Source organism: Grus americana, chromosome 5 (genome assembly GCF_028858705.1).
Source record: "Grus americana isolate bGruAme1 chromosome 5, bGruAme1.mat, whole genome shotgun sequence".
Lineage (NCBI taxonomy): Eukaryota > Metazoa > Chordata > Aves > Gruiformes > Gruidae > Grus > Grus americana.
The window spans coordinates 19,376,484-20,504,560 of NC_072856.1; the positions used below are offsets into that span (position 1 = coordinate 19,376,484).

General features: G+C 42.9%; 15 protein-coding genes and 1 non-coding gene across 80 annotated transcripts; 6 read left to right on the forward strand and 10 right to left on the reverse strand.

Moving 5' to 3' along the window:
- Positions 1–40,556: 40,556 nt before the first annotated feature.
- Positions 40,557–100,167, forward strand: MUC6 (mucin 6, oligomeric mucus/gel-forming). Its single transcript, XM_054826478.1, has 40 exons — positions 40,557–40,608; positions 46,519–46,581; positions 49,856–50,096; positions 51,717–51,843; positions 53,013–53,100; positions 54,254–54,363; positions 56,232–56,439; positions 58,557–58,679; positions 59,629–59,749; positions 60,616–60,754; positions 60,918–61,022; positions 61,380–61,452; positions 62,646–62,783; positions 63,650–63,811; positions 64,354–64,448; positions 65,075–65,207; positions 66,097–66,346; positions 67,449–67,501; positions 67,604–67,713; positions 68,495–68,646; positions 69,383–69,524; positions 69,961–70,071; positions 71,011–71,196; positions 71,641–71,880; positions 72,795–72,951; positions 73,676–73,819; positions 74,318–74,380; positions 77,183–77,359; positions 79,388–79,435; positions 79,827–80,069; positions 80,787–80,834; positions 81,275–81,592; positions 81,641–81,721; positions 83,282–83,728; positions 85,289–85,735; positions 87,293–87,739; positions 89,300–89,746; positions 94,337–94,948; positions 98,004–98,106; positions 99,840–100,167. The coding sequence occupies exons 1-40, from the start codon at positions 40,557–40,559 to the stop codon at positions 100,015–100,017; spliced, it is 7,182 nt and encodes a 2,393-aa protein (XP_054682453.1). The 3' UTR covers positions 100,018–100,167.
- A 1,245-nt stretch (positions 100,168–101,412) lies between these two features.
- On the reverse strand, positions 101,413–150,342 carry AP2A2 (adaptor related protein complex 2 subunit alpha 2). 3 transcript variants are annotated; one of them, XM_054825767.1, is made up of 23 exons: positions 150,138–150,342; positions 136,408–136,476; positions 125,990–126,132; positions 125,168–125,361; positions 122,606–122,735; positions 121,570–121,671; positions 119,996–120,104; positions 119,352–119,502; positions 118,739–118,907; positions 117,520–117,657; positions 116,031–116,213; positions 114,956–115,053; positions 114,556–114,787; positions 113,475–113,648; positions 111,397–111,560; positions 109,624–109,701; positions 108,621–108,703; positions 107,792–107,871; positions 106,835–106,968; positions 105,917–106,033; positions 105,644–105,713; positions 104,865–104,999; positions 101,413–104,065 (listed from the first exon to the last, which is right to left on the reverse strand). In XM_054825767.1, exons 1-23 carry the CDS (start codon positions 150,202–150,204, stop codon positions 103,988–103,990), a joined length of 2,898 nt encoding a protein of 965 aa, XP_054681742.1. In that variant the 5' UTR covers positions 150,205–150,342; the 3' UTR covers positions 101,413–103,987. The 3 variants fall into 3 exon arrangements, with proteins under 3 accessions (XP_054681742.1, XP_054681744.1, XP_054681743.1); XM_054825769.1 differs by lacking the exon at positions 109,624–109,701 and having other exon boundaries at positions 119,352–119,499; XM_054825768.1 differs by lacking the exon at positions 109,624–109,701.
- Positions 150,343–155,856: 5,514 nt separating this feature from the next.
- Positions 155,857–283,954, forward strand: CHID1 (chitinase domain containing 1). Of its 3 annotated transcripts, XM_054825770.1 has the most exons (14): positions 155,858–155,975; positions 157,492–157,572; positions 159,244–159,386; positions 160,804–160,953; positions 161,800–161,932; positions 162,918–162,962; positions 164,272–164,378; positions 165,848–165,909; positions 175,108–175,200; positions 201,844–201,945; positions 204,029–204,184; positions 278,670–278,750; positions 281,553–281,595; positions 283,688–283,954. In XM_054825770.1, exons 3-14 carry the CDS (start codon positions 159,276–159,278, stop codon positions 283,784–283,786), a joined length of 1,182 nt encoding a protein of 393 aa, XP_054681745.1. In that variant the 5' UTR covers positions 155,858–155,975; positions 157,492–157,572; positions 159,244–159,275; the 3' UTR covers positions 283,787–283,954. The 3 variants fall into 3 exon arrangements, with proteins under 3 accessions (XP_054681746.1, XP_054681745.1, XP_054681747.1); XM_054825771.1 differs by lacking the exon at positions 157,492–157,572 and having other exon boundaries at positions 155,857–155,975; XM_054825772.1 differs by lacking the exons at positions 278,670–278,750; positions 281,553–281,595; positions 283,688–283,954 and adding an exon at positions 241,007–247,537.
- A 16,273-nt stretch (positions 283,955–300,227) lies between these two features.
- Positions 300,228–774,790, reverse strand: TSPAN4 (tetraspanin 4). 19 transcript variants are annotated; one of them, XM_054825781.1, is made up of 11 exons: positions 774,582–774,719; positions 702,920–703,013; positions 633,640–633,752; positions 612,470–612,544; positions 519,347–519,426; positions 391,479–391,670; positions 371,030–371,104; positions 322,700–322,801; positions 313,740–313,871; positions 312,325–312,408; positions 300,230–309,552 (listed from the first exon to the last, which is right to left on the reverse strand). In XM_054825781.1, the coding sequence occupies exons 5-11, from the start codon at positions 519,407–519,409 to the stop codon at positions 309,484–309,486; spliced, it is 717 nt and encodes a 238-aa protein (XP_054681756.1). In that variant the 5' UTR covers positions 519,410–519,426; positions 612,470–612,544; positions 633,640–633,752; positions 702,920–703,013; positions 774,582–774,719; the 3' UTR covers positions 300,230–309,483. The 19 variants fall into 19 exon arrangements, 17 of the variants coding, with proteins under 17 accessions (XP_054681760.1, XP_054681764.1, XP_054681765.1 ...); XM_054825779.1 differs by lacking the exon at positions 633,640–633,752 and adding an exon at positions 718,819–718,873 and having other exon boundaries at positions 774,582–774,656; XM_054825780.1 differs by lacking the exon at positions 774,582–774,719 and adding an exon at positions 774,511–774,550.
- Positions 774,753–780,144, forward strand: POLR2L (RNA polymerase II, I and III subunit L). Of its 3 annotated transcripts, none has more exons than XM_054825793.1 (3): positions 774,753–774,913; positions 775,416–775,523; positions 779,659–780,144. In XM_054825793.1, exons 2-3 carry the CDS (start codon positions 775,429–775,431, stop codon positions 779,765–779,767), a joined length of 204 nt encoding a protein of 67 aa, XP_054681768.1. In that variant the 5' UTR covers positions 774,753–774,913; positions 775,416–775,428; the 3' UTR covers positions 779,768–780,144. The 3 variants fall into 3 exon arrangements, with proteins under 3 accessions (XP_054681768.1, XP_054681767.1, XP_054681769.1); XM_054825792.1 differs by lacking the exon at positions 774,753–774,913 and adding an exon at positions 774,920–774,986; XM_054825794.1 differs by lacking the exon at positions 774,753–774,913 and adding an exon at positions 775,001–775,128.
- Positions 780,145–797,207: 17,063 nt separating this feature from the next.
- Positions 797,208–835,685, reverse strand: CD151 (CD151 molecule (Raph blood group)). 9 transcript variants are annotated; one of them, XM_054827177.1, is made up of 10 exons: positions 835,286–835,650; positions 818,036–818,131; positions 812,216–812,319; positions 810,958–811,149; positions 806,210–806,284; positions 804,944–804,964; positions 803,623–803,727; positions 802,575–802,730; positions 800,192–800,278; positions 797,208–799,381 (listed from the first exon to the last, which is right to left on the reverse strand). In XM_054827177.1, exons 3-10 carry the CDS (start codon positions 812,297–812,299, stop codon positions 799,322–799,324), a joined length of 780 nt encoding a protein of 259 aa, XP_054683152.1. In that variant the 5' UTR covers positions 812,300–812,319; positions 818,036–818,131; positions 835,286–835,650; the 3' UTR covers positions 797,208–799,321. The 9 variants fall into 9 exon arrangements, with proteins under 9 accessions (XP_054683152.1, XP_054683150.1, XP_054683153.1 ...); XM_054827175.1 differs by having other exon boundaries at positions 818,036–818,134; positions 835,286–835,649; XM_054827178.1 differs by lacking the exon at positions 835,286–835,650 and adding an exon at positions 834,896–835,080 and having other exon boundaries at positions 818,036–818,134.
- Positions 835,686–839,247: 3,562 nt separating this feature from the next.
- Positions 839,248–891,079, reverse strand: CRACR2B (calcium release activated channel regulator 2B). 13 transcript variants are annotated; one of them, XR_008577189.1, is made up of 22 exons: positions 890,978–891,079; positions 884,646–884,812; positions 884,056–884,289; positions 883,856–883,968; positions 871,201–871,456; positions 869,570–869,681; positions 866,026–866,197; positions 863,721–863,867; positions 863,323–863,413; positions 863,099–863,191; positions 859,765–859,952; positions 859,052–859,123; positions 858,570–858,624; positions 854,380–854,459; positions 848,531–848,825; positions 848,214–848,355; positions 847,898–847,979; positions 845,294–845,408; positions 843,540–843,647; positions 842,717–842,793; positions 841,515–841,682; positions 839,248–840,564 (listed from the first exon to the last, which is right to left on the reverse strand). XR_008577189.1 is itself a non-coding variant. In XM_054825863.1 (21 exons), the coding sequence occupies exons 5-20, from the start codon at positions 871,411–871,413 to the stop codon at positions 841,533–841,535; spliced, it is 2,115 nt and encodes a 704-aa protein (XP_054681838.1). In that variant the 5' UTR covers positions 871,414–871,456; positions 883,856–883,968; positions 884,056–884,289; positions 884,646–884,812; positions 890,978–891,079; the 3' UTR covers positions 839,248–840,564; positions 841,515–841,532. The 13 variants fall into 13 exon arrangements, 12 of the variants coding, with proteins under 12 accessions (XP_054681838.1, XP_054681831.1, XP_054681833.1 ...); XM_054825863.1 differs by lacking the exon at positions 842,717–842,793; XM_054825856.1 differs by lacking the exon at positions 839,248–840,564 and having other exon boundaries at positions 840,571–841,682.
- A 1,102-nt stretch (positions 891,080–892,181) lies between these two features.
- Positions 892,182–922,661, reverse strand: PNPLA2 (patatin like phospholipase domain containing 2). The gene is made up of 9 exons (XM_054825869.1): positions 922,157–922,661; positions 906,093–906,325; positions 905,861–905,926; positions 901,739–901,948; positions 900,731–900,791; positions 899,668–899,835; positions 899,082–899,214; positions 898,213–898,335; positions 892,182–897,358 (listed from the first exon to the last, which is right to left on the reverse strand). Exons 1-9 carry the CDS (start codon positions 922,341–922,343, stop codon positions 897,094–897,096), a joined length of 1,446 nt encoding a protein of 481 aa, XP_054681844.1. The 5' UTR covers positions 922,344–922,661; the 3' UTR covers positions 892,182–897,093.
- Positions 922,662–928,366: 5,705 nt separating this feature from the next.
- On the reverse strand, positions 928,367–933,356 carry RPLP2 (ribosomal protein lateral stalk subunit P2). Its single transcript, XM_054826990.1, has 5 exons — positions 933,197–933,356; positions 932,508–932,631; positions 930,686–930,734; positions 928,909–929,007; positions 928,367–928,484 (listed from the first exon to the last, which is right to left on the reverse strand). The coding sequence occupies exons 2-5, from the start codon at positions 932,628–932,630 to the stop codon at positions 928,408–928,410; spliced, it is 348 nt and encodes a 115-aa protein (XP_054682965.1). The 5' UTR covers position 932,631; positions 933,197–933,356; the 3' UTR covers positions 928,367–928,407.
- On the reverse strand, positions 930,396–930,528 carry LOC129207717 (small nucleolar RNA SNORA52). The gene has a single exon (XR_008577522.1). It is a non-coding gene; the product is annotated as a small nucleolar RNA SNORA52 (small nucleolar RNA).
- Positions 933,357–934,633: 1,277 nt separating the features above from the next.
- Positions 934,634–954,456, forward strand: PIDD1 (p53-induced death domain protein 1). Its single transcript, XM_054826989.1, has 16 exons — positions 934,634–934,759; positions 936,458–936,828; positions 938,554–938,967; positions 939,687–939,890; positions 940,735–940,789; positions 940,994–941,195; positions 941,872–942,000; positions 942,319–942,498; positions 943,129–943,276; positions 944,307–944,442; positions 944,661–944,811; positions 946,335–946,458; positions 947,631–947,749; positions 948,163–948,270; positions 949,204–949,409; positions 950,165–954,456. The coding sequence occupies exons 2-16, from the start codon at positions 936,564–936,566 to the stop codon at positions 950,400–950,402; spliced, it is 2,679 nt and encodes an 892-aa protein (XP_054682964.1). The 5' UTR covers positions 934,634–934,759; positions 936,458–936,563; the 3' UTR covers positions 950,403–954,456.
- Positions 954,457–960,940: 6,484 nt separating this feature from the next.
- On the forward strand, positions 960,941–1,013,762 carry SLC25A22 (solute carrier family 25 member 22). 5 transcript variants are annotated; one of them, XM_054827807.1, is made up of 10 exons: positions 960,941–961,073; positions 982,179–982,294; positions 986,361–986,486; positions 989,936–989,991; positions 995,777–995,867; positions 1,007,369–1,007,487; positions 1,009,148–1,009,319; positions 1,010,125–1,010,279; positions 1,011,124–1,011,199; positions 1,012,048–1,013,762. In XM_054827807.1, the coding sequence occupies exons 2-10, from the start codon at positions 982,275–982,277 to the stop codon at positions 1,012,199–1,012,201; spliced, it is 969 nt and encodes a 322-aa protein (XP_054683782.1). In that variant the 5' UTR covers positions 960,941–961,073; positions 982,179–982,274; the 3' UTR covers positions 1,012,202–1,013,762. The 5 variants fall into 5 exon arrangements, with proteins under 5 accessions (XP_054683782.1, XP_054683787.1, XP_054683783.1 ...); XM_054827812.1 differs by lacking the exon at positions 960,941–961,073 and adding an exon at positions 971,250–971,273; XM_054827808.1 differs by lacking the exon at positions 960,941–961,073 and adding an exon at positions 976,814–976,861.
- A 3,629-nt stretch (positions 1,013,763–1,017,391) lies between these two features.
- IRF7 (interferon regulatory factor 7) lies at positions 1,017,392–1,021,091 on the forward strand. 4 transcript variants are annotated; one of them, XM_054826220.1, is made up of 11 exons: positions 1,017,392–1,017,521; positions 1,017,665–1,017,827; positions 1,018,026–1,018,188; positions 1,018,272–1,018,354; positions 1,018,536–1,018,584; positions 1,018,695–1,018,817; positions 1,018,906–1,019,064; positions 1,019,224–1,019,349; positions 1,019,489–1,019,869; positions 1,020,038–1,020,156; positions 1,020,642–1,021,091. In XM_054826220.1, exons 1-11 carry the CDS (start codon positions 1,017,499–1,017,501, stop codon positions 1,020,786–1,020,788), a joined length of 1,536 nt encoding a protein of 511 aa, XP_054682195.1. In that variant the 5' UTR covers positions 1,017,392–1,017,498; the 3' UTR covers positions 1,020,789–1,021,091. The 4 variants fall into 4 exon arrangements, with proteins under 4 accessions (XP_054682195.1, XP_054682196.1, XP_054682198.1 ...); XM_054826221.1 differs by having other exon boundaries at positions 1,018,539–1,018,584; XM_054826223.1 differs by lacking the exon at positions 1,020,038–1,020,156 and having other exon boundaries at positions 1,020,642–1,020,779.
- A 261-nt stretch (positions 1,021,092–1,021,352) lies between these two features.
- On the reverse strand, positions 1,021,353–1,030,741 carry LOC129206643 (malignant fibrous histiocytoma-amplified sequence 1 homolog). 4 transcript variants are annotated; one of them, XM_054826216.1, is made up of 11 exons: positions 1,028,875–1,030,741; positions 1,026,981–1,027,860; positions 1,026,067–1,026,358; positions 1,025,444–1,025,630; positions 1,024,265–1,024,455; positions 1,023,682–1,024,169; positions 1,023,097–1,023,254; positions 1,022,419–1,022,578; positions 1,021,910–1,021,980; positions 1,021,695–1,021,801; positions 1,021,353–1,021,463 (listed from the first exon to the last, which is right to left on the reverse strand). In XM_054826216.1, exons 1-11 carry the CDS (start codon positions 1,029,020–1,029,022, stop codon positions 1,021,446–1,021,448), a joined length of 2,700 nt encoding a protein of 899 aa, XP_054682191.1. In that variant the 5' UTR covers positions 1,029,023–1,030,741; the 3' UTR covers positions 1,021,353–1,021,445. The 4 variants fall into 4 exon arrangements, 3 of the variants coding, with proteins under 3 accessions (XP_054682191.1, XP_054682194.1, XP_054682193.1); XR_008577242.1 differs by lacking the exon at positions 1,022,419–1,022,578; XM_054826219.1 differs by lacking the exons at positions 1,021,353–1,021,463; positions 1,022,419–1,022,578 and having other exon boundaries at positions 1,021,627–1,021,801.
- A 140-nt stretch (positions 1,030,742–1,030,881) lies between these two features.
- Positions 1,030,882–1,062,661, reverse strand: PHRF1 (PHD and ring finger domains 1). 7 transcript variants are annotated; one of them, XM_054826214.1, is made up of 19 exons: positions 1,062,527–1,062,661; positions 1,058,962–1,059,030; positions 1,056,444–1,056,558; positions 1,055,992–1,056,114; positions 1,054,222–1,054,463; positions 1,053,167–1,053,250; positions 1,052,087–1,052,208; positions 1,048,920–1,049,017; positions 1,048,193–1,048,365; positions 1,044,166–1,044,295; positions 1,043,674–1,043,813; positions 1,042,665–1,042,852; positions 1,041,737–1,041,856; positions 1,039,579–1,039,733; positions 1,035,925–1,038,717; positions 1,035,133–1,035,209; positions 1,034,276–1,034,536; positions 1,033,032–1,033,160; positions 1,030,882–1,031,837 (listed from the first exon to the last, which is right to left on the reverse strand). In XM_054826214.1, exons 3-19 carry the CDS (start codon positions 1,056,532–1,056,534, stop codon positions 1,031,703–1,031,705), a joined length of 5,061 nt encoding a protein of 1,686 aa, XP_054682189.1. In that variant the 5' UTR covers positions 1,056,535–1,056,558; positions 1,058,962–1,059,030; positions 1,062,527–1,062,661; the 3' UTR covers positions 1,030,882–1,031,702. The 7 variants fall into 7 exon arrangements, with proteins under 7 accessions (XP_054682189.1, XP_054682188.1, XP_054682184.1 ...); XM_054826213.1 differs by having other exon boundaries at positions 1,031,265–1,031,837; positions 1,035,058–1,035,209; positions 1,043,686–1,043,813; XM_054826209.1 differs by having other exon boundaries at positions 1,031,265–1,031,837; positions 1,035,058–1,035,209.
- A 10,975-nt stretch (positions 1,062,662–1,073,636) lies between these two features.
- Positions 1,073,637–1,107,941, reverse strand: RASSF7 (Ras association domain family member 7). 5 transcript variants are annotated; one of them, XM_054828496.1, is made up of 6 exons: positions 1,078,698–1,078,712; positions 1,077,583–1,077,736; positions 1,076,449–1,077,353; positions 1,075,321–1,075,489; positions 1,074,507–1,074,617; positions 1,073,637–1,073,808 (listed from the first exon to the last, which is right to left on the reverse strand). In XM_054828496.1, exons 2-6 carry the CDS (start codon positions 1,077,683–1,077,685, stop codon positions 1,073,777–1,073,779), a joined length of 1,320 nt encoding a protein of 439 aa, XP_054684471.1. In that variant the 5' UTR covers positions 1,077,686–1,077,736; positions 1,078,698–1,078,712; the 3' UTR covers positions 1,073,637–1,073,776. The 5 variants fall into 5 exon arrangements, with proteins under 5 accessions (XP_054684471.1, XP_054684469.1, XP_054684468.1 ...); XM_054828494.1 differs by lacking the exon at positions 1,078,698–1,078,712 and adding an exon at positions 1,107,812–1,107,941 and having other exon boundaries at positions 1,073,731–1,074,617; XM_054828493.1 differs by lacking the exon at positions 1,078,698–1,078,712 and adding an exon at positions 1,091,324–1,091,421 and having other exon boundaries at positions 1,073,731–1,074,617.
- Positions 1,107,942–1,128,077: the final 20,136 nt, after the last annotated feature.

Genomic DNA, 1,128,077 nt, shown 5'->3' on the forward strand with positions numbered 1-1,128,077 from the left:
AGAACAAACTATTTTTCTAAGTAGGAATGAGTGCTGTATTTTGGTTAGATCCATCTAAAGCAGTTTAGCTGTTGTGGCCAAGACTGACAGCTGAGAAACTTCGTAAAAGATTCAGGATGAATACAGCAAGAGAAGAAAACTGGAAATCTAAGGCCATGTAAGGAGCTGTGTTAGAAATCTCCCTAACAAAAATATAGTATATTTTGGAACTTCTTACATCTTGTATAAAAATAGCATTTGTCATTTGGAGGAGTAACAATTTTGGCAACAAAAAGTTCTCTTGACAAGCCATACACTGATTCCATCACTTCATTTCACCACTTTTTAAAAAAAGCTGTTAGTCCCAATTTCAAATCACTCTTCTATAGAATTTGGCTTGAGATAGCATAATAGAGAATTAAAATTTTGAATGTTTGCATACAAAGTAATTAAATACCTGCAAAAAAGGGCTAGAATAAAGTAAACCTTACTGTTCCACAGTTATGCTTCTACTGAAGTCCCACTCAGATGAGACACAATTGCTTTTAACCATCTGAGAAATGTAATGGTAAATACAGAGATTTAATATGATTAAGAAATGCATTCAAGTTGATATGGAAACTAAGAAAGCTGTTTCAGATTACTTTTCATAAATCACAATCTTGAGGGGTTCACAGAGTCACTTAGGCACTTGCAGTTATTGTGCATTACATTATGATCACCGTGAGGCGTTAGATTCAAAATACAATATCAGCTTTGTGTTCAGGGTCTTTGCACTTCCCAGCTGACTGGGCTCTCTCTTTCCTGTAAAGGTTTTCTCTGATTCACTAGCTGACTTTCTCACAGTTATTTATCCTCAGCAGGAATGGAGACATATCCACCACCACACTCCCACAATTTTGGTGATGAAGACACTCTCAAAATTTATGTTTAAACCTTCTCAGAGTGCAGCAACATTTTCGGAGTCAGTGTTGGCATAAGCCTGACTCAGCACAGTCAGATGGATTTAGGTGTGTTCAGGGCACACCAAACATACCAGTCCCTTCAGGGAGTCTAAATGTAAGACGGGACACGTAGACAGTTTGCTTAAAGCAAATTCACTGATTATGAAACATATACATTAACATATCTTTAGGCACTTCAGGAATTTTCTGCTGGAAACCTCAGGCACAACACAGCATTTCAGGTAGCACTTTGTGGACTGATCTCATTTAGAGGTGTCTGTGCTAATTTAGAGTTCATCCTCTGCTTTCTAATGCCATTTTATAACATCACAACAAACCTCAATAGAGTATAATTGGGTGTTCCAGTTCACCATGTAAGCTCTTTAGGCACTCTACTCCAACAAGCACAAAATTTCCAATGAAGAGAATAAGCCTATTTGCTGGCCTGCCAAGAGAGAATCATTTTAAATGTTGTACTTAAAGTGATAATGAATTCCCACACTGTTTTAGCAAAGTGGGTGATACTAAGGGTGCCTTTACTGGAGTATAGCGTCCTCTAAATGTTCAGACAAAAACTTAAGCTAGTAGCCTAGCTTTGCTAGCATTGGCATGAGATATAAGATAAAATACAGGAAAATATGTAATATGAATCAACTGTCATTCATTCATATTAAGACCTTTTGGTTCTTTCTCACAAGAGTCTGTCCTTCTCAAAAGATTAATATGGGGACTCTGCTCACTGAGCTTATAGTTCTCAACCTCATTTATGTTATTGCAACTGTAATAGATATTACCACAGATAACCATTGGAAAGATCCTGTCTACACTCACATAAAAGTAATGCCATTAGACGTTACATTAAGGTCACACATCCTTCAGTAAATTAATAGTAAGTGTCTCTAAAAGTTTAATTTTGTTTGAATGGGAAAACAAACTGAACAAGTGTGAGTGAAAAGCACTAATCCAAAAAAGGTGTGCCTCCACCTGAGACAGTGAGAAAATAATCAGAAAATAAGAGTAACCATAAAGTAATCACCAGAAAATAAGACTATTGGCTATGCAAGGATTTCAGTTGTGGTATCAGTTCACAGAGGTATATGGTATTGTCAGTCTAACCTACTGAAAACCCAAACCACAAAAAGTTCATGGATAAAGTTTTTAATCAATCTTTCAGTCTATCTTTATTTTTCCCAAGTCCCCAGTACTCAAACTTAACATGGCTGCAGAACAACCGCCTCTCCAAAACATGGACATATAAGGTGATTTGGATTTTAATACAAGAGCTCTTAGTATAAAGTTAGGTTTTAGGAAGTAAACTAGATTACAGAACAGTCTGCTGTAGGATTCAAGGCATCCAACTTCCTGTTAGTCCCCTCCCATCCCCAAAACTCTAATTAATTTCTTTTGTGTTCATCTCACCCCACTCCTTCATTCTCCCCACGTTAACTATACATGTTTAGCTTCCTGCTTTAACTCCAATGCATGGTCCTATTATCCTCCTCCAATCTCAAAGACCATCCACCAACCTCCTGGGCCTAGGTATGAAATGACAGGAGATAATTTTGTCCTTCCGCTACATCCAAGAAGACCCTTCTTCCCCTTTCGCTTCATGTTGTTACAAAACTGAGAGGATGGAGAAGCAATGGGAAGTCTGATCCATTTTCAACTGTGGGGAGGGAGGATTAGCTTTCAGTTTCTACATTAATCCTCTTTTTCTCTACAGGAGGTTTGACAAATACTTTCTCTCCGGTACACACTCATCCACACACTAGTCTATTTATTAGGAGAATGTCAGAATATGCTCTGTCATCTGCAGCAGCCCTAACCAGTTGCTTCTCTCTAGAGACAGGGAAAGAGGAAAGCTTTCAATTCAAACAATGCCTACAAGTCACGCACAGGCTGAGATCTGAGGTCTCTTGAGATCTGGCCACACTGGCATTAGCATAGGTCTAAACTAGAGAGGGTTCTTTGCAAATTCTTATCATGTTTCCTTCCTCATCCTTCCTTGAACTTAAGCAGAGTTTACTACAACTTGGTCTTTAATTACCAAAACCCCAGGAAGTCAGAATCTTTTCTCTCAGCTATTCTCATTTACCATCCTGTAAGACAATGATATCATACAAATGAGATTATCTTATGAGGAGGTAGTTCTTCTAGTCCACAGCATTTGATATCCAACAGCAAATAAAGAGCTTCTTAATAGCCTTAGCATGAGACACAGCATTTGTTTATGCAGAGGAGAAATTTATAACATTCCATTTCCAACCAAAACGCACCTTGTTTCATCCTGCGGTTGCCGAAGATGTTCAACATCAGAAGCACAGTTCTTTTTCAGAGAGAATGGTGTAACATTACACACCCTTCAGAGCCCCTGTGTGGCTCCTCATGAAAAAGCATTCACATAGCCTTCAAAAGGCCTGGCCTTTCAACCACCAGCATCCTGTGACCTACATAAAGTCTGTAAAATTGAACAAGGTCAAAACAGGAAACTTCCTTCATCACTCTCCTCAGGATCAGCAGTTTTCTGAAAAGAGGAAGGACAGCATCATTTACTTTATGTTCAGAAGGCGGAAAGCAAAGAAGCCAAATGGGGCTATAATAAAACCAAATATATTTCAGATAAGGAGAAAAGGCTGTTTAAAAATCTTAATCTGTGAATCCTTTTCTTTTTAATATAGTTCTTATAAATTATTCTTTCAATTTTTCCCAATTTCAGCTGGTCATCTGTGAGTACAGCACTATGAACAGAATTTCAGATGTCCTCAGGTGACCCAGTACTTTGATGCATTCACAGGGTTTTTTTACTTTTTCTGCAATTCCAGGAGTTGTACTGAGATAACAGTTAATATCTGGGGAAATAAGAAAAATGGGATTATAAAATGGATCCAAGTTTATAATGAAGAAATGAGTTAAAGACAGAGTCAATTTGCAAAGGGCCAGTGGCTTGAGAGAAAAGATTTAAAATCTGACAGTCTCTGTGAACTAGAGTGAAGTCACTCTCAAGAAGTTTCGCTCAAACTGAAAAGAGGAATGTGAACTGCTCTTCCAAGCTAACCTAGAGAAGCCCTAGGATTAACCTGCCAGATATGGCATCAGACTATTAAAAGTGTCAGAGAAACAGTAATGTTTTTTGTGTGTCTTTCTAGACAATGCCACTGCTCAGGCATATCTAAACAGTACATATTTCAATAGCAAAGAAGAACGTGAGAACTGTCACTGAATCAGTATCTTGTTCTGATGTCCCTGTAAAGGCATAAATTTATTCCATTTCTCATAGGAAAAATTGTATTAACACTGTTTCACTGATTAATTAAATTATAAAGAGGATCAAATTACTAATGTTTCGTTAAACTCCATTATTAAGACAAGGCCAATGGGTACGTGGAAGGAAAAGTAGGGATAGGGTTAGGATTAGGGTATATGGTTAACTGATTCAACTCTTCCATAACTCACGGATCTCACACAGAAAAAATTGCCTCTGTGTGGTATTTATGACCAAGATTAATGAATTTAACATGATGGGGAAAAAAGGATTTGTAACTCACCAGGGGAAGACACAAGCTTTATCAACAAACCACATCCCACAAGAGGTCTGTCCTTTGCCTGTAGATGGCATCATTACTTCTCTTTACGAAAGGGATCATGGAAAAACATCTGTGCTGTCAGCCAAAGCTATGGCCACTATGTAGAAATGCTTGCTCTTTTATTTTCACGTAAAATAGAATCCTTTGCCTTAGGTGTTGTTTTTGTGTTCCAGTGGACAGCGACAGACGAAAGTAAGGCCACACGACCTGATCACACCAGGAGGCTGAGAGAAAGAGACAGAAAATACTGAGTCGCACTGTAATGGCAGACTAAAGATCTGGTACCTTGTGCCTGTGAAAAAGGTGCATAGAGAGAATTTACAGAGACAGTCCTAATTCAAAAACCATACAAATTTCTAGATACTGAATAATTAGTTATGATGTTTTCACATTAAAAATTATTTTTTACACTTTTTTTCTTTCAATCTTCCTGTGCAGATGGACTCAGGCCCTGAACTACAATATTTTTAAACAACTCTTCTATTTCTACAAATAGGTCTTAAATGGTGCAATAATTCACAAATAATCCTATTAAACAGAACTACAGCCCCTACATAATGAATAATGTTATGAAGCCACGTCAAGGGAAGTTTAGAATGGACATTAGGAAAAGGTTCTTCATTGAGAGGGTAGTCGGTCACTGGAACAGGGTCCCCAAGGAAATGGGCAGGGCACCAATCCTGTCAGAGTACAAGGAGCATCTGAACGATGCTCTTAGTCATATGGTTTAGTTTTAGGTAGTCCTGTAAAGAGCAGGGAGTTGAACTTGATGATCCTTATGGATCTCTTCCAACTTGAGATAATCAATGATTCTATGATATACATTATTATCCATTTAGTATGTAATACTACATATTAAACGACTGCAGCTCTCTACAGCTAAAGAGGGTTGCAACAATCTTCTAGTACAGGTTAATTTTAACTGGTAATGTCTAAGTTTGTCTCTGTATAAAACAAAATTTTATAAAGAAACACACACTAGAAAAGTATTTTTGGAAATAGAAATGACACTTCAATAGAAATAGTTTATACATATGAATCAATGAAATAAAAGAGGACCTCAGAATCAGTTGGGTAAAAAGTGGCTATAGTGCACAAAATACTTCATTGTCTCATTAGTTTGGAATTTTTGGCTTAAAATGTTTTTTCTCTGCTATTTTACAGAAGACAGTATAATTGCAGAGTTTAGGATAAAAGTATTTGTCACTCAATCTGAAACTCAAAGTTTTCTTATATCTGATAGATATTCTTTAATACATTCTAGGTCTTGTCCTGTACATTACAATAATATAATAGACTGTTTAAAATTGGCATACTGTACACAAAGCCATATTTTTGCACCATCACAGAATGGTCCATTCCAAAAACATTCCAGAACAGAATGGTCTAATATTTCCTGGTTTATTCATCACAGAAAATTAAGCAAACTTTAGTGATGTTCTGTATAGCAACTTCTATATTCAGTCCATAATGGCAAACAGTGAAAAAATAAGAAATACACTTGATTTGGGAGAGGTAGTAATCCTAAATTATCCTTCTTTATAGTCAGTGGTTAGAGAAAAACAACCTATCTGCAAGTTAGTGTCCCTTAAACAAACAAAAAGACCCCATTTTTTGCTCACACCTCCACAAATTTTGCATCCTTATTTTAAATTCAGATGTTTTGTCCTATATCACAGTAATGACAACAGAGGATGACCAAGCCAAACATTTGGAATAACTTATATCTTGCTAGGGATGTAGCCACACAGTATTCCTAAACTATTCAGGAGCTGTCCCACAGCATTGCTTAAATACCAGCCATATATTGCTGCTTCTTAGTCCCCTCCATCTCCGAGAACAGAACCCACTGGAGATCATTACACCTTTTACTACTTTATATTTAACTTTTCTCCATCATAGATTGATCAGAGAAATTACTGGAACTGAGCCTGTGAAAATACACAAAGCCATCCTGAAATCACTGTTCCACAATACTGTTCTGAATCTATTCAAATACTTGGCTAAGAGGTGTGAAGACCTGGGCCTGCCAAATTCCTTGAAAGATAGAATAAAAACAAACTAGTCAGCTAGCCTGCACAAAAAGGAGGTGGTAGAACTATGCTTTTCTGCCACACTCTCCAGAATTTATATTAATGCTTGCATCTAGTTCGATCTGATACAAACTACCAGAAAGCTTTCTGCTTTTCATCACTGAAATCATTTTCTAACTGTACAATACAGAAGAAGTCTGCACACATGCATGCAGCTGAAGAAATGTACTTCCAAAGCTGGATGCACACAGCTGCAATGAACCTTTTTGCTTACTATGCCTCAACATTGGGTGGGGCCTATAAATAAAGCTAATACAAGGGAAATCATAAGCCTTTTTTAGATTAGCTCCTAGATTACTTTTTTTGCATTACAAGTGTGTATGTATATGCATATACATACACATATTCCTGTAGAGATGCTCAATGAAATCCATTTACATGCTATCTTTTATCCAGATATCTGGCATTTCTCCAGTAGTACTACAGGCAGCCACTACTTTTGCTTAGAAATATTAGGTTAACTATCAAGAAAGAAGAAAGAAAACATTAAAAAAGTATACTACATGCTAGGAACAATTCCCATATTCTAAAATGATTATTTACCCACCACGGAAACATAGCTATATCTAGTAAGAAGCGTACACACTATTTAAGCCTAAGGAGCCATAATACAAAACAGCTCTAGCAGTAATAGGAAAACTTATAGTCATCTGCAGAATTAATTCGACAGAAGAATATAATGCCCCAGAAGACAGAACCCTATCAATCATGCCTATTTTTCACTACACTGGGACACCAATTCACTAGTCAGAGAGAAAACATGTTGTTTGTGATGTTTAAAGATCATTCCAGGCCAAAGGTGCTTGAGCAATCAGTTCCATCTGTCTCCGCATACCAGAACGGGAGTATCTGCAGCTCCTCCCCAGACTTCCTGGCTCCAGCGCTGAGCCACTTAAAGGAACGGTTCTCAAAACCCACACAGGCTCCTGACTCGCATACTGAACTCTCCTGCAATCACCCTGGTTTCTCTCCGCAAACTGAGAGGACCCACTGTGCAGGCAAAGGCAAGAGCGGGGACTTCCAGTTCTGCTGAGTAAGAAGTCCCTCAGCAACTGCAGCCGAGCAAAGGGATCTTCACACGTAGTCCAAAACCACCCGTGGTTCACTGTGATTAGCTGTGCTCAGTTCACTGATTCACTGCAGCGCTGTGTTCACAGCAGCAGCTACTTCCAGCTTCTCACTGTGGCAGCGTTCACTCCATAGGCAGCTTTTCAGTCACCACTTCTCCATTATGCTCATCCATCTCTCCCACACACACCACTGGCAAACAAAGAACAGATGCTAGGTGACAGGATAAATTGCGTTAGCAGAGCCACAGTAACTGACTGATGGAAAGAGCAGGTAAAACACAGTAATTTATACAGTATTATAATTTATACCGTAAATTCTACAATTTATGCAGTAGTTTAAAATAATCTGTTTTACCTTGCATTGCCTCAAACTAGGAACATGATTTTCAAAGATCAGTTGATGTGGGCAAATACATTGAACTGCTGAAATTATAACCTTATTTCTGAACTGTAAAATTAAAAAGAAGGAAATTCTTCCCATCTTGGCATCCAATCTCCAAGAACCCAGGTCAAGCAGCAATGTCACTGGATGCACTCCAGCATTCACATCTAGCAGCTACCTACTCTGCAGTGCACATGTCTCATCTCAATAGATATGAAGAAAGTGAGCACATGGAGCAAGTGAAGATGGATAAAAAGGTTGACTGAAAGAAAATAAATACCAAAAACATCACTGTAGACAGAAAGCCTAGTTTCAGCAGAGGATTAGCTGTGTCAGCCATCTGAGGATGGAGTTGATTAGTGGAGAGAGGAGGAGCTTAAAATGGTTATTCTAAATGTTTCTGATTAGAATACCACTAATTTCCTAATGAAAAGGTAAATTCCTTTCCTATAGATACCATTTTCAGAGACAGTTTTGTACAGAGCTCGCTCTCTAGCAGTAATGCCAACATACTTTGCAATCCTGGATGAGTCACTTCTCCATTTCTTACAGCAAAACTAACACCACTTGCCTCCCGAGCCCTGTGAGAAAGTGCAAGCAGCAGACAGCGTTTGTACTGTGTTCCAAAGATGAAACTATTTGAATAAACATTAAGCAGTAGTATCCTGTCAAAATTCACTGGCAGCATATGGTGGGGCTGAAAAAATAGAGACATTGCACAGGAAATGGAAAATAATAGGAAGGACCTTCCCCTGGTAGGAATTCATTGACCAAAGAAAGGGTAGGAAGTCTGTGAACAGTAATACCAGTCTCTCTTCATCATTATGTTTGCTCCCTTTATTCCTGAGCAAGCCCAAAGCTTGTTCCCACAGGAGGGTGACAGTTGCCAGTCTCCTGCCCAGTGTGACCTCTAATTAGCTTCTCTGTCAGACAATTGTGCTGCCCAAATTCCAGAATCCTGAAGAAAAAAAAAAAAAAGGCAATAAAACAGTCTGTGACCTCCACAAGTTTGCTGTTTACTTTTCTGCAGTAATGTACACAAGCTGCTGGTTTCCCATTGCCTTTTCACTGCATATATTCCAACATACTTCAAAGTGGGCAGTCAAAACAAGACACTGCGAACTACTGCATTGTAAAGCATGCACCATGATCCAGGTCACTCACAATAAACTAACCCAAGGGCACTGTAACTTATTAACCAACTTTCTCTCCTGGCATTGTTCACAGTTCTACAGCCACAGAAATGCCGGGAGCCTGTTGCAGTCACCAGCAACCAGCCTATCTCAGGAAGTTACTATGAGTAGGAAAAGCTGGTTTACACAGATTTCTCTGAAATAAGAGTAACAGGATGGCTTCAAATATGGCCTAATAAGGATGCAGAAATAAGCTTTGCAGACATTTCCCAATGTAATAATTTATCTTTTGAGATTCAGTGCCATGAGACTAAACGTTGAGAATTCATGATCTAATTTGGAGTGTTTTCTTTAAATTATAGTATTTAAGTTAATCTAGTGCATTCTTGCCCCTGATACATGGAAGAATAATGATGACTGGAAGGTTTTAAATTTTACTTCTACCTGGCATAGTAGGCATAAATACAGGATAGCTGTTTCCCAGGAGAGGCGAACATGTCTCAGTGGAAAAAAAAAGGAGCTATCAAACTGTAAAAGCAAATAATGCTGGTTGCAAAAATCATGTGATGCTACTGTACTGGTTAAAGGTGAGACTGACTTTGCTCCAAAATAGGAAAGAACTGCTACTCCCAGAGGGAAGCGAGCACAGGGTTTACTTTCTGGAATCATGACATACCTGTAGCATCGACACAATAGCAATTCCCAAAGGACAAGAACTCTACTGCCACCCAAATAAAGTTATAATTAAAAACCATGAGAAAATTAGAAGCAATGTGAGCATGCAGAACTAGCTCAGAGAGTAAGCTGTAGAAGGCAGCAACACAGCTGATCTTGAATAAAGACGGAAAAAAATAACATGAAGACAACGTTCTATCACACTGTTGCATGTGCTGCTTGCCCTGACATGTTACAGGTAGAAGTCACAGACATCACAGTGGGACGATTTAAATAACACAGAACAAGATAATGTATTACACATAACTGTCAGGAATAAGTTTTCCCTTTCATTTTGTCAGTCAGTAAAATCTGCCATGACAGAAAAACTGCACTGATTTAATTACATAAGTAATTTCTTAAAATGTAGCCCTCGGAAATCTGAAGTTCAAATTTCCTGAGGTAAGGATTGGTGGAAAACAGGTATGCACATAGAAGTAAACACTGCCCCCATTCGGAATTGTCCACAGTGAAAAAGAAGTCTGTAAACACATCTTTCAAATTTGTTTCAGGTTTTAAGCATTGAGATCTGTAAGCATTTAAGTACTTCTGGTTTTGCAAAGGACTACAGTGAAGAACACGAGAATGTGGCCATGAACCTCCCACAAACCTTGCTGATGAACCTCCCTAGTCTGGTGTTAAGCAAAGTCCACTAGCACATACAATTTAATAATTTTTAAACTGCATCCAAGTATATGTGAAATTATAATAATGCTGATGACAGTGTAACACAGGTACAAATTCCAGAATTACTCCTGGTTTTAAATGACAGCATAATATAAAATTACTGAATGAGAATTTTGTAGGGCTGAATATATAGATCTTTCCACTTCCCAGCTGAGTGCCCTGTCGCAGGAAGCTACAGGACTGTGCTCCTTTTCATTTGCTTCATTTCTGTTTCCATGAATTTTGCCGCACAGTATCACAGCATCAATAAGGCAGGAAAAAGGAGTTTTGCTGCACAGACTAGGAGGCAATCTAATGGTGATTGGTATACCTTGGTGAAATGTAAGAGATGTGGATTTGTACTCCCACAGACTGAGGAGGGAACAGAACTCTCTTTTCTGATTAACTTCTTAGAGAAATCTTCCAATACCTGAAGGGAGCTGACAAGAAAGCCGGAGAAGGACTGTTTACAAGGGCGTGTAGTGATAGGACAAGGGGTAATGGCTTTAAACTAAAAGAGGATAGATTTAGATTAGATATTAGGAAAAAATTCTTCACTGTGAGGGTGGTGAGGCACTGTAACAGGCTCCCCAGAAAAGTTGTGGATGCCCCCTCCCTGGAAGTGTTCAAGGCCAGGTTGGATGGAGCTTCGGGCAACCCGGTCTAGTGGAGGGTGTCCCTGTCCATGGCAGGGGGGTTGGAACTAGATGATCTTTAAGGTCCCTGCCAACTCAAACAATTCTATGATTCTATGAAGACAGGAATTCCTCAGATTTGCTTTCAGCCACAAATCATTCGGTAGGCAGAAAATGATTGAAGAAGCATACTGAGAATTTATCTAACACCAACATATGTACGGTCTGGCAATTGCAAATGACAAATGTTCCCATCAGTAAAAAACAACAAAGACTTATTCCAGAACAGAATGCCTGGCATTGCTTGATACTATGAAAAGTCATTCTGCTCATCTATTAGGGGTAATTATAGTAATTGGATAAAATGATAGTTTCTTGTCTTTTCCTGTGGTTTTTTCCTTATTCCTAAACTGTCATCGCATAGAAAATAAGATATTGGTATGGATTACTGGCCCTATTAAACCATAAACAGGAATAGCACAATATTGTTACTTTTATTATTTAGAAATACTATTTACAATTAAAATCCTGTTCAGCTGAGCTGAAGTTAACATCAAAATGGTTTCTAGTCAATAGGTAATGGCATAATTCTTACTAGCTGACAGAAATCTACAGTCTACATTTTTCAGAAGCTGTAAACTGCCTTTCTAAAAAATGCTGAGTAAGAACGTAGAGCATCTCGCTTGATTCAGATTAAGCTTTCCCCATTTATTCGATGCACATGGTACACACTGAGAAAAATGTTAATGCACATCTGTGACTTGTCTCTTCTAGGTGCAGTAAGACTGCTCATTGGCCTATGTTTGGGAGTTTCTTCTTGTAAATTCCTTCACCTGCATTTCCAGCTCTGATAAACAAACAGGGCATTTGTTGATCTGTTGTATTGCTTGGCAGGGGGGAGACCATTCTCATTTTCCACAAAAGCTTGCCACATAGACTGTGCTCACTCAAACTCTACACACAGCAAGAGTTTATCCATAAAACTTTGTCATTGTGAAAACAAGTACAGTTCTTATATTTTCCTTTCTCATTTTTTCTCTACATTAAATCAGACTTTGCATGCTAGATGGCCAGGCTGGTTAGAAAAAATTAAAGAATCATATCATGTTGGACTCCAAGATTACAGAACGGTTGCTATCTGTTAAAGCAATAGAAATAAACACATGGGGAAGAGGTCAAAACCCTGTCTCAATATCAGCTCCAGATACCTAGTGTTGTTTTTAAGCTCTTGAAATGACAAAAAGAAATGACTCACCCATGAGACTACTAGCATTTAAAAATAAAAAACAAACCAAGCCATATTTCTAGCTGACATTCTTATTGCAGTCTATACCTTGTAACAAAAGCATTTATGAACAATTACAAAGCTACGTATGACCAGATATTAAAAATTTAAGGGCAGGTGTTTGGAATCTAGCCAGGTATCACGAAAGACCTGCTCAAACTGTGAAAAATCCAAACATAGAAACTTCTTATCTCCTACATGATGGTGTGTACACCATATTATAATTATAGACACACCATATTATAGTTGTGTTGGGTTTGCGTGGCAAGGTTTTGGTAGCGGGGGGGCTACAGGGGTGGCTTCTGTGAGAAGCTGCTAGAAGCTCCCCCCGTGTCTGATAGAGCCAATGCCAGCCGGCTCTAAGACGGGCCCACTGCTGGCCAAGGCCAAGCCAATCAGCGCCTCTGTGATAACATATTTAAGAAGAAAAACACTTAGAGAGAGAGAGCTTTTGCAGCCAGAGAGAGGAGTGAGAAGATGTAAGGAACTCTGCAAACACCAAGGTCAGTGCAGATGGAGGGGGAGGAGGAGCTCCAGGCGCCGGAGCAGAGATCCCCCTGCAGCCCCTGGTGAAGACCATGGTGAGGCAGGCTGTCCCCCTGCAGCCCATGGAGGAAGGATGAGGGGGTGTAGAGATTCCACCTGCAGCCCGTGGAGGACCCCACGCCGGAGCAGGTGGAGGCACCTGAAGGAGGCTGTGGCCCGTGGGAAGCCCACACTGGAGCAAGTTCCTGGCCGGACCGGTGGACCCGTGAAGAGGGGAGCCCACACCAGGGCAGGTTTGCTGGCAGGACTTGTGACCCCGTGGGGGACCCCACGCTGGAGCAGTTTCCTCCTGAAGGTCTGCACCCCGTGAGAGGGACTCCATGCTGGAGCAGGGGAATGATGAGAGGAGTCCTCCCCCTGAGGATGAAGAAGCAGCAGAAACACCGTGTGATGAACTGACTGTAACCCCCACTCCCCGTCCCCCTGTGCCGCTGAGGGGGGGGAAGGTTGAAGCCGGGAGTGAAGTTGAGCCCAGGAAGATGGGAGGGGTGGGGGGAAGTGTTTTAAGAGTGGATTTTATTTTCTCATTCCTCTACTCTGTTTTGCCTAGTAATAAATTAGATGAATTCCCTCTCTAAGTTTGGTCTGTTTTGCTCGTGACGATAATTAGTGAGTGATCTCTCCCTGTCCTTATCTCGACCTACAAGCATTTCGTTATGCCTTTTCTCCCCTGTCTAGTGAATGAGGGGAGTGAGAGAGCGGCTCTGGTGGGCACCTGGCCTTCAGCCAGGGTCAACCTACCACAATAGTCTTCATTACTCAGTACTATCCAATTGTCTAGAAGATACTTCATTCTATCTAGATCATATTACACTACTATTCTCTTTGATTTTTAGCTGAGATTCTAAAAAATTCACTGTGATAGATCTACAGCTCAGTTTGTGAGAGGTGAGAACGAAAAGGTAATAGTCATTTGGGCTTTCTTTTTAAAGTATACATTGGCTTCAACAACTATTATGGTGGCTCAAAGCAGGTTTTAGTTGTATTCAATAAAAATCATTTGGTGCTCCCTAACAGAAACTTTTCAGGCACTGAAAAACCAGACATGAAACTCAGTTCATTAATATGATTTGCTTTAGTAACATCATTGCATCTGCAATTCAAATAGTATTTTTTCTATTTAACTAATGGAGATGGTCTACTAGAAGTATATATCAGCTTCTCAGGGCACTGTCTGACCCCATACTAAATGAGATAACATCTGTATTCTACAACTAGTCACACACACATCCTTCCTGAAAAATGATGCTTCCTTGGAAACAGAAATTTTATAGGAATTTCCAGAATATAGCTGCCACTCCTATCCCATCCCAAATGGGATTGACAGTCACCCTATAAATCCCATGCTATTTTAATTCACTAGTAGATATGAAGTCAATAAATGGAAATGTTGCCCTCCTTTTCTTTGGGCTGATGGACCATTTTGGAGAAAAAAAGAATACCAAGATACTTTGTTGGTAGACAACTGACTCATTAAATATCTTTCTAGCATTTGCTTTTGAAAAAAGGAGTTATATTCCTTCTATTACTAGTTTCCCAAAAGTATATTGTGACTTCAACTTTTGTATTCAGGTATGTAAGCATACTATATTTCTAAGATTTGTTTAAGCTCTCATGGTTATAATTATGGTTTTGTTTTTGAAGTAATACTTTAAATTAGATATTAATTGTATTTTTCATCTGTATTTAGTCCAGGGATGCAATGGAGAAGATAGAATCATTTAAAAGAGATAAGGTTAGCACCTTGCCATAAATAAGCATCAAAGAAAATAACAAGTCAGCAACTGATGATGATCTATTCAGAGCACTCCATGACAATGCAATATGACACTATTAAAATGCTATTATTGTTTATGATAACAAATATATTAAGTTGCTTATTTTAAATTCAATCAGATGTTGGTAGTGAAGAAAGCATCCCACTCCTGGTTTTGTTTTTAGCATTACTAGATGTCAAAGTACACAATTTATTCTTATATTCTGGAGTACTTATTTTCTCATTGTTTATTAGCATTCTAGCCTCAGCATCTTTATTTGTGGTGGCATTTAATCTTGGTTTGTTATTAGTTGGGGTTTTTTTCTGTGTGGTTGGAAGATTTTTCATTACTTTTAAAAAGTCTAAATTGTTTTGTCTCATTCACTATAGTATTTTAAAGATGTTTGTTAAACATCTTAAAAATAGAAATATCTAAATGTGAACAGAGAAATTTTTTTGTTAAGTAAGGTCATTCCCTTAACCTTATCTTTGGCAAGTTCAGATCCTTTATTTCTTAAATTTGCCACTTCCTCCTTTATCATCACCATTTGTCTCATCTTTGCTATAACCTTAGTTCTCCTTTTACAGCAGTGGGAAATCACACTGGATGATATTAATTTTGAGAATTTATGAAAGCAAATTATGTGCATCAACAGCTGGATTTTGCCTTCATGGATCCCTCCACTGGCACATTCCAGTCATGTAAGCTATCCCACCCTGTCTTCAATATCCCAATGACATGACAGCCCTGTAACTACACTCGGACTTCTAACTTTGCTTGCTCCCCATGCTGCATTCATCAGCGTAGAGGCATTTCAGAGAAGCACCCAAGCATGCTGATTGCTCAGAACAGGCAAGACAGCTTTCACCATAAGGCTGCTCTGCAGGCGCTTTCTTCTCCACATGCCTAAGCTCGAGATTCCACTGCAGCTCTGTTTTGTTGATTGCTATGCCCCTTCAATTCCCACCACCTGGGCCCTTGGCTTGCCTACCCTCTCCCTAACTTCCTTAGTTGACTTTTGAGGAACCAATCCCTCCTCCCATTTTTTCTAGTTTATATTTCTGCCTACCAAATTGGCCAGCTTTTTGTCATAGATGTTTTTGTCCCATTCAGCCAGATGGATCCCATCTCTTACAAGCAGCTGTGGACTCTCAAAAGGGGTCCCATGGTCATACAAACTGAAGCCCTGCTGTCGACACCAGCTGCACAACTAATTGTCAACCCGCGGGATCCATCAAGTCCCTCCTCAGACCATTCCCCTCAGAGGCAGAATCAAGGATACCAACCACCACCTCCATCCCCATGCACTTGATCACTGTCCCAGTGCCCTTCAGTCATGCTTGATATGTCCCAGGTCACCCCTGGCATCATCTTTGGCACCTACATGGAAGAGCAGCAGGGCGTAGTAGGTGGAGTGTGAGGTGAGACTTGGTAGCCTCTCTACAACGTTCCAAATTCGAGTGAGCACCCAGCAAGCAGTAAACCTCCCTAAATGACAAATCAGGTCAGCAGATATAGGAATATTTTTGTCCCCTGCAGTAGGGAGTCTCCAAATATGATCACTTGCAACTTCCTTCTAGTGCTCCTGAGTGGCTCAGGGTCAGCCACTGGAGATGCTCCACTTGATGGCACTCCCAGCTCCTCATCAGCTATGAGGGCAGCAAACCTATTCTGTATCTGCAAGTCATGAGGTGGGGATGGAGCCTTCCTCCTGGCGTGAGAGAGAGGTCACCAGCTTCCAGCCTTTGCCATGATGGGAGTTTTCACCTTCCAAGTTCATAGTCACAGGCTATTCCCATCTCTCCACTACAGTTGAAGACTGAGGTTTGTGAAGCTGCAGGGTCTCAGAGAAGGGCCAATTGATTGCTTTCTCATCCTTTCATAATCTGCACAGTTTGCTGACCTCCTCTCATAGCTCTTTCACTTGGAGGTGCAGCTCCTCAACAGCCTCACAACTCTTGGCAGGCCAGAAGAACAAGTGCCCCAGCCCCAGGCACTCCATGCTGCCTCAGACTTGAGAAGCTGCATCCTCTTTTTGAAGCTGTCTGGGTCTAAGAGTCCAATAATGAAGAGACGCTGACTCCAAAACTTGAATTTGGATGTAAACCAGGCCTTGATTCATTGCTCTTAAGTTTTCTTTTAAAAATGCCAAAGAAACATGGGAATATTAAGAAGACATTTGCTAAAATAATAATAGATCACATCAAATATCTAAAATCTTAAAAAACACTGAAATTGTGTATTTGCTTTTCTTAAAAATAATTAAAGCAAAATGAAAAAATAATTTACTTCCCCTCCCCCCCAGCTATTTATTTCTTTTTATCACCTGATTAATAATGGATAAATTTAAATTAAACAAGGTAAATTCACTGTGGGCAAATTGAATGATTTGGTGATGAGATTTCCACAAATAACTTCCTCACTCATGTATAAGCACGAATTAAAAAATGCCAAGCACCTATCACTAGGCACACCTGCTCTTCAACTACCAATAACATACACAGCAACCTTGTGTTTACTAGTCATCAGAAATGAACCGGTCATGTTTGTGCAATTCTTACATCAACAAATATAATATATCAATATGCATAAATACATATTTACAAGTAGATAAATGTTGCTGTGCTACACCTGTGTAAATCCAGGGAATGACTCTTATAAAGCAGTAGAGCTTGTCTATGTATGTGAGGTCCATTTTTATCCTGTTATATGTAAAACCAAATGTGAAAACTTGTGAACATTTTTTCTAAATAATTAATTTGTGTGCGGATTGAAGAATTTTTTGGCTTTCAAACTCAGAAATGCCCAAATCACTTTGCACAATTGCATATAAAATATGGGTAGTTCTGTTACTGTGCTGTCAAATGTGACAGCCATTCTGTACTCAGCAATATTTCAAACACCATCCAAATACAACCATACAAATGTCACCTCTGCCTATGGAACTTTATAAATGAAGCAATATTAATCAATTAAGGGACAGTAGAGTGCATGCAGAAGCAGCCAAGTCTACCTGAGGATTACAATAGGGAGTTCTGGGTGGGCAATCAAGTTTAAACTGCAGAACTGCCAAGACACACGGATTCTCTGTACGATAAAACGGATTTCCGGTCCCACACTGAGGGAAACCAAGAAACTTTTGCGTATAGCTGGACGAGAGAAAATTTTGCTATAACACCATTTATCTATTATATGCTATTATACCATTTACCAAATCATTCTGACTTCTGCTCAGAGAAATATATGATTAGGTATATGGGAGGTCATCTACATATTTCCACTCCAAATTTCTGAAGATAGCATTTTCATATGAATTACCATGACACAGAACAATATTCCTCTCCTAGGCTGCTTGGTAAGGGAAAGTCCTATTCAAGTCTTTCAAGCAGAAATGAAGACCCCCCCCAAACATATGAGCTAACGTGAATCTGAAGGATCACTAAGTACCATTTTAACTACCTATTTACCTTTTACCAAATAGACCAGAAAAGTAAAAATATCTCACCACTTTACATTGTATGTACATGCCATGCTTAATAAAGGATTTATTTTTTCAAATTACCTCATTGTTTGGCATAACAGGCCTCCCACTCCTGTATTTTAAGGGTTTCCTGTCACAGAGAGGAAACAGCTGTACAGTACCTATATCCTCAGCAAGTTTGTAGGCAACACCAAGCTGAGTGATGTGTAAGACATGCCTGAGGGATGGGATACCATTCAGAGGGGCCTGGACAAGCTCAAGAAGTGGGCCCATGTGAACCTCACAAGGTTCAACAACGCCAAGTGCAAGGTCCTGCAGCTGAGTTGGGGTAACCCCTAGTATCAGTACAGGCTGGGGGATGAAGGGATTGAGAGCAGCCCTGTGGAGAAGGACTTGGGTGTACTGGTAGATGAAAAGCTGGACATGACCTGGCAATGCATGCTCACAGACAAGAAAGCCAACTGTATCCTGGGCTGCATCAAAAGAAACGTGGACCAGCAGGTCAAGGGAGGCGATTCTCCCCCTCTACTCTGCTCTGGTGGGACCCCACCTGGAGTACTGCATCCAGCTCTTGAGCCCTCAGCACAGGAAAGACATGGACCTGTTGGAGCAGGTCCAGAGGAGGGCCACGAAGATGATCAGAGGGATGGAACACCTCTTCTATGAGGACAGGCTGAGAGAGTTGGGGTTGTACAGCCTGGAGAAGAGAAGGCTCTGGGAGACCTTATTGTGGCCTTTCAATACTTAAAGGGGCCTTATAAGAAAGATGGGGACAGGCTTTTTAGTAGGGCCTGTAGCAATAGGACAAGGGGTAGTGGTTTTAAACTAAGAGAGGGTAGATTCAGCCTAGATGTAAGGAAGAAATGTTTTACAATGAGGGTGGTGAAACACTGGAGGGGGTTGCCCAGAGAGGTGGTAGAGGCCCCATCCCTGGAAACATCCAAGGTCAGGCTGACAAGGCTTTGAGCAACCTGATCTAGTTGAAGATGATCACTGCAGGGGGGATGGACTAGATGGCCTTTAAAAGTCCATTCCAACCTAAACTATTATATGATTCTTTTCAGAGGGGATGTTTTTCAGAGGGGGCAGTGCACACCGAATTAGTTTCTTTCCATCCTAAGCTTCACATACTGTACAGGTTTATAAATTGCACAGTGCTCTAATGATGCCAACCTTTTGTTATAAACTAATCCCAAAGAAACATGATAATAGGTCACCATTCATAAAAGTTGTTATACAGAATGGCTGCCATCCTCTTTATCTTTAAAGGGGCCAAACCTCAAAATGGTCAACATTTCCTCAAAGTTGTTACCACATATGAAGATGTGGGAATTATTTTCTAGCAGCATAAAGTTGTTCTCAGGAGAAATGACTGCAGCTCTGTGGTGCCTACTCAGCCTACACAAAGGCCTATACAGCAGAGACAATGCAAAGCTATGTGGAGTAGACGACAAACAGAGCACTGGAAGAAGATGGAAACCCTGCTTGATCAGGGTCTGCTTTTGGCATTGACAAAGCAGCCAATCACTCAGAGTGACATGTGTTACAGGAGAATAAAACAACCATAGACCTACATCTAGTTTTCTGTAGTACAGACTGATGCAGAGGAAGTAGTCAGTTTGTGCTGGCAATTGGTTGTTAGGGGTGACAGATGCAGGCCCTGCCATAAACTCTTGTCAGTTGAACAATCAGTAAAACCAGATTGAGTTCCAGCGCTATCTTTTTGTATCCTAGTATCTTCATCTTTGGGTTGACACAAATAAGTTTCTTCCTGGCTGGTAGAACAGTGTTAACCATAAGATGCTTAGGAAGTGTAAAGGAACAGTGCTGGTATGAGTGGGCATTAATAATGGAAGTTGAGAATAGAAGAGATTGAACAATAGGTCCTTACCCTAAAGGAGAAGTCACCTTGCTGTACAACTCAGGGGAAGGCAGAGTAACCAGATCTTGCAAATTAGTCATATCATTTTAGCCTTTGCAGGAAAAGCTCACCTTAAACCAGACACAGCCTCTGCATCCCATGATTTCAGAGCTAGGAATCAAGTCTAAGCTCTGCAGGAGACCTCTAGGTCTGAACCTTCTACAGAATGCTGTTTACCATCTCTGACTGCCTTGAAAGTTCCTCTGCCTCGGACTAGAGACATAAACTTTTTTTCTTAATCGCTAGCCTCCCAATGATTGCAGTCCTGCTTGGCATTTGGGCAGAGCACTTGCACTGTAGGCAGTAATATTTTTGCATGGTCCAGAGCTAAGGGTGGCCTTGGCACATCAAAAGACGTGAGGATGGGAGAGAGCTGAGGAAGGATTGCTGGGATCTTGGGCAGAAGTCATGTCCTCAGACAGCAAGAAGGAAAGATCACTAGAATAAAAAGCAATTAGTCTTAGCTATTTGAATAACCAATGGTTACTAACTAATAGTAATTATTCTCTTTAAGGAACTACTTTTCTTATACTTAATGAAGAATACAGAGACAATTGACAGGAAGCATGCAAAGAAATCAGAGCAACTTAATATAATTCCCAAAATGCTTTGAATGCTGGAGATGCTAGTATTTCAAGCAATACTTAAGGAATCAAAATATAATTATTCCATTAAGCCACAGAAAGAGATTTTTAGGGGTTAGACTTTTCCAGTAGCAAACTGAAGGGTAGCAACATTTGTTTGAAAGGAACTGTTTCAAACTAATAGGAACATTTGATATACAATGTGAGATCTTGGTATTTCCTCTAAGTGGTGTTCCCAGGAAACTAGAGGCCCGTCAGCCTCACCTCAATACCTGGGAAGGTGATGAAGCAACTAATCCTGGAAGCCAGGATGTGCCTTTCCAGGCACATGAAGTTTGAGGAACTAATCAAGAGTAGGCAGCAGTCCACCAGTGAGAGGTCACACTTGACCAACTTGATAATCATCTGTGACTAAATTACTGGCTTGAGGGAGGAATGGCTGATATGCCAGAGGGTTGTGCTGCCATCCAGAGGGACCTGGACAGGCTGAAGTGTGCTGACAGGAACCTCATGCAGTTCAGCAAGGGGAAGTGCAAAGTCCTGCACCTGGGGAGGTGCAGAACCCCAGGCACCGGTAGGTGGTGGGTGCCACCCAGCTGGAAAGCAGTTTTGTAAAAAAAGACCTGAGGGTCCTGGTGTACACTAAGCTGAACATGAGCCAGCAATGCACCATTACAGCAAAGAAGGCTAATGATATTCTGGGCTGCATTAGGACGAGTGTTGCAACAGGTCAAGGGAGGTGATCATTGCCTTTTATTCAGCGCTGGTGAGGCCACACCTGGACTGCTGTGTCCAGTTCTCTCCCAGTACAAGAGAGACATGGACATATTGCAGAGTCCAGCAATGGGCCCCGAATATAATTAAGGGACTGGAGCATCTCACATATGAGGAAAGGCTGAGAAAGCTGGCATTGTTTAGCCTAGAGAAGGCTGAGGGGAGAACTTATCAATGTATATAAATAGCTGAAGGGAGGGTGTTAAGATTGAAGCCAGGTTCTTTTCAGTGGTGCCTAGTGACAGGATAAGAGGCAATGAGCACAAACTGAAGAACAGAAGGATCCATCTAAACATAAGGAAACACTTTTTTACCATGAGGGTGAATGAGCACTGGAACAGGTGGCCCAGAAAAGTAGTAGACCCTCCATCCTTGGACATATTCAGAAGCCATCTGGACACGGTCCTGGACAACCAGCCCTAGGTGGCTGTGCCTGAGCTGGGGAGTTGGACCCCTTCCAAACTTAACAATTCTGTGATTCTCAGATGTAGCATTAGTTTTATAGCCTTTGTAATAAGAAGGAAATAAAAGTGAAAAATATGAAAGCAGGAAGGACTAAGAGACACACTGAACTGAAATTCATTAAAAAAATTGAAAATACACTGTTTAAGATTATTCACTAAGACTTATTTGGATAGCACTTCATGAAGAAAATACAAGATCATTCTCACAGCAAAAAGAAAGTGATTCATTTTTAATCCCACTCATATATAAATCTACCGATTTGTTTAAACAAACTTTCTGTCGTGCTGTAGAAGAAAACAATGGTTCCCACAAATCTCATACTAGTTACTAGATAATACCTAATAAGTAGGGAGAGATATATATATATAAAAAAAATAGCATTCTTTTTTCCCCCCTTATTTTTAAATAGAAGCAGAGAACTTGGTTGTATCCAAAGAGCCCAAATTAACTTGCAAGACTTATTAGAAGTGCCAAAAAAAATTTCCTTTTAATTAGTTCTTATTTCAGATAGGTAACACTTTACTCTGAAAGCTGTCCTGTAAGTTCAGCAATTGCCCAAAACAAATACTGCCAAAAGATGTCAAGCAGCCATTTTCTCCACATCCACTTTGCTTCAGAGGATTTAATTTGGTTCTTCGAACAAAATCTATATAAATACCCTGAAAATTTATTTAGATACCATAGGTACAAGACAAGATACAATTGGCTGTTTGACCAGTAGTGTAAAAAAGCTCTATGGAACTTGCAGAGATATCACAATCTGGTTTTAACAACATCATCACTGAATGCAAATACTAAATAGTGACTCACTGACTGCTAGCAATATGTAAACATACTCTATCTATTGATTGCGTAGTTAAAGTCCTGGAACCTCAGCTAAGAGTAAACACTTTAAATTTTATTGGATTCCTTGATATAAAAGTGATGCTAGAGATTATTAACCCACTCAGAATCCTGGATTCCAGAGATAGCAAAGTGCCTGTTGACCCTCTCAGATTTAAAACAATAATACTTACACCCCAAAAAATTGAAAAACAAACACACTTACCACCCTAACCCCTACAAAATTATTACTGATCTACAAAATGAAAAACATTTTCAAAAAAAATTTCCTATTGTTTAATTTCCAGCTCGGCCTAGAACATGTGAACTGAGTGTATCTTCTTAGCACACTGAATTTAAATTACATCAAAAAGATGCTGCTTTTTGATACCTCACAGGTAACTGGATTTTAAAGCAGAGCATATATACTTTTGAATAAGTTAAAGCAAATAATTTAAGGAAAAGCAAGAGTAAAGTTTGAATAATCAAAACAGATTAAATCAACTTAATTCAGTTTGATACACTGTATCTACATAAATGACCTCTGCATTTTATTAGTTTTTCAATTATTCTGATCTACTTCAACAGAGAGTTTCAAAATTGCATGCTACAAATAAATAAGATTTTTGTTCAAATTCAACTGGGGAAACAGGGCTGGAGGAGGTTTTCACTTACATGCAAGGATGTTGTGTCCTTCAAAGCATGGACAGCTGTAGAGACAACACAATCTTTGATAGCTGTTACAATTTGTTTTCTACTAGTAGGTACCCAATGTTTGCCGAGATTTTTTTTTTTTTTGGGGGGGGGGGCATTTCAATATTGTCATTATTCACAACAGATTTTAAAACCACAGTAGTAAAATTTGGTGTTAAAAATCAGTCAGGTTGCCATGCTCATAGAGGAGAACATACAGAAGTGCTCCAGGCAGTGGCAACATATACAACAAGACAGAAAATAAACCCAGGCTTAAAACAAACTCCATTGGGTTCACACAGGCCAGCATCACTGACAGACATTTATTCTTTGGTATAAAAAAAACCCCTTTGTTATTGCACAATGCTTACATGCCATACCCACTTGGCTGCACGCGATAACCAGCCAGCCAGGGTGCACCCAGTCCCACCACACATTGCTTGAACCACTTACAGCAGGTGCCCCCTCTGAGGGATAGCTTCAGGGAGCTCCAATGCACTGACCACAGGCATTCTGGATCACAGGGTGATCACTGACTCCAAAAGAGGTGTCTGAGGGATACACCAGAGGGCTGTGGCTGCAGGGAGGTTTTAGAGCATGACTTCCTTGGCCTGCTGACAGAGGAGAGCCCCGCTTGCCCTGCAGCAATGAAGAACTTCCTTCAGTGACTGGTGAAAGAAACTCATGTTCATGCAGCTCCCTATCTTCAGACAAAACATAAATCCTCCTGATGTACAGGGACAGGAGGTAGGTTTTAACACTAATAGTACCTCAGCTTACTTCCTCACAAAACTTGCCATCCAGGCTCTCTCTGGTATTTGCACAGGTTACATATCACAAAACGCCTAGCAAGCCATGTCAGCCCATCTCCCCACTCAATTTTTTTCAAAGTACAAGGGTCAGTACACATTTTGCCCACTTGCCTCAATTTTGTGTGTGTGTTGTAGTATTTTACCTTAAAAGAGGGCAGCTGAGTCTAAAGGAGAAAACCGCTTTCTTACAGCAGTTGCCTCTTGTGTAAGGTGCAGCTCTAAGGAGGGGCGGGGCTTCCCCTGAGAGTGTCTGGGCGCACACATGGGAGGGAAGGTTCCCGAAGGCAGGAGGGGTGGGGTAGGGAGAGGTTGAGTTGAAGTGAAAGTCCTGTGAGGGAGCTTGCGGCATGGCGTGCCTGATGCTGTTGGGAAGGGTAAGGAACAGGTATGCCTTCCCAGATGTGAGAGTCCTGACAACCCACCGGGGACTGTGCATACGGTGGCTGAGGCCAGAGATTTGCTGAGGAGAAAACGTGCCCCAAGTTAAAAGGTGTGAGGATGCTGGGGGAGGGAAGAGTTATGTTTACAGTCTACTCCCATTCTTTTTTCCTTATTACTTTTTTTTTTAAATCAAAAGCATTCAGAATTTTATTATTTAAAATGGTAATTGTTGTAGTCTGTTTTTCAGGAAAATTCAGTTTATTTGAGAAGGCCACTGTAAGGCCTCCACATAGTCTGACTCAGCTTAACCACAGTTCAATGTTGAAGGCTCAGATCCAGCAGGTTTTGGTTAAATTCCTGAGTTCAAGAGGTGCAAGCACTACAGTTACCAATTACGCCACCCTGTGAGTCACGAACAATTGCTGAAGGATGGGGAATGTTACAGCAGATGTTTGCAATGACACTAAATTCATAAGCCATTTCAAGTAATACTATACTACCAGGAAGTTGTGTCCTTTCCACCCCCCACCCCCAAGGAGTCTATGAATAGTCTAGAACCAATAGAGATCTTAGATCATGGGGTTTGGATCATTTTTTTCCAGAGAAATACTGAAAAATTAAGTGACTCACTGTATCTTGAGAAGTAATTTTGTTGTTTACCGTTTTCTCTGTGTTTGCAGTAGTTCTGAATTGCTAGACATAACTTTTGGCTAATGGTTTCAATTTGCATGGTTGCTGGATGTGCTTTTAACATAGCTAAACTGATTGGCTAACCTCTTTCAGGATAGCTCGCCATAAAGGCATTTCATTATGAGTTTATGGGTTAAAATGGTTTGAAATCACCAGATGTTTTTCTTAATCAGGCATCCCCTTCATGCCTGCATGAGCCTACATTGCTGTTGGAAATCTGACAGTCATTTTCAAGACTCGAGTCTGTCTGAATATGCCACAGCAGCCAGCATAGCATATTCATGATTGATTTGTTTGGCTTGTAAGTAAGCCTGCAATGAATGATAAGTATTTAGTGCAACATTCTGTAGCATGGGGGGGTAGAAATGGAAGAATTAACTAGTTGTTGGAGAGAGAGAGAGAGAGAGAGATACTCTAGCACTGTGTTTCACTCCATACAAACCTCAAACAAGCTACTACAGCCATAATTACAGGGTTAGTTTGGGGTTGGGGTTTTTTTATTCCACTGATGAATGCTTCTGTGTCTGCTTCTGTATGTTTTTGTTCAGTTAGCATCAATGATATTAGGTAGATGGTCCTGAAGCACTGAAAGCCTACTAAGTTGGGCAAGGCTGAGAACTGCTCCAGTGTCACATGTCAAAATGTCACAGATAATCACCAAACGTCTTGATTTGTCATATTAGAAAGGATAGAATCACATCTTAGTAACTTCTTACTATTTTTTAATGCTTCTGCCTATTTTTGCGTTGGTATCCATAGAAATTCAGCGTCAGAGAGGTAGAGGAGAACTTCAGCATTTTTTTGTAATTTGAAGTAGAAACCTGGTAAAAATTGAGGAATCAAAAAAACGTACAAGGCCAATGTTTGGATTTTGACTCCAGGCAATTATGAGTTGAGTTTGATCTACTCTCAGATGTATGCCATATAGGTCCAAACTTCTTACAGCTGCTCAGAAGTTTCTTTCTCAGATGATCCTAAAGTATGGATATCAGCAAAGCATGGTACCATATGGGATTTTGGAAACTAGTTTCCATAGAGTACTGGAAAAAAATTCCCAAATAAAATGAGAATTTTGATTTGTAGGTGTCTCTCTCAGACTTATAATTTCATTAGCATCTGCAGTGTCTTTACTGATGATAAGTTGTTGACACATTTGGACACTTGATCCTGGCAAAAGCAACAAGAAATTGATTTGTTAAGATCACAAGTCACAGATGCTTCATAACTGCCTTGTTTTTTTCCTGCTTTTGTACTGCTACATTGCATACAGTGGCTACCGTACCATTTTGTATGGGTGACCAAAGGTTCCCTGGCTCAATGAGGTATTCAGCTCAGTAGCAATCTTTAGCCACCAGTCTCAAGGTATGTTACTGGTCTTTATGTGGATCATCATTATTGTCAGATCCAGAAAGTGTTACCTTGATAATTTTTTATGTCTCCCAAGTCTGGAGAAAATATCTGGGGAAAACATTATGTATCTGTTTTAATCCCTCTTCTTTAATAATGTGGACATTTTAGATGCTGATACTGAACAGTACATCCTTTAGAAATGATGAGAGTTTCTCATCCTTCCCTCCTTGCCAGTAGACATGGGTGAACATTTCCTTTGGCAGAACTGGTAACTTGACTGCTCTAAATCCAGATGCTTCAAAATGGGCTGAATGCTTGGAAATGCAACATGAAAAGAACAGATGGGTTGCATCTTCTCTGACAGTAAGCAATCAAAAACCCAGAGTGAACTTCCATTTGTTTATTCTTATATTTGTACCCATTAGAGAACATTGCTGTAAATATTTCAAAGCCTCAAATACTCAAGGATATCCTGATGTGGTGAATCATGTTTATGTCATTGTTGGGATAACTGCTGAGTTTAGTGCTTGCTGACAAGGATTTTAATCATGATCATTTAAACACTGCCTGCTGGTCTCTTTAAAATTTGATTCAGCAAGTGGACAGTATTAAAGTGCTAATTCTTGAGCAGCATACACAATATGATTTTTCACATATTGTTAAAAAATAATCTTGAGAATTATAATCTCAGTGATGCCACCCAGTGTAGCAGTACAAACAGCAGTGTCCTAAGTGTTGGGTTGCTTTTATCCGTGAAATTGGAAAGAACTCTCATGCAGGGACAGACTGTATAGGCAATAAACATGCCTTCAGCAATCTAGTGGTTTCCCTATCTGACTTAGTGTTATGAAAGCAATTGTATATGAATGATCATATAAATGACGAATGTCCTTGGCACAGATTGTCAAGAGAATGGCCAATATTGTTTATCTTATTTGCTCCAAGATAAGTTCTTTCCAAGTAAGAATCCCATGATACAGGTTGCCTTAAGCTGAGTTCCTTGCTGTATTCTAGCATTGCCACGTGAAGTTGTAGAAAACAGTAGAAAGCCTCCATCTCCTAACAGCAGCCACTCCACTGTTCTTGTTGCTTACTTTCAGTGCTCACACCCCAAATACGATGCGAGGAGAGAGAGCTTAAAAAAAATGCCTTCAGGTTTAGCTACTGTAAAAAATGCTGGAAAACACCATTTCCTCTCTCATCAGCATTCATCAACATTGCAAGCATAACAAAATAGCAGAAGATACAACTAGTACTGGCAAAACAAGCAGAAGTGTTTCAACAGTTACTAATGTACTTCAGCTTAATATTTTAATATTATAGTTTGTAGCTTGCAGCACTGGTGAAGTTTTCCTTTCTACAGAAAAAATACCTCCATTTGTCAGTATAGGACGTAAATATTCTCAGCTAGCAACTATTGGCTACAAAACATTCTTTCTATTGTGTCTCACGTCTCTGGAGTTAAATACGGTTGGTGGCCTGTCACAAGTGCTGTTCCCCAGGGCTCAGTACTGGGGCCAGTTCTCTTTAAAATCTTTATCAATGATCTGGACGAGGGGATCAAGTGTACCCTTAGTGAGTTTGGGCAGGAGTGTTGATCTTCTTGAGGGCAGGAAGGCTCTGTAGAGGGATCTGGACAGTCTGGATCAATGGGCCGAGGCCAATTGTATGAGGTTCAACAAGCTCAGTGCTGGGTCCTGCACTTGGGTCACAACAACCCCAGGCAACGCTACAGGCTTGGGGAAGAGTGGCTGGAAAGCTGCCTGGTGGAAAAAGACCTGGGGGTGTTGGTTAATAGCTGGCTAAATATGAGCCAGCAGTGTGCCCAAGTGGCCAAACGGCATCCTGGCTTGTATCAGAAATAGTGTGGCCAGCAGGACTACGGAAGTGATCATCCCCCTGTACTCAGCACTAGTGAGGTCGCACCTCGAATACTGTGTTCAGCGTTGGGTCCCTCAGTACAAGAAAGACATTGAGGTGCTGGAGTGTGTCCAAAGAAGGGCAACGAAGCTGATGAAGGGTCTAGAGCACAAGTCTTAAGAGGAGCGGCTGAGGGAACTGTGGTTGGTTAGTCTGGAGAAAAGGAGGCTGAGGGGAGACCTTACCACTCTCTACAGCTACCTGAAAGAGGTTGTAGCCAGGTGGGTGTTGGTCTCTTTTTCCAGGTAACAAGTAATAGGACAAGAGGAAGTGGCCTCAGGTTGTGCCAGGGGAGGTTTAGATTGAGTATTAAGAAAAATTTCTTCACTGAAAGGATTGTCAGGCACTGGACCGGGCTGCCCAGGGTAGTGGTTGAGTCACCATTCCTAGAGCTATTTAAAAAATGTGTAGATGTGGTGCTTAGGGACATGGTTTGGTGGTGGACTTGGCAGTGCTAGGTTAACCATTGGACCTGATGATTTTAAAGGTCTTTTCCAGCCAAAATGATTCTATGATTCATTGGATATAAGGCTACTAAACATCTTTCCAAACAATGACATGGCCTTTTTGTTGCTTGACTGGAAGAAACAGTATATCTGCACATGAAGTTTTCAGAATATGGGAAATGGCAACCAATGAAAACTGCTGCAGAGCACCTTCGCAGCAGTCCATTACAAGTGTATCATACATGTCCTTTGCTATATATGCTGCCTCCCCATACAGTTTCAAATCCAGTCCCGCTCCTTATCTTCAGCAGACTCCCTTGTCTGAATTCAGTATTCTTACAAGTCTGTTGAAAGCCTTGGAAAAAGGCTGTTGTCATCAGCAATGCTCTTCTAGCCAATTGTTAGTCTTTTCAATAAGCTAACCTGTAAGAGGAACAAGTTTACCTTGTTCCAGAGAGCCAGAGATGACTGCCATAATTCTTGCTACTTGTCATGCATAATGTGCAAGGCATTGACCTCAACATTTCTATTACATTTAATGGTGTTTATAAAATATCAAATCTTTCAACAAAAGCTCCACTGCATACATCTTTCTCACCTTGGTGAAAGAATAAGAGATTGAACCAATACCTGGCAGATATGTAGCCTTGTTTCTCAATGCTTTACTAGAAGAAACTCAAGCAAGATCATAAATGTGATACAGCAGAAGATAGGTATAGCAGTAGTAATTAGGAATGCAATATGTTGTTTGAAACTAAATTTTACTCAGTCCTCAAAATAAAGCTGTGTGGGAAGTCCACCTTCCTATATGAAGCCTAGCAGAAGTCAATAAGGATGCTCTGAGAATTAAACTCCATTTGCAATTCTGGCAGGAGAAGAAAGGATAGCACAAAGAAGGTCCTCCTATTCTTTTCTGACTCTGTATGAAACATCTGGCATTACAATGTCTGCTTCTTACTGAAAATCCAGAGGCTGCCAAACCATCGAGTAACCAAAAACATATGCCTCCTCAGTGAGGGCAAGGAATACATGACATTTCCTTGAATCTGCACATTTACATAGATACCACTCCACCACATAGTGAGGGGTTGTAGTAATTGGTGAGAGTATATGTAAACATCATAGGCTATAGCTTTTCAGGTAATATCAATGAAACACAAATAAATTGAGGTCTGCCTGGAAATGTGTAGAAGATAGATAAAGATGACTAAAGAAAAGCTACAGTTCCACTTTAGGTTTTTTTTTAATTGTCTTTACATTCTGGTATTTCTCAGATATGAATTTTCCACTGCTTTTGAGACTTGGTGAATATTACCTCTAAAGTACATGAGAGTTTTATCATAGACTTCAGCAACTGCCAGCATTCGTGGGTATATTAGATTTCTTTAATTAAAAATATGTAAACACAGGAGCAGTTCAACTTGCCAGATTTCCCACAGACAATTTCAAGTTCTCATTTGTCATATTCTGAACAAGCAAGTACTCTGCTGATACTCTGTTGAGAAACTAGGATAAGTATACTATGTACAACTCGGCAGTCACAGGCCTTGGAACAACTGTGATATTAACTGAAATGGAATTGCTGACATCATACCAGAATTACATCAGTGGAACAAAACCTGGCCCTGCATTTTTTTCAGATGCTTTGGGCCACATTAAGCACTTTGACTGGTTGAAGTTTTTGGTTCTGTATAGAATCATCAGCAAATCTGACAGCAGCACAGTTCTCTGGATTCACCAGAAAGTCAAAAGAACAGTATGTATATATATACAATGTGTATATGTATATACATTTGTGTATGTGTGTGTATATGTATGTGTGTATATATATATTTATATACACAGTAAGTATTAGCAGGTGGAAAATATGTTGAGTCTTGTTATAATAGTTGTCATCTAGCTTATTTGGATAAGATCTTAGATGTTTTTAGGAACGTATGGTCTGACTTAGGAAAATATCAGCATATTGCACCTTAGATAGAAAATATATTTGGCGAATATCTTGTTTATATTGTATTGAAGTGTCATGGTATAACACCAGCTGGCAGCTAAGCACTGTGCAGCTGCTCACTCACTGGCCCGGTGGGATGGGGGAGAGAATCGGAAGAGTAAAAGTGAGAAAACTCGTGGGTTGAGATAAAGACAGTTTAATAGGTAAAGCAAAAGCTGCGCACACAACCAAAGCAAAACAAAGAATTCATTCACTACTTCCCATGGGCAGGCAGGTGTTCAGCCATCTCCAGGAAAGCAGGGCTCCATCATGTGTAATGGTTACTTGGGAAGACAAATGCCATCACTCTCAACGTCATCCCCTTCCTTCTTTTTCCCTCAGCTTTATATGCTGAACATGACATCGTATGGTATGGAATATCCTTTTGGCCAGTCTGTGTCAGCTGTCCCAGCTGTGTCCCCTCCTACCTTCTTGTGTAACCCCAGCCTGCTCTCTGGTGGAGTGGTGTGAGAAGCAGAAATGGTCTTGGCTCTGTGTAAGCACTGCTCAGCAATAACTAAAAAATTCCTGTGTTACCAACACTGTTTTCAGCACAAAACCAAAACATAGCCCCATTCTAGCTACTATGAAGAAAATTAACTCTATCCCAGCCAAAACCAGCACATGTAGATACACTACATCCATGCATGTTTTTGTTATTTCTCCCTCTGATTGTTCTTAAACTGAACAATGAGAAACTAGAGATTTTAAGTCAACAATTAAAGTATTGGAACATGTACCTGAAAGGAAAGAAAGTCTAGAATAAAAAAGGTGGAGAACAACTTATTGATACTACCTACTACTAATTTAGCAATTACGTTAACAAAGAGCACAAGGGAGTAGCCATACTCACAAGTGTAAGGACAAAAATTAAGTCTGGATCCTGCCTAAGCTCTCTGAAATAGTTCTTTATATTTGTCCTGTACACTTGCATATGAGACACCCACCACCTGACCCAAGAGGAGAAAATCCAAACTTGAGGTCCCAAACGTATAACTACATGGCACAATGCAGCAATTCAGTGCTATATTATGCTGTTTAAAAACTGAAAAATGAAACTGCCAAATTGAAACTGCCAAATAAAGGCAATTTAATATTTAGTTCTCTTTTTCCAACTGATTCTTCATATTTTATTATGTTTAATCTTCCTTAGGAACCTCAGAGTATTAAAATTGCATATGCACATAATTACACAGAACTTTCAAATAGTGGGGTTTTTTCCCTGTGAGAAAAACTATTCTTACTGTAACAGTGTGGCTGACAATAGCATATAGATTCGATTATATTTAATTGCATGCAAAAGCAAAGAGCTTTCAGGTCTGAATCTGTAGCATGTGTTAGGGTGAAAAATGAGGACCGAAATGTCAAATCTTTGTGAGGAAACATGGTGCAGACATCATTATTCTACATGAAAATAAACACAAAATGGCTGCCAGTGTCTCCATGCAGTGAATTCATAACACATTAAATGATCAGCAGACAGAAAGAGACATGACAGAAACATAGTTGCCTGGACTCAGAGGCCATGCAGCTGTAAATAATAGTTGCAAGTTGCAGCTGCAGTTCCATCATGTATCTGTACTAGTCAAAAGTAGAGATATGCAAAAGTGATGCAAGTTGTTCATTTTTGCTGCAAGAGAATAGGAAAAATAGCCATATTGTCTTTTATTCTTGAAACTGTATGCATGGAAACTACCTTCATAAATCCCTTCATGCTTTTTATACCCTTAGTTTTGTTTCATTCTCCCAATAACTTCATTTCTTTAGAACTGGAAAGAGTTTTCCAAATTTCAGACCTAGACATAAGTCATGATTTTCAAATCTGTTCTATCATGATTCATAAGTCTAAGAGCTTTGGCAAAGTGAATACCTCTTTTTTTTTTTTTTTTTTTAAAGAATCCGAGTCAGCCAAAATGCATAAAAAAGAAAAAGGATCAGAATGTATCGAGTAAAGGGTAAACAAAAGTATATGCTTGACCGTATTATCTTAGCAAATATGTTATACTAGCATCAACTGGAGACTATCTGTTCTAAAATGCACACACATTAAAAGGCAAATTAAACATGTTATTGCCACTGACTTCCTGTTCCCAGCTCTTAATATTTGTGTAAATACAGGTTTTATTTTACTTCCTTACTAGTAGAGGTCAAAGCTTGTACTTAATGGATTCCTGGTTCACACAATATATTTGCTTTTCATTCTATATCTGGTAATAAAATCTATCTGATTATTAAATTAATAGAGCTGTGATGTAACTAACAAGTGGCAAATAACTTTATTTTTTCTAAGTCCGGTTTGAACATTAATTACAAACTACAGATTTAGCTCAGCTGCATGGCAATTACAAGTATAGCAATTAGGAGAACTTAGGCTGTTTCCTGTTCATATGACTTAACAAACTGAGTTCAACTAAGCTAGAAACATTTGAACCACAGCTGCTTTCATGTGTAATGCTTTCCATTCCTTTGCTGTCAAAATGCATGCTGCTCAGGAGAACTGCTGATGTATAATTCAGGGTAATTCCTGAATTTCTCTTAGGAAAGAAATACCAATTAATTGTTGAAACCTAAAAGCTGGGGAAAAAAAAATTACCTGCGTTTCCCCAAATTTTTGCTTATAGGATAAATGTTCTCCATGCTAATACAACCTGGAGGAAAAAATATGTTAGGAATTAAAAAAATAAAATTAGTATCAACATTTTCTATTTGGGAAAAAAAAGAGCACACCAAGTTTGGATTTAGTTCAGCATAAAGTCTTATCTGTCTCTAGACTTTGATATGACATTATCATGAATAGTCAAGAAACAGCAAGAAGGAATACCTTTATTATCTGTACTAGAAACAAATGAAAATGAGAGAATCAACATTTTCCTCCACAGACTACTTAATCACTAGAAGATAAATTTGGCCTTAAGAGATAGTGCACAGATATTTATTACAATTATAGTGTCTGAGGGAAATTTTAATTAAAAAGTCATACACAAATATCAAGAGATAGAGGACAGACATGAATAAAGGAGACATTGCCTCTATGGTTTCTCTTTCACAGTTGTATTGTTCTGTTCTTTTCTGTCAGCATTGTAGCTAAAATGACCAGAATTTAGGATCAAGTGTTATAGAACAAACTGTGCCCCTGCAGCCCCTCCATGTTTTACTCCAGAAACATTTAAATGTTTTGTCCAAGTTTTTCTTCAGGGCAGTGGATATGCTTCAGAGAACTGTGGGAGTGGCAGGCTTTCTCAGCCTCTCATGTTGGCAGGATACAAAGAGTGAATGACAGCAGCTGAGGTCCCCACAGCTATAGTATCTGAGATATTCATCAAGGTGAATGCCAGAGGCATAAAGCCAGCACGGGGAGGTCTCAGGCCATTGTCCCCAACAAATTATAATTAAAAGTTAAGTACCAATTGATGAAGTCTTTACCACTTTTAGAGGCATGTGTTTTAAATTATTTTCTACATTTTTTTTTTCTTAAGAAGTATATGGGAAAGGCTTGACTTTACAGTCATTTAAGTACAAAAGTACTTTTGGAACAGTGGAAGAGTGCTGTTAGTTATTTCTTAGTTTGTATTCACTTTTCATCTATATGCACTGTAAAACAAGAAAATATATCTTCCGTAACACCTATAGGCACTGCACATTGCAACAAAACATAATTTACATTGTTAAATGAAATTTTACATTTAATAATTAATAATTAATATATATAGTCAAATATCCAAGGACAACAGAGGTGATTCCAAGTGAACAGCAGCCCTAACAGTCTACTAAATTTTTTCTGGTGTCTCATCTATTTTGAAGACTATATCTGATAAATTCCAGAATTAGGGACCATTTTCTAGGTGCTAAGAAAGAAAACTCTCTTGATTTTGGTGGCCAAAAGGAAAGCAGGAACTGTGGATTTCTACTAAAACCATAAGGTGGATCATTTAGTGTCGAATGGCACAATCATACTGGGCTGCTTTTAGGTACTGTTTAGGGAAGGAGTGTAAGCGTACAAAAAGCATGAAGAGAGATGGGTTGCAAGGCACACAGATTGAACATAAATATCAGGGGATTCTAAAGGTGGGACATAGGCTGAGGATAAGGGCATAGCTGGGTATGATTTTTTGGTGAATATTTCTCAGTCAAAAGTTTCTTATTTACCACAATTGGAACATTCTCGGAATACATATCTATTTTACTGTCAGTTTCTTTGGAAAGCATCTTGGCAGCAGGGGCAACCAGCTGGCAATGTGGTGCCTGCCTGCCTGATTGCCTGTCAGCTACTCAGACAACTAGACAGGAGCCTCTGATGTATGCAGTGAGCTTAGCCTAAAGAAGCAGCAGCGTATGTGATCCTTTGCACCCTGGCTAAATTACTTGAAAGATAACAATGATAAGCAGGCAGACCAAATGGGAGCATGTTTTCTTCTGTTTAGCATAGTAATGCCAGTTTTGATCTTTTGGTTTATTTTGAAATAGTAGAATGGTAATTAAATTACCTTGTGTAAGGTAAAGCACTAATGCTTCCCCGTTTCATTCTGACTTGACTAGTCATTGCATCCCTCTTTCCCTTCCTGTCGTATGTCCACAATACTGAAATTCCTGGCCTTTATTTAAAGACTTTTATGTAAATTACCTAATACTGACTATTTGCCTTTCTTTCTTTAATTTTTCACTTAAGCTGTTTCTGTGAGAACAGAAGACCGGGACATAAAATATTCAGTATGTGTTACAGAATAGGAATATTTCCTTTTAACTCCTTTTCACTGTAGTGGAGAAACCAAAAATACTCCACATTTTTCCACAATAGTACAGAGAAAAGGTTACTTACTTCTTTTTTTTGGTTGTCCATGCCCAGGAAAAAATTCTCATTCATTCATTGTTTCAAGCTTTGTTCAGTCTGTAGCTAAATTCTGTTTATATTAAAAATTGGAAAATTCTGCATGAGATATGCAGTTAGCATATATTCAGTTGTCCGCATAGGAATTTAGCATTTCTGCCTTATACAGCAGAGATACTACTGTTCAGTCAAAATCTTGAGTGATATGGATATGCTTCTGCTCTCGTCAAATGCAAAATTCTTTAAGGAAAGTGAGATATTTCTGAGGAGCTTCCCCATTTGTGACTATTGCACAGTGTTTAATTTTCCACAATGTGATCTTACCAAAAGTTAAAAATTTATTAGATACTGAAGGAAACATTCTGTCATACCTATTGTGAAATTTCTAAGGCAACTTTGCGGTGTTCTTTTGGACAGGATACTAGATAAAAATTGGCCTGAAATCTCCTTCATGTGGCAATCCTATTTTCCAATTTTATGTTCAAACAATTTCAAACTTCTTTCCAGATCTGTATTCATACTAGATATGTTCAACTATGCATATAGTTAAGGTATGCTAATAGAAAATAAATAGTGTTACTCTGAGACAGTCTATACCAAAAAATGCCCACAAATTTCCCTGGAATGTCAAACCTTCCTACTGAATTTTACAGTCCATTTGATTGCAGATAAAAACTGAGATTGCCCTGCCAGTCATAGTGAACATTTCAGTTATAAAGACAACACAGTTCTATTCAAGACTCTTATTTTACCTAATTCTGCTACAGCATTTCTAAGATATTAAATGTTATATTCATTGTACATAAATGATTCTATCAATCACGAATATTCTAAAATGTTTGTTTGAAGGTCTGTCATGTACAATAATTTGGAAGTTTATGTATGATTTTAGTAGTATCACATTAAACCAATATATCTTACAATGATTTAAAATTTGAATAAGATAGAAAATGAAATATTGGAGCTCAAAGAAAAAAAAAAAAAAAAAACACCAAACAGACCCAAAAACCAAACTGATCAGCTGTTGTGTCAGATTGCTATCAAGCTGTCACCAGTATCTTCACATACCAGAAAAAGCAAAAGAATCTTGCAGGCACAAGTTTCAAAAGTTGAAAATTACTTGAATACCCACAAGGCCTAGGGCTAATCAAATGCTGCATTTTGGTTTGACTCTTTATAAAGCCATATAGCTATTTATCCAAATATATGCAAGGCTGCTAAAATCGTACACAAGGAAGGACTATATTACTGGAAGTGGAATATTTTCTTAGGGATCTTGATAAAAGCATCAAAATATTCTAGAACTGATATACCTATAATTTCCTACATGAATTAAACTGTGCAAGATGGTCTTTTATTTAAAGTGTTATGACTCAATATGCATAATTACCGGCTTAATATAAATTCCTTTGACATTTCAAAATCTTCCAGAAGTATACATGATGCTGGAAAGTAAACTATACCTAAATACTAACATATTTTTACTGGATAATGTATATAGCCACAATAATCTCAGCTCACCTGTACAATGCCAGTTCCTGACAGTTAATGATGTTACTAAATCAGTTATAATAATGACATGGGAAAAAACTCCATCAGGCATCATTCTCTTGCTACAGTTGGATAGACAATTTTTCACAAAGCTCTTCAACATAAAATAATTGTCCATGTACTATGGACTTAGTCACTTCTCATAGTCCTGCAGCAAATGCTTTTATCTTGGTCTGGAGTCATGACTTAATTGTAGTTATACATGGCTCCTTTTGATTAACTGTATTTACATCATCATTGGATGCTGTCATAAAATAACAAGTTACTTGCTGAACCATGAGTATTTATGCTGATTCAGTGAAATTCCCTCCAGGATGGTGGAAGGTAAAATCTTTATCCTGACTTCTTAGATGGAATAAGTTCAGCTAAGAACATTGCTACAAATATGGGGAATTAAAAACAATAATATTTTGGATAAGTATTTGTAATAACTTTTGCTAGTATTTGCATTTCATGCATTCTTAAAGTTCATATAATAAAGGCATAAAAGATTTTGGTAATCATAAAGGCTACAGAGAAAAGCTTGAAGGCATTGTAATGGAAATGGAAAATTAGCTGTTAGGTGGTATATAAAGACTTTGGTACCGTCTCGTGCATTACTAGTGATCTTAGTTCCATCAGGTGTCAGTCTGGTGCCTTTGATAGCAAAAATATTTCACTCAAGTGCCCAGCTGTGGAAATAAGCAAGCCATGGAATGCTCATTGATATCAGCTGTTTTAATTTATTACTGTTAGACAGAAAAATTATGTAGATATGTAACAAATGAAAATAAATACCTATTTGACAACAGTGATGACGGTTTTTTTCACCTTTTCTGTCAGAGGAAGGTAAATTTCTGTATGACACTATCAGTGATCAAGTTTGAGTTGTTAGGGAGCACTACAGTTCCTGACCTTCATAGAGCAGTTATTTCCTAAAAGTGTGAAAAATGAAATTCTGGTTTGGATTTCATTAATAAGAACTTAGAGCTGATTTGCCAGAAATTAAGGTAATATATGCAGTTGTGAAACCTTAATAATTATAGATTTGTTGTAGTATCAATCTAATTATTCAGACTGTTTTGAGGACTTACTATTTTTGCACTTTGATCAAGATTTTCAGAAGTAACAAGTGATACAGGGTATTTATGTTGACACCTTTTAGAAAAAGGTCCTCTTTATTCTGAAAGTGCTAAGCAGTTATCATGCACTTTTAAAGTATATGAACTCCTGCATCCCAGAAGGGAGCTATGTAAAAGTCACATACAGGATTTAAATATTGGAGTCAAATGGTAATTCTCACATTATTACATTTAATTTTAAAAGTTCAATTGTTTTAACTGCATTAAGGTGAAATCTGTGAAAAGGATCTGTAAACAAAAAAATGATGCATCAGTTGCAACAGAGTCAAAGGTGATGAGATTGTTCTTATCCTATCTTATGGAGGATTTTAGTACTAAATGTTCACAGTCCATTTGAAACCATCGGATATGCTAATGATCAGTATGTAGATGTGGTCAAATGCTTAGTTTAAAATTCTTTTTTAAATGTCTGGGGTTTAAGTAAACGGATTTGTTTTCTCACTGAAAATAGTTTTTCTTTATTTTGTTCATTTAATTTGTTTTAAGACAGATGCAGAAAATTTTCAACAAAAATTTTGGAATTTAGAGTCACAATTCTATTACAAACAACCATATACTTTGCCCTTCATTTGCCAGGGAAGGGGGTGGCAGGAGGTAAAAAAATTATAAGGCAGACCTTCATTTCAATTCAAATTTAATGTTTTTATTTTAATTACAACCAGGTTGAGCCATGGCTGAAATTACATTAAATGATGGTCATTGTCTCTCCTGTTCTTCTTCGCACCACTCAGAGGGGAGAACATGGTGAATAGCCAGTTTTTAAGCAAAGGAATGATGCCACAGAAGGACAAAACAATAGAAATCCAGGAAAGTAATGAATTACATAAAGTAAGTATTGCATAGGTGAAACAGGAAAGGCTGAAGACTTTCACATGGAGAGGTAATCCATACCTTTTATATTTTATGGGGAAAGTTGTCTTAATTAGAGTATTTTTTCCTGAAGTAATTACCATGCTAGTGAAAAATGACAGGATCAAGCAGGTAAAGTTCTTGTTACCAGTTCAGTGGTGGCGGTGATACAGTGAACGTATCCAGTGCATTCAGTGTTTCACTTCTGATGTGGAGAGAGCTGAGTGTTGTAACAGAACTGGAATTGATCTTTTGGGGTGTTGGTGGGAAGGTGGAGGTGGACCTGTCAGAGTTGCCAAAGTACCACAGTGCCTTTCCCATTTTGTAACAGATTACCCTCTGCCTTTAGTAGTGCTAAGGCAGTAGGCAAGAGCTTACTTAGCTCCCCTGCAAAGTCAGGAAAGAAGCTGTATTATTCCTGTGCTTGTACCATGGACAGCCCTTTGTACTGAGGCAAAGTTTATCATTTTGCTTAAAAATTCACACAGGGGAGAGATGAACACAATCACTCAGGAGAGCAAATAAAAGTTAATGAAAGAAGAGTTAATAAAAAAATCTGAGATCTGTATATCTGTTCATTCATGCCTTACCATCTTTTATCCACACATTCTTTCTAGCAGTTCCAAAACTCCTGCAGTTCATTCTTCCACTTTGTGTACTGGTCCAATATTATTCCACTCCTTATCAGATAGTGATCATAATTTGTGTATTATTTGTCATTTTGCTTATTGCTTTTGGGTATAATACCAAATTTGTTCAGTAAATTAAGTTAAATGTGTTTGAACTGTTACAAATAGAAGCCATTATAAAAATCTTGTAAGAATGGTAATGAACTGGAGGAGGTTTGCATTTTCTTTTTTCTTTTCTTTCTAAATGGCATTTAGGTGTGTTGAACTTGATAAAGAGGAGATCCTGTTTGGCGGGTGCTCTGCTGTTGCAATTTCTGAAAGCCATGGGAATGAGGGAGGGCATTGCAATTCTATATATAAAGCATCCAAGCTTGAAGAGGTAAGCCTAGAAAGTGGCAGTGGCAGCACTACCCATTTGGAACAGAGGAGAGTACTGAAAAATCTCTCCAGTTAGGGCATGCATCATGTTTCCAACAGTAATACTGCTCATCTTCTGCAGTTTTCTGCAATCTGCTGGTAAGTCAAAGATGCCTGTCTTCCTCCTGGTATATGATGTGAAGGAAAATACGCATGTATTGAAACAAAGTGGGTAACTCGATTGTAATATTGTAACACATGTGGTTCAGGTCTTGCTTTCCTTTCCCACAACCATCAGAATTAAGTTTACACATTTTCTTCTCCCTCACTGCATCTTAAAACACAATTGCATATTTAATAAATACACAACTGAAACAGAACTATCTGGTCTTAACTTTTTTTAGAAATGTGGTTACTGATTTGTTGGATCATTCCCTAGAACTGGTTTCCTAGATACGGGGAATATTTTTTTAATGGTCTTATGTTGTGTTTCTAAGCTGCCAAGTGCCATCATCTTTCAGGTGTTCATGATGCAGTGCTCTAGTAATGTCATTGTGTAAGATGTAGATCTTCTGCGTAGAGTAATGATCAAAATCTTTTTCCTTTGTTATGCAAAATCCAAAAAGTATTAAGTATGAGCTATGGGATGGCATTACTTTTCTGAAGAATGATATGATATGATATGATATGAACAATCCTGTGCTGGAAAATAGTCAAATGATTACAGTCTAAAAGATTTACATGACTCTTAAAGTATTCCTCCATATATTATTCAATACAATTCTTTAGTCTTTTAAAGGACTCTGTCTTACTTTTTTGATCCAACCCATCTGAATATCAGATGACTGTAATTTTTTAAGAAGACTTCACAAGTAAGTTCATTGATTCTGTAGTTACTCTGCCTTCTTATTTATTCCTCTTCCTGTAGTGTTTTCAATGGATTCTTTGAGCATGAGTCTTTTTTGCCATGGTTTGGCATTGCTTAAGATAATAGTTTCTTTTTGTCTCTTCTGTATATTCTCTGTAACTATCAATTGTTACAATTCTGATTTCAAGAACATGTTGCAAGCTGCTAAAAAGCGTACTTCACTTGCTTAAGTTTGAACAAAGTTAAATTTATTTCTTCTGTATTGTGTTTACTACATTTAATGAACCATATAGTTTAAATTGTGTGAGGACATGTATTACTCTTAAATCACTGACTTAAACTGTAGCACTAAAAAAAATTAAAATATAAGCAACTCAACCCTTTTGTTGATTCTCAGAGCCAATTTCTAATCTCAGCTATATTGTTACAAAACAAGTATAACTCCATTCACTGTATTAGCACCATTGTAACCAAGATCAAGTCAAGTACCTGAACATGGGTCCTAACCCCAAATGCAGATGACTGCAAGTTCTTAATCTACATGACTTCATATGTTAGATGAGTAAATGTATTACTATAAATACTAATATTTGCGATCAAATGGAAAATTACTGTCAACCCCTACTCAGCCACAAACTTTATGTATAAAGTTGGTATTTACAAATAGGCCCTCATTTATAAAGGACTGTGTTGTCTAGGGTGGAACTTCAGTTGTATTTAAGCATAAAACCCTAAAAGTAGGATCTAGAAAATTCTTACAGAGCAGTAATATCTCACTTTGGGATGTATCAACATTTTGGGGCCTTGAAATGCCATGCAAGGTTGGAGACTATGAAAACAAAAGGAAGTTTAATTTTGTCAAGCAACATTTTGAAATCAGACAATAATTGGAGGCATATCTGAACCATAAGAGGTTGATCTGTTCTAAAACTGGTCTACATGCAGGATGCTCATTGTTTTGAACTCTAGATCCAAGTCTTGTTTCTTTAGAATGAGTTAAATCAAAGCAAGGACTCCAATTCTCCTCATCATGGGTCTGCATCTGAATTCCATACCTTGAGTCTGTCTCTAACTAGAAATGTAAATATTCGTTGTAAGAACATGTATTTGATGTGAAGTCTGATGGAAGCTGGAAGATGCATTTCCTCTTTCCCTTGATAATGCAAAAAAACCAGTAAACATGCATTAGCCTGATTTTAAAAAGCTACAGAAGTTTAAAAGCAGATTAAAACTATTAGTTCTAGCTTTTACTTAACAAGAGATGCTGATTCATTGATTAAATTGAGGCTTCACCACTTTAGATATTTCAATAGTCAAAACTGTGCATGGATCTTTAAGAGATGTTTATGTACAGTCTTGATATTTTTTCTTACTGAGTATGTAACTAGGAAGTTACCTTGATTTATGCTCTTCAGCAATCTTGTTTTGCAAGAGACAAAGGGAATTAATAATTTCATATTAAAGAGAAATCGTCGTGAACATGTTCAACTGATTACTAGTATTACAGCTATGACTCTAGCACTACCCTTGCTATTAAATTTCATTTTAGGCTTATATAATTTATTTTAAAGCTCTTGTCTTTTCCAGGACTTCTGACATTTCAACATTGCTTTTTGTCCCAAATGAGAAGATAAAAACTGAACCCTTTACAGAACAGAAATCCCAAATTATTCGTGTTTGGAAGTACAAAAAAAGATTTTTATTTCAGTGTTTTGTATCAAATGGAAATACTTTGTTTTCTTTCATTTAGCTTATGTGAAATACTTTAATTGAAGTCATTACAACATAAAGATATACTTTTCTGTAGAGATGTCTCATAGTAACTATAATATAGGAAAAAAATTACATAATTCTTCACAGTAAGTCAAGTTCCTTGTCTCGATTGTATTGATGTGATGAACTAGACAGACTGACCACACAGAAACTGCACCTTGACAGATATAATTCTCAAGGAAGTCAGACCAACTAGAGTAGAGTAAGAATTGAAAGTAAAACTTCCTTTATCTAAGAAAAGTGAAAGTCTGTTTAAGGTTTTATTGAGCTAATTCAAAATAAAGTATTTCATGTCAACTCAAAATCATCCCATTTCTCAAAGGAAAACAGATTACCTGCAGTAATAGTAAAATGTCAGTAAGGAAGATTTCAGTGGTTTAGAAATCTCATTTACCACTAGGACAGCCTTTTCAATGGAAAATTCTTACATGGTTCTAGATACAAGTTCTACATGGGGCCATAGCACTTGCTGCACCTATACAATCTGCCATTTCATTTGGTTATGAATGGTTAATAAAATTGCTAGGATGATTTTACTAATTTATTCAGAGTTAGATGTGAGAAAAAGAATGTAAATGTTGAGAATAATTGCCATATGGTAATTAGTTTAATAGTTTGATCTGACAGGATACAGACTGATTGGCAGATAGTCAGCAAATGGCTCTGTGTTTGTTTTACTAGCCATTCTCTGAGCAAAATGTTAAAGTGGATTTCATATCCTTAGTGATTTTCAGTATAACTCTTGCACACCTCCATGTAATCCAGGATGATTATTACATTCAACTTTTTAATCTAAATACCAAACCTGGAGTATTTGTAACATTTGGTAACTGTTGGGCATGCTTAGATTTGTGAATTGTGAGTTTGAAAAGCTTACAAATAAGCTTTGTAAACTAAGCTGTCTGTTCTGATCTAAATTATTTGTCCATAAAATATTAGATTTCTTGGTTTTTACATCAAGCTCTCTAGATAGATCTCACTTACAATAATGTTTTAGGCATATCTTCGATTCCTGCAAATCAGATATCCTCTGAAGGCAGCTGTTACACAATCTTACTTCCCATTAATATAGTGTTTGTAGTTTGGGATCAAACCGTAGTGATTACAAAACTGTTAAACCAGCTGTAATAGATTATTGAATGAATGGAGATATCAAAATCAAGGGGTTCAAAAAAGGCAGCAGCAACTGTAAGTGTAAAGAGTGCTAGCTCGATAGCCACACAAACTGACTCTGTTACTTTTTGTGGTGTACTTACTGTGCTGCATGGCTCACTAAGAACTTGGAAGGACAGAGGAAGCAGCATGCTGTATTCTGGAGATGCCTGCTGAGTTGCAGGCTGACCATGAAGGTTGTACTGAAACACTGGCAAAAATTCAAACAATTATTAGCCAATGCTGGCCAGCTATAGAGGACAAGGCAATGTAAGGAAGATCTACAATGATTTTCTGATGAGCGTGTCAGACAACTGTGGAAGTTGAAGTGCTGGCCATGCAGCGAGTACAGCAGCTTGCAACACAATAGATAATGAGATCGCTTTGAATTGTTTCTTTCTTGTGGAAATGTTCTTGTTTAGATTATCAAGAAGTTATTATGCTGGTAACTTACTACAACTTAGAAAAATTATGTTACATTGTACTCTTGAGTTTCATTTTTTATTTGTAGAGCACTGTCCCATTCAAATGGACAAAATATCTAGGAAGGATAGAGGGAATACATCTCACTGAACTTCTGCCTTGGCATTTTCACCACAGATAGTCACCTAAGGTTTCCTTTACACCAATGGAGAGAATTTTTTTTTCTTGTGTATAATCCATTCGTTCCATGTTATTTTGCAAGTCAAATGGTACTCAGCAAATTTGTATTTACTTTCACAGCCTGTGAAAAGAGTCCAGACAACTGGCTGAGATGAATGTCATTTAAATCTAATAGAACAACATTTGCAGTGGGAGCACTTCTGTCACTGAATTTACATCATAGATTTACATCCTTGATTTATTACCCTTCTGTCTAGATATTCATTGTATACAATTCCACCAGTGCAGTATTTTAGCTCTTAAAAGCATAGATTAGTTTATCCAGATAACATCTTTTTCAATAAGTATTATTTCAGAGAAGAACTGAGGCATAGAGTGATGGGGAAGTTGGAGATGTCTGGATCTCAGATCGAAAGCAAAGGCGTGTGTTGAAACTCATTCTCCAAATTGTCCTCTTGTGCCTTAATCTAGCCTCACATACAAGCAGAACATCACCTGTTTTCCTACAATCATTGAGATAACACATGATAAATATTACCTCACATTCAGCTGCACAGTGTGGAATTGGCTAGAGAGTCTATTACAGCTGGTGAGCTCCCTAGGGGCTTTTATTCTCTTCAGGATATAAGGAAGCAACAGAAGCCTGCAGAGCTGTAGTGTATGTATAGATATGTATGTAGACTTGACCTGGTTTATGTGATTAAAGAAACCTTCTGCCGTAACATACCTTCCTATTTTCTCTGTTGCTAAAGATTCTAAACATTTAATAGAGAATTACATGGTTTCTACAGTATATTTGCTCCTGCTATCTAAGAAATACTCGACCTGACAAACTTTAAAAATGAGTAGCACATTTCTGAAGCACCCCAGGTCCTTTTTCTTACAGCTTGCTTTGGTTGTTATCATCCAGCTATTGACTGTATGAAAGTTTACTCCATGCATGTACCACCTCTGTCCTTGCACAGGGCTCACTGCTTGTAGATTGGCTGTGGTGGCCCTTTTCAACATCTGTCTTACACTCTGGGCAGGAAGCAAGCTGCTAGGTGAAAGAACCTTTGGGTATGTATGAGGACACAGTGCAGTTGTGCACATGCAGTAGGTCTGGGTATGTGACAGAAGAGGGACCATACCGTAATCCACATTTACTCAACATTCCTTGCTTCTCATAATCAGAAGGGCTTTGTGAAGAGGTGGGTGGAAGGGAGCGGGTAACAGCTTTCATTGTTTTGCCTCAACATGAGGAGCAAAAGCAACAACTAGGCCTGGGGATTTCTCACTCTTCAGCTATAGATCCCATGATACTTGTGAAGAACATGTATTTTCCCAGTTTTGGCTGTTCCCTCCACTACTTCTACCCAGATGGTGGAATAAGAATTGAATAACATGAGGAAAAATTATCCCACATTCTTTTAATGATTTGAGGATGAAGTACAGGAAATCACATATTGCATAAGATTTCTGGCAGCTTTAGGTAATGTTTTACCAGTCACAGAAGAATTTTTTATTACAAGATGAAGTTTTCCACTATAATTTCCATTCAGTCTTGTGTGGCAGGACACAATCGTACATGCTGACCCTGCTTTAACTTGTACCATGTTTAAAAATAAATAAATATTAATCTTACTTGCCATCAGAGGATAACTTCTTCCTGTTATCTTTTTTTCCTTTCACAGCTTTTGAAGGAAATTATTGGTCCCACTTTTTTCTCCAAAAACAGAAAGAATCTCTGCAAAGAAGTAAGTGCCTGACCTGGTATTTAAAGTTCATGTTGCAACTATGAGTAACAACTCAATTCTATATTGCAGAAGACACTGTACAAAACACATAATAAAAATAAGTCCTTGCCTCAAGAGCATACATTTTAAAGCATTAGTTTTAGAAATTCTCAATTAAGAGTTTGCCTGTAAAAAGATGGTAAAATATGTTGTCTCACTCTGGTAAGTTTTACACTAATTGGAAAGTGCTTTAGTGTTCCATGCTGAGGTTTCGATGCCTAAGGATAGAAACTGTGAGCAGTTTAGTAGCCTTCCACATTTAGAAATTTGCTATTGAAGTAATTTGTGTGATCTGTTTGATTTTCATTCCTGCAGATTACTGCCTAATATTACCCAAGAATTTAGGAAATGGATTCTTTTGATGCTGCAAAGTCCAGGAAATTAAACAAAGCTGATGCCGCATATAGGCTAGGTCTATGACATTATTTTAAAGATTTTAAAGATTTTAAAGATTGCAGGTTAAAACAAATCTATGTGCAAGGGAAAGATCAGAATATGAAATAGTTCTGCCTCACCTTCATAGCCAGCAGCCAGTGGGGAGTCAGGGTATGGACAGATATCCACTTCAACATCCAGCTGTGCCTGCTGAAGCTATTGTTGCCACAGTTCTGGTAGTTTCCCAGAAGTTTTCCCTTAACTCCTAAGAGGCTTCTGTGTATGCACCCAAATCTGTAAGCAAAATTAACTCCAGCCACCTACTTACTGCAAATTTGTACTAGTCCTTCTGAGTCTAAAAATACAAAAGATAATAAGATACTACTGTTTTTTGTAATGTATGCCAGGTCAAAACACAAAATAATTAGCATATTATAGCTTTAAAGTACTAAAAATATTAGGTATCAGAAGTACTGTTAGAAAGGCAAGTACCATTAAAGTGTTAACTCATAATTAAAATGGTAAGTTCTGACAACAGTGATTGTGGTATTTTCTGTTATAAAGAAATTTCACTGTGGTTCAAAAGAAGGCTGGACAAGTACTTGGAAGCCAGAGCACAAGAGGGAGTAAGCAGGCAAATCCTAATAGCCTCACAAAATCACCTGAATAGAAAATAATTGGAGACTGAGAGAGTGTCTGGGGAAGTATACGTGCTTGACCTGATGGTACTCTTCCCTCAGGCAGTCTCTTAATGATCACTGCTGGAAGTAACATACTGAGCTACACCAACCTTGGTCAGAACCAATACAACTTTTCACATGTTTTTTCCTGAAGAAATGTGAAGCACTGACTTTTCAATTTAAATTTAATTCATTAAACGTTTAGTTTTCCACATCCATGACAAGAATGAATAAATGTCATCATGCTAACATGATATACTGTATTTTACAAGAGGTGCTGTTCTATAAGGCAATAACCCTTCCAAAAACACACAATTTTGACTAGATCCTTTCTAAAATAAATACATATATCAGTCCTAGTATTCCAAACAATTTTTCTATCATATTCTATTTACAGACTTTCTTCCTAGTAATCCATAATCTTAATGTTTTACCTTAAAATACTGTGCTTTACTGTTGCATACTGTTAAAAATCTGTGTACTCCAAAAGTTGCTGCATTTCAGTGGTTGATAATGAAATTCTTGATCCAGTTTGGGGACAATGCAGAGGTGTAGAACAAAAAGAATTATATAAAATGCAAATTTATCATAATGAGAAGCATTTCTTTAGGCAGAATAAGCAGTGTGGCTTGAATTAGTTGAATTTTCATTCAGCATAAGCATGGAAAAGCTACGTGAAGTTTGTACTAAAGGTAAAAATAGTTGACCATTTGTGATCAGCAAAAAAAAAAAATAAATCAGTAGCTCATCTCTGTCTTCTGTCTGTTCTTACAAGAGGAACAGTAGGGCATGGATATACACAAAAGAAAATCCCTAGATATCACTTAATAAAAACTGAGCTCAAAAGACAAACATATAATCTAGTTTTAAACTTTCTTGAGTTATTGACATTCCCATTTGTTATTTTTCTCTCATAAGATTTTAATAAAAACAAATACACTGAAGGCACTCCTATATTTATAGAAAGGGGCACCTATTGCACTCTGACCATTCTGCAACCCCAGGTAATCATTCCTTGGCACACTCTGAAAAAGCTGCAATTTGCTGGTCAGTATCACTTAAGCACAATTTATTAAACTAGCTGGAATTGGGCATGAAGTATCAATGATAACAATTAGCCAATTCCTATTTTCCAGTCAGACATTTTGGATAGCACACAAGTATGGAAAAGGAGTACTTTTTGACCACAGGTAACAGCTCATCGGGAAACAGTGTTTTCTACATGACCTGAATAAAAACAGTGGTGTTCTGTAGTCATTTGATCACTCTTTAAGAGTAAAAGTGTTTTGGCTTTAAAGCTGTGAATATAAATTGCAGGTAGAGTTTGCTAAACTTACCTGATACTTTGTGCTTCTAAGATATATTCTGAGATATTTGAGCTTCATATGACTCCATAAGCAAAAATAATTAAAAAACTAAAAGTAACGATATGAGTCTGGAAATGTATAACCAAGGACATGATTTTACTTACTTCAGTAGTTCTATCAACTTCAGAGGGACTGTTCAAATGCTTTAAGTAGGTACAGAAATATCTAACATCAAGCGCTGGAGTTGTATATCTTTTTTGATTCATTTCAACCTCCTAAAATCTGTCCACTCAGATGAAAAGTGATTACTTTTTAAGAATGAAAACTGATTTAAACATTCCATATATTTACAAAGCTGGCTAGAACTTTGTCAAAGAAACACAGAGCCAAAAAATGGGAACTTAGAACTTGGGCCTTGAAGACTCTTTGGATATCTAATGGTCTGACTGCAATGAATCATGATACAGTAACACCATAGACAGCTTCGTAAATGTGCCTGAGATGTTAAAGGTCTTTCCAGTAGCAAGCTGTCACCTTTGCAAACAGATTGAGCAGACCGAAATAAGAAGGTAAACCTTTATATTACCCACGAAGGAGATGGAAGGCTGTTTCCCAAGCTAGGAAGAAGCTAGGTAGCTCTCCTCTGCTTACAGTAAATAAGAATATTGATCTGACTACAACTACTGTTTCACTTCCTGACTTGAGATAAAATTTGGAGGTTGCCAAAAAAAAAAAAGCTAGGATGTTGTTTACATAATTAATCTGAATAGAAACTTACTAGCTTTTCCTGCTATTTATATTTGAAAAGGCAATCAGAAAGAGCAAATATGCTGTTAGGAGACCTAAATCCATTTTTCTCTTTCACTTTTATAGTTTTGAGCAAGGAGTCCTGTTCTACCTGGGGTGGAGGGCATTTTTCAACCTTTGATAAATATCAGTATGACTTCACTGGGACCTGCAACTATATCTTTGCAACTGTATGTGATGAAACCAGCCCAGACTTCAACATTCAGTTCCGCCGTGGGCTGGACAAAAAAATTGCGAGGATCATTATTGAGCTGGGACCTTCTGTTGTCATTGTTGAGAAAGGCAGCATTTCTGTCAGGAGTGTTGGGTAAGATTCTGTGATGAATGGGAAAAAGTGTTTAAAGAAGGCAAGGAGTTATATGGCAGTTACACTAAAGAAGACTATTTTGTATCAAAAATGAATTAACAAATTAGAGAATTTGGCACAGTTAACTGGACTCTACTCTTATTTCTCCCTATCAAGCATTCACACTCTCTAGATAGGTACTACATTTGCAGTTATTTGAATCAAGCTTAGAGTACATTTGTGCAGGCAAAGGCATAAACTAACCTTCTCGGACCAAAACAATTCTCTCATTGAAACTACAGTCTCCTAGATACTACCAGTCTGCTTATGCGGTATCTCTATGCTTATGTAGTATCTCTACTACAAGCACAGATGAAATAGCTTATACACTTTAGTAGATATTAGTTGAAATTCCTGTGTTTTACTTAAGAGTTCATTTGATTTGAGACATAGACAACTCTGAACCCTCTGTGCTAAAGATAACACATATAAAGGGTAAAAGAGAAACTTTGAACTATAGAACCAACAGAGAAATATTGGAGGGGCTTACAAAGAAGTCCTTGTGTATGAGACCACTGACTGTTCACATTATTCCAAGGATTACCATGTCCAGAAAACAGCTGTTTCATTCATTTATTCATCAGCTCATCATTCATTCATTCTTCTAGAAAAATTGCTCCCATACAAGGAAATTTCTCCAGAGGAGTTTTCAGCATTTTTATCAGATAGTCGGTTTTGAATTTTTGTCTGTGAGTACACACAGTTACAGGAAATAATTGACTGTGGATAGTCTGTATCTTGTTATACTTACCTGGGTACAATATCTACCATGACAAAAAGACAACTTGCAGTTATACCTTAATTTAGCAAACTGTATTTAGAAAAACTTGCTTTATTAGTTTATGTTCTAGGAAAACTATATAAATCTGTGGGCATAACCTAATGATCTGCATTTTAAATTTTTGTCCTACATTCACAAGAACCAAATGCCATGACTGACCTGGTCTGACACTGCACGTAGCCCTGCTTCACATGGAAGGCTGGCCTGGGCGACTTCAGAAGGTTGCCAACCAACTTTTCAATGATTATATCACATACTTACTGAGTACTTAAAAAAATGTATTTGTTCTTTAATGTTGTTAGTTTGTAGCATTAGAATTCACCTGCAATGAGGAAAATCTAATTCTGCTACAACATTGCCATTATGGGTTTCTTTAACCTTGTCAGTTTTCGGTTGTAGCAATAATTCCTGTATTAACAGGCTGTCATCCATAGAAGCTCTGCGGGATAATCAGCAACAGTTCTACCACACAAACTGAATTCTTACAAGTTCTTGAAATGTATAACTGTACCCTAATAAAGCCAAACCAAGTGAAGATGCCAAGTTCTGTGCAAACATTTTCACTGCTATAATCAGTATGCAACTGTCTCCTGGTGATTCTTCTATGAAACTGCTGACATTGGTTTTCAATCAACAGAAATTTTAATGTATCTTGAAATGTTACAGTTACAAAGGAAAAAATATCTATTTCATGTTGCTGCAAGTACTCAGATTGTAAACATATTATATCTGAAGAAGATAACTAATACCCGCATAATATTGGTATGAGAAGGTCAGTTTCTCTTCTCACCTTATTACAGTGTCATTAAGTTGCCTTACACCAGTAATGGAATTCAAATAGCACCTTATGGACGCAGCATCCGTCTGGTGGCCAAGCTGATGGAGATGGAGCTAGTTGTCATGTGGAACAATGATGACTATCTTATGGTTAGTAAAATGGTCTCATAACGAAGAGAAAATTCTCAGTGACCTACTGGAATGACAAATTGTCTTTAGACTTGGGTGCTTTTTGCATGTGTTTACTATTTGGATATTTATTCTTTTCCTGCTTCATCCGTTCCTCTTGAAATAAACAACTTTTTGCTTTTTATACCTGCATGTTTCTTTTCCTTCCAGCATTGGTAGTTAACCAAAGCCACAAATGTTGAGACTTGTGGATGCTTCTACAGATTTTAAACTTTCCTCAGGCTATTCCAGCAGCTATAATGTTTTGCTAAAAGGATGTTGAAGTTTTTTAAAGTTGTGTAAAATTTAATAGTGGTCTATGCCATAGCTTTGTTGTTTCTACTGTGCTTCCCCTGGACATCTTTTGGTTTTAAACACATGGTGTTCCTACCAGCTCCTTTGCTCCTTTCCTTTTTTCTAAATCTTTTCATGTTTTCCCTCCAAAATCCCTAATATATTTTTGAAAAGAGGATACATTTTCTCAGCATGGCCTGTGATATTAATGCCACAAAAGACACTGAATTCTAAATTGGTAAGTTTGCTAAAACAGGGAGATTGTTATGATTATAAATTGTCTGGGAGATTTACCAGCACTACTATCACACATATAACAGGAAATCTCTTGTGATGGATACACACTACATTGTATGTATAGTCAGATTATTTCCTCTGATCTAAGGCTTTGATAATAATTCATTGATTGTAGCCAGTAGTAGTATTACCACTTTACTCTCCAGAGCAATAGAAAAATTGAATAACCTTCTTCTGAAAGCAGATTTTCTTCCTGTAACCTTCAATTTCTTAAAAGAATAAAATTGTGCTTTGTCAACAATGATGTCAGGAAGAAAACAGCATCATTTCCATTTCTATTTTTTCTATCTCCTTAGAATATTATCCCCCCTCAGTTCTCTGGAAATGTCTTAGAATCTTATTAATTTATTAAATAAAAAAAATCACAACATTCACTATTTGCCTATTGGGAAAAGAAGTCGCTGCTTCCAAAACTTTTCCTCCAGTCAAGTCACTGAAATTAATGAGAAGGATCATCTTTAACTGAATCCTTGAACTGAATTTGTTTGAGAAAGGTAATGCTGTATAGATAATTTTACTTAGGGCAATCCTTTTAAATGTTTTGGTTTATTTTATTTTAGGTTTTGACTGAAAAAAAATATATGGGGAAAACCTGTGGAATGTGTGGAAATTATGATGGTTATGAATTGAATGAATTTGTGAGTGAAGGTAAGATCTAACGACAGGTCAGATGGAAGAAGACCTAGTTAAACAGTTAAACTGAGTCAAGATGGAAATTTAATACTATACTAACATTGCTCTGACTGCTCAATTTCAGATTTGAGCAAAGCACTCCCATAGGTCACCAACACACCTATCATATGATTATGCTACATACTATTATTTGCTATGATGATAATATTGTGGGTTCCTCAGACAAGTGATAATGACTGTCTTCTATTTTAAAAACAGGTGGTAAGGATCACACTCTCTCATCGAAATTTCAGAACAGTCTAGGTTCATAGCAAGGTACAGTGAGGGAAATTATTACGTTAGGCAGAAGCAAGAATGAGGCTGTAATAAAAAGAACATAGTGGACAAGAACATTAAGAAGTAGTGTGCCCTAATAAGGGTGGATCTTTAGAACAAACTAGTTGGTGCTGAGAACTTGACCTCTGTGCTGTATGTGGTTTGGATGGTTCACTTCAGAGTGTCTCTAATCTGGCCTGTTGAACTGATGCCCATTAGTAGTTGGAGCTTATTACACATGCTCTTGGAGCACATGTTCTGGCTTGGTTTCATCTTAAAGGAACTCTAGGCCAAGATCACTCCAAATTGTATGGAGTGGGGATGTTTGGAAGATTTGCTTTAAAAGCACACTGCTAATCTGAACTACAGTGTTAGTGTGGAGATATTAAATTGCACAGTAGACTAATCTCAGATGAACATAGCCAGATGCAGTTTTCTATACACATCACAGAAAAGAGTTCTAAAAAGTATACAATATTTTTTGGGTTGTGATGAGTGTAAACCCACATATAGGGAAAAATATAAGAATGGGGGATGAGGAGAAGAGGCATGAATTAGCAGCTCACAAAAGATAGCACAGCAGGCAGAAAAATGGTAGCAGCTGGTATCATGTAAGGTAGTAGATGTGGTAGGTTTGGAAATAGCTCAGAGAAATTATCAAGATGATAAAAGTATGCTTTACTGAATAGACTCCAGGTAGAGTGCAAAAGAGGTAGTTGTTATCATCAGGAGGATTAATTAGTAGGACCTTTCACAGTCAAAGAGTAGAATCTGAGTTTTGCTACATCACAGCAAGAATTAAACAAATCCATGTGGGCTTTTCCCTGACAAATTATAACTGTTCATTTTGCAGGTAAATTGCTGGATACATACAAATTTGCTGCATTACAAAAAATGGATGACCCATCAGAGATCTGCCTGTCTGAGGAGATATCAATTTCCACCTTTCCTCACAAAAAATACGTAAGAAAGATCTTCTTGGTTTTCTGCAGCATGATTCTTAACAGAGCTGGAAAGATAGATAGATAGATAGATAGATAGATAGATAGATAGATAGCAACAATGGAGAGGCAACAGTGACATAAAACTGACTTCCATGAAAATGGATAAAGCCAAAATTTGTATAGCATATGAGAAAGAAAAGGATTTCTTTGCATTAAAATACATTTTGAAAGAGGCCCATGGGCATTACTGAGGCTGGGCTTATATCGCACATATAAACCTACCCACATTTAGCTCACAGCTTTCTGAAATTTCATGCAGGTCATCACAGGAAATTCATGGATACCAGTGAAGTTTTAAAGAAATGTTTATTGAACAACTGGAGACCTGATTATAAGCTGTACAGACTTGAAGACATTCAATGATGCTTTAAACATATTGCCAGATAACAACGATAACAGGGCCAACCACTACCAACTGCTATCACTTCCAGACCTAGAAAATCATCATACCTGAAACATGATGCATCCATGTAACTATGGTTGAAAGAGGAAGCTTGGTAGCAGCAAAGAACAAAAGGACTTATATTTCTTAGATTTTGCAGATACAGGAATCAAATCCTACTTAAGATGTTCCTGTTAAGTTGTTTTACCAGGGAAACTCAAATTTTGCATTCCTGCACAGATTTTACAGAATCACAGAATGGTTTAGCTTGGAAGGGATCTCTTCAGATCATCCAGTCCAACCCCTCTGCTCAAGCAGGGTCAGCTAGAGCAGGTTGTCAAGACTAATGTCCTAGTAGATTTTCAGTATCTCCTGGGTGCATCTTCCAGGCTGAGGAGGTGGAAACTCCACAATTTCTCTCAGCAATCTCTGTGTGTGTGTGCTTGTTTGTTTGTTTGTTTGTGTGTTTGTTTGTTTGTTTGTTTTTTCTACCTAGCAGGTCATAAAATCGCCATATACCTAATGGCAAATGCTCATTGCTATCCTCTAAAAAGCATTTCACTTTACACAGAATGATGATGCTTTGCAATTCTCATGTACTTATTTGTTTACAGTATGCAGGTGACTAGTAATTACAGAATGCTTAAAAAGTTTTCTCTTGAAATAGGAGATTTTTCTTCTTTTTTCCTTAATACTTTCATCTTATTTTTCTAGCAACCCAAGAATCTCTCAGTTTGAACATAGAAATCATTCCTCTTACTAAAAAGTTTAGCTTTCATACTACAGAGGAAGAGCCAGCTAGAATCCTTCTGAAATTCTCCTTTTCCCAGAACAGAAAAAGAAACATTAGTTTTGTAGCATTTCATTAACAAGAGCAGGAATAAAGAACAGGAGTTTCTGTGGGTCCTGTGAGGAAGATACTTTTCTGAAGATAAGGATTGTAAGTATTACTTGCATTCACACTGAAAATTAGTTTGATCTGATGGAGAACTTCTGTTGGTTGGGAGGTTTAACCTTTTTAGATTGTTTCTCTTTGAGACCTTGTACTGCAGCAGGCAGCATGATAGGCAATACAAACATACCAAATGTTTGCTCAAAGGGGGATGTTTGTCCTGGAACTGAATCTCCATGAGACAACACACTCCCTGCCTGTAATGTTCTCAGCCATTTTTATGGGGATTAATGGTACTGAAAAATGAGTTAATTTTCCACTTAAGGCCAGTTGGAACTAATTTAACATATCAAGATCCTTCTATTACACAATGCATTTATATTCCCTTCTGTTCATGAACTCATGCATTTTAAGTCAAATGCATATTACTAAACTGTAAGGGAAAAAAAGCAAACAAGCCAACAAGAAAATCATAACTAGCAGTGATATTCTACTGTGGTTTTCACATGCGGAAAACACTACTAGCAACAATTTTCTTTCTGTTTTTATTTAGGCCATGATCTGCTCTCAGCTGCTTAACTTGGTGTCACCAACCTGCAGCGTACCAAAGGACGGGTTTGTCATTCGTTGCCAGCTTGACATGCAGGACTGCAGTGAGCCTGGACAAAACAATTGCACTTGCTCTACACTGTCAGAGTATTCAAGGCAATGTGCTATGTCTCATCAAACGGTGCTCAGCTGGAGAACTGAAAACTTCTGCTGTAAGTTCAAATGTTTTATTCATAGGAGACTGTGCTTAAACTTGCTATATCTTATATAGAGGGAGAATGATGATTGACTGGAATTCAAATCAACTGATAGAAAAGTCTCTGCTGTCTTGAATCAAATAAATTATTTTCTTAATAGAACAACATTGGTCTTTGGTAAAGCATTAAGAAGAGCACAGAAACCTCAAAGGAGAAGGAGGAAGCATGAAATGTAGCTCCTACACCTAGATCGGTGACCATAAAGGAGAGAAACATCCATGTGAAAACTGTTGAATTTCTCGGACTTCCAACAGGAGGCTGTTCTCTCAGTACTGTTTTTTCATTATTGTACATAGCAAATTGGCCAGTGAAGAGAGAGAACTTTTAAATGGCCTCTAAAGTCTTTGAACCTTTTTGCTAACCATTGCCATAGCCCCTTTTATTCAAAGGAGATTTTCAGCAGTCCATTTTCAGATGCTCAACCTTCTTAATTACAGTTACTGATAGGAAGTGAATAGGAGGCAAATCTTCCATTACTCTCCAAGCTGTACTTCATTAGACATACTTTTTCTACTTTGTTATCAAAGTTCTGGTTCACTTTTTGCAGTCTTTTTGAATTTACCTGAAATTTCAATCTATAGTCAGTGTTATGTAGCAGGATTAATTGTTTTATAAGAGAAAATGTTGATTATAAAAAAGTCAAAAGTAACTTAAATTGATGTTGTTATTTCTAAACCAACTCACACATGAAATCATCAGAGATGTAGCTCATGAAAAAAGAGGAGCTTTCAAAATTACCTTGATTATTATGATATTGTCCTTCAGAAGCATGTAATTTAATCCTATTTTTATTTATCCTTTATATGAATATATGGTCATGGGTAGCAAGTTCACAAAATAAATTGCTTTGACAGGAATATATTTCTTCTTCTTATCTCTTGATTCTTACTTTGTTTCACAAATCTTTAAGATTGGCTACTATTTAGATTTTAGTGTATGAATAGTAAAATCCCAGTTGAATTATAGTCCTGAAGTCATTGTTTAACTTGCCATAGTCTATTGTCTCACTATTGTTACTTATGAGGCCTTGAATCATTTTGCCCTTCCTGCATCTCTGGTGCCATATTCTTCTATTCTCCTCTTGATCTTCATGTACTGGTGCCACTCTTCTTTTTTATTTTGTATTTAACATTAAGTTTTCTTTCATTCTTTCTTCATACTTACTGTGAATATTCTCTACTAAGCGCCATTATTATCCCTGACACTTTAAAATTGCACTTCTTTCTAACATAATTTTTCCCCTCCTCTTCTCCAGGGTTATCCATCTTACCTAAATTGGCAACCCATTTTATTCTTTGGTTGGTCTGCAATTGGTATTAATCCTTCAAAACTGTAAACTCCTCGTGGCATTTTATAGATTCAGATAAATATTAGTAAAGCACTGTGTACATTGACAGACTTGTACAATAATTCTTACTAATTACAGTAAAATAATAGCCTGTTTTTCTCCAAATCATAGCAGTTTTCATGTTGCCAGTAGAACATTACTAGAACTGGTAGTAAAGTGATTAAAGACAAAGCTTTGAACTTTTTAGATAATTAACTTTTTAGACTTTATTGTTTCTTTGTCAGCCCCATCTCTACCTACCTCTATTTTCCTACCTCACTTATTTTTACTCTTTCATATAATGAAAAATCTCTGCTTGAATTTATCACATAATAAAACATGTTCTGAGTTCCGTACATTAGAATTGCTAGGTAGCTGCATTCTGAAAAGCAGATAATGTTTGATAAGCAGGAACTATGCAGAAAATCAAGAATTATATTCTTTAAATCCTTCAAGTACTACAGAAAATCTGATTTGTGGTAGTTTATTAGGCTGCAATATAGCCTGTCTGCCATTCTTCAAGCCTCTGAGAGGAGTTTCTAATAAATAGGGCATGAAAAATTAATAAAAGCTAGAGTGAATATGATGGTAATGATGAATACTCAGATGATGAATTGAGTATTGAGGCAGGATAAAAGAAGGTTAGTGCCAGAAATCACAAGATCTTCTCCATCCTAGGTGGTAGATAAGATATTCTTTTATGTTTACACTTCAAAAATCTTAACATTTTAACTGTTTGTTGCAGCTGTGGGAAAATGTTCTGCTAACCAAATCTATGAGGAATGTGGTTCTCCATGTATTAAAACCTGTTCCAACCCAGAGTACAGCTGTTCCAGTCACTGTACCTATGGTTGCTTTTGTCCAGAAGGTATCATTTCTGTATTCATTATATCCTAAATGGCCCATACAAATGTTTTTGGCATATATCCAGTCAAGTGCAATAGACTTCTTAATAATGAACTGGCAGTGCATTTTAGGGCATTGCGCTGCTAGAATGCCATTTCTTGGGTAACATATCTAGTGTCTTGGACACTATTTGCAAGAACAGAGCTGTGAAAGCATTTTCCTCACAAGACCGTGATACGCGATGGTATAATTATATGCTCCCTGCTTAAAGTTCTGTACTATAATATACATTGACCAAGCTTCATTAATTTCCTATCCCAAACAGGTATCTAGCCTTTCAGTGCATCAGAGGTAGCATAACTCAGAGAAGTTCTGCAACATTATGGTCATTTTGTAAAATCCCCTTAAAATAGCTCTAGATCAACTTCCTACAAAAATTGTAATTATGACTATCATTTGCATCATTTCTTGAAATTTCAGAACTGAAATATCCTCCAAGGTTACTGTGATATGGGTACCTCACCATTTTATAGTAGTCAAAAATAATGTGTTGTGAGCTACATATTAAAAACTAGAATTAGTACTCTAGGAAATAGAATGTGTCCATTCTTCAAAATTCCCAACTTAATTAGAGTGTCATAGCAAAAAAAAAAAACCAAAACCTACCACCCCAAAACAAAACAAAATAAAATTCAAGCTTACTGTTATTTCAAATTAAGTTCAAATTTCAAATGGCGACAATTGTTTGCACTTTCCTGTAACAAAGTAGCCAAACACTGTTATCACTTGTAAAGAGTCAGTTTTGTTTTAGCTAAGAGAAAATGTCCTGCACGTTATATCTCTTAAGTTTGGGCACTGGCTGTGAAAGAATAGCATTCTCAAGCTAATTTTGGAAGGCATTCAAGCTATGATAGCTTTAGTGCTAAGTGAGGATACAGAAAAGTACTTATTTTGTTTGTCGTCTTTGGCAGGAACTGTTCTTGATGACATCTCAAAAAATCAAACATGTGTTCACATTAAGCAGTGTCCATGTGCACTGAATGGGAAAACATATGCTCCTGGTGAGACAATGAAAGCAGCATGCAGGACCTGGTGAGTAGCAACAAGTACTTTCATGAGAGGATGGAGAGTATCCTCACAAAGTGATTGGAAAATTTAGCCTAACTTTTCAGAGGGCAGCTGCAATGTGTCATTCCATCTCTGACATCACCTTCTTTGAGTGCCACAAGTCATACATTTGTAATTGAATATGTACATGTCTCATTTCCTGATTAATGTGTACAAATATAAATGCTCCTTCAGGCCACACAAAACAGTAGCATTTTTATCTCCCCTGTGACAGTGGAGGTAAAATTAGTACAAAACAAATATCCAGTGTTTACAGTTTCTTTCTGGCAATCTCAGTGTTTCTGATCACCAAATCTGTTTTGCAACAAAAAATAATTACTTAAGACAATATTTTTAAAATTTGGAATTTTTTTTTAAAAAAAAAGTGGAATAATTTTTTGTGCTACTTGTCTTCCTATCATAATTCTAATAAGTAAAATAAATGATAAATAATGGAATTTGAACCTCAGAACTTTTCATCATTAATACATTCAGAACAGTTTACTGACAATCCATATATGAGTTCAGCAACTTTGAATTAAGATGAACAACTTCAACTGACATACATAGACAAAGAAAATCAAAGCATAGAAAATATAAGGGGAAAAGTGATACAACAGATATCTTCCATTACTAGGAAGCAGCTGAGTTCTTAGAGCATGAAGAAAAGAAATTTCAAAACAGTGGAAATGAAAGTTCAGAATCTATATGTATGTTACACTGTGTTCACTAACCAATTCTGCATGTTGATCAGCTACAGCAAAACCTCCAGACAGGAGGATCAAATCCTCTGTTGATAGTAGTGCCTTAGTATGAGAATAACCTTACACAGAAATTCTTATTTTCCTCAGTAAATGTACGATGGGTCAATGGAACTGCAAAGACTTGCCCTGCCCTGGAAGGTGTTCACTGGAAGGAGGCTCCTTTGTTACCACATTTGATTCTAGATCATACAGGTTCCACGGGGTTTGCACTTACGTTCTTATGAAGGTAAATTCCTGCGGCCCAGAAACACACAATATCAAATGGATGTATTTTAGTCTGTCTTTGGTTTCCTATTGGAATACAAACTGAGGTCTTCCTATGATATACATTTATTCTACAAATCATTGTTATTCTGACACAGGCTTCCTTTTTCACTATTTTCCTCCAGAGTTCCAGCCTGCCACACAACGGAACCCTAATGGCTGTATATGAAAGGTCTGGTTATTCTCATTCTGAGACATCACTTAGTGCTGTAATTTACCTGTCTACAAAGGTAAGTATTCCCTTCACAGGTTCTATCCAGCATTTCAGTAACCAGATTAGCAAAATAAATACTTAAAGTCATTGCTAGTAGCCTAAACTGAAAAATTATGGGGAATAGATACTAAAGATATGTTCCAGTTGATGCATACACAGTAAAAATCTCAGTTGGAACTGAGAACATCAACTCAGGAAATGAGAGTATTTTCAAAGTGAAAAATGAAAGTAGTATGGAATAACAGGTAAGGAAAAGCTTGAATCAATCTTTTCCTGTTATATAGGTCATTGACAATGCAGTTGCTTAAGTTAAAGAACATAGAATACCATCAGTACAGATAATTGCTTCTGATTCCATGTCCTTTTCTTACAGGACAAAATTGTGATTTCTCAGAATGAACTCCTTACTGATGATGATGAACTTAAGCGGCTACCTTACAGATCAGGTAAACAAAAGGGAATATACTTATGTGGTGGGTTGATCCTGGCTGGATGCCAGGTGCCCACCAAAGCCGCTCTATCACTTCCCCTCCTCAACTGGACAGGGCAGAGAAAATAAAATGAAAGGCTCATGGGTTGAGAAAAGGACAGGAAGAGATCACTCACCAATTACCATCACAGGCAAAACAGACTCAATTTGAGAAAAAAAAAATTAGAGTAATGAAACATAAAACGAAATAGTAAAACACCTTCTCCTCACCCCTCCCTTCTTCATGGGCTTAACTTTACTCCCAGTTTTCTCTACCTCCTCCCCACAGTGGCACAGGGATATGGGGAATGGGGGTTGCGGTCAGTTCATCATTGTCTCTGCCGCTCCTTCCTCCTCACACTCTTCCCCTGCTCCAGCATGAGCTCCTCTCTCCATGGGTCCACAGGTCCTGCCAGGAGAGCCTGCTCCAGCACGGGCTTCCCATGAGGTCACAGCCTCCTTCAGGTGCATTCATCTGCTCTGGCGTGGGGTCCTCCATGAGCTGCAGATGGATATCTGCTCCACCATCAACCTCCATGGGCTGCACAGGGACAGCCTGCCTCACCATGGTCTTCTCCATGGGCTGCAGGGGAATCTCTGCTCTGGCGCATGGAGCACCTCCTGCCCCTCCTTCTTCACTGACCTAGGTGTCTGCAGAGTTGTTCCTCTCATATATTCTCACTCTTCTCTCTGGCTGTAGTAGTGCTGGGTTTTTTTCTCCTTCTTAACTATGTTATCCCAGAGGTGCTACCACCATCATTGATGGGCTCAGCCTTGGCCAGCAGCGGGTCCATCTTGGAGTTAGCTGGCATTGGCTCTGTCAGACATGGGGGAAGCTTCTAGCAGCTTCTCACAGAAGTTCCCCCTGTAGCCCCACCTCCTCCCCACTACCAAAACCTTGTCACGCAAACCAAATACAATGTAAAATCCAAATTACATTAAATGCCTGTTTTATACAACCCAGCATCTTTTCTCTTGCAATTGTCAATAGCAGAGGTTTTAGAGGAAGGTTAAAATCTTTCGCATTGCATCTGTCCCTCTGTGGAGAGTTGTGTGTGGAAGGAGAAGACTTGTAGACAGATTGCAAGAACATTTACATACGCATTAAAATCATTACTTTGCAATATCCTGTGTATCAAAATCTATTTCTAAATATCCTTGTTCTTTTAGGAGATATCACTATTTTCAGACAATCCTCAATATACATTCAAATGTATACAACCTTTGGGCTGGAACTTGTGGTTCAGACATCACCTGTGTTCCAGGCCTATGTGAAAGTTGGATCACAATTCAAAGGCAGAACCCTAGGTAAGAAATCTAGTCCCCATGTAAAGTAGAAAATGTAGGGAGTGTAATTTTGAAAGCTCAATACTCATCCTTTAAAGAATATATTTTCTTCTGTGGATATGAAGAAAAAAATAACAAAAATACCTGCACTGGAAACGTGATGTGCTAAGAATTTGTTTTTCACTAAAACTTTAAAATTAATCAAAGAAATTAGATGGGTGACATTTTTCATGTGTAATATAATACTGTTCTTCACATGTGTGTCTTTTTCAATTTGTGCTTTACTACACAATGAAGGGGCAACAAATTAGTCTGCGTAGTCTCTATATCTTGGAGCACGATTCTTTGAATGAAGTGCATGATCTCTGTAAACGCAATGAGCCTAAGAGCTTCTCAGCTGACAAGCACCAGATAGAGATGTTTATGTTTATTGCACAGCAACATTAGCCACAAAGGCATATCCTGCATTCTAATTATCTATGGGGAATTACAGAGAGGCTTCAGCTTTTAAAAAAGTCTAAATGTATATTCTTTGTCATTGCAGATTTTATATACAAAAGAAAATGTGTAACTGCAAAAATATTCATGGCCTTTTTCTTTTGCTTGATTTAAAACCACTGAAAAAGCCTTTTTTCTAAAAACAAGACAAAAACTTCTATATGAATTTGTCATTGTAAAGAAGTGAACAATCTTAACTTGAGAAGGTGGAGGCTCAGTGAATGAATTTGTACATAATCAAAATTCTCTGGTTACTTGACCTATAGTATTCATTGACACTCCATGCAGAACTTTTGAATCAGTTTTCTCACTATTAGAGACTGAAACATAGACCATTGTGTACACATTCTTTAATTTTCAGCCATCCCTTTCATTTCTGATGTGATTAGGTTTGTGTGGCAATTACAATGGAGACACTACAGATGACTTCTTGACTAGCATGGATATCACTGAAGGGACAGCCTCCCTGTTTGTAGATTCCTGGAGGGCAGGAAATTGCCATCCTGCTTTAGAAAGAGAAACTGACCCTTGCGCTTTGAGTCAACTGAACAGTAAGTAGATGATCCCATTGTAACTGATCTCTCCAGCTAGCTTTGACACTTCCATAAACCCTTACCAGGGGAATGAGAGAGTTTGAGAGAAGCAGAGTGTGAAACAATTGAACATCACAAATTCTATCACCAAAACATTTCTGATTTCTAGAATACATATCTAGTGAAAGCTTATCAGATCCCATTCTAGAGACCTGGGATTGAGATGATAAATGAGAGATTTTTGGTGATATTTCCAGTGAAACTGCAATGTCCATGGCACTGTGACTGAAATACAAGCTTTGCCTTCTCTATTGCTATTGGTCTTAAGGAAAAAAAAGGCAAAAAAAAAAAAAAAGAAAAAAAAAAGCCCTACTGAACTGTTTGAACAAAAATATAGTCTGCAAGCTCACAAGCTAAGAAGTTGCCTTTTTGTTTAATCCATCATTGCCAAAAGCTCAGCTAGAGTAGTGTGTCCAGGGTTTTTTTCATTTATTTTTCTTTTTTTTTTTTTTATTTTTCCTAACTTTCTCTGTTTAATGTCCATGATTTTCTCTCATTAGAAATATCTGCTGAGACTCATTGCTCCATTATTACCAAGAAGGGTACAGTGTTCGAGAAATGCCATGCTGTGGTGAACCCTATTCCTTTCTACAAGGTAGGAAATTATGATAGACAGTGTACAGAGGGAGTTCAAATATGGACCATATGGAGCAACCCACTCATTTGGATCAGCAATACATAGAAGCTAAGGAAAAAGTGTATTTTTGCAAATTACGTCTCCACCACACTAAAAGTCTGTTTGTTCATAGGCACCAGTCCCATCCCTATGAATCAGAACGTATTTTTACTCGTACTGCAGTTCTCCATGTCAACAACTTTATGCAATGTATTGATTTTCCCAAGTGCATATTTGAGCTCATTATATTTGCTAATCTCCACAAAACATTAAAAATGAAAAGCAACAGATAAACATAAGCATTTTTAAAGTACTAAGTATATTTTATTCATTTCAATCAGGCAATTAATCTGATCTTTTTCATTAGTTTTAGTTATGCAATAATAGGTATTTTGCATGACTTCTGCAATTCAGCGTAGAATCATTTACGTTGGAAAAGACCTTTAAGATCATCAAGTCCAACCGTAAACCTAACACTGCCAAATCCACCACTAAACCATGTCCCTGAGCACCACATCTACGTGACTTTTAAATGCCACCAGGGTTTAGCACTTCCAAATGTCTGCTCCCCAGTAACAGAGTACTCTCCATGTATTGGGTTTCAGAGATGTGTCTACCAAGCCTGTAATTACGAAGAGACCTTTCCTTATATTTGTTCTGCTCTGGGATCATATGCACGAACATGCAGTTCAATGGGTTTAATCCTTGAGAACTGGAGAAACAGTATGGACAATTGTAGTAAGTAACTGAACCAACTTTTAATAGTCTACCACCAGATGATGCATGCATACAGGTCTATCTGTTTCCATTTAGAATATTCCCATGTTTGATTCACCTATGATAAAACTGAATAAGAGCCAGAACATATTTTAAAACTACTTGTCAGTCATTAGAAAATAACTAGTTGTTACTCAAGTAGGCCAACGAGCAGGTATAAAACCCATATTCCCAGGAGCTGCTGACTTTACAGATGTGTCATAACACAACAAAAAACTTAAAAGGTAAAGCATCTTAAGAGTAATGAGGAAAGTAGTGGACAGAAAGAAGAGGAAAGCAGAAATGAGATAACAGATATCCAACTTTTGAATACCCTCCTAGTCTGTTTCAGAAAAGGATTGTTATTTTAAGACTACATGAAAAAGATTAGTCATATGCTTTAAGGTGAGCATGTGGATGCTTCCAAGACTTGATAATTAAGTGATGAAATAAGATAAATAAAGCTATACTGTACCATAAGATGAGAAAGAACTAGGAAAAAGTCTGGTTACAGATGTAATTTTGCTATTATGCGACTTAGACACAGGCACAGGTTGCACAATTACTCAAAAATACATTGGTATTTCTGCAAAGAAGCTTCTCTGCATTATTTTATTCCAAGATACACAAAGAAGCAATAAGATATTTAACCTTCATAAAACCTCCAAACACCTACATAGTTGGTGTTAAGCTCTGATCTGCAATATTTTTTGCTAGAACTCCACATCCATAGGAAGAGAGGCAATAGGAAGCATTAAGCATTGAAGCTGTTGACACAATATATGCAGCACATCATGAGCAGTTATCTTTCACAAGGAAAAGGGTAAGTAAAAGAAGTTTAACATACATGTACTCTTGTCTTGTTTTACAGCCGTTACTTGTACTGGCAATCAAACATTCAGCTACAGCAGTCAGGCATGTGACAGGACATGCTTGTCACTCTCCAACCGAGCCCTGGAATGTCATCCAACTGACATCCCTACTGAAGGCTGCAATTGTCCTAAAGGAACGTATTTGAACCACAAGAATGAGTGTGTTCGTAAATCATATTGTCCCTGCTATTTAGAAGATAGAAAGTACATCTTGCCTGACCAGTCAATAATAACTGGCGGGATTACCTGGTAAGACTGGCAAAGATTAACAAACTGAAAATGGAGACAAGGGGTCTTCATGTGTCTCTGTTGAGGGTTAATGGTAGTAAGCAGCTAAGCACCACAAAGCTGTTTGTTCACTCCACTTCAGCTGGATGCAGAAGAGAATCAGAAGGGCAAAAGCAAGAAAATTCATGGGTCGAGATAAAGACAGTTTAATAACTTACTTTATTACTAGTAAGCAAAAATTAGCTTATTTAATAAGCAAAGCAGCACACGCAATCAAAGCTAAGGAACAAATTGTTTCACTACTTCCTGTCAGCAGGCAAATGTTTAGACATTTTCAGGAAACCATGACTTTGTCATCCATTATGGTTACTTGAGAAAACAAATGCCATAACTCTGAACATCTCTCCTTCCTCCTTCTTTACCTGAGCTTTTATTGCTGAGCATGATGTCATATGGTATGGGATATCCCTTTCATCAGTTCAGGTCAGCTGTACTGGTTGTATGCCCTCCCAGCTGCTTGTGCACTTCCAGCTTACTCGCTGGTGAGGCAGCATGAGAAGCAGAGACAGCCTTGACACTGTTCAGCAACAGCTAAAACAATGTCATGCTACCAACACTGTTTCAGTCACAAATCCAAAACATACACCATCAAGTTACTATGAAGAAAATTAACTCCATTCCAGCTAAAACCAGTACAGTCTCCTTTATTTTTAATACAAAAGGTTTATTTTTTAAGACATCTTTTTTGCCTTTTCCTAAAATGCAAATATTCTTAAATGAACAAAAAGTTTTTTACTTACCTTAAGCTTAGAAATGTTAAGGAAAAAAATAGAAAATAATGGGTAAGATCTGATTATTCCTAGTAGGAGATTTTGTCAACAGCACCTGGACAGCTATATGCAAACCTCAACCTTCACTTTCAAAACTGATGTTACTGTATACTATGAAAAGTAAAGAGAAGCAAGTTGACTCATGTTCCATTTTGAAGGATGGATAGGAGCTAGTAACATAAATGAAATATTTCCAATGGTGAGAAACATAAAGCCATTTTGCAAAAAATTACAATTTCTTTCTTAGGAGAAAATTGCATGAAATTCCTTTTTTTTTCCCCCCTTTTCCCTAGCTACTGCGTTAATGGGAGGCTAAGTTGCACAGGCAAACCTCAAAATCCTGCAGGTATGGGTCTGATATGGTTTATTTAGAAACATATTCTTTTCCCCTCTGTTGTAAAATTGCTGCTTCACAATCTCTCCAATGTTTGGTTTTCTTTCTTCCTAGAAAGCTGCAAAGCTCCTAAGAAATATGTATCATGTTCTGACAGTTTAGAAAACAAGTATGGAGCCGCATGTGCCCGTACCTGTCAGATGCTGGCTACTGGAATTGAATGTGTGAGTTTCACAGCTCTGGGATATTTATCCTCTTAAGAGAGGAAGAATGTTCCAGTTCACTTAGAACTTGACTACGTTCCTTCTAGTGAAATGAAAGATATTTCTTCTAACATGATACAGTTAAACATCAGACTTCTTTGCACAGACTGTGGACACTAAAAATTTACGTATATTCAAGAAGTTATTGAAGGAATTAAAGTGCATGAATTAATGAATTAAATTCTATTAAATGAATAGAATAAATATCCATTAAGGATTCTTAACTACATGGCTATTACCTCTGGCTCAGGTACTCCATAAGGTGCACATAACTTGAAACTGATAGAACATGTGGTTTATGCTTCCTGTTCTATTCTTTACAAACTATCTGCTGCTGATGTTCACAGGATGCAGGATACTTAGGCTAGGTGGACTTCTGGTCTGTCCTGATAGGTTTTTTGTTATGCCTTTATATTAAGGAAACAGACTAATTGGAAGAATTTTAATAAGCTTCCTTGATATAAAGAAACTTCTGTTGTACTCTGTCCGAAAGATTGGTAGCAATGAAAGAAATTTTTCAGAGTCTTTAAGTATGTTTAATATCTCACACAACAGCTATATCTTACAACTTCAGTGAAACTAGTTCAATTGACTAGTGTATTGACTTGTACAAGGAAAATCACAAATCTGAAATCAAGTCAAAACTAGAACTTAGCACAGGTTCACTCTGCACACCGTTCACATACAAGATAAAACACATCTTACACTTCTTCTCATTTTGCAATCTGTTGGTATTTACCAGATACCCACTAAGTGTGAATCAGGCTGTGTCTGTGCTGATGGGCTGTATGAAAATCTCGATGGCAGGTGTGTTCCAGCTGAGGAATGTCCATGTGAATATGGTGGTCTTGCTTATGGAAAAGGTGAACAGATCCAAACTGAATGTGAGATGTGGTAAGAATCACAGTTCTCCATTGCCGAACATCTATTTCACTAAACTGTACAACTACATAACAAGTATTTATTTGACAGGACAGTAGGAAATGGCAACAGCCGAACAGAAGGAATACAGTGACAAAGCACAGAGGTGATAAGCAGAAGCTTAACATTTGACAATATATATGTATAGATAAGAGAGTCATGGTACCAGCTTGAGGGATAATTTCTGCCATATACATATCCAGGAATAAGGGCATCCAGTAGGGCCTGTAACTGTAAACTACGTACGGTCAAGGATTAACAGCTCCACCTAAATAAAGATGAGGGCAAAATCTTCCTTCTTTTCTGTAGATAAAAGCAATGGCCCCAAAAGATTGTTTCTATTGCTTTAGCAGCATTTTCAAAGTACTTTGTTCCCTTTCCAGTTACTAAACTAGTATTAAAAAAACCACCACCACTCCCGCAACTACACAGAACAGTGAAATCTGTTCTTATTAAGAGCAAAAATAAATGAGTTTTATATTCTTTCTTTCATGAAAAAAGAAAGCAAAAATTACTTAAGATTTCTTCTTTGTCATGAATTAATTTTCTAGGCAGTCCATAACTTTTTGTTATGGTTCTTACATTAATTGTAACTTAGTCACAGTCAATTAAATGCACATCTTACATACAAAAGTGCATATATATAAAAGGAAGCGGTTAAGGTGGCATTTCTTTGAAGTCTGAGTATGGTTTCTCTTCTCACTCCCAGCACTTGCACAAAAGGCAAATGGAAATGTGTTCAGAAATCAAAGTGTTCCTCAACGTGTAATCTGTATGGAGAAGGCCACATCACCACTTTTGATGGACAGCGTTTTGTGTTTGATGGCAACTGTGAATACATACTAGCTATGGTAATCTGCCTCTTACTGCTCATTTTGGCAGTATCTTAGCATCAAGAAATAGCTTGATTTAAATGGCTAATGAAAGTATCCTAGGATGCACCTATAACCACTAGAGCACTTTGAGTCTTTATAAACACTATGTGTTTTTATATTTTTTGCTTATTTCAATACTTAAGATGAAAAGACTTTACTTGTCAAAACACAGATTTTTCGTGCAATTACAACCAATTTTAGACTTAATAACATAAATAACTATAATATAATAACTATGTCTTTTAGGGAAGTGATGTCAATTTGACTACCATATCAGAGGTCATTACCTCCCAAAACAGGCAGAATCAGAGTCATGACATGACATGACAGAGTCATGTTTTCAGTTGGAAGACTCCAGACACAGTATCTATTGGGGGTTTGTGCTTTTTGTGGTTTGTTTTGGTTTTTTTAGGATGGCTGCAGTGTTAATAGACCTGTTTCTTCTTTCAAAATTGTTACTGAGAACGTCATCTGTGGGAAATCAGGGGTTACATGCTCCAGATCCATCAGCATTTACCTTGGGGTAAGGTCTTCATTCTGCTGTTATCCAACTGAATAGCTATTTTAAGCCCACATTTGCTTCCCTTTTGGAAGCTTTAGCTTCTTTGTCTTTGAATTGATATCTTGTAAGCAAAATTATTTGCTAAACTTAGAGCTTCAGTTTTAGAAGGAATTGCCATCAGTTGTTTTTTCAACTCTCATGTCAATGTTTTAGTCCCCAAATTTCTTGCCTATGTCGAAGTCATACAATTTTGAACTTTACTGACTCAGCAGTGAATTGCTTTGTCAAAAGATACTGATTCTCCCACACTCAGCTTGGTGTCATCTGCAAACTTTTTGAGTGTGTGCTTGATCCCACTGTCTATGTCATTGATGAAGATATTAAACAGTACTGGTCCCAATAAGGACCCCTGAGGGACACCATTTGTCACTGATCTCCATCTGAACATTGAGCCGTTGACCACTACTTTCTGGATTCAGAGAGATGGATGTTGTAGGGGACCATGTCAAAGGCCTTACAGAAGTCCACATAGATGACAGCTGTAGCTCTTCCCTTGTCCACTGATGTAGTCACTCCATCACAGAAAGGCCACTAGATTGGTCAGGCAAGACTTGCCCTTGATGAAGCCATACTGGCTGTCTCAATTCACCTCCCTGTCCTCCATGTGCCTTAACACAGTTTCTAGGAGGATCTGTTCCATGATCTTCCCAGGCACAGAGGTAAGGCTGATAGGTCAGTAGTTCCCAGGGTCCTCCTTTCTACCTTTTTTTAAAATGGGTGCAATGATTCCTTTTTTCCAGTCTCTAGGGACTTCACCTGACTGCCATGACTTTTCAAAAATAAGTAGGAATGTCAAGACATTCTGTAGTAGGACAGCATCTGATCTTCAGCAATGTGACACAGTGTAAGGAAAATACTGAGACTTGACAAGTTATAACATCCGGATAAATTTTCTTCCAGAATTTGACATTCATACTGCGAGATGAAACCTTCACTATTTCTGGGGAAAATCCTGGAGTACGATATAATGTGAAAAAGAATGCCCTTCACCTGATGTTTGATATCATTATCCCAGGAAAATACAACATGACTCTTATCTGGAATAAGCACATGAACTTCTTCATCAAGATCTCCAGAGAAACACAGGTATTGCAGAATAACTTCCTCAGTAAACTGTCCTTCCATTCAGATTGAACTGCACATTTGATGACGGCTGCCTTGACTCTCTATGATGGCAACAGTTTTTCAGAAGTGCTACTAGCAATTCACTTTCATCATTTTCTCCAAAACAGCAGAGATTTTCACTAGAGGCTGATTTTTAAGTGATTACCATACTGCATTCAGGAAATTTTTATGCTAAGTGCTTGTATTTTATCCAACTGCATGGTTTGATCTCTAAATAATGACAGTTTACAGTTTAGAGGACAAACACATTCATCCACTGATGAAAAGAACCTCATGCACAAGAGACTAAGAATGTATGAGAGAGTATTTGTAGATCACATTCACTACTAAAGCACAGGAAACTGTCAGTAATCAAAAGGGAAGGCAAGTAATTGTAATTTGCTGAACTGATTTCATTTAATCTAGGAAACTATTTGCGGTTTGTGTGGGAACTATAATGGCAATATGAAGGATGATTTTGAAACTCGAAGCAAGTATGTGGCATCAAATGAATTTGAATTTGTCAATTCTTGGAAAGAGAATCCTCTCTGTGGGGATGTATACTTTGTAGTGGACCCCTGTAGCAAGAACCCATATCGTAAAGCATGGGCAGAAAAGACATGTTCCATCATCAACAGCCAAGTCTTTTCTGCCTGTCACAATAAGGTAAGAATTGATTTGACCTTTTTATTTATAGGCATAATCTGTGTTCTTCCAAAATGCTCACACTCCAACACTTGATTTTCTCTTCCCCAAACTGTTTTAATTAAATATATATAAAATGTTTTATGGCTCTCATTTACGTTAATCTTCATCATTTCTTATTTGCATTCCACCAGCCCTTTTGTAAGCACAGAAGCTAAGTATGGCATTAACTGATTAGTTTAGAACATCAGGGTGAAAAAAAATGAAGACTTAAGTCACAAATCAGTCTGTTGATGATGTCTGATACTAATCAATGCACTGTTTACTCTTCTGAAACCATTTAGCCTTTGTTAGAAAAACAAACTTAAGAAAAGCCTGAAAACACTTGTTCTCATCAGTAAATCAACAGCATTACTTAGAAGATGCAGATCAGCCCAAGAGCGAGATATCATCAACCCTCCTATTTGTTTTAAGTTGCCCACATTGTGGAAATGAAAGTATCACAAGGCTCATCAGAACTAGGCCCTCTGAAGGAAAATCTCCATTTTCAGGAGGTGAAAGCAAGTGAGAAATGTGGATAATGCTGCAGTGCTCATGCATATCCATGGAGGATATACAGCTGACAAACTTAGACGCTTGTGCCTGAATGGTTGTGGAGGTTTTGAGTTTTGTTTAGCTGACTGTACATGATATGTTCAGGACTAGTATGAATTTAGAAATGCATATGTGGCAAAACATCATCAGTTTCTATTGTTGATTCTACGTTCTTGCTAAAGAGATTTGTATGAAGTGGGATTGTAATTGCTTTGACAAATGTTAAGAGGAAATACTAGTTACTGTCACTTAATGGAACATGTATTGTTTAGCCCAGGGAAAAACACCTTAATAGGCACAAAAGAACCCTAGAAAATTCATTACTTCATTTTCCAATGCAGGTGAATCGTATGCCCTATTATGAGGCCTGCGTTCGAGACTCTTGTGGTTGTGACATTGGAGGGGACTGTGAATGCATGTGTGATGCCATTGCAGTATATGCCATGGCATGCTTAGATAAAGGTATCTGCATTGACTGGAGGACCCCTGAGTTCTGTCGTAAGTTTCTTTCAGCTCTCTTTAAACAGGTTTAAGAGATAAAGTTAAGGTAATTGCTTAGTAAGCACCTCTTAAGTTGCATTTTCTCTCTGGGCAAATAGTTGACTTCAGTCACTTGGGTTTTGAAATCTATAGTTTTCATTTGTGCTAAATTAACCAAAATACTATATCTCTCTTTACCATGGAGTAATGAGAGAGAAAATAGTGTGGCCACAGAAGGCAGACTGTTTCTTCTGCTGACACTGTATGGTGAACTGTCAGTTTGTCAGCAGAGGGAGTATGAAATTATTTTAAAAATATGTTTCATTTTAGCTATGATGAAATCACCTTCTGAGTGGATGTCAAGGAAATAAAGACAGCTGTGTTGACTGGAACACTGTAAAACAGGAAAAAGATATCAAGGTGTTCCAGGACACCATATATGGAAGGAAAAAGAGGATGAGTGTGTTACAAATGAATGCTAGTTATCATCTTTGATGGTTTCTTTTCAACATTTATCTATACTATGCTTTAAAAATTGTGGAAATGCCTGCATACTGCATTTGCAAAAAAGAAACTGACTTCACTGAAGCATAAATTTGAATTTACATCAGAAGCTAATAACTTCAGTGACAAATTCTTTTATTCAAACTGTTTATTAATTTTGTCCTCCCCTTAGACCTTTGAAAATAAAATGCCTTTAATTTGAAAAATTCTGATGTTTCTCTCGCTTTGCCTTTTTTAGCTGTCTATTGTGAGTATTACAATTCTCATAAAAAAACAGGAAGTGATGATGCTTATTCCTATGGCTACAACAATGACAACTGCACCTGGCATTACAGGCCTTGTAATTGTCCAAATCAAAACTTCAAATATGTCAACATTGAAGGTAATAAGCTATACTAGTGTAAACCAGGAAACAGTAACATAGTAGTTATTTTCAATGCTGTTTCTTAAATCAGTCATACCACATTTAAATAATGGTATTCTAATTGATGCTATTTTTGAAGCAGTTTTGCTGACCTTTACCTTAACACTACTGCTTTACATACATAATCAATTCAGTAGCTGTACTACATCTAGCTTTATATTGAGCTCAGACTATCTTGAGGAGAAATGCTAACTTGCACCAAATCAAAAGAATACATGAGGAGAGAGCAGTTAATATTTTTATTAGACAAATGGATATAGTTGGAGAAACCAAAAAAATTGCAACATAGGCAGACCCTTCTCTGAGGATGACATTGGAAATGCTTACCTGAATAGATGATGTTGCAATTGATACAATTTTTTAATAACGGAAATGTAAGATATTAATTATAAATAATACAAATTAAATGCTGTTCTCTGAGAAATGTAAAACAAACTTCTCTTCCCCTTTCTTCAGGTTGTTACAACTGTTCTCATGATGAATACTTTGACCATGAGAAGGAAAGATGCATGCCATGTGGTAAGCAGCAACCTATATACTCATTCTCTTTCTCTACAGTAACTGGAAAACAATACTAACACATTTGTATATTCTCAAAGAAGGTATTTTTCCTAGTACCTCTCAATTAATGAGCATTCATTCAAACATAAATTTCCTTCAAAAAACCCTATTAGTGTACTGCTAGTATGTCAAACTTCTGTCTGTAAATAAAGGAATGAAAAGAACTAATTAAAAGAAAGATTAGGGTAGGGAATGCTATAATACTAAAGCTGGATGACCCTGACTGGTTTTAGTTAGCAACATGAAAAGTTATGTTAATTGTACGAGTACTTTTGAAAATGTGAGTCTTCCTGAAAGTGTATTGGTGTTCTGATTTGTGTCAGGGGCTGTCCCAGCAGAGCTGTGGGTCTCAGATATATTCAACACCTTTCATAAAAGAAGCAAACATATAGAATAGGATCAGACCTAGCTAAGGGACTCTCTTTTTCGAGACTGTTTTTTTTTAAAAAAAAAAAACAACTTATTTTAACTTAAGGTTTATTACTATATGGTTTACTTCTATGAAAACATCTTATTAAATAATGTTTTGGACTAACTCTAGCTGCATAGTTTGGGTTTCCATGCAGAAGTAAAAAATCTGAAGGACAATTTTTTCTCATATCACAGAATTCTAACCTGTGTAACCAGGATCTCAGCTAGTGATCTCATTTACATAGAAAAAACATGTTGCCATTATCCCTAAAAAGTGAGGTGCCCTTAGGCATAAAAATCATAAGAAAGGTAGCAAAAACTTACTTGTGTTCATTATTATTATGAGATGTATCGATTTCTTTGTCATTGTTTAAGTTCTTTGATGTGAAGTTTACCACTGAAATATGCAATATTAAGCATTTTCAAGACTATCCCGCTATGTAACACAATCCTTTGAATCCAATCTGCAATTTGCCTTATCTGGAATATTTTAATATGCTTTCATTCATAAACTTAACCTGTTCTACCTTCACACAACAGGAGATAGTACCAAACCTAAAACATCTTCACCTTCAATAGGTTAGTTCATGTAGTTGACTAAACTAGTACTTACACATTGATATATGTCCTGGTATGCGTTTGAGATAAGCAGTATCCTTTTTTGCATGATATAGTGGTGTCAGTTTCACATTCATAAGATGCAATGATGAAAAATAACTTGGTACTATAATTATAACGAAATTTTCCCCAGAAATATTTGCTGGACATCTTAAGAAAAAAATTACTGAGAGAACAGTGTTTGCGGAGCATACTTAGGCACATCCAGGTATCAGTAATGAAATAACTGTTAGTGAATAAGGACTTCTGTCTCGTCTCTGATGGACAGTGGGATTGAGTGCACTCTCAGCACATTTGCAGACCAAGCCAAGTAGTGCGTTTGACATGCCTGAGGGATGAGATACCATTCAGAGGGGCCTGGACAAGCTCAAGAAGTGGGCCCATGTGAACCTCACAAGGTTCAACAACGCCAAGTGCAAGGTCCTGCAGCTGAGTTGGGGTAACCCCTAGTATCAGTACAGGCTGGGGGATGAAGGGATTGAGAGCAGCCCTGTGGAGAAGGACTTGGGTGTACTGGTAGATGAAAAGCTGGACATGACCTGGCAATGCATGCTCACAGACAAGAAAGCCAACTGTATCCTGGGCTGCATCAAAAGAAACGTGGACCAGCAGGTCAAGGGAGGTGATTCTCCCCCTCTACTCTGCTCTGGTGGGACCCCACCTGGAGTACTGCGTCCAGCTCTTGAGCCCTCAGCACAGGAAAGACATGGACCTGTTGGAGCAGGTCCAGAGGAGGGCCACGAAGATGATCAGAGGGATGGAACACCTCTTCTATGAGGACAGGCTGAGAGAGTTGGGGTTGTACAGCCTGGAGAAGAGAAGGCTCTGGGAGACCTTATTGTGGCCTTTCAATACTTAAAGGGGCCTTATAAGAAAGATGGGGACAGGCTTTTTAGTAGGGCCTGTAGCAATAGGACAAGGGGCAGTGGTTTTAAACTAAGAGAGGGTAGATTCAGCCTAGATGTAAGGAAGAAATGTTTTACAATGAGGGTGGTGAAGCAGTGGAAGAGGTTGCCCAGAGAGGTGGTGATGCCTGATCCCTGGAAACGTCCAAGGTCAGGCTGACAAGGCTTTGAGCAACCTGATCTAGTTGAAGATATCCCTGCTCATTGCAGGGCGGTTGGACTAGATGAACTTTAAAGGTCTCTTCCAACCCAAACCATTCTATGATTCTATGATGTACGATATCTCACAAAAATTTCGCCACAGTTCTTAGTGGTGCCTGGCCATATAAAACTTTAACAATTTAAAAAGATCTTCATGGAAACATGTGACTGAGTATACCAAACTCCTATAGCCTGATCCTGGAAAGTGATCTGTATATACTGATCTTAAATTTGTTAGAAATTCCATTAATTTCCCTGAAGACAGATGGTATTGGGAAAATGTGATACTGTCAGCTGTGTGAATAATAAAACACAATTCCATCTCTGCTGCTATGCACAAGTATTTATGCCAAATTTACTTTAAAGTGATGAAGAAAAAAATATAAAGCTTCTGCAAGAATTCCTGTTTAATGTATTCACTGCACATAATAGCAAAGGAATAGATGATAATTTCTCTCAAATGTTTCATCTAAAAGGTAATGGGTTTTAAATGTAGCTACTACTAAGAGTTATTAAGACAGTGTTTTTACTTCAAAAATATTTTTCAATTTATATAGGTATATTATAAATAGATTACCAAGAACTATTTCTTACCCTTTAATTTTGATTTTTTTTTTCCTCTTAGTAACAACAGTGCAGCCTAAAGTAACAAGCAGCTCTATGACAAGTACCCTGCCAACAATACCTAGTATTTCTTCTGCTGCTACTATATCAACTGGGACTACAAATCCAACAGTAACCTCAAAAATTACAGTTTCAGGAACATCAGCATCACCTCTTGTCACAATAAAGTCAACAACTGGTAGGTTTTTAATGTTACTCTCTAAAATATATTATAGTAAACCCACTCTATACCTAGTTGAGATACCACTCTACTAGGAAATCATGAAGTAGGCAAAGCAGGCTTCCAGAAAGGATTTCAGAAGTGTAGATTGAAATGCATGGAACGAGAAAGGATATAGACACTAGGTTAAAAATACAACCAAAAATCACTTGACTCATCTGAGAAGCACATAAGAAGTTCTATAAGCAGTGAGCCAGCTCAGCTCCAGATGGATTTATTAGCTCCACTTCAGCCTCTTTTCCACAACTGGTTCAATTACGCAGTCATATTCAAGGAGCACCCAACCTATTAACTCTGAATAACAAGCAGGCTCCAAAGCAGAATCACACAGGTATCAGTGCAGCAGCTTTGCCTAGTATTCTAGAGTTCTGCTCTCAGGAGGATGGCTCCTCCAATATAAATAACTTTCTAATTCTATGGGGTTTGGAGACTTGTAACAACATGTAGCTTCCCATCAACCTGTATTTCAACTAATAAGCCATCCTGGACCAAGGCTATCAGGGAAAGAAGAGTTAAAAAGAGGTCCAACAGGAGTCAAAACACAACTTCAAAGACTGCCACTGTGACAGGTGATTTGTGCACTGGGACACATAGTATAGTCCTATAGTATGTCCTATAGTATAGTCCTATAGTATGACATTATCTAGCTTTGTAATAAATATTACTGAAAGCTGAAACTGTGGCTGATTTGGTATATAAGAATAGCCAGTGAAACTGTCATTTGGGAAGAGCCCATACAGTCTTCAGCAATAAGTGACAACAAAGCTAACTGCTTAGAAACAATATATAAAAACATAGTCTAATACAGGAAAAATACAGAAAATGAGAAGAAGGATATTAGACAATAGAAAACAAATATAAGTAGAAGAAGATTTGGCAAACTTATGAGAACATGAATACAAATGATTACACAGAAAATATTCAGAAGATCAAGGGTGAAAACTGGGTATCTGGAATATGGGTAACTTCTTCATAATTTATGTATTTTTAATTATTTGATGAATTGATTACTCACATCATATTATTTACCTTTATTCCAAAAGAACATACAACATCAATTTTTACCACACCAAACATGACTACAACCATCACTACCCCTTCCATAACTACCTCAACAAAAAGAATCATGACCACTAAAACAAAGCCTACACCTGTTGCTTCATCAACCGCTGCTTTAACAGAGACGGAAAAAGTAAGGTTCACCGCACCACCCTTCAAGACCATTATCAAAAAGGAAACGACAACCACCTCAATACCTACTCAAACCACATCTCAGATCACAACTTCCAGCAAGCCTAAACTAACAACAGTAGGTAAATACCACTTTTTGATATCTGCCAGATGAAGCATCACTCACAAGACACCTGTCAATGTATTCCTTATAAAAAAACCCAAGCATTCTTACAAGTTGTCTTAACATTGCAAATAGATGGGAAAGGGCATGGACAAGTGAATGTGTCTTGCCAATGGAGCAAGCATCTGACACCCCAATATCATCTTAAACCTAATATTTCTCTTCGAGGCCATACTTTACACTTTCTCCAAATTTAGGCAAATCTCTCTATGCTTCAAAATAACTTATTGAAAACTAACAAATGGCAGAATATGTGTTCCCCCTAGCCATTGTAACAATTTTTCCCCCAAAATTAATATTAAGAAAGGAAATTACACTTCAGGATGTCAGGTACTCCATACGCCAATGAGGACAGTCTCCTCTGAGGTTGTATGACAACGTGAGTTACTAGGTTAGCAACCGACACCAGAGGCTGGGATAGTGTGCAGGGGGAAGTCTACTGTAGTGGGAGGGCAGGCGTACACTCTCTCCCAGTACATGCGTCTCCCACAAAGTACTGCTGGGGTGCACATATCTGGGTTTTCTTGTGCCAGCAATCGCAGCTTCCTCCAAGGAAGTATCACAACCCACTTTAACTAGAAGCCTTACTAGCTCCCAACCATTACTAATACCTGTTCTTCCTTACTTTCCAGAGAGTGAGGGAACCCGAGCAACCACTCTGCACCACCAAGTCCCAGTAGGTGAGTAAGAGGGAGCGGAAAGATGCCCTTAGCCTAAGACACCACTTCACTTAATACAGCTTTCCCAGAGGATGTCCTTGCCCAGTCTGGAATGCCTTGGAGGGGAGACATGCACGTTCAGAGAGGCTCTTCCTCCCTCAGAGGCTCCAGGAAGAGGCAGGGGGTGCTGAATTGTCAGAGAGCACCCTTCAGGCCCAGTTCTTGCCCCATATTTTTTGGGAGGGGAGCCATCGGCCCATTTCTCCCTCTTGCCCAGTAAAACTTAGTGAGATCCAGTCCTGCCTTTCTTACCCCCTATACCCTGGGGGCTTCTGCCTGGAAATTGTCCACCTCCTTTGCCTTACCTTCTCGCCCTGCCACCCTCAATCAACTGGTGCTTTTCTCTCTGTAGTTGTGACCCACAGAAGACCAACGAAGTCACACCTTGTGGAGCATCTCATCACACAGAAGACCACCACCACCACCTCCACCAAGAGCACCTCTGTCTCAAGAGAGGCCAGCCCTGCCAGCAGCCCAGAAATCCCACTGAGAAGCATGTCTCCAAGCCCCAGCTCTTTACCTACCACCTCAGGCTCATCTGCTTCTTTCCCCTCCTCAACTTTGTCCTCGACACAGTTGAGACCATCACATCCTGGTAAGGCTCCCTCCCGCCCTTCCTGCTCCTCTGCCTGCTCCTTCCAGCTCCCACCATTCTCTCCTAAGGAGCATGTCACACACAGGCTTCAGTTTTGGTATTCATTCTCATTTCCCACTGCCCTTGCCATGGGACTCCTGGGATCCAGGGAGGTCCTGGGACTGGACGACACATGACCCTGACTGCATCCTCCTCCCTTGCCACTTCAGGGGTTTGGCTCTGGGTCACAGGCCTTTATCAGGGCACAGACATCTGTGAGAACCTGCCCTGCAATTAGCAGAGACAAGCTAACACCCTCCCTTCCCTTACAGAGGTGCTCTGAGAACATACAGCAGGGGGAAAGGAAGGAAGTGACACTGGAAACATGACTCCACTTTACACATAAGGACAATTTTGAGTAGGAAACATAACACAAGGCATGCTCTCCATGCAGTGGATGCCTAGGCTCAGGCACGCTCATGACAAGTGTGGGTCAAATGCCACCTCCTTGGCCAATGCTGACCCTGGGTGCAAAAGAATCACCAGTGGAGGGTGGACAAGAAGGTATACACTGAATTCCAGGCTAAAGCGCTCCCACATAGACCCACTGGGCTCCACATGCCTGGATTGTCTTGGTGTTAAGCAGGACAGCCTCCTTTGAGGAGGTGCCACAACATGTTTTGCCTAGAATCATTTCCAAGACTAAACCATTCTTTTCTCTCATCCCTTTCTTTGTAGCAAGGGAGCCAACCAGAGCTAAGACTCCACCTAGTAAAGTAGTAACAGGTGAGGGCTCTGGTCAGGAGAGAGCTAAGAGTCATCCAGGGCCTATGCCTCTCCCTTCAGAAGCCTTGGATCTCCCATGGATCCCTTATAGCACGGTCTGCAGCAGGCAAGTGGTAGACTACTTACGACCAGGGGAATCACACGTGGAAACAGAGATAACTCTTCCCCTCTCAACAGCTCCAGGAGGAAGGAAACGGAGACAAATTGCTAGAGGACATTCTTAAAAATATCACCAACCTGCAATTCTGAGAAGCAGCATGATGAGATGGGACATATTTGGGGTCATAGCCCCATTCATCTCTAAAAAACAGAATTAGTGGGACCTGGTCCTACCTTCCTTGCCTATTCCGTACCACAAAGACTATACCCAGAAATGCCCACATAACAATCTTCCTGTCTTACCCAGTTGCCCTCAACTGACTTGTGCTTTATCCTGACAGCCTTCACCCACAAAAAGACAACTGTGCCACACATTGTGCCGCCTCTCACCACCCAGAAGACCACCGCCGCCACCTCCACCAGCAGCACCTCCAAGACCTCTGTCTCCAGAGAGGCCAGCCCTGCTAGCAGCACAGAAGTCCCTCTGACAAGGACGTCTCCAAGTCCCAGCTCTCACTCTCCACCTCCTCCCAGCAGCCCCCTCAGCACCAGGCTGCCATCTGCCACCACTTCCACGCTCTTCTCCACAGCAGCCCCAACCACCAGCCCCAAGCCTACACCTACGACCCTAAGGCCCAAGCCCCTTTCCACAACAACGAGTGCTCCAAAAGAGTCACCTGCACCAGAGTCCTCTGCACCCTCCACAGCCAAAACCAGCCCGCTGTCATCGCCTGCTTCTTCTCCCTCCTCGACTGCGTCCTCAACATGGCTGAGTTCTTCACACCCTGGTAAGGCTCCCTCCCACCCGTCGCTCTGCTTTGCCTCACCTTTACAGCTCCCACGCTTCAATCCCTCCTTCCATACATCTTTCGTTCCATTTTCCTTCTCATCCACACTCACTGCTTGGGTGCTTGTTTCCTACTTTACCTCTGTTCCTGCTTCCTTTGGCATTGGCGATTTGGTGTGGCCTGCCTTTGGCATGGCTTGGGGCACGGGTGTCTCCCAGGGAGCCTGGCCTGCCTGCCTGCCTGCCTGCCTGCGAGGGGGCAGAAAGTACGCTGTCCCTGTTCTTGGAGGAATACGCACATCCAGAGAGGGTCCTCTTCCGTGGAGAGGCTGAGGATGCTTGCGTGTTGAAGGCACCCATTAGGTGCTGTCCTTGTTGCCCCATTTTGTGGGAGAAACTAGACGGGAGCCTGAGGTCAAGAAAGAGGCCCGCTCCTTCGTCTCAACAAGCAAGACTCAGTGAGGCAAGATGCTGCCTTTCTTGCACATGCCACGTACACGGGGATTTTGACCCCCCTCCTTTGCCTTCCTCTCTTGCCCTCATCCTCAGCTGACTTGTGCTTTATCCTGACAGCCTTCACCCACAAAAAGACAACTGTGCCACACATTGTGCCGCCTCTCACCACCCAGAAGACCACCGCCGCCACCTCCACCAGCAGCACCTCCAAGACCTCTGTCTCCAGAGAGGCCAGCCCTGCTAGCAGCACAGAAGTCCCTCTGACAAGGACGTCTCCAAGTCCCAGCTCTTTGCCTCCTCCCAGCAGCCCCCTCAGCACCAGGCTGCCATCTGCCACCACTTCCACGCTCTTCTCCACAGCAGCCCCAACCACCAGCCCCCAGCCTACACCTACGACCCTAAGGCCCAAGCCCTCTTCCCTGAGGACCATAGCTCCAAAAGTGTTGCCTGCACCAGAGTCCTCTGCACCCTCCACAGCCAAAACCAGCGCGCTGCCATCGCCTGCTGCTTCCCCCTCCTCGACTGTGTCCTCAACATGGCTGAGGTCCTCACACCCTGGTAAGGCTCCCACCTGCCTTTCACACTGCTCTGCCTCCTGTTCCCAGCTCCCATGCTTCCTTTCTTCCTATTTAGCAACGCAAGCTGCTTGGGCTGTTGTTTTAGTACTTGCTCTCCGCTCCCACTTCCTTTGGCATCAGCACTTTGGTGTGGCCTGCCATTGGTATGGCCTGGGGCACAGGTGTCTCCCAGGGAGCCTGGCCTGCCTGCCTGCCTGCCTGCCTGCGAAGGGGGCAGACAGTACGCCGTCCCTGTCCTTGGAGGAATACGCACATCCAGAGAGGGTCCTCTTCCGTGGAGACGCAGAGGGTGCTTGCGTGTTGAAGGCACCCATTAGGCGCTGTCCTTTTCTGCCCTTTTTGAGGAGAAGCCAGATGGGAGCCTGAGGGCAGGAACCAGAATTCCACTCCTCTGTCTTGACAAACGTGACTCAGTGCAACAGAGAGCTGCCTTTCTTGCACGTGCCACGTACACGGGGATTCTGCCCCTCTCCGTTGCCCTCCCCTCTTGCCCTCATCCTCAGCTGACTTGTGCTTTATCCTGACAGCCTTCACCCACAAAAAGACAACTGTGCCACACATTGTGCCGCCTCTCACCACCCAGAAGACCACCGCCGCCACCTCCACCAGCAGCACCTCCAAGACCTCTGTCTCCAGAGAGGCCAGCCCTGCTAGCAGCACAGAAGTCCCTCTGACAAGGACGTCTCCAAGTCCCAGCTCTCACTCTCCACCTCCTCCCAGCAGCCCCCTCAGCACCAGGCTGCCATCTGCCACCACTTCCACGCTCTTCTCCACAGCAGCCCCAACCACCAGCCCCAAGCCTACACCTACGACCCTAAGGCCCAAGCCCCTTTCCACAACAACGAGTGCTCCAAAAGAGTCACCTGCACCAGAGTCCTCTGCACCCTCCACAGCCAAAACCAGCCCGCTGTCATCGCCTGCTTCTTCTCCCTCCTCGACTGCGTCCTCAACATGGCTGAGTTCTTCACACCCTGGTAAGGCTCCCTCCCACCCGTCGCTCTGCTTTGCCTCACCTTTACAGCTCCCACGCTTCAATCCCTCCTTCCATACATCTTTCGTTCCATTTTCCTTCTCATCCACACTCACTGCTTGGGTGCTTGTTTCCTACTTTACCTCTGTTCCTGCTTCCTTTGGCATTGGCGATTTGGTGTGGCCTGCCTTTGGCATGGCTTGGGGCACAGGTGTCTCCCAGGGAGCCTGGCCTGCCTGCCTGCCTGCCTGCCTGCGAGGGGGCAGAAAGTACGCTGTCCCTGTTCTTGGAGGAATACGCACATCCAGAGAGGGTCCTCTTCCGTGGAGAGGCTGAGGATGCTTGCGTGTTGAAGGCACCCATTAGGTGCTGTCCTTGTTGCCCCATTTTGTGGGAGAAACTAGACGGGAGCCTGAGGTCAAGAAAGAGGCCCGCTCCTTCATATCAACAAGCAAGACTCAGTGAGGCAAGATGCTGCCTTTCTTGCACATGCCACGTACACGGGGATTTTGACCCCCCTCCTTTGCCTTCCTCTCTTGCCCTCATCCTCAGCTGACTTGTGCTTTATCCTGGCAGCCTTCACCCACAAAAAGACAACTGTGCCACACATTGTGCCGCCTCTCACCACCCAGAAGACCACCGCCGCCACCTCCACCAGCAGCACCTCCAAGACCTCTGTCTCCAGAGAGGCCAGCCCTGCTAGCAGCACAGAAGTCCCTCTGACAAGGACGTCTCCAAGTCCCAGCTCTTTGCCTCCTCCCAGCAGCCCCCTCAGCACCAGGCTGCCATCTGCCACCACTTCCATGCTCTTCTCCACAGCAGCCCCAACCACCAGCCCCCAGCCTACACCTACGACCCTAAGGCCCAAGCCCTCTTCCCTGAGGACCATAGCTCCAAAAGTGTTGCCTGCACCAGAGTCCTCTGCACCCTCCACAGCCAAAACCAGCGCGCTGCCATCGCCTGCTGCTTCCCCCTCCTCGACTGTGTCCTCAACATGGCTGAGGTCCTCACACCCTGGTAAGGCTCCCACCTGCCTTTCACACTGCTCTGCCTCCTGTTCCCAGCTCCCATGCTTCCTTTCTTCCTATTTAGCAACGCAAGCTGCTTGGGCTGTTGTTTTAGTACTTGCTCTCCGCTCCCACTTCCTTTGGCATCAGTACTTTGGTGTGGCCTGCCATTGGTATGGCCTGGGGCACAGGTGTCTCCCAGGGAGCCTGGCCTGCCTGCCTGCCTGCCTGCCTGCGAAGGGGGCAGACAGTACGCCGTCCCTGTCCTTGGAGGAATACGCACATCCAGAGAGGGTCCTCTTCCGTGGAGACGCAGAGGGTGCTTGCGTGTTGAAGGCACCCATTAGGCGCTGTCCTTTTCTGCCCTTTTTGAGGAGAAGCCAGATGGGAGCCTGAGGGCAGGAACCAGAATTCCACTCCTCTGTCTTGACAAACGTGACTCAGTGCAACAGAGAGCTGCCTTTCTTGCACGTGCCACGTACACGGGGATTCTGCCCCTCTCCGTTGCCCTCCCCTCTTGCCCTCATCCTCAGCTGACTTGTGCTTTATCCTGACAGCCTTCACCCACAAAAAGACAACTGTGCCACACATTGTGCCGCCTCTCACCACCCAGAAGACCACCGCCGCCACCTCCACCAGCAGCACCTCCAAGACCTCTGTCTCCAGAGAGGCCAGCCCTGCTAGCAGCACAGAAGTCCCTCTGACAAGGACGTCTCCAAGTCCCAGCTCTCACTCTCCACCTCCTCCCAGCAGCCCCCTCAGCACCAGGCTGCCATCTGCCACCACTTCCACGCTCTTCTCCACAGCAGCCCCAACCACCAGCCCCAAGCCTACACCTACGACCCTAAGGCCCAAGCCCCTTTCCACAACAACGAGTGCTCCAAAAGAGTCACCTGCACCAGAGTCCTCTGCACCCTCCACAGCCAAAACCAGCCCGCTGTCATCGCCTGCTTCTTCTCCCTCCTCGACTGCGTCCTCAACATGGCTGAGTTCTTCACACCCTGGTAAGGCTCCCTCCCACCCGTCGCTCTGCTTTGCCTCACCTTTACGGCTCCCACGCTTCAATCCCTCCTTCCATACATCTTTCGTTCCATTTTCCTTCTCATCCACACTCACTGCTTGGGTGCTTGTTTCCTACTTTACCTCTGTTCCTGCTTCCTTTGGCATTGGCGATTTGGTGTGGCCTGCCTTTGGCATGGCTTGGGGCACGGGTGTCTCCCAGGGAGCCTGGCCTGCCTGCCTGCCTGCCTGCCTGCGAAGGGGGCAGACAGTACGCCGTCCCTGTCCTTGGAGGAATACGCACATCCAGAGAGGGTCCTCTTCCGTGGAGACGCAGAGGGTGCTTGCGTGTTGAAGGCACCCATTAGGTGCTGTCCTTGTTGCCCCATTTTGTGGGAGAAACTAGACGGGAGCCTGAGGTCAAGAAAGAGGCCCGCTCCTTCGTCTCAACAAGCAAGACTCAGTGAGGCAAGATGCTGCCTTTCTTGCACATGCCACGTACACGGGGATTTTGACCCCCCTCCTTTGCCTTCCTCTCTTGCCCTCATCCTCAGCTGACTTGTGCTTTATCCTGACAGCCTTCACCCACAAAAAGACAACTGTGCCACACATTGTGCCGCCTCTCACCACCCAGAAGACCACCGCCGCCACCTCCACCAGCAGCACCTCCAAGACCTCTGTCTCCAGAGAGGCCAGCCCTGCTAGCAGCACAGAAGTCCCTCTGACAAGGACGTCTCCAAGTCCCAGCTCTTTGCCTCCTCCCAGCAGCCCCCTCAGCACCAGGCTGCCATCTGCCACCACTTCCACGCTCTTCTCCACAGCAGCCCCAACCACCAGCCCCCAGCCTACACCTACGACCCTAAGGCCCAAGCCCTCTTCCCTGAGGACCATAGCTCCAAAAGTGTTGCCTGCACCAGAGTCCTCTGCACCCTCCACAGCCAAAACCAGCGCGCTGCCATCGCCTGCTGCTTCCCCCTCCTCGACTGTGTCCTCAACATGGCTGAGGTCCTCACACCCTGGTAAGGCTCCCACCTGCCTTTCACACTGCTCTGCCTCCTGTTCCCAGCTCCCATGCTTCCTTTCTTCCTATTTAGCAACGCAAGCTGCTTGGGCTGTTGTTTTAGTACTTGCTCTCCGCTCCCACTTCCTTTGGCATCAGCACTTTGGTGTGGCCTGCCATTGGTATGGCCTGGGGCACAGGTGTCTCCCAGGGAGCCTGGCCTGCCTGCCTGCCTGCCTGCGAAGGGGGCAGACAGTACGCCGTCCCTGTCCTTGGAGGAATACGCACATCCAGAGAGGGTCCTCTTCCGTGGAGACGCAGAGGGTGCTTGCGTGTTGAAGGCACCCATTAGGCGCTGTCCTTTTCTGCCCTTTTTGAGGAGAAGCCAGATGGGAGCCTGAGGGCAGGAACCAGAATTCCACTCCTCTGTCTTGACAAACGTGACTCAGTGCAACAGAGAGCTGCCTTTCTTGCACGTGCCACGTACACGGGGATTCTGCCCCTCTCCGTTGCCCTCCCCTCTTGCCCTCATCCTCAGCTGACTTGTGCTTTATCCTGACAGCCTTCACCCACAAAAAGACAACTGTGCCACACATTGTGCCGCCTCTCACCACCCAGAAGACCACCGCCGCCACCTCCACCAGCAGCACCTCCAAGACCTCTGTCTCCAGAGAGGCCAGCCCTGCTAGCAGCACAGAAGTCCCTCTGACAAGGACGTCTCCAAGTCCCAGCTCTCACTCTCCACCTCCTCCCAGCAGCCCCCTCAGCACCAGGCTGCCATCTGCCACCACTTCCACGCTCTTCTCCACAGCAGCCCCAACCACCAGCCCCAAGCCTACACCTACGACCCTAAGGCCCAAGCCCCTTTCCACAACAACGAGTGCTCCAAAAGAGTCACCTGCACCAGAGTCCTCTGCACCCTCCACAGCCAAAACCAGCCCGCTGTCATCGCCTGCTTCTTCTCCCTCCTCGACTGCGTCCTCAACATGGCTGAGTTCTTCACACCCTGGTAAGGCTCCCTCCCACCCGTCGCTCTGCTTTGCCTCACCTTTACAGCTCCCACGCTTCAATCCCTCCTTCCATACATCTTTCGTTCCATTTTCCTTCTCATCCACACTCACTGCTTGGGTGCTTGTTTCCTACTTTACCTCTGTTCCTGCTTCCTTTGGCATTGGCGATTTGGTGTGGCCTGCCTTTGGCATGGCTTGGGGCACAGGTGTCTCCCAGGGAGCCTGGCCTGCCTGCCTGCCTGCCTGCCTGCGAGGGGGCAGAAAGTACGCTGTCCCTGTTCTTGGAGGAATACGCACATCCAGAGAGGGTCCTCTTCCGTGGAGAGGCTGAGGATGCTTGCGTGTTGAAGGCACCCATTAGGTGCTGTCCTTGTTGCCCCATTTTGTGGGAGAAACTAGACGGGAGCCTGAGGTCAAGAAAGAGGCCCGCTCCTTCATATCAACAAGCAAGACTCAGTGAGGCAAGATGCTGCCTTTCTTGCACATGCCACGTACACGGGGATTTTGACCCCCCTCCTTTGCCTTCCTCTCTTGCCCTCATCCTCAGCTGACTTGTGCTTTATCCTGGCAGCCTTCACCCACAAAAAGACAACTGTGCCACACATTGTGCCGCCTCTCACCACCCAGAAGACCACCGCCGCCACCTCCACCAGCAGCACCTCCAAGACCTCTGTCTCCAGAGAGGCCAGCCCTGCTAGCAGCACAGAAGTCCCTCTGACAAGGACGTCTCCAAGTCCCAGCTCTTTGCCTCCTCCCAGCAGCCCCCTCAGCACCAGGCTGCCATCTGCCACCACTTCCATGCTCTTCTCCACAGCAGCCCCAACCACCAGCCCCCAGCCTACACCTACGACCCTAAGGCCCAAGCCCTCTTCCCTGAGGACCATAGCTCCAAAAGTGTTGCCTGCACCAGAGTCCTCTGCACCCTCCACAGCCAAAACCAGCGCGCTGCCATCGCCTGCTGCTTCCCCCTCCTCGACTGTGTCCTCAACATGGCTGAGGTCCTCACACCCTGGTAAGGCTCCCACCTGCCTTTCACACTGCTCTGCCTCCTGTTCCCAGCTCCCATGCTTCCTTTCTTCCTATTTAGCAACGCAAGCTGCTTGGGCTGTTGTTTTAGTACTTGCTCTCCGCTCCCACTTCCTTTGGCATCAGTACTTTGGTGTGGCCTGCCATTGGTATGGCCTGGGGCACAGGTGTCTCCCAGGGAGCCTGGCCTGCCTGCCTGCCTGCCTGCCTGCGAAGGGGGCAGACAGTACGCCGTCCCTGTCCTTGGAGGAATACGCACATCCAGAGAGGGTCCTCTTCCGTGGAGACGCAGAGGGTGCTTGCGTGTTGAAGGCACCCATTAGGCGCTGTCCTTTTCTGCCCTTTTTGAGGAGAAGCCAGATGGGAGCCTGAGGGCAGGAACCAGAATTCCACTCCTCTGTCTTGACAAACGTGACTCAGTGCAACAGAGAGCTGCCTTTCTTGCACGTGCCACGTACACGGGGATTCTGCCCCTCTCCGTTGCCCTCCCCTCTTGCCCTCATCCTCAGCTGACTTGTGCTTTATCCTGACAGCCTTCACCCACAAAAAGACAACTGTGCCACACATTGTGCCGCCTCTCACCACCCAGAAGACCACCGCCGCCACCTCCACCAGCAGCACCTCCAAGACCTCTGTCTCCAGAGAGGCCAGCCCTGCTAGCAGCACAGAAGTCCCTCTGACAAGGACGTCTCCAAGTCCCAGCTCTCACTCTCCACCTCCTCCCAGCAGCCCCCTCAGCACCAGGCTGCCATCTGCCACCACTTCCACGCTCTTCTCCACAGCAGCCCCAACCACCAGCCCCAAGCCTACACCTACGACCCTAAGGCCCAAGCCCCTTTCCACAACAACGAGTGCTCCAAAAGAGTCACCTGCACCAGAGTCCTCTGCACCCTCCACAGCCAAAACCAGCCCGCTGTCATCGCCTGCTTCTTCTCCCTCCTCGACTGCGTCCTCAACATGGCTGAGTTCTTCACACCCTGGTAAGGCTCCCTCCCACCCGTCGCTCTGCTTTGCCTCACCTTTACGGCTCCCACGCTTCAATCCCTCCTTCCATACATCTTTCGTTCCATTTTCCTTCTCATCCACACTCACTGCTTGGGTGCTTGTTTCCTACTTTACCTCTGTTCCTGCTTCCTTTGGCATTGGCGATTTGGTGTGGCCTGCCTTTGGCATGGCTTGGGGCACGGGTGTCTCCCAGGGAGCCTGGCCTGCCTGCCTGCCTGCCTGCCTGCGAGGGGGCAGAAAGTACGCTGTCCCTGTTCTTGGAGGAATACGCACATCCAGAGAGGGTCCTCTTCCGTGGAGAGGCTGAGGATGCTTGCGTGTTGAAGGCACCCATTAGGTGCTGTCCTTGTTGCCCCATTTTGTGGGAGAAACTAGACGGGAGCCTGAGGTCAAGAAAGAGGAACGCTCCTTCATATCAACAAGCAAGACTCAGTGAGGCAAGATGCTGCCTTTCTTGCACATGCCACGTACACGGGGATTTTGACCCCCCTCCTTTGCCTTCCTCTCTTGCCCTCATCCTCAGCTGACTTGTGCTTTATCCTGACAGCCTTCACCCACAAAAAGACAACTGTGCCACACATTGTGCCGCCTCTCACCACCCAGAAGACCACCGCCGCCACCTCCACCAGCAGCACCTCCAAGACCTCTGTCTCCAGAGAGGCCAGCCCTGCTAGCAGCACAGAAGTCCCTCTGACAAGGACGTCTCCAAGTCCCAGCTCTTTGCCTCCTCCCAGCAGCCCCCTCAGCACCAGGCTGCCATCTGCCACCACTTCCACGCTCTTCTCCACAGCAGCCCCAACCACCAGCCCCCAGCCTACACCTACGACCCTAAGGCCCAAGCCCTCTTCCCTGAGGACCATAGCTCCAAAAGTGTTGCCTGCACCAGAGTCCTCTGCACCCTCCACAGCCAAAACCAGCGCGCTGCCATCGCCTGCTGCTTCCCCCTCCTCGACTGTGTCCTCAACATGGCTGAGGTCCTCACACCCTGGTAAGGCTCCCACCTGCCTTTCACACTGCTCTGCCTCCTGTTCCCAGCTCCCATGCTTCCTTTCTTCCTATTTAGCAACGCAAGCTGCTTGGGCTGTTGTTTTAGTACTTGCTCTCCGCTCCCACTTCCTTTGGCATCAGTACTTTGGTGTGGCCTGCCATTGGTATGGCCTGGGGCACAGGTGTCTCCCAGGGAGCCTGGCCTGCCTGCCTGCCTGCCTGCCTGCGAAGGGGGCAGACAGTACGCCGTCCCTGTCCTTGGAGGAATACGCACATCCAGAGAGGGTCCTCTTCCGTGGAGACGCAGAGGGTGCTTGCGTGTTGAAGGCACCCATTAGGCGCTGTCCTTTTCTGCCCTTTTTGAGGAGAAGCCAGATGGGAGCCTGAGGGCAGGAACCAGAATTCCACTCCTCTGTCTTGACAAACGTGACTCAGTGCAACAGAGAGCTGCCTTTCTTGCACGTGCCACGTACACGGGGATTCTGCCCCTCTCCGTTGCCCTCCCCTCTTGCCCTCATCCTCAGCTGACTTGTGCTTTATCCTGACAGCCTTCACCCACAAAAAGACAACTGTGCCACACATTGTGCCGCCTCTCACCACCCAGAAGACCACCGCCGCCACCTCCACCAGCAGCACCTCCAAGACCTCTGTCTCCAGAGAGGCCAGCCCTGCTAGCAGCACAGAAGTCCCTCTGACAAGGACGTCTCCAAGTCCCAGCTCTCACTCTCCACCTCCTCCCAGCAGCCCCCTCAGCACCAGGCTGCCATCTGCCACCACTTCCACGCTCTTCTCCACAGCAGCCCCAACCACCAGCCCCAAGCCTACACCTACGACCCTAAGGCCCAAGCCCCTTTCCACAACAACGAGTGCTCCAAAAGAGTCACCTGCACCAGAGTCCTCTGCACCCTCCACAGCCAAAACCAGCCCGCTGTCATCGCCTGCTTCTTCTCCCTCCTCGACTGCGTCCTCAACATGGCTGAGTTCTTCACACCCTGGTAAGGCTCCCTCCCACCCGTCGCTCTGCTTTGCCTCACCTTTACAGCTCCCACGCTTCAATCCCTCCTTCCATACATCTTTCGTTCCATTTTCCTTCTCATCCACACTCACTGCTTGGGTGCTTGTTTCCTACTTTACCTCTGTTCCTGCTTCCTTTGGCATTGGCGATTTGGTGTGGCCTGCCTTTGGCATGGCTTGGGGCACGGGTGTCTCCCAGGGAGCCTGGCCTGCCTGCCTGCCTGCCTGCCTGCGAGGGGGCAGAAAGTACGCTGTCCCTGTCCTTGGAGGAATACGCACATCCAGAGAGGGTCCTCTTCCGTGGAGAGGCTGAGGATGCTTGCGTGTTGAAGGCACCCATTAGGTGCTGTCCTTGTTGCCCCATTTTGTGGGAGAAACTAGACGGGAGCCTGAGGTCAAGAAAGAGGAACGCTCCTTCGTCTCAACAAGCAAGACTCAGTGAGGCAAGATGCTGCCTTTCTTGCACATGCCACGTACACGGGGATTTTGACCCCCCTCCTTTGCCTTCCTCTCTTGCCCTCATCCTCAGCTGACTTGTGCTTTATCCTGACAGCCTTCACCCACAAAAAGACAACTGTGCCACACATTGTGCCGCCTCTCACCACCCAGAAGACCACCGCCGCCACCTCCACCAGCAGCACCTCCAAGACCTCTGTCTCCAGAGAGGCCAGCCCTGCTAGCAGCACAGAAGTCCCTCTGACAAGGACGTCTCCAAGTCCCAGCTCTTTGCCTCCTCCCAGCAGCCCCCTCAGCACCAGGCTGCCATCTGCCACCACTTCCACGCTCTTCTCCACAGCAGCCCCAACCACCAGCCCCAAGCCTACACCTACGACCCTAAGGCCCAAGCCCTCTTCCCTGAGGACCATAGCTCCAAAAGTGTTGCCTGCACCAGAGTCCTCTGCACCCTCCACAGCCAAAACCAGCGCGCTGCCATCGCCTGCTGCTTCCCCCTCCTCGACTGTGTCCTCAACATGGCTGAGGTCTTCACACCCTGGTAAGGCTCCCACCTGCCTTTCACACTGCTCTGCCTCCTGTTCCCAGCTCCCATGCTTCCTTTCTTCCTATTTAGCAACGCAAGCTGCTTGGGCTGTTGTTTTAGTACTTGCTCTCCGCTCCCACTTCCTTTGGCATCAGCACTTTGGTGTGGCCTGCCATTGGTATGGCCTGGGGCACAGGTGTCTCCCAGGGAGCCTGGCCTGCCTGCCTGCCTGCCTGCCTGCGAAGGGGGCAGACAGTACGCCGTCCCTGTCCTTGGAGGAATACGCACATCCAGAGAGGGTCCTCTTCTGTGGAGACGCAGAGGTTGCTTGCGTGTTGAAGGCACCCATTAGGCGCTGTCCTTTTCTGCCCTTTTTGAGGAGAAGCCAGATGGGAGCCTGAGGGCAGGAACCAGAATTCCACTCCTCTGTCTCGACAAACGTGACTCAGTGCAACAGAGAGCTGCCTTTCTTGCACGTGCCACGTACACGGGGATTCTGCCCCTCTCCGTTACCCTCCCCTCTTGCCCTCATCCTCAGCTGACTTGTGCTTTATCCTGACAGCCTTCACCCACAAAAAGACAACTGTGCCACACATTGTGCCGCCTCTCACCACCCAGAAGACCACCGCCGCCACCTCCACCAGCAGCACCTCCAAGACCTCTGTCTCCAGAGAGGCCAGCCCTGCTAGCAGCACAGAAGTCCCTCTGACAAGGACGTCTCCAAGTCCCAGCTCTCACTCTCCACCTCCTCCCAGCAGCCCCCTCAGCACCAGGCTGCCATCTGCCACCACTTCCACGCTCTTCTCCACAGCAGCCCCAACCACCAGCCCCAAGCCTACACCTACGACCCTAAGGCCCAAGCCCCTTTCCACAACAACGAGTGCTCCAAAAGAGTCACCTGCACCAGAGTCCTCTGCACCCTCCACAGCCAAAACCAGCCCGCTGTCATCGCCTGCTTCTTCTCCCTCCTCGACTGCGTCCTCAACATGGCTGAGTTCTTCACACCCTGGTAAGGCTCCCTCCCACCCGTCGCTCTGCTTTGCCTCACCTTTACAGCTCCCACGCTTCAATCCCTCCTTCCATACATCTTTCGTTCCATTTTCCTTCTCATCCACACTCACTGCTTGGGTGCTTGTTTCCTACTTTACCTCTGTTCCTGCTTCCTTTGGCATTGGCGATTTGGTGTGGCCTGCCTTTGGCATGGCTTGGGGCACGGGTGTCTCCCAGGGAGCCTGGCCTGCCTGCCTGCCTGCCTGCCTGCCTGCGAGGGGGCAGAAAGTACGCTGTCCCTGTCCTTGGAGGAATACGCACATCCAGAGAGGGTCCTCTTCCGTGGAGAGGCTGAGGATGCTTGCGTGTTGAAGGCACCCATTAGGTGCTGTCCTTGTTGCCCCATTTTGTGGGAGAAACTAGACGGGAGCCTGAGGTCAAGAAAGAGGCCCGCTCCTTCGTCTCAACAAGCAAGACTCAGTGAGGCAAGATGCTGCCTTTCTTGCACATGCCACGTACACGGGGATTTTGACCCCCCTCCTTTGCCTTCCTCTCTTGCCCTCATCCTCAACTGACTTGTGCTTTATCCTGACAGCCTTCACCCACAAAAAGACAACTGTGCCACACATTGTGCCACCTCTCACCACCCAGAAGACCACCGCCGCCACCTCCACCAGCAGCACCTCCAAGACCTCTGTCTCCAGAGAGGCCAGCCCTGCTAGCAGCACAGAAGTCCCTCTGACAAGGACGTCTCCAAGTCCCAGCTCTCACTCTCCACCTCCTCCCAGCAGCCCCCTCAGCACCAGGCTGCCATCTGCTACCACCTCCACATTCTCTTCTCTTTTGGCTCCAACCGCCAGCACAGTGCCTACATCTGTGCCCCTTGCTACTTCCACATTTAAGTCTGCTGAGAGTACTACGAATTTTTCGTCCCAAAACACCACATTTACTCCACGTGGCAAAACATCTTCCTTATTAGTTCCTTCCACCATCTCTGCCAAGTCCACTCCAGTTTTGATCCCAACTGTTTTATCTACAACAACTATCGTTGCTCCCGGTGTTATTACCTCTGCTTCTACAGAGTCAGTTGAAAGGACTTCTTTGCGAACAACAACATTAACCACTACCCGCACTACATCATCTCCTCCTTTCACCTCTGGACTTTCAACATCATTTTCTTCTGTTGTACCATTAACAGTGCAACAAGGTAAAGTATATTCATATAATTTCCTATATTGTGTTTTTTGTTTTAGCACATACATCTTTTCTTTCATCAGTATATGAATTCTTCCATATTCTTTGTTCATGAAACCATTTGTATCCATTAGCTCCCTATTTTCTTTTTGTCATTTCTGCAGTTGTTTTTTGTAGAGTTTGAGGTCTTTCATTTCATAAAAACAGGTTCCCTGCTATATACATTAGAAAGTGTGAGTTAAGGAGGCTGACAAAATGCATATCAGGAGAGTCAGTGTTGCAGGTTGTGGTTTTTTTAATCTCAAAATTGAGTTAGGCAGTGTAAGAAAAATAGCCTGTCCAAATAAAAGGTATCTCTTGAATTACCCTCAAGTCCTCCAGTTCTCTCTCATAGGCTCTTTGTGCACACTTGAGCATTTTTGGTATCTCTTCTGCAGGATACTGTTTTCTCAGTTTTGAAGGTACAGTGATTTTTTTTTTTCTCTTGTGCATCATTAAAATCTAGTATGCTTGGACTGAAGGAATAATACCATATTCTACAATTTCTGCACAATTTCATGTAAAGGGAGGCACACACGCAACATCCTCTCTTCTGGTTTTAAATGGTCCTGTCCTACTTTAGGATCTACAGTCCAGGAGTCAGGAACGCTGGTGTGGATGCACATGAAATATCTATACATTTTTAACTGTATTGTGTATAGGTAGCAGAGGCCTAGTTTCTAGTCCTACTTGGAAACAGTGAGGCAGACAGGTTTTATTCAACGCTTCCAAGGATATCGATTAACCCTTCTAAGAACGAACCAGAATAACATATACACTGTTCAATGTGTGAAAAGAAGGTAGGTTTCTTGCATGGTTCTTTCCTGTACGTTTATTTGCTTTAACCACTGTTTGAGAACCCAGAGAAGAGCTAACATCTCTATTTCAGCTAGTTTGCATTCTTCTGGAAGAGTTCAACATACAGAGGAGAAGCTATCTTGAAAGTGTACTTTAGCCATATCATACTGCTTTTTTCCTATTGCCTCCTCCACTGTCATATATCAATTTCACTGTTCTCCTTTTCTGTGTGTTTAATTCCTAAAGCAAGTGCAGCCTTACCTCCAACAAATTACAGCCTTCAGTTACCTTATTTATATCAAGAATTAGGAGCAATATGCAGCATCCTAATAAGGCCTGCCCTTTTCTATCCTGCTTAGTAATGAGATTGTAAGTATTTGCATCTTTATCTTGGAAGCACATATTCAAAATTTTTCCACAGATCTATATGCTAGTTCCTTAGTTGTTGTGAATCTTCACACAAAGTCCTCCATTCCATCGTTACAATCAGATCAGCTGAACCAGAAACTTATCTCTAACAGCAACAAAGTGGAACACCATGCTTAAGTCATTCAAGATATCACCTACTAAGTGTTACTCCAGAAGAGTAATTTACACAAAGGGTCCCAAATAGTCAGCTAAGGAAACTGTATTTGTAGTTTACTACTACTCTCAAACAGTGATGTGAGAATCAATACATAAACAGGTATAGTCACCTGTAGCAGAACCTCTCATCGCTGTTTTCATCGTTAACCTTGTCAGCAGAGTGCAGCTTGCACACGTCAGTCAGCTCAGCCACAAGGCATGGCAGAATTATTTACTTGCAGAGCAAGGGACTGAATGCAGTTTGTCCTTCCTCCCACTGTTACACAAGTAACATGGTAGCAAAGAGGCTGGTTTCATTGTTCTTTAGCAGAAAGGAGGCTCAAATTGACTGACTGCACAAGCATCGGGAAATGACAGTTTGACCCAAGGAGACTGGATTCTTTCTCTTGCCCCACTCCCTTTGATCTTGCTTTCCCTGCATCTTTGTAATTTTCACCTCCCAAAATGGGAATCCAAGTAGGAACTCTCATAAGCAGAAGAATTTTCCCCAGTGTAATTGTGGTTTTAGTGCCTGCTTTAGATTTTGTTCACATTCTGGTAACTGCTTCAGAACAGTATCTTCCCAACCATATCAGTACCGGGTTTGTTCCTAGCAGTTAACAGGCAGTACCTCCCAGTATTTATTTCATGAGTTCAGAAAGTTGTGAACAAGTTGCTCTCCTTTCTCTGCACATTTTTCACCTCTGAAGTGAGCAATTCTGGTACTTTTCCGACAATACCTTTCAGTCCAGAAAAAAAAAAGATGAATAGTGGCATAGCTCCTAGCTCTTCATTTATGAGATAAAGGTACAGACCTTAGTCTAGTGTCCAGTTATTAGTTGCCTTATTTTCCAATGACAAATTCCTTAATTCCTACTACAGTATTGAGCCTTCCCCACGACATTCAGGTTTCATCCATAACCTTTCTTCAGGCAGGGAACCTGAATGTGCTCAAAAGAACATTGTACAGGAACAGTGCGAGAGGTGCATAAATTGCCTTCTAGTATTAAACATCTTTGTTCTCCTTAATATAAACTTCAAACACAATCTTTAGACTCATTGGAAAACCTGTGTTTTCAGTCAGCTTTTTGCTTCGTGCTTTGTGTCTTGCTTCAAGTCAGGAGAAAACGCAAGATCAACACATGTAATCATTACCTGCTGTGTAGCATTACATATTATATGTCGTAAGGAAAGACAGAATTCAGGCAGGCATCTAAGTTGTGAACTTCTGGCTGCCTATAAATAATTTACTCGTTTTAAGGATTTATTTAAGCATTTTTCGAATAAGTAAAATCTATTACAAAGTCTGTGAACCAGAAATAATTCTACTAGAATTAACCAGCTGGTTGTTTCATTTGCATCTTTGCATTCCCCATCAGTGGATTAGAGGTTTTTTCCTGCTGAATTTGCACTATATTCTTAACAGGAATTTTTTTGTAATTCCAGCAACTTGCATTTTCTTGGTTAACCTGGAGGACAACTCTCTCATGCATCTTCAGTACCTGTTTAAAACCTTCTCTTGCCATGTTACTCACTTGTGACCTGTTAACTGTCTCATGCAATACAAATGGTTTTCCATGAAACTGAGTATGGAGGCTTCTGGCATCCAGCAAAGACTCAAGAAGACTTAAGTTTCTGCCATAATTGTTTCTTTTTACATTTGACAGAGCATTGTAGAGAACTCAACTATGAAGAAAAAATAACTTACAAAGGCTGTTCTACAAATGTCACATTAAGCCGATGTGAAGGATCATGTCCGTCTTCAACAAGGTAAGGATAGTTAAGAGATTGTATAGTACCAAAGTTGTTTCTTTTTCTCATTTGGCCATCTGCAAGTAGTGATATTTATTAACTACCACTCCTTTATAATTCAGGGAGAAAAATGTGGTTGGCATCTACCCAGAAATATGATGTTGCAGTATAAGCCAGCTAACTAGAAACAATGCCAATAAGGTCATTTAGTACCTCAGGGATTTACAAATTTAAACAAGGAATGTTGTCTCACTTAAGGTTTTTAAAAAAAAAAAAAAAACAAACACAAAACAAAACCACAAAACAACAAAACCCCAGACATCGATGCTGCAGGTCAGTTAGACTACAACTAGCTGTTTTCACATAGCCATAACAGCAAAATTAAGAGATTCATCTCACTTAAATATATAATGTCACTTCAGTTGTCTCATTATGTTCTCCTAATAGTGTAATTCAGGGATATTTTACAGTTACAAGTGTGTTGTCTCAGGCTGTGCAGTTCTGCTTGCTCATTAGGACACTATTCAGACAGGGAATCAAAGCTTCAATAAAGCTAAACTCACTGCAGCAGTATTACACAGTTCAGTTATTTGGGAAAAAAGTTTAAGTTGTTATATTCCCATCAATCCAAGCAAATACAATGTTTATTAATAATGTATTTATTACATACAATTTCTTATTTAAGTGAAACTTAAAATGGAATGGGAAAGCAATGAAGTGTTTTGCAATAACTAATTTAAATTAATCCTGAAGCTAAAAAACTATCCCCTTCAAAGTGAGTTCACATGTACCCCCAGCATTTTGAAAACTGAGTGATTGACTGTATCTTGAGTGTTTTCAAAAGGGCTGTTAAGCCTGGAGGAAGATATTTAGAGTTATTAAGGTTCATCACAATCACTAAGAAAGTTGTGGTTAAAAACAGTTTTAATTGAAACCAAGCAGACTTTTCTCCCTTTCACCAAGATTTTTACAAAAATATTTTTCCATAACTCTCTTGTTTCCGTAGCTGAATTTCTAGCCTACATTTATAGCACTTCCCACTAACAGGAAAAAATAAAAAAAGGAAAGATAGGAGCAAGTCCAGCAGCACAGCTGGCTGAACACAGTCAGAAAAGCAACTGTATAACAGAAAACAGTACTATCAGAAGAGAACCTAAATCTCACCTACTTATTCAAGCAATCACTTCACCAACCTATGCTTTATTCCTGTTAATTCAGGAAGATATGTGCAAGTCTACTACTACTTTGTTAGCTGACCTCACAGCCCAGAATTGACATTATGCAGTCGTCAGCTTTGATTCTGGTGCTAACAGTTCAGAGGAAGAAAGGGGTTTTCCTTCCTCCATGAACCGTGCACAAGGAGCATGCTAATTTAGCATTTTTGTTAACAGACCATACCAGAGACCTTTTCCAAACTTTAAGTAGTCCAGTGCACAGCTTTTTTTTTTTTAAAGTTAAAAATATAATTACTTTATGATTTTCAGAAGTGCAAAAGGAAAATGGGGAAATCAAATCCTATTAGTTTTCCAGTAAGGTCTGAGACCTAATAGCTGTAAGCCCTATGAAAATTCAGTTTTAAAAAAGGTAGAAACTCAGTACACCTGAACTCCTTCAGTAGTCATCATGAGAACTTTAAAATAAATTGCTGCACCATTTGTAGTAAACACATTCAAACGCTTGAAAAGCTGTAAGCCTAAAATACTGTATACAAACCCTAAATGATCCTCCCATCCTCCCTCTCTTCCAAACAGGTTGGATGTTGAGAAGATGATGGTCAACACAGTATGTGGCTGCTGTAGGCCACTCCAGCTTCATAAGAAGGAATTCCAACTACCATGCCAAGACCCAGATAACCCTGGAAAAAGGCTCATTACAGAAGTAATTGTATTTAGTGGCTGTGTTTGTGACTTTGACAGTTGCATACACTAGCCAGACCTCCAGATGGCCTCAGATACCTTTTTTTTTTTTTAATTAAACACTGATCACAATTTAATACTTCTGTAGTGACTGCTCATTGCTGGGAGTGCTCTTCTATTGATTATACAGGATAGCCTTGCAGTGAGGCATCCTGAGCAGCTACCTGGAGTGTCAATGAAGTTAACGGATAAATTATTCCTGATCAGAAGGGAGTTGAAGGGTGTGCAGGGGTGGGGGGGGGGGGGGGGGGGGGAAGGGCAGGGTGGGGGTTGGGAGGGAAGACCATGTCAGAGACTGTCTGGCCTTGCTCAGGGTGATATTTAACCAGAGGCTAAAGACTGGCCTATGCACTGTGCAATAACAGAAATTTAACTTTCAAATAAAGTAGAAGGAATCAAATTTGCTATCATATTTCTCATTATTTGACCAATTATTTTAAGTGAAACTTAAGTGGAAACTACAGTTGAACTAGGACCTGTGGAACAGCCCATTACTTCACTGGGAGAAGAGAGAACTGAAGTGACCTTTGAAAGTGGACACAGCACTTGTGCTTGTCATCCATACACAGCTGCTGTCAGAAAGCAAGGTGCTACGTGAACCAAAAGCTAATGGTGAGGTCTCTACATGCACTCTTAATCTGGTGGGACATTTCTAGATAACACCGACGTGTAGTGGCTTTTGGACAAAGCAGAAATTTGCAGGGCATTTCTCTGCAAGAAACCAAAGACCATATGTGTCTAACAGGACACAGGTAGTTCACTCACAAGCGATTTCTACTTGCTGCTAGCAGGGAGTATTCTTTACCATTTTGTTTGCAATTCATTTAAGAAAAAGTTATATGAATGCACAAAAGCTCATAGTACCCAGGTATTTTCTCTTTTATTTTAGCAAGTTTTAGAGAAGTACTAAGAATCTGAAGCATACATTTATAGTTTGAGTGAGGTTAATTAGCAGTTTAGATACTTTTTTACAGCGACATCACTTTTTTGACAAGTCCTGCCTGTGTGTAATACAGGTGTGTGCTTCATAATCTCAACCATATCCCATTGTTACACCAGTTTACAGCAGCATGTACTATTAATATACTTACTGTTGTTAAACACTACAGGAAGAAAGATTTTACATCAAGGTGGTTTTTTGGTTTGTTGGGGGGTTGTTTGTTTTGGGTTTTTTTTTTTTTTTCAACAGCAGCGTATTTGTAACATGTGACCAAACACACCAACAAAAGCAGCCATAAACAAACTCACTGGGGGAGCAGAGCGCTGCAGGTGAGGTAAGACTCAACTGAACACAACCCACCAGTAGTTTGCAGGAAAGAATTTACCATATACATCAAATGTTGTTCCATAACAACCATTCCATGCAAGCATTCTTTACATTTCCATGCCCCCAGAGAAAAGAGGACAGTTTGATTACTGTTCTAATCATTTATTTAATCTTAATATGGTCTTCTGATGAATATAGTCTAATATATAGTCTTCTATATGAAAATTTTCCACTTAATTTGACAGAACTTTGTTTTATACAAATAAGACAATCACCATAAATGTTACATACTGGAGTGTAGGTCAAGAATGAACATATGCTACCTGTTTTGCTATTCAGTTATTTTCACATGTCAATGCCTGAAAATACTGTACTTAAAAACAATAACACTGTTTACTGCAGAAATCACTTTGTCTGTTTGACAGGATACATCACTTTGGTAAGTTAACCATCATTCACAAAAAATAATCAAGTATTTGTCCTCAATTTGTTCACTTTTCTGCTCATGGCTTCATTGAGTGACATTTAATACAAGCTTACGACTGTTCACACTTTAACACAGTCAGCACTGAAAAGACACTTTCCCTTACCCCCTTCCTTCCCACATTAATGCACATTTTAGCACAGTTTGAACCAAAGCATAGTGAACTAGAGTAGTGCAGTGTTTCAAAGTGTCCCTTAATGAGGGCACAGAAGATTTTTGGGGGACAGATATACAACAGGATTTGAAAAACATTAATTAGAAGCTCCTCCCCTGTCTTTGCTAAGACTCCCTTTAGTTCAGCACATCAGATTTTTAACATGGCAGCCAACAGCATGGTTAAGATAACAGACCAATAGAGACATATGGCATCCAAAGGACAAAACATAAGGTAGTCCATTAGCATTTTGCCAACCACCCAACCTGACTGCAGGAACTGCTCATGAAGATTTTCAAAGAATGTTTGTGATCAAAGTCTTGATTAGCTACTTGAAAGGCCACAAAAGGGCCAATTGTTCGAGAGAACTTTTGCAGAAAGACCAGGTCAATAGCCAAGTTTTCAGTCATAACATCCATAGTTACCAGCCATTTCTGGAAAGACAAAAATCAAAAAATATCTCCCAAAAATCCACACACCACAGCCAAACCTTTGTTCCTCATTTTTCACTTGCACTCAAGTGCGATCACTAGCCTTCAACCAAACCAAATTATAATCACGCAGTTCCATCATTTAACTCAAATCACTGAAGAAAAAGAGCAAGGCACACTCAATCTTGTGGAATCCTATCCCCTGCCTTGCACTGGGCAGCATGACAGAAGCCTCATTTAAATGCATTTTCAATGTCCTCACAACAACTCAAAACCTTATTTCATGGGCATACTTGGCTGTATGTGTTGTGAGACACCAGTTCCAGGTTTCCTTTAAATAACCTTAAGGAAAGCTTGATCTGAGGTTCACTTCTCACATCATCATCAGCTGACTTGGTTCATCATGACCTGCAGCACTCACTGACAGCTGCCCGCAGTTTCTAACTGCACTGCCTCACCTGCTTTGTTTTAGCAGCCTTTGTTGCATCTCAAGGCTTGAGGAGTATGAGCCAAAGTTGTGTCCACTTACTTCTGAAAAGAGTTTGCTGATACAGAACTAGTTATAAAAGCTGAACTTGTTTAGGCCTTCTACTCTGTCTCAACACAAGTCTTCTATACAACGTTGGATATTTTTACCACCGATAGATAGGAAACTGTTCAAATACCAGTTATTCAACCTCTTGCGTTTTAACATTACAGTACACTGGGGAAAAAATATTGTTTAAAATTACATTTTCATCTAAAAGAGTGCATGCCTTACAGTCCTTCAAGGGCCCATTTCTTCCCACTTCTTTTATACAATACTGGACTCTGCAGTTAGTTATATCACGTCATTAGGACTATTACTTGCAAAGTCTGATAAGAAACAGAAAAAACACACAACAGAATATTTAACTTCAGTTTGACTAACAATGAGCAAGCATGTACTCATTCACCACCTACTAGAGAAGCTCACCTCGTTATTTGAGGTAAGCAGAAGGATTAAGAATAGCTTTTGTGTTCAAATCTACTTCCCAAAGATCAGAAAACATTAAGATGTAAAGGATTACAAGATTAATACTTTAAGACTCTGGTCCTGTGGCATTTTTCAAATACAAAGATTGGTGACATGCAACCTAAATGTTCACTTGAATCCGATTCAAACACATCTTGGAATCTGCCCTTCCATCCAGGACAAGGCTTGAAGCAACGTCCAACTTCAAAGTTTTGACTCTACGCTAACATCTGAATTAACCTTACTGAGCGGCATTACATTGGTTTCTTTCAGCTCAGAGCAGAGGGAGTACCTGTTAAAGGCACTAAGGCAGCATATTACTAGCCATTTCCAGCTGAAATCCTTGGTTACCATGTCTAAATCAATTTCCCTTTAACAAAGTTTAAAAGCCTGACCTCTGCAAAAAAACAAAGGAGCACAAGACAGCCTTTGCACCCTTTGTGTAACACCCTAAAATCCATTTTTAACGTAAAAAGTCACTTCCCTGTACTGTACATTTTATAGTCTTAATTTCAAACAAGGGTCAAATCCTATTAAGGCAGGGAGCTGGTAATGGTTAACATTGCAGTACTCAGACAGTGATGTACAAGACATTTATTTGCAGTATGATGACAGTGATATAAATGGAAAACCCAAAACTGACATGATTAATATTAAAACTGTTCTGACAGCAATTCACATAATCTCTGAGATACAGCTTCTTTACTTGTTCGTAGTGTGAGCCTATACATCTGAAAAAGAACATAAAAATATCATTTACTTTTTAAACACAGTTTGGCATTAAATGAATGCATAGTCAACTACTGAAACCTGCCCGTTACCTCTTTTTTTGTTAGGTTTGGTAGGAAAAGACCTCAGGTTAAAATATTCCAAGGCAGCCAGCCACTGACTAGTACAGCTTTTTCCAAGCCATAGGCTGGAGTGCATCTTCAAACCCTTGTTGAGAGTTACCATTGTTCTGATAATTTTAGGCTCTAATAGCAAGGTGTTGTCTAAAGTTTTTAAGAGGAGTAAATGTTGCAGAAAAGTCTAAAGACTCTCTACCACCACTTCTTCAGAAAACAGGAGACTTACCAGCCAAAACTTATTTTCAGTCCTCAGCTGACTTTGATAAAACCCTCTATCGAAGTGCTTGAGGAAAAATATTCTTGTTCATCTGCTTATGTTTTCTCTTTTAGCCAATCATTCTTTTATTAACTTAAAATGGCAAAAGAAATTATACTTAATCTTGTCCAAGATGCACAAAACAGTAACATTAAATGTTTCCAACCTTCAAGAGACGATTATACTCCAAGGACAGTCTGGAATAATAACATGATCTCTTCCAACAGGAAGGAGAACTGACATGAAGCAGCAGCTTACCAAACTGGGCCATGATCAGCTACTACAATTTCATTTCTTGGAGTCTGCAGTCACAACTAGCTATTGCAATAGTGATTTTAAATAAATAACTTAAGGAGTTTCAGATACACACAGACATTTACTGCAAACAAGAACTTGTATTTAAGCTGTAGATACTTAAACAGATACCTGTGCCTGGAGGTTGGGTTCAAGACGCAGCAAGCATCCAATCTGAGTAGATTTTGTATGTATGATACCAGCACCAACAAAGTTAGCAGGATTGGGATCTACCTCCTCAAGTAGGGCTGATCCAAAGCCAATTATCTATGAAAGAAAACCAGAAGATTTAGATGTGGGGACAGTGGGACACCAATACCAAGTCTACCCAAGCACAGCCACCACCAACTAGGAAAACAAGTAGGAGAGTAATTTTTATTTGGAGTGTTCAAGATGTTAAAGAATTATCCAATACTAATTACGACAAATTTTTGAAGTGACAGAGTGACTCTGATAATGAACTGTTCCTGAAAAAAAAGGTTCTTCTCAAAAAACAACTGAGGAATAAAAGTTAGATTCAACATAAGTCTCTCCTGTTTTTGATAAAGCTATTCCTGTCTTACGCTAGTCACCTCTATTTTGCCTAAAGCAGCCAGTTCTACAAGTCGTCACTTGTTTTCTAACTATAACTAGAGTATAAATTAAGGCTTGAAGTATCTTCCAATTCAGTTTTAAGCACTAAATTGGTGTTTTCTTAAATAGCTTCAAGTTTCCAGCTGCTACTGAAGACTATCTAATTCTATCCACACTGAGAAACAGTCCATTCAACTCAGCACTGCCAAGGGTCTGTTAGACAACATGGACTTACACTTTAACAGGATGATCCAATTGCCATTTAAACTAAGATGAACAAAGTTTCCTTTTACAACTATCACTACACTACAGATTAAAAATACCACACTACTACCCACCTTTGCTTTTGTGATCTCTGCATCCATCGGGTGTTTTGCTTTAAAAATATTCTGTACTTCTTGTTTTGGACTGCAAGACAAGGTAAGATACATACATGGTATAACGTGGATTACATGCAGCATTATTCAATAGCAACTAATTATACTGTGACAGTTTAATTCACAGGATTAAGTATGGGATGGGGCACTGCACCAGCTACATTCACAATATACCCTTTTTCCTTCCTTGGCCTACTACAGGAGCCCCAAGCCCAAGTATAGACAAAGTCTTACTTGCTCAGTTGCTTCCAACGCTGAAAAAAGTCTTGAGAAGACATCTCTGTCGGCTGGAAAAATTTATTCAGTGTGATGGGTAATTTTACTGAAAGATTTTGAAATGTTCCACCATACCTGCATATGGAGTAGAAAGAACACTGTGTATGCTGCACAGTGTCAGCAGTCTCTCAACCGAAATCAACAAAGCAATTGAGGATGAACACTAAGGTGCAACTGTTTATGATTAAAATCCATCAATTGCAGATGTTATTTCTAAAATACAGTTTTAATCCACCGTTAAACAAATTTATTTGCTCTGCTTAGATAGCACATGAAAGTGAAATGGCAGAACTTCTAATAAGGATCTCTGTTTCAACATAGCAGTTATCCTTCTAGATTGCACCCATCAAAGGAGTGAAAAATACATCCCTGTGAAAACATACCAGTATGAACCAGTTTAGAATAACAGAATGTAGCCCAGAAATCAGGATTTCCCAAAGGCTGATGTTGAGTGGACATAACAAGATTCTATTTTTGGCTGCATGCATGCATTTGCAGTGCAAGCTGTTTGCAGAAGTGTTCTTGGTTTCCAGAAGGGAGAAGTTACCGCATATATTCCTGTCAAGATTTCTTAAGCAAACAGGAATACTGCTGTTTTATATGGGTAGCAGAAAGAGAAGTCATAGAGACATTTTATCAGTAGTTGCTTCTTGATTAGGGTGTGGTTTTGTGTTTTTTTAAACCACATTGTTCCAAGTGGATTCCCTACCTTCCCTAGCAGCTTAAAGCTTCGTTAGATCAATTTTTCAAGTAAGTCTTGAAAGATGACTCAAGACAGCTTTACCTGTCCATATTCTATGCTTCAGTCAGAGGACCAGGAGAAATCTAGTATCCTTCATCTAATTCATTCACTAGCATTTGAATCCTGTGTTTTACCTGAATTGAATGTTCAGGATTGGAGCTTCCATAAAGTCTGACACACATTCAATGTTCACCACCTGTTGAACCTGCGCACCTCCATCCACTGTGGGGTCAACAGGTTTTGTCTGAAGATTCAGGCATAAGAAGTGGTTAAGGAAACTGATCAATGAACTGATAACTTTAAAAAAAAAAAAAAGGCAAATCCTCCAATAAGCTACATGAGGAATTAGCATCATGTCCACCCATTCCCTATATGCTACTGAATATTCAAAGCTCAATTCCTGTACAGCAAAAAGATTTGTTGGTTTTTTTTATATTGACACACCCAAAAGCAATAACCCTCCCAATTCTCAGTTATTCAGATATTCTTAAAGATGCCCTCAAAAGGGTATAAGGGTACAGACTTCACAATAAAAAATACTAGACTATTTCATTTTGATGTGAACATTACACTGACGCTTTGAGTCAAACAAGCTTGATTACATAGTCTCCCAGAAATCCTAAATTTGCAATACCATACCAAACATTAAGAACAAACTCTAAATTACGAGGTTATTTTGAAATATCATCATCATCTTTATGTACATGTACTCTTCTACCTCAATCTCAAGTCTGAGGTTATCTGCTAATGCAGGACTTCAAGAACACCACATCTATACTCCAGCTACTTCATGACAATGGAGAAAGCTAGAGTTACATTGCATATTTATTCAGCCTCATTTCTCCTTATTTCAACAGTAAAATGTGTGTTTATAATCAGAGAGATTATAAATGACAGAATCTTCCATCTCTGCTCAAGACTTGCTTTTTCTACATGAACTTTAGAAAGTTATCAGCAAGTTTCTCATTTCTTCACATTCAAGGACACCATGCCTTAATCCAGCAACTTTATTATAATTTTGTGCAACTTAAAACACAAGACCCAAATAAGAACAGACACATGTGACTGCATTTAAGGATATTTGACTGTAGGTCATCTGAGCAGATTACGGTTGGAGTAAAATTCAAGAACTGTGTTGATGTCTTATTACCATAGAATATGAACATACGTCCTAGAAAGAAGAGAATAAAAGACATCAGAATTTTTAGGTAATGTCACATATAATCATATTGAACTACTTGTGCTTCAAGTATCTAATACATTGCCTTTCTTTAAAACAACTTTCAAAAACAAAGCGTAATTTACATGGTTTATCTTACCAAGATATTCACAGTTCAAAATGAAACAGATTAAAATGAACCATCATACCTCTCCCACAGTAGCTGTCACACAGGCAGTTAAATAATCAGTGGAAGTCTTTCAGTTGCTGGAGAACATGACTTTATGTAAAGAAGCTATTATGGTACCAAAAGTGATGCAGAAGGGGAGACGCAAACAATCCTAGTGCTTGCCTGTGTTCAATCCCAGCTCTCTCCTAGATGCTTTCTGTGTCTCATGCATTAGTGTATTATGATAGACATGTCTGAAATATATTGTGTATCATATTATTACAATAAGCTATATTGTAAAATATAAAAGTTGAGGAAAATGGTCCTTTATAACCGTGGCTGTACCAGCTTTACAACTTAACAACCACTTAACACTCCCATTTCATCTCAGCTACCAAAACAACCAAAAAAATTAAGGAAACAAGAACCCACACAGAAGCCAGGGACACACAAACATTGAAGATCCTAAGACAGGCTAAGCCTCAAGTCACATTTCCCTCTTAAGTAGCTGAAAGGTAAGTCCTATCCACAATATCGTGCTGGCATGGAGTTGATAATGCAGACAGCTAACCACTTGGCCTGATAGTCTTACCTAGGTTCTGTCGAAATTCAGATTTCAATCCAATTTGTAGCAACTGATTTTCAAATAAGACTCCATTATTTTTACACACAAACCTAGGGAAAGAGAGGAAACACGTGTTTTAAATTGAGCCATATTAAACAATATTTAGAACCACAAAATTCAGGGTTTACACAGAGGATGAAGACTGTGGTTAACCTAGAGTGCATCAGTTTGAGAGGCCTTTGCAGAAAACTGCAGAATTAGAAAAGACAATTTTACAACCAAAATCACCACTTGCAGGACAATAAAAGAACTGAATTTTTTATTTGATAGGATGTCTGAGAAACTATGAAGGAAGCCACAATATGCTATACACACACACACACACTCTGTCTATAAAGGACCAGGCAACAGACTAGGATTTTTCTTATTCATATTCTTGACAACTTCTGAAACTCTTTAGGCTGGTGCAGAATTGAAAAGTTTGAAGCTTTGACTGTTTAAAACCTGAAAGAAAAAAGAATCCCTTGTTTTATCAGTTCTGTATCACATAAGTAAACTGAGAGCTATATTTTATCTTTTTTTTTTTCCATTTTGAGAGAGGAAGCCCATTCTGTAGTGATTTCAGTCCTTTCTATCACCCTTCACTTAAAAGCAGAAGAGGTGGTCAGCAAACATCAGCCTTGTGCATAAAAGGCTCTTAAAACATAAGAGCCATAACTCCCAAATATCAGTACTTTTGACAATTTACTCATGTTTTTCCTTTATTTGTGAATAGTTGCAAAACTTAATATACTGGTATTGCCTCATTGTAGAGCAGTGTGTGGTAGCACTGACTCATAAAGACAACTCTAACCTGTGTATTCATGAGCTTGTCATAAAATCCACAGCATCTACAGAAGTGTTCTAGTCACAAGTCTGACAGTACACGTTTCTCTAGTTTTGCTGGTATTAAGTTAATGCACAATATAGTTTTGCTTTATAACTATATTCTGGAAGTTGCCCAGCCTTGCAAGGTTTTAGTATTGCTTACTTGTGAAAAAGCTCATCAGCATCATGCACAGTATCAGCTGGTTCCTCAGAAACTACCTCAGATGAAGCCAGGTCAGGGCTAGTTCAGGCAGCACAAAAGGAAGAAAGGCAGTAGCGACAGAGATAGCAGGAGTTAGTAAAGACAGCTTAGTGCTTAGTTATTTCTTCTACCTCCTTCCTCAAAAATGGTACTGTTGAGTTTAATGCATGAAAAGTTTATTAGCTGCCCTACCTCAGTACACCTATAAAGGTTTTAGGCATTAGGCAATGTTTTCCCCCACTTCTCTCCCCCACCCCACCCCTCCCTGATTGTTAGGAACCAGCAATTCTTCCCAAAGACAGGAGACAGCTGAAGGCGTTCAGTAGCTTAAATTTATACCTCTTCAAGAACCAAGTCCTCTTAGGTGTTTGTGACAGCAAAAGAGTTTTAGTTCAAAACCAGAAATGTAGATGTATATTAACAACTACAAACGTGCACTTTGAAGCAGAGACCTCATCAACCTTCATGGCACTTCTAACTAGAGCTGCACAAACAGTTCTTAAAAAACACATAAATATTAAGTGGAGAAGAATATACGGGCACACAGAGAATGACTTACCCAAGTAACAGATTAGAAACAAAAGTGACAACAGCACTAGAGAGGCAGGAAACTGTAAAAGGCAACTTCTCAGTATCATTAGAGAAGCATTTCATCATCTACACAGATCAAAGTGTTGGGCAATGCTATACTTTTTCTGCAGAAAACTCTTTTTAAGGTAACTTTTGCTTATGAAGCTACTAGTTTTGTTTGGGTTTTTCTCCCCCCACTTTTTTTAAAAAGCTCTAACAAGCTTGTGTAGCTTCTTAAATCTTGGTATTGTGTAGCATGACTAAGTATCGCTTAACGCCTTCCAAGAGAAACACAGGATCAAGTCTTAATCACTGCAGACCTGCAACAATGCATTGCCTAGTAGAAATTTTTTATGGAAGTCTCAATGATCCAGGCAGATTAGTTTCCCTAATCATATCTTTTAAATCAAGACACATTGCAAATTTTCATGACGCCATTCAAAATTTGGTCTTTGACACTGCTAACACGTTCTTTGGCCAACGAGACAACAGATTTTTAAATACATTCTCTGATCTTATGCTATTTATTTCCAAAATTTTATCTCAATAAGATTTGAGTGTAGCCACAGTGGCTTTTAATATTTGAGGGATTAATAACACATTGCACTTACACTACACTTTGCAATGTAATTAGGAATTCCCTTAAAAAAAAGCACTTGGTTTTTTCCCCTTTTCACACCTGTTTGTCAGACAGTAGCACAACAATTTAAGAATATCTTGAAATTCTGATAGCAAGTATCTCTGGGTATAATCCATCTCACTGTTCCACTATCAGCTTGCCATAAGTGGAGAAACACAAGAATACTTTAGGGAAACAAGAATAAACATATTCATATCAGGCCAGATAACTCTCAAATTCAAGAGGTATTGAGATGCATAATAAGCTTAGTTTAACAAAGAAGCAAAACCAGCATGAAAACTAGGCTAATATCCTCATGTTGATTACTACAGACTCAGTTTTCCCATCAGCAGAGGAAGGTATTCAATAAAGATAGCACATCCAGCATAGAGTTCAAGAACACCTCTCTTGCTGCACAACTACCACCCAGGAATACATTCAATAAGCTGGAACAAAACCAAAAGTTATTGTTTGTATTATTTTCCTCTAATCTTGTTTTAACAGACAAATTCTTTTTCAGATTCCTTACAGGGTGACTTAATTACCTCGCAAAGTTGTCATCAGAACCAGGAGCAAGAGGTGCAACAGCAGAAGCTGAATCTGAAAATACATCCACCAGCAGGCTACCACTAGAGGATGGTGGGGGAGCTGAATTGGCGAGAGGGGCAGCACCCAGACCCAGCAGATCCGCAGATGGAGAAGGAGTAGACTAGGAAAGACAAGACACTTTGGTGTTATACTACAGCAAAACTAAAACAAAGCTGTCTCTCTCGTGTAGACAGCTAAACTACAGCAAAGCATCTCTCCCCACCCCAAATGAAGCTTTGAATGGATGTAGGAGGTTTCATGAATGCAGTTGTCACCTTACATTTCAACTTAAGGTCATTTACAGATGTAGTTTTCTTTTTTCCTTTGAAGAGAGAGTTATGTCCATCTAACTGCCAAATAAAAAAAACAAAATTCATCTGTCTAAAATCTGATTCTGCAGAAGAAAGATGACAATGTTCCCCCCCGTCTCTTAGTTTCAAGGGAAATTAAGTATTGTAGGGAATAAAATTCAAATGCGTTGCTTTCCTTTCATGAAGAATCCAGCAAGGCAGGCAGTGACTTTTACACCAACTTAAATTAAAACATTACTTTAAAATTGACTTTCAGTTTAGTCCTGGGTTTTTGAAGCTTGGCAAACCTTAGAAACAATGTAAAACCTAACCAGAAAAAAAAGCAGAGCCTGTAGTTAGTTCAAGTTGCAAACACTAAAGGTAGAGGTAAGTTCTTTATTTTTTTTTCCCCTCAAATAGAACAAATCAAATAGCCAGGACACAGAATCACGCAACAGAGGCCACACAGATGTGCCCAAGTCACACGTAAGAACAAAGTATAGACCGTTAAACAAAACATTCACTTATTAGACATAAGCAGCCTATGATATGCCAGATATGAAGATGAGTCATGAGACGCATTTGGATTGAATCTGAAATTTTGTTTTTGTAAGCCAATTCAAGTTATCATATAGTCCAAAGACTTAATTTGATGAAGTATAACAAAAAATTCCCTGGCAAAAGATTTTCAGAAGCCAATTGGTAAGAACTACAGAAAACAAACAATTGAACTCCAATTTGGAACATATTCTGGGCATCTAAGCCAAGGTCACACCAAAGCCACTGATGAAGGTACCATAGTAGAGTTTCTTATATGGCTACAATCCATAAAGGGAAGCTCATAAAACATAACACAATTTTAACTACCAATCACCTCAGTCAATTTGGCATGCAAAGAAGATGTGGCAACTTTTCTGCTGAAAAGGTATTTCTGTCCATTCACAGATGTTGTACTTGGAACATCTACTCTTACATATTGAGTAACTAAGAATTAAAGAATTATGCTTTAACAAACTGGGCAGGGAGTGTGCTACAATATTTCTTCCTCTTAGGTAATCTACTACTAAATCTCAAATGTAATTACAAGTTATGCTAGTCATTAAAACCAGAAACAAGTGTTACATTATGGGAACAATTCATCCTACCAGTTTTAATTGGCAATAAAATGAGAAGTTTCAGCTCAGAAAAAACAAGACAGTGGCCTTGTCTACCATAACCAAACTCAAATAGTACCGTCAAACAGACAGTAACAACATAATAGTGACCTAAGGACATTTACGTTAGGTCAAGTGTCATCCACTTCTAGTAAAAACAGTAACAAACTGAAACAAGATACAAAATATCTACCATGTTAGACAAAGCAGAAGAACAGCTGATACTTTGACATTCAAGTTATTCCTTTTTAATACATTAATGTTATCTCACCTTTACTGCAATTCCACCAGCAAGGAAATTCCTATTTCTAAGCTTACAGCAATATTTTTCAAAGTAACAATGTAAAAAGGATTTTTTTAGTCTGCAGACAGTTTGTCCCCATGTACATAAGATTTCCAAAGGAAAACTGCATCGAAGCATGTGGTGGGGGGAAAAGCGGCTCTATGTTCCCCTGCTACTTTATAGCAAACACCTATAGTCTTAAGTTTGAGATGACAAGTTTTAAACCCTTAAAAAGCCATTTGAATGAAACCGTTCTTTTCTTACTAGTACGCCATGTAAATTAGTGAAATAACAGCTTTTAAACTCACAACAGCACTGGCATTAACAGAAGTGGGTTCAGCGCTTCCATTCATATCAGAGCTCCTCTCCTTTTTGATCTCTTCCAGGTCAGTAACTGTGCCTGGGCCTTTCTTCTTCTTGAGTTTAGCCAAAATAGAAGATTCCCTCTCTGGAAAGGGAGGCATTTCTTCCAGCACTGTAGCCTTGTCACAAAAAAAAAAAGTGCATTAAACTTACAGAAAAAGACAAACCAGTTCCTGAGTCTTTGAAGAGAAGCAGAAGTCATTATCCACACAGAAAACAACAGTTTATTGTGCAGTGATTGAGTAGACTTGCTTTAAAAAAAGTTATTTAAAACTTTCTGAAGTCCTCCAAAGTAGTTGTTAAAGAGAACAGTAATATATATTCTCTGGCACAGAAAAATTTTTAAAAGTTAAAAAACTAAAAAAAGATGAGGAAAATTTAAATGGGGAAAATTGTTTTTAAAATAAAAATTTTAAAATCCAAAATCCAATTTTAAAAAGTCAAAATACAAATTTTTTAAAAATTCAAAACTAAAAAATTAATTTTACAGTAATTTTTAAAAATAGAAAAAAGAAAATAAAATTATAACTTAAAAAAAATATATATATAAAAAAAATAGATCATAGCAGACCTAGTGGTCCTCAAGTCAGACCTAAACATTTATTAGCTGTCAAGACTTAAGTGTGCCATGCTCTGGCCAGACGTGAGATTATCAGGTTACGACACTGAATTTCTAGAGAAAAAAAAACCCCACAATTCAGCGCAATTACCTGCACAGTTTCCTGCCCATCATCAAGTCAGTCCTGTACTATACCAGCTTTCACTGGCTTCCCAGCTCTAGATTAGCATGCTTTAACTGTCATTTGTCCCACTAAAGCAATAACAATTTTGATCTTAGCTCTAAATTAAAGATGACTGCAGCTGAATTAGGCAGACTAAAAGAATCAGTGCCCACATCATCGATGTGGGACAATCCTCCATTAAGATTTCTGAGTAATCGGGTAAGGTTTAGTGGAGTTTACTTATTGACAGAAGACACAGCTGTAGAGTTCTGCACAGTAACAAAAAAAAAATCTTTATACCTACCAGTATATCAGTACTGGCAATAGTACTGAGCCTCAAATACTCAACAGCTCTCTGCTGCAGCTCAACATCAGCATTCTTTAGCTGACTGTCACTGCGTAATACATCTTGAATTGTAGTTTTGATTTCTGGAAACAGGTTCACAAACTTGATGTAGGTAGACAGAAGCAGAGCTCGGGTAGGAACACTGCACAGATGAAACTTGGAATGTAGCAAGTTGAACTGGATGAGGGGACTTAAAAGATAGGAAGAAAAATAATTTGGGTTTTGTAGACATGATTAATTCCTACTGCATTACTAGCAAGATCTGAATCATTTGTTGAGTGGCATTTAGGAATATTAAATAGACATTAGATTCTTTACAGAAAGTGCTACTACTTCAGTATTTTGGAAGGTGTTTTACCTTGATCTTGGATCACCTGCTATCAGATTTCCAAATTCTCCCAAGATGTAGCCACCTACTTTTACGAGATTCTCATGGCATGCTGGAGCTTGAAGGGCCTGTAAGACACATTAACAGTCATCGATCTGTAGCGTATCAAAAAAGATCTTTTCTGTCACTTCTATGTCCAGTTTCCTAGTCTACTTCTCTGTAAGAGCAGACCATAGGTCTACGCATTATAGAACACTTACAAGAAAAGCATGCTAGGTGGTATGACTTTATGATTCTTCTAAGTAATACTTGCTTAAGAGCACTCTTAGGCCCATCAAGCAGCTGTATCTGTTCTCAGAAGTCCACAGTGCTGCTAAGGTTTCTCCTTAGATCTTTAGGGGTGTCAGAAGGATGTTAATATACTTAATTTAAACCTTGCAAGAATGTGCTGAAGCTGTCCAAGATAAAAATATTGTCTTTATTGAGTATGAAGAAGCACACAGCAGGGATTAGTTTCGAAAGTCAGCTTAAACATTCAGGAAAGGAAATAAAAAAAGTGGAACCCTCATACGAAGAATCCAAAGTCAGAGCAGCAAGGCCAGACATTTGGAAGTGTTCTCATTTAATAGTTCAAATTCCAGTTTTATCAGATTCTGAACAGAAGGAATATGCTTCCAGAAGGATCATCAAGTTATCATTTTGAGTGTTTTGGATTCCCGCATGCAGAAAACTTTACTCCACTTCAGTAGTTTTCCAGGTACTGTAATTTCTTTGCTAAGCCATGCACATTCAATGCCACCCACCAAAACAACAGAAAACCCCACCATAACCCATCCTGCCCTCCCTCAGTAAAACCAGAACAGTACTAGGTGTATTCTACATTACTTAAATTGATGAGAAGCTTCTCTGGCTTAGTACAGTCTCCGGCTCTGAAAAATCTATGATGCTAATTTTACAGAAAGCTTCAGCAGTGTTTTGTTGAAATATTCAGGATCATATGTTTCCCCCTCCCTAACATGTGGGAGCACACAGACCTGCTAGATCATGTAGTGTTTACTTAATTCCTACCTCATTTTGAAAGTGAATTGAAAACAGTTATTCTCACCTCAAAAACAGTCTTTGCTGCATACCCTTGAACATCATCCCTGTTGATGACAATCTGAATAACTCGATACCACACTTCTTCACTGACATAGTCACCAGCAATACGAATCAGATTCAGGATTGTATCCACATACCAGGTATAATCCACTGCATACTTCTCAGCTAGAATTGCAACTTTCAGAACCTGAACACACATAAAAGAATAAAGAAGCTTGACTACCTTCTCCTGTAAGCTCTGTATCAAGATTCACTTTCATATACACCTAGCGATACCCCATGGTAGCCCAGAAGCCTCAGTTAGAGATGCGTCAGCTTGCTCATTTGCTCCCACAGCTAAGGTGAACGATGAACATTGAAATTCTGTACCAGAACACACCAGTTGCCAGGTACATAATGCTTTCCCCATCATGCATTTGATTATGTTGCATCTGTGGCTTTTCAACTGCGTACCTAAGTGATCAAGAGCAATTTATTGAACATTTTTTTTTGCCATAAAAACACTATCTAAACCATCACTGAGACAGGACCAAGTAGGATATCAGAGACCTCAAAAAACCCCACCACACCAAAAAAACAGAAAAAATGGAAACTCAAGCTAGCAGAGATAGATCAGAGTCACCAAAATATAGCTGACTTTCAGGTCATACTAAGATACATATATCCTGAAGCAAACAATCAGCATGGGAAGAGACCTCCACGTAGTTTATCAGTTATGTTTATACTGACCTATTCTGTTAGGAGTAGCAAGTTAGGTAAATTAACATACAGAATGAAATTCACATTATCTGATTAGTCAGGGTAGATTGCCAACAGCAACAAGACAGTACAAGAGGTAATAAACTAACACTGTATTCTATGTTAACGTCTCCAATCAAGGAAATTTAGCGCATAACTAAGCTAAATAATTACCATCAAGTACGGGTTTTGGCTACCATTCTAGAAAGCTTGCTAAGTGAATATTTCAACTCCTAACATTTTTTTCCTGCTGGAAGGAAGGACACAGACATCATGTCCCTCTTTTAGCTGATTAAAAGGTATTGGTTTTGGGAATTCTTAGACTGACAGAATGTTCTTACAGCACACACAGTATGAAGTTCTACCTACACTTAAGTATTTATCACACTAATTTCTGAAGCTATGAATCTACTAAACAGTTAAATAGAGTAGGACATAACCTTCAGATCTATATATTGTATTTGCTCAAGCATTGATAAAATTCACTTCACTTTCTATATGCAATGCTCTGAGACCAAGATTCATTTTTAAAATTCCTAGTTTCCAAGGTTCCATGCCCCCCATCCCATTAGTTTAACCTAAATGAAGAACATGCTTTGCTATTAGACTACAAACTTAGTTCTTTGTTTTGGTTTTTTTTTTAAACCACCATTAGAAAGAATCTCTATCACAGACTATCCAGCATCCCAGTCAATAAATGATACATATGGTGCCAAAGTCAGCTATGAAAAAAAATAAGGAAACAAATATCTCACAATTTCTTCTCTAATGGAATAATCAGCAGTTTCCAAGTAATTCAGCATTTCAGCCACAATCTGTTGTGCATTACTTCGGTCACACATTGCATACAGGAGATCTACAGCTCTTTGTCGTACACTTACATCTCTTTCAGTCTGCAAAAGGACACACACCAAAAAGTCAAGATGATGTCATCTTTATTTGGAAAGCACATGCAACTTACTGAAGAGACGAAACTTACTATAATCTATAGTCAAATTTAAAACAAAATTAGATGTACATTTCCAGTCACCTAGAAAGAAGTCACTGGAGACTCAAACAGCTTCCTGCTTTTAGATAACGTTGTAAAAATTCAAATCATCAGGTTTTTTCCCATAGTACACTTATTCAAATCTGTGCAAATGCTGAAAGGTTGGAGGAGCTTATACGGAATACTCCACTATTACCCTAACTAGGGTGAATGAGTTTGCAGTGCACTGGGTAACTGGCACCACTGGCCACAAATGCACTAATAACCAGCTGAAATTGTCAAATTGTCACCAGGTCAATGAGCAATTAACTACCTGCAGGTTTAGTGTTGGGCTTGCCTTGTATCAACAGAAGCCCAGCTAGACTAGATACATACTTACTTGTTAGACAAACATTTCAATATGCTGCAGCATGAGCTTGGGAGAGAACAATACATGTAAACACTGAAGTGCGCAAGTAGATTTACATGCAAATCAGTCTTCCTCTTTTGACTTCTGCTTTTTCACACAAACATGGCCTAGGAATCTTGTCGTTTCTTGACCTTCTGATCCTGCAGCGGAAGCAGATCTGCTCTACTGCTCCCTGTAAGCTACTGCAGTGAAGGAATGGTGTCTGATACCAGCAAGATAGTAGTAAACAAAGTCTTCACAGCATTCTCCATTTTAAAATCCCATGTTTTGAAAGAATTACTCATTCTACAGCTTGAGGAGATACCAAAGTGTTATGGAGGCCACAGCTACAAGTATCAGATTTACTAGCAGGCTGCAGAAGTAAAATGAAACTGACTTCTATTGTTGACAGTGCAGCAAGATTTTGCAGGATTAAGAAAAAAAAAACCACACTAAAGCAGATTTCTGAGAATAATTTATTTGGTCCCCAAGTATTATTCGCTTAATTGGGGGTGGGGGGCTTGGGGAAGTAGGAGAGAGGTCATTGAGGTAGGGGAGAAGATGACACTCAAAACAGACTACACACTTAAATATTTACCTTCAATGCATTGATAACTGTTTCTATGTGTGTTTTCACAGCCTCATGTGAGAATTCAGAGCTGGCAAGCGTGCACATGCTTTCCAGTGCTAGGTAACGCAAATTAGTTTCTCGGTGTTGCAAGAACTGACCTAGCTGGTTACAGGCACGGACTAGTAGATTTGGCTCACTGCACAGAACAAGAGAGAAAGTGAAAGGGTTAAAAGCAACAGGTTTGAGAACACCAATACAGAATACTATTTCTGCAGTGGAAATTTCTTAATATGCTTCAAAGTGTCTGCTAGAATGCCCCGCTGGTGAAATGAAAATTCAGATACTGTGAGCAAATAATCTCTGTTGTATTAGAGTAGTGGGGTCAACACAAAACACCAAAAAAAAAAAAAAAAAGCAGCAGCAAGAAACAAAGCAATTACAAAATATGCTGACAGCCATACAGTTCATTAATACTGTTCATTTCCATTGCTGTGGTTGTGTTCCAATCTAGCAAGCAACTTCATATTCTGTTCTCCATACCCACCCACCCCCCAGTAAAATTCCAGTTAGTGTTCAAGACAAAGCCATGGCTTTTCACTTAAAAAAATCCACTCATAGTAGAAGTGTTCTCACAGCTCACCTGTCATGATGTATAATTAAGCTTATTGCCTCAAACAGCACAGCATTCTTTGCATTTGAGTGTTGTACTTTTTTTGACTTTGGTGGCTCCTGTGCTTTGTTAAGAATAGTTTCCAGGCATTCTGTTAGACGACCACGTACCGCAGGGTCTTCTGGAGAAGAAGCAGCCATTGGACAACTTCATTTTGCTCAACACCCCAATCCCTACCTTAGGCCTTCTACCTTGCTAAATCTGAATACACAAGTATTCCAATACATTAAAACCAGGTTACCCTCCCCCAATATACAGTTTGCAAAAGAATTCTAAGCCACAGATCTATTTGGGTGAGAACAAAAGCCAAACATGATCTGCGCTATAATGTATTTCAAGGCTTTAATATACTTCATGACATTAAAGAATGTTTAAAATGGCAAACCAATTGCAACTGCAAGATACACGCTGGTTTGATACTTTGTTCTAAGCTACACGGCCTTTTGAATTATGTTGTGTTTTAGCAATCTGAAACACTTGAGAGCAGACTCCTGCATCCTTGTCTTAAAACAATGTGCTTGCACTCCAAGTTATGGTAACATTACAGCACAACAGCTCTTTGGAGATAGCGTACCACTTAAAAGAGACGACCACTGTTGTGATTTGTGCATTACCTGGAGGTGGATAGCACTGTAACAACCTCAGAAGTTTCACAGATAACCAAGGAGCAGGAACAAAGTAGTATGTATAATCCTGAAGATCTGTTGATGCAGAAGTTACAATCTGTAAAATAAGCAGACAGCGTGTCAGCTACTGAAGGTAAGTGACAAGCAATCATGAGAAGGACCCAAAGAACAATGCAGGTCACTTTTGACAAAGGCTTACAAAACTATGTCACTACAATGTTTAATTCAGTAAATTACCTGGGTGCAAGCTGCCATACTATAAGTATACCATCAGGTTCCCTAGTAATAGAAATTCTGTTTTACAGATACAGTACTCTAGGAAGTCTCTTCCTGAAAGCATACTTGCTTTCTTAAAAATGAGGATGACCATCTTGTAACACCAAAATATTTAACCAGAAGCTTGACTTTCTTTGGTTCAGAAATTCATAGATTCAGCCAACAGAAAGCTTAACTATAGTGTTATAGTTGGAATTCAAGCACAAGATACTGTGACAGACTGAACTAAAGCAGGACAACCAAGTAACACGAAGTAACAGTCATACTCCAGAGCAAAACAGATAGCTTTCACAGAAGAGGTTTATACACATAGTGAAATGCAGTAAGGATTAGATTAGGTTTCAGAGGGAGTACCCTTCTTCATGGATTTCTTTCCCCCTTTGATTCTATGGTAAGCATGAGTTTGCCACTAGCTTTGCTCAAAGAAATTTTATCTAGTACTTGCTCCTCCATTACAGAATAGCTATGAACTGCTCTCAGCACGCCCTTGCTTTTAAGTATTAGACAGAACCTTCATATTTAAAAAGAAATTTAATTTCTCTGAACTACAAGCAATTTTGGGTATAACACTGCATAAATCTGGGTCTAAAATACATTTGCAAAGTAATATCCTCCCATGTCTTGCATATCTTCCAAAAGACACAAAAAAAAAAAATCAAAGAAAACACCAACAAAGTTCTCCAGGATGAAGATGCTAACTTACAGAAATGTCTCTCCACTCCTCCCTGCACCCTCTGCCCCTGCGTAACCCCCTACACCCATTTACAGAATATCAAATGCTTATGATTATTGGCCTAGCAGCAGCTGAAAAGAAGGAATAGGAAGAAGACTCATCTTGTAAGAAGCTTTAGATAAAGGTAAAAGTATTTGTGAGGGTTCTGTGCAGAAATTTGCAGAATCAGTCTTTGATCCAACTACTCTTTGATGTTATAGTAACATAAAATGAGGATTAAAACCTCAACTGCATCATGGGGATCCTTTCAAATACAAGTAGCTGAGAGAAAGACACCTTTTTGCTACATAGGACTTGGAGCATAGCAAGGATTACACCAAGAAAGTTTGGGCAAGCCAATACAATTTTCTGCCCTGGTAAGCACCAAGTGTTAGCAAGAGATTAGCTGAACCAGCTATATGAATTGAAACTGAATCATCTTCACTTTTAATGGTACACTAAACTAATCTGACCTAGAAAGCTGAATAAATAAGTAACAGTAAGATAACCTGACCTAGAAAGCTGAGTAAATTAAGCAACAGTGAAGTATTATGAGGGTTATCATTGGACTCACTCTGCTTAATCTAGACACTGCCAAGGAGACTGAAGTTTTAAACTCTTCTGGGTTCTTCTGTGCCAAAGTGGTGATCAGACTTGTAGCTGCAGTAACCACACCCTAGAAAAGCAAACACATTCAATTTTGTAACAGTTTAAGATGCTTCCCATTATCACCTTTCACTTCAAGTGTTTTTAAATATGTAACAAAACTAAAGTTTATCCCCATGACAAAGCCCGACATTAAAAAGTCCTTTATTTGGTTAGCAGCTAGATTAATTACGCATCTTCAAAATCCAATAGGATTTTCAACAACATGATATTGCCATGCTTGCAGAGCATTTCATGCTATTTTTGTATCAGCTTTGTCTCATGTTTGGACAGTACATCTAAAACAACAGAAAGCTATATTAAAATAAAGCCTAGATGCAAATTGTCTTATTACACAAGAGAAGCATGAGTAGAAGAAATAGGATGCAGAAGATCATCCAGGAAAGAATTCTGACAACCCAACATGGAGAGGGCTTTGTATAACACAAACATATTACTACAGACTAAAGCACTCTATTACTGCTGAAGCACGTCTTAATAGTCATACTTTCATAAAGTAACTAGATGGGGAAAAATAGTCTCTTATCTAGAAAAATAGCTTTTCCTGAACCAGTAAGATAAGAATGACAACATGTACACCAGAGGACAAGGAAGTCCAAGCACTAACAAATTGGGCCTTGCATTTTTAGTGCAGGTCTAATCTTAAAAGGCCTAGGAAACTAGTATTAAATTTATGCAATATGACCTAGGATCACAAGGCACAAGACTAATTTATTTACAGCCAAAGCAAAAGAAGAATTTGTGCACACCCTTCTTATATCTCCAAGAAAAAGGTAAACAAAGCTTTATTAAAAATAAATATATAGAGCAACTAAAAAAATAACTCCTCCTTCCATTTCTTTCCCCAAGCCTGAAGAAAATAGTAACCCATTTGCTTGAAAGACTCCAGAATAAATAAATAGAATATTCTCTCTATACAGAGAAGCATAATGAAGCAGGTTTACCAAGTGCTGGTCATTGAGGAGATGCACCACTCTAGATGTCCAGTCTCCCATGGGGACAAGGTCAGGAGAAGTTCTATATAAACGCAGCAAGCATAAGGCAGCACTTTGCTTCACACTATCCATAGTATCTCTGCAAGACAAATATGGATTAAAATACAGCAGTTAAGTCACAGCAATACTTGCAGGCCACTGTTATGCTAGTCTTTGCACTGACTCAGCACCCCTAGCCAGGTAGCATCTTTTCAACAGAAGTTAAAACAGAAGTTCACTAAATTCTGTTACAGTATTTGTTGTTCTTAATTTTGTCCTGTAAGTTTAAGTAGCCAAGTTTTCAACCATTATCTGTACAGTAGTCTCTATAAAGATTCACAGCAACTTTGAGTGACATTTCACATTTTTTTTATCAGAATTGGAAGTTCACCATTAGATGAGCACAAGCTCATCTAATTATGAGAACAAGCTTCTTCCAGACTGACTCAAGTCAAACAGTTAAGGTACACTATATTATGCATGCATCCAAAGCCAGATCTTCTGATAGTTAACAATTTGTATCTGATATTACGCAGAATCTAATCAACAGCTTCAGTACTTACAGCTAGCATGCAAGTTGGCTAGCTATCACCAAGCATACAACCCACAAATTTATTCACCTTGCCATCCATGCTGGTGGCACAGAAATGGACTATTTTAAGAGCAGTATACTACTATTCTAGTTCAGTGAACTCCCTTTGATGAAGTAATCAGTTCAGCATCTTGTATGTTGCACAAACAAAAGTGAAAAAATGTACAGAGCATTAGCACTGAAAGTTTTAAGAGGTGGTTTATACTGTACAACCTTGGTTAAGTGTTCAGAAGCCTTCACATCCCCAGTAGAAGTTCAGTCCACCTATTATTTAGGAATTTACCAGTTTTCCATGAGATCAACTGTACGTCGGTTAAAAAAACAAAACCAAAAAAACCCAAACCTATTCCTCCACTCCCTATCCACTCCCTCCAACTTATGTTCAAACCAAGGGAGCTACACTAAAGTTGCAAATGTAAATGACGGTGCTTATTCTGCACAAGTCAATTAGATATCATAGAATCATAGAATAGTTTGGGTTGGAAGGGACCTTTAAAGGTCATCTAGTCCAATACACATTTTATATATTTTTCTCTTAAAAACGCAGAAGGAATGATGCCCTGAATACTGATCTGAGAAAATAAACACAGCTCAAAGTTCAAAATGAAGGTGCTGTGCTTTGTCTGCAATTGATGACTCTAAGTGAAATTTTTGGAACTTTTTAAGGTTATCTTATTAAAACCCATGACTTGCCTTCACAGTGTTGTCTCTACTAGGCTACACAGAGAGTAACACCTGGCAAGGGCAGTGCAGGACAGAACAGTAACAAGCCTGACAGAGCCCCAGAATGTGCCATCTCTAAACACGTGCCCTTATATAGGGAATGCCATGTCTGAGAAAAGTGGAATTATGGGATAGACTCTCCCCCACTTCCTCCACCAGACCAGACCCATACTTAGCATCAGGTGCTAGTTGCTTATTCTTCTCTTTCTGGCCCATACATTTCAGCTCTGCAAAATAGTAACAGTGTTCAAGTGTGGCATTATAGAGACACTATTTCAAGAGTTCAAAAGTATTTCTGTTACTTTTGCGACAACTAGATATCACATTGTATCCTTCCTCTTGTTGACAACTCAGTGCACATAGGCACAGTCAGAATTAGTGTTGCATAAGCAAACACATTTACAACATTTCCAAGTTCCAGTACTTGACATTTAGAGTATTAATAAACATGTTGTGCAAGAACTGTACTTTTTTATATTAATGTAAGACAACAGTTTGTTATAAAACAATATCCATATATATTCCAAAACATTTCATATCCATAAGAGAGTTTAAATGCACTGTTGCACTTGAACATTTTAAGTTTCAAAATAAATTAGCCCTACAATGACAAATTTCATTTTAGATTTACTTAACTACAGTTCCAGACATCTGCCAGATCTCTTTAGAAATGTCTAGCAATAGAAAGGGAAAGTTAGAAAGCTGGCAGTTGACTATTTGCCATTTACAGGAATTGCTGTTTACATGGCTAATAGATGAAGTAATAAGGGCCACACAACAGAATATTCTCACATTCCTTATGAAGTCAGGACCATTTAAATAAAAGCTTTCAGTTTATAACAAAATTTGTAGTGTAAACATCTATTTAAGTTAATTTATTTCTTCTTTTCACCAGGAAAGATAAGGGAAGTAAAACATATGCATTTCAGGGGTATCCGCTGCCACAAGTTTATACAGAACAAAAAATTGGTCACAAAGCTGTAAAAGCTTATTCAAGATATCGACACAGTCTTAATTTCTATGTTGTATTTGTACACTTCTACAAGCAACTCCATGCTCAGGTATATCAAAGTATCTGCAGTTCCTGGAAATTGTCCCTATTTGCACTGCAAGTCCACAGCTGTATAGCTCTAAGCATGGATTAAGCTGCTGCAATGGAACTGAGTTGCTGAAGAGGTTTATTGGTGTTGTATTTGAAGGAGGCATGTCATACCTACCCAGCTACAAGTATTTTTGGAATTTCTCCAGCAAATGCTTCCGCCATCTCCCGGCTACCCACATTAGCAATACAATGCAAAGCAAGCCCCATGAAGGTGGGGTTGCGGCTGGCCAGATCATTCTTGATCGCATTGTTTATTAAGCGAATCAGCTCACTGTTAGAGTTCACTAGTACGGAGATGAAGAGATATCCCTGTGATTCAGAAAAAGGAAAAATGAAAATTGATTTTAGCTGACTTAAATTATGTTTTCTGTTAATGCCACAAGTAATTCTTCAAGACATACAGTTCTCCTCCAATGCCAAACATTTGGGCAGAAATATTTAGATAGCAGAACAAAGACTAGAAGGATGAAGTAAACAAAACTAAGTTTAATGTTACCCTAATTTATCAGTTTAAGTGTTTCATCAATCTATTTCAGCATATATGCAAGAGATCATTTTAGATGAATGGGAGCAAATCAAGAATTTGCCTTATTATTCAGACACTAGTACATTACATGTACCTGATTATATCTTCCTAGGTAAGGTTGTGTTTAAGGGATTCTGAAAATTAGAAGGTTACTTAACTTTTAATGCAAGACTCAAGGCAGTTTCTTAACAAGAGTAATAATTTTACACAGAGCACACATTTTAGCTTTTACAATTAGTACAGGATTCCTTGTGCACAAAGGTAGTTTAAATTTCAGAATCACTGCTAGATCTAAAATAAGATTTTAGGACTGGGTGGGTGGGGAACAAAGCAAAGTCCTTTACAGACTATACAGCTGAGGCAGGACATTGGACAGAACAGCTCATCTTTTATAGAAACTGAGTTACTCACAATTTGTTTCTCTGTATATCTATTGGAACTGAGCAGGTTTACAGCCTCCATGTGACCAAAGTCAATGTCATGCCCAAGGAGAAAGATGAAAAGCAGTTTGCAGACATATTTTTTCTTACTGTAACCATCCAGAGCCTTGTCACCTGGAATGCAAGGAAACAACAGTTAAGTCTATGTTGTTCCTATATATGGCTTCCCCCCTCTCCTCAGTTCCACAGAGGTACCTCATGTCTTATAGTAACAAGACTTACAGTTGTAACAAGCATTTAAGATTGACATTTGATGCACTGTGTATCATTCTACAGAAGAGGGACAAACTGAGGGTTCAGCTATCACAGTACTTTAATTTCACAAGTTTTAAATGTATTATTTCAGCTTTTATTCCCTCTACAGTGAGCAAAATGCTAAATATATCCACTTATCTCTGACTTAAAGGACTGTAAGTCTTTATATCATTTTGTGCTAAACACAGGAAAGTTATCACAAACCATCATCAACAGATGTCAGACAATCAAACAACTCCTGGGTTTTAAAAAAAAAATATTCCCAGTCATAGAACACAGGTAGACAGAAAAATATATAACTCTGAAAAGCTGAGCCATCACTGAATCAACAAGACATTCACATGATACTAGTTTTAAATATTTATCTGAGATTCATTTATAAGGAAAAAAGCCCCCAAATCTGAAGATTTTAGTGTTAATTCAATTTACCATTATTTATATCCCAAAGGACAGTCATGAAATAATGCTATCATCTAGTCCCTGAATTATCCTGCTATATGCTTAAAGTATTTTCTTGCTAAGAGGCAGTAAATACCTGTTCACTCAATTTTTTTATTTTCCTGTTTCTGTGAAGAGCGGCTATATGTCTTCCATACACATATTCTCTTGTTAAACCAATTATCAAACCTTTATCACAGTAAAAGGTCTTAACAGACTTCCTGTGTTAAGGAACGCAAGTGCACCACAGTAGAGAACTCAGTAGCAACAAAATAAAAACAGCAAGCCTTTTTAGAAAGGGAGAATGATGGAGGTATATCCCAAAGCCTTGGTAATCTCATTTCCTGTGTTTTTTCATAACAGCTTTAAAGTGTTTGTGAAACAAAAGTATTCATAAATGTTTCAGGAAAAAAAAAAGCATGCTAAATAGGTTTGGCCTTATGTTGTTGTATTGCTGTATTGTAGAAGCTTGTAAAAGATACATGCAACAGTATAGCTGCTTACAGCTCATCAGGCAGACCACTTCTTTTCCTGAAGAAAAGAGCTACGTATGAACATACACTTTTTGCAAAACATTCTCTCCCTACCCCAAATCAGGAAATAAAGGAGTATCCGCTAAATCAGGCAAGTCTGAATGTTGAAGTGTTCACTCAGGGTAGGAAAATGTTGATAGATGCTGCTGCCTAAAAGGCTATATAAGATCCTTAGCCTCTGCATTCTGGGCCCAAAATAACCAGTCTGTCAGATCAGTGTGCATTCCTTAGTGATGGGCAAGTTCAGCCAGAATAGCACTGCATAAAGCTTAAATAAGACATCCCTAAATCATTGCCCTTACCAAAAAAGCTCCAAGCTGCATTAAAAAAAAAAAACACCAACAAACTTCAGAATCACGCAATAGGCAGCAAAATCTATAATAAAGAATCTTAGTGGTATAGAAGTTTCTCCTTCTTCCTTCTCATCCACTGGTGCAGAAGCAGGTTAGATATCCTGTGCCACGTGCATCTACAGCTCCCATAGATTTCACATTAAATTCACTGACTGTATGTAAAGAACAGGAATCTTACCACTATAAACTCAACTTACAGTTTGTGAAGGAATGAACACTACCATCAATGTGTAAAGCCAAACAATGTCAGTGAATCAAGATAAAGCATACTGGCACACTGAAGTAGACAGTGACAAAAGGTTATGTCTATAGGCTGCAACTATGCATTTTGGGGGAGTGCTGTTTATGTTTACTCTAGAAACTTCTTTTATTTAGTTTTATTTCAACTGAGAAAAATTTAAGCACATAACTGCCATTTTAATATGGACAATGATACCCTTCAAATCTGAGTCTTTAGACACCCATTGATTTTTTTTATTTTATTTTTTAACTGGCATAGACAGCATATCATTTGCCAACAAAAAGAAGCTTTACCTTAAAGCTATTTTTATGCTGCACAAAGTTGCCTTCAGGTCGATACCATGGAAGCCAACACGTGTCACATTTTACTTAGATACATGAAGCAGTGTTAAAGATACTCATGACAGTGAAATCCTGCTGTAACAGATCCTGTCAAGATCCTCTGACAACAGCCAGCTCTGCAGAAAGCTGCCTAAAGACATGCTTTCTTCAAGTCACATTTACAGTTTGCTGCCATAAGGCTATTTTCCTGCTGAGTCAACAAATGAATCCAGGGCAGTATGCTTTACTAGACATATGAATTAACGTTACTAGAACCAGAGCAAAACATCCAGACCAGGGGGCGGGGATAAAGTTTTTGGGTTTTCTTCCCTTCTTTGGAAGCAATATAGTCAGACGGAAAAGTAAATATTCAGCCATGTCTATCCACTGTGGCCTTCAAACTATGTCTTGAGCAGGAAAGGAATAAAGTCTTCTGTATATATAACAGGGGAAGTAAATACCTGCTGTTACACTATTTTCCCAATAAAATGGTATTCAAGAGCAGAAGCATCCTCCCATCCCATGGTAGGGAGATGCAGCTCACATATACCTTCCTTCCTTAGGAGAGGCAAAGAAAAAAAAACACAGGAAAAGGCAGAGTGACAACTTTAGTTTTTAAACATTTTTCAGCTGCTTAAGAAAAGTTCCTACAAGCTCTTACGATTTGATTTTCAACTGGTCTTCTGCATGAGAAGTGAATCAGTGAATAAACCTGGGGGGTTTATATTACTTAGCAATAAGAACAGGCCAACTCATGACAAGCCAGCTGTTTTGAGGTAACTGATTAAAGGAACAGGTGATGCTTGATACCATTACCAGATACTACTATGATTAACTAAATAAGCTGAAACCATCTTAGTCAGTGTTCCTCTAGTGGCAGATATCTACATAATTGAGTACTTGTTATGCTATTTAATAGCATTAATACCATTAGTTGCTTCTCTCACAGATACATCAAAAGGCATCAGAAAGTAGCTTTCACATGAACCTGACTGTAAGTAAAAAAACCCTAACCAGTCTTTAAGCTCCCAGGAATCTAACAGACTGAACTGCAGCTGCCTGCTAGTTCATCAGCAATACACAAAAGTCACAGGTATAAACCCTATTCTCTTATCTTCTCAGATGACTCTGGTGTCGACTTTGAGATCAGAGGGGAAGAGGGAGTATACAATACTGCAACCCAACTGCTTAATGAAGAACACAAACAGATGAAAGTACGTATACTCCGAATCAATTCAACTTTCGGAACAAACTATTTGTCATGGCTTGGCAATTCCTTTTTTCAGGTGTATGACTCAGCTATTTAAAGCATTATATCCTTCCAAGATACCAGTATTTTAAGGGCTCAGATTAGCAAGGTCCTTGGATCTTTGGATATTTGAAGCATTTTTGATGGAAGCTATGCCATGCAATCAACCTCAAAATACATCTCCATCCTACTAACAAGGAAAAAGCAGCCTCCGTCATGTGCTATCAAAGAACAATATCATAAAATCAGTACCTGAAACACTTTTTCTTAAGACAGAAAAGGTAGTTCACGGACTACTTTCAAAAGCTTCTGTCCCTTGTATGCAGAACTGAAGGCAATCTGAAGGTTCTCAGTAACAGGCAAGCTTATAAACTAAGCCAAGTAACAGTCACTCAACTCTTCTTTAAAGCCTTATTAGTTCCCAGCAATAACAGAACATAATTGTGGTGGGGTTTTTTTACATTTATTATTTAATTTGCTGAGTAATTTGAGAAAAAAAAAAAAAGAGCACTGCAGTCAAAGGTCTCACTGTAGTTGTCTAACTCCAGCTGTGTTTTGAAGAAGTCTTTGATTCAGATTATTATTGAAATTTCACATTTAACTGTTCAATTCCTCTCCCGCCCATGTAGCATTTACAAAGTTATAAAAGTTCTATTTTAAACATTACTAACAACTCCCATTGCTTAAGTATGTGCTAAAATAAAACAGCTTCCCCCAGACTCAAGCAAACATCTGAACAAGAGCAAAAGGAAACTTCACATGTTCTGTTATCATTACTGCAATACATAATAATTTCTTTTAACTCAGCTCATTTTTAAATGCTTTTGGGAACATTTGCAAGTACTGCAAATCAAGTCAGCAGAAACAGGGAGGATTCAGAACACACGTCAGCAGGTTTTGAGCACAGTGGGCATTTCAAAGGCTACTTGCTTTCCCTGGAAAGTTTTAGTCATTTTCCTAATAATTTCTTTCTTAACAGCTGATCAGAAAACAGTACTATTACTAAGAAAGAATTATTACTTTCACATTTCTCTGCATCACCTCTCTACCATTTCAACAGGGGAGGTTTGGGTTTTGTTGCTCATAAATCACATTATGAGACCCTTTGGTTCCCAGGCAGCATCTTCTGTCTCCAATTAGGACCACAAGTTAAAAAACAGCATCTGCTTTTGAATCTAATTCAGTATACTTAAAAGCCAGCATATTGCAGTTACAGAGCCTGCTACCAGCCAGAGAGGGCAAGAATGCAGCTTAGTCCTGTTGGATGTTTGCTGGGGGGGGCACGGGGGGGGGGGGGGGGGGGGCGGGGACGGGAAGGGTGTAGAGGGTAAGGAAGCCTGACAAGTCTAGTCTTACTAGCATCCAAAAGGTTGATTACTATCTCAAAGACAGGACAATCTTAGCTTTTAAAACTGCGGTAATGACTTATGCAAAACAGAATGGACAACACCCTTAAGTGTTTCTTTGTACTCAGTGTGCTTCCTTCCTAGGTTGACACTGACCTATGTTCATGCAGTTGACAGCAATCAGAAGGCCTACTACTAACTTAGAGGCTAAAAATGAAGTTGCTTTAAATGAAAGGCTGAATATTGTGGCAGACAGCCTATACAAATTCATAAGCTACTATTTAGTTAGCATACTACTACTACCAGAGTATTACTAGAGCAGCCCTACAACTCAGGTGATATTTGAAGCCTGATTTTACTTCCAACAATTCACTTTGTCTTCTGATCATCTAAGAGATGTATGAATGCAATCAGACAGTAAAACTATTCACTGACAGTGTGACTAACCAGACCCATCTTAAATATAAAGACTACTCTTTCACAGCCTGCCAGGAAAGCAATTTACTGTTACACAACTGCTGTTTAAAACAGGTATTTAGAGGCTTATCTTGAACTTCCTGCAAAGGGTTACTGTATAGTTGGGACAATAGAAAAGACTTGCTTAAATCTGGGAAAACAAGTGAGTTAAAGTAAAACCAAAAACAAACAAAAAACCCACCCACAAACAAAAAAACCCAGAGATTATCAACTGACATTGGGACACTTCTGCACAGGACAAAACTAAGATACACTAGCATGTCTGAAATGCAGCAGACACTCTTGTAACACAAACCCTATTAAACAATCAGAACAAAACTAAAATTTAGTGCCAGATCTGAAAAAAAGAACAGGCCTGAATCAAGTGGTGAACAATGTTCCTTTGACTGCAGAAGCAGTCTAGATTTGTGGGCACTTTCACTGGTACACAAATTCTGCTCTGAGATCCAAACGACACAACAAATTAATAAACCAGGTATTTTTTTCACTCATTTACAAAACAATTACTACTCTGACAGTCAGACTTCTAGCTTGGCTCAAGCATGGGAGCAAAATCAGTTTACAGTCTGAACATGTAAAACAAAAGGAATAGTATTTCTCCACACTTAACTCCTACAACTTCTGCTTTATTATGCTGGTGTAGATTCTCTCTACATGCATCTTATTTCAGTTAATGCAGAAGCATTTAAAGCAACTGTCAAGGACATACCGACATCAAGGACACACTGACCTCAGCTATGGAGCTTCCTCATGCTGAGATAAGAGACAAAGTCACCTTAAGTACAGAGATTCTAGATTCCTTCTGAGCTTGGAGCACAAAAGCCAGAACCCAACACCATGGTGTACATTCTGTCAGTTCAAGAAAAGTATGGCTTTTCCAGAGATGTGCAGCCTTATCCCAGCCTGTTAGGTACGAGGGTATTTTAAATAGCAGGTTACCCAAATACAAGGCAGGTAACAGGCTTGCCAGCTACCTACATAACAGAACAAAAGTAGAAATATGTAGCCTCTGTCCGTAACAGTACAAGAATGCATCTTGCAAGTTACATGGAGTGGGGGACTATATACTGCAACAGAGTATGCTGAAGAGTAGCAAGGTCTAGAGGAAGGAAAGAATACTTGTGGTATACCAGTCTCTTATGCTAGTCTCAAGCAAGAACATAACTGTGTCAAGAGGCACTACTGCCAACCTTGCTTCTTACAGACAGACCTTTCCCTGGTTACAGCAATGCAGCCAAACAGCTGCATCTTTGGACACATAATTAAACACGGGCCCCAGTATTCCTCATAATTATTTAGCAAGGGATTCCATCTTAAGTTAACAGTCATGCATTTGTCTTAATCCAAACTAATTAAAGACTTTTTAAAAGTCAGAGCTTCATAAAAAGAAACTGGGTTAAACTGAATGATCTCCACTTAAAGCAAGAATTAAATGCATTTTATGAGGGTCTGTTTATTATTATACAGCCCTTCTGCAAGGAAGAACCATGCAGCACAAAGCCCATGTAGAACTTCTGCAGCAGGAAGATACACAACTATCGCCTCCTCACACTCTCAGCGCCTCAAGCAGTTATGTGATAAGTTGTCTAAACTCATCTTCTTCCAAATGGTGACATTTGTGTAGTTTTTGTTCAGTTATTGTCTCCAGTTAAGTAAGTTTTTTCACCTAAAATCCATACAAATTCAGTACTAAAGTAGCCGTAACAAAAAGATCAGCTTATAGGAAGGTTTAGTCGTCTTTCACACAAGCTACTGAATGAGCACACACTGATATTTATTCAAAATTGTTTAAACTGTGCTTAAAGGATGCTATGCAAGGTACACAGGCTAAAGTTATTGCACTACTTTGCTGAAAACACTTCTATTCTCAGATCATTGCTTGATTCATGTTTCTACACAACCAAAGGTTCCTATGGTCATTTCTCTCCTGCATCACAGTTAACCAGATAAGAATTTATTGTGCATGTACTCTTAACTATTTTTAAATTGAACAGCTTATTATGAACTGTGCTATCAGCAGCTCTTTAACCTATGATTACTCAGTGATACAACACAGCTACCAACTACCTATGTTAACCAGAGAACACTATTATGATAGAATTCAGTTCACTTAGAGCTTCATTACTGCCAAGTTTTCTTAAAGTTAGTAATACAGTGGCTTATATTGCTGCTTTTATAAAGACGTTCACAGAACAGTAAAGACTAGCTCTATCATCTGTTAGGCAGCCTTTTACTAAAGGTGGTATTAGCAACCTTCTGAATACACATTCATAGACTCTTCATAGGGTAAGACTCAGGATGACTGATGTTGACAAAACACCGAATTGCGTGTCAGTGCTCATTCTGTGATCCCCACATAGGATTTATTGCAATTTACCAGTAAGTGCACTCAGAAGGCATTAATTATTATTAGCATTAAAGGCTGTATTGATTGCTGTGGTACCCAAACAGTACAGATTCAATTCTTTCACACTCACAAGTTTACAGAAGTATGCAGGCTAGTGGGCACAGATGGACCCAAATGGAGTTTAACTTGTGTTACTCAAAACATGTAAACCATTTTTCTTTCCTAGAATGCTTAGCTTTCATATGGAATAGAAGTTTAAATCTAGCTTTCCCATTTCAGTTTGCAATTAAAGCTTTTCATGTCAGATACAAAAAGAGTTGGGCTAGTAAGCAGCAAGTGAGATACTAACTGCTCTTATCTAAGAAGGATTACTAAATAGGATTTGGCCACAAACAGTAAGAACTGGACTATATCCCTGCAAGTCAGTACTTAAACAGCCTTAACAATTATGAACTTTTCTCCAATTCTTTATTGCATTCCTTTACAACAGCATGTTTAAGGGAAGGGAGCAGGTCTGACAAAACCTTCTTCATGCTTCAAGCACACTGGAACAAACAGTAGGCAGAGAGGTTCTACAGGAACTTCAATAGCTTCCATTTTTTTATGCCTTTTGAAGTTTTCAGACCTTCACTGCAAACCGAAGACTTAGACTGATGAAAGCTTCCAGTTTTATTAGTGAAAAATTGATTAGGTTTTGCAAACAAACTAATGCTTGCCCATCACCCAAATCAAGATTAAAAAAGGTGGCGTAGCCTGAATTTAAGTTGCTGAAGAACTGGATTTCTGCATTAGTGTGACTGTAGCAAGATTTCTAGCTAGGCATTAACCTCTAGTTGTTCTTGATGACAGAAGGGCATAGGTGGAGTAACTGTTAATATATCTACAGGGAAAGTGACACGCTGCTTTCTAGAAAAACCTGTCCTGTCTAAATAATCAAGGAATTAATTTCAGCAACAGCTGATAATCAATAATGCTGCTTATCTGACAGCAAACAGTTTTACAAACACAGACCAAGAGAAAACAAGCAGTCCTAATGGCTGTATCTTCCAGATTAATCAACTTAGTGAAATTAGTTGAAAGAAAATAACATCAAATATCTACTAACTTCTTAAGCGTACAGAAACTTCTTAAACAGTTTTTAATTAAACTCAGTCTCTTGATTTGAAAGATATACTTAATTTGTCTAGCATAGATCTTGCTTGGAGATTAAACTGCTTTATTTACAAGTTACAATTTTATGCTTATCTTACTGCCTAGTAAAATTAATCTACTTTGGTCATGCAGCTGGAACTAAGAAAAATGGCTGTAACTCTTGTATGCAGGTTTCTAATAGACCCTTGAAGCCTATGCTAGTTGCTCAGTGCGTGTGCATGCTTGGTACAGGAAGGCAGTATCTGCTGGACACTGCCTGGAAAATTGACAGAAGTGGTCACTGTGACTGGAAAATGGACAGAAGTTTTAGACTTGGATTGGGCAATGGAGAATAGTCTGTAGAACAGACTATGCAAAGCCTGCTACTTCTCGCAAAAAGCGGATCAACAGCAGTGTTAGATTGAAGCTTTGCAATGAAAAGGAACTGAAAAAGAATGCGACAGCATAGGGAAGTGACTAAATGAAAGCTCCTTTTTCTATTTACCCTAGAAAAATAGCCTTTAAGATTTCCTCAGTTACCCTACAACTGAAGTTACCAATCAGGATAAAGTATGCTGAAATTTCTAAGAGCCAAACATTAGCACAAAGTATGCAATAGCTTCTAATTTAGAAGAATTTTTTAACTTTTCTTCAGTGTCTTGCACTGCAGTCAACTTTTCCCTTACAAGCTGTTGTTGACACAAGTTTTTTCAGGTCTTCATATGCCTTTAAGAGACATACCACTTAAAAATTCACAACAGATCCCTATGAAGCTCAGGAAAGTTATTTCAGGCTTTGTTAATGCATTGAGTATTCCAAATAGATACACTAGTCTAAGTCAGGACAGATAATTAAGGTAAACTAGTTCAATACGTATACAGCAAATTCTGAAGCCACACCTCTGTTGCAATGTGGCAGTCACACTGCAACACCTTATCTAGCTACACACACAGCTCCATATCTACTTAAACAGAATGTTTGCCATGGCCGCTGCTGTTAGAGCTCCATCCAAATGGATCTCAACTATCTCTCAGAATCTTTAAAATTTGAAGCCATATACACAACTTGAATACAGTTACAGCAAGAGTTTTACCATGTGTTGTTTAAAAGTGAATTGCTGCCTTTTGGAACTCACAAGGATGGAATTAGTCACTGCATATTCTTTGTTTCATAAGAATAAATTGTATTGCTGTTGCTTATGGGCATGGTCAAGATGTATGGCTTCATCAACTACACATTTTTATCTTAATTCTGCTAGAAGACAGCCTAACCCATTACTTCCCTAAAGAGGTTGGGGGAGGGGTGGAGGGGGGAATAGAGGAGAAGTTTAAACAGATTCTGTTTTACTGGAAATAATTACATCCACTCATGTTTCTTCAAACTAGTTCACAGCCTTCTGGAATAAAAAAAGCTGAGTAGTCACATGGTTAGGAGGCAAAGTATTAGAAAGAGTTTGTGAACTGTAGCTAAATTCTTTGATATAGGAGGGAGTTTTCTTCTGGTATGGTCAAGAGTCACAGGACTGTCAGTAAATTCTGTAGTTAAGACATTTTCAATAGTTATTCTAATGGCCTGCTCTAGCATTTAGCTTGTGTCAACAGTTGGCAGAAAAGTCTAAGCATGTATAAACAAAACAAAAATCCATAGAAGAATGTCATATAAGGAAATATGTATAGTTTAGTACGATCAAGTCACTTACCTTTAAATTTTGACCGAATGTTTGCTAGTTCTTTATTTATCCTCTTTATCTCTGCTTCTTTACTTTTGCCTGAAATCAAAAGAACAGACATCAGCATACAGTGCTTTGGACAGCCTCTGCCACCCTCAGCTTCTTTCCACCCAGGCATGCTGTGTGAACATACAAACATCAGGAGGAATTATTACTCTCCCTTTCCAGTATTAGGACTAGGTGAAGGCAAACATCACAGAGGTAACTTAAGCGTCACTTTATAAGGGAATTTGAGAAGCTAAAAGGATCTCCTTGTTTCAAGAAGCTTTGCAAACTTCAGACGCTACCAGTGGCACACAAATAATCTGAGATGCCTTTATTATTGACTTTCACAAAAGCTTTAGTTTTGCTATTCCTTAAACTGCCAAGAGAAAACTGAATTTTACTTCCAGTTTGATTACTAGGTTGACAGTACTCTGAAGGAAAGAGTCTCCTAAGAACAATCTTATAAACAAACAGCTTGCATTATTCCTCACTTTAAGGACAAGTCAATTTACTGTTTCTCTATTGAATGGTCATTCAGTTCAACAGCTTTAAGAATATTCTTAACAGACACTGAAGAGGAAAAACAGTAAACTTATGGCTAGCCTAAAGACTCAAAAGACCTCACAGAGATAGGATACATGCATAAGTTCAGACTTTCAATAAGCCCCATGAAATTCACTTGAAAAAAACCAGAAATATTTAAAATTCACATTTTATTAGATCACTTTACCATCTTAGGCTTCTCAGCACAGTTTACATTTCAGATCAACTTTTCATTCCAAAAATAGGTTTTAGGATATCTAGTGCCAATTCAAGTTAAATATTCAGAGAAATAAGCTGCAGTTTAAATTTTTTAATTCTGATAATGCAAGCTTATTCAAGTAATACTTGCATTGCCCAAATCAAAGCAGCTTGTTACTCTTTAGCATTTTAGGTTTTGGTGACTGAAATTCTACAGAGGTCTGGGTCTGTTATCTCCTACATGAGCGAACATAGTAGGGTAAAATATCCAACCCAGGCATTATATTCAGTTGCTTGAAGTTTGAGGGAAGCAAATGAAGTCCACTTCAGCAACGCAGAACTGGTCATCTCTCTGTGTTGGAAATTCAGACCTGCACCTACTCAAACTTTCAAGCAGTTTCCAAAACATCAACTAGCAGCAGCAGACAGCTTCCTGTACTCTTCATCACATGTATTTGGCTACAAGCTTATGAATAAGAGTTTCCTGGCCCTGTTTGAAAATGGTCCAATCTTATGAGTAGTGAGGATGAGATGCCCTGCTTTCGCACCCCATTTTCCTCCACACCACTCATGACTACAGCCATGTCAGTGCAAGGCTTCAAGAGCAGATCTGGAGGTGCTTCAGAGTGCTGATCCTATCTCACCCCTTTCTTCCACATAAGCAAAGAAACAACTCACAGCATTTAAACACCATACTATATTTGCATGTTCAAGCCTCCTGTGTCAGCCAATGACTGTTAATCACCCCTTTACCATTCCAAAGATGATCTGACAGCAGGCCAGATGAAAGGTGATTAAGTAACTCAAGGATAGGTTAATTAATAGCAAAGTATTTATAGTATAATGGAATCCTATGGCAAATACAAATTAATCCAGATTTTGTCATTTATTGATTTAGACTCAAAAAAAGAAACTGAAGATATGCAAGAGTTGGTTTTGGAAGTGCATAAGATGCAGAAAACTGCTTTATATTAATATGCCTATCATAATGGCCACCAGAGTACAGACACGTAGCAGGACTAGCACACTGTACAAATGGAAACAAGTTAGGCCCAAAATAGAAGCAACTACATCCATTTGCCTTGTCATTTTAACAAAAAGCCTACAGATTTGCTTAAAATGGATTTTTTCCATTCTACAACACTGTTTTATAAGTGACACTACTCAAAACACTGAAGCGCAGGGTGTTTTGGCAGGCACTCCGCATGGCGAAACACCCCAATTTCCCCCATACCCAACCCTGAAAAACTATTTAGTTGTACCTACTCCTCCACTTACTGCTTTTAAGAAGTTAGGAATTTTCAGAGCTCAAAAATTAACAATACCTGTTCCAAAACATAAATTGTAATTGCTATCTGTACACATCTTGGTTTTCAGATAAAGCAGGAGATATATCCACAGTTTTAATTTGACCTAGAAACTCCAATTAACTTCTAGAATGACAAGGCTAGAGATTACAGTATACTTCCCTCAGTTTTGTAAGATACATCTGTTGGGACCACAAAGTTTAACCAATTTTCACTAGTATATCATGCAACATGTTATGGGTTTTCTTCTCATTTACCAACCTAAAGTAAGTTGGTTTTAAAACAGTAACACTATTTACTCTATAAATAAGCAGCAGATCATACAATCTAAGGCTTGAAGTGTCTTCTACTATAGCTTTTAGATTTCTCTTAACTGGATTACATTATTTGTACTGTGCACATGGCAGAGACACTCACGTGTTCATGTTTAAGATACTTGCCAGTATTAGGAATTCACTACTAAACTGAAGAAAGTCTTTTGCTCCTGGGTCCATAGTCTACAAAGAGGGCCACAGTAACATATACTACAAAAGTCAAAGTGTTTACATAAACAGTAACACTCCAATTTTGCTAAAATATCACATTATCACTCTTTTTAAAGACTTGAAAACACATCCCTCACTTTCAGCAATTCATCTGTTCCTGATGAAAATTTTGATTTCTAAAACTATTAATTTATTTTTCCCTTTTAGCAAGTGAAGAGCACATCTCATTAAAACTGAGTCTGGAGATTTTGTGCTTCATTTAGATTAATGGGGGAGAGAACACTGACCTCAGTCTGGGATATTGCTAACCTGAGTAGATATTTAGTTACCCAAGTTTGGAAGCTAAGTCCTTGCTCTGTATCTTTAGGTTCTGTTCATAAGGAAAGCACGTTGCAATGTTTACTTTGAATTATTAGCAATTGTTTCTCTAACTGCCACAAGTGTGGCAATAATCACTGATGTTAAAAAAAACAGGGAGAAAGGGGGAACAAGAGTAAGTACATCTCGGCCAGTTTTTCTTAACCCAAGATGAAATCAAGGCTGACTTTTTTTAAGTAAAAAAAAAATAAAAAGATCACCAAAACCTCTCAGCAAACCTTTCAAGCAACATTATCTACCCATTATGCTTGCAGATTATCAGTTACTGCTAGGAACTGGGCTCTTTGTGTCCTAAGCAAGCAACAGAGCATTAAGGGAAGTCTGACTAAAATACTTCAGGAATTTGTGAAGTCAGCACCTTTGGCAGAAATGGATTGCAGCCTCAGCAAGGCAAAAATCAAAATCCCACCCCCTGTGCACAGAGCTGTAGCAGTGAGTTGACAGGAACACCCATATTAAACAGCAAATTCACATCCTGAAGGTTTATCCTAAGTTAAGAACTTGCACAGCATATGAACAAAAGCCTGTTTTGAGTAATTCCTTCAGGCTGTTCTATTTTGAATGCCATATATAATCTCACCTAAACCTCGACCAAACATAAATAGCATAGCAACCAGCTGGTGATAAAAGTTTAACTCCATACACTGGAAATCAAGTTGAATGATTAAGTCTTAAGTTGTTTCTTTGTTACTGATTACAGTCTATACATGCCTGAAATCACAGGTTTAGAGACCAGTACTTGCTCATTGGGTGTTAAACATCACTGAGGATAGTCACATGACAATGCTTAGGATAACTCATGAGTTTGAGTTAAAACCAAGCTTTGGTTTTAACCAAAGTTCATTTCCTGAACCCCAGCAATTATATTGCATGGCACCCCTATTCAAACAATTTAGTGTTTACATTAGAGGACTAGAGGATGACAAAGCAAGACAAAACCTCACGGTGGCAGGTATCTCCAGTTTATTCCTTGTACAGGGAAAAAGAAAAATAAAAGTATCAAAAACCAAGGACCAATTTTTAGTTAGGTCTTCTATCCCACTAAGGGCAGGGGGATGGAACAGGACAATGGCTGTTAAAAATGTATTTGATTAACTAAGAAGTTTTCATCACAGTACTCAGCCATGGTAACACTCAATGAAGAATTTCTACAAGCATATTTGATTTTTACGATCACCAGAAACACGTAAGTAACCTCATGGATAGTTAAAAAGGAAGATAAAACCACTGCTGATGACAGTTGAAGGAGTGCTATGCTGCAGAACTAGAGGCTTACGTTTCCAAGTTTGCAAAGTCAATTGCTTTGCCCCACTTCCAGGCTGTTACATGGCTCCCAGTTTCAAGAAATTATCAGAGCCATATTCCAACAAAATGCACTCTAGCAAAGCTATTCAACTTGGAGAGGCTTAATAAAGGTTATGTCACACATAGAAACTGATGGGTAGGACAACATTTAAGCCAGAGCACAAGAAGATTATGTTCCACATCAGTTTAGGCCAGATCCTTCTCACTTTCACTTATTCAGGCTTTTTCCAGTTTAGTAAGACTACAATTAAACATCCATAGCAAGTTACTAAGAGATATGATTGGCTGGCTATTCTGCAGAAGAGACATATACTGTTTATAGCCTTACAGCCCTAGTACGTAACTGCTGTTAGTCTTCTCAAAGATGAGTACCTGAGCAAACAGATACCAGCCACAACACTGTCCAAGGCACTTATGAGTGATTACTTTATATTTTACAGTTTGCCAGGCTTCAGACTCCACTGTGCTGCCTGCTGCCTTCATTAGGCAAGGTAAATTTAGTCTGCAATGCACTATTATCTATAATTACCATCTTGTTTAACAAAGATAGACTACTGAACATCAAAAGCCATCCAGCTCTTCAGAGTGCCAATTACTATTCTTAAATATCCTAGTAATCCAGTCAGAGCTTCAGTACTGCGTGAATAACGCCTCCGTATCCCAGTTTGGAGTTACGCATTAGAATCGACAGAAGAATGAGAAAACAGAAGTTACAGGAAAGGGATTTGTTGAGCCTGCTCATTTGAAGAGAACATCTGACATACCTTAATACTAACTGGCAGCAGGACTGCAAAACTGAGCGCTTCAAGGCTGGAATTAGCGGGCTGCTCCTGGCTCACTTAGTGACCTGCTCCGTCAGGATTAACTTGTTCCTATACTAACTGTAGATTGCCTAAGCTAAGTTTGAGGCACAAAGCACATCTGTGCTCATTCACTAGAGCTGCTACAAGTTCTTAATTTTCATACAAACCATTTGGAGTCCAGTATATTTCTGACTAAGTCTACACATTCATTTCCCAAAGGAACAGAAAAGCACTTGTTCTATACAAGTCTCTACACAAATACTGAGCAGAATAGATTTCTGCAGACAAGTTCTGAGAGACAGGTCAACATTTAAAGAAAAAAACCAAACCAAACCCAAAAGGCCAAAAAACCCTAACCTGCTTCACAAGTTTAGATGTTCCCAGTACTCATCTGGCTCAAATCGGCTTATGGCCAGCAGCCAGTGTAATTGAGCCCACTCAATAATTCACTTATTTCGAATTTATTCACAGGTCAGAACTGTTACATTATGTTACCTCTTAGCCTTACTTGCCCTGTGACCATCTGCCAATTCTATGGTTATAGATGTGCCACTATTAGTGTGAAGAAATATAAAGCACATTGGGTAGGAGGCTCTTTTAGCACAAGAAAAAGCTTGCTAGTGTTCTGTCATGCTTCTTGAAGGCAAATAGTAGTGTCGGTCACTATTTGCAGCACTACCATTTGTCTAACAGAACATGTGCCTCTGTTCACATTCAATTATCTAACAGGCCTTGAAGACAGGACAACTCTAGTTTTCTGTTTAGGAGAGCAGTAATACAAATATTGCCAAGGCTAAGAGCAGCAGCTTCTCCTCTGAACTCTGTGGTGGCTAGGAACACCTCTTACACAAAAGATAAATTCTCAGTTTTAAAGATGTTGTTAGACATTTTCCTTGAGAGCTGTGAGCAATTGTTTTCCAAACATAAGACTTTTTCTGTTTTGTTACATTTTCATTAGCCTGTACGTTAGGAGCATCTAAGCTGATTGGAGAGTTAGGTGGGAGAGACATCACAGTCAAACTGCTACTAGCTTCCCTCCAGCAAAATATGTTGATATAATTTCATAATCAGTTTGACTCAAGGCTATACTACTTAAAAGACAACAACTCCAGACTGTTCCTTAGCGCTGCTCTCTTCCTGGTGTACACATTCCTGCTACCACCATGTACTGCTGCAGGTCAGTTAGGGAGCCAAACAGCAAAAAAGTAAAATGGTTTATTTAATATCCAAAGGGTAAGCCGTATCAATTTTACTACAAGCAATAATGCCAGTAGAAGACACATTTTAGTTGGCGTAAAGCAAATCAAATTACCCACTAGCCTTTCCTATTGCTAAAACAGCTTACAAGCATGATGGTAAGACTACACTGCATTCTTAAACCTTGCTTTCAGGGGACAGAGAAAAACTGGTTGAAAGAGGGGGCTCAAATCAAAACAAGCACTAGCATCTCTACAATAAAAATGGTGCAAATACTTACAGGAAAAGAGTCACGTAAAAGTAATCAGTGCATCCATTCCTGCCTTTGTGAAAGAGCTTTTATAGTATTTACATCTCATATCAGTAAATTAAACCACTACTTTCACCAGCCAGCAGAACAGATACTCATGCTACAGCTCTAGAGTATATATTAGCCATTTGCTATGCAGATCATTAGCTTCATGAAGTAAAACATCAAATCCATCCTCCACCTCTCCCTAATATCTCAGCAACTGGTTATTTGGCACAGCAGGGAAGAGGGTCAATGCATTGGAGCGGTCCATTTGCTCTGTGCCTGCCCTCACATTATGTGAGTTTGCGTAAATTCCTTCCTTTGGCTAAACCATGTAGAGCACTAAAACAGAGATGCAAGTTCCAGAGTCTACTGCTACTTTGGTAAGATGTTAGTATGGCTTCAGTTTTGTTCAGAAATTGACCAGTTCAAGGCTGCAAAACAAGAAGCTTTTTGTTTAATGATGTATTAACATTCTGTTATGAATGAAAACATGAGTTCATGCTGTCCTTTCACAAGATATGTTTGATCACAGGAAAAAAGTGCCTGTACATTCATGTTGAAGATCATGAATGGCACAAAGACAGCTGAAGACTGTTGTGCCTTGGGACATCCTGTTGTGATAGATAACCATTACTACAGACAAAGAGATCAGTGACCTACTGATCACATTTAACAACTCTGTAGTGTGCATTTCCTAATATTCTGCACAGTAAGTAAACCACTATCCACAGGACTCACTTCTTCCTCCAGTATGCTGCTAGACATTTGCCCCTCTAACAAATTCAAGAAACAGCAGGGAGTCACAGGCTTTACTTTAATCCAGTAATCCATTAACTCCTTGTCCTCATAAGGAAAGGGAAATAAATACGAAAGAGTACACAGCAGCTTCCAAATCCTATCACAATTCAGATACTTGAATTGCAGCAATTTAATACAAGTTTAATAATTTAGGTTCCTACCATGGGTGTTTTTTCTAACTAGGCACCACAAGTTAAGAAAAACATTACAGCTCAAACTGTGAGAGTTTGAGGAGTAACTAGGTAATAGCTTCTAGCTTAAGACCAGATCTTTGCCCAAACAAACTGAAAGCTTACTGGAAGCTCACATCTGAGTGACTTTATGACATATAGAACATCTATGTGGCAGTTTAGTTGACAAAACGACATTGACTCCTATCAAAAGAGAAACTTTAAGCTACGAAGATATGCAAAACCAGAAGTGCAAGGTTAGGCTGCTACATAAAGCAGCTCTTCTTCCTTCCTTGACTGAACAGCATTTAAGTAGTCGTTTCCTTGAACACTATTTTCATACTGTACAGTTACACTCCCTTCAACAGGGTAAGGCAGTATTTGCACTGATTTAGTACAAGTCATTGTGGACTCTTTTCTACCTTAGTTCACATTCAAATAATAGAAGAAAAGTTTGAGGCTTATCCAAAGTCTCCCAGTTTAACTAGGACTTCTAAACAACTACTATTTCAGGGGCCTTAAAAAAAATCCCTATGAGCTTATTAATTGATGCAGATATGCAGTAGTCTCTGTGACAGTATTTAACTTCCTCTTACCAGTCCTGATGGGCAGTTTTTATCCAAAGGATTTCAAATTCAGCACATGTTATGTTATATTCTCCAACGTCTCTAATGGAGAGGTTGGATATCACATTAAAGATTCTAGCTCTTTACTACCTCTCTCGTCTATTAATCTTTGCCTACTCTCCTCTTTTCTCAGCCAAACATGCACAAATTCAAAAAATGAAACACACACACACTCCCCCAGCCAAAAAAACCCCAGCCCCTCGGAGTTCCATGAAATGACCAGAAGAAAGCCAAAACAGAGAAGCCATAGGCAGAATACTATTTTGTTTTACACATCCTCCTCAGATTAATCTCATGCTAATTGTGTTTTGCTTAAATCACTCTCCTGCAAATAGTAGCAAGTCATGCAAGACTTAGTGCTTATTATAGCTCTAAGCAGTATGCTCTTCTTAGGGTTTTTTCAGGCCAGAAACTGTCCATATTAGATGAGTGGCCACAGCCTTGCAAGAGAAACAGGGAGAGCAAATCAAGATGCCTTGCCTTCAAATTTCTTCAAAGAGATAAGTAATCTAAGAATACAAATAAAGAAAAGTCATTGGCTGTCTAGAGAAGTAACTCAAGTCCTACTTTAAAACTATACCGAAAGCAAGTAAGAACCTATACCTCAGAGGACCAATGCAGTAGCTTTAGCCTACACACTGAAAGCTGTATTACTGACATATAGCACTAAAACAATCCGTACATGCCTGACTCATCCTATGTAAAGTTTGTTTTACTGTGTGGCTGTTCTCACTGAGAACAAATAACTCTATACATACCCACATGGTCACTTAATTCATGTGCATGCCCCTCCCACATACACAGGTTATACACTCCATTATCTACAATCCAGTCAAAAGGGTGATCATCATATGATCAATTTCACGAACCAGTCTTTTTTAATGCCCGCTTGCTTATCCGTAATCTGATGCACCAGTCCCAATTCAGTGAAGGAAAGCTACTGCAGTCAGACTTCAAGAGGCTGAACGCTCTCCCTATCCAGCACAAAAAGTATTGCATTAAGTTCTATGAGAAGAAATAGACCTTTAAGATATCTTCTGGGTTTTATTTAAAGGAAAAATATAGCCCGAGGAGAAAGGAACAGTATCCTGGAACAGAACATTTGGAGAACAAACTAAACTAACCCTTCCTCCAGCTGTCCAATTTTTAAAGTGACACTGAAAAAGTAAGACAGTTAGTTACCTAAAGTAGTGAGGGAAATTAAGAACTGTCTTATTCTCCAAGCCCATGGCAAAAGCAGCTTTTGCCTCTCTGTAGATCCATTTCATCCACCCAAGAGTAGATGACCTCCTGATTTTACAGTGGAGTGGGTTACCAGTAGTACACTTAATATCGTAATAGAAACTATTTCTACACTAATGCCTTCAAGAGGAAGGAGAAAAGCAAGCTTTCCTAATTTTCAGGGTGAATAGCAGATAATGCTGCTGTTGCAACAGAACAGCTCCAGTGACAAATGACTTGAAGTACTTCAGCACCAGTAAGCATAAAGCTGTTCTCAAAAAAATGAAGACTTCTGATGATATATCTGTCAGCTAAGACAGCTGGAGAGTTTATAAAGCACCATTTTGCATAAACCAAATCACTTCAGCAGCTCTGCAGTACATGCACAAAAAAAGATTTAACATATTATTTAAGAATAAGTATTTCTTGCAGTAGTCCACATGCTTATAATACACGCATTATCTTGTTGGGTTTTAGTTCATTAGGCACTTCATCCAAGTAATGACAAGGGCTCTTCCTGACCTGAACTCTTAAGTCTGGATGGCACTTCACCAAACCACAGGATTCAAAGCTTTCCAGCTCCACTACCACCACAATCTATTCCACAGTATAGCCACGCCTTACTGTTTCCTCAGTGGGCCACATTAAGTGCTAATTAACTGGGCTATCTTAACCAGGTACTTCAGCTTTCCATCTACAGTTTTCTTGTCTCTGGTGTCTACAAAAGATAAGCTGAAAAGCTATTTGCTGTACTATTTCACATATGTTATAGAATAATTCACTCAGCAAGTTTCTAGAAAAGCCCATACATCTATTGGCAAGTTGTCAGGCATCTAAAAGGGTTATTTTCTTAAAAACACTTCGCTGTTGCCTGCACTAGGACCTCTGTATGCAAGGTACAGAGCCTACAACAAGAAGCTGCCCTGAAACAAAATTCTGAAGAGTACCAGGAACTGCAGGATAATTCATTTTCTTATACTACTGGATTTTGAAAATTCACTTGATATTCATATGAATAAAGAACATTTCATTTTGAAAAAGTCACTCAATATTACAGTTTTACAGAGACTAGAGCAAAGTTAAAGCATCAAGGAGCACTTCTGCCCCTTAAAATATTTTATAATTGCTGCTACAAGTAGTATGCTTTTTTTTAATGAAAAGCTTTACAGACTTTTGAGAAATCAGTGTATTTTAGAGCAGATTTTTTAAAGTTATGGGGAAAGTAATTCTTATATTCAAAGTCATATGCGGCATAGAAGCATTTAACACACAGATCAATAAGTTTAATAGGTGACCCAGGTGCCAAAAATATGACTGACACAGAAGTGACAACCAACCTTTTAACTATTCAAAGACAGACTAGCAGTGTGAACTGTTTGTTCTCTTGCAATCAACTAGAGTTATAAGCACTGAAAATTACTATCAAGACAGACCTTTTTGAAGCCTGCAACAGACTGGTAAGACAGACAGGTAAGACAAGCATCACTCCCAAATCAGCAATAATAAAGTTGCAAGAGAATGATGCATTATTTAGCACTGCATACCTTGTAGGTACAAATGCCCAAAAAATAAGACTTGATGTAAGAAGATCAAGCATTTCCAAAGGTAGACAGTCTAAATTTACATAACCTAAACTTCAAGGGGGTACTTATTTTATTACCTTGAAATCACATGCTGGGCATCCACCTAAACACAGTTAGCACACAACAAATGCATTTTCATTTTCAGCAACACCTACAATGCTAATTCCTTATTTGTGCAAAATCTTTCAGAAAAAACACCCCCATACACCATGTTTCAACATTACTCATCATCTGGAAGGGTTGTAGGCAAACTAAAACCATCGGGCCCTTATGGTAGTGCTACAGAGACAAATGAGTCCAACTAAGCCAGAATTAAGATTGAAATTCAGAATGTCAGCAGGCATTTTGCACATCGGTGCAACTGTCAGATATTTAGTCCAACTTTAAGGCTACGAACCAAGGTTAAGAGCTGCACTTGGTGTCTAGCTTCCCTCTCATCTCAGAACAGGAACATTTTCTTAGATTTACAAGTCAAAAGATTTTGCTCACCTAAACAGCTGTTACTTCTTGTTCTTGACAAACATCTAGCTCCCCACTCTGAAAAGGATGGAACTTAAGCCAATACCAATGCCTGCAAAGCAGAGTCTCTAGAGAACACTCTCAAGTATTTGGGGGAATCTTAGTCAGCGTACACCAACCCATGGTTAGCTGGCAACACTTGAAGCTCCCTTAAAAGAAAAAGATTCAAATGCCATTAGACAGCTATTTGGAAGCTGCATAGATCACCCACTAGTGGGAACTATCAGCTCTTTTGCAGCTATTTCAAAGATGTAGTTACTTTCTTCATTATGAAGATGAGAAAGATGCAAAAGTAATTATATCTCCCAAAGAGCTTTCTGGACAGGGATAAAATATTTGAGAAACAGCGGTATTTACACACACAGTGAAAGTGTTAACGTTTTATTTGTTTCACAAGCAGTTACATCTTTGTCACTCTTGCAGACACTGAGAGCATAAGAGGTTTGTTGTCCAATCTGGACAGAGAAGTGGTTGTTCCATCAGAGTTCACACACTGCCTACACGCTGACAAGCTTGTGGGGAAATCAGTAGTTAATTTGTTCTATCCTACTACCTTAAATCTTGTTATTTCACATCTCTAAACATAGGTTATGAACCTAAAAGCTTAAATGATTCTCTTGTATTCTTTTCTACTGCATTCCACTGAAAACAAAAGTGGACAAATGTGTTAACCAACTGCAAGACATAAGAGACACTGCAGAATAAAATCGTACTTCCTCTAGGTAAAAGAACAGAAACAATAATTAAAAAAGTAGGCAGATACAGCAGCAAATCTTAAATGCTACGACACCAGGCGAAACTATGTTATACATGCAGCTTGTATAGAATAGTAGGGCACTAGAAAAATTTTCAATAAATAGTTGGGCCAACCAGACAAAGCACAAGAGCATTCATGTAACCTTGAACTGATACACAACACATTTTATAAGCCACCTTCTACACATACAAGAGCGAAGTCTAAAGAAACCTAAGGACCTGCAACACTGTTCTGAAAAAAAAGACTGAGACACCTTTTGCTGTAAGGAAAATTATCAGCCTTGAATTTTACATACAAGGCCCCTGTTTACATGGCTAGAAATCCAAATCACTTGAATTTAGTTTAAGGAAACTCTGCATCTAAATAGTCTCATTTTATTGGTATAATTTTATCCCCAGCTTTTTGTATTAGAAGTCATCAACATGAAGAGTTTTCCAAGCCGGTGTGGTCATCCCAATACAAGCTTAGTTAGATCATCATAATTTGCATTAAAAATTTCTCCACATGCACTTTCATCTGTTAGACATTAAAAGCAATGTTGGTAAGGTTTCAAGTAGCCTCAAGTAATCTACAGACACACACAGGTGGACAAAAAGAGCTGTTTCATCACATCAACCACAGTGACCTTAGCCCTTCCTCAGGCAATTCCTGCCACATCATACACTTAGATCTCTAACTCAGATTAATAATAAACTGCTATCACACGCAATTCTTAGTCAAAAAGGAAAGCTGAGACCCCAGACATACACCTTCCCCCTCACACACCAAGCAGCAGCAGATTTGGACTCCTCCTTTCTGCCCTGCAGAGAGGTATGCTCCCCACTCTTCCCTCAGGGGGACACTTACCCACACCCCTCTCCATCCCATTTTTAATAACACAGATCCTAAGAGCTGATTTCTGTCAAAATAGAATTCTAAAGGCAATTTAAGCCAAGCCTAGGCATACCCTGCTCACAGGCACCCTTACAGAGGCCTGCTTTCCATCAGTGACGTTTTGAATTGAAAGTCGTTCATGGATTTGGAAGGAGACCAGAAACGCCTCTCTCTGGCCACAAACCCACCCGCCACAAACCCACCCGCACCCCGAGTACACGCCAGGTTCGCTTCAGCACCCTATAAACAACGGCGGCGACGCGCATCGACCTCTCGGCACCCCCCTCCGCCAAAGCAGCGACCACAACCTCCAGCACCACTCCGCAACAGTGGAGGGAGGGGAAAGAGGTAAATACCCCAACCAACCCACCCAAAACGCACAAACCAACTCAAACCCACAGCCAAAAGCCTTAGGTTAGGTTGCTCCCCCCACCCCCAGCGCGCCACCTCCCCCGCCACCCCCCCAGGGCGCGTCGCCATTTCGTGAGGCAGGAGCGCTCCGAGCAACCCGCTACCGTGTGTAGGGGGAAGAGGAGAGCACTGGGGAAAGAACTGAAAGAAGCCCCAGCCCCACAGGGCAACAGCCCATAGCAACAGCCAGCCGGGCCCAGGCCCCGGCCCCGGCCCCAGCCCCACCGCGCCCCAGTCACCACTTACAGTTCCGGATATCGGAGATGAAGACCGCCAGGCCTCGCATCCCATCGCCCTTCGACACCGCAGGCATCGTGGCGCACGATCACGGCCACCCAGCAACAGACCAATCCTCCACAACTACCACCTCCGCCACCCGCTCTCCCCGCGGGGTTCTTCAGGCCGCTGCCGCCGCCTCTGCAGCGCGCAGGCGCCGGGCCGGCTCTCGCGCCCCCGCAGGCGGCGGGTGCGCGAGGCTCTGGTGCCACCTGCCGCGCGGAGGTGGGGGCGCTGCGGATCGCGCCGGGCCTCTCCTGCTCTGCGGCGAGCAGGGTCCCTGGCCTCTTGCCCGGCTCCTTGCGCCGCGCCCAGGGTATCCCCGTAGGAGCCCGGGCGATCATGCGGTGCGGGAGGGGTGGCTGCTTGGAGGCTGGGCCCTGGAGATCGATGGTGCCGCCGCTGGGACGTGATTACAAGTCACCGCCATCACGCCAAACGGGCCCAGGCCGACGTGAGGAGAGCGGCTTCAGCTGCTGGATCCGCGGGTGAATCTACTCTATGCTCCCTGCTCAGGAACGGCCTAATCCCTTCCTCTCCCCGTGCCCCTAATAATCGAGAAGTTTTATGAACTCTGAAAGAGAAATATCGGGGTTTACAGAGGATGTAACTTCTGAAGGAGAAGGAGAGGGACAGCAGATCAGGAGACAAGAAAAATTCGCTTCATTGGTAGGCTTTGACCAGTATGTTCATCTAGGATTTTATTTCTCAAATGTGGAGAGTGGGGTACAGACTCTGCATGGTATGGTACATAAGATCATGGTTTCCACAGGGCAGATTGACAGAGGTCCTCCCTCTCAAAAGGAGCCCCAAAACAGTGCACGGGATCTACTTCACGTACCCTGCGTAGTCACTCTGAACATTTGCAAGCCCAAGAGCTACTATATGCAGAGCCATCCTTTGTCACATACCTCTTGTGAGCCTGCCCTCAGTTGTGTGGCACAGTTGCTCTACATTACATGGTGATTCACGCTCTTGGGGGTGCAAACCCAGGACTGCATGTTTCTCATGAAGGCTGCAAACATGCAGAGCAACACAGTCCCACACCACATCTACTCCCAAGATTGAAAACATTTCAAGGTTAAATTGTCTTAAACATGCCAAAGAGGTCGCACTGCACAGAGCATTTAATCTAATCACCTGAAAATAGATTCAAAGGGTGTCAAAACTGGCCTAGTCTGCCTAACCAAAAGAATGCCGAGAGTTTCAGTTGCAGAGCAAGTGATTACTATACTTAGTGGATTATAATGACCTGCAGAATCATGGGGTTTAGGGCTACTGGAGATCAATCAGTCATTTAATCTGGTTTCCTGTATACTTCAAGCCATTTCATTTTACCTGTTCTTTTTTTTTTCCTTTTTTTCTTTTTCTTTTTTTTTTCTTCCCCTGAATTGAGCCCAGTATCTAGCTTCTAGCTACAGCCTATCTTCCAGAAAGGCACTTAATCTTGATCCGACACCATCAAATTCACTGTTTCCCTGAGTATTTTGTTCCCATGGTTAATCCTTCTCATTTAGATCTTGCATCTTATTTAAATTTTTCACACTCCAGTGCCTTTTAGTTAATGATACATTTTCCTCTCGCAGATAAAGAATTACATAATGCTTGATACTATCACTGATAGTGGCTGTACACCTCAGGTCACCTCTCAAGTGTCTGTTCTGCATGTTTTCAGGATCCATGAGTGCTTTTTAGTTGTGTAAGTATCTATTAGAAAGATGACAGTATGTGGTAGTCACACATATATCTGTCTCTCCCTGGATCCATTTTGTAGACCAAGTGCAACTACAGGCAGTTGTACACAACTAGTCTTATATTCAACACAGATTCTCTGCATCTGTAGGCTTACATGAAGAAAACTCTCCTTTTTCATAGCTTTACAAACACATTTTGATGCTTAGCAATAATTTCCATTTACATTTGAAGCTGAAAGCTTACGATGTCACTATGTAGGAGTTTCTGTTTCAGAAAAAATATCTTTTTTTGAGCTAGCCAAAATGATGAATTAATTTCCACTCTTAAGAGCACAGTGACACCTAAAGGCTAAGTATATCAGTCCTGTCAGGCTGTATTCCAGTCAATACTGCAACTGCAAGTCATCCAGGTACACTTAAACTGCCTTTTAAGTGGTGGCTTAAATACTGCTAGCCGAATAGCTGTGGCAGTACCAAGCTAAGCATGGGTTGCAAATTCTGCTTTAGAACTGGGGTAAATATTCAAGGAGTTAACCCACATGGAGCTCTCTAGTTTTGTAACTATACTGCTAAATGTTTCATTTGAAGTGGCTCAGTATGCAGTACATACCCCAGTTATTTCATGTCAACCGCCTTTGACTTTCTTTTGCAGCTTTACTATATTCATCCTTGCTCTCTGTCTTCTTTTTGCCTCAACAAAGGCTTATGCAATTACGGCAAATGTGTAGGTGTATGTCTGCCCTTACTGCCTCATAATTTAGAGCTTATTAGCCTATTTCAGACAGTTTTGGTAAGGAGCAGATACAAATGTTATGTGAATAAATAGCTAGAGGAAAGAGAGCCTGTAATGGTCTCTAGATGCCTCCTAATTGAAAGAAACATTGTAATGTGAGCTCAGCTGTTTTCAATACAGCATAGAGTTCACATGAGGCGCAGTCCATACAAATGCACTCAGTTAATAAATCTGGAAAATGTTTTGGTTTGAGCTTAACATCTATAAAACCCTGGTCTGTGAAAAAACAGACTTCATTAGTTCCATCCCAAGATGTCGTGATTTTAAAAGAGATTTCTAATTACTGTAAAATCAGCATTAAAGGGGAAGTAGTCTCAAGAAATGCTTTCCTATTACACAAAATGTTTTGCAACACATTTGTTTGCCAACAAATCCACAATATCTATCCCTTCTTTCCCATGTCATACATTGGTTGCTTTAATTATTTTCAGAATTTCATTGCACTTTGGTGCAAAGACTTGAATAATCACACTGATCTTCATAAAACTATTACCATTAAACTGAATGGATTCAGCTGGTGAGTATCTTTTTGTGGGAACTACAAAAAAAGAATTGTTCCTTTCCCTTTTTTACTTCTGTCAGATTTCTCTCTCACCCCATCAGTTATTGTTTTCTTCTGCTCCTCATGGTCATTCTAACCGTTACTGGAAGCAAAAAGAGCTAAGGATAAAACAGAATTGGTGGCTCCTCCTCATGTACGCTCAACTTAATTATGCCTCTTTGAGCTGGCCACAAACGCATAGAATTAAAGCAAAAGACGTATTGTCAGTAATAATAATCAAAATCAGTAACTGCTAGACTATGAGGAAAAAACAAATAGAAAACCAATCAGTATTTTATGTAAGATATTCACCTTCAAATCTTGGGGCCTTTTCATTTATGGAAAAAAAAAAAGTTAAGAAGCATGAGATAGAATTCCAGGAAAAGCAAAAAGGAAATTTAATGGAAAAGAAATTACAATTAGTTACATAGGGGGAATTTAGGTGCTCAGACGCCCAGCGCTGTGGGACCCAGCCTTCAAGCACCTGACTCTAGGAAAAGAATTTATAGTGCCAAGTTCAGTTACTGAATTTGGTAAGTAGTGCATGGGGTAGACAGTGGGAGTTAAACGAGATACATTCATGATTCCCAGAACAGATACAGATTCTTGTTTCTTTGGAGAACATTGAAAATATAGAAGCATAAAGATCCTCTTGTCTTTTAGTCTCACTTAGTGGAATGTCAGCCTCTGGTGGGGACTGCCCAATACCTTCTAGACGTGTTAAAAATTTGGGTGCATCCTTACATATAAGAGATAAGATCTGTGATTCCCTTACAGGTAGCTATAGGTCTCCTCAATGGCAGGATACACCCTGTCAACTACTCAGTCCCACTAAGGCTACAAGAGTCAATAGGTGAATATAATAGGAATGCAACACAGGAAATGATAGATTTCATTACAGATAGACAGGAAACAAAACTGATTTTTCATGCCCTCATGCCTTATCTCTGTTGTTTAGAAGTATAACCTGGAAGCATTTAAAGTTTGTGAGAGATGAACAGCACATTATAAAACAAAGAAAATCTGGTACTACATACATTGTAAATTACTTTAGGTACTGTAGTTATGTACTTTTAAAATTTGGGGCAGTTTATATGTGAAAACTTCAGACAAGGAACAAGACAAATAGACAAGTCCAGCAAAGAGCTACAAAGATGATTAGGGGACTGGAGCATCTGCCTTATGAGGAAGGGCTGAGAGACCTGGGTCTGTTTAGCCTGGAGAAGACTGAGGGAGGATCTTACCAATGCTTATAATTATCGAAAGGGCGGGTGTCAAGAGGATGGGGTCAGACTCTTTTCAGTGGTGCCCAGCAACAACACAAGAGGCAACAGGCACAAACTGGAACACAATAAGTTCCATCTGAACATGAGGAAAAACTTCTTTACCCTGAGGGTGACAGAGCACTGCAACAGGCTGCCCACAGAGGTTGTGGAGTCTCCTTCTCTGGAGATATTAAAACCCCTCCTGGATGCAATCCTCTGCAACCTGCTTTAGCAGGGGGGGTTGGACTAGATGATCTCCAGAGGTCCCTTCCAACCCCTACCATTCTGTGATTCTGTGAAAAGGTACTGTGTTTCAAACACATCTATCAAGCAGTCCTATAAGATGAAAAAAATCACCACTTCCTTAGAGAAAGCTGAAGGATTCAGTAGTGTTTTGATGACACCAAAAAAGTGGGATGAGACATTCCTTTGTCCTGCTTTTTAGTCTGTAAGTGTGTGAGTCCAAATCTGTTAGTAAGTACCAGTTTCTTTTCTGAAGTCCTTGGCAGAATTTAAATCTTGGAGATTTAATGCACAGAGGAAGCATACATGTTCTTAGCACTTGCCAGAGAGACCATACGTCTGGTTCTGGCAAGACTTTTGTTCAGAGGAAAAACATTTCAATTTTTTTTTCAGTGCTAAAGAATGTTCGTGAAGATCTTCATTACACAAGAGGGAATGAAAGAGGAAGACAGATCAGGAGAAAATAAGGTAACCTTCCAGTTCAGCTTCTGGGAGTCACACCAAGCTGTAACCAACACTGAAAGCAGGTGACAGAAAGGTTTCTGTTGGGAAGCACACTGCCAGGATACGCCAGGCTTGCTTCTACATCACAACATGACACATCTGTTTTTATCAAGTCCTTTGATATGGTATTTAGTCCCTGCAAGCAGACCATGAACATCAAAACTTATGCTGCAGTAAAAATAGTAGTAGCACAGCCATGTTGTATGCAAAAATGCAAAGTGTAGAATGTCAAAACAGATTTAAAAAAAAATCTCAATTTAAAACATAAACTTTTATTTTAAAGCCTGTTAACGGCCATCTGAGATTTGACTGCTCCTTTCTGCACACCTGGGCTGAGCAATATTGCTTGCTGACTCGCTGCAACCTTGTGCATGTATTTTAGCCCAAACTCCCTACTTACCTACGCTATTTGCTACAGCTTGGAATAAACCAAGAGGAAATTTACCGTTAGATCATGACTAGCATTTGCTTTCTTCAGTATTGTTGCGCACCAATGCAACCCACGCTCGGGGACAGCCGAGCCGGCCTCTCCTCGCTTGGGACTCGGCCGGGGTGAGCAGCTGCTCCCACGCCTCTCGCTCCGCCCCGGGGAGCCAGCACCAACCAGCGGCCACGCCCTCGAGCTTGCAACCACCAGCACTGCCTCGCCGCCATGTTGGCGCAACCGGCTCTTAACCGGCACCCTCCCCCGCTGTTGCCGCTTCAGCGCTGCCCCGTCAGTTGGTGGGGTGGTGCTGTCCGCCTTTACTTCCGAAGTGGCGGCGGGCGGTAGGTGGTGGCAGCGAGCGGCTGGGGGGAGGGAAGGGAAGGGGGCGGGCGGTGTGGGTGTTTGCCGGCGTGCGCTGGCTCTCGGCCTGCGCCGCAGCCGGTGTGGGGGGTGACACGGTAGTTGAGGGTGGCCTGAGTTGCTCCGCGGGTACTAGTTCGGGAGTAGGCCGCAGCGGGGGCTTGCTCGCAGGGAGCCTGCTGGCTCGGAAGGCCTGCAGCCTGTTGGGGTCTCTGAGATCTGCGTGGAAAGCTTTGGTATCTAGAGAGTCAGACAAGTGTGGGAGGCAGTTCTTACTCAAAGTAGAGCACCTTACAAGAGGAAAGGGAGTAATGTTTACACAGGCTAGAAACGGGTTTATTTTTGCTCTTCACTCCTGAATCTAGTTTTTGTTGATTTAATTAAAAACCACATCAATAGTATGCTTCCTGGGCTTCCTTTACCAAGTGATGCAGACTCCTTCTGCAGCAGTGGTTAGAATCTAGTTTCTTCTTTAGAAATAAAGTATAAGCATTAACTGTGATTTCCAAATAGTTACTGTGCTAGCCTCTAAGATTATTTAGTTTCTTTGGTTGCTTCTTCTGGACAGCCTAAATCTATGCCAGTTTTTCCCTCTTAAAGATGGATTTAACACAGCTGACTAAAAGTGTATTCCCTCATGTGGAGACTCAGGTTAGACAGTATTTGTGATCTGTTTTAGTGACAAACTTTGGCTTCGGCTCAGTTTGTTGAAAGGTGTTTTAAACCTTAACTTGTCCATAGTATCAGTTGGACAAGGACACAAACAGTCAGTCTTCAATTTTACTTGCATTTTGCAGTGATACGGTAAATAAATGAGTGCCAGGCTCATACAGTTCTACTCACTTTAGTTTGAGGAGAATTAAAAAATGATGAAAGAATGTTTGCAGAAGAAAAACTTTATGGGGATCTTGTTTTGTAAAGCTTGCAAAAATTCATGCTTATATTCCGTAAAGAGTATTTAAAGTTTGACTGATTCATCCTCATGTAGTTGAGTGATGCTGTCTACTTAATTTTCACTAAACTGATGTTGTTAAAGAACAAATTATTAAAATAAGGTTCCAACCAAGAGTTGATATTGGACTGTCAGTAGCAGAAACCATTTTGCCACAGTCTTGGTGCTTCCTGTAGATCTAGGAGTGGATATTGACTTAACAATTGGCAGATGGATATGATCATGTCAAGGAAATGAACACATTTTGATGTCTAATTAGAGCTCAGTGATGGTGTTTTAAACTTCTGTGCTTCAGCTGTTAAACGCTGACTTCTCTTCAGGGAAGTGTATGCTGTTGCTAATAGTTTCTGAAAGTGAAATCAAACACCTCCAAATCAATATATACCAGCTTCTGAAATAATTGATATCCTGTCCAAATAGTTAAGACTTGTATTGACTATTCGGACTCTCAATTGTTCCTCTCGGCAGTAGTTTATAGATCCTGCCAAGTTAGATAGAACAGAGTATATGCTATCAAGAGTAACCTGCTTTGTCTAATTTTTTAGGATGTGGAAAACAAGGGGGGTTACCAGTGACCTTGAAGACAAATTAGAAGTGTGACACCTTAACTATTGAAATTTCAAATGGTATAGTAATTTAGCTTTTATCCTGCCCTCTGGATCCAAGAAGTATTTGAAGGCTTTCTGCTTTTATTTTTGCAGTCTTTGTAAGACTTGACTAAAGGCTTCAAAGCATTTTGTGCATTAAGTTCTTGATGTTCTGTGTTCTTTGGTGCTAGTGGTGGTGTTTTTTTCCAAGCGCTTGTGCTACCATCATCCTTCTGCTTTGTTCCCTAATCACATACTCCTCTCTGTTTTCCTGTAGAATCCCCAACTCCTGCAATAAGTATCTCTGCTTTTTAAAACCTCAGAGCCAGCCACATCCAAATATGCTTAAGTTTATTAGGTTGCTGTTCTCATCTCTGCATTACCACTGTTGGCCTCAAGTAGCTGCTGTTTTCATTGAGTTCGCTTTCATTTAACCTTTAAGGTTCCTTCTGCCACCATGTTACTAGCACAGCACTCCTTTAGAGTGGTCAGACTACTGTTGTGGGATCCCTCACCTGATGTTTTGTACAGAAGGCAAATACTCAAACTTTGAGTAGTACTTGTTACCAGTGCTAAAGGAACAAGTCTTGTAAATATGACTTGAAATGAGCTTGTAAGTCTTTAAAGTGAGTGGTAGAAATGTTAATTCTTCAGAGTAATACAGGAAGGACAAGAATTTTTTAGGTTTGACAAAACTTCAGAAAATTATGGGAAAGGTAACCTTTTTTCTTCTGCATTACGATCTCATAATTATGAGAAGCAGCCTGATACATTTCTAAAGCCACTAGTTTATTATAGATGAAAGTTAGTCCCAGTTTGATAATTAGGACTTGCAGAATTAGTAACAGGTTGTTTTTCTTCATTCTGGTATTTTACCTCCTTTTACCTTCATTCCCCTAATGCTAAATGTTTTTTTTTCTCTATTTTTATCCACTTCTGGAGACTAGGCTGGAAAACTAATATGACTCATGAATGGGTAGAGTTTGAAAAATAAGTTCTGGCTGTATTTGATTTTTTTTTTTTCATGAAGTCTGTCCTATGACAGAACAAAGGTGTGATAGATAAATAGCACTGAACAGAACTGTTCTCTATTAATTCTCAATTATTTTAGCTGGAGCTGGGACAAACTGTCAAAGTCATTCTTCTAGACCAAAAGGACCCCTTTTTTCTCTCTTTCCCTCTCTCTTTCTCTCCAGTTCTGTGTGTATTACTGACTTGGCAAGGAATTGAAAGCAAAGCTCTTAACTGTTAGAGTAAAGGCACATAGCTATAAGCATATACCTATAATTTTTTTGTCTCTTAATTTGTAACTTGAGTGGGTTAGGCAGGAGCAGAAACAAATGGTATCTCTTATTTGCTATAGAAAAGGTAAGGTGGTACTATAATTGTTCTGGGCAGCAGACATTTCTCTCAGGTTCAGCTGTAAACTGTTATACTTCTTTAGGGATTCTTTAAAAGGGAAGCTGCGTCTAACCCACTTTCCCTGTAATACACCTACTAAAACAAGGGACAAAAAAACATGTTAAAGCTTAGGAATCTCTTCAAATACTCTGCTATTTTGCTGCCAGAGCAAAAGCACTCTTAAAACAATACTGCCTTAGTAAGTCCGATTCTAGAGGGCGGAAGATATTGCTTGACTTTTCTTAGGCAAGACAACTGAATTAGCCTGTTACATTCTGTTCACGGAGATTTGAACCCCTGTGTTCTCAGGGCAGGAGAATCTTGACGTGGGGAAAAACACCATGAGGCTTCTCTGTACTTCGCTTTCTCTTACGATGATTTGCTGGCTAGCTGAAGGTACCCTGTCAAAAACAGATGTAAAGAAAGGTGCTACAAAAAAGGTGGAAGAAAAGGTAAGAGAAATAACTGAAATGCTTATCTTATCTAACATGTGCAGTGAACTGATTGAACTTTGGTAAAGGGACTCTTGTTCTGTTAAAACAGTTAAAAGCGACTATGTATTTCCGTTGAAGCTTATGCTTACAAATAAGACTACCTGGAACTGTCCTTTCCTTCAGCTTTTATGGGTGTCACACATGGTTCAATCCTTGAACAAATATCATGTAGGCTTCTGGAGCTTTATCCCTCGTGCAAGCTGCAGAAGCAGAAGTTTTTGTCCCCTCTTGCATAGCTTAAGGAGACATACTTCCATGCCTTTGGAAAGGGGGGACAGGGAGCAGTAGTTTGGGCCAAGAGCGCCAAGTCATTTACTGGTGGAAGGGAAGGTGTTCTCAGCCTTGCTGGGGGAAGGCTGTGTCCTCCTGGTAGAAGAGTCTGAAGAGCCTTCTAACCAGCGTTTTCTTTGCAGGCAGAAATAGTTCAGAGTCCTGTAGCAATCTGATCAAACAGAGCCAATGTGCTGAAGTCTCTCTTAACTTGATTACCATGTTTTTGTTTCCTGCCTGTTTTCTTTCACAACTGCAAGAAGGCACATTAGTGCAAGAGAAAGAGTGTGTATAGAGAGGAAGTATGTTTACCAGTGCATATACCAAGTATATGTACTTAGTGTTGCTATGTACGTTAGGTAAAAAAGTAGACATGTTCAAAATCCTCTCCTTACATTATAAGTATAGTTAATCCTTCATTATGCAGACATACCTCTCATTATATTGCTTGCTTGCTCAATGTCTACCAGGAAGAAAATCTAGTCTGCAAGTAGTGAGGATAATACAAAGTGTTAAGACAGGCCTTATCCCTAAAGTCCTTGTGCTGAATCAATAGATGTTTTCTTTGTACTCACCATGCACGCTTTATTAGGCCTTTTCATTCTGTTTCTGTCTCCTAAAACTATTTGTGCTGTTCTAGTTGAAGCAGATCTTCCTTGAAGAAAGGTGTTCAGAACTTTGGCCTTCAGTAACAACAATGCAGCATACTCAGTCTAAAATATATCCAGTTTGAAAGTAGTCTTCAAATTCTTAAGAATTCCTAACCCCTTTTTATCACTTTGGGGGTAACATGCCAGAAGGCATTGACTAGAGAGCAGAGCACCATCAGCTGTGGTGAATTATGTTCTTTAATCTTACCACTTCTTGATTTTTTTTCTTTATATGCTTTTTGCCTTGCAAACAAAGTAAGTTTACTGATGATGACAAATGATTTCTGAACACTTTCCTGTTTCAGTTTTAAATCAAACTGCTCTGCATCATTTAAAAGGAGTTCTCAGAGTTTAATGATGTGATTTTTTTTATTTTTTTTTCCTTTTTGAAGTCTGTTGCTGTTGAAAGTGGCTGCTTCATATAGCTGGTTCTAAAAACTGTCTTCTCCCCGCAGACACTGCATTCTGATAAAAATGTGCAGGACCGGGGACTGGTAGTTGTGGATCCAAAGGCAAAGGATATTATATTGGAACACCAAAGTTATTGCTCCAAGAGGATGAAGGAAAGACATTTCTCAGGAGATGTTCTGGGATATATTACTCCTGTAAGTTAATAAAATGAATAAAATAGGTTCTTTGAATAAATATGCAGCAGACTGTGCTAATCTGAAATCTTGCATCCCTGCTTTAAAAGCATTTTTATATTATTCTGGTCAAATACAGTGAAATAGCCAGAGGATTATTTGAGAGCTGGCTTGGGATTCAGGTGGTCTCAAACTGTTGTTATCCAATCCATCTCTTGGAGGATGTCTAGGTCGTATTGTTTTTCTTATCACTGGTAAAACAGATATGATAGTATTCTCTTGTCTTTAAGCCATGTGAAGTTGCAGTAGAGTCGGACCAGGAGGGCTACTAAGTGTTCTCATACCATGTAGCTACCAACTTGAACATTCTGAATAAAGAGTAAAAATTTTATGCTGCTGTCAAACTGATCTCTTTTGCTATCCAGTCTTACTGTTATTCAGAGCATCCTTTCTTGAATATTAAATGTTTCTTCCTTTTGTTTGGAGGATGCTTTTCACTTATTTCAGTCTTACACTGCTCAAAAGAGAAATAAGTGCCCTATAAATTGTCACCTTCTTTAGGTTCTCTTAAACATAAATGCAGAGACTGTAAATTCCAAACTATGTTGGAATCTACATTCAAATTCCTGTAGTTCAGGTGAAATGGTACAATTTGAAGATTGCTTTTCATGTTGCTATCAGGGTTTCCAGAGTACTTTCTTATTTAAATAAAAACAATGTCCTGGAACGTTTCCTCAAACTAACAAATGGGGATCTTACAAATGATTACAGTTCTGTTAAAGAATTTATATTGGTCAAAAGTAAGGTGAACTGTATATTTTGCTTTTAAGCCTATTGCTTTTCTTTTTTTCTCCTTTCTTTTGCAAGTGGAACAGCCATGGCTATGACATTGCTAAAATGTTTGGAAACAAATTTACACTAATCTCACCAGTCTGGTTACAAGTGAAAAGGAGAGGGAAGGAAAGGTTCCAGTTCACTGGGCTCCATGATGCTGATAAAGGTGTTATTTTCTTTTGCTTTGAATACGCATTGCAAATAAGATTACTGGTCTTGTTGTACACTGGATAGCTTTGGCAATATATGCATGTGGGTTTTTCTGGCTCTACCTCATGATGAAGTACTTTCATCCATTACATTTTTGGGGGAGTTTTCTTCAGAGTGAACTTCTTTCTGTCCCCACCTGGTTCCACATGTATACATAGTTATCTGACCAAAGAATAAGTAGAAAGATTGGCTTTTCCACCAGGCTGTCTACAAGGCCCTTCAAAGAAAGGAAGGAACAAAGAATCTGTACAGGCAGAAATAATCTTTGGTGTTTGCACTGTGCAGTTGTTTACCTGTTGTGTTTTTTTCCCCTCTGCAAAAACCTTTGGGTGAAGTTGTTTAGAGAATAGAAAATAAATTTAATCTGAAGAGAATTTTTTCCTTCACTGTCAAGAAACTGGCAGCAAGTTCAGATTTCAGCTTGTATGTTCTTAAATAATAACTAAGTAGTTTATGGGTTTGAACTTGATTGAAACATTTGTCTGTGGAATCTCATTTGAAGCAACTATAATTCTTACCATGTTGGTGCCTACTAACAAATTCATTCTAGTGCAATGACTGCCAAGAGGAGTGGATGGGACACTTGAAAGTACTATCTTAAAAAAAAGAAAAAAAAATTCCTCCTAGGTGATGCTTGGTGACTGCAGAAGTGTTGTTCTGAGTAGGCAGTAAGATAGTTTCCATGATGAGGCAGAACTGCAAGCAGGGTGGGGTTGGGTAGAGACTGTTTTAAGATTGTAGTTAATGCTGTGGTGGAGGTGATTAGCTGCAAATTTGTGCATCAGAGAATGTTTTGTCTGTGTTGGTTATGAACTAGTAGTCTGTGGCAGGAAGACCAATTTAATGAAACTGTGCTACATTATTTGAAGAATGCTTGAAAATATGTTGTCAACATCATTTATATTTTAACAGCTATTCTCTTACTTGATACTCTTTGACAGGCTGGATGAAGGATGTCAGAAAAACCTCCAAAAACATCAAAATAGGTGAGCCTCTGATTTATGTTTGTTTTTTTATCATCTTTAACTTGTAGCAGAGAAAAAGAAGGCTTTGTTCCTGGTGTATGTGGGAGAAAGGGAGGTTACCTTAGCATGGTTGTATGAGGGAAGAAATCTGAGAAGAAAACTAAAAGCAGTTAACTATAGATAGTTAAGTAACTGAAATGTTGATCCTGTTGGTGCCCTAATATTTTGCCTTAACTTCTTGTTTCTGGATAAACCCTGGGTCACAGGACCATCTCTGGAGGGGTACTTTGTATATAGCACTACATGCTTACCTGGGGGAGCAGTCTTCAAACTTGTTGTTCAGGGGTTCTGCTTAGTTAAAAAGAAAAAAATCCAAATCTGAGTCAGTCACACTTTCCTGTGTGATAGTAGAAAAATCCTCCTTTGGCTGTTCTCCCCTTGAAGCTTGGAACTGTGGGATGTGCCACAGCGTGTGTCTTTACGGAAAATGGCAAACATTGCTATAGAGGTAAGAATTCTGTGGAACTGTGAAACCCTTCTTGATTCAGAAGGGAGTATGTAACTTGAAATGCATTAGAAAAATTGAATGCTCAGTCAGATATTTTAAATTACTTCAGCTGCCAGATGATAAAGCTGTTGAAATCTCTCTAGGCTCTTCTAAAATGCTCTTTTACATTCTTGGTAGTTAGAAAGGGCTTAGACACAGCTCTGTATGAGTTGTTGGCTTTTCCAGCGTGCATGATTGTTGGCTGTTCCAACAGCAGTTTTCCTAACTTGTCTGACTATGTTTTTAACATTTTAAATGTGTTGTTAGAAAAAGAAGTTACATTGGCTCAAGTGACCGTGTTTTCCAAAATAAAAATTTGTCCCAGGGTCTTGAGATGAGTAGAAGAGCGAAGTAATATAGGGCTGTGTACAAAAGAGTAAATTAGAGTTTGAGGGGAACTTTTCTATCTTGTTCGTGTGGTAGAAGAAATGTACAACTTACAGAAAGATTGCTGTTTCATGTTGGTGTTCTTTTAAGACTCTACTTGGGGCCCCAAGTAATAGTTCAATTAAGATAGTTCAATCAAGTGAAGGTATCTTTTTCTGAAAACTTGCATCAGTGCTGACCTTTAACTAAATGTAAAATGAAGAAGAATCTTCTACAGTGTCAATGTATCTGTGCTGCTGAAGTTGGTCAGAGTAAAAAAGCAATGATCTCAGTCATGGGATATGTTGTTTAGTGGCATCTCTGCTTATATCTGCTGTATTCTATTTCTGCAGAAATATTCCAGTGTAGATAATAAATTCTTAATTTCCACTACTGATTGATGACTTTGCTTGATAGTGCCTCGAATTTTGTTTGATGGCTGGACTTACCAGGACTTCGAGAGTGTTTTTGGCAGTGAGGATGAGATAGAGGAGCTTTCTAAGAACATGGTTCTGCTAGCCAAGGTAAAAAGTTTTTGCTAATGCTTATGAAATAGTGTGAGATGATATTTGATTCCTTCTGTAATGGGTCTTTTCTCATTTCCAGTAGTTTTATATTCCACAAAATAAAATTCTACTCAAAACAATCATGCGGCGGGATTCTTAAGAGTGTGTCCTACTATGTGTCCAATTCCTGTAAATAGGAAGTATAGCAACACTTAAGTGCAGTTAACGACAGGTTGAAAGTGAGACTAAGTAAGTTGAATCAACATAACCTTGTTATCATCGGCAACTGCACTGATGACTTTGGCATGCTATAAATTGTGATTGATAAAACCTATTCCAAACAGCTGACAGAGTGAGTGTTACTGAGGCAGTAGTGGATACCTGATAAACTCTTCATGGAGGTTGCCTAGTGAGCAAACTGCTTTCTTTTTAATTTCTATTAAAAAAAAAAAAATCTATTAAGCATGGGCTAAACTGGTTAGTGACTTTTTTGATAAGCAGAACAAGAGTCACAGGTGCGATGAATGCTGTTCTCCGTGTTACATTCAGACTCAGTGTGCTAGAGCTAATAAGCCACTTCTAATACCAAGAATAACTCACTGGATATCTGTTACTGTACAATTGTGCTCAGGTTTGATAAACCAGTTTCCTTAAAATGTTAAGAAGCTGGGGAGAGGAGAAGAGGATTTCCTTTAAGGAATGGCTGTTTGCTAACGTTTTCTGGGCAGCCCCTTAGCTAATGGCTTTATAGGTATGCATATGTAGGACTAGACAAGTTGCACCCGAAAGACATTCAACTTTAGTGGTTGATTCATGACAGCCTGCTTAATTACTGTCAGAGTAAGTTTTCTCACTTGCTACATGATGTAAAGAAATCTAAATGTGCTCTAGAGGAAGATAGATATAGAGGTGAACAGAATAGTTTCTTAAAATTTGTAACTGATACTTCAATTCTAGGTCCTCAGTAACAGTTGTCCTCTTAAGGAAAGCATACTCAAGTACAACAGTATCCTTGATAATGCTAAACATAAATTGTCACAAGTGAGATTAATTGTGGGAGATGTTTGGAATGATGTCTATGCCAAATTAGCATTTACATCTTTAGACTCAAGAGCTCATGAGTTTTTTCCGAATATACATGTAAATGTTTGTCAAATGATTTGCTTAACAACCATCTTTCATTAATGGTTGAATTTTCCTAATCTGATACTGGTTTATCCTGTAAGAGTAGAAGTCATGGATAACTAATAGAAGTTTTCAACTTTTGCATGTTTGTTAAATAATTTGTGCTTATCTTTGACTTTGTCATGAAATGCTGCATTAAAGGTGAAGCTGGTAAAAGAATATAAAACATGTTCAATCTGTGATAGTACAAGAAAAACTACAGTAATTGTGTGCTTTGATACTGTACTATCATCTCTGATATAAGCCTAATGAATAAGCGTGGTGATTAATTGCATATTGTTGTTGATTCCCTTTTTATTTAGAATGAAAATTTTGATGGTTTTGTAATTGAAGTTTGGAGTCAGCTGGGAAATCAAAAGCGAACGTGAGTATAAGTCTCCAGGATGCAGTTCTTAAAAACTGGCTCTTTTAAAGCATCTTTTTAATTTGTCTATGTTGATTTGAATTTGTCATTATAAATAAATGCACTTCATTCTAGGACAAGTGAAGATTGTTCCACTTATCTTAGAATCAAGTAGAAGAGTCTACTCTACATGAGCTCGAAGATTACATAGTAATCTTCATAGAGGATCTAGTGGACCACATTAGCCTTTCATGCTTGAGTTGTGCAAGATGTTACCATTGTGCAAGGGTGAAGAGGGTACCTCAGTTGCTTGCTTACTCAGATGTTGGCTTACTCAGATGTTGGCCTTTATTATAATATTGATTTGTTTGGGTTACTGGGTAAAGCTTGTATTCATGGGATGCTTTCAGGGCCACCAAATTTGAGTTGATTAAGAAACCTTCTAAACCTTTATATAGATATTTTAGACATACTGAAATTAAAACCAAAATCCCCAACCTGAAGCGAATCTAGGGAGAAACTGTCTTCCAGTTCTCACAAGTACAGTATATTTTAAACTTTGGAGTAGTAGCTCTGCTATGAAGTTTCAGTGAGCTGGAACCTGATGTAGCAGCTAAAACTAAACAGCTTATCCACATTGAGCTGTTTCCTGACATGTTCTAATCCATTTTCCTTGAGCAAAACCCCCTTGGCTTTCAACATCTTGGACAGAGTCAAGGTAATCCAAGCTCCAAACTACTGCTTCAGGAGGAAAAGGCAGAATGTGTGGTGAAATGGATGATTCAGTGCAGTAATCTGAAGATTTTGTGTTAGTCCTCTCAGGAAATTAAGGCATCCATTCCCTAAAGCACAGTATTCCTACCAGCTCTCTATTGCCTAAAATGTCTGGGGGAAAATAGCTTAAAAGAAAGCTCCACAGAATGCAGACTTCATTATGGAAGACTTTCACCTTTCAAAAATGGTATACAATAGTTATTTCTGGAACTGAGTGCGGTATTAACAGAGTCCTACCTCTTCCCTGTAAAATCAACATTTGGGAACAAAGAATTGAAACTGCAGAATCCTTGCAGCCTTGTCAGGGGCGCCACCATTTGCACTGAAACGAATAATCCTTAACCTAGATGCTGTTGCTCGTAATTAGATAATTCGTTGGGTTGTTCCTAAGAGTTGGTACCTATACTGAGCTCTGAACCCATTACAATGTCTTAGTAAGACAGCCAACAAGGTAATTTAAGCAATTAGTAATTGCCAGCCAGAAGTCAAGTGTGGTCAATTTATTTACTGTGCTTACTGTATTTCAGTAAAATTGATGCTTTTCCTATTAGTTAACTTAAGTGAATGTAAGACATTACAATGTATTACTGTAATTTTGAGACTCACTGAAGACCAGTTTAAGCACACTAGCATCAAAGTGCTGCATTGCAAATGACACACATGAACAAAGCATACTTCTTTATTAGCTCCAGGGTGACTTCACTTCTGGCATGCTAAAAATGTTATGCTTTGCCAGGAGTAATGCTGGTTCAAACCAGGATTGCTTATCACACAAGGTGGGACAAGAACTGTCTGTACTAGAGGAGGTACTGTTGCGTAGCTGCTCTAGCTTTCAGTACCTGAGTGATATTTCGGTGAAGTATAGAAGAACCACTTCTATATTCACTGTCTCTTATTGATACACAGAAGTGGGAAGTATTTTCCATAATTTCAGAGAAGGAGAGGGTTTTTCTTAGAGTAGCATGATAACTGCCTCCTTTACTCCAAGTTGGTAATGTTTGATCATATGTGGCCACCAGTGAACAGGACTCTGGGATTATCCTAACTAAATATGTGAAAGATAATGCTTGGCAGAAAAACATGAATAGGAACAAAAGTTAGGAAGTGCAGATTTTCCTCCTCTTCAAGACCAGTTTTTAAGTGCTTCATTGTACACTCATCTGTGGGGTTTTTTCCCTCCCTTTATTACTACTCCCCTAGAAATGGTTAGGGTGTTTAAGTTGCAAAATCCCTTGTGTTGGGCTTGCCATCTCAGAGACAAGCATTCTGAATGGGGCTAATCTAGGCAGCAAGCTGAAGCTAGGCTTGTTTGTGGAATAAACAGTTGTTCTGTGAGAGAAGCACATCATTACATAAAAATTTGTCTCATGATGTTTGTAAGTTATGGCACTAGTGTCTTCATTTTGAGATTGTCACTTTGTCTATGACTTGCTGTAATACTGGATAGCTTGAGTATCCAGTGCCCCAGGGGTTTTTCCTATCAATGTTTTTTGGAGTGAACAGGTGCTTTGAACAGATCTTAAGGGATAGAATTAAGTGAACTTACCACCTTGGCAAGCCTGTATTTTTATTGCACGTTGAGTGCTGTTACTTTGGGATCTGTTAATTTCCTTTTGCATAGCAGAGCAGAGGTATTGCTGATAAATGAGTAAGCATGGTTGGTCTTTTGCTTCGCTTGTCCCTGCCGGGAGAGTTGGAGCAGGCCATGACCTCTTTTGCCCACACAGTGGCAGCATTGTAACGTGATTCATACCTGATCTTCCTTGCCAGATTGTGTCTTTCGAAGGTGACAGACACCAGCAGTAAAGCATGTTCTTAACCTTGGAAAGGTGGCAGTCAGTTGGCAGGGAGTTGTCAGTACAGGGATAACCCCTAATCCTTTGGAGATGTGAAGTATTCATAGAACAGCAATTGTGTATGCTCCATCTAAAATATCTGTATTAACTGTTAGGTACATGGCATAGGCTTTCCTGATTCAGATCCTTCAAGGTCAACTGTTTACCTGAAAGTAGCTTAACCTACTTCTAAGTACAGGAACAAAAGATCATAATGATGCTCCTGGGAACAGATAGTCTGCCTTCAACTTATTTTCAGAGCTGTCTGACAATACAAGGAGAACTGCCTAGCTAATACTGTTTATTGCTATTATTTAGTGTGAACATGTTTTAGTTAAATAAATCAGATGTGTGGTTTTTTTTTTTAAAGTACAAGGAATAGTCTGGCATAAGCAGTTACCAACAGGTTATTGAGACACAACACAGGTGCATGAAAATATCTGGAGATATGCTGCAGCTGCCAGCCTGCCTTATGAAGTGACAGAGTGGTAGTGTGGATCTGAGGGAAAAAATTTCACTTAGAATCATTATGGTTTTCATTTTTCAAAACCTAAAGTAAGTGGATACCTAGCTATTAAATTAATAATAAAATGGCACTCAATTATTCTAGCGCATCCTTTCGTATATCTGTGTTGAGGGGAATGCTGTGGAAGTGATTCCTGTTATTTTTTTAATAGTGTTATGGAAAGGACTCATGATCCCATCCAGTGCACTACTTTAGTGGTGCAAGAACACTTACTATAGCACATGTTTCTTTATCAGACTTAAAATGACTAGAACGGGATTTGCTTATGGAACATTTGTGCTTGATATGGTGTTTCAGCTACAAAATCAACATCCACTCTCTAAAGACAATGTGTAGTGATACTTTTTAGCAGAGTGCACCAATATTTCTTGAGGCAGGTGAGTCTGCAAAAGAATCTGAAAACTGCAAATTAGTGTCCTAACTACCTAATAAATTGGGTTATGATTTAAGAACTGCTTCATCAGAAAGCTGGATTAATTACAGCTGAAGCTCTTGGTAGACCTTAGCTGAGCAAGTGTGCCCGTGAGATACCTTTTTTCAATACCTGGACATGAATTTTGGTTGGATTAAAGAGGCATGATGACATCTTCATAACACATGCTGTCCCCATTATCTTAATGTTGGTGCTTGAAACACTGAATTGCCTCAATACCTTGTGACAAATTTTGTAAGTATCCCCATATAAAAGGGTGACAGTGTTAGCTCTGTGCAAAGCTTCTGTAACCCATAAATTCTGTGACCAGCCTCTTTAAGAACCTGTGATCACTGAGCATTTTTAAAATGAGGCAAATTTAGACACTTCTCTGTCAGCCCTTTGCATGTTTCTAGAAAATCTTGATTTTCTGGGTACTTGCTTCAACATTAGAAACAGGTAAAAATTTTTCCCGCAAGGCCTGAGGAGTTACCTGAAAAGTGCCTTCAGTTTTCCGTTTATCCTAGCTGGCATTACAGATGAGGTGAAATGTTGCAAAGAAGTTATGTTGCTAGCATCCACTAAGACATGAAATTCTGTGGTTTCAGGCTCACCGTGTATCTTCTATTTTACATCTTCTTAAGCAGAACTAACAATGTGGTTTTGTTTGTTTTAAAGAACAAAAAATGTTCTAATCATTCTGGTTTGGTGTTAGAATTGCTTTGTAATGCTCTGCAGACTAAAGTCTTAAATTATATCAATTCTTTGTGCTGCTTTTTTTTGCGTATTCATTTAAAAGTTGACTTTACCAACAGTATAAATTTTATATAGAAGAATTATGTGCCTAAATATAGCTGCCTGGTTTCATGTTAGATCTCTTAAGCAGCCTGGTCTCTGGCTGTTCATGTAGGGTCCTAGATGCCTCGAGTCTTACACAGCAATCCTGTATGCATGCTTTGTATATCTTTGGATATATAAAATGGTATTAGGTTCTTATATTTAGATGCCAAAATACCACCTGTCCTATCTGAAGAACCTGAATTGTCTTGATACATGTGGGTGGACCGAAGTTTTAAGGGATTTATACTGACCAGTTCAGGCTCCTGTAGATGTCTAATACAGATACTTCAAAGTACCCTCTATAGTACTGGTACCTACTTCTTTCCTGTGATTTCTGGGAGTAGAGTTATTGGTATACAAATCACAATGAGGTCAAATTTAGTGTGAGATGAAAGACTGCATCTAAGTGATGCTGCCTCCTCTCATGCTGACAGCCATTGCACAATGAAAAAGTATTCAGCTTCCCATCTTTTATTCTAGCATGTAGGAAATTAGTCTCCTAACAAAAATCTAAATCAGCCAAGATATCCTATGCAGGTGATACCTCAATTCTAGTGTGTTTTGCTGCTGCTTATAGTTTAAATCTGCTTCTTAATGATATATATTTTATCTAAAACTTTCTTGACTGATTTTGCAATAAAATATTCCAAGTTATTCATCCTGTGGCATTTAAGTTTAAAAATGTACATGGTAGAACTATTGAGATAACTGAGCAAGCAAAGGCTCTCCTGCTTATTTAGTTAACTAGCAAGAGAGACATCGTCCTGTCTAGCTATCTCACTTGTGGGTTTATTAGGTGGTGGTGTGTGGTTTGTTTGGGTTTTTTTTTTTTCCAGAGACCTGTGTGGTGTTGTGAAAAAGGCGTGAATGTACCTGTCAGAATCTTACAGCATACATAAAAGTGCACACGTTACTCTGATCAGTCTGCCATTAGCTGACAGATGGCACTGCCATCACACAGAATCAATCTGAAAAACATGATTTTTTTTGTCACCATGTGCTGCAGGCAGTTGGTATCATGCAGAAGATGACCTTCAGACGTCTTATTAATGTTGGTAGGAGTATGGGAGCAAAAAGCTCTTGTGGCAGTTCTATCCTTCATGTTAGTCCCTGAAAAATTAATCTGTTAATCAAAGATTTGCCATAATTCACTCCAGTTTCTTGGTATTAACTAGGCAATGAAATGGCACAAAAGGGCAATTTCTTCTTGAAGTAGACAGCTTTATTCTGTCCAATTTTTTGACAAGGCATAAATTTTAGGGAGTACCGACTACCAACTTGTGCAAAAAGTGACTGAAGTTGGAAAGTTACAGAGTTCTGAAGGGTCATGTAACTGAAGGGAAGGATATAGCAGCCTTATGTGTCTTCTGCAAGGCTTTTCAAATACACCTACAGCCCATTCTTGTGCACTGAAGTAAACTGTACTACAAGGTGTCCCAAACACAGTAGACTAGCAAAGCTGGAAAAAGGGAGTTCTGAAAAAAACAAGCTTCCCCCAAAGTCTGGGTGATGAAAATGTGGAGGCCTGCATACTTTATAGGGGACAAGATACTTTGAAATCATGAACACTTGGAAAACTGACCTACTAAATGATAGCGATGATAGAAGGCCTGAAATAGTAGGAATGAAGTAGACCTTAATTAGCTCAAGATAGAGTCTTAAAGCTGCCAATGTTTTAGTAGCTACTCTGAAGTTAAATTTGACAGTGGTGAAGTCTCTGGTAAATATTTAATGAAGCCTTTTCAGGAAGACTGGTTCTATTCCTACTTTCCTGCACCTCATTATAATCTTTAAAATGTCAGTAGCTTTTCTTTCAAAATTACCGGTGGTAATATAGGAGAATATTGTGTTAAAACCACTGGAAAGCACTGTTGGGACACAGTAAAGTATTAATTTATAGCACACAATAAATGAGCATTTCGCTATTGCTGTTTGGGGGAGAGAGGAAGAGTGTACATTTGATTTACATAATTTGTCTTGTCTGACAAATGGTAGTGAGCCTAAATTAAATCTTTGACCATTAATCCTGTCTGATTTGCTAGAAAGTTTTCAGGGCCCAGAGACCTGGCTTGACAGGTTAGTGAGCAGATGTTAATCTGGGTTTCTTGAGCAAGAATCTGCAGTTGTCCAGCTACCTCTTTTCTTCCTGACTTCCAAGTAATTATTTTTTGGCCAGAGCTATGTTGCTTGAATTTGGTAGCAGGAGGAGAGGAAGTGGCTGTTTTGATTGAGTCTGGTTTTAGTTAGAGCCCTGTTAGCTAGCTACAAAATCAGCAATCCAAACTGTACTCCTGCCCCTCTATCAGGCCACAAATCTCTGTCCTTCATTTACAGTTGTAGGTTGCGGTTCTACACTGTATGCCTTTCTGGTTTTAAAAAATGACTACTTTTGTGCAGTCACTGTTTTTGTGGATACCTTTTTACCTCTGCTGGCTATCCACCAGTGTCTGATGTTGCTGAGGAAAGGGGAAACCTTGAATTTAATATTCACTTGAATTTTTTTTTTTCTCTGCATCTGATTCAAAATAATCACAACTGTTTTTCTTCTTACGCTTTAAAGCATTGCTATCTGGATAGCAAAATTTTAGAAGCTGAGGCAGATATGTGAAGATGCAGAGTTGGAGCAAGGGTGTTAGCCTTATTTCTCAATGAAAAAGATGTTGTCTTGCTCTGCACCTATGTTAGGTTCTTTTGCTCTATTCTGCCCCTCCTTCTATCCCCTCACCTTCTAAATAATTAAATTTAAAGTCAGAAAATGTTTTGCATGTTGTAGAGGTCTCAAAGTTCCTACAGCTAACAGAGGCAGCCAGGCAGAGAAGAGAGATCTGTGCTGATGAACAGTGTAGAATAATCTCAGTGCCAGAGGAACTGATTCTTTGGTCGAATTTCTTTTACATGTAGCATCTCTGACATCTAATAAAGGATGCATTCATACTGCAGTTTGGGCATAATTAGTTAAAAAGGTCACTTAGCCATGAGACACAAATCAGTGGGAAAGAAGGCATAGCTAGTTTTAATACTAATAGTTTTAATAGTTTAAATTATAGTTTTTGATAAGATTATGTCATGTGGGAGCCATGATGTGTATGTTGAAGTCAATAAATGTCTGTTTAGTGTTGTAATTTTTTAATGCGTTCCTATGGAAAAGGATTCTTCTTTGCTATAATTGATTTGTCTGAATGGTGACACTCTTAATGTGGAATGCATATGATAAGGAAATGGGAGGGATAGCTGTTACTTTTCCAGAGCAAGAATGGTAGAAGTACATGCTGCAGACAGACCAAAAGCCGATTCCTGTAATCTCATGTCTTTCCCCCCGGAAGAGAAATACAGGTGGCAGTATGACAGTTCATTGTGAAGAGCTGTTCAGTACAGCCAGCTCTCAAATTGTAAGCATAAAATAGTGATGGTATCGGCAAAGTGGTAAAACTTACTTTGTTTATTTGCCAGGATTTTGAGAGTAATGGCTTTTGTAGCATCCTTAGAAAGTTTTCATCAGGCATTAAACGATTTCAGGGAAAATGAAAATACTTAGTTACTTTGGATAGTGTGTACATTGGAAGTCAAGCATCATTACTGTGATGGATAATTATATTGGAAGATGAATGATTTCAGAAGAATATCTCTAGGATGATGCTGCCTTGAAAGGCATGACAGTACCAAAAGTTGTTTCTGAGAGTTCAGATCTAATCCAGTTTAAGTGCAGCAAACAATTTGGATGATCGCTTATGTATATCCTGCCTTTCCTGCTTTAGCACTTTTAGCCTACTGGCATGGTTATGAAGTTGCTTTCTACTTGGTTCAGGTTTAAGTATAGTTCTGAACAGATCTACAATTCTGTGCTAATATCATTTGTCTGACTGCCTTTGTGGATCCACCATGCCAGTAGGTAAATATGAAAGTTGACTTTGTTCTGAAAAATCAAATGACTTAAGGAAGGCACACAGAAGGGCCATATTTATAGTGCAAATTGAAGGTAATGGAGTCCTGTTAAGATAACAATAGCTATTAAACTTTTTTGTTTCTGCATTCTGTCTCTGAAGGATTTTCTATTAACATCATCCTTCAAATCAGAAAGACTAAAAGCAGTTTATGTGAAAATTTTGGAGTTTATTTTCCTATTGAAATGTTTAGAATGTGGATATAAAAATCAGCTTTTGTGAAAGTCTTTAAATGATGCATATGGAAGGTAATACTTCCAGATATGACAATGTCAAACACTTATTTTGTAGCTATACAGTAATATATTGAGAAACAAAAGGATTATTTATGCAGAAAAAAACAACAGCAGAAATGTTTTTTTAAATACAGGCCTCAGAAATATCCCTTGAAGATTGCATGTCTTGCTGTGAAAGCATCTTTACAGATTCTCAGACCTCAGGTGTAGTAATACAGTGGCAACTTGAATCTATTCCACAGCTGCTTGTTTCACAATAGTGTTTGGTTCCTCTATTGATTTAATTCTTTTTACTGAGCATGACCGCAAGAGGTGACCTGCTCTGATAAGATATGCTGTTTTACATGCTAACAATGCTTAGTTAGATTAAAATAAAATTAGGAAACATTTTAGCCCCAAGGTGGTCATCAGTTCCAATATAACTAAGACTGTCTCCAGCAGTTCGGTGTTCTTAGTCTTGAAAGAGGGTAAACCTCTGACCAGTCTTTCTAATTTTTTTTTTTTTCCTGCTATGGTCATTCACTACAAACTGTGTTTGGCACTCTTGCCAGCCATGTCTTTTCAATTATTTGTACTGTTACTTGTGAACTTGCTCTTGCCAATTTATAGCCCCAGTTTTACTGCCTTTTGCTCTAACAATATCTTTATATTTCAGGGAGTTGATTCACTTGCTTATTCACCTTTCTGAAGCTCTGCGTGAAGCACAACTTAAACTCATACTGGTCATCCCTCCTGCAGTTGCAGCAGGGTGAGTATTCCTATTTAGCTGGCAGGTTCCAGATGAGAAATACTTTCTTGTCTGATATAGAATAAAGTCAAAGCTTTGTTTATAGCTGTGCAGCTTAAATGAATAAGAAATTATTTGAGTTTGATTGGTAGTCCTGTCTTCATGTGTGTTGCACAGAATAGTCTTAGTAACTCTATACATTCATATACCTCATAACTTTTGATGTCAGAGTAACTTGCAGAGGGACCTCCTATTGTGGTTTTAACCCAAAATGTCTGGTAAGAACTTTCAGGAGAACAAGAGCAGAAACAGTTGTGGAGCTTAATGACTTGTTGCCAAGGAGTGAAAAGGGTATCATAAAGGTAGCATATAAAAGAACTTTCTGAGCCTCTGGGCACAGTTTCAGCTATGATAGATAGTAGTTATTCTTTAACTAAGAAAAACAGAGCTACAGGAAGGAAGTATATCTATAATAGGTCTATGGGTTTTTAAAATTATTTTGACTTGATAGTTCATATGTACAGAAAATGCATTTAAAGGATAATATTTAGAATTGTTAATGATTGTTTGTTTGTGCAATGACTTGAATCTGACAGATGTACCAGTTTATATGCTCTTTTGGCTCAACAGCAGTAAGCAGTTCTTATCTTGCAGTGTTTATAGCAGAGAGATACTTACTTCCTAAGATTGTGTTTGTTGAAAATGTGGAAAATGAGAATGTAATTTCATTATATGTGGAGGGAATTTGAATCCTATTTAAGTGTTTACATTTTTAGGAAAAGATTCTACATTGTCTTTAAATGATATATAAAAAACTGAAAAATCACAGCTTTACTATATCTCTAGTCTTTTTCTGGAAAGAAAATGGCATGCCACTATTTCAGTATTCCAGGGAGATTGTATCTAGTCCCTCAGGGTTTTGTATGATTAATCAGTGATTACATCCATGTGAGAGTGAGCAGATAGAACTGAAGACAAGGGTGGAAGGTGATTCAAAATACCAGCAGTGTGATGCAACTTCATTATTGTGGTTTCAAATTGAAATGTGGGCTATGCCAATGCTCTACAGCTTTATTAGCAAGAGTTTTGTCAGTATCCAGCTACCATTTGGTAACATTTGTTCACACTTGGATGCCCTTCCAGGTCAAAAGATGCACGGTATCCTTGCATTGTGAGCATAGCTATCTGTTGTGGAAAAGTGATTATGGTAGACAGTAGTGCCACAGGATATACAGGGAATACATCATGCCTTTCAGAGAATTGTGGTAATAGGATTATCTTATCCCAAAAACTCCCAGGTTCTAAATTTCTGTATTCTACTCTCCCCTTTCCTTGCTTCTTAAAGGTAATGAGTGTCCCTGTTACACTGTGGATAGGCTGAATGTTAAAGTTATGTATATGTTATGGGAGGCAGCCTTTAACTGTCAGAATGAGAAGCTCCAAATTCCCATTAATTGTTTTTAAGAGATTTGGTGGGGGCTTGTGTCATATGAGGCTGCAGAATAATGAAGCATAACCATTTGTACAGGATTACATATACAAAACAGTCTTCATAAAGTAATTGAGTATGTTGCAATGGGTTTTGCTAACTGCAGAATAGGTGACAGATGGGACGTGTGTTAATCCTATGATATGCTTATTCCTTATCTCTGAATTTTACCTAATGGAATAGGTGCCTTCTCCTGGTTATGCAGATATTTTTGGCTTACTGGGCTTGACTTGTTGATAATGATAACTGGGGAAGACTCGTAATATTTGCATGCTTGGCAATGCAAGATTATTTTTTCAAAGTCCTTTTTCCTTCAAGCTGTTCAGCAACCTTATGCCTGCACTTGAAAATTTAGAAATGTAAGTCAATCTTATAGGGACCCATTATTAGGTATTTTTCAGATGAGAGTTAGTAGACAGCTAATGAAAAATATTAGTGTCATATTTTTCTCACCTTGGGCTGTATAACTGCATGGACAGGGTCACAGCTGCTACAGTTTATGACAGTTTAAGAGCATAGTTTCAGGATGGTGTTGTACAACCTCCTAAATTTCTTGTAGGCTGTCACAATTTTTCACTATACATTCATTTTCAAGGTGTCAAAAAGGCTGAGAAAATGGAGTGCCTGAGCAGGCTTGTAAATGTCTCTTCTGTGGCTGGACTTTTCTCTGCCATGGTCTCAAGTTTTTGTTGAGGTTTGTGGGGAGGTGAAATAGCACGAGGGGGAAGCAAAGCATTTCTGCCTAAAATGCTGCCTACTGAAAAGATTCAGAGACCCTGTAGTAGGTGACTAAAAAGTTGTCTATGTGCTGAGGTCAGTTAGTGTCTGCACTATAACTGTGATGTCACCTCTTCTGTAGGTTAGTGATGTAAACCTGTATCCTGTATTTAGTTCCTGAATACAGGATATGTACTGTCTACCATCTTAAGACTGTAAACTCAGAATAATGTCTACATGTAATTTTGTTCTTAGAGCTGCATGAAATCTGACTGCAGTTTTCTGTAAAACTATGTACTTCAGGATGGTTTTTGTTGCTTTATATTTTCCTCTACTGCATGGTATAACTGTTTTATATCCTTAAAATGAAGTAGCTAGTTTGATACAAAAAATCCCCTTGCTTCCGTGTGTGGCTGGCCACCGAATTTTGATAGGCAGAGAGGGAGAAGCAATGTGGTGAAGACTATGGCAAAAGCAAACAAAATAAATTCCATGTAAATTGGTAAAGTTGGACAGTCCTGTAAAATAATACCTGTGCAGAGCCCTTTTCTTTAGGGACTGAAGGGCTTGGACAGCCTAGCTGTGTTTTGAGAAGATTCCTTACTCTCACTCAAGCCCCTCTGTTTCTACCTCAGTTCTGGTGGGGTTTGCATCATGTTTTGTGAGAAACTTTATTTGTAGAACAGTATTAATTTCTAGTGCATTGTGGCATTAAGAGTGGGAGTTTGTGGCATCGAAGTCTCAGGATGACACTAAACTTACACTGTTACTTTTCTCTAAACATTGTGTAGCTTGTTTCCTTTTCTTCCCTGTGATCTGTATTTTCTATGCTCTTCCACTGTCAGAATACACACCCTATAATCCTGAGGCAGTTTGGCATGCTGCTACACTCCAAGTCCTGTAACGTGCAAAAAGGAATGCACTGTATAAATGGGGTTAAGAATTTATTGTTTGTCCGCTTAATGTTTTAATGGTCTGATAGTCCAAATTATCTAGATAATACAGAAAAGCCTCATCAACTTTACAACTACAATTGTTATGCAGAGCTTTCCCACTTTCTACCCCTTTTCTATGGTGTTATGCTCACCCTTCCACTGCTCCTGTGGGTCCTGAGGTTGACACACGGTATTCCTTGAGCAGAAAGATGGTGAGGTCTTTGTCAGGAGCAATGTGATATTTGTGCTGGAGGCTGCTTCTTTGTCAGCCTTGGGTTTCACTTGGGGCTGTTTCACAGTCTTATCACAGTCTCCTTCCTCTTCATTGGCTTTCAGCTGAAGCTTGAAGTTTGTGCAAACTACTCAGGTCAGTCAAACGTGGTATGTGGTATTCCCAGAGCTGGAGGCAGTAGGCACTTCACCAGCACACAATTATTTGAGAGACAGTTCAGGCCATGAGATGCAGAGAATTTTAGAAAGGAGGAAGCTTTTAATCACCGCTGTTTCTCAGTATGAGGCATCACATGTGTTGCAAGTAATCAGAGCTACAGGGCAGGTATGTTGTTCCTTACTGTCATGGATGTCTTTGCATGGCTGTTGAGAGCCACTTTTGTGGCTGGTAATACTTGAGTCTTAGGAAGCCAGCTTTTTCTGTCAAGAGAAGGTTGAGAGTCATTCAGACTTACTTGCTTCAGAATATAAATGCTCAGGAGCTTCTTCTGATGCATGGATGGCTTTGCTGGTAAAACTTTATACTACAGGGAAGGTTCTAGGAATTGAGCCACACTTTTAGCTATTGCCCTCTGAAATGCTAGCATGACTCCCTGTAAGCCAAATGCCTTATATTAACCCATTATACCACAGAGCAAGAACTGCAATACTTCTTTAAAAATAAAGACATGACAACTAAGTCCGTAAAAATCTATTCCTGGCTCATGAGATAACCTTTGCAATGTTCACAGACCATTAATACTCTGATTTCTTGCAGATTTCTCTGGGAAATTGTGGGCTGGTATGCCTTTGCATCACGTGGATGTTCAATGGCGATAACAAATACTTTGAGATTCTCATGCTTTGGTTGTCAAAAATAATGAGAAATTACGATGTCTTTCCTCCTGTCTGTCATTTATTCCAATATTTCATGCTGCCCTCTTACGATCTACATTTCATTCCAACTGATAGTTCCTTTTTAAAGCAATTTTCTGTTGCCATTAATTGTAGTCTATTACGGTTAAAGGAGAACACTTTAAAACATTTTTATAAAATGCTTTATCAGTCACTTCATCACATAGATGCATTTTAAAATGTGAATGCATGCTCTGCTAGAATTTAAGTAATTGCTGTAAACAGTGTTCACATTAAAGTGTATTTGCTCCTTTTGGCGGTAGGGAGAAAATGGAGACTAGCACAAACCTTAAGATTCTTATTCATCATGGTGCCTATTGTCATTACCAAATTTAGCCTCTGGTGGGTTGACCCTGGCTGGGAGCCAGGTGCCCACCAGCGCCGCTCTCTCACTCCCCTCGTTCACTAGACGGGGAGAAAAGGTATAACGAAAAGCTTGTGGGTCAAGATAAGGACAGGGAGAGATCACTCACTAATTGTTGTCACGAGCAAAACAGACTGAACTTAGAGAGGGAATTCATCTAATTTTATTACTAAGCAAAACAGAATAGAGGAATGAGAAATAAAGCTGAATCTTAAAACACCTCCCCCCACCCCTCCCATCTTCCCGGGCTCAACTTCACTCCTGGCTTCAACCTCCTCCCCCCTCAGCAGCATAAGGGGATGGGGAATGGGGGTTACGGTCAGTTCATCACACGGTGTTTCTGCTGCTTCTTCATTCTCAGTGGGAGGACTCCTCTCATTGTTTCCCTGCTCCAGCATGGAGTCTCTCCCACAGGCTAGAGTCCTTCATGAACCGCTCCAGCATGGGTCTCTCCCACGGGGTGCAGACCTTCAGGAGCAGACTGCTCCAGTGTGGGGTCCCCCACGGGGGTCACAAGTCCTGCCAGCAAACCTGCTGTGGTGTGGGCTCCCCTCTCCATGGGTCCACAGGTCCTGCCAGGAGTTTGCTCCAGCGTGGGCTTCCCATGGGCCACAGCCTCCTTCGGGTGCCTCCACCTGCTCCGGCGTGGGGTCCTCCACGGGCTGCAGGTGGAATCTCTACACCCCCTCATCCTTCCTCCATGGGCTGCAGGGGGACAGCCTGCTTCACCATGGTCTTCACCAGGGGCTGCAGGGGGATCTCTGCTCCGGCGCCTGGAGCACCTCCTCCCCCTCCTTCTTCCCTGACCTTGGTGTCTGCAGAGTTCCTTACATCTTCTCACTCCTCTCTCCGGCTGCAAAAGCTCTGGTTTTTTTCCCTTTTTAAATATGTTATCACAGAGGCGCTGATTGGCTTGGCCTTGGCCAGTGGCGGGTCCGTCTTGGAGCCAAGTGGCATTGGCTCTATCAGACACAGGGGGAGCTTCTAGCAGCTTCTCACAGAAGCCACCCTTGTAGCACCCCCTCTGCTACCAAAACCTTGCCACACAAACCCAACACAGTCTCATAGCCAGTGGGACCTAAATCTGTTTTGTTTATACACAGTCACTTGGGACTCTACTGTGTAGTTTTTCTAAATCCTGAAACAGAAGTTGAAGCCACTATAAACCCTCTGGATTCTTAAACACATTTGTTATAGTAACTGTATCTTTCAGGACTATTTCACAATTGAACGCCACACTGAGGTTTGGACTTTGTGTTGTCATTGCCTGTCTTGCATATTGACATGATAGTGGGTTCATAGTTCCAAAACCTTTCTGAACTGGGATTTAGAGACACCCTATTAGAAATGTGAAGAGCTGTCTATCTGAAGTGCAATTTTTAACCTGAAATATGTATCACATGCCTGTCCCTAAATGGCCTTATCTGTAGAGGTGTAGTGAAGTATTCCTGTTTTCTAGCTGTGGGAAATAACACCTGTAGTTTATCTGAAAGAATCTGAAAGTCTCATTCCTCTAAACCAATTATTTTGTTTCTTTATGCACTCCTAAAGTTTTTGGGATTTATTCATAAACCTGTGTCTTCCATGTATGTCTTCCTATTGCATGAACTAGAAAAAACACTTTAGCTTCTTGAGTAAATAGATTGCTGAAAGTACGCTCATCAATTATAAAAACATCCTAAATTGTTCGCAATGTTCATGCATGCTTTAAAGTTTAGAAGTATGTTGGATTTAATGATATCAGTAAGCAGAATCCTGCAATTTTCTTTCTGCCTTACTTGACTTTTTAGATAATACCTGTACTTGAAAATTTTTGACTCATAGGATAACAAGGCTTCAACTGGAAAGTGCTTCCCATTGTGTGTTAAATATCTTCTGCTATCAAATTCTGTGTCTTGAAACTCACTTTGGTTTTTAACACTTACACAAGGTTGAAAGCATGCTTTAATGCATCTTATATTCTTTTTGTGTTGGAATCACTGTAGACTGTTAATCAAAAATACAGCAAAAGGCATGGAAATAAGTGCCATCAAGAATCAAATAATATTTTAGAGTTCAGCAGCTGGCAAAAGACTGATAAAGGAGACGTGAGCTGTATGTGGAGTATCCTAACCAGCTGGGATGCTAGGAGCTGTAACATTCTTCCTTTTGTGTTCTACCCCGATTAAAATTTAAAGAGAGAACAAAGTTAAATGTAAGCAGTTTATTTAGGAATTTGTAATTTAGACTCCTTTGATATGTGTGAAGATCAAAGCAGTCTGGCAGCAAATGCAATCTGAAAGGAGACACTTTTAAGAGCCAAAAATACTGGTTTGCTTAAGGAAAAACAGTCTGGAAAATGCAGCATTGCACATGAGATCAAGTGCATGAGGCAGGAAGGAAGCATATTGGGTTATCTGTTTACAGAAGCTGAATTTGAGAAGTTAAACAAGAATTGAGTGAGACTGATCCTCTAGATGAAGCTTGCTTTCATAACTAAAGGATCTGGTAAAGCCTTTGGGTTTTGGTTTGCTTGTGAAATGTTCTCAGCTAAAAGAAAACTTTACTTGAAAAACAATATAGTTTGGGGTTTTTTTTAATCCAGATATTTTATATTGTCCTTCACAGCATGTTTTATACATTTTACGGCATTTTCTAGAGACAGTTGCACTGGCATAATCAAGGGTAGGAATTGTGTGTAGGCTGATCGGGTGGCAGGAGTCTCTCTAGCAGCAGAGCACATATAGAGCTACCATGGTGGCAAACACAGATTGAGGTAGTCAGTATTTCCATCCACCTGATGTCCAGGAATTGCATGATTTTCCCGCAAACTTAAGCGATTTGCAAGAGAGGGACAGCAGGAGCCAAAGCTATACTCTAAAAAGTGTGTGTGTTATACTGTGATGCTCCTTTGGGATGGGAGACTTGTGGTTGTGTATGTCTGAAGGGAGGTGCTAGGATTGCCATGTTACGTAAATGGTTGTTAGAGCAGATGGTTTGCTGAAGACTTCCAGCCTGTCTTTCAACAGTTTGTCTCAAAATGTTAGGATGTTACTGTTTTTAACATGCATGGATATGGATGTATATGTGAACTATATGCATACCATTTCTAAAATGGCAATGGCTAGCCAGGTATATTCTGCCCATTGGTGATAGTGGGTAATTCCATTTATGCTGATTAATCCTGGGCTTGATTAAATTCTTGGCTTAAATGTGTGTGCTTCAGTGATTACTGTACTGCAGAAATTGTACTGGTGAAAGCTTTGTGGATGTTTTTATACTGATATCACAAGCCTCTTTCTGAATAGGATAGCTGTACTGAACTACCTTTATGCCTAAATACGCTGTTGAAAAATAAAGAAAAAAAGCAAATGGGGCTTGAAATTTGTTTGCACCTGTTCTCTTAAGTCTGTAAATCACAGGGATTGAGTTGGTTATTTTATTTGTTTCTCTATACTTACATGCTTTATAATATGTTAGGGATGCTTTTCAAAGGCAAAAAGAGCGGCTTTGAATTTGCAAGGTCCTGCACATGGGTTGATGCAATCCCAAGCACAAATACAGGCTGGGTGGAGAATGGATTGAGAGCAGCCCTGAGGAGAAGAACTTGGGGGTGTTGGTAGCTGAAAAGCTCAACATGAGCCGGCAATGTGTCCTTGCAGCCTGGAAAGCCAACTGTATCTTGGGCTGCATCAGAAGTGTGACCAGCAGGTCAAGGGAGGTGATTCTGCCCCTCTGCTCTGCTCTCATGAATCCCCACCTGGAGTACTGTGTTCAGCTCTGGGGTCCCCAGTACAAGAAAGACATGGAGCTGTTGGAGAGAGTCCAGAGGAGGGCCACAAAAATGATTAGAGGGCTGGAGCACCTCTGCTATGAGAAGAGGCTGAGAGAGTTGGGCTTGTTCAGCCTGGAGAAGAGAAGGCTCTGGGGAAACCTTATAGCAGCTTTCCAATATCTAAAGGGGGCCTACAGGAAAGATGAGGAAGAACTTTTTATCAGGGAGTGTAGTGATAGGACAGGGGGTAATGGCTTTAAACTGAAGGAAGGTAGATTTAAATTAGGTATAAGGAAGAAATTCTTTACTGTGAGGGTGGTGAGGCACTGGAACAGGTTGCCCAGACAGGCTGTGGATGCCCCCTCCCTGGAAGTGTTCAAGGCCAGGTTGGATGGGGCTTTGGGCAACGTGGTCTAGTGGAGGGTGTCCCTGCCCATAGCAGGAAGGTTGGAACTAGAATGATCTTTGAAGGTCCCTTCCCACCTAAACTATTCTATGATTCTTTCTTGTCTGCAAGTAAATTGAATTTAATCTGACTAGATTATTACATATTTTGTCCAGGTTCAGCAGCCATTCTATCCATGGTGTTTCCCAGTTACTGTGAAAAAAACAATGAGTAGAGAAAATTCTTAAGTTTATTTAGATGAGCTATTATCAGAAAGAGCATCAGTAATACTCTTGTTTCCTGCTGTCCTGAGAAAGAGCAAAGGTGGACAAAAAGCTCTCAGGAGCTGTAGATAGGATGTTGTCTTCACAGGGATTCTGAATCTAGCCATTGTTGCATAACCATGGCTTTTTTGGCATTTGTAGTTTATTACAGACATTAGACATATGGTGTAACTGTGTTAAGGATCAGTGCGTTATACACTAAGTCATTAAAAGCTGTTAGTTTTGCTAAACACAGTGTTAAATAACTTCATATTTACAGACAGGTTGTTAGTGGTCACTTTTCTTGGACTTTTATTGTCCCCTGAAGTATAATCCTTTGCACAAAGTAGCAATAAAAATGGCATTGGCGGTGCTGCTTCATAATATAACACTGTGCTCTTTACTCACATTTTGATATTTAGGATATGCATGAAGCAGTTTGTCTTGTGTGATGGATATCCTTTTAAAACACCTGTCTAGGTTGTAAGACAGTAGCTGTTCTCGAATAGCACATGATTCTTTATCTCTTGAAGTTGTATGGAATCTATAAATGAGAAAAAGCAAAATCTCAAGTAAACAAATGAAATATCTTGACTTATTTGACATGCCATTGAGAACTTTTTTGCTGTCTTTTTTTTAAGGAAGATCACATTTAAGATACTAAGAGCTTGTTTTGTCATACTCTGAGTATATGATGAAGCTACAGAAAGCACTGGTTACTTTGTCACTGTTAAGAGTTTTAGAATTACAGATGAAAAGCTTGCTGCATTTCTAAAGAAAAAAAATCTGCCTACAACCTCCAACGCTTTGGGGTTTTGTATGTATCAATCATAATTAAAATGCATGGAAGACAGTTTTAAAAATAGATTGTTTAAATTATTTAAGAAGCCCCAGATAACACAAGGCAGCTTTATGCTTTAGTAATTTTATCAAGTCTAGCATGATAATACTAGATGTACATCAGACCTTGATCCTTTAAGTAATAGTATGCAAAACACTTGCTGTTCTTACCTATGTCTTAATAACCTATATATGGGTGCTTACCAGTACAAAGCAGAGGTCATTAAGCAGTATGTTTTCATTTAACTTTATAGAACATGGTGTTTGGGATTATTAGCAAGAATGAAGCACGTCATAAACAAATCATTGGAGCTACTGCTATCCTCATGAAGTTATCAAAAATGCTACTACTGGTAAATTGGATACAGTTTAGCTAGAATAAATTGTTATCTCCTCACCAGTTTCTGATAGTATCTATCACAGTAGTATTTAAATTAAAAGCAAGTATGTTTGTCTCTAATGAAAGGTGCATTTAACCTCACAGTTTCACATCTGGCAGAAGGACTGGAAAGTGTTAGTGGAAATAGGAAGTTTGGTTCCTCATCTCTAAAACAAAAGTTCTCGGTATGAATTTGATGTGTCAGCTTTCTTAATATAGTCCACTCTACAGATGTGTGACTGTTGGACTGGGATGCTGTTTCAGGTGGGACCAATCAGCAAACCTTGTATGGAATTAATAAACCAAAGTCTATAAATGTTTTAGTATGGGTCAGACTTTCTAGACCTTGGATTGTTCTTCTCTGGACTCTCTCTAAATCTCCTACATCTTCCTTAATATATGGTTCAGGGAACCATATATTTTTAAGCCATGGCCCTTAGATTTTCCAGGAAGAAATATGTGTCCATATGGTATGGTGCAGAATGTATAGGACAGCACAGATCAGCCATGTGGCACATGTCTAGCAAGTCTAATATATTTTGGATACTTTAGACCTGTTGTATACACAGTATAAAAATCAGTCTATGCTGGTCCTCTGCAGAGGCTGCTGGACCTTTGTAAAACCTGGGTCAAAGAAGTGGTTGCGCAATGTGTGTTGTATGAAAGTGACCTAAAGCATTTTTCCTAAAACAGTAAGGTGGGTGGATTGTTCTTAAGTTTGTGGAAGATACCAGATTAGTAAGTAAACATTTAACAGGAGGTGATCAGATCTTGAAGTTATTCCAGAAACATTAAAAATTATCTGGGATTAATGCCATGAGATTAAACAATCTTTACTTAATACTATTTTATTAATACAAAATACTGTTTTAAGGAGGGAGAAGTAAATCATGGAAATACATTGAAACTTTCTGGGCAGACCTGTCTTGGAAGAGGATCAGGCAATTTCAAAATGCCAAGGGAACAGTGCTGTGAGATGTAGGGAAAGGGATGCTTTTCATTTTGAGATGTTTGGCAGGGAGCTTTCAGGGTCACAAAAGGTAAATTCTGTGCTCTCAGTACTAGGCAGGTCTCATGGAAGAGTGAATCTGGGGTACTGTGTTTATAGGAGGATGTAGAAAAATGAGAATGTTTAGAGGAAAGCAAGAAAAATGGCTAGAAGTATATATAACGTCTCCTTTGAGGAAAGTTTGAACAACTGTATTTAGTATATTGAAAAGAGGAGGAGAGTGTCAGGAGACATAATAAGTCTTCAGATATGTCAACAGGGGCTGTATAAGTGACAGTGATACATAGGTCTTCACATCAGCTTGGAAGAAAAGGATAAAAATACTCTTAATTCATTATAAGGAATTCTTAGGTTGAACACTAGAAAAAGAATCACTTCCGATAGCAAAACACTGTAGAAACACCTAGGAGAATTTTGGAATCTTCATATGCATTTTGAACTTGATACAGGTCTAGGTAGCAGGTGATGCACAGCTGTGTGAGAAGAGGGAGTGCAGCACCTTTTATTAATTTCTTTGGGTGGCAGAATTAATGCTCCATAAATGCCTGTTTGGCAGAAGAGTGTAAGGAAGCAGAGCTGAGCTAGCGGGATAAAGAAGCAAAAGAGTATGCTCTGTTGTGAAACTTTCTTCCTCTGTCCCAGGGACAAAGCAAACATTCACAAATACACCTTCCCCCTGTTTCTCTTGAAGAGCTGTGGGCAGTTCCTTGTGTGGAGGATACACCTAGGACTTAAGCTAGCCTTATTCTGTTTTTTAATAGATACTTTTGAAGGCTTTATTTGTTAAACCTTCCTACTAAAGTTTGAGGTAAGCTAGAAATCTAGAGAAATTTTTCTTTTAGTTGTGATTAAAAAAGGGTGGGTGGGGCAGACACAACAAAGGAATGGAGAATATATGGAAGTCAGGTTTTGGTATTCTGTTCTTAAATTGAGACTTTTAGCCTCAGTGAATTAAAATGACAGGCAAACATTTCCCAAACAATGTCTAAACCACTGAAGAGGCTCATACTGTTAAATTTATAACCTGATGTGAATTTTCATGAGGGTCCTGGTTTTGGCTGGGATAGAGTTAGTTTTCTTTCTAGCAGCTGGTATAGTGCTGTGTTTTGGATTTAGGTTGAGAATAATGTTGATAATACACTGATGTTTTCAGTTGTTGCTGAGCAGTCCAGGACTGCCAACAGGAATGTGGAGGGCACCGAAGAAGCTGGGAGGTGACACAGCCAGGACAGCTGACCCAAACTAGCCAAAGAGACGTACCATACCATATGATGTCATGCTCAGTATATAACTGGGGTGTGGGCTGGGAGGCAGGTCACCTCGAGAACTGTTGAACCATTGATTCCAGGTGGTGAGCTGTGCATCACTTGTTTTGTATATTCTATTATTATTATTTCCTTCCTTTTCTGTCCTATTAAACTGTCATTATCTCAGCCCGTGAGGTTTACCTTTTTTCTTTTTGATTCTCTCCCCCATTCCACTGAGGGGGGAAGTGAGTAAATGGTAGTGCGATTGTTTTAGCTGCCTGCCAGGTAAAACCACAACAATGAGTTGTCTAAAATTGACAAAACATGCCTATGACAAAACTTTTTCTGTTTGTTTTCTTTTTGCTCTAAAAAGTTTGCCACATCTGTATGTGAAGCACAGCATCTCAAAGTGTGTTTCTGCTTCCCATCCATTCTCAGCCAAGTACAGTTATGTGCCAACCATAGTATTTAACTACTGCTTCTTAACTGTGGCTGATCTTGTTTGACTGTGTAAAAAAAAAAAAAAAAAAAAAAAAAAAAGCTGAAAGTCATAGCACTTCTTACATTTCAAACAGTCTGAAGTCTTAAGATTTGGTAACTGATTTGAGTTATGCTGAGGTTAAGTGTTCTTGACACTACATTTTTTTAAAAGCAATGCGAAATTGCTGGCAGGGGATATTTTTGGTTTATGTATGCATTATGAGACAAGGGACTTTGAGGAAAAACTGAAAATATCTCAAGAGCCATTACTGTATTACTAGTTTTAGAGTAGGGGGATTATAAAGCCCTGACAGTGTTTTACTGTGATTCAGCAATTTTCCTCTTTTCAGCCTCAAGGTTATTTTGATTTAAGCCATTAAAGAGAATGCATTTTATGTTCAAATGGCACTTAGTACTATTTTGAAAATGAGTATACTCGTTGTTCTCGAGCTGGATTTGTTGACATTCCTGAACAAGGTCAGGAGGAATGTTCTGTACTGGTTTGGCTTTGGTTTTGTAGTGGTGGGGGTGGAGGGTAGACAAGACTGATTCTAAATGACTGTATTTTTGTCATGAAAAGACTAGCTGACTTGTTTGGTAGCTTTGAAACTGCATTCTTCCTTCATTGAACAGTAAGGTTTGCTGTCATGAGGTGTGAATATATGGAGTTAATCTAGCTTCTTTTAGGATATTCCTGGGGCGGGGGAAGACAGTGAACACAGATTCCTATTTAGTATCATGCTGTTTAGCCAGAATTATTCCAAGATTGATAGTAATCATATAGCTGAAATCCTTCCAGGACTGTATGGGGGCTGTAAAGGTTAGAGTATACTAATCCTTTCTTTGGGAAGGAAGAAATTGTATTTCCAGGAAAACAAGATGCTATCTTGTTAAAAACAGTTCTTTTGGTGGAGTATAAAATGAAGAGAAAACTTTTCTGGGGAAGTTGGGAAACTTTTTGTAGTGTCACTGCTGTTTGTGAAGAGATAGTTATGTAACAGGGTTTTCCACGTTTAGACCACTAGTTGACTGTTCAGAATAGGTGGATGTTTGTATTTTTTATTTGTTGTGGGAATCAGCTGTTTCAGACCTCACTGCATGTTTTATGCATCAAGATCTACCTTTGTATTAAGGGAAATCCTATAATTGTTCTGTGTGCTGTCAGCAAGGTATGTAACATTGGATCTGGGGGACAGACACCCCCCAGTATTTTGAAGTAATTTATCTTTTTAAAATGTTCTTGTTAAAGATCAAGTTATTACTACCTTTGTTATGCTAAGCTTAGTGTAATCTCTTAAGATAAATACAAGAAGAAAATGCTCAAATAATATACATTTGCTCTCTGAACTTTAAAAGGAAGCCAGATAACTGAAGTCACTTATTAAGCAGCTGGAACCCCAGATAGCTTAAAAGCAGGATATGCAATTTGTGCCAAAACATCCTGCAAAACAGAAGTTTTGATAATCAGGTTCTTCAGCTTACTCCACTGTAATGCTGTTTTAATACCTGTTTGTTCTTTAGATCGTTTGCAAAATACTTCTCTGCTATGCAGCAGTCTTGCTCACGTCATGTTATGTGCTAGTGAAACACATGCAGTTAAATCTTGAGCATGTCTTTCATTTTTCACTTTTTTAGATTCTAGTTTTTGAAAAGCATATTAAAGCTACTGCAGTGTCTTGGCAAATAATCCATATAAAATTTGTCTGTCTTTATTGGCTTCTTGAGATGCGCAGCAGTAGTGTAGCTGCTTTCATTTGAAAGCCACAGGAACCCAAACCACTTTTTTCCCTTCAAATATTTGAACATAATGTATGCTCCTCATTCAAAATACAGCAAGCATCCCTAACTTTGGATGTTCAATTTTGAATATGTAAGAGTAAAAAAAAAAGAAAAAAAAATTTACAGCCTCTCTCCCTGTTAGTTAAAGCTTCTCTAGGTACATACTGTCAATATTTTCTACCTTTAAACTTCCACTTCTCCAAAATTAAGATTTTAGCTACTCAGTTTAATCTTTATTCTTGCCACAAAAACATTGTGGACATGAGGGACTGCCTTAAGTAGCTTCAGCTCTTTCTTTCCAGAACTGCTGTGCAATGAAAATTACAAGATTCTATGCAGTCTTCATTACGGCTATCCAGTAGCAGTGGGTATCAGCTTAGTTTTGCTACCCTGCCTCTTGGGAAAGATTGGCAGTAGGGAACACAACTTGTCCCTCATTTTACTTTGTACTGTCGTGCTCTTTTCCTCCTTTGCTATAAATATATATACACACTTACCTGAAAAGTAGGAAGAGTATGTGATGGAAAATTGCTTGTTGCCCTCACTGTTGCCCAGTACAGTGGATACTACAATTGGCCAGTGTTTTGCATATGTGATAAAGGAAACAAGTGTTTAGTCTCTTAGAAGTTGATTATGAATGGATGCTTGTAATTATTAAGGTAATCTGTGTTTTTCAGCAGGAGTCTGTCAACTTTAGAAGTTGCTGCAGATTCAGTTGCCTTGCCATAACTTTATGTATACAGAATGATAGGATTGTGTGTTCACTGTTCCAGTACACACACTGTTTTCTTTAGAAGCATTTCTAGCAAGTAGTAATTCTGATGCAGAATATGCAAGTAAACAACAGGGTAATTTTTATGATAATGTATGGTAAACCAATTAAATTATAAACAGCTTCTAAGATGTCTCTGTTTTGGAGTGAAATAGGAACCGTCACTTACTTGACTGAGAACTTAGTGAGAACATCATTCTCAGGCAGGACTTATGCGGACCAGAATGTAAAGCCTTGAAATTATTTGAAATAATGCCGGGCATCAAAACAGTAGCAGACCTATTGCTTGTTCAGATGGAGTTTTAAATTATCAGACTGTGTGAAATAGCAGCATACTAGAAAAACAACTTTGTAGAGTAGTGTTTATTAAGTAGGATTCTGTTTTACCGATACCTACACTTAACATTATGAAAGGTTAAAGTATTTGTGGGAAACCTGGCCATAATAATCTTATTTTGTTGGAATCAATAATAATCTTGCTGGAATTTTCTGATCTTTCTACATGTCTGATTATCTTTTTTTATTTTTCCTTCCAATTTGACAAATTAGGTCACATAAAAGCAAGCAATTCTAAAAATGATCAGTGTGTATTCATTGTAGATTTAGCTAGTATATATACAAATATGGTCTCCCATAGTTGCTGTTACTAATAAAGAAATTTAATGCTGGAAGGCAATCTCTTTCGGCAAGCAGTATACAGAAAATGGGACTTTGGAAGGAAAATCTGAAAACTATAACTATGCACAGTTTTCTATTTGTTGTGCCTAGTTGATAACAACACATTGCCTTCCATTGTTCATGTAGTTGTCAGTCTTCCTGTGAGTATGCTAAAAAAAAAAAAGGTACTGTCAGGAATATGGAGAGTACAGTTACATGTCAAGAGATTTTGAAATTGGGCTCTGTGCACAAAATTCAGCACTCAAGAAAGCATAGAAATTACTCATAAGTGGGCTGTCTAGGCTAGCTGGCTAGCCTAATAGTTTTCATTGCATATTAAGAACCTGTAAAATATGTGTGACTTGGATCACAAGATACGGCTTTAGATATGAGTTTATATTGATGGGAGCAGAAAACTGGTAGGAAATGACTACTGACTACTTTTGAGTAACAGTTACTGGAGAAAGTTTAATAACCTCTTCAAATTATAGTAATACTATTGAATCATACTTAGTCATGCTGTTGTGCTCATGGGTTTTGTTTCTTCCCTGTATAAAGGCTTAAAGTATAGGTGTGTCAGTTGCATCTCTTTTTAAACTGAATTCTGTTAGCTACAATAAATCCGGATGCTTGTTAACTGCTCTAAACTACATGTTTTCCTTGCTGATGACTTCCCTGGTTTTGCTGTGGTTTGTTGGGCTGCCAGCTCAGTACAGCATGGCTCTGACTGCAGCCATGAATGCATTTTGTATAGATTCAGAAAGGACTTGAGAGGAGCAAATATGTTCTTAGAAGTGGCTTTTTAAAGACTATGCCTTACTATATAAAATTAAAGCAGCCAAGGTCTGACTGCGCTGTGACATGCTAAAGCAGGTGTACACATCAGTTTTTGAATTCCCACTAGGGAGAATCATTAAAATAATCTCTAGGTCATCTAACAACAGTCAAAGAGAAGAAAGTGGAATGTATTCCTCACTATGTCTGGCGCTTGTACTCTACCAATTCTGAGCCAGCTGCTGTAGAACAATTACCGCATAAGTTGCAATGTGAAGTTGGAAAACTTTCAAAAAAAAAAAAAAAGAGGATTTTAATCTTTGCAAGGAGGTATTAAGCCTATATTCAGTGTGCTAGAGTTTTTAAATTAGGCTCATATGCTCCAGGGTGCAAGCTTGTTTTGCATGGTGTTCTGCTATTGGAGCACGGCTTGCCTGGGCATTAAGCCCTGGCATGAAAGGCACTACAGTAGTTTGGAAATTAGGAGAACCAAATGGTGACACACTGGATGTACGTTTAAGCATAGTCTTGCTTAAATGACTCCTCTGAAGAGGCTGAAGCAACATAAGAGAAACAGAATTAAAGGAGAGCAATTAACCTCCCCAAAAATGGAAATGGTAAATACAATGACAAGTATCGAAAGAAACATTTTCTTCTTTGGTATTCAGATTGTCTGGTTTTGTCAAACAGATGAATTTCTTATGTTGGCTTAAGAGTTTCAGATAAAAATTCTAAAGGTATCTGAAAAATGCAGTGTAACTGGTGCAGACTGGTCTGCCAGTATGCCTCAGAGCTGAGGACAGCAGTTTGCAGGCTCATTTGTCCCTAGATGTCTGATGGAATTTTATGCTCTCTTTTCAGGACATATAATTGCTGGCATGTTTCTCCTTCTTGACTTCTGTTACTGGTTTAAACCAGATGGGCCACAGGTAATTAGTTTGGCTTTATGAAAACTGTGTAGGCTACTCCATGACAAGAACAGATCTCATGTTTCTCCCTGTTTGAAGAGCAAGTACTGCAAAAGCAACAGCTGGGATGGGATATGTATATTAAGGAAGAGTGCCAGCCCTCAATGTTCTGCAAAAATTTCATTTAGTACATAAATACCATTTTGTTTCCTGATGAAAAATGCAGCAAGTTTTTGTCAGTCGGTTATCATTTACAGTTCCCTAGTGATAGGAAGCACTCGTATTGTGTGAAATAACCACTCCCAGCTCTTTTGTATCGTGAATCTGTAGGACTTAGTTACAATTTTCTTGCTTGTCAAGCTGGCTAGGTTTTATTGTTTTTAAAATACCTATCCTAATCTGATCTCAGAATTTGATAAAGAGATTCTTACCATTAAGAAAACTTGAACGTGGTTAGTAATGCTAATAAAATCAGGGAAAGCCACGTTTGTGTTTTCAGGATGCACTTGGTAGAGATATGTTTTTATTAAATTGTGATCTTTTCTGTGGATAACTGACAGATAGTTCTTACGCTCTTTGAAGGCCTCTGAGTTTTACCATTCCTATCATGAAATTAGTGCAGCAGACAAAGGCAGTACACAAGTAGGGTTGCAGGTTTTTATTTCTGAATTAAAGCTACTATGCTGAATAGTAGAGAATAGCATTGGAAGGTGCATTGTCCTAAGGCAAAATAAGCTAAAACTACATGACTTTTGATATAAGTTTATCTAAAAAGGTCTTACAATCTGCCAATGAATGAATGTTATTACAATGCTCCCAGACTGCCTGCACCATTAGAAGTTTCTCTCTAATGTCTAGCCCAGGCTTGCTGAAGTAATTATCTTGGGATATTCAGACTGTTCCAGCTCATTAGAAATGAACTGTTAAATTGCCATGTTTCCATTAAAAATCCTCTTTTTTCATTTGCTTATTCTTTCATAATTTTTATCTCTTGGGATGATGTTTCTCTGACTTATTAACAATAAGGTAGTCTTTCATATTACATTAGCAAAGCATGATACGGAGATATTAAGAAGATGGGGGTTAGCTGGGAAGGGAAGGAACTTCCTGCTTTTGTCTCTGCCTCCATCCATCCCAAGACTTTTAGTGTGTGAAATTGGGAGTGTGTTCTAAGAGTAGAACCAGATGAAAAGCCACCACTGGAAGAGTGTATGTGGTCAGTGGTGATTGCATTGGTTTTATGGAATTACCTTTCAGTTTGTTTTTTATTTCTGTGTTAAGAGGAATGGGACTTCCATACAGACTGTTAAAAAAAAAAAAAAAAAAAAAAAAAACAAACCCCAAACTGACTTGATGTGTGTTATTTGTTTCTCCTGCAGTGAACTGAATTCAACACTATGGTTTTGCAGTGTACAGTCCCTGATTGATCTGGGTTTGTAGGGCACAAAATCAGATACTGTGTTTAAGCTCTGATTTAACTGAGATTTGGATCCTATCATTGCATGCAATTCTTCAGCTCTTACAACTTTGTCCTTAGAAATTAAATAGAGAAAAAGAATGCTGTATTAAAAATGCTTGTGAACATATTTGAACACTAAGCATGTGTGTTTTCAGAAATGCTTAAGGAGTAACATGCATCCCTGTAAAGCCTTGGTACATTGTCTGCAAGGATGTGCTCACTAAGGGAGACAGGTCAGAGGTGGAGATCATGCTGTGCTTTTTAAAAATCTGCATTCAACTGTATGGAATTCAGGCCCCTACTATGTATTAAATCTATTTTCATCTGTCTGAGACTCTCTCCTTTTTGGTTAATCATTCAGTATGGTCATGTTGGTTTTTTTGACAGCAAGCATTAGATCTGTAATTATTGTTGATGGCTTTGAACAGTGATACTGTGTCAAGATCCTGTTGTTGACTTGCCTGCTTCATCCAATACTATTGCAGACAGAATTTAATTCTATTTTTTAGCACAATTTCTGAGGAAACAAGGTGTCTGTAAGCTTTATCTCTTCTGTTGTTGTCTCTCCACAGAAGGATTTTTAGCATTTGATCAGTTGCAAACAAAATTGACGTAGACCTAGAGTTTTAATAGTCAGGTCCCTGCAACTTCATGAAAATAGGCAGCTGGACAGATGAAGATCACCCATCTTTTTTCCCAAGACCTAGAAGTGAGAGGGCATTGTAAATGGAACATCTGTAAGACACCAGAGAATCTAGTTGCAAAACATCCATGGAAACAAGGATTCATATAGAACTGTTTTTTAAATACTGATAGTGGACAATTAGTTCACTGAGCTGTCATCCTTAGAGTTTTGAAGAACCTAAAAAGAGATAGGGTAGTTACAAAACTGCTGACACAATTTTTCCTGAGAAGAAAATGGTTTCAGATTTTAAGTTGTTTATGCATTTGATGACTTCATTATCAATGCCTCTGATTGTGTGATGCACAGGATGGAGCTTTTAGCTCTTCTATTTGCTGTAGAACAGACTGGATGCAGGAAGAAATGGTGAATTATTATTGAGTGATTGCGCATTAACTGAATTTAGCGGTCTGTGTTTATAAAATGCAATAGCATTGTACTTTAGTGCAGCTAACTGCAAGGAGCTATGAAAACCAGTAATATCTGATGGTGAAGAAAGATGGGAGAAGGGAAGATTTGCAAGCCGTTGCTTTAAAGAGAAAACAGAGAATTATACACAACAAGAAAATTAAGTCATTACAGAGAAGATGAGTTCTGAAATAGATGTATACAGGAAATAGAAAATCAGTCAATTTTCCATTATGAAGGACTATTCAAAGATGTGAGGATACAGAAAATTCCTCTTTTATAAGGGGGAGAAGGTGAGGTAGCTAAACAAGAATGCAGTCTGAACTTTCAGGGAATAGCAGTCAGTTACAAGACCTTTCTTTTTTCTTATCTTATTTCATTTTGAAAGTAATCATAGTGAGACAAGAAGTAATTGAGAATGTAGATTGAACAAATTGAGAAAGTAAATGAAGGTGGCTTGCATGGTTGAAGTATTTTTTCCAGTCTTTCAATGTGAAAGACTACAAAGTCAAAACCTTATAGAAATAAATATCAGTAAAGTACTAATGGGAATTTTGATACATATGACCACATGCTATTTGCAAGATTCAGGTAATAGACATTCTAGGCTATGAAACAAGCTTATTTTAGACTTGAAAGGATAGAATGGTAAAAAGAGACTGTGAAATTCTAAGCTGTGTATACAGAAAAAATACCAAGGAAAACAGGTGATTTCTTCTTCAGTCTGTGATGTCCCTGTAATAGTTTCATACAGCAGTATGCCATCAGAAAATAATGACAAATTGTTGGGAATGTGTACATACAAGACCTATGCTCTCAGTTGTTCCTCTCTTGTTCCTCTGTGTTGTCTAGCAGAAATTTGGGTCAGGAGCCCACAAATGGAAACGGCTCATCTCTCAACAAAGTAAAGGAGCTTAGCCAAGTCAAAAGTGATATAGCTAAGAATGGGAAGAAATGAATACTGGGCCATGTAAACAAGGTTTAAGCAGGAAAGTCAGTATTTTATCCAAGAAAATGCATCTCTTAAAAGCATGTGGTGGAAGCCTCATCACCTCTGAAGGAAATGGGCTGGTTTAAAGCAAGAGTATTAATGTGTCTCATGGACAGCTGTTCTCTGTACAAGAAAAGAACTGTGTCACTTAAAAATATTTCTGTGTCTTGAAGATTATGCTCAAAAAGTAGAGTGCTTTTTACTCTCAGTAACTCAGTGGTTCCCTACAAAGGGACAGGAAAGATAGAATATTTTCCATTGGAACGGACCTACAACGATCATCCAGTCCAAATGCCTGATCACTTCAGGGCTGACCAAAAGTTAAAGCATTTTAAAGGCATTGTCGAAATGCCTTTTAAATGCTGACAGGCATGGGGCATCAACCATGTCTCTAGGGAGGCAGTGTTGTCCCAAAAGTGGGATCGTTTACCTGGTGTGCAGTATGCTAATATATACACAGAGCAGAGGTATTTTATTTATTTCATGTCTGCACAGAGATGGGTGCTAGGTGGTAATTCCACAAAGCTAGCACACTACACACAGAATCTACCACATATTTATCTTGTTACAGGATTAGAAAAACCTGCCTAAATTTACACTAATTGGTTATTAATTACGACATCATCTACTATTGGTCAAGTATCTTTAAATTAGCAGGCATGCTCCTTGAGGGTGTGGTGGCTGTAACTTGCATAGTCCTTTAATTGGGTAGGTGGTGGCAAACACCCCCACCCCCCCCCAGCTGCCTTTCCCTTCCCCAGGTTACTGGTGAGTCTTGTTGACTTCAGGCCTCTCTGGCAATTGCCCAGCCCTCAGTGCCTTCTGGGGCAGGATGTTTCCTCTTTATCAGTTTTTCAGCTCTCCTTCACAGATACTCTTTAGCAAAGCATGCTTTTTATCAGTCTTTTGGCTCTTCTTCAAAGATATAGTCGTCAGCAAAGCAAGTAGTGCATTTAAACCTAAATTAAACAGTGTCTAAGCACTAAGCCAAACACATTTCTGTCCCTGTAAAGCAGAAAATTCTGCTTTATGGATATCAGCAGTTCCAGTGTTTGCCCACCCTCTCTGTAAAGAAATGCTTCCTAATGTCCAGTCTTAACCTCCCCTGGCACAGCTTTGAACCATTCATATGCGTCCTATCACTGGATCCCAGGGAGAAGAGCTCAGCACCTCCCTCTCCATGTCCCTTCCTCAGGAAGTTGTAGAGAGCCATGAGGTTGCCCCTCATCCTCCTTTTCTCCAAACTACACAAGTCCAAAGTCCTTAGCCACTTCTCATAGGACATTCCTTCCAGCCCTTTCAGCAGCTTTCTTGCCTTCCTGTGGATGCATTCAAGGGCCTTCACATTCTTCTTAGATTGTGAGGCCCAGAACTGCACACAGTACTCAAGGTGAGGCTGCACCAAGGCTGAATACAGTGGGATAATCACCTCTTCTGATCAGCTGGTTATGCTGTATTTGATGCACCCTGGGACACAGTTTGCCCTCTTGGCTGCCAGGGCACACTGCTGACTCATATTGAGCTGCTGTCAGCCAGCACAAGCACCTGGGATAATGTCCTATACACATTATGATTATATCTAGAACTCAGCTGAAAGGAATGATTTGTTGTATATATAGTACCAGAGGTTTTACTGCAGATAAAGTGCCATAAATTTCATCTCTGTGGTGAATTTCTCCTCATGGAGCAACTTTTACAGTCCATATAGATGCAAATTTGGCTGAGATTAGATGGCCATTGCCAAAATTGAATAGTTGCGGGTTTTACTAGTATTTAATAAGTTTCAGAGTTAACTGTTGAATAATGATAGAAGAATCACATAAGAACACTAGTGCATTTGAGCAGAATGTTAAGGAAATTGAATGACATTTGCTTAAGGTATTGAGATAGAAAAATACAAATGTAAATATCATATGAAGTGTCTGGCTCTTATAACTGCAGTAAAAAGGATTTAGTATAAGCTAACATAAAAAGAATACCCTTTTCTGCTTAAATTTACTTCTTGAATCCAAATTGTTTCATATTTACAGTGCACGTTGCATAATTTCAATATATTTTTAGGCCAGTAGGAGCAGGTTTCTTTAAACAGCAGATTTCTCTTGTATTCAGTGTACAACTTCACTCTTAATGAGTACATTTGTTAGACTCCAAATGAGATGTAATTTTTGAGCTGTGTCTTACAGTGAACTCAAAGCAAATGAAGCAGTTCAGAGGTCAGAGTTAATTCCATGCAAAGAGAGTTTTCAGATATATCAAATCATTTGCTTTTCCTTTTATTCACGTTCCTACACCTGACTTCTGCTCCTTCACATTTGTGATGTTGATAGTGACGAGATAAAATCACCAAGATTTTAGTCATCTGACAATTAAATGTCAAGCTGTCTTTAGTACATATATTTTACAATGCTGATGAATGATAGTGAAGTTTCTGCCACTTCACTGAATATTTTTGGAAGTGGTATTCAAAACTTCAAAGAATGATAGGCTTTTGGCTTGGACTTGGGAACTCTTACTCTCATGGTCTTTGCGTATTCTGTGCCTTCTCCTGACTTTGTGCTGGTTTTCTCAACAATGTAGTCAGTAGAACATACCTGACCTTGAGTTAAGTTTACGATTAAATATCAGAATGATTGGGAAACCTCAAATGAGAAGTATAATAGCTGTTGAAAAATACTTAGCTTTTATCCTTGAGTGCCAGTTTTCTTGACTCATAACAATTCTCAAGCCAAAATAGTCTTGGTTTTGCTCCAGTGGACAGTTTCCTGAAGTGCTTGACTAGAGAAGAATTGTCTGGTGGTGCTGATTGAGCTGGTGAGTGGTGCTTTCTGTTGAAGACTCATGGTAGTGTTTTAACACTATCCATGAATAGAGAAAGCATAATTATTGGTGGTGGGTTTGTTCCAATTGGAAATTTAGGACCATGTTCCTCAGATGGCATTGCTTTATAGCTGAAGTAGTTCAGTTACAAGCTTGCTTTTAACCTGAGTCGGGGTTTGGTTTGGTTTGGTTTTTTTCTTCCTATTCCTTGACAGCATATATGAAAAATGGATGAGGAAGGCAAGTTACATATACAAATTTCATTAAAGTGCTACCCAGCTTAATCTATAAAGCAATCTGACTTGCCCTAATATCTAATACATATTATAATTGCTTTCTATGCTTTTCCTTCATGAGTAATCAAAATCAATTTACTGAAAATGTGTTTTGCTGGAATTTACGTTGGGGAATTGTTTTGCCTACAGACATCCAAGTTGCTATGACATTGTTTCAAAGATGTGTTTCATTTTCTTTATTCTTGTAGAACAACTGTAGTTTGCAATTGCAGAAATGATAAGCAGATAACTATCCAGAAAACTGAGGTCCGGCAATAGGTTCCAGAAGTGAAGGTTTGTCTTAATTTGTTAAAACCCCAGGAAAAAAGGGATGGGATTTCTCCTTGATATGACAAGTATATCATGGGTTCCGAAAACTTGAGACTTCCAGAACATCACTATGCTTCATACACTGGATTATGTAGCTGTAATTTGTATGTTTGGTCAGGTTCATTGACCTGACTTGCCAATACCATTCATGCTTTGCTCCCTTATAACATGACAGGCTTGTTAAATGATTTATTCTGCCCCACTTTGTAACCTGCACTCTGTTAACCTTTTTGCTAATGTAATGGAACAGAAAGTGTCCTTGTAAACTGATAAATGAATGCTGTTATGCTCTGGTGATCCACTCAGCACATATTGTTGGATAGAGAATTTGCACACTGATCCAAAAGTGATAAGGGTCAAAATAAGTGATTTTTCAGTTTATTACTTGCATCTGTCACTGAGCATCTTTTTTGTTTTTTTACATTTAAGATGGAACGTGAGTGGTTTTAATGTGTATCTTGTCTAGACCGGGGTTGCCTACTAATTTCTAGATCAAGTAGTGATTTCTGATATTACTGGGAAGGTCTGGATTCTTCAGTCTCTCTACTCTCTACAGGAATTTTGTGCAATCCTCCAAGTCTACCTCTTGAACGATGAAGTTGCACCACAGAGTTTGTAGCTGTTAAACCACTTCTTTTTTTTTTTCCTTTTCTATTATTATGTTCACCTATGAACCCTGCTCTCCCAGGCAATTTAGGATAATATGCTATTTCTCTACCTGTCTGTCTCATCTTAACATGCTTCAGAACCCTCCGGCTGAGAACATGGTTCTCCTGGCAGCAGCTTCTCCTTTTCAGTTCAGTTCCATCTTTGCAATGTGATTAAGGCTTCCTTATGTTCCCTGCTGTGCTACATGCGCTGCTAGTTTGAAGTTAAGTTCTCTTTGAAACAGATCCAATGTTTTCAGGCAACTTATGTGCATTAATTGTTTCTGAGTTGAATAGTTGAAGGAAGTCAGTAGTCTCTATGAGTCCAAAACTGTCAAAAATACACTCCCTCACCCATGAAGCTAAGGCAGATATTAACCCAGTGCTTGATTTTATAAATGAAGAATAAATAAAAAAAGGAGGAAGTAACAATTATGTTCCATATTTCATACAAAGATATGCTGAAGGCATAGCTAGACTTTTGTCTAGGGAAGGGCATAGAATGCATTTCTTCCCCCCAAAGAAGAAAGAGAAATGGACATGGTTTTGTCTAAAGAAAAGAGGTTTGTATAGTTTTTTGCTAAAAGTGGGCAGTTGTATTTGCCTTCTGTTTTTTAGGACATTTTGGAAGGGAATGAAAAGAAAAAAAATTTCAGGTAAATTTAGTTTGAGTACAGTACAAGCTGAAATTATTGTTTCTTTTGAGATTAATAAAAAAATTACTTTTGGTTTATGTTTTTGTATCAACAGCTACACCCATCCATTTATTTAAGTACGGTGTAGATAGCTTAGTTTTATAAGTATCAAAAACAGTTTGACAAGGCAAGCAATTAAAGGTTTTTGTAAAAACTTTTAGAGTTCAGCTGATTGCTAGCTAAGGCAATTTGATTAGTCCATAGCCCTTATAATCACTATTGTAGCTGTGCTGGAAATGCTTATTTGGTAACTATGATGTAGCATTCTGATTCTTCCCACTGGCAACATAAATAGCATTGAATTTTTTTTTTCTCCTTAGGCATTTATTTTAAGAATGGCACTGAAATATCTTTTTTTGCCACCTCAGAATGAAGACTTTTTCTTACCTGATCAAATGGTATGAAACCCAAAGGAGAGAATAAGCCAGGCTATTGTAGTAATTTATCTCTTTCTGTTATTTTTGTTTTGCTTTGTTTTAAAAGGACTAACCAGCTGGGAATGTTCACAAAGAAAGAATTTGATCAGTTGGCCTCAGCGATAGACAGCTTCAGTCTCATGACATATGACTACTCAACACCACAACGGTAAGACTCCAGCTATCATTAGAAAAAGATTGCTGACGGAACTGATTCCCAGTTAAGTGACTATTAAATCTACAGCATAAGTTCATTTTTTTAGTAAAGTGGATAGTGTGTTTAAACTGTATCAGATACTGACGTTTTGGATTAGTAATTAGGATAGATGATTTTTGAATGATAACAGTAACTCAGGACATTGTTTAACAGCAGTGTAGATTTGGCACCCAGATATTGTGAAAGACTTTGTACTAAAGCTAAAAAATTATCCTTTTACTTGTACTGTGACAGTTATTCTTTTCCAGGTCAGGTTCTTTTGATTTAGCTATTTAGCATGGCTCTGCAGGTTAGGTACAGAAATAATCTAGTACATATTATTGTTGAAAAAATTAGCTTTAAAGTACAATTGACAGCTCATTTGCTTCATCTTGAGGGAGCAGACTGCCTTTTGGCAGTACTGCTGATGTAGACATGCTTAAACATGTTTTTCCATTCATCCACCACTCCCTCCCCTGTACTGATACAGCTGCTTGTGCAGCAGCTCATCAAACCAGATTAGGGAGCTGATCTGACTGAAAAATAACACAAAACCTCACTGTCATACATGAATATCCATTTTCAGGAACTTAATATGTTTAACTGTGTGAAAGTGGAATAGCAAAGTAGGTGAGAGGTCCTTAAACTCTACAGAGACTCTTTATGTTACTGTTCTGCAAAAGCATACTTCGTTTTACCTCCAAATTGCAGGAAAGGATAAGGTTTTGGAATTCCTGGGAGATTCTGTATCTGTTGCTTCAAGGTGGCTGTCCAGAGTTAATATTTGTGTAAACTGGCAGATTTAGAAATGCCATAATTTTTGTGTTTATTACATCACTAAAACCTTTGTCACCTGTAGTATGTTAACGTTTTGATAATGTCTAGACAAGTTTAAGAGAAAGGAACTTTTACCTCTTCTGAACAGAATTTATGTACCTCCTTCCTATGTCTCTCTAGGCCTGTGTCTACATCGTCAAGCCTAGCGACCTAGGGGAGAACAAACATAGGCAGTAGTGCGTACTCAAGTTAGAACAGGTGTTTTTTTGTTACACTCCTGCTGGAATATGCAGCATAGATGTATCCAGTTTAGCTTTCCTCTAGGTAAATCTGACATTTATGAAGATGATGTGCTAAGGGCTTTTGTACAGTCTATACAAACCCATCTGGAACCATGAATGAATTTTGAAATACTGTGCTGTGGGCTGCATCTTTCTTGTGTGGTGAAGCTACACATGCTTTATGCCATGTTAAAATCACAGGTTCTGTTATGGTAGTCACATCTTCATGCTTTTGCTGGCACTTTAAGTTACTTAAATCTGACTTGGAGCTGCTAATCTTTTTTACTTGAAAGGAAGAGGGAAGCATTCTTCATTTAATATACCCATTGTATTTGTAATAAATGTAGTTTCTGAGATGTAATACCTTTAGTCTAAGAAGGGATTTGATAAAAAGAATTCAAATCTTTTTCACTTGAATTTGCTTTGATTGGTCTGAGTATATGAAATACAGGATAATACATATCTTTTCTCACAATTTTTTTGCCTTTAAATATGAACAGAATTTCCAGCAACATTCCTATACTGTATTAGCATATTGAGTTTTAATGGCACAGGTATCCTGAAGGCTTTGAAGCAGATAATTAGTAGGCAGTAGAAGATGTTGGTATTTGTAAGACTAGAATACGCTTTTCCTTATCCTTGCGATAAATCCTGCTCTCCTCCCTGATGAGATAGGAATGGAATGAGCACAATATCCTGATACTGTATATATGACAGTTCTATTACTCTGTGTATTAAGTTTCTACTCTTTTTCCTAATGTAGCTTTTTACTAGGTAATTGCCTATTTAGGATTTTATCCATAAATGTTAAACAATCATTGAAACCTCTATTGCTTACTAGTCACTAAGTTTATAGTTCTTTCTGTAAGCAAATGGTGAATTTTGTCACAGTATTTTGTGCCAGTTCACAGTAAAAACATTGAGGATGGTATTGGAGGAGGCTAAGAATGAATGTGTACTATTTCTGACAAACTGTTTGATTTTTGCTAATTTGACAGACCTGGTCCAAATTCCCCTCTTCCCTGGGTGCGTGCCTGTGTTCAGGTACTGGATCCTGATTCAAACTGGAGGAATAAAATACTTCTAGGGCTGAATTTCTATGGCATGGACTATTCTGCTTTGGGAGCCTCTGGGGAGCCAATCCTTGGTAGCAGGTAAGACTTCTCTGGATAGTAAGTACTTTATATATATATGTAGTCACAAAACTCAGAGATTCACAGGTATTCTTGTTTAGAAATATGGATGTGTTAGTAACATAGGAATGGCAAAAGTTGTAAATCTGCACATAAAATAGTAGCTCAACAGTTAGACTGGTAACTTCTCTTCCCTGTACAGAAGTGCAGATATATGGCACAGTTATCCTATCAGATCATCTATGGAAAAGTGGTTTGTGTGATTCTCCCTCTTTCCTCTATCCATGTTTGTACATGCAGTTTGCCATCTTTGTGTTAAAATGTCCTGCAGTATTCTCTTATGCTCTGTATCATTTTGGGAGTTCATGCAGTTGACCTAAAGATTGTTTCTCTCAGCTCCTGAAGTTGTTTTACCTGTTACTTTGAAATTTGATACTGATTTCAAACAGTGATATGCCACCCAGTTTCTTTTGAGTAGAAAAAACTGCAATAAACTCACCTGGAGACAAAAATCTATAACAAGATAAAGGGAAGTATTCCAAAGCCAGTCGGAAATTTTGTATTGATTCTCAGAGGAAAATGGTTGGTTTAGTTTTGGGTAATAACCACCTATAATAACAGTGAGCTTTGGAGAAATACAGTCAGGGTACAGTACCTCAAGCCAGAAGAAGAAGCAAGAAAAAACAGTGTGAATTTGGCAGGAAAATCAAGTGTGTTCAGAAGTTAATTATTAATTTATAAAATAGAACCAAGCCAAGTGGAAACAAACCGAAAGCATGACAGGTGACTGTTCTCACTTTCACAGTTTACTAAGTTCATTGTATCAGGATATTTCAATGTAGTAACAGATTGCTTGTTAAGCATTGAAATATTATCCAAGGTCAATTGTACAAGGTAAGGGCCTGAATTTTTTGTGTCTGTGTCTTCAGTTATGCAAACACTTTGTCATCATTGTACTTGCCTCTGCTGTCTTCTTGCTTCACCTTGGCTGTTTGCAGGGGTATAATACTGTAGACACAGTTTTCTCCCAGTGCTGAATTGTGTCTGAATCTGGCTGAATAACAGAAAATGACTATGGGGTGGGCAAAATAAAGCCATAGCCTACGGTGAAAGGTATATAGTGAGTATATCAGAATGGCTTCTGTGAAGTTAGTTGTAGTGGTTAGGAAAAATACTAAATAGTCAAAGCATTATTGATTTACAAGCCTAATTATACAAGATCAGCTCAATTAATGAGCTTCACCGTAATATTGCACTATCTAGCAGAATAAAAAGGATCTTTTTTTCTGAACTGCAACTTCTGGAATGAGGTTTCCACTTGAAAACATACTGCACATTAGGATGGCATCTACTTTTACTTTTCATAGATTCTTCTGGACTATATTATAGTATTAATTCATGTTGCTCTTTAATTAATGGTAAAAATTTCCTAGCAAAGAGTCATGTATGGTTAATCTAACTTTTACTGAAGGAGGCTATGTTTACCTGTATTTAGGGCACTGGCACACAGTACAGGACAATATATTTTATACAGAGAATGGTCCTGTTAACATATTTTTCATTACAGACCATGATATTGTAATTTTTCAGATACCTACCAGAAGCAAGATTCTGGACAAAGTGTTTAAGAAACTTTGAATTTATACATAAACCACATTAATTTTCACTTCACTGCCTTACCAACCAAACATTGGTCAATGGTTAAGTTTATTGTTACAGAAATGTATTTTTGAGCATGCACAGTATTAATCTTTGCTGTATGTCATGCGTATTTATGTAATAGTGAAACAGGTTGAAGTTAAACCAGCTTCAAAATAGACCAAGCTTTTGACATTAAAAAAAAAAGGCAAACAAAACCCCAAAAACAACACCCCACTAGAAAAAGCAACAGGAAAAAAGTTACTAGTGTAAAATAAGCTTTCTGCCATTTAATTATTAACAGGCTGTTTGTAAGGAAGTCCTAATTTCTAGCAGCTGTGAGTCTTTGAAAACTATCGCTATCACATCCAAGTGAATACCACAATGGGCACAGCTTGTTCAGAGAAGGTCCTCCCCCCTCCCTCCAAAAAAGCTTTCTTCTTATTCCATTATTAATACTCTGGCTACATCAGGATTTTTCTTTCTGTGATAAGACACATGGCTAAGGCTGATCCTGTTTCTTCTCATTTTTGTATCTGGCTCACACTACGTAAAAAGGCTGCTCAGAAGCTGTGTCCAGTGTTGAAGTGGATGGCTTGATTATTTTTCTCACCTTGGCTCCTTAGTGAATTTGGGCTTCCTGTTTCTTGGTGACTATAACCCAGTGTTAGTCATGACCTGTAAAAAGTGTTGAAGGTTTGAGTCATGGCTCCTGTATGGCACCCTCCATATGTTGTAGTGATAGTGAGGTTAAGCTAAAGTACTGGTATTAAAATTAATTCAGAATCTAGTCAGTTAAGTGCAGTATGGTAGGTATCAACTTTTTTTGTTGTAGGTTTCAGGTTTTTGCATCTGAAATTTATTGCACGTACAGATTTCCAACATGCCAGTGCTCCTTGGCACACTGTAAGGTGCACGCTGTTGTCTTGAAGCATATTCATCAGAATCTGATCACGTTTAATAAGAGAGCTGGAGAATTGCAAGCTTCAGTGGCAAACTATATTCTGAAGTTGTTTGATGTAAATGTAGGCACTTAAATTGATTATTAGTATTGCTTATACATAGGATTACATACAGCATAAACCTTTGGTCTCATGTTTGTGTTTTCCTTTAGGATAGGAATTATGTGATGGAAAGAGGCTCTGACCATAGGTCGATTTCATTCACTGAATATTTTTTCAGTCCAGAAGTTCATAAAATAACTTTCAATAGAATTCCTATTTGCATAAAATATTATCTGGCAGTCTTGTTTAATTGCAGAATGTAATCTAAAGGTAGAAGTACTTGGTTACCATTTTGCTGAAAAGATATACAACCTTTCCAATATCCTTTTTCCTTCATACATGCCATAAAAACTAATATGTGTGTATGTACTTGTATATGTATGTATATCAGGATTAAATGAAATAAACAGAATTTGTCTTTCACAGCACGATGTAGTTTGTTATTACAGTAAGAACTACAGCTTATATTTACAGTAACAATGTGTTCATCTTGCAGCTCGGTCACAAGTATTATTTGTTAATACAAGTCAATCTCAAACATTATAGCACATTCTGGTGCTTTAATCAACCAAGTACTATTGTTGTTTAGCTGCAGCAAAGCTGCATTCCTATGTATATTTAGTTCTGACATAACTTGTATGAAATGCTAAGCCTGAAATAAAGGTGTTGTGCCTGTGATTCCCCATATCACCTCTGGTGCTTCTAGCAATGTTTTCTGCCCTCTGGCTGTCAAGAATCAGGTGTCTAAACTGTTAAGATGTAGTCATTAAAACCTACCACTGTATTAAAATCCTGTTAGAATATAACCATCTGGTGTTGCTGACTTGCTGCTCTAATGATGAGTTTGTTCCAGCACGTCCTCTATGGATACTGCAACATGACAGTTTTTCTTGGTCACCTCAAAAGTGTTTGTCTTTGGGTAAATAATTCTTCAGTATACCCTGAAGCTTAAGAAATTGTTTAGCCTTTCTGCAGAATCTTTAGCATTGAGTCCTTTTTGAGATCAGCAAGCCCCTTGATCTCACAAGCTTCTTACTTCTAATCTACTTTTTTCACCTTTGGCTATCTGCTCTTCAGAATCTCTCTTAATCATTGGGACATTATATTTCAGTTGCAGTAATACCCATTGTTTTCTTTTGCCTTCTCATGGGAGGTTGGACAGCAGTGCAGTAGTGTGTTCCATTCCATGCCATCTAAAATCTGTAACCTTTATAACCTGGGCCAAAAGGGAACTGGTAAACTTCATTGCTAGCTGTGAATTAAAAGCAATGTAAATCAAAGGCTATCAGGTGGTAATGGTGCTACTTACATTTAATAACTCAGCCTTCTTTACTGAGCACATCCCTGCTAAGTTTAATGTGTTAAAGACATTTTGTCTTTTTTTGTGTGGTGCTGAAAGAGGGAAGATACATCTCTGATGTTCCATGTGGCTGTATATAACTTTTGAATATATTCTGCACCCAAGCTGCTTTTGTTCCAAATGTAGCTGTTGAAAATAGATAAGTGAATAACTCCATTGTTGTGAGACAATACTGTGTGTGCTTACCTTTTATTTAAAGGAATCTGAATAGGGATTTTTATGTTAATTTTTAAACACTTAAAAAGATTGATATAATAAATTGCCAGTTGAAGCAAGGGAGAAACTAATTTGCCAATGCATTGTGCTATTCAGAGATAGAAACTAAGATGACTTGCAAGCTATGTGAGGATGTAGAATTCTACTGAGAATTTTATTGGCTGCCTGCCATTCTGTAAATAGCAGGTAATAAAACATGGTACTTAGAAACAGTTAAAGGTGAGCTTTTTCCCTGAATTGCCATGGCAGTCTTTATTAGCAGCAATTTAAGAAGATTTGGGCCAACTGTGACTCATGATTTTGTCTTACAGAAGATAGCAAAAAAAAACTTGTGCAAGGGGGGCTTTTACTCTTCAAGCTTTAAGGCTTTTGCAACATTTCTTTTCAGGCTGTAATTCTCTCAGGATTTCCACTATTTCCCTGCATACCAGGATTGTGTCTCCTGATGGCTCATCATTTATGTAACATTGGGGAGATACTAATATTTCAAGTAAACAGATGGACCAATTAGCTCTGTAGGATTGAAGATCCTCTTGATCTGTTGTCCACCTCTCCGTTTCATTGGAGAAACTGTTAAGCTCTTTCTTCTTAAATTGTACTGCTGGGTCAGATGGTAAAACCGTGGCAGTGATAGGAGGAAGTTAAAATTGGGCCTGAAACTGGAAAGAAGGTATTTCTATATTACAAATACCTAAATAATTCAGGAATGTTTTTATTCTATTAAATTTCCTCTGGGATATTCTGTTATGTGTGGCTTCATGGTATATCTGTCCCTCCTTTAGGAATGGAAAATGAGTGTGACCTGTTAGCTGAAAGTGAAAGACCATTTAATTCATATTAAGTAGATAGGATATCTTAAAAAGCAAAATTAACTTGGCCACGTTGTAAATATGACATTAAATGCGAAGCTGTTATAATTGATTTTTATATAAAATACATTTCTTATTTCATTTGAAATTAGGGAATGGTGGCTTGTGTTTACTAGGCAAACGATTGGTTCTGAAGTTCAATTGTGCAATGGCGTATAGACTATGGATGACTATATATCAGTGCATCTGTTTTAAAGAAGTGTAGTCAGTTGTGATGTACATTTTAAATGGCATATTGTTGTGAAATGTGCTCTTTGTCTCTCAGAATCTTTTTTAATAGTAAATTTGCTACAGGCAATATTTAGGTAGTCAAATGTTGACAAAGTAATAATGATATAGTTCTTTACTGTCTCGTGGTGCTCTAACCATGAGAAGATAGCACGATGAAATTGGGAAAAACACTTCTGTGGTTTAAAACAAAGGGAAGAGCCAGAAACCTTACCTTAAGGTAAATTTACTTAAGTTCATAGATTTGCATGTGGGTGTCTGCATCTACTGTAAAGTGAAAGAAACTCATTGCTTTGGAAATGTTATTTGGGCTTGTGAGAGCACCAGTGATGGACCTAAAACTACTTCTAGCCCTGACTGAATCTATTCAAATACACGGTGATTAACAAACACAGAACAGGTAACAACAATACGTGTGTATCCAGATTCCTCCGCTATCAATCCCATAGCTCCCATTGCCCCATCCTCTCTCATGCTCAGCGCTGAAAGGATATTGATTAATTTTTGCCTGGTGTTGCCCATCCCCCAAAACATACTCATTGTGTTGAGTTCAATTGCAAATCAATTGGAGATGAGTGTGAAAAGGGCCTCCTGAAAATGCTTAGTGTCTTTATATGAGTTAGCCTAGAGGTGACTAAGTGCACTGTGCTAACTTGTTGGATCAGATGCAATGTAGATTCCTCTGGGAAGCTTCTGATTCTGAAGGCTTGAAGTCCTCCTCTTTTTGAGCCAAAAGACAGCAGCCTGGATGAAGTTTATCAATCACCCTGGGACCTAGCCACCACTGACAGGGATGCATGGACTAAAGTGCTGGCTCCAGGCAGCTGGCTATTTCTCTCTTATTTCTAGCCTGGGAGAGTTTTTGGCCTTTTCCTGAGAAAAATACATCCTAGGGTTTTGGTTCATTTGTTCGTTTGTGGTTTGGTTTTGTTTTTCTTGTGTTCCCCAACCTACCCCCCCCACCCCCAACTTTTTTATGTCTAAATTACTTCCCCTATTGGTTTTGATTAGGTGGACCACTTTTTTATTGATTAGTGTGTCTGATGATTGAAAAATTGGGCTGCGTTGAAAAATAATGGAATATGTTTCTGAATACAGATACTGTAAGACAAGGCTTGTTTATCTTGCAACTTGAATACAGCCAGACTCTGATGGTCTATCCTCTTTACTGGAAAATTGACAGTAATGAGATCATTTGTATTTTGTTGAAGGAGGGGCATTGTTTGATGTATAGTGTATGCTTTTTTTAAACAGACAGACTTTTCTTTTAAGTCTTAAGAGACAACAGCTTGGAGTTTTTCTAATCTTAAAATGATTTTCCAGTCCTCATTCCCTAATTTTAACATTAGTCTGTTCAGTGAATGGAATTGCCATGATTGTTGGGGAAGCAGTCAGAATTAAAACTGAGAGATGACTTTTTTTATAGGCCTGCTGAAACTAATCTGAGTATCATCAGTATTGATTTAAAAGTTGGAATGGACTTTCTTGGTAATTCCAATATAATTTCGGTTGGTTGAATCTATAGGAAGACAATTATATACTCTTTCATTTCCTAAAGAGCACCACTTTCAAAGCTTTATTTAGCAAACTCTGAAACTTAGGGTAAATCCTGATTAAGCACAGTTGTGTGCTTTTTTTTTCCCCCCTCCTGATCTACTAAAGTAACTCCTTCATTACTTGGCTATGTGTATGCTGTCAAGCAGGCTGGCACAAAGTGATGCTGGGGACCCAGTGCCTACACAATGAGTCTTGGGGGCTTTTTTCTTTGGGATGTCTCTAGTCTGGTCCTATGGACTGAAACTCAGTAGCAGTTAGAGTGCCTCTTCTGCTGTTGTTTCATCCAAAAATAGGCAGCCATTTCATGTACTCTGAGACTGTTCCATGATGCAGACCAAAGTATGCTGTTAGTTTTTCTTGTAACAGCTCAATCTTGATATGAACTAGAAGTTTGATGTAGGCAGTATCATACAATCTAAATGCCTCCTTTCATTTTGACATGATGCTTTTAAACAAGATAATTAAAAAAAAGGTAAAGTTACAAAACTTTGATTACTCTTTGCGTAAGGCAGTAGAAAAAATTCTGTAAAAATATTTTAACATTTTCTCAAGGCTGTTTTTTGTGCACACTCATTTCAGAGGGCAAGAATAAATGTACGAAAAGGAGCAATCGCAGCAACAAAGTACGCAGAGTTATCTAATTCCTAATGGAAGGATGTGATAACTGAGTCAAGAGCAAGCAAGCACAGAAATACATAAGACTTAGGAATAGGCGTGAAGCCTTGAAGTAATACTTAAAGAAAATAGTAATGGAGCATATAGCTACAGTCTTTGAAGTAACAGAAGTGCAGGTATGTTCCACAACATTAACACTTTTGATTTGTGCAAACAGCATGTTTACACTTGGAGTTATGCAGCAGGTGATTGAATGAGTTTTCTGCTGATAACATTCAGTAGTAGTAAAAGGTCTGATAAGTTTTTTCTTTACATTTTTATGAGATATTTCAGTATATTATTACCACCAGGAAGTAAAGGGAGATGGGGTCCATCCCCCCAACCTCCCAAATTAGTTCACGCCTATTTTAGGAAAATGGATTTAGAAACATTGAGTAATAAATTTTAGCTGAAATAGTTTTTGGATTTTGTGCTCTAAAAATAGGAGAGTTGCATTTCATAATGTTACTGGAATGTAGTGTTGTTTATGGCTAAAATGGAAATCAAAGCAGACTCTGATACTTAATCTACTTTTAGAAAAAAATACATTATGAAAATTATGACAAATTAGTTATTTGGAAGCTGAATGAAATGTACAAGTTTATGCTCAAAATATATCTATATATCCTAAATAGTTATCTCTTTCTGACAGATTTATGTATGCGATTTCCAGCTTTAAGACAAATGTTGGTTTTGTTGCCTATTTTAGAAAGAAACTGTCTTTGAAAAAAACCTGAAAATCCCCCCATATACCACATCTTTGTAAACCTTTTGCAAATAGCTTCTGCCTTTTGTTATTTACTGGCCCTTAGGGTTGGGGAGGGGAAAGAAAATTCCTCTAGGAATGGTATTTCGTGTAAAGTTCAAGGTAGCTGTATTGCCAGGCTTAGAGCAGGTACGTGCACTTCCCTGTTTGTGGGTGAGGATATTGATTGGGCAAGAGGTTTAAAATGGAGTCTTTAAGTTCTGCAACTCAGTTGCTGTAGAATTGGGGATAGTCCTACTGCCAATCTCAAATTACGGGGTGGGGGTGTATATGGCATATATAGAATTCATATATATTCTATAGAATTATCTCCTACAATGGTTAAAACCCAGAGGAGGTCATCTTATCATTAGTGTTTCCTTCTATTTACCAAAATTTAGAGACATCAGTGTTTTACAAGATTAATTTTTCACAGTTTCAAGGAAAGCAAAATTTCCTGGAGTCCTGGACTTTGAATCCCAGTAACATATTTTCTTCAGGTGTTTCCAGCTGAGGAGGAGTAGTGGGTTAGAGGTCTGTGCTTAATATGCTGATCACTTGGAGCCATAGACCTGGAAAGGTAAAAGTCGATGAAGCTGTCACTTTTCATATTTTTGTACTGCTTTGAATTAGTTTTAATGGATTCAGATATAGTTACATTTCACTAGATTCTACATTTTATAGTAATGAGGCACTAGACAGTTTGAGAAAACTCAATATAAAAGTGGTATATATTTTAGTATTGACAGTGTGAGTGAAAAGTTATGATTGCTATAGGGAAGAACAATCTATAGATTTGGTCCTAGATTTTAGCATTTGAGGATTATGAGCATATGGAGACAAATCAATGAGACATGCTTCCTTAAGGAGACCTCTACGTACCAAACCTGGGAAAGTCGTACGATCATGGCAAACTGGCATTGCTGAGCCCTCATTACCTAGTCAATACATGATGAAAACATCATGGGGAGCGTAGTGTCTCTGCAGTTAACACTGAAATTTTGAGTTATAAATATGATGTGGGTGTCTCATATCACCTTGATTGCTGCTTACTTGTAAATTAAAAATCTAGTTTCTTCTGTGTTAGGATTGCTCTGTTTTTAACTTTTTGGTTTTTGACATTAAGTCTTAGCTGGGTCCAGCCATTCTGAAGTGTTTAGTTTACCCTGGGTTTGTTTCTGTATTTGAGTTTGCATATTGAAGGTTTCCTGAACAGTTCTCTTTTTGCTGATGTATGTATCCTTGGGAAAATGAATTAGAAGACAGGGGAATGGATAGAATAGTTAAAAATGAATGGTAAATTGTTTGTCATTGGTAAGTGCTCTTATGTTTGACCCTGGAAACCAATATTATAAGCATCAGTATGTATAAAGTGGATTTCACATTGCAAAGGTTTAAATCTTAAGTGTCAGTGTAAACCTTACTTGACTATGCCAATTATAAGATTTTTAGAACTATGAGCTGATAAGGGCAGCAGACACAGTGCTTCCATATAAAAGCATAGACACATATAGCAGTATCCATGTGATAATTTTTCTGATTTAGAAATAATTATATGCAAGAATGTTTTAGCTGTTCTTTTTATTCTTCCACGCAAACGTAATCATGAAAGAAAACTGATCAGTCTGGTGATGGAAACTGTCAACCAAAACCAGCTTTGTCTTAAGAAAATCAATTAAAATTTGTCAGGAGAAACTAAGGTGATTGATAAGGGTAAAGTGAATTTAGTCTCTCCCCAGATAAAAAAAAAAAGCACCTCCTACCACTGGTGGTAATATGTCAAGCTTAAAGAATCCCATCAATAAATTTCAATCAGGTCTGAAAACCTCTCAAAAAATGAAGAATTTTCTTGCTGCTCGTTATCCCTAGACTCTTCCTTGAGGAAATCCATAAAGGGAAATCTTAGAGCATAAGATATACCTGGAACCCTATAGTTGACTGGTAGCATTTATTTAGCTACTGTATTAAGAATAATTGAAAATCTGTGGATTTTTAAAGCAAAAATCTAATATTGAATAATGAACTTGCCTAAAATAAAACACTGATAATTTGCAAAGAAACCATTTGCCATTAGTCTTTTGTGAAATGGTCATTATCAAGCTGTGTAATAAAGGATTGGTTGCATGCTTTACTATGTACAATAAGGTGTTCCAGGATAAGTAATATTTTGTTAGAATCTGTTTTATAATACCGTGAGAAAGAGATGTATAAGTAGGAGTATGTTAGGAACGTAAACTTAGTCTTCAAGATTTAAGCAGTAGGGAGTCTGTAGCAATAGGTGAAACAATTTTTTCTGAAGGACTTTTCAGTCATCTTATACTTTAATAGGAAAAGAAGTGATCTTTTAGCTGCAGTAAGGAAAAGTACATGTCTTCAAAAATAGTCATTTTAGAGCATGGAAAAAAATTGTTTTCTAGAGCTGACATGGAACCATTTGTTTCAAATTATATTAATGTGCATATTTTGACATGTTCTGTTCAGAATTACATTCTAAATAATTTCAATTCACTTTTTCAAGGTTCACTATAGTTAGTAGAATTCCCTTCTTAGCAATGGACACAAGATCACCCTCTCTGCTACATGTTGACAGCTTCTCATTTGAAATTAGTGTTTCTGTTCACATGAGTCTGATGGGAAGTTATCATTGGAGTTTTAACACTGTTATTTCTGCACATTCTGTGTAGAAAAGCCACAGAAGCAGTCTAGTGTAATTCACTCTGATACCTATAGAAGGCTTAAAATTTTAAGAATGGGTTATTTCCAAAATTTGTATTTTTTTTTTCTACCTTCTTAGTATCCTGTATTCCAAAATGTGCTTGCAGACCAGTCAAGTAGTATTAGATAATCCAGGTCATATTATCTACTTTGCTTTTTATATTTTGACCACTTTTCCTACTCTTTCTTGATTTCGGACGTTTATTTATCTGCTGTTTAAATGTCTCTGTTCCTCCTTGCGTGAGTTTGGAAGTATCTGCAATTAAAATATTTTGGCAGCTTTAATTTCTTTGGTATGTGAATTTCAGTAATAGGATGTTTCTTGAGCTGAAATTTTTTAAAAAGCTGATGATCTATACACTAAAAATGTTTGTACACAGTATAATAAATTTATTTTCAGAGCTTACTTTAACATTAAATTTTCAGCTTGAAACGTTTGTTATTAGGAATGAGAAACACATTTTAACATTTATCTATTTTAGCACATTTTACACATAACGCCTGCTGCTCACATAATCCACATCCATTGAAAAACTACTCATTCATGAAAATGAGTCCTCAGATGGCACAAAATCAGACATAAAGGCAAGAAGAGTAATGGGAGAGAGATGGCTTTCGAAATTAACCTTCCCTCATTTATATAAATGCATAATGTGAAAAATGCTGGTATATTTATTTATTCAGTACTATTATGTCAATTTTAAAGCTGATTTTATTTTCCACAGTTTAATTGTATTCTCTGGTAGCCAGTAATAGATAAGTTGAACTAGCAATATTTATAGAAATAAGGGGGGGGGGAAACTCCTTGCAGAAACATGTCTGAGTCATATTTAAAAAAAAAAGTAGGTTGACTGTTTCTGCACAAGTGTGCTGGGCCTTGAAGAAAGAAATAAAAACCATAACATTGTGGCATAAGTGATGAAATTATATACTTATTTACTGAAAAGTGCTCAAGTTCTGATTTTAACTTGTTTATAAAGCTGCTCATTTCAGTAAGTGGAGCAATGATTCTCAGGATGTAATCTCTTTCATAGCTGTTAAGTTTAGAGCTTAAGTTTAAGTTTAGAGCATCTTGCCATTTAATACAATTATCTTATTAAGGATGCATAAAACACAAGTAGTTTTAGTATTAAGATATTAAGCGTAACGTACATCATGCATGACCATGTTATAATGCCGTAGTGCAATGGCACAAAATGTCCTCAGTGTCCCTTGTTCGTTCTTTTAGTGCTTTGCCATTTTAATCATTGTAATGTACTGACTACTTTTCTGTAGCCATGTTTCCAAATTTAATAGAATAATAAAGCAATCATTGATCAATGGAATCTTTATCTGGAATTATTGTTCCACTACTTTTAAAGAATGGCTTCAAATAGTTTGTCCTGAAGTAGCCATCTAATTTAAGGGATGCATTTGTGACCTTTGACCAGAACTTTTGAATCCCATCACCTAAAGCTATGCTTTTAACTAGATGACCTGCACCTCCATTGAACAGTTTCTATTTATGTTTAAATGCAACTTCAGTTATTCTAAGTTGAAGCTGTCCTTTAAACAACCTGATGTGACATAGGACTTCAGCATGTTTTTTTGCTGGGACTGTCAGACTGAGGGTCATGTCTTTCACTACTGACAACATGGTATCTGAGGAAACCAGAGCTGCGTAAATCTTTTCATTTCCTTTGTGTTTTTGCTAAATCTATACTTCCAGTCAATATGCCTGATAACTGTGCTATGTCAGAGGGGAACAAAGTCCCTCATCTCCTCCAAAGCCAACTGTAATATAAGGCTAGAGCTGTTGTGGAGTTTGGAAAGCAAATGATAGCAAAGCTTATTCAAAACATTCAGACATCTGTGGAGACCCTTGTTCTTTTGGCTACCAAGATAAAAATTCAAGGTTATGTTTCTGAAGTGAAAGGAAAGGAATATGATGGTGAAAAGGCAGAATTTTTAATAGAACTAAAGCTGCTCTTTTTCATTTACTTTCTCAGTTCTGCTCTTGACTTCACTGTGAAAGCAGTTTATTTAACCTCTTCCCCTTTATTTGAACTATCAGAAAAACAAACGTGTATGTATTTTAGTTCTAGGAATATTGCTGGTAAGAGATCTGTATTAGAACTTTGGCAAATATTGAGATTTTTAGAATAGATGAAACAGCTTGGAATTAATTTCAATATACAGTTTGTGCTTTTGGAGCGATTCTGTATGTAAAATTGAAAAGATGCCACTTAGCATAGAAAGACAGACTGTGGTACATTCAGAGCAATGGTGAATTAATAAAAATAATGCAAAATTCAAGAATGGTAGGCAGTAATGGTATAATAAATTTTTGGGTGTCAGCTAGACACCTTAACTGGGCTATGCTGATGTTTCGTTTTAGATTTTTGTGAGGTGTTAGAAGGAACATCTGATTTTTTTCACTGAAAGCCAAGATGTGTTTTGCCTTACCCAATAGTAGCTTTTCATATTTTCCAGTTTCTTGAATTACTTTAATCATAGGCATTTAATCAGTTATTTAATGAGTCCTGGGCATTATCTCTTGTTATTCTTGATTCGTCTGATTTCTCTTGAAGGCTCTTCCTATCACCCTCACTTACTTCCTTATATCTTGTACCTTTAGACTCTGGCTTGTTTGTCTTAGTTTATTGCTAAATATAATCTTAATGAATGGAGTTGCTTTGCCTTTTCTCTTCAGACAATTTGTCTGGAGGATAGATTTTTGACAGGGAGAAAAAAAGGCAAATGTGGAGTCTATTAAACAAGCAAAACCTCCACCAGGATTGCTGTAAAGTTTGGGGGGGGAAAAAATCACTCTCATAAAAAAAAATAAACGGACCTTTTGCTTCCTAAACATGTTTCATACTAATAGTGGTTCAGGTAAATAATTTTTATCAAGTAAGTGACAGTGCAATAATCATCTCATGAAATGAGCCAGAGAACTCAGCCTTACTCCAGTCCTTCAGTGGGTAACAATTCTGCCCTCTGTTCCTTTCTGTTTCTGGTTGCCAGAGCTACTGGGAGAGAATAAATAAAGGGAAGTCAGAATATTCTGCCTTATTTGATAGCCTGCAGAAGGGTAGCTTTTTTGACCAATTTTTACAGCCTTTAAAAGAACAAAATATGTTTTCTTTGATAAATGAGTTGCTTTATTGTGGGGGTTTTTTTGGCCTTTAAGAATAATCCTGGAATATTGTGCAACAATGGATCTTGGTTTGGATTTTAAAAACGTGTTTGAAAATGTTGACTTTTGATACTTTCTATTTCTTCACATTATTAACTGACAGCATTTTCCTCCATTATAACTAAACAAGGAAGGTCATTTTATAGTGTCCTATTTGTAGCAGAAGGAGGTTTTCTCAAAACTATATGTTCAAGGATAATCTGGGGTTGTTACAGTATTTTCACCTACTTTGAAATGACTTCGAGGAGATTTCAAGTTATTTGTCTTTTTTTTTTCTTTTTTCCTATGTTAGTGTACAGAGTAAAAGTTTTGAATGTTGTCCATTCAAGAAAGAATAATTGTCAGCAAAGGATATATGATACTGTCTTGTAGCAGTACTGGAGGCCCATTGTAATGGGTTTTTTCTATGCTGGAAACAAATAACAGTCCAATAACATTACCAGTGTTGTAAATCTAGTTGTTCTTGCCATATTATTCTACTTAGACTAGTTATTTGATGTGCGATTTTTCAGCTATTTATTAAAAATCTTTAATACTTCTGCTACATATTTTTAATTTATATATTCACCTTATGGCAAGTTCACCATACCCATGCATGATCTCTTATTCTACACCGTGCTAAAGCATACTTTTAAAAAGTGTTTCTGTTTAGAATTCCAAGTTCTACATATCTTATAAACTTTAACACATTAAAATAAAAAGTTCTCAAATAAGAATGCTTCAAGCTGGTATTGAGTGTGTTGATTTCAGGGCAGCTTAAACCTTCTCCCAGTGCTGCAGCACAAAAAAGGAACGTTCCTGGTGCCAGAGTTGGAATTTACCTAACCCAAATAAGGAACCAGAGTTCCCAAAGAAAGTGAATTAGATTAATATCTGAAATTCAACTCAAGATCTGTTGAGGGGGGCAGGAGAGCATGTTAATCTTAAAAGAAATTGGAAACATAAATCAAATATTTGAAGTATTACAGGACTTTTGATCACCTTGACCTGCTTGTATAAAAAAAGAGCTTTATTTTAGGCAAGAACAAACTTAAAAGGAAGCAAAGCAGAGAGGGATGAGGGAGGGATGCTTCTCAGTCACAGTTGTGTAGTGGAAATGCAGCAACATTTGAAAAGCAGTAGGACTGGATGAATAACTTGCATAAAATGTATTTATTTATTTACCCATGTTATGGCACTGATAAATTGCAGAATTGTGCTTCCAATTGTTAGGAAATGTAACGTGTATAAAAACAAATTCCAAGTAGTCATTAGAGTAGTCTGCAAAAAAAATGGCTGTTTTGAGGAGAGGGCTAAAGTAAATTATGTATTGAGATGCCAAGGAGTGATTTTTGAACTAGCAATGAAAACTAATATCTCTTTATGAACTGCTTGAAGTTTCACTGAGTTCTGTTTGCTTTTGGGGTGCTTATGCATGTTTCATATACATGTTCATATAGTGTTAAAATACATGGTTTGGTTTTTGTTTGATAAATTTCATATCTTGAATATTCTACGCTGTCATCCAGATTATTACTATTTTTCTTAATTTCTTAAGAAAATAAGTTTTATACTCCTGTTGTCTCTGGTCAGCTTGTCCATGCAGTTGTTCTCTGCAGTGCCTTTTGGGTATATGAACTACTTTAAACCAAATTTGGCAAACACTGAGGTTCTCAGATATGAAAAGTTTTCTGAATATAGGTGACTTAGCAGAGCTGTAAATTATAAGTTATGGCTGTATAGAGATTAAGCCTCCCTACCATACGCAGGTTGCCAGAGAATCAGTATAAAGCTCAACTTGGAAAAGTTTACACTGGATTAAGTAGAGGGAAATCCAGCTAGAGATAGAAAATCAGATTTCATGAGTTGTGCTATGCATGGAATTGCTTGCTGTAACTGCACACCTTAATGGTTTGGGGGGGAGAAAAGTTGTAGGAAACTTCACTGTTTTCAGTACTTAGGATCTCCTTCTGTCTGCTGTGAACTGTGTACTTGGTTGTGCTAGAGTAGGTTATGTCTGTGCATTTCTCACTGTGATTCTTTGGAAGTGGATTGCACAGAATATTACAACAGCTTTTTGATGGGTAGACTTGGCTGATGGGATGCTTTCTGCTTGACCCTACATAAATTTGTGAAAAAGAACCTTATTTGCTCTACACTGACATGAGAATCAAAAAGATGATTAAAGTGTATTTGCTGTCAATTTGCACAGCAAGCAATATTCTGCAGGAAACAAGGTATGTAAACTTTTATTTTCTTAATGCTATTTAAACAGACAGGAATGATACCCAAATCTGCAAGCCTGTCTAAATGGTAACTGGTGTCAGTAATCATATTTAAGATGACCTCAGAAACCTCCTTTATAAGCTGCTGTAACAGATAGACTTCATCTTTCAATGGCTATCTCTAAGTTATTGTGTCTCCTGAGGAAGAGAGTCCTTATATGTTGCTTCTGTCAGCTCTTCCTGATATACAGGAAGTTGTCGAATTAGTTTATCCACATGAAAGTTTCAACAGTGAATAAAAGCAATTCTGCTCAACACAAGCCAAGTTATTTTACAAAGCTGTTTTTGAATTACAAAGGTTGTTGTTAATGTACTATTACTCTCACATTTGGGATCTAGGTCTTTAGAAATGTCTTATTTAACAGATACAGATGTAATATTAGGTAGATATCTAATAATCAGTGTATTTCAGAGGAAATATTTTAAATTTATGCCTGTCTTTTTGTTTTTCTCTTGTGTTGGTAGTGCTGGTCTTATTTCATTTTGCTCTCAACAAGCACTAAGTCTTGATTTTCTCCTTATAGTCGTTCATCTTTAAATACCACCAAAAACTTAAAAAAATAATTTCTAGAAGATTTTTTGCCAGACTTCTATCATATACTATTTGCATTGCAGCAGCATGTAGGAAACCCAGATGTGGACTTCATAAGCACCGTATAAGTAAAAAATGCACTGTCTCACCCTTAGTGATTTCGGTCCTGTACAGATGCTTCATTAGCCCCAAGTAATATTTCAATTTTTTTTCGTGGTTTTTCACACAAGGTCACTATCTTATATGACTACAAACTGTTACTGGATTTTACATGCCTTAAGGAAAGGATTTGGAAAAAGTAGAGGTTTTTTGGAAACAAAAAATAGGAAAAGGAAGACTAAAAAAGGTATTCTCATTACATTCAGATGCCAGGTAGATGAATGGAGTTGTCAGTGAAGAATAGTACTTAGCCAGATTACATAATTCCTATTTATCAAAGATACTATTCTCAGAGAACTAAGGCAATTGGTGTAGTAGGTAGTTTGCTGGGAAACAGGTAAAAAGTGGTAATTCTGTTTGTCTCAGGCTATGGTATTTACCCTTCTTTTTTTTTTTTCCATCTTCCTTTCAAAGCTGTTTGACAGATGCTAAGGTTAATGAATTTTAATTTTAATTTGGCCTTTTTCTTGAGTTGCTGACAGTTCCTTCTACACCATGGGGACCTTTCTTTTCTAACTCCATGTTTCAGTAAGAAGTGGAGCATCTGATGGAAACTTCTTCATAAATAAGTGAACTCAACTGGAACACAGCCAAATACTACCAGAACCAGCTCTCTGAATCCCAGTCTTGTGTTTTATCATGGTATGAGAGATTAGATTCATTAACCTCTCATTAGAAACATGTCAATGCTAAAATCCCACAGTATGCTAGATTCAGCCTATTAGAAATCCCAAAAGGCCAGTTAATGGAAAAGAATTAATGTTTCTTATTCCAGAAGTTAATGGTAGATTCCTCATTTGGCTCTGTTCCATTTAATTGATATAGAAACTTCAGGTGCTTTTTCCTTTAGAATTAGCAGAATTTTTATTAATCCGCACAGTACTGTTTGATTAAAAACAGCTTTTATCATGGTGGAAATACAAGCACTTGCAGTATAAAAACATTTATTTCATTATTACATTTTCTACATATGTGTATAGAGAGTATTGCATGTATAGAATATGGTATATTTTTTACCTATAAATATAGTAACACTTGCAAGAGTTATCTCTGTACCAGTGATATCTTAACTTAGAACTTGCTGTTCATAGAAGGCTATTCAATCCTATTTGCACAGATCCAAATGCATCCAGATATTAAAGCACCATGTTTAACTCCAGGTAGAGCTCAGAATACAAGGTGAAATGAAACATCTTTTGCATTGCCTTTTGACCTAAGGAGCTTTCTCCTCTAATGAGAATAAGCACTGCAGAATAATTTGAGTATTCTGCATCAGTCATATTACATAGCTTCTGCTCAATCTTGATGCGAATGCCAGTTAAAATCCGTAAAACAAGTAGCAAATGACTCTTTACTAGCAATGCATTTTTTCCTGTGTATTCATCTGCTACTGTGAGCAAAAAAAGAAATTTCCATTTTGTGTGGTTATTATAAGAAGCATGAAATAATGCTTTCGAATCACTTAATGTCATTGCTTGAAATGGAAAACAGTATTTTCAAAGACATTGCACTTTGTTATGCAGAGCTACGCTAATCAGCCACCATTATTAGGACATTTGGCTGCTATTTCAAAGTAGGTAAGACTCGAACACAGGGTCATTAGTAGGAAAATGAGAAAGAGATAGACTGGTGGAACCATGCTGTGTCCTGCCTGAGACACAAACAGGAACAGCCACTGGAAAAAACCACAAGATCAAGAGGATCCTGTATCCTTCTCCCGCCAGGCAGAAAGCAGTAACTTAAAGGAAAGGAGTGAATGGAGGCAAATCCATGCTTGAGTTGGCAGGTCATCCCCCTCCTTGCCCACCTCGCCTTCCCAGGTGCGTCTATACAATAGATATGAGGCTGTGGATGTGGAAGGTCAGTCAATGGATGGTGTGGACGATGGTCCATCTACACCACAGGTGTTACCAAGATCAGAAAGGACTACTCTTCATGTTACAGCCACTTCCCCGAGGAAGAAAAGATGGGTTATAGTGGTAGGTGACTCCCTTCTGAGGGGAACAGAGGGTCCAATATGCTGGACACACCTCCTGTTAAGTCTGCCGCCTCCCTGGGGCCCAGGTTAATGACATCACTAGGCATCACCTGCTATGGCCCTTGGACTATTACCCATTATTGCTTTTCCATGTGGGTGGTGATCAAGCTGCAACACATAGTCCAAGGGCAATCAAAAGAGACTTCAGGGCCTTGGAACGCTTGGTAAGTTCCTGCAGCACAGGAAATTTTTTCCTCTATCCTTCCAGTTGTGGGCAGCAATATTGGAAGAAACAGATGGACCCAGTCTATAAATACATGCCTCTGTGGCTGGTGTCACCACCACAGTTTTGGGTTTTTCGATGATGGGGTGGTCTGCATGGCACCAGACCTGCTGATGTCAGATGAGATTCACCTTTCTTAAAGGGGGAAGAGGGCTGATTGACAGAGCTTGAAACCAGACTTGAAGGAGGAGAGGGACAAGCCGTGGGACAGCACACCATGGTTAGAGGGATGGCGTGCTAGTGAGGGCCCTCAGCCTGTTGCTCTGGGACCTGCTGGGTACACTGGACCACACTTGAAGTCTTACAGAGAGGAGCCAGAGGCTCCTGAGGTAATATGAGCCAACAGGGAAGTACTGGTGAAATACCTTAAAGGAATTAAGGTGTGTTCCACTGAAAAGGTGACACAGCCAACAGCTGAGCTGAAGTGCCTTGCACCAACGCATGCAGCATGGGCCGCAAACAGGAGGAGTTGGAAGCCACTGTGCTGGTAGAAAGCTGCAACCTAGTTGCCATTACTGAAACTTGGTGGGACAAAACCTGTGACTGGAGCGTGGCTATCAATGGCTGCAAGCTGTTCAGAAGGAACCAGGTGAGGAAGGAGGGGTGGAGGGGTTGCCCTCTACATCAAGAAATGGATAGATTGTGAAAAGCTGTTCTGAAGAATAGCCATGAGATGGCTGAAAGCTTATGGGTAAGAATTAGAGACCAAGGCAACAAAGGGAACCTTGTGGTTGGTGTTTACTACAGGCCACCTGATCAAAAGGACCCTATCTATGAGGCCTTCTTACTCCAGCTACACGAGGCATCGTACTCACAGGCTCTCATCCTGCTGGGGGAGTTCAGCCACCCCGACATCTGCTGGAAAAGTAGCATGGTGAGCTGTAGGCAATCCAGAAGACTCCTGGAGTGCATTGAGGTTAACTTCTTAAGCCAGGTAATAGACAGCCCTACCAGAGGGGATGCATTACTGGACCTGATGTTCACCAATGCAAGTGAGCTAATTGGTGATGTCAAGATTGGAGGCAGCTTGGGCTGCAGTGGCCATGCACTGGTGGAGTTGGCAGTCCTGAGGGATATGGGTCAGGCAAAGAGTAAAGCCAGGACCCTGAATTTTAGGAAAGCAAAACTCCAGCTGTTCAAGGAGTTAGTCAATAGGTCCCCCTGGGAAGCCACCCTCAGGAACAAGGGAGCAGAACAGAGCTGGCAGATCTTTAAGGACACTTTCAAAAAGCAAAAGAGCTCTCGATCCCCACGTGTAAGAAATCAGGAAAGGACAGCAAGAGACCAACATGGATGAGTCAAGATCTGCTGGTCAAAGTAAAGGGCAAGAAGGAAATGCACAGGCAGTGGAAGCAGGGACAGGTATCCTGGGAAGAGTATAGGGATGCTGCCCGGTTGCGTAGGGATGGGGTCAGGAAGGCCAAGGCGCAACTGGACCTGAATTTGGCAAGGAATGCAAGGAGTGGGAGGAACAGCTTCTATAGGTATGCCAGCGGGAAAAGGAAGGTCAAAGACAGACATGGACCTGTTGGAGCAGGTCGAGAGGAGGGCCACAGAGATGGTCAGAGGGATGGAACAGCTCTCCTATGAGGACAGGCTGAGAGTTGGGGTTGTACAGCCTGGAGAAGAGAAGGCTCTGGGAAACCTTACTGTGGCCTTTCAATACTTAAAGGGGCCTCATAAGAAAGATGGGGACAGGCTTTTTAGTAGGGCCTGTAGCAATAGGACAAGGAGTAATGGTTTTAAACTAAAAGAAGGTAGATTCAGACTAGATGTAAGGCAGAAATGTTTTACAATGAGGATGGTGAAGCAGTGGAAGAGGTTGCCCAGAGAGGTGGTAGATGCCCCATCCCTGGAAACATTCAAGGTCAAATTGGATGGAGGTCTGAGCAGCCTGATCTAGTTGAAGATGTCCCTCATGGGACATGGCTCATGGCGCTTTTAAAGGTCCCTTCCAACCTGAACTATTCTGTGATTCTATGAAATGACTTAAATATGTTTAAAAGTCAGTAGGGGCTGATAGCGTTTTGCTGGACCAAAGTATTAACATGCACATGGCATTTGTTAGTACACACATGTCTTAGTCTGTGCAAACTCAGCTGTTTTGTGAAACATGCTGCTATGCATATCCTATGTAGATCATTAAATGAAAATTTAATTTTCATAGCTATCTCAGGAATCTAGGATCTAAATGTACTTTGTATCCCAGCTTTGATTCAGAGATTACTACTACTACTAAGAACAGACTTAACTGGTTTCTTATTTCCTGTATTAACAAAAAGAGAAAAAAAACAAATCAATTCTGTAGATTCACTTTACTTTCTGTTGTTACTGGGATTAATCCTACAACACTTTAGAGAATACCCGCCACCCACTTTAGGCAGGATATGGTAAGGTTATATTTGACTGGTGATGTAGCCTTTTCACATCCTCTGCATAACAAAAAGACAAATGAAGTGGCATCCCAGGATGTTTCGTTTCCACTGAAGTTACTAAACAACCTTAAATACCATTTTGTGTTTTCTGTTAAACTTTCACTACTGCAGAGGAGCAGAGAGCAAAGAGTATATCATACTGGAAGTATACGGTTTTCAAAGTCCAGACTAAGCTATGAAGAGCAGTATTCTTAAAAATACCCATGTGAAACTTGTCTGATAAGTTATTTATAAAATGTTGAGGCAAACTTGAATTTGTATGTATTGGCTTATATCACTTTTGAAGCCTATTTTATGAAATAAGCGAACAGATTTCTGTGGTGCCAAGTTTAGGTGTATTTTGTATTTGGGGATGGGATTTTTCAGAATCATTAAGAAATAAGAAACACCAAAACCCTGATAAGAATCAAATCCATAATTTTTCAGTCAGTGAGGGCCTCCTGTCTTAGTTGCAAAGTGAAGCGAAATTTTTAGTTTCAAAACATGCACAGATCATTGGGGGGTTTGGCTTCTTTGAAGTAACTGGTATATAGTTATCATAGAATCATTTAGGTTAGAAAAGACCGTTAAGATCATTGAGCCTAACTGTAAACTTAACACTGCCAAGTCCACCACTAACCATGTCCCTAAGCACCACATCTTCATGATTGATGCATTTAATTAGCTGTTAGGTATAGAGGTAGACATGTATGTTTTTACTCAGATTCTATAACTTGTTAATTTAAAACATGAATGAGATGACAGAACAATCTTTTAAAAGCACTGAAGTGTTTCTTTGCCTGTAGCAAGCTCATCAGACTGCCCTAGAGATTTCAGCATTACTCACCAGGATTTCACCTTGCCAAGAAGTATTTCTGACATTTGTAGTTAACATCTGTTAGAAGTTTAATTTTTTATCTTTGAAAGAGGGCAAAGACATGTCGGACAATGTAGACTTTCAAAGTTTTGACTAGGGTGATTAAACATCACTGGTTTGTAATTTCTTTCACTCCCACCTTTTGATACATGGATGTATTTTTGATTGTCCATGAGTGCACTGTCTTTTTCCCTGGTTTTCTAGGGAAACGTGACATCTTCGCCATAAAGTCATGTGCCAAGACAGCCTTTTCTTTTTGTGTTCGCTTTTACATAAAGAGCTCTCTATGACTCTTTCAGTGTGTCATGTTCATCAGATCTGTAAATACTGTTAGGAGAATCAGGTGTCATTGGGAGTGGCATGTTTTGTATGCTGGTAATGCTTAACTTCCCTGTGATGGTCAGCTCTGAGACAGGTGAGAGTCTTGGCGTGTCTTCTTGAGGTTATGGAGTGGATGGGAGCAAACTGACAGGCCCTGAATGTAGAAGAGAATGAAGTAAAGACAGCAAAAGGGGACAATATGAGATTATGTCACCACTTTAGTATCCATTAATAGAGTGTATGGAATGCTGTTTACCAAGTATCAGTACAACTGATGGCATGCTTGGCACTTGCAAGTGCGTTGCATCATTCTATTTCATTAAGTCTTTTGGCCACTGGTGCCTGGTCACAGAGGAGGTGTTGGTCTCCTCCTGGATGCCAGTCTTGTGATTGTGTGTGTTTTAGTCATGTCAGAACAAGACCGCTACAGTCTGCTCTGAAGTTTTACTTTCAGTTACTGGAACAATGTAGAATGTGTATTTCGGTGAGATTACTGAGTAGGGTGTGTTTTTGGAAGGGCAAGACTGAATCAACCATCTCAATGGGAAAACATAAGAGTAGTGGATTTATGGAAGTGTTTTCCACAGTAATTAAATGTATTGGCATCACCAGAAAAATAGGTTTTTAAAATACAAAAGTATAGCCACCATGACTTCTGTAAGTGTAAACAGTGACCTTTTGCCTGTTGGACTGTTTGAAAGAGGTATGTTACAGGTAATAATTTCATTTATGTTTGGATTTATTATTTTTTTCTTTTTCTAAAAAGCATCTGATAAATTGCCTCAAAAGATCAATAATAAAACATAATGGTAGAGAAGTTAAACTGTCCTTGTTATGTATGATGGTAGTCATTGAGGTAATAAGAACAAAATGATGAATGTATGGAATAAGAAGTTAGCAGCAGCGTGATTTCTTTAAAATACTTTTTCAAAAAATCCTTGAGTGATTCCAGAGTCACACTTGGAGAAGAAATGTTTTAAATATATATCTGCCAGTTACACACTGTTGTCAGTATAATTTTAGGTTTCTGTTGTCAATGTAAATTAATATTTTATTTTGAAGAGGGGGATGTTAGAATATTAGAAGTTTGGGCTGTGTTTAGAGTTAAGATATTGGAGAAGCTTTCTTCAAAGAAAATGCAGGGCAGGAATTCAGTTTGTTTTACAGATTTTGTCAAGCAGCACAGGGTTGATTTCTGCTACAGGAAGTTGCACCTGTCTCAACAAAGCAAAGTATGAAAATACATCTCAGTTTCCTTGGTTGTTGAGACGTGTTTGGCTTCTGTTGTGCACAACCTAGAGAATTCTTTATTCAATAGTCTGGGGTTTGTTATGGGGGTTTTTTTTGGTAGGTTTGTTTTGGTTTGTTTTTTCAATGGTAACTTTACTATTATTCTTTACAAAAAGCCAAGAAACTTTTTCTTAGAATATTAAACTGAAGAGCAGCTGTTCAGTAGAATAGCTATAAAGGAACAGCTCTTTTCTGTCTGCTGGTGGTTCTTAGTTGTTTGTATGCTTTTCAGTATGTGGAATTGCTGAGCTGCACGATTTGAAAGTCACCTGTGAGATGTACCTTTGTATGCCCGAGTGGAACTACTATAAGATTTCTGATGAGTTTTAATTAAAAAGATTTTTGCTTTCTCTGGTGCTAAATACCAGAGGTAATGTATCTTGCTTAAAAATAATAACATATAAAAATCATACTTGTGTACACTGTAATAATACTTGTCCACTTTTATTACAAATAGAAACTTTGGTTCATTTTGTAACTTTCTAGTAAATGCACTTTACCAGGAGCTTCTATTGGACCTGAAAAGCAAAGCTGCTTTCCACTCCGAGTATCTTGTGGCATCATGTGGCAGTGTTTTTTTCCCAGGGTTGACATGACTATGTATATTATTCTGAATGTGTACATTTGCAAAGTTGTGTTGCCATTTCACAGTGATATTTTGTAAAGCTTCTTGAGATTTGATGTTGAATGACAGTATCACTAATGGTTTTAAGGATTTTAAGTCTCAAAAATCTTTAAACACCTGCTGGGGCTCTACTGTATTTTTGTCACTGAAAAGATACTTGTGAAGTGGATGGGCTTCTCTGTTGGGTTTTAGAGGTTTAGGGATTTTTGTATTTTTCATATGAGACAAACAATATACCACTGATAAATACACTTGTTTCTTAAATTGCAATGAGTATTCTCATAAGGGGCAGTGTCTACTAGTGATATACTAAAAAGATGCAGTAAATGTCTGGGTTCCTTAATGCATTCTGTGGAAAAAAAAAATAAATAAAAATTTGCCACTTTTCTGCTGCATCATCTTCAGAGGGTAAGGTCTCCACACAGTATATTTTGCTAAGAGGCCAGCTGAAAATGAAAGGAGGTTGTTCCTAACCTCTCTACTCAGTCACAGTTCAGCTTTAATTTTATATTCTTTCACCTCCAGATAGCTTGAACTCCTGGATATAGCACTGATGGCAACACATGCTGATTAAATTTGCCGTGACCTTGCAATATCACAGGGCCACATAATTTTCTCTCTCCTTCTGGCACCTCATTCTTTTAGTAGCACTTTGTTGCTGATAGGAAGGTTCTTTAACTGATGATAGTGAAACAATGAGCAGTGTAAGCTGGTGAAAGGATAGGTTGCTGATCATACATAGTATCTGCTGTTACTAATTTCCATGATAGCTGTGTCTGCTTTGCGTACATGTGAGTGGACATCATGTGCCCTTATATAACAATTATTCTGAAAGATTGTAGAAAGAAGCGTTGTCCACTACCTTTTTAGTTTAAACTATTGTTTAAGTATTAGGCAAGCCTAGAACATACTGGTATTAACAGGCATGACATTTAAGTTAGTTGCACAGAACACTTGTCACCATATGACTAATCCATGCTAGTGAATCCATATATGATACTGAACGTTGGAAACTCTTAATGCTAGAGAAAAGAGGTTTCTTAAGGGAAGCTTCAGGACACTTGACATTCTACCTGAAATAACAGTAGGCACTTTCTTAAAGATGTTTTTGTCAGGACTTGTATGTTAGCTGCTTTTCTATTTCCATTTCTGGTCTTACTGAGTGATTCTGCTAAACTTAATCTTGCTTCCTTCATCTGCAGGAGAACTTGCTTTTAAAGTGAATGCTGGGCAATCCACTTGTGTGCAAACAGATTGCTTGTTTTTTTGCCTAGCTGAAAGTTGAAGCTACTTCCTAGTTGTTTATCTTGGCAAAGTCTTGCAACTTTGGAGCTTTAAGATGTCCAGTATTTTCATCAGTGATGTTTACTGGGTGATTGATTCATAACCTGGCAATTGTTGCTAATCCAATGGTTCTGTATAGTTTCTGAACAGCTCTTTTACTAAGCCAAATTCACATGTGCATACAGTAACTATCTCAGTAACCAGGTCACATGTAGTGTTTATAAATTGATGCGGATCAGCTGTATGTGCTTTATAGCCACTAGCCAGCAAATACATTATTGTGTATTTTTAGAGCTAAGGCAAGTCTAGCCTTCCAGTGGCTGCCTACAATCTCATTTTCAATTACTTTTACATTGAATAGTCATTCTTCATAATAGAAGCTTATGTAAGATTTCTATTTTTGTCTCATTTTAGCTGCGGCATATGAATAACTTTTAATACTCTCTAATAGCACTGAAATTGCAAATACACACTTCAGGGCGTTTTCTTACTGAGATTTGCTAATGTCTGCAATTCATAAAGACCTCAGTGGTCAAACTGACTGATCCCCCATTCAGCCTTGTATGGTGAATTGACATTCAGAAGCTTGTCGCTAATTACACTGGCTAATAAGTGTACTTCCTTTAGCAGTGGCTGTTAGCTGAGAGTATACTTGTCATTTTATGTATTCTTTCAAGATGATGTAATTTTGGAAGTGGTGTCCAGGGAAAGGTGGGTCAGCATTTCTTCAATGATGTTAAGCAGATGGTCCTTGAGTGGTGCCAAAGAGCTGGTACTATATGGAAAGGCATAATCCTTGTGATGGACCAACAGAAGTGTAACTGTCTCGCATCAAGAGAGTATTTCAAGATCCAAGAGATACTATTGAGGCATAATATTTTAACTTCTGTAAAATGAGGATTAGCTTGCCTTCAGGTGACAGATGGTTTACAGAAGACAGCAAGTTCTTGTATCTGAATCACCATCTTAAAAAACATTAAATTATATTTTATGTAAACTTTGTATGTGTTAGGACATTTTGACTTTCATTGTTCATGTGTCTGAGATGCTTGTTAGGTATTCCAAGTGTTTTACATGGTCACGGTGTTTTTTGTAAGTCAACCTTAATACATTCATAAAAAGACTCAGGAGACAATTACCCATTGCTTTATGATTGAAGGGTGATGCTTACCACCTACAAAGAACTCGTGTATTAGATCCCTGTAGTTGCTGTGGACTGTGGGTATTCTCAGTGCCCTCTTGGCTGCCTTGGCAACTATTGCACAATGCACTGATGCTTGACTACTTTTCACCAACATCCCCATCTCTTCTGTTCCTGGGTGTTTTCTTTTTAAATCACAGGCTTTAAATGCCTTTTTTCCTTTTTTTCTTTTTCTTTCAAATTTCATTGACACAAGGAAAGATGTAGCATTCTTCTTGGGACTGAGGACAAGTGGCAGAACATGTATACCTAGGATTTAAAATAGATTCTTAAGCAGCCTTCCTCTCTGAGGAAATATCAACTGGGTTCAGAGATGCTTGATGATGGAATGATATGTACTTTGTTAACCATGCATGAGTGTGCAGTACTGATGATGCTGATGCATACTGTTGAAGGTCTGAGGGAAGGGACAGAGGTATACACCATCGTTTACAACCATTCTTAAAAGTGGACTACTCTACACTTAATTAGAACTGTTTCATTGTTCAGTTGCAGTATCAGTGCAGGGTAGTGTACACAGCTTCCTTCTTTTAATTCTTCTGTTGCAATACTATGACTCTGCTGTATTTCAGCTATCTGCACAGCTTTTTGTAATCTCAGGTCAAGTTAGTGTTCCACTGTCTGTAGTTCTGTGAGCTATTGCAAGAGACAGACACAGTCCCTCTTACTAAGCAGAAGACTGTAGTTAAATTCTCGATTATGTTTCTTAAGCAAATTTGACTTTATCATACAGGTTTCCTATACAACATTTCTCTTGTCTATCTTCCTTTGTACCATATACTGTCATAATCAGTGAGTCTCAACAAGGAAAGAGTATGGAGAAGGAGACCTCATATATGGTAATATAAGAAATACATGCTCAGGGAGGGAGTGTTTCATGAGTGACAATCCACTTTTACATTATTAACCCAAGCTGGCTGCCGTGAACACTCAGTGATTTACCTTTTTTTTTTTTTTTTGAACATGTTCTTTAATTGCCTTATGTATTGTACTACCCTGGAATGGAGGATTTTTGAGGCCCACGCTGCTGGTGGCAAAGTTTAATTGTTTTTTCTTCTAAATGGAAAATTGCTTCATAGAATGACTTGATTTCCTTGGAAAGAGATATTCTTTAATTGTTTAATATGTGTGGATGAGAACTTTGTGTATATTCTGTATCTGAAATATTGCATGTTATCAGTGCAAAGACAGAATTTGTAAAAGAAGTTGAATGCTGTTATAGCAAATGTCTGTTTCAGGTGTGACTGGGACATATCAGGTGCTGAATACATTTTTATGATAATATGTGTAATTTTGCCAGGTAGTACAGTAGGTTTTTTTGTTCTATGATATTTCAGTGTCCTTATTTTAGAATTCATGTGTGTGCTTACATTTTTGTGTCACTTAAAAATATTTAATGAAATGACCCATCTTGTCCCAATTAGATTCTATTGTATGGAAAATATGCTTGTATAGCAGTCTGCTAGATTATATAAAAAAAATGTAAGCCATTAACTTGCAAATTTGAGGGAAGCGTCGTCTTCTAGACTTCAGTGTAATATATCAACCTTTTGATTTTAAGCCAGAGAAAAAACAGTTCATTGTCTTATTCTCCACACACAGCCAAAAAATAAGGGGATGGGCATGAAAAACTTCATTGCTTTTCTCCGTAGTTGCCATTGAAAAAGGCTGTATGAAGTTATGGGAAAAATATACTTTATTAATTATTTAGGATTAACTCAACTTTCACTTTAAAGATGTCCATTATTCTGAGATGGTTTAATGAAACTGGTCAGGGTGGACCTTCTGATATGTTTGACTTCACATTTGGGAGTCTGTCTTACTGCTTTACATTAATTGGCTGCACCCATCCCTGTGCACCAAAAAGATACTATTCATAGGAAGATGTATCCATTTTGCTGGGACAGTCAGCTGGCCTAATGGAGCCAGTACCATCCTTTCTACTGTTCTGTAAAATTTTCCCTGAAGTGTTTATCCAGCTGGAGATTTTTCAGTATTTTTGTGCCAATGAATGGTCAAAAGAAGGAAGGGTTGTCTGGCAAGTAAAATAGTTCCAAGGTAGTAATGCTTAAGGGAAAAGGGGGAAAGGATGTTTATTAAGAATGCATGCACCAAATTCATCTACTTTCTGCAATTTAAAAGATAAATCCTATGGAACAATACATAAAGGGGTGAACTTAAGCACTTTCTTAAGTGGAACAGGAAACTGTGCAGTATCTTGGAGCAGAAAATAAGAAAAAGACTCTACTTCTACAGGTTTTGATGTCTGCTTTTTCAAGAACCTTAAGGGGCTGCAGTACTGTCACACTGAGTGTATGCATGTATGTATATATATTCTGTCAACATAATTTCTGTGCTTATATTAGGAATATGTGTTGCTTGCCCTGACTATAAGGACTTTACTGATTAGCAGTTTAATGAATGCAGTGAGGATCTGGACTCTACTCATGATTGTTTTATTGACTTGTGTAGCCTTTGGCAAATTGCCTAATATTTGCATTTCTAGTATTTGAAAAATGTTAGTACTTATTCTTATATAATGTTTCTGGGGGAAACTAGCTTTAAAGTGAAAAATTGCTGGATAAATTCATATTTATTTCTATATATTAAACCCATCAGTCTAGGTTTTCTTCCATATTTAGTTCCTCAGGCAGATGCTCAATTCAATAATACCTTCTTTCTGGTACAGTTCCCAAAATTATTGTCAGGGGACCAATTGTGCTATTGAAAGTAGAGAGGAGGTAGAAGGCACAGAATTGCCTATTTTTTTTTTTTTTCATGTATTCATACTTTGCCCCCCGGTAGAGCAGAGTTTAGCTCCAGATACAGTGGTACTTCTGGTTAATAGCAGAATGTCCAGACAGGCATGTGGCAATGGAAGGAAAAGGCGATGTGTTATGACTCCAGAAATATAGGGCAATATATTGGCTTGAAAGTAAGAAAATACCATTTTTCAAGGAGGATTTGAAGCCAGATATTAAAGGCCTTTGATTTTTTAATTGGAGTGAAATTTGGTCGTCGTGCCTAATCAGCATTCATGGAAAGCAACTGACTTCTTTGCTGCAAAAGATGCCAATCATTTTATCTATATGAGAGAAACAATGGATGAAATATCTCTGAAACACTCAGTTTTCCGTGCTATCTAAACACTAAATACCTGCATAAAGGCATGCTGGGTTTTTATATCATGAAAGTTAGTGGGTCTGTAGCAGCAATAATGCAGGTACTTCAATATTTTCACCATAGTGTTTTGAATTTGGTTTCACTAGTGGTATACAGAACGGGAAAAATAGTCTTACTTGAGAATATTTTCCTTGGGTATTTTGGTTTTTTAAAAAAAAAAAAAATCCAAAAATGCATAATGTACATAAATTAAGATGAGAATGTAAATGAGAGATCAGTGAAGTTCCCAGTGAAGCACCATGCCAATTACATTTCAATGTTATGGACTACTGATGGATGCATATGTGAGGTGTATATATAGATGTGTGTATATATATGCATAAAATCTATTAAATTTAACATTTCTTTAAGAGTCTTCCTTTTCAAATTTTCTGATGCTTGTCTAAAATCTATTTGAAATCTTATGTCTATTGAAAAACTATGATACCAGTTCAATTTCCTTTTCGCAAATAAGCATAATACTAATTTTTTGTATGTGTGTGTGATCTTGTGAAAGAAAAACTACAATATTCTATCCAATATATGATGAAAGGAGTGGACAGGTTTGAGAGCTTAATCAGAATTATAAAAATGTAAGTATTATGTATAGAAAGTTATTTATAATCAAATAAGGTTACACTTACATAGATTACACTGTTGAAGAATTATTTAAATGTGTATAGTGAGAATAATGTCCTACAAATTTGAATCTATGATAAAGTGTGGGGCGATACTGCTTTTCTACAAATTCCACATGTGTTAGCAGCAGCTGTCTGCAGGCTTGCCAGGCTTTGCATTCTGATGAGTGCTTGAAGAGATAGGCTCTGATAAAACTAAGTATTTACAGAAATACAAACACACAAGAGATGGTGCAGCTCAGGATTCAGACTTGTACATTTCTGTGTACATGTAAGTGCATGCATGTGATCTGTGTGCCTAAAATACCATTTTAGTAAGTGAAGCCTAGAGCTATGCGGCCACTGAAGGGCTGCTGGTGAGATCAGTAGTCCTCTGTCAGAGGGGCAGCCTTCTGCTGCCTGCCTTCTCCAGCAAGCTGTGACAGGGAAGCCAAGGTTGCCAGCATGCAAGTATATCATAGAATCATAGAATGGTTTGGGTTGGAAGGGACCTCAAAGATCATCTAGTTCCAGCCCCCCTGCTGTGGGCAGGGACAACCTCCACTAGACCAGGTTGCCCAAAGCCCCATCCAACCTGGTCTTAAACACTTCCAGGGATGGGGCATCCACAGCCTCTCTGGGCAACCTGTTCCAGTGCCTCACCATTCTAACAGTAAAGAATTTCTTTCTAACATCTCATCTAAATCAACCCTCCTTCAGCTTAAACCCATTACCCCTTGTCCTGTCACTACACTCCCTCATAAACAGTCCCTGACCATCTTTCCTGTAGGCCCCCTTCAGGTACTGGAAAGCTGCAGTTAGATCTCCCCGGAGCCTTCTTTTCTCCAGGCTGAACAACCCCAACTCTCTCAGCCTGTCCTCATAGGAGAGGTGCTCCAGCCCTCTGATCAGCTTCGTGGCCCTCCTCTGGACTCTCTCCAACAGCTCCATGTCTCACTTGTACAGGGACCCCCAGAGCTGGACGCAGTACTCCGGGGGGGGGTCTCACAAGAGCGGAGTAGAGGGGCAGGATCACCTCCCTCAACCTGCTGGTCACACATCTTTTGATGCAGCCCAGGATACAGTTGGCTTTCTGGGCTGCAAGCGCACACTGCCGGCTCATGTTGAGCTTCTCATCAATCAATACCCCCAAGTCCTTCTCCTCAGGGCTGCTTTCAATCTATTCCTCGCCCAGCCTATAGTTGTGGCTCTCTGTCTCTTTAATGCCACCTTCTGCCCATGAACCAAATTCCTTCACAATTTGCAGTGACAATTAATTGATTATTGTATGTTGGCAAAAACTAATAAACTAGTAATAACTAAAACTAGTGAAGCAAAGTAATAATACTCAATGAAGCATTTATTTAAACAGTGAGAAGATCAAATAGTAGGAGACACAGACACATAGCTTACTCACACATGACTTAGTACGGTTACATGCTGTGTATTATGTATGCCATGGCTACTCCAGAGAAGCTGTACTCCCATGCATCTTCCATGATAGCTAACTGCAAGAGGGCACCTATCTTGGCTGAGGTAACTGATGGGGATGGGGTCATACTGACCACTCAGGGCACAATATGTATAAAATTACTTCAGCACAGGTCCAGTGACAAGGGTGAGACTCCAGTGCTTCTTCCCTTGGGGTTGTATTTCTGCACATAAGTTGTGCCTCCAGGTTTTTTTGGAAGGATCTTGGCCAAAATAATACAAAATGTTTACTTAGATTAAGCAATTCATCTGTCCATGTTTCATTCAGGTTTCTGTTACTGCACATTTTGATGCCCTTTGATAAGAAGGCATTTTTGATCTGTCTTTTTGCAAAAGATAAAACTGTACATGGCAGGTACAGACAGAAGGGGTCACCTCAACTAGCAGAAAAATAATTTGTCAGATTTCTCTCAATCAGCTGTTTCAATCAAAACCAGCAACTGTTTTGAAGAAAAGATTACATTCTCTCTGGTTTTTGGTGGTTTGTTTTTTTTTTTTTAGTATACAAATCTGATTGCATTCAGATAATTAAAGTACCGTAACGGTTTTCACATTTTGCTGCCTAATTAACAGCAATAAAGGCCGCACTAAATCAGGATGAATCTGTAATTTCAGCACTAATCACACAAGCGTGAGTGTCAGCATCATAATGAGATGCACAAATCTGGAGGTAATGAGGCTGTGACTGTCTGGGAAATTAGAGCAAGTGCTGGCACAAATTGTACAGCAAGGTTTATTCCCCTTTTATTAATTATATGCTTGCACAGGGAATTGTAACCAACTCAAATTACTTTAATTTGTGAAATTCATGCTCCAGCTATGAACTTGACATCTGAGCATGAAGTTGGGTTCCTCATCCCCCCCTCAGTGCAAAAATGACAACAAAACCCTCCAATGTCCTGAAATATTTGTTTAGATGTGAAGACTTTGACATTCTAGCATGCAAGGGTATTGCAAAGCTGATGGCAGCAGTGTTGTACAGTGATCATTTAGTGGTGGTGTAGGATGTCAAGGCTTTCTAAGGTGGGAAGGCATTTCACTTATGCAGAATTTAAGAGTACGACGAATAAAAACATTTGGAGCACATATAATGACTAGTATAATGTAATTTCATCTCTAGCCAGTGTACTAAGCCTCTTTGATGAACTGAAAAATACTAGCTTGACTGTTTTTGGTTAAGCAAAAGCATAGTTTTGCATTCTACCAGAAACTCTTGCAGTGCTACAGAATAAAAAATACTGATTCAAACTTGTTGATTCATGTGAGGTTGGTTGGTTTTATGAACAGATCATACAGGTTCATCTGTGTTTTAGATCAGGATGATTAAATGAGTTGTGCTAATTCTATCCTGAGGCTGTATAAGAAAGTTCTGGGTAATTTGGAGGTTTATACAGTGCTTGAATTAATTTTTTTAAACATATACATATTTCATGTTGATAGCCAAGGATGACAGTGATCTTTCTCACATGGTAATCTTTTAGAATTAGTTAATATTCAGCACCCAAGTATCATACCTTAAACTTTTGTTCTAACTGCTACTGGACTGGTACATGGAAAATTTTCTGTAACATTCTCAGAAAAATTACTATTCATTGTATCAATATTCAATTTTTATATTGCATTAATATTTCTAACCAAATAGTTGATATCAAATCTACTGTCATTGCCAAAAGGATTGTTCACAAGGGGTTGAATGAATTATATTTCCTGAGCTCTGTTTCTCATGAGGTTGAGAAGTTGTAAAGGTGCCAGTGAGGGTGATGATTATCTTCATCAGCATGATAAGCATTTTACAGGAAGAACACTGACAATCCCACAGTAGGTAACAATTTATTCTCTTTCACTAGGTAAAGGTTGGTACTAGCAAGTAACTTTGTGTATCAGGAGTTAGTAGCTGAAAAAGTTATTTGAAAACCCATGGATTCTTCCTCTTCTCTAGTCATATTGAATGCAGTGTTACTTTTTGTACCATCCAACCGTGCTATATTAATTAAATTTGAGAGAGAGATACTGTTTCCGGTTTCAGATAGTCATCAGGAAGAGCTGCTGTATATTACCTTATAATGGGTCAAGTTCTTGGTAAAAGACTGCATGAACAGCCATCTTGTATGTGAAACAGCTAGATATTGTTTTAGATGAGAACTATCTTTTCGTCAATCACAACAAAACCTTGATGCATTTGATTGCATTTTTGCTTTATACTGGCTTGTGGTTTTGCTCATGTTTCTGATCTTGTTCGGTCTTTTAGTTCTTTGCTTTAAGGGAAAACAGTAGCCTTTTAAAACCTACAATGGTATGAAAAGTTGCTTCTCCATCTGAGTTTTCTTAATCAGTCCAGCTGGACTTAGTACTCTGCAGATAGTCTGTGTCATTACCAAACATGTGGGGTTTATCAAGGTACAACTGAAAACATACTAATGATTGCCAGTGTAAACCCAGTACTCACATCTTCATCTGGTATTAACAGATGGTCTTAGAAAAGGTTCAGTATGGTCTTTCATAAGACTTGCTGACTGCTACTTTACAAGAAAATTTTCTTTGCTTAGTTTCCTATTTGGTAAAACTTGCTCTTAAGAAATTTGGCTTTAAAGTTGAAGTTTGACAAAACCATGATTCTGACACATACCATAAGGCTGGCTGTTCTGTCTCAAGATGCCATCTGTCAGGATCCTTGTTTTTAGATTTCCATGCTCTAGTAGAAGATTTTGGAAATCACAAAGATCTCAGGGGTTTTGCCCTAGAAGGGCAGGTGATAGACTGCAATGTAACCCACACAGTCAGTGGCCGCATGCTCTGCTCTGAGCTTCTGTGTAGTCTTTGATGCATAGCAGGCATGTCCTTGTGACTCTGACATAGAAGAAAAAAATTCAGTGGAAGTTACGTCTTCTTCTCAATTATTGTTCTCCTTTGGTTTTCCCTGCAAAGCAATTAGATATTTTCTGAATTCAGCCTTGTCATATAGCTGTACATCTTCTGTGACCTTTTCTTTGGCTTTATGAATGCTGTGTTGACCATCATATTGCTTTGGAATTTATTTATTATTTGCATGCCAGTACTGATGTGCTATAATCAGGAGCTGGGACTCAATTTTTTAAACTTCTTTTTTATTAAAGGTTTGCATATCTCTGAATATCCAGGAGACTTAAGAGGCCTGGAAACAAAGCACAAAGGGATGGGAAAATTCAGGATATATTTTATTTTAATATTTATTTTGTATACTGACTTAAATTCTCTTATGCAATATATTTTTTTTTTCAGTTATTTAGATTGGATAGAACAGAGTATATTGATTGGCTGGAATATCTCAAAAGCTGTCAAAAAGTGCCCCATGACATTGTTACCATGCATGGGATGAATTACATCTAGCCACTATCACAGCTCCTAGGAGCTTCAAGAGTTTCTATTTATCTCAGACACAGAACTGATATCCAGGAATGTGAATTCTCTCAAATCTCAGAAAGGCAAAACTGTAGACAGTATTCTGTTCTCAGGTTCTGATATGTTGTGTCTATGCAAAAGTAGTAGTGTAAGGATCTTCATAAATTTGTACACTGCGCTGGTGGAACTTTAGGAAATGATCAGAAAACAAGTGACAGTACAAGAGGGTCTGGAGTAGAAGCAGCAGCTCAGTACTGAGAAATTAATTTTTTTTTATCTACAACTTACAGGTGTCAATGCTATTCATATATCTAATTGTTAACATCTTTTCTTCCTCTTCCCGTGCCATTCTATGTCAGTAGGCTTAAAAGATGCCTTTTTGAAGGGTAAGAAATACTGGAACACAATTAAAAATTGAATACTTACCTTTATTGGTAGAGATGATCCAAAGTAATATGTGTAAGACACTACAACAGTAATATGAATTGCAGTTGACCTAGTTTTTTATGACTTGATAAGCTCATACTGGCTTTGAAAGCACTCAGGCTTTCATACCATAAACTATTATTCTGAAATATGATTATCCTGTTGAAATGTGGTTAAAATTCTTTGTTACTTCATTCATTATTCAGAAGACTGTAGACTTAATAGTAGCTTACGAAACATGTCGTGTATTTGTAATGCATTAATTTACTTTCAGCATTGATCAATGCTTAATGTATAATTAGCAAGCATATGTAACAATCTGCTAGGACGATGTTCTCTGTTGCATAACTGTTGTGCTTCTATCTCACAAAATCCAGGGCAGAGAGGCCACAAGAGAAAGATTGTCATGACTGCACTGTTGTTGTTCAACAAGCAAAGATAACGTGTTGCTGGATTTCAGAGTGTAATATTTGTTCATCGTATCGGTATCAACTTGGTACTGGAAGGCAAAGAAAAATGGAATATGCTATGTGGCTTTAGAATTTGAATGTCAGGAATGTGTAGCTGTGCTGCATAAAGGCCATTCAGTTTTAAAATGAACTGTAGATGATCTATAAAAATAACTGAAATTACATCCCTGTTTTTCGTGTGTGTGTATTTTGCTGTCTTACAATACCCTTTGGCAACAGGGTAATTGGAAGGTCTAGAGGGACTTGTTGCTAGACACACGCCCACTGCCTTTATTTAGCTTGCACACTTATAAATAAATTCACAGGCATAACAAGCTGTTCTCAGCTGTTGTGCTACTGCTCTTCACACAGAACCTTTAAGGAGGAGTACTGTAGAAATACCTACTTTAGAGCAGTGCTTGAGGGCTTCATCTACTTGGGCATATAGTGTTTGAGTATCTATAGAAGGAATAGATGAATTAATAAATGAATAAATAAAAACTATATGCATTTGCTTCTTAGGAATTTCTGCAAGCATAACCCTGTTTCAGAAGAGTACTTGGCCTATGCTCTTCACTGGTGAAAGCCTGGGAACTGCTGCCCAGAATGCCTTTTGATAAAATAGCTGTACAGTTAGTGTAGGTTTGAAACCCTGAAATATATACAGGATTCAACAGATTCTAACAAGCAAAATCTTGATGATATTCCTTATGTCATATTGGCTTTATGGGTTGCTCTGAGAACACTGGAAGAGTTGGTAGTCTCATACGGACATCTGCAGTACAGCATGGCAGTCAGCTGTTCATATGCAACAGTTAAGAGCTGTTTGAGTTAGCAAAAATACACTCTTGATGTATTTAAACATAATTTTCATATTACAAGCAATTAGAGTAAGTTGTTTATGGAGAAAATGAGAAGTTTCTGCACATCAAACATGATAATTTTATCTCTTGAAATAGAATTCAAATAAAATGACATTGCATCTAATAATAATTGTGAAATATCATCATTCTTATAATTCCAGCTGGCCAAATGTTTGGTTGCTAGATGTTTTTCAGTGCAAATACTTGCTTAGCCGTGTGAAATTGTGAAACAGCTGCAATAAAGGCTTGAACAAAGATGCTATAGTAATCCCTAGTCAGCCCATCAGAGCACTGACTTTCTGAGGTCACTACTTACCGAACCAAGACACTTGAAAGGCTTTTAATTTTTTCATTTTCCACATGTTTTGAAAAGATTCTTCTGACTGCAGCTGTATCCTAATCTAGTGTTTCTCATAGGAACTGTTAAGAGGTAAAAACTGCTGCGTTGTTACAGGGTACAAAACTGCAAGAGTCTCCTGTAAAAGGAGTATCAGAGAGGTGGTGTTCAGGACTAGATGCCGCTGTGTACACGGGAAGAATCGCAAGCATCACTGACAGCAGCAGCTGTAGCAATTAACCAATTAAACAGTTTTTATTGATGATCTGCAATAGCTAATAAACTTTTAACAAGCTACAAAACACCCCATGGATCAATCTTATGATCCAGCCTATTAACAGGCTGGATTATAACCAATACTTACTAATTCTAACTAGCATTATTGTTTGGAAATGGAAGGAATAAGTGGACCATATGCCAAATGTAAGAGTGGAGACATCGTTCCAGATAAATTCTGGTAGTTTAGAGAATATTTATAATTTACTTCAGCAGATAAAGCGCTCTCTTTGAAAAGCAGGGTTTGGGGGCATCTTTTTAGCTTTCCATGTCATTAAGCCAAGGATGAGACTTCCAGCTATGGAGTCACAGCACAATCACAGAAAAGCTGATTTAAAGGGGATAGGGACAGTGTTTTCTATAGTTCCATATGACACAGAACCATCTTTAGGGAAAACAGCATTCAAAAACACAGGGCTTAAGTAACTTTAACTACTTGCCTGGTACTATATTTTTATCTGATTGGCTGAATGTTATTTTTCTAAACCAAAATGGTTATTTAATGTTACACACTGTCATTTTGGTTATTTAAGGATAAATAAACAGAAGGCTAATAGGGAGATATTTAAGGATTATGAAGCTGTAGAAAGTAAAATATTGACTGATAAGATATTGCTTAAAGTTTAAAAATACCATACATAGTAAAGAACTCGAGAAGTATTTAATCAGTCTTACTGTTATAGGCTAAATTAACTGGGATTCCTAGAATTCCAAGCAGGTGACTGATATAAGATGTAACTGTGAATTCTTGGGAGGTTCTTGCCAAATTTCCAAATAGTGTCAACATTAATAGTTTACATTTTTTTTAATTTCTGATGTCACATTTATTTGTGGTTAGTCCAGCACTGTTATTTCAGTGATGCCATTACTGAAATGTCAGTTCAGCTGAAAATTCAGATTGTTTTTCAGGGAAATTGCTGTGGTCTGTGTATCTACATCTATCTAATTATGCACTTAAAGATGGAAAATAATTTTGCTTAATTTATGTCCTCTATTTAGTTCTATGTACAAAAGCACTTACCTCAATGTAACATAAACACTATACATTAAGAGTTCAAATATTAAATTCTTGCACAAAAATGTAGGCTTCATATATAATCTATGATGTCTAATGCAGAGTTGTTTCATGTCCTGGAGGGTTTTTCTTTATCTTCCTCATTGGTACATCATTCTAATGGAAATTTTCTGCACCAAAAATAACTGATGATCTCAAAGTATTTTTGTAAATATTTGCTTGAATGCTTTATAAATATTTGTTTCAGTCTGCAAATGTTTGGAGTTGGCACTAAAAATATTTGTAGGTATAGCTACCAGAGAAAACACTCCCAGGGTAAAGTACATGAAAGACACTGTTAGACAAAAAAACCTCTCGCTTACCAGATGAGAAATACTGCAAGAAGAACCATATCTATAACCATCTTGGCTGTCCCAGCAAAAGCTTCACTTAGGCTACAACTGTTGCTAGAAAATTAGCTGGTTTTTTTCTTGGCAGTGAGTTAATTGAAGGTATAAATAAATAATAAATAATAACTCTACTATGGAAAGTTTGGAGTGAAATCTGTTACTACAACAACTTACGACTTATCTACAGGATGAACAGAACTAGTACAGAGACTGTAGATCAAGTAATAAAGTATTGGCTTCAGTTGACTTAAGCAGGTCTTTCTTGGTCCAATGTTACTATGAACACAGTCTAAATTCAAAACAGTAAAGCATGTAAAATTACACTTGGTGGTAATTATAGTTCCATCTGCTGTGCAGTCAAGCACTTAAAGATTTCATGTGAGCTGTAAGCAAATCTTTTATCTAGTGCGTGTGTTCCAATAAACACTGAAATAAGTGGCTAGGTGGAGCAGAAGAAAAATACATCTGCAATGGCTTGTTCCTATGAAATAGAATGAGTACACAGATAAGTTCTTCAGAACACCTCACCAAACTCTTAGAGATGAGATGTTTATTTTCCACATGCAGCAGTTCTAATTAACATAATTAATGCTGTTTATGTGGTGAGATTTCCTCAGGGATTTCACAGAAAAATTATGTTTCTGCAGTTGGGACTTGCTTAGGAAACTCTTTGCAAGAGCTGGAAACAAAAAGCCTGGGCAAGCAATGGAAGTCATGGCACAAGCACCACTTGGTTATGTTGCTGCACGTGCAGATTACTGGGTTCAAAGTTCACCATCATCCTTGTGCTCACACCTTTGCTGGGTCTTGGTTGGTTACAGTGCTGTCATTCTCCTTGCCTCCCTGATAGTTTTCTTGGAGGCAGATCCTTGTTTGTTCCCAGTAATGTGCCCTGCAACTGGCTTAAGTTCCCAGATGGGCATGGATCCTGCAGACTCATTGTTAGCACAGACTTTCCCCGAGCTCCTGTTGTACAGTTTCATTTAGCAGTTTGTCTTACCAGATATTTGTGATACTTACAGGAAAAACAAAGAAGTAAATACCCACTGGGACTTGCTAATGGATCCAAGAAAAACCAAACTCTTCACTTTAGCTAGAAGAAGAAACATACAGCAGGCAAAATAATAAATGTCTATGTATTTCTTATGGTCTTACTTTCCTCTTTAAGTATTATTTGAAGTTAACATCAGAGCCTCTAAGAGTTCATTATTCCCCCCCTGCACATAGTTTTTACTCCTCTGCTTAGAAAAAAAAAAAAAATGTCCCTTTGCTGTTTTCTTCCCAAAGGAGCCATTATGTAACCCCTTTGTCTCTTTTGGTGTCTCTTTCCCAGGGAGCCTTGTCTGAGGATCAAAGTTCATTAGTATATTTAGAGCCTGTTAGAATTTAAACGTAAAGTGAATTTTGTCTTGTCTAGTGAGTCCTCCTCCAAGGTTATTCCCTTTCAGTAGCTGGTCAGCAAATGATTCTTTATTGCATCTGACCTGGGAGACCAGATGTCGCTCTGATAGAGAACTGCAGAGTGTGTGCACCCTGAGGCAGTAAGTCACATGACATTTTTATAACCTTAAGCAAAATTCATAACTTAGTGACATTCTCTGAATTGTCATTTGATGGAAATGCATATTGAAGAAATGAAATGTAAATGATTTATTGGGGGGTACATTCTATGACCTGTACTGCAGAAGTAATGAGGAAATGTTCTGAAAAACTTATTGTGATGTTGCTTTTGGATAGAACATGGATGGAATGGCAATGCAAAGGCTTGTCAACACAAGTCAAAGCAATATGGTATTTGCAAAGTGATGGATATGAAAGAAGCAAAGGAAGACATGTCTGTTTATTACTTTCACAAAATGAAGTTTGTCAATGCAAGGATTCTGCAATCCATTTCTGTTTAAGTCTAAATATTGTACTTCATTATGAGGAGACAGACTGCATGCAGCATAGTTTTAAAATTGCTGTTAAACAGCAAAAATGTGCTTACAAAAGCAGAAAAAAAGCATGAGGTGCACTGAATTGTCCAACTTCTGGTTTTCATTTGGATTACATTTGTAAATCCTATTTCTCTGCTTCGAAAATCTTCATTTTCCATGTTTACATAATGTCGTGGTTTCAGCTGAGAAGGTTAATTTTCTTCATAGGATCTAGTATATATATTCTTCCTCTTCTTCCTCTTCTTCTTCTTCCTCTTCTTCTTCTTCTTCCTCTTCTTCCTCTTCCTCCTCTTCCTCTTCTTTTTCTCCTTCTTGTTCTCCTTCTTTTTCTCCTTTTCCTTCTTCTTCTTCTTGTTCTTCCTTTGTTATCCTATTAATCTATCTCTATCTCAACCTATGAGTGTTTTGTTTCTTTTCTCCTCCCCATCCCCTTGGGGGGTGGGGGTAAGCGGGTGGCTCAGTTACTGGCTGGGGTTAAACCATGACACACCTCTGTAGTGAAATGGAGAAAATTAATTTTGTTGAAATCTTTCAGTTTCACAGATAAGACATAGTTTGAGTTTGTTCTTTTTCCTATTCTATCTTCATTGCGCAATTTCCGTAAGTTAGATAGGACTGCTGCAAAAAATTGTTACTCCAGGTGAAGTTTAAGGATGTAGAATGGTTAGGCTGGTATTTGCCTAAAATATTAGGAAGAAGAGTGATAAAAATTATGCTCTTAAGTAGGAAGTTTTATGCTGACAAGCCCCTAGTGCAATTTCTTTTATTTTTTTGGCCATTTTACTTACTCTAATTAACTGATTTAGGCATTGCCAATAAAAACTGTGTCGGTCCTATAGGTGTGTTTTCATTTTGAAGCATTGGCAAAGTGGGGTTAAATAGTGACATGCTAGTTAGTTTGAGTAGATTAGCCTAGTCTTCTTGACAGGGAAGACACTTTTAGTATTTTATAGTTTTATGTCTCATCCAGAAATGTTGCTTGCATTAATAATTACAGTAAGCTGAAACTTGATGTGGTTGTACATTTACAGGAATGCCAGGATTATCCTGTGCTATAGCCCAAAACCGCAAAGTGGCAAGAAATATGCGTGCTTCGTGATCTCTAAAGTGTTTATGGAGTTTTTGTTATTTTCATTTCAAAACTAAAGAATTCCCATCTTTCAGTCTCTCTTGCAAGTTCCCAGAATTTTGATCAGTCTGGATATCTTTTTGAATCCTCAGATTTCCCAGCATCATATTAAGTATTGTCACTCATGCTCATCATCTTGCAGTTGTGAAATCTCTGAAGCATATCACAATGAAGTTACAACCATAGTGTTCAACCATGGTAGTTTTACCGCCTCCATTTATGATATTGAGTTCCGTAAATAAAGTTTTAGTATGCTACAATTCCTTAGCATGCTACATTCTTCAAATGATGTTTGGAGTTTTGCAAATAATGTGTTTGTTGCTTCTTTATCATACTAATTGGAAAATAATTTTGATGTTACTTGTTTCTTTTTAATAAAGAACAGAAGTTAAAATCATTGTAACAAACCTATTTATATATTAACTGACATTACATTGGCACTGACCTTTTTAGAATCAGTTTTCAGTGGTAACCACTCTGTTTTGAAACTTGGTAATGCCCACAATGGGAGAAGTGAAAAAATTAGCAAGCAATTAGAAAATGTATTTCATCTCTATCTGCAGTTGACTTGCTGAAATACCATAACAGTGATTAAAAATAATAGCCATTTTATCAGTGATCTTAAATTCCAGGTATTAACAGACTTTAATTTTGAAAAAAAAGTACGATCATGTTTAATGACTAGTTAGTGTTACAGAACCCATATATAAATGACAAATCAGGGCTTACTCCTACCATATTTGCATGGTGTATGTTTCTAAAAAGCCACTATTCTACCCAATTTCAAAACCCTTGATCCTTTAAGTAGATTGTACAATGAAGTTGGCAGATATTATCATTAAGATGCCAGGTCTGCTGCAATTAAAATTAAGAACCTGGTTCTATTTCTAATGCTTTTCTAAATACTGAAAAATTAACATGCTTACTTAGATTTACCTTGGAGTTTGGTATGTCTCCTGGCAAGGTTTATGCACCAAATCAGCACTTGTTGGAATACAACTCAGTATCTCATCTCCTCTTTCCTAATTCCTCCCCAGCCCACAAACTTTTCTGGTGATTGACAGATTCTATTAGTGCTTATTCCCATACAGAGATTAAGCCATGACTAATGGAACTGTGCCCCAGACTTTTTCATTTCCTAGATGTCTCCCTCATGTACTGCAATGGCACCTACTTGCCCCATGGGAAAACAACTGAAATAGGTGCTCAAACCAAGGTAGGTTTTACATTCATCTAACTGATTGCAGTAAGTAACGGGCAAAGTAATACAAATAATTTCTTGTTTGTTATTTATTTCTTAGTTCAAGGGGATGTGTAGCAATGACATTGGGTGGAGATTGGTCAGAGTCTTGTTAATTGTGACCCTTAGCTGAATGTTGCTGTATAATTTGTTAAAATGTACTTCATACATATCATAGGCTTCCAAGCCCCAGAACTTGGAACTGCATTCAGAATACTCTATAAAGCGAGTGCAACAGTTTATCACTTGTAGTTCATGTTTCTGTGGTCCTTTGTGTTTGACAACTTTTGAGTGCTAGACTGATGCTAACAGAGAACCACCTATAGAAACACCAAGGTCATTTTTCTGGGTGGTAACAGCTTATTCAGAACCAATATGTACTTTTCTCATAGTTATTATTTTGTGTTTATTGGCATCAGATTTTGGTTGCTATTTTACTGACACATAATTCATTGCTGTGAACTTCTGCAACTAGTTTCAGTCAAATTTGGTTTTAATTGGCTCTGAATATTTTCATATCATCAGCAAATTTTGCACCCTTGCTAATTGCTCCTTTTTCAGATTTTTATGAATATAGATTGAACAGCAAAGGTCACAAAACAGATATTTGTGAAATACTGTAGCTTCTTTCTGTTGTAAAACCAACCACTTACTATTGCCAGATAAAACGTCCATATGTCTACTAATTTGATGAAAAAGCCTTATTCAGTGCAGAAATATGGATTCCTACGTGTATCTTCTTTCCATCTTGAGAGGGTTTGAAGTCAGAAAAAAACAGGCTTCTGAGATGTCAGAAATACAAAATTATGGCAAAAGTTCATACAACAGCTGTTTACTCTTTCAGTGATGCATCAGCATGCCCAATATTCCTTGCAGTATGCCTTTCCAGTGCCCTTAGTAGGAGATACATGCCTATGTCCTTTGGTCACACAGATTAATCTCCTTATGCTAAAGTAGTTGTTGCCTTCCAATTCTGTAATTTTACTTGCTCGCAATTAAATCTAAACACCATGCTTCGCTCCCATTTACCTGCTGACAGAAAATGAATAGCAGAAAATTGTAGGCTGATGGGCCCATGCATTACTGTTCTGTGTAAGTGATGTCACGTACCCACTTGGGTCCTGAACCTGGGAATGCTCAGATCTCGCAAAATGCTTATGCAGCTCTTTCCTGTGTACTGGCCAGGCTGAGAACCTTAGAGAAACACTGCCCACCAGTTGTAGCTTTGCCATACACTTTCAGCTGATCCCTCTGTAGACTGCAGATCAACCTGTAACTGGAAGTGCCTGGACGGCATGCAGGTATTTCCCAGCATTCCACTGCCAGCAAAAGCAAGTGACACACAAGTTTTGAGTTTGAAACACCTTCACTCCTCCTCAGGCTCAGCATTGCAGAAGGGCATGAATGCCATCAGACAATCTTTGAATTAATGAATTTTTTCATGAGTGAATAATGCATAAACCCAGCTCTTACTGCCACCAACAATCCATGTTGTTTTTCAATGAAATATGCATTTCTTTTATATTTGAAAAATGTAAAGTACATTCATTTTGTGGGTAGTGCAAAATTTATGATCTTCTTAATTATTCATTTCAATGCTTTTTTAAGTTTGTAGGTATATTTAAATGATATGATAGACGACCACCTTGTCCCTTACCAACCCTTGAAATAAAGTATGATAGATTTGGGATTTCTAAGCCCTGAGCCTTCTCTTTTCCCAGTCAGTTTAGATATGAGCTCTGGAGTCTGCAAGCCAGGTTGCACAAAGCATTTGGACACTTACTGAAGTCTTCTCTCACAAAGGATCTTAATAGAAGTGAAACCTGTGAAAATGTTTGAGGATCTGTGCTTCACCACCTGCAAGGCAGTTCTCAGTGTGTTAGAGGATCAGACCTAGCATGCAAGTTCTATGTTGCTGTGCCATGTGCAAATCAAAGATAGAAGCATTGAATTCGTATTTCTTAGCCTTGTATATATACCTTTATAGTCAGTATTTTATTTATGTATTTTGACGATGAGGGGTTTTTTAAAAGAACATTTGTCTTGGTAATTGACATAGAGGAATAGAAATTTAGATTTAAGAAAAAAACAGTAATAAATCATGATTTATCAGATCTGGATTGTTAAATCCAAATGATAAATAAGAAAAGCTGTGTCCTGCTGCTGACTTTTTTTCAGATCTCCTGTATGAACCCAGCTCTAGGTCCTGTTACTTTGTTTTGTGCAATTTATATGCTTTACAAGTTATCTTTGGTGATGACATTCTAAGCAGGACACTTGGAAAAAATTTGTACTGACTAGCATTTTGAGAAATCAAAAAGTGGAATGAAGAGATTTATGTTTGTTTTTAATAGGGCTTCAGGTATTCCTCGAGAGAAATCTTCAAGTATGTCTTTCAGACCCTGTTTTCTAAATGTTTCAATTTGAAATACTTTATATTTTTGACAGTTACTTCTTTGGAGGCTGTGCACAGCTGGTTTTGAAACAGTCAATTGCAAACTACAGGATACAGTTCTTTCAGCTTGCTGAGCTGTCATTGCAGCAGCATGCCACTGCTCTTTTTCCTAAAAGGACCATGTGTACACTTTAACAGCCACTTATTTGAGACTTATCCATAATGATTACAGTTGATTTGCCTGAAATAGTAAGACATTTTGCTGTATTTAGGGGAGTAAGACTGTAATTTAACGTTGTTACTTACCCTTTTTAATAAGGTTATATTGTTTTCTGATTCAAAGTTGTGAACTTCACTCTCCTTGTTAGCAAGATTCTTCCAGCGTGCTTGCGTTCCTCCCTCTCCTGCGTCGGACTGCTCTCTGAGCTTTGAGAACCTATAAAGTTGTAGGTGTCTTTGTTCACTTATTCCTGTACATCTGATTTTATGACACAGAGAAATGTAAATATCTTTTTATTGTTTTATTTTAGTAACGTTCTTTTCACTCAACATACAGTCACTGTAGGAAGGGAGCTGCCCAGTATTTTGATGTACATTTAGTTCAAATGCAGCAACTAATGCTATCACAGAATGAGTGTTTAACACAGTCTAACCACTAGACTAGTGCGCTCTCCCAAGTAGTTTATTTCCCCTGAAATCGTATTTAAATTCAACTATTGTCCTGTCTGACACATCAGTCTTACCAGACCACATACTTACTTTTACAAGGTCCTCTTCTGCATTTGACCTGGTTCAGCTAGGGAGTGTTCCATAAATTACTTAATTCTCTATGTTCACATACCTCACCAGGGCGGCCAATGCCATAATGTTACTCATCAGCATTTTCTTTAATGTATTTAATGTTCTGTTAGTGAATTAAATCTGAGTTTGACATTCAGTGCATAATGAATGTCTTGGGGGCTACTTTGAGGTTCTGTAACAAGGCTCTTGCTGTCCAATTCTATTTTGCATTATCTGGGAGGCTTGCTGAGGATCAGACTTCCTTCCCTCAGCTATGAAAGTGTGCTAAACCAGACCCCTTTACTGTTCAACTCCAGCTGTGAAAGGCTTGATGAACAACTGGTAGCTTTTTCTAGAATGCTAATTTTAGAGATTCTCTAGTTGACTATTTGTGGCCAAAGAAAATTGAAAAGCTTTACAACCATCAAGTATCTTACTGTCAAGAATTACCTTGAATGCCTCATAATTTTTGCCTTTTTTTGTGGGGTATTTAACCTATTCCTGATGCCTTTGGAAAGAAGATAGAAGGTAGCACAGTACAAGCACATAAATTGATAGTTTTAATTTTTATTTTCTGTTAAACTTTCTGTACTGGGATTCTGTTTCAGAATTTTAACCAAAAATAATTCCCATGTCTCAGTTATTGGATCAATTGGACTTCAGAGTTATATTATAATGTGCTCATAACTAGGAAGACTGATCTTAATACTGCTGTGTCCAGTGGTGTTCTTGTTCTTTGTCTTCCAAATGTTTGTTTGCTTGGTTCTTTCTAATGGTGGTGCTGGTGTTCATTCAACAGCATGACTTTCCTGACTGTTGATTTTTCCAATGTCTTATTTAACCTTTGGAATTTTTCCCAAGTTTCAAGGAGCTGGCATTTCAAGATACTAAGTCATGGATTTATTGAAGTATAAATACAAATGAATGCCAGGAACAAGGTAACTAATAAACCCCTTTGTATAAAAATCAGTATCAGTCACATTGTTTTTATAGTTAAGAGTATTTTCTAATGGTTCCCAGCTTGCTATTTACATACTACAAGGAGTTTTAAATTATTTGGCTTATACAGATAGAAGAACAGGGTGAAATCAGACTTCCACCAATCAAGGATTGCTGCCGAATCCTTCATGATCCTTTCTATGTTAAAAAAACTCTGGAATTTCTTTATGAACAGTACATACATGTTAGACGAGTCTGTTTAGGTAAGCCTCTAAAAGAACCTTGGAAGTACTTCATGTGGTATGATACTGAAGTTTCAATGTAAAAGCAGGTATAACCTTGTTTTATGATGAGGATATTCCATGTTCATAAATGACTTGCCTGTAACCATAAAAGAGCAAACCAACAACAGAGTATTTAACTCTGATAGCTCTCCTATGTGCTAACTCCTGGGTCCTGCTCCCTCAAGATTTACTAAACTGATTTGAGCAAAACTTGCTCTCAACATGTTGTTCTGCCTTGTGAAATCAACATGTACTTCAGCAAGTTTCAGCACACAAACTAGGTATTAATGTTTCTTATGAGCAGTACAGTGAAAAAGATATTTTATTCCTCTGTCTCTACAAATGTAACCATGATGCAAATTTGAAACAGAATTTGAAGAGTGATTATTTTGTTTTGTATTCCATTTTTAATACATGCGGGTATGTATATTACCTTTTTTAGTATTGATGTTTTAATAACCATGCTTATTGGTCTTTTAATTCTTTGTCAATCCTAATGTTTCTATGTTAGTCCTTAAGTCTTACATACAGTCCATCTTTCCTTAATCTATTAGAAGTTCTGAAGATTCTTACAATTTTGAATTGCCCTGTTCTATGCTTTCGTGATCTCTTTTTCTTCCTCCTCCTGCTGTACTTAATCTCCCTCCATGAGTTTCTTCTGTCCTTGACTACAGGCTAGTAATCCCTTCTAGATTACTACAAATGTAATGACCTTTGGTTTGTACTGTGCTTTTCTCTGTTTTTAAGAATACACTGTTTTTTTCAAAATTAACTGCGTGCAAAATTTAACTCAAAATAATGCATTCACACAAACTGTTTCCTAATACATGCTAGCTTTACTAACGATCTCAATTCTGAAGTTCTTCCAGAGGTTTCCCAAGATACGTTTAGTGATTTGTGAATTTTAGCATAAGAAATACAGTCATTTTAAGCATAAGATTGAAATGTTGTGCACATTCTTAGAACTAGAAAATGTATTTTCTTAAAACACTTTGAGAAAAATCCTTAAGAGATTTAGCAAAATTCTTATGAGAAGACACTAAAATTTTATGGAATACTTTAGAATGCAGCTGGAGTTCTGAGAATCAAACTGGATTTTGTTTAAAAGCAGGCAGAAGGAACAGGAGAGAGAGAGCGTACCATTACAGTGACATATACCCTACTATATTTCACTTTGTTTTTTTGCAGAAGACTCAGACTAAGCACCAGCAAATAGTGATTTATGTAAATACCCATTTGATTTGCAGAAATAAGCAGGAGTTCTAAGTTCAGAAAAAATACTTAAGCATTGCACAGATAGAACTGGGTGACTGAAAACTGCAGGAATCATAAGACGTCAGGATAAATTAAGGAAAGATGCATGAAACCAAGCATGTATTAAGGCCCTTTCAAATGAAGTTAATTTGCTGAATGAAGTTAGTAACTAATACATTTAGGCCAAATTATTTCTATCCACAAGTCGATAAACTTAATTTTGAAATCAGTGGGATATGCACTCATTTATTTTACAATAGAGCATATCTAAAATATATACTACCATCCTTGCCCTGGATGTTTTAAGTTTCCTAGAAATAGATTGCCTTCTTGTAAGTACAAAACTACTCTTTGAAATTACTCTTTGACCCTTTCTGTGAAGCTTTTTTTCTGAATTAGAAAGTTTGTGTCTTTTTGAAATAAACAAAACAAGCAAATGTGCTCAGGACCTACTTATTTTTTTTTCTTTGAAAAAAGTGAAATATGTATTTTTGTATTCAGGATTGTATGTCAGCACATGTATTTTCTGTATAAATTCTGAACTTCGTAGAATCTGAGCTGTTGTTATGAGCTACTGAAAATGTCCTTATGTATGAATCAATATAGAACTTGCTGGAGAGCCAAAAGCAAGTATTTCAGATGTACTACTATAACACCATTGTTGTGTGGTGATTGTGTGGTGAACATTTTTCTCACTTTCCTGCCATGCAGATAAATCTGACTTTTCAGCTTTGTTTTGGAGGTACCCTGAATTCTGACACCGTTTAACAATAGAATCAAGATCTTACATGTGCATATTTAGTATACTCATCTCCTGGGATACAAGTTATTATTCAGGTAATAATTCCTTGAAATAATTATAACTCAATTGGACTTGACACTTGGCATATAGTGTGGCTGTTCATAATGAACTTCTAAAAATGCAGCAAGGGGAAGCGAGATAAAGATACACTGCATATATACTGTAAAAAATACCAACCAACCAACACCCCACTCCACCCCCGATCATTCTTTTAGTGAGAAACATTTAAAAATAGTGCAGTGTGTTTTAGTTTGATTCTGGAATATACTTTTGAAGTCAGTCTTCCATGTCATCTCCCATTTCTGTTACTTAATTCACATTGCAGAGCAGTCTTGGACTATACAAAACAAATTCCTTTTGGACAAGACTGAAATGGAAGCTGAGCTGCATGAGTGCATTTAGTTCACTCTCCTTATGAACCTTCAGTCTGTGAAACCAAACTAGGGCTAGTCCAAAGTAACTCCTCCTGAAACACACATTGTGTGAACTCCTCAACACCAATTGTTTCACTGTGCAAATTCACACAGAGGTATTAAAAGACGATTTTTTCATTGAAGCAACTGTGTGCCGCATGTTGATGTGTTGGTGACAATCCTAGTAAAGAAATCTTTTTCTGGGAGTGTGTGTAGAGACCCAGGAAAGGCAAGATCTTTGGTCTGAGGCTCTTTGCCTCGGAACTCATGACAAGAACAAGGTGACAAGGTATTTGGCATCTCTCACAGCTGTGTTCTGAAACAGGTAGATAAAATACTATATTACTGCACAGTAATCTTCTACATATATCAAAGCAAGTTAGCCCTTTGAGGTTCACAAAGTCCAAGTAATTTGAAGATTTGTATGTTGTCTTCTTCCTCTCCCCCTAAAACAGGATTACAAAGAAAAGTAAAATATGGCTCGCATAACTGACTTCAGATTTACAGCCCTTTGTACCTATAATGCAAAACTCCAAATGCTTTTTAGTTTTTTGGCTTCTGCAGCAAATTTGGTTTACTACGTCTGTTCATTTTTACTGAAGTATATTTACAGATTATCATCAAAGCTCTCAAACTTACCCAAAGACTAAGGAACTTTGTTGTTTAAATTGAAATCCACCTGTAACTTTATGGAACATGTCACCCTAACAACAGACTCTTGAAATTTCATGGCACATATTAAACTTCATCCCCATTCAGGTTCAACAGAAGGAAATAAACTTGTTCTGTAAGTCGGAATCCAGTTAAAACCTTGGCTTTTGATGTGATGATACTCAACTTGGTGAGCAAACTGAGGATTAATCAAGAGTTGTGCTTCTTGTAAATATTCGTAGAATCATAGAATACCAAGTTGGAAGGGACCTCAGGGATCATCTGGTCCAACCTTTCTTGGCAAAAGCATGGTCTAGACAAAATGGCCCAGCACCCTGTCCAGTCAAATCTTAAAAGTATCTAATATTGGAGAATTCACTGCTTCCCTGGGGAGATTATTCCAATGGCTGATTGTTCTCATTGTAAAAATTTTTCCTCCTGTATCCAATTGGAATCTCCCCAGGAGTAACTTGTACCCATTACCCCTCATCTTCTCCATGTGATTCCTAGTGAAAAGGGAGTCTGCATCTTCTTTGTAGCCACTCTTTAAATACTGGAACATGATGATAACGTCTCCCTTAAGCCTTCTTTTCACAAAGCTGAACAAACCCAGTTCTCTCAGCTTTTGCTCATATGGCAGGCTTCCCTGTCCTTTGACCATCTCTGTCGCCCTTCTCTGGACCCTCTCTCCAGCCTGTCCACATCTTTCTTGTATAGCAAGGACCACAATTGAACACAGTATTCCAGGTGTGACCTCACAAGCGCTGAGCAGAGTGGGATAATGACTTCTTTATCTCTGCTGGTGATGCCCTTGTTGATGCAACCCAGCATCCTGTTGGCTTTCTTTGCCACAACAACACACTGTTCGCTCATATTGTGGAAGAAAAATGTTAATCCAGTGGGCAGTTACTTTATTTTTTAATAATTGTATTAAAATTGTAGATTAAATCTGCTTCAAGAAACTATTTTGATAATGATGACTCACTTACCAATACAGATTCATCATTTTTTACAATGGCAGACTTCTGTTCTTATGATGATTTTGAATACATAGCTCTTGCTGGGGACATAAGTCAACATCTCTGCCTTTTCCTCCATGTGGAAGATGAAATACTCAGAAGGTTAATTGGATGATGCCCATGAGGCATTTAGAAGATGCCAGAGCATTATGAAAATAAGAGTTATTCCACCTGTCCTTGAAAAAATCTGAGAACTTTGACAAATAATTGTTCACACTTCTGAATTTTTCATAATTTTATAGAAAATTCTGGATTGGGTGAAGTAGTCTTTATGTACCTGTAAGATGTATTTTATTGTATTTTCTCCATTAGTGAAGATGACTTCTATTTTGTGTTATGAAAAAGCAGCTTCTTAATGACTAACCTAATCTCTAACCAGGTTATCTTGCATGATAAATCAAAACAGCAAGGTTCATTACCCTCCATAATGCTTTGGAATACATAAATTATGGAAGTTATTAGTATGTTTTGCATACAGTGATTGCATAGTTATATTAAAATACACTTTCAATGCAGTCAAAGTTAAGCAGTCAATTAGTCAAGAGGTACTGAAGTTAAATTATTCTGTGTTTGCTTGTGTTAATGAAAATCATCATCTTAGCTCTTTTCAGAAAAAGATGTAAAGCTCAAGTTTCAGTGTTTCAGTACTAGCCCATGCAGAAAGATTCTTCCCATACATAAAAGGACTATATTCTTCAATATATGTGGGCGTGGAGTGGAGTGCCATCAATAGTAGCATCCTACAGTCTTAACAGATCTCACCTCTGAGATGTGACTTTCCGTTCTTGATTAATGAATGTATTGTTTTCTTACTAGCTGTGAAAATCAAACTAAACAGCAGATCACATAGTCTTCTATCCCCCTTTGAAAATAACAGGCAAGTCAAATAGTAGTCCATGCTTGTTTAAATAGTTGTGGAAATCCTAAGGTAGTAGAAAAATTGAAGATGTTTGTTATATATAGCTGTCTTATACTTCTGTAGAATAGCAGTAACATTGGAGGTAAAATGTAGTGTCTCATATGGATCTGTTTCTAGGAAAATCTGTTGGTTTTAGTAAGTTTAAAATAAGTTGGTTTTAACCCTGATATATTTATGTCCTTTTAAAACACTTCTTTGATCCTTTTAATTTATTTTCCTTTCTTTAAATACGGTACAAGTATATGAATCCTGTGATTAATTCTGATGGACTTGTTCTATCAGCTGCTCTTCCATATTAATGCTGAGGTGGTAAAGATGGTGATATTGCCCTTTTATCCCCAGAAGGTCATACAATATGTCCTCCTAAGAGCTTTCATATGAAAATATTCAAGTATGTTATACTGAAATACTTCACAGATTTCAAGATATGAATCTTTAAAACTCCAAATACATTTTAAGAATAGGCTTAAATTTATGTAAGATATAAAATCTTACATAAATCTTGAAAACAAAGCAAAACCTTGAACATGTTTTTTGTTATAGAATCAGAATGTTATGCTTAATAGTAGACACAGTTTTACTTGTAAATTCCCTGAGATGCATCTGAAAACCAAATTAAACAGCAAAAAAAGCTATTGTTGCTGTTTACACAATGAAAGATAACTAATTTTGACTACTAAGTAAACATTTTGGGTTTCATAGAATCATAGAATGGTTTGGGTTGGAAGGGACCTTAAAGATCATCTAGTTCCAAACGCCCTGCTACGGGCAGGGACACCTTCCACGAGACAATATTTTTGTGCTTCCTTAAATGTTACTAAAATATCTTAATGTTTTGAGTAATTTTTTGATTTTTGATTTAGCTAAATTCTTCTGGAAATATTTGTGGAACCAAATGCAAGTATTTGTGTTCTTCTAACACTGAGTAGCAGAGGAGCAGGGGTAGGTTTTGCCTGTTTGTTCAAGGAAGGAGAGCTGTGATTGATTTGATACCGGCAAAGTGGTAGGTGCGCGTGGCTTTTTGAAGCACTTGTGAGTCTTGGTTTTACTCACAAATTGGTTTGACTTGCTAAAGAAGTCATAAGGTCAAGAAGGAAGGTTTGGTGGTGCAGGTGAGTATCAGACATCATTCAAGAGTTATTTTCTTCTGTTATGTCTGAGATTGTGGTTAGTGACAGATAATACAGTTAAAAAATTCTGGCGATTTCTATCAGTTTTAATTACTAGAGCTGAACCTTTTCAAGAACTGATTTAGCCAATGGGTAAAAATAAACACAAATACCCTGTGTTAGCTTTAAATTTAATTTTGAGTATCCAGTAACTCAAATGAAAAGGTAAGAAAACTTGGATACATTACTTGTACTTTATTATAAACAACATAGATCTATTTGCTGGAATGAAATAGTGTCCCTGGTTCTGTGAAGCTTGTGTGTCGTCACTCTGCACTCAAAATTATAGAACCAATTCTTTAAGGAATGATGTTTCTGTATCTGTAAAAATTGAGCACCTTTCTGAATTCCTTTTGAATTACTCATCCTTTCATTGTGTTAAAAATTAAATTTGAATCTGACTGACCAAATTCAAAAGGCGAGCAGTATAATTTGCGTTAGCTACAAACTAGAGCAAAGTCATCCGAAAGTTACACAATCTTGTCATATAAAATACTTCTCTAAAACTGCTCTTCTGTTAACTTGCTAACTTCTTGGCTTCCACTTTCCCTCTGTGACCAGGCATTCTTTTGGGGGACACAGTGAAGATTATCTGGATTCATATAAAGAAACATCAAGAGTTTATATAATTTTCTGATACCTGTCTGAAATTGTGGGGTTTTTTTAGACATCTAATGCTGTTGCATTATTTCTGAAGAAATATTTATACATCGTGGCATATTTAGTTGCTGCCCTTATAGGGAGAATTCATTGTTCTATTATACAAAATCCCCACAGTTACTGACTGGATTGGTATTGCTTTCATCTAGTTTAATTTATAACATTATCTCAGACTTCTGTCTTTCAGAGGAAGAACTTCTTTCCACACAGATTCTTTATTTTAATCAGTAGCCTTCCCACCTCTATCTTAATTGCTTAATGTTTATGCATCATCCTGAAGTGTGAAATGCTGTGACAATTTGATGGTTTTATGAATTCTTTCAGCACTCTTCTATTCAATATGTTCTTATTTTATTGTGGGTACAAAATAGTAAATTGCAACGAAGATGATAGGTTTGAAAGTGGGGGTGCAGTTCAAAACTGTTCTGCCATGGGGGGAGAATCTGTAATACCTTCGAGTCAAGTTCATTAAATTATGTTGTTATAGCAACTGGTTAGCCTCTTCCATACTTACAATATCTTATGTCAAATAATTAGTACTGCTTAATTGTATTTTATTGCAAAAGAGGCAAGTAATTAAAGAGGTTCTTGCAATGGCTATGAGGTCAGAAAGGGTCAGAAACTACTTGTAATTGGAATATAGTTTGTTAATATGAATTAATAGGTCTAATAATCTGACTCTTCATTCCCCAGGATGCAAAAAGGTATCCAGCATATGCTTGCTCAGAAACATTAACGGATAAAAATCATCTCTTGGCCCCACTCTTCACCCCCCACCCTTGTCTCTTTTTGTCAGCTTAAGAAACCTATAACATGTATGCTGTATTTAGACCTTCCCTGATGTGATATCCACATAGACAAATGGCCCAATAAAATCTGCTCTGGCGTTTTCAGTGTGTTTCTCTGTATTTTGGCTGTCAGTCCTGTGTGCTGCACGTTCTTTTGTTTTTCCTCCTAGTTTGGTCGTCTTCATGGAAACTTTCTGAGCATTTGATCAAAGACAGCTATCATCATAATCTGCAACTGTAGAGCTTTGGGAGGGAAAAAAGATTACTGACAACATAGTATTTGGGACTTCAAGTCAGCAAGTGCCAAAATCGATGAGAAAAACTAGTTCAACTGATCCCAGTTACGGAATCAGAGCTTATTGAAAAGTCAAGAACCTGCATTTTTTTCATGGTCTGAGGAGATAATTTTTATTTCTCTTCAGAACTTCTGGATTTGATTCACCAACCATTTTTTGATGCTGAGTACAGAATCTGTCACCTGACAGTAATAGTTCTTTGCTTAAAGAGAAAACTGTTCCATCCTGAAAGGGGAGATGTGCGTAAAGCAGTACTGAGCTTTAGTGCAGTAGCTGCAATGGAAAATGAAAGAGGAACAGATTACAGCGCTCCACCTTATGTGAAAGTAAGCACAATTAAAATAATACCCAGCAAAAATCCTTACCAATCCCAAACATAGGTCAGTAAATCCTTCCATTGGAAACTTTTTCATGTAATCCAAGCACTGTTCTCCATGTTCTTGCATTATAGGACTTTGCAGTTTTACAGTTGACAGTCCCATCTGTTTCTCTTCATCTTTTAGCTTTGCTATCATCCTCTTTTTATGTTTTCTTTACTTAACAAGGTCATTCATACCTCGTCTCTGTGCATATGACTGTAGGAGGAGGTTGTGTAATTAGGTATGCGGAGTACAGGGCGTTATTCCCAGGTGGCACCTCTGCCATATGGTTTTAAAATGGCTCTGTGCAATGAAAAGTAAAGCTTTACTTCTCCCCTCAGGTCTGCCTTAAGGTAGAAACATTGATTTATTTGTGGCAATGAACCTGTTCAGTATCCTGCCAGACTTAATTCAATGGGATCCATTTTTATAATTAAAGCAATCAAATGCTTTTCTTGAGCCTTTAAAAAAACAATGTTCACTGATGAAATCAGAAGAAAAAAGGAAAATGATAATTTTTTTCCCCAACAGTTGTTTCTAAATTGTGCTTTTTAAAAAAAAAAAAAACAAATAACATTGTTTCTTCATTCCACATTGTATTAGTCTCGCTTCCACTGTGCTTTTAGTAATTGATGCCTCACAGGAGGCATTTTTGCTCTTTAATTTTGCTTTGGGCTTTCTGGATTCACCTTCTGTTACGTGCATATCATAGTGTTTGTTAATATTTAACTTGTTTAGATTTACATTTAGTAAGTGTTTAAAAGACATTCTTTTTCTATTAATTACACAGCTGTACTGGTGATTACTCCATGTGTTGGATGACTTGTGTAGGGAATGCAAAGTGATAGTTTCTTGAAAGTGTTATTGCAATTTAATATATTTGCATATGGAACTGCTTTAGATACATAAATGGCCTACTGTTTTACCTTTGACAGTGTACTAGGATAAATTGTGAACATTTACTGCATGAATTTGCTCACATAATTACAAAAAGCAAACTTCTATCATTCAAACATGGCAAAAGGATTTATTTTCTAACTTCCCCAGATATTAACAAAATTTTAGAATATACACAGGTACTGCCTGTGCTGTGAGTATAATTCCCCTGTACACTATTCCTCTAAATCAACAATTTCCTCAGCAAACCAAAGATCCTTTGTGTACAGAGTGCTGTATACCTGGTAGAGGACTGTAATTATGGTTAATATGAAAAATAGTGCTGTTTTATTTAAAGATGAAAAAAAAACTATATACACACCTTTTAGATGTAAAATAGTATTCCATTTTGAAATTTCCAGTTAATTTAAAGGGAAAAAAATGTGGTGGCCATCATTTTGTCCCTTGATTTGCACTTCAAGTGTTGCCATTTGATTTAAGTAAGAGTTCTTTGGGAAGTCATTTCAAATAAATATATGCCTATTGCTTTTTGCTTTAAAATTTAGTCTTAACAAATTTTAGCAGCCAGCACAGATATGTTTGTTCACCAGAAACTAAATTAAGATAAAAATATACAAATATTTGTTGAAGCTACAGCAAAGATATGGAAGATATTCTGCTGTTCTTTCATGATGAACAGTGCCAGGCTTTTCTTTAAAATGGAACACTGCTACATCAATATGTATTAGTTTAACTAAATATCAAGAGATTTAAAATCCATGTGCTCAAGTATTTACTTAACTGCCCTGATGAAGATAGTTTCTTAAAAGGCTATAATTCTCCACTCTCATTGGATAAAATATAGTTTATTACTTCATAGCCTATCTTCAATTCAAGTCATGCCAAAAATGGAGGAATTATGTGCCATCCAGATTATTCTAAGGCATGTTAAAAATGTACCCTTTGAGATTTGCATTATTTATGAGAGATTAATAGTCATTTGCATGAATTTGTCATCATTCTATCTTTTCAAAAAACAAAGGCTGAAAGTCTTCTATTAGTTATATTAGGGTAAATCCAGAATAAATCCATATAACTGTGACTAAAACATGGTCAATTGATAGGAGAAAAATCCCTCTGCCAAGTATAAAAAATCAACTTGAATGTCAGCAGAAATACTCTTCTTTCTTCACTTAACTTGGTCCCAAAAGATGGAAAAGAGTATATAGTTCATAGCTTCATAGGACACTGGGGGTTTGTAGAGTTTACTCATCTGCCATAGATTTTCCTTTAGTGTAGTTGCCTTCTTTAGTTACAATCCTCCCAGTCAGGGATTGAATTTATGATTTTTCGCACATGAAGATAGACCTATCTGTGGTATTGTGCTTGATAATTTAGATTTAGTACCGCACATCTATAACTGCTTCATGCCAAAAAAGTATCCCTGAACTGTGTTTCTTTTATCTTATAGAAAGTGTTTGATGTTTAGGTCTTCAGAGGTTGAGCTTGAGGCATGACAGGTGATAATTAAAACACATAGAGTAGCTTTGAAACATTTTTCTGCTTTGTGAGAGCTAGGTTGAAATACCAAAATTTAATTGACATGCCAGCTAATTAAAGTAAAAATTGGAACACAAGAACACTGAAAATTTCCAAAATTTATGTGTGTGATAACCTGGAAGTCCTATTTTAGTCAGATTTATCATCAGTGAGAATTTGGCAGATTAACCTCAGATGTAAGAGCAAAACTTGTTGGGTTTTGGTCTTTGCTACCTCTAAAAGTCAGAGAATATTACAATATGCTTCCATTTAGGAACATAACTTCAAATAAGTTTGAATGCAATAGTTTTAAGAGACTATGGGTAACATTTATCAGCAAACTAGAGCAGCACAGTAAGATAATAAAAAAAAATAAAGCTTGAGCAACTCTGTAATTTCAAAGCTTCTTTTAGATAGTTTATCACAATTGCTCTTGCAGAATTGATTTTTGTATGTGTGTGTGTGTAAGGAATTACTTAAATACTATTATTTTAATAAGTATTCTTGCATTTTGAAAGCATTTACTACATACTTTTCAAGTGAACAGAAATAAGTACAAGTAAATAGCGGATATTTTGTCCTTGTTTGTCATAGCAGCATTGAAAATTACAGTCCTAGGGCTCTGATAGCTGGGAGTATGGCAGTGTCCCAGATGGAGGAAATAATACCATGAATTAATTTGTTGGGCTGATGTGAAGAACATTCTCAAAGGCATTTGATTTGATGCATTCAGCAGGATGCTTGGGATCTCAAGGATCTGCAGCAGAGCTGCACAAGGCATTGGTGAATGCTGCCTCCTTGCTTCTTGGACTGTTCTTCCTATAGTTTGAGAATGAAGCATGTCTTAAATGCCAAAGTGCAGGGCCACGCTAGCAGAGGCTGCCTTCAAGAGGTTTGAAGGATATGGATATTCCCACGGTTTCGAAGGGAGAGGGCTGTTCAGCAACTGGATCACTTTTATGGTTTAGCATTTTCTATCAACTTTACTTTCACAGGTCATGTTTTAATGAAAACCCACTAGTCATGGGGCCAGGGAGACGCAGGTCGAGATACTGGTGGTGGAAATTGTAGGCCTGACATGATTGTCAGCTAAGGAATCTGAACATTCTTCTGAGGCTAGTTGAGGTGGAGATCTATTTCAGTCTCTTATTCTCAGCATCTTGTGAAGCAGATGGAATCCAAATAGAAGTCAGCTTTCTCAGGCTACAGTCTCCTACTGTAGTTAGTTTTGTTCATCACCTGAAGTTCTGGTTCCTTGCAGACAACACTGCTCCTGTCTGGCCTAAACTATTTCTCCTATTTCTGGAGAGACAACAGAGCCAGCATTTCTCTCCTAAGGCCGTTGCTGACCTGGGTTAGTTTTACATACCCAGAGTCCTGCAGCCTGCAAGTTTTGTGCTCCGCCTGACTACACTGCTAGCAGATCTTCCCCTTCAATCACAGCATCCTTCTCCCATCCTTGGCGCCTTCTGCTGCTTGCACCCAATGCATGTTCCCTTTCATTCTTCTTTGCTACCAAGTGCAACCTTTCCCTAACTGTGCCCTGCATGGGGCTTGGTCCCTGCCCATCTGTCTCAGCCAGGGCCTCTTAGCAACCCTGTGGAAGCAGCAGGCTTGAACACCTGTTGGGCACAGGTCTTCCGGCAACCACAAAGATTGTCCTCAGGTACCCTAGACCCAGGTCAGACAGGGCTGGGGGGTTGGGGGGGGGCTTGGAAGAAGAACTGACACAGGGTGAGGAAAAGGTATTCCTGCTGGCTTTTGTGGTTGTTAAATCTGGTGGGTGACATTGCAATTGACCTTGTGTTTGTATTGGGATGGTTTTTATTCAGGAATGGTTGAAGAGAGATGCAAGAAGCAACTGGAAGAGTTAGTAGTGATGTTCACTGGCATTAAGATCATCTGATGTTTTAGGCAAGGACGGAAAAGAAATGTAATTTTTTAAATCTACTTTTTTAATGAAGTATGCATGGAAGAATTAAGAATATCAGGGTAGGTGACTCTGCACTCAACCTTTCATTTTCATAGCTGGAGTGGATCAAATTTCATCTCCTATACACTGAATTAAGATCATCTAAATCTATTCGGGCACCAGATCCAGTATAGCACAGTTTTCATAGCTAATCTGTGTAGCACTGCATGAGTATAGCTGATTTCTATATTTTGAGCAAGAGTAGAGTCTGGAAAGCTTTTATGATGTGTGTTAAAAAAACCTGACAAACCCAACCTGACACACAACAGAACTACCATAGTTTTAGGTTTTATTATTTACAGCTGAAGCTGAACAACAGATATATTAGCGTATCTGAACTTTGTTCAGCCTCACGCACATACAAAGATACACAGCCTTACTTTTTCATATGCATTGCCTATTATGTCAGTTCTTGGAAGAATGGAGCACAATATTGTGCTTAGAGTAATGTATTTGAAAATGCTTCAATGTCAATTGAGCGTTACTTAAGCATTTCAGAAAATGTACCCTTAAACTAGCAATTTTATCTTCAAGGATTTTTTTTTTCTTCTTTAGGATGAACCTGCTGATTCTTGAAACAAACCTGTACGGCTAAACAAGCATAAGTTTTCATCATGTTAAGAAGTAGTTTTAAGCAGAGAGACTATGTATTGTCTCAGACTCTGTAGTAAGCCAGATTATTGGGGGAGCTGGAGCAGAATTTAAGGTTTTATGTTGTACAATCTACGAAGGACTAATATTTCCACCCCTACATAATGATACATCACCTTAGAATAATTTATTAGGGCCTGTGTTTCTTGCACAAAGGATGGACATTGAGCTGCAGTAATGTCAATGTGGTGGTTTGATCCTGACTGAGGAAAGAATTGCCTATTGGCTTCTCAACAATGCATATTTTCAATTCTTCTTTAGACATAGGCCTTCTCTTAGAAGCCTGTGTTGGGTTTGCGTGGCAAGGTTTTGGTGGCAGGGGGGCTACAGGGGTGGCTTCTGTGAGAAGCTGCTAGAAGCTCCCCCTGTGTCTGATAGAGCCAATGCCAGCCGGCTCCAAGACGGGCCCGCCGCTGGCCAAGGCCAAGCCAATCAGCGCCTCTGTGATAACATATTTAAGAAGGGAAAAAACAGTTAGAGGGAGCTTTTGCAGCCGGAGAGAGGAGTGAGAAGATGTAAGGAACTCTGCAGACACCAAGGTCAGTGCAGATGGAGGGGGAGGAGGTGCTCCAGATGCCGGAGCAGAGATCCCCCTGCAGCCCATGGTGAAGACCATGGTGAAGCAGGCTGTCCCCCTGCAGCCCATGGAGGAAGGATGAGGGGGTGTGGAGATTCCACCTGCAGCCCATGGAGGACCCCACGCCGGAGCAGGTGGAGGCACCCGAAGGAGGCTGTGGCCCGTGGGAAGCCCACGCTGGAGCAAGTTCGTGGCCGGACCGGTGGACCCGTGAAGAGGGGAGCCCACGCCAGGGCAGGTTTGCTGGCAGGACTTGTGACCCCGTGGGGGACCCCACGCTGGAGCAGTTTCCTCCTGAAGGTCTGCACCCCGTGAGAGGGACTCCATGCTGGAGCAGGGGAATGATGAGAGGAGTCCTCCCCCTGAGGATGAAGAAGCAGCAGAAACACCGTGTGATGAACTGACTGTAACCCCCACTCCCCGTCCCCCTGTGCCGCTGAGGGGGGGAAGGTTGAAGCCGGTAGTGAAGTTGAGCCCAGGAAGATGGGAGTGGTGGGGGGAAGTGTTTTAAGAGTGGATTTTATTTTCTCATTCCTCTACTCTGTTTTGCCTAGTAATAAATTAGATGAATTCCCTCTCTAAGTTTGGTCTGTTTTGCTCGTGACGATAATTAGTGAGTGATCTCTCCCTGTCCTTATCTCGACCTACAAGCATTTCGTTATGCCTTTTCTCCCCTGTTTGGTGAATGAGGGGAGTGAGAGAGCGGCTCTGGTGGGCACCTGGCCTCCAGCCAGGGTCAACCCACCACAGTCCTTTTTTGGCGCCCAACGTGGGGCTCGAGACAGATCGAGATAAGGATAGTAATTGGAAGAGGTAACGGGCAAAACATTGACTGAACTTAGCTTGAGAGTGAAATAGTGGTGAAGGGACGAGAGGTGGATTCTGTGTGTATTGTCTACTTTTGTTTGGTGTTGTGATAGTGTTGCTTTGATTCTGGTGGGGGGAATTCTTTTTTCTTTTTCCTTGTTGATGTGATTAGTGTGTGTGTAGTTTTTGTGTTGAATGTATATTTTAATAATTCTTAAATATGTGATTCACAGAGGCGAGGGGTGGAATGTGTTGGGTTTGTGTGGCAAGGTTTTGGTAGTGGGGGGGCTACAGGGGTGGCTTCTGTGAGAAGCTGCTAGAAGCTCCCCCTGTGTCTGATAGAGCCAATGCCAGACGGCTCTAAGACGGGCCCACCACTGGCCAAGGCCAAGCCAATCAGCGCCTCTGTGATAACATATTTAAGAAGGGGAAAAACACTGAGAGGGAGAGCTTTTGCAGCCGGAGAGGGGAGTGAGAAGATGTAAGAAACTCTGCAGACACCAAGGTCGGGGAAGAAGGAGCGGGAGGAGGTGCTCCAGGCGCTGGAGCAGAGATCCCCCTGCAGCCCGTGGTGAAGACCATGGTGAAGCAGGCTGTGCCCCTGCAGCCCATGGAGGAAGGATGAGGGGGTGTGGAGATTCCACCTGCAGCCCATGGAGGACCCCACGCCGGAGCAGGTGGAGGCACCTGAAGGAGGCTGTGGCCCGTGGGAAGCCCACACTGGAGCAAGTTCCTGGCCGGACCGGTGGACCCGTGAAGAGGGGAGCCCACGCCAGGGCAGGTTTGCTGGCAGGACTTGTGACCCCGTGGGGGACCCCACGCTGGAGCAGTTTCCTCCTGAAGGTCTGCACCCCGTGAGAGGGACTCCATGCTGGAGCAGGGGAATGATGAGAGGAGTCCTCCCCCTGAGGATGAAGAAGCGGCAGAAACACCGTGAGATGAACTGACTGTAACCCCCACTCCCCGTCCCCCTGTGCCGCTGAGGGGGGGAAGGTTGAAGCCGGTAGTGAAGTTGAGCCCAGGAAGATGGGAGTGGTGGGGGGAAGTGTTTTAAGAGTGGATTTTATTTTCTCATTCCTCTACTCTGTTTTGCCTAGTAATAAATTAGATGAATTCCCTCTCTAAGTTTGGTCTGTTTTGCTCGTGACAACAACTAGCGAGTGATCTCTCCCTGTCCTTATCTCAACCTGCAAGCATTTCGTTATGCCTTTTCTCCCCTGTCTAGTGAATGAGGGGAGTGAGAGAGCGGCGCTGGTGGGCACCTGGCCTCCAGCCAGGGTCAACCCACCACAAAGCCTGGCAGCACTTTTAAGTATTTCAGAATTCTGTAAGGATAACCTTCCATTTACTAAGCTTCTTCTCTTCCACATAGTAGATGCTTGTTATGTAATTTATACATTATGTATATTTAATTTTGAGAGCACAATAATTTATTATCCAATATAATTTATTCTTTGATTTACTATTCCTAGCCTCTAGTGGAAATTCATATGCTAAAATATTTGGTGTTGAGATGATTCTTGTCCTGGATTATGGTGGAAACTACCTTAGTATGGTAGGAGTAAGCAATGCTTTCACTGCTCAAAGCAAGTTCTGACATTGCACTATAGCATCTTCTGGCATAACCATTCTGAAACAGCATTCGTAGTCTGAGGCTTGTCCTGAAAAGAGGGTTATTTTCCCGTAGCAGTTATCCATGACTACATGGAGGTGTCTAGAAAGATTTCAGTTTGATACAGACCTCCACATTCTGTCCTTTTTTTTTTTCCATATGCCACAAAAGATCCAGATTACAAATCCTATCCAGAGAGAGCAAAGTAAAGAAACCCCTATACAGAGACCTAATGAGGCAAGTGATTTTTTTTTTTAAAAAAAAGCAAGCTATGATTTTATCTTTTTTCAGAATGGGGAAGTTCTGCTTAAGTTTTACATCCTGCAAGAAAGTCAGGTACTTTATTGAAAAAGTCTTTTTTGCTGAGTATTCTCCTTCATACTTTTTTTATCCTAATACTTCTGTGCCAAGAGTTAGTAAAAATGAGATATTCTTCTCCTACTTTTTCCTAGTATCATAACAAATAGTAGAAATTAATACAGTATTTTAATAACCAAGTGCAGATTATATGATTTGACATACAGTGGTATAGGTACTGCTGTTGCCACGTCTACATATTTTGTTGAAATTCTCTTTTCATTAGTAATGTAACAATATGTTTTCAACTCTATTTGCATGCCAATGTTAAATATCTCACAAAATAGCACTTGGCTTTTGATCGGCCCTGCTAGGAATAACTTCATTGTGCTGGTACAATCGAACACTTGAACTGCCACTTTCCTCTGTAGAATAAACAAGCTATATTGTAGGATGGTGAGGCACTGGCACAGGTTGCCCAGAGAGGCTGTGGATGCCCCATCCCTGGAAGTGTTCAAGGCCAGGTTGGATGGGGCTTTGAGCAATGTGGTCTAGTGGAGGGTGTCCCTGTCCATGGCAGGGGGTTGGAACTAGATGATCTTTGAGGTCCCTTCCAACCCTAACCATTCTATGATTCTATGATTTAGAAAATACAGAACAGGTGAATCAACTTAGTTATCAACAGAGACAGCATACAGTACTCTGTGTTTCTATAAATAATGGTGTTTTTATCAAGCCATGTGGACCAGTGAACCTCTGTGGTGCAATGGTTTTGAATAATTGAGGAAAAGGATTTTCATATTCTTTTTAGGGTTGATAGCCATTAGTGTGTCCTGTAGGGTTTATATTAGATTTAATATATCTGTGGTTTGTGTTGTTGTTGGTGGTTGGTATGAATTTGGAGGAAAATCCGTTTGTTTTCACAGTGTGCTGCATTTTAGAGCTGCAGAATGTAGTCTGACAATCTGCTTTAAATGAGGGTTTTCAAGTTGTCCCTGATATATAGCAGAGACAGTTGGGAATGCTAATGAAAACATTTTTAGTTATGAAATAGGAAGTGTGAAAGAGGGGAGGATCTACTTAATATCAAATTTTAAATTATTAAATTATTTACATTATACTGTTTACACATATGCTATTTTTTCTCTTTTCTACTATTAATTTCAGCTGGGATGAGGGGGAAGATTCCTCCTTAGAACTGAGCACATAGGGAGAGTTCTGTCTGGTATTGTTCATAACTGAAGCGAGTCAGAAAAAAATGTTAACCTCAAGGTGACCTGTTTCCTAATTTGAGAGAGAATATTGTTACTCTCTGCCGAGTAACATGCCTACTTGCTGTTAATTCTGTGATGAATACCAAAGACATCATCACATTTTTATTGAATAGTCATGTTTTATAAAGTGTGTGCAAAGGCAATCAAGACCAAATGAAGATACATTGTTATCGAAGACTTCACATGGACCAATATACAGAGTTCATTAAAAAATATTTTTAAAAATATCCTTTTTCTGTAGAACCTCTAGCCTCTAGCTTATAGTCAAACTAAACTTCTCTTAGTATGACTAAATAGACTAGTTACTTTAGCTAGTCCCTAACAGTATGCTTTATTTCATTCAGTTCTCTTGTGCTTTCTTGTTTCTGTGAGCTTGCCTGAATCCTGCTTTTTGTTCTAGTACAGTAAGGTATTCTACCAGTAACTTGTCTTCTGCCTGACAGGAGGGTGCCCTTTGGCCAGAGCAGAAAGAGAAGTTCAGATGATACAGCAGGCTTTTAAAGGCAACAAACTCATTCTTTCAAGACAGCAAAAGCTGCCTAAACCAAACCCCACTATAAATAGTGATCTGTCATGTGTTAGTTTGGATAAATCGAAAAGAAAAATCTATGTCTAACTGAAGAAATACAAGCAAAAAGATTGTCTGATACTTTAGCTAGAAAGTTGAGACTTGGCAATGGTCAAGATCAACAAAGATTTCTGGTAGAAAAGATGCAAAGTTGATACATGTGAACAAAAAGCAACTTAGTAAACATTTTTTATCATAAATAATTTGCACTGGAAAAAAAAGTTCACATTTTGTAGTCCCAAGTGTCTTGAAAAATAGAACAGAACAAAAAACCCCCACCAATCTGTATCATTACAAAATAAAATGGAGCTGCTGAACAGCAGCGTGTTACTGAAGGTAATCAAAAAGATATGCAAACCTTCTGCCTCAATCATAGCTATGTCTCTGGTGTCTGAGAAATATTTATTGGCTTAGAAATAAAGATCTTGTTTTCTTTAAGGAGATTTTCATGTGTTCCTCTCATATCTGTCAGTTTGAGTCAAAACCTTAAATATATCAACATTTACACCTTTTTCTGCCTTGTCTGTGATTACTGCTATTCTTTGATCAATATCTAACAGTAACTTTGTTTTCTTTTTTGTAAAGAACCATCATTTTGATTATATTGAGAAAAGTTTGCATGCACTGAAGTACTTCTGCTAGACTCACGGTTCCCTAGGGTAATTTGCCAGTATACCATTGTGTACACTCTCAGATGGGGCTTTTCTTTATAAAACCTCTGTGAAGTTAAATGAGAATAAAGGCCACTATTAACATGTAAACCTGAACGCATAGAAATGCTGCAATGTTTGTGCTTTCTTCTGTAGCCTTAGTAGGGCACTGAAAGGTTTTAATGCTTATTGTTTCCCTGAGACAAGAGCAAGAAGAGAACGCTTCTGAAAAGCTCGATGTTGTCTTCTTTGTCTCTGGAGTTCTATATAATAGGAATACTTGGCTGCCTCTCTGCTGTTGTGTCCACCAAAGTATTATTGTTTCCAAATTACTTTGAGAATGCTAAACAAGGTGCACTTTTGAAGAGCCCAGAGTAATGGCAGAAATGTTACTGAGGTTCTGCTTATTTTCATTGGGCTACTGCATCATGGCTTGGCTTGTGCATCATGGCAAAAGTTAGAAGGTCAATGTGTGTGAGGTTGGTGGGGAAGCAATGAAAAGTGTCATCTGTCAAGTCAGTGATGAAATATTGTTGAGAAATCAGTGAGAATGACTTTATAAAACTTACTGAAAGCAACACACCCACAGAGAAACTACTCTGTTGGAAATCTGTTACTATTAAAATAGTAAAAATACTATTATTGCCTTTTAAAACTGACAGAGCAAAGGTGCAGGCAGCAACAGAGACAGTAATAGAGAAAGATGATGCCCCCTTACAGATTTTTCATTTCTAGGCTGCTACTTGGATACTTTAATAGTTTTACCCAAGACACCCCATAGTAGTGAAAGTGAACAGATTGGTGTCTCTCCACAGACTGTATTTGTTCTTGTTTTACATGAAATAATGTAAAGATCTTAACAGAACTATTTTTGAATAACATACCCTGCAGAAAGAACAAATACAGCTTCTAGAGTGTGCTCTCCACTCAAATGCGTAAATCCTCAGGGTAAAAACTGTCTTAGTGTGTTCTTTTGATTCTCTAGAAGATACATACTAGCTGTCTCCTTGCTGGACAACTTCTCTGCTTTTGGAAGAACTTGTAGGATTTGTGTTAATTAAATCTGGATTCTTTAATGTGCAAGAAAGGCATATAGTGGTATACAACTTTACCACCTTTTAAAGTTGGAAGTTTATACTTATATATTGTAAATATGGTGTTACTGAGTATGGAATGCTGACAAGAGATGAGTAAAAAAGGTGCTTAAATGATTCTGATGGAACCAGTGTGGTGAAAGCTTACTTCATTGTTCAGTCTATTACCGAATTTTATTACTGCACACTATATAATACTATGTATACACACACACATACACATATATAATATTATGCTATTAGTGACTCTGCAGCTAGGCTTTTCATAAATCTGTGCGTGCTCACAAAGCTATTTTAAAGGATAATATCTAAAGATTGTTAAGTTGCAAGGCAGCTCTACCTTTTGCAAGCTGCAGTTTTAGGGACTGAGAACTCAAAATCTCTACATAATATTTTTTCTTTTTTAAAATTTTCTTCCTTTTGTGTTTTCATTTATTACCATTGAAGGCATCCTTTATCAAAACTGTTAGTTTCATGGCTTAATTATTTACTATCATGTAGTATATTCAGCAATTTTGCAGCTGTTCTTTAGCAATTATGTTCTAAAAAGCAGAGAAGGCCAGAAAAAATTCTCAGTTATTGTTTCTTGACATTTTCTGCCACCAAAAAGAAAATAATTTAAGAAAAGCCTAAACAACTGAAATATGAAAGTGGTGTGGTAGTTTAAATTCAGCACTAAATAAAAGGGGTTTTGACTTGCAGGTTATATATATATATCTCCCCTCTGAAAAATCTTGTTTCGAAGATGGGTAATTGCCCTTTCACATAGTGTCCTGATGTACACAGAGCAGTGGGGAGACTGGCAAGTGCTGTTTGGAAGATGTGTACAAAGATACGGAATGTCCGTAGGAGTACTACCGTGAAACTGTTTTGGACGTATTTCTGTATATTTGGTTTGCATCAGAAATCTAAACTCTTGAGCTTTAGAATTACAGAATCCAAGAATGGTTTGGGTTGGAAGGGACCTCAAAGATCATCTAGTTCCAACCCCCCTGCTGTGGGCAGGGACACCCTCCACCAGACTGGGTTGCCCAAAGCCCCATCCAGCCTGGCCTTGAACACTTCCAGGGAGGGGGCATCCACAGCTTCTCTGGGCAACCTGTTCCAGTGCCTCACCACCCTCACAGTAAAGAATTTCTTCCTTATATCTAATCTAAATCGACCCTTTTTAGGTTTAAAGCCATCACCCCATGTCCTATCACTACATGCCATTGTAAAAAGTCCTTTATGTGATTTCTCTTACTTTTATTAAGACATACAGCTCCCTGAAAAAGGGAAAGATGGACGCTACCTAGTTGAATGTAAAACATTCGTAGGCCATGCATAGGCACTGTTGATGATCACATCATCGTGTTACAGAGATGTAGTTCCTGGTAGGTTCAGGGTTTAGTAACTAAGTTAAGTCTATTGTAACTGAAGCAGACTGAAAAGAAAATGTGTGGTATAGATTTTCAAGCTGAATAGTATTTTTTATCCTTTGAATCACTCAAGTTTGCTATAGTGGAAGATAAGTTCAATTTGCTGCAGCAGGGGCAAATGATCCTTCCTTCTAATTAGACCTGTTGCTTCTAGTCAGTTTTGTTCATGTCAGAACTGAGGAGAAAATGTGAAGTGTTAGAAAAGAGCATCAACATGGGATGTATGCTCAGTAGTGGTTTCCTTTTCATTAGAGGTTTTCTGTTAAAAAGCAACTCAAGACTAGTAAAGCAAAGCACCTGAGGATTAAAAAAGTTAACCTTTGTAAATAAATCCTAGTCTAGAAAAGAGGAGGGAAAGAAAAGGAACACCAGCCATAAATCCTGAGAACCTTTCTTCTGGATCCTTAATTTATTAGTTGAATGTGCAGCAAAGTGCAGTAGTGTGTAGGTGAAGTCATATTAGTTTTGTACATAGATACACGTCTTTGGCAGGACTGACGTTGGAGGTACTCCATCCTAAGTATGTTTTGGCTTCTCATTTACTCTGCAGAATGGAATGCTTGTTTTAGTCCAACCCTGCCCAGTGGGTTTGTAACCAGGAGCATGAGAGTCGTAACAGTCAGTTTCTGTAGACCAAGAAGTGTCCTTTTTGACAGAAGTATGGCAGTAAATTGCAGTAAAACACTGCATATTTGAAGTCTCGTATGAAAGGTGGCAGGCAGACTTAAAATTGTTTCCAAACACTTTTGCATTCTGTACCCATCTTTTTACTAGTTCGTAACTTTTAAATTTTCAAAGCCCAGTTGTGACAACTGAATCAATACTTTAGCTGCTTAGCTATTATCAAGAAGGAATGTTTTGGAGAACAAAAATGTTGCTTTGGGTAAGTTAAACCAAGACCTATTTAAATGAACCAGAATGGCAGTTCTGTTTGAGAAAAGTATTTGCAAGGTGGACATGCAGATGACATCTGTGTTTTATTTATTTATTCCTGATAATCCATGAAAATGTATCATATATACATGCTGCATGGGTGCTTCATTAGAGACTAGCATCAACACTCTAGATACTTCATCGTGCTGACCTCATTCCAGGCTAGGACCAGAGAAACAGCATGACTTTCTCTGCAAATGGTCACAAAATTCCCAGGAAATATGCAGTGAAAGGCAGTGAAACTGAGTTTTCAGTGTTTATCGTACTCTTAAGTGCTGAGGCAGCTTGGTAAAAGAAGAAAGCTAGTAAGTTAGGAGCTGATGGATGAAGAAGCAAATAAATTAGTCTGGATAGGAGTATAAAAGCAGATGTGAACTGGGACAGTGGCAGTATAAGAAGGGATAAATTAGAAGGAGAGGAGAGAAAAATAGCAATAAATATAAGCCAAAAGGAGAAGAGTGAGGTGAGCAGTGGAAAGAAGAAGGAAGGCTGGCTGTGATGAGCTCCCTGCCCATCCCTCTTTGAGAACCTGGACATGAATCTAGGTTTCTTGTACCCCAGGTATACCAATATACCATGCTTGTCTGGTTCTGTGTTATGGAAAATTTATCTTTTTTTTTAATAACTGCACATCAAATATTTGTTAAGTCAAGTATTGTCTCAGCTAGGAGATAATATGTTAAGAGCACCTGGGTAAGCATTAGTTTTGTCAAGCAAGTGTGCTGTGATACAGGTGCTGCTGTTTTACACAGAAACCCTTCAGCTTACAAGGCACATAGTAGGATAGCACAGAGATAGTAGGAAATGTGGCATATCTGGGAGGTGATGCCTGTAAAGCACCTGTATGTTTTACTACCTGAAAATGAACAGTGACTGAGGCAGATGACTACAGGAAGGGGATGGATTGTTCCCAGGCTAGGGCAATAGAAAGCCTTTGTGAAACCGCTCTGGTTTGTTGCTGTACCTCTTCCAGACTCCTCACAGCAACCTTGTTGTCTGGTTGAAACATATAAAACTTGACTTTCAGATGCATTGAGTACACAGTTGCAATTGAAGTAAATGGGAGCTTATTGTTTTGAACATTGTACTTTGAATTTTTGTTGTTCTTAATAGAGACAATGTAAAAACCATGTTAATACATTTCAAGTAGGTCCCCAAAATTAATGGATAGTAGTGACAATTTTGGGCCTAATATTTCTTTCCCCAGCTCAGGCTTGGAGTTACTCTCATCATCATAGATGTGATTTGAAGATGAAATTGTTCATTTTTGCTCTTACATATTGTGGTGATAAATGCCTAGAGGCAGGAGAAAGGAAAATAAATTTTCTCTGCCTAGTCAGGATGGGTTCTCATTAAATGCAGTTATGCCTGAAAAGCTTTAACATAATAACATACCTTATATGTAATACGCCATAATAATTGCTTCAAATTGCATTTCTAATTTTAAAGTTTGTTCATATGTATGTTGAACACTCTTTAATTGTGTTGGGTTTTTTAGCAAGCAAAATTAGGATTTCCCATCTAAAGTCATAGGTTCAGGAATAAAACTGTGTGCCAGGATGACTTGGCTTGGTAATTGTCTTCTGGGCTGTAACATCTTGATCTCATGTTCTACATGAGTGTTGTCTCCTGTCATTAGTGAAGTCACCATTCTGGAATGGGACAAGGTGTTAAAAGCTATCGGTAAATTTTAAATATACAAAACTAGATCTCTTTGCATATTTCTCTAATGGGGCAACATAAAATTTTGTTTATTTTAAAAAGGGATAGGTGGGTTCCAAGGTTTAACTTGCATTATTTGAAAAGGTGTGTTGTTCCAGGGCATGTGTGTATTGAGGAAGTGTGCAATGTGTTTGCTTATGCATTTAAATAGCATGCCTGGCTCAGGTTGACTTAAATACAAAATTACAATCTTTTATAAAACTGCTAGCAGTAGACAACAATTTACCAATATATGAATGAGCAAGCCACAGCAAAAGAGAGAAGAAATTCCCTGCAATGCTGAATATTGTAATTGCATTTAGAATAATACTGAAGGAGAGAATAAATTTTTTTAAACTAAGAAATAAAAAACTTTTTCTCTTTTTTTTGAAGTATATAGTGAGGTGGAATTTCAGCACTGATGGATTCAGGATAGTGGTTGATGGAAATCAGTTATAACATCTTGTATATAGGAGAAGGAAATTTCTTATTCAAAAATAAGATGATTTGAAGGCAAATTTCTCCATGCAAATCCTGTCATGAAAAGAGAAATTCTTGCAAGAATAAGAGATACTGTGGAAGAGATGGTTTTGATAGATTTTGCAAAAATAGAAAAATAATTTTAATGCTACCTTAAGACCACCATGTTTGCCTGTGATAGCTTTATATAATCATGATAGAGTATCAATAATGGGACTTTGAATTCAAATTCCCAATACAATCCCCAAGGAAACAAAGAAACTGATTATGATTGACCTATGGCCAGATAAACCCCTAATGTTTAGTCAGGAAAGTTGTCAGCAGTTAAATTTAGTCTTCTTGCTGGCCAAAGATGCAGGTTAAAAAGATGCAGAAGAGACAGAGGAACATGTGATAGAGACTTCTTTCTGTGACACCCATGTGGCCTATATCATTGGCAGTAGCTTGCCATCTTCTGGTCTTCTTACAGGAGACAGCAAGCAGCTTTATTTCTGCTGTGCAGCCAGAAGTGCAGACACAAGGAGACACTGTCTCTACGCTGAGGCGATACTGTGAGCTAACCAAGAACATGAATTTACAGTGTACTAACTATTCCACACCAGTTCCCTATGCAGTTTTTTGGATCCAAGGAGTATTGTGTCCTTACCTTATGTCAAGTAGGTATGAGGTAGGTCATCCCATGTTCAAAATGTCCATGGAAGAGAATAATGCCAAGAAGCTCATGGTAGAGAAAATTCATATGCAGAGTTATTTAGCACTAACTTTTCCTTGAAAACAAGCTCTTTTTAAATTTCATTTTTAGAAGATTAACTAAGCCCCTTTTATAGAAGAACTTTTCTGATAACATAATGGTGGCTTATAATTAAGAATTGCATTGATTAGCCTTGGAGGACACAATTAGGTACAGCCTAGGGATGACTTCAGTCTCTGTCGTTCGGCATATAGGAATCAGAGTGTAGAAATATTGAAGCACTGCCTTCATGTGCCTTTATAGATTTGTTAATTGATGAACATTAATTGATTCATTGCTTTTAAAAAAACAGTCTAAAAATGCGAACATGGCAAGTTTTAAAGTGGCTGAGGAAATTAATTGTCAGCAAGAAGCTATTTTTGATACAGTGTTGAACATCTAAATGTGGTAGAAGAGCTTTTTCAGAATTTTCTGCAATGTAATTTCATAACTGCTTTTTAGAAAAGTTAATTCCATATCTATGTTTTTAATTTGTAGGTACATTAAAACCTTGAAGGAGCACAAACCAAAAATTGTCTGGGATGAACAAATTGCTGAACACTACTTTGAATACAAAAGGTGAGTTACATTCATTAACTTAACATTCTGCAAATATTTTTCAGCACAGCCCAGTACACAATGAATTACCAGTTAACTATAGCATGCAACTGAATTCAGCAAATGGAAATTTTGCTGGTTGTGATCTGTATGTCAACATTGAACTACAGAATAAAAGAGTGCTTCAGGCTACAGAAATAAATCAGAGAGAGATTAATGAAATAACATAAGCTAAAACAATCTTCAGAAGAGAAGTCTGATGAGTCATATCTTTAGAAGTTATCCATCAAAGTTATCTGCTGACTGTCAGTTAGTCAGAGGCTCTGAGATTAGTCCTGTGAGCTGTTGGGTGATTACCAATACCTTGGCCAAAAATAGTTCTGAGAAAAATCTGTGGTGCAAGAGCCTGGGTTTTATAAGTCCTAGTGATAAGATTGGTCTAGCAACAGACTTCCACTGAATGGAATGGACTGTAGAGAAGTGTAATGAGAATAATATCAGGTGACTTCCAGATAAAGTTTTTAAAAGGACTGAGAGCATGAAGGGAAAGGGTAATAACTTTCTTTGTCCTCCCTTTTTCATCATGAAAGGACAAGAGGATTCCTGATGCTAGGAAAAATCCAGTTAAAACAGGCTTACACCACCACCCCCAGCAATATCATATTAAACCTCAGTGATAATTTGCTATTTTTGTATGCAAATATACAAAAATATGGTAAAATTAAAAGCAAAATCCTACTACTTCTACAAAACTGTGTCTTGTATATTACTCAATGCATTGGTAATGTGAAGAAGACACACCACTGAAAACAAGAGTGAAACACATTTTAGGGTGCCTTAGGAAAAAAAAATCAGAGCTACTTTGTTATTTCCAAAACATCATCTTGGTTTAAATATTTTTAAATATAAAAAAACCCCACAAAACTAAAACTGTCTTACTTCTATATTTTTAGTTTAATTTTCAAGATTTCTCCCAGTCTGTAATTTTCTCCTGACTTCTCAGCAACACGGATTTCTTACCAAAAAAAAAAATAAAATAATCTGCTGGTCAGCAATGTTTTAATTTGTTTTCTGTGTTTGTATGAAAGGACTGGGATCTGTGTTCCTTCATGTTTAATTCTTTGGTATTCTGTTGCAAAATTACTTTGTGCCAAACAATTGCAAGGTTTTTCGTGTTAACTAAAGAGGAATAAATCACAAGCTTTGTTTTACTGATCTTTAATGCACAATCCAATTGGAGACACAATGACCGCTAGATGAAAACTTGCTCTCAAAAGAGTGAATCTGAAGGCTCTGTTTGAATGGCATGCTTCTGGGATTCATTTCTGAAACATACTTCCTAAACATCTCCTTGCAAACTGAACGTGTGGGAAAGGGATAGCTTGTCAGTAGTACTACATCATTTGCCTTTGAAAGCCAATCTTTGGAGATTCTTGTTTGTGGGCTTCCTGGAGGAACTTTTCATGCATAAAGCACAGTGGATGTGAAAATCTCTCTAAACTTCGCTTGCTGTGCTTGGCAGGCAACTGTGTGGCTCAGCATGTCTGCAGTGGTTCAGCCAGCTGCAGGGGATGGTTATTTAAGGAACTCTTTCAGTTACCACTTTTGTTTGCAAAGGTTCAGTTACAATGGGTAGGGATGGCAGCCAGGCCTGAAATATGCTTTGCTGGTAAAGCATCTCACCTGGAAATCTTGCCATCTCTGCAGTTGCTAAGAATCACGAATCTTTAAGTAAAGCACAGCTAATCATTTTCATGTAGCAGGCAGAGACTAACTATTACAAATAGTTACAGAAATCTGTTATCTCTGAGTGCTTGTTCCAGTGCACTTTACAGGTAAGTATGCATTTACATAAGCTGGGGGATTTTAGGAGCAGTGCCTACTTGGTCTGTCCATGCACTCTGCATTTCCTCCTAGCCTAACTGGTAAAGTGGTGCTGTGAGACCACTTGTAACTTATCCTTCTCATTATTAGGGATTTAAAATGCAGCCTTGGTATCTGTGCCCAGCGTAGCTTGCCCTGTCTGTATATTTTATACTGTTAGCATTTAATTTAACCTGAAAGATAGTAATTTGGGGAATTGGGGAACATCTTTCACAATCTGCAACTGACAACCAAATGTATTAATCTTGTTCAGATGCACATTTAGTAGGCATGCCTGTCTTTTACTATCTGACAGTTTTATAATCCAGTTGCAACAAGATATCTCGGTGTATTTACTTATATCTAGTATCAAACCATCTCTGTAGTGAGATCTCTTCTTGGATCCTCTGTATTTGCTGTCAGCCTTTTCACCTGTTTTAAGAGATGTCCTCCTTAAAGGCCCCTAGTATGGGGTAAATAAGTATCTTGTCTGACTCTGCCAGTAGAAAAGGGGCAGGAATAGAAGTTCTTATCTGCAGTAGAAAAGAGAGGTAGAGAAGATCTTGACCCTACCCTGCCCTCAGTAGATACAGTAGCCAGAGTGCAAGTATGGAATGAATGGAAGTTGATGGCAAAAGTGTCTGATTTCAGAGCCAGAGTGCCTCAGCTTCTAGAGTGGAATGGACACTGGGTAAGAAATCTTAAAGGTATGAGCTACTAAATGGCAAGTAGTCTCTGTCTTTGATATGGGTGTATTAGCGCTCATGTGCTGAACATACTAGTATGTCTTATTTTTAATAGCAATAACCTCTTCAAAATAAAATCGGCAGTTTTCTTCAGCACTGCCTTTGTTTCCTTTTAGTGGGAAGGAATAAAACTGGTCTTGAATTCTAACCTCAGCTAAAATCCTATGGGAATCTATCAAAACTATTGTGACTATTTGATTTTCCTGTTTTGCAGAAATAAAGGAGGAAAACATGCCGTCTTCTACCCAACACTGAAGGTAGGTGCCACTTTTTCAGGTCAGAGGGCTGTAGGAGGAAAGAGATGTTTATTTGACTTGTTGCATTATTGAGACACTTCGGAAAATATTGAACTGGGTTTAGGCTTTTGTGAAAGAAGTTTACCCTCATGTAGTTTTTATGATTCAAAGCTTCACCTGCCTGTACAAGAAGATTGTTTTTTCTGTCTCATGGATAATGGGGTTTGGGAATCTTTGAAGATTAGCCATGTTTAGAGATAAGACTCACCAGGGCAAAACAGTGCTCTGAGGGGATCTGTTCAAGTACACAGTTCATGTGCTAACAGACATGCTGATTGTCTGACAAGAGACCGAAGAAATTTTCCTTCTGATCATGTTGGCTGGAAGCTTGGGGAACTTTTGCCTTCCTTTGTAACAGGGTCCTGATTCTCCCTGTCAGCCTGTGTTACCCTGTTTTCTTCAGTTCTGTTTTCCTGGAACATATTTTAGTGTTTTGAAAACTTAAGCATTTGGCCTTACTAAAGTCCTTTGGCCAGACATACAATTTCTGTCTACACAATAGTCTGCAATACAGGATAAAACAATGACTTGCAGTCTTAGTTCCTAGGAAGCTATCTTTAGCTTTTCTCAAATTATGCTAAAGGCAGTATGTTGAGCCTCTGCTGGCTTTTAATATTGGAAGGGAATTGCTTCTGTTGTGAAAGTGTATCATATTTACAGAGAACAGAGGCGTTTTGTGTGGTTAAACTAGTGTGAAGTGATCCAAGGCTCTGTTTTTCTGAACAGGATTGTTACCTTAAGCTCCATTAGTACAAGGATATTTCTCTTCATTATTCTAATATTGGTGGAAGTACTAGCACAGGTGGGATATTAATTACCAAATCTGACTATGTTCTTGCTAGGAGTACCTGTCTTAGAGTATTAGAAAGTTTCATTGTGAACCTATCAGAGAAAAGATTGATGGTGCTGCTTGTTGTTATGCTACGTTCCCTTTGGCCTTGTGGAAGGATTTCACCCTGCTGTTGTCAGTACTAACTGGGCTAAGAACACTCATTCCTGTACATTTATTACTACTTCTCTAACAGATACTCAAGTGTGGTGGTTGGTGAATTTGTGGAAACAGGTTTTCTTTCCAATTTCAACAAGCTTGTAATGAAGTATTTTGAGATTTGTATGCTGGGGCAAATCAAAGAATTGTTCACATAAAAGTGATCAAGATGGTCGGGGAACATGTAATTTTATTATCCCATGACAAGTGTGTTTCTTCCCATTTTTAATGTTGTAATCACTGGCAAGTTGCTCAAAATTGATTTGTTCATGATGAGTTAAAAGCAGTCATGAATGCCAGGCCCGGTGGATCTGTTACTGATGCTTTGATACTTTTTTCTGTTTTCTATGGAAATGATTTTTAAACACATCCCTGGTGTGAGTGGTTTAAACATTGCAGTGCTGCACTTCAAAGTAAGAAAACCTGAAAGTAAAAGATTGAAAAATAATCATTTTTATTGTCTGAATGAAAGAAGTGCAGAACATGTATTGTGGCATTGCTTCCCTAGTAAACCATTGGCTAAACTAACTCTAAATCAATGGCTGGAGCTCAGACAGGGATACTTTTAAATATTGATCTCCCAGAATCTCTTTAAAATAGAATTGTGATAATGAAAATTGTGACTCTGTTCTGGGAGAAGGCAAGGATACGTAAGAGATCTTGATGGTATTTGACAGGTTGTTCTAATTGTTTTCAGTGATAAAGTTTTATTTTACCCCTGAGACATTTCTGGGAAGAGTTAGATAGTCTGTACATTGTGAAATGATAGCCTAAATTAGAATAGTCCTTTGCATAGTTCATAAATCTGATTTATTTCAGTAGCATTTTGTCTATTTAGCTGGTTATCTTTTATTAGGTCATTGAATTAACTGGTGCAATTAACTGTCTCTTACTGAATGATTGCTTGCTAACCAGAGAGTATTTGAAATACAGACTAGGTTTTTCAGTGTCTGGTTCAAGGATAGATGTTTTTTAAAAAGTCTGATAATGGCGTGAAGAGATGGCAGCATTGAATGTTTAATGTCTCTGACTAAAAGGTAATTGCTTTATGTGTCTTTGTCTTAGTCTATCCAGTTGCGCTTAGAGCTTGCAAAAGAATTGGGCACTGGAATATCCATCTGGGAACTGGGACAAGGCCTGGATTATTTTTATGACCTGCTTTGAAATAAGAAATGATCTGAGTAAGACTTTCTGCTTCACTGAGACGCCACCTTCAATTAATTTGGGTATCCTGGAGAGGTGATTTTTAAAACATTTTTTGTAATTTATATCGTATCTGTATTAAACTTGCATTTTTCCCAATAAAGAACATTTTCTGATTTGCCACACAGACGTGATTATTGCTATCTGATAAAATTCAGACACCCCCACCACCTTCCACCCTCCACCCCCTCAAAAATTTCTTTTAAAGCTTCTGAATTCAGAGTCATTGAAAATAGACCAACATAGCTGGGATGCCATTAGACTTGAAAAAATTTTCTGAAATGTTTCCTACAAGAAATGAAATGGACGAGTTAATGTCATCTGATCAAAGTTTAAGACAGAGATCTCTCAAACAATTGCTGGTAATAACCACAGTGAGCAAAGAAATCCATCAAATTATGTCCAGCAAATTTAATATCTGCTGGACACTCTGCATCTTGCTGTCTTCTGATAAGGTAAGTCAACATAAAAGGTCGAGGAGGGTCACCAATTAGATATCTTTCCCTCAAGCTGGTAGAAAATCAAGCACTGACAAGATGTGCTGTTAGCTCTGTTTGTTCATGTTAGTAAATTCCTTAAGTAGTTCAAAGTCACAGTAATTTCAATTTATGACTTGTTTCTAAATGGGTTTTGTTACAAGAGATGCTCTGTAATTTCTGTCTTCTGCTTAGCCTGCTTCATGTCCCAGTTTACCATATTTAGCAGTAGTGCACGATGCATTAGTGGTTAGTTTGTGGGAACTGTAATGTTTAGCACCAAAGGCTATAATGGAAATGAGAAGTGGATGGATTACATGGTTAGCCCCAACAGACCGAGCCCCAGAGCAACTCTGACAACCCCTTGACTAAAGTAGGTGCTGTGAATGTGATCAGCATCTTTGTGCATAAAGCTGTCATTCTGTAGCTGTACACGTTGGTGCTTTCATCTCCATAATAACAGAATTTTTATGAACCCAAAAAGCTTTAACAACCCATCAGTTTAAATATGAAGCCAAAAAAACTCCTTCCTGAAATTGTGTCCCTGCTTTTTGCTTTACAATGTTTGTGTTTCTAGAAATACACAGTCTTCAAGGCACTTTCTTCTAAGGAACTAAGAGGTGCTGGGAATTTGATGAGGGTGTCATTGTTCACCAGCTGAGACTCAGGCAATAGCTCTGTATTCCCACTGTTGGTGTTCTTGCCACTTACAGTTGTCAGAAAGATAACTGCACTCCTCTGTTTGCATCCACCCTTCCCAGTAATTAATCTCAGTGGGGAATTTATCTGCCCCTGCTGTTTTCAGCAGGATAAATCCCACTGTAATCCACCATTGATTAAAAAACTATTGATCTTCACCTCTCTGATTTAGTTCTGGCATCTTTTGACTTCTCACATTGCAAGTATCCAGCAGGGTTTACTAATCAGGCTTCTTTCTTCCATACCATTAGTAGTAAGATAATTTGCTACGTGAATCCTTGTGTTCAATTAACTTGAACTTTCTAGTTTGTTGAAAAGCAATTTAAAGTCAGTCTGGCAATGGTATCTAGAATAGCACAAGAATTAAATTCTATTACACTGTTTTTTCTACTTTCAGTGGCACTACTGAACTAGAATGTCTCAGAAAAAAATAGCCTGTGGAAGGGGTTGTGATCTGAAATGCCATCCATTTTTATATTACCTAGTAGGTAGCTTTCAAAACTGGGTGTGGGGAAGAAAAGAATATTTCATTTTAGCTTGTTGTTTCCTCTCTAGAAAAGGTATGTGCCATTTATGTTTTTCATAATTTCTTTATATTCTGTGATGATTCTCTATGAAGTTGAAAATTCTTGTTTGTCTGTGAGTACAGCTATGTTAGAAAGAAGTGTCTTTTCCATCCTTAGAGATAGAATGAATACCTCTGTGTGTCAAAAAGATCAAACTAACCCTTGCTGTATCATGAAAAATAAATACCAGAAGAGAAGGACATGTGATTTTTGAGCCATCCATGGTATACAGGTGCTTGAGGCCCCTTTTGTCTCTAAAGACAAAACATGTTTGTTGCTTTAGAAATCATATTCCAAAAGAAACAAAGTTGGCATAATTCTTTATATGAAGTTCCCTGTTTAAAAAAAAAAAAGCGAGCACTAGAAGGCATGCAAGCTCCAGCATGAATGAAGATCTGCTTCTGATACATTGGCCTTGTGTTTGCTTAATTTTGCAGTGTGGGGAAATGTCAGGTTGTCTTTTATTAGATATCACAGAATCCAGAAAGCCATCAGCGAGCCACCATGAAAACAGTTTCTTTTGAAATTTGCACCTCACTGCATGTATGAAAAGATGACGCAGGAGAGAGATGCTGGTATGAAAGTGGGTTCTGCAAAGCATCTGATTTTATGCCTTTCCCTCAGACAAGTGGGGAAAACTGAGCAACTGAGAGAAGGACAGAAGGTGGGTGAGAGTGCTGGAGTGGCACTGCTGTAAGGACCATAGGAGATGACTTTCATTCCCTCATTTCAAAATAACAGAAAGCACTGTTTTAATGTTTTACAATGCAAAGAAACATTTTTCTGTAAAGAAAAAAAAAGGTATGTGTGTGTGTTCTTCTGTAGAAGCAAGTACTCCTTAAATGAAGGACTTGCAGGGCAAGGCCAAAGATGTTGGACTTAAAGAATCGAGGATATGACTGAAGAGAAATGTCTAGTGTTCCTGTTGAAACAGCTTAGATCTAGTATAACAAGTGGTGAAATGGATGTGTGTTTATTTCAACAGAATATTTCATCATTCAGTTTTCTAAGGTACATTTAAGGGGAAAAAAAAAACCAAAAAAACTGTGCTCTATAATCTATTTCTGTTGCAAGAATAATTCCTGTATATTAGGGTAAGATCACAGGTGCCATGGATGTAAAGTTGTCTTTTACCTACCTGTTGCCAAGTAGAGCTTTCTTCCAACTGACCTTTGCTCTTGTGTTTCCCCATGTTTTACTTTTTTGGGTTAGACTCACGCACGGTTAAGATAAATACAGTTTTCTGCACAATTTTTATTGCATTTGCTAAGAAAAAGAAATAGTAGCTGATTCTGTTGCAGCTGGCCTTTGATATGAAGCTAGTATTTTTATTATCAATTATCATCCCACACATCATTTTAATAGTTAGAAAAGGGGGGGGTTGTATCTGTATACAACTAGGTATCTTATTGAGACAGAAAAGAGCACTTACCTGACTACCTGCAAGATCGCATGGACCATACTCCTGGGATAACAGCATCGCATCTTATCTCAGGAAACATGTCTCTCGTGTAAGTGTATCTGTCGTGAAAACCAGAGCTGCCATAGAGTCTTTGTAATCAGAAACAGTTTTAACAGAGAATTGTGGAAAATAAATTGTTCAGCTTGTCTCATTGTGAGATGCTACTTCTTCAATGAAAATTGCTTCGGTACCTTGTTTTATAGTTCTTTTGTTATCATATGTAGGTGTCTAACTCCAGAATTAACTGTAGCTTGCAGGTAAGAAAGTTGGGAGTGAAAGAGAAGAGGTAAGGTAGACCGAAGGATGACAATAGGAAAACAGCTTCTTTAACTACTTAGTTATAAAGAATTGTTCAGTGAGTTGTTAGAATTTAGTGTTGTTTATGGGCCAGTGTGAAAATACAAAATACCTTTTCCATTTCTTCTATGAGCTATTAGTGGTGATTATTTTTAAGAGCGGGGGTGGTGTTTTGTGTATTCTTCTCTGTGGAGACTGCAAAGTTAATGGCTGTTCATAGGAACTGTAATTACTGTCTCTCCTGAATTTGGGACATGCCTTTTGAAGTTCACTGTTTTGATTAATACACAATGCAGCTGTTTGACTTCAGTTAAACAAATGGCAGCACAAAGCAGATATCTCTGCAGCTTGATGAGGTTATACATAGCTATTTCCTGAAAATCCCATTCCCTCAGTGATTTCTTTTTTTATGTAGTAAGTGCAAATTAACTAAGACTGAATTGGTGTTTTGTAGTCTATGAGGCAGTCACTTTGATACTCTATGTGTATACTTCTCTTTAGAAAAAAAATGTTTAATATGAAAAATAACTGGAATAGAATTTGATTAACAGCTCTTATTCAAAAAGTTGCTAAAATAAATAACATCACTTATCTTATTAGCATATGACATTAAAAGCTGAAATATCCCTTTAAATGTATTCTATTGGAACTAGAACATTATAACAAAATGTTATTTTGCAAAAAAAAGGGCGATGAATGGAATCTAAGTCTCAAAACTTAAAACAATTTGTCATTTGTAAGCCAACCGTGTCCTGGGCTGCATCAAAAGAGGTGTGACCAGCAGGTTGAGGGAGGTGATCCTGCCCCTCTACTCTGCTCTTGTGAGACCCCCCCCGGAGTACTGCGTCCAGCTCTGGGGGCCCCAGTACAGGAGAGACATCGAGCTGTTGGAGAGAGTCCAGAGGAGGGCCACGAAGCTGATCAGAGGGCTGGAGCACCTCTTCTATGAGGACAGGCTGAGAGAGTTGGGGTTGTTCAGCCTGGAGAAAAGAAGGCTCCGGGGAGATCTAACTGCAGCTTTCCAGTACCTGAAGGGGGCCTACAGGAAAGATGGTCAGGGACTGTTTATCAGGGAGTGTAGTGACAGGACAGGGGGTAATGGGTTTAAGCTGAAGGAGGGTTGATTTAGATTAGATATAAGGAAGAAATTCTTTACTGTGAGAGTCATGAGGCACTGGAACAGGTTGCCCAGAGAGGTTGTGGATGCCCCCTCTCTGGAAGTGTTTAAGGCCAGGTTGGATGGGGCTTTGGGCAACCAGGTCTAGTGGAGGGTGTCCCTGCCCATGGCAGGGGGGTTGGAACTAGGTGATCTTTGAGGTCCCTTCCAACCCAAACCATTCTATGATTCTAAGATTTTACATTCCTACTTATATCTGTTACCTTTTCTGGACATACTTTAATATTTATTTGGTTACAATGTAACTTAAAAAAATATTTTAGATAAAATACTGTAGTGAAACCTGTACAATATTTTCATAGAAACAAAAAAATTTCTTACAAGCTCTTAATGAAATAAGCTCTTACTCTGCCTTCTAGCACGTTAGAACTAATTCTCCACTCAACTGCTGAGAACAAAGTAGAGGAGTACTTTTGAGTTACCTTCACATGGCACATAGAGTATCATATTTTGATCCATCCATTGTGTGGAGTTTCAATAAGATGAAATTTAGTAATTGTCTAGTGTGGGAAGGCAAAGCATAAAATAAACTAAAAAGCTGCCTCTGTGTGTATGAATTCTCAGCTGGCTACCCAGCAGGGAGTAGAACTTAATCACAGGGCATTACCTTGCCCACCTGTTTTTTCAAAGAAGGATAATGAAGCTCATGTGAAAATGGTCAGTGTAGATAAGCAGCATATTGACTTTCTAGAGACTTCCTATCTTTCCTAATTTCATTCACCAGAAGCCACTAATCACAACCGACATACACGTGGTGTTAGAAGGGTACAGACTCCAATTTCTAGATTGCATGCCATGTGTTTTTTGCATAAGTGACTTGCTGTAAGCTTGTAGGTTTGTTTCATTTTTCTGCACATCCAGATGTAGTTTCTTGGATTAGGGCTATCAAATGTTCCAGCTCTGTCATCTTTTGCTGTTAAATTCCTGCTGTGCATATGATTGCGGAAGGGATTGCCTGAGTGATGCACTGCCCCTTCCACAAAGGTCAGTGTGTATGAAATAAGAGTCAGAAGATTGTGGGGTTTCACCAGTTTCTTCCAATGCATAAAGTCTGTACATTATGGTTGCTTCTGCTGTTCATCCTACTTAAAAAGGTAAAAATGAATTTTGTTTTCCTTTGTTTACTGTATACATTTGCAAATGTTAAAACAGCTCAAAAAAACCTTACATACATCATCAACTTCACTAAACATTACTTTTCCATTCTTCCTTAATGATTTGCATTTAAGAACAATCTAGGTAGGCCTTTTGATGTATTTCAGTGCTTTTTCTTCCAGTGCACTAGTGAAGAGCACATACTCTGCTGTATGCTCTCTTTGCTTGCAGTTGTGGAGGATGGGATTGTGACTAAAAGTAGCCAGCAGGCAGTTAGTTACTGCCCAGTGTAAGACGTTGTTTAGGACTCTGTATATCCATTTTCACCCACTCTTTAATGTGTTTCTTTTCTGATTTTCAGGTGAACTCGTGGGGCAGAAAAGTTAAGTTGCTATAGATTATTTGACCGTTATTACAGTTTTTGCAACTTTTTTTGTGTTTTCCTTTGCTTTTTTGGGGGGCTGAACAAAACAAATGCTGTGAAATGTACATGCTGGTATATCCTGAGTAGATGAAGGCTCAGCAGTAGCAGCGTCAGTATTCTTGTGCTGTGCAAGTTAGGGAAAAGATGCTTGGGAGTGTTATGTGACCATACTGAGAGACAGGAGAGGAGTGTAATTTATATCATTTGCAAAGCAGGCTCCCTAGCCCCTATACTTACTACAGTAATATTGTGGTAGGGTGGCAAAGCTTAGCTCTGCTCATAGCGGCTACCTCTGGTCTGATTTCCCCCTTGTATGTAAGCGCTGTTTCAGTTGCTGTGATGGGAGCTTTTGTGTAAAACAAGCGGTCGTGTTATTTTTTTGCTCTGCTATTATATGTCCTTAAGTGAAAAACCTCTGTGCTAATAATCTTTTTCATTTTACTCTCATTAAAGCAACTGATAAATCTGGCTAAGTGAAAGCCAAAGTACCTTTGTTTTGCACTAGAGCTGAAGCTAGTGATGAACCAGGTGGAGGTTTTTGGAATAATTAACGCAGACCAGTTCTGCTAATGCAAGTAGACAAATAGTTTCTCCATAAATGGCAAGCACCCCTCTGCAAATATATTGTCTTATGTGTTGCAACTGTAGATACAACTTAAAATAAGTCAATTTTTTTTTTTGAGTCCTGGTAGCTTGCTGGTATTATTAGCTGGAATTTACATTAGAAAGTGTTTTATTCAATGTTGCCTTGAGAATCACAGCACTAAATGTTGTCTGCTGTATCGGGCCTTTGCATGCTGCTTCTGCTTTTTAACTCGGAACTCTCTATTAAAATTAAATTGCTTTTGCTGTTAGCTTGGAATTGTTTTAGATGGACTTTTGTGTCAAGCAGTGGGCCAGGATTTTAAATTCCATCTAATTCCTTCTTTCTTCATTCACATCAACCCTGCAATTGCGGTTGACATGAGGATGCAATTGCACACAGGAGATTGGCTGAGCTCAGGTCTTGAAAGCCTGGTTTAGAAGTTTATTGAGTATAAAGCACTGAGGGTTAAATTATACCATTAGTATTTGCTTTAGGATTTGGGATTACTGCCTTTGATACAAGAGGGAATGGGCAGTAAGTTTGAAGAGTTTTGGTTTTTACTGAAACAGAGTTTTCAGTTGTTTTAATTGCAGAGTTTAAAAAAAATGAATAAAATGGCAGGGAGAATATTCATCCCCAGAATGAAGACTTTCTTGTTCTCTCTAATATAGAATGCTTAAATCTTTGGCATGAGCAAGGTCCCAGTTTTGCATTCAGGTTTCATCTTCTCCCCTTGGCAGTAGCTATTGAGTTTTTCTGCCTGTGTCTCTTAACGTGGTGGGCAGGAAAGGGAAACAGAGTGCTTGCGCTGCTTAAGGTAGATGAGCGGGAGGGAATGGAGCAAAGAAACTGCTCTCAGAAAAAACACATTTTTTCCTTTTCTCCCTCTTGTAGAAGCAGAAGAGAGCTTGACTTAGCAGAACAAAAACCTGTGTTCCCAAGATCATTCCTGTGCATTTTTGAGCCTTGTCTGTCTTGGGTCCAAGGAATATGAAATATTTTGGCAGAGTCAATGCTCTGTCCTTGGTATGTGTATTTGTAAAAACTAAGGTTACTGTTCTGATGGTTTCTCCCGGTGCTTTTTGGCAGAGAATTAAGTTATTGAGTGAATTTTGTAGATGACAACATGAATATTGTAAATGCTCATTGCCTTCCCAGGTACGCATATTGGCATATAATTTGATTTTCAAGTGCATGTATTAAATTGTTTATTGAGTATATGAGAAGTTTTTTCCCCTCCCTCTCAGGAGCGCTTGGTTGTTAGGGATAACTACTGCATTGTAAAACCAGGTAGGCTTCCCAGGGTAAAGAGCTAGAAGAGGACAGTGTTCCAGAGAGCACACAGCCTTAAACAGACCTGGCAGGCAAAGGATGAAGGGGAGACAAAAGAGAAAATTACTTTTTCAGTGTCGGGTAGTAAGTCTGCCACAAAGTCAAACAGGAGCCAAGGTTTCTGACTCTGTCTCCTGTCACCTGCTGCTAGAGCCTGCTGCTGAGTCATCACAAACCAGAACAGGCCAGAGTAAAGTATGCTCCCCTCCTCACTGACACTGTGAGGGTCTTCTCAAAGTCGTTTGCTGCAGAACAATTTGTTGACGGCAAGTTGGGGTTGTGTGTGTGCTGAAGTGAGCAGAGCATGCTGCTGTTCTGAGTGATACTGTGAGAAGTGATGAGTCCCTCCCCTCTCAACCACAGATTAAGGGAAAATTACTTTGCTTATAGATATGGAGACAAGTAACTCTACAAAGGATAAATGGAAATAGTAATTTGAACAGCATGCAATCAGGCGGAGGAATGAACTACTGCAGTAAGTCAGGAAGCCACAGACAGTAGCTCGATCTTTAAAAGGCCTGAATACTTTCCTAGTCATGAAATTACTGATTATGCACTTTAAAGGCAGAACAGTGGTGGTTTAGTCCTCCTGCCATTAGCTAAATTGTTACTCCAGTGAGGCATCTTCTCTTCATCCCAACTCCCCCAATATTTCAACATTTTTTCCAGCACCTTGGTACTTCTGGCATTTTCTGCATGTTACCTGGATAAGATGGAAAAAAAAAAAAAAACCCAAACAGAGAAGGATCTATAGTGCATCACGTTTGCATGGCTAACCTTGTGCTTTTTAATTTTGTGTATGCACTTCAGGGAATATACTTCTGACCTGGTTTTGGCTGCGATCAGAGTTAATTTTCTTTCTAGTGGCTGGTATAGTGCTGTGTTTTGGATTTAGTATGAGAATAATATTGATAACACACTGATGTTTTTAGTTGTTACTGGGTAGTTGTAGTGTCTACACGTAGTCAAAGACTTTCCAGCTTCTCACGCCCTGCCAGGTGCACAAGGAGCTGGGAGAGCACAGCCAGGACAGCTGACCCAGACTGGCCAAAAGGATATTTCCTACCATAGAACATCATGCTGCGGATATAACTGGGAAAGCTAGTCGGGAGGTGGGATCGCTGCTCAGAAACAGACTGGGCATCGGGTTGGTTTTGGTTTGTTTTTTTTTTCTTCTGCATGTGGTAAGCAATTGTATTTGTACATCACTTGTTTTTGTTGTTGTCTACCTTTGTTATCCTATTAAACTGTCCTTATCTGAACCTAAGAGGGGTTTTTTGCCATTCTCCTCCCCATCCCCCTGGAGAGAGGGGAGAGCAAGCAGCTTCGTGGTGCTCAGTTACCGGTTGGGATTATACCATGACAACTTCTCTCCTTTGACAACGACTGTGTGGTCTCTGTTTATGTGATATCTGACTCAAACTGCTGCTCAACTTTCATTTCCAAGCCATTTTCTTTGTAAGTGAAAGCATTTTTTTGATGGCATTCAATCACTGTTGTTGTTCAGACACCATCACTGCTTAAAGATTCCAGTGGCCCCATTTTGCCTCTGACTTGCATGTCTGGGAGCCCATTTGTTTTCTAGGATTTTTGTGGTTGTTCATAATTAAAACAGAATTTAACAGTGCAGCTGCATCTTGATTGCAGCTCTTTTAATGAATCTGAAATGAAAACATAATCCTGCTTGATCTACTTCAGTTGTGTTGACTCAGTGAGAATGGAAGGAATCAAAAGAAGTAATAATGCTTTTCCCCTGTCCTGCAGAAAATGTAAAACCATTATTTGGAAGGGCAGAGTAGATGGCGGTCCTGAATGATGAAAAGGAGAACACTTCTGAGAAGAGAGTTATGCTTTGAAGTTCTGTAGCTCAGCCAGTTTTTATAGATGTTACTTTTGTAATAATACCCTCCTGCTTTTTAAGGTATTTCCACTGGCAGCATCAAATAACTCACTTGGGGCTTTTCTAGAAGTAAACAGTGCTTCTAATTTCAGAGCAAACCCAAAATAGTGAAAGCTTTACTTATTGAGAAGCATTCTACAGTGCAGGTGTCAGGCACTTAAATTTGGGCAGTTTCTTCATGATGATGACGAGATGTCACCCAGACTGACTGCAGCCGCTAACAAAGCAGGAGGATAACAGCATGACTCACTGCACATGAAAATGGTTTTGAATTTCTGATTATATTGGAGTGGTCTGGAGATGCAGTGCCAAAAGTGAGCAGCACCTGGTAAGCCCTCTGAGCTCTCTAATGGCATCTCTCCAGTGCTTTTCTTTCACTGTAAAGCTTTCCTTTCTGTCAGACAGTAAAACTTGTGATGCTCAGCTGAAAGGCAGGATTTCATAAGTAGCCCCTCAAATGTGCATCACCCTGAGGAAGGATGTTTTGTTTAGTTTCAAAATTATCTGTGTCCTGATAAATGTCTCATCCTTTTGCCATTACTGTTGGAATATAATTGCTCCAGTTGGAAGGGACCTACAGTGATGATCTTGTCCAACTGCCTGACCACTGCTTAAAATGTGCATCAGAAGTTATTTAGGAAAGTGAAGTCGAGGTTAATCATTTGCACAGAATTAAAGATCCCTACAGTGCTGTGTTGCATTGCCTTTAAAAGTACTCCTGGTTTTGAGTCTCCATCGTGGGCTGTCCCCTGTATATGATCTGTCTCAAAATGTAGATTAGGTGCTGATAGATCTGTCTGCAGGATCTTGGTCTGAGGACTGGTAGTGCTTTGGAGGATAAGTCCCTTTTATTTCCAGTATTTGGAACTGGCTGGTAAAATGTGCATTTGTAATAATGGCTGTTCTCCACTTAATTTGAAGTATTTCAGCTCATTTCTGTCAATGTCAAATTAAATTTTAAGAATTAAGAATAAAGGAAGAAATTAAATTATGAGGAGATAGTTCTGCCAAACTTTATACTAGGGCACATAGAATTTATGGCAAGGCAAACTTGGCTTACCTATCAAGAGAGGAGATTATAAGAGAATTTATTTAGAAAGCTGAAATACTTATTTTTATTTAATGTTTTGTGGATTGTTCTGCACATTATCAGAATTACTTCCTGTGCTTACATAAGTAACACATTATTTTTCTTCAAACTATTTTGTACCTCAAGTGTTTTGTCCATTAAAATGATTCTGTGTTTAGTTTTTGTTACTTCTGCATAAAGAAGCATTTGTAAGCATGTATAGTGAGTATTTCTAAAGCATGTTCTTGTAAAATAGAGGTGTTCAAGTATGGAATAAAGCATGAACAAACTAAGCTAGCGCACACAAAAGAAATTGATAAGTGGAAGATCATTTTATTACCAAATCTGCAATTGTTTCAAGGACTGGCCTGTACGTCTTACAACAGAATTTGAATATTGCTTATTTGTTTTAAACTAGTCACTTTGCAGACCTGTGTTGGGTTTGCGTGGCAGGGTTTTGGTAGCGGGGGGGCTACAGGGGTGGCTTCTGTGAGAAGCTGCTAGAAGCTCCCCCTGTGTCTGATAGAGCCAATGCCAGCCGGCTCTAAGACGGGCCCGCCGCTGGCCAAGGCCAAGCCAATCAGCGCCTCTGTGATAACATATTTAAGAAGTAGAAAAACACTTAGAGGGAGAGAGCTTTTGCAGCCGGAGAGAGGAGTGAGAAGATGTAAGAAACTCTGCAGACACCAAGGTCAGTGCAGATGGAGGGGGAGGAGGAGCTCCAGGCGCCGGAGCAGAGATCCCCCTGCAGCCTGTGGTGAAGACCATGGTGAAGCAGGCTGTCCCCCTGCAGCCCATGGAGGAAGGATGAGGGGGTGTAGCGATTCCACCTGCAGCCCGTGGAGGACCCCACGCCGGAGCAGGTGGAGGCACCTGAAGGAGGCTGCGGCCCGTGGGAAGCCCACGCTGGAGCAAGTTCCAGGCCGGACCGGTGGACCCGTGAAGAGGGGAGCCCACGCCAGGGCAGGTTTGCTGGCAGGACTTGTGACCCCGTGGGGGACCCCACGCTGGAGCAGTTTGCTCCTGAAGGTCTGCACCCTGTGAGAGGGACTCCATGCTGGAGCAGGGGAACGATGAGAGGAGTCCTCCCCCTGAGGATGAAGAAGCGGCAGAAACACCGTGAGATGAACTGACCGTAACCCCCATTCCCCGTCCCCCTGTGCCGCTGAGGGGGGGAAGGTTGAAGCCGGGAGTGAAGTTGAGCCCGGGAAGATGGGAGGGGTGGGGGGAAGTGTTTTAAGAGTTGATTTTATTTTCTCATTCCTCTACTCTGTTTTGCCTAGTAATAAATTAGATGAATTCCCTCTCTAAGTTTGGTCTGTTTTGCTCGTGACAACAATTAGTGAGTGATCTCTCCCTGTCCTTATCTCGACCTGCAAGCATTTCGTTATGCCTTTTCTCCCCTGTTTAGTGAATGAGGGGAGTGAGAGAGCGGCTCTGGTGGGCACCTGGCCCCAGTCAGGCTCAACCCACCACAAGACCTTACCATTTCCCTATGGTCATATGGGCCACTAGTGGAAGAAGGGCAAAGATTCATAGAGTTCTGGGTAAAGGTAGAAACTGCTTTCCTCTAGGATCTTGTGAAGGACTAAGCTCTGCTGTAATCCAGGACAGTTTTAGAAATTTAAATCTCAGGTAATGACATTCTTATAGGTAAAAAGCTTGGAGTGGGGGAGAATATGTTGCAGGAGTATATCACTGAATTGAGTTTTGCATATACAGGAGTTAATACATGGGTTATGTGTGTATGATTGTTGTAATCCCCTGTTAATAAAGGGATTGACTTGCAGTACAAAATGACTTGCATAATTCTGCATGCTGTATTATCCCTTCCAAGGGTTTTGAAGCCTTATGTGTTTTCTAGCCCTCAGTACCTCCTTACTTTATTGCAGTACCTGCAGAACTTGTTTTTATGAAATGTTCTCAAACATGAATAATGAAGTACTTTTTGTTCCATACCGATGGGCCTATAGATGGCATGGGTCAGGGAAACACAGTTGTGAACCTCAGCTAAACCTCTAGCCAAATATGTCCAATGGTAACTTTGCATTTTGAGATCTGACAAAATCATGGAAAATTTTTGTGAGTATATTAGGTTTGCAACTACTCTCTTGGGTCTGCGTATAAACAGTGTAATGGGAACGGCAGTGCCCGTGTGCTACCCATGTCAAAGTGGTGTCCCCTAGCACAGAGCAGGGCAGTGTCTCCACCAGCCTGTGCTGAGGTCCTGTGCTGAGCATAGGCATGCTGGAAGAACTTCAGGCAGCTGCTTGATGTTTTGCCTCATCTTGTTTTACCTCAGCACTAAATCCTGTATTCTAGTTTTGATTAATCTCTAAGGCTGCATGTATACACACAGACTCTAAGCTCCTTGTTTCTTTGATTTTTTTTTTTTTTTTTTTTTATTTTTGGTAACATCCAGGTTTTGCCGCTGTGGGTGTAATGCCTTTCTGACATCGTTTGATATTTGAGCCTGTCTAGAATCTAGAAAGGGAAATTCAAGTTTATATTGCTGTTTGTGGAGAAGCTGCTGTGTGTCTGATTCCTGATGGAAGGCTTTCAATGTGCCAGCCCCTAGGGGAATGGCGATACGCAGAGAGGAGCGGATTTGGATGCAGTAGAAAACTTGGACTGGAGAGAAGGGCCCAGGGAAAGAAGACAAGTGTTATCTAATCTGGGAAGATCTTAGTTCCTCAGTGTAACACGCCACACTCACAGGGATGCTTCAGGGGGCAGCAGGACTGCATTGCACTACAGATCTTCAGTCTAAGAGGCAAGTGGGGTTTCAGCACCCTTGTGGGTATTCCCCAGCCCCTTTTCACAGGAGAGGTCCCAATTGGGACCCTCATTTGCTGCTGCCTGTTTTCCTGGTGACCATCTGTCATACTGTTGGGTCCAGTGCAACACCTTAACAGTATGAAAAGCTAAAAATCTCAGCTAAAAGATGCCCTGGTTTCACCACCACCACCCCAAGTTGTGCTAGATCTGAAGTGAACCAGCTGAAATACAAGAGGAAAGTAATCCAACCCTTCCCTCTTAAGTAGAAAATGACTTTTCAGAAAATCTTCTGGATGCATATCCAGCTTATGCATTTTAGCCTAATTTTTAAGCAAAAGCTGTCTTGGCTGAATGCTTTTTAAAATAATGTAATGGAAAGTAGCAGAGATCAAATATCGAATGTGCTGCTGGTCCTGCTACCTTTAACCGTTCGTCTGTCTGTCTCTTTACCTGCAGTGTTTCCTGTCAGCATTAGCAGAGCAGTGTGAATCCTACCATGAGCCTCTTTCTAATTGCTAAGCTGGCATTTCAAGGAAGGAGAAAAGTCATCTTTTGTCCTTCAGAAGTAAGCCTATGAACCTTGGGTTTAGACAACTGAGGGAGGATGTGACTGCAGGGACACAAGGGCTGCTTTACAGTGAATGGGTTTATTACACAATTCTCCTGCTTGTGTGGGGACATTTGCCTTTCTTTAATGCCACCATAATTATATAGATACAAACTTTTAGTGGGAAAATGTTTATCTTCTGTGCACTGTTTAGGATTTCTCAGTCATACAGAAAAGTACTTAAGACCTTAATATTTAATAAGCTCTCTATTGTTACAGGGCGAGTGAGTCTGCCAATGTGAAATTGGGCTGGCAGTTCAGTGGATTAATGGAAACATAGAGCTGGATTTAAAAGCCCTGTATGATAATCTTTAAATATGCTTAGGCATTGTGGTTGTGCAGTTTACCCGGGGAATCATCATGTTCTCTGCTTCAAAAATTGCAGTGAAGACATAACTGAAACTACAGCACAACCTTGCCTCCTGGCAAATCTGCTTTCATTCCTGGGGCTTAAATTCCTTCTGCGTATAGCTGTACACCCAGAGTGTCATTCCTTGTGGGTTTACACTTCTTATTGTATTGTTGCCACAGGAACAATTTTCCGCAGACCTGAAAAACAAGAGTTGCAGAGCTGAGCAACTTTCCTACCTGAACAGAGATCTTGCTTAGGCTTTCAAATAAGCAAATGTTGCTATTTGAAAATACTGTAGTGAAAATTATGTTGAGGCTTGTGATATGTGCTCTCAATAAGGTCGCCAGAGGAAACTTGAAAAAGACTGGCTTAGCTGCCTGCCTGACTCCCCCTCCCCTCCCCCCGTTTTTTTTTTTTAACTCCTGTCTCTGAAATTCTGCGGTGCTTCTATTTCATGTAACCCATTTCAATAGTACTTTATTCTCTGATAGAGATCTGAGTAGTCCCACTGCAGTGATAGTGTAGACACAGTATGATGCATTCTTGGATATCTTCAGACAAAATGAAAGACTTGAGAATATTTTCATTGTAGGAGATTGCTTTTTCTTATTTATATGAGAAATTGCCAGTCTGAAAACTGTTTGGACTTAGAGTTGCTTTACTTGTGTACACATTTCTGGGGATTATCTCAATTTCAATTTAATTTGCCACTTCACTTGATGCTATAAAGCTCTTGGGAATCTTTAATTTTCAGTGAGAGCTCACTAAATTAAAATGAAAATGAAATATGCTTGCATCATCAGCACTGAGAATGGCAGCATTGTTCCAAATTTCAGTTTATACTTCACTGGAGCTGCTTGTTCAAGTAAGACACCAGGGCACTCAGTTGTTCAGTACTAGATCTGATTGTGTAGCTGAACACCCTTACATTCTGTGTAATTGCACTGATGTTAAGAGAACTTTTTAACTTGCAGTACACTGTGCTCCATGTGAGCAGTGACACATCAGCTGTGACACGCTGAGTTCTGTTAAATGTCATGAATCTCAGCAGTTTTCAGTAATGTTTAAATTACATATAAATTTATCCCCACTGCTCCCTGGATTGGTCTCCTGTGAGGCTGGAAGTACTGAAGGTTGGAGGATATAAGAGAAATTAGTCTGTACCCCTTGTAACTGTTTCCATCATCTGAGTATTCAGATGTCCTTCAGTAGCCCTGTGAACCTGCAGCACCTAGGAGTGGACTGCAGTCTGAAGAGGACAGGAAAGCAGTCATAACAGGATGAAAGCAGAATCAAGTTAAAAAAGGTAAACAAAATTGTACTGAACACTTATGTACGTACCTTCAACCTTGTATACGCTAGATGGGGTTGGTGACTTCCCCCCCTCTCCTGGTGACGGTATCAGCTGCGATGCCTCTGCTAGGAAGCTACCTGTATGACTGCCGAGGGTGGTAAGGTGAAGGTGAAGACTCTATTGAAGGGATAGACTGATTGCCCCCCTGGCTGCAGCACCAGAAGGGCATCGTAACCTCTGTCATACAGATCTGAATCACCGCGTGCCACGGAGAAGGACTACTTTAGTCCTAAAACTGAGAGAACCACCATCTACACAAGGCTCAAAACCCACAAATCTGCTAAATCATGGGGTCTAGGAGGAACAGTTTATAGAGAGGCTTTATACACACTGCAGTCCTGATTCAGTTCTGGGAGAGTCTGTCTGAAGGAACACTGTATCTATTGTGAGTGAGCTGACCATGTATTTCATGGGATACTGCTCTATTTTTGTACCTTACAGTGGGAAAAACAGTCTGCTCAGGTCTCTTGTGCATTTCCAGCCTTCTCCCATATTTTTCATCTGTGGTTTTTTTGTAACTGTCGTTTTTAGTTTTCCTTCTCTTCCTCACCTTTTCTGGTGCAGAAGTCTGGATAAGCTGGAGTCCTGTGTCATCCATAGCAAAGGTTGCTTGCATTGGAACATTCTAGTTAAGAACAACATACATACATAGATTTTTGAATGTACCTTAACTCTTGATTCCGTCAGGAACAAGAGAGTATGATTTGCAGCCAGCTTTAATTGTGCCAGTTTTTCATGTGATAATTCTTCTTTTAAACCTGCGAGCGCTTATTTCAAAGGACCTTTGGATAATGAAGATTGTATGGTGTCAGGATAACCAGCTGTGGTGCACAGTTAGGAATAAGAAGGTGTTTAATAGGGAAGAACTCTAATGCATGGACTTCACAGGAAGAAGATTTAAAACTTCAATTTTTATTAGCACCAATATCAAGCAAGTTCCATGACAACAAGCTGTACTTCCAAGCTGGTGAGTTATTTTATTTAGGGAAAGTGAGTTGGTAATTGTATGACACATCAATTCAGTCTGCATACTCTCTTGTGTTTGCATTTGCAAATCCATATTCCTTCAGTTGTGCACAGGTCTGAGTTCACAATTTCTGTTCTTCCCCCAAAAGTAGGAGTATTTTCAACCATGAGGTTCTGGGGCATCTCTGTTCTTGAGAGAAGACCAAGTAGCATAATGTAACTGCTCACCAGGAGAATAGTCAAAGCACCTCTGGCTTCTAGGGGAAAATATTCCTGTTCCTCTTTCTAACATACTTGGGTGTCCAGTTCCTGCAGCTGAGCTCACAGCATGAAGAATTTTCCCAAATAGCTTTAATTGTAGCTCCATGCAGCCGCCCTATTCAACTAATGCCAGCATGACTTTCAAATGAAATTAATACAGGTGCAAAGGCAGTGGCCACTGGTGGGGATGGAGGGAGGCTGTGTGGTGCTCTGAGTGCTATAAAGAAGCTTTTGGTGACTTTGACTGTCGTAAGTGATCGGGTATAGACTCAGAGTGAGAGGAGGGGTTCCAAGAAAGCACTAGAAGCAGCACCATGGTGAAGTGCTCTTTTCCTTGAGTGCTTGCAAATGCATCATCTTAATTAAGTTTGTAAACAGCTTTAACTCCCTTAGGGGGGAGGGTTCAATTCCGTGAGAAGTGAGAGCCTGAAAATGAGAGAAATGAGAATTGCTGCCTTTTTTTTTTTTTTTTTTTTTTCCTGCTAGAAGTTATTTTGGACAGTTAGGCTGCCACAGTACAAAATGTGGGGATGCATATGCTGCCTCAATATGTCACCTCAATAATATGTGGGTGCATGTGAGCTTTTCAAAAGAACAGCAATGACAGCTTTTCTAGGCTGAGGCATTTTTAGCTCAATATTCTGGGTGCTTATTATTCAAGCTGAGATATAATATCAGAATCAGTTAATTGCATCTGTGGGTGATACAATAACACTGAACAAGTTTCTAAGGTAAATTGGGTTAAAAGAAAAAAAAAGAAAAAAGAATCCTTGCAGCTTTAGTCTCTCTGGAGAATGCTAAACAACTAGTGACAGTTCTGCTTGATAACAACAGTGCTCATCTAGCCACTTGCAAACTTGCATTGGGGAACTGAGGACATTGAGAGCAATTCAGGCTTAGTCACTGGTTAGGTCCATAACTAGGCTGACATTAATTACTTGGTTACAGTACTCACTTTGCTCTGTAGGGACTGTAGTTTCCTAACTCAATGTCAAACCTGAGCTTCGTAAAGCCGTGTAAGGTGTCTGTCCTTGGGCACTTAAAGTTATTAAATACAGGTAATTGAATCCCCTCCACATTTGGCAGACTGGGACATTGATTAACCAGGTATCCCTGTGTACAGAACAACAGATTTAAATGGTACAGTAGAGGTGGAAGGGCTGGAGCAGCGATGGGCTTAAACTTTACAGCCAAGGAAAGGTATTTGTGGAGGAGGGAGATAATGAGGTGCATCTGAATAGACTTTCACAAACCAGTTCCTGAAATCCCTTTGTTTGTATAGTAATTTTTAGTATCTTTAGGATGACTGCTTTACACCTGAAACTCTTTGTTGCTGTCCATATGGAAAAATAAACATGTAAGCAGTTCACATTAACAGTTGGGTTTTTATGCTGTACTTTGTTTTATATATTTTAATTATATACAGTTATATTTTATTTTGTTGGCTGTGATTTGAACTGCATCATGTAATAGTAGTGCCACAGGAATGTAACAGGAGGTTTATAGTGGATGAGGATCCTATCCTTTCAAGTTATTCTTGTAACCACAAGTATAGGGAAGTCTCTGTTAAACAATTCTGTAGGAACAAAATGTTCTGCCTAAACAATTTCTGCATAAAAGATATGAAGGAGGAATTTGTGAAACCAGTTTAACTGATCAGCCATTTCTTCATTAAAAAATGATGCACTGCAAGATGACATAGTCCCTCTATGTAGCTGTCTAACATGCATTGGTGTAGACTTGGTAGCGAATGCTTTCTGGCTGTTGGAGGGAAGAACGTAAACCAAGCTGTTCTCACAGGTCAACAAACCCCACAATTTCTAGTGAACAGAATAATATACAGTATTACTATGGGGAAACAGTTTTATTGCAGGTGGGGGAGCAAGGCCTGGGGTAAAATGACCTCCACAGGCAACTGATGGGATTTCAGAAAAACAGCCTTTCAAATAGTACTGGCTAGGCAAGTTAATAATGATAGATTCTTTCTTTGGGTTTTTCAACATAGGGGAAGGTAAGAAACATAGGGCTCTGTATTTTGTACTTTTGATGTGTCAAGAAAAACTTTGGATGAAGTTTCACAGGCTACCCTTAAGTCTCTTTGAAAATTATCACCATGTGGACAGAAAGTACTTTGTATTATACAGCTAGTATAATCGGATAAGCCTGATATTCCCAGGTTGTGTTAAGTATATTTGAGGAAAAATAGCAGGATGCCAGCTGAAATACTAGGCTAGTTGTTGATGAAAATAGAACCCCCTCTGTCTATGCCAACATGTAGTTCAAAAAGCAAAGACAGCTGAACTAGGCTAGCTGCTGAGGGGAGGTACAGTGGGCTTAGCTGTTTGGTTTTGGTTTTTTTTAAAAACAATGGGATCTTGAAAATCAATAGCGTATTCTATTACCCAAGTTTAAGCTTTAGTGGAAAGACAAATTAGGCTGTAAAGTCAATACAGCTGCTCTATGCTTGTATTTCTGTAAGAATCATTAGGTTAGCATTCCTGAAGTATGGAACCAATGGTGAATAAATTAGATTGAAAGGCAACATGTTAAAACCAGTGTAAGAAGATTCTTTTAAATGTATATGGCACGATGAAATTGTGAAATTCACTGCTACAGTGCAAGACTCTGAAACTTTCCACTTCAAAGTCAGAAAGGGATTAAAGGTAGCTGTGGTTAATGAGACCATCTAGTGGTACAGTTAACAGGATGAAGAAAAGTCAAGTAATATAAATGAGCCGACTGAATTGAGGGAGTTTTAAGAAACTTCCACCAAAGGTTTGCGTTATCCTTTCTGATGTTTCCTGCAACAACCTCTCAAACCTCTGGGCCTCCATTCTGAGGCCACATCTACCCTTACACTTTCAATAGTATGCCTGTGGTGGTGTTCAGAATACACCCAGTTTAAAAGCAATTTCACTTCTGAAGCTGTTTGACCTGGAGGGTACAATAAACGGTACTGATAAAGGCAGTGTTAGACATGACTTCAGACAAGACACCTGGCTAACCAGACCTTTTTCTCATCGGACATAGTAGGAGTTCCTAGTTGTTCCATTTTAACACAGTCTGGTGTTAATTTTCTGTGTCTTTCTATGTAATTTCTGACTCTAAGCAACTACCTCAGAAAACGATAAGTCCTTTTGTTTCAAAATTATCGGTATCAGACAAGTTCTAAAGAGAAAATTATTGGTTTGGGGTCTGAGTATTTTATTACACTGTAAACCTGATCCCTCACTATTTTCTGAATCATTATCAACTATTACATCATTTCAGGTTGTCCTTAAGAGGAAAGGGGTGTAAATTTACCTGGGAATGGGTAAACCACTTAAGTAATTAAAAAAAAAACAAACCCAAAACTCCATAAGGAAGGATCAGTCAAATCAAAGATAGGTAATGAGAAATGACAAAAAAGTATGCTGTGTATTTTTTTTAATTGCATACACACAGTGTATGCACTTGTGCACACATGCACCTTTGGGTATGTATAGCTTGTAGTGTAGTTGATTATAAAGAATACAAAAGACATTCTGTTGTAAACTTTAAAGAATATTTAATAACTTTTAAAAAATAAAATGTATATTTTAAATTTTGTTCTTATACGAATGCACAAAAATGTATCATTGTAGTTGCAGCGACAAAATCCAAAGAACTGAGGAGACCTGCCCACTGTGGTAAGATACCTGTGACAATCTAGGAGAATTCACAATGGAATCCAAACAAAATTTCCATGGCGAGTCCTGACTTGTTTTCGTACTGTGAATTGTCTAACTCTGTATCTGTGAAGATCATTCATGCTTAGCAAGGATCCTTGTAGACCAAGTTAATAATAAAGAGTCTGGTTTTAAAATCAATGTCACAATCAGGTGCTGGTTTCTGTTGCTTACATTCAGTGCCACATTTATAGCACAACAATGAGGCTAAGGGTTAAGTGAATGGCTTCAACTTTGTCCGCGCTAACAACCTCTGGCCCTATGGGGGAAGAGGCAGCTGGGAGCCACATGCGCTGAAAGATGTAACCAGTTCTTAAGTAGCGTGTGGGAAGTGAGGGGTTTGGGTGGATTCACATAACAGCCATATTGCTGATGCAAGATAAAATATTTTACAGCTTCTGTGCAGTTCCTTCCTCTCTGTATTATAAATCATACAATGCTGCATTTGAATGGTAATTATTAAATGGAAGAATAAACCTTTGTGAGATTATATTATTTGAGGAGGAGCAAAGAAATATTCATAGAACAGAAACTGGAGTGAATTTCAGTGATTGTGCACTCTGAGATGTGGAGCTAAATAATTCTGTTATATGAGCAATAAGATTTGGCTGCTACTGACAGTTACTGTACAGGAAAATAAACCATATTCTATTAAATATATATATACGTATATATATTATTATAATTGTGAAGATGAAAAACCAGAACTATATTGGACTGAATCTAAAAGCTAAATCCTGATGTTGCTGAATTCAGTAGGTCCAGCTGTGCGCCCTGTGCCTTCACATCTTGTTATTTAACAAAGAGCTATGAGTATAAATTAGGAGCACTCTCCTTCAATGTCTTTGTTGCCTTTGGTTCTGTCTTTTAAATGAAGTGTATTGAGTCCTCCTTCATGCTTAAAGAAGTGAAAATAATATAAAAGACTTTACTAAAAGTGACAAAACACTAATGGAAGCAATTGGAATGACTCCTGTGTTCTCTGTATATGTACAATATAAGCAGCCTTTAAATGGGTGTTATGTACTACAGAGTATTTAAAATCAACCAGTTCAACATGAAGTTTTATACATAATGTGGAACTCTCTTTTTTGGTTTTTAAAGAAAGATTGTTGCTATTACCTATCACAAAATATTCTGACCTTGTCAGCAGAGAAAGGATGCAATGCTTTTAAAAAGAAAATATGGTAAGTCTGAGGCTTGTTATATGCAGTATGTTCAGAAGTTTGAAATTGGATTATGCTGGTAATACTTTAAACACCATAACATCCATTTGGCCTGTATGAAGAGAGTTTTTTTAACATCAAATGTAGAAAATAGTCCAGTTCAAATTATAAACAAGTTGCAGAAGCATTTCAGTTGGCAGTGTAAAGGTAGTGTTTAAAAAAAAGAATTACTAGCAGCAATGTGTGGTCCATTTGTATTTGGGTGGTGGTTTTGTTTTTTTCTTTCTTTCTTTTCAGCAGTTGGTGCCGTATGTTTCTGTTGCAGTGACTGGGATTTACAAAGTGAGTATTGCTTATACTCCCTATAGATAGGTGGTTTTGAAAATCAAGGCAGTTTATCTTGTAGACATCTAAACTGTGGAAAATTTAGAGGGAACCAACAAGTATGACTTGTCTTCGGTCTCTGTTTCTCATTTTATTTCCTCTGTAGGTTCAGTTGAAGTCTAGCAGTGTTCTCGAAGAGCTCAGCGCATAATATTGGGAGACTCACAGGATGAGGGTTTGTGATCTCTCTTCTCCCTATACCACCATCAGGCAAATTGAGGAGTTGCCTTCCATGGGAGCTCTGGCACAATAGTTTGCTCTTATCAACTGAGGCAGTGTCAGCCTGCTGTGTCTATGTTACTTTTTAATGGCAGGGATCACTACAAGTAGACTTGTCTGCCTTTTCTTAAACATCTATGTTCTATTAATGTATTCATCACTCTCTTATGCTGCTTTTCAGTGGTGGAAACTGAGCTGTCAGTAGGAGCACCTGTGTGTACAAACTATAAATCATGGCAAGGACTAATGGTACATCTAACCTGGAATCATGTCTCTGTAGAAAGGAAAGGAAGAGTCGAAAGAGGAAAGGAAAGAACTTATACCATCTTTCCAAAAGTAGGACTGTTGACACGTTAGCCTGGGCTCAGGAAGCAGAGAGCATTGAGACTGTGGTCATTGTAACACCATGAGTAAGGCTCTTGCTTGGGCTACAGGGCACCTGTGTGTGGGCTACTCACTCAGTTTAACCTCTGTCTTGGGTCAAGGTCTATTAACATTTGTCAAGGCATGTTAGCATGGCAGTAAAATCCTTTAGTGGTGGTGAGATTGGTGTGATAGTGATTAGGAAGCTACATAAAATGCACACAAGTAATACATTACTTTCAATTTAGCATGGGGTGTTAGCTGTGCAAGCTACAGAGGGTGATGCATAAAGGTGGGGGCTAAGATTTTGGAAGATGCTTGCTCTTTCACACACTGGACTGTCCTAAGCACTTCCCCACAAAACATGGAGTAGTTTGGTCCTGAGGGTGAGAAGACTGCAGGAAATCAGCTAAGAGGAAAAAAACCCAAACAACAAAACCTAAGTGGTGAGAGTAGTATTTGTCAATGGTGCAGATCCAGAAAAGGGTTACTTAGGGGTGTTAAGGAGATCGTTCAATAGTCTGTGTGTTGGTGAGGCCAGCTTTACTGCTGGAAAATTTTAAATCAAAGCAAGCAAAATGTCATTTGCAGATGAGACCTGCTGTTGTAAGCACAAAAGTACAGGGTAAACTTTTTTGCCTAAACTTGATGCATGCTTGTAGTCTGTCACAGTAGGAATGGCTGCATTGAGCTTTCTGGGAAAACAGAGCACCATGGTTTTGTCTCTGGTCTGTTGTCAGTGGCTGAGAGGTTCTCAAAGGCTGGCTGCAGAAGCAGGCCAGCTGCATTGCTCTGTTTGCCTGTTCCTTGCTGTGTCCTTTCCCTGGTGTGCTTTAGCTTCTCCCTGTCACATTGGTATTATCTGGGGCTGCTTGCTGAGGGGGAATTGTTTGTTTGAACAATAGGAAACATCTGATTCTTAACCTCATCACTAGAAGGTGTCCACAGAAGGGTACTACATAAATTACTTCAGTTACCAACACGAGATGGGGAGATCTGACAACTGGTGGCTTTTTTTCTGGCTAAGGAAAGTTATGATTTAGATTTCTGCAGATTTCAGAAAGTGTGGGGTGTGTTCTAGCCAACAAGCCAGGCAGAGGGAGATGGGTCTGAAAAATAGAACTGAGAGGTGACTCCAGTTCTGACAAAGACTGATGTGTCTTGGCTTGAAAGCATGCAGCTGGGGCGGGGGGGGGGGGAAGCACTAAGCATAAAAAACCATGTGAAGTCTTAATAATTCTCAGAAAAATGAGCAATGTGCAAAAAGATTTTTTTCCTCAGCAAGGCAAACTCTAGCATACCTGCAGATGATGGTATCCCAAAGTAAATTAATGAAATGGTGACATTCAGGGAAGGAACAGCTGACAGCTTTGTACAGATCTTCAAGTGTGGAAATGAGTGATATTTTTTTGGCAGACTAACTTGAAACAGGGATGAAAAAAAAAATAAAACCATAGTAGAATGACAGAGAGAGCCCACTCACAAGTTGTTTACTGAAATGAAGATACAGCTGAAAGTAATTACTTGTTTCCCAGAGGTATAAGTGATAGTGCCTCCTACAAGAAATAATACTTGGTTATTTCAGTTGGAATGTAAAATGGGATAGAAAGGTTCCCTCTTTCTGAGGTTAGATGCTGGGTATTTTCACCTCCTTGCAGAACAGTACGTGTATATGAATATAATATATATATTACATATACAGTCAACCATCTATATGCCACTGGCAATTAATAAATGAGACAATGTCCAATGTTGTTTTCCCTTAACAGCCAGATCTCACTGTACAGATTCTGATTAAAAGCCTGACTTTGCAGTGCATAAGATTAAAAATACTCCTTTAAAATAACATATTTTTGAGGATGATCCGCTCCTGGCTACAAAATTATCTTGGGACACTTGGAGGCAGGGCTGCTTGATCTTGACATTTTAACTGTGTGCAAACTGTAGTAAAATTACAATTGCATTCAGTGCTGGCTACTCTGTACCGTCTTTCCATGTTGAAGAATACTCATTTTCTATGCCCTCTCTTCCAGACCATGAAATGCAGGAAGGCAACCTGGCAGCTTCCGCAGAGGTTGCCTCAGCACAAGCTTTTCCTGACATCGGTTTGCAGATCAGCCCCTCGTAAGCAGCCTCCATTGCCTTGTCATGGGCCATGGAAAAGGAACCATTGCTCTTTGGAGGTTTTCTTCTGTTTAAAGACAAGGCTGCTTCTTACCTGTGCCAGTTCAAGTACTGACTTTTTCTTTCCTTTTCTTCCTCCTTCAGTAAAGTGGGGCGATTCACAAAATCTTCAGAAAGATAGCATTATACACAGTTTATAGTACAAAGGGGGAGGGGGGAAGGTCAGACAAATGAGCATGAAGGAGATTTCTCCTGTGTCCTTTGGAGGAGGAGCAGAAAGATTGGGAATGATATCTATGCACAGTAGGTGTCTGCCTTGACTACCTGACAATACATGGTCATTGCAAAGGTGAGTCCGAGAATCTAAGGGAAAAAAACAAACAAACAATAATTTTTCAGTAAATAACACCCCCCCCCCCCAATTTACTGAAACAAAAGAAAGGGAGAAAAGCATGCTTACACTTGTTTTGTTCACACACAGGAAGACACATCACATACTGTTTTTTCCTGCTGGCTCATCTCCTTGTTCTGTTCCTAGTTCCTGTCTGCCTTTTGTCCTTATCTGTATTGCTGTTTTACAGAATGAACAATAAGAGCACGGGAGAGTTGGTTTCTCCACGAGAAGCAGCCACCAGATACTGGAAAGAGGTATATTGAAAAGAAATGCTTGGATGTCTTTTGACCGATAATATTTTATAATAGTAACCCTCAGCTGTGGGGTGGTGTGGTTATCTGTAGCTATTGCTTTGAAAGATAATCGGGTTCTTCCCTGACCCAAAGGATGCTGGGCTTTGCTTTACTGTACTTTACTTTTCCAAGCATATGTCCACGCAGGTCCCTGTGGGGGGATCACTGGCGACTGTCCATGCATTACATGTAACCATCAATGTCTCATCAACAATGTATGTGTCTTTCTACTTGGCCTATTCAAAAGAAGCAGCAGGGAGGTGGTGGTTCTCCAAGTCCAACTACTGACCTGCTGTGCTGCCTCTGGTAGAGTACGTCATCAGAAAAGTACTTCTGTGAAAGTTCTAAGTAGTTGTTACTATTCCTTTGCAACACCACTCTAAAATTTGTCATTGAAATGAAGATTTGTCAGGTTGAAATTTTCTATATTAATTCTATTTGAAGCACTTAATTTGACCACTTCAAATTTAGTCTTTACATAAATAGCAGTTCCTGTTAATGAGTATTTTGAAAGAGTACATGAATAACGATATACTACTTTATAAATAAAGAAAAAAATGGTTATAAAACTGTTAGTGTCATTTCCCATTCTTCCACAGTTAAATAAGGCTTTAGTGTGCTGTTTTATAGTAAGCACGTGCCTTTTAGAAGTATTTGCTGAACACTGCCTTCTACTTCCTACCAAAGGAACACCTTGAGGGACAGCTGCATAATAAAACCTTTGTGGCTGAATTCATTTTACAATTTCAAGCATGCGTGATGAAGAAGATTCTTCTGCCACAGGTGCTGTATGCCCTTCAAGTTGTGTCACTGTATGATTCTAACTGTAAGACTGTCAACGTGAAAACCAGGAGCTGTCACATGCTTAGGGCCAGAACAACATTGTAACAGCAACAATGGAGGGAGCCCAATTCATTTTACGTGACAGTGGATCAAAACTTTCATCATCAATTAGATTCAATCACATACTGCAGCTGGAAGACCAATCAAAAAGCTTTTGTTCTGAGGTGTTTTCTCTGTGTTTCACAATGTTTACTAGGAATATTAGTTAGCATTTTGAATTTGTCAGAAGTGTTTTCTTCCATGCAAATTAGTAATTTCTTTCTCTCAGAAAGATAGTATTCTCTTAAATGCCCTAATTATAAACAAGGTCTATGGGAAGGAATCTGCCATGGGCTGTGGGGGGGGGGGTTTAATGCATCTTTTAAAGACTCCCTAAATGTTGAATAGATGATTTAAAGCTGTTTTTAAAAATATGGTAATATATTAACAACAGTCTTACATTGTCTCTGCCATATGATCTTGCTGTGCTTATCTATTCTCCTACGCATATCTGCTTAGTACACTGGAAAACAAAACCCAAAACTTTACTGAATTTGGGCCTACAAGGAGTCAGGCATTCGCATTAATACGTTGCAGCCAGTACATGATATATGAGAGAGTAAGACACATGCCATTCTGCCTAATTTGACATTAGTGGGCATATGAGTGGAATTCTGATCCCTGGCGCTCTGTTGCTGCTGCTAGTGATATACCATAAAAAAATTAAAAAAACCCCCATGAGTTAATTTGGAATTACATGGTATTAATTAGCTTAGCAATGCCATAGAAAGGTGGAGCTGGAAACTAAAGTTCTGTCTTCACTGCATTCGGGAATGGGACTTCAGGCCATAAATGGAGGACTGACACAGCTGAAACAGCCTGAGCTCCAGTGCAGCTTTCACCTGCATATCCTCAGGCTGAGGTTTGTGCCATTGGGGCTGCGTTATGGCCATAACCACAGCAAGCTGGATTAAAGACACAGGTACCTAAGAATAAGAGAAAAGGTACTACACTGATGACTGATTCTCCTCTCATTAAAGTTATGGTGGGAATAACTGCAGGTCAAAATCTGCCAGCTTATGCCAGTCTTACCTAGTTTCCCTCCAATTAACAGAAAAGGAGCATGGTTTTATTTCAAGGTTGAGTAATGGTAACAACATCTCAAGTTGTAACGTACCCTAGGACTGAGAATGGGGGTTGAAGACTTACGCTACCTTTAGGCTACCTTAAAGTTAGATATTTAGTCTAAGCAGATGGTCCTCTCCAGAGAATTACTGGACAAATACAGGTACCCTAAAAGGCAATTCACCCTACCCTGACCAGGCTTCTGTCTTTGGAGGATGGGGACTACCTCTCCACTGAGTCCAGTCTAAGCCTTGGATAAAACACTGGGTAAAGTCCCTGCTCTTTGCAGTGCAGCACAAAACAAAACGTGCAGTATTCCTTGTTCTACACCTTGTACATAGTATTTTAACTAAATTAAAACATAAAAGACAAATCTTGCAGAGTTTAACATCATGCAAAATTTGGAATTATTAAAACAGGCTTTGGCAGAGTATATCTGGATCTATAGTTACTTATTTAGTTATGATTAATTAGCATTTGAAAATTCATATTAAGCTGTACCTGCACCATAGCTGTGCACAATCCAAAGATTCCCACTGCTAGTAAGTTTTCCTGGAGCCATATTTTCACTGTTTCGTAGCAAGGCTGGAAAAAAAAAAAAAAAAAGAGCCCAGAATATTGTATTAGCCATAAACACACAGCTTTACTCCTCTGGGAATATACAGGCAGAAAAGAGACAAGTCAGACTAAACTGCTAGGTAGCCTGGATGATTATTTCCACATTGGAGCAGCTACTGTGTATTTCTGGGTTGAACATGGAGTACTATACAAAAAAAAAAGTGCACCTCCAAAATGCAAAGCAAAAAATTGTGTCCCCGTCTTGTAAATGTACATGGCCAAACATCATTCAGCCTTCAGTTAGTGGCATTTACATATGTATAAAGGAAAAACTACTAATGCCCACCAGAAGGCATGGTGTTAACCTGCACTGATCTTCTTCATACCCCAAATAAAATAGAAGAAATTTTAATTCCTTAAATTCAGAATTTGACATGGAGCTACTTGAAAGGTAGAAGGGCACCATGGTTGGTTGGAACTCAGCCTCTGCCACTGCCAATCCACATATATGAAATTTCACTAGAAAGTGGCGGAGGGAGTTTTACTCATTGTCTTCACAAACCATGAGAACTAGCAAAACTTCATTATAATGCCACTTCATCAACTGGTATTATTGCACACCCCCCTGGGTAATTGCTCTACCTGTAATTAGAACAAAGAATTGCTGAGCCTATTTCAGACAAAGATTTAGGCTCTATCTGCCTGCTCTGGAAAGATCTTGCTGAGAACATTGTAGGGAAATTATCCCATGGAGTTTTGAATTTGATTACAGGCAAATGCAGAAACTTACTGCAAAAAAAAAAAAAAATGCTGCTGGCAATTCAGTGGAGCAGTTCCCACCCTCCTACTGTGCAATGGAAGCCCCTGAACTAGGTTTCCTAGCAGAAACAGAGCATGCCAGGCTCACACAGTCCTCTTGCCTCACAACTGCCCCAGCCCTGATAAGCTACAGCTGCTGCTCCAGGGCTTGTGCTCTGTGTGCAGCTGAGCAATTTGCCTTTGTCCCTATCTGACTCCAGTAGGTGGGACATTAAAAAGGAACATCCTGTCCTTTCGTAGCTAGATCTAGCTAGACTCTGCTCCAGATCAGTGTTCAAAGGTACTTGTCTACAATATGAAACAGCAGCTCAGATTTGACTGAAAGGAAAACCTTCAGGTTGTAAAAATAATTAAATTGATAGTTTCACTGGAGGTCAAAAGCCATAGCTCAACAGAAGCCTTCTGAAACCTTCTGATTAAAGATGAGTAAGTGTACAACATACCTTATCATCTGTATCACCCTGCAAATGACTAGCTGCTTGCCCTTTACCTGAGTTGCAAGGCAGCTGCTGAGCTGCTGCTCCTGGAGAGCTACTCACCGCTTTCCACCAGGTCCCTGGGGAATGGAGTCCACAGTTCTCGCTGAATTCTAAGCAGCAGGAGTCCGGCACCCGGGTCGTATTGTACACTTCAAACCAGTCAGTGTAGTTGGAGACTCCACAGCATCTGAACTGGAAAAAGAAGAATCAAGATGATACTGTAAGTATGATCTGTCACTGACTTCTGCTTGTTCTGACTTCTGCCTCCTGGAGATGGACGTTCAGCACATTTCAATTACACCAGCAGAGGCTTGAAATTTTAAAGAAATACAGTATTTCCTCAGCTTTACCCAAATAGACCCTTTCCCCCACTCTTTTATATGTTTACATATAGTCTTGTATGTAGCTAATGTTGACACAAGAAGGCAAAGGCACCTATTTGCAGTGGCAGGCTGCTGCAGGAGCTGGAACAGAACAACCCCAGTCAAGTACTGAGGTTAAGAGTTGATGTGACTGAGCAGGATCGTAAGGATCATTTGCATCTTGTTGCCAGGAAAAAATTATTTAAGATAGAGCTACAGCATCCAGGAGATGAAGATACTGGGATCTCTACGGCACACTACTATTTCTGAAACCATGATTGAAGTTAACGAGGCAACTTTCTCTCTAAGCTGTTAATTACTGAGCACCTTTGACAGTTTTGTCAGTCAGTAAAAGATGTATTTCCTCCTCTTCTCTCTTTGGTGCAGTGCCTTAATGTCATCATCTGATGCTGCTAAATAGTAGTGCTTTGTCTGCATTAAGTGCCTGCATACAATGACACAGCGTACAATGCCTATGTTTTAGTGCTAAATCGGAAGGTTTGTTCGACTTTGGTAGTGGGGTGAAAGGTACAGGAAATATACATAACAGTACAGGGAATGGCTCTGTGACCATCTCCCCCCTCTGGGAACTGGTATATTCCTGTGATACAAAATAAGCTAAGACTCATTACCATATAGATGTACACACCATCTGTCATGCCTATGCTAAATCAAAAGTATGATTTTATCAGTATTTAGACACTTTACCACTAATGAATAAAACAAGATAACATTGGGCTGCAGAACTGCTCTCAGCTATTGGCAGTACTTCACACTTTTTCAAGGCTATGCCAACCACCTACTTAGCCCCAAAATGACTTGCCAAGATCTTATTTTTGAAACGTGATTTTATATAAGCTTGTATGGTATTTTTCACATCCCTATAGAGACCATTCCTCTTGTTTCTGATAGACACATAATCGTGCAGACATCTGCATCACCACGACTGAGGATCTAATTCAGATCCTGATGTTTACATCTCCTGAGGGAGATTTTTTCCCTCTATATATAACAGTTGTAGAGTATATGGGCACAGAGGGCTGAGTGTTCAGGTCTTGTTGCACACAAGATCTGCCATTCAAGACCAACAGAGGGCAGAGGTGTCATGCGCTGCCTCGCACATCATATGATGCTTCAAGCACTCACAGCAAGTAGTCTGCGATAAAGACATTTCAGTGCTCACAGCACTGTTCTTCTTTTGCCAAGCTGAAGTCAGAAATCTTTCCTGGATTAACATCTGTCCCCCCCAAGGTTCTGCTTGGAATTCTGATTTGGTCCATGGCAGGAATCAATCCTTAGCTTGCAACTGTTTTATTTGTGAGTTTACAGGCTTCATTATCTACAAACTGACTTGAAAGTAAAAAAAAAGTTTATGACTTTTTTTTGTTCTATGTCCCTGCATACAAGACAGGAGCTCCACGCATAAGAGGTCCCAAAAGCGGAAAGGAGCAGCATGGAAGACATGGCATGAATTTGAGGAAAGCAGGTTTATCTAGAAATCTAACAAGGTAGTCTTGCAGGCTGTCATCATTAGAGTCAGGAGGCAGCTCTTTGATAGACAGTGAGAAGTGACAGCTTGTAAATAGCAAGCCTTGAAAATGTGGCTCATCTGTGATATAGAGAGTGCAACAGTAAGGGCTGAGACATTTGGGTGATGTTCTGGCTAAACACAAGTGACACAAGTTTGCATAAATCGGGACTAGACCCTTTCACAGAATCACAGAATGGCAGGGGTTGGAAGGGACCTCTGGAGATCATCTAGTCCAGATGATCATCTAGATCATCACTCCCTGCTACAGCAGGATCACCTAGAGCAGGATGCACAGGATTGTGTCCAGGCATGTTTTGAATATGTCCAGAGGAGACTCCACAACCTCTCTGGGCAGCCTGTTCCAGTGCTCTGTCACCCTCAGGGTAAATAAGTTTTCCTCATGTTCAGATGGAAATTCCTGCATCCCAGTTTGTGCCTGCTGCCCCTTGTGCTGTCATTGGGCACCACTGAAAAGAGTCTAGCCCCATCCTCCTGACACCCACCCTTTTGATATTTATAAGCACTGATAAGATCCCCTCTCAGTCTTCTCCAGGCTAAATCCTATTACGTGGCTGAGGGTCAAAGTCTGACAGACTAAGAAGAAGTAGCACAGGTTTTGTAGTTAAGAGCACACCAGCAGGTTGAGGTTTGCTGTTCCTATGGAGCCTGTGAAGCAGAAGGTGGCTAGGCCATGATCTGGGTTTGGGACTCCAAAGAGTAAAACTTCCTAGTAAGCCAGAAGGTGGAAATAGGAGGGGATGCAATGGCAAAGACAAGCTGCAGTTGAACACACATTGCCTGCCCAGGCAGAGCCTCTGTGTATTGTACAAGAGGAGAGGATTAAATATTGATAGTTGCCTGCCACCGCTGGCAGACAAGGCCATCCCAGCAACGGGAGAAAGGGCTAAAAAAAAGATCAAGGGAAAAAATAATGACGTAGCATGAGGATCAATAGTCTTGGGACTAGAAGAAATAATGTCTGGAACTGTGATTGGAAGAGATGTCATGGCTTTGGAAGACAAAGGAAGGATAAGCAGCGGGTGATGCACAATCCTGAAGGAGAGAAGGTGACAAACACACACGAGTACTAACACCACAGAGACCAGAGAGTGCACGAGCAAGTGAGCGAGCAAAGTTCAATGAAGACCAAGTCCAGTGAGCAGCATCTCTAGAGAGCAGAGGCACTGACCATGGCAGTAGGTCAAAGAGGCAAGAACAAGGAATCAAGCAGCAGTGGGATTGAATGGGTCACCAGTATAGACACAGCAAAGAGATCCTGCTAGATGCCAAAAAGATGGGTAGGCTGAGAGCTCAGTAAATTCAGAGACTTCATTATGGAGGCCCAAGTAGAGAAGAGAGAGTGTGGGAGTGATTTTGGGTCATGTGAAAAGTGACTGATTTATCCTGTGTGCATGAAGCTGAATGATAAGTAGCCAAATTGTTGACGGAGATGAGTGACTATTAGAAGAAAGGGGAATATTGAGGACAAAGAGCAAAATAAGAGGATTTTTTCAGAGTCCTCTTAGCTTTGAGAACAATGTTCTCTTTTTAAAAGTTAGAAGGTTTCTGAGCAAGGATAATTGGACACAGTCCTATACTTGGAGGATGGAGAAAGCTCAGGTCACATGAAGGATAATTTCTGTCACCAGCAGTTTGTTGTAGCCAATTATACTGGACTTCACGTTCTTCCACAAAGGCTGATGTTCTGCCAGTGCCAGAATGTTAAACTGCCATTAAGCAATTGCAGACTTGATTTTTGCTACAACCACGTTCATTTTTTGATCACATTTACAGTTCTATCTTGTTCCCTTCACTAGTTAAGTGATAAAATTAGACAAAATTACCTAACTGATTAGTTCTATTCCTAGTTTCAACAGGGAATAATCCACTTCTGTTTTTTAGAAACAATTACAAACTAATAGTGCTTATTTTGGGGTACCCAGACTAACACACTTTAAAAGGGGATAATCTGTAGAAAATGTCAGCTACTGTCTTGAATAGCAGCAACTTTAAGACACCTTGACTTGGACATCTCAGGTCAGTTGATTTTAGGCTTGCAGCTGTGAAGGAGCATGCATGATTAAATGCAAGTGTGCCTGCCCACATGAACAAATGCCAGTACTTATGGCATGAGGTGACAATTGGGTAGTACTTCTGGGGCACTCATACAGTGTTTGGCAGAGTTGCTCAAACAAGCAAAAGCTTGTCAATGCCTCTGAGTATCTTAAGTTCCTGCTGCTGAACATTTCCAGGAATACTGACAATACACTGCTGTTTGTTTCACATGTTTCATGTGAGAGGCTCTGTCTCCGGAGATGTCAACACACATTTTTCCCCTCCTTTGTTAGAGAGACATAAATCACTCCCCTATCGATTACCTGTGGGGTTCTGAAGCAGCTTGTCAGTTCCCAAGAGCTCAGGACACGCAGGGGCTGCTCAACACGACAATGCAGTCAAAGGTTGTGCTGCTCAGGAGTGCTTTTCCCAGCTGAGCAGCACCGAACAGCACTGAGGGCTCTGTGCTGTATTTATGGAATGCAAACCTGCTTGCAAACAGCTTAATTTTTGTGCTAACAAGTAATTGCTGCTCTAGCATGGGGTATCTAGGGCTGGTAATTAATGTTAAACACAAAGTTTCTATCAGTGCAATAAAAATGTTAAGGAGTTTGATTCTTGTATGTATTTACAGGCAATCCCAGTATTGAAGGCTAAGTACGCCTTATTTTCTTTGCCAAATTCCTGCAAAATCAGCCAGGCTGGGATAGGGTTCATGAAAATAAACAGGCACCCAATCCTTGCTGCAGACAGATTTTAGCAATTCCTGGTTTTCCAGTTTTGTGAATGCGACAGAGAACTAGGGACAGGGTAGGGTGCATTTTATACACCTTTTTCCTCCACTGTAAAAAGTGGTGAATAAGATAGTTTTATTCTAAAATCATGTTTAATGGGTGGTTTGGATTACTTCAGCAACAATCCTAAAGTATAGTTTGATCTAACAGAATCAATGACTGGGGTAGAGGGAGATGGGTCAAATTTTATTCTCAGTTACAGTGATCTAAATAGACATGAAAGGCATTACACAGCAGTAAAAGTGAGCTGAATTTGCTCACTTTAGTGAAGCTAATGCGTTTTCTGCATGCCTCTCGAATTACTGCATGGTTAGTTAAAAGGAGAGGTGTTCAAATATTGATCACAAAGATGTTGGGGATGAAGCAACATTTTAAAAATTAATGCCTGTTTCTCATTTCCTAATAATCTCCACTTGTAACTTTAACCAGTCCTGGTTGGTAAGGAGTGTAATGCAGTTCAGCGTAACTTACATCCTAAACTATTAGAATTTCAGTCATGTTTAAAATCATTTTGTACACTTTCATATTCTTCAGTCATGAAGCCACCTGCTTGTGTTTCTGATCCTTTTAAGGTTTGAAACACCATTGAGAAAGCCTGTGAGTTCGGTTAGCTGAAGGTATTAAGAAGAAATCAATAAAATGTTCTAATTTGAAACAGCTCCCTGACCTAGAGGCTCAATATGATTGCAAAACGAGTCTAGTGCTTTTCCTTTAACATGTTGCATGTATGCAGCTCAACCCAACTCCTCTATCGGTAATCTGAACAGAGCAGTCATGGACCAAAACTAGAAGTTCCTCCTTAAAGATAGACCCTGTTTTTAACTTGTCCCCAGTTACGTAGGAATTGTGTGCTTCTATTAAAAGGAGGAAAACCATTTCCAAAGGCACAAAGGCTTCAGAGAAGAAAGCCCCTGAAAAAGGTGCTCAGGTCTTTCACACCTGAAGAAGAAATGCAGTAATCACCACTCACAAGTCACTGTGTGCGCACTGGGTATCCATTCTCCCAGCCAAAACTCCTCTCTGATTTGTGATCAGCCAGCTCTACAGAAATGAAATACCATCTAAATGTGGTTCTGCTTCTGGAAAAACATTTTTTCCCTTTCTTTAAGCAGAAGTTGCCATACACTGTCGTATTTAATGAACTCAGGGCAGGGATGGTCTCTAAGCTAATAGTAAGAGAGATGAAGAACTATGTTAGAGCTTAGCTCTCTCATGTCTGAGCCTACTACTTTACCCACAGTGCCATCCTTCTGCTCAAGCTCTGAAAAATACTTTTGCAGAGAAAGGAGTGAGACTGCAGAGAGGGTAAGGGAGAAGGACTCATGATGATTTCTGCTACTGTCATGTTTTTCATGTCATGCTTTTTTCTGAGGCTGCTGTTTTCCATCCATGTACAGACATGGCCCATAGCTCAACCAATGACTGATGTCTGCTGGCTCCATTAGAAGAATCAGTGCTGAGACATTGTCCTATACAGCAACATGGTTAGCTCTAATGTGGGGGTTGTTTGAGAGCTGTCTCTTAGGAGTCGGAATGTAAACAGCAAGCCTGGGCTGGGACTTTCCTTTCAGAAGGTCCACTGTATTGCTCTAATCCTCCTATCATTGATTACACTCTACTGATTAGGGATGTAAAGGATAATGATTATTACTGAACACAAAAAATAATACTTGGCATTTACATAGCACTATTCAACTGCAAAGTGTTTTAGATAATTAACCATGTTGGGATTGCCTTCTCTGCACCACTGCAATACTCTATTCCTAAATAGTTTTGAAAGATACATGTGAAAACCAATTATGCAGAGCTGTAAAAATGGATCTGTGGGAGCTCTTTGCTTTTCTCTTTAGTGCCCAGCACGAGGAGCACATAGACTTTAACACTACAGTACTGTCAAGACAGTGCATGGTAATTTCATAGTTGCCATGTTAGAAAAGACAGTGATGTAACATGACTGTACCTGGCTTGCAAGATGGCACTTTCCTATTATCTTTTGGGCTCCTAAGACTTGGCTAACATTAGTTTCATCTGAAACTTGTAACGTGCTCTTTAATAGGTTTCAAGGCCAAAGGAATTAAGACAATCGAGGCATGATCTGTAACACTACACAAGCCAGAGACTATTGAGTCCTGTCTCAAATCCAACCTTGTCACTGAAGACAACCATTTCTTTTAGACAAAAAGCCCTGTCTTTACTTTCAAGAAAAAGACTCCACATTCCTGCTGTATAATCACATACTACCATCAGATATCTGTATCTTGAGGTTTTAGCTCTTGGATCAATTACAGAATCCTTTTCTTTCAAAACCCTTTTCCCTTCCTGCTCTCTTTTTAAGGACTGCGATCACATCACTACTTCATCTTTTCCCGGTTATATAAAGCTTTCAAAATTTCTCACCATAATGTAAATTTCCAAAATCCTTGTTATTCTTTTATAATTTTTCTGAATCCAATCCAACTTGTGAACATCTTGAAAAAACGTGACCAGGTGAACTAGACATAGTATATATTGTTACATCTATTTTACAGAAAGAGGAGGAGGAGGATAGGGTTTATATCCCAGAAGTCCTTCAAATAATGCTTTTACCCCACCTTTGCTATATGCTTTTAACAGTTCTTGGGGTGTCACAGAAACCAGATTGATAGTTACTGCAAACATCTTAGTAGTAGTAATTTTTACTACATTTTTACTAAGCAGAGTTAAGTTAATGTAAAAGAGTAAAACTTCTAATACTGTTTGATATAAGCAATGATAGTAAAAATTTTATCTACATTTCACATGGCTTACTCTTGGGCTAGCACCACGAAATGCATTTCCCTTGTCAGTAATTGATGCTTTCTCATATTTGATCATAGTTTTGGAAAAGAAGAATATTAACAATATTGCAGGATGCTGAGGCTTTTTAAAGGTAACTGAAAGAACCTTCCACATGCAATTGTTAGGATGCAGGACTGGAAAGCTTATTAGCTTGTTTGCAGGACCCGAGCTGTTTGTCTTTCACACACAGTACTGTTGCTGTCAACCTGCTGAACTCAATACAGACAGCTCCCACAGCCCCAAAGATGCATGTGGAATTTGGCCAATCGGTTCTTTTGTTCAGTTAGTGATCCCAAATTTTTAATTTCTCATACATTTTCTTAGCAGCCTGCCACTCCTGTTATCTTGCATCGTATAGAATAGTATACGTGAATCCTGACACCACCAAACTGAAAGATGTTCAGGATTTCAGCCCAAATGGCAACAGAGGAAATAAAGGGTAAATAAGCAGGTTTGTCGTATGAAAATGTGGTAGGGAGCCCATCCATCATCTCAAATAGTTCATATAACCTTGGAAGCACTGGGAGGGGTTATCGTCTTTGATAACTAAAGCCCTGCCTCTCTACCATGCTAGCACCTCTGGAAGAGAATTTGAGAAATCTATGCAAGATTTTTTGAGTAAAGCCAAGGCAGTACAAGTGCTTCTTCCTAAAGTGGAAGAAAAGTTGGAGCACATTTCCTCATACAAGAAGCAGAGAAAATCAAACCAGAAAGATCACCCCCCAAGAGAACTGATTGATCTGAATATGAAAAGAGAAGGACAGAGCTAATAAACCTGAACTGTCAGTGATGGTGTTTCTTCAGCAAGCCAGACAAGGACAAAAGGAGGAAGCCAGCTATAGTGTTCACCAGTCCTTATGAGACAAACACTGGCAGATTGAGTCAGAGAATCAGAAGAATGCTATAGCGGTGGCAACACAGCAAAAAGCATTCCCAGCCCATCTGTGATGGAGGATGATTGAATTCTGCTGGGGAAAATGTACTGACTGTAGGAGGAAGTTGTAAACACCATGGCCGGTTTCCATTTTGACTACACTAGTGGAAACCAACAATAGCAATGAAAGGAGACAGGACAGAAATGAAAAAGGGTTGAAGTAGTTCTTTGTTATTATGCTATTGCTCTTCATTCCCACATAAGCCGTCCCTTTGACTTTAAAGAGAAGGTACTGCTTGTTTTCTGTCTGACCATCTCCTTCATTTTCCACACAGCAGAGAATATATGATGTTTAGGCATCAACACAATATAAATTTTTAAAAGAAATAAGCTATCCTGGTCAAAGGAGAAATAAATAAAAATTACTACTTGTTACAAAAAGCAGAGATTTTACTTGCTAATGTGCTGACTGGGTGGGAGGAAGAGATTGGCTTCATATCTGGAGGTTTAATTAGGTTCACACCCAGAATATGCAGTTACACAACCCAGAGGGTAAAGAGGAAGGAAAAAAAAAAGCCCAGACTTACATCTGTTTGAATGATGCTCCATGCATTAGTTAGACCAATATTTCCATCTGTCCCATACAAATGAAGCCCTTTCTTCAGATCACGCTGAGCATACTTGTCAATCTAAAAGCAACAACAAAAGACACAGAACTCAAAATTTGCGGAGTACCACATTTCAGAATCAATATGCACAGAGCAGGGAGATGTTGGACAATAGTCCTACACCGAAATTAATAAAAAGTTAACCAACATTTTCTAAAGCCTTCCTCCAGTAAAGTTGATCTATTACAGGTATCTGCATTTTGTAAAGAACATGAGGAGCTGCTGTTCTGAGTTAATGTTCATGTTTTCCATCACAGACCTCCAGAACATCTTTTCCGTTCTCAATCACCGAAGTACTATAGAGAGACTGGATTCAGTTTAATCACTCATTTTTTTGCAAATGAGGCCTGTATATGAAAACATTCATCTACCCACAGCATTTCCTTTTAGCTTAATATCTTCAGTTGACCAAGTACCCCTCAGCATCTTCCATATACTTCCTGGGAGATCAACAGCAGCATTAACATTGTACTAATGCTCTGAATTGTGTTCACAGTATCAGCCAGGGTACCCCACTTCTTAGAGCAGGATGGACATAGTTATACTGAAGCACTGGAGAATGAGCTATCCAAAATTCAGGACAGTCAGGATTTAAGAATATAGTTACTAAATAGAACTGCTCTTAAATAAATGCATTTTTGTTGATTTAATGAAAGTACAAAGTTCCGCTTTAGAGGCTTTTGCAATTGAAGATGGTGCTTCCTTGTTGAGAGCCTCTACTGTTAAAGCAGGCTATTGTTGGATCCACTGGTCACCAGCAGGTAGTATCCAAAATGATTGCAAGTGCCTCTCTCCCAGTCTAACCATACATACACATTTCTACAGAATCAAGCAAACACAAAAAAGGAAGTAAATAATAAATGGATATTCATGGTTTAACCTGATTTTTCTGTTATAAATGAAAAGCACTGAGTAGTACATTCTCCCCTCCCCTGGGTGCTTGTCAATGTTAGTGGTCTGTTTGACATCAGAGGTATAGCAAGAAGGGTAAGCAGTCCTGTCCCATTTTCTTCTCCATCAATCTGCTATAAATCTGACTGCAAAAATACAGTGCCACTCTGAGATTTTTCTGCTGCATCAAAAAGAAAACCAAAATTAAATTCACAACTTGCTTCATGGGGACAGTCTAAGTTAATACATACTCTCTTCCATATCAGACAAAAGACAGACATGGTGTATTCTCTAGTGCTTGCCCCTCTGAAACTAGTCATTCCAGCTGAGAGTGGTCTAAAGTGAAGTAACCAATGCTAACTTTGATTTAACAGAGGCAACAAAGGTATTCTGCTTCTACCATACACTTGGATTTTCCTTCTGCTTTGTTCAGTCAGAATTGTTTTCATTTGCTTCTGGAAAAGAAAAAAGTGGATGCAAAGCATCTTCCACAGTGTAAAAGAGGAACAATTTTCAACCCACTACATCATAATTACTATGGGGTAAATGTAAAGTTACTCAACAATGACTCCACAGAAAACTATGACTTCAAAAGTTCATCATGTCCAAGAAATCTCTGCTGTATGTGCAAAGGGTTGTGCTCGGTCTCTCCAGGTCTTTTGTGTCCTTCCCAAAAGTTTACCACCATCAAGCTGAGCCACTAATAAAATAACTTTGGGACAGTACAAGAAAGATGTACAACTTAATCTCATCACCTTAACTCTTATGCAAGCACTTTCTCGTGGATGACTATCTTGAACAGTAGGTGCTGTGCTCCCACTGTAATTATCATGTGAGCTGCTTTTGAATTTATGCAGAGATTATACATAGTCACAGGTACGTTAATTGGAAGAGAAAACCAAAGCTGAAAGCTATCATTAAATTTGGAATTAGTTGAGAAAATTACAGGCAATAAATGATAAACTCGTATGTGTGTGGGATTCCTAGCATTCATTTAAGAATTAGATTGAACTGGGTTTCAGCTCTTCACTTACCCTCAGCTCCCTGTGTCTCAACTGGACCTGCTGTGGTCTTGAGCGGAGCTAGTCTGACAAAGACTTTGAAATTTAGGTAGTGTCCCACAGAGCTAGTGAGGTAAATTATTTGTTGAAAACCTAATTCTTATTCAGAAAGGGACAGAGGTGAAGAGAAACAGCATAGCTGAGGTGAGGCGGGGACAGAAATCTAGCGAGTAGATCTGTTGCCTTGAAGATGAAAGAGAAAGGTCTTCTCTGAATATTAATTTATCACACCTGAGAAAATCTGCCCTGTAAAGTGAGAGAGTTATGCATCAGCCTACAGTTCATATCACCACTAATCTGGAACAAGGGAGATAAGGTCAAATGAAACAGTGATGCTTATCTGAAGGGCAACTGCCATGCTACCAAAAGGATGCAAAATGCAAAGTTTGCATTTCCTTACTCAAATTTTGTTTGTAAACCAATGCAGTGGTTCAGCGTGATAATCCCTTTTACCAGGGCTCACAGGCAGCCCTTGTTAATGCAATCTTCACATCCTGTTTGGGATTCATAACAACAATAACAACAACAACAACTAAATAATAATTTAATAACTTAAAATCAATATTTATAAAGTACTTCAAGATCAGGAACAATGTTTTGTTAGTCCGTGTGTGCTTTAACATGGTCTCAAGAGATTCCCTCACCAAACATTCCTGGTCTTCCTTTTACCTGGAGAAAACGCACTAACAAGCAACTTGCTGAGGCAAAACGAAAGCAAGCCCTCTCTTCCTCATAAAATTTACCACTTTTCTCCACACAAAGACTGCAAGACCTTTATACTGGGAACACAGCTGTCAACAGATTTCCATATTTCAGAAACTGAGTAAACAGCAGAGCATTACTCAAGAAAACAGGTACTATGTGACCAGTTCTCTCACTGCCATTTCAAAAAGCCTCCACAGCAAGTTCCTCAACGTCAAGTCATGCACATTGTATGACATACTATTATTTGTTGGTTTAAAAAGAAAGTGCCTGTTTGAATCTTTTTTGGAAGAGGATATAAGCTTTTTATAATTCCACACCATGTGGTGTGTCTCATTTCCTTAAATTTCTCATCTCTATGCAGGTTCCAACTTTCAAAGAGGTATACACATGCTGTGAAACAGTACCTCCAGATTTCTTTACTTTTGTATTTCATTTCCACTGACATTGGAAGGTATCTGGAAATCTCACACAGTTTTATACATATACATACACAGAGAGAACTTTATATCTACTGGAGTGATCGTAAATGTAGGATTTTACATAGTGCTCCCTTACTAAAATTTCTAACTGATCTTCTAACCAACAGTGCTGTAAATGCACCAAAGTGTGCTATTCTCTGAAGAGCAGCTGATTTAAAAACTCTTTCTCACAGAGCTACTCCTTAAGGTGTTGACACTCCTGTGTTTGCTTACACAAGGGTCAAAAAGATCTTCATCATCACCTAGAAATAACCTTATACAGCACAACTGAGTCTGTGGCCCTTTGGCACCAGGAGAAAGGAGAAGCAGGTGTCAGCCTTTGGTCTCCTGTCACTTGTGTTTGCAGCTGAGGAACCAGCATGAAGTCCTCCACTATCTGTGTCTACCCTGTTTCTAGCCAGTAACACAGAGCCTTTTTTGTTAATGTGTTATCTTGTATGAATTAATCAGTCTTGACACAGAAGTAGTCTTGGACTTCTAAGAGCACAAATGGTATTAAACAAGACCATTTCTCTCATTCAGGCTGTGAGGAGTTGTCTATGTGCAGTCCTATTAAAAGCACATTGACCTCTGCTTGAATAATTTGTGTACAAGGTTATAAGATGGGGTTTTTTTCCCCCTAATTGAGGCACTGCTTGAAGCTCTAGAAATACGATTCCTACTGGCTTTGACCTGAGAGGGGTAAGTAAAACTCAATACCTATTTGTGGAGCATAGCTGGCAAATGCTCCTCAAGGTCAATCGTGCCTAACAAATTTGGTGGCCTTCTATGACGGGGCTACAGTGTTGGTGGATAAGGGAAGGGCAACTGACATCATCTCCCTGGACTTGTGCAAGGCATTTGACACTGTCCCGCACGACATTCTTGTCCCTAAATTGGAAAGACATGGACATGACGGATGGACCACTTGGTGGATAAGGAATTGGCTGGATGGTCACACTCAAAGAGTTGTGATCAATGGCTCAATGTCCAAGTGGAGACCAGTGACGGGTGGCATTCCTCAGGGGTCGGTACTGGGACCGGCACTGTTTAACATCTTTGTCGGCAACATGGACAGTGGGATTGAGTGCACCCTCAGCAAGTTTGCCAACGACACCAAGCTGTGTGGTGTGGTCGACACGCTGGAGGGAAGGGATGCCATCCAGAGGGACCTTGACAGGCTGGAGAGGTGGGCCTGTGCAAACCTCATGAAGTTCAACAAGGCCAAGTGCAAGGTCCTGCATATGGGTCAGGGAAATCCCAAGCACAGCTACAGGCTGGGCGGAGAATGGATTGAGAGCAGCCCCGAGGAGAAGGACTTGGGGGTATTGATTGATGAGAAGGTCAACATGAGCCAGCAGTGTGCGCTTGCAGCCCAGAAAGCCAACTGCATCAAAAGAGGCGTGACCAGCAGGTCAAGGGAGGTGATTCTGCCCCTCTACTCTGCTCTTGTGAGACCCCACCTGGAGTACTGCATCCAGTTCTGGGGTCCTCAGGACAAGAAAGACATGGACCTGTTGAAGCGAGTCCAGAGGAGGGCCACAAAGATGATCAGAGGGCTGGAGCATTTCTCCCATGAAGACAGGCTGAGAGAGTTGGGCTTGTTCAGCCTGGAGAAGAGAAGTCTCCAGGGAGACCTTAGAGCAACCTTCCAAGTACCTCAAGGGGGCCTACAGGAAAGCTGGAGAGGGACTGTTTACAAGGGCATGTAGTGACAGGGCAAGGAGTAATGCCTTTAAACTAAAAGAGGGTAGATTTAGATGAGATGTTAGAAAGAAATTCTTTACTGTGAGAGTGGTGAGGCACTGGAACAGGTTGCCCAGAGAAGTTGTGGAGGGCCAGTCCCTGGAAGTGTTTAAGGCCAGGTTGGATGGGGGCTTTGGGCAACCTAGTCTAGTGGCAGGTGTCCCTGTCCATGGCAGAGGGGTTGGAACTAGATGATCTTTAAGGTCCCTTCCAACCCAAACCAGTCTACGAGTCTATGATTCTATGATTTTGTTTCCTCCTCAAAATACTTTTAGAATAGCAGGAACTTTTCAATATGCCTTTATTCTAATTGTATATTTGATTTAAATGAAAACTCACAAAACACCCCAAGCTGTCTCTTCTGCCTTCAATTTGAGTTTTCAGAAAATGATCCTTCTGAAAATGAAATGCTGCACCACAGTGATTCATCACGTCTCTTGACAAATGATCCACCCAGCATTCACCAATTTGTCAGCTTCTCTTGTTCGTCTCTGTGCTACGAGTCCTCAGCCAGGCAAAATGTCTATCGCAAAACCGGGACTGTAAGTACTATATTAAATATTCTGCAATTTGAATCTGGTCTGTTCTCCCATACGCAAGCCAGGCCCTTCACAAAGCACAACTCTATCTAGTGAAGGAGCACAATGAAGCATAATAAAAAGTCTCAGCAGCCAAACCATTTCTCTAAACGAGATGCCTATTTTTAGTCATGTGGAATACCAGAGATTTCCTTAGAAGAGTTTCTCAAAGGTTAGGGAGTTAGAACCTTTTATCAATCTGGAAGCAAAGCAGACAAAAATTCCTTTCCTCCTTGCAATTCATTGGTCAACAGATGAGAGGAGTAAGCTTCAAGCTGGCACCCCATCCATATCAATTCCCATGACTTCTGGCTTCAGACACATTGGAGACTTGCTCATGCTTATCAGTGCCATTGGATTTCTGTGGTGTTTCTACTAACATAAGTTAAATGTGTCTTGTAGCTTAGTGTGGTAATCCACTACAATCCAAGACTGCAAGCGAACCACTTCTTAGAGTAGGGCATGGATATTACTAGTACTTTATCTAAGGTAAGATCCTGTTTTCACTGTAATGAGCACAAATAATTTCTCACTGACTTCCATTAGGCCCTAATTTGGCTCTTAAATCTCTCATTGTCCTGTTAAAAAGACTTTCTAAAAAACATATACTACACCAAGGTAGACAAGTCATGTTCAGAGAGTTTCAGGCAATGAAGGAAACTCAGTATTTGATCTAGAGAAGAGAAAGCTACAAGAGATGTAGCAGGACAGGAGAGAAATGCTACAGAGGTCAGGAAAAGTGGCTGGAAGCAGCTGATGCAGTGAGAGAGAATGGGCAGGGATCTATCTGAGCCTCATCAAAATTACAACTGTGACAAAACATCCCTTAAAAAATCTTACTTAAGTCTGCATATAAATTCAGGCCAGATTAAAAAATGGCTCCTTCCTAATCTGTATTCCCATGGGACAGCTACTTAAGCTGTAGCAATTTATGTGTAAAACTTGTTTTACTGTCAGCTTTGTCCCCTCATTGCTTCAGAAATCTGGAGCCTCCAAGCAGAATTGTGGCTGGTTGGCTGACAAGTCCAGCTGCAGAAGCCAGCATCCTTCAAGAGGACCAAGAGCTTGTCAGACTCCACCTTGCCTCCTTGAATAAGACAAACTAGGAATAATTGAGGCTGAGATAAAACCCATGTAACAGCAGCAACAATAAAAAACCTCCTTAGCACAGACACAGACACACTGAACACGCTACATAAACATTCTGCACAGCAAAAGCCCAGTGAGGCTTGTAATTATTTCCATCTCTGTATTACAGATGAGGGATTGCAGTAGCCTTCTCAGCTCCTGGGGATGGTTTGACAGATCTCTCAGAGTCTAAATGAAAGGCTTTGGAGTTTATCTACTTACTGTTAAGGCATGAAATGGAAGACAAGTACTGCTCCCTGAGAAGCCCAGTTGTGTAATTTCGCTGCTGCTAAGGAGGAGGAAGAGCTTTGGAGCAAAACTTCTTGGGCAAACAAGAAAGTTGTATCTGTGCAGAACACAGGTATTAATATTTACAGCTAATATGATGCAAGACTTAGATTAAACTGAAGCTATACCAATACTGAAGAGACAAAGTCCTTCCACTGTCGCAGCACACTGACAGGGAAGGTGGCTTTGCTGTAATCCTCTCTGGAAGAAAGGCCAAAAGAAGGTTCTTGGGGAGATCCTTATCAACTACTTTTCAACTTTCTGACAGCATGAGATATCACTTAGATTCTGGCATAGCCTTTAGGCAAAGGCCAGAGGATGCCAGCAGCATCCCCAGCCTTCTAACCTGTAGGCAATGGAGACTTTTAATTTCAAGCCTCAGTGCTTCCCTACCACATCATGAACAAAAATTCCACCCAACAAGCCCCTTAAACTGGACAAAGCCTCTCAGCAGCATTTCAATATAGGTAAGTAAATATTCCTGACCTTTCTGGTGATTGCTTCCCCTACCTCTCTGTCTCTCCACCAGAACAGGAGAGGCTGTAAGGAAATGACAAAATATCCAATAGTTTCTCACCAGGTAAAACTTTAATTTAATGCCTTGATAATGATTCTCTACAAATAGGGAGTGGGAAATCGAATGTAAACAGAAAGTGCCTAATATATAAGGTCATTTGTGGGAGCACTCTTGCCTGCTAAGAAATGAGATTGATTGTACCAACAGGTAAGGCTTGTTTTAAATTAGATGTCCCCAAGCCTGTCTACAAGAAGCTCAGAGCAGTAAGTGCTCTCCTCACCACTGAAATCTTCCCTATACCATCTGCCTACAAATAGAAAACTTGCATGATTTTAGCAAGTAAGAGACATTGCATGAATTTTGCTGATGTTTGGCAGTTAAGGGACAATATATGAATTTCTTGTCAGTGTCACACAGCATCTCTAGGATGCTTTGCTCAGCTCTGTGGTATTCCCTCTTCCTTACTTCCTCCCCAAATGTGAAACAACTTAACTTTTTTTTTTTGTGATTGCTTCCTTAAACACAGCAAACCACTTGCTTAGTGAATTCTCTTTTCCTAGTTTGACTGCAAAAGCCTACAACAGGAGTCTAACATTTTACAGATCTTCCAAACTTCAATAAGTTAGTTGAAATGCTTATTTGCCCTAGCAGTGTTTGATACCAAGAGAGATCCACTGGCACTGGCAGCATAACTTCAGAGCAAAAGCAGAGAAAACAGGAACAGAAGATTGTAGGAAATGGTCTGGGAGTGGCAAGAAGAATGAGTATTTCTGAAACATGCTGGCTTGGGTGAACTGAGGTGAGACCTTTCAGCTGTGCCATAGGCTCCTACACAGTCTTGAAAAGCCACTGTTTATCTTGTGTTTCAGTTCGCTATTTGTAAAACAGGAATAACCTGACTCCACTCATGCCATAAAATTAATGATATAATTTGGAGTAGGTATTTGAATACCAAAACGAACCTTGGACATGAAGCCACATACAGAATCTAGGACAAGGAATAGAGTTACTAACGTGAGAGGGTCAGTAACCCTGCTGGCACTGAGAGGGGAAAAATGAGGTTCATCAGGAAGCAAAAGGAAGGACAAGTACATCTTGCATTGGGCTGGAGGAGGCAGCTGGTGAAACTATGAGTTTCCCACCATGCGCTCTGACAAGGACCAAGAAGTTTTTCTAACAAAAAGCCACTAAGAAAGTCAAAGAACTTGGGTTTTTCAAATCAGTTTTTCTTGGATCCATGGTTTGTGCTTATGTCATGGTTTAGCCCCCACCAGCAACTAAGCACCACGAAGCCGCTTGCTCACTCCTCCCCCCTCCAGTGGGATGGGGAGGAGAATCAGAAGAAAAACGCAAACCTTGTGGGTTGGGATAAGGACAGTCTACTGGGACAGCAAAGGAAGAGGAAAATAACAACAACAATACTAATTAAAGAATATACAAAGTGGGTGATACACAATGCAATTTGCTCATCCCCCAGAACCCAATGCCCAGCCGTCTTAGACCAGTGATTCTTCCTCCCTGTCCAGCTCCCTCCTCCTTTTATATGTCATGTATGAGCATGACATGATATTGTACCAAATATCTCTTTGGCTAGTTTGGGTCAGCTGTCCTGGCTGTGTCCCCTCCCAGCTTATTGTGAAAATTAACTCTATCCTAGGTGAAAACCAGGACAGCATACAATTAGTCGCAGTTTAGGTCAGTGTCTTCCACTCACAAGCACCTGCTTGTACTCAAAAGCAGGCGTCGAGGCACCTGATGCGGCAGATGGCTGAGACTGCAATAATGGAGCCACTGAAACATTCCCGTACTATTGATACTACTAAAATGCCAATGAATCCCAACAGCAGCTTTAGTGCTACTTTGTTTTAAACAAAAGATCACAAGTAGGACAAGTAACTAGGCTCTGCGACTCAAAATTTTTCATGCAAGAGCAAATTAAAATGTTTTCAGCAAACTGCACCTGATTTTGTCCAAATGATTCCTTTAAAGTCCAAGGGAGAGACAGGCATTTTATCACTGTTCCATATAAAGTGAATATTTAGCTTCCTATCATTGCTAGTATAAGGGGAAAGTACGCTTTTCTGTAGCCAGAGAGGCCACTGCCATCTAATCAGCTCTTATGCACAGCAGCAGCTGAATAACTTGTTTAAATAGAGTACATCATAACTAGCTCAGAGATATGGGCTCAAAATGTTAAGGTGCAGCTATGCACATTCTTTGATTGCATACAGAATGAAGCCAATATAGCACAGCTGACTGCTTATTTAAGAGAACGTGTACATCCAGCTCTCTGTCTTGTATGGCACCCAGTGCACAGGTACTTTCCAAGGAGATAGTCCTAGACATCCTTAAAAAAATCCCAAACTTGTTTCTTTTTAGTGAACCTAGCAATAAAAACTTGAAACATTAATTCTTGGCTTGCTGCTTCTTGTTTCAAAGGAGTTTGAATGCTGCAGCAAATGTGGGGAAAGGGCTTGGTAAAAATAGGTAGGTAAATCAAATTGATTACATACACAAAAGCCTGACACTGCAAATTAATTACCAGGATATTAAGTCAATTCTTCTTGGGCATTATGCGTTTTCAGTGACAAAAGGCTCACCATGTTGGTGAATTTCAGGTGAGTGAACACTGAAATACATGGGGTTTGTGACATACTTAATTATTTATACAGCATTCAGGATACATCTTATGCTGATTCCATAGAAGGAAGCTTTTGTTTACATATAAATAAGCTGCTCTTCAGATTATTAAGCTGTTTGGGTAAAAATGATAATAACATCCTCAAGAGCAGTAACACCAGCAAAGTTGGGTGCCATTTCTTTTCCAGAATGAAACTCCCTTTGTAGTAGGTTTTCTCCATATACTTGCTCCAAAGATGACTGACACAAGAGAGCTTCCATCCCCTTTCTCCAGTTATGTATCCCACCAACTGCTGGTCTCAGCAACGATTCTCTGTTTTGACAAATCAGCCTTGCATCTCACAGATCTCACAAGTGATCCTCAAAACCCTTCCTGTGCCGCCCCTCCTACTCACTCAAATTGTCTTTTCCCAGACATGATCCTGTAGAAGTCATTGCTTTCCTGCATGTCCCACTAAATGGTAATTTTGCCTTGACCTCTAGTGGCTACAGGAATCCACCTGTGCCAGGGTGTAAAGACTCCTCTGAGCTACGCTTATGTATTGAAATCCCATGTACAGTGAATCCAGGCCAGCAGAAAAGGGAAATGCCCATTCTTTCAAAACTTATGCTTATGTTGAGAATATTCCCAAGATAACTGTATTCAGCCTCTTTGCCTTTTTTCTTTTTTTTTTAAAAAAAAAGGTAATCACTTTCATTTGTCCTCAACAACCATCAGTATAACCTCAGATAAGTAAATTGGGAAGGATGCTAATTAACATGATACATGCTGTTGGGCCTTTGTTTGCCAAGAGACATGAAAGGTGGGTTGCATTTGTGTTTCAAGCACTAACAACCTGTTATCTCCATCTATACAGACCAAAAAAAAAAAAAAAAAGGCAAAAAAATCCCAACCACCTAGGGATGCACATGTCAATAGAGCTTAAGATCCAATTACCTGCCACAAAGGCTTCAGGACGTGCAGAGGCAAATCAAAGCAGAGAGACAAGCCACTTTCCTTGTAGGAACTAATGACCATTGTGTGACTACCTATTAGGCATAACAGTGACATTGGACGCAGACTCCTTCTCAGATGCTGTGAGCTGGGAAAAGGGAAGCCAGCAGTTTACTCACAGAGCTAAAGGACTTGGCGATTTGCCCACTAAGCCATTTGTTGCAGCCATCCCACGGGATCAACCTTTGCTTCAATTATTTACAATACTTATTTACTTAGTTTAAAGGTGAATGAGCTTTCAATAAGAAAGAGCACTACTAAAATATCAGGGGAGGAGGGATAGCAAAGGCAAACCATACCATATGCTCCTACTGTGGTAAGAGAAGATGAACAAATCCCAAAACCCATGTAAGTATGGGCTATCTGCAAATCCATTTATCCAAGTAACTTAAGTTCATTTCCTCTTAAATTCATTACTTTGGTAGGAAAATATAAGCCAAAATACAGAATTTATCCACTGCTGTAAGTGGAATACATCTCTGTGAAAGTCAAAACAATTACACCCTAAGCAGATCGGCCTCTGGTGGCAGTTGAACCTTCGTGGGGGCCACGGGAAAGGCACATAAGGTCTCCATGGTTAATCACAGGCACTGGCATTGTCACCTCTTGGTGGCAGAGCTGGTCTGCTGAACACAGCGTTGTCAGCTCCACTGGCAACTAGTCACAAGGAGGTTAAGCTGTAAAGCAAGTGGGGGAGAGGGCTGGTTAAATCATGTCCTCAGGGGAAGAAATTTTCCTGATTCCTTAGAACAGGGGGAGCAAATGTCTGCTGATAAGCCACCTTTCTCTGTGCTGGAACTGAAAGACCCATTAAAAACCAAAGCAACCCGGGGTTAAAATCTGTTACTCTGCCTGAAGAAACTTGTCTGGAGAGAGAGAATCTGTGGAAACATTGAAGAACCTGTGTCTTCCTAGATCCAGGGAAAGTTAATCCTTAGGGAAAAGTGAGATTTGCACACAGCCTGCTTTATTATTCTTAAGATCAGCTTTCTCTGAAATTAACTCATTTTAAATAAATAATGCTGTGAGGAGAACTATCACTGTCCTTGGAGGGAACAGACCAGCAGGCAAAGTCAGGCAGCAAGCTTTATGCCTACCATGGGGTGATCTCTGCTCAGCCTGAAAGTGGGAAAAGTGCAGAATGCACCCCCAGAGACAGAGGGCAGCATAAATTGTAGATTCAAGTAAGAGACTTTAGAGGAATGTCTGGCTATTTTGCAGAAACTTGGCAAGACCACTGGAAGAGTTGCCTGGCTTTATTTTGAAGAAAACGGAACAGGATCTCAATATCTTCCTGCCTAAACACCAGAGAAGATAATTATCTCTTTACCTATGTTTTCTTCCTTGAAAATATGTTCTTTTCGTCCAATCACGTAGACATGTGAACTTGCAAGAATCACAGGTTATGCTAAATGCCAGCTCCTCAGCTAGAAGAAATCTGCGTGGGTCCGCTAAAATCAATGGAGTTGCTCACATTTCTAGCAACTTGGCATCATCACATGGTGTCTCCAGTGGCTCAAAATCATGCTTCTATTAGGGTACATGCAAGCTTGTAAACTTCTCCAAAACAACATCTCTGACACCATGGGAGTTCTGACCTTCAGCAATTGGAATTACTGTTTTGAATCCTCAGGTAGCTTTTCAGTGGAGATATTATAAACTGGTAAATAAAATGTCTTGGAAAGCTAGCAGATAACAAACGCAACAGAAGTGAATAACTGCTATTAAATGCCTCCCTTGTTTTAATGAAACAAACAATTGCAGCTCTTCACCACACTTCATCGAAAACAGATTTTTATCATGAATGGAGTGATTTGGGACTCAGTCACTGCAAATGAATAAACTACATGGAGATCACTTTCCATAATAACAGAACACAAGCAAATAAACAAACTGCCAGTCACACTTATGTGGCACAAAATCCAAGTTTCCAACACCCTCGCTACTTCTAATAATATCAGAAAAAAAGCCACATTTCTCATTGGAAGTCATACAGGCTGAATGGAGAAGGAAACATGGTTGTTTCCCCACATGTTAAACAGAGATAAGTGACAGTACCTTCACTGACCAAGGTGCTGTAGGACTGCAATATTTCCATACAGAAGAGAATTATATATGCTGGTTTTTCACATAAAAAGTGGTATTTACCAAATGAACAGCACAGACCCTGCTAAATGGCAGCGAAGTTGGATGAAAAGAGAAACCAGAAATCTTGAAGAAAGATTCATCACAAACTGCTGCTACTTGGGCAGCCCTCCTATATCCCACAACACGATACATGCACATCCTGGCTGCCAAACACAACTCCAAATTGGCAAGAGGTTTGGCTCCCCTCCCAGACCCCACTGGGGTGAGCAGTGGAGGACAGCATCAGCACCACTGGTCTGTGGCAGATGCAGTGTTTCAAATCACCTAGGGCACATACTAACTTCTTTTGTAATTGCATCGACATGTAAATGGTGACATACAGCCTGTATATCTAGATATCAGTGGCCACCCACTACCTGTTGACAGTTAGTGGAGTCTGGAGAGACCAAGGAGTTTCAGTTCCTCAACTACCTGGTGGTCCCGAATGAAAGGAAAGGACACTCAGGGATGCCAAATGGAAAAGGCAACAAAAGTCAGCATAAAAAATGCACATATTGTTCATGTGAGCAGCAAGGGACCCAACAGAGATTATGCTTTGAGCCACCCTCACCTAACCCTATAAAAACCAACACACTAGTAAGCATTTGATGATCACATAACACATGTAGCTGGACTAGAGGTAAGCAGACCCCCCAAAGAAAGAGGATGCCCATGTCATGACAGAGATGAGTCCCATTCCAAATCCAGAGGGGCCACCATTTAGGAAAAAGGAAGGAAAATTGCAGAATTGGTCCCTCTCAGCCTGCCTCCCCCACAAGAACTGAACAAGGTCACATCTAAAAGTATACAAAGAACTGTTTACAATAATCCAGACTCAATCAAATAATCGCTGGCCACAACACCACCTGCTTCAGATGGCAATCACTTTTAATCAGTTCTAAGCACATGCTGCACCTTAATCAGGACCCTTAAAGGGCTTATCTCCACTGGATAATTTCACCTTCACTTAATTGACTGCCAGCCACCTAGAGGTCACTGACACATTTGTAAAGGTTAGTTTGGACAATCATCAAACGCTTCTGGTTTGCCTCTGAGATCAAACTACAGTAATATTAGCTTGGCTCAAACATGCAGCTAGTGCCAGAATTGCCTTTAAAAATGTGCAAATCATCTGAAGCTTATTGTCAATCAACTACAGCTCAACACCCCCCGTAGTCAGTACACGCCTATGGTATGGGCTGTATCCTGTTGCCAACCTGCTATGCTAATTCATCTCCTTTCTCTCTCTCCCACAAAACCTCAAGTCTTAAAAGCTTTCTATCAGGAATGAAAACACTGCTCTTTTTTTTTTTTTTTTTTTAAGTTTTGTTTGTAGTTTACACCTACTTTGTGTTCATGCAATTGACTTAACCCAATATACAAGCCTTCTAGAAGAGGCATTGTTGTTTCAAAAAGGTAGTGTTTGGGCTAAGGACCTGAAACAGGTTTCTGCCGTATACAAGCGTCCCTTCTAGAAATGGCATCAAGATACTGGAAGTAATCCAGGCAGACTAAGCCATTGTCAATGATGATCTAGTTTATTTAGAAACAATCTTTGTCAGAAGGGTGCGTTATCCCTCAGAGAGGAGCACAAACCAAAGTAAAAGGTTAAATCTGCCACATATGACAATGGTCTCAAGAACACCTCTGAGGATGCTCCTCAGCTGTCTCTGGCTTGTTTTGTATTTATTGCTCATGCTTCTACCTTTCAAAATGAGCTCCTCTCTCCTAATTAAGAGATTGACATTTTGCCAAAGAGAAATATTGATCCCAAGTCTCTTCTTAAAGCTGGAAACTGCCTTCTCCTTCTCATCCCACTTGGATTCGCTGGTGTCTAATATTGCTGGTTGAGCTAGCTCTGAGACCTTTTTCTCCATGGGGCATTCATCTGGGTCTCTCCACCTGTCTAAACTTACTGCTTTTGACACCTCTAAAGAGCTCAAATTTGACTGAAATTTGCTATCAGGTTCAAAGTTTATGGGGGTATAAGAGAAAGAAAAGCCAGTGCAGCCACACTGAATATATTTTTAAAAGTAAAATTTACAAATAAGGAATATCATTAAAATATAGGGGGTTAATACAGTGGGGTTTTAAGTGGGTTCTTGACCCAAAGTTATTCGGTATTTTTCTCATTGTGAGGGAAGGAAGTATAAAAATCACTGCTAATGAAATTTTGTAGATAACACACAAAACTTGCTGTGCATTAAATAATCTGCTGCTATCACTTGGCCTGCTTGCTTACAGAGCCTTGTGGCTTATCCAATCAAATACCAGAACAGTCGTTAAGGAACAAAGATAAAAGGTCACACTACAAGACTGGAAACCATATTCTGGAAAGCAGGAAATCTGTGGAAGGACTGAGGAAATGGAGGTGTACATGCTCTGAGGGCAACACTTCCAACTTACAGAGGAAACAGTCATGGGTATATTCAAGATAAGCTGTATAAAAGTTGAGTTGTATCATCTCCACACTCCAGAATTGATATCCATATTTTCATAAATCCACTGAAAATTTGAAAATATTTTAGAGAAGATCTACAAGAAAAAGCCAGTCACTGAGAGGCATGCTTTACTTTGCATGACTAACACTCTTGGATAAACTAAATGGGGTGACAAGGTTAAAAAGCAGCCTAATTGCAGTCTGCAAGTACCTACATGGAGAAGCAATTCTCAACAGCAGACAGCACTTTAACCTACCAGAAAAAGACACAATGAAAGTCAATGGTTAGAAGTTTAAGTTAGACAAATACAAGATAGAAACAAAGCATAATTTTAACTGTGAAGAAAAAAATAATCCTTGGAACAAATTATTGAGGATTGAGGTGCAATGATGTCTTTAAATCAAGGGTCAAGAATTTTGCAAAGTTATAACTCAGATGTAATTAGTTAGATGACAAGAATACTGATTGAAATGCTATGGACCATAGATGTCCTTAACCGCTTCATCTGGTCTTAAAATTTATATATCTTTCCAGAAGGCTACAAAGTTTTCCAAGGATAAGGACTTTGTTATTCATGCCAGATTGTGTCACCTATGCCCTGCACCTTGAACTTTGCTTCAAATCCATCCTGAAAGAAAAGTTGACATAAAATATATCAGTCTATTTAGCACATCCCTTGGAGACTCAGGCATTGCTACTTTTAAACTGGCACTAGTGATTTTGGGGCACAAATTCTCCTAGATCACAGCCCAAGTTCTCTGAATGGGCTCCCTATTTGCCAAATCCACAACTCCTTGCCCATGTCAACACTCAGAAGTTCTGGTCCCAGTATTGCCTGGGCTGCTACTGACTATGCGGCAGAGCAGGGGTCCTCTGGGAAATATGTCATCCAAGTTACCAAGGTCAGCTGCTCCACAGTCACCATCCACAGGCAGGCTCATTTGCCCTGCAGCAGATTCATGGCATTCATCTTAGAGGCTGCTTTTACCCGGCTTCACATGGTACACCGTGAGAGCCTGCAGAGTCATCACCCAAGTACTGTGGCTGCATGGGAGAGGCCAAGCCTAAGGAGTCACAGGTGAGCAGCTCTAAGCTGTGCTGCCTTAACTCCCTTGGTACAGGGAAATATATTTTATTCCCTCTGATATAAAGTCAGGAGTCATAGATAAATAGTAAAAAATGCCTTCAATATACCTTTCAGTTATCAATGCCGCATGATTATTTTGTCAGTCCAAACAGTTGAGTCCTTTTGGTTCCTTTAAACTGCCTCTGTCCCTTACCTGTCCTCCCAGATACTTCCCTGAGATATTGTAGCACTGGCTTGGCAGGGTGCGGCATCGCCAGGTCCATCTCCAGTCTATACCCAATTAATATGCACAAAATCAGGGCATCAGGCTTTAATCCCAATCCACACAGACAGGGCTGTGTTGAACACAGAGCGCAGCAGCAAAGGCCACTTAACAGCCACAGACACTGTGCTGTTTGCTGCAGTCACTCGCTATCAGTGCTTTAGTTCTGCAGTATTTTTCTTCTAGAGAAGGAGCCTGTGTGCAGTTCTGCTATTCAGAATCCCATCAACTTTTTATTTTAAATACTTCCATCGTCTAAACTGTAACCATTTCAGAATACGTTGCACGTGATTAGCTGCACTGACACTACCTGCCATTCATGACCCAAAACTCAGTAAAAGCTCACATGCACTCAGATATGACATGCTTTCAAAACTTAATATAGATAGACCTGGATGAATAGCAATAAATCTCCCATGGGATTCAAAGATGTTTGGAGCTGGGATCACAATTTTCCTTACATGATCCTATAGGTCTAAAAACAACAGCAGAGTACTGCAGGTGTTGCTGTAGTGAAAATAAAATGTATATACACGGAAGTGCAAACTGCAGTTTATTGTGCCATGTGAAGTTTTTCCGAGGTACTGAAAAGCAGTGAGGAGTTCACAACATTGGAAAAGGCAGTTTTAGCAAGAATGAAAATCTGTCTGAGACTTGTTCTGCTGTTTATTCATTATTTACCATTGATCACTTTCTTCATTCTGTCAGGGGAATTAAAAACACCCTATTTGGCCAGGATGACAAACTGCACAACCTAAATATTAAATAGCAAAGAGTCAAAGAGAATCCTTTTTGAAAAACCTGTAGGTAACAAAAAACACCCCCAAACTAAACAAGCAGCATTAAATAAATTGCAGGCTGGGATTAGCGTGCATGAGTCACTAACCCAAAGGAGCAACTTTGTATTTTTACCAATATTGCCAGCTTTTGGAATACTTTGAGAAGTCACATAGTACTTGCATGAAGTTTGCATAATACTCCAGCTACTGAATGCAGCAGCTATAGCTGAGAATTTTGTCTTTTATTATAAAAGGGTTTACTATAAAATGTTAAGGCCTGATGGTTTTTGCTAAAAGTTTGAAAATATTAAAAAGCAAAGGCAACCCCCCTTCTCTCCTCCAGCTTAGTAAGAAGAAAGAGTGGTATTTGTCATTCTGCCTCACCACTCATGTTATCTTGCACAACTTCATACACTGCATGCAGGCAGCTTCTCAACTCTGGTAAAGCTCTGGCATAGTGCCATGGGCTGATGATATGACTATTTATGAGATGCTGTAGCTATTTACACTATTTATACTAGTTCAGCATCTAACAAAATAACCAGTACTGGATATACAGTGCCTTCACCTGAGCATCAAAAGGCACTTATAATAATCATTAAAGACTACTTCCTTCTTATGATACACCTGGATATCTTTTTTCCCAATCAGATCCTATTTAAATCTAATTTTTCTAGAAAGCACGGCCACTTTTACAAGAGGCAGCGACCATATCCTCTCAGCTGCGTACTTCTGTGACCTGCAGAATGCAGCCCTCCAGTGATCACACAAGAACTACTTGACTATGCAACACGCTCTGACAAGAACAGTTGGGGGAGTCTTTGCTATGCCAGCTTTCACCTTTCTTGCATTTGACTGCTGGAAAATGCAATAAATTAAATAAATAAAAATTAGGGTCTCTCTATCTGTGATAAAGTTTCTTTATCTGTGATATTTTTTCCAAAATAGAAAAGTTACAGTATCAGGTTTTTTCCCCTACTACTAAACTTCTTGACATAGTGTTGCTGAAATTTGTGCCATCACATCTGTGAAGACAAATAGAGCAGAAAGAAAAGCCAGTAGCTCCACTTATCTTTCTAATTAACACAGAAAACATGTTGACTATGTAATTTCAGTAGATGACATCCAATCTAGTATTGCTTTGGGACATAATTACACGAAATACTCTTCTGAGTGTTACTCAGGTCAGTGGTCAGAGTCCATATCTCCAGATTTTGTAAGATTTGGAAGTCATCAAGAGAACTAACAATGGTGAAACACAGTTAGTGTCACTGGAAGTGCTGCAGCATATTAACGATAGGAAAAAAAAAAAAAAAAAAGCCACAACTCTCAAATTGTGTTGTGTCGAAAGAGCAAGGTGGCAGCAACTCTGACAGGAGGAAAAACTCATAAATCACTGAGATAGAATCCAGGGCATAAATACCACAGGCATCAGAGTGTACTTGAAGGACTAAAGGCTTTGAGAAACTACCTATGTGACCACCACATGCAAACATGCAAGTGCAAAATGTTCCACTGAAGGAGAAGGGTGACAACGCTCTCTACTGTCAACACAAAGGTCCTGCAAAACTCATTAGCACCACTAAGAGATTTGCACAGCTAAAATGCCAAGGACCGCAATAGCACTACAGAAAGTCTTGAGACAGGGACTGGATTCCAGTTGTTGTGAAACTGCACAAGCCACATCCCCATGAACAGATTTCACTGAGCAGTAACAATTTCTTTGCTAATTAGTAGTAACAACTAACCTTACAGCCACAGAGAAGTGGCCATGAGAGAAGCATTCATTCAAGAACTGCAAGTGCTGTGAGGTGGAGGCTAAGCTATGAAGAACATTATCCACCTTGCAAAAGACAAAAAATTTGTCAATAGATAAGTGTGCCACAATCTAATCTTGGAAACAGAGTTGCAACCATGCAAATCAAAAGCAACAGACATTCAGGTTTTGCATAAAGCAGCTTTGCAGATGAAAAATGACAGCCAGCGTACATGGAGTAAATGAGTCCTGACATCCTGAAGTCAGATGACTGAAAGAAGTTTCAATTACTAAACCCACTCACCTCTTTCTACAACATAAACAGGACAACAGAAATGCTTAGAATTTCCTCCCGTCAAGACAGCTTATGCAGACATACGGGAGGAAAAAAATAATCACTTAAAAAATTAGAAAAAATAGTGGAAAACTGTGAAAGCTGGGTATTCGGTGGATGACTGTTTCATGAAAATGATGTGAGGGCTTAAAAACCTCCGATTTCTGAAACAACCAATGTAAATATTAATAATGGAAAAGATGCACCAAAAGTTTGATGAAAAAGGGGGTTCATTTGCAGGATCAATTCAAACAAAATTAACAGAGAGGAACAGAATTTGTATTATCTATATATGCCACATCTAAACAATGCAAGTCACTCCTGTTTGTTTTTGAGCTGTATTAGGAAACTTTTTAGTTTAAGTCTGTAAAATTGTAGCTCCCATCATCAAATGGGAGACTGATAGCATTCAGAAGCATGCTGACTACCACTCTGTTACCACACAGCTCAGAGAAAATCACCAAATCTAAATAAAGTCTATAGGCACAATTATTAAAGCATTAGAAGTAGTCTTCTCCCCTCCCCCTCTTTTTCTTTGGGGAGGGGGGGAGTTTTTAATAGTTTTCACTACTCTTATCTCCTTGGATTTGGGGGAAAAGAAAGACAGGAGAGAATAAATAGGATGACTTCTGGTTCTTCTGTTTATTTTAGATAAATTTACAATCATTTCCAAATTGCACTAAATAGTCTGAATTTAGGGCAGGAAACTTCTCATTATCTTTCACAAATCTAATTAACTAAATGAAAATGCTCCAAGCAACAGCAAATCCCCCATGTGCACTCTTGAGCAAAGGGATTCTCTTCCTTGTGAAACTGCAAACCAGCATCAGGCATCCTCTCCTACACAGTGTTTGCCAAAAGGGACAGCAAAGGGCACTTAAATCTGCAAAGAACACTTAGGGTTATAAAAATATAATCCTATTTAGAAATGCAATGGCTGAAAGCCTCAGGGTATCATTTTTGTCCATAGCAGACAAGCAATCTGAGTAGTCTCGTAATGAGGGCACAAGATTGGGAAGCAGGGTTAGAAACCCTCGTTCAAACCAGTGGAAAATATAGATCAGAAGCGGACTGGCTCTCACAACAGCTAGTTGCAGCAGAGACGAATTTTTTTCTGCAGAAGCATGTCAACCACCCCACTACACACCAATGAGAGAAAGTTACTGCAGGAAGAGATAAATTGTGATTTGCTTTAAAAAAATAACAATAATTCCTACAGAACCACCTATGTTTTGACCTGACACATAATTTATAGAGGGGAAAAAATGCCACCCTTGAAATTACTTTGGCCCTGTAGTTTTTAACTGTCAGAGACAATTTCTTTGAAATCTAATTTATGATTTGCAGGCTTCATTAAGTTTTCTCAAGTAATTTTAAACTTAAATCACCATTGGCAAATCCATCATTTATTGATAGAAACATTAGGACTCTAATCGAGTGTGACTTGTGATGAAACAAGATAGGAAGAGATGAGGGTGGAAAAATGTGCTCCCTTCTGCCGCAAAAGACCATTTTGTCAGGGAAAAAAAAATCAGACAGGACACAAAATTAGTTTTTCTTTCCCCCCACCCCCTAATGGGCAATTTAAAAAAAGTTTTTGAAGTTCTTAAAATTATCTTCTAAAACTTGGGTAAGAAGATACAAGCTAAACTCAAGATCAAGTGTAAGTAATAAGCTTTCCATTTTCTTATTTACAGAGATATTGTAAGGATGGGCTGCAGTAAAACTCCATCCTCTGAAAGACAAGCATATAAACAAAAGCACGCCAAAGCAAGTAAAGTGCAACAGAGAAGCCCAGATATTTGTTATCAATTTAATCCCTCATCATGCTGAATCCTGTGATTCTGGCTGAGGACATGTTGAAACAGTAGAAAGAATATTTTCATTGATATTTAAGGATTTAGTATGTAGTTAGTCCAAACTTTACCAAGTATATAATTTTCAAACGAATAGCATTTGAGTACACTTCTCAGAAGCCTGTATATATCTGATCCTACCAAGAAAAAATCTCCTTCATGCATTGTAGCCATCTCCCTTCAGTGCAACTTGCCAGACAGTCTAAAGAATATATTTCTTTTTAATTCCAGATAGCAGCTTTATTTACTGTATTTTATTTATCATACCATCATTCACCTCATCCAGCAATTATGATTTCTGGCCATGCTTTTTCAACAGATGTGATAAAAAATACATTTCACTTATTAAGTGACTTCAATGCAACTCCCAAAGAAAACACAACTCCTAATGCAGTGCAAAGCACTGTTGTAATGGAAAGGTGGGTGATGCACAAGCAGAAGTCCCTGCATCTTCTTACCTGCGGAAGAGTGAGGCTGTGCCACAGCAAGAGTTAATACTGTAAAGTCTGTAACTATGTGGCAAAGAAACCTCCACTGCAACCAGATGTGAGCATGCTGCAATTTGCAAGTTGATTGACACTGCCCACAAGAAAGCATAAGAAAAAGAAAGGTGAAAGGTAAAAAAGAACCACAGTGCTAACACTATGCAGCAGCATGAAAAATTAGGAATATTTGGTGCAACTTAAAAAGAGAGGATAAAGGGGTTGCTCTGTCTGGGAGAAGCTCTCTGACTTCAATGAGGTTATTTCTAAGTTCACCCAAACAGAGTTCATGAAATGACTAGCTGTTTGCTAAGCCAGATTTTACCTATTTTACCCTCATCACTTTGAGCTGTGTGGGTATTTCTGTGACTTTCTCATTTATTTTTGTATATACATAATGAATAAGAATACATGAGAATAAGAATATTAAATAACCTGAATGCAATGCATTTTAAATAAACCTGCTACTTCTTTTTTTAGATCTAAATTAAATGCAAAGTAAGCACCTCTCAAATGCTTGTGGCTAAATTTACCACTGGGAACTTAATGGGTGTGCTGATGAAACATTTACATGCACCTGTTTTGGCCATAAAGAGAGAAAATTTGCACATCCAATACATCCAGCTTTACATCTAACTTCTCCTCTGCAATATAATTGCCTGCTTAATATGTACGAATGAAAGATTAAATGGGAAAAACTGGCAAAGTCCAAAGTCTGGACTTTTTTGGTTTTTAATAAAAACATTTTCAGACAGTGTTTGGGCCACCACGTATGAGCTGAGATTTATAAAGTTCTGCCATTCACATTTCAGTTCTGTTCCAATAAATGACATTATAAACTATTCAGACTAGTAATAAAAAAAAGCTATTAATGTGTTTTCTCCATGTTAATCAATTCAATATGAGGAGTGTGATGTTAACACTACTTACGTTACTGCCTGCATCATTTCTCATTCTTACAATATATAAAATAAACAAAGGGGTTTTGGATTCCTTATAGATTCATTTTTATCTCAAAGTGAAAGCTGTGCAAGATTTGTGGCTTCAGACTCATAGCTGGTGATAAGCTTCTCCTTCATGCCTCTTCCCAAACTAACTATACAAAGAGACTTTAACAAAATTAATTGCAGTATTCAGCGTTCATGAATTTCTATGCTTGTGTAATTCATTTGCTTGCAGATAGCAAAGCAGAAGGAGGTTCTCTTGCTGCCAAGGTTACAGGATTCATGAGCAAGCCTGCTTGGGACTAATGGGGAATAAGTAAAGAATCTCCCTCATCACTCCTTTCACTGGGGGCTAGCTTTTAATCACATTACATTACTCGTGCCATCAGTTTGCGTTCCTTAGGATAAAGGGACAGCCAGAGAACAAATGCTGCCAGGTGAATAGCCATTTCTGCCACAATTTGCGTAATGTTTAGTAATAAAGATTACTGCTAGATTGGGGACCAATTATATTCGTATTCATCTCTGGCAAAGATATAGCCCCTCACTCAGTTCCTTCAACAGCAACTCCGATCTTTGATCCAGGCATGATGTGGGAAGGTGAAGCAGCCTGTGCTCCCTGAGAAAAAAGCAGTAGCATAAAACCTTTGCTTTCCCCCCACCTAATCCTGCTGCCCAGTGTTGCTGATTGTAGAGGTCAGAAAAGGGAACTTGTCCCTGATAAGGACCATGAAGGAAGACCCTGTGGGTTAGGTGAAGCCACAGAGCACTGCGGGATCAGTCTAGGTGTTTCTTTTCTTGTTGCAATACGAATACAACCATATTCCAAAGGGAATATGAGAGGCTCAGCACTGTGGTCACAGGACACAAAAAGGGAGATGTTAAGATTCATTCTTACCCAAGGAATTCTTCCCTTGCAAAGTGTGTTGCTGCAGTAGGCAGTGCACTGAACCACATCCCACCACTGTACTGCTGTTCAGTGTCACTCTACCTCGGAGATGACTTGCAGACATGAGAGGGGATTCAGGGCACCACACTTCACATCCTGGCAGGTCTAATTTTCATGAAGCGTCAAAATTGAAGCCTCTCTAAATTATCTCAAACTGGGTCAACAAGGGAGAGACACCCAAATCATTCTCAGCTTAAAAACACATTTTTATTACCCAGGATGTAGTCAACTGTCTGTTAAATCTAATTTTCCTTTAGCATTAATTTTTCTCTTTATCAGATTCTCCCACCACCACTTAAAAGAGCACCTAAAAGTTGCATAGACAACCTCTGTAACAAGTGTCAAATTCTTGCCTACTTAACTCCACTTAACTCTGTTCAATCAGAACATAAGTTGTCTGTGTGCAACCTAAAATTCCCACTGGATAATTGTGGTGAAGCAACCTGCAAGTCAGAATTGACATGGGGACATCTCAATGTCCCCTTCTCTTGGAAGGTTAGAGTAACCAGGGTATTGCAAGTTTTCAGAGATCAGAAACTTGATCCTCTTAATTCATGCTATTTAAATTGTGGATTCATGATGTTAACCTGAATGAGGCAAACAGTCTTTGAGGAGAAAGAGAATAATTGTGTGACTGAAGAAACACGCTTCAAGTACTGCATTTTATGTCCTCATCAGCTTTGTTTCTCGGTTCCCAAATGCACCACTTTTCACAAAAATCTATATAGAACAGGACTCCTTAACCCTTCTCTGATAAATTAATCTCCTCTAGAAAGGTTCACATGGAAAAATCTTGAGAAAGAGTGATACTGGAATCCTTGAATTTAATATGCTATTAAAAAAAAGAAAAGGAAATTAATGAGATGTATCAGCTTTAAACATAAAAGCTGTGGAATAGATAAGGACTTACTGAGTGACCCTTACAGGCTATAACTCTGCACGGCATCCCACTGAGACCAGAAATAAACACACACGGTCTGTGAATTAAAATATCATGTTGCTCATTTACATTGAAATTATTTTATAAGGGCACATGGAAAGGATTCATTTGTCCATCTCTAAACCTGGCTGTTAGCATCTATCTGCTAAACAGGACATAGCTGGGACCACATACAGGCAAATTCACACCAGGACATGCCATGAGCCTCTCTACAGTGTCGACGTAGCCTCACAGGGAAGACTATTGCTCTTCCAGGCCCACAGCAAACAGGTCTATCCCAAATGGCCAGCTACTCCAGTGGAACATTGCTCAAAACATGTCTGGAATGGGTGGAGGAAGGTCTTTAGATCATAAAAGTGCCTTTGTATTTCTTAGATCAAGCAGAACAGTAGTTTTGCATCTCAGAGCTTGATCCAATCCCCTCAAAGTGCTACACAGCAATGTTGACAGTTCTGTGGTGTCTAAGGAGTGTGCTAGGAGCTGCCCCTGGATCAGGAGTGAGGAGCTCGGGGAATTCAGAATCCAACCCCTATGGAATCTGGATGGCCCCACCAAAGATGTGGAAGCAAGAAGTCATACTCTCCATTTTACCATACATAGCACTAGCTGATCCTTATGGGATGAATACAAAAATATAACCATACCAAATCACAAAATCTAATAAATGAGCATGTGGAAAAGGGACACATTAAATCCTCAAAAGGCCAGCTCAATGTGGAATGAGATTTCTCCCTGCTGCCCCCTTAGCAGTTTGATATCAAGCACATTCCAGGAATTCAAAGTAAGTACTCAAAAAAGTAATTTCAAATAAATAACAGTGAAAGGCTAATTGGAAAAGCACTCATTCCAGTAAGTGTCACTGAAAAATAAGCTTTAACTTGCATATTTGCCTTAAATATTCTCCTTTTGTTTAATAACTGCAAACCTATAGCGTGCACCAGTGGGAGCAGTTCGTCATTGGAAAGTTCTTGCCATTATATGCCTTCAACAAATAATTATAAAGCAAAAAAACGAAGTCAAATGGTTGGTAGACACACAGATTTCAGATACACTCGATTTCCATAATTCTGTGAAAACTGGTGACCAGCTGCAGCAGACACCCAAAATTAGTGCCCAGTATGAGAAAAAAAGGCTGAAATGGTGAAATGGGAGTGTAGCAGATACACGTTTCGTCTGCCCTAGAATATATAGTGCCCTGCCAGTCAGCACTTGGGCTTTTTTTTTTTTTTTTTTTTTGCGCCAGTGCAGTGGTTGGAAGTACTGGACAAGAAATGGCAATACCATACAAGACAAGAGGGGACTCTGTCCCACTAGAGGATGGCGAGAAGTTTTTGAACACTGGAAGAGAGCAAATACCACTCCTATCTTCAACATTGGCAATAAGGAAGATCCAGGAACTACAGGCCTGTCATTCTCACATCAATCCCTGGGAAGGTGATGGGGCAACTAATTCTGGAAACCATTTCCAAATGCACAAAGGACAAGAAGATGATTTGGAGTAGTCAGAATGGATTTATGAAGGGGAAATCATGCTTAACTAACATGATAGCTGTGTTGGGTTTGCGTGGCAAGGTTTTGGTAGCAGGGGGGCTACAGGGGTGGCTTCTGTGAGAACCTGCTAGAAGCTTCCCCTGTGTCTGATAGAGCCAATGCCAGCCAGCTCCCAAGACGGACCTGCTGCTGGCCAAGGCCAAGCCAATCAGCGCCTCTGTGATAACATATTTAAGAAGGAAAAAAAACAGTTAGAGAGAGCTTTTGCAGCTGGAGAGGGGAGTGAGAAGATGTAAGGAACTCTGCAGACACCAAGGTCAGTGCAGAAGGAGGGGGAGGAGGTGCTCCAGGTGCCAGAGCAGAGATCCCCCTGCAGCCTGTGGTGAAGACCATGGTGAAGCAGGCTGTCCCCCTGCAGCCCATGGAGGAAGGATGAGGGGGTGTGGAGATTCCACCTGCAGCCCGTGGAGGACCCCACGCCGGAGCAGGTGGAGGCACCTGAAGGAGGCTGTGGCCCATGGGAAGCCCACGCTGGAGCAAGTTCCCGGCTGGACCGGTGGACCTGTGGAGAGGGGAGCCCACGCCAGGGCAGGTTTGCTGGCAGGACTTGTGACCCTGTGGGGGACCCCACGCTGGAGCAGTTTACTCCTGAAGGTCTGCACCCCGTGAGAGGGACTCCATGCTGGAGCAGGGGAACGATGAGAGGAATCCTCCCCCTGAGGATGAAGAAGCGGCAGAAACAACATGTGATGAACTGACCGTAACCCCCATTCCCTGTCCCCCTGTGCCGCTGAGGGGGGGAGGTTGAAGCTGGGAGTGAAGTCGAGCCCAGGAAGATGGGAGGGGTGGGGGGAGGTGTTTTAAGAGTTGATTTTATTTCTCATTCCTCTACTCTGTTTTGCTTAGTAATAAAATCAGATGAATTCCCTCTCTATGTTCGGTCTGTTTTGCTCGTGACAACAATTAGTGAATGATCTCTCCCTGTCGTTATCTTGACCCATAGGCTTTCGTTGTACTTTTTCTCCCCTGTCTAGTGAAGCAGGGGAGTGATAGAGCAGCTCTGGTGGGCACCTGGCCCCCAGCAAGGGTCAACCCACCACAGTCTTTTTTGGCGCCCAACATGGGGCTCGAGGGGTTGCGATAACAACAAGTCTGACCCAAGTGTGTTAAAACAAAGTTGTTATAAGCATTTATAATGTTATTGAAACAGTCGCTGGTCATAATGATGTTCTGTTTGGTCACATGGCTCTGTTTTGTAAACCCGTGTTTACTCTTATGTAATCCCTGCAGTGCTGTTTATCACCTCTGGGAGAGGGGTTCCTGTTCTCATGTTGTTGTACTGTGTGATAATGACTTATGATAAGATATCATCGACAGTCATAAGTCTGAGCTGGTACTTGTACATAGCATTTCAGTCATGCCTGTACCTTGGTCAATATCTTTCAGAATTAATTAATAATTGCACCCAATCTATGGGGAAGACGGGGGGGGATACCTTCTCCCACTCTTTCACCTCCCCTTTTCCCTTTTGGTTGGTTACAACAATTTTTGAGAATTTTGAATACCCTTGGAATGTTCAGGCCAGTATATTCCTGTTTTCCAAGTCCTGTTCAGGGTTAGCAAAAATTGCTTCAAGAATACCACCCAGGGATCTTCTTTCCCAAGGCTGAATGGTCAGGGCTGGCATGGCATGTGGGAGAGTATGGGCGGGTATCTAGAGACCTTCTCACCCCCAATGGTTTGGAGCTTCACTCCCGAACAACGGCAAGACCCTGATAAAATGGTAGAATATTTGAAAGGAAAATGCTGTGGGGATTCTAAGGAGACACAACTTACTGCGCTGTGCTGGGCCCTGGCCACAATCTATCAAACACTGCTTGACAGTAGACAGCACCATCCAGAGGAGAGAGTGGACCCACAGGCCCTGCAGCTGCCCAAGCCCCTGCAACAGGCCCTGCAGCTGCCCAAACCCCCGCAACAGGCCCTGCAGCTGCCCAGGCCCCCGCAACAGGCCCTGCAGCTGCCCAAACCCCCGCAACAGGCCCTGCAGCTACCCAAGCCCCCGCAACAGGCACTGTAGCCGAGCCAAAAGATCAACCCATACCAGTATCAGTCGCCCCTATACACAAAAAGAAATACACAAGGAAATCAGTTCGCTTAGTGAAAGATGATGATGAACCGGGACCATCACGAGAACAAGAAGAAGAGCCAGAACCAGAAGTGATCACCTGATCCCTGTCCCCGAGTGAGCTGCGAGATATGCGGAAAGATTTCAGCCGCCTCCCAGGGGAGCACATTATTACCTGGCTGCCCCGCTGCTGCGATAACGGGGCCAGTAGCCTGGAACTGGAGGGCAGAGAGGCCAAGCAGCTAGGATCCCTTTCTAGGGAAGGGGGCATTGACAAGGCAATTGGGAAGAAGGCACAGGCACTCAGCCTCTGGAGGCAACTCCTGTCAAGTGTGAGGGAAAGGTATCCTTTCAGTGAAGATGTCGTATGTCAGCCAGGCAAGTGGACCACCATCCAATATCTGAGGGAATTAGCTGTGCGGGAGATGGCTTATTATGATCCAGACAACGCACAGTTGCCCACAGACCCCGATGAAGTCCGGTGTACCCAACCCATGTGGTGAAAATTTGTACAAAGTGCACCATCATTGTACGCCAACTCACTGGCAGTAATTGACTGGAAAAGTGAAGAGGCACCCACAGTGGACGAAGTGGCTGGCCGACTCCGGCAATATGAAGAGAGCCTTTCTTCCTCCCTTGTCTCGGCTGTGGAGAAACTGTCCCAGGACGTCCAGCAACTCAAAGAGGATATATCTTACTCCCCACCTGTACAGACCCATATTTCAGCTGTTGGGAGTAAGCATTTTTCTGCTCCAGAGAGGGGATATAGAGCATACACACCACGAGGTATCCTGTGGTTTTATCTGCGTGACCACGGAGAAGACACGAGGAAATGGGATGGGAAGCCTATGTCAACCCTGCAGGCATGCGTACATGAGCTACAAGGCAAGACAGCTGTAAAAAGGGACTCTTCCAGAAAGAATGCTGCTCCAGTTTCCACCGGGCAGCCCTGCAGACCAAGTGAAAGGCCTGGTTGCAGTTATGATCCTCTTGAAGGGACTTCTAAGTCCTTTTTGCAAGAGGTGAGTAGTGACTATGATGAGCAGGATTAGAGGGGCCCTGCCTCCAGCCAGGTGGAGGAAAGGGACAATAGGGTTTATTGGACTGTGGATCCGATGGCCTGGCACATCGGACCCACAGGAGTACAAGGCCCTAGTGGACACCGGTGCACAGTGTACCCTAATGCCATCGAGCTATGAAGGGGTGGAACCGATATCTATTTCTGGTGTGACGGGGGGATCCCAACAGTTGACTCTGTTGGAGGCGGAAGTAAGTCTAACTGGGAATGACTGGGAAAAGCACCCCATTGTGACTGGGCCAGAGGGTCCGTGCATCCTGGGCATAGACTACCTCCGGAAAGGGTATTTCAAAGATCCAAAAGGCTACCGGTGGGCTTTTGGAATAGCTGCCTTGGAAGCAGAGGAAATTGAACCATTGTCTAGTTTGCCCAATCTCTCGGAGGACCCTTCTGTTGTAGGGTTGCTGAGGGTTGAAGAGCAACAGGTGCCGATTGCTACCACAACTGTGCACTGGCGGCAATACCGCACCAACAGAGACTCCCTGGTTCCCATCCACAAGCTAATTCGTCAACTGGAGGGTCAGGGAGTGATCAACAGAACCCACTCACCCTTTAACAGTCCCATATGGCCAGTGCGGAAGTCCAATGGAGAGTGGAGGCTGACGGTAGACTACCGTGGCCTGAATGAAGTCACACCGCCGATGAGTGCTGCCGTGCCAGACATGCTGGAGCTTCAATATGAACTGGAGTCAAAGGCAGCCAAATGGCATGCCACAATTGATATAGCTAATGCATTTTTCTCGATCCCTTTGGCAGCAGAGTGCAGGCCATAGTTTGCCTTCACTTGGAGGGGCGTCCAGTACACCTGGAATCGACTGCCCCAGGGGTGGAAACACAGCTCCACCATTTGCCATGGACTGATCCAGACTGCACTGGAAAAGGGTGAAGCCCCAAAGCACCTGCAATACATTGATGACATCATTGTATGGGGCAACTCAGCAGAGGAAGTTTCTGAGAAAGGGAAGAAAATAATCCAAATCCTGCTGCAGGCTGGCTTTGCCATAAAACAAAGTAAAGTGAAGGGGCCTGCGCAGGAAATCCAATTTTTAGAAATAACGTGGCATGATGGGTGGCGTCAGATCCCAATGGATATTATCAACAAAATAGCAGCCATGTCTCCACCAACCAACAAAAAGGAGACACAGGCCTTCTTAGGTGTTGTGGGTTTCTGGAGAATGCACATTCCGAATTACAGTCTGATAGTAAGCCCTCTCTACCACATAACCCAGAAGAAGAATGATTTCAAATGGGGCCCTGAGCAACGACAAGCTTTTGAACAAATTAAACAAGAAATAGTTCATGCCGTAGCTCTTGGGCCAGTCCGGGCAGGACCAGATGTAAAAAATGTACTGTACACCGCAGCTGGGAAGAATGGCCCTACCTGGAGTCTCTGGCAGAAAGCACCAGGGGAGACTCGAGGTCGACCCCTGGGGTTTTGGAGTCGGGGATACAGAGGATCTGAGGCCCGATACACTCCAATGGAAAAGGAGATACTGGCAGCCTGTGAAGGGGTTCGAGCTGCTTCAGAGGTGATTGGCACTGAAGCACAGCTCCTCTTGGCACCCTGACTGCCAGTGCTGGGCTGGATGTTCAAAGAGAGGGCTCCTTCTACACATCATGCAACCGATGCTACATGGAGTAAGTGGGTTGCACTGATTATACAACGGGCTCGAATAGGAAGCCCCAGTCGTCCAGGAATTCTGGAAGTGATCACAGACTGGCCAGAAGGCAAAGATTTCAGAATGTCGCCAGAGGAGGAGGTGACACATGCTGAAGAAGCCCCACCGTATAATAAACTAACAGAAGGTGAGAAACCATATGCCCTCTTCACTGATGGGTCCTGCCGCATCGTGGGAAAGCATCGAAGGTGGAAGGCCGCTGTATGGAGTCCTACACGGCGAGTTGCAGAAGCTGCTGAAGGACAAGGTGAATCGAGCCAGTTTGCACAGGTGAAAGCCATCCAGCTGGCTTTAGATATTGCTGAAAGAGAAAAGTGGCCAACACTGTACCTCTATACCGACTCATGGATGGTGGCCAATGCCCTGTGGGGGTGGTTACAGCAGTGGAAGTGGAGCAACTGGCAACGCAGAAGCAAACCCATCTGGGCTGCCCCATTGTGGCAAGATATTGCTGCCCGGCTAGAGAAGCTAGTTGTAAAGGTATGTCATGTAGATGCCCATATACCCAAGAGTCGGGCCACTGAGGAACATCGGAACAACCAGCAGGTGGATCAGGCTGCCAAGATTGAAGTGGCTCAGGTGGATTTGGACTGGCAGCATAAGGGTGAATTGTTCATAGCTCGGTGGGCCCATGACACCTCAGGCCATCAAGGAAGAGATGCGACATATAGATGGGCCCGTGATCGAGGGGTGGACTTGAGCATGGACGCCATCTCACAGGTCATCCATCAATGTGAAACATGCGCCACCATCAAGCAAGCCAAGCAGGTAAAGCCTCTGTGGTATGGAGGCCGATGGTTGAAATATAAATATGGGGAAGCATGGCAAATCGACTACATCACGCTCCCACAAAGCCGCCAAGGCAAGCGTTATGTTCTTACAATGGTGGAAGCAACCACTGGATAGCTGGAAACATATCCTGTGCCCCATGCCGCTGCCCGGAACACTATTCCGGGTCTTGAAAAGCAAGTCCTGTGGTGACGTGGCACCCCAGAGAGAATTGAGTCAGACATCAGGACTCATTTTCGGAACAACCTCATAGACACCTGAGCCAAAGAGCATGGTATTGAGTGGGTGTATCACATCCCCTACCATGCACCAGCCTCTGGGAAAATTGAAAGGTACAATGGACTACTAAAAACTACCCTGAGAGCAATGAGTGGTGGGACCCTCAAACACTGGGACACACATTTAGCAAAGGCCACCTGGTTAGTTAACACTAGGGGATCTGCCAATCGAGCTGGCCCTGCCTAATCAACATTTCCATGCCCAGTAGAAGGAGATAAAGTTCCTGTAGTGTGCATGAAAAATATGGTGGGTAAAACAGTTTGGGTTATCCCTGCTTCAGGCAAAGGCAAGCCCATCTGTGGGATTGCTTTTGCTCAGGGACCAGGGTGCACTTGGTGGGTGATGAGAAAGGATGGGGAAGTCCGGTGTGTACCCCAAGGGGATTTGATTTTGGGTGAAAAAAGCCAATAAATTAAATTGTATGATGTTAATAGCTATATACTGTATCAACGGTATGACCATAATCACCCAAAACTAATGAAGGATGGATTTTGAAACTGAACAAAGTACCATGATGATGGAACTAGAACTGACTTCAACTGGTGCCCAGGAACTTCATAAAAAAATCACATCTTTGACATCCAGACTGTGATCATGGACCATACCAGATACACCGGCCATGAAAACTCCAGATGCAGCGTGCAACAATCCAGTAGCACGCACCATTGCTCCGGCTCTGAGAGACTGTAATGGCAGATAGGACCCAAAGCCATGGACTAAATGAACTCTACAGACATTTTAGAGTGATAGCCCATAGAGTAAGGAATGAGATCTGTGAAATAATCTGGGCATGACATAGATGGTATGGAATAAGGGGTGGATAATGTCCTGGTTCTGGCAAGGATAGAGTTAATTTCACAAGGAGCCAGGACAGGTGACCCAAGCTGGCCGGGGGCTATTCCATACCATGTGACATCATGCTCACCATAAAAGGGGGCTGGTCGGGCAGGGGTAGGTTAGGCATGGCTCTGGGACAGATTGAGTGTCCAGTCGGTCAGTCGTCGGATCGGTAAATTGTTCTCTGTTATCACCCATTGTGAATATCTGTTATCAGTACTGTTGTTGATTGTTTCCCTCTCCCTTGCTGTCCCAGTAAACTGCCCTTATCCCAACCCTCGAGGCTTTGCTGTTGTTTTTCCGTTCTCCTCCCCGTCCCGCTGGGGGAGGGGTGAGCGAGCAGCGCGTGGCACTCAGCTGCTGGCTGGGGCTAAACCACGTCAATAGCTTTCCACAATATGGTAACTAGCTCTGTGGATAAGGGGAGAGCAGTGGATGTTGTTTACCTTGCCTTTAGTATGGCTTTTGACACCTGTAGCTCTTCAGAGAAAGACCTTGGGGTCTTGGTGGACATTAAGTTGACCATAAGGCAGGAATGCACTCTTGTAGCAAAGAAGGTCAACAGTATCCTGGACTGCATTAGGAGAAGCACTGCTAGGGTATCATAGGATGTGATCCTTCCTCTCTACTCAGCACTGATGAGGCCATATCTGTGTCCAAATCTGGGCTCCCCAGTACAAGAAAGAAATGGACTTACTGGGACGAGTCCTGCACAGGGCTATAAAGACGATTTGACTAGAGCATCTTTCATATGAGGAGAGACCAAGAAAGATGGGGCTGCTCAGCCTTGGAGAAAAGATGATTCAGAGGAGTTCTTATCAATGTGTATAAATAACTGATGGGAAGGAATGAAGAAAAGGGAGTGCCCACTGAGGTCACAAGAGGCAATGGACACAAATTAAAAAGTAGGACATTCAATCTGAACACAAGAAAATACTTTTACTGTGAGGGTGGTCAAACACTGCAGCAGGCTGCCCACAGAGATTGTGGAGTTTCCATCTGTGGATGGAGACCAAAACCCAACTGGACAGAGTCCTGGACAGCCTGTTATAGCTGGCTCTGCTTGAGGAGGTGGTTGGACTACCTGATCTCAAGAGATCCCATCTAACCTAAAAATTTCTGTGATTCTGTACTATGATAAGGAAAGACGGACAGTCATTGAGAACACAAGCCAAGTTACCACAGCAGAGATTAGGAAACAAGTATCCACATGAATCTAGATTTCATTAATTTAATTTTTCTTGGAAATGTGTGATTTTTCTGCAGCCAAAGTTCAACCAATTTCTTACCAGGAAACAGCATTCCACACATTCTGCATTGCAAGATTAAGACATTATGCCAGAGAACAAAACTCCCTGATTATTGCAGTTGCCGTGCAGTGGAGTCTCCTATTGCACTGTGATATACTATCTCACACACTGAAGCGAGCATTATTTAGAATCATAGAATGGTTTGGGTTGGAAGGGACCTTAAAGATCATCTAGTTCCAACCCCCCTGCCATGGGCAGGGACAACCTCCACTAGACCACGTTGCCCAAAGCCTCATCCAACCTGGTCTTAAACACTTCCAGGGATGGAGCATCCACAACCTCTCTGGGCAACGTGTTCCAGTGCCTCGCCACTCTAACAGTAAAGAATTTCTTTCTAACACCTAATCTAAATCGACCCTCCTTCAGCTTAAACCCATTACCCCTTGTCCTGTCACTACACTCCCTGATAAACAGTCCCTCACCATCTTTCCTGTAGGCCCCCTTCAGGTACTGGAAAGCTGCAATTAGATCTCCCTGGAGCCTTCTGTTCTCCAGGCTGAACAATCCCAATTCTCTCAGCCGGTCCTCAAATCACCATGTGGGGAAGTGCGAAGGAGATTCCAAAAATCCTAAAATTAAGGACAGTAGCTTGGGTCCATGAAAGACAACACACAGCTCCCACTGACTTCACTGGGGCAGGATTTTACCATACAGAAAGTGGTAACTTGTGTATTTATTCTGTGCTGATACCTGATGCTGTATCATGTAGCTAAAGCCCTAAATGGCTTAAAATGGATATGGCAAAACTGTGATATCCAGCAGCAGAGTCATTCCAGTGTCCTAGTCTTACTCATCTAATGGTCTCTCACTGACGCTCTTACATGAAAACTGACACTTACACGAGCAGAGTTGAAAGGGAAAAAGCTTATGATAGGCAATCGGAAAAGCAATCCTCCTTGCTTAGTGCTCTTCTGCGATAACAACAGTCTTTATGAAAGAGCTGCCTCTGCCATTTGTACATAAATCAGTGTCAAAGCACGTACCAGGTTTCCATTGAGAACACCCAGCTATGGGAAGCCACATCTGGCCACTGAATAGCCACCAGCAGTGGTGGTAGCAGCAAGGGCACTCCACTGACATTTACTTTAATACCAGTCCAATCTCAACACACTTCAAGGTATGCAACACATTCTTCTACTGCTTTATTCACTGTCCCCAAAAGAAAATCAATTTTTTTTTCCCCCAAGGTACCTGACCTTGAAAAAACCATTGCTTCTCTTTGTTTGAATGCATTCAGCTGCTTTTCTGCCAACTACAATGCATTCCCTATTCATCAAGAAAAAGGTGGACCTGAAAGAAATCTGCAGGATGTTTTCTCATGTGTGTTGCATAGAGTAAGGTTGATTCCCAGCTTTTAAATATCCCTTCAATAATTTTGATGAATTCAAATCTTATTGCAATTCCTTTGGTCCTGAATTTTCAAAAGAAAAACTAAACGTCCTGTGTGATAAATCTAACAAGTATCTGGTTTTGAATCAAAATCTTTTTCTCTTATGTGCTTCATGACTTTCCACTTTAATTATTCTCTAGAGAAAGACTTTTTAGTTCTTTTCTTAAATACATTCAAATGATCTTTTGAATCTTTTCCATTTTGCTTCATTTACATAATTTCATAGAATCACAGAATGGTGTGGGTTGGAAGGTAGCCTAAAGATCATCTAGTTCCAACCCCTCTGCCATGGGCAGGGACACCCTCCACTAGACCAGGTTGCCCAAAGCCTCATCCAACCTGGCCTTAAACACTTCCAGGGAGGGGGTATCCACAGCCTCTCTGGGCAACCTGTTCCAGTGCCTCACCACTCTCACAGTAAAGAATTTCTTTCTAACATCTCATCTAAATCTACCCTCTTTTAGTTTAAAGGCATTACTCCTTGCCCTGTCACTACATGCCCTTGTAAACAGTCCCTCTCCAGCTTTCCTGTAGGCCCCCTTGAGGTACTTGGAAGGTTGCTCTAAGGTCTCCCCGGAGACTTCTCTTCTCCAGGCTGAACAAGCCCAACTCTCTCAGCCTGTCTTCATGGGAGAAATGCTCCAGCCCTCTGATCATCTTTGTGGCCCTCCTCTGGACTTGCTTCTACAGGTCCATGTCTTTCTTGTCCTGAGGACCCCAGAACTGGATGCAGTACTCCAGGTGGGGTCTCACAAGAGCAGAGTAGAGGGGCAGACTCACCTCCCTCGGACCTGCTGGTCATGCCTCTTTTGATGCAGCCCAGGATACAGTTGGCTTTCTGGGCTGCAAGCGCACACTGCTGGCTCATGTTGACCTTCTCATCAATCAATACCCCCAAGTCCTTCTCCTCGGGGCTGCTCTCAATCCATTCTCCGCCCAGCCTGTAGTTGTGCTTGGGATTTCCCTGACCCATATGCAGGACCTTGCACTTGGCCTTGTTGAACTTCATGAGGTTTGCACAGGCCCACCTCTCCAGCCTGTCAAGGTCCCTCTGGATGGCATCCCTTCCCTCCAGTGTGTCGACCGCACCACACAGCTTGGTGTCGTCGGCAAACTTGCTGAGGGTGCACTCGATCCCACTGTCCGTGTTGCTGACAAAGATGTTAAACAGTGCCAGTCCCAATACTGATCCCTGAAGAACGCCACTCATCACTGGTCTCCACTTGGACATCGAGCCATTGATGGCAACTCTTCGAGTGTGACCATCCAGCCAATTCCTTATCCACCGAGTGGTCCATCCATCAAATCCATGTCTCTCCAGTTTAGAGACAAGGATGTCTGGAGAAAAGGTGGCTCAGGGGAGACCTTATTGCTCCCTACAACTACCTGAAAGGAGGTTGTAGCCAGGTGGGTGTTGGTCTCTTCTCCCAAGTAACAAGCTATAGGACAAGAGGAAATGGCCTCAAGTTGTGCCAGGGGAGGTTTAGATTGGATATTATGAAAAATTTCTTCACCGAAAGGGTTGTCAAGCACTGGAATAGGCTGCCCAGGGAAGTGATTGAGTCACCATCCCTTGAAGTATTTAAAACACACATGAATGTGGTGCTTATGGATGTGGTTTAGTGGTGAACTTGGCAGTGCTAGGTTAACGGTTGGACTTGATGATCTTAAGGGTCTTTTCCAACCAAAACAATTCTATGATTCTATGTTGTATGAGACAGTGTCAAATGCTTTGCACAAGTCCAGGTAGATGACGTCAGTTGCCCTTCCCTTATCCACCAACGCTGTAACCCCATCACAGAACGCCACCAAATTTGTCAGGCACAATTTGCCCTTAGTGAAGCCATGTTGGCTGTCACCGATCACCTCCCTATTTTCCATGTGCCTTAGCACAGTTTCCAGGAGGATGTGCTCTATGATCTTGCCAGGCACAGAAGTGAGACTGACCAGCCCGTAGTTGCTCAGGTCTTCCTTTTTTCCATATTTAAAAATGGAGGTTATGTTTCCCCTTTTCCCATCAGTAGGAACTTCACCGGACTGCCATGACTTTCAAATATGATGGATTGTGGCTTAGCAACTTCATTCACTGGTTGCCTCAGGACCCATGGACTTGTGCACCTTCAGGTTCCTTAGATATTCTCGAACGTGATGATCTGCTACTGTGGGTGGTTCTTCATTCTCCCAGTCCCTGCCTTTGCCTTGTGTGACTTGGGCAGTGTGGCTAGAGCACTTGCTGGTGAAGACTGAGGCAAAAAAGTTGTTGAGTACCTCAGCCTTCTCCATATTCCAGGTAACCAGGTCTCTCTTTTCCTTCCGGAGAGGATCCACATTTTCCCTAGTGTTCCTTTTATCACTGACATACCTATAGAAGCTTTTCTTGTTGCCCTTGACGTCCTGGCCAGATTTAGTTCTATCAGGGCTTTAACTTTCCTAACCTGATCCCTGGCTGCTCAGACAATTTCTCTGTATTTTTACCAATTTTTAACATGCAATTCAATATGCCCTTCAAGGTGACATCTGAAAAGGTTTTCTAAATGCTGAGGTTAGGACATTGTCAACAGAGGCAACATCAGCACAGCTGAAGATGATGACGTGTATTGTTCTGCTTTCCTGTGGTTCAGAGTGGCAAGGTGGAGATGGCAAAAAAGTCTGGCAGAGCAACATCCTGGGCTTATGGCAAGTGCAAAATGGAGCAAGCAAGGAAATCAAAGCATATATATAATTATCTATCACAGAAAAAACTCATTAAGAAATTGTATCAAAGACAGTAGCAGTAGTAAGTAGATGAATGGGTTTCAACAAGAAAGAATTGAACCTATAAGAGAATTCTCTCTTCTCAAGGATGCTTCCCCTGCAATTTAAAGGCATAGAAGAGGGTACACAAAATAACTGCAGTACAACAAAGAGAATCAAGATTGTGCCATAATTAAAACAATCTTTGTACATTCACTGCTAATGCCAGGACACTGTAGCAAAATTGTGTTATACTACCATCATCCAAATTATCAGAGGCACTGAAAGCATCACGTAGGAAATGTGTGCACTCAGAAATTGTAAAATAAAGTTCTCTCTCTGCTTCCTGTTAAGATATATCCCTTTACACCACATCTACTTCTCTCTCTTCCAGGTCAGTCATTTCCTATTGTCAAGTCAATCATTGATTTTAGTGCTCATTTGTAAAATGATTCAGGGAGTCCAAGATGTCAAATGATTAAAGATAATTAGTCTGTATTAAAGATGATTACAGATATACCTGCTTGCTGTTTTACAGGCACGGACCATAAAACAGCAAGCAGGTATTGATTACCATTGACTGGTAATCACCATTGATTATGTTGGTTTTGTAAGTTTGGGAATATATTTCAAAAGGCACAATATGACTGGTGTCTAGAACACTTGCTGAACCTCCTTTCTACACCTGAACTTCACAGCAAGGATTCAACCAGACTATCAGCCAGAAAGACACCATCTTGCTGTGCAGCAATATTTCCAATGAGAAGCCACGCTATGCAGTGGTTGCCTTGTACATATCATGGAATTTGGATAATATAAAGCACCTGAACATGATTTGTGGCCTTAAAGTCAGCGTACTCCGCCCTAAAAGAACACAGAATGTTTGGGTATAGAGCTGCTGATCAACGAGATCTGTCTTTCCTCATTTCAACTAGGAGTCATTCTGTGTATACCATTGCTGAGTTAAATAAAAGCAAGGAGTTGAAAGAACTTCAGCTGTAAATTATACCTAGTAAAGTGGTCTACTCACCACATTATTCTTCAATGGCAGCTGACAAATCCAAGACAAGGACTGTATGCTATTGGCCTGCTTACAGACTGATAACAAAAAAGTCATCTTCCCTTCTCTTTTTGTATATGTAAAAAATGTTAAACATTTAGTTTACTGTCATTTTCTAATGTTGTCTGAAATACATTGTGACACATCAAAAATGTTCGTAGAATGAATAAAAAATGTGCTGTCTGTTTCAATATACTACCTCAGCCATTCCTCTGCATTTGATGTTGCCTGTATTTAAATGTCTAAAGCTGCCTTATTTATTTTATCACCTTTCTAAAACATTCTTTTCTCTTTCTGCTATTCTTCACTTTTTCAAATAAAATTGTATAAGATGTGTACCAGCAGTCAGAACAGATGCAAAACCGGGAGTCATTCACCAGCTAAAACTAGTGTTGATCAGGTGCATGTAAACCAGTGCTGTTCACTTGAGTTCTAGTAGCACAGAATACCATAATGAATTCAGTTCCTGATCCACCTGGATGTTGAAATGGCTTCTTATTTCACTGCAGATGAGTCACATAAAAACATGTCCTCTGGAATAGTAAGGTCCCATAACATTCATTCAGACATGAGAACACTAAGTATTTCCCAGGAGACACTGCATCTTCAGGATTTAGCCTTCAACGTCACTTCTCCCCATCGGCAAAAGGGGAGCTGAACTACTGACTCACCACTTGTAACATGCTTTAAGATGCCTGGACAAAAAGCATGCAGTTGTGCAATGTATTTAATAACCACCGTAACTGTATTCTAGAGTTTTCCTCTAGAGAGATTGGCTGAAGACATGCACCACTCATATTTTGTCTACTATGAAACATGAAACTTGAGAGGGCATTGGAAACAAATCATCGTAAAAGTGCTCCCACAACAAAGATATACTCTGACATCCCCTTGAGATTATAAATTAACCTCTAATTAGGGAATACAAACCAGCAAGAAGGAAGCCCAGATACATCTCTTTCTGTCGTAGGCTAACTGATACATTGCCAAATATTTATCAGAGACCCTCAGATGAATTTAGTGATGTCAGGAAATAAAAGATAGATCTGGCTGGCTTTAAGCCAGGCATAATGGCAGCAGCAGCTGTGTTCAATTCATCTATACAGATCTGGGAATTAATCTCCCAGGCAGGCAGATTGGAGGTCAGAACTGGATTCCTCCCCAGAAAAAGCACTATTCCAAACTGTGCAGCAGGACAATATTAAAAATATTGTACTCCTTGCAATATGAACAAAAATCCATATTGACTAGGATGAGACACCATTCATCTTCATTTCTGAACTCAACCAAAATAGAAAGATACATGGCATAAAGAGCTGACAGACTACTGCATTATCTCATCTTTACAAAGAGTATTTGTGTTAGGCATAGAGCTTAATTTAGGAAAGTTTGATTTTCCTTTCCTTGCACCCATTCCCCTGCTAACACTTTATTCAAGGAATCAGTTAGGCCTTGATCATCCATTGATCAAGAGTTCCCAATGGGGAGCCCTAATGCATTTTATCTGCAGTTATCATTCCTAAATAACACCTATTTCTGTGCATGCACTTAATTCTTTTCATCAATACTGTGCTATCCTTCAACAAGCCTGTTAATAGCATTTTGGAGGTGCACTTTCAATGAAATCCTCCTTTGATAAATGAATTAGTGAAACTATTGGGATTTCCTTTGGTGTATTTGCTTTTTTTTCCACCCACACAGGCAAATAAAGTCCATCCCCCTCACATCCTCCTGCCTTAAAAAAAGGTTAAAGTGATGTGTTGGAGTTCAAGATACTAAATGGAAAGCTGTTCAGAACAAATTGGAAAAGATAACCAATAATGCTTTAAAGCAAACATTCATTATTTTTCACTAAATTCCCTATGGAGTGAAAGATGTGATGCATCTTTACAATTTCCAGAATTTTTCACTGCCATTAGCATTTCCCTAGCAATATTTCTTTTAAAGGAAAGACACAAAAGGTGCATATCAACTTAGACAAGACTTCAGTATATGATTAAGTCAGTCACATGGGTTTAAGCATGCACTTAAGTTATCTGCTGAATAGGGACAGATTTGAACCTATGCCTGAATGCTTTGCTGAAAAGAAGCCAAAACGAATTGGTTATAATTAAATTCTTTTTATGAAATTTCCACAACTCCCTATTGTGTGACACCAGTACTGAAATGCTAATAAACTAGTTCAAATTAAGCTTATTACCAAGTAAAATAAACCACAGAGACACTTCTGTCTTTTCTTATTTTATATCACAATTTATATAATATTATTTTGGATTAGAGAAATAAAATACTTGACCAGGGCTAATGCATCAGCCTCACAGAGCAATAATTGCAGTGCATCGCAATCCAGGAGACAATCTATAGATTCCTCCACATCCACCTGCAATGCTACTCCTGTTTATCTGAGAAATGGCTTTTAGCTATGTCAGCACTTATGCAAAACCCTAACTCCAGAACACTGCCAGAGAGATGCTACAGGCCAGGAACTGCTCAATGGGTGGAGAGCTCTTTTAAAAACAAAACAATTGGATCTCTAACTGAAAAATAAAGCATTAACACACAGGCTGCTCAGAAAGCACTGCATACACATACCAGGACTTGCACACTCTGAAGCATGTTATGTTAATGCAGCACATCCCCGCAGAAATATCACAGAGAATTAAAAATGGCCTTGTCCTCTTGAAAGCCTTCTGCATGCCGACAAACGCAGATACTACCCACACAGATACTGTTCTGAAATTCTCCCAGCCTCACACAGCAGCAGGAACAGCTATGTTCACTGTGGCAAAGAAGGATACAGGGAACCAATAATTCTACCCCCACTCAAAAGTTTCAACAGTAAGAACTTTTAAAACATATGACAATGGGACAGTGTAGGCAAAGTCAAATGCTGATGAGTAGAAAAGGCAGGCCATCTGACTGAAGAGTGGTGCAGAGTGACCACCCTGTCAGTTTTGCAGGACTTTCCAAAGCCTGTTGTTTTCCAATAACTTAAGGCCATCTGTAAACTGCATACAATTTGGATGATCTTGTTGCTTCACTTTAGCCTCCATTTCTCCATTTTCAAAAAGATTAACATCATCTGTGTGCGTGCCTTGGACAGCTCTGCGTGCTAGGCTGACCAGGAACATGAGGCATTTTGTTACCTAAGCGGACATCCTGCTCCACTGAAGCTCTGTCAAAGACAAACATGGAAGACTTTTAAACTCTCTGGACAAAAGCTCAATGCAAACAGTAGTTTCTGCAGTAGGTTTGAACTAAATCTTCTGTATGAAAAATTTCTTCAGTTTGATTGTGAACCCCTTCCTCATATTGGCAAGTGGCTCAGCAGCATCAGGTCATTTCTGTGAGCAACTGCTCATGAGTGCAGAAGGTGGAAGAGATTCAGTTTTTCCACTTTGTCTTTAAAGCCAAATGTGAAAGAGGTTGTGAGGACTGAGCTATACTTGAAATCAGACCCACTACATTCCAGTCTGCTGTCTATAATCTGTATGGGATGAGGCAAAATATCAATCAGGAATTAAAATAATTTGTAAAATGTTTTGAGAAACAAAGCAAGGAATGCATCAATCTACAGACCGTATTTTTAATAAGCTAGCAGTAAAAGCTATAGAGGAACTCATTACAATTTACTGCGAAACAGAAAACGAGCATTTTCACACATCTCATGAAAAACAGAAGTAGCTATTATTTTTCAATCCTCAACCATTCTGTGGGCCATTTTCAACACAGCTAAACAGGCATGGAATTTAGGCTGTAATTTTCACAGGGACCCCAAGTGAGTTAATGCTCTAATCTTTATTGAAAATTCTGGTTTTAACTTTTAGTTGCCAACAGCAGTAACTACTCCCATAATCAAATATCATAGTCAGTGATCCTTCAGTGCTTTTGTTCCTTAATCTGGCTTATGTTACTTAGTTTGACATTTCAAAAAAGAAAAGGGAAAAAAAGCACATTATGGTAGTATAGTTATATTCTTCCATTTGTGGGCATTAAATAATGGCACCATAGCTCTGCCCATAAATCAGAAAAAAATATAGACATCTGAACAAACAAACCTACTGAAAAAAATCATGTATTACAGCTGCAAAAAAGTAAATATGGACTTTTTTTCCTGTGCCTCCAGGAGAATCATCACAGTAAAAATAAATACAGATGCTAAAACCAGAAGGATTATACAAGTTAGAAGTGGTACAAGACTATGCATTTTATTAGCATAATTTATATTCTGAGAGAGTCCAGTCTGGTGTTGAGAAATATAAGGAATATCCAGCCTCTGACAAGATAGGGCCCTGATGCTTTCTCTCTATCACAATAAAATTAACGTTAACCCTATCAGTACTCCGTGGATCTTTTATAAATACATATAGAGCCTCACATAGAAATAATCAACTTATAAAAATGTCAAACGCTGCTTTATTTTAATGGAATAAAAATAAAACATATTAAAGAGAATAATCCACCTACAGATAGGTGGCCATTCACATGACTCTAGCAATGTCACTGGAGTTTGGACTGCTTTAAATGGGGGCATAAATTTAGCCTGAAAAAATAGTGCTCTCAGAGTGACAGCAACCTGCCTTAGTTCCCATAATCACACAAACTCCATTCAATGCCCACATCTCTTGGGCTGATATTTCTGCCCTCAAAAAAATAAAAAGCTACATTTTGGCAACTTGCATATGAACATGCACAAACACCAACAGGAGCTCCCAAGTCTCTCAGGTGCCCACTTTGAGCTGAAGACAGCCTATGAACCAGTCGCTCTGCTGCTTTAGGAACAGCCAGGACAAAATAAAAGTGCTGTATATTTCTCCTGACAATCATCCCATAGGAATACATTTCCTCATTCTATTCCCACACAGCCCACATTTCACTTCTGCAGAACTCAAGGGATTCCTATTTTGTAACATAACCAGCCGGGACAGTTGGAAGAATAGTGAACAAGGTTGGAGCTCAGGCCCAGCCAAAGAGATCCACAGTGCGGCTCCAAGAAGCAAGGCATTATTCCTTTTTCCTTCCTAATACTATGTATTCCTGAGCTTTCTCCAAGCCCCTCTCTCTTTACAACATCAGACCGTATAGCCAGTTCAGAGAAAGAGTTATGAAGTCCAGGGCAGCATTTATCTCATGAGATCAAGACAAACATTTCCCCATCAAGAAAAGGGAAGATGACATTCTAGGGCATGGGAGGACATTGGCTGCTTAAAAGCTCAGGGAGGCTGCTGCCAAGTCACTAGAATGAGAGGCAGAGGCAATTTTTGGGCTTCTCCCAAGCTGATGAATGAGAACGGGTCAGTCTACACTGCCTTGAGTCCCAGCAGCCGATCCTGTCAACCTCAACAGCTGCATGCTCTTCCACAGCAAAAGAATAAAAGCTCTGTGCCAAAAACCCATCTGTGAATGGCTGTAAAGGACTTTTGTCTTGATGCTTTTTAATAATTAATATGCTACTAAAGCAACAGTCCCAGCAATGGATACAGAGAGACTACTTCAGAACTTGGGAGACCATGCATTGTGTCCCCATGCACCTGGATGCACACCCACCCTGTGGCTGATACTGCAGTGCAAGCACTAGCTTGCTACTGTGTCCATTCTGCAGCAGAAGGAATAAAATGTGTATCATTCACTGGACAAGTGCTAATAAGTCAGCTGCAACACCCAGCCCTGCCGTCTGCACAGCTCAGTCTCTCAAATCCCTTGCTGTCACCCAAAACACTAAGAGCTCTAAATTTAGAACTGGCCCCAGCTGCCTGCACAGTCTTGCGCAACTTGCAGGTCCTGCCTCTCCACCAAAATAGGGTAATAACACTGCCCTGCTTCACAGAAAGAGGAGAGTATTGATTAAACTTTGTAGCAAGGGATGAAGTATCCACTCCAAACTCCTTCCACTTGACAAAGTGGGAGTAAATGAAAACTGCAAGGGAATCCATTATTCAACCTCATCTCAAGCCAGAAACAGAAAGTAACGATTGGCCCCCATTTTATCCTGGGAAGAATTTTACATGTACACACACTCCTAATTAACAGAAGACTACCAGGTACTTGAAAAAACTGATTTTTTATATACATATGTGTGTATATATACACATATGAATGATACAGAAGCCCTCAAAGACTTAATCTGCAGAGTCCTTTTCTACTTTTGCACACACAAATGTTACTTTCTTCTGATGTGCAAGTGTTAGTGTATATCGTTCCTTCACTGATTTTCCAAGGAACCACATTAACAATTACTGTGGTGAACTTGTCTGGGTCAGCTGCTTCCTCATACCAGTACGTGTGGCAATATTGTTCTTCACAGGAGGAAAGACAGCACACAAATTCTAAGCATGCTGTATGAAAATACTAGTTTTAGGCTGCTCCTGTTTTATTTATTCTGTAGACATGACTGTAAGTGTAACACAGAGACAAACTATTGATTTCCTCAGTATAAGACCATGGATTTAAAGTCATACAGGAACATTAAGAGCCTCTAAATTTGATCATCCACAATATACAGACTACAGCAATTTCTTTACTCAGTAAAACTGCACTTGAACTGAAGCTCATATTTTAGACTCTGTTTTGATCTTACAGACAACTGTAGCGTACCTCCTGCATCAACCTACAGTACGTGACTCAGAGGAAAGTTAAATTTCCTGATCTCTTTATTAAAAACAAATAAATCCCACTGAAAACCAACAGGCTGAAGGAAGGAGGGAATCCTTCCTGGCACTTTTTCACTATTTTTATCTCTGAAGGACCAACATTTTCTGTGACACACTTGTCAACATAATAGTGCTGATTGCTTTATGAATAAAAATGTTTCTTTTTTTGATTCTTTCCTCCATACCCACACATTTATCTATCGAACTAGCAGCCTCAACAACAGCCAACAGGGAATTCTACAAGATGATGTGGAGCATAAGAAAGAGTTCTCTTTTAAACCTACTCCTTAATATTTTCAAGTATTTCTTCTGTGTTCAGGACAGCTCTTTAATATGTCATATTTTAGAAACTGCTATCATTTTTCTTCTTAAGTTCTCTTAAGTAGAGGATCTCTTTCCTTTCCCAAACTGCATTAGGGTAGTCTCCATAATCCCTCTTCACGACTGCTCTCTCCCACCTTTCTAGCACTTCTAATCGTTTCTGTAACCAAAACTCAACATTAAATTCACAGTGAGGTGAGTCCGTCAATTTATACAATGACGTGATAATATTTTCTAACTGACTCTCTTTCTATATATAGCCAAGTGTTGTATTTGGGTTTTGGAGGCCCGCTGCACATTAAGTAGATGCCTTTATTAAGCTGTCATGTATGACGTGTAGATCTCTTTCCCAAGAGGTTACAAGTAATTCAGAATCCAATAATGCATACAAGCAATTTTAAATTGCCCCTTCTACTTTAATTACCTTGCAAGTTAATGCCATGTTCCAGCTACAGCATGCCATTTGGCAACCTAGCTCTTTACAGTCCTTCAGAAGAGCACCTCACAATCACTCACAATGTTCCTTAATTAATTCAGAGCCTTTCTATAAAATAATGTTGACATCTTATCCACTCCTCTCCCAGGTTATTGCTAAACATACTGAATATAACTAGGTCCACTGTTAACTTATTTTTATTTTGATATTTTCTGTAGTTATTTTTATTATTTTTTGCTATTTTGTCTTTACATTCCAGAAGAGGTTGTTTATTGGCAATGTACCTCATGACTGTTAATTCATGGCAAAATTTTGCCACCTACCCTGTGATTTTCAAGCTCCCTTAGTCTTCAGTTATAAGAGACTTTGAAAATTTTGATTGAATAGACAGGTTACACACAATTACACCCTTGTTTTGGGTGTATTCATATAAGATTTTTTTTTAAGAAAAAATATTTTAAGGATAAAGATAATTCAGATAGGCAACCTTGCCCTTACAACAGAAATACCAAGTATTTCTTGGAACAAAGGCCAAACATGAGTAAAATTTGAAACCACAAACAAAGGCTTTGTTTATTAAACTTTTATACATTTACCTTGGCTTTCCACTAGAATCAAAGTGCACATGCACTGCAAGGAGCAACTTGGAAAGAGTGTGTGCCTTTGTCTGTGCTAAGGCTACCTCCTTTGTAACAACATTAATGTGGTTCTTAAATTGTAAACATATTTTTTAAAAATCCTATTCATTCTGGTGGCTGTGTCTCTTCCTACATGTGCCTAGTAAGGCTCATTGGTTTCTTTGCTTTTTTTGTGGGGGTTTTTGGTGTTTGGTTTTGGTGTTTGTTTTCGGTTGTGGGGTTTTTTTTTTAAATGGCAGATGCACTTGGCAATATCTGTGACCTTGAGTTATACACATGAGCAAGCAAGAGAGCCCAGTCCTGCAAGGCTGTTTATGCATTCTGAGAGAGCTCCTTCTGAGAGGGGTGTCTCAAGGAAGACAGAAACATGATGTGCATACCAAGCCAAGTGCTTCATGATTTATTTATAGGGAAAAGGGGCATAAAAATTTGCTGAAGAGGAAAGAAAAATGAAGAATCTGACTTACCTTGTCAGTGTAGACGAAGAACAGAATCACAACAGTGAGCTCCAACAGAAATATAATTAACAGCATGATAAAAAACTGTCAAGAGAAGAAGGGATGGGGGGAAAAACAAAAAGCAAAACCCATCAACATCTATTTCAGCTTTTTCTGGATGCACAATAAGTACATTCAGCAGATCATACAGAATGGGGGGTGGGAGTCATACAGGCAGCAAGATGCAAAACTGCTGTGTTACAGCAGAACAAAAGGCACATGACATGCAGCAACTGAAAAAGCAGGTAAAGGACTAGTGAGGAAACAACAGTACGTGGGCATATGCATGGCTCATTTATATCACTGATTTGAGCAGAACAGCATAAAATCCCACAAAGACCTTTCCCTCCAGCAGCCCAGTACTCTATTTGACAGTAACCCTTGAGGACTCTTCCCAGGCTAGGTTTCCTTTATTTTCTTCCCCCATCAGATCCTTCCAATTAACAAGATATCAGCAAAATCCACAGCTTAGACTTTCCATTGCAAGAGAAGGTAGCCTGGTACATAAACCATAAAGTCATAGTCTCTTTCAAGGGGGATTGTGGGAGAAGTGAAAGGCACACCGAAAAGCTTGTATACAAAGTTAGCTTTACAAGCAGTTTCGGGTAGCTACACCAATCACCCAGGGGTTTCAACTGAAAGGGGCTGACTTGCACTGAAGACATCAAAGCAAAGTCGGTACATCTCTTTTTCTCCTCATAAGCCATGGAACTGTCTAAAACCCAGTAGTCAAAAGCTCAAAGGAGTGGATAAAAAAATTTTAACACAGGGATTTCAGGTAGATTCTCTAAAGCCCTCAGCTCTGATGGACTTCAGTGAGAGGAACTGTTGGTAATGCCAAACACTTCTGAAAAACCATATCCCCTGCTTTTTGCTAAGATGCTGGACAGGTCTGCAGCGCAAGTCTGTGGCAGCATCAACACAGCAGTTGCACTGACATTAGAACAAGCGCTAGCAGAGCATTAAATGAAACTGAGTTTTGCAGATATGGGTAAAGAAGAGTGAGTCATTCTGTAAACTTTTTAGGCTCAGGCAAAGGTCCCGCTTCATATAATATAAACTCCCTACACTTAGCAGCCTGCAAGGCTTGATTTCTAATATTGAGCAACACTGACTTAATTGAAATCCCATCCCCAAGAGAAAAAAAAAACAGTTACCATCTCTTTAGCTTCAACCACAGGGCTGCAAACCTATGAAAGTTTAATAGCTACAAAGCCTTATCAGAGCTTTTTCACCGCCTGGTAAGTCAAAACCAAACCTTTGAACCTATGGATTTCTGTGATTGAATGGAGGGCAAAAGGTCAAGAAGGGGAAAATATCTTTCTCCAGTAGCACAATTACACTGTCTACAGAACTCATTGCATTTTGCCTTGCGAGTCTTAAATTAAAGTTTATTTTCAAATCTTCATCACTAGTATCTTCACACCTGCCTGACCCTAATACTGGATCCTATTACTGCCCAGTTGTGAATCACAGAACTCATTCACACTTGTGATCCAAGCTGATTTCCATATCATTACTATCCAACACTGACCTTCTGTATGGCTTTGCAAACCAGTCTTGGTGCAGCTTGCTTTTTACATTTACGATTTTAGCCTGCTGCATAGCCTTAACTGAAACAAGACAAAGCATATCACTCTTTGCAAAGATGCATAGACACTTTGCTATATTTTATTTGGCTGTGGGGTATTTTTTGCTCATCCATAAAGCATGGCTTTTCCAAAATGTGCACACAAACACCACTGTCTCCCTCTGAAATTCACTGGCATAGCCTGGATTACATTAGGTGATTTCTAGAACAAAGGAAGGACTTGTACCCATTATAAAGAGTGATCAGCATTTCCTACCACAGGACCCCAATTTTGTCAGCTTAGAATTTTGCCAGACCTCAATTGTCTATGCATATATATACTGAGCTTGTTTCTGTCTAAAGGGTAAGAGGTTTTGGAAGAACTTCAAAAATAGCACTTCCTATATTTCTAAGAATGAAGAACAGTAAAGTATGTTATTCTGTCCAGGTTAAATTTCTGGTGGTGTAATTTGAAATCCTCTCACACTCTGGTGTTTAGAGCAGGGACTTGAAACAAAGTGCAGCTCCATTTCAGGCACATGCCTTTTGTCTTACCCAACTACGAGTGGATTTTTGTGGGAATGGTATTAGCCTTCAAAAAACTGCACTTCACACATCCAGTAGAGATGAGAGGACTCAGCAGCTAAAAACCTTAAAAGTCTACAACTACGAAAAGCCTACTCACGTCCACCCCACAGCTCACATGCGACCAGACAACTCACAAACCATCCCACAGCATCTTTCCTGCTCCTGTGGTGCCCACATGCCCGCAATGCCTTTCTGCTGTACTCTCAGAGCTGATGGCCTCCAGTCCCGCTTCACAGGACATGACCTGGAACAGTGGCTGTGGCCAGGAACCAGAGTAAAATTCAGGCACCTTTTTCTCCTGTGCCCTCAAGAAAGTGTTTCTTCCCTTCTCCACACATACCAGCACGGAGACAGTACAGACGAAGCCAGGGAATGACTTTGCAGGGAAGCCTGAGGAAGAACATTTCTAACAGCAGATGGGGAATGGTTTGGTTTAGGGTATGATCTGGATACCAGTTTTAGAGAAACTGGATGTAATGGCAGTAGCCAATCGGGGCAGGAGACACCAGAGAAAAAGGCAAGGCCTGTGCAGTGGCAGAGGATGCCTGTGCACATGGATACCCAGAAGGAGCTGTGCCTTTGGGAGGATGGTGGCCTGTGGAGGACCCCATGCTGGAGCCGTGGAGAAAAAAAGAGCAAGAAGCAAAGAGTGGCAGAAAAGGGAAAGCGCACCACACTGACCCCCATGACTGAATATAATATTCACGCAGTGGACTGGAGACTGGCAAGGGGGGAGGAGAGGTGTCTGAAGGGAAGTTGAAGTTTTTTCCTCAAGTGTGTAATTGTCATTATTTCTCAATACCAAAAACAGTAATTTAAAGTTTATCTTAATTGGCAGTAAATTAGGGGAAATTTCACGACTTGAGAGTGTTTTTCCCTGCAGCACTAAGCCATACAACTCTGCTAAAACCCCTCATCTCAGGTCTGGAGCAGGCAGCTGCTGTTGCCAGCTGTGCCACTGTGTCCAGCAGCAGAAGGCTGTGGGGTGGATCTTCAGGTGAGACCATGATGGTGGTCCTGCTTTCTTGAGTTCATATTAGAGAAATAGGTAGGATGTTGCCATCGTAAAAGATGCTAAAACTGTGAAGCCAAGCACTCAAAATTTAGGAAATCTCAGAATAAAAGTCCTCTCAGTGATGGTTATGTACCATGTCTAAGTCTTTCCCTACACAGACTCAGAAGTTACTCTAAGCTGTTACTGGTGGGAAATTGGTTTCATGCACTGCAGATTTTGGAAGTCATACAGTGAACCAAAATTAATGTACACTGTTCAGAAAGTCAAAACATAGATAAGTAGGATTATACTCTTTCTCCACAAAAAAATATTTTTGTTTCTAAATAAAACCTCTGGTTTTATCTTTCTTACTATTTGCATTCATTGACAAAAACTACACTGTTATATCACAGATAACTAACATGTATTAGTAATTACACTGTTTGCAGACAGTAGAGACATGCACTGTATCTTTTATTGCAAAGGTATATTAGGTGAGGGCAACTTTAAGGTGGAGGCTTCAAATCCACCACCTGATAAAAGCTACAAGCACTTACATGTCAGCACATTTATCATCCCCCTTTAAAGAAGAACCCTACCTGAACCCAAACCAACATGTCAGAAAGTAAAAATCGAGGCTTCAGACTGAGCTGGCTGCCAAACATAGCCTGCACACCTCAGCACATCTTCTGATACAACCAGACCACAGTGCATGCATGGACGCATGCACAACCTGCTCCTCTATTCCCATAGCGCATTCCAACAAAAGTTCACTTTCAGTTCCATCCTCAGTATCATCTCAAGGTGAATGATGCCGAATCTGGGGCCAGAACCAGCTTGGCGTATCCCATTCAAATTTAAAAGAGAGAAATACAAGGCTGAAGGCTCACAGCACTTAAACCCCCACCACACCTGCTGGAAACACTCACAGCTCCTTTTCAAATGAGTTCTCTCACTGTGGTGATAAATACAGAGAAGAATAAAAATGAGGTTTGCTTTGGTTCACTGGGGCTGCAGGCTGTTGGTATAATAAAGATTTATGCATGGAGAAACAACAATCCCAAAGCAAAGCATTCATGTAAAACTCAATAAAAAAAAATGATTAATCTGACCTTGTACAGACAGATGCTTTACCACCCTACTTGTCAAATAGTGGGATGCAAACTAGTAGAGATTCACTGGAGAGGTACCTACTGCACAGCTTTTCATAAATTACACCTGAAATAACCCCACAGAAGTTTTGATGAGAAGGGAGGTATGGTGACGCCTTTCTATCTACCACTGCTGATTTCCAATCCTTAAGAAAATTAAGGTCAGTTTCTCAGCAGTTGCCTTCATATTCTACAAAGCCCATGACTTTCGCACAGGTTCCCATTAAAGGAGTAGATAAAAGGAAGTATGCAATTGCTATCAAGCCTACCTCATAGCTATGCATCACCCTCCTGATGTCAGAGAGAGAAAAATCTATTAGAGAAGAGGTCCCAACTTGCAACTCCATCCCCATTGGAGCTGTACTAGGCTTTTGACCCACTAGTTCCAGTTTCCTTCATCCAGCCTCTTAGTATCAGTGGAAGAATCAAGAACTGTTCCCTATGTACATCTTTTAAACCACGTTTCCATCACAGCTCACAAAGGCACAGAGCAGTAAGCTAACTACGTTTTTGTCCCAAACAAACAAGTTTCTCTGTTTTCTCAGTGTTAGAGACACTTCCCTCTCTGCATGATGACTGAGCATCACACACTACTAACACAGGACTGGATCTTTTGCTTCCCCACTGCCCGTCCTTCCCAAATCTTCTCAATAGTTCTATCATGTTGCTCAAATTGCCTGTCTCTTTGTGTCAGGAGTAGTTGATCTCACAGTCTCCCAAAACCAAAAGTGACCAAGTACAATGAAAACCAACCTGTGATCATCTTGTTAGTCTCCTAACATTTTGCTTGAGACTAAACATGATATAACTGATGGCAAAATCAAGAATGCTGTGTTTAGACTGATCCCTGAAGTAATGCTTTTAGTTTGATGGGAGTCTGTCTCGGAAGGAGACAGCAAGATCTCAGTGTGTCAGACCCTCTTCTCAACTTAGCTAATGACAGGAGACAGAAGTTTCTTGCAAAGTATTATTCAAATCCTCTTCAACAAACAGCAAGAAAATAGTAGGAGGACTCAAAAGTCAGCAGCCTCTTTGGAATAGTGACACATTCCAAAACAGTTTTAAAATTCATGGCTTAGCAAATAATTTGTTTAGACCAAACAGCCTACAAATTAGCATAACTTACCTAAGAAACTGGACAAATAACTTCAACAGGCAGCCTGTGCTCTGTTCCATCATGTAGTGCTTACATTGTTAACCCTTCTGCGAGGGAGACAGTTAGCTTCTTTTCTGACAGACACAATATGAAGTAAAACACATGAGCAGGTAGATTACTCCTGTGAAAGTGCTCCAGCAAGCTAACTGCTCTTGGTCTGCAGCAGCTCCCAGGATGAAGAGAAAAAAACCCCAGATTTACAGGTAACCTTTCCTCTGTAACATCAACTGCAAGTTTGGTACAGTCAATCATTTTGCCCTTTATTTAGGCTGCATTACCAAGTCCTCACTGATCAGCTTTAATTGCAGTATTACATTTCACTTCCTAATTAATAAGCACCTCAGGTAGAAGAAATTACAGAGAATTCATTGGGCTAAAATTGTTGGTCTTCCAAGAGAACTCTAACTTCATAGCCTGGGAGGGATTTTAATTTGTCTGCCTGGTCCTAATGTGTACATATATAACTTTGGTCTTCAAGAATAGTCCAGCTCTGGCTGCTAGAAGACGAGTCTCTTAGAATCACAGAAACATATAGGTTGGCAATGACCTCTGGTCCAACCTCTTGCTAAAAGCACAGTCAACTAGATGAAGCTGTGCAGAGCTGTGCCCAGTCACCTTCTGAGCATCTGAGGATGAAGACGGACAGCCATCCACAGCCTCACTGGACATCTTTTTCCAATACTTGACTATCTTCATGATAACAAAAATATTCTGCATCTCTAATTGGAATTTCCCTTGTTGTAACTTGTGTCTGTTACCTCTTGTCCAATCCCTGTGAATCCTTCCAAAAGCTGTATTTTATTTAGACTCTTCGATAAGGTGGTTGAAGATAGGAGTAAAATCTCCTCCTTGCTTTAATTTCTTAAGACAGAACAAACCCAGCTCTCTCAATCTGTCCTTGCACATCATGTGCCCCATAATCATCATGGTGGCCCTCCATTGGACTCCTTCCCTTCTGGTATGTACGTCTCTTCTACTGGGGAGCCCCAAATTGGGCTAAGCACTCCAGATGTAGTCTTATCTTATTCTGGAAGAAGGTGTTATTCTTTCTCAGTGTGAAGAAATGTAAGGGAACGTGGGGCTTACTACGGCCCAGAACTACCCAATTATTAGATTTATCTTTTTATTCTGATCTAAGACAAAGGCACATATTAAAGTGTGGGCTCTCCCAACCATTGAAAGATCTCTGCTTGTTCTGATCAAAAGGAGAAGTTCCTTTACTTTTGAGTTAAAAGGAGGATTATCAGATTGTGTTACTATGCTTTAGGCCTAAACTATCTGCCAAAAATATTTTTTATTGATTTTTAGATTATAATTTGATATGAACAGAAATGCTAAAAGAAATTACATCACATTCTGCACATAATCTTTTCTGCAGGCATAGCATCTTATCTTTAATACTGAAGGTGTAAATGGTATCTCTCTTTTTTGAATAAATTAAGTCAAACCTTTACCTACAAATTCACAGAGCTCCATTAAAGTCAAAAGAACTTAATGGATTTTACAGCAGCCACACTTTACCAAGCTGCCTGAAAATGAAGAACTTTCCTTGAATTTAATATGCTTTGTAATTTTCCTGTGCTTTAATCATGATTATTTATTGTGGTGGGTTGACCCTGGCTGAAGGCCAGGTGCCCACCAGAGCCGCTCTCTCACTCCCCTCATTCACTAGACAGGGGAGAAAAGGCATAACGAAATGCTTGTAGGTCGAGATAAGGACAGGGAGAGATCACTCACTAATTATCGTCACGAGCAAAACAGACCAAACTTAGAGAGGGAATTCATCTAATTTATTACTAGGCAAAACAGAGTAGAGGAATGAGAAAATAAAATCAACTCTTAAAACACCTCCCCCCACCCCTCCCATCTTCCCGGGCTCAACTTCACTCCCGGCTTCAACCTTCCCCCCCTCAGCGGCACAGGGGGACGGGGAATTGGGGTTACAGTCAGTTCATCTCACGGTGTTTCTGCTGCTTCTTCATCCTCAGGGGGAGGATTCCTCTCATCGTTCCCCTGCTCCAGCATGGAGTCTCTCCCACGGGGTGCAGACCTTCAGGAGCAAACTGCTCCAGCGTGGGGTCCCCCACAGGGTCACAAGTCCTGCCAGCAAACCTGCCCTGGCGTGGGCTCCCCTCTCCACAGGTCCACCGGTCCAGCCAGGAACTTGCTCCAGCGTGGGCTTCCCATGGGCCGCAGCCTCCTTCAGGTGCCTCCACCTGCTCCGGCGTGGGGTCCTCCACGGGCTGCAGGTGGAATCTCTACACCCCCTCATCCTTCCTCCATGGGCTGCAGGGGGACAGCCTGCTTCACCATGGTCTTCACCACAGGCTGCAGGGGGATCTCTGCTCCGGCGCCTGGAGCTCCTCCTCCCCCTCCATCTGCACTGACCTTGGTGTCTGCAGAGTTTCTTTCTTACATCTTCTCACTCCTCTCTCTGGCTGCAAAAGCTCTCTCTCTCTAAGTGTTTTTCTTCTTCTTAAATATGTTATCACAGAGGCGCTGATTGGCTTGGCCTTGGCCAGCGGCGGGCCCGTCTTAGAGCCGGCTGGCATTGGATCTATCAGACACAGGGGGAGCTTCTAGCAGGTTCCCACAGAAGCCACCCCTGTAGCCCCCCCACTACCAAAACCTTGCCACGCAAACCCAACACATTTATATTGAAATAATATCTACTAGATAGATTGAGTGGAGATTCCTCATTACTATGGCTGGCATTGTCAAAAATCTTATATCTTCCCCACAGAAGTGTAGCATCCCCATGCCTAACCAAATTAAAACAGATGCATCAATAAACTTAATGCATAAAGTTGAGAACCAAAAGGGATAACACTGTCAGAGGTCCAGAATGCTATAAACTATTGCCAAATTTACTGCATATTCCACACTTTGAAAAAAAACAAGCCACCTATGAAAAGCCAAAATCAATGCAAGTATTTCCACTGAGGTACTGCAAAACAGAACTCCAGGTACTGGAGAATGACCTGCTCTTTAAACCTGCTTTCAGGTACCAATGCTTGCCAATGTTGGCTCTGGCTTTCTAAGTACAGCAATACAAAGATCATCCCCAAGCATTTTAAAAGGTTTCCCAAAATAGCTCTTTTATTACATACTGGTACATGACTTCCACAGAATAAAAACCGATATAGTATAGATTTTATTAGCACTCAAAAAAAAAAAAAAAAACAAAAACCCAAAACCCAACTTTCCTCCACTTTTGAAAGGAAAGGTGTTTAATGTATCACTAGTTCCCACAGGCAGTTTGATTTAACATAATTCCCCAAAGGCATTTTGATCTGATACATTAATAGAGAGTGGGAACTTAGCTTTTTACAATTTTCTTTGATTTTCTTTTCCAGGGAACTGAGCAAGGAGAGAAGAACAGAAGAAAAAGCGCAATGGGAATTGTAGTTGCATCTTAGAAGTGACAACTTCCGCAGCCTGAAAGACTTGTATAGAAAGAGACAGAGCAATGAATGCGAAATGACAGGACAGTGCCCAGACAGTCACAATAACTGGAATTAGAGTCAATAAAATCCCAGTGTATTGATCTATCACATGAACTTCACAACAAAAGGGAAAGGGCAGCTTCCTTCCATCAATTCCCATCATAGTAGATTCTGATTCTGCATCTCAGTACCAAAGGTTTTGCTGACACGTGGTTTGAATTCTCCTTTTGTTAGTTCTAGACCATTGTTCCTACTTACTAACCTTTGTAGCACCATGCATGCTTCCTTTCTGCCCATAGTATTTAGGGTCCTTGAATATTTGTAGACTTATGTCCCATCTGAGCCCTCTCTCTGCCATGCTGTGCATATTTAGCTCTCTTAATACTTCCTTGGAAGTAAATCTCTTTAGCCTCCTGATCTTTTTTTTTTAGCATAAAAATAATAAGTTTGCTCATAAACTGTAAAAAGGCAGTAATGTATATGAGCAAACTTATGAACAGAAACTCCATTATGAAAATGGCATGTATCTAAATTTGGTTCATCAGCTATTATTCTCTAAAAGCCTTAATACTTAATTCATTGTGATTGTGACAGTGTCGTGCATGCTTTATGCCTGCTAGATATATAGTACAGCTCTGTTTATGTTTGGACTATATCTTTTATGAATGTGCAAAAATTCCTGCTGATCAATAAGGCTCAGAGAAATCTGCAGTAATTATTTCTGGGAAGATATACAACGTATGCCGTTTTAACACATCAAGAGTGTTTCATTTTAGTCTCATTACTCCTCGGGATCATTCAGTCTTACTGCATTGGTAAGTGAGAGTTGAGAGACTTGATGTTCCCATACGGTGTGTCATAGGATTTTAACTGGCATTTTGAGGTGTTTCTAGTAATTTTCCATCTTCTCCAAAAACTGACTCAAAATCAAGGAAGCGTCATCAAATATTAGCCAGGTATCGCTCTCATATCACAATAGTGAGTAGGTATAGGCCCATTTAACAGATCACAGATTATTATTACTTAGCACAAATAAAGGTCTCTCTGGTCTTTGACTCTCTTTAAGGGTTGCTTCATCTCTTGTGCAAACATAATGCAAAGGTGTGACGTGATTTGGTGCCAATCTTTATCCTAGTCAAGACAGAAACTCACCCTACTTGTGAAGTGCAATGCAGCTGAAGAAGAACTAAAACGTCAGACTAGCTCTTACAAGTCCCTGCGCCACTTCCATTAATAACAAAGTAATTGCTTGAGTCCGTCTAACATATCTAATGGTAATAGAAAATACAACTAAAAGGCTCTGGCTTGGGGTTAATCCAGTACTCTTCATCTATGGCAAAGATATGCAAAGTTAGTTAGCATCTAAACTTACACCACACCCAGGATATTTCATGCCCAGGAGCTCCAGCATGAAACACCATCGGACAGCTCAGTGCCGCGAGAGGAGGAAGAGGAGAGTAGCAGTGCAGTCCCCATACACCCTGCTTGGGGAGCGAGTGAGTCAGCAGGGCTGGCTTCACACTCATGTTCACATCGAACATCTGGCTGACCCCAAGTGCTGGGCAAACTGACAGAAGCTCCCCCAAGATGATAAGGGCAAATGACATGATCATGCTGCTCAGCTGACTTATGATGAGCCGAAGGGGAAAAAAATTACTCTGAAATTCTGCAGTTCTCCTTTTACACGTCTGTGCAAACCCTGAGCTAAGTTTGCAATGGGACCTCACCTGCTAATTATAACAACAGAAAATTTCTCTTATTTCTAGGAGTCTCAAAACAGCATCTAGAAACTGTACTGCATGTGTAAGTGAAGGAAATGATGGAATAGATGGTCAAGAAGAGAAAAAAGGACAAGGTAGAGTATTTTGCCTATATTTAAATTCTACTGCTGCTTTTCTCCCCAGTTCGCTGTTCCCAAATGTGCTACAGAGAGGCTGCTGCATCAGACACACATGGGTCAGTCTTGTAGTAGCTTAAAAAATGATCAGCAAGTCTGTTTGGTTTACCTAATTCTGCCTTTTAGCTGGTAACATTCTCCCTCTGGGGAACTGAAATGTCTATAATATCAAATCAGCTCTGGCTACACCTTGTATAGGCATCACTGATTTACACAAACTAGCCTCCATTTCTTTACCTCCAGAGGTAGATTTTTCTGAGGTTCAGGTAGTTCTAATCCTTAAAAAAAAAAGCCAATGTTGCTCTTTAATTTAAGAAGTAGTGTTAAGGTGGATAAAATAGCAAATGAATGATTTGGAATATAAGCACACATGCTACTTTGGTAAGCCTATGGCTTTCTATCCAAGGAGATAATTTCGTTAGGAAAATAATTACAAAATGTTATGCTCAAAAGTGACATGAATGTCAGGGCTGGCAAGGAGCACACAGAGTCTCTCTCCTCTGCCTTTGAAATGGGAGTAATTCTGTTGCTTATCTTGCACATGACCCTAGGTCTGGAGCAAAAGCCCATCAAAATGAGCAGAGGTCAGATCAATGAACACATCTGTCCAGAGACTACAAGCTCTGGCAGAAAACAGGCTTCCTTGAAAGTGTTTTCCTGACCACCATGTAGTCTTATGCTCTGCTCTTCCACTGTAGGGTTCATTAGATTACTTAATTGTCCTGGTAATTTGATGTGCAGTGAGGTATCTGTAACCCACCTCAAATCCTTACAGACAGTAGTAGGGCAAGATGAGGCTTGGTTTCTGGGTTCCTTTTGAAATGGCTCAGAGCCAGGTTTCCTATCAAGAAACTCTGTCACATGAGTTGATTGAATGCTAAGACAAAAGATGGGGTGAGGGAGCTTTTCTAAGTGATAGAGGATCTTGAGCCTGCATTCACTGTCGGAGAAGCTGATGCTGCTAACACATAGCTCAAAACTACTAGTTAATAGATTAATCAACCAGGAGTTAGGAACTCAGAAACACTGACAAACATTTAGACAAACAGATTAAGTCTTCAACTGATATAAATTAGTATAGCTCCACCGACTCCTGCACATGGTGCTGTCACACTGTTTGACTGCCATAAAGCAGTATCTCGGCAATACAGAAAAGGAATGGGGACATACTTCATTAAGAGGGTGGTCAGTCCCTGGAACTGACTCCCCAGGGAAGTGGTCTTGGCACCAAGCCTGTCAGAGTTCAAGGAGCATCTGGTCAATGCTCTCAGTCATATGGTTTAGTTTTACCTAGTCCTGTGAGGAGCAGGGAGTTGGACTCGATAATCCTTAAGGGTCCCTTCCAACTTGAGATATTCTATGATTCTACAATTCAAAACATGCCAGGCACTAGTGGTATTGCATTAGTCTATATTAGAAAAAGAAATACTACCCTTTGACATAAGCCCTGCCTACACATTGAGTCTAGGCTCAAGTTTAAAAATGGAAGGAAGGGAAGGGAGGGAAGGGAGGAAAAACAGCTTTAAATTTTCTCTCCTCTGTTCCCAGGTCCTTTGATTAAGTGCTACCAGAGCTGAAGAAAAGGGAGGAAGGAGAGGACTCAGACAGGTCCCGTCCACTCCTGAGTTTCAGTATCAAGCGGGAGGAGCCAAAAATTGGAAGGCAATGAGGAGCAGATTCTTAATAATAAAGGAGAAGCAACAAAACTAGGGGAGTTTGGTGCTCAGTACTTGCAGTCCAAACAGGTAGCAAGTTAGGGCTTTCATATGCAACACAGCACTACACAGAGAAGTGTTAGACATGATGTATAATGCTCTCAGGCTGTAAGTATGGTATCTTCCTGGTCTTTGCATCACTTGCTTGCTGCTGTGGCTGCAGCCACAATTTCCCTGATTTTGCTACTTGGATTGCTAAAAGAACATAAGCTCCTGTGCTAAGCTGGAATGATAATCTAGTGTTTGGTGTGTAGCATTAAATTAGTGAGATGAAGTCATTCACGGGCTATTTCTTTCCCATTTAGTGGCTTTGAAATAAATTTCCTGTCACCAATGGAGTTCAGCTGTCAGCTCTCTGATTGGATCCAGTGATGCTATTGAAAACAGTAGGTTTTTTTATTCTCCTTTTCTTCCCACTCATTAACTTTTTCCTCATTTTCTTTATTGCTATTTCACTTACAGATGAGCTGGCTGAAATTCAGAAAACTCTCAATAGCACAGTACAAGACATCATGGGCACTCATTTTCCCCTTGGACTATTCCATAAATAAGGGCCTTTTGACGTCTGGATAGTCATTCAGATACGTATATAGTATCTGTTCTTCCACAGCTGGTCCTGACCTAGTATGAAGGTTTAATTCTGATCTTATTCATTCCAGCAACTTTGATAAACTCCTCGCTTATTAACATGAGGTTCTCATTTAAACTAAGTTGAACACATAGATCTGTCTGTTAACGATTATTTTCTTTCCTCTTCTCATTAATCATTGTTTCAGCTTTTCTACACACACACACACAAAAATAAAAATCAGGCTTATCCACAAATCAGGAATAAGGGGAAAGAGGGTGTATCTAAGCCATCTTCTTACTTATCTAATCCCTGATCTGATGGAACGTACCCAACCTTGGCACCTCATAAGAAGGCAGCTGGCTTTGTGTAATCAGAGAGGAATAAGTATTTCGTCTACTTCAAGCCCTTTCCCCTTTCTAATATATTCCTGTATGGACAATAAATATATGGTGAAGAATCCCCTACATTAACTTACAGTCTTTTTAGGCCTGAAGGTCTACACAAACAGGACTTGTTCTCTACCTCTTTGGATTATTGGCCATGTTGCACATCCCAACCGGGAGCAGAACATGTTCATTCTACCAAATCATTGGAAAAAAAACAAAGTGTCACAAAATCAGAGGGTGAAATAAAGAACCGCCTTTGGATCTTATTTCCTTCCAGGACATGGGTTATTATTTCAGTTGCGTGTCTGGAAACATGGTATCTCTACACGTGTGCTGTAACAACAAAATAGACATCAAAATCCCTCCTTCACAAAGGGCCTGATACTAGTTTTTACCAGTAACTATGATTTCTGTACCAAAAGTAAGTTCTTATTTGCAAAAAATTTGCATTAGACCACGTTCACATGGCCTTCCTGACAGCTTCCCTGAATGTCCTGTTTCCTATTTAACTGAAGGCAATATTGCAATTAGGCTGATTGGCTCAGCTGGGACAACCTGCAGTTGAGCTCATGGAAACCAGCTAATTGTGCCAATTAGGCACTTTCAACAAAATAAAAATTAGAACTAACTTTGCTTTGGGATATTTGTTTATCATTTGGACGTAATACATATGGTGAAAGAAATCAAAGTTGTCATTACTATTATGGAAACATGGACTAAATACTTCTTAAAGGTCAGACTTGTTCTGCTGTAATCAGAGAAAGATGATAAAGGCACTGAGTTGAGATTTAGACAATATGGGTTTGCTTCATAGCTCTCCCACAATCTTCCCAGTGCAACCTATGCAAGGCACTTAGTTTCACTTTGCTGCAGCTCCCCATCTGTCTAATGAGGATAATAATACTTTCCATTTGTCTTATCTATTTAGATGGTAAGCTCTACTGGTCAGGGACCTCTTCTTACCAGGAGTTTTATACAGAACGAGCATTCTGATCTCATGGGCTGCCTGGAGGGGATACTGTAATACGGATAATAAATAACATAATCCATCATGATTTAACATCTAGAGAAGAGATTTTTAACCTGGACTATCCATGGAATAATGACCTTTTTCACTGCAAGCATACAAATATAGATCTCTGCTGAACATGTATGAAAGGCAGAGAATTCAGGCAATTTAGCTCCTCAAACATAGATCTTAAGCAATTAACCTAAAAGACAATGTTTACACAGACACTTAAGGATCAGCTAGGTCAACATTTGAGCATGAAAGAGAAAAAAGTACTTAATTAGACATAAATTCCTTCAGCATACAGCAATGGCATGTGCACATGTATATACAGCACTTGCCTAAAGTCAGTACTATGATCAAGTCATCGTAACTGATCATGCTAGAGTGGTTCAGCAAGATGGTGCCTCGTCTTCTGCAAGGACAGCTGAAAAGCACATGCACTGCAATGGGGTTAAGAGCACTCAAGTTAAATGTTTTGCTAAAATTCACCAAGATGATGAATACAGCTAGTAGCTCTGATGGACATTAGAACCACAACACATTTGCAAAGGGGAAGGGAGCAAAAATGGGTTCCTTAATTTTGTTTCAAGATAGCCTATAGAGATTTGCAGTACAGCTAGGTGATCCTGCAATGCAGGATCAAATACCTACGAAAAAAAATAATCAATGGAAGTCCATAAACTAATTTTCTCAGGTCAGACTCTTAGCTTATTATCTCTGTCACCTGTTCAGGACAGTGACCCAATCCATCAGAACAAAGCTGCCATTTTCTAATTACAGCTGAGCTTGAAGCAGAGGGATCTCTGTTGCACAGTCTTGAGCAAGAAGAATAGCAGAAATGTCAAAGGAATCTTCCTGAAGCAAGAAAGTATTGTTTGCCTGCTTCACTCATCAGTTTGCATCTACATTCAGATGCAAGATTATATATACCAGGTTATATACTTATTTCAAGAAATGCTAGTTGCTCTGATCTCCCTAGGGAAATCTAATGATGGAAAAGTTTATCTTTCCCATTGTAGTTGGAGCAAATAAGAATCATTGTAAATATCCATTCTTTGTTCACCAAGATCTTAGTACGACAGCTGCACAACTCACCCCATCTGCATATTTTTGCAGAACGCATAGGATGGTTTAGGTTTCTTTTTTTTTTTCCACACTCTATTTTAGATTTTTAAATTATTCCAGTCCTCTGAATGCAGAGAAATAGGAATGAGCCTGTTTCTTAAGAGATAAATGAGGCATATCCTGGCTATACATTGCCACTGAGTAAGGAATATCTGCCAGCTCCTTAGTTGGTGGACACCAGGTAAGTCCTTTCAGGTCAGTAAAACTGTGAAGCCTTAGGCTATCTAAACACTCTATTCAGAGAGTTAACATGGATCATTCCTGACTATTGCATGCAGCCATGCAAAAATCTCATTTACAAATTAAACTTCACTTCTGCTTTCAACCTCCTTTCTCCATCTGTCCTCTGCTACTTAAAACACTTCATCTGTCCTTTCTTTGAAAAGTCGTTGGCAAATGCCAGAGATAAGCAATTATTATTGTTTATACCTAATATCACATCAGCCTAATACCAAAGAGCTTACAGGTTTGTTCTGACAACCCAATACAAATGTCATATGTGGAGAACACAAAGATACAGGATCAGAGTCTCATCTGCTCTGCAACCTACTGTATGAAATATAAATAGATTGAAATGTCTCTTTGATACTGCTCATTTCTCATTCACTTAAGCAGACTCCTTAGGAAATCTCATCCCTTACCACACCATCGAACAGGAGCACTAATTATAAAGGCAAGACCATAGACAAAATTCCTGCTGTGCTACCACCACATAAAATTCTGCTCCTCCAAAAGAGGTGGGTTGAGCTAGTAGTTCTCCCTGCCCTGCTCCCTCCCAGTCCATTTTAGGATCCCAGTGATGCTCCATGCCTCCTGCAATATCTCCAATATCTTCCCCCAAACCACTCAAGCCAATAACAGCAGCACATCCTCCCAACTACATCCTTCCCCAACTTGTAACTGCCACATCCTTTTCTCTTTCTTCTGTTTTTAGGGAGCAGAACAAGAGGTGCTCCTGTTGCATGGGAAATTTGTCTTTCCAGTCCTTGTAGGTCTAAAGACCACCACCAACCTATCATTAGGACGGGGTGCGCTACAGGAGATAACAGCAAGTGAAAGTCCAAATTGCTCTTGGTTAAACCAGGCACATCCATGTGGTCCGTATGCTTATAATACCATAAGTGTCTTCAAGGAGATCTTAAGGGCATGATTTGAGACCAGGAGGTGACAAGAATACAGTACAGGCAGAGCATCTAGAGAACCAGATGACATTCATATCATCTTTATTACTGTCTGTGGTCATACTTAACATCCCAGACTTTCTCTCACACTGTATCGAGCAGAGGAAAGGGGGAGGTCAATGAAACCTGCTACTCAGAGATACACAGTGATGTTCTGCTCAGTGGAGCAATGTTTGATCTCATATATGTAGGTTATAACTTGAGTATCTGCCATTCCACCATGATAGCATCCCTGGGTACCCCTCCAGCTTGGTTTGTTCCACTTCCTTTTCTTCTTGTCCATTCCAAGCCTCACTTCATCAGACTATTGCATACAGACTACTGAAACATGCAAGGGACACAACATCCTAGCTTTTACTTCTTGCTTTCATTTTAGTACTCCATTAATAGTTTTTCACTGCTTTTAGGCCCACCACAAACTGTTTCAACTGCCTGCAGGCCTTGTCTAATGCCTGTCCATCCCAGTTCCCTAAGTTTGTTTAGCACTTGCCTTTTTATTGGTCTAGTGCTGTCGCTGACCAAATATCAGGAGGTGAGAGCAAATTAAGAGAATAAAGTATATGATCCATGTGAACCGCATGAAGTTCAACAAGACCAAGTGCAAGGTCCTGCACGTGGGTCAGCACAATCCCAAGCACAGCTATAGGCTGGGCGGAGAATGGATTGAAAGCAGCCTTGAGGAGAAGGACTTGGGGGTATTGATTGATGAGAAGCTCAACATGAGCCAGCAGTGTGCGCCTGCAGCCCAGAAAGCCAACTGTATCCTGGGCTGCATCAAAAGAAGTGTGGCCAGCAGGTCGAGGGAGGTGATCCTGCCCCTCTATTCTGCTCTTATGACACCCCCCCTGGAGTACTGCATCCAGCTCTGGGGGCCCCAGTACAGGAAAGACATTGAGTTGTTGGAGCGAGTCCAGAGGAGGGCTACAAAGGTGATTGGAGGGTCGATTTAGATTAGATGTTAGAAAGAAATTCTTTACTGTGAGAGTGGTGAGGCACTAGAACAGGTTGCCCAGAGAGGTTGTGGAGGCCCCATCCCTGGAAGTGTTTAAGGCCAGGTTGGATGAGGCTTTGGGCAACATGGTCTAGTGGAGGGTGTCCCTGCCCATGGCAGGGGGGTTGGAACTAGATGATCTTTAAGGTCCCTTCCAACCCAAACCATTCTGTGATGATTCTATGATCCAGTGAACAGTGCAACAGAATATACTACCCATACAATTAAATAGCCTCCATCAGCCCATCTTAAACACCTGTGCAGACAGACTTCCGTTTCTCTGGCTGTGTACTATCAAAGCTCCTATTTCCAAACGGAAGAAAAGTTAGCTAAACCAAATGCTGTAGAAGAAGATACGGTAGTGACATCACACATGAGCATGAAAACTTGTTCCATGAGTTGCTGTCACATTTGTGGAAATACCTTCTGGAGACATAAATTACAGGAATTCAGTTCAAAAAGCAATCTTAGCTACTACCAGGAACTAAGCCAGATATTAAGTGGTGGCCTGGGAGATACAGAAAGGAGTGCAAGGACTTGATCCTGCAGTGACTGTTAAACACGTAAGGCTGCCCATGCTTAGCAGCTTTCCCGTTACAATTTAGACGGTAAATCCTATAACATCCCAGCTTCAACAAAACAGTCCTCTTAAAAAGCAGTAGAGAAGAGGCATTCTCAGGGATGTCTAACAAAAAACAAAGATATTTTGGGAAGAGACTATTTTTAATTTGGCAGAACAGAGTGTTCAGAACACCTGTGAAATAAGAAAAGAATGAAGAATGTAGCAACAACACACTCTAAGGACAGTCTTGGTTTGATATTCAGGAAGTGCTTTCATTCAAGCATTTATTTTGCTACCTGCACTACCTAGAAGAATGGGAGCTGGCCAAAACCAAATGCCCTGGCCCTGAACTTAAAAGCACTATTTCAAACACAGGTCAAACAGAACCAGCAATTTGGGGAAAGGAAGACTAAGAATAAACCTACATGATAAGGCTTTGCTCCCAGAAACAGAAGCTCCTACCACCATCCACATGCAGTATGTGTTAGGAGGAGCAGTACCCATGAACATTTGCATCTCCCTAAGGATGCTCATCTAGGGTTGGCCAAGTACATTCACCCTAGCTGCACCAATGACAGCTGATCAAGGGAGACTTTGCCCTTGCCAAAAGGAATGACGAGGGCCAGCAAACCAAACAAGATAAAAGGCTGAAACTCTTCCAGTACCGAGGACTGACTGCTAGATCCTGACCTGATCCTGACACATAAGAAGACAGCATTCATTGCTGGTCACACCTGAGCTAGGACTTCAATCAAAAAAGTACAATATAGGTGATTAATTTTGCACATATAAGCAATACCATTAGACTCACTGCCCTGTGGATTCCTGCTGCATTGGCATTGAAGCTGTAATCCAGTAACTACATCTGGCTGGCCAGACGCTTCCTCCACAAAGTGGGTATTTATAAGACTTAAAATTGTCAAGGACTTTCAGCCTCAGATTCTGACTTCAGCCTTCCCAGTGTAAATTTCCACTCACGAAATTGCCTTAATTTCAAATTATGTTGTTCATTTTAGTTTCAAACCACCTACCTGCCACATAAATAGTCCTTACTAGCCTAGACTGACTAGTCCTGACTTTTACTGATTAAAAATCAGCAGAAACAACTGATTAAGGCAGGGGTCTGGAAAGAATCCTCTATTGAGGCTTGGAATCTCACAGTCACTTAAAGATTTTTTACAGGGTGAATTTTTCTTGGGGGCTGTGTGCTTTCACTTATGCTGTAGTTCCCAGGGGAACAAAACGAATAGGTGAAGCACAGTGAGGAACAGCCTTTTACCAAGGAATCACCAGCTCACCAAACTAAACCCCAGGTTCATTTCACGGTGAAGTCCTGGACTTAAGCAGCAAGATCACCTCACTTCCTGGTCTTCAGCTGAACAGGACCCAAAATATACACTAACACCAACTACAGCAGGCACTCACTACTCATAAAGTCAAGCTTTGAGTGGCACCAAATTACATTTTGACAAAATACACCAGGGATGTGACTCAAGCCTCTGTTAAATCATGGACAGCTGGCACCTTACTAATCTTCGATTTCACAGCAGTCTCCTTGTGCTGGCACCTTTGCTTCCTGACATCGCAGCCTTTTGAGAGTTAATGACAAGTAAAACCAGCATTGCCAAATCTGAAGGACCTCATTTCCAATTTAAACCAAAATCAACCTCTTTACAATGTTTCCTGCCTACACCAATCTTTCTGCCCAGGACTTCAGATCATCAGTCCCACCAGGGCAGACATTTGGAGTTGGTAGCTACCAAAGCTGAGTAAAAAGTAATTCAAGGGTACACTGCAAAAGATGTCTTAACAAACCTGTCCCTCTTCTCTGAAGAGTTCAAGGAAACCCACACCACCACTAACCATTCCCTTCTGGCAGGTCTCATCCTCCAAGGACAGGTTAAAAGCATGGTCAGGAATGATCTAGCTGCTCCTTACAGCTATCAAAGACTGATTCAAACATGACTCACATCTCACTCATGTCAAGTGGGCAACTTCTGCTGAAATACAGGACACTGTAACACCAGCACCTTAAGACAGCAAACACTGCAACAGCATAGCAGCTAATACTCACACTCAGCAGGAGGCACTTGTTTTCTTTGATGGCACCTATGCAGCCCACGAAGCCAATGATCATGACAAATGTCCCTGTGACGATCAGTAGGTTGGCAGCTGACAGGGACGGGAAAGAAGAGGAGAGGGTGGCAAAGTTCCCTTGGGTAACAGCCAGCCAGATGCCTACTCCAAGGATTCCACAGCCTCCCAACTGGGAAAATAAAGAGAAACAAAGAAACTTGGTTATCATATCCACACAACCCCAGATATTAACCCATATCAATACAGCAGTGGTAGAACAGCTCTGCTGGGGTAAACACAGCAGTCACACCTAATAAGAAATGATCTCTCCTTATGGCACTTTCAGCAGGGAAAACACACAAAGGAGAAAGAAAAAAAAAACGTAGAGAGGGGGAACTCATCAGTAAGATGTAACACTCAAGAAAAAGACCTAGATTTCCTAAATCCAAGACACGACTTCAAATATCAGGTCTCTTCCTCTCTAGCGAAAAAGCAGACACTGAGTAAAGGAGAAATTCCCAAAGATTCAGATCTCTAAGGGATTGAAAAAATGCATATCCTATTTAGGCACCTCAGAGAGCTGCCCAGAATAGCTGAAGCACTTTCGATACCCTGTTCTTCCCATCCCAATACAGTATCTCCCATCTCTGGCACATGTCATAAACAAATCTTGCCAGAGCATCCCCTGGTGGGACACCTCACACCTCTTCTTAGTTAGTTCCTGTCCAAGGTCAAGCCTTCCTTGGAAGCAAGTGAGCATTTAGAGTGTAAAGGAGCCAGAGAAGGAGAGAGAATCCTCCCATAACATTAAAAAACCCAAACAGATGTTTACTCCTAATGTGGTCACTAGTTTGGTAATTCAATCCTTAGAAGAGGACTTGGCTGGTTTAGGAAAAGTTTGAGAGTGGAGTAGTAGTACAGGTTCCCCAGGCATGTGAGCAAGGAGAAGGGAGGATGCCAGTGCAGGCAGCAGTCACCACAAAACCATAAAATTTACAATTATTATATACACAAGGAACTTTTAAAAAATGCAAACGTTTATAAGCACGCTGCTTATAATTGCGAGAAAGCCTGCTACAACAATCTAAGTAAAGCTGAGCAATTAAATAGAATTAAACCAAAAGGGATTTTGCATTAGTATACAGTCACACAGCAGAGCATCACTTAGGTTTCTTTCTTTCATGCTCCCTCTTTAAAATAACTAATTTTTATTGAGTTTTATAATTGCACTTTATTATCCAAATCAATTAAAGGCTAGGAAAGAAACTGTGTTCATAGAGTAGTAAGTCAGACATAGGAGCACATCAGTTAAATTTCTGCATAAAGTGGATGAACATAAGGCAGCTCATGAAGCAGGGAACAAAAAAGACATAGCTAAGCCTCAGAAATGAAACACAGAAGAGAAACGCAAAAGCCAAAGCAATTTCTTATACTAATTGCCAAGGTTGCCTCTGCATGCCCCTGAATTCCCCCTCAATAAGGGACAATAAAGGCAGCTGTGTCTCAAGGGAAGACTCCTCACCCCAGTTGAAAACCAGTCTATTTTGCTCAGAACTAAGGAGCCAAACTATACCTTATTGTAATGTACCTCAGCTGCATCAACCTGCGTGTCTCCACTGAGAGAAGGTGGACTCCAGGACAAAGGAACTCAAATCATCTCATTCAGCAGCCTTTTCATATACAGGCATGCAATATCACCATATTCACCCTTTTGCAAAGTACCCCCTACAAGCACCATGGCATGACAGTACATGGCCTGACCATATGCACTGGAAATACCTCCCCCCTATGCCCACTTATGGACCATGACCTTTAACATGGTCTAAAATGATTGAAGAATAACTAGGGAAGAGGAGGGGGAAGAACACTTAAAGGTGGCAACCCATCAAAAATCATTTAGGGTAACTGAGGGGATATAAACAAAAGCTATCAACATGGCCCAAGGAAAAAAATGGGGGAAAAAAATAGGAATAAATTCCCTAAATTGGGAATAAAACTCTGAAGGTTTACCAGACTACAGAACAGCATTGAAGGAGAGGTGGCAGACACCCAAGTTAAAACCAAACTGGTTAGAGCACTAAAATACAGTCAAGAATAGCTAAACCAGCCGAGAAATGGGATGGAAAGTACAACTGTGCTTCCGCCTCCGCAGCCTGGTGGACATTTTGCCTCAAAATCAGCCTCAGAGCCACAGGCACAGGGAGGCTGCACAAATGGCCCAATTAAGTCTAACGAAGGCAGATGCCCAGCAGCAGCAGAGGTATCACCTTGCAATACATTTAGCTATTACCTTCAGTTCTTCGTTCTGAAGCAATTCAACTGTTCCAATAACAGGCAGCTTATTTCATCACCTTTTGCGCTCCCCATGTTGCTACACTGCTTTGAGTGATATTGACACCTACAACTATCATTTGTATAATGGGAGGCGGGTCTCACCTCGAACACTGCTGTATTCAGTAAAGGCAAGACCTGCTTGCCTGCTCCTCCATCACCCATTAAACTCTTTAGGTTGTACAATGCATCATGCTTGAGACATCATTGCCCTTAGGGCATTTGATTCCAGCATGTTCTCCCTCCAAAGTCATTCTTGTCTACAGAAACTGGGAATTCACCAGTGTCACAAAACATCACAAAGCCAGGAGATGCCTGGCAAAGTGCTGTAACTGTGGCTGAGATGAGGGCTGAATATTTCAGGACAGTTAGTCAGCAGGAGTATCTCACTCCATTGCCCTTGATTCACAGATACTCTTAATATATATCAGGCTCTCTAGTAACTCATTATCTTCCTATTTTTTAACAGATAATGCACAGCTCTTCCTTAGGGATCCTTTGAGCACTAAACCATCTGGCTCAAACTGGAATTCATGAAGTGCTGCTTAAGAAATGTCAGCACACACTACTGAGGGCTGCAACACCTTAGTTCAGCCCTATTCCTCTTCCCACACCAGAATGTCCTCTCATGGTCCTTGAATAAAGTCACTAAGCTGTCACACCAGGCCCTAGTAAATAGAGGCTGCCCTTAACTCTAGTCTAAACTTCTCTTTAAGGCCCTCTTTCTGCCAAGAAGTGAAGCACACCTGTAAGTCTCCATCCAATTACCATAATAACATTCAAGCACCTGGTTAAGGAAAGGCTTAAGGGAACCAAGACCCACCAAGACAGCCACAGGAGCCTTACCAATGATATCAGAATATTTTCTGTTCCCAAACATTCAAAAAGTTTGCCCCCCTCCCCATTCTGAACTGAACGGTAGCGTAATTCCCATTCTAAGACCCAGGGATCAAAGGGATCACAGTCATTTATTCTGGATCAGAGTAAAGAGAAAACTCTTGGAGTTGGTTCTATGCTGCCTATCTGTTTTGATTTCTTCATCTTGGTATCTAAGGAGCTGTTAAGTTACGGAGAATTTTACTTAGTTATTTATGATGTTCCCTTTCCTCTGCTTTCTCTCCCTACCCCATCCCCAACCCCCAGTTGCTGTTTGTACCAAACAGTCAGAAGCAGAGTGATGAGATGATAAATCTTGACAGCTTTCAGGGCTTGCTGAGATGCGAAATTAAACAAACCCAAAGCCATTAACAGGGTTACTCTTGACAATTTGGGGGCTTCCATGCAAACAGTGAAGCTGTCATGATTAAAAGAGAAAACATTAAAACAAAAAGATTAGCAAGAAGTCTACAGCTTGAACCTGAACTATTGGCAGCCAAATATGAGTCTGTATTGACTCCATGTAGTGAGTGCAGGGTTGACTTTTAAAAAAAAAAAAAAAATCGTCCTCACAGATGTCAGGCTACTGACAATGGCACTTTTTTAATTCCCTTGTGAAATGTTTAACACATTATTTGCCTAATTGTTCATGATAATCCTTTGTTTTGCAAGCAAGGCAGCTCACTGCCAAATCAGTGGGATACCAGAAGGGATAGTGTCATAGCCCTAAGACTTAGGAGATTTAAGTGTTCCAGGACAGACCTCAGCGTAAGTCTCAAATAGGCTGTTTAGTATCTCTGTGCCTAAGCTGCAAAATCCTGAGTACAAAGACACAAGTAGTGGGTTGTTTGCAAGCCCTCAACTTCGCAACTGGCTGCGGAAGGAGTGGTTTCTTCTGCTCAAGAAAAACTGCTCATAGGCATTTATACAGCAAAGTCAAGCAGTAAAGCCGGTGGCATACTGTAAAAGCAGATTCAGTCTGTCTCTCCTTCCCCAAGAGATACACAGGCATGTGTGTACTCGCTCTCTTGGCAGAAAAGCTGCCTACGGAATTAGGTCCTCCAAATTGTTCTAATGGACTAGAAAATAAATTATTCAGACTTCAGTACATGCATTTAGAATTGATCTTACAGTATGGTAAACAAAGTAATCCCAAACAGCCCTGGATATATGCATGTTGCTGGAGAAAATTATTCTGAAGTTACAGCTATGCACTTAAAATACTGCAGGAGAAATTGCCTCATTGTTCATGATAATGGTGTTGGTGTCTTTAAGTGGGTTTTTTATTGGTTTTATTACATGGAAAATACATCTAATCGAGGCTTCTTATATTGTATTTGATTAGGATCTACTCATCATACTTCCTCTTTTAGACAAAAAAATTCCTCATTTATTAAAAAATACGCTGATAACAGAATCCAAGTGGAAGGTATGACCAGCTGTTTTGTAGTTAAACTAACTCACTTGGAGGGTTTTACTCCCCCAGTCACCACATATTTAAATTAGAAGGGCTCTCTTAATCCCACCTGCTATCCAGTTACTCACGTGAATATGTTTCACCCTCTAACTATGGAGTAAGAGTATACAATGGAAAAATCCACATCGGAGTTTTAATAGTAGTGATGTGAACATTACCCAGCAAATGTCCTTGTAATGTAGGGCATACTTAAATTACTGTTCTTTTCAGCTAGACACATAGAGGAGGTGGAAATGAAATACATATATACATTGACAGGATCAAATGAATCAAGAATCTTGCATGGAAAAAGCAGAAGTGCGCATGCTAATGCAGAGACCATAGTGCTCTATAGAAGCACATGCAAACAACCTGCCAGTGTAGCTGCTGCCTGTCTTGGAGGAAGGAGTGGCCACTTCTGGGAAACCCCTTCAAGCTGGCAGTTCATGGCTATTAGACTACTGAAGACCTCATAGACAGCCACCTGAACCATCTGAACCACACCAATTGCCAGTACACAGGACGACTGAATTTGCAGATGGTGTCCCACCACATAGATGGACACTTTAGCAGAGCTCATGTGACGTATACTAGTAGTATCACCTCAGTGTAGCACAAGCTGAATTTCTTTTGCTAGTCAGAGGACTGAAATTTAACAAATATGGGATGGTATATCGAAAGTTAACAATTAAAAGACAGTATAAAATTTAATCCCTGTCTGCCTCTGATTTTAGAAAGTTGAAGGACTACTAAATGTGGAACCGAGGCACATTTCTACCCTTAGCATACTGAGGCTCTAGAGCTCTGCAGTGCAGAGCTGAAGGATATGTGCAAACCTCATCCAAAATGGCCACGGTGTGAGCTGTGTCCTTTTAGTAACAATTTTAAAAGAACTAGGAAAAAATACTTGAGAAAAGATCAGTTAGTAGGGACCGCATTCCTGGGAGTGAAAAGACTGGAACAGTAGCAGTTCATAAACACCAACGTGGGATGGGAAAGGTGAATACAGGATCATTATCCGCTTTGCTTGAGATAAAAAAGCTAGATGTTATTTGATCTGCAAGTTGAAAACCAATAAAAGCAAGTACTTTTTCACAAAACATTTAATTAAATTCTGGAATTTATTGCCACAGAGTTTTGTGGATGTCAACATATAAGCAGGTTCAAAAAGGGATTACACAAATCAAAGGAGGGCAAGGTCTCCTAGCATTTATTAAAAATGATATTTTGCATGCAGCCCTTGCAAGGGAAGACCTTAAATCATTAATTGAAGCAGCTGGTAAAAGTGTCCTGTGTTATCACTCCTTTTTTGTTATACTCTCTCTAAGCATCCCCGAGTGACCATGACCAAAAATAGGGTATTCAGCTAGATGAAACTTTTTCAACATTATAGGCACTTGTATGTTCTCTTTACTTCACCCTTTTCCCCTCCCTAGTTTTAATGTTCACTTACAGTTTGAATTTGATTTTTTTTTTTTTTGCTTCCTTGCTTTGCTTGGCATCAGCCTATTTTCAGAGACAGGGTTATAGATACAGACAACAGTCAAAGAGTTAAGTCCCTGTTTCTCCTTACCTACATATCATACTCTTGGTTTTGTATCAATGAAAGCACAGCTTATTTCAACCCAAAATTTAGAAACCCGTTCATTCATCAAATTCGTGAAGTTTAGAAACAAATTCAAAATCTCTTTCTCTCCCTTGGATCCATTGGACCTACAAAAACTGTATTTCTTCTTTTCCAGTGGGCATACAGATCCTATCCAGACTCCTCTCTCACCGCCTTAGCAAATCTGGAGTAACACGTGCTTTCCTTTACACGCCCCATCCACTAGATTTTTTTGCAGTTTGATATAGAATAGCTGCAAGGAAATTCTAGAACTTATGCCCACATATAACAGACTCTTGCGTTGGTGCAATCAATAGCTAAACTAGAAACAACACAGTGCTTATGCTATAGTACATTAAAAAAAAAAGGATTAAATTATCTAACTGCATTTCTGAAGCAGAATAAGGATCCCTCCACTTCAGCTCTTCACACGCATGCACTTCCTTCTCCTCTGTAGTGCTGCCTTCTGTTCTTGCAGCCGTGGCCCAGGTTTTCAGTATTGCTTATGGAATTTGGGCAGCTGCCAGCAAATTCTCAGCTGTCATCACTCCAAAGCACTTGAGCTGCCTCATAATTTGCATCAAAAATTCAATGAGAACTGGGCTTATGGATCCTCTACATCATTGTAAAAAGTCTCCCTGATTTCCCACTCTAGGGACTAAGCAGCTTTTTAAAGCTTGGCTGAATGCAAGCATGTCCTTTCCACCCCATACTCCACCCACACATCTTTAGTACCTTGATTGTCAGGCTGGCGGAGACAGCACAGTCCCCAGAAGAAGTCTTTTCAGAGAAGCATAAATAAGGGCAGAAAAGTCTCCAATTTATCGAGTCTTGGGATAGACCTCAAAAGTCTTCAGACTTGGGATTTCAACAGTAGGGCACATCATGAGGTTTGTACAGAAGGAAAAGGAAAAAAAAAAACCAAAAAAAAACCAAACAAAAAAACCAACCAAAAAACCCCAGGTGGCAAAGCCCCTCTGTAAAAGGCAACAACTCAGGAAATCCTTTCCTCACCTAATTCAGCTGGGCTCTCAGTTGCATTGCTTCTCAGACAGAACGGCTGGTCTCAACTCCTAACAAGAGCTAGCTCCACCCAGTAGAAAGACATTATCCCACATAAATTACACATCACAAACAGATGCTGCTCTACTCCCAGACTCCACACTTTCTTTTAGAACAACATCTACTCCCTACAATATGTTCTCTCTAGCCAAAATTTTATTTTGTTCTACTGTCATTTGTTTCCACTTTTAAACTTTTTTACTAATACCTCTGTGACTCACGGGAAGGTGCTTTAAAAGAGCACAACTGAGTAAAGCGCAAAGTATTTCGAATGCCAATCTCTTCAGCTCTGCATATAAGCAGTTAAAAGTTAAAAGCTCTATGAAACTAGTTGTTTGGCCTTGCCATCCCATATTCTTTTCATTTTGCTTAAAAATTAGTTTCAAATACAAAAAACCCTCATCTTGCAACATGGGCCGTTACGTACACAAGCAGCGGCCAAACGCCTCCAAGAGTTGCACATCTACATTCCCCACTGGTGTCAACCAGCATGACTGATCAGTCACCACCCTGATCAACAACAGCCAAGGATCCAGTCTGAATATCATACTAGACTTTTTCTTATGAATTGATTAACATGCTGTCTGCCTCTCCTTTACAAGCCACTGCCTTGTCAGTGGTGCAACGCAGTGTATAGCGCTCAACATGATTTCAACATAGATGTGACGTGTCATCTTCCACGGGCTTGAACTTGATATCCTGCATGACAGGCAAGCAACTGTTACACACAAAGAGGTAGTGAGGGCTACAATCCTAACCCATGTCCTGTCTGCCAGCATGACATCCTGGGATTCATACCCTTACTGCCCTCTAACCGCACTGTGGTCTTGTCACAGGTTCGAAGAAACACTTCAATAGCTCATGTTGTTGCTTTCCTTCCTTTTAGACACTTCTCTCCTATAAATAGGCTTTGTTTTAGGATATTCCACCCAGTGTGTGAGCCTGACAAATACCAAGAGTGTTTCTTATCAAGCCTAGAAAGTCTACAAACAGGACTTTGGAGCTCTATGTGGGCAAAGAAATGTCACAACGGCATTCATTTTTGCAGTGTCAATAATGGAAACATATAAAATGCTGCTTTTTCAGTTACCCTGGTGAGGATTGAGTCTCAAGAGCTTAAGCCTTAAGAAATTCATTATTCTTCCCCAGTTAAGTTCCACCACTAAACTGCAGTCTCATACAACTAAAGTAAATTTGGGGACAATCGAAGATGTCAAAAGACAAAATGTCACGCTCACACCCCGCTAATGAAAAAGTGAATTAAAAGTCATTCAGTTACTCCCTGCTGTTTTATGAGTAGCATTCTCCTATGCACTTGGTCCTGTAAATCATAGCTATCTATCAACTACAGTTACAAAAGAACAGAACTACAACATTTATGAGTTAATATACCCAAACTAAAAGTGATATTTTCCTTTCACGAGCTCAAAATTCATTGAAACACTTAAACATGTGTGCAATTGCATCCTTATCCTGCAAAGCATTTAAAGCATGTGCTTAACTGCCACTGACTTTAATTAGTCACTTCTCCAGTGCTCTTAATTGCCCCATACTGCAAAGTCATATCACTGAGGATGCAAAAACTTGCAGAAATAGAACAGGTGAAGATGACCTATTAAGGCAGCATTGCTGATAAAAGATTAAACATGATCACAGAATACTAAAAAATGGTGATTATCAGTGTCACAAGCATCTAATTTGGAAACTTGCCTAAACTCTAATTCAACTTAAGGATTACGAGTAAAGTACTCAGTTAATGACGAGGCACTGCAATACAGAGCAAATGCATGAGTTAGAAGAGGGAAAGGGATGAACACAGGACAACGAAAAGAATATGTCTCTTTTCAGGTTCTAGTTTTAACTGCTGTCAAATTGAAAGTGCTAAAGCTTTTTCATCTGCTTCTCAAATGTAATTTCTAAATCCACCTGGGATGACTGTAATGAAATCGATACAGTTGTAAAGAGGAATACATGCATGAGGTCTAGAATCAGAATTCATCAAATGAAGTGAAATCTTTTAAAAAAGAAGCAGAAAGGGAAGAAAACTGGGTGTGCTCTGGAGTCCCTGTTCTGTCCCATTTGTAAAATAATATATAACTTTTTAAATGACTCTGTGGCATAAACTGGCAAAAGACAAGATCTGGAACTTGAGATGCAATTTTAGTCGCCTGTTGTCACATACATAGCACTAAATACTGAAAACACTAGAAGCAAATAAAATGTTAAAGTTTAGTCTTTTATACAACACAAACCATGTGATTTCTGCAAAGGAGATTGTTGACAGAGAATTTTACTTAAGCCATTTAGTGAGACGCTGAGAGAAACTGAGGATAATGAGCATCAAATAATGACTCCAGAGACCACAGCTCAGTTCCCTGGTTTACCACAGATTTCTTGCATTGGATAAAATCCTGAATATTTGGTGTCTTTAGTGCTTTTCTCTCCCCTAGAGGCACTGAAGGGGTTTAGAGTAAGAGACAGTGAAATAATAAGATGATAGGAGTCATATAAAAAGCAAAGATAAATAAATGGGTTTCTTAAGGAGTACAAAGATGACAGAGATGGTCTTTCTATTTCATATTACTCAAAAAGTTTTTAAAACATGCTAACAGGCACAGTCTGCAGAAAAATAAAATAAAAAACATTTTTATATTGCATGTTTAATCCATCCATAGAGGTATGTAGATAGCACAAGGCTAGTTGCTATAGAAACCCCCATAGTGAATATAGATAATATAGTTGAAACGCAAAATTAGTTGTGTATCTAAAAAAGAAAATTGCTGATACTGTGAAAAAAATGACGACAGCTAAAGCTTATATGCTCCTTCACAAAAGCTTTCAAAAAATAAGTCTTGACTGTATAAACTAATATTCGATTAAATAGTCTGAATAAAGAATCTCCCACAATGCACTCTGCCAGAAACTGAACTTAGTTCTGGAAGTTGAGGCAGACCACAAAAAGAGTCTCTGGTTTCAGTCCTGGAATGGGGGGCAGGTGGCTTTTACTAACATGTTTGGCTCTTTACATCTCAAGGCTGATTTTAAGAACATCTTTCCTCCAAGTCCCAAATTGTGCTGATGTATTCCACTGTGATTATGGTTAATTTTCCTGATGGAGATCTTTTCAAAGAGAAATTGGTTTTCTTTGCAAACATACAGTCTACACCATAGAACAGGTCTTCTCCAATTCTTCCAGTAGCAATGCAGCTATGCCACATTCTCCCCTCCCATTCACCTTTCTGAAGTTCATTCAGCAGCTAGTAACAGTGTCAACAAGGATTTATAGGGTCACCATCAAATACTGCTCTTAAACCAGCTGACAGCAGAGGACTGGAGGTGAGGGTCAGTGGGCACACCAGCTATACAGCACTCCCTTCCCTTAGTCCCATCACAGATACTGCTCTCTCTGACCAGGTGCTGGCAACACGTAAGGATTGACAAATCTGTGTCGCAGGAAGTTCCCTCCCACTATTCTCCAAGTCTCTCCCCGAAAAGCACAAGATTCTTGGGCTGATTCCTGGCACACCCAAGTCTCTCCTTGAGGAGCTCAAGCCCTGCTCAAGAATTAAGCCCATCCCCAGCAGACACAGGAAGGTTCTGGGAACCAGTAGGACTTTTACATAATATCTCAGCTCCTTCACAGCTATGGAACATGACTCCAGTACAACCCTCCTATCTGGATGAGTCACACGCATGAAAACCTTCTAATTGCTATTTATTAAGAGGCTTCTTCATATTCATGCTTCCAGCAAAGCTAAAGACATGTTCCAGTCCAGATCATAACAACACTACAGCATCAATCAATGGAAGTAACATAAGGTGTGAAGTTAGTGTTAGGAATAAAATGAACTAGAAAACAATTGGAGTACAAGGTGGGGGTGCTGAGGCCTCACATATAAAAGAAAATTGTGCAATGAAGGACTGGTTCAGATCGCTCCAACACAATTTCCCACCCTCTCCTTTTATCTTTATTTTCCCCACCGCCAGCCTCTCTGCCACATTTCACGGTGAAAACCCATTACTCTCTAGGATGCAACTTAACCCCTTGACTGCCATAAGAGCTCACATGCAAAATGAACACTCATCATCTTAATATTCTTTCCTGTATTAAAACAAACCATCAAACACCAAAACCAACTGGGGTATCCAAGATGCAAATGCAAACTTATCTCCATGGAGGACAGCTAAGCATACCAGCAATAGCAACACTGATGACAGAATGTGAAATACATTAAGACGCAGTGAGACCTTCCTTTTCTGAGGTTTAGCTTTCCAAGGAGATGGGGAGAATGACCAAACTTGTACATCACAAATGGCTTTTAATAAGAAGCCTTTTTTAAACAGTCCCATCAATAAGTGGCTCACATGATCGTAGAAAGGGTTTCTACCACATTCAGTATCGATTCCCTGATCAATAGCAGACTTGTGAGCAATAATCACACCCTAATAACAAGCAGCCTCACATCACAAAGCTCATCTTCTTTCACTGAACACCATCAGAAAGCTAAGCAAAATGCATTCTGAATCTTTTATGGATTCTTTTTAATGGATTGTTAATAATATTTGTACAGGCAAACAAAGTACTTACTACCATCACAATTGCCTAACAATACCATGTAAGCAGTCCCTTGCAACAAAACCAGCGTTATGACTGGAATAGCACCTCTCACTTCAATAGTTCAAATACTTTGTCAAGAAAACTATTCTAACTGGGTGGGAGTACAAGAGAAAACAAAGATTATTCCCTTGTTTTATGTTAGCAATTTTTAATGATTGTTTATTTATATTAGGCTTTGCTATGCAATAGCACATCTGAGGCTTTTCTGCACTTTTACTAGTTCTATTTATATACAATTGCCTGTATCCCAAGCCACTTCCAAGCATGGGCAGTATGCCATCAGTAATGAATGCCACCTCGAATAATCTTTTTTTCTGTGCTAGTTATCCCCAAAGGAAACACTACAGTCCTTTCTTATCGCCAAGCAAATATCTGCTATGGAAGCATTTCAGATGCTTTGGAATAAACACATTTAGTTAAACAGATCTGTGATCAGGAGCTTCATTGCAACATACAGATAGGAGAGCCCACAGAATGCCTTGCTTTCACATTTTATTTTGCCTTTTCTGTTTCAGGGATCTGTGGAAATGAGCGCAAAGACTATGAAGTAAAAATGAGTAAAACCATTCCCACTAGGACTGTCCAAACAATGAGCTTACACTAAGGGCTATCTACAAATACTCCTCTGGTCAAACAAATACTGCTGAAACTTCTGAACTGCAGAAGATTTCTGGACTAAACTCCATCGTCTTTTGTCAAATGCTATAGGATACAACACAGAAAGATTGCAAATATTTCTTCTAACTTCATGTCTATACAATCAGCTTTTAGACACCTAGAGTGGGATTCAGGTCACCTAACTTTAGATGTCAGTGCTATTAGTGGTGTCTAGAAATCAATGTGGCTCATCATAGTCCAAGCCTGCCTTTGGTCAGCCGAATAGCTCCCTAGACACCATTAATGGCATTGACCAGAATTTCCCTGACCGCAACAGTACCCCAGATGCCTAGAGTTAGGGCAACCCGTATTCCAGTTCAAATCCATCCACCTAGACTCTCCGTCCTTTGTCATTGGAAAGAAACAGGCATCTCCAAAGGTCACTCCAGCATATACTAGAATATTCACCCAGGACAAATCACCCTTTGGGAAACCTACTCTATGCAGTGACTGTAGACTAGTCGGAGCAAACAGCATGGACTTAAACATAAAATCCCTCCCTCACCCTGCTACCTAAAAGACAGAAAAGATGATTCTCTCTCCAAATGTCAGCTCATGAAACTTCACAATCCTCCCTGAGGTAATTTGGAAATTAACTCATCTATCCTTATTAATTAAAATTACATAGTGCTTTTTTCTTCCTCATGATAAAAACATGCTATTGCGTAGATATTAAAACCCCACGTGTGTTCAAATACACACAGAGAGCATGAAGAATCCAATTATCTCCATTTAGCAAGTCCCTTCCAGTCAATGCTCATGAAAGCATTCAGCTACACTTACATTCTTGCACTGCTCATTACGTGTATTGCTCAGTAGCTCTTAATAAAAGAGTGTGACTGACACAAATTTATAGCTTTTTTATTACTTTGCCCCCTCACGTTATAAATTCATGAAACAGTTGTAGTTTATTGCATTTTTATGTTTGTCAGTTTTATTTACACACTCTCTCACCATTAGAGGGGAAAAAGCTTTTGGGTTTCTGCAGATCCTCAATCACTCTGTGCTGAGGCCTGAGATGAGATGGAAGCAAAGACTTCTAGCTCACCTAAAAATAAACCTTCATCTCAAACGCTTTCTCAGCATAACCTTCCGCCATAAAGCACTGCTACATAAATATGGCTTTATAAATTATATATCTTAAGTCTTTGCATGCTCACAGCAGTTTACCAATAAATGTTCTGTAATACCTGCTAAAAAAACCAGACATAAAATCATTGCCAATGATGATAAATTATTACAGCTTAATAACAGTCAAGCTGACAAAGCTGAAATGTCCACAGGGTGCATTGTAGTTCAAATGCCACAGGTGGAAAAATAAAAAGCTTTCAAATATAAATGTTATAGCCTTCAGCAAAGAGACGAAATCTAGAGAACAGCCTCGTGACACCAGGCTGCATACTAAGTCCGGGATGTCCCCCAAAACAAAATGGTGGAATTTAATGCAAATTTAACAGCCAACAGAATAAATGAACTTCAGGGCAGAAACTGTTGCAATGTGTCTGTGCTGGGTGGGACAGGTCTGAATAGAGAATAAAATCAGAGAGAGACATGGGAGCGGGACAGAAAAGGAAGTCAAACATTGAGAAGCATAACTTCTTCCAAACAAGAACAAGAGGATATTTTGTATAGTGAACCATATTCTTGGGTTAACTACAAAATTAGCTTCTCTGGATAAGGAGGTGGAAGGTGGCAACAGGACTCTCAGCATGAAATCTCTCAGTTAAGTTTAGGCTAAAAATCATATTTGTGAATCAAGGGAAAAGTCTTATTTAATAATTCATCATGAGGCTGCTTACAGTCTGCAGCTGTACTGTAGAGAACCTGCTCATAATTAATGACCCATAGCCACTTAAATCTAAATGACTGATTTCAAATTGTAAATGAGCAGCTCAGTAACAAGAAAATGTCTCAGGATGATTTCAGCAGTCTCCATTCCCATTCCATTAACCATTTAACAGGCAAAACACAAGCAAAGAGACAGAAAGCTCTCGTCGTTGGAGCCTGCCTTTAACAGGTCATCTTCAGACGATGAAGTGAATCCCCAAGAGGCATTCACTTCAATATTTTTTCCAGCATTTCAGTCCCAGCATGGTCTCTCGCTCTCCCAAGGGCGAGTGAGCTTTGCTTACCAAGGCAAAGCAATGCTTGGTGGTTAGTCTAGAATGATGAGATCTTACTTGGCATGTGGCACATCTCAAGAACTATTCTAATGCAATGGGCTTTTGCCAGACAAAAACAACAAAAAATAAAGCATCCAATTTTCAGTCTGGCTCCACTCTTTCCCATGGCTCTCTAAGAGTATGACTGGCCATTAAGAAGATGTTCTCTCACAAGAGAGAAAGACAGATATCAAAAGTACACAGCTGAAATACTACAAGGGGGGGGAAAGCATAGCAGGATGAATAAGAGTCCTCGTATGAAAGTGGAAAGATAAAGTGGAGAAACATGAAGGAAAATCCTTTGAGTGAATAGCCTACTCTCCTTAACTAGTTCCCTCCAGACTCGGTGACCTGGATGAATGTTTCCTCTCCATCCTTGACCTTCATCCTCAGATATGCTCTCTCAGCAATTTTTGTTATTCTACAGGACCTCTGCATTCATCCCTAATTTGAAGACTTTCTGTGTTCACTGAACCAAAACTCCTTACTGCTCAATGTCTGTGGTGTCCAATTTGCTTATGGAAGGGGTGCATCAAACACAGCATAACCAGCCGGTCAAAAGAGGTGATTATCCCGCTGTATTCAGCGCTGGTGTGGCCTCACCTTGAGTACCGTGTGCAGTGCTGGGCCCCGCAATTTAAGAAAGGTGTGAAGGTCCTTGAATGCATCCAGAGGAGGGCAACAAAGCTGGTGAAAGGGCTGGAAGGAATGTCCTGTGAGACGCGTCTAAGCAATTTGGGCTTGTCTAGTTTGGAGAAAAGGAGGCTGAGGGGCAACCTTATGGCTCTCTACACCTTCCTGAGGAGGGGACGTGGAGAGGGAGGTGCTGAGCTCTTCTCACTGGTAGCCAGTGACAGAACTCATGGGAATGGTTCAAAGCTGCAGCAGGGTAAGTTTAGACTGGACATTAGGAAGCATTTCTTTATCGAGGGGGGGGCAAACACTGCAACAGGCTTCTTAGAGAGGTGGTTGATGCCCGAAGCCTGGCAGTGTTTAAGAGGCATTTGGACAATGCCCGTAACAACATGTTTTAACTTGGTCAGCCCTGAACTGGTCAGGCATTTGGACTGGGTGATTGTTGTAGGGCCCCTCCAGTGGAAATAGCCTATTCTATTCTATTCTGTTCTGTCCTAAACTCAAAGAAACAATTTGCATGCACTTGGTAGAGAAAACCAACAGAAGGGTATCTCCCTCCCCCAAAACCAGAAAGCTCCAAAGCTTCCAGACTAGTTAAAAGAACATGAGACTAGAAGGCATTTTCTGCTTACACTCTGTGGGCTTTTGCCATCCAAGCTATTGGATGCTATGCATCCAATGATATGCTATGAAAAGCCCTGGAATTCATCCTTCCACTTTACTTGCATAGCCTCCAAGACAAACAGACCTGCTAACAGTCTTCATATCTATCTTGTCCACTTCACAACTACTGGTGAAAATACACTCTCTACACAGTTGCTGACATGCTGCTGCTCTCTCTTTGGGTTCAGGTATGTTACTCTGAGTGATCACATGTGGGCTGCACGGTCTCATTTTTCATCAAGTAGCTCTCTTCCCATCCTCAAACACTTCCCTCAGATGCCACTTGCATCATCTATGTCCTGTGTCTGAGCTGTTCCATGCTGGATCTCAACATATAAAGGAGCAGGAAACAAAGCGTAAGTGCCAGTGCAGACGAATGTGCCCGAAGCAGCATGAAATTTAAGAGAATGTCTGTCTTTCTGTTTTTGTGGTAAAAGGTGGCAGGGAATAAAGTGTGCTGAAGGCAGATGGACATACAGTAACAAACAAAGGTGAGTTTTAGAAGAAGAAAAGTCAGAGGAAAGCTCTGGAGGAAGAGGCAGCTTTCTCGGACCTAGTATCTGCCTTCCCTTCCTGCAGCAGCACAGGGAGAGCTGATGAAAACATGATGTCATTGTGCCCCTTTATTTCAAGGGAGAAAGTTGCTATTGGCAAGCTGCTGTCTGGGTAATTGCTTCCTTCTTGGTCTGATGAATCTGAGATTTGTTGTCAGCCTTCCAGGGACAGTGAAAAGCTCATCCATTTTCTCCATTTTATCTGGATGAAACGGTCATGGGATTTGCTCATTTGGGCAGCATTAGTGTGCGTGATTACGAGGAAGTGCTAAAGCACCACCAAGACATGCGTGGTGCTACCAGGGCTGTGTATTAGTTCTCTCTAATAAATACTAGTTCTTACAAAGAATAATTATCCTCAGTTGTAATCTTTAATAGACATGGCTGGTGCAAGCAGCTAGAGCTAGTTTCTGAAATAAATACATATTCCTGTCAGGACCTCCAAGTGATCAAAGTATGACACCATTTTCAGCGAGCTCAATGCTGCATCAAAGTCAGCTCTCTTCAGGCTTTCTATGTAAAATATCATCGGGCTCTCCCAAGCCCAAGGAAAGCACAGTCAAGCTCACCCTGACAGCTTTGGAAGTACAATTATGCATGTTTGACATGCTTGCACAAACTCACACATTAGAAGAGGCAGAGCAGAAGAGATTTTAGAGAGAAAGTGGAAATGCCTTGCCCTGCAGTGAGATCCTCTTCTTCAGAAGTGACTTTCCAGCCATTGCTCCCATTAAAAGAAGTTCTCGTCTGGTAGAGGACTGATTCTGTCATGCTTGCTTTCACTCAGTACTGAAGTCCAGCAAAGGCTTCCAGGCAATATAGCATTTTTCAGACTGAAGAGGAAAACCCCTGGCTCAGGCAGGAGTCCTACTGCTTTGCTTTAAACAGATTCAAAGTTGGGCCCTTTCTCTTTAAACTAATACAATCCAGGGCAAAGCACACAGTGAGCCTGCAATGGCTACAAGTAGCTAGAACATCCCCAAACTCCAGTGATGCCGGTGGCACAACAGCACTTGGCACTTAGCATACTGAACACACTTCAGGGCTTTCCTCTAAAAGGGCTTTCAACAAGTAAAACTTTTGGCTTCCCTCACTATTAAATTGATAAAACAAGCATACCATTACCTTAAAGCCAGCTGGAAATGAGAAATTAACTCTGACAAAGGGGACAAGAGGCTCACAGTGAAATGTTCGTGTCTCCTACCCAAGAGCCGCTCTCAGAAAGCCAGGCTTATTACAAACACAATCGACTCACAATAAAACTTTGCTATAGGGTAAGAAAACCAACGGCAGAGAAATAATTTCTCTGTGCAAAGCATCTGCTTGCTGACTTTATTGCTGTTGCCAGCTTGAACTGCAGAATTAAATAGTGGCAATATTTGTATGAAAAGGAGAAATGCTCAGCATTGCCAATGAGAAATGGTTCTCCTCTCTTTACATCACCCCCCTATTGCTCTCCTTTGTAAAATGGGCCCTCCGAGGCTCTAGCAGGAAAAGAGTCCAACATTTCTCCAGGTGCCTCTCAAAGTACCAACATATACAACAGCTCTGCACAGAAGCTAAGGCATTTGGATGTGGTGTTAAACAGGTGCCAAACCCTTTTGCAAAGCAATGGCCACAGGGAAGCGGGAGGCTGTCCAGCTCTGCAGCTGGAGAGCTGACTGAAGAGTGCTTGTTGCCTGTCACTGGGCCTTAAGGTTATTGTCCCTGAGCTGCTTTGGTGAAATTACAAGACTGTTTCGCTGCATCCTTTGCAATATCCAGCTTCAACCATTAAATTGTACATCCACAAATGCTCAATACAGTCTGCTCCTGACAGCACTTGCTATAGGAAAGCTCATGCTTGGGGGCCACAATGGCTTACCACCACCTGTCCCACAGCAAACATACTGATGCAAGGGCAGCCAAAGTCCTTCTGGCATAGACTGGGAGAAAAATATCGGCCAGGCAGCAGATAGAGGGAGTTTGTAGCAATTCCAGCCTCCTCTGACCCATCTGAGACACTTCAACAGATTCAGCTCTGAGGAGGTGATTTCTATGTGATGCTGGATGGGCACAGCGAGAGGGAAGAACCACTTACACATAATGCTCTGCACCGACATGCCATCTACCTTTCTGAGGTCAAAGCTTCTTTTACAAATGTTCTATTCACAGCTAAATTCCACACAGGTGTTGCCCATGCCTTCCGCCCCCATGGTGTCTTCTTTGGACCAACTGCAGATGAGGAGTTTGTGAAAGACTTTTTGCATCCACACTGCTCAGATTTAGCGAAACGCTGCCAATGTGGTGGCATTAACATATATACAAACCACAAGGTTTAGAGCTTGCTAGGTAGACTTTGATCAATGAAATGCCTCTTTCCTCTGCCTGCAGCTGCTTTATAATGGGTATGTGTTAGGATTTGAACGTGCCCAGGAAAGTTTATCCAATCCTAATCTGCTACTGATGGTCTCTGCTGTCTGTCTTATAATGGGGTAAACCTGCAGTTGGGCAGAGCAGATGAGAGAGAAAGAAATAAACTAGTTTAAGTCTGCCTGCACTGCAGAACACATCAGATAAAACCACATGTGATAGAAGTTAAGGGAAAGGAAAAAGTATTGCTACAGCAACAACAAAAAAAGAACAAGCTGCATGTCCTCATAAATGCTTATTCACATGCACATGATATATAAGACATAGTCCTAATAGGGTATTCACTGGCCAAATCTCTGATGTAATTTAAAGTATTTCAACTGCCTAAAAGCATCAGTCACGTGACACAGCCACAGCCAGATCCAGCTCCTACAAAACAGCACAGACCCACAGACTTCTAAGAAGCTATGCAAACATGCAGAACCTTTTCACATGTATCTCCCCCTTCCACCTGAGGCGTAGGGAACATGGCGGTTAGTAACATAGAAAAGCAAAATACAGACCCCTTAAGTGTCTTCAATTAGAAGGACTATTGTAAATTCCATACAACTCACTAACTTTCTGCACATAAGCCAGAAACAAGTCAGCAGAGCATTTGCAGCAAGATCAGTGGTCTGGAAAATTTGGTCAACTCATACAATCGCACTCTGTAAATGAGAAGAGCCTGAAATGGCAAGAGAGTCTCCAGTGCTCTCCAGGGGGAGGAGCAGCAGTAGCATGAAGTGTAATGAAGCTAAAATAATTTAATCCCTTTTTTTGTTTTTAAATTCCACTTTCCAAGTTTGTTCATGAAGAATATCAGTCCAAAACAGAGGCCCAATTTATAATGCCAAGCGTAAAAGCAACAGTGAGGCTGGCTCTTGATAAAGTTTTGTCTTTTGAAAGACTCCTGCTTGGATTAGCCCAAGCATTTGTATAAAGGAAAGAATAAGGCAGTTCTCTCTTTTCTCACATTATCCTCCCTTGCTGTTTCAAAGCAGGTGTGAAAAACTCACACACATACAAATAGCATATCTGAGCCGGCCAGGGAGAGCAAGTACAAACCAACCTTTTCGGTGCTTTCACCAGTTGTGCCTCTTTAATTATAAAGAGAGGGAGGGAGGAAAAGGTAACATTTCCATGTTCAGGCATCTTTTGTATCATGCTGCAAAACCTTGTAGCAGTGGCTTAGATTTGACTAGCATGGCAACAGTGACACACTTAGAGAAATTCTGACTGTAAAATTTTATTACTGAGATTAACTACATGGTTTTTAAAGAGGAATGCTAAGAGCATACTTCTTTGTGCATGTGCGTGTGTCTTTCTTACCTAATGCCATACTCCCTGCCCTCTTTATGGCCATGAGCCATTCCCAAACTTCCTCTCATTCCAAAGAGTTCTGGTTCACGTTCCCAGCCATTTTATCTTAGCAATGCTTTATGGTCCTAACACCACTACATAGTATTTTCAAAGCAACCTTTTTAAAAATAAAAGGGTAACACTGAAGATAAAATCCTTAATTTTGAAGAAATTCCTTAGTTCTGAAGAAAATTGCTTGAAGGACTTCCTTCTATCTTCTGCTATTGCAGACATTTTCAGCTGGTAGGGCTATTAAACAGATACAGAAATGTCTCCAGATAACTGAACAGTCAGGCTCCTCTGAAGTTTTTTACGATGAGTACTCCCACCATCATACAAATTCTTGTCATTTTTGAATACAGAACCTACTTGCACATAAATACACTGTATTCAAGCGCTTTATGACTACGTACTAGTTGCTATAAAAACAGACAGGACCAGAAGACTGCCATGCCTCCCCACAGCAGGGCAGAGTCTGTTCAGCATTGATTCACCTTCTCTTTTTGTTGAGGGAGAGAGAAAGAAGGAAACAATCATGTGGTTTTATTCCTATCTTGTATTTTTGCTATTGTTGACTCTGGTTCTAATACTTCTTTTATTTCCCTTTCGGAAAAAGTACAATTCAGCAAGGAAGGGCAGAAGGGCTCTTAATTTTGTTGCCACAACAATGGCATTTTAAAAAATAAAAAAAAACCCTGACAAAACTGGCAGCTCACAGAGTACCACAAGAAAATAAAATGGCAACAGAATTTACCAAAATTAGAGCTGAGGTGCAGCTTTTCTCTGCACACTCAAGTTTTGCAACCTAGTGTTTCTAAAGACACCAGTGTCACAGAGCTGTGAACTCCAAAGTACGTGGCTTTACATGATAAAAAGTGTAGCAGCTGAGTGAGTCAAAGGTCCTTTCACAGCCTTGGAAAAGCTCTCTGCCATTCAGTAAATGCTACACTCTCAAAAAACCCTCTGATGATATATTATGGAAACCAGCAAGCCTGAAATAACGGTGATATCCTTCAACACTTAGCAACATACGAATAAAAAAAAAAAAAACCAACCAAAATGAAACCCAAACCTGAAGGGGGATGTCCTGGTTTTAGCTGAGAGGGTTGATTTTCTTCATAGTAGCTAGTGTGAGGATATGTTTTGGATTTGTGCTGGAGACAGTGTTGATAATATAGAGATGTTTTTGTTCTATGGACTTCTTGTTGAGCAGTGTTTACACGGGGCCAAGGCCTTTTCTGCTTCTTGCACTGCCCTGCCAGCAGGATGGCTGGGGGTGCACAAGAAGTTGGGAGGAGACACAGACAGGACAGCTGACCCAAACTGACCAAAGGCATATTCCATACTATATGACGTCATGCTCAGTTTATAAGGAGCTTGGGGGAAGAGGGGGGGGGGGGCGGCGGTGTTCGGAGCGGTGGCGTTTGTCTTCCCAAGTAACCGTTACGCGTGATGGAGCCCTGCTTTCCTGGAGATGGCTGAACACCTGCCTGCCCATGGGAAGTGGTGAATGAATTCCTTGCTTTGCTTTGCTTGTGCGCGCAGCTTTTGCTTTACCTATTAAACTGTCTTTATCTCAACCCACGAGTTTTCTCACTTTAACTTTTCCAATTCTCTCCTCCATCCCGATGAGGGGGGGAGCGAGTGAGCGGCTGCATGGTGCTTAGCTGCCAGCTGGGGTAAAACCACGACAGGGGACAACAAGTAAGAGTAAACCTGTATGACATCAAAACCACAAGCCTGAACTTTATGTGTGTGCAAACAGGCAAAAGAAAAAAGATATACACAACAGATGAGATCTTCCACAGGTATAAATCATGAAGCTCCATGGACTTAATCAAATTTAGGTCTGGCACTGTTGTTTATCAGCTCCCCTTCACTAAAGGTTTCTATTCCAGGCCCATAGTTTTTCCCTTGTCCATCTAAGTGAGCAGTTCCCAGATGTACAAATGAGTTTTCCCTGTCATGTCCTTGACTGTTTCCCTAACCTCTGCAAATACAACTGCCACCTCTTGGCTGTTCTGCATCCTGTCTGATTCTTTCATCCTGCCTGCATCTTCCTTACAGCACTGCTCAGCTCTCCCTCCTCTGTTAGGAAAGGAAAAAAAAAAAAAAAAAAAAGGCAAAAAAATCCAAATCCTTGCATCATATTTAATTGCCTTACTCGCTAAAACTCATATTCACCCTTCTTCATTCTGGACATCAGCAATTCTTAAAACTCTGATTATACTCTTCATATTAATTGTCTTCTCAAAGGATTTTAAAAACAGTCCACCAAAGATGGATGTTTACTTGTTATCCTTCCTTGTTCCGGCCAATGCTATATTGTGATAAAGTACTTCTCTACAGACCCCCTTGCTCTGCCCAAAAGGCCATTTGCAGATAGCCACATAACTCGACAGATCACAGCACAGATGTTCTACCAACAGTCTGGTTGTGCTCTATAACTTGCTGTTTTGGCATTTGATGGGTGAGTGTGCTTGTGATGAAAATCCTCAGATGCCTCTTTTCTTGCTCTGCAAGCTTCTTTACTTCTAACGGTTTCAGCTGTCTGAATTTATCTGGAAGAAAACTGTTCAACAGGAAGGTCAGGAGAGTAAATCAGCCCAAGACTGAAGGATCAACACATCCACACCTTTCTGTGTGCTGTGCCCTTCTTGATCCTTGCTATAACTCTAGCTTTTATAACTGAAAACAAATGACCTTACTTCTATTAAAGCTCCTTTTCTATTAATCATTCACCTGTCTAAATTAGAAGTTACTCTGCTCATACATGTAAAGGGATGAAGAATGCTGCAGAACTAGAAGCAATTTCCCTTATCAGCTTTTTCTAGTAGGATTCCTTTAGGGACCTGCAGAAATTAAAAATTGTGATTGTGCTTTCTGAAGAACAGAGTTAAGCATACAGATATCCTGGCTGACATGTTCAACATCCAACCTATTGCTTTTTGAAAAGGTTCAACCCTAGACCCTTTTCTCAAGCAAGCAGCTAATAGCACAAGCTGTCTCAGTAAGGATTTCAGAGCACAAACAAGAAACGCAGATTTGTGAAAAACGTTATTATAGCAGAGAAGGAAGCCCAAATGTATTTTGATGCTAAATGGAAAGATAGCAGGGAAGGAAAGTCTCAGACCCACTGCTCCAATAATATTTCTACTACAGTCCACAAAGAGCTCTCCAAGTTGTTCTGTGAAAATGAAATACCACTGTTGTCTTGTGGGTTGTTTTGGGGTTTTTTCTGTAAACAGAATGCTTATAAAATGTTTTCAAATTGTTATTGCTCATTGTGGGATGATTGCATTTTCGTGCAGAGCAATATGAGATGTGTTTATTCAGGAGACGCACAGGGTACATACATTGCAATGCAGTAAGATGTCATAGCAATTACCCCCCCTAGCTCCTTTCTCTACACTAGACACTCACAGTAACTTTAGCTGAGGGCCAAGAAGCCTGATGTAGGGCAACCAATGAATGTGTAAGGGTACCACAGCATAGAAATACACCTCACTCCTGAATCTTTCAACAGGTAAGCAACAGAAAGCAGGAATTTTAATGTTGTGGCCCTGTTTCAAGTTTGCAACTCTCATGGAGACAATGCTGCTTCTGCAATGATGGTCAGCACTGCAACAAAACCACTGCAATAGCTGGATACCATTACCAGTACAAGAAAACTAACGGAAGAAATGTATCTTCCACAGAAATCACACCCTTATTAACCAGAAGGAATCCATGCTTAGCTCTAAAGTTTCAAAGGTACTTGCTAAATAATTAGATGAAGCGTTGTGTGATGACAGATTTCTCCAGGAGACCAGCCCCATCACTGCAACAGCAGCCCTAGGTTTTCATCTGATCACGCTGATACAAGCAGGCAAAATGGCAGAATATTACTAAAGTGCCAGCACTACTACAAACATCCAGTGACAACAATCATCAGTGTATTTTTATTGCCTTTGTAACCATCAACTCTTAAAAAGCTTCCGAAGAACAAATGAATGAAAATAAGCCCAATATACCATATGCAAGACTTGTATTATTGCATCTGTTTGGGTGAGGGAAAAGACAGAAAGATAAAGTAGAAGTGGTAGAAATGAGCACTCAGTTTTCCTGATTCCTACTATGGTATCTCATCTACAAGGCTGTTCTACTCTCAAAAAGCTATAGCTACAGGCTTGTTTAGCATGAAATGGTAATGTGTCCATCACTCCCTTAGCTGGGTAAAGATCTTCACAACACAAACTTAAGGGAGTAAGTTCAACCTCTAAAATCCTTTTGCCAATGAAGATTGTGTAAGCCTAAGATTACATTCTGTTGCAGGTTTTTTTGCCAGCTATTAGCTGGCTGAGAGCTGAATGGGAAGGAAGCTAGTTAAACTGACAGAGATGATGGCTAACATTGATTTTCCAATTGATTTCACTAAATTGTTGTCCACACAAACCCCAGTGTGGACATTCCTGAACTGGTTTAAAATTGACTTATAATGATTTAGCTCATGTTGACTCTTTATTGACTTGGGTTGTGGCCACAGTAGGGGGAAGAAAAAAAAGAAGAAAAAGAGTTCTTTGTGTCAGAATGCAGCAACGTATCCTGTGAAACATCCTGACAAGAAGAACAAGGTTGTCCAATATATGCTCTTATCAACATCAAGGTTTACTGATTTGTCAAAGACAAGATGTAAAGCCAAGGGAATGCTCATGTAATTTCAAAAGATTCACAGATTGTATTTTAAAGAAAATAACCCATTTCATCTGGAAGTTACTTCTCCTCAACTGAGGCAGGGAAGCCAAACGTATGCACTCTCAGCCCCTGTTGTTTGCTTCAGTTTGTCCATTTTATTCTATATTTTCTGGATAATCAGTGTTTGTGCTGGCAGCTATCACACTCAGATGAAGGACAGGCACTTCTTAAAATAACCTACTCCGACTATTTCCAAGTGCTAAGCCACCAGCAGACGTTTACGCTGACTTAATGTACTTTGAACGGCAGTCATCCCATAACACATGGAAGTCCAGTCGTATCATAAAGCCAACTTTACAACTCACTTCCAGAGTGAGAACAGTGGCCAGGAAAGACCTGTTGGGTCATGTCAGGCTACACAGCAGCCTTGGTGCCACTGCTAGACTCCAAACAACGTCTCAGCATGGGAACAGCACCTTGACTGCTCACTAGTGGATGCTGGCTCAAGACCCACAGGTCTACCATTGAGTCCTATAGCAATTTAAACCATTTTCATAATGGTTGTGGAGCATCAGAAGAGGGTTGTGCATCAACATAAGCTGGTGTAAGCAGAACCCCACCTTCACTGTAATCAGGGCATGAGTGGAGCTGGAACATCTGTATTCCTGGTGGGAAGATTTAAAGGCAGGTGGTTGTGGATCAATGTGAGTTTATTAACTGATAGACATACTCTATGCTGACAATAACACTGAAAGATAAAAAAAAAAAAAAGGTCAACAGTGGTAAAAATCATTATAAACCTAGCTCTTGACACAGGCCCAACCATTTGAGTTTGCTCATTTCTTTTCAACTTTGAAATACCCTCTATACAGATTTATTTGCCTTTGTAATTGCAGATGCGAAATTAAAATCTTCTTCCCTTTCCCTGGACAATCATTTTTTTCCTCTCTCTACAGTTTATAGGAGCTCACACTTTGATATTTTTTTAATAACTTATGTTGTGTCTGGCGCTTTGGGGAGAGCTTATGACAGAAAGCACTTTATTACTTCTCTGTTTGAGTTCACTGCAGAGTGCTCACCAGGCCTTATCACTGAAAGGACGAATCTAGGCAGCAATTTAATCAAGCAGTGATTGAAAAAGTAAAGGTGGCGGTGATTAATATGGATTTAGGACTTCTTTTGTTTGAATGGGTTTTAGCTAGAGAACATGGCAGGTTTGTTGGTTTTGGGTTTTTTTCCCCCTGAGAGAGAGAGGCAGGTGAGAGGGGGAACACAAAGGAAGCCTCTTTAGGCAGATCATTTCTCTCCCTTTAGTATTCAAATAAAAGCCAAGGGAAGAGGTTACACACAGTGCATATTATTATCCTTAGGTAAATACCCATGTGCAATTTCAGCAATCACAAGCACACCTCCGTGTATAAGCAAAGATCCAGCCATAGAAACTCAGCTTGGACCAGCACCAGAAGGAAAAATTCTGCCCCAAAACATGAACAAATCTTGAGATTGAATTGTCAGCCTGGCTTATGAAGAAATAGATACTTTTTAGTAACCAGGAGCATACTCTAAACATACATTGAGTAACAGTGTTTTACATTTAAAACAGAGGAACTAAGATCTTTGAAAGCTGATAAGAAACAATAAAGAAGTAACCTGCTTGACAGTCACACAAAATGAATCTGAAGGTCCAGCTCAGAAGCAGTGTCCATATCTCTGTTCTGTTAGAGGAAAAGGGATTTCTATAGAGAGAGATACATATGTGTGTGTGTGTATATATATATGTGCCTTATATAAATGTGGGTACACATTCACTGCTCCCTTACACATTCTGCAACCATTTACAACAGTAAAGGAGATGGAACATACCATCACGATTTGGATCAGATTTCCAATCAAGTCTTTGCATGGTAAAATGTCCGTATCAATTTAGCTGAGGTTACAGAGACAGCAGAACTTTTGTCAAGCCTTTTTGTACTGCCCCATTTACAAGTTACTACCATAAATTTGTAGAGTAAATTCATACTAAAGCTGGCTTGAAGTTATTCTGTTTAACTGATTGTAAACACCTTTTACTTCAATTTAAATAGTTTATAGCACTTTAGATCATCTGAGAAATAGAGACAAGCCAGGATAAGAATGGCTATGCAAAATTTGCTTCTGCTTAATTATGAATACTTAAAAAAAAAAAAAAGTCTTAGCCAAACTGATACAAGTTGCATATGATACTGGCCTTCATTTCTTCCCCAGCAATGAGTAGCTCCTGCCTAGGCATCTTTGCAAAAACATCAGACACACCTCATCTTTCATAAAGTGTTGAAAAAAAAAATTAAGAGAAAACACAAATAAAGCATAGGCAAAGATTATTACTTATGGAATATTAATAAATGCCTTGTGCCCTGGTTTAACCCAGCCAGCAGCTAAAACAACCACACAGCCATTTGCTCATTCCCCCTACTCCCAGTGGGATGGGAGAGAGAATTGAAAATGGAAAAAATGTAAAGCTTGTAGGTTGAAATAAAAAGTTGAATAGGACATAAAAGGAAGATGATGACAATGACAATAATAATACACAAAACAAGTGATGCACAGCACAATTGCTCACCACCCAAAGCCAATAGTCTGCTAGCTCCTGAGCTGCTCTCCCGCACAGCCAACCCCCAGTTATATATGGAGCTTGACATCATATGGCATGGAATATCCGTTTGGCCAGTTTGGGTCAGCTTCCTGGCTGTGTCCCCTCTCAGCCTCTTGGGCACCTCCTGCCTTCTCGTTGGGAGGGCAGTATGAGAAGCTGAAAAGTCCTTTACTACTTGGCAACAACTAAAAACATTAGTGTGTTATAAACATTATTCTCATCCTAAATCCAAAACACAGCACTATACCAGCTGCTAGAAAGGAAATTAACCCTATCTCAACTGAAACCAGGACACCTCGTCTGAATAAGGATTACCAGAGCTTGCACTTCAGATAATAGACTCATTTTTCCCAAAAGACTTATTTTTCTCTTTTCTTTTTTTCATGCTTGGCCACAGAGGTGATTCACATTTTCCCCAGATGTCTCTTGTCCTAGCACGCAGAAGAATATCTTCTTGTGAAGTCACTTGAGCAGGAATCTAAAGCCCACATTCAAAGCACTTAGCTTAATAAAAACAAAAGTTACCTACAAAATGGGTCTGGAAAGAAGTATGTTTGTATGCAACTTCAGATGATTTTTGCTAACTAACACTTCTATGCTTGCCTGGTTCCCAAAGGATCCATATAATTTAAGTATAGGGTGTCTGAAAGACAGTGTGTGCTGGAAGGCGGATACCTGGTAATTCAATTCCACATGCCCCTGGGCACAAACATAATTGCATTATAAAGTAGGTCTGCCACAAATGAAAACAATTAAAGCACAATACATATTTTACTGCTTACAGTTAAGAAGGGTGGTTTCATTTTTCGTACATACCTGTAGAATAATTACTGGAGGCGGCTTATTGAGACTAAAGCAGTGTTGAGGAGACTTCCAGGGTGAATATGCAAAGAATCTGTTCCATAAGCAACATGACCTGCAACCTTAGATGTTGGCAGGCACCAGGGGAGCTTGGTGTGCTGACTCTGAGAAAAACAGCACAGAGTGTGAAGCGGAGTGAAGACACTGCGGCCAGGCTCTGTGACAACATTGCAGGGATGGGAACTTGATGGTACCAATGGTACCGCGGAACTGCTAAGCTGCAAAGTTGGAAGCCCTGAGCCAGCAATATTCCATTTTCTGTCAAAATGATGTCCTTTGGTTGAACCTTGCTCATTATAATTCCAAAACACACCTCCATCCCAAAGGCTACCCGCCTCCAAGGTGCAACCACCCCTCACTAAACATGTGCTCTGAATTTCTTTAAGTCTATAACTTTAAAAGTGAAGCGAGAAGGTTTTACTCCAATCATAACAAATGTATGTATGACTAGAGTCACTCAAGCTCCATCTGAAAGTAAGAAAATAGTATAAAAATGGCTTAAGAGAGGGGGACATTAGGGAAGATACCATCGCAGACAAGTCAGGAGGACATTGCTGACTTCTGGGACCAGCTGACAGGCTGAACCTCTCTTCCCTCCCATAGGGATGCCTATTGGGTGAGATTTGAACACTCGGCTATAGCGAGTGCTTCCCCAGGAAGCTTAGAAAATCTCCATAAAGTTGTTTCATAATTTAATATATTTGCAGTTGGCTATATTATTCACATTCTTGGTACTTGCATGTGCTTGGCAGACAGTGTATCACCGGAAATCCAAAAGAACCTGTACTTCTGTTGCTTCAATAAACTGCACCATTCATTAATCTAGCCATGAGAGTTCTCATTGGACGTGACCAAACTCCTTAAGTATGGCCATGCTAGTCTATTGAACGTGACTAGACTGAAGACACCTCACACTATTGATGCATCTGTAATTGTGATAGTTCAATATATTGAACGCGACCAGACCTATAGTGCGAAATTGTATATCACTCAGAATCTAAGCCCAGCCACCCCCAGCCCCTCTGATACCTGAGGACAAGCTGGAACACAAGGGGGTTTATTTCCTGCCAAGCTTCTTTACCCTTTAACACGACAATACCCACACCAGTAAACACAAAATACAAGAACTCAAAGGAACCCTGCTTGAAAATACAGTAGTGAGATACTGCAATGCCATGTATGTACCAGAGACATTATACAGTCAGAATAAAAACTTTGCCAGTTCATTGGCAAGAGAGGTCTAATTTGATCAGTGTTCTTTAGCCATTTTGTTAAGTGGTTAAATCAACATTTTTAACATTGAGGATAGCTGCGAACTGAAATTCTGCAGAAACCTAAAGGAAGGCAAAGAACTCTCTCTCAGAGTGCTGGGGTTTCTCCTCTCTTCTGCATCTGAGTGTCCTATGAGAGGCCGAAGTAAAACAAGATCTGTTTGTGCTGCTCATGGTTAAGGTTTAGTCAGAACAACTCCAAAACGCAAGACTCAAATACACAACTTCATCACATAAAGGATTCTGACAGAGACTGGGAAGACAGGACCAAGGACACAGTCACCATCTAAAGAATAAAAAGTATAAAGATCTATGGTAGAGTAGCAGAGCAGGGAAGCAGTAATCACAGCAATGTCCAGGATTCCCACTGAGCCCTTTAGCCCAAGGAAGTCTCTTAGGCCAATGTTTTCTCAGAGCAGCCCAGATTTTGTCTAGTATCAAATGCTTTCCAGTTTTGTAAATGCCAAGCACTTTATGCCCAGGGAGGCTCCACATGATCAGTATTTCTGAAAATCTTGGGAAATGTCTGTCTCCTAATTCAAGACACTTTTAAAAATGCTGGACTGTACTTCTCTGCATGTCAGTCTCCCCACCTGCAAAGTGAGGATGAAAATATTCTACCACCATGAAGGAGTAGCATACAGCTTCCTTGCTCTTTGCAAAGCTCTTTTGAAAGGAGAGAATAACCAACACTATAAAAAAGAAAAATCATCATTATTGGTATCCAGATGCCTCATGGCAATACAGTCCATTTTCAACACATCTAGGGACTGCCTCTTCCTAATAAAGGGTTCAAAATCCTGAATGGCCAAAAAGAAACCTGAAGAGAGCAATGGAAGACACAGATCTGGTTGAGAGAGAACCACAAACAGTTACAAGAAAACCCAAGTTCCTACTACTGCCACTACCAAAGAAGTAGCTGCCTGATAAATATGCAGTGGCAACTCGCCAGCGTAGAAATTTCTTTTTGCCATTGAATCACAAAGGCTTAGAGAACTTCTAGGGCACTTCATCTCCAGGCAGATCACTTGAACCAGTCACCTACAGAGCATTACCTCCACAGCTTCTGACACACAGTAACTCTGCAAGTCTGCTGTCACGCACAGCAACAGACCTCGCGTTAAAGCACTGCAGAGTATTATCCCTTTATTTTTCTGCAGTCAACCTTTACCCTTAACAGAATTTTTTTTAACCACTGCTTCCTCTTTCTACCTTTGCTTCACAGGACAGTGAGCCCAGGCAGCACAGATCGCCTGATACAATGCTTTCAGTGTCAGTCTTACTGTCCCATTACATAGCAGAGTTTGATGTGCACACGCTGGCTCTGTCAACTCAGCAGCGACTCCGCTCTTCAGCACAGCTCTGTCAAGCAGCTTGCGGAGCTGATGCATCCTCCCCGCCTTCTCTTCCCTTTCTCCACGCTTTGCTTAAAACAGGTCTTCTGCTCCCTGCCGCCAAATAACCTTTCTCAGCCCCCAGGGGCTCAGAGGAGGAGCCATGTTGTTCATTTCCAGCCCAGCAGCTCGCATTACTGCTTCAGTATGAAAAACTACAGCCAGTGTACAGTGTAAATTGTTACTATCACTCCCTCTCATAAAGCAGGCACTGCCGATATCAAACTGCTGTTCTTCATGCATAATTCATCAGGTTCCTTAATGTGCAAAGGTCTCCTCTGCAGCTCTTTTCTCTGCATTAAAGTTATCTGTGGGGGAAAAAAGTGTCTATCCAGCCCCTGCTTGAAATATTAAGAGCACACCTAAATTTTGAAGTGTTTGTTGGCTTCTTTAACTTACCATAAAAACAAAAGCATCAGCAGTGTCCCCATGACCACAAGGTCCAGAATGGAACAAAGCCACAGAAGGTCACAGGGACGTAAGACTGAGCTCTGCCATAGGACATACAGCTGCAGCTGTACTGCTTGGCACTTAATTCTGTTAAAAAACAATCCTTTATAAAAGCCCTAAGCCTGAAAGCCTTTGCTGTCAAGATATACAGGGCAAAGAAGAGAGCAATGCACTCCAGCAGCATGCTCCATGTTTTTCCAAAGGCTTCAGTAGAACAATATTGTCACGCAGAGTTACTGCATGACAGTACCATGCACATGAAGACCCCCATGAACTTTTAACTATTTTTAGCCTTTGGTAGAGTCTCAGATTGCTTTTGGACACTTGCTAACCACCTATGCAGCCAACTGACAATTTCCAACTTCTTCTACCTACTTGCCTGTTCCATCCCAGCCAAACAGCACACAATCTTCACATCTGCCCTCACATGGATGCAATCTTCTCATTCCCTTCAACTGCAAAAGTCTGGAGCTTCCTCCCATTCTTCATCCAACACCTCTTACACATCTCTCCTTCAAATACATTTCCTCCAAAAGTCCTAAATATTCTGTCTCTCTCATCCCAGTTGTTGCAGAAAGTTTGAGATTGTGGGGTGATGAGGGACAGCTTTGCTAAGTCCTCTCTAACCCCTACCCAACACCTTTAAGTTTCCATCACTCCAGGATCAGTACATAATATATTAACTATTTAGTATTCTATTATTCACCATAAATAATACTGCATGTGTCTTAACAGCACTGCAGTTGTGGCTGCTGGCAGAAAGCATTTCCTGGCTGGGATCTACAGTCTCTGGTATGCAGCCGTGCAGACTGGCTGCTAATACCAGTCTCTTTCAGCTGCTAAAATCCAGTAGCACTGATGCCACTCTGTAAAAAATGTTAGACTCACATACACCCACTGACACTGCCTTCTCATGCCACCCTGTTGCAGAAGCAGGGCCAACGGTCAAAGAAGACTTCTGCTGGAGATCCATAGATCAGAAACCATTGAGAGAGTGAAGGTGTAAACAGATTAACAGACCCCATAAAACATACCAGAGCTTGCATTCCTCCCTGATTCAACCAGTAATGAGTAGAAACTACTGCACTTTCAACTGCACAAACCTCCAAACTGCTCTTCTCCAGTCTCTTAATCTGCTCTGGTTCAACCTCCCCCCATCCCTTCTATCTGTAATTGTAAAGCTGGGTCATTTTTGCTCACACCTGAGTTTAATATTGATGGTTTGTTGATGCCAGCTGAGGGCAAGAAGGAGGGCTCTTCCAAAGCTAAGGCAATTTCTCAGTTTCTGCCTACTGTTATACAGTCCTTTTCACATTTTCCCTGCAGCAAATAACTGTAAGAAATGTTCACACAACAACAAGCTGGGAAAAAACCCAACACCAACATGAAAAAATAGCATGGCATCTATTTCTACAGTAATGAAACAATTACTAACTTATAAGAACCAAACAAACCAAGCAGGAAACAAACACAAGGAAACATTTTCTAATAAAGCTTCATGCTCACTGAAGTGGCAGAGAGATGTGTGGCTATTTCCCTCTAGAAGGGTAAAAAAATGCTTACAGCAGGCTGTAAAAGAGTTCACTGGTTTGTGAGGGTTTGCTTTTGTCAGGCTATGGTTACAGTTTAGTTTGATGTCCAGAAGTGGGTTGAATGCCAAGAGCTTACTGCCTTCTCCACTCCACACCAAGCCAACAAATTCAAGTGGGAGAGGGCAGAGAGGAGCCTAACAAAGGGCCAAGGTCTCTTCCCTTTACAGGGTTGAGAGAGGACCTCCAGCTGCTATTATAAGCTGTGATGGGACACAGCTGCCCCAAGGCAGAGAAGAGATGTGGGGTTGTGCTACTTCTGAGAGGAGAGTTTTTACCTCTTATCTTTGCTTAAACCATATTGGTACCAAGAAGGAACCTCAAGTGAAAACTCCACTTGACAAGAGATTTCAAAAACACTGATGTGATGTAAGTTACCACAAGACAGATGATACAAAGTGCCCATTGTGACCACTGATCCAGTATATCCCTCTCAACACCCTGTACACAGTTACACGCTGCAATTCAGCAAAGCTACCTTTCAGTGAGACAATAGAGGCGTAGGAAGCTTGCTACACACTGCTACAGCATTTCAATCAGGCTAACATACCCAGTGTTTTAGGAAAGCAAAGTTAGCCAGAGGAAGTATTCTACCACCATAACCATACTATTCCTGTGCCTTGGTCTTGGAGAAATCTAAGCATTATACTAGGCAGACATGACCTTTCTGCCTGGCTACAGGAAGGTCTCTTCCTTTTCCAAATAACAAAATCTCATACTTTCATACCATATAAACCAGCACTGGACTTTTCCCTTTTCTGCTACTTATTTGCCTCCAGGCCTACTTCTTCCCCTGTTGTGGGAAATGGGAAGCCCAGCCCCTCCTCTGGTCTCCAGTCCAGCAGCCATGCATTAAGCACCAATGGTCCTACCCATCCCTCATGAATCTTCCTAACTGGTTTTACTCCCCTGCTTCTTACATTTTCTTTGCACAGTTCCTCTGTCTGTAGCTCCAAAACCTACACCATTTTTCTCCTGGCACTCACCTCCTCCTTGGTAGTTTGCAGCCCCTACTTCTCATCAGCTAACTGATTCCATCTGGGGAGGTAGTGAGGCCCATCTTTGATCATTTCTGGTACACCATGCTCTCTGTTCAATAAGCCCAGCAGAGAAAACAACACTGGGATTTGGTTCATCTTATTACAAATATAGGAAAGGGAATCTTCAGAGACTTGGACCATACTTACACAGTCATGACCCATAACCAACCTAAAGCCCACATGAAATAGTGCAGCACTGTTTTAAGCTGACAAGGAAGTCACCTTGCACGAGGTGCAGCAATATTGGAGAGGCTGGCCCTCCTGCACAGTGCTATACCAGGCTTGGGAATGAGCAGATAGGAAGAGTTTGATCCTTTGGACCCACAGAGCTTTGCTCAGTTAGTGAGCACGCAGACAAGCTGATTTCTTTTGCTGCCAGCTATCCTGCACCTGAAGGATGGGGATGCCACCTAGAAAGGCCTGCAGGAGAGATCATATATTGCTTTACAGGCAGACAGTCGAAGCCTGGGACTGGGTCTAGGCTGAACATATGGTCCCCATAACATATGTAAGAACCAGCTACTGCCTAGAGGGAGGAAGGTGACTTAAGTTGGAATAAGAAAGCTGCAATGCCACTGAGTGATTTTGTGCCCCATGGAGGTAGAGTTCATTTTAGGCAATTATCTCATATGCTCCCTACCAACTGCTCTCCTCGATGATGATGGGCTGCAGTCCATACTAATAAAGATAATGAAAGTGATCTGGACACTGGAGTGATTCCAGGAATAAATTTCCACCTCCCCAAAGGCTGGAACAATCTAGCAAAGAAGGGCATCACGCAGCACATATGGCATGCCAGGAGGGGAGAGCTGGAGCCAATCTATTTCATCACCTATGGAGGAAAAAGGGAAAAGGAGCAAGAAAAAGGAACAAGTAACTTGTTAGAAAGATGCAAGACAACATTTCACATTGTTTAGGACAACCTACTGGGCAGTGCAGGCATGATGCAAGCACTGTCTTTGTGTCCCCACTTTCCCTGAAAAAACAGTCAATTTTCAACAGTAAGAAAAGTTACCTGTTTTGCAAGCCTGATCAGTTGCTTCGAGCATAGACTGAAATAGAGATACTCATTTGATTCTTAGGAGAGATTATGTTTCTATTGCTAATGGATGCTAAGTTATACTCATTGCCTCTCTATTCAAATCAGAATTCATAAGGTCAGATAAGGTTCCAGATCTCTGCAGTTCTTTTTGCCTCCTCTAAGCTTTAAGAAAGTTACACCAACATGAACCATGTGAGCATTTGGCTCTGCCTGAGTATATATGCACAGGTGAAAATAAAAGGAGATGATACATTTGAAACTAGTAGATGTGTGACAGAAGATGTATTAACTTGCTTTGTGGCAAACCATCTAATCTCCTTTTCCACTATGTCTGATCTCTGTAAATCCAAGAGAGCAGCAAGAGCACACAGAGATCATACCAGGCTTAGATGCAGGAGGAAATCAATATCCGTGCTCTGCCCTGGCCAGCCATGGGGAGCCATAAGAGGCAATGCGGCAGTCAGCAGGTGAGTGTCCGCAGGGCTCCGGAATCGGTGCTCACCTTGGACCAGAGCTCACTTTCACCAGCTGCGATGCAATCATGGGGCATCTTGCTCAGATTTGCTTTCCTGAGCCATTCTGTGCCCTTATGTGGCCAGTCTTCAGATTTTAATTCTCACCATAACACTCTTCTACTTACATATATAGCTCCCATTCCTACAGTCCTGCAATCACATGGGAAACAAGGCTTTGGATCTGAGTTTTATCTCATTTTAACCTATTCTGAAAAGGGGCCTTAACAAGTGCTTTGTTTCACTGATTTCTCTTTGCATTGCCAGGTTTACATGAAGATGCTTCAGTGGAAACTGGAATCGAGCTATTTCTAAATCCTGACATAAAATTCAGTGCTGCTTAATTCACATGCCTTTTTCCCATATCCCCCAGTCTCAGTGCTTTTCTTTAAAAAAACTGTCATGGAAAAGGAATACATTTAGCTGGATCATGCCTAGTTCTGTGAGGTTGGTACTAAGTCCTAAGGGAGAATAGCTTGTTCATTTTTTTGCCTAGTGTAAGTTACATTAAATATGCTAGACCAGTGCAGGTTTCTGCTAAGTTGCCTCTGTAAAATTGAAATTCATTTGTCTTTTAAATGGCTGGAAATGTTCATGAAGCATAAATCATCCCCCTTCCTCACTCACCCCACAAACTTCATATATTATATAAACATACGGATATTAAAATCATACGTAACTTTTAAAGTAAGTGGTATCTGCCTTTGAGACACTGGGCAGGTAATTTATAGCCTCAGAGACCAAGGAAAAGATTTGGGGACCATTAGATATATGGTGCTACGAACATCAAAAGCAGAATAAATTAAAGCTGAGGTAATTTTAAAAGTTGGATACTCTCCAATTCCTCTGCAAGAAAGTCGAATGGAACAAGGGCACTGGAACAGAGTGTCCCGGTGGGAACTGAAAGCAGAAGAGGCTTGGACACAGAATCTGCATTTAGTTTATTATTTTGTCGGTACTTAAACTGTCAATCTAACTTGGCTTTCTGCGTCCTTAAATTAAAACAACACAATTTTACAATCTTAGAGCTTTGCCCTGTCTCTAGGGTTCTCTTGCAAACGTTTACACCCTTCCAAGACCTAACAGAACAGAAATATCGGGCCTGCAACTTTTTAAGGTGACAAGGATAACAGAAAAGGAAAGCGCAATGCTTTGGTAATACTCATCTTGCCTTTCATTAAACTCTCTCCTAACATTTCCAAACAACTGCAGAAACTAACTGAGTGGATATAACATGTAAGGTATTTGCAGTTATATATACATCCGTATGTGATCTTGTGCGTACCCAGTACTGTGCGTAGGGTGCTGAGTTGCCATGAAGCAAATGGGACGGCATTTAAGTCAGAGCGCCCTGCCCAGCAGGCAGCCCTCCTGCAACACCCGCTGCAGGCCGTGGCTGATCAGCGCCACTTCCGGTAGCCCAGGCACTGCTGGGGCCTATTAGCTGGTCCTCGAGCACTGAACACCATTTTGAATTTCTCTGTCCTTACAGGATCTGCTTGGTACCGAACCTGCACACTCCTAATAGCTTTGCTGATTTTTGTGTTTTGAGTTGCAGTCCACGTGCTCAGGGGAACTACTGAGCATAAGGTCAAAGCTGTTTTGCTTTTTGCAGCATAAGGACCTCTATCCTTTTCCACCTTGGCCTTTAGTACTTCCATGTGGCAGAAGGCAGGGAAGGAGATAAGGAATAACTTCTATTCAATCTACGAAAAGATCCAAAGATCTTTTTATAGCCAGTTCTGCAAAAAAGACCAAAGGGCTTTTAAATGAAAAAAGCCAGGCTTTGCTGAAGTATAAAATAGAATAGTTAACATTTTAATAACTCAAAAAAGACTATTTCAGAGAGAAGAGAAGTGAAAATGGGTTATAACTGATACTCCCGGCACCCATGGTCTCCTTGCAAGCAGGTCCTTGCCCCCAAACTTTATTCCTGCCATCAGTCACATTCTGCAGCAAACTGTGCCTGCTTCTCAAGTCCTTAAGGAACATGGTCTTGCTGTTGTCAGCTCCATGCTGTGACTCTCCTGCCTTCCATACTCAAAGTCACTGAAAGTCTCTTCCCTTGCTCCTCAGCTGGTGTCCAGGGAAGGCGTGATTTCCTTCCTGTGCCCCAGGAGTTCCCCTGACTCAGCGATCCCATTTACAGGAACATGAGCAAAATAGTTGAGACTACACAGGTCAAACATACAGCCTGTCACAAAGCATGATCACCAGTCTGTTATCCTGGGAAATTAATGGAAAGTCGTGACTGCTTCTTTCAAACAACTGTCAGAAGTCTGCTGTACAGTAGACAGCATTCGGGGTCATTTTTTTGCAAATAGAAATACAGTGAAAATCCAAATAAATGTGACCTGTAGGATCTGAATATGTTGTCATCTGATGTCTTCATTTTTAATGATGTGGTATAGCCTATGACAACTTTATTCACCAATGAGCACTGCTTGGGCCTCATCACCATGACCTTCTCCACTGGTTTAATAGCTCTGCAATTTATGTCTGTAATAGATCGTGCTGCTGGCAACCAACATGGAAACTTATAACTAATATCTGCAGAGCATGTATAGATACAATGAAATTGCAGCCACAGAACTAAAAGACCAAAGCAATGACAGACTGCACTTTTGAGTCCCCCTAGCTGTACTGCAGGCCTGTTTGGGATGAACATGTTTCTTCAAGGCTTGGAAAGTCTCATATTTTCTGTGGCTGCGTTATCTGGTGCCTCAAGAATGGGAGCCCAGTGCTGTGCCCTACTACCAGATATCCTGCACCAGTGTTACTGATGGGCTCTGCTAACTAGCTATGACCAGCACATGGAGGCCACCACACAGAAAGTGATGGTCGCAGCCAGGTGCAACTTCATGGGACTCAAAATGCAACCTCACATCAAAACTTTCCTCTTCTCATGAGGCTAAGGAGGAGAGGAGTTAATAGCTTTTGCTGTGTGTCTCAGCATGCAAAAGCCTTATATGGGGCAATAAAAAAAGCTGAGAAGCCTTTTCTTCTGTGAAAATGATGACATTGCTGCAGTGTGATTAGTTTTGCAAGCTACATGGCATCTTTGATGCAAGAAAGCATTTAAGCAGGGACAAGGGTCTGAACAGAACCGATAAACAGGTGAGAATGCTTAAATCACAGCAGTATCTTAATTGCCAGGGGAGGAAAAGGAGGACTATCAAGCACAGTGCTAGGCTCAGTGATACAAGGAAACCCTATTGCCTGACCAGATGAGAAAATTTGTTGACTTTAGGTATGATATTTTCTCAGTGGTAGAGCGGTATGTAAAACTCTGAGTAGGTTACATATATAATCCAAAACCACTTTTCTCCCCATCTACAGATTCAGTGAAGCTTGTAAAGGATTCCATATAAATAATTTTAAATATTTATGCAGTGTTCATCAACTATGTGTCCCAGTAAACCTACAAGGACAACCTTGGGCTTTCTAGGCAATTCCTCTTCAAAAATAGTACTCTTGCATGCAAACATTTGCCTGCATGCTGCAAGGACAGCATATGCTGCTGCTTGCAACATTGAACATTATTCAAAGGAATAATATTAATGCTATTAACACAACAGCACAGACACTGTGAAACGCCATATCTGCTCTCCTAAAGCCAAGTGGAATACAGACCTCTGTTATCCCCTTCTCTGAAGTGTCTTCTCAAACAGCATGACTCTAACACCATCTCCCCCGTTTGCTCATCACATCCAAATACCCTGCAAAGACATTCCCTGACTCCTAACAAGACTTATTTTGTCAAGTCTTCATATTCTGCTGAGAGCTGGAGATGTCAACATTGTCCTGCATCTTATCTCTAGTGCCTTGCTGTAGAGGGAAAAGTATCTCCTCTATGGACAGAATTACATATTCTCATCCTGACAGTAACAGATATCACTGTACTGCATTGGGTAAATTATATCAACTTGAACTAGACAAGGGATATATCTTGAAATATGAAAAAGGCAGTCACATCTTTAGATATTTTTTCAAAAGCCATTTTCCCTACATCACAGTGGATGGAAATAGAAAATGACTTCCAAAAGGAAATAGAAAATGACTGCAACAGGGCATCAACTAGAAACTGTAATTTGGATCTTCTGCTTTGCATAGGCCCTGCTACTAGATAGTAGCCATCCAAAAACCATTCCAGCCCAAAGAGTTCACAGTCTTATATGTTTAGGGTTTTTAACTTTCATCTTATTTTGACATGTCTTTACCATTTTGTTGCTCATTTCCTTTCCATCAGATCTGGTCACTCTCTGTGGCCTGAACTGAAGCCCACTGAAGTCTGTCTCATGATATTAGAATACTCTGTTATTCAGTGATATGCAGGGGGGGACGAAACAACCTGTGCAATGTAATACATGGAAACATTTTACTTAACTGTCTGTCCACAAAATAAAAAAAAAAAAAATCTAACAGCCTGTTTCATATACTTCACCCTCCTCAACTATACAAGAATTAATTCTTCTCAATTTCTATTGTTAGTATCAGCTAATTCCTAAGTTATTTATAAAGCTATTAAAACCACTAACTTATCAAAAAAATAAGCATTTAGAGCAAGAAACATTTCAAACTGAGAGTGAGACTGCTACCAGCAAGACTTCAGAAAGCAATGGCTACCTCTTTTTGCTCTCAGCCTCTATTTTTCTACCCTCCTCAGTCTTGCATAATGACATTTAAAGGTTCATTTGGTATTAACTGCTCTTTGAGGTCTTATCTGCAGATAAAAATCTGCTCTTGAGACAGATATTACCAATGTTTAATCAATTGTTGAGGAAAAGGATCCACATGTCTTGTGAATCTTCGAAAATATGTGGATAATGCCTGTCATTACCAACAGGTCAAGTTAAAACCAGTAACATTGCAGAGTTTTCTCTGCATCTACAAAAATACTTTTCTTGTACAAGCACAGAAGATAATGCCCTTCCTCTCCTCAGTAGCTCCATCCTAGTAGAAGAATAGAGAAAAAGTCTAATGATAGTAATTTTAAAAATGATCATTTACTCATTCAATGAAAATTAATAAGTAGGCTCCATATGAACAGGAAGATTACTGACAAGGGCCGTTTTGTCTAAATATTCTACTTCTATTAGAAACACACTTGATTTAATAAGCACTGCTTCAAAACAAGGGACTGCCAAAGGTCAGCCAAGCACACTCCTGAGCAAACTGTAAATGGTCTGGATAAATGAGATTAAAGTTTACTCTTAAAGCAAGCAAAAGAAATAATACATCGGCATTGTCCAACTCAATTCAATCTTCCATCAAGTACAAAGAACTTCATGTCAGGCACAGGACATTTTTGAGCACTGCAAGATGGTTTTCAATTATTTAAAGAGATGTTACTTCAAAGTTTTCAGTCTGGTTATAATAGCAGCTGTTCCCATGACCAGAAACTTCAGTTAATTTATTTCGCTAATAACCCCATCCCTTTCAGTGTGACATACTGGGCCTGGCACTCATCTCTACTACATTACTGAACTTGATGCAGCAAAAAAGCAAAGGGAATAATTAAAGGTTATGTAAAATATTGCAATGGAGGAAGGAAAAAACCCACATGCTTCACTTTTTTATTCCTCTCCCAAAACAGAATTTGAAATTTGCCTGACTACTTTGTTTTACACCCTCATCGCTGATGACTCTGGGCCGGCACAGATATGGCGATAATGCTAATGAATTAGCAGTCTGTGTCTGTACCAAACTGGAGCTGAGAGGTGGGGTGCAGAGACATAAAATATAGCTGTTCTGGGATATTTTCAGTAATACAGTATTGCGGCAGCAAGGAAAAGTTCTGTAAAATGTAATAGACCATCATCACTGACTTACCAAGGCAAGATTTTTGGAGACAAATTGTAATACTCCTTTTACAAACTCTGGCCACTGCCAATCCAATCTCTAGGATCTGTGATGAGTTGTTTGTGCTTGTGGCTATGTGAAAGGTTCCCACATTATAGTACACAAACAGGAATCAGGATGACCATCTTTTTCTCTTGTGAAGACTGGGTATTGCCTGAACAACTAGCCATCTGCCTCTGTGCGTGGTCTGATATGGAGTCAAAAGCTATTTGCAACCACTACTGCTGTCACTGCCACATGGTACCCCATAATCTCTGCTTTCAGTATCTCAGCAAGCTTAGTATGCAAAAACCTCAGGCTATACTGTTAGTACAGTTGGATGTAGTAAGAGGATATCAAAGATTATGAAAGGATATTTCAGCAGCAGCTCCTACCCCCTGAAAGGCAAAATTAGGTATGAGGAGAAGTTTGGTTATGCTGACCAGTAACACAGCAGAATGGAGACAGCTGCTGCATGCTGAAGTAGCTGCCCAGGTGAAAACAAGCCTTGTGATACAGAAAAATGAGTGTACTGTGATGGGGCACAGACATGGTCTGAATAGCAGAAGTCCCAGAATTTATAGTTAAAGCAGCTGATTCTTCTGGTGCTCTGCAAGGAGTCTTTGTTCCTTTGCCAGCATCAGGAGAAAAGTCTGTAGCTGTATAAAATAGGATGCCAGTGTTCTCTGGAAGCTGACTTAACCAGACTCTCACTGATCTGTGATTAACCAGTTGAGCAGTAGCAAGCCAATGTGTGTACTTTGCAACGATGGGTTTACAAGACAATTGATCGTGAGTTTTCATCCAATGGTACTAAGCAGAGCTAACCCAATGCAGTACCTTATTTAAAAGAGCAGGGGGTTTATATTCTCTTAAGTTTGCCAACAAGGTCACTGCACCCAGATCAATAGGAAAGACTCTACTCTTCACAACACAAACCAAATCTTTTGAAGTTGTTGGCCCCAGAATCTGCAATTTCCTTCCCACAAATGCAATCAAAACCAAGAATGTTAAGTCTTGGTGTCTGAAAAACTATTCTGACCTATAGTGTAAATTCCATAGCTACAGGAAAAGCAAAACAAAGCAAAGCAATACCATCCCCCCACTCTTTCCCATCAGGACTGCTGTGGAAAGGTCTCCAAGAATATATACTTATCATACAATTGAATGTATAAGGTCAGGTAATGACCTCTCCAGTTGTGAGTTATTTATATGTAAAGTTGCCACAGTAAAGCATCACATTATTTCTGCTCTATTTCAGCATTCACCAGCTAATGCAGAGGTGACAGCATCAGAACAAATCCCTGAAAAGAGCAGGACTGAGGGAAGCCAAGTTCATTTCAAGACCTGGTGTTTTGAGAAAAGTCCTTGCCTCAGCCAAAGCACAAGTGAAACAGGGCTGAATTATGACACTGGGTACAAATTCTTTGAAATGAAATGGTTCTGCCACAAATATTTGCTTGGTCAGCTGACTTCAGGCTTTGAGGGGGTGTTGGTACACAGGAACATAACAGTCAATCAATTTTGGGAAACGGGAAGTTATTACAGGACGAACCAGCAAGAACAATAATACAAACCCTGGGGGCTGAAAAGAGTTTTCAGGGAACACTTGCTTACAACTTAGTTGCGTTCATGTCCTTCGGAAACATACCATTCAAGTGGGAAACCTTCTCTCTAAGCAATGCTTGTTACCACTGATAAAGGGGAATGCACCCTCTGTCCTTTAAATAAAAAAGGCATTTTGTTTTACCCTTCTTGATTGCTTTTCCTCTGCTGTCATTACAATGAGAAAGCACAACAGCTTTCCTGCTGTAAAGCTGCTCACTGTTGTCTGCATCTTTTTAAGGGAAGAGAGAAGTGATACAAAAATACAGTGAATCCATAGTAAACTTCATCTCAGGCTGCTATAGAGCTACTAGGCACATAGTAGTATGAGGTAACCCTAAATGGGAGTGCTTTATGAAAGGTAATGTAATAGTAGCAGACTAAATACAGGAATTGCTTATTGTAAAATCTGCATTTTTTTTCTCCTATTAAACATATACTGCATTGTCTCAAAACACAGCTCTTCCAAACTGAAACTGCCACCACAGAATGCTCCTTTTAAAAAGGATTTTTCCCCAGCAAGCTTTTCTGATGGGTGTCCTTGAAATTTTGCAGAGGCAGACAACTGCAGCACTAAAATGATCATTTGGCAGCTTGTGTAGTTTTGTGAATCTCTCTCTGAGCCAGCTCCTGTTTTGTTTTCTTCTCCCTCTCACAATGATCTCATACAGCATGGGTATCTCAGAGACTGTAGCATGGAACTACAGTTTCAAGGGTTTTTTTCTGCAAGACACAGAGAGGTCTTTGCTTGAGATGAACTGAAATACTCCATCCAACTTAACTTCATTGCAGTTCAGGTCTGAAAGCAAGTGCACCTCCGTATCAGAGGGTTAGGAAACTCTATCTTTGTTTCAGACTAGAGCAAAGTCTAGGATTCAAATGCTCCAGAAATCTCAGTCTGATGTTGTCTCCTTTCTAATTGGCACTGCATGAGCTCTGATACTATAAAGTGCGAGGGGCAAATCACTTGTCTTCTTTAAATGAAACAACCACAAAAGCTTTTGCTTCATTTCCTTTACAGTAGCTAAGGTTAGGCCTTATAGAAAACTGGTCTACTCTTATTACTTATAGGTATTTATCAGGAAACGTTTTTGCCCCTTTAACAATGTTTATCTGCTTCTACTATTTATCTGCTCACTGAATTTACACTGAGCTTTCAAAAAAAAATTTCTCTTTGATTCTCTGCAGTTCAGCTCTGTAAGCAATAACTGACCAAGCCAAAACATTGCTGAAGAATCTGTCTGTCAAATATCATAATTCGTGGCTTTTCTACCTGCCTAGTTCCATCTTCCTACTGGGTAACAGAAAATAAAACTTCACTTTTCAGAAACCAGCCAGCCACATCTTCAGCATTCAACCTCACCCTTATATGGAGTATACTAGTCCTGACCATTTATTTCTGAGACCTTCAAGGTGCGTAGGCAGCAAAGAGAATGGGGAACCCACAGCAGTGCCTGCCTCTGGTTTTCATCAGCAGAGGTCTGTCAGCTCTGCAGAAGAGCCCACAGGGGAAGAAGCTTTCAGGACCATCAGACCCATTTCTTCTGTTTCTACTGCCAAAGAGGCAATGCAGATGCTAAAGCAGAAATGGTGGTCCTGAGGTATGTTCTGAATACATGATAGTGTATGTGGCACAATATAAAAGTTTTATCAGCACTTGTTAAGATTGACATACATAACTTGGTGTGGATGTAAAACTTTAGCCAATAAAACTTGTGACCATAAACTTTTGGTAATAAAAACCTCCTATGCTATATCATCAAATATTTTCTGTTTCTCTAATTATATAGAAATACAGTAATATGATGAACAGGTAGATACAGACATTAGGCCAGAATGAGCTTCTTCTAACTGCAGTAAGTGACAAGATATAAACCTGTCCAAATCTGACTGGCGGCAACTTAGGAAGGTTTAAAAATTATCATGGCCAACAGATCTATGTTTATCACACAGGAGCTGTTGCCTGCTATGTAATTAGTTTGTTCTCACAGAGCTATCTTGTGGCTTACATGCATTTTGAAATAGTGTAAAATACCCTAGAGAAGGACAACTACTGCTGATGGAAAAGCACTCTGCATTGCAACATGCAGGCCAGGAGAGCTCCGTTAGCCCTCTGTGCAGAGACTAATGCCTTCAGAGCTGAAGAACCTGGTTTACATCCTGCTGCCTCCACTTGGTGCTTTATGTGCACAGCTGGCTAATGACCATGTTGTATTATGTATAAAGCCATTTACTGTGATATGCTTGTGTTGTTAATATGCTGTAGAGTATTTTTGCTCAGTTTAAGGGGCAACTCTGGGAAACATTAACACCGGATGGTATGAAAACAAGGGCAATTCCAGTCCAGACGGCAAGAAGAAATCAACAAAGTGGCCAAATATTTCCATCTGCTCAGTGAACAAAGAGACTTTCATGCCTCAATTTATGCCTTCTGCTGTGAGCTGCCATCACAGTGAGCAAAGAATCCTCCTTACATTCATAAGAGCCATGCTGCTGAATGCTGCTAGCAATGCTTTCCTTTGGTGGCCTCCATGCTCCTTGTCCCTCAGTCCATGGATGAGGCTTTTAGGCTGTTTTGACTAGTCCTAGCCCCTTTGCAACTTCCCCCAGAGAAGATGCTGAATACAAGGAGCCCTCCACTACACCAAAAGAAACCAATGGTCTGAAGGGATGAACTAGGTTGTGAGAGTTTGGTGCTGATAATTGCACTCTCTTCCCAAACCATCAACTTAACACACTTTTCCTGAAAGAGTGAAACAGCAAAGAAACCTTTGCTTCAGTCTGTCCTACACAGTTAAATCATCTCTGAAGTCTCCTTGTCCTAAGAGGCCTTTGTCTGCTCAATATAAAAGCAATGATGTTCAGAAAGAATGCAAGCCTGTTACCTTCTCACTAAAACTTGTAATTAAAACCAACTTTTTTTGTCCTTTTTTACTAGTTTTGTACTTTCACTGACGTATCTCTAGATTAGGCTTGAAAAGCCTATTAAGAGACTTCAAAATATTGAAAAGCACCACACAGGCACCTTAGAGAAAGCCCCTAGTCACCTTATTCCTTAATATTAAAAAAAATTATTGCTGGTTCTTAAGATGTGTGGATCCATTAATGTCTCCGCCAGCATACAGATGCAGTGCACAGTTTTGTTGCTCACAGTTAACATCTGAGTAGGAGTTCCGGGTCATTACCCTGTTAGTATCAAGCAGCATAGAATGAATTGCACTTGCTAAAATTTCCCAGCTATTTCCTTGTCGTCTTTTTCATCTTTCTGAGCAGGATTGTTTTCTAGTATGAGCATAACAACAGTGATGGAGGAGCTCTGGCTCCCTGGGGTGGCCAATCTGCTACATCACTGATGCTACAAAGATGACTCAGCTCACTTCATTGTTTTCTACCTCAACAGAGGTAGAGAAACAGTGTCTCTAGAATCCTCCAATGCTATGCCTCTCTGCTGGTGCTGAGGGATGCTGAAACTTGCACCACAATATGGAAATGAAATGCTGCACTGAGTGACCGACATTAAAGGCTTAGTTCACCTCAAATGCTTAAGTCCCTTAGTTACATTTTAACAAAAAAGTGTTTCCTGAGATGCCCAGGCACTCCCTAAAAGCCTTGTCACCCCTTACTATACTGCATACTCAACACCATTTCTTTGCAGCACTGACAAGGTCAATGATTGACTGCAATAATCATTGCAATGTGCTGCACATGAAGGCCATTCAACAATTTCAGCTTATTCAGAGGGAAGCCACCTGTTAATGTTTCTGCAGAGTCTCCATTATACCTTCAGGTCCCTGGATCTGTGCTGCCTTCCAGATAATTGTGCTCAGCTTGGATTAATTTGTTCAATAATTCTTCTGTTGGCTTGGGTTGCTGATATATATGCCTTGTTCATGAAAACTTTAAAGATTATTCTCCCCTGCTATAGTCCTGCAGAAGCAGGAATAGGTTTACGGGCTAGAGTCCCAGATAATGCAGTGGGAGATACAGCACGCTACAGCCTGAATCACTACTTTACAGGTTTGCCACAAAGACTATTTTCTCAGGCAGCTATGAACAGAGAAAGAATGTCTAGCATGTGTTAATCCTTATCAGGAGAAGACAGACTTAAATGTGTTTGTTTATAACAGTGTTAAAGTTTGCTAATGTATTTTAATAAGTAGGTAAAGAGACTCTCAAAAATCTAGTTTTCCTGTGATGGAAAGAGGAGGAGAGAATCTAATTAAAATAGATATGTTTTCAGACACAGAAAATAACACAGTGTGAAGAGTTGTGATTTTTTTCTATGAATAACATCCATAGAAGCAGGCTATGCCTTATGATGTTACTCTTGGTCTGAGGGTAGGGGAAGCTTGTTATCATTTTGTGTGGTGGTGTGAGAATTTTTTCTGTGGAGTTTTCTCTCACTGATCCTAACCTATCTAAGAATCACTATGAGGTTGCACTTGTACTCAGGACACAAATAGCATAAATGGACAAAAGAACTTAATATGCAACAGGTAAAATCTGGAGGGTGTACACAGCATTTGTTTTTGACATACCTTTTGCACCTCTCATTATACTTACACACACTGATGACAATAATGGCATTCATGCTTACATATACTTTTAGGCTGTGACAATTCACCCCTAAAGAAATGAAGATGAATGCTTCAGTTAAAAGTAAACTCTATTAATATATTAATATAAAAGTAAACTCTATTATATCTGTCAGAAGAGTCTAAAGCTGTTGTTCTTTCCAACATTCTATTTATGGAAGTGTTCTGGTGATGCAGATTGATGTTCTTGGCTCCGTATTTCAGTATCTAACCCGTCTGGAAGTGGAGAATGCTAGTACATTGATTAATGAATTAAAAGTTTCTCTAGTTACACTGCTGTTTCACTAAGTACTTATCTTTATTCCCTACTGATAATCCCCAAAGCTAACCTCAGTGAATCACAAGCAGCATTCCTGCACTGACATTGCCCTCACAGGACTCTTTTCTTATCTCTCTTCCACGAGTGATTAAGAAATTGTGAGGTCTATATGCAAGCCAGAATCCAGGCTAGGTCCAGCTTCTGCAGGACCCCAGATTGAAGCAAAAGCTCATCTAGAAACAATATTGAGCATCTACCAAGTGCTAGAATAAGTAACTGACAAAACTGTTGATTCCAGTATTTTCAGCTCTTGCCTTTATGTTAAATTGCAACCATAAAGACAATCACCATAAAATTTATTGGGGCAGTTACCAGCTATTTAGTTTTCTATGTACATATTGTAGATTCAGAATGGTTTTGACAGCAATGGTTGTTTCTGCCTGAGGGACACCACAAGTGCCAGGATTATGACACACTGTAATGCCCAATGCTGATTATTGCACAAGTGAGACAGCTTTTTTACCATGCATGAAATGTTTTATACAGCCACAGCTGGAAAAGTTACTTTATATTCTGCCATAAATAGGAAGGAAATATAACTTGGAGAATCTTCTAAGATAACATTGCATGAGCTGAAGCAGCCATGTTGAAAGAGCCATCTGTAAGTAGAGGTTGTGACTTATTTGGCTGGTACGCAACCACTTGAATTTCCAGCAGGCTATTGTAAGAGGAGATTAGAACTAAAGGAAGAAGAGGCAGTGTATAATACATCAATTTTATGGCAGATGTACAAGTCCCCGGAAGACAGTATCATCTCATATGAGCTATCATATTATTTTATTATACTTGACATGATACTGCTACTGAAGAGTTTTCCAAAGGAAAGAATATTTGTAATTTAGGATGCTCCATAAGTAGAACTTTGTGCAAACAACAAACTAGGTCAGGTCATCAGATTCAGATGGAATGGCATGCTTAATGCACCATTCGTCCTATTCTTTTGAAATTAAATATTTCTGTAACTGAAGGATGATGGACATTTGCTTTGTTTTGATCTTATTTGGAACATAGTGAATGCATACAGTGAAGATACAATGAAGGGATGCCGGAGTAAATTAGTATATCCTGAAACATTAAAGTATGTGCCCTTAAAATTTGATTTTTACAAGGTAAATATATCTTGCCCTCTCCCTCTGTACATTTTATTTACATAGGATAACTAGCATTTATTTTCAGCAAAACACTCTGTGCTAACATCAAGTTATAGTATAGTTTGTGTATACATATGTATGTGTAGTATACCTTCACTCTAGAGTAATTCAATTGTGCTGAGATCCACTGCAGCAGGCACTCAAGCTAACTAATAAAAGCTTGTTCAGGTACCTACTAGCTACACTACATTGTTTCTGTAATGCAAAAATAGCCTTAGCACAACAGGTGTATGTTTAAAGTTAACTCTTGAATTTGAGTGCTGAGCAGGTGATAAGCTAATTAATTAATTTTTTTTAGTACACCATTTCACTGAATTCAGTATGGCTGTGGACATCTGTTTCAATACAGATGAACAGAAATGACTAAGGTTCATCTAATATTTAACTATATTGAGAACCAAGAGTATGCACCAAGACTTATCAAGTTAAATATACATCAGTTTCAGCAGGGAATAAAAAAAAGTTTGAGATAGGAAGTTCAAGTTCTCACACTTACAAGAATTCTGATACAGTCTCTTCTCCTTTGACCCATACTCTATTTAGGTACTGTAGGCAGCTCCCCTTCTCTATCAGTGATCCAGAAAATTAGACAAACAGGTCACACATACAGAAATGCTGGAGGAACTAATAGTTTAGAAAAGAAATGACTCACGGGGAACACGATCACAGTCTATAAATATCTTCAAGGCAATAACATAAATGTATAAATGAAAGATGGGAATTACTCTGTCTCAGAAGTTGGTAGATAAATTGGCAGGTAAGTTGGCAGTATAAGTTATGGAAAAGAATAACTGGTAAGTGAATAGCATCTACAGGGAAGTTGGCTAGGAACCATTACTGTAAATATTCAAGAACAGGTAAAATCATATATTAGTGGGAAAGATGCATTGAGCAGACCTGCAATATCTCTGGAGCTAGACTAAATGTTTCTATGGTGTCTTTTCTTGTACTACTTTTGCTATCCATGACATTAGGGTAAGGCCTAGACAGAGAAAAGATTACATTCACCAAACTAAACGTGGCTGCTTAAATTACAATTATCCGTCAGCAGGTGTTTCATTGACTCAGCACCTGCCATCTACTTCCTAACAGTGATAGCTTTTCTGACGTGCTAATGTAGAAGGTACTACACAACATCGATACAAATTCATAGTTGCTAATTATACTATTAATAACATTGAACCTATCTGCTGCTAATTTTATTGATATAAATAGTATTATTAATTCCATCGGGCATCAGCAGTGATGTTGAATGACACTGTGTACAGTAATCTCCCTGAATGACTCATTAGGCTCACAGAGAAATATGACCTCCTTACATAGCCACACCTGGCATGCCTTAGGCATTAGTGGCTCAGATGTCTTTAGTTCCTGTCAAACAAATAGTCAGTGAAGTGCAGTGACATATTTTTATTAAATTAAAACAAACCAGAAAACCCTCCAGCACACGAAAGCTAGGATTGAAAAGTCAGACAATAACAGGTTGCCCATTGCACTTCAGGTCTCTCTCCAGTGCACATACATTGGGACACACTGCCAAAAACCATGTTTCCATAGGAATTATGGCTCATTTAGTGACTCTATAGTTACTTGGTATTTCTTCTCAAACTGCACATTCAATATGTTGCACCACATCTTATTTCTGTGCACCCATAAACCCTATACCAATAGCATCACACTTCCAGGCCTTTCTTTGTCACACTAACTAGCATCAGAAAATTTCTCACTTTGCCTCGATATTCCTACAACATTTGGCATTATTACAATCTTTTTTTGGCAGATCTCCGGGGAGATCTAATTGCGGCTTACCAGTACCTGAAGGGGGCCTACAGGAAAGATGGTGAGGGACTGTTTATCAGGGAGTGTAGTGACAGGACAAGGGGTAATGGGTTCAAGCTGAAGGAGGGTCAATTTAGATTAGATGTTAGAAAGAAATTCTTTACTGTGAGAGTCATGAGGCACTGGAACAGGTTGCCCAGAGAAGTTGTGGATGGCCCCTCCCTGGAAGTGTTTAAGGCCAGGTTGGATGAGGCTTTGGGCAACGTGGTCTAGTGGAGGGTGTCCCTGCCCGCAGCAGGGGGGTTGGAACTAGATGATCTTTGAGGTCCCTTCCAACCCAAACTATTCCATGATTCTATGAAACTAAAGCTAGCCATGACTAAAGCCAAAGCAGCTAAAAACTCTACATTTAAGGAACAAACTTGAGATCCCCAGAGTGTGATTTTTCCAAAGTACTTACCATTTTTATGGCACCCCATACATGCAGAGCACAGATTCAAGCAGTCATGCTTGCAGCTGGGAACAGTCAGTATTTAAGCAAATCTGGCCTAACATACATCCTACCAAGTACCTGCATAATTAGGAATGTGCAAACTGCAGCTCAGAGTATTTTGGCATTGCACAGCTTTATCCATTGCCTGCCAGCAATCGCTGGCCATATTCACTGCATAGTTTTCAAACAAGATAAGGACACTATGAAGATCAGACCCATTCCCTGCACAACCGTACAACTTTCCTGTGTGTCCTGTATGAGGAAGGCACTCTGTGGAATAAAAAAGTATGTGAACATCTAATTAAAGACTATATGATAGTGCATGAAGCACAAAGAGGGTGAGTTAAGACTGCAAAGACAACCAACTGGAATTCCTGTGTCTCTGACACAGGAGGGGTTCACCTATTAACTTCTTAAATGATTGCCACTTTTGAAAAAAGCAAAATAAGCATATCTTCCTGGGTAATAATTTAAGACACATTCTCACTAGATTTACAAAAGCACTATCCTAGTTTCCTACAATTCTTTAGAAACCCACAAACATTGGATGGCATGGTAAACATGTGAGGATGTGTGGCTTTAGCAATAACCATATAGTGCCTCCTGTTCCCTATTTAAAAAATCAGAGTATGAACTAGCTCAGCCAGCCAGTGCTTTACTCCAGACCTGTGACCATTGTCTCCCACTATCATATAATGAAGAGATCAAAAAATTCTTAGCACAGAATTTTTTTGCTCAATGTTTGTATTGAATCTGGCAAACTACATCTCTGCTTCATTGCTGATTCCAACCATGTGTTATCATTACATAAATGATGCTTACAGTTTTGAGTAAGTCAGTTTGAGCAGTGACTAGTTTTCCTGTCTGCTAAACCTTTAAATATTCGATTTGCAAATGGGCATGACTTTTCATGCCAACTATTTTCCCCAATATTTCACCTATTTTTAATAAGTTATACATGTATTCTGGTAGATAGCCTTACCATGCATCACACAGGTGCAGTTTTTTCCTTTATGTTTATGGACTTACGGTATGTGTTGCTTTGTATTTCTATTCTGACTATACTTTATTCCCTACATTCATCCTGGAAGAAACACTGAACAACCAGTTAAAGCCTCACCTAAGCCAGCTGCTAGGGAGCCCTGCTCCAGGTTTAGAGGAAAGCAGACAGCCCTTCCCAGCCTCACTCCTAATGAGGTTTTCTGTCTCTATTTCTCCATGCTTCCCTTCACTCTCAAGCTCAGCACAGACCTTCTTCTTGGGGCAGTAATTTTGCCCAGACCCGCTGAGCCTTGAGTTGGCCCTAACCTAAATAAATGGTCACTATTCAACATGACTAAAGTGAACGCCTTCCAGGAAGATTGTGCATATGGGAACAACAAATACAACTATACCTATATCATGAGAGACTGTCTGCAGAAATAGTAACTAAGCAAAGTATTTGGTGGTTTTAATAGATAATTATTAGACAACAACCTGTGAGAACAGCAAACTTACAAAAAGGGCAACTTCAGCCCTAAAGAGGGTAAGACCCAGGGAAGCAATTTCTGGCTCTGTGTGTGCAGCATTGGAAAGATCATTATTAGACTGGTGTGTGCAGTTCTGGTCTATATGTACCAAGGTGGCTGTGGGCATGTAAAAGCAAGTGCAAATGAGGATCATAGAAGTGTCCCAGGAATATTGAAGAGTAAAGCTAGAGGTGATGTGAACACCGTGAAACACTGTTTTCATAGAAAAGAGATCAGATAGCATAGCCTTTCTAATCCTGCTGGTAATAGCATAGCAAGATCCAATGACTAGAAGCTAAAGTGAGATAGATTTAACCTTGAAATAAGGCAAAATTTGTTAGGGAAAGTATAATTAAGTATTAAAACTGATTACCAGGAGAGGTGATAGGCTTGCCTGGATCTGGAGACTTTAAAATATGTATCTTAATGCTACTTCTAGGAGAAATTTTACGGCCTAGACAGCTGAGAAAGAAGAAAAGAAAATTGGCCTAAAGGTTCCAGGAGAACACTCCCAACCTTGACCTCTATAAAGCCTTTCCCAAAAATGGACCAAGTTTACTTCCACTACTTCCATCTTGTAGTTCTGTATTGCAGCATGGGTGAAGTCGAACCTTACTGCACAGCCTTAGGTGCTCTGTGGCTGGAACCAGGAAGAATTTTTCCACCAATGCATGCTTGCCCAGGTATATTGTGGTTTTCCCTTGTCTGAATATATCTTCCTACTTCGAGTCATCAGAGCAGCTGCAGCTAGAGTTGTGGGCACTGGATGGAGAGCTAGTACTACACGAAAGAGTCCTTTTTCTTGAGGGCTGGCTGGTGGGTGTTATTTGAATGCTCAAAAGCATGCAGATCACTTGATGTGAAGTTTAAAAGGAATTTTCTGAGGGCCTTGAGGGATTTTTTTTTTGCCTACCTCCCTTGCACAGTGCATAGTTTACCTGCTAGAATCATATGGACATATTTCAATTAAAATGTTTCTTGTCTCTGCTGCTCTCTGCCAGCAACACAGTTTAATGTCCTGAGAAAAGCAACTCCTCAGATACCTGGTCTTTGGGCTTAATATAGGGAACCCTAATTGATCATCTGAGTACAAAATTATTTACCATAATATTTATTGGTTCTTTTTCCTTTAGTCCTCTTGAGCATGTAAATAAAACTCAATTTACTATACTGACAGCATGAAAAACAGACAACAGATTGGCATAAGTAGAATCACTGTTTCACAATTCAATTTATCCATCTCCTTTGGGGTATTTTATTTGTTCTCTGTATTAACAAAGTGTGTGGGAAGAGCAAGGACCAGTTACTCAGATCTGATGTACCAATCACACAAGTCCAGAAGGTATATCAGTTTCTGCAGGCTGACAGTCCCTTTTTTCTCCTAAGTCATACTTACGGCCTACAGACTGAAACACTGTGACCTTTCTGGTCTACCTGCAAGGTTGTTCACACTGCCTGGCTTTATGTATGCAAGTAGTGAAGTTTAGTCTTATAAACATGTATATCCACCATGATTAACTCTAGTTTGCCCATACAAAATCATCTGGCATTAATTAGTGCGTGTGTGTGCACACGTGTATATTTGTGCCTGTGCCTACACATACGTACCTGAGCTTTGGACTCTTGGCTACAGCACAGTAGTTCACACCAAGCCAAAGGATAAGCTCAAAGCTAGAACAGACAGGGTAAGTGCAGCCAAAACCAGACTTGACAAATTAAGAGTTCAATTTTTATTTTTCATTCAGGATCTCAGTGTCTCTGTCATACACACTTTCTGGAGCTGCCAAGCTTTCCTGATATGAGTTCTTATCAGGAGATTATTCTGTGTCATCATTTCCCTTGTGACTGACTGACTGGCAGCATTTCCCCTAAGAAGTTCAGCAGCATCAGGAATGCTCTCACCTGTGGAGACCCCAGAGAGCTGCCTTTGCAAAGCTGACATTTCCACAGTGTGGAAGAGCAGGCTGCACACATCACTGGCACAGTATAGGGACCAAAAAGAAAGGACAAACAGCTTTTCAGGGAATCCTGGCTTAAACGATGCAAATCCTGCTTCAATAAAAAATGAACCTGGGAGAATATGGGTGATGGCAAAGATAAACTAGAATGCTAAAGAGCTTAAGTATTCAGGGTCACCGCCAGCCACAAAAGACACTGTATTTTTTCATTCTTGAAGTACAACAGTAGATAGGAGAGGCAAAACCCAGGAGATACAAGTAAGTTTTGATTCTGATTTCTGTATTTGCAGGCCTTCACTCAAACTTTCCACCCGGGACAGCCTCTCTCCCGCAAGCACAGGACCCTAAGTATTTTTCCTTTTCTAAGTCTTTGTGCACTTTCAAGGGATCCTTGCTATCTGAGATGTTCAAAGGCTCTCTCTAGTCTCACTGCTCTATGCACACTTTAAAGCATCCCTTTTCATGTCTGCCCATGATCTGCTAAACTTCACTCCTTCATTCCCATTACTGATACTCATGCCATTTACATCTCCACCTGTATGCTCATAGTGGAGACAGTCCAGCTCTTCCACGCACATCAGAAGAGGTTTGATGATGTAGTTCTCTTAGAATGAGAACAAGGACACACTTACCAGGAAATCATTTCAGCGTACAAAAGAATACTTTAGCCCCCAAATACTGCCAAACACATCACGTGAAAAAAACAAATAGAAAAAAGGGCATTTTTAAAATTCTAATGTTATGATAGCAGTAGCAAGTAGACAGTCAGACAGTCAAGCAGCAGAGCAGAGGCTGTGTTTTGCAGAGGTGGGCACAACACCAATAGGTCAGTTCACCCGCACCTCTGGTTTCAGAAAAGAGTTTTATCTCTATTCTACCAAAACATTAAAATTAAGTTAGGGAGAAAATTTGTTCTAGCCCACTTGTGTCTCCCCTTTCCAGAAGAAAGGAGCACCATCATATATGATTCTCAGCACTTCCCCAAAGATCAACCACATCCCCTGGGCTTCCGCTGCCTGAGACACAAAACCTGGTGTGCTGAAGGACAGCCATAAGAATCTGGCTCAACTTTATTGTAAAAAAAAAAAAGGTTATTGAGTTGTGAGACAATCCATAAGCTAAAGCCAAGCAAGACAGAAGTGCAGACAGAAACGGAACTGTTGAGATAATACCAGTCAGGGACTCGAGAAAAACAATGACACGAGAAGCTATAAAGCCTTAAGGAAAAAAAATGGAGAATCAGAGACAGCAATTCTACACCAATGGTCAAGGATCAGCTTGACTGAAGGAGCAGTAGAAGCCAGCCCTTTCCCACCTGACTGATGACTGGCAATTAACTCACCACCCACTAGGTCTCTGCACCTGTAATAGAGAACACATTAATGTTCTGCTAACCTGGTAGCACTTTTGTCCTAGCTGACTACTATATGAAATTCTTTACTGTGAGAGTCATGAGGCACTGGAACAGGTTGCCCAGAGAGGTTGTGGAGGCCCCATCCCTGGAAGTGTTTAAGGCCAGGTTGGATGAGGCTTTGGGCAACGTGTTCTAGTGGAGGGTGTCCCTGCCCATGGCAGGGGGGTTGGAACTAGATGATCTTTGAGGTCCCTTCCAACCCAAACCATTCTATGATTCTATGAACCATAAGAGCCATAAGTGCGGACAGGGACAAGACATGGAAGCCCAGAGATTACATCAGCTCTATACTGCTGTTTCAGTGTAATGAAAACATTTCTTCTTGAATGTTTGGTTCTGTTTCCACTTGATAGTGTGCCATATACAGTCATTAAAAGCTGAGTGGATTTTTATAGCTGTTACTAGAATTGAATTTTACCTTCCTCCAAAAAAGATTCCCTGTTTAATAAATTAAATTTCAAAGGCAAAAATAATCACTCACTGCCATGTACATTCCCCTATTTTCACTACAAAATAAATTAAACAAAAAGAAAGTTTTCATCTGATGATCAATATCCATCAAATTCTGAACTCCAGCTTCAAGCCAAAGGCTAATAATAATATTTGGATTAGTGACACACAGCAACACATCCCTGTTCTCCCTGGGTCCCAGGGCCTAAGCATTTGCATGAATCACTAATGCACTGAATTGCTGATCCAGATCAACAAAGCTTTCAAATGCACTGTCTTGTTGATAACCTCTATAAAACACAACTATAACTCAGAAATGCTGATCCACACTAATGCACTTACTTCCCAGTACGTCACTATACAGTCCAATAAAAATATTAATGCACTAGAAGTGCTGATGCAGCCCCATTAGAGCAAGATTTTTCTCACCATAAAGGCATGCTGGTTTTCTTCCCTGTGAGCTATGCTTTCAATAAATGTTATGCTGCAGCATCCCAAGGAGGAGAAAATATTAAGCAGTTCTGTCCTCATCAGTCAGACAAGGTTATGGTGGTTCAGAAATTATGATGTACCTCTTGCCAAAGAGGCAGGGTGAGAGAAACAGGAAAAAAAGTATCCTGACAGGTGAAGGAGAGAAGGGACAAATATTGAGGTAACTATGCTCTAGGACAGAAACAATTTTCTTCTGCTTTAATTTGGTTGCATATGTTAGGTTGTAGGTCCTACAGGTCGAGGAAAATGCAATTCTCCAGGTGTGTCAGGAAGGAACTGGGTGGTTTGGGGAAGATAGTGAACTACTACCACTGACTAACTGTTGTGACACACGTTGGCCCATCATTCCTCTCCTCTGTCACAGAAGTTGCGTAGATTTGGGAATAGAAGTTTCTTATCATATAGTCTAGAGCACTGTTTCAACCACCAGTGGGGATCCAGAGCCAGGCACAAGATGCTAAACTACAAACATGGCTCTTACAAGATGACCTTTATATAGCTTCACAGATAGTAGGAATTGTACATTAGGAAAAGTACCCCAGAAAGACATCATATGTCTTGTTACGATGACACGATGCAGGGAAAGAATGGCTGGTTGTAAATCTGGTCAGCTTTTCTAAAGTCTAAAGCTCTCCATTTGAAGAATGAATGACTTGAAATAGGCAATTCCACTGTTTCCACTTCCAAAGACACTGTCTATTCATCACCTCGAAAGGTGATGGCAAAGCCAAATGCAACTGTCAATGCCCTAGTTTGGTTTAACAGTAGGCTTCTGATCTCTGGATGCATACATTTGCAAATAAAAGATATTTTATTAATCAAACAAACATGAGGGTTAATCTAAACAAGTAAATTGCTTCTAGAAAGTGTCATTAAGGTAAATAAACTGGAAACACTAAAGCAGACGTCTCTAAAGACTTCGTATATTCTAACCAAGATCTGCACTAAAAAAAGACAAAGGGTATCTGAAAGAAGCTCAAGACATTAAAGCAGCTCTTTATGGTTTAAAATACACCAGCAGAAACTGGGTTGTAAGATTTTCTATATGAAAGCAAAAATGAATGTAAAGTATTGTTTTAGCGTAAACAGATAGATACCCAAGAGGAGGCTTGACACAACAGCACGATATAATCTATGGCCAGCATAATGTATGTTACGTACATTTAGATGTCAAAACTGCCAGGTGAAACTCCTTAAGGTCAGGAGATGAAAAACATTTAATTTACAAAACAGTTTGTAATTAAATTACCACAGTTTAACCAGCTTGGTTTCCTAAGAATACAAGGCTTATGTGGTGACCACACTATCTACCTGTTCATCCATGTATCTCTTTGTTCTTCCTCCCTAGCAATTTCTAAGTCCATTGACTTTCTGAGCTTTCTGTCTGTCAAATTCAGACAGCAAGTGTAGATATTTCTAAGACAATAAAGTTCCTGTAAGTTTTGTAAATACCCACAGCTGCGGAGAGAAAGTCATAGCTGTGGTGGCACTGAAGGAAAGGAAGGAAAAACAGCCATTAGTCAATCTTTTTGGCAGCAGCTAATCAGTATGTGCATGTAATGTGCGCACTGGATAGCCAAAAAGCACACATCTAGCTCTGAATGTTTTCAGATGAGGTCTCTTAAGACAGGGCAGAGCCTTCTGCTCCCTCCAGCCCGGTTCTCACACATGCACAACCCACCTACTCAACAGGTGGGCAGGCACTGTATGGAGATTTACTTAGCATATATAAAAATCACTCCAAAATTTTATTTGCTAAATCACTAATGCTCAGAAATCATATAAATGCAGATGGTATAAAACATCAGCTATCGGTTATAAGAATAAATTACTGAGGTCCTGAATATTTAAGCTTTTAGATCCATTTTCACAAAGTCACATGCATGTGTACTGGGTGTCCCTGGTGAGCTGCTGACGGTGGAGGGGGTGCAGAGCACCCACTGTGAGGAGAGGCCAGGGCTGCTCCGTGCTGGGCACAGCCAGTTCCAGCTGGTTCCAGCCGGCTCCACAATGGACCCACCGCAGGGCACAGCTGAGCCCATCAGCCAAGGTGGGGGCATCTCTGGAAAAACACATTTAAGAAAGGGCAGAAAACAGCACATGGGCTGAGGAGAGGGGAACAAAAGGAGTGGGAAACAGCAGAGGAAGGCTGGAGGAGGAGCAGCTCCATAGCAGAGCAGACATTTCCAGCAGCCTGTGGAGGACCTGTGCTGGAGCATTTCTTCCTGACAGGATCTGCAGCCTGTGGAAAGCCCATGCTGCAGCAGAGGAAAAGGGTGAGCAGGAAGAAGTGGCAGAGAGAAACTCCGATGTACTGACCATACTTTCCCCATCGGCCCCCTGTGCTGCTTGGCAGGGAGGGGTTGGAGTCTGGAGTGAAGTTGAGCCTGGGAGAGGGGGGAGGAAAGGTGTTTTAATGTTTGTCTTTCTGTATCTCAGTACCTGAATCTATTTTAATTGGCAAGAAATTAATTTTCCACAAGTCAAGCCCGTTTTGCCCACAACAGTAACTGACAAGCCACAAGCTTTCTTGTTCCTATTCTTTTGATTTTTCTTGCCCTCTCCCACTGAGGAGGAGGTGTGATTGAGTGGCTGGGTGGGAGCTTGGCTGTTAGACAAGGTTAATCCACCACACTGTCTCTCACCCCAAATCCATTAGTTTTTATGAAAATATTCACATCATATTGACTCTAGAATGGCAAACTCCAACTCTGAATATGTAGGTGACTTATGTAATGTACGGAACACAGCCTTCATAGGAGTTTGTAACATGAAACTTTATTCTTTGCAACAAATCAGTCTTTGTGCCATTATTCAGCAAGAGATCAACAGACATTTTTCCAACTGGCTGGATGCCCGTGGCACACTGAGAATCCAGCCTCCTATCTTGTATTATCAGGTAGTAGAGAAAAGAAAAATTAAACAAGGAAGTAACAAAACCACAGAGTAATCCTTATTTTAAAGGGGTGCCAATTAACCTCATCAGATTGGATTCAGAAAAATCTGAATCATTAAGACAATTTTCAATTTTAGAAACGTTTGGAAGATGTACGTAAGAATTCTTTTTACTCCATATTCGATGAGGAATAACTACTGTAACACTTTACCAAGAACTACCACATTGTCACACCAGCACTAGAGAACACTGGATCAAAAATGATCTAATAACTACCAATGTGTTCTAATATCCAACTTGGGCTTCTTATACGTAACAAAGTTACTCCTAATTTATGAATCTACTTCACATTTTAATGCACAGAGGTTTTTGTTGCTATCACTACACACATTTATGCATCACTTTTCAGCATGTGTCTGTACCTGCTGACCAAGCACAAAACCTTCTCCTGAAAAGAGAAAAAAATAGTCCTGCACAGAATTGATGACTTACATTTAGGAAAAGCTCAGAAAGGCAGAGCTGAGAAAAACATGTAGCAGAGTAAACACTAAGGCAACCAGAGCAGGGACAACTTATGGGCAATCTGTCCTTCTATGAATCCATTCCTGTCTGTGGAACACAATTAAATTTAATTTTACTTGACGGTGCTCCACTGAAACTTCAGAGCAACGCATTTCAAAATGCATTTAATGAACAAATTAAGTATCTTTATAGCTGTTCATACAAATCCTTTTCTTATGTAAGTTATCATTGAACAGAAAGTTGGGGGCAGATCTGTAATTACTATAAACAAGTATATTTTACTCAACTGAATGTAAATGGAGTTTCTATTGAAACTGATTAATTGACATTACAATTTGTTTCATTGACTGGATAAAGACTGGCAGGATGACACCTATATTGTTATTTTACTTTTGTGATGCATTTCACAAAATGTTAAAAATAAAACTATCTAGATGGGCAGAAGAAAACTTTAATGTCACTCTTTACTCTCGGGTAATAATGCCACACAGAGAGATACACAGGATTCTGTTGGAAAGACAAGAATGAAAATGGTCTGTGTTCCTAGAGTATACTCATCATTAAAACTTTCTTCTTCTGAATGCTCCCACAAGCACAGCTCCTCATTTACAGTCCAATGGTTCCTTTCAAAGGAAAGCCTTAGAGTATTTTATAAGAAAAAATAAATTTTGTAGCTCACATATGAGAATCAGTACTGATATGATTAAAAAAACCCCAACCCTAGAAATCCTAAGCTAAAAATAAGCACTGTCACTCTGTAAGCTGGAAGAATTTTCAGACTCCAAGTAAATGTAAAGCTGAAGAATTCAAGCAGAAAGACATAGAAAAGACTGTCTACAAAATAAACACAATGCAATGACTGAAAAAGGAAATAGAACAAATGCAGGTAAGTATGATGGAAACACAAAATCATTTCTGAATGGTTAGCACTGTTCTTTCTTTAACTTAGAGCTTCTTTATCTAATAACATCTGTTGATTTTACTGTGAATTGCATACTCTGGACAGGAAGCTACTTTTTAATTCCAGACTGACTGCTTATGCCCTCTGCAAGACTTCTGATCTGTCAGACAAACAATAAATGTCTCAAGGAATAGAGAACTGATAAAGGCCAAAGTGATAGTTTTCAGTAAAAGGCCAATGTGATATTTAGCCTTACATATTTAGAAAGGTATACAGTAGCATGAGTAACAACTTTAAACAAAATTTGCTTTATTAAACTATGTCTGCCCTGTCAAGCTGACTTCTGACAGACAATGTCAGCAGCGGCAAGCTCAGAGGAACTGACGCTGAAAGGTTTTAAAAGGCACAGGACAGGACAGGACTGTTTGTTGCACCAAAGGTGGAAACACTCAAATCCCAAGGACTTCAACATACAGGACCATGCCTCTAGCTATGCTGTTTTAGAAAATTTCAGTTGCAACAATTCAGACATTTCTCAGAAGTAGGTTAGAGAAAAATACATTGTTTTGCTTACATTTAAAAACAAAAGGAAAAAAATATTTTCTTTAAGAAGCTCTAGATTTGCAGTGTGAAAGTGCAACTTGGCAAGGAAATAGCTTTCCAAGAATAACAACTCATAAGCTGTTAGAAAAACTGGAGCCGAGTCATCCTTAGCAAAGGTATTCAAGTTTGTTGCAGCTGACTTTGCTGAGGACTCCATTCACCCAGAGCTGGCTGCAGCCAGGGCGGCAGGAGGCCAGCCAAGATTTTTCTACAAATGCAGATTCTTCACTCAGCCTCAGCATCAAAAGCACATAAATAGTTTCTTGTTTCTCCTCAGGCTCTGGCACAAGGTGGTGGTCAGCATGAAGAGCAGAGAAGCATCCAAGTTTATGAAGATGAGATATGGAAATGTTTTTACATGCTAAAAAAAGCCCTGGATCTCTAAAGCCTGGAATGGAATCTAAAATTTGAATCTCAACATTTCAGAAATACTCTTCCAATTAGTAAATAACTATGTAACATATTTGAGAATATATGTCTTTTTCCTATTTCCATTAAAAACCCCAACCTACTAGTATTTCAGTTACTCCATTAACAAAATTGGTAGAAAACTGAACATGAAGCATCTTCCTCACTAATACATGATAGGGTTGTCATTATTGTAGGATGTAAGTACTAAATCTTTACCATAAGTCACCACAGAAATGTCAAAATAATGCTACATAGGTTACTCCAATTTTGGTGTTTCCTAATTTTAAAACACTTTGCAGTTTTATTAAGATTCTTATGGGATTTTTTTGGGGGGGCACATAAATACACATGGAGATTGTTGGTACGTATGCACAGTTTTACGACAATAATGAAAGCATCCTGATTGCCTTTATTCTGAGACAGAGAATATTCACACACAAAAAAATCATGTCATTCCAATTCAAAGAGTAGGAAATGAACCAAATAAATGATTGAAGCATAACCCAGCGGTCAAAACAAAACTATGGGATTCAGAAGATCCTATTGTTTTTCCTCAAGTATTTACATAATGGGAAACCTGGCTACCTCTGACTTATCTCCAGCTCATCTGCTGGTGTCTGGCACCCAATTCCTCAAGTGTGCCAGCCACATGTACTCAAGCATTTACAGTTTTTACACCTAGAGCTAATGTGAAAGATGCAGCTGCTGAAAGCTTTAAGAGCAGGAGGTGTGAAACAATAACAACGTCACATTCTGAAATTGCTGTTTATGCCTTAGTTTAAAAAAAAAATACATAATTCATTAACTTTTAGAGAGACTTGAAGTGCAAGTCCCCGCTAACATGCTTCCAATCTTGAGGCAGCTCTTAGCAGTTCCAAGTACTTTTATGGTTCCACATGTGTATATGAACACTTCCAAGTACACTGACAATTCAGCACTATGCAGCTACTGACTAGTAATTTATAATGTAGACATTGCTTATTTTGAAACAGGCTGGATTGAATGTTGTTCCTATCTTATGTGTTCAAACAAACATGCTTTATCAAAGATCTTCAAAATAGAGTACATAATATTCAAATGAATATAAATTATTAAAGTGGTTCAGTTACAAAGATGGTTTTGAAAACATTTACCTAGTGTGCTTGAATTATTCTCTTGTAGACTCTGCATTGGTATATAAATACAGGTGACAGTTTTCAAATGGAATCAACATCCAAAAGCTCACACCAAAACCTCTGGTTTTACAGCAGCTCATTTACTGTGGAAAGACATCTATAGTTGACTTAATGGCCAAGTTTCTGAGAACTTCAACTTACTGTTGAAGGACAGGAGAGATTCCCCTGTGTTTTGGTGCCCCTCAATGAACAACATTAACCAGGACAAATTTGGAACCTGAATCAATTATGGTTTGATCCAGAGAGCTTGAGATCCCAACTAGAACCACAAAGAGACACCTGAGCTCTAGGGAGGAAGGCAGTAAAGCAGTGTGTCCACTGCCAATCCAGTTAGGTAGTTGGTTGAAAAAAACCCGGACAAATCCCACCTTTCCTGTAAACAGTCCTTGACCCTGAAATAAGCACGGAAAAAGCCTTGTGACGTTTTCTGCCCCTGTATATAAAATGAGTTTAAAGAGAAGACAGACAACAGTGCTTTGCCATAAATAGCTGTCATCAGAAAGGACAAGGATCTTCACCGTATCATCAAGAAGATCTTAACTGCAGCCCTGCATATACAGCAATTTTGGTACAAGCAAAACTATATTCCAGATGTCAAATCACATTGTACATTGGTCAGTTTTATGCTATGATAGCAAGCTGCTCAGACAAGAGGGATCCTTGAAATTACTAATGAGGAAACCTAGAGCTATAAGACAAGTCTAGACGAAACTCACTGGTCCTCTCCTCTTCCGTTCCTCCCTTCAAACAACAGATTTATTAAGGCACAGACCAGCAGTCTAGGTCAATTACTGGGAAAAGGCCAGGGCACAATATATCAATTGAATGACTTTCTACCTTATTAAAGGTGAAAATAAAAGGGATTTCAGCAACAGCAGCCTCTTGTGTGCTTGCTGATGGGATTTGAGATTTGCTATTGATTTTCCAAGTGGAGGCACTTACTTCTTACTTTCCTGAAAGGACATTTTGTCATTAAAATGAATGACACAAAAAATCCAACCCTATAAACCTCAGCCATAGTTGAGGTTTCGGGGGGATACATAGTTACCTGATATTAAAACTCCTCCCTTATTGACTACTACTTTTACAGGGCTTGCATAGCAATTTGGGGTTTATTGATATGGAAAAACTAGGCAGAGCACAAGGCCCATGTGACTTCCAAGCTGGAAGGTACTCTAGCACTTCAAAGACAACTAAACCAAATAAAGTTCTAAACCTGGTGTTCTAGTATCTTAATTCCTGACCTGCCCCAATTAAGGATAGGATAATGACTATGAACTATAACCCCATTAATTGAATTACTTAAGTTAGAGCCCATATGCTGAAATAAACAAATACGTAGGGGAAAACATGCATGTTAGAAACAATCAGAGGTAGGCCTAGAGCAGATAGAGGCAAGTAAGTCAGAATTTGAGGAAGAAAAAGCAGAAAGATCTGGACACTCTTATTTCCTTGGCCAGAAGCACTTCCTCTCTGCCTCAGACATACAATTGCTCTAACAAAGTTCCCTCTGAAAAACAGAAACAGCACGATCTTCATGATCTCTGCTTCCATAAAGTCAAGCTATTTTCCTTTAGAGCAGCCTCTTTCAATTCAGGACCTGCATGTTCCTTAACTGAAGAAAACAGCAGAAGTACACAGCATGATACTATCAGTCCTGTATTGCATATCAGCCCACCAGCCAAACTGCTGGTCTGAACTGCTGGTCCAAACTGTTAATCAGGAGTCCTTGAAAACCTCTACAGAGCAAAACCTCACTCTGCTGCAACACTCTGGAGTATTTTTTATTTGTATTTATTTTTAGTTTCCTGCTAATTAATTTAGAATAATGCTTTTGCTCTGTTTCTATTCAATTAGAGTATGAAGTTTCTGGCACAAAACAGCTTGCTGAAACATGAGGTTACTAACGGAAACAATAACACTCTTTCGGGCACTACTTTGTCACAGATCTAATTAATGAAGACAAATTCAAACAACATCTAAACTTTGTTTTTTAAATGGCTAAGACAATTACGATCTTAAAACATAATATGAAAGGCAACTACTGAGCAGAAATATGCCTGGCTCAACGGGACTCTTCAGCTATCTTGAGCTGAAACAGGAAGCTTCCTTGGAACCCTTGGCACTCCCAGGAACACCACACATTTTTCTGGCTTGGCTTCATCACTACAGAGCTAGTTAGAAAAAAGAGGTCAAATTATTTTTGTGGTATTTCAAATTCAGAGGAAAAGCTAATACATGTCGTTAATCAAGTAAATTGCTAATGCCTCATTCTGAAAAGTAAATTGCTTAAGTTATATCTCTTTCTGTAGGTCTGGTTAAGGACACTGAAGACAAATGGGTTTTCAGCCTTAAAAAAGTGAAAAAATATATTTTTCATAATTCATGTGCAGCACTAGGAAGGCAGGTTGGATGGATGGTTGCTTTTTAAAAGGTCATACATAGAAGGGCGTGCACCTAATCTGCTACCCTATAAGCTATCCTAATTCTGAAGTTCAGTTTACAGCAAATGTTGCTCACACAATGCACAATTATCTGAATCCCTAGGAATAAAATCACAACCAAAATCCACAAAGAGATGTTAATTGTTTAAACACCCTTCAAAGCACAGTGTAGAAGACTTGGCAAAATGCCTTTGCATTCGGCTGAGATTTCCAAAGTGGACAAAGGGAACTAAGTGTCCAAATGTGACTGACATTCTGGAGGAGTTGCACACTTTTCCTTTTCTTGAGATTGGTCAACAAGGCTGAATTTAAAATGATAGCATAGGAGAAAGCCACATTTTTTCCCATGCAAGATAGCTAAGATACTAAGATAGGTGAAGGGTGGAAAATTTCTCACTTATCCTTCCACTAAACCATGCTTCTTGACCATGGACATGCTTTACTCTTTCCCAGACATACCTCACACCAGACAACAGCAAATTTCAAACCTCCAAACATACTTTGATTTACTATTCTACGTTGGCTGCTGGAGGCTCCTCACCTTGAGTGATCCAGAGTATTGAAGAAAGCCAGCTGGTCTTATCCTACTTTAAACAGCATTTACACATTTTCAGATCTAATTTAGAATCACAGAACCCCTTCAAGCTTCTCCCAGTACTAAATCCAGAGGGTACCTCTACATAGCAACTTATTCAATCAAAGATTTAACACAGACCCACCACTATGCATACAGAGAATTCCACTTCTTCATCTGCAACTGGAAAGGTAAAATGTAAATCTGTTCAACAAAATAGATAACAACCCATTTTGCATCTGAAGAGCTAAATGGATTTGAAGAGTTTATTGTACTTTTAAATGACAAGAAGCTGGAGTAAGAAAGACCTCCTTTCCCCTAATGTCAGACTTCAGTGAAGAAGAGCAACATTCTCTCTCACCAGAGGCTGGGTCTTCAGCAGTCTTTCTTGCCCCCTAAGAGTAATGCAATCGCGCACTTTGTCCAAAACAGCCGAGGTTTCTGCAGAATTAGCCAGGAGCAGGTGCTGAGCAGTATATGAGCTGTCTATCGCTACCCTGAATGCCAGTGAAGTCAAAAGGCTAATGTTACAAGTAAAAGTCTAGACATCATTTTCTTCATTCTTATGTCAGCATTCCTGCTTCCTTTGTTCATCTGCTGCCTCCTCTCCCATATGTAGTAACTACACCATTAAAATAACAAGGCACAGGCTCCATGACCATTCCAAACTTTGCTTTCAAGCCTGTCCCATCTCCAGACCATCTGTACTTTCCTTCTCAGCAGAAAATTAACTCTGTTGATAGCATCTGGTACAAGAGGATGAAGCAACTGATGGGAATTTTAGTTGCTGTTGAACACTTGTAAAGTGATGGAGAGACAAACTAAGACCATCATAAATATACAGTTCTTACTGCTCCTGATGGGTCTTACAGCAAGCAGAAGAAAGCACATCCTAAGTGCAAAGCAACTTCAAAGGTTAAGATACTATAAAATGAGTCTTAAAATGTATCAGTTTGCAAGGCTCTTTGGGTAGAAACACACACTTACTTTACAAACCCACGTCTGACTAACATTTGTAGCCTGATGTGACACTCTGCAGAGATCTCCAGCCACTAACACCATCAAAATAAGTAATTACAGTAATAATACAGAGGTTTTTGGAACAGCAGGGAGGGAATAAGCTGAGATAGATGTGCAGGAAGAGTGCTCTAAAGTTCTGCAGCAAAGACTCGGCCACTTGATGACTGTGTAACAGAGAAACCTCTTAAGAGGCAGATGTAGTCAGAAAGCCAGTACGTGCAAGTTCAGTTAAAGAGATGTTTTCCTGCCTTCCACAGACCTGTAAATATTGCTTTCATTACTATCCTAACCACTACCTACATACACAGGCAGGAATCCTTTAATTCACAAACATTTGCAAGAGACTGTGCATAAAATCTAATAGGAACATATGTTCAGACCTTGAAATAGCCTGAGCAGTTCCTCTTCACGACAGCAGTGATAGGCACATTCAACTAACAGCTTCCCTACTGCTAAGGACATCGGTCCCCATCACTGTCAGAGACAAATCAAATCCAAGCAGACTAGAGAGGAGCTGCTTAGCTTCTGCAAATGCACAGAGGATGAGCTCAGTTTGCATCTTAGGCTCTATAAGCAAGGAGAAAAACCATCAGCAATAAGAGAAAGGGAAGCACTGAATGAAGGAGACAAACAGAGAAGAGGAGGGAGGGAGAGATGGATACCACTTTCACAGGTTTTATATTGAGTTAATGCTGCCCTTAGCTGGCTTACTGAGGCAGCCACACCTGAGCCTTGCTTCCCTCCTTACAAGACAGTGTTTCAAGGTGTCCAGAAATATTTGTCAGGTACCAGAGATGACATGGATTTTATGGAGCTTTGAAGGGAGGTTGAGAGGGCAGAAGGAAATGAGGTGCTAATGCTGATCATAACAAAAACCGCTGGAGCCAGCCATAATGGGACAGTGAGTGCGTGTCTGAAGTGAAAATGAAGGTGTTAAAGGATGTACCGCACTACATCAATGTCTGAGACTGCCTGGTGCCTCTGAGCAACTCAGAAATAGAAATGTGGCACGATTGTCCATGCACAGCTCTTTGTGGTTATGGCAGCTATCTGCACTGTCTCAAAAATTATAAAGCAAAGCTTTCATATTGATGAGACAATTGTGTGGGAAGCACAGGCAGAAGACAGAGATGCACTTTGTAACAAAGGCATTCTCTTACTTACCAACTTTGTTTCCCATTTTCGCTTAATATATTCTAATTGGAGGGAATGAAGCTAATGAAAAGATTAGGAGCTGTAGTTAAAACAGCATTTCCCAAGCCTCAAATGACTCTTCAGCAATACAGAACCAAGATGTATACTCTCCTCTCTTCCACCACCTGTTTTTGAGTGCCCCGTCACCAATATTTACACACAGGTCCACAGCCACTCCCCTTTGGACAGAGGAGTAAGGAGAGATTAAAGAGGCACAATAACACTCTGAAAGTATTCCAAGTAAGTAAACTGTCTGGTTTATAAAAGCTTGAGCAGTGATTATTCTTCACTGCATAACTTGTATTTCTGTTTAGGCTATCATTTTTATTATGCTGTAAGGTGAAACCTTACTTGCGTTCTGTCTGCCAGGCAATAGAGGATGTCACCTGACAGATCTGCACCAGACCAAGCCCCTCTGCGCTTCTGAAGAACTTTGAACAATACCTTGTAGTAGCTGTGCTCCTGAAGGAACACAAGATCTCTGAATCTATGCAGTGTTGCTTTGCCCTCTCCAGTGAGTGCATATGACTTGTTACAAGACTATATACTGTTGCCAGGAGCCCAGTTTTTCTTTACTTAGACTGTACAGTGTACTGGGATGGTACCCATAACTTTAAAGGGACTATGCGTTGTATCAAAATGAGACTACGTTGTCTCATTACTGGGTTTTTGTACTTGTACAGGGTTAAGACTTTACACTGTGAGAAATACGTTTTCTCAAGTGTGTATACGGGGCATATCCCGTTATCTAACACACAATCATAAGGGACACTGGTTTTTAGGCATGTGTTCGCTTGCAGAGTCCACATGCCATTTTTCACTCACCTACCTATTGTGACACCTAACCACCTCACAATGGGACTAGATGCTAAGTAGAAAGTACACAACCCAATCAATGAGAAATGTTAAGTGCAGCTGAAACATTATTCTTCATTAGGAACAAGAGGCTTTAAGTTGCAGTGAGGTAACTTGCACCCTGATGCCCTGAAGATAAGTTTCTAACAGCCCTTTCTCATAAAACACAGCATGATAGCGCACAAACTGGCACATCCAAAGCCCTTGAGATCTGGAAGAGAACTGAACTTCGGCACTCTGTGCAAGAGCTGTGGCCACCGAGCCCTTGGCTGAAAGGGCTGCAGAGGCACTACCAGCAGCAGGAGGTATTGGACTTCTCTGATGGGTGTGTTCCTAGAAGACCTGCCAGATGCAATTTGAAACGTGCCTAGACTATAGATTTTGGTAAGTATAAGCTACGAAATAGGCTATGAAGTATAAAATACTTCATGAAGTACAAAATACTGCTTTCATCTCTGTATTTCGAACGTATGTTTCATCATTGCACCAACCTTTTATTGTCTTCAGGAACTGTCCTTAATTTAATAAGCTGAGCCTCGAAAATTTGTCCAGGTAGATACACTAGCTTACTGATTAATGGCACTTGTACAACTGGTGCCATGTGGAATCTTAATGAAGTCTGGAAAATTATTATTTTGCTAATTCTAAGAAGAAGAATTAGTTAACAGGTCTTTTTTTCAGGACTATGCATTTCCATAAGATGACTTTACTGCAATTGTCAGGCCTAGCCACTGAGTTACACTTGTTTATTGTGTCTGAATAAATTTGACACAAGAGTGCTCTCAGGCACTGCCATAAGGTTTATATATGCTTGGGTGGTACAATCTGCATTTCTGTATTTTGAAATATTTAGATTCATCAATAAAGCTAAAGGGCAGTGAATTAAAAATCAATACAAAGGCAGACTTCTTAAGGCAACAGAGAGGGAGTTCACAGAATACATAATTGCTAGAATTCATTAAAGACAGGTGCGAGTAATGAATTTTAAGAAGGACCCAGTGTTATCATTTTGCAACCTCACATAAAATGGGTAGTAAAAAAAAAAAAAAAAAAATCACACTTTGGAGTATGAACTGACAGATAAAGGTCATGAAGTAACTCCTCTGCCTTTTCAACCTTAAGTAAATTACTGCACAGTTGATTAGATAAATTACTGAAAGGAGCTGCGAGTCACCTTGATATGGCTCCATCACTGTTAAGGCGGTGCACTGATACGCCACAGGAGATAATGAGCTAATTCAATATGGCAAAGTCTGCACTAACAGAGTATTGTTTCCTGTTATGTTCCTAACATAACAGCTTGTGAAGTATCACTCATCCTTCCCAAAACACAGAAAGGGAAACCGTAAGGTTTTGTTTGCCTTGTGAGAATAGTGACCTTGGACAGTCTTCAGAAAAAGTAACTATGTACAAGTACAAGCATACCTGTGACATAATCGTGATGGAAAGAAATTCCTCAGACTTATGCTTTCAAAAGACAGAGAAAACTGAACAAGAAGGAAATCCTTTGCCAACACAGGCAGTGACAGCCACATTTAATTTCAAATTAAAGCCCTCTTTTAATCTCATCTGAAAACCGGTGTCAGCACTACACTTAAAGACAACTTTAAACAGAAAATACTGGACTGCAGCTAGTTAAGGGAAATCTCATTCCAATTACTTATGGCACTCTGAAAAGTTTCTAGGACTTTTTTATCCACCATCCATTGAGTGTGTGTTGGCCAGTGCCTTGTTTAAAGAGAGAACTCAAAAGCAGCATCTATGAAAGTAGTACGAAAATTTTAAAGAAATCCCCAAATACATCCCATGATACTTTCACGGAACTGACTATCCTAATACCTAAGCTGCTTAACGAAGCTAACATGAACTAGGTATCACCAGATACCTAATCAGGTGGTAGTTGTTTTCTCCAGCCTTTTTCCTAACCAGTCTGACTCTGGGCACCTATTACTTTAAAACTTTGTCCAGTGCAGGGACGGAGGGTTACGACTACCCTCACTATCGCAACACTCTGTTCAGCAGGTTTTTTAGATTTCTTCTTTCTTGATTTGACAATTGTAAAACAAATCATTATTGAATCTTAGTGACCTGTAAATCTCTGAAGGCAATGGGAAACTGGATAGCACTTACAGAACCTCTATAGCAAAATTTCATAGGCATCAGCAGAGGGAAAACCTCAGTCACTGAATAAAACTTGTAAAAACATGAATTTTAGTAATACTAGAGCTTGCTAACCAAATACGCAACTTCAAATATGCAACAGAGGGAAATCATGCCTGACCAATCTGATGGCCTTCTATGATGGCATGACCAGCTGGGTGGATGAAGGGAGAGCAGCGGATGTTGTCTACCTTGACTTCAGTAAGGCTTTTGACACCGTCCCTCATAACATCCTCACAAGCAAGCTCAGGAAGTGTGGGTTGGATGAGTGGACAGTGAGGTGGGTTGAGAACTGACTGAATGGCAGAGCCCAGAGGGTTGTGATAAGCGGTGCAGAGTCTAGCTGGAGGCCTGTATCTAGTGGTGTGCTCCAAGGGTCAGTGCTTGGTCTGGTCATACTCATCAGTGACCTAGATGAGGAGACAGAGTGTGCCCTCAGCAAGTTTGCTGACAATACAAAGCTGAGAGGAGTGGCCGACACACCAGAAGGCTGCGCTGCCATTCAGCGAGATCTGGACAGACTAGAGAACTGGGCGAAGAAGAAGAAAATGAAATTCAGTAAGGGCAAGTGTAGGGTCCTGCACATAGGAAGGATTAACCGCATGCACCAATATAGGTTAGGGGTTGACCTGCTGGGAAGCAGTGCTGTGCAGAAGGACCTGGGAGTCCTGGTGGACAAGTTATCCATGAGCCAGCAATGTGCCCTCATGGCCAAGAAGGCCAATGGTATCCTGGGGTGTATTAAGAAGAGCATGCCCAGCAGGTCGAGAGAGGTTATCCTTTCCCTCTATTCTGCCCTGGTGAGGCCACATCTGGAATATTGTGTCCAGTTCTGGGCTCCCCAGTTCAAGAAAGACGGGAATTACTGGAGAGAGAGTCCAATGGAGAGCTACAAAGATAATTAGGGGACTGGAGCATCTCTCTTATGAGGCAAGGCTGAAAGACCTGGGTCTGTTTAGCCTGAGGTAGACTGAGAAGGGATCTTATCAATACTTGTAAATATCTAAAGGGTGGATGTCTAGAGGAAGGGGCCAGACTCTTTTCAGTGGTGCCCAGCGACAGGACAAGGGGCAACAGGCACAAACTGGGGTACAGGAAGTTCCATCTGAACATGAGGAAAAACTTCTTTACTTTTAGGGTGACTGAGCACTGGAACAGATTGCCCAGAGAGGCTGTGGAGTCTCCACTGGAGATATTCAAAACCTGCCTGGACACAATCCTGTGCATCCTGCTCTAGGTGATCCTGCTTTAGCTGGACTAGATGATCTCCAGAGGTCCCTTCCAACCCCTACCGTTCTGTGATTCTGTGATTCACAAAAACAGTATTTTGCACTCATTTGCTGAAAAATACTAAATACTATTACTATTGCTATCTAAGAAAAATTTAGCTGAAATACCTCATTACAGAGTTCCTTGCCCCAAAGGTGTTTGTAGGGTTTTTTTAGTGTGCACTAACCCAAAATATTTCCTTGAACTTGGATTAAGAAATTACTAAACTGCATTTCCCTAAGAGCATGTTGATTTATGTAAATTGAAGTACAGACCCACATTTTCTAACATAAACTGAATGGCCCAGAAGATTACATTTCCTATAATGCAACGCAGATCTTCCTCTGAGGGATCTGTATGATATATTATAGAAACTGCATAATTCTGAACAATCCCTGGAGATGTAGTCCAGAAAAGCAGGCCAACCCACAAGGGAGAATGGAAAACACATCAAGCATCTTAATGGCAATCCCCATCTTGTATGTAGCTTAAATACTAAACAGGCTCAAAATGAAATACTGCAGAGCCAATCAATAATAGAAATTAAGCATTTTCAACCTGAAAAGCATTAAAATATTTCATTTTGATTAAAGAAAAGTCAAATAGAGTGTTTCAGAATTCCCACTACGTTAAAATGCCCTATTTCACATTTTAGTACCAACCTGGAACAAACCCAAATATTCAAATACAGGCATTCCCACTGTGATGGAAACTTCAATTTTTGCCCAGCTCTAATCACAGTTAATTCCCTTCTTTAATTTCAAAGGTAACCCTGAAGTCATGTGTAAGGAGAGTAATTTGCCCTTTTCCTGTGTTTTTTCTCCTTTAAAGAAGCCTCAATTTTCTGAAATGTGAATGCCTCCAGTGAAGTTTGGAGAGCCTCTATATAGATGCTAATCAAATGTATATGGACACATGAAGGCACCGAGCTCCAACAGAAGTCAGCAGGTCATCTATAGAAGATCAAGCCACATTAATGATACATATCAACATTGATCCATGTAAACACATACAAACACTTACATGGAAAACTTACGATCAGATAGTTCCCCTGGACTGCAGAAGACAACAAAGACAAATCTAAGTGCAACTATGACACTCAAATCCTCCTCTTCTGAACCACCACTCACTGAGACATGTTTTTTTCTGTGTGTGTTATGTAGATCCTTCCCTTCTTGTCCCATGCAAGTACATGAATTTCTCTCAGGTACCAACTGACTTGGTATGTACAAACCTGCAACAGTGACACAGTCAAGTTCACGCATCTAGGGAGCCAGCAGCAGCTGTAGGCAGCTACCACGTGTGACAAGCTGTGGTGTTTCAGGGAGGAAAATAACACTACATATTTCTCATGGGCAATCAGAAAGAGATGCCAGCTCCTCAAGCCAGCAACACATCTTTTCCACTCCTCACACTGCTAATAGTGCAAGATCTTTCAGCATTAAACAGAAGTTCCTAAGAGCTAACCAGACTCCAACATATCCAGACGCAGCCTATGATTACTCTTACGTGCAGAGACCAGAGAGATTCTGCTACTCTCTTTTGTGATGATGCTTCTAAACATTAAACCCTCTTTTTTGACTTGTTAGTTCTCACATGTGTTTAAAGGTGATACACTTGATGCAACATTGACTAAAATACATAGTTGTAATTTTCATATCATAGAGAAACTCTGAAACTTTCAATTGTGCAGTGTTTAGACCCATATTCTACAAAGCTTTCCATCCTTAGAAAGTCATGGCTTACTTGAAATTGCTACCCAGGGTGGCTTTGGAGGAGATGTGGCATTTTAACCCCCCTTGGTAGATACAGAAAAGCAGTATAAAAAGGATGAAAGATAACTGTTGGCATCATAGCCCATTCCACGAATACCATCACGGGAACACTGTAGGCCCATTCAGTTCTGCATGGTTAGGCTACCTATATAATGCACAGGATTTGCCATTGTTTTGTGTGTTTGGCAGAACACAAGGCAAGATCACGCTAACAAATCAGGCCTTCCATCTGTTACCCACCCTTTCTTTCCAAGAATTCCGTTGCTAAAGGTTTATAACAACTGCAGAGTAAAAAGCTGACAAGATCACCCCATCATCATCATCATGACAACCACCAACCCAGCTTTCTTCTTCCATCCATTAGTTGTACAAGCTCCAGTCATCCTTATTCCTGCATCCCTTCTCTGCCCACACTAGTGTCAGTGTGCTGAGTCAGCCACTATTGCACTATGTTATGTCAAACAGTCCTGTGTAATACTAACCTGTGTGGGGAAGTTCAGCTTGATCCCAGCTGTTAATCAGATTATGCCCTGAAGTATTTATTGTGCTAAGGTTTGCACTTTTATACAGGTTTGCATCACTGGGGACAGTGCCATTAATAGCCTGTCACACCTCAGCAGCTTAGGGAAAATTTTTCTTCTGGCTGAAAGAAGTTTCCCTTTTGGGATTTTAATGGCTGCGCGACAGGTTCTTCATTTCACATTTCTGCTGACAGGCAGTGCCCAAAAAGCACCACAAGAAAGAGCGCTGCTCCCCTGTCTCCATTTACTCACATTATAACCCCATTGTGCTGCACTGACCACATTTACCTTTTGCGAAAAAACATGCAACACAAAATGGTATTGCGTGAGCTATGAGAGGGCTGGAGAAGCAACGAACTTAAGTTGGAGGAGTCAAATAGCAAGAGCCAACAGTGGCTCTTACTCTTTCCCTATCTTTTTGAAAAGCCTGGAGGAAATGCATGAATCAGGCTGATAAAAACAGAAGCCACTCACCTTTGGGTTATCAGTTCAAACTAAATTCCGAGTCTAAAGCAGCAGGAAGTCTCTGTTATCCCCTGAAGGTTACTTAGCAGTTTCTAAGAAACTTGCTAGAAATAAGTCATACTGTATGAAGCATTTATTTACTGCCAACCAAATGCCCATCCAAAACCAGCACTAATGCAAGGATGAAGCACACGGGACCATGACATCATCACAATTCAGCTATACTAAAGCTATCTCACCAGCAGAACAAGGAAAAAACCAACCTCCTCCTGAAGGAGGCGGCATTACCACAGGAAACTTTTAAGGGCGGCTAAAAATATCCCTTTTTTTCTTTTTACAAGACTGACTTACAGCAGCTCCTGTTTGGCTACTTTCTCACAGAAATACTTCTATATTACAACACCTGTTCTCCTGTATAGCTTTACTCTGATGTATTTGTAGCCCTCCCCCCTAATACATGGTCACTGGAGTTTTCTGGCAAATGGGTGGAAAAACACATCTCCTGAAAACAACCGTGCCTTTATTGCGTAGTGGGGAGTATAGTTAAACAACACGACAGCCACAAAAGCAGGGTTTTAGTGATAAGCACTTTTGATGCTGTAAGAGCGATGCTAATTACTGACAGGCATCTGAGGCAACACCTGAACACAGCAGCTATCTCCCAGTTTGAAGATCACAAATATAGATGTACAAATATAGATATGCACCCATGGACAGGAACCCCTGCCAAACTTTATTCTCAGCTATTTCTTGAGTATGACATTTATTGAGCACAATGAAGGCTGTTTGTGGTGTGCCCACTGCAGCAGGATGCTGTGCAACATATGCTTGCACCAGCCAGGAGACCCGGGCAACCCAACTGGAGCCAGACACTGCCCTCAGTGCCATCCCACTGCATCCCAGTGAGGTGGGCAGGGCGGGATGGGGATGCCGGCAGGTGCTGTTGGCCATCCCCAATGATGTGAGGTGATGAGAGAAGCTTGGGGCCAGCTCAGGGAGTCCAGCCAGGACCTGCAGGAGATGGGTGGAAGTCAGGGCACCCCATCAAGATACGCTGAAGCCAAGGGACTGCTACCAACAGCGCCCATACAGGAAAATCAGTTTCCAGATAGAAAAAAATAGTCCATCAGCTGGGTCCTGGGCTGGACACTGGCCTCCCTGTGGGGCGGTCCCAGCCAAATGGTGCTGGGTGGCTGTGCAGGGCCAGCAGGGCCTCCTGGTGCCCTCTGCGCCCACTCAAATGCCTTATGCACAGGTGTAGCAGAGCACTGGAGTAGCTTTGGTTTCCAAATGTATATACAGCATGTGACAGGAAGTTATTTTAAATGCTTCCCTCCATGTTTTGCACACACACTGAAAAGTGGTGTTACAATTTTGAGATTTTTGTTTTGAGCAGACAACAAGTGCAGCAGCAGGACCAGAACAGAAGTTATTGGATTAGCAGCTCAGTAATTCTCCTTATTGCCTTCAGCTATGTCAGAACAAACTTGTCTGCTTTTCTGAAAATTGTATTACATTTGCAAAGCACCAGGCTTCAGCCACTGCTTGCTGTGCCACCCTGCAAGGAACCCACACTTGCACCTCAGCCTCCAGCCAGGCAATCCCCAGGAGGGGCTCTGGTCCCCTTCACTGGGCATCAGGCTTGCCAAGGGAACTTAGTTGTGGAGAACATCATAATTTTCACCTTGCCTTCATTTGAAGCAGACCCATTTCAAACATATTTTTCTCCTCCAAATACTAAGCAAGAAGAAATCTGTAATCAATTGCCAGTAGGTTTTTTTTTGCATTCATACTTCTAATCAGGTTTCCAGCCAGACTGCGTGCCCCTTCAAAACCCATTCACAGCCCTTTCTTTCCAACCTTTCCTCCTCTCCTTTTACCCATCAGGATTACACACAATATTTATGACCATAATTATGCTGTCTCTTAAGAGAGTAGCCATCTGTGAAAACCATAGAACACCGATCCTATATGTCACATTAATAAGTCTCATAAATAAACCTGACTTAATTTATAATAACTGATTTCTCAGAAATACAAAACTTCCCATCCAGTTTATGATTTCTTGCCAGCTGTTTAAAATATTGGGGTGTTTTTTCATACTAGTGCACATATTTTATAGCTACTGCTGCTTCATACTGTAAAAAGAAGTAGAGAAAAGGTTTGGTTTCCCCCTCTAATTCAGTGGTAATATGCGTTAAAAGAAATGTAAAGTAACAGCAGTGGATTTGCACTTGCTAGGAAAATTATTCTTGCTCCCTTTATGCTTTGAAAGGCATGTTAAAAAAAGTATTAGAGGCTTCACTCTTACTCATGCTATAACGTGCTACATAAGAATAATTTCTAATATTGTCTATCTAAAACTAGCTGTGGTGACATTAACAATATTTTGTCATTAGAGAACTGGCCTAGGGACTCAGAAAATTAAAACTAGGGCTCAATATTTGACTGTTATGAATTTGCTGTGCTTTGTTGGATATAAAATTTCATCCATCACTCTAATTAGTTATCTTCTACCTAATTCCTCTTTCATCCTTACTAAGCTGCTGTATAGCTTAATATATGAATGCTAACCAAACTATCTCTTGGATTACACTCTCTCCTCACCTCCACGAAAGGCCTCACCCACAAAATCAAAATGCAGGGAAATATGTTCACGTTTCGCTGCATTTCTGCCAACTGCATGCTCTCGGTGCTGGCTCGCTTGGGTCAAACAGCGTGGGCAGGGCCTCTCGGCCTTCCTGAAAACCCACCTGGTACACGGCCACTGTCTGGCAACCTGTTTGGCACGAGAGTGTTTCTACAGCCTTTCATAGCTCTTAACCCCTTTGAAATCATATCTTCAATGCTGCTTTCATAAAGGGGTTGTGATAAATGTTAAGTAACTGGGATAATTTGAAAAAGCAAGGATTTTTCAATGTTAGCTACAGTTGAGGAAACACTGATAAAAACATCATTTACAAAATGTCTGTATGTCTAGCTGTATGTTGGATGTGACTGCAGTATGCATTTGCATGCAGACCTCTTGTGGTTTCCCACTGAAGTAGGCATTTGTAGAAGGGTTTCTAAAGAGTAATGGGTACATAATGCAGAATCACCATGTGTGATCCAAACAGTAAATTTGTTCTACACCAACACAATAATCTATTGACTACTATTTAAAACAGATTTATTTGCACTCTGTTCAGTGCAGTACCTGCCAAGAATATCTAAGAGAGAATATTCTGGTGATGTATTATTACATTTCAGTCTTTCATATTTCTTCCTATTTGGAATAACTCTGCAGTGCAGCATTTTATCTCATTTACACTAGTTTGCTTATGCTTATGAGATTTTATTTTTTTTTAAGACAACAGTTAAATAGCCATCTCTGCTATTCAATCACAGCTCTGGGGAACCACATGCAAATCTTTCATATTCTAACAGCACCTGAACATGGAAAGACAGGGTTCTGAATGGATGTCTTATTCACATTCCCCGTTATGCTACTGCATCCAAACAACAATAATTTCAGTTAGGTCTAGAAATACAGATTCAGATTCTCTCTTATGTACAGATGACATTGCTAGCAGAAAACAGTGTAACAGCAGAGTCAGTTATAATAAAGTCACTGCAACATAAAGGGATCGACATGATATAGGGCTGGCATAGCACTATGTGTAAAAATGCAAATCCCCCTGTTTCTAATCACTTATAAAAAATGTACTTGCAGCTTATCAGCATTATTAACATCTGCAACCTGTTTAGTGTTTTCCTTACTGTTCTAGCTCCTGGAATCCTGGATAACAGCAGAGTCTCAGCTAACAACAAGAATTACTCGCAGTCATGGTTTCAAAGAATAGCTAGAAAATATGAGATTTAACAAAATAAGATGGGAACAAAAACATTCAGATCTCTGTTTAAAGTCTCGTAACTAGGTAGAGATTAGAATGTTTGACTCCCCAAACAATTTGAGCCTTTGCTCATCACTGTAAGTTAAAGAAACTGCAAAGTAAGCTTTTGACCAGCCTTGTCAAAACATAAATTTTATCTAGCAGTGTAGAAGGACCTGAAGTTCCACTTGCTGTATCTTCGAGTCTCAACACACATTGTAAGTTTTAAGCTGCAGATTAGAACTTTAGAAAAATGTTATTAAATTCATATGACTAGAAATATTAACATTTATTTGCCTCCAGACGACACTAGAGTTTTTTCAAAATACAGTCTATTTCCAGAACTCCAAATAAATTGCACTGTGCCGATCTAATGAGACACAAAAATCATAACTGACCCACTAGGCTTTATTATCTTAGACTAAGGAAAGTGCAGAAAGCGTAGCAGCAGAGCAATTTTTTTAAAAATTGTTTTTTCCAGCAATATCTTAATGACTACTAGTAATGCAGTCAGTTATTCTAAACCCTAAATAAGTTTTAATATAATAACTATAAGAAATAGGTTTTGATATAAAAACTTCCATTTAAACCATAAAGTTTAAAGAAACAAAGACAAGAGCATAGTGATGTGCAAACTGTTAGTTTTCTCACTTGCTTCCTTCCCTGGGACCATCTGCACTTTCCACAGAGATGCTGAAGTAGCAAGTGGAACAGTTAGGTACATAATTACATGCCTTACCAGAGGCAGTAAACGCTGGAATATGATGAGACACAAAATTATCAGGGAGATGTGAAAATCAGGCACTGAATATAGTCACATTCTGTAAAGACAATATCAGCTTCAAAAACATCTTTGCACGTTAAATTTAATGGAGGTGATCAGTCCCACTGACTTCCCTGGTGCTTCTTAAAGGTACGCTTCACTGCCCATGCTTCGCTGAATGCAAGACTGAGCACACAAATGGAGGCACAGTACCCCAAAGACGTGATCCTGATCTCACAGCAAACTGTAACACAAGCTATCTCTCTGAAGTTAGTGGGTACAAATCTCAACCCCTGTGAATTAAGCAGTAATACTCTCATTCAGTTTAGATAGATCAAATGCCACTCAACTGAAGTAAAAAAAAGTAAGAGAGAACAAAAGCAGACTTGAAAAATACAAGCTGTTGGTGAATGAGGTAGCAGACATACTGGAAATGAGCTTTAGAGGTTTCTCCCTAATTAGCCAAAGCAAAAAATGGGAAAGATAAATCAGTCATGACTATAAGGTCAAAATTAAAAGAGAAAGGTGAATACTAGAAGATTAGCCCTCCCTTAAAATGATTCAGTATTTTCTTCTGGTGAGTTGGAAAGTAAGCATTTCTGAATAAATTACCCTTTTTAAATCTTGATTCATGCTTCACTACTGGGGTTTTTTTTTAACATGTGCTTAAGTTCTGTTGATAGGGAAACTTATTTAATCACCTGCTAGAGTACTTTTCTAAATTGAGACCTAAATCAGCATCTATAAAAGCTCTGTTCAAATCAATGGGAATCTTTTTATAGACCTTACTAAAAGCTCTATCAGTCACTAAGTCAATGGAGACTGAACCAAGAAGTGGAAAAATCCAAGCTGCTTCTCCTGGAAGAATAAGTTCCAAAACCTCTGTACTTAGTAATAACTTTCTTTCATCTTCTAATATTAAATGACAGCACTAGTAATATGCAATATCAAGTTATTAAGCATCTAGTCCCGAGCCATCCAATTAGTCTGCTGCAATGTAATTAAAACAAAACCAACATTAACTCAAAAGTGAAATTCACTGCAGTTGAGATGAGTAAAGCCAAAGAATAAAAGTTCATTAGAACTAGATGAAATTCATATCCAGATTGGTCTAAACTCTGGGTAATTAGCTTGAAACAGCTTGGCATTATCCAAGGAGGATATGGATAATTGGGTTCAACATCCCTGAAGATCTGCTATGTTTCTTGTGACAATAAACCATTTGTGCTTTGAAGCTGCTTCCCATTTTCTCAATCAGCCTCATCTGACAAGGGCTACTGACCTGCTAATTTACTTGTCAAAACTTGTTAGTCAAGGCAGGACAAAAGCAACAAGGCATGTGGGTAATCCAAGAGATTAATTTGTTGTAATGACTTTGAGGGATCCTAACCATTGTAGTGGAGATCAAACACATCTCTGAAACTGTTTAGACTAAGCTAGGGATCACATGGTGGAAGAAAAGAAGCAGGGCAAGAATTATTATTTTATCCAAGGTGGCTAGAGAAAGATAAAACCAGATGTAAAGTACACACCCAGCAAAGCACCTGATCACTTGACTTCAGACCCAGGTACAATGCAGCCCTCTACTTAAAACACTTATGTATGTGTAAGTTCAGCATCAAGGAAGGGCTCCCTTGAATTTGTTCTCTCTTGACTCCAACCACCACCATGTCTGAGAACGGTTATAGTTGAAGAAGGAACTGATCATCAAACCCTGACTATGGGGATTTGTTAGCCTGCTACTGTGTCATGAAATATGATGTTGCAAAACTGACATAGTGTCCTCCCCACCTGTCTCAACTTCTCTTAATTGAGAGAAGAGTTTGCAATTTATTCCAGAAGACAGGGCATTTTCTCCTCGAAGGTTTAAGAAGAAATAGCACCTTCCAATCATTGTTCACATTATCAGTCATGTAGCTGACCCAAAGTAATAACAACAGAGCCCTGACAACTTCCCATTACGCCCAAAAGGATCTTTGGGCAACCTCACTACCTCCCACGGTTTCTTCTGATTTATAGTTGACTGAGGTTGAGTCAGCTCACTGTTTCTTAAAACAGTGTGTTGTAGATGCAAAAGGAATAAAATCCAGCTCAGTTTAATACTGCTAATCTTATGCATACAGAAATCAGGAATCAAACTCCTAAAACTGTGAAGCTGGATTAAATTGCAGGATGCCTTTCTTTTATTAAATGTTGGGAGTCTGAATCTTCCAGAACACCTGAGTGACTCTGGAAAGTGTGAGATTTGAGTGACACCTTTTTTTCTGGAAAAATGAAGTTACAAATGTGCTCACAAAAAAATGAAAAGTAATATTATGAAGTATTAACATGAATATCAAAGTTGGGATTTTAGGAAAAACAGCAAATATTGTAAGTACCACAAGAAAATTCCATGAGGACAATGCTGTCATTTTGCTACATTGGCCGTATAAGAGTAACAAGGGTAAAAAGAAAATAAATTCTTTGTATTCGGCACCTCAAATTCTGATGCCACAAGGAATACACTCCAAAAAGTAAAGCAATGCACGTTTTACACAGCTGTTTTCCGGAACAGAAATACAATGTCAAAACCCTGTATGAGTTGGAGAATACATTTGGTTTTATGAGCTATGGCCATCTCCTCTAGTGCTACCTTTGGCAGCAGAGAAGGGAATGGACTCCAGAACTGGAAATCACCTGGCGTTTCAGTTCGTGGGGTTGCAGGATAGTCAGTTTTTAGCATGCAGAATTCAATCCTACACCATATCACAACTCCCTCAAGGAGCCTCTCTTCCACCAGCCCGCTCTGCATCTGAAATTCTGACATTTGCAGAGGAAAGGCACCAGGGGAAACAAAAAATAGTAAACCAAATATGCAAAGCCTTTCACATCCTAATGATGAGCAGATATCACCAGCTATAGCAATAAAAATGTTTTCTTTCCTGCATGCACATGGGAGAAGGAAGGAGAATTTAATTCTAAATGCAAATCTCAGAAGAAAAAAAAATCTTGCAGAAGGCTAAGGGCAGTAGGGAAATCCTAGAAACAAAATTAAGAGAAAGCATATGAGGAAGCATATATAGAAATCAGAAATAATAGCTCAAGGGGTTTTGCTTGTTTTTGTTATTGGCTTTAATTAAAGATTCTTCTTTTTCTTTTTTCTGTTCACATGGTTCATTTCCCCCCTCCTACCAGCCAGCAAGAAACCTGACCCCTAAAGGCTATTTTTCAGTATTAATACGGTTCATCACCAGTTTTTCCATCTCTCAGTTCTGGTTGTGGGTTTCTAGTCGCCATCTTAGTGGGAATATTGACTATACCACATAGGGTCACACATAAAATCAACACTGGATCCTTCTTCGTGATAACACAGGCTTATTGTCAGTTCAGATAAAAAGTTGCATGCTAATAAAGTCACTGTACATGAGACCAAAAAAAGTATAATTCCCCAAGCTAAAGATATTGTTAATCAGGCTTAACTGGTAATTAAACAGGTTTGCAAGCAGATCTATTTTAAGTTGTGTGAAAAGAAAGGTCATTTTATGTAAGGGAAAGCCAGAGACTTTGCTCAACATTCTCCAAATAAAGGGGAAAGCGAGTTGTTGAAATAGCTAAATGAGAACAATAAAAAAAGAGTGACTGAGAACATTAGATCAGGCATCCCCTGTTCCTGTAGGCCACAGAGGAACTGCAAATGCAAGACTCCTAGAAGGCCTCCCACTATGTTGCCTAAGGCACTTCACAGCTAATTTACAGAAACACAAACTCAAAACCCTACTACCTTGGTGAAATTCTTCACGGTGGGATATACAGGAGATCAGATTAGGTGATCCACTGCTGATTTTTTACTTCAGTAGGTATGAAGCCATCAACAATTACTTCAAAGGAACTCCAAGCAGCGTGACATCCATGAAAAAGCTAAGACATCAAAAGTTAAGTGATTTGCCCATAATCATGGGGAAGGTTCTCATAGTGTGAAGAGGAGAATATTCTGCTCCTGCTGATTCTGTCTCATTGGTATAAACTGCCAGAGCTTTTCCCCCCCCTCTTTTAACCACATATATGATTCTGTAGAATGGATGGGAAAAGAATATATTGATTTTAAAAATCATCCAAGCCCTTTTCTTGACTTTTCCATCCAATTAAATGGTGATGGAAGAAAAAGACCATTTTGCAGCAATGAATTAGTGAAGATATTGTGAATATTGTGACATTTCCCATTGCCTTATAATCAGCTTGTTACTGCTTGTTTATAACAGGGAATGATGACAGCAAGAAAAGTAATTCTGTACTCATTATATTTTCAGATGTCTCAGACTGAGCTTTTCCATTGCATCATTCTTTTTGTAGTCATGTATTTACTGAATAGAAACAGAAAAGAACGTGCTTGAGACTGGTTAACCACTGGAAGAGGTCCACAGAGAGAATGAGGAGTCTCCATCCTTGAAGATACTCAAAACTCTACTGGACAAGCAAATGAACAATCTGATGTAGCGAGACCTGCTTTCAGTTGGCCTATATAATCACCAGAGATCCTTCTGAACCCAAATTATTCTGATTCTGCAATTGATTATCTTACATTCCTCTTCTACAGTCCAAGGCAGCTGAGAGCACTTCTTCCTCAAGCAATCAGCTTCAGAGTGGCAATGCAACTACTTCAGTAGGGGAATGCAGCTCTCATTTGTGTTGATTGAGGCCCTGACATTGCCTCCATTCTCTAAGTCAGATTCTACTGGATTCATTCAATGCCTCATATAGAATTCAGTTGGCCCCAGATCTGGTTCCCTGAATAGGAAAGACTATGAAATCTACTGGTACTGAACATAACAAAACCATTTTCAAAAATCAGGTGGACAAATCAAAAATGATAATACAAAAATCTGAAGATCTCTTAGGCATACAACAGAATGAAGCCTAACATGAAATGAAAGAATTTATATATACTGCCTGAATTACGACTCTAAACTTCAAACTAATTACATATACTTTTTGTCTGACAAAGCAAAAAATGTAGGATTCTGAACCTTCTATGCGTGCAACAAAACAGACGCTGAATATTATAAACTGAAAATGTGAATGCAGAAACCATGAAGAATGGGTGGTAAATTCTCTTAGCTCCTTTCAACATTCATTCTGAACAACGCTACAGAATGTGGAGGAAGAGTTTATCTGAAACAAAGCTGCAATACATCTTGCAGTTTTATTAAAAAATACTTACACTTTTAGTAGAGTGACACCTCCTAGACATTTTTCAGTGCATGAAAATTCATCAGAACTCAGGATAAATGCAAGTACTAAGGTGATATTTTTAACATAGCAGCAAGTACCTCCTTGGATTTTGTGGAGACCGAGAAGTGTTCTCAGACTTGGACAGCACTAAAATGTGCTACTGAAAGGTAGGTCACAGCGTTCCAGAGTGGAAAATGATCTGCAATTATTTTTGCCTCTTCATGGAAAGGCAAGACCCAGTGCCCTCAAGTCAAAGTCAGAAACAAAGACTCAATTCAGAATTAATTCTTATATGTAGGTATACATCTTGGATTTGTTTATTTTTCTCTGAGGCTTGACTACTGCTTTCATTTTGAACTTTACTGTTGAACTCACTTTGCGCAAGCTATTTAATTCACCCTAAGTGACTTCTCAGCCACTGCAGAATTGTTAAGTACACTTTACCTCCTAGTCATTGAGCTTCGTGTTACCATGGTGGCACCATCAAGATGAAAAGGAGATTTTTCCCCCAGTAACTTGTCCTTTCTAAACCTTGTTCATTTACTGTTAAAAATTCCTTTCCCTCTTCTCTCATTTTACCCTTGTCGTGGTTTAACCCGGCAGGCAGCTAAAACAACCATACAGCCATTTGCTCACTCCCCCTCAGTGCAACTTGTGGGATGAGATAAAGACAGTTTAATAGGACAGAAAAGGAAGAAGATGATGATGATAATAATAACGATAAAAAAGAATATACAAAACAAGTGATGCACAGCACAATTGCTCACCACTCAAAGCTGATACTCAGCTAATTCTCAAGCCAAACTGCCTCCCAGTCCACCCCACATTATAAACGGAACATGACGTCATATGGCATGGAATATCCATTTGGCCAGTTTGGGTCAGCTGTCCTGGCTCTGTTCCCTCTCAGCGCCTTGGGCAGCCCCTGGCTTCTTGTTGGCAGGGCAGTATGAGAAGCTGAAAAGTTCTTGACTGCTTGGCAACAACTAAAACCATCAGTGTGTTATCAACATTATTCTCATCCTCAATCCAAAACACAGCACTATACCAGCTGCTAGAAAGAAAATTAACTCTACCTCAGCTGAAACTAGGACAGTATCCACCCCTTAATTCCATACCATCTCCGCCATCTACGTCCATGTTATCATACTTGTCTTCCTCCACTATATTCTGCCAGATTCTTAAACCACCCTGCTCACAATTACCACCATGATTTTTCTTACCCTTTCATTCCTCTCCCGTAATTTTACATACACTATCTGAACTCCCAATGGTATCAGAGGATTCAGAACCAGATTTGATAGATCTTATTTGAAAGGCAGGTAAAGGAGAAGTTGTCACCTCTTTATTATGGCAACTAATTTATTCAACAAAACCAGTCTGCACTCCTGCTTGTGATTTCTATTGCCATACCATGCTGTAGACACGTACAGTCTGATTTATCCTGTTTATCACTTCTGAAATTACTTGTTTCCTTCAAACATCAGTGCAAATTATTTTATGAGACATATTCGCTTGAGTTCTACCATGATGAATTTCATTCTCATTCCTACCCATATTCAGCTTTCCAAGTATCTTTAAAACATTTACCTTCCTTACTATTCAGGGGACCTCACAACTTCTCTCTTCCTTACCACTTCTTCCAGATAGTTAATGGAACTTCCAAATAATATTTGTCTAGATATTAAATAACACAAATTATTTATTAAGAAAATAGGAAAACTTCATGGTAGACAACAGATGCAAGTCATACCAAGCTGCTGCTTATTAGCACTTACCTACATTTCTCTCAATAATTTTTAATCCAACTAATAACAACATAGCAAGTTGTCTTGCCTGAAGTACTCTACCAATTGTTCCACTATAATACAGGTACATTTATTTGGGTTTTTTTTCCCCTCAGTGCCATCCAACATGCAATACAGAGTTAAAAAGACCTAAAAGGAAGATACAATTTTTATCATCATGACCTCACTGAAACCAACCAAGCTATGGCAGTTTAGCCAAGCTGAGAAAATGGTCCTATTTATTTTTGTTAAAGGTACACTTTTTCTTATAGTACATTAGTAGTCTAACCAACTGACAACTACACATTTTGCTTCAGCTGAAATTGCTGCTCAGAAGCACCATTAAATACTTGAGCACAACCATACTAAAGCAAGGCAAAGCGTTCTGTTAACTCTATCCTTGAACCATACAGTCTCTTGGAAGTTTCCAGAAGACTAAAAATGTCAGAGAACTTTAGAGACAGAATCACAGAAACCACAGTTTATCACGGCCAGTGGAAACTGCTATGTATCAGCTAATAACTCTGTACTTTTTAAAGCTCAGAAGAAACTCAGCCCTGTGGTACAGAAACTAAATCCAGGGGAGGGAGGTGAAGGAGGCAAAAAATTTTAAAAAGATAAAAACCCCAGATCTAATTAAAAGAAAAAAGACAGCTGATGGCAAGAGGTAGAAGCAGGGCACACTGTCAGATGAACCAAGGTAGTCTGGTTCACTACAGTCTATTTTTAGCTGAGTGTTTTTTAATAATGTCTCATCCAGAGGCAACAACAACTGTGGCTTGTATCAAATAAACTGGGGGCAAATGCCAAGACAGAAACATACACCTTCACCCTGTTACCAGCTGAGTCAATGACCCACCTTGAACCAGGGTTCAGTGCTCCAAGACCAAGTCAAGCATCACTCCAGTGATGCCGCTCCCCACTTCACCACAGTTCTCTAGATTAGGGGGCTGGCCCGGAGTCAAGGTTTACACAGACCTGCAGAAGTGTTGGTGGGCACTCTGCAGGTGTCTAGCCCAATGTCATTCTCCAAGAACTACTGCCAACACTAGATCAGCTTAGCCATGGTTTGGTCTATCTTAGTCTTGAAAACGTCCAAGGATGGAAACACATCATCTCCAGGTACTTTATTACAGAGCTGCAGTACCAAACAAATGAAAAAGTTCTTCCGAGGTAGTTTGAAGCTTCCAAGCTGCAACCTCTGGCCACAGCACCCTTGACACACCACTTGCAATTACTGGGAAGGGTTTGGCTCTGTCATTTTTGTTACTCCCTTCAAGTAGTTGTAGGTTGTTATTAGATGGCCCCTTTGCTTCCTCTCACCAAAGTACACAAACCCATTTCTCTCAAACCCTGCCTGCAATTCATGTGCTCTCAGCCCCTAGCCATCCTAGCAGGTCTTTGTGGGACCTCTTCAGTTTCTTGACATCTTTCGTGAAGTGAGAGACCCAAAACTAGACCCAGCATACCAGGCAAAGCCTTGCCAGTGTCAAATAGAGAGGGATAATAATTTCCTTCAACCTGCTAGCCACAGACATCTCTATGTAGCCCAGCATGTAGTTCACCTGTAGAGCGCGCTGTCGGTCAACATTCAGCTTGACATCCCTCATAACTTGCAATGCCCTCACAGCAGGATTGCTACTCAGCCACTTGGTTGCACCCGTACAGATACACAGCGTTACTCTGCTGAAAGAGCAGAATTTTGCAGTTGTTGTTAAGGGATCTCGCTCGGACCACCTTCAGGCTTCTCATGATGCCTCTGGGCTAAAGCTCCTCCCTCTGGCATACCATCAACAGAAGCACATAGTTTTCATCTCTTTGCAACCAGAATTGGTCACAGCTATAGCTTTTCCTTTTTCTTTTCCTTTCAAAAAATGGTTCCACACTACAAAGACAATAACAGAGCTCCAGCATTATAACACCTCATATTTGGGAATGACAGTTAAGTGCCTCAAGTGTCCTTCTCAGGAGCAAATGTTTAAAGGGAAAGTTATTTTCCCAAGGGATAGCAATATTGCTGCTGTGTGTAGAAAAACATTCCCATATATATAGCCAAAGATTCAGCATCCAATTCAAACGACACGTGCTATAACGCAGGAAAAGCCTCACACAGCAGCTGATATCTAAAATGTGATTTGGGATGCCTCTGAAGCATTAAAGACCCTCTTCCAAAGATATTGTATTTCTGCTGATAAGCTCTAGCTTTCCATTCCAAAAAAAGCAGAGACCTGCCTATTAGATTCTGTATCACTGTAGCCTTCCATAAATAACAGGTATCTTGCACTTCGCAAAATCGAGTAGCACCTCCTTCTGAAACCACTTAAACCATGTTCTGTGCAAATAATTTTAACATAACCTTATGTTTTAGAAACTGAAAGAACATTACTGTGTAACCCTTTGCATTTTAGGATACCCAGTCATATCCCAAGAACTTCTACTGCCCTATCAACTAGGTAAAGTAAAAGGTACTCCCCTTGGGATTTTCTTGTGGGGTAATCAACAAAACAAAAGAGTGCTTATTCCACTTTGGTTCACAGAGACAAACGTTTCCCATGATAATCTGCAAAGACACAGAGCTTGCCTGCCATGCTGAATCGGGCAATTTAAGCCCAACAGACATGCAATGGTTAACCATTTAAAAGCGCTAACCAAAGATAAAAGCAGTGGACTGCAGCAGAATTAGTCAGTTAAAACAGAATGATCTCAAGTCCCTGGAGGAACAGGAATGGTGCAAGTATAGTTCTTATTTAAGATCATCCCTCTTTAATAGACGTTTTATTTTAAATTGTAGATATGGAAAGGGAAGGGGGTTTAGCTCTTTATTCCCAATGAATAGCTAAATTAGACTTGGACTAGAGATTCTTATGGCTAATGCAACCTGACTGTGACTGTACTTGTAACATGACTGCGCTGCTAAACATTATTCATTGTCAGGTTAGAGCTAACACAATGTAGACTTCATTGCACACTTACTTTTTTAACAACAACAACAACAACAAAATCTGTAAAACACAAGAAAACATATTTCAAATCCACCTACGGATCCCACATAGTTTCCTTCTTCTCCATCTCTGCATTAGATGTCAGTAGACGCTTGTCTTTGGGTTCCCTCCCTCCTTGAATTCTTGGCAGATGGAGGGTTACTCTGTTTTCCGCTGCCGCCACCAGGCTCAGATAGTTAGCCTACCAACTGCTGTGCAGTACCTACTGTGTGAAGTGAACTATTGGCTCAGGTCACATTTCTAGCTGACAACTCTCTACATTAATTAATTAATTAAATATATTTGCGTTGGTAACCCTGAGGACAGAGTCAGAGAAGGCACTGAAGACCAGAGGCTCATAGGCAACGGCCTACCACTTTTCCCTAAGCTCCTCTATTTGCCCATTGCCCCTTGAATGACACTCAAAAAACTGCTCAAGACAAATGAGATTTGTTGGGGACCCCTGAAAGAGTAACTTTTTTTTAAGAATGAAGAGTAGTGAATGTAGTCCAGACGCAGGCTTGCAGGTAGCACAAAGGAAGCTGCTGCTGCTGACTGACTCTTTCAAGGTCATCCATCTGACTGTAGTTTGCTTTCCTTCATCTGAGGCTTGTAAAACCTGTGCAGACAGCTCCTGAGCAATGCACAACAAAATGCAAGTCGGCATTTCAGTCTTGAAACAGGGCAATAAGTCTCTGTGCTACAGAAACAGTGTGATATAGTCCCTGCCTCCTCATGCCCCTCCAAGATTCTTTGAAAAAAATATGCAAAAGCAGCTCCTCTCTGAAAGGAAATCAAGCAATTTATAGCTGATTTATCTCTGCCACACACCACTTATCTGGAGTGCATGTTTTCCCCTTCTTAGAGATTGAACAGGATGAAGATATTGAATGGCTCTAAAACAAATTCAAGCTAAAGCCATCAGCCTTCAGAGCCAGCCAAAACAGTCATCAGCATTTAAAGCAGCATGAAACTACTGGAGATCCCAAACTAGGCAGCACACACACACTTCCATTTAGCCTACCAACTTCCCCTGCAGCGAACCACAAAAATGCTACTTTGGCTGCTAGCACGGAGCCTGATTTACTCCTGCATTTGGGGGAAGGATGAATGGAAATGGAGGAACAACTTAAACTCCTGCTGCAGCAGCATGTGAAGGCACTCCAAAGCTAGGCTTAAACCACAACTGGCTGGAGAAGAGCTCTGTCAGTCCCACTTATCCCACCTATTGCAAGAGAAGGGACCGGAAGGTGGCTTGTTGTTGGGTTTTTTTCCTATGAAAGAAGCAGCAGCTTATTTATGTCAATTTCCAGTTCACAATGCGAAGTCCATCTCAGCTAACAGAGCTCTTCCAGTTCCCTGATGTGGCCAGCCCATAGCCTACGTAAGGGAATAATCCTTTCCGCAGTCTGAGAGTAGCATTTGCCTCTCCTCTGCACCACTGTGGAGTTTGTACCAACTGCAAAGGCCCCACAATTTGAAGTTTTCTTCTTCCCTGACAGTGATGCAAAGAGAGCATGAAACTCAGCTTTTCTAACACAAAATGCTGCAATGCAAGTTCAAGGCCAAGGTATGAGTCACCCTGACTCCCCTAGGGCCTCATGCCACCCCCTCTGCCCAGGAGGCTCACTCTAAGCTCAGCCTTGAGCCTTCAGTCCCTGCCTCAGCTGTTGTAGAGATGTGTCTGTCTCCAGGTCCAGCTCTGCCTGTGCCTGGCAACAGACCTTTCTGATCTGGACCCTATTCAGCGTACTGACTTCCCAGCTTGACCTCAGACCCGCCTCACTCACCACTATGGACTTGCCTGGTGTCGCTGGATGTGGTCCTGACCCTGACTTGTGTACTCAGCTTGACTCAGGACCAGCTTCATTACCACAAATGTGTCCAATGATCTGGAATCTCAGCTGACTCTGACTGCCATCCCCAGCCTCGCCTTGCTTGCCTCGCTGGGATAAAGCGGAGACGCACCTTGGCCAGCCAGACCTCTGCCCTGCCCCCTGTGTTATTGTACTCACATGCCAGACCTCATCTCTTAAAGAGCACAGCTGGCCTTCATTGCACCCCAGCATTCATGTCAGAGGTGACATATCCTGAATTTACCTATTACATGGACAAAACAAGCCCAAGCCATGTACTAAAAAAGAACGGGATAAAATAGATATTCACGAGGCAGAAGGGGAGAAAGAAAACCTCTAGTATGTTTCAGATGCGATTTTTGCACTAGAAGGAAATTCTCAAATGACTCTGTCCTACAAGTTTCTGTGCTGCATTTCTCCTGTAACACTCCCTCCTCTCTGGCTTGCAGGGAGTTGGCAGGGAGGCAGTCAGCTACCTGAAGCCAAGACACAGTCTATTGCCAGAGAAGAGAACACTACTCACACACCTTGGAGACAATGGAGACTCCTTAGAGAACCCCTGTTGTCTCTTAGACTTTGCTGAACTTTAGAAAAGCTGTAGCTTTTTGTGAAAAGCAGTAGCTTAGCAGCTGACAGAGGTTCCAGCTGTGCAGGTCTCATAATAACTGAACGAGCTGGTACTCATTAGCCAGCTGTAGAAAAATACAACCAAAAATAGAGAGGATAACAGCCTTCCCTCATTCAGAAAGTGCTCTTCCAGCACACAGCTACAAGCTGCACATTTTGCATAGCCAAGGAAACTGTGGAGCAGATCTTCAGAGACTCTAACCCATTGCAGATCAACCTTACTTCCAACAAACTGAGGTCAACTTACAACCCGAATGCAGGAACTTGGGATTTCCATGGTCAAGCTTTGCTGGGTCTACAGCAGAGTGGATAGACATAAGGGAACTCATCCCACAGCCATAAATATCAAAGGGAATATCAATGTACTTTCACTTTCTCCCTAAAAACATGCCCTCTTAGTTTGTTACTACTATGTACTTTATACTCCCTGGAGGAAATGATGACGAACCTTCAACTAGTCAGCACTGGGAGAACCTGCTGTCATTATTCAAGTAGTCAAATGGGGGCTTTCCAAGTTGTGGTTGATTGACATGTTTAACATGCTTCTCTCCGCCAGAGCCTGTTACCTGATTTCATAAACTCCAGTGCCATCTGCCCTGCTGTCTGTGGAATAAAGAGCACGTTTTGATTGCCGTCGCTCACATGCCTGGCCTCATTTACTGGATAGACCTCCCATCTTGGACCTCTTGTCTTCTGAGCAGAACATCGCTCCTGGCAGATCACACCACTAAACGTGACCGTGAAAGGAGGGCTGCATTCATTTATCTCTGGATCACTCCAGGTATTTCACTGCTCTCCCAATGGTAACACACTCTTCATACGTTCATTAACACTGACTTGTAAGAAGGCAAAATATGCAGAGATTGCAACATAAGCCTCAAAAGAATGTTTGAAATCATTCTGGGAATTACTTTCCACAAGCTGAGGACACCCACAATTCTGCATGCAGCTTCCATCAAACTGGGTGTCCAGCAGCCCAGGGAAACATGCCCAAGCACTGAAGTTGCCACACCCAAGAAGCAGGAAGGGGCTTTGAAAATACACACACTCCTGCACACAGACAGCAGAGAACAGCAGGAAACAACTCAATCACTTTCGAGCAGAAAATAAGAAATTCACCACCCGTAAGTTTCTTACTTGGGTGTAATTACTGAGCATTACAATAACCTCATTGCATTGCTTATTATGCTAATCTTAATTGGCTTGCTGTTTCTTTGCACACCCTCCCATCTGTTTGTCATTTTTGTTGGTTGTCTCTCCTCTGACACTTTGACTGCAAACTCTTCTGAGTTAAGGACTGATTTTCTGTTAAAGGTGTAGAAAGCCTGGCCTGATAAGCTCTTGGTCTCTGACCGGGGTTTTCAGAAACTGTCAAAACACTCACAAATTAATTGGCATCAAACATATCTCAGATTATTTTTGTCTTGCCATTAACTTTCACCTTAAAATAAATGGTCCTGAACTGAAAAGGACTCTCTGTAACTATCAGTAAATATATCAGCTAATAGGAGTGACAGAATCAAATCTGTAACATCATTTTCCTTTTCTTTAGCTCTTTCCCCTTGCTTTTAAATATTTATTGAGTGATATGAGTGAAACTCTGTCTTCTGTTTGGTTTCTCTGAAGATCCAACACTTCCTAACAACCAAAGAACCTGTGAGCAGCTATAGGCTGTTAATGATCATGGCAAAATAAACACCCCAAATTAGAGGCTTCTTTAGAAAATACTGGCTTCTATTTTGGTCCTTCTCCTTTCATAAGTTTGTTCCCTGAATAAGGCTTAAATCAGTGATTTCCCTGAGGTGGCACTGATGACTATAGTGTCATCCGAATGCTGAGAACTGGAAACCTCCTAGAAAAAGATTTTCAAATCCCTGCATCAGGATGCAATCAGAGTCCCTAAAGTACTAACTGTTAAATAATGAGTGTGCATCTCAGCTTGATGGAACTTCTGTTTCTATAATTGTCTGAAGTGATTTTATGTTCACAACGATATAGATGTATTGAGTATCAGAACAATAGTGTCCATCTATATGAGGAAGGTATAACAATTGTATAGATTTCATTACTAGTTTGTATCTTAATATAGCAAAGCCTTAAGTCTAAACAAAACCTAAAAGCTTCTCTTTTTTAACAACAAAAAAAATCTTTCCCCACACCCTTTCCAAAAGAAAACCATAGGAAAGAAAATGTAAATGAAAACCCATTTGATCTACATTGAGACTGTTCATGAGAACAAAAGCCATTCCTGACCAGCTCTAGCAAACACTTCTTATGAGGGAGTTCAGATGGTGCAAAAGGCATGGATCCTCTCCATGTTATGACCAAATGCTGATGAACAAGCTGCCAACTTGAGAGTTCAGAGTCTAGGGGTAACAGAGTGGGTAAAATTAAAACAAACAGCTCCTGTCCATATCCACTTCACAGCATTTTGCTGTAGTTTTCACTTTCAGTTACAGTGTTGAGCTCGCTTGATCCACACTAGGATTCACAGCCCTGCGTTTCCCCCTGCCCCTGCAAAATTTTCAGAAGCAGCTTGCTAAATCAGTAGAGGGGAAAAAAAAAAAAAAAAATCACAACAAACTTCTGTTACCAGAGACACATTAAATGAGCACTTGTTTATAGTTTCAGGAAGTTTTGGATTCAAGTTTGCTGCCACCAGGAGACAACTGCCTCCCTGCTCACAGACAGGGAGAAAGGTCACGCCAATACTCAGACCCAGAAGCCATTTGGACATTTCAGCTGTATGACATCTGCGCAAGGATCTGAAACAAAACCGTTCATCAAGGGAATCTTAAATTCCTGGGGCTTGAAATCCAGGCCGAAATTGAGATTTTACATTTCAGCTCCATCTCAAATCAGCAATACAGTAGCTAAGCCTCAGTGCGCCTGAGCAGTATGTGGTAGAAGTGAAAAAAGAGCACAGTATAGTCTCCTGCTCTGCTTGCTGTCAGTATAACCACTGGACATGGATGCTCACTCTCCAGAAGCACTAGACTTTGTAAGGCACAGAAATACCAGCCTCTGTGACCGGAGCGAGAAGATAACACATGGAGGAAGAAGCAAATCGTTCACCACAGATGCATATTTTATACACTGCTCTGCTCTGATAAGACGCACCTTATCTTCTGATGTGGGCCCATGCTGAACCCTGTAAGCACCAACAGGCCCACCACCAGAGAAATCCGTTTATAAAGAAGTGACAGCAGAGAGCCTGCATTCATTCCATTATTGCTCAGTTTACAACTCAGTGATGGGCTTTTTCACCGCTGACAGTTCAGAAATCTCATTTTGAGACTGGAAAAATTATGCTACGTTTCTCCTGTCTCTAACAGTAGCACAGGTAATAAAGACTGAATTGCGTATTCAGGACTGTGCCTATGAGTTAAAGTAGCAGATGCTCTAGGCAGAAAAGACTGCAGGCCACTCTTCCATAGTTTTACAAGGTCTGCAGGGAGAAGTAGCATAAAGACTTGTATTTGTCAAAATAATCAAATGTCTTGAAAATACACTAGGGAAGCATTCTGGCATAAGGATGGAGTTATTTTTACTTAGTTGCTTCCCTGATCAAAACCACACTTTAAAACATATATTCTCTGGCTTTAAAAATCTTTGAAATACAGCACGTAACTCATCAGAGATAGCTGCACTGAAGGGAGACTGTACCGATATCTAAATATCAGGACACAAATATCAACACAGCCCTGCAATAACAGGAAATAGCGGCAGGTGGGAAAACTCACAGAAGCCAATTTGGACTCAGTGTGTGTGCCTCTAAGGCTGCTTTTTCAGTCACACTGTCCAGGCAGTGACACACCAGATTGCTGTCACTGCCATCCCACAGTGCGGCTCCATGCCTTCTCATCCACTCTCATCCAGGTTGGAGACTAAGAGGTTGCCTCTGCGAGTATCACAGCAACTTCAAAACTAAATTGTTATTACTGATGATCCTCATTGACTTTATTTATGGATAAGTAGATACTTTTTTCTCATTTGCGTATTTTTCTCTATGGGAATGAATTTAAGTGATCTGCAAAGTTTGAGGGCAGAGTGGCTGTACCCAGGCAGAACACAGAGAAGTGTTTGTGCAGGGCTGCAAATACGACCTTGCTGACAACCCTCACTGCAGACTCACAACTCTTCCTACTGCTTCAGGTTCTTCTGAGCAGAGAAAGTAAGTCATATCAAGCTGTCAAATGACCTAAGGAAGGTGCAAAAAAAATGACGCAAGGAGAGGTGCCAGGCCAAGCATTCCTTAGAGCCTTTGGGATCAATGCTGGCACTTAGATCTCTAATGTAAGTGGTTCAGCTGTAGCGAGGTTACTTCGCCTACACCCAACAGCAAACATGAAACAAGCACTTGCCTATTCATTGCACTCAAATCTTGTATTAAAGCTGCCTTTGGAGCACAGTCCCTGTTTGATACTTCGGCAAGTTATTTAACCTCACAGGGCTCACCTGCAAGGGAAACCCCCCTTCTAATTTTTCTTGCCTTTTTACATTTTTCTGGACAGAAATTCTCTTCCTAAGTGGTTGTTCTGTACCTTTCACAACATTGCCCAATTTCAGCTGAGACATCTCAGTGATGCTGCAATGCACAAAAAATCCAACTCTCTAAACTAATCTGCTCCATGCTTCCAACACAAGCAGGTACTGCGCTGCACGGGCATAACTCTCCTGGCAGAGTGAAAGGCCAACAATCGAACAAAATGCCCAAGAACATGTGAAACACCTTCTGCTACCTCGCCCTTCTTGAAAAGTGAAATTTGAAAGAACCAGAGACCTTGAGCAAGGTGTCAGTCCAAAGGTCCATCTCCTGAGCACGCGCCGCTGGCAGACTGACTCTCCCAAGCATTTTGGCTGCTGGGTGCTGCACAGGGAAAGTTCCATTAACCTGAGGGCAAAGCAGGCTGAGCAGAGCTGGGAACTCTCCCAAGAAGAAGTAGAGTAACCCTCCCTCTCCTCTTCTCACCCCTCCTTTTTCTTGTTTGCCTAAAGGTGTGAAGAGAAAACAAGTTTGTGCCTTGCATATTTTAAAGGAATTGCTTTCCTATTTCAAAAGATATTCCTGTCATCAGAGACCATATACATATCACAGCTGGCAATAGCTCCTGCACATTTAAGTCTTCAATCTGATTGTATAAATATGTATACTATGGAACAGAAAACACTCTGACAGGTACATAGGAAGCCTGACAAGATAACCACTCATCAGCCTACATGCACTAAGCCATCGGGTAAATAACTATTCAAGCTCGTGGGCTTTTTTCTTTCTAAATACATTCTATTTACTTGATCGTCTGTAATGACTCCTCTCTGAAATTGTTAAGCTCTATCACGTAGAACCATATTTAGATGGATTTACACTTACATTAATATCAAGAAATAAGATGGCATCACTCACCTAACACTGTCACTTGGCATAAAGTATTCTCTTTTGCTCAAATAATGGCTGAATTCCAGTTCTCATGCCTGCAGCAAATAATACCTTAATCTACAAGCTGCCCCATATTCCTGGGGTCAGGCACCGAGCAAGGTGATATTCTTTATAATTAATGCTCTGAAATCTGGCATTTTATGGCCTGAAGTGCAAAGAGGGACTTGAAACCATCGATTTTTTTGTGCCTAAACGGAGATGTTTTTACACAGCCTCTTTCTCAGGAGGCGAAAGCCCAATATTTTACTCAGAAATGGTTGCATCAGGTCAAAACAAGCTTCCATACAGAACAGCGGTGAATCTCTGATCATATCCTACACCAGAGGAAAGAAAAAGTGCAAGGACAGAGGCAGCATACAAGGAACACTTCCCCAGAGCCTTGCCTCAGGCTCCAGCTCTTGGGCACTTCCTGAGTCTGAAGTGTCTTCATATTTATAGCCTTTAACAGGTTTTATTCCCAATTTTCTCATTTTTGAACTCATGCTGCCCACAGTATGTCCTGTGGCTACAACATCCACAGGCTTAGCCACATATTCTTCAAGAAACTGTTCCTTATTCACCCTTTTCCATGCAACCCCTAATTTTATGCTTACAAAATCTGTCAAGTCCATCCTCAGCCACCTTTTTCTTAGACTGAAGAGATCTACTCTATTTAACTACCCCTCATCTAGAAGCCATTCTCTATCTCTGATCCTCCCATCTCCCTTCTCTGCATGTTTAAGAGTTGTTCTAGGCTTTTTGAAATGAGCAGCACCAGAACTTTACACAACATTAAAGATACAGGTGTCTTATTTTTGAGACATCAGTGCCCTTCAAGGCAGGCTCACAGGTTAAGCACAAGAGAACTGAAGCATCCAAAAATCACCTGTGTTTTTAAAAGTCTTGGCCTTGAATTCATTTGTATTTACAGAAAGACACTTTTTTCCCCACACTGCTAGCTTTATTATCTTTTAGATAGGGAAATTTCAAATTAGACCAGCAATTCACCTATTCTTATAACTTATCTCCAACAGGGGCAGATGCTTCAGAGAAGGCAAAGAAAATTCTAGAGAGCACAGTGAAATAATATATTCCACATAGAAACAGTCGTCCAAACTCCGTAAGTGTTTTAATTCTTAACACATTAAGATTTAAGTTTTTATTATGTGCAGGAAACTTAAGAATTTAAGAGACTCAGGAAACCTAACTATCCTCAAAGCCAAAGTCTTTGGAAAAAGAAAAGGAGCACAGGATCCCAAATTTTGCATTTAGAAATGTTTTTTCTGTCTTCATTAAAATAACAAACGCAAGTAGGTTAATTTCCAGGTATTTTCCTTTATCATTGAAAAAGTGATATTCCGCCTTTGCTGGACATCCTCTGTTCTTATTTTATGGGAAATAGAAAACAGGAGCATATAAGACTGCATTCATCATTCTGTTCTACACTTACCACACCTTCTTTGATCAAACTATGTTAAGTTCTTAGCACACCAAAATGTCTTTGACCTCAATAATCTGCATTATTCATCAATAAAACCCTTTTTGAGCTGGATGGAAATGCCAATCGAACAGGACCAGTGACTCAAACCCAGCCTCCTTACAGCCAAGTGGCCAGAGATAGCTTTAAAGGAAGATAAACTTCAGGCTTACTCTCACCACTATTTTCAGCAGCTCAATTACAAATGCTGTTAATAGACATGAAATGTTGAGTGCCTTTCAGGAATTTTGGCAACTTCAATGCAGTAGTGAATTTCACAGACTATCTTGCCTCTGAAGTAGATTTCTGACTTTGATCGTATTTTTTTCTGACCTTTCATTGCCTAGGAGTGTCCTTTGTTCTTATGTCCTGGAAGCTGGTAACAGAGAGCCTGATCACTGCATCTTTGCTGGAAGGACTGAAGGTATGTGAATACAAATGTTATGCAAAATTCACAAGGAACAGAAAGGCAGCAACAAAAATGAGAGTTATTTAAAATTAATAATAAGGAGGGGGATATATTGGGAGACTTGCAACTTAAAAAGCAATAGCTTGTTAAGCTTGCTTTAATACCAGCTTAGTTCATTACTCATTACAGAGTGACACGGAAGATAAAGCTGGAGGAATTGCTAATGATGCCAGAAGTCTGTATTATGCATTTTGTAGTTCTTAATCTCTTAAAACTAAGCACCAAAAAAAAAAAAAAAAGAAGAAAAAAGCTAATCATCTGCTCCTAGTCCCCTGATTTCATATCAAATTGCCAGCAAACAAATCCACTTAAGGGGAATTTTTTAGTTCCTCTTCTGCTGTAGTTTAATTAGATTCCACCAATAAGTCTCTGAAAGCAACATAATTTCTTGTCTCAAAGCAGTTAGATGAGGCTTGCTCTCTTCATGTGAAAATGGTCTTTGCCATCCTACCTCCTTCTGCTGAAGTACTAGACAGTGGTCCACATTGCCCTGGCACAACCTTCTTCTTGCTCACTGCCTTCCAGGGTCACATATCACCAGTACCTCCTACAAGTCAATGCTTTTGAACCTGCTAGCCTAAAAACTTAAAAGGCTTTTTTTCCCATTTCTATTAGGGATGCTCTCTCTGCAGTCACTAAGATGAAGCAGATCTTGGGCGACCTAATCAATGCATTTCTAGAGAGTTCTGGTTTCATTCAGTTTTTTCCCCAAATCATCTACAACAGTGTTTTACCCAGCCTGATTAATTTTGAGTGTTGGAAATGGTGAGAGCTGTGAGTACAAAACTCTTCCTACATGATATTATAGCATGATAGCTACTTCATGCAGCCAAAGACTCTGCAAGAGGCAGCACTGTTGGACTGTAAAGTACACTCCCTCTTATTGATGTCAACCAAATGCTCTTTCACAAATCCTTTTTTCTAAGGATTCAGTCGGTGACAACAATTCAAATACCACACAGAGACTGCATACACATCCACTACGAGATCAGCACATGAAATATTTGAAACAAGTTTTTCTTCTGATAAAGGCAAAATATTGATGAGGATAGTCAATTTGCTGTCAACAGTAGAAACCTGCCAGTTGCTGCTTTTGTGTGGAGGACATTCACCTGGAGGTTTATTTTTCCACTCTCACATCTAGAAAGACACATAGCATGCTTTAAGAGGATCAAAAAAATCTGCTTTATACTGACAGGTAATTTATTGCATGAGCCTCACTGAAAATAACAGGACTTAGCTCTTGACAAGTAATTCCATATGCTTGCTCCATGCACATCCTTGAAGAATCTCTGCTTACTTCATGGATGCAAACAAGTCTTCGTTCATTTCATGCATTAATGCACAGCTAAATATAGCACTCTCAGAGCAACTGGATCTTCTTTCTGCCTTACAAATTTCTGACAACTCCTCAGCTGAACTCTGATGACAAAGACACTAGGAATACAATTTTGTAAGCAAAATTGTCACAGCGGACAAAAATGTCATCCCACTGAAATCATCAAAATGTATACCTCCACCAAATGAGCCTACTCCTGTAATAATCCTACTCCAAAAAATGCCTGGTATTAGAATGTAATCTACCCCATTTAAAATGAGATCATCAGGTCTTCAAGAGCTGGTAAAGATCCCCAAATGCTCACTCATGCCCTTTTTCACTATTTAGGAGAACTGTACTGTCATGATGGGAAGCACTAAAAGGTGTAAGTGATTTCCAAAGTGCAGGAGGCTACGTGTAATTGTGCATCCACTGAAGCCTTTGAAAAAAGATCCTTGAAATCAGTGGTGCAACTTTAGGTCCCAAAATAACTTCTTTGAGACTTCAGTGCAAGAAACAGCATCCTTCCTTCCCACTGGCAGAGATGATGCTCTCTCACCAGCCCTGACAGTTCTGGGTTCTATGGAAGTGTGCAAGCACACAACTATTGACTTGCGGGATCAAAACCTTAATGCACTTGTTCCAGCAGTTCTAGAATATATGAAAAATCAGTTAAATGAAGTAAAACAACGGTCTTTGAAGTATTCACTGTGCACTTGGCAAGGGTCGTGTAAAAGAACGGGAATATGGTGGTATACATTGCCTTTACTTGCAGGGTTTGAGTGGTGGGGGAAAGAAAAGCAAAACACCTCCTGCAAGTTTGTGTGTGGTTTGTAAACACTACTGAAAGGAAGTGGGAATGAGAAAACAGACATTTGGGACAGGTACACACTTGCAAATGATGGCCAAAACAAAAAAAGAAGAGAGAAAAGAACAAAATAATCTCTAAGTGCTTTTCCCTACCACTTCGTATTTAGTAGGTAGGCAGACTTGGAGAAGGGCCCGCTGTAAAGCTAATTAAGTCAGCTTCTTTCCAATTGCTTTAACTGACTTTTGATGAGGCTTAGCTTTTACATCTTACTATTCCTAATAATGAGGATCATTACAGCAGTGCTTGAGGACCAACCAAGAATGAAACCCCACTGCTTTAAACACAATGCAAACAAAACCAAACACATTCTTGACGAAGCTTTGTATATAATTAAAAAAGGAAAAAGATAGGAGGATAATTTACAATGATCTGCACCATATCTGCTGTTTTCCCACATGAAAGCCAGGCACGGCCAAAGGAAGAGGAAACGTATTTCTGCTCTAGCTGCCTTACGCTATTGAACAGCTGCTCAGAGCAGCTCTGCAATGAATGGTGTGGGGCATAAAGTATAACACAGTCATTATGATCTTCCCCATTCCCTGAAACTGCACAGCCAGGTAAAGGATAAGACCCTGTCTATTTAAACTGGGCAGTACAGTCTATAAAGAGCCTGTGTAATGAGAGAGCTGTCCCAACTGCTTCCAGTTACTGCAAGGTAATACAAAGTACATTCTTCGGTAATATCACAGAGGAAAAGTGCTTTCAAGGGACTTGAAAATATTTACTTGCCAATCTCTCTAACCAACAAGAACAAATCAAAATCTAAGATAGAGCTGATGAAATTTTAGTGAAATTCTTGATATGTCATGAGACCTTGTGTTGGTTAAAATATGCATTAATATGCATTAAAGAAGCTCCAGGGCATTCTTATTTCTAGCTGAATTATTGGCTCACGGCATGGCAACCACCTGTGAAGAACTCACAGGAAATTACACTGTAGGGGAAAAATAAAAAATTTAAAAAAAAAAAAAAAAAAAAGGAGTATGAAACTACAGCGTGTCACTGTAGAACAATGCCCCAGTCAGATCTAATCAGAGAACTGGAGAAAAACTGAACAGAGTACCAGAAAAGTTAGAGAAGATTAGATTGATCCCTAAGTCAAGAAAAAAATCTGGGAGACAAGAACAAAATCAATCCACGCTGCACAGAATGAAGAAATAGTTTGCTAGAGTCTACAAGAAAGTCCACAAGATCTTATCTGGAGTGGATAACATGCACTTGTACTAGTATTTATTTTTCTACTATAGAATAGGTTAGAAGGTGAAGGAAGAATGGAAAGTTGGAAGTAAACAAAAAAAATTCAAACACCCAATCCAGATTGTAGAACAGAATACAATTAATTTTTATATACCATGCTTATTGCAAAGTGTTGTGAATCACATTGCTGCAAGAGAGTCAATCACAAGCTAAGGGAACAATAAAGTTTTACAGCAGGATAAGTAGAGGAAATGGCTTAGAGAGGAGAAGAGAGAAAAAGTATTGGGAAGAGAAAATCCAACAATGTCAAACATGATAGGGTCAGTGTGGAGGAGTAAGGCAATTAGTGTGTGAGCTAAAGAAGTAGCAGGCTTGAATACATCTTTGTGTGGAGATCGAAAGTTTTTTTCCTCCACAACAACAACAAGCATTTAACCAGATGGAAATAATCCAATGGCATCGAAGTATCAATAGAAACAATTCTATCAGAGGGCAACACTGCTTTCTAGCTCCCCTCCCCTTCTACACCATCTTAAACAGTTATTTCAGGGAGCATGCAGAGATTTATTTTTAAAGGTCAGAACGGATCATTACAACCACCTAGAACCTGAACTCACGTGTAACACCAGGAACAAGTAGTGTTGTACTCTCCAAGGTTCACATCCACAAACACCATGCCAGCTGTGCTAACAAGCAAGCACTTCTTGAATTCGTTCCAGTGCTTGCCCCAGAATCCTTACCAAAACCCATACCCTGACACCCCAGAAGACTGATGCCAACTCCTCTGTAACAATTTCTTAAATAAAACATTGAGTCTCACATGCTAGGTGGTTACATATTCAAATTTATACTGCCTTATTTGTTTAGCCTTTACACTTACTAACACTCAAATCCACAATCCCATCTTTTCACCCCAAACAGCACCCTTTCCTAAGCCCTTTCTTTTCTAGCCATGTGAATATAGCCTGTAAATCCTCTTCATATCAAGGGACTTGCTCTCTTCATCTGTATTCACCGCTGCCTTCACCTGAAGAGGGCTGCCACACATCAGCTATTGATTTCTGTAGGCAGTTTCCTGTCATCAGCACTAAGTGATTGCTTATAGGACAGACAGGGGGAAACTCAAGCATGTGGGCAGCGTTATTTATCATAGAAATGAAGAGCTTTCAATGAGAGGTGAGGCTGGAGAGGAGGAGGAATTCTTCCAGGCAAAGCCCTGGGTTCTGGAAGGGCAGGTGAAATCAATTCTTTGCAATGGCTGGATTCCCAGAGAAACTGTCTTTAAGCTTAATCTTTAACCTGAGAGTGAACTTGGCCTTCATGATTAGTGGAGAGCAACAAAGACAAAGAAGCTGTTGGATTAAGTATCTCTTACCCTTTTTGGATTAGGTCAGTGGTACTGTAGAGTGCACTAGAGCTCAGAAAACAACTCTTGCAGAGGAAACGCAGAGCAGTATTGATTCCCTAGCACTGCTGCTTAAGGTCTGTAATGAAGTTTAATGAATGTAATGAGGCAGAGAACAGTGCCTTTCCTCTAGAGAGCTGAGCAGCCCCACACCTTCCAGGTCCATGCAAAACTGCAGTACGAGCAATTTTATTTCTCCCATCCATGAATAGTTTCCAACTGGCAGAAAACACCAGGGCGTCTACAGGTGTTCACTGGTTAATTAAGTAATTGGAAGGCATCACACTCCTACATAAACACCTTGAAGAGTCATTTGAGAGTTTGTCACCTTTATAGAAGATTTCCTGTTCTGGAAGTTAGATCCGCTTACTGGGAATAACATTCTGTAGAGAACGGCATCACAGAAAATTCTTATGGGCTATAGCCGTAATCACATTCTTCCGCCTACAATACACTTGATCCTAACAGCATCCAGCTATATTTAATAGCACGGCTTTAACAAAATGAAGTGAAGGAAAGGAAATAGAAACACCACCACAAATGGTTAAATAAATTACGTTTGGGATATCAGGGGAAACATCCTTTGTAAGATGCTTCACATCCCCCTAGGCTGCCTCTCCTCTGCTTTCTTATACACTAACCTATCAAGGAGAATAAAGTGGTTCTGATTACTTGCTAAAAATAGAAGACATCAATAAAAGTCACATCTAACTTCTTTAACCACTTCATACTGCAGAAAATATGCTGTTATAGGAAGAAGGTTTGAGCATGCAAGTCCATTTCCATCTCTTGGTCATCTGCACTCTCACAGATAAACACCAAAAACACAGGTGGTATACTCCTGCAAGATACCATTTTAAATGGGCATCATAATTTCCCTCGCATTGTGCACAATAGCCTTCACAACTAATTCAGAGCAGAGCATCACTGCTTTCAAGACCACTACAGCTGTGCATATTGCGAGGGATTTGGCTCTTCACACTCTCTGTCCAGATCTGAGGATTTTTTGCCTACTTCTACAATAACAGGGATTTTTTTCTTGCTGATTCCTCACCATAAAAAAGGAACAGATTTCTTTAAAGTAAAAAGTATTACTTAACTCTGTAATCACTATAGGATAATAAGCATCTTTCAAGAGTAAAATGGAGTTGTTTATCTGAAAATAATTATGCACCTAAAGATACATGCAGACATGAAGATACTTACTTTATATCATTTATATTATGTTCCTCAACACCTTTAACAACATGGCTTTCTCTCCTTTGGGCATCCAGCAGAAAACTGGCCTCAATCTCCCTTTTTCTTTTTAATCTCTTTTGCAGCAGCAATCTGACATCTTGGTGCCCAGCACTGATATTAATCATTGAAACTCTCTCCAGTTTCCCTAGCTTCTCTTAACCTGAGAACGTTATGTAAAAAGAGTGGAGCTCAGAAAGCAGTTGACAAAACACAGTTCATATAGCTGCATGAATGTCAGGCAGAAATGCTGCTACAACCTTTTCCTCTTGCTGCTTCCCACGTTCCCCCCCCCCCCAAAAAAAAAAAAGGATAGTAAGCACAAGGCTGCTGGGGAAAATTATATTTGCCTGGCAGTAGCAGTGCAATTTGTGAAGGCAATTATACAATTAGGACATTTTTACTGAGGCTCTATAAGGGATGGGAGTATGTCACCTAGCTTCCAAGCCATGTCTACTTACTGTTATGAGTTTCTGTCCAAGGCTAAGTGTGTTCAAAGGCAGATTATTCACTAAGAATGTGTATTAAGTGGCTTAGGGCTTTACGGTAACAAGGCCAAGCAGTTTGAATGAGGAGTCTCTGGAAGAACTGCAGCCTTAAACACAGCAAATATTTTGCTGTCAGAGGAAAGTGCCATCAGTCTTGAACTCAAGGGCGGAGGCTGGGGGGAGAAGGGAAGCCTATCCTGCTGTCTTCTCTTTTTCAGACCAGATTCTGATGCATTTTCACATAGAATGGTAATTCACACTAGAAACAAAATCACAAAAATCAATAGGGCCACCAACTGCACACAGCAGTATTCAATGCAGATAAGAAAAATAATATCTATCCACTGAAACTCAGTCACTGAAAGCCTGACCCCACTCGATCCAGAGTACTCAAAGATACCCAGTAAGATCTCAGTCCACAATAAAATTACCTTGGTTTAAATGGTTACTACTTGTCAGTTCATCTGCTGTGACACTGCCTGTGTGCTTTCAGCAATGCTAACTTCAAGAAATACCATTTTTTCATTGTGAGTGAAGCTAAGCAGAGTTACCTCAAATACATCATGGATTATAAGTGTATACATAGACTATCATCAGCACTCAGCTGATGTGATAATTCCATCATGCATCAGTGGCCTAAATTTTAACGAGCGACATACAAAAACTGCTACGATATAAAGGGTGATGCATTGCATCAAACTAACATTATTGTTGCTAATCCAAGATGCCACCTAGGTACAAGACAAATTCCAGGTTTGAGGGGTTTATGTCTTTTAATAGGACCACCATACAGTCACATAAAAATATGGGCATTTCCAAAGAAAAGAATTATGATTAGCAACACTGGCGGTGGACTCTGCAATTTAAAGGATGCTTTTCAGTGAACACAATGATATAGATTGTCACTGGGTCCAACTCCTGCTCAAAGCAGGACCAGCTTAGATGCAAAATGGAAAAGTGGATGCAAAAGAAAGACTAGCAGAAGGAAAGAAGAAAAGGAACAAGAAATTAACAAAGCAGCAGCAGTAAGATGGGGGGGGAAGAGGGAAGAGTACAGAATAGTGCTAGGTCATTCTGAATTCTCATGATGATACTATATAGACTTCACAGACCACAACTGCTGCTAAAAAGATAAAGAGCATAGGCAGGAGAATAGATGGATGATGGTGAAACAGCCAGACTAATGTTAGGACAGAAAAGAGAAAAAAAGAAGAATTCAAAGAGGCAGAGAAAGGAGAGCTTTGAACTGGCCTTTATTTTATCCCATAGGTAAACTCTGAATGCAGGAGGATCTCTGGTAATAATTCCTACATGCCAGCTAGTGCCTATACCTATTTAGACCTACAGCCGATGTCAGATAAACTCTCTTCTAACAGGTCATAAGGGAAAGGAACTCTCAGAAAGTCAACACCAAGGAACACTACATCACACTTTTTTCCACCGCCTTCTCCCACTTCTTTGCTCCTGCTTACTCTGAAAGAGAATGTGCCTATGTAGCTCTGGAATGAATGTCCATCTGGCACCTCTTCCAAAAAGCAAAGGCAAGATGATCAGCATCTGATACCCTACCAGCTCTGTTACACTTTCTCTATAGGAGAAGTAAAAGCAAATATTATAGTAAAAGGAAGTATTTCATTAATAGAAGCTTCCTAACAATTTGCTGAAACAGGGAAAAGTGTAAGCTTACCTACAGCTGAAATGGACTCCTCCCTGCACCTATTCCATGGAACAAACCAACATAGCAAGACAAAAGAACAAAAAATTTTGTATGCTATTGAAAGATACAAGGATGCTGAAGTGGTCAATCTGTATTGCATACTGAAATTCATCAAGGATCAAGATCATTCTTTCACTGAAAGAACTGTCACTTAAGAATCTTTGAAATGTTCTAAACTGGTCTTATATTTTGGCCAAAGCCTTCATTTCTCATGATGTATTTGTCTCCCAGCTGCTGAACTGGACACTTTATAGTGTCTGTCTCCTAAGCATGCCTCTGCTCGTGATATTTGATGTTTCCTGATGTCCTCCCCAGCTACTCTAAACTCAGTTGGCTGTCCTGAGTAGCAGTAGACATGGTGCTGCTATTAAGTGAGATTTGGTGAATGTTTCTAACGCTGTTTCCATGTAAAGCTCTGGGAGCAAGGTTGACTAAGGAGAGTGCAACTCTTCTCCAAATTCTGGTTAGCAAGATACAAAGCACCAGGCACTGTGGGTTACTCAGTACCCACAAAAAGGCAGGGGGTGAAATCGCACCAAGTACCAAGCGGACTAAGGCGGGGTGGAGGGGGAGTGGGGGGGTGGGTTACACCACCACAAGTACACTTCACTTTGAACAGAGGGTTTGCCATCTGTTCTACCCTCTAATTACAAAATATAAACCAAATATAACTCACTACTCCATCATAAAAAGTAAGCTATAGGAGAGGCAGATTCATAGGGAAAGTTTGTTATTTAATGGAGAAAGCATCTGCAAGGTTTTTCTTATGTCATCTTCCAGGCAGTAGTCTAGGGAAAATGAAAGGAGTCCTTCTCCAGGACTCTGCCAAACATACTTCTAGTAAACCTGGATGAGTCCCCAGGGGAGGCTTCAGTTTAGGAAAAATATGTTGCAGGGAAACTTCTGCACCAATTTATCTATCTATCTATGCAGGAGTAGAGGTATTACTATAATAAAATGGGTAACACAGCCATGACAGTCTAAGCGTGTAACTGGGGCAAGATTGTAAGAAAAAATATCAGCCTTTATTAGAGTGATTCATAAAGCTGGTCCAAAAAAACCCAACCCAAAACACCGCACCACAAAAAGCCCACAGATTAGGTTTTGGCTATGCAATTTCTTCATTAGGGACTTATATGAAAAAAAAAAAAAGGCTTGTTCATTTTTTCTCCAACTATATCTGAATAAGACTACAGTATTTCAGTTTGTTGAGTGACACAGAGTCTCACTGGAATGGGAACACAGATAGAAGGAACACAGAAGACAACACCAGGGTTTCTTAGAAGCTGGAATCACTTTTGTGGAAGACCAGCAAGAAAGGAGGAGTCTGAGGCTTCCCTTTTATTCAGCTTGTTGCAGCTACAGGCAGCTCTGCCACCTGAGTTTCTCTGTACTGCAAAATTTTGGAGACCCTTTGCAACACTCCTGTGAGCTCTGACACACAGTTTCATTACGGACTGAGATGTGATGAGGACTGGCAGCTGCCACAGGAAAACAGCCTTTGCATCCCACCATGCAACCAGGCAGCAAAGAGCACCTCAGGAGGATCATGACAACACGGGCTGCTGCCGCAGGACTGGCAGTCCTTGCACAACCTGGAATTTCACAGACGTGCAGCAGTTTGCTTGATTGGGAACTCGTTGCCTTACCAGATGAATGTGCCTAATTGCTGTTTCCTGAATAGACACGTATCAGCGATATTTAACAAAGGTGAAGATGTGGGAAAGGAGGCGGCAAACGTAAGGAACTGTCTTTGGATATTGCAGAGTGAAACATACTCATTGCTTAAACACATTTTAATATCCAGTATCTTTCACTACAACTGACCATGTTTAGTGAAACCATATGTGATAATAGCAGGGAAAATCTGACAATAATAGCCTGCATGGACAAACGCCTGCATGGAATAGCTCTCTTACATGTAAGGAACTGCAATATGTTGATCACAACCCACATCAGAAAACCAGGAGCATTGACCAAGCTAAAAAAGCATGTGCTAATGAGACCCACTGTGGACAATCCTCCATGACCTGACTCTCATGTGCATCCTGGATTCAGATGCCAGGCACATGGGTTTTATGTCAAATCAGGTCTGATTAGTTTGAAGGTGAGGTTATTCTGCCAGATAACTCAGTCACTAGTTCCTGTGTATACCAGCAAAAAAGGTGTTCATTAAAGGGTTGATAAAACTCCTCCTAGCACAGGTGAGGGCTCACTTTTAAGAACCAAGTAGTTAAGATATTTGAATGGGTTTATGGGTAGAGTATCCTGTTTGCCCAAACATTTCCTACAGTGCAATGTTAAAGAAAAGACAATTTCTAAAATTCTGAGTCAATAGTCAAGAGATAACTGAAGACAAGCACAGAATACCCAGAGTGAACTACAGGAAAAACAGGCCAAAATAGAAGAGGTACCTTTTGGATAGTTTCAGGGTATTGGGGGTCTTGAATGAAGGGGGGGGGGTGGAAGGGGGGGGGGGGAAGGGGGCAAAAAAGTCACAAGCCCACATATAGAAGCAATAAGGGCCTGTATACCAATATGAGAAGCTCAAGTGCTAAAACAGATGAGTCTGAATACCTGCCAGTAAGAGAGATCTTTGACCAAAGAAGTACTTCCTGGGCATGGCAGTGTGACAAAAATCAGTGGGATGCCATTCAGGAAGGACAGAATGGGTCATAACCACTGGGCAGGTTACTCTACTGAAAGATCCCTGTAACCTACCAAGATAATATTGACTGAAGAGAGGGAACTGTATCTTCAAAACTATAGAGCTACAAAGTCTCCAAGCTATAAGTGTATGTGTCTTCTGGAAAAATTACTATCTTAACCTCCAGAGCTGGAACAAATTGCCAATAAAATCCTGATCTTACTGGAGTCTGTGGAGCTTCTTACACTGGTTTCAACAGAACTGAAACACCATTCTAGGCTTTATATACATAGTCTTAATATCTCCATATAAGACAATCATAAATGACCTGGAATAATTGCCCATTTTAGGTTTTCTGCACCTTCTCCTGAGGTGGCTGGCACAGGCTTCAGATTAGACAATGCTTGATCAAGTGCAGTAATGCTTGTGTGATGAAAAGTGAATGCCAAATAAACAAAAGGAAAAAGAATTAAGAAAAAAAAAAAACAAAAAAACAGAAAATCCTTGTCAAGACTATCTACACAATTGCAACATTGATCTAAAGAACGAACCCACCGGTGTGTACCTGCATGGGTAACTTCAGAGACAGAGTAAATTGCCAACAGAGACAGGAAGAGCAAAAACTGAGGCTAGAAAGGAAAAGTCCAAACCAGGGACTTGTGGAGGGGTATACAGATGCCTGCCAGCCCAGCAACACCCACACATTGCTCTGCTGTAGGTCGTTTGGTAAAATTGCAGATCTATTCTTCTCAGATTATAGAAGTTACTAAAATTATTGAAGACACAAGAAGCCCAAACCTTCTGCAGCTGTTTTGTAAGCAGAGCCTATTTTCTAATTTTCAAAAAAACCCAGTCCCAATATGAGGTGCAGCAGCAGGCACAGAGGTAGGAACTGAAAACTAAATGCAATCTGCTAAAAGGTTACCACAGTGTTACAAGAAAACTCAGTGTTGCTTTGCCATTTTCAGGGCTTTGCTCACTCAAAAAAAGGGACTTGATCAGATGACTAGCAGCAGAGCATCTAAGACTACCGAAATTACTTCAGCCTTCTGCCTTTCACATAAATGCTGGATTATATGACACTACACATGACATGGTTAACACTTCTGCTCAGTCTTGACATTTGCTAAGAGAATCACATGAGTGTGGAGCATGAGAGGTGAGGACTCACTTTCTCAGATACATGTCACAGATGCCTTGTTCAAGGGCAAAGCTCCCCCTGTCTTCTGCAGGCAGAAGTAGGGGGCACAGATTGGAAAAAGTTGTAACTGACTGAAGAGTCTGAAGAGAGAGACTTGGAATAAAACTTCAAAGAACCTAAAAGATGTTCAGCTGTAATGGAAATGCAACATGAACATGGATTTTTAAGTCATATTAGTCCTTTTGAACATGCCAAGCTCAAATTTGTCACTATCCTAAAATCTCCCCAATATAGATGACGACTCAGTCATTCTCAATAATAGAAATTGTATAGTAATTCATGACCAAGTAGCAGAAACTTCTTGAAGAAGTTAAGAAACACACAGGCTCTTCAAACATCCTCTTTTTTCCTTCCTCCTACCATATGTATACAACTATAATCTCTAAATGTTATAGACACAAAGCACAACTCTTGGAATCCCTTCACTTCCAGCTATAGCATTTGACGATGTTTTTTCTCTTCTGGCACACCTATTAACCACCTAATAGCCTGAAATGGCTGCTATTAGATAACTGAGTTTGTAAGGAGATGCTGTTTTCCAAACAACTAAAACTTCTGCTTTGCTGAATATCTTCACATTTTATATACAAGAAATTTTTAAAAATCATGTCTTTAATTTTAAGTAGAAAAGGAAATTAAGAAAATCCTACAAGTAAAGCCAGTCTAAAATATTACTATATTTCATTTTTATTTAACCCCCTTCAGCTATTAAAAAAAGGCCTGTATTAGAGAACATGATTTTACAATTTCACACCTAATGACATGCAGTTAAGCTATGTGACACAAGCTAAATGCCTCTCCAGCAAGGGAGGCGAGCATCGGGTCCTGCAGCACAAGGAAATGCAGTGATGCCGGCTGTGCGGGGGCCTAGACTGTATTCATTTTAAAGCAACTATATAGAAACAAGGATTTTCTTTGATGACATTGCTCAAGTGGTTTTCTGAGAACAAAAGTATTTATTTCCATGTCTTGGGTTTTGTTTTTAATTGGATAGTAGGGGGAAATTGTTTATTTCAAATCTTTTGAGACTTCCCCAGTAATGTTAGAGATAATCTTCTATTTTATCAGAAAGAGTTTCAAATGTAGTTGTAGAGTAAGTAAGTAGCCTGATTTGTGAATTCCTTCTCTAACAGGTAACCTGCCAAAAAAGTCTACTAAGAATTTCTATTCCATGACCTATGGATCTTGGTAAAGTAAGTATTTTGTATTGTATCCCTCTCACACACACACTGTCTCTTGCAACTCCCATCTCTTATTTCATACTACTTATTTCAAGGAAATTGATATGATTTTCTCTTAATATCCCTAAATATTCATATAACGATGTATATTTTTTCCCCCAGAACAAAATATGCCTGTCCAATATATACACCTACTGTTCTGGTGTAATCATTATAAAGATCTATCAGGTTTGGAAGTTAAGTCTCACAGCTGTCACTTGTTATTTCAAATTCCAAGTGAAATAAGATCCTGTTAGCCAAAATTGAACACCCACTCACAAAAACTCAGTTATCTCACGCTCTCATACACATGCATACACACATGCACGCAGCAATGAAACTGTTCAGATAAAACAAATGATTCTACATTCTGCACAAGAGTATGTCTGGGGTGACCATCCAGCTATTGCTTCCTATAGCTCTTCATTTTTTTTAAGCATCTGCTTTTCCAGGACAAAGTCAGCAGCAGCACTGAATTGTCACAACAAAGTTTTTGCAAACCTTTTGGAAGGCTCTGGAGATCCCAGAACACGCGTAAAATAATCTTTAAAAATAAATAAAATTATCAAATAAAATTACCAAATAAACTTTGATAATCTTGCAAAAGCTTCTTACTATGCCTTTTAAAAAGCCCAGCTTTACCTTATGACTCCTACTTCCTTGCATACTGGAAAATAGCCTCATTCCACGATACCTGCATATACCAGTACACACCACTACATTCCCACTAAAACCTCTCAGTGCAAATACCAATGATAACAATTACTGCCAAGATGAGCAAGGTTCTCCTTGGTCCTGTACTTGCAATACTGCAGGGAGGGTCTGTTTCCTTTTCCTTCTCACCATTGCCTGTGCAGAGGTACCAGTATTGATTGGCACAAGGATGTGGCACCAGCCTGAAAGCCACAACACATATACCACCTACCACAGATATGGCACGGGTTTCCACCTGGTCCCACTGCTTCCTTGGAGGCTGGGGCTGAGCTGAGGATATATAGAGGTCCCAGAGCCACTTCAGTAATGCTGGCATCCCTGCTGCTCCATGACAAACCCTGCAATAGAAACTATGAGGCACCTGCTGCTGTGGCTCAGGAGCTACAGGCTGGACAGCCCTGTGCAGTGCACAATGACAAGCTTTTAAGCACCATCTGAGCCTTCTGGCACTGCCTGTCCTGTCTTCTGCAGCAGAAACCACATAAACTTTGCAGCAGAATCCATGGGTAGCCGAGGCTTAAAGGTTTCCATCTAATTAACATGCCATAGCTATTGGGAAACCAACTGTGCCCCTGCAGCTTCCCCACTTTACGAATATTGCTTAGAAAGAATGGACAAAGCATTTGGCAATAGGGGCAAAAGCCTAATTTGGGAATAGAACAAAGCAGGGTGTAGCTGCAGAGACAAAACCAAAATCAAATTAAAACTACCGTGTGCAGCACTTGATCTGTGAGCAACCTGCCATGTAGTCAGAAAAAGGGTTAAATTGGACTGAAGTTTGGGGAAAATGGATCTGTTTGGTAATTCAGTGGAAGATTTGACACCTCTATTGAGCAATTGAAACAGTACACAATAGCTAATGATATCTGCGATGAGAAAAAGATGGCTGTTTTACTGAGCATAACGGGGACTGAAGCCTATAACTTGCTGTGCAACCTAACAGCTCCTATTATACCAGCAGACAGCAAAGTATGTGCCAAGACTGTGCAAATCCTACAGAGTCCACAGCCCACAGATACCGTGTGGCCACAGAGCATTTTCCCTTTTACAGACGTGATAAAAGGGGGGAGGGGGGGTGGGGGGAACCTTAAACCTCAACATGTGGCTGGAATAAAAAAAATTAACAGAGCATTGCCAGTTAGGACATAACAAGATGGGGCACAAAGAGGATTAACTTGCAAGCAGTAAACAAAGGGAAGCAATCCAAAACCAGGTATTGATGGGATCAAATATGACTCTAAAGCATCGAGGTCTGGCTCAGACCTCACCAGCAGGATGGAACATTTGTGCAGCTGCTTGGCCACGTGATAGAGGGCAAGTGCATATGCTGCACCAAATGGTATACAGTATGACATCCCTTATTGCTTTCAACTTTCATTTTCTTTCTTCTCCTTAGAAACTTTTCATCCTGCATATATGCCAGGGAGTTATAATATCATCACTGAAAAACATGTCTACCCTCATATGCATGTTTCCTGAACAAAGGCGTGCCAGGGAGAAAAGGGTGTGCTTTTGGTGTCGCAAACAATTTCAGAATCCAAATAAACCCTGAGTCAAAGGCAAATCTCACAGGGACTGTGAAAACTGGCAATGTTGTAAAAACCTCAAGAAAAGGCAAACCATGTTCTTTTAGAAAGAAGTAGAGTGACAATAAAAAGTACAACCAGTTTGAAGAAGAACATGCCAGAGAACTTCAGATTCCTTAGTTGGCCAGTTCTGTTCAGAGTCCATGGAAAATATGGTACAAGTGCCCAGCACAGGGGACAACAAAGGAAGTAATAAAATACACACACACACACTCTCTCCTCCAGCTAGTAGGGGTAAGATTTAAAATGAAGGACCTTTTGCAGTTTTCATAATTTCATATCAGAATTATCAAGTAACTAAAATGGATTAGGTTGCAAAAGGGAGCACTCCTAACACATGCACAGGGAAATCCACACTGCTGTTACAGAGAAGGTGACATGTAACTGTATGCAGCTTGTGCTAAAAATACTAAGCTGGGAATTGAATGGGTTGGATATTATTTTGGAGAGAGAAATTTCAGCTGCAGTGACAGAACATGAAGTATTTCTAAGCTCCAACCTCAAAATAATAACACTGCAACTTCTGGGTAGAGCAAGTGGAATCATAGAGGAAGGTACCAGCAGATAAGAAAGCAAAGGAAAACAAAACCTGTGCTTGAAGAAGGATCAATTCCTTAATTTTGAAAAGCCTATGGAGTATTTGCTGAGAAATGAAGCCAGAGAGAACTTCAGTACTTAGAAAATGTCAGAATTTAATCTAAGGTATTACTAGGGTAATGAAGCATCCCTTTAGTGTCAGCAGTGGAAAAAAATGGGACTGTCCAGTCTGTTTCTTCAGGATTACAATTTAACCAGTACCATAACTGAAGACATACTCTCTCCTTAGGAACAGGACATTTTTCTCAGTGATTGTTAGCCAATTTTTCTCCAAGAATTATCTACCTAAAACCTATTTACAAATGGATATTGGAGAGTGAGAAGGGATACATGTTGTAACTAATACACAACAGCATATTCAAGCAGACAGACTGATAAGAGTATGGTAAAAATGTTTCAGATCCCAGGTGAATTTACCTACCTAAGGAAGTGGTTATAAATTACACAAGGGATTTCAATGATACTTATTTCAAATAAATAGATCCTAGCTCACTACACTGTTTCTTCGCCTCTGACTTGAACCTGAGACCTCCCTGCGGCACTGGAGCAGTAGTTTTACCTGCCATATGATCCTCCTGAAAGGCGTGTTGTTTTGCTGCCATGTTATCACACCTTTGCAGAATGCAGTGATGCTGACATGGAAAAGGGATGCAAGAGTTTAGCCTGGAGTGTTAAAGACATTTCCCACTTTGGCTATCACTGTGATCATACATACCTCTAGTTTCAGCTTTCCAAAGTAAGAAGCACCAGGAAGGCAACAGCCTGACTACAAAGAGGAGTAGTATGTCTGGGTGCTCCATGATGAGCTCTAACACACCAACCAAGATGCAAACAGAGAACCCTAATCACATCTGCCACTGGCAGAGGATGGCAAGGGCACCAAAGCAAGATACAATCAGCATGTTGTCCACAGTACAAACTGAATCCCAACACTGACAAAAGACATGGAACAATGCAAACTTGAAAATGAGCTCTTACTGCTTATAATACATACAGCTACAATGAATGGACTCATGCGCACTCAAATTGCTCCTGGTTTTCTTTGCACTGGAAGACCACTCAAAAAGCTCTCAAGGTTGCTGCCTTTTTTGTACCAGACTGCTACTGCCACATGGTTTGGGGCTTGCAAACATCAGAAAAGTACTAGTACACAACAAAAGTGAAAAAGTCTCGTGGTTGTTTTGTTGTTCATTAATGGGTCACTCCACAACCTCCAGTGTCTGCTTTTTCATGCCCAAAGATGCTTCAGTGTAGGCTTTGGTAGTGGCGGTACGTCTATATAGGATGCATTAGAGCATTTCTGGGTTCTTTATTTTAGTTTGCAAAGTCATTCTAAAACAACCAAGTATTCTGCATGAATATAACAAGTGCAGAGCAGATGGTGGATGTGTTAAAAACTCTGGCCTTCAAGGATGGGAGCTCGTAACAGATTGCAAGTGGCAGTGGAACTTGATTCATGTCCAGAATTCCAGTTGTTTTGTTGAAAAAAATGCTATCAAATGTGTCACCTCAGCTCCTTCCCATACTGCCACAAATGGATTAGTGAAGATTTATTCAGACGCAAGTAAACAATTTGTGCTACAACCCTGGATAAATGTCACTTACAAAACAAGAGTACGAGTTTTCAATTGGCCAATATGAAGGCAGTCCATTTATAAGCATTTACAAACTTGACAAGAGCAATGTGGTGGATAGGATAAAACTTGAGGTCAATTTGTAGAGGGACTTTAGAAAAAAGTAATGTAATAAAATGGCTATGAATAACCACATCTAAAAGTGTCATTTCCACCGGGGGCAGGGGGATGTTAAAAAATTGTTATTGAAAGACAACCAAGATGTTTTTTTAAATATTTAAGTGGTTCACGACAAAGTGGAGCTCTGTCTCCATCCCACCCAGTATATAACGTCATAATAGCCAGTGGTGAATACTGAGGGAATAAGGAATATCAGCAAAGTCATAGAAATGCTCTATAGTAAGATGACCTAGAGAAAAATCCAGATGACAATAGGACCAAACACGGTCATGTACAGTGTTTCCTAAGGAGACTTGTACCCTTGCTGCTACTACAGGTGACTCCCAGGTTGTCACAGGAACTGTGACAAGACCAGAAATTGCAGGTATCACTACTGGGAGACTGCAGCACGGGAGGGGAAAAACCTCTTAGAAGGTTTGAAGTCCACAAAATTGTCTTCTGTGGAGGAGACCATCAGATGAGCCTTTCCAAGCATAGCAGCGCAAAGAGGTACCTGGTCTTGATGCTCATAGAGAAGTGAACATACTTACTGAGTCTAGCTCCTTCTCTGTGCTCTCCTTTCTAAATACTGTGTAGACTGCAAGGGCAAAACAATTGGCAATTAAAGAAGGAAAAAGGAGGTACGAAACAAGCTGGAGCCACTATCTAATTTTGCCACAGCAGCCACTGGCTGATATCTTTCCTACAAAGATTAAGCTCTCACCCCTCCTTTCTGCTCCTGGCGGAAGCACCCTTCTTACAGCACAGGTAGCAGTGCCTCCTCGTGCTGTTGCATAGTTTAAGCCTACAGTCACCGAGCAACAACAAAATCTCATTTCCTACAACCAACGTTTGCCTTCTCTTTACCCAGCTCCATTCTGCCTTTTTGGGTCCAGTGCTGTCCAATAGCAGCACAGAGACACCATTGCTGCTCTTAAGCCTTGTGGGCTGAAAAAAAAAAAAAAATGTCAGCATGTTATACTGGCAAAGCCCCTACTGGGGGAACAATTAACACTGGTAAAAGCACTTTTTGCCATTACAGTCTACAGCAGTCCTCTGAACAAAACAAGCTTTCTGGGCACAAGCACAGTATTGCTGGTGTAACTGCAGTTTACGTAAAGGCTTTGTAATTCCACCGTAGGCCTGTCACTTAGTCATTTGTTAAGTCAATGAGATTTTTGCTCCTATGTGCTAAGCCTGTTTCAGAGACTTAAATTGTTTAATTCTGAGTATTGCACCCCATGCTGGCTGTTTGATCATTAAAGTTGGCCACTGTGACAAAGAAAAGCCACGTAGGAAAAAAGAAAGTGAACTTCACATGGAAAAATAAAGTGCAAACTGACATCTGCATGAAGGACAGGTGGTTGGTTGGGTTTCTCTTCCTCACAGTACAGTTTTCCTTGTTCTCCAAGTCTCAAAGTAAATCCTGTTAGGCACAGGGGGAAGACAGCTGTCTATTTGAATGAAGTGGGAGCAGACACTTTGTAGTTTTACCAACAAAGCATCTACTAATGACTACAAGCGGAAGCCAAGAAAGCTCACTCCCACTTAAGTTATATCCAGAAGCCTCTACATTATCAAAGTCCCCATCGATAGAACCAGGAATGATATACAGAAAAAAAAGTTCCTTCCTGAACACTTCATGTAAAGAAATGTGTAAGCATGAGGAGGAGGAAAAGCATTAAATAAGAGCCAGCATAGATTAATCGGTGTGCGCAATGAACACATGTAATAAACAAAATCAGCACGAGTAAATCACTATCATTCTGCAGTCATCAGATGCAGTGTTTGCAGGCATCACAGCGGATGATTTCTCAAAAAAGGAGTTTAAAAAATACAGCTGGAGAGGAAAGGGAAGCTTTAGTAATCAAGTATGGCCTGATGTGCAGAGTAGAAACAAGAGTAGACAAAGTACTAATATAAGTCAGTATAGATCAAGCTGATCTGGATTTAGAGCCACCCCTAAAGCGTACAGCTCAAAGGGACTCCAAGAATACGATCACATAGAGCAATAGCTGCTGTTGCACTATTTTGAAAGTACTTGAGAACAAATGTATCATGGCCGAGGAAAGAATAAAAAGGGCTATATGAGCAATCTGGAAATGCAGAAAAAGCAGAAAACAAAAAAAGCAAACAAAAAACTCCAACAAAACACCAAAAAGTCTTGAAAGTCTGTGTATAAAAACTTACAAGACCAAGTCATTCTGGTTCTTTGTCTTTGTACATTATCCAAACTACCATTTCAATTCTATGGCATCTTTAGAACAAGCCTCAGTTGAATCATGTTAAATTACAAGGCTCTGCATGCATTCACACTTGAAGCAGGTTGGTAGGGTTTTTTGGAGAGTGCTAGTTTTTCTGTTGAAGACAGATTTAAGATGTGTTACAGTATGACAGTCTAATTACAGACTGCAATTTCAATTTCATTTACTTCTGTTGCATCTTGAGATGGTTTAACATCTCCTGGAGAAACAATTACAGGACAGTACTAAGAAATACAATTTACTGTCTCCAATATGCATGAGTATGCAGAAGTCATTCCATCCAACTCCACATTTCATTTCTGACCTAGCAGTGCTCACTTTATACTACAAATAGCAGAGAGAAGCATCTTTATATATTTTATATAGATATTGTATATTATTCATATAGTAACTTGTATGGATTTGCTACCTTAGCCAAAAGTTATGTTCTAAATAAATAAATCACATAGCAGTATTAATAGCTATCACGTTTGAAACAGTAGTGTCTGGAGACAAACTGAGACTGGGATTTTAGTCTTCTAGATACTCTGTGGGTACAGAGTTGCAAACAATGCACTGGCCAAAAGGTTCATACTCTAAAATAAAGGCCCAAAGTGGGTGAAAAGGATCTAATACACAGGCAGAGTGAACTGTGAGGTGACAGCGTATGTTGTGGTAGTTACTCTGACTTTGATTGTAGCCCCCATGATGAGAAATCATGTGTAAGAAAAGGGGACTGGTTAGCCTTCAAAAATCTTCAAGCCAAGATATGGAGGAGGAAGAATAATGATGGAAATGATCTAACCTGCCTTCTTTCTTCCTCTGTATAATTCAAAGTATTGGCTGCAATAGATTTAGTATCTGTCATTGTCCAGAAGAGAGAACAATGTTTGCAGCCGTTTCACTCGTTGCTTTAAAAAGGCCAGTTTCTCCACAACTGCAACATGCCATATCCTGTGGGTTTATCCACTGATGGGTTTCCTCAGGTTTTTGTACTACCAGCATGTCTGAATTAGGTACAGTGGATATATTTGACAGCAAAACTTATAAGGCAAAGTGCCTAGTCCTTGCCAATACTCATGGCCAAAAAGCATATCAATATGTTAGCAAACCCACCTAAAGCAATGAAGCTACTCTTTGTCATGAGTAATGGAAGCAGAAACTGGCCCACAGTGAGCAATTTGAAGATGGCATCTATTATATAGTCAACTTTAAGGCAATTTTTTTCTCCTCTATTAAGAGCATTCTGAGCCTGATTACCTAAGGAAAAGAAGATTATGAAATTGAACTGTGTTGGCTGAGTATCCCATGAATAACTTGTGACCCTATTTGCCACTGTTAGTCTGATTTGACAGATATGCACCCTTTCAAAGTCATTAACTTCCTAAAGGTTTTCAGAAGGTATGCATTTTTGTAGCAAATGTAGCCCTTAGCAATGCCTTCACTGGGAGATAAGACTCCAGCATGATCCCCAACCCCTATTAGACATCAGAATCCACACAGGAAAGAGACTGTATGAATGGCACTGCTATGGGAAAAGCTCTAATTGATGCCCATATAAATCAGACATCAGGTAATACAATCATCTCTCTCTCACTTAATATCAGCCCTCAATAGTTCTGCTTCTCAAGGAAATGCCATTTTTTGAAGTCTGTAATTCCCATATCAAATGACTCTCCTTTCTTTAAAAGCTATGCTCCTTAAAAATACATCCTCAGAGAGCCCTCACAAAGTCAGAGGCAGAGATAAGATGTCAATCAGACTGAGCAGTTTCTGGAGGAGATAACTAACAAAGGAGAATCAGAGACTGGGGGGCAGTTAGAGAAAATGACATTCTGGGGTAAACTTCCCATGTTTTAATTACACAGAAGCAAAGTCTGTATTGCTGTTTAATCAAATTTTTGTTTGTCATATATTATCCACATGTTATACATATGAAAGTACACAGCCCATCGTATTTTTAATCAAATTGACTTCAGGGCACCACCCAACTGGTAGACATGACTGTCTTCCCTGCAGAACAGCATGCAGCCGCTCCAACTGATAAGCTCAGCTCCATGGGATGAGTGGCAGCCCTTTGCCCATCAGAGGAGAACACGCACAAATAATGATGATGAGATGGTGGGCCTGCTTTGAAAATGGCTTACTGCTTGACTGGTAATTTTTCTTCCACCAACTTAAGACTGCAGCCAAGTATAACTACAAAATGATTGCTGCCCTCAGCCACTAACAATCTGTAGAGTTTCTGGCTGGTTTAGCCATCACTCTCATTCAGCTGACTGACGGAGGATGCAGATGAAGGACAAGGAATCCAATTCTAGAAAATCAGCTGCTTCTCTCACAAAATTCCCCAGTTCTGGGAATAAGCTCAGCTAACAGCTCTCCTCTCAAGCTAATAATGTCAGATGGTTTCCCAACAAGGTAAAGAGATGAAGAGACACCCCTCTGCTTCCACCCTCTGGCCATGGCCAGGATCACTCAAAGACCATCCAATGCCCCATGGTGCATTTTCAGATTAAGCTGTTCCTTTCTCCAGCTGCCCTGCACACTCAGTCTTGCAGATGATATAAACATTTGCATAGTTCTTACAAGACATACCTGTGCCACTGAACTTGAAGTGCAAGGAAGGAAAATTATGCCAGTAATGAGGGATTTCTCATTTTTATTATTTTCCTCCTTCTTTCCAATTACATCCAAGTAATGAAGATTGACTGCTGGCAGTATCACTAGTGCACCAGGCCAGCAGTACTCATTAGCGCAGAGCCTCCCAAACTGTGGTCCACGAACCATCAACAGCAGCAAAGCCAGAGCAAGAGACCCGCAGCTGATCCCTGGAATCAGATTAAATAGATTCTTGGTTTTTTCCAACAGATCCTAGTGCATTCACTAGTGCTACCTGTCACTTCCTTGGCTCTGCGTTTCCATACATTTCAGATTCGCACTTTGTCTCTCAGAAGCCAAGATACATCATTCTCAGGGCTGTATCAGCTGGGCATTTTATATGGCCCAAACAGCAAAACAAAGCAGCAGGCTAAGCACCTTGCCTCATCCCTGTAGGCAGGAAGGTGGAAAGCAGAGCTCCAGCTGCTCATCCCAGCCCTAGTGTGTCCAGCAGATGGCAACTCCCAAGTTTTCAAGCTGCAAGAGAATATTCCCCTGGGTCTTTGGGAGCCTACCCGCTGACTTCTTTATAGTGCATACAACTTTAGTATGTTTTAACAAGGGAAAGGAGACATATCCATGAAATGATTAATGATAAGCTTGATAAAAAAACTTCTTTGTCTCTTTTTTGTTGCTGTCTCCTCTTTGTAACTAATATTCTAACAACAGCATTTTGCAGATTCTGTGCTTTACTGAATTTCTCTATTGGTTAAAGTATTACCTGAAAAGTCAAATGTAGGTATTCAGTTCTTTGATGGGCAAATCACTACCAATCTAGCTAGTTTTCTCTAGCATAGGATCTCTTAAGGAAAGCAAGAATCACACAGTCCTTGTGGAAACACAAGGACAGTTCTGTGCATTTCCTTTTTTGAGTCTCGGAGGTTTGGGAGTTAGAAGTCAAAGAAAGTGGGAATGCTGGCATAAGCCAAAGAGGATTAAGGAGATGATATTTTTCTTTCTATAGCACTCTCTCAGCCCTTATGATATATCCTACCTTTTTTTAATGAAAATAAAAGAGAGAGAGAAGGCAAGCAGAGCCTTGGATTACAAGCACAGAAAAAAAATAGTTCATTTTACTGACAGTCATAAAGAAGCTCTGGATGTTTGGAGGACAGAACGTGGAAAACAAATGTTCTTCCTGGGTATTTCACAGTGAAATAAAAATGTTTCATTAGGAAATAAAAATATTCTGTTTTGTGATCATCTGAGGTGATCCGTAGTCTCGAGAGTTCAGGGTTCAGCAATTCAACAAAAGAAAATTGAAGTCCATAAAAATGAATGAAGTCAGGCAAGTATTATGTATCAGGTGACAAAAGTTATTTTGGGAGCTTACAAACCAGTGCAGTGATGCAATGATGGCTCCTCTGCATCTGGCAGTATTCCAGGAAATGGCTTCTGAATGGCAATTCCCATTAGAGCAGCAGCACTGCTGTCTAATAAGGTTTTATCCGTGTTTCAGTACCTTAATACCCCAGAGTAGTTGCAAAGGCACCAAGAGCAATTTGTGCAATGGAGAAAAGAGCTATTCTAGGACTATCAGATTTTTTCTCTACGTTAATAGCTGCTGGTCTGACAGACCGATTCAGCACCAACACTGACAAGGCACCTCAGCCTCTGACACTTGTGAAGGACCTTTGTGTTCCCTTCAACCATCAGAAAAGGGAGGAGAAATTTGCTCTGTTTTCGGAGTTATATGACAGCTTTTAAAAATTTTTACAGCATGACCACAGCACCTAATGTAATAAAGCTTGCCAGGAACATTTAAAATCAAGGTCTCTGAGATTTTGTTTCCTATAAATTCACCAGATTTGTAAGAAAAGGGTCTTTTCCTCATAAATGCAGCACCAAACCCACCAGAGTTGCACAAGGCTGAGGACTATTTTTCTGCCCCACTGTGGAAAGACAGCTGAAAGTACTGGGAAACAGGCTGTAGAAATGCACAAAATGGATTGAAGTTAATGAATAGGAACAGGAAGAAGAAAATGGAAATATGATTTCTGAAGGAAATCAAAGCATTTGCTCAAAACAGAATAAAAAAACAGGAACAACTTATAATAGGCATTTAATTCATTTAATGCAATGACTGCTCCCTATACATGGAAATAACTGCAGTTTTTATTTGGAGGTCAAACCATTAAAAAAAAATTCCTCTTCCTACTTACTATTGTCTCTCACTAACCAACCACCTAGAGAAGGGTGGAGACAGCAAAACTTCTGTGAGCATGAATGCAAAGAGAAATCCTGTTGTCTTGCAGAGATGCTTCTCCTTTAATTTCACAAAGTAAAACATGACAGATAACTGACAACAACTTGAAAAACAAAACAGCAGCAGCATCAGCCTATAATTATTTGAAGATTTTTGATCACTAAAAATGGAAATTTTTTTCTGCTTTTACTAAACATAGGTCAGCTTAAACCAGTACTTTTTAAAATCATGCCTTTTTAGTTACTTTCTTCTCTATGAGAAGGTGAAGAGCTGCATCTATTCTAACTACATGCTGTGCAAACCTCATTTGGACATGATCATCATCAATCACTCCTGCTGTGCAGGTAGCATGTGAAAGGGAAACAAAACAGAAATCGTGCTGCAGTATTTGACACCACCCACTCCCCTCCTCATATGCTTTAGTTCACAAAGAGCCCAGTTGGCATATGGTTATTCTCTCTTTTTGGGACCCCTGTCTTTTCTCTCCCTGCAAGCATTTAAGAATAGCTTTGATGATTTCAGGGAAAAGACAAAAACCTTTCCTTCTCTCTCAAAGGATTAAGGCTTTCCTAATGAAAAGCATGCCAAACTAGCTGTCAGTGCTATAATCTCGACCAGGGATGGTCAGTAGAGGCACAAGGCTTAAAAAGAGCAAGAAAGATAGTGTTTGTCTTTTTCAGAAAGGACTGGAGTAAGCAGCAATAAATATTAGACAATATTTAGGACGCAGAAGCAACCAGCATCAGAGTTGAAAGACAGACTGCAGTCTTACCAATACTTTTTCTACCAGCTTATCTAGGGTTTAAAGAGAGCATCCTCCTTGTGTTTCACAGCTCTGGTTAGTACCATGCTAATTTTTTGCACTAGTTTATCACATCCTGACTCCTTGGTGTGACTCAGGTCAGCAGAAGTTGCCTGCACTTTGTGTTTTCTGATGCACCAGCACTGCAGCATGCCTGGTTTTAAACAGCTGTACAGCAGCGCACACTAGAGAACAGCTCTTTCCATCTCACTCACAGCCCTCTGTGTACTTCCGACAATTCATGAGAGCACAGACAGTCAGTAATATGGACATGGTAACATCCAACTGCAAACACACAACCCCCTCCTTAAGTGTCAGGACAGAAGTGGTGTCACTTCACAATACTCCTTATTTCCCCAGCGTGTTAATAAACCACTCCGGAAGAACAAGGCATTTAAAGGCACCTCCTGAGGACCTTGCAACAGACCCTCCCACATACGAATCTGGACGGGAGACTTTGAAGCAGAAATCTCTTCCTCCCCTTCCCTAGCAATCATGCTACTCCCTTTTTTACAGCACAAACAGCATTTCTAACCTGAACCCCCCACTGAGCTTCTTTAGTCTCCATCTACAGCCTATGGTCCATTTCATGTCAGTGAAATGCCCAACCACCCTGCTGTTGACAGCCACCTCATTTATTAAAAAGATGATGCAGAGATGCACACCCATATGTCCCATCATGGTGTCCTGCTGACACACACAAGCCTTGTAGTGATTTGATGGGCTCTTGCCACAGAGTAGCAGCCTCAGAAGAAGTGAGGAGGGCTCTGATCTCCCTCCACCCTTCAGAGCCATGTCTTCAAGAAGGAAATGGCAATGCTAGGACCCATCACTGACTGGGACAGAGAATGATCACCTAGAGATTGCTGATAAAGCCTTTAATGTTGTGACATACCAAGAGTGCCATCCACGATATAGCAGTGGATGTAAGCATGTGCTTGACTTTAAAATCATGAATGGCCTCAGTGATTTCTCTAAGACTGTGCATGACTTTTGAGGCAAGCACATGCAAGAATGAAAGATCAGGGCAACAAAAGAAGCGTATGGCTCTCGCTGGAACAAAGTGATGAAGGGATTCATGCAACTGGTCTCCACAAACACAATCTTTTGCCTTGTATCACAGTTTTGAAACATAGCTGAAGGCCAGGAAATGAGAAGGTGAAGGAAACCCTCAGTAGGTTGTGCACACAAATTAATGAGGCCACAGAAAGGGTAGCCTAGGCACCACTTTGTTCAACTTCCAAGTGTACACTTCTAAGTTTGAAAGCAGCAACAAGTTCCCCTTCCATCTTAGTAAGCAGACACAAATGCAACCATCTCGCAGTTTCAAACATGTACTCACCCAGAAAAGAAGGTTGAAGACAAACATTAGGTACTTGATACACTGCAGGCAGTTGTGAGCCATACTGCACCTCTTCAGTTCTAGGAGAAAAATAAACGAGAGATCCAGGTAAAAGACAACGTACTTGTTTCCCTTGGGGGACGTGTACTTAGCCTTGGTGGCTTTAGGGCCCGGGTTGGTATGGAATCCAAAAAAAGAGTTGCTGGCAGCCCCAAACTGGCCACCATACATGCTGCTGTAGCGACGAAAGGCGCCATTTGGGAAACTGTAATCCTTGCTGTCCAGGGAAGGGCTCCTGTGATAGGTCGACTCATCGGTGCTAGACCTGCGCATGGTGGCTTCAGCTCGTCCTGTCGCAACTGCTGCTCTGACAATCGTCGGATGTCAATGGTGCGGGTGAAAGGTTTGTGGTTTTCTTTCCTCCTCCTTGCTATGAATCGCCTATTGCTTTGCACCAGCTGTTCTTTTGTCTGCCATCCTGTCAAGGAGTTACACGTGCTGTACGGCAGCAAAGTTGGCGAACGGAAGTCTGCTTAGCCAGGAGTTAGGGAGCAGTGTGCTTCCACATGAGAAAGACTTCTGCACAAGTAAACATTCCCTCCGGTGTCACAATCGTCCCTCCCGGCCCACCCCACTACCAGAGAAGAAAAAAAGAGATAGAGATATACTGTACCCAAAGTAATGAATTTTAAAAAAAGGAAGTATGACCTCACTTGGATCGCAAATGCCATATAAAACCCCAGCTCCACATGCCACACACAGACAAGAGAGTGCTGCTGCACAAGACTCGTGGGCAAGGGCAGGAATTATCCAAAAGGCAAGCAGCTCCCGTGGCCCTTTCCTCTTCGCCACATTGCTCTACCCCGAGACGCTCGGCTCACTTTAAGGATCCCCGTATCCCCTTCATGCGGAGGGAGCTTGTGGCAAGGCAGCTACGGAGCTCCATTCACAGCGCGGCCGCCACTCCTCCGAGGCTCCGCGCCAATCGCGCTCCCCGCCCGCTCGCATCGCCGCGCCCCGGGCCGGCCCCGCGCCTCCCGCCGAGGCAGGAGCAAGAGCCGGGGCCGCCTCGCCCTGCGCACCCCTCCCTATCCCTGCCCTCCCCCCGCCTGTCGCAGCCCCTCTAGCACACACACACACACATATCCCCCACCACCACCACCACTTTTGCAATAAGAAACCTCCCCCTCAGTTTCGGGATGCGGCGGGCGCTGCCTCAGCCCGGCGGGAGCGCAGGCAGGAGCCCCCCCGGCCTGGGCAGCTCTCGGGGCCGCCCGGCTCTTCCCGCCCGCGGTCCTCCTCCCGTCCCCCACTCCGAAACTCTTAGCACGGAGCAACCGCGCAGAGATAGAGCCTGACGCGCAGTTGGCTTTAAAAAGGCTGCCCGGCTACACAGGTAGTGCTGCCAAAAGAAACGGGAATAAGTAACTGTTGTGAAAATTTCTTAAGCATAAGCGTTCGGGATGCTTTGGGGGAGTGGGGTGAGAACAGGCCGTGCTTCCCTTGCCGGAAGGCTTGTTCGTTTCACTGCAGATCCATCACCAGGATTTTCTTCATTTACTCAGTCCCACGGAATCATCACTCAGCAAAACGTATGGCTGGCTCATTTGCTTCTCTAGCAGCCTATCTCCCCCTGTCAGGTAACTCACTGATTGGCATCATACTCTGTACACTGAGGAGCACTTCCCTAAAACCTGGCTACTCCCATAGGCAGTAAAGAGTTGAAAATCCACACACAACTTTTTCAGAAATGTAAAATCTGACTGAACCTGTAGTAATTACAGTATTACTCAGGAAAACAAGACTCATTTACCATCTTTGCCCTGAATTCCCTGTGAGAGTAACTCGCTTCATCTCCATATGTGCCGCTTGTTTATTTGTAAAATGGGACGGCCTGTCTCTGCCTTCCTTCTCTCATCCTCTGTCTGCCTTATGATTTTGACTGTAAGCTCCTGGAGCTGAGAGGATGGCTGGCTAATATTTTTTAAAAGGCTTGCCCCAACAGAGAATTAATCAAGATGAAAACAGGTTTCTTGCATGAAGCATCTTGCCAGTCTCAGCACAAATGAACAGACATGGGCACCAATTAATTAAAGAACAAATTAGTAAAAGTAAAATGAGCTGGTTTTGCACATAGCCTGAGCAGTTCACCCTTGCAAACCACCCTCTAATTCTGTTAATTTACAAACTGCAAAGCCAGAGTCTAATTATTTCCCTTCATTTCCTCTGCAAACTATAAATACACTGGGCATACCTGGTGCAAGCTTTTGAGAGAAAGAATTTGAGCACCAAACCCACGGGTCATAACTCCTGCGCCATCTGTTTCAACAACTTTGGATGACTTAAAACTTTTCCACTTTTTAATTTCCTTACCTCTAAGAACTCATAGCCATGGTGGAGCTCGCTCTTCTACTTTTCCTCCCTCCCTTTCCCACACAGTATGAAGTCTGTCCCCGGAAAGGTGTCCACCTTTCCTAGGACATAAAGATGGTCCCATGCAGGCAGATCTGTACTTGGTCAGAGTTTCCAATCCACCATGTATTTTCCCTATGGCACCAAACAGTTCAGCCTCCAACCTTCGCTGTATGGCGACTAGACCAGTTTGGCAATGGAAACTCAAAGGTGATTCAAATATTTTCTGTATCCCCTGACAGTATACAGAAATGCCTATGCACAAAGCTCCATATTAAATGGTAAAAAGAAAAAAATGGGTACAGGTCTGTACACAGATTATGTTGAAACAGTGTCAAGTCAGAAAATTGTTATTTAACGAGGGCGCCCACAGTACTGCAAAGATGTAACAGAGGCCAGTTTGCCATATTTACTGTAACCTAGACATGTAAAAGCTCAAAAGCAGCTCACTTAGTGCTCTCCGGATAAGAAAAGGGGTAGAAATCACTTGATTTCACCTTTCCTTCAGGCAAGAAATCATCAATTCCCAAGAGAATTCAGTCCTTAATATGGGTGGAATAATTTATAAAGCCAAGATCTGAGGTAGAAGGGAGAGTTTCTAAGTGCTGCTTTTAAATAAAAAAATAAACATCGACACACAGTGGGTATATTTCAGACAGATGCAGAAAAACACGAGGAAGGCAGATGTCCAACACGACCCTTACAGTAAAGGGTACTTTTACCCCAGCCTCCTTTCACTGCCATCCATTAGCACACCTCATCGAAATGACAACTTTTCAAAGGCACTTTAGTGTAAAATTTATCTCTCAAGTTGTCGCTGCTCTTCTTTCTCACACCAGTATCAACAGCTAATTAGAACCAGAGTCATTTGGGATACAGACATTATACACCTCCAGAATCATTCTTTTATTAAATCTTCCACGCTAGGAAACCCAGTCAGAGTTGCTAGCCTAAATGGGAAATCCTTGAGATAGCAACATTGCACCGGCAGGCTAACCGCGGCTTGGATGACATGCTTATATGAAGGAGTGAGACCCTGCACGGGAACTGAGGAAAAGCAATAAAAAGAGAAGGGCTGATGTACTCTACTTTTGCCCATCCCTGGTGGAAAGTGAATGAAAGGGGCAGGGACATGGTGGGAACTGTATCAACATTTAAGCCGTTACAATAAAGTAATACTTACACGAGCAAAGAAGAATAAACCTCAGAAGCATTGCATCACTGGGTCATTATATCCACAAGGGTAACTCAAGAGGCAGGTGAATTTTAGCTTTCACAAAACTTTTTGTTAATGACTGAGCCTAAAATCACAGCCTGGACCTTGTGACCTCTGTTCACCTCAGCTTTCCATCTACTTTTTCTCTCCCCAGCTGCATCTGTATATTCCCATCCTGTGGCCAATTCATATTGATTACTCCACACAAGAAAGCAAGTGCTATGCAGTGTTGCCAGCCAAAGTTCAATTTGTATTGATTCTGGTGGCACTCTACCATTTATGTTCTAACAACTCTGTCCCTGCCACTCTGAGTGGGAGGGCTGGTAACCCTTCAACGTCTCCAGCCAAAACCCTGGCGCTGAAAGAGGAGAGGCAGCACTCTAACGATGTCAGATGAATTCCAGCCAATAGATAGAAACTGTAAAAGGTTTGGGCATCAGCGCTAGAACTGTGAACAGCATCATCCCTCACACCCTTTCTCAGAACAGCCTCATCCAAGGCTTCAGCTGTCACCTGAAGACACATACCTACTGTTCAGCCCACACTTCCCACCTGCTGCCTCACCCTGCCCTTGCAGTCACCACAGACCCCCACCACGTTCCTACCTCCCTCAGCCAAATCTACACCCAGTTCCCTCCTTCGTTCTCGCAGCTGAGACAGCCGCCGCTCCCAGCCTCTGCCCCGCCACTTTGCAGGGCAGGCAGCCATTACCTGTGGGCAGGCTGATCTCTGCCCCACTCCTGCTTTAACGGGGTCGTGGCCACTTGGGGCAATCAGGACGAGGCACATGGTGGAACAGGTCCTCATGAGAGCACGCGTGTGATGCCTCTGGACCCAAAGGAACCATCAACTGACACCAGTGGGTATTTCAATATCGCTTTGGATCAGGCCTGCCTTTTATCCATTTTGAATACTGCTTTCTCTTCCTGCTTCATGATTTAACTCTCATGGTCACAAAACACCAGCCTCTACAGGTCACACAACATGCAGCCACTAACCTCCTCATTAATTTAGTCTTATTAGTCCTTTAATGGTTGCACTGGCTTTCCCTCTACTTATGCCTCTTGTCACTGTCTTCAGAACTCTGCATACCTGCTCCATCCTCCTGACAAAATAACCCACTTTGCATTAGCCTCAGTAGCTTGTTTGTGAGCATCTCATAAAAACTGTTAAGTGATCCACAAAATAAAATAAATTTTAAAAAAATCCTGCTAGAAGCTGTTACTGAAATATACTATAGAAATACAGGGTACGTATGTGACAACTGCTCCTGTTCTGCAACAGCGGGGTGTAAAAAGTCTTTCCCAGTAGTTTCAGCAAACAAAATGTCTAAGATCAAATATTACTACAAGAGTCAGAGCTTTTTGTGGGTTATTAACTTTGTTCCACAGCATTACAATCAGCTAAGGGTGATCAATTGATAAATACACTCCAAATGGTTAGCTTTCTAATTTAATGTACATACAGAGATCACCACATCAAAGCATTAATCAAAACTGTTTGGCACTGCCTGTTCCCTTCTTCAGCAAGGTGCCTAGCAAGCAATCTCTTCTTGCCCCTCCAGTGCACTCTTTGCGGCTACTGTTTGATTACGTTTGATTAAATGATACAGGCTTTGTAAAAAACATACCTCTTCCAAAGACAGAGAAACATCACCTCTTTTGACTGGAGGGTGAACCAAAGTTCAGGGTGAGGCTGGTTGTTTCAGCTAGGAGAAAAAAAATCTTGTGATGGAGTCTTTGATTTGTTTGCTTTTGTATATTCATTTTGCATGAATATAAATGACTAAAAGCACAAGGCAAAAGGGAGTGAAAATACGATTTTTAAATTGGGAGCAGGAGTAACTATGACTCTCTTAAGAGACGGGACCATAGTTACTAGCGGGGCAGAGCTGCAGAGGTCACACCTCCTCGTGGTCCCACTGGATGCCCATTTGCGTAACAAAGTTGACCTCTGCCCCAGTGTGATGGAGTAATAGTTGCTTCCTCCCTATCAAATGGCTTCACCGACCATTTGATAGTAATTTAGGTGAAACAAATTCCTGGCACTGGTTGGGTAACACAGTGCCTAGAGCCTTTGCCCACAGGGATATAGTTGGGCACAGTATGGCAGCTCTTGAGGGTGGTGCTGTCTGGCCTATACTAGCCCTCATGTTGATTTTGTCAAAATGAGGTGCCCGATGCAGATATCCTTCATATCAGTTGCCACACAAACAAGTCTTACTGACTTCTGTGACGTAACGGCCGATAAATCCATCACAGGATGACATTTTCCAGTGGAAGAGGGGATGTGTTTTATGGGATTGGAGTTTATTAACTCAGAGATTGATGGTTTTGATCAGGGTCATCCTTCCACCTGGAGTGACAGTTTGGCCAGGTTACCAGAGGTGTATGAGGTACCTACCTCCAGGGATCTCCAGGGCATGGCCATCAGCCCCCGCCTAAGGGTGGATGAGAGCGAGGAGGAAGAGGAATCCTCACCCCCAGGAGCCATGACCCTTTCTCCTTTGTCACCATCAACACCTATCCTGGGTTCTGGTATTGATCTACCAACCAAGGGCACACTGGTTGTGAAGGTCGCGGACAACAATCCATCATGTCCTTGCTGTGGGAACCGAATAGGAAAGATGTCGGGACTGATTGAACATCTTAAGAGAGTGCATGGGAAGAGAAAAATCTTGTATCAGTGTGCCCATTGTGGGAGAACGAATGTAAAACATCATAGTATTGGCCTGCCACTTGTGCAAGGGGGCTATGGAATCTTTCCTGGTGGAGGGCTGCACCTGTGGGGAATGTGGGAAAGTATTTGAATCAAAAATCAGCCTGGGACAACACGAGCATCTGGTGCATCCAGTTGTTAGGAACATTGAGCGGATCTTGGCATCCCACCCCAAGGTTGGTACTGCGAGAGGGGTACACTGGCACTGTTGGACAGAGGAGGATGGAGTTGTTGCGAAAGTTGGATAAACAGTTTGAGGGGAGTAAGAACATCAAAAAATTGATTGCAGAGCATATTGCATCAAAAACAACTAAGCAAATAAGTGATAAGAGGACTTCATATGAGTCCTGTAAAGAAAAGGGAAAAGACTTTGAGTGGAGAAAACATATTGAAAAAGAAGGTGAACACCCTGTTGACATAGGACCACGTGAAGAGGGGGGACTTCGGTCTCATTATCAAAGGGTTATTGCAGATTGGCTAACATCTGAAAAACTGCCCATTCTTCAGGGAACATTTGAGACGGTGATCGAAGGGAAGGAAGACCCAGGAATATTGGTTGATGAGGCAGTAGTTGACTGCTATTCATGCCTGCTTATGAGGTCCACCGAGCCGAAAGCAAGCCAAGATCGACAGCATCAGGTAGCCTGCAGGGATCGTCCTTCTGAACCACTGAAGGAGTGGATAAAGAAGAGGGCCGTGAAAAGGGGGCAATTTCTATGATTCCAGCAGCTGTTTTACCTTGACAGAGGGAAACTGGCTGGTATCATCCTGGATGATGTGGAATCCCTGAGGTGCGGTATCCCACTGGATGAGGCGCACGATGTGTTCTAGTCGAGATGGGAATCGCCAGGAATATTCAAGGGCCTGGGTGCCTTTAGGTCCACTGGTCTTGCAGACAACTCGGCATTTGAAGCCATGATCATGGCAAAAGAGATTTCCAAAAACATCAAGGAAATGAGTAAGAAAGCTGTGCCAGGACCGCATGGACTGAGTCTGAGGGATAGATCCTCATAACACCCAATTAATGGAACTTTTCAATCTATGGGTGATGTCAAGTACAATACCAGACATGGTGAAAGAGTGTTGGACTGTGTTAATATCGAAATCATCCTTGCCAGAACGCCAGAATGACATCAATAACTGGCGACCAATCACCACCGGAGCAACCATTTTGAGGTTGTTCTCAAGAGTTTTGATGGCAAGGTTGACTAAGGCATGTCCCATCAATCCATGACAAAGGGGATTTATAAGATCATCTGGATGTGTAGAGAATCTGAAGCTATTGCAGCTTCTGATTCGAAATGCAAAGAGAGAACATTGGACCCTGGGTGTTGTATTTGTTGATCTAGCAAAAGCCTTTGACACCGTGAGCCATTCCCACATTATAGCGGCTCTGAAGCAAAAGGGCGTGGACAATATTATTGCCCTGATAACAAACTTGTATCATAACACCAACACCTGTATACACCTGAAGAATGAACAGTCAGATCCTATTGGGATCCGGATCAGCATGAAACAAGGTGACCCAATGTCCCTGATATTATTTAATTTATCAGTGGATCCCCTCCTGTGTAAATTAGAGGAGGAAGGTTGTGGGTACCAGCACTGTTCAAGAAATATTACAACTATGGCTTTTGCAGATGACATGGTTTTATTGAGAGATTCATGGGATGGAATGCAGAGGAACACTGAGATCTTAGAGGTCTTTTGCAATCTAACTGGTCTCAAAACACAGGGTGAGAAGTGCCACGGCTTTTATATACAGCCCACAAAAGACTCTTAACAGTTAATGACTGCCCCCCACGGACAATTAATGGCACTCCCCTCAATACGATTGAACCAGGCAGCTCTGAGAAATATCTGGGATTACGCATTGACCCATGGATTGGAATATCAAAACCAGAACTAATGCAAAAAGTAAAAAGATGGTTACAACGGATTGGGAAGGCTCCATTGAAGCCATTACAAAAGGTAGACATCTTGAAGGGTTATACTATTCTGCGACTGATCTATCTTGCAGACCAAGCCGATGTCAAAGCCACGTACCTTGAAGCCCTTGACTTAGCAATTCGAACTGCCATCAAGGAGTGGTTACATCTACCTGCAAGTACCTGTGATGCCATTTTATATTCCAGCACTAAAGATGGAGGTTTGAGTATTACCAGACTTTTGGGATTAATCCCGAGTGAGCAGGCAAGAAGACTACACAGAATTGCGCAGTCTTCAGATGAGATGATAAGGGCAGTTGTGCAGCAGGAGGGTATTGAGAAGGAATTTGGGAAGTTGTGGATTGCAGCTGGAGGAGATAAAGAAAAGGTACCATCTATCTGGGACCCAAAAGTGGTTATGGTAATATCAGATGTAATTGGTGGTGAAGAAGTTGTCTCGGAATGGGAGATGTCTGCTCCAAAAATCATCTTCCTGAGACCTTGTGAATGGAGAAAAGAATTCATAAACTGGACCAGACTGCTATCCCAGGGCTGTGGGATTTCCAACTTTGAGAAGGATAAGATCAGTAATAACTAGATAGAACATTATAGGGGCATGCCACACAGAAAGCTCATCACAGCATTACAGCTGCGAGCAAATGTCTACCCAACAAGAGAATTCCTGGCAAGGGGTAGGCAAGAAACCCAAATTAAAGCCTGACGACACTGTCAGGTGGAGAATAAGACGTGCTCCCATATAATTGGATATTGTCCTGTGGTTCAGGACGCCAGAATCAAAAGACATAATCAGTTGTGTGAATTGTTGGCAGAAGAGGCCAAAAGAAAGGAATGAGTTATATTTCAAGAACCATTGCTGAAAGATCAACAAAATGATTCTTTAAACCAGACTTAATATTTGTAAAAGGAGACCAAGCCATCATGGTGGATGTTACCGTGAGATATGAAAGTAAGGAAACATCTTTGGCGGAAGCAGCAGCAGAAAAAGTAAGAAAATACCAACATCTTAGAAGTCAAGTGCGAGAACTGATGAACGCTATTAATATCAAGTGTATGGGTTTCCCTCTGGGCGCACGTGGCAAGTGGCATCAAGGCAATTATGAATTACTTGCAGACTTGGGACTCTCGAATTCCGGACAAGATAAAGTGGCTCATTGTCTATCAAATTGAGCACTATTTACTTCAATGGACATTATACACGTTTGCGAGACAAGCGCAGTCTATTGTAAGATCTTGAAAAGTGTAATGTAACTGTATTGTGTGTTGTAATTGTACTGTTTATTGAATTGTGAATAAAGAGCCACATCTAGGGTAGAACTAACCTGCTCACGATGGATAGGGAGGGACTATAGTATGTAGGGACAATACGGGACTCGAAATCATGACACGTCTTCTCTCCTAGTGAGAGATCTAAATTACCAAACTTGACCAAGGTGGATGGGCCACCTATACTTAACCCGGAAAAGGAACATGTATAATTTTATATATGTTTGATAAATAACCTGACAGCCTCGTGCCGCCATAGGTCTGCAGTCTCTGCTCAGCCCTGGCCAGTACTGTTTAATATCTTCATCAATGAGAGAGACAGTGGAACTGAATGTACCCTTAGCAAGTTTGCAGATGACACCAAGCTGAGTGATGTGTTAGACACACATGAGGGAGGGGATGCCATTCAGAAGGACCTGGACAAGCTCAAAAAGTGGGCCCATGTGAACCTCATGAGGTTCAACAAGGCCAAGTGCAAGGGCCTGCACATGGGTCAGGGCAACCCCCAGTATCAATACAGGCTGGGTGGAGAATGGATTGAGAGCAGCCCTGTGAGAACTTGGGCGTGCTGGTTGATGAAACGCTCAACATGAGCAGGCAATGTGTGCTTGCAGCCCAGAAAGCCAAAGTATTCTGGGCTGCATCAAAAGAACCATGACCAGTAAATCAAGGGAGGTCATTCTGCCCCTCCACTCCACTCTTGTGAGACCCCACCTAAAGTACTGTGTCCAGCTCTGGGGCCCTCAGCACAGTAAAGACATGGACCTGTTGGAGCAGGTCGAGAGGAGGGCCATGAAGATGATCAGAGGGAGGCTGAGAGAGTTGGGCTTGTTCAGCCTGAAGCAGAGAAGGCTCTGGGAGACCTTATTGCAGCCTTTCAATACTTAAAGGGGGTTTATAATAAGAGGAACAGGGACAGACTTTTTGGTAGAGCCTGTAGTGATAGGACAAGGGGTAATGGTTTTAAACTAAAAGAGGGTAGATTCAGACTAGATATAAGGAAGAAATTTTTTACGATGAGGGTGGTGAAACACTGGAACGGGTTGCCCAGACCCAAACCATTCTATGATTCTATGAACATGACTGGGGGACCTAGGCATTGAGCCAGCGGTGTACGATTACCTCTCTGCATCTCCATCCACAGGCTAAGCAATGGAGAAATCTGGTGACAGTGTCCTAGCATGTCAACCTCCTTTCTGACAGCCCACACAGAGCAAAGTAGTAGCAGCAACCAAAGTGTTTCCTCCCTAAATCCTGCTCTCTCCTAAAAATTCTGATGGTGCAAAGAGCTTGTGCTGTCACATGTTGCCAAAAGTTTTAAGAGAGGTGTGAGTGGTTCAAACTTGGAGCCATAAAGCCAACTCCTGAACCAAAAGCAAGACATATCAAAGCAACCCCATAAAAAAAAGGTAAACCAAACAACCATCAATCCTCGTCTGGGCAGCAGGTCCTCCAGCTTAAGGAGTATTACCATGGGGCTGTAAGCTGAGGATCTCTCAAGAACCTTTTATTGTAGAAAGAAATATGAATTTTTTTTTAACAAGTCAAGCAGAAGAGAGCATGTTTCACTGAAACCTCAAACTTACCACATACATAAGAAGATCCCACAACTTCTTTTTTATTTCCAGGGTCCTTGCTTGTCCATTAGCAATTTCAGTATCTGTAAAAGGCTATATTTGCTGGAAAGTGGTTAAGCCCTGGATCGCATGGGCAGGAGGGGAAAGTCAGATGTTCTAGAGATTTCCTCAGCTAATACAAAGGTCTTTTGATATCCACAGATGCACCTGCAACTCCTTTAAAGATTTACTGATGCCTCCAACAGAACTTTGAAAAAATATTCCAGTCAGAAGCAATTTAACTTATATAGCAGACTTCAGGGTGAGGTTTTTTCCACTTTCTTTTTTTTTTCTTTCTAAATAAGGAGATTTGCATGAAAAAAAAGTATCTTCAATACTTAATAGCTCATCTCCTTCTGCTCACATGCCACCTGAAGTCATGATCTTTGGTTTATGGCATAATTAGTTGCTATGGAAATAACATAATCATAGACACAGAGAAAATATTTTGGGTATGATTTGCAATGCTCTTTATTTAAGCCTCTGCACAAGTTACTTTTGCAGAAACATCACTGCTTTTTATGTGCTCTTATCTGCATAATGGTTTTCATCATCTCTGCCTATGCATTCAGACACACGGGTATTGGTACGTGCACTACTTGCACTGAAGGCATTTTCTTCACCCATATTTGAGCATCTACATGTTCAAACACTGATGAGAGTGTACATGCATGCAGAAGAGCTGGTGCCAAGTCAGACTAAACAAAAAAAAAATATATCTCTTCAAAAAATTACTTGGGATTGGGCCCCAAAACCCTGTGAACCACAGAGCTCCCTTGCCATTTGTGCTTTCTGGCCTTTTTGTCATCTTGTTCTTCACTAATGATTTCTTTTGTCCAATAACAAAAAATTCAAGTAAGGAGATTCCCTGTTTCCCCAGCAAATTCTGCGTATTTAAGTCCTGGACAGAGAAGATTATTGCTGTAGATGAAAGACAAGCAGTGCCAGTCACTGAAATCTTGGAGAAGCAGAAGCCCTGTTCCCCTGCCAATGCCCTCAGTAATAACGAATGAAAGAACAGAAATAAAGAATCCATCTGACACCCCATACAAGATGAGTTGTAGCCTAAAGAAAATTTTTGTCAAGACCTATCTTTGCAGTGTCAGCAGGTCTTAGCAGCACAAATGCAATTTATGTGCTAGTTTTCTTCAAATCAGGTTATTTTCTCTAACCTGATAGATCAGCTGATGTTCAAAGAAATACCACTTCAAACACACACATGGTACTCAGGATCTTTCTGTCAAGTATAAAGCAATCAATGAGACACAAAAATCTTTACACAGTTCTGATGGTTTGTGAAAGCAGGTATTTTAAAGCAGAAGCAAACAAAACAAAACAATGACTTAGAAAAATTCAAAGATTCATTAATGTTCCCCAACTAGTGTCTGCCTTTTAACATCTTTATGGATTTTTTCCTTGAAGATTCAAAATGGATTCTCCTCTTGTCTTGCATTCTTAAAAACAGGGCTAGGGGGTTTGGAAGCATATGAGCATAAAGCAAAGTTCATATAACTGTATTTCAGCTCCATTTCCAAAGCAATGAAGGCCCAGCAGCATTCACTGACCTCACAGGGATCCGAGTGCTCAGCAATTTTGGGAATCAGGTCACGGAGAGCCTATTTCAGCAAAGTACCCAACCACAGTTCTCACTGCTCTGAGATATTCACACACTTAAATAGTAAGCACACACTCAAATGTTTTTGTGAGTGGGATTGTACATAAGCATGAGAAATGCGGTGTTTAAAAGGCTGTAGATCGAGCTGGACTCTGTGTACAGGCTGCTGTAGTGGAAGGAGTTACTCCCGAAACACACATCTTGGAGGCTACTGCTTGGCAGATCTACCTGCAGAGCTGGCTGGGAGGTGACTTCAGCCAAAACAAGCCAAGGTAGTTCAGGTGGTTTGAAATGGGGTGAGGTTCTCTCCCACCAGCAACTCAGTCAACAGATGTGAGCACACCAAGACCCCAGGGCAGGCTGGAGAAGTGACCTTTGCTACTGTGTTGCTGGGTCTGTGCCTTCATAGCCAAAAGACCTCAATTTGCTCCTAGTTCCCTTAGGCTCCTTCCAAAATCCTAGTGTAAATGCACTTCTTTTTCCAAAAAAGGACTGAAAATAAAACCCCTACCGGAGCAACAGATGTCCTTTTCATCTTGAAAGATAACAACTTCTTGGAATAAACAAACAGACATTATTTTTATGACATGGAAGTTCTGTCATACCAACTCAATGTGTTTCTTACAGTGCAAGTTGTGCTGGAGAGAGTTTAAAATTAACACTGAAGTATTAAAGACCCTGCAGCAAATTAAAAGAGTATTTGAATGGGAATAATAAACAAAACCACCAGGTGATGATTAAAATTGATATTAAAATGGAATGGACCTGTACAAAGAAAATGCAACTGGCCTTATATATTTTTATATATTATCAGCTATTATTCCATTTCTTGATGTCGTAAGGAATCACAGGACTTAGAGCATTCCACATAGTAAAAGTAAAAAGCAGTGGATCTCTTATCCCTGACATCTCTGTAACCACTCAAGCAAAAAGAGAGGAGCTTTTAGCTTTTTCTGCTATTAAAAAAAATAAAAATAATAATTTCCAGGTAGGCGCACAAGCTTTGGCTTTCTGTTTTGCGATTCTGAGTATTCATAACAGTGAAGAGTCAGAAATAACTTCAGGAGTGCTACCAGCAGACATACTTTCACATATATTTTTTTAACAGATAACACATACGGGTAAACAATTTAAAACAACAGTCTAGGATTTACACTCCTAAAAGACATTGCTGAGTATAATAGTAATAATGCTTGAAATAAAAATGCTCTTTTGAAAGAAAAAGTATCACCTGCACTGGAAACCATATATTTGTATTTACTTGTTCACTTCACCACAACTGGCTCTTTTTAGATTTCAGTGTCAAAATCTGTAAATAAGCTAATTTCCCTTAGAAAGGGTACATCTACACAGCAAAAAGAGGCACCTGTATTTTAAGGCAGCACAGGTGCGATACCCTTTTTGCAAAAGATACCTAAGCTCAGTTACCAAAGATAATACAGAGGCCCTAATTCAGCAAATTTGAGTCGTCCTAAAAAAAAAAAAAAAAAAAAAAAAAAGAAAGAAGAGAAACTCATCTCCATTTATGAAGGCACTTAGTGCTATTTAATCACGGGGCTCTGTTTGGACAGAAATAAGGACATAACTTAGACCTTTAATGATAAAGAATGAAAGACAATCAGTGCCTGAATTTAGATGCTCTCATTGAAAAGGTACTTACAAAGTATCTGTTTAGTCTTTAAAGCCATCACCCATTTTGCACACTGGCAAAGATTCTGGATTTAATCAAAACCAAATTTGTGCCTAAATTTCACCTGAGTGTTTGTGCTCAGTATTTCCTACTGGTTTGCACTAGGATTTCAGATATTCCTACTCTGTAAGAAACATTTGGCACAGGACCTTTGCAAAATTTAATCCTGCTAAATCTAAGCCCCAGCATACATTAAACTGCTAAAAATGCAAGGTCAACCTCTTCTATGGTCTGACCTCCAAGCAGTTTGTTTAGTGTGCTATATTTATGGGGATTTTTATGAAGGCAGATTTATACACTAAAAATGATTTCTGCAGCAGATCACCAAGAAGCCAACTGAAAAGTGACTAGGAGCATTTCCACCAAAAAAAAGGATATCTATTCCATGATGGTTTTCAGAAATGGCAGGGAATGCAGAAAGAAGAACCACGCCTCCCAATTTCTGTATTCTGCATTTCTGCCTTTAGACAGGATTTCTTATTTGATGGGGAAAGAAGACCTCCTTAGAAACATCTTTATTTTACACATATGCATAGCTCTGGTATTGCTAATGATATCTCTCTTTCAAATAATGCATAATTATGAGCCTATAAAACTTTAATTAAGATGCTTTATAGCCTTTTATAACTGTCACCCAAACCTTTGCTGTAGGGTAAACTGTACTTTTAATTTCTATTTGTTATGTTTACACTGTGCAAAGAGATTCATTACAGTAAAAGAGAGTTGTTATTTCTTAGAAGACTACACAAATTCCATGGTCAAAGTCTGTCTGGATAAAGCAAACAAATAATCATTTTTGTTTGCCTCCGTTTTGCTTGGAAATAGGAAAGCTAAACAAACTGTAACACAACTCTAACCAATTCCTATAGGAGTCAAACACTACAAAGCCAGAACTGTGCCTCTGCTGCTTTCCACATGCCAAGAATCAAGATGCTGAATGTATTTGCAAGAGCGAGAAGCGAAAATACCCAGAAGATAATTATACTCATTGCCTGGCTCAGACAGCATACTGTGTTTGGAGCCTGATCCAAACCACACTGAAATCATTGCAAGGTGCTCCTCCAATCTCAACAACTCGTAAATCTGACTGCTCTCAGTCCAGGCAAATCTTGGAGCAAGCTTCTGCCCCCATTGATGCCTGGATATTGTTGTAAGCAGGACTGCTATAAATCGGTCATATCCGGATCAGATGGCATTAAAATTTTTATGCAAGGCTGAGAGGTAGGAGGGTTGAATTCAGGACTCCCTTCACCACTGTGGGATGGGATTTCTTTATTGATCTGTTTAAGACAGGATAGGTACGATAACTATGACAGGACAGATGTAACAGGGCAATAAAGCTCCAAGAACTGGGAGGGGAGAAGGGCTGACATCCTCACCAGAGCCTGTGAGGGCTCCCTGCTGCCAGCTCTGTGGGTCAGACAAGTGGTCCCAAAGGCATTCCGGACACTTGTTCCTTCAGTCAGGTCTTAGACTCTGTCCTATAGTGAAATGTGCAGCACGTTTCTTGCCTCACAAATTAACCATGGGAAGAATTTCAACAGAAGCATACCCCTTTCAGACAATTTTTTAAAAAAGTAACCCAGAAGAAACCAATAATCATCAGTTTATCAATAAGCAACTCAAACTAGAAAAACACAAGCGCTAGCAGTATGAAACTCCCCTGGCTTGGCACCACAAGGGCACACATTCTCCACTCCTATGCTCCTTGCAAAATGAGCAGGACTCCCATGGCTGCAGCACGCTGCAGCTGGCAGTCTGATGGCAGCCATTAGCTCCACTATGAGTCCTGGCATAATCCTGGCCTGGCCTTAGCTGTTCCTCCAACAGCAAACTCTGCTAGAAAGGGAACCAAGCCAAAGCTGGCTTTAGCAAGACAGAGGTGCAAATCTGATTTTCCTTCACAGAGTAAGTTACAGATCCTACAGACTTGTGCCTCATGCAGCTGGAAGCTGACAGCTTCAGATGAGAGGAATTTATCATTATTATTTTAGTATGAGAGCAGCTCACTGATTGCAATTTGACAACTCGAGTTAATTAGTTGATGAAGGGTCTGTTGCACACTGGCTGGCTCCACATCTGTGGACGATGACACAATCTTCATAATGAAATCCATACTTAAAAGGTCTTTGGTCTTTTTAATCCTAAACTACAAATCACAAAATCCACATAACAAACGTGCATATCCAAGGAATTACACAAGAGGTTCCCCTTTCCCTGGCCCTTGGGACAATCTGGTCTCTGTTGCTTATTGAAGCTCATAAACAGACAGACTTGACTTCAAAAGCATCCTCTCTCCTTCCTGGAGTCCCAGTGGTTCTCAATAATAAGATAACTGGTTTGAGCACAACCTGGCACTGTTCCCTTACAGCTGCTTTCCCCAGCAGGGAAATACCAACTTGCAGGTTTTCCTCTGCTTCTGCCAAACAGCAGGTGGGATTTACCCACCTTGTCAAAGAGATTATGTCAAGATCATCTGGCCCCACCTATCAGATCAATGCACAGGGCCCACGTGCTATTTTGCATCGAAGTTTGCAAAATGTTAAGGTTCTTATTAAACAGTCAGCTAAAATAGTATGTGATGCCATAATGTCCCAAGCTCCTGAGAAGTGGTGGAGAAGCACAAATGGAAGGGAAAGCTGGCTGGGAAGTGGTCTACGTGGGGCTGGAGCCACTGAAAGCCACTAAGCAGTGACGGACAGGGGAAGCACATTGCTTATTGGGAACAAGAAAGGCTGTTGTGGTAGACCAGGAGCCTTGTATCAGTAGGAGCTACTGCACAAATTCAGCTGGCACTCTGCCAGACTCCACCTGTAATTATACGGCATAGATGTAAATCTCTCTGTGGCCCTAGTTCTCAGCACAGAGAAAAGCATTTTTTTCCTCTGCCTTTAATATCCACATTTTGCACTTTTCTGGGCACAGCCTGCTTTCATCTCCCTTTTTACTTATCACCTAGGAACATGAACTGCACTTCCAGGTGCTCTCTTAAAACAAATCAAAAGCAAAAAAAGGAAACTCCAAGAGTCACTAGACATGTTTGAAATGTGGTCAATCAGAATTCGCTGGAGAGCAATCAAGAGAAAGGAGATGGCTTCCTTTAGATGAACATGACGAAATTTCAAAATAAGCAGCTCTTGTCACCAGAAGCAGTGAGCAGAGTATGCAACTCAGCAGCCGTCTCACCTGGGCTTCCTGAGTCCTGAAAGGGGCTGCAGAGTAAGGCACACAGCTATGGGCACAGGAGCCAGTATTTAGTAAGGAAGAGATGTGTGTGACAAACAGAAATGGCTGGGTTCAGAAGCCACCACAAGGCTTTACTAGTTTAATTCTGGTTTATTTTAAACTTGCTTTATTCATCCACATGACGACTCTGTTGACAGAGGCTGCATTCTAACAGGAACATTTCAGTCCTGGATCCCTGCTTGTCTACACTTTTTGAAGTACCATAAAAGCACATGAGTATTTTTTTGTGTGTTCTAGGACTATTTCCTCCCAGTTTGAGAGCAGCTCAAAGGAATTGCCTTCGACAGCTTTGCCATGATTTAAGTTTATTTTTTGACCATGCTGAGATCTGACACAAGAGAGGCTCCGGTGAGAGCCATGCTTTATTCTGCCTCCACTAGAACGCTATTGAAAATCTTGGGATGAATCAGGACAGCACAGGTGCTGCACACAGAGTTTAAAAGCAAACCATTGTGCTGTAATCATGTTTGAGCATTTAGGGGCCCGCAAAGATGATTTTTTATTACGCTCTAAACAAAAAAACACTTTCCATGTTGACATTAATTTCTATAACATGGCTTTAAAAACAAAACCACCCCAAAATTCAATAGACTGCACCCAGGATGGCAATGCCTCAAAATTAGAAGCAGCATGTTGGCATTTTTCCCAGAAAAAAAAAATATATATATGTGTGTGTATATACACAGGCACTTTTTATTTTTTGCAAGATCAATGAAGCTCTGGGGCTTATTCCCACATCAGTCAGCCAGAGGCAGGGACAGGCTGGTTTTTGCAGTGCATGAACACTTAGGCGCAAGGAGGAGTTTGTTTACCCGAACAACTGTGTTTGTGCATCAGAAGTAGTGAGTAGCATGGCGCTCTCAAATCCATGATGCTGAAGCCTTACCCTTCCTATCCAAGACAGAGACCTGAACTTGATGGCGGTTTGTCTCATCTCAGTGCTTCCAGGACAGAGTTATTAAGCTATAATAAGCAAGCTCCTAACAGCAGGTTTATGAGACTAAAGGAATCCTCTTGGTCATCCCCAGCCAGCTGTGAACAAATCCCTGCACTAGCAGCAAAGCTAGGATTTTTCTGCGGGATCAGGTTACAGAAGTTCCTAATCTTAAATCCTCCACCAAGCCTACTGCGATGATGTCTGCAGCTCTGTTTGAACCAGCAAGAAGTGTGAGTCAACCCTTGCGGTAACAGGGCAGAAGTGATACAGTTCCACACATGCCCTTACGCACTCTCAAAGAGGCATCTGAATGCTGTCCAAAAAGTAATTACATGGCATGACAAGCTCTGACAATTAGCTAACTAGACTGCTTGAAGGCTAGGATTTTAAATAAGGATCTTTCAAGGGGGAAACTCTGGAACAGGCAGTGCTACTGTCATAACAGACTGAGCTGTCATGAAACCGTAGCACCAATGAGACAGTCCCCGGGCTTCACAACTGTGACTGCAAAGGAAAGAAAAGATCCTGGGGGAAAAGGATCTATTTAACTGCATCTGTGCCTCACATCCATCTTCAGGACATCCCCCCTTCCAAGAGGGCTGGAACAGAGGAGGACTTGGGTCTTCTCCAGACTACAGTTGGCTCCCATGAAGCAGCAAGGGAAGCCAGGACCACCACCTGCTCTCACTGGGGCTGGAAGAGGCACACTGTTACACCACGTCGAGCAGAGGTCACAGGCAGGCCTGCAAATACAGCCAGTCCCTGTACAGTATGACAGCAGCCCAGCACCCTTGACACCAGCTAGACCCAAAAATGCACTGCCTCCAAAATCCCCCACGTATCCACTCCAAGAAGCCCTGAAGGTTGCTGCTCCTCTGCCGCATCACTCAAGGGGAGTTTTGGCAAAGGGCTTTTGCTGCCGCACACCATTTGTGCAGATTTCTCTGATGGCTGCTTGTGGAAATCAGTGTTTCACTCGCACAGCCCTCACCTCTTTTGGGTAAGAAAACAACACTCCCACTTTCTCAGTTTTCTCCCTTTGTATGCAAAGGGGAGGGATGAAGAGGCAAGGATTTCAGCATAGTAAACAACCAGAGTGACTTGACAGCAAGTAAATCAGCACTTTGTAGTGTTCATGGCAACAGCTTTTGGCATTGCAGGAGAAGAAACAAATTTCATTACACAACAAATAAACTACAACCTTCTATTTACAAGGCAGACTTTCAATGCAGCCAATTACTGAATATGTAGTGGTGACTAGAAGTCTTACATTACCATTTACAGATCATCTATGAGATGACTGGGTTTTATCAGTATAACATTTTTTATGAAAAAGGGTCAGGGAATGTATTAAATAGGGAAGATGGGTTTCAGTGGAAGCTGGGTGCCTGTTTCCCTTCTATACTTGTGAAAATCTCTCTCTTCACAAGCCTGCTGCAAACATACTTCAGTCACAAAAAAAATGTGTCAAGTATTTGCTTCACAATTTACTATTCTTCTCTAATATGATTACTTATATTAGTTGGCAGTTTCTTTTCCCTGACTGGATTGCTCCCTGGGCCTTTAGAAGGTTTCAGGATGGTTCTGTTCTGTACACTTATGACGAATATATATATATTGATAAGCATGTGTCAATGTATACTCTTTCACAGAAAATCAGAATCTTAAGAACTTCACTTATACCCCTGAGAAATTGGTAATTTCATGGGGTTTATGTTTATTTTAAAACTTTTTATTGTCAGGGTTGAGCTGCAACCTGGCAGCTCATCTTTCTTCTTTAGAATCAAGGATCAAATCTCTATCTAGATAGGTGCATTGAAGCGCTGTTCACTTAAACTAGATCTCCTTTTAACACCATATGCTAATTGACCATCGGGTTTTGATACGAATCCCTCAGAGGCTCATGCTCCTCAGTCATGAGTCAGATGGATAAGCAAGATTCTCAGCTGCTGCAAAACAACTTAAATACAAGGAAATCAAAAGCACTGAATGGGTTTACACCAATTGAGAACCCAGCCAACCGTCCTAAAATTGCAGAGGCTTCCACTCAGGCAAGCACCACCACTCAAGTATTTCTCCCCTATGTATATGCTGCCTTTTTCATTCCTGTTGCTGCTGTGGAAAATATCTGCAGCAGCATTTCTGAACTGCACCCTGGGATTTGCTTACATTTCCCCCTTTTTTTGAGTAGGGGCTCCGTTTTTCCTGATTCAGTTGAGCTATGCGTGCCAAGGCTTACTCGCGTAGTTTATGCTGCTATGACACAGGTGAGATGCCCTTCCCTCAAGCTGTCACCAGCCTCACTGGAGAATCAGCTGCCAGCTAGGCCTCAGCATCTTCAGAGGAACCTCACGCGTTGCAGTGTTAGACTCCCTCTTGCTCCTCCATCTGGGAGCATGGCTGGCTCCTTTCTCTCTCAAGGCAAGCAGCCAGTAAGGGCCAGAAGTCACTTCACACTGTTATTTACTACCTGCCAATTCATGTACCCAAGCCAGCTTCATTTGAGAATCCAGCTTTTAGATTTATTTTTCGTTCCAGGCAAAGGGGTAGCAGGACACTGCTGCTGAATACATGTTTTGTTATAGCCTCCCATTGCTGCTGAATGCCATAGTTTATTCTGTATCAGGCTGTTCATCATAGCCCTGTTTTATGTTTTTCAAAGTGTTTTTGGAAGATGAATGAAGTCTGAATGAAGACTACCCCGGACAGAGGCACAGCGCAATACTGCATGGAAATTTCCCTAAAGCAGATGAGAGGAGACAAGGAGGCAGAATGGCTCTCTGGGGTGGGGACCCATGCAGCCATGCCAATGAGAAAGTTATTGGGATTTATCAACTCAGCTAGTGTTTATTCCAAAATTCAAATGTTCTTTTCCTTCTCCGTGTGTGGGCTGATCCAGTGCCCACTGAAGTCAGTGGGAGGTCTACCTATGAGTCTGAAGAGCACAGAGGCAAACCTTTGAGAAACTTTCTCAGAGAATAATTTAAAAGCCATCTCCCTGTAATGTGAAATAGCTAAATATCAGACATCTGCAGCTACTTTCCTGACAGCTTGCCCTTCTATACTGAGCCTGTAGAGTTCAAAAAACTTGATGTGCCTCCTGATGTGCTGAACAAGAGCATTAGATCTAACCTTTTGCTAGGAGGAGGAAGGGAAAGATGGGAGTCAGTTTACTTTGCAGATAAAACAACAAGAAGGACTAGAACTTCGTCCCCAAAAATTAGGTAGGCTTTCAGACTGAAGCCCGAAACAAAGTTTCCATTCCACCTCTGACAGAGACCTCCAGTGCTGGGTAGGTCATTCAATCCCCATGCTTCAATTTTGCTCTCCAGCCTTTTTTTTCATAGCATTTCTCACCAGCTTGTTGAGGTTTCTAAGTATCAGTGCAACACTACTGGTGATAGACGTGCTCTATGATAGTAGTAATAACAGCATAATGATAAGGAGGTGGTTCCCAATGCAAGCCTGAAATCTGACTGAGCACAAGGAACATGAACTCATCAATACATAACATATGCTAAGATGCTTTTTTAATGGTATCAGTGGGTACCAGGAAAGAGCTTTTCTGAGCAAGAGGTCAACTTTACTGTTAATTACCATCATAACAACTACCGTTCACTAAAGTGTTTCTTACTTTTGCTAGAAAAGCAATTACATGTGGCTAGTCATTCCAATGTTACTTACTCTGTGCTCAATTGTTACACTGGCTCGATGAAAACTCACTTCCACCAGAACAAGTATTACAACCTATGTATTAACTTGATTCCTCCGAGACTGGTCTGTAAATGGAAATGGAGGTCTGCCACATTTCTAGTAATCCTGGCATTGTCCTAAAGTAGTTCACTAACAGCACTGTGAACAAGCAAGGGAAAACAAGACAGAAATGGGGAAATACAGTATGGACAGGTGATGATAGTGAAAAGGAGTGAGACACACTGTCATCACATAGGGAGTATTTTAGCTTTGCTTAAAGAAATCACATCTTACATACCAAAAGGAGCTGCTAGCCACACAGTTGGAGCCAAGAATTTCATTGGATTTGGGCATGCAGTACTGAACAGTTTTGCATTTCCTAAACATACAGCTTTTCCATAGTGGTAACCACTGCATTCCCATCATGCTGATGCAAAACTACAGCACTGGACCCACTTGTCCAAGGTGTGAATAAACTGCTCCTCTCTTCTGTGCTCCTTTCACAGCAGAGTGCCCATTCCAAGCCCTGCTCTCCCTTACCCCTCCCAACAGCCCCTCTCTCAACTTATTCAAGCATATTTGCAAGAAGGGAACAAGTTGGCTTTCAGCCACAATGACAAGTCTCCACAAAGGAAGAGTTCACTTTTTATAGCTGACAGACGTTTATGCTGAAAAGATGCAAGCAAACACCTTTGAAACAATCCACCCAAATGCTGATAATCAAGTTTAGGGGTTCTGCAAGTTTTTTCAGATGAAGTCAATGAAGCACAATGCAATGTAGGTAGGTACTGCAGTACAAACACATTCACTAACAAGCTAGTTTTCAAAAGGCCAAAGGAAAGCTCTGCCACAGGGATACAACAAAATATAAGGACATGTCAGGTGGATTTTGTTATCAGATGTTATAGCAAGTAAAGTATATATGAAATATATATCAATAAATGTACCCTTCAGCTCCTCTTTTTTACTCTGTCTTTGCTACTGACACTTATATTATAAATCGGTATCATTTTGGCTCCCAGAAATATCTTGTTCCATCCACTTTATCAAGACTTACTTAATAAATCATATTTGGCAGCATAAATCATATCTTACCACAAATGAGATTTAGAGGAAGTACTCTCCAAATGTATTTGCTTAGCATATGCAATAAAGCCACCCCCTATATTAAAATTCACCTCTGTAATATTTTAGCATATATGATATTAAACAAAGGAACCACAAACAGGTCCACTTAATGCATCTTTACACAGCTTAAAAAATATCTTTCCCTAATTTTCATTAACATTTTTCCAAAGAGCTAAAATAGCTGAAAGCCTTAATAGCTTCACAGTGCTGGAGCCATATATTTTATTGCAACGGTGAGAAATGCACTTCAGCTAGTTTCACAAGCACACTCCACATTTTAGCAGTATACCCTGGCTTTCAAAGAAAACTAACAAAGGCTAATTTCTAACTGTAGAATGAAGTAGAGCATATAGAGTTCAGAGATCTAAGTCCTCCCGCCACTTCTGCTACATGCTTTACTAAAGGCTTTATGCAAAATGCAGTGAAATTTTCCTATGTGTATATGGTTTTAAGGCCTAAGCTAGCTCTTCTTCCATCTCTTCAGACCTCAATCTGTAGAACTCAAACAGAAAGGGCCAAACCAGTCCCAAGGTTCAATCCTGTCCTCATTTACTAGATGCCCTGAGACTGTCTTTTTAGAAGTCCAGTGAAATTTCCTTCAAGATGGATGCTTCCAGAGCCTGAATCAAAGCTGATGGATAAGAATCACTTGATCCAAAAGCCCCAGAACAGAAAAGTATTATTATTAAATGCTCTTATGCTTTAATGCCTTCGCACATTTACTCAATGATCTGGGCTTTAACAACAGTTGTCTCCAGATGTATTGCTGGTGAGAGACCTGTTCTGTACTGCACGTGTTACATACCCCAGTGCAAATAACAAAAGTCCTTATCAACAGAAATGCAACTGGATTTTTGGTCACAAAGAGTCACTATCTGGTCTTTTTTTACTATGCCTACAGGTGCAATTTTCTTTGTACTCAAGACAGAGCATTGGGCTAAAATGGTCACTGCTGAGAGCCTTGTGCAAATGATAGTAGGGTAGAGGAGGTGTAATTAATACCTAAATAAGAGAATTCATATCAAGCAATCAGGTTTCACTTTAGATTGCTAATTTACACATAAAAAACAATGGAAAAAAGAGAATACACTGTTTCTTCACTTCCTTTCTCCTGGCCTTTTACACACCTCACACTCGAATACTCACTCCTGAGAGAAGCCAGAGCTTTCTGGCTCACTACTTCTGCTAACTTGGAAATTACTCAGAAATACATATTATATTGATGATATTCTGTACGTCAACTAAAAAAAAACCAAAACAAATCAAACAAAAAAAACCCCAGCCCCACACAACCTCCCCCCACAACAAACCTAAGTTTTGCCTTCACCATAGGCCTATATCAACACAGAAGCCACCAGCACTGCAGGACATCAATCTCACACAGAAATTGCATGGGGGCTCTAATTTGTAGGAAGATAAATGAGCAGAAAAGCCAAGTTTCCAAATGCCCTCTGCTGGCACCTGTCAGTATTACTAAGACTTTCACCCTGTTCCTAACTACCCTTTCAGAAAACTAATTCTGAAGGTTTATCAATTGAAGATATCCTGGGTTTACATTTACGCTAATAAATTTACCCTCTTCCAGCTCTGCTCTAATGCCAAAGTTTTCTTGGTTTTAACCAAGCACAACAGAAACTCAAATGCTGCAGTTCTCCTTGTAAACATCATGGGTAGATTGTCTTTTAGTTGGAAAGTATGTCTGAAAAATTTTTCAAATCTGCTAACTTCTAGGGATCTTCACCACCATTACTTGGACCAATTGCTTTTCAGGAAGCTGCTGTGAAGTTTTTCTTACCTTCCCACCCAGTACTAGGGCTGTAGGAACCCAGCTATCCTCCTGCCATGGGATCCAGGCGCAGACTGCTGGGCCACAATGTGCTTGGCTCACAATACACAGCACAGCCGTCACAGTGACGGCTGTCACAGTGAGCACCGTAGCTACGGCACAGTCACAGTCAAGACAGCCACATGCACCAGACCCCCAGCACTGGGTGCAGTAGAGGGTTACAGCTGGAACAGCACAAACAAAGTGCTAAGCACTTTTTTTTAATACTTTTCCCCATTTTGCCCAAAATAATTTGGATTGATCTAGTAGATTTCCAAGCACGATGGAATGACTGTCTTATTTCCAACATCCCCCTTAACTATCCACTAGGAATTTGAAAAAGTCATTAGGAACTGATAGAGAAGGTGGGTTACAGTACCTTGATATTCTGGCTGTGAATTACTATTCCTTTACTATTACCTTTCAGTTACGTGAGGACATTGTGTCTGATGATATTTTGAAGTTATGTTTCAATTCCATGTTAACAACTAAGCCATTGTATCAGAAGAGACCAGCAATTAATAATACAGATCAGGAATACATATCCTGGAGAGATCACTGACTTCTTGAGATGATTGTGTGTTTGCATGACAGAGCTCTCTCACAGGAATAGCTGTTGCAGACACAGGCCTGACAAAGCAACCTATTTTCCATGAAGAACTCAAAGAGATGAAAGCATTTCAAGCATGTTTGTTAACAAGTGCTGATGGGAAAAGAGAAGGAACACTCCTGCCTCTCACGCTGTGCACAAAAAGGCACCATGTAATAAAACACCACTAGCTAAAAATGTCGAAACCTGCTTCATGAAGAAATGGTCATTGCACTTACAAACTGAAGAGGATGGGACATGGCACCAGTCTGGTTTAGGACAAAGAATAAGCAACTACACCCTGTGGTTCAGAGTCCTCTTGTTGGCAGTGTGCTCCTCTGGGCTCCCTTCACAGAAACATCACGGGACTTCAGGACAATGCCTTGCTAGGGATATGCTTTTACTTTCAGGCAGGAATAAATTTTAATCAGTCTTTGCCTACTAGCTTCACCTTACTTCCGCTGCTCTTTGCAGGCAAAGAGACAGAGCTCCAGTGCTCTCCCTTCCAGTAGTGAACTTCAATAATGACATTTCTGCCATCTACTACTTACTCAGGAAAAGAGGCACCTCTCTTGGTGTTGCACCTCTGAAGTCAAGTTTAATAGGACAGCATTTATTATGTTTAAGAAATCTTTGATGAACCTATAAAAAAGCCTTATCAACCAGAAGACCAAAGCTGTTAAATCATATGTGATTAACCCAAATATATATTCAGTAGAACAGATCGTTCTTACTACTATGATTGCATGACTAAACAAGGCTTTTAATAACTCTGCCTATGTAGGTAGGAAATGGAATAAAGTAGTTCAGGGCTAGTCATTATGGACATAGCCTTTAGTGGAACAGGGCTGTTAGCATGCTGTCTTTTTTTACAGCTATCTCTAGGCTGGCAAGTTTAATTTCCGTAATTTGTCACCACTGCAGCTCTGCTAAACTTGGTTGGGGTTTTAGTGCACACAGAAGTCAGCTTAAGCTAACCCAGAAGAGAGGGTTCTAACAGTAAAAGTGAGTCCCATGTTTAGCAACATGGATACAGCATAAAAACCCTCCTTCCATAATATATCATGACATGAGTGACTCTCCTGATGACAGATCACCTTGGCCTGCCACTGCTTCAGGACCAGGAACCAACGGTATCTTTGCAGACTGTGATTTCTGTTCTTGCAGTTGATCCGTAGTAGGTAGGGAATGCTGTTTTAAAAAAAAAGCTCAGGCCATCCATGAAAAGCTGTTTCAGCCTAGTGTTTGCTGTTACTTGTGTGGAATAGATACAGTGACTACTGGGTTACCTTTTTGATTTTGCACTAGTTTCACATCTGTGTGGATGACAAGATTTTAATTTTGTCATCCTTTGCCATATTTACAGTTAAGTGCTTTTTGGATGGGATAGGGAAATAATTCTGTTTCATCTAGAAACCTGCAGGGTACCTTGCTTCTCCAGGGGAAATCAACTTGACCTTCATATTCTGGTCAAATGGGATCCATAATCATTAGCACAACACTAGAAAGACATTTGGGTTTTGACGTGGAAAATGTCAGGGTACAAGGGATGGCAGGAGAGAAGAGCTGGCACTTCAACGTAAGAACAGCAGCATGCCTTCATTTGGACACAAAATACATTCCAGTTCAGTAAATACACCAGGGGTAAAGCAAAATAGTAACATCTTCTAAGAAAGCCTGCAAAACACTGTTTTCTACTCACAAAGTTGCTTCATTTTCAAGTCTTCCTCCCAGCATGGCGATACCTGGAGCTTTCCAAGCTTTACATCTCTACAAGCAACACAGGGAGAGCCCCTAGAAAAAAGACTAAACCAAGAACTGGAGCACTGAAAAGTCATTTCAAAAGAAGAGTTCAGACCAAACCCTTCAGAAGATGTTTGCTTAAAGCCTTCTCACCCAAAAGCTTGTTCTAAAACAGTACCATGGTATTCTCTTGCTGATGCTCTTCATGGAATTTCAAATCAAATAGCCTCAATTTGCAAGAAAGAATATCTTACTCCCCAAATCCTGTAAATTCACTGTGGGAGTCCCAAAACTCCAGCTGGGTTCTTTCCTTCTTGCTAACAGATTTCAAGGGACTTGCACAGAAATAGCCGATTAGAATTTAGGAAATAAACACAGAAATGAACCACAAGTTATACCAAAAAATAGCTCACTCCTCTAGTTCCATTTGTTCTGCAGTGATAACAAAAGGGGGAGAAAAAACTCCAGTAAAACCCTACACTAAGATTCAAAGCTGTATCTTCAGGACATTTTTACATATTCTGAAAAACAGGCCCTGGTAAGTTGTCTCACATTGGGCTCCAAATGTTGAGAAGCATTAGTTAGGTATTTCCTGATACTGAGCTTTGCAGAATGATTAGTAGTGCCTGGAAAATAAAGACTCTAAAATAATTTATAGGAGGATAACAACTGTTCTGAATATTACAAGTATTTACTAAGCCTTGGGTTAAAAATGAAGATGTAAAGAAAATACTGAAAAAAGGAACATGGGAGAATAATACTAATTTCTTGAAAACAAAGATCAAAACCCCAAAATACAGTTAAGACAATAAAAATATAATACCATTCTATGATATTCAGTATAATTTACTACAGTAAATTATTTTCCAGCCAACTGGCTGGAAAATGGCTTTGTGGAGAATGACCTGGGGTTCTGATGGCCAATTAAAAATAAATCAGCAGTTGCCCTCAAGGGTGAAGATGAGCTGTGTACCAGGCTGCATTAAAATAAAGGAAGCCAGAAGACCAATGGAAGTGATTAGCTTGCTCCACTCAGCACTTGCAAGACGTTGTCTGCAGTAATGGGGCCAGTTTAGGGCTCCCCACTGCAACACAGACATTGGCACACTGGAGCAAGACTAATGGAGGGGCACCAGGATGATTAAGAAGCTGAAGTATGTGATAAATGAAAGACTGAGAATTGGGCTCAAGCAGTCTTAACAGAGGGTTAAGGAATGGTCTTGCTGGCTTCAACTACATAAAGGGAAGGTATACAAAGAAAGAAGCCAGAGTCTCTCCAGAGCTGCATAGTAATAGGAGAGGCAATGGCCACAACTTGTAATAAGGGAAATTCTCATTAGGTATTGGGGGGAGGAGAATGCAGGAATCACTGTGAGGTTGATTAACATTGGAATAGGAGCTCTGAGACATGGGAAATCTCCATCTTTGGAGATGAAGACAAAACTTAAGATTTAAAAAGGCACCAAGTGACCAACCCAATATAACTTCAAAGCTGGCCCTGCTTGGCCCAAGGGATCAGATGAGATGACCTCTCGATGTCACTTCCAACACGAATTATCCTCTGATTCCATGATCTCCAGGAAAGTTAGGGCTGTGTAACACAGTGATAGAACTCAAACAGGCTGTATATTGAGAGCAAAGCAGGAAGTGAAACACTACAAGAATCACAGTGTTTTGGAAGAAGAGTGTGAAAAGACAATGGGCTGCCTGAGAGACAAAAGATGGACCTACTTGAGTCTCGGACTGCATTCCAAACATTAAATGAGGAATATATTTTTACTGAGACTAAGTCACCTGAAAGACAACAAGAGATACTTTGGAAGACCTAAGCAGTCGGGGAAAAGTATACAGAGACTTTTTACAAAAAATCATGGAAATGTGGTTACAAATTGTAAGTGGCTTGTCACAGAAGGCACATAGAGAGTTTAACTATGGCCACGCAGGCACAGGCTATTTACACAGTTATGTTAAAAAAAATATATGGTGGAAAAGCTGAACACCCAGAATGTAGGATGAGGGGCCAGGACCAAAGGACTATCAATCACATTACAAATGGAAGTACTTTAGTTGACCTGAGATGCATATAAAGTACAAACTGACAAAAGTATTGTGCACTGATAGCTCTGCAAAAGTATGACCTATGAATAGCAAAGAAGCAATACCACCATAGATCAGAGACAGTTGTAGAGGAGAAGAGTATACAAATATCACAGGATTTTTCAGTCATTTCCACTCCTGAAGCATCTGTAAAAGACTACGCACAGTGGCCATAAGAAATGGAAGAGATAGGCCATTTAATCACAAACTCTCCTCTTCCACTTGATGAGAATAAAGTGATTCAGAACACAAGAAAAGGCCATCAGATGCAACTGACTGGGGGCCTAAAATCACAATGACAGTTGCTTACAAAGCACTGAAATCTTCTGGGGAAATATCACAGTAGCACAATACAAATTGGTATATTATCTGACCTCAAGTCCTTGAAAAAACACCATGGACAGGTGCAGCTCTAAAATACTTCAGAAGGCATTTAAAGTCCCTGATGCTCATCTTTCAGGTAGCAACTGTGTCTTCCCTTCTCTCACTCCTGGCCTGTGGTGAAGAAAATAAAAATCCATTTGTATCCTGATCCTATGTATGCTCTTCACTGGTATAGCCCAACAAGCTTTAAAACGGAGATTATTATCATTATTGCCATCTGGCAGATAAAGGCACTGACACACAAATAAGGGAAGATTACTCAGCAGAGCAGTGAGAAAGATAGGAATGGAGTCAGTCCCCTGCATCTCAGCAGCATTTCTTATTCATTAGGTCAACACACATTTTATTGTTCATTGCTTTGTCATTAGTCTAGATCCACAAAAAAAACCACAGACTGAAGACAGTTCAACAACAGCTTATTTTTCGACTTGCTAAAGTTGCATTTATATTTCATCCAATGCATACTGATGATAACTCCCATATAACTAGGCTCTTCCCTCTACTGCTGCACTGATATTGAAAAGCTCCACAGTAGATAAGCAGTCCTTATTTTTAGTATTTTTGCTGTAACACAGGAACTGCTTCCACCACAGGACACTCAACTCTTATTAATCCACAGACAGAACTTGAATAACCCTCTTGATTTGGCTTAGACTCCCATCAGTGGAAGGAAAAGGAGGGGAAATTATATAGCTAAGTTTCTGGTGACTAGCAGGAAATGCTTTGATGGCAGCAGAGAATAACAGAAAATTTCCTAAGCAATCACTATCACTGTAACAAGCAAGAGGCAGTTTTACATACCTGTGAGCTTATCTTTTAATTGCCTTGAAAGCTAAGGCTTGCAGTCAGAAAAGTGATTGCAATAAAGATCTTGTTCACAGTATATGCATCCACCACATCCTCACTGATTAAACAATGTAAATCAAGGGAAATGTATGACTTCTGGAAATAGATGCTGAGCTACATGTTAATTTACAGAGTCCAGAGAATTCAAGCCTGAAGAGGTAAAAGAAAAGGAATGTGGTGCTGTTTCTCACTTCTGGCATTAAGTAAGGAAGCAAATTTGCCAGGCAAGGGAAAAATACTGTACAACTGCTGCCTGTGACAAGAGTTTTCTGGTGTTACTACTTGGTGCACAGCTACTTCCATTTAAGAAGACAAACATAGTTGTAGAATCTCCACAAAAGCATGTTCCAAAGTATAATGCAGCAACTACATTTTAGAGCTACTATTGATCTAAAAATCCGTGTAACATAAGCAATGTGTCTTCCTCCAATCTCATCCTTGCAGCAGACATTTCTGATGGTACATGGCATGAAGGGAGGGTTTGCAGCCATTTCTCCCCCACCAGTGCTCACAGTGGGGACAAGTTTTTCTGTAAAGGTGCTTCAGCCAGTTGACATGTTCCCACTCCTTAGCAAGGACAAATCAAGTGTTTTCAAATTCATCAGAAATAGTTTGCTTTCTCTTAAGTAACTTGCTATCTGCTCTTCTGTGCAGCACTTTAAATCTACTGGTTTTGAAAGGCACCAGATTGATAGCCCAGACTTTGATTTTTCACAATGCTAACATTGTACCGGGACAGTTTTCCCACCCCAGTAGCACTAAGAGGCACCAGCTAACAGGAAATTATTGATCCTACCACCTAACTCAGCTCTGCAGTGCCATTTACTCAAAGTCCTACTATCCTCTGTGCCTACAACCCTTACAGTACAGGCAACCATGGTAAGAAGCTCCTACTCAATGATCTGTCTGTTAAATTGCCTCCAACTTGGTTTATAAAAATCCCTGTCAGTAGAGTAAGCTATATCCAGTTTGATATAGCCCCGGCATACCTGCTAAGTGTGCCACCCCCAAAGTTTGATTATACTGGAGTATTTCATGAGGTGAACACCAGATTCACTACAACCAGCTAGAGGCCACTAAATTCATTTTGCATTCCTGAAGACACATCAAATCCAACAACTGATTTGCAGAGGCTTCAAAGCAGCTGAAGTAAAAGATAGTATCTCATTATAAGCTGCCTAAGCCCATGCATTTCCATCTCTGGCCACACAGCCTTTACTTTGAACTGCACAAATAGATTAAGGTCATTGTCAAAACAATAAGACGACTTCACCCTGGATGAGCTAAACAGTGACAGCAAGTAAGCGGTAGCTGCATGGGAGAGCAGACAGCAACACATTACTAAAGGAGAGAGCAAACTATTTTTCACAAAGGTGAAAAAGTCTGATTTCTTTATGCTAAGAATCCCAATGGTCTGGGATGTTTTAGGGAGACACTAACCAAACGGACAGCATTAAAACTACCTCAGTGACTGCTGCAGTGGAATAGAATAGCACACTGCAGAGGTCAGCCAGCTCAGCTCTGACCGGTCACCATTATCAGTGCATATTAAAACATGCCAAATAGAGCCAATGCCTTATAAAAGGAATCTGGCTGGTTTTCTGTATTTGTTTTTGTGCCAAAATAGAAAATTATTGGCCAGAGCAGATTATAACAAGGAGAATTGAGACTGCCTAGAACCCTTGCTTTGTGCTTGGGTTACTGCCTTCTGTACGACATTTTCCAGTGAAAACCCTGGCCCTTGTGCGTCTGAGGATTCTGCTGTGACAGACACATGGAAATCACAACTCAGCAACAAATGGCTACAGAAAAACAACAGCAACAAACAAAACCCCACTATTAGGCTAACACAGCATGAAGAAGTGGAGAAGCAAGGTCTGCTTTGACACAGCCACACTCATTTATCAATTTAATCTCCTCTGGTATGCGCATATAAATAAAGTGTTTGTGAACATAATGCCTTCCTGAAGTTCAGCAACAGCAAGACTTTAGAGTGCACAGAGATTTCCACCAGTTTTAGGCGTTAGAAAGACGCAGCCAGCAGCTGTGATGCTATAAACCTCTTTCCTTGTTGAACCCTGCTGCTGTCTATCATGTAGCCATTCATAACTGCTTCACATTCCTCTGCGTCCAGTTTTATCCCTTTGTTTGCTGCTTTATACCTGCAGCAGAGGGTGAGGGAAGAGTGACTTCTTCATAACATCTAACCAGCTAACTCATATCTTAACTCATATCTTTCTCACTGGAGAAAACATTGCTTTCAGAGGCTCACTTAAAATGGTGAATAAACAAAAATGTTTGTTTTCTTCTGCACTTACTGCTTAGTAAATCCCAAACACATTAGTATCATGATAAATTCTTCTTATAGCCCTTGCAAAAAATAATGAATCCAGTTATTTCACAGCTAGATACTCTGGCCAGAGAGTACAAATGCTTTAGGTGGATATACCCACACGTGTGTACATCACCTGTTATATTCACTACAGAAGATAGACAAGAAAGAAAGAAATTCAACAAGAGACATGAGGTCTGCTGTGTCATAAGAAAATTTAAAAAAAATGGTGGTATGCAATGCTTGCAAGTATGGGTGGGAATCCCTGCACGTTAAAGTGAGTTAAGAGATCCTTTGTTAAATATTACTGAGTGAAGTCTTGGTTCTGAGATGGAATGAAGTCTTAATACCTTTGCAGGGCACAGTAATACACTTTCTTGCATACTAAGCAATATGGCGGGAATCTGCACTGAAGGTTATTTAGACAAGATCCTGTGAATACAAGTGTTATTTGTGACCTGGATCTCCATCAGTTATGCCCTCTGGGATTAAGAGTCACACTCAGATACAGTCAAAGCCATTAGCAACAGCTAGGAAGGTGGGAAAAATGAGAAGAATCAAAACAGGAAAGATATATCCTGTTTTTCAACAGAGAAAGCAGCCAAATTTCACAAAGGAACATCACTCTGAAGCAATGATGTATATATATTTCTTTTGCAGAAGGGTTATGGGTTGAGAGGGATAGGACTGGACTGGCAGGACTACCTGAAGTGTCCGGGAAACTCAGCAAGCCACAGAGAATGAGAGCACAAACAAGTCTCCCGGTCTGCAGAGCTGGTGATGGGAGTGCTGGAGAAAAGGGAACAAAACCGCTGCTGCTCGGAAGCCTGTTAGAGAGAGACAAGAGGCAGTAGCTTAGTTTGGAGGTAAAGAGCATGGAGGGGGACGACAAAAGTTGTGAACAGGCCTGTAAGGGACAGAGGGAGATTCTGATGGAAGATTTCAGTCCTCTCTGCAGAAAGAGAAACAAAAAAATACTTGTACCAAAGAACCACACCCACAAGCCTGATACCAAATTAGCTCAGCACATGGCTCTGTTAATTCTGCCCAAGTATTTCCTGTTTGATGACAGACTGAACTGCTGCTCACTGAACCAGGGTTATCTCCCCCATGCATTACCAGCCTGGCAATCAGAAGGGAACCTGGCAAACAGGACTAAGAACAAGGACAAAGTAATCTTCCCTCTGAGGCCTGCTGCCAAGTGACAGAGCTGCCTGCCTGCCAACAGCAGCACTTTCACTGGGGACTTGGTACAAGAGCTTCTCTTCCCTGCAGGTAAGCATGTGTCACCTCGGGGCCATCCCATCTGCTAACTTCTCCACATGATGGACATGAAGGGGATGCAGGAGGGGAACAGCAGGAGTTAAGAAAATAGCCTTTTGGCTTGTCTCTGCCATCAGTGCTCAGTGATGCACTCCCAAGTGCTGGCAATTTCAAGACACAAGGTTCTGGGCTGTCTGATAACACTCTCTCCCTACCCTGCTGCTCCAAGCATCCATCCCATCTTGTAAATAAGACTTAGCGCTAAATTCCCAAGGAAACTGGAGCTCCTTGGTACTGCTGACTGAGATTTTCCCGTTCATGCAAAGAGGGCAGACCAAGTTAGGTCAGACTCTGTAAGAGACCTGACAAAGCACAGCCAATTACCAGGAATGCTCCCAAGACCCCTGAAGACAGCACAGCACAATGGCTTGACCATTATGCTCCAGGCTCACTATTAGCCATGTCATAAGATTTCACTGCTGTCCACCACCACCACTCCCCCCCCCCCCCCCCCCCAAAAAAAAAAGTGTTGTATTCAAATACAGCTGTGTGATCTTCTACTGGTGTTTTCCTTTGGTGCTGCACTGGGAGTCCCAGGAAAACATCTGGAGAGAGTGAAGCGGGGTGAAAAAGCCAGACAGCTGCAAGGACATAATAAACCATGGGTGAAAGTTCACACAGGAGCCAATTGATATCTGCTCTGTGGGCTTTGGGATTTTCCATGCTGATGTTAGAACAACTCACTAGAGCTTGCCAGAGCTCTCATACCCATCCCACCACAGGCTAAGGCCCAAACTGTTCCTCAGTACTTCAGAAACTTGCTGCTTCCCAGACACTTGACACCTGAGTACCAAATAAATTTCTTTGCAGGCTGGGTTATATATTCAAGGATATTGTGCTAAAGAGTGGGAAGTTTCCTTCTAACACTCATAACATTTTTAGTTCCTTTCTCACTCCTTTTTCCACAGCCTCCGGCTTCTTCAGCTTGTGGAGAAAAGGGAATTATGCACATGTTCCCCCAAATCAGGTAGTCTAGGGCTGCACCCCACCTCAAAGTTGGTATCTCGAATACTTATTTAATCCTCTCCACGGTAGTTGTGTTAGAGAGACCTCATCAACACTGGGTTTGCATGCAGAAACAACTTGCTTTCTATATCCTCCCCTCTGCCAAACCCCGCTGCCAACTCTAAAAGGCAGTGTTCTTCATAGCCACCCACAACACGTAGTGTAAGTTGAGAATTTTGCAAAAGATTGTTTTTAGCTTGGAAATGATACTGAATTTAAATTGCAGTTCTAAGTGGCTGCAGAACGTTTTAGCAGCTGCTTTCTGCCCCACCCTCATTCCCTGCTTGTCCCGTCCCATTTCCCCTCGTCTTAGTCCACTGGGGTGTTTTGGACTCTTTGCTGAATATTCAGCTCAGATGGAGGAATCAAATCCACTTTTAATCAAGCATTCAAGTCACTGCAGGTAGGCTCATTCGACAGGTTCCATAACCAAGCACTCTTGTGACAAAAGCCACCGACGCATGAAACTCACATATGCTGTTCAAAAGCTGAAGTACTAATGCAACACAGTCACCAGGGACTCTCCACAGAAGACTACTAACTATACTGTGCAGATAAACTTAGTATTAATAACTCTAATGCACCACAAGAGACACTAAATTGGGGAGGAAGAGGGAGGTGGTACAGAAAATTTCCCAGAAGCCCAAGGTTGGTACCTCTTTTCCATATGCATGAGTGAGTCTCACTGAACTGATTCTTGGAACCATAGGCTTCTTCTCGAGCTATGCGAGTAGCTCTTCTTGGCATTGCTGTCCTGCATCAAAGTACCGTCTCTTCCAGTTATTCTCTGAATCTTTGAATAAGGGAGGTTGTCTCTTGCAGTTAGCCATGGGGTACAAAAGCCAAAGGTGACCAAGATGTAGCATCCATGCAGAACAACTTGGATGAATAAGCAATCTCATGCTGAGCCCTGATAGCACAGTAACACCAGAGCAAAGTTCGCTTTTCCGGAGGTCTAAATCTTTCTGCTAAGCATGAAGAAACAAAGTTGTTCTCATGGAACAAAAATCTGAAAACAGGTGCCACGTGGAAACACTGTCACACAAAAACGTACTTTCAGTTTCAGGCAAAAGTCTAACTTCTTATCTGTGCTCATGCAACACTACATTTCTAGAACTACAGCAAGGTCATAACATTATTCTATCTAGTCCAAACTTGACTTTGGGGATGCCTCCCCCATTTGGGGAGAAGTGGTGTACAACTGGATTTCTAAGGAGTTAATCTTCCAAAGTACTGAGCACTGACACAACTCACTCTCTCTCTTTGACGGCCACAAGAATTTTACTGCTAACTTCAGTGCAAAAAGAGCTTGGACAACAACGGGTGCACTTAAAAATTGTACCTAGAGATATTTGTTACAGAAATACGAAGACTGGCATAAATGCAGTCTGAACAGAAATGTGTAGGTGCAAGCCCACCCAGAAGAAACAGGGTTAACAAAGGGTTAAAAGAACAGCGTGTACTGCAAACAAAGACCACGCCAAGGTTGTGGCAGTGTCACATCCACCACTCCTATCCTCATCAGTTCGCAAGGAAAACAGGCAGTGGGTGGCAGCCTGGCCTAATATTTATGGAAGATGGAGTAAGTAGGGCTCTGCAGCAAAGCACCACCCTGCAACTGCTGCTGAATCCTAAAGAGCACAAAAGATCTATCCAAAAACATGCTTGTTACATCAGGAAGAATCCCAGAAACTTGACATCTGGCATTCTTTATCCTCTACATCACACACAAGTGATCTTTGCCAGACCACTTGGACGTACACCTCCTGGGGCTTGTAGGCATGTGGGTGCAAGTATGCAGATGAATGAAATCTATGACAAAATGAGTGTAATCAGGTAAAATCAACTTAAAGATTTTTTTTTAATAAATACTACTTTTCTCTTCCATAAGATCTTTCACTGAATTTTGTTGTGCTGATTTCCCTACACATACACAATTTCTGTGATACTCAGCCCTTAACTGCAGCAGATGAGCCCATTTAAGTTTCCTTCATAAATTAAAACTCTTCTGCTCATCCACCCTGTATTCACAGCACCTCAACATTCTCACAGTTGCTCAGGCGACAGACTTTTTGTAGGTTACCCTAAGTGGGAAACTTCTCCATCAAAAGCTATTGCAACACTTCACGCGAATTCCTGGTTTTTACAGCTCGGGTAGTAAGGACTGAACATTTAGTCCGAGGAGGTTAACAGGATAGACTATTGCATAACAACGGACAAACTATTTATACTAACGCACACCGTTATTACTACCATGGTTGAACTTTAATGAAAGAAGATTTTCTCCACTTAGGGGAAAGGGGAAATGCTTCCAAATCTAATGATACTTTTAGGCATCTTAAAGTAAATTTCGCCTTTTATAGGTAGATTCTGGTGCCAATCTGTCTCTCCTGTTCTTCATTTATGATAAAATACAAATTACAGTTGGACAGCTAATGAGCCACTTGTAAATGCCACACAAAGGAGAGATGCTGCAGTGCCAAACATTTTAGAGTCTGTTGAAGAAAATAGCTTTATAATTCATACACATTAAAAAAAACAAAAACAAAAACAAAAAAAACCCAAACCCCAAACAAACCAAAAAAACCCTACACTAAAAGTAAGACCGGACATTGCAATTCCTATCTGCAATAGGCTGTCTGAAAGATGTAAAGGCATCTCCCAGCCTAGCCTCTGCTAACAAACATTCAGGATAGGAATTGTATCCAGCTTGTGTTGGAATGATACATTTCCTCCTCCCACTTTCTTTTCTTAACAAGGTTAGTTTCCCTAGGATAAAGGCAAAAGAGAAGCATGTGGCAGTGATGCATGCAGTCCTGGTTCTGTGATAAGCAGAGACTACAAACCCACCAGGCTGAATCCTGCCAAACATCTGCTCATGTGAACTAGATTATGGGACTTTCTGGTGGTTGAGTTGTTTATTTAAATTATGCCAGGGAACTGAATTTACATCTCCAAACCCTACTTTGCTTCCTGCATTTCAAATTGTTTATGCTACTTTATTTGGCTATAAGATTCCATTTAGAGGGAAAAGAAAGCTCCCTAAACTCTGTCAGTATTCACGTGCAATCTAATACAGGAAAAAACTGAAACCCAATGAGAATCTCAGGAAGAATTTATAACACATACAACACATGAGAAGAAGAACTTCTGTAAAGGTCAGATTCTACCAGTGGATGGATAAAACCTGTCCTACCTTGTGGATGACCTTACCATTAAGAATGCTGTTACTTGCCTTAATGAGACACTCCTAACATCTAATAGCTCAGTGAAAAGACATTAAGACATTGATCCTTTTTGAGTTCAATCTTTTCATTAACAGAACTTGAGGGAAGAATGGTACATACAAGCGCAAACAAATGCTACTCAACACAAGACCAATATGTTTGGAGCTTTAAGCAGCCTTCATAAAGAATGCTCCACTTTCAGCAAATGGTGATGCATCACTTCTTGCTCCTCTGCCAAAAGAAGGCACTGTCTCACTTATGTCCTTTATGGAAAACAACATTTTGAGATTGGACTCCTGGGCCCAAAGTCCTAGCTACAGGCCACTTCAGGAAACAAAACAACAAAGACTATTATCACTTAAGTAAGCATCAAATCACCTCAAACTACATAAAAGCACAAAGAAATGAGGAAGTCAAAGTTTATTCTATGGGGAATCCTGTGCTTCAAACACAGTCAGAACTTGGCCACGAAAATGAAAATACATCTTTTCTAAAATATTGAACAAATTAGAATTCAAATCTTTATTTCATAAATCCAAGTTATTGTGCTGATAGCCTTTTCACTTTAGGGCATGAAAAAAAATCAATAAACCAAATAATTTCCATAGATATTAACCAGACTTCCCAATTTCAAATAGCACCAGAAAAGGTTATACAAAGGACAAGGAAAAGAACATTGCACTGGCATCACTGTAGAATTTAGAAAAAGTTTGGCTATGAACTGCAATTAAACTGGGTTATAGGATTTAAATCTGGTGCCCTGAGACTAAGTTGTTTCCTAATTCAGCTATGGCCTTACACAGAGAGTGTGGCAGAATCGCAAGGTGATACCGTTTACATATTTTCTGTGAAGGCAAATCTAATTATCCCATGCTTTACTAATACGATCGTACTGCAGGTCCTGAGCTCTTAATTGGCTTACTGTATACAAGCCTGAGCTTTTTGTGCCATGAAACACTTGTGAGACCTCAGCATTTCATGGTCACTTTTGTCCTACTATCTGGCTTAAATTGTTCCCTGCTTGGCATCACTATTCTGCCACCAAGTATGTTTAGCTCACACTCAACTTCTCAGATGTTTCACTGCTGCTGTTTTCTGTGCGTAAATGTGTTGATGTAAGGAAAAGGCACCTCGGCTGTCCTTTCCATAACACAGATGTTCTTATGTGTGTGGCTGTATGTGGAGAGGGAATGACAGAGCCTCCCGGGGTCCTAAGCTTGCATCCATCTTAGCATTAGGATCTATCCTGTTTTTAGCATCGTATTCTTCTAACCAAAGGGACTGTATGTGTATGTGCATGCCTCCATTCATGCTTGCATGTTCCATCCTCATTTCCATGCCTGCTGGTGATAATATCTATTGCTAGCAACTTGTCATTGTTAGTTCTATCATTGTCTGCTTTGCAACATTTTCTTTTCCTGTAGATTAGCTCTCTGCTAACGTCTCCACCCTCTTGTGCCATACAGCATCCTTTTTTAGCCATTTGTCATTTTAACACTAGCACACGTGCTCCTGGGGTTTGTTTACTACAGCTCCAGGCTCCCTTCTCTCTAACCCAGCTACTTCCTATCCAGCTACACATATGCAAACTCATGATTCCCACTAGTCTCCAGACCAGTCTTGTCAATGTGGGGCAAAAGTTCAGACAGACATAAAATCTCATGAAATCTTGCAGCTCAACGGTTAGTAAGCATCAGCAGCTACAGGTAGTAAAGCCAGAAGCTTGGTGGGGTAGACTGGTACAGTTTTCCATTACAATCTGCAGAGCAGCGTGCACTGCTTTTAAAGCCGCCTGCCAAGGAAGGATGCAAATGTCCAGCCTGTGCTGATGGCATGACTAAGTCGGCAGCATTTCAACTGGAACAAATCCCTATTTCCTTCTCATTCCTATCTTTCTTGCAAGTGTATTCCACCCTGCCTACCAGATGGCCCCTTCATGCTGAACTTGTGCTCCCATCTCCTGCTGAGACAAGGTGTCCTATGTTCGCTCCCCATCACAAGCCACAGAGAGGACACACTTAGTTTTTTACACTCAGCAGAGTTGAAAAGTCCACCTTTCCAGCTTGTTTGTCAGCATAGCCTCTTCCCCTCCCACAGAGTACACAGCTCTTTACACCACCTCCCACAGCAATAAAAAAGAAAGGCTTTAGCATTTCTCAGCAATCACATTAACTTTGATGAATTGTCTGGCAGTGGCACCTGCTGCTAAGTATACAGATGTACAGGATGAACTAAAAGGCATTTCTCCATAAAGCAGATGATATCGCTGCAGATATGTCCCTGTACAAATAGGTATTTTTCCACTTATCTAACCAATGATTTTTGCTTTGGTATAGGCATCCATAAAATAGCTTTGTGGGACAAACAACTCCAGGTAAACTTTGCAGAAATTCTAGTAATGAAACAGAGAATATAAGGAATAATTTCCTTATGTTTCACTGAGAGAAGCTGTTCTGCATTTTGAATGGAAACTTGCTGTATTTAAAACATCATTGAATACAGCTCCAGGAAAAAAGAAAGCAAACTACCTGATGTGTATTTCATAATAATAACTTGAGTATTATTACAAATGAGTTGTGCTCTGTGGCTACCAACTCTCTCCAACGGAAACACATACAGATTCATATTATTAGTTCAGTATCAGGAAGGCAAATTCTTCTGCAGGGAAATTCCATTTCAGCAAAGCATATCAAAAGTTCAGAAGGAATTAGTATGCACCAAGTACAAAAAATCTCCCATTCTGGTTGGGACTTCAGAAATAACTACAGTAGAATAGCCACTAGAATATTCATTATAAGGTATATGCAACACCCAATATATATTGCAGACCCTGAGGGTGTATTTGTCACTTCCACAAGGACTATTGAGGGAGTTAAAAATGCTGCATAAAAATGGTTTGGGGTTTTATTTTTTTTTTTTTTAAATAACCTTCAGGGTGATTTTTTTATTTTTTTCAAGGTGGGCATATGACAGTAACATAAATGGCCAGTTATTCAATTCCTCATCTGACTGCTTTGACTGTTCAGAATACACAAAGCAATTGCAAAGCTGCTATCAAAACAAGTTGGGGATTTTCCAGCATCAGGCACATTCTGTCCCAGACAGCATCATTCTGGTATAGATGGTCCAAAATGGATATAGGGGCTGCTAAGGGCAGGGATAGGCAAGGAGAGCCAGGTCATCCACAGGAGGGTGTGCTGTTCAGGTGTATTGAGTCAAGTAGTCTGTGATGAGATCCCATTACAGGTACTAATTCAGAAAGCATTAATTTAAATTAGCTTGCAGGCTGCTCTAAGTTCTGCAAAGGATAAAAATTCCTCTTGTGCAACATCGGTTCTGGCTATAGTTACACCACTTGATCACAACCAAGGGCCTTCCTTTCCAAGACCTCTGCAGGATGTGCACTAGGCTTGGACTTCTATACAGCTCATAAGAACATTCGCACTTGTGTTAAACAGGATTTACAATTTCTTTCTCAAAGATGAGAGAAACCAACCACTAAATGAGGGACTTCTAAGCTATGCAGTACTGGCCAATGTCCACATTAGCTGGGTCAGTGCTTTGGCCTAGTGTGGTAATTTTTTGTCATGTCTACAAAGTACAGCCCCTTTTGAAAGTGTTGCTGCTTTTTAATTTAGAAGATGTATAAAATTATTTGGGAATCATCTGCAGTGAACTCTGCTGAAGAAATGTTAAAGTGATGTTTTCTTTTGTCAATTTTCATTTGAGGAATCTTTTTTCAGGGTCTGTAAATTATGAGATAATTTTGCTTTGTCTTAAAATGTTTGACATTAGAAAAACAGAGCAGAGGATCTTGAGACAATACCTAGAAAGACAAAGTTTTGAGGAGGATTTTGCAAGTATACAATTTTTCAACTTGAAATAATGCTTTTCTACCATTACTCTAGGCCAAGTACAACTGCCCTACAATGCAGCTAACCCTCAAAGCATTCTTGCCTCCTATAGCTTTGTTCCAGACTCATAAAGGTATTTTTAGCTTCCTAATAAATGGGCTAGGTACCACAATACCTTTCCAAATCTAACCACCAGTCTTTTTGCTCACTGATCAAGGCATTGTGCTTTAGAACTAGAAGACACTCTTCCATATCAGTGTACACCTCATTGGGTACAAAATGGCTTGCATTTTTTTGGTCTAAGGACTTCTCATGTGGACATTATTCTGCCTGATTTCCATTTGGTTATCAACTTGCACACCATCTGCCAGGAATATTCCCTCTAACAATGTGCTCCAGCAGGTTGACCCATCAGACCCTATTCTGTAACAAGCTGAACATGACCAGAGGTGCTTAACTCTCATTATTGCCTTTCCTGGCCTTGTGTTCTTTTACCAGACAGCCTCTGCCATTGTAATCAATCCTCTTCTGTCAACACTTTGAATTGTTTGCCCCACAGGTAAAATTCATAGCTTACTCTTGTCAGCACAGTGGTTTTAGTGTTGGCAGAGGAAAGCTTATAGGCAGAAAAGCACCAAGAGTCTGCTGATTGCATGCCACCTCCTGGCATATCAATCCCACATAGTCATGTCCTCACAACACATAATCCTAACAGAATGGCAGCATGTCACCTACAGAAATTATTTTAGGATCATTCATAATATCATCCTGCTAAAGACAGGGCAATTTTGTGAGAGAAAAAATTGACACATAGCATTTATGCAGTTTTTATCTGACCTTGCTCACATACCTCTTGGCTATTCGCAATTCCTCCTATAAGCTGTGCCAAGTTTCATACTCAGAAATGTCTCTCCTGATGGGGCTTCCTAAGTTATCCTTAATAGCAAAGACTTGATACTTCGCAGCACAGTTCTGCCTGGAAATAATCTAGGAAGCACATGCCCTAAAATTTCCAGTGAAGACATGAGAATGCCTGATGCCTAGGACTGAATTTTTGCTGCCTCTTCCCACTCCACCCCAGCTGTTCCACTGCACTTCTCATATTGAAGGGGAGTGCTGACAGAATACTTCTCAGATGGGAACAAAAGTCATCCCAGTCAGGGCTCTTCTCAGACCCTGACAGGCAAAAGTCTATTTTAAATGTGCTGATTGTCAGGCATGTGGATGCCTTCACGGGCTGTGCACTGCAGAGTGAAGAAAGAGAAAACCCTCCTTCAATAACTTTTGTACCCAGCTCTCCCTTCCAACTCTGACAGACACCACTTGCAAGCATCAAGAGTGTAAGAACAGGGCACAAACGTACCGATAGCCTCCATGGTATACAATCCCAGGCTCCAGCAACACGTGCCTCGGGAACTGGTATATTTATATTTAAATGCTTTTGACAGATCTGCTGGCATAATATTGTCTAATTGCTTTTGGCACCCAACGCGTCTAACAGCAGTAAGTTCCTCAGGTTAACTAAACACGCTGTGAAAAAGTCCTTCCCTGTTTTGCATTTACCACCTGATAATTCAAGTGATTGTCCTGCAGCTTTTGTACCATGAGAAACTGAGAATAACCAGTCATTTCCAACTCATGTCTCCATGTTGTTTACGACTGCCAAAAGATTACATATCCACCCAATTGCTTCCCTCTGCCCAGATACTATTATCTATAATAGCATCAGTCCTAGTTGCAGGAACAGGTTCTCTGGGAGACACTGAGCACATTGTCTGCTGCAGAGGATTAAGGACATTAGCTTCCAACTCAAAGCATATAATCACGCGGAATTATGGAATCATAGAATTGGGAGAGATTTGAAAAGACCCCATGGATGACAGCAGAACAGGTCATATCTATGTCACCCCAGGCAGACATTTACTTCATCTATTAACAAACCTGAATTTTCTGTTCTGTGATGAAGCCTATTACTTCTTACCCTATGCCTACAAAGAAGAGCTCTTCCCTTCCTCTTTCCAGCAGCCATTTACACGTTTGCAAAATGTTGTTAAATATCCTTAGCAATCTCTTCTTTACCAAAGAACTCTAATTCCTGCAATCTTTGCTTTAGATTTTATTTTGACCTTGCTCATTCTTACTGCACTCGTATCAAATTGTCTGGTTGATCCGCATCTTTCAACTGCAGCTCCCAAAATGTGAACTATATCCCAGCTGAGACTGTACTAAGTGCCAAAGAGATGGATCATTTCACAGGTCTCATGGGTGATGTGTTCTGGTTTTGCATTGCAAAATGGTTTTGCCTTTTGAAGCAACACAGCATTCCTGATTTAAATTCACCTTGTGAACCACAATAATTCCCAGTTCTTCTCTTACAGACCTATTTGTACTTATGCAGTTGATAATTTCTCAAGTGAAATACATTGCATTTATCCCTTCTTTTTTTTTCAGGCTGTATCTCCAATTTGTCAACATCATTTTGGCTACCAAATGCATCTTCTCTATCTCCTGACCCCTCAGAAAATCAGATCAGGACTGAACACTACTTGTAACAAAGTACATGGGAATGCAAAAACTTTCAGATTCTGCAAGAATATTCTTTCAATTGAGCTACGAATCAGGATCTGAACTACCTTCAAAATAGTTCCCTCTTAGTATCACAGGTGCAGCTCATCCCTAACGAGGTTTCACAGAATAATTAAATCCAGACAGCTTGGGCAAACATCCAAATCTTCAGTAACTCACCTTAGCTGACAACTCTGGCAGATAGTTTGAAGTGTTGTAATTCCTAACACAAAGGGCGCATAATATCTGGGACCACTGACTGAATATTTGAGACACCTCTCATTGCTTTATCCACAGTAGGCGAAAATGGCATCAGATAAAGCGCTGCAGTTAGAAAGGACTTTCTCATGTTCTTGTTATTTTAGGGAGCTCTGCTATTGGTACAATTACACCAACAGTTTTGCCATGTCACTTCTTTAAAATATCCCCTCAACTATTTTTGTGCAGTACCGATGACTAACCTAATGTCCTGCAACATATTTCTAACTCTTACTGAACCTCCCAAAAGGGGAACATACAGTGAGGCCAGCACATAGGACACGGGTAGGCAGGATTACAGCATCTATTCTTGTCCTCGGACTTTATACAACTCTTGGAATATCCTTTAAACTATCCACAGTCCATATTCACCCTCTGTAAAATGGCATTAGTGAGAAGAACACAGAACTCCTGTTTCAGAAGTGGGATGGGCCTCCCAGGAGTAATGCATTGGCAGTTAATTTGGCAGCTCTGAAGGAGTAAAGATGGCATTAGCACTTACATTTGTGATAAATAGATTTTATTCCCATAACAACTCTGTTGTAAAATCAACCTCATTATACAGGTTTGGAACTGAAAAGCAAGAAAATTAGGCGAGCAAGGCTGAAATAGAATCCAGGTCCTGCACCCAAGCCCAGTGCCTTACACACTAAGACGTCTCAAGTAAAATAAAACAATATAGATTTAAAAATTCCTGGCATTTGCTAATCATCCTATAACTGTACCTAACACCTCTCTAACTTAGCTTATGGTGTGGAACTACTTTGACTTCTACAGCTTTACTCCTTGTCTTAGAGCAATATGCTTCTCACTTTAGAAAGTTGTTTTTCCATGTGAGATTTCCCAAATTCACTTGGGTTATCTGTTACAGATCAGCCTCACAATGTGGGAGCTGCATGAGAAAACAGTATCCTCTACTCTGAGTATCAGCAACGTTCAGGGAAGTAAGCTGTGCCAGTGCACTAGAAGACAAAAAAATGAGGCGCAAATAGCCTTGGCAGTTGGTTTGCTAAATCAAGATCACTGGTACACAGTGCCATGCTAAGCTATCAAGCCCATCCAGCAGAACCTGGGGACAGCACAGCTGTAGGTGCCCGTGTCACGTGTAAAGTGCCACCAAAACAAAAGGCAGGTGCCTGCAGCTGCACCAGGCATGTAGGGGTAGCACAGAGCAGATCAGCAGAAGTAGATACATTGAGAGTGTCAGACAAGCGTGTACGGCTGCATCCCAGGGCCTAGAAAGAAAACAGATGAATGCGCTTCAATGCTGTGCCTGGCTGCGAGGTTACCATGTGTGGAGTCACATAGTTTTGCTCTGGGCACTAATGGAACAGACAATCTGAACATGCAGCTGGCATGGGTACTTCTAGCAACACGGAATCTAGCAACTCACTCTGGAAGGAGAATCATACACTTATTCAACTCACAGGGCATGCCAAAAACTGCAGGAACATCAAGGAACATCAATTTCTCATCCTCCAGGCCCTACTAGCAATGGCCTGGACGATACATATTTGAAATGTCTCAGGGACACACACCCTGGAAGGAAAAAAAAAAAGAGAGAGAAGAGAGACCTTTGTTTATTGTTTACCACTTTCAAAGGTAATGTTGGTCACAAAAACTTTGGTAGCATCCGAGCAACAATCTCAACAAAAAGTCCTGACTAAGTACAAAATTCACTCTCTCATGATGAGCACTGAGAATAATCATCTGAACTCTGTTAAAACGGGATTTAAACCTGCATAGTTCTCAAGCTGCAACACTGACAGAATTTGAAGCTTTAGAGAGATCTTTGAGTTAAGCATCCATGTTTTAGGTACCATTTTTAAAAAGCAGTATTGCAGGAAGGCTTTGAAAGACTACTAGCTATTTATGTATCTAAATTGCCAGGAATTTCCAGGCTGGAAAATTTCTGGAAAAAAAAACGCCATGCAAAAAAATCAAGGACAAACTCTCGCACAAAACAGTTTTCAAGTGGGAATGAGCAGCACGCCCTTCCCAATCACGATATATCATCCCAGGTCTCTGGAAGCTTGTAAGGTGTGAAGCTACAAGTCTCCGTGTAGCTTAACTCACACAGAACAGACACTTTTTAAAAGTCATCTTTGGTTTAGTGGGAAATTTTGCACAGTTCAGTAGATTTTTAATGTTTCACACTCAAGTAACTACACTCCTACTGGAAATCAAAATATTAATGTACAATACCTTGCTGAGAGTGTACGAGCAACACAGGTCCTTCCCAGAGTATCAGCGGTGCTGGGCTTGGACTCATCTCAGCTAGCTGCTCCCCTCCCGCGTCTGTCTGCAGAGCTCTCACAGTTGGTCTCGCACAGACTGAGAGCTGAGCCCTGATTCATGATTTCAGGCTCCAGCCATGGAATGCAGCCATAGAAAATCCAGAACTATTTTTACCCCTGAGCAGCCGCAGCATTTCTGCCCCATAAAGACTTCTGAAGCTAATGCCTTACCCTAAACACACATACACCCTGAACCTAACCAGCTAAGATGCATGGCTCCCTGGCATTTAGTGTGGTTTTTAAACTGCGCAGTTGCTATCAACAGGACAAAGCAGCTCAGCCCCTGGCATTATTGTCAGCCCTCAGAAGTCAGACATTTGATCCCAGTTGTCAAAATTATAAATTCTTCGGAAATGCTTTGCTCCAGAAAATAAGATTAGCTCAGAGCAAAGACTGTCTATACAGTGTGTCTTGTACACCACCACCCCCAGCCTGCATTTAACAAATATGTAATAACATCTTCAACTAACTGACAGACTGCAGACACAAATAAAGATCACTACATGTTGAACTAAATCACTACATGTTTTAAGGAAAACCACAAGGCTAAGGCAACCCCCAAAAAATTCAGAAAACAGACAACAATGGCTTTTTATATAGAACATCCAGAAATATGGAATTGTCTTTAATAAATAATTAGCAACAAATCAGACCTAGACACCTGAACTAATTTTTCAAGATTATACAGAGAATACTGACTGCTAGAAACTTTTACAGTTGTGCTGTCTTGAACGTACAGGTTTCTATGAGTATACTTCGGAAATAAAAAATGCCATCTAGTCTTACTGTGGAGGAATAAATAACAATAAAAAAGAACTAATTGGATTTTTGCATAATCAACTATAATTGACACAATATACAAGCACTTTGGCAGAGAACAGTCCGCAAGCAAGTGTGTAGTTGGACATACATAAGAGGTCCAAATACCTAAGAACCAGCAGACTTACTGACTTAACTTGCTCATATGCTGCTTTAGACAATGAAAAATAACTGTAGGCATTTCTCAGAAATACGTGGTTAAAATACAAGAGGCACGATACAAAACTGACAGAACTACCGAAAACAGTCAATTATTAGTTCTTAACCTGTGGAAGTTTAGGTAAGAATTAATAGCTCAACAATATCACATCTTATGTTAAAAAATGGTCCCTGCCATCTAGAGTTTTCAGGATGATGAAAGAAATAGCATGCAAAGGGTGAGATTGCCAAATTCATAGGAAGACAGTTACTATCACCATTAAGCAGCAGGTGCCATAACCTACTGAGCTTCCTAGTGAGTTTTAGGGACAGCAACCACTATAAGGTCCCTTCAAAAGGCAGCTGCAATGGAACCTATAGTACACATGTATACCTACAGTAACCTTAACACTACATGTAACTTAAAGACAAATTCTTGACCAGATATACCCAAAGCTGTGGCAACTGGCACTCTGGGGATACTCCATTTATGAAAAAGTAACTGAATAATTACAAGAATATTTTTAATTTCACTCACAACTGAGTACCTGTAGCATCACGCAGGCTGATTCTGCAGCTCTGAAGGATTTGGCCCTTTTAAGCAAGACCTTGTACTGAGAATCTATCCTTTGCTGTTTCATACTCATGGACAGTCTCTTAAGAAAGTGTAGGGGGAGCAGAAGGAAAACAGCAATGAAGGAGATCCCTTGGGTAATAAGCAAGCTACAATGAGAGTGTGTAGAACAACATGAAACATACCTTAAGTGGGCCAGATCTGACATCAATGACCTAAAGCTCAGAAAAGGTGTTAAATAAAGGAGCAATACAAGCTTGTAATGTCTGGAAGGCTGAGCCACTTTAGCCTAGTGTTGTGGGAAATAAAGCAGAAGAAATGCTGTTGCTGTGAATTCGTGTCTGTATGACAGGTTATTCTCAGTGAACAGCCTTCTGCTATTTCTGCAATGAGCTGACTCTCCAGAAGTCCCTTTCTTTTGCAGTGAAATCAAAAATCCCATCAATGACAAAAAGCCAAGAGAGTAAGTCTAGCTAACAAAAACCCTATGCAAGTAGCTTCACAGTTTCTATCACTTTTCACCTAAGAATTAGGAAGTACATGTTTTCTACCTGCCAAATTATTACCAGCTCAAGAACAGACAGTGCCGCAAATTATTGGCTCTCACAAATAAGAGACAGTGTAAAAGGCTGGTATAAAACTCGTTCCTTTCTGGCAGAATATTTAAGGTTCTCCTTGCATACTACCAAATAGAATTCAAAGGGAGAAAAAAAACCCTACGCTAATACAAACCTGAGGCTGTCTGATAATACCTTCTGCTTTTAATACCTTATTCAGTAAGCTTCAAACTTGTTGAAAACCAGAAGGTGAAGAGCCAAGATAAGCTCCATGAATTTTTAACCAGGCTCCCTTGGAGACTGCCAACACCAGATAGGAAATTATTCACCATTCTCCCAGCTGAACTCACTGGTTCATATAGTGATGTTGAGGGATAGTGAGAGGAGTGTCTAAAGCTGGGAGTAGCAGTATGAAGCCATCTGTGAGGGGCTCAACATTTGCTGATTTGTTTCTAAATTAAGAGTTTAAAATATTTATTTACACACTTGCTTTTAAAAGCCAATCTTTCCCTCTCTGTTCTCAATTTTATGCCACATGGAAATGGCTAGGGGTCAATGGTCAAAAAGAAGAAAAAACCCCAAAACCCTACACAAAGCGCACAAATCATTTTTAGGTATCAAAAGAAGAAATCACCAAAAGTAATGTAGCAGTCACCATAACAATTTCCAAAGAGGTTTTAATATATAAGAAAGGAGGAAGGAGAGGAATCAAATGAAAAAAATAGCAATTTAGGGTGTTAAATTCCAAGAAGTTTTAAAGTTTTTGTTCTCCCAGAAAATCCACACTACTCATCTCACTTTTGAGAATTAGCACCATGCAAGGCATCTTTTAAGACATTTTCAGGCGTAATGAAGAAATTCCAAATCACTTTTTCATAAGGATCCTATATACTATAGGAGAAGATCTATAATGAAACTATCAATCATTGGTGTTAAACAGTCCATGCAACTAAAGACCACCAGAAAAAAGAATCTGAAACCAATTAATCAATCCCATAGTTTCAGTTTTCAGGGAGAATGTGACATTATTATAAATAGTAGTTATAATGCAGAAACACAGAGGCATTTCCAGGTCTTTCTCTTACTCTTAAAGTAGTACAGCCAGGCTGCTTAAAACATCCTCCTTAAAACAGAAAGTGAGGACAATGATCCAACAGCTGATATAATTGTTGCCACTTTCTAGCACCATTCTGGGGAGATTGCACAGGAAAGAGAGGAAAGAAAGAGATTCCTAAAAAGGAGGTGTATTTCTAGCTTAGATCCCAAGCTAACTGCCTGATCAACCTTTTGCACTTGCATGCAGATAGAAGCAAACACAAAAAGACACCCACAAACATGCATTTCTTTCCTTTTTGTCAGCAGCCTCGAGTGCTAGTTATCATAAATGGTTATCATCACTATCCATCCAAAACGCATATGCATGAGAGAGACAAACACCTGTACAGCTATCAAGAGCCAGGTTTGCAATCACAGTGCAAAACAGTTGCTAACTGCAGGCTTAATTTGTGTTCATGTCATTGCAACGTTATGCCCAGCGTCATAAGATGTCTTACCCACTTCACAAGGGTGAGATGTTTACAGAATCAACCCCACTCAGGAGGCAGAGGCCAAGAACTGATCCACCTGCACTGATGCAAATCCAGACTGCAAACAAGGAAAAGCTCAAGTTGTGATGTTTGCACTTACTCCTGTTTCAAAGAGGAAAACTGGAAGCCTCTGCTTAGGGCTTGCATTGATGCAGCCATATTGCTCGATGGCTGCTAAGTACAGTCAGGATACTCAAGAATTATCATTATATGTCTTATTTCTTTTACCATTTCCTAAAGCATTTGCTCTGAGCTATTGTTGAAAAAGGATTCTGTGCTAATGTTGCTCTGACTCAGAACTGCCTTCCTTCATGAACTCAAGACCTTGCAACACAGCTACTTAATATATATAAATTATCTAAATGTATTGCCAAAAAGAGATGCGACTACTGAAACTGAATGTGCCTGTAATATTAAGGGCACTAGTTTTTGTGTACAAAAGAATTGCCTGTCAATGAAATGTGAGGGCGTGCATGTGGTGCTGTTGCCTATATTAGCAGGAAAGTTTAATTCTACTTGCAACAGAAACACCAAATTCCCTACAACAATAAAATGTCAAATCAGCAATGGAAAATGCCAACATTTTAAATTCAGTACTGAAGCCCACCTCCCATGTGTTTACCTTTAATTTTGGCTTCTTCTACTGTTATATGTTAGTTGTTAGACAATGCAAAATGCGTCAAATCAGGAGTTTCTTTCACAGATTTTTGTAGATACTCCCCCCCATATTCTTAGATCACAGCTTGGTTTTTCCCTCTTCATTTCTTCCTTATCCCCTCCCTTTATTTCACTCTCCTACATCAAGAGCTAAAATGTCAGCAACCTCTAAAAATACATATACAAATAAGGAACATCATAGCACCTACTGAAAAAAATAATGATCCTCTGTTGCTACATTCATGTAACTGTTCCTAGTCCAGTTCCTCAAAACGGAAATTGGGAGGAAATGGAGGACCGAATATGATCTTAAAAGACAGTAACATAAACATTCAGTATGTTAACTTTTCTAAATGAAATCACACACCTGGCATTCAACAGAAAAACAACTGAAAATTGCTCCTCTTTGTCAGGTAACACAATTTTGAACAGTGCACGTTAAAAAAATGCTGTTTAGCTTGTATGACTTATGGCAGGTGCCTTCCTTACCATAAAGTCTCCTTTTATAACTAGCAGTGGCTTTGCTAAAACATTTTTCAGCACTTCCAAGCTTTCCAGAGAGGAAGACTAAGAAAGTGACTTTATTTATTTATTTATTTATTTATTTATTTAGTGGGGGTGGTTTGTATTTATGAGAATCAGCCATTGATTCCAGCATTTCCATACTTCAACTGTTCCCCAAGTAAATCCAGTAGAATATTTCCTATTTACCCAACGCTGCCACACATCCCGGAGTCCTAACCATATCCAGTGTGCACAGTAAGTACAGTAGCATGTAGTCAGCCCAGTATTTTTCAGAGTAGGCTAGAAGACTGAGGACAGCTGTTACTGTGTTAACTCAAAGCCACCACTTTTTTGAGGCTTATCAGCTATGCTTCTAAAACAGGACAGCTAACATCCTCAGTTCTGACCAAAGGGTACCAGAATGGTAGCTGGTGCAAGACGCTCTCATCTAGGAAAGCTAAATGGTTTATGTACAGCATAGACATAGGGATCAATAACTGAAGCTGTGATCAAAGGAGACAGCTGAGCCTGGATTAATCACAGCAGGACATCTTTTATCTGATGGATCAAATCTGCAAAGGGTATCTCTCCAAGGGCATAGGTTGTATGCCACCAGTTTCTCAGCAGCACGCAATGTAACACTTACTACCCAAGAAAGAAATCTAAGAGATATATCCAACATTCAGCAGGACTCTGCAAGTCTGATCACCTGGAGGTGGAATTCAGGACAGATCCAACAGCAGTCAGTTTAGGTGATCAGATGGGCAGCTGCTACCTGAAGACACCAGGTCCCTGGAAAAGGGCAGCTAGTGGAAGAGACAGATATTGGAAGGAATACTGACAGGTTAATGACACTGCACACACACAACACAGATGCAAGGTGTGAAACCAGATAGACACTGTAGCTAACAGCAAAACAGCACCTTAAACACTATTTATTCTGACATATTCTGACATTGAGCTGTTGGAACGAGTCCAGAGGAGGGCCACAAAGCTGACTGGAGGGATGGAGCACCTCTCCTATGAGGACAGGCTGAGAGAGTTGGGGTTGTTCAGCCTGGAGAAAAGAAGGCTCCGCGGAGATCTAATTGCGGCTTTCCAGTACCTGAAGGGGGCCTACAGGAAAGATGGTGAGGGACTGTTTATCAGGGAGTGTAGTGACAGGACAAGGGGTAATGGGTTCAAGCTGAAGGAGGGTCGATTTAGATGAGATGTTAGAAAGAAATTCTTTACTGTTAGAGTGGCGAGGCACTGGAACAGGTTGCCCAGAGAGGTTGTGGAGGCCCCATCCCTGGAAGTGTTTAAGGCCAGGTTGGATGAGGCTTTGGGCAACGTGGTCTAGTGGAGGGTGTCCCTGCCCATGGCAGGGCGGTTGGAACTAGATGATCTTTGAGGTCCCTTCGAACCCTAACCATTCTATGATTCTATGATTCTATATTTATATATACATGCTCTTGTCTTCCAAGTGTTTCCCACCTGCATGAAAGTGTTCTTAGGAGACAATTTCTGCAAGCGTTTATATCACAATTACTCTCCACGAATTCCTTTTCCTGAAGTTTACTGGTGCCCAGAGAGTGTCTGTTCTCTAGGTGTATCAGCCAATACACTAAAACATAACACCCTCCCTGTAAATCTTCCCTCACATATGTCTTTAGACCACCAAAGCTACCAAAACACAATTACTAAGGTGTTAGTAGTAAACACTATTACTAACATAGGGATTCCAAAGGCTTTACATACCTCGCTTACTTACAAGCTTTGGAAAAGCCACTGACTAACAGGCAATAAAATACACATCCAATTTCTTTAGCTTGTGCAGTCATACACCTTCTCTGCAAAAAAATACCTAATTTTCACAGGAGCACAGAAAATATTTTATTATGACTATTATTATTTCTTCATAAAAGTAATCTACACAGAAGGCTATGGATTCAGAAATGCACTTCAGCATATACTTAACTAAGCAACTGAATAGCCCCACCTTATACACAACCCTGCAAAACAAGAAGTGAGAATCGGGAGCTCTCTATTGCTGTCTGATGAGGTGAGCCAAGGCTATGCCACATTTTTTCCTCAACTGAGACACCCAAAGATAAAAAGCAGGATATTTCCTGATACACTGAGCAAATGGGAATGCTCCTCTAGACCAAATTGCCCTCTTTAGTATGAGATAAACAAGCAACCTCTAACAAGTATTAGCAGTCCACTATTTCTGGGGAGTCCCACATACTCAACAACAGTTACAAAGATCATAATGCCACCATAGGTTCTGTGCAGTTCTTGGCCTCAGGAGAAATTAATTATTATTCTTCTTTTAGTTCAGAATACACAAACGTGAAAGGAAATATTCCTGCAGGCCAGCAGAACTTCCAAACATGCATGTTTCTCCCTCCAATTACAAAGCCCATTAGAGATGTTCAGGCCCTGTTCTAGAGAAATAAGAAACAGAATTGGCAATTAATGAAAGCTGGAGCCACCCAATGTTAAAGTTTCTGCTACTGAGCCAAGTTTCTGCTACAAACTGAAAGCAGAGCTACATGGAGGCAAATACACTTTCCTACTGTGTGGATCATAAGTGAACAGCATTAGTCATTTTGCCATTTGGAATAAAATACTTCTGTGCATTTTCTTAACTACTATTGTTCTATCATTACCACAGAGGCTGGTATTTAAATTTTCCCTGAGTCCCTTGGCATCTAATAAAGATCTGTCAAATGTAACTTCTGGCCCTGCTTCACCATTCAGCATTAACCCATGCATGCTTGATTCCTTGTAAACACTAGTTTTTCCTAAAAGTAGTAATTTGCATTAAAGATGCATCATCGTGCTCAGTCTTCAAGCACTGTAGATTGGCACAACTCCAGCCACTTCTGTGGAACGCCATGAATTGATCCCTGCTGAGGAGTCAGCCTGTGCATTTAAAGGCTATGAGGATTGTTAAACTCATACAGTTTGCATCACACCAGCAAGCAAACTTAGCAATCCACAGCCATCTACTGGATCAAGTGTTTCTCAAGAGAGTTAGACACATATAAAGATGACAACAAATGAGCATGGGAGCAACGTCAAGGTAGTGAGTAAAGAATGTGAGTGGATTTCATAAACACCACCTACCTTTTCCTCTGGCACAGATAAAGACTCACTGTCAAGATTTTCTATTAAACCTTTACAACACTAAGATCTGAATGTGCTGGAAAGAACCCAATGCAATGCATTGGAAAATTGTTAAGCCATAATCATTTTAGCTAAGAACATCGTATTTATGACAGCTCCACCATTTTCATTACAACTTTGGCAAACATGGAAAGCTTTTTACTCCCCATTTAACAGCTATTCTTGTGAAGGCCAGCACCACTATTAATACTACAGTATTAGAGGCTCTGGCTGCATTTTAATCAGAACTAGTCTCTCCTTTTTCATTTTAGGCAGAAGAAAAGTGTTGCAACCTACCGGTTTGTCTGGCTGCTGCTGCTGTGAGCGTACAGAGCACACCCATCTGCATCCACAAGGGCAGCACAAGAAAAAGGCAATTCTATCTGTGGCATTTAATTCACAGATTTTCTCTCAAGGCAACAGAGTATCTAACCAGGTAAATGAATCTGGGGAAACCAAAAGGCAGACAATACAACAATCCCTGACTAATGTGATACATCTGCTGCGAAAAAGACCAGGCATTTAAGTGGTATTCGAGGTGATGCTGGAGCCCCAGTTGCTGTCTGTATATTTCTACCTGCAACTGCCATTTGAAGAGCATCTCACAACCCAGAGATCCAGCTGACAAGCAGGCCACACAGTTCTAAGGTTTCCAGAGTCTGAGCTTTGTTAATCACAGTAGAAAATTTAGTGTCAGGGTTGACACCTCCAGTATCCCTGCTGGGGACCCTTAAATGACAACATATGACTTCAGATCCATGCAGCACACAAAAAGATGCTCCTGCATAGTAAACAAAACTCTACATTAATTATTTTAGAAGGAAGGAGGAAAGCTAAGTGGAAGAGCAGTTGTTCATTTCTGCCTAGCTAGAAATTATTTGTGACATTCACGTTTCAGGCATCAGGTAAGTCATCTTTGTTTCAATTTGCCTCTATTCATTCCTTTGTTGTTCTTCTCAAATTCTTCAGTATCTCCTAGTAGCAACTTTGTAATAATAAATCCATGGCTGATGCGCATACATCTCTTTAGCCTGCCTAGCACACACATAATGCAATACTACAAAGCTTAATAATACAATCAGTTTTAAGATTCCTAACTTGCAAAGATCCTCCACAACACCATATTAAGACTGGAAATATACTCCTCATTCTATAGTCAGAGACATTAGCAGCCATATGACTATGGTTACCCCACTGTGTTCTCAGAATTGGCAACAGCTGATCCATACTACTTTTTTCTTTTCTTTTTTTTCCCCAAACTACAATTCATGAAAATTCAAGCTTTCTCCCAGAAATTAATCTGAAATATTTACAGATACCTAGTTAACACAGGCATGCCTGTGTTAAGACAAGATTTCATGTAACCTGCAGCTCTTGCTATATGAGAGGCATCAGTTTTCAGATGCTGGGCTGCCTTTGTAAATGTTTTCAAGGAGATGCCTTTCCATCATCCTGGCATACTACAGTAGAGAGGGTTCTGATAACTATGCATTATCCCAAACAAGCAACAATGAGAAAAAGAAAGTATCAGAATCAAGACAGAGCTAGAAAGGCATACATTGCCAAAGGGAAGGGAAAATATTCACCTCTGCTTCCTCTGCTTGCTTATGCCTTGCAATACATTCTGTGCAAACCTCTGTAAGGCAGGGGGGAAATAAAAAGAACTTTGAGACACCAAAAATAAACAATAATGCCACATGAGAAAATTTCAGACAGGTCTGAACATATGCTTAAGTTTTCTTACCTGAATATTTTCACTGATGTGAAAAGTATTTAAAAGTTACGGCCATTTGGACCCAGTCCTCTGTTTGAATTTGTGTATCAAATACTGCATTTCCAGCTCTGTTTGAGAATAACTGCAATGACAAGCTTTGCCATGTCCTACAGCTGTGAACAGCTATAGCTTACATTGCAGGGCAGGGCAGAGGAGTCAATGCCTTCCTGCCTAATGCAGAGCGTGAAAGACACTAAAGGCCATCAGTTTTTATGAAGTGCCTTTATTTTGGAGACTTGCTTCACAGGCCAAATCCCTGACTTGAAAGCCTCTTTGGCAAAAATCCTGCTTTCTCCATAAGCTGAACCATAAAATTCCCAAATCAAAGGAATTGGGAAAAGATCATAGAATCATTTAGGTTGGGCAAGACCCTTAAGATCATCAAGTCCAACCATAAACCTAACACTGCCAAGTCCACCACCAAACCATGTCCCTAAGCACCACATCTACATGGCTTTTAAATACCTCCAGGGATGGTGACTCAAACACTTCCCTAGGCAGCCTGTTCCAGTGCTTTACAACACTTTCAGTGAAGACATTTTTCCTAATATGCAAGCTAAACCTCCCCTGGCGCACTGTGAGGCCATTTCCTCTTGTCCTATCGCTTCTACTTGGGAGAAAAGACTGACACCAACATGGCTACAACCTCCTGTCAGGTAGTTGTAGACAATGATAAGGTCTCCCCTCAGCCTCCTTTTCTCCAGGCTAAACAACCCCAGTTCTCTCAGCCACTTCTCATAAGATTTGTGCTCCAGACCCTTCACCAGCTTTGTTGCTCTTCTTTGGACACACTCCAGCACCTCAATGTCCTTCTTGTAGTGAGGGGCCCAAAACTGAACACAGTATTCAAGGTGCGGCCTTGACGATCACCTCCCTAGTCCTGCTGGCCACACTATTTTGAGTACAAGCCAAGATGCTGTTGGCCGCCTTGGCCACCTGGACATGCTGCCGGCTCACATTCAGCCTGCTGGCTTCCCTCCCTCAGGGAAGCTTGGCCCCACTGCAGCCAGCTTGCCTGGTTTCTTTAATTTGAGTTTCCAGGAACCTTGCTTTCTTAAGTGCAGCAAGCTTTCCTAACCATAGGCCTTAGATATACCTACACATATCACACAAAACAGAGAAAGGACCTGAAAACGTGCAAGGGGAAACAGCAAGGCTTGAATGCCATTTTCATTTCACAAGAGCATTCCTGAGCTTGTCTGGGGATTGAACTCTTGGTTTTACTATAAGAAGTTATTTTTAGTGGTAAAAAAGTGCCATTTTTAAACAAACTGTGTCATCTGGCCCACTCAGTGGATGAGGGAAAGGCTGTGGATGTTGTTTACCTGGACTTTAGTAAAGCCTCTGACACCGCTTCCCACAGCATTCTCCTACAGAAAATGGCTGCTGATGGCTTGGACAGGCTTACTCTTTGCTCGGTAAAAAACTGGCTAGATGACCGGGCTTAAAGAGTTGTGGTGAATGGAGTGAAATCCAGTTGGTGGCCAGTCACAAGTGGTGTTCCCCAGGGCTCAGTACTGCAGACAGTTCTCTTTAATATCTTTATCAATGATCTGGACCAGGGGATCGAGTGCACCCTCAGTAAATTTGCAGATGACACCAAGTTGGGTGGGAGTATTGATCTGCTTGAGGGTAGGAAGGCTCTACAGACGGATCTGGACAGACTGGATCAATGGGCCAAGGTCAATTGTATGAGGTTCAACAAGGCTCAGTGTTGGGTCCTGCACTTGGGTCACAACAACCCCAACACAACACAACAGGCTTGGGGAAGGGAGGCTGGAAAGCTGCCTGGTGGAAAAGGACCTGGGGGTTGTCTCCAGGAGAAGCCAGTGCACCTTCAACTTCTGCTAAGCTAGTCCAGGTTAAGCACAATTTAGCTAACAGATTCCCAGCTCCAGCCGTCTCTGAACAGGCAACACAAATCTCTAACTCATCAGAGTGCACAGGCTTCTTGCTCCACAAACATCACAGCAGAAGGGGCCACCCAGCAGGAAAACATGAAGAATCAGGTTTCTCAGGAGACAAGCTTCCCATTTCTTTATTCCCACAAAACGTCACTGATAATGCTGAAGAAAATGGTCAGAATTGTTGTGCATGAAATACACCCTGGTATGTAATTAGCACAGCGAGAGAAAGTATTCAAACCCAAACGTATTTAAATCAGCTCAGCCACCTCCAGCACTGTTCCAGCAAGCAGTATGCAGAGCAAGGCCTGGCCTTCTTTTCAGCCTAGATGATTCAAGGTTTCCAATGTTTCTAGAAGTGCAAATTCCTCTTGACAGCCATAAATTCATTTAAAGAGTGATAACAATTAAAGAAACATAATCTGTCACACTGAAGGGTTTTATTTTATTTGATAATGCATTGATATATATACACACAAAAAAATGAAAAGCATATTTTGACATTTAAAGCCATCCTAGCTTGTCTGTGCCACACAGCCCAAGCTGTCAGGAGAAATGTGGGAGTGCTGCAAAGTTTTTAGATAACAACAACTTCTAATTAAGAGATAAAGTTGAATTTTTACCAAATTAGAGCACACACAGCTTCTCTCACACAAACATAAAAATGAAAAACATTTGGCTAGCACTCATTTTTCTGGCCAGTCACTTCCCCAAAGCTGCAACTGTGAACTGACTGCAGGCTTTTCTTCTCCAGAACAACAGTCTACTCTGGAGGCTAAAGCACCAGTCTGACATGTAGGTGATTATGATTCAAACTCTGGCTCTGACACAAGTCACTTCTCTAACTTTGGATAAATCATTTAACTGTCACTTACTCTGCTTCCAATCTAATCTGTAAAGTCAGGATAATCCTATTTCTTTTTCTTACACTTTGGAAATAGGGTAGGATAGCTTGGATGCCAGAAATGATCTTGGGAAGCACATAGCTCTCTGGAGGCTAATTTCAGCATACACAAAGAGTAACTGACATTTTTTGAAGCTGCCTGCACTTTTGTGGACTTTAAATGATGCTCATTCTCCTCACCTGCTAAGAAGACCATCATGAATGGATGGCTTTAATCTTAAGAATGATCAGTGTACATACTAATACCATTACCAAACTTGTATGAAACTTCTGTAGGAGGAAACCGTGGACCTTTCTTCCGAGGTACACTCTCTAAGGATACAAGATAGAGGAGGAACATGGTTCTGTAATATGGATTAGAGACCATGCACTACAACTGCATTTCTTAAGCTGGAAGTATGACATACATGTCTGATGAGAGTATGGTAAGAGGAACATTTGAAAAGCATCAGGATAATCCCATGCCTGTACAGCTGCAAGAATATAACGGCTGGCAAGAGTACTTATCACTTGCCTGCCCCCTCCAGAAAGCATCTGCAGGACCCTGTTCGCAAACAGAGAGTAGGGCAGGTAAGTGCTCAGGTTGGCTTCCTTGCTGATACCGGTATTTATCACAGCTTTTAGAATTCAGAGTTGTCTGAAGCCACCTGATTACAGCAACACTTTTGTAAATCAGGAGCCACAGTCTAACCTGCAGACAATGATTTCATTCTACGGAAACTTTACAGAATGTTCAGGAGAGTTGATTTTCACCTCACAAACTCTGCAGCCGAGGAAACTTAGAAAAGGTCTGGTCAGTGATGGCAGCATGTCAGGAAGTCTCCCCTTGTCTCTCTTTAAGCTAGCAGAAAGTAACAAAGCTCTCTTTTGTCAGCCTTAGGTTGTCTCATTGCAAATTAGCTCTCATGAAAAGAGAAGCAGGACAAAATACCATGGAGGGATGGGGTGGATTTGTTTTTACAATGGCTTTTGTTCCATGCAGCAATATGGAAATGCAAGATAAGGGTTTCTATTGCCCAGAGGCTATGGGATACATCGCACACGGAGCACATGTGTAAGTCCCATTAAGGCTAACAGGCACTGAGCATGCTCAGCAAGAGCAGAACAGAGTCACTGCATTTTCACAGTGGTGTTTATGAACAGGGAACACTTGCTATCTACTTGTCTTCCAACCACTTCAGGCACAGTCCATTACTACATTCACTTGGAGAAAATAAAATGGAACAGAAAAACAGGTGCTAATTAGCTGAAACCATTCACATTATACCATCATTCAACACATCCCCATCTGTATCCGCATTAATGCAATGCTGCAGTTGGCCCATCTGAACACAGCAAGCTGAATATATTAAAAGGTGATGAAAATTTTGGTTAAATCTCTGCAAAACATACTTTAAAAAGGACAACTGCAACAAAATAAGTACCTAACTTGTACCAGTGATACTGCACAAAGCAGTGTAAAACTGGCTGAGAAGAACCAGGAGCATGTGTCTCCTGGGGCACAGGACAAGCATTCTCAGCTAAGGCACGAACACATGCCTAAGATACCAGAAAGGCATGGAATAATTCCTGGGTGGTTAAGAGCTTCATGTGGCATTTGCAGCAGCTCAGCCTATCCCATGCAATATTTGATGTGTGACATCAGGAAGACACTGCTCTCACCCTGCTTTAGCCCTCAGGATCTCATGTACATGTCCATCATGCCTTCCAAATGCCAGAATAAATGTCTTTTAAATGCACCCAGAGTTAGACGTACATTCATTTGAACAGATCACAAAAAGTAGTCAAACTTATAGGGCCAAGTTCTCATAAAATGTACATTGTAAACCATAAGGTTACATGACTAGTCTAATGTGACTGTCTCATTTACAGTTCAAGTCATTATTTTTCTTGTTCAAGGTATCATTCACTGATGATTGCATGAAAAGGGTCTCCTCCTCTAACCAACTCTGTTTATGAGGGTGATCTCTTCTTGTTCTTGGACCTCCTCTCCAATCAACCTTCTCCCCTTCTAGCTCTTCTCTTCATAATACAAATAAAGTGCAAATATGCTTTAGTCCCTCCCATCTTGAAAAATCCATGCCAAAACACATAAACCACTCCAATATCCCTACAATAATTATTTAGCATTCCTTTCAAAGAAATCCAGCCTAGAAACATCTTATTTATGGTCTCACAGTCAATGGGAATGACTTCTAACAATACCTTTACAACTTCTTAGTTAGGCCCTTCAGTAACTTTGGCCATGCTCCTGCTGTTGCACTGTTTCTTTTCATGGCTTTGGAAATGCCATTCCCTGAATCCTTCTCCCAGTTCTCTGAGTGCTCCCTCTACTGAATTCTCCTCATGCTCCACTCCTTTCAGTTTTCTTCTCTAGTTCCATTGGCCTCTATCCTTTTTGTTCCTTCTCTTTCCCTTCCACATTTCATCTTATTTGCAAACAGAAATTCAGCTATCCTGATGATTTACAAAGTGACAAACCTTCTGTTCAAATGGGAATCTCAGCTTGTTTTCTTATATTTTTATGTGCATGTTTAGCAATTACCATGAACTCATCCTGGCTAGAGCATATATCTTAATTTTGTTCCCAAGACTCTCCTGCCTGTTATTTTCTTTCCTCATGACTTGTGAACAATAACAGCATCTTCCTGTTGCACCAGCCCGTAACTTGAATGTCACTTCATCTTGGAGCTTGCTCTTCATTCTTGTATCTAAGCTATACTTCAGTCTGGCAGATGGTTTCCACATAGCATCGCTAATAGGCCATCCATAGCATCCTCTCATCCGCAGAGATAAAACTCTCCTGACAAATGCAATCTTGTTCCACAGCTATTTATCCAAAATGCTGCTTTAAAGGCTATTTTCCTAGACCATCCCTTTGGCAATGTTATTACTTTCTGTGCAAGCCTCTGCTCATTCCCTTCTTTCTTTCATATCAATAATAAGTTACGTATCATTGCTAAGTTTTCCACAGTTTACCCACAAGTCTCTCTCAACTCTTCTTCAATACCAAAAGATCAATTTCTACCTCTGTTGTAGTGCCAGGTATTTTATCAACTCTAGTCCAGAGTCTGAAAATGCCTTATACCCCCTAGGTGGCTTCTGGCTTCACTGGACGCTGAGTGATGCGGAGACCAAGATTTTGTCTTAGAAATAATTTTTTAAATCAGTGAAGTTATTTGCAGTATGTAAAGTTAAGCATGTGCCTCTGTCTACTTCAGAAATGGTTTGCTGGTTATGCAAGTACAACCCATCTTGGTATAACTGAAGCAGCTAATTCTATCACAGGCACAGCCTATAGCAATGACATTGTCTTTTGTTGGTATGATTTATGTTAGTGTGTAGAATTTTAAAAAAAGTCAAACAATTCTTTCAGCAAAAACATTTCTGGCAGTAGAAATGCAACTGTATTAAGGCTGCTATTAGTATAGAAAAGTTCTATACTAATAAGCAAACAAACAAATCACAACAAAACTCACTCAATCCAAGAAACCTTTCTGATGACCTCATCTAAGCTTTTTCTAGGGCTGGGACTTGAGTATGAAAAAAACGGCCAAATTATAAAAACTAATACAAACATACATGTGTATGATCTACATATATATGCAGATATATAGAGATCAATCTAAAAAAATGTAGTTTTTCTTGAAAAATATTTACTTCTACTGCTGAAGTTGAAAAACTGACAGCCCAAGGAAAACAAACAAACATATAGCTTCGGAGTAGACTGTAATTCTTCACACTACTGCAGAAACACATGTAAATCAGGACATTAAAAGATACATCTAGGATTAAAGGACCGCTTAGACATGACATCATTCTTTGGCTTCTCCTGAGACTATCTGGAAGACTGATGATATCAATGCTTATTGCCAGAATTACTCTTACAGATACAGTACCAGTAATGGTGTATATGTAATGATGATGTAGAAGTGTCTAATTCATCAGTTAGACAGCAGCACTAGATCTCTACAATGCCAAGGATACGCAAAGGAGTCACAGTGGTTGTATAGTATTTTAATGTTAAAAGTTTTAAATACAAAATATTGTAATCGATGGACGAAAAATACCAAACAATACTCACATTAAAAGTTTAGCTCTGTGTTGGTATGTAGGATGACTATGCTTGTTTCCATTATGTTATACTTATTTTACAGCACTGCATTGTTACTGATTTCATTAGAATTACGTTAGTATAAAACTTTTATAACATACTAAAAGGATGAGAATATATTTCTTTTTTCCTGGCTAAACTAAGAAATCATTGGGAGACATTAAATATTGACCATCTTGCTGTCATTTTTGCAGCTACTTTTAAAAATCAGAGCTCCTCTTTAGAAGCACTTCCTCTAATAAAATCTTCAGTCTGCACATAAACCAGCGTAGCTGTTGAACTTGCAAGAAACATTTTGCATCTATATACAAGGCAGTGGGAGGGGCAGAGAAACTACAGAATGATGGAGTACTGCTCTGAAACCAAAAGCATTGATTGTACACTCTTCAAAGGAGCAGAAATCTGAGGTTTCTGGAAGCAAGACAATAATATAACTAAATGGACATCAGCATCTCCTAAAGAGAACTCAGGAAACAGATGTTGCTGACAGCACATTCATAGCATTTGATGCTTTTTAATGAATGAGGACACAAGTGGCAAAGTATGTGTGCATTTCTACAGCATTGCTTTTCTGAGGGGCTTTGCAGTTACTTATTATCTGATATTTATCTTATTCCTACAGAGAAGCTCTACTTAATGTTAAAGTTGCTTTGTTCTTCTTTAATAGCATTTTTCACGTTCTTGAAAGGCTGGCAAATACACATTTATGTTCACTAAATACATATCTGTTTCTTTGCCTACATTAATAGAAAGTTTATCTATTCTTCCTTTCTTCCACAATTCATTGTAAATATTCAAGGATTCAACAATTACTATTCAGCCCTTAAGTCCAATACACACAAAAGGAGGGTACTTTACCCCACAGGAGTCTAGAAATAACACTGTATACTTCATAGAGGACCATTTTTCATTTCAGCAATTCACAAAGCTTCACAAACACCCATGAAGTTCCACGGCTCTGTTTACTAACATTTAAAGACAGAAGAAGAGAGTTACAACTGACTTAAGGGAACAAGCCCTAGCTCTCAGCTTCTCAAGCAATGGATCAGACCAGCTCCTAGAAATTATTAGCTTCATTTATTCTGCAAAGCCCAATGCTGCTGCACATTAGAAAAATCAAGAGGGATTTGCACAGTCTTGTGGGCCATACCCATTTTTAAGCCTCATGAAATTAAAGAACCTCCTTTATTTCACTGCAATTGCTTTATGTCTGCATAAAAACCATATCACTGAACTTTACGTGCCTGTTCCTGGATTTGTAAGTACACTAGCAGCTGTAGATTGACACTTTTCCTCTAGGAATGTATGCTAAAGGCAGAAACCCCATGAGACAAATAAGCCAACAGGGGCTAACTTGTCTCTGTATAAATATATACATCCCATCCAGCAAAATGAGCTTATTCCTTTCCTAACTTTCACCCATACACCCCCATGCATATTTTTTTATTGCGACTGCTGAAATCCATGCTCTGCAACTGCCTCCTTTGCTCAGATCTCTCCTGTTAACGGTGGATAATAACAACAGTACTGTTGTTCTTTATTTCCAAATCCAGCACCCTCCAGGCACATAATAGGAGAAAAATTTTGAAACGTGTCCCAGGGTCATCACCAGCAAGCACAGCATAACTAATTACAGTGATTAGACTAATGGCAGAAGATTATCTCATTGAAACAACAGGACATTTGTCACATCCAACCCATGGGGAAAGGTCCATTTCCTATCCCGTGGACTGCTGTTTACCTGCCCTACACAGCTTGTGCCCTGGCACTTCCGCCTGCAAGCATTCCTGCAGCTGCTTCCTCGGCAGAGAAAACAGAAGAACCCCTGCTACGCCAGGGTGCTGTGAGACAGGCTGTTGAGTAGGTCCAACTGTCAGATGTGTTATCTGCAGTAAGGTGTTGAACCAGCATTTCCTCTGAAACTCCACGGAAGACCCGCTGAAGCCCCAGCAGGATACAGTACAATGCTGGCAAATGAAATTAAGCATATTTGCTTCCTCTGCCACATGCTTCCCTGTACATTCCCTATATGCAGCTATCTTCCTGGCTCCTCTTGGGTGGCCATACTGCTTTCAAATGTTTTTTCTGTTCCAGGCAGTTCAGTTTCTATTTCTGCCTGAGCCCAGCCTTGCAACCTCCTAAAACATCCACTCCTCCTCCACTTTCTTTCCTTTTTTTTTTTTCCACCATCTTGATCCCATCCTCATTTCTTCCTTTACTCTACCTGCATCTCTGTGAATCTCTGACTTACCCCAGTTGTTCAACATGTCATGGGCTGTCTCATGCTCACCTGCTCCTTTGAAGTCAGATAATGGCTAAACTAAATACCTGTGTCTAAATTTCCTAATGCCCTCTGCCACTTAAATTAGCAGGAGAAATGCATGTTTAGTATTGGCAAGCTCCCCAAAGCTGGTAAGGCAGTTGTGTTCAAATCAAAACTATTGGGTCTGGTAAAGCTTCATCTGCCCATTCAGCCACCCTTTTTTTCTTACTGATATGCTGTGTCGAAACACAGGTCCCTCTGGGATCTTCCTTCTTTCCTTGATGAATCTCAGCTTTCTGATGGTTTCTCATTTTCCCTGATAAAAATGACTGACCCAGTTTGTCCCACCGGATAGTTTCCCATTCCAATGCATGACACTGCTCACAGCTTCCACATGAGCCCCAGTCCTTTGATGAAAATGAGACCTGCTTTCAGCACATCATTGCACTTACTTAGTCTAATTTTTCCCATTTCTATAATAAATGCAAGCGCAACAGCTACAGAAGGCTTTTACGACTTTGCTTTGTAGTCTCACTTTAGCAGTGTGCTAACCTTGCATGTTTACACCGTTTATTTTCTTCCAATCCAGCACGAAGAGTCATGATCAAAAGTGAAATTATACATTCCCAGAGGGACTTACTTTTGCTTATTATTTCCCTCTTTTAATGCATTTATTAGACCTGCTGAACTAACAGTGGCAGATGCGGGCAAAGAGAGAAAATTTTAATTTTGCAGATAATAATGGATTACAATACATTAACATTGCTGTAAAACCCACAAAGTGGGAGCACTCAAGGGATGTAGGAGCAATTAATGTAGTTAGTTTATTTACCTAACTCTGACACACTGCTAGGGCATTCAGAAGCAACTGGAATTGTGTTTACACAGGCAGAGCTATAAGGCTTCTTCAATATCACAGAAAAATATCCTGCTCAGGATTCAGGGGACATCAGCTGCTTCAGGCAAAGGAAAATATGAAAATGTATACTGAAATAGCAACTTTAAATACATTTTTAAACCTTTAAAAACAGATCTTCTCCATTAAAAGAGTGGGCAGGGGTAACACATTAATAAGGACATGGTATAAAGACCATGCTCTCGAGAGCTTCATATTTCTGGTATTCTGAGAGATATTCTGTACCAGTTACTAATAGTCTCTGTTTATTATAGGCTTTATCATTCTAAAACAAGAATTTCAGGAAGAAATAAGCTAAAGGGAGGTATAGATGTCCACTCAAGTTAAAATAGATATGTATAAAGTGTGTAATTACAGGGCAAAAGAAATAAAATCCAAACACTTAAAACCAAAGCTACCATTAGGGTTGGGCTTTTTCAGCAGTAGTGGATAAATTAGCAAATGCCTCATTTAAATGCAACGTCAATGTGTAACTCACAGAGCTGCCTCTTGTGTATTTCCAATACTGATCAAAAGCCCTAACTCCTGCACTTTGAAAACAGCCACAGCTTATGCATTGGAAACAAAAGTACCCAGCAGCACTCAGTGTCCAGTTCTGTTTTATCTTAAGTGGCAACCACCATCTGAAAGACAGAGCATCTTTATAACTCCCAAAATTAAGCTATTCCAAAACACGAGATTCACATGCATGTGGAATTCAGCATGTCCAAATGAAGACAACAATGATGCTGATGATTTAGAGTCCTTCATTGCAATCAAAATGGGTTAAACTAATTTCAAGTCCAGTCAGATGGCCTCTGCTGATAGCTGAAGGGATGACTATGCCATCCTATACTAAGCAATGTACACACTGGGAACTAATGTCTAACAAAACTCTAAAACTTCAGCTGTTAAAAATAAATTAGCAACAAAAATGAAGCCTCTCCAACAGTATAAAAGACAAAGCATTTCCAGCTGTGACCAGAGAGATACACATTTTGATGGATTTCTTACAGAATTCAGTTGATCCAAGAAAATGGTGAAGCTGAAGTCTGACAAAATGGCCAAGTGAAACCCTTGGGTGTCTTGAGGATGACAAGGTACAGAAGAAACCTCCAGCAGCTGCAGTCACTAGCACCACCTTCTTCTGACCAGCACGAATGGCTGCCACTAGGCACAGTAACTCCAGCAGCAGCTAGACACTCTGGAGTAAAACTAGGCAAAAGTAGGCTTGAATGGCAATGTTCTCATTGAGTGTTGGGCGAGAAGTCAGGAGGGTCATTATGGTGTTGGTCTTTCTAAGTAAGCATTATGTTTGCTGAGGCCTGCCTGCCTATAGGAAGTGGCTAACCATCTGCCTGCTGATGGGAAGTAGGGAACACGTTCCTTATTTCGCTTTGCTTGCACACAGAGCTTTGCTTCACTTATTAAACTGATTTTTTTCTCACTTTTGTTCTTCCAATTCTCTCCCCTGTCCTGCTGGGGGTGGGGGGTGGGGGGAGTGGGGGGCAGGCAGTGAGCAATCAGCTGCTGAGTATTTAGTTGCTGGCTGGGGTCAATCTACCACACATTCCCACTGTGTAGAATAGGTAACTGGACTTCAATGAACAGTATAAATTTAATTGACTAGATTTTCTCTTGTAATAAAAGATCATGGACACACACACAAAAACATATTTAAATATTCCCATTAATCTGCTCACTCTTTCAATCTGCTTTCCTTACTGTGAATGCTATACCTCTTGTTTTACTTCCTACTACAAGTTGATGGTTTGTTTTAATACTATGAACTTGGTTCAAATTGATTGATTTTCATTGCTGGATGCTACAGTGAAACTACGAAATCTAATTTATTTCTGGGTTTTAGTGCTTATATAGACCTAGCTGGAAATTACTTTTATTTTTAGCTCTTTATATCATTCTACTTTCTGTTCAGAGGCTATGCTACGTAGTTTGAGTTGAAATACAAAAAGAGAAAAGTGTCCATTTTTTCAGCTTAACCAATGAAATAAGAAGAAATCCAAACATTTGTTTCAGGCAAAGGAATAAGGAAATCTCATCCACATTCCAGTTTCACAGATCATATCACTGCATTTCATTACATCAAAGGGAGTTTTCCCATTGGTCTTAAACTTGCTGCTACTATTCTAACTGGATACAAGTTTCCCTTTTCCTTTTCCAGAAGTGCCTTAAATGTACAATTTTCAGAAACAAGTACAGCAGTACTTGTCTCTCTATTTTTCATGTACAGTTTCAAACAGTTTACAGAGTTCAACTTTTAAAAGTGCTACTTCCTTTCCCTTAGAAAATTGGGACTCATTAAAAAGATTTGGGCCAAGTGCCAAAACAGCTAGATTTATTTTGTTTGAAATCTCATATTCAAGGCCCTCAATGACATTTAAGTTTGTTCATTCCACAAAATGTCTACATGCAACTTTACATACTGCTGTATCTTCACAAAACGGATCCTAAGTGACTTTGGAAACCTAGCATTAACCCTTATAATTCACATAGCTCATTTAAAACTTTTCTCCAGTGAGAATGTTTTCATTATTTTTAAACTGTCTTTATAATGACTGGCCCATGGCAGCCTGAGACTGAAATTTTATTTCCAACTCAGATTTTTCCTCCCATAAAAGGTGTCTGCAAATGTATCAGCCAAGTTGCTCATTAGAACTCAGCTCCTGTATCATAAGAGGGTTTAACAAACTAGCAGAATTGAACCAGTGTTTTAATACCAAAATAAAAAACAGGAATAAAAAAAGATTTAATGGTAACTCTGTGCACTACCTCATACAAAAGTATTAAACCAACTGGACCAGACTTCCTACTGTAGTTATATAGCCATGTAAGACACTGGGGAGAGCTAAAAATTAAAGCAGCAAGACCAGTTACTACAGCAGAGTCAGCTGGATGTAACTTGCCATCCATTACATGAGTTTAACCTCCATAAAGTCAGCAGGTGAGAGTCAGAAGTGACTCCAAAAAGTCGCTCCAGTATTACTTACTGGTGTTATTTTTGTCACTTGGTTGTTCCTGCTTCTGCACCATCTCTTGGCTATGATGAAATTCTGGCACATCCATTTGCAGCTTCCCCTGTTCTTGCTGATGCTCTGCCACCTCTGAGTAGATGCAGAGGCAGAATGTAAGGCTGAGATGATCTTGTCTCACTATTGAACATTGAGCTCTGCAAATCCAGTAATAAAACTGCTGAAGTGTTAAGCCACTTCCATGATCTTCTGTTAACCTAATGCAAGGTCCTGTAATGACTTGATCGGCACCAGCCACCTCAAACCCTGTTGAAGAACAGGGAGACTTATTCCTAGGGTTTGTTCGTCATTTGTTGATGTATGGGTGAATAAGAACCAAGATATTCACCGGCATTTCTCTCTACCATAATGTAAGAAGGGGCTAAAAAGTGAAAACATGCAATGCAAAAAAGTCAATCATGCAAGGCACTTATGAGTGCCATAGTCATCCTCCCCCAGTGTAAAGTATTCTTGCTATTGCCCTTGTGTTGAAAGCTTTCAATCTTGAGATATATATTTTTAATTTTCTTTTAAAGAATAGAAGTGGAAGGATAAAATATTTTTCCAGAATGTAAACAGATTTTGGATGAAAATGAAATACATCCCTTGTAATCAGGAACAGAGAAGTGCTTTCCAGGGGATAGCTCGGTAACTAAGCTGATGCAAATAGAGTAAGTTTTCTTTGAAAATTCCCTCTTTACACATACTCTTAAGGTTTTATCATTCTCCCATAGGAGATGCGTAAATCCTGCTGACTTCTGTGGAGAAAGGCCAAAGTTTGCAGTAGTTAAGATAGCTGCACATTGTTCCCTAAGAATATGAAACTGTCACTCTCTTTACAAAAGCTGCATTCAAAATGAGTAATCAGAAGTGCAGAAGTCCTGGTTATTGTCCCATAACATTAAATACAGTGAAATCACAGCACAGTCATGTATTACACGCTACAGAGCCTGACATTTTCATTGCTAATGTCACCTACAGCTTAAGGCTTTTTTCTCCATAAATCAAGTAGGATTTTTTTTTTCTCCCTTCAAAAAGAAGTCTAAGGGCTATATTTCACAAAACAATGCCATACTTGTCACACACTAACCACATTCATTTAATAAAAGAGAGAAGATTCTTTGGTCCCTAAGCAAAAAGCTGATCCTGAGCCACATATATCTCCCCCCTCAATAATGACTTTGTGCTTATTCGCCTCTTTTTCTGGGCTGGGATTTCTTTTTACTTCTAGAATACTGCTAATTCAAAAAAAACCACCAACCAACCAACCAAACAAACGAGTCACAAACTGCAAACACCCAAACCAACAAATACCTGAATAATCCTGAAAAACCTTATTTCACCCTTAATTTTGGATCTTTCTTTGTTTCTGTTTTGTTCTATAAAACAGTTAAACAAAACTGATGACCAGTTGAGGAATTGTTTCTTTTCCCCAAAGCAAGAAAAGAGTGATTAAGGTGTAATAACTCTCCAGCTCCCAACTGACACTTTCTCTGTTATATTCCTCAACATATCAATAAGCTTGGGTTTACAAGACATAGAGATGTTTTCACATTTCAGTCCAATTCTGGCAGATCTTTCCAGAGATCTTCCTTTACTTTTGCCATTGCCCTAAAATCACTGGATTTTTAGCCAATGCCAAGACATACAGCAGAGAAAACAATGAACTATAACTCTCTAGAAAATAGATATTAAAATAAATATTGACAGAGGAGGAAAGAGAAGTACATAGGGTTTTCTCAGAAATATTTGCTGAACATATAGAATTAAAATGGCTCAAAAGATACCTTCCTCCAAGAAACCTTGATCTCTCATGTCTCTGTGTTACACTCAGTCAGGACACAGGTCCGGACAATTCATTTATTGTTTCCTCTGGCATAGCTTTCACATGTGCTTATGCTTTAAAGAGGATTGCCCAGCTGCTGTAAGGCATTTGGGTGACTCTCCAGACAAACAGCATGTTTCAAGGATTAAAACACTAGACTGTATTCTCTCAAACCATTGCTTATTTGGTGACTGTGCACACTGCCTCATTGCTTTTGTCTTCTTTTCCCATTTTTCACCATCTTAATAGTCTTTCAAAAAACAGACAGGGTAAGTCTCCTGTCATCTAACTTCTGATGTGCAATCTAAGTTTTTCCCTGCTATTCCCCTTCCTCTTGTCAGCACTGAGAAATAAGCACCTTTCAGACAGTTCATCTGATCTGTTCTTGATACTGTCCATAAGATGAGAGAGAACATCTGAATGGTATAGAACAGAATAGACTATTTCCACTGGAAAGCCCCTACAACTGTCACCCAGTCCAAATGCCTGACCAGTTCAGGGCTGACCAAGTTAAAACATGTTGTTACGGGCATTGTCCAAATGCCTCTTAAACACTGCCAGGCTTCGGGCATCAACCACCTCTCTAAGAAGCCTGTTGCAGTGTTTGCCCACCCCCTCGATAAACAAATGCTTCCTAATGTCCAGTCTAAACTTACCCTGCTGCAGCTTTGAACCATTCCCATGAGTTCTGTCACTGGCTACCAGTGAGAAGAGCTCAGCACCTCCCTCTCCACGTCCCCTCCTCAGGAAGGTGTAGAGAGCCATAAGGTTGCCCCTCAGCCTCCTTTTCTCCAAACTAGACAAGCCCAAATTGCTTAGACGCGTCTCACAGGACATTCCTTCCAGCCCTTTCACCAGCTTTGTTGCCCTCCTCTGGATGCATTCAAGGACCTTCACACCTTTCTTAAATTGCGGGGCCCAGCACTGCACACAGTACTCAAGGTGAGGCCACACCAGCGCTGAATACAGCGGGATAATCACCTCTTTTGACCGGCTGGTTATGCTGTGTTGGATGCACCCAAGGTGCCATTTGCCCTCTTGGCTAACAGGGCATGCTGCTGACTTGTACTGAGCTGCTGTCAGCCAATACCCCCAGATCCTTTTCTGCAGGGTTCTCTCCAGCCACTCCTCTCCCAATTTATACTTGTGTCCGGCATTACTCCATCTGAGGTGCAGGATCCAGCATTTGGACTCGTTAAATTTCATCCCATTAATCACAGCCCAATGTTCCAATCCATCTAGATCCCTCTGCAAGGCTTCCTGTTCCTCAAGAGAGTCAACAGCACCTCCCAGTTTGGTATCATCAGCAAACTTGCTAATGTAACAGCAAGTTACATGTTGATGCATTCAACTTTTGCATCCAGATTGTTAATGAATATATTGAACAAGACTGGCCCTAGAATTGAACCCTGAGGAACACGGCTGGTGACGGGTCACCAGCCAGAAGTAGCCCCATTCACTGCAACCCTTTGAACTCTGCCCTTCAGCCAGTTCTACATCCAGCTCACTGTGAACCTGCTCATCCCACAGTTGGTCACCTTGTCCAGAAGGATGCTGTGAGGGGCAGTGTCAAAAGCCTTACTAAAATCCAGAAAAACTACATCCACCACCTTCCCTTCATCCACTAGGCAGGTAATCTTATCATAGAAGGATATCAAACTCTTTAAACAGAATTTTCGCTTTGCAAACCCATGTTGACTATGCCCGATGATTGCATTGTTCTTTAAATGCCTTTCAATAGTACACAGTATAATCTTCTCCATAATTTTTCCAGGAACTGACATTGGACTAACAGGTCTGTAGTTCTCTGGGTCTTCCCTCACATCCTTTTTGTAGGCTGGAATAACATTGGCTAGCTTCCAGTCAGCCAGGACCTCCCCCAGACTCCCAAGACCTTTGATAGATGATCAAGAGGGGTTCTGCCATAACAACCGCTAGCTCCTTCAGTGCTCTGGGATGAGGCCTCATGGACTTGTGAACATTCAGCTGATATGGCTGGTCCCTTCAACTTCAGTATCCACAAGTGGAAAGTCACTGTTCCCACACTCATGGTTCTATGAGTCAGGGGACTGGGCAGACCAAGGTCTATTAGTATTATTACAGACTGAGGCAAAAATCACATTGAATGCCTCCGCTTTTTCTTCATCTCTGTTAGTCAGATGATCATCCTCAACAAGTATCGGTCCAATGTTTTCTTTAGATCTCCCCTTGCTATTAACAGACTTAAAGACCTTCTTGTTGTCTGAAACAATACTGGCCAGGTTCAACTGTGATTGAGCTTTGGCCTTTCGAGACTTTTCCCTGTATACACTAACCACAGCTCTGTAACCTGCTTGCGAAGCCTGACCTCACCTTCCAGAGATCATACAGTTTCTTGTTCCTCTTGAGCTCCACGAGGAGTTCCCTGTTCAGCCAAGCTGGTCTTCTGCATCTCTTGCTTGATATATGACACAGTGGAATTGCCTGCTCCTGTGCTTCTAAAAGGTGCTCCTTAAAGACTGACTAGCACTCATGGATGGACTCCTAAGCCCTCACAAGCAGACTCCAAGTGTACTCAGCTAAGTAGCTCCCTGAATAGCTTAACATTTGCTCTTCCGAAGGCCAGGGTAGCAACTTTGCTGTCCTTTTTTCTCATTACACTGAAAAATTTAAACTCAACCATTTCACGATCACTGTATTGAAAGTTGAAATCTCCCATAAGGACCAGGGCTACTGATCCAGAAATTTCTAATTGTCTGTAGAATAACTCATCAGTGCTTACATCCTAGCTGGGCAATCAGTAATAGACACCATCTACAACATCTTCTTTGTTTTCCATTCCCCTATTCCTCACCAGAGGCTCTCAACCACATCATTACTAACTGTAATGGCTGTGCAATCAAACCTCTCCCTTACGTATAGTGCAATACCTCCACATCTCCTGCTCTGCCTATACCTCCTGAACAAAGTGCTTGCTTAGTTTGGCAGAGGCTATACAGATGGCTTAGATGAATTCCATCCTGTTGATCCAGGAACATAAAATCCTTGTTCAAAATCACACAGGCATCCAGGAAATCATAGCACTAGATTTCAATTGCATTTACTTACTTTGTGAGTGCCCTAATCTGCTCACAAAATGAGATCTCTGAAGCAAAGCTCTTCTATAACTGTATGTCTGTACAGTCCCTGGTACAATAGCATCTAGCACAGTTGGGAGCTACAGCTGTCTTTGTAATCTACAGGATTAAAGGCTAAAAAGTTGACAGATTCTTATATAGACTCAAGAACACAATGAGATGTGCTGCATTCTAGAGATCAGATAGGTTTAACAGAACAACAACAAAAAAAAAGCTTCTTATCTTATTAGCATTCCAAATACCCAAACTGTCTTTAGTGTCTGTTCTGGAAGAGAAGATACGGTTTGCAGTAGAAGTATCTGTTTACTTCGCCATCTCCCTCACCTCCACTCTACCTACCAACATAGGTCATTCCCTGCAGCTGCACCCCCAGATTTTAGTCCCTACAAAACAGGAACATTCTTCAACATGGCACAATAAGAGCTACTAGTGAGAATCCATAACACCAGGAACCTTTTATCACAAACCTTTTACTGAAACCCATTCCCAGAGAAATAGGTAGAAACACAAAATATTTTAACTCTTTTTTTTTGTTAAATTGCTGCAGCGAATCTATTACTGATTAGCAGTGGCTATCCCATACCTTGTAAACGTTTACTAATCCTCACAGGAAACCAATAGAAGAATGCAAAAACCACTTTTTAAACCCTCTCACATAATTCTCTTTCAAGCACACTCCCTTGTATCACAAATTAATAGCTCTTTCCGTCTTTCTCTCATCCCATACTGTTAACCTATTAACAGCAAACCTATTTTGTACCTCCTATATCCACATCAAAACAGGAAAGAGCTGCCATGCTCAGGAAGATGCGCAACATGTTAAACAGTAAAGCAAATTAAAACCATAGATTATAATCTGATCCTGACATTGAATTTGCTAGGGTGTAATCTCCATCAGAAGGAAGATCAAAGTGGCAGCATACAGGGTTGGAGTCTTACTTTTTACCTAAACCTACTTCATGAAGGGTCCTTTATATCTATATTTTAAGTCCTGTTTCACTTCAGTGTCACCTGCACCCACAACAATGCTGCACTTAAATTTCCAACTTAGGGCTTGAAAAACTCCTTCCCCTGTAGTGAGTAGGAGGCTTTTCCTGCTGAAAACAGGGGAATGTATCAAAATCAAAACATAATCTAATCTTCCACTGAACACTGATCTTTTTTTTTCCCCATTTCTCTCCCTTTGTATTTGTCTGCTTTGTTTTGACTTTTTAATTAAAATTTAATCTTGTAAAATGTTATTTTTAAAGCATTATTGGAATTCGAAATGGAACCACCTGCATCGCAAGCAATTACTCCTTACTTACATGTGGTGATATCACTGGGGACAAGACCCCCAGGAAGCACACGCAGGTGCACAATCACTCTCCTCAGTGCAGCTATGTTGTGGCAAATCTGTGTTTTTGTAGGTAAACCTCTCATTTTGTTGTAGAAGTCAATACTTCAAGGAATGCAACTGGCAGAATTGGCATGCTTGCATGATTTTTTTTGAGGCAGATTGTGACTGTTTACTCAGCTCCTGCTCAGGTTTAGGCTTAACACAGCTCACGCCAAGGCCTGGCACATGCTGGGAGCAGTGCCGTTGGGTCAAAGTGAGAGCACCACGTCCCCTGGACACAGTGGGCAGGAAGAGATAAGGGCCATTCTGCAGCTGTTCTTGCCTGCAGTGTGCCATCCCCTGCAGCCATCATCTCCTGCATTTCTGCAAAGTACCTGCCTGGCAGTTTCTTCAAAATCCCCTAACAGATGGAAATGGTACAGACCCAGCTTCCAAGCTGGGAGGTATAAATGTGTCAGCTTACCCAAAAAGCTTTTGATGCACATCCAACACAGCAGCCAGACTGTTGAGGCTTTAAAAAATAAAATAAATTTTTAAAACGAACCAAAAACCAAACCCCACACAAACCACAAAAAAATCCCAAATCAAAAAAAAAATCCCAAAGAAAAACCCAGCCTCCCCCCCCCCCCCCCCGCCCAAAAAACCCCAACTAAAACACCAAAACTGACACCATGTTTGTAAACTTTGACAGCTGTTTCTGCATGTTCTGTCTCAACAAGTTCATGAACCTTTCCAAACCAGAGGGGTTTTAATTCTAATACTCAAAGCACTAAATGAAGACTACAAGAGAGAATATTACATCTGAATACATTATATCTTTCTCAACACTCATCACTTTTTTATTTTCCTCAAACTAAATTGGAAACACCCTCGAACAGGATCAGCATTTGAACTGAAACATGCTATGAAATGTAGGAGGAGGTTTTCACAGGGAAACAAGGAATGCGATCAGTTAAAAGTCCTCACTCTGCACATCTTTTATTTGTTTCAACATCTAGGTTATAAGTCCTCCCTGTAGCAAAGTCACCTTTATGGATGCCATTATTTTACTTTAGGAGATAAAAACAAGCTTGTCACACAAAGGCCACTCCTCTGCGTCATTCAAATACATGTACGTGACTTTTGGACTTCACTGAAGCCTCAAACCTCAGAGAATCTGGTGTTCATTTTGTTTAAAGTTAATGCCACGTGTCTGACAGTTGGTAAATTGAGTCTCTCTTGCTTCCTGGGCAGGATTTCTCACTTGTTATCTGTCAGTGCCCTGAAAAAGATTGCTTTCAAAATTGAACTTGTCAAGTAAACTGGTTCACTTCTGAACAATCTCTAGAATTTGTGCCTTCTGAGTCAATGCATTTTCATTCATTCATTTAGGCCACTTTGAGAATCAATGCTATGAAAGAAAACACTGGTAGCCCACTCCCACAAATGATGGTAACTCGTAATGCAATATAACTGTGTAAGTATTTAGTATATATACATACATGCATTTAAACACACTTATATGGCTATATGCCTATAAACACCTATGGCTGTCATTACCACTGACAGACCAGGTGTTAGCAAATCTGAAATACAATCAGAAAACTAGATGAAGCATAAGAAAGACCAGTCAGTGGCATAACTGGATGGCATTTCTGTTGCCATGCCAAGGATTTACATGGCAGCTTCTGCACCACCCAGAATACTGAGCACAATGGGACATGAGGCAAATGCAAGAGCTGGGACCTGCTGGTACTCCATTACGCCTGATGGATTCTGTCACCATAGTCTAAAGCATGCAGTGGAAGATGTAAGTTAAAAAGCAACATTCAAAGCAACCACCCCCCACCTCATCATTATTCTCTCAGAAATGTATGCTTTTAGAAAGGTATGACTTTTCCTTAAGTTTAATAAGAAGTCTTATACTTTCAAGATACTGATTTTTTTCTTTTTTTTTTTTTTTTTCCTGGAGGGGGAGAAGGGGGGGAAATAAAAATCTGTCCTTCAATTCTTCCTAAAACTGATGCAGCGCTCAATCCGATTTGACAGGCACTGAAGTCTACAAGCATGTTCATAAAGTTAAGTGCCTATTTTTGTGCTCTGTTAGGGAAGTACAAGTTTAAACAACAGTTCAAGGTTAAGAATTTGCATATACAGTTCACTGACACCCAGATCTGAAGCCACAGGGATTTCAAAATTGTCTAGAGACTAAGCAACATTAAGTGAGCAGTTAGCTTGTGGAGGGTACATGAGAGACTGACAAAACCTGTAGGAAGCTTTATTTACTCCTTCAGTGAGCCTAACTATGCCCAAATGCCTCATCACACCAACAATCGTAGGTGGACAGGGATGAACAAGAGATGCACCCTGGGAGGGATCTAAATCCCACTCCAAGCAAGAAGTAGGAATTAATACTACACACAGAGAGAGCAACTTTGCAGCTATGTCCAAGGGAAAGAACAAATCAGCCAGAATATCTGGAACTGTATTTCCCTTCATATTCAGGGCTTTCCTAAGAGGAAAATAATAGTGGACAGGAGACCAGCATTTGCAAGGAAACATAATGCAACAAGTCACTAACTATTAGCAAATATAGTTTTCTTGTTAGTAAATTAGATATAATTGAGATATAATAGATATAATAAGCAGATTATTTGCTCTTCATAGTTCCATCATGTGAGGCATGTCATATGGGGGAGGGTCTCAACTTGCTCGGCCATGGTCAAATTCAGATTTTGCCAGGCCTCCTGGAGACATTTACTGCAAAACATCTTTATACTTGCTGTGTTCTTCACAGCACTAGGAGATGCTGGAGGTCTTCCCACTTGGAAAGCAATTCTTCTAAATTGGAAAGAAGGCACAACACCTTCCCATCGTGCTGTCGTATTGGAGTTTGAACTCTTTTTGACACTAGATTGTGTCAAAAGGGATAAAAAAATAAAAATGCAAATTGACAGCTTCTGCAAAGCTTGGGAACTTTCTTTGAACTCAATTAATCTGGTTTAGAAACCATCCCATAACATCATCTTGACATGCAGCAAAGAACAGAGATTCTCAAAAGGAAAGTGGTTGCTGCCAAAGTTGGCCTTTGCTCCTCTTCCTTAGTGACACAAAAGAGTATGGAAAAATAAGAAATAATACACCCAGAAACCATAAGGGATATGAGGGACCACTGTACTCCAAGCTTCTAAAGAATGAACATCATGTTTTCACAGTCTGCTTTTCTATAGGAATAAAAATATGTATATACACATGCAGAAATACAAATATATTTTGAAGCAAGTATGCTATCTTATACAAATTTTTGCACAATGCCTGCTTGACTACAAATAAAGCTTTAAAGTGTCTTGATGCTTTTCTAGATGTGATATCGAATTGGTTTAAAAGTTGGGTTTGTCACAATTAGCTTTATCACAGACTTCCCATAGAACAAGGAGACAGAGAGAATACTTGGACTTCTCCCTATTCAGAATGACTGATGTCGATGAGTGCATTCAAAGGTTTTTCTGTGTCCTTGTACTAATAAATGTATTTCTGCTAACATGCATCGAACAACGTGCCCCAGAAAGATTTTAAAGGAGGTGGTTCAGCTAGCAGTAGCAGCTCCACGGGCTGCTCTCCATAGATTACACATTACCTTTGCTGATTTCATTGTCCACATGCACTAGGTGAGATGAGACAATCTGCCCCCTCCTATACATGCTGCATCCTCTGTAACCCCGACAGCTCAAGAGCACTCTCCCATAGCTGGAAAGACTTCCTAGTAGTCAAAGTCCTTCCTTCCATTACCTTTTCTGTCTCATGGAATGAAGGCATGGTATGAAGACAGTCAACACTCTCCCTGCTAAATAATCTGGCCACCCTTTTTTCTCTCCCCAAAGAGCTATTGCCCTCCTTCAACTTTGCTGGCAGGCCACTTTGTTTTGACGTTGGCAACACATACTTTTAAATTATAGAGATTACCTATTGTGGTCAGAAGATAAACATTATTTATGTGTTTGGCAAGAGAGGGGGCAGAGAAATCAGTGACCAACCAACATATGTTAATGTCTGCGAGGACATTTCAATTTAAGGGTAAAGACTTTCCAGATGTACATCAAGGGACATGGCTACATCTGTCATGAGAATCTCCATTTTTCTATCCCTCCACATTTGTAACAGAACTATGCAATGGCAAAATTGCTCTTACTTAGCAAGACCTTGTGTTATACAAAGTGCTTTGGAGAACACTTTATACACATAGAAATCTTCATAACATGCTTCATAACAATATTTTCTATATTTAGGTTTAAATATTGTGTCTTTTGCTACCAAAAAAAAAAGTCAGCAATTGTTAAGCAGAATTTCATTTACTGTCATTTATCATACTAGACTGCTTTTCAAAAAGCAATATGAAATCAAGCTTGTTGAAATTCATCCATATGACAAATGCCTACTTCCTGTCTCTGCTTCAATTTTATAGTGACATGCGTGCCTTTATTAGATTTAGTACCTGCTGAAGTCAAAAGAAACTTAGAGTAATTCAAAATGGCAAAGAAGATCTAAATCTTTGCCACATACATGTCCAGAAATCCTAACTAAGGGCTGACTAAACACCAAAAACCAGGACAACCCTTCATCTCAGATAAAGTATCTTTTGCTTGCACACTATCAAAATTTTTAAAAATACTGTTACCTGAAGTTCCCTTCAGTCCTTCAGGAAGTTTCTATTAAACTATAAAGCAATAGATAATTTGGCAAAATTAACAAAAAAAAAAAAAAAACCACCAAAAAAACCCCAACAACCACCTTATAGCTCAGAGACACTAGAAGCATTATTCAGGTGATATGAAGGAATTACATAGATTTACCGTCAAACTAAATTTGAAACAGCTCTATAACAACAGAAAGACATGCTGAAACTAAGCCCGTAAACAGACCTTGCATCTTCCAAAACCATTACAAACAGCATATCCACACTTTCAGAAAAGTTAAGCTTAATTTATTAAAGGTTAGGCTTAAATTATTAAATTAATAGAAATGCAACATGCACTTGCACTATGGAAAGGACTTCCAGAATGCTAACTTCATTTATAATTCCACTGGCAGGAGATAACTAGCTTGTGAATTCATGATATGGAATATAGGACTTGCTCTTGGCGTACCTTTAATGCACTCATACTGATAACTCTTAAGACCGTTTTCAGATGAGAGGAGCTTTCATGATTATGATACTCAGCATGAAGAGCAGGGGGTGGTGGGTAAATTAAAGTTTAGCTATAATTTACCAGTCATATCAGGAGCTGGTATAAAATTGCATCACTCTATTAAGGCTGTAGTTCCACATAATTATTTTTACTGACAGCACATCTGATTTAAGAGGGCTAACTCTCCCCACAGCAGAGTCCACTGCCACCTTACTTAAGCTGATTAAGTTACTTGCATTGCCACATTCTAAATTAGAGCTGTGAAATCAGGCAGCTAAAATAATGCAAACATAAATAAATGAAATTTTAATGAAGCTATGGTAACTTCCATCAGTTTCACATCTGACCCTGTGTTGTTCATGAACTGTAATGATGTCTTGATTTCAGGAATTTATTTGTGTTTCTGTCATTTAGGTCTAAACAGTGACTGCAGGGAGACAGCAACATCTAAACAGACCACCACGTTCATCAGCTGCTCACTGGGTGCAAAGTGTTGAAGTTATTTTGGTCAGTGCTATAGTCTAATATATGTATCATATTCTGCCCCTTAGCATAAGTGAAAGGTGATGGTGAACTCACATCTGTTTGCAGGCAGTTAGTTTTAACCATCTCCTATCCAGCCAAACAGTCCTGGACTAGGGAGACCTTTTGAAACAATCAGGACCAAATAAGGATTAACTAATTTCTGTTGACCTCAGAAAAGGGAGCAATATCAAGCTCTTGGGGTGGACCTGAAGCCAAGACCTTCAGTGAGAGACTCCAGCTGGAGTCAAAGCAGATCCTCTGAGAACTGACCACAGGCATTTGCACACAGACAAGCCAGGTCAGCTCTTGGCCAAGTAAAAGATGCTGGTTCACCGGAACTGCAGGCAATGAAACGACAGCAAGCAGAATGTCAAGAACATAAGGAAGCAGTGGTCTAGCACATCAAAGAACACAAGGCTGTTCATGAGCTCCATGCAGAGGAAAGACTTTTTTCATGGAGAAGTAACTGTGCATACTGCCCAAGGGAAGGGGCAGGGGCCATGTGCTCAGGCAAGCCGAAAGTTATCCCTAGCTCTTGTTCAGTCAGTAGATACTGGCCTTTAGCATCTTTACTCATTCCTATTGGAAATAGCTGAGCTATGTCACCAAATTTCTGTGAAGCTGCACCCAGACAATGATAAAACTGTAAGGTCCTTAGATGAATGGTATCACAGAGGTGAACAGCATTTTTTTTTTTTTTCAGTTTTAAATATTGCTACTGTGCCCATGGTCTTGGGTGCAGCACAGTTGAGGGCTGCCCCCTTCCTTTGGGGACCTTGGAGAGAGCTACAGGAGCTGCTTTTGGGCTTTTTTTGGACCAAGACTCCTACCATTTGGCCCCCAGATGAGCTACAGCATCAGTCCTGGAGCAAGAGCAGAGCTCACACTTTGGGCATTTAGTGCCTTTAGACAGGCACAAATAATTCACAGACCAGTGGGTGGCTGTGACAGACAGCAACATCTCAGTGATGAAGGTCAAGTTCTCTGCTGAAGCAAACTGGGACAGTGTGGCAGGGAAGCCAGCAGAGCTCCAGCTCTGAAGAGTGGGGAGCCTGGCCTATCCAAAGTCACTGAGCAATTCCTGTGTATTAACAACTACTCGTTGCAATTTCATCAGGATCTTGCAGTCTCTCCCTGCATTTTCTCCTCTGTTTCCACTCCCTTTACTTCTGTTTTTCTCCTCCTCGGTACTCTTCCCTTGCTTTTTCCAGTCTTTTCCATTAGACACATCTCATCCCCTCACGCCTTGCTTCATGTGATGCACTTGATCTCCTCCTCTCACTTTCTGAGGCAAATATCCTTGTCTGACCTGAGAGATGTTTCCACATTTAAACTCTACTGTTACGAAAGAGATGGAGGCAAAGGGTGGGAGTTTTGTGGAGTCAGCACACAGATACACAGTGCAGTGTTTCAATCTGTGGTATGCATTTTTAGATGAAGAGTCAAGAAGATTGTTTGCTTCTGCTAATTTAAATAAAATGAAAGGGCACAATTCCGAACCTGACTCATTACTGGGGATGCTCTCTGAGCTACTTGAAGCAAGCAGTCAGGTACAGAAGCAATGCCAACTGTAATCACTGTAGGTCCTGGTACGCTTAGAAATTAATCAAAGTAGCTACTGCAGAATAAATACTTTCAAGTGGTTTCAAGAGCTCAATTTCTACATAAACACTCCTACTCCAGAACAAATGTCCTCATAGGGGATTATATCTATATAATTAAGCTAAAATAGTTTATCCTAGGAAAAGCCCAGGAGTAGACAGATTTTAGGATTTGGTGGATCACACATAGAAAACCTTCCAATCAAATTCACTTTCCCTACAGCTTTGCTCATTTTGTTGCAACTTCATTTTAAGTCTTTATGCCTACTTAGGTCACTTCCACTACAACCTGTGATCTTGCAGAAGAAACCAGAGAAGGAAAAGTATCCACTGCATTGAGGAGAAATAGGGACAGGAATAGACAGGGCTATAAAGAGAATACAGCATTTCCCCCTTCAGTAACCTGCTGTGTTGGGTTTGTGTGGCAAGGTTTTGGTAGTGGGGGGGGGCTACAGGGGTGGCTTCTGTGAGAAGCTGCTAGAAGCTTCCCCTGTGTCTGATAGAGCCAATGCCAGCCGGCTCTAAGACGGGCCCGCCACTGGCCAAGGCCAAGCCAATCAGCGCCTCTGTGATAACATATTTAAGAAGGAAAAAAACACTTAGAGCTTTTGCAGCCGGAGAGGGGAGTGAGATGATGTAAGAAACTCTGCAGACACCAAGGTCAGTGCAGATGGAGGGGGAGGAGGTGCTCCAGGCACCAGAGCAGAGATCCCCCTGCAGCCTGTGGTGAAGACCATGGTGAAGCAGGCTGTCCCCCTGCAGCCCATGGAGGAAGGATGAGGGGGTGTAGAGATTCCACCTGCAGCCCATGGAGGACCCCACGCCGGAGCAGGTGGAGGCACCCGAAGGAGGCTGTGGCCCATGGGAAGCCCATGCTGGAGCAAGTTCCCGGCTGGACCGGTGGACCCATGGAGAGGGGAGCCCACACCAGGGCAGGTTTGCTGGCAGGACTTGTGACCTTGTGGGGGACCCACGCTGGAACAGTCTGTTCCTGAAGGTCTGCACCCCGTGAGAGGGACTCCATGCTGGAGCAGGGGAACGATGAGAGGAGTCCTCCCCCTGAGGATGAAGAAGCGGCAGAAACACCGTGAGATGAACTGACCGTAACCCCCATTCCCCGTCCCCCTGTGCCGCTGAGGGGGGGGAGATTGAAGCCAGGAGTGAAGTCAAGCCCAGGAAGATGGGAGGGGTGGGGGGAGGTGTTTTAAGATTTGATTTTATTTCTCATTCCTCTACTCTGTTTCGCTTAGTAATAAATTAGATTAATTACCTCTCTAAGTTTGGTCTGTTTTGCTCGTGATGATAATTAGTGAGTGATCTCTCCCTGTCCTTATCTCAACCCACAAGCTTTTCATTGTACTTTTTTTCCCTTGTCTAGTCAATGAGGGGAGTGAGAGAGCGGCTCTGGTGGGCACCTGGCCTCCAGCCAGGGTCAACCCACCACACCTGCCATAACAGTTTGTGGGTTGAGACCAGAGGAAGATGTCTCATTATATCAGGCAAGGAGCTAATGAACTGTGACTTGGTGCTGCTCAACACCAGGTAAGCAGAAGACAGGGTATGTATCACTGACAGGGTGTGCTGCAGGATAATATTATTTTAATATCTTTTTCCCCTGAGTTGGCCAGCTAACAATACTATAAGATGGATTGAAGGAGACGGGCTTGGAGCTTGTTTCGAATCTCTTGGAATAGATGAGGGTCTTTGAATTGAAGGACTGTGGATCAGGACTTTAGTGTGGCTCCTATCTTTCACTGTGAGTCTACACCGAGCAGCCAAAACGAAAAAACAGAGGTTCTGCCTCTTTACTACCTTGCTCCCTCCTCTCTCTGCCTGGTGAAGTCCTGGCCAAACTGAGGTGGGAAAAAGTTTACCTGCTATTGTAACAGAAGGAAAACGTCATATCTCATGCTTATAAAACCCTATTATTTTGAACCACTGAGAAGTTCAAGCTGCCAATAACTACCATTTGCTTTTAAAGAGGGGTGCAGGCTGGGCTTCATAGTGAAGAGAGGAAGAATTAGTTATGCTGCTGACCACCTTTGCCTGACTTGTTTCCACCACAGAGTGTGCTTTATGCAAACTTCTCTGTTGACAGCACAGAGCTCTTTTTCTTCCCTTGTCTTTTCCTGCACTTCAGGAAAGATTCCCCACCATCGCAACCTCCTCAGGTTACGCTGGCAGAGCTTCAGCTTTTGATGCTCCAAAGCAGTCTCTCTCAGCCTCTTTGCTTAAAGGAAAAAGTTTTCATGACCTGCCCATTATCTGTAGAGTTAAGCAGACAAAATACAACAGTGATAACACTGATCAGGTTGTGCAATTCACCCAGCTTCCCAAAAGCTCACCAAGTATGGAAGCAGCAGAAGATGCATAAAAAGCAGAGGCTAGAGATTTTTTTCTGAAACAGATGTTCTGTATACTGCAATCCCATTTAATTGCCTTTGGTAACATAGGCCACACCCGAAAACCCATCACCTCAGAAATGCTAGTATTTTCCAGATGTATTATACCCATTAGCATCACCTTCATAACCATATTTTTGGGGGTCTCCAAGGAGTTTAAAGACCAGTTTGTATCTACACTAGTGAAATAGGGCAAAGCCAGCTCAGACAGAAGTCCTTCTTTCAGTAGTCTCTACTTTGTCTCTTTGTAGCCAAATATTTTTAAAAGAGCTCTTTACTCAAATTTTCAGAGGAGCTCTGGTCTACCACTTAGGCTGAAGAGGGGAAGAACAGTTTATAAATGAGCTCAGAGCTCTGCTGCTCCTGAGAGGACACCAAAGGTCAGACTTTTCCAGTACCCAAGGGACACACAGCATCCTAAGCACCTGGAAGATGGGGCCACCCATTTAAGGAATTAGGACCTAACTGAGCTGGTAATTTTTGCCTCATTCTTCTAGAGCCATAAAACACACCCTAAATCAGAAAGCAAATATTCAGTACCATCTCTGATCTCATGAAGTTGTTTCTGTTTTCAGTGTCTTTATCTGCTCCGAGCCAATCTTTTCACCATTGTTTTCAGAAGCCTGATTTTATCTTTTTATCACCACTGCTACAAGACAGCTTGACTGCAACAAACATGTTTGTAATGAAATCAGTTGACCCAGAAAAGAAGTGCTAACACCAGTCTGGATTAAAAAAAACCAAATACAAGTAAACGCTCTCTCTGACTGTAGGCAGTCCATGCTAAAATACTGGAGCAATACACAGATTGATCTGTCAAAGGAGACTGGAACGAAGGTCCCCGGCTCTGCACTTATGCCAAGTTCCCAAGTTTTCCTAAATTTTCCACAGTTTTAAGCATGTAAGTGACCTGCTTAATGTAATTAAAATAAGCAAAAGCACAATTATCTTTGCTTCAAAAAGGTGTAAATTTTCCTATACTTTTTTCTCTCCTCAAAAGGCAGAGGCTTTCTTGGATGTTGCATATTATTAAGATAAAGCAATTTATTTTTGCAGAGCTCAGTTTTAGACTTCATTTAGAACTGTGGATATTCATTTACTCACACAAAACATGCTTAATAATATATGCCTGCTCTACTTCCTTGTTTCATTTACTTTACAGTTTTCTCTAATGTGCAGAAAGCTCCTTCATAAAGGGACAGGTTTTTGGTTGCCAAGCTCAAGATCTACAGTACTCCAAAAGCACATCTCTTTATCCAGGCTTCTATTAATCAGAAGCTTTTCATCTCCTTTGACTCAAAATGGCAATGCAAAGTAAAATAGTGCGCTCACACACAGAAAACTGCAAATCCATTCTCAATTGGTTTTCTTTGCTTCCAGTCTGACTCTCTGAGCTTTCTCCCAGCTGCTCAAAAAACCCTTCCTACTTATAGTGCCTCCCAAAGATCATAATCACACCACATATTTAACTTGTGTTCCCAAATGGAGAGTGCGTGTGCATGCATGAAGATGGAACCAGGAAATCATGAAGCACTGCAGAGAGGACTGGACACCAGAATACTATTACAAAAGCACCCCAAAGCGGTTAAATTTAAGAGATTTCAACTGATATCAAGCATGTCTGGACTGGCTGAAGAAGAAACAAGTTCAGTTTAAAAGATGACCACATAAAAATGGCTCTAATTCCTCCAACTAAATGGACTCCTTGTTAACATATTCTAGTTACCATTATAGTTCACATTACTGACAGTACACATCCAGCAGCAACACCAGTGGGTATTTTAAATTACATCTGTCCTGCTGTTTACTGCTAAGTCTGCTATGGGAGCAGGAATCCAACTTCACTCCAGTTCACTCCTTCCCTGCAGTGCCCGTACACGCTGACTGCAGATGCTGGGATGTTGGCAGTGCCAGAGGAAGACAAAGCTCAACCTGAATTTCACATTTAAGAGGTAGAATGTGCAGGGCTTAAAACTGCTTTGTAGGATTGAGGTATAAGCAGCTTACCACAGAGGGTCTGGAATACTGTTTGTAATCAAATCTAAATCTCCTGACCACCATTTTGTCCCAACCACAACCCAGATGTCACTTTACCGCATAGCTGACACTCCAGTCTGTGAGTTCACATTTCATAGTAAAAAATTAATGAAAGGAGCTCCTGTATTTCCTGTTTAACATTTTGTCCTTCTCAAGGGTAATAAAACAAAATCTCCCTACAACAACAGACAAGTCAGACAAATAAAATGTCAAACTACTTCAGAAATAAGCTAGTCAAGATAATAAACCTCTTGGGTTGCCATTAATTGCATTCTTCTATGCATTTGGCAAAGATGCTTCCAGAGGATGTATGATAGCTAATAGAAAAGGATGTGCTAATTTTGTATCTCTTCTTTAAAATGAATTTAATGCTGACAAAAAGATACAAAAAGCTAAAACCCTCCCCACATCCTTAGGACTAGTGATACCACTGACAGTTCTATTAACAAACCAAAGCAGAGGCTGCACAGTCAGACAGAGGGAGCCCTCCGCTGAGACTCCAGGGCAGGGATCGCCATCCCAGTTCTCCTGCCAGCCAAGCGACCACGGGGGCAAACTTGTTTCTCTGTTACATATCTGCAATGGGAGGTTAATCATACTTCATGAAACATTGAGATCTGTCAGCACAAAGCTTGCTGCAAGAGCTCTGTATTTTTATTACCACCAAATTCCCTAGCTGCACCCATAACATAGAGGGAATAAAAACTCCGTATCAACCAAATAAGCAGCTAACTTGAGAGTAAAACAGCAATACAGGATACAGCCATATTAATTCACTTGCATTGCTTCCTGCAAAACAAAGATGACAGTAAGAGCCCATACTAATAGCTACTGAAAAATCACAAAACAAGAACATATCGGTTAGACTTAACTTTTCCTGTTATGCTTTCCGAATGACTTGCCATTGTCACCATAATACAGCATGAAAAATACTGTACTCAGCCTCTGTTTTTGATTAACCAGGCACTCCGGGAATTTCTGTCTATCCCTAATCATAATTAAAAGTTGTTATTCCATTTTCAAAGTCGCTTGTTGGCAATTAAATCTATTTGGAAAAAATCAACTTTTTTTCTTCCATAGAAATTATTTACTTGTTTTTAAAAATAAAGTAGACCTGTTAGGTTAAAAAGCTAATTATGATCCCTCCTTCTGCCTAGATGTTATAAATAAAGTTTCCTCATCTCCCAGTGACTCTCAGAAGAGTTGAAGAAATTCAGCATCTCTCAGAAGGTGAGTGGGACCTTCGGAGAAGATTGCAATATGATAATGAAATGTCTCGCACCAAGCCCTGTTTCTGCCCCAAGAGCACAGCGCTGTGTTAAGCAAAGCTCCAGCTTATGAGCTGTCTGAGGAAGGAATTCTTGAGGACTGTCTGGCACAGCGTGGTTCTTTCCTTGACTGAGGTGCGCACAGATGAGCAGAGAGAAACTCTTGGTTTGCAAATATTTTCCCTGGGCTCAGATTCCTGGTCCTCCACTTTCAAAGTTTGGTCTAAAATTGAGGTTTCACCTTCATTGACTTTTGTTGCCATTTATAGTTGGAAAAGGGCTTCTCAAAGTGAAATTTTTCACTTGTTATTGATTACAGCTGTCAAAGGAGCCTGTAGGTTTTCCCCATCCTGTCAGCCCCAAGGTGTTTAGCATGGCAAACCAGTCTCCCTGTCAGTAGCAAGGCAAGAAGAGGTAAAGAAAAACAAAAACTGGTGGGGAAAGCAAAGCATTGCTCCCCTCCACAATGACTCCACTCCTACCATCAGGCAATGTGGGCAAAACCTCTCTTCACGGCACAAAGATCATTTTAAATCCCTCAGAGTCTACAACCTGTCAGCTTCTGGTCTAGATTCCTTGTCCAAGTACTGCACAGACACAGGCAGACATTTCCCTCCCTTTTTGCCAGTGAAAGGAAGATGATGGTGTGCTATTTTTCCACTACTTCACCTCCTTGTCTGTACATCAGAAGTGGCCATTTTGGCTAAATCTCACCTCCTAGTGACACTGCACTTAAGAGGACAATTTGTACTGCCTGATTTCAATGGTGAAATACTACTTGGAAAACTCACGCTTCTTTTATATAATTTAAAGTACAAACACTTACTATATCCATAATCAAATACATTCGCTATCAGCCCAAACAGATGCCCCCAGCACTCATTCACCATGTTTCACTAGAAACCCTTATACCATGGAAAAAAGGTGTTTGTCCTTGGTCTGCAAAGACAATCTGAAAGGCTCAATATAATTTTTTTCTGCAGAAAAACAGACTTTGTTTGGGTTTTTTCCTGCACATTTTATACAGCAGTGCTGTGCACAATGCTGTAAGGATGAGGGAGTAAACATGGCCTTAAGAGCTGTATCCTCTAAATTATACAGTGATACTGTGTGAATATTTACAGTAACAAAGCAAACAAAGAAGCCTCCTGCTCTTCTCTGATCCTTGCCTATTGGAAGCTCTGCTTGAGTTAAATATATAATTGCACAAAACCAACAAAATTGTCACTGGCAATACAGAAAACTGGGTCAGTCCAGCTGCTGAAAGTCTGTGTTTGCTGCATCTCCTTGGCCTAAACCTATAATTCAGTTTGAGAACTGAAAGCAAAGCTGCTCAAGTTTTGACACAATTCAGAAAACAAAACAAACCCCTAGTCCAATTACAGACTCTATTAGGTAGTAAATTATGATCACTCTCCCCAGTTAACCTGGTCCATTTAACTGTAAAACCTACATAGACAGAATAGCCCTTCTGAGGGGCCTGGAATAACAACAGATACATTAGTCTTCACACAAAAGGGTGAAAAAGTGACCAAAAAAAGTTATTTTCTAGCATAAATCACTGAGCTTTGATTGATTAAATTCAACTGACCCAGGGTAATGTTAACTGTATAGCACAGATCTTAATTCCAGTTGTAACTAACATGGAAGTCATAGATACATATAAAAGCAAAATATCTTTTCCAGTGAAGAATCAAGGAATTAGGAGCTGGAGGAGAAGGGTCACTGACAATCAAGCAACACAAAAATTCCTGATAGACACCAGCATTTGAGAGTATGAGAATACCCGAGTCAAAAGTTAATAGCAATTAACATCAGACACCTGACTTCAATTCCACTTCACACCACAGATCTTGGTGAAATCCTCAGATTGCATGTGCTGAAGAAGTCCACAGACCTACATGCATTTAAATAATCACCTGCAACTCCCAGTTAAAAGGCACACCATGCAGTAGTGATTGCTTTTGTGAGTGTCTCCAGTAGCTTGTCAACAGGGAGTGCTTGCCATTTGCTATCACGCAGATTTTTGTTTCAATTGCAAACCAGGAATTATTTTTCTTTCCAGATTTCTGACAAAATCTGGCTTTCAAATGGAGTCTGGGGCTGGTCACTATGTCCACTGTAACTGTTTAAAGAAGACCAAAATAAGAAGTATTTAAGATAAATAAAAGAAGGGGGGAAGACTAACCCTCTGTTTAAATGTTTCACCACTTCAGATCTAGCCACCTGGAAGTTATTACAATGTTTTATTGGTAGCTTTATTCTTCCAGAAGATTCAGAAATATTTTTCCTTATAGGGCTTTAAAGGGCGCTGAAGTAAACTCCAATGTATTGTCGTCTTCCTTCCTCCCCACTTCAGCGGCTGTGCTCTGTGAGATTATCTTAAATATATCTCGGTCTCTTAGTCATTTGTTGCTGGGTGATCAACTGTATACTTACAGCAACTGTGCCAGATGCTGCAGCACCTCTTTTTTAATCTATTTATCTGTTCTTCCCTTACCACAGCATGTTCTTCAACACCTCCATGGTTTTTATAACATGATTGGAAGGACTAGGCTGGGTTTTTTCCCTGTTCAAAATACATAGACTGTGCAGAAAAAGACGCAGGTTCAAGGGGGAAAGAATGGAGATTTACACATTTCACACGTGACTTCAGTAGACAGGATTTTATTTTTATTATTTTTTCTTAAACACTCAAGATTCATAATACATCAGTCTGCATCATAAATGGAAAAAAAATTTCCGGCTTGGAAAGAACAGACTTGATCTCTGTATTCAGGTAAACAGCACCCACATCACTTAAAGTTAGATTAGTTTGCCAGTAATCTAAGGGGGGAAAAAAAAAAAAAAAAAAAAGAGGATTCTGGGATAATAATTGAATGTCCACTTCAGTCCCCTCACCCAAAAGGCTCAGCACAATGTCTTACCAGGCCATCCCACTCTGAGGGAAACAAGGAAACACAATCCACATCAGGAGTAAGCAACATCTCTATTAACAGCCTGATCCATTGTATTAATTCTAATAGCTCCTGCAGATTGTCTTTTCTACTCTTTAGAAAGCCATTCACTAAGACTGAAGTTCAAATGCAATTATCCACTCAGAACTTTATTTTAGATCAATAAAATGATCACAGCCATTCACATACCTGATGCAGGAATGGGAGATCAGAGCACCTGAGGTGACCCCAGTTGACAAGATGGCCTCTCTGCAAACCTGGGACCTGCAAAACAGGAGCCTGTGTGTGAGAAGCCATATCTTTTGCTAAACACAAGGAAAACAACTCTAACAGTGTCTTTTGGTAAGGACAAAAGAGATCACCTCATTAACAGGACTAAAATTACTGGACTGACACCTAATAGAGAAAAACCTGGCAAGGTGTAAGACTTTTAATTAGTGTGACTGTAAAGGTATGGTGCATGAAACCTGTAGCTTGGCTCATGAAGTCATCAGAATGACAATACCCGCCAACAGCAGTGGGAGCAGAGCATGGGGGAGACATCACGTTCTCAAGCTGGTAGGATCAAGCTCTTCACTCTCAATGGGACTTAAGCTCCTTTCTCCCGTGGGCACTTCTGAACATCCCACACAGCATGTTTCCACTTAGGCCCATGTTCAAGCACTTAATTAGAACAGGGTAGCATTATCAGCTTCTTTGCATAATCTGAATCACATTAAACACTGGATCAGATATGAGCACTTCATGGACTTGAGACTCAAAAAAAGTTGCATACATAAATTCTACACATCCAGAATATGTAATGTATAAATTCATTGGGGGGGGGGGGGGAATTGTTGAAGAACAGAAAATACAAGAAACTAATACTGCCAAGTTAATCTAAAGGAAATGAAAAAATCAGCTTCCTAAAATCAAAATGTTTTCATAAAACACTGAGGCATTAGAATCTCCTTATTACCTAATATTTAGACTTTTTAGAAAGTTATGCTTTTAATCTTTTTCTCTATAACCAAAGACTATTTTTTTATTTCTATTTTTAAATGAAACCTGAGATATCCCCAAAATTGCATACATACAGAAATTGGAGGGGTTTAAATAAACTAAAAATAAAAAAAAAATATTTAAAAAAAATCAATAGAACAGCAAAAGGTGTCATTAGTGGGACCATACTGTACAAAAGAATGAGATGACTGCACATAGCACAAGGCAGCAGGAAAATTAAACCTCCATCCCAGGTCAGGTCATTGCCCACGTGATGCTCTGCTCAGGTTTGCCCATGCTCCTCATGCCGCCATCACCCCAATTATGGACTGGCTGAAAGGCTTTGAAGGGAAAGATTTTAAAGTGGAGAACATTATAAGCAGAGTAACAACAGTTTTTATGCCAGTGCAATGACCGCCGTAGTTATTGTTTAAGGCAGGATTAGTGCACTTAGAGTGACAGAAACCATCAGGAATAAGCAATTAAGAGTTCAGACTAATCTTCAAAGACAAGATGCTTAAAGACCTAATAGCCTGACTGAAACTAGTGAGATCAGAGTCATTTTAACTCTTTCAAAAGGCCTACAAGGCCTTTGACGCTTATTTTCCCAGTAGGCTTTCCTTGTCTTCAGTTCAAAGTCATCCAACAGGGTGAACTTCAAACACCTGTTTCAAGTGAAGATGATGGCACTGGAGGATGTGTTTTATTCAACCAGACAGACGCTACAAGAACATACATGGATGTTCAGCACTCCTGTCTTCTACTTCACGAGTTAAAAAAAAAAAAAAAAAAAAAATCTGTATGTTCTAATTACTGAATAAATGAGATAGATTAATTAGATTAGACAGACAGAAGGAATAGGGCCATTCCTTCCCATTTAAGCACACTCAGCTCAAGGAAAGTACTGAGAAGGTAAAAAAAAAAAAAAATCTATTGTATAAATTAAACAATTCAAGTACCGCATTAGAAGATCTTTCAAGTAAGAAGTAATCCTATAAGAGAAAGAAGACTATGAACCACTGATTGCACTGATATGTCTGTACCCACTTTTGAACATTTCTGCTGCTTAAAACAGCATTACTGCATCAGGCACAGAGCTTAAAGTGCCATGCAAGATACAAAATAGGCTTCCCCATGTCTTCAATCCAAAGTGCACCCATAGTACAGAAACAGATTATTCTCAACTGGAAAAATGCATCCAAACTCTATTTCCCAGCAGCCCTCAAGAGAGGATTTGATAGAAGTGAGGCATGAACAGGAAGACACCTTGGGAGAACTTTACATATTAAAAAGGACCTCACTGGGACAAATGTGTCTTTATTTTCATTTCCAGCTTATTAGAACAAACAGAACTCAATGCTTGTTCCAGTTTCAAATGGCAAAAGCAGCAAAACCAACAAAAAAAATTGAGTAAAATTAAAATTGGAGGAATTGTTTCTACAATGTACCTACCCAAAGTTTCTGCCTTGTTTCCAGTCCAAGAAAGTGTTTATGTGTCTTATGTATCGCTTGATCTAGCTTGACTTACATTCTTGGAGATAGAATTTGCTTGACTTATATTCTTAGAGACCACCACAACTTTAACTCCTCTGCTGTAAATCCTTTTGCATTTTAGCAGAGAGATCTACATAAAAATATACAAATGACCAGGTACATAGCCGAGAAATAAATTCTGGACTTTTGCCTGAAGCAGAGGAGCTGCTCTACTGCCCACTTAACGAAACATATCTATAGGCAACATTACTAAAATGGCTTCTTCCCTTTTCATGGTTTTTAACCTTTTTGGTTTATGAACTTATTTTTTCGTGTCTGCCAAAAACCCAGACTAATAAGGAATGTTAGCATCCATTTTGTTGAAAATTTTTATAACCATACTGGCCCCATCAAAATATTAACCACGAAGTTCTTCTTTAAACTTTTTCATTTCACTTTCAAAGGGTAAAAAAACCTCAAGATCTCTTTGTTGTCATCATCTACGTTTTTTTAAATGTGGATGCTCTGTTATCCCATTACTACAGCTGCTGATTGTTCACTGAGGTTAACTCACATTATTGCAGATAACAAGCTCAAAGCCTTTACAACTTCAGGCTTACTTGACATCAATCACACTGTGACTTTTCATACTCCTGCTACTCCTTCAACAAAAATTAAGCCTCTGAGCTTATGATTATTTATTCGGCCTAACTAGTCCCACTTAAAGCAAAAGAGACATAAGATGTCAAAAAAAATGTTTCTGTCCCCTTCCTTTGCTTGGTGTTTAAGTTCTGCCTGTCCTGGAAGGAAGGAAGTCCTGAAAATGTTTTGATAAATTAATTGAAAGGTTTTATTTAATACTACTGCACTCAATACTTTCTTTAATATGGTAAAATAACATCCTAGGAACATGCTTAGCTGATTTTTTGTATGAGAGTCTCAATAGCATTCTTAAAAATGCATACCCAGTGCTGACACTGAAGCACATCCAATCATCTTAGAATCATAAAAAATTTCTTAAAAAGCCTGGTACAAAGGCAGAATTCATTGCTCTTCAGCAGCCACTCCAACTGATGAAGCAAGCTCACTTTCCAGGAGGATAAAAAAAGCATCACAAATGCTGAAGCACAATGGCAGTACGGCCAAGGTTAAACAGATCAGATTAAATTAATGATGTTTCCATCATGCCCTTAAGGCAACTAACAGGGCAGTCTGTCTCCTGGGAGGGAAGACATCTCTAGGTCAAGGCCTCCCTGTCCTGGTCAAGGCCTCCCTGTCCTGGTAGTCTTGGTCGAAATTCAGGATTAAGAGCAGGTCTGAGCCAGCTGACGGAGACAGCCAGGCAAGCGAAAGGAGTGGGGAACACTCCAAACCTGAATTATGAAATATCTGTACACCAGCAACGTGAGCCACAGTCCTTGCCCTCGCAGCTGGAGAGACACTCTAACTAGTAGCATTTTGCAGGTAGCTCCCACCTGGGAGCATGTTTTTAAGCAAGAGGAATTATGTACCACCACCAGTCTCACATGCAGACACATCTAACACAACGGCTAGATAGTCATTACCTCCTCATGTCCCCGATGTGTGAGACTCCTTATCAAGAGAAAGCTTGTCAGAAAACAGTTATAAAGCAAAATACTGGCACACTAAAGGCCCTATTTTTCACCAGGATTCAAAATGGGTATGTTTTTCAGTCCTTTGTGAAACATTTCCTTCCAGCATTATTAATTGAATGGTTTTCATTTCAAGGTGGGAATGATTGACAAAATGCTCCTACCGTTAATAAAGAATCATTAATTCTGACATTTCTGTGGAAAAAGACATTTTCTATCAAAAAAAAGGCATTTTGGTATAAGAACCTGACCGCTTATTGACAACCCTATGTTCTTGGGAGTGCCCACATGGTGCTGTCTGCTGCGTGAAGACAGCATCATCTACAATGCCTACTACCGAAAGACAGCTTAAAGCCTGAGGTATCAAAAGTCAGTTGAATCTGGAATTCCTCAGGGTATGGCGTCCTGTAGCTGATTTTCACTTTCTCTATATATTGTCTTCTCACTATCTGTGGAGATCCTCAGGGATCACATTTCTCTTCTCTGCATCTCCTGGAGCACCAGAGCAGAAAGAGACTGAATTTTCTTTCTTTCTCTTGACAGAAATACATCTACTCCTGATGGGCTGCATGGTACCAGAATGCTGCACTCTACTATTTGATAAGAAAAGGTAGGAATGATGAGCTTCACAGGCTCCCAAATCCAACACAGCCACCTAAATATGTTTTCCCTTGCACTGCACATCAGCTTGGCATAGAAATGATTTGTGTCAATGCTGTATACAGATTGTTCACAACTAAGATTAGAGCTGAGGCTGGAAAACTCATTACACAAATACTACATTCCAGGAGCTTGAACAGACATGTAGTACCAAGGAGAACAGGACAGTAATGATTGACAAGAAATCACCCAGCTCCACCCTCAAGCAACTCATGTAGCTGAGGTATTCCAGAGAATAAAGCCATATTTGATCTTTTCACATTTCCTCACCAGATATAATTTAGTAACAGGTATACCTAAACTTCCAGAAGCCAGCATCATCCTGAGGAAAACAAAACCTTACATCAGGCTCCTGAAGGTCACAGGACTAGATACAGAAATGAGAATGCAAGGAAGCAAGGATATTACTGCCATCCGCACAGACTCAAGCAGACTTCAGAAAAATGACAGGGGCCTTTTGCAATACATTTAAGCTTCAACATGCAAAACGAGAAAGATTATAAGATGTCAAGATGATTCAATCTGTTGCTTTTGCTTACAAAGAGCAAACCATTTATCTAAAGAACACTTGAGGTTTTTTTGATGTTAGGTGATACTTCAAAGATATTTAAAATAATAAGGCAGGTAAATCCTGCACTACAGCACATGACTTGAGACCTCTGACAGCAGGGACAGATAACACAGATGAGAACAGGGAGGACATTGGTGCAGGACCACACCTGCCCTCCTCTCCAGCCTCCACTGACAACTGAACTATTGTGATTCATTCTCAACAGCAGCAGTGGCAAGGACAAAATTACCAGGAATTCACTGAGCATCTGTCCCACAATACCCAGCACCGCTGCTGGCAACAGGAGTTTTCAGGGAATTTCTCAGATACAAGGCACTGTGAAATGAAGGAGTTGTGATTGTTTCTGCTTGTGCCTGGGGGACACCCTTCTGGCTGGCCTCTGCTCAGCAAGATAAAGATTTCATCCTGCCCCAGCCACTCCAGCTATGCCTGCTTCAGTTGGGCTTTCTTTGCTCTGGGACTAGATACAAGCACTTAAAACACAGAAAATGTCAACCTATGGTTGAGTGCACATTTTTCACTGGCATTACAGTACCACACTGGAGATGAACATGTTCTTTCCTATGGCGATACACAATACACAAATGCTGAGATAAATTAAAGTTAAGGAGGTTTTATCATTTGCCTGGCTTTCATAAAGTTTTTCCAGCTCCAGGCTGGAATTCCAGGTGTAAAAAAAAAAAAAAAAAAAAAAAAAGGAATAGGAAGGAAACAATCTCTGCTAAGAACCACCAAGCCCCTGGTGAGATGATACTCATTTTGGGAATAGAAGACAGGTTCAAGCTGAGATCTGTGAGGAAGACAAGCAGAGACTTGAATGTGGTTCTTTCAGTCCCAGAGAGTGCCCTGGCCAGCCTGCCACTGGCAACATTAGGTGAAAAGGCTGCAGCTCTTTTTCTGTGTGTGAAAATCTTAGAAGTCTTTTTTTTTTTTTTTTAATTTTTTATATATTTTTTTTATTTTATTTAACTTGGGTGCAGAAGAGGCTCTGCAACCTCTTCCTTCTCTCCTGAGGGTCTGGCTGCCCTGTGCTCAAGCCCTAGAATGACACAACCATAAGCTGAGACTAGACTGCTGTGAAACAGCTGTGAGAAAGCTCTGTGAGACATCTCTAGGAGGGCCATTACCCCTTTGCTATGGAGCTGCACTTAAGCTCAAGCCCTTCACACAAGCTTGTGCCTGGACCCGTACCTTGCTGATTCTGACTGCAACACGAGCCTGATCTTGGACCTGCCTCACCTCCGTGCATTGGATCACTGCACTCTTGGCCAGCCCTGGTTACCATCACTGGACTTGCCTGCTCCTCTTGTTCAGGTGCAGTAGGATTTGCCATATTTGTGGTGAGGGCACTGCCCTGCCTGCCTGGTGGTTGCCCTTGGCTCCCAGCGCTCCTCCACTTGTGAAGCAGCCCACGCTTAAGCTTGGAGCCAAGCACCACGGAACCTGGACCTGAAGCTGCCCTGAATCAGAGCTGGCGTTGACCCCAGGCAGTTAAAGCTCTTAGAGGGAGTAGGGGAGAGGCTGCACACTGATGGGGCACTTTGGGCAGTGACACAACCTTGTGAGTTCATTCAAGTTTTCTAAGACTTAAAAGCTTCTTGAGTCAAAAAAAACCCAAACCCAAACCAAAAAAACCCAAACAAAAACACTACAAAAACCAAAACAAACAAAAACCTCCACCATACTCCTTTCCAGCTCTAACTATAATCTGCCATACAACCTTGCAGAAATATAAAAAGCTTTCAGCACAAATCTAATAGCAGCCACGCATACTGCAAGGTGATCCCTTTTCATTTGAGTTGTTCTGTAGCAATATTTCCCAATGCTTTCTTCTTTGCCACAAAATAAATCACTGAAAACTCTGCCCCAAACCCACAACAGTTAAATTACTAACTTACCTTTCTCTATTATCTAAGTTGCATTAATTATGTTCAGCTTAATGGAAGCAATTATTTAATTAGTACGAACTGCTGTTCACCTACATGCTCCTGTAGAAACATTTTGGGTTACACACAGGCCAATTACCTGCTGAATTGCACAGCACCTCATCACAAAGTTATTAAAAGTTCAGCAGAAGACTCCCTAGACAGTACTAGACTTTCGTTTTCAGAAAGCTGTGACGTCAGTGGAGTGAAACTGAGAGGGTTGACGCATACAGCTTTGAAACAGCTGCCCTTACCTTGAATAAGTTTAACTGTTTTAGAAATCAATAAAATATTTCCCACCTCCTCCGCTAGCATTAATACTACGGCTACTACTAATATGGGCATAGTACTGGACAGAATGAGATTCCCACTGTAGTGAGAGCTGACTACCCTCACACATGCACATACACCCGGAGACAGCACTTTCTCTAACAAGTACACAACTAGATGGCATGCACAAAAGACAGGAGGAAGAAGGCTAGCAGAAGTGTCTCTCTTAACCTAAGCTTTAAACTTAAGACACTTCAGATACTCACCTAAAACTCCATAGCATCAGTGTGGACCCAAGTGATTCATTCAAGCTTGTACTGCAGTGTGGCTCTAGTCCTCAACTCCTAGCTTTCTACCTTTCTCAGAAAATCATCTGGCCAACGGCAAACAACCCTTCCTGGAGAAGCAGCTCAGCTGTTCCCATGACAGCACATTCTCTTACCTGTATGCACACACCCCCACTGAGCTTCTCCTGACCAGCCGAGGACAATCAGATGGCATGGGTCAATCACCAGACACCACTGAGGAGGAGTTGGATCATTTCCCTAATAAGCAGGGAGAGCTCAGCTTGAGGTGCCATTGTCTGTAACTAGACAGAGAGTTGAGATGGTGCACTACCAGCCTGGGAGAAAGCCTGAGTCCCAGACCTGGAGGTCTGGAGAGCCTCCAGAGTACAGACACGAGAGCCAGGGACACCTAAACTGTTGCACTGTTTCCCATGAAGAGGGGCAACAAAACCCCTTAATTTCAGGGGGCAGGGAGGAGTACAGAGGTACGTCAAGGCCCATACAGCACTGAAGGCTACAGCAAGTCTGGCAGAGCTCACTGCCTCAGGGCAACCAGAAACAGAGAGCGCCTGGGGAATGGGAGGTCTCTGGGGGGCATGGAAGAGCCAGAAGCATTGGTAATCCATATGTAACTGATCCAGCAGGTCACTGAAAGAGGAATATTTGTTAATGTTGGCCTAGGAATCACTTCCTGAGCAATCCTGAGGGTAATGAGGTCTTATCTATGTGGACACTGAGGACAGTTCAATGAAGTTAATGAATTTTGTTAGGGAATTGCTTTCATTAATGCCTTTAAAAAGAGATTTCTCCTACCCTGGGTAGATAACCATGCGTGGTAGATTTGTGTGGGCAGACAACGTTCAAAAACACCCTCTTGAAAAACACCTATATCATACAAGGGACAGAGAAGACAATGAAAAGCTGAGACCTTATCTGGCTAGAATTCAGACTGCCAGGAAACAGAATGGCCACTCTTAGGGATCATGTAGAATTGGTCAGAAATATGTACTTCAAATGAGCTATCGGCCATGTGGAGATCCCCATGGAAAGGCCAAGATGTTTATCAAATTCCTCCACTGACCTCCAGAGAATTTATAATGAGATCACAAGACACAACCTTTGCAGAACAAATCCACACATGATGCTGGTGCTCCCACCACCCTCCCACAAGGATGGCTCACAGCATACAATGTACAGAGCTGCAACAGGCCCCCTGGGTGACTTGAGCAATCAATAACAAATGAACCCAGGGCTCAGTTTTTGGAGGGCTCGATGTCAGTTTGAAAAAACAAAGTTTAAAAAAGAATTCATACTACTTGCTTTGCAAAGCAACTTCTCACACCTCACTGGTAATTTCTCATTAGCACTTCGCATTTGCTCTCTGGGAGCACATGCTCGTTTTTCAGCGCGCATATGCTGAGTGCAAAGCTAAAAAAAGTCTCAGCCCCAAGGGTCCACGGCCTGACGAGATGACAACACTACTGGACTCCCCAGAGTGAGGAAGCATCAGATAACAGGGAAGAGGATGGGGATCCTGATGAGGAACATCAGAAGTACCAGTCACTGGCCCTCCAGACTTAATCCAACTAATGCACAGCAGGAACACTAAAAGGCTGCTTCTTTTTCCTTTTCTCCTCTTCCCCATAATTAAAATGATTTCTAGGAGTTAGCTGGCCTCCAAGTGTTTGTTTTATACAGTAACTTCTTTACATTCCTAAAATGTACTAAAAATACAGATATATACAAAGCATAAGTGTCATTCTGCACAGAGAGTGCTCAAAAATTAAAATCCTTTTCTTCACCACTGTGAACCCAAAATATTGTCACACCAAGTGTGGTTCTAAAGATGCAGACAAGGTAAGTTGAATAACATACCCTACTGGAGTATAACACTTTAACAAACTACAGATATATCTGACCTCCAGTTAATTGACTAACACATCATTGAAGATCTGGGAAATGAAGACCAGAATGAGGAAATTTCTTCTCTTGTTTCCTATCATCTTCACCAGTGTATCTTCTAACAGTTCCAAGGTTGCATTTTACAGGATACTGAAAAAGGAAAGGCAGCCACTTTGAAATTTATAAGAAGCCAAGGGAACCTACTGAGTGCCACCTTTCTCGTTTCATTCCTCATGCCACTGGCATAAACTGGGTTCACAGTCTGCTCCCTCACTTAACAGCCCTACGTATCTTGCATTCATATATCTCTCCCTATCTACTAGTTTTTAATACCATTTACCAACATTCATTTCTTTTCGGCTGCCTTCCTCCCTCCAGGGTTCTCTCTACAGCCCCAAGGGAACTCAGGAAAATACATATTCTACCATTTCTGTTTATCTTTCCAGGTCCTTAGGATAAGGCACTGCACTCGTCCTTCCCCAGGCTGAAGACCAAGTGGGACACTCTCCATTACAGGCTAAAAAGGCTGCTATTTAAATTTGGATATGTACAGTAATAGAAGTGAATTGCTGGTACCACCAAAGGCACAAAATGAAAGGCTAGTCAAAGCCAAGTTTTTTCCTATACAGGAGTGCTGTACACAGGAATCAGGCCAGAAGGGTTGGTTTTTAAGAGATAATGACAGTATAAAGATGCAAAAGCGTTTTTTCCTGGCAGGTATTTGTTTCTCATTTCCTGAGTTTTCTGTATATGTTCTACAGCATTTAAATCTAGCTGTTGGAGCCTTAAAAGCACAAAGGTACCTAATACAATATTCCAGCTAAACTCTTCTAAGAAATGCCTCAAAGCCATTTGACTGAATGAAGAGGCAGAAACATTTACCATCAAGTGGCCTTCTCAGCTACAGAAATTTGCACCAGAAGCATCAGCGCTCTATTGCTATTTGCAAAAGGTAAGTCTGCCAGGGCTGAAAATAATATTCAGGAGCAATAAAACCTACTGACTGTGGCTCGCAGTGAAGGCAAACTTTTTGGAGAACAACTTCAAGCTATGGTTGAGATGCCAATCCCTGTATGGAACAAGTCAATACTCAGTGTTTGAGAGCAAAGAGGCTCCAAAGAGACGCATCTTTTACAGTGATTTCAACCTTGCTGTCCTTGAAAGCTGGAAAAAAACCCAGCAAAACTGAATTGAAAAGCAAGGTACCAAACCAAAAGAAAACTGAAGCTCAAAAGAGGTGACCATGCGACTTCCTAACATAATCAGGACCTGGAACTCTCTCTCTAGGTGTCATATACATAAGGTAGCACAAAGATGTGAGCAGAAAAAGCAGCATATAAATCTAAGTACAGCGGTATGCAAAACTTGTTACAAGGCTCTTTCTAACCAAGAGGCTAATGTAGACTGGGGTTATGTGACTTGTTTCTATTAAGAAAAGAACGTAAGGACAGACACAGCATTTCTTGGATAATATTTATTCACAAAATAATACTTAGAAAATCTTGTTTCCTCAAATAAAGAAGAAACCAAACAGCAAGAGACAGTTGTTTAGACTCTATCTCAGTGTCAATGTTCTTGTCAACCTGCCCTGTATATCAGTTTGCTGTCATTTTTTTCTGGACCCTTGCTACGAGTAATTCCCTGACTGCCCATAGGCCTTCTTGCCAGTACCAGCTTCAGAGATGCTTCTCATTTTTCCTCCCTCTGACACTCTTTCAAATGCTCATTCCAGCAACAGATCTCAGACTCCAACCAGCTTTGCATAAGGAGCAAGGTGTTGATAAGGCCAGTTCTGCAGAGTGTTCAGCACACCACCATGATGCCATACAAAACACACTTAAACTACTGCAGTAAAGCACATTGAGTCTACTTTCAATAGAAAGGAGGAAAACTGCCAAGTTCCTAAGTAGGTCTCTAATGATAGCAAGACGTAAAATTAAAACTCAGGAAATATGCAGATTATGATCCTGGCCTTTAATGTTACAAACAGTGCTAAAATACTGTGTATCTTCAAAGTATGAAGTCGCTTGAGTATTTAACAGCACTTGAAGAACGGTAAGCTCTATTTTGTTAGAAAAGAATAACATCTTTAATTGAGCTTTTAAAAAGTGACCAGGATTTTACAAGGGTAGATTTCTAGCACTACTTGAATTTAAATATTTTCATGTTATACATCATTAAGCTGAAGCATTCAAAACCAAGGTAGAGAACGAAGCACAGAGAGATAAAGTGATCTGCCCAAGGTCACCTGAAAATTTTTCTGAGAGGCAAGAAGAGAAACTAATTTTTTACCAGAAAGGCAATATTTCCTTCAACACTGTATCTTGGAGTGATTAAGATCATACACAGGTACAAATATGTAAAAACTACGTTCCTTCCTGAAAAAATGCAAGCAGGTATCTTCTGACTTACTCAAGCAAACTATATACTATCCCAAAAGTTGCATGTGCATAAATCAGAATTGAGTCAGTTTAGTACTAAGGCTGTGCTCTGTCCCTAAAACAGCATGCTATCTTGGGTGCAATAAATGTCCCCATTATATTCATAATGAAACTAATCAATTTTGGGATTGTAAAATAACCCTGTCCAGAATTTTGATGAATCACATGACATGTCTTCCAAGGACTCTGTTGTTAAAGATGCCTTTTTTACTGGAATTTCAATAATTAATCATGTTTTGGGGTAGTTTTATTTCTGTGTGGCTTATCCTTTGATGATCTAATTTACATTTATAATAATCTATTCCCTTGTGGATTAATTGCTCATGTTATTTTCTCTATTAATCAGACATCAACATTTGCATTACAGATGACTGTTTGCATTATTTTCATACTACTAAATCCGGCACCATGGTACTAACAATAAATACTTTCTTCAGTTCTAGGGGTGAATTAGTGTCTCGGTGTTTTTAAACAAAGGCATTAGGATCTTACCATTCTTTTGAAGTAGGCTGGTGGTTCTGTGGTATTATCCACATATATTTATTATGTCTAAGAATTTACTTTTCTTCTGCAAACCTTAAATGCACAAGTACTTAGTTTACCCATTGTTATCAAACAAGCCCTAAGCAAAGGACAGAGAGTTATGAATCTGAGGCCATCACAGACTTCTTTCCTAGATACCCATGTCCCTGTAGAATAGAGTTTCACACCTTCCAGCTACTCACTGCAACTCCTTCCTGGATGCTATCACCAGCAGTTGTGCCTGAAAAGTTGTTTTTGTCAAAATTGCTCACTTACATTTAGGAAAAATAAATTATCAGAGCTAGTATAAAACAGTACAAACTGTTGACCTGAGCTAGGCAACCTGACTGTGCCTGGAGCAGATAATACACGCACACACGCACACTGCTCTGTCCACAGACCACATTTTTGGCAGGTGGCTGTGGTCAGTCACCTCCTTCCCGGTGCAGCTTGTGTCCAGTTCTGGACTCTCCAGTTCAAGACAGACAAAGAACTACTGGAGAGAGTCCAGTAGAGGGCTACAAAGATGGTTATGGGACTGAAGCATCTCTCGTATAAGGAAAGGCTGAAAGACCTGGGTCTGTTTAGCCTGGAGAGGAAAAGACATATTTATAATTCAGCCATCATCCTCCACAAAGGCTTTAACCAATTGGCTTGCTTGATTGCAGCACGTTTCACATTCACGGATAACCTGTGCGATAGTGTCTATAGTCTAGTCCACCGATCAATCACGAGCCCATCTATATGTTGCATCCCTTCCTTGACAGCCTATGGTGTCATGGGCTCACTGAGCTATAAATAATTTACAAATGTTGCCAGTCCAGATCCACCTGAGCCACTTCAATCCACCTGCTGGTTGTTTTGATGTTCCTCAGTGGCTCGACTCTCAGGTACGCAGGCTTGCACATGACCTACTTTCACAACCAGCTTCTCTAGCCGGGCAGCAATATCTTGCCACAATGCAGCAGCCCAGATGGGTTTCCCTCTACACTGCCAGTTGTCTGTTTCCAGTGCTGTAACCACCCCCACAGGGCATTTGCCACCATCCATCAGTCAGTACAGAGGCAGAGCATTGGCCACTTTTCTCACTCAGCAATGTCTAAAGCCAGTTGGATGGCTTTCACTTCTGCAAACTGACTCGATTCACCTTCTCCTTCAGCAGCTTCTACAACTTGCCATGTAGGACTCCATACAGCGCCTTCCACCTCCCATGCTTTCCCACAATGCGACAGGACCCATCAGTGAACAGGGCATACGGCTTCTCATTTTCTGGCAGTTTATTATACAGTGGGGTCGCTTCAGCACATGTCACCTCCTCCTCTGGCGACATTCCGAAATCTTTGCCTTCTGGCCAGTCTGTGATCACTTCCAGAATTCCTGGGCAATTGGGGTTTCCTATTTGAGCCCGCTGTGTGACCCACTTACTCCACATAGCATCAGCTACATGATGTGTAGAGGGGACCCTCCCTTTGAACATCCAGCCCAGCACCGGCAGTCGGGGTGCCAGGAGGAGCTGTGTTTCAGTACCAACCACCTCCAAAGCAGCTTGAACCCCTTCATATGCTGCCAATATCTCTTTTTCAGTTGGAGTGCAGCTGGCCTCAGATCCTCTGTATCCCCAACTCCAAAACCCCAGGGGTCGACCAAGGCAGCTATACCAAAACCCCACCGGTACCCTGTTGGGTCCTTGAAATACCCTCTCCTAAGGTAGTCTATGCCCAGGATGCACAGAGCCTCTGGGCCAGTCACAATGCGATGCTTTTCCCAGTCATTCCCAGTTAGACTCACTTCAGCCTCCAGTAGAGTCAACTGTTGGGATCCCCCATCACTCCAGAAATACCGATGGGTTCTGCCCCTTCACGGCTCGATGCCATTAAGGTACACTGCACCGGTGTCCACTAGAGCCTTATACTCTTGCGGATCTGATGTGCCAGGCCATCGGATCTACACAGTCCTATAAACCTGGTTGTCCCTTTCTTCCACCTGTCTGGAGGCAGGGCCCCTCTAATCCTGCTCATCATATTCGCAACTCACTTCTTGCAAAAAGTGACTTAGAAGTCCCTTCCAGAGGATCATAAGTACAACCAGGCCTTCCACTCAGTCTGGGGAACTGCCCACTGGAGACTGGAGTGGCATTTTTCCTAGAAGAATCTCATTTTGTGATTGTTTTGCCTTGCAACTCATGTACTCGTGCCTCTAGGGTTGAGGTATGTTTTCTGTCCCACTTCCTCATGTCCTCTCTGTGGCTGAGCAGGTAAAAACACAGGGTACTTCATGGTGTGTACAATCAATGTCCTCTCTCTTGAGCAGAGGAGCTGAGATACTGGTCCGTACAGGTGGGGAATAGGACATATTCTCTTCCAGTTGCTGGAGCTTCCAGGACAGTTTCTTCACAGCTGAGACAAGGGAGGAAGAGAGACTCTTCGTATTGCCAGAGTCAGTCAGCTACTTTATCCACCGTTGGTGTCTCTTCACCTTCCCAGTCCATTCCCGCCAGTGAGTCGGCATATGACAATGGTGCGCTCTGTACAAACTTCTGCCACATGGGTCATATACATAGGACTTCATCTGGATCTGTGGGTAACTGTGTGCTGTCCAGGTCATAATAAACCATCTCCCACACGGTTAATTCCCTCAGGTTAATACCTCTCTCCATGGTGGTCCACTTGCCTGGATGATATCTCTACCCTCACGCTTGAAAGAAGTCACCTCCAGAGGGAGAGGGCTTGTGTCTTTTTTCCAATTGCTTTGTCAATCCCTCCTTCCCTAGACAGGGATCCCAGCTGCTTGGCTTCTCCCTGCCCTCTAAATTCCAGGCTACTGGCCCCATTATCCCAGCATCGGAGCAGCCAGGTAACAATGTGCATGCCTAGACGGCGGCTGAAATCTTTTCACATATCTCACAGCTCACTTGGACAGGGATCGGGTGATTACCTCCAGTTATGCCTCTTCTTCCTGTTCTCGTGATGGTTCTGTTTAATCGTCATCCCTTACTAAGCGAACTGTTTTTTTCTGTATGTTTTCTTGTGTACAGGGGTGACTGATACCAGTACAGGTTGGTTTTTTGGTTCAGCTGCAGTGCCTGTTGATAGGGTCAGAGTAGCCGCAGTGCCTGTCACCAGGTTGGGGTAGCTGAAGTGTTGGTTGGTCTGTTTTCCCCCTGAGGGTGCTGCCCAATATCAAGCAGTGTTTGGTAGATACTGGCCAGGGCCCAGCACAGCACAGCACAGCAAGTTGTGCCTCTTTAGAATACCCACAGCATTTTTCTTTCAAATATTCTGTCACTTTATCAAGGTCCTGTAGTTGTTCAGGAGTGAAGTTCCAAACCACTGGAGGTGATAAGGTCTTTAGATACCTGCCCATATTCTCCCACATGCCACGTCACCCATGACTATCCAGCCTCAGGGCAGATCTCTGAGTGGTATTCTTAAAACAATTTATTGTAACCCTAACCAAGACCTGAAACACATTCAGGAGACATAGCAGTAAGAGCATGCTGGCTTGAATAGGATATTCAAAATTCTCAAAAGCTGTTGTAACTAGCCTGAAGGAAAAAGGGGAGTTGAAAGAGTGCGAGAAAGTCTCTCCCCCCATCTTCGCCACAGATTGGGTGCAATTATTAATTCTGAGAGATGTTGTCCAAGGTACAGGAATGCCAGCCAAAAAACAGGACACGGCACTAGAGCCAAACTACAATCTATTCAATTCCCAAACAGCATTATTTTCATCTGCACACATAAGGAGGGCTGCTTATGGTGTACTTTTTAGGTACGTAGATGTCTCAAGATGGTCCTCAGTAAGAACACCTTCAAATCAACCAGCTCAGCATAAGGTATCTGCTGCAAAACATGAAGTATTAAAGTACCGGCTGATACAGGCTCAACTCAGCTATAACTGGAAAAGTTACTTCAATAACCCATTCATAGAATGCCCTCATTTTCCAGTCCATGAATATGGCCCCTCCTGTGGCTTGATGGTCTGATTAGTAAAGCTCAGCAACTCTATTCATTTTGGACACAAATAATACTTTCACATCTGCTGGTAGATGTTGTGCAGAAGGCTGCTCATTTCATAACATAAAGCTTTTCATACATATCTCATTCCTTATAGCATATTGTTGGATTCTGTCATTCTCATATTGCATCAGTTCTTCTCCATCTCCTCATACCCTTTAAATTACACTGTTGGTCTTCCATCATATTCCTGGGGTCGCTGAGTAACTGAATTGTAAACATCCTTATTCTCTGCCACAAGAGATGAGGGAGAAAATTGTGCAAGGCAGGTCAGAGTAGCCCACTCTAACAAGAAATGAAAGCCTAGACTTGTACCCAGCTCCGAAACTTGTGCTATTAAGCTGCCATAATGACATACTATATCCCATTAATCTGCAATTACACACTGACAGGTACTGTCAATCTAATACCATATCCATTCAGCAGAACTAAATGTACCATTTCTGTCCCCAACACTGTTCCTATGACTAAAATGCTTCCAAATAAAGTTAAATGTGGGATTTAATGAACCAAGGAAGAGTCCAAATTCTGAATTAAGAAGGAAAGAGATTAGAGCATTTATAGCCTCACCACATCTGTGATTGTAAAGCCTTAGAAAACAAAATGACTCTGCAGGAATATGTGCAAACACAGAAATCATTTGCTAATGTCCATAGTAAACTTGTAGTTTGTTCTCACAAATCCCCCTGGTACCACCAACTTTGTTATCTACGTGTTCACTACAGGTGAGAGAGGTAGTCCTCCTCAGTGCTGTCCTGCCTGAAGTTCCCCTTGGTACCTATTACACCCACCCCCAAAGCACACCACGTTCCCTGACGGTTCACCTTACTGAGTTTGGTGGAACAAGAAAGGTCAACGCTCTATCACGCATCCACAGCTGAGAGACAACAGTGTTTTAACATCACTGGAGTCTTGGGCTGAGACACGAGATAGAGAACAGCACAGTCCAGTGGATGGAAACCAGGCTGATACTCCCCATCTCCTCCCTTCAGAGTGCAGAAAGACATTCCCTTTACACACTCTAGTGCCAGTGAAGTTATTGTCCAGTGGTTGCTGCCTTCTGTCTGCTTGTGGAAGCATTTTTGCAAGGACTGCTGGGTCTGCTTTGGGTAAAATCCATCAGGACAGCTCAGATCGAAAACTGCAAATTGTTTATGATAAACCAATAGATTCGGCTTCCCGCAGACTGCCCTGCTGTCAGGTCCCTGTGGGACTGTCACCAGCCCTGAGAAGCAGCGATGAGTAGTGACATCCTAGCTGACACAGCTGGAGCTTGAAGGGGACATCTGGTAAGAGCTGGAGATGTCATTCCAGGGAAACATGCCTGCTTGAGGGGAAGAGAAGGAGGTGTCCAAGTGCTGTTCTGAGCAGAAATTTTATCAACCAAAAGCATGCAAATGCTTTCTTAAATGCACCATGAGGCTGCAAGCTCTTCCGGACTGTGAGGCTGCCCCACAGGTGAACTCAGGCACAGCATCCAAACTAGTTCTCCATGTACCCTGCAGCCAGTGGTGACAGACATCATCTGAGCATGACCTACCCACCCTTAAAAAAGGCACCTGAAACAGCTGTACTGAAGCACTTTCTGGCCTAGATGCTTTAAGTTTAGATAGCTAGAGACAGATGAGATGAATTCTACTTTGATGAACTGAGCCTTGCCATGATGGGATTCAGCACACAAGGCTGCAGCAAAATATCTACATCCACTGAGTGACTTGAGGTTACCTTCCCAAAACTAGTTTAAAATGTATTACAACATTCAGTTTCAGTGCAACTCAACAACTTGCATAGCTGTTTATGTTTTGAAAGTATTAAAGAATTTTAAAATTGCAAATAAAGAACCACAAACACACAAATGTCCACAATGTTCTTCATAATGTGCCACTTCTGCAGCGTTACACAGCACAGCAGTCATTCCAGAAGAGTATAGGAACACCTAACCATTGTAAATGCTGTTTTTGAAAACTGTCTTCTGTCCTTCCTGCTCTCATACAGCTGGTAACTCTAGGCTCCCGCACCCAGGTGAGAATTGAGTAGAAAATTGTTTCCTGTGACAGGACTGCCACTTTGCCAATAGCACAAACATGGCTACAGGCAAAAGTAACCCCAGTAAATGAGTTTGCTGAGTACACCTGGTTATCTAAACTACTATGTTCCTTCTCTCTTTTAATCAGTTCCAAATCTTAGGACTTTCTTTTTTTTTATCCTCAGTATTCACAGAAAGAACATAAATGCAAGGTGTTTAGGGCTTACAAAAGCACCTGTAATACTTGGCAAGCGAATTTTCACATGCTTGGGATGCATACAACTGTCCGCTCACTTCAAGTGCTGTGGTCAGAGTTCAGCATCTAACAAAGCCCTAACAACTAAGGAAGAACTGGACATATGATGCTGCCAGCCATGGGCATCCAAGTCTGTAGCATCCAAATTTAGCAGCTGTTCAAGAGTGAGTCAGGGAGTTGCTATTTAGGGGGGGTCACAACAACCGGGTCTGGGGAAAGCTGGACACCTTGCATGAGGGAACACTGCCTGCAGCACCAGGTACCTACCTGCAAGGAAAGACTTGTTCAAGAAAGAGATGGCACTGCCGACTGCATAAGGACCATGGCAGCACAGACGCCCAGCTGCCCTGTAGTTGCTCCACTTTACACCAGAGCTAGCCAAGACTTGATGTCTAATCCAAAGTCTTCTCACTTGCAAGCTCCCTTGCCCATCTGCATGGTGGGGAGGGACCCTCTATTCCCCTCCAAACATGCCCTGACTGTACTGACTTGACAGCACAGAGTGGCTGACTGCCAGCAGTCTCACCACAGCAGTTTCTGCTCCCCAGGTACACAACGTTACAGCCACCTACATCCTTGGCCAGCCTCTTTTGGAGTAGTTTGACAAAAAAGACACACACATCTCCACCTGTTTGGTTTTTGTTATAAAAGGAAAGCAAAGGCATTAAATCAAAAGGCCTTGATACTCCTGCAGCTCTCTACGAGATCACACAGCATTGGCTGCTAACAGAGAACATCAAGGAAATTAACACCGTTTGCTTGTTCTCCAGGAAAAGCAATGCTTATAAAGTGTTAAAAGGCAAAATATTTTATTTCTATATACATATACATGTTGAAGCTACATTATATAACAAGCTGCCTGGCTTTTATGTCCTTAAAGAACAAAGGTAGCTACAGCATAGAAAATGAGGATGTGGAGCCCAAAGAGATGTACTTTCTTTCCTTCTCATAGATGTAATTTCATTTCATTTTCATTTTTGTCTCACAAAAAAACCCTAGATCTGCAGTGTTTGGCTGCCAAGGAGGTTTTAAGCCATTCAGGTCTTTCCTAGGTTTTGTAGTCATGGTGAACCATCCCAAGTCAGTTAGTGGCACAGAAATCTGCTAGAAGGAAATTCAAAAGGCATGTTCTCCGATGTGAAAGATTTATAAAAATATCTTTTAAAAAAATCATAATAAAAATATATCTGATGACCATTAGTCCTACTTGAAGCCTATGGAACACATTCTCCTGTATGTGAACCTTAATACTGGAAACTTTAAACTGCCTAATTTACCAGGTATAATGACCTATATAGGAATATGATTTCCTGTAATGGAAAGGAACTGTTAAAATAGCAGAAAGGGCACATTGAGAACCATTCAAGCTAAAACTGGGCAAAATGCAAACTGAAGAAAAGCTGAATAATTTTTTACAAAGAGTAATTAACCACTGCCACAAATTAATAAACCACACAGTACTTTGTCATTTCAAATCCTCAGTGAAAGCAGTATGGTTTCCTACAATGCACGGCAGCAGAAATCAAAAATTAAGGGCTAGGTGCACAAACTGCTGAATGAGGTTCTTTAGCCCAAGTTAACCAGGAAGTCTAGGTGATCATAACACTTTCTCCTGGAAATCTATTAAGCCTGCTTGTATTTATTAGACAATAGAGACGGTCTACTCCTACTAAGAGAAGCAAATCCTGCCAAATATAAATCAGTACGTTAGTATCAGGACAACAGAGCTGTCTTGACATACAGAAAATAAGGAACCAGCCTACAATGGCGCTGATTTATATTCTACAAACAAAATCAAAGGTCACCCAACTCCTAGCACAATGTCATACTGTATGCATTAGCAAAAAGGGCACAGACAGCTAAACAAACATATTTTTAGAATTAGCAGACTGTGCTAATTGAGTGCATATTTACAAAATCAATATAATTCCCCAGGAAAAAAAAAATGTATTTGGATGTGGATCATGTAGATGGTTACTTTCTCCTGACAGCAGGGTCACAGCAGGAAGGAGTGGTAGGAAGTACAGAGACCATGACTGATATAATCACATAACAGCATTGCCAGCTCTCACAAATAAATCATAGATCACAGCATTTAGCACTTTCAGGACACTGTGAGAGTCCTTGATATGAAGTGAGTAGCTCCACCAGCTCTGTTATTTTTAGGCCTGCTAATTCAAGCAGAGTTCTGTATAGGACCCTGAAGCAAAATACTCCCCAAATATCTGATTTGGGGATTTTTTTCTCCACAAGGGACTGACACGCTTGTGCCCACTGCATTCAAGCTCTGTCATTTCTTGTTCTGCAGCTTACTCCAGCATCATCTTTTATTCCACATACCAAAGGGCTATACAGGAGAAAAAGTGCAAAGGAAGGAGAAGAAAAACTCAATATCATAAGGAAGGTGAGTGGCACTTACTTTAGCAGTGAAGAAAGAATAATGGAGGAGTCACTGTCTCAGCACACATGGAAGTATATGAAGGTGAATGCATTTTTATGCGCACTCACAATCACATTGTTGACCTTCCCCTCCTGCAAACACAGCATAAAAGTCAAAAGAGAAAGTAAATTCAAGATAAATTTGTTGGTCTTTTAAGAATTATTTTTCTTTTTTAAGAATCTCATGATTTAGTTTGATTTGATCTCTTGAGATCAGCAATGTCATATGGAGCCCAACTCCTGTCTCCAAGTAGCCAAGGACAGCTTCTACTCTCTTTCATATCAAAGAGGGCATCTTACTCTATCTGTCAGAGATGCGTCCCTTCTGATTGCAACTAAGCCAGCAAGCTCCTCTCTCCTATTTGCAAGTGCAAAAGACTACAAGTCTCCCATTTGCATACAGCATAAGACCTTTGCAAGAAATATGACGTTTGTACATACATGGTAGAATACCATAAGGAAAACTCAGCAGATACAGACATTGTCGGAAGTATTTTGTGTTAGCTGTGAGGAGAGGAAGAAGGGTGAAGGGGCAGACTGCTTTCCTTAAAAACCCTCTTAGGATGTTGGACAACCAACCAGGCAAATTTGTGAAGCCAGCACTGAGCTCCACATTGCTGCAGTTGCTCATTTAAATGAGCCAGCTTAGGTACAGCTGTGGCTTACAGCTGCAGTGCAGAACAGCATACAAGTGTGAGACCTGCTTAGTTTGCTATAAAACCTCTTGCCTGCTGTGGTGGGTTAGCCTTTCTAAGAGCCAAATGCCCACCCAGATGCTTGCTCACTCCCTCCTCTCAGCAGAACGTGGAGAAAATAATAAGAATATGAATGAGAAGGCCTGTGGGTTGAGATAAAGACAGGGAGATTGCTTATCAATTACCATTGCAGACAAAACAGATGTGACTTGAAGAAAATTACTAAACTTATTGCTAAGGAAAACAGATTCAGGTAGTAAGAAACAAAAAGACAAACATTAACACATCGCCTTTCCTCTCCCCTCTCCCAGGGTCAACTTCACTCCTTTTCTCCAGACCCTACTCCCCACTCCAAGCAGCACAGTGGGATGGGGGCTGTGGTCATAGAATCACAGAATGGTTTGGATTGGAAGGGATCTTAAAAGGTCATCTACTGCAACCCCTCTGCAATAAGCCGGGACATCTCCAAACAGGTCAGGTTGCTCAGAACCCCATCCAACCTGACCTTAAATGTTTCCAGGGATGGGGCACCTACCACCTCTCTGGGCAGCCTGTGCCAGTGTTTCACCACCCTCACCATAAAAAAATTTCTTCCTTGTGTCTAGTCTAAACATACTCTCTTCTAGTTTAAAACCGTTACCCCTTGTCCTATCGCTACAGGCCCTACTAAAAAGCTTGTCCCTGTCATGTTGGGTTTGCGTGGCAAGGTTTTGGTAGTGGGGGGGGCTACAGGGGTGGCTTCTGTGAGAAGCTGCTAGAAGCTCCCCCTGTGTCTGATAGAGCCAATGCCAGACGGCTCTAAGACGGGCCCACCACTGGCCAAGGCCAAGCCAATCAGCGCCTCTGTGATAACATATTTAAGAAGAAGAAAAAAACCAAGTTAGAGAGAGCTTTTGCAGCCGGAGAGGGGAGTGAGAAGATGTAAGAAACTCTGCAGACACCAAGGTCAGTGCAGATGGAGGGGGAGGAGGAGCTCCAGGCGCCGGAGCAGAGATCCCCCTGCAGCCTGTGGTGAAGACCATGGCGAAGCAGGCTGTCCCCCTGCAGCCCATGGAGGAAGGATGAGGGGGTGTGGAGATTCCACCTGCAGCCTGTGGAGGACCCCACGCCGGAGCAGGTGGAGGCACCTGAAGGAGGCTGTGGCCTGTGGGAAGCCCACACTGGAGCAAGTTCCTGGCCAGACCGGTGGACCCATAGAGAGGGGAGCCCACGCCAGGGCAGGTTTGCTGGCAGGACTTGTGACCTTGTGGGGGACCCACGCTGGAGCAGTCTGCTCCTGAAGGTCTGCACCCCGTGAGAGGGACTCCATGCTGGAGCAGGGGAACGATGAGAGGAGTCCTCCCCCTGAGGATGAAGAAGCGGCAGAAACAACATGTGATGAACTGACCGTAACCCCCATTCCCCGTCCCCCTGTGCCGCTGAGGGGGGGAAGGTTGAAGCCAGGAGTGAAGTTGAGCCCGGGAAGATGGGAGGGGTGGGGGGAGGTGTTTTAAGAGTTGATTTTATTTTCTCATTCCTCTACTCTGTTTTGCCTAGTAATAAATTAGATGAATTCCCTCTCTAAGTTTGGTCTGTTTTGCTCGTGACGATAATTAGTGAGTGATCTCTCCCTGTCCTTATCTCGACCTACAAGCATTTCGTTATGCCTTTTCTCCCCTGTTTAGTGAATGAGGGGAGTGAGAGAGCGGCTCTGGTGGGCACCTGGCCTCCAGCCAGGGTCAACCCACCACACCTGTCTCTCTTATAAGGCCCCTTTAAGTATTGAAAGGCCACAATAAGGTCTCCCTGGAGCCTTCTCTTCTCCAGGCTGAACAAGCCCAACTCTCTCAGCCTGTTCTCATAGAAGAGGTGTTCCCTCCCCCTGATTAACTTTGTGACCCTCCTCTTGACCCGCTCCAACAGGTCCATGTCTTTCTTGTACTGAGGACTCCAGAGCTGGATGCAGTACTCCAGGTGGGGTCTCACCAGAGCAGAGTAGAGGGGCAGAATCACCTCCCTTGACCTGCTGGTCACACCTCTTTTGATGTAGGCCAGGACACAGTTGGCTTTCTGGACTGCAAGTGCACATTGCCAGGTCATGTCCAGCTTTTCATCCACCAGTACCCCCAAGTCCTTCTCCACAGGGCTGCTCTCAATCCCTTCATCCCCCAGCCTGTATCCATATCAGAGGTTGCCCTGACCCATGTGCAGGACCTTGCACTTGGCCTTGTTAAACCTCGTGAGGTTCACATGGGCCCACTTCTTGAGCTTGTCCAGGGCATCCCATCCCTCATGTGTGTCTAACACACCACTCAGCTTGGTGTCATTTGCAAACTTCCTGAGGGTGTGCTCAATCCCACTATGTCATTGATGAAGATATACAGTCAATACATAACAGTTCCTCTCTGCTCCTCCTTCCTTCTCACACCTTTCCTCTGCTCCAGTGTAGGCTCTCCACAGCCACCACTTCCTTTGGGAATATCCATCTACTCCTGTGTGGGGTCTTCCACAGGCTGCAAGTAATACTGCCACCATGGAGCACCTCCTCCTCCTTCTTCTTCCCTGACCTTGGTGCTCCCTCTGTTGTTTTTCACTCTCTTTTTTTCCCCTCCTTCTCTGTGTGGTGTTTTTTGCCCTTTCTTAAATATGTTTTAACAGAGGCATCACCAACTTAGCTGATGGGCTCAGCTTTGGCGTGCAAGTGCTCCCCTGAACATCCCTGGGGAGTAAATTTGATGATCTCAAATAAAGCAACATAAAATAGACAATGAAAAAGCATTCTAAAAGATTTCAAAACAATACAAATATTATCCTTTAAAAAAAAAAAAAAACCAAAAAGCTATACTTCAGGTTTTTTAAACTTCAAGCAAATTAGTTTTGTCACTGTTCATAATCAGAATGCAGTAAGAATAAAGCATTGGCAGCCAAACAGGATTTAAAATAAACAAAAATAAATTAGAACCATATTTTTCATTTCAGGAACACATCCTGCCAGAGGACTACAGCTGTTCAATTGGCCCAGACCAGATAACTGAAACACACAGTCTCTGGGACACACACCATTGTCAAGCCAACACAAAACACCATGGCTAACCAAGGACCCGTCAACATAAAGAGAAAGAAACAGCAGCAGCAGCAACCAAAACCTAAAAAAAAAAAAAAAAAAAAAAAAAAAAGGTAAAAAGCATACAGAAGCCAAAATGCTGAACATTGTCATTCATTGTTAAAAACTGCCAAGAAATAATTAACTCACAGAATTATGTTTTTCTAAACCTTTTTAATTAAGTTCTCATTTGAGAAAAATGTTCCTATGCTCCACCCGCATGGGAAGACTGTCCACAGCACAAGCTGTAATGGCTGCAGAGAGGTAATCGTTATAGAAAGAAAGCACCAGGCATAAAACCTAGGTCAGTGATAAGGCTTCACCCTGCCACCCCCAAAAGGACATTCTCCCCAGAAACCCCACTTCTCTCCTAACAGCAAGGCTATAGCTGTTCCAAACAATTACAAGGCATCACTGCATCCCAAAGCAGCATCTTAAAAAAATTCAAAGCAAGATTTTTTTCAAACTCACTCCATCTTTGCTTGCTTAAATTCCCTATAATCCCCACCCATGCTCAAAGGTCCCAAGGTGTATAGGTGAGCCCTGCAGAGGTGGTCCCAAAGCTCACCCAACATGATCTTATGACAGAGCCACCATTAACAGAAGGGCTATTTAGAGAAAAAGCCCAACACCAGAGAGTTTGTACTTTGTATGCTCTTCCACTGTCAGACATCATGAGTGAAACAACAAAAGATACACGCAGACTACTGCATTTAAATGCATTTCCTCTGCCTGCTCTTTATCTTCCTTTTCTCGGCACATGGAATAATTTATCAGAGTGCAATCCTGAGAGGTTTTGATGACAACATTTTAGTTTGTAGCAAAACCTCAGCAGTTTTGGCAAGTACTTGTATGTGTTGACAAATAGACCGTGTCAGGAAGAGGCCAAGGCCCTGACTCAGCAAAGCATGACAGAGAACATTTAGCACCTCCCTGTAAAGAAGCCGAGCAATGTCCTGCTCAGGAGTTTACTGTAGGACTTGAGGATCTGTGCTTCAAAAACCCTGTCTGGCTAGGGGCAAGTCACCCCATCTCCCTTATGTCTTAACTCCCCATCTGTAAGATGGAGACACTGATCTCTTCTGTACTAGGCTGTTGCAATAACATACTGGAGCCTGGACAGTACTTAGACACTCTAGTTAAAGGGGCCGTGTTAGTGCTTAGGAGACACAGATTCAGCAAACCCTTGGGGGAGGGAAAGAACGCATGTCTTTTAAGCACCTAAAAAGATTAAAGAGTACAAAGTCTGACCAGAAGCCAAAGGGAACTGCATTCTTAAATCATTTAAGCACTTCTGAAAACCATTCCTTAATTAAAGGTTTAAGCACTGTTTGTGTAGCACTTTAAAGAAGAAACAGTACCAAAGAGCAAGGGACCTGCTACAATTTAGCACTGCTTAGACATCCACTGGAAACATACTTTTTGTGCAAGGATGACAACAATTTGGTGAACAAGCAAATGCCGTCAGTGCAGAAGGATGATGAGAACACAACAGAAGGTATTTTAAGAATCCTACCCACCCCTCTTTTCCTCAGCATAATGCTAAGAATTTACTGTCAAATGTTAAAAACCCTGAGCCCCGAGATATTCAGTCAATAAACATGACTGAAAATTGTAATTTAATCCTGTGAAATAAATAAAAACTATTCTATAATTCTGTGATGTTCAATTAACCAACAGCTTCGAATAAGCATTAGCACCTTAAATAATCTGTGGCATTGCACACAGAACACCACTATTAATTTTCTTACTATGGTGCAAGCTTAAAAAAAAAAAAAAAACACACAAAAAACCCCACTCCAAACCACCCACAAACACACACACCACCATAAAGCTTATTTTACTGTCAGTAATTTTTCAGTCAAAGACAACACCATAAAAGTGGCTCTCCACAGCAGATCTTATCCATTACACCAGGATACAAACATTTCACCTGTATTAAGCAAACCAATGGGATTAAGTTGCAAACTGCCTTCAAATTGTTTAACCTGTGTGAGCAGAGGCAATGATTCTAGAGTAACACTGAATCCCTGCTCTTTAGAGTGTATTCTAGGTCCCCTCGTAGTCACAGGAGAGATAAGGTCATTGCAGCCCTTTAAGTGTGTGGGTCTCTGGGGTTTGGTGTTTTCCCCCAGCAATAACTATCTGCAATACATAGTGTTTTTAGCTCAAACCAGAGGTTCTCACTAAGCACTGGAGTTCAAGCTCTGGTGTGAGCCAGTGGACAGTCATTCCCCAATCAATGAGAAGCATGAACAGTTGCAGCTCTTCAGAGCAGCTTGCTAACTCCGAAACCCAAAGATTTCTCTTTAAATTGAGGTATGGAGAACATGAGTGCTGACACAGCCTTCAAGAGAAAGAAGAGCCAGGACAGAACAAAGCTAGATCATATTATGAAGATCCGACATATCAAGAGTGGCTCCTCCCTGTAGCATCTCAAGCTGGTGATAGGAGGTAGGGACAGAATAAAGATGGCACTAATATCTTCCCTCCACAGTTTTCATTTGACCTTTAGTAGATCCCAGCAGACATCTCTCCCATCTGCGTTGGATTCAACGTGCCTTCTCTGTCTCCAAGACAGCCAGGCAGGGACAAAAGCAGAACTCAAAACATCTGTCAGCCTCTGCTACCTACAGAAGAGAGTGGCTTTTTGCTTGAGAGACCATAGCACTGCAAAAGCATTGGCAGGAGGCCTAGATCTGCCAGGATCTGTAGCTGGCTGAATGAGAGGGACAGATCTGACAAGGGCAAACATTTCCAGGACACTAGCTGCAAGCACACAAATGGGCTTAGGGACAAAAACCAGTCGCCCAGGAATTGCACTGAGCAATAGGGAGGCAAGTCTGAAAGGGAAAGATGAAGCTGCAGCAAAATGAAAGGGAGCAGGATGGCTGGAGCTATGCAGCACAAGACTGGCAGCATATCTGAGATTTAAAATCAGCCTTGTGCTGATTTAACCAGCCTCGACTGCATTTCGGTTCTCACACAAACACTGTGGATGCACTTGGCCAAGGACAACCCCTGCTCTGGGCATGTAAATCAGACAGCAGCACTGCCCCCACCTTCTCCTCCTGCCTGTCCTCCTGCAGCCATCAGTCCCCGTGCAGGGCCCAACACACATCAGCTCCTGCTGGAGGAGATACCCAGAAGCAAGAGTGACCAGAGACAAGGCTGGGGAGGAGGAGAGAGCTGGCGAAGTATCTGCCTCATGCTCCTTTCTCCAGGGTACACTCTCACTCCTGACCAATAGGAAAATCCCCTACATGCTCTCCTCCGTATCTCTGCCGGCCAAGATCACAAATCAACCTTGTTTGAGTGGCATGAGCAGTCATACAGGCCACAGTGCCATCATCTGAGTTCACGTCAGCTCTTGTACACAGAAAGCACTGCTAGTAAACAATAAGAAGAATAAAAAGGAGAAGATTGCCCTGCATATGCAAGGAATAAAACATCAAGACAGTGATTTTCAGACAGCAATGCATCCCCTTCCCTCCCCTCTTCTCTTCTCCAGCCCTGTTCCTGTTGTACTTTCATGTGCCTATCACTGCAAACAAAAGGTATATACCAAGCTAATGAAATGTCTGGGCTGTTGTATGTGGGTGTATAAATGAGCCAACACGGCCCCTGTGTGCACGGAGTAACTGCAGGAAACACATTTCCAGACCTGTCAAGACTCATTTCTTTTAAAAGGAATAAAAGATAGCTGACTTATTTTTCCCCTTCAAGCAAGAAAAAAAAAAATGGAGAGAGAGAGAAAGGAAAATGTATTAATAACTAAAAAGGAGAAATTTCTGACGGGTACCCTCCTTCCTATTGTTATTAGTGTGATGGAAGTGCTGGGAGACCCCAGCTGCTTGTACAACCTGGTGCTGTACAGAGGGCATCACGGCAGCAAGACAGGAACAAACAAGAGAGAAACTAAACATCCAGGGGGATAAAGAGATCTGCCCGAGGTGGCACAACAGACCTGCAGCAGAGCCAGAGATCCTAGCCACAGGAAATCCAGATTTCCTATATATGGCTTAATGTTGCAGATGTGAAACACTCTGCTCCATCAGCTGCCTGATCTCATCCTCACAAAGGCTGCCCAAGCTCATGGTAGCACTGCAGAAGCTGAGAGAGCAAACATCCAAGACATAGCAAGGGACACAGATGCACTCTATGTCATTATGAGGTCCAGGTACGTTCCCCAATTCACCTGTAAAACCAAATGACTTGGCAGGTTGAACTATCATTTACAAGAGCCAGGCACCGTCTTCCTCAGTGCTCACTGGTCATCAAGCATTTTGAGGGGGGAAATACTTCCACAGAATCATTTAGGTTGGAAAAGACCTTTAAAGATCAAGTCCAACCATAAACCTAACACTGCCAAGTCCACCACCAAACCATGTCCCTAAGCACCACATCTACATGGCTTTTAAATACCTCCAGGGATGGTGACTCAAACACTTCCCTAGGCAGCCTGTTCCAGTGCTTTACAACACTTTCAGTGAAGACATTTTTCCTAATATCCAAGCTAAACCTCCCCTGGCACACTGTGAGGCCATTTCCTCTTGTCCTGTCACTTGTTACTTGGGAAAAGAGACCAACACCCACCTGGCTACAAACCTCCTTTCAGGTAGTTGTAGAGAACGATAAGGTTTTCCCTCAGCCTCCTTTTCTCCAGGCTAAACAACCCCAGTTCTCTCAGCCACTTCTCATAAGATTTGTGCTCCAGACCCTTCACCAGCTTTGTTGCTCTTCTTTGGACACACTCCAGCACCTCAATGTCCTTCTTGTAGTGAAGTGCACAAAACTGAACACAGTAGTCAACGTGCAGCCTCACCAGTGCCAAGTACAGGGGCACAATCACTTCCCTGGTCCTGCTGGCCACACTATTTTGAGTACAAGCCAGGAAGCTGTTGGCCTTCTTGGCCACCTTGGGCACACTGCTGGCTTATATTCAGCCGGCGGTCGACCAACACCCCCAGGTCCTTTTCCATCACGCAGCTTTCCAGCCTCTCTTCCCCAAGCCTGTAGCGTTGCCTGGGGTTGTTGTGACCCAAGTGCAGGACCCGGCACTGAGTCTTCTTAAACCTCATACAATTGGCCTCAGCCCATCGATCCAGCCTGTCCAGATCCCTCTGTAGAGCCTTCCTGCCCCCAAGCAGATCACCACTCCCACCCAAAATGGTGTCATCTGCAAACTGATTGAGGGTGCACTCAATCCCCTGGTCCAGATCATTGATAAAGATATTAAACAGAACTGGCCCCAATACTGAGCACTTGTGACCGGCCACCAAATGGATTTAACTCCATTCACCACAACTCTTTGGGCCCAGCCATTCAGCCAGTTTTTTACCTAGTGAACATTCTACTCATCCATAACTGATCTTAAGAGGCAATGAGCATCTCTAATCACATTGGAATGCACTGACATTTTCCAGTACATCTCCTGTCATTTCAGGGCCCAAAAGATCCTACCATCACTCATAAGTCCAAGGCTCCTGCTCTGGACTTTCTGCATGTGGTCAGAGCACACATATCAGGGCTAAGGAACAAGCTGCCACCATACCAGCTATGCTTTGGCTTAGAAACAATTCCTGACTTCCAGCTCAAAGGGCACAGGTCAGCATCAGCTCCACCATAAAGCAGTGGCACCCAGGATGCTAATGGTTTGAAAGACTACGATGCAATTAAGTCCAAGATACAAATGAACGAACTGCCATATTGCGGCTCCTTGCTCTTCTTTAGAGGGTAGTCTGAACACAGACACTTGCAAGCCTCTAGCTAACACATATTCATTTAGCACAAGCAATGCAGATTTGTTCCTTTTGATCCAGAGCTCCCAGGTTCATTCCCCAGGGACAGCACTACTCAGGTCCTTTTTTAGGAAGAAGCAGACTTTACAAAGATCACATCCATCCATATTTTATGAAGATCAACTACTTACCAGAGCTGTGCAAAGAAGTAGTCAACTAGAAGGTAATTTCTCTCCTAAATTAATTTTATAAGGGCAAAGGATTCTTTTTCAGTGCCTTGAATTGTTGGGTTGGAATTCTTGTTGGCTCTCTAATAACTGAGTAGATCACAGTACTTGTCAGACCCAGGCTTAAAGCAATGAAGAGCTAGGGTACTCCCAGCGCGAACTGATGAAATCAGACGGTCCTGATCTGCAGAAGTGCCTGCTCTCCATATCCTAGGTTACTCAGGCAGAGCTGCACATGCATTTCACAGAGGACTTACTCAAGTCACCTACAATTACATCCTTATGTATTGGGGATGCTCAGGGATTGGACTCTCAGCAAATACAGGTCTGTGCACTGCCATTTGAAGCCTCTGATCTTTAACCCAAATGACCAGTAGACACTCCTACTCCCTTTTAAGTCATCACTGATGCTGGCAGTTGTTGTCTGAGATGTGACCAAAAAGCCAGGACTAACCAGAATAGTAAACTGCATGTCCACCACATGTGAAGAGCCAAGAAAATAAATTCTGACACAGGAAATCCCCTGGGATTTTTTTTTCAACACTAGGACTGAAGGCTGGGGAGCCACTCAGCAGCTTTTTGCTCCTTTGCTGGGGTTTTCCACAGGTTGCAGGGGACTGATTTACAAAAGTCTCCACACCTAACTTAAATGAGGAATACAACATAAATATCTTGGCAGTGGGTAGACACGCTTACTGACTCAGATAAAAGCTTTTATCTTTGGATACCTCACCAGTTTCAATACCTGTATCATCCTATGCCCACCAAGTCGAGTAGTGCCACTTTCCTCATATGCAACCTGAGGCACAGAGAGGCTATTTGACTTATTCAGGGACATATAGAAAAACCAGAGACAACATAAAAATGTTAGACTAGGGTTTTTGCATCACCAGCACTACAACTGTTCTCCTGAAGCTGTTTTCTCTATTAAGTAACTCCCTGCATTGGGTCTGGCTGAGATGGAGTTAATTCTCCCCACAGCAGCCCTCATGGTGCTGTGCTGTGTATTGGTAGCTAGCAAACTGTTGGTAACACACCAGTGTTTTGGCTACTACTGAGCAGTGCCAGCACACATCAAGGCTGTCTTTCCAACATTTCTTTTCCCCCCAGCAGCAGGCTGGGGGTGGGCAAGATCTTGGGAGGGGACACAGCTAGGACAGCTGACCCAAACTGACCAAAGGGATATTCCATACCATATGATGTCTTCTCAGCAATAAGAAACTGAGAGATAGGGGGAGGAACAGGGCAGGGGCATTCATTTGTTTTGGGGTTTTTTTACAATGTTTGTCTTACGGACAAATGTGGGGTACGCATACTGAAGCCCTACTTCCCAGGAAGAGGCCAGACATCGCCTGCTGATGGGAAGCAGAGAATAATCTTTTGCTTTTTGCTTTGCTTCTGCGTGCAGCTTTTTGCTTTAGCTACATTAAACTGCCTTTATCTCGACCCATGAGTTTGGGGTTGTTTTTCCATCTTCCTTTCTCCCCTCCCTGCCTTACTGAAGAGGGGAGTGATAGAGCGGCTCTGGTGGGCACCTGGCCCCCAGCCAGGGTCAACCCACCACAGTCCCACAAAGGGACTCGCTGGTAGTAAAGCTCTACTGCAAGTAAGAAAGAGTATCTATTTAAAGTGTGACAGAAACACAGGACTTTCATCCAAGTGGTAAATTTCCAATGATAGGATGCTGTGCATTCTCCAATAGGAAGTCCTCAAAGGAGGTTTCTTCACGGTTGCCGTCACAGGAGTCTAACCCTGAAACCCCAGCAGGAACAAACAACACAGGTTTCTGTTCCCCCTCCACCCCATACATGCACTCACCCAGTCTCTCTCTCTCACACGGAAACATTTGCTTACTTTTCTTTCAACAAATACAAACACACACACACACACCCCCCTCCAAACAGCCGGAGTTTTCCAACAATCTTCACAGTGGATAGTTATGCAACCCTTCCCAGGTCATGGCAAAACACAGTCTGAAAACAGCTAATACCTGATTTCCCCTGTATAACGTGAAACATTGATTCTGTCTTCTTTTTACATCTGCTACACATTAGTGATGCAGGGGGAAAAGGGAAAGAATGGGGAACAACATGGTTTTTATTTACATCAGCGAATTAACTTCTGGAACACTTTCAAGGTAAAATTTTGGTTGTAAGAATAAAGAGTATCACCAAAGCTACACAGTTTTCACCCACCTCTTACTCTTTCCCATCCTTTTTCAACCTGCTGATCGCAGATTTAGGGAAGTGACTGTTATTACTTTTATTATTAGAGCAGTACCTGGAGGACTTGGCCAAGATCATCTGAGATCACACAGTGTACAGGCAGGGCACAGTGTTGGTACATTACTGGGAGAGGGGGAAGAGAACACAAGGTCCTGTGTTCCTGAGTAGCCCTCCTTTCCTCAGGGCTGTGCTGCCTCACCAAAACTCTCCTTTCTTCTACTACTTAATTCATGTACTTTCTTAAAGGTTGGGGTTGTTTGGGGGTTTTTTTCCCCAGGTGATCATGCATACACTTTCCCTGCTATCTTCTGCACTGAGACCAAACTCGTCCTCTTCTGCCACTGTCCTCCAGTATTTCTCATTCACCTTTCTCACCTTCTCCTCAGTAGTTTCCTTATCTCCTATCTCTTCTGCTCAGCTTCATTCCTATGCTGCTCTATGCACTCCAAATGAAGTCAGAAAGCTTGCCAATACTCTACCCTCTTGAGGCTGTTTCTTCTGTGTAATATTGTGCATAATGCAACATTTCTTTTAAGAAGGATCAATAGGTCTAACATAACCAATTGTACAACATCTCTTGCTTTTCAAGCATCTGATTTGCAGAACAGATGAACTACCACCACTCCAGAAGGCTTCCATGGGAGCTAGTGGGTGCTCAATGCTTCAGAAAAAAAAACACCAAACCAGTTTTATTTGTTCAACTACATGAGCAAGGGTGGAGTCCAGCTTAATAGCTTTATTGTGGCTAATTTCTGTCTGCATACTTGACTGGGAGTCAGAGCTCCCATTCAGTTCCTACATTTGTCAATGACTTACTGATTCAGAGGTGATTGCATCTGTCACAGAATTGCCACAGATAGAACTCATCTGAGTTCATAGTACTCTTTGAGGTCTTCAGATCAAGGGTGCTGGAAAGCACATAGTGCTACAGTTATGAGACATGCCCTTGCATGAACACGTGCTGAAGAGCAGTCAGTCATCCAGGGAAATGGTGCTTTCCTGACACTTCTGTGCTTTAACATTCTCAACTTTGAACAGTTCTGCTCACATATGATTTCTATCCTCTGCTTTCCCTCTCTTCCTGTTGGAAGCAAGCATCGAGGTACAGCCTTTTCTGATGAAAGCAAAGACAGACTCCTCATTTCACAGTGACCTATTATTCCAAACAGCCTTTGCCAGCAAGCCAATTGACCAAGGAAACACAGGAAAGCGCTGCTTGTGCCACTACTGTCAGAGAAATAAGCACGTCTGCAACAGCCACAGGGAGGATAGCACCATGAACAAATTAAACTACAGTTTCCACTGTACACATTAAATAGAAGAACGTTCCTGCAAATCCTTATGTCTGAGCCAAATTTTATGCCTCTGGGAAGATTCTCATAAGGAAATAAGACTACCCAGAAAATTAAAGTTACCACCATGCATAATTCCCACTTTTGTATTGCAGCGATTCCTACAAGGCTGGTTCTTTCACATCCAAGCAGAAAAAACAAGACACAAATGAGGCTTCCCTGCTGGTGTCCATACCTCGCCATCTGCAAACTCAGGAACAGCTTCCATCAACATCCAGAAGTCCACATGCATGTCCCAAACATATTTCTGGTCTGAAAAGGGACACACAGTATTTTCTACCTTGATTATACTCAGCACCTTCAATCAAGTTCAACATGCTGTTCTGCTAGGCACAATATAGGCATATGCAGTAAGAGACAATTTCTGTACCTGGAAACTTATGAGAATCCCTCTAGTTTCTGTGAGGTAAGGTCTCAGCATGCTGGTGACCAAAAAGGAAGTTTTTATTTTCTTGCCTGTGAATAAAGGATAGTCTGCAGTGCCCAGTACTCACTGAGCAACCCACTAACACAGGTAACAACCCACTGGTCCATCTGTATGCAGAACCTGGCCCCAAAAACCTCAGGGCAAAGAAGGTAAAATAGAAGCTGAAACATTGAAAGGGGATGGTAAGAGAACAGAAAAAGCACAAAACCCAAACTGGCACAGAGCAAAGACTGTCCGTGGGAAAGAGTACTTGAAGGAAGAATAGCTAAAAAACCCCACCGGAGTCACATGACACCTTAAATGTTTGTTAGCATTCTGGTTGTTGGAATAAAAAAAACTAAATAAAAAAATTGGCCAGGCTTCTTCACAGCTGCCTTCTTTTGGTAAACTTTACCTGGGCTAGTTTCTGTGCCTTTCTCCTTTTCTGCTGGTTACAACAGCAGACAATGATGAGCTGAACACCTCCTTTGAGGCAGATAAGGCTTCATTTCCATGTCAGCTAAGGTCACTCGCATCTGCTCAGTCTTGTATCTCAAGGGCTTCAATTCATCATCACCAGCTCAGCCAGAGACTGGGATCATCCATTTGCAATGGCTGTGAGCCTGGTTCAGAATCTCAATGCAGGCAAATGCTTGCCAAGCTTTCCCCTGGTGCATGTGCAGAAAGGACTAGAGAAATATCCAGGCTCAGGCACGTTCGTGGTCACTGCCCATGCACCTCCAGCAAGGCCAATGTTTTTCTTCCAAATATTCACTGAGAAGCTAACTCTTCTCTGCTGTGTATTAAACTGTACTATACAGGAAGGAGGCAGGGTATTGCAGGGCTGATTATACTGATTTGCAACAGCAAAATGCTCTGTCATGCCATATGCTGAGAGCACATGATGGATCTTGTGCTGCATGGTTTGCTTCAAAGGCTGGATTTTATGACCAGATAGAAACTGTCTATAGGGCCTTTTGCAGGCTGATTCAGAAACAATGAGCTTCAATGTGGAAATTCAGGTGTCTAAAATATCCGTATCTAGGCATGCAAATCCCTCTCTCTGATTTTTTTTTTTTTTTATTTAAGAAGTGGCATGGATCCATTCCTCTCTTTGGGTTAAATTCTTAAAGACTTATTCAGCCAAGATGGAAAATGCTGCTCAAAGCCATCAGGTTACAGCCCACACTCATCCTAACAGATTAACACCACTCCCTTGAACCAGGTTGCTCTATTCAGTTCACAGTGCTTGAGATTTCAAAACCTGGTCAGCTGTTGTAACACACAGTCCAGCCACACAAAGCAGCACAAGATAATTCCACATATTTCAACACTCAGTATTTAAGAATTAATATTAACTTAGTTGATTAGCGTGGTTAGAAGTGACAGAGAATGAAGAAGAGGAGAGGAAGAATTAAGTGTGGAGAAAGTAAGAGTATGGCAAGCCTGACACAGCTCAGCTGATAAATGTTCCTGTTCTAGCTATTTGGCCTCCTTGTCTGGTGGCAGCGAGGAGCTTCAGAGGCCAGCTGCTTTGCAGGGCTATGAATTTCTTTACATCCAGTTTTCCAGATTCTTATTATCACTGACCATCCCCTTGTGTCAGGAGATCAGGTGCCTGCATTCATCCTATTTACCTTCTTTATACTATTAATTATGGTCTTCTGCTTTGGCCAGATGCCTTCTTATTTGTCCTCTTAGAATAGTCTATAAAATTTCCAAAGCTACCACAGAAGGATTTCTTTCATTGGTTGCCTTTTTAGCATGAGAATGAGCTTTGTGACCAACACAAGCAAATTATATGGCCAGGTAAACAGTGCTTCCTCACTGGTGCCTCCTAGAAATCAGTTGCCAAATCCTGACCTGAACTCCTAACATATTATAAAAGGGCATTATTTTTGAAAATTTTTTCTGCTGCATGGGCTCCTAAGTGTTATTGCACATTGAGAATGCAAGTGAGCACAAAGTAATGCTACTCTGGAAGAAATCTGGGGAAGCATGACATTTTGGTTTTCTACCAGATTAAAGATTGTCATCATACCACATTCACCCAAGGAGCAAGCAAGAAAATTGCCTCTAAGCAGCAACTTAGTAAACACTAATGCAGTAGAATCCACTCATCATTTGCCCCACTTTCATGGAGAGAAAAGCTATGCTTGAGGAAGAGGCAGGATGATAGTTCAAATGAAAAAAATAAAATGAAAACCCAAGGATGATAGTGAATAATCTATCCCTCTGTAAGGTACAGTAGTCCCTTTGAAAAGCACAGCTGCAATCTGACATATTTGCAGTGACTTTTTGAAAGCAAAAAGAGGAGGAAAAATATTTGAAGAATTCTTTGTACTACATCGTCATGAAAGGCTACTGTTGAAAAAGACACTTGATAGAAATTAGTTGGTGCTGCCTCAGTTCTCAGTAGGGCAGCAGACCTGGAATGAGCCCCTAAACTTCACACTCCTTAGTGTGCCCTGATGCTGTGTAACACACCCTGCTTCTTGTGATGATTTTTTTCCCCTTCAAGAAGTCTCAACAAGGATAAAATAAAAGGACTATTCCAAAAGATGTCAAAGGATCTTGCCTACTCTACATCCTTGGCACTGAAGCACTACCAACACTTGCACAGGTTATCAAATTAGGCTTCAGTTTCTCAGTACAATTCACTGCTTTGAAAATGCTGTCTTAAAACCATTTCACCTCTTCTGCCACCCCACAGGTATGCCTGCCCTCAGCCCAGCCCACTCCTCTCAGTGGATGCCAGGTCAGCTCTTCACAAAGCCAGGTAGGGACCAGGACCAGGGAACTGAGGCAGTTTTAGAAAAACCACCCTCCCCAAAACATGTTTTCTGTTGTTCTTCCTCTAAAAAGGTGAGCCAGGTTGGCACCCTGAGCAGGGAGGCAGCACATGCAGTTGTACAGAACAATGGATGGAGATGCTGCTATGCCTTAGGGGTGCAACATAGCAGTGGCATATTGCTATCAAAAAATTGCTGTCAAAAAAACTGTATCATAGAACCACAGCCTTAATAAAGAAGTGTTTTACACTCATTTTGCAAAGGGTTTGATGACTAAACAAGTGGCAAAACCAGGTACACAAAGACTACTTGTCCTCCTTTGTCATGATGACTGATGATAATGTTAAAGTTAATGGTACTTTATTCACCCATCAAAGTATTATTTCCCCCCCCCCCAGGGGGGTACAATGTGTCAAAGATAAATGAGGAAATGAGAAGTCTAGCACTATATATTTGCTCCCAAAGTCTCCTGATTTATGCTGCACAGGAGGGATGCATTGCACTGAGCTGATGTGTGGCAAAGTCATGCATCTGCTCGGTTATTTCAAATAGTTCAAAAACAGCTGCCTGCTTCATCAAAACCACCCGTGTGTGCACTAAGAGTGTGAAAGGCCACGCATATATAAAATAAAAGTGCATGAAAAATATCTGTTAAGGGTATTGCATCAGTTTTTGTAACAGATTATTTTGTGAATGCAGTAGTCTGGAGAAAGCATGATTATTAGGATTTAAAATTACTGGTCACATTTTTCACTAGTGATTAGCAATTAGAAACTCCAGAGTTTTTACAGAACTGTAAAGGAGCCACTCATGTTAAATTAAAAAAAAAAAATTCCCCCATAATATTGGCATGAAATGAGTTTTAAGGGGGAGAACAAGATTAAGTGTATGCAGAGTTCTCCACTGCTTGGAAAGTACTGATTAGCTGGCTCCTCCCAACACTAACTTTCTTCACCTTCCCATCCCAGCAGATTTGAGGAGCTATGTGATCTCGGACAGTTAGCCTACTGGCATTAATCATCTTCAATATTACTCTCACCATAGAGAGAGGTACACTTGCAAAATCTATCTTTATATTGCTAGTATGTCCTAGGCTGAAGAGCTAGGTTAGTCAACTGCAAAACCAGCTCCTAAACCACACATGTAGGTGTACAACAACCCTGGTCAAAGCTGGTAGGGAAACTCAACAAAGCTTTGTCTACAATGGTTTCTGCACCTTAGGTAAGTGTTGGTTAACTTTTTTTGGACTATAATAACCATGAGAAGGCACAACATAAAAAAAAGAGAATGAAATATCTATAAGAGGTGCCTAAAGGCAATGAAAAATGCAGTCTGTGTGAACTATTCAAATAGATCCAGTCCTCATCGCTCAGCAGCCAGGAGGGCCCATTTATCTTGCATTAGGTTTTTATGGTGTGTTTTTGCCTTGAGCAGGACTTTTGAGCTGTGACTATCTGAATGAGGAAGATTTAAATTTAAAGAAGAGAGAGACTGTAAATGTGTCATTTAAGTGCTTTACAAATGTTATTGCAAAAGGTAATACAATTCAGAAGCTGCCTCTTTTCAATTAATATGTAAGGTAGAAGCCAGGTGAGCCCACTCCACTGTTTTAAAGCTTTGGTAGAGCAAGCAGGGCAGCACCCCTCCATAAAGCCCAGTATGTGAAAAATGAGCCACAGCTTGCCTATCCACAAGTTCATCCATTGCTGTCCTTACTGGAGTTGTCCAGGGACATCTCAAGTCAGGTGTAATGTGTGCTCTCATGTGTGTAAGATCAGCTTTCACAAAACAAAACGTATAAATAAGATTTGTGTTGATTTTTAGTGCCTAAGAGACCTTGTAGGTATTTCAGCTGTTTGCTATGCCCCAAAGCTGAGATTATCAGCTCTTTTTGGGCACCTCAGAGTTGGCCTTTCAAAACTCTAAGCTTGTATCTGTATTTTCCACATGCAGTACACACAGGGCACTTGTTGGAAAGAGACAGGACTGATCTCTAATTAGCAGTTATCTTATTAACAGTGGCAATAACAGAAATCATTCCCCAGGAAATAAGTCCTCAAAGAAAGAGGATATATAGTCAGCCCAAATCTGGACCCAGAAGAAACAGGTGGATAATGTCCTCACCATTTCTATTATAAAGAGCCACACGTTAAATCTGTCACATAAGCTCTAAACCTTCAAAACGGTTGCAAATCAAGAATTTAAACCAGCACTCACTCTCCCTAACTTCAGTTGCACTGATCATGATAAAGCTATGCATCAGTGCCAGAAACCCTCCCTGTTAAATGTCCCATTTCATGCCAGAGCAGCAGCACACTTTTTCTTTCTCTAAGCCCAGGAGACAGCAGGCTAGTAAATGGTGCCGGGTATAAAGACAAAGAATATCAGAAGGCATCACAGGAAAAATACATGGGGATGGTCCAGATGTATTGGTCTCGCACGTGTGATAAAGCTCTGGCTGCTGCTGACAGTGCTGAGAGCCTGTCACAACTGAAAGGTATTGGTCCCACAGCCTGATTTGCTCTCCAAGTACCAGTTCCCACCTTTCATTTGCTATTTAATAAAGGCAGTTCAGTGGTTACACATCTTGAGTGAGAGACAAGGCAAGGTAATACATCAGTCCTGCTGCTGAACCACACCAGCAGAGCATTAGCATCTGGAGAATTGCAAAGTCTCAACATGTGTTATCCTGTTTAATGTCTCTGCTAAAGAGACTCCATGAAGAAATATCTGTGATGGGCAGCTCTCAAGAAACTGCAGAAGCAGCTCAGAGGGAATTTGCTGTGATCATTACCTGAAAACAGCTATTGAAGGCAACCCCAAAAACATGTGAAGACATCAACTGAAATGTTTCCTGTCCTTTGAGATCATTCCCTTTGAACAAAAGCATCCCCTTTTCCTTTCAATGAAGGTGGTTGTTCTTCTTCCTCTTCCCCCTCTCCCAAATAAAAGACCAGATCGTTACTGACTGTACTACAGCTGCTATCACTGAAGCTACACTGCTTTATCCGAGTTAAGCATCGAGGAAATAAGCCCTACATTTTGTGTAGAGATTGTGGAGTGACGCCTAGCATATGATTCTTCTGTAATCTCTACTTTCCATAGCTTACAACATTCCCAACCTTCTCTTCCATCTGAGGTTATGTGGACACAAACATAGATGAGCCAAAAATACCAAATTCTCTCAGATTTAGGAAAAGTCAGGTTAAAGATACTATATATTTTTACCAAGAAACCTGGGTACAAGAACTGAAATCAAGCGTACCATGCAGCTGGAGATGTGAATTCATATCTTCCATTCTTGGCACAATACAATATCACAGATATTTCTCCATTTGTAATTTAGCAACAGCACAAAAATGCAAAGCTAGGCAGCAGATTATACATTTGGGGTTAACAGGCTTCTAGGAGAAGGTAGCCCCCTTTTCTACTCCTTCCCACCCCAAAACCCTTGCTCTGCAACAGTCAGGTATGCTGCCTATGTACCAGAACAGAAACCAAGAACGTGGAAAGTGATTCTGCCATTCTCCCCAAAGAGGAATGCTTTGCCCCAGAATCTTCCACAATGACAACGCATCACAGAGTGCACACACTAGCCCCAAAAGGATGCTTGCCTTCCCACAACGCTTTATCAAACAAGTCCCTCCAGTCCAGATGTAGTCTGTGTCCATGAGCTGGTATGTTTCTCATTTGATGTTCTAGACATTGGAGCAACTTAATTTTCTTATTGCAAGTTGGGAAAAAAATTTTCCACCTCCTCTGCTTTCTGGTCAACGTTTAAATGTCTAGGTATGCTGTATCAGTGATGAGATTCTGTGTCATAGGAATGACAGAACTAGCATGGACTGCGAACACCACACTGGCTTACACCAATGGCCACGCAACAAAAAAAAAGTAGGATCACCTAAAAAGTCTGAGAGAAACATTTCCTACTCATGCTTATACTTATCGTCAAGGTATACCGTCATACAAACACCATCCCCCACATACACATACACTTTTAAAAACCACCTGTATGTTTAAAATGCTGCCCACTGTCCACAAGTTTCTTCCCAGGAAAGACTCAACTACTGGGCAGACAGGTACAGATTACATCACTCACCGCCAGGGCTCCTATGAGTAGTGTCACGCTTTATTTTTTCATATTTATTAAAGCAAATAAATATTTAAGTCACAGCTCCTATTCTGTTTTCTGTGACAGACCATAAATTCCTCTGTCATCAATTGATTTACTTGTCATCAGCAACCTTGCTCTGACTTACATCCTCCCAGCGAGGATCCAGCAGTAACAAATCTATGTCATATAGGGAATTCACTTGTTTAGATGGGAAGCAACTTGCCACCACCTCTACCATAAACATCATGCACCTTTAAACTTCTTTTAAAAGGGCTAGATGACCTCAGCAATCAAGGGAGGACCACCACTGGTTAAAGGCAGATCCTAGGTAGGCAGATGAAAAGAGCTCCTTACAGTTTCACTAAAAACAGTGAAGCAACATTTTAATGAAACTGTTAATTAGAATTGGAAACTTTTAACATCCTGGTATGCAGCAATACCAGGGATACAACTAAAACCTGCTGCAGCCTCTTGGATTTCTACTCTTAAGTACAATTCATCAGTCCAGCACAAAGCCTGTTCCAAGCTTAGGAGACATTAGAGCAGTGCAGTTACCCAACACCACACCAGGACTGCCTTTCATGCACCAGGTGCCCTGTCAGCACAGGGTATGTTGAGACAGCCTTTGGCACAGCTCTGAGGAAAAATTGGAGTTTCCTTTGCATGACAAAAAAAAAAAAAAAGAGAGAGACCATGGCAGGATGTAACATGGATGCAGACAAGTCCATCCAACCTGGTTCAAATAAGGGAGGCTGTTCCACTTTATGTTAACTGATTGAAATGTAATTAGGGCATACAACATTACTAAGAACATTTCCCTACCCTCTCAGATATTCTGTAGTAGAAAAGCTTTAGGCAGTGAATTCAGCTGTTGCTGCCAAGGGTTTGCGGACTTATGTAGGACCACCAGTACACTAGTCCTAGGAAAGCATGATGCAGACATGCTATATACATCATCCTGTCCTGCTTTGCTACTCTCAGGGAACCATGGTGAAGTTCTCTGCTGAAAAGAGGGTTGTGAGAAAGGAGCTTTCCCATGAACAGAGACGTGTTAGCAAGGGGCAAGGCTACTGGCCCAAAAAGGAATCATAGGGCATGGCAGAAGGAATGAATTTGGGGTGGGGTATTCTGAGCCTATTATGCACTTTCAACCAAAAGGAAAGGATTCACTAGACGTAGGCAAAGGTGGCTTGCAATAAAGAGATGTAAAGTGAAAGGACCGTATTAAAGTGAGATGGGGAAAGGGATAGATCAATCGACAGAGACGAAGGTGGCCACGGGAAGCAATTTGTGGTGTGATCAATGTGGGGAAAGGAGCAGTTGAAGATCAGAATAAGCAGAGAAGTGTGAAGGCCTGCAAGAGGATACTCATCCTGCAGAGACAGCGAACTGGTAAGCAAACACTATCTACAAGAGTGTTTGGGAGATTCTTTGCTTCTATAGTCTTGATAATATGACAACTTCTTTGCAGATGTCTAAAGCAACAAAACTAGAAATTCCTCTACTGTCAAATCTTTGTGCTAAAACATAAACTCACGCTTTAGAGCTACCTCTACTTTCTCTCGTTCTTCTCTTTTTCACTTCTTAAGCACCTCGGACAAACAACAAATGGCTCAAAAGTGATGAGTTGGGAATGGTATTTAACCACAGAGTCATTAAACACCAGTACACTGAACAATGTCCCTTGAAACAAGGAGCTGTAATTATTTTCCTCCTCTGAATAAGTCACAGCAGATAAAGACAAAAGGCCTACTATATTTTCAGGGAATATATTACTACTTACTTAGTGCACAACTTAAGGCATTGAAAATGGCTGGAGTCAGGAAGTTTTAAAGTCTGTGCTCTCAAAAGCAGAGCCACTTAAAACTGCCTTTTGCACATTTAGGACTAAAATAAAAGTGCACTCCATGGGCTATTGATTTATTCTGGCCAACTGCAACTTTAGACAACATGTCTCATAAAATGCTCGTGGATGTTCTCGTAGTTTGTGGTTCATTTACAGATGATTATAGCACTGTTATTTCATACATCAGTGCTTCGTAATAAACAAAAGTGTTGCCCTGTAGGGGCTTCAGTTTAATCGACATTTCTTCCAGTCACATTCTGTTTGAAGACGGTGAGAAACTGCAGGAACTCCCTCAAGGACAACAGGCTTACAAGGGCACCCTATCAATTTTATGAAAGCCTGCACATCAATTTGTCCATGTAAGGCCAAATTATGAGTTCTTCTCCCAGTAAGAGGACTTATAAGGCTACAGTGTGTCTCATCATTTACCTATTTCTTTGAAAGCTAAGATTCACAAGGTGATTTCAAGCACACAAATGGTTGAAAGTGAAACATCCCATTTGACAGATGTCACATCACCGGCTCACATTTGACCTGACCTTCCAAACTGACTAGGTTTATGATTCACAAGTTCTTGAGATTATTCCCCAAAAAAATTTTAAGCTTTTTCACTAACGTCCACACAGCACAAGGTACTGCTGAAGATTAGGGAACTCTACTGCTTCTTAGCTGGTCAGGATCGCCACCGAGAGCTACCGCACAGGTGCAGTGCGTGATTCCTGTTCCAGCGTGTTGGGATGCCAGGGGTAGTGCTGGCACGTGTCATCTGTCCTTAGCTCAGCAGGGAGGTAAGGCCCAGAGAGGTTTTACCTAGTGTTATAAATTGTGGTGGGGATGGACCACATGTGCCCAAGAAAAGAGCCACCCCGGTTGACATGCTTTGTGATCTAGGGCAAGACATCTCTCCGTAAAATTAGAGCAAAAGACTTGATCACCTTTTGTTAAGTGTTTTTACAGCCTTAGACAGCAGGTATTACATAAATATGAAGGATTCACTCTATAATTAACATATGCGCTGTCCTATAAAAGCACTTCACACCACTAAAAGCCTAAAGAGTGCACCTGGACAATTATTTTTACATCACTGTAGGGTTTTAAAATTTTATCCTGTTTAATTTCCAGTGAAAACACTCCTCCCATACTCATTCTCTATTTAATTTTAGTTGTCGTCTAAGTGCTATTTCTAAGATGCAATGGATTTGAATGTTAAGTGGCTCCCTACCATACAACAGCATAATTCATGTAAAAAATAAACCCAACAAAATTATAAATTCCAAATGACCCAGTTGGAAATCACAGTTCAAAACAGAATACAGGACACCCTCACAGGTCTCTATAGACCCCCGCATTGAAGCCACAACAGGTAAACATGCATTTTATGAAACAACACAAACAGCAGCTTGCAATACGAATCTCAGACAGCAAAGTCCCCAAACTCCTAATTTTCTTCCATGATCCAACTGCTGCAGCCAGTTCCAGCAGAGAATATTTAGATTGAAATGCAAAAAAATGTAGCAAAAGAAATAATGAAAACTAGCACCAAATGATAAAAGTGGTAAGGACCTTGTTCTTCAGGCCTCCTTTGGGAACTCTCCCAAATTACTCACATGGCTGCCAGTCTGAAAGACAGGTTGGTTTGTTTTTTTAAACTGTTCACCTGCCTTATAGCCCTCTTTTAAATGCAGGTTAGTAAGAGTGCAGACCAGCTCCATGATTGCCTAAGTTGTATTACATCCAAAATCAGCTATCAGTAGCATTCAAGAAAGTCAGGGGAAAACACAGATTTTTATTCAAACCTCTTCACAGTTTTTATATCAATAGACAGTTGACATATGTGCATGCACACCCAAAGCACTACTGAAGGTGAGGGTTGAAAAAGTCTGAAGAGTTTTTCTGTCCAGCTCCCTGACAACATAAACACAGGTATATGTAAGAAATCATATACTAAAACTGTATCCTCAAATAATAGCAGCAACAGCAAATGCTTGTCCTGGAACACCATCAAGGAACTTCAAGTCCCCTTTGTAGCTCCTTTTAAGTATCTGAAATTGGGCACCAGAAATCGTGGCCTGAGAAACCGCCATTATACACATTCACTATGTCTGTGCCTTTTATGTATACGTTTAGTATAATCTCTAGCAACATTAATGTATTATATACATTAATTAACAACTACTTAATTTTGAAGAGCAGGAACAAGTTGAAAATTTCATAGAAATACCTCCTCCATATGCCTCCAATTTTATCATGAGTCCATATCTCCACTCTCACTCTACTATGGTTGGATTCAAATAGTTTAAACACAGCTTCCAGTGATGCCACATCATGTGTTAAGTGTTACACTGAGCAGCCAGAAGCAAAGATGTAAAGAGGAGGAGGAGATGCCACTTGGCTAGAAAATGAGCCGGGAATCAGATGCCAGCCAGGGAAACAAATTGACTTCTGCTGAAGAGGGGTTTTTTTATTAAAAGATTAAAAAAGCAGATTGTCTGGCTGAAAAATGAACAGGTGGTGACTCTACTTAAATTCCATTTTAAAGCACAGCCCAGGTTCAAGAACGAATAGAAATGATTGCTGAACTGTAAAAACATATCATCATCATCGTCATCAGTTATACCCATCAGGGTAACAGCTCACTGTGAGTCTTTGCCTTATAGTTAACACCCAGACACGATGATATGAGGAAGTCTGTTGCAACAGACAGATGTCTATAAAGAAAATCGCAGACAATGACAGGTTGTGGCCTGATGCTAAATTTCACCGAGCTGGTCTCTTCATGAATTCAAATAAGCCTTAAAGAATACCTCTTTCAAAAACTTTTTCTATGCTTTTTCCTTACCAATGACCAGTGATGGAGGGAGGGAGGAAGGAGTGAAGGATGGGGGGTCAGTGCCTGTACTTTTCTTCAAACAGGACAATGCTATGGAAATATGGTCAGATTAGCAGTGGGCAAATTTATATGTCAAAGTGACGACCCGAACGTCGAAGAGCGAGATTTAAGTGTCCTGCCAGAATCCTCCATTTAAGGTTCCATGCAAACTGGACTGGCTAGAGGAGATTTTTGTCTTAAAATATCAGTCTGATCAGTTGCAAAATAAGATGCCCAATGCTTTAGCCAATGCCCACATTATTCAGGATGTCATGAGACAGATACACAGGTTGAATAAGGGAAGGCTATGCATGACAGATCAGGAGGCACTGAGTCTTTCTAACCACCAAGGGTCACTGTTGATTCGCTCAGCTGAGGAAACAGTGGGGAAAATACTTTTGATTGTAATAACAAGAAACTGACTTCATCTGAGAAAGCCCTCTAATCCCTAAGATGGCTGTCAAGCTTGACGACGCTCTTCTGGGAGGCTTCCCATGGCAATAGCACTCCTGACTGCAGCCACTAAGACAGGATGCAGGTTGGTTGCAGCTGCCCTTCAATTACAAATTTCTCCTCAATCATTTACATCTCACTCCAGAACAAAATGTGCAAAGTGTACATGCCCACGGACACCAACAGCAAGTTGGATATTTGGCCTGTCATCCCCAAGGCATAAATTAGCCATTAGCAAATCTCAACCTGGAATCTCTAAGCTTTCATCTTTCTTTGCACGGACTAACAAGGGGTCACAGGACCTTCCTCTTTATTATCACAGATGAGGAAAATTCCCTATTTTTTTCTTGGGAATAGCCTCCTTGTTGGTTTCTGACCTTTTTCCTTCTTTTAGGATAGTTCTCAAAGCTTTGTCCACTGGGCTAATAGCAGCTGATTTCACTACTCAGCCTTACATTATCTTCCTTCTTGTTCAAATAATTGATATCATGTCATCATCTTATTTAACAAAGGAGGAAAAGATTATTTTAAGCACCAATTTACTGTATTTCAGGCCCTCTGTCTTCAAATGGTGGGGGAGAGAAAGAACTTCAGTGCTATGGGACAATGTGCTAACACACAGACCAGAGAGCTGCTTACCTCAGAAGGCGGGCAGCACATCTCGCATACACGTAGCATTTCAGGGTTTGGGTTTTTTCTTTTTAAAAGGAACAGTGTGCAGCCAGAAACTACTCAAATATGACTAATTTACACACTCTGGAATAACCCAGCTGCTATACTGCAGCTCCGCACCTGCAATTGCATGCTGCAGTCTGCACAGGCTCTGCAAACGTTCATTACACTTTAGGATATCTCACACCAATGAAAAGGCCAGCTGCAGGGAATTCACACCAGGCTGGGGAACTGGACAGGATGCTCTGCAACAGCAGCTCCAGATTGAGCCATACCTGGGTCTCAACACTGCAAAGATGAGAGAAGCATATGGGAGTACCCTGAGCTCTCCCTGCTGTCACTAAGGCAGAGAAAGTGGCGCGTGAACCGGGGAAAGGAGTCAAGCACCAGCCATGGAGACAGACAGGCAGGAATGAAGACACTACAAATATTTTTAAAAGCTTGTACAGGGCAGCAAGGATTGGGGGAAAAGCAAACTAAGATTTCAAAATAAAGGGGAGAGTGTGAAATTGTAACTGGCTGGGCAAAGGCAAGGAAACTGATAAGAAAATACCATATTTGATGGGGTCAGGAGAGAAACTGTAGGTTGAAGGTACACAAAAGGTGCTAAGTGATCAAGAGCACAGGGATGGAAGCAGAGTTATAGGGAAGGGGCCTGACATTGACTGTAGAGCCACAATGGGAAAAAGACAGGCTTGAAACAAGAATAATCTAGAAAAAGAGGCAAAAGAGGTCGCTTTTGGGAAAACAGGCACGTGCATAAATCCTGTGCTTCAGTGACTATCCACCTCCTGACCAGGCAGAATGTTTCCTGAGTCTTATTCCTTCTCTGCTGTCAACAAACTCGTGTGCAACCTGCTGGCAAAGCATCTTTTGCTGATGTGAAGTCACTCATGTAGGCCTCCATCTCCACCAGAGGACAAGCTGCAGATAAAGGCAGGCAGCAACAGCCTTGAGGAAACCTGCTGCTGGAACTGGTGTTAGTGTATATGCAGCCACATGGGACTGTCAGTCAATCAGGAAGACTGGCTGGATGAATATTCAAAGCCCAATTCTCCAAGGACAGCAGGTAACCAAGCCTATTTTGCTGTAAATCTTCCGAAGGAATATGAAGGCAACATACTATCTTTAACTCTTCAAATTACATTACACATTAATTAATTACATTAAATATTCCCTTCACATTTTAGCTATAACTTACGTTACTTATTTGCATCTCTGTTGAATTAGGGGACAACTCGCATGTCAGGCACAAAAATCCCATTTACCCAGCATCAGTGTGATAGCACTGAAGGTGCCTCCACTTGCGATCATCCCTTACAAAAAGGTGCAGCACGTTAACGCTGGGACTTCAGCACACAGGAAGTCCCTGCCCTCCACACATTCATGTGCTTGCTTAATGCCCAGACTCCCTATGGCCATTAATGGGACTGCTCATGAGGGGAAATCAGACCCATGAGTATGGACCGTATTGAAGCTTAGCTGACAAAAATAAAAAAAAGGATGAGTCCTGGGGAGCTTGGGCCAAGCAATTGCATGATAAAATAAATACAGAAGTATAGTCTTGAAGATCAGTCTCTCATACAGACTCACTCCTGCAGCGTGAGTATTGAAACTTCCATCTCCAGAGAGACACTGCTGGCTACAACCTCACATCCAGAAATGGAGCGAGGAGCCGTGGGTCAGCAGGCCTTCCCTCTGAACTCCTGCTGTGGCATCTGGTCTGCATTGCATGCACGCCTGCAGAACTCCTTGTCTGGGATTCAGAATTGCTCAGTAACAAAACAGTGCTTGAAAAGGAGCTCTTAGCTTGACGATTCAGCATATAGACAATAAACCTTCCTTTAGGAAATGACAAAATAAAACACGAGCACGAAAAGAGCAAAGGCTTACTTAACTTGTATCCAATGTATGGATCTACTAATGGCAGATGATTCACACCATGCAACAGTACAAGAAAGGCAGAGTATTCCTGACCTGCTGCTAAGGTTGTAGCTGACCTCAAGCACAAGGACCTAAGTAAAGGAAGGGAAAATATTACTGTGGTTGTTACCACAAAGACTTGAAAGGTCGTAGTTAGCAGCACAGCAATATTCTGAAATATATGCTACTGAGGGACTGTCACCGTGAAAGTTTCAGCTGTAAACATTGTGTCTCCAGTAGCAGAAACAGAAGATGTTTTGTGTTCATCATCCAAATTGAATTAAAAAAAAAACACAAACAAAAAAACCAAACAAGTATCAACCAGTCAGGCTATATACATATACGCACAAACATGCACAAGCTTAAATCTTCCATCAGTTGGGAATGTTTCCAGCTTTTGATGCTGTGTCTTGAATTAACATCGCAGTTTCTTTCTTTCTGAGTTACCCCAAAGCTCTAACAGATTGTGTGGCACTTGTATTAGCACCCACCTGGAATGAACAGAAGGGGAAGGTAGCGAGGGAAAGATGGCAAGGAGTATAGCAAGCTCACGGTGGTTTACGTAATAAAATAGAAAGCAACTGAGGCCATTTGACTCTTTCACCAACTGCTGCCGTTCAGCTTTAGCACAAGACTGAACTAAATTCTGCCTTTGCAGTCACATATACACAACTCACCATCTCCACTGTAAATGGTTCACATGCACATGAGGACAAAACTGAGCCCAAAGCGATACAGAATGGCTGTGCCAGCCACTCGAAGAAAATGCTTGGCCACATAGTGCTGAAAGCTACATTTGAAAGACACATCAGCCACCCAGACCTAGCTGTCATCATCCATCCAGTCCCCTGCTGTCATGATCAGCTGGCCTGTGACTGCAGCCTGCCATGAGTTGGTTCTCAAAACACATCTGAAAACAGAAGATCAATGAAGATACAGAGTGGGCAGCTTCTGTCTCTGCACCAACATTCATCAGCTGAAGCGAGGAAATGCGTGCCAATCATTTTTTATAATAGAGTCACCTTAACAAAGCTTTGTCACAGCATCCATGTCTCTTGCTGCAAAATAAACACTGACAGTCTGAATGGCCTTTATATAGCTACAGAGACATCAGCCTCTGACAATATTTGATTCTGCTAACATTATCTCTTAAGCTTATTTTGGACTTCACAACACATCTACACTAGAAATGCAAATACCTAGCAACATTATTAGCTGTTCTGGTGGACACTACCTTGGTGCTTTCTGTGAAGAGAAGAGAGGAAGAAGTCACAGAAATGACATTTGCTTTAAGGCTCTGCAGCAGTTGGGCAATCTTCCTGATAAAAGCCAGTAAAACGTACATCTACTTGGAAGAATGAAAGCTCAACTCCCCATCTCCCAGTGCAGACTATTCATAAAATTATGGCTCAGCTTTTATTCATTTATTTGTGGCAATATGAGAGTGCTGAAACAAATGAGTGGAAGAGTTCTGCCTAACTATGAGATTAAAAAAAGCATTTTCTAAGGTTCCTGGAGGAAAAAAAAAAAACAAACAACCAAATCCACAAAACAACACATACCAGACTCCAGCCATGCACGCTTCCCTGCTTCTGTGTGATTTTATACAAACAATTTGGTGGTGTTTAGAGGTAGTAGCTCACCAGAAAACAAAGCACAAACAGCATCTCTGCTATTCTGTTCCAGCATGTCTGCATCTTGTCCTTCCTTCTGTAAGATGTTTCTCCAGGGTAAATCAAACTTCAAGCTCCATTCAGCTCACAGACCTTCCACAAGATCATCAGCAAAGGCTTGCACATAACATGAGCCATCTTAACAAGTGGATCATACCTGCTTTACAACCACAATACTACTATTTATATCCTTAACACATCTCCAGGTAATTAAGAAATTAGGAAGAGCCTCCTACTGAAATCCCTGTGAGAAACAAACACATTGACCAGTCATTCATTCATTCAGGGCCCTCTGATACAGAGACACACTCTTTCTAAATAAAAAGATCACCAAATCTGTTCATGAGGGCCATGTGTCAGTCATTGGGAACAGATAACTAAGCCATTTAAAGGTAAAATGCATCTGAACAAAAGAAATTTGAGAGTAAAATCTGCTGCCTGCTAAGCACGAGCCCCTGTTTCCCCAGCAGAGCGTTTAGCGTTACTTGAGGTAATGCCTATGTGCACCAAGGTGGGTAAATGTCTATGCTTACTGAGTGCCTGTCAGAAAAACTTACCGCTGGTTATCTCCTGGGCCAAATTCTGATTCGGAGAACTACAAAGCAAAAGTGATCAGTCAATATCCCAGAAGATCTGTGAATGAGAGGTGATTATAAATCCAGATAGACCTGGGGGAGCCATGTAAATGTATTACAAGCACCAAGATTTATATTAATGTCTGGAGCTCACAAGGTCTCTCTCCTTATTTAATTGCCCACTCACGACTAAGTTAAGTGAGTCCATGTGGGACCACGAGGTAAAGATGAGTGGCTCTGTCCAGCCTCAATACTGAATGCAATACAACACTAATATAAGGAGCGAATCTCCTAAGCACAGATCACTATATTATCAAGCATTTGCTGACGGCTAAAATAATTCAATTTAGGGCAGAAATACACCTTGCAGTGCACAGACAGACTGGTCTCTGCACACTAATCTGGCAATGATCTAGCTAGGAAGTTTGCTACTGAAACCTCTTTCTCTCCTCTCTTGATAAATGCAATCTTGTGCTACTTACATTTGTTTAAAATGCTGCTGTAGAGAGTCCTCCCCAACTTAAAGCTACAATCACAATAACTCCTATAATTCTCTCCACCTGTTCTCAGGTCCTTGTTTAAACACTGAGAGTCCTTGGGTCCTCCCTGGCTTCTCCTCACACTTACCATCTATCAGACACTGACCTTCCAGCTCCACTATACCAAAATCAGTCTGTATCATTAATCTGCAAAGCTTTTCAGGAACCAATTTTGTCCTCTCCTCTCCCCTAGCAGTACCTGTACAAATGATACCCATTAAAAATCCTCATGGCCTCATCCTGGCATCAGAGATGTCATCAGGTAGAAAGGCCAAGAACTAACCACAAACAGCAACCTGTGAGAGGTTGGGCAGATATATAGATATAGTGTACTCCATTGCCATGTTCTCCCCATTCTCTTGTGTTCTTCATATCCATTTATTGCCTCTGACTTGACTGCAAGTTCTTTAGCGCAAGGACTCCTGGATAATAAGCCTTTGTGTAATATATTATTGATGTCCATGTGGGCTTCTAGTGATACAAATCCTAAATGACAGTGGTAAGACAACTACTGGCGTGAACTTAAAAGCCAAGCTGAGCCCTTTAGAAAAGTCTGGCCTCAGTGATAAATTTAGGTTTTTAAATAACCCATAGTCCCAGAGCATTCCAGTGACTCATCTACACCAATTAATTTATTCTTACAACACCTAGGCTAGACAGGGAAATTTAAGCTCCCTCACTTAATGACTTTGGGAGACTGAAGGATGTGCAGAGAGAGGGACTGAATACAAGATCTGCAGCCTTTGATCTTAACTGCAAGATTATATTTTCTCCGTTTGGGAACTACAGCTTGACTCCTGATCTCAAGTCACCCAACATCATGCTTAACAGACTCTGCTGATAATTAAGAAGTAGTATGAACAAACTGCCTCCAAAGAGCAACATCACTACTTACACTTATGAAACAAGGTCAAAGAACGTCAGAATAAGCAAGTGTTACTATGTGCAATCCAAAAGGGAAAATACACTTAAAATGTGTGTTATTTAAATCATAAATGGGTAGATGTGAGCAAAAACCTCAGACACAAAGTACACATATAATATCGGGAGAGAGGGAAGAAGGAAAGATCAGATCTGAAATATTTATTTTCATCTTTAAACCATATTAACTCTCTTCCTGACACAGCAAAAAAAGAAATGAACCTCTTAATTTATCCTCATAGCACAGTATTAAATAGGAAAGTTTTAGCTCTGCTATACAGATGAAAAATTGACATACATTGACTTAACTACACATAAAAGAGTGAAACATTCAGCAAATCAAACAGCCCATCTGGCTGAGTACTTTCTGAAGCTATGTAACAAGACGAAAAAGCAAATAACCACTGAAACAACACATCAGGGAAATGCCTATCTCAGAACTGCCACGAGTGCTGTGCAAAGGATGGGCAGCCTTGATCTTCAACCCTTGGCCTAAGACTTCGAGCTGGGTCCAGTTGCCACTTTCCCATAGACCTGACCTGAGCCTACCATTTTTAGAGTCCTGTTTCTGAAAGGTGTGTAATGATATTTCCTTTCTGTCTTGCCCATCTAGATGCTAAATCCTTCAACATCACTTACAGCATGTTGTTTGTGGGGAGTACAGTGCAATGAGATCCTGATCAGGAATGAGGTCATCAAGCTGTGTCATGGCAAGTGGGATAATGCCTTCAAAGTCAGAGTGACAGTAGAATCACTTAGTACTCACAACTGCGTAGGTGCATAATTACAGTTTGCAGTGTATTTGTACACCCAGGTGTTTGCCCAAACATGTTAGGGTTAATTATAAGCACTGCATTACAACAGCCTTGCCTGCACTCCCATTAAGACTGTGTATCACCACTATGAAATGCTACAGCACTTTTCAAGAAGAAACTAGCACTTGCAGAGAGCAAGTATGGATAATAAGCAAGACGTTGTTATAATCAGGCATCTTGTAAGTGTTCCTAGAAAACCGTGCCTCTGATAATAAGGGCCGGCAACTGCATTTAACTTGCTGAACGCTGTTTAGCAATACGCTTCTACCAGAAGTTTTCTAAACAAGTTTCAAGAAACATAATGAGGTCATTCATTATAAGCAGACTCTTCACAGAGCAGAGTTAGAAATTAGGAATCATGAGTATTTGCTCAAAAATTTATAATTCTACATGACTGTATAATAGGCAACGACTGCCTGGTATATGTATTTATGACACAGGGTAACACTGTTGCCAGCACAGAATACATACACTTACAAGAGAAATAACTGCAAAAAATTACAATGGTCATGAATCCTCTCCAGCATCTAAGACTGCAGCCAGAGAAATTTCCACAGGTTACCCAAGAGACGCCTGTGCCACGTAGGAGAGGAGTGTAGGCATGCTCACCTAGCAAAGACCCATGTCCACAGATACGAGATGTACACAGCTAGACAGTTTTAGGGAATCACCTCCTTTTTGTGGGGCACATTAAGCCACGTCAGAAAAGATGCAGCCACACTGATACTGTGATGTGACCTCCAAATCCTGCACTACTTCAGCCAGTGACAGCTTAGTTTAGTGCCACAGTTTTGGATGCAGAATTCACGGTTCAGCCTTAATGAAACTGTGCATTGATTTTGTCCTTTCCTTTAACACAATGAACACCCTGGAAAAGGAAAGTGAACTCAAACATAAAACAGAGCTCCCCTTTATTGGCAAAATCCATGTGAAAAATGAACTCTGGGATAGAAGAGAGGCTCCTCTCTTTCAGAGAGCCTTGTCCACTACAACGAGGCTAAAATTATGTAAGTCCAAAACCAACACAAACTATAAGAATCCATAGATTTATTAATTTCATTTTTTTTCCATTTAGGCACTAAAGGCATTGAGATGATTAACCTTGTGTGAAAGGGAGTCCTCTTAGAAAGCTCCAGAGGGTTTGACTATACAGAAATAATACCAGAGATTTTTTTTTTTTTTTTTAAAGTAGTCTAATGGGGCTGAAAACTGCCATTGTAGAGGAAAGCCTCTTTGAAGGGGCTTCAGACTCTTAACTCTGCCATGATGCTGAGGAAGTGAATGAAATTGGTGGACTTGAGTGGGCAGTTCATTTTCACTTGTTTCTAAACCAGGTATCATTCTTGCCTCGCCTCCTCCTGACTTACACACATTGCATTTGGAGTCCATAGCGAAGGAACAAAGCCCAACAGAATGGGAAAGAGAAAAAAAAGATATGTAACAGAAGTGAGAAACTGGCATTTAAAGCAAAGCTTAAACAAATCCTGATAAAATCACTTCATCAAGTGTCTCAAAAACAAAAGGCTTCAGCTTAGCAGAGCAAGCAAAACCTTGAATCATTCAAATGAAATCCTCATCTGGGCAAAGTTCACTGTGGTTTTGTCACTGACATCAACAGGGTCAGGATAAGCTTCTTTGTGTTGAAATACACTAACTTTATTGGGATGCTCTTCATTGTAAGGATTCCAGGTAGCACTGCGGAAATCTAAGTTCTGCCTCTGTGCATCACACTAATGCAGTGGTACCAACAGCAACAACAGAAAAATACAGCGTTTCAGAAGATCCACAACTCAGAGCAAGCTTTTCTGCTGAAATTTTAGTGTTTAATAAAATCAAACCAATGTTGACAACATTAAAAAAAAAAAAATGCAGGATGTAAGTCATTCCACTCCACAGTGTTTCCAGAAGAAAGAAGTTTTTGTTCACTTTTCTTTTTAAATTCTTTTCCCTTATTTTAAATTCCATACTTTTTCTTCTGCATATTACATTTACACTTTAGATGTCAGATTCTAAATGAAATATTTCAATTTTGAAATCTGACACAAAAAAAATACAGACTGTAAGTCAAATATCTCCCTATACACACATGCGAGGCTATGGAGTTTTCCTTCATGGAGTCTTTCAACATTTTTAGGTTTTGCTCCAAGTCAGTAGAAATCAGAATCCTTAAGAAATTTCCAAATGCCAGAGGCCTTCCACCCTCCACATGGCGACTTCCACATCCTTTTGCATCAACTGATTTTAAACGAGGATCAACAGAAAGGTCGAGCAGTTTCTAAAGGTAATTAAGGAGAAATCCATAATTTAAAGGTGATTTTCTTTTTTAACTAAATGACATAACTGAACTCACACAGACAACACTACAAAGACACTTCATACTGAAAAGATGCATCCAAGGCTCAGAAGATACAGTGTGCAATTTTCTTGAGTTGAACAGCCCATGAAAACTCCAAGGGGAAATGCCACGTAACAAAATAAACAAAGCTGGCAACTGTGAAATAAGAATGCTTCATATTCAAGTAGAAAAATTTAAATTAAAAAAAACCCAAACAAGTACAGGTAATCAGCTAAATTTAAAGTTTTATGATACATTGCAACTGGTCTGTCTCAGAGACGACTGTTTGCATCAACCATTGAATAATTAGGACTGCAGCGAGTAACGAGCATCTCAGCACCTGCTGCTTTGTCCAGATACACATTGTATAAATGCCCATAGAGAAAGACGGCAGTGTTATCACAAGCTGCCTGTCTGAAAACACCACACCTACACAGTCACTGCTGCCATTCAGACATGGATTATAGCCACACAGATTGACAAGTAATCTCAGGAGACAGTGTAACGTGTTGGCAGTCAGCAGAGCTACAGCTAGAGTCAGTCCAAAGTAAACATCCCTGAAACATATACAAACATAGGTGTTGAGTCCTTCAGCACTGTTTTATTCTACAAATCCACATCTATGAGGCTGCTCTATTTTATTTTTATATATACATATATAAATACATATTTATTCTTAGATAAATACCTAAAGAGAACAGGAAAGACATTGTGCGAATAATCTGAGACCTTAAAAGCTAGAATTCACTGTGCTTATCACTGTTGATTTTTTAATTCATAAACTTAGTGCAGTGAAAACTCATTAATCACTTTTTCAACAACTTTTCCTCAATAACCCTTAGTACACAGAACCAATCACTTTTTCTCAGTATATGAGCTTTGGTCCTAAAAAATACATATTTATACAAACTATCAATTAATCCCTTCTGGACATCTACTGTACCTGAAACATCTGGCATTTTTCTCTCTTAATCAATACAGTTCCCACAGGCTTGGTGTTTTAAACACAGTTATTTTAAAAAACTCCAACTATCAACACTAAATCATGTTTTGTGCCTTTAGATGGCTGCAAATATAAGTACTAGAGACAATCCATCAATTGCTAACCCCTGAACATTTCTATTGAGACACAGAGACTCAGAGAGGACATGCATTCCTCTGATCCTTGCCATCATCTGCATACCTATACTCATCTGTGGGACTGTTACAAAAGAGCACAGAAGACTGCTGGAAAGCCATCATAAGATATGAAGTCATCTGCTTTATGCAACTCTCAGTAGGCAGCATGCATACAGACTATGCAACAAGAATCTTCTCCTTCCTATTCCCTGTCAAGAAACAAACTCCCAATAAAGAGATCGCATGCTAAAAGAATGCCTGTTTTATTTTATCCTCTATATAACCAGAGACCAAGGACTAAGGGAAGAAGAATTAATTTTTTTTATTTTTTATTTTTTTCCCAAAAGAAAAGGTTCCCTCTAGGTCTTGGAACTGCTACTATGGTTCACAAGAGAATCTAGCGTACATCTTTTTATACATTTCCAGTCCCGTATTTCAGGCAGACCTCAGCCCCTGAACTGGGCTAATCTACCATTTTTTTCCAGTTCAAGGTGCAAAGCAGGAAAAGCAACTGGACTTGAGAAACACTAAGGAAGTCTGGTATCCAAAGGGCTATGAAAAAAAAAAAAGGCACCCCACATTTTCAAATTGGACTAGGGCTTTCAGGGCCAAACTGAGGACTTCAACCCCAAGATACTCTGGCATAAGACCAGTGCCTCACCAAGTGTGTTGGGTTTGCGTGGCAAGGTTTTGGTAGTGGGGGGCTACAGCGGTGGCTTCTGTGAGAAGCTGCTAGAAGCTCCCCCTGCGTCTGATAGAGCCAATGCCAGACGGCTCTAAGACGGGCCCACCACTGGCCAAGGCCAAGCCAATCAGCGCCTCTGTGATAACATATTTAAGAAGGAAAAAAAACAAGCTAGAGAGAGCTTTTGCAGCCGGAGAGGGGAGTGAGAAGATGTAAGAAACTCTGCAGACACCAAGGTCAGGGAAGAAGGAGGGGGAGGAGGTGCTCCAGGCACCAGAGCAGAGATGCCCCTGCAGCCCATGGTGAAGACCATGGTGAGGCAGGCTGTCCCCCTGCAGCCCATGGAGGAAGGATGAGGGGGTGTGGAGATTCCACCTGCAGCCCATGGAGGACCCCACGCCGGAGCAGGTAGAGGCACCTGAAGGAGGCTGTGGCCTGTGGGAAGCCCACACTGGAGCAAGTTCCTGGCCAGACCGGTGGACCCATAGAGAGGGGAGCCCACGCCAGGGCAGGTTTGCTGGCAGGACTTGTGACCTTGTGGGGGACCCACGCTGGAGCAGTCTGCTCCTGAAGGTCTGCACCCCGTGAGAGGGACTCCATGCTGGAGCAGGGGAAAGATGAGAGGAGTCCTCCCCCTGACGATGAAGAAGCAGCAGAAACACCGTGAGATGAACTGACCATAACCCCCATTTCCCATCCCCCTGTGCTGCTGAGGGAGGAGAAGGTTGAAGCCGGGAGTGAAGTCAAGCCCAGGAAGATGGGGGTGGGGGTGGGGGGAGGTGTTTTAAGAGTTGATTTTATTTTCTCATTCCTCTACTCTGTTTTGCCTAGTAATAAATCAGATGAATTCCCTCTCTAAGTTCGGTTTGTTTTGCTCGTGACAACAATTAGTGAGTGATCTCTCCCTGTCCTTATCTCGACCCACAAGCATTTCGTTATGCCTTTTCTCCCCTGTTTAGTGAATGAGGGGAGTGAGAGAGCGGCTCTGGTGGGCACCTGGCCTCCAGCCAGGGTCAACCCACCACTCCAAGCAACTAGAAAGCAGGTGTGGCAACAGGCAGACAATGGGAGAGAAGGCATGGCTGGGAGCTGCCCAGTGTAAAAGCAGGTCACTTGCTAGAATAAAAGACAGAGCTGCCCCAGAGCAGAGAGGTTAGGAAGCTATACGGCATTGGCCCTGCACCCATAGGTGATGTGGAACAGACTCCTGCATTTGCATGAATGCTAGCAGGGTGTTGGCAGCTGCAATACCCAGATTCTGTAGTAGAAACAGGAGTGGTCTCTACCTCTTGCTTTCATAGACGAGAAGTTCTCCCACATAGTATAAAGCTACAGTGCTTTCTAAAGCTCCCTCTGTGGGGACCCTGGTGTTGACCTTTCCATTACACACAACAAAAGGTGTTTTCTCACCTCTGGCACTGAAATGAGTCCTATTTCTAAAACAGCTGTCTCACACCATTTGTCACTTAAGACAAAGCCCTGAATAAATGGAGAGTACATTGACCTATGGCTAAGAAAAATGTTGCTAAGACACACAGCTTAATTGCAACTGTCAAAAATGTATTTGTGCTCACTACACCTGATGAATCATCACCACACACTTTCTGACTTCCAGACTGAACTCTTTAAGGACAACAGAAGTCTTGGAACTAAGCCACCTATAAATCTTTAAATAAAAGTCTATAAATAATAACAATGTATTACATGTCCATACCTTGGACAAATTCCTTGTCACGGCACTAAAACCATTGTGTTTACAGTCCTCCTGAAGTTTCACAGAAGGGTCTTACCACTTCCTCCTCCCACCTTTCAAACTTGTATTGTATCATCTGAAATGATTATCACAGCCCCCCTCCCCAACTACATTTCAGCTGGAAGATAAACAAATTTTATTGGCTTGTATTTATTTTGTTTCAGGTTACTTTAATACTTGCAGTATGTGATTGGTGATTTCGTGCAGGATTAAGGACATACAACACGCCATCTTAGAAATAAACTACATTTCACGCAATTCATGATGAAGTTTCTTGTGGAAAAAGCCAACTTAATGTTTAAAAATATGGCAATTTTATGAATCTGTAATGGTGTTGCAACGGAGTTTTGTAAACCTAGAGCTCGGCATAAGGAAAACTATATATGAGTTTGTCACAGCTGCTTTGACTAAATGTTTTAGTCAAAATTAAAGGTACACTCATCACAGCAGAACACCAGATTACTTCTCTAAGCACAATTTAGTTTTCCACATACAGCTTTGTAAGCAGGATGTCACAGAAAAGCATACCAGAATACACTGAAGTAGCAGGGACTTCTGTTAAGATTTAAATTTAATTTCTTTTAGTTCTTTCATCATTTTTTCTTCCTTCTTCAGTCTCATCATGGTTTGCCTATAGTCTTTCAGTGTCTACATCAGTCTGTAGACCTGGGCTATACAAACCCCAAATCCCTCTCTAATGTCTTGTCCTGGCATCCCACCTAAGCTTAAAGGCAGGTTCTGGCGACAACTGTCCAGGAGTTTATGTGAAATGCAATTACATTTCCATGAAGGTGAAGGAGTCTTTTATGTTCCACTTGAAATACCTTACAATGTGCAGCAATTATTCAATTCTTTTCAACCAGATCTTGGTCAAGCTACACTTCATTACTGATCTGACTGCTTTCAAGTACCCTGCTTCTGCAATAAGCCATTTAATACAGCACGTTGAGATGGTTTACATGTTAAGTAAGGTTCTAACCTGTATTTTAAAAGTGCTCTTATACTCTTGATTGAGGAAAAACTTCTTTCCTTAAGAATTGACTTGCATCAGTTCTGCTCTTTTACTGACAAAAAAAAAATCTGTGCAAGGAAGAAGTGAATTTACAGCTGTAGTTCTTTCTCTTTCAAAAGAGCGTAAGGCTCTCCAGTTCTTCCAGAGAAAGCCACTTGACCTCTCCTTGATTGACAAGTTCCTAAAACACATATTCCACCTATAGCAGGTAAGACTTTGCTGTACCAGTTGTAACAACTTTGATTGCAAGTATGGAAAGATCTCCAACATTAATATTAAAATCCTGATCAAAGAACTTTGCTTTGATTCATTGCATATGACTACTGAAAGTCATTTGACTCTTCTGCATATCAGTCTCTGTAAAATGGGAGATATTGATGTTTACCTCCCCACAAGAAAGTCAAAAGCTTGCTAAGTATTTAAAAATTGCTGGATGGTAGATGCTAAGTATTTAGGTTTTCACACCAGCAAGATTTTTATTACTGCAATTCCTCACTTGCTAGATTGCCTGATGAACTGATAGGCAGACTCTCATTTATTCACAGCTGAATACCCAAAATGCCAACTAGAGTTGAGACAGTGTTGTACACAACTTCAACCCTGAAGTGTGCTACGCTACTCGGTTTTTTTGTTTGTTTGTTGTTTGGGGGTTTTTTGCAGACATGCATACAAAGACAGCAGATCATCTCTGCTTCTCTGTGCAAGAAAGGAGAGTGACCCCATATGAGATTGATTGCCATGAGCTACTCAACCAAATTATATCATGCTCATAGCAATGCCTTGAGCTAAGCTACTTATGGGGGTCTTATGGCTAACACTAACTTTTGCAAAAGCAGAATGTTTTAGGTGTGTCAATCAAGGAGATATAGGCTCTTTCTACTGAGAGTTTAAACTACAGTTAAATTTATATGAAGATGCGCTTTCATTTAACTAACCCTGCAGTGGTGCCCTATCAAACTAAAACATACACTCTACTGGACAAACTGGCAAAGCCTCCCTCAATGCTACTGCAACTTCCCAGGCTTCTCTCACCTTGCCACCAAGTTATCTAGATGCTGTCTCTGCATGGACCTTGTTTGGAAAATTTAACTGCTCCTCAAACTTCTCTTCAGAGTCATCCTTAAGCTTTAAATTTAGTTAAGCAGCTTCACTTCAGACTTACTCTCAGCTGTAGTTTTTATGTTTAGCATGTACTTTATTCTTCATGTTACAGTGTCACAGGAATTTTTCACTTGAGCTCAAGGTCTGGTTGTGGAAGAATCAAATTCTGTGCAACTGTTAGAATGAAGAGTCAGCAACTGAGCTGAAGGACCCCTCCAGGCCAAATTACACACATGTCACACAGAGTACTAACTCAGCTCCTGAGGTTCTGGTCTTGGCAGCAGCACCCTCCTCCTCTCATATGCATGCAGGCAGTGTGGTGTAAGTCGTCTCATGCATTATAATGCATTGATCCCTGCCTCAGACTTTTTGCCACCACAGCAGACATGATGTAAGCACCTAAGAAGACACTGTCTGGCACCTCTGATTTTATTACAAAATGGCTTGGATCAAGGAAGCCATCAAATTGGCTAATATTTTGAGCTGTGCAGCATAAACCATGAAAATGGTCACTTTATGAGTGCAATGATTATCTTCAGGCCAGGCTGCTCCAGCCTCAGGAACTTGTTTCCTAGGCGTTGTATAAATTTGGGGTTCTGTCTCTTGCCCCACAGCTTCCCCAAAGCTGGCCCGGGTGACAGCAAAGCTGACCCAGGTGACAGCAGAGCAGCAAACCTCATCATGTGCTATTTGCTTACATTAATGAAAATCTTCCTTGCCAAGGCAACAGCTACCAAAAGCTTTCACAGATGCTGCTTGTGCAGGATTACTAAAACACTTCCTGAACAATACCCTTAATGAGGAATGGTGAGACTTAATTAAAGCATAAAATAATTAAAAGGCAATTAAAAGCAATACGAAGTTTCTGTTCATTTTCCCCTACATTTAAAATGCGGGATATGGGGGAGGGGATTGCCCAGTCTCCATGGTTTTCAAATGGTTTTTAGAAAATGAAAGAACAAAGAAAATATTAGACAAAAATGCGTAATAAAGGTTTCAACAAAGCAAATTATGGACTGATATAATAGAGATAAAGATACACTCATTTCTCATGCAAATAAAAATCCCCATCTCACTTATCTCAGTATGTAAATGAAACATAGTAAGTCCTGGAATACAAATGCATAAGCGCCCTGCCCATTAGTTTCAAACAATCCCTTGTTCCCTTGACACTCGTTTTGATGGCCTGGGCTCACAGCATTTCCAAAACATAATTATTTCAAAGGAAATGGGTAGCTGGAGCAGGAAACATTCTCCAACCTTGAAGAAACACCTTGAGAGCAATTCAGTTTGAGCTGGTTTTCTTTCCTCCTTTTCAGGAGAAGAGAAAAGGGATTGAACAACACTTTCTATTAAATTTTGTAGCAATAATTCAGCACAACGCTTTTTTTCAACAATTTGTTCATTGTGACAGTAACAAATCCTTTCACTTTCATTACACTAAAAAGGGAATTTTGATGAAAATAAAATCCTTTTCTTTAAATCCTGAAAAATGGGAGGGTTTTTTGTTTTGTGGGTGGGTTTGGGGGGTTTTTTTGAGGTTTTTTTGTGGTGCAGGTTTTTTGTTTGGTTTTGGTTTTGTTTGTTGGGGTTTTTTGTTGTGGTTTGGGGGTTTTTTTTGTTGTTTTTTAAACACAGCTTCACCTACTTCTTAAGCACTGTGAGACTGAAAACAGCATCTGATTTGTAGGAAGAAGTGCATGCCAGACCTTTCCAGCCACATAGCACAGGCTGCTTTGCTCTGTATTTCATCCTTGCTCCTGGAGTGCATGTGGTAGAGTGCATAACGGTACTTGAGCATGCAAGGGGAAGGTAGAGGACATCCTAACTGCTATTTCTCCCTGACTCCATCATTGACTACTCTCTAAAATAATATATATTCACTGAAGCCAAAGCATGTAGAGACAGGAATGCTTTTTCCTGATGAGTCTGCTAGCCATGCAGGCAACTCCTTGTCCATCTTCTCCTTCCATAGAGCAAAGGGAGTCAGTACTGCCTGCACTTATGATACAGCTCTCCTGACAGCGATGATCTCCATCATCCCCAGGCATTATTAGCCAGGTTTACACTTGCACCTCTTTGTGGAGTTGGGCAGTCCAAACACAAGTCTAGTAGAAGAGAAAAATCACAAGACAAGCTTGACAGCCATCAAAACAAAGGACAAAAGAATTTTGCTAAAATAATGATGAATTAAAAGCCTAAATTGTGGTGTGTGTGCAATTTCCTGTGATTTAGTCAGACTCTTCAAGACAATCAGCATATCTCCCTTCCTACCTTCACAGCATCAAGCACCAACTGGTACAGAACATGATTTGTTCAACACAACACTACCTCTAACACAAACAATAAAACACACATGCTCTGAATATGAACCTGTGACAGGCAAAGCTAAAGATGGAGAAAGAAATAAGATGCTTATGAAGTTTATGAAACGTATTATTTTTCTCAAACTCACCCTGGCTTTGAATACAAGTACCAAAGAAATAAAAGCAGGCAAAACATGGACCTGTAAAACAGTTTACATTCATAGTAAAGTAGCACCTGGATTTTTAGCTGAAAAAAAGACAGAGAAAGGAAACCATCCTGGGAATAAGCTGCATAACACCTCTACAGAGCCACTTCCTTCTCATCATTGCTGGCACCCTTTCACCACACTCCTTTTCAGTCCTGCTAACTTCCACTCAAGAAAACATTGATCAAAAACTAAACACAAAGCTCACTGAGGCACTGCCACAGCCTTTTCATTCTTCTGTAACTTCTCCTCCTGGTGGGAACGTGTCCATTGAGATCACCACCTCTCCAGGGAGAGGAGTTGTCATGCAAGTATGCATACAGCAGCTGACACACCAGGCCTGAGACTAGTTTGGATCTTGGACAATATGCTGTTAATAATAATTATTCAGAAAGCCAAAACCCACAGAACGACACTTGCAGAGGCTGCCATCTCTTGGATTTAAACTGATTCCTATCGCTGTTTCAGAAAGACTCCATGGGAAAATTTGTCACAGATATTTGGGGCCCAGGACATCCTTTTTACAGAAACTAAAAAGAGCTAGAACTGGTCTTGAAATCAGCTTTAAAATAGGGATCGAGTGACAACTAGTGGAGATTTTCATAAGTGCAGCTCCGTGGATTACTCTGCACGATGTAATCTGCATCAAGAGCCTATTTCATTGAAATAAAACAGATGGAATTCAACTACGTAGAAAAGCTTTCCAGAAAAAAAAAAAATGTGTACGCATTTGTGAAGACATGAGGAATGTGCTCATATGACACTGAGCTCTTTCTTACCAACCTGGTGAAGCTGTTCAGACATACAGGCTCATATAAACCAAGTAACTAGAAACAGAAGGAGCCAGCCCCACAGGAAAACACATGTATAACCAGCCCACCATCCACTCCCAAATAATGAATATGTGAAGAAGGAAGGAGCCAGGAGTTAGGAGAAGGTAGCATGACCTTCCTCCTGGTGCATCCCTTCCTTAAAGTGTTCCAGCTGACTATCAGAAGCTTATAGTTCCTCAGCTGGAGTCTGGGATTGAACTGCCCTGTTTAATAGCCCATTAACCTCTCCTCCATGAATTTCTCTACTCTGTGCATGTTTTTTTGCCTCAACAGCATGATATAGCAATGAGTTCCGCAGGTTCATTCTGTGTTGCAGAAAAATATATTTTCATTTACTTAAAAACTACTACTTATTTCATTGGATGGTTTCTAATACCTGATTTATGATACAGTGAACAATCATTCCCTAATTTATCTTCTCTCCCTTCTTCATGACTTCATTAGTCTCCCACAACCTCTCATTTACCTCTTTTCGAGGCTAACGAGTCTAGAAATTCATGAAATCATGCAGAGTAGAAAAAAAATATTTCATTTCATTTGCCTCTTTAATCATCTCTGAACACAGAGATGCTGCTTCCAAAGACTTACTAGGAGCAACTTTCCCAAAGCAGCATTAGTTGAGGTATGGCTCATCATTATTACCCTCAAGTACTTTGTGGGGTTTTTGGTAGGGAAGGGAACAAGGTTATTTCTTTTTTACATACAATACTTTACATTCACTGATGATGCATTTTAACTGTGACTATCACCTGGTCATTCAGTATTGAAAGAACCTCTGCAACACTTTAAACTGCTTTAATCTAGCTACCCTGATCATTTTTATAACACCATCGTGTTTTATTAGTACCAGGCCCTAGTACAGTACTACAGCTGTAACATAGCCATCAAAATAACAGGAAAATAATTCTCCCACACAAATGGCTAGGATCAAATGAGGACAAGAAATTGCAACAGGGCCTTTGAGGAAGTTTTTGGAATTTACCCTGCTCAGGTTTCCTGTTCAAAGCACTGCGGGCCTGGTGCATGCACACAGAGAAAGCAGTGTCTGATGTTATTATAACAACTTTTGAGTTTGGTAAAAGGAAAAAAAAGAAAGATGGGAGAAAGTGCCGGCTAAAGATCTGTTTCAAGAATCCGCAATTAACATTATTCATTGCTTGTCACAGGGAGCTGTTTCTTTAAGGTGCTTTAAATTATAACTGAAGGGATACAGAGAAAGTTGCAGATCTGTCAACTTTCACTATTATTATAAGTCTCCTCTTGAGCACAAGTGCCCTGTCTTTAAAAAAAAAAAAAAAAAAAAAAGTACAAAACTAAGTTTCTGCTCCTCCTGATTGCAGAAGAAAGCCTGGCAATACTAACCCTAAATGTTCATAAAGCAGAAGATAAATTAAAAAAAAAAAAAAAAAACAAAACACAAAAAAACCTGTGAAATAACCTCATGATTTAAGAAAAAAATTCTCCTGCTTTTGAAGGTATGACTCATCATTTGACTGTATCATTATAATAAGACTAGTAAATGTGTCAATTTATTAAATATTTGCAGTTTCAATTTTCATGGCAGGCAGAGAGATATGAAATACTGAGCAAGAAAACAGTTTAATCTCTCTCCAGAACACTTCATGTTTTTAAATCATCTCTCCATTCAATCGACATACTGAATGCAGCCTGCTCAATACATAAATGCAAGAAATTAATGTGGGCTACAGATAAAATTCAGATTCTGCAGAAGCTAAACTTTCCCAAGAAATAGAGACTTCTTAGCTGCTCCCTGAGAAGCCCAGAAATATTTTCCAGACATTACTCCAAGCAACAAACAATGCAGTGTTTCTCCCCTAGACAAAAACAGAGAAAATGGGCACACAGGCATGTGTTCAGCCCTTCCAGAAGGTAACGATGTCACTATGAAGTCTTAGTGGAGACATTGAGGATCAGGTATCACTAAGGCTAGGTTTGTGACTTGGGGCAGTCACTCAGACACTGATGGGCAGATTTACCAGCACAGGGGAATCACAAAGGCAGATTTGGAAGATATAATGACCACAGCCACTGCCCTTCCACCATGAGCAGCATGCTAGGGCATCTGAAGACAGTTTGAGGTCTAGGTAGAAGCAGTTCTTCAGGGATTGGGACAGAAAAGTTGCAGAGCTCCAGCAAGCAGTCGTGCAGCCCAGGTCAGTACATAGCTAGTTGCTTTCAATACTTACAATTTTACAACCTAGACTGTTAACTAGAAGTAGAGGGTTACATGAGTGAGTGTTTTCAAAACCGGAGCAAGGACCTTGCAACAAGGCCACAAAGCATACGTGGCTGGATCTTGATTCTGCATCATTGTTTTGGTCTAGCTACTTGGTTCCTCAGGGTCACCAAGCTGTAATCAGGTCCTGTGAACACTCACCTAAACAAGTGCCTGAATTGTGACTACATCAGTGAACACCCTGATACAAATCCTGCTCCTGTAATCTTCCTCCTGGCTGTCAGGGAAGACTGAGCTGATGATGTTTGTCCAGTTGGATGCACACCTAAAGCACCTAGCTCCTCAGAGGCGGCCCAGCTGCCTGTCCAGTGCTACAGGAGATAAAAACAAGCCATAAAACACCAAGGAGCAATACAGAAAGTGACATTCACATAGCTGGGAGTAGAAACCCCTGGAAAAAAATGTGGACAGAAAGGCCAAACACACAAAAAGAAGTTGCAAAAATATCAGTGGGACATAAGGTAAAGAGGAGCACAGAGAAAATCCACAACGGTAACTGGGAATTGACAAGGAAGGACCATGAAACACAGGCAAGGTAAGCAAAGGACAGACTGACATGTCATCCCTTCACAAAAGTAATATTGTGGGAGTTTTGATGTAGATTGAGGGCAGCCACAGCCACCCATTTATACTCTGGCCAAGAGGAGCATGCAAGACCCATGGGCACAAAGGTTCTGCACTACAGCGGCTTCGTCTGCAAGGCACAGCTAATGCTGCAGCGTTTATTAGCATCAGGTTGCTAAAATATAAAGCGATCATTGTACAGGCGAAAAAAGGAAGACTCCTGGGAATACATCTCACCGAGGAACAGAATGATCCTTATCTCATCAAGCAAAGTAAACAGAGCAGCACAGATTCACTGAGGATAGGCAATTAAAGGTACAGTCAAAACCTATTGAAAATCAATGGAAAGATTCACAGCCCCATGCAGATTCTCAATCAGATCCTTAGTTGTGATGCACTTATATCAGTAACAGAGCTGGATATATCATTTTGCCAGACTAAAAGGAAATAATTCCCAGGTTAGAACAGAACTACAGTCAGCTAAACAAAAAGCATTAGAAGCAGATTCTGGGTCTTCTGGGGGAGTGAAGGCATTGGGAGGGGGTATAATACACTGTGTCCTGTAAACAAAGATTAAAAAAACACTCTGTGTAAAGCCATCCATGAGAAACACATGGGTCCAACATTAGGGTGTTTATTCAATAATTCTACATTAGAGGCTTTATAAAGTATACAAACAACTGAAGCATATAAAACATAATGAGATAAAAATAAGTCCATAAAATTGTCTGCTAAGGGAGACGAAGGGAGAAAAATTCTCTTTTAAGGAGCCTTTGGTTGCTATTAGTACTAAAACCACAGCTGGCACTATTTCTCTCATTGATGACAAAACATGCACTCCCTCTTATACAAATTTTAATTTAAACTGTGCTTTTTAGGGGGCAAGAGAGGAGGACAGAGCTGAATCAACATATAGTGACCAGCAGTCAAAGTACTGAAGGAATTGTTGAGCATTTAAACCACAGCAGCACCTCAGAGTTGCTGCATATTTTGCTAAGCACCTTACCAAACACAGTGGGCACACAGTTATGGGGGCACTGTCCCTGCCCCAAAGGGCTTGTCATCTAAGTGCCCAGGAGAGCAATAAATTCAGACAGCTGTGAGGGAGGCATATGAAGGAGACTGTCATGATAGCAATGCTTGCCAGCTCAAAGCTTCTTAGCAGGGCAGCCCTTACTGAACACTGAGGAGAGCTGAGCAGGGGCAGCTCTGCTGCTGCTGCTGGAGGAACAGGAGCAGAGTGGCTCAGCAGGGACCATGCCAGCCCTGGCAAGTCAGTGCACTCCCACCCTCCACAGCCCCTCCTCCCTGGGCAGCAACACAGTATTTGCCATGGGTAAAGAAAGAGGAACACTGACGGCTTCTGTCAGCCTCAGCAGCTTTTCCCTTGAGCAACTGCTTCCAGGGCCATGCCTAGAGCTGGCTCTGCAGGTATTCCCCGTGCAGCAGATGTCTCATCATCTCCTAGCTTGTTTCTGGCAGAGGAGAGCACTAAGGAAAGATTGAGGATGAGAAAAGTTGTCAGCTTTGTTGACCTTTAACCAGGTCTCCTCTTGGATGCCAGATGTGACATGGAAGAAAACATGAAGGAGGCTTTGTGGAAACGCATGACAAATGAGCACTCAAGACTGAGAGCAGACAGAGGGTGATGTCTCAGTGCTGCACTGGACAAGATATGCAGGGCAGGGGTAGGAGATGAAGAGCTGACAATGAAGATGAGTGCTTTGCACTTGGGTGGTGGAAAAGGAAGCCCTGTGAGGTGGCAGAAAAAAAAATGTTCAAAGCAATAAGCCAGAAATACAGTGTTTGTAACCACATTCTTGGAACAGGGAAAAAACATGCAGCTCTGACAGACAATGAACTGTCTTAGGAGCCACACAGACTAGAATGAACTGCACAGCTAGAAATTTTGCAGATCACTGTTGTAGAACTGTGCCCTGGAGCCTTAACTTTGGAAAACCTAGGAGAATCGCATGTTAAGTTATGTCTGAGCTTGCAGCCAGCCAGCCACAATGGACCAGAACTGCACAGCTGCCTTCCAGGCAGCCAGTGACAGCATTTAAGTTCTTTGCTGTCCCTCCCAAACACAGAAAAGAAACCAACCTACTTTCAGCTAATTTACAACAACACATTATGGTCCTCAAAGCTCATGTTCTGGCCACTGTTCCCTCATGCTCCCCATTTGTTTCCCAAGCCACCCAGGGCTGCACAGAGCAAGGCTTTGGAAGAGTCCATCTGACTCTAAACTCAAAAATCCTTGGTCAGGATGAGAAATAGCTCAAGAAGCGTAACAACAGCAGAAGAAAGTACAGTGTTTCCTACTCTTCATTAGCGACATGACTACCATATCTTGGCAGATCTCCATCCAGAGATCAGCAGATCACAGGTTGCATGGCAGTGCTGCTACTAATCCTATTGCAGAACCCTGGCACACAGACTTCCAGCTTATACACTGATCCCAATACCAAGCTCAAAAGTCTTCTCTTTGCTGGTCACAGGTATGCCACACTGTTTTACAACAAATCCACAGCCAATTGAAAATACTCAAAACAGAGTGTAAATGTATTTTAATAGAAAAGCAATTCTACCCACTGGAACTTGTTGCTTACTTCATACCTAACCAAATGCAGTTCTGTTTTCCACTTCATGCAAAATCACTGCAGAACTGCTAGTTTCCACAGTAGTCCCAGAGCTTGCAACACAATACAGATGTGACTGGCCAAGGCATATGTCAGGGTGTTTGATCCATCAGCAAATTACAGTAAATCAAGCAGGTTACAGTGCGCTGAGTCATAGTACCTGACAGTTTTTTTACATATGTCCTCTCAACCTGCTGCATGCACAGGAGATATGTAGCTATGGACTCCTACAGCTAGGCAGACCAAGAAATTTGTTACCACAGCTCTTCCCACAACATGCCTGAGGTTGAAGTCAGAGACTGCATTTCATTCCTCAAAAGGCTTTCTCTAAATACCATGCAATGATGCCATACAAGGAATGTTGTGAAACCCAAATTCAATATGAGCATAAGTCGTTAATTCACTATTGATATTCAAGATTATTGGTGACAAAAAAATTATCCTAATAAGCACAAGGTATACCAGTTAGCTCCCGATAGATTCATGAAAACCCCTCAAATATTTCAAATACACATACAGAATCATAGAATGGTTTGGGTTGGAAGGGACCTCAAAGATCATCTACTTCCAATCCCCCTGCCATGGGCAGGGACAACCTCCACTAGACCAGGTTGCCCAAAGCCTCATCCAGCTTGGTCTTAAACACTTCCAGGGATGGGGCCTTCACAACCTCTCTGGGCAACCTGTTCCAGTGCCTCGCCACTCTCACAGTAAAGAATTTCTTTCTAACACCTAATCTAAATCGACCCTCCTTCAGCTTAAACCCATTACCCCTTGTCCGGTCACTACGCTCCCTGATAAACAGTCCCTGACCATCTTTCCTGTAGGCCCCCTTCAGGTACTGGAAAGCCGCAATTAGATCTCCCTGGAGCCTTCTTTTCTCCAGGCTGAACAACCCCAACTCTCTCAGCCTGTCCTCATAGGAGAGGTGCTCCAGCCCTCCAGTCAGCTTTGTGGCCCTCCTCTGGACTCGCTCCAACAGCTCAATATCTTTCCTGTACTGGGGCCCCCAGAGCTGGATGCAGTACTCCAGGTGGGGATTCATGAGAGCAGAGTAGAGGGGCAGAATCACCTCCCTTGACCTGCTGGTCACACCTCTTTTGATGCAGCCCAGGACACGGTTGGCTTTCTGGGCTGCAGGCGCACACTGCCAGCTCATGTTGAGCTTCTCATCAATCAATACCCCCAAGTCCTTCTCCTCAGGGCTGCTTTCAATCCATTCCTCACCCAGCCTATAGCTGTGCTTGGGATTGTGCTGACCCACGTGCAGGACCTTGCACTTGGCCTTGTTGAACTTCATGCAGTTCGCACGGGCCCACCTCTCCAGCCTGTCAAGGTCCCTCTGGATGGCATCCCTTCCCTCCAGCGTGTCGACCACACCACACAGCTTGGTGTCGTCGGCAAACTTGCTGAGGTGCACTCGATCCCACTGTCCGTGTTGCTGACAAAGATGTTAAACAGTGCTGGTCCCAATACTGACCCCTGAGGAATGCCACTCATCACTGGTCTCCACTTGGACATTTGAGCCGTTGACTGCAACTCTTTGAGTGCGATCATCCAGCCAATTCCTTATCCACCGAGTGGTCCATCCATTGAATCCATGTCCCTCCAATTTAGAGACAAGGATGTCATGCGGGACAGTGTCAAATGCCTTGCACAAGTCCAGGGAGATGATGTCAGTTGCCTTTCCCTTATCCACCAACGCTGTAACCCCATCATAGAAGGCCACCAAAGTTGTCAGGCAGGATTTGCCCTTAGTGAAGCCGTGTTGGCTGTCACCAATCACCTCCTTATTTTCCATGTGCCTGAGCATAGTCTCCAGGAGTGAAAAAAAGCAATAAGCATGGGGATGGCAGGGGAAAAATAAGCAAAACATCCTACTCTGTACCTCAAAATGTGTAAATGCTAGGGTGGATATTATCTTTCAGGACAAAAATCAGCCATCATATCAGACCATGTGGTTTCTAAGTTTAATTTACAGTAACAATGCTAGGACAAGACTTTATCAGTCACTGGGTAAAAAAGGTGTACAGAACAAAGGATATGGACCATGACTAGGATTACAATCAGTCTCGGCAATTGAAAAAGATTAGTTTTGTGATCAGTGAGGTGATGGCAGCTTTCTTCCTTTTAAATTTTAAATTTAACCCTAAACTGTCCATTCCTTACCTCTTTAGCAGCCAGCTTTAGTAACTGGCAAAGCCAACTGCAAGTGTCCTCCACAAGTGTCCTAGAAACAGACATTGCAAGCTCCTGCACCCTACCTGGAAAGGACACCGTAACTCTGAAACAAATAAAGGGGTTTTTTTCCAGAATGTTTAATTGAAGTGGACATGAAAGAAAAGGAACTTGACTCAGAAGCAAATTTTACAAGTCTTAAAGAACTGCATGGATCTGATGTTTGGAAATGCCAAGGAAGAGTCATTATTTTAGTAGCCCTTCAGTCATCACTGACTCTTTCAAGAAGTGTCTGCTCTTTGTGCACTCTTTACCCATTATATGGTGAAAAAAGTCACAAGCCAAATAAATATTTGTTTTCTCTTACAAGTCACCTCTAAGTTTATAATTCATCCTGCCACCAGGACCAGGAGTTCATTTTCAAGTTTAAAGTAATTCATCACTGAACTGGGATCTGAGCTGCACCAAGAATAAATGTGTTTCAAAAATATGTAGTTACCAAGTCTACATAGCCATTTGAAATGCCTAATGCGATCACACAGTCCTGTAGTTTGCTTCCACTAGAAAGGTTTTCACATCTACATTAATCTCTGGGAATTGTCCTACACTACAGAAAACCACAGTGTTTTCAGATTATTGATTTGACCACACATTACTTTGAGCTGCAGCCTCTGACTTTTGCCTATGTGCTTGAGCAGAAACCTTTGAGTGAAAGCTCTATATTCTGACATAAGGCAATAATTACCCTGTGATGAGAGCCCCAACTGAGAGCACGTTCGCAGTGTCTCAAAAAACAAATCCTCAGGATAAATCCCTGGCATCTTTACACAGCCAGGCTAGGAGGTGAAAAGAGGAGGTAGTATTTTATTGATTTTGCAAAAGGAGAACTGAAGCAGGTAGAGTTTTGTTATACAAAGCTAGGTAGACACCTAATCCTCTTGAGATCAGTGGGAGTTAGAGATCTACATGATTTTTGCAAGATTTGGCCACAACAGATACACTAATGAGATTTATGTTTTCCTGTGCAGTTGGGAATCATCCTCGACACTCCACCTTGAATCCCTAACTCTCAGTCTCTGGCTTCAGTCTTAAGAAACCGGATGGCTTTGAAGGCTGAGAAGTACAGGAAGACTGGCTCATGTTATGGATCTGCCCCTCTCTGCAGCATGGACAACTAACCAGTCCCTGGCTTTCAGGCGATATATGTGCATAGTTGCCAAAATCTCTATCAGAGCGCCTGAACCATTGCCTGGGAGCTTACATGCTCTCTTCCTATACACGTTTTGGAAAGCTGCATGGCACTATCTACTTGTTAAACAGACCACAGAAACCTAGCTACTTCCTTACTCTGAAGGGGGAGATAGAATTGCTCTAGGTCAGAATTAGGCATATAGGCAGACTAATTTGGGGAAAAACTGTCCTGTTTTCATCCATCCGTTACATCAGCTCTGCCAGCTCTCCCCATTTTATCTATACTTGACTAAGCACCTAAGCTTCTCAAGAGAGATCAGTATACAATAATCGCTCTTGTATTGGAGGTTATGTTTTAGATTAAGTTTTTGGCCTTCATGTTTGATAAGAAAAACTAAGTGTGACCTTGACTAGAGTTTAATGTATGAAGACGTGGAGAAAACAGCATATTGGGATCTTGTGAGACCTATAATGTCAGATTTGGAGATGCCCAGGGACAAGAGTAGGACAGAGGGCTTCAGCCTCAGAAGCATCTACAAAGTCGTGCACATAAGCGAACACAAGTGACAAAGTTCAAATCATCAGGACATTTTAGGAGGGCTTCTAGTCTTCGGCATGCGGTAAATCAGCCCTTGCTCGTTTACTACACCTCGTGCACAATGAGAGCAGGCTCAGTGCATACAAACCAGATTGTAACAGGTACCATGACATTCAAAGTGGCGCTTCTGAAAAGGGGCTCCAGGACACAGGCTTAGGTTTCTGATGACATGTCCAGAAGAGACAAGAGGTACACGCAAATACTTGAACAAACGTCAGTGCTCCTGTCTGCACCTGCAGCCTTCTTAGTCATCAAGTTCTTGTGACACTACAGAAGATCACATCAAACCATTAAGATTAGAATTTAAATAGTCATGATAGCAATATGACAGCATTCTGATAGTAAATGGAAACGCCATTCAAAAAATTCAGGAAAAGACAAAATTCTCATGGCAATGTTAAAAATAACACATGTACCATGTGGATATGTTAATGTGCTGTCTTTCAGCCTCACAGGCTGGGCTGGGGGATCACAGGGGTATTTTATTGTGTTTGTTTCAAGAATAGTTATGACCTCTAATTATGATCTTAAAAATGTGGTGGGTTGACCCTGGCTGGAGGTCAGGTACCCACTTTATCACTCACCTCCTCAACTGCACAGGGGAGAGAAAATATAACGAAAGGCTCATGGGTCGAGATAAGGACAGGGATAGATCACTCACCAATTACTGTCATGGGCAAAACAGACTCAACTTAGAAGAAAATTCATCTAATTTATTACCAAGCAAAACAGAGTAATGAGAAAAAAACCCAAATCTTAAGACACCTCCCCCTACCCCTCCCTTCTTCCCAGGCTTAACTTTTCTCCCCATTTCTACCTAACCCCCAGCAACAGCAAAATGGGACAGGGAATGGGGGTTGTGGTCAGTTCATCACCCATTGTCTCTGCCACTCACTCCTCCTCAGGCAGAGGACTCCTGACGCTCTTCTGCTGATCCAGCATGGGGTCCCTGTCACGGGAGACAGTCCTCCACGAAATGCTCCAACGTGGGTCCCTTCTAGCGGGTGCAGTCCTTCAGGAACAGATTGCTCCTGCTCCACAGGGTCACAAGTCCTGCCAGCAAACCTGCTCTGGCATGGGCTGCTGTCTCCACGGGTCCACAGGTCCTGCCAGGAGCTTGCTCCAGCACGGGCTTCCCATGGGGTCACAGCCTTCTTCAGGTGCCTCCACTTGTTCCAGTGTGGGGTCCTCCACAGGCTGCAGGTGGAATTTCTGCTCCCCATCATCTGCCATGGGCTGCAGGGAGACAGCCTGCTTCACCATGGTCTTCTCCACAGGCTGCAGGGGAATCTCTGCTCTGGTGTCTGGAGCACCTCCTCCCCCTCCTCCTGCACTGACCTTGGTGTCTGCAAAGTTTCTCACATCTTCTCACTCCTCTCTCTGGCCACTTTTTTTTTTTTTTTCTCCTTCTTAACTCTGTTATCCCAGAGGCGCTACCAACGTCACTGATTGGCTCAGCCTTGGCCAGCAGTGGGTCCATCTTGGAGCCAGCTGGCATAGGCTCTGTTGGACATAGGGGAAGCTTCTTAGCAGCTTCTCACAGAAGCCACCCCTGTGGCGCCCACCCTCCCACTACCAAAACCTTGCTACACAAACCCAAAACAATGGGGAAGAAAACTTTTTTTTGTCCTCAGAACCTTAGCAATATCATTTCAAATAATACAATGTTAAGGTTGTTATCCTACCAGTGAAAGGTGCCACCTCCACAGCCCTGTAAACTGAAATCCTCCCTCTGCAGCTTCAGTCCAAACACCGTAATACATTGTCCTTCAGCCACTCTTTGACCTGATATAGCATTAGAGGTGATTTGGCTCCTCCTAAGGACCATTAAACTGTTGACCTCTCTCTCCAAATGACCCAGTGTGGCTGTGCCAGCTGTAACACAGTGTGCCAACCAGCTGGCTCTAGCATCACAGCACTTCATTAAAGCCACTGAAGAGCTAGAACATGGCAGGATTAGACAGCAATGCCACATTAACAAGAAGCAACACTGACTTTTAGGGGTGGAAATCAGGATAGATGTATGAGTTTCTCTGGAAAGTATGTTGTCACTAAACAATAAAACACAGCACAGAAATGGGTGATTTCATACTGCAGCATTTAACTCTGCCACTACCAGAGGATCTGTTCCCCTCCAGCTTGGCACAGCATAGTACGAAACCTGAAGAATCTCCACGCTGATAAAGGGTGGCACATTTACACCCTGGACACTCCACCACACTCTGACCTTGCTGAGCAGCTGTGAAACCTCCACTAAATCTCCTCATCTGCATGCCCTGGTCTGTGCTACAGAAAAGGTCTCTGCACAGCATTCAGCCCTGGTTTGTCTGAATGACAAAAGCACAGCTTTGACCGCAGATACTAGTCTACCATGAAGTGGATTTTGTAACAGACCGCCAAACAACAACATGTAGCAGTAATTTCAGAAAAGTACCACTCTAGTCCTCATGCTGACCAGGTACTGAATATTTAAAGATTAAGTGGCTGGGTCTTTGATTGCTCTTATTCAACACAGCTCTGAAGAATGAGTACTGCATTGCTTAGCCTCAGTTGAAGCTTTGTTCCAAAGTCCTCAGTACCAATAACAGCAGCAGTTTAAGTCCCCTCCCCCAAGCCAAGATTCATCATTTCCAGCTAAAGGAAAGGACAGTATATTTGTTCTGTACTGAAGCCCCTGGGACTCAGAACACAAGATGAAATGGAAATTTTCTTTAAAAAAAAAAACAAACCAGGTTTATACAAGATGAGTATGGACCAGATGAGACACGATGGGTTCTTAAGAGGCTAGGTCCCCTGGTACAGAGCACAGACTGAATGTTATCAAGATGGTACATGCCAGTCATTAGGATGCTAATTGGCCCTGACAGGGCTCTGGCGACTGAAGTGAACATCCTAACTGTCACTATGTGGAAGCATTGCTGCAGGGAACAGCTCCAAGGAGCCTAAAGAAAAGAAGTGGGTGTGAGGAGGTAGAGAGATGGGGGATGTTTATAGCTCTCTACAGCTGTCTGCATCATATATTTAAACAAGAGGAAAAATACTTCTGTCTCTCTACACTGTGCTGCTAAAAATTCCACTAAAAAAATCACTTTGGGTAATTTACATTTAAATGGACTTCGCACATGAAGTAGATTATTTTGCTGGTCATGTTTACAATTACTTTTCCTCCCTGTTTCCCAGGACTCCATGACTCTTGTCTCCAGCACCATCTTTTCTTTCCCTGTCTCCCAATCTATCCAATTAAAACATCAAAAATAAACTAACTTGTCAGATTGCCCCAACAACAACTATCTCCTGTCAGAGCTTTACTTCATCTTGAAAAATTCTAGTGTGTTGAGTGTTTTTATTTGCTTAGGTGAGCAGATTTGCTATCTATGTACTAGATTTCCAGCACTTTTAAAGCAGAGAATCAAAACTTTCTGAAGAGCTCACTGGTCACAAAGAGTGACTGTTTCCAGTTTTGGTTGGACAGCATTCTTGTAAGGCTGGGAGAGCACCAGAGACTGGATTATCTACAAATCAGAGAGAAGACTGAGAGTTATAAAAGTGTGGATTGCTGAAAAATGAATTTTATTTGAAGGTGTGTTTTGTACTTCACTGCAGATAACCAACAGTACTGAGTGAAGCTCTTGAACTAGTGACTCAGTGGCCTGGATGTGACAAGTTAGCTGTATCCTTTAAAAGACCAGCTGTGAACAAGACAACTCTGCTAACGAGATGCCAGAACAGACACTTACAACATCTGTCCTCAACCCTGAATCACAGGTCAACATTTCATCCAGGCCCTGTGCACGTGAGATGAAACCCAGAGAAGCTACAATCACATTTAATCTATGACAAAAGCAAGGGGGGTCTGGAATAATATTCTTAGACAAACAAAAATGAATGTTTCTTCTGACAGCCACAATCAGCTGTCCACTTTTCTTAATTCCTTACTACCATAATACCTAAGCAATCCAGCATATTATCTCCCTAGAACTTCCCAGGTGCTCCTGCACAGCCTATTACGCCCCATAAATGTCAGTTCTGTGGGCCAAAAGTCTGCTATGGATAAGAAGATCCTGGCAGAAAGGAAACAAGAGCTTCCACATGCAAACATACAGATAAATACTTGCAATGTAGGTAAGTCATCCTTCCTCCCTAGCATGCCATGTGAATTCCTAACCTTCTAAAACATGCATACGATAAGATCATATCAAGAGTATATGACTAGGGCGATGAGGGAAGAGAAGAGGAGAAAAGTAACATGGAAACTACATTCAGTTACTGAAACTACAACAGTGTGTCCTAAAATGACTGTAGAACACAGACAGAAGAAAAAAGGGGGTGGGTATTAAAAAAACTGAGATGCAAGTCTCCATGCCCTATCTTTTGTACTGGCATTGCAGGAATAAAATTTCTTCTTGAAATAGTTTGCAGTGCAAGCAGACAAAGAAGGGGGGGGGGGGAAGAGACACAGAGGTGACAAAGTAGCTGGGATTTCCACTCACCTAGCACCAGTAGGGCAAACAGGATCACAGTTCATCACTCTCTCTACTTAACTAAACCCCTTCCAGCTAGCCTCAGCACAACCCTTCCCAGACAGACTGTAGAAGAGAACATCTGAACACAGCCAGAAGGATCCTAGAGAGCCACAGAATTTGTGCCTCTTTGCTGCATGCTAGACCTCATCTATTCAACAAACATGACTCGAGAGTGTGCGCTTCCTATCATCGCTTCCATCAAGCCCCTGCAACCAGCTTTGCTTTCCTTTGTAAATAGGTTTCATTGCTTTGTAAAATGGACATATTAGTCATGAATAAAACCCAAAAAAATTACTGGGGAAGGAAGCAATACTCAATGTACAACAGTCAATAAAAGACAGAAGAAAAGAAAAATATTAGCTGGAGAGTTCCAAGAAGGTTAGTGTTACAAAGAAACAAAATATTGACTCTGACACAGGAAAAAGCTGTTCTGAATACTAATGTGTTCTATACAGTGACAAAGAAGCTATACTTACCTCAAAGGAGATTAAGTAATATACCATAGCACCTGAGGAAAGGGAGAAGGGTAGAAAAGAGAGGCAAGCAAGCATAAACACAAAGAGAATAAGGTCCCTGAAGTCTGTTTCATATAGCTGCTTCTCCTTCACAAAGGAGATTTATATCTTTTCCTTGGAAATACAGCATTCAGGAAAGTGGACTTAGAAGTATAACTCCATAATAATACCCTCTTTTCCAGTCCCCAGGAAACTATAATACTGATTTACTGGTCAAAGAAATAAATGTGCCTCAGAGTTCCATACAAGGCACTTCTGCCTTTCTGAAGTTAATCCAGCTCTAAGATGGATAAGCAAAAGGCCAACGCTAGTGGAAAAATACCACAGAAAGTATTTGTGTAGATAAAAGGAGCTTTCTAAAGGCCAGTGTTCCTGTCATAATGGAATAATTTTCATTCTCTAGATAAAGAGCTGGAGAATAAAAGTAGAAAAAGTTACAACGCACAACCAGCTCCCTGGGTACCAGGACATGTTTGCTGGTTGGGGACTAGGTTTTACTGAAAATGCCTAATCAGTTAAATTTAAAACTGGAAATATTTCATATGGGATTCATTTGAACAAATGTTGACATCAATGTCTGCACTAGGAACCTGCAGGGCAGGATTCATCAGTTTCTAAAACAGTTGCCTATAACAAGGTCAGATGAACTGTGTCCTAAAACATCTATTTCTCTTTCCTGACTGGAAGGCGAGTCCACATAATTCAGATGCACACAGCTAGTTAGTAGGCATCTAAAGCTAATGGTGGACTCATTTCACCGTGTACCAAAATGATTGCAGCACCTCACTTGAGACTCAAGTACAGACACGGGTTTGCAAAAATGAATCCACTTTCTTCTCACTATGACAACTGGAAATCTTACTCTGGAGAATGCAAATACAAGTCCCAAGCTTCTATACAATCTATGTTACCAATTAAAGTGAATCAAGATGCAGCCCTTATAGTTGCAGAGATAGCCTTTTAAATGCAAGCAAAATGCAAGTGGGAGCAACACTGTATTCCTGAGCCTGCAGATTTATACAAACAAGACTTCAGTGATGCTCAAGAGCAAGAACTGAGCCATCAGAAGAAAATTCACAAGACTGACAGTTTTGCTTTTACAAAATAACTCTCCCTTAGATTCACATTGAGAGAACTGGCCCTCAGCTCCTAATCCTGGGTTTGAATGTACCTTCCAGGAACAGAGGGGAAGATAAGCCCCAGATTTCTTTAAAACTACTTTTTTTTCTATTAGTGAACAAAGCAAATAAGTCCTAAAATAGAACTTAATGATGTAGACTGCAAATGTCCAAATCCATGGCCTGGCAGAATAGCTCATATAGCCCTAACTGACCAGCCTCTGATAGAAGGGGAACCCTAAGCTGTTCCCTTATCCCTCTTCCTGCCAGATGCTGTTTGGTCCCATAACACAGGTGGCTGGGAGCAGCCTACAAGAACAATCCACACAGCCCACAGCTCCTCTCCCTTTCACTTGCAAGGGATTCTCTGGGAAAAGCACAGGCAGCACTGGGTCACCTTCACCAGGACGCCAGCAGCCCACTGCTGGTCACTGTCTTTCTCCACATGCTACTCAGGAAGAGAAGCATCCTGTGTGCATGTTCACATCTGGAAAATATTAGACAACGACTGTAGATAGACCAACTGTACTGTGTATGCAAGAAATACAGCTCTTATCAGCCTGTAGCATAAACTGTGTGTTCCCTCCAACTGGTAGGGTTGGGCACAGCTAGGATGAAGTCTCTATTCAGGCAGGAGCATTTACTAATGCAGTGGTCATTTATTCCACATGGGCTGAAACCTCTCTGATGAGGGACCATTTTCTTGTCCTGCAGTTGTACAGTGCTTACATAGCATGAGTTGCCAGATGGGGCTCGTGAACACTGACTGCTGTGGTACAAACAAAAATCAGCCTTATTCAGACCAAATTCCAAAGCAGAGGCTGTTTGCTTGCCCACATTCAATATTAAATACAGAGGGCTGGGCTAACCTCTGAATTGAAAGCAAGCCAGACACTGACCTTCCCCTTTGGCAAGGACAAATAGCTATGGGGAAGCTGCTTCAGGACTCAGAAGCAGTCATTTATTAAAACTGAGAGAATACTCCCACCAACGAAAGCCAAGGGGACTCCAGAAACATCTCCTCCAGCACACATGAGAAACTGTCCAATCTTAACCTCCATTTCAAATGCTAAATACTTTCCAGAATACTCACCTGAATTTTTCATAGCTTCCACAGAGGATTAAAAAAAAAAAGACTGGTACAGAAATCTTCATATGTCCTTTTCTAAATTTATATAAATTATGTAATTGCATTTTTAGAAGTGACTAGAAGAGAACTGCACAATGAACTAACTCTACATGTGACATGGCAGGAAAGAACACTTCTAAAAGCAGAAGGGCACTTTCTCCTCCCCCCACCCCAAAAAAAAAACTAGAAAAGAGAAGGCAGAAGGCACTATAATTGCACATGTGAAAAATTATTCCAGGACAATGGTATGTGTGGCAAGTTATTTTAATTGCTGAGTTTATGATATACTTTAAATGATGTAAAGGATGCCCAGAGCACAAGAATGGCTGCCATCTAAGAGAAGATGAATGCACTTAAAGGAACGTGCTTTCTTAACAAACATATCTGATAAATTATATATGTATACTGGCAGCATAATCTAGCAGGAGGGGCTCACAGGCATTTTCTAAAGGCAAAAGCTTGTCACTGTGAAAGGATTTTGCCAAAATCATTTCGCTCTGGACTAAAATTCCAAGAGAAGAGGAAGGAAAGAACAAGTCATTTTCTCATGGTAGGATTTCAGTTAAAATCCAGAAGGCAGCTTATATCCATTGGTATTTGGGGTTTTTTTAAAGAGGTATGGGGCATTTACTCACTCGATTTTAGAATGAATGTATTTGTATTACTGCATTTGTAAACAAGACTTTAGTGTAAGGCACTGTGAAGCAGAAGAAAAACAGTCCTTACGCTAAGAGTAACACAATGGTTCCCCAGCAGCAGCTCACAGGGCCACAATAAATGTTTGTAGCCTCTCCAATACACAAAATTAAGTGCATCCTGAATGCGAGAACAGTGACGTATGATAAACTAGGAGCTCAGTCTGCCAGAAACTTCATGTTTGGCAACAGTCCGTTGTTCCAAAAAGGTTAGAAGCCACTGAAATGGAGTATATTACAAGAGACAGCATAGAACAAAAACCAGAGACTGGGAGAGCACAAGGAACAAAAAAAGAAAACCACAGCCAGTCTGACCACCATACTGACACGAGCACTCCCAACAGTGATAGTGTTAAGCTCAGCCAGATCGTCATTTCAGGTGGCTTTTGGGGATCACAAGCAGCCCTGTGCTACCATCACCGTAAGCCCCATGGTTAAACAGTCAGAGACAGTGTGTCATCAGAACGGTTTAGGAAAGCACAAGAGCTCAGCTGGGCCAGGCAAAGTATCATTGCCTCCAGTTTAAAGGCAGACACAGGGAGCAGTTGTGCAGCTCACGGACAGGCAGAGTGCCTGCAGCATAACCAGGTAACAAACCCTGGCTTCATGCAGAGCAGGCTGTGCCTTGCTCACAACCACATCCCACTATGCTTCAGTGCCAGTAGAAGGAAAACAGCACTACACCAAACGGTGGGAGAAATCCCTCAAAATCTTCATGATATACAAAGCCTGAAGGAATGCACATTATAGAAAGATTTAGTTTGCTGGCAGGAAATCAAACGTATAAGCCAAAGATTATTCACAAAGATCAAGACAACCTTCAAAGAAGGCAGAAATCCAAGGGGAGGCAAAGTATTTCCAAGTAGTTCCACTTTCCTCACACAAGCCAGGAAAGCTCAGAGAGAGGGTCATAAATAATGGACTTTATTTTCATTCTTTGCATATACTCTTGGTGGTGCAGCGCCCAGTGTCATCCTGAGATGGAAGCTGATAGTTAGACATTTTTGGATACTCAAAGATACCTTAAAAAGGACCTTTTCTTGGAATAGGAGTGCTCAGTTTCTGAAATCCAAACTCTTGTAATTTACTAATTGCTTTATATAGTCTACAACTATAAGAGCACTTCTAAGAAAAATCAGATTTCTGATAATAAAAGCCTCTGTAAACTAACAAAGAAAGGCATTTCAAGATGCAGTGGCTAAAGGCAACGTATTCAAAGTAAGGTACCTATTTAAACATCAAAGTAACCAACCATTGACAGAACTCCCCTAAGAGCAGAGTCACCATTACTTGATGTCTTCAAAGCAAGACCAGAGGATCCTTTTCAAATATACGATCTAGCTTATGCCACAGTTAAAGGCTAGAAGCTGAAATTAGTGTTAACGAAAGTAGCCTTTTCCCAGACACTCTTATTATGAGCAGTTCCGTTCACACCAAAATTCAAAGATGATTAAATGAATCAAGAATAGGTGTATGGAAATGCTGCTAATGAGAGGCCTATCTCAGAAAAGTTTAGTTTAAGCTGGCAAAACACAGCCTGATAAGGGACAGGATCACTGCCTGCAAATACACTTGAGGAGGGCAGCAGCAAGAAATGAGAAGAATCATTTAAACCATAGGATTATCTTGGTGCAGAAATGAGATAAACCAACCATGAACACTTCTAGGCTGGAGGTCAGAAAAATCTGAGTATGAAGCAGTTGTGATCTGGAGCAGCCTCCCAGTGAGAGAAGTGGAAGAGGAGAAGAAAACAGATAAAGAGAGAACCTGAGAGTCTGCAGAAAGGGCTCATGCCCCATTTTGATCCCTCAGTAGTGGGGAGTCTTCCCTGGGACTGAAGCTTGGAAAGTCAGGCTGTCCTTTCCAGCTCTGAGCTCATAGAGAGTTCCAATAACTTGGTAACCAGTTAATTACTGGAAGAGAAGGATTTACTTGGGGGGTTTTTTGCTGTTTATTTCTAAAACAGAGTAATTTTTATTTGCACTAGACACAAACATAACCTCTGTTTTTCATCAGTTCAGGAGAACACACAGCAGGAGCAACACACAGCAAAAAGAGATAATTTAGGTTCCAACCTTGAGTAGCCTGTGCAGACAGGACAGCATGAGCAGCTCTCTACACCACCACCACCAGAGGTGGACTTCACAGGTGTTCTATTGCAAAGATCCTTCAGCTCTTATCAACAGAGGGAGAGGAAACTAACAAGTACAGAAGAACCAACATTAAAGCCCAAGATATTCAGAGAAATAAAAAAGCAGCAGTGTTCTGCAGTGGCCGGGAAGCACCGGCTGCTGGGTTGTCAAAGTATGCATCCTTCTTTCTACATACCAGATCCACAGGTCCTGGATTCAGCAGCCCTTTCTGCAGCACACCAAAGTCAGTAATCATATGAAAGTTAAAGCCAAAGTCACATCAACCTAGTAAGGAAGCTATTGAAGCAGTTTACCATAAAACCATAAAATCATACATAGTAGGACTCAGGAGAGTTTGGTTACCCTTTCAACAGTTCACCTCCTGCCCCTAGTCTCATCTTTTTAGGTCAGGTTCCATCTCTTACCAGATACATGGGGATCTCAGGGACAACATCTGTCATTAGTGGCTTAGCAACAACTAAATGACCTTCCTACCTATACCAGATTTTTTCCCTTCATCTTGCAATGCGAGGCATTTGATGGGATGGAAGCTGTGAGAACAAACTATCACCAAACCACACCATTCCTTGAAATAACAGACTAACCCTTACAGAACTAACTAGAAAAAAAAATATTTAGGAAGCAAAAGTCATAAGCTTTCCATAACCATTTTGTTGTCTCAGAGGCCCTCACTTTCCCCCTCTGTACACAAAGCTTCCCCTCTTCAGAAAGTGAAAAGAGACTCTTGTGTGCTCAGAACTGTAATGTGAAAACAAAATTGTGTGATGATCTTGAAACTGATTTAATAAAGCAGTTTCAATTCCACCCTTCCTTCCTCCCAACTCCACCCTCTCCTCCAAGAGGGAAATTTGTTTGGGTTATTAGGGAGGGAAAAAAAGCAAGCTAAAAATAGCCTCCTGTTTGCCTTAAAAAAGTTAAAGCTATGAATAAACAGCCTGAAACAGGAATGCAATTAATCTGCCCACCAAATTCCCATGTTACTTTCTTGTTCAGTTCAAGACATTTTCATAAGGATCAAACACACAGACTTATTTCTGCAGAGCCAGTAGTATCCCAGGACTGCCTGCTTCCTTGCAGGTAAGGTAACTGGCTTTGACATGAGGAGGAACAGGTTATGAGACTGGATGAACCAATAATATAATCCAAGATTGTTAAGTACTGGAATATTTGAGCAATATCCTTGCATCCTAGGAACCAATATGAAAACAAATTAAGAAGAATGCACTAAGAGAACACAAAAACATTTCTGTTGTTTCCATTTACTGTGGAACAGACAAATTGCATTACCTCCTAAAATCTATCTTCCCACTAAAAAGCACTCACAGTTATCCCTATCTTAGACTCAAGTCACATCTGTCCCTGACAGCAATAGCTGTCAACACTGAAAGAGCAGGGTGATCAGCCATCCTTTTCACCCTGGGCTGGGAGCCAAAGCAAGGTTGGCTTATATATTTGCAGTGCAGAGCCAAACAAACTTCTTTAATCTATTCTGTTCCTTATGCTACTGCATTAGCAAGCAAGCAGATCAAACTCCAGGGAGTATCTTTGCAATCTGAATATTTGAACCCTAACTTGATTTTACCTTATTCCTTTTCCACTGTATCACCAGTGAGATTCAGGTAATGCCATAAGAGTCACGTGTACTATGCTATCAATGCAGACAGAAGCCTCTTGGCAGAGTTGCCTTTCATTCCCATATTCCCAGTTTCCCATAGCATGAGGCATCACAGCATGCTGCCGTGGAGTGCTATAGACACTGCTACAATACCTGATATGAGTTACATTTTAAAAAAAGAAAACCACTTCCCTCCTCTTACAGCAGACGAGCCCTCTAGAAGGAGAAAGGAAATGCCTCACTTTCATCTCAGAGTTCAGAGGGAATGTTTTATAGCTGTCAATCCTATCACGATCCTATTCATTGACACACCAGAGATAGCAACTATTTTGAGGTAGGCTGTGCAGCCATGAAATAGCCAAGCTCTGAAAAGAGCTTCATCCAGTAACATTTGGAAGGCAAGGTAAAAGACTTTCCTGTGACCCTAAAGTAAATGCTGAAAGCCAAGACACAACAGGCAGGCAAGCTGAGTTAAGCAGATGTGACTACACAAGGCAAAGCCACATGAGGAACAGAGCAGCATCTGCTACTGGAACCCCCGGTGAGGAACATGAACTTAAGCTGTTTACAACCTCTGGTGTCCCAGGTCCAAGCAAGTACTTTCACTTGAAGAGGCAAGACACACTCAGTGACCAGAGTGGGACAGTGGATGCTGGGATCTCACGCTCACATCTCAGTATCACTGGCATGACATACAAGCCTGCATTTCCCATCCATACACAGTGCTCATCATCTCACTGTGACTACTAAAAAGACTTCAGGAATACTATCTGGGCTGTGCAGAAATATTAGGAGAAAGACATCCTGGTTAATACTTATGTTACTTCAACCACTATCCTGGAACATTCACTGGCTCTATGTTTAGCCTCAGTTCCCATCGCAGGTGGAAAGTGTCCTTTAACAGAAAGGAAACTGGCACAGAGACTAAGTCTGCTACTGAATTCTCAGGGAATCTGCAAGCAGACCAGGGAGCTGAAACTGCGCTTGCAGGGCTCTAGATTAGCTACCAGATCATTGTCCTTTCGACAGGCATACCAGCCAGCACGCACTTGGTGCGGCTTACTTGAAAGTCTGGTGGGTAAACAAAAGAACCAGCAAGTCAGAGAAGTCAAGGGTGTTATGGGTCAAGGTCAGAAGCAACTGCATCAGCAGGACTGCCAGTGCAGCATCTACTATGCATCCAGCATCACACCAGGGCTGACCTGCTCCCTGGGAAGCCTTGCCCAAACAGGTATAACTGCAGACTCCTGCCTTCTCAAGGGTGCAGTAGCCAAATGTTATAGCACAGAAAAGGCCTTTGACATCACTCATCTGCAACCTCATCCTTTTCTGCCAGCTAGTTTTAACAGATGCTAGTGGAGGTGGCTTCCATGGGTTCAACAGGGATTCAACTTTCTCAGGGCACTGTAAAGAATCAGAAGGGAATGGACATTGACTCGAGAAATATAAAGCAAGCTTAAGTGTGTGGAAGAAATCCTGCTTTTGATCTGAAAGCCAGAAACTTCAAACAACAGCCTAGGCTGTTTCTTTGCAGAAACATGAAGTCTAGGGCTCCTTTACAGCACTCAGCTTAGTGTATCTCAGATTGTACGTACAGTCACTGTTCCCAGTGACACCCCTTTACAATGACTCTCTTAAGAAAACACCCACAATCACTACAGATGATTTGTCAGGAATGCTAATTGATATAAACCAGCATGTCTTTGCCACAGCCAGTAGATTCAGCCAAATATCTGTTCATGCACCCAGAAGCTTCTCCTTTGAGTGAGACACAGGACACATCTCATTTAAACCCCTTCTTCCTGCATTTTACCCAGCCAAAATTCATGGTCCACAGTAAGATCCATCCATCAGGGAAAATGCGCAGGCAGGATCAACGATCTAAATGATTAACAGGGGAAGAGGGTGTGAGGGGGGAAGTCACAGGCAGCCTCTGTGACAAGATCATGCTACCATCAACAAAGGCAAAGCTCACTTGCAGGTTTACTAGAGGGCCTCAGAGGAGAGCAGAGAGACTGAGCTCCACACGGCTTTTTAACTTTTTTGTGAATAAAACAGTCACTTCTGCACAATACTAAATCAGAAGGAAAGAAAGGCCAAGCTAACCACCTCATACAGTGCTGAGTTCCCCATCACACCAGCACCAAGTGCTGTGTACTTGGTCACAGAGAAAGGAGTAGAATTCAAAGAGTTAAGAAATCTCGATCACAATGATCAGGAAGAACAGTCGTACTGCAAGGTACAACCGTGGCCTTGATCAATATTTCTAATGCATAAAATATGCATCTCAGGGCGTATCTGCAGTACTTGAAGCAGTCTTCCAGCTGAGTAGTTGTGTTTTCCTTCAACTCAGCCTCACTTTTAACTACTTTTGATTAAAACGATTATTTTCACTCAATATTCAATTTCTGACAGGTATTATTCTCTACATATGCTGCAAGCTGGCTCTATCTTTTCAGGCAAAACACAACAACTCACTAGAAGAAACTTTTCTTATTTTACAAGTCATATATAATTTATGCATCCGCAATATTGACAAAGGCTAGAAATAAACATTGTGTCCAATTCTCTTTCCTATAACCTTTCAGAGTTTTTAGGGCCTTCTTCTTTCAAAGCATTGCTTCCTCCTGCTATTGCCATTAGTTCTTAGGAGAATCAGTTACCTGAGCACAATTACTTCCCTTATGCCCAACCCCATAACCCAAAATCCACACCATGTCAACATTCAGTGCCATTTAATTGTAAGTACAAGTGTCTTACACTCTCTTAAGCACTTACATGGGGTTTTTTTGTTCATTGAGTCCACAAGGGTTTTTCAAAGCAAACACTTGCACATGCATAGATTTGCTCCTGCCTTTCTAGTCTTGCAGATGGATTCCGGACATGAGATACACAACTGACATATTTAGTTCTCTCAACCAGCATAAGACAGGTAAATAATTGTCTGAAAACCAGAGATGGTTTTGCAAGCAATTGTTATACCATCATTTTAAAGGGTGCAAAGTATCAAAATCACCTATGTGCATTTTACTGAGTTATTGGCAGAAGAGGTTTATTGACAAAAGAATCACAGGCAAGTTACATGGACATTCACAGATAGCTGGTAGGAGTAGGGAAGCATTTTCTTCACTGTGTTTCTTTTAGGTAGAAATTAAAAGAGTTTGAGAGAATGAGGCTCTTCAAGAGTTTTCATTTGGTGTCCAAATAGGACTGAATTAGCAAGTACTCTTAACATGGCTGAGAAAATTTCAGCCTCTCATTTTGCGAGTATATCTAGGAACAGACTCAAGAACACAGACACCAGCACTGAGACACTCTCTCCTTTCACCTGCCACTGCCTATGACTAGATGTCACACATGTATGATGTGTTTCTTTCTGGCACTCTGAATGAGTAGGGAAGTTTAATCTTCTTTGCCCAAGCAATAATTTTCTTTCCTCTTTTTATTTAAATGAAGTTTTTCTTTCTGAAGCTGTTCTCAGGAACTAAATAGTTTGCCCAATTCTCATCTTGGCCATTGGACAAATAACCAGAACAGACACTCAAAGCACACAGTCTTCCATTGCCTCCTCCCAGCACAAGGTGTGCAGGTGGCCAGAAAAGAAGAGTTTGCAATGGTAAGCTTCCAGTCTGAGCTATTGGGGGCTGAGGGAGTGGAAGGTATGTATCCATTTAGCTTGGGATTGGTAAATCAAATATTTTTGCAGCAGTAAGCAAACTGAAAAAGTACAAATAGAGAAAGAGATTATCATCACAGATTACAGCTAACAAATCCTCACTGGGGAAAACACAGCGTGTGTTGGAGAAACTCACTGTGACTGGTGGTTTTGCAGATGACACACAAAATGCAGTTGGAAGTCGCTTTTGATCTCCCACAGCAAAAACAGTCAGCCCTTCAGTGATGCCACTACAAGACACAAAACAACAGATTCATGAATGAAACAGGCAAGTGGTGATCAGGAGTCACTTCAGGAACAGACTTTTCAATCCAAAAATTACAGCTCCCTGCTTCACAATCCCTTCCCCTGCCCTCTGTCCTCCACACACTCTTAAACCTCAGTGAAGTTTGTTACTAAAATGAAACTCAAATCACCAAATAAAGACTGACTTATTGGAGAAAATCTCTTCTTGCACGCTTCCAATACAGAATTAAAAAACTTTTAGGAGAGGTGACTTTCTCATCGAATCCATGCACAAAAACTAATAAAGTGAGAATGAACATGCAACAGCAAGAGACTGAGGCATGCTGGGCATGCAGAGGGAACTCCAGGTAAAGAGTGCCTATAAAACCGCTGGTCCACCAGCATTCCAAGAAATAAACTTAGTTTCTCCCAGGGAACAATGCACAAAGCATTGCAGAAAGCATTAAGAAGAGAGCATAAGCTTATGTTTCCTTATGCAGGGAGAAGGTCATGGCAAGGGAGAGTAAAATTGATAAATGTTTCTAATCATTCAAGTTTCTGAAACTGACAAATGCCAACAAAGCAAGGTCAGTCGGTGGAAGCAGTTTATGCAACAAATACCTGTAAATGAAAAGCACTTTCTGCTGGGAGTGGTAAAATTGCACAGAGATGCTGCACAGGAAAAAGTAAGGTTATAGCTATACTCAAATGCACAGCAACATTCAAATGCATAATCAACCAACAGTTTAGTTTTACCTACGGAAGCAGCAGTAAGGCCTATATTTTAGACAAACCTTTGGGGTAGGGTGACGACGACACCCTTCCTTTTCCATTGCAGATTTATCGTTATAGTGGATAACAAATTACACCACTGTTTTGTGCCACAAAATTTTTGCTAGTGTATACATCTCCTTAGCATTAAGTTTGGAACTGCATATAGATTTTAGTTAAGCACAACGCAATTAGTCCTACTATAAATTACTTAGGATTAAAAAGCCAACCCCTACAAAAGAACTATGACATCCTTACTGACCACGGACAACCAAGACTGCAGTTTATCTACCCACTTGAAAGACATTTGGTCTGTAGATAAAGTATGCCTGGTTCACCATAGTGTAACTCCTAGTTTTTGCTGGGGTTTTGGTTGGTTGGTTTTTCATCTTGCTATTTCAGATGCTTAATGCCACTAATGTCCAGATGGTCTAGAAATCTAGCACAAGAGAAAGCAGGCTACAACCCTGGTACGTGCAAGAGTGTGGCTGTCCAACATTTCACTGCCACATAAATCAAGCAGGCCACAATGGAGAATCAGCAATGCATTCCCTAAACATTATTTTAGAAAAACCAAAATAAAGCAAAGAACTAAGGAAGTAGATATCATGTGTGTCTTGAGAAGAGAGCGCTGCCTGATGATTTTAAGATTTTTTTTTTCCTTAAACTTGACAAATACCAGAAGCAACATCACCTTTTAAGGCAAAAGGCAGCTGAAAGCAAAATCCATCTTTTAAGCCAGAGTGACTCATAACAGCAAAGATTTTTCCTAGAAAAACAAATGCAATCATGAAGCAGGAACAAGCTAGAAGCCTTAGTAATAACAATGCAAACAAATCCTTCTTTCCCCATGACTTTTGTGGACTGATGTTGGCTGGTGCAGCAGGTGCTCTTGGCTACTGTAAAAAAGTAAACAAGCTAGACAGACTACTGGCCTGACCCAGTCTTACCATTATTTGCATCCCTACAGAGTACAGTAAAAAAAAGCACAGAGGCACAGGAACACATTTCATGCCTTATCTTTTCTATAGGAATGCAGAAGAAAGTATGTATCTGAAGTCATATCTATACTGCAGTCACATGTACTTTAAAGACAGTTGACAACCAGCTCAAGAGATAAGGCAGAGAAGATGCAGAAGCATGCACACAACACTGCTTCCAGTGAGCCTATGTAGTCAGGTGTAACCCCATATCACCATATCTTCATCATGCCTGTTAAACAAAGTCAATGAAAACTAGGTCACGTACAGCTATTCTGCAACCCCGCCTCCTGAAACAGAGGTTGTCACTGCCTTCAGAGATGGGAGCATTACACTAATGAGAGGACGTGATCTCAGTAGGCTGCATCTAAATCTACTCTTCACGTCTAGAAGACATACAAAATTCTCCTCCAAGTATCATAGTCATTACAAAGATTTCCCTCAATCTGTCCAACACATGAGCCCAGGCAACTACAGTTTCAGCAGAGAAAGTGTTGGCACTACCAGCAGAGAGACCTAGGGCTCCAGTTCCCTCTCCACAAATGACCTGCTGTATAGCCCCAGGCAAAGCATTTTGTCTGCTTGTGTCCCACTTTCATTCTCAGGGGTTTTTTTTTGTTGCTGTTTTTTGTGGGGTTTTTTGGGTCTCCTCTTTTGACAAGGGACCATTTTTTACAATACGCTTATGTCTATTTATCCTGTGTTTCTGAGTACAACAGGACCTCTAACCATTAACTTTGATAACAACAGGAATGTCAGCTGCAGTGTAACTCCAATTAGTGCTACAAGGCTCCCCTCAATCCCAGCTACACCAAACATCCTGCTCCAGAGACCAGAGGCATGTGTTTAATCTTTCTGTCCTGGCTCGTGTCAAATGCTTCCTGGCTCTCTCCCATGCACCACACAACCTGGAGTCCATCTAGAGAACTCTCTGACAACTCCCAACTGTTTAGGAGATTTTTTAAATTTTTTTTCAGGCTAACTTCAGAGGTTCTTAAGGGCGTAAACTACAGCTTAGCAAGAGAGGGCAAATTGAATCTTAATGCCTAAATTCAACCTGTCTGATTAAAGATCTGTCACAGACAGCTCAGCTTTCCAGGAACTTGGATACCTTGAGCTAGACAAGGGTCCTGCACTCTGATTTTCTTGCTTTGAAGAACCTCTGCTTGCTCTCCCCACACTTGCATTCTTCCCTGGGGACTGCTGTCAGAGACAGATCAAGGTGACTTTCTGCTGTGACCCAGGACAACTGTTCCGTGGGACCTATATTCTCTGCACATTGGTCAAAGAATCTGGTTTCTAGATGCATGGCATCTCTCAGTACCCTAGTACTGTCCAGAGCTTGCTGCCTACTTCGTAGAATCATAGCATGGTTTGGGTTGGAAGGAACCCTAAAGATCATCTAGTTCCAACCCCCCCTGCCATGGGCAGGGACACCCTCCACTAGACCAGGGTGCTCGCAGCCCCACCCAACCTGGCCTTGAATGCTTCCAGGGATGGGGCATCCACAACCTTCTCCAGACAACCTGTTCCAGTGTCTCACCTGGAACAGTAAATAATTTCTTCCTTATATCTAATCTGAATCTACCCTCTTTCAGTTTAAAACCATTACCCCCTGTCACTACACTCCCTGATAAAGAGTTCTTTATCTTTCCTGCAGGCCCCCTTTAAGTACTGGAAGCTACTATAAGGTCTCCCCAGAGCCTTCTCTAGGCTAAACAATCCCAACTCTCTCAGCCTGTCCTCACAGGAAGAGTGTTCCAGCCCTCTGATCAGCTTTGTGGCCCTCCTCTGCACCTGCTCGACAGGTCCATGTCTGTCTTGTAATGGGGACCCCCGAGCTGGATGCAGTACTCCAGGTGGGGTCTCATGAGAGCAGAGTAGAGGGGGAGAATCGCCCCCCCTCAGCTGGCCACACTTCTGATGTAGCCCAGGTTACGGTTGGCTTTCTGGGCTGCAAGTGCACATTGCCAGATCATATTCAGTGTTTCATCCACCAATATCCCCAAGTCCTTGTCTGCAGGGCTGCTCTCAACCCACTTGTAACCCAGCCTGTATCCATGTCTGAGGTTGCCCCGACCCACGTGCAGGATCTTGCTCTTGGCCTTGTTGAACTTCATGAGGTTTGCACAGGCCCACCTCTCAAGCCTGTCAAGGTCCCTCTGGATGGCATCCCTTACCTCCGCAGCGTGTCAACCGCACCACACAGCTTGGTGTCATCTGCAAACTTCCTGAGGGTGGGCTTGATCCCACTGCCCACGGCCCCGAAAAAGATGTTAAACAGTGCCAGTCCCAACATAGACCCCTGAGGGACACCACTTGTCACTGATCTCCATCCAGACATTTAGCCATTGGCCACTACTCTCTGGACGAGTCCATCCAGCCAAGTCCTTATCCACCAAATGGTCTGCCTATCAAATCCGTGTCTCTCCATTTTAGAGATGTTGTGTGGGACAATATCAAATGCTTTGCACAAGTCCTGGTAGATGACATCAGTTGCTTTTTCCCTTATCCATCAACAGTGTAACCCTGTTGTAGAAGGCCAGCAGATTTGCCCTTAGTGAAGCCATGTTGGCTATCACCATTACCTCTTTATTTTCCATGTGCCTTAGCATAGTTTCCAGGAGGGTCTGCTCCATGATCTTGCCGGACACAGAGGTGAAACTTATTCAACTGTTTAAAAGCAAAGAGTGAACTTGGCAGTTAGGAAACACTTAGTACCATGATGTGCTAACATTGCCTGAGTTTTCATTCTTCTGAGCCCAGTCAACAATTTTTTTTTCTTTCCCCTTAAACCAGAAAATAGCTTCACCCTCTCTATTTTGAGGCAAGACCCATAATGTCATAGACACCAAGCTGCACCCATTTGGGCAGCAATCCCGAGAAACAGAACCGTTTTCAAGACATCATCAATAGCATTCAATGGTGACCCTAAAAAGAAGGAAAGACTTTGCTGCGTGAGTCTTCCCATAAGGCATTACAAAGTGACCACTTTTTGCCAGTGCTCACATAGGTACCCAGGTCTAGATATTACCAGGGAACTGCCCCAATTTCTGGCACAACAGCACACAGGACGTACATGTGTAGAACTACTCAACTTCCCTGTCTTAGAGAGAACACACAGAAATTCCTTGTGCCACACAGATTAGGCACAGCCACCTCCACCAGTGGCAAGGGGCATTTTTCAGTCTCTGCTCTGCTTCCAACTACTGCAACTATATCAGGAAATTTTCTGATTGCCTGTACTCGCATTAGCAAACAGTGTCTGTAACAAAAACTATTCTGTGAAGTCCTACTAGACACAAGAGGCTGTGGAAAACATATTTTAAAGCAGATATGAGCACTGTTTGCTCTTGTTTAAGAGAAAAACTACCAAAAAGAAATGTCAGCAAGTTTCATCTCTGCACAACCACCCACCAGTCTCCCATCCACTTTTTAATTTTTTTTTTTAAATTAAGGTAACATTGTATTTCTTGCTCACATGTTCTCCCCTCAAACAAAACTCCACTCCACAACTTGCAATCATTCTGTTTATTTGAAATCTCTTCTTTCAATTCCTATTGCTTGATGCAAGATGTCTCCTCACCCTCAGAAAACACTACAACTCTCCTGCCATGCCCATACCCATCATCATGTACTCAAAACCCAGCAAGTCTGCCGGATAAGCTATCTCTGACTGATACCTGCACAAGCTTCAATACTTGAATTACCCTCACATATATATAAAACATAGGGGAATATATAAATAGATACTCCCTCCCCACTCCTATTTCAGGATTTCCTGAACTCTACGCTATTTTTATCTTCCTTACATCAGCATTAACCCTTCAACATGTGCTTCACTCTTGTCTCTGAAAACCACTGGATTGATTTTACTCTTTGGAGTTAGTCTTTATGAAGTCCAGGAAATTGGACTGTAGCACACTTGCGTATCAGCTCAAAATGATGACCGTGTGTAACTTCCATTAGAGTTAGTGCAAACAGCAGATAACCACTCAAGCACTCTGCCTAAACATCCACTTGCGCTCTCTGCATACCTCCTGTGGGCCTGACGTGGTTTTGTTAAATATTTGAGTCCTGTGTTTCTGCTCGCAAAGTCATCTGTGCTCAGCGCTAAGCACTGAAACCTGCAGGGTCTGTGATCCTCCTTTGGCTATTCCCAAGTCTCAGCCTGACCCGTGAGAAAATTCCCTCTTCTGCAGAGGCGCTTTCACTTTTATTACCTTTATTCCCAAATACAGAGCAGAAAGATGAGGCTTTAAGTTCTTACATACCCTGTGCACTCTAGGTGGAATCAGCAACACAAACAATCCGTCCCTTTGGGCAGGATGACACTGTCCCAGTGCAGCCTGAGAAGGCAGTTACTCCTCAAAGCAGGTAAACCTACAAAGGAAGCTGAAATGTAGCAGACTCCTGAAAGCCTCTCTGCATCAGCCATTGCTTTCCATCATTGTCATCTAACTCTCAATGTCTGCCTTTGTAACTAGTGTAACTAGATCCCAAGGAGATCTGTGCTACATTGAATGTGAAATAAAATAGGTTACTTTGAGACCAGAAATTATAGCGGTTTAAATAATCATGTGAAATCCAGAGTGTTGTGCTACACAATTTATTTGTTTCCAGACATCATCACTCTTACCTAGGCTTGCACAAGTGGGGCTAAGGAGCTCTGCAAGCACCCAGCACTGGACATACAACCAGAGATAACAGCACCAACTCAAACAGTCACTTGTGGTACAGAGCCACCCAACCTGAGCCACCATGGAAACGGGCAGAGGTTCTTTCTCTGTGGGACATGCTACATCTGACCAGAGGGCACAGAAGCAGCTCCCACAACACCCTTCTGTATCTGCCAGAAGGGAGAGGCCGACCATTCATAATTCAGACACTATTATGACCTGCACTAATAATTTAATAGTTTCAGTATTCGTAATTAAAACAAAGTGATTAGAAGTCCAAAATATGAAACCTTGAGTAAGGTCAGCAGCTTTAAACTTGGTTTCCATTTTTAGCTATTATGCCTTAAAAAGGGTGATTCCCCCTCCTTAGTAACTATGAAAACTTATAGATGATTAGATTAAAAAAACCCATACGCTAAAGTTCAGCATGCAAATTTGTTAAGGAAGATACATCACCATTCATTTGGCTAAGCAGTTATGCAATGATATATTTATTCAAGTTTCAATTTTTGCCATTTTTAGATGAATGAATGATGGATTTCCTTTTTACTAAAGTTGAGGTGGGGTTTCTTTGTTTGTTTCTTCTTTTGTTTTGTCATGTTGTTTAACTTTTACTTTATGTCAAGTTGTCCTTGGAGGAAAATCCAAACTCAGTTAAAATCTGCAGAAACAGCATCTATTTACTACCTCAACTGCCCCAAACTTGGTGGCTCACCAAGACAAGAAAGTAGGTTTAACAAACTTTACATTTAAAATTGTTTTCAAAATAGTATTGTCTATAGTGAAAGAAAGTAAGGAAATGTGACTGATTCTAACAGAATGAGGAGAATATCTCACTATCCTTCTTCAGTCTTTCTTCAGTCCTTCTCTGGCTCAAGCTATATGGCAGTCTCACAACTTCAAGTTATCTGTCGTGGAACCGATATTGCTGTAAAACTTACATGACAAATACTGTCCCTACATCTGCAGAATAGGCTATTGCTCTCACAGGTTATCCTGGCACTGCAGTGAACACTTTTTCGAGGCAATTAAGCCATTGATTTCCTGTGGTTTGAACACTTTCATTTTCCTGTAAAGCCCTAGCCAAACCTGCACTGGTAAATACTTTTTAATTTAAGTGTTATTAAATGGTTAGGGAAAGTTTAAATCTTAACTTGATTTGTTATTATTTCAAATTCATCATTGAAGATGTTTCTTTTCAGAGAATACATTTAATTTCATATATACGATTATACACACACACAAATATAGACATAGCACTACTTAAATGCATTGATTCCAATACTTGCCCAGTGATTGTTAAAACTGTTCCAGGGCTTTCAGAAACATAGAGTGGTTTTAAAATATGACAGGTACTTAGCTCCTGAAATATATTCTCAGGGGACACAGCCAACTCTCTCTCACTGCAAGGCTTTAAGTAGAGATCATAGGTATTTTCTAAAGGAGTTACTCCAATTCCCAAAGAGCTGATACATCTCTTATAGTATCACAATATTGCAAACATTTGTCCCTCTGTCATCCTTAGAAGCACAAGGACTACCCTTCCCATGCTGCGATGGGTATGGACCTGAGACACTATGAGGAAGGCAACACCACCAACAGCAGGATCCCCCCCCACTCTGCAAGCTCTCTCTGGGCAAGAGTAATGCAGCACTGCCTGAGCGAACTTATGGTTTACTAGCTAGGTCCAGGGTCACACCACACTCTTTCAGAGGCCCACCTGATGTTGTGGCATGACATTGAGTCACAGCAACACTTCAAGCTGCCCTGAAATCATCCACAACACTTGACATAAGTGACCTTCCCAAGGAGTCTGCTGCAGAGCTGGGAGATGAACCGAGACACCCCAAGCTCCCAGTGAACACCCAGCTCCAAGGCGAGCAACAGGCAGGTAAATGCCATCCCAAAAGCATGTCCTGAGCAAACACTCAAGCACCTGTGGAGGAGCAAGGTAGACAGGAAAACCAGCCAGTGCAGGCAAAGGAAATTTTGGTGGTAACAACAGCAGTTTACATGTCATTTAATTTCCTACCCCAATCAATCAAGTGAAGCACTTAAGGACACAGCACTAAGTTTTCTAGTGCTGTAATTTCTTCAAAGTACTTGCTCCTCTTCGCCCCCTCCCTCTTTCTTTTAAAGCTTTTCAGCTTTTCCTTTTCTGCTAGTGACTTAAAATGACTGTTATCTTCGGTTTTTTGCTGTGGATACACCAAGACACATGCTTTGCTCCCTGAAAATCTCCAAGGCAGTAAACTACATCACACAATTTTTACCACAATATTTCCAGGGAGAAGACACATCTATCCTATCTTTGCTCTTTGTGGTAATTTCGCAGAGTTAAAACAACACATTCCCAATTTCGAGGCAAGTCTAGATCTTTTTCTCTCCTAAATCAACCATCCAAAACACACAAACCAAGTAAGTTTTCTGTCTCGGGTTGTAGCAACTCTCTCTGCCATGATCCTCCATCTGGCCACAGAGTAACTGGATCTGGCCACAGGCCCCCGTTCTGGCAGAGCAATGAAGCAGCGGCTGTGAGCACGTCAGCCAGCTATTACAAAATAACACTCTCTTGCTGGGCCAGCTACGACAGGCACTTTGTGGTAAATGAAGAGCTGCTGTGCAGTAATTTAAGAGCACTGGTGTTTGGCAATGGTGCGAACACCGGATGTTACCTAGTCAGTGGGTGAAGTAAAGTACAACTCAGATCTATCTGGGCCAGGACAATTCACATTGTCCAAAGAGATCTTCTCTTTGACAAGTGTTGCTCTAAGCAACTTTACGACAGTCTTAACTGCTGGATTTCCCCACAGACTCATAGGCCCATATCCCATTCTGTCTGGGGTGAGCACTCACCCCTCCAGTCAAACCCCTTTTGACACGCACTTACCCCCTCTCTTGTCACAGAGCATCCCCAGGACTTCACAACCTGCTGCCCCACTCTTCTCAAGTCCTGCAAAATTTGGGTGCCTTGGGTAACGCTCTCAAACACATAGTCTGAGTGACAAGATGAGAGGCTCATTACAGGATGACTGCACAGGGTACATTGAAAATTTATTTGTGGTCTATACAGGAGTCAAACTATCACCTTTCAGGCAAGATCAATAACAGGTTCCAACCCACACTTATTTGCAAAGGTTAGCAAGCATCCAAACCAGTACCTAGATACTAGGTATTTATACCAAAGTTACTAAACAAGTATACACATTGCTGGTACCTCAAACACCTTCCTTCTGGAGAAGGATTTAAGAAACTCCTTTAATGGGATCATTAGCACCACTAGGCCTCCAGAAAACCAAATGCATCTCATGAAGAATGAACATTGTTTTCTATGTTTGCTTTAAGTCCTGCTGTATAAATGAAGGTTGGCTTAAAGCACTGCAAATATTTTGGAATATGTTACACTCAGTCAAGAGACCCTAAATGGCTTCAGAATCAACATCTTTACATTATTTAGAGGTTTTTTGAAAGTTTTGTGCCAAGTTAGTTACAGTAATGCCACATCGCACAATATTTGTTAAAGCAACTTGACAGCAGATGCAGTTCTTTACCTGCTAACCAGAATACCTCTTGTTAGACTCACACCAGGCCCACAAGTCAATAACAACTGTAATGTCTTTCTTTACCACTCCCCAGTAGTTTCTGCCATCTGCCTTTGCTCTTCTGTCTCGTCTTCAGCCTGGCACAGCCTAAACTCGCTCTCCAGTTTATACTTCATATGCATATTCACTTTGTACAGCTAGTGCTGCACTCTCTTGCAAACAACGCTTGGCTGATGACCATCCATTACAACTAGCATGCACTACTCTAATGAAGACAAAACGCCTCAATCCAGAACCCAAAAGAAAGAGGGCCCTTTACAGAAATGCCTGCTCATACAGCGTTATAAGCATCACTGATGCACCGGGGTTGTCTGAGTCCCTGAGTTAGCTGGTCCCTGCTAACCAAAATGGTGGTTAGATGGCCAACCAAAGCACATATTTAATTTTCAACTACGAAATGCTGCTGTTGTTATGTACAGTGAGACTATACTTAAGAAACATGCTGTGATTGTATCGAAACTTTGTATCACTTAAAAGTAAACTCCTGCTATGAAGATAACATCCCCTCACTTCTGGTCTGCTTTAACATCAGGCAGTCCATGGGAGAATAGGGCAGAGGGACAATACCTCACAGCTAGATGGGAACAAGAGCTGAACATCAGGCATAGGAAGTCAAGCAAAGTCTGGAAGTGGCACAAAGAAAGTAATTCCTCATTATGAGCAAGCTGTGAAGTATAAGCTGATAAAAGTTGCTCGTGTTCTACAGAGCAGGAGAGAGGTTTAAGAAACAACACCCAAACTTAGAAAAACAAGTTGTTTCTTGTACCTGATCGGTGCTCTCCATGATATGCCAATGCCATAATATTCCCAACACTAAACCAGGTACACAATTTCATCTCCACTCGACACAAATCCAGCCAGCAGTTCCATGCTATCTCCCTTCTATATCTTAATCTCTCAATGTACATGATTCATCAACCATTATCTATTCCCACTTCCATTTCCCTGCAAATATGACTACATTTACATCACAGTTCCTGATACAAGGAAATGGTGATATTTCTTCACCACACAAACATACACATAGCTGTGTCCTTCCTGCACCCCTCTACCTGGAGGTAAATCCAGCCACTAGGTGAGGTGAGGAGGAAGAGTGTGGAAAAAGAGAAGAATGAGACTCGACAACCTGGAAGCCATCCTCCTTCCCAGCAAAGGAAGCACAGATTACCCTGAAGATTCATCTGTGCCAATCCAGTACATTAACAAAAGCTACCAGGGACCTCAAGCTTCCCCTCAGCCCTTCACAGCCCTGCCATGCTGGTTAGGACACAGGTTCTCAGGTGGGGTAAACAGCATGAAACTCCCTCCAGTTCCATAAAGCAAGGCCCTTTTATACTGACTAATGATCTGGCTCAACATACCCAAGGTACTGACGCACTCATTAGTTATCCTAAACAGCAGGATATTAGAGTAAATTATGACAGCTGCTCTGTGTAGCTTTTCAAAACTCTTCTCTATGCCTTTAAATACATCTAGCATTGGAGATATCCTTTACTAGGAAAAAAACCATATATAGATCAATGCCCTGTACAGAGTCTAGCAGTCTATAACAGTGTTAGTTGTCAGCATTTACAAAGCAGTGACACACATAGTGTAAAGGTTTTGCTGACACCAATCCACATGTACTGCTTTCAGTAAACTCAAAAACACGCTCCTTTCCTCATCATCCCCAAACTAAAGCCTGGCATCCTCCCTCTGTCCTCCATGAACCACCCAGTTTTCCTTTCTGCCTTTATAATGTTACATTTCTCTCCCATTTAAAAGACACATGAAAAAAGGCATAGCCTGAATTCATGAGAAAACAAAAAAAGGTTTTCCTACACCTTCTGAAATCTCTCAAATCCTAAATATTTAAAGATATTTTCTTATGCCCCTCTACACTAATATGTCTTTACAGTCCTCAAAGTGCCACTCCACCTCTCTGCGTCTTCCAGTCTCTCCCATGCCCTTGCTGCTGTACTTACCACAAAACAGTTGGCACAAGGAAGCAGACAGGACGTGATAGCTTGGGCCCTTTCACCTCCTGTTCCTTTGTGCAACAGGTATTGTCCCTGCCTCACAGACATCAGAATTTAAACAGGTGAGGCTGTGAGAAAATAAAAGCAATTTACCTCATTTACAGGTTTTCAGGAGTCTAAAAATCTTGCGCATCATCATACAAAGAAGTTTATGGTAGAAGTAAGAACCGAACTCGTACATCTCCATTCATTAGTATGGCTCCAATAAAATCTTTCCTTTCAAGAGCAGCGCATCCAGTCATTTCTTATCATGAGAGGTCAGGAAGAATCTTGGTGGCAGACAGACATTTTTCTCTCATTGTTCTCCACCTGAGAAGTGATCATGCTTTTCTGGACTTCATGACTTGAATGCACAGGTAAACATGACACATATAAACAGTTACAGGTCTATCCACAACAAATGAGGTCTGTTCTGTTCATATTGATGATAACAGTTCTCTGGAGTACTGTAAGAAATTCCCTCACAAAACCACCCCAGTGGAATCCCAGACTCATTTGCCTAAGGGGGGGGGGGTGGGGTGGATGACAAAGGAAGAAGGGGGAACAGTGGCGGGGGAGGCAGCACCTCGGCTCAGGAACTATCTGAGCATCAATTAACAGGTGGTGAGCAATTGCTCTGTGCATCACTTGTTTTGTATATTCTTTTATCATTATTATTATTATGCTCTTCCTTTTCTGTCCTATTAAACTGTCTTTATCTCGACCCGCAAGTTACACTTTTTTTCTGACTCGTCTCCCCATCCCACCGGGGGGAGTGAGGGAGCGACTGCGTGGTGCTTAATTGCTGGCTGAGGTTAAGCCACAACAGGCACATATAAGAAAGAGGACTAGCAAAAATAATTCCTGCAGACCCACTCCTTTTGGAAACGCTCCAGGTCCTGGGGAGGAAAGAAAAAAAAAAAACAACAACAAACAACCACCACCACCACCACAAAAGCACGAAACCACTACACAAAAACCCAACCAACCAGGGAGGGGAGGGTGAGCAAGTGGGAAAAGAATACAGCAAAATAAAATGAGAAAGCCCTGTATTTATCCCCTCATGGAAGCTACCTGAAGGGAGCCCAGGGCTGATACCTTTTTTGAATAGAAGAAAGCAAGAAAAGAAGAGGAGACTGAAGTCCACTGCCATTTTGTTATAACACTGATGGAATGCAGCAGGAGGCTGGTCTCGCCAGCTCAGGACAGCTCTTCCCACCTTGTGCTCTCATAGCACAAAACCAACTTCACAAGTCTAATGCAATGAATGGTTGGTGCCTCCACACCCTAACCCTCACTGTGGCAGCAACAGATACTCTAAAGGCATAAATCCTCTGCTATAAAGCTACAGTTGCAAGGCAGCATGCTACAAGGAAAAGGAAGTGATTCTAATTATAGCTCTGATCCCTTCAGTCCTGCACCTGCAAGAAAGTTAAGTTTAAGGAACTTGCTTCACCAGTCATGCCTTTGCCATGATACACAAAAGCCACCCCACTTTGTATTCTGAACTAGCCAGACAGTACAGTAATTTCTTCATCTCCATACCCACGAGCGTCTCAGCAACTCTAGCTGGCCACAATTACATATATAAACTTCTACAGAGAAGATGACAGGCAGTTTTGAAATGGGAACAAAGTTAGCAAATTATCAAACTTGATGACAACTTCCATAACCTCCCAGTTAGCATCTACTGCATGATGTCTTTCCGGTTTTTTAGAGACTTTGTCAAAGTAACAGTCCACACATACCCTGAGTCACCAACTGAAGACACTTCATATGTCTCAGTTCTACCCTCATGTCAACAACTCCAGTTTAAGAGCCAGAGCAGAGACAGAGAACATCAAAAACAAATTCATTGAGTGCCTCTCATCTCTCACTTGCTAAATGGAACTACACCTACGCTGGTCAGCAGCATCTGTCAGGGAATTAATACAAAAGCAAGCACTGGTTTGACCAATTTATCAAGTAACAAGGATATTTTCTGAACAAACGCTTCCCTCGCGCTATTAGTTGCACCCTTCTAACTGCTGTGCCAGTAAAGGCACACAAAAGAGTCTCTTCTCTTTAATAAGGAGAGTCACAGGAATGAAATAAAAGGGTTGCAGTGGGTGCAAGAAATAGCCCTTTCAGAAAAGCATCAATATGTTTAAAGATACTAGCCTAACAAGAGCAAATAAACTGCAGTACTTCCCTTCAGATAAGAAATGAACAATGTTTAATCAAGGTAGTAATTTTGCACTGATGGAACCAGTCCAACTACTGAGAAAAAACATTTTACTCAAAAAGCTTTCCAGTACATAGGCACCAGGGTTAATATCCCAGAATGAGAATGCCTGATACCAGTATAGTTTGTACTCCTACAGAACAAACAAGAAAGAGTAGTACATTTATACTACTCTAACAGGGATAGTAAATGTTATAATCTAATCAGTATTCACCCTCCCCTTCAACCACAGATGTAATCACCATCACGTATTGTGGGATAGTCCCATTGCCAGGGAAGGGAATGCTAAACAGCATGGATGTGAAGAGTTGGATTCCACAAAAGGAGTGGCCATTGGGGAATAAAAGAAAGCATGCTTTATCCTCTGGTTCCCATTTTCTTTAAGGAGCACACAACTTTTGTGGATCTTGCTACTGGGCACATTTTGTAAGGCAGTAAGTAATGCCATTATGGATTTATATCTCTCTTCTGTTAACGCTTCCTTTGTAAGATCAGCAAATAAAGTTTCCGTAAGGTCAAAATTGGCTTTTCACCCTCTAGAGACCCAACCGGTCTTTTCAAGCAGTTTAATAACCTTTATCTCCTGAAAACATTTCAGTTTTGTGGGTGACTTCTCTGATTCCCCTTGCATTATAAATACACCTACAAGCCCTGCAGACAGCATCAGGCACACATTACGCAGCATACCCACTAAGTGACATTCTTCTGTTGAATACACACAGATTACAGGAGCACATGCCAAGGACAGGATAACATATATTGTCTAACGCCTATAAGGAGTTAGATAAGGAGACTTCGGACCAGCTCACAAGGAGGCCAAGGCTGATTCTGTGACAATATCCACACAGCTTCAGTTTTGCTCCCCCTTTAGGTGCATCACAGCTCATTTTCCAAGTCTGTAACACTGTTTGTCAGCACCTTCTTCCACACAGAGCTAGCCCTGCTTAGGAGTACCAGAGCAGTTCTCAGCTGAACAAAACTTTCACCTCAGGAGAAGCAAAGTATTGGAAGTCTAGAAATTAAAGACATTCTCTGGATAACAGGACATCTCTGTTCTGTATGTGGTGTGCAACATTCTCCAATGAAACTAGCTTCTAACACCAGTCTTCAATACTTCAGTTATTTCATATGGCAGTGAAGAAAGCAGGTATAACAGTGTGAAAACATGAAATGATAGTGTGCATGTTCATGTGTATACTTGTACACACACATTATTATAGTCTCTTCTTTATTACAGGTACTACATAGAGGTAGAGTTTGAGCCAATGTGAATATATCAAGGTTCAGCCTCAGAGCAGACCACTCACTCTGATTACTTACACTGCCTCCAACGCTGGTTTGCAACACTAGTTTGCTGCTACAAACTCAATCATCAAAACCACCAGTCAGAACTACATACTCCAACAAGCTCAGCTGTACTTGGGTACAGCTAAGAGCATACAGAGACAGTCAGGAGAGTCTGTGTCTGAGGCAAATCCATGGTCACTTTAATCAATGTGTAGGATGCTGCTGAAAGGCAATCTGGTTCTCACGCCCCTCCGCCTACCTGCTCTTTACCTGTCTCCCCTATCATGCTGACGCTAGCATTCAGAATCAGTTGTGAAGTCAGTAACTGCAAAAAAAAAAAAAAAAAATCTGGCATAAGGAAAACAGTGAGAAAAACACAGCCACAGGCAAGAGGAAGTCAGGACCATCCGTTCTGCAGTACTCTAGATGTACATCGCAAAAGCATTTTAAGTTCATTACATAAAGCAATCCCTGGAGCTACAGTCCAAGCGTATTTTCAAGTCTCAAATTATGAGTCCTTGACAGAGCATATATGAAACTTCAAATAAGGCTCTTATGCCTAGGTTAAAACACCTACACCTTATATAATAAAGTAAAAAAATCACAATCCCTAATATATAAAGGTTACAACCCAAGCATGCAAACATAAGATTATACAAGTATTCAGTGAAGACAACAAACTTACTATCTGAACTATAAGTCAAAGCATTACTTCAGATTCAAAGTTGGTGCTAGACTGTGTTTTGGTTTTGTCATTGCCACTACAGATTTCAAAAGAGGTCACGTGCGCACTCAAACTCTGTCTTCAGGAATTCATCAAACATTTTTTAACAGATTAACAAAAATTTGAGAAGTGGATCAAGCTTTTCACCTGCCAGCTCTACCAGCATCCCTTTTCAACACCAACAATAACTATCAGACACAGTAGCAGCGGTACAATAATGGTGTAATCATATTAAATTCCTGACACTTATGATAACAACATGACCTTGATGGACTCATTTAGCATTAATAGTGCCATTGGTCATTCATTCAGCTAAAAAATTTCCCTTTTCAACTCAATATTAAACATACCAATTGATAATTACAATCTTGAAATATTACTGAGTTTTCCTATACTAAATCTTATGACTGAACTCTAAGACAATGGAACTTCCTGGCAGGTAAAAAGGGAACAGCATGAAAATTTTGTTCCACCTAAGTCTTAAACACCATGCAAAATAAGACCAAAAAAAAAAAAAAGCTGAAGTGAAATGGGAGAAAAATGTGTCTTCAATTAATCCAGAAAATAAGGAAGCCCTTAGGAGACTCTGAATAAGATACACAACCTGGATTCAACTCTTGTGGTCTTCACTTCCATTAATAATTGAATTATCATATGTGGTGCAGAGACCACTGTGTTCTCTGCTTAAACCATACACTGTCTTAGGGAATGGACTGGCCCTTCTACATGTGACAGTTCAGACCCGCTAAGCACTCTTGCAATTCAAATGACAAGAACTTAGAAGCAGTTAGAAAAATGAATTAATGACAAGTCTAACTCACAGTTTATGAGCTGTACACGGCTAATGGAGCATGTTGCTGTGGCTCACAAGTTCTCCCAGAAGGGGTAATTTATAAATTAAATCCGAAATGTTAATAACTACAGTACAATCACAGCCTATGCAGTGCCCAAACAGTCCTGGCAGGAGCCTGCTCCTCCAGGTTGGCTACTCCAGCTCATTCCTGAATCTCATATCTTAGGTTGAAAATTATAAGTGACTTACTCTTAAAGGAAGGTAACATACTGTTAAACTTAACGTATCAAATCTATTCCACGCCAAGAGAAACTGCCTACTACAAGAGCAGCTGATGGCATGCAGCATCTAGCAGGTAAATCTGAACCTTTCTGCACACTCTGTGCTAGCTGTATCTGACTGAGGCAGTCTTTCTTCAGCTCTGCCTACCACTAGTTCCATAACACAGGAACATTTCTGAGAAGAGGGGTGAAAAGGTTAGGTTTTGACACACCAGATCAAAGACTCTGATAATTGAAAGCAGCAAATTGAATTCATTTGGTACAATTTTATGCAGCTGGTGAATTAAATTTTCTTTCAAACACAATCTGGATAGTAAGTCTTAAAAATAAATTCTGCTGCTTTGTGTGCTGGTACATGAGGAAGGACCTGTTCTTTTTCCAAAGCCTCTCTCAATCATCCTTTTTATTGCTATGGCCAAAAGGCAGGTTTAGAATCTCCCGTTAACAGATGTAGAAAAAAAAAAAGATAAGTAATTTTTACTAAGCTGACATCAGTTACACAAAGGAGTAAACAAGATCCTTCTGATGGCGATTTTTCTGTAACCATGTCCAACATCTCAAAGAGCTCTGAATTACAGAAACTCCCAAACCACATCACTGGCATGTTAAGGGCAAGATTTTGTGATCCAAGCAAACAATTTTTTAAGAGACCTACAGAACTGGAGCAGTACAAGATACTTTTGCAGATTACATCCTGCTACAGCCATTGTGTGTGAAGAGGTCTAAGTATATTACATGGACCTTTTACTCAGTATGGCTTTGATTTTCCCCTACACACCTTAATAGAGCCTGAAAGATACAAATCAACTTCACCCAGGCTTATTTGGGTGTTGAGTATTTCAAGTTCTAGGTATCTCAAAACTTTAAATACAGCAAAATGAGTTGAGTGCTGTCATCTCACTTAACTTTGCTGACTGTAGAAAAATATCCTAGAAACCCATTTCCTCCCTCAGCTAATTCATCTTCCCTGCCTGGCCATACAACAGCAGAACAGTATGCCAGTGACAGGCACTGATGCACTGGCTTTTAACGTTGATTTCATATATCTTGTTGGAGTGAGGCCATGACAGAGGCATTTATTATTCCTTCTCCTCCAAGCTTGTACCTAAACACAAAGAAAGATGATCTTCACTGTAAGACTAGTAAAAAGCAGTTAGTTTATTTCCTTAAAGCAACATGAAGTATCTTTACTTAATTCTTATTTTTAGAATGCAAACCTAGTTTTAAATTTAAGATTATTTTTTAAAAGGAATTATGTTACAGCCTAATTCTTCCATGTTCTACTTAGGACATTCAAACAGCCTTTCAAGTATTTCATAAAACAATGCCCACCCCACATTTCAGTGTTACAGGGCTCTTTTTAAAGTTGCACACATAATACAGCTTTGAGTTTTGAGGTTAACTCAAGCTTTATAAATATAGCACAGTGTCAAGTACTGCTTTCAGTAAGTACCAAAGACTGAATGCTCCTATTTGCATTTTCTCCAAATGTCAATACTTCACTTGAAAAATAGAGTTGAAAAAAAAATCAGGACAGTTTGTTTCTCTTTCCTACTCTACAAACAAGGTGGAAAAGTCAGAAATCTGCTTGCTCTAGAAGCCTAAATATCATAGGACCTGTCTTTTCTTTAAATTAGTGCCTAGCTGTATCTTTCAGTGTCAAAATATTTTTGTGAGTCAAGCTCTCAGTGACCAGAAACCACTACCTAGTAATGGCTCTGTTTAAAAATTTAGTTAATGTTATATGCAGGACACAATGACAAATCAATCTTCCTCCCAGCCCCTTTTTCTTAACTTGCCTTCAAAATATGAAATGCAGGGGGCTGGAGAAAATAAGTTAAACAAACTAAAATTAAAGTACTATATGGGTGTCATTTCAGTCTCTATTCAAATGTATTCAAATTACCAGTAATCAATTCAGCAACTGATGATAAAGCTAACTGGAAAAAAAGCATACAACATAAGATTTAAAGGGGTTGTTGAAGTTTTCTGTTTGCCTACATAGATCACAGTCACTATCAAGGATTTGTGTGTCTGGCTTGAATCATTATTCTCAGCTTCACACTACAGTCATATGTTTCACATTAAAAAAAAAAAGGACAACCAAAGATCCTTCAAGGATTGGGCACAATTATCTTTTTAAAATCACACACTCATCCCATGGTTGCATAACTACGTACAAATGGACCTCTGCTTCCCCATGATTTCCCTGCTGCTGCTAACATCTGACAGCATTCCCAAGCTGGACACCAAAAAAAGAGGAAAGAAATGCAACATCTCAAAATAACGGGGAGCAAGTGTCACCTACAAGTCTCCAAGACTGGCAATACAGAGGACCATGATAGGTGAACTGGTTCCCATCCTGCAAGCAGTTTGGCTTTGTCAGACACTAGTGGTTTGGCAATCTCTGTTACCACAGACCTCCACTGGATCAGGATTGTTGTTGACCTATTCAGAAATACCTAATGAGCACCACATGTTCCCCAAGTGTTCTGGGATGTAACCTACCACAAAAGAAAAACAAGAGAGCTACACAGACTGCTTAATAAATGGCAATACAAGCATTTTGGCTTTCATGTATGTCTTGCAGTAAAATATGCAGTGACCATGCTCTCTGCCAGCTTTGGAGAGCCTCTGCCATGAATGTGACTGATAGTATTGCCAACAGTAAATCTATTACCCCAGCTGGGATGGCACACTCCCATCTTTACAGCTGGAGTCCTGATCATAGCTGGATTAAGATATACAAATCTCTGGTGTTGCAGGCCACATGCAGAATTTCTGAGCACACTATGAACATATTATGCAGCCACATCTAAAGACTTACCAACATGAAGGAACATTATCAGAGGGTCGCATTTTCAAAAGGTATTTAGAGACTAAAAAAAAGGACACCGATTTAAGAGTTTTCAAATCAGGCCTAAAAAATTTACATTCAAAGACAGCAAGCATCCTACACCTTAGTTGACAGAGTAAGTTAGCAGCAGAGCTCAAAGTCTCCTCAGCCCTGCAAACCACCATTCTCACTACTACAGCTGCAGTTATGCAAAAGATATACACAGCCATATGTATTTACAGCATTACAAAATAAACCAACATAAAAATCAATGCTAGGTTATATAGTGGGAAATATCATCCAGATGGCAAGCAGATCTCAAGTTATTGCTCCAGGCAGCCAAGAAAGAGACCCTGGATGGAGGGATGCTGCACTGGCAGGCAGATGAACTAGAATAGCAGCTCTCAATCAGCAAGAGCAGCCTCTTCAGCAAGGTGCTGATGTAGTAAAGATGAGGTACAAGAGACAGCCTGCAGTATCCCAGAGTCATAGTCCTGGCACCAGGATCTGAAGTCAAGGCATCTCTACAGATTATTTCAAAGTAGAATGAAGTGGATTCCACCAAGAAGGGGGGTGGGGGTGGAAATCACCCTTTTTTACCAGAAAAGCTACAGGAAACATGGGAACCATTGAACCATTGGGCAGAAGGATCTGAGCAGCTCTCCTCTATGCAAGAGTGAGGTCCCAGAGAAAGTAGTATCTTTGCACATGTAGCAGAGCAATCTGCTTATCTATGTCTGAGAAACAACAACAGCTCCAAGCAACCTGACATTATACAGAAATCAGCCTAGACTTTACTGAAATACCAAGTCACCCTTAGGATACAAATATCCACTCAAAATCAACAGATCTGACTGAGCTGGCTCAGCATTCCCATAGCCTCTTTCCCTCCCTCCACTGACCTACATTTACTGCCCCTTGCAATCAGACATTCCAGCCTGGTTCCTCACCAAACTGTAGAATAGTCACTTGCCTTCACAGTTAAGGGTAACACAGCTCCCAAGACCTAGCTTAGACAGCACAAGTCTAAGTGGCACAGAGTCCTTTCAGTGCCAGGATTTAATCCCACCTTGCACAACAATTTAGGAACAAGTGCAGTGGTTACACCACAGGCCCCTTCCAGGGCCTAATGCAAAGCTCAGCAGAGGCAGGAGTCAACGAAAAGTTTCAGCTGGTTCAGGCACTTTCATCTTTTTTTTCAAAGCTGTCAAAATAAACTGTCACTGACTCTCAAAAAGTCCCAGTGTTGGATACTAGAGATAAGAACCATTATGCAATAATGGAAGTGGAGAGATGAATACACTGCATTATCTTGGAGAAAGAGATGAAGAACTTCAGAAGTAAAATAGGCTACACCATCACTAAATTCATCTTCCAAAGGTCCCTCCTTTTATCGTCTAGTGCATACTCTAGACAAGGAATGTATCGCTTTTTACTGCTAGCTGGCTGAGGGTAATTTCATTTTCTATAAGGAGCACCCATAAGACATGATGGAGCAAATGTCAAGAACAAAATAAGTAGTGTATGGTACAAATTTCAGAAACAATTATTTCCCAGCAAACATTTCATCATTTGCAAGGTTTTATTGCATTGGGTTAATAGTAATTTTTTATTATGTAAATAGAGCCCTGCAAAATGCAAAAAGAAAAAATAATCACTGGGGAAAAGTAACAACCTAACTGGTTCTCAAAACAAAACTTAATTGGCAAATTAGGTTTCTCAAGGAGATTTATCCACACACTGCTTCCATTTGACACTGAAGTTCTTCGGATTTTTACTTAAAAATAAAAATTCACACTGCAGACTACAAGTAGAGATTCTTTGCCCTATTTACTAAATTAGTAAGTTTGCTAACATTTCCTCCATGATCCCAGATGACATCATCCTCATATTCATTTACCAAAGGACAAAAAAAAATAATTTGGCAATAAGAATCACCAGAGACATCTTCTAACATGAGATGCAGCTTCCTTAAAGCAACAGACCGGTTCCCAGCTATCACACCAAACTTCATTACACTCACTGCTTGGCATGCAGTATTTCTTGCATATTTATTCTGGCAATCTCTTCCAAAGCTTACTGGAGCTAACAGGTTTCAAAATTCAGTTCTAAAATGGAGTCAGATCCTAAAATGAGCAGCCCAAACACAGGTTATTCAAACTGAACACATTGTGGGAAAGAAAACCATCAACTTTTTGTTCTGCCTGAAACTTAAGAGCTCTTTCCCTCTACCACTGAGCTATCATCACAACAGGACTGATTTCAGCTCTGAACCATGGAGGAACATTTCCGAGTAATCTCAGTGTGCATGCTGGATTTCAAGGATAAATTAGTGCACTTTTTTGCACTAGCTCTGCCATCCATCGCCACTGTAAGTTGTTCAGTTAACAGGCAAGAAACAGAGATTCAAACACTAAGGTGAATCCCTCCCCCTAAAATACACATCTGTTTACAATCATGCTTCTATTGGCAGGAGAAAGTGAGGGTGTAATTGAGTGCAAGCTGTATGATGCTATAAATCAGTGTATATTTTAATATGCAAGTAACCTCTCTTTTATATAAGCTTGGTTTGAAGAAGGGATTTTCTGAAAGAATGAGAGCAGAATCCCTCTTTGCAACAGGACAGATGCCAATTACAAAATCCACAAGCCCACTGTGTCCAAAACAATTATTCCGAAAACATCATACACCTGCACTATTGAGAGTCACATTTAAAACTGAGATCCATTTGCATTTACACAGTTACAGTCAGCAGGCAAGTCTCCCAGCTGCAATAAATATACATATAGAAATATGGACAGAAGGTAAAGACTCTAGACCTTGTTCAAGTCCTGAATGCTGAACAACAGGCCCTAAGGATCTGCAAATTTATTGAGGAGATTAAAGGCACACAGACACCTAAAGGGATTTTCAAAAGCACCTAAGCAAGTTAAAACCCTTTGAAAATTTTACTAAGCATCTGTTCACATCTTTAGAAACTTAAATACATTTGAAATCCAACCCCAAGAGCATATTAAAGGCAAATTCAATCTGGGGAACTTAACAATAATACTAGACCTCATATTCTCCAAAAATTGTGTTTATTCACATTTGGTTTAGCTGAAGAAAGCTTTTTAGATGTTTCTCTTCTAGACTGCCTGGCATAAGAAAACAGGAGAAATTGTGCATGTGAATGAGTGATGAATCTAAGAACAAGACAAGACAGGTCAGTCTAGGGGACAGCATGCTTAGCAGAGGTTCAGAAGAAATGCAGTCATGCAACGTGACCTGAACAGTCATTTCCCCACTCTGAGCTGCAATCTTCCCAACATTTTTCAGCCTAGTGAGTTTACATGTTTTTTGGATCAGAGAATCTCTCTTACCTGTACAGGAGCTAGTCCATAGCCATCATGACCTCTATCAATGCCTCTAAGCACTGCTATAACTCAGATACATAAAGCCTGATTTCTAGACTATGACCCTCAAACCTCCCCAGCTCTAGACCCATTTTCTGATGGGAATCTGGTTAACCATGTGACATTCAGAACAACCTGAGTCTATCACTGGCTACAATTTCTCCATATATGTCTGTATATAACACCACTGTTCAAAATGAAGGGTCCTTAAATACCTAAAACATGTTTAAACACATTTTAATGTGTCTGTTTTATACACATGTATACACTGGTTCTTTTAATATATATAGACACAAAAGAATGCAAGCAGCAGGCTCTTGGATACATAACTGGCATTTTATAAAGGCCACCTTTTCATGCAGAAAGACTGCTGAAGGTTAATTAAATTAAATTCTACATTTATCCAAACTCTCCGAAGCAAGGACTTTAATAACATCCTTAAGTAACAGCCAGCATTTTTAAAAGAACTTTGAGGATGTAATGATGACGTGGTTCAGCCCCAGCTGGCAGCTGAGCATCAGCCGGCCGCTCGCTCACCCCTCCCCCGGCGGGATGGGGAGGAGACCGGAAAAAGAAGGCAAAGCCTGTGGGTTGGGATAAGGACAGTTTAGCTGGACAACAAGGGAGAGGGAAACAATCAACAACAGTACTGATAACAGATATTCACAATGGGTGATAACAGAAAGCAATTTACCGACCAGACACTCAGCCCCTCCCGGAGCCACACTGCACCCACCCCTCCCCAACCAGCCCCCTTTTATGGTGAGCATGATGTCACATGGTATGGAATAGCCCCCGGCCAGCTTGGCTCACCTGTCCTGGCTCCTTGTGAAATTAACTCTGTCCTTGCCAGAACCAGGACAAATGATCAGATAAGTCTTGAAGCAAGATGGAGAAAATCAACTGCATTGTACATGTTTTATTTCTCAATTCTCAGAGAGGTTTGTTGTGGCTTTTTTGCTTTGGTTTTTTGTTTTTTTTTTCTTTTTTGTTTTTTTAATAAAAAAAATTTGGGGAGTAGTTTACTGCTACTGATCTACCACCGTGACCATTCCAAAACTTGTAACAACCACCTTTCACAACTTAGCCTATGCAGGCCTTTGGATAGCAATGACAGCCTTTCAGTCAGGACCTTTGTGCTGATGCGTGTTAGCACAAAACTCAGTAGAAGAAATCCTGTAGTAATAAAACAGCCAAAATCTTGTCAAAGGCCAAAGTAATTTCAACCATTAAACTTCTGGGTGCTTGCTGCAAGCATGCAACAAAATACAAAAAGGGTGAAGCTTATCACTCTCTTGAATTCAAGACAATGCATAACACATGCATCCCAACTGCATTAGGATACCTACCCTGTACATGCCTATCTAGGCCCCAGGGTTGTCACACACTCTGGACAGGGTGCTCTTATTCCTGTGAACTCACATGAAGAGAAGAAAGAATGGTTGGGAAAGAAACCCTGTGGTGGCATCTGCTTCTACCAGGCAGGCAGAGCAGGAGGATCAGCTCACAGTAGCAAGGACGAATGGGTACACAGTTCCCAGCTGAGAAGGTTAGAAGATACTGCCACTTCCCCCATGTCCTATAAATCACCTGCTACAAGTTAACACTAGACGGCTATAATTTTTAGTCAAGATTTGTTACACAGCACTAATTCTGATGCATTTGTTATCACCAGATCTGCAAAATGACGCAAGGAGACAGTGCCCCACGGTGACATCAGCACAAGAAGAGAATCTACAAATGTGGCTTTTCAACCTTGCAATTTAAACACATTCACAGAAACAGAATGAAAGGAAGGTAACATCCCTGTGCAAAAGACAACTAGGACAGCAGAGAATTCATCATTCTTCAGGAAATAATGTTTTAAAGTTCCTTGCTCTGGACAAACCTGACAGATAATCTACAAATAAGAGAGCGAGCAATAAGCAGCCACCTGCTTCAGACTACCCTCTCCAACCCCACAATGCCTGGTCAACCTGTAGAAAAGCAATGGCCGAGATGGCTAGTGAGCCAGGAGAACAACATTCTCCTCTTCTTATTTTCTTATGAATAGCATACAACAGGGTCTGGTTTCATAACAAACTTCAGAGGAGTCAGGGGGAACAGCCGCAGCCTTTTTTCACCTAGAGAAGCCCTGGTAACAAATTGTGTTCTCAGATACCCAGCTGTTCCCATCTAATAAACACACACAAAAAGCCCATCAGGGTCTATGCTCTGTACATAGGGCTCAGAGCATTTAAATTATTGTTACAGCAGCACTGTTAAAAATAGACTACTTATAAATAACAATTCCCTACCACAGATTTCATTAGCAGCAGACCTACTAGTAGAATCTGATATCTACTGCCCAGACCAATTAAAGCAATTAAAAATTCTGTTTCTGCAAAGAGGAGCTACATAATCTTTAGGAGGCATATCACCCTCTGTGCATAGATCCAGTGTAGGCTAGATCTTATTATGAATTATTGGGGGGTTACTGATTTCATTGGGAATCTGCCAATTTACACCAAAATGACAGCAGGGGAAGTCTCTCATTTCCCGTGTTGCTGCAAACACTTCCGTCCTCCCACTAGCTCTATGCATTTAATTAGATCCCTCAGCATGGTGAGGGAATTCACTGCAATTCATTGAGCTATACGTAGCCAAGACATCAACATCTGCTCCTGTTCTCAACAGGAGACAACAGTCACTTCCAAAATTTGTTCCTAGGACCTACCCTTCCTCAAATGCTGCAATGCTCTTTTCAATCTGGTGTGATCTATCAGAAAGTTTTTTGGCATATGACAGATTTCTTGCAAACAGGGGAGGGGGATCAGAAATAATCTGTGTATCTCCCAACATACCACATATATATCTTCACAACTACCTTGTGATTTGCAAGGAGCGGAAGATGATTTATCATGCTAGTTGGTCAGACAGGGTAGAGAGAGTAACAGGACACAGAGAGGCAGTTTCTGTGCTCTGCCCCATTCAAAGTCTTCAGCTTTGGGTCAGAACAGCTGACCAAACTATATAACTTCATTATCAGGCATTAACTCATGAAAGTATAAACATTTCCGCAGTTTACAAATGGTGAAAATACAGTCTCCTTAACTACAGGCTTGATTAGTTTATTAGAGGGGTTGCATTTCATATAAATTTGGAAAGGTTTGTTTTTACATAATAAAAACAAGAGTATTGGTGAAGAAAGAAAATACTAGGGGAGGATTTCTATAATACACGCGTATCAGTTGATACCTGTGAATACTGAAATATTAAGATCAATTCAAGCAATTAGAGCCATTGCTCAATAGATGTAACCAAACAAAAGGGAAACCATTGTAACTTAGAAAATAATTAGTTGTAAGATAAGAAGCTCTGGAACAACCTCATTTTAAACAGCTCGGCCTTGGAAGAACAGATGCGCAAAGATAAGAAAGTTACAAGGTGATCACAAAACCAGCCTTGAGGGATAAGGTATACGTGATACCAGGACTGAGTCTGAAGACCCCCGACCACCACCCGGAGGTGCCAACAAACATGCGCAAAAGACATTAGCATATGCCAACGAGTTCCCGGAAAATCCATGAATGTGATAAGCGCTAGTCGGAAATGTAATGAATATGTGTATTAACATAGTATAAATACTTGCTAGTTTTGTCTTTTGGGTGTGCACGTTAGGTGAAGTTATCCCCCATGCACCCAGCACTGCAATAAAGAACGCCTGCTTTCTAAAACTTCAAAATAAGTCTTAGAGAGTGAATTATTTTGCCGCTTTCCAGTAACACAATAATAAAATACAATACATACATTCATAAATTTACATTTGTATTACCTTTCACATCCCTGTGCACATTTGTTAGTCTCTACTTGTCCGGAAAAGTTAACTTCGGACTTTTCTCTCCTGAAGAAAGAAAATTATCTCAGAGGATTCTTGCCAGAGCTAAGGATGAGAATCCTTGTTATTCCTACTAATTCCCCTTGTGCTTTTCTTCTTGGAAGCTCCCTCTAGGGAAGTACAGAGACAGCATAATCTCTCAAGTATTAGGCAAACAATGTCTCCACCAAAATAAGGTGGTGAAAAAACACCCAAAACTATCGATGCCTTTAGGTTAAATTTGCCAGGCTTTGTTGGCATAAAAAAACCCAAAGCTCTGGGCAACAGAGCCTCCCTCTGTGTCCCTGTTGCACCTCATAGTTCAATTCTCAAGCATCTCAAAGACTAGCTCAAGCTGATGCTTTTCCCACAGCCAGGACAGTCATAACACCTAGGTCAAATCCTTCCCATACCAACACAAAGCAGGAATTTGAACCAGTATCCCACAATTTAGGAGAGTATATTAACAACCGGGCAGTTTGGAGCAAGCCTCACAATTGCTCCCAGAGAATAAACAACTACGTACTTGGTGGCCAGAGGAAACAGGAGAGAAAAAAAACCACGAGCACACGGCCAGCCATCACGATGTTCATTTGCAAGGTAAGAATCAACATTGCAATTTTTGCCATAGATTACCACTCTAATGTGGAGGCAGATGTCATTTATGCAGTTCTAGTCATGATTAGAATATAAATAGAATACATATAATTCTATAATATTATGTATATATTCAATTAGAATATAAATTGAATTTGCAGTGCCAGATCCTCACATAAGAGGAAAAAAAAAAGCACACTCATTTAAGCCAACAGGGCAATATAAACACTTAACACAAAATTTGTAGTTATCTGCTTGGCTAAACCAAGAGCATCTCTGTCTTCTCTGAAGCTCTGGGTGTTTACACCACTTACGCAGCTGACCCCTCATTTTCTTCTTGGGTCAAAAGAATCTCTTAAATAAGTCAGCTGGAATAAAGACACATTACTCTTAGACACAGAAAACAATATAGTCTCTGATGTTTACTATTTATCTACATGACCTAAGATGTTTTAAGATACACTCCCATATTTCTGCTCCTTATTGGTAATCACAATATTTCTCCCCCAAGAGCCCTGCTTCACTAGTAGCAAATGCTTCCTAATGAGTTGCAAGAAGACAATTTGATTTTAGAGAGATTGCCAACCACTGGCATTTAGCATAAGATCAGTTTGCTTGTTTGTTGTTAACTAAAAGACAAAGAGGAAAAAGAGAACAAACTGCATCAAGCTGCATGTTAGATCATGTCACTTAACATGCTAGTGGGTGCTCAGATATTGTACTGACAAGGAAGAAACACCAAACAATAATACAGTTGCTTTAAATGTATGGGAAATCCCAGAAACACAAACTTCAGCAGAACTACCATTTCAAACATCTTCATTTTCTTCAAAGACATCTGCCCTTAATATAAAAAGTAACCTTTTCTCCTTTATCACATACTCAAGACATCAGTAAAACTCAATAGCTAGCACAGCACTCCAATTAAGCTCCAAATCAGTAAAAGACATTTAGTTCTCCCTTTAAACCTCACACATTTAATCACTCTTCTTTCTATACACAAATGAAATCAATTCTTGTGGTGTTTTATAGAGTAGTTTTTTGAGTGGGATTTTTATTTTTTTTTAATGGATTTATAAGAGTTACACCATTACTGGAAAAGCAAGTATCTTTGTGAAGTGCAGAAAATCTATGAAATAATAAAGGGGGAGAGAAGTGGGCAACACAGGGAACAGAGGGAACATTGAAAATGTTATGTGGCCAAACGTGGTTTGATTGTGTGAAGAGAGAAAAATATAGAAGTAAACAACAGAATAGTTCTAAAAAGGTTTTCAAATAACAGAATGATAGCCTTTAAGCACTAATGAGTTCAAATGCTTCAAAACATATGAGTCATTGGGGACAGACTTTCAATATACCACCTTTAATTTTGACAATATCTTGTTAAGCTCATAGCTTGACATTGTGTCTGCTACAGTATGGTTTCCAAGCTTTTAACTTCCACTGCAAAGTTAACTATGAAATGGCATCTAATATTTAGCAATGTTACTTATGAAATTATTATTTTAAAATCTAACCACAACAACTTTAGTATGGTTTCATTAATATCCTCATCTGATTAATATCAGAGCACAGAACAAGAGAGAAAACTAACAAAGCATGCATCTTGTTCTCAAATTAAGGATAATCTAGAAAATACACTACACAGCTTTGTAGTTCATCTTCTCAATTCCATTCATTTCAAATAGCAGATTATAATAATAGCCTTGATACGCACCACAGTGTTCAATGCTGAGGCTTCACTGGCAAGGAAACAAATGTATGTGGTGAATAGTTGGAGAGGAAGGAAGAAAATTTTCTAGCATTGTATAGTTTAATTTATGTCTAGACTATAAGTCTTTGAAAGCATAATATTGTTTTTAAATGCATATGGTAAATAATACTTGGGGACTTGGGGAGGTGGCGGAGGGGTAACAGAATGACAATAACCCCCCAAAATCTCACCCAGTGCAATCACATGTACTCCTCCCATCTATCTTTCTCATACTACAGAAAAAAAAAATCCACTTGCTAGTACTGCAAGCCACAGGTGGAAGTTTTCTCAGTGTATCCAAAATACCAAGTGATCCAATACCTGAAAAAGCAATCTATCAAAGTGCCTTCCATGTGTCTATAGTCAAACAAGCAGGAAGCTGATATTCTCAGTTCTGCTCATGGTTCAGCCATCAACTCACCTTGACCCTGGGAAAGTCACCTGGAACAAATGAGCAAAACACTCTGCGACAGCTCACAGCACAGCTTGTGGAGGCCTGGGAAGAATTAGTTTTCAGAAATTTGTATGGGCAAAGGTGCTTAGAAAACTAGGCCAAAAGAAAGCACAGCAGCAGCACTGTCATGTGCACCAATTCTGATTGCAGAAAGAGTACAAGTCCATTAGAAAGGGTTTTAGCTCTTCTATGCTGTCACCTCCCATATGTCTCCAGATGTCAGATTATCTCTACTTCTATTGACTAGGCAAAAAGATATCAAAAGCATGCAGGGTCAGAGACACCTTGCCACCTAAGCGTAAACGGATTTAATAAATAAATCCATAAAGAGATAAAAATTGGGAGGTCAGTGTTAATTACATAGTTACTAAAAGTACAAGTCCTAGAAAAGCACAGCTGCATCTCTGCCATTTCAAAAAGCCTCTCCTCACAACAACATTTTTCTGCTATCCACACAGCACTTCTGGCCCAGCACTTACCTGGATCAAGGTACAAATTAACTCACACCTCTGATATACACGTTGTCCTTGCATCCTCTCCCTACAACAGTCTGTCCTTCCAAGAAAGAACACGCATAAACTTGAGTTCTACTTTAAGCAGTGAAGAGCCTCTTAAATATAACACTTTGTACTTCTAGACCTAAGTTCACAGGTAGTGCTTGGTGGGCCATGCTATGGGGAACAGGCACAGAAGAGACTCACCACCATCAGAAGAAAGCACTTCTAGAACACCACAGAGGTGGGTATAGGCAGCTAAGCTTAACCTCATTCAAGAGGGCAGAATGCACTCCATGCAAGCGACTGGATGCCTCACGGATCTGTGCCATCTGCCAGTAGAAAACCATCAGGAACTCAGTCATGCAGTGGCTGGTTGGCAAACCCCATTTGCCTTCCTTCCAACAGGCCAAACTGGCAGCAAGTTCTTTTGCCCCAACAGCACCTCCTGCTTTCTGGAATAGTCACTGCAATTCCAGGCCACCACAGGACAAAGAGCATTGCTGCACATTGAGCACTATCAAAGGACCTCTGCTGCTGTTTTTGTATTGGGGGGGTCGAGGGGAGCAAAAGTCAGCAGGAGTCATGTACAAGGGAAGCAGGGACATCCCACCAGCGAGATGAAACTACTCTCTGATAGCTTCACCATAAAAAGTCAGACAAGGCTGGAAGTGAAGTGATCTTCAGCAGCACTCATCAAGCAGCCAGTCACTCCCTCTGGAGTGTGCAAAAAGTTTAAAGCTGACTTGTTCATCTCACTTTCACAAGTTGTGTGTAGACTTTATTTCACAAGCAGGTCATGGTAGACCACCACTTCACTCATGTCCTCCAGTTTGACCTCTAATCTGAGTTATCGCATCTGCAAACTGGGAACAACAAACGGTAAGAGAAAGTTATCAGGCACATAGCACCACATTGAAATCCTGCATGACAAAACTAAAAAGTTCAGGTGTGAGCTCAGTAAGTTAACTCTCAACAGAAAAGGAGTTTAACCCAAACACAAGTCTGCATGTACAAGCCATCAGACTGCCTGAACAGATTCTACAGGTCCGTAATGAGCACAACAGCCAGTACATTTCTGGGCAGCTACATAACACTTCAGGCTGAACCAAACTGAGGTACAGAGTAACAACAGCCTCTTCAGAATGGCAGACTGTCTCAGAGAAACCTGCCGGCTGCATTGTCCATTGATGGCATTGCACGTGCCACCTGATGACAACAGGGAGAAGAGCCCAGGAGGACTCACTGGGTGTTACAGCAACAGATAAGACAGAGTCAAGGACAAAGTACTAGTTCTGTCCTGAGTTTTAAAGCTATTAGTTTAAATAGATGCTCATTATCACTAAACTGAATGATGTATCTGAGAGGGTGACCAGCAGCTTTTTAAGAAAAAGCAATAGATGAATTTTACAATAGCTATTATATAGATCCTACTTCCATTTAGCATTTTCAGACATGAACTCTGTTCCTTTTGTTTGTACAGTTCCATTGCTAACAGTAAACAGAGCAGATAAACAATACTTCATGATCCTTCTCTCACATTAAAAAAATTCCTGTCGTCTTCTATGTGCTTGACAGAAAAGAGTAAGCTCCAAGAAGAGATACTCCATTTTGCTGTTTTCTTTAGGTTTTCTACATTTTAGATGTACAGATTAAATCTGTCTTTACAAAGACCTTAAAAATAGCTGTAATCCTTCGAAGGCAGATGCAGGGATAACTTTCTCCTCTCCCCATTTGTATGGATGGCATCTTGTTTTGATATAATACATTTATTCTTAACTTTAATGGACCGCCACACCGACATGTTCCAGCTGAAAATACATTACCTAACATTGTATAGTGAAGAAGCCTGAAAAATGACATCTGCAGGAACAAGGCATAGAAAAAGCCTGCTTCTGTACAGAACAAGCTCCTGGGGGTTGAAGTGATAAGAGTGATGCACTGTTCACACACTTTTCTATTGGGGAAATTGATGGCATCTGGTTGACCTAGAGTAACAGTCAATCAAAAGTCAGTAGAGAAAAAGCAGAGGGAGAGGGTGAGAAATGAAGCTTGAGCTGCAGCAGTCATTTGCAGAGAGAATTATGGCTGAGAAGATGGTCCAATCTTTTGGGGATGCCTGCCACAAGCTGGCTTGGGGCAGTGCTGTGGGCTATTCTCTGTTCCATGTCACAGAAATCTTTCCTTCTTAAAGGAAAAGGCAGCAGCTCATAGGCAAAGCATCAACATGTGCACATGTGTGCAAGAAAAACAGAACAGGACTGGCTCACAGGCCAGATCTGGCCCAACTGCGGACACAGTTGAACCTCTGAATTACATCACTAATTCACGCTTATCTTTGTTACACCCTTCCTATCTCTGATTCCCTGGTCTTCACATTACAATATTAATTTTAAAAATATATATGTATTAATACCTACCAAATTACAACTCATCTCAGAGTTAAAGATATCTTTTCTCTCTGAAAGCTTGTTGCTAAAGCTCTGCTGTATTATCTGGAGTTGTGTGCTTTGTTATAAACTGCTACTACATGAGCCATGACCACACATTCAAGGTTCGAATGTGCAAAAAGATGAGACAACAGGATCACAAGAATAAAAGAAGCAGCTGTTAAATATCTGGTCAGCATGCTTCCCCTTGCCCTCCCTCACCAGCATAGTTTGCTGCTTCTGAACAATTGATGAAGACCTGCAAAACCCCTGCTACACAGACAGCTGAACACCATGGCAGTAAGTCAGATACCAGAGCCTGGAATCAACCGAAATCTAATGACTGATCACCACCGACTCCAGTAAGCCTTGGATCAAGTCCAACCTCCAAGTCTTATTAAACTCATTTTTATATAAAAAACCAGTAGCCCTTTTGCCTCCTCCTTCATCTGGGAGGGAAACAACGGAAGCATTTCTACAATCAGACTTACATCTTATGCTGGCTAAAAGAGTAAAGAGCTCCACAATGAGATTAATCAAAGTGAAGGAGTTATAATAGGCTTAAAAATGAGAGCACATTAATAACTGCTCCCTTGTGGTAAACAGAGCTGGTAATCAAGAGCAGGTTCAGCAGAACTTCTTATCCATTGCTGAAGCAGAATTAGCTCTGTAGCAACATGAATGAGCAAGTGATTGGACAGACACAGGCCAGGGTGGAAGGGCTCTGTAGAAATTCAATTCATCCATCAAAAACCTAGGAGAAGAGAAAGACACTCTTCTCTTAGAAAAGAGATCACATTTGTTGGTCATTTCAGTGCAAAATTCAGGTTTCTCTGCCCACCATCAAGACATTTTGCATTGCCGGCACCTCGTACAGCAAGGATGATAGGACAGTCCCTGAAAGCAATTCTTTCTCCATTATTACTCCAGGCCTAGCACAGGACCGCAGGCTCCAGCTGAAATGAGCAATGCTTCTTCAGAACAACTCATTTGTGAAGACCAACTGATAGGTGTCCAGTTTTCTTCTTCTTTTCCTGTGACAAAAACATATCCTGACAGTTCTTTGCTGCCTTTGTCTTGGGTCAGGAAGTCTGCCTGGAGAAGCTCACTCTCCTACTGATCTTTCTTTTGTCAGCTTAACAGCCTGCAATGCTGTGATGCTCTTTTAAATTTAATAGAAAAAGCAAAACAAATGTTACCTCTATTCAAAGTTATAATTTGTCAGTGAAATGATTTCAGAGCTTTCAAGTTAAAACACTGAAGTGGGAGAGCAGAAAAGAAAGCAAGACTGGCTGTATGCAGCTTTTCACTAGATGTTCTGGTTATGCAGGACCATGTAATACCTTCTCCTTCTCCATCCTACTATGTGCACTCAGTATATGAACTTAAAATCCTGCCTGTACTTACCTTCAGAAGCCCCTTGGAGATAGCTATCTTTATTTCACAGATGGGTAAGCGGTCTGACAGACAAGCTGGCTTAATCAAAAGTCAAACAGCAAGTCTGCTCCTCAGCACTGAACTGCATGAGATTGAGTTTTGCTTTTATTTATCTACCAGTTTTAGCATTTTTAAATTCATTTAAGGGGAAAAAAGTTGGATGAGAAGAAAACCACACTGTTGTGGAAGAAAAAGACCACACGAGAGGCTAAAAAAAAAAATCTTCTGAACTTGCTGGAGTCTTTACAGTAAGGCCCTTCATGCACTCTTTAACCAGCTCCATCCAGGACACAACACCTGAAGTGAGAATACACCCACATTGACAAAAAAATGGTAGAACTACTAGATAACCACTGAATCCCATAGCTGATCTTCCAAATGAATGACAAGCTACCAGGACGAATGCCAGCTGGACCCTGAAAGGTCTGTAAAACTTGGACAACAGCGGAATTATTCAGTGAATTCAGGGGAGGAAAACACACTCCAAAACCCAAAGAGTTGACTCTCAGCTCTAAAACTTTTGCTTTTACATAATATAAACTCCTATTTCAAAAAGCCCTTTTTTCATTTAAGATATGTTCCCTCTGTTTTTTTTATGAAACTGTTGTTGTACCACGCTGACAAAATCCACCCTTCATCATTACTAAAGCAAGCAGTTAACTGTCCAAGCACACAGACTGAGCTTCTTCCAAGCACATCACGAAGTCTTTGCAAATAGATTCTGTCTGTCCAACAGGAGAAGCAGGTTCTGAAGCTGCGTCTCCTTCACACAATTACCATCACGCTCAACTAAATACATGTAAGCTACCGGCTTGAGAACCCCACAAACTAAGCATCAGCCTCCAAAGTAAAATGTCTCTGGTTGCAAACGCTGCATGATCTCAAGGATACACCCTCTATACCAAAGTCAGTTGTTGTTCTAAGGACTGTGCTTGGGATTCAAATTGCACAGATGAACACCTGTCTATAACTTGAGCCATTTAACTGCCAGGTGCAGTCTCAGAGGGACATCTTGGCTCCCTGTACAGCCAAAGGAAAGAAACAGCAACTCCGATACAGCACATCTTGAGGAAAGCTCTATTTGAGGTGGGATGAATCTCCCTCTCCAAGTTCCCTTTCCCTTTATTTTCCCCATCATCTGCAGAAAGAAGCCCTGGATAACTGGTTAGATGTTTAACTCTTAGACAGCTTTAGCTACACGGAATTAACATAAGTTGAAGGTTTTACTCTTGACCAGAAAAAAATTGCTCCACAGCTGGAGCAGTCCCTGTAGCAGCCAAGCATCTCCTTTGCAGGAAAAGCAGCTTGTTGATGGGGGCGGGGGGGGGGAAGACTGGATAATACGCAAAATACAGTTTTAGGCTCTAAACAGAAAGAGATTTTGCTCTTAATAACCAGACTACTTGTCCCCTCCTCCCCCCAATGCAGTTTTCAGACTTAGATTCAGAACATTAAAATAAAGGTCTAGGCCAATTATAAATATGATGTAAAGCATGGAATTTCCTTGATCTTCAGAGATTTTACTTATTACCTGAATTGCCTTATTTGCCTGATTCGTATAATGAAGGTTTTCAAAACACCACTTTGTTCTGAAGTGATAAAAAAAGCAATCACTATAAACAACATCCTCAAGAGTTGTTTCACCTACTGTCTAAGATTAGATGCCAATTTAGATCACAGGAAGCTGTAACACTTCAATTTCTGTGTACTATGATATTTTTACTAGGTTGCAAAGATTACCTACATAATTCTCTCTTCATTTTTTAAATCATAAAACTATCTTCTGCCATATTTATGTGACGCCTTGAACAAAGCTTTTCAAAACTAAGGTACTGGAGCTTGTTCACACTGCACTTTGTCTCGTTGCTTCTGTCATTTTTATGTTGCCCTTCCAGCACAGCTGAGATCATACAGTGTCCCAATTCAAATGCATGACTATGGCCCTTGAAGAAGGGTTTCCATAAAACAGGCTCAAACAAAACAGAAAGCAGATAAGAATTATACTGCTGCCTTCTTTCTGCACAGAGGACAGGAAAATAAAGGCAGAGGAATTTATCCTAGAAAAAATATCTCCAGGTAATTGTCAGTTTGAAGACATTATCATATTTTATGACAGTATCAGCTTCAGGCCTCAAAAAGAGTAAAAGTCTCTTTGAATAAGATATAGCGAGAAGCCTATCTTTAACAAGAAATCAGCACAGGAACGTGCCCAAAGTGCTAACATACAGTGCCCATGCAGACATAGCATTTTTAAAGATCAAGTTTCTTAAATTAAAACAGTGCTTCTAAAGCTCAGTCTTTCAAGGCTAGGAATATAAAGTTCTCTGTCAGGAAACCCTTTTAGAAATGAATTCAAGAATCAAAAGCGCAGATTGAAGAGAATAGCTTTGTTATGGGGGCAGGGGGAGAGAAGGAAAAAAAAGAGGGAAAAGCCATAGTCTTTTAACATTGTTCCTCCTGTCCAAAAAAACCCTAGATTTGATTTCAGAGTGAGGATGTGAATTTTACCTTAAAATAGTGACCAAGAACCTGGTATACAAGGCATGTACTCTCTGACACCAGCACCTCTTGTAATATCAACACACTTTCTTCAGTTGGCAGCACTTTCCACTGCAAGTCCCAAACCTTTGCTATAGTCTACTCTGTAGGCATTGTGGAGACAGCCTTTTTTTCCCCTCATAGATACACAGTTGATACATGAGCAAACCATTTCTCCCCCTTGCCTATAAGGCCTCATGAATTGCTTATACAGCATTTGCCAGCATCTTCAGAAGGATTCTGTAACAGCATCCAGGTGCTCTCCAAAGGCAGCCTCAGAGAATCAATGCTCATGCCCCAAGGAAAGTCAGTGACAAGTAGGTTCCTAAACCCCAAAGCAAGTTTTGGAAAAATCCTGCCCAGAAAAATCAATCAAGAAGTTGTATTGTACTAGTTCATGGATTCATGCTTTCTTTGATCAGCAAACAGCACAGGGATGGCAGGAGCTTGCCAGCTATGCTGAGGTGAGTTTTCCTGGCAGAGATAGCTTGCCTCAATCTTAAAAAGAAGCTACCTCCCTACTTTCTTGCATTTGCTGGAGCCACAAGGTGCTCTAGCTGTATATACAGAGTAGTTGGGGGCTGCGGAGCAAAAATGCTTTTGGCTTAGGTGCTTAAACATAGCTGTGCTCTAGAGAAATACTGTAGTGAACATCAAACATACAATCTTCTGGCACACACACTTTCTCTTCCATGCTGCATCGCTTCTGACACTGCCTGTATCACTGTCGTATCCAAGTGCCTCCCAGCAGTGCACTACGTGCTGCAGCTAATATCTGATGTTCAGTTTATTCTCTCTTCCCTGAGGGAGAATCATATGCACTGCAGTATTAATTTTTTTGAGAGTATAGGTTTTAAACAGGTATAAACAGCTTATTTTTGAGGCTGAAAGCATGTTCCCCAAATGAAAGGTGCTCAGGCACATCATGCATGATAAAAGTTCATTTCACAGACTAGGGCCGATATCTTCCTCTCCCTTCCATGAAAACACTCTTCTGCAAAGAATGGCTTTATCCTTTTGGAACAATGTTCTACTGAACCAAAAGCCAAATCACAAACCACTGTCCTACCATAAACATCCATGGAAGTTTTTATGACGTATACTAGTGCTGAAGTTCACCATGTCTCATTCACCGATGCTTGTAAAGTATTTTGGAATCCCTGAATAAGGGGCACTATTAGTTCATTATCCAATATAGGACACTCACCTTTGTTTCCTCTCTGTTTTGCAGACACTGTCATTTTCATGTCACCCGCACTAAATGTTTATACTTTCCTTGAACTAGAACAACTCTTTTCCAGTTCCTTAGCAATACTCTACTTCTCACTCTAATTTGGCTTCCTCAGTTGTGCACAATTCTATCCTTACATCTGGTTGCTGAAACAGACCTGCCTAGAATATTTGATAAAATCTGAATGAATTGGCCTGAATAGTAATGTTGTTATGAAAATGCCACATGTCTAGGAAATGATACAGTTAAGTTTTCTTAATAGCTTCTGCACTTGATGGACAGAAAACACTTCCTCCTTAGAAATGAGCAATTCCAATAACACTGGAACAAAGAATTAGATTTTTCAATGCAGAACGTTTGGATAGGACAAGAATGGTTTTGAGATATATTTGGGGGTTTTGTTATTGTTTTTTGACAAGCCATCAAAATCTACAGGCCTTAATACTAAAAATTCTTGTTCACAGACCAGGATTTTTTTTGTATTGAGAAAGAGACAAAAAAAAAGAACAATTAAAAAAAAAGATTCCTACAGAGAGGGCATAAAAAACAACTAATCAGTTCTGCTCTAAAAGAGCTTTCCTATAACTCCCCAGTGGACCTACAAGCAGCAGTCAATAAAAGAGCTGCTAACTCTCCACCTGTTGATGTAGGTTTTTTCTCCATGAAGAATTAGTGTCCACACTACCAGCAGAAAAAAAAAAAGTTACAAGAAAAGAGACAACAGCATGCCTGTAGTCTTAATACTATTTCAGATTTTCAACAATAAAAAAAGTCTTTTAAGAGCCAGAAAGTCACATTTGAGTCCCATATGTAGGTCAGAGACAAACTGTTCTTTCTAAAAAGAATTAGCAATTAAAATTTAGAGATATGATTTAACTTCAGACAAAAAAGTTTCCAAAGAAGCACATCTGCCATCTCCACTGTGCTGGTGGACTGAGATGCTGTGAGTGTTTGAAGCACTGTCAGCACAGGAACCTGGAGATTCTGGAGGTCTAGAGCTCACCCCCCAAGCTGTTAAGTCCAAAGTCACTGAACAAGTTCTGGTGACAAGCAGATGTTTTAAACTGTAGGGGTCCAGCATGAATAACCCTCCGTTTTTCATGGATGAAAAAACAAGTCCAAGGTGCACAGCACATTGCTCTTATCACAGTGGTCTTCTCTAGAACAAGCACCTCCAAGTCTCAGCTGAGGACTTTTCTCGAGCGTTGTGGCAGGTGAAAGTGTCAGCCAACACAAGCAGAGCAATGGAAAGGATGGAGATATAAATATGTAAGGAAAAAAGATACCTCTTGGATTTTGATGAGTGCACTATATGAATGGGATCAAGGTAACTCAAAAACACTACAACCAAACAGAACAACAATTCCCAGGGGAAATTTGTATCCCAAGTTAAAATTCTTCTACCTGTACCCACTTAAGGCTGACTTGTTTTGCCATGCTGTCCTCTCTATCACAGAGCCAGTTTGCTTTCAGAAATGCTTAACACACAAAACAGTTATATCCTCATGTAAATAATAGAAATATTCTTGCAAGAAATACTCAAAATCCCAAATCTCTGCAAAATGCTACAACAGAATTTGCACATATCTTCTAGTTCTGATGGCATGACAATCCACTTTGAATTGGCTCCCATGGTAACTGCAACATTGAGGTCCCCAAAGAGCCATCTCACACACACGCACAAGATTGGAAGGGATGTGTCTGTAGCTTTGCAGTTGAAGAGACAGAACACAAACTTGATTCAATGCAAGGAGTCTCTCCACAACAGTACCCTTCTTTCAGCTAACAGGATTCAGAAAGACACCATTTCTTTCCCTTAGGAACGGGATTCAGCTCTCATGTCATCTCCAAGACTAGAGCATGCACTTCTCTTTAGGAACTGACCCTTGCCACCTTCTTCCCTCACACCCCAATGCAGTCTAACTCTAACACATGTACTTACATCATTTCACTATGAGCTTTTTGTTCCTCAGCACGACCCTGCTTCATAATTTTTCTAGTTGGGTTGATGGAAGCCCAAAGAAGCCAAGAAAAAGCTCTGCATATTTTTCAGTCAACTGGAGAGCTAGCTGCTCTAGTGAAACACTGCAGTATAGTCACTCCAGAGATGCAGCCCAGGGAAAGTCCCCTCCCCTCCTTCCTTTGCCATACAGATGGCTCCAACGCTCCTGAAAACAAAGGCATCCTTTGCTCATATCTCATCAAGTTCCCCTTTCCAAGGGCATGCCTCACCTCACAGTTTCGGCTCCCTCACTAAGGATTTTTCTTAACTGGACAGTCTAAGTTGCTGTAGGATGACAACATCATGCTCCCATAGCACACACTGATTCAGGAGCAAGGGAATGACATACATCTCTCCTACTTCACCAGCTTGAAAAGATGGAGTGGTTATGACTAGACTGCAAGCAATGAGACAGCACTTACTGTTCCACCACATCACTGTGCTGTTCACTGCCACACACAAAAAAGTCTGCATCTTTCTCATTTCCACCTGCTAGCAACTGCATTTCATGCAGGACTTGGTCTAATCAAAACTCAGAGATCCCCAAGAAAGGGAGCTGATTTAAAAACAAAACACCATACTTACATTGGCGGTATCTTTCTGACCTCTAGCTTACTGCGGGGTACGTACCGCAGATTTTTAATGCAAAAAGATCTCTTTGTGTAAGGAATATTTATCATCCTTTTCATGGAACACCCCTTAAAAATTCAGATAAACAGCCCTAGAAGAGGTACTTTCACAACATCCTACTGACAGACACAACTCCATTAGTGTCCCTCCTTTCCAGTCCACTGTAATTTATTACAGTGTTATAATTTGCAAACTCAGACCCTAGCAAGACAGAGGCAGGAAAAGTAGTTTGTGCAAGACCTATAGCAATGAGAAAGAAGTGTTTTTCAGAAGAAAGACCAGAAAGTGATGGTTCACTCTTTGTCCCAAAATGGGTTATGTGTCTTGGCAAATCAATCCCTTTTGTTCGTCTTCCAAACATATTTTAGCTGAGCTTCCAACTTCTAGAAGAGAGGCAGGAAATAGCAAATAAATTATAGTATCACTGAAACTATAGTAGCCTACAAGTTTATACAGCTTTTAAGGCTTTTGTAGAAAATAACAGAGAAAACCCTCCTTATTTTCAAAAGTTGTTCTGCTTAACAGAACTTCAATTACTTGTAAATAAAAACCATGCACACTATCTAATGAAGATTACTATGAACACTACCCTTCCTTTGGGAAAGTATCTTCAAGTAGATGAGCCAGAGATACTTATGCAAACAACAGGTATTTTTATTCAGTTTCTCAGAAGTAAGAAACAGAAGAGAATTTTAAAATCCTGCCTGTTTGTCAGCGTACAGGGCTCTTTCTGCCACCCTCTCTCTCTGAGCTATGGCATGGTAATTCACAAAGTGAATTCAAGCCCTGAACATATCTGTTATATTTACATCTGGTTCCTGTTATTTTAACCTCAGAAGCAAATTGGGAGGGGGATAATAAAATTCTGATTTCTGCTGATTGCTTATACTTTCCTAAAGTTCTCTTCCTTTGTTCTATCAGCCAGGTTATTTAGAGGATATTACCCTAATCCAACAAAGAACTTAAGAATGTGAATATTTCCAGTGAAGGCAAAGGCTCTAATGGATTAAAATGCTTTATTTATTAGAGTTCATCAGCTCCTGCTTCATATCTTAACTACTCCACTAAAATACCCTTGTGGTTTCATTATTATGCCTGTTGTATTAGTGATAAGTCAGGCATAGAGCACTTATGCTCAACCTGGGAGTTCAGTTCTACCTTTCTAGGGGCAACTTTTCATACATCAACCAACAGATTCTTCTTCCTTTAAACTTTTACCACAGCTATTAACAATTGACACCAGGCCAGTTGCCTCTGAAGAACGAGCGGTCAGAGTGCACATGCAACATCCTGTCTGCCTTGGGGAATAACCAGAAAGCTAGCAGTACAGCACTTGTATAAAAAACAGCCAGTGCTGCTGCTCTCTCTGTCCTCAGGACAGTCATGATTGCCCAAAGCAGACCTACTATCAGATAAGACAGGACCAGGCTCTCCTCGATTACACCGCATCAGTCCTACTCACTTCACTGGGATTTGCTCATTTAAATCAGAATAGCATGCAACTTTGTATGACCACAGACTTATCCAATGCAGTTAGAGCATGAGATCTGCAAGCAAGTTAATATGTTTGTAAGACCATGTTAGTCACTAAAATAAATACTGCTCAATGAAATTCCTGCTGCTTCATTTTCACATCTTGTATTGCCCAACAGATCACATGAATTAGGAACAAATAGCATTGCAACATTCAAGAACTCAAGAGAAACGCAGAAGGGTTGTTCCTGCATCACTACTTGGTTGCTGTATTTGACACCAGCTGTCAGTAATTCCACAGAACCTACTCTTTCTACTCTTGCTCCATCCCATACCAGTTACCCAGCAGGCAGGCCAGGAAACATCACCTCTGTTTCAGAGGGAAAGAGAGAGGGAGATACTACTTCAGAGAGAAAGGGGGGAGAAGAGAGATACTACATACTCCCCTGGCACCTTCTTTCTCAAAGTCATATGGCAATACCTCCACAGTAGCTTCCGCTTCTTGCTCTCCTTTAAAAAGAAAAAAGTAAGCATTACCTTTGCCTGTTTATTTCCTTGACACCCACAATCTCAAAGCTCACAAGAAGCAAGATGCACCTTCACCTGGAGCTCCCTGCAGTCAATCCTATAGGAAAGGGACCACAGCTGCTACTACTACTGGAACCTGCATCCCTTTTACCAGCTCATCATGAGAGACACATCCCATTCCGACATGGCTGTGGCAGGTTCCAGGTACCAATGCAAGCTAGCACTGCTACCCACAGATCCTTCCTTCCTTTACTGCATCTCACTCCTACTCCCAGAACAACTCCCTTGCATAGCTGTTTGTGTGTTCCTGTTTTGGTAAAATTAGCACCTTCCCCAGAACAAAACTCCACAAAAAAGGGCATTGGGAAAGAAATAGTCAGCCATTAACATGGGACAACCTGACCGGGCAGAGTGGGGAGATACATCTCCCCCATGGAAAAATATTTTAAGGCCAAACTGCAAGTCCACAAGTCAGCAGCAGCACGCAGATATCCCCAAAGCTAACAAACATCTGCCTCTTCTCATAGTTCTCAGGTTCCCCTACATTTTCCTGTTACCAAATTGTACAAAGGATCTTGTTTTCTCATAAGGGAAAGGAAGAGGAGCCCAGAAATTGAAGGAATATATTGGTGGGAAAAAAAAGTCAATAGGTTCCTTTGGACGACTGATGCAGAATTCATGTATTAGTGATGGACTGACAAGGTACCGAAATATATCAGTGCTCTTCAGAAAGTAGGAAGACAGCACTTATCCTCTTTATTCCAGCTAGTTCATTTAATCCTAAGCAAACAGGAACCTTAGACATTTTTCAAGCATTTCATAAAGTAATAGCAATAAAATATCTAGCTAAGAAAGCTGTTTTACATTAAATGGAAAGGGAAAAAAAAAAAACCAACACAGCTTGGACTTCCTAGCAAAGAGATTAAAGCTTATAAGTAAGGAGGTGGGGGGAGGGCAAGAAATGGGATGTCACATACTGCAAAAGAAAAACAACTATTGCATATTTAATGGAGTACAAAACTTTTATTTGTAAACCCATCAGATTCTGAAAGCCCAACCATCTTCCTTCCCAACCATTCCCCTCCATGATGCAAGGGGAGGGCGGATGGGGGGTACACACACTACAACACCCCACCACCTCTAGAAAGGCTGCATTTCCTTTTCCAGGGGGACTGTATCCCAATTCTACAACAACATGCCCTGTAGTTTATTAGGCTCTTCTCATCCCAAAACACCAAAACCAAACCCAAATTCCACACTTTGCCAAAGCAAAGAATAACAAAGAGTCCCATCACAGTTCATACTCCTGTGTGTCCCATGAAGCTTGCAAGGGAGCAGATCTGTCTACATTAGGAAACATGAGGATCCTGCAATTCCTGAGCTGTTTGATTGGTCTCGCTGATCTGGCTTCAGTGTTGGACTACACATATTGTCTATTGTTCCATGGCCATATCAGCCAGAAGTCTGGAAGAAAGGGATGTGGTGGTTGACATCCTTGAAAATCAGAAAACATTATTTATCTCAAGGAAAGAGGGAGAACTTTATTCAAGGCAGTCCAAGAGAGTCATTGTCACTCACCAAAAGAGCTTAGAAACTTCATTGATGAAGGGACACAGCCTGATTCTGGTGTGAGTTTTGAATAAGAATTTTTTTTCCCCTTTTTATACCAGACCATGGTCTAAAATTACTCATCTTTACCACAGCAGAAAGAAAACAAAGCTTAAATGCTAACAAAAATGTTGCTTGAAAGCTTTAAGTAACTGCAGCCTCAGACCTCTTCCTTATAGCCAGGACTGTATTTTGAAAAGAGGAAGAAGAGGAGGGGGAAAAAGTCACACCACACATTCACAGAACATGACTCTGATCTGTCTGAAGGAAAAGCCAAACTGAGTCTGTCCTGTCCAAAACAGACAGGGACACTCACACCTTTTAGGTTACCAGTGCTAGCACCAGTGCACTGAAGTCAGCTCGTTCACAAAGCTAAAGGACATGAGAAAGGTACTTGGTTGGGAAGGTGGGACCCCCACCTTCTGAAAGTTTGATTAAAATTGACTGACAGAGTCAAACGTTATCAGCAAGGGGTGACTGTCTGCTTGTGCCTGACAACCTCACACATAGGATGATCATGTAAGCTCATTTCTTCAAGGGTAGTTTCCTCAGGAAACACGGGAGAGAAAGGCATTTTCACTGGCACTGCAAGCAAAATCAGTTTAATCTGGCACCCTTCACAAGTACTCAATTAGTTTCCAATTCAAGAACAGAAAAGAACAAATTAATTGACCAGCAAAGTCTTAGAACAAGCCTGGTACCATGCCATCAAATGGAAATGAGGGGAACCAGACTACAAACAGCCCTGCTGCAGTCATCCAAAGTCCTCCTCTGCCAACACTTTCCCTACGGGACACCTTTGGTTCTCATCAAAAGAGCCAACATAGTAATTGCAAGAAAGACAGTAGATTTGAATGCATGTACCAAGAGAATTTCCAGCAGTCAAAATCCATACACACAAAACCAGTGAGCTGACATACAGTCATACACACACAGATCAGACTATCAAGTGGTTAACAAACGTTAACCAAAGCACAAATCAGTACCGTAACATGCTAAACAAAAGTGGATGAACAAAAGCCACCAAAAAGCTGCATTCTGAAATCCATCTTTACACGGGGGGGTTAATCAGAATAAGTGAACATTTTCATTTCTATGTGTGCAATATTCCCCAATGGTTTAGTCATTACAGTGAAAACCCAAGCCCTTTAAAGATAGATCTGCCTAAGAAGCTGAACACTTCAGAGAGCAAAATTAACTTGGTGGTTAGCTTCCCTTCTAAAAGAATTGTATTAGACAATTATCTACAGAAGTCAAAATCAGGCCAACAAGGGCCACAAGGGGAATAATACAATGATTGCAAAGGAAAAAAGCAAACAATGGTTGGGTGCTTATATTTGAGTCATATACACAGCAGCATTCATAATGTATACTAATTTTGAGTTCTGCTTTATAAGGCATATTCCTAAAAGGAACTTATTTTCTAATTATGAGCTCCAGTGATCATGCACATTAAACAATGGAAACAAACGGCAATAGATATTAACATTGTGACAGTCCCATTATCTCTCAAGCAATGCATAAGGATAAAGTTGTTAGCCATCCTCATAGGCAAAATTTACTTGAAATGTCACTTCTATACAAATTCCTACAGCTGTCAGTTTACTCTCCTTCTATCCATACCAAAAGGAGGCAATTAAAGACAACTGAATTAAAGATTAAAATTCTTACTTAGCAAGAATATCTGTAGTTTAGAGATCATGTCCTGAAAGTGTTCTTGCTAGCTTTTTAAAAGCAAAAACCAAAACAACCATCCTTCAAAAGAGACTGGGAAATGACTGGAATTTTTTCTTTCATGATGCTGAACTTAGAAGGGATTCCCTGCTCATTGTCCTCCTTAAAAATGATCAAAGATTTGATAATCTAGGTTACCTGTTCTTCAAGCACAAGGCATTGCCATTTTTGCCACAGAGCACTTAAGGCATCTAACAGTCCTTCATTACCTCCCTGAGAGCCTTCACTGGCAAGCACAGCAGTACTGTATTTCTCAGCTGAAAGGCTTTAAGAAGTATCTTCTAGATATCACCTCAAGGCTCAGCTGGGCCCAACAAGCAAAAGCAAAAGTTTGATGCTCAAGAACCCCAGCATACGCAGCTCCCTGGACAGGGTTTTATTTCCTATTTTACTCGATGCATTAAGCAAGAATGAGGGAGGCATGATAGTTTCCGAAGAGATTCACTTACAGCTTCAGCCTTGCAGCAGGTGAATTTCCAAGCCAAATGGTATTACTGAGAGAAAGAAAACACGATCTGATTTAGAAGTGGCAGGAAAGTAAAAGATGTGCAGCCTATGGTAAAGTTAAAACACCTCCTTGTAAGACAAAAGCATGTTACTTAATGGTTTTGTACCTGCTGCACTACTGCTCTCCCAGCACCACAAGTGATTCCATACAGACATCAAGCCCATAAACAGCACAAAAGCCAAGAAGTCTCAGAGGAGGTAAAACTTACTGTTTTATCAGTTGCAAAAGCTATAGGTATTTCCTAATGCAGCTTTTAGCTTAAACATGCAAAACTGACACAATACCACAGCTACAAGTCTGCTGTCCTGGTTTTCGGCTGGGATAGAGTTAATTTTCACAAGAAGCTGCAAGGGGACACAGCCAGGACAGGTGACCCAAACTAGCCAAAGGGGTATTGCATACCATATGACAGTGTTTAAAGGGGGCTGGCTGGGGAGGAGTCACTGCTCAGGGACAGCTGGGCATCAGGTTCCAGGCAGTGAGCAAATTGCGTTGTGTATCACCCACTTTGTATATTCTTTTATTAGTATTGTTGTTATTTTCCTCTTCCTTTGTTGTTCTATTATCCCAACCCATGAGTTTTACCTTTTTCCTCCAATTCTCCTCCCCATCCCACCAGGGGAGGAGAGGTGAGTAAGCGCCACATGCTGCTTAGCTGCTAACTGGGGTTAAAACACAACAACTGCACACAGAAATCACAGGCTTCTTCCAGGACATCACTCAGGACAGACACATGGACAATGAAGAGTTATGTCTGGAAGACATTCAAGTTATCCCCACACAGTGCAAGCAAAAGAGCTGCACTGAGAGAACAGCAGCTCATTTCAAATGAGGGGAGCAGGACTGCTCAGTTACTCCTCAATATCCCGAATGTTAAATATTAACCTCTAGCAAGTCTTGCAGTGACTACAAAGAACAAACTTTCAAGGACAATAGCATGTGATGAAAGAATATTCAGACAAGGCTGTGTAAGACTTTTTGCCTTCTATGCGCTATTGCATCTTCTCGCCAAGGGTAAAGGATGCAAGCTGGCCCTCACCTTAGTCTGAGTTCCTGAATAGAGACACAAATAGCAGTAATACAGGCATATGCTTAAAAACAGGATTCTTATGCTGATTCATACTGAAGCTAGGACAGAGAATGACACATGTTCTATATAGCACATTTCAAAAGTTTTGAACAAGACATCCAATTTACATTTCTTTTAATGAAAATAGATCTGCTTTATTCAGAATTGCTGCTATTCCTATTGTAGCTTGTAAGAAATGCAAATTCCCAGAAGAAAAATGCATTATTCACTTCCAGTGTGTGAATTAAGATAGATTTGCATTTGACTCAGAGGTGAGTTCAACTAATGCCAATCACATGAAAAATTAACCATAGGATCTACTCATTACACAATAGCAGTGACTGACATCATGCAGCAAAAGAAGTATTTTGACCTGTCATATGACATTCCCAACATATAAGGATTTCTTCTTCTATGTGAGCACACAGAAAAAGCACATTTCTTTTTCTATGTGAGCACCCAGCAACAGCCATAGTCTGCCTCTTTCACATGCATCTGACCTCAGTAAAGCACATCTTTTGTCCCAAACCCTAACAGGTTTTTCTGGCAGAAAATAGTAAAAGAAGAGTGTTCCCAAGAAAATTATGAACTATACACAAATACAAACATATTAAGGAGGAGGAATATATGCCAGTAGATTAAAGGTTTTGTCAATTTAGGTTTTAGTCTAATGTTCTCTGGGTGCTCAATATATGTATAACCAAAACCCTGCTTAGCTCCAGGAAGGTTTACAGGCATTTAATTTCAAGTCCAGGATTGCAATCCTGCTTTTTGTCTCGTTTCCTCCACTCAGGATCCTGAGCTTCATCTCATTGTCGCTGCGGCCAAGGCTGAACCCAGCATTCATATCCCAACCTTCTTGTTTTTATGCGTGTAAGCAGAATGCTTTTGCACTACACACTGCTTGTTCACAGCGCTTTCTTTCCCCTCACACACAGCCCAGCTGAGCACCACTAGCCTTACCCAAGTTATTCCCATCAACTAGAAGGAGATGCAAGCTGTCTAAATGCAGCCAAATAGGAACAAACATGCAACACAAATAAGCTGTTCCCAAGGGCCTCCATCACCCACATCATTAGCATTTTGGGATGGAGTACTTTGGACTAGACTATGAGTGTCACAGGTACTCTGGGAACACAGATTCCAGTTTAGTGTTATCCAAAAAGGAATCAAATTCACACTCTGAAGCTACTCCATTATTCAAATTTAAGTGCAGTAAGGTGGGACAATGTCCTGGGTTTCAGCTGGGACAGAGTTAATTTTCACAAGAAGCTGGAAGGGGACACAGCCAGGATAGCTGACCCAAACTAGCCAAAGGGGTATTTGATACCATATGATGTCATGCTCAGTGTATAAGCACAGGGGAGCTGGCTGGGGAAAAGGAGTCACTGCTCAGGGACAGCTGGGCATCGGGTTCCAGGCGGTAAACAAATTGCATTGTCTATCACCCACTTTGTATATTCTTTTATTAGTATTGTTATTATTTTCCTCTTCTTTTGTTGTTCTATTAAACTGTCCTTATCCCAACCTGTGAGTTTTATCCTCCTCTTCTGATTCTCCTCCCCATCCTATGCGGGGGAAAAAGGAGTAAGCAAGCAGCTGCATAGTACTTAGCTGCCAGCTGGGGCTAAACCACAACAGACAATCAGGAGAATTAGCTTCAAAAAAAGCACTTTTAATGCAAATTAACTGTCCAACATCAGTGCACACACAGAATGCCTTGACAAGTGGTCAGTAAACCTATATAGATTAAGAAATGAGTTGGTACTTTTCAAAAGAAGTGGTTGTAAGCCAAAAGGGCAAGAAAAATCCTTTGAGGTCTTTCTCATCCTACTCTCTTCTGATTTTCCCTAACTATTAAATGGCATAAGGAAAATAGATGTCAGCTGCATGAATGGCCCCTCTGTATGGGAATTCAATACTGAAATACATTTTTAAAAAACAGTCAAATCTGCAGCCTGAGGCAATTTTGGAAACCTAAGCAAGACATCTGTAAACTTTCCTCCTCCAGACTTCATGTCAATCCACAGGCATCCACAAGCATCAGGAAGAGAATCCCAGCTTTTACTAGGAACCTGGGGTCTTACTTATTTTCATTCCATTTATTTGCAAACACAAGTTCAAAAATTCTCCAGCCACAACAGAACAGCTGTTTCCAGAGAGCAGCAGCTAAAATATGTTACACACCAAAGATCAAAAATCAGCAGGCCAGCAAAGGGTGCCACGCAAGCCTGCGTACCCATCCCTGCTGGGATGCTGGACTAAATACTTAGGAGACCCGGGCTCTGTTCCCAGCTCCAGGTATGCTAGAGAGACTCCCTTCTCATCTTCCTCCATTCTGAGGATATGTTCCCAAGGACAGGAGCTCTCTTTCCTTGCGCAGTGCCTTAATGCTAAAAGGTCTCCGATAGCCAGCAAAGACTAATTCCCTCTTCTTCATGCCTGCAAGAGGAACAGGCTGACACAAAACTGCAAGCCATCAGTAACTGTAAATAAGAGAAAAATACATAATTGAGGCTAATTAGATTTGGAAGAAAACATTGAAGGGAAAGGAATAAAACAGCACTCTTCATCAGCCAAGACATCACTTAGTCATGATCTGGAGTGTTCACACCTGCTCCGCTCTGTCACAAACTCCCACAGCTCTGAAACGCACTGCAGCAGCACCCCAACACCTCTCCTTCTGCCAAGCTTAAGCAGCATAACAGGATCATTTTGTCATTCGAGTTCCCATTTAGTTAATTGCTGTAACACCTTCAAATCTCTACAGTGTATTTCACTCAGAACATCTGCACAAAGTAAAGCAGCCTCATGGGTCTGCCTCCACCAGCCCAGTGCAGACTCCTGAGCTGCCAAACACACGGGCGATCTTGCCACCAGACAGCAGTGGGCTTGGGCCACTGGCACAGCAGGCATCCTTGTTGATCTGTATGCTTACACAGTTATTTGGGCCAAATAACAGCCCTGTTCTGGTCACCATTTCTCATCATTCTTTTTTTTTGACCTGTTATATCATAAAGGCCTCAGTTCAGAGAAATACTTTGACACATGCTGCTCTGCCTTGGCTAAGCCAGACTGATACAAGACAAATCTCAGTACCAAGGTGTTCAAGGAAAGACTAGCAAGGACCTAGGAGGAAATTCTCCATGGACTCTGTAGGTACATAGCATCTATAACATACATTTTGAAAGCCCTTTGAAGTGCTGCTCTCTGTGCCTTCACATACTTGAAACCCTTTGGAAAAGCACCTCTGAATACTTAGCTGAATAGGGATTTGTCAGTACTTTGCTGAATAGAGACCCAGATTACAGGAGAATAAATGATACAGGATCTTTACTTTCTGTACCTTGAAAATTCCTTCCCTGTTTCCCTTTCTCTCACTCCCTCAGCCACGGCTATTTCTCTGTGTTACATCCAGGTGGACCTGGTTAGTTCAGCTCCTACTCCATTACCATGGGGTTGGCAGGTGATACAAGGAATGTTTTGTTGTTGTGATAAATATTCTATGTCATGATGTGATATTTTCAACTACCTAAACAAAAAAGTTCATATTGCACATTCCAACAGCCAAATTAGTCCTTTATTCGAAAGCCAGCAGTGACAAGAAAATTCAGCAGTGTAACCCTTCCTTCCCAATTACAGCTGCAAACAGCCACATGGGTTGGTGCTAGTGAAACGTAAGCTTCTACCTCCATAGAAGCAAAATAAACTCTATAGACTGAAAATGGAGGAGGAATAAACGGAAACCAATGACAGGTCTTGTAACTCTCATTAGTGCCTGCATGTGGTTGAGTGTTGAAAGTTTCCAAGGCAAGGGGCAGATTTAAAACCATCTTTTTGAAACTGCAATACCAGAGTCATGGTTTTCAACCCTAGTTGTTCCAAAAGTCCTGGGTTCCCCATCTTATTTGGTCAGACAACCTCTTCTGACTCTGCAGTATGGAAGTGACAACACTGCCATGATTCCCAGCTCCTGATCTTCTGCCATAGACTGAGAACCTCTATCCTACATCCAAATGGTCTACGCAAGCTCCTCCCACATATCCAGAACTGGGGTATTTATGCAAGCCAAACGCTATGGCTGTCTCTACATATCAACTTGTAACCAAGTTTGTAATAAATCTTTGGCAGGGCCAGCTATAAACATGACACTTGTGTACACATTACAGCTAAGTGCTTAATTTATGAACAGAGCTCTAGTTCATGTTGCTGCAAGCCTAAACCCTGTACACAAGCCAACAAGCAGCTGACCAGAATTATGTTGTCTGTAGTGAGACAACTTTCAGCTCCCACACAATTGTAAAGCATGCTGCTCTGCATGGTATAGCAAGTTATTACCCAGCAGCTGATTTGCAGTGTGTTTTTTCTATCCATTGCAGTAGTTGAGTGCTGCCATCAAACCAATTCAGAAAAAAAAATTACTATTAGTCAGTCTTGAACATGACATACACACCTTTGCTCATCTTACTACAATCACTGCCAGAAATCTATAAAATCAGTTAATCCCAGGTCCGGGCCTTGTTCCACCAGACATCCCTCAGCAAAGCAGTGAGTAAGTAATATCCTGACCACCCCCAAAACTTATCAATACCACCTCAGGTAGGCTCAAATCCCAGTTTGAGTTCAGCAAAATCCTATCTCACCATTTATGCACCGTAAAGGTGCGCTGAAGTCTGTGATAAATAGCACACAAGCAAGTGATAGTACCAAACAACATGTCCAGCTGCTGATGAGTTTACCCATTTAATGGCAAAACACCATTCAGCATAAACAGGTACCCACCGAAAGCCAAGTCAGCAGGAAAGAGCACCTGGCGCAAGCCAGCTGTTTCAGCAGCTATGATACTACAAATCTGCCATCAGGTAACTTAATAACAGCAAAGCAAGCTGCAACATGGATACCATCACCTGTGAACCACTGAGATATCAACACTCCTAAATGGTTGTAAGATGCAATGAAGGGGAGAACTACCCTACAGCCATAGACATTCATATTTTGGGGATTTTTCCTGGCTAAAATCTATGAAGGAAGTAATTCAATTATTTTTCTATAGTACTGATTAACTACTGAAAATACTACTGATTAACCATCTAAACACAAAATACTGGCTCTTACAGCTGTGTTCTCTCCTTCTCTTTCAAAAGATATTAGCCACAGTTCAGATACTGAAATATATAAATTCAGCCAGGCATGTTTAATGAAAGCTTTACCTTCTATCACAGCATTTTTAAAGTAGAGAATAGGCTAGTAACTCTTTCCATGGAATTGAAAATACTGTGGCTAGCAGAGCCCTGTTGAGAGACAGATTAATTATCTACTTGAACATGCATGCAAGAGTCAGCTTGTCACAGCTAAGGGAAAAAGAAAAAAGCCAATCAGTTAGGGAAAGGTAGCAAAGCTGCTGTGCTAACGTTCTCCTCCCTTAGACCTTCTGCACAGCTCAGTGCAATGAGAGAGGTATGATGTTCAGAAACAGCAATAAAGAGACAAGTCAGGCTAGGGAATTCGCTGCCCTTTGAACAGGACAAGACAGGTACTACTTGCAACCAACAGTGCTGCCTTACCACACAGTGCCACCGCACTCCAAGAGTGGGGAAGCCACTTTCTGAGTGGCCAACCCAGAAGGGAGCACAATGCCTTCAAAACAAGAACAAGAGTGCAGCCACAAACTGTGTCCTAAAACAAGCATAACCAGAGTGCCAGCTTTCTAGGGACTAGATGTTACCTCGGGGTCTGTATAGCCCAGAGACACCCAGCAGTTGAATCGTACATCACAAATATGTATAATTAATGGGAAGGTTAGGGAAAGTGTCATCCCAGTTCTTTTATTTAGTACAATCTCAGATTGACATGATGCTTCTCTGCTCACCTCCAGCTCTCAGACTAGGGGTGGGAATGGATAGGGAGGTCTAGGAGAGAGACTCGATTCTGAATGAGTGACAAACTGCAAGACAGTTCAGAGGAAGGAGGAATCTGCAAGGTTTCACATCAACTTTATCTTGCGCCTGTAAATATTACTGACATCCTCTGGCCCTTCCTGTGCTCTGCCATTCCTGAGGAAGTCCCTGCAGGCAAGGCTCTGCCTTATTTGAGGTCTTTGGCTGAGTTTGGGTAACCATTACCTGCAGTCTGACATAGGAGCAAGTGCTATGCCACACTGAACGTCACAAATAGGAGCTAAATGCTCCTTGTTGAGCTGCTACAATTGCCAGCAGCTGCTACACTTCCCAGCTTGAAGGAGACTTAATGACCCACAACAACTAGTCAAGAAAGCACGTGCAAAACAGAAGGCATCACATAACTAGCAGCATAGGACCAGACTCTATACTACAAAAAGAGAGAAAGAAAATAGACTCAACTTGAAACAAGCTTTTAGCAGCTCTACAAAAGTGTGTCTCCCATGCATGGCATGGACTCTCCAACAATAGTCTTGACTCCATCTGACCCAACTTGGGTATTTCACGAGTGTCCAAAGCTAGGGGAAGCTGACTATGATGATCCACCTAAGGTCAATGGAGAAAGATGGACACCTCTTCCCACTAAGATGGAAGTCATCATCTAGACATAAGCACCTCTCCACCTTTTATTTTAGGCCCTTCAATTAAGTAGCATGAATCCAAGTCGAAGTGTATTAGGAACAGCTGGATTACACAGGGCCAGCTAAACAGGATTCATATTACGCTCTCTTACTTGGCCTGCACTATTGTTAAATCTGAGTAGCAATGCTCAATTCAGATGAAAGTAAATGGTGAAAGCACAGTAATCTCCAGAGACACATAGAAACGCTTATTTTAAGCTTTTCTGTGGCTCCTTATGGAAAAAAGCAGGGCAAACTTTGTTTACAACCCATACCACATGCACAAAGACAAATGCAACCTTCAGCCAAATTCCAGCAAAGACAACTTTTTTGTCTAGAATTGAATTGTAATTTTTCTAAGGAAACAGTACTTTTTGAAAATAGCAACTAGGGACAAACATCAGCAAAAAGTAATAGGTCAAGTGCAGGAATGGGTGACCTTACTGTGATCATTCTACCATAAGAGACTTAAGGATGGCTGCATTCCATGCCAGAAAGCTCAGAAATGCAGCAGCACCAATAACCCAGAAACACTGCAGTGACTCATTTGTGTTCAACCAAGTATCAACTCAGATGCTCAGGGGAAACAACCACAGCATCAAACAGAACACAAGCTAGCCAACTGGATGCAATATAGCAGCACAACCTGGACTCAAGCCATAGCTCCTTTAACTGACTTGCCAGGCACCTCACTTCTCACATGCCATAAAATAAGCCCTCTTTTAGCAGAGGTTTGATCTACTGGTGAACATTACTGATAACCAGTAGGTGTTCTCAGAATACAAGCTGATCATGACAAAAAAACAGTACGAGGAGGTTTCATATTCCAACACCCCCCGACCCCAATACACATACTGAACACAAAGAGAAAGTGAGGGAAACATCGCAAGTATTGCAGGAAAACTCACAGACACAGCAGCTGTATAAACCTGCGAAAACAGAGAGCAGGCAAGGCTGAGCACTGAGAACAGCATATGACTAGTGTGAAATGGGAGAGCACAAACAAGCTTGGAAGGCTTGAGGTCTTCTCACAAGCAGAGGGCAGCATTCAGGATCCTGCTAGCCCCCTTAAATCACACCTTGTATCTGGTTTTATGCTCTGCCAATCAGAATTGGAAAAAAAGAAAAAGAAAAGAAAAGAAGAAACAGGTAGGGAACAGAGGTAGGTCAGCTGCAGACCCCTTCTCTCAGGTGCTCAGAGCTCCAGCTTCTAGTGTTTGCCTCTCTCCTTCAGCCCTGCCTATGCAATTCCCTTCCAGCTATCCACCATATGACTCAAATTTGAGGCACTTGCTCTGCACCGCTGTGCATACAGAGACACTGACACTCACACCATATTCTACTGCGTCAATGACACATATAAGCAGCAAAAAATTAAGAGGGAAGGTTCCTTCTCCACCCCTCCTCCTGCGTCATTAAAGCCTCATCTTTTGCTCTGTGAGGCTTTTAAAAAGAGAAAACAGAACTGAAATGTAATGGGAGGGGTGTAAAAAGTGTCTGAAACAAAACACCATATGTGCAATTCCTCTTCTCCTGTTCTATGAGCTGCAAAAGAAAATAGCACCTTCCCTGACAGAAAGAAGCAACGGGGCTGTCTTAAGTAATTGAGGGAAGGTGCGAGAGGAAAGGGGCAAGAAAAACACATACTGACCCCACTTCAGAGAAGAGTCCCTTTCAGCAGCCCTGAGTAAGAAAGTTGCAGAAGTGACAGCTTCCCTGCCCAGCTGGCTCTCCAACCTGCCTAGAAGCAGCATCCAACACCACAGGAAGGGCTGGCTTTGTTTTCAACACTGTTGGCCAGTGGCCTTATACACAGGATTACAGAACGCTGCTTTCCTCACAAGTTACGATGGAGCAATTTATTTTAATTGGCATAAGCAGAGAAAGAGAGCCAGACTGATCCACTGTGCAGCAGCAGGACACTGTGAAAGGCAATTTTACATGTGTGCATCATACAGTCGTAACACAGTATGCACATCACGCACACACTGTCTTAGAAGGAAATCTTTCAAGAGTGACCTTTGACTACTGAAGATAAACTGAATCATCTACAGTCAGAATCTTCAACCTTCAATCCACATTATCCATGTGCTGCTACATGGAAGCACCCTGTTTTGACTTCCTTCATGACTTTCAACTCCCCATTCCCTCATATTTCCACAGCAGTCTGCCCTATAGTCACAAGAGGATTTTTCCACCCTGTTGACATCGTCTCATCCTTGTTACACCCAGTCCCGTCCACGCCTCAGCATAAGCTGCAGGCTGAGTGCTGGGTAAACAGCACCAGATCCATCACACTCCAGCGATCCTTGCTGACATTCAGGCTCATAGGCAGCTGTTACTAGTCAAGGCCAGACTAGTGAGCAGCAACTTTCTGTGCATCTGTGGTGATGAAAACAGTTCCACAGTAAATCTAGAAACTACTAATGGTCACACTCTGCTCTCATGATCTGCACACACACATGCACTTACACTCAGGGTGCTAAATACCAGCCTGGCTTTTTGCATCCTCATTGACTTCTTCCCTCCCCAGTCCCTCAAATTTGTTGTGTCCACTCTGATCCTTCAGACTTAATAAACACTAAGGTGTCTTGGCATATCAGATTTCAGAAAAACTTCTTTTCTTCCCCCCAATACTTCCAGCTTTCAGTCAGTCCCTTACACCACAGCTCTTCCAAACTGTGGCTCTCAAACATGTCCCCCTGACTTGCTGGCCAATATCCATGCAGCTGACCAAATGCTTAGCTCTACTGTAGTGCTATCATATGTAAATCTTCAAATACTTCAAATCAAAATGAGAAGTTCTAAATTAAAAAAAAAACACAAAACACCCAAACCACCAAACACAAGGAACTTAAATAACTGCTAAAATCATTGATATATCAGTTGCAATAGCAACATTTTGGAGAGGATTTTTCTGGGGCTTTTTATTATTAGCATTATTATATCTGCAGAAGGCAAGCCAAGAAGAGAGAGAAATAAACAGAACCAAGCCCTGCATCAAAGAAAGCTCTCTGCGAGCAAATGCAGACATGTTTCAGGGCTGGCAGAACATTGTGCTGAAATTAAGTGGTGTGGGTTCTGACGGAAACACAGTTTTTCAGATCTGGTATGAAATCTGTAATGCATGCCACTGAATAAAAGCTTCCATAGGCTGTACAGCAGCACCTAAATATTTGTCCTACTGCTGTTCATCCATAGTTGGCACACATTCAGAGACTGCAAAGACAAAGCCAAACGAAAGCTCAGACTGACTTTTCTACCTCCAATTTACATTGCACTTTTCCCTCCAGGGATCTCGCATGGTTTGGTTTGGATTCCATCCCAGCTCAGTCCCAAACAGAGAGATGTATCAAACAATTTCAATGCACCAACACATTTCATTTTAGATTTAAGTATTTTAAATGACTGTGCACTTTCTTGACATTTCAATACTATTCTGGATAACTTTTTAATCCACCCATTTTTACTAAGTGGTTAGAGTGTAGGGCAATTGGACTAAACTAAAAACAGAAGAAGATTGCACCAAGACAGACATCCACAGAATGAAAGCTGTTTGGGTGGAGTACCACCTTCCCGTGGGAAATGAAAACTTCATCACTAGCTATTCAAAATTCTGTTGTACCACTGTCCACCACGAAGCAGGACAAAGCCATGAGCCAGCAGCAAAAAAAGGAAACTTTATGAGGCAAATAAGCTAGTTCTGACTTTCACCTCTTTCACTGCAGAGGCAGATAAGGGAACAACAACCTGCCAAATGCCTTGAGGATGTGGGGCAAATATGCAGGGTCTGAGCCAACTCTGCAACTTATACAAAAGCCTGCCCAACAGAACTAGTCACCAACAGGCAAAGGCAGAGTTAATACATACACTCTGTGTGTATGCGCCAATATAGTTATACATACACTAAGGAAATACCATGAGGAGAGGTCATCAAAACCATTTTCCTCACTGTAACAAAACTCAGGCAGCAGTAAAGGACAGCTGGCTCATTCACAGCAGCACTTGCCTTCAGAATCAGTACTGCGCATGGTTAATAGGGCTTCCAGTTGCCAAAAGCCACAGCGTGCAAAAGCAGTCTGACTTTGCATGAATCATTGCTGGGACTGAACCTGCAACAGGTAAACTGGGTGCATGGAGAAAGAACCCAAGAGGGAAAAAAAAAGCCACAAAACAAGGCTTATTAAACTGTAAATGCTTTGATACAGAGAATCTTCTGTGTTCTTAGATTGGTCAAAACAATGGCCCAGAACTGGTTCTCCTTTCATAACACAGTACAAAGGAACCTGAAACCATTATTGTCTAGCAATGGCTCATCATGGGTCCCATGAATAAAGGACTTGGCAATAACCCAGCAGCCACAAGGCTTATGACAGCTTTCTCAGGAACTTTTGAGAATTTGACTTCTTTCCAATAACTCCCTTAGGTTCCCAGAGGAATCCCCAAACAGCTTTTCAAGCCCTAGGAGTCCAGGCCAGTTGACAGCAAAGAAGATACCCAAAAGGCACTGCAGTGACAATCCCACAGCAGAGCAACAATGCAGGCAAGCAATAAAACTGATGCTAAACAGGTCCACAGTAAACTGGCCCTAACCATAATTTAAACAGTAGGGCACTGCCAAAACGAAATGGTCATTTATTGACAGAGAGAGCAAAGAAACATAAAACCCCAATAGAACAGTAAGAGACCACAGACAGCTTTCAGAAAACAAATGCTTCTCAAGCCTACCACTGCCTCTAGATGAAGAAATCTCTTCTACTTCTGAGCATAGCTCTCTGTATCCTCATCTCTAGCAGGAGAGCGGCATATTCTGGGCAGTTCTTGCTTTCAGGTATAAAGGCATTCTATTATCCATTCTCCAAGTAAGACATTTTCTTGTGTGTGTGACAGAAAAGTCCTAGTCATCCCATGGTCCCCTTCCTCCAGATGTCCTGATTCACTCTGACAAATGCAGAATGCCTAAGCAGTCGTAGCAGTACAGGCAGAACCACTGCAGCACAGCCCTAGCCCACCACCACTGTGGCTGAGGGAATAGGAATGCTTGAAAGGGCATTGAACTGGCACTTTGCTACAGCAGCAATAGCTCTTCAAACCCTTCCTCGATCCATAAAGTGGCTGTACACGTGCTGGGGGGGAAAGCCATTCTTTCACCCACACATCAGTTTGTTCTGCAGGATAGAAGCAAAGAGTATTTGTTCAGCGGGCATTTAAAGAAGACAGAGCATCTCTGCTTTAAAGTGACCCCACACACTGGGGATGTAGCTCAATAGAGAAGCAGAAAAATACATCTTCTTTGCAGAAATGCAAATACATTCAAACACACCCCTAGCCCAGATGCAGAGAGGTGGCATCCTTTGTGTAACACTGCACATGGCTAATGTTCACACACGTTACAGATAAACCATCACACAATTCAGTTGTTACAGAGCTAAGCAGAATACACACACGCTCATCTTCAGAGGTTTCTCAATACAAACAGAAAAAGCTATCTTTAACAGAATACAAGCACTTTCTTAATACGAAGCTTTCTAGCCTCACTACTGAGAAGGGCAAATGTCATAAATCAAGAAAAGAAGTGAAGCAGCTTGACAAGGTCATGCAAGAGGCCTGAGGGGAAAAAGTCCTGGCTGGGGGGACAGCCCAGGGAAGAGAACCCATGCCCATTCGCTCAGCATGCCACTCATCAGGCCAGGGGGTACAAGGGTGAAAGGTGGAAAGATGTCTTTGATTTATGTCTACTTGGGAAAGAGCCAATTTAAGGAATCAAAATAATTTGGGGGTCCTCAAAAATACTCAGCATATCCTAAAGGAGATGGGAAAAGTGCTCTGCAAACAGCTTTGGGGAGAGCAGAGGTATATATAGTTAAGTACCATTTTAGATCAGACAGATGCGAAGGCAAGCTGCAAACAAAACTGCAACCCTGACCTTGCTGTTCTTTTTACTTAGGCAAAAAATGAATGCAAAACCCCAACCAAACCCATCAGTCCCTGGGCACAGCTCAAGCAGCCTATTGTTCCAAAAGGACTTATCAATCACTACAGACAACCCTCTCTGATCAGGTCATATGATTGAAGGCTTTACTTTATTATTCACTCACACCACCACCAAGCAAAGCAGCAGCAGCAGATCAGATCAGACAAAGGAACTGCTAGCCTTCAGAACAGACTCCTGAATAACTGCTCTCCGACGTCCACGTGTGTGATTTAGTTGTGTGCAGTGGAAATGCAAGAGTAACATGCCACGTGCACCATTACTTCCCAAGTTTAAAGAGGCAACACAACCAAAAACAACCAGGACATTCAGAAGTCTTGTTAGTCTTGTATCTCAAGTTTATTAAAACTTCACAACTATTTAACCCAGTATTTTGCAGCATTCCCAAGTACTCTACACATGCTGAAGAGTGTGAGAAGTGCTGGGTAGAAGTAAGAGATGATGGAAAACTCTGTGAAAGCTGGCCCTCCACAGCTCAGTTCCAGCTCCAACACACTGTTTCATCAGCGTGCAGGCCTCGGGGCTTCTCTGTAGCAAGCTGGAGAGCCTCCCTCAGCTTTCTAGTCCTGGGGCTACTACACCCCACTGTTTCCCAACCCTCTGCTACTCCAGTGCCACTGTGTTGTGATTAAAATGCTGGAACTGGCTCTTGAATGAAAAAAAATTCACCTGCAAGCAAAACAACTTCAAAATTTATATTCATAAAGAATGTTTGAGGAATGTAGAGGCATCTCCCCCTTTACCCACTGAAACATAACAGTTCTTGGTCTTTCATATAAAACATGCCGTAATTTCTTTCTTTCCTGCAGAGCAGCCACTGTGCATGTGTCTACCACTATTACCTCAATATTTTTTTCAAGAAGCACTTCTCTAACAGAAAGGAATTCACTCGTACAAAGCAAACTGTATCGCTTCTGCAAAATTTCATTTGAGAATCCACAGTTAAAGTGCAGGACCCCTATGGTTACCAGTTCTGCAGTGTGATAGCTTCAGCATCCCTTGCGATATGAAGCATGTCACCTTAATGCATCCTTAAGGTGAGAGAACAGCCAAGCTGATTGGCTTCATCACCCTAAAGACACACAAAGTGACATACTTAATCTGATGAGAGATGCTAAACCAGTGCCTCTTAATACTTTATGAAACATTTAGCTGTTTGTAATTTTAAAAACAGCAGCTCAATAAACAAAGCAATAGAACATTCCCTGTGGATGGCACAATGATAGGTGCACAGCAGCCCACTCATCTGAGTGATAACGTGATATCCCATGCATCGACTCTGTCCTCCCCACATGCACGCTGGAAGCCCCCTACACTGGGAAGTCTCAAGCTCTGCACACCAACAGGCATTTTTCCAGAAACAGCTGTCTTTCACCAGGATGCAGCACATAGCAGGGACAGCTTTGGAGCTGGTTTAGGACATCCTGCTTCCATAGAGCACCTTAATCTGGCCACAACAGGCTGACATGCCCAAGCCAAGTAAGTAGTTTTAATCAGAAAAGACACATTTTCTTCCCTACCTGGTCAGTTCTGGAACAAGACTACAGTTACAGACTTTCATGAAACATAAAATGCAAGCATCCCACTGCATTACTACTGCACACTTGCTTTAAGACTACCTGCTTCCTTAAGTAGCCTCTACTGACCACTATCAGAGACAAGGTACTCGGCAAGATGGATCTTTACTCCTACTTATAACAACCATCTTTTATTCCCACTCCATGAAAGCTTGCAAGACACAAGACCTGCCAGAAGAGAGATGGAAGGAAAAGCCCAAGCATCAAGTTTAAATACAGACATAAGCATCCTCAAAAGGCCCAAAGGATAGCCTACAGCTGAGCCTGCTCTTTAATTCTTTGCTCCAAATACATCCATCATCACTTATGAGAGCCTCAGAGATAAGACTTCAAAAGTAAGTTAGAAAATCCATCCCCCCATTCCTTTTCATTTCAGAGAGTCATAGATGCCAGGGCAAACCAGCAAACAAGAGGACTGGCTTGCTGCAGTGTCTTTAAATAGAGATAAATCTTGATGGGAGAGGGCCTAATTGGCATTACAGAGATGTGGTGGGATAGCTCCTCTGACTGGAGTGTTGGGATGGAAGGGTACAGGCTCTTTAGGAAGGACAGGCAGGGCAGATGAGGAGGGGGCGTCACCCTCTACATCAATGACCAGCTGGAGTGCATGGAGCTCAACCTGGGGATGGACGACGAGCCGACCAAGAGCCTATGGGTCAGGATTAAAGGGAGTGCTGGGGCAGGGGGACATCATAGCAGGGGGGCCACCTGACCAGGGAGACCAAGCAGATGAAGCCCTCTATAGGCAGATAGGAGCGGCCTCACGCTCACAAGCCCTGGTCCTTACGGGGGACTTCAACCACCCCGACATCTGCTGGAGGGACAACACAGCAGAGCACAAGCAATCCAGGAAGTTCCTGGAATGTGTTGATGACAACTTTCTCCTCCAAGTGATAGGGGAGCCCACGAGGAGAGGTGCCATGCTGGACCTTATTCTCACCAATAAGGAGGGCCTGGTAGGGGATGTCAAGCTCGAGGGCAGCCTTGGCTGCAGTGACCACAAAATGGTGGAATTCAAGTTCCTCAGGGCAGCGAGGAGGGCGGACAGCAAGCTCACTACCCTGGACTTCGGGAGAGCAGACTTTGGCCTCTTCAGGGATCTCCTTGGTAGAATACCATGGGACAAAGCCCTGGAGGGAAGAGGGGCCCAAGACAGCTGGCTAATATTCAAGCATCACCTCCTCCAAGCTCAGGAGCGATGCATCCCAACAAAGAGGAAGTCAGGCAAAAACACCAGGAGGTCTGTGTGGATGAACAAGGAGCTCCTGGGCAAAGTCAAACAAAAAAAGGAAGCCTACAGAGGGTGGAAGCAAGGGCAGGTAGCCTGGGAGGAATACAGAGAAACTGTCCGAGCAGCCAGGGAGCAGGTTAGGAAAGCCAAAGCCCTGATAGAAATTAGTCTGGCCAGGGCTGTTAAGGACAACAAGAAAAGCTTCTATAGGTATGTTAGTGATAAAAGGAGGACGAGGGAAAATGTGGGTCTCCTCCGGAATGAAACGGGTGACCTGGTTACCCAGGATATGGAGAAGGCTGAGGTACTCAATGACTTCTTTGCCTCAGTCTTCACTGGCAAATGCTTGAGCCACACTGCCCAGGTCACAGAAGGCAGGGACTGGGAGAATGTAGAACTGCCCACTGTAGGAGAAGATCAGGTTCGAGAATATCTAAGGAACCTGAAGATGCACAAGTCCATGGGACCTGATGAGATGCATCCGCGGGTCTTGAGGGAACTGGCGGATGAAGTGGCCAGGCCACTCGCCATCATATTTGAGAAGTCCTGACAGTCCAGTGAAGTTCCCACTGACTTGAAAAGGGGAAACATAACCCCCATTTTTAAGAAAGGAAAAAAGGAAGACCCAGGGAACTACAGGCCGGTCAGTCTCACCTCCGTGCCTGGCAAGATCACGGAGCAGACCCTCCTGGAGGCTATGCTCAGGCACATGGAAAATAAGGAGGTGATTGGTGACAGCCAACACGGCTTCACTAAGGGCAAATCCTGCCTGACAACTTTGGTGGCCTTCTATGATGGGGTTACAGCGTTGGTGGATAAGGGAAAGGCAACTGACATCATCTCCCTGGACTTGTGCAAGGCATTTGACGCTGTCCCGCATGACATCCTTGTCTCTAAATTGGAGGGACATGGATTCAATGGATGGACCACTCGGTGGATAAGGAATTGGCTGGATGATCGCACTCAAAGAGTTGCAGTCAACGGCTCAATGTCCAAGTGGAGACCAGTGATGAGTGGCATTCCTCAGGGGTCAGTACTGGGACCAGCACTGTTTAACATCTTTGTCGGCAACATGGACAGTGGGATCGAGTGCACCCTCAGCAAGTTTGCCGACGACACCAAGAATGGATTGAAAGCAGCCCTGAGAAGGACTTGGGGGTATTGATTGATGAGAAGCTCAACATGAGCCGGCAGTGTGCGCCTGCAGCCCAGAAAGCCAACCGTGTCCTGGGCTGCATCAAAAGAGGTGTGACCAGCAGGTCAAGGGAGGTGATTCTGCCCCTCTACTCTGCTCTTGTGAGACCCCACCTGGAGTACTGCATCCAGCTCTGGGGGCCCCAGTACAGGAAAGATACTGAGCTGTTGGAGCGAGTCCAGAGGAGGGCCACAAAGCTGACTGGAGGGCTGGAGCACCTCTCCTATGAGGACAGGCTGAGAGAGTTGGGGTTGTTCAGCCTGGAGAAAAGAAGGCTCCGGGGAGATCTAATTGCGGCTTTCCAGTACCTGAAGGGGGCCTACAGGAAAGATGGTCAGGGACTGTTTATCAGGGAGTGTAGTGACCGGACAAGGGGTAATGGGTTTAAGCTGAAGGAGGGTCGATTTAGATTAGGTGTTAGAAAGAAATTCTTTACTGTGAGAGTGGTTTAGGCACTGGAACACGTTGCCCAGAGAGGTTGTGAAGGCCCCATCCCTGGAAGTGTTTAAGACCAAGCTGGATGAGGCTTTGGGCAACCTGGTCTAGTGGAGGTTGTCCCTGCCCATGGCAGGGGCTTGGAACTAGATGATCTTTGAGGTCCCTTCCAACCCAAACCGTTCTATGATTGTGTGACCTGCTTATACATCCAGAGAAAAAAGTCCCCAGCCAAAGACAGGAAGTACATCAGAGACAAAAGCACATCCATGAGGTCAATGGGAATGCACGGGTGGCTTTCACCATGGAAGAACACCACTTTGGGGCTCCTCCCTTCAAGCATTAATAATTGACAAATCCTGGCCTCACCTCAACTTCATAGTCCATCCTTTACTCTGGAAGGAAAGATTCGGCAGAGATGAAAAGCATTATCCCAAGAAAGGGATTATTCTGTCATCTGAGGACACTTGCATGGAAGAGCAGAGCTGATGGGCAGCTCCTGTGATCTTTCTGATTAAAATGCTGCCTCAGGATATTAGTCTCCCCTCCCAACATGAAACAGTCAATTAGGCTGTGATATATTCATGTAATAAAGGCTTTTTCTTATAAAATATGTCAATCCAAGACTGGCAAACATTATACTTTTGCCTTGAAGTGACCTTACTGAGAACAAACATGACAGATAAAACCAGTCCTAAACTAGTTAAATACTGACATCTGAAGAAGCAGAGAATTGAGAGAGTAGACAGGTGGGTTTTTTTCCTCAATCCCATCTCAGTGCTTTAAAAAATAGAAAAGGGAGGGGGAGTAGAGGGAGTTAAGGATGATAAGCTATTTCCATGAAGGGCTATCTTGCCTTTTCATTATTCATTTTATATACATGTACATATATACACATGTATATGTACACATACACACACAAAACTACACTCATCTGCCACCTATAACAACCTCTACAGGTACAACAGTATATTAAACTGAACAGCGCAAAATTCTGTTCATGGCATCAGACACGATGATGTCTGATGATCATCATGATGACCATCAACGGACAATTCTTAGACCAGTCTCTTACACTAAGGAACCTTATACTACATAAAAAAGTCATTATTAAAGCAAGAACTGCTTTTGTGGAGCACACATCCCTAGCCAGAAGAACACCTCAGCTCTCACTTCTAAGCATGACCAGGATCACACTGAAAATACAGATGGTCCAGCTATGCTTCTCCATAGCAATGCCCTGCCTCCAAGGGCCCAGAGCAAACAGGAGGACACCTGAAATAGCAGTAACATAAACAAGTAGCAGGGAAGGCTCCATAAACCTTAGAAAGCTACTGTACACCACCACTGCTCACCATCTCCTCCCAGTTCGTTAGCAGGAGCAATCACTAGATATGCCACAGAGATTTTTAAAGATATCTTTATGAATACATGTACACTGTCGAAGTCCCAAGCACGCAGCACCATCCCAGCATCCTAACTCCTGTCCGGTGAAGCAGAACAAAATCTCTGCCCCACAAAAATAGCAAGATAAAGTCTCTGTCCCCTTCTCAAGTAATAGGCAGTAATCTTTACATCTAACACAAGGACACCTTAAATCATTTTATGGAAAGACATTTGCATTTTTGGATGCATATATGGGACTTCCTCATACACTCTATTTAGCAGAGACATCTGTTACTCAATGTATATATATTTCATATAAATCCCACCCTCCAAATCCTTTCCATCGGTTGTCACTAATGAAGCTTTGTGTGCAAAACCAAGCACATTCTGCCCCCATTAGGAAGGCAATTACAGCAGGAAAAACAAGCAATTAACAAGGTGTAAAATAAACATCCTGCCACCTGCCTTTTAATAGCAACCCCACTTCAAACAAGTCACAGTCTCCACACAGCTTTCAGAATTGGCAGCTGATATTATATATGTATTTATGCAGCAGCTGCTCTTCATTGCAACAAATATTACAGGCTTACCAGATAAGGTCAGCATATTTAAAAAAATATATAGCAAGTATTAAACCCTGCTTTGAGGCCCCGAATGTTGCTTTTAATGAAATCAGCCGCATCAGGCTTGTCCAGTATTACAGTGAAGCTGCAGTCACATCCCCAGCTTAGAGAGGTTTCTCTTAATTTCTACTTGCTTAGCAGCTTCCGTACTTGTTTCACTAAATCCAGGGGCCTGAGCAGCTATTAAACAGCATGCAGGGCAATTAAACAATGCAAAGCTCTACAGAGTAGACAAGTCTTTCCTCCTATCATCCCTGCCTCTCCTTCTTGGCTTTCTCCACCTCCCTACCATCACATATAAAGCTATATCCAATTGTGGGGGAGAACAGGACATAATGGGGCAGAAAGCCACCCACTCGAAAATTCAAAGGGAAAACAAATCAAAATTCCAGGTTAGTCTTTGCTCCTTGAGCCTTCAATCTTTAGAGAGAAAGGAGGAAAGTCCTTCCAAAGTCACACTAGCTAGCTCCAAAGGGAGCCACTTTTCTTTCCCTTGTGTGGAATAGGATGGATGACACAATTCTGAGTAGTTAACCAGGACTAGAGAAAGCCCAACAGTAAAACTGCAGGATGTAATAGACTTGGAGTAGAGAATGTTCCTGAGAAAATAGCAGCCAAGCTCTCTCTTGCATGGTTGGGGGTTTTTTTTTTTTCTATCTTCCCCTCCCTCTCTGGCTCTCTACTGCTACATAGTTATTTGTTAAGTTTTCCATGTCACATTTCAGTTCCTGACTAATGTCCTATTTAATCACTCATTTCAAAATTCATGCAAGTCTTCTCTCGGGGTTCTTCTCTCTCTGGCTTTGTTGAGATCCAAGGAGTATAACACTGAATATGGTACCATGAACTTTTGCAACCATGTACATAATCCTGAGGTGTTAGAGATGGAGTGAAAACTGGTAACGTGCTTTCTCTAAATAACCACAGGAAGCAACAGGAAACAGAGCTTTTAACTATAAACAGAGCCAACAGAACTAGCCACAGGTTTATAGAAGGTTGCAACTCCTGATCAATAGTACCAAAACAATCCTTTACTGAAAAGTTCTCCTAAAAAGTCCTGCATTCAAATAACAATTCACTACCCTTGAACACGACTGCTACCTAACTGGCAAACTAGATCTTAAAAGACCCAAGTCTTCAGTTCTGGTGATTACATGTATGCAGAAACAAGCAAAGTCAGAAGGGGAGCAATCACAGAAGGTGAAAAACTTGTGAAGGTGCACACCTAAACTTGACCTGCTGCAATTCACAAAGTAAAAAAAAAAAAAAACAAAAAACACCACCCACCAAACAAACCAAAAACAAAACCAACCCAACAACTTTCTCAGCCACTGGTTTCTCACGCTACCAGTGTAAGTGCAGAGATCCCACAAGTCCTTCTTCCCTTAATTACAGGGACAAGGTCACAAAAGACACAATCTGCCAACATGAGCTACAGAAGGTCATATGGCCACTCAAGCTATAAAAGTATTTTAAGAGTTGTTCAGTCAGTCGGGTCACTTAACTGACTTTTTTTGGGTTTGCTTTTTAAACAAGCAGCAATATTTTCCCTTACATTTTGTGGATGGGAGAATAGGAAGCAGGATCTACTCCTTAGTCACCAGTCTAGACTTTCAGTACTTATCACTAACCATGCCATGGAGCGGTCATGACTAGCTGCATTTTGTAGGTCTAAATCCACAAAAAAATGCCAACAACAAGCCTCAACCCAAAAATGATGGGGGCACAGAACACTGTCAGCTTTCAAAAGTTGTTTAGATCACAAGAAGTAGTCCTGTACTGCATTAACCAAGAAGTGGGATATATTATCTGCAATGCCCCACAACAAAGCCTCACATGACAGAAGCTGCTCCAGAAGCCTATCAGAAAAGCAGTCCACAGTTCTTAAACTTACTTCAACTCAATTAGTTTTAGAGAAATCTCTTCTGCTGAATGCTGAGAAGCACTCCAATGGGTTTCCTGACTACCAGGCTGTCTGAAGGCCCAAAGAATCAGCAGTTTAGGGACTGCTGTTTGTTGAGGGTTGCAAGAAACCAGAAATGGGATGAGAACTTACTGTGAGAAAGACCCATGCAGTTGTAGGATTAGTTCTAGGAGACAGGACTCTAATTCTTGCAATTCTTCTTCAAAGGATGCTTAAAGAGACCTAATTCTCTAATTCTTCCAGTCCTCATCCCTCTTCAGAAGGATGGTTGAAGCGACCAATTTGACTAAATACTGAACTGCAACAGCTGAGTGTCTGCAGTACCCAGCTCACCTGAAAGAAAGGAGTTGAAAGCTGCCATGCCACAAATAGCTCACTCAGCAGAGCCACTCTAATCAGGGCAAGCTACAGCCCATAAAACACTAACTCTGATTCATAATAGTCACGTGTGTGTGCACAGCCCCCCCAACTCTTTTAAGACTTCTGCAGTTTGGCAAACGATCAGATTAAGCAGAGGATACATGAAGTGGAGCAGAGAATGTTTTCAGTATGTAGCAGTCTCTCCAGGTCATAGATCATAAAAATCCTTACATTTTCTAGGATCAAAGAAGCTACAGCCATAATAGACCAATTAGTTCATTAAGATCAGCACCCAGCCAAAACAGGTTATCCAGAAGAGACGTAACAAAGTTAAAGTAATACTGTAAGAACAAGTAGAGTAAAATATCTTTGAAAAAAAAGATGCTAAGCAAAGTCAGATATGAGAATTAGGTCTGAAAGTTAAAATTCAGTTGTGTTTAAGAAATAAGCAAGCACATTTCTACAAGGCAACTATAAGATGCTAACCTACATCTAATGATGTGGCTCTGCCATGAAGCCCCCTGTAACAGCTCCTCTTTCTCACTCCCAATTGCCAATTTCTGTCTCCAAACACAAATGCCTTTCACTGCACAGTTCAATAAGAAAATTACTTTGGAGTCCTGGTGCTGAAAATGCATCAAAGCACAATCTTGAAATTCTGAAACACCCCCCCACCAAAAAAAAAAAGAAATCAAAGGAGAAAAAGACACAGTTTGGCTCCTGCTGGCCTACAATAACAATAATGATAATAATCTAGACATCACAGGAGGTTCATCTACCCTCCATGCCAAGTCAATTCACTCCCTTCACGACTGCGTATAATTGATCCTGGGACTGCATAAATTACTGTCTTTTCACTAGCAATCAGAATTGTAAAAATGCTTTCAAACAACCTCAAACCCTTATTTGTTAAAACAAAACTATTTGCTCTTTTACGGTTCAACTTAGGTCTGGCATTTCTGTGCAGAGGGTCAATAATCCAGTCGTTCAAAAAATAGTCACGAAAGACGTATTAACATAAGCTGTGCATTAAGACAAAATTATTTATATGCTTGACAGTAATGGCTCTGCGCTGTGCACTGTATCTACTCACGGATACTTTAGCAGGAAAATAAAACGCTTTTGGAGAATTTCTGCTCTGCCCAAGGACAATTAGCATAACGTTAACGCTGTAACAAGAGAACAATAAGGACTGACAGTTTCAGACTAATGCTTCTTCCCAGAGTCTCCAGAACAGCAGCATCTGTCCCTAAAGTTTGTAGCCATCACAGCACGCTTCCCTTTGCTAAGCACACATAGTCTGTGCCTAAAGCTTCCCCAATCCTTAGATTAATGAAATACAAGTAAACAGTTTCAAGATGCATTATCCTTTGCTACCAAATCCCCGGGCTTGGGGTACCCAATAAAATCGGTTGCTTTGCCTGCAGCCAGCCGTTGCCTCCTGAGCAAGGGGAACGTCCCTTGTCCCTCAGCAGGGAAAACGCTCCTATTCATGCGGGCTGCGTCTATGGCACTGCCCTCGAACAGCAGGCAACACTTCAAGGGCAGCGTATACCTCTGTTGAACCGCTTCATTTTTATTTTAGCCATGCACAGGCCACAGCAAGACGGAGCAACATTAAAAGTTAAACGGAACAGCGTCAAGTCCAATCTGACCCCAGAGTTTAAAAAACTCTCGGCCATCCTGCAGCCACGATAGCGCCCACAACTTGACTGGGATTCGAGGACGGGTTTGCCTTCAAAGAAATAAACACTGTCCGGGTTGTGCAGAACAACGAAAAAACAATAACCCCTTGGGACGGGCGGCGGGAAAGTGGAACGGCTTATAAACCCGGGGACGGCAGCCGCTCCTGCCTTCTCCCGCCTGAGGAAGCGCGGAAGAAAAAAAGAAAAAAAAAAGGGGGCCGCGGCGCCGCGTTTCCAGAGACGACGCCGCGAGCCGACTGTTGGGGGGTCCCAGCCGCCGCCCCCTCTCCCCCCCCACGGATCCCCTCACGCTCTCCCCCGGCCGGCCGCTCCTCAGCCACCGCGGCGGGGGACTCTGCCCGCTGCGAGGACAGGCTCTCCAGCCGCGGAGCCGCCGCGGGCACCACTACGCCGGAGCCCCTGCCCGTGGGGGAGCGAACCGGAGGGCGGGTTGCCGCGGCGTACTCCAACTCCATCCCACAGCCCGCCCTGCCTGCCTCTGCCTCTGCCTCCACACACACACACAACCCCCCTCCCACCGGACAGCGCTGTTAAGTGCCGGGCTGCAGCCACCAGTTGCGCTTCCCGCCCCAGACGGCTCCGGTACCTCAGCCAGGATGGGATGATAAGTCTCGTCGCTGCAAAAGCTCTCTCGCAATGCAACAAGTGCCCACCCACCTGGGAACGATGAGGAGAAGGAGGAGCAGGGGCGGGCGCCGCGCTCGGTCGCTCGCACCACCGGTGCCGCTGCTCTGCGCTCCCGGCGCCCCAGCTGCCACTCAGCACGCCACACGCGAAACGCGAAAAGAAACCCGCCCCGCGCACGCACTCTCTTGAGCCGCCCGGGACGCCGTAGGCTCGGCCGCTACCATCCCGCCGCCCTGCGCAGAAACAGGGGTGCTACAGGCCGCCTGCCGCGGTCACCTGCCTGGTGGCGGCGCGCCTTTCCTCGCCTTGATGCACTGGTAGCGCCCTGGCAGCCGGTACGGGAGCGCGGAGGAGCTGTTACGGTAGGAGTCGCCTCATGGGGTTACGGGCCCCTCCGTGCTTCGGCGGGCCTGGGATCTCCCTCGCCGCCTTAGGGTGGGGTTCGTGGGATAATTGGGACCAGTCTCCTCCAGGGAGACCTAGCCCGGCGAGCGAGGCCTCAGCCTCGGCCTGCCCCAGCCCTACAACCGCTTCTTACGCCACCTCTAGACCTGTTTCTGCCGGCCACGGGACAGGGGTAGCCGACTCCCGGGGGTCGGGTGCTGCCGGGTTTCCCAGCGGCAGAGCGCCGCCGCCCACCGCTTTACTCGGAACTGCCTCGGGTGGGAGGTGGTGCGGGCCTGACCGTCGGCGTTGCGCTGCTGTAATTCAGTCCCTCCATAACGCGGCCTCTTCTCTTGCTTACTGTCACGCAGTCTGTTGAGCCGCCGTTTGAGACTTGTACACGTTCTGAATTTCCTTTCTTATTCCTTTTGGAATTTGGTCATTTTGTAGAGGTGTGATCTGTATTTTTTAATCTTACAGCTACAGCGCAAAAATGATCATCCCAGTCAGATGTTTCACGTGCGGAAAAATAGTTGGAAACAAGTGGGAAGCCTATCTTGGCCTTCTGCAAGCAGAATATACAGAAGGGTAGGTATTATTTCTGTATGTTTTTTGACTCAGATTTTAGATAAGATTGCACAGTGCGTAAGATATCTAAGTGCAAGATCATGGCATTACAAAGTAGCTGTAAAGAGGCTAAAAACTACATACACATTCTGAGGCTATTTAATCAGAGGTTAGAAATTATAATAGGTAATAAAGTACTCATCTACCTACTGAATCTTTCTGAGTAGTAGTATGCAAGTTGCCATGTCATAACCTTCATACCAGTCTCAAATGTTTAACTCTGGAACCGGAAGGAAAGAAATAAGCAGTACGGTCAACATTGACACCAATGTGCTTTTTTTAAAGGTGAGAGAAAGAAGTTAAAAGTATAAGAAGTAACTGACATTGTCAACAATGTATGCCCATTTTAGGTTTTCTTAAAGCATTTTATATTCGCTACCTGGAATTGCTAACCTTATTTGAAAGCACTGCTTTGCAGCGGGAAAGGGGAAGTTTAACTGCCCTACACTGATAGTCCTAACAATTCTATTTTAAGAAGTCTGGGCATGCTTTGCATAGCCAGAATTGCCTTTAATAGTTCAAGGAGGGTCTAGCTGTGGTGAGACTATTTCAGACAGGTTTGAGAAGGTAACTCTTGAGAAGTATTTACATTGTCATCAAGTTTAACTATGAAGAAAAAAACCCATGGATGTTCGCAATTCAAAGGAGTGAAAAAGAATGTTAGAAGTTTGAGAGACTTCCCAAAGTGATGTTGAACTGCTAAGTAGAAAGAAAAGAGTATTTGCTTTGCATTCAAATGGTTAGGGTTACTAATAGGTTTTTAAAGGAACTTATGCCTATGAACTATCAGAGGAATGCATATTAATAACACAGATTTCACTGCCTTTTCTCTGAAGTAAATGTGAAAACATTCCTATGGTTTAGGATACTATTTTGTCAAATGTTAAAACAGTGGAGCACAGAACAAACAGGGAAGGAAAGCTCTGGGTTTTGAGCCTCATCTAAACTTCTAGGAAGTTGCAATTCTTCTCTGTGCTTCTCACTGCTTGATGTGGAGTTTGCAGGGGAAAGATGTCCTGTCCCCCCCCACTTCTCAGTTTCATAAAAACAGTCCAGTGAAAATCATTTGATACTTTTCCTAAATCTCATTACTTCTGTGAGTAGCCTTTTTAGAGTGCATTTGTATCCCAGAAGCTGTCAAACATAGCTGAGTAGAATATTGCAGCTGCTAAACTAAATGTATTTGGAAAGTTCCCACAAAAAAATTATTTTTTCTTCAATTTATGGAGTTAAAAGCATTAAAATAGTACAGATTGCTAATCATTTCTCAATAATACTTAAATTTAGCAGAACTATTCTGGTAGCACTTCTGACTTACTTTCCAAGTATTACATTTTAATATTTTTCCTGTCTTCATTATTCCTCTGCATTTGTATGGGACAGGAAGATGTACGTTTGTCCTGGTTTCAGCAGGGATAGAGTTAATTTTCTTCCTAGCAGCTGGTATAGCACTGTGTTTTGGATTTAGGATGACAATAATGTTGATAACACACTGATGGTTTTAGTTGTTGCCAAGCAGTCAAGGACTTCTTGGCTTCTCATACTGCCCTGCCAATAAGAATGCGGGGGGGCACTGAAGAAACTGGGAGGGGACACAGCCAGGGCAGCTGACCCAAACTGGCCAAAGGGATATTCCATACCATATGATGTCACGTTCTGTATATAACTGGGGGGTGGGCCAGGAGGCAGGTCAGCTCACGGTCTTGGGAAGCATCAACTATGGTGGTGAGAAATTGTGGTGTTCATCACTTGTTTTGTGTATTCTGTTATTATTATCATAATCTTCCTTTGTCCTATTAAATTGTCTGTATCTCAACCCATGAGTTTTTTTTCCTTTTCCATTTTCAGGTCTTTTCCCCCATCCCACTGCTGGGGGGGGAGGGGGAGTGAGCAAACAGCTGTGTGGTTGTTCTAGCTGCCTGCCTAAACCACAGCATTGTTATTGATAAATGCTCTCTTGAAAACAATTACTATGATCACTGGTGTGATTCTGCAATGCCTGTTCAAACTCATGCAGTCATGGTATTGTAAGATCAGAAGCAGAGTTTACATGTATCAAACAGTTAAAATCTTACAGTGCAGTGTCAGAATCACTGTTAATAGGGACTTAAGAAATGGATGGACAAAATGGAAGACACAAACTTATCTAAATAATTTGAAGTTAAAAAGAGACCCACACCTTTCTGTTTGTCCCTTAAAATTGCTCTTTTTCCACAAGTTCTTGGAAGCTAAAGGAAAAGGGAAATACAATTGAAGTTGTTTTAGCTGAAATGTATAGTATGACTTCTAAAGTTGTGATTAATATTACTATTTTGCATCTCTCATAACTGCATTTGAAAGTTCAGAACTTTTTAGATAGCTCTTAAAACTTACATATCAACAGATATCAGATGCTTTTGTTCTCAAATGTTTTGCAAAACTTAGGTATTGTATTATATTGTTTATAAATATTCTTTTTTTAAAAAAATACCCTGTTCATATACTTAAATAACTTCTGCAAATGCTAGTCCTAAAATGAATAGCCCTGCTGTTCAAGCCCTTGAAAATTGTTGATAGGTACAAGGACTAATTGACATCATCGGAGAAGCTGCTGGAGTTTGAGTCCATGCAGTTAGACCGTACTGCTTGAAGTCAAACAACCTTTTACCGTGGTCCAGCTTACGCAGAGACTTCCTTTCAGGCATTTGTACTTTAGAAAAGTATCTATCAGCTTCTTCCTACTGCGGAATTACAGGTTTAAGGAAATTACACTTGTTTCAGGCAAATGCTGGATTGTTGCACTGCATCATATAAATCTAAAGACCTGAGATCAGTCATATTTCATGAATGTCAAATTCTGAAGGAGTATCAGACTGGCTTTATGGTTAATAGGTTGGTACTAAAGAGCTTGGATAGCTTCACTTATCTTTAAGAGGTTTGATAGCAATAGCCATTGAAGACATATGCAGTGGTTTAGGCTAGGATGACTCATACATTCTCTACCCAACCATAAGAATCTTGAGCAGGCACTCAGAAGGAATTAAGTGGAAAGACTGTAAAACACAAATTTCTTGTTGAGCAGTCAGCACATCCTTATTTGTATATTTGTGGGGAACAAGTTGTATGAGTGAATACCTTCTTATATGGGAACTTGAAAGGATTTTAGCCTTCCTCAGAATTAGCATCTCATCCATATGTGGGGTAGTTTGCATTTTGAGTTATTTTAGTTTCTATGTATCTCTCACCCTTTCAACATGGCTTAGATCACAAATTTATCTTATCAAATAGGCAAGTATCATCCTCAGTTTACAGAAACATTGTGTTATAACAGAGCTTAGAGATGCTAACAATAGCCTGGATAATAATTTTTAGAGATGCTGGTCCTTATTCCTGTGTCAGGAGACCGTCTAGTGCCTTTGTGCTGCCTTCTGGCATACAACTAGCAGGAGGTGTAGCCAGCAGAGGTAATAATGGACTGTCCAGGATTTTAAGAGGAGTGGAAGTGACTTCCCGTAATTTCAGAACTGTGTTCTTGTTACTGCATTCACACCTCTTGGTTGGTTTTTAACCAGATCAGCTCCTCTCTTTTCTACAGACTTTTGTAAAAGGAAGACTGAGTTACTGTAACTAAATAATTGAGGTTCAAAATGTACCATATTTCAAGTCTCTTTTCAGCTGTGAAGACTAAAATTTTATTTCCAAACACAAAATGCTTGCATCTCACTTAACCTTGCTGTTTCATGACCAAATACACCCTCATGAGTAGGGTAGTTCAGAAGAGGAAATTCATGAGAGTTAGTCTGTTACAGTTCTATTCCTATGGGAGTTCTGCAGACTTACCTCTGAAAGTTTGGTAGTTGCGTCAGCTAGACTCCATCTTCAACAGAAGACTGTGTGCTCTTGCAGGCCAGAGAATGGGCAAACACCCTGTCAACAGCAGTAAATGGAAAAGAACATTAACAGCACATACTAAATTTCTATTTCTTAGTTTGAACTGCAAACAAATTTTCCTCTATGACTAAGCTCAAAGTAATCAGTATGTTGCTTAGAAACACTTACAAGTGGTTCTGGCTCACTTCATCCATTTTGGTTTTTTATCATTGTTGTTCATTAATAGAGATGCCCTGGATGCCCTTGGTTTGAAGAGATACTGCTGCCGCAGAATGCTCCTAGCCCATGTGGATCTGATTGAAAAGCTTTTGAATTATGCACCCCTGGAGAAGTGACATGAAAAAACGTACCATGCTGCAAGCCATGTGGAACGTATCTTTAATTCTAAACGTGAAACTGAACTTCAGGCAGTGAAGGATGAAAGCCACCTGTAGTACAACCACTGAGAGATGTTTACCTTCTGGAGAAAATACTGCCCCCAGCCACTAACCTCTTTCAAGGAAATAAAGGAAAGATGAAGTCCACTTAACCAAGATTTGGAGATTAAATTAAAAGTTTGGATGCTTCTTTCTAAATCTGCGTTTGGAGTTGTTTTGTGAACTTTTAGATGCTTCTGTCAGCAAAAATAAATATTTGTTCAGGTAGAAAAATTACTGTATTTTGTAAAAATGTTGAAATAAAGGAGGTCTTTCCCTGTAGCCTTCCTACAGTTTCTGGATGGAGTTAAGCATATGATTAGATCTTGCCATTTGCTTGTGCTGGTTACTTTGAGGTTGGGAGTACTATTAAGCAATCAGTTCAGTGTTTTGCATGAGGTAGGCAAGGGGATTAGAAACATGGGACTGAAGCTCGGGGTTCCAGTGACAGGGAAGCGGGTAGGTTTGGTGAGAATGAGGCATTACTCCTGAAAGCTTCTGGAGCTAGCAGAGTACACTTCCCACTGCAGTTAAAGTGAACTTGCGGTCTCTACTCCAATTCTTATACAACACCGGGGCAGCTGTATATTATACAAAACAGGGAATCAGATGGTACAGTGCCCTTCATTTAGGTAAAACATGTATGAGTGTTCCCATAGAAAGCACTAGATGTGAGAATTTACACATGCTGGTGTGAACAGGATCAAAGTCTTGATCTTGCCAAGCACCTGCACCACTCTGTAGCTGGTATACATGCAAGCTTTCCACTTGTTAGTCATTTCATTGGCTTCACGTTGTGCTGTGGCTTCATGTGTGGTGTGGCACTGCTCGACCAAATGGGGAGTGCTCTGCGCTCTCCTTGTGGAACAAAATGCTGAGAGGTCAGCTGAATGTGCAGGTGACCTACACTGAGAGACAGGCACTGACCCCGCCAAAAGGTCTCACCTTCCTGTGACACTATCGGCTTGAAAGCTGGACTATATTTCACACTGTTCTCTGACATCCAGAAAATGCATCATTCCAGATACATGCGCACAGACACACCCACCTTACCTGAAAATGACGGAGGCCAATTCCTACATCTGTGCATGCTCAGGATTCTGTTCAAACACAGCATTAGCCCATATGCAAATGTAGGACAAATCATCGTTACAGCAGCCTTGTAGAAAACAGTGGAACAGATGACAATCGCTTAGCTTGCAGTCTGTTACTCCTCAGTACAGTTAAACTTTTGGCACTCACATATCACGTTGCTGGGTAAGAAGTATCTCTGTGGGTTCTTTTCCACAGTTGAAGAACTACAAAAAAAAAGTGGTTAGAACAAAACCTGATTTTCTACAGATGGTAATTTAATGCACTTACTGGGTCAAACTTGTATGCACAAACCTTAAAACTAGATTGTCTCACAAAATAAATGGCAGGACAGCTTGCCTTTGGCTATCACCCCACCAATCTTCACACTTGAACTTGCCTTTCAATTTAGTACAAGGCAATAGTAGATGTTTCCCATATTCAGCAGTTCTTCACTGAAGACATTTTAAAACCATATGCTTTATTCTAATGCAAAGAGAATTAAGCAATTAATTCCAGCATTTGTTTCATAGTTGGTTGGATAGCTTATGTTCTGCATGCCTGCTGCATTAGCTAGCTAAATGCACTTTATAAAAAAAAACTTCACTTCTCTTTCAGGCTATGTTTTTTAAAAGGGACACTATGAAATACAGGATGACCTTTCCAAACTGAACTCTTGTAGGACGCATTTCCATGCTACAGTGGAGCGTTACATGGAGATACGTGCCAGCTTATTCACAGAAAGATCGAAACGCTGGGCCCAGTGCTTGTTCCATGAGCTGTACTGAGAAAGCGCAGCAGCCTGGCCTGGTACGTCTGGCAGAGGCAGCCGTGCATTATGCCGTGCAGAAAGCTGTCCTGCATCAGTGCCAAAGAACTGGATTAGACAAGCCAATGGGACCGTTTCTATCTCCAAAAGCAATTTTCTAATCTAGTTTTCTGCTTTAGAATAACACGTTTCTTTTCAAAGCTGTTGCCATGTTGTCTGATATGAAAAGCTATGGCTCTTAAATACTTAAAATGAAGATGTAACTTGCAAAAACACAGCAGGCCTCATTCACAAATTCAAAGGAAAAAGAAAACCACCTTGGTTGCTCTCATTACTGTTTCTCACAGACAACAGGGTGCAGTGGAAGCCAATGAGAGTCTGGTGTCGCTCCATCAGACAGATATTGCACAAGGAGCAGCAAGAAACCTGCGTAGCAAGACTGACTCACAGCAGGCATTAATATTAGCTCATGCAGCACATGACAACCTGTCTGCATCACAGCTTTTCCTCAGGAGTTTGCAAACACAGCACCGACCAAAAAAACCATTTCTGTAATGTGGCAAAGCAAATGGTTTATCATGTTCATACGAAAGGTTGTCTCAAGAGTTTTGTCCTTGGGAGGGTTAGGAGCAGAAGTAGAGCTTAAATCCTGCTCTGTAAGGAGGCAGTGAATTTTTCAATGGATTTCTATAAATCCCAGCTTTCACTACTGGTCTTTGGTAACTAGGAAAGTAATTCCCTTTTCACTGTCATTTCTCCATGCTTGCTTCTGCAGCTGTTAATAACATAAGCATATTGGATCTGCTTTCTAACGTGCCAGATCTCTTTGAGAAGAGCCATTAAATATGCTCACAATAACTATACCTTTTAAAGCCAATGTAAGAGACACATGCATATACACAGAAGAAAAAAAGCCTCAGTTTTATCTGAATCTTAATAAAAAAGAGCCCTTAGCAGAATAACAGATAGGCAGAAATGGCAAAAAAAGATAAATTGTACTGAATATGCAGCCTTTAATTGCGTGCAGAAATCTGTCAATTGGAAGATTGCTGAAAAAAAACTAAAATCCAACCAGTGCTCTGCAGTCATTTATTTACTTTATTAAAGCATTTTGGAAATTTTTCAAGTCTGTTTTGAAAGACTGTTGCAGGGATCGTGCTAACCTGGTATTGGAAAAGCAAGCAAGCACAATCGGAAGTGTAACTGAAGAACCCCTGCCACCCAGGCTGCAGCCTCCCTGGGGACAGGGCGCCCTCAGGCAGGACTTCCACACATCACTATCATATAAAAATAATGAAGTAGTGCCTGAGAAGCACATGATGGGAGCTGAGATCATGAAAGTGCAGAGGAATCTGCTTGTGAAGTCCAGCATCCTGCCTCTACCTGGAGCATCAGCACCAAGGTATGTGTGTGCTTGGAAAGCTTTAAGTTTCTTGAAATTGTAGCCAAAAATATAGGCCTACTTATATGTGATAAGAAACTATTCATTGTTACTTTAGGTAGAAGGCTAACGATTCTTAGAATGAGCACCTGCTACACATCATGATAAAAAGGAGGAGCTGCAAGACACTTCAAGGTCCTTATGTACGTACTTTTCAGAAAGGGAGGACACTAATTGCCTCCAGGAGCATCCTTAGCTTCCTAAGGCATATAGCGAACAGTTACCAACACCGAAGTATTGAGAAACTAGGGGAAAGGTAATTTGGGCCAGGGTCACCACGATCACTGATCCATAAGCCCCCTACCCAAATTATACCACCTACTCAAAAGACAGAGGTGGAGAAAGGAACTGAGCATGCGTTCTAGTTTGCATACTAGGTGAAGAAATATGAACCAATTATTGTAATGGAGAGTGTACCACTTTGTAATCTTTGTAACATTTGTGTATAAATATGACAAGAGAACCAGTGTTAGGTGTGCCTGATTTGAGGAACTATCCTCCTGACACCCAGCGCTACAATAAAGGAAATGCCTGCTTCTTAATGCTAAATTGGTGTTAAGGAGTTTTCTTTTATTCCCAAATTTCGGTGACAAAATGACAGTTTTAAACAAAAAAAAAAAAAAAAACACAAAAACAACACCCTTTTCGTCACGATTCTGAGTCCATCTGCAGGAAGTGAAGTGTTTTTGTGCCTATCTGTAACAAGCCTCAAGTCTTATATTTCAAAAGGAGTTTTGCTCTGAAAAACAACCTCTTGTGAAGGTCTCACCCCAGGGTGATTTACCGAGAGGTGTGCTGGGCTTTTGTTCTTCCCATGACCTTTCCCCAAATGCAGCCTGGAATTGGATACTAAAGTCTGACTTCTTGTATGTGCTTCTTGTCTATATGAAGAAAAATGAAAACTCTGAAAACCTTGATTACAACCAGAGCACAAACCCCGTAGCTGTACGTTTCCATAGCGATGCCTAACTAGCCCTGTGGCTACAAATCTACATTTCATTGGTAATAAACTACAAGAATCCAGAACACAAGCTACCTATTTCCCTGCAAATAGCTCTACATGAAAAAAAAAAAAAAACCCAAAAAACTGTTTACCACTACCACCTGCCAAAAAAAACCTCCCACCAAAACCAAATAGCTTATTTGCCTCTAAAAGCAGTTTAATTCCAAATAGTTTCTAAGTTCAGTACGGATCCTAGTAAGAAAATAGCACTTCTACTTAGTCCTCTCTCTGAGCAGACCCATTTACAGCCATTTGAGCTTAATTAGCCAGCAAGATTTTCTTACTCCTGGAACTTCTCGGTTGAGACACCTCCAAAATAATGTTGTTTCTACCTGGCTCTGACTGCTTAGATGATGAATACAGGTTCAATTTCCCCTTCAGCGAATTTGCGTCATGATTTATATTGTGGCTTTGTTTTCAGATCCAACTTTTATTCAATTCCTCTAGCCAGTGAGAAAGTATTTTTAATTGTTCAACAGGGACAGCACAATAGAGATGTTTGAAAACCAAGGACAGGAAGCACGTGGCTGAGACTTTGGCTTTGCCATGTGTTTGATGTGTTGCCTGCTGAAGTCTGTGGGAGTCTTTTCATTAACTTCAATGTGACTTAAAATGGCCTGGTAGCGTGTGGTGCTTACACCACTCGCGTGTCCAGGATTAATTTGTTTTGTTAAGTTCTGCTAAGAAAAGCTGTTTGAGGTGCCCAAGCCTTAGATACTCAAAGAGCTTTCAGATCTTGCTGCAGACCTCAGCTGTGTGCACCTCCAGCACATAAGGCCATAAAAAACAATAAAAGGTAAGAAGTTATCTTTGGCTTCAGTGACTCCAGCCACCTGGGGGGGAGCTGCAAGGCGACTGGCTCTGCTTTGGGCTAGTGCTTGGAAACAGCACAATATTTAGGTGGGAGTATGTCTCATTGTGGTGGATTGAGCCTGGCTGGGGACCAGGTGCCCACCAGAGCCACTCTCTCACTCCCCTTATTCACTAAACGGGAGAAAAGGCATAACGAAATGCTTGTAGGTCGAGATAAGGACAGGGAGAGATCACTCACTAATTATCGTCACGAGCAAAACAGACTGAACTTAGAGAGGGAATTCATCTAATTTATTACTAGGCAAAACAGAGTAGAGGAATGAGAAAATAAAATCAACTCTTAAAACACCTCCCCCCACCCCTCCCATCTTCCCGGGCTCAACTTCACTCCCGGCTTCAACCTTCCCCCCCTCAGCGGCACAGGGGGACGGGGAATGGGGGTTACGGTCAGTTCATCTCACGGTGTTTCTGCCGCTTCTTCATCCTCAGGGGGAGGACTCCTCTCATCGTTCCCCTGCTCCAGCATGGAGTCCCTCTCACGGGGTGCAGACCTTCAGGAGCAAACTGCTCCAGCGTGGGGTCCCGCGTGGGGTCCCCCATGGGGTCACAAGTCCTGCCAGCAAACCTGCCCTGGCGTGGGCTCCCCTCTGCACAGGTCCACCGGTCCGGCCTGGAACTTGCTCCAGCGTGGGCTTCCCACGGGCCACAGCCTCCTTCAGGTGCCTCCACCTGCTCCGGCGTGGGGTCCTCCACGGGCTGCAGGTGGAATCTCTACACCCCCTCATCCTTCCTCCATGGGCTGCAGGGGGACAGCCTGCTTCACCATGGTCTTCACCACAGGCTGCAGGGGGATCTCTGCTCCGGCGCCTGGAGCTCCTCCTCCCCCTCCATCTGCACTGACCTTGGTGTCTGCAGAGTTTCTTACATCTTCTCACTCCTCTCTCCGGCTGCAAAAGCTCACTCTCTCTAAGTGTTTTTCTTCTTCTTAAATATGTTATCACAGAGGCGCTGATTGGCTTGGCCTTGGCCAGTGGCGGGCCCATCTTAGAGCCGGCTGGCTTTGGCTCTATCAGACACAGGGGGAGCTTCTAGCAGCTTCTCACAGAAGCCACCCCTGTAGCCCCCCCGCCACCAAAACCCTGCCACGCAAACCCAACACACTCATTTAAACCCTCATCTCTTTCTCCTTGACGCTCCCTTACAGAAATATATAGGGGATGTAGAGCCAAGACATGCAGAGAGAGTTAAGTTTTGCACCCCCAATCTTATTTCTCCTTCTCCACAAATGCACATCTTCCAGTCACCTGTTTTGGTGGCCTACACCTTGTCTTGTGCTTGCAGATCACACATAGCTGGGGTGAAGTCATGGAGCTCCCAAGCACCACACAAGTTTCCCCACAATTTACTTCCTCATACACCTGCTCCCATATTGAACATTGTGTCTGGTAACAGCCACACTAGAAAATTCATGCGGAAAAGTCCTTCATTTATTCTTCCCAAATACGAAGCAAGTGTTTTAATAAAACAGGTTCATTATTTCCTGCTTTCAGGAGCTGAACAAATAGTGATCAAAGAAGGGCATGAAACAGCAGACAAAAAGCTAAAAGCCCATATACTTTGGGGAGCGCAAGAAACCAGCAGTTAACAGCAAACTTCAAAGCAAGCGGCAAAGGCTGTGGTCAAGACTTTCCGTAGGCGCTGATTATTTTGAATTAACCCACGACCCACCCCACAGGCTGGATTTGTAGCTAGGAAGAAGAAATACTGAGTATCTGCTCTTTGGGAATCAGACCTTCTTCTTTTAAAAGCAGGTCTACTTGGAGCTCTCCAAGAAATGAATGGCTTTTAAAAATTATTAAATAAATCAGTGCCAGCAGAAGGACAGCTGTGCTCAGCACCCACCTCTAGGTGCTAAACTTTCTTGAGCTGCTGCTTTCCACATTTTCTGGTGGTTCACGGTAGTGGTATCTACACAAGCTTTGAATCACTTCAGAGATTAACATAAATCTCACTGTCCTTACCAGCATCTCTCCAGAAACCCAGTCCAAGTGCATGAAGCTCAATGGGAATCTTTCCTCCAACACTGGTGTACTTTGAGTCCATCCCATTCCACCTTCTCTTTGCTTTCTCCAGGCTGGTCACATCAGCAGCGGAGACTTCCCTTACCCATCTCCATGTAACGTCATTGGTCATGTCTTTCAAAGACAAAAAAAATGCTTCACCTTAAGGTGCATATTTAGGGAAGGGCCTTGACAAGAACAAATAAGCTCATTATGCAAGCCTTGAGCAAGCCACTGGTGCAGTGCCTCAGTTTCCCTGTCTGTACCTCTGAGATGGCACTCATCAGAAACCATCAGAGATGAGCAACAAGGAGAAGCCTAATCTCACTCACTCCTAGTGTCTTCTTGCCTCCCTGTTATCAAGGACCCCTACCATATATTGCCCTCAAATCGTAGTAGAATATCTTAAATAGATTTTTAAAAGTGCTTTTTGACTGTGAACAGAGCCCAGTGCAGGAACTGCTGATGGAAAGCTGCTGCCCTGAGCTTGTGCAGCAATTCAGAGAGCAGCAGCATCAATGTCCCCAACAATCCAGAAGGTACAAGAACACAGCTAAAGCCCAATTATCTCCAGCTATTTACTCAAAGCTGCCTTAAAGTGCTTCCCTCACCTTGGGTTTGTTTTTTTTTTTTTCCCTTTTTAACTAAGTCTTCCCTATGGTAGGGTGTATGAAAGCATGCTTCTCCCCAGACAGTGCTAGGAGAGGGAAGGGAGAAACATCCACTTAATGGAACAATGGGGTAAATGGTAATCAGAGCAGTGTCAACTACTCACGGTTAAAGGCTGCACTGATGAAATAGGATGTCCTCCTACAACTATTGATCAGCCACTACCCACCACTGACAGGCTCTGCTCAGCTCTTCATCAATACTGTAATGGTCTGCAATACAGCCAAGCCCTCAAGCCTCTTGTTTCCAAAGAAAGTGGAAATCCAGAACTTTTATAATTGAGTTTATAAATTTATACGCAGCAATAGGAATAGCTAACACATGGGCTGGAGGTATAACAAGAGGTTTTGCTGCAATTCCCCCTGAAAATTTAAAAACAAAACCAAGATGAGTGCTGCTCTCAGCTGTAGGCCTTTCCTTGTAATGAGATGTGCAGCTGAAGCAATTACTAGCTTTAGTTTTTTAAAGGAGCAATAGCAGTTTGACTAGGAGGTCTTCCTCCAGGAATGAGCTAGTAAATGAAAGCATTAAGTTAATAAGGGCTTGAGTGCTTCAGATCATTACAGAGACAGCCTACAGCTCTACACTTCACCAACTTGATTTTTTTATTATTAGTATTGTCAAAACAGCTTGAAGAAAACCCCCTTTGGATCCACTCAGCATTAAATGCAGCCTAGACAAATGACTGCTTTCCTCCATTAAACAACATTTTTAAAAGGCAAAAAAGTAATAATTAAATCCCACTGATGAATAATTACTTCTAATAAATAAAGAGAAACAAATGCCATTGAACTCAGCAGATTTCATGTTAGCTACTCAAGCTGCTACCAAACCAAATGAACATTCTGTGCTGCAATAGCTAGGAGCAGCAACATAGAGAAACTGCCATTTCAGCTACAGCGGGAGACATCTCAAGACATGGCTCTTGAGGGTTGAGCAACAGCCAGAGCAGCCAGTGGTTCCTGAGAGCCTGGCATCTTCCGTCCGCCCACAGCCCCATGCTGAGCACAGTAAAACACCTTTTATCCTGCCCTTGTCTCAAACCATGGATAGGCAAACCTGCTTTGGGCCAGGTCCAGGACATAGATCTGCATTGTCCAGAGCAAAGCTGGAGCCTCCACCCAGGCTCAAGGTGGTTGTGCACTGCCTGAGCGAAGGTCCTTCACGGAGGCTGTGGTCATACTGCCCCAGACCCACCAAGCCAGCAGTGTTTACCCTTAATTCCCTGCCAGTGCACCATGCCCAAGAAGTCAACAAACTCCAACTGCTTCCACATCTCAACCCAGGGCAGATTTTCACAAAAGAATGTGACTCTTCCAGGGGATACTTGGTCAGTAGAGCTCTTTCTTCTACTGGAGGCTTTTTATAAATTATCCTCATCCTTTTTCCCTCCCAACACACCTCCCCCAGGTGTGTTCCCAACTCAAAACATCTGAAATTTATTCTAAACTCTGAGTGTGATCGGCTAAATATAACCAGAGAGAGCTTCAGGCCTTTGTTCCCTTCCGCACATCTGCTTCCAGGGGGTCTGCCAGCAGAAATGGGGAAGTCATATTGCATGTGAAGTTAGCACAAGATCACAAACTTAAGCTGGTTATTTCTTTCTTCTTTATTTTAAAAGCTACAATATTCAGGTAGCTCAAGGAAAAACAACCTTTGGATTTTGTCTGCTCATAAATCCATCACAACAGCTTCGGGGTAAAACAGTAAATATATTGGAAGGAGAGCACAAGAGGCCAAAAGAAGAGTATCTGCCTCTGGGTGTGCTATTTGCAACTGAAGCCAGGTACCAGGCTGTGATATTAGTATGTGGTATTGATTTGCTCTTAATCCAGAGAAATGCCCCTGTAATGAACTCTGCTGTGCCCTTAATGATTTCATATCGAAGGATGTTAGGTGCCTTGCTTGTAACAGAGTAACAGCAATGCCAAAAATAGCAAGCCTCATAATAAAATGTTATTGAGGAGCCTGAATTTCAATATAAAAGGGACTCTGCTGTACTCAAGGGCTTACTAGATACAAATGCATACTTTAAAAAGTTGTATTAAAGTCATGTTAGTGCCTGAGTTACAGAGGCAATATGAGATGCTACTCCAGGGAGCAGCTGAGCCCCAGGTCCCCAGGAAACTTTTAGGCAGATGTGATACAGGCTGGATTTAATCCCAGCAGATGACTGGGGCCAGATACCTAGAAAGCACCGAGATGCTTTTAAGAGCTGCCCGCAAGGGCAGGAGAATGCGGTTGTGGTGCTCCTCAGCCACAAACAGGGACAGCACATGACAAGGTGCTGCACCAGATGCCATGTGCCTGATCCTGGCTCTGTCGCTCACCCCCCCCCCAGCCTCAAGGAGGAGCCTCCCAGAGGGCCACCAGCAAGCTGCCACTGCAACTGGTACAAGCAGGCTTAAGAGAGAGGGCAGCCACCGCCAGCTTACCGGTTGGAAGAAACCAGCATCCCCACCAAGCAGACAGCTCCACCTCTCCAGCCTGTCAAGGTCCTTGTGGATGGCATCCCTTCCAGCCAGAGTGTCGACCGCACCACACAGTTTGGTGTCGTCGGCAAACTTGCTGAGGGTGCACTCGATCCCACTGTCCATGTTGCCGACAAAGATGTTAAACAGTGCTGGTCCCAATACTGACCCCTGAGGAATGCCACTCATCACTGGTCTCCACTTGGACATTGAGCCGTTGACCGCAACTCTTTGAGTGCGATCATCCAGCCAATTCCTTATCCACTGAGTGGTCCATCCATTGAATCCATGTCTCTCCAATTTAGACATAAGATGTCATGCAGGACAGTGTCAAATGCTTTGCACAAGTCCAGGTAGATGATGTCAGTTGCCCTTCCCTTATCCACCAACGCTGTAACCCCATCATAGAAGGCCACCAAAGCTGACAGGCAGGCTTTGCCCTTAGTGAAGCCATGTTGGCTGTCACCAATCACCTCCTTATTTTCCATGTGCCTGAGCATAGCCTCCAGGAGGATCTGCTCCATGACCTTAAGCACAGAGGTGAGACTGACCAGCCTGTAGTTCCTCAGGTCTTCCTTTTTCCCCTTTTTAAAAATGAGGGTTAGGTTTCCCCTTTTCCCATCAGTAGGAACTTCACTGGACTGCCACAACTTCTCAGATATGATGGATTGTGGCTTAGAACTTCATCCGCCAGTTCCCTCAAGACCCATGGATGCATCTCATCAGGTCCCATGGACTTGTGCACCAGGGGACAGGATTAATTTGGAAAAAACAAGGGGTGAACAGTTGCCTCCTATAAACCCTAAAAGGGATCTCAGAGCTTGGCTCATATCTTATCCAGGAGAAGGGATGTAGACTAGAAAAAGAAAGCCATTAGCTCAATTATGCCTAATTAAAGGCATAATTGCCTTAATTATAGCTCATTGTTTCTGACCTTTGCCAAGAGGTGGTGTCAGTGGGGCTGCCCCTGCCTGCAGGTGGAAGCACCTGAGGGGACTGTGGCTTCTGCCTCCTCCCTCCAGGACCCTTTCCTGGGGAAAAGCGGCATTAAAAACTGGCCCAGAAAAGTGCACCCGTTCCCCCGAGCTGGCTCTAAGCAGGTGAAGCGGGAACTGCCTCCCTCTCCCCAAATCCTAAACTCCCTCTCTGCTGTTAGCCTAGTTCCTGCTTCTAGTTAACCCATGGGCTGGCAGCACATGGTGCCCCCCCGGGAGATGACAAGCATCCTTGGACTCTGTCTCCAGGAAGGACTCTGAATCCTAAAGCAGTGAAAAAAAAGCATCTCTCTAGTGGTGCGTGGAGACCAGAAGTTATTTGCATTAACGTTCCAGAAAACTTTGCCTGCAAGAACAGAATTGAGTTTACTTCAAGCTCCAGGCTATGCAAAACTAGAAAAAAATTGCTGATGCTAAACCAGAGGCTGCAGTTTGACACCAATTTGCTTTTCCCATTGTTGGTTTCAGAAGAGGAGTGCCACCAGAGTTCAGCAGTTTTGTAGGGTTATAACTCCTTTGGAGCAATATTTTTATTTATTACAGGCAGAACTTAAGTGGTACAGCTGCAACTGAGGCTGCGTGGAGCTTGGCACAGCTTGTACAGACACTAAAAGGAACTTTTCAATCTAAGGGGACAAGGAAAAGCAAATATGATTAGAGGGGAAAAAGAAACACTGATAGGAATTAATTTGTTCGCTGTGCTTAGCAGCCTCTGGCAGTGGGCTTGCAGACGCAGAGGAGCTCAGCTCTCATTCAGGCAGGTGCAGGATGAACTTCTGCAGTGCTGTGTGCTTGTCCACTCCCATCTAGCACCGATAACATCTGAATAACTAGTCACTTCGCTAAAGGGCTCTGCCAAAAACCCTGATGCAAGAAGTGTCCTCAAACCTCCAGGCAAACTGGGTATGCAACACCAAGCTCCTGTATTCCCAGTCAGCACCTTAACTGCATCCCCAGTGACCCACTGCTCTGCTTGTGAAATGCTGCCTCTTTTCACCCATGTTCGTTTAAATTCAGTTCACTTCCAGCAGGTAGCGTTGTTTTTTTGCTGAAAAGGGCACCAACAGCCCACAGTTGTTGGAACTTACCTTCATAGCCCCATCCAATGCCATTAACTATGGTAAGGGAACTATAAAATTTGTTTGAATAACATTGGGGGTTTTTTTGGTTGAAAAACATATTTAATACATATGCAGCCTTCTTTGCTGTCGTATGATTTAGGGCTTCCACTCGCTGCTCCGGGGTTCAGGATTGTTCAACTTGGAAGTGTAGACAAACTTCAGAAATATTTCTTTTGAGTAATTCTGCCACAGCTGCCAGCTAGAGCCCAAACAACTGAATTGTTCATGAGCCCATCCACAGAGCACAAGGCATTCAGCAAAGGAAAGAGCAGGTCAGCCTTCAACTGACTGCTGTTAAAAACTTTCATTAAAGTCCTGGAAGAGAGCAGTGGAAGAGGGAGAAAGGAGGAAAAGGAAATAAATTATAACATTGATCACGTTTGTGGATTGATGGAGGAGGAGGGATGGAAAGTGCAAAGAAGGACAAAATGTGAATTAGCCTGGGATATCTTAGAGGGTTGGGCACATTTAAATGAGACAAGATTTAATTTAGATAAATATAAAATAGTACCTGACAACCCTCAGCATGTAACAGAGGAATAACATGCAAGAGAGGAGCTGTAAGAGCTGGGAGTGGAGGGACGTGCCTTCAGATGTCATTTTGTAGTGATATTAGCTGTTATTTCAGTCCAGGGGAAACAGCTGACACCCTGCAGGAGTGGAGATAGTGGTTGAAGTCCCAATCCCAAAACCTGAGCCTGGTGCCTCACATCTCAGGCCATCATTGCTTAACGCTGTGTCCCAGAACGAGGAGCAAGAAATCAAAGTGTGTAAAACAAGCTGGGAAAACAACAGTAAAGACTGCTTGGGAGGGTTAAAAGGTGATTAAAGAGGCAGCTCTCCCAGGAAAGAGGAGACTTTGTCGATACTTAAAATACGTGCTATGAGTACAGCATGCTACTGGGCGGCGCAGGCAGCTTTCTGCGCGGACACTGCCACGCTGTGGGTCCCCCAGCATCCAGCACGTAGGCGTGGATGAAACACTTGCCTCAGTTTCTCCTGTAAAACAAAGCAAGGGGCTTAAGCTTTTTGGTACTGCTCTGCATGCCCCTGAAGACGATGGCCGTGCGCTGATGCGGGCACCTGCTTCGTGCCATCAGTGAGCTGCTGTTAGGCAGTTGCCTATTTATTTACAGCCAGTGGCAGGCAGGAGACAGGCAGCCGAATGTTAACAGGGTACCACTAGGTTAATGACAAAGCCGTTTGCTGTGCGGTACAATTTGCCTTGGTCCCTCACTAATCTGGGGCTGGGGAGCCCTTCAGAAGCGGGAGGGGGCTGAGGCTGTGACTGCTGGCAGGTAGGGAGCATGCCCGGCTGCCAGCTGACCCACTGTGGGGGGACACACGTCCCTACCCTCGGAAGGGAGAGGGGGACCATGACTCTGGAAGGACCAAGCACATTTCTATGATGCAGGTTTCTGGGGTAAAGGGGGTCCAGCATTTCTGAGCAATATAAGAAATATAGACCTCACCTGTAAAAGTTCCTGCAGGCAGTGGAAATCCTCCAGCATGGCAGGACGAGATATATATATAGCTATATGTACACACACATACAGTCAAATTTGTGAAGTGTTGCTCCACACACGCTGCACCCCTGGGTCAACGCCTGGTTTGGGCTGGCCTCTAACCACAGAGGAGTGCAAGGGGCTGTGACCCTCAGGCTCTCCCCCATAGCTGCTGGAGACACGTGCTGCAGCCATGAAAGCCACCTCTGGGCCTGCAAGGGGGCACAGCTGGGTTTTGCTGTCCCAGTGGGGGAACACAGCAGCCATGGGCAGGATCAGGCCCTGAGTTCTCTCTACATTCTGTGTAGGCAGAAACTGCCCTTCCCTTGTCAGCAAGAAAAAAAAAAGCCTGGAAATGCCTGATGCTCAGCAGCTTCTTTTCTGCAGGCAGGAGCAGTAATCAGAAGAGAGAAAGCTGCTGATCCTGACGGCCTCAAAACGTGCACCATCCTTTCTGCTAATGCAGGCAGCTGAGAAAGCAGGAGGAGCAGCCTCCTTTGCAGGGAGTAAGAGGACTTCAAAACCCCGGTGCGCCTGATGATCTGCTGTGCTGGAATGAGTCACTGAATGAATTTGGTGGGCACCAGCATCCCTGCTGTTCATATGATTATACCTCATTTGAGAGCACCATGCCCCCTCCCTGCAAGGAATTTGTTATGTCTGAAGGCACCACGTGAATCTGCTCCCCGCTGCCTCCTTGGCCAGCCAGGCAGCGCCACTGGCATAACCACCACCTCTCTTCCTGACCGCACTTTGGCGCAGAGACGCAGCAGACAGACACGCTCCTCCTGCAGAAGCAGCTCACCAGGGAGACACAGTGCAGCATGGCCAGCAGCCCAAAAAGCTGCTCTTTAATAGTGTGAGAGCCAGCCCAGGACCCCCACAGCAAAACCAGCCGCACCAGGAGAAGCTGTCGGTCTCTGCTCACGTGCATCTGTGCCCCAATTCAGCAACAGTGCTGCTCGAGGCACCTCTTGTTGCTGCTCGGTGCTGTGCAGTAACGAGCAGCACAGAGCACCCAGCATCTTCTCTCAGGGGTGCACGCACACACGTACACGTGGAAACCTGGGGAAGTGTCACGGCTTGAAAGGAGAGAGCATTCCCCTTTGCTTGGGAAATGGCAGAGTGTATTTGTTGTATCTTGCCAGGGAGGAGAGTATCTCTGTCTGCTCCTCATCTTCCTCTCTCCACCACCGCAGCCCTGCTCAGCCCCAGCCCAGCATGAAAACAAGGACATTACAATCACTGCTGAAGGGAGGCTTTATAAATGGCCAAAGATAGGGGCATGAAGGCCTCCCTGGGTGGAAAATTCCTCCCAATTAAATGGCAGGAGTAGAAAGGGCATGTTTGTGAAATGGTTTGGGGTTAGAAGCAGCCCTGCAGGGGAGCATGAAATACTTGTGTCTTCTTTGAAACTGCAGGAACTGCCCCAGTGCTAGACCCTTACAGGAACTATTTCCCCGCTACATCTGTCTTCCCTTTTATTTCTAGGCAAATTGTAGTAACCACCTGGGCACCCTAAGGGAGCAGACCCCCAGGTGAGCTAATTGCTGCAAAGGGCAATTAGCACAGCCCAAATCTCGAGGTTCAGAGGGGGAGAAACCCCTGCTCCTGCCTCAAGAGAAGACCTGAGGCTGTACAGCCCACAGGGATGCTTTAAGTCAGTAATTGCACCCTGATCACAGACACTGCAGAAGTCATCAATTCAAACAAGAAGAGAAATTGCTTTTAAGCAATGGCTTCTTGCTGAAAGGCACTGTGCTACAGACTTCACAAGCGCCACCCCGTGACAGCCTTACAGAAGGGGGGCTTATTTCCCTTTTGGAGTGGGAAAGGGTGACTGGAGCCACACTGCACCCCCAATGACACAGAGAGCAAAGAGAGCAACGGGATGAGGCACGAGGAGGGGAGTTGCAGGCATTTCTCTTCCTGCCATGGCAGAACAGCCAAGGTGGCCCAGCAGCTGTTTGGGGCACACAGTTAACACAGAGCCATCCATGCCACCTTCTGTGCCCCCGCTGCAAGCATGCAGGCAGGAGCCCAGCCTGCCCTGCTCCTCCAGCCCCACCTCAGTAAACAGCCTTCCAGGATGAGCCCTCCCTTCTTCATTCATGCTCCACCTTCAACTCACCTTTCCTGAAAACAGGCAGCCAGAGCCACACGCAGGTCTTGGGAAAAGGGCTCATAAATGGATGTGACCACATCCCTGTCTTACCGAATGCATCTCAGTAGTGCATCTGCCTTCCCCACAGTGGTACCGTAGCAGTGGTGCTGGCTCATCTCGCCACTACTGAGCCACCCAAGTCTGTCTCCTCAACATATGCCAACGCATTTCTGGGTTTTTTTAGCAGAAGTCCCCACTCTGAGCCGGGTGCAGGCCAGGTCAAGCCCTAAGCCTCAGTCTTGCATGACCACTGCCTTGCTGCAGCATGAAAGTTAGGCACACTACTGGGGCTGGAAGGAGCGACCTTCCCTTGCAAGCGTGACCCATACTGCGCTTCCCTGGGGCTTGGTGACACCATGGCCCTGCTGCCCACAGAGCCAAGCAGCTTGAATTAGACTCACTTGAATTACAGGAGCTGAATGCACAGCGCAGTGCTGAGCCCTGAGAGCCACCGAGTGGCTATGCTTGTCAGCTGCAGGCAGGCATTTCCATCTGGCTGGATAGAGGCATATGTGAAACTTGTAATGTGCAATTTCAATCCTAAATCCCAAAGGGTAATAAAAAAGGGCACACACCTGCTCCCTCTTTTTGACATGTCTGTGATGCAAGGTGGCTGCAAGCTACTCTACAGCACATACAGCAAATATTCAGCACACACCAGCACATAGCACCCACACACTCCCTGTTGTCCCACAGTGGTAGGGAGCAGCAGCCCTGCTGCAGTCCTTACAGTCAAGATGAAAAGGGGAAAGATTTCCACTGACTTTGGCATAAGTGGAAACAGGGTGTAGGAGAGCACAGCAGAGCCCCGAGCCAATTCATACCCTCAATGGGTCTTCTTCCGCAGATCTGACTGGCAATCGCAGGCAGACAGCAGGGCCAGCAAGGCAAATCAAAGCTACCTGACGGCAAAGGCCCTGCTGTCTGCCTCCGTGCTCTGCACATGAAAAGAAAGTGCAGCCTGTGTGACAAGGCTAAGAGAGGTCACTAAGTATCCCAGTGAGCGCAGTCAGGTGTGCTGGGTGCGTACACCTCCACGGCTGACATGCAGTACCTGGTACTCTGGGGTTCTGTGGCCTCAGCTCTCAGGGTGCCACAGGGAGGAGCAGTCTGCAGCACACCGTGGCAGCGGATCACAACCACACTGGCAAGATCAGTGACGCGAAGCAGATTCTTCCCCAGCTTCCTTCTGAGGGAACTGGCTCCTCAGCAGCAGGATCTGAGGAATCCATATAACCCATCCAGTTCACAGTACCGGTTCAATTTTGCTACAGAGAGTAAGTACAGAATCTTAAGCTTTATTTTTCTATTGGCCAGCAACTTAAACTGGGTTAAAAAAAAAAAAGGCAATTAATATTATTACTCAGACAAAAAAGTATAAAACAACTCAATGGACACAAGCCAACTTACTGCTCATATCTCATTCTTCCTGGCCTCTCCCAACCCTGTACAATGTATTTGAAGGGAATGGGCGAAGGCAGCTATGAAGATATGCTTAAGAAACTAGAAATATTGCTTCAAGCAACATGCTCAATATTTTCCTCTTAGTCAGCAGTCAATACTTGTCAGGAACTTGATTATAAAACAAGAAATAATTTAGAGATTTCTCCTTTAGATCATTACACAATAATTTAGATTTCTTTCCCCTCTTTCCTACTGCTGTGGAACCAAGGATACGCCTCAGTTCCTCCATCTCTCTTTCTGCATTAGTTAAGGATTATTTCATGGGGCTGATATTGATGGGGGAGTTTCAGATTGACCTGCTCTGAATTTTAACTTGTCACTCTTTAGCGCCAGTCCAAGATTTCTGTTCTGTGAACGAAAAACCCCACGATGCTGCAAGACCCTTGAGGGGTCTGTGTGGTTTTGCTTATGTTAACTGTCTGCTGCCAAGGGACAGGGCTCAGCTGGCACCACTGAAAGGCTAGGAAAGGGAATACATTTATTTGTTTATAAGAGGGCTTGTCTTCACTGCTTAGAAACACCAAAACCCCACAGCTCCTTCTGCTTCATGGGTGTAACAGGCATACCAGGAAGGTGAGAACAAGACAAGAGGCACACAAGATCCTATGAATTCAGGCTAAGAGCCTGTTGGCATCATGATGGCACCAAGTCCATGGCAGCAGTGATGTCTATGTCCTGTATGTATCCAGGATCCCAGTGCAGAGAGAATATTTAATTAAACCTATTCCTCTGCAGAAAACAGTTAACCCAGCATGACCAATTTACCTATTTACACTGGGGCAACTGGTTGAAGCTGACTCTCCTGACCTTCTTGGCAGTAACAAGTAAAGTGGGTTTCCAGATCTCATTAAAGCCAGAAAATCCTCAGCTAATCAATGTGCTTTTGGAGGCTCATAAAATATTTGTATATATTAATTTCCTGCCCAAGACAGACAAGCCTGGAGGTTTTAATTAGAAAAATCAAGCTGAGGGCATCTCTCAACATGTAAGAATGTATTTCTACTAAGTGAACAGGCCAAAGGGTAGCCAGATATGCCAGCTCCAAAAACAGACCAGTTCTCCACCAAACCTCAGCAGGGTAGAGGCAGGAGGAAACAACTTAAATTTTTCTCATACTGGAAGCCACTCAGAAAAAACACACCAGCCTCAAAAGAATTAGAAAGTTGTCCATCGTCTTTGCTTCAGAATTAGTAGGAGACAAAAGGCCTCGTGTGGCTCCTAATGGCACTGTATTGGGGGAAGCTTCAAGGAAGAGGAGGAAGGATTGCTTCCTAAGGCACCCATATCTTGGCAACATCAGAGTCATGACAAGATTTCAACTGCACTAAGTTGTGCTCCTGATCAGCAGGTAGAGTAGCTCCTGCCCCAAGCAACCAGGCAGGCATCCTCTCAGGCAGAGAACAGCGGTGTTAGGACATCGGTCGGTGTACACTTGGGAGGAGGGAAAGAAATCTTCCATGTACGAGAGACTCGGCTCCGGCTCCAGCTCAGTGCAGAAACATCATCTGTCCTCACAGTCAATGCCTGGTGCTGCTGAGCCACTTCTCAGAGAGCAAACCATCGTTCTTGTATAGCATCCTGATACCTTCATGTTGGCACAGGAAAAGCCTCAAGAGAAATGGCCCTGGATAAATCTTGCTTCGTAATTATATCAAGGGACTGTTTTGCTAAAGCTTCTAGCAGAAGATCCATAGCTCTTTTGTTTCCTGACAACGAAGAGGACCTGAGAAACTCCTGGCTGCCTTGTATACAACATGGAGGGTGACTTTCTCCCAGGAGGGCAGGTAAGGCGGTGCATGGTTTGAGAGGCGTTTAATTACAGAGCCAAGTCCTCGGGTTACAGACGCTTCTGTGGTGGTGGAGAGTGGTCAGGTTGGCAGGCGCTAAGGGAAGTGGCAGAGGGGGAGCAACAGAGTTCCCGCAGCTATTAATATGGTTCTGGCTTTAAACTCTTGTACAAGCAGCAGGTGAAAATCATCCCAAAGATCTACAGGGTGTAAAGAGAAGAGAGAAATGCATGAGAAAACTGAATGGATGCAAGTGGAGGCAGCAGCTTGCAAACAGCCTGGACCCAGACTGGAGTGGCAGCTAGCTCCTGCCTGGGGATACTACACTCCAGTTTGCAGTAAGCAGCAGGAGAGAACATAATCTGTGCTAATCCTCATAATTAATCACCAGCTTCTCTGGGGTGTAATGTGGCTACTTGCCAGGACAAAAGAGGAAGATGAGGAACTCCCAGAGACATCTGCATCTGGAAGAAAAGAATATCGTGTGCCCTCCCCTGTAAAATGGGAGCAGGGGGCATCCATATCCTACCCCTTTATGCACCACCCTCTCCCAAATCATTTGCAGACCCACAGTGCCGTTCCTCAATATGACACAACCAAGGAAGAACTACTGGATGACTTAAACTAATCCTAATGAACAGGGACAGCAAACTCCTACAGGCTGGCTGTTCGGCTGCGCAGGCATTCACAGCACATCCCCACAAGAGGTCTCTCTCAGGCTGCCAAACCGCCTGCCGTGGCCAGCACTTCCTTTCCCATAGCCCTGGAGCAGAAGTCTCTCTCCTTTGCCCAAGCTGGTTGCACTCCTTCACCAGAAGCAAATTTTACAGATGGGTAGAAGAGGCTTTTGCTTTGGAATTAGTGAATCCTCAGGTTCCCACAGTACCTGGCAACTTCTTTGCTTGCCAGGCAGGCAAGAGCCTAAAACATCTGATTTTTCTCCATCCCTCAGCTCTAGGGTTCCTTTAACTTATGCCCAGCACCCCCAAAATTCCACTCAGCCCTTTTACCTGCACACAAGCAATGCTGATCCCCACTGCCCCGATAATTCTCAGATGCTCTTGAATGAAGTTTTCCAGCTTGGTAATGCAACCACTCTGCAGGGTGAAAGGAAGGACATGGAAAATCAGTTTCATTTTAGCCTCTTGTTCACTTTAATCCAATGGCTGCAATCCTTGAAAGCAATGCTATAAAAAGCGGTGTCTGAGCAATCTCTTCACCCGACATCCCTGGAAAAGCTACACAGATGGTGTAAACTGCATCATGTTTTGTATTACTTTGGACCTACAGGAACCAGTGAACAAACCCAAGGCGGCTGCCATCTGGACAGGAGAAATGCAGAACGAGCCATATCACACAGAAGCAGCGTGTCATTTTCCTCTGAGATATATGGAAAAAGGTTCCCTCACTTGCTGCCTAGCACATGCCTGGAAAGGGCGTTTACTCCCATCAGGCCAAAAGGCCACGGAAATGTTGCTGAGTGGATCCAGTACCAAGACATAACAGGAGCCTTTTAAGAGTAAATTCCTCTTGCTGCTATTTATGACAACAGTGAGTTTCAGTGTGGACCTGGGAAGCCAAGCTCTGCCTGATTCTGCCTTGCAACTACATCCTTGGCTGGCAGCATGACCTTTCCCCTCCTGTTTCAGGCCCCAGTTTTTGTTGTCACAAGGCAAAACTAAACCAGTAAGAGCATTCTCTGGTTTTGTTTTGTTTGGCGTTTTTTTGAAGAGTTTTCTTTAAATAATTAAATTGTTTAATCTACTGTGGCAGGTTTTCCATGGTAACATCAGGAGGATTTATTGTGTAGGCTACAGCAGTGCCCCAAGGGTGCTGGGGGTCCTTCTGCCCCAGGAGTTTACAGTGAACAGACATCTACACACACATAGGCAGAAGGAAGGAGTGAGCGTGCTGCCCTCCAGGGAGGGATGGGAAAGGCCTCACTTTTCCCATGTCAGCATTAGGTTTTAGAGTCAGCTCCAGCTGCCCTGATATGAAGCAGTTACTCCTGTTCCCACGATCTGACACTTTTTGTAGGTTTTTGGTCCCCAAAGCTACTAAAATCCTTTCTGAACTCTGACTGAGATCTCGTATCATGATATGCAGCATCTGACTGTAGATCCAAACCTCCCCTTACAGCTTTTTCTCCTCTAGAGCTAGCCCAATACATTAGGCAGCCTACAAGGCCTCTCTTAATAATGCAGCTGGGCAGCTGCCTCCAGCTTTGCGCAGCACAGAGAGAGGATGGGAATTGCCAGTCCTGCCCCTCAAATGGTTGTGGGCTTCCACTCTCAGAAACACTTCACCAGGCCTTGGACTCTCTTCTGCACCTCCTCATTGAGTCTTGCCTGGAAGACACAAACCTTATGGGAAAGCCTTCTCCCTGAAGAGCAAAACTCAGCCAAGCAGACGGAGATAAGAGGGGCTTTGGTAGATCAGAAAGACTCCCTATTGATTCCCCAAAGATAGATGGTTGGTTTCCTTTTAGCTGTTTGAATTGCTTGGCTTAGTGGCAGATGTCATTCTCACTCCTCTTCCAAGTCCTGCTCACAGACTGTGAGAAGAAATACCTGCTTTGACAGGGCCACCTCTTCATCCACAGCCCTCCTTAACTGTGAGGGGAAAAGGAACAAGGAAAAAGCTCCCATTGTTGCTCCCCAAGCTCAATACAGCCAGCCAAGGTGCTGGTTCCGCTGGTGAGAAAAAGGACTGCTACCCCATAGAGAGCGTCACAGTGAGCAAGTTAAAGCCAGGAGACAGGATTGGAGGGTATCAAAATAAATGTGGGAACTTTTACCAGACTTACGCAAACTTGACAAATAAAAGCTCTGAGAGCTACCTGTTCGCTTACTCACCTAGTCTGGGATTCCATTTGCTTCTTCGAGAAAGAGACAAGCCTCTATCTCAACTCCAGCCTTCTTTTCAGCCTAAACTGCGGCCCACTGGAACTGACCTAATATGTCTGCTGCAGGGCCATCTTTCTTCCCATACGCTGTTTCTTCATGCTGTAGGTCAAATCCCACTATCTCACTCGAGGACTAGAAGTATCTCTATTTGCACCTCACCAAGTAATTCCAATGACAGGAAGCTGCGTCAAATGCAGGGCTCACATCCACATCTCTTGCCAGAGCCAGCAACCTCTCCCACTTCCCCCTATCACTAGCATATTCTGTATTAACAAATATGATTTATTGTTTTTCTCTATATCTACATATAAAATAATGGCCTAGATGGTTGAACACTCAACTAGAGAAATGAATTCTGCTTTCTAAGGAATCCTACTGACTTTGAAGCCTACTGACAGTTTGCAGCATCAACCCAACACCCTCACACCCTGCCCACGTCCTTTACATACTTTCTGACAGGTGGCTCCGAAGCCCTTTTGCTCTTTACCTCCTTGTAGATGTTGGAAGGATGGTCTCTTCGGCCACACAGGTCAGTTATCGTCTTACAGCAGCTGTCTGGGACTTTCCGTCCATTGGCCTCTGGAGATTTGATCCACACGCTGTCAGCCCAGTCTGTGTAGTTGTTGCTCCCACAGCACTTGAACTGCATGCACACAGAGCAAAGGCTGAGCCTGCAAGCACTGCAACCTCCTTCTCCCTCCAGCCTCCCACACCAAGCCCTGGGCTTCACCCTCCTTTGCAGAGAGACTCCAGCTACCTCACGGGCTTTTTGGAGGTTTTTAGGCTACTATAATTATTAGTGACTTTTGTGTTAAGAGTCCCCAAAATGGCCATTAAATATCAGCTTCATCCATCTTTCAGCAGCTGTGACTCTTGGTTACTGCCAGGATGAACTGTAACCAGAGCACACCTGCAGCTGCCTCAGCTCCTGACCTCCGGACTGGAGAGTGTTAGTGGTGATAACAGGGTGAGTTTAATTACCAGTTACTATTGCAAACGCACCTGCTACGGCAGTATGCGTATAGCAGGCCCCAGGCTTTGAAAGTGCCTGTGCACAAGGGTCTTTTCTGTGGGAAAGCCTGTCAGAAGTGCAGCAGCCCTAACCTGAACCACTCCTGAGCCAGGCACAGCTAGCAACAGCAGCAGGGAGGCTCTTCATTCATTATATCTTGCTCTCTAGGGTACTGAGGAGCTTAATGAAAAATGTCAGCAATTTCTCCAAAGCTTTGAAGGGGGAAGCAGAAACAGCTGTCAGAGTAACTCAGCAGCTCCAGTTCACTCTGGGAGTAATTCAGATGTTGTTTCCCCAGTGCTACTGGACATGCAATTCAGAGATCACACCATGCAATTCTGCTGGTTGCATGGCCCAGGCCCCTCACCCCACCCAACCTTGTCTTGAATCAGAAGCAGAACATACACTCAACATACAGAAGAAACATCTGCTTGTTGGATGTCAACAGCCCACGATGCCTTTTGCGTGTTTGATTTTAAGTCCTGCAATTGCATTAATTCTCCCTGCCTATAGAGATACCTACCTCCTGCTGCAGTTTGTCTACAGCGCCGGTAACACTCTCTTCTCCCTCCTTCCGGTACTTCTGGGTCATGGTGTTCTTCAAATTTTGCTTCAGTTCCATGCTCAGCTGAATAGAAGAGACAAGTGGGATAAAAAAATCACAAGGAAAACTCGCCCCTCAGAGCAACAGAGCCCTGCATATGTTTCATTGCCTTTGCTCCAAGAGAAAAGCAGAGAGCCTAGTGGAAGCTACAGCCTCCCTTAAGATCATCCTCCAAGGTTCAACTGGACAGGCTTGTTTCCAGTTGATTATGGGTTGTGCCTAAATTTTGATAACTGGAAGGAGGTGCTTCAGAACCTAATTTCAGCCTGTGTGACACATCACCATATGTGTCCTCACCTTGAATATTTCAGATTTCCAAGACATGCCTACATCAAAAGAGAATATAAAACTGTGCCTGCTTAAATATGAATATGCCTATGAGACCATGTGCAGTCTTCTCCCTCAGAAGCCTGTGAAAAAATACTAAAAACCAAATCACTGTCCAGGAGCAGGAAGAAATCAGAGTCCTGGGCATGCTGGACTGAAGCCATGTAGTCTGAGTACCTCTTGTATCAGCATCGAAAAGGATGCCTGCCACTGGAGGGAATTAAGTGTGCGACTGCAAAAGTACTGCAAGGCCTTTCTTGATAATAGTGACAGAAAGACAAAGTTTGATTTTGGAAGTACAGAATTTCTGAAAGCATCATCATAAACCACTGGCATGTTCAGGTGATTGGATTCAAACATTTATTCCTGTGGAAGCTCTTTTAATCTAGCTGAAATCTTCTCACCTATCCAGGTGACAGCCAAAGAGTGCCAAAGAGCTGCATCTTTTCTTTGTCATCCTGGCTCATACAGCAACACTGCTTTAGTCCAACACCTGTGAAATTCTAAGTTTCCTATACCAATAAACAACATCAACATGCATTTTACATGCGGTCAGTGAATGAAACAGATGGGTAGCCTCTCTATACATCTTTTATTCCACACAGTAAGTAGTAAATGGGAGGTCAAGCATCTGGTTATGCTGCAGTCTGCAGTTTATTCTCCCTTTGAAACACTTTTTTTTCCAACCCCATGTGTCAAATGGGGACAACACCTACCTCACAGAGATGATAAGAGGCTTCATTCATTAATATTTGCAAAATGCTTTGAGATCCTGGGCTGGGAAGCTCTACAGAAGTGCAAAGGACTTAGTGTAATAAAAAGAAAGGAAAAGGTTCAGCAGCTGGAAGGCATCAGAGGCAAATAAAGAGGGGAGTCCATTAGCAGAATTATTACTTGGGAGAAAAGCAGTTACCTGCGGGCTCACGGGGAAGTACTGCAGCATGGAACAGAGATAACAAAAGAAACAGTTTAGACACACGCAGGCAAGCCTTGGACACCAAAGCAACGGCTGAAATAAAAACCAGTGACAAACAGAGCAAGCAGCCTGCAACCAGGAAAAAAGGGGGATTTGTCAGCCAGAGGGCTAGGGGAAGTGCAGCTATAGATCAGAGATGCCCTCAAGTGAGCTAAAATGCTCAAGGGTACAGCTTCAAATACATTGTCCCTTATTTGAACCTAAGGATCAGCTCCTCTTCAATCATTGTCATATATAAACCTTTGCATGGATGGACGGACCTCGGCTTCTTGCAATACCTGCCAGGATTGATCTTTCCCTGTTAAATACGCACACTCATGCCACTGATCCCTCCTGATAGGAGCCAGCACAGTTCTTCGGCTCCTTGCAAACTATCAGCGCCTGTCTTAGTGAGGCAAAGCACAGAAGGCCCAAGAGAAAAAGGAATGGCAAGGAATCCTGGCAGTGAAGCCAACAAGATGGGATGTCCAGCTGCTTTTCAGACAGCCACTTGACAACAATCCTAATTTGCCATTTCCAATCAATTTCCAGACACGAGAGCAGCTTCCCAGGCTGCTTCTGTCTTGGTGGCTACACTCCCTTTGAAAAAAAAGTGATGACTTAAGCCTCTGCTCTCTGCAACTGCAAGAAGTGCCAAGCTAGAACTGCAGCTGTTGGGAGCCTGTGCTGTTCTCCAGCCCCTCAGCGGGGCTGGCTAAGTAAAGCTCTCAAAAACTTCTTGACTTGAAAGGACCTCTCAGCTGGACCATTCATTACCTTCGCCAGTTCAGAGGGCAGCTAGCTTGCTGGATGCAGCAGGAACTGTACCTATATCCTGAATATAGTAAGTGGCACTAATGTGATTTCAGTTGCTTGCACTATGCCTTGAAGGGTGTTAGGAGAGTTCCTAGATCTACACAGCCTCAAAAATTGTCTTCCACAAGGCTCTGCAGAAAAACAGAGCCCAAAAGTGAACCACAGGAAGGAGCTGAGCAGCAAGGCTGAGTAGCCGCCCTAGAGTAACCACCACCACCTTGTCAAGAACAGTAAGTAATCCAAAGTCTTCTGTATGGGGAGAGGAGTGAGTACGGACATGTGGAAATGTGAACCACAACCAGACCCTAGGTCCCAAGCCTCCAAGCCCAATTCTGGCTGGAGAAATGGGATGATAACCAGCTGTTTACTCTCCCTGGTTTGAGTCTCTAAGGACTAATGTCCACTCACCTGCTGATAGTAGATATAGGCCAGGATTCCAGCAATGATCTCCAGGAGAAAGATGCACAGCAACAATATGAAGTACTGTAAAATAATGGGAATAGCAGGACATTAGAACAGAATGTAGGGAGATGCCAGGACACAGCTTTTCATTAGCTGGTAAAATGCATGACTCTTGTCTTCATCAATGCTCTTCTGCAGCAGTGTTCAAAGGCAGGGGCTGAGATTAAGACCTCAACAGGGTAGGAAAGGAACAATTCCACAGGTTAAAACAAACAAAGAAACAAAAAAACCCCCACAGGATAACTGAAGACAAGCAGCAGCATGTGTGAGTTTGACTCACAGAACCAGAGGGATGTAGAGAATGGAAAAGTGCAGGCAACTGAGATAAGATCACTGGACAGAAGAAAATGGTTGCTGGATAACTTAATGACTACACTCATTATCACAGAAAACATCTGATTCTGACATCAATAAAAAAGAATTGAAACTTTTGCATATTTTGATATTGTTTAGGGCATTTCACCAAGTTACTAAGGAGCAATGTATGTTATAATGATGACTCAAAAGAGCAACAAAAGGCCCGTTTCAGCAAGGATGTATCAGACCACCTAAGCATAAGCATAAACCACAGATTTATGTTCCCAGTGACTTCTGTAGGGCTCAGCCACAGGCTGAAGGGCATTATTGAAGCACATGGACTTTAGCATTGATTCACACTCAAGACTGTGACTATATGTTCTGCTGAACTAGGACCTAGAGGGAAAAGCTCAGTATCTTAAAACCAAAGCGAGAAGAGCTCTTAGAAGACTAAGAGGAGAACATGACTATTTCTTAAAAGGGCTTAATGGCAGTGAAATGGAAAGGGATGTGCCCTGCTTACGACAAGGAGAATCAAATGGACAGTACAGAAAACTGTTTGGGAGCACTATTCCTATACACAAATAGGAAGGGAAGCCAACCTATCAGGAGGAACACATGTATTAGATTAAAGGGACTGGGCAGGCCTGAAGACAGAGCGTGATGTAGGGACTTCCTCAGAGTCAGAGAACCCCTGTCCTGACACATCCCTCCTGCCTTGCTCCTGGTCAGCAATGAACAGTTTCTTTACAGATCCAGGCTGTTTTATGACTGCTACCAAAATCATCTTTCTGTAGATAAAGCGGAAGAGACAGCAGTTCCAGCCATAACAAGGACCTCATGCTAAGTCCCTGAAAGAGTTGGCCTCCCCAGAACAAAACAAACAAAGTATCTCCCATTTTCTGTTTTACCCCTGAGCTTAAGAAATGGCCGTTCCCAAGGGACAAATGTAACTGGATATCGAACCATCTCTCCCTGGCACAAAGGAGGACAGTGAAGACCTGGACACAGCAAGCTGACTTACACAGCACGGATGCCTTTTGTAGCACAAGGGTTACACTCCCACTGTGCACCCTCCTTCACTAGGTATTTCCAAGCCCCTTTGCAGGAGTAAAGCGACACAAACACTCAGGCTTCCTCTTTCACTCCTGTTGGGATTCAGCAGCTGCAAGGGATGGACAGCTGGGGTTTATCTGCAGACCAGGCTTTAATCTGAGCACACAATCTCAAGCTTTCACTCCCCAGCCCCACACTTCTCCCCTGGCAGCCGAGGCAGCCGAACACTGACAGTCTCTGCAGACGCCTGTACAAGGTACCCATTCATACCAGGGAAATGAGTCACCCAGTGGAGTGCGGGATCGCTAAAGGCTGGTCCCAACACTCCCAGGAGGTTGAAAGGGGGCAAGAAAGGACTGGCATGCCTTGACACAAAGGCTAGTTTTCTTTTGTTGGGACCTAGTTATGCCCTAACTGCTCTGACATCATCTCTCTGCCAAGGAGGGGGCAGAAGGGTGGCTGGATGCTGAGAACAACCAAAGAACTGAAAAGTTTCTTTTATTCATTTTTCCCTGCTCTGCATCATCATGTCAGAGGCATTCAGGTAGAGCTGAGCTGTGTCACCACAGCTCGGCTCATTGTGCTGGCTTACAGTGGATAGAAACAAACGTATCCTGCAGACCTTAAAAAAATTGGAGTTACAAGGCCCTCGTAAAACCCTATGAGGGAGGTTAGTGCATCTGCCACCCATGCATCCAACCTGTCTCTGCTGATACACTGCATCATTACCCTTATCTCAGTCTCATCATTCCCTCAGGGCTACTTCCAAGTATCATGCTGAAATAGAGGAGCAGCAGCTTTCACTCACACATAGAGCACAGGGCTACTCTCCTTGCTCTTCATCAGGAATTGCAGAGCTTTCTTACACAGATCTGTGCTGCAAGGAGCAGGCCAGCTGCAGCATGGAGCTGCGGGGACATGCCCTGCTCACTTCCCAAGAGGCTGCAGAACAAGTCAGAAATGTGGGTTCACCCAAAGGCCTGTAGTAGACACATGCCTGGGCCTGGGTGGGCTCTGGGCAAAATTTACTCTTACTCTGGCTGGTCAGGGCTGCCTGGATCTCCTCAAGATCTACACGGTCCAGATTTCTTCCACCCAGCTTCAAGTGTTTGAGTGAAGTGTCAAGCTTTAGTGTGTTTTCTCTGAATAACTCACAGAATGGTTCAACCTGCCTACAATCCAAATAGCTCTCTGGAGAGATCTTTCCACTACATGAAGAAGAGATATATAGCAACTGCACTCCTAAATCAGCAATCTCACTTGAGTGGGAGGGCTCCAGGAACAGAAATGATAACCAACGCGTTCCCTTCTCCCTATCCAAGGCAGCTAACTATAAGTGGCAGTATGAGGGACCGAGACTGAAGAAAGCCACCTTCTTTCTTCATATGCAAGGTCTTCTGTTTGATGGGTCCTTTCCTGAGACTCCTGCTGGCACAGTTTTGTATATGAAAGCATGCGTCTTGACTGAAGTACAATATAGTAGTGGTTTGTGTGCTTGTAAAGAGCTGGACTGCAGCATCGCGGCCAGCCAGGCTGCAGATCCACTGCCACGCCTGTTCACGGAGCCAGAGAAACTCCACATCCGCTGGCTAAGGAGGGACACGAGGAAGGCAAATAAGCAATGACATAAAAAAAAAGTAGCACAGCTGTGAGTGATGAGCAATGAAATACTATGAAAAGCCTTGAAGTGGATCCATAAAACTCACAGTTAGGTAGAAAGGCAGCAAAAAATTCACAGGTTCCTGAGTCTTCAGCAGAAAAACAAACTAAAAACTGGATATGTATTTTACAAACAGCACCCAAAGCTGTCATAATTGATTTTTAAAAGCACCAAGGAGGCACTGGGGAGAGAAGAGAGTGTCGCTAACAGCACTCCCTCCTATATTTCCCTGGGCCTCTGGTACAGAGAGAAATTGGGACAGGCTGGCACAGACCCTGGTGCACTGACTGTGAAGCTGTCAGGATTATTGTCTGAGCTCAGAGCTGGCAAAGGCACCCAGCCAGGCTCACCCAGCCCTGGCCAGCACAGCCCTATCTCTTGTGCAGATTACTCACCGGCAACCAAAGCAGAGCACAAGTTCGAGGAGACAATAGGCCTGTCGCAACCAGCCACTCTGAAAGGACGTGTGGTGTAAGGACACAGAATGACCTTTTGTTCCCAAGGGACAATTATTAGTTTTCTGTGGCAGAATAACAAAGAAAACCCCACCGGATTTTTGTTCGTAGCTTCTGGCTGAGGCAGAAAGACAAAGGGTGATCTCTTTGGCATGGAAAGTAAGTGAAGCAAGGCCAAAACGGACTGCTACAGACCACGAGCCTAATGAACAAGCACCAGCAATGCACCCGCTGTGTCCTCCTCTGTGTTTTACTCTCCGTTCCTGGCCCTACTCTGCCTCTCACAGGGATTTCCAGGCCTTCAAAGCAGTGCTCCTAGCATCAGGCTTGCTCATGACTCCCATTTCTGCTACTCTATCCAAACAAAAGAGGGGAAATGACAGTCAGGTGAATGAGAATTTGCAAAGGAAGGAGCTGGTGAAGAGTTGCCGAAGTATCGTTTTCTGTAACTATGAAAGCAAAGAGCAACTGATTAGTATTTCAGTCACTGCGCTCACCACTGTAGCCCAGATACTAAAAAGGACTGCTGCCACACTCCAGACTGAAAGCGAGATTTGAGAGGGAGGAAGCAGAATAGAAACCTTAGGGCTAGTCAAAAACTTCAGTGTAGGTGGGTGAGCAGGGAGCTCAGGAAGTAACATGAGGAAAGGCGTAAAAGAAACAGCGGATTATCAAATCAGTGTGGCTTTTTTGTGGAAGTAAAACAAAAATTATTTTTTTGCAACTAGAGAAAACACTCATTGGAAATATTCTGATTCTCAAGAACCAAATGAAAAAGTGTGTTAAGTTGGCTTGAACCTTGTGTCATTAAAAGCCAGTTTTGTTACAGGTCTCTCACATCTTCCTCTTTCTTCCCATTTTCCAAAAGAGAATATGGGATGGGCAGGGAAGAAGGAAGAGACAAAAGCCATGAGATTCTGTTTGAAACTATTCAAAACACATTCTTACACAAAGTATAGGTATTATGACTATACTTGGTACTTTTGAACAATGCATTGGTAAGCACGTTCTTTGGGTTGATGAAAGGAAATGCTCTGCAGTAGACCTGCCACTTAGGACAAGGACAGCACTGCTGTTAGGAGCTGGAAGCTTTAGTGGTATTTGCTGTAGGACAAACAAATAAGGTTGGTGTAGAACGCAGCCAAGGTGTTTCCCTCCCTCCATGTATGGTGCAAGATAAAATGGGGTGAATCCTCCCCCAAACAAAACAACCAAGCACAACTTACCACTCTTAGCAAATTCCGACGCTCTTTGAATGTGGCACAGCAACCAAGGATGCCAGTAACCATGACAACCACCCCGGCCACCACCAGAATATAAGCAGTTGCTGAATATGTGCTGGAGGACAGCAGGCTGATGTAGTCACTCTTCTCAGCTAGGGTCCAGGTGCCCACTGCCATGACGGCCCCGCCAGCCAGCTGGGTAGAAAAAGAAGCAAGCAAATGAGAGGCATCTGATGTGTGAACTTCCTCACCTCCCAGAGCAACTGGACTGGGATACCAGGGATGGGCCTCAGCTCCGTAAACTGAGCCAAAGATGATCTACACTGGGAAGGGCTGGGTTTCAAGTTTTGTACACCATACAGACTGAGATGCAAGCTATCTGGAGCATCTACCTGTGCACAGCAATTCATACTTGGACCAGAGCCTTCCCAAATGTAGCCACACTTATCTGGACAAATACAGAAAAACATCAAATCTACTGGGGTGCTACCTAGCAGCAGAGGGGAAGAAAACAACTTTACATCAGGGAGCAAGACTACCAATAAATGACAACCATGCTCAGTATCTCCTTCCTAGACTATACATCTGGGGAGAAAACAGCCAAGGAGCTAAACAGCCTAGCTTATTAAACTCTAACCCTTGCAGCAAATGAACATGGAGAAGCCAACCAGACTCCTAGCAGTCCTTTCTCTCTCTGCAAGCCTTGTGTTTCTGGAGGGTTTTAAGCAGCTTGTAGTTAAGCTCAGACAGTTAAGCTTTCCTTAAAGGTCTGACCTGGACACTTCAATGCTCTGTCCCAGACAACAAAGGAAAAAACAATCCTTTGACATCAGTAATTTTCTGGTGGAAAGCATGGCTCTAGGAAGCTCTACTGTGGACCCAGCTGCAAGAAGTTTGTTATCCTTGCTCTAGCTGTCCTACTCCACTGCCAGAACTCCCTCTGCGACTTTGCGAGGAGGAATGGCAAAACAGCGGAGTCCTCAGGCTCCCTGAAAAAGGAAGCCAGATGGAAAAAAAAACAAAGCAGAGAGACAGTGTGTTATTTTCTATACTTAGTAACATGACCCAGAAAAAGACAGAGACTACAGTGTCAAACCATAACTTCTGCAGCCTGGGCGGGCAATCCCACAGGATGAAATCTGCATCCTACTGATGTCAGTGCTTTTTGCCAAAGACTTCACCAAGACCAAGGCTTCTGTGCCCCTCACACTAAAAATGCAGTGCCATCTCAGTGCCTCTGAAATAGACTGAAGCTTCTTACCCAGAAAAAAAAGTTGAAGATGAAGAGCAGGTACTTGAGACAGATGGTCCCACATGTTTCCTTCTTTTCTGTATACTCACGCATATTTCTGGCTCAGCAAGTTCCTGGAAAAAAAAAAATCAGAAAAGCTTGAGTCAGTCAGTCATCACACCCGTTCTCCCAAATGGTCAGCATTACTGCTCTCCTCCTGCAAGAACTCACAGTTTCCAACCTTTTGCTGAAGTAAGCCAGTGAGCAAGCAACTTGAGTGACTTCAGGGATGATAGACAGTGCTTGCTTGGATAATGGGCTCTTGTATCCATTTGGGTGACCTACACAGCACAAGACTGTGCATAGTGTGAAAGGGAGGCAGATGGTACCAGTATGCGGCCTTCCTCTACTGCCTTCATCCTCACTCTCTCTCCCCATCCTGCTGTCACTTCTGGAGACTCATTTTCCTTTAGATCAATACTTGCAGTGTTGATCCTACCATTGTGTGAGTGGTCAAGCCAAAACCATGAATTGTGATTAATGTTACAGTGATGAAACGTCAGTATAGTTCATGCTCACTTCTTCGTATTTGAACTGAAACAAACGAAATCTCAGACCTGTTATCCAGAAAATCCCAGAATCTGGCTCCTGACTGCAGCCTGTAACTCCTGCTTCTGAAGGTGGTGACAGAAACCTCTGTCTTTGACATTTATGGAATAATTGGTCTCCAAAGAATATTCTTTCCTCACTGGCATTACTTACAACTGCCTTAAATAGATCCCCCTCTAAGTTTAGGGTATTTATAGTCTTTACAACTGTAACTGGGAACATACTTGTTATCCACTCAAATGCCCTATTGAACCCCAGCAATATGTTGAAGTAATTAATTCTCTTCTTCACTCTGCTTATTTCTCATGGCCCTTCTCACTGGCCAGCTGCCTCCTAGGGCAGCTGTCCCAGCTAAGAGGAAGAAACATAACCATTGGCTTCAGATGATCTGAGAGCGTAAAACACCACTGCAGATACGTAACGAATGAGAGTTCATTGTAGGTCAGCCCCAGTGCACTGTAACAGATCTGCTACACTCTTGAGCAGGTTCCTCAGAAGCAGGTCTGCAGCAAGTGCAGCTCCATGTCACTTCACTGCCTCCTGTCAATGCCAGAATGTCTGAACCTCTCAAAAAAAATATTCTCACCACTCCCTGACCAGGTAGACAGGAGAAAGGCACCACCCAGAGCATCACTGCCAGCGTCATCTGTATGAGGCAGTTTGCAACCAAATTCACGCCACCTCTCCTGCATTCAATTAAAAAATAATCCCCTTTCCTCCCCTACCAGCCAGCAGGGAATGATGCGAACATCTTGTACTCGTATCAGAGCAAAATGCTTTCCTAAAGCAGCCATTTCCCTGAAAGCAGGCAGGCAAACAGCCTTTCCCTTTTTCCAGGGGCACAGAGTTCATGCTTGCTTAAATTACAAAAATTCTTCCCACAAGTGATGTGAGCTTCCTCTGGGGACCCACCGGAGCCACAACCCAGCCATGCAGTACAGACACTCATCTACCTTGGCAAACCCGCTGCAAAACACCTGACAGTAAAGAAAGCAAGCAAGGGGTACACACAGCCAGGCTGAACATCAAGCGGCTATCAGGTTGGGTCAATCAGTCAGTATTATCTTTGCTGCTACATTGCTAACATCCGGCTTTAGAGCCAGATGAACCAAGGCTGGGAACAGCAGCTGCCTATTCTGCAGCATAACTGCATTTTATTTGCAGGGAACTATTTCCTTTTGCTTCGCACTAGCCCACTCAAAAACCTCAGCCAGGCCTGGTGCTTTAGAAACTAATAAATTAAGCTAACAGGGAAGGCAAAGGTGAGAACGTGCCAGCAGTCCCACCCATGCTTGTCCACCATCATCGTTTCACAAGAAAACATTTTTCTCTAGAATAACATCTGGCCACAACAGTTGGCAGCAGAAAGCTGTTTCACTGGCAAAGGGAGCAGCTCCGAGATGGTGACATATATCAAGGAGAATAACTCTGAAGAGTTATCTTCAGAAGAGATCAGAACCTCCAGCAATGCTCAGATTAATTACCATGTTGCAGCACAAAATGGCCCAGGGCTGTGAGGAGGAATGGATGCTGGTGGCACCGTATGTGCTGAACAGACTTGTAAATTCGCAATGAGAAGACGCCCTGTGAATGCAACGTTCATGGAAGGTGACAGATTTACGGCTCCCAGAGGCTTCGTTTAGCCACAGAACAGGAACGGCAGCAGTGAGGCAGGCTCCCACAGCCACACACGCCTGCGCAACCCAAAACAGGTACCTCAGCCCAGACCCGAGAGATGCCCTCCAGTAACATACTTTAAGGGCTGTGCTTGGCTTTTTGCCCACCCCTGCTAATGTCAGGGCCATATGTACAGGAAAACGCACCGCAGGTTTGCTGAGACTGACCCTGGTTCATATCACTGATAGCCAAGGGACAATAACAAGCCGGTCCTTGGGCTGGTTCTTTGGCCCTGTTCCCCTCTTGCTCCAGAGGATTTCAGGAACCTTTCACCCTTCCCCTCAAAGTATGTCCCCCACCGAAAATATGCTGCTACAGGTATTTCCACGTATCACCATACAGCAGGTACTGGGCCCTAGCAAGCGATGCTAACTTGTCCCTCCTCCTGATCTGAGACCTCATGAATCCCAGACCAAGCTGCATCTTGTTCTGGGTGAGGACTGGGCAGACACACAGCTGAGACCGTACTTGCACTCAGATGACAGTCAGCCTGAAATTCCCCTCAAGACTGCAGGTCCTGTTCCACAGAGCGCCGCGTACAGACCTTTCAGGCAGCCTAGCTTTGCCGCTGGGAGGAGAGGATCTGTCTGTTTCCAGAAAGCTGGCAGGGAACAGCTGCAGGTTTATAAAGCACAGTGATTCATGCAGAGATGGCAGGCCATGAATCAGAAAGCAATCAGGGCTGTCTCCTGCTTGATCTATCCTTCCCAGCCAGGAGCAGAGCTGATGGCACTGGCTGCCTTCGCATGCTTAATGACTCGCCCAGCAAGCTGTTGAGGGAAAGGCTCTCTCTAGACCCTCTTTTTGGAAGTCATGTGTTTGTGCTCCTTGTCTCACACAGGGTGGCCTGCCACCTCCCATCACCTGCAAAGACTGGGTCAGGCTTTAGGGAGCCATGCTGGTCCAGTGAGGGCAGGAGAGGCCGGTGAAATGCCTTTCCCAAAGAGCCCAGGCAGCGGAGAGGGGAGCCAGAGTCTGCCTCCCAGGCTAGGGGTGACTTTGAGCTCTGAGCCTCGTGGTCCCAAAAAAGCAGATAGGTGTTGATCTGGGATGAACATGGGGGACCTCATCCTGAATGCCCTGATGTGACCAGGGTCTCTTGACTTCAGTCAACTATAACAGACAGTCAGAAGTGTCACGAATCACTCTTGAAACCAGACGAGAACAAGCAACGTTAATTAACACACATGGTTATATTCTATTTTAAAACACTAAGGCAAAGGTCTATTCTGAATCACATCAATAATTATGACCAAGGTCTCCAGCAAACAGAACATGGCAAACTATGCCACAGGGGTTTATTTACAAATGCATAAAAACATATTAATTAGACATGAGCTTCATAATGGGAAGCGCTTTGCTAACTGAAAAACTGGCTAGAAGACCAAAAGCACTTCCATAATGAAGTTCACTTGGTCCAGTCCAATAGACAGTAGCTTCATCAGCAAGTTAAATTTAAGCAAGCAATCATGGGATACAGGCTGTGAAGTTCAGTCATACAATAGAAGGGATGTAGTTTTATGTAATTCACCGGAAATTAACAACAGGTTCCTACTGTGCCTACACACACTGCAATGTAAACAACAAGGAGAAATAATGCTCTAAAACAAAATACACAAAGATCAGAGGAAAAAACAAGGACAAACTCAGTACGGCACAACCTGCACATGAAAGGGAGGGGTAATAGTTTGAAGATTAATTCAAGAAACTGGGAGATGAACAGCCTGAATCCAGTTCTCCACTCTGACACAGACTTTCTGCATGGCCTTGGGCAAGTCCTTTAGTCTGTTCCTTGCCACTGCTCTTCCTCCCTAGCACAGGACCCTCATCTTTCTCTAAACCCTGTGATGTTGTAAGGGTCTGCCCCGAGAACCCCTGCTGACAGAGGAATGCCAGCTGCAAGGCATGACAGGCTCCAGGTCACTAGCGTGTTGGCAAAAGCCATACAGCAACACAATTTCACTGCCTCAGAAGTGTTTTTGCCGGTATAGGCTACTTTGGCCAGTGAATTGGACCAATCTCTTTTGAGATTTGTAAAATCCATACTTTTGATGAGAGGACTATCTGATAAAGCGATTTTGGCAACCATTTAAAAGGCATGCTGGCTGAAATATATCAAAGATAGCGAGATGCTAGTAATGAAGTATGAGAGAATGGAGTAACAGTAAGCAAGAAAGAAAGGATGACCCACCTATACAAACACCGCAAAGAAAAAAAAAAAAAAAAAAAGAGAGCAAGCTCATCCTGCCCCGTCTGACTGCAAGCCGCAACCTTCCAGCTGGATAAGAACACACAGTGTGCGACTGCCAGGCAAGGCAGGGGTCACTTCAAAAGTGACAGCATTCCATGGCCTGATTTTCTTGGGCACTCTGTATCTTACTTATACTGAACCCTTAGGACAAACTGGACAACGGGAACGCACCAGAAGTTGAGCAGTTTGGCTCCAGTTTTGGTGCTGAACACCTGGGAAGACAAGCACTGCATGAACAGTTGTTTTGTTGTGCTGAGCCACCTAAAATCTCAATGGTAGGACTTGCTCTGGTACCCCACATCAGACCACTGTATTTTTATTTGCAGGCCCAAAGGCACATACAGGCACACACCCACATCTCAGCTCAGAAAAACACGTGGCATGCACACACACACACTCCTGCTGGCTAGACATTCATTTAGTCATCACAGACATTGCTTGGTACATTTGCCTCAACTTGCACAGTAACAGTACTTAATTAAACAGCAAAGAAAGCCAGGCTTGCAGGCTTTTTCTGCACAGCCTGCCCTAAAGCAGCATCTGAAGGGTGGGGAAGAAACAATGCCAAATCAAATGAAATAGCTCCCAGACCATTAAAAGCATCATTATTTTTAAGTACTGATTTTTTAATGATAGCAAAAAAATTGGTATCCAACGCATCAGTGACATTTATTTCATAGATAACTTGTATGCCAGAAGTTAGATAACTCCCAACATCTTTGCCAACACACAAGAAAGACTCGCTACAGGAAATCCTGCTGTGCCTATGCTGCTATGAAAGTGGAGCTCCCAAAGGGCCGCTAAGTCCAACATTGTCAGCCCCCTACCAATACAGCCACCTCATGCACCCAGCAGGCATGCTGCTGGCATGGAGGGCAAGGTTCGGCTACCCTGGAGCCTATCTGAGCCAGATAACCCTGGCCCTTGAGGCAGCTCTTAGCAAACAAAGCAGATGTCCTCCCCTTGGTATGTGCAATGCAGGTGTGGGCCAATAACCTTCAAACTGACTGAAGACCTCATTCTCCAGCAACACTAAACTCCAACCTTTGAAAGCACAACCTCTCTAAGTTCCCTGTCAGATAAAAATAATACCACTGTCGCTTTACCCCACTGAACATCCTCAGAAAAGGCCTCCAGCTGCTTGCCAGCACATCTCACACAGCCCAGAAAGCAGCCAGAACTCGTTAATTAAAACCTTCCCAGGAGAGGAACTCTAAAGCTTGCAGGTGAAGAGCTCCAATTTACGCAACTACCGAGTGCCATTATCCACCCCAAACTGACAGCCAATGTGGGTCAACAGTCTTGACACCGACCTTTCACCACCAAAACAGCTCACAGCACCAGTGCAAATGTTCAGTCCTCTTCAAGTGCTTTCTTCCACACTCTCTCTTCTTGCTGGCTCTGGTCCTCTGCTGGATTCAGGAAAGCAGGAAGAAAAGAAGAGAGATGCAGAGAATCATCAACTATGTCAAAGATTGTTCTGGGAATCAATATTTGATAATATGCTTCACCATCAAGTCCTCCTTTTAATAGAGAGTGCATGATTTCCGAATACACCTTATGAATGCTTTTGATTAAACTGGAAATTGTGCATAATGGGGGAGAGCCAAAATGCAGCGTGAAGATCTTCTGATGGTACGAAGCTGTCAGAACATTTATATTCACTGCTGCATCCTGTAAATGCTGCCATCCTTTCTGTCAAGGCAGTGTACAAACCACAATGACAACTCATTCTGGTGCAAAAGGCCCGAAAATAACTCCATGAGAAAGCTCAGGAAGAAGACCCTTTGTGCAGTGTGAAGCCCTAGCTGGTGTTAGTGCCTTGAAGTAATCATTGCTCCTGGCACTCCCATGGGAACTACCTGGGAAGAGGAAAGAGGTGGGCAGACAGTACCAGGACTCATCACGTACATCCATCCTCTGCTCCCAGGGCTTACATGCCCCAGGATACAGAGCACGAACCACAGCAGGGCCCCTGCAGAGAAAAAGCATGCTAGGAAGCCACAGTTTTCTTCAGCCTCTATCCCTAGTGAAGCATGATCAAGACACAGGTCCTAAGTACCATGGCAGGCTCTGCTGGAAAACAGCTCCCCTGAACTCTGAGGCTGCTGCCAGCCCCCCTATAGCAAGGCTTCAACCTCCCAGTGTAAATGCACAGTACCTCCCTCAGATAAGCAAGAGGTCACAGGAATGTGCTTTCAAACTTAAAAGGAGTTATTTCTCTACAACCTTACTACATTTATCATAGAATGGTTTGGGTTGGAAGGGACCTTTAAAGGTCACCTACTGCAACCTCTCTGCAATCAGCAGGGACATCTCCAAATAGATCAGGCTGCTCAGAGCCCCATTCAACCTGACCTTGAGTGCTTCCAGGGATGGGGCATCTACCACCTCTCTGGGCAACCTGTGCCAGTGTTTCACCACCCTCACCATAAAAAAGGTCTTCCTTATATCTAGTCTGAATCTAACTTCTTTTAGTTTAAAACCATTATCCCTTGTCCTATCGCTACGGGCCCTACTAAAAAGCCTGTCCCTGTCTCTCTTATAAGGCCCCTTTAAGTATTGAAAGGCTGCAATACGATCTCCCTGGAGCCTTCTTTTCTCCAAGCTGAACAACCCCAACTCTCTCAGCCTGTCCTCATAGGAGAGGTGCTCCAGCCCTCTGATCACCTTTGTGGCCCTCCTCTGGACTTGCTCCAACAGATCCACGTCTTTCCTGTGCTGAGGGCTCAAGAGCTGGACGCAGTACTCCAGGTGGGGTCTCACAAGAGTGGAGTAGAGGGGGAGAATCACCTCCCTCGACCTGCTGGTCACACCTCTTTTGATGCAGCCCAGGATACAGTTGGCTTTCTGGACTGCAAGTGCACATTGCCAGATCATGTCCAGCTTTTCATCCACCAGTACCCCCAAGTCCTTCTCCACAGGGGTGCTCTCAATCCCTTCATCCCCCAGCCTATATCCATATCGGGGGTTGCCCCGACCCATGTGCAGGACCTTGCACTTGCCCTTGTTGAACCTCATGAGGTTCACATGGGCTCACTTCTTGAGCTTGTCCAGGTCCCTCTGAATGGCATCCCATCCCTCATGTGTGTCTAACACACCACTCAGCTTGGTGTCATCTGCAAACTTGCTGAAAGTGCACTTGATACCACTGTCTGTGTCATTGATGAAGATATTAAACAGTAATGGTCCCAATAAGGACCCCTGAGGGACACCACTTGTCACTGATCTCCATACAGACATTAGGCTGTTGACCACTACTCTCTGGATGCAACCACCCAGCCAATTCCTTATCCACCAAATAGTCTGCCCATCAAATCCATCTCTCTCCAATTCAGAGAGAAGGATGTTGTGGGGGACTGTGTCAAAGGCCTTACAGAAGTTCAGACAGATGACAGCTGTAGCTCTTCCCTTGTCCACTGATGTAGTCACTCCATCACAGAAAGGCTGCTAGATTGGTTAGGCAAGACTTGTCCTTGATGAAGACATGCTGGCGGTCTCAATTCACCTCCCTGTCCTCCATGTGCCTTAACACAGCTTCTAGGAGGATCTGTTCCATGATCTTCCCAGGCACAGAGGTAAGGCTGACAGGTCAGTAGTTCCCAGGGTCCTCCTTTCTACCCTTTTTAAAAATGTGTGCAATGTTTCCCTTTTTCCAGTCACTGGGGACTTCACCAGACTGCCATGACTTTTAGAATATCATGGAGAGTGGCTTGGCAACTACATCAGCCAATTCCCTCAGGACTCTGGGATGCATCTCACTGAGTCCCATAGACTTATGTATGTTCAGGTTTCTCAGGTGGTCACAAACCTGATCTTCTCTTACAGTGGGAGGGACTTTGCTCCCCCAGTCCCTGCCTTGACGTCCATCCACTCAAGAGGTGTGGGAAGAGAGGTTGCCAGTGAAGACTGAAGCAAAAAAGTTGTTGAGTACCTCAGCCTTCTTCTCGTCTGTTGTTACCAGTTTGCCAGTTGTGTTCATTGGGGGGGGGGGGGGGGTGTGTGTGTGTGTGTGTACACTTTCTTTGACCTTCCTTTTCCCGCTGGCATACCTATAGAAGGTGTTCCTCCCACTCCTTGCATTCCTTGCCAAATTCAGGTCCAGTTGCGCCTTGGCCTTCCTGACCCCATCCCTACGCAACCGGGCAGCATCCCTATACTCTTCCCAGGATACCTGTCCCTGCTTCCACTGCCTGTGCATTTCCTTCTTGCCCTTTACTTTGACCAGCAGATCTTGACTCATCCATGTTGGTCTCTTGCCGTCCTTTCCTGATTTCTTACACGTGGGGATCGAGAGCTCTTTTGCTTTTTGAAAGTGTCCTTAAAGATCTGCCAGCTCTGTTCTGCTCCCTTGTTCCTGAGGGTGGCTTCCCAGGGGGACCTATTGACTAACTCCTTGAACAGCTGGAGTTTTGCTTTCCTAAAATTCAGGGTCCTGGCTTTACTCTTTGCCTGACCCATATCCCTCAGGACTGCCAACTCCACCAGTGCATGGCCACTGCAGCCCAAGCTGCCTCCAATCTTGACATCACCAATTAGCTCACTTGCATTGGTGAACATCAGGTCCAGTAATGCATCCCCTCTGGTAGGGCTGTCTATTACCTGGCTTAAGAAGTTAACCTCAATGCACTCCAGGAGTCTTCTGGATTGCCTACAGCTCACCATGCTACTTTTCCAGCAGATGCTGGGGTGGTTGAAGTCCCCCAGCAGGATGAGAGCCTGTGAGTACGATGCCTCCTGTAGCTGGAGTAAGAAGGCCTCATAGATAGGGTCCTTTTGATCAGGTGGCCTGTAGTAAACACCAACCACAAGGTTCCCTTTGTTGCCTTGGTCTCTAATTCTTACCCATAAGCTTTCAGCCATCTCATGGCTATTCTTCAGAACAGCTTTTCACAATCTATCCATTTCTTGATGTAGAGGGCAACCCCTCCACCCCTCCTTCCTCACCTGGTTCCTTCTGAACAGCTTGCAGCCATTGATAGCCACGCTCCAGTCACAGGTTTTGTCCCACCAAGTTTCAGTAATGGCAACTAGGTTGCAGCTTTCTACCAGCACAATAGCTTCCAACTCCTCCTGTTTGCGGCCCATGCTGCATGCGTTGGTGCAAGGCACTTCAGCTCAGCTGTTGGCTGTGTCACCTTTTCAGTGGAACACACCTTAATTCCTTTGAGGTATTTCACTGGTATTTCCCTCTTGGCTCCTATTACCTCAGGAGCCTCTGGCTCCTCTCTGTAAGACTTCAAGTGTGGTCCAGTGTACCCAGCAGGTCCCAGAGCAACAGGCTGAGGGCCCTCACTAGCACGCCATCCCTCTAACCTTGGTGTGCTGTCCCACAGCTTGTCATTTCTGTGGAGGCAGCTAGGCTGCGTAAGGCTGCTGTACTGGAAAATGGCCTCTAGCATCCCCTCTATCCTCTGCTTTTCTAAGATGGAGGGTCCCAGACTTTTTCCAACTGTTTGTACTGCTACATCCTCAACCATCTGACCCTCATCCCACAGCAGGCAGGTTCAATTCTCCCTGCGATCTGTTTCCATTGGCATTGCAGGCAGCAATTCTTCCTCCCTAACCTGTTTGGATACTGAATCAATGATCCTTTGATCTACACCCTGACACTAACTTACCTCACAGCCTAAGGCTTAAACTCTTATCTATTGTCTGTACCAGGATACGGAAGCAGTAATACTTCCTGACTTGCCTGGGTGGGATAACAGGGTGTTTGCAAACCACCCAGGAAGAGAAAAAAGTTACTTTTTATTAGTGAATCAAATTTAACACAATTCATAACCATTTTAACTTCCTATTATCTTCAAGGGGAGGTTCCTGCAGTCCTTTACCTAGCATAGTACAGGCAACAGACCTTCATTTACAATCAGCTTGGATTACCTCTGCTTCCATTCCCTATAAAAAGGGAATGCTCTGGTAGGAATTAGAAACTTGTTGATTCACATAACTATGTAGCCTCCAGACCACAAAAACATCTCCTGAGAAAAACGGTGGAAATCCCAGCACTTGAGCCATTGGGAAGCAGGCCAAACAAAGTCCTGGAATCATTAATTAAAGATCAGACAAGGGATCTTTCTGAGGAACCGGGGAGAGGAGCGAAGGCACAGGCAGCGTGGTCACCTACAAAGCCAGCAATAGCTCTGAAGCATCCTCAGTCCCAAGGCTGGGCCCAAGCTTTCATCCAGCAGCCCTTGCACCCCACCATATATCCATCTGCTTCATGCTGCTCCCACACTCCTGCCCTTTCAGAAGAGAAAGCCAACCCAGGATGCAAAGCTGAACATTTTGCTTTCCATCTCAGCACGTTGGAACATGCTGGAAAGTCAAAGTACTCCCCAGCCCTAGAGGCACAAGAAGGCAAAACACGAGCCAGACACCCAATGAGACAAAGCTCCTTCTCAGGAATTGTCATCTATATTTGTGCGTGGGGCAGGCAGACGGAATAGATTTTGTTCCGAAACCCTCCTCCCTGACCCTTCACATGGAAGCTGAACTCATTTGGCACTGCTGAATGAGATTCCCCAGACCACCGCTTGGAAACTACCTTTACATCCCTCTGCCTGTTGTCTAACCTGATTATATGCTCCTGAGGGCATGGAGTCATCTTCCGTGACTGTACAGTACCTAGCGCAAAAGGGTCTTACCCCCGGCCTTTTAGGAGCTGCTGAGAAGTGAAGAATACAAAGCAATGTTTTCCAGCCACACCACCTGCTCCTACCAGGAATGCGCACAGTGGTTCTGGAAGATGTGGAGACAACTTAGAAAGCCACCTACATTCAGCAAGAAGTAAGATCTCTTGGCCATCTTCAGCAGACCCTACTTGGCCCTACCTCTTGACTAGGAAAGCCCCTTTCTGAAGAACTTAAGAGAGGATAAGCGAGATCCCATCTGGGAGTTTGGGAGGATCTCACCAACACCCTCTGAGTCTAGGCGTCACCTCCATCAGGCTCCTGCTGTCACCCCTCAGGACGCTTGCCAAATCCCTCCTTTCTCCTACCCTGGTTCTAGTTGCTGCATTTTGAATAGAACCCTCAAGAGAGATGTAGACCCTTAACTCCTGCTAATTTTGATGACAGTCAGGTATCCAGTGAGGAACTGTGTGCCTAATACACCCAAGGAACCGCCTGTTCTTCAAGACAAGAGCTGTCTCTCAGGAGAGGAGCGCTTCGTCCCTGTGCTCATTTTTTCAAGACCATTTACTCCCCAGGGGAGGGACTTACTGAAGCATAAATAACAACGAGCATAAATTTCAAACTCAGCAAGGATTTACATGTTCAGCACCACACACACACCTGCAAATTAAGTGTTTTATGAGGGGGTTAGTCAAACCTGGACGAGGTGATGGCTAGCTTCGGGATCCTTGAGGATAAAAGGCACCGTAGCATAAAACCAATTTCACAACCATTAAGAGAAAGAAAACGTGAGAGAGAAAGAAAGAGTGATTAAGCATGCCCAGGACTGTGTGTGTCTGTGCTCTTGCACTGTTCAACTACAAAGCAAACAAAAAACCCTTCATAGGGCTTTCTGGTCCTAACAAAACATATGCAGCCAGCCACATCCTGAGAACAGAAAGACCCTGTCCGCTGCTCCAGGAGTGGATAACCCAGGAAGCAAACAGCCCCTCCAAGCACCCAGTCCCCATTGGGAGCTGGAAGGCACGCCAGAGAACGGCACACACTGCGCGACCAACGGGAACTCCTGCCTCAAACAACATCCTCTTGTATCTCATAAGGCCTCCTTTATCCTGAAGGATCCCAAAGCACTTTATGCTATTTATACACAGGAACCACTTCACTAGTCATTGAACTGAGGAGAGGAACAATAATCGTCTCTTTTCTCTCACTTGAAGCGACAAAAATCAGTGCCTGGCGTGTGTTTCCAGAGAGCTCATAGCAATGAGGGTTTGCCATGATGAGGAACAATAGTTCAGATAGGTCAGGGTTAGCCAACAGACAAGACAAGCTCTTCACTGCAGCCTGCTATTGGTGTTTTAAATTCTGTTTTCCCAACTCTGTTCATGGGCAATGTGGGGTTTGTGGGTTTGTTTTGGTTTTTTTTTCGGGGGGTGGGGTAGCTGTTTTTTTAAAGGAGGGCTTTGTCTGCACTGGAGAACTTACCAGTAGCATTAAACCACATTTCTAAACAAAACGGTTTGTGCAGCATCAGCTTTCTGCCTGATCCCTTCCTATTCATTACATTCATTTCCAGCTCAGCCCTCAGAAGCGCAGCCACTGGGTTCTCAGTGTTTTCAGGGAGTGCTCACAAAACCTCCCTGCCCTGTAGCCATACCAGTACTACGACCAAGCCAACAAGCGCTAAAAATCCAGGGAGGATAAAAATCCTCCCAGCCCCTACAAAGCATATTCAGGTAATTCTGTTCATGAATTCAAAGCTACCTGCAAATAATGCAGTGATGATAACCATTTGTTCACTGTCTACAAATAGCTGGCTTCAGCTATTGTGGTTTCAGCTCAAGGCTAAGAGCACATGCTGTGTTGTAGCTAGCGCGCAGTCATTCAAAATCTGGCTTGCAGTCACATTGCAGAGATACTTTCAGTATAATTCCCTACAAATCTCTGCAGTGAAAAGGTGACTAGCTAAAAGCCAGCAGATTTTCAACCTATCCACAGAATCAGGTGCATATCCCATGGCTGATGATCATCTTCACCGAGCTCACAAACGAATTGTGGGACTTCAAATCCCACTGTCAAAAATATGTGCAGCAGTTTTTAAAAGAGAGGACAGGCAGCTGGTGTGTCACCATGGGATGCATTTCTAGCCTCTCAGTGACACAATGTTCTATAATCTCACTGCCTGAAAGACCTTCTGACTCCTCAAAGCAATCCAACAAAGAAAAAAATGTATAATGATATAATAGGAGCACAGAGAAATCAAGTGATTCTCCCAGTAGAGAGAAGGAGTGGATTTGCTCTCCTCTCAACATCCATCCTACATCTGCTGAACCATTCTGTCCTCTGGAAGACCATTGCAGAACACAAAGCTGTAAAAGGCAAAGTTTTCAAGCTACTTGCTGGCACTGCCCTGCCTGCACCCAAGATACCTCACTGCAGACAGCACAAAGTAATAAGTGCACAAAAAGCTAGCACCAGCTTTAGCTTTTGTACAAAACTTGCTTCACTTTGAGTAGGCTGTTCCTGTTCACCCTTTCTGTGGTGTAAACAAGAAAAGCAAAAGTCTCTGGAGTCAGCCCGCAGATCTCTCCCTGGCAGCCTGCCTCAGTTTCAACTCCACAAAGATTATATTTTAAAAGCAGCCGAGAAGGGATTTGACAGTGGAAACTGAGGTTAACAGACTTATCACTTCAGTCATGCTGCTGATTAGCTCGGGACTGGTGCCAGCCATGCCAGAGAGAACCTCTGAGTGTGTCAGTGACTGAGCTGTTATCTGCGGTCCTGAGCTGCCCTATCTGTGCGGCAACGCACTCTGCAGCATCCCAGCACACCGATAGAAAAAAAGAACATCATGCAACCACCGAACAGGGTGACAGCAGCTCTCACCTCAGCACGGCAGCTAAAGAGATACCAGTGGCATCTTCTGCAGCCTCCCTTGGACAGCCAATTCATGCAGGAACACTCGCACCTGGAATTAGCCACTTCACTACCAGCAGTGCCAGGAAGTCTCTTCTGACCATCAGTCCTGATATATCTCCGACATCCACGTCTCCAGGGGTGTTCTGGAGTGATCATTAAACGCTTTGAGGAGTTATATTCCTCTCCAGAGCTAAAAACACTTTTACTAGAGTCAGATCAAATATCAAGCACAGTCAAGGGCAAATGAAATGACATTTAATTTCCCGAAGCTGTAAGTCCAGTCCACAGGAGCTGTCTCCTGTTGCTATAGGAGCAATGCTGGAAACAATGCTCAATCCACACTGCTTGAGGCTTCCTTGAAAAGGACCATTCTTCCAGGGAAATTAAACCACCCCCTGACAAAAATAAAACATTCCTCCCCCTTCCGCCTGGCTCTTATGTAGTGGGTTTTAATGACTCCACCAAAACCATTTATGCAGCTGTTTTTAGACCAGCCTGCAAACTTGATGGGGAGGCACTAGCATGTGAATAAATAACTGGGAGGCAAGGGCTGTCCTCCAGGCAATTACTTGCTGGCCCTTTGCCAAAGCTGGAGGCAGGGGAAAGAGAAAAACAAGTCCCTGACCCCAAAGCACATGCCAACAAGCTCTAAAGAAATCCCCCAGCCCCAAACCATCAACCACGGCCCTAAAACACCTCGCTCCACCGGTCTGCATACAGACCTGCCCGCAGAGGCACTGGGCTTGCTCAAGCCCTCTCCGCTGCTTCAAATAAATGCACAGGCAAGGGCAGGTCTCCATTAAGGGTACAGGGCTATAATCAGTACAGAAACTTTGGCAAGTCTGTCTCAGCATACTTTATTTAGAGCTGGCAGGAATCAGTAACTGGAAAAGTGTTCCTCTAAAAGATGCCAGCACAAACCCGCTGGACTTCAAATGAAGCCGAGAAATCCTGCAGGGGATTTCTCCACCAGTCCACCCTCAGGTTACCATGGCACTATATGAACAAGCTTCATTAAAGGAAAGCCTAAAAGGAGTTTGAAACTTAATCCTCCTCCCCAACTTGGAGGTTGATTTTCAAGTCAAGAGGGACCATAACATCTCATCTGATCTCTTGCTATTTTAAAGGTTAAAATTGTAAAGGCTAAAAGTAGTCTATTCTACAGTTCTGGGACACCCTGGATTAACCCTCAAATACCAGGAAGACTCAAGAAGGCTTCAGGAGGTGGGAGAAACCACATGCATTGCTCCCTTGGGAGCCTCTCCAAATGTTACTGGCACATACTCACAGTTCAAACTACTACTTTGAGCACAGCAGAAAGCAGCAGAGCATTTTCCACTGTGTGTAAGAGACAGGAACATGGCAAACATCCGGCATTAGGCAGACATTACCAGTCTGTCAATGCACCCCACACCATTAGTGAGCAGGAGGGGAAAAGCAGCCCACAGCATGGTTCACTGGTAGGTTAAGATGCTCATTAAGTCCTTAAACATTTAAAGCAAAAAATACCCAGAGAAAATCCAGGAACAACACAGTCAAAAGTTTCTGAAGAAACTGAGTACCTTCACTTTGATCTGAGTTTCGGTCAGTACTAAATGCCCACTATGAGAATGAGGTTCCTCTAGAATATCAAGAGATAGAAGAACCCAGAAAACAAATGTCACTTCTTGCTTTTGAAGAATTTAGATAGAACTCTCAAATTCACGCTGGAAATAACCAGGGCAATTCTCGGACATTAAATAATCCTCCTATTACTGACCACAGATGAAAGGGTGTTCTAGCACTGACCGCTCTGGCATCAGGGCCACCTTCGTGCCACTCCGAAGACCCTCACTGCAGTGATATATGCGCATACAGCAGCAGCATCTGACTTGATAACCACTGTGTGCACAGACACAGGGGAAAAAAAAAGAAAAGAAACAGGAAAAGACACTATTTGGTCAGGGTGTTGCAGGGAGAGTGGTCCTGGGCTGGCCAGACATGGCTATCAATGTCAAAAATTGGGAGGATATTGCCCATCTGCAACAGTCATGCCCTTTGTACACAGGGAAGCCAGCTTCCCACTTACACACCTGTAAATATACTGTTGATAAAAATTATTGTAATTATAGCTGTAATTCAATTTGGATAATCTCACTGCTCTCATTTAAGTTGGCTTCCCTCTCCCTTCTTTTTTCTCTAAAAACTTGTTAAAATTCCTGATGAAGTAGCAAACAATAAACGCCCTTTTTATTAGAGTAGTTTTCTTCCACATGCAGATGGATGCAGAAAAGTAAAGCTCATGACACCAGTGAAAGCAGAGTTTTTCCTCTGCAACTATCTGCTGCTCTTCCCTCCCTCCAGGCTTCTTTACAAGACAACTGTGAGTCAGGATCCACACTTCCCCAGTGTCTGACCAACTCTGAGGGCAAATGGCCCAGGCAAGTCAGCAACCAGGATTTTTTCCTAGTGTAAGCACAGTGGTTTAAATTCTCTTTTTTTCCTGTCTTGGGACACATTGCACACACGAGGTAAGCCCTGGGGAGCGCACAATGGACAGAGCAGGCTTTTGTTATGCTCTCCAGAGCCCATCTCCAAGGCTGACACAGCACTGGAGCTCTGCAGGACGTCTGTTCTCTTTCCCTGATCAGGAGGAGAAAAAAAACCAGCAAACTGGAACTCAAAGGCACAGAAACCAGCCTGACAGTTCCTCCTCCCCAAATACAGAAAGAGGTCCTCCCGATAACAGCAAATTTATCCTACCAAAATCCCTCAAGTGGACACGGTAAATTGGAGACAACATCAAATCTCTCATCTCACCCCTGGCAGACCTCTCACCTAAGCCGTCTCCCACAAAGACGGAAGAGGGGTACTCTGTATAGCAAGAGGGGATCTGCAACTAACCATAGCTTCCAGCTTGCTGGCAGCTTAACTCCTCAGCAAGTTGTACTTCCACAGAGGACGGGACTCTTCCCTTCTATGCTGCAACAGCTGAACCCACAAGCACGAAGCCCAACACCTTCCTATATGCACGTTCCTTGCGTACAGCACTCGACACACACACCTGAGACCCCTTCTTGCTCCAGAGCTGGCTGCTCTGAGGCAGCGTCTGCCACGCACGTGTCCATGTGCCTGGCTTCTACACTCGCCGTACATGGCCATGACTGCACACAGAGCTCCCCACAACCTCCCTGGGAGCTCTGCATGCAGCTCACAGTGACCATGGAGAAAAATAACAAATCACCTCTGTTTCCAGGGCAATGTGGGTGGGGAGATATGGGACATGAATTCCTCCCTTCTGGATTCCACCAAAGCTAGGCAGAAATACTGACATTCACAAGCCATGACTCACGCCTGCCTCCTCCAGCACTCCAGAAGTCCCGCTCACTGGCTGGCATGCCAGAAATGCCAGTATGGCTGGCATCTGCCAGCTGGCTCTGTTAGCATATAAGTTTGAGCAAACGATCCTTCCCCCTTATTTTCTTTATTGTTGCAGTGTGGTGGTCACTGAGGATCAGAGCACACCCTGAAAACACAACCATGCAGGCATCGTGGCTGTTGCTCTGGCAGATAGCAGGTCGCTAAGGCTCAAAACATAATCCACTTCACATAAAGCAGAAACTTCTCCCCCAGAAATTCCGACCTCAAACCACTCTTGGTCCCAATTTTAACTGGATTTCATCAGTGAAGGAGCTAAAAAATCCGTTGTTTGTACTCCAGCTATGCTGGTAAGTCATATACTTGTATTGAAAGAGCTGCCAAGGACCCCTCCGTTAACCTCCAAAGTGTAATTCCTGGCTGCCCCTCCTTCTCCCACTAGACCAGTATCCTGCCCCCACTAGCAGCTAATCATGCTTACATCCTTCTATAGGAGCTGGCTACGCTTTCAGTCCTGTGTCAAGCTTTTTTCACTACTGCCTGAAATGCATCTACCAAGCTGTACAGCACTCTTCCAGCTCAGACTGGAGAGCCATAAGCACCCAACCAGCAAGAGAAACTTAGGTGAGAAACATGGACCAAGCTGGTCATACCCAAATGTGGCCCAGACCCCAAAACGCACCTCTTACTCTGCCGTGCAACGTCAGGAGTGCGAAACAGTAATTATCTGCTTGGTCTTTCTCCTGTCTACTTCTCCCTCATAGAGGCAGACATATTCCAGGGCAAGGTATCAGACATACTTTCACCTTACCCATTTGTACAACACAGCCAGATCTTTCTCCCACAGCATCTCCAGGTGGTGTTTGTTCCTCTCAACCTGTCCCTCTCCTACGGTGACAAAGACATCTGGGAAACACACTGCAGATTTCAGCCCAACTCCACCGTTTTTTAGGAGCATGCACCTTCCACTTTACAGCTACAGGGACAAACTCCACCAAAGCATGGGCACTTAGATAGAGCCTCACAACTCTTTCCACTGTCCCAAATCCCCACTGCTCTGTTTTCTTTCCTATAAAAGGAAAGAGAACCTGGATCGGAAAAGTGAACTTTGCTCCTTTTGCATTCAGATCTGGTATCAGCAATAGATAAGAAACAATGGTGAATGCCAAACATTTTATGTCACCTATTTCTGGCTCGGTTTTTCCTTACAAAGCCTCACTACCGCTGCCAGGAACAACATCTCTCACACCTCCCGCACATCTCATTTCCACCTCTCTTCGGAGGCCATGCCGTGCTCCCTCACTCAGAGGTGCTCACCTCTTACACACATGCTCAGCAGGTAGAAAAAGCGACTCCACGGCAGCGTACATGGATGCAGGCGATACACACTGTGCAACCCACTGCACAATTAAAACTGCATTCGGTTGGCTGTACCTTGCAGACAGCTGCTGTGAGTCAACAACCAAATTAATTTAAGTAGCTGTCAAGGGCTCCTCTGTTAACCTCCACAGAATGTAATTCCTGACGTCCTTCCTTATCACACTAAACCAGTATCCCGCCTGCCACTAGTGTCCAGCTCTACCGGCATCAAAACTATGCATGAAATACACACAAATATATATAGTGATATATCAATAACTTCCTGAAGACACAGCTGGCATGGGTCATGGCAGCTACTTATGCTTACATCCTTCTAAGGACCCAGCTATGCTTTCAGTCTCACGTCAAACTTATTTCACTGCTGCCTGAAATGCACCTACCGAGCTGTACAGCACTTTTCCAGCTCAGACTGGAGAGCTGTAAGCACCTGACCAGCAACAAGAACTAAGGTTAGAAACATGGACTCAGACGACCATACCAGAATGCGGCCCAGACCCCAAAACACACCTCTTATTCTGCCACGCAATACCAGGAGTGCAAAATAGTAATTATCCTCCTGCTCACACTGCCGAGTTTTATTACTGTGCAGCAGCGAGGACGCAGGACTAATAGGACTGATTGAATTCATTCCCTGGGATGTCAGGCTGTTGAGATCACAAGCAGAGGAGTCTGGCAGGCGGGACGGAGCAGAGATGCCAATCAGCAGTGCTGCTATTACAGTGCTGATCCTTGCCAAGAAAGCCTGGCAGCAAACTGCTTTTGTGCCATGGGGAGGGATGGTATGAGGTGCTCTCCGCAGAACTGACAAAACACCTCATCTCCATCCTGCAGCCCTGCCATTCCTCATTCCTCCCTCCACACCCTGGCTTCAGGCATGGGGGGCAGGGAAAAGCACATTTCTCACAGATTGGGAAGATGGTCACCATCCTGGGGGAAAGCTCTGCCAAAGTGCATGTGCAAAAGAGAATGCAAAAAGGATGAGATTTTATGAACAGCGACACTGCTCATTTCAATTTGGCTTTGCTGTGGCAAAAGGAAAATCAGGTTCGGGGTCTGAAAGGAAGGATGAGCAAGTGAGATAGAAGGAGACATGGTCTTCAACTCCAGGATCTTGAAGGTTTTTAAACAACCAGAGAGACTAAGGTTTCTGCTCCTCACAGCCAGGGAAGCTGAGATGAACTGTAATTTCCAGGAGACACCCTCCCTCAGGCTTTCCATGACCTCAGCTGTCGGTGCACATGCTCAGGGAGAGCTGGAGATAACCCAGTGTTGAGCCCAGGAGTAGAGAGTAGAGGTGGGGAGTAGGAGAGCACCTTCTCAGGAGGTTTCAAGAGCAAGACTGATGAGGCCACTGGGAATAGCAGTAGTAGACCAGGACATGAAAAAGCAAAGCTCCCCCTTTTTGTTTTTCAGAATCAGTCCCTCCACCTTTTATCTTTCTAATCTTCTTAAACAGAAGGCACAAGAAAAACAGAGGGACAGCATGATTGCTTTATAAGTGACCAAATCACCTGGAAGCATCAGACAGGATTGTTTGCCACATACAGGTACACATGGTGATAGAGATGTTACTTGTACAAATACATGTAAAAACCTATTTTCCTTCTATGCATAACAACTAGCCCAACACAGTCCTTAGAACAGAAGCCAAACTTTGTAGAAGCAAGTGAATTTACCTGTGGGATGACCCAACTAGAGGAGACACAGCTCACCAGTCAACCCCTTCGAGGCTGTCTCAAGAGCAAGGCAGTTGTTGCCTGGTCTGTGTATGTACAATGGGAACAGCAAGAGTTGTGCTACAACTTTTATTAGCTGGGAATAATATAATGTGCCTGCTGGAAACTTCCTAAAGGGGATAGATAGCACTCCATTGGCCACTCCCGCCTAGCATTTTTGCTTGTCAAGGGAATACAAGCAGCTTTCTTCTACCCCCTCGCTGAAGAATTTCTCACACCCACTGACACAAAATTTTGGAGGCTACACTGAAAACACCCTTCGCAGAGCCAAGGTTTTGGCTGTGCGTGCTTTACTGCACTTAAAGAGAAGCCTCAGAGTCCTGCCCACTTCCAAACTGGCGTATGACTTCCCTTCTGCACAACAGGGCTGGGAAACTCAAGCATCACAGAAGAATCTTCTTGGGTTGGTATTCCCTGCTAACTCAGAAGATGGTTTTGAATTAGATCCAAAAGGAGAGCCACAGCCACAACTGGGTTGACGAAGTTCCTCTTCATCAGTGTTCTACTCTCTGCACTAAGAAAAAACTCTCCTTTAGCACACCTGCCTTGAGACAGGAAAAAGAAAACTTGACTGTTAAGCTCCCACCATACATACCGCAAGATAGACTAACCACCTCAGATTCCAGAGTAAAATGAGAAGTCATGCATGGGACATGATCTCAAGCACATAGAAAAGGCATGTTCATACTGTTTACTGCAGTCAACACATAGCAGGGACTGCCATGAGTTTTGCCAGGCAACTGGGGAAGTCATTCTCCTCCATCACAGAAGGACTCCCCAAGAAGATAAGCCATTATTTTAAAAAAGCCACAGCCCAATCAATATATGTGGCCGTTGGGAATAAAACATACTTTTTGCAGAAATACAGCATATGGACAGAAAGACATCCAGGTCAGGAACCCAAAGACATCATCAGGAAACTACAGAGCAAGGATGTGATCTCAGGATAGTTACATGGAGGAGCTCAAAAGCTGCCAACTCCTCCAACTCACAACCCAAGCTTTCAGCAAGGACATCTGACTCAAAAATACTGGCACCTAAGAGCAGCTGAAGCAAACCAGAGCCAAGACCCACATATGCAAGCCAGCGTTATGCCTTTGACAGGGAGACATCACCAGATACCTCAGGGAAAGCGTAAGTGATGCTGCCCCAAACACTGCCCAGCTTCCAACAGTGTGCAGGTCAGGGACTGCCTGTCCCAAGCACATAAACTCCTGCAGAGAATCTAAGTACACTGAAACTTTTGCATCGACTTTTCTAGTTTCCATTGAGCTCAGCCACAGCTCAGAAGAGACAGATGCTCTGCTCTCTGCATCACAGGCAGTCATCTTTGGTAGCAGCGAGAGTGACCCAGGAGGACTGGGATGGACCTTTGATGACACGCTAAGAGACTCTTCAGCTTCAACAGCCAGGCAGCAGATATCCCCTAAGAACCTACGCAATAGTCTCACAGGTGGCAAAGGAAAAGCATTTTGGCAAAAGGGACTTGTTTCAAAACTGTTTCAACAAAATGGCCACCACCTGGCATTACCTCTGATGGGTGATGCCATTTTAGTTAATCCTTGTTCTAGCAGACACCACATAAACTCTCAGAGCAAGCCAGGAAGTGCTTCAAGGGTATGAAGGAAGTGAAGCAGCATAATTTAAGGGATGCTGTACAGCAGCCTGAAATAAACATACATCATTGCTAAAATTCAGCAGGATACCGCAGCAGATTGATTACAAAAGCCCTCAGGAAGAGTCAGGATTTATTTTTTTTTTTATTTACAGCAGTTCATGTTCTTCATGAGATGACAGAGCAAAGTCTACTGGGAAAGATTCCTCATGGCAAGCAATGCCACGAGGTAACAATAACCCATCACCATCCTCTTCCCATCTGATTCAGCTTCCACAAAATCAAAGAAACGGAACATCGTCTGGATTTTGTGGTAAACAAGTGCTCGCTCTCCCCCTCCAAAGGAGGGCCCAACATAAAGGCCAAGCTTTACTTGTAAAACAGGGAGCCTTAATTGAACAAAAAGCAGGGGGAGATAAATATCGTTTCACAAGATTATGGCAGCATTCAGAATACCTTTCCTAATGCACAGACTATGCAAAGCTTCTGACACCTGCCCCTGCAACAGGTTAAAATACTTTTTAAAAAAACCTGCAAAAGCCGAGCCGTAGTGAAGTCGCACAATGCCAGTGGGCGCTGACGGGGAAGCCAAGCAGCGTTGCAACTGAGCTGGCCTTCGGCCACCGCGGCCAAGTACAGACGTGCCGCCTGACGGCACGGCGTGCTGCTCGGGAGGGAGCGGCGGGTAAGGAAAGCGCCAGCCCCAGCCGCAGCGCCTGGCCTCCCCTCTCCCAGGCCGGGCTGTCAGGGGTCGCCGCACGCAGCACCCGCCGCCGTCTCGGCTCCCCTCGCCGCCCCCAGCCCCTTCTCCCGCCCCGCTTCCCCACGGCCGGGGGGGACCCGCGTACCCCGCCAACGGCCACTCGCGCTCCGCGCCCTCCCTCCCCGGGCGGCCGCCATTCCGGGGGCGCCCCGCCTCACCCCTCCGCTGCGAGTCTCGCCGAACCGGAGAGCTCCGCTCCCCCTCACGCCCCGACCTGCCGCGCTGTGAGGGAGGGAAGGTACCGAGGCAGGGGGGGCGGGAGGGCGGCGCGGCCCGCCCAGCCCGGCCTGGGACGCCCAGCAGGCGCCACCGCCCCGACCCCGCGGGCGGTGCCTCGTCGTGGGGGCGCCTCCCTCCGGTGTCCGCGTCCTCACACACAGGCCGGCCGAGGGGCCGGCATGGCCTGGGCTGGCGTCGCTTGTTGCGTTGTTTTTCGTTTCCTGCCAAACAAAACGTCCCGAAATCCGGCGGTTTGCGAGATCTGCGGGCTCGGCGGTGCCAGCGGCGCGGCCGCGGAGCGCTCGGCCTCGCTGGTGCTGTGCAAGCCACCAAACCGTGCCTCTGGCAGCAGTGACCCCTGGCTCTCACCACCTGGGCCTCACGCTGGCATTTCCATTGCCGCAGGCAATGCATTACAGCAAACTCGAGCTGGGGCTTCTTTCTCTCTTTTTTTTGTTGTTTTTAAAGCGTCAGACCTGCTTGTTAAATAGTTTCCCATGAACCATCCTGTAAATCAAGATCAAGCCCTGACTGGCACATTGCCTCATCCTTCCATTACCTCATTTCAACTTCAGCCCAAATACTTCTGTGCTAAGCAACAGCCCCGCACCAAGGCTGGTCTCAGCAGAAGGACTGTGGCCCACTCCCTCAGCAGCTGAGTGGCCTTGCACGGGTTTTTAGGGGTGAGTGGGAAGAGAGGAGATCTGAGCAGGGAGGGAAAGGGCCAGTTTAGGACTTCCTGGGTGTTTGCCTCAACTGTGACACTTAACATCTCCTGCCCGTGTGCCTAACTCAAAAATCACATCATCCTTCCCAATGAGTAAACCAACTCCTCTCTCCTCATCCCATGGAGATCCCACCTCAGCTTTAGCTTAGAGCCTCTGGAGAGCCAGGTGACTAAATAGAGCCTTAGGGGACCAGCTCACACACATTGATGAGTTTCTTGCAGGGGGCGTGTGGCAGAGCCAGAAGGCAACAAAAGAGATGCAGGTCCTTACCCCAGGCCCCAGCCTTCCCTGGCCGAGTCCTGGGTAGCTGTGCTGGGCCCACTACCTTCTTGCCGTGTCCATGGATTTCATGTACAAACAGGAAAGAGTGTAACCTCCCACCCTGGCAGATTTGGGTCAGCAAACAGGCATGATTAGGCACAACTGCTGCCTGTGCGGCAGGCACGTGCTTGGGACAGCCTGCAGGTAAAGGTGAGATATACCACAGGACCTCCTGCACCCCAATCCTTGGCTTATTACTGGAGTAATATATATTTCTTGGAGATAAGTGCTTACCTTGAAAAAAATAATTTTACTTGGTCAGGTCTCCTGTGGACTCATCATTTCAGAAGTGCACAGCCACACTTGTGTTTGCAGGATCAGGGCCTTATTAAACTGCTTGGCTTGATATGTGTCTAAAGCGTGCCTTGCAGGCCCGAAGAGTCTGGGAGATGGATTATTGTAGGTGTGCCAACCAAAACTTCAGTGTGACTCAAACAGCCAGGTAAGTAATGAGCAGACTGACAGTGGCTCAAAGAGCTAACGAAGCTCTGAACTGCAGAACTGTGGATCTATTGGTGCTGAGCAGGAGATTTCCAAATAGAGCATTTAAAGGTGTATAGCATGAGCTATGAGATATGTTTATACTTGGAGCTTAAGTACTTGGTCAATATATATACGGACTAAGTAATTAACAATTAAAATGAGCATGAAGAAGAAGGTAACAGGACAGAAAGTAATGTGTGAGAGACTGCATGATCCCTGTAGCAGGAACTGATTAAAAAACGTGTGCAAATGGAAACTGGCCCTTGGAGTTCACGCTGCTGGAATAAGGAAGGTAGAAGAAAACCAACATCACAAATCTTTGCAATTCCTGCATTTGGCCTGTGGGAAACCTTTACGCTTAACATTGTGGCTTCATGCTCTCTCTTCAGCCCTCTGGCTTTTCAAAGAGATGCTGTCAGGCTAATCCTGTTACGCTTATCCTTAGCATATTAACATGAAAGAGACAAGTGAAACGCAAGGCAGAGTGGGGTCCCTTTGCCTACGTGCAGAGCTTTGTGGGACTGTGGCTGCTCATTACAGCAGCTGATTTTTTGCCTTTGCCACTAGATCTGATTGTATACACAGCTGCACTGTTGCATACACCAGGATAGGCTTCCTATGCTGTAAGCAGCTCAACATCAGCCGGCAATGCACACTTGCAGCCCAGAAAGCCAACCGTATCCTGGGCTGTGTCAAAAAAAGCGTGACCCAGCAGGTTGAGGGAGGTGATTCTGCCCCTCTACTCCACTCGGGTGAGACCCCACCTGGAGTACTGCATCCAGCTCTGGACCGCCCCAGCATAAGAAAGACATGGACCTGTTGGAGCGAGTCCAGAGGAGGGCCACAAAGATGATCAGAGGGTTGGAACACCTCTCCTATGAAGACAGGCTGAGAGAGTTGTGGTTGTTCAGCCTGGAGAAGAGAAGGCTCTGGGAAGATCTTATTGCAGCCTTCCAAGTACCTCAAGGGGGCCTACAAGAAAGCAGGAGAGGGACTGTTTACAAGGGTAGGTAGTGATAGGACAAGGGGTAATGGCTTGAAAGTAAAAGAGGGTAGATTTAAATTAGATGTAAGGAAGAAAAATCTTTACTGTGAGGGTGGTGAGGCACTGGAACAGGTTTCCCAGAGAAGTTGTGGATGCCCCCTCCCTGGAAATGTTCAAGGCCAGGTTGGATGGGGCTTTGAGCAACCTGGTCTAGTGGAAAGTGTCCCTGCCCATGGCAGGAGGGTTGGAACTAGATGATCTTTAAGGTCCCTTCCAACCCAAACTATGCTATGTTTCTATGAAGAAAAGTACTTTCTTGTGATACAATTCCATATTTGGAATTACATATTATGTGCAAAAAGTCACCTGTCCACTAAGAGACTGCAGCCAGTGTAGCACAGGAATAAGCCCCCAGGCAGAGTCTATTTTGCATCCACCCTCATCTTGTGCCACCCCATTATTTGATTTATGCTGCAGTTTCTAGCAGTTGCTTGCAAAGGGTGGCTGCTCCCAGGGCTCCCATGTAGAGGCAGGAGAGATTCTGACAAAAACAGAGGTGGTGTAGTAAAATTGGGAATTTTGTGGACAGTCTGGTCTAGTTTGAGTCTGGTATCAGAAAGGTTTAAGGACATGCCCCTCTAGACTGTAAGCATCTAGGTCTTCCAACAGGACATTTCAATATCATTCAAAGCAACAACAAAAGATCATCCAGTAATAAAACCCACCCTGGTGCTTACTGTTGTCCAAGCACAACCTGCTCAAACTCTGTGCCATTTTGTCACAGTTGAAACAAAAGTCCACCCTGTTCCTGCTAAAAAATAGACGTTACAGTGAACTACTTCCTGTGCTATCAATTTATAGCAGGGGAAATGAGTAATAATTTCTTTGATCAAAGCTGCAGAGAGATTAGTTCTGTAATGCACAAACATACTGGTTGGAGCCATGCCAGGGCATAAGGATTAAAAACAACTGAATTCCTAACTCTGGTGAATTGAGACACTATTAAAATAAATATTTAGTTCTATAAATATAGGTACAAGGTGACAACATTCCCTCTCTGAAAGCACTATGCTGCCCCCCAACATTGGGGAAGCACCTCCCCTTTTTTTCCCCTCCCTGCTCTGCCTTCCCTGATCAGCCATACTGGCTGCTTTAAAGGTAAAAAACGGAAGACTGGACATTAATTGCTCTTGTGCTGCCCTCAAAACATGGGTTCCTGATCAACTTGCTCTCTACTTATAAACCTCCCACTTGTACCACCATGAGGGACAGGTGTCTCAGCACTTCTGAGCAGTGAGAAAGGGAGGTCATACTACAATCAGAGGCTGAACAAGGGAGGTTGAATCTCCTGTGGTGCCTGAAAAAACACCTCTCAACACAGCTGTTTGTAAGACAGCATTTCTTTATTGCCTGTACTCTGCTTGTACACTGAGAAAACATGCTTAAGGTTGTGCATTAAAAAAACACATGGTAGTTCTTGCCATTGCAATATGACAGCACTGATGAAGGTAATACATAGGCTGGCCTGTACTGGTGTGTCAGCTGTGTTTCACACCTGTCATTCATGTGCTCTGTACAGAGTGTTGGAGGTGCGCTTTCAGATCACAATAGCAGATTGAACACTGCTCTCTCTTCCTTCTGCAGCAACTTTCCAAATCCTGCTGCTGCAGGTAAGTAAATGTTAGCATTACTGATCTGCCCTGACCAAAGATGCTGGTTCTTAGTCAGTGCCACTCCTTATTAACCTGCAGCTGGAGCATGATGCAGAGGAATCATTGACAGCAGCTCCCGCAGCTCAGGTAGTGGGTTTGACCTATTCAACAGGTGATGATGTCTGTGCTCCTTCGCAGCCACATTGGCTAGAAAACCACATCTGTGTTCAGAATACAGGTGCTTTCTGAAAACAGAGAGGATTTCCCTCCCCAAACATAATTTCTTGCTAGCACAAGCAGTTTTGCTGGCAACGCTGCTGGTGTTACTCTACATTCCGCACCAGCCGCCCTGGTTCTTTCAGGACCTCTTCTAACTTTCTGATTCCCAGTCTCTGGAAGGCATTACTGCAGTTAAACACAGCGTGAATCACAGTCAGTCAGCAGTAAGGACTGAGCAGGAGCTTGCCACTTTTAGCTATTCCTTTTAGACAGGAATCCTGCTCTTCCAGAGAAAATCTTCTTCTTTCCTATCAAGAATAAAGGGCACTGGGAGGAACTGTGGAAATTCTTCGTAACACTGATGGGCTGTAGGTGACTCAGAGCACTCTTCCTGCATGGGATATTTCCAGAGAAATTTGTGCAATTAAACAGACATTCAGAGTAATCACCTTATCCCAAGAGAGGAAAGACAGTGGGTAAATATAGGCCTTCCCTATGCTGCAAGGCTGGGGGGACTGCTTCACAGCTGCAGTATCACATCTTGCACCTAAAATGTCAGCATCACATACAGAAACAGACTCAAAGAAGAAAAGGAACAGGGCATTATAAAAAAAGCCTACTTAGTCCCACAAGGCTTTAAGAGCAACTGAGCTACAAAACAGAAAGCATCACACCCCAGAGAACAGCAGGGGCTTCGTGCCCAGGCACAGCGCGCTTTTGGGGCCAGTTCCTACCTCAGCCTGCACAGCCCATTGCCCTGCTTTGCCCCACTCCTTGGTGACAAGAAGGCCCCTTCCCAAGGGGAACAGGTTCTTTCTCAGGCCCTTCACCTGGAAAGTGAGGTTATTGCACAAGGTCACTGCAAGAGAAAAAGCTTCACTAGGAACATTTCACACAGGCAGCCAGGTACATTTGAAAGCACTGTGGTCAAGCTAGCAGGGTACCGCAGATAGGTCAGTTCCTAATTGCTGGAATTTCAGGAAAGCATAAGAGAATGGGAGGAAACAGGCAGCATTCAGCCTTAAAACAGGCTGTACATGGCCCCCCTAGTATGTACAGCAGAGCTCCTGTAGCGGGTTATGAATTAGCAGCATGTGCCAGTGTCTGCGAGTCCTGGGGCAACTGCTCTGTGTTCTGTAAACAGTAAGAGAGGGACAGTGATAAGGTCCATTAGGGTAACAAAGTAAGGAAAGCCATTGGGATGACTCATTTTATCAGTTCATACTATATCCACATATGGAATCAGTTAACTACAATACTGGCAAGTCAAACCAAATTTCGCAGTCAATACAGGACCTGATCCAGATCTTACGGGAACTGGTGGAGGTCTTCCCGCTGACTGCAGCAGGCTTTCAGCTGGGCTCTGCTGTTACAGAGCCAAGAGGAGATGCTGCACTTTGAGACGAATGAATCACTACCTAGAGCTAGCCCAAATTTAAAACAATTTATTTCTCTCTTACACTAAAATTCTATTTAAGACAGTACCCACTGTGTCCTTCACTCTCTGCTGCTAGGCCACTTCTTTGCCAGAAAGAAAAGGAACAGAACTTCATCCTTTTACGGGGAAGCGACCTCTCCAGACAGAAGGCCTGGTTTGTCCTATTACCCAAGACCAGCCAAATTCCCCCAAAGGGGCAGAGGCCTCCAGAGACCAGGGCTGCGTGCAGAGTGGGGAAATGGAACAGTGCAGATCATATAAACATTTTGGCCTGATTTAGCGCCTTGAAATTCCCAGATGGGGAAAAGCTGCAGCTTCCCCAAATCTCTGCAGAGCTGATACCATCAGATTCAGCTTGCTTCAAAGGAACCCCAGCTTCATGAAATGGTGTTGGCACACGTCTCTTGCTGACACATTGATGTGCCTTATGTGCAGCACCCTTTCCTCCTGCTGACATCTTCCAGCTGCAGGGCATTCTCCCTCTGCCTGTCTTCTTGTGCGGTCAGCAACCTGGAACAAGGAGCACAGATAAAGAACACAACCTGGTTACTGAGACCTTCCTGTGAAGGCATTTGGCTCTGCCCTTTGCACCCCATCAGCCAGGAACATTTAGGATTGTAAAAAGTGACTGGCTCAAAGACCGAGCTTCTCTGGAAGCTGGGCTAGATAAACCACACACACAAAATGAGTATGAATTTCCAGGGAATAAGGAAAGAAACCGGACACATACAAGAGGGGACAGCATGGCTTAGTAGTCAGAGCACCAGACCAAGGCATGAGTGGTCGGTGCCTTATTGCCAAGCTGCCACATTGATGGCAGAATCCCGGGCTGTTTGCTTCACCTGTCTGGGCCATCTCTGGCAGCAGCATGGGTAATAAAGCATGCTGAAGGCACATGCTATGGGAGATGTGATTTACCTAGCTAGTAAGTAAATCATCCCAGTTAATGAACAGCTAAGTCCTGCTGTGAATCTAACAGAGGATGCAGCAGGAGGTGAAGGGATAAAAGAAAACGAAAGGATACTCTTCTTGCAAGATTTCAAAGACTTTTTTTCAAAACTACTTGCTTTTTTAAAAATTGAAAATCTTAGAGTAAACCTCTTTCAGCCTTACAAAATGTCTTATCTCCCTTTAAAAATATTGGAACCAAAATATCTCATTCTGTATAATACTTAATAAAATAAGGAGGAAAACCCCTTAGAGATGCACGCAGACTTCTAACTGAACATACCAACTTAAAATCTGGGATAGTACACAAGGTTTTTGTGATGAAATATTCAAATTAAACTCCAAATCTTTCAACAACCAGCTCCGCCAGATGAAGCTTTGCATGCAATACTGTCCAGTCTATGCTTGGTGCTCTCCAGCCACAAAAGACAAGGACCTGGAGTCAGGCGGAAGAGCACATCGCTTCAGGTCTTTTTGTGACGTGGCAGAAAGCCAGTCTCTGAAAACTCCCTCTTTGTGCCCATTCCCCAGGAGAGCCCACGCCAATCCCCTACAGCTGGGGAAATATCCCAGTGTGACTGTTCCTGTTCACTGACCTGGCCATGTGCAGCATGGGCTCCATGATGTTATAGCCAGTCATCGCACTGCACTCATAGAAGACAGCCTTGTATTCCTGCCAGAGAGCACAGCAAGCATCCATGTTGGCTGCCAGCTCTCCCCCACCATTCACCCACACCCCTGTAAGCTGGCCCACTCTTGCCGCTGGGAACTCTGCCGGGAGCAGCTGGGGCCAGGATGCCTGTTACTGCCCTGCTGGGGCACACACCCTGCTCACCAACCCGGGAAAGGGAGATGCTTTTTCAGCATTGGGGGCCCAGTCAGAGCATCAAAAAGGGAACCCTGGGGGAGTTACTTGGGAAGAGAAAGCATCTGCCCAGGGTACTTGGATTCCCTTACCTTTGTGGTGCGGAATCCAGAAGATGGGGAACACCTCTGAAACCCTGCGTCCACTCACCCAGCGGCTAGGTACCAGTGGACATGCAGATGCAGGGAGCGAGGAGGGAGGCCGGACAATTTTGCAGAACATGCATTAGTGGGGAGTCCTCAAATGGGAAAACAGCTATGCATGTTCCCCTCAGAAAGACTGAGCATCACTGTAAGGAGGCATCAAGCTTCAAGAGAAATACATGAGCATGCCTCAAGGGCCATTGTCTGCCACATGCTGGCCACCACCTCATCCTCCCAGGTACAAGATGGACCTCAGTACATGTTTGCATTGGAGAAATAGGGGATGGGGGGAGAGGGCAGGTACCATACTGGGAAATGGCTCCAAGAAGGGCTTTCTGCCAGCCAGGCTGCCCTGCTCACAGCTGGAGGGAGGCTGCAGAGCAGGTGGAGTAGCAGAGCATGGAGTTATACCTTCGCCAGCCTTTCCCCCTCCACCTTGGGCACATTTTGGGTCTCTCTCTGTGCAGCATCCATTTTGTTTCCAAGCAGAAAGACCACAGCTCCATCCTCGATACCTTCCTGCAAAAGAAACAGAGTAAAGCACCCTAGAGACTCAGCTGAGGGAGGAAAATATCTTGGAGCAGATCCTGTTCCAGCTCATGCAAACAAGACCTTCAGTAGCAGCAAGATCAGACCCTTTAGGTCATTAAAGGGCCATTCCTCAAATAGTCCCAGGGATTTGTGGAAGGAAGCTTAAACTATAGGAATGTATTTCAAATGTTTGGTATGTACAGCTGGGATGCTGAGAGAGGGGAGACAGGACATAAGTTCCTCTCTGGGAAATAACAAGCCTAAAGAAAAGCAGTTTGTCCCATAGGCTGGGAATTTAAGTTCAGGCAGACCTTCTTATTAAATTCAATAATTCTTCTGTGTATGTGCAGTACTATTCATCTGACATCCTGTCAGGATGTGCTGTCCTAAATTCAACCATCCCTTGCTGAAAATCCACGGGCCAAGCAAGCTAAGCGACTTTCACCTCTTGTATACCGTCTTTGTAGGAACTGTTATTCTTAGGCAATTCCTGGAGCCCGTTCCCTTCCCTGCAGAATGGGGCTCAAAGTTATTTCCAAACTTGACTGCCCTGGATGACTTAAAGTACCTGAACAGCTTCAAAGCAAGATAAATACTAAGATGGGGAAAGGAAGAGAAGATTATTAAAAGTTAGAGATATCAGGTGCTTTGATTTTCTGTGTGCTCAGTTTAACCCACCTGAAAAGAGCCTGATTTTCAGAGGCTGGTTAGTTTTGAAAATCTTAACCTTTGATCTTTTAGAGTCCAAAGAAATAGCTAAGTGTTTTGGGTTTTTTTGTCCCCAACAGGCCTGTGGAAGTTAATAATAGTAGAAACCTCCAACCTATGCTTCTTCATTGCACTTAGATCCTGGTTTTTGAGACTCGTCACAATCAAAACAAAACCACCCTTGACAATTTCCGTTCAGCTCTGAGTCATCTACACACAACTTATTTAAATTATACAGACAGGTATTTTTGTCTCCCCTAGCAGATACAAGCTGCAGATGAATGTTTTTATTGAGAGTTTGGAAAGAAAAAACAGGGGAGAAGACTACCATATTAATACATAGTCACTAAATAGGAAAGAAAAAAAAACAAATCAACTTTTAAAGTTGAAGCAAATGAGGAAAAAAATAAGCTATTTAAAAATAAGCTACTAATATTTCCATCTCATCTAGAAATTTCAAAGCAGAGTCAAGATGAGATCATGCAAAGCACTGTGCATGCATGCTGCAGGTCTGAGCCTAAATGCACCAGAGCTGTCTCCCTTTCTTGTGCATAGGCTAGACACCAGGACATCTCCTTGCCTGAGCACAGGTGTGACATGACCAACTTTAGGAGATGCTGCCAATGCACAAGCTGCTTACAAACATACACTACTGTTTTGGCAGGTAGCACCACCTTCTGCCATAGAAACAGCCCTCCCTCATTTAATGGGCTATCACTGGGTTTGGTATCTTTAACAAGAAGCCCCTGGTCCCAAAATGACTACCACAGGCAGTACCCATAGCGTCTGCTTTGATAATTCATCCCAACGTCAATAGAACCTCCTGGGCATCAGAGAACATCACTCCCAGACAGACTGTTAGAGCTGCACTGGAGCAAGGCAGCAGCAGCACCACCAGTGTCAGAGAGCTGAGGCTCCACTCTCACCTGGACACTGCTCATCCAGTTCCGCACCGCCATGAAGGAGCACTCGGCTGTAATGTCGTACATCACCAGAATGCCATCTGCCTTCCGGAAATACTGCTTGGTAATGCTCCGAAACCTGAGCCCAAATGAAACCAAAGGCACTCTCAGAACCACGGCTGTGCAATGACAAGACACAGAATGGGATTATCTCTCTTTTAGTGCAGGCTCTTTGCAAGGCCTGGCAGCCCCTGTGTGTGAGATGTGTCCCCTGGCACTGGTGCATACAGACTGGTGTCAGACAAGTCAGTTCCTTGCACCTTTGAGGCAGGTCAGGCAGCCATGTGTAAGCAGGAGTCTCTTCCAAATGCATGGTGCTGAGAAAGCAGGAAGGAAGACCTTTGCAGGTCAGGAGGAAAGAAACAGAAGCATCCATTTAGGTGGGCTAGGAAAAGGTAATTGCCTATAAAAAGGGAAATGGATGGAACAAACGTGACCTTTCTCTAGAGTCTGGAAGAATCTGCAGACTAAGCTGTACCACATGTCTGCCCCAGTGCTGTCGAAACAGTAATTAAGATCTCAGCATCAATACAGTCTGTTTCCAGTTTTGAATCTATAAAGCAATGCCATCATACATAAAATCAGCAGTCAGACACAATTTCCAGGAGAAATTCCCACCAGATATCTACTTTGTCCTGTGCATACCAGTTAGAACCACAGATTTGTACTCTGGGAATAAATTCCAATTAAAAAAACCCAACAAAACAAACCTTAAAATCTGTAAGCAGTTTGTGAGGACCATGATATAACCACATTGATTGCAAACTGATGGAATTAAATGCAACACAAGTACTGAGATCTCACTGGAGAGCTGCGTATTTCAAATCTCCACAGGATAACAAGCTCTGCTATTCTATTAAGACCCAAGAAAACCTACAGCAAGTAGTGACCCTCCTGAACTCTTCACATAATTGCCTGAAGCCTGTTCATTCTCACTATAGTAAGAGCATGACATTCTGGCAACTACCCAAATGAGAATGCACAGACTCTGTCTTCGGCAGTCAAGGTGCACCTCTGGAACTACAGGACAGGCTAGATGCTCCAGAAGAAACATCAAATGTAGCATGCACCAGTCTCAGGGAAGTCACCAAGGAGTTCTTGCACACTCCAAGGGGTTTCTCTATCTCTTCCATAGGATATTCACAGTTGGACACCTCCAGTTAGAAGTAATTAATATTTCTCTAGAGGAAACTTTTGCTTCTTCCCAGGTCTCCTATTCAGTATCAGCATTGAGCAAAGTTCTCTCTTGCAAGTACACATCTAAAACCTGCTAATGCTGCAGGGACCTACCCTAAAAGTCCTTCTGCAGAGACAATATCTTGAATTTGGCCTCTGATGCAATATGGCCTTAGTAAAATGCCACATTTCATGTCATAACAACTTTTACTACTCAGCTTCAGCACTGAAATAACCACAGGAGTCCCCTCAAAAATCATCATTTCTTCAGCATGAAGCTTGATTTTGAAAGAAATAGTTTGCTTTTCAATAGATACTCCTACTTAGTACATTTCCCACCATGATCTAGCCAACTGAGGTAGACAGCGTTGTTAACTCTGTTGGCACAGCTCAGGATTATAATATTCCCATGACCTCGGCTGCCTCCTGAAGGCCAGCCCCCCTAACATATTTAGCACAAAAAACCCAGTACTTATTTTTGCCAGGCTCTTGAGGTTAACAGCCTCCTTGAAATAGCTTTTCATCTTCAGCTTCAAAGTGCATCCTAAATAAAGTCTAATTTACATAAAGGTAGCGGCGGGCCTTCATCTCTAGTAGCAGATGAGGGTCAAGAGTATCCTCTACTCCTCTGATCCTCACCAACAGTGCTGGTAACAGCTAGTGATGGCCCATGTTTTTGAAACTAGAGGCCTTCAATTGGGGAACCTGTATTCACTGTCACAAAAAGCTACACTGCCCCTCTACTGAGGATTATCACTTCCACAAGTCTGTCAGCAGAAGGGCAGTGGAATGGGCCAATAACCTCACTGACAGAGTCCAGCAGAGTAGTTCAAATCACCTTCCCCACAGGTCAAACTAATTCAGCTGGCTTTGGATATGGAAAGGTTCACACACTCCTTTCCACCCTCCAAATAGTGAGTGGTAGTGAGCAGCTTGGCAAAGCTGTAGCACAGCTGAGTTTGAGAACAGGATGTCTATCCAGAGCCTTTGTTTCTATCCTAATCTGCAGCCCTGTCCTGCAGCTTTTCTCAGAAGCAGGCTGATGCAGGACAGGTTTGAGCGCTAGAGGACCTTTGAACCCCACACCGTACAGTGACTTATGGCTAGACTACCTGAAGCCATAAGCATACAGGTCAGGCATATGGAAAACTACTTTTCTGTTGGTCTTCAGAGCAATCTCCCCAGGCCCTGTTTCATAGCCACAGCTTCTAGAAGTCTCCAGAACAGACCTTTGCTGCAGGTTCAGCACTGGAATAGCTGCTGCGACCTCTCTGATCCTTCTGAAGCTAACAGTTTTCCCAGAGACAGAAACCAGGTGCACACACTCTTCTCCTTTCCTCCTGTTTCCTACACTAAGCCTGGCAGTAGGACATCCTCACAGAAATTGCTTACCTTTCTTGTCCAGCTGTATCCCACAGCTGTAAGGCAACCTGGGTGTCATCCACCATCAGACTCTTCACCTGGTAATCAATACCTGTCAGGAAGGTAACAATGATCATAAGATAGGATGGAGAGAGAGCCGCTTGCCATTGCAAGGCCAATGGCCAAGATCAATGCTATGTAGTTCAGGGAAATTGCAAGATTGATTTGAAATTGGGAGAGGGACCATCTTTACCTTTAGTTGGGCTAAAATATGGGCAACAAGCATGTGTCCAGGCTGACTTTCCCACCCTTCTGAGCCAGATGTGCCAGGAACCCTATTACTTACCGATGGTTGCACTGAGCTCAGCCAAAAACCTATCATAGCAGAAGCGGTGGATAAAGGAACTCTTCCCAACACCGGAGTTCCCTACAAACACCACTTTAAAGATGCGGTCTGGGGAACAGCTGGCTGGTTCCAGTGCCTGGAGCTACAATGGAAGAAAGGGATGCAGTTTTGGAAAACCCAGCAGCAAACTGCTTTAATTTAGGCATTGGACCCCTGCACTATACACCTATGGAGTTGGAGTTCGATGGGAAGTCAGAAACCCTCAAGTCCCTAGTAGCAGGTGTTTGAGGACGAAACCCTCAAGTAATGAGACTCACCCTGGTTTCAGTGCCAACAGGCTGTCCTCTAGGAGGCAATGGAGCATCATCTAATCCATCTGCATTTTTTCTACAGTCAGCATCACCCTTCAAAGTCATCTTCAACCACTCAGCATCTACTGCCAACAACCGTCTCTCCTTGTCTCTGCTCTTCACTCTGAAGTTTGTGCTGCCACGTTCTCCTGCCTTCAGCCACATCCCGTTGCCTGCGAAGTATTTACAGTTCTTTCTGTTGGGTTCCTCCACTGCCACATCCACCGGGAAGGTGAAGGGAAGGTCCGCAGAGGCCAGTTGTCTGTATTAAAGCCCACAGGCACCACAAAAGGGGAGTGGGGGAAAGAGGACGACATTGCAAATTCCCAAAACAACCAGTGTGATCCAATTAGTGCATATGCAACACTTGCAGGAACTCTATCTTCTTTATACATACACTCCCCATACTCCCTGTGACTAAGACATCAGCGGCACCCCTAGGGAAGGAGAGACAGCTCACCTGAGCTATGCTATTCTCATGTGTGCTGACATATATTTCATTAATTTTAATAAAAATTCCCACTTTCTGGATTTTTCAAGGATTCTTTGCCTATGACTTCCCCCAGTGCTGAAAAATGAGGCAAAGCATACAAAGGTGGCAACAAGAAAAACCATTTAAAAAAAAAAAAAAGCAACACCACTCCCCTCTATCTTGGTTACCACATACAACACAAAAAGAAGTAACAAAGGTTTTGAGGCTAGTGAAGAGTGTTGAGTACAGGCAGCGGGGCGAGGGCTGGCTGATGGTCCTTGGGCGGCCGCATGTGGTGTGTGCACATGTTGCTGCCCACTGCTGAAGGCACACGGCTGTGCTCCAGCAAATCTGCCCATCGCTTCCAAACGCTGCTGTACCAGAGTCCTACTGAATTCAGGCAGCAGAAACCTGCCACAGGTGTGCAAATTGCAGTGAGCATGCTCACACCACGGTCACTTTGCCCAGTGTTGGCTCTGCGCTGGCCAGCATCCACGCCTGGCCCAAGGTAAGGGAGCCAGGACCCAAAAGATGTTTGTTTTATAAAGCTCCCAACCAGCCACACTGCGCTCCCAATGCAAGAAATCCCCAGGACGTGTCACCAAGCTGTTGTAGTGAGGAATAGGTGTTGCACTGACTGTGCCTACACAAGGGCAGGCTCATGGACTTAGTCCACTGGTGGTAGAGCTGACACGGTAAGTGGAGGAACAGTCTTCACAAGAACAGCTAGAATAACTGATTTAAACTACTGGAATCATTGCTGAGGAGCAAGGCAGCATCTTAGCTCTGCCTTGGCTTACCATGGTTAAAGAACTAGACGAAATGAATGAGAAGGCTTAGAACTCAAAGGGCTTTATCCACCACAGGCATCTCCATTGCCTTCATTGGCCACCAGATCGCATTTGGAAGCAAATTAGAGAGACCAGAAGCTTACTACAATCTCTTGAGCGGCAACACACCCACCCCTCTCTGCAACATTTTTCTCTTGCTACTAGTGCAGGAATTGAGGCAAGAACTCTCCTCTCACTCCTGTGAGTACACTTCATCTGGGCTGCAAAATTCACCTGCTGCCATGCCTACACTTTTTCTGTGAAAGGGAGCTCACATTCCTGGTTGTCCTGCCTGCATCTGCCCCAAATGCCAGTCCAGAGCCGGTGCAGCTGCAATTTCATGGAAAACAGACACATCCTCCCAGGCTCAGGGGAACGGCCCCCATCTTCAGGGCTGGCAGGACTTGCAGCAATGAGAGGCTAAGCCTCTTTGGGGTGGGGGGGGAGGGACAAACACAAGGGTGGAGCCAAGCTCTGCCCTCCCTGAGACAGAGACAGGGACAACTAACAGATCAAAACCAAGGTGAAGGGGACCCTGTATCCTCCCCTTGCCAGGCAGAAGGTAGCAGCCTCCAAGAGAGGAGTGAATGGAAGCAAGTCAACGCTCGGTGTGGCAGGCGAACCTTCTCCTCTTCACCCACCTCGCCTTCCCACGTACCCCTGTACAACAGGTATGAGGCTCTAGCTGTGGAAGGCCACTCAAGGGAGGATATGGATGACAGTCAAGCTACATCACAGGCAGCACCTAGACCAAAAAGGCCCATGCCTCAGGTCGTGACCACCCCCACAAAGAAGAAAAGGTGGGTTATAGTTGTAGAGGACTCCCTTCTGAAGGGTACAGAAGGCCCGATATGCAGGGCAGACCCTCCTCTCAGAGAAGTCTGCTGCCTCCCTGGGGCCTGTGTTAAGGACATCACTAGGAAATGGCCCTCTGACTATTACCCACTGCTGCTCCTCCATGTGGGTGGGGATGAAGCAGAGACACGTAGCACAAAAGTGATCAAAAGGGACTTCAGGCTCTTGGGACAGTCACGGAAGGATTCGGGAGCACAGGTAATATTCTCCTCCCTCCTTCCAGTTGAGGGCAGCAATGGTGAGAGGAACAGGTGGACACAGTCCATAAATGCATGGCTCCATGGCTGGTGTCAACGCCACAACTTTGGGTTCTTTGACAATGGGACAGCCTACACAGCAGCAGGCCTGATGAACTCTGATGGGATTCACCTCTTTCAAAGAGGGAAAAGGATCTTTGCCCAGGAACTAGCGGGGCTTATCGACAGAGCTTTAAAGTAGGCTCGAAGGGGGAGGGGGGTAACATCAGGCTTGCTGGTGACATGTGGGATGATGTGCCCAGGTTGGAGAGACGGGGTGCTGGTGAGGGCCCCCAGCCTACTGCTCAGAGACGTGCTGGACGCACTGCAGCACGCTCGAAGCCTAGAGGAGATGAGCCAGGGGCTCCAAACGCAACGGGAACCAATGGGGAACCACTGGGAAGATACATCAAAAGACTTCCAGCCACTCCAGCCAATAAGTCAGCCACATCGGGGGCACAACTGAAATGCCTCTACGTGAATGCACGGAGCATGGGGAATAAACAAGAGGAGTTGGCGACGTGTGTGTGTGTGCCTGCAAGGCTATGACCTTATTGGCATTACAGAGATGTGGTGGGATAGCTCCTCTGACTGGAGTGTTGGGATGGAAGGGTACAGGCTCTTTAGGAAGGACAGGCAGGGCAGATGAGGAGGGGGCGTCACCCTCTACATCAATGACCAGCTGGAGTGCATGGAGCTCAACCTGGGGATGGACGACGAGCCGACCAAGAGCCTATGGGTCAGGATTAAAGGGAGTGCTGGGGCAGGGGGACATCATAGCAGGGGTCTGCTACAGGCCACCTGACCAGGGAGACCAAGCAGATGAAGCCCTCTATAGGCAGATAGGAGCGGCCTCATGCTCACAAGCCCTGGTCCTTACGGGGGACTTCAACCACCCCGACATCTGCTGGAGGGACAACACAGCAGAGCACAAGCAATCCAGGAAGTTCCTGGAATGTGTTGATGACAACTTTCTCCTCCAAGTGATAGGGGAGCCCACGAGGAGAGGTGCCATGCTGGACCTTATTCTCACCAATAAGGAGGGCCTGGTAGGGGATGTCAAGCTCGAGGGCAGCCTTGGCTGCAGTGACCACAAAATGGTGGAATTCAAGTTCCTCAGGGCAGCGAGGAGGGCGGACAGCAAGCTCACTACCCTGGACTTCGGGAGAGCAGACTTTGGCCTCTTCAGGGATCTCCTTGGTAGAATACCATGGGACAAAGCCCTGGAGGGAAGAGGGGCCCAAGACAGCTGGCTAATATTCAAGCATCACCTCCTCCAAGCTCAGGAGCGATGCATCCCAACAAAGAGGAAGTCAGGCAAAAACACCAGGAGGTCTGTGTGGATGAACAAGGAGCTCCTGGGCAAAGTCAAACAAAAAAAGGAAGCCTACAGAGGGTGGAAGCAAGGGCAGGTAGCCTGGGAGGAATACAGAGAAACTGTCCGAGCAGCCAGGGAGCAGGTTAGGAAAGCCAAAGCCCTGATAGAAATTAGTCTGGCCAGGGCTGTTAAGGACAACAAGAAAAGCTTCTATAGGTATGTTAGTGATAAAAGGAGGACGAGGGAAAATGTGGGTCTCCTCCGGAATGAAACGGGTGACCTGGTTACCCAGGATATGGAGAAGGCTGAGGTACTCAATGACTTCTTTGCCTCAGTCTTCACTGGCAAATGCTTGAGCCACACTGCCCAGGTCACAGAAGGCAGGGACTGGGAGAATGTAGAACTGCCCACTGTAGGAGAAGATCAGGTTCGAGAATATCTAAGGAACCTGAAGATGCACAAGTCCATGGGACCTGATGAGATGCATCCGCGGGTCTTGAGGGAACTGGCGGATGAAGTGGCCAGGCCACTCGCCATCATATTTGAGAAGTCCTGACAGTCCAGTGAAGTTCCCACTGACTTGAAAAGGGGAAACATAACCCCCATTTTTAAGAAAGGAAAAAAGGAAGACCCAGGGAACCACAGGCCGGTCAGTCTCACCTCCGTGCCTGGCAAGATCACGGAGCAGACCCTCCTGGAGGCTATGCTCAGGCACATGGAAAATAAGGAGGTGATTGGTGACAGCCAACACGGCTTCACTAAGGGCAAATCCTGCCTGACAACTTTGGTGGCCTTCTATGATGGGGTTACAGCGTTGGTGGATAAGGGAAAGGCAACTGACATCATCTCCCTGGACTTGTGCAAGGCATTTGACGCTGTCCCGCATGACATCCTTGTCTCTAAATTGGAGGGACATGGATTCAATGGATGGACCACTCGGTGGATAAGGAATTGGCTGGATGATCGCACTCAAAGAGTTGCAGTCAACGGCTCAAATGTCCAAGTGGAGACCAGTGATGAGTGGCATTCCTCAGGGGTCAGTACTGGGACCAGCACTGTTTAACATCTTTGTCGGCAACATGGACAGTGGGATCGAGTGCACCTCAGCAAGTTTGCCAATGACACCAAACTGTGTGGTGTGGTCGACACGCTGGAGGGAAGGGATGCCATCCAGAGGGACCTTGACAGGCTGGAGAGGTGGGCCCGTGCGAACTGCATGAAGTTCAACAAGGCCAAGTGCAAGGTCCTGCACGTGGGTCAGCACAATCCCAAGCACAGCTATAGGCTGGGTGAGGAATGGATTGAAAGCAGCCCCGAGGAGAAGGACTTGGGGGTATTGATTGATGAGATTCACAATTCTCAATTAGTTCACAAGGGCTGATGCTTAATGCCAGCACAGTTCAGGCAAGCAGGCATATGTGGGTATTGAAAACACTGTACAGTCTGCATGTAGAGTGGAAGAGGAGGAGGAAAAAAAAAAAAAAAAAAGGCCTTGGCCACACAGACATGTTTGCCTGACCTGGCTGAAGGGGAGGCCTGGTATGCCAGGTCTGCATAGTTGTGGAGGGAGATGGGCAGGATGAACCACCTGGAGCTGGGCCCTCTCCTTGGGGCCTTCAGCTGCCAGAGAGGACATGAGCCTTGTGCAACTCCTGCCCTCTCCCATGCCCCAGGGATGTGGGCGCTGGCATGAGGCACCAGCGGACAGGATTTCTGCCAAAGGAGGAAGTGACACATTTGGGAGATGATCCAGGCATTTTAACGGAGTTGCTTGACTTGGTCAAAGGCCACCTTCGTGACTCCTATCCCATGAACACTCCCATAGCTTCTGATGGCATTTAGGTTTGCTCACCCATTGCTGCATGTAGAAGCAGCCCAGAGGGGGGCTACCCCCCTGTGGAAATTAGCTGACAGCATCCTCAGCTTGACGCTGAGCCAACACCACCTGATGCCAAGAGGCAGCTAGAGCCACAGGCAACCTACACCCCCCCATGCTCCCAAAACCAGCCAGCACCAGTGTGGGAGAACTAGACACAGCTTGACTGACAGGATACTCCAGCAAGCACAGACTGACACCACGAACACAACACAGATGCCCATCTAACCGTTTGACTGGCTTGTTGTCCAGCAGGTAACTGCCTAGCACTGACCCTTTCTTCAACAGGGGCTTTTTGCTCTCAGGTGCCTGGAAGTTGAAAAGAGAAGGGATGAAGAATGCGATTAGGACCCAAGAACCTTACTAGCCCCAGTTCAGCCACTCGCGACCTCTGCAGACCACTTAAGGGAGGCAAGGCTGGAGACCTTGCAGCCCCACACCACACAGTGGTAGTGCCCCACCAGCAGGCTTAAAGAGAGATGAGCACAGGGCTTGCTTTTCTCAGTTCAGCTCATGCAAGAAGGCATCACTGATGCTGCTTTTCCCTTTGCAACAATATCCATCAAAAATGGTGGTGCCCCAAACTGAACACTTCCTCTAGCCTGCCAGAGCTTTCATTTCTGTGGCTTGTCTTGGTCTCACAGCTGAATCTGTTTCCCCACCTGCCTTTTTATTATGCTGATGTTTTGTGGGACAGACCAATTGCCCCTTCCTCAGAAGGCACTAGTACCCCTCCTCCACCAGTACTCACCCAGAGCTGCACAGGCACCACAGGAAAGGGACTGCTCTGCAAAGGGCAATGCACATGCTCTCTGCCTTACACCAATGTCCCTCTCCATGCTTTCCTCCTACTTACCTCAGGCTACACACTTCTTACAGTGTTTACCAGCTCCCCAGAGAAGAAGAAAGCAGGACAACTCCCTCTTGCAATCCTCTTCCCCCATACAGCAGCTTTTTCATCCCCAAAGATGAGCAAATTGCCCAAGATCACACAGGAAAAGCTGCAGCAGATTGACCTGCCAGCTCCCCCAAATGCTATGCTAAAGCGTAGCCCCCCCACACCCCCAAACGGACTGGCTAGCTTCTCAGGCTACACACACAAAACACGAAGTGAGACAGCATGGCAAGATGCTCACCACCTCTGCACTGGGGGAAAGGGAGATGTACTCACTCTGTAAGCCTGGAAATTTCTGACATGTTATTTCTGGGGGTAAAGGTGGGGAAAGAAGAGACTGCAGCCTGCCAGATCTGCTTCTGGCGGCAGTTTTGAACTGACCAAACACCTGCAGGCAGCTCTGGACAGGCCTTCCTTTGTGTTGCCTGCAGCCCAGGGGAGGACTACAAAGATTATTTCTTCAATAACTCCTGGCTTATTTTAAAAGGCAAAAAATGAAGAAGCTGCTTTGTTGGCCAGAACTCCCAGGACACCTTTACTGCAATGCAGTCCAACAAGAGGAGACACTCTGGACTCTACAGAGGACCTCACCTAACTAGGAACTTTGAGGGGAAAAAAACCCCAAAACATTTTTTACATGTAAAACTGGTGTTCAAGAGAAGCTCCAGCCTCAGAAACAATCCAGCACCAAGAGGTTCACAACTGTGGGCATGTATCTTCCAAGGCAAAGGACACCCAAGTGTGTAGCGACCCTTTGGTCAACAGTGCTATCAGGTTGTGTGGTTTAGCCAACCAGTCGTTCTCCAGTGGGGAAGTTCTCAGGGTTTGAGCAGGTTCACTCAAGGGCACACTCTAAACATGCAGAAACAAGTAAATTGTGTTACAGTCCGCTGGAGCAGAGTCACAAGCTTCAAGTCACCTATGGAGCAAAGGGACTCCCAGGCAATCTGCTATGGCACCACCCTACCTGAAGAGGAAGCAGCCTGCGAGTACGTACCTGGGTAAGAAAGGAGAAACAACGGGGCACATTTTGCCATTGGTTCTGCCATGCTTTATTGGCCTGCCAGGTTTGTGTAACATTTCGCTTTTCACTGGGATGGTAAAGGGACAGATGCGACATCACAGCTGTACAACAGACAATGGCAGGGATTCCACAACAACAACAGCAGCACATGTACAAGCATTCTGGATGGGAAAGATTCTGGTTTATCAGTGGGATAGGATAAATTCTGGTTTATCAGTGAAATACAAATACGTGTCCAATGTAGTCAAAGTCCCAAAATACTCTTCATGATAAGCAGACATTAAATTTGCTCTGTCAGCAACAACATGAAAGCCAGATGAGTCATGGGTGTGAACCTGAACCTGCAACCCTGGGCCTTAAAAGCACCCAGCAGCGGTTTGCACCTAGGCAGAAATAGCCACACATTACTATCTGTGACCTAGCCACTGGGGCAAAACAATGCCCCACAGTGATGTGGGGCCAGGGCCTGCCCACTCTGGCAAGGGCAGAAACTCTTATGAAGAGCAAGGTATTAAGCTGGGCAATGAGAAGCGCAGAGGAGCAGCGGCTGGGTTGTTATCAACAGCGTACAGCCCAACTCCTCCTTCCAACCACTTCAAAATCTTTGCTATGAAAGAGCCACTGTTCATCACACCTTAATTTCACAGAAGTAACACAACTCTTCCCAGTATAAACAGAGGGTAGTAAGGCCTTGGGTTTCTCTTTAGCCTGTAAAAACATTGATACACTCTCTGGCAGAGAGTGTGTCACACACTAGGGATCCCCATCAGAAAGCTGGACACTCTTTTTTGCTGCTGCAGGGAAGTATTGCTATTTTCTCTCCCACTTGCAGTGGGACAGGCTGACAGCAGATCTTCGGCAGGTGCATGATGATAGCAGCATCTCTGCAATCCCTTGGAGCCCTGCTTTCCTGTGGACTGAAATGAGAGTGGCTAACAACATGTCCTGGCTGACAAAGGAAAAAACCTTACTCCAGTATAGGCTTCATCTGCCCGGCATGACACAGGCTGGCCAGATGAGCAATGATGGTAGGAGGAGTTCACCCTGCTGCCCCATCCCTACTGCCAGCACAGGGACCAGGGAGAAAGCGGCTCCTCTGTACTATGACTCTCTGCTAGGCTCTCTCTTAGGTCCACCTGCAACTGTCATGTTTCAGAGCAGCCCTGAGCATGTCTTGGTAGGGGAAAAGGAAAGAATAGAGGAGAAGCAGACAAGCTTTGCACATACAGAGGCACATACCTGAACCGTGCTCTCCATGGGCCACCCGCCCCAACCACAGGAACCCAGAAGCTGATGAAGCACTATACATGGAAAGAGGACAACAAACTATTTTCTTGGCCTGCTTACTCTGGACTCTGCTACAGAGCGACTTGTGTTTATTACTTCTCCAAGAGGGAGCAGGAGGCTCTGGTGCACGCACACACTTAGCAGCTTTAAAAATGAAGGGAAAAAGAAAAAACCCCTTCATATTTCAGAAACACACACACACAAAGGCACATGCACACACACCTCACCTCCATCCAAAACAGTTATTGACGTTATTTTACACAGCTGCTGCTCCACTTGGAGAAGAACTCCAGCCTCTCCCCCAGCAGGGCATCTCATCCCCTATCTGGGCACGATCCCTGTGCTTCCTTCCATATTCCCTTACCAGCCAGAAAGTCTCTCGCAGCCTACCACTGCCTGTCCTCACTGCAAGACAGCTACTTCCAGATCTTCAAGTGGGGCATGGTGTCAGAGCAGGCAAAGATGCATGGTGGCAAGGATGGGTCCAAGAAGAGCACAGAGCAGCCTTGCCAGTGACATTTGGGAACACAAAGACATTTTCATGAAAAAATAATAAGAATTAAAAATACATCACATATTCATACTTATCTTGGAGACTGGGAAAGGCCAGAGATGGAGCTGACTGTTCTAGATGTCAAAGAGGTCTCCTGCTTTCTCCTAGCCCTATGACACAAGGGTCACTGCTGTACCTCCACCCCAGCAGAGTTCACAGGAATGGGGAGCTGCCCCAAGAGGAACATCTGAAAACATCTGCTACAAACTCAAGGGGTCAGAGAAACTCCAAAACCCTCCCATAACCCTCCATCCCCAGTCAGCTGGCAGCACATATTGGAATCCATCTTCTTCCTCACCACCCAGCTCCAGGGATGCATCCAGCTTCACTCCCCTCCTTGCATGTGCCCAGTGCCTGTCACAATGCACAGACCCCACATGTGCAGCAAACAGCACCCACTGCAGCCCTGCACAGGGCTGCATAACAGTCACAAACTAATGTGCCTTGGGTTAAACCTGGGCAGCTGGCAACAGCAACCAGCAGAGCTCGTCTCTAGCACAGGCAGAGAGGTTCTGTGAAGTCTGTATTAAGCACCACACCAGGCCTTGTGAGCTCAGGTCATTGTCCCCCGTGGAAGTGACAGGCCCCCGAGCGGTGACAGCAACAGCAGCAGATGAAAGGAGGGTGGTTGGGAATTAGGATTTTCTGTCTTAGACTAACCGGCTTCTTGGCTTCAAAAGCGTCTCGCTCATCTCGAAGTTTCTTGTTCATTTCTCTGCTCCAAAGGAAGACATAGAAGAGACACAATGAAGCACTCATCAAAAATGGAGTAAAGAACAACATTTGAAAGCTAGGACAGAAAGGGAGCTTGGGACACAGATAAAGATGTTATTTATTGCGAGACACCTTGGGATTTCCATGTGTCCCAGCTCAGGTAATGGGCTCTACATGGTCCCCTTAGCCTGCAGGAAAGACTAAATTCCTCCAGTGCAGGGATTACTTGGTGAAATAGCACAGCCTGTACTCTGCCAGAGCTAGCCAGATTGCACAACTCTGCTGGACCTAGAAAAACAAGCAGTGTCTGAGCACTGCTTGAACACACTCCCATCGCCTTCTGCAGGAGAAATGAGCATACTGCTGAAACCTCAGCCCCTTACGTGCACAAGAGCTCAGCATCTACCCCCCAGCCCTGTTGTTCTTACCTGAGGAGCTCCAGCTGCCGAAGGAGACTTTGTTTCTCTTTCTGCATGTTCTTGGAGACTCTAAACACATCCCTGGGCAAAGGGAATTTTAAAAGGTGAAATAATAGGAAAGGAAATACAAAGATCCCTTTCTCAGGGACACTCATGCTATTCTCAAAGATAAGGGTCTGCCCTATGCTAGGAGGTTTCAGAGGAAGCAGCACTGCCGCATGAGGGCAGGCAACCCATTTTCTCCTTTCACATTCCAGTTTCCTCAGCTGCTAGAGGTGGGAAGGATGCTCACTGCCATCTGGATCTGAAACACCCCAATGTTTCAGTCAAGTATTACTAGATTAAGCCCAGAAAGAGGAACATAAGTGATTACAAAAGGATCTGTATGATCTTTATAGAGGTGATGGTGAACTGGACAAATACATGGAGAAGAAGCCTCCTTTAGGCTGAGGAACATCTGTATTTTTTATAGTGCTTTTGTAGCCAAATATCAATAAAACTATTCCTTTCCCACTAAAGGCAGGCAGGAGGTAGCAGTATCACTCCCTGTTTAGGCCCATAAGACCACTGGGATGTTACCACTTTTCCTCAAGAAAAGGCAGGCAATCCTCTGATGAGACCAAGGCTTCCAATTAGAGATCCTTATTCTTTAACTACTTCCCCACCCTTCCTCCTCTGCCTGGATCCCTGCCCTGACACCCCTATTCCCTGCCCATTCCCACCTGTCCTTCTGCTCTTGCTCAAGCTGGGCCTCTTTCTGGAGCTTCTGTAATTGCCCCTTCACTGCCTCCAGCTCCCATTTGCTTTTCTCCAGCTCTTCCAGCAGGTTTTCATTCAGGTGTCGGAGCCTTTCGTTCTGCACACGGGTCTCCAGCTGCTCTGAGTTCAAAGACTGTAGCTGATGTTCCAGCTGCAATGGGAGAGGAGGAGGGGTTAAACAGAGAGAGGAAGAGGTTTGTGCTACAATCATGCCTGTAAAAACAGGCTGAAAAAGCAGATGTAAACAACGAGGCGGAAGGGAGGTAAACACAACTCAGGTCTACAGGACCACCAGTGGCACCAAGAAGGTGAATTGGAAGCCATTATTTCTCATCATGCCAGCACTGGGGAGCGAGCAATGCAATTAGTCAGGCATAGCTAGGGAAGTGCTTCAGGCAGCGTGAGGAGTTTGCTGCTGTCAGGCATTGCAGAAATTAGAGTGCAAACGAGGGCCAAAGGAGGACTGGAAAAATTTGTGTGGAAGCAGGGGTGTGTCTGTTGGGACTTATTAAGCACAGTTGTTGAAATGCATCCTCTAGTTTGGGGGCTTCCTGAGCACATGGCAGCCAAAAGGGAGATATATTAAGGTGCTAGGGGTATCTCACACTATACCCAGAAAGTCAAGTGATTGGGTGGCCTTTACTACTGTTGGAGACAGGACCTCAGGCTAGAGATGTTGTTTAAATGCCACTGGGACACAGTTGCACTCTGGACAGCACAAGACCCCAGCAAAACTATCAAGCCTAATTTGGGAAGTTCAAAGACTGCTGTCATGTACTCAACCAGTGATGTGACTCCTCACAAATGGCTGGTGTAATCTGGGAAAGAGTCAAAGACAGATGCAGCAGTCAAACCTGCCCATCACAGATGACCAGTAGGGCATCTCGAGAAGGATCATACTGACACTTTGGTATCTAGCCAGCCATACCAGCTAACCAGGGCCCTCTGCTGAAGCTGGTGCTACACAGAAATTGTGGTAACCATCTGAGAACTTACAGCCCCAAAATAAAATTATACAATCCATGCTTGCAACCAGAGGGGAGCACCAGGAACCAGTTCTGACCAGCGTAGTAGGCGGCAGAGTCAGCCTCCACAGGGTTCAAGGCTAGGTGGTTGTGTTAGAAACAGCAGCACAAGCAGAATACAGGACAGGAGATCACGTTTCCTAAATGTTCCCAAAACTTTTGAGCACAGAGCTAAGGTTAGCCCTTTAAATACCACATGTGACAACTACTTGCCACATAGAAAGTTAGGCACGGACATGGAGAGATGTGATCTCACCACAGAGCAGGGACTCTTGTGGCAACCCATTTATACCTTAAGCCTGCCTTCTCTACACCTTCAGATAGACTCTAAAAGGGAAAGTAAAGCAGCACACTGTGGCAAAAAGATAAAGTGGGCTTTTTTCTTGCTACCCTGCTCTCTGCCAGCACACGCATAAAACAGTCATGAGCAGGAATGAACAGAGCTGACCTTTCCTAGGTTCCTTGAAACACAAGCCCCACATCTCCCTCGCTGAGGCTACAAGCACAAGTCACACCCAGTGTTGTCTAGAGACTTCCAGTCCTTTGGACATCTGGGAAAATTTGAGCATGACCACATACGCTGAGCAGTGGAGTTGAGACTCAGCATATGAAACAGCAACCGCTGCCCACAACCTTTGCATCTTTCAGTAAGCTTTACTTAAAGCCCCTGACCCTCCCTGAGAAGTCTCTGTCTCGCACAACTCTCCCATTTATGTTGTCTGTACTTGGAACCAATACCGTAGAATAGCACGATCACAATACTGGTCTTACACCACAAGAGGGAACTGATTATCCACATAGCTTAGTACAAGCCTTAAGAGTTAAGAGCATCAGAAATGACCATTCGAGTAAGAATAAGTGTCCATGTAGCCCAGTATTCTGCCCTGACCCATAGCAAGAGGAGGTGCTACCTAGGAAGAGCATGCCTGGACATCTAAATATGGTCCATTCCCCTCACACCCCCCTAGCATTTATGGTTCCTGGACTAGGGATGTTAGAGGTCACATCCCTGACTATTCCTCCTTTTAATAAACATTTACGAATCTGTTGTCTGTTTGTCCAATATGTTTTTGAACTGCTGATACTGCCTGCCTCTTGTGGCAAAAAATCCAGCGCTAATCTCTATGTAAAGAAGTATGTTCTTCTAAATCAAATTCATACTGGTCTCACAGAATGTCCCTCACCTCTGCTGTTGCAGGATTTAGGGAATAACAGTTCTATGTGAACCTTATCTACCACCTTCCTGAGTCCATAAAGCTCACTCATATCTTCCCTCAGCCTTCCCCTTTCCAAAATCAAATCTAAGCTTTCCCAGTTCCTCTTCTTAAGGCAGATGCTCCATTTCCTTAATCATATTATTTCTCTGTACCTTCATAGTCAAGAAGGACACAAGTGGAGCTAGAGGAGACCAGAACTGCACACACCAGTTGAGCCACATCAAAGGTGTGGGCAGCAGGAAAATTACATTGTCTATCTTATTCTCAATATTCTTCCTGATGGCACCTAAGTTTTGCTGGCTTTTCCAGCTGCTGCATAATGAGCTGATGATTTCAGTTTCTGTCCTGTTTCATCCACATCACAGCTAGGTATCCAACTTGGATACCCCCAGTTGCCAGCATCTTACAGGTACCTCCCATGACTTGTTTCTGTGGGGGTCATGTCTCAGTTCTTCAGACAAAAAGTAAAAAGACATCCAGAATGGACTGTCCTACACAAATGTCCATGCCAGGGATGGCAGGCTAAAGGAAAGTTTCTGCTTTGATCTTTTATGTGACTGATTATTCAGTATGTCATTAGGTACTGAAATGCAAATACACAGTACGTACAGCTCTAAGCGTCACACAACTGTTCACTCTGGGTTATTTTGGAGCAGCCAGAAAACACAAACTAGAGAAAATTGGCTCTTGTATGTCCATACACAGCTTTCTTACACACCACAAAAGGCTCTAAACTCACAACCAACAAATTTTTACCCAGTCTTCCTTGCCAAATAGTTATTGTACAACTGATAGGAAGATTATGCCAAGACAAAACAAAGCAGATAAAATGCATGGACAAAACATTCACAGGAAGACATTTCGGTTGAAGACAAACAAATCACTTGACAAACCACTTCAACACCTTCAGAGACAGGAGAGAACTAGACTAGCTAGTACCAGGTTAGTTAGTACCAACTCTCAGCAGATGAAAACCATTCTCAGTCAGAAAAGGCCTTAGCAGAAAGACAGTAGAAGGGGACATGTTTCTTTAGAAAGGATTTGGGTCCTGTTACCTTCTTCTGGCGGTAGAGGATTTTCTCCAGCTCCTGCTCTTTGCTGCACAGTTCCTTCTGAAGCAGGTTACTCCTGTCATGCCTCAGTGCTTCCTGCAGAGGTAAAGATACACAGCTGTGCATACAACACCCAGCATGGTAAGAGCTGTTCCTTGGCTAGATGAGCCGCCACCTCTGCTTCAGATCAGAGAAAGTTTAACTTTCTGCCAAGAGAGATGAGGTACCTGGCAGATCAGCTTCTCCCTTTCTGCTTTGATCTGTTGCTCCATTTCTTCATACAGGCATCTGACTTCTCGGTCATGGTCTGTCTCCTTCCTACAAAAGGCAGGGTGCGCACAGGTCAGGGGAGAGAAAGAGAATACAGAAAGAAAACAGGAGAGGAGGGTGGAAACAGATTTCCACCAACAGCTGTATAGCACTGAGTGGAATTTTAACCATATAAAATTTTACGGGTGAGCACTAATGCAAAACAAACCCATGGGGATCAGATCGAGATAAAGAGTAATTTTATTACAGCAAGAAAAATCTCTGTGTCCTGTAATCCAGTCTCTCCTTTGCGTTTGAGGCAGCATCCAAGCATCAGCTGATTCCTGACAGCAAATACCCATGACGTTCTCCTTACCGCTTCAATGCCTGTTCCATAGACTCCTTCTCATGATTCATCTCCCTTATGTATGATGAAACACGCAACAGAAACTCTTCAAAATTGGATAAGAGCTCTGGACGCTCCTTTCGTAGCCGACCCCAGAGCTCCCGAATCTCACATGGACTGGAGCAAGCATACAAGAGAGAAGGAAAGCATATGAGTTTTTGTGTCATCTTATGAACTGTGGCTTCAACTCCAACATGCACTCAGGACAGACAAACTGCCCTTCTCCTGTGATGACCTCCATTACACCATCATAGCAAAGAGGGAACTTGGACAGTGACGAAGCATGCATGTGGAGTGACATCTACTGCAAGGTTAAAATAAAAGAAGTAATCTGAAAGAGGAAAAGTCATCTAGGAAGCAAACCTGGAATGATTACTTTTTCAAGTATTCAGCAATAACACATTTGGTGTCTAAACCAAGACTCGAGGACATGAATATTCAGCAAATTTGCTGTAAGCTATGGTCAAGCAGCAAACTGTTATAGCCCAAGGATTTCAGCACACATTACATAGGTGTTGTTCTCACACCAGGACTGTACTGGTGGATGCTACTGTCCTTGTTATTTATTTTACAAGTTTGGAAATGGAGGCACAAACAAAAGCAAATTTGCCCAGGTGTCACATCAGGATAATAATGGAGGAAGCCCTGGAAACCCAAAGTCTTCTTTTTCTGAACCTACAATGATTACACTGCTTTGGCGTTTAATTCGTCACAACTTGAACACAGCACTTATAAACCTACTCTTTCCCAGAGAGTCTTATAAGCCTGCAGACATCACTTCATGCATCATTCTGGGGAAGAGCTTTTTATTATTATTTTTAAATTTTTTTTAAATCCATAAAGTACTTTGGAGGAACTGCTTTGAAACGTACAGAATTATATACCTATAGACATCATTCAAATAGATATTTTTGTCTATGTATTTGTCTCCCTTAATATTCTTTGTGAAGAAACAAACAAAAAAACAACCAAAAAGCTCATTTCCTCCTGCCACTATTGCACAATAGCCTCTTTTTTCTGTCCTAAGTTGAAAAAGTTAGTAGCATTTCATCAAACCTTCATGTTTTAGATAACAGAACATATTGAGTCCCGTTAATAAACAAAGTAATTTCTTTCTAGCAAAAACAGTGAAGATAGTTCAAATTCCTGCTCTGACCCCAATTAGCTTATGTTTAATATTATTTCTTTACAAGCTGGCTAAGCACAAAGGCATGACATGACTAAACTCATTGCATAAAATTACAAGTAGTCAAAATAAAACACAGGATAATTCCACTTTAAGACTTGATGCTTCTCAAAGCAGAGTTACAAACAGCAGAAGCTATTTTTCCAGAACAGTAATATGGCCTTTAACAGTCTCGTTCCATTATTTGAGGCATAACAGGTTTCCAGATTTTTTCAGGACAGAAGTTGTTTAGCATTAAAAGAAACATGCAGGTGCTTCGTATCACAATGTAAACAAGACAAAAAAAAAAAATCTGTTTCATGACAGATGCAGCTCTGAGAGCAGCAAACTCCTTCCCTCTCAGCTTCTGTCTCCAATCCTGTCCGGGCTGCTCCCCGCAAATTGGCAGCACTGTTGGATTACAATACCTGAAAAAACAAGGGCTGCCACAGATGCTGTTGAGCACCCCAGCCCCAGGAGATGTGCATCAGTAAGAGTCACTTCACTTGGGAAGGCCCTAAAAAAAGGCTGGATGACACTGGGACCAGCAGACTGTACTGGCACCACATGCAAGGGCATTAATATCAAATTTCAGGGCTCAGGTGAGCATCCCTTGCCCAGTTTAGCCTTTCACACTGTTCAAGATCAGCCCAGTCCCAAACACCCCCTTGAGCACAGATCTTTCACAGAGACTCCTGGAACTAAGATTGTCTGAACATATGTGAGCAGTCACCCACCGTTTTGGAACAGACAGCACACTCCTTCTCACCTTGTCTAACCCTCACGTGCTTCTTTTCATTTGCTGCGTCCAGATGGGCTTCCATGCCACCAAGTGCTACGTTTTACAGCTGTACTATGAACTCAAGTTTGGGAAACTCTTTGTGAAAAACACTGCACTAAAAGTAATTGTAAACTGATGAGAAAACCCGGACTTCACTGCATTTGTTACCCAGCATATGAAAACCCAAGACAGCAGTACAGAAAGCTCAAGCAGTGCTTCAGAGAGCAAGCAGCTCAGTTCACCTCTTTGGTCTTTGCTGGTACTTTGAAATTTTGGTATTGCAAGATCAAAACAGGGTAGAAGTAATGCCATGTGACTCCCCTACTTACTCTTCAAACATGTGGGCTGCTCCGAGCTGCTCCATCATGGAACAGAATCGTTTTTCTTCATCATCATCTGCTGGGTCCAAGTCATCTGACCAGCCTGACTCAAAGGTCTCCTCGTGTCTGGAGTGATCCATTCTCCCAGCCCCTTGACACAATTCAATGCCTATTAATTTTCCTGGTGGAAGGAGAAGGAAAGAAGGAGAATAAAGAAAGTCAAATTGGATGTCATGCAATAAGCTGTTATTTAAATGGCAGCCCAGCAGAGCTCCATGAGAAGCTGCCTGCACACTGCTGGTGTAGAATACAGCTCCTGGTCAGTGAAGAGCCTCTGTTCTGATGTTCTGAGTGGTGTCAGCATCGAGTCTGCAATGCTGGGACTGAAACTGGCTCTCAGCCCAACAACAGACTGTTAGGGCTCTGCTGACATCTGTGTGAAGATGATCTACCACCTACGGCCTTGGATTCTCACCACGTGAAGCACGCAGCTTTAGGTCTCTTCACGCCCATGGAGTGGTGCTGTGGGTTCAGTTGCCCATGATCCCACAAGCTCCCTCTGAGACTGCAAGCCCGGCACTGAACAGCACCATGCCTCACTTCCCCAGCTTAAATAAAAGTGAGGAGGAGATCATCACCCTTCCCTTCTCATGTGCTACATCTGTTCTGATTCAAGTGCTATGGGACAAGGACTGCCGCTAGCTAGAATTGCATAAGGTGTCTAAACAAAATGAAATTAGCCTCCAAACATCCCCTCCACCCCATCCCACGTACAGATGGCTTCCAGCTATCTGGATCCTGTTTCCTGCTGAGACACTAATGCCATGAGAACTTCATGCTACGCAAGGCATGTGACAGATACTGGTGCTAGGAACAAATTCTTCTCAAAGAAACAAATCAAGTAATCCTATCCAAAACGCAGGCCCCCATCCTGTATACAGAGGTCAGACCTCCATTAGCAGCTGCTCTTCCTTTCCAAAACATATCTGCTTGGTTCAAAAGGAAGAAATGACATCCCAGCTACAGGGCCAGGAGCCAAGGATGTTGAGAGCATGGATGAGAACATGAAGCTGCTCTAAGGGGAAAAAATATCTGCTATTTGTGTACTTCGAGTCACTTAACTTGACCGCTACTTAGCTCCATATGTCCAAAACCTAGCAGCTTCTCTCCCACTCTTAAAATGTGCTCTAAAAAAAAACTTGCAGTGTGGAGATACAGGCCCTACTCAGATTAAAACCTGAGGCTCAGGCAGTTAATTAAGGAGATGGGCTTAGATTAGGCACTTTGGATGTCTGCTTTAAAGAAAGAGTCATTATGTCTCATTGTCTTTATTACAGCTGGGAAAACTAGAGAATGATCTGAAGATTGTTTTGACATCCTAGAATGATCTGACTGCTTTAAATTGAACATTTTAAATGTATGCTCTTTTGTCTGTTGTGCAGATGCACCCTGTAACCTCCCAGAGGCCATGCAAGGAGCCCTCTCAAGGAGCAAAGTTGATTGCAGTTGGAACTGCTTCCCTTGATTTCCCCCCCCTGCACACTCAGAAGGAAGACAGCAATAAGCCAGGCCAGACTCTTGAGTTAGGGGCAAAGATTTCAAAGAAGCCAAATGCAAAGAACAACCACAAAGAAAAGAAATGCAGAAATTAAGTGTTTTGCCTAGACTGGAGCAAATCCCACAGAGCCAGGCTACCAACACAAGGTGGTACCTGACAACTGGTGGCTGACACAGAAAAATCTTGCCTACCTCTTCCAGCAATGGCAGTGAGGTAGGTACCCTCATGATGTCCATCTATGGCTGTGGCTGGGAGAAATGCCTCAAACAATGAGATTTGGGAATAAGCAAGTCATAACACAGAGGGCACTGTGGATGCCAAGGTGCCCAAACAGCAGCTGTTCACCTTCTACACAACACTGGGCAGGAAAGCCCATCACTCCCAAGATGACTCTTGTTTCTGGCAAAGGCAGTAGAACCAGCCAACAAGGCTTCACGCCCACAGGCAGAAACAGGCATAGTCAGCAAGCACTCAACACATTCCCAGAAGAGGCTGGTCCAAGACACAGCTTTCCATGTTTATTCGGAGGAAATTTTCACAGCTTCTTTCAAGGGCTGGCTTTTTCTGGCCATTTATATTGAAGGACCAAAAAGACCCCTCTCCCTCCAAGTTGTGAGAAAGCCACGAGCAACCACAATCTGAGCAGTCAGGACATTGCAACTCAAGAGCCTCCTCAATCACTTCTGAAAACCCTAGACCACCTGTGTTCACTTGCTTTGACCCAATCCCATTAACACATCTACATGTCTGAGGAAGGTGCTAACAGGGTGCAGATTTTCTGAGAGCTTACAACCAGCTAAGGCAAGTAAGCACCCATGGCAAAGGTTATTAGTGCTATGGTTCTCCTCCTTAACACTTCTTGCACTGCTTGTGCTGCTGGATGATGACTCTGGTATAGATTAGCATTCTCCTAGTGTCTGGAAAAGGCAACAGCAAGAGGAAAACAAAAGCTCACTTGCCAGTGTGCTAACCTACTAACAGGACTCCTACTAATATCCTTGAACAGCACAGCATAAATCAGCTGGAGATGGTTGCCAAGAGGCATATTTCTGTCCCCTCATCCAACGAGAGCCCTTATCCAGATGAACAACTGTGAATCACATGGCCAGATACAGGCTGCAGTATGTACCATCTCCAGAAGGAGATGTTCAGAAGCTAGCTCTACCAGGTAGGCAGGTAACAGTTGTGGAAGAAGGCAACACAAAGCCTCAGGAAGGGGGATAGCAGAACTGCACACACCTCTTCTCCAATGATATTCACATAAGCATGGGGCATTGCCCTGCATAGCTGGTACAGCTTCAGCAGAACCACTGTGCTTTCCTTCTTACCAACATAAAGCATCATGTCACAGGTAGGCTTTTTCCTTCCTCTGCCTCTGTGCAGTCCTGTCCTGGTTTCAGCTGAGATAGAGTTAATTTTCTTCATAGTAGCTAGTATGGGGCTATGTTTTGGATTTGTGCTGAAAACAGCATTGATAATACAGAGATGTTTTTGTTATCACTGAGTAGTGCTTACACAGAGTCAAGGCCTTTTCTGCTTCTCACACCACCCCACCAGTGGGATAGCTGGGGGCGCACAAGAAGTTGAGAAAGACACAGACAGGACAGCTGACCCAAACTGACCAAAGGGATATTCCATACCATATGATGTCATGCTCAGCTTATAAGGGACTTGGGGAAGAGGAAGGACAAAGGTGGCGGTGTTCGGAGTGATGGTGTTTGTCTTCCCAAGTTAAGTGTTATGTGTGATGGAGCCCTGCTTTCCTGGAGATGTCCGAACACCTGCCTGCCGATGGGAAGTGGTGAATGAATTCCTTGTCTTGCTTTGGTTGCGCCTGTGGCTTTTGCTTTACCTGTTAAACTGCCTTTATCTCGACCCACAAATTTTCTCACTTTCACTCTTTCAATTCTCTCCCCCATCCTGCTGGGGGGGAGTGAGCGAGCTGCTGCATGGTGCTTAGCTGCTGGCTGAGGTAAAACCACGGTAAGTCCTTACCCAGTCCCATGCTGAACTCCACAGGTGTCAGGTATCCATTATTGTTCTGTTCCAAGCTGTCAAAAACAGTCTCCAGCTGTTCAAGGGTTAGGGGGAGTTCACTCTGGAGCCGCTGCAGACAAAAGAATGAACAAAATTAAGACATGACTCTAGTCTTCCCTGTGACTAGCTCCTGTCCCTGCCATCCTCAGCTTTGGCCCACAGTGGTGTACCCTTTCAGCACTGCATCCTGGCTGGGATGTGACAGCCTGCCATTAGAGCTGAGTGATGACACAAAAGCCTTTTTGGACCCACTGATATGGCAATGCTTTCCATTACTGGATGATTCAACCAGGACTGTAGAGAGGGACCTTTGGGTTATTGTGTTTGGAAGGAGCTCAACCCTCTTCCTTCCCCACTTCAGAACTGCTGCCTCTAGTTCACTGCCTGCCTCCCTCCATCCATCCCTGCTCAAGCCCTGCCCAAAGGTGGCTGCCCCCCTGGGGCACTGCCAGCCTCCTGTGACCACTGCTGCTCCCAAGAGAGTTCCCTATGGGCACATCAGCCACCAGCTCCATCTCTTTGGCAAAAGATGTGTCTGGGTTCAGTTCCCAGCTCTCACAGGAAGTCTTGCAGATCATAAACTAAACATTCAGTCCATAACAGAGAGTTAGCTTTCTTCTGTCATCTTCTGCCTGTTGGGACCATATCACTATTCCCGCAACATAAACAAGGAGCAGAGATATTTCCCTTTATAATATATGTGTAGAGCACCTAGTGTGGCGGTGCACCTGACGAAGCTTCCAAATAACAAGAGGTGTAGAATAAAACCTCATTACTATCCGTTAAACATGCAACTGTAGATAAAATCTTAATAAATATTTATTAACATAACTGCACAAAATTAGGCATCACACAACCCAAAACACAGTGAGTCAATAATTAAACCAGCATGGACCTGCCAAGTGTTAATTATAGATGGAGGGAGAGATGAGACAGAAGAAAAACAATCTGCATGTAACCTTTCTGATAAACCATTAAAACAAAACTCACAAAGAACTACAGAGATTCTGTTAACAAATACTGTTTTTAAGATAAAGCAGCAAGCCATGTTATTCTAGAGCAAAGTTATAGATCAGGCCTAAAGTGCATTTTTGAGATCAGGCTTTAGCTATGACTGAAACAAAGTGACACAGCTTTTTTTGTTAAGAGATTGGTGGATTATTTTTTCATTGTTGACTGTGGGTTGAGGGTTTTTTTGGGGGGAAGAGGTGTGGCGTGGTGGTTTTTTTTGTTTTGTTTTGGTTTTTTTTAATTAAACCAAAGACTTTTTCCCCCAACATTTCCCATCTACTGCATGCTTAATGTTTGTAGAAACTGTTGCAAATGTTTTTTATTTTATGCATTCCTTAAAAATTTGGAATTGCAGTCCCACTTGTCCCAGGAATTCCCTGGAGGTCCAAAGCCCTGCTGGGATTTTTGGTTCCTAGCAGCTGGCTGTGACAGAGCTTGGCTCCCAGAAATCTGAATGAGACAGAGTCCACATGCACACCCATGCTTACCAAAAGTAAAGACATGCCACATTCTTGCCTCTTCTGCCACCCACGACTTTACAGCTCCTCCCAGGATAGGGGAAGGATTTTTTCCCTCACCTGCATGTCCACCTTGGTGATAAAGCCCTTCTCATCCTTGTCACACAGCTGGAAGAGCTCCCTTGCCTTCTCAAGCATCTCCACCTGCACATCTTCCAATTCGCTCATTTGGCTGGAAGGAGAAGCACCAGGAGCCACCCCATCCTCCTCATCCCCTTCCTCTTCTCCTTCCCAGGTGACGTATCCCAAGAGCACGCCCCTCTGGTTCTCCATCTTCTCAAAGTCTTTTCCCCCAGGGCAGGGGCAAACAGAAGAACTGCGGGGCAGGAAACAGAGAAACCCCAGTCAACCGTGACCCTCCACTTCCACCCTACACCTCGTTATGTGCCTTGCAGGTTTGAAAGAACAATATTCAGCATCTGTATCTGTTACTGCGGGGGGGAGGAAGACTGTGCAGAGAGTTTGTGTCAGAGGTACACACCATACATAGGTACACACTGTACAAAACATGGGTGTAACCAAGCCTACCACACAGCTGTAACCCTCGACACTGTGATGGGCTCCAGACCCTGCACTGAGCAACAATGTTCTTTCGCTATCTCTCCTCCTCTGGCTCAGACCTACGGGGCAGTCAGACTTCTCTGCTGGTGAAAGCCAGGTACCAAGGGAAAGTTTCAGCAAAGATGAGAGGATAGGAAGAGAATATTAAAGCATGCAGGTAAATCTGCATGGAGGCACAGTGATAGTCCCACATCAGCTGAGACAGGGGGCTCAAACACTGCGAGCAGGGCCAGCTCCCAGCTCTTGCGCAAGCTCTCTGGATCCCCTGACCAGGATGCTTCTCTCTGGTCTTGGTTCCTCTGGTAATAACATGGGCTTTTCATCCTCCTGTTGCTTTTCTGCACCACCTTTGAACACCAAACCTGCATCACAACTGCAAGAACCCAGTGCGGGACAAAGGCAGACAGGAGGAAGATCTGTGCAAGTGACAGAGGAAAGAGCAGAAATGTCTCTCCCAGCCCTCTGCTGCCTCGGTCCCCTGGCTGGCTTTCCACCTCTGACATTTTCTTGTTAACGCTTCCCAAATAGTAACTCCATCTCCTTTCATGTTATTGCAGCACAAAGAAAGGTCAGACAATTCCTACACTGGGAAAAATTTAATAAGCTGGGCACTCCTGCCCCCCTTGCCTCCCAGCCTCTGAGAGCTCATAAGCTGCCAAACAGAATTTTAATCTGAAATGTTCACCTTTATAGGAAGGAAACCACACAACTATGGAGACATTTCAGAGGCCAAAGAAAATAATTCCCATTACTTACAAGTACCTAAAACAAAAAGGCTAGGAACGAGAGCACCCCTATAAGCACAGCACTGTGATTGTCAAGATGTTGTACACACATCCCCACCCCAACCCACCTTCTGACTTACTGATGCCACATAACACTCTCCAGCCTTTCTTCAGCAACACCACCACATTTTTTAAGCCTTGTTGCACTGATTGTTTTAGACTTCTCCTTCTGCAGATTCGTGTTCTGCATTGCAGGGCAGAAGTGAGCTGTGCAAGCAGGCTGAGAGCAGATTTAAACAGTACTAGACAAAAAGGGCTTGAGGGTTGGTTGTTTTCTTTTTAATCTCCAAGAAATTAAAAGCCACGTACAGATGCTGTGATAACAAGTTAATTCTGTTTGCACTCTTAATACAACGGGAGGATAAAGAGCATGATGGCCAGGAAGAATGTCACATGCGAGAACTATATGAAGCTGACACAAAAGGAGAAGGCAATTATGCACCATGCTATTTGACTCCATTTGTTACTGCTGGTTCATGAGCCAGAGGGTGGTTCTGCTTCAAAGAACAAGAAGAACGCTTCAGTCCCCCTTTCAAATCAGTGTTTTTTCAGGGCATCTCCATTTAGTGTCACTTGAGAAGATACTTACTTGAAATTCTGCATAAAACTACCTATAAATGGGTACTATTATATGTTTCTAGTCAAGCAGGCAGCCCTGGCAAGAAATGGACACAGAGCGAGCCACAAGCTTTGGGGAATACTGCAAAGGAAAGGAGGGAAGAAAGCATGAAAAGAGAGAAGGTGGGGGTGTCTTTCTCTCTTGCTCTTTTTCAAACAAACCCTCCTACCAAGCTTTTTTTTGTGTTATGGAGGCAACACAGCAAAATTTGGAGACTAAAGCTTCATTCTATCCATTACCTGGACAGTCAGCTTGCTTCTGATGGCAAGTCTGTATGCATTATTAGTAATGAGGTCGGAAAGAACTCCAGCTTACTTTTCACATTCAAGTAAAAGTTGCAAAGTTGGCCTTGAAAGGATAAAAGACATAAATATCTTATGCTGCATAGATCTTACAGGTGATTGCAGTGAGGAATCACATAGCCACACTGATGAATGATAACTATTGGCTGCTACAGGCCACCTTGCTGAAGCTTTTTGCCAGACTCTTTCCTGCCACTAAGACAGTCTCAGCACAAGCAGCACCCTGTACCAGATGGTGAGTGCAAGCAGCAGCAGGGGAGGAGATGAAACGGGAGTTCAAAGCAAGAGCCACGACAGAATTGCAGAAAACGGGCACAATAAGAAAAAGTGCAAATAAAAAATACGTTTTCTGAAACATCCCTCTAGCTGCCTAAGAGACACTGAGGTCCCCAAAAGTAAAGATGATCTTACTTTCTTGTTAGCGGCTTCATCATTTCTTTTTCAAAACCCAAAGCAACCCACACACAGATGACATCTCCCCAGCTCCGCTGCAGCAAACAAAAGGCTATACGAGGAGGATGTTCTGTTCTCTCTTGGAGACACATTTGCAAGCTGAAATTGGACTCATTACATCACTACCTCTAGCATCTCCTCATTTTATCAAAAGTCCAGCTGTACTGTAGGTCCCAAACATTGGCTGAGCTAAAAGCCTCCTAATTAGAAGAGCTAGGAGCCTGACATGGACAAGAGTCTGAAAGGATTTCACTCACATGTGAAAGACCAAGCCCATTAATTCAATGTTCAGAGTGCAGGGTCTCTTGCTGAAGCTGCTACAAGTGGCTTCAAGCCAGATGTGTCTCTGTCAATGGTGAGACAGCACTTGTAGTTGAACAAAGTGGCAAATAAGAGGGAGTCCCAGTAAGCAAAATACGCTACAGCTCTGATGGACTTCTCTCCCAGAGGCCTTTGAGAAGCTCTTTGTCTCCATCCCTGTTTGTAAGGGTATTGCATGGCATAAATGCAGAGGAGGCACAAAGCAGATCTCGGTCTAACAAGTGCTGTTATACCTTCCCCAGTTACAGATCATCACTGCAAACTAGTGGGAAAGAAAGTTCATCAGCAAGACGCAGAACATCACTGAAGGACAACTTTGAAAGAGGCTGAGGTCACTACAGTACTAAAACTGGGGACTGATACCCAGAGTTCATCTAGCCCAGCATCTTGCCCTCAAACAGTGGCCATGAATAGCTGGTGAGAGAAGAATAACAGCAGGACAAGCACAGAGAAGGCTTCCCTGAAGAGATCTGCCAGCCTCCAGCCACTGTCAGCCTGGGGTAATTCCTGACCCACATGGTTCCTCCCTTGTCTTCCAAGATACTTGTCCAGCCTCCCTTTGAATCCGTATGAAAACATTCACTGTTCACATGGATGTGCTGATAGAAGTGGGGCGCCAGCTGTAACCAGTGGGTGCTGACAAAACTTCATGGGACTATTCCAGTTTTCTGGGTACACGGTTTGACCAGCACCCACTCTGCAAGAGACAGGGTCCCAGCTTCAGCTCAAACAAGTGCTTCCTGCCACCTTCACATCTGGGAACTTTGGCAGAGGCCAAAAACTGGGCCTGGGAGATCTACCAGGAAGATGGAAGTGCCAGAGACATGGGAGCACCAACAGGCTCCAACTGCCCTGGCCAGCCTCGGTGTGTAATGTTCTTCTGCAGCCCCTTCTTCCCACCCCAGGGGTTTGGCTGCCTGTGCTCAAGGTCAGCTCTGATACTGCGCAGTCCAGATTTGGGCAGTGTCCAACACCTGAACAACCTGATACAGAGCTCAAGAGAAAGCCTGTGGATTACACCAGATATCTCCTGCCACGGTGTGTCCTGGGGCCCAGCAAGCAAAAATTCACCTGCTCCTGCAAGACAACTTTCCCAGAGCCTGGAAAGCAAACACAGATCTTCTCAGACACAGCACAGAACAGGAAATTCAACTGCCAGTGAAGACAGCTAACACCAGGTCTTGCATTTCTATACAGCAGTAACTCAGACCAGTCTTACATGCATATTTTAACCACCTGAGGCATAAACTGCACTTTGGCCTGTGCAAAGCTGTGCCAGAAAGTCATCCAGATCACATGGGCGTGGCATTCTTTGGGGAAATCACAAGACCTGAATTTTAATCCTCACTCAGCTTGCCACATGGCCCTGGGTAAGTCACATCACCTGTCTATGCTTATATATTGTCAGCTCCTCCAATTTGATTCTGATGCTTGTGACAGCTGGCACTTTATTTTAAGACTTGGTTCCTGGAGACTGATAATTACATGTGAAACTCAAGCATCAAAATAGTTTCAAAGCCTCGAAGCTGAAGAATGAAAGACGTGAACACAGAATTTGGAGGAACTGCAGATTTCAACAAATAGAAGAATAGACCAAAGGTGCTTTCCTGGAAAGGGGAGATCCCACTTTCAAGGTACTGTAACAGTGGCATGGTTTCCAATTTATTGTCTCTGAAAGCTTCTTGTTGTAGCAGTAAGCAGTGTTAAAGAGGTAAAGAAAAGTCATGGCTAAAATGCTATCAGCAGCCAAGCCCTTATCTACGTGACCGTGACCACTGTATGCGCATGACAACTTTGGGTGGATTTTTTTTTTTTCCACAGCCTGATGACAAGGATGAGTGGGGAGCGCAGCCAAATTTTCCACAGCTGGTCCTCAGATGACCCCAGTCACTGGAGAGCGCTGTACACACACTGAATACACAGCATTCCTAGCAATCCTGTCCCAATGCAATACAATGAATCAACAGTTAACGAAGGAGGAAGAACTAAGCACAACTGGCTAAGTGGCTTACCCAGGATTACAGAGCAAGTCCGGTGTTTGGGTCCTGTGGAGCTATAAGGGAAAGCAAGTTTTTGCTTTCCTGTACCACTGAATTTTTGGTGACATGGTGGTAGAAGGGAATACTAAAGAAGAATCGTTACAGGTACACAGTAGGTACCCAAGGTGTACCACAAACTCAAGTGCTCAGATACTTGCTGGGAAGTTTCCCAAAAGACATCCTCCCATATCTCTGCTTAAGGCAGTATTATTAGAAACAACACCCTCGTACTAAAGCTAAATATTAAGCCATTTATTTAAACAGATCAGAAGAACACACACCCTTTCCCTTCTACTCCTGGTGCAGATAAAAAGTCTCTTACAACTTCAAGGGAAGGAATTCACCGGGTGTTTAGTTGTGCATTGATCATGCTCTTCACGATGAATGAGACAGGTTTGACCCTGTGCACGAGAGGACATTACACAAAGAAAAGGAAATGAAGGGCTGGGATAAGGGATCTCTGCAGCAGAAGCCTGTTAATTCAGCAAATTACAAATACACAGCAGAAGCATGCCAGGGGCATGCCAGGATACAGTAGTACAAAGCATTTGTTCTTCATGGAATGGCAGCATTTCTCAGCAGCAGCTGAGTAACAGGTACTTTAAAAGAAAAGGGCAATAAAAGCTTCACAGGTCCTTATACTATTTTATATCAAACATATGCCACTTTCTCTGTTTGTTCTACTTTCCCTTCTCCTCCAATGTTTTGAAAGCCAATAATTACTAAAAAGGTGCTCCTTGTAGGACACAGTCACATCTACACAGCCCAGATTTTATAGTACTGTGAGATTCAGTGATCAAATGCACATATTTACAATTATGCAGAAAGCACATATTCTAAATGCATTGACAAATGCATTACAGCCATACAAATCTGACGAGGTGAAGGCAGAGCAGAGGCCTTCCCAGGGAACAACACTGACTCCGTGTCAAACTAGCTTCCACAGAGGCTGAATTTCCAAAAGCTGCTCAGAGGGAACTAGGCACCCATTTAGTGGAAATTGTTTTAAAAGGCTCTGCCATAGTGCCTGAAAAGGCTGGGAGGAGAGCCAAAAGAAAATACTTATTTCTCAGTGTACTTTGTCAAAAATTAATTTTGCTCTTTCCCTTCTCTAGGAAATTTGTTTCCATTGTTTGGAATTTGTTTGGGTGGTTGTTGGGTTCTCCCTTCCCAAAGGGAATGGCAGGAAAAAAATACACCGAAAAAATATGAAAACATCAATTGTTTTGCAAAGTTTTTTTTCCTTTAAAAAAAAAAGCTAAGAAAACCCATACACACCCTGGGCAGGGAGCCTGAAATCAGGTGTAGTATCTAGAGCTACACTTCACTCTCTCTCTGTCTCTCTTAATTGCATGCACTTGATTGTACCCCTTTAAGGGAACAGGAACAAAACCAGGAACCTTTATGGTGTTTACTCAGGAGGAGATTAGCCTAGCTTGATAGCCCTGAGCTAACGCATGCTGCAGTATCGATGGATGACTTCATCGTGGGATACGCCAGTAAGATACAGAGGTATATCCCAGAAACAAGGACAGCTGCAAGGGACTCAATCATTCTGAATACACCTTAAAAAAGGTGCTCTGCTGCAATTCACTGTGTTCATCACCAAAGTTCATCAAAGGAACACTTCTTTATGACTTATCGTACCAACTTCTTGATCTTTGCCAAAAAAACTTGCTATGGAGAAACTTGTTTCATGCCAACTCCATGCTCCTGTCTGCAAGCAGCCTGAGATTGTTAACAGTTCTCTTTTTTTTATTTCAAGAGGTGAACAAATAAACTTCTTAAAACTACACTCATGGATGCTTCCCGATTCAACAACACAACAGAAGGCACCAACACATGCCAAGAACCATCAATGTAATAAGTCTTCAACACAGGCAGGTATCCATGACATACCAAAACAATATTCTTTCCCCCAGAAATTGCCACAAATCCGGACACCCACGTGCTATCCCCCAGCTATGCCCATCGCAAGCCAGTGACACTTTGCAGCTCTCTCACACTGGCACAGTGTCACAGCGTTGGCACTGCAAACACTGAGGGCACATGTTTGCACTGGAACTGCTCCTACTAATTGGGGTTTTGGCTTTATTGGGTTGTTTTGCTTGGGGAGTGGAGAGACAAAGCATCAGGTTTTCCTCTAGTGATATTTGTGCCAAGAGTTACTTCTCAACAATTAAAAGCAAAATCCAAAACACATTTTTTCCATAAACAGCTAATGGTCTTGGATCTGTCAATATAACTATCACACAGCTGATTTTTCAGAAAATAAAGAGGACACCTGCAATAAGACATGACAAATAGCAACAGCTAGTTTAAAACCAACTCATTTTTACAAATTCCTTTGCTTTATAAAAGCTTACAGGTTTCCTGAACCTTTTTAAAAAAAAAAAAAAAAAAAAGAGACTGTACAGAACAGAACATTGCAACATCTCATACAATCCAACACAAGGATTAATCTTACATGGAATGGAAAAAATAGCAAGCCCTTTGGCTTCAAGAAGAATTCATTGTATTTCCATAGGCTGAAGATCATGCTGCACATCCACAAAGGACATGGTTAGCCAGCAATAAGTAAGTAAATATTAGTCAAGTAGAAAAGGCTCTGAGCAGTATCAAGTTTCCCACTGATGCCACCGCTGTTAATGTTCTACCACAAATATGCAGTCATTAGAGGACAGAGGCAATCAGCTCAAGAAAATAATTGAGAAAGACAGGATATTTTAGCTGTGAAGAGATAGTACAGCCTTTATTCACGTTAGCTGAACACTGCTAACAGTAATGTGAAGTTGAAGGTAGATGCTGCTTTGAGTTCAGCAATCAGTAGGAAAATTATGCCTGCATTAACACCAAGTATGTTGACCGCAAAGTAAGGGCTCTGCTCTGCTGGTGATACCTACTGGCAAGGCGGGTGGCAAACAAACTTTCTTTGCCAGCCCAGATGTGGGAAAAGGAGAGAAGACAGAGGACTTGGCACTTGACATCAGACACACTGGATCATTTTTGATTCAAAGTGAACACTGAGCACAGGAGCCCAAGCAAAGATCTCTCCTCCTCTTTTCCAAAGGGTGGTGCAGCATGCGGGAACACCCCATAAGGAAGACAAGCTCCAGATCTAAGCTGGCATTCAAAGCTCTTCAAATAGTCTTTACAGGAAATTACATAAATCCAGGGCAGCTTCTCTGTTTAATTGAACATCACTGGCGATTTCCTCCTGCCTTACCAACCCCTTTACAAAGGGAACACTTGCATGCAGAGCAGGTTGTACCAGAGACAACAATCAGAAGTCAGTGCACTTCTGCTGGGCTCATGCCACCCGTTATTGAACAGCAAAGATGTCATCCAGGAACGCTCAGCACATGACGAGCACCACCTTGGCTGCTGCAGCTCAGCAAGGACACGTCAGCAGAAATGCTGCTGTGGAGATTCTTTTCACACCCGGAGAGCAGCTGAGCCACTGGTACACAAGACTCTTCACCTGCCCTCAGGAACACAACCACACTTGGTGTCCTGCAGAGAAAATTCATGCTGAAAGGAGGCATCCCTCAGTCCTGTGCTGGTGGAGAGCTAGACACACCCCATCAGTGTCCTCAAAGTACTTCAAGGGCAAAATTACATCATGCAAAAACAGCCATTTGTTGAATAAGTAGGTAATAGGTTCTAATGGATGCACAAAGTTTCAAATGCAAAAATTTGGGTTTTTGTGGAGTTGCCCACATAACCAATTCCCAAATGGCAGAAATAGGGAAGAATTATCGCCAGTCACTGTCTTCTTTAAGAAAAGAATACAGGAGCCTCAGATAAAACTGGGTGGTGGCAGCTGCACATCAAACAGGAGGAAGCACTTGTCTGCAACTATTAAAGCGTGGGACTCACTGACACGGGATGCTGAGGATGTCACAGGTGTTCATGGGCTGCAGAAGTGGCTGGTTTTTTCTTCCCTGAATTTGTCCCTAAAGGACTATTACACAAAATGTCTGTTTTGGTGAAAATTTTCTGAGCCACAAACTGCCAAAAGAGCGTACCAGGAAAGTATCGTTACACATTTATGCCGGGAAGACTGGGGTATCTGCCCTTAGCTGCTGTTGGGGAGAAAGTGCTGGTTGAGCCCGGCCATTCCTCAGCATAAATAGAGGCTGCTTTCTCATCAGCAGGAACCACCCTCAAAGCACATGGAGTCTTCTGCCAAAAGGACCTCAGCATTTACTGCATTTTCATCAAAGATGTTCCTAGGAACTGGACTTGGTACTCCAACAGCCCAAGGTCAAGCTTCTTCCCACAACTATCCCTGCCATCAGACCCATCACTTGGGTGCTGAACTCAACTCAGACCTCCCTTTTGAGTCCTCAGATTCTAGCTGTCTATGTAATAGCAGAACAAAGATTTTCCTTTCCAACAAGAAGCTGAATCTCTCTATGACAGCCATGCACCTTGTCTGACCTCAGCAGGAACCCTCCTGGGCTGCTGTTACCTACACACACTCATCCAGCAGAGTCTCTAGGCATTCTTTCACTAGTTCTCACCTCTGTTGTAAGAGAGGGAAACAACTGGTGTTAGCTTTGTGGGGGATGATCTCTCTGTCATGCAACCTCAGGATGCTGAACGAGAAAGGTGTTGGCTGCCGCATCTAGTTGGCTCCCAGTCTTGATCTGTCACTTCTTCATTAAGTTTCCCAACAGCCACCCACTGTCCTGAGCTCAAGCCCCTCCTGGCCAGCTGCAAGGTTTCCTCAGCTGCTTCAGTGCCCTCTTTGCGCAAAGGCTAAATATCCTGCAACAATCCCATCTCACCTGGAGTACCACAGGTGTAAGTTCAAAGAAGCGGGACAAGAGCCTTATCTTTGTTGATTGAGATCTTTTATCTTCAAATCAACCTCATACAAACAAAAATTCATAGCCTTATGTTGTCCTCAAATAGCTCTGCTGCCACACACACGCACAGATAAAATACAAACTGGAACATCAGACCACCTAATCCCCTTTCAAAGGAGAAACTTCTTTTTGATAAAGCACCCACCCATACTGCTTACTGAATACATGTGATAGACAATGATTTCTTCTCCAGCTGAGTCAGCAAGTTCTCTGCAGCACTTGAAATCTCCTTATCCAGAGGGCTACAACTGCAGGGGGGATTTGTGAAGTTCAGCCATCTCTTCCTCATCCCAGGAAATTCACCTCCAGTCTCTTGAGACCTGGACACAGTCATCTCACCACTATAACCTTTTCTGGGACCAGGGGGAGAAACTTTACCTCGCTACTCTGAATCTGCAAGATGCACTTAAAGAACAAAAACGGTTTGCAAATATTAACAAGTAGGAGTGAGTATGGAGAGGATTTCTAGGCACCACAAGTCCCTGGAGAAGCCTCTCTGTGGCTGCTGATGTATTGGTTTTGCCCAGGAGCAATGTATGGGACCCATGGACAGTTTGACCTTTCTGCAAATGCTATTAAAACAACAAACAGAGCCAAGGCAGCTGGGTGAAGCCAATTTCCAAGATGACAGTTAACCCATTCTCTGCCTCACAGAGATGAAAATGGCCACATGCACAAATCTGTGACACTTGGTGAGCTCTCAGCTAAGGATCCATATAAAGTATAAAGGGAAAGATTCACCCCTTCCTGTGTGCTAAGGAGGTGCTGGCTGTGCTATGCAAAATACCTTTCATGAAAAGCCAGTGTAATCTGTGCACTGGAAAAGGATTAAATCAATGTCCTGAGTAAAGACACCTCTTAGCTGTCAGACCGTTCAGAGGGCCACAGGTGAAGTCTTGGATCCAGCAAATCCACATTCCCTCTCCCTAAAGAAGAGAGGATCGGTCTGAATGTCCAATCCAGAATTCCAGGATCTCATATTTCGATCAGAAATATCCTCTCCCCTTCTCATTCGGGGGGACAATCATAACCAAATACTAAAAGCCTCATATTTCTACAAGACAGAAAACCAAAGGATGTTTTGAGCAGCCACAAGCCCTGAACTGCTCCTCCACAAAGCAGGATAACACATGCAACTGAAGGGTGCGTGTTCCCTGCATACCAGGCACAGCTTAGCGCAACCAACATAAGGAACAGCGTTTGAAGCAAACTTGGAAACAGATGCTGTCTGAGAGGTGCTTTTGTTCAACTTCTACAACTGTTCTGGGAAAGGTGAAATCACTGGGGGCTTGGAAATTTCCCTCTTTGACAAAAGCTGTCACTGAGTCAGAAGTTCACAGCAGCAACACTGATGTAGGATTACAGAAAATGGGGGGCGGGGAATAGGTATGCTCATGAGAGATAGTGGAAAATTTCCTGACAAATGTTTTTAAAGAAAAATTTCTAAGTCTTCACAAAGTATGCAGCAAAAAATCCATAGGTTTTAATCGAATCAGCTCAAGACATCTATTTCATAAGAAAACATCACAATCCCACATATTCTAAGCATGTATTTTTCCTCTTTACTTTTGAAAAATATGACCATTGCAGCTATTACTCTAAATCAGCAGTTTCTCAAATCAATGAGTTTCTAGAATTGGGTAAGCAACCTGCAGAACGACATCAGAACTGAGAGCAAGTTTCTTCAATTCAACATTTGCAAAGACATTGGGTGATCCAAACTGAAGCGTTAACCACCTGTTAATTAATCACCTCCAGCTCTTAAAAACCAATCAATAAATTTTCTGTCTTCCATCAGGGGAAATAACAACCGTTTTCTGTAGTGATATTCAATGCCACTGCACTCCGTAAATCTCTGTCCCGTTTCTACTCTGCTGCTTTAAAGCAAAAGCAGGAAGTCGGAACAGAAAGTTCCTAGGGAGAAACTCTGCTGAGACACAGCAACTCACAAACTTGTTCAGACTTCCTTCTGCTCAAATAACTCCTTGCCCAGAAGAGAAAGACTTTCTTCCCTCCCCTCCACCCTGTTACAAAACCTTGTTTTCTCTCTCTGGAGGTGTCCCCAAATACCTCGAGCAGCAGGACAGAATCACTCCCCTTCCTTGAAACTGGCAGTATATTCCACAGTAAACAGCTAGTAGAGAACGAACACTGCGACTGTAAATAGAGTATCAGAGCGGGTCCAAGCTAGGAGGTGTGGTTTGCAATGCTCCTTACACATCTCATCCCCTCTCCAACATAGGCTAGTAGCCATTGGTTCAGAAAGCAGCACAAGAAAACCTGCCATTAAGCTCCCAAGGTAAATTCCTTGTAATCCTGCCTTGTGCACAGCTGGGAAGGAGAAGAGCTTGTTTCTGAGCTGCCCTAGGCAAGAGGGGAAGAAGTGGTAAGAAAGCAGATGATCCTTTGTCTCATGCTAAACTTACCTTCCCTGAGAAACTCTAGCTGTGCTTGTAGGTAGCTCACTGACTACCTCACATCTGATTTCAACAAGGGTAGGACTGGAAACTACTCCTGTGAATCCTGCCCCAAGTTTAATTCCACTTTTACATAGCTGGCAACCTGTTTCACAAAGAGAAGCGCAGAGAGCTTAGGAAAAAAGAAAAGTAAAGCACAAGACAACACTGTAAGAAGCATCTTTCCAAAGCACTGTAAAACACATCCCAGGGTTGGGGTGCACACCTCAGGACTTTCTCACTAAAGCAGCCAGAGATGCCACCCTCTATCCCACAGCACCACCAAAAGGAAGCAAAGCCCCCACCTGCAGTTGGAGATGCTGATGGGGATTTGTTGCTCAATGGCAGCTCCAGGGAGTATGAAGTTGCCCTCAGCTGTGTCAGCTCCCACTAGTTAGACCTGAGGACTTCTTGGAAACTGACAAAGAAAAGAAAAAAAGAGCTTGTGAAGACTCTAGCAGGCTGGCTCTTCATCACCTGGTATGGTTTTGTCCTCTTTGCTCACCCCTGCCCCAAATGCCTCTTCTTGTCAACACACAAGGATAATATTTGCCCAGCAAACAAGCTTCGCTGTACAAGTCATGAGCAGGCAAGCCCAGCCTCTACAGACAGAAAAAACTCCTCTTCCACTGATTCCCACTGAGAAGACTCCAGCTGGTAACTGAACAGCAGAGACCTCCTCAACCTGCAGAGGAGCTACAAATAGCCCCATCCCCCCAGCAGCAAGTGATAATGGGACCTGCAGAAAACAAAGGTAAAGGTGAGTCCTTCCCCATGTATTTTAAGATGGTTATTTCAAACCCCAGACTAAAAAATGGAAATGAAGATTACTACAAACCATCAGGCTTGTCTTTAATACAGGTTTAATGGAGCCAGCAAGCTCCTCTGAGCCATCTGGGAGGACTCTGTGCTGCCAGAGGGCAGCTCTGCTCCTCTTAGACGAGGATGATCACCTCTCCACTCCTCACAGGCTCAGCTTTGTCCCAGGACCGCACATCCTTTGGGGAAGGCTCTAGCTGTGCAGCTGAGGCAAATAAACCCAAACAAACCCAGACCAAGTGAGTTAGCTGCTTCTGAGCAGGAGAGTTTACTCACCATTTTGTTTATGGTTGCTGCAGAGGTGATGCTTAACACTGAACCATGGTCTTGGCTGGGATGCTGCTAGAACACCACAAAAAAGGGAGCAAACTGCTCTTCTGCACCTTGCAGCCTGCCCTGTCTCTAGTCTTCTCTTGGGGTCCCTTATAAAGCTTCTCTTAGTGCTGATTGGAACAAAAAAGCTTATCAAACACACAAAAAAATAGTGTTTTGGAGCCACATTAATGAATCCTTAGCGTTACATGGATAAAGGTCAGGAAATGCAAAAAGTTACGGTTCCCATAGTAATGCTAATTCAACCATACTGCACATCCTGTGTATTTAGTGGTACACATTGAAAAGAAAAAGGCTTCATCCACTGATCCCAAAAAGGTTTTTGATTTAGTAAAGACACTTGGATACCACCCCACACACGCAATATTTATTGTTCAGAGAAGTGGGTTTTCAGATCAAATTGGATTAAGCCAATCTAAGCATCATTACAGTTCCCTATATCTAGGGCAATAGCAAGAGCTCTCAAGCATGATTACAGACTCAACGTTATTTGCCCAACCTGAATAGAGGAAAGGGACCCAGGCATCAGAATGGGTTGAGTCACCAAATTGCAGTCGGCACTAATTCTGCACTTGGATGCAGCAGAGAGGTAGTAAGGAGAGAGAAAAAACAACCAACCCTCACACATCCATAACTAGTAACTGTTAATCCATTTCTATAAATGCTCATTTCTTTGATATTGACAGCCTGAAATATCCCCCTGCCTACTCTTCCACCTCATGAGTCCAGAAACAGGTTGTGAATGAACTACAGCTGTGCTGACCTCTCTTCAGCACAAATCTGCGTATTGCTCTGCTCTCCATGCTCCTGAGGTCTTATCTTCATGCTTTACATAAAGCCCATGCCATTCTTTCCAGAGAGAACAGCTACAAGTGGTCCATTTGCATTTAGCAGCTTTGAGCAACCAGATTTGCATGGGAAGCAAAAGACTCCTTTTGTGCCATAGGAAATGGATTAAATCAAAGGGGGTTGTGCATCTGTATTGGAGCAGAGGATTATTCCTCTGGCTGCATGTCTGGAAGGGAGGAAAGGGAGAGCAGAGATCTTGCAAACTCCTTGCAAAGCGGGTAAGGAGGAGGGAAGGCAGCTCTCAAGCACAGGAGCAAAGCGTGCAAAGGAAGAAACGTGTACATTTGTGAGGGCATCTGCATGTGTCCTTTTTCCCTCCAATAAATCTGAATCCCTTTCCTAGTTCCCGTGATCTCAGACAGAAGGGCACAGTTCAGAACAGACACTTTGAACTTCAGAAACCTGATCAGTGAAGAGAGAGGCTCTGGCAGTGCTGCTGCTGAAGAGATCCTCAGCCCTGCTATATACCAGGGCACCCTACTCAGAAGACACTGAGCTGATGGAGCTGCTCATGGAGCAACATCAACCCCAGAGGCTGCAGCAGGACACAGGAACACACAGCAGAAGTCTTTCTGCCCACAGGGTTACTGGGTGGCTGTTCCTTCACTCATACCCCTCAGGCCTTTGGTTTCACTGTCCCTTGGGGTGCACTCACCTTCCCTTTTGGGCTCCAGCATCAAGTCTCCACATTTTAAAGAGGCTTTGCAACCCTCCCCACAGCTGCAATGTCTGGCTGTTTCTCGGAGCTGCACAAATCCCAGACAGCATCTAGCCACACATGCCAAGGATAACAAGGATTTGGTCACGCTTTATCTTATTTTATCTTAGTGACACTGACAATGACGCTCGCCTGTCGTCTTGGGCACAGCTCAGCAGCTCCATACCTGCAGAGGAGGGGAGCTGGGCAGAAGCCAGGAGCTTCAGCCTGCAGTGATTCACACCAGAGTGGGAAGGCTCTGCTGGCCTGCCTGCCTCACCCCACAAACAACTGGGCACATAGTCCACAGGCAAGAGTTATGGGGAAAATAAGTCTCAGCAATATTTACACATCTCATCTCACCTTCACCTCAGCTGCTAGCAGAGACATACAGCTCACTCTCCCTAGGCACAGTACAGCCATGCTAGTCCTTGCCAATAGATAAGCCAGTCAATTTTATTTTACAGGGAGCCAGACCATTTGTCCAGAGAGAAATGCTGTCAACCTAAAGGTCACCTACAGCTTAAATTCCCAGCTGGAGATGAGCTCAGTTTCATCCTCTTCATTTTACAGAGGAGAAACTGAGGCAGATAAAAGCACTACTCCTACTCAGAGATGTTTTGCTGAATGAGATGGAAAGGTATTCAGGTACTATTATAGTGAGGGCCACCAAGTTCTCCTGTATTACACATTAGATGTGCCTCCCCACACCTGCACCTCTCCTAAGCTCCTGCTATGCCCAGCCAAGGGCCTACAGCTAGCCTCAGGTCTGCTTCTAACCCTTTCTTCCAGAGGCTGGACTCACCTACGTATGCCCAGACATAGCTGGATTTTTCCCCAAAAGGTTTGTTTCCATAGCCTAAATGACATATTTAGACGCGATTTTATTTTTAACACCCCACAGCTACCAGTCCTGCTCCTCCAAAGGTCTGCAGATGTCCTGCCTATTACTCTCTTGAAGAGCTTGAAATAGCAAGCAATGAACACCTAGATACTATTTCCTTGATTGCACAGCTACAGCTGGACTTGACATTTTTCAAGCCTTCACTGCATTGCTTTAGCCTTCATCCAGCGTAAGTGCTAAAGGCTAATTCTTTCAAAAAGCTGCAGATGAGGTCTTAAGAGCTCTCCCCTTATTCATACTCTCATCTCCTCTTCAGAAATGCAGGTTGCCTCAGCCCATGATACATCATCTGCTGTGAACAGTGACATCTTTGCATCTGCCAGGATCTTACCAGCATCACAAGCTTGGGCCAGCTCCGTGCCCAAACAGTGCTGGACCACCACAGCAGACGTCAGGAGGTTCAGAGCTCCCAGTCACATTTTTAGAGGTCTCCTGCCATCCTCAGAACAACACAAACCTTTCCTGTGGGGCTTTCAGGTGTATGTAATCCTCAAACATCCTTCTGAACCAGGCAGTCCCTTCCACATAGATGGAGCCTCTAACTGGCGCAGAAAAGTGATACCAAGTCTTGTACCACCACAGAGATTAAAACTACAGTAGCAGGGACAACAGCTCCTCCTTCAGATGACATCTCTGCTAAATTAACTGCAATCACACACTTCACTAGATAGAAAGAAGGGATGTTACAAGCCTCTTTGCTCTCAACCTTAGATTTTCCTCCAGTTATGCCAACCAGATGAGAGCACTGTACCCTTCCAGAGCAATGTTTCATATCTCATTTCCTCAAAAACAAACCAGCAATTAAAGTCACAGTCTCTAAGAGCACAAGACAGTATTTGTTCTTGCTTTAGTGCTCTGTGACACATGGTTAAGAGAAAAACACTTGGTTAAAAAGTCTACAAGGCTTTGCAATCATGTTACCCTAAATGAAGCATAGGAAGGTCCACCGTGACTCCAGACTTCATTTGAAAGTTCACAGTACCACAACCTGTACACAACCCACAACAGCTATTACCCTGAGGTTTGGCGTAATTTTCTCCCAAAGTTCACAATATTTGTTATTCCACTTGAGGCCCCCAGGTCCTGCAGTCAAGTGAAATACTGAGATTCACGGACTCCTGGCAGCTTATACAGACATGCAGAAACCTCCAAGATGATCAGAAATCAGCATGAGAAAGCAAATGAAGAACATCATTAAAAAAAAACCAAACCCAAAACAAAACCCACTACCACCAAACAACTTATGTCATTCCATGGCACTTTTTTTTTCTTTAATGTCCGGCTGATGGTTTTTAAAAAACTTAGGGTTGGCAAACCTTTTGAACATATGACCTGAGAAGAGGACATTGTGCTCCTTGCCACACCAGCAGCACATGGGAAATATTTAGTGTGCTCCTTGCACAGCTGCAGAGGTCATGTTTGCTTAGCAAAACGTGCAATTAGGTCCATGCATAGGTAAATCCTTCTCAGCATCAGCCAAAAAATTAAAGCTTTAGGATGCAGGATAGGGAAAAGAGAACATTGCTAGAAAAATATTAAAAGGGGTAATCAGAACATCAACAGCATCTCCCTTTCAAGCTGCTGGGCTATCCATACCTCAAAGGATACACAATGGTAAAGGACAGAAAGCCTTACTAATTGTTGCAATTCTGCTCTTTTAATGTGACAACAAAATTGATCATTCAAGATTCAGACATTCAAAGTAAACCAAGTATTTTCACCTCAGACTTTATATGGACAGCAAGCAGAGATGTCTGGCAGGAACAGGGAAGATGCTGCTCTAGTCAGTGGAAGATGACACATTTGCTACGGCTGAAGTTTCTTGTCACTGTCTTTATATCCAAGATGAGCTCCTGCAAGCAGGTGAGGAGTGGTGGGAGGATTCAGTCCCCAGAGCAGTCTTACCAAATCAAAAAGATTTGGACAGTAACACATGGGCTGCATTATGGAAACCAAACCTAGTTTATTGTACATAAGGATCAATATCTGCAAAGCTCTCTGACCATGAAGAACATTGTGCTTGGAGCTGTGCCCATATGATTTATGCCAATTGTCCTCATCCCATTAGTTTATTCTCTGAGGCTGCCTGGCAAAGTCATGAGTAACAGCAGACCCCCAGCACTGTTTGTGTGCTGCTAAAGGCAGCCCCACATGGTGTCCTCCTTTGGAATACAATCTTCAGATCAGTAGATGGTAGCATCTTGATTCATTAGATGCATCAAATTGGGGTGGGGGGAGAAATCTTCCTACTTGATAGGGACAAAACAGCCAAGCAGACTTTCCAGTGGGACAGTTTATGCTACCCAGCTTAGCTTGCCACAGCAGAGACCAAGAGAAAAGTGATGCTCTGAAGAATGAGAACAACTTTGCCCAGAAAGATAGCTTTGAAGAGATTTTATACTATCTTATGAAGGATCCTAAAATTTTATGCCTCAGATCAGTCTCTGTGCAGGATGCCCTGGCAAAGAGAGGATTCGTCCACTCCAATCCAATACAGTTTCTCAGAACCTTCTCTGGACCACCTGAATTGGCGAGTGAAAGGACAGACTAGACTGATTATCTGTTTGATCTAGAAAAGCAATTCCCGTAGCCCTCAGGAGATGCATATGTATATTCATCTGTATATACCTGCGTATATGTTCCTCAGAAATATAGCTCTAGAACATGAAAAATAAGATGCAATTGCCCCTAAACCTGGGTAAGGCAAGGCTAGAAGTTACCAGTTTTCTGAGAGCCCCTTGATGTACAACAGCCATCAACTCCATCAGAATAAGCAAGGACTCAACGGGTCATGTCTAAACAAGCAAGCTGTATTTGGATTACCCTGCCTCCTCACGATATTCCTGGGCACAGCCGTCTCCCTGTGTCCAAAGCTGGCGATCACTGGCCGCTTTCCCCCTTGGCTGTTTTCAGGAAGTCCTACAGGAAGGATCTGAGGTTCAACACACAAGTTCATTGAAGTGCGTCCCATATGCATGGGATGTTAAAGATGCTGCAGTCTTAGGAAAGGGAAAGTTCTGCTGGTTTTTTCCTTCCAAAGAGAAGGAGAAGCAGCACTAATGCAGCTGGCATAGGGATCCACAGCATCTTTACTGTGCAGCATCATCTGCACCTGTATTGCGGCTAAAAAGAACATTCCTGAGCAGAGGATGCTGAAAAATATGAGAGAATAAAAAGATCTCCATTCAGGTCCAGCATGCAAGACCAAAGCCCCTGGACCTCATCTCAAAGGAGCCTGCAGACTTCAGAGCAACAGAGGAGGGGAGAAGGCAGAAGGGACAGCACCTCCCCAGCCTGGATCCCACCAGAGCAGCGCTCCCCATCCCACAGCCACAGCTACACCTCAGGAGCGTTGTGTAGTAGAGAAAGTGGCTTTGCACAGGAACCATACCCATCCTTTGCTGGCAAGGGACCACTGACAGCTGGAGACTAGGCACGTGTGTGGCTCTGGAGAGGCGAGGACTGCCGCAGCACACAGAGTCCCCCCAGCCCTCCACTCCCCTCTCCCCACAGCCGCAAGGGAGGGAGGGGGGAAGCCAACGAAGTGAGGGTGCAGGCGCTACCAGTGCCCTTCGCTGGGGTGGCCGCTCCCCAACACCTCGCCTGCCGGGTCCTTGCCGGTTCCCCGTCACAGGCTCGGGTCCCTGAGGGGGTCCTGCCCCTGAGGGGGTTCTGCCCAGCAGTCCGGGCGCCAGTGGCCGCACAAAATGGCGGGGGACAGCCGCCCCAATGAGGGGAGCTGTCCCCAGGGACAACGCGCCCTCAGCCAGCCCGCCCGGCCACCGCCGGTGCCGCCCGCCCCGGGGAGCCCCTCACACCGCTTACCTGACCTGGCAAAGGGGGAGCGGAACGGCGCGGAGCGGGCACCTGCGGCCAGCCTGCCCGGGGGAGCGGGCAAGCGGAGCCGCCGTTAGCGCTGGAGGCGGCCCCGACCCGGAAATGAGCGGGGCCGCAGGCGGGCGAGGGAAAACCCGCCGTACGGCCGGGCTGCGCCGGGCCGAGGAGCGGGGCACCCGGGGCCAGCTCCCCCCGCCGGCCGCCTCCCCCCGGGACAAGCAGCAACACCCACCCCCCAGGCATCTCCCAAAAGACAGGAAACCTGCAGGCCAGGGCTCGCGTACCCAGCCCTGCTCGCAGCCGCTCCCCGGGCAGAGCCCGGGCTGATTTATGGAAAAAAGATCAACTTCAGCAATTAACGGCACCGACTTGCGACGTTTGTTTTTTGCTGCCACTAGAGGTGAAAAAGGTGTTTGCTTTATCAGCTGCAGGCTATAATATTAATTACCACACTTGTGCCTGTCCTGTGATAGCACATAACAAAGTATTTTTCAACACTTTCCTGCTGTCAAAAGACTGGATAAAGGAGAGGGAAGAGAAAAAAAAAAAAAGAAAAAAAAAGAGCCCAAGCCTCACAGCACCTATCAGACACCTGCAGGAACAAACCCCAGTCTGTGCAGCGTTATTTTTCCTGCCCTAGGGATCCCAGCTCCACAGCCCAGCAATTCACAGCTAAGGAAAACCCCAGCCTTCCCTGGAGTCCAAGGGCTGTCAGCTTCCACATGCCCCAGCTGGAGATTAACCAGGAAAGACCTTGGCACATAACTGACACAGATCCATAGCAGCCACTATCATCTCTTCCACCAACTGGTAAAGAGAGGCCTAAGAGACAGGGTTCAGTTTCCCCAAGAGATGCCCCTGGCATTTGTGAATAATTTTTTACTAATCCTCACAGGTGCCAAGCACCTGCAGTTCCCACAAGATGGTGCTTAATTCCTCTTTGAAACTAGGGGCTACAGAAGCTCCAACAAAACAGACTAATATAATTTGTGTAGCTTGAGGAAGTCAGAACCAGGCCAAAATGCACCATTTTTCACCTCTAGGTCAATGCCCCATTCTTTACCCTGAGAGGATTTTGAACAGGATGAAGTGATGGGGCTCAGCAAAACACACCCACATTGTACAGTGCATTCAAAAAATATTTAATAAATCTTTAAATGGCAAGGCAAGCAACCTACCACAGCCAGATAAATATATTGAGAAAGGTTTTATTAGAAGGTATATTTCTGCCAAAATAAATAGTTACATTTTCTTCAGCAAAACATTAGAAAAAAAGAAACAAGAAAAAAAAGCATCAACAATTTAATACTGAACTTTTAAAATGACTGTGAACACTACTTAGTGACATTGCCATGTAAATACGTGACTTGCATATGCTATTGCTGGTCTAGTTGCTGCTCTGACATCAGTAATTTCCACAGGATCTCCACCTGTGTTGTGTGCTTAAGTGTCTTCTCAAACTCAGTGACAGTAGCACAGTCCCAGGACACAATTAGCTTAAAGAGCTGTTTTAGATGTTGTTTTCAAGAGCAAGAGAAAACCCCAGAAGAAAAAGGTTTTATTTCAATGTTAAAATTTTAAGTCTTCTGTTTGTAACTAGAGGTTTCCCCTCCCTGTGCAGGAGGGCTGATGTGGATCCACACAGCGAGATAGACACAGTTAGAGACATGCCTGCAGGTTGGAAACAGAGGTGTGTCCCACCAGTAGGCAAGGGAAAGGAGGGAGAGGAGAGGGGAACAGTCTGCTGCATTCAGAAAGGCAGACACCACAGGGACACAGAGGGCAGGCAGGACAGAGCCCACCATAAAGACACACAGCATGTTTGGCACAAACGAACTGGCTGACATGGCAGCCAGGTGTGGTGGTCTCATTGATTTAAGGGGAAGAAGGAGACACAGACACAGAGCTTCAGCTATTTCTCCCACAACTGCTTTGGCAAAAGTGAGAGCTCTTCCCTCAGAGGAAGGGGTGAATGACTAGATTAATTTTCAAAAATAGACAAAAACACTGGGGAATAAGTCATGAGCAAAGAATTCCTAGGTCCTATAGACAGTCATCAGAAGTATTTTCTCCCACCCCTTGAAAATCAGCTTGCAACAGTATTAACAGTAGGGCAGGCAGCAAACCAAACCCAACATACCACACACGCATCGTGGCTTACAGAGCATGCCATAGATACAGACTGTTGTGCACAACATAACTCTACAGTGTTGTACAGGTTAGGGGCTGGTTAGATGCACAAGTTCACCTTAGCCTTGTTAAAAGCAGCAAGTAGTATCTGTGTCACAGGAAGGAGGAAAAAAAAAAAGTGAATTCCTGAAGGCACAGACCCTTTATGTGAAACAGCAGAAACAGCAAGGGTTGGGACTCTTGCAGAATTCAAGTGAATGCTATAAGGACAATTGGACATTGACTGCAAGATGAACTTTTGGTCCAGGAACCTGACTGCTCAACCACCATATACTGAGAGCAGACAGGCCCCGGCAATTATGTGCTGGGCTGCCCAGCCACACATTTTGCTGGAGAAGGGACTGACTGCTACAGATGATAACCTTGTTCCTCCTGTGACCTTCACAAGTGTAGGTTAATAAGCAACTGCTACCCAGAAGGTAACACGTGCCATGAGGTACACATACAACAAAAGGCTTGAAGAATTCCAGTTAGCACTATCACAATAAACCCCTCTATATCCAACCCAGAGCCCATCATAAGGTTTCCAGGGATTTCAAAGAAGTGGGGTCTGATCTAGACAAGGCAGCACTGCATAACAAAAAGCTATTCTTCAGAAGCAGCCACAGCCCTTTTTCTGCATCAGCAGGCAAGATGATCTTCCCTACTTTCTTCATCCTTTGCAATCTGTAATGAATGAGCAGCAAGAATTTCAAGGAAATGTGTGAAACTTCTCTTAAGGAGGGTTTTGACAGATCTGCAGTTCCTTTATCAGAGCTTAAATCTATAAAGCCAACAAGCTATCACACAACAGCCATTGCATCACTTGGGAAATAAACACAGGCAAAGAAAGGGTTAATATAGAGTGGTGCTTTCCCAGTATCCTTCACACCCTGCAAATTAGCATAGGGAAAACAGGAGTTTCCTCCCTAAAGAGTTAGACCTTTATATATAAAAGGTCAGGCATTGGTTTGTGGTTACAGTTTGAAGTGTACAAAAGCTTCTCTTTCAGAGGTTAATATAATAAATTAAACTACAGATGAGGTGAAACATAGAATGGAACTCAGGCCTTTTACCAGGCACTGCAGTTAGTCTCTTGAAATGCACGGACCAGAACCAGCAAGCCTTCTGGGTCAGAGCACTGGAAGACAAGCACACTAGCCCAGTCAGTTCTGATGCAAAAGGAGAACAGAGGAAATCCAGGGGATAAGGGTGCCAAGCTGCAATTTCTTAGTGTACTCTTGCCAAGAGAATTTTGTTTCATAGTTTAGTGGTTTACATAATCACTCAGTGGTTTTACCAGTCCAGGAAGAAGGGATAAAAAAAATAGTTGCATCATTTTCTCCACCCATATATTAACACAAACAAGGCAGAGTCAAAAGGACAGCAGCTTCTAAGCACGGGATTTTCCTTATCCAGCTTCACCCCTCACAGATGTTTTGCTTCTAAATGAAATGCCTTCATTTCTTGCCACTAGATATCTATGTGTTCTTGCCAATTACTCTATGCGCATTAGGGACAAGAGATATGCATTTGGCAAACTAAGCAGCTGTGCTACTAAAGAAGGTAGCCCAAAGCAGTGGAAGAAAAAGAAATCCCACACCAAACCACAAAATAAACACCTTTTCTCAATTCTAATTTTCATCAAATTCATCCTGCTCCCACTAACTGACAGTAGATTGTTGCTGGTTCACTTTGATTAGAGTTATATCCATCTAGCAGTAAGCTTTTTCCACAGGTTTTAGAAATCACAACATTCACTTGGGTTATAACCCAATATCGCTATTCTGATTTCAGAATCCTCCAATTTTTTCTCTTCCTGTAGCAACTTCCCTGTTCCCTAATTGCCTTAACTATGTGAAGCTTAAGACTAAATCTGACTGCATAAGTGCAGGCCCACTTCATAAGCTATGTGGGCCCCTGTTAGGTTATATTCAGGAAGGGCAGCGGGGTGATACTTTTAGTCACACGTTCGTATTTGCACTGACATCTACTGGACAGTCGGTTAGCACCACGGCTGCCCAGTCTATTGCCTCCCAGCTTGCAATGGCCACTGCAGAAAAGTCCTGATGCTTATCACAACCACCACCACAAACACTCAAACCCAGGCCCGGTGCACAATTGTGCTGGTAGGAAACAGCACCCACCACCTCACCCACACTACTCGTGTGGATATGATTGACCAGATTCACTATTTTCTCCAGCTATTAGTAGAAAGGGGTCATTTCCCCTTTCTAAAACAAAGGTGCAAAAGAGAGTCTATTATAAATCACTATTCCATGTATAGGTTATGTAATCAGCTTCAGATACCCTGTCCTGCTCCCCAGCAAAGACAGCGTATGTTTGCTTTGGCCAGTTGCATGCTGTTTGTGCTAGGAGAGGTAGAAGACACCTCATGCAGCTAGACACGCTGCAGAAAAAGATACCAGGAGCTGGTTTTGTGTCATAGTGCAAGGACTTAAGCTTAAGTACATGCAATCCCTACAGGAAGCCATGTCTTACTCTGTGAAGAACAAAGAGTTCATGCTTCTGCACAGCAAGTCACAACCAGACCACCTCTCAGAAGGCAGTACTTACAAGGCAGAGTCCTGCCCTGCTACAGACCCAACTAGCTCTCGTCTTTTAAGAGACAAAAGTAGCCAGTTTCAAGCAGGCTGCATATGCACCCACACTCCTAACTTCACTTCCACTTCTCATGCTCCTGCTATTGCCAGCTGCAGAGCTGTACCTGCTAGCCACAACACGAGACAGGAAAGCTGTGAGGCTGGTATAGCTACAAGCCTAAATCCTTCTCACTCCAAAGCCTAAAAGCTACAAGCCTAAATCCTTCTCACTCCAAAGCCTCAACATCTTTGAGCAAAAGATAGAGCCAAGCCCCAGTTTGGCAGAAGGTCCCTTCAGTATCTCCTTGGAACTTCCTTCAGTTGTACAGTCCTCAAGGAGCAAAGCTTGACCCATCAGAGGCAGCCACCTCCTCAGCACTCGCTGTGACACTCCATCACAAACCACTCAAAAATAACACACTCTGCACAATCTCACCTTCCTACAAGTGCTTCACATTGCTTCAGCTGCTAAGCTGATCCCAAGATAGTCAGGCTGACCTTTTCCAGGGCAACCCCACACCAGTTCCATTCACAGTGAATTTGAGGCCTCATTCCTATCAACATGTTACCCTGGAAAAAAATTCTGTCTAAATTACTTCTTTAAAATAATCTCAATGACTTAACACTCAGAGTTCAAGCTGCAGCAGATCCATGAGGACACAAATTAAAAAGGGAGAGACCATGACAACATGAATCACGGTAAACACAACTTTTCTACATTTCTGCACTCCCAGTGCAGTCTGCAGCAGAGCCAGCTCTGGCTTCCAGTGGGAATGCAGTTAAGGGACAGAGGAAAGCATGTGGCTTCAGCAAAGAAGAAAGTCAAGAAGAGATTTGGAAGCCATGAGAAAAATTGGTTTGGCAAGAAATTACTTCATCTTTCAGTAGCACAAAGAGCTAGGGGATGTCAGATGATTTAAGAAAAAAACAAGACTCATGCTCTAAAAAACAAAGGAAACTAAAAGCTGTATGAACTTGAGAGCGTCATCTACGTCCTGATTATTTGGCGGTAAAAAGCCAATGGCAATTCAAAGTGCATTATTTGGGAGAGCCCAGCTGGGTTGACATCAGCCTGGCCACAGGCAATGGCCAGGCTTCAACACAAGTCTAGAGCAAGGTATCAGCCCACGTGTATCTTCAAACATGGAGATCCCTTGCCTGGCCCAGTGGGCGACAAATGGCTACAATCAATTTGACCAGTCTCCATCCCCAGGGAAATCCCCTTTGCAGCATATTCAGGAGCACAGGGCAGCTGGCTGCTGAGGGATGAGACTGGTCCCACCCTACATCCTCTCCCTTCCCACCCACCCTCATCCCCTCACAGCAGCAGGCTCAGAAGAGTGGCAGGCACTCTTTTGCACAGTCTAGAGGTGGAAGCTTTATCAGAAACCCTTCCCGAGGGAAGAGCGAGGCCTGCATGTCCACGTTGATGCAGAGTAAGCCCAGCATAAGCTGGCGCTGGTACTCCTCCCACTTCATCATGACATCAGATAGAGAACGGTTGCTTCTCATCCACATAGGCAGTGCTTCACCACAAGCTGATGTGGAAGAAATTGGCAGGCTCTGGGGCCCTCCAAGCTCGAGGTGATAGTAAAGCCTGAAAGACAAACACATGCAAAGAATCAGTACACGGGAAGACTTGAGCAGGTCATCAGACCAGAGCTCCAGAACCACAGAGCTGTGTTATTCTACCACTGATTGCATGATTTTAATCAGACATCTCTGTGTGTGCGCATGTTGCCCCTCACATCTCTTGATTATTCAGATCACGAGCTCTTGTGGGCAACAATCACCCCCTTCTACTAGGATCCAAAACACAGCTGGGACACTCTGCCTACTACTGTAATACACAGTTTCCTATCGTCATACAAGCAACATAGTCTTGCCTCAGCCTCAAGCCATGGCCTACTGCAGGGAGTTCAGTTCAGAAGCATGGGTGCACACACAGACCAAAGTACTCTGTCTCATTTGGAAACCCTCTGGTGTTTCCTGGCCACCCTAGTGCCTCCCCACCCTAAACCAGACCTAGATCTTGAGGCAGAAAAGGTTATTTGAACACAAGTACATCTTAGAAGGAACTTTTCGGGGATCCTGGGCCAGCAAATGCCATATAGACAAATACCTCTGTCTTCTACAGGGTGCATGGAATAAGCTAGCACATTGTTTTAATCAGACCTACATCTTCTGCCCTATTGCTATAGCAACAGCTTCATTACAGGGCCTACCCTGTAACAGGAAGAAGGAAGGAGACCATATGCTGAGTCTATCCAACAGTTAAGGAAGCCAACAGACCATGGACCAGATTTGCATTTTAGATTAGGCAGTAAATCCTTCTGGTCAATGTGTGCCTTAATTGCTCTGCTCCAATGAAGTAGAGTCTGCAGAAGTCAAATGTGAAAGGGGAAATGGAGGGCTCCTCCACAACAGTGTTGCGGAGGAAAGCAGCCATACCTGGCTGAAAGATGGCTGCCCAGTTTCTTCTTGGCTTTCTTCACAAGATAGTTGCAGATTTCAGTCATCTGCTCCCTCATCCATCTAATATCCTCAGGGATATCTGGGAGCCATTCCAGCAACCTGGAAAGAGACAGGAGACAACCATTAGTTGGTCCACACAAAGGACAGGATGGAAAGAACACCAGTTTTGCTTCCTATCAATGGTTACCCATTATTTTTAGTGACACATGCATTAAGAGCCATTTACCATTCATAGAATTAAGGGGGAGAAGCTGTGAAGGATGAGAACAGCCAAGGAACTTATTCTTTACATCTCATGTCTGCACTTTCTGTATTTTTCATCCATTTTCAGATTTGGAAAGTGTTTTTCCCTAAGCCTTTCTATCACAAGCTATTTCCTTCCAGAAATTTTCATAAGGTACTTTGTACTAAGAACAAGTCTGAAAGACTTGTCTTCCCAGCTAAGTGTAGAGCTGGAAATGGCTGGAATTACTCTACCCCTCGCTCCGGAGGAGAACCACCTCTTGTGTGGTTCCTACTTTCACCTCTGCACTTCCAGTTCAGAAGTCTCTCTCCAGGCTCCAAAGTTTATCAGCATTTTCTAGGGCATGTTCCAGCACACAGCCATCTTCCTTCAAGCTGGAAGCATTGGCTGTAGCTAAGGGACAAATGAAGGTATAAAAGGTTTTGAGTTTGGTTTTTTTTTTTTTTATATGTCTGATAAGTGGCAGGAACTTTTTCCCCAGAAACTCTGGCACTGCAGAGTTAGAGAGGATCCTACTCTGTCCATTCATGCTACACCAGCTACATCAAACACTTCGCTGCACTGGGAAGACCACCACTGAGGGAACCAGATGAAGGCCTACCTGACAGTGAAGGAAACTGCAGACTCCAAAGGCAGCATATAGGGGACCATCATTGCTGTGGCCACACGTATAGGCAGCATGTTGGTGATGCCAGTCAAGAAACTTCTTCTTTCAGCACAAGCCTCCAGAAGAGCTGAAGACAGAAGACAGCATGGCTGAATCCCCACAGTGGGACTATCCCTTTCCTTACCATACTCCGGAAGTTACTCAGCCTGAGATCTCCCCTTCTCCACCTTCCACTTCTCAAGAAAGTCTTGCTCAGGGTAGTAATTCTCTGAGCACAGCTGAGAACAGCAGCTTTTGGTTTTATCAGACTCCCAAAGGGGTGGAGCAACAAGATCCCCTCCCTCTCCTTGCCATGCAGAACACCATCAAATGAGTCAACCTCTCCCAATTCAGCCTCCACAGGGTAAGCCACAACTTCACCTGAGAGGTCCCAACTCTATCTAAGCATCAGCGGGTGCCAGTTCAATCCCTGGGTATGGCCAAGTCCAGCCACAAGCAATACCCACATGTCCCAGTAATCCTCTGAAGTGGTCCAGGCAGCACAGGAAGATTGCCTGGGCTCTCTCCCTTTGGATCATACCTTGGTTCAGTCTGGGAGGCAAGTGTTCAAAGATGTGCTCTTCAACAACAGCAAGGGCAGTACTGTCCTCTAGTTGGTCCTCAGCTTCTGTTTCTTCATCTTTCTTCTCTCCTGGAGGGGCTTCTATGGCAAGGAGAGGACGGGCAGGACTTGGACGATGAAGGAGACCTGAGAAGTCATAACATAAGGATGATACAAACTAGCTGCCTTGCCTAGCCTTTAGAGTGTTAGTCCTCACTTCACCCTAACCCCCTCAGACAGACATCATACCCAGCCTCTTTAGCTGACACCCATTGTAATGCTTACCACAATGAATTAGAAACCTTGCTGCTTTAAGATCATCCTCTCTTTCCCCACCAGAAATTCTAACTTTTCCCCTTTAAGTACCACAGGGTACTGTTTGACAGTGTTTTGTTGCTATAATCTGCTAGTCACCAATCTTGCAGGCAAGATTTTCCTCCTGCAGCTTACTCCACAAACACAGCTGCATGACTGCTCTCAGTCCAAAAAGGTATGCATAGCAAGGAAGTGGGCCTTGCCCGCTATAAATTGACACTAGGTGGCATTAAACACACACTCAGCCTGCTACAACAGCTGGAGGCAAGAAAGTCCAGCAATTGCAAGTAGAAGAGAATGAAACAGTAGTATCAAACTGCCAGGCGTGGGGGCTGCTGAGGGCATGCCTGCACTCTGCACTGCTGTGCCACATTAGACATACCCTATCTGCAGGAGGTACAAATGGCACTGGTGCCTAACAACTGTGTTGGTGTAGTACTGAGCACATGCTAAGTAGCTTCAACACTCAGTTGTGCCAAAACCACTACTTCGGTATCAGAGTGGTTATAGTCCTGCATTGCACTGGAAAGGTGTCCACTCCAGCTCTGCTTCCTGCAGTGCTAAAATAGACTTACTAATGGAAATTCCATATTCTGATATCTGAGGCATAGCTTAATTCTACCCTTCCACCTTTCATATCCACCAGTGACTATCCTCAAAGCCACACCACCAAGCCTGGGCACAGAAGAGGCAAGTCAGTGCACCCTACAAACATGCAGTGCCTTACCATTCCTCTTCAGGAAGTGCAGTGCATCCCGATAGCCCTGCTTGCACATATCCCGCAGCACCTGTGGGCAGACAAAGGCAAGAGCAATTCATTTGGAGATTGCCTGGCTGAGCCAAAGACCCAGCTCAATGCTGGCTTTAGAGGAGTTCTCCTGACTCCTGAGCTACCTCAAGGACAAGTCTCATCCTTGCCAGCTGTTCCTGGGCTTTGAGCAGGAATGGGAGGTATAACATGAATACATTGGATATGGGAATTACATGATAATTCAGTTGGAAAGGACACCTGGAATCCTACCTAAGTACAGGCTTAGAGATGCAGCCACCTAATTTCCCCATCTAGTGCTGATGCTGCTATGGGCAGCCTTCACTGAGTCACTCTGACAAGCAGTCCAGAATATTTCCCAGCAGATGCCAGGAAGGGCCACTGCGTTTACAGATAAAGCCAGCTAAGACTTGAGAGGGGGCAGGAAAAACTTGTCCAAGTAATTCAGCACATGAATGCATGCTTATGCCCAAATGCCATGGCTACGTGAGGCTGCATTTGCTCAGAAGAATGCATAGCTGTTTGCAGTGCCACCTGCTCTAACAGCACTTTTTGAGACAGTCACTGGCTGCAGGCCGGCAGCTCCATCCTGACCTTAAAACACTCAGGAGCACATTGGTTCTGACATCTGATACATCCTTGTTTACAAGTAAGCCCAACTTCCTGGCAAACACTACTCCAGAGAGCACAACATAGGAATACTTTCCAAGCAACAGCTACCACCTAAATTCCAGATCTCCCAGTAGCAAAAGAAAAGCCAGCCACCTATACAACCTTGTATGGCAGAAACTGAACCCAGGCAGATGGTCAAGTTTTGCCAAGTCACTGGGTTGATAATGTCAAGGTTAAAAAACAGACAAACGAGATACAAAACTAACGGTATCTGGAATCTTCTTCTGCTAAAACGCACAGTATAGCCAGTGCGTATCTACTGTGCCCAAGTTCTGGTGCTGCCAGGAAACTCACCTGTGGCTCCGGAGGAAACAGGGCCTTTGAGAGGCGGTAGAGGTTGCGAAGGTTGAACTGGATGCTTGTATTGGTGACTCTCAGCTCATGCATGTTTGTGGAACTGTCTCGTGGACAGATGTCACTCTCTCCTGAGAACGGAGACACTGTGATTGTGTTCTTCAGCTCATAACGTGGCAAGTTGTCAGAAATCCCTCCATCAACATATCTCTAAAATCAAGAGAAATGAAGCACTCTTCATTTTTATAACTGATCAAGCAACTTTTTTTTTATTCTGTGTCCCTGTTCATATTTGTCCTAACAAATTGGGAAGAGAATGGACTACATCCACTGGCACTGGAGGAGTCAAAACCAAGGACAGCACAGCTGTGTTGTCTATAATCTCCTTTTCCTATATGCCTTTCTTCCTATGGTCAAGTGTGTTGGTCACAAGTGTTCAATGAGAAAGGCATAGTCACTTGTGTGACTGCTAACTTACCCCTCCTATGGGGTTTGACTGCTGTCCAATTAAATAACCTGACACACCAACAACCACCTGCAGTGCAAATTAGCACTGATCTAAGCTGTCACACTGTGCCATTTTTCACTTGTGTTTAAAACTAATAAGCTCAGACATGAGTCCCCACTGACAGAAGGTTTGTTACCAAAGAGTAAAACCAGGTGATTTGTTGCTAGCAGGCTTATTGAGCAGCAATCCCAATACATACATACACATTTGGAATCCAGTTGCTGTGGTGTGATAACAAAGTACAAGGGACTTGGTTTTGTTCTTAACAGGCACCCTCTTATCAAAGAATGTTCTGTACCTATGTACAATAAACACATTTGCACTACCCTTGCAGGAAGGGCAACCCCAGTAGCATGTACTCAATTCAAAGCATTTGTTGCAGTACCACAATTGCACAAGGAGCTGAGCAAGACAATCCTTATCACAGGCCTTCAGCACAGCAAGCAACATGCAGAAGATAAAAGGAAGGGGATGTTAGTCAAGCCAAAACAACAGGGAGTTTCAGACCTTTGCAGAGTGACAACTCAAGCTCTTGTTAACCTCTGTTACAGAAGAGTCCTGCTGATTTTTTATCAGGGTTGATCCTGCCATTTGCTGCCTGGAACCCTTCCCTTTGGATCTGTTCAAAAGCAAATCATCATACAGAAGCTACACAGCCCCATAAGCAGCAGCTGTAACATCTTTCAGCTCTCTGCTGGATTAGGAGCTGAGCTGGCAGAGACTGGACCCAGGCAGAGCATGGAAATGTTGATCGGAAGAGGCATTCCATTCTGCATCACGCTTTGCGTTGTCTCGCAGGGAGACTGACCACCGACATCACTATTTTTCTGCAGAATGCCTAGGAAAATGCTGGCTGCTTTGCCTGGAGGGTGCTTTCACTTTGTTCTCTCTTGCTCTGGAAGGTAGGCAGAAAACTCTTCAAGCAGCTCCTCTGAGCCTGGGGAACAGTTCATAGGCTCTTGGGCTGAAGACAATCACATTCAGCTGTAGGAATCCAGCTCCCATCAAGGCAACAGGGTCAGGGTGGACTGCACAGCAGGTTTCTTGGGGGCAAACTAAACCTCAGGGCTACCTCTGCATACCACCTATAGGTTCAAGGAAGATGGCTTGCGATTACAGTTGTAAGCTACAACACCAGTAACTCAGATCAGGGCATTTTATCCTCATCTCAGGCCTTGTTCACCAAACACAGCATCAAGACAGACATAGAGACTTGTGCACCACCTGGGTTTGGGCAGTGAGGAAAATAGAAGGATGGGATAGATTAAACTCAGGAAGTACACATTCTTGGAAACAGGAACACTCAGCTTGCTTACAGGATGCTTTCTAGACAACAGAGGTACCAAAAAAAATACTTGAGCCCTTGCCCCCTTTTAAAGTGGGCATCAGTTTTCTGTAAGCCAAAAGCAACCATAGCAAACTGTCATTGTCACTACCCCCACAAAGCTGCTCCACTGAAAGCCAGACTAGGCGCAGCTAGAGCTGGAGATGTCTGGCTGACTCCCTCTGCAAGGATGAGATCATGACAGGCTGAGTGGGAAGAGAACAGAGCAAAGCAGGTAGCACCTGCTTGGTTTGAAGAAGATGGAGGTAAGCGTTTTAGTCACTTAACTAAGACAACACTAGTTTTGTGGCAAGGATGCAGAAACATACGTTTCCCTGAGGGTGGCAGCATGAGTGCATGGAAGCCATTAGAAAGAAGGCTTAACTACAGTAAGACTAACAGGCAAAGCCTTCTCACTGCACGGATATCTAGGAATACACATGCAAACCCCACTCTCTGGTCCATTATTCCACTTCTTTGGATTTGCCTGAACCTCCAGGAACCCAAGCCTATCCACTCTCCAGCCTCCTGCAGAGTCCCTAACACCACAGAGCCGCAGGCTGGAGCCCCCAGCTGCCTGCAGGCGTGAGCAGCAGCAGCTTTATGGGGATGGTTCATGGACTGGGGTAATTTCTGGGGTGCCTAGTTCCATTCCCTTATCATGCCCTCGTGTGCACAGGGCCCCTTACTCATGTGAAATGACAATTTGCTTTTTGACCCTTGCTAGGGGTTCATATCACCCACATGCTACAGACAGCTCATGGCTAGTGCGTGTTGACAGCTCAGTTATTGACCTTTCCATTTCTTGGTATTTGAGAATTCTTTTTTTCGTCCTCTCACCCATCTTCATCATCCACTCCATGGGGCTACCAGAGCTCAGAGAAGTGAACATTGACAAAAGATTAGGAGGCAGAACACAGATTTTACACCTTGCATGCAATCATATTGCCTTGAAAACTGGTCCTCATGCCAGGAGTGTCAGTCTGTCCTGTGGCAAATACAGCCATCAGCCTTTTCCCACACTCGTACCCAATCTAATTTAACCTCTCCCCTTGCCACCTCCTCCTTCAGAGACAGAAAGGGCCATGATTTTCTGGGGAAGAGGTAGGAATTAATTTCCTCATCTCATATATTTCCTCCCCACCTTTCCCCATGAGGAATCTTGACATGAGAAGTCATCCCTCAGTGTGCCAGGGCAGCTGCACATTCCAGAAACCCCGATGTTGTACAGAGCTTTGGAATTTTGAGATTTTGCCTGATCCACACTGACCTCAACTAACCCAAAAGAGGTGTCAGGCAAGAGCCACTGCTATGCTCCCACCAGCTGTAGGACAAAAAACCTGATTCTGTCACTCCTCTGAAGGGCTGGACATTGGACATTTCTTCTAGGTCATTTCCCCACCCAACATGCTTGCACAAGACAAACACAGTCAAGTTGTATATTATGCAGGAACAAAAGTGACCTTACTTTTAGGACACTGGTAGCAGTGGGAGCAGATGTGATGCTGTGCTCTGACAGAGCATCTTGGTCAGGTCACTTAGGGGAAACCAGGGCACACATACGTTAATAACAGTTCTCCCTCTCCCTTTTGACTATTCAGTTTGCAAACAAACTGCCTTTTAATGTGTACATCAACCTATGTAGCACAAGGGGAGTCCAAGCTCAACCGACACCCTTACACATGACTGCAATATTCAGAGACGCTCACACTCTGCATAGCTTTCAAGTGTTTTCAGTTCTAACATGCAAACACAGAAGGGAGAAATTGCTCTGGACAGCCTTGGACAGGATGTGAAAAAAAACCTCTAGCAGGCAGCAGAACATTACTCTCAGAGGAAGAACTCCATGGAAAAGAGGTCTGGTATCAGCATCACTAATTAAAACCCCACAGAAAGTGTCAGGCATGTGGGAGAGGGACTACACTCATAATTTCTATACTGGACAAAAGTTCTTTCCACATGCAGATGGTTGGTGCCTCAGTGATGGAGAGGATTGTACCAAGCAGCCAGGAGAACCATCTATTAAGTTGGCCAGCACTTGCCCAGATTGCTACATACTACTATCATGTTAAATCCTCTAGTCTTCAGGACACTTATAGCCAACTGCAGGCAGCAGCGGAAAGAATGCACATTCACTGTTGGAAGTTGTTTATTTTGGAATTTCTCATGCCTCTTCAGGCTAATTGCTGCCAGCAGACAAGCAATACGACTACCAAAACCAAGTATCCGCATTTCTGCCTTCTTATTCATTAGTACATGATTTAATGAAGGAGCATCTTAAGAGTCTTACCACTCCACGCAAGGTTGGAGGTATCAGCCCACAGTAGACAGGGATAAAGGTGCTGCAGACACAGGCCTGAGGGAGAAAGATCCAGAATGTAAGAAACAGATCAAAGCCTACTGAACCTATTACTCAGAAGACTACACTGGCACATGCTGACAATTATGCTGCAATACTAAGGCCATTTGGAGACCAAGGCAAAACATTCCCGCCTAGCCCTCTGCAGTTAGTTTCCATTCACCTGGATCAGCTCCTCCTTGGAATTGAAGTCTGACAGTATCACATTTTCTCCATCAGAGACCCGTGTCAGGGAAATACCCAAACGTCCCGCTGCAACCTCATGCCCATTCTCTGGCACAGTCTTGGACAGGCAGATCCGAATGATCTTCACTAAGTTGAAAGATGGGTGGAGCGGGCCCAAGAACCTCTTCCGAGCTTCTTTTGACACTCGAATAATGCTGGCACCAGCCTCACCTGCAACGAGAGAAAGAAAAACGCACCATGAAATCCTAGCAAAACCAGCCTTCTCCTTTACAAAATAAGGCACAGAAAAACCTCATTCACAGCTTTACTCAGATGTTTCTCCCCACTGGCTGATCTATAACTCAAGAGGAGAGGTTACTACGGGCAGTGTTACAGAAGTCATGGAAGTTTGCTGTCTTGGCCCTCACACTCCCCCGCTGCAAAGAGCTATCCTCATCTTACATGTGTTCTATAAAGTCAAGGAAGATCACATGCATCTGGCTAAAGCCTCACTATTTTTCTAAGATCCTGTTTCACTGGCCAATGCAGGGCTAGTGAAAACACAGACTAACAAAGAACACAAGGGAGATGCTTTAACAGCTTTGAGCTTATGGCTAAATCCACTTCAAAACATATTCCACAAACTTTTCTAGTAAGCATCATCTTTTTTCTAACACAAAGAAAGTCATCTGCCTGTAAGCAAAAGTGCCTGCAAACAGGAATGTCAGTGCTTTCCACCTAAGTGATACAAGCTCTGCTGTGAATGTCAGCCACATCTCAGGTGAGCAAGACGGACACTATGCTCCATTAGGGAATCGGTGACTTAGTGCCACCTGCAGAGTCTTCGGTGTCCATCTCTTCTGTGTTTGATTCCACAGCACCATACTAGGCCCTGATGGCAAGCAGGATTCATGAAGGCATGCCTGCTTTACCTTTACCCTTTCACACAGTAAGAACCAGCTGGGTTTGGAGGAGAGGAGACATCTCATCTGCACAAAAGGGAAGGCATCTCACAGTCATCAGGAGCCCAATCTGGCAAGAAAATCAGACCTCTCCAGTGGGAAAGGAGGAATGGGAGAAAACAAAACAAAAATATCAACCCGAGCCAAACCCTCAGCACTCAGCATGCTGCTCTTTGCACACACTGACTGCTGCTTCCACACACATCTCCTGGCCACAGTGAGATACAAGACAGCAGTTCCTCTAAGCACCAGCCAATCACTGCACTCCCAGGGGCATCAGGGAAATATACATGTGAGAAGAATGTGAGGGGAATAATTAAAGAAACCAGCAAGAAAGAGAGACATGCTTTCACAAATTAAGACTTTTCTCCAATCAAACTGAAGTTCAGTTCCTGGAGAAAGATGAAAGATTATCAGTTCAAGCCATTTTGGAAGCTATCCGGATGTCCCTCCATTTTGCTCTCCCACCCAGACTTGCAATTGCAGAAAGGAGGCAGCAGAATGAAAGAACCCAAGTTAGACCCAGGTTAATAAATGGAGATAAGAGCAACAACACCCTCAATGCTATGTTGACACATCCCACTCTTTTGCAATACACATGTGCCAACAACATGTTTTCCACCAACACAGCCTGAGAACACGATTCTGTGCTTAGGAAACCCATCAACACCAGTAGCTCAAGCACACACAGAACTGGACCCTTGAACGTGACCAGAGACTCTGGGGTCGGGAGTTTAGGCACTGTGAGGTAGCAACTTAGCAGAAAATCCAAGTTCCCACCTCTGAAGCAATTTTTAGCACTATAATCCCAGTCTTTTGCTCTGTCCTAGAGCAATGTTTAGCAGTCTAATTCTGATCTTACTTACTCAATTAGCAGTAAGCCATTGAGCCCAGCCTGTTCCAGATAGTAGCCACATGGTTCAAACATCCTGCCCAACATGAAGGAAGTCAGCCTCACAGAAATTATATTTTATCAGCACCATGACATTAGCACTCATAACACTCCCCAAAACACCTTCACATCTGAGGAGGGGAGGAAAGACACACAAAGAAACCTCAACAGAGCCAAAACCAGAATGAATCCCAGCACAGCACCATGGCCACATGACCCCAGGAAAATCCACTGCACTGAGTGCATTGCAGAGACTTGCTGGCTTAGCTGAAAAACCCAGTGGGAGGGTGGATGTTGAGCATGCAGGCATGTGGAGACACCCTGTGTGCAAAGGCCATGCTGGGGTGGGGGCTGTCACCCAAGAGATGGTGCTTAGAGAACAATGCTTTCTGACTTGGCATCTCAGCGTGCAGAAAGATTTAATAGCAATACTGAAAATAACTGCAGTTAAATTGAGCTGGAAGTTGCTTAAGAAAAACAAAACAGCCAAGTCCCAACTATGCCAGGAAACAGACTGTCTCTGCATTTGATGGGAGACTTCAGTTGCAGCTGCCTGCTCTATCACTGTTTTACAGCCAAGTGGGATAGGGGGACAGAGGAGAACATAGGATAAAATAAGAATTTTTGCTAATTAGTAATTTCATTCTTTGAATACTTTCTGGGTGTTTGTTGTTTGGTGGGTTTTTTGGTTTGTCTTTTTTTAATACTTGTATACATACCTGCATACACACAGGAGCTTCTGAGGTATTTCAGTTTAAGTGCACCTGTGATTCTGTTGGACTTGCTAGCTCATTTGCCCCAAGGCTGAGCACAGAACAACTCTGTGGGAAGAGAGGGGCACAGGGTGATCTGCAGTACCACTGGCTTTCCTGGAAATAAAGCTAGCTGAGGGTTCAGCCAAAGGAGTCAGGTTTACGTAGCTAAGTTTATGACAGATGACGAGCCCTCTTGGAAATACATTTGGGAAGAGAGAGAAGAGGTGAGAGTGTTTTAATCCTGTTACCACCAGAAGTGCTATTCCAGGAAAACCAGTTCAAATTCTGCTTGCAGCCTGCCAGAGGGAGCAGCTGAATGAGGGGTGATCAAGAGAGACCAGTCCTACAGGGGTCAGCCACAAGCTGTCAATTGTTTCCCATGGTTTTTGATGGATCTGGTGATTCAGGACACAGGGTCATGTGAAAGCTAAATTAAGTTTCTCTTCCCTTATTGAGGCACACATCAAGAAGCAGAGACAATCCCTAATAGTTGGTATTGCTTGCTGGGAAAACATTTCATTCTTCTCCTACCAGCCAATTAATTCGACACTTCTCCCTGTACAGATTTACTAAGCCAATATTCCTCTAAAAATTATATTAATAATGTGGAATATTCCATTTTCATTAGAAAAGCCATATGCCCCTTCTTTCCTGCCCCCACAGGGGGGTGTTATACGTGAACCTGAGCACTGCAGGTCCTTATCTGAATTTCAGTTGATGATGACACAAAAGACCATCAGACAGTTGTGTCCTGAAACACCCCAATGAGTCCCCTGCCAGACAAGGGAGGCCAGCTGCTCCACCTCTGCTGGCTTATCCTGTGATCTATCTGCAGCAGCTACAAGGGGCAAGTTACTGTTACCCATAGGAAAAGACCTGAAGGCAGCTGCTAGTCAGCATTTCATTTTAAAGCTATATCAAGCCAGGTTCACATTAGCTTACTGACATAGCAAGATCATTCTTTAGAACTAGCTTTCACCCCCACCAATCACGCTCAAGTACAAAATAACCCAGTATCTAAGGCTCTACTGCCTTGCGTCCCCTAAACTACCCTTCTCTAACCTGAAAAGCATTCAAGCAGCACGTGCTATTTATAACTGTATACAAACACCTCTGGCCACAGCAGCCTGCTGCTACTCTGCCTCTGGAAAAAGAGAAGAGGTGAAGATCAATCACCTAAAACTGAGATTAGCCAGGCTGCTGGGAAGACCCTTAACCACAGCCAAGAGCTCCGAGATAAAACAGAAAGGCTAATTCAAGGCTGTGCAATGCATAAAGATGAGGACCATTGCAAAGGTTAAACACCCCATGGCAGGAGGGGTGATGAGGGAAGAATGGCCTCTTCAGACCCATATCTTCAGGAGCAAGGCTTTTGCACCAAGGGCACCATGACGCTCACCTGTTGATGTTAGACCAAAGTGATATCTATTTGCCAGCCAGCAAGAGACCAGTTGACCTATAAAGTATTTTAAGTGGGGGGAAAAAAAGCCTAAGACACAAACAAAAATAGGAGCAGAGCAGGCTGAAGAGGGAGAGGGGCATTCTGGACATTCCACCCAGCAGCTCCCGTGACTGCAGCTCACCCATGACACTGCAGCTCCTTCTGGAAGAGCTCCACGTCTGCACAAAGATCACCTTCTGCGCCAGGGACATTCCTGCTCCCTGGCTAGTGCAGCAGTAAACAGGACGCAAGCTTAAAGGAAAGGCTCTCCAACAGGTATGGGGAACAGAGGATGGCACAGTCGATGGATGTAGGGACAGCACCTCCTGTCCCTGCTTGTAAGAGGCACACACAGAGAGGTCACATCCTGGACTGCAGATACACTACCTTGCCTGGACTAATGGAGCAGGCAGGGAACTGTGCAGATCCCTGCTAAACCTGCTTCTCATTCAGCACCAACAAGAATTCAAATGGACTCCTTCCCACACATCAGCAACACATGAGGCACTGCTCCTCTCTTGTCAGTCCCATTACCCAGCTAAGGCTCCAGACTGCTTAGCTATCTGTTGGAGCTATGTTTGTGTGATGCTCAGCACAGATGCTTCCTGCAAGAGTCTCCAGCTACAGTCTTCACAGTTTGCTTTCAACTGTGGGTTCTCAGGGTCAGTTTGCAGGATGACACCACACACCTGGAGAAAGAGCACACTGTTGCCACTAAGAGTTGCTGAGCATCACTGGAGTTCTCATGTTTCCCATTGGTAGATCCCACTCCATACTTGAATTTAGTAATAGGACGAGTCAGAAGGAATTTACTAGCATCATCTCCCTCAAGGTTAATTTGGCTTGGTTGCTTGTCCTTTGCTATTGCAGCTGTTCCTGTACCTCATCCATGGAAGAGCTAAAAGCCGGTCTTCTAATGATGAGCATGGGTTTTGGGAGAGCTGCCCTGTGTTCCTCCTGGGCATAAATCCCCAAGATGCTCCAGCTCAGCACACGCAGCTCCTGCACCTGCCTCTTCTCTGAATACTGAGAGTAAGCAATGCACAGGCTTTTCCTGCCTGCCCTCTCCCAGGAGATGATACAGTCCTAATTATAAACACAGTCCTGTCACCAACCCAAAAACATAAAGCTGTAAACAAGAGGCACTGAAATAAAAGTTTGCAAGCTGACATCTAGAAAATAATTAGCAGAGAACTTTATTGGATGTTTCCTCACAGGTAGTTCAGATCACCAGAAAGTCCCTGTTTGTTCACCCCAAAGAGAACTGTGCACAGTTCTCTATCAGCAAGGCTGGATGTAAAAGGGGGCCCAAAGACAAATTCATGCCAGCAGGAAATAAAGTGAGAGCAATGTCTTATGATCTGCCCTTATAAGACATTTTCAGGTGATAGGTATACCCCACAGCTGGTGACAGCTCTTTAGTTTCAGTGTGAAATCCTAAACAGATGCCTAATAGCATTGGGTGTGGAAAGGATATCTATCTCTCACTTTGCCAGAAGTTGTATAACTCCCACTATTTTAACACAAAGAAAAAACATCCATTTTTAAATATTTGAGGCTGGGGGGGCAGGGTGGCAGCTAGCAGTGGAGCCTCTAAAGGCACCCGTTCTTTTCACATCTGTACACGTCTTCCTGCAAGCCACTAATACTGAGAAATACCACATACTAAAACAAGCTGTTCTGAGACTTCCCTATTTTTTTTTTGTTTTCAGGTATACTTATTTATATTTATTTTAAGGTTTTCACTCAATTCTTCTCTCCTACTATTTTGCCATCAGATAAGAAACAGCTCAGCTGACTTGGCTCCAGATAAGAGATACAGAAAGGAAGCTTTTTTTTTTGGTAGCAAACACAACTCCCCCCACAACACATACCCACTCAATCTGCAGACAGCCGTGCTGCTTGACTGCTGTTCCCTGGGGCAGGTAACCCTTCCCATCAGGGGCTTTGCACAGGGGTTTAACCTCAGCTCAAGAAGCAAATGGTTTTGCAAAGGAGATTTCTTAGAAGGCCTGGCCACTGGCTGTAAATACCAGTCTTTGTCTCCCTTTGCTCAAGAGTGAGGGACACCAATACATACCCTATTGGGGTAACTCCTGGGGATCCCTATCAGACTACGGTAAGCAACATCAGTTCTGACCTTACAGGTGGGGCAGGTGGAAACACCAAGAGGAAGAGACAGCTTTCAAGTAGGGCCAGCTCTCTCAGTCAGAGGCAGATGATGAAGGATGGGCTCAGCCCACAGCACTTTCTGGCTCAGTTTCTTAGTGCTCAGCATTGCAAAGTCTAGACACAAACAGTGCCAAGACACAGCCTGCAGCAGGAGGGCTAAGTAAATCCAGATTACCTGCAACTGCTTCAGAGCCAGAAGCCTCCCTCTTCACATGTTTGTCCCCAAGATGTTTACTTTTCTATTTCAAGTAAAATTTGGGAAAAAAGCAAGAAGCTGTTGGTCACTATCTATTCAAGTAAGGCCAAACCAAAAGGAGATGTTTTTCCCCTTTGAGCCAGAAGAGACTCTGTGCTCTGGATACCACTTAATAGATGAACCAGAACTATTGCCTCGTCTTGGATGTTGGGGAGCATAAGAGAAAATCTGCTTTTAAGTTGCCCCAGGTTTTTTTCCTCTTGCACAGAGTAGCTCACCAGGCAGCCCACAGTGACTGCTGCCTGCCTGCCCACCCACTGGTACCTACAGCGTAGGACCATCATATAAGCCCAAGTGCAGATGCACAAATCACACCCCATCTCACCTTAAGGCAGAAGCTTTGTACAGAAGCCAAAAGGCTTTGGGAGAACAGGCACAAAAGCTGCCAGGCTTGATTACATCTCTAAACTAAACCTTTGCACTGGACTTAATGTAGTGTTGGCACACCAAAACCTCACCAGGCAACTGATGTTCTGCAAGCTGAGGCCCACTTTGTTTCTGCAACCAGGACTGGAGCATTTACTCTTGCAACACAAATCAGAAAACAGCACAGCTGCTACCATGAAACAATCAATAGGAAGGCCAAGAGGCAGCTCCGTTCAGGAAGGCAGCCAGGATCATTCTGTCACAACCACAACAGCAATCCTCGCTAGCCTAATCTTTCTCCACTGTAATTCCCTAATACAAGGCTTAACACTGCATTTCTGTTCATTGCATTAGAGAAAAATTAAATGGTATAACAGCACATGAAAAGGAAGAGTTGTTCAGGACCCCCGGCAAGCTGTATTGCAAGCCACATCCTGTCCTCATCCATCAATCCCTGCCAATGCTACAGTGCAACTCAAATTGCATGGGGTGACAAAAAAGGGGATTCACAGAGTAAGAGAAGGTGCAGCTCAGAACCCTGCTGCTTGCTCTGAGCCAGAGTAATCCTGGGTTTTAGGTCACTTAAAAAGCAAGTATTCAGCAAGAAAAAGTTAGTGGAGGGGAGAAATGGACCAAAAAAACATGCTGTAATAATGCAAAATTGCCTTTTTTCCTCCGCACTCCATAGAGGCAGAAGTGGGACCACATCAAACTCTTGCTTTTTTCATTTGAGTGAAAACTACTAACACAAAGCCTTCAGTGGTTGTTATTCTGAACAAGAACCGGTGCAGAAGGATCAAGTCTCACCCACATACACTATGTTACACACTCTCCCTCCATACTTATTCCTCAGGGTCAGTTTGCAGGATGGCACCACACACCTGGAGAAAGAGCACATTGTTGCCACTGCACAGTGAAGTATCACTAGAGGTAAGATGCTCTGGGAGAGGCCAGTGCTACAGGGCAGCAGATACCTTTGCCAGTCACCTGCACCACAGATTGATGAAGACAATGATGAGCTGTCATAATTTCTGTTTCCAGAGCCTGAAGAAATAGCTGCCATGTCAGCCTCACTTCAGCTTTATCACACACTAGCCATTACTCTCAGCTGGCTCACCAACACCAAAGCAAGGCCCACACACAGCTTTTGATGGCTTTCAGTCTAACACCTGCTAAACGCTCCCTGCATGCTCGCCAGCGGTGATTGTTTTGTGTTCACCAGAGATGTTACCAGAGACATGGCTGGCTCTGTCATGCAGAGAAGGGCAGCCCATCTCCCTTCTCCCCTGTCCCTTCTCACTGTACACTTGTGTGGCTGCTAGAGCACTGTCTCAGGCTGGCACAGAATGAAAGGAATAGCTCTGCAGTCCCCTGCTGGCCCTCAGCCTGCATCATGCCCAGCTCCCCCATGCCCGCACAGCTAGCCAACTGCTCCAATCCATGCCAAGCACCTCCCTATGCACCTGTGAGCACACTGCTTGCTGTGCCCGCTTTGCCCTTCCATCTCTCACAGGCATGTTAAGTGTCACCTTACAGCCCTGAACTTTTCCCTACTAACCATGGCATAAGCAGAGCCTGCTACCAGCAAGGAATCGAGAATGAGAAGCTTCATTCCAACACAGTCCTCAGAAAAGGCACGGGTGTTTTGTTCTGGAAGGAATCTCATTTTGATGATGAAGCTTATTTGGGAAGGATCTTTAGTCAGACCACAAGGCAGGCTGCATTCCTTGGGAGCCATGACACAAGAATATCTGGAGATTGACGTTACCTTTCTTCCATGGACATCAGCAGCACTCCCCCAACCACAACTCCCAGGCATGAAGGTGATTAGGGTTCTGAAAGCAGCCACATGAGCAGGACAGGAGCTGCTCACAGAGGGTTGCACAGACCCCTGCAAGGGAAGAGCATCTGCTCAACCCTTCCTGCAAGACTGAGCAGTGCACAACCAAGGAGAGCAGCAAGACAGATGTAGCAATGTCCACCTGAAGCTGACACACACAGAATGAGCTCTTCTGTGTGCAGAAGTATGCCTAATAGTTAAATGGTTAGTTTGATTCCATAAATAAGTTTTTACCAGTCCCACTGTATAAGAACAGTGGGATAGATAAATGAACATAACTCCCCTTGCACTGACAGCCGACTGAAACAGGGCTCTAACTTTCTCCATGCATGACATAACTATGGCAGGCTGAATCCACACCTTGCCTCCATGATACACTGGAATAACTTACTTGCCAGGTCCAGCCCTGAATCAGCAGCATTCAAGGAAGTCAACAGGAGCAGCTCTTGTAATTAAGATACATAAAGGGCTCCCTGATTCATTCCCTCAGATGCCACCTCCCCTACTTCAGGATGCTAAACTAGATAATCCATAGGAGTGGCAGCTCAGAGACACTGCCAGAGCCTCCAACACTGAAATGGTACTTGATCCTTTAAATCCTAACCCAAAAGGCTTCCAAAACCAGTATCCACCCAAACAAACTGTAGTGTATGAAGACTAAGAGAAAGGTTCAATCTCAGAAGAAATCCTCCAGGCACAGCATAGCCAAAAGCCTGGGAAACAGCTGCAGAAGACACTTCATGAAGCTTGCTGATTCCAGAGGACTTGTCAGACAGAAGCCATCAGTGCAGATTTGGCCTTTATCTGTACCAGAAAGCACCACAGTTTCAGGTCTGGGCAAATGCCAGAAGACAGCACAAAGCCCTGGGTTCTGCTGAAACCACCAACTTCCATACCTGACATATCCCAAGCACCAAGAACAAAGCGCAGCCCACCCACCCAGACTTGTCACCACTGCTATCGCATGGAGCTTGGCTTGTTCTGAGCCTTTCAGCTGAGGAGAGTCCCTTTCTCCAGGAAGACCGAGGGCAGCTTTCCCAGACACACTGTACCACAGATCAGCACAACCCGGGGACAGGATCAGGCCTGTCATAAGCAGCTATTGTATCACAAGTGCCACGCTCTCTCCTCCCTTCCTCCAGCCTTTGTAGCTACAACAGACAGAACTACAACAATCTCCAGAACCCTTTTTTACACTCACAGGCTCCAATTCTCTCCCTTCCAGGGAGCACATAGAAGGGATTTTCTACTGCCCCAGACCCTATCACTTCCAGGACACATTCTGCCTTTTCCCAAAGACGTAGACTTATTTAGGGTTGTCTACATGAAGTAATTTTCTCTACCCTTCCTTTTCACCAGCTCTTACTCTTGCTAGTGCCTTATACCTGCTTGACAAGGAAAACAGACCAAGGCAAATACACATACATGGGCTCCCTCGACTCCCAGATTCTTGAACCCACATCCTGATTTTCACCTCAAGTCCCAGGAAGAGGCCGAGTATTAGAGCTGGGCAACAGAAGTATTGAAGCACAGAAGATTCAATGGGAAAGGGGTTGTCAGTTTGGAATCCAGCCAGCAGCAGGGTTTGCCTTGTGGAGAGCAAGGTAGACAGGAGTCACCCACTCACATTGCTCCTTGGAGTAGGAGATTTCTGAGCTTTTGCAAAGGCCCTGGAATTAGGAGGCTTGTCCATTCCCAACACCGGAAAGAAGGAAAGCTGACCGAATTACCATTTCTCCAGCCCTTGCATGGTCGTCTTCAAGTACAAAACAAAGCAAGCACAGCAGAGTTGAAAATCCCTGCTTCATGGAGGGCACAGAGGGAAATGTGGGGAAGCCCAGAACAAGCCAGGAGCTAGCATCAGAGTCCAGTCACTCTCAAGCCCACCTCACTGGAAGGCAGCATGGCCCTCAAGCAGGAAACAAACACTATCAGCTACTGGACACACAGGCAGAGCAGCTGTAACCACTACAGCAGCAGGAGTTTGGAACTGGAAGACAGAGCAAGGAATCTGAGGAAGATTTTTGATTTATCAGGACTAAACTTAACTTCCAAACATAATCAATAACCTGAAAATACACAGCAGCTTCTCATATTTTATAGGGAGGACTTGCAGGTGCCTTAGAGTTTTGGAAGATAAGAGGCAGAAAGAAGTGGAACAGCCTAGACAAGCTACAACTTCAAGAGAGATACTGAAATTATGGGTCAGAAGAATGACCATGCAAAGACCACTTGCACTGTTTCCACAGCTGCTGCTGTGGCTGACGGAGCAAGGCTGGACACCAAGCTGCTCTGCACACCTACTGTCTATGTGGGGTGACAAAAGAATAAACATATGCATTGCTATGGCTATGTCTTTTGCTAAAAGTGGCTTCTTGGCTTCCCTTGGACTCATCCAACAAGATGCCTGCAAAAGCACCTCTCCTCACAGGAACTTCCTTATTAAACCCAAGCAGACAGCAGGAACAAGCTCCTTCCCTCCCAGCAAGAGGTATTGCAGGGTGCTCTGGCTGCTTGGCTGCCAGCTTACTCATCTGGACACCGGAGCCCGCAGCCCTGTGACCGCTGATGGCACTGATCCAGGCATAGCAGCTCCTCCACCAAGCCAGCAAACGTTTCCAGCTATGTCAGCACAGAACATCTTCCTACCCACCTCTACTTTCCACCAGAGAAAGAAGCAGCAGCTTTACTGCTTCCAGGGAGCGCCAGGAGGTTCCCCATGAATTACATCCATGTCTTCATCTATGTACATAAGGGTGCCTCTCCTCCTATTAAGTGAGCTGGGGCTGTGGAGCTCAACAACTTTTTGCCCCACTAAGGCCTTTGCAGGAGATACAAATGACAGTCTCCTGTGCAGGAAGGAACTCAAGTTTTGAGAGGCCACAGAAGCTTTCCCTTGTGTATCTGGGGAGATTTATAGATCTCAAGACAGCCACGCAAGACAGCATCACGTATACTTCCCCTAGGATAAGCTTCATGATTCATGCTTTGGCCAGCATAAACTGGCATTGCTCTGAGGACTCCATAGAGAATAAGCTGATTTATTTCCCTCTCTCAATCTGGGATTTGGTGTTAGACTCCACACACACACACACAGAGAAAAGCAGCTTCTGTGATCAGTCCTTAAGCTTTTGCATGCGCATAATCAAATTTCAGGAACACAACATTTCAGATGCTGCTGTCATTCATTATCTCAAAGACATAAAAGAGTTTGGTTTTTTGTTTGGGTTTTTTTCCTCCCCTCCTACTGCCCAATGGAAAAAGTCTCTACAGTTCAGCAGCATATTTCTTGGTGGCCACATGGTGATAGCTGACAAGCAAGCCTGAATGTCAAATTAACTGTTACTTCATCTCAGGTTGAGCCTGAGAGTGTCCTGGTTAAGATACTAGTTTTAAAAAAAAAAAAAAAAACAACGCACAAACCAAAAAACCCAACACCACACAAAAACCCACACACAACTCCTTTCTGTATTCTTAGTACTACAAACATCCCTCCAGCTTGCTTTATCATTTTCTGCTGACATTGCCATGCTTTAGGAGAACAGCTAACTCCCACAGATGGAGATTTGATAGCCAGCTTTGCCTCTGACAGCAGAGCCTACCTCTTCCCCCCCAAAAAAGAAGCAGTTCAGCAGTTCCAACCCACCCTCAGATGAGAGCCCTATAGGACAATATTCACATGCTACACTGACAACAGAGATGCTGTTGGTTAACTATGAGTCACAAGCACAGTCCAGGACCTTAGCATCAGCTCAAAACCAGCTTTTCAGTGATTACAGGTTCACATCACATCATTCATCCAGGCTGCTACACCTCCAAAGCAGGGACACCAAATCCCATACAGCTAATGGGAGTGACATGATTCAAGATTCTTAACAAAAATATATCCCCTACTCTATATTAAGGATTTAAGAATCTGACATTGCCTGCATTGTAGCATTACTTGTGACCGAAAAAAAGGACTCTCATCATGTCACATAAGCCAGTTTTACTCATCCAGGCCCAGTGACTTAAGGATTTATTCAGACAGGTAAGCATCCTCAGAGGTGCAGGCCTAGAGTTTGTCAAAAGCTGCAGGATTTGAGGTACATATAAGGAGGAGACTGCAAAGCCAGCACAAAAGGACTTCTCAGTTGCTTGGCATATAAAGGTGCATTTCCTGGTGTGCTGGACTCCAACAGCCCCAAGAGAAGACACACACATGACAGAAGGCCATTTCCCAGAAAACCCTCAGGACAAGAAGTGATTCATGCTACAACACTGTGTGCACAATCAACTAACTTGTAAACATGCGAAACTCTGCCTTATGCACCTTGATAGCCACACAGATTAATCTAGTGGAAAGACAGCAATGCTTTTTCATGCTAGTGAACAATAGAACATCAAAGATAGATCATTTCAGATGTGGGACAATTCCACTGTTGTAGCCCTGGAGAACTGATCCCTACAACTTAATGGTACAGTGCTTAACAAGAGCTAGGCAAGGTCATATCAGACCATAAATACCTCCTGGCCTCTATTTCTAAATAAGGTCCTCTCCCTAGCTAACATGGATGCCCAAGGTTGTTTTATTTGGTATTCTCAAATGCCCCTTTGAAATCCACAGTGAGCTCTCAAGGCTACAGATCATTTGCTGAGGGCTTTCAATTCAGGGTTAGCCCACAGCAAAGCCTTACTGCTTGTACAAGTGATGACAGTGTGCCCCTAATTCAGGGAGAAGGCAGAATCAGCTCAGAAGCAAGCTGAACAGATGCAAAGACCAGAAGGAAAAAGTTGGAAAAAAAACTACTAAGTGGGATCTTACACTCTGAAGTCCGGCAAAATTTCTGTTCTCTCTGATTAGGATCTCAAAGGATCAGAACCAAAGAAAAACCCCAAAGGAAGATGTTTTTCCACTCCTCCCCAGGAAGTACTTATTTTTGTACAGTAGAGTCTCATTGAGTTCAGAGCCAGTTACAGATGGATGAAGGCACTAACCTTATCTACACACAGCCAAATAAGCAAGGCTTCTGCAAAATTCCCCTCTGCTTGTCAGCCATCAAGAGACACTATTTAGCATTTCAATTTGATGGACAGGGCAACAGAGCAGGGTAGCGGTTGCCATTAGCTTCAAAGCTCCACACCTATGCTCAGACAGAAACCAGCTGCACAGCAAACACAGATACTCAGGATCCTACAACAGCCTGTACTAAGATGAACTGCTCTCCTAGCATAGGCTGCAGCTGTACCTTCTGCCCCATCCCCTTCTACCCTATGATTTCATTCTAACCCCTGGACCTCAGCCTGGAATCTGCGCTGTCAGGAGGGTTTATGACAGGGACAAAGTGCAGCGATACCATGCCCCAAACAAACACCCCATTTGCTTTTACTTTCAGAACTCAGCTCTGTTTTCTTAGAGCTGCTTGCTATGCAAGATACATGCCAGCCACACAGGCAGGGTCAAAAGAAGACTATCCCAGAAAAGCCAAACTTAAGACAGAATTTGAACACCCGAGATCCAAGCCTTGGCTGGCTTTAAATAGCATGGTTTGCCCTCTCTCAGGAGGCAGGTGAATGCTGCCTAGAAGGTGGCCCCTAATTCACTCCTCCCCTTGTACCTTGTGGGAAAACCTACTCTAATCCTGATTGACAGAAAGCTCTCCACTAGCCTGGGTAACTCCCTGAGGGCAACGCCTAGTGTACAGTTGATGCTCTGGACATATAAATAGCAAGAACAAGGTAGACATGATAACAGACTTGCTCAGCATCATAATGGCATCTGAGCAAGGCAAAGGATTTGGGCACTACCACCAGCCTGTCTCATCTCTGAGTAGCACAGGGATGACCCAGTTATGGAACTAATTGGGCAGCCACCTCTTCAACAGAAGCAACAGCAAGTAAAGCAAACAGATGGCAGCTATCAGCAAATGAATCCTGCAGGAGAACAGATCAAAGGAAGCCTTTTCCCTTGTCTGCAATAAAAGCTGGCACCATGGCATGACTACAGCCTTTGAGATCCCAGACTGGAGTTTGAACAGCTGGTAAGAGCTTCCCATCAAGCTCCAGAAGCAATGGTTACAGTTCATTGGGCATTTCTGTAAACAAAATGCTAAGGAGGGGGAAACTTCAAACCTAACTACACAGAAAAAGCTAACTTTTGCTCCATCAAGGCTACATCTCAAATTTCTACCTGTCCCCAAAGGACAGAGAGAGTGCCATGGAAATACACCTGTGATCAAGGTGAGAGGAGTTCAAGCAGTAAACAATTCTGGTTTCACTTGGCTCTAAGAGAGGCTCATAGTTCTCTGAGACTAAATAGATATACTTGATTTTCTCACACTACATTGCCCTTGCAAGTTTAAGATACATTTCTGCATTCGTTATTATCAAAACAAAAGCTTCCAGGTGCAGACTCTAACACATGTTTGTTGACTCCCCCCCCCAATGCAAAAAAGCTGAACTTCAAAACATCAGAAAAACAGGAGACACCACACACCACTCTCTTCAGCTGTTCCCCAGACATGCCCTAAGCAGAGACAGACTACATTGTGTGCCCGCTTCAGAGAGAACTTTTTATGGTTTCTTCTAACTTGAAAACAGAGATGATATCTAGCTGAAGATCTAGTTCTTGCAGAGGGTAAGAAAATTCCAGTGCCCAGGAATAACCCTCTTTCAGAAGTAAAGATAAGGAAAAATAGAGGTTTCCTAGTTACTTGGAAATGCTGTTGAGCTATCATCCATACACACAACACACTGTCTGATGCCTCCATTTCCATCCGCTTTACCTCCCATTCACAGTCACTAAGAGCTGGTGCTCACATAGCAAGAGGTCAGCTCCTCTCCTCACCAACAGACCCACCAGACCTAGATTCAAGCAAGCCAAACCCAAGAACCAAGCCCTTGCAAGTCCACGTTACTATGGTGGGGGTCAAAACCAGGACCCCTGTGCTGACTTCCTACCATCAGGGCCCTTCTTGATGTGTGGGGCCGGTCCCCTCTGCAAATACCCACTCTGCAGGGAGCAGCAGCACACACACACACACACCCCCCCACTGGAGCCAGATGCCCATTTTGGACATCTTCGCCGCCTTACCGGGCTGAGGTGCCTCTGACACCCCCTTGGGCCTCAGCTGGAGGCACGCAGCCACCCGCGACAGACCAGGGGTGTGTGAATACTGAGGTAAAGGCCTTAAAAACAAAGCGCCACACGCATTTAATAAGAACGAGGAGGAAGGTGGAGCGTGATTTCCACCACCACCACCCCCAACGCTGCTGTAATTAAAAAATTAGTAACAACGAAGGGAAGACTCGAAGGAGCGCTCGGCTCTGGCAGCCAGCTGGCCTCGCTGTGACAGCTCCGGCACCTCAGGCCGGCCGGTGCCGAGGGCTCCGCGCTTACCAAGGCAGGCGCCGCTGACGAGGGCGGTGGCGGTGAGCGCCCCGGCTGAGGCGCCGTAGACCTTCCTGGCGTTGGAGACGAGGAAGGGGGCATGTTCCTGCAGGCAGCTGGCTACCCCGATGTGGTAGACCCCCAGGAAGCCGCAGCCGGCGAAGGAGATATTCCAGGTGGAGTCCAGGGGGAACATGGCCTCCGCGCCCCGCTGAAGGCGGGGCGGGGAAGGAAGAAGCAGCCGCGACGCGGAAGGGAAGCCGCAGGTCTCCTCTCACGTCACACCTTCCCTGGGCAGGCGGGCCGGAGGACGAGAGTCTGGAGATGCTGCTGCCGAAGAAGGTAGCCGGTAGCACGGCGGAGTTTACCGCTGGGTTACTGGTGGCAGCCGCCGAGCTTATATGTGGCAGCCCGGCCTTCGGGCCCGCCCTCGGCCTGCGGAGGGGCCGAGCTGAGGGGCGGTGGCAGCTAGCCCCGGCCTTGGGCGGGAAGCACTCGGCCCCTCCTTCCAACCCTTCCTCCGGTGAACCCCCTCTCTCAGCCCAGGGAGGCCCGTCCCCGTGGGCATTGCGGCTATTCTCCGCCTGTTGAGCCACGGCGGCCGTACCAGCGCCTGCCTTAAGGGGCAGAGGCTAAGACAGTTCCTTCGAGGAGAAAGGGAAAAGAATATTACGGCTCCTCGCAGCACACCAAACCTTGCTGTGTACCGGGGCAGCAGCCTGTCTTCCCCCCACAAAACATGCTGGTTCTTGGAGGCTTCTGCTCCAATTTCTTGGAGCTTCCTGCAAGTACAGTCCTTTGTTTTTCGGGAGATGGGCAAGAAACAGAAGAGGAAGGAAAAAGCTTTCCCCCATCATAAAAAGCTGAGGACCCAGAGGGAGACAAGGCTCAGCACAAGAACAGACAGAAAGGCAACCCCTCTCTCAACAACTTTCTCTGCCCCTAAACTCACCAAAACACACACAGTTGCTTACCTTTGCTAACCCTCTCAACAGTTTTCTCTACGTGCCTCTAAGCTCACTGAAACACCTTTGGTCAGGGCAAGTGCAATTTTCAATAGTGCTTCTGCACAAGTTCCTACACAGGTGAGCCCCATGGCATATCAGCTCAACACAGAACAGCACTGGGTGAGAGGCCAGTGCTATTAGAAGATCAAAATAGATTTCAGAAGCCAGAAAGATGCCCTGGTCATAAACAATACAGACTATAGTCATTCAAACAATTAGATAAGTGTGAAAGTTTACAGGGACAGCAAATGGATCAGCATAGCAAGAGAAGCAGCTGCTCAAATGAAAGCAAGGAATCAAGATCAGCAGGAAAGAGGTTTGGGGGTTACAAAACAAAAAGCATAAGTAGTTTTTTAATAGAATCAACATAAAACAAAAGCACTTTCTAGCAAAGTTTAAAAAAAAAAAAAACAAACCACAAACCCCACCTTAATTCATCTTGATGTAAATCTATTTGCATTAGTTTTCTTATAACCAGTCAGAAGTTTCTTATTTGGGACACCATTATACCTTTCCTCAACAGCTCTCAGACTAAGGACAGCTAGGCCTTCTACCTCACAGGAATTTCACCAATTATGTTAGTGGAGGTCATCCAAGTAGCCCCTGTCCTGTTCCTTCCACTCCAAACATCCTTTCAAAGAATACAAGGGAGGCTAGTACCCCTCTCACAGAGAGGCCATCCAGGTTCTAAAAACAGTGGTCTACTGCCTCATGGTCAGCTGATTGTAGCAACCAAACTCAGCAGGTAACCCTTGTATAAATCCAATATTTGAGCTCAACTTAGGCCTCATACTCCAGCCTCTACAGACAGAGTGCTTTGTCATTAAATGTTTGCACTTTCTTTCCATCAGACAGGCAGGAGTCCAGGCTTATTTTTCTTCCAGGTCCTATCCTGGAGCCCACCACCTCACCTAGCTGCCAGGAAGTACTGTTGATACACATTAGCTCCATCCTGGAGCACCTAAAGAATTAACCTCACTTACCTCAAGTCCTCTCTTTATGCCCTATACCCACCCTTCTTTCTCTTCCTCTCATACCTCTACTTGTTTTTGTAATTTCCTTCCTCCTTTGTGTTTGATGTGGTTACATAACCCTTGTCAGCCCTCATCTCTTCCACCTGAAGAGGTGAGTGTTGGCACACCTGAGCTTTGACCCTCTTAAAGGCCCTTAACACCAAGACAATCATAGTGCTTTCACCCCATGCTTTTGGTGACATGGAAAGGTATTTCTGTGTAGCCAAACCCAAAGAAAACATTGTGTCTTGCATTTTCCAGAACAGGGACTGTTCTACTGCTGCAGAAGCACTAGTCAATGGGCTGTGACTTTAGCAGAAATCTGTGGCAAAACTGAACACTGAACCTTGTTTGCAGATACCTCCCTAACACTTGTAACCACAAGAACAGCTTCTTCCTTGAGCCAATGCTGCTTCATCTTTTTTTTTTTTTTCAGCATTTCACAAACCTTAAGGTTCCTACTATGTCTGGAAAATAGAAACAACAATGCTGCGACAGTGCTGGGGTTAGTTTCACTTGATTTCTCAACAGCATTCTCATCCTGTTTACATTACTCTGCCTTGGCCCTCTAGGTTACCTATTTGAGGAGGTTAATGCTGCCCTTTTGAAACAGGTTAATGAAATAAACCATGTGAACAGTAATCTCTAGCGGAGTGCTGCCTGGGTACTGGCACTAGCAGGCTGGCAAACAACTGTGTTTTTCTCAGAAATGAATTATCCCTCCAAACTAATCTTTTTCTCCTCAGTAAGAAAGTACTGCCATAATCCTGAATTGCTTATAATCCTGCAATAAACCAGGTCAGCAAGATTTACATGGCGGCTGTTCATATGTATCAAACTCCTATCAGAACACTGCAAGTTGTGCACTTACATGTTGTGATGCCACTGAGACAGGTTCTCATGCAACTTCCCTGTTACATTTGTTTTCTAGTCTAACGAATGGCAAGCAGCTAGTACATAGGGGATAATAATGTACAAGCAAACAATCTCTGTTTTTTCAGGTAAAACCTTGATTATTGGCAGCCAACGGAAATTAATTTTAAATGAAAGCTAAGAGACAGTTTGTTATATTGTTGTCTTCAGCAAGTTACTTTAGTATCATTGCCTGTAGTCAGCAAGACTGGGGCACTGGTCATGAAGCCCAACCTGAGTGCTGTTAACATTGCTGGAAAGCCTGACTTTGATGTCTTTTCCTTACCTCTGATGTTTGCATGTATCAGACAATTCCATGGCAAACACTTGGGACTTGCTTCATAGGAGCATCTCCTGAGGCAATGGAGCAGTCCCCTTGTCCTGCTCCCTTGGCACTGAATTTTCCTTCTCGTAAAGCTACTACAGGTATCTCTGTCCTACGTAAGTCAAACCTACTGAGTTTAGCAGGGCTGCCTGCATGTAACAGCTTGCAAAATTGGGCCTTAGTAGTAAGAGTGAAACCAGTTAATTTGACAGTGGCCCCAGGGAGCCATTGCTTATTACTTTCCAGTAGTGTCCAGGATGTTCTCCCTGCTTTCCAAGTAGTGAAGATGTCATGTCACTCTCCCTGCCCCATGGTGTTTGTAAGGAATGATTTTCAGTCAGAGCTGATTTGAGATGGCGCAGCATTTGTCACCCAGTGAGGACAGCTCGCATGTTTCAACGTCAGGTCTATGACTAAATCACTCTCCCCTACTGTCAATTTAGTAATGATCAGTTACCAGCGTAATCTCCACACACAAGATTATCCTTTCCTTTCCCTTTAATGCCTTTGAGCCTTTCTTTATGAAGAAGTCAGGAAAAATCTGTTCTGGCTAAAATTGATTCTGCAAGGGGACAGACCCAACACATCCACCCCACAGCTACCCTTGCCTTTGGAAATCATTGCTAAGTCTAAAAGGCATCAGTGACACTTGAAAATTCAGAGCAGCATCCACATAGCAGGAGCAGGGATCCCATCTCCTTCATAGCTGAAGCTCATTGAGATCAGCAGAACAGAGAGTGGCAAACTCCATCCAGACTACAAAACAAGTCTGCATCAGACTTCCAGGTACATCACTGCTCATCTACAAATCCATCAGGTGACAACTGATTTGTAAAGAGGTACAGGGGAAGAAAGCTTAAAATGCTTTGATTTTGCATTCGGAAGAAATGTTCACCATGCAGAGGTTTTAGCAAATTCCAGAAGATCTGTGAGAAATCTTGGATCTGTCCCCTGACCTTCACAAGGAATACCTACAGGGTGGTTATGTAAAATATGTTGGTTCCCTATGGCAATGTAATAAATGCTGTATTTTCAGTACTTTGTCTGAGAGCTGCCCCCAAAAGTTTCTTCTCTGAATACTTTACCAAATGAGCTGTCCTTCTCTTTCTCAAAGCAGATTGAGCGACAGGAGTTTTCATCAAAATGATGCACTTTCAGGAAGGATTTTAAAGGTCGTAAGAGGACACCCAGCACAGGATCAGGTCCATAACTCAAGGTTTTACAGGTCATAGGGAGAAGATAAATAAAAATAGGGGGAAGAAATGTTAGGTTAGATGAATGTAGCTGTATTGCAGTAGCCAGCAGCTGGCACCACAGGTTTCAGTCTCATCCCACAGGCCTGGGCACAGCAAAACTCATGCAATACCTAAGTGCCACTGAAACAAATTCCTTTGTGTGTGGAAAACACCCTGCTGAGTGGTGTGACAGTGCAGTTCCTTCCTGTGAAAACATTGACTTTGCTCTTGCATTTCCAAGCAAGGCAATATTGCAGGGTGTGTGTGTGGGGTTACCTCTCAGTAAAACCACATTCAAGAACCTCTCTTCCAGTGATTTGAAATGGAGAAATGAACAAGGAAAGAAACACAGATATACCCACACCCCTTCCAGTGCCAAACCACAGCCATTACCAGTTTGACAGAGAACTAGAGCTACCACAAAGATCACCATGCTAGGACTTCAGAGACAAAAGTAGATAAAAGGTATTGGCGCTGTTTCCTCCTGTAACTCTTTCTTGCAGCAGGCACAGAATGGCAGCAAGGGTTAGTTGCTTAAATTATGGCCATTTTGAGGTCTGAGGATCTTTCAACTGCTCTCTCCCTTGGCTACTGTGAAGTAATGGGTGTTCTCAGTACACCACAGGGAGATAAGATAGTTTTTCCTACTTGGATTTCACCCATCTCTCCTCTCGGAAGTACTTGCCATGCTTTGTCCAATGACTCATAACCAACATAGCTGTATCATCACATGCCTTTTTTTTTTTTTTTCCAAAACAACTGTTAGAAGAGCTTCACAGTGTAGATTGCTCCAGGACACCTCCTTCTGACAGTACCTGTGGAGACCTGGCATGGGAAGATCACATGCTACCTGTACTCCACCTACTTACGGTGACAGCCAAAGACCACCACAGAAGTCAGGGTAAATTGCTTGTCATCTCCAAGCAGAACACACTTTACAAAAGCAAAATTTACCATCCTCCCAAGCCGCTATGTTCTTCTGGGTACACCAGCAATTAGTTTCAGTTCTCCAAAAATACCATTCTCCTCATAAAATAGTTTATTTTTGTCCAGATCAAGGTGATCCACAACCTGATAGTTCAGCTACCCCCAGAACAGCCATTCACTATGAAGAGCATCTTTGCATTGATCTCAGTGTCCCATGAACAGCTAGATGCAGTTTTGAGTTTGTTTTTTTTTTTGTTACAGATTCTATGTTAAGCATATGGATGTAACAAAATCCAAGTATAGTCAAGCATTTTATTGGTGCTGTCCCTAGATCCTGGAAATCTGACACAGTGATGAAATTGGTGCTTTCAGATATTTAAAAACCCAATTACTGTAGCTAGCTCTGAAATGATAATGTTTCTGGACTAATTCAGACCTGCTGTCCATTCAGTTTCACATTTTGGAATTGATTAAACAGATCCCAAAAAATAAAGTCCTTTTATTGCTGAATAGATGAGACTCCTGAGTAACTGGGATGGCAAAATAGTACAGGGAAAGTCAACTTAAGTTAGTATCAGGTAGATTCAGCTTCCACATACTATTTAAAAAAACAGGAGTGTCAAGGCAAGCATCCAGGTCCACACAAACTTAGCCATTTCCCAAGTACTTTAAGAGAGCTGAGTCCCATGGCTTGCCATAAAATTCACACGTCTGTTTCAGACAGGTAAGAATCAAAGCTTTATCAGAGCTGTCTGAATCCAATAGCACTTGTATGGTTATAATAATAAACTCAAAAAATATTTAAAACAAAGTATTTTAATAATTTCTCTATAACAAATAATTAATCAAACAGGCCGAATCCCATGTCATCATCAGATTCTTCAGATTCCTCCTTCTTCTCTTCTTTCTTCTCCTCAGCTGAAGGGGAAAAAGATGACCAAGCCATGGTCAGTATTTACATTTTTTGCACCACAGATTTTCAGGACACACATTTTTGTGTTCTCAGCTTCCATACTATTGGTATTTCAGCCTCCACGGTTCATCTCATTCCCTTTCAATAGCCAAATATAAACACCAAGGGGACACAGACACCACTACTGAAGGGATGTGCTTTACGCAGTGAAGTCTGTCTGATTCTCGGTTCTAAGCCAGACCAATTTTAAGATAGATAAAGAGCAAATGCTTCTGATTGCCCAAAGGAAAAGTAACTGTTCGGTTTACACTTCAATCACATAGTGAATTGCCGAAGCGGAAAAAGCCTTGAAATTTGGACTCGACTGTCAAGATTTTAACAGAGGAAAATGGAGCTGTCCTGTAACAATGCCTCTCTACCCATACTCACCAGCAGCAGGGGCAGCAGCTGCAGCAGGAGCAGCAGAGCCCCCTCCAGCAGAGACTGCCACAGCTCCCCCAGCTGGCATGCTGGCAAGTTTTCCATTACCTGAACAGGACAGAAGAGAGAGTATTTAGATACTCATTGGAAGCACAGAGGTAAGGCAAAAAGGAAGAGAAATGAGAGTGTGGAAAAAACAGTGTGTCTCATGGACTGGATCTGTCACTACTAGCTGAAAGGAACAAGAGGCTGCACCCATGATAAGTATAAACTATTCTAGGAAAAAAACCTCAAGAGTTTAAGATCCACAAAGGATTTCCTGAGAACACAAATAGCACATTATTAGTAAGTTTTCTTCTGTACATGAAGTCCCCTATTTTGATTCCAAAAAGTGTCATATAAAAATAGTGGCAAGCACATCTGATTTTACACATATAGAAAACCCCTATGTTTTCTGGATACAGTGTAACAGCCCAAAACTTCAGAATTTCAATATACCTCAAAAATAATATATAGGCAGCACTGACTTCTTCCCCCCTTCCCCCCCTTTTTTTTTTAAACAGTATAGAGAACTGTGAGGGCATGACTGGATCACACAGCAGAGAAGGGGGTGGGAGGGAAAGATGTATTTATGGCAAAGAGTACAGCATTTGAAACAAATTCTCCAGCACCCTATGAACCTATTACATCTCCTTTGAGATTAACAAACTGACTTCTGATTTATGCTCGTCTTTGGAAAGCTAGCTAGTTCTCTGGCATCTGCCTTTCACATACCAAGGCTCCCTTGGCATTCAGAGGTCGCGTACACAGTATGTTTGCCTGTATTCCAATTTCTGGGAATCAGTTTCTAAGTAATTCCCTGTTACTTCAAGCTCTAATTAACTAGCCAAGTAAACAAACATGTTTCTTATGCATGTCAGTATGTTCTAGGAAACAATTTATTTAAAGAAAAAGCATTACAGAAAGAGAGTAAGTGCATTGTAAGCACATGCATAATGGCTCCCTTAGGTCTTCAGAGCACACAGATAAAGATGTCCAGGTAACAGCTTGTAACAGCTAGGCCAGGCAACCTTTAAGCAAATACACACCTAGAAGTTCCCTTGTGCCTATACACTTGCAAAAAATAAAATAAAATAAAAAAAGAATTAGGAACATTTGCACTACCTCAGCTCTGCTTTATTTCAGCCCTATGACCCAGTCAATTAATGTTAAAAGTTCCAGCTTTAGTAAGAGCCAGCAGGTAAGAACACAAGCTTCTATGGAAGTCAGCACTCAGTCCTATCTTAGAGAAAAGGAAATGCCAGACTTGGGGAGCTCTAGAAGAGATGTGTACTGGAGAGGCTTCTATTAATCACAGCCTTAATGTGAATTGACACTTATTTACCTTTAACAGTTTTTTCTTCCTGTTTTACATAATTGGTGCATACAAGTGTGTAAATGCAAAGAAAAAAATCTCACAGGGAACCTGAAGGACAGCTAATCATTTGCTCTGATCAACATGTCCAGAAAACTACGTCATGAGCAGACTACCAGTAAGCTCATACATGCTTAAGTTTTCCAGTTTAATGTGGTCCACAAGCGAAACCCAGCAGGTACTGGCACCAACCTGCAGGGAATTAGAATGGACCTGGTTTCAGTCATTTCAGCCAAAATCCAACATGGAAGTCCTCAACCACAAAGCTAAACTGATGAATAATCACAGAATTGGCAGCAATTCTACACTCTCAGGTCTAAGTTACCAAAGTAGCAGAGGCAATTATCTGTGACACTTGGAGACTGTACTTACCCTGAGCAATGACATCCTCGATGTTTTTTCCATTCAGCTCACTAATAACCTATGTAAATTAAGTTTAGAATGTTAATAGTTTCAAAACAGCGAAAGTATAAGCTACATTTAAACAATTACTGATTAATCACCATGTACAATGCCTCCATCCAGCAACTTATACAGCCCCAGCATTCCTTATTTCTCAGTGGAGGGAACAGGACATTGAAACAAAAACTTCAGCTAAGTCTTTCATACTTTTCTGTGAAAGCTTTTTCATGAAATCTGTTACAATAAATTCATAATGAATCCAAGGACCTTGCAGAAAGAAGGATACACAGATGTTGTGGAGCCAATTAGGAAACCCCACTAATGGTTTGTTAGTCACTGAGGGACTGTTAACATATCTTGCTTAATACCCACTGGGAGGCTCTGAAGCACTGGGCCCTAGACCAAAACCCACAGCATCCTGTTCCTAGCATTACCAAATGTTATAGCCAAGCTGGCTATTGTATCCTTGCACTGGAACAGAGAGTCCTAACTTCAATTTTACTACCATTGTTGTATAACCAGGAATGAGGAAAGCAAGACATAAAACCAAAAACTGCTCAAGCAAGCAAGCACTAAGAGGGAATGCCACTCACACTTACTGGTGAGTCCCTGCTACCAGGAACCAGTGCTGAACACTGCAGTGACCAAATGCAAAGGACTTTAACCAAGTCGTGTCTTTCAACAGGCACCTCCTACTTACACAGAGCATGTGATCTGTGAAATAGCACACCTGTGTGCTTGCTTCATCCAGAAGGAAGATGTTTTTAAGACTTCACTAGATTTATACTGGCGTAAGACACAGCCAATGCAAATAGAAAAAGATTAATCATGACCAAAACAAATTCCAGAGTAGCTTTCTGGATATCAGAGGATCAGAGAAAACAACTAATTTATGAAAGTATTAAATGTAAACAAGCCAAAGCTGAGAGACCTGGAGTTTAACCAGTAGCACCATGAGTTCAAATCAACATCCCCAACCACAATAAGTATGCTGTTGGCTCAGTCAACCCATCATTTGGTTGGGCCTATGGTAAGACACTGTCTCCAGCTGGGAAAGTAACTTGTTTTTTCTTCCACCTCTCTGGAAACACTCCAAATTCAAGCATGGGTCAGGTGACAAGACCTTCCCCCCCCCCCCCAAGACCATTTATTTTTAAGTCCACAAGGCGAGAGTCTATTATATCACAAAAAACATTCCAATTAAGGTACTTTGTTCTTAAAAAGCCTGCTTTTCAACACAACCATGTCAGCATTAATTTCCAAAATCTTCCTACATATTATTATTGAATATCTTGAATGCCCATGTTATAATTTGCCTGTGTTTCTGGGTGGAGGAACAAATGCTTCTTCGCACTACACTAAATAAGAGTTTTTTACTTAATATTACTTACCTTCAAAAGTGTTAGCTTTGAATCAATACTGACCAAAAGCCAAAATTAAACATTAACTGCAAACTATGCATTCTATCAGAACAGAACTTATTTTCAATACATACTCATCTATAGCCACCATCCCATTGAAAATTATTATATTGAACAGTCAGAAGTCAGCAACAACTGACAGAGATCTTTGCGGAAGACAGGTGTTAAATAAGAAAGCCAGACTTATACAAAAAAGTTGTAAAAATAGTTCTGATCAGTTAAGTAGTTTTAGAAATCACACATGTAATGTCTGAACAAAATAAGACTAGACCAACAGCAAGGCAACTAAAGAAACACTGAAGCTAAGGAAACAGCTCCAATGTCTGATGCTGACTGTGATGTGACCAGCTGGAATTAAGAGGCAATGCCACCTTGTTCATGCGTTCATCATCTGTCTCAATGCCGACACTGTCGAGGATCTTTTTCAAGTCCTTTGACGTGGGAGACTCATTGCCACCAAGGACCGCTAGAAGGTAAGCTGCGACGTAACGCATCCTGTAAAACGAGAATTGGAACTTCAGTGCTAGTAATTTATTTATGTGTTCAGAGAAAGTTTATTTCTTCACTGGGGGAAGCAAGCCTCACCCTCCCGGCTATAATTGTTTCTCTTCTTTTAAAAGAAAACCCACGACACACAAGGCCGCGTACCGGTCTCGTGCCAGCACGGGGCCCCGCACAAGGCAGCCCAGTGAACACTGCAAAGGCCCAGCGGCTCCCGCCCTGCGCCGGGCTCCGAGGCACTACTCCTCAAAGGCCCGAGCAGCCCGCCCGGCCTAAGGCTGCCGGCACCGCACATCCCTCCCCGAGGAAAGCGGCACTGTGGCCTTGCGAACACGTCTTCGCCTCCGGCCGGCATTCCCGCCCCGGCTCCCCGTGGCGTTCGCCTAAGCCTGTCCCGTCTCTCTGCAGGCCCAGGCCCGCACCGGGAGAGCACATGGCCGCCATTTCCTCCCGCCCGAAGTGGTCTCGCCCAAGCCCCGCTAGCAGCCATGGGCGGGAAGGAGAGCGCCGGGAAGGCCCATTCCCGCGGAGTGGGGCGAAGGGGCCACCGCGCGCTTACTTGGGAGGAGGCGGCGACGCAGGAGACAGGCCCGGGACGTGCGCTCGCGATGGCGGTCCGACGGCGAAAGGGAAGGGGCGGTGCCTCAACAACGCCTTCTTCCCGTCACCCCTCAACAACGCTTCCTGCCATTGGGCCAGGCCGGCAGGCGGTGGCGCATGCGCAGAGCAGGGCTGTCAGGCGCGTGTCGGGGGGCTGGCGGCGGGCTGCCGCGTGTCCCCTCAGCACCGCCCTGCGGCAGATAATTTTCCCTCTTCACGTTGTTGAGTTTTTTTTCCCCCCAAACTGCGGCATCCGCGCCGGTCGGGCGACGCCACCTGCTGTGCCCTGCCCTGGCAGGGTCGGCGCGGCCTCCCGGGAAGCGCAAGCCTCTCCACTGAGGAAAAGGTCTCCACAAGAGGGAGCGGGCAAGCCTGTCCTGCTCCGGGGAGGCCGGAAGTTAGAAACCCAGTGGCAAGGTCTCGCCGTGGCGTTACGGGAGCAGCCCACGCTTGGTTCGCTTGGTTTCTTCCAGGGTTAGGGAAATGAATAAAATGAAAAGTTAACATTGTGCCAAAATCCACTGGATCCAAATAAGCCAGAACCGCTGCGGCAGCAGGGCTGTGAGGAGCCGTTGGCTGTCCCTGCCGTACCGCCCTGAAGGCTCCCCAGAAACCCCGTGTGGGTGAGAGCACTCCACTTCTCTGCTGCGAGAAAACAGCCAGGCGCCCAGCTGTATAGCAGAGTCTGCTTCAGAGAAGCAGTTGGTTGGCACTTAACAGTGTTAACTCCCCATGGGAAGAGAAATTTCCTCAGGGCACTATGCAGCTTGTGTTTGGCTTTGGGCAAGGGGTGCTTCTCCCAGGGCATTCACACAGCCATGTCGCAGCATGATGCACCGGTGGGAAACGCCGTGACAATAAACCCGGCTTTGGCCCTCTGAGTGAAATGGAGAGCAGCACAAACGCTGTGGAGCCTTGCCAGGATGCGGTGTTAAACGAAAACAGCGGCCCCCGCTGTGAGACAGCTGAGGGCAGGCGCCCTCGCGGAGCGCTCGGGGCAGCAAAAGCCCAGCCACAGCAGAGCCCCGCGGCCCCGGGCGGACCGAGGGCTGGCTCTGCAGCCCTGTGCCCTTCCGGGCTTGCAGCAGCCCCAGCTCCCGCTACGTTTCTCTCCCTGAATTTGGAGTGAATGAGCACACCACCCGGAGCTGCCCGTGCCTCCCATTGCCTGCAGGCTGAGCTCATGTTTGAGCCCAGAGGAGCCGCACCGGGACCGCCTGGGGGTGCCGAGGCCGTGGCGGTGTTAGGAAAATCTCATTTTGTGACATTTCCGTGACAGCGGGACGCCTGGGCCTGGTTCCCCAGAGCTGCCTGCCCCTCGTCCCGCTGCATCTGGCACCTCCCCCGGCTCGTCCCGCCCCGGCAGCGCAGCTCGCCTGCAAACTTTGCAGGAAGTGCCGGGGCCGAGCCGAGCCGTGCTGGGCTGAGCCGAGCGCGGCCGGGCTTTCGTGACCTGGGTTTTGTGTGCCAGGGTCCGGGTGCGGAGGGGTGAGACAAGTGTGGCCGTGCTCAGCGGGGCACAGTACGTGTGATCTGGCTGCTCGGCTGCAGGTCCTGCCGGGGGGGGGGCGGGCTGGGTGTGCGGCCTCGGCTCAGGGGCCGTGCGGGGTGAGGGGGGCCTGAGGCTGCCGGAGCTGTCGGCAGGGCAGTGAGGACAGCCCGGGGCGAGTGTGTGCGTGTGTGCGTGTGTGTGTGTGCACGTGCACAAGGGTGCCTGCCTGTGTCCTGTACGCACGCCTGAGGCTGCGTTTGTGGTCTCCAAGCTTCTCCAGCCTGGCCAGTTCAGAGCTGCTCTCCAGTTTCTTCACCATCAATAGCTTTACAAAGCTGTAGCAGATGGTCTTTTTGCTTATGCATATCTGTAAGAGAGCTGTGTATGCATTCTGTACAGCCTTTTTGTAAGAAATACTTACCTTTTTACTAAAGCAGTAGTTTCAATTTACCTGTTCTTCCTCTCCTTATGTGTCTGTAAGGTTTCTGCTCTTTCAGGGAGCCAGGTGTGACGCCTCCCCCCAGACTGTGTCGGGAACATCAGTGCTGCCGTGTCCCCCAGGTTAACAGTAAAAAGTCCTGCTCCTCAGGGTGTTGCAGGGGCATTGGCTTGCTTCTGCTGGCCTTGGATGTTAAAGCTGTTACAAGTTTTTTGTAGTTCTGCATCACTCAAAAGAAACTTCTATTTGCCTATTGGATCCATGGCAGGGTTTAAAAAGAACTCCTGATATTCACACCATAAGCTAGTTTAATTGCCAAGCTCAGGAGGAGTTGCAAAAGATAAAGGAAGTAAAAAGACCAGGACACTGGGGACTTGGAAGTATGTGACTACTGGTATAAAAACAATCATAGTGCCTCTGCTCATCTTTACACTACCAGTGTGCTATGACGATAGTGGCTAATTTTGTAAGTCCCAGGTGGATGAAGGCTTCTTCACACTAAGGCAGCAGAGGAATAATTAATTTGTTCAAATTTCATATCTCTGCTCCTTTAGGTTTAAATCCTTCTTAGCATGCACTATGTGATATCTTCTTTTCCCCTTTCTCTTTAGCGTGGAGGGTGCTGTGAGGGGAGAAACAAGGGCTAGCTGCTAACTAGCCAGCCATGGCTTCATGCCTGGTTTGCTGCATTAGAGTGTCCCTGCGGAGGCAAACGTGCAAGACCCCCAGCCCCACTGCACAGTCCAATGCTCCTGTGCCATGGACATGCCTCTTCTAAGCCCCTCCCTGGCCCTGACACATTTGCTCTGCTGCCCTTTGCCCGTTTTCATCTACAGTCACTTTTATCCTGTTGGCACCTGGGTTCACAACCAGGTTTGATGAAGAGCTGTCACAGCCTGTGAGCAGGCTCTGGGCTCTGCTCCTGGCTCGGCCCTCCCTGCCCCAGTTTCCCCCTCCACTTGTAAAGCTTCCCGCTAAGGCACTTTGAAACCTGCATAAGGCATTGGCCTTTACATTTATATCTTTTAGAGTTAGCATTGCTATTTATTCTGATGGTGGGTGATTGCTCCATTCCCTGCTGAGATGTCGGCTGGGAAAACTCAGAGGTTTTCCCTAGGAGGAGTAGCATCCATGGCATCCGTCCCCCTGCATTTCTGTGCTCTCTGCCCACAAAGCTTTCAGTAACACGCGTGTAAACCTTCCTGCCCTCTTGCTGTGATTATAAGCTGTTTCCAGCCACTCTGGGCTGAGGCAGGTGGCCTTCATGATGCACTTGTGTTCTCTTTCAGAGCCATCCTCCTCCTCCTCCTTGTCCCGGCTGCCTTGTGGTGCCGCCAGTGCCTGCCTGCCTGGCAAGTCAGAGCATGTCCAGACCCCGTGGACGAGACACAGAAGATGGCAGAGCTGCTGGGGCTCAGGGACGAGTGTGGGGAGGGGGCTTCGGGGGCTCCTGTGCTTGCTGGCTCCTGCCTTGCAGACAACAGGCTGAACCTGGATGTTTATCCTGACGGCTGCTGCCGGTTCCTCCAGCTGTTCCAGGGGCGACAGGGAGAGGTGGTCCAGGTGGAGTTCCTCCGGCTCAGCAGCAACGATCACCTCCTTGGCACCACACTGGGCATCCTTCCTCATCTGAAGCACCTGAAATCCCTGGTGCTCAAAGGTAAATTCCTGGGCCCGACACCATCCAACTTTTCTAGGTTCAGCTTTTTTTTCATCCTTCTCTCCACATCTGCAGGACAAACTGCCCTTAGAATTGTTTTGTTCTAGTGCCCCTTACTACAGCTTTGGCTCTTAGCCTTCCTCAGAGCTGCACGCAGATTTCAACAAGATACAGCTTCTAGACTCTATTTCTTTCCTTTGTTTCTACAGTTGCCTGGGGACCGGTTTTTGGAGTCTGATTGCGTTGATGCAGCAATATTTCCTTTAGCCATTCTCTAGAAGAAGAGCATTTTTTGCACAGTTATGCCAGGAGAGGGGGATTGAAAGGTGTTGGATTTTTTGGTAAATGTTCAGTCACTCTTTCATTCTTGGAAATGTAATGATCTGTCTTTGCTGTGTTTCCATCTGAATCAATCCTAGCTTAATCCTTGCTTAGTGTCAGTGAGCATAGGTTTAGCAGAGTTCAAGACAGACGAGAAGAGGCTGCTCAACATTTTATCAAAAGTATGACTCAGGACATACACGTAATTTGGCAAGCTGTAATAACAGACCTATAAATATTAGATCATTCTTTGATTTTCATATCTTTATTGTAGGAGGATTTCAATACAAATGGTATAATTTCTGTATCAGAGTGAATCATTTGCTCTTCGGGAGGTAGAATTTTAAAAAGAAATGAGAGAAAAAAGGTGGAGTTTGTAGCCAGAATTCAGGGTTCTAGCTGAAAACTGAAAAGATTGTGTTTCATTTCTATATCTGCCACAAATTTCTCATGTGAATAATTTAATTTTTCCTTTCCCCCTTTAGTAAGGTGGGGATAATGGCAATACCTTTTATCGGCTTGTTTTGTGAGATGTAAACACACCCTGATCATCCTGAAGTGCAATAAAATAGTTCACTAAGATTTTCACGTGTACAAAATGCAATGTGTCTCTTAGTTTGATTGTTCTCATTTTTTACCATTATGCAGCATAAAAGCTGTTTGGTGCCCTCTGCTGTACGTGTATACAAACAGAAAAGTGGAGGGAGAATAGGAAACGAAGAAATGGAGAGTTTGGGAAGTTTCCTTTTGTTTGGTCGACTTATTTTCCATGGGTGCAGCCCTTCTCCAGATTCAGTGTCACAAGCTGGGGCGAGGGACTTATATCCTTCCCTCTCTGTGCTGCCTGGCCTACACAATACTGAATTACCTACTTTTTTTCCACATTTTCACTGCTTTCCTCACGTCTGCTCTCCAGTCTTGCAAGGGCAGATCTCAGCCCTCAGGGCTGTTCGTCCCTCAACAGCATGGGCAAAGCCTGGAGGGTGAGGGATGTCTCCTTAAGTCCACAAAGTGTTGTGTGTGGCCACTGGTACTGGTGGGGAGGTGGTGCGGAAGGAGTGTGGGAGGTTTGCAGGCGTATGGGCCACCATGCTGAACGGTGGTGGATGTGTGGAGTGGCCTGGCTCTTTCTGAGCTTCGACTCCAGATGTGTTTAGCAGAGCTGTACTGGTTGACTGTGGCATCTCTTGATTTCATAACAGGTTCACCATTATACCCCTTTCACTGATCAGAAAACTGAGGCAAGGAGCAGAGAACCCACTTCTCCATGAGTACTTTGTAATCAGTGCTGCTCATTGTGATCAGTAACTCCCCATCTTCTGGGTCTCTGTGCTAAGGAGTCTCACATGAGGCCGGTGAGGTATCCCTGTAGAATATTGACCTCTTCCTCCACTTCACACCCAGGTGGCCATGCCAGGGATGAGTTTGGTTCATGTCAGCATGGCTCCCTGACAAGCTTGCCACCAGACGTTGGGAACCTGAGGTGTCTCACCCACCTGGATCTCAGCTTCAACAGCCTCTCTACCTTGCCCACCTGCATCCTCCACCTCTCCAGCCTCCGGGTGCTCCTGGTGAGCCACAACAGCCTGGTGGCACTCCCCGAGGATTTTGGCTGTCTGAGCAAGCTGACTTTCTTCTCTGCTATGAAAAATCAGCTGAAGGACTTACCTCAGAGCATTGGAGAGCTGGCAGAGCTGCAGGACCTGGATCTCTCGGAAAATGCTTTGGAATTCCTCCCTGAAGAAGTTGGGAATCTGCACAACTGCACAGAACTGGATCTCTCTGGGAATTGCTTATTGAGCATCCCAGACTCCTTAGGTAAGTATTTTCTAGGGGAGAAGAAGGACACGGGCTTGCAGAGCTTTTGGTATAGTCTAGGACCTCTGAGGCCCTTCGTCTCTGTCCCCAGAGCTGTTAGCACAAACCATCTGTTACATTAGAGCCAAATGGAACGGATATCCAGAAGAAACATGCTTTGTTCGGTCAGTCCCTTTGAGCATTCACAACTCTCTGGACCACGCTTTCTGCTTCTGTGGATCAACAAGACTGCTAACATTTCAATACAATTTACAATAGCCGAGGATCTGGCCTGGCTGGTTTTGGGTAGCAGCCAGGACTGGAAACAGAAGAGCTGGGGTTTAATGGCATGCAAATCTGGGCTTGAAATCATGCTCTCCGGTGTAGACCAGTCCACAGAACCAGGCTCTGACTTCTGCTGCCCAGCTTCCTGGCTCTCAGGTCCTGTAATACTTTGTGCCCGGGGTTGTCATTGATGCTGTTACAGAAGCATCTTACATCCATACTCATAGCTGGGTGCCAAGAAACGGGACGGAGGAGGCTGTGTTGCATCTCAGCTAATTCCCTGGACCCCTTTATTTTGTGAGCTAAAGAGATGTTGGGCTCTTGTGCTTTTCCCTTATTGTGTGTGTGTGTGTGCACATGTGATGAGGAGAGCGGCGGGGGGGTGGGGCGTAGAGCTGATGTGCAAGGCAATTAACAGCATGGATGGGGGGGTCACTTCTTGTTCTAACCTGCAGCCAATTTGAAGTCTCTGCGGCGGCTCCACCTCCACAGCAATCTCCTGGTGACGGTCCCTGCCTCGCTTGCCAGCCTGCCCAACTTGTCCAGACTTGATCTGCAGAACAATTGCCTCCGTGCTGTCCCCCCCGAGATCCAGACTTCACCATTTGTGCATCTCCGAGGCAATCCCTTAGGAGAAACTGAGCCATCCCTGCGGGCTGGTAATTGCAAGGCTTTTGCTGCTGTGGGTTCTGCCCAGCTGCTCCCTCACTCAGCCAGCATGGTGTGGATGGCTTGGATTAGAGAAGACAAGCAGGGGGGAATCAGATCAGTATTTATTTGTCTGGAATAATTACTAGGTTGTAAGGATACAGACATTACAACTTCTATTTTTACAAGCCCAATCCCAATCTGAAGGGCTCTGTGGTCCCTGGAATTGGGCTTGCTAGGAAAGGTTTTACAGTGGAAGTGAAAATGGAATTCACAGGAAATGGATCAGGAGAGGCTCTTAAAGGCATCCAGCCTTTTTGAGCAGAGGTGAGCACCAGTTCTTGGACTTGCTGCATGGCCCTATGGCTGTGATGGGTCATGCTAGAAGCACAGAGAGCAATAAGAGGTCATTCTGCTGTGCATTTACCTCCTGCTTTCCAGGAGCAGCTTTTTGTCCAACGTGAGGGTGATGAATGAGCAGGAATCTGAGCAGGGTTTCCCAATGGTGCTCACGTTCACAAGAGTGAACGCTGATTCCCAGGGGTGGCCCCAGGCAACTAAACATGGCCCTGAGAGCTGCAGAGGCGGTAGATTCAAATATTTTCTAATTCCCCCTGCTTCTGAGTTCTCCTGGAGGACAGTCAGCATTTCCAGTGCATCTTGGGGCCCCTAAGCCTCTTCCCCTCCAACTGCTGCTTGATCTGAAGCCCGCTGCAGTGTGAGCAGGGTTCCGCTAGTGACTTCTGTCAGATTAGGATTAAGCCAAAACTGAAATGCAAGTTCAGCCTTTCTTGTCTACCCTGATTTAAGTAACCTCTGTCTCTTCCTCCTCCCCAAACCTTCTTATTGATGCAGATGAATCCAATGCTGGAGGGCTACAAAGACTCTTCCTTGCATCAGCAGAGGACAGGTAAGCCTCTGTTATTAAGAAATTATATTACAGTGGTGTAACAAGGTCCCAGACAAGATTGGTGCTTGGTGGGTATTGCACACGTCTATAGGAGCTTATGGCCTCAGTAGGCCAGTCAAACACAAGGTGGGAGATTCTTCTGTTGATTTTTGGAGGGCTGAAGTCAGTGCATAGTGTCATACATTCATGCATTTCTTCTGGAAGCTTTACTGTCACCTCTGAAGGCTGCAGAGTGGTCTTGGCCTGTGGCATCCATTTCTACTTTCCACCGGGGGCTGCCTCTGACCCTCTGCGGATCTGCTTCCGAACCCTCGCACCGGACCCTCAGTGGGTAAAGCTGAGACATCATGATGTCCTGCTAAGTAGAGTCCTGGAGCTGCAGCCTCATGGGGTCACATTCCAGCAGGTGAGGACACACCCAGGCCACCTCCTGATCAATCTGCCTCTGCAGTAGCTCGGCAGCATCTTCTGAGAGAGTCTTTTTGGACTTTGAGACAGCTACCCCCATTACTGCTGCTTTTAAGTAGCTGCAGGACTGCCTTCCAAAGAAGCCCTGCTGCAAAGAGTCAGAAAGGACACAGCCAGCTGCTCTGGCACTGTGCTAGTCTGGCTCCTTTGCCTTCCCCACTGCTTCTGCTTGAGCTGACCTATAACCTGCCTCACTCACAACCCTCCTCCTGTGCCAAAGGATAAGTGCTGTTCCAGCATTTGGCCTTAGCCTGCAAGGAGAACGATTTGCATCCTTCCCTGAAAGTCTGATTGTGTGGTTTTCCTTCAAGCTGGTGAGTACTTAGACCACCAGTCTTGTCATGGCTGACAGCAACTCACTGCAAAAGTGAGTTTGCCCTTTCTGCCCACAAGCTGCTGAACTTTTTCTGCTGTCACACTTCATAGTGGGCCTGGTGTCTCCTGTCACCTCCCTGGAGGCTGCAGGACAGAGCAGGTTCCTATCTCCTCCTCCACTCCCTGCATACAGGCCATGCTTAGCCTTCTCCCTTCTTGTCTGCACAGGAAGCACAGAGCAGGGCTAGACTTGGTTTTATCCTTCCTATTGGTGTCTCACGGGAATGTATTTTTGCCAGGAGGTGCAAATCTGGATGCCATATGCCTCCCCTCAAACCCTTCACCAGCGTGAGGTGGTAGTTCGGACCTTCAGTGGGCAGAGCTGGAGTGATCTGAGAACAAGAGTGGAGCAGAAGAGAAAATCAAAGGTAAGCAGATTGGAATGACCAGTGATACACATTGTTCCTGTTCCCTTCTTTGGTTTTGTCCAGCCAAGAGTGAGCCCATTTGAAACATCTCATGAGCTATGTTTTGACCAGCTGCTATAAAATGTACTGGATTTCACCTCCAGGTTTCCTCTCTCATGGAGGTATGTCTCCTGAAGGTGATGAGTTGCAGCCTGCCATGCTTCATCCCTGTTCTACTGCTTTCATCTGCTCAGCTGTTACTGGCACTTATTTCCCTGCCTTTATTATATTATGTGATATGCCTATATGTTGTCTGTTCCTCCCTGTCTTCTGTTACAGAAGCACGTGGCTCACTGTAGTGTCCTTCATTTCTCCTGGTTCCTCGTTGTGTCTCGACTTGTGCAAAATGAATGCAAAGTGCCAACAGAGGGGACATTGCTCTTTTCCAGTGTGGATCCAAACATCAAAGTGACCTTTCCTCCTGGAGTCACTGAAGAGACTCGCAATGTCAAGCTGCAGGTATGAAAGCTTTAAAAAACTAAGCTTTGGTAAGCCCTAGTGCAGCTGTTGTCCCATGCCAAGTAGGGGACCCAAAGGTTAGATGTGTGCCGTAGGGTAATTGTGTCTGACATGGATGCCTCATGGACTGGCCCATCCTCAGATCACCTTCTGTCTTAGCTTCCCTGCCTGCAAAATGGGCTCTGGTCCAAGCTGCCCTGTGTGGGAAAGGGATCTCCTTGCAGCTCTGCCAGCGCTCCCTCTGGCAGATCAGCAGGTAGCTGCTGTGAAGGGAATACAAGGAGATTTTGCCTCTTGTTCCCATGCAAAACATACTGAGCTTGGCAGAACAGCTCAGTGAGTGAGACTGGGGGGGGGATTATTTATGTGGATCTAATTCTAAATTCTTAATTGTTCTGTAGAGTTGCTAGATAGTGCTAAATGCTATTGTAATACTTTGGTCTGTCCCAGCTTGCCAGGTTGACACCAGTATTAGAGCAGACTTCAGCCAAAGTTCACTGTCCTTCCGTTTCTCACCAGCCCCTGAGTCAAGAGCAGCATTTGCCTGCTGGGTGCTGGGGGAACTGGGTGAGCGATGTGGGAATTTGGATGCCTGACTGCTCCACTCACCGTGCTGTCTTCCACATCCAGGTGCTGCCGGTCTCTGTAGAAGAGATAGAGGAAATCACAGCTGATGCAGGGTGCAGAGCCAGTCCCCTACTCTGCCTCTCCCAGGACTCCCTGGTGGATTTTCTCAGGCCAGTGAGAATTCAGCTGCCCCTCCCGCCCGGGGTCACAGGTCAGTTTATTCCCAAAACTGGCAAAGACAAACGCTATATGTGGAAAACCACGAATGACAAGCTGGGAATTTTGTTTGCCTCTCCTGTTAATAATAAAGCTTGCTGCTTTTCCTGCAGGAACAGCAAGGTGTGTCTGCTGAGTGAGTGGTGGTGCAGGGTGGGGGGAGCTGAAGGTAGTTCTGTTCCAGCAGGCCAGCACTGGGCTTCACAGACCAGCAGCACAAGCTGGAAGAATGGCCTTGGCAAATGGATTTCTCTGCTGAACTGCATGTGTATTTAGACTGCTGGGTTTGGTATAACGGGTTGGAGAGGCACTCCCGCCAACTGAGGAGATGCTTTGTAAAAGGGCCTTGATTCATGATTGGGATTAGCTTGACGCTGGTAATGAAGATGCTGCCTCCAGAGGTCTGCTTTCTCTCTTACTTCTTTACTCATGAATCAGGTGCTTAGCCACTGCAGTTAAAAGTGTACGATCATGCACTAAGCCATCTTCCACTCTGAATACTGCTATCAGCAGCCTCAGCCTTGCCAGGGATTCCTTTGTTTGCATGCTGAGTACGCTGTGTCTCCTAATTCCTATTTTCTTCATCCTTTCCTGGCTTTCTTGTGAAGAAGTAAAATCTTTTTGGGTGCAGCTTGGCCTTCATTGTAACACTACCTGGTATTTGTATGTCTGAAGTGCATCAGGATTGAAAAGTCTGTGGGATATATGTTTAGAAAGAGATAGAACTTAATAACCCTAGATATTGGTGATGGGAATTGTGTAATGAATCTGTTGGTGGAAATCAGCACACTATTAGTTTAAGTCTGCATATTCTGCCAGAATATCCTGGAAGCATTGGGGTAGCCTCATCATTTTATCGCTGCTCTTCTTTGACCGAAGTTCAGTCCTGGATGCTGAAGAGAAGGCCATGAGCCTTAATTTGGCACTTTTTAAAAGTGAATCACCCAAAGCTGTGACTGGGTTTGTAAAGCCATGAATAAAGGCTTCTGCTGCATATAGCATCTCTTGACCATTGTTGTCTTTAGGGATAAATTTGGATCGGTCAAGGCTGCATCTTCTCCATGGCGACTTGGAGGGTCAAACCTGGGATGACATTACCAGTCAGGTGGTGCTGGAATTCACCCATCTTTATGCAGTGTTTGAAGTCACACACTTCTCCTGGTAAGTGCAGGATTAGTCCTGAGGAAAAGATGGGATGTTCCTCTGCCTTGCTTTTCCCACACTCTGACCAGAGGTCATGCCTGTTCCCTTTTTCCTTTGCAAGTCAGGCCAGCTTAGCACTTTGTCTCTACCCATCATTTTTTACAGTCTTGTGGATGTGAGACTGGCTTCTCTTCCTGGGCAGGATCCCTCTTTTTTCTTAATTCCTTCTCTACCAGGTACTGGCTGTGGTACACCACTAAGACCTACATTGGAGGCATTGCCAAGAAAGTCTATGAGCGGCTGCGTATGTACCAGGTGAACTTCATTGCTCTGCAGAGGAGGAAGGACCCCGAGCAAGTCCTGCTACAGTGTGTCCCCAAGAACAAGGTCTGATCTGGGTTGCATTGCCTTGCTCCTGAGCTTCCTGGGCCTCCCTTTGTAGGATGTAAGGGCAGCAGTGCACCAAATGGTCCTGTTCACTGCCCCAGGGTCATGGCTGGGGTATGCTGTCACCACACTGTGTTGTTAGCGTGATACGGGCTCACTGGGAGCTAGGGGAAGAAGGAAAACATTCTATGCAGTGGTGGATGCCATGCAGTGATTTTCTCCCCTGCAAACCTTGAGGACTGGGCTGCTAAATCAGCTGAGCCACAGTAACTGGCCATTTGTGTGCTGTTAGCGTCTAGCAAAAATTAGGCAAAACATGTTGGCTTAAACTTCAGTCAAAGATATTAAAGTTAACATGTCACTTGTCTGACATGGGCTAGTAGTGTGGGCAGAAGCACTGCTTTGGTTTCAGCTGGAGTGGTTAGAAATGGTACTCTTCCCAATGTTCCTTGCTGTTTACAATTCAAGCAGCGGAACAGAACGTAGGAGACCTCCTTAATCTGCTTCAGTGCAACATCAGGTTAGTTTATACTATTAGTTTGAGCTAATCTGTCTGACTTTGTATGGAAGGAGATGGGAAGGTGATGAGAAGCACTCACGCATTCTCTTCTGCTGCCTCTGCCCTAGGGGTATCAGGCCTCAGCAGTGTTGCTTCAGATGTTAGCAAAGTAAGTGTGCATCTGTGTAGAGCGTGTACCTTGACAGACAGGGCAGCTCAGTGAGGTGACGGTTATTTTATTAGACTGCCAGAACTGGGCTGCACATCCAACTCTGCATAATTCTCTGGTGTAGTTGCTCCTTTTTTAGTTTATTTGTTCTCCTGTATTGAAATTACCTGTAAGGATTCTTTATATCTTGGGTTCTGGGCTAAGATTGTTTCTCTCACAGTGAGATCGGGGTTCAGGGGTGTCTGTATTCCTGCCAGGGATGGTCATGGGGTGAGAGGGAAGGTTTACTGTTACAAATAAAAGAAAAGACTCCTTGACTCTAGGCTGACTCTTGCACTGCCTCTGAGACCCCAGATCTGACAGTGTGAACACAGGCTGCAAAGCCAAAATGATCTTTCCAGTGTCCTCAGCTGTGTGCTATTGTAGCATGTGTCTTTTTACAGAGAAAATGTCTTTTAATGGCATACTGTGAGGGGAATAACGTAGCGAGTATATCCTTCCCTGTCTTTGAAGGTTACTGACCTGTTAAAAAGGTAGAGACATTGCTGAAAATGCTTTTTTAATGGCAGCTTTGGGATGGCCTATCTTTGTTACTCCACATAGGCTTTTCTGCTTTTTACTTGAGAAGAGAAATAGGGAAACCACAAAACTCAGAGCATCACTTCCTTGTCTGTAGTGAATGTACCTGGGATAGGAGGGGGTGGGTGTTTGTTCATTTGTTTACATCCTTTTCATGTAAAATGGACTTTCCCTGTTGAAGGCGAGTGAGAGGAACATCATGGGCATAGGGACACAGGTCAAGGGACAGACGTGCTTCAGACCAAACACAGGATCCTGTGTTGTCATCCTTGTCAGGTTGACCCAGTGCTGAAGAAGCTGCAGGACCGCTATCAAGGACCTGAGCCATCCGACATGGTGGAGATGTTTGAGGGAGAGCAATTTTTCGCAGCTTTTGAGCGAGGCATCAGCATCGATATGGGTATGGTAGTACTGGGCTCCCTTCTTCTCGTACCTCTTGTGCTTCTCTAGCCCTAGACATGTTTCTGCTGGGGGCTGTACTCCTCTATGGCATTCCTCTCTGTCTCCAGCTCTTCCACTACTCACAGCAGCCTGCCCATGGTCATTGAACTTCTCCAATTCTCGGGTCACCCAACTTTTGTGTCTACTTTTCCCTATGAAAGTGCTGTTTGCAGGCCTTCATTTCCTCTTGTGCTGTCATAACCTGCAGAGGGCAATAGCCACATGTGTTTATTTTATGACTGATTTGCTTCTGCAGCCAGCTATGTCCTTTTCCTGGCATCTTAGACACCACACTGGAATGCCCATGGTGATCTAATGAATATTGCCCTTTTCTGAGAGAACACACACAAAGATATTTTTTTGGAGAAGGTATTTCTGAAATAATCCAGAGCAAACAATTCCCCCTGATGGAGGCATTAGAAGAGAAGGAAAGAGGGAGCAGGACCAAAACTCAAGATGATGTTTTATGCCCCAGTGTGTCTGGACCTGTTACAGCTGCAAACTGAGGCATTTTCTGCAAAACCTGAACATTCAGCTCAGTTTCATTGGTGTAAATTAAGTGCAACTCTGTGAAGAATAATAAAGTGCACTGGTCTTTCAGTGGAGTTCATGAGGCCAGAGTCTGTCTCTCTGTCCTGATTTAGGCTGGACTCTAACTTAATTTTTAGATAATTACTGAATGCTGTACCTGATTATCTTTTTCTCTTTATCTCTATTCCTATTTCTGCACTCACTGCAGAAATGGTGAAGAGATAGGTGACCTATTTTTGTGCATTACAGGATGCTATTGCAGCTGATTCTACCCTCCAAGGGGTAGAATGGACCAAGGATGGGAGGGAAGTGCCAAGGATATACTTGACTCCATCTGAATGTCTTGCCCTACCTTGCCTTCCATTCTTGAACTTGATCTCCACCTTGTGGCAATTCTCCTTTTTCACCCGTAGGACCTGCTTTCTCCACAGCTGGTGTTTTCTGCTTTCACGTGTCACCCAGTGAGGAAAAGGGGGTTACAATTCTTTCAGGCATGAGTAGAAGGAATAGATAGTAGCATGGAGGCTGCTAGTAGGTGATGGACTTGAAGAGCTACACACTTTTCTGCACAAGTTAAGTGTTTGCTGCTTCTCTGCACAGATCGCCCTGACTGTGTGGATGGACGTCTCTCATTTATTTTTTACTCCCACTTGAAGAACATGAAGGAAATCTATGTGACCTCCCCTGTAGACAGGAAAGGCCAAGCTGTAAAAGGCCAGGTGAGCAAGCAGCTACACTGACTTTTTGTTTCCTCCTTCATCATCATTGCTTTTACAATGGTCCTCATAATAATCTCTGAGTGCCAGGCATGGCTCTCTTCCTCCCCTCTTTCCCTTGGCCTTGCATTTTGCTGACTAAACCCTGAATAAACGAGAAGAGTAGTCTGGAAGGATCACTCATCACTTAGCTCTCTGACTTACATTCCTGCCATTAACTTTTGGGGTGTTGGCAGTGAGTCCAGCCTTTATGGCAGCACCTCCCAGTTGCACTTAATTGGGAGGCCATATTTATGGACTGAGGATAGGTGAGAAATGCTGAATTCACTCTTTCCCATACAGAAAAGACATGGTGCAAACAGGCTTGGCCACTGTGCTTGAATCTGAGCCTCACCACGTGCTTTCTGTTTGCAAAGGTCTCTTTCTACCGAGGAGCAGTTCCCGAGAGTATCCCTGAAGATGCCAGCAGGAGGAGGAAAGGACCAGACTCCCTCTGGCTCGCTACTCTGCCCATCAAACTGCCTGTGAGTTGTTTTGTCTCCTACAGAAAAATTAATCTAGATGGGGTAAGAGCACGGCCTTCCTGCTCAGCTAATTTTGTCTTCCTCCACGAGAAGGGATGCAATGAGTGACTGCCCAACCACGTCATGGTAGAGATCCCACTCCTCATGAGCTCTTCTGAAAAGAGAAACATGAATAGCTGGGAGTGGTCTCCATCTCTCCTGCTTATCTTGCCTATCGAGCACAGGCTTGTTGGATGGGTGGTCAGAGGGGGTGGGTCCTTTGAATAAGGGATGTAGAACAGGAGGAAGCTCGCTGTAATTAAGGGAAGTGTCTGTTTTGTTTATAAATTTCTTAGTCTCACAGCTCACGCAGCAGGAAAAAGAAAGGTCTAAGGTGAGGTAGGTAGGCTGGATTTGAATACAGGCGTTGAGTGGTGTGAGCCACTGGCCTTTAAAGGCTGGGCTGTTTGTTACAGTGAGAAATGCAACTTTTGCTTGTGGAATTTAATTGATTTTTGAGAAGCTTAAAACAATAAATACCTTTGTAGACTGAATGCTTTCCTTCAGATCATGTGCCATGATCTCACATCCCTTTCTGACACACGCAACCTCAATTACAAATCTAGACTAAGTGCTCTCTTATGGCTGAGGCAAATATGCTTTGAGGAGATGGGTCATTGAAAAATGCTCTGTAAAGACAAGAAAGGAAATTTCAAGTGTGACCTCTGACTGTGAACACTATGATTTGATATTTTTCAGAGGCAGTGAGCATTGCTCGTCATTGTCAGTGTGAGTGCTCCTTGCTTCTCACAGCCAGACTCTTCAGCACCAAGATCTTCCTTCCTCTCCAGTAGGAGGGAGGAAATTTCAGTGTGGAGACTGAATGGCCAGACACTGTCCTCTACAAAACCAATTTGTTTAGCATATTCTCTCTCTCTCTTCTCTGTGACACAGCGATTGAAACCCCGCTGGGGTGCGAACCCCGGTACCCTGAATGGCTTCTCCTTTCCTCCCTTGAACCTGGGCAACGCTGAGACTGGCTACCTGACACAGGCAAACCTGCTAAGCATTGCCAGGCGTGTGGGAGCTGACTGGCAGACCATCGGCCTGAACCTGGGCTTGACCTATCAGCAGATTGAGCGCATAGGATACAATAACAGGTAAGATAGGACACAGTGATCAACAGTGATGCATTCTTTCTTTCTTTCTTTCTATCAGTCTATCTACCTATCTATCTATCTATCTGCAGTGTAATAGTATAAATTAATGCTTGGCTGGTTGAAAGTTTTCTCACTGGAATTGTTTCACTGGATAAAAGATGGGTTGACTAATGGTTCTTCTCAAAACATTACCTTTTTTATGGAAACCTGATTATTTTCTCTTGTCGTTATAAAACAAAGCTTTATATTTGAAAAACAAAATTGGGAAATAACAAACCTGATGAGCTTTGTAGTTCAGATGAGTCGCATTCCTGTTTTGTTCTGTGATCTGGATTCCTGGCCAGACTCCATCTCTGACAATGAGCAGTGGTCTATGGCATTAATTGTGAATATCATCTTTATTCAAAAAGAGCTTATGGTATGTCATGGGACATGCAGTCTGACCAAAAAGTCAGAGCAGTAGGAGAGAATGAGACTTGTTATGACCAAACTACTGTTCCTGTGGGGAATTTACATTCAAAAGCAGAATGTTTTAATTTGATATTTCAATTAGGCAAAAAATTTCTAGAGATATTTTAGCACAGGAACTGCAACTCCTGTATGATGGGTGGGGAAAAGGCAGGTCCACTGAGCGCTTTGTGTGTCTGAATGGCTTCTTTTGGGCTCCAGTCATAGGCTAGGACTCAGGTAAGGCCTCTTTGGGTTGCCAGTCAGGAGAGCGTGTTGTTTACTTCTGTGCTTCCCCCTTTCTTCAGAGAGGACCTTGATAAGCAGATCCTGGACATGCTTTTCTCATGGGCTCAGCAAAACTCGGAGGACCCTGACTGTGTGAGCAAGTTGATTTCTGCTATGAAAGAGAGTGGCCGCCAGGACATCGCTGATGAGGTCGAAACCATCATTGAGCTGGGACGGCAGAAATACAGGGAGTCCATCCGCCGGGTGGGCTTGGAGCAGGAGAGCAGCACTGAGGACTCTGCAATAGCTATGATGTAGCACCTAGCAGAAAGAACTGGATTTAGTATGGGGTCCCTCTGCATACCCAGAGTAACAATGTCTTGGGGCTGCTCCCACCTCAAGGGCCAGTGTCTTCCTGAGGACCTGGACACTGATTTACTTTTGAGCAGACTGCTGAGCTCTCTTGGGTCTATACTCACATGCCATTTCTGCCAATCCCAGGCAGTTAGAGTGCATTTATGAGCCTTTTCTGTACTTCTACTTCTTGACTTTGAGCTTTTGATTTCAGAAACATGGACAAATTCAGAGGCTGAAGTGTCTGTCAGTTGAGTAGTGGCTAAAGTAGCCTTTAATGAATTAATACTCATGTTACCTGTATTTATTTATAATTTATTCCTGAAACTGTGTTCTGCTGGAAACACTGGGTGTGGGCATTTGGATCTGTGTGTGCTCCAATGCTTGATGGGAAAGTGGAGGTGCAGTTGTGTTAGGAAGGCCTGTGGTGCGGTAGGGACTGTTCAGCTATTTCTGTTAATGATGTGTTTTGCTCACATGAAAATGTGAACTGTATTCCCCACAAAAATGTTTTCTATTTTCTGCCAAATCTGTTCCAGTTCCCTCAAGCCCAAAACGAAACCTAAGTATTCATGGGGAAAAGAGAAGAAACTTATTTCTAGCAAAATTGCTCTTGTTTTTTGGTTTTGTTCCAAAAGCTATTTTGGAACAAATAAAATTTCACATTAGCCCTAGGCTGCTGCACCTGCCAGGCTTTTTAGATGAGACCTCCATGCTGCTGGTCTTTGACAGAGTTCCAGTTTTATTTTACAAATAAGTAAAAATCCATAACTCTGCTTTTCTGGGAGAGACTCTTAATTTAAGTGAAAGTAAAATTTCCTTTGCAGTTTCAAAGGGATATTCCTCACATCCTCCCAGTGAAATATGCCAGTGTAGTAGTGAAGGTGTGACCCCTCGTGAACTTTGGTGAAAGGCATGACTTAAATTTGCATTTTAAAACCTGGTCTGACCAGCTGTGAAATAGACACTGTTGTGGGATTGGCATGAGCTATGCTGAGCTAACCTCCCAGTTTTGCAGTCTGAACATCTTGTATAAGGCTGGAAGTGTTTATTGCTTTTTAACTGCTTGGTCATTGACAACTGAGGTGCCCTTCTCTTCCTGTTCCCCATCTCATAATGGGCCTCAACTAATGATCCACTAATGACAATGGGAAATTTAATGCAAGCTTTTTGAAAGACTACTGTCATCTACATAAATTCAACTCTTTCAGGCAGGTTTGGATTCAGCATATCACACTCTTTAAGCAATATTTATAGTGCTGTTCTCAGTCTGAAAAACAAAAGTCTGTATAAAAATGCCAGGTTGCAACACCCAAAGTCAACCTGCAGTTGCAGGTCTGAGAAATCGTGGTGTTTTCTTCCCCCCTGTGAACAATCAGTGGTGGTTTCCCTGATGCCGTGTTTCAGACTTGCCATCAATACTATTGAAAGAGAGGCATAAAATCATTCTGCTTTTAAATTTTTTTTATTTTTAAGGCCATTCTAACATCCCAGGCCACGGAGTGATTAGTGTCCAGTTCAGAGCACTGGACAAGGACTCGCAGACTTGAGTTGTCACCTTGAGCCTAGGGACTTCCTCAGATCTGATTTCTTAGGCCATGCTGCCTGTCAAGTCTCATATTGGGTTCAAGTCAGCAGTTCTCTTTTGAATATGTGTTTTTTCTGGTAGTCTGTGTCATATGTTCCTGTCTGTAATTTTGATGTATACCAACAAGGCATTTGTTCTTTCCTCCAGTTTTGGAGAGATGCATTTGGGCATATTGCTCTCACTGAGAATAAAATAAGCACTTAACTGTTTCACAGCATGGTTTGCTAATCCATAAATGCCTCAAGCTGTTAGACAGAGTCAGGTTCCTTTAAACCTGCTGGTAGAAAGAAACAGGTGAGCTTGGCCATGCTGCACAGAAATGGGAGAAGAGCTCTTGTTTGGGTACTGCTGGCTGCAAAGTGCAGGACAGACTGCACAGAGTTAATGGTGTAGGACAGACTAACACAGAGTTAATGGTATCCCTGTAGCCTGGCTTTGCTGCAGCAGGGCTAAGCCAGGAAATACATTTGGGGCATGGGTTTGACTAGCTGACTGTATGACTGTATGACTAGTGCTCAGGTGGAGCTGGTCTAGGGACTAACAAGGCTAGTCTAGAGGGGACAGTGCGTAGGCTTGGCCTGGCCTCCGGCAAAGGTGCAGGAGGGTTTTGGCTAGGCAAAGCTAGGCTAAGGAAGTCTACAGGTAGCATAAGGTAGATCCACGGGATGAAGCTAGGCTGCACTTAGCTTCCCTTTCCATTTGTGATGGCCAGGCAACAGCTGAAATAAGGGTTGGGTAGGCTGGACTCTATGGAGGGCTCATCCAGGCATCGGCAGAGCTACAGCTCTTCCAGATAACAGATAGATCAGGCTGGGAGAGAGGGAGGTTAGTGCTAGGTGTTTAGGTTACTCTGGGGCTACAGCCAGGCCAGGCAACAGGAGATACAAAACCCTAGTATCATCAGTAGAACAGCTCTTCATGATTTGGGCTGATAACTTAAGGAAAGTTAAGTAACTACCCCAGACAAGTATTCTTATCTCCAGTCTTTCACTGCTGAGTGGCAGCCACTGGGCTGGGCCACTTTGCTGGCATCTGGTTTTCTCCTTGCAGTGACACGGAAGCAATCACCCAGCTGAGGATAGGGAGGTGCTGTTGGGAAATCAGAGCAACTGTCCAACTGCTCTTTCCTTCAGCTGACTTGGCAACAAATATTTGAGCTGGATGAGAGTCACGGAAAGCATGTTATTTTCAAGTGTGTTATCTTTATCGATAATCTCTTTCAGGCACAGTAACTCCTTTGTAAGCCTGTAGTTGCTATGGCCAGGAAATGCTGATTACAGTTGCAGTAGATGCTTGAAGCAGTAAAAAAACCCCAACGTGTCATTTATCTTTTGAATCAAAAGATTGCTTTCCTTTCTGGCCTCTTTCATGAATTCATCACATACTGGAGTAGTCTTGTTCCCTTTCCAGCTATCTGGCTTTTCATGGTGTCTATTAGGCACCTTACAATGTCCTACTGATAATCTGGCAGATTTTGTGGTTTTTACTGTGCACAATCCTGATGCATCCAAAATTCCCCCAAATAAATTTCAACCAGGAAAAGCCTCCTTACAAAAAAATTTAAAAATAAAGCGAGAAATTGTTCGAAAGCAGGAACATTTTTTTTCCTCTTTTTTTGACTGTAACATCTCTACCTCTTTAACTCTCCTAATTAAACCCTTTTCTACTTCACAAACTTCAGCAGAATTACCAAGTGGCTCTGGTACGTGAACAGTGTGTTTCCCACAAACTACCCTCCACTTCCAGGTTCTGCTAACCATGACAGTCCTCTAGCTGCCAGGAGACAGATCCAGGTAAGACGCTTCCAGCCCCTGCAAAGATTGATAAAAGAAATTGCTGAGAAATGAAAGCCCAGACAAAGCTCAAATCAGTTTATTAATTCTATAAAAATCACAAGGCAAAGCCTGACTATATCCTGTTAAACTGTTTACATGGTCCCAGCAGTAAAATGCTGTATAATTCCCATTAAAAGACCTGAAGGAAATACGAAGGTGGGAAGGAGCCTGCAGGGGCTGTGTTCAGTTTGTCTGTTTACTGCGGCCAGACAACAATACTGTAAAATTCAGCACATCCATAGGATTCCTCTGTTAAGGGAAAGGAGATATCTGTGGTGCGTTGAGGACTGGATGGTTCAGCCATGAACCTACCAAACTTGATACAAAACTGAGGGAGCATTAGAAGGTACCCTGCCAACTGCTAAGACATCCTGCTGTTTGATACCCTACAGTGTCCATACTCGACAGTGTCATGCTGCTGTTGCTTTTAAAAGGGAAAGGAAATCTGATGGTCCTTAAATTCACTGTTTTTCCCCCAAAGGAGGATCACAGCATGTTTACAGCCTTTTAAACCAAGATTAGCTTTCACTGGGAAAGGCATGGGGCTGTTTTTCAGACACTGGTGCATCAGAGCCCTAGCCCAGGGCCGCCTCAAAGTAAGCCCACCATGCTTATCAGTTGTATGTTGTTAAAATGAAGAAAAAAGCCTTTGATACAATTAAACACGTGCCCATTTCCTGAACTCTGCAGAAATAAACTGTATGTTCTTAAACCATTATTTGTCTGTAAATCTGTGTGGCTTGAAAATTCATGGGGAGAGTTTGATGCTTGTTCCAGTTCTCAGCTACCTTGAAGGAACTCGGTGACTGGGAAATGTAGAAACCAGGTAGGCACCATGATGAGGGAAAATTTAGCCTCTACCCTTCCTGCCTTGCAGCAGGTCTGTAGGTTGAACGCAGGCAGAAGGTTGCTTTGGGAGGCTGGGACTAAGATCCTTGTGCTTGGTTTGCTCATTGAATACCAGTGCAGTTCTCGTGTTTTCCAGACAGGAGACAGTGGAACTGGAAAATGTGCAAGGGACAGGAAGGATACTCAGAGATGAGTACTACAGAGTATTTTTAATTCTTTTTACAGCAGAGTATTACATCTCCTGGGAAAGGATGAAGACTGTGAATAGATGGTTGCCATCCACTGTTTCCCAACTAGGTGGCACCAAACGAAATAATCCAACATGACCTGCAAAAGGAGGTACTTTTTTCCCCACTGTGCATAGTTCTAACACTGACTCATTGTTGTGAGATGTCTGAGGCCAAAATAGAAATGTTGTGTTCAGAAAAGTAATTGGTTAAATTGGTGAGAAAAAGATCCTCTAAAAAGCAAACGAATACAGAAAGCTGAATGCATTCCCACACAGGAGTGAGAGATTGGGGCTGCCTTTCTCAGGCAGGAGGTGAATAAGACAGCAGCAACAGAGTATGTGGAGAAACAAAGCAGGCAGAGGAGGCAGATTAGACAATTCTACTTGCTTTCCTAGAAAGACAAGATGGTTGAAGTCTTGCTTCTGCTGAAGCTGAAGCTGTCCTGTGGATAAGAGGAGACCATGCTTGCATGAGTCGGAGACGGCTGTTGCCTGGACCCCTTCTCAGAGCCATATGGGTGAGGTTTGCTCCTGGATTGAGAATTTCAATGGCGACCCATAACAAACCAGGCAGCACTGCCCAAAGGGAGAGACAGGATTTCTACCCTGGACATGTTAAGCTTGAAAACATCCGCTCTGCCTTGTTTTCACTGTGTCTCAGTGGAGAGCTGCAGCTGGAGTATCTCCGGGCATCTCCTGCCTGGGCACACAAAGTCTCACGCACTGGGTCACTGCTCCCATGTGCTGGGTCACCACGTGGAGCCACATCTTGGGACAGGCCCTGTGTGGCCATCAGATGCTGGGTTGCAGGAGGCCACCAGGGAATACAGGTTGGCCATGGAAGGTATAGGACAGCCCCACACATCACAGATACGTTGGGCAGGTCTGATTTAGCTAACGGGACATGAGAGCTTGAGGGATGCTGTCTGCAAACATTTAATGAGTGACTTGGGAAAACAGCTAGCTAATATTCCTCATCTTTTAATTGCTCTAGCTGCCATAACTTTCCAGACTTTTACCGCCCTGTCAGCCCTCTGCTTGAACCAGCAAGGGTAAACCTTGGTATTTCTAACAAAAACACAAATAGCTTGAGAAATTTTTGAGTTTTCTTCCTTCCTAATGCAGAAAAACTTTTTTCCTGATAAAAAAGGGTACCAGGGTGCTGCAGGTCCACCCATGGGACAGCTCCAAGGCAGCACCAAGACCTCAAAGCTTTGGGTATGAACAGGAGGTGGCAATACACAGTGATCTGAGTAACCCCAGATGTGTCCCAGTCATACTGGCTCTGCTAGGTCTCTGCCACAGGCCAAACCTGGTCTTCTGGAGGTGTTTAGCATCACCAGGTTTAGAAACAGCAAATCTGTATGTCCAGGAGAGAGTGGACTCATGTAGGGGGTGGCTGCAGCCTCTATGGAGACACCCATGTCTCCCCACCATGTGAAGAAGTGACTTGGCTGATGAACCTGGGTGGTTAGGCTTCTAATTATGCTTTGTTGGGCTGATGAAGAGAAGCTTTAGATTACAGAGAGAAGTAGGGCAGGAGAACTGGCCGAGGGAGGTGGTAACAGGATAGCTGGGGGAGGACATGAGCTTAGGTATGAATCATCACCTTGCTGCTTCTTCAGCCCAGTCCTTGGCAGATTTCACTCCCTCTCAAAGCAGCAATGGCTCCGGACAAATGTTTTCGGTTTTCTTCCCTCCAGGTTGAGGAAAAAGGAAATCCTTGTGATGCTTAGCTTCTCCCCAAGGCCAGAGGTGAGAACAAGCATGGGTTGTGACGATGGTTGTAGCTGCTCCCTCCCAAGACTGAAGGTTACTGGCTCCTTCATTCACTGCAGGACCATCAGGCTGAGTGACAATCCCAGTGAGGTTTTTCATCCTGGTGCACTGGGAGGAGCAAGAAAACATAGTGGCTCCCTCTCAAAACCCCCTTACAACAGACGATTTGGCCACAGCCCAGGAAGGGAAAAGAAGATTCTGCTGCTTAAACAGGCTATTTTGTGACAAATTCTGTGCATTGACGGTGGTTGGAGTGCAGAGGCAGTCACAAATGGATCCATCGGCTTTTTGGGGTCCCAAAATAACATGGCCCTGAAGGAGCTGGCGGCAGCTCCTGGCGAAGCAGTGAGCCCAGGAAGCCATGACTCTTCCTGTGGGCCAGGCCATTGCATTATCACCCATGGCAGGATGGCAGTGTCCTTGATGTCCACTTTATCCTCCAGTCGGGTGGCATGGAGACATCTCAACTTTCTGCCCCCGAGAAACAGCAAAGCAAGTTAATGCAGTCACAGATTTCCCTTAGTTGTTTGCCAGTGCTGGACGGGCAGATGAACAAACGAGCTGTGGAGAGTGGGGAACACCATAAAATCCTGGAGCAAACAGCACCCTTTGGCATTGCTTGGCCGCACACCCAAGGGAAAGAGAGTGATGCTCCCTATCCTGCAATGCCCCATAAATCCAATGCCACCTCTGCACAGGGGCAGATGCGGATGGTGGGATGCTGGGGGGCAATTTCTCCCTGGGATGAGGGGGTAAGCCCTGGTAAAAGGCTCCTGTGGCCAGGAGTGGGATCTGGAGCCAAGACAGCTCCATTCATCAACACTCAATAAACAAAAGTGCCTTGCTGTTTTATCCAGGAGATAAGCACGCAGAGCATGAGATTGCTTTCCCTTGCACTCCCTGTGCTGAGTGTGGGAGCCTTCATCGGTTGCCGGAGGAGTCAGGGCACTGCTGCTCTGGGACACATTGTGGACAGATGCACAGGAACAGGGGCCACTGGGTGTCAGGCAGCCCTGAGGCCAGATCCCCATGGGTGCTAGGCATGGCGAGATGCTGGCGCTCACTGGAGGTTGCCAGCCCTGTGGGGCATGTTGCAGGAGCTGGGCCATTTTGCAAGCCAGCTCATGACACATTACCCATTAGCACTCCAGGGTCAACCCTGCGGCTCTAAAAGTCATTTACAAAGGGGTGAAAATTATACTTTTATGCCTTTTTGGCTTCTTGGTGATCAATGATGGAAGCCTGAAAACTTTTTGCTTGGTTTTTTTCAGAGACTAACATTGCCGAGCCTTGATTTCCCTGCTTTTGCTGGAGAAAAGTGGCTGGAGAGTTTGCTGGTGGAAATTGAGGAACACTTGCGTGCCTTGAGCATTGGGGACTTTCATTATTTATTAGGCATTTGAATCAAATAGCTACTAAGAAGATGTCTTCAACCTCCTTGGGAGGAGTGATGGCCAGAGGGGACAGACAGACCACATGTGCTGATTTATCTGTGTGGTCTTGCAGCCTTTTGAGCTCTTGGGGACAACAAGGCTGGGCTTGGGGTACAGCTGTCCCCTTCACGCACCCCTTTCACCCTCCAGCTGCATCCACGTCCCCTCTCACTTCTGTAATGTCAAGTATCCGCACAGAAAATGAAACCAGACCTGCTGGGTCAGTGGTTTCTGGGTGACTCCCGGCATCCAAGCCAATGGCCAGCTGTGAATCTGCTCATTTTATTCATACCGTTTGGCTGTCCTCTCAGCAGCCAGATGCTGGATGTCTCCCCTATCACCTCTGTGCTGTTAATTTTGGCAATCCATCCTGTGGTCCCAATGGAGAATGAGATCAGGCTTGGTTGAGATTGATTTTTCCAGAAAAGGATGTTGACCGGTGCTAATTATATGTTACTGCCTCTTCAATCTTTATCAGTTAAATTGTCTACCAGCACTCTGATAATCACACCCAGGATGGCCACCAGGCCAAGGAAGCAGTGCCCAAACCCGCCCGATTTGGCTCTTTTAAGCATTGGTTTAATACCCACACACATCAGGCGCTTGGGGATTTCACTGGCACTCCGTGATTTATTAAAACAGAAAGCAATATGAATGGGGAAGGAAGCTGAAAAACCTGACCTCGTGAAAGCCTCTTTCTTTGCCAGCAGACTGAACTTGACCCGTGCCCTTGGCAGGGCTAAACCAGCCCACGGCCTCTCTGGCAGCCAGGCTGAAAGCAGCACAGGATTTTGAGATTCATGCAGGAGGAACTAAGCACAAACCTGGTATAATGCTCCCATGTGTGCCACGATGACGATGATCCTGCCTTCTACAGGAGGTCCTGAGCTCTGCTCTTCACCTTGGATCAGACATACACATTGCTGCTTTTAAGGCTCCGCTGCTTTTAAGGCTCCACTTTGTACCAAATGGTTTTAAATCTCTCTTGTGTCTGTCAGAAGAAAAAATTTATGTCTGAGAGCAGAGGAAACCTTGACAACCTGGCACTTGCTGAATGTAAACTTTCTTCCTCTGCTTTTTTTTTTATCCCTTCTCTTAAAGGCTGCCGGAAGAAATGGGTTCTTTGTGCCATGCAGGTTACAAAGAGCAGTTGGTTTTATGCAGCAGAACCAAAAATAAAAATAGGTGATTGCAGATCTCTTAAAACTCAGTGCAAAGCTGGACAGGGTTAACTTCTTCTTTGCCAGGGGATGGTACTGTCCTACCAGCACAACTATGGGATGGCATGTTATGATAAAAGGTAGAATCTATCCCCCTCAATTCAGTTCAGCTTTTGTCTGAGTTGGCACAGCACAGTGAAACCCACCAAAGCAAAACAAGGCAGAGTGGGGACCCACCACTGCTGAGGAAGGGGGTGGGAAGGAGTTTCACAGCTGGGGAGTGGAAAGGCGTGACTGCAGCTCCCCCACACTCTGTTTCCCTGTTCCCCAAACTGGGGGAGCCCTGTGTCAGTGCCTGCCAGCACTTTCCCAAGGACATGGTGGAGACAAGGCTGTGGAGTTGGACAGACTGTGCCAGCGGCTCCCTGCCCACAGCACTTGTATTTTGCTCCTGTGATGGATGCCCATCCAATACACACCAAAAAAATGGCCACAGTGCACAGGTCTCCTTCCTTGGTCAGCTCTAGAGTGAGCTTTGCCACCCCCTGTGCTGTCATCTTCTCATGCTTTGCCCAGCACTGGTTGAAAAGTGCATAAGCTACTCCCTTTTTCACCTACATCCAACTCATTAGCACTGGCTTCTGATGCTTCACCGACCTCTGGTTTACATCTTCTCACCTTACGTTACAGGTCCCTGACTGTGATAACAAGCTCCTCTCGTTTCCAGGTGCATGCACAACTCTGATGTTTCTGGGCTGTTCATCATGACTCCATATAATTGTTGCTTCTCCCGTGTACACAATGTCCTCATTAGCCTGACACGCTCCACCATCCTTGTAGGTGCTCTTCTCTGATCATCTCCAATTCATTGCACAGGCTGTGTATTCGTGCTCTGCTGGCTCCCGTGAGCCTTTGGCATAGCACTGGTAACCCCAAGTGTAGCACCCAGTGCACATGAGCGTTGAGGGATGCTCTTGTAGATGTATTCCCCTGCAGATGTTTCCCTCTTTCCTTGGTGCTGTCACACCCATGGGTGTCATCCCATGAGGTACAGAGATCCGGCTGGCTACTGCTGTCCTCCTCACCTTCTTGCTTAGTTTCCAAAGCCCACTGAAACGGTCTCTGTGGATGTTTTTGTGCGAGGACTCAGGCCCCATTACACACGGAGCCCATTAATCCCAAAAGTGATGCACGCCTGTGGCCTGGATGCGCTGTGGCCTGGAGGTTTTCCAGCAGGGCAGCAGGTGGCACAGCGCAGTGACCCAACCGACCACAACCGGCTTGGTCTTTATTTTGAAGGATCTTTATTTTGAATGGGATGACAGATTTATTATTTTTACCCCATTGTCGCTTGTCCCATTGTTCCACCCGTGTGCCGCCTTGCCAGGTGGCTGCAAAATGGCTGACGGGTGGAGTGAGGGAAAGCACACCTCGCCATGCGGCGGGGCGAGGGGGTATTTGCTGTCGGAGGGGAGGGCAGGGATACCCCCCTTTCCCCCGTGGCTCTCGTCGCTTGTGGACGCTACGCCCCAGGGAGGGCCCAGGCCGGAGGAGACCGCGACGAGGTCCGGCCGCCCCGGCCCGCGTTGCCATGGCGACGCGGCGGCCGCCCCGGCGGGGAGGGCCCGGCGGCGGCGGCGGTTTTTCCTGCGCCGAGCGCGGCCAGAGGGGGCAGAGCCGAGCCGCGCCGCGCCGAGGAGTTCTGCACCCCGCGCCTCACCGGCCTCCGGCCCCGGCGGGAACCCGCCGCCGCCCCGGACCGGTAAGTGCGGACGCGGCCCCTCCCCGGCCCTCGGGAAGCGCCGCCGGAGGTCGCGGCACCCTTCCTGCTGCTAGGCTGCGGCTCGCCTCCCCCGGCCTGGTCCCTACTGTACCGGCCCCTTCGTTTCTCGCCCCGGCCCCTCATCTCAGAGGTGTGCCGGGCCCCCTTCCTGCGCCCTTGGTCCCTGGAGGGCCAGCCCCTCACCCCGGGAGCTGCGGGCTCCCCTGGCCCCCTGTGTACCCGCTTCGCCCCTGGGGGGGCGGGCTCTCCTGGTCCCTCACTTTCCCCCCCCCTCACCGCAGGGGTTGTAAGCCCTCCTGGCCCCCCTTGCCTGCTCCCCTCACCCTGGGAAGTGCCGATCCCCCCAACCGCTCCCCTCATCCCAGGGGTGGGGGTCCCTCTGCCCGAATTTGGGGCCAGAGGCGCAGGTGCCCGTGTGCCAACGCCGAGCCTGGGGGAGATCACCCCGTGCTCCCCGCGGTGCTAGTGTAGCCCTTGCCGGGCGTTGGGGGCTGTAGCGGCGTCGCCCTTCCTCTCCCTGCCCCCGCCGGGGAAATTGCGGGTGACACGTGTGCGGTTTCAGCCATGCCCTTTAGTGCCCCGGAGCAGCCGCTTTTTATATTGAAAGCGATTTGCACCTTTCTCTGGGGCTTCTGATTTCTGGGGTGATTTGTGGGATTGTAGCCTCTGGCTGCCCTGGTTGCAGGGCAGGGTCCTGTATCTAAGCTCCCTCTGAGCACCTTCTTGGCTCTCCTAAGCTAGATCTGCACCTCTTTGATGTTGGTCAAGGTTATTGTGCTCTTCTTCCCGTGGATGGGGAATGTGGACATGTGGATAGGCTGTGGGATTTCCTCAAGGTCACCCTGGGAATTGGACCCCAAGCATCCTCTCCTCTCTCGCTGCACCCTCCGGAGTTGTTGGGCTCCTGCTGGGTGAGGGCGCAGTTGTGGAAATTGGATTTTCCAGTGCCCCAGGCCTCTCTCCTGCAGGGCTTCTCAGCTTTTAGTTTCTACACCTTGCTAGGCTGTCAGAATAACAAATTTCAGAGCAGGATCCCAGCTATATTTATTTGGCCTAATATATTTTAAATATTAGGAGTTTACAGTTAAAGACTGGGGTTTTTTACCATAGCATGTTCATCTCCAAGAGTCTTGCTGCCGTTAGGATCTAACTTCTTGTGGTGTGGCTGCTGCTGCTGGGATTGTTTATGCAGTGATTTTGATCACTGCAAGTCACTGTGGCTTTGCCTCTCAAGAACCAGCTTCTTGGCAATGGCAAGCAAAAGGCAATTGAACTAGAGTGGTACTTGGCTGATAACAATGTATCATGTGGGACTCGGATGGTGGTTGTCGTGGGCTTGTGTTTTGCTTTCCAGGCTGTTATAAATAAAGGTATAGGTGAGATCTAATAGGAAGAGTTACTCTAACCTCTTCACCGCAAAATAAATACTGGTATTTAATGAGGATTTAGCCCTTCGAAGGTCTTGCCTGTAGGATTTTTAACTGTGCAGTACTACTTCCTCTTGTCATTCACACAGGTACAATTTTTCTCCTGGTGCTGTGCCCTTGGGCTCATTTGTTCACTTAGTACCCGCTGTAGTGAGGAGTGTTACGTTTTGAGGGCAATGGTGATCAGTGGCAGAGATGGATGGCCGAGTTGGAACAGGGAGCAAATCTGTGTTGTAAATTGGAGCCAGGCACTGCTCTGAAGGAAAGTCTGCAGTCTTGTTTGATGCCCAGCAATCCTGTTAATGTCTTACTAAGATGCCAGGGCCCAAGAAGATCCTCCTGCTGCTGTTTTAAGAAGGGATAGTATGCTGTATCAAGTTACTAGGAGGTAGAAATCACTGACAGCCTGTCAGGGCCATTTGCTGCCCATTTCCTGCCAAGATTTAAATTAGTGGGCAAGACAAGGGGAAATATCTACCTGGCTGGTCAAGGTGACAGCAGTACGTATACATGGAAGCAGCCCCTCTGCTTGCTTGGGTATCATGTTTTGTGTTGTAGGTCTCTAGCAGGGCAAAGGTGTGATGGAGAGCAGAGACTGAGATGCAGTGGCTGGGGTTTGGTGTGCCGTGAAGCCTGGGAGCCGTGAGGATTTGGAGCAGTGCTCTGATGAGGGTGTTACAATGGGGAAAGTCTTGCTTAGGAGCCTTAAGCATTTCATGTGCCTATACAGTTGTTCTTGCTTAACTGTTGTCATGCTGAGAATTGTGAAATAGTAGGAGGGAGAGATTTTCTGGAGTAGGGCTGCAGCATTTTTAGGTGGGAAAACGTTGTGCTGGAGTAAAACACATCTAGATCCAGTGGCCCTGTCCAGTGGCCCAGTTTTGCAGATTCCCTTAAGAACAGCTTTTCCACGAGGAGTAAAGCCTGATATAGGGGACGCCCTCAATGCAGTGTATGTGATGATCATGCAATGCTGTGAAAATAGTTAATTATGCCTGGCACTCTGGGTTTTATCTGAATAATCTGCAGCCAGGAGGCTATGAGAGGAGTGACTGATGAGTCGCTCCTTCTTCCTCGGCAAGGAGCGCCTAGGTGTGGTGTAGGGCTGTGTGGTCTCCATCTCTGGTCCTCCAAAGGGCTGGGCTTTGGGTTTGCTGCTGGGCTGGGGTTACTTGTTTTACAGATGTTGGCAAACCTCTGGATTCTGTTTCACCCCACTGTGGAAATAAAATGCTCTTGGAGGGCAATTGCCAAATTCACAGTAGCTGCTGGAAGGTGGTATGTCCTTGTGAAATTTGTGAGGTGAAAGGCTTGTGTGGTGAGAAGTTCAGTGACATTGAATGTAACTGCAGAGGGACTCGTGTCCCTTGGTGCCATTTCACAACTTGTCTGCCTTGTTCCAGCACGATGCTTTCTTTTTTCTCTTGATCCCTGGACTCACTTGGGGGCAGCGAGCTGCAATTGTTTCGCACTGCCAACTTTCCGGAGCCAGCAAGATGCCCTGCGCAGGGTGTATCTCTTAATGGGTTGTTTCTATCTCCCTAAAATCATATTGTGATGCCAGAATGACATAAAAGAGCTTTGAACAAGGCCCCAGGGGGGAAGGAAAAGGGGTGGAAAAATGCAAAATATTTTTGTTCGGTTGTTAGGCGATCCTGTGCTGAGGAGATGATGTGTAACCAAACCAGGTTTGGAATGGCTGGGGCAAATGAGTTTCCTTGTGATCCTGAGTGCTGCAGTTCATGTGTGTTATGGTAGGATGCTAGTGTCCCATGGAGGGAGTTTCTGCAGTTTCCCTGTTTCTAGGCTATTTCAGAACAGAGAGACCTTTCTCCTAAGCCTGCCTTGTTCCTGTCTGTCTTTTTTCAGACTGGTTTTTCTTCCCTGTTGGTTTTGTTTGTTTGTTTTTGTTTTGTTTTTCCCCAGAATGAAGTTTCTACACAGCCGCTCGCAGGTCAGTGGTGTCCCAGAGGTGTGCACCTTGGTCCTTCAGTGGAGTAAGTTGATGTAGCTCTGGCAGAGACAGCGGAGCAAATCTGGCTTGCACCAGCTGAGGTTGGGCTCCATGTGGGAGCCCTGGAGCTACAGGAAGAGCCTGGGCACACAGCCTCTTTAGCCTGTCACTTACAAGTTAACATCCTGTTAGGCTTCCAGTTGGACATACTTATCTCCCAGCTGCCTCTGCTCCTCTGTTTAAATGTGCAGCACTGCATAAGGACAAGTGCCTGTGCTGCTCCTTCAACAGCAGCAGTGCAGGATGGGGAGGGATCTACCTGGTCACAGCATCCTGCCTTCTGATACTGCAGGTACATAAGGACTACCTGTTATTCCTTTTACATCTGTGTATGCTTTCACCTAAATCCTTAACTGTGTCTACAGGAAATGCAAAAAGCCTGCTTTCATTCACATGTTTGTACATTTGGGCTCCCTTAGAAGTACCCAAACATCTGCACTACCAGAAAGTTAGGAGAGCTGGAATTATCTATTACTCATCATGACAAACAAGCTATAGATGCTGCCTATGTGAGCCAGTGCATTGTTTTTATTTTTTACTCTTGAATGTATCATACAAACTGCATATGTTTCACTGTGCATTTCTCATGACTGGTTGCATGGACTCTAGCCTTGCTGGAGCCAGTTGCCTTGCCACGTCCTGCTGTCTCACTGCGGACAGACTGCAAGCACCTCTTTCCTCTGCTGAAGAGGTGCCTGAGGTCTAACAGAACAGTATGTTTCGGCTTCCCTAGCGCCATGATTTGGGGAAGCCTTCCTTCTTCTGCAAGGCTGAGTCCTCTGGACCTGTACCTGATTGGAGTGGGAACTGTCAGTTGGCCATGTGCAGCTAACAAACAGCTTGGTGGGTTGCTAGAGCTAACGCTATGTTGCTCCAGCTAATCGTAACAGCAGATAAATAATTTTCTTCCTGTCCTCTTCTGTTTGCTTTCCAGTGCAAAGATAGCAGGAAGGAGGAGGTGGATTGAGCTGTCCAATGCAAAACAGGCTGTTGCTTTAGCCTTGCAGTATTGATTGCTGGGTAGTTCCAGTTGTGAAGATAAAGTGACGGGGTACAAAAGCTTCAGAAAACAAGGCAAACCCCCAGACAAACCCAATGAAAAGACCTTGTCACTGTGGGTGGTTTGGACTTCTGTCTGGCAGTTTCCTCTTACACAAATATATTCCTCTTATGCAAATATAAAAATTTGAATACTTGCTGTCTTAGGAGGACTGCCCACGTGGAGATTATTTGCTTGGGGAAGGGAAAGGCACTTGGGCAGCAATGCTTGTTCTGCATCAGGAGAAATGTGACAGGATACCGTTTATTTAATTTGTGGGGTCTCTGTTGGTATTGATTTAATGCAGCCTGTGGTGAGCTGCCTGCAGGAATGCAGTCTCACATTTATTTTGTTAAACCTTTTCTTAACCAGTTCTTGCTCTGGTTTTGGTGGTGCTGTTGTGGGTGGGTGGTTATGCCTTGTCAAACCTCCCTGTGCCCTCCTTCTTCCTTTGGTGCTGATGCTGGTGTGTGGCTTATCAGGAGAGCTGTCTGCATTATTTTATTTTTTTTTTAATTTCCTGGGTCTGCAGCATTTATCCAGAGGCCAGGAGGAGGGAGGTTGATTTTGATCCATCTGAGTGGCTGGATCCAGAATGGCACGAATTTGAACAGCTGGAGACAACTGAAGTCCCATCAAAAACTATGCCTGCCCCACCTGGAGTTTGGCTCCATGTTTGGGGCTCATGCTCTCAATTTAATAGTAGTCCCAGCTATGAGGAGCTTCATGGACAAAGTGGGGAGAGGGAAGGAGAAGGAAAACTTCCCCTCTTATACTGGATAGCAGTGCTGCTGCACTGAGCGACTTAACTGTCTTGGAGGAGGCCTTTGGGAAAAGAAGGTGTGTGCTTTTCTTTTTTAATTTGAGCACAAAGATATGGGACTTCCAGCAAGTCACTTTAGTAGGAGAGGGATGCTGTGTGGATGACCTCTTAGTTTGGATCAAGCCAGAAGCCAGTCTAGTAGCCATGATTCTTCATTTCTGTATGCAACCGCAGCTTCTAGTGAATCTTTTTTGCTTCAACAAGGGGCTGTGCTTTGTGATGTGAAAGCCCTTAGCCAGGGCAAGCACTGGCTTTGCACTGATAAACGCATGGAAGGAGGCGGTAGCACGTGGTGTGCTTAGTCTGGACCAGCGCATCTGTCACTTCTGTTGCTGCCGAGTACTGTGTCCTTGTCACTGCACTGTCTGCCCCTTACTGCCATTAACGGGTGTGCTGCCTGCACGCCTTGGCAGAGGAGACAAGGGCAGTTCCCCATTGTGGGCCGGGTAGGGTGGCATGGAAACACTTCTCCAAGGCCATGTGCAGACTGGGAACTTGTTTGGTGCCCTGTTCAGTGCTGTGCTCTTTGTGATGTGATAGTTAGGGATTTACAATAAAAGAAAAAAGAAAGAACCATGTTTTAGGGACAGGATATGTCAGGGGCTAACTGTGAGTTTGGGTACTTTCTCCTTCGATGCAGATTCAGAGCACGACCTTGCATAAGCAGTAAAATGTCTGTCTCTGACCCTGTCCCCTGTGATCAAATAGGGACAGCAGCACTTCCAGGGTTTTGCCATTTATATGCAATAGCAATGGCAGCTTTTGCAGAAGGTATGATCTGACGTAGTAAATGATGTCTCCTTCTGGGTGCTTCATTTCCCTTTTTCATTTTGTGTTGGCTTTCTCAAGGATGGGGGTAGCTTCCTATTCCTGGGTAAACTGAGCGCTTCCCTGTAAGGCAACAGGAGCACTTGTTGGTTCATCTCATCTTTTGGGACCAGCTGTTGTTTATAAAGGCTATTTTCTAGGAGTAGTAGTTCTTTTAAAGGACATAAAACACATTGTGTTGGCCTGACCCTCTTCCCCTGAACTGTCCCGCTCGCTTTGTTAGCAGCTAAATGTGTGCATGACCTGAGCAGCTGTTGTCTTTTTGATACCTCTTTTTTTTTTCCCCCTCACCTCTCCAGAAATTTACAATGAGGATTCATTGGTGCCCCAGTCTGGGTCTTCAGAACTAATGGAGAGTTTGAAGAACATAGCTTGGATACTGAAGTGATAACCACTACAGAAATGCCAGACGCTATATAAACAACTAAACTCGGCCCCCGGCCCTTCCTGAAAGAGGCATGATTTGCAGAAATACTTCAACAGATGGCCTGAATTTGGCTTTGGAAAGGGGGGAAGAAATGCCAGGCCACTGCTGAGCTGTGTGTGGGCGCGTGCCTGAGTGCACCGTGCAGTGTGCTGCCTGCCAGCACCCTCCTGGGGAGGCTGAGTGGGCTGCTCCCGCAGCATCTATGTGCTCGGGAGGCATCTGTGCACCACTCATGTCACAGAGCGCATACGAGTTTCCCTGGAGGAGCTGCTAACCTCTAGGAGCATCGTGACCTGTGTGGGGCTGCTGACGTGTGGCTAGCAAGGAACCATTTGCTGTGATCTGAACAGCTTTGGCGTAAGCAAGCAGCTGAGGTGGGAGGAGAGGAATGCTGTTTGTGATGCAGGAGTGTAGCAGGTACCTTCATGTACTCCCCACAGCAAAGGGACTGGCAGCAGGATGTCCTGTGTTGCCACTTCTGTGGCTGAGAGGCAAGGAATATTGATTAACATGACATTTAACTAGCATTTCTTCTGGTGTACTGGGAGTATTAGTCAAATTCTGTCTTCAGCAAATTTGGTTACTTCAGGGAAGTAATGAGATAAACTTCCTTTCTTAGAAAGGTCTCTACCTGCTGTTGCAAAATGTTTGGGAGGCTGGGAGATGTCCTTTTGTTATCCTGTCTGCTCTGTGTCTGGTCTCTTGTACAAAAGGCACCGGAAATACAGTCTTGGCTCCAGCAAGCAGCTGAGCCTGCAGCCTGTACACCAGTGTTTGCATGCTTACGTTGTGGCTCCTAACTACAGAGGGTGACACAGTAGGGTTTACGTCTTTTCACACCCTGGGGTCCTGTTTCATTAACCTATGATACTTTAGTGTTGGTACCCACACTGGCAACTGGCTCTCTTGGGGCACTGTGACTTTGCTACAGTGGGAGGGTTTGGGGTTTGCTGGACACATTGCTGTTCCAGCCAGGCTTATGCAGTCCTTCTTTGGGACTCTGAGTGACAGTTACCAGTTGACATATAGCCCCACAGGGCTCTGGATTTCTAGGTCTTCTAAATCATTTTGTTCAGGGCCCAGAAGCCCTTATCTCCCAGGCTTCCCTGGAGGGATTCGTGTTCTAGTTTATTGTTTGGTTTTTTTCAGTGCCCACAGCAGTCAGGCTGCAGCTAAGAGGGGCAGCCCTCCTTCTCACCCCTGCCTCTCTATTTGTGCCAGCACAAGCATTTGTGTGTTCACAGCTACACGTTGATGTGGGAATAGGTCTGGTCTGAAATGAGTTCCTTCAGTTTCTGGGGGAAGGAAGAGCTCCCTCCTTTTTGGTAGTAGCCTGAAGTTATGCTGGACTAGTGGTTGAGTAACCACAGCCTCTGATGGCAGAGAGAATCACATGGCTTGACAGATGCACTTTCCAGGGGCTAAAAATCCCTAGTATGGTTTCCTTCATGAAAATATTTGCATCTTCTCTGCCAACCCACTGTCAAGACTGCATTGAGCCTGTACCAGTGCCTCTTTGTGCAGGACAAACCTCGTTGTACTATGCTTCCACAGCCCTGGTTCTTGCCTGGTGCCTGATTGTAGATTCTTTCTTTGAGGGGGAGAGTCAGCACCATGTCTTTAAAACACCCTGCAATTCATATGGCATAGTCCTTGCTGCCAGAGAAAGGTGGTTGCTTTTCAGGCCTCCTGGGGACGGCCCTGTGTACCGCCAGATGAACGCAGTATAGGAAGAAGTGAGAACAGAGGGGAAAAAAACCACCCATGCCTTTGCTTTGCTCGGGCACAGTCCCCTAGTGTTCACAGGAACCAGCGCATGCTTCAGAAAGTGCTCTGTGAGCACGTGTTCTTGGAGATGCAAAGAAATATGACCTCCTCTTCCTCTTCCTCCCTTACATGTCAGGAGGTGGTGGCAGTGCCTAGCAGACACCTTTAGTGTGAGCACAGCTGATGCTGAGGAAGGCTCCTCACCAAGGGTAGCAGAGGTGAGGGATATGGTTACCCTTAGGCTGGAGAGACGGGAGGCTCCTCTCTGAGCATATCTGAACCTTGCTGGGACTGTGTGTGTCTCTTTCCTGCTGTCCTTTTTTCTTCTCCCTGCCACAGTCTGTCCCTTCCCCTTCCCGTTTCTGAAGGCTCTGTTCCTGTTTTGTCGTGGGAGGTGCACACAGTCCTGCCCACCTGCCTCCATTGCCAGATAGGTTTAGGGAGCTGCTTGGGATTGCCTAACTTGGTCGAGATCACACTGCAGCTTCTGCATGCTGCCTGTCCAGCTGAGCTGTTCCTGGCTGACTTCAGGGATGTGAAGGAGACAGGTCCATGTGAGGAGTGGCACGTGCAGGATGCTGGGTGACTTGCAGCCCCCGATGCTGCTCCGTGGCAGGAGGCTGCCGGTGCCACGTGGTCCCTGTGGGAAAGGGACTGCCTGCAGGGTTCACAAAGCAGCAGGATGTCACCCCAAGGCTTTTGATGTGCTCTGGACCACATAGGTAGGAAGGAACAAGCTGGCTGGGATCCTGTGTCTATCATTGCACCAAGAGCTTGGTGAATGAGCAGGGCTTTTTCCATGTTAACCAGGCAGCCGGGCTGAGTGAGCCGTAGGGTGCAAGCTGCAGCACTCCTATGCTTCTCCAAAAGCCATGTCAAGGCAAGTACTTTCTGCTCTCGCACAGCTATTATGAAAGAGCCTGGGTTTGCTGCACCCTTCTCTCCCTTTGCCCTCAGGGCACACTGGGCTTGTTTGAATTAATGTAATTAGCACATGCCTTATTAGCTCACTAAGGCACAAAGAACTCATGTATATTTGTAGCCAGGTTAAGCAGCCCCTATTAATTTAATAACCGTGTCCTCCTCAGTGCATGGCAACAGTTAATCGCTGGTGGTGACTCAGGATCAGCCAGTACGGAGGGAATTTGGGCAAGGTGTATATGTGTGCGGTTCTCCTTTATTGTGTTGTATTTTTATTAATGAGCAGAGCTGTAAAGGGAATTAGCAGCAGGCGCAGTAGACGGAAGGAAGCTTTCAGTGCAGGTTTGCTAAACAGCCAGCCCTGGATATTTCTTGTGCTCTACGCTGTCTGTAGAAAAGGATCTATAGAATGAATCAGCGTGATATGACACAGATTGGGAGGCAGAAATACACAGAAATAAACTTTAGCAGCACGTGCTTGAACTCTGTTCCAATTGGGTCATGAACTAGGTACTGATAGTAATTTTGCTGTATTTTGGTGTATTCTGGCACTGCTTATAACTGAGACTGTGAAAGGGCAAGGTTCTCGTGAAAGGACAAAAAATAGTTGCAAGCAATTTCATTCTCTGCAGTGCTATGGTCCTCAGTCCCTTTTGCTGGTCTGGGTCTTGCAATGCACAAGCTTAGCTAGGTCCTGTGGGATGCTGCCAGGATGCTTGCCACCAGGTTTGGTTTTTGCTTTATTTCGGGGTTGTGTGTGTTGTTTTTTTCTTTCTTTCTTTCTTCAGAAGATGCAGGTTATGGGGATGAATGCCAGTTTGTGCTCCACCACCCTGGAATGATGCAGCCCGCAAGTCCAAGATGGTGGCATGTGCCTCTGTTCCTTTAGTCCTGCACGTGGGATAGTAAGGTCCTGCACTGCTTCTAAAACTAGTGAGTTAAGCATTTTTGGGGCTCTTTTCAGCCAAGATCACTATGTATGCAGAGGAGGCTTCCTGCATTTCTTCTCTTTTTCCCCTTCCTGCAATAATCACAGGTCATGCTCTTTGCGGTGAGCATGAGCTGGAAGGAGAGGCAGGAGGAGTGGTGTTGGAAAGCAGCTGATGTGCTTGCACAGTTTTGGTCAGGTTTTCTGCAAGTGGCTGTTGGGGTGAGATACAGGTATCCTGCCTGTTCTTCCTCCCTCTTTTTACTTTCTCATTTGCTGTTTCTCCCCCTTGCCAAGTCAGCTTGGACTATCAAGGCCTGAACTATTCCCAGTCATCACAAGCTTGTGTAGGAGCATCACTGAGAAGATGAGGCTGTTACAGGCAGATAGGCAAGGAAACCCCATGAAATTGGACAGAAGTGTGTATGTGCTTGTAATAATGTAGTCTCTGCAACTGGTGGGGGACCAAGTCCCCAGGATCCAGCAGAGAGAGTGAGCTCTTCTGGCTTGTATCTGCCAAGGACCTGGCCCTCCTGGGAGGCATCATAGGAAAATAAGCCTCTCTGAGATCTCTGTGGAGTGACAGGGGATGCACTCGAGTCTGTCTGCAGCAGATTGGAGCAGATAAATTTATTTCTCCTTCCTTAGAGCCTGTTCCTGGGACAACCTAATGCTTGGATGAAGGTACTGCGAGTGGTTAGTGGGGTGAGCTGCAATGGTATACATTGTACTGGTGGTACAGAGGTATCCATGTGCAGCTCCTAACAGGTACATTGCAGAGGAAAAAAAATAAAAAGTCTGCAGGAAGAGATGGTTGCTGGGGTAGCTCCGATGGGGGCTGGAGGTAGATTTTTTTTTAATACTTTTTTTTCTTTTCTCTGTTTCAGGGGCAGGAAGGGACACTGCTTGGCTTGGTGGGTAGGAGGCTTTCTGTGCAGGATCAGAGCAGCCCACTGGCTCAGAGCTGTGGGCCACTTGGCACACACTGAGACAGGGGACATTTTCCAGGCCAGCTTTTTTAGCCAGTGAGGATTTTCCCCCTTGCCTCCCCCTTTTCTCTGTTCACTGGCTTGGATGAGTTTGGAGAAGGAAGGAGCGTCCTTGACATGGTGGAGTTTAACCCACTTCTTCAGTGGTCTTCCCTTGCGCTGCGCTGTGGGAGCAGCTGTGTGTCAGAGCTGACTCAACAGGCCCCTGCTGGCTGCTGGGCTGGAAGGGATGGAGCTTTATTTATAGCCCTGGAGTAGCTGAAGTTGGGGCTATTTCTGGCATGCATCTTGTTTAACATCTGCCTGATGGAGCACAATGTAGGGGAAACAAACTTGGATTTGTGGGTTTTCTTTCTTCTCAGAAGAAGAGTTTGTATTCCACCCCCCTGCTTTCAAGGAGAAAAAACCTTTTCTAGGGCTGCATGTTCTGAGAAAAACCGTACTCATTTTGTGACATGCAGGTGGTGGTCATCCATAACAGTTGGTCTTTGACACAACTGCTGCCAAGCTCTCTGACTTGTGGGCCATCATCAGGGTCCTCAAGGCCTCAAATTGCATCATGTCCATCCTGCATGCCCCATGCTAGCCCTGAGGCAGGACTGCCAGCTCTCCGCAGGGGGTCTGCAGCAGGCACAGCACTGACCTGCACTGTCAGTCCTTCCCCTCTGCAGCCTCAGGTTCGGCTGCAGTGAGCCAGCACCGTCCCAGGAGGATGCATTTCAAGGCATCTAACAGGAACAGCTCTCCGGGAGTTTGGGTGTTGCTCTGATGAGGTACTGCTGCTATTTGGCCCAAAAAGATGATTATTCCTCCCTACAGGGCCACTGGTATCCCTTTCTTTCAGAGGAGATCGCTCTGTTGAGAGACAGGAGCCCTGGTTTTGTTGCTGGTGGGCAATGAATGGTCCCTTTCACGGCCCAGGACCTCAGCTCAGCACTCTGCCTCAATCCTACCAAGTGAGCTAGAATCTAACCCTCGCTTTCCCTTGGCCTTTGTGGCTGGTTGTTTTTAATTACTGCTTTGTACATGGTGAATATTTTAAATTGGGAGGGGGGAACCTTTTTTCTATTCTGTCAGTCTCTTGGCAGAGTCAAGTGAGGGATTTGTACCATTTAGTTTCTCAGTGGTAAATCCTTCCAGATTAAAGGGTTGGTCTGTCTGTCACTGTCAGTTGGCTCTGCCTCTTCTTGACCACCACAGATTATTGAAGAGGAAATGCTGTATATAAGTTCTTGTTTGTCTTCCCAGCTCTGTCTCCCGTCTGCCAGACTCCAACTTCTTAGCAAAGCTGTCTTCTTTCTCCAACTAATGCTGTGTGTCTCTGAAGCTGTAATTTCTTAAAAACTGGTATGGAGAACTGATTCAGAGGAAGGTGGGTTTAAAAATAGTTAGAATCATACCAGTTTGATGTGTGACTACGTGATTTCTCAAGTGGCACTTGGAAAGGGGTATCACTGGCAATAAGCACCGACTTATGTCTTCCAAAGATGTCCAAGCTGCAAACTTGCTTGTACACCAGCATGATCATGTGTGGGCAATTTTACTATCTGTGAGTTAGTTTGTGCTTCCACTGTTGGCTCTTCAGCTGCAAAATAACATAGGCCATTATAAACTTAAATAATCATTTTCTCTGGAAGTTGCCACATGATATATCATCTAGTTCATTGTGTCTGCATATGGATTAGGTGTTCTGTAGCTACTTTTTACACATCCCTTTGAATTGGTGCAGGGACTTGCAGATATCTACAGACCAAAGGCTGCAGCCTACCACTATTTTCAGGTAAGATGTTGGGCCTGAATTTCTGGCTGTACTCTGACCTCATATCACTGCATCACTGAAGATTTCATGATAAAAGATGCACGGAAAGGGTTTTTGGCCCTCTGGCTCCTTCACCTCTTGGTCTATATTTCTGTAGAAGCCATGGAGAGCCAAGACTGAGTTTGTCTTTGAGCATGAGTAGTTGTCTGTAACTTAGAGGTTTGTTACTTGTAAGTGTTCAGAGGGAAAAGAGAGGTGCGGAGCTGAGGCATGCTTGATGTGGCATTTCTGCAGAGCAGAGGACCTAGGTCTGTTGAGACTTATCCAGTAGACCCAAATGCCTTTTTGAGAACTTGGAGAGGAGGCAGGTTGAGATGGGAAGAGTGCCAACAACTCCTTTCAGTCTTTGCTCCCTTCAGTCTTGCAGAGGTGCATTGAGCACTTTTAGACCTGTTGTCTCTCTCCCCTGTGAGGGAAGGCACTACAGTTACTGCCTCATAAGAGTGTTTTAATGTGTTGCCCTCCTATGGAGCAGGACTCTGTGACGTTCTCAGTGACATGACTGCAAGCTCATTTGTCCTGCTGAAACCTTCCCTCTGGTTTCTTCAGTTTGGCAGCCCCAATGTCTTGGACAGCAAGACTTGTCGTGTGAGTCCTGGGTGAGTCACTACTTCTAACATCTGTTCTCACTCATCCTGTCTTGCAGTTCAGCTGCAAAATGTCCAGGACAGAGACTGTCCTTGACTGAAAGTCTGTGCAGCTTCTAAAATAACAGGTCCCAGATCTGTACTGGGGCCTCTTGGTGTGCTGCAGTGCTGATACCCAAGCCCAGCTTCAAGAGCAGCATCAACTTTCTGGCTTTTGATCTGGGGCGGTTTCCCAAGACATGCAAATTCGAAGGGCATACCTGGCGTTTGTTCTGAATCAGCACAGGCCTGCTCCTCAAGTCATTCCATCTGACTTGAATGCAGATGACTTGGCATTGAGCAGTTGCCCTTTGCAAACCTTTCTGCCTGGCTGAAGTGGGATGTGCTCTAGTAACTGGAGAGTGATCTGGTGACCTATGAATTAGACTCTGTTTCCTGAGCTGTCCTGGAGTAGAGTGGAGGGGTAGGAGACTCGTCTGGGAGACACAGCATGTTGATGCAAGGAGAGGCCTCCATGGGAGGCCTCTTTGCAATAGAGCAAACAGCTTCTGCACTAATCTAAACAAGTTGCTGGTTGGTTGGCCTGGAGAAGCTGTCCAGGTCAGGAAGGCACTTCTGCTGGTGCTTACAGTGCCTTTTGGATGTCTTTCTCCAAGCCTTAGCTCTCACAGAGGTAATGGAAGATGCTTTCCGTCTTGACTTATTGCTTAAGGTTTCTCAGTAAAGCAGGCAAAAGTTGCCTGATGCTGTTCTCAGAGTGGGGGGGCCAGCCTGTTGCTTCCAGCTGGATGGAGAGCCCAAGTGGAAAGCATGGGAAAATTGGCTGTGTTGTTCCTGCTCCTACTGCCCAGAGATCCCCACCTCCTTCCCTGTTCTTTTGTCCCCTTCCTTTCTAGTAATACCTGCTGCTTCACTCATTCTGATCCTTGCTTTGGAGTTGGCAGCTATGTTGGCTTTTCCTAGTGTGGCCAAGGCCAAGCAGACAGAGGGACTGTTGCTACGTGCAGTAAAGTGTCTGATGTCTTCAGTAACTCCTTTGTGTTGTATCGAGGTGGCCCCAGTGACGGAGGCCAGCAGGCAAATCTGTAGAGAGAGCGAGCTGCCTCCAGCACGTGGTGGGAATTTTGTCCCCAAGATGGGAGCGTTGGTTGGACCAGCTCAAAAGAAGCTCTTGAGTGCTGAGCCCTCTCCCTCCTTGGAGAGTGGTGGAGGTGGCTGCGTTTCCAAGGCCAGGCTCTGCTGTCTGTTTTGTCTTATTGACTGCCGTTATGTGAAGGTAAATGAGGTCTCTGAATTCCCTGTAATCTCAAATAAATCCCGGGGGAGAGGATAATTGCAACACTGTGCATGCAGTGTCAGAATATAAGACATTGCTGTAGTCCCAGTGGCTTGCAGGATTGTCCCCTGTGACCCTTCCACCATGGCCCTGTTGTGGCTCCTCTCCTGTCACAACAATATGGAGCCTTTGCTGCTAATCAGGAGTTTTGGTCCTCTTTTTTTCCCCTCTGTGGGCATCCAGGTAAATCTATACTGCCATCACCTGTGTTTGCAAAGCCAAACATCTCTGTACCATACTCTCAACCTGGGGACCGTCCTGCACTGCCAGGGAACTTGCCTATTTCTTTGTGGCATGAGGGAGATGTTTTGAATCGTTCTTCTATCATCACAAGGTCTTGCAGCATGGAGAAGTTAAGGTTCCCTGACTGGGCCTAGTTCACAAGGAGCCTGGAGGCCAGGTGGGGGGCAAAGTTTGCCTGCTGTTTTGCAAGGGTGCCCGCCTGACTTGTTTTCACTGTGAATGTGCTCTGGCATTTTTGGCTGTAGATAGGAGGGTGCTGGGGGACACCCATCCCGAGCAGCCAGTGGGAAGGAAGTGCACAAGGCAGAGGAAGTCATGGAGGACCGAAGGGGGTTGCAGGAGCTGAGGGCTCTTGTGAGGGGCTATTGGGAAGGAGGAGCAAGTGCCCTGTGTGCTGGGGCTCAGCATCCCTGCTGTCTTGCAAGCTGAGTGGGCTCTGTGCCACTGTGCCTGTCCCCATGGGGGTGTGAGCAGCCAATGGTGTAGGCAGGTGGCATGGCACCTCCCCAATAGGACTTTGGCCTTTTTTCATCTCTGGTGAGGGGGAGACCTGCCCTGGGCTTGGCACTTCCAAAGCCCAGCGTAGTACGGGGACAGTTGGCCGCTGACTGTGAGGCAGGTGAGTTTGCGTCTGCAGCCCTGGGGCTTTGGCCCACTGGTGGAATGGTACAAAGGGGCCACACTGTCCTACTGCGCAGCCGGAGAAGTGACAGTCTGTGACAGTGGGGGAGCGTCCACCAGCATGTTCGAGAGCTGCTTTGTTTTATTGAGGACTAATGCCCTGCCTGGTGCTGCAAGAAAATTTATGGCAGTCCCTGCTTTTGAGAGCCTAAGGGCTAGCAAGCAGCAGAGATGAAACTGCCACGAATTCCCTCCATCCCCTCTATCCCAAAATGTCCTGAGCAGGTGAGAGCCAAGTAGACAGCTCCCCAGGTGAGATTTCCTTGTGTGCTTTGTCCCTGGCACACATCTAGAAAGCAGCTTCTCTCAGGAAATATTTGCAGTTCAGTTTGCACTCCTTAAACCTAATTGTTGCAATAGCAGCTTTGCTTCAGTTGTTAGCAAAACTTGTCAGAGCGTCCGCACCTTCAAATGCATTCGCACTGCGAAGGAAAGTGGTGTGCTGATCCCAGAGGGTTTCTCCTCTCCCAGCAGGTACTAGTTGCTGATTGCTTCCCCACTCCCGTTCTCTGACCGTGAGTGGTTCTGTGGCTGTGTCCTCTCGACATAGTGGATGCTGTCACAGCTTTACACCCTCCTCTCACCTTCTGAGCCTTGCTTATTGACATCGGCTTCTCTGGCTGGGGCACTGAGTTTGTCTGCTCTCAAGACAAATGGCAATATGTGGAAGGGAGTCCTATCTTCCCCTTCTGCTGTTAATTTTCAAGTCAAGGTTGTAGTTTGAATGTTTGCCTTCAGTGACAGCTCCAGCATGTGCTGGCCTTCAGTTCTGTCTCATCCCTGCCTGACCCCTCTGCACAAATGTTTGTGCTGGCATGAAAGCAGGGATGGGAACACATGTTTGGGTGTAGGGAGAGGACAGAATTGCTTCCTTCAGCCACAGCGCCAAGGTTGGCTAAAGGTCTTTTGTCGAAACGGCAGCCTGCATGTGCTCAGATAAATCAGCAAGTCCAACAGTCTGTGCCCTAGAGGCTGTGCTCAGCTGCAGAGTAGGGCTGCTGGGGAGGAGAAAGCCTGGAAATGGGAGGGCTGGCGGAGGGCAGAAGTGAAGAGCCAGCCTCTGTGGGGGGATTGCTGGCAGGACTGGGGGAGCTGGTGGAGTGGGAGCCCATGATTGGCTTGGAGGATGCCAGCAGTGGCTCTGGCAGCCTGGCAGAGGGAGAGCAGGAAAAGAAGGAGGGTGCTGAGCTGTGGGGTCCCCCAGGGTCAGACTGGGCAGAGCCGTGGCATCTGGGTTTAGAGGTGGCAACTCACAGCCATAGGGCAGTGTGGTGGCAATAAATGTGATGAGTGTGGTCAAAAAGGTGTGGGTAAACTTAACCTTTTCCTTCTTCCATGATGTTGGGTGCCTATATCTCCATCCAAGCTTATCAGCAGCACACATGGCATGTGATGGCATTCTGTGCTCCCCTCCATGCCCCAGGCTGGGCTACGATTCTCTGGTAAGCACTCTTCCTTCAGGTGATAAGGCGAGAACCAAAGGTTAAGAGTCCAGTCCCGCGCCCCAGGCTGATCAGGAGTGCAGCAGGTTTGCAGTAAGCAAAGGCTGGTCATGCTGGAGAAAACCTTACCATCTGGGTAGCGTAGGTGGATGAGTGTCTGTGCAAGGCAAGGGAGCAAAATAGCACCATTTTGCCAGTGGTTGAGGCTGTGAGGACCAGATACATCCAAAGCTGGCTAGGTGTGCATTGTGGTACCCCCAATCTGGCTGCTCTGATGCTCTCTGGAGCTGGGAAAGGGCAGAGGCTGGGTTGAGGAGGCTCCTGGGCAATCTACACATGGCAGTGTGAGCTTAGGGCTGTTTGCGCTGCCTCCCTGCCTAGCATGGAGGTGATTCCCCATGCTGCAGTATGCACGTTGCTCTGAAGCTAATTTGCTTGATCATTTTAATAAATGTACAAGGGACATCCTGGTGTGTGAGTAATGGGGCATTAATCCATGCCTAGCTGTGTTAACAGCACTCTAGGAAGGAATTAATGCCATATAATTCATTGCCTGTGCAGCTCTTGCTCTCTTAATTATGGGATGTTTGATTTAGGACCCCCCTTCCATGAGGGCTGCTCAGCCTCTTTGGCTTTGGGGTGGGTCTCTGGCAGCTCTTGTTTTCCCTGCCCACCTGCAACCAGTTTCCTCCCAGCTCCTCTGCTCCTTGTGCCATGGAGGTTTCCATTTCCAGCAGTGCCGTTTTCCGCCTGGCTGTGAAGTTGAACTTTGTGAGGCATCAGCACCTTTTTGATGCTGCTGGCTTGTCTGCTGCCCCAGTGCAGGTGCTGATGGGAGGCTTCCTGGGAAGATGCAAGCCCTGCTCCCTGACCCTGCTTGGATAGGAAGCCCTGGAGCTACACCGCTGCTTGGCTGAAGAAGCTTTGCTTGCCTGCTTTTGTTTGCATTTTTTGGCTCCTGAGACCACCATGTTCCTGGGGAGATATACTTAGATCTTTACTTAATCTCTTTCCTTTCTAGGTTAAATGTATAATGGTGTTTTGGATTTGTTTTTTTTGTATATCCTATAAAATTACCAGCATTCTCTTCCCAGCCTGTGTTTTTCCTCCTCTCAGACTGCAGGACTGCAGCAGCTATTTTCCTGCCCTGGAAAGGATTGAGGTCCAGCTCTCCCCAGGAACTTCCTGGCCAGGGCACTGGAGGCTTCATCATTCACTCTCTTTTAAGGGACTCGGGGAGTTCTGTAGATTACAGCAAAGTACTAGGAGTTTGCAGTGACTTTGGGTTTGTTTTGCAAATGGTCATTCACTGGAGCTATGTTTAAACAAACAGAGCTCAAATAAGCTTTCCGCTTCAGTGCATTAAAATCCCTTAATGCATTAAAATCCCCTGGCCATGGACATTCAGGCCTCCACTGTGCCAGGTGCTGTATAAACAGTTATCAAGTGCTGGTGTCTGCTGTAAAATGATCACATCGCTTGCTTCCCTTCGCTCGTCTGTGAATTGAGTAGCTTTTGTTAGGGGTGATGATACTAGTCCTGACACTTGCTGGCCGTACAGTCAGCACCAAGGAAACCTGTAACTTTGCTTGGTTTTAAACCCAGGAAGATTGTTTTTTACCCCTTCTTGTTGTGTAGCTGCAGCAGGAGCATCTGTTCCCTGGTGGGGAGCAGCAGCAGTTTTCCAGCTGGATCAGACAGCAGGGGAGGGCTCTGCAGTTACCAGACAGGTGGAGAGCTGAAGCCAAAAGTGAAAAGAAGGGAGGAGAGAGCTAAACCCAGCTGTCCCAAGTCCCTGTTGATGCAGTAGCATCTTTTCCCATCCCCGTCACCCTACTTGTGTCAGCAGGTAGGAAACAGCCCTGTGATACATTTGTGTGTCCATCTTGGTCTCTCACTTTCGGCTGTCAGTGGTGAATATTGGCAGCCTTGCTGTCTTCTCTTGTGTTGCCCTTTGCGATGGGTGCCTGGCCTCCTGGATGCTCCTCCATAGGGAAGGGTGCAGCAGAGGCAACAAGGCGGGGAGCTTGCCAGAGCTTGGAGTGGGGTCTCAGGACCATTCACATGGTGTGTGTATTTTGTCAGAGCTGCTGCCTCAATAAACACAAATATCCTATTGAGGGTATAGATGTCTTCAAGTGAGTTTTTATGGTTCAGGGCTTGTTTATGCCAGGATTACAAGCTTTGAGCAACTGGTCTCCCTATATTTTTATATTTTGGTCTTATTCTGGTTAAATTGGTAGAGAATTAGATTAACCTGAAACAAACTACTCTTGTGGACATGGATATGAAAGCACACACAGCGAAAGGTGTAAATGATTTTTTTCCCTTGGAAAGTGCAGACTTGGCTGATCTGGAGATTTTTACGGTCCACTTCCATGAATTAGTCAAGATCAGGTAAACTGTCTGAAGAGGGGTCATGGAAGGGACAGAAGGTGTAATAATGTAGGGCAGTGGGTGAGGTTCGTGTGCAGTGTTTTGGAGAGGAGCCCCTTTCCTTAGCGAGCTCCCTATGCTGGTCTCTCATGGCTTTGGCTGAATGTGGGACTCCAGAAAAGGCAGTTTTGGTCTCGTGTCATCCAAACATGGGACTGTGCAAATGCTTTCATGCTGCCCTGTCCTTGGCACTTGATGTAACAGGGAGAGGAGCGGGTCAGTGCTGGACTGCGTGTAACCTCACCCCCTCTCCTTCCCACACCTGTTTGCACCATCACCAGCTCTTTATACTTTTGGGGACCTTTTATTCTCAGGAATGCCTCTGACCCTCAGGTTGTATCTCCAGAGCAGAAGTGTCTGCCTGAAAGCCACCTTGTTGGATGTAAGATTCTGTGTAGCTTAGGAAATCTGCAATTAAGGGGCAAATTTCATTCCAGAGGCAAAGGACAAAGATACATCTCCTCCACTTCTGACTTACCACCCAGGTGGCAGCTGGAAGAGGAGAGGGAGAAGAGTGGCTGGGTGCTGCTTGAGATGCGTGATGAAAGCGTGGCGCACCCGATTTCCAGGCTGGAGGTGAGGAGACAAGGACACCTCCAGAACACTGAAGGTTGTGGCTGCTTCTGAACTTTCCTCGTGTCCAGATTTCTTTGTGTGGCGACTCCTACCAGCTCTTGTTAAACAGAGGCAATTAGGAGTCTTAGAACCACTTTTTGCAGACTTGGAGCTTCAGTGCTGTTCCAGTAGGTGCTGAGCTGAAAGGAGTGGTCCAAAGGGCAAACTCACATCAATAGCTTGGAGAGGGAGAGGCACTAATTAAAAAACAATGTTGGCACAAACTGAGCATAGGGTGCCCATTTGGGCTGGGATATAGAGGAAGGATTGTAACTGCAGGAGTAGCAGGTTTTTGAAGGCTGTCCTTTAGAAACAGCACATATGTGTTGGAGGGAAGTTCTGAATGGGTCTTGTGATGGCATGTGATTGTCTTGGGATGGCTGGGTGGACCTGCAGAGGGTTGGAGGTCCACATGGTGCGGTGTGAAATGCTCTTTGGAGTTTGAAAGAGCTGTGACGGGTACTGCTGTCCTGGATGCTGGGCAGAACTCATGCACTGCCTGGCTGCTGCCCCTCCTCACGTGCTGCTGGAGCCTGACAACTCTGGCAGCTCTTTCCTCCATATGTGCTTGTATATTTATATACAGACACATATTTATAAGGCTCCCTCTGGAGCTCAGTCTCCTCTCTGAGGAGACCAGGTGCTCCCTTAAGTCACTTATTCCTCGGCTGGCCTCACCCTGCAGCCTGCCCAGTAGGACCTGAGCGTCAGGAAGAGCATGTCTCAACTTTGTCTCCTTGGTGTCTTTCTCTCCTTTCCCAGGAAGAAACTGAAGTGAAAAAGAAGTGATTGAAAAAGAAATTAAGAAACCATTTGAAGGAACAAATTCATTTCTTAACAAGATCAAGTTTGAATTAAATGGCTGATAAACAGATCAGGTAACTTTTAAAAAAATATTTGAGTTGTTGGTTGTGCTTCAGATTTTTCTTTTGAAGTCTTTCAAACTTAATCCCTTTTGTGATATAGGTGGTTGGAGGAAATCAGCTGATCATCTCTTCTGGCCTTAAACAGTTCTGATTCCTTCTATGCTCCTTTCTTACCTGCTTTATTTCAACCTTTGCTTATTTTCTGTCTTTGCCACGTTGTCACATCTCTGCTGTCTTCAGTTCTTTCTTCTCACTGTTTTTTTTCTTTCTGCCCTCTGCTTTTACCCTGCATGAGTCTGTTCCTTTTTGTTTCCTCTTTCAAAGGTCAACTTGACCTGCTGACTTCAGCTTGCTGACATCAAAGGAACAAAGCCAGCTCCTTCACCAGTCAAGGATGCAGTGCTTGTAATTACAAAGTCCACGTAGATTCAGCCTTGTGCCCTTCTTCTAAAGCCCAATGCTTGAGTGATTGCAGGAACATGAAGTGCCAACAATACTTAGTGACACTTAAGTGCACAGCAGGAACTTAAGAGCGTTGGTCCTGGCACATACAAAGGCTGGATTTGAGTCCTTCCTGGAAATGAATTGGGATGTGTTTTCTAGAAAGATACCATAGTACCCTTAGCTTCCTAAGAGCTGTGTCAGATGGATCTGTGCAGTCCTGCACATGGGTTTAACTTTCTGTGCTTGTGAAGTTGCCCTAGATAAATGACTCCTACATGCTGTGGGGTCTTTGGTGATCCTCTTCTAACATCTACTTTTCCAGGTTACCACCTCAGGACAGGAGAGGTCAGTGGGTGAATTAAATCTGGTGACAGAGGGCCAAGACTTGATGCTACAGGCAAGAGGGTTGCCCCTTCTTAGCATTTGCCATGATTAGGATATCTTCCTGTGTGCCTGTCTTCTGCAAATGAAAACAGTCCTGAGCTGCACTGATAACAAGACAATGCTCCACAAGCATTGTGGAGTGTTTATGTGCCTAGATTTGCCTGTCATCATTTACCCAATTTGGAGAGCACTTGGCACTCTTCTCTTAAGCTCATGCTGAGATTCACCTCCCTGGAGCCTGAAGGGTGTATGTTCCTGATAACCTCAGCAGAGCAAAAGGACCAGACATACGTGGCCATTTGAAGCTTGGTATTTTGAAGATCTCCCTCAGCCCCTCTGATGTGCTCTTGGCAGTGTGAACAGGAGCTTGCTGGCTACAGGGACTAGTTAAAAGGGCTGAGGAGGAGCAGTAGGAGAACTGGGATGCCCTTCTTGTGTTAAACTGAGCAAATGGCTTTATTTGTATGCTAGCCTGTGTTGTCCCTGTTTCACTAAGCCCTGCACACCTAGGTAGTGAGAGGCAGTGGCTGTGCAGAAGCTAAATAGGACAGCGAGACCAGGCATAGTGGATTCTCATCTCATGAGAGAAGAGAGAGCACTGAGGTGAAAAGTGGGATGATGTAGTCACAAGAGAAAAAGCTTTTAATTCAGGTGCAGTGCCCTCTGTCTCAGGTTCTTCTCTGTGCTCCAAATCCCTCACCTCTACCACTTAGGCCATCTCTCACATCTATGGAACCACAAGTCTGCAGCAGCCACAGGCAGCCAAGCCAACGAGATCTATTTAAGCTTGGAGGATCTACCGAACTCCTCTTCCCTTGCAGCATGCATCTGTCATCCCTTAGCAAAATGAGATTTATACTGAAAGACTAAAATCCACAGCAGTGGTTTGCTGCAAGGTGAGATCAAGGGCATTGCATTTCTGCAGCAGTACACGTAGAACTCGATCTCAGCATCTTCCTGGGTATTGCCACATAGTCCATCTATACTAGTCTCCCTCCACAGTGCGTGTGGTGGAATCTGGATGGTTGGATTCGGGTGCAACGTGGGCGTTGAGCAAGGATTTCTCACCCACAGAGTGAGAGGCTCTCTGCAGCCCATATTGCCCAAATTTTTGGCTTGCCCAGGCACATCAGACTATTCCTCTTTATTGCTGGGGTCTGTGCTGAAATTGGGGAATCTTTGGCGCTAACAGTGCCAGCAGGCAAGATGTTTGCCATGTGTCTGTGTCTCACTCCCACCTGATATAAATCCTGTGATGATTTCACTGTTGGAACAGGTTGAGAGGCAAGTGTCTGCCTGCTCCGGGTGTTTCGGGGACACTTAGAGAAGCGATGACAGTGCTGAGGCTGGAAAGGGGCACTGGCTGTGCCTTGCAGTCTGTGACCTGTCAGCAGGTACTTTGGAGATGAATTTGAGGAGGCTGATGTGATTCTGTCTTGAAACACCCTCCTTTCCAGTGGTGCCTCCATCTTGACATGCTTTTATCTGGTCTCTAACCTTCTCTTTCACTGTGACTATGGGTTAAATAAGGAGAGAACCATGATGTGAAGCTTACTGTTTGAAATTTTCCCATGTTCTGAGAACAAGTTGAGCATAGGAGGTTGTAGGCAAATCTATTCCCTTCTCAGACTGATGTAAAGATCCCCGAGTCAACAGAGTCTCGAGCTGGTGAGATACTGCAGTCTGGCCCTGCGCTGAGATTATGCAGATTTGGACCTGCCTTCCTAACGTGCTGTGCTTGATTTAATCTCAGTCATCACTGTCTTGTTTGGGGATGTGGACTAAGCTCAGATCTGTCTGCCTGTCCTTGGCACCTCTTCTTCCAGCTGTGCCAGCCCTAGGGCTGTGTGTGTGTGTTGTATGGGTGTGGGTGTTGAGAAGGAAGGAGCTCTGGCCACAGGAGAGCGGAGGCTAAAAGGAGTTTCCTGGAGTGTCAAGGTTGTGCTTAGCACTTGTGGGCAAAACTTGTTTTTGTTTTTTTGTTTTCCCACCCCTCTTTTGTCTGCTTCCCCCAGGGAGACCTCATGTTGAAATCCTGAGTCTCCCTATCCTGCCTTTCCCTTGAGCCTGGAGCTGAGAGGCAGCTCTTTCAGCATGGCCGCTTATTGATCTTCTCTGCAATTGCCCCTCTATGCAAAGCACTCTGCAGTGCCTCTGGGGGAGAACGTGTTTGCAGAGCTTTACCCCACCATGCCATGGCCAGCCTCACCGCTGCTGCTTCCAGTGGGTAGTGCTGTCTGTGCCCCCATCCAGAGCATCATGTCACCATCATGAAAGGCCCGTTCCCCCTGTGGGAGGACTCAGCCTTGAAATCTAGAACTGCTGTCCACTATCAGTTTAATATCCGACACATCCTGTGTTCAGGGAGCCATATCCTGTGCTTTATTGGAGGGAGCTGACTCAAACAGGCTTCCTTTGTGTGTAGTGGCTTATCTAGCATATAAGTGTTGGACATTTTTCATAATTTAATTTGCTGGGAACCCATTTTTTAGCTGATCTGGCTTTCACTCAGCACCACTTGCAAGGATTCCCTGTGGGAACACAAAGGCAAGTGGAAAAAGCCTCACATTTTCAAAGCAAGTGTAGCCAGCTAGGTTTTGATTTCCGTGAGAGGTATGAGCTCACATCTCTGCATCTGCAGCCGTGCAGGCTGCCAGTCCAGCAGTTTCGCTGGGCTATTGGTTTGTGTGTGTTCCCCTCACCCTGGGCAGTGGGTCTGGAAACAGTTTCCTGGAGTGGCAGCTGTCGGCTCCTCGGCTGCCAGCTGGGCGTTTTTGCTGGGCTCATTCCCACATGATGGTAGCTGCTGGTGTGTCACAAACCTCTCATTAGATGCGTATCTGATTGTGGTGCTGAAAAGCATTTGCCAGTAAACCTTTTGGCTTGGATGCCCTCAGGCCCTAACTGAAGTCTGTCCACGTGGTAGATGGTTCAGCACTCTGTCTTTTCTCTTCTAGGGACAAACAGGGGTTTTCCTTGTTCTTAGTGATGTGTAGCTTAGCTGTTTGGCCCCACTCCACTCATCAGTGGTTTGTCCTGCCTGCTATGTGCTGCTTTCCCCTCCTTCCACATATGTACAGCAAGGGCTAAGCTTTGCCTTGAGGCAGAGCTCCCTTCATGCTGCAGGGAGGACAGCCTTGTTGCACAGCAATATGTTAACTCTGGACATGCAAAAGAGCTCCATTCTTTCCTCTTTCTCTTCCCCGATCTAATCCCAGTACTAAGACATCTGTTTCTGATCCCCTTACAGTTTACCTGCCAAGCTGATCAATGGAGGGATAGCTGGGCTGATTGGGGTCACCTGTGTATTTCCCATTGACCTGGCAAAAACTCGCCTGCAGAACCAGCAGAATGGCCAGCGGATGTACACCAGCATGTGAGTAGCACCTGCATGGGCAGCATCCCCTGGGGCTTTTGGTGGGGAGTCCTTCTACTTTGTTACCTCTTTCAGGTGAGTTCAGCATTTCTAGGAACTAGACTGTCCCTGGGAAAGCCAGGGAACAATCTTGAACCAAGCTGTGCTAGAGCGGATAAAGCAAATAAAGCAGCTATTCAGGCTGTTGAGCCCAGAAGGTGCAATCTCTGCAGAGGGCACATCTGTCTGCAGCCCATGCTTCAGAGCAGCATGTTAGCTGCAGTCAGGGCTCAGGACCAAAACACAAGGAGCTCCATTTGGCTCTTTGCTGGGCATGAGGGAATTTCTGCCTCTCTTTTGTTTCCATGACTCTCATATTGGAGGTTACTGTCCTTTCATTTGCTGTGTCAGTTTTAAAAAGTGGAAGCAGTCACCCATTCCCAGTCTAGAACACTGCATGCAGATCTTTTGAAGGATCGCAGGTTGACACATGCTGTAGTTACCCTAGCAGTCCTATGTCCAAAAAAAAAAAAATAATAATTAGGTGCTGCAGGCTGCAGGAAGAGAAGACATGAATATGTCTAGCCCATGAAATTCACCTGGGATTTGTGTGGGATGCTTAGGGCTGTGTATCTGCTGTGGGAATGTGCACCACACTCAGCACAAGATATTTTATCCTAGGAACCAGAGTCAGGCCTTAGTTTTCCAAAACTACGGTTGTCATTGAGGGGGGAGAAGGGACTGGGACTGATGATGTGTGTCCTGTCCTCCTGCCACTTTGTTACCTGCTCCTTCACGCCAGTATTTTCTTCTTTCCTGCCCAGGAGAATTTGAGGCAGAGTGGGAATAGGAAGGAAATGCTCTGTACGTTGATGGTTTTAGTCTCCAAGTCTCCTCACTCTAGCCGATGATGTGTAATTATGCACAAGCTTAGGTTGTGGGCTCTGGTGTGCCACAGCAGACTGGTGCTTCCCTTGACAGTTACAGCACGCTGTGCTCCCTGCATTGTTTGTGTGCCCAGGCGTGCTGGCAGGACACGGCCTCCCATCTTGCCTTGCCTCTCCTTTTTGTTGTCCTGCTCCTGGTGTGGATCACTTCTCCTCCTGACCTGACAGGCCACAGCAACAGGAGTTTGGGCAGGATGGAGGATTTGTAGGCTCCCCTTGCGAGAGCATGCCGGGATGCCCCATCTCTGGATGGGGGCTCAGTAGGAGAGAGGCTTAACCTTCAGCAGTTGAGTGCAGATCTGTTCTGTAGCCAGGAGTTGTTGTGGGATGAGGTGCCATTAAGGAATACACAGGATTTACCCTGTATATTTGAGCTGGCTTCTCCTAAGAGTCTGTGACAAAGCCTGGATGTGAATGAGTAATGCTGGAGAAGTTTCTCTGGCATTGGCAGAAGCTGTAGGGAAGGTGAGCTTGGGCTGGTTGGGATAAGTGAAAGGGTCTTTTGAGGGCTGAGGGGCCAGCAGGGTCAAAGAAGTAATGGGGATAACACATCCTCTAGATAACATCAGGCCATCCTGTGTCCTACCTAAGCAGGCAAGGGAAAGACATTAAGAGGGTGCTGTTACCATGCATGGAGCATGTCTTCAGAGACATCTTTACGCTAGCTAGGGAATTGGTAGGGCTTGTCTGATCTCCCCAGTTACGGAGGCTTCTTTTTGGAGAAATACTGTGTGCCCATCGATACCAGATCTCAAAAGTGTCTGCTGAACACCCAGGAAGGCAGCAAGTTAATTTAAAATTTTGGCTGTCTTGCTTTAAGACAGCATGTCTTGCTTTTGCTCAGCTCAAGAGACCTTTGGTATCAGGGGAGCCTTTCCCTTGAAAGAGCCAAAGACGCTTTGGAGCAGCCCTGAGGGCTGGAGAGAGCTGGGCTTTTGGGCTGCACTGCCCAGGTATGTTATGTGTAATTTTAGTTGGCTGTTGGTTCCCTTTATCCAGGGAGTGAAAGGAGCTGGACATGGCCTTGGCTCCATCTCACTCTGCTGCAGCTCGAGGGGCTGGGAGTGACATGCAAGTCTTACAGTGAGGCAGGAGGGTTGTGTGAGCATGGTGGGTAGCAGTTCTTCCCACTCCCTTCTCTGCCATAGCTTGCTCAAAGCAGCTCAGCTTGGCTCAGAGAAAATGCCTGGCCTCCAGCCTTGTGGTGAAAGAGCTTGATGGGGGGATAGGAGAAGGGTGTCCCAAGTTTTCTGGGGCTTGCAAATGTGTTTGGGGAGGGGGCTGCTCCCAAGAATAAGATGGGTGCATGCAAGCTGCAGGAGCTGGGACGGGGTGCCTGAAAGATTGGGTCCCAAAGGATGTGGGGAGTCCCAGCAGAGAGGGGAAACTTCATTGCTGCGACTGGCAGCAATGCAGGATGGGCTCTTGACAAATAACATGAGGTACCCTAGAACAGTCTTGACCCAAGTACGGCCATAAAGCCCTTGAGAGAACTCTGTGTTTCCTTCTTTCCCACTCAACATTACTGCAGAATGGAGGTGAAGTTTACTCCTTGCATTGCCAAGTCTCTTAGAAATGTATTCTTGTTTTCATCAGCTACACTTCCCTTATAACTACTTAAAGGAGCCTTTTGTTCCTTAAATATGTATGCTTACGTGCATGTGCACCTCTCCCTTCCCCTATGGCCGCAGCAAGTACCTGTCCCTTCCCAAAGACCCCAAAGCAACCTTCAGCCAGCGCCCAGGCTTCATGCAGCCATGGTCCAGAGAGGGAAACTCTGCCAGGGGATCTGCACTGCCTTCCTGAATGGCACCTCTGGATTTGTTAGGTGTGTGTCTGTGCCTTTGAAAGGCTTTGAGCCATTCCAGCACTCTGCACAGTTTTCCCATTTGTGGTAAATGTAGTTGAAACAAAGAAGGTGACAGCTTTCCCCTTGGAGCAGAAGGTGCCTCCGTGGCACCCTGCCATGCTCTCCCCAGGGTGAGAGCCTGAGTGCTCGCTGCCTGCTGTGGGACCTGATGTGTTAAAAGTGAGTGCTTTAATCTGCGTGGGAGGTCACAGATGACTGAGCGTTCAGGTCATCTAGTGTTTGTGTGCCTTGTCCTGAATTTCAGAGTAAGTCAGGCAAGTCAGCACTGGGGGTTTTGACCCCCCCTTATTTCCCTTCCAGAGCTGGATTCAAAAACGTGTGCATGGGGATCTGCTTGTTAGTGTCTCATGTGCATTCACCACAGGGGACCCTGGATAAACAGCCCTTGCAGTGACTCTTCCCTTTTGTGTTTCTAGAAAGCAGACAGTGCATGCAGGCTGAGCTGGGATTTCAAAGCCCCTGTGAATTAGGGGCTGAAATTGGACTCAGGCCTGAACAATGGTGCATTCAGTGGCTGACGTGCTTCCCTTCTCAGCTCAGGGTTTTGCTGACAGATCGTAAATGACAACCACTCCAAGAGATTCATTTTGTTTTACTTTGCTCTCACCCACCTCTGAGCTCCTGTGGTTTATCTCTCTCTGTTTTGTTTGCAGGTCTGACTGCCTCATTAAAACAATTCGGTCGGAAGGCTACTTTGGCATGTATAGAGGTAAGTAAAGCTGAGTCAGGCATGGTGCAGCTTTTGCGTTGGAAGTACTGGTGCATGAGTGGGAGGAAAAGGCCATATTTTCTGGCTTATAAAGCAATAACCTAGCAATATCTGAAGATGTTGACAGGTGTAGCTGTTTCTGAAAATAAACTGTGTTTGTTTAAACAGATGTCTGCTCAGCTATCCACCATTGAAAGCCTGAGTCCTCCCCATGGCTGTTTTGATGTTGAACCTTACCATTTACTGAAGTTCATCTTTGCTAGCAGTTTAAGTGAACCCTGCTGGACTTTGTCTCAGGACTCTATGTGTATTTTTGCCGACTTGGGCACAATAACTTTTGTCAGAGGGGCAGCAGCAAACCTCTTGAAGTCTCTTACTTTGTAGTTATGGTTGAATTTATGTCAAAGCTCACCACCAACGTGGTCAGGCCTGCTGTCCCATCTAGTTGGTAGCTTGTCTCCAAAACTAGCTGTCTCTCAAGCATGCCTGAGTGTTTTGTTCAAGACAAGCTGCAATTAAAAAAAAAAAAAAATTAAAAATAACCCATCCCCAGAAAGAACTCCCTTGGGGTGGTAAGAAAATCAGATGTTGGCTCATGGTGGAGCTTCAGCTGTTTGGTCATTGTGTGCTAACCTGCTAGAAATCTCCTAGCTCTTTGGCTTAGGCTGTCTGTTGCAGCAGTTAACATTATACCTTTTCTAGTCTGAACACAAAATCCTTGAAAGTTTTTAAAGATTTTGAGGAGAGAGGAACAGCAGGCCAAATTCTGACTTTATTTGTAGCAGAGGAAAATGTGGAATACCTTCTTGGCTTTCAGCACAGTCCAACTAGCTTAGTTGACACTGAACTCTGGTTCACTTTATATAGTGGTGTGTAATTGCCTGAATATACAGTTTTTATCTCTGAGGTGTTCAGATAGCATTCTCTGTGGCACTCATTCACTGATAAAGCCTGATTAAAGTACTGCTTTGATTGAGTCCCTGCTCTTTGTTTTTTTCAAGCGGGAGTCTGGAGACAATGGTGCCTTGCTGTTAGCAGCAGTAGCATTTCTTTCCATTTCTTCCATAGCTCCCAAGGAAACACAGATGCTGTGGCCAGCTGGTCTGGGAGCAGGCACTGGCTGTTGAGGCAGTGTCTCTTGCCCAACTTGCTGGTGGGTGTTTCAGGGGAGTGGGGTGGATGCCGGCGATGGATTGGCTGCTTCGTGCCAGCTTTCCTGGGAGGACGCAACAAGACAAATAACCCTGAGGAACCCTGGCAAGCTCTATCTTCAATGCTAGCAGTGACATGTTCCCCCTTGATTTTTTTCTCAAAAGCTGGCTGCTTCTGTGCTGCTAGCCAGGAATGGAGCCTGCATTAACTCCGCACTGTAAATATGCAGTGGCAGGCTGCTTGCTGGAGAGCAGAAGGAAGAAGCTGTTCCTGGAAACTTACAGGGGAGATTGTAGGACTCATCAGGGCTTTTGGAAGAGACAGCTCAGTCCTGTAAGGTGCAGGGTGGTGGAGGGGATGTGTATCTCCAGGCCACTTTTCACTCCCAAGCAGAAATCTCAAAGGGTGCAGAGGATTTTGTGTAGCTCTTAGTTTTCCCAGCCATATGAGTCTGGTAGCTTGGTCCATGTCCCACTAACTTTGTACCCCCTCTGTTCAGGGAGCTGATAGCGGCTTGAATTTATTTATTTGTCACCTCTGACTATTAAATGGGGAGCTGGGTTTGGAGAGGGCTTTTGTGAATAGCTCCAGCTCCTTCAAGAAATTCATAGATATTTCAGCATGGCCAGGTGCAAAGGTGAGTCCTCCAAGTACAGCAATCCTGGTCTCTGTGCCTCAGTTCTGTGAGCTGACGTTAGCAGCCCTTCCCTCCCTCTTGGAGAGAGGCTGGGCAGGTAAAATACATCCAAGATTCATGAAGAATGTGAGTACTTTTCTGGGAAGAAGGTAAAGAGGCAGCTCAGCCCTGCAGACAGGGGAAGACAGACATTAGATGGTGGGATTGGTTCCTGCTCCCTCCATCTGTCCCAGTTCCCCAGCAGAAGCTGCTGTATGACTCACAAGCTCTTATTTTCAACCTTTCAGCTGAAATTGGGGATTATATGTGAATGTGCTAAAGTGGCAGCTGCTGTGCCCCATGGAGGAGTCACAAGCACGTCAGTTGTCCCTGTGGGGCGCTTGGCCTCTGTTGGAGGACAGAAAGGGCCTGCTTGGGTGCAGCCATTCCCACTGTGTGACTTCAGGTCTCCTTCACATGTGACTCAAAGCTTCTCAGTGCAGACAGGAGAGAGGCTTCAGCTTGAAGGACGCTTTTCTGCAAATCATGTCTTAAGGGGTGCACGTGGGCAGACAATCCTTGCTCTGTATAAGTAGCCCATAGCGAATTGTGTGATATATAAGGCAATCCCAACATTTCTCTCAAGTTCTTCCCCAAAAGGTACAGGGATTCTTGGGTTTGTTTGGGGGACGAAGGAGTTCTTTTTCTCATGTTTTGTCTGTAACATCTAGGTAGCAGCAGTGCCTCAAAGCTGGGTGGTGCTGTCTAGCCTGTCTGTGCTCAAGGGATGACAGTGTGCTGCCTTCAGACATGATGCCAAGCAAATGAATCCATGGTGCTTGTGGTCTCCTGGACCATGCGGACACCAGTGGACGGGGACCTTGGAGAAGTGCTCTCTCTGCTCCCTGCTACAGTCCATCCAGAAGCCACCTGTAGATCCCAGCACGTGTCCTGGAAAGTCCCACTGCTGTTTGCAGACCAGCCGTTTAGCCTAGCTGGTGGGAGCCAAAGGCTTTTTTTTGTTTTTCCTAGTCTGGGGAAATGCTCTTTGCTGTTGATGATGTTTGGAGGGTAGCTGCAGTTTAGCTACAGTAGTGTGGCAGCCTTCCCTGCCCTCTGCTAATATCTCCCACATGCACCAGTGCTGCGCAGGGGATGACTCAATCCCCCTGTTAGGTAGGTTGCTGGTGGTATATAAGGGCTTCTGAGAAATGTGTTTTAATAACAAAACCCAAGGCTTGGTGAGAAGAGGGCACTTAGAAGTTCAGTTGGCAAACAACTGGGTTTGCCTCTACTTGATTTCATTCTTTGTAGTGCTTCCGTACTTCTTTTCAAAATACTTTCCATTTCTTAATGATTGCAATTTATTTTTGCATTCTGTGTGTCTGTCATTGCTTCTGGTATATGTAACCTTGCCTGTAGGACAAGGTTAGCTTTAATTAGGGAAATGGAGTCATTGGCATAGATAGAATTGAAGAGCTATGAGATTTTGTAAAAAGGTAGAAAACACCATGGAAAGCATACAGCCAGCAGCTGAAGTACCTAATTTCTCCTCTGCCAGTGAATTGAAGCTGTTTCGGATTATTGAGGACAGGGATTATCCATTCTCTGCTAAGCAGCTTTACTGAAAATATCAAAGATGTAGGAGAAAACCCAGGTTCGTTAACTTTTATCTGTATATTGTGCGGTTTTTTTAACCTCTACTTTATTTGCAATTGAAGGAGAAATTGCTGTGAAAGCCTCTTGGATCCTAGAGGAGGTCAGCACGTGGAAGTGTACTTCTCGCTTACCTTTCTTGCTTGATGGTTTGGAGTTGGTTTTCTTTCTTTCAATGAACCCTTTGCACTGGTGTGAGAGTACTGGGTTTATTCTTCTTTCTTTCTCTCTCTCTCCTTGTTTTTCTAAGGAAGTGTTTATTCATGCTGCATGTCAGTAACGTAAAGGTGTTATACTTTCTAGCCATTAGGACTGGGGTTGAAGTTGTCTTCAACTTGGCTTTCGAGGAAACACTTCATGGGTAGCTACTTCCGCTTAAAAATCAGGCTGTGCGTATTTTTGTTTTGTAGATCCTGATAGGATTGAAACTAAAAAGTGGAGGTAGAGCATGAGGGTCATGTCTGTGTCACTTCTCAACACATGCAAGAGCCATGGCAGGAGGCCATGATGTGTAGGAAGCCCATCAAACTGAGGCAGCGCAGTCACTGGTATGCTTAAAAGTTTGCAAAGACCCAGGAGTGTGAGAGGGCTGCCCTGCTCCCTGGCTAGTTCATTTGGCTCCTGTAGGAGATGATGGCATTTGTTGGATGTCATGGCCAGTGTGGAATGAATGCATTGGCTTAGCTTGCTTCGAGGCAGTGTTACTCTGTATTTTCTGCAAAATATGAACACGGGAGTTGGAAAGGGGGAAAATGTATTGAGCTGCCCAGCAAAGGTTGTCTGTTTTCTTGCTGTGATTTTCCTGCATGATGGTGATATGTCCTCTGAGCAGAGGATGTGGAGCCAAAGATTCCCATGTCCTGGTGCCAGAAGTCCTAGCTGCAACTTTGCTTCCTAATCCGAGGGAAGTCCCCCTAAATCTGTGTCTTTCTATGTCTAATTTAGGAGTTCTTTAATAATTTTTGGAGGGAGAGGAGTCCATCCTGAGGAACAAAGGATTGAGTTGCCTTTCTTTAGGTGTGTTGAGCTCTTATATCTGCTGTCAGCTTGTGTTCAAACCTCCTGAAAATGAAGCCTGCCAGGTCTTCAGAGCCTAGTGGGAGTGCAGGCTTCTCTGTCTGCCTTTCTTTTTGGAAGATGGAGCTTTGGGACAAGTTGTTTAAATCTCTACAGCAAGCATAAATGCAAAAGGTATACCCTAGTATTTGTGTTTTGTCCTTGCGAAGGCATTCATAGGCCATTAGCAAGCCTCAAGCGAAGCCCCTCCGGAGGGCTTGGACCTCAGTATGCTTCAGTGCAGGCGGGGAGAGCTTGCAGTCATCCACTGGAGGACTTTTTGAGCCATAAGATTTAAAGGGAGGGAGAATATTCTGCAGCGTTAATCTAATGATGCAAAACCCAGTATGCTCAGAAGGGTTTGGCCCTCCCCTCACACCACTTTCACCAGGGCAGCTTGAAAGCTGGCTCCCAGCTGCTGTGTTGCACTAATGCCAGTATCCATGGCCCACAGCAGCTGGCCAGGCCACGCAGACCTTTCATTGTGGCAGGCACAATACAGGGATTTGCTGTTTGTTGCTCCTGACAAAAGGTCACTGCAGCAGGTGGTGAGGGAGCCAAGGCTTGTTTACACCCCAGATACCCCAGCAAGCCTTGCCACGGTGCTGGGAGGGGAATTTCTGCACGATATGGACAAATAGCCACTTAATGGTGGCTGTTCTGAGGGTGACACCCAGTGGTGATATACAAGGGAAGCCACTTAACTCCGAGGGTTGGTCTAGAGCTGGCTGACTTCTGTGCAGATGAGCCAGTTGACTTCAACCACCCTCCAGGTCTTTCAATGGCTCTGCCTTTTCTGGGCTGCCTGGTAAGCAAGCTGCTCTGCTTTTGGTGGTGGTGGGACAGGGCCACTAGCAAGAAGGTGGGGTGGGGGGCTTTTGCTTCTGAGCATCACAAAGTATTTGCAAAGGAGTTGGGACTGGTTATTAATCCAACTTGTACTCCTTTCTTGAAGATCTGCTATGCATCCTTTGGATTCATAGGCATGCATCCTTGGATGAGAGAAGAGGATGCATGTATGCATGGTGGGAAGTAGTAGTGAAGCTAAAGAAATTACAAAAAAACATATTGCAAATGGAGTAGAAACACATCAGGGGATGTTTTCGGAAACCCAAGGTGTTGGAAGGCAGAAATCTTACTAATTTCCAGTGATGTTTCATGTTTCTAAACACCTTTGGTGTACTGGGAGCTCTTCTTCCTCAGTCCTTGGTTTTGAGCAGGAGTTACAACACATTCCTGAAAGATCCAGTTAACGGTTCCTTTATTCTCATTCTCCAATGTCCTTTTCTGCTTTTCCTTGCCCAGGGGCTGCAGTGAACCTGACTCTAGTGACACCAGAAAAGGCTATCAAGCTGGCAGCCAATGACTTCTTCCGGCATCACCTCTCCAAAGACGGGTGAGTACGAGTTGCAGACCTTTTGCATCCCACTTAAGACACCAGCTCTTGGGACAAGTCTGGTGAGGCATCAGGGCAAAGGTGGAATGGGGTGATGTGCTGATTGAAATATGAGTTGACCTTGAACAGCTCAGCCGGTGATTACATTTGGGCTAAGGACGTAAGGTCTAAAATGGGAAGTGAAAAGCACTCCACTGGATGACTGCTTTTTATTCAAGTTTCTAAAAATAGTTCCAGATCTAAGCCAAGGTTAGCAGATCCAGAATTTGTAGGCAAAATATTTGAGAGGAACCCAATGGCACTGATCACTGCTCAAAACAGGTGCTGGGAGGACCCCTGTCCTCAGCATCCTATTGGATGCTGTTATGCTCTTTGGCTTGAACAGATGGCAAGTCAACTTCTGTAGACCCCAAACTTAGCATCTCTCTTGTGCTTTTGTAGCTTGAAAATAGTTTTAGAGAGGTGGTGAATCTGAATTGACAAAGAGCACTTGCAGCGTTGCCCAGCAGCTGACCTGCAAATAAATCCTGAAGGAATAAAATTATCTGTTTAGCTTCCAAGTGGGGGTTGGTTCATGTGAATTAAATGTGAGTAAAAGATGCTAGCTGCGTGGTTGAGAGGGGCTGGACCCTGAATATTTAATGCTGTTTTCACCAAGATATTTCCCTTGCAATTTGGAGAACACTTGTGTCTCCTTTCAGACCGAGACCTTTCTCCAGAGACAGCCAGTGAAGGGCACTGTCTGAGTCCTCAGTAACAGTAGTTAGAAAACAGCCTGCTTGGGATATGATACTGACTCTTCCCATCAGCCCATGGGGTGGAGCCTCACTGAAAGTGCAAAGCTTTGCCACAATTACTTGGTTTAACAACTTCCCATGATGTAGCACATCAGTCTCAGCTGCTGCAGATCAGTGGCTCTCAGCTTCAGTGAAGACTGCGAACTGGCACAGGTTGAGGATCTAGTTTTTTCATGTACCTAATTTTTTTGTTCTGGAGTCTTTTAAAGTAGCAGCTAACATATGTCTGTGTGACTCATCAGCTGGCAGCTGTTTGTGATTTTCTGTCTCTTCAAATAGTGTCTCTTCTGTGCTCTGCTCAGACAGTGGGAGGTAATGATGTCCTCATTGCTCCTCACTTCTACCAAGTGGTGGGTCTGATCCCTGCAGCAGACAACATGGCAAGCCCTGGTGTACTGCAGTAGACAGGAGCACAGCTAGCTCTTTGCCACTGCCTACGAAGTGAGGGCTTAGTAGGTTGTACAGGGGAGACAAAAGAGTGCCAAGCTGCCATGTCTTGTACCACCCCTGAGAGAGTGGCCTATGGAAGAAATCAGACCACTGTTGCAACATATTTGGTGTTCTGTGAGAGCAATCACTGCTCTGATGTTTCAGCCATTAAAAGATGACATATCTGTCGGTAGATGTCCTGCACCATGACTTCCTCACAGGACAAATGTATGTGTACACATCTCTTAGTGCTGAGGCAGACTTTGAGCAGGTGTTTGGGTAAGTGGGATGCAGCTGTTTCCACAAGCAGCTGAGATCTTCACCCAGATCTTTTCCAGTTTGACTTCTGGGTTCCTGGCTGATCCACACAGGATCAGTGGATGATATGCTGTGCTTGAGTCAGAATGAAGGAGCTAGAGAGTTTTACAAAGAGTAAGACACCCTGTTCTCCTAAAACATATGCACTGATGGGACTGGCACTACAGTGACCTGGAGCAGGAGTGTGTTACCACTCAGGTAGTGGGGAGCCTTTGTGTCTCGACATGAAGCATTTTTAACGCCTTTGGAGAAGAGAAAGGATGGGCCACAGTTAGATGACAAGAGCTAGGCAGCATGTGGAGTCAGGGTCACTCATCTCATTCAGCCACCATGGGGGGCTTGGGTAAATGAAGTCTCGTCAGCTCTGCTTGTGAGGATAGCCAGAGTGAGCTGGTCAGAGAGGCAGAGCCTTGATACTGCTATGATAGATGGTTTAAGGCGTTTCTAACTAGACATGTCACTCCAAGATATTATGGGAAAGACAATGCTTTGCAGGTTGGCTGTGGCTGGTATAGGCTATGAACCTGGGATCTAGCTGGAAGGTCTGGTGCATGCTGTGACCTTGCTTAGGGCATGTGGAGCAGGGGGTGATGGCAAAGTCCATGAGATTACCAGTGAGGATAAGGGCCCTTAGAAACTGCAGAGCACCTGCTTATTGTGGGATCCTTTTCCTCAAAGCTAGGGAAATCCCAGGCCTGGGGATGGAGTACATAACCTGCCAGAGGGGTTGTGCCTGGCCATGCTGCAGTCATTGCATGCTACCTTGCCTTTGGCAGTTAACAGGATCTTTTCCCATCTGTAGCACATGTGGCCAATAGGAGTGATGGCAAGGGGCCATTTCATTGAGTCACAAAGCTGTGCGTCCCCCAAGGGTTTGCCTTGCTCTTGCTCCCTCTTTCTAAGCTGTTTGCAGTCTGCAGGTTTCTCCCTTGAGATACTTCTGTCCCCTCTTCTTTGTGAGACAGGGCAGGATTAGCAGTGCTGGAATCCAAATGCCTCTCCTGCCCAGGAGGGCAAAACAGGGCACATTCCTGCTAAGCATCTCAAGGCTGGGCCACCTGTTTCACAACTCCACTCAACGCCTAGGTATGAACAACAAAATAGCCTGGGTTTAGAAAGGTGAAGATTCAAGCTGCCTGGCATGTCAATGTGGTTTAATTTCTGGATATGTAATTGCAACAGTCAAAGTGTTATATGGTGTGAAGTGTAGCTGTGGCAGTTAGGCTCAGTGTAAGGCTGGGGGCTGGTTTTTTCGTGGTGAGCCACCAAGATCTTAGTTCAGCTCCACCAAAGTCCTTTTTGCACAAGCCAGACTATCTGCTATACATTCATAGTATGCTGTGCTCTTAGGCCAGCATCCCAAAGGATGCTCTGGTGCTTTTCTGACTCAGAGCTGCAAAAGTCTTCTAGACCTGTTTGACATTGAATGCCTTTGCTGCTAAGTTTCTAGCACTTGTCTTGCTTGAAATGTGTTGCATGAATTGGAGATCCTAGTTGATAAAATGTGCATGTTCAATCAATATTTGCTGATTAACATATGCTGACTGTGTCCTCCATGTGCAAGTGGAAGAAACATTTGTGGACCAGAGAGATTGTGGCAAATCCAGCATGACCCAAAATAGCCTCAAGTTACATAACAACTTTTACTGTGCAATGATTTTTTTTTTTAATCCTTTAAAAAACTTAGTGTTGAAATGAACTTGCTTTTAAACTGCTAGGAAAAAAAGTGGCATAAAGCCTGTTTTTGACAGGCCAGACTGAAAACCACATCTGTGGCGTAAGAAGCTCCTGGCTGCAAATTGCTGGAAGAGTATTTTGGGGATGTATCACTGAAGGTTTGTGCTAGACTCTTTTCCCTGGACATGCTCTTGGATGCTGCTGGAGGTAGAGTAGTGGGGCAGCAGGACCTCATGTGGGACCTCGTGCCCTTTTTGGTGCACCCATCTCTCTGAGTCTGGAGATGTCTGTTCCTGCAGCCCTCTCCACCCTTGTACTAGCTCACCAGGGCACTCCTGCCCGTACAATGCTTTCCCCCTCCTTATGGTGCAGGAAGGATGTGTGCTCACAGGCTAGGGGACTTGATTTCTGCTTCTTTGCCTCTTTCTACTTTGATGTCAACACCATTATGACAGCCTACTGCTACAGCTTCTTGTTCCATGAGGAAACAAAACTCTGTTGGTCCTCCCAAGCTGTCCTGGTCACTTATAGAATCATAAAATGGTTTGGGTTGGAAGGGACCTTTAAAGATCACCTGATTCCAACCTCCCTGCCATGGGTTGCTCAAAGCCCCGTCTAGCCTGGCCTTGAATGCTTCCAGAGATAGGGCCTCCACAACTTCTCTGGGCAACCTGTTCCAGTGCCTCACCACCCTCACAGTAAAGAGTTTCTTCCTAATATCTAATCTAAATCTACCCTCTTTCAGTTTAAAACTGTCCTATCACTACAAGCCCTTGTAAACAGTCCCTCTCCAGCTTTCCTGTAGGCCCCCTTGAGCTACTAGAAGGCTACTATATAAGACCTCCCCAGAGCCTTCTCTTCTCCAGGCTGAACAATCCCAACTCTCAGTTTGTCTTCATAGGAGAGGTATTCCAGGCCTCTGATCAGCTTCGTGGCCCTCCTCTGGACTCACTCCATCAGGTCCATGTCTGTCTTGTACTGGGGGCCCCAGAGCTGGATGCAGTACTCCAGGTGGGGTCTCACAAGAGCAGAGTAGAGGGGCAGAATCACCTCCCTTGGCCTGCTGGTCATGCCTCTTTTGATGCAGCCGAGGATACAGTTGGCTTTCTGGGCTGCAAGTGCACATTGCTGGGTCATGTTGAGCTTCTTGTCCATCAACACCTCCAAGTCCTCCTCCTCAGGGCTGCTCTCAATCCATTCTCTGCCCAGCCTGTAGTTGTGCTTGGGATTGTACCGACCCGTGTGCAGGACCTTGCACTTGACCTTGTTGAACTTCATGAGGTTTGCATGGGCCCACCTCTCCAGCCTGTCAAGGTCCCTCTGGATGGCATCCCTTCCCTCCAGTGTGTTGACTGCACCACACAGTTTGGTATCATCAGCAAACTTGCTGAGGGTGCACTCGATCCCACTGTCCATGTTGCCGACAAAGATGTTAAACAGCGCCGGTCCCAATACGGACCCCTGAGGAACACCACTCATCACTGGTCTCCATTTGGACATCGAGCCGTTGACCGCAACTCTTTGAGTGCAACTATCCAGCCAATTCCTTATTCACTGAGTGGTCCATCCATCAAGTCCATGTGTCTCCAGTTTAGGGACAAGAATGTCGTGCGGGACAGTGTCAAATGCTTTGCACAATTCCAGGGAGATGACATCAGTTGCTCTTCCCTTATCTGCTAACGTTGTAACCCCACCAAAGAAGGCGGCCACCAAAGTAGAAAGCCACCAAATTTGTCAGGCATGATTTGCCCTTAGTGAAGTCATGTTGGCTGTCACCAATCACCTCCTTATTTTCCTGTTTTCCATGTGCTTTAGCATAGTTTCCAGGAGGATCTGCTCCATGATCTTGTCAGGCACAGAGGTGAGACTGACCGGCCTGTAGTTCCCTGGGTCTTCCTTTTTTCCCTATTTAAAAATGGGGGTTATGTTTCCCTTTTCTCATCAGTGGGAACTTCACTGGACTGCCACGATTTGTCAGATATGATGGATAATGTCTTAGCAACTTCATCTGCCAGTTCTCTCAGGACCCGCAGATGCATTTCGTCAGGTTCCATGGACTTGTGCACCTTCAGGTTCCTTAGACAGTCTCAAACCTGATCTTCTACGGTGGGTAGTTCTCCATTCTCCCAGTCCTGCCTTTGCCTTTTGCAACTTGGGTGGTGTGGCTAGAGCACTTGCTGGTGAAGACTGAGGCAAAAAAAGTCATTGAGTACCTCAGCCTTCTCCATATCCTGGGTAACCAGGTCTCCCATTCCATTCTGGAGTGGGTCCACATTTTCCCTAGTCTTCCTTTTATTGCTGACGTACCTATAGAAACTTTTCTTGTTGCACTTGATGTCCCTGGCCAGATTTAATTCTGTCGGGGCTTTAACTTTCCTAACCTGCTCCCTGGCTGCTCAGACAATTTCTCTGTATTCCTCCCAGGCTACCTGCCCTTGCTTCCACCCTCTGTAGGCTTCCTTTTTTTGTTTGACTTTGCCCAGGAGCTCCTTGTTCATCCACACAGACCTCCTGGTGTTTTTGCCTGACTTCATCCTTGTTGGGATGTATTGCTCCTGAGCTTGGAGGTGATCCTTGAAAACTAAACAGCTGTCTTGGGCCCCTCTTCCCTCCAGGGCTTTGTCCCATGGTATTCTACCAAGGAGATCCCTGAAGAGGCCAAAGTCTGCTCTCCTGAAGTCCAGTGAGCTTGCTGTGCACCCTCCTTGCTACCCTAAGGATCTTGAATTCCACCATTTTGTGGTCACTGCAGCCGAGGCTACCCTTGAGCTTTATGTTCCCCACCAACCCTTCCTTGTTGGTGAGAACAAGGTGCAGCATGGCACCTCTCCTTGTTGGCTCCTTTATCACTTGGGGAAGGAAGTTATCATCAACACATTCCAGGAACTTCCTGGATTGCTTGTGCCCTGCTGTGTGGTCCCTCCAACAGATATTGGGGAACAAGGGAGGCCTGGGTGAGTTGTGTGAGTGCTGGTAACCCTCTTGCTATGCCATGGAGGAAAGGAGGAAAACCAAGATACTGAAAAACCTGAAGGGCACCCCATGACCCTGATGGAGAAAGGCAATAAGGGTCAAACATTGTCCTGTGATGATTTTGGCTGAGGGCCTCTGCAGTTCCCAGGAGAAGAAGTAGAAGAGGTGACCCACAGAAGAGTGTTCGGGCCAGTCCTTGCTCCTGTGGCACTCTGTGCTGGCTGAACCACATGGATGGGGAAGGCAGGATGCAAGAGAGATGGGAGACTCCCAACCTTCAGACTGCTGGAAACAGATGGGATTTTTTTTTCTGTCTGGATTTCTGAAGCTGAATGTGTTGAGACCCCCATAATCTCACAGCTGCTGTTAAAACAGCAGCAGCTTCATTATCCAGAGAAGAGGATGTGAGGAGTCACTAGGGTTAAGTGAAGCACTTGAGCATGAAGCACTTGGGTATGAAGCTAAGAAAGTGATTTAATTGGTGACACACCAGCATGCCTTTAAAGTACATTGTTGATTTTTGGGTGCTTGGTGTGTGAGACCTCTTTGATATATGTAAGTATTGCCTACCTTTTGTGTCCTCTTTGAATTTGGGTCTTAAATGCTTCCTAAAAACCAGTCTCTTTAAAGTGTCCTAGAAGGTTTCATGTTTATCTCCAAAGTGTTGAATACCAGACAGCCGTAGTGTTTGGTGTGTGTTTGCCAGGTTTTGTTGTTCATTTTTCATGTTCTTGGTTAAATGCTCTGCCCTGGCTGTGGTTAAAAGTATCTCATGGCTTCTTATAAAAGTGATTTCTTGCTCATAAAAACTCTCCAGCATCCTTGAATGAGTTTCCTGCTGCTCTTCTCCAAGGTGTGTTATTCCCTGTCCTCTTTAATCTTGACCTTCATTTTGTTTGCTGTTCTCGAGCAAAGGCTGGCAATCTGCTGACTTAGCAGCTCAGATTCCTAGGAAGACCAGCACGATTGCATTAATTGTCTTTGCTGATGCCAGCAAATTTTCTTCCTTTCTGCTTCCCCCTGCCTTGTAGATTTGCTCAGAGAGGAGAAATAGCCAGCTATAATCCTGAGTCAATCAAGGCACTCTTCCTTCTCTCCCATGCAGATGGGGAGATTGGAGCTTGTTCTCCATTGCCATCCTAGCTGATACGCCTCCCCAGGGCTCCTTCCTTCATCTGTTCCTCTTTCAGGCTCTCCTAAAATACTCTGACCATCTCTTCTGTGGCATCTGTTTAACTAGCCATTGTGTGGCCTGGTTGATCCTTGAGCTGCAAAATGCTCATAGACAGGCTGTACAGTGAGGCTCTTGGTTCAGCAAGGAGGGATGCTGCTGCTAGTCCTGGTGCTTGAGCTGATGTGTCACCTTGCACGCACTGTGCTTTGGTCTTAGTCTGGGCAGGAACCCTTGTGGGCCAAGGCAGCCTCTCCTGTAGTTATCCACTGGATGTCCAGACATCCAGACGCAGATAACCCTCATCCAACCCACCGGGACTTGTAGGTAGGGGAATCTAGCCCTTCCCCTGGAGAAAGAGCCAGTTAAGAGCTGATAATCTCACCGTGCCTATTCAGGGATAGCTATTTGGGTGGGGGGGTGTTCTCTTTTATTTAGCACACAGAGGCTCAGGGAATTGCAGTGGATTGAAGTTGTAGACATCAAAGGTCAGCCAGAAAGTAAATGTATTTTCAACCGTTAATCTACAGGGAGCTAGAGATGGGCTGTTTTATCACATAATACACCCATGAGAGGAGCATTGCCCTTGTCTCCATTCCAGGCACATGTCTTGGGACAAAACTCAGGTTGTGTCTGTGTTCAGCATGCCCAGTCATGTTGCCCTGTCCATTGTTCACTTCCATAGACATTCATATTGGAACAAAACACTTAGGATCTCCTGCCAGGGCAAACCTGATGTAATGGGTGCAGGCACAGGGTTGCCTTCCTCTTCATTTAGTCCAAACACGCGACACAGAGCTCCTGCAGCCAGAGTACATACCTGGAGTAACATCTGCCAGAGCAATGCTGGTGGCATTACTTTGAGGTGGATCTTTCCCACATCAGTGCTTTGTTTTGCTTGTCTGAGGCATTTTTGAGCTGGCACTAGAAGTGAGAAGGAGCTTGTAATGGGAACTTTCTTGCTTTTACATTCCCCAGCATCATAGCTCCAGCTTTTCTGAAGTGTGGTTGCAATAGCCTGTTGTTCCCTCTTGGGAGATCAGGGGTTGGGTTAAAGGGACTGACTGGCAGTTTGTGTACACGTCCACATGTGGCTGTGACAGAGGGGTTGCCCTCCCTTTGAAGGGCAACTCCTGTGTGTTGGTCCCATAATCCATATCAAAGACCCACTGTTTAAATTGTTTGAAAGCAGCTGACTCTCGCTGGTGTGAAACTCTCAGGGAGTTTCTACAATCTGTTGGGTTGACAGAGCAGAGGCAGAGATTATTTTATTAGTGAGGAAGGTGATGTCCAAGCTGGGGACAGTAGCCTCTTGGGTAGCAAATAGAAATGTATGGCTTTGTATGGATATTTCCTTAGGTCAAAGATTTCTTGTCCTTGGAAATCTTGTCATCCTTATTCCAGAATGGCTGGTTTTGGTCCCTGCCCAAGCACAGTCAACTCCTACATGGTTGAGATTTTTTTAGAAACTCGAAAAAAATCCTATTGTGCTCCCACGTGAATCAATATACCTACCAATGCTTTCAGAGATTCTAACTTTGGATTGATGTGTTGCTCTTGAAAAGCCCTCCATAAACCTCTAGTTCCTACTTTTTTTACTTTCTTGTTTTTCATCTCTAGTTTGAAACTCTAATTTAGATCGAGCATGAATCTTCTCCTCTGCCCATTTGACATTGTTGATTTGTCACTAATTAATTGCATGTCAGTTAAAACAGTGGAATGACTGATTTCTGCCAGTGCAGAATTTGGGGCTATTGTGTATATGTTGTGTTTAACACACTCTTGCTGCAATAAAAGATGGTTTCTGTATTTCTAGGACCACATCCTTGCTGGTGTTGCAGCTTTTGAAGTTAGTTGAGAAATGTGAGTTTTTAAACCATTGAGGATAAGGTCTGTGGTGCCTTAAATATTTAAAATCCTTTGTCATCTAGAGGTGAACCATTTTCACACTCCTTTTATGTGCAGACTGCTGAGGTTTTACAAAGGAGTTTGATCTCTGTATGGTAAATTTTAAACCTCCTGACAAAAGATACGCTTATCTTAGGCTATTTTTCTCTTGGACTCCCCCCCCCAGTTCCCAGGATATGCAAACCAAAAGCTGAAGGCCCTCATTCTGCATGCGTTTGATGTACCTGTTTGACATCTCTAAAATACACCTGCATGCATGAATCCTTCACTGGGTTACACTGGCATAGCTCCATGGAGTTCAATCAAGCCAGGCTGACTTTTGTTGGCTGGGATAATGGTCCACAGATGAACATGCAGGGCAAATTTTCCTGATCTTTTGAACTGGGTATCAAAGCGGTTGCCATAGGTGAAAGCCAGGAGACATGTACTCCAAGGATGCTCCGGGGCTCTTGCTAAAGTGGGAGATGTTCTGCTGTGCTGTAGAGGGGGACTGGCAGCCAGCTGCTTTGCTTCCTCCCACGGCTGGGCTAGGGGTTGTGCAGCCTTGCTGCTGACTGTATCGAGCTGCGCAGAGACTGGTGCTGTGCTTCAGGCCACCCAAGAGGCACAAGTTGGCCACCTCCAGGGATCAGTGCCAGGGGGGACCTCTGGGTTTGCACACCCTGATACCTGCATACATCCAGGAAAGCTTGCTGCACGTGCTTCAGTGCCCATGTAGGTAACTGCAGGAGGGATTGTTCTTTGCAGCTTCTCATCTACAGGGGAATTTGGAAAGGGGAGACCATGAAATATTTTTCCCTTCAGCCTCACAGGAGAGCTCTATATTTAGTTGCTGGTAATCTCTGTTGTGGCTCTGTGCCTTTAATCTGCTGCTCTGATATCCTCCCTGGAGAAAATGAGAGGTGGAGAAATCAGCCTGGCTGACATGGTGGGCCAGAAGGATTATGGTGCATTTCCCCTCCCTTTCCTATAGGGTTGGCATTGAAACTTTGCTGACCTGCAGTGCCACAGCTGTGCTCTGTGTGCATACATATGAAACCCTCAGTAAGGGAGCGTGGCTTGGTTTTGCAAGGGAATAGGGGATATCGTTGTGGGACTGCTTTTGCCATAGCGTGGGGACTCACCTCGAGAGATGAGGTATTGCTGCAGGAGCAGGGCTGAGGGGGGAATAAAAATAGTACTTGCATTTACAACAGAAAAAAGAGGAGACTGACTGTCTGTTTCCCTCTGGCTGTGTGATTTAGATATGCTTGCTTTTTTTTTTTTTTTTTCCTTCCTTCCCTTATAGAAAAGAGCAGATCAGAGGCTCTTTTTTAATCAAGTCAGTGTTTTCTGGTTCCAAGGGGTGAGATTTTTTTATAGGGTGAAAACTCATCAGTTTCTGAAAACTGAGGCTTTCTGAGCATTTGCATCCTGAGTTCCTCTTTTTAGTCTTAGCTGGGCTGTTTCGTGGCTTTGGGATGGCGGGAGCTATGAAATGCTGCATTTTGTTTTGCAAGAACGTGTCACTGATAATCTCTGCTCTGGTGCAGAGGATGCACAAAGCTACAGTGCTGGGGGTCCATCCCATCCCTTGTCCCTCAGGCAGGACCAGTTTAGTGCAAAGGCTACTTTTTCAGGTTTGGAAAGGCTGGTAAGGTGAAGAAGCTCCTAACCACAGGGAAACTGCCTCCCTGACTCTCATGTTCACTGTCTAGCTATTTTGCTTTTATTGGAGAACTCCAAAGCAGCAACTCAAATATTTTCCCCCCTTGCTTCTTGCCCTGTGGTCTCTGTTTGTGAGGATGTTGATGGTGTTTAAAGGACTAGGCTGGCAGAAGGAAAGCTGCTCAGGTCCTCTGCTGCCCTCTGAAACAATACCCTTTCTGAAGGCTGTGCCCTGACTGAGGGCAATGCCGGGCTGGAAGGGAGCTGCAGCTCTCCTTCTGGAGATTGAGAGGGTTGTATGCTCCCATCTGGGGCTGGTCTGGCTGGTCTTGTGTTTTTTTCTGCATGTTCTGTTTCTGGGACCAAAATGGGTCTTTTCCTCCAGATCAAGTGATGCCAGCAGAGATATCAAGTCTGAGCTATGCTGAACTGACAAGTCTAGCAGGTTCCCCCGTTCCCCAGGCCACCTCTCCTGTAACCCCCAGGGTCAGAGGTGTGCCCCGAGCCCCTGCACCCAGCTTCCCCAGTGTTACTCCAGGCCACTTCCTCTGACTGACTCTTTCTCTCTTTCCTTTGAGCAGGAAAAAGCTGACACTGCTGAGGGAGATGCTGGCAGGCTGCGGCGCAGGTACCTGCCAGGTGATTGTCACCACTCCAATGGAGATGCTCAAAATCCAGCTGCAGGATGCAGGGCGAATTGGTACGTGGGCTTCTCTTCCCTGTGCACTGAGCAGGCAAGGGGGAAAGGGCTGGGACTGGGCTGTCAAGGCAGAGGGGAGGGGATAAGCGGAAAAAACCCTTTTCCTTCCCCCTGCTCTCCCAAGTCGGAGGTATCTCGGGCTATAGCAGAAGTTTCTCCTCCTCTTCCCTGCTCATTTCCCCCCACCATTTGCTCACCTGGCTCTGCAGAGGCCCTTGCAGTTACAAAAGGTGATGATATGTTTTGCTCAAAGCAATAGGCTTGGCAAGTGAAATAGCAAATGCTGCTGGTGGATGGAGAGACAAGAGAGATGACTGGGTGGTCAGCTTGTGAGTGATTAAAACTTGTTAGTTACCGTACACCCAAGAAGGGATTAGCGTCCTCCAGTGCTTTTCCTGTGGTGCTTCCTCCATCTCCATGTTTTCTGATGTCTATTTTCTCTCTTCTACTCCCCTGTAGCACCTCCCTAACAGCTTCCCAAGGGGATGTGTCCTCTCCAAATGACTTGTCTCCCCTCTTACTCTCTCCTTTTTTACTCCTGACAAAAGCAGCAGTTGTCTCTGCTGAAATAGTAAATAAATTCTCCTGGCACAGTGGATTTGGAAGAGGTTTGGGGACAGGCTTTCAGGGTGGTGGGCAGGAGCTGGCAGGCAGAGGCAGGAGGGAGTGTGAGCCTCTTGGCTGAAACACTGTGGGGCATTTCTGGTGAGAACAGAGACCAGAGTCTGGCAAGGAGACTCTGGGGGAAAGAGCTGTTTGCTATCGCCTTAATCTTTTCCAGAGGTCAGCCTGGGGTATGGCCTCATTCCCCAGGAGCCCTGCATGATGCTGTTGATACCACGTTTGTGGCCTTGCCTGGAAAATGGGCCAATTTGTCCTTTAATCTCTTCTTTGATGTGGCATTCCTGAATAATCACAGATTTACTTTCTCTTTCCTCTCTTTGCTGCTTTTAATGCAGAACTTATCTCTTTGTGTGTATTATTTTAAAATGTTTGAAGGAATTAAGCAATGGTTTGAGGGTTCAGAAGAGGTTTTCGCTGCTGTGAACAGCCTGTTCTCTCTGTGTAAGAGACCTGTGGTGTGCCAGTGGCAGCCTACAGGTTGATGTGCTCTCCATCTTCTGGCTAAAGAGTAGAAATGCATCAGTTTGAAAAGGTTGGGAGAAACCAGGTTGCATTTATGAATATGGCTGACAATCTCTCCAGGTTAATGATTGCTGTCAAGGGAAGGAAGCAAAGAACAGAACTGTTGAACCTCTCTCATTCATAAATGTCTTTAGTTTGTCCTACTAGGGGCTTGGAACATAGCTGGAAGCGGGTACTGTCATCTACCTGCTCATGCAGCTCCTTTTCTTCACACCATGGAGGTTGTGTGTGACAGGCTGCTCCTGCTTAAGTAAAACCAGTCGGTAGGAGAATGCAGTGGACAGCGTTGTGGTGTGGCAGCAGCCAGCTCTGAGACTAGGGCAGGTTGGGTTGCCTCAGGCTGAGGGAGAGGGGCAGACTGGGAGCAAAAGCTTGCAGGGCACCTGGCTGGCCTTAGTCTGCATGTTTTAGTGCACCTGGAGATCTGTCTCTTCCTCTTAGTCCCATGGCACTGGGCAGCAAGAGACTGCTGTTGAGCATCTTGCAGACCAGTGTGCTCTCTGCTCCTCCCCAGCGGCACAGAAGAAGCTGATGGCAGCGCAGGCCCAACTCTCCTCTTCCTCTGCGGCGGGGGCGGCAGAGCCAGCGGTGGAAACACGCACAACAGCAACACAGATAACAAGGGAGCTGCTGCGGAGCAAAGGCATTGCAGGACTCTACAAGGGCCTGGGAGCCACGCTGCTAAGGTAGGATGGCACGGGCACGAGCACAGGGCACCTATGTTCCCATCTAAAGCACCAGCCATCCAGGGGATGAGCCTGCAAAGGGAGTGTTGGCTTCAGGGGGTGTGGGGTTGATTTGGTTAGGTTTCCATGCACAGGTTTTGCACATTAAAGAAGGGAAGGTCAGGGAAGTGAGGGAGGCTGCCTTTTTGTTCCTGGAAGATTTAATTCTGCCGCTTTCTGTGGAAGGTTTTTCTCTCCCCCATGGTCCATATTGTAACGCTGTAGAGAAGTCCTTGTGAGTTAGCAAAGCAAAACTGTCAGCCTGAGTCTCCAGAGTGTGAAATGGGTTCTGGCCCATAGAGCATGTTGGATGCAAGAACTGCTGCCTGCTCTGACACTTTACCTAGGCTTTCACAGAGTGACTCTCCTGTAGCTTTAACAAAGGCAGAGCTAGAGCAATGCTCAGGGGGATGGGTGGCAGGATGCAAACCTCTTGTAACTAACAAAAAGGGACAAAACAATTGACCTCTGAGTGTGCTGGGGTCTTTGGTTTGAGTGTTGAAAAATCAGGGAGGCCATTGACTTTGCAGGGCTGCATGCCTGCTGTGGGACTGTTGTCCTTTGTGCAGTCAGTTTTATCACTGCAGAGTGTCAGCTTCTGTTGGCATTGCAATCACAGAGTTGGGATGTCTGTGTTGCACTCGTGGCTGTGCTGCCAACACGTGATGCTTGGAGCCCTTTTTTTGATGCTCAGTTTGTTGGTGTCCTGCCCTGACTTTGCTTATCCTTTTTCTCCTTTCTTCCCCTTCCTCCCTCCCCACTGCAGGGATGTCCCATTCTCCATTGTTTACTTCCCCCTGTTTGCAAACCTGAACAAGCTGGGCCAGAAAGACCCCAATGTCAAGGCTCCGTTCTACGTGTCCTTCCTCTCCGGATGTGTGGCTGGCAGTACGGCTGCGGTGGCTGTCAATCCTTGTGATGGTGAGTGCTGAGTAGCCTTGGCTGGTGGCCTGGTGCCACGTGACGGGAGTCAGAGGACCACAAGTGGCCTAGGTGCCAGCCTCTTCGCAGCATGAGCACACAGGGAGATACAGGAGGGGAGCTCTGCTGTCTGAGCTGCCTCCAGCTCAGATGTTTCCTTCAGCTGAGCTATACCTTTGGCCACAGCTTATACAGAGGTTTGCAGTACTCATGAGGTAAGTCAGGAAGAGTGTGTCATTCACTTCAGTCATTCTTCGAAGAATGGCTGTGAACATGCCCCTGAAAAGGCACGTTTCCATGTGGAGTGCTAGTATGCAGACATTTACATGCATATGGTCATGGACAGCTGGGGGAACCTCAGGGCCTTTTCTCCTGCTCCACAGCATCTGCTGAATACCACTTTGGTTTCTCTGCTGTGACAAACACCAGAAAGTAACTCCTCTCTCCCCAGCATTGCACATGCTCCAAGGTGTGAAGAAATGTAAGAGCAGCATCATGTCTTTTAGATAGTTCTTCCAGAAGGAGCTGAGCATTTGAAAATCAGTTCCCGCTTTGCAGAAAGATATCTGAATTTAGAAGCATTTAAAGCTTAAGTCAGCCTTGGAAACCTTGGTCACAGTGAGAGGAGGGGGTTGGTTTTTGGATGGCTGTGGTTTTCTTTCATCTGTTTGTAAAGGAATGGGATTGTTTTTTCCCTTGTTTTCCTGATAAATATATGAAAATGGTCTGTGGTTTTGGTGATCTCATTTTGACTGTTTCAAAGACATTACTCTCAGGGTGGCTCTTGCCTGCTGAAGAGTGAGCTACCTTCCCAGTGTTCACCACTGTCTCTCTTTCTCCCCAGTGATCAAAACACGGCTGCAGTCCTTGCAGAGAGGAGTGAACGAGGACACCTACTCAGGAATCCTGGACTGCACCAAGTAAGACTCCTCGTGAAGCAGGACACCACATCAGATGTATGGCATCTGCTGCTGCCAGACAGTCAGTGCCACTTCTAGACCCAACCCACAGCCTCTCTGTTTCGGGTTCCCTCTGAAACTGTACTTTTATTTATCTATGTCTATGAATATACCATTCATATATATAGGTATATATATTTTGAGCAGGGTAAGTATAGCGTTTATGTTTAAATGCTTCTGTCCAAACCCTAACAGTCATAACACTGAGATTTTATTTCTGCAGAGGGGGACAATACTGTGGTTGTCTCTCCCAAGGCCCTGTTGTCTGAAAGTCCTACAGCATTAAGTCTTGTATCCCTCCCGGGATCACTGTGAACAGCAGCTGCAGGAGTGCTGAGCGGGCTGTCCCCAGCCATGCTCTCCTCTGACCCTTTGCTACACTGTGGTCTGTCTGCTTCAAAACATGGAAGGGAGTTTTAAAACACGAGTGCTCTGCTTCCATATTGCTGCTGTAGCCAGAGTCTCTTGCCATCTGGCTGTGTCCCATCCTGAGGGTGGAGTTGGCCCCAACTTTTCAACAGGGGGTACTCTTAATGCAAGCACCAGGTTGTCTTAGCTGTACATCCAGACCCAGGCAGACAGACGCTCCTGGTCCTGGCCAGACGTACGGATGGGGCATGTTCCTGCATGGCTATTCACAGAGCGCATGGGGGATGGTGGGTGATCTGCTGTGGAGACAGTGCCAGGTGACAGCGCTTGCCTGGGTTTAGTCTCTGGAGGGAGGCAAAAAGCCAGGGCATGGCCAGAGGCTCTCCTGGCATGGTGGAGGGGTGGATGGACACTTACCTGTCTGTACCATTTCTCCCCAGGAAGATCTGGCAGAAGGAAGGGCCCATGGCCTTCCTGAAAGGGGCCTACTGCCGAGCCCTGGTCATTGCTCCTCTCTTCGGCATCGCACAAGTCGTCTACTTCATTGGCATCGCGGAGTTCCTGCTGGACATGCTCCCTAAGCACCGGGCCTAGCTCTGGTGCACGTGCGTGTGCCCTCCTGCCCTCTGCAGCGCTGAATTAATCCCTGTGTTTGTCATCCGTGTCGATTGATGTCAGAGCAACAGCACAAAGGGTTCGCGCAGGGACGACGAGGGGATGTGGTCTCCAGATGAGCAAACGTGGGGAGGGAGAGAGTCCCTTTTCTGTCTCAGTCTGGAACCTGCCCCCTCCCACTCCTTCCACAGACAGTATCTAATTATGCATATCTCTTTTCCTTTTTTTTTCTCCTTTCCTTTTTTTTTTGTTTTTAAATTGTCATTCTTAAGGACACTGGTAAGCACAGACTGGGCTTGCAAACCCAGAAGTCTCCTCCTAGCCTTGGGGAGGAAGAGGGATGGGAAAGAAAGAACCTGAACCCTCGTCCACCCCAGTCCCCCTATTTGTTCTTGGAGTTGCCACCTATCTGAGGAGGAGCTAGAAGGGCAGCTGTGTCCCCTCAGCCCCTCCTTGGCTCCGCTGGCCCTGGGCCAAGAGCAGGCACCGCATAAAGGGGGCTTCTCTCACTGCCATCGGAGGCACAGCAGGGAAGATGCTGGATCTGGCAAGTTCCTTGGCCTGGAAACCTTCACCCCTCCCTTCTCCCTTTCTTGAAAACGAGTTGGACTTAGATGAACTTCTTGGAGATGAGAGGAAGGGAAAGGGGATTGTTACTATTGATTTTCTAATTATTTTTTTAAAAAGCAAAGGGATGTCCCTCCTAACTAGGTGTCACAGGCACATCCAGGTGACGTGCAGAGATTAGATGTCTGCTCTGTAGGGAACATGTATGTTCACATCAATGTCCAAAGGTGCTTCACTGCTTGGCTACAGGCAGGGGAGGGAAAGGAACTTGGGATCAAGTTTTTTTTGATTGTTGGGGTTTTTTTTTGTTTCTTTTTTAATGCAGGGCTTGTGGGGAGGGAAAAACAAACAAGAAACCACTTACATTCCTTCAGCCTGCCCACACCCAGGGTGATAAAGCAGTGACCGCAGGTGTAGATTAGCTGATTTATTTTTTTTTTCCAGCCTGGCCCCAGGTGCATGAAAGGAGGAGCTTGCTCCACTTCTGTGGTGCCCAACTTTGGGGAGCTGTGCTAGAAATGCCATGCCTGTGTGCTCACCTTGCAAGGTGAAAACACAAGGTCTGGTTGTGCTTTGATGTTTGACTTGGGCAAGTTTGGAGCCAGCTGGTGTCGGAGAGGTGGAGGGTTCCCGCGCTTTGAGTGAGGAGCTGTTTGCCTGTACACCATTACAGGGCCAAGTCCTCTGGATCACAAAAACTCGTCATCTGTCTTGCTTCTGGTGTGGTGATCGTTGTTTGGTGGCAGGGGGCAAATCCACACCTACAACCTGCTCTGTCAAAGGGACACTGCCCCAGCTAACCTCACTTGTCAGAGAACTTCCTCATGCAGTACTCTCTTGGGCTGTGTAATTAATTCTAGTTTAAATGATCTTAAGTGTGAGATCTACCAACCCAGTGTGATCTCTTCCATTATTTATTCCATTTGGTGCAGTCCACTCGACTTTGGTGTTTAAATTAAACTGGTCAAATTCACTTTTCATTCCTTCTTTTTGCTTTGTTCTCCAGGTGCTTGGTTGGTGTTTGTGTTTCAAATGTATATTTAAATTATTTTTTTAAAAAATCAGTTTTTAATGTTTAAAAGAAAGCCATCTCTGTCTCAACATTCTTGGGTTAGGTTTTTGCAAAACCTGTATGTTGAGGGCCTTCTTCCTTGATGCATGCATCCTTTTTGTCCTCAAAAAAATTGTTCCGTGGCTGATTTGTTACTTGTCACTTTGCATATGTGAATAATTTTCTTTCTTAATATCTGGGAGGGAATCTGCAAAGACGATGATAGATGTCTGTGCTGTGTGTAGTGCCGTGATGCTGCTCTTGCTCTGGATTTCTCTTGGGTGGATTAAAAAAGAAAGATTTTTTTTTTTTTTTTTTTTTTTTAATAAGATGCCCTGTTCCTTGCTGCTTTGATTTACAAGGAGGGTCCCTAAAAGAAACCTTGCTGCTAAAAGTAATGGGGTTTCTGCTTGCCCTTCTGCCTGCAAGGATTGCTCCCTGAAGCTGGGTGACTTGCAGTTGCAGGGGGCTGGTGCAGGTTTGTTCTGTGGGGTTACATTTGGAGGAAAATCTGGTGCAGTGAAGGGCTGAGGTTCAGAGAAAGCTCTCCTTGTCATCTTGCATGCTTTTAAAAACCTCTTTGTAAAACTAACTTGCTGAAATCTCCAGCACTTCTTCCACCACATTGGAGCTGGTGACCTGAGTGGGGCTGATTTTTAGCTGCTTGGACATGTCCCTGAGTCAGGAGGACATGGGGAGCTGGCAGAAGGGGTCACCGTGGCCCTGCAGAGGGTGCCATTGGCCAAAAAAAAAAGAATGTTCCTATTTTAAACTCTTATCAACCTAATTAATCACTGATTAACAGAAACCACTAAGCATTAATTGCAGTATTGAGGAATAAAAGTAAATAAATACACTTAGAGAAACATACCTCTGCTCCACTCCCTGCGTGTGCCGCTTTTCTCCAAGGCAAGGGACAACAGCCACCATGGGGTCAACTCCTTGTGCATTCTACCTGGTTCCTCTGACACAGGGTCCTCCACCCATCCTGGGCCCTTTTCAGTCATATGCTGTCCTGTGTCAGCCCTGGCCCTTGCTCCTGCCCTGACCAAGGCTTTTGTGGCTCTGGTTCATTTGGGGTTTGTGGTTTTACTGTCCTTAATTATATGCTTGTCATGGGTTCAGACAGGGGGGTCAGTTCTGGCTGGTGGAATTTCCTAGAACACAATGAGAAAATTTCCTAAAGTTGTGGGGGGAAATTCCTACAAAGCAAAAGGGAAATTTCTTGGAAACCAATAGGGGAATTCCTGAAAAGCAAAGGGAAACCATCCTAGAAAGGTACAGTAAAATATCCTGGAAAATGAAGAGGAAATCTACTGCAAGACAATATAGGAATTTCCTCAAGACCACTCAGGGAAATTCCTTGCAACTGGGAAAATATTCTGGAAATTCATAGAAAGCGATGGCAGAACTTCCTAGAAGGCCATAGGGAGATAGCCTAGACAGCAAAGGAGGAAAGCAAGGAGGAAATTTCCTCAAATACCAGGGAAATTCCTGAAAAGCAAAAGTGACATTTCTTAAGAAAGTAACAGTGATATTTCCTAAAGGGGAAATTTCCCAGAAAGCAACAGAGGAATTGCTGGAAATTGAAAGGGAAATTTCCTGGACAGGAAGACTGAGATTTCTTGGGAAATAATTTCTTGCTTCCCAAGGACCAATAGTCATAGGGAAATTTCCTAGAAAGCGATAGAAGTCCTCTCAGCAGAGAGAAAATTCCTCTAAAGCAATGGAGGACTCTAGAAAGCAACAAGGAAGTTTCCCAGGAATTTCCTGGAAAATAGTGGGAAGGAAGTATCCTGCAAAGCAACAGAGAAATTTCCTGGAAAGTGATAGGGGGACTTCCTGAAAAACAAAGGGCAATATCCTGGAAAACCATGCAGGAGTTCCTAGTAAGCAGTAGGGAAAAGTTCCTGGAAAGAAAGGGAAATTTCCTTGAAAGCAGGAAGCGTAGGAGAAAAAGAGACCTAAATCCCACACTTCAGCCATGATAACCACCACTCTAGTCCTTGGGTAATAAATTCGTAAAACTCCTGCAAATCTCTGGGGTTTTTTGGTTTGTTTTACTGCTTCCCACGGGGATCAAATGGGCTCAAGGAAGAGCAATGAGGGTGACCGCTTGGGCTGCAGGTGACCTGCCTGCTATCATGGTTATTTGCTAATTTTCCTCTAATTAATGCAAAAAAGTATATAACCTGCACTGCAGTGGTCCAGGGCACGGGGTGACCATTTCCTATTACACCAGCGGCTATGCCTGGGCCCCGTGTTACTGGAAACCAGCTGTAGCCCCAGCTGGGCACCGCTTCCCCTTTCTGGGGTGGGGGAATGTGCTGTTGCCGTGCCCTGGCCACTGGGACCCTGCTCCCACCTCTGCCTGCTGCCCCCAACTTTTGGGCCTGGCATGGCTGGCGAGGACCCCCACAGGATTCATCCCTTTGCAAGGGTGGTGCTGGCCCTGAAACACGCGTGCAGGGCTGATGCACGACCCCAGGGATTTTTCTCCTTTTTTCCCCTTCTTTTTTTGCATAAATCCGTGTTGCCGCCACACCAGACAGCAGCACCAGAGGTGCTCATGATGCCCGTTTAGCATCCCGAGCCATCCCCAGATCCCACCGAGGAAGCTGCAGAGCACAGAAACCGCATGCCAGCAGCTTCTGGTGCCTCTCTTGCCATGGCCAGGTGCTTTGACACCCACATCTGCGGATGTTCAACCTGAGATGCTGGGAGCAGCATCAGGCCTGTGGGAGTGCTTTATGGGAAAAGGGAGCACCAGGAAAACCAGCTCCCGGGTGTGGGTAGCGTGGCCAGTGCCCAACACCCTCCTGGGTTTTGCTTTTATCTTTATTTAATAGCGTGCCCTTAGTGTGGAAACCAAGGCGGCCTGAAAGAAGAAGGATTAAAATAAATATAATAAATAAAAAGGCATGGGAGTTTCCAGCCCTGAGGCGGAGCCCTGCATGCCTGGACTGTGCTGCTGGTGCACCCCAGAAAGCCCCCGTGGCAGTGGGTGCAGCTGCTTGTGGGCTGAACCCAAGCATTTTGGGGTGTTCCTGCTGCCCGCCTGCCCTTCGCTCTTTGCAAACCTGCGTTGTTTAATTTCAGGGTGCGGCCGTCCTGCACGAGCACTTTTGGGGGCACAACAGGCCGTGGGCAGCAACCCCAGTGCAGGGTCATGGGAGTTCTGCCCCCCCGCCCCCCCCCGGCCCCAGCTCGGGGCCTGATCCTGCCCGTTGTCCACCAAGGTCTGTGTCCCACGCCGGTGCAGGACAAGGTTTAAATCTGGATTTTTTTTTTTTTTTTTTTTAAATTATTTTTAATTTGGGAAGGGGGGGGGGTGTGCAGGGCTCTGCAGCCAGCATCCCCCGAGGGGGTGGACCCGGCTGGGGCCGGAGCATCCCCCGGGCTCATCACTGGGACCCGGCGGGGTGTGTGTGACAGCACCACCAGCACCACCACCACCACCCCCCCCACCCCCACACCCCCCCCCTCCCGCGGCGGGGGTGGCTGCCGGCGACACTTTCAGTTTCGGAAGGGTCACGTGGTTTCCAGGAAACCGGGCGCGGGGGCGGATAAAAGGGCCGGGCGGGAGGCGGCCGCGCCCCGAGCCGAGGTCACCCACCCACCCGGCAGGGTCCTGCAGGACGGGGGACGCCGCGGCACCATGGCAGCGCTGCAGAGCGAAGGGTAAGCAGCTCCCCAGCACCACCCCCACCCCACCACCACCACCCCCCCCCGGCCTTAGCCGAGTCGCCGTCCCCGGGTGGCCCCGGCCCCTTCCCGCCCCCCCCCCCCCCCCCCCCCCCCCGTTAACGGCCCTGCGCCCGCAGGGAGGCCCAGAAGCTGCGGTTCGGGCCCTGGCTGCTGAGCGCCGTCAACAGCGGGAGCTACCGGGGGCTGTGCTGGACCGACCCGGCCCGCAAAGCCTTCCGCATACCCTGGAAGCACAACTCCAGGAAGGATGTCACCAGCAGTGACCTGGAGGTCTTCAAGGTGGGTGGGACGGGGTTGACCAGGGGTGAGCTTGAGGTCTTCAAGGTAGGTGGGATGAGGGATCACCAGCAGCAGCCTCGAGGTCTTCAAGGTGCGTGGGATATGGGAATTGGGGAGCGGGGGTGAGACCAGGCATCCCTGAAACCTCCATAATCATGGAGCCAGGGTCCCCATGCTCACCCACCCCTGCACCCCCAGGCCTGGGCAAAGGCGAGTGGGCGGTATGAGGGGTGCCCTGAGGACCCAGCCAAGTGGAAGACCAACTTCCGCTGTGCCCTAAGGAGCACCCGCATGTTTGAGCTGCTGGAGGACCACTCCAAGTGTGGTGACGACCCGCACAAGGTCTTTGCCATCGCCCCAGGTGAGTCTGGCCCCATGGGGGGGCTGTGTTCGGGGTGGGGCAGGCGATCTCAGGGTGCCCCACTCATACTGCTCGCCTTCCAGCTGCCCTCTGCCATGGCAAGGAGAGAGATTTCGGCAGCCCTGACCATGCAGTGGACCAGCAGCCGTTGCACCAGCAGCCACAGGTAACAGGGTGGGCATGGGGGGGGGGGGGGTCTCCACTGCTGTTGCTCAGGCTTTGCACCCCCATGTCCTTGGAGGGGGTGCTCCTGAGCTGGAGCTCAACACCCAGCTGAAACATGGGGCAGGGGGCAGCTGGGCACCCCCCCCATCCACAGCAGTAAGACCCCATCCCGCTTCCCTTAGCAGCTGGAGCTCAACCCCCAAGACGTGGCCCCAGAAATCAACCCCCAAGGTAGGCACTAGTCCCCCAGTTTTTTTTGGGGGGGGGCACCCCAGTAGGCTCAGCCGGGGCTGGCTTTGGGGTTGTGAGATCTCCCACCTGCTGTACCCCCCGCACCTCAGGCAGCACCAACCCCACACGGCCCCCGATGCTGGAGGACCTAGAGGAGCTGCAGTGGGTGCTGCAGCAGTGCAACATCTCCCCCCGCGACGCTGACCCCTTGACCCCATCCTGGGTGCCTCCAGGTGAGACTGGCCCCGCTCATGGGGCGCAGGGTGGTAACACCATGGGTGGGGTGACCCCAACCCCTTCTCACCGGTGATTGCTCTGCAGGGGACGCCCCCCACCAGGACACCCTGCTCCAGCCTCACCCGGACCCCAGCCAAAACAACTGCCTCCCCCCGCCAGCATTTCAGCAATGGGTGTCCACAGTAGAGCAGCCCTCCTTGGGTGCCTACAGGCCCCCGGACACCATGGTGCTGGAGGACCAAGGTGGGTGCTGTGGGCAGGATCCAGCCCTGGGTGTGGGAACACCGTAACGGGGTGGAAAGAGGCCAGGGTGCTGCCGCCACGTGCACCCTGTGCTAAAGCAACCACCTACCCCGCTGCACTCCGAATTGTGATGCTGACACGGCCTGTCTCCTGCCACAGGGGCTATGCCACTGCCGTGCCACCCGTCGGAGGTGACGGGCCCCGTGCTGTCCCCAGGGGAGGCAATGCTCTTCATCCCTGCTGCCAGCCCTGCGCCACCGCCACCGCTGCAGGAGGATAACACAGGTGAGGGTTATCAATTATTAATAGTGATAAATAATAATATTTATTATTAATAATAGATATAATTATTATTAGTTATTAATGCTCGGAGGGGGAGCATTTGGGTTTGGGGGATGCAGCTGCTGATCACTGCCCTGTGCAGATGGCATTGTCCCCATCCTGGACGTCAGCATCTACTACCGCGGGAGGCTCTTCCACCAGGAGGAGGTGGGGGGCAGCCTGTGCCTGCTGGCGTACCAGCCCTCCGACCCGGCAGTGGCCTTGCGCCCCGGGCACCTGGTGCGCTTCCCCAGCCCTGCCGAGCTGGCCGATGGCAAGCAGCGGCGTTTCACTGAGGAGCTACTGAGCAGCGCAGGGCTGCAGCTGGAGCAACGTGCCCTCAAGCTGTTTGCCACCCGCCTGAAGAAGTGTAAGGTCTTCTGGGCCCTGTCCCAGCAGCTCGAGGGCATCAGGGACCCTCCGCCCAACCTGCTCTGCCGGGACCAGGAAACCCCCATCTTTGACTTCAATGAGTTTTGCACAGGTGGGCAAGGGCTTCATGTATCTGTGTCTCTGTCTATGCATGTTCCCCAGTCCTGGTTTTGGGGCTCGTGGGAGACAGCTCCAGGATGTCACAAGCATCCAAACCCTCCCAGCTCCTCTGCATGCCCCCAGGCTCACTCCAAAACTGAGCCGTGTCTCCCCTTGCCAGAGCTGAGGGACTTCCGCAATGGCCAAAGGCAGCGGTCCCCTGACTTCACCATCTACCTCTGCTTTGGGCAGTCCTTCTCCAGCTCCAAGCCCAAGGAGTCCAAGCTCATCCTGGTCAAGGTGCAGGAGCCAACACCCACCACTGCCCCACTGCTGCCCAGGGAGGGAGAGACCCTTGGGGTCCAGGGGAAATGGGGGTCTGGGTCCTTAAGGAGAGGGACCTTCAGGGTCTAGGGGAGATGGGGGGGGGGGGGTCTTGGTACCCAAGGAGAGGATAACTTGGGGGCTGGGAGAGATGAGGGAACTGAGTAACAGGGGAGGGGGACCCTCAGAGATATGGGGGGCTGGGTGCCCAAGGAGCAGGACCCTCAAGGGCTTGGAGACTGGGGGGGTGCTGGGTGCCCAGTGAGGGGAACCTGTGGGGAGTAGGGGAAAAGGGGGGCAGGGGGGCAAGGCAGCTGCCCAGGGATGGGGACCCTCAATGACTGGGGGAGATATAGGGTGCCCCACACACCTCCTTCCTCTGCTCCAGGAGGACAGGGCCGTGCAGGGCATTGCAGCCACATCAGGTAGCTACCCCTAACCCTGACGGTTTGCTGCTGCAGCTGGTGCCTAAGTTCTGCGAGTACTGGTACGAGCAGGTGCTGCGGGAAGGAGCCTCCTCCCTCGACAGTGGCACTGTCAGCCTCCAGCTCTCCGACTCCTTCAGCCTCTTTGAGCTCATCGAGCACTGCGACATGCAGCTGGACTGACCCTCACCCACCCTGCTCCCTGTGTGCCCCAGGACAGGCACCAGCCCGTGGGGGGACCAGCAGGCATCGGGGGCCACACAAACAAGCAGCCCCTCAGGAACATCATGGTGGGATGCCAATGGTGGGGATCTTTCCTCCCCTGCTTCCCCCAACACCCCAAGGACAGCTTCACAGGCCAGTCCCAGAGCTGACACATTGCTTTTCCCCTCCATCAGCTGCTACTGTGTGTTATTGTGGAGTGTGGTCATTTACAGATCTATTTTCTTAAGTTTTCTAAGCTTAAATATATATGTATAGAAAGGTGCTTCCTGCTTGCTGGTATTGCCTGGACATCTGCTCCAACTATTAGGCTGAGACCTTCACCTCCCCCTTCCAATCCCCCAAAACCATGGGGGTCTGTGGCCAGCCTTGTCCCAGCAAAACCCCTGCTGGCAGTGGGCTCGTACCAGAGCATGTGTCTGCACCTTCTGCCCCTTACCTCATTTACACAAATGTGACTTCCCATGTATGAAAGGATTAATTTATTGATGGATTTATTTCCATGTGTTAAGGCAGCAAACGTGACTTGCAAGCAAAGTGTGTTGAGGACAGCTTGGCTTTGGCTAAAAAAAAAAAAATTCTTCCTTCCTCGCTGAGCACCTCTCTGCTGGCCCAGAGTTACTTGCTTGAGATGTTCTGGAAAAATAAGGCAGTAACTAACACATGAAGCACCCAGAGCTCAGCTCTAAGGCGCAGAGGTGGTAATATCTTGGGGAGGAGCACGGTAACCAGCGTGCTGCCCAAAGATGGGGTGTCCCATCCTTGGGCTGGAAGCAGCTGCACCCCCTCATTGCAGGAGCAAGGGGCGAGGATGAGCCTGGCCATCAGTGTTGGACTCTGGGCAAGGGGAGGTGGCAGCCTCCTTACCTGCTGATTGACGTGAATGCTGCTGGACCCAAAGGTGGTGGTCCCATAGCTTGTCACATAATAGTGAGCAGAGGGCTGCACGGGGGGCTCCTCCAGCTGCCTGGGCACTGTGGGGATGGGGGGGGGGCCACCGTCAGCACCTCAACTCCATGAAACCCTCAGCCCTCTTCCCCCTGAGCACTGTTGTGGCACAAACCCGGGACCGTTGGGCTCACCTTTGGGCAGGAGCAGCTCTGTGCCAAAGCGGTGCCCGCATGTCCCACAGGTTTTAATGTCTTCCTTCGTCCTGTGGAGGAACAAGTCCCAAGAAGAAGAAGGAGCAGGAGCTGCCCTCAGCACTTTCCATGGAAGACAATGCCAGGGTTCCCTCTTTCCACCCTGACCTGAGGTCCCGCCATCAGTGGGATGGCTGCTGCCTTCCCAGGTGTCTGAGCACCTTCAGCTCTTTATGAAATGGGGGACATGCAGGCACCTGGCCAGAGTGGACATTATGTGCCTGAGCCCCAGTAGCTCAATTTTTTTCATCTTTCTTTCCATGCTTGAATTTCCCCCACAAGTAAATGCTACCACCACATGCAACATGGGCTTCTGTGGTCGGGAGAAGGGCAACATAGTGCTTGGTGAGTTTTGCAACTAATTTAATGGCTTTTAGAAGCTGACTAGCATTGCAGTAGCAACCATCCAGCTCCAGCCATTGGCTTGGAGGGGCACAATGCATACATACATGCCGTTTGTGCCATCCATGTCCGGCCAGATGAGCTCCGCAGGACAGCCGGCTGTTCGGCAGGGGCTCTTCACACAAACGTGCAGCCCCGGCCACTCCTTGGCAAGCTTCTGGATGATGAACACAACTGCCATGAGGAAGTCCCAGGCAAACTGGAAACCTTCCAGGTAAAAAGAGAACATCTTGCTCATTCACAGCCATCCAACTGCAGCAGCCCAGGAGATGCTGTGGCGATGCATGCACCACTTCCAGCCCACCAGACCACAGCCAGAATGGTTGGACCAGCTTCAATTCTCAAGTTAACCAAGGCCCATCAGCCTTCAAAGGAATTTAAAGGTATGTTGGAAGAGCTCCCCCAACTCAGATGGCCCTTTTACTTATCACCTGGAGACCTAGCCTGAGACTGTACTCTGCTGGGACCTTATGGGGAAGGATGACCCATTGGCTCCGTGAGAAGACTGGAAACTCAACTTTCCACTTTCATGTGATACCTTGAGAGGAATCCTGACCAGGTGGCATGGAGAAAGGGGAAATCTTTAATTGAACTGCTGGTGGACCCTGGCCAGACTAGGATATGTGACAGAGGTTTCTGGGAGCTCTGCCCAGTGGTGTAGGGGTGGGGGCACTAAGCAGAGACATGTGTTTGGGAGTCAAGAAATAAAGATCAGGGATCCTTACCTGTCCTTCCTGCTGGCTTTCTGCACCGGAGCTCCAGGTAGCTGTAGGCCCTCTGATTATTCTCTTTGATCAGCAGAGGTTTGCCATTGCATACGAGCAGGCAGGTCGCCTTGGCCACCCAGTGCGTGGAGTAGAAGGAGCAGACTTTCACCAGGAACCTGCAAGAAGATTGCCTCTTAAGCCAAGAGCTGCTTCAAGCGTTGGCCATCAGATAGAACTCTGGACACAAGTCAAGAACCCCATAAGGACAGGAGACCTTCCAGAAACTGGAACAGTCCCAGCAGCCATAAAAACTGGACAATCCTCAGGTGGGATTGGGAGACCTCTGACTGCCTGGACAGGCACAGACTAGCCAAAAACCACCCCAGATGAAAGGTGAACCAGAAGAGTGTGGTCCTTGCTCACATCCAGGGCTCCACCCATCTGTGGCAGAGCTGAGAAGCCACCCTGCTCTCTTGAGTCCCAGCCTCATGCCTCAGTTGATATGGTCTCAACAGCCAAGGGCTTCCTGACAGTCATACTGGTGCTGTGCCGAGCAAATCCCAAACCGTGCAGCCTCTTTGAGGGCTGGAAACCACTGCTTACCTCTGGAAGAAACCCTCAGGTATTTCAGGTGAGAAGTAGGCACGGATGTGGAGGTCCTCGGGGTGATCTCCTCCCCACACCTCAGAGACCTCTTCAGTCTGGTTCAGATAGGTTGGGAACAAGTACCAGGACTCGCCTTGGCCCCGCGTTGTCTCCCATGGCTTCCCGGGCACAAACTCACTGGCCTGTGGGTTGAGCACTTCAGCATGCCTCACCTCCAGGCAGAGCTCAAAGTGCTCCAGGAGGTTGAAGAGCTTCCCTCTCCCTCTGTGAGGCCTGTGTCCCATGATTTCCTCAAAGACATCCCGCATCCCTTCCAAACAGAGCTGGTGCTTCACCAAGGCACGCACGGCCCGGTGGCACAGCATTGCCTTTGACTTGAAGGTCCACACCCAGTTGGACCTGTCTCTGATGGTAGCATGTTCCCCAATCAGCGTGTCCACGGAGATGCTCTCGAGCTGCTGGACTAGATGGTACCTCACAAGGAGCTAGGTGGGAAGAGAAGAGGCAGCAACAAGAGGAGCTCAGCAAAGCTGCAGAGCTTGGGCCCTTTAGAGAAGACGGTCCTGATCCCCATGCTCACCTTGAACATAGTTATTAGGAAGGTAGGCTGGAGAAAAACCGTGCTTTCCAGGTGCTTGATTTCCTCGTACCACACAACAAGCCCGATGCGGTGGAGGTACCGCAAGATGTCCTGGAGAAGCTCTCTGTCCAGGTTGGCCAGGTGCTCCCACTGGGAGAGTTTGCTGAGCAGATACTGGAGGTCCATCATGCCTAGAGGGAGACATGGGAGTTCAGCATGTAGCTCTCAGGCACCAACATGCCAAGGCAGATGCTTTAGAGAACCAACAAACCCCAGCAACACCCAATGTCACCCATGTCATCCCTGGGGAAGCAGCTGGGACCAGTGCGATGATCAGTGGCTGTGGCCCAAAATGCTTTGCCCATTCTCAGCTGTCCCACTGCCACCCTGCAGCTCCCATGGTCTTGCCCTGCCTCAGCGGTGCTAACAGCCTGCCAGGACATCAACAGAGCATCTGAAAAATGAGGCTAATATTGGTTTGTTTTGGTTTTTTTTTTTTCATTGTTTGAGAAAGCAGGTTTGTTTCCAGCCAGAAAACCTCAGATTGCCATTTAGTCATGCAGCAAGACAGGCAACAAAGCCTGGTTTATCGCCACAAAAGAAAAGCATTTGCTCCTCATCCTCTAATCCTACAATGGCCAAGGGAGCCAGAGATGACACTCGGTGCTGGTGGTATTCATACCAGCTTTAGGTACATAAGTGAGGAGCCAGGGCTACCTGCTAGTCCTGCTAAGGGACAGGTATGGGCCATTATATAAAAGCAGGACATAGGTTTGGAAACTACACAGAAGCATTAAAGCTACGGAGCTCTTTCCTGCAAGATATTTAAATTGCTTATATAGGGCAAAGGGGAGAAAGAACGACGTTACTGGAAAGAAACAAACCAGACATTGTGGCCAGCTGGGGTACCTCCAGCCACAGGTTGGTAGAGCCCCCTAGTGAAGCTTGGCCTTTTCCTATGCTTTTCCCTAGGCACCTGCCTTGGGGGCAGATGCTCGCAATGACAGAGCTGGGTGGTAGCAATTAATGCTCCAGCAATAACACTGCAAGGTCTTCAGCAGCAACCTCCAACACCACATGAGTGGGGCCAGAAAGTGCAGCAAGCACTGGAGGATCTGTCCCAGCCACAGGACAGCAGGTCTTCCCAGGAAGGTGCAGCGGGGGTGATGGACCACTCACCATGGTCTGCCATTTCCTCGCTCTGTGCAATATCTACAATGGCAGCTTCCACCTGCCTGTAGACGGGTGGCAGCACTCGAACGACCTCAGGGAAGAGCTCCTCATTCTTCACATACTCCAGAATAGTGGCTTCAAGCTTTTTGATATCACGGTGATCTCTGCAGTTGACAGCAACTAAGTTTAAGATCTGGAAGAGAGAAAGGACACACCTGCTAAAAGCACATCCAGAGGAGTCTTTTAGCCTGTGAGGTAAAGGAGGGTCCTAATGCCAAGGAGGTCACCAAGGATGGGACACACTGCTGGCTCAGCTTCAGAGCGTGCTTCTTTCACATCTTTGGTCTGTAGCAGTTCCTGGAAAAATCACATGGGGATGGTAAATACCCCCTCACACTCCTCCCCAGGCACTTGCTACAAGCCACAGGTGGAGATGCCCATCACCAAGCATGGACAAGGACCCAGCACGTCACAGCCAGGGGTTACCACGTCCATCCCAGCTCTGGGGAGTGGCTGCAGTAGCAGCCTGATGCATTAGCACCAGGTCACCATCATCAGTAACACACTAGGCTGCCAGAGATAACAGGGTGACCACAGACAGGAAGGAACCATGATAATCTCAGCCCTACGGTTAATGTGCAGCTCTCCATCTCCTTCAGCCTCTCCCACTGGTCCACGTAAAACTCGGGCTCCTTGCTGCCCTCCAGGTTGTCAATGAAGTGAGCAAGGTTGCTTTTTCTCTCTGCCAGCATGGCCACAATCTTGGCCATGATGTCGTGCCTCTTCTCGTCCACCTCCTCCTTCCGGCAGCAGTCCACATGGGTTCCCACAGGAAGCACCACTGAGTTTGGGACTCGCATGAACAGGTTGTTGATCCAGAAACCAACGAGCTCCTTGAAAATCTTGTCGTTAGTTTGGTACCTGGGGAGGGAGAGAAAGAAAATCCCAAACTCACATCTAACCCTCTGGATCTCCAGCCAAATTCTACCAGCACAGGCCTGACCATGCAGCCTGTGCTGTCCCAGGGGCTTACTGGAGAAGATTTCAGATCTCCTAAGCTGTCCTGGGCCGTATCCAAGCTCATCCTTAAGTTTCCCATCCTTAAGCTAAGCTAGTTAAAGGTATGGGGTGTAACAGAGTCTGTCCCTGCTGTGGATGGGCGCATCCCTCTGTACCACAAAGCCCAAGCTTGATGCTCCCTCCACATTCAGGGAGCACCACAAGATACAGGAGGGCTCATGGAGGTATTTTCAAGGCAGAAAGCAAAGCTGTTTAGACAGGGATCAATTATCACATAAGGCGTTAATGCTCATCTAACCCCTCAAAACAGAGGGCTTTGGTCAAGTGATAACAGATCTAGTGGCTTAATTAAAAGACTGATCTGCAAAAAAGGGAGAGAGGGAGAGTTAGCTACTCCAGCAGTAAGAAGACCATGCATCAAGGTCCAATGGAAATGGTGTGAACCCGCACAAGGGAAAGCTTATCCAGCACCTTTTTTTCCTTCTCCCACTCCACTTTGAATCCAAACCAGCTCAGCACTTACATGTGGAGATTGATGACAAGGATGACAAGCGCCTGTGGGGTGATGAACACATGGTGAGTCACGTAGTACTCCAGCTGGCCAGCGAAGTCCCAGAAGAGAAATGTGAAATCCTCGATCTGGAACTCGCTGATCTCTATCCCAACTGTTCGTTCTTCCATGGGCACCAGTTTGGTTTGCCCTTGCTTCAGGCTTTTGCAGATGGTGGACTTCCCCGCCAGCGAGGCCCCCAGGAACATGGTCTTGACCCTCTTGTCCTCCTGCCCTGAACCATGTTGAAGCTGGCTGAAGTAATTCCGGATCTGCTGGATGCCACCAGCACACACTTCACTGGGCGGCTCCCGGAGGGGGTTCCCATTGGCCTTGAACATTTTCAGGGATTGCCCCTGGAAGAGGTCCTTGGGGAGCTGGCGAAGGGCATTATTCTGCACATGGAGCTCCTGTAGGTGTGCCAGCTGCAGGACAGGCTGGGGGAAGGTACGGAACAGGTTGTTGGAGATGTTGAGGTACTGGAGGCTGCCTTGACAAGCTGCCAGGTCCCTAGGGAGGGCACTGAGACGGTTGTTGTTCAGTCGCAAGTGTTTAAGCCTGGGGAGATGGGAGAAAACCCCCTCTGGGATGACCCGGATTTGGTTCTGGTTCAGCTCAAGTTTCTCTAAACAGACCAGGCTCTGGATTTCATTGGGAAAGTCCACAATCTCATTCTTAGACAGTATCAGCTTCTTCAGGTTGCAAAGCTTAGAAATGCCAGTGATGCTCCTGAGCTTGTTCCTGTCAAGGTCAAGGCTCTCCAGCACGGGGTTGCTCAGTACTGCTGGGGGCAGCACACGCAGCCTCTGGGTAGAGAGAGACACTTCACGCAAACCATCTTCCTGCTCCTGACCTGGACGCATGGGACGGGGAAGGTGGTTTAGAGAGACTTTCCCCCTTTGAGTTGCAGACCATTTTTTCCCCTCGAGCTCTGCACGACTTTGGGATCATTTCAGCCAGCAAAAACAGAGCCAAAACACAGGAGCTGGTTCAACAGCATGACTACAGCTGCAGCTTGAGCAGCTCCTGTGTCCTATCAAGAGAGGATCCAAAGCTGAGGCACAAGGATCTTGGCTGGGCCTGAAGACACAGCAAGAAGTGGTGCCCACCAGATGTTGACCTGTAGCCCAAGCAGCACGTTAACAGCTTTGCTCTCATTAAAGCCCTGCGAGAACTCCAGCTGCAGATGCATCTACCCCGAAAACAGCAGGTTTCTAATCCCAGCAGCAGATTGGCAGGGCAGAGCAGATGTCAGGAGGAGAGCTGCTCTCCAAACAACTTGCCTAGCCTGCCCTCAGCTCTCAACCACAGCTGGGGAGATGCATTGAGGCCAGGGCTAGCAAGTTCAGACACTTCCTCTCTCACATCCTCCCCTTGATCCAGATGTGCACTGCAATTCCCTGCAGAGATACTCTCAGCCCTGGGAGACTGGAGGAATAACACAGGGACAGTGGGGTCCCCCACAGGACAGGGTGCACAAGAAGGGACACAGTGATGCCCAAGAAGATGCCCAAAAAGAGGGTGTTTGGAGCAGAGAGGTTTGCAGGCAAGAAAGAGCACCACAGGGATGTGGGATGTGGATCACGCAATAGTAGAACAAAACATGGTCAGATTTGCTTTCCTCTCCGTTTCACTTCCTCATCAGATGATGCAGAGTGCAGCATCCTCTTGCGCAAGGCACCCTGCTCAGGACCATCATCAGTTCTCAGCATCACCATCTAAACCTGGGACGTACAACAAGTCCAGCAAGAAAGCAAGCTTTCACCCTCTCCCAAACACCTGGTCTCTCCTCCACCACCACCAGCAAGACAAGGGCTCCCACCACCGCTCTGAACCAGAGCGGTGAAGAACCGGGACAGCTACTCACAGGCTCTGGGCTGCGTCATGGCCCTGCAGCGTGGCACCGGCTGGATCCTCCGCGTCACTCGGCCTCCCCCTTTCGTTTCCTCCTCTTGTTTTGCTCCCCGCCTCCACAAGCTCTGCCTGCCAACCCCACCCTCTCTTTCTCCATCCATCCTCAGAGCAGTTCCCAACAACCCAAGCACCTCTGGCAAGATACCAGGGCCATGGGTGTGTCCTGAAAGCAGCTCTAGATGTCACCTACAAGACAAAGATAGTGGCAGAGTAGCTCCTGAGTCAACTTCTTACTGCAGCATCCCTGCCTTTGCTAAAGGAGCTTTCAGTGTTATCACTGTTGCAGAGGAGGGAAAGGACACTAACAAGAGGTTATACTACTATCGAACTGCTGCACATGCTGAATAAATAATATTTCTTCCCTTATAGAGATGGCAGCATCTGATCCAAGAGGGTCAAGTAGAAGAAAAAAAAAAAAAGAAAAAGAATGCAAGTAGTATACACAGTATACTAGAACTGGTTTCTAGAACATGCCAGAAGAGGCATTTTTTGGTAGGTTTCTCATTGCCTCTCCAAAGGGGCAGCTTACAGTTTGATTGATTTATTTTTAACGGTAGACAGAATGAAAGAACCAGTATTCTTGTTCACCTAACTTCAGGGGAAAGCACGTGCAGAAGGAACAAAACAGATTGACATTGTCTTCCTGGTCAGCGTAGTTGCTTCTATTATTAGGTCAAGCTTTGTTTTTCACATCACTTACCCTTTTTCACTCATGCAGGGAGGTTATTCCAGAATTGTTACTCTGATACATCCAAAGGTGCCCAATTTCCAGCCAAAGCGTATTCACAATTAGATCATCATCTCTCATTCTTGTGCCAACAGTGCCATAAACATTTCTGAACTATCAGCAGTGTTTGCATTTACAACCCCACACCCATCTACTAGGTATATATTCTAGCTACAAGTTTAGCTTTAAAACTAAAGCTTCTCTTTCAGCTATTCTTTTGCAGTCTTAGTGAGCTTTTTTTCCAAAATCTTCAAAGAAAGCCCAAAGTTATTAATCCCTTATACTCCATCCAGGCTGCACTTTCATACAGGAAGCAAACAGAGCCAGGGAAGATCAACTCCAAAACGCTCAGGGCTCATCCATAAAGACTTCTGTAGTATGGTGAATGACGGAAGTGAAGTGTTTTGACAGTCCTGACAGTACTGGTATACAGGATTGTGTTAAATTAAAAAAAAAAAAAAAAAAAGTCCCCTAACCAATTGCTTGGAACCACAGACAAAATTACAGTATGCAGACAAAAATCTTACAACTGAAATCACAGTTCACTGAAAAGTCAGGAATGCCAGCAAGGGATCAAAAGATCCTGTTGTTAGTGAGTTTTCCTATGCTCACCAGGGAAAAAAAAAAAAAAAAAAAAGCTGCAGTTATTTGCTTTATAAAACTCACCCCCCAGAGCCTAATTGTTTTCTCTTTGAAGACAAGCAGCAAGACTATCCTCGAAGAGGGCCATTTCCAAGTGCACTGTAAGAGGGTAGGAAAGCCCTCACGTAAGAAGTGTTGCTGCCATCTGGTCCAACAGGCCAAGTACATTCAGTTCCTGTTGAAGGAAAAGCCAGTTTCTGAGTTGTAATTTACTGGTTTTCTCCTCAACTTCCCTGTTAAATGTCTTCTCCCTAACATGGTTAGATGGGGAATGATACTTTTTGTCAGGTTCACGGGTGCTGATTATCTTTGTAAGTGACTGTATTTCAGATGATCATTTACACTACATGCAGACAAGGAGTGCTTTTAAAGAAAGCAAGATGAAGTCAGTACGTGTGCTGGACTCCTTTGCTTCTTGATAGGAAAACCAGTCCTCCTACAGAGGAGGAGGAGGAAGAATAATTATTTATCCAATTCCAATCCTCTTCTAGAAACACAGTATCCCTTATGCAAGGGCCAAGTGTGCAGGTTTATACAGAATAGTCAGGGCAAGAGTTAGCCGTAAGACAAAGGACACCTGCTATAGGACTAAAACCATTCAAAATAACTTTATAAATTCTGTCACATTTCTGCTTTGTACATCAGTTCAACCTTATCCCTCCAGCTTGTTACTGAAAATTCACAATGCTTGCTTTTTGCTTTACTTTTATCCTGAAAGGCAGAAACAAAACCAGCCATCAGTGCATTATTTACACAAGTGCAACACAGTCTCCCACCCCGAAATTAAACTTTTCACTAACAAGATACTTCCAACAGAACGTAAATAAACACTACAGCTTGAGCAGTGTTTCTGAAGTCAGTTTATAAAGTTAGCTCATGTCTGCAATCCCCAAAATGACAGAGTGAGTAAAGCTTCGCTCACCATCGAACAGGCTAAAAATACAACATTTCAAGTATTAAATCAGAAGCTTCTAAAGACAATCTGTATTTTGATAAATAAACACAAGGGAAACAGTATACAGCTCTCAATATACTGTATATGAAAAGTGGTGTCCAGTTTCAAACTTTTAGCACGACAGGTGCACAGCCCAAAAATGTGATCAAAGTAACCCTGAAAACTGTAGCAATCCGGGAGTCCCAAACATTTATCTCTTCTGTGTTTCCCCTCGAATTACTCTGCTGGTCTGAGGCATTTGATTGTTTAGTTCTACATCTGTAGGTAATCCAAAAAAACCCCCAAGTTCATTCCCATATGGAAACAATTCAAAAGAAGGTTCCGCAGCTAAGTCCTGTTATAATCTTACTTCTCTGCACTTTATTTTCAATGAGATGCAACTGTAGATATATTATTCCCTCTAGCATAGTGTTCACAGCCAGAATAAGTTCAGTCCAAGTCATGCTGTGGCTTGCTCTCAGTTTTCCACTTCACGTGTATCTTCACCATCAGATTTCTTATGTCTCCTCATATGTTTGTATTTTTCCACATATGCCTTCACCAGATTAGCTACCTTCATAGGGTTGATCTCTCCACTTTTGCTGTGGCAGATCTAGAAGGGATTAGAAAAGGCATTCAGTCAATTAACAGTATTACAGCAGTTCAGACAGGCCACAGACAAATGATAGAGAAGCCCCAAGCTTCCCAAGGGAATTGATTCCTACATAGGCCCTCGAGTCTCATAGCAGGATACATAAAGCAGAAAACTCAACAAGGGCAAGAGTAGTATTTTACTTCAAGGATTCCAGAAATGGCCCAGGACTTTTCTACTGAGCATGCAGGAGCATCTCTGAAAGCAGAATTATTCATTTTTACTACAGGCTTTTCCATTCAGTCAGTTTTACACAATACATGGTAACCAAGGAAGTGTTGATTTCCCATTTTTCTGATGATTTTGAGGAAGTGAGGCTCAGATTAAAAGAATCTGGCAGTTTTGAGGGCCCATTTTGAGACACAGGAGAAAGACAATGGACCCTACAAAAAACTTTATCAGTGTTCAGAGAAGAGTTCAACAGTGACTTCAGCAGCAATTGGTGTTGCTCAGCTCTCCTACAAACCACACCTGAGGTTCATATGGGTCACGCAGAAGATATGAAATTGCAGCCATTACCTCAGGAATTTTGATTTATGATGGAATTTCTCAGTGACAGCAAGAATGCAGAGCAGGGAGAGAATACAGTTCTCCAGGGTATCACTTAAGTGCCTTGACCATAAGAGTACTTACTTGCTCTCACAAGACAACATTTACCTGCTGATCAGGTCTTTTTTAGCCATGATCTGGTCAGCACTAAGATCTGAGACAAAAGTCAACATCAGCCAAATTGCAAGGCCCTCTTCCAAAGTTCACGCACACCACAGATGCTCAAGGAATTAACAAAGTATTTTCTCACTTTATGAGAAACAGTTTGACAATTCTGGCCAAAGTTCTTAATGAGAGAGATTTGACCATTCTCACCCAAGGCACGTACCATGTCACATTTCAGCTCAGGCAGCTTAAGCTTAGCAATGTTCTGGACCACTGAAAACATGATCTTCTAAAAGGAACAGTCTGACAGCTCTCATCAATGGCACCACTCAGTCCTGCTTTAAACTATTGCTTCACCACACTGCAGAACATGAGTCAGAGTCCAAAGATCTGCGACTCAGTTACAGCATGTAAATGCTGAAGCTGGCAAGTGCAATCCAAAGTACTGCCACTTATTTAACATCTGCACAGCTCCTCCTCTTCATTTCACTGTCACCTTACCTTTTGCACTGCTTTTCGAAGAATATTCTTGTACTCCTCCTTTGTAATCTCCCTCTTCTGGTAAAAAGGTTTAATAGCAAGTTTCACTTCTTCCACAGCCCTTTCCTGCATGTGAAGCTTCTTCATGTACTGCACAGCAAAGAGAAGTTCATTACCTTGTGCTTGGGAATGGTTTCTGAATCTATTTTTCTCAGAAACATTCTAAATGAAAATCCTAGTTTCACAATTTCAACGACCCACAATTTCAAGTAAGAGCTAGCCTCGAAGTGATTTCCTTTACGGTAAATTGCAGTCTTGAAATAAATATTAGTTTGCGCTATGAGGAACCCTTTTTTATGTAATATTTATGCTATGTCTCAGAGAATTATGTTTTAAGCGACTACAGTGTACACTTATTAATTTTGGTCTCCTTCCCTTTCAACAGCTCTGAAGTAAAATACCTTCATCAAAAGGTACCAGATTCTAAAAGCAGCAAGTCATAGCTGCAAATACGAAGCTTCAGATAGCTCTAAAGGCATTCTGAAAATTGCAGAGTTGCCTATAAATTAAGGATTATAGATGACATCAGAACATTTTATCAAACAAGTTCATAAAAATTGCTGCTCATAAACGGAGGTTCAGTGGGAAAGATATCTCAATGTTTTGTTTTGTGGTAGAAAGTAAAATAATTGGCTATGAAGTTTTTGTTACTGTGTTAACATCCACTATGCTTAGAGCAGGTGGTCTGTACAGCAAACCTAAAACTGAGCAGCAAGGGACTAGCACTGCAAAACCTTCAAAGTATTTTACTATCTTTGCATTTCAGTGCTGATAAGCAGCAAGATGCAGTCCTACCTCTCTATAGGACTGTTATGAGAATTGACTTTAATTTCAAAGCTGGAAGGAAAAGGAGAAAAACAGGTGTTTAGAGAAACTTGGATGTTCTGACTTCTGGAAAGTCCCTTCCAAACATTCATGCAAGAAAGTTTCAGAACTTTAAGAATGTATCTTAGATGGTTTAATCCCTCTCTGTCTTACTGCGATAAAGCAGTAGAAAGTGGAACCATCAAATGGAGTAAATCCCAAAACAATTCAAAGAAAGGATTGCTTGCCGCTCCTGAGTTACAGAGTCACGAAAAAAACAACAGTGACAACAAGGGCTGGGAAAATACAGTACAGAGAAAGTTAAAACCCCCCAAACTTTAAAAGTTCAAATGAACAACTCATTAATGTTATGCATTTGCTACTTGATAGCATTCACTCACTTCCTCGTGTTTTGTTTTATCCACTGGAGGTTTGGGTGCTTTGATCTTATCTTCTGCATTTCCAACAGAAGCAGCTTGGATTCCCGGTTCAGAGGCAGTAGCCAGGCTGCCCGGCTCCGGAGTCAGGCTCTGTCCTGCCATGCAGCCAAGCGCTGGAAGACTACCCTGCATGATAAACTGAACTGTGGGCTGGCTGACAGGGGCATAGGGGGGAAGGCTTGAGGGCAAAGGTGGCGTCAAAGGTATATTTTGACAGTACACCTGTGAAACAGATAGAATTTTGTAAATGCTTGTACTTACAAGAGAGAGCATCAGATCAGGATTTTCAGAGCACCTTTTATCCGCACAAACAGGCAAGTCATTACTAGTTCAAATCATGGAGGCTAACATCCCAGCCCTCAACTAGGTCTCTGCGCACCAGGAACCAGCATCAGCGCCACGCAGACTGATGGCACGGACCAATGCCACCAGGCCGATTTTTTACAGCCTGATCGCAATCAGAGAGAAGCTCATAGCTTCTCAAACAGCACCATCTTTCTGCAAGTTACTGCTGAAAACAGAAGCTGCATGTATAGACCAAAATTAAAAGAAAATGTTCTTCCACTGTAAGGACCACCAGACAGATTAAATGATTAGAGGATTGCTGAGGTGTATGGGCTATATGAAATGTACCACACGCAGAGGAAGGCGAACTCTGCCATGAGAGGAGGGTGTTGCACAACGAGGGCACAGATGAGGTGGGATGCCTTCCATGACACTTGGGTGCCAGAATAGGAACCAACCTGAGAGGAATCTAGATCAGGAAACATAGGCTCAGGAATCATATAATTGGTTGGAGGAGGCTCATTGAACTGCACCTGATTTAACGTTTGGTTCAAGTCCTCTGCTTTCCAGGCCCCTTCTTTTGCTCGCTGAAGTTTGTAAAATGGCATCCCTAGGTTCCCCAAGAGAAGGAAAAAAAACATTTAAGAACAAATTAAACCTAATGGGTCAAAGATTCAAAGCCAATTATGTTTTAAAAATTAAAATAAAAAGGCTCTAACAACAAAGTTAGCTATAAAAAGATTATGTTTAGCAGTCACCAGTGTTTTAAAGCTTCTGATAATAGAAGACTTATCATTCCCTTGAGCAATTCCTTTTTACTGGGTTTCCATGAGAGTAACCAAGGAGAACCACAGAAGCAACTCTGTCAACACACATAACAGAGGGTCTCAAGCCAAGCTATTTCTAGCAGTTTTGGCTTAGCAGAGCTCACAGGAGTGAGCTACAGAGATTTGTCACGCTCCTCAGTTCCGAGAAATATTTATAAATTCTGAAGGCAAACCAAACTGTTCTAGTTAACTGCAGAAAGGGCGGAACATGGGCTGCCAGTTAAGAGATTGGGTTGCAATACATACTTCACGGCTCAACAAGCTGCTGCTGGCTAGCTGAGTTGTGCTGACAGCACGTCCTCTCCAATTCATTAACACAGCTCACCTCATGGTTTCAACAAGTGCAAAATGCCAGCTCTCAGGACTGGAAACCACAGGATCACCCCAGCTCAGATGACAGAGCTGTTACACTACAACCAGGTTTAGCCAGGCACCAAACCCCTAAGCTTTATACAGCTTGCTTCAACTGCTGGTTCTCTTCCAAAAAGAAAGACTTACTTGGAGCTTTTCCTGCAGACAATGTGCTGCTTTCTTCCTCTTGAAGATTCCAGGTAACTCTTTTCACTGGTGCTTTCGATTTCAACACAGGACTCTGAGGTACCACCTCCAGTTCAGGCTTACTGAAATTACTGGTTTTCTCATTTGACACAAGGCACTCATCTTTAACCTCCTTCACACAATCTGTTACTTTGCTTTTGGATGAGCTTTGAAGTGGTGCAGCCTCAGTCAGAGCGTGCATGATAACTTCCTTATTTGGGGGTGGTTCCATCAGAGATGGACATAATGCAGTATTTTCTATTTTAACTGTAATCTCAAGGTTTGTATTGCTACAGGTACCAAGCACTGCTGGATCACTACTACTCATTAATTCTGTTTCAGCAAAAGAATCCACACTGCTGATTGGAACACAAATGTTTGTGATCTCTGGCACAGGGAATGCAGTTTCACTGGTCACTTCCTGACAGATGGGCTCCACCTTTATAGTTTCTTGGGCCTCTTTCAGTTGAGCCAGGGTCTCAGCCTGTATTTCCTCAAGTTTCACATTTGGTTGGATGGTTATGGAAAGCTCTTCTAGTACTAGCTCCTCCTTTGGCTCTTGTTTGAAGGAATGGGGTTGCTCCAGACACGTAGACATATTTTCAACTGGAGGCTTTTGATCCTTTTCTGATGGAGGAGGAAGCGAGGTCTCTTTTGATCTGTGTTTTCTTTCTTTGGAACATGATCTTGATCGTGGTCTTTTTTCCTTTGATTTGCTGCTTTTGTGCTCCCGAGATCGAGATGCAGACCGAGACCGAGACCTCCACTTTCTCCTCTCCCGAGACCTGGATCTTGATCTCTTTCTGTCCCTTGACCTCAAGCTACTATCTTTATCATACCTCTCATAGCTTTTGTTTCTCCTGTGTTTCCGCCTTTTAGTCCTCTCGATGCTATGCGATCGGGAACGTTCCCTCCATCTTGATCTTGATCGAGACCTTTTTTTCCTTTTCCTATTTTCATGAAACTCAGAAGTACTTCCAGGACTACCTGAAGGTGACCTAGATTTCCTTCTCTCCCTAGACCACGAAGTTTTTGCCTTTTTATCCTTGGTTTTATCCTTAATTTTCCTTTTTTTAGATCGTTCGTGACTGCTAGAACGATCAGTAGAAGACCTCCTGCTCTTGGGTTTCAATGTGTGTGTTTTGCTATGCTCTTCTCCACCTGACCAAGAGGTAGATCTGGAGCTTCGGTCCCTTGAGTGTGTTCTGTCCCTAGACCCTGACCGGGATCTCTTATGCTCTTTGATAAGTGCCTTTTTCCTTTTCATCTTCCTCTTGCTTCGGGAGCTGGAGTTCGAACAGGATCTTGAACGTGATCGCCTCTCTGTTTGTTCTACCTTTTGGACTTTCTGCTGCCCATCATTCTTTGAGGGACTATCTGGTTCTAGTTTCACATTAATATTAGGTCTAATTAATTCTTCAGCATTAAAGAACACATTAGGGCCCTCTCTGCTTTCCTCCTTTAAACACTCTGCATTAGAAATTTGCTTAAGAGCAGATGATGTGCAAGGACTGCTTAGAAAGTCTTCCTCATCCATATTGTCTCGTTCCTCTGTATCAGAAATCTGTTCTACAATCCTGCTTTCTGCCGTCACGTCATCGTGAGACTCTGTGTTACTAGGTGGTACGTCAGAGTCAGTCCCAGATCCAAATATATTTTCTACCATGTAAGGGGTGAAACGACGGACAGTTTGAAATGTTTGAACTTTTGGATTTTCAATGGAAATAGTCCTGGTAATATTAGTTAGTGGGATCCCTGAGCCAAGCCTTTCAGGACTGCTGCTTGCTGAGCTTGAGTCTGATCCTGTTGGCTCAAAAGGATCATATATTTCACTTTTGACCTGCTTTTTCTTCACTGAGAAAAGAGGTGAAGGACTTTCTTTCTGTTGCACTTTGTCATCCACAGGGCGGAAGGTGTTACAAAATCCTGGGCTAGACAGTCTGCTGGGATGCCCTGCGTTTCCAGGAATATTGATTTTAAAACTCTCAAAAGAGCTTGGGCCTTTGCTCCTCGAAGCGCTCAGTAGCGATGAACTGCTGTACACGCCTGTATTGGTAGAAAAAGACACCCCGCTTGTACGCGTTTGTTGCTGAGATTCCTTGGCATTTGACTTCTGACTCTCCATCTTGCTACCCCTTCCCGGCTGATTAGCGCTCTCTTTGCCAGTCAGCTGGGTTATACAGGAGCTGGGGATGTCACTGCTTTGGCTTCCTGCAGGTTCTGGCTCCACCTGCTTGCTGCTGGTTTCCTTTTTAATCTTTGGTATCCTGGGAAGCTCAAAGATGTCAATTCTCTTGGGAGGTGGTTTTAATGGCTGCCTCACAGTTACAGCTTTTGAGTCAGAATTCAAGTTACAGCTCAGGGGCTTTGAAGATGAGTCAGTGGGTGCAAAGTTTTTAGAGTTTCCATTAAATCTGGGCATTTCATCTAACTTGGATCCATGCCTGCTCAGAGTAGCTATATTCTGAGTCTGAATAGACCTGGGTGTCATTGAATATTCTGATTTTACAGTTGCCTTTTCTGATGCAGTCTGTGCAGGGTTTGCTGCAGGCTCAATCCTGCTCAGTGAGCGTGAAGGCAATGAAAACAAGCTTGAGGAGGAGGGTCTGGTGTGAGTACTCAGCCCCGAGGAAACTGAAGGTCCAGCAATGGAGCTGCTTGCTGTGGTCCCTGAGTGCACTGTACTCGGTTGGGTGTTATGTCCTGAACTATCATCCACTCTCGAGTCGTTCACTGATTTTCTATGAAGTGGAGCTATGGCACAAAAGCAAACAATTAAGCTTTTCAGTACATATCTGGACATTTTCCCCCAACATTAAAAGAAGTACGGAGCTAATTATTTTAAGTTCCACTTTGGTTTGCAGACATACCACACAGTAATAAGGCAGTCCAATAGCTCTTTTGTTCAGATGCTCAAGGTTTAATGCAAATCAACTGCATCTTTGAGGTAAACGCTAATGTTTAGGAAATAAATTACTCTGTTCTGTAGGTATCACCAGATTTGTGTTTATTATCCTGTAGCTGCTGATTGATAAAAATTGCTATAACAGAGGATGTTATAGGTACTTATTCTAAGAATAAAACTTTAAGTTTCAATTTGAAGAGATTCTTTCCAAATAAAACCATGCCAAAGGAAGACACAGCTGAAGATGCTAGCACGTATTGTAGAGCTCTAATTTTGCAAAGAAACTTCCTGCCAAGGTCCTCATCACTGCTCTTCAGATCGAAGTGTTTCACAGGCATGGCAGCAATGCATGTCAAATGCCAGAAGAGTTGGGTACTAAGATATCTCTGCTTTATTCAGTCCTCCATTTTTTTGTAACAAAGCACAAAACTACAGTGCAGTACTTTTGAAAGAATAAAACTACCTTTTAAAACCAAAATCCTCCAGTAACATCTCAGCTCTACAATTAAAACAGAGATAAGTAACACTATTTCAGACCATACATAAGAATCTTATTAGACGGATTACTGCTGGCAACTACTGAATCTATCCTACGTATTCAAATGCTCGATAAGAGTATCTCTATGTTTGAAGCTATGCAGTCTCTAGGACCAGGGCAGATGTGGATGAAACAAAGAGGCTAATTGCACTATGAAGTGCCAAACCCTTACCTGCCTTCTTCGCTGTCAGCGAACCATCTCTGTTGATGACCACCTCCGAACTACTCATCATGAGAAAGCTCTGTCCAGACAGGATACTTCCCAACAGATCAGGCACAGGGGCAGCCTCTGCTTCTTGATCAGGGCTCAAGGCAGGTACACTGCTTCTGCATGTTTCAGAGGGGTTATATTTCCTTTACTCTTACAGCACTTGTTCTACACACACACACATTACATTAAAAAGAAACCAAAATCAAGGGCATAAACAGAGGTCAGCCAGGGAAGTTCACTTCTAGTTTTGGCTTCACTAGAGTCATTCAGCCCCAACTCTCTCTGACAAACTGAAGGTGAAGCTTTTACTAACTTCCCACAGGAACACCACACGATAGGAAAGCACGTAATCATACCAGAGACCTTTGGTAAGCAAATGCTTTTCCTCTTATTTAAGAGCGGTGCTCACTGTGTTGTGTATCAAGATTAACTTTCCAGTGCATTTAAGATGCATTTTTGAGGCGTAAAGCATTATTCATCACTTCAGAGATACCTCCATCCCAGCTGCCTCTCTTCCTCCCACCAAGTGATGACCGCAAATGTATTCCTTAAGCCTACACTGCCTAAAACTGATGCAGCTTGAACCAGTGTTTAGCACCAGTCAGAATACACATATGTGCCTACTGGTAGGGTAGCTAAGAGCATGGCATAGGAGGAATTACACTGTAAAACAACAGCAACGCTCTCACACATGGGACAAAACAAACACTCCCCTTTATGTGTTACTCAGTCTTATGAAAATGGTTTAACTATAAGTTCTTTGTTCTTGAAATATGGACTGAAAAGGTTTGAGTGTTTTTGGTGTTGGGGTGTGGCTTTTTTGTTTTTTTCTTTGCTTTTGTGCTGGTGGAATTTTGGGGGTTGTTTTGTTTGGGTTTTAAAAAAAACCAAACAGCTTCAAGAGGGACCAAGAGACCCAGCTTGTCGGGGGAGCTACATTTCATTTCTATATGACAGCAAAGAAAGCTTTCCAAACATAATGTACACCAAAAACCTGTAGTAACATATAACAGAAAGACAAAATGGGAAGACTAAAAGAATTGGCTGCCCAGACCAGACCAAGAAACTCACTGTCATCAAGGCAAATCAAACCTTTAAAGAAGCTGAATTTCAGCTAAACAGCAAAACAGTTCTACCTTCTTCTAAACAACGTGCTACTCAAGTAACTCTGAGGACATGAAAAGCTTCCTGAAAGGCTTCCTTCAGGATGGGAAAGGTAGAGAAATATTCCAAGTTATCACAGAAATATACTATCTTGATCCTGAGAAACCAACCTTCGCCATAAGCAGGATGCATTAGAGGACAGCCATGTTAACGTCTCACATCTTTAATCATTTAAGCTGAGCTCCCTCCATTGCTCCTAGTCGTCATCTCCCTCAGCCTTGCAGTTTTCTGTGACTCAGTTGGTACCCGCCTCAGGCATTTTCTCCATCCTTTTTCTTCTCGTCATGCTCCTGCTCAGTATCCTACCCCTCCGCAGGGCATGCTACACCCCAGTCCTGAAAACCCACTGTGGCTGCCAGTGGGAGGCACCCAGCAACACTCCCTGGCCATGGCGAGCGCAGGGGCACACAATTTACGCACACAGACACATCTGTGAGACAGCAAAGCAACTGTTAAATTGCAGGATCTAACAAAGAGTTTTCTCTCAATTTTCTGAGCTCCAACAAATGGCAGAAGAATTGGATGAGGTGGGTACATCCCTTATCTCCTCCTCTGGATGCAATTAGTTTCCATGGCGCTCTCAAATAAGCAAGCAGTTTTTTAAAGGTTAATGAGACTGGGATTTAAAGCATACTAATGGGGTTACTAAACAATCCCAGACCAGAAAGCAAGAAGAGCCAGATTAGGGTGGAAATATCAATGTGAAATTTCAGTGCAATAGTTAGAGCTATCATGAAAGAATAAACACGTGTCCTTCAACATAAAAAAAGAATTCTTGTATAAAATGCTATGGTTATTTTTCTACACATGTGTAGGCACATGCGCGCACACACTCTTTCAAAATACTCAGGGTAAGAAAAGAGTTAAACCAGGATGATCACCCAGTTTGCTCTTTTGTTAGAGTCATTAGACAATTAGATTAAAATAAAATGAAATAAGCTTGATGGATTTTTACCTGGGAAGTCCCACAGAAATAGGTCTAGCTACAGGACGGTGAGACCTCAGTGCTGACTGGGAAAGAACTCTCCTTTTGGCACTGAGTGGTGAATCTGGATTTGCTGGAACCTCTTCATTACTGTGGGTAAAACACACACACACACACAAACCCTGAAACCGTCTGAATGTTTTTTGTGTCAAATAGATGGAGTAGATGATACTACTAGGACAGATATGGTTAGAGAGAATCGTTTGTTTTATTATGATACGTGAAAAAAAAGATTTGTGCAATATACTTATTTTCTGTGGCTACATAAATAGAGCAGCATAAATCAGCCAGCAGAGATTCAAATGTAGATTGATTTTATTTTTAAATTATTAAATGGGTAATTTCCTTTTATGAAAAAATCAAAAAGACTTATTCAGTGGAAAATTAAATTTCACCAGCAATGATGTCAGATGCCCCCTCCCCAAAATCCAAAGCTTAAGAGTGACACAAACTATGGCATAGTAAGATTCCTTACGAATTTAAAGTGTCTGAAAAAGTGAAGATGGGAAAAGGAGAAACATGGAAGATTCTACAGGTCCATCTAATTCTATGTGAAGTCACTGTTTACTGTATACCAAATAAGCTAGCTATCTTCACCTAAAATAAATAAATTAGGGTCAGACTCACTCAAAGGCTAGAATCTGAAGAACCCCATAGAGCTTATTAAAGGTTTTCACGAGGCTTATTATTTCAGCAAACCTCTTTAAAGAAGGCTGATTATTTAAGAGCTCAGCAACTTGGCCAAGAAGGAAAGAAAGAACAGGCCAATGTGTTATGAGCTGTGTATCCAAAGCTGTCTTCAGATGCGAGACCTACACTCTGCAAAAAGTCACATGTACAAACAACCCGACACTTGTGAAATTATCAGGTCCCTGATCATAATCCAGAGATATCTTACCTTTCATAAGGATCCAACTCATATGGATCTCCAAAGACAGACAGAGAAGCTGCACCAATATCTGCTCTCATCAGACCAAGTGAGGGCTCTGTTGGTTTGTACATGGAAGGAAGCGAGGCTCCACGCACAGGTTTACAAAGACCAAGAGTTCTGGCAATACGGGAGCGAGTAGTAACCTCATTTTTCACCTGCGCAGTTAAAGAGATTGGGTTATTTTTATGTCAGGGCAGGTACGTACCCTGGGTTTAAAGCCCCAAATTCTTCACTTAGGCTGAGTACAGTCGTCAGATTACTACTGTAGTAGCAGAAGTCGTGTGCATTTATTGTCTCTGTTTTAAAGCATTTATTAAACTTCTAACTATGGCCTATACGTCACTTCATACAGAGACTGCACATCAGACTTAAGTGACCAGATAAGTTTCTAAAAGTCTTTAATAATGTCATTCAAAATTGTCAATTCCTTATTAAAGGCTGGAGGGACAGTTCTGGCTGTAGGATGTAAACTCTAGGTAAGGTGGCTGAGGACAGAAGTCAGGCTGGTGCAGAGCATTCAGTATAGTTCATATGTGAACACTATCCACAACTGAAAGGGATTTTGACAGCCTTACGGCTGATTAACTGGGTTTGCAACAACACAGATACAAACATCCATAGCCTATTAAAAAGATTAGGTGGTGGCAATTTTAACTGAGCTTGCATCAGTACCAAGTAAACACTAAAGCTGAATGGCAAGGCATAACACAAAGCCTGCAGGATATGCTTTACAGCATGATCCCTGCAGTTCAGGTAACAGGATTTGTAAGCAAACGCAGCAGGCCTGCCTAGAAGTTGCAATTCATTTCCACGTACAGCATCTTTCTGGAGTACACTGGACACATCCTGCGCACAGTCTCACCAGAAAAAGTTATCTGCTATCATTATAAGACAGTATTTTTTTTTCCATTGAATTGTTACAGTGCTTTTACAGATGGCTGAAAAATGGCTGATACTGACACTGGCAGAAACTCACATGTGATCTTACTCTTATCCTTTTTCCCCTTCTCTTCTTTATCAGACGCTTGCGTCTCTTCAGCTGTGTCCCTGAACTCTTCTTCCCAGCAGAATATTTTGTCTGAGTTCTTTTTTTGCCTCTTACTTTCTTCCTCCTACCTGATGGGATAAAAGACAACCAAGTATCTGGCTAAGTGCTGGCACTGCATTTTATCCGGTACTCCCCTTTTCACTCCCCCATGGCACACAAAGCAGCTCAGAGACGTACAATGTGCTGCAACAGTATAAAACAGCAGAGCAAAAAAAGCGAAATCATTAGGATTTATTTAAAAGCAACCTTCAAGACACTTCTGGGCAGAGCCAGTATGGGGAAAGAATGTGGTATACTTCTGTGGCTGCACAGGTGTGACAGCATAAAGCTGATCTAGAGTATTTTGTATGATTCAGGCTTATCTTCCCAAAGCTTTTATTCTTGCAGATAGGAACCAGAGGAGGTGTCCGATGCCCTTACCTGTTTTTCTTTTCTGCCTAGTAGGAGCCCGCGGTGTAAGAGGACGCTGGTAGATGGCTGTGTTTAGGCCTGCTACAACTGCCTCAATTGTTTCATCCAGAAGAGAGGACATGAGGTACCTTGGCACGTGCTGCATGGGGGATTAGAAGTTACATGACACAGGTATCCTAAAGGTCAGCAACAAGTTAGTTATAAAAAGCATTTGATGAAAAATAGATTTGAGATTCAAATGAGAAGCACTAGTGTCACCAAGCTGCCAGTTAAGCAATTATGTCATCTTTCTCACCTATTGACTGTCATATTAAGGAGAACACGGCCCTGCTCTTCAGCCTCCCTCAGTATTACAAATCACGGCTAGCCTAACTCTGACTCTTTAAATGAGAACAATCCCTGAGATTAACATTTCCTCAATGAAAAAGTTCACTTAAGAACTTTCCCAAATCCACCTAACTGACCTCTGGCTCATCACGCAGCAAACTGTGATGAGCAAAGACTGAAAAGTCAACACAGACAGGTCCCCTATCTTAAACTCCTCATTCTTTAGGTCAGATTTACCTAATGCTGTGAAACACGTCCAGAGGCAGCACTTCAAACACACTCCTCAGGGAACTTACTCAAGTGGCAGGTGTGAGTCCCTCTCCAGAGCATCACTTCATTGCAATAAGCAGGACCTGCTCCTACAAGGTTCAAATTCCTCTTCCTCTCAAGGGTCAACCACATTTAAATAAACACATTAGAAGTGTATGGATTCTGAACCACCAACCTCACAATGTGAACTCAAAGTTTCCTTGCTGGGCAAACAGCACAGGTTTGCTCCTTCCTTTGGTTGGAAGGACGCTAAGAGAAGGTTTCTCTCAACAGCCACGTTAAGCTGGCCATGCTCACACCAAACACACTCCTAAAATGTCACAGAATCTTACAATGGTTTGGGTTGGAAGGAAGGGATCTTTAAAGGTCACCTAACCCAACCCCCCTGCCATGGGTAGGGACATCTTCCCTGCCCACCCTCCTTTCTTCAAGGAACTATGATACATCAAGAATTGATACAGTTTCATATGAATGTAGCAGATGCAAAGATGCCTCTGATGTTACAGATTATTCACTGTGCTTACTTTCTACCAGAGCATATGCATCAGATCCTTGTACATTTACAAAATATATACGTGGCACAAACGCTGGAGGAGAATGGATTGAGAGTATCTTGCAGTGGCAAAGAAGCTTCAAACTGCAGTGTCTGAAAATAGAATATGCCAACAAAAATATATGCTTCAATTCATCTTACTATAGAAGTAATTTCACCAGGCTTCTCTGTTAGTGTCACTAATGCATGCTCCAAACCATAACTGAGCTATTTTTATTAAAATGCCATTGTTTTAAGTATCATGGGTGCCAATAAATACGACAGAAGGTTCTCTGATTTGGATGAGAACAGGATGGAGTAAGGAAAGCCCTAATCATTAGCCTAGACATATTTATTTTTCTAGAAGGACCTAAAATAGTGCGTCTAGTTAACCACCACTAGTTTAGGCACCTACAGAACAGATGAATTACAAAACAAACTGCCTCCTTGAATACCAAAGGCTTCCAAGGATCTGAAATCAGTATCTCTCTGATACTGATGTCTTTGAGGACAACAGCTTACACACTCCTTAACCAGTGGAATTAAGCTTTAGTCAACTCAAGGTACAAGCTAGAATAAGATGCACTTTTATTCAGAGACAAAGGGAATAAGTAATAGTGTCTTTCTAGGTATAGTTTATAATAATCTCCACAGATTGAGAAATGGAGCTTCTTGAATGGGAAGTGTTGGGCTCCCAGGCTTACACTACTATGCAACTGTAAAGTCCTCAGGCACCACCTCTCTCATCTGCAGGAGACAGCTACACACTATTTCTAAAACAACAGGGAAAGAAATAAAAGCGTTGGCAGTTACCTTGCACAACCTTTCACCTCAAACAACACTCTTCTACAGTTATTTTTTTCAACATATAGCCCCAGCAACTCCAATGTAATTGCTGAACAACAATGCATCAAATGATTCATCAAGTTTCTCTATTTTATTAATTCTTCTAAAGTTGAAATTAAAAGGCCTGCATTTGGAGACAGAGGGGCTGGCAGCCAAATAAGATGACCTGCACCATAGAGGACATAATGAATTTAAGGACTGCTACAGCACTCTGGGAATGCCTTAAATCAAGTGGAAAAAAATGATAAAAATTTAAGGTGAGCTAGTTCTTTGTTCATGGCGCCTATTTCAAACTGTACTTACTACTGTAATTCAGATCATTTTGGATTTGCTACAAATTTCCCTCCTCCCACGTACAATGATTTTGATGTAAAATTTAACAGGTAAACTCTGGGGAGCTAATTAATAGTAGACTGTTCTTCTCAACCAGCAGGAAGGTAAGATAATGAAAAACCTCCGCTTTTTCCCCCAGATTTTGGCATTTTGTTTTGCTTCCCATAAGCCTGTCTTTATTTACCTTTATTTCTTCCACCTGAACTTACAGAATATAGAAGTGTAGCTCATGAAGTCAAGGCACTTCACAATCTCAAGTGCATTTCCTTTTTCTTTCTCACCTGACCTTTACAACTGGATTACAAGGGAAAGCTTCATCTGCCAGACCTCCTACCTTCAATTCAGTCTTTTCCCAGTCTGCACTTCATGCTCCAAGGACAGCCTTTATAGCAGACCCAACCTGAAATCCACAGCCAACTGACTGACTTGAAGAAATACTTAGTTTTATCTACTCTTCCCTTCTCCCTCTTTTCTACATTTTCCTATCTTTGGAAAAAAAATGATTTAATATCGTCAAAACTAAAACAGCCTGCTATTGTCAGATGAAATCAAGTTTATTTTCATAGAAACACTGCGAAATTCAGGTTGGACAGGATCTCGGGGTGTCCCTCAGAAGGGTCTGACCTTTCTGTTCACTGGTCAGGCCTTTCTTCAGGTGGGTGCTGAAAGCCACCAAAGACAGAGATTTCAAAAACTGTCCAGGCAACCTATTTCCACAGTTGACCATCCCCAGGGGAAAAACAGTTCTCCTTATGTCAAGTCAGAACCTCCTCTTCCTTTCAAAAATTGTAGAATTTCACGTTTCTACCAAATTCAACAGCAGCATCAACGAAGAACCAGTTAGCATATCACTAGTCCCATGGAGGATATTTACAGGCTCTGCTTCCATACTAAGTCACCATATGCTGCTGTGCAATTTAAGGCTTTTTATAGTTACGCAAGTGACAGGTAGAGTGCTTTGGCTAAAGCCAGAGGGCAAAGCAGGCAGGAGATCCCCGAGTTTGAAAGTTCTCAGTTTGCATCATACTAATTGTTGCCCAAAGGATCATAATTATCTCAGCCAACAGAAACATCCAGAAACATCCGAGTCATCTTCAGTAAACAGTTCAATGAGTAAAGGATTTGAGGGACCTTGGGTATTTGGGATACTTTCTTGCATAGATTCTCCAGTACCTGTTAATGTGGTTGAACTCACACTGCTACATCACAGAGGACACTAGCATCTGGGTTTTTTCTCTTTAATAAGAGGCTGATTTTCACAAACCTAGAAACCTTAAAAATGCTAAATTTTTCTCTTCAATTTGGCTGAAGATGGCCAACAGGTTCTAGTGCTACGGCAAAGGGGGCAGGAGGACAAACAAGCAAATACATAAGTGTCAAATAAACATGCCCTGTCTCCTCAGAAAAGTGCGCTAAAAAACCCAGAAGTGGTGCACAAACTGTGCATTAGCAGCCACTGAGAATAAAAATACAATTTTTGCTCGCAGCTGAGGTGACAAAAATGCAGATTAAGAAAGGAAACTACTGCAGATTTCAAAATAGAGTGTCTTGGTCACGTGCTGGACTCAATTTGCACGTGTTCTACACCCCAATTTAAAAGAACTCCACAACTACTAACCATTGCCCTATGGACAGTCAACACAGACAGCTGAGCTACTTAAGGGGGTACTTACTTCAACTCTTCCACAAGGTTTTTGCAAAGGCTCATTAGCAAATACTCCTAAATACCTGAATTTGTTGTGCTGTTGTTATCCGGTTTCTGTTCACTGTTGCCCTAACTCGTTCGCTCTGCCGAGTTCTGGCTATAGCTCGGGTTCGGACATGAGGGCGTAGCCTACTGGTGGTAGGAATAACATCAGCCATGAGGGCAGCAACCTCTTCTTCACTGACATGATCTGTATCTTGAAAGAAAAAATGCCCAGGTCACTTGTCTTTCTACAGATGAAAGCATTTCAAGAATTCTGGACACACACAAAATAAAAAAATCAGTATTCCCTTTCTTAAACCAATCACCTCCAAAGGCAGACATTATCCTCTCAAAAGGAAATGAGTGCAGACACCACTGCTTCAGACTGTTACACAGAAAGATGATTTTCTAGGTAACAGAAATTGCTGCTACCTTTGCAATCTGAGGTCATGATACTAATAAATTCTTTCCAATGTAATACAAGGCAGTTGCGCTAAGCTGCAGGGCTTGCCTCAGGGTGGTTAAAGAATGCTTATAAGCAGCAGATCTGTAGGTTTTAACTGCAGATGAAAATCTTAATAAACAAGATCCTCTTATCAGTCAAGAGTTCCGGTCAACTCTTTAGGTTCAAGAGAGAATGTTTATCAAAACAACTATTTAAAACCAATAAAACCAGGGGTTAAACGTCTCTTCAAAACAGCACATGCTTCACATCATCTAAGTCAGGAGAAAAATATTTACTTTGACTGGATACCATGAAACCCTTACCTGCAGCAGCACTGACACCCATGGGGGCACAGGCTGGGCAGAACCATTCATCTACAGGGACTTCACTCAGAGGTGGATTAAGGCATTCCATGTGATACCTTGAGAAAAGAAAAAAAAAAAAAATCAAACGATGTGCTCTTTACCAAGGGAAGGCAGCCTTTTCCCTCTTATCCACACTCTACATAAGGTGGATACATTTTCTGAAGCTTGAAACTATGGTCTACGTATCTGCTTCTACCAATCTCCAGAGAAACGATGCTTATAGTTATATAAGGGTCTTCAATTCTAGATGGTATTTTGATCACTTTAGGCTCAAAAAAGCTCTCAGAAAAATGAGCGTTTTTCCCTCGCTGTGTGGTGTACGGCTTGTCATTTGAACCCAAGCTGCAAGAAATGTGCAGAGCCAAAACTGATGGTGGCAAAGAAAAAGGAGGGAAGTATTGAGGTGCTGGGGAGACAGTAATCAGGAACCATCAGTTTCCTTCAAACCAACACTGTATTAACTTTAATGGTACTTACAAACGTTTTATTTTGCATGGCTAGGCAGAGGTCAATTGCAATGCCTTGTTACATTGAATAAACACACTGCATCCCACAGATACCTGGCATGATTAAGACAACTGGCAATAAGGATTCCAGTGTAACTGCACAAGCTAGGTTGCAGAGCATTGGTCAGTCACTGGCTTGATATAGCTGCTTGCAGGACTGGAGACTAACCACACTGACTTCCAAACACCATCCGACTGAGAACTGTGCTCGTCCTTACCAAATCGCAAAGGGAAAGAAAAGAGCATGATGCTCCCTGAGGTAAGCCTTTTGAAATGTTCTCTACCCAACAGGCTGAGCAGCTAGACTGAACAGTCTCACCAACCACTTACAGGGAAGCTACCCAGGAAAGCCTTTCAGCATTACCCAACTTGGGTTCTGTAATTTGTTCAATTCCATTTTCAGCAATTAAAACCCAGCCAAAGTGACATGTGTTAGTAGCACAGAATTTTTGAAGCAACTCACGTTCAAGCACATGAAAACCACGTGCTTAGACCAAGTTCCCTAGGAAAGGAACACAGGGAGACCATAGTCTTCAAGTAAGAGTTTCAGCTTCAAATTAGTAACACTTCTATGACCAACTTTTTCTTTTTCTAAAAAGGGAAATCCTACTATTATTTCTGATGTAGTACAGCGTTTAACTCTGAAATAAGGAAAAAAGAGTGAAGCGCTCTGTTTCACCTTCCCATGCCAAAATTCACTGCCTGACAACACCTCTTTGCCTGGCCGCAGAGTAAGAAAAGGGAATGAACATCCATCTGACACTCTAATCCCATTTTATAGCAATACAAAAAAACCCACAGAGACTACACATCTCTTGGGTTCTCTTCTGGCTCTCTTCATTGGCAGTGAAGAACTGATTTCGGATTTCTTTCTTGTACCTTTAAGGAATGAATGTATGCTTTTGGGGAACTTCTGCCTCATTATTTTGTCTCAGTCTTCGCAGACAGTAAGACAAATGAGATCTATGAAATTAAGGAATTTTGGTCATGGATATAGCCCTGTTCTTTATCTTCTTGACACCTATCTATATCAGTGTTACTCTCTTCTTGCTATTTGGTAACCTGAATGAAGTCATACACTAATGTGTCACATTAACAATGCAATTAACCCTTTTCCTACTGTTTGTTCAAGTGTCTAGACATGTGCCCTTTTGTATTCATACCAGTCTTAATGCTATTGCTAACACAGTTCAGAAAGTTAGGTTGTCACATCCCAACAAGTCTTACCTGAAAACGGTTTCAATGGAAAAAGATTTGATTACTTAAACCATAACTTAAAGTCATAAGATAACAGCATTATACCACACAGTTTAAACATTGTGGAAAGTCATGTCTAGCTAAAAGCAATGGAAAGACAGGATGACTCCATTTGCTTTAGAACTGTTGACAGAAATAACTGATGAAATTTTCACTCCAGTGTCAGGTCAGACAGAGAACATAGAGGAATAAAACTAGGATTTGAAGCAAGCAATTCTACATTTTTCCAGAGCTAATCTCATCCATGGAGAGCTAGTAAAGACTAAGTTCTTTCTTACAGAAGTGCTAACTCTAGCACTTATAGTGCTAGTCAAACATTTATAAACAACTTATTTTAGGAAAATAAGATAAAAATTAAAAAGTGTATCAGATTTGAAAAAATAAAAACTAAAAAAAAAATAAAAATCAGAGGAACTATTGAGAGACCACAAAGGAAAATATGAAGCAATACCCTGAGTTCAGATAAGGCTTATGAAAGTTCAGAAGGACCTGAAAGACATGACTTCAGATAAGACCTATGAAACACTGGTTTTGGTTAAGTATTTTAAATTCAGTGTTCTGATGACATGCTTAACAATATTTAGCGTTCCTGATTTTGTGTCTTCTCCAGAAGGTGAATCAGTGTATATAGACACTACAGAACACGAAGACAAAACTAGACTTACCAGATGTCTAGTTAGCTTGCTAGAAGTAATTTTTGAAAGACTGTTTTACATATTCATTGCAAGCAAGTATCTCTCTTTGTTCAATGGGGAACTTTTGACATCAAACTTGACAATGCTGCAAGACTGATTAAACAGTATAAGAGCCTTAAATTCTAGCAAAAGACTGTAGGCCCAAAGTTGTGTTCAAGTATCTTGATGCCTCTACTTAAACATTTTATTAATCAAGGAGAGGGAAAAAAATATGTTAGATAGAGACAGAAGTAAGCAAGAGTAAGGGAATCATTTTATAGCTGTGGCTATAAAGAAAAGACCTCAAAAATTCATGAAAGTGCAAATCTTAAGCACTTTTCCTGCAAAGCACTAATGCCAAGTCAGCTGGGACAAGTCACACACCCTCTCAAGAAGACATAAAGGATAGACGTTTTTTACCCTCCATGCACCCAGATGTTGCATGGATGACCACAAACAACTTAATCAGTTGAAAGTATGGTCACCTGTTTCGGCAGTCTGCAGCACTGACATGTGCAGGACTCCCCACTCATATGCTGTTACATGACTAGAAAAGGATCCATGTCATCATGGGAATGTCCATGCTATAAGGACATGCCACAGACAGCGCCTGTGGACCAAACGCTGGCCAGCCCTGCAGTGCTATCTGCAGTCATGCAGGTGCTACACTAATTTCAACCTTTCTTACCCTGCATCACAGCCGTCACACAGCAGCAGGCGATCCTCACGGTCACTTCTGCCACACACCTCACAGAAGGTTGGATCATCCTCTCCATCATTACCCTGAGTTTTCGTGTTCTCAACAGGAATCTAAATAAAAGAGGTATTCACATTTTCTGTAAAACATGGCAATTCTTTAAAATTCATTGTCACATTAACAATACCTGCAGCAAAATCTAAAAGTGAATGAACCAAAATGGCTGTTACATAGCAGAACCTTCATTTAGTTCATTCAACAAATCCAGGACATGAACAAATGCTTGAAAACATCTACTGATCTTGCCTACTGTCAGATACCAACAACTATAGAAAACTGCATTGTAAGAACAGGCAAAACCAAAATTCCCAAATAAGATCAAAAGTAGTCAAACAAACAAAACATCCCAAAACCAAGAGAGCAAGCTTAGCTTTTGTTGCCCTCAACATATGATTTAAATGTTCACGCTTGTGTTAAAATACAAACACTTAATAATAAACCATCAACTCCTAAATGTCCCCTGCAAACCAACTTGTTTCTGATTATATTAATAAAGAGCAATGACAGCTCTTCAGTAACTCTGTTGTGAGAGACTACCACCACAGTCAGCCTGTGCTTTTCAGGGCTCTACTATTGCCTTCTGTCTCTCTCCCCTTACAAACCCAACAACTACACAGTATAACTGGTAGCAAGACATAAGAAAGAGATGTATAACCTAGATTATTCTTATTCATATTACAACAGCACTTGCAGTGTGCGGGGCATTTTCCCCATGTGGACAGGCGTATCAATGCAAAACAGCTTAGAGTCAAGTGTTCCTTATGCAAAAGAGGTAGTTATGAAAACCACCCTTTTTGCCATCAGAAATGATGCCACACTTCAATCCACACACAATACTGCAGGAAACATGGTTAAGGAGGAAGAAAAATTGCAGCAGATCCTTAAAAGGCAATCTCAAAACAGGAAGGAAATAATTCATCCAAATATCAGATAAACATGCTAGAAGTGTAAACTTTAGAATAACTATTTTGAGGTAATTGGTCTTGTTGTTTGCTACAGCAGGAGGCTTACCTTTTTTAAGATTTTACCACCAAAATGAGCCCGAATGCTAATGTAATTAAAGAGGATTCGATCCACTGGACAGGAGTTTGCATTCTACAAAGAAAGAAAAAAATTCCCCATGTAGTTAATAAGCACATTGCTTGATTCAAATTTTTAAAAAGAAATCCTCAATTATTAATGTAATAAACATTAATGTAGTAATAATTTTAACAGCTGTTGGTCTTGACATTTTAAATACTTAAGTTTGACTTATCTGGTTTACAAACCACCTATTATATCAGAGAAAACATGCATTTTTAGAAAAGCATTTATTATACCAAAGTCATTTAATTATTATTCAATTACCAAAGTACCATCAAAATTCTTCCAAACATTGCCTTGAAATAGTGCTCATGTTTTAGGGCATTTTCTTTCTTTTGGGCAAATGAGCAACTGGAAATGGCTTACAAATATATTCAGTAAGAGTGATTTTATTTTTTTAAATTTAATTACCGCTAGTACTGCTGCATATACAGTAAGTTTTGCTATAATTCTCACCCTGGATTATGATTATGGGAACCACACAGTTAGGTGGCAAGCCAACTCTGACTGAAAACTGAATTCAGAGCAAACTGCTGATTTAGTCAGTATTATTTTATATCTTTTCTATGTTTAAATGTTCACTGTCGCAACAGACCCCCACCCAACAGCCACAATACGGAATTTAACAAGAGATAAAGTTAGATATACAGAGAAATATACACACGCACACACAGAAAACCAGTATTACTCGTGTTTTGACTCGAAAAAAAAGAATTTTGGATGCCTAGAAACACACTTGCTTGTGACATTACAGCTTTCAGAAAACAGATCAGATCAGGATGGGTACAAGAAAAACAGATCCACACTTCACAAACGTGAATCCTGCCAAATAGAGCAGTAACCCAAGTCTGTATAAAACAGTTTAAGAAAGCAAATGTAAATACTACAGTGTTTTGTTCTCATTACAGCAGAACAGTGTGATCAGAAGGGAGAAAGCAGAGCACACCAGAAGGCCACAGGACATTAGGGACAAAACAGCTCACCTTAGACCATTCCACGATGCAGTCCAAGCAGAAGTAATGGGAACAGTTCTCAGGAGTCCCAACAGCCTGATCCCGAAACGTGTTGAGGCAAATGGGGCAGTTTTCACTGTCCTCATCAGAGGAAATGCTCGCTTCATTTATGTGTGGCTCTAATTTCAGAGAATCAGTCATTCCCCCCACAGCAGCCTCAGTATCTTCCTCCTCTTCCTCTTCCTCCTCTTCTTCCTCATCGTCTTCACAATCTTAAAAAATGAGAGATGAAAAACAACTCTCATGTGCTGCAGGGCTTCAGCAGCGAGGGCAGAAGGGGTGGGCAGAATGGGGTACCAGTTCACAGAAAATTCCAAGCTTATTTTATGGGGCTGCAAGGGCAAAGCACAGCCTCCCCAGTTTGAGGCAATAATTTTTGTTGTTTTCTTTTTTCCTAAATACCTTCACTAAAAACCAATGGATTACTCTGACAAAAAATAAAGCCTGATAACGTGACTAGTCTTGCAAGAGATTAAAAGGACAGACAGCAGAAAAACAACAGATTATTGAAATAACAAGAGAGGAGTGTATGTCAGGCTACCACTGAACACAGAAGTTAATACTTAAAGTTATAATAAAGTTATTGTGTATTCAACTTTTTTTTTTTTAAATAGACAGTCCAAGGGACAAGCAGCAGCAATATGCTCACCTGCAGAAGAACAGATTCAAGATTTCACTAGTAAATCATGATTTTGAGAGTCAAGGGATCTGGGTGCCTAGCTGGAGACCGCTTAAAGAAGTTTGGTTTTGAGTAAAATTAATTTTAAACACTCAGCACATATTGTTGAACAGTGTTTTTATTTTTAGTACAAAATACAGAGACATGTGTTAGTCTTTCCCTAAACCCGCTGAATTATAATTTTCAAGAAGCAGGAAAAAGTTACCTAAAAAACACTCTCATGGGGGTTTTTTTTTTGGGGGGGGGGGGGTGGAGGGGGAGTGGGGGAGCGCAGCTGTTGCTGTCTTGCTGATTTTTTTTTTAAATAATGAAAATGGGGCCCTCATCTTTTGTCTTTTCTATTGAATTCTCCTGTCTCGACACAGCAGAGAATATTCCAAACGATGGATTAATAAAGCTGGCGTCAACTTTTTAGTCTGTGTTCAAATCAGTCTAACTACTAAAAACTACTAAAACTGTGCTCTTGCCTTCCCAAGAAGCTTTAAGGTGTGATAAAAAATTCTATTTTTGCCTATCCAAATAATAATTTGAGTGCAGCAGTTTCAGAAGTACATGCACCTACAGAGTACGTTTTCAGTAAAATTAACAAATCCAAGTAACATGCACACTCCTTTTTCACAGAAAAATTAGTCAAGCCTTCTTCCCTCCTCCTTAGGCTTAACAGCAATAGTAATTTATTTCCAAAACTCCCTATCAGAACATTCACTTTAGAGCTCCATGCCAAAGCAAACAAAAACCCACACTTTTCCTAAGTGAAAAAATAGCATGAGCCATTACTGCAATTTTTACTTTTTTTCTAGTCATGCTGGGGCAGAGTTCACTCCTACTGACTATAACACCACCACTTTGGCTAGCAGATAGTCTTCAAAAATACAAATGCTTTAAAAACTTAGAAATTGGGGAATATCACTTGCTTGTTTATTACTGTAGGATTTGGGCATCAGCTGACAGCAGCATCTGTGAATTTATATTTCATGGTTAATTTCTGGAGGAAAAGCTTTCATCCAACTCTTTCTCCTAATATTAAAAAAATGCCTGTTAATACAGATTAACAGACCTACCTTCTAATTCTTCATCTTCACTTTCTTCCTTGTCCTCCTCACCTCCCTCTTCCTCAGTGTCATCATCTTCCTCCTCACTTCTGGTATCATCTTCTGAATCACAACTATTTCCACCATTGCTTTCTTAAAAAGAAACGAGGAGAGAGGAAATACCTATTTGATGCAGACAGGCAGGCAGAACAGTGAAGGACACAACAGAACGCCTGCGCAGGACGTTATACATGAAGTGAAAACCCAGATTTCCTCAGTCATATCAAAGCCGCCTGTTCTGAGAAACTCAAGGGAAGCATGCCAGCAGTTTGAGATACAGAATTTAGGGAGCAAACCAAAGAGATTCTCAAGGAAAAAAAAATAACGGTCACGAATATGTCTTTACTTCTCTTTGGAGGTTAGACCAATAGGTTCTCCAACCTAGAACTAGAAATGTGCACGTGCAGAGAGGCTGCATTTACCTGTTTCACTGAGGAGCACGAGACTCTGTCTTTTGCTCTTGCCTAGTGCAGCATTCTTGTTTATCAGTTCATCCTGGCTGTCATCATCCATGGCAGGACATTGGGAATCCACTTCCTGCAAGAAGGCACACTTCTGTGAGGCAGTGCACCACATATGTAAGAAGAGACGGCATCAGCACGGCAAAGAGCATCCAACACATCTGCAGGGACGTGAACAGTAGAAGGGACACTGCTCTACAGCAAAGGCTCCTCACATCGCTGATTAGCTTTCCCAGTTTCAAGTCAGAGTGGCTACAGGTAAGCAGTTATCACTACCTGACGTTTCACATCCCTAATGAACTAGAGTAAACCAGGTGCTTGTGAAACTCAGGTTAGGTGAAAGATTCAGCTTTATCTTGGGCTCCTGGATGACAGAAAAAAGTATAACCAGAACTCCCTACTGAAAATAGAAAACCTGCAAACACCAAAACCATCCTGTGGACTAGCAATAAAATGCAAAACTGAAAGGGACTAGAGGCCCTTTGAACAAGGCCTAACAGGATGACGGTATGTGTTTCAAATCAAAACACTCTATCTTGCTCAATTGAAAAGAAATAAGAAAGATAGATTACGTATTTTAGGTCTTTTTTCAAAAAGGCCTTTTCACAGCTCTGTCATGAAATACAGAAGTCTCAGACTTCACAACCATTATTCCACAGAAAGGAGGAGACTTGATTTGGTGCATATTAATGCAATCACATCAATTGCTGTGCATTAGCACAGACTGGAGATAAAACTGACAAGATACTAAGAGATGTCTCATGATCCAAATTCATAATGACAATCAAACCAGAGCTTTTAATACATAATGCTAGAAAGCATTAAGATAGATCCCTGCAAGCTTCTATAAGCAAGTCATGGAAAATATAATCATATAATTACAAAGCTAGATGTCATATCTCAATATGAAAAAAAACTGGATTCTTCTACAAGTATGGCAAAGAAGTTTCAATCGGGTGCTCTTCTCCCACTCTCCTTTGCTCTGCATTACATATTTTGCATATTAAGAGAATTTTTGGAACAAAACATTATGTTTTATTCAAGTGCTCTTGATGCTTATCTTTACTCGCACACTCCCTTTTTGAGCCATGTAGCACAGCTCTGCACTTAAGAGCCTTAAAATGTAGGCTTCGCTAAAGCAGACTAAACTGCAAATGGAGTCTTCAATGCTGGGGGGGGGGAAGGAATGCTAAAAAGAAAAAAGATCTAGCTTCCGCACAGCCAAGTTCTTGGTAAAGATTTCTCCTAACTTCAGTAAGGATCTTGCCTAAACAGAGGTTTAAACTTTTAGCTAAATTCGTGGCTGTTAACAAGAGTGTGTTTAAAAACAATTTATGTTGGCTGAAAACACACAGACTCATCAAAAGCCAGTCACTCCACGATGTAACTGAAAAAAAATAGGAAGAAACACTAGGAATTTTTCAAGTTTCAGCAGTGTGTATGTATGAATTATTCAAACTGAAACTCAATTACATAATATCCTCCCAAAAGCTAAATTAGCTACAGCAACGCAAAATTCATGGTGACATTACAGCCAGGATACAGAAGGGCAGAGACTGGCTGCACCAGTCCCATAGCAGGGCAGCAGCAGGCATATTTGTTATGTACATAGCAGGAATTTACATAGTGTATTTAGATTTTATGCAGAACCTCTGCCTGTGTCACTTCTCCATTGGCAGGCTGACCCATCACTGCCATGTCCAGCCAGCTACAGCACTCCAGAGCCACTGAGGACAATGGAGGCCAATCAAAGCCACTGCAGGGGTACAACTGTGGCTAAGCCTGCACTCCACTACCACCATGACCTTCATTCCCCTCTGCTCCTAGTCCTCCTTAAAGCAAAGCAATAAGCACAGTGAGAAAAGGATCTTTTTATTTTTAAAAGTGATTCCCACAAACCGCAGTTCTGACCAACATATACTTAACTACATTTCCAAACAGCATGCATTTCTTCACTGCTATGGAATAAAACAACTACCCATGTTATTTTCACCCTGCTACCCCACCAAAAGATATCCTTTAAGCACAGAGGCAAACAAATCAGCACTTGTGACTTGACAATCTAAACTGACATATTTATGCTGCAAATGCAAGCTTGTACTTTGCTCGGAGGCAAAACTTGGAGTTAAGGAAAAATCTGGTATCGCAGCAAACAATCAGGTCTTCAAATCTTGTCAGTAAAAAACTCTGTTTTGTGGACAGTTGGGAACAGACAAGGAGCAATCAAGTGAGATGAAGTGAATTTGAGATTTTAAGCACATCACAATACCAATAACCTTTTCCAAACTGGGCAGCCGCTCTTAAGAAAAAAAGAAGGAAACCAAAGTTCACTATACATCTAATATGAGAGTTTGTTCTCCTATTTTTTAAGAACAATAGGCAGCATTTCAAAGTTTTTTTTCTTATGGGAGACATTTCAAACAAATTACCGCTGCAAAACACAAACAGATGCATGATATACTTCAGAGAGCTCACCCACCTGTACAAAAGCCCAGCTTTCATTCCAGCAGCTACCACATCAGAATTTTTCTAACCCCCTGAGCAGAAACTGGCAGATAAAAAATAGATAAGAAGCATGATTGTTATTATTATTGTTATTGTTATGTAAACGAAGAAGTTTCGTTAAGGAGATTGTAGTCATTCCTCTGGGGCAAACTTTAGCTACACACTTCTGTAACATAAAAGCACAGACTGCTAAAAAGCAACTGGTTATCCCTGAAGGCCATTCGACTGAGGCAACTACAGCTGCTTTCAGTTTTGGAGGTGCCAAGGTCCTGCCCTCACCACTGTACCCAACCCCTCGCTACTTGCTCACTTGAAAAATCCCATGGTGTGCAGAACTCTGCATGCAGCCCTTCAGCAGCGGAGGTTCTCGGATCCGCCAATCCTCTCGTCTGCATCCCACTTTGAAGACTCTATTCAGAGTAATTTAGGATGCGTTCCCGGCAGGCAGCTCACGAGCACAGATGCAGGGTAACCTGGCCAGAGATCCCTTGTCTTTGGACTCAATACCACTAACGCAAGGTGTCACCGCTTACAGCAATATCCATTTCAATTCCCTGGGCAGGTGCATCATTTGCACATTTGCAGTCTGCGCACAGCACATCCAGTATTTGAATTACAGGTTGCACACTGGGTCTGCTAAAGGCAGACACTGCACCCCTCCTTAACATCCCCATTTTCAAATTCTCATTTAGAAGAACCTCACGATATTTTAACAAAACATTAAACTGCAAAAATGAGAAATGCGTGGCAGGTGTTCGATCACTTTACATGCACCAGCGCTTTTCCCCAGCCCTAGGTTCCCTTCACAAAAGCACAACCTCACCGGGGCCAAGTTGGGTTTGCACGGAGTGCCACGTGCCTACCGCAGCACGGGCTCTGCTGCAGTGTAAGTCGCAAGCCCAGAATTTGCTATTAAGACAGATTACATTTTTACATCAAGCTGCCTTAAGTCATTTTAATTGTACAATCAAATAGCAATTACAAACACTTTCTTCAAGCCATATTAGCAACAGGGTTTTCTGTTGGCTTGAAGAACAGAGAAGATTAAGTGTTTCCTCCAGAACAAGTGTTTATCAAAGAAGCACTTCAGTAAACATTTAGGTTTTTGAACTAAGACCTTTATGCATTACCACAAATCAGTATTTTAATGGACTTTGCATATGTTCCAGCTAGAAGGCAAGCGCAGGTTTCTAACCATCAGAGGAGCCACGGACTACAAAACACACTCAAGCTCCATCTCAATCTGACACTAAGCTGACGAAGCCGCCTACAACAGTGAGCAACTCTTCCAGTCACACGCACCTTCCTTGCTAGCACCAACCGATCTCCTCCATCACCAACTTCTTACAGTAGTTTCTAGATTTTAGAAACCAAAGAGCTACTAGACAAGGCATTTATTTTAATCTGCTTGGGTAACATTTGGGATTATACACAGGCAAAGAAAACAAGTCAGCTGGATTTTCTCACAGGGTGGTTTCGAATGCTGATCTAATTTCATGGGCAATTATTGAGCAGTCATGTTCCAAAGAGCACTGATAACTAAATTTAAGTCTACTAAATAGTCAAACACATGAGCTTTCAGTTCTTGTTGGCACATCTGCTTTACTTGTCCATTTGTTGGGTTTGTTTTGGGGTTGTTTTTTGTTTGGGTGTTGGGGTTTTTTTCCGAATTGACCAAACAATTCAGTTCCCTCTGGAAAACCAACATTACACATCAGAAAGCATTTGGCTTTGTTTCCAATTTCATATGCTACATTGAAAGAAAAGAAAATAAGAGTTGTAAAAATCATGGTTGCACCTGGTTGGAAAACATTTGGATATGGTGTGACTAGTATCTGCCATCACCATATTCCAAAGGTAAGAGGATTAGGCAGGAAAGGTATTCAGATTAATGAGACACAGCCTAGAACTGCACGGTGCCAAACTAGCATGCACAGGGAGCTTTAAAAAAGCCTTCTAAATCTAAATTTAGATCCAACTTTCCCCTGTTTAAGTTACAAAAAGATTAACTCTTAAATACCACCATCAGAACTGCCCATGCAATGATTTAAATAATGGAAATACCTAAGAACCTAACAGATAAGGCACAGAAAATTAATCCTGGGGTAGGTAAGGAAGCACTTATCTTTTCTGCCTCCTGACCCTGCCCTAAATTTAGTCACCCTAAATTCCAGAACCAAAACCATCCACCAAGGCTTCCCCAGGAGCTGACACTGCACTCTATGGGGAGTTTGTAATGCAAACAAAGCGACACACGGGCTTTGCAAAGGCACTTTTGAAGTGCAACATCTTACCCAGAGGAGCAGCTGTGCGTTCTGTACCTCTGAGTACAGCAGCCAAACTCTATGCGATCCCCAGCCTGCAATTCCCTGAAGCCACTAGCTCTGTTTCCAGCTGTGAATCAAACACTCCCCACATCCTCCTCTTTCTTAACAGGCTTCTTTTCTTAGGAACAGTCACCCTTACTGGCAAGTTCCCTTTTAGCATCAGTCTTTCACACCATTCCCATCTTTAACTACAGCTTTCCCTTCTGCTTATGGGCATGGCCAGGGAGGAAAACAAACAAACAAAAACCTCCTGCACCTTTATGATTTTTTTTTGTTTTGTGCATAGCCATAACAGAAGGTACCAAGACCTACTGACCTTCAATAAAGGAAATAACACAGCAAACACCTCTGCAACACATCAGCAACACATCCATGCAACAACCAGCAGGAAAACCACTAACTAAAACTACAAAAAGCACACCCACCCCACTGTTATTGAACATGGGGCACCAACTACATGGTTTAAAAATCTGTCAGCAGGGACAGGTCCCTCAAGGCAAAGTTTTTAAGCCTAAACATGCTTTTGCAATAAGCTAATGTGTGTTAAAAAAAAATGCTTGCATGAAAACCTCATTTCTACTTGTTAGCCCAGAGGCCCACTGACTTCACTGTAGAAGACTGAAGTAGTTTACAACTTCTTAAAAATGTGCTCACGCGTGCACCACAAACGACCGGGGGGAGGACGGGGGGGACGACACACGGACGGACGCCAGAAACATCTGGTTTTATTTAGCAGAAGTTGTCTGCAGCAGCAAAGGAAGCTGTCTGCTCCACCGCTCCGGATCGCTCCCCAGTGCGGGGCCGCCGCGCAGGTCCTTCCCGGGGAGACAGACGCCGTCACCGCCTGCTCGGCCACTTTACACCTCGCGGGACCGCTTCCACGAGAAACTCGGCTCCGGGCAGCTCGGAAAACCCCCCTGGAGGAGGCCGGGCCGGCAGCCCCCCCCGCAGCGGCGCCGCATCTTCCGACAGCCGCCAGGCAGCTGTCGCCAGCGATTCCTCAAAGACTGAATCGATAAATAACTACGCTTATAGAAACAAAATTAAATAAATACAAACAATCCCGAGCGCGGCGGGGCAGTTTCCCTCCGAAGCTGGCAGCCCGCCGTGGCGGAGGATGGCCGCTCTGTGCAACCCCGGCCTGCGGCCCGGCCGCCGCCCCTCTCCGCCCAAGCAGGCGCCGGTAGCCACCCCCCGTCCCCGGGCACTCACGCGAGGAGAAAGCCCCGGCGCTCACATAACCGGGCCGGGCCGGGCCGACGTAACGGGTTGCACAGCCGGAAGCCCCTTCGCCCCGGAAGTGTTGCGAGAACACTTCCGGTTCACGGCGGTGCCGGCGCCACCAGGAGCGGCCGCAGGACTGAACCATGGGAGGAGGGGGCGAGGGGAGTAGGAAGAAGCGAGGCGACGGGGTGAACCATTCGGGGGAGGGGGGAGAACGGCCGCGGGACTGAACCATGGGAGGAGGGGTGCGCCGGGCTGTACCACCGCGGAGCCGCGGGCGGGGCTGCACTGCCCTGCAGGAAGGGAGCTCAGTGCCCGCCGGCGGCGCCGGCAGCCGCCGCGGCGGGACCTTGTGGCCCAGCAGCAGCAGGGCTGACAGGGCGTCCCCCCTGCCATCCCCAGCGGGCTCGCTGTCCCTTCGGCAGGTGTCCCCAGGCTTCGGGGGTCGCAAAGGCCACCGAGCCTGCGACTGTCGAGGCTGCGAAGCCTGAGGGGATGCAGAGGGACTGGGCCCGCGTAGCTCCTCCGCCCCGCCCGGGCGCCTCATCTGCGGAGATCGGTCATACCCTCACGGAGCTCAGCCTCCGCGGGCGGACGGCGGCGCGCCGGGTGAAGGCTGGGCTGAAGGCTGGGCTGCCGTCCCCCCGCTGAAGCCGTAGGGAAGGTCGGCGGGGGGAGGGGAGGGGGTCTGAGCCCGGCGCACGCCGCTCCCCGAGAAGGAAAGCGTGCGGTCTGTGAGGGCGCGGGCCGCCTTTAAACACCTCTTCAAGGCGACGCAGATCGCGGCTAATTCTTTTTCCGTCCAGCTGCGCGCGGCTGATCCCATCCCCAGCGTTCCCGTTCCTCTGGGTGATGGCACGCACGTAGAGCAGGACGGGTTGTTTTCCCCCTCTCGCGCTGTTTCGCCACCTGTGGTTTTCTGCGCGAGCCGGGGCCGCCCGCCGGGCAGAGCGCGCGCCCAGTCTCCGCTCGCAGACGAACGTGACCGAGAGTTAACGCGCGCGTCCCCGCAGACACTCGGCTCATTGTCAGAAATCGGGCGGGGGCCGGGGGGGAGCGAGGTCCTTTCCCTGGAAATACAGAGCGGAGCAAAACTTGCGCCAGCCTTCCCGCCGCCCGCCCGCTCGGGCCTCGGCACAGGGGCGAAACGGGGTGGGCGGGGGTGAAAACCCTGCTGAAGCCGCAGCCGGTGAACACAAAGCGCCCCGTGTTTTAAAAGACAGGATCTGCGCTGTTAAGGGGCAACTTTTTAATTGATCCGGGCGGCATGGGGGCACGTCCCACGGTTTGGCTTCCTCCCCAAGCCCGCGGGCGCGGTCCCCGCTGCACAGCGGCACCGGCGCTGCGCCGAGACCGGCGAGGAGGGCCGGCGGCTGACGGACAGCCCGCAGCGCTCTCCCGCCGTCAGCGGACGCGGTTCCCTGTCACCGCACGCATCGTGGCTCTGGCAGCGCCGCGGGGACTGAAAGCCAGCTGGGAACAAAGGGAAGAGCTGCAGGGCTGGGGTACCGGGGGCTCTCCCCAGGGCAGCACCGCCAAGTCAGCAGGAAATTTCATCCCGGAGATTAAGGGCTGAGCCACGAGCTTGTTCGGAGCTGGAGCGGGAGCAGGGTCTGAGGGCAAACAGCACCCGCCTGCAAAGCCCCCAGGCCCGGAGCATCGCCAGGGCAGTGGCAGATCGTCCTCTGAGCCCGGGGCGGGGGGGGGGTCTCGCCGTTCGTTTAAAGACGCGGAAGGTGGCACTTCCAGAACGAGCGCCCGTTGCGCCCTTCGCCCGGGCTGCAGGCGAGCGCTTTGCCCGCCGTGCGGCTCAGCTGGCGCCCCTCCAGCCCCGCTCCACGCTGGGCGGTTTAACACGGCACCCGGGGAGGTCCCAGCGACGTGCAGGGCTCGACTGTCCAGGCAGCCAGCTGTGCAAGCACCGCTTCGAAACACACTCTTTCCCTGTGCGCTTATAGTCGGGGGGAGAAGGATTGTAAATTTTTTTCTTTTTCAAATAAAACCTGAAAAGTAAGGCACCGCCTGGAAGACGAGACGAGGGACTTGGCGGAGCGCAGCAGCCGATGGCACGCGTGCCCCGCGCCCCGCAGAGCAGCCCGGCAGAAGCCGCAGTGCCGGCGGGGAGGTGTCGGGGCAGTACCCAGCCACGTTGCTCCGCACAAAATACCTATTTTTAAACAAAGCGAGTATTTTCCACGGCTGTGCCTCACTTTTTGTGTCGGCTCACCCCGGAGGGCGCAGGTGCCGGCGTGCTCCGCAGCCGATTTCACTCCAATCCGGGTGTGAGCCCTGCGCTGGGGAAGACGTAAAATACGTGACTTTTTCCCTATAGCTGCTGGGTGAAAACAAACACCACCCCCCCCACATAGCACGCACACAAAACGACAACAGAGTTGTCATTGTGCGGGCTGTCACGCAGAAGAGGGGCTGTCCCCCCCTCCCCACCGGCGACGGGAGAGCAGGGCCACGGATGACTGGTAAGCGCTCCAGCAAAACACGTAGGGAAATCCTTTCAGTGGGGAATCGCCACCAGCTACCGGGGAGCCCGCGCCGGGTTTTGCTTCCGAATCTTGCACCACACCTTGCAGGAAGAGCGCCAGATTGCAAAACCCCCGTTCAGAGCCGCGCAGCTGATGCTAAGGAAGTTTTCACAAGAGACGCAGAGCTCGTGTCTTTTACTAGACAGCGTGCGTTATCAGTTCAGCAGGGATGTGGTGTCTGGCCGCTGTTCGGTCAGCGGCCACGTTTGCACCCAAAGTGGTTTTTTTCCCTAACATCAGCAGTATGGATGAAGCGGGGGTCCCACCAAACGTGCCCTCTCCCTAGACGCGCTCTGGTTTCTGGTCTGAGGAAGGCGTGTGGCTTTGGGCAGATGGGAGCCAGCCTGACGGACTCTGTGTCTCCAAAGAAGGCTCCTCACCTCCGCGGGACAGCGCTACGCCCATCCATAAAGCACTGTCTCTGGTGCTTAGCAAATCCTTGAGGCGCCCTAAAATTTTCAGCGCTTCAACCGCTTGCTTGGCTGCCGGCTTGTAGGTTGATGGACGAGAGCGAGCTCTCCCAATACGGAGGTGTGCACTGCTACACAGAGAACATCCAGGCCTTTAGCCGCCCATCTCTTTTTTTTTTTGAAAAGAAGATACTGGAAGACGACTCCGGGGCGTCTGGGCCCCCAACCCTCGAGGCCCCCGCCCCGGGGCGCAGTGGGGCCTTCTGCATTGAGGGACCCCTGTAGCACCCCTTGGTACGAGGGACCGTCTCTGCCCCCGGCACTGCGAGGGGCACGCGGGTTTTCCACATGCCCAACCCGGCGGGAAACAACGGGAAAAAATATTTTTTAAAATACAACAACGTAAAATTTAATACAACAGTATGAAAGGCGGCAGCTGAGGGGGGAGGACGGCCGGCGGCACCCCGGCGTTCCCGCCCGCGGCGCGCGCGGTGGCAGTTGGGCGGTGCGCGCCGCCAACGGCCCCCCCCCCCCGCTCCGCGTACCGCCTACGTGCGCCCCGACACTGCCCTGATGGCACGGCCCCGGCGGACCGTACCATGGGCCGGGCTGCGGCGGGGGCGGGAGGGGGACGGAGGGGAAGGGGGGAGAGAAAGGGGGGGGCAACGGGGCTCTGGCGGGGAAAGGGGTTCCCCGCGGGCGGCGGCGGGCCAGGGGGGTGCCGCCAGCGGCCGCCGGCGTGAGGCGAAGCGGCGAGGGCGGGGAGAGGAGGGGGTCGGCGGGGCGGGGTGAGCGGGAGGCGGGCGGCGGTTCAACAGGTACAAATGGTTCCTCCCCGCAGCAGCGACGTGCAGAAGCGAACGCGCCGCGCCCGCCGCTGTCACTGACGGGGGGGGCGGGGGGGCCCGCACCGCCCGCCCTGTCCCGCCCCGTCCCGCCCCGCTGCCACTGCTGGCGGGCGGTGACGGAGTCGCCATTGGGCGCTGCGGCGCGGGGGCGGAGCCGGCAGGTGGGCGGGCGGCGTCGCTATTGGCGGGCGCGGCGGGGTGGGAGGGGCGGGGGGCTGCGGCGCGCGGCGTGGGCCGGGCCGGGGCAGAGCGAGAAGTTGGCGGCAGCGGCGGCGGGGGGAGCGCGGAGCAGCGGGAGCGCAGGTGAGCGGCGGCCGTGACGGGAAGAGATCCCCCCACTCCCCCCCACCCCCCCAGCCCGGGAGGAGCCGGGTGCCGCCGACTCTGGGCGGCATGACGGAGCCTGGCCCGGGCGTGGGTGCCCGGGGCCGCAGTTTTCCGTGACGGGGCGCGCCGCGAAGCCCGGGCACGGCGCGACCCACCTCCCTCCCCTGTCCCATCCTTCACGCTGCCCGGTGTCTCCTGTGCTGCAGGTGGGCCCCGCCGCCCCCCGTCACCCTCCAGGAGCAGGTGAGCCACTGACTAACGCACATTGTGCTCTCGGCGACTCCACTGTGCGTGTGACAGCGGCTAACCTGCTCCTCGGACATCGCTGTGCGGCCACCTCGTCTTGCCTCCACGGACCCACGCCTTGACGCCACGACGCCTGCATCCCTTCCCTGACACCCAGGTGAGGGGCTCCAGCGTGCGAAAGAGTTGCCCCCCACATCCATGGCCACTGTCCTGCCTCTAGCGGCTTCCCATCCTTGGCCTGGTGGACCCCCGACATGCAGTCAGTAGCACCCTGCAATTAGCCGTGCTGCATGGTGGAGCGTGAAAAGATTTAACACTCCTTGTAGCGGGGCTTGGTGTGTCCAGCAGGAGCAGAGATGAGGGGAGCGGGCCATGGTGGTGCGCGGGCACAAAGGTTCGGTGGTAAAGTTATACAGGAGGGATGGCGTGCTCCCCTCTCTCCTCTGAAGTAAGTGCTAGTGGACTCCATACCAAGTTAAAGAGATGCTTCATCCCAGCTGGTGACGTCTTGATACCCAGTCAGTGACTAACTGAACTGCTAGTGCCAAGGGTGTGTTAATAGAAGAAACCATGCCTGGTATTGCCCTGGATGAGTCACCTTTAAAGAGAGACTCTCTAGTCTGTTTAAATGAAAAGCAGAATTAAGCCTTGCTTTCTGTTTTTGTTGCCGTTTCATTTCCCATCCCACCCCTTACCTTTGCTTGCTGCTTTCTGCTTCTTGCACTTTATTGGCCTCCCAGCTCTGGCTGGGTGCTTGCAGAACTGCCTTGCATGATCATGCTGTGATGTCACACAGGGGACTCTGACTTCATGGCCCTGAGGAGCAGGAAGGCGAGCCGGGCAGGGACTCCTCCAGCTGCCCTGGGTGGCTGTCACTAGAAACAGAGGAAGTGACGAAGCAGATTGCTTCTCCTACAAAGTTCTCTCTTGCAATTTTTGGGCCAGCGAAGAGGCTGGTTAGTTGAAAAGTGTCTTTTTTTTTTTTTGAAGTGCAGTGCAGCTTTAGCTCATAATAACCAGCTAGGAGTCACTGCATCCTGACAAGGTTCCCTGAAAGGGCTCAGGTATTCTTGGTTGGGCTGTTCACGTGTAGCCCTGGACCATTGTAAAGGCTTGATCCAAAGGACTTGGCAGCGCTCTGGTCAGTAAGTAGTTAATTGCACAGAAGGCAGAGGCACATCCTCTGCATGGATAAAGTCTTTCACAGAGAAATTTTGCCAGTGCCCATCTCTCCTGCCTGTGCTCATTTGCCATTTCTCCCTCTGGGTCCCAGAGGAGCATCTGCTCTTCTGCAAGAAAAAATCAGCTCCCTCTGTGCCCTGTGCAGACTGGGTCAGTCTAGGGTGCTCAAACATGCTGGAAAGAGAGGAAGAACACCTGAATTTACCGGAGTTGTTTTCATGCTTGTTCAGAAGCCAAATGGGCTTTTTTTTGACAGGGAACGAGTTCGCAGCTTTCTCAGCCCCAGAAGGTTTTCCTCATCCCTAGCTGCACCTACAGCATCTTCCCGCTGCTGGTGCTGAGCAGGCAGGAGCATGGTGAGCCACGTGGAGGGCAGGGAGAGGGGGGAACCTGGTGCAAAATACACCTGTGTACGAATGTGTCTGTGAGCTGAAACTGAAGCCCTGCAGTCCCCTACCAACCCATTTCACAGCTGACCGTGCATGTAACAAACTTGTATATGAAAATGAAGGCGCTCTGTTTCTCTTTGAGGAAATAGCCCTGCATTTGGGACTGTGCTGCCTGATGACTAACCCCTGGAGGAGCTACTGGCAAAAGCAGCTCCACGGGTTGCCTGGCAAGACTCGTCCCAGTTCCCATGAATAGCACCATGGTATGAACGCTTCCAACTTCCTGCTACCTATGGAACCATCCTGTTCAGCTCCAGTAAGCAAAGGCAAGGGGTTGAAGTGAAGTTTGTTTGGTTTTGCTTTAATTTTTTTTTTATTTCTCTCCAGTAAGTGGGGTGGAACACACAGCTGAATTCCTGTTTTTAACATTCTTGTGACATGATTCAAAACTAACCTGCTGTGCTGTCACCTGAACTCTTCAATAAATAGTGGAAAACCAGTGTTTGGATGCTTATTACTGTCATCCAGGGCGCCAGACCAGCTGCAGAGGAAGGTGGTGCCTTCTCAGTGACATGTCTGGTGTGCATTGCATGCCCTGTGCCTCTTTTGCCTCTGTAGCTGGTGAAAGTGGTTTGAAATGGAGAGCGGAAGGGTGCAACCCAGTTGTCCCTCAAGTGGAAATCCCACCATTGGTGCCTTCACCCCTGCCCTAGCCCAAGAGCCCCAGAGTGCTTCTGAGCGATGAGAAAATACACCAGGCCTAAGATGCCCCTTAATTTCATGTTTTTCAGTAGCTTAATAAACAGATTGGTAAGGTGATACTTAGCCTGGTAATGAGTGGTCAGGTGCTAAAAGCTCTCACTCAGAACAGATGCTGTCAGATTTTTGGGGAAGAGGCAGGCGTGTGCCTTACAGGAGGGGAAGATGCTGAACGTCAGGCCTGTTAAGCTGAAGGGACTATGTACTCCTCAAAGATTTTTTTTTTCTCTTGTTTCAGTGCTTCACACAGGGAAGCGAGCAGACCTAACGCTTCAAGCACTGCGCTAGGAAGCACCTATCGTGTTCTGTCTATAACGTGTGCCAGTGGCAGGTCCTACATGGTGAGCCTTGCTGAAGGAGCAAGCTGGCCTGTGAGGAATAGAAGGAGTACATAAATTGTTTAAGAGGAAGTCAGTTAGTTAAATGCAAGCAGGGACTTACATAATACATCCAAAAAAAAAAAAAAAATTTCTGCTGGCAGGAGGTTCCATTGGGAGAGAAACTTGCTCATCCATAAACAAGGAAATTTCCCAGCCTCCTCTAGTGCTTTATGATTTTTTTTTTTCCAGGGCAAGGTAGAATGTGCTCAGTCTTTACCCTGAGACAGAGAAAGGAAAATCATCATGGGGAGAGCAGACAATACTCCCTGCACAGATACGCATACCAGTTCGAATAGTTTCTCTTCTTCATCTGCAGTGAACTACCCTTGCAGGAGCTGTGTGCCCAGGAGCGAGCAGCAGAGAGCATCTGTACACCACTTCGGGAGCAAAACCAACAGGCATTTTCTCCTCCAGTCGTTCACACCTTTCCTTATGTAACTGGTGCTGAAGCGTGTGCTTCAAAAGCTACTTGCCAAATCCAGGGGCTGGGAGGCAGCACAAATGCTTCTAGCACTCTAGATGAAATTTAGGGGGGGGGAACTCATACTAGCCCATGACATCAAATTGAGGGTGTTTCAAGTGGCTGCAGCTGTGCTGCCCTTGAGAAACTATACTGGCCTGGGGCAGCACTGGCACCCTGACAGCCATCCGTGGAGGATGCCTGGCCTAATGAGCTAACACAGTCCAGGGTAGATGGGTGAGGAGCTGGGAGCCATTTTCCTTATGCAATATTAAAAAAAAATAAAAATGGGGTACCGCAGAGAGGAGAAGAGCCCCAGGGAGGCTGGAGGTGGCTGAATTACTCTCCTGAATGGTGCCTTGTGCTGACAGATCCTGCAGGTAGCTTGCAGATTTATTTAAAATAATAATAATTAAAAAAAAGGATGTTCAACTGTTTGCCAGTGAAAAACAGGCATATCCTTCGCTTTGTGGTTGTTTTGGTGGCACTGGAGCTGGCAGTGAGAAGCATTTGAGGAAGAAGAAGCCCTGAAGCTGGTTCCCACCGGCTGCAGGGAAGGAAGAAGCTGCCCCACAGCGCACAAGGGACACAGCTCCCCACTTACCCAGGCACAGCATCCTTGAGCCACCCGATACATTTGCATCCTTGCCTCGCCCATGAGCCAGTTGTTCCCTCTCCAGTATGTGCTGTACGCTGGGGTTTTGGTTTGTTTTTTAAGGGAAAAAACCAATAATTCATTTGCTTTGTTTTAATCTCATAACAATGAGTAATTCCTTCCTACCGCTCTGTAGTGGCCTAGAAAAGACAGCATCATCTCCACTGTAGCAAGAAGGCTTCTCCCAGGGCATAAAATTTTAATTAGGAACAATCACACAGCCTTGAAATGGGAATTGCGAGCAGCAAAAAAGTCAAACCATCAATAAAATATTCAATGGCAGAAATGTATTATTGACACAGCCTTTAGAGCAGATAAAAGCGGAAAGGCGGGGGAGCTAGCACGGGTATTGAGCCTTGCTCAGTTAAATAACGCGCAGGGACCTGCACATGCACCATGCCATTGCATGCTCCTTGTTCCGGGAGGAATATAGGTCACCCACGGGTGGGGAGTTTCCTAAGGTAATAAAGGAGTTTGATTAACGCCTCTCCCCCTGCCAGGAAGTGTACCACGGCAAGGGGAGAGGCATTAATCAAACTCCTTTATTACCTTAGGAAACACCGCTGCCCTTGCAGCGCTGAATGATGCTTTATAGGTCACAAAATGAAAAAAAAAATACAAAATCTGCAAAATGCCACAGCCTTGAGCTGAAAAAACCCAAAAGTTAGCCCCTGGCCCTGGCGGCTCTCCCTAGCCCCACACCTGATTCTCAGACCTCAGTGGGGGACATTGCTGAGTTACACTGTCCCCTATCCCACACAGCAATTCTAAATCCTGCATCCCAGCCAAGGGGCATCAGCTGCAGGGCCAAAATCTGCCAGGATCTAAATTTTTTAAACTGTTATTCCTGCCCAAGATTGGTGCTGGTTTGGCCTGTCAGATCATGGCTGAACAGAAATAGTATTTAAATAGTATATAAGCAGAAGCACAGGGCAAAAATACCATGCAAAATCAGAGACTCAAATTAACTTTCTGCCCTGTTTTTCCTGGCAGGAGGTGTTGTAAGTGATGAACCTTTTCTCTTTATTCCCATTTATTTTGCAGAAGACAAAGCTACAAATGTAGCCCCCAAAATGAAAGATCTAGTTTTTAACCTGCAGAGGTCAGTTTTTCAGGGCATGCAGAGGACTTCACATAGCATCCCAAAAATCTGGCCATGTCCAAGGCAAGCAGGTTTTCTGAAATGCTCTTTATAACTTCCACCACCCTCTGCTTCCCTTCTTAGCAAGGTGGAGTCCCATTTTAAAAGCAAGGGAGTCCAAAAAACAAGCACAGGCATCCCAAAAAGCAAGCAAGGGGAAAAACTTGATGCGGCTGCATGGAGCAAACATTTTAACTAATTTTTCCCTGAGCTTCATGATTTAAGGGGGGGGGGGAACCCAAAAAAAAAAAAAAAAAAAACCCCAACCCTGACTAAACTCTGCAATTGCATCTCCCCCCTGCGGCAGCTCTCCAGTCGTAACCAGAGGGACAGCGGCACCAGCACTCTCCCAGCAAAGCAGACTCTAATCCTTCAGTATCACTTGACCAACTTGCTGAGCTGTGGTGGCACCTTGAAAATCATCTTTGAAAGGGGCACATCCCAGGAACCAGAGCCCAGCAGGGCTTCAGGGGAGATGCTGACGGAGAGTGAGAGCTGATGTTCTTGCTTGTGGTTCTCCTGGTGCAGACGCAGGGGCTTGAGAGTGAACGGGAGGTTTCCCCCTTACCTGCTCCTATCTGCAGCTGAGCACCATCCCCTCACCTCCTGTCCTAAAATGCTCCAAGCTGCTGCTGTGCATTATTAAAATGCTGCCATGTTTCATCCCAGAGATGGCTGCCCTCTCACCAGAGACAAGCTTCATCCACTGGTTGTAAAGCACAAAAAAAAAAAAAAAAAAAAGAACAGTGCGCATGTAAGATGCATTTGGTCATAAAATACTTACAGCTTGGATTCAGCAAATAGGAAGAGATGGCTTGGAAATGAAAGAGGTGGCCACAGGGTGTGCAAACCACTCAGATGTGCCTGACGGGCACCGGACCAGGAGCCAGTGGGGATGGCTCGCCCTGGGCCACAACAGCACGCTCACGCTCGCTTTGCTCAAATCCTTTCCCAAAAATTTATTGAAAATTGAAACCGCGGCACACAGAATTACATTCATATGGGGAAAGCGGCGTTTTATGGCAAACACTGTACCCAAGTCACATTTTTTGCATACGACACGTTGAAAACAGGCTCGGGGACCTCCTGGACAAACCCATCCCCTCCCCAAACTGCTTTGGTTTTGCAATTAAAATACAAGGTGACCCACCGGGATGAACAAAAACAGAGAATAATTACTGGCCATCAAGTTAAAAAAAAAAAAAAAATCAGTGAAATGTCACCAAGAGCATTTCAGTCCTGCTCCCCACTTGCGCTGCCACCAGGAAAGGGCTCATTCTGCAATTTTTTATTTTTAAAAACAAGTTGAAAAATTAACTGGATTAAAGAAAAACAAGCCCCCGCCGTGTGTTCCCTGCTCCCTTGAAGCCTGGTCCGTGGCACTGTGGAAAGGGGGTTTCTATTACAGGTTTCTTATAATAATAAAAATGAGGGGGCAGCCAGTGAAGAGGCTGTTTGTCACGGCCCTGCTTGCTGCAGCGAGATGCTTGTAACTCGCTCCATCCAGGCAAGCCTCCAGGCAGGTCTCCACCACAGCTTCACTCCCCTAGTCAAAGGAGCAAGGACTTTTCCGAATGCACAATAGGTCTTTTGAGGAGGCTATGTGGAACGGGAGTGCCGCTGTTTTCTGTTGAATATAGAAAGCACTTTAAAAATAAAAAAAAAAAAAAAAAAAAGGAAGAGGGTCGCTTCCATCCGCAGGGGAAGAGGGTTGCTTTGTGTCGTCGGTCTCTGGTTTTATTTTTGCAGTCTGTAAAAATACTCTGGCCATCCACATCCATTCACAATATAAAGCAGTAAAAAATATATATATGTGTATATACATATATATATATAAAAAATATGGTTTATTTATACAGTTACACTTGCAAGGCAATCGATCCTCCACTGGCCAGGCCCTTCTACCTCCAGATGCTCTGTCTGGTTGATACAACTGCAAGACAAGACAAAAACAACCTGAGTGACCCCATCATGGTGGGCGAGCGCTCGTGAGAAGAAAAAGGGAACGGAAAACAGGATGTACATGAGCACAAAGCCTGGACTGGGAGATGGACATGCAGACAGCATCTGGTGAGATGGGGATGGATGTTGTGGGCCACGAGGAGGATAGCAGTAGGGTTTTGCTGAGGGGACGGTGGCATGGGTGGGAATGGGATGCCGAGATGCAGGCAACATCGCCACAGCAGGCAGGGACATCACAGCTTGCTTTTGCTGCACGTAAAAACGCGGTGCTAGCTGGAAAAAGGGTCAAGGGAGGTGGAAAGGATTTGGGGGCAAACTAGTCCCCAAGATGGAGCAAAAGCGTCTCCTGTGAAAGATGGGAACCAAACCCTCCCTGTCTTAAACCTAGCAAGGTCTTATCCCCAGGGGATGAGGAGCACCCTCTGCGGCTCCTGGCGGCGCAGAGCCGGACCGCCAGCGTGTGAGCCCCTGGCAGCAGAGTGGAGGCTGCTGCGGTGTAAGCTTTGCTTTTCCTAATGGCATATATAAATAACTCTGGCCCCCCGCTCCCAGCACACACTTGCTCTCTGTGGCCCAGAGCTGTTTTGGGCAGCAAAAGCCTCTCCCCTCTTCCTACACATCCTCCCCAGCCCAGCTCAGGCTCCCAGGGGCCAGCCAGGACGTACGCACCCTCAGGGTTCAGGCTGGACACCAGGGGCTCCGGCAGGGTCCTGGGATGGCCGAGGACCTGCTTGGCGCTGGCCCGGGGAGGTGAGTCGGCACCGGTGGTGGGAGAAAAACCTACAGGATGGGGAAAAATGCCTGGCTCAGGCAGGGCTCGTGCCTCCCGCACTTGCCGGGCACAGCCGCTGCAGTGCCATGGGGCGGCCACATCACCCTCTCTGGGTGCTGTGGAGGAGAAACAACCAGGTCCCTGTTTTCCCCCATCCCCTTCCACAAGGGCCCTTTGCCATCTCCTCTCATCCCTGTGAGGATGCAGACGTGGCCCTGGGGCACTGCACTGTGCTGTGCTCACCCTTCCCTCACCAAACACAAAGAGGTCATTGGTGGCTGGAGCCCGTCCCCACCAGCTCACAGCCCCTGGGGGCTGACATTGGCCCTCGGTCACCCGCTTTTTGCTGCCACCGAGGTGGAATGCAGCAATGCTGGAAAGGAAAGCTACCTGTGGCTGCCCTGGCCCCAAAAGCAGCAACGCAGGATCTGACCCCTGAGCACAGCTATGAGCAGCCCTGAGGCTTCAGTGGGGAGGAGGAAGAAGCCCCAGGGCTTGAAAACCTCAGAGATGCCCCAGGGTAGTGAGCAACCACTGTGCCAGCACCGAAACCCCATCCCTGCTGCCTAACCTCAGCACCTAGGGCAGAACCACCAGCATTGGGGGCGATCTGTTTGGAGGTGGTGCCGACCCCCTTGGAAGGGGAGGCAGGGAGTGGGCAGGGGTCCCACGGAGCAGCCCTCGCGGCCGAGCCGGCAGCGGCGTGCTGACCTCCGTTTCTCCGGCAGGCTGGCAGCTCGCGCGGGCTCGGCTCTGGCTGGGCGTCCTCCTCGGACCTGGCCTGCAGGACAGTCACCGTGGCCCCCGTCTGCTGAATAAACTGCTGCAAATTACACTGCCTCAGCTCCTTATTTAACTCCTCCAGCTCTTGGGTCTGGGCCTGCAAAACACACACCGAGGGGGGAACAGGGTGAGCCACATGTCCCCCCCATGCCCCAAAACCACCTGGCATACCACCCCCAGGGCTGCTCCCCTAGCTGGGGCTCACCCTGCTGGAGCCGGTGGAGGGGACCTTGGGGGTACCACAGCTCAGCCACCCCTCTCCAAGGGCCTGCAGGAAAGGGGGTGCCCAGGCAGCAGGAACAAGAGGAAGGTCTTGTTTTGGGAACAGCCCTGCTTTGCTGCATCTCCACAAGAGGGTGCGAGTAGCCGTCAAACGAGAAGCTCAAGATGAGATGCTGGAAGCACAGCTGCCCTGGGGAAGGGCAGCTACCACCACCTGGCTGGGCAAAAACTTCTCCCTTTTGCCCCCCACCCCGTGGGCAGAAGGTGGGTGTCACCCAGCGCCTAGACCCCCTGATGCCGGGACAAGCGAGTTGGGGGGCATCGTGGCACAGCCCCACAGCCACCATCTCCATGCTGTGGAGCCCTCCATGATAAGCCCGAGCCCCTGCACAGCTTGCACGGTCAAAAGGCTTCATGCACAGGCACCATGGGGAGCTACGCTATCCCCCTCCGCAACTCCTTTATCCAAGACAACATTGACCCTTGCGCCAACGCCACTGAACCCGCACATGGACCATTTGCTCCACATGCGCCATCATCCATGCTGGACCAGGGCGATGCTGCACTCCCCGTGCACCAGCCAGCAGGACTGCCAGCCCAGACACAGCGTGCACTGAGAGCAATGGGCGTGGGACCTTGTAAGAGTGATGGTGTCCTCCCGAGAGCAGTCACTGCTGCTGAGCCACCTCCATGCACCCAGCCCCACACTCACTGGCCAGGTGAGGCAGGACTAACCCCACTCAACCCATCAGCCCCATGCTGCTGGAAAGCTGGTCCTATCCCCTCCTGAAGAGTCCACCACCCCATGGGAACGCTCAACCCAGTCCTATCTACCTGCAGGTTTCTTTCAGCTTCCTCCAGGGCCTTCTCCACACAGGCCAGGTTGCTCTCCAGCTGGGTGCCTTGCTTGACCTTGGCATCCAGGTCCCTTTTCATCTTGGCAGCCATGTCCTCCAGCTCTGTGGGGCTGGGCACAGGGGTCTCCTTCCCCCTCTTGGCCCTCTCGGCCATCTCCCACTGGATCTCCTCCTGCAGAGCTTCAGTCCGGGCACTCAGCTCGTAGATCCTCTGGGTGTACTCCTCCAGGCTGGCCCGCAGGCTCCTAACTCGCTCCTGCCGCTCCCGCTCACACTCCTTCTCCAGCCGCAGCTCATTCTGCCAAAACTCCTCCTCGCCAAGCTCTGTCTCATTCCTCCGCACCAGGTGTTCCAGGTAGAGGATCTCGTCCTCCTGGCCGGCAAGCCGGCCGCGCTCCCAGAGCCGTAGGTCCGTCTCCAGTGTGTCCCCATGAGCCTCCAAGGAATGCAGTTGCTCCTGCTGCCACAGCACCCTCCTAAAGAGCTCCTCCTTGGAAGGCTGGAGAACCCCACCGCCCTCCAAGTCCATCCCTTCCCGTGCTTGGTGCCTCCAGCGGCTCACGGCAAATGGGTCGCCAGAGCCTGTAGGACCCAAATTGAAGGTCATGGATTTTTTCGACTCCCGGGAACGGGGTGCATCCATGCCGGCAGGCCTAGGCTTGATGGGCAAACTGGCCCGGATGAACGTCCTCTCAGGGGCTTGGGGAGCACCCTCCGAGGAGGGCCGCTCAGCCACACTGGGGCCCGTCCGCCGCAGGACAAACTGCACATCATTGGCATACTGCCCGCACTTGGCCAGCGACTCCAAGGGACACTCCAGTGGCAGCAGCTGCCGCTCCTTCTCTCGCAGCTTCTGCACCAGCACATAGCGGCCTGTCTGACCTGCCAGGAGGAGGAGAGCACATCAGATAGGGAAAGCCACAGTCAGCAGTGGTGTGCTGAGGCTGCTGCCCCACAAGCAGCAACTGGTGACATCCCCACCACCCCAGAGCAGGACCCCCACCCACCCAAGGTCTCCTTTTCCCAGGAAGCACATACAGATGGGGCACCCCCTTGGCAGATGCCTCTGCCTGCAAAGGGGCATCTCCCCCAGCAGATGGACATGGCTCACCGATGGCCCGCGCCAAGGCGATGACCACTTCTTGGCAGGTGGTTTGCTCCGAGACGCCACAGACGACCCTCTGGATCCCATCCACCCAGACCTTCAGCTCCATCCCTGCAGTTGCTGGGCCTCAGGCCCGCTGGGTCATCACAGGATGGGCTGCCTGTGGGGAGAAAAGAAACCAGGTTTCCATCCCAAGCTGCTAATGAGAAATAAGAGATGCTTTAAGAGCAGCGTCATTAAACCATCTTTAATGCCAGCATCCCATAAGGTGCATCCTAGACCAAGCAGTTGCTCACTGCCACCCTCCATCCATCCATCTCTGCATGGATTACATTTTTGTTAATATTATTAAAACACCGATGTTCATCTGGAAAAAACACCCAAACAACACTTTTTCTTTTTTTTCTCTTTTTTTTTTCTTATGTTTGGGCAGCAGGTCCAAACCTTACTGTGGTTAAGAAATGATGGGGTTTGTGTGCCTGCATGGTGCCCAGAAGAAGATGCCTGAGTTATTTTTGCTGTGAGCGCAGACTTTTAATGGGTCTGCTGGACCTTCACTGTGATTTCTCCGACAATTTGGCAGCACAGCACTGGGTGATTTTCCAAATAATGTTGGAAAAGGCAGAGAAACTGCCAGCTGCCCACCCTTGCAACGGGATATTGAGAGAGGTTGCAGATAATGCACGTTTTAATCTATTTACCTCCACCTCAATTTATCAGAGAGGGATTAAGAAATTAAAATAAAGCCTCTTTCTGCACAAAAACGTGACCAAAGGTGAGGTTTGGGAGGGGGAGCCAGGCACACATGCCTGTGGCGAAGCCCAGACCCCTGGGGATGCTCTGCCCAATCAGGGCCCAGCCTGACTCCCACCCAGCCGCTACTTCTGCTGCATTAAAATAACACCCGTTATCCCAGGGCACCCAACTCCTGCATCTTCCAGCAGCTCAACAACTGCAAAAGTCTTAAAAAGAAAAAAAAAAGCACAAGCTGTAAAGAATTCAAATATTTGAGCTTATGGTATTTTCAAACACTGTGCAAAGACCTATCTTCCCCCTCCTCCCAATAACACTGCTTTTTCTAGCATCAGGCTTGTCTGAAAGCCCCGGGGGGAGGAACATACACAGGAAGTCTCCAGGTCTTTGTCCAGAGGGTCCCAAAACAGTTTCCCAACCTAACCCGGCTGGTCGCAGCCTCTCTATCCCTCAGCTCCAGCTCTCCAAAGTTTGCAGTCAGGCTGCGAGAAAGCTTTGACCTCAGGTTAAACACCACTTCTTGTTTATTTTTTGTTGCCTGCTTGAGTAATCAAAGGAGGGCTCAAAGGGTCCCACCTCCGGTGACAAGGGGTTTTAGCCATGGTGCGAGAAAGGCAAGGAGGAACCAGGGAAGATACGGCTTGGTGAGGCCATTTCCCATGGGTGCTGAGTCCCACTGGTGCCACCCCCCTGCCCACCTCTGAAACGTGGGCATGGAGCAGCCGCTGCAAATACCTCGGCGCTGAGCTCATGTTTGCCTTGGCTGGGCGGCCGGGGAAAACCGGTGGGGGTGAAGGGCACCTTGGACTTGACTGACGTCCCTGTGAGCCCAAAACTAAAATTTGCAAGGTTTAGCCCAATTTAATTCCAAAGCTCGGTTTTGGCACTGCTCCCCCCACCCTGTGCATTCAAGGCTGCAACCGGCTCCCAGTGTGGAGCAAAGTCCGGACACTGCCACGGCACCACCCAGCTCACCCCGAAGCCACTGTGTGTCATCCCCCCCCACTGCTGTGGCACCCTAATGCCAAATTTGGGGTGGCAATGCATCCTGGGGAGCACTGCCCCCACCCCGGCCAGGGACCCAGCTAGCATCAAACCCGGCTTCACCTGCTCTGACCTTGCGGGGAGGCCAGGAGCTTAAAAATAAATAAAAAAACCCCCCAATATCCCAGCTGGTTGAGTCGTATCGCACAGCCTCACCTTGCCCAAAAAATCCAGTGGTTGCTGAATGCTGCCAGGTGCAGGAGCAGGACGGCCACCGGCACACCAGTCCCAGGCACCTGCTTGGGCTCAAACCCGGCACCAACCTCCGGCCCCACCTTGGCCGGCCGCCCCAGCAATCATTTACCAGGAGCCAGCATGCAGCACACTGCTGCCAAAAAGCTGGGAGTGGCGGCGGCCAGCTTTTCTCCCAATATGGGGGAAGCCTCCCCCAAAAGCAGCTGGCACATCCCTCCTCACTGCATCTTTCCCTGCTGCATCCCCCAACACCCCAAAATCCAATTGTTTTTATTAATATTTCCTGAAATTCTTGCAAGCACAGGGGCTCCCCATTAACTGATTGCTCGCCAGAGCCCCTGAAGTTTTGGGGGGCTGCTGTCCCCAGCTTACTGCTACATACAGGATGGTATCTACCCCCTTGCAAGGGGGTGGTAAATAGGCTGGGGGCTGCTCCTCCTCCACCTGCCCTCACCCCTTCCCAGGGCCTGATGAGCTCCTCCAGCCCACCCAAATCCAACCTGGCTGCCCCTCTTCCCCCAAAGCCCTGGGCTCATGGAGGAGCTGACGGGATGAAGGCAGCTCATCCTCATCTAGGGGGCCCAGCGATGCTCCTCACAGCCCCTGGTCCCTGCTTAGGGGGCACATCGCAACCCACATGCAGCATCTCATCCCCAATATCCCACCACGCCAGCATCACCCTGGTTCAAAAGAAACTCCAAAAAAACCCACCAGACCAAACCACCTAAGAGCCACCAGGCAATAAACACCCAAACCTCCACCACCTCCACTGTAGCCCCTCCCAGCTCTTTACGGTCACTCCTAAAAACCCAGCAGCTGAGGGGCAGTCTTGTTGCTCCACCTGCCAGTATGACCCCCCCTCTCCCCAAGCTTCACCATCACCCCCTTCTTTAATTAGTGGGTGTCTTTGTTACACCACCAGGTAGCAAAAATTGCTTTTTTTTTTTGGGTAAGAATCACTTTTCTTGTGAAAGAAGCACTTCTCAGCAGGAGGCCAGTTTCCAGCTGCCTCTGTTTGTATTCACCCTAGGAGGTCACTTTAATGATGAACCAGAAGTGCAGGCAGCTGCCAGGCCCTGCCGGCTGCCTGAAAACAGCACAGGGAAGTGAGCAGGTGGCTGTGGGCACCAGGACACATGATGGCCACTCCCCAAAGCTACTCTCATTTTATTCTTACCCCTCTAGACTTCTAAACCATTTTTTATTGGAATCAGATTAACAAAGTGACTAATTTTCTGCTCCCTTCTCCATGCGATGGGTCCTAAAACTGAGGGTATGGATGATTCATACCACGACTTCAACAAATTTCCTAACTGGGAGTTAGAATTTCAAATGTTGACACTAAAAAAAAAAAATCTATTTTTTTAAAAAATTAACAAATCTCAGACCTTGCAGCTTTATTTTGTTTCCTGGCACTGTCATCTTCCAGTCTCCCCAAAGCTGCTGGGCTAAAGGAAGAGATGAAGAAGCATTTCTGCAAGCGCAGGAGGACGCATGTTTTGCGCAGCTCCTGCAAACCACGATGCTGATGGCTGCTGGGACTTGCAACAGTTTGGTGATGTCTCTAGACCTGAAATAATACATGGCCAGCCAAGCAAACTGGCCAGTCACCCTCCTTACAGAAGCAAGGGCTGCTGCCAATTTGCAGAGACGCCCGTGTTCCCCACAGGGGCTCTCATAAGCTGGGACAGCACCTTCCAGCCAAGGATTGCTAACACTTTGCATCTGCCTTTCTGCCACATTTTCCACACACAAGAAAAAAAAAATCCAGTTAGGAAAAAACCCACCAATTTTCCACCCAAGAGTAAGGCCAGCTGCAACCCAAATCCCAAAGCACCCCAAACACCTCTCAGCTGCATCCCAAACGCCTCTACTAGAGCTCCCAACAAGCACCATCTGGGAAGATTTTGAGCCAAGCATCCCACCAGCACTGAGGTTTCACCCATTTTGGGGGGTTCATTCACCTCCCTATGTCCACCCCCTGGCAGACAGCTGGATACAGGGTGAGGCAGACGGGCGAGCAGCGGCACAGAGAGAGCATTCTGGCAAGCCTAATTAAAACTGCAAAAAGCCAGACTAGCCTTTCAGGTCAGGGTTTGGGCTGGGGGTAGGGTTATAAAGACTCACAATTAATAAATAAAGATGTATTTGTACTTGAGAGCAGGCTGTGATGAGCCCACCATCTGAAGAGGACCAAGGTGTCTATGGGGACCAGCAGCTCTGCATCCCTCTGGATGCGCTCCAGGCAGATGCTGGGGTGCTCTCAGATTATGTTATTCCTTCTTTGAACCTGACCCTCTCACTTCTCTCCCACCCAATGCTGGGGGGGACACTCATCCCAGCTGCATGCAGACACACAAGTAAAGAAAACCCAGATACGTGAGTAAACAGCAAGCGGCGAGGGGAGGAGTGGCCCTGTGCTGCCACCCTGCATGCCGGAGTGCTGGCAGGCTGGCCATGACTCACTGCTCCAGATCAGCTGCTGCTGTGACACATCCAGCAGCTATTTAATGCTTCCTCAAGTCCCTCCCTGCCTGAAGCACCGGGCCCAGCTCCTGGGCACCAAATGGAAGGGATGGTACTTCCCTGCACGCTGAAACCCTCTGGTGGGACAGAAGCCTCCCCATTACTCAGGTGTGGAGAGGTGACCCAACACAGAGAAGATCCACGGGGAACTGAAGCCTCCCGACAGCTCTCATCCCACAGCAGGTTGGAGGGGATGGGGTGGGGTCCAGGCTCCCCTCCAGCCCATCAACAGTGTCGTCCTACCTTGCGTCCCTCTTTTGGAGTGGCATCACCTGCCCTCGGCTGGAGTGTTGCAGGGATAGAGCAGCTCTGCTGGGTTTTCCATGCCATGTCCATACCAGACCAGAAGGTGACACCATGGTCAAAGGTTGAGGCTGTGGCCAAGGGTTGACACCACTGGGCAGAGATCAGCCAAGGCAAGGGTTGATGCAGTGGCACTTCCTGGGCTGGTAGGTCCCATGCAGGGTGGAGATGACCATACATGGCTCTGAACAAGCTGTCCATGGAACAGACTCTGGTGACCACCGATGTCACTGCCACCACAGGAGGGAGGACCAGGCAATGCCCTGCCTGCAGCCATGTTGTGCAGAACCTTTCCACGGTGCTATGCTTGTCCTGAGGATGCTGGCCCCAGGATCCTGAAGGGACATCATCTCCTGTCCTGGTGCAAAGCAGCCCAGAGGGCCACCTTCCAAAGAGGTCATCAACCTCTCCTGCAGCATGGGTGCCATCAGGACACAGGTGCAGGACTTCAGCCCAGGGCAGCAAATGGGTTACTTCATCTTGGCGCAAAGCACTGACATGGGTTAAACAAACTCAAGAGGTGACAAACGAGTCCTACCAGAGTGGCCAAAGCCTAGAGAGGCAGCTCTTCATCCTTCTACTGTCACAAGGAGGGTGTGCAAGCATTACTCACCCTCCAGGCCTATCAAAGCCACCAGCTCTTATGCAAGGTGACCGCAAGCAGCCAGGAGCAAGGAAGCAGCAGGCACAGAGCTCTAATTCACATCTGAGTGGCTTATTTAGAGCATGGGTCCACCCATCATGCCCCGTCCAGCTCCCTGCTCTACCATGGTGTGCCTGACAGCAAGCCCTAAAAAAATCAGCAAATTACTGAAATCAGTAATTTCAAAACTGCACGAGGGCTTTGCGGACTCCACTTTTCTCCTCCTGGAGAAACCCCAGTCGGGGACAGGGATAACCACTGCAAACATACCCTTAAGGTGCAGCTTTACCAGAGATGTGCAGACGGATCCCAGCCCACATGCACACCCAGGCCCTGTCGCGCTTTGTTAGCAAGTGGCTTCTGCTGGGGGCATCTTACGATGTGTAATGCACGCTCGGCATCTGCCGAACGTTACATACATGTTTCAAGGGCTTTTTGCACCCAAAGGAAGTCAAAGGGCTAAGATGAGGAAAAGCAAGTCCCGTGGTACTTGCATCGCTCAAGAGCTGAAGGATCACTTGAGCCTGAAGCCACAGACCACCAGTGAAGTTCCCCAGCACCCCAAGGGGGACATGTCCCACACGTTAGGATCTTGCAGGAACCACTCAAAGAGACAGATTTCTGGAGAGCCATAAGCACCATGACAGCAACCCCCATTAATAGCAAAATATAGGCTTGGGGATTTTCTAATCCACTTCTTCCCCAAAATTACAGACCCATGCTAACATGCCTGGGGTGTACCAACGAGGCTGGCCGATGCCGAGCAGGGTGGGAAAAGCTGGGGACAAATCCTGCCCAGGGCTGTGACGCAGGATGGGGACAGGCCTTGGGGCGATAGCCTTCAGCAGGGATTTAGGGGAGGGAGGCTTACACCCCGGCCGATACAGAAGCAGCTCACCCCATCCCAGCTCTACCTGCAGGGATTTCTCTCACCATTTCTTTCACCCAAGCTTTTGGGTCTGCTACAGCATCAGACCCACACGAAAGCTTCAGAAACGGCACTGGGAAGGAGCTGGGGAACTTTTTTCCCCTCTTAAGCCAAGATTTGTGGCCATGGCAGGCCAGCATCAAGAGCCAAGTTGAAACATCGAGGATTGCGGGCAGTGATGACATTTCAGGGATGTTTACTAGCCAGACCACCCCACAGATGAGCGGCCAACCAAAAGCTCATTATAAATTAAATGAGGCAAAGAAAACCCCTCCACCTACTGCACACACTCACGTTACAGCGTTTCAGCCTGGAAGGGGAAGGATCATCTTCCTCACCTTAATGCATCGTATTTCCGCCTTGCAGCACTAGTGGTTACCATCCATGGGGGGAGAAGAGCTGGGAAGGCTGGCTAGTGAAGTCTGCCTTAAAGAGGAAGACTTGCAAGGGAAACATTTAACAGCACCTGCTGTCGGTGCCAGGCGTGCAAGTGAAGAGTAACTTCATGAAAGAAGCTGAGAGTAAATTCATAGTTTCTTCTCAAGGGGGGCAATGCAAAATTAGCAACAATGTATAGATTAGAGGGGAAAGAAAAAGGCTCTTGCACTGCTGTGCTCCTTTTTTCTTCTGCAATTGAACCTGCTCAGACACCAAGCCCAGGAGGAGCTGAGGAAGTATTTAGGTGTGCAGCTCCCAGCACAGGGGCAAAGCTAGGTCTAGGTACCTTTGGGCTCTAGGCTGACCTAGATCAGCCTTGAAGGATTAGGGGTTGGACTTGAAAATCTTTCAGGGTTGAGTCCACCCGCTAATTTTTCCCTAAAACTATTCTCTTTATTTTTTAATACAAAAAAAATGATGCTTGCTCTTCAGGTGTCAAGGCACCGCTGTACCTGCAGCTGCTGCCCAGCTGCAAACCCCAGCACAGCAGCTCCAGGATGCCCAAATGCCTATTGTCTTCAGGGGACGACCCACAATCCAGCTCTTAAAAGCCAAGCTCTGAGGGGTATTTGCCAGACCATCTACATGCAAACACAACTCCAGCACGCATCTGCCAGCAGGTCCAGCATCTCCGTCACGTTCATTTTCCACAGTGGTCATCAGCGAAAGCATAATGCAATTTGTGAGTATTCCCCTGTTATTACAAATAGCCCATTACCCAAGTCAGAAAACAGCTTACATTTCTCATTACGCAGGACGCAGGAGGAATGCTGCAAATCAGGAGATGCAAGAGCCTGTTCAAGCCCTGGAAATAGTCTGAAGTACCCAAAGTACCTGTTTTCTCCTCCCCAGCCAAAGAGGAGGAGAAACGTTTCAATTTCCTCCAAACTTCCATCCCCACCCCCCAAGGGGATCAAAATGTGGAAACCCCAACCAACGAGCTGTTTCTCCCAATGCCTCAAGAAGAGCCAGAAATGACCCTCAAAGGGCAGCTTCCTCGCGATGCTCGCCCAGTCCAGCCCAGAGGACAAGATGCACCTTGGCCACCTACAAGGCAAACGGAGACAGGCACTGACCTGCTGCTCTCCCTGTCTCATCTCAGAGCGATCAAGGATTTCATTGCCATAGGATTACAGGAAAATTCAGGCTCTGCACCTCTCCTCCGAGTAAGACCAGCGACATGAAAAAGCCAAATGACCTACAAATACTCTCCCCACAACCTGCCTTCCAGCCTCCTTCAGAAGAGCTGGCGTCAGCCATCAGCAATCCTCTCTCCACTCCAGTTCTCATCTTAGGGGAGAGAGTAAATAACAAATTAGCAAATGCAAAACTGGGCATAAACCTTCCAGATTTTATTTTCCATTTCCAGAATAACTTGTAGTTTCCTACCCTGCTTCAGAAAGCGGCCACACACCAAAGATGCACTACTGGGTCTCCGGAGGAGAGGATGCACTGATGAATATGCAGGTGCATGCTGCCACAGATATTTATTTATAACTTTGTAGGATTAAAAAGGCCTTTAATGACCATTTGCCAAGAGCGGAAATCGCTCCTTTCTTTCTCTCATACACACACAGATGCAAAGTCAAATAAACAAGAGACCCAGGATTAATCCAGGCTGAACCCTTCAATAAGACACTCGGGTATTTTAGAAGTCTCTGTTTTCATGCTACCTGGCACATGATTAATTAGGCAGAGGTGCTATCAATCCCCACCCAGAGATAATAAGTTCTTTAAAGCACTAAAATGGAGGCACATCTCTGGAGAGGCAGCTCAATCCCCTCTCTGGCACTAAAATGCAAGGGGCCATTCAGCGGGGGGTACAACTCAGTGTCCTTCAACAAGTGAATGGAGATCATGGCTGCATGACCAACTTTAATCCCCGAAACCACCTTGCTGTGAGGCAGCAAACATCTGGCTGAAGGTTTTGATGCTGGCAAAGGGCTCCACCTCCTGCTCCACAGGTAGGTATCCTCCCTCCAAATGCTGGAGGTCAAGGGCTCCACCAGCACTCAGTGATACCCGAAGGACCAAGATGGGATGGGAACCAGTGCTGGGGACAGTGCCGGCCCTCCCGCCTGCACAGAGGGAGATGCAATAAAAATACCTTGGTTTTTCAGAGGCATTTAGGAGCTTAATCCTCCTGTGACTCATGCTCACCTGGGGTCACTGTGGGGAAACTCAGCCTTTTGAACCTCCTACCCCAACTTCTTTATACTCCCAGCAGGTCATTAAAAAGTCAAACGAATTCAAAGAGGGCAGCATCAAGTCCAACACTGCAGCCTACACAATCCTCAAACTGTCTTAAAACACTCCAAAAATTACTTGAGGCGAAGTAGATTTGAGGGACAACTAGTCCTTGGCATGCAGCTTCTCAAAGATGCAAAGCGATGCTGTTTCTAGCACATCCACTCCTGGGTCCCAGGGATATTTCCCTGCCAGAGTGGGAGAGCAAATGTCCTTTCACAACATAAGGTGCCGGGTTTGTAAAATTTTTTAGAACGCTAGAAAGAGCAATAGAAAAAGATTATTTTTTTTTAAACCCTAGAGGAATCATTTCCATTGTACAATCCCTGTGCAGATACTGCTTCTTTCCCCACTAATGGTGGGGCAGGCAGGAACACCTTTGACCTGGTATGATGTGGTACAACCTGGTGCCCAAGCTGGGTTAGCCCTTGGAAAGCCTTGCAGAGCCGGCCCTTTGGGATGGGACCCCAAGGACTTGACGAGCTACCCTGAGAAAGCCCCATCCCAGAGGAATCAGGGCAGGAAGGAGAATAAGGAGAGACATCCTCAGAGCAAGCCTGGGAAACACCTGAATTTCTACAGGCATAAAACATTAAAGAAAGACCTGGGCGTACTGGTCAAGAGCCCAAGGAGACCACAAGCTGCTTTCTGACAATCAATTAAGCTCAAGTTGTCCCTCAGAGAAGCAGGGGAGATTTCATGTTGCAGGAACCAGTCAGCGCCCATCACAACACGCAAAGAGGTAAACACCCATTGCCTGGTCCACCCAGCCTTCCCACCATGAGTATGTTTGGCTCTTTGCAGTAAGGAACACTGCCCTTTCTAAATCTTGCCAGAACTTGGAAAAGAAAATAAATAAAAACAGCAAGTGAAAACAGCAACCACAAAGCCTCAAAAAAACCCCAACGCAACTGATCTTTATTCTTAACTAGAGATGTCTGTGGTGTTCATCCAACCCCCTGCATGCTATGAGCCACCTCATGCAAGCATCCAGAGGCAGAAACCAGCTCCCTGCTGCACACTCGCACCTCCCGGGGAAAGCGATATTCCCAGGAGGAATCATTAAACCAGTAAGAACCCTAAAAAATGCTCTGCCCTCAATCCCTCAGCTAGGCAGCTTCACAGTAGCAGCTGGGTGCTCCCATCCTTTGCCAATGGTTTCCCCAGGCTGGCAGGAAAAGCAGGGAGCAAAGGGCAGGCTGCTGCTCACTGGGCTTCTCTGCTGACCCAGCTACTCCCCTATAGGATGCTATAGGTACCTCCAAAGTGCCCATGCTCAGGAGCAGAGTGCTAGGTCTAACATCATGGGGGACCTCCACAGGGGACCTCAAAATGCTCGAGAGCACCATGGCATCCCATTGTCAGTCCTCCAGTTACGCAGGAGGCACTTGGGGGGACATGGGGAGGTTTGAGCATGTGCCTCCCAAGACCAAGAGCTCCAGCAGGTCCTATGCTGCAGCAGGGTTACGAAGCAGCAGAGGAAGCCTTCCCAAATTCAGGCAGTGCTCAACTGCCCCCAGGTTTCCAGCTCAGGGCTGATCCACCCGTGTCTTCAGGTAAGAAGTGTTGCAGGGCTTTTTTTCTCCTCTTTTTTTTTTTGAAGCAACAAGTTAATCTAGATGACTAGCCTGGGGCAGCTGGAAGCACCCCAGCCCTCAAGAAAGTGCTGACTCCAGTCCACAAAAAGCCAGATAATCAGCTGCTTTTAGAAGCTCATGAACTTGGCATCTGAAAAATGGAAGGACATAAAATTGTTAGCAATCATTTACAATAATAGGATTTTGTTAAAAACCTTCTGTGGAGACACACTTATGCCTTAATTTGACTACACAGGTTTACAAGGGCATAGACAAGTTGGGACAGATTGAGGAACATCCCTTAAAAAGATGCTCTTAAAAACAATGCACACACAGAGAGCTAATACTGAAAGCGTCCCTCATGCCTTTATTTAAACTCTGGCACAGAGCAACCCATCGTCAAGCAGCACCTGGACTTCTTCCTAGCTCACCACAGTGCCTGACTCAAGGAAATACTCTGCTCCAACGCCCTGGCATGCACATCATGGCCTCCCAGCCAAGGAGGATCAACCCCTTGTCTGGATTTGGTCCCAAAGCATCACCCCCCTGGCACACAGGGGGACAGCACAATGCGGGCTTGGGTCACTTCCAAGCCACCATTGGAGGCTTTTCCCCATAGCAGAAGACACAAATGGGACAGGGCAGAGAGACATTGAAAAATATTTTGAGATGAACCAGCGGGGACCCTAGCAGATGTACTCAGGCAGTATTTCTCTGCAGCACATGGCAACAGTGAAGGCAACCATGACACACATCTCCTAAATAGAGGTGGACAACATGGAGCAGACCACCTTCCACCCAACCCCATTTCACAACCAATCCCCAAAATACTTTGGCGCAGAAGGTCCTCTATTTGCCCAGGCACAGGAAATCTCTATATTTTCAGCAACTACATCACTGCTACCCTGTTTGGCCAAGTCATATTTCAAAGAGCAGGGAACAGAGCACCCTGGGATGATTCAGACCGGCCATTGCCACACTGCTTCGGCCAGCCGCCACCTGCTGCCAAAAGGTTCGGTCAAGCCTGGCAACCTCCCCAGCACACTCGCTGGGGCCTGCGGGTATCCAAAGCTACCAAGCACCTGAGCACAGCCGTAACTCACTTCTCTTAAGTATAAGGGGGGAAAAAAAAGAATTTAAAATAAATCAGACTTAGTTCTTAAGTTGTTTTATTATCTTAGGGTCAGACTGTTGCTTAGGTCCTCCCCTTCAAGCCCTAGGTAGAGCCAACTCCCACATCTCTCGCACTCATTTGCAGAGAGATTTTTAGAGCAACCAGCATCCCCTTGCTAGCAAATTTCAGAGTGCAGGACACCCAGACCCACAGTGCTTAATGATGCGGGGTGCCGGGCAGCCACAGGCACTGCAAGCCACACTCCCTGGACTCACAGCTTTCTATGAGAAGGTGGAAGAAAGGCTTTAGGAAGGTGTATGCACTTGTGGGGGGCTTCTCAATTTCCATGCTATTTCTTTCAAGAGGGCGTGGGGAAGCCAGGGGGACTATGCTGAGAGGGAGGCCAGGCACTGTGCTCAGGCTCTCCCGGCAGATAACCAGGATGCAGGAGGATTCCTGGCATTCCAGCAGCACCAGCAGAAGGCAAGAACATACCCCCTTCCCAAGGAGACACTGCTCGGTAAGGAAGGTAAGCAGCTATCGGCTATGCTTCCTGCTCATAACCACTGCAGACGCAGCATGTGCTCACACGCATTTGCTCTCTTCTTCTTAAGAAGAGCTGCAGTTCTTGCTGCACAAGGAGCACAACCCCACACAGCTACCCTGCAAGGTGAGTGGACAGGTGTGTGCAGCATTGCTGCCCCATCGCAGCCAGATCCAGCGCCCTGCCATCTGACAGCTGAGCTCTGGCATTCGTGCTGCCACATGTTCCCGAGGCCCAGCGCCTGCCTGGCAAGTCTTGGCAGAGCACCGAGCCAGGGCCCATAAGCGCGCCGTTAGCACCAGCATCCCTGGGAGTTGGCCCTGGCTTACTGCAAGGAGCAGCCAAAGCTCCTGTCTTGCCTTTTTGGATCATTTCTCACCCATTTCCACCTGTCTCTTCCTAATTTCTCTTGAAATCATCCATCCTGAGGGGAGTACCACAGGCTGTGCTGGAGGCAGCTACTCTGTTTGAGTGAGAGGTGCATGGCCGTGACCCCTTCCTCCATGCAATACCACCCTCAAACCCACATTTGGGTTTTAACCTGCAATTGGGTTTTTGACATGCAATTACAAAGTGCTGTCACAGGGCCGGGAAAAGCCAGGGAGAGGAGTTTGTTCTCCTACCCGTGGCAGGCCACAAGTGGAGTTATGAAACAACCTGCTGGCAGAGTTCAAAGAAGGCATCAGAAGTATGCAGCAAGGAGCCAGGCTCTTATCGAGGAATTTAACCCCTCTCGTTGGGGAGCCAGAGACATCTCTAAAGGAAAGGACAGCCAGCTTTGCCCATCCATGAAGATCATGATAGGAAGCTCCTGACATGGGTAGCTGAAACCCCACACCACCTCAGCTGCTCTTCTGCTGTGGGCTCTGGCCAGTGTTTTCAGTGCTAAGTGGGACAGCGATGCAGTTCCTTCAAGTGGGACTCAGGTCCCATGCTGGTGGCAGGAGCTGCTGGGGATGCTGGTTCCAGCTCCTGGTGTCCCAAGCAGGTGGGAGGCAAAGCCACCCAGTGCTCCACCAGCCAGGGCACCGGGCAGGTGGCAAAGGGGCTCAGGGTCTTGCCAAAAGGCACTCCCAGCCATCCCAGCCTGGGTTCTCGTTAAAGGCTTCAGGGGTTTCTGCAGGCACTCTGCCCCCAAGTCACCTCCTCGCCATCCCCGCCCCACTCCATAAGCCCGGGCGGGTCATTGCACTCTCACAGCCCCACAATAATGGGGTTATCGCCCGCTGCCGGCTGCCCTGGGAGCGGCTGACTCCGGAGAGACCCGGGGCCAGCGGCCTCGCCGCTGCAGCAGCCACCCTCCCGCGGGCTGCTCCCGGGGGTGCCGGCCCGGCTGCGGGCAGGGCCGCGCCGTGGTGCTACAAAGAGGCGGCAGCCCCTCAGCGGGAGGGGAAGGGAGAGGAGACCCGGCCCCACCGCACCGGTGCGCACTCACCTGCTACCAGCCCGGCCCCGGCAGCGGCTCCAGCTCCTCTCTCCAGCGACAGCCGCTCCGCTCCGCGGCGCGGAACCACGGCGACCTGCAGCCCCGCCGCCCCGCCCCCTCCTCCGCCCCGCCCCCCGCCAGCCCCGCCCCCAGCCAGGTGAACACCGCCCCCCCCCCCCCCCCCCCCCGCCGAGAGCCCCGAAGTCTTACAGGCGCCTTGGGTTTTTTTTAAAAAAAAGAGTCTCAAAGTCTCCTTTTTAAAAAAAGTCCTAAATTCTTTTTTTAAAAGAAACAATTTCTTCTTTTTCAAAAAAGTCTTAAATTCTCCTTTTAAAAAAACAGTCTTTAAAAAAAACTTATAAAAAAGTATTAAATTCTCTTTTTATTTTTAAAAAAGGTCTTAAATGCTTTTTTTTTTTTAAGTCTTAAATCATTGTCATGTTTCTTAAAAGAAGTCTTAAATTCTCCTTTTTTTAAAAAAAAACAACAGAACCACGCTGAAGTTGTCCATCCCCAGTGCCGCGGGACCATGCAGACGGGCTCGTTCCCGGCTGGAAGTGCCCGGCCGTATCTCAGCCTGCTCTGACAGCAGGGCCCAGACCTCCATCTGCTCCATCAGGTCCGGAGTGGGACGGAGGAAACAACCCCTTTTCGGAGAGGAAGAGCTTGGCTTGGCCCAGGCGGCGGGCACAGCGCCCCCCCCCCCCCCCCCCCCCCCCCGTGCCCGCCGGCCTGGCCCTGTGCCCTAAAACCGCAGAGAGGCGAAGGGAGGGAGACAGGTTCAGCCGGTTTGGGAAGAAGCAGGTGCCTGCTGCCATGCCGGAGGCTTTGGAAACTCCTCACCTCCCCCCTCTGCCTGATTTTCCCATTCTAGCTCCCAAAAAAACCCACCTGAAAGCTCCCCCTGCCTCGCACGCCAATGCCCTTCCTCCATGGCCCACCAAGCAATGAGGATGGCTGTGGTGGCATCAGCCTCAGTGTCCCATCCCAGTGATCTCCACCAGCAAGACTGCTCCAGCCATGCCCATGCTGGTGCAACCCTAGAGCCAAGCACCTCCTGCAGCGGTGTGGACACAGTTACCTTTGTATTTCTTGAGAAAGGATAACCCACCCATCAGACCATGGGTCCTGAGGTGGCTGCTCTAAAACAGATCTCAGGGCTGCTGCTCCATCACAAAACGTGCGTTAATTTTTACTTATAGTCAGAAAAATCCCCATCTCGTGTGGACCTCGTCAGGTTTACGACATCCTTAACTACTCGCTTCTCCACATCCGAGCTGCTGGGATTAGGAGGTGATGCAACACACGACTATGTAGCTGTCGTTCGGCAGCTTTAATTGGGGTTTTAAATTAAGTTTTCTGTTGTTCTGACATATTCCTCATAATTATGTTCTTCTAAAATCAGATAATACATCTGGCGTTCCGTAACACGGGCCATGCCCTGGAGACCTTATAGCACAGGAAGAACAAAGATCTGTATAAGAAAAAAACAAAAGCTGTTCTCAGGAGATACATATCTTATTTATTAGCTTGGATACTCTTCTGAGATCCCAATCGGACACAAACTGAGCAGAGGTTTGTTTGCCACTAGTGAGGATGGTTGTCTTTCTTTTAATAAAAAGATTTTGAGTTTTAAATCTTTCTGCCTTTAGCAGCTTGTAAAAAGATAGGAAATCTCTTTTCACTTGTAAAGCTAAAACTATTACTGCAAAAAATAAACAAACTTCTAACTCTGCACCTGCATGTCTGTGTGATGCCTTGATCCCCCACCCTACAAAGAGTTCTCCACGCCTTCCATCAACAGAGATGGATGAAAGTGTCCAGAAGATAGTTTCATATTGGTGAGCTCTTCGAATCCAGCTACTCATGGACCACCTCCTCCAACCCTTGCAGTGTCTCAGCCCACCTCCAGATTTATTCCTGAAACTCAGAAGTTCCTGTGGTGCCGAGGATTTCTTCAGGGAACTGACCTAGGAATAGTGACTGACCTGATTTCTGGGTTTGTGCTCTCTGCTTCCTTGCTGGGTTTTCTAAAGGTGTGTCTTAAAGTTTTGAAAAGTCACATGCTCGTTGTACACTGAGCAGCCAAGCTGCTTTCAGGAGGAGAGTGGAGCTATCTCAGCATCTTGAGCAGTTGAATTATAACCAAGCAGGCCCTTTGGTCTCTCCAGCCACCATCCTATTTGCAGATGAGATAGTAACCCTATCTGAGTTTCCCCAGAGAAGATGATGCTGTCTTGCTGATGTGCTCAGGAGTGCAACAAAAGACTACTTGCTCTGAGGGTTCTTAAGATACAGAATACGTTTGCACAAAAAAAGCCCTCATGAGTACAAACATACCGTGCGGTAGCAGCAGGTCATCATTTGGTGACCAGCTATAGCCTCTCTTAGTGGAGCACATCTCCACTGAGATGGCCATCCAAGCCAGCTCAAGCACAGTAGCATTAGCCCATGCTACAACATGGCACTGCACGGTCAGCGTGGGAGATGAGGGGAAAATAGGTATTTGAGGCACCGGAATCTGCAGAGCTGTTGGGTTTTGGTTCTGAGCTTCCCTCTCAAGTAAAGACAATGGCCCCCAAAATTCAGGCATTTCCAGGGGAGCCCTGGCACCAGGAGGGAAAAGTGGCCAGTACCATATGGCATGTTGACTTTCTATTCCAGCAGACCCTCCCTACTTCAAGAGCTGTAATTCAAAGCCAAAAGTGAGGACATATATATAAATAATGATAATATATAATTATAAAAATATAAATATAAATTGTATTTTTATATATGTATATATACAGGAGTACTGCCTCCTGTTGCTCAACATATACTTGTAGCAGGGTTGGGAAATGCCTATTAACCCTTTCAGCCCTCTTAGGACTTTGGGAAAGTTTGGAGGGTGTAAAGTTTTTCCAAGTTTCTTTGGAAGGTTTTGAACCCACCGTTGTTTTTCTGGCCAGGGTTTTATTATGCAACCATACACTGTTTTGCTAAGAGACAGAAGATGCTGCCTTGAGTGTAACAAAAGGGCTCGATTAGAAGAATTTTTTTCCTCTGTTTCTAGGACAACAAGAGACATGATGAAGAGAAGAAGTTGCAGCATCATAGAAAAGCCGAATCGGGGCTCAGCACCACAGAGCCACTGCAGCTGACTGCCAGCGTACCATAGACCGCACCCCACCATTCCCACCCACAGCCCTGCTTGGGTTAGGGCTTGCAGGAAGGAGAGACCTTGGTCTGGTGGGAAGACCAGCTGTTCTCCTTCGAGGGCAGGCCTTCTGGCCTCTGAAACTTGATATATTTCTTGCCATCCTGTTTTATTCAATGAAGTATTAATTCTGTTTTTGCATCAAACCTGCAAAAGTTGCTGAGCGGTTGTCTTCTGTGGCTGCAATAGGAATGGGGATGCTCAACAGCAGCCTGCAAGATTGCAGCCCTTGACAGTAAACTTTTTATCTACATTGGTCTTCTTATGCATTCGGATTGCACCTCACAGGCATACAGCACTTTTCCCCGAAAACACTAAAAGCAGCTGCAATGTCTGCGTGTGCCTATCTGCTTTCCACACCTACGCTGGTGGGAGCTGTGAAGGGAGATGACCTGCAAAGGGTCTTGTGAAAAGTGGTACCCAGGAAACTCGCAGCGCAGACGAATGGGAGCCAAGTGGAAAGACAGTATTGTAAAAACCCACGATGAGGTCAGAGCCAGAAATCTCAGGTCCCTACATCCTCCAGAAACCTGCTCTTTGCTAGAATGGCTCCTGCAAACAGTCCAAACCCACCAAAATCTACCTTCAAAGTGGAAGTGAAGAACTCAAAATGAGGAGTAGGGCTCTTGCTTACCCCTTTTTGCAATAAAAAGTAGAAAAAAAGGGCTGCAGTCCCATCCAGCATCCCCAGAGGAGAGTATGGCTGGGTCATTACAGCTTCATTGCCATTCCCCACTTCAACTGTGAGTTGAGCCATGACACCGGGAATAGGAGAGGCAGAAACAGCCGAAACAACGGTAGATGGAAGTGAAGAGAGAAAATGGATGGAAGAAATAGAAAGGGGAAAGGGCAACAGTGTTGGGATGAGAAAGGACGCCCAGGGCACGTCCCACAAACTTTTATTTCCCATCCAGGTCCTGGGTAGGATTCTCAAGATCTGCCTTTCACCTAGGAAATAGCCCCATTAATTATGGCTGTTGAGTATGGGAATGCAACAGCTCTTTGCCACTTTGCTGCTGGGGGAGCCTGTGACCTGAGCTGTCCAGGTTTCCCAAGCATTTAGCAGTGTGGTCATGCTAATTTAGTTTGGGTTTTTCAAAGGCTTGCCGGGAAAAGTCCTCTCCTTCCCAGAGGCATTGAAAGTTTTGACCCTCTGACCCTCCCTTTTACTAGGGGGTTCAAAAGCAGCATTGCAGCTGTTAAAGTTTTTCTTCATGCCTCAGTGATTCTCTGATGGGGGACCAAGCTGATGTTTATCTAGGCTTGACCTCTCTTCTTTGAGCCTGAAGATGTCTCTTTCTTGTGGTGCTACAGGCAGGGCAATGCTGGAAACCTCCCTGCCTTGCCATTCATGCCCTCCCTGTGTGCAAACGCAACCAGTACCTGCTACTAATCCATCCCCCAGCAGCAGCCAGGGTTCCTGGCACTGATCCCATTTGTCCATCATGCTGCAGATTCATTTACATTCAATCCACCATGACTTGTCTATGAAACACGACCCTCCTCCCACTCTGATGCTGGCATCCATTTGGCTTCCAAAAGTCAATTGTTGGTTTTTGAAAAAAACCCAAAACCCCCACCCAAACCAAAAAGCTCTCCCAACAGGCTACCACTGGCTGCGCATGGACCTTCAGTGTCTCGTCCCCTGCTCTGCTGCCAAGGCTCATTATTTTCAGAGGACATCCTCCCCTTAATTTACATCTTTGTCACACACTGCATCCATGATGCCAGACTCCTCCTTCCTCAAGGACCAAGGTCCATCAAAGCACTTGAGCGCAGGCTTAACTTCAAACATCTTGTTTCGGGATAGTACTACGCATGTCACATCCCCAAGCTAAGAGGTTGGAGATGGATGCCTTGATTTGTTACTCTTGTGTCCTGTTACTCACAGCAGCCCAATTTCCAAGCCAGGACAAGGGTTGGTGTCTTCTGCTTTGCACAAGTCCCACCAGCTCATCCCAGTGCTGGAGTGTTAGGTTAGGATGCAAAGTGAGGTGTGAGGAGGCAGGAGAAGAGAAGTTTCTAAACTGCTAGTCCCGAGAGCTGTGGGATTAACCACGTTCACACCAACAGATTAGGGTCATTAACATAGTCATTAAAAAAGGGAGAGTCCTACTGTGAATAATGACAGGTGCTTCACACTGGCAGGTGCCTGGTCCCTGTGGCGGAGGCTTAAAGGCGATGAGATAGTGAAGAGCACCGTTGTCGCAGACATCTCCAAGGCAGGAGCTGCCCTCATCTTTCCTGCTACCTGAAAAAGGTGGTAAGCATGGAAGCGTGCATGGCTGAGGGTCTGAATTACCCTGGATTATGTCCCAATACCCCTGCTGCAGAGCTCTCTGCAGAAAGGCGCTTGTGGTAGAAACTGGGGTAGGGACCTGTTCTCTGGGCTCCTGCATCCCTGCTCAGTTACTATCTCCTTAAGTGAGCTCAGCTTCCCCAGCTGCAAAATGGGAATAATGTTTACTTTGCTTGCAAGGGTGTGGAGGAATAATTAATTAATGTTTACGAAGTGCTTTCAGATCCCCAAACAAGAGGGGTGAGAAAAGTAACAAGGATTCATGAGGGAAGTGTTACAATGAATTATTGCAGTTCAAAGGTAAATTATTGTTATTGCTGCCTAATAAGCAGATGCAGCCATTAGCCTGAGATAATCTGACTTCTAACTCTGTTAGCTTCTTTTTTCCTCCTTCTTCCCAAGGAAAGTGTGGTTTCACCTCTGCTACTCATACCCAGTTGACTATAATAACCTGATAAATAATACGGGGCTGACCCATCTGGCTCAGCTTCTGATGGGACGAAGAAGTGTGGTGCAGCCAGCGCCGGTGCTAGCGTGGATGAGACCTGCAGTAGGGCAGCTTCAACTTGCACCACTGCCATGAGCTTCTCACCTGCAATGGCAGCTGGGGAAGGCAGAAAACTCTTCCTTTCCAATGAGGAGCATCCCCAGAAGCTGACTCCCATCCAGCTTCAACCAGCAAACTTGCTGGGTGAGCTTCTTCAAAGCCTGTTGCAGGTCAGGAGGTGTGAGCGTCCAGATGCAATCCCACTGCTCCTGGTTACCAGCCCTCAGATGGGCTGGGGAACATGCCCCTAGCCCAGCCTTTGCTTAAGAAAGACTTAAACCCCCAAATAAGACCTTGCACTGGCAATGCGTTAGGAGAGCAGGGGGGGCAGTGACACAGCAACAGGCATGCGGGAGCCTGGACCTGCTCTAAGCTGGACTGAAAACAGTCTTTAGGCAGTTTGGCCATCTCTGTCTTGAAACCAAATCAAACGTGACCTGTTTTAAACCAATGTGAGTAATGTGAATCCCGAGCTGGCGTGAGCAGGTTTTTCCGGTTCTTGCTGCAGCCTTTCTGCCTCCTTCCCTGCCTGGGCTCCCAGTTTTGCACTGGGAGGGCACCTGAGCCTGGAGAGGAGCATGGCTTCTGCCCTTTGGGACACCTTTTCCTGCTCTCTGCCTGGGCCATTCACATTGGTCCTAAATTGCTTTTCCAACACCATGCCTCAGAAGCCACCTGCCAGCCTGTGTTCTCAGAAACCCCCACATTACACACAGCCAGCCTCACATCTCCAGCCTCACAGTCCTCTCACACCACCAAAACCAGAATCCTCTCCTATGGCCTTGGCCCTCCTACAGTTGCTGGTGCCAGGCATCAGACAGACTTGGACATCCAAGACCACCTCTAGACAAAAGCCTGCAAAGGACAGGCAAGGTCTCTAGTTTCTAATTGCCCTGTGTTATTTTTATACTCAAAACCATCTTTTTTTCTTTTTTTTTTTCCTCCAGGTAGGAAGACAGGGTTATGCATGAAGACCCCATTTCAGCAAGTAGTTACACCTGGGTTGGAACCCATCACTAAAGACCTAAACTCCTGCAGGAAAACAATAGTTTATCTTTACTTATTTCAAGTCCTGAGTGGGTCCTATATGCACCTGAAACACAGAAAGAATAATGCCTAAATAAAGAGGAGCAGAGTGGTTTGTTTTTTTCTCTTTGACAAAATTTTGCAGTTTTTGCTTTAAAGATAAATTGTTATTATCCTCAAGGGACTGATTTTTTATTAGCTATCGATTTTATATGAAGATATTATTTGTCAGGATACTTTATTTGCTCTCCATGTCCAGAGTACTTGAATAGGTTAGGTAATGTATCTCAGTCAACCAGAATTCACTTGGAAAGCCAGAGAGAAAAAGGATTTTATTACCTACTATGCTAAGAATAAATAGTACCCGGTGCCTACAAAGTATCACTGTAGTCTTAGCCCAAGGTTTTCTAGTAACTACATAAATCATGCAAACAAAGTTGCTTTTCCATCTGTATGTTAGCAGCATGCCTGAAATAGAAATATCATCCAACAGATGCACATTCAGCATGTATCTTCCTTTCTATTGGAAAGTCAGTAAATTGGCTTTCGCTTCCATAACGCTGAGCTCTTGGCAATTTTTGAGTGCAGCCGTACTCAGCACACGGCAGGCAGCTCTAATAACAGGCAACCTAAGCAAAAAGAAGGATTTAGACTGTCCTGGCTCATCGAGATTTTCCACCTCTTAATAGTCAAAGTTTGCCTTCAGGTTAGTTAAAGAAGTCAGGGGCAACCCAGCACCAGTGAGGCTCTGCACAGTGCTGCTCATCTCCCGCACCTTGCGTGAACCAGCATAGCCCCAAACACACACACAGCAGCACCGAGGAGGATGTGGCAGATGTTGGCACCTCCAAATGGCTCTCCGGCAGGTCCTGTTTTGCCTACCAGGCATCACCCCTTTTCCCACCAGGCATGGGAAATATGACTGGCTGGCATCCAGAGAAAGTGGAAAACAACTGAACAGCCAGAAACCTTAGAATGGACGAAGCTTCGAGTGCATCACCCTCAACAAGGGGAAGTTTTAGAAAACACCACCTTTGTGAAACCAGAGAGAGAAGACAATACAGAGCTTGGCAAGGGCAATGAAATATGTATGTACCTAGGACCTCATCCAGCTCTCTCCAGCCACTGTACCTCTTGCCTTTGCATTCAAGGGGTGCTGGATCCCATCCAAAAAAGATGCAGGGGAACAAATGTAGCCCTGGCAACTCCACTGAGGGCAGGAAGGAACAAAGAGCACCCCCCCTGGGCTGAATTTGTTTCCATTTTTAATCCTTATCTATATCCATCACCCCCATGCATGGAAAGAGGCTTCTCAGCTGTATAGATTTGCATTGCTATGGGAGTTTGAAGTGATAAAACATTTGGCCTGCCTATTCAGAAGCAATTAGTGATTCAAAGCAGCCTGAGACATCTTAAAGGGGCCTAGTTTTCCAAGAGACAGGTGTTTTGAGCTAACTTGAGGCGAAAATTGAGATTTTTAGAAAAAAAGAAGTCATTGGCTGCTTGAAAATATAGTTCCTTAAAAGCTTAATAGGGAAAAAATATTGTACAGAAAAGTCCAGTTTAGGCTGATAAAATTTGGGAGGAAGTGGGGAGAAATGGCTTAATTTACAGCGCTGGTAGAAGTAATGATTTATCTATCTATTGAACACATATAATTTATATGTTCCTTTTCTGGGTTAATGATTTCCCCTCCACCACCACTAGTAACACAGGCAGAGCCATCTTCCACTAACACTGCCATCCCAGCATCCCTGTCCCAACGCAACATCAGCTCTGAGCCAGAATTTCTCACCCAGATCTCCTACCAAAGGAGGAGGTATTTTTGCTCTTAGACTTTTAAATCTACCTAGGCAAGTGGGCAGCCTACTAGCCTCTACTTTGACCACACGGACCAGCACATCCTTGCTGCCACCATTGCAGGGCAAACCCAAGGAAGGAATGAGACCTGGACCACAGCCCATGCGGTTACAGTCTCTGGCAGGATGGAAAGCCCTGGAAAGGCAGCCCAGGGATGGTTAGCTCTCAGGGTTGCTGGGAAAAGGCAGGAAAATCCACGCCAAGGGAGAGTTTGCCCATGCAGAGACATTGGGGCAGGGCAAGCTGGTATACAAATGTCCAAAGCAGAGGAGAAAGCATCCACCCTCCCTCTGAAGGAGTTGTCCTGTGGTGTCTTCCCCATGCAGCTCCTTTTCTCCCTCTATAGCCATGAGACATAAATAGGTGCCTGCAACAGGCGACTGAGAGCAAAGTGAGACTTTTGCTTGATGCTACAGAGGCTCCAGCTCCTCCCTATCCCCACACCGCCAAGGTATGCTGACACAACCACTGAACTGCTGGATCTGGGAGGAAAAAAAAAAAAAAAGGGAGGAGGAGGAGATCTCTAACTTCCATCTGGAGGTGTCTTCTTCTCCCCACTGTACTGCGTACAGCACCTGGGCTCCCTGCAAAAGCATCCCAGTCAGCCAAAGTCGTTTCCACTACACACGCCGCATTTCTTGGGGGCTGCTGCTGGGGCTTTGCCAGGCAGAAAACAGCAGGAGAAGACTGTAGGAAAGGGTAGGACTGAAAGAGGATTTCTTCAAGAGAGCGCTTGAAAGCTAACAGGGCAGAGGGCCACAGCTGGCTGGGGATGCATTTTAAACAGCTTTTTAATCCAAGAGCAGATATATCCATCACTGTCTCTAACATCTGTCTGGCAAATGGGATGGGTGGGGTCAATAATCTCCCAGGCTGTTACATGCTGACTACGAGAGAAACTAGGCAGCAGATAGATTTGGCACCCCTCAGGGGTTTTCAAGGTGAAGGACCAGTTGCCAACAGGTGCTGCTCGGCCCCGGCGAGCAACAGAGGCAATGCAGATATCCCCCTCTCCCCATAGCGCTGTGGGAATCAAATGCCCAGTGGGAAAAAAATACTCTCCACTACATGCAGCTCTGCAAGGCTTAAAGAGCATCTTGGGTTGCTCAGCTCCAGAGCTGGTTTTGTGTGATTCAGTACAAGTCTCCAGCTGAGATCAGGGCCTTCAATATGCACTTGCACACATAAGGGGACATCTCCTACCCCAGAAGCTTTCAGGCTGGAGAAGACTAGTAAAAGGAGAGAGAAAAGATACTTCTTCCTATTTCTCAAACGGAGAACAAAATTCTCAGAACCAGCTTAAAAGCAAAATAAACAGCACACAGACATCAACCTGCATTTTTAGGTACTTCATGCAATGCATGCAAATGGTCCCGGCTGATTTTTGCCCAAGCTACAAAGCACCAAAGGCAGAGGTGCAAATTGCAACCACTGTCCCTGGTCCCAGGCTGCTAAACCTGCACTTCTCTGCCCGTGCAGAAAACTACTGCCGTACTCAGCCAAAACAAGGGACAAGACCTGCGAACCTATCCCAGGTGCTTTTCAGAGGGTGCTACGCCTGCAAGAATAACTTAGATTTAGGGTAAGGTCATAAGCGCATGTGAAATACAAGAGGCGGCAGTGAGGAGAGAGCCACAGTCATCGTGGAAAAGGACCAAGACACCTGGGTGGGGCTGATCTCAGAAGATCTGTCAGTCCTCACGGCATCTGATGTGTTTCTTGTCGCCTCAACAGTAGCTGATTACATGCTCACTTTTCTTAGCACATACACACGCACCATCAGGTTTTAACTCCCGCTGTTGCAAAGACACATTAGAAGCATGACCCAGAAATGCTGCAAAGGTTCAGAAAGCAAAGCATAACCACAATTTACTTCTTCAATCTTAAACTTCTGGGGCTGTGCTGCTTTTTGAGTTGACAAACTGGTGTGGGACCAAGAGTGCTGAAATGCCAGAGGTTCCTCCCCAAAATCAGGTGTCAAAGAGGATAAATTGAGTCTAACAGCAACTACAGGTAGGACTTTCCTAGATCCTATGGGACCCTCAAGACTATATAGCAATCACTTGGAAAAGCTCACCAGACAAGAAGCTAGAAGAGATACAGCAGAACCAGTAGGTCTGGAGGTGGTCCAATAGACCACCTGCAACCCACTGCCAGCACCCACCACTCAACCCCTTCCTCCCAACGGAAATTTCTGGCCACTTCAGTTCACTCATGTGACAACTTTTTCCTCCCTTACCTCTGCTCAGGTGTGTCCATGTCAGCTGTTTTACAGACAAGAGGATGCTTTGCACTGAAGGGATCATAGAACCATAGAGTGGTTTGGGTTGGAAGGGACCTTAAAGATCACCTAGTTCCAACCCCCCTGCCATGGGCAGGGACACCCTCCACTAGACCAGGTTGCCCAAAACCTCATCCAACCTGGCCTTGAACACTTCCAGGGAGGGGACATCCACAACTTCTCTGGGAAACCTGTGCCAGTGCCTCATCACCCTCATGGATCTGGAGACAAGCCTTGTAATTAGGAGATGGGTGCCACCCACTAGTTAACCCCTCCTCCTTCCTCATTTAGCCTGAGGGATGTATAGCCAGGTTTGTTTATATTGCCCCTACAACTTTGTGCATACTGCTTTCCATCTTCAAAGCACTTCAGCAGGCATTTTGCAAGCTTCTCCCCAACCCTCATGTGACAAAGGTTTTGGAAAGGGGATGGAAGGGGAGCAGAGCAAAGGAAAGCTCTAAATAATTTGCCCCAGGACAAAATGAGTTGGCAGTAGAGCCAGGATCAACACTCAGTAGCTCCTGCCTTTGAATCTTGTGCTCTATCTTTGCCTGTACCTCACTACCTTAAGGTTCAAAAATGGTGTCATGAAGCCTGGTGCTCATCTTGGTACCAGAGAGCAGATTTCCAGGGATTTGCTTCAGCTCAGCACTCCTGTGGCCACAGCCACCTGACCAAGTGGTCCTGGACCAATGATTAAACTAAAATTTTAAACATCTGGCAGTGGTTAGTAAAACCGTGACCAGCATGCATTTCCTTTAACAACACTACAGGAAAGAGAGGGGAAAGGATCCATCTGTGACCTCTTATCCTAGCTGATATTTTGGACTGGTTAAAGCAGGCAGTGGTGGCCTGTCAGCCTGTGCTGCCCCCTCCATCATGCCAATGCTACTCTTTGTGCAGAGAACTGGATCAAGGACTGGTCCAGCTGTAGAAAAACCTCAGGGGAGAAAATGTTGGGGTTTTTTTCTGCCAGCCCACTGTCTCTGCATCAGACAGTCAGGGAAACACTTGAGCCAACAAAGGAGAAGGTGGAGGAGCGAGTGCTTGGATCAGGCTGGGGGGAATGAGAACAGCTTAAACTACTTTTCTCATTGCTAACCATAGTGGTAGAGTAGCTCCAGGCATGTCGATAGAGCTACAGCAACCTGGACCAGCACTGGTGTTTGTATCAGCCTGTACCTGGAAATATCTGGTCCAGTTGCACAAAATCCATAATATATTGATAACCCTGCCACAACTTTAGCATTGGCACTCCTAACTTGCTAAACCCTTAAATCATTCTTGGACCAAGAGCAGCCCCTCTCCTGGGTGGTCTTGGGCCCACAAACTACTCATTTTCTCCCCATTGCTGGAACAATCTTGTACTGAAGATTGTTTTGCTGGTTTTGCTGCAATTTTTCTCCCTTATTACACAGGGAGAGGAAAGCTCATTAAAACAGAGAAGAGACACACTCCCTGTCTTTGTCTCTTAATCACGAGGCAAAATGAAAAGGCTCTAGCAGATAACGAGCCACTCAACCAGAGCCTTCCCAGTACCAGACCCACCTGACGAGCTGCTCCCTTGGGTGAGGTGAGAGCAACACTATCAGCCCCTTGGCTCTGCTGGGAGAGCTCATACCTAAACCTGCCTTTTGCTCTCCTCCTGACAATGTGTGTCAAGGCTCTGCCCCCTGCTTTGCTTCCACCCTCCCAGCTGTAAAATAGATATAATGCATACAGCATCTTTCCCAAAGCCCTCCAGGACCTGCTGATGAAGACTTCAGAAGCATTAGAGGACTCTAGTGTCATCACTGCTTTGGGGATTACTCCTTTCCAGGGTAGGAGAGGGTGGCAATTAGAGGAATTGAGTCTCCAGCCCTCCAGCAGGGATGGCAAAGCAATTTTGACTTCTCCACTGACAGCTATGCAGGGCAAACACACACAAAGTGCCAAGGCTGGAGACCACAGGCGCTGAGGTGATGCAGAGCTGGAGACAGCCCCAGACGCGAGGGCTAGGTGAGGACTACCAGCTCCGTGTATGCTGAGGCTGAGTAATATCCTGAGGAGCCCAAATGCGCATGGAGATAGCTGGGACTTGGGAAATCTTGCCCAAGGGCCAACAGGGCTCTAGTGAGTGACCGCATGAACTTCTGCGGATCCCACATTCATTAAAAGTAAAATTAATGTCTCCCTTTCATAATGCTTGCTAATGATGTCCGCTCTCCTATGAACCAGGATTGCTTGGGGGCTCATGTCTATGGAAAAGATCTAAGCTTATGCTGAAGCCTTCTGGTGAGTGAGCTTTGCCCAGGTTCCTCTGCTATAGGACTCCCAGGTGTCTAGCAGAGGTTGGGTCTATGCTGGGCCTTTGTAGGGGCAGTGAGTGAGTCTGTCTTTCTCTTTCTTCCCCTCAACACCCATTTTCAGGACACTTGTAGGTGTCCTGAAGCAGAGCATCTCTACTTCCCAACAATGGTTAAAGGGTATGAAGAGAAGGAAGGGGCGCAGATTGACAGGCGCACAAGTTTTACCATAGTGTCTCTTTAAGAGAACAAGATGAAAGAAAACAGATCAAGAATTATTTTTCTTGGTAAGGAGAAGAGATAATTTCCTGGTCATGATTCAGCACTGTCATATGGAGTCAATGACTGTTCTTTATACACCTCATAGCTTTGCCTTTAAAACACTGCCCATGACAACACACCTCTCCCTGTAAAGTGCAATTACCTGGGAGTTCACTAGCTCATTGCTAGCAATTACCCAACTGCCTTGTGTCCCATCAACCCACCCTAATCACTACAGCCCTAAAACTGGTAGCTCTTATTCTCAACAGTAAATAGCACCATTAAAAATCTGGGGGTGAATTTACTACCAGCCATGGAGTGATTACTTGCTGGGGTCATTGCAAACTGAGCAGAAGGATTGTTGTAAGATATGATCCCACTCAAATAAAAGCAGATGCTATTAGCGAGCAACAGGCAGTGTTTATTCCATAAAACACCAGGAAAGACAAGTTACGTAATGACTATCTGGGAAAGTCCTGCTTCGCTGGGGCTAGTGCTCCCAGTTCATAAACTGCCTCAACAGAACTGTTCAGGAGATACAGAGAGAGTTGAATTTATTCCTGTTTATGGATTGCAAGGTGTGGGTATGTTTTCCTCTCTCTTGGGTTTCAGGCTGACATTACTGTTCATGGGTTTAATAAAGCCTGAAGAATGTAGTTGACTTAACCCTTCAGAGAAACAAGGTTCATTTGAACGAACTGGAGCAGGGAGAGCTGTTGGTCTAAGTAGGAGCAGCAGCATCCAGTCCCAAGTTTTCAAATTTTAAAAATTGGCTCTAAAAACATGATAAAAAAATTAATTAAAATACCCAACTCCCCTCATTCACCTGTAGGATTCTAAATTTCCACATTCATCTAGGTCAAACCTCCTCTAACTACATGGACAGATATTTTTCCTTAACTTTTATTTAGATACAAAACCATTGATACTCACAGATCCAGTAACTGGGTCTTCTAGGCGAAGCCTATACTGCTGTAAGACGTTCCCTAAAACTGCAAACTTTGGCAACACTGCATGATGCAGGATTTATTTATTTATTTTTTTAACTGACAACTTGTGCTACATATTCCTGTTTAAACAGTGAAGAATGATCTATGTAAGAGGCATGACCCTTTCCCTCTCTCTAATCCTCCCCTCTGCAGCCCTGGGATGGGCTGGCCGTGCTAATCTTACACCTCCAAGTCATCACTGCAAATCCAGGTCAGCAATAACCAGCAGTTTGCTTCCCATCATGAGGCCACTTGGTGGTTGCACCATTGGCTTGGGGACTCCTTTGGCAGAGGAGCCCTTGTCGCATCCTGCTCCCAAAGTTTCTGTGCCTCTTTACGGAAAATGGTTTGTGATGGTTCCTCTGCTCCATCACCCCACTCCAGGGACAGATCCAGCTGTGATCTGGCTGGGGGGTGGAGGGAAACAGCTGGATGGCTGCAGTCACTATGCCAAAGCATGTGCCCTGTACCAGGTGTGCTCCCAAGGGATCTCTGGACAAAGCCTCCAAATGTTGTTCCAGGGATGGGGCAAATCAAATATGCCCCCTCAGCCCGAGGATCCCCCCCTCCTGCTCCAGCTTTGCTTGACATGCTGTCAGCAAAACACTCTCTGCTCATTTTGTGATGTTCCTCTGCTTGCCGCCAGGATGCTGAGGAACTGCTCTTCTGCTACAAGCATGAGGCTAGGAGAGATTTCCAAGTCTCCTCGTGCCTTCAGGTCTATGGGAAAGGCTTGTTCAGGCAGCCTCCAGGCCTGAGCCCTGACAAATAACACAAGCTGTGAGCCAAAAAGGCCTTGGCATTGCGAGCCCATCCTGTCCCCCACTTGCAGCATCAAGGCCTTTCTGAGTCGTGGCACTGCTTTTCAACGCATGCCGCTGAATATGCGTGACACGCCAGCCCTTCTGCAAGCTCGTGACCTGCACTGAGACAAGAGGCTCCTCCAGGATGGATGTTAATCTGTGGAGGGGGTTTCTCATCTTGGACAGCTTGGACCTGCCCTGTCATTAAACGGCTGGCACACGGTTTCGCACGTGTGGCTCTGCCACTTTTGGTGGGTGCAAAATACCCTGCACTGAGAGCTGCCTCCCCATGCAGGCAAGCATCCTCCCCCTGCCAGCTCCTCATATCTCTGCTCCCATCTCCCAAATGGATGAACAAGCCCTTTCTTTACAGCACACCCCTGCCCCCCACAACGCCCCTTGCTTCCCTGCACACGGCTGAGCCCTGGGGGTCCCTTCCCTCCTCAAACCCTGGCTCCAGGGGGATGGGCATGCAGGTGGGTCACGCTGAGGGGAAGGCAGAACAGCTCTCTATCAACAGGAAAAGCTGTTTCATTTCAATTTAAGCCACCTTCTTCTAGCACAGCTCCTAGCCCTGAGTGCCCTGCAGGGCTTTCCTGAGCGTGATTCATCAGGCAAACCCAAACCTACCTGAAACCACCTGCTCTGTGCTCTTGGGGCAAGAGAGCTGACCACACAACCGTCCGAAGGCCCCTTGACTCCCCTCTCCCCGCACAGCTTCTCCCTGAGCATCCTTCTCGCAAGCACCACTGAACCGTCACTTTCAAGACCCCCCAAAAAATAGTGATTCCCTCTCCCCCCCAAAAAAACCCCCAAACAAGCTCCTCCGCTGCCATGTCCGTGCGGGAGTGCAGGTGCCGGCTGAGACGTGCAAAGTCAGCGCCGGCCGCCCGCCGCGCAAAACGGGCGAAACTCATCCCAACTCCGGGGCCGGGACCGCGCGGGGGTACCTGGAGGAGGAGGAAGAGGATGAGGAAGGCCGGTGTCCCCCTCCGCCGCTCCTCGCTCCGCGGCGCCTGCCCTTCCCCTGCCGCGCTGCCGGAGCGGGGACGGGAAAGTCTGGCTCCTCTGCTGCTCGTTGCCAGGACACCTCGGCGTTCAAACCCGAGCTGGGACCAATCAGCCCCGGGGCTGCGGAGCACCAGCCCCACGTCATCCGCCGCCGGCGTTTATTTGAGCGAAAAAGCGTGACAGCGGTCACACAGCCCGTGGAGAGCTGCCTTTGTGCGGGTGGGCTCTGCCCCCACCCCTGCCGCTCACTGGATGCCTCTTCTGTCGGACTGCGGAAAACAAAAGAGCCGCGGAGAAGGGAAGGGAGAAGAGCTCTTCCCTCGGACTGCTAAAACCGAGTTCAAAAGCCCGGCCTCTTCTGCATGTTATCTCTCTCCACCTCCCGGCTCCAGCCCAGACCCCTGTGGTCACCTCACCGGGAAGAGCCAGCACTCGGGTCACCTCTGCCCAGGAGCAATGAAGCTTCCCTAGCACTGGCAGGGTTCTCCTTGTGTCCCCAAGTGCAGCCACTTCCACCTGCCTAGCTCTGCCCCAGACCACACAGCGTGGGCACAGACCCACAAACTCACAGCTTCAGGGATGCTTTCTGGTTCAGATGTGGTCACAAGGGCATTTTTTCTCACAGCTGGGCCCTGCAAGTTGTTTTCTACAGGGCCCAGAACTAGAGTCCTAAAGCCCTTGTGAGCACAGGGGGCTCTGGTGCACAATACAAACAGACCATCCTTGGTGCTGGCTTCTCAGGTCAAAAACATGGGCAGCTGCTACCAAGGTGCACACCTGAGTGAAAGAAGCAGCCATCACCTTTGCTCCTTCAGTGCTAGTGGTGGGAACCGGGGCATTTCAACTGCCCACAGCTGGGGACAGTTAGACCCACCAGGTTCCTTCCCAAGGTGGGGTAGGTCTAGGTGCCTGGGTAGATACTGAAGAGAGACCTCCAAATCACTGTGGTGGTGGTGGTAGGGGGACGGACAAGAGGGATGACAACAGAGACCCAGGTGTTCTGGCAGAGCTCCTCCCCTCAAGCCCCTTAGACCCTCCAACCCAGGAATCTACGTGGATCTCATTCCTGCTCATGGGATGAAGTCACAGGATAACATCCTCCATGTCCAGAGCAGATGCTGAGCCTCTGGGATAAGCATACCTGGTTTCTGCTAGCCCCACTGCCTGTTGTTTATTCTCCCCAGTGGAAGTCAACCAAGCCAGCTCCCAAAAGAAGACCTGAAGTATGGTCTGAGCATGCTGGAGGGAGGAACCATAGAATCAGCTATGTGTGGTGCCGTGCCTGACTCACCTCTCCATTATACTACCTCCCAAACACTCATTTCACTCCATTAATTAGCTGTGCCACTGAGGTGCAATCCACTCCTGCAGCTGGCACTCGAGCTGGTTTGCTTGCCACCCAGTGCCGGGAACAATTAACAAATCCAGGCTGGCTCCTCACCCCACTCTGCTCCGCAAGCGGATGCGGATGAGCTGTAGCAGCCTTTTCCCAGTGGACCCACGTGTTGCCTGTACAGTACCAGGCACCCAGACTGCCTTCCTTGCCTTTGGGTTCAATATAGCACCTCATGAATGAGGAATGATTGAACTAAGAGCACTGTTTCTGCAGAAGATGGCCCACATGAGGCTTTAAAGGACATTTATTTTCAGGACATACCTACAATTAATTTGTGGTGACTTTATGGAGTAGACAAATGCACAGGGAGGTGTCTGTGCGGCTCTGAGGTTACTCTGCTCATCCATGGCATCAGTCTCCAGCAGTATTGGTAGGACCCAGGTTATAGATGTCCCTCGTTTGGCTCAGATACCAGATTTCTCCATTGGCTCAATGTAGGAGGAGAAGGGGAATGACGATCACAGAAAGTATTGGGATGGATTTCACCCCCTCATTAGCTCCATCATCCCAATTACAAAACTTGGGGAGGGTGGCAGCTGTCAGGCAGGGCTGCAGCCCCACCAGTGCACACATCGCAGGAGCATGAAAACAGCGATGTGTCTGGGAGTCTTTCCAATGGGAAGAGACAACGTGGCAATGGAGGCAGGTGGATATGAAAGGACATCCCCACCAGTGGTTCTAGTGCTTTTAATAGCAGGTTATGAGGGCTGAACAAAATTGCAAACCAGTAAGACCTGGCTGGCTGGGCATCGCCATGATGCAGCTACATACAGCAGTGAGCTGCAACGTTGCACCCACACAAAAGGCAAACAGCCAGCCCTGGCCAGTGGTGGGGCTTGGGGATGAGGCAGAAACACCCAGCTGGGGTTATACCGGCATTTCTCTGGTGGAGAAAGAGCCATTTCTGCACTTCTTGCACATGATTTAGAAGTGTTCCCCTTTATCCTCTACCCATCTGTCCCCACCTGAGCCAGGAGTGAACTTCCAGCCCCCCAACTCACCATCTTTTATCTTGGGTTTTAATGTAGGCAGCTAATCTTGGGTCGTAGTCTCCTGCGTAGATCAAAAAAACACATTTGAGAGGGACTTCTCTCTTAGGCAGCTGACTCAGCTCCTGGAGGTGCCGTCTCCCTCCTCCGCATAGGCAGGAGCCAGGTATAACCAGACATAGTCAAATGCCTCATGTTATATGAGAGATGAGTCCTGCCTCCAGGCAAAATCAAAGGATATGAGATACTAAAATACTCCAGAGGACCTGAGCCTCACTCCTTAGCTAGAAGCCACTGCTGACCAGTCCCACGCATTTTGTCCACGCATGGGCAGCACTGGTGGATTGGGTCAATGAGCTCAGGTCCCTCCTCCAGGACCCACCAGCTCCTTCCAGAGCTGAAGATGCTGCTGCTGCCAGCACAGGGAGGGAGCACAAAATCCCCTTTTGCACAGTTCTCATGCAGCTGAGCTGTCAGTAAAGCTGTTATGTTGCTGGACAATGGACATGTGACTACGGACCCTTTGAAAGGGTTATAGTGGAAGAGGGTCCCAGCAGAAACTTCCTCCGCCATATTGCTACAAGTGCCATCCTGTGACAAGGCTAAAAGAGCAATGAAATGTGCTAAAGTAACTCGGTAGGGCAGAGTGGACTCAACCAGTCAACTGTCCAGGGCAACAAGCGAGTAGTCTTTTTCAGGGTCCAGTGGCTCAATTTTGCACCTTCTTGCTTCTCTAAGCAAGATCTGCTCTGCCTGTTATCGGTGCAGATGTCCCATCCACAGCCACACATCATCACACACACTGATGCAGTGGCACAATGGATAAGATTGTACCTGGATGCAGCAGTACAGTGTGATTTCCCTTCAAGCGGTTACTCCTTTGGGAGCTGCTCAAAATCCCCAGCTAGCCACCAACAGAGTCAGTGGGCTGGTGGAAGGAGAGAAATCAATCAGTTGTTTCTGGAGGGGCTGGAAGAGGGCCCAGCAGTTATTGATTCAATTCTTCATTCAATACATGTTTGAGTGAAGCAATTCAGAACAGTCCCATCAATTCAAACCTGCGTAATAACATTAGCCACAAAACTCAGGAACCTGGTCCATCTTTCCTAGCAGATCCATTATTCTGAATCAGCCTCTAAGTAACAACAATAAAATGATCTAGGTCTGATACGCCAAAGCCAAAAACCCTCAAAGTCTAAAAGCCAAAGTTTTTGCTATCACTTTTCTCTGGACGAAAATACACTATGAGCACGTGCCAAAGATCCAATTCCCTGTCTCCCTCTTACCTGAAATAAATAATATTATAAAAGAAGAATAAGAATGAAGTAAAATGAAGAATATATATATATGATAAGCACATCTAAAAAAACCCCTGCAAACCCATTTAGCGCTCGGAGCAACCAGAGCCCAGGAAAATGCCAGGGGTGAGGAGGAAGGTTGTGTTGGCACTGCCAGTGTTGGAACGGTGTACAAGGAGGGAACTGTGACCCCCCCCCTCCCCCCGCTTCTCCACGTGGACACTGCCCTCTTAGAATAGACTTGGCTTGAAGTTCTATATTTTCTCAGTCCAATAATATCTCCAACAGACCTATGCCCATCTCTGCCCACCCCATATCGCCTGCTCTCAGCTGATCATCTCTTCTTTCCCATACTTTTGGCTTAGCCTATGTCTTCCTCGGACAAACTCCTTGAAGGTCCCTCTCTCCCCATTCCCCCTGAAGGCTTTTCCTTCCCTGTCAGATTTGTTTTTCCATGTGCCCAGTGGGAACTGGAATGAGGGTAAACACGTGTATTCATGCACATCTCCATCTCCATATCTATCTGTCTCACAGGTAAGATGCAAACCCTGCTGTGAATTACAGCTTTAACCATGGCAATGTGCTCCAACATTACAAACATAAAGGCACTCAGATTGTAAAAAGGCTGGAAAAAAACATGAAAAGAGGAGAGGGATCAGGTCCATCAAGGCCTGTCAAGAGACAGGCACCTGGACCTGGGTTGAGCATCCGGGTGGTAGGGATGTTGGCACCCCTTCTCCCCCTTTTTTATCCCTTTGTACTTACACCTCAGTATCTTGGTAAGAGGAGGTCTTATTCCACCACCTCTGCCACCACTGGGCTTGATTGACCTGGAGTAGAACTTGCTTCACTGTGCCCCAAGCTGTAATAAAGATATGTTGCCAGCAAAGATACCGTCTGCTTGAAAAATCACAGTGCTGCATCACCACACGGCCTGATGGAGAAACCAGAGCAGTGGTGTGATCCCACCGTCTTGGCTCCATCCTCCTCCTGTGAGATGAGCCACATGGCTCAGGCTATGAAATCCAACAGCCCCTTCTTTGGATACGGGGTACCCAAGTCCTCTTCATGCCAGACCCCATCACCATCTCATCTGTGCTCATAGGACAGCTTTGAGCTTACCAGCTGGCTGGATAAATCAAAGCACAATTTTCCCAGGTTTGCACTGATTTACTTGTGGAGAGAGCAGAGATCATTGCTGGTATGGAGAACAGAGATCATTGCAGCTGTACAGAGAGCACCTGCAATGCAATTGGGTCATTCTTGGTGTGCTCGAAGCCTCCAGTGAAGACCCTGACCCCATTATGTGAGGTGCTACATAGGCAAGACCCTGTCCCACAGAGCTTGCAAGCCAAAGGGACAAGATTGATGGGAGGTGGAAGAAAACATGTTTTATGATCTGCATTTCCCCAAGAGGATGTAGAGGAGTGGAAGGGTTGAGCGACCTGCCCACAGTCAGCCCAGATGCCCATGGCAGAGCCAGAAGTGCATGCAGCCCCACTGCTGTATCACCTCTTTTGTGGCTGCTAATACTCCTAAGACAGAGCCAGAAATATGGGACTGACAGCTGGTCTTGCTGGACTGGTCTTTCTCCTTTGACATGGGAGGTGAATCTGGACAAAGCAGCAGCCTTTTGCTAGCCACAGCTAAAATGTCATCATTTCTGGATGATTTTGGCCCTAGAGTGACCTTAGAACTCCTTTTAAAGGGTGATGTGGGTTGTTTTGCTTATTCTTGGTTAAAACCCAACAAGTCTGCAGCCTGCAAAGAGCAAAGGAGATGGTAATGAAGCACACTATCTACAGACAGTGAGACTGGAGGTCACAGCCGTTGCTTAGGAAAGCCATACCCATGCAAATCAGGGAGAGGAGATCAATCAGAGCAGCGTGGGGAGAGGAGCACCTTCAAGGGTAACCAGTTAGCAAGACGGAGGGGTGCCAAAGGGTTAAAGGGTTTTACTGAACTCACAGAAGAGACTAAATGGATTGGAGAGTAAAAATCCAATTAGGAGATCTAACAGGAAGAAGCCAAGCCCTGAAACAATAAAGATAATAGTTTTAGCAGCCAAAGAAAAGATTAGAGCCGAGTGACGAGAGCAGATTTGTGGTGGGGCCAAGAGGAAGGAAAAATTGTAGAAAAAACATAAAAAATAATAAAGAGTTATTGTTCCTCAAGACAGATTCACATTACAGCCTCACCTGCAGCAAAGTTCATCTTGGGACCCAAACTGCATGCCTGGTTCTTGCTTTTATAATAGGCTGAATGCCTTCAAGGAAGTTTGAAGTTCCAGTTTTAGTCCATCACTGATTTGACAGCATGAAATAAGACAGGAGACAATTGACCACAGTGAGGTTTGTTTGCTTGATTTGCTTTCTATGTTGTCTTGTAAATATGTTTTACCCAGGATAAAAGCAAAGGGAAGGAGCTGGTACAGCACTAAATGTGTTCCTTTCAACTCTCAGGCAACACCAGGCTCTTGCCTATGGTCCCTTACATGGGTCTCTGCAGGAAAACCAAGCAGATTTAACACTGGGAGGATGGCTTTGCAGTCAGGAGACAGCCCAAAGCTCGCAAAAACACCCAGATGTCACCTCTAACCTTCAGAGGATAAGAGTTCTGGATTTAAAAAACACAACAACAACCAACCAAAACCAAAACCAAAACCAAGCTGGCTATGCATGATATGTGGTGCCAATTACTTCAGCAAACAGGATCACAGGAGCTGGTACAGCCTGTGGCCAAGAAACAGCAGCATCTGGAGGGAGTGAGAGCCGCAGAGCAGGCATGCTCACCAAGCCACTGCGCTGACCTGTGCCCCAAAAGGCGCCTCTTGGCAGCCTCAAACCCAAAATATAATAGGGCAACACGGAGAAGGGGATGAAGGAGGATCAAAGGTCTGAAGGAGCTTCCCTGCAAGCAAGGACTTGTGCACACCAGGACTCCTCAGTCTGGAAAAGACATGACTGAAGAGGTTATGGTAGAGGACTACGAAATCATATATGGCCCAAAGAAGGCTTATAGGGATCAGCCTTGCTGCCTCTTCCTAGTGCAAAAATTGGGGCTGATTTCAAAGCATGCAGGTCCTCATGCAGTTGGGGACAGACCTGGGGAACTCCTTGCCCAAGGATGCAGTTGGCTGTGAGTATTTACATGTGTTCAAGATGAGACTGGACAAGTTGGTGCAGAAAAAAAGTCATCTGGATTAAAAAATACAGACACATGCTGTTTAGGAAGCATTTGGGGCTGTGCTCTTGACTTGTGTTAGTAGAAAATGGTGAAGGCACATATGGGCCACACTCTGCCCAAGTGGACCTCACCCCTGGAGGAGATGACAAGGGGTGGGAATTGAAGGGGTGCTGAGCAACATGCCCTTGGGAGCTCCTACTGCTCCCTGAAGGCTCCCTAGGATACTCAGCAATTCAGATGCTTGGTCTGACCTAGTATAGGAATTTCTCCTTATTCATGGCTAAGCAGCCATGTGGATCCCAGTCTTGTCCCATTAGGTCTCCCAGGATCAGAACTGTCCCACAGCTTGCTACCAGGAAAGCCTGACAGTGAGTGATTTCTCCCTGTAGTGCGTGTCCTCAACTGCTAGCCTATATCAAAGAAACCAAGCCGTAGCCTCAAACAACTTACTGCTAAAGGGTGATTTGTTATACTCACCAGAAACAGAGGTCCTTCCACTGAAAAATCCCAATAAGCCTATAGAGGATTGTCCATCTCTTATAGGGCTGAAGCTCCATCTCCAAGCTCACACAACCCTATTCAGCCCATGGCCATGTTTCTCCAAAAAGCACACTGCTTATGTTAGACAGCAAAAAGACACCCACCTCCCTCCTCTGACCTGCTTGTCAGACGGGAACACACTCTCGCCAGCACCGGATCCCAGCTGGGAAGAGGAAACCTTTGCCAGCCCCATGCCTACCCCTGGGGCAGCGGGTGCCCCTGCCAACTTCATGTGTGCTGAACCACATGTAATATTTGCTAGTGCAGGCAACCGCAGAGCTTTAATGTTTAATGAAGTGAAGCCTGCACAGGCATGGGGGCAGGAGATGGCAGGCTGAAGCTCAAGATGCGCATGTGCTCCTTGTTATCCCTCCCATACGATGCCTTCCTTTACTGTGCCTCTGACCTTCCCTTCCTCCGGATACATACGATGAAGGCAAGCCAGACACAGTGATCTGGTTTTTATGGCCTCGTGGGATCACCAACCCCAACAAGAAGTGCCAGGCACCATCCAAACCTATGTTTGATCTGTGTTTTGTGCCTATTGGGAACCACCTCATCTTGGCCAAAAGAAGGATCACGCAACTTCACAGAGAGGTCTTTTCAAGTTCTTATGAAGCCAAAAAATGCCAATGCTTCTGCCTGACTTACATTTCGCTAGCTGGAGATCACCTCGGGGACCCTTGCCCTGAAGCATGGTGCTGCAGAAGCCGTGATAAGTCCTTATGCTGCTGGGACATCCTGGGAAGGCAACGGCAGAGGAAAGTGGTATTTAAACTGGAGCTGCTTTACTCGCAGTACAGGATAAAAAAATCTCGCCTAAGCCAAATGTTAATGAGATGGCACAGACTCTGGGCAGGCTTTGTACTTTTTTCCTCCCAGATTAAGCAGCGACATGTGAGGACCAGGGAGCTGGAGGGCTGACAGCTGGAGGTTAACGTCAGGTCAACAAGCCCTTTTTCTCTTCATTTCAGCCCTGAGACGGGGGGTGGGGGTGGGTTTACCTAGAGCAAACATTTTAAAAAAGGCAGTTCTCCTTTCTTCCCAGCCTCTTTCTCACAGAGGAGCTGCCTTGGGTTTGAAAGCCAGCTCGAGTGCTGTGCTCTGCCTGAGCTAGCAGGACATGGGATGGCTCTTCTCCCATCTAAAGTCCACTGTTCTTTCTTTCCTAGGACGAGCTCACTCCTACACACCTGCAAGTATCTGCAAGCACCTGAGCTGTGCACAGAAAAGCAGGCTTCAGCTCCTGACTCTGCAGCTGATTTCGTGGGTGATGCCAGGTGGGTTGTGCACAGACTGACTAAGCCACCCTCGCATTTCCTTGTATTGCAGAAGCATAACCAAGGTCCAGGCTCTGGCATCTCTTCTCCAAAGCAAAGGTCATCACCCCTTCCCTCATCATCCTTGTGATGTGTACAGAGATGGTGACGTCCCCAGTGCAGCAGTGGTTTCTGTTTGATCATCTGGGTGGTACCACAACTCAAACACAAGTGGGTTGTTTCCCTGGGTCCCGCTGTGCAGAGGGCTGGTGACTGCCCTGGCCTGCACCCAAAACCACCCAGTCTCATCAACGGTGTTAAGGATAGTAGAGCTAAACATCGTACCTTAAAGACCTTTTTTGCAGTGCAGATTTTGATGAATACAAGCACTGTGCACCCTTTGAAGCAGTGACCCAGCAGCTGCACTGGATGGGGGGCTCCAGGGGGACTTCCCCTGCACAGAAAAGCGATCCCTAAAAGGATCCAGCTGGGCAGTGGGGAACTTCAGAGGTCACTGCAGCTGTCCAGGCTAAACTCAGTTAAGTGTGCTATGGGGACGAGAAAAGGTTCTCCAACCCTTCCCACTGTCTCTGCTATGGGTGCATCAATCCGTAGCAGTCAGAGATTACCAAGCAGCTTGGAGAGGAGGGAGAGGGGAGGGGGCGGGAGGAAAAACAGATCCTAAACCACCACAGATACTTCTGCCATCACCTTCTGGCCACTGCTTCAAGCCTTGTTAGCATTCAGAAGTTGCATTGACTTAAAGCTGTTGGAGTAATTAAAGCGGAACAACTTTCCCAGTAATTTTTTTGCACAAATTAAATTAAAATTAAAGCAGCATCCTTTGTGTAGCTTATTCTTGCCCAGGAAGGAGGTCCCGGTACAAGATGGTTAAAAGAGGTGTTTATATCAAGTGTTGCACCCCTTAAAAGACAAAAATATTTCACTTTTAAAACACCTGCCACATATCTGACTGGTATTTATACCAATAAAAATGTCGAGTGCGCTCTTGGAAAATGAATCCAAAATAATTAAGAGTGCAAATTTAGATTAGTGGAACTGCATTAAGTCTTTTTGTATACACACTCATTTGAAATAAACACTCTTAATTCAAGTTAATTTATAATTCATTGAAAAAAAATCCTTAATTAAACTTAAGGGACCATTAGTCCATTATGTTCCAAGTGAGACTGTCAATACAGCTCTCAGCTGATTTTATATTGCCTGTCATAATTACACCAGAACAGAAACACCTGGGAGTTTTCCTGGGCAGCTGAGAAACCGTCAGGGTCTGTGAGGGGGGCTGGGGACAGTGATAACACATCCAAGCCTTTCCTTCAGCCCCAGCGCTGTGAACAGAAGCATGACCGCCTGAGCGGAGAAATGACTCTTTTGGGCTCTCAACCCTCCAGTCTCAGTCAGCGCCTTCCCCCCCTCCCTGCGGCCTGTTGTCCTCTGATGGGGAAGGGAATCACTCACTCCCTAAGGGTGTGTGGGGAGGTGGATCAGTTGTCAAAGCTTGTTCAGAAATGCATAGGTACATATTAAGGTTTTGCATGTGCCCGTACTTTTTCACCCTGCTAGTTTACCTGCACATGCCCGTGCTAGTTTACTCTGCACACAGCAGATATGGACCCCAAAATTGTACCTTGCTGAGCGCCAGCTAGTTGCCCATCATCACTCACAAGGCAATAAAGCTTCTTTCCTGAAGGCAGCACCAATTTGGGGTATTTGGGCACCCCAGCCCAGCCAGAAGCAGGAATGGGACATCAGCATCAAGTCCCACAGTGCCAGAAAGGAGGAAGCATGGCTCTGCTCCAGCCCATTGTCCCACAGCAGAGGTGAACATAAGAGAAGTGAGCACCAGCCCCAGCTCCTTGCACAAGCCTTTGGGCAGGCTGAGGGCAGGGGACAGCCAGGAGAAGGGCTGAGCCCAGCCTGGGCCACACATGAGGCTGCAGGGACTTGTGAACCACCCCTCTGCCCATAAACCTGAATTCACAGCCTCCTCCTATTTTTCTTCTGGTGCCAGACAGGAGTCCCAGCTGAGAGTCAGGATCTTTCTGCCAGTCCTCCTCTGTCGGTATTATAATGAGAGCTCATTTAGGCTTCTCAGCCTAAATTGCTTTTCACTGGGCTTCCTTCTAAAACTGTTTTGCAAAGTGGGCCTGTTCCATGTGGGACACTCTGAGGCAGCTGACAACTAGGGTTGAGCACCTGGAAACCATACTGAGAGGCAATGTGCCAGCTTTTCCCTGAAAGAGCCAGCCTCTGGGGGCAGAAAGGAAGATGAGGGTTATTGATAACCAGCCGTGATGGCTGGCTTCTGGTAAGAGGCACCACGTAGAGACTGGGGACAAATCCAGACAGAGGATAGCCTTCGTCTTAACTCTTCCCCTGGGATATGCTTATTTTTGAGTTCACGCACCAGCTTTGCCTGGCAGGGAGATGCTAGCGTTGCAGTTAAGTGCACAGGAGACTGCAGGGAGATGCAATCCACAGCAGATCTCCTTATTATCATGCGCCATTAGCAAGGCCGGTCAGATCTGGCATGACACACTGGTCATTGTTGGAGACAGTGAGGGAGATTGCTTCTCTCCAGCGCAATCTAGACCATACAGTGAAACATCAGATGGAAAGCAGCCCCCATTGCTCATGTTTTCTGCTTGGTTCTTGCTTTTGCTCTGGTGAGCAGAGCAAGTGTAAACTATCCCCTGCCACCACCAACTGGGATTTGTCGAGGGTGAGCTGTGTCAAACACACCCAACCACCTCCTGTGGTGGAGCCACTGGCTTTGTGGAGAGGGAAAAAACAGAAGACAACATATTTTGATGTTAGTAAGACTTTAGACATTGTTATGGATAAAACATTCTCATAGGTAAGTCTGGGGAATGATTGTAGAGATGAAAAACACTATACAAGGAGTGCGCAAAGTGTATTTGCTGGCTTCTCAGGTCAAAACAGAGAGGGCCCAAAATTGTTAACCCATTCAGGTATTCAGTTTGGAGATAACAGCAGACGGGAGGAAGTGCCAGCACACCTGAGAAAGGGATTATGATTCAAAATGGTCTTGAGAAATAGGAGAAAGAACCTGGAAAAACCACTCCCAGAACATAATTCAACAGAAGTGAGGGTGAGGTGACATGAGATAATTAGCTGTTCAAATAGAGGATGGAGAGAGATGTTCTTGCTGGGATGATCAGTTGGACAAATGTAGGATGGAGCGGAAGAATTTCTGCAGAAAAGTTGCTTTTGATCATAATCCTTGATATGGGTTAATCATGCCATGTTGGATAGTGTAAAACAGTTCCCTTGCATGGTTATCTCTGCTCTGTGCTGGTAACACTTTCCAAGAGAGGCAAGAAACCCTCAAAGAGAGCTGTGCAATCAGATGGGGAGAAAAGTGATCAGGGAGGGGTCGATAAAGGAATTGGAATTTTTTTATCTAGGAATGGGCAGACTGAGGAGATGTTTCAAATACAGAAAGGGCTGTGAAGGAGACCCAGGTTTGTGCAGGCAGAATGAAAAGCAATGCTCTGCAGTGGGGGCAAGGGCCGTCTGGGCTAGATGGTGGGAAACACCTCTATCCCAGCTGTCAGGATAGCAAAAACCAGTGCTGGTGCTGCACTGGTGGGATCTGGCAAGGAAAAAGTACCAGGAAAGCCAGGGCAGGGCTGGGCAGCATGGTGTCACCTCCCCATGCACCTTCCATTTGCCCCCTTCCTCCCAGCCCACTAAAAACTCTTGTTTCCTTTGACTCAAGCAATGAAACAACACTGGGGAATAGCTGCCTGGTTTCATGACATGGCACGTGAAATCGAGCACTGACGATGTTGCAGGGAGCTTATCATGGACTTGGCTTTGCATCTAGAGCTCATTGATGCCAGCCGGTTTGCAGGCATTGACCATGGAGGTTTGTAGCATGCATCCTGTAAAAATGAGTGAACAAGCAACAGTGATGGTACTCGGGTTTGAGTATTTCCATTTAGGCTTGCACAGTTCTGTTAGCTGTTAAAGTGATGGAGGCTTTCCTAGAGCTACCAGCATGGAGATGAGACTACAACATTTTTCCATTCCTGTATGCCAAAGACACAGACGATTACAATTTCGCTTCTGACTCCTACTCATCCTGCCTCGTAGAAATCAGATTAATCGTGGCACATGATCAAAGAGATTGAAATGAAGAAGCCAATAATCAAATGGCTGCAGTTACCCTGCTGCAAAACTTGGATGGAGATAATGACTGTAATTTTGCTGCAAATTAGCCTGGGCTTGGAGAGGTGAGGGATACAGTGCTAACCCCATGTGTTTTTGTCCTAACAAATACTCCAGCTGCCCTGTTTCGATGAGGACTCTGCTATTACATTGCTAGCTTAAAAAAAAAAACCCACCACCTTTTGGGAGAGTGAAAGCAAAGTGCGAGACCCGTGAAAATGAGCAGAGCTGCAAAGAGACTTTACCGTATGGCAAACACTTGTGGCAGCTCAGAGCACTTGTGGGCAGAAGCTCCTGGGCATGCAGCCCAGCATGTCCCTGGGTCACTGCGTACAGGCCAGCTGCAGCCCCTAGAGCACCTTCCCCTCCAGCTGAGCACCAGCAACACACCGTAAATGGGCCCCTAAACCCATCATCCCTCTCATGGGACAGAGCGGTTGCTTTAATGAAGGGTTAGCACCCTCCAAGAGAAACTTGGCAGTGCAGGGCACGTGTATCCCATCCACTCCTCATCCTCCTCCTCCTCGCCCGCTCCCAGCACGCCACCCACAGACCCCCCCAGCCATCCTCGGCAGCTCCTCAGAGAGCTGCACCAAAGCGGAGCCAGATGGAGCTGCCAGCTCACCCGTACGAGATGGCACAGGCTTTTCAAGCTGCCTCTTCCCAGGGCTGCCTACTCCTGCGTGGGAGGTGTAAACAAGGCACGTGTTGCTTCCCCAGCAAGCGGTCCTCCAGCATGTCCCAGTGCCACCAGCGCCAGCACTGAAGCCTGTGCTTGGTGGTCCCGCAGAGCTGCCAAGCATCAAAGCCAGCTCAGATAAGCACCATGTCACCTCTTCCAAATGCCCTCTGAGTGGAGACTAATTCAAGGCAGAGCATTGCAGCTGCTGACCCAGAAGCAGAGTGATGTGATTTTTGTGGTCACCTTGCTCTGCATGCACAAAAGCCCCAGCCACGAGCCCTGACCTTGCCCACTGCCATGTTGAAGTGGTGCCAGCAGCAGCATTCCCAGCCTGGGAAGTGAAATCCCTGGGAAGACCCTCCTCCTTGCACACTCCCACTTTTTATTCTCACTTACAACTTTGGGAGGACCACAAGAAAGAGCATTCACCTCTGTCCCTTAGAGAGATCTGCCCCAGGCATCTCATGGGATCTGTTGCCTGCACGGACTGGCTGTCTGGTGGCAGGGGAAGATGTTACCTGCTGCGGTACACATCTCCATGGTGACATGAGGTGTTTGTGCAGGATGAGAAGACTTAGGACCACTGCAGGCTGGTGGCTCTGGCAAATTCCATTCTTATGTAAAATCCTGTCTTTAATCCCCAGCATTTTGCTATCTCAGTGTAAGCCAAGCACACATGAGGGAGGAAGAACATGTAGCTGGCCTGCACCCCAGCTTGCCAAAAATGAATTCAGGTGCTGGCCATGCTGCAGACACTTGCCTCAGGTTGCTGCAGGGCTTTGTTGCCGTCCCAAGCCTGCTGCAACCAGTGGTGCTGGGAATGCCTCCTTTGGAAGGTGGGAAGAGGCTGGAACAGGACTGCATGGGAGTAGGCAGGTAGGCAGGCATTGGATTTGCACTGCTTGGGAAGCAGAGTGCAGCCTTTCATGGGCTGGATAAGCTAGCGTGAAACAGACTCACATGTCTTGCTACCATTGCTGTGCATCAGGCTGTCTTGACACATTTCTGGGAAGCTTCATCTGTGCTGGAGATGCGCTTCTGGCCTCAGCAGCCTCGCTGTCCAGGGAGAGACTGGGATGCTTGGAGACACAGCACTTCCCTTGGTGGGGATCAGGCAGAAACACCTCATCCTGCTGTATTTTCTGGATAAACTGTAGACGAAAATATCTTGCAAAGGGAGGAAAAAAAACCCTTTCACACCCAGAGCAGGAGGGTTGGGTGCTACCCTGGACCCCAGGGATGCTGTGCAGGGGGCTCTCACCTTCTTGGGGTGGGATGCGGCATGGTGCAGCGCTGAGGGTGGCACGGCGTGCCCAGGGGGACTATGGGCTGTGTGTGTGTGCATTAACACAGCTGCAGCAGCATGCAACACAGGACAGTGAAAAGGACATCCAGGCCATGGGCAGTCTCCTTGCTCTTACCTTATCTCTTTAGCAAAAGTCTCTCTGGGGTCAGCCTAGGCCAGTTGATAACACACTGATGTTTTGGTTGTTGCTAAGCAGTATTTACCAAGTCAAGGACTTTTCAGCTTCTCATACTGCCCCGCCAGTGAGGAGGCTGGAGGTGCACAAAAAGTTGGGAAGGGACATGGCCAGGACAGGTGACCCAAACTGACCAAAGGGATATTACATGCTATATGACATCATGCTCAGTATATAAATTTGGAGGAAAATGGCCAGGGGTGTGATGGCTGCTTGGGGACGGGATGGGCATCAGTCAACGGACGGTGAGCAATTGCATTGTGCATCACTCATTTTGTATACTCTTTTATCATTATAATTATTACTATTCTCTTTCTTTGCTGTCCTAATGAACTGTCTTTATCTCAATTCACAAGTTTTACTTTTTTTTTTGATTGTCCTCCCCATCCCACTGGGCAGGGGGAGGAGTGAGCAAGCAGCTGCATGGTGCTTAGCTGCTGGCTGGTGTTAAACCACGACACCTGCCCACCTCCCCGAGGCATCGCTCAAAGCTCTTGGCTTCAGTCTGGGAGCGGTATGTTTTGGTCCTGGCATATCGGTCCAGGGTTCCCCATCTCCTGCCCAGGCACATGTTGGTGCTTTTCACTGGAGCTAATGGCTTTTTGCAACAGGATCAGGTTGGCTTGGGATGAGAGACCCAGGGACACACTGCTGTTGATCTAGGTGAGCAGGCAGGTGCCAATTCACCTGCTCTGAGGATATTCATGATGCTGTCAGGGAGGAGGCAGCAGCAGACAGAAAATAAATACAGCTCAAAAGCAGGAGAGAGGTGGATATAAGGGAGCATAATAATATCTCTACAGAGTAAATCCTAACCCACTAGGCCCTAACCCTTCACCCCTGGTCCTGCGTCATCTCCAGTTGTAGCCAGTAGCAGATGCCCAGGGAAAAGCCAGCATAGGAACAGGACAAGTAATGTTTCCTGCTCGTCCTGCCCCATCTCTGTAGCCACGTGCCTGTAGCACAGGACAAACATCAAAATGGGCCCAAAATTCTCTCCCAGCCTCCAGCAATCTGTGGCTCAGTGGCTGTGAATTTAATCAGTGAATTTAAATCTTTGCATTTAATACACGACTGATATGGTTAGACTTTTCTCCATTAAGTCTCCCAGGCTTTCTTTCAGGGGAAAGCATCCCTTCGCCACTCCTTGTCCCCACACCACAGCCTGAAGGTGGGATGCAGTGGCGCAACTGTCAATGGCTCCACATTTCCAAAGACTTGTTGTCATTTTTTTTTTCATAATAATGGAAGCCTAGAATAATAACAGCCACAAGGGGATACAATGTTTGTTTTTCAAGCAGCACAGAAATTGAGAGAGGCTGTTGCTCCTCGTTCACAGATTGTTAATCACCGCCGAATTTCCCCGCTCTTCCCTGTGCTGCTGCGCATCACCTCTCCCCTTCTCCGTGGCTCCCCCAGAGCGGGCTGTCCCATGCAGGGCCTGTTCCTGAGGCTTTCCCCTTCAGTTCTGCTTTGGTTTGCTGAGGCTCATTGGCGCATCCTGAAGCTGAGGGCAGGTGTTTCCTCCGGCTCTGCAGTCTCCTGCCTTGTCTTGCAGGGGCCAATGTGAGCAGTGATGCTTCATACTGCTGGTCCTGTCTCCCCATGCAGCACCAGACACAGGCTGGCAGCATCCGTAGATGAGAAATTTGGGTGGTCTCCCTCCAAACTGTGGTGTGCGGGAACTTGGTGCTCCAGTGTTATCACCTGCCGCCCACGGCCCCGCTGCCTTGCTCATACACAGAAGCTGATGGCTCCAGCCAAACTGCAAACCAAGCAGCAGAATCATACATGGGAGAAGGGACCAGGGGGAGCACACCAGGCTCCATCCCTCTCTAATGTCCCAGCCAGTGTCATCCTCTCACTGGCATACCCATGCCTGTGAGCAGGCAGCAGGCACTGTGTGAGATGGGTGAGCACCTGGTGCTGCGGGTGAAAATACTTGCACCCAAATTCCTGCTGGGGCTGCAGAGGGAAAGAGCTGTCCCCCCATGCCCTTGCCACCCAGTGGGGACCTGCTGCAGTGCCAAGTGCTGCTCTTCCCCACGGCTCAGCCCTGCAGCAGCCCGCCTTTTCCTTATTTGTTTTTCTCCCCTTGAGAGCTATTCTTTCCCTCCCATATGCTGTAATAATTACAAGTGATAACTTAACAGCTGCTCTGCTATTCCAGGCTCGGCAGAGCCACGTGCCTCCGCCTTCCCTCCCTCCCACAGCTCTGGGTCAGCATCTTGGCTCCGGCAATCAGGGATTCCTGCAATTTCTGCCACTTGGAGGATCTGGACCCTTTTCCCCTCTGTCACCATCTGTCTCCCGCCCGCCCACCCCAGCATTACCAAGGGGGATGGGACTGCGACATCTATCTGTTACCATGGAGAAAGCTGAGCCAGCGAAGGGACACGCCCCACATCCCAGTTGAAGGCCAGCAGAGACAGGGCAAAAGGGATTTTTCTTGTATATTTGTTTTATTATCATGTGTCTGGTGTCACTCGTGGGGTCTGCTGCACGTGACGACCACCACCTTTGCTCACAATGGACAGTACCTCCTAAGCCCTCTCACTGGAAAAGGTGGTGGCCTTAGACTTGGTGTGGCAAATGCCACCATCACAGCTGGTAGACCAAGTCCACATCCCTCAGATGAATGCAGTGCTGTCCCTACTCCCGTGCAACAGTGGTGGTGCAGAAGTGATTACATTAAAACTTCTTGGGTTCAGCTGCTTTGGTAGCAGCCCAACACTGCAGGCTGCAACCAACTGAGCTAAAAATGGTGCAGAGATGGAGAGCAGAGCCGAGAGGGCCAAACGTGACTCTTTGGTGGTGAGCAATGGTAGCTGCAAACCCAGACTCGTGTAATTAAAAGTTGCATCTGGTGTTATCAACACCATTCTCATTCCAAATCCAAAACACAGCACTATACCAGCTATGAGGAATAAAATAAACTCTATCCTAGCTGAAACCAGGACAGCAGGACACAGATCTAGATGGGTGCTGAGCACCTGTTGGACCCATGGGAGCCTGGGAGATGCCCTTCAGCTCTAGTACCCTACTTGGACATGCAGCACGTGCAGCTGCTGAACAGCAATGATGCTGCAAAGGAAGCTGCAGCAGAAACACTGGAAATAGGAAAGATGGTTCAAGGTCCATGATCCATAACAGGAATAAATTGCATGTGGGAGGCAACAGCCCCAGCACCCATTAAATAAACCAGTCAAACCCTGCCAGCATCCTGGGCAGGGATTGCTGAGACAGGCGTTGCTTGGAGTGAAGGACCAGCTCTGCAGCTAGCACATATAAACTGGCTTGGGTGAAAATCAGGGAGGCAACACCAGTTTGTACCAGATGGGAATCTGGCCCTATGCTTTGTAAACCACTGGCCCTTCCAGAAGGGCTCCCCCCCCGCCCCATATGCCCCAGGGTGCTGCTCAAGGGCTTGCCTGGGTAGCACACCTCCGTGGGCAGGAGAAAAGGACTTCTGCTGCCTTCCTGCAAGGCTGAAATGCTGCTTGACTGCTGGTGATGTGGGGGTGACCTGACAACACAAATGAACCTGGAGGTGTTCCTCACTGCACCAATACCTCAGAAGAGAGAGAAGCAGCAAGGCTGAGATTTGCAGAGCTGCTTGGTCCTCATCTCCTCTGTCTGCAGTGACCCAGGGGTGGGGAAGGGCTGCAGCAGGGCAGATGGCAGCTGTGCCCTGGGGTAGGACACAGCTTGGGCCATCTTGAATGAAAGGATGGAGATTCTCAAAGCCTTTCTCCCAGAGCCTCCCTGGGGGACTGTGCTGGCTAAAGCATCCAGTGGAAGACAGAAATCCTGCCAAGAGCTGCAAATTAAGGAGGAGGGTGTTTGCAGCTCTTTGCTATTTCCACATTGGCCCTGGCTTGGCAGTGGCTGAGTTGGAGCAATCAGGGTCTTGCTGGCTAAGCCCTCCCACAGCCTGAATCCCCCCGCCCCCTGCAGCCCTGGTTCAACTTCCCATGTCCTCTGCTCTTGGGTCAGGGCAGGGTGACAGTGATGCCGGAGCTGTCCCCATCAGGGGTCAGCACCTGGCAGGGAGCAGATAGACACACGTGCACACACACAAAGTCCTCTTCTTGCACTTTTGGCCACCTTCCCAAATGCCAGCATGACACTGCGGCCCCTTTCCATCCCTGCCCATCTGCGTCAGTAGCACAGCCTGCTCCCGCTCAGGGCTGTCAGCATTCCCACGCAGGTGTCCCACATGCCCCATGCTCCAGAGTCTGGACACATGGACACATCACCTGAGGAGGGGGCACTACCCAGCACAGCCTGATGCAGCATGTAGTGCTCCTGGAGCAATGGTCACCAGTGCCTGAGAGCTGAGATGAACGGGCTCCTTGCTGAGCTGGGAATTCAACAGAGACCTGCTCTTCCTGCAACCATAGGAGCACCCAGGTCTTGTGTGGATAACCCACTCCCCCTTCCCCTCCCCCTCCCCAAACCACCTCAATGCAGTTGGGCATGGCAAGAGGCAGGATGGGGATACAGCTGTTTCTGCCATGCAATGAGACCCTTCGTCTGCTGAAGGGGGAAGCACTGAGAGCTACCCACTGCCAGAAACACGACCTGGCAAACATCTTGAACTCAAGTGGGTTGCCCAGGAAGGTTGTGGAATCTTCATCCTTGGAGGTATTCTAAAGCCATCTGGACATGGCAACTGGCTCTAGGTGGCCCTGCCTGAGCAGGGGGATTGGACCAGTTGACCTCCAGAGGTGTCCTCCAACCTCAGCCAGTGAAGGAGTCATGCTTCGAGGTAGGAGCAGAAGCATCAGAGACCTGAGAGAAAAGGGGGAAGACTACGAGGAGCGCAGGAAGCTGAAGGCAGAGGAGAAGGCAGGGTATCCAGGGCTCAAGGTGAAGTATTCAGCCTCCACATGATGCTCTGTCAGGTAGGCCAGCACATCACATTGTGGAAAGGTGTCAAGGAGTAGATCTGTTTGGCTCAAATATCACCCGTCTCTGCTATGAACTTATCTCCTAGCCCATTCCATGCCACCAGGCAGAAGAGATGAAGATGACACAAAGGGAAAGGCTGGAGCAGGGTCCTGTGGGGCACTTAAGTGACCTCCCTGCTCCCCTGCCTGGGCTTGTATCCTGCAGATGGGGTGCTCCTTCTCCCTACCACCAGGACCCAAGCCTTC

What these genes read in the sequence shown, in the direction of transcription:
- MUC6 (XM_054826478.1), top strand. Translation starts at nt 40,557, where the DNA reads ATGTTTCCAACAGTAATACTGCTCATCTTCTGCAGTTTTCTGCAATCT. An exon ending in ACAATGATGACTATCTTATG is followed by an intron (nt 51,844 to 53,012) that starts GTTAGTAAAATG and finishes ATTTTATTTTAG; the next exon opens with GTTTTGACTGAAAAAAAATA. An exon ending in ATAACTGGCGGGATTACCTG is followed by an intron (nt 66,347 to 67,448) that starts GTAAGACTGGCA and finishes CCTTTTCCCTAG; the next exon opens with CTACTGCGTTAATGGGAGGC.
- AP2A2 (XM_054825767.1), bottom strand. Translation starts at nt 150,204, where the DNA reads ATGCCTGCGGTGTCGAAGGGCGATGGGATGCGAGGCCTGGCGGTCTTC. An exon ending in CTGTTAATGCCAGTGCTGTT is followed by an intron (nt 111,561 to 113,474) that starts GTGAGTTTAAAA and finishes TGTCTTTCCTAG; the next exon opens with TCTACTCCTTCTCCATCTGC. An exon ending in CAGAGATCACAAAAGCAAAG is followed by an intron (nt 105,000 to 105,643) that starts GTGGGTAGTAGT and finishes TTTCTTTCATAG; the next exon opens with ATAATTGGCTTTGGATCAGC.
- CHID1 (XM_054825771.1), top strand. Translation starts at nt 159,276, where the DNA reads ATGAGGCTTCTCTGTACTTCGCTTTCTCTTACGATGATTTGCTGGCTA. An exon ending in CTCCAAAAACATCAAAATAG is followed by an intron (nt 162,963 to 164,271) that starts GTGAGCCTCTGA and finishes TTTGCTTGATAG; the next exon opens with TGCCTCGAATTTTGTTTGAT. An exon ending in ACATGGTTCTGCTAGCCAAG is followed by an intron (nt 164,379 to 165,847) that starts GTAAAAAGTTTT and finishes CTTTTTATTTAG; the next exon opens with AATGAAAATTTTGATGGTTT.
- TSPAN4 (XM_054825773.1), bottom strand. Translation starts at nt 519,679, where the DNA reads ATGCGCAGGTCTAGCACCGATGAGTCGACCTATCACAGGAGCCCTTCC. An exon ending in TCTTCGTCTACACTGACAAG is followed by an intron (nt 322,802 to 371,029) that starts GTAAGTCAGATT and finishes TGTTGCTTTTAG; the next exon opens with ATTGACAAGTATGCTCAGCG. An exon ending in GGAGCATCATTCAAACAGAT is followed by an intron (nt 313,872 to 322,699) that starts GTAAGTCTGGGC and finishes TTCTTTTTCCAG; the next exon opens with TTCAGATGCTGTGGAGTCTC.
- POLR2L (XM_054825792.1), top strand. Translation starts at nt 774,928, where the DNA reads ATGGGGTTACGGGCCCCTCCGTGCTTCGGCGGGCCTGGGATCTCCCTC. An exon ending in ATCTCCCTCGCCGCCTTAGG is followed by an intron (nt 774,987 to 775,415) that starts GTGGGGTTCGTG and finishes TTAATCTTACAG; the next exon opens with CTACAGCGCAAAAATGATCA. An exon ending in CAAGCAGAATATACAGAAGG is followed by an intron (nt 775,524 to 779,658) that starts GTAGGTATTATT and finishes GTTCATTAATAG; the next exon opens with AGATGCCCTGGATGCCCTTG.
- CD151 (XM_054827179.1), bottom strand. Translation starts at nt 812,299, where the DNA reads ATGCGTGAGTATACAGAAAAGAAGGAAACATGTGGGACCATCTGTCTC. An exon ending in CCTATATCTACTATCAGCAG is followed by an intron (nt 804,965 to 806,209) that starts GTGAGTGGACAT and finishes TCCATGCTGCAG; the next exon opens with TACTTCCCCGTGAGCCCGCA. An exon ending in TCAGCATTGCTTGTGTGCAG is followed by an intron (nt 799,382 to 800,191) that starts GTAAAAGGGCTG and finishes TACACCCTGTAG; the next exon opens with ATCTTTGGGATGATTTTCAC.
- CRACR2B (XM_054825859.1), bottom strand. Translation starts at nt 871,413, where the DNA reads ATGGAGAACCAGAGGGGCGTGCTCTTGGGATACGTCACCTGGGAAGGA. An exon ending in CTTTTGAAGCCAAGAAGCCG is followed by an intron (nt 854,460 to 858,569) that starts GTTAGTCTAAGA and finishes TTCAACTTCCAG; the next exon opens with GCACCTGAGAGCAAAAAGCC. An exon ending in GACAACAAGCCAGTCAAACG is followed by an intron (nt 848,826 to 854,379) that starts GTTAGATGGGCA and finishes GCTTTAATACAG; the next exon opens with ACAACTGGCCTCTGCGGACC.
- PNPLA2 (XM_054825869.1), bottom strand. Translation starts at nt 922,343, where the DNA reads ATGTTCCCCCTGGACTCCACCTGGAATATCTCCTTCGCCGGCTGCGGC. An exon ending in CTCCAACCTTGCGTGGAGTG is followed by an intron (nt 901,949 to 905,860) that starts GTAAGACTCTTA and finishes TCTTGATTTTAG; the next exon opens with AGATATGTTGATGGAGGGAT. An exon ending in GGCAGCCATCTTTCAGCCAG is followed by an intron (nt 897,359 to 898,212) that starts GTATGGCTGCTT and finishes TTTGTCTTTCAG; the next exon opens with GCTTTACTATCACCTCGAGC.
- RPLP2 (XM_054826990.1), bottom strand. Translation starts at nt 932,630, where the DNA reads ATGCGTTACGTCGCAGCTTACCTTCTAGCGGTCCTTGGTGGCAATGAG. An exon ending in CGAGGATGTCATTGCTCAGG is followed by an intron (nt 929,008 to 930,685) that starts GTAAGTACAGTC and finishes TGTCCTGTTCAG; the next exon opens with GTAATGGAAAACTTGCCAGC. An exon ending in AGCTGCTGCCCCTGCTGCTG is followed by an intron (nt 928,485 to 928,908) that starts GTGAGTATGGGT and finishes TTTCCCCTTCAG; the next exon opens with CTGAGGAGAAGAAAGAAGAG.
- PIDD1 (XM_054826989.1), top strand. Translation starts at nt 936,564, where the DNA reads ATGGCAGAGCTGCTGGGGCTCAGGGACGAGTGTGGGGAGGGGGCTTCG. An exon ending in AGTGTGTCCCCAAGAACAAG is followed by an intron (nt 944,812 to 946,334) that starts GTCTGATCTGGG and finishes CATCCTTGTCAG; the next exon opens with GTTGACCCAGTGCTGAAGAA. An exon ending in AGGCATCAGCATCGATATGG is followed by an intron (nt 946,459 to 947,630) that starts GTATGGTAGTAC and finishes TTCTCTGCACAG; the next exon opens with ATCGCCCTGACTGTGTGGAT.
- SLC25A22 (XM_054827807.1), top strand. Translation starts at nt 982,275, where the DNA reads ATGGCTGATAAACAGATCAG. An exon ending in CTACTTTGGCATGTATAGAG is followed by an intron (nt 989,992 to 995,776) that starts GTAAGTAAAGCT and finishes TTCCTTGCCCAG; the next exon opens with GGGCTGCAGTGAACCTGACT. An exon ending in CTGGGAGCCACGCTGCTAAG is followed by an intron (nt 1,009,320 to 1,010,124) that starts GTAGGATGGCAC and finishes TCCCCACTGCAG; the next exon opens with GGATGTCCCATTCTCCATTG.
- IRF7 (XM_054826220.1), top strand. Translation starts at nt 1,017,499, where the DNA reads ATGGCAGCGCTGCAGAGCGAAGG. An exon ending in CATGGTGCTGGAGGACCAAG is followed by an intron (nt 1,019,065 to 1,019,223) that starts GTGGGTGCTGTG and finishes CTCCTGCCACAG; the next exon opens with GGGCTATGCCACTGCCGTGC. An exon ending in GCTGCAGGAGGATAACACAG is followed by an intron (nt 1,019,350 to 1,019,488) that starts GTGAGGGTTATC and finishes TGCCCTGTGCAG; the next exon opens with ATGGCATTGTCCCCATCCTG.
- LOC129206643 (XM_054826216.1), bottom strand. Translation starts at nt 1,029,022, where the DNA reads ATGGATGGAGAAAGAGAGGGTGGGGTTGGCAGGCAGAGCTTGTGGAGG. An exon ending in CCTGAGGGTTTCTTCCAGAG is followed by an intron (nt 1,023,255 to 1,023,681) that starts GTAAGCAGTGGT and finishes ATCTTCTTGCAG; the next exon opens with GTTCCTGGTGAAAGTCTGCT. An exon ending in ATGGATGGCACAAACGGCAT is followed by an intron (nt 1,021,981 to 1,022,418) that starts GTATGTATGCAT and finishes GTTCCTCCACAG; the next exon opens with GACGAAGGAAGACATTAAAA.
- PHRF1 (XM_054826209.1), bottom strand. Translation starts at nt 1,056,534, where the DNA reads ATGGATGATGACAGCCAGGATGAACTGATAAACAAGAATGCTGCACTA. An exon ending in GGGTGTCAGTGCTGCTGCAG is followed by an intron (nt 1,048,366 to 1,048,919) that starts GTAAGGGTTTCA and finishes TTTTCTTTCAAG; the next exon opens with ATACAGATCATGTCAGTGAA. An exon ending in ATAAAACAAAACACGAGGAA is followed by an intron (nt 1,033,161 to 1,034,275) that starts GTGAGTGAATGC and finishes TTTGCTGTGCAG; the next exon opens with TACATGAAGAAGCTTCACAT.
- RASSF7 (XM_054828494.1), bottom strand. Translation starts at nt 1,077,685, where the DNA reads ATGGAGCTGAAGGTCTGGGTGGATGGGATCCAGAGGGTCGTCTGTGGC. An exon ending in AAGCTGAAAGAAACCTGCAG is followed by an intron (nt 1,075,490 to 1,076,448) that starts GTAGATAGGACT and finishes TGTGTTTTGCAG; the next exon opens with GCCCAGACCCAAGAGCTGGA. An exon ending in AGCCTGCCGGAGAAACGGAG is followed by an intron (nt 1,074,618 to 1,075,320) that starts GTCAGCACGCCG and finishes CCCATCCTGTAG; the next exon opens with GTTTTTCTCCCACCACCGGT.